Here is a 1,028,647-nt window from a genome sequence, read left to right as displayed (position 1 = left end):
ACAGCCAAGGGTTTTGTACTCGTAGTGCTTTGATGTCCTGTTTTAACTATTTTTCTTTTTGAGAGAGAAGCATCAATTCGTTGCTCAACTTAGTTGTGCATTGATTGGGACCTCGGGCTCTGCAGCCTAGCCCTTGACTTCAAGTGCGGCAGAGCATCCCTGATGTAATGGGAAGCCTCAGCCTACTATCCTGTCTGGCCAGGTTGCCAGCCCACAGTTTCCCTTGCTGTGTGTTGAGACTCCCAGAACAAGAGTTGAAATGATTTAAATCTAGATTGGTCTAGAGCAGTGGTAGTCAACCTGGTCCCTACTGCCCACTAGTGGGCGTTCCAGCTTTCGTGGTGGGCAGTAGCAGAGCAACCAAAGTATAAATAAAAAGATAGATTTAACTATAGTAAGTTGTTTTATAAAGATTTATTCTGCCAAACTTAGCAAAAAACTGACATAAAGTACTTGGTAAGTAATTATAAGGTCTACCGGAAAGTTCTGTCCATTTTTGGAATAAAACAAAATACAAATTTTTCTTACCGTCAATAAACTTTATTAAATAATATAATTGCCATTATTATTAATGATTTCTTGCCGGCGTGAGGGAAATTTGTATATCCCATTTTTGAAAAATGTTTTATCTTTTGATGCGAAAAATTGAACCAGTGCTTGTTTCATATTTTCTTCATTTTTGAATTTTTTGCCCTTCAAAAAATTTTATAAGGACAAAAACAAGTGATAGTCGGAGGGTGCTAAGTCCGGGGAATATGGTGGATGCGACAGACATGCTTCTGTAGCATTTCTTCCTTGTTGAAATTCGTAAAAATTACAGTGGCGTACATGAACTTTATCAGTAGCCATGGGTACACTATCGCTTCACACATAAGACTAACGTGAATCAACTTTGTTTTAATTTGCTACTCAGTATGTATACATTAAGTGATAAAAATAGAGAGGCACACATGCGCCAAATAAACATGTGCTTACATGTCGAAACTTGTGATAGAAACGGACAGAACTTTCCTGTAGACCTTATATTATTATATGCTTTAACTTGCTGTAACTCTGCTTTATAAATTTTATAAAGTAAAGTTACTTCCCTATTTTATAAATCACCATTACTGTGGAACCGGTGGGCGGTTAGAAAATTTTACTGCTAACAGAGATACAAAAGTGGGTGGTAGGTATAAAAAGGTTGACTACCCCTGGTCTAGACAATCTCAAAGACCAAAGCTTGGGTGATGCCTGCAGCCTTTTGCTGGTGGCAGTGCCAGAAAGATATGCTGATAGCTCCATTTATTGTCTGCTGATTCCCTGTGGGCACTGACTTCAACTTGAGTTCTGTGAAGTCGGAGTAATCCTCGTTTTGCAGATAAACTGACACCCTCTCCTCACAATAGTGGACTTAGTGTTTGAATTCAAGCAATCTGACTCCAGAGTTTGCCTTTGATACTATCTCCTTGAACATATGGGGGGGGGGGGGGGAGAAGGGAGTCAGGTTAGTGAAAAGAGAGGATATTATGTTTCCTGTGGGTAAAGGTTTAATTAAAGATGTTTAGTCTCCACTCTCAGATCTGAACTCCAAAGACCATGGTTTGAAAGTAAGTGATTCTGTTGCAAACTTCAAAAGATGGTGGTATAGAATGGCTTGCATGGGTACATTATTTTATGAGGGTTAAAGTTCTTTGATAAGGGGTTTAATTTTCTTCAGCGCAATCCTAGAACTGTAATTTCTTTGGAATCTTTTTCAGTGGTTGGCTCGCTTTTTGGGGATAGAGATTGCAGGATGAAAAGTGTCGACAATGATTCTTACAGACTTTGCTTCTTGACTTGGTTGACCCTTTGTCCCACCTTGGGACATGCAGTAGAAAAAGACTGCATTTACAGTTCTTTCCTGTACTGCAGCAGTGAAATAAGGTGCATCTAAGGGATAGTACCAGGGATAGCTGGATGTGGGAAGACAAACCCTGAAATAGAGAAGAAAGGAAAAAGAAACAGGAGGGCTGAATTTAGAGGCCTTTCTTGGATCATCCCATGGAAACAAGCCTGTGTTTACCTTACTTAGGTGTGGCATGTGTTATTTCTATTTTATAGATCAGGCAGACCCAGAGAATCCAAGAGACTTGCTGGAGGTCATCTAACTCCTAAAGGTTGAGGTGAGATTTAGTCACAGGACTTATAACATCAAAGCCAGTGAATGATTAAACCTTCACGCTGTTTCTCTGTTCAATATCTGGGTCAGATAAAAATGATTATGGGGGTTGGGAGGAGCCTTAGCTATCATGAATTGCCCCTCCCTACCCAACTCCTGTAGTGGAAAATTCCCTGCCTCCCAAGACTTTTTTGTTTTTTTCATTTTGCAGTTTTAGAAACTACTTTCTTTGTGTTCAGTTTGCCTTCTCTTTCGTGAGTAGTTTTTCTTTTATGTTTGTTTGGATTTTTTTTGCTTTTTCTTCCTCTATGTGACATTTCTTTAAGTACTTGCTAACACAGCTAATTATCCTATCTCATTCCCTCTCTTCTGCTTATCCCTCTAACTACACCAGCCACAGTTTCTCACCTTCAAAAGCCGTGTTGTTAGTGCTTTCAACAGTTGCTGACAGGATGTGGTTTCAAGTCTTTTCATGATTCCCCTGGTTGTCTTTAATTGGATTTGCTCAAATTTTCAGTATCCTTCTTAAAACATTAAAATTAAACCCAAGAATCAGGAAGGATAGAAAGACTTGTCTCTTCTTTCCCTGTTCTGTTAAATCAGCCCATCCCCAACCCCCCCTTTTTAAAGAGTAACAAATACAAGGCAGGACCCTGAAACTTCTCCTTCTGTATCTCTCTTTCTATTCGAATTCCAAGTTTGCAAGCTTTGACACTTTCACAGTGCACACACATCAAATTTACAATCGGGAAAGGGGAACAACACAGAAGGTGTCCTTCCCAATTATATGTGATATATACTTACAATATTTCCCAGTCTCTTAGATATCAATAGCTTTTATCAGTGGCATAAATTAGTATACAGGCAAGAGAGGCTTGAAATTTTAGGGAACCCCCAAGACAGCCTAGCGAACTCCATAATGCTGTTAAATTACCTACTTAATTACATTAATGCCCATATTTAAATAAATCCCTAAGAACTCTACATAATTCAGCAATATTTGAACTGTTTCCATTGCCACTAACCCATATGGTTACTGAATACTTGAAATAAATTAAAATACACAGTAGATTTAATATGAAAATATGTAAAATACTGCATTAATTTTATAGTTATTACATGTTGAAAAAATATTTGGATATATATTTGGTTAAAAAAAATACATTATTAAAATCAATTCACATGTTTCTTTTTTAAAATGTAGCTACCAGAAAATGAAATTATGGCCCTGGCCAGTTGGCTCAGTAGATGGAGTGTTGGCCTGGCATATGGATGTCCCAGGTTCAATTCCTGGTCAGGACACATAAGAGAAGCAATTATCTGCTCCTCCCCCCCCCCTCACTCCCCCTTTCTTCTCCTTCCTGTCCCACAGCCAGTGGCTCGATTGGTTCCAGCATCAGCCCCCCCACACTGAGTATAGCTTTTTTGGTTGAGCACATCAGCTTCAGGTGCTAAAAATAGCTGGATTGATTCAAGCATCAGCCTCAGACCAGGAATGTATGGATCCTGATCAGGAATCATGCGGGAGTCTCTCTCATTATCACCCCTCCTCTCACCTAAAAAAAAAGAAAAAAAAGAAAAGAAAAGAATATGAAATTGTGTATGTAGTTCCCATTATGTTTCTGTGGGACAGTGTTGCTACAGATAGTCTTAGGCACATACAGTGTTTTCAGATGAGTTGGAAAGCTTGAAGATCCCACAGAATCATCTACTGCACTTCATTTTAATTTCCTATATAGTTGTTTTCTGTTTGTCTCCAGTAGTTTTTCTCAAGGTGTAACTCACCACATATATTTAGTTTTCTGTGTTCCCGTATACCTGACCAATATAGTGTACTATACACTTAACATTATAGACAAATGGCAAAAAATGACATGAGAATTCCTTGACATAATACGTATATATCTACCCATAAATCATTTTCACATTTTTAAAAAATAAATAATAGCCTGGTTCTCCTGGCTACTTAATCCTACCCCAGAAACTAATTTTATTATTAATAGATTTCATTGTTATTAATAATGAAAATGTCTTTTTAAAGTGTAATGCTGTTCTGCCTGACCTGTGGTGGCACAGTGTATAAAGCGCTGACCTGGAATGCTGAGGTCGCCAGTTTGAAACTGATCAAGGCACATACAGGAAGTAACTACTACAAGTTGATGCTTCTCACTTCGCTCTCTGTCCTCTCTCTAAAAATCAATCAATAAAGTCTTTTGAAAAGCTTAATGCTGTTTATATATAAAAGATTTTTAAACTTTTTCCATTTATTGATTTTAGATAAAGGAAGGGAGAGAAAGAGAGAAACATTGATTTGTTGTTATACTTATTTATGCATTCATTGGTTGATTATTGTATGTGCCCTGACTGGGGATCAAACTCTCAACCTTGGCATATTGGGAGAAAGCTCTAACCAACTGAGCTAAGTGGTCAGGTCAGGATTTTGGACTTATAATAGTTTATATTAACAAAGACATGCTTTCATTTATTTTTTTATTTTTATTTTTATTTTTTGTATTTTTCTGAAGTTGGAAACGGGGAGGCAGTCAGACAGACTCCGGCATGCGCCCGACAGGGATCCACCCAGCATGCCCACCAGGGGGCGATGCTCCGCCCATCTGGAGCGTTGCTCTGTTGCCACCAGAGCCATTCTAGCGCCTAAGGCAGAGGCCATAGAGCCATTCCCAGCGCCCGGGGCCAACTTTGCTCCAATGGAGCCTTGGCTGCTGGAGGAGAGAGACAAAGAGGAAGGAGAGGGGGAGGGGTGGAGAAGCAGATGGGTGCTTCTCTTGTGTGCCCTGGCCGGGAATCGAACCCGGGACTCCTGCACGCCAGGCTGATGCTCTACCACTGAGCCAACAGGCCAGGGCCGCTTTCATTTATTTTTAAAATTATTTATTGATTTAAGAGAGAGAGAGAGCGAGAGAAACATCAACCTATTGTTCCACTTATCTAAGCATCCATTGGTTGATTCTTGTATGTGCCCTGACCAGGGATAGAACCTACAACATTGGCATAACAGAACAATGCTCTAACTAATTGAGCAACTTGGCTAGGGCCATGCTTTCATTTAATTACAAAAAATTATCTAGTTCTGACCATATTTTGAGAGTTTGGTCAAGAGGAAAAATGAAATAGCTGTTCTGTGATTTAACATATTAAAACCATCATTGAAATCTTAACTGATTGCAGAAAAGGCCACTTAGTCTTTTTTTTCCCTTATTAAAATTAACCCTGTACTTCTCTTTTAGTAATAGATATATTGCTGAAGATTTTCCAGTTCAAACGTTCTTACTAGTTAATTCAAATCCTTCCAGTATTACCAGACTTGAAAAAAAATTAGAGCCTGACAGATTTTTTCGATAATTTTGAAGTGAACATGATTTCCAATCTGCTATGAAATTATTACAGTCAGACGATTTTAGTCATCAGCACTTGATGGAAATGTAAGGTGGTAAAGGGATCACAGTCAAGTCCCTTCACTTCTTTGTGCTATAATTTTCTCATCTGTAAACTAGAGCTATTGATACTTACCATGAGAGACAGTAGTTAGAATTAAATAAAATTATGTGGAGCACCTGCCTACTAAACATTCAATAACTTGTTTTTTCGCAATAGTTAATCTCAGGGCCTCCAGCTGATTTATACTTCTTGTGCTTGAGTTTCCTTGGACTAACTACAAGAAAGTAAACCATTTTCTTGTAGAGTAGCTCTTATTACCAAAAGGGAGAAAATTCAAGTGTTCATTCTTGACAACCATATCTTATGAAAAATTATAATATAGCTCATGTTCAAAAGGTGTCATTTTATACACACACACACACACACACACACACACACACACACACATATATGTTAAACAGACAGTTTAAGATTATCTACAAAGGCCCTGGCTGGTTGGCTCAGTGGATAGAGCATTGGCCCGGCTTGTAGACATCTCAGGTTTGATTTCCGGTCAAGGCACACATGAGAAGTGACCATCTGTTTCTTGTCCCTTCCTCTCCTCCTTCTCTCTCTTCCCCTCTCGCAGCCACTAGCTCAATTGATCGGAGCATTGGCCTCAGGCGCTGAGAATAGCTTGGTTGATTCATGCATCGGCCCAAGATGGGATTTTCTGGGTGGATCTTGGTTGGAAGGCATGCAGGAGCCTGTCTATCTCCTCTCCTCTCACTTGAAAGAAAAGATAATCTACAAATATTAAAATGAAATAGTTTTTATTTCTGAATTTAAATTTCTGTCAGCAAATTGATTCTAAAACCTGAATAAGCCCAGGTTTGCAGGTGAATAATACATTAAGAAATGAATAATACAGTAAGAAATTCAAAGACTAGGGCTCCATGCTGCCTTAGTTCTAACTCAACTAAAATGTTGTAAATCATTATTTAGAACCTTCCAAAAAAAGTTATTAATTTGTTATAATGTTTTCTATACTATCTCAAAAGGCCAAGGAAAAGCTATTTTAGTTAGCCAGAATTTTGGATTAGTTTTAAAGAACTACCATGTCATATCATCCTATCTTATGTCTAGTAGTTACTTTTTTTTTTTTTTTAATTTATTCATTTTTAGAGAGGAGAGAGAGAGGGAGAGAGAGAGACAGAGAGGGAGAGAGAGAAGGGGGGAGGAGCTGGAAGCATGAACTCCCATATGTGCCTTAACCAGGCAAGCCCAGGGTTTCGAACCAGTGACCTCAGCATTTCCAGGTCGATGCTTTATCCACTGCACCACCACAGGTCAGGCCATAGTAGTTACTTTGTATTGTTTCTTTGTGTATAGACTTTAATGTATTGTCTCATTTAATTTTGATCACAACCCTTAAAGGGGCACACTTTTATTATCCCTATTCTTCAGAGAAAGTATCTACCTTTTCCAATGAGTTATCACTAGAAAGCCACAGAACCATTCAAACCAGGTCTCTTGGATTTTGAAGTCCCTGGTCTCAACCACTTAACACTTCATCTAACCCACAAGCTCTCATAACCATAATTTCATCTTTCCTTGATCATTCAGGAGTCACTTCTGGTTAGAATTCTACTAAAACTTTATATTAGAGATTTTTAAATAAAGAAAAAACAAATAGTGCAAGTCACACTTTGCTTTCAGTGCATTTTCACAAAATAGCATAGAATGCCCACAATTTGTGTGTTTTTCTTATCAACTTCTATTTTATCATACTGTATTATTGTTTCATTAAAATTTGACCATAGCCTGACCAGGCGGTGGCGCAATGAATAGGGTGTCAGATTGGGATGTGGAGAACCCAGGTTCGAAACCCCGAGGTTGCCGGCTTGAGCGCTGGTTCACCAGCTTGAGCATGGAGTCGTTGGCTTGAGTGTAGAATCATAGACATGACCCCATGGTTGCTGGCTTGAGCCCAAAGGTCAGGGTCACTGGCTTGAACCCAAGGTTGCTGCTGGCTTGAGCAAGGGGTCATTTGCTCTGCTGTAGCCCCCTGGTCAAGGTACATATGACAAAGCAATCAATGAACAACTAAAGTGCTGCAATGAAGAATTGATGCTTCTCATCTCTCTCCCTTCCTCTCTGTCTGTCCCTATCTGTCCCTCTCTCTGACTCTTTCTCTGTTTCTGTAAAAAAAAAAAAAATTGACTTATAGATAAATTATCTCCTCAAAAAACATCATATTTGTAATTTTAAATAACAGAAAATAAGACTCATTCTTATCTACAGTTTCTTTCAGTTCCAGCCCATTTGTTGCTTAAATGGAGTAACAGAAAGGGAAAGTAAATAGCCTGTTTCTAGCGAAATCAAATAAAACACAAGGGGGAAGTGAAACTGCAAATAATACAAAATCAGCTAAAATTAAACTGTATATAGGGTAGAGAGTAAAAAGGGCATTTTCAAATTTTTCTTTTTTTTAAAGTCAAATGGCTATATCTAAGTGTTTAATTTATTGCATTATCAGTTGACTTGTACCCTGAGTTCAAGTCTACATGGTATCAGGAGATCAGGTCCTGGAAGCTACTGATTCTTTCCTTTGTTTTTCTCAGTTTGTCTCCTAACTCCTTTCTGTATTTGTCTATTTGGTAAAAGATGTCTTGGAAAAAGAGGGAAAGCTAGCTCAACATTGGGAATGATCTCCCCATACTCTAAGTGAGCAGACAGATATATTACCACACAGGCAGCTAATGGGGGAGATGACCCAAGCGAAGGGTAAACAGGAAGAACTGGGCCTATCTCTAGACATGTTTAATTGATCTCTCCCTCTCTCTTTTTTATTCCCCCTCCCCTCTCTCCAGCTTTTTTTTTTTTCTTTTTACTTTACTTTTTATCACTCCCTCAACTTCACTCAATGAGACTTTTAGTAGTTCATTGGTTGTTTTCTCATATGTCAAGGAGACTTTTAAATAAAAATGAAAAGCAACCAAAAGGTATTCACCCATCAGCAGTTAAAGGGGCCTCATACATAGTCCACTCATCGCTCAGCCAACATTGATCACAAAAGCGCCCTGATTACTGTTGTTTGTAAGAGTCTGCATGGACTTGAATGGTATTACGATTATGCAGTTTCAGATTGTTAGAGTGGTTTTTGTTTGTTTGTTTGTTTTTGTATTTTTCTGAAGCTGGAAACAGGGAGAGACAGTCAGACAGACTCCCGCATGCGCCCAACCGGGATCCACCCGGCACGCCCACCATGGGGCGACGCTCTGCCCACCAGGGGGCGATGCTCTGCCCATCCTGGACGTCGCCATGTTGCAACCATCCTGGGTGTCGCCATGTTGCGACCAGAGCCACTCTAGCGCCTGAGGCAGAGGCCACAGAGCCATCCCCAGTGCCCGGGCCATCTTTGCTCCAATGGATCCTTGGCTGCGGGAGGGGAAGAGAGAGACAGAGAGGAAGGCGCGGCGGAGGGGTGGAGAAGCAAATGGGCGCTTCTCCTATGTGCACTGGCCGGGAATCGAACCTGGGTCCTCCGCACGCTAGGCCGACCGGCCAGGGCATAGAGTGGTTTTTGATGAAAAAGCCAACCAAGCATTCCATGCTGCTGCCCCTTTCTGATTGTGGTCTTGAACATCTCCATGGCAGATTTCCTGGAAGATGACAAATTCAGTGCTACAAACCAGACAAGAAGGGGTGGTGACTTGAATATCCCAAAAGGAAGTTTGACTTCCTCCAGCTCAGAATGCCATAATTGTTATTATAACTCATCACTGTTAACTCGTAGCCCTGGGGGCTCATTCAAGCCTCTAGCAGCTTAGACTGTGAGAGCTGAACTTCAGTTCTGCCATTTGAGGGACCAGAGAGAACCATGTAGCACCCCCGGACCTTAACAAACCTCCAGATTGGAAGCTGCTTATCTGATTTTGCATCAAAACCTTGACTATGTTTGTCAGGTAGAGTCATCACAATCTTAAGATGGCAAAATAATTTATTGGGGATAATTAAATGCATTCTGTTGAATGGGAAGAATAGAGATTTTACAGATCATACATTTTTATAACAAGTAAAATAACTGCAAAACATGCGTTAGGAAGCTAATAAATAATTCCAGTTCTGCTTCCCTGAGGAATTATTTGGATACCAGCCCAAATAGCCTCCGAAGCACTAATTTCATTTCTGGACCATTCTGATTTCTGTTATCCGTCTTTTCTCTTTGTGACCTAGTACAAGACGTAAACAGAAACTCTCTAGGATTGTTAAAGCAAGCTGTTGCAGAAGCTGGACTGTTGACTCAGCAATTGGCAGAAGAATAGAAGGCTGTTCAGTGAAAGCCTTGATTTCATTTTTGTGAGGCCAGCAGACAATAGCAGCACACTGGCTTTGCTGATAAAAAGAACAAAGAAAACAAACCAATACCTTTTGCTGACATTTCTATTGCTATGGCAAAAAAAAAAAAAGGTGTTTTCTCCTTTTTCCACCCTTTCCTGGCATCAGGAAGTTTTATGTAGCCTGACCAACAACATGATTCATCTCTTTGAGTAAAGACTTAATAGCAGAATTCATAAAAATTAAGAAATACTGTACTGTAAATGTCTTTATCCTAGCTCTTCATTTCTGCCTCTCTTCTGCTTTAGACCCTTTTCTCTCCCAACTTTATTCCATGCTGTTAGCTGCTCAGTATGATGCTTTTTATTAGCCAACTATGTAGAAAGGAAAGATGTTTTACTGCTTTGTGACCTTCCTGCTGCCATGCCGCGTTCTGCCTTATCGTTCATGGAGAGCTGACCATTCTGAGAAAGGCCTTCAGTGCACAAGTCCCAATACCCTTTCACAACATAGTCTACCATTGTCTTGCTTATGTTTTTGCTAAAGCAGGGGTCGGGAACCTTTTTGGCTGAGAGAGCCATGAACACCACATATTTTAAAATGTAATTCCGTGAGAGCCATTCAATATGTTTAGCACTAAATACAAGTAAATGTGCGCATTTTATGTAAGACCAACACTTTTTTTTTTATATAATTTTATTTTTTTAATGGGGCGACATCAATAAATCAGGTTACATATATTCAAAGATCAACAAGTCCAGGTTATCTTGTCTTTCAATTATGTTGCATACCCATCACCCAAAGTCAGATTGTCCTCTGTCACCTTCTATCTAGTTTTCTTTGTGCCCCTCCCCCTCCCCCTTTCCCTCTCCCTTTCCCCCCTCCCCCCGTAACCACCACACTCTTATCAATAAGACCAACACTTTTAAAGTACAATAAGTCTCTGAATTCTTTTTAATAACATTGTTATGCTGTTGCTAACCAATGATGAATAAAGTGCTTCTTACCATTAATGTGACTTCTGGTGCTGCATGGTTTTGCTGATGGCTTTGTAGTCTAGTTGATACGTGGTGAAGTTAAGCTTCATGCAGGCGTTGAGACTTCCATCCGTTAAACGTGATCATAGGTTGGTCTTAACGTTCTTTAGATGTGAGAAAGACTGCTCACATGCATATGTAGAGCCAAACATTGTCAGTACAGCAATACTCACACACTACAGTGTGTGGTATGTGACGGGAAGCGCGTTCCAAGTTTTGACAATCAGCTGGTCTGTGGGTTGAAGTTTTTTCATTTCTCCCCACTTGTGGTTGCTCGCCAACTCTGCTTGCTGTTGTGCAAGTCTTTCCAAATCTTCATTCAGTGACTTGAACTTATTCATCCACATGTCTGAGGCCTTCAGGTCGGTCAGCAGCTTGTAGCTCGAAACCTCTGACGGAGACACCAGGGATGTAACTCAGGTTGGCGCTGTCCACTGCACACTTGTGTGGATGGGTGGTGAACTTAAAAAGACGAGTGCGCTCACAAAATTCTCAAAAGTGCGCTTTGAATGACTGCAGATTAGATGTGAAGCCCACTAGCTGCTGGAGATCAAGATGTTGAGCAGGGTTGCTTGCTATGCATGCATCTTTAAACTCTCCCAGTTTTTCAAAGTGTAGTAAATGACCTGTTTCAATGTCCGCGATGAAGAGTTCCAGCTTGTTTTCAAATGCAAACACTGTTGTTGAAGGGATAAGACTGTATTTCCAATGCCTTGCATTTTCACATTGAGCTGGTTCAGATGTTCAGTCATGTCCACGAGATAGTAGAACTTCAGGAGCCACTCAGTGTTAGCTAACTCAGGATGCTTGACGTTTTTCATTTCAAGAAAAGTCTAGATTTCGCTCAGACAAGCCGCGAAATGGCTGAGCACCTTCCCTCTTGACAACCAACACACATTGCTGTGCAGAAGCAGACCAGAATTATTCCCTACTTCATCCAGTAGTGTTTTAAACTGGCGATCATTTAAAGCTTGGGCAACACTAAAGTTGACTACCCGAATGACCAGCGATATCACCTCACCAAGCTGCTCACCACACATCTGAGCACAAAGCGCCCCTGATGTAGGATGCAGTGAAAACTTAGGATGGATCTCTTTTCATGTTTATGAAGAAGTGCCAGGAATCCTTTCTTTTTCCCCACCATTCATGGAGCACCATCAGTACACACCGAAATAAGTTGATCCATCAGTAGATTCTTTTTTCTTTAGTGAACTCAGTGAAAGACTTTTTATTTTATTTTATTATTTTTATATTAATTTTAATGGGGTGACATTGATAAATCAGGGTACATATGTTCAGAGAAAACATCTCTAGGTTATTTTGACATTTGATTATGCTGCATTCCCATCACCCAAAGTCCAATTATCTTCCGTCACCTTCTAACTGGTTTTCTTTGTGCCCCTCTCCTCCCCAACCCCCTCCCTGTCTTGTTCCCCACCCTGCAACCCCCACACTCTTGTTCATGTCTCTGAGTCTCATTTTTATGTCCCACCTATGTATGGAATCATATAGTTCTTAGTTTTTTCTGATTTACTTATTTCCCTCAGTATAATGTTATCAAGGTCCATCCATGTTGTTGTAAATGATCCGATGTCATCATTTCTTATGGCTGAGTAGTATTCCATAGTATATATGTACCAAAGCTTTTTAATCCACTCATCCACTGATGGACACTTGGGCTGTTTCCAGATCTTTGCTATTGTGAACAATGCTGCCATAAACATGGGGGTACATTTCTTCTTTTGAAACAGTGCTATGGTGTTCTTGGGGTATATTCCTAAAAGTGGGATAGCTGGGTCAAAAGGCAGTTCAATTTTTAATTTCTTGAGGAATCTCCATACTGTTTTCCACAGTGGCTGCACCAGTTTGCATTCCCACCAGCAGTGCAGGAGGGTTCCCTTTTCTCCACATCCTCACCAGCACTTATTCTGTGTTTTTTTGTTGATGAGTGTGTGAGGTGATATCTCATTGTGGTTTTAATTTGCATTTCTCTAAGGATGAGTGATGTTGAGCATATTTTCATATGCCTATTGGCCATCTGTATGTCCTCTTTGGACAAGTGTCTATTCATTTCTTTTGCCCATTTTTGATTGGATTGTTTGTCTTCCTGGTATTGAGTTTTACAAGTTCTTTATAAATTTTGGTTATTAACCCCTTATCAGACATATTGTCAAATATGTTCTCCCATTGTGTAGTTTGTCTTTTTATTCTGTTCTTATTGTCTTTAGCTACACAAAAGCTTTTTAGTTTGATATAGTCCCATTTGTTTATCCTGGCTTTTATTTCATTTGCCTGTGGAGATAAATCAGCTAATATATTGCTGCGATAGATGTTGGTGAGCTTACTGCCTATGTTTTCTTCTAAGATGCTTATGGTTTCACGGCTTACATTTAAGTCTTTTATCCATTTTGAGTTTATTTTTGTGAATGGTGTAAGTTGGTGGTCTAGTTTCATTTTTTTGCAGGTAGCTGTCCAATTTTCCCAACACCATTTGTTGAAGAGGTTGTCTTTACTTTACTGTATGCTCTTACCTCCTTTGTCAAATATCAGTTGTCCATAAAGGTGTGGGTTTATTTCTGGGTTCTCTGTTCTGTTCCATTGATCTATATGCCTGTTCTTATGCCAGTACCAGGCTGTTTTGAGTACAATGGCCCTGTCAGTGAAAGACTTGAATAAATCATCCCATCTTGTTGTCTCTTTCATAGGCAAAACAGCAATACTTTCCTCATGTAGTGTGTCACCAACAGTGTACCTTGCAATCATGCTGAGCTGGGATAAATGGCTTATGTCTGTTGACTCATCCAAAGCGAGAGAAAAGAATGGTGCTGCATTTATGTCCTTCACTTGTGTTGCCTCAATTTGATTTGCCATCATGATGGCATGATCATGAACAGTTCTTGCCAACAGAGACATGTCTTATATTCGTTTGATTATCTTGTCTTTATCCGAAAAGTCGTCAAAAAGTTCATTGGCAACATCAAACATTAATGTTTTGGCATACTCCCCATCTGTGAATGGCTTTCCGTTTCTTACAATTGCTAAAGCACCAGCAAAGCTAGCCAACTTCCAGTCACCTTGTTGAGTCCAAACATGAAGTTGCTGCTGACTAGCTTGCACTCTGCACAGTAGCTCTTGACATGCTTTCTTCCTGCTGTCCCCTGCTGGCTATTTCGATGCAAATGTAGTATGACGTGTGTTGAAGTGCCGCTTTATATTTGACCATTTCATCGATGCAATTTTATCATTGCATATTAGACACATTGTAGAACCTGCTCTCTCCACAAAGGCAAATTCCCCTGTCCATTCCTGCTGAAAAGTACGATACTCCTCATCTTTTTTTCTTTTAGCCATCTTCTTCAGCAAAAGGGTTTCTGCAATTAGTTAGCTGACTACTTGGTTAAAAGGAGGGAAGTTTACTTCTTGACCTCACAATGACCTGTGTACGTTACACATTATCCAATAAAGATTTGGTGTTGTCCTGGAGGACAGCTGTGATTGGCTCCAGCCACCCGCAACCATGAATATGAGTGGTAGAAAATGATTGGATTGTAATACATGAGAATGTTTTGTATTTTTAACGTTATTTTTTTTATTAAAGATTTGTCTGTGAGCCAGATGCAGCCATCAAAAGAGCCATATCTGGGCCCTGGCCGGTTGGCTAAGTGGTAGAGCGTCAGCCTGGCGTGCAGGAATCCCGGGTTCGATTCCCGGCCAGGGCACACAGGAGAAGCGCCCATCTGCTTCTCCACCCCTCCCCCTCTCCTTCCTCTCTGTCTCTCTCTTCCCCTCCCACAGCCAAGGCTCCATTGGAGCAAAGTTGGCCCGGGCGCTGAGGATGGCTCCATGGCCTCTGCCTCAGGTGCTAGAATGGCCCTGGTTGCAACAGAGCGATGCCCCAGATGGGCGGAGCATCGCCCCCTGGTGGGCATGCCAGATGGATCCCAGTCAGGCACATGCGGGAGTCTGTCTGACTGTCTCCCCATTTCCAACTTCAGAAAAATACAAAAAAAAAAAAAAAAAGAGCCACATCTGGCTCACGAGCCATAAGTTCCCAACCCCTGCGCTAAAGTATTGATGCTGCTTATTTTACCAGCTGACGTTTTACAGGAGAGGAAGTTTGAGTTCAAAAACAAAAGACAGAAATCTCCCTCTTCTACATCTCTGCCAATAAATACCTCCAGTACTCTAGGCAAGAGGTCTGCTCTAGAAGATAAGGAGGTTGTCAATTTGTTCTTGTTGAAAAACTCCCATAAAACACATATTGGCATTATGATTTTTTATACTTTTCACTATTATGCCTGTTCTGAGTCAGCTCTGTCCTTATTAAAAGTAGAGGGCTATGAAACAGTTGGGCTTGGATAGATTTCTTTCTTAATAGCTGTTAGTGAGAGCTATTATTGTTTCTTTTCTTTGCCATCTTTTTCTGTTTTTTTGTTGTTGTTTATGTTGTTGTTTCGTCACTCATTATCTCTCTTGCTCCCATGACTTCTCTTAGGAATTTCTGCTGCAATTTTCCTTCAGTTGGAAGTTTTCTTAGATTTAATTTAAAGAGGGAACTAGCTTTCCTAAAATACATGGGACCCAAATAAAAAAGGGTTTTTTTTTTGTTGTAGAAATTACCAGATATGTAAATAGTATTATCACCTGTATTGAGATTGTGAAACCTTGTCTGCTTTAAGTATTTTAGAATCATAGAATGCACGTCATTTTTCTTTAAAAATGTTGATACATTTCACATATGTTCACCTCTCAGTGCTCATTAAAGCTGTCTGAGGTTGGGTGAGGCAGGTATATCAAGTGTGATATTCAGAGTGCCCAAGACGTTCATCCTGACAGGAGTCCTGCTGAAATCAGACAAGAACTTTTATGATAAAAGTGGTACTGGCTGTCTCTTGTCCTTGATGAGCGAAGAACACAGTCACTGTCTTCACTTCACTCAAGATGGGGAGAGAGTTAGGCAAGTTACTTAGTCTCTGTGTGCCTCAGTTCCCTCATTCTTTTTCCTTTTTCTTTTCCTGTTTTTGTGACAGAGACAGAGAGAGGGACAGATAGGGACAGACAGACAGGAAGGGAGAGAGATGGAAACATCAATTCTTTTTTTTTTTTTTTGTATTTTTCTGAAGTTGGAAACGGGGAGGCAGTTAGACAGACTCCCGCATGCACCTGACCGGGATCCACCTGGCACACCCACCAGGGGGCGATGCTCTGCCCATCTGGGCCGTCGCTCTGTTGCAACCAGAGCCATTCTAGCGCCTGAGGCAGAGGCCACAGAGCCATCCCCAGCGCCAGGGCCAACTTTGCTCCAATGGAGCCTTAGCTGCGGGAGGGGAAGAGAGACAGAGAGGAAGGAGAGAGGGAGGGGTGGAGAAGCCGATGGGTGTTTCTCCTGTGTGCCCTGGCTGGGAATCAAAGCCAGGACTCCTGCACACCAGGCTGACGCTCTACCACTGAGCCAACCGGCCAGGGCAAAGCATCAATTCTTTATTGCAGCTCCTTAGTTGTTCACTGATAGCTTTTCTAATATGTGCCTTGACTGGGGGCTACAGCAGAGTGAGTGATCCTTTGCTTGAGCCAGCAACCATGGGCTTCAAGCCAGTGACCATGGGGTCATGTGTCTAATCCCACACTCAAACCAGTGACCCCACGCTCAAGCTGGTGAGCCTGCGCTCAAGCTGGCAACCTCAGGGGTTTTGAACCTGGGTCCTTGATGTCCTAGGCCAACATTCTATCCACTGCACCACCACCTGGTCAGGCTCTTTCTCTTTTTTTTTTCTTTCCTTTTCTTTTCTTTTCTTTTCTTTTCTTTCTTTCTTTTTTTTGCAGGAGAGAGAGAGAGAGAAAGGGAGAGAGAAAAACATCAATGTATTGTTCTGCTTATTTATGCATTCATTGGTTGATTCTTTTATTTGCCCTGACCAGGGATCGAACCCGCAACCTTGGCAATTCAGCTGATAGTCTAACCAGCAGAGCTACTACCCTCATCTTAAAATGAACAAAAGTAATACATACTTCATAGAGTTATTGTGAAGAGTCTATGCACATCTAAAATGCACGGAAAGTACCTAGAACAAACCAAGAGCTCGGTAAATACTGCAAATATTAATACTACTATTGGAGTTATACGTAATTTGTTTCATTGACATACCAGAGAGGCTAAATCAGATCCCTAAAAGATGACATTTAAAAACTGATAGCATTTAAGTTTTTCTTTGATTACTTATTTTTAAATCCTACCTATTCTTTGATGTTAAAGAATGAGAACTAGGCCTGACCTATGGTGGCGCAGTGGATAAAGTGTCAACCAGCAGACCTGGAATGCTGAGGTCGCTGGCTCGAAATTCTGGGCTTGCCTGATCAAGGCACATGTAGGAGTTGATACTTCCTGCTCCTCCCCCTTTCTCTCTTTCTCTCTTTCTCCTGTCTCTCTAAAAAGTGAATAAATAAAATCTAAAAAAAAATGAGAACTAGAAAGCATGAGCTGTTCCATTATTCTGTGTATCTTATATGCATTTATATATGAATAATGAATATATGTATGTGTATGGATCAGTATGGGATGGATAAAAATGATTTTAAAAACCCTACATTAAAGAAAAAATATATTTAACAAAAAGAAAAAAGAATAGAAAAAACAAAATATATATAATATTCCCCATCAGTTAGTATTCCTAGCCTTGTCTTAACTTCTATAATCTTACTTTCTAGGTGACCATAGTAGACTGAGTAGTGGATATTCTACTTTGGTTTTGTTGATCATGCTTATTTAAAAGGAGGGTATACAACCCAATAAAGGATATTATATCTTTTATTCAACTGATTTTGATTTTCTTATTTTATTTTTATTTCACTGCTTTGCCTGGAAATCTTGGTGAATGGGTGGAAACCTTACCTTTATGGATCAAAACGTATCTTGAGTATTGGGTTTTAGGTTTTCTTGTGTGGTTTCTTTCTTTTTTTATTTTTATTTCTACTTATCCCACTCCAATTCATGTACCATCACCTCTTCTCCTGGCTAATATAATTCATTCTTAAATTTGGCTCTTAAGATTATGAGTTAGGCCTGACCAGGTGATGGCATAGTGGATAGAGCATCAGACTGGGATGCAGATGACCCAGGTTCGAGACCCTGAGGTCACCAGCTTGAGCACGGGCTCATCTGCTTTGAGCAAAGCTCACCAGCTTGGACCCAAGGTCGCTAGCTCGAGCAAGGGGTCACTCAGTCTGCTGTAGCCCCATGGTCAAGGCACATATGAGAAAGCAATCAATGAACAACTAAGGTGCCACAACGAAAAACTGATGATTGATGCTTCTCATCTCTCTCCATTTCTGTCTGTCCCTATCTATCCCTCTCTCTGACTCTGTCTCTGTAAAAAAAAAAAAAGATAAAAAAGATTGAGTTAGTTCTAGAAGTCTGCAGCATTCTGTCTTTAGCCTATTATATTTTCAACACATATTTGATGAATGAATGCACAAATGAGTGATATGACACTTGCTTGATATGAGATATATATTTGCTTCTATTATGGTTATGTATATTTTTCTATCATTTTATTTTTAATCAATGTATATTATACTTAAACTGAATTTCTTGTTGATGGCATAGAGTTCGATTATGTTGTTTTTAATCCATTCTGACAATTTCTGTTTTTAAATGAGTATGTTCATATCATATACATTAATGTTAGTATTAATATATCTGGATTTACAGTGGTGGTGTTCTGAATTCTGGGGTTATTCCTCCATCTGCCTGTTGGTATTTACTCTTCAGACTATTCAAATATTTTTCACATGCATTCTGTCCAGATTTTGTAACTATATTCAGTAGGAGAGAAGGTGTAAAACTATGCTTACTGCGTCTTACCTATAACCGGAAGTTTGGGAATAATTTTTTCTAGAGTGCCTCTGGATCGGGAGATCAAATTCCAAGCTTCTGACAGTCACACTAATGTTCCTATCAGACTCAGAATATCAAATTTTCCATTGATTCATCATATTAATATATATAAATATTTTCCTTCAGCAATTAAAAAAAAAATATATATTTTTGAGGACTCCCAGGATGGATGGCTCAGAAGGTTCCTATAGTTCAGAGAGGCTTGAGATAAGCATCCAACTTTTCTAAGCCAAACCAAACAGAATCTTTAGGCTAATAGATGGCTGATGTCACAAAATAATTGTATCCATTAATTAAAAAAACCTAATATTACGTATCAGGTCCTGTTCTACATATTGAAAATGTAGCAGTGAACAAGAAAATAGCCTGTTACCTCTGGCAGAGGGCAGGGGTGGTGGTGAAGGAGGACAATAGACACGTTGAAGATGAATGAATCAAATAGTTTTGGTTAGTGATAAGTGCTTTGAAGAAATAAAAACAGGGTAACGGGCTAGGGAGTAGGGAGGGCAGAGTGACTGCTACTTTACCCACGTTGTCAGGAAAGGGGCAGAGCGACTGCTACTTTACCCACGTTGTCAGGAAAGGGGCAGAGTGACTGCTACTTTACCCATGTTGTCAGGAAAGGGGCAGAGTGACTGCTACTTTACCCACGTAGTCAGGAAAGGGGCAGAGTGACTGCTACTTTACCCACGTAGTCAGGAAAGGCTCTCTAGGAAGTGACGTTTGAATTGAGATCTGAATCTTGATAACTAGGGCACCTGGAGCCGATGTGGGGGCAGAAGGGCCTACGTTTCCAGGAAAAGAGAAATTAAATTGCAAAGCTTGGGTCTACCTCATTTCTATCTTCTCTTCTACATTTCTGACCACAGAATTTAAATTTGGATGAAGAAAAGTTGTTTTTTTCCCCGCCTGCAGCAGCCAGAGACATTAATTGAACCTCGAACTAACCTACCCCAGAGTTTGACTGCTATAACCCACTTCCTCGGTAACATTTTTCTGTAGATCAATGAAAACTCAAGTCCTGGCCAAATATTAAGGAAAAAGTGAGGGTGAATTTTAGCTAAATATGACGTTTATAATGAAAGAGGCTGATGAATCCAGATTTGCTATTGCATTTGTTTATAAGAAACACTAAAACATAATTTGTGTTTTGAATCATATTTTTAAACTAGGAAAGCAAGCACGCAAAGAACATTTATGGACAGTAGATGTCAGACTAGACCTACAAACTAGTGGTTGAGTCCTTTGTGCAACCTCATAAATATACTGCTCACAAAAATTAGGGGATATTTCAAAATGAATATGAAGCTATAAAAATCCCCTAATTTTTGTGAGCAGCATATTTGGGAAAGGAGATGGGCCCCAGCTTCTTGCATCACGATAACTAAACTATTCAAAGGGTGTATATCCAGGATACATACAAGTGTTGGAGTGTTGGAAGTTTCTGTATTCTGATACTACTGAAACTACCTGCTCACAGTAAGCAGGCATATAAGAGGCTCTGGACCCTGATAAATAATATTTTAGTTACTAAAACATCCCAGCTTCTGTTCTATAGGGCCACATGTGGTCCTTACAGATACACACATTCTTCAGTTAAGAATTTTGAAAGAAGGTGGGTGAGATGAAGGTCTTTGAAGTCCTTATCAGACTCTAGACTGACAATAGGTAGTATACTCAAGCAATGTAATAGGAAAAGGCAGTAAAGACTTCAAAAATGCTCTTTTATCAATGACATGCTTTTGTGATATCAGCCATCTGCTAGCCTAGGGATTCTGTTTTGTTTGGTCTTAGAAAATTCTCCAACATTATGGATGCTCACCTCATACATCTCTGAACTACGGGGAAGTTCCGAGTCTGTAGGGATACCTTTTCTAGCAGCCCATCCTAGGAGTCCCAAGTCATTTCATGAGACCAGTATTATTCTGATGCCAAAAACAGACAAAGACATTTTAAGGAAAAATAACTACAAATCAATTTTTCTTATGAACATGGATCAAAAAATTTTCAATAAAATATTACCAAATTGAAATGATGAATATATCAAAAGAATAATACATCACACTAAATGGAGTTTATCCTCAAGATCAAAGGCTAGTTCATTATTTAGAAATCAGTCAGTATAATCCATTATATTAAAAATCTAAAGAAGAAAAACCAAATGAGCATATCAATTGATGCAGAGAAAGTATTTGACAAAATCCAACAATCATTCTGTATAAAAACATCCAGGAGCCCTGTCCGGTTGACTCAGTGGTAGAGCGTCGGCCTGGCGTGCAGAAGTCCTGGGTTCAATTCCCGGCCAGGGCACACAGGAGAGGCGCCCATCTGCTTCTCCACCCCTCCCCCTCTCCTTCCTCTCTGTCTCTCTTTTCCCCTCCCGCAGCCGAGGCTTCATAGGAGCAAAGATGGCCCGGGCGCTGGGATTGGCTCCTTGGCGCTGGAGTGGCTCTGGTCGCGGCAGAGCGAAGCCCCGGATGGGCAGAGCATCGCCCCCTGGTGGGCAGAGCGTCGCCCCCTGGTGGGCGTGCCGGGTGGATCCCGGTCGGGCGCATGCGGGAGTCTGTCTGACTGTCTCTCCCCGTGTCTAGCTTCATGAAACAAACAAACAAACAAACAAAAAAAACATCCAGGAAATTAAGAGTAGGAAGAAATTTTCTTAACTTGCTATAAAGTGTCTATAAAAAAATCTACAGCTAATAGCATACTTAACAGTGAAATGCTTGCTTGCTAAGCTTATGAATAAGTTAAGGATGTTTTCTCACAACCCTTATTCAACACTGCATTGAAAATTTTAGCCAGTGCAATGAGGTAAGCTAAAAGATGAAGAAGAGGAGGAGGAGAAGAAGAAGAATGAGGAGAAGGAGGAGGTGGGGAGGAGGAGGAGGAGGAGAAAGAAGAGAGGAGAAAAAGAAAGAGGAAGAAGACGACATCCAGATTGAAAGGAAGACATTCTCAGATAACATGATTGTCTATGTAAAAAATTTCAAGCAATCTACAAGAGATGTCCTGGAACTAATAAATGTATTTGTTTAGCAGGGTTGCAATATATAAAGTTACTCACAATTCAATCACATTTCTATACACTAGCAATGTAGAACTAGAAGACAAAAAAATATTTTTTTCCAGAGAGAGAGAGAGAAGGAGATAGGGGGCGGTAGAAACGGGAAGCGTCAACTATAGTAGCTGCTTCTCCTGTGTGCCTTGACCAGGCAAGCCCAGGGTTTTGAACCAGTGACCTCAGCATTCCAGGGCGACACCCTATTCACTTCGCCACCACAGGTTAGGCAAAAGGAAAATATTTTAAAAATATAATTTACAATAGCTAACAAAGTTAAATACTTTGTTCTAGACCTAACAAAACATGTACAGAATTTGTATGTTGAAAACTACAAAATACTGATAAAAGAAAGAAAACTGAAATAATGGAAATAATATACTGTGTTTGTGAACTGGAAAACTCAATAAAGCAAAGATATCAGTTCTTCCCAAACTGAACAATAGATTTAATACAATACCAATCCAAAGACAAAGATTTTTTTTGTAGATATAGACAAGCTAATTCTAACATTAGATTAAAAAAAAAAAGCAAAAAACTAGAAGAGGTACAACAGTTTTAAAAGGGAAGAATAAATTTGGACCAATTCATATAGAAATATATGCATATTTATCACATACCTTTACATGTTTATCAGACTTTGATTCTAATGAAGCTATATACTTTGCAACTCTGTAAAACAGGTAGGCATTCTGTTTCATCTGGTAGAGGTTCCAGTGTCTTTCTTCACACCCTGTAGAAAGACTAGTTTTTATTTGCAATTCCTTTTAATCTTCCTTTACTTCATAACTGCAAGTTCTTTTTACATTTCCTTTGAATGATTTATAACACCTGCTTGGTTCCCTTATCAGCAAGTGAAATAAAATATTTTACATGTTTTCATTTTTATATCTGTATGAAATTCATACTTTAATTGTTTTTGAAAATTATGTTTTAGCATATTACACTACCTAATTTAAGGGCATAATAAAGCTACAGTAATCAAGACAGTATATTATTGTTGGAGGGATAGGCTCATAAATCAATGTAACAGAATTGAGAGTCCAGAAAAACAGTCACACATATGAAACCAATTTATAATTTTCACAAAGGTGCAAAATCAACTCAAGGTATTATGAACAGTCTTTGCAGCAAATGGTGTTGGAACAATTGGACTGCCATAGATCAGGGGGAAGAACCTTTTAGATCATAGACCTAACTAAAAAATGTTAAACTAGCCCTGGACAGTTGGCTCAGAGGTAGAGCAGTGGCCTGGCATGTGAAAGTGCTGGGTTCAATTTCCAGTCAGGGCACACAGGAGAAGCACCCATCTGCTTCTCCACCCTTTCCCTTCTCCTTCCTCTCTGTCTCTCTCTTCCTTTCCTGCAGCCAAGGCTCCAATGGAGCAAAGTTGGCCCAGGCGCTGAGGGCAGCTCCATGGCCTCCGCCTCAGATGCTAGAATGGTTCTGGAGCAATGGAACGGCACCCCAGATGGGCAGAGCATTGCCCCCTAGTGGGCATGCTGGGTGGATCCCTGTTGGGCGCTTGTGGGAGTCTGTCTGACTTTCTCCCTGCTTCTAACTTTGGAAAAATACAACTCCCCCCCCCAAAAAAAACCCTGTTAAATTGTAACACCTGTAGAAAAAAAGATATGTGATTTTAGATTAAGTAATGAATTCTTATACGTGACAACAAAAATATGATTCTTAAAAAATAAAATTGATAAATTGAGCTTTATCACAATACAAAAAACTTGCTCTGCAAAAGACATTGTTAGGAGAATGAAAATATAGGTTACAGACTGGGAGAAAATAGTTGCAAATTATATACATCTTGACAGAGGACTTTTATCCAGATTATAAAAAGAACGCTCAAAACTCAACAACAAGAAAACAAACACCTAATTAAAAATCCAGCCTGACCTGTGGTGATGCAGGGGATAAAACATCGATTTGGAATGCAGAGGTTGTTGGTTAGAAACCCTGGGATCGCCTGGTCAAGGCACATATGAGAAGCAACTATAAGTTGAGGCTTCCTGCTCCTCATCCCTTCTTCTCTCTCCCTCCCCACTCTCTAAAATCAATAAATAAAAATTAAAAAAAAAATCCACCAAAGACATGGATGGACACTTCACCAAAGAGATAAAATGGATGACAAATAAGACACATGAATAAAGTGTTTAACATCGTTAGCTAGTAGGGAAATGCAAATAATGAGATACCGCTACATTTCTGAGTGGCTAAAATAAGACTTGCTGACAACTCCAAGTGCTGCTGAGGGTGTGGAGCAACCAGAACTGTCATACATTGCTGTTGGGAATGCAAAATTGCACAGCCACTCTGGAAACTGTTTGATACTTTCCTATCAAGTTAAGCATAAAATTATTGTATGGCACAAAAATTCGACTTTTGGTAACTGTTTTATTAAGAAATAAAAATGTATACATCTACACAAAAGCCTGTACACAAATGTTTATTATAGCTGTGTTTGAAACAACACAAATTTCCTTCAGTGTATGAATAAACTAAATATGGTATATTTATACTAAGGAATACCATACAGCAGTAAAAAGTAACGAGCTCTTGATACACATGACAACTTGGTTGAATCTCAAAATCAAGCTAAGTGTAGAAGTCAGTCTCTTACATACTGAGTGATTTCCTGTATATGGCTGTCTTGAAAAGACAAAACTAGAAAGAACAGATTAGAGGTTGACAGGAGTTATATTTTTGCCTGTCCTTACAGTAATATACTGTATTTCACTAAAATTATTTAAGGACTCTTTTTGTTTTATTCATTGGATTTGTTAAGATGCTATTTTCTGTTGCCCGTATGGACCTGAAAGCAGGTGTTTACTTGCCTATATACATTTAGGGAATTTTAAAAATGCAATTTGTTTTGTTCACAGTGACCTAAATTCAGTGTTAGGAATAAAAAATCAGTTCCATAATATAGGTTTACTATCACAGAATGGTGCCATGCCCCAGCAGGTCCCTTACTCTGTTGTCAAATATCCCATCTCCCAAATGAAAATGTGAAATGTGATTAATCACATGTGTTTCCTCTCTCCTAGGAGTATAAGCCTAATTATACTACTTACAATACCACTAGGTATTGTACCTACAATACCTACAACTGCCACTAGGCTATTTGCATGTGTCATCTCGTTGGATTGTCACAACAGCCTTATGAAACAGACATAAGTAGGTCTATTAATTACCAGAAACTTAAAATCTTCAGTTTAATTCCAGCTCCCACATTTGTGACCTTGCAAAAAGCCCAGGTCCTCACCGCTGCTCTGCTCCCTGCCAGTCTGCCTTGCTAACAGCTGCTTCTCTGTGCCATCTGGTTGGCCTTTCACATAGTATCAGCTTTTCTGTCTCAGTCCCTTAAGCTTCTCTGTTTATACTAATATCCTGTAGACTTTCAATGGTGTTGTCGATGACCCATCCAAAGTATTAATATTGCTTGAATTCAACTCCAATGACTTTACTTTTACTCCAATTCAATTCACATCTATTGGGTCACATTTTGTATTTGAGAGTTTGATTCATTTTAGGAATAAATCAAAGTCCAATATCCCATTTATTGACTAAACCTCCTATCCTCTTAGCCTTTTCGTGCCCAAACTTCATTTAGCCTCACGGAAACCTCTGGTCCCCTTGATCTCTCCCTTTCCCCTTTTGTGTCAGCTCCACACTTTTCCAGCTTGAGAGTCACAATCATTTGACTTTCTTAACACCAGCCCCTCTTTTTCTATATTTTGAAATGTTTCTTGGGTTGACTCCTTCTTCCCTTGAGCCAGTGACCTCCGGTCCTGTCCAGTTTCCTCCTCCTTTTCCTCTTCACAGTCTTCATTTTTACCTCCTTATGCCCCATTAGTTTATCCATTGCTCCCCCTCCCCACCCCCTAGCCTCGCGCACACATACACTGATTCTTGCTTTATTCTGCCAAGCCGCTAAACGTGCTTTCAGGAAGGTTGCTAAGGTTGGTTCAACGGCCAAATCTAATGCCAGCAAAGTGTCTGGATTCCCGGGGTGGTTCTGCTCTAATTCAAACTGCAGATCATTCAGAAAAGGTTCCATTAGGAAGTGATTGTAATTTGCTTTTCTGTGTATTGTCCTTTGCCAGTTTTTCTACTAAATTGTTGGCCTTCTTCTTAGTAATTTCTAAGACCCCTTCCCTGTAAAGGAAAGGAAGAAGGCCCTCTATTATACATGTTGCCATTTTCCCTTAGGTTTGTCATTTGTTAACTATGTTTATGCTATTTTCTCCCACGCTCTAACTTTTAATGCAGATGCAGTTATTTTTATTAATTTCATAGATTATCACTTCTAAGTTTTTTTTTTTAGTTTTTGTTGTTGTTGTTGTTTTTAATTTTATTTATTCATTTTTAGAGAGGAGAGAGAGAGGGAGAGAGAGAAACAGAGAGAGAGAAGGGGGGAGGAGCTGGAAGCATCAACTCCCATATGTGCCTTAACCAGGCAAGCCCAGGGTTTCGAACCGGCAACCTCAGCATTTCCAGGTTGACACTTTATCCACTGCGCCACCACAGGTCAGGCTATCACTTCTAAGTTTTAAAAAGTTTTTCTATTCCAATATTATACATATATATAAATACATATGCACACATATATCTGTATAATTTTATATGTGTTCTTAGTATACTATATATGATTTCATTTAAAAAATATATGCTTTTTGATAAAATTATTTTTGGTAAAGGTTGTTATATTCTTTTTTTTTCTTTATATTTTTCCAAAGTTAGAAGCAGGGAGGCAGACAGACAGACTCCCGCATGCGCCCTACCAGGATCTACCCGGCATGCCCACCAGGGGGCGATGTTCTGCTCATCTGGGGCATTGCTCTGCTGTGGCCAGAGCATTCTAGCACCTGAGGCAGAGGCTGTGGAGCCGTCCTCAGCACCTGGGCCAACTTTGCTCCAATGGAGCCTCGGCTGCGGGAGGGGAAGAGAGAGACAGAGAGGAAGGAGAGGGGGAGGGGTGGAGAAGCAGATGGGCACTTCTCCTGTGTGCCCTGACCAGGGATCGAACCCTGGACTTCCATACATATATTCTTTCTTAATAGCTAACCAATCGCTTAACCCAATCTTTTCTCTTTTTTTTTTTTTTGTTGCTAAAACATCACCTTTATCATATATTAACTTTCTTTATGCATTTATTCATATTTCTGAAATTTAGATTTTTCCCTCATTGGTTTGTCCATATATGAACCTGTATGAAAATTATTTAATTCCTGTAGAGTTATAAAAATTGCCAAGGTTCATATACATATCAAATTTTATTTCATTATACCTTTGGTAGATATGTTATGATTTTTAGAAACTGTATATAGCCCTGGCCGGTTGGCTCAATGGTAGAGGGTCGGCCTGGCGTGCAGAAGTGTCGGGTTCGATTCCCGGCCAGGGCACACAGGAGAAGCGCCCATCTGCTTCTTCACCCCTCCCCCTCTCCTTCCTCTCTGTCTCTCTCTTCCCCTCCCACAGCCGAGGCTCCACTGGTGCAAAGATGGCCTGGGCGCTGGGGATGGCTCCTCAGCCTCTGCCCCAGGCGCTAGAGTGGCTCTGGTCGCAACAGAGCGACGCCCCGGAGGGGCAGAGCATCGCCCCCTGGTGGGCAGAGCATTGCCCCCTGGTGGGCGTGCCGGGTGGATCCCAGTTGGGCGCATGCGGGAGTCTGTCTGACTGTCTCTCCCCGTTTCCGGCTTCAGAAAAATACAGAAAAAAAAAAAGAAATTATATATAAATCTCTTATTTTCTTGGCCATTACAAACTATCTGTGCATCTCTTTGACTTTCCATCAAGTAAGAAGCAATATATGATTGAAAGTTAGTTACTTCTGCCCTGGCTGCTTGGCTTGGTGGTAGAGCATCAACCTGCGTGTGGAAGTCTGGGGTTCAATTCCCAATCACAGCACACAGGAGGGGTGACCATCTGCTTCTCCACCCCTTACCCCCCTCTTTTCTCCTCCTGCAGCCATGGCTCAGTTGATTTGAATGTGTTGGCCCCAAGCACTGAGGATGGCTACATGGATCCTTCACCTCAAGTGCTAAAAATATACTGCTCACAAAAATTAGGGCATATTTTATCACTTCATATTCATTTTGAAATATCCCCTAATTTTTGTGAGCACCGTAACTCGGTTGCAAGCACAACCCCAGATGGGCAGCGCATTGGCCCTGATCAGGGTACATGCAAGAGTCTGTCTTTCTCTTTCCCCTCCTCTCAATTAAAATTAAAAAAAGGAAAGAAATAAAAAAAGAAAATTGGGTGCTTCTCTGTGTGTCAGCTTCCTCATCTTGGGAAATTAGATTAATTAATTTAGAATGAACATATGGTAAATGTTGTGTTAGTTATTATTAACAAAATGAGTAAATTAGTACGCTGTCCTTCCCTCTACCTCTTTTGACATTTTTTTGTCTGTATACTCTTCCCCCAACTTTTGTGAACTTTCTACATCTCTTCTGTAACCTTAATTAATCCTTGCATGCTTTGTCAGTTGAATTTTAAAATTGAACATATCAATACACAGCGTTTCCATTATTGTAATGATGTTAATATTGTTCATTACTCTATGATTTCAAAGTGTCTTATTTTATTTTACTCTTTGTCATATGTCTTCATCAAGTTAATAACATTATGTATCTTCCTGAATATAGTCCACCCATGGTAAGGGGTGCAGTATAATTACTGAAGATAAATTACCCAGAACCCTCTGTCTTCTTACTCCAGTATGGAGCAGCTGTCTGCTCGCTGGGTTGGATGCCAGCCTTCATCCCGACTGCCTTTCACCCTAGTCCTAGGTTGGAGCCAGTGTTCTTGGATCTCATGTCTTTACCTGGACTTTATTCTTTTCTTGGTTGAAGAATATCTTTAAGTAATTGTCTTGAAAGGGTGCATGAAAAATAAACCTTCTGAAATTTTACATGCCTGAAAGTGTCTTTATTTTTCTCTCTCACTTCTTTGACATGTTTACTGGATGTGGAATGTTAAGTTTATAGTTATGTTTCTCAGAAAGTTGAAGCTATAGCACTAGGGATTCACATTTTTGTTCCTTTGTAGGACATATTTTTCTCTCTCTGGAATCTCTTAGGATACTTTCCATATGCTAGCTGTTATAAAATTTCTTGAGGATGTGCCACTGTTTTGGTCTTTCAAAAAAAAAATTCTTCTTATAGTCATGATTATAAAAGTGTACACAATTGTTAAAAACCATTTTAAAAAAGTGGTTCTGTTGCCTGACCAGGTGGTGGCGCAGTGGATAGAGCGCCGGACTGGGATGCAGAGGACCCAGGTTCGAGATCCCGAGGTCGCCAGCTTGAGCGCGGGCTCATCTGGCTTGAGCAAAGAGCTCACCAGCTTGGACCCTAGGTCGCTGGCTCCAGCAGGGGGTTGCTCGGTCTGGTGAAGGCCCGCGGTCAAGGCACATGTGAGAAAGCAATCAATGAACAACTAAGAATTCACAACGCGCAACGAGAAACTGATGATTGATGCTTCTCATCTCTCTCCGTTCCTGTCTGTCTGTCCCTGTCTATCTCTGCCTCTGTAAAAAAAAAAAAAAAAAAAGTGGTTATGTTGAATTGTACCATCAGGAGGAGGAAATGTTATAATGCTTAAAGCCTGTGCTATATCATTCAACATTAGGTTATATCATTATGTATGGTTTCTCTAGTTATTTTGTGTCTATAATGTTTAATGTTTTGATCTTCATCCAAAGTAGAAATTCTTAAACTTTCTTTTGGTCCATGAAAACTTCTTTCTTTCTAGTGTAGCTTATAAACCCCTTTCCAGAATAATGTTTTTAAATTTTTAGAATAATATATATAAAATTATAAAGGAAACTGGTTTACTTGATATACAGTTACTGAAATGATAAAAACAAAATTGTAATAGAGTGATATATTGCTTATTTAGCTACTATCATTTCAAAGGAGTTATGAGTATAAATGATATTTTGAGATATTTATACCAACTGAATGTGCTATAAAAGTATGTGTGATTTCTGTTGGTAACAATATCGTGTTGCTATAACTACTGCAGTTTGTGCTTACATTAAAAGTGGACAGAGTTTCTAAAGTTTAGTTAGAAGTTAGGGAAAATAAAGATATAAATTTTTTTCATCTAAGTTCACAGATCTGAATTTTACCCATGGACTCTTTTTTATGAACCCCTGATTTAGAGGAAAAGTTCTTTGAAGAATAGTAGATTGCATGTTTCAAAGATGGTGGCATCGATATCTCCCACCCCCACATGCTCCTTCACAGTATGACCTTGACACTTTCTACATTTATCCACCCCTTTGACTCTGGATGGACCTGTGACACCTTTGACCAACAGAATATATTAGATGTGATACCACGTCAGTTTGAGCATAGCTTTAACTGATCTGTTAATTTCCTTCCTCGTAGAAGCCAGACACTATGTAAGAGGTGCAGTTTTCCCAGACCACCATGCTGTGAAAAGCTCAAGCCGTATGAGGAGGCCCTGGAGGGTGAAACACCATGTGGAGAGAAAAGATGACCCAGGAACATTGAAGTACCATATACCTGGGTGAAGAAGTCATCTTGGAAGTGGAGCTTTTAGGTTCTGTCCCTCTGAGCTTTTCCAGAATTCTTGATCCATAGTATTGTGAACAAAAGAAAATGCTTGTTTTAAGCCACTGGATTTTAGGGTAGTTAGTTTGATAATAATAGGTAGAATAGAGGCCAATACCATGCTCAGCATGTCTCTTTTATCCCTCACATGGATTAGCAAATTGACAGGCATAAAAGAGGGACTCAGAAATGGTTACATAGTGAGGCTTACATAGCATCTTGGTGTCTGCAAAGAACCACAGGGAGTAACATCATGGGATGAAAGTATAAGGCCCAACAGATGACCTACATCTCCATGGCACCCTAACCTACTTTCTAGGATCTGAGATTAGCCCCAGGATCATTCCCAAATGCTAATTTCTGGATTGGTTCTCAAAGATTCTCAGAGGTTATACTTTCCCCAGGGGAAGAGTAGTAGAGGATTGAAGAGAAGATAATGGAAATGGAAGCAATTTCTGTGTATATGAACACTTGGATTGGGTCTGAAGCACAATCAGAAGGGCACTGTTGCATCATGTCCTGACTGAAATGTGGCTCAGCCACAGGGCCTGCTGTGTGACTGGGGCATGTGACTTAATCTCTCTGTGCCTCAGTTTGCACATTCTGTAAATGAACATAAAATAGTAGCCTTTTCATGGTGAGGTTTAAGTGAGTTCATACATTAGAAACATTGTTAGGTACATATAGCTCCCACTAAGGACCAAATGGATATCTCTAGAATTATTTTCAATGGTTCTTGAATTACTTAAGTGGTTTCTAAAATACATATGTGCCACATATAATTTTGGATACTATACATATCAACTTTTTATGATTATAATAGTTTAGTTTAATGAATATGAGAATATAGCCAGGTTTTCTGAGTTCACACATAGGGTAGGATAACATTTTAAAAGGAGTACATTAAAAGATATATTAAGCCATAAATAGTGCAGCTATAGCCCAAATGTGAAGGTGAAATTAAAATGCTTGACATTAGCATGTGGGTGTTACAAACATAGGAGTTTGCAAAGGAGAGAGGAATAGAGAAATGGAATCATTTATTCACATTCACTGAACCAACATCAAATGCCAGCAGTTCTGCCCTGGCTGGTTGGCTCTACAGTAGAGCATCAGCTGGGCATGTGAAAGTCCTGGGTTCGATTCCCGGCCAGGGCACACAGGAGAAGTGCCCATCTGCTTCTCCACCCCACCCCTTCTCCTTTCTCTCTATCTCTCTCTTCCCCTCCTGCAGCCAAGGCTCCATTGGAGCAAAGTTGGTCCAGGCGCTGAGGATGGCTCCATGGCCTCTGCCTCAGGCACTAGAATGGCTCTGATTGCAGCAGAGCGATGCCCCAGATGGGCAGAGCATCACCCCCTGGTGGGCATGCCAGGTGGATCCCTGTTGGGCGTGTGCGGGAGTGTGTCTGCCTGCCTCCCTGTTTCCAGCTTCAGAAAAATACAAAAAAAAAAAAAAAATGCCAGCAGTTCTTTGCCTCAGTCTATTTTATTTCCCATCTGACCGCTCTAAAATAGCACTATATCTGCCTTCCAAGAAGACAATATATCTTTAATGGGGCAAGCTGCAGTATTTTCATTTCAGCATTTTTTTCTGAAAAAGATCATTAATTGTGGTCTACAAAACACTGGTTACAGTATACAAAATTATTGTGCTAATTTGCTAAGTTTTTATTAGACAGATTACTTTTATTGTCACATGCTTTGGTTTCTGGAAACGTGACATTTTTCCTCCCCTGGTGTCAAGGTTGAATCATTCTTTAAGGTGTTTATAATGGGCTTTCAATAATATTCAGTTGTGATTTTATGATTTGGCAGTGACTTTGCAACACAAAAAATAGAGAGAGATGTGGAAATTCTGGAGGTTTCAGCATTAATTTGTTTGCTAGGCGGGTAAGGGAAAGCATGAATATTAACAAATATTTGATTGCTTTATCAACATATTGGATTGTTGATCTGGATATATTAGTTCCAAATTGAGAGTATCAAACCCCATCTTCACACTTTATTGCATCTACACAAAAACCACAAGCTTAAGGTCATATTATGTAATTGCGGCAGGTCAATTTTTAAATTGACCTTAATTAATTAATTTTTGAAAGAGACAGAGAGAGAGAGTCAGAGAGAGGGACAGATATTGACAGGTAGATAGGAAGGGAGAGAGATGAGAAGCGTCAATTCTTCATTGCAACTCCTTAGTTGTTCATTGATTACTTTCTCATATGTACCTTGACCCGGGGCTACAGCAGAGTGAGTGACCCCTTGCTCAAGCCAGTGACCTTGGGTTCAAGCCAGCAACCTTTGGCCTCAAACCAGTGACCATGGGGTCATGTCTATGATACCGTGCTCAAGCGGGCAACCCGGCGCTCAAGCTGGTGACCCTGTGCTCAAGCCGGCAACCTCGGGTTTTCGAATCTGGGTCCTCCACATCCCAGTCCAATACTCTATCAACTGTGCCACCACCTGGTCAGGTGGCAGGTCAATTTAATCAAGAGAATTAGAAGAGAATTAGATGTTTTATGAGAATAGAGCTAGTATTTCCCAAATCTTTCAAGGACTTTGAGTGGCCAAATAGGAATGTTATTTTCCTGAATAAAGTGTAAAAAAAAGAACCCTTAACTTTCATTAAGAGGCATCAAGTTTGAAATTCTCAAAATAAAGTGATGTTTCTTTTGGATGGTCCTCACGTATCATCTTAGCAGTCAGTTTCCTTCAGGCATTAATGCCACACAAGTAAGAGACATTTTTGGATAGGAATAACAACAAAATAAAATAAGAGTGAGGTATGATTTTCTAAAAATCTTATCAAGTACTTTTCTTCAAAGAAACGCAGTGTGGCTCAGCAGTTTAAAAGTATAGTGTCGAGTGAAGACAGCTTGAGTTCAAATCCCATCATTGCCACCTTCCAGCTCTCTTTATTGTAGATAGATTACTTAGCCTCAGTCTCCCCATCTGTAAAATGGGCATGATGTTACTATTAGTACTTGCCTCACAGGACTAGCACATACTAAATGGCTTATAAGTGTTTATTAAAAAATATATATATACAAAATGTATTTGTTGATTACAGAAATGTTTTTTTTTTTCAATTGCTTTAATGAAATTAAGATACTCCAAGTGTACAATTCCCATCCATATGGGTACTTTTTCTACATTTTAATGAAAAGTAACTTCTTAGGCATTAACTGAGACTAATTAACTAATTCCCAAAACTATATAATTCAATGTGGTCAATAAAACTTGGGCAAAAAAGAGGCAATTTACTTCCATAATTCTAAGAAAAAAGTTGAGATATAGCAAGAGACTAGAAAAGTCGAAAGGTATCTACCACATACATTGAATGCTATTCTACTTTATTTAAATTATTCTACTTTATTACTAACAAGATAACAAATCTTTAGAAAAGCAATGGCTTGCTGGGTTTTGTTCCTTCTGCAACATTTACCTTCACATTTGTGAACTGAAGCTGGCTTCACTGTGGAATCTGTCTTCACATTTTGACTTATTTTCTAAGCCTTTTATTACAGTTGACCTGTGCTAAAATCTAGTTGTTTTCTTCTTCTTGAGAATATTAGGAATATTGTGTTCTCTCAGAAAGAAAGAAAGAAATTCTCAAAGTAACAGTTTTAATAAGCTCTGAAGTTTTTTTGTTTTTCCAGCAAATAAAACTTTCATCATTTTAATAACAGTTGTCATTTCAAGATGTCGTATAAGAAGATTGAAAAACAAAAAAACATTTTCAAGAGTATACAGAGAATTAATAAAAAATGACATCTTATCATTGTTTCAACTTCATAAAACTCAAAATAAGAATGGGAATGATAAATTCCTACCCTTTTCATTCAATATTTTATTTAACCAGCACTTGTATGGTGTCCACTATGTGCCAGGCATTGTTCCTGACACTTTACAAGTATTAATCCATTTACTTCTGTAATAGTTCTCTGAAGTAGGTATCACAATTATTCATACTTTACAGATAAGGAAACTGAGACATAAAGAAATTAAATAACTTGTCCAGGATCATATGGCTAGTAAGTGGTAGAGCTTGGATTTGAAGCCAAACAGTTTGGCTCTGCTATCCTATTCTCCTGTTCTCTGTATTTGGTAATGATTAATGACCCAAACATAGGGATATTGGATTGAAGAAAATTCCTTTTGAGTCACTTCACTAAGAATAGTAACTTCTAACACAAAAATACATAGCAAAAAATTGGTTCAAAAGACTTGGCTCCTCTTCTATAAAATTTTAAAGCGGGCCCTGGCCGGTTGGCTCAGTGGTAGAGCGTCGGCCTGGCATGCAGAGGTCCCGGGTTCGATTCCCGGCCAGGGCACACAGGAGAGGCGCCCATCTGCCTCTCCACCCCTCCCCCTCTCCTTCCTCTCTGTCTCTCTCTTCCCCTCCCGCAGCCGAGGCTCCATTGGAGCAAAGATGGCCCGGGCGCTGGGGATGGCTCCTTGGCCTCTGCCCCAGACGCTGGAGTGGCTCTGGTCGCGGCAGAGCAACGCCTCTGAGGGGCAGAGCCCCTGGTGGGCGTGCCGGGTGGATCCTGGTCGGGCGCATGCAGGAGTCTGTCTGACTGTCTCTCCCCGTTTCTAGCTTCAGAAAAATACAAAAAAAAAAACAAAAGACTCAGAAAAGCTTAGTGCTCATGTACCCTTTAAAAATTACTTCAATAAAAAAAAATATACAAGTAAGAGGACAGCATGTGTTTTAAGAGCAGTGAAAGATGTGAAATTTTAGAAAATAGAGGTAAAAGTATAATAGTTCATAAAATTCATGTGAATCACTAGGGAAATGAAAACCAGATATTGTTGATAGCGTTGCCTCGAATGATTGGAAATGGGCAGGAAGAGTTTTTACTTTGTATTTTATACTCTTTTGTTTTATCTGCATTTATTTTTGTTTTGAATACAATTACATATAAAAAAATTAATAAAACTTTTAAAAGACACCCTCCCCCCAAAATCTAGCAGTACTTATTTTCTAAGCATGTTGTCAATTTTTTTCTTAAGACATTTAATAAGAAGAGGAACTTATTTATTTAGTTTAGGGTAGTTTTTAGAAAAAGTGTAAGTTGCTACTTAAGGCAGGTTTACAAATAAAACATTTCAGAAAAATCTTTTATTGATTCAGCATGCATGCAAAAATAGTAAGATGTAGACATAAAAATATGACTCTTATTTTTTCACAATAACCTGAAAGTGGATTTTACAAATTAAAACAAAGAATACATTCTTTCTGTTTCAAAAAGATTGTTATCTAATGGTCTAAAGTGGTACTGTCCCATATGGCCAACACCAGCCACATATAGCTAGTGAGACTTGAATGTGCCTAGTCTAAATTGAAATATGCTATGAGATTAAAAAAGAAAAAATGATATTTCAAATACTTAGTATAAAAAACTAAAATATCTCGGCCCTGGCTAGTTGGCTCAGTGGTAGAACGTCGGCCTGGTGTGCAGAAGTCCTGGGTTCGATTCCCCGCCAGGGTACATAGGAGAGGCGCCCATCTGCTTCTCTACCCCTCCCCCTCTCCTTCCTCTCTGTCTCTCTCTTCCCCTCCCGCAGCGAGGCTCCATTGGAGCAAAGATGGCCCGGGCGCTGGGGATGGCTCCTTGGCCTCTGCCCTAGGCGCTGGAGTGGCTCTGGTCGCGACAGAGCGATGCCCCGGAGGGGCAGAGCATTGCTCCCTGGTGGGCAGACCGTTGCCCCCTGGTGGGCGTGCTGGATGGATCCCGGTTGGGCGCATGCAGGAGTCTGTCTGACTGTCTCTCCCCGTTTCCAGCTTCAGAAAAATACAAATAAAAAACAACAACAACAAAAAATACTAAAATATCTCATTAGTATTTTAAAAATATTGATTATATGTTGAAGTGATATTTTAGATGCATTGGTGAAATAAATTTTATTATTAGATTTAACTTCATTCTTTATTTTTACCTTTTTAAAATGTGGCTGTTGGCCCTGGCTGGTTGGCTCAGTGGTACAGTGTCAGCCCGGTGTGTGAAAGTCCCCGGTTTGATTCTCGGCCAGGGCACATATAATAGAAGCACCCATCTGCTTCTCCACTCCTCCCCTTCTCCTTTCTCTCTGTCTCTCTCTTCCCCTCCCACAGCCAAGACTCCATTGGAGCAAAGTTGGCCCAGGCGCTGAGGATGGCTCCATGGCCTCTGCTTCAGACGCTAGAATGGCTTCAGTTGCAGCAGAGCAACACCCCAGATGAGCAGAGCATCGCCTCCTGGTGGGCATGCCAGGTGGATCCCAGTTGAGCGCATGTGGGAGTTTGTCTGTCTACCTCCCCCTGCTTCTCACTTTGGAAAAAAAAAAAAAGTAAAAAATAAAAATAAAATGTGGCTGTTAGAAAATTTGAAATCTCATATGTGACTCTCATCTGTGGCTTGCATTATATTTCTATTAGCCCTGATCTAAAGCACCCAAATACCCCATATTGTCTATGTATCCCTTATTGTTCAAATGGGGTTTCTATAAAGACAGTTTTAAAAGAGAAAACTAACACTTTGGATTTCACTTACCAAGCACCCCACCATCCCAGCTATGAAGAAAGAAACAATGGCAACAATATTAGGACAAGACAAACAATGGGAAGTTGAGAAAATAGGAAACATGATTGAGAAAAGAAATGCAATATCCAGATGATGTATTATAGACTTGTATAGCTGAAACCTGTATAATTTTATTAATCAATGTCACCCAAAAATTTCAATAAATTTTTTTTTTAAAAAAGGTTTGTTTGTTGAATGACTCCCATAAAATGTTTGGCTATTAGAGCTAATGCTTGTGTCCTTCCAATGCCTCAAGTTATTCTTTTTGTAGTCATATTTTCTCAATACTTTCTTTACCCAATGCCATTCTAGCTAGGAATATGCTACCTACAACTCTTCCTTAGAACTTTCTTATGTATACAATGCTGATATATATATATATATATATATTTTTTTTTTGTATTTTTCTGAAGCTGGAAATGGGGAGAGACAGTCAGACAGACTCCTGCATGCGCCCGACCGGGATCCACCCGGCACGCCCACCAGGGGCGATGCTCTGCCCCTCCGGGGTGTCGCTCTGCCACAACCAGAGCCACTCTAGTGCCTGGGGCAGAGGCCAAGGAGCCATTCCCAGCTCCCGGGCCATCTTTGCTCCAATGGAGCCTTGGCTGCGGGAGGGGAAGAGAGAGACAGAGAGGAAGGAGGGGGGGGTGGAGAAGCAAATGGGCGCTTCTCCTATGTGTCCCCCGCATGCCAGGCTGACGCTCTACCACTGAGCCTACCGGCCAGGGCCTACAATGCTGATATTTTTTATAGTAGGGAATGTCCCTACATTGATGTAGTCCATATTCTAATTCTGTTCAAAGGCCCCCATAGTGGTTCAAATGCGGGGAATGCGTTTCAGAGCAGAGCTTATCTCAACCCCAGCAATTCTCTTTCTAACAATATTATTCATCATCATGTCAACTGGACTGGTTTTTTCCTGACCCATCTCAAAAAGTCACTTTTATCAGTACAGATACTTTCCTAGTGAATTTGGATGATTAACTTATTTTCTGAGAAATGTTACAGTACATTTGTGCTCTCTGCTTTATCACTACAGATTATTTGTCATTTTGAGTTTTCATTTGTCACATATGAATACTGCCATGAAGTATGAAAAGCAATTTCAGCATTAATCAACAGTGTAGTTCTGTGGAAGGTAAAAGAAACAACTAAGTTGGGAATGAGAGCTTTTTATACTCTATGGGCAGGACCCAGAGAGATGGTAGAAGGAAAAGAAAGGGGGATGTGAAAAAATCTCTCAGAACCAACAGAAAATAGAGGTCCTTTTAGCCATTAATGGTAAGACAATATCTGAGGAAAAGATTGTGAAAGTTTTTACTTTTACATGTTGTAGACCCTGTATAAGATAGTTTGTTGGAGACAAACATCTTAATAATCGCATTAGCGATGGACAGCTTAGCATCTAACCAGGCATTAGCAAATAGATGTCTGTTGAATGAATGTGAAAATCCATGACTTGCAGTTTTGTTCATTCTTCTATTTTAAAGTCTCATCACTTATTAGCATAAGATAGTGTGGCTTCCTTACTGAAAGGGCTGGCTACTTTATGGAGACAGAACTGTCTCCTTTGTTCTTGCTGCTATAGATGTTTTTCCCTTTCCCAAGCCAAGAATGTAGCCAAATCTTTCTTTTTTTTTTTTTTTTTTTTTTTGCCTGTGTGCCTCTTATGTTCCAGAAGAATGCAGCAGTTGCCAGGCAAGAGAAGACAATTTTTCAGGCTTTTGTTTGCAATAGCCTTGGCTCAGGGAGAATTATGTAGAAAGTCAGAATGGTAGAGGTAGGTGCTTGGAGTTTTACAGGTGGAAGCTGTGGAATCCAAGGGGAGAGGAAGATTTCCGAGTCTAAGAGATGGGGTAGGGTTCTGAGAGCGTTCTGTGCATGTCAAAGATCCCAGCAGTTGGTGAACATGTTAAGGACACTACTCTTTCATGGATTCTTGCTGTATTGGCCAAGAGTTTGCTTAAAGGCTTTAATCACTGTAAAAAAAAAAAATAGAAGACTGGATAAAGAAGATGTGGCACATATACACCATGGTATACTATTCAGCCATAAGAAATGATGACATCGGATCACTTACAACAAAATGGTGGGATCTTGATAACATTATATGGAGTGAAATAAGTAAATCAGAAAAAAACAAGAACTGCAGGATTCCATACATTGGTGGGACATAAAAACGAGATTAAGAGACATGGACAAGAGTGTGGTGGTTACGGGGGGCAGGGGGAGGGAAGGAGGGAGAGGGGGAGGGGGAGGGGCACAAAGAAAACTAGATAGAAGGTGACGGAAGACAATCTGACTTTGGGTGATGGGTATGCAACAGAATTGAATGACAAGATAACCTGGAAATGTTTTCTTTGAATATATGTACCCTGATTTATTGATGTCACCCCATTAAACTAAAAATTTATTTATAAAAAAAAAAATTCCCAGCACTGCTTGCAGTTATCACCCCAGCGGGGGACTGGACAGGGCCAGGCTGGCTAACTCCAAGCGTGTGGCCTTGGGAGCCATGGCACAGATCTCCTCCGCCTACTTTCAGAACACCACGTGGGAATGGAAAGTGAGCAGATTGGAGACCAGTTTGGACAGCGGCCTAGTGGACCCTTATCTGTCTTTTCCTACCAGGTACCTCTGGGACCTTTAGTTGAACCTGAGTTGATGAAGAATACCACCAATGAAGGAGACTGAATTTCCCACCAACTGGATGGTTGGAAGCTCAATGCAGAATAAAATTGTTAAGAATAAATTTCAGGCTTACTACAATGGTACTACCATTCATGAAAGTGCTTTCTTGGACAATGACCAGTCTAGAGTACAAAATGAAAAAATTGTTCACACGAATGTGAGAACTAGATGTGACTTCTATGTTAATCTAGTCAGGACTCTCCATTTCTAGCCTATGAAACTAAGGTTTAAAAATTTAAAAAATATGTTCCAGTTTGGCCTAAAGCCAGCATGGAGCCGAGGCAACTGGTCATCATCCTTCAGGCTACTTTTCCATCTTCCTGATCACTTGAGAAATTCACATCTATTTGTAGCAATTAAAATACATTATCCTTTTGCCATGGCCATGAATAACCCTTATCAAAATAAAACCTCTTAATTTTAAAATGAAATAAGGAAATCAGAACTTTAAAAATATCCAGCTCTGATAGTTGAGGTAAAAACAAACAAACAAAACCCAAAATCAAACAACAACAACAACAACAATGTGTACATGGATTTTCTCGTTATTCTCTGTTGTAGAAATTGTGGGGAAAATGACCTGAACTACAACTAACGTAGTTGATACTATAGTTTATGAGAATTAAATACCTCTTTCTTTTTTTTTTTCTTTTTTTTTTCATTTTTCCTAAGCTGGAAACGGGGAGGCAGTCAGACAGACTCCCGCATGCGCCCAACTAGAATCCACCCGGCAGGCCCACCAGGGGGCGATGCTTTGCCCCTCTGGGGCATAGCTCTGTTGCAACCAGAGCCATTCTAGCGCCTGAGGCAGAGGCCACAGAGCCATCCCCAGCGCCCAGGCCATCTTTGCTCCAATGGAGCCTCGCTGCGGGAGGGGAAGAGAGAGACAGAGAGGAAGGAGAGGGGGAGAGGTGGAGAAGCAAATGGGCGCCTCTCCTGTGTGCCCTGGCCGGGAATCGAACACAGGACTCCTGCATGCCAGGCCGACTCTCTACTGCTGAGCCAACCGGGCAGGGCCTAAATACCTCTTTCTAAGGCATTTTCAATATAGATATGTGTATGTATGTGTTGGCGGTCAAACCCTGGGCCAGAGTGTGTATGTTTGTATTAATTAATGGCTGAAAAAATAATTTATTAAACTTTCTGATTGGGTCTTACTTCTTAAGAATCATCCTATAACATTCTACTCCTTTAATTTTCTCCCATTATCCAGTCTTCTTTAATCAATGGCTCTGTCACACCTTGTATTCTTTGGATCTTTACAGGCAAAATGCTAATTGGAGTTTGAGTTCTCGTTTCTCTCTGGACACCTGTGCCAGAGACTACAACTACCCTTGGCAGAGAGCGTGTTTCTACACTGAGGAGTCCTAACTAAGCAACCCGAGTGTCCGTTCATCAGTTGGGCCAACAGCTGTCCCTGCATTATGGTAAGTTCCTGCTCTAGGCAGACTCCAGAGGAAGAGTGTGGGCAGGGTGATGCCCTCGTGGTAAAGCTGTCCTTCGAATGCTGCGTCACTGAGAGATGCTGCTTCCCAGCCGTCTGTTCAGACGCTCCGATAGGATTCTCGCTGCCAGCAGGGCCCATGGCGGATGAGGGTAAATAGAAGCACCAGTAGGACACCAGACACCAGGAAAAAGGCAACGGCGAGGACGATCCTTAGAACTGTGGGGAAACAGGGGGAGCATTAATGTAAAATTAATGGGTTGGAAAACTATGATAATCACCCATTGGTGTTGACTTCTGCCTCAATTGTAAATGTCAGTCAGTGGCGTTTCTGAAGCAGCCTTGAAATCAGCACAGTGTGGGGAAAAGGGCACTGGACTGGGAGTTGGGAGATGACCCAGGTCCCAGTGCCAGCATGACCTTTGACCTTTGGGCCTCAGCACCTCCCCCCCTTTACAGGGAGGGCAATTGACTGAAGTGTCACTCTCTCTCTTTCTCTCTCACAGCAAGTAAAGAAAGAATTTACTGGCGGTGCAGGAAGAAAGGCAGGAAAAGAGGGCCTTGAAGAAAGGTTCAGGGGGTTAGCCTGGGACCAGCTGCCACGCCCACTGCTTCCCTGGCTGCAAGTCTGGCGGGGCTCCTTAGAGCTGAGGAGAAAGAGGGAGGCAAGGGCGCCAGGGGGGAGAAGAGAAGGAGGCAGGGGAGGAAGGCGTGGGTGTGCTCCCCAAAGGGAAAGCCCTCGACAGAAGTACATATTTCTTAAATCCCCTTACAGTAAGTAAAAAAAAAAAAAAAAAATCCCCTTCCAGGATTAGCTTGATGTACTTTTCGACAATTAAAATTACTAATTGTTTATGGTCTCAGGGTCAAAGGAATTTCTGAATACTCAACTGCCATCTTCAATTGGGTAGAAAAGAAGTGAACTATCATTTTTAGATCTTCGATTTTTGGTAAATATCTTTTAGAGAGGAAACCTTGAGCACATATTGATGACAGCAAGCATTTTTTAGGACCACTGCATGCTATTGCTAATGTGTACCTCTGTTTACATGTATCCCTTTGATGGCTGACCAGTCAGGATGCAGATATATGGGGCAGTTTTAAGTGAGATACTATTCATAGTTTCATTTGGAAAATCACCTCCTGTCCACACACACACACACACACACCCATACACACACACACACACACACACCTACTCCACTACAGTACAGACATCATAAATATCAGTTTGTACCACCTCTAAACGTATGTCTGATTTTCATTGTAAAAATATGGGATTGCTTGTTGGCAGTGGGAGAGCAAAGAGCTCTCCGGTCCTGGCAGCTCTGGTCGCAGAACCCTAGTGCTCCATGGAATCACTTATGTAGCCTAACTTTATCCTTGAAGAGATGATGGAATATGTGGGATTTTATCAGTCATGTAACTTTAAAAGCCATCAATTCGCCTGGCCAGGCGGTGGCGCAGTGGATAGAGCGTCAGACTGGGATGTAGAGGACCGAGGTTGCCAGCTTGAGCGCGGGCTCATCTGATTTGAGCAAAAGCCCACCAGCTTGAATTCAAGGTCGCTGGCTCGAGCAGGGGGTTGCTCGGTCTGCTGAAGGCCCGCGGTCAAGGTGCATATGAGGAAGCAATCAATGAGCAACTAGGGTGTTACAACGCGCAATGAAAAACTAATGATTGATGCTTCTCATCTCTCTCCGTTCCTGTCTGTCTGTCCCTGTCTATCCCTCTCTCTGACTCACTCTCTGTCTCTGTAAAAAAAAAAAAAAAGCCATCAATTCACTAAGGTCTTCCAAATTTCAATCTTTTCCCAACTCAAGACTCATATGTCCCACTGTGTCCTCCACATACTCCCTTGGGCATCTAAGAGACATTCCAAAACTAAACTCCCGACTCTGTGTACCCCTCCCCCACACATCCTGCCAAGGCTGTTCCCCCCACAGTCTCCCCACTTCAGCTGATGGAAAGTTCCTTCTTCTAGTGTCACAGTCCAAAACCCTAGGAGTCTTCCTTGACGCCTCTCCTTCTATCACATCCTATCCTCAGTCTGTCAGGAAAGCCTCTTGGTTCTGTCAGAGACTGTATCTGGAAACCTGCCTTACTTGTGGTGGCACAGTTGATTCGAGTGTCTGCCAGGATGCTGAGGGCCCTAGTTTGAAACCCTGAGGTCACAGACTAGAGCACGGGCTTGCCAGCTCAAGCGCAGGATCATTGATGTGATCCCAAGGTCACTGGCTTGAATCCAAAGGTTGCTGGCTTGAAGCCCAATGTTGCTGACTTGAGCAAGGGGTCACTGGCTCAACTTGAGCTCCCGGGTCAAGGCATGTATGTGAAACAATCAATAAACAACTGAAGGAAGCAACTATGAGTTGATTCTTCTCATCTCTCTCCTCCCCTCCTCCTGTCTTTCTCTTTCTAAACAAATGAACGAACAAACAAACAAAAACTATATCTGGAAACCAATGGTTTCTCCCCTTCTCTGCCACCACTCTGCTTTGAACCCCATCATCTTTTGCCAGGATTACAACCCCCTCACCCCATCACTGCTCCTTAGCTCCTATCTTTCTCCCCGACCTATCTCCTGCCTTCTTGCCTCATTTCCATTTAGTCCTTTCCTCACTTCCTTAATTCCATTTAGTTTCCTCCAGCTTTACATTAACTCCATCCTCAGTAGTAATGGCACTCAGCCATCAGGATCTAATTTTTTTTTTTTTTTTTTTATTTTTTCTGAAGCTGGAAACGGGGAGAGACAGTCAGACAGACTCCCGCATGCGCCCGATCGGGATCCACCCGGCACGCCCACCAGGGGGCGACGCTCTGCCCACCAGGGGGCGATGCTCTGCCCCTCCGGGGCGTTGCTCTGCCGCGACCAGAGCCACTCCAGCGCCTGGGGCAGAGGCCAAGGAGCCATCCCCAGCGCCCGGGCCATCCTCGCTCCAATGGAGCCTTGGCTGCGGGAGGGGAAGAGAGAGACAGAGAGGAAGGGGGGGGGGTGGAGAGGCAAATGGGTGCTTCTCCTATGTGCCCTGGCCGGGAATTGAACCCGGGTCCCCCGCACACCAGGCCGACGCTCTACCGCTGAGCCAACGGGCCAGGGCCAGGATCTAATTTTATTAATATTCACCTCCCCATGATGCTGAGGCATCCTGACATCATGAGAAAAGCACTGAACTATGTGTAATAATTGCTAAAATAAAGGTCTATTTTTAAAAAAAAAAAAAATCTTTATTTATTGATTTTAATGAGAGAGGGAGGGGAAGAGAGAGAGAGACAGGAACATCGACCTGTATGTGCCCTGACCAGGGATTGAACTGGCAACCGGTGTACTTCGGGTTGATGTCCCAACCGAGTTATCCAGCCAGGGCTACAGTCGTCTGTTTTTAACACAGCAGCCAAATGACTTCAAGTCAAATCATGGCACTCCTCTACTTAAAGTCTGCAAAGAATGCTCATCTCACTTGCAATGACAACCCAAATCCTAATGACAACAGTTTATGAGACTCTTCATCACCTGGCCTTCTTAACCTGTTGGATTTCCTCTTCTATTTCTCTCCTTTCACTTATTATCTTTTGGCCACACAAGCCTTCCTGCGGATCCTCAAACACACCGGACACACTCCCCCTCATCACCTTTGCTGTATTGTTACTATTGTCTGGATGCTCTTCTTTTTTTAAAAAAAATTTTTTTTTATTTATTTATTCATTTTAGAGGAGAGAGAGAGAGATTGAGAGAGAGAGAGAGAGAGAGAGAGAAAGAGAGAGAGAGAGAGAGAAGGGGGAGGAGCAGGAAGCTTCAACTCCCATATGTGCCTTGACCGGGCAAGCCCAGGGTTTTGAACCGACAACCTCAGCATTCCAGGTCAACGCTTTATCCACTGTGCCACCACAGGTCAGGATGCTCTTCTTACATATCTCCGCATTAGGCAGCTGCATCACCTTCTGAGCTCAAATCTAAACTTTTCATCGAGGGCATTCATTTTTAAAAAATTTTTTTATTCATTTTAGAGAGTAAAGAGTGAGAGTGAGAGAGAAAGGAAGAGGAGCAAGAAGCATCAACTCCCATATGTGCCTTGACCAGGCAAGCCCAGGGTTTTGAACTGGTGACCTCAGCGTTCTAGGTCAACACTTTATCCACTGCTCCACCACAGGTCAGGCACCTCCATAGTGAGGGCTTTCATTTAAAGCTGCCACTTACATGCCCTCTCCCCACACCCATCTCCAGCCTGGTGCTTGTGACCTTCACCTTACAAAGTACTTATTTATTATTTATTGTTCATCCTTTTCTCCTCCTAATAGAATGTAAGCCTCATGAAGAAAAGAAATTTTGTCTTTTTTGTTCATGAATGTATCCCAAGCACTTAGATCATAGCAGGTGCTCAATAAATATTTGTGGGATGAATTAATGATCTAGAACTTCTGGGTACTCAACTCTTAGTTCAGTGCTTTTCTCATGATGTCAGGATGCCTCAGCATCACGGGGAGGTGAATATTAATAAAATTAGATCCTGGTGGCTGGGTGCCATTAGTACTGAGGATGGAGTTAATGTAAAGTTGGAGGGAACTAAATGGAATTGAGGAAGTGAGGAAAGGACTAAATGGAAATGAGGGAGGAAGGGAGACACTAATGATTCTTAAAAACTAATGTTCATGCCTGACCAGGTGGTGGCGCAGTGGATAGAGCATCGGACTGGGATGCGGAAGACCCAGGTTCGAGACCCCGAGGTCGCCAGCTTGAGCGCGGGCTCATCTGGTTTGAGCAAAACTCACCAGCTTGGACCCAAGGTCGCTGGCTCAAGCAAGGGGTTACTTGGTCTGCTGTAGCCCCAGGTCAAGGCACATATGAGAAGCAATCAATGAACAACTAAGGTGTTGCTACGAAAAACTGATGATTGATGCTTCTTATCTCTCTCCGTACCTGTCTGTCTGTCCCTATCTATCCCTCTCTCTGACTCTCTCTCTGTCTCTGTAAAAAACAAAACAAAACAAAACAAAAAACTAATGTTCATGTCTAGCTTTCTTTATTTGGAAATTATTTTTAATGTTTTTGTTTGTTTGTTTTTTTTGCTATGTTGCCATGGTGGTTTTATGGAATGTGTTTTCCCTCTCTCCTTCCTTCATGCCTTCCTAAGCATGCAGTGAGCACACACCACATGCCAGGCCAGCTGTGTGTTAGGTTCTTGGGTTCTATGATCCCTGATCTTGAGGAGATGCAATACCTAGTGGGGATATCAGATACACAATGACGAGATACTGTGATTCATAGTAACACAGAGGTCTAGAAGATATGGCATTGGATCAGAAAGAAAGTTGCAATTAATACAAAGTATTCTATTTGAAACAAAAAGAGTTTGGAAAGTTTTCTGAGAAAACGATCAGATTTGAGGTGGCCTGGGAGAGAAGGAAGATTTTGCCTGGAGCAAGAGGGAGCAGCACAAGAGCACATCTGGGAGATCATAAGCAGTTGCCTGTAACTGGAGTGTAGGTTATGGTGAGGTGAGACCAGGTGTGTAGGTTGGGGTCCAGGTTTAGAAGGCCTGGTTTGCTGTGGCGCAAATGGAAATCATCAGCAATTATTACACATGGAAGTGACACGACCCATTTTGTGTTTTTAGCAAACCCAAAACTATGGCAGAAGATGGGATCGTGGAGACACTATATATCTGATTGAGAGCTATTCAAATGCCTTTGAGGAGATACTGAGTGATGGCCCTGAGAAGGCAGATGAGGGAATTCTGGAAATACTTCTGAGTGATGGCCCTGAGAAGGCAGGTGAGGGAGTTCTGGAAATACTTCTGAGTGATGGCCCTGAGAAGGCAGGTGAGGGAATTCTGGAAATACTTCTGAGTGATGGCCCTGAGAAGGCAGGTGAGGGAGTTCTGGAAATACTTCTGAGTGATGGCCCTGAGAAGGCAGATGAGGGAATTCTGGAAATACTTCTGAAGTAGCATTGACAGGCTTTGTGGTGAGCTAAATATACTGGTAAAGAAGTTGTGGTGAAGGTCACCCTGTGGGTCCTACCTTCTATGAATGAAAAGGTGACCAGGCTGTAAATTGAGATTAGAAGCACATTAAAAAAGATTAATTTGAAGTAGAGGAGGTTATAAATTTTGTTTCAAATGCAAGATTGAGATAGGATAATAACCTACTACTCCATAAATATCTATTGCTTATTAAATATTCATATACTTTGAACCACTATTACTATTTTGGGGAATTTGTCCTAAGGAAATGATCCATAAGACAGTATGGGATGGAAAGGGACTGTGATGTAAATAGAAATAAGGTGTTGGAAAGTGTCAGGCTTGAATCCTGTACCCACCCCTGGGGCATGTGATTTGAGGACCAGCATTTCTCTCTGCAAAATGGAGGTAAGTGGTGCTGACAGGGAAAGAGGCTGCTGAATCAGGCACTGGTGGCTTTCAAAGAGGAAGCTTCAGAAAACATAAAGGAAGGATGAACATCATTTCATAGGATAGTTCAGGAATGAGGGAGAGGAGGAAATAGAGAATGCAAATTATTAGTTCGAGAAAATTGGGATTGAAGGGAGTGAGACGGGGCTGGCGCTGGAGGATACTCCTGATGAGAGGAAGATGTGGGCGCTTTCATCAGAGAGGCGATGGAGCCAACGAAGAGGTTCACTGAGGCCCAAGGAGACGGAAGAGCTGGGAACACAGGCACAAGGAAAGGAGTGAAGTTTCTCAAGGAGGAAGACGTTTTCCTGAGAAAACAGCAGTAAAGGCAGGTTAAAGCTGCTGAGCTTACTGTGAGGTTGTGACAGGAGAACCTAAAAGGGTTTTCAGTGGATTATCTTGGTCTCCTTAGGACAGCTCATGACAATTAAAGAAGCCAAGATAGAATTATACATTTCAGGAAAATACTAAGGCCTTTCTGTAGAAAACAGGAAAAGAGGCCAGTGAGGGTGACAGTATTTACTAAATAGGGTTGAAAGCTCCATCCAGCTGAGGTTGGAATAGAAACCTCAGCGTTCACAGTTTGAAATGGTGACAATAGGTTTAAGCTGCACCCAGCAGATCGGAATGAAGAACTGTGTGTTTGATTTGATCTAAGGCTGGATATTGGTATGGTGGGCGTGGTATGAGATGGAACATTGTTATGGCCGACCAAACTGCCTCGGGTGAGGGCAGGCGTGGAAGAGAGGAGGGAGTCGGTGTGTACCAAAGTAAGTTCCCAATGTCTTTTATGAATGATGAGACACGTCTTGGGAAATTGATAAGAATGGCAACAAGGATGAGAAAAAAATATTGCAATCAGATGGCCTCATTTCTGAGGTGGGAGGAGTGCTGGGAGGGGTATCATTAAACTGGGCCTCTAAAGAGCAGTAGGGGACAAGGGAATGCCGAGGTGACTGTGCTGAAAACAGGGCCCATATACATAGGTATTTATAGTCAATGACTTCATCTTTATAGTGCGATCACATTTGTGGCTCATTTATAGCTTCTCTCCCCTATTGAATAACTGAGTCCAGATTTCTGACATCTGGGTCCAGCCATGAAGAAGTCAGGCTGCATATTGAGGGCTGAACATTTATTTAATTAGCAAATATCGGTTGAAGATACCAGGTTTTAGGCATTGTTGACTGCCTGGAAATTCAAGAAAGAAAAAGGTATAAATCCCGCCTTTAAGGCTTATGGTTGACTCTTGGGCATGTGTATATGTGCTGTAGATTTTCAATTGTGCAAGGATTGTTAAGGGAAATGGGAACTAGCTACCAGTCAATCTCCTTCCTATGAAATAACTGAAGGTGGAGATTGAGGTGGGGGTGGGGAGAGTGCTAGCTGAAGAACGTCTGATTGTGTTAGTAAAATTTTGGAATTAAGGAAGCGTTTTCTAAAAAAGAATTTTATTATTTTTAAGTAACAGTATGGAACTTAGACTTATGAAAGTTCTAGCAAAGGCTCTGATTAATTTAATTGATATGAGAATTAAATTAATTGGGTTTGCTAGCTGGAAACACTGCCTTACAGGTAGGATCAAGATTTCACAGGTGGAAATGCCCTAAGGAGTAGGGCGGCCAGGCATTCTGTGTATCTATCTAGAACATGTCCTTACTTAATGGCTTTTTCCTGCTTCCTGTATTGGCTTTCTCAGAACATCCTAAATGGTCTAAATTTGGCCTTTAAAAATAAATTATAAAAATCCAACAGTTAGAGCTATTAATTAAAACTATCTGGGCATCCTATACTTTTATCTGCTAAGTTTGATTTCCCTACCAAGGAGTCATTCTGTCACTGCAAACTTTCATGCTCCATCCTGCTCCGTAGTGTCTCTGTCAAGGCAAGTGACCACCCAGCAAAACAGACACATCCAGTCCCAGAAATTTTCTAACATGTACACAATCTGTCTTCCTGAAATGTTTACCTGCTGCCCCTAGCATCACTGTTTGAGACCATATAGAACAAATGGCCTTTTTTACTTAAGTAAGTTCAAATACTAAATTCACTTTGTTGAAGACTACCTCATGTTAACTCTTAACAAGCTTTCTATGAGCTAAAACCAATTGTGTGCTGGTAACCGGATCTAATAAAACAAAAGTAAAAAAGCAACACTCTGATTTGTGGCATATGCTGATTTTTTTTTTCTTTCTTTTTTTTGTATTTTTCTGAAGCTGGAAACGGGGAGAGATAGTCAGACAGACTCCCGCATGCGCCCGACCGGGATCCACCTGGCACGCCCACCAGGGGCGAAGCTCTGCCCACCAGGGGGCGATGCTCTGCCCCTCCGGGGCGTCGCTCTGCTGTGACCAGAGCCACTCTAGCGCCTGGGGCAGAGGCCAAGGAGCCATCCCCAGCGCCCGGGCCATCTTTGCTCCAATGGAGCCTTGGCTGCGGGAGGGGAAGAGAGAGACAGAGAGGAAGGAGGGGGTGGGGGTGGAGAAGCAAATGGGCGCTTCTCCTGTGTGCCCTGCCGGGAATTGAACCCGGGTCCCCCGCACGCCAGGCCAATGCTCTACCGCTGAGCCAACTGGCCAGGGCCTGCATATGCTGATTTCTGTGGTGAAAATAGTCCACCCATGACACCATGACAAATTTCAAACTCCCAAAATGAAGTTGTGGAACTGGGAGTTGGGAAGCCATGCACCCACGCCGCTCTCGCCCTGCTCCAGCACACCTGTCCTGAGTTTGCTTTTTATTAACATATTTTTGTTTTTGTTTTAATTTTTCTGAAGTTGGAAACGGGGAGGCAGTCAGACAGACTCCCGCATGGGCCTGACCAGGATCCACCCGGCATGCCCACCAGGGGGCGATGCTCTGCCCATCCGGGGCGTTGCTCTGTTGCAACCAGAGCCACTCCAGCGCCTGAGGCAGAGGCCAAGGAGCAATCCCCAGCACCTGGGCCAACTTTGCTCCAGTGGAGCCTCAGCTGCAGGAGGGGAAGAGAGAGACAGAGAGGAAGGAGAGGGGAAGGGGTGGAGAAGCAGATGGGCGCTTCTCCTGTGTGCCCTGGCCAGGAATCTAACCTGGGACTCCTGCACGCCAGGCCGATGCTCTACCACTGAGCCAACCGGCCAGGGCCTTATTAACATATTTTGAGGCTTAATTATATTTCATTCTATGTGGATCTTGAATTGTTGATAGTGGTGTTTTGAGGAAAAGATTTCTATAGACATGCCACCAGTAGCTTTGATAAGAGGTGACAGACTAGCTGTGGAGGATGGAGAGGGAGGGGGTCTAAAATATCTCCCAGGTTACTCAGGTCTTTCTGCAAATCAAGATAGAATCTAGTAGTAGATTCAGGGAGAAAAGGTTAATAATTTATATGTTCATTGAGCAAATACTCATCGATCACCAATCAATGCCAGGCACAGGCACTTCTAGGTGCTGAGGACAGATGCAGCAGCGAACACCAGGGTAGAATCCTTGCTCTTGTCAGATGACATTTTATCTCTAGAACTGGCCCCTTGAAGGAAACTTGCAGGAATCTCTTTGAAGCCCGAAGCTTCTGCTGAGTATGTAACTTATCCTTTCCAGCGTCAAGCTACTAGAACATTTGAGAAATGCCTTTCAGGTACCTTGCACCACACCATTCGAAAGCTCCACCCAAACTGATTTCAGATGGGTCAGCTACTGCAAGAAGCCTTCCCTGACATTCCCTGACACCTCCTTCCCTCCCTCCAAATCCAGGTAGCTAGTCCCCATAACAATCCTGTAGTCAACACAAAACCCCTTGTTTTTCTGTGTAATATGTATCGCTTTACTTCCCACTACATTGCAAATTGCCCTAGGATGTTTTCTTGGCAAATTTTTTCAGTAGATGAAGTAGAGCCATCCATCAGCTTAGCCTGTATCCGAAGTAGTAAAGTCTATTTACTAACAATGTATAATGTTAATTTAAGCCAGTCAAATAATTTTACTTTCTATACTTTTCCTCTTTCTACATTAAAATAAAACCTCAAAAGAAAGATTTCCTCAAATCTGTCCTTCAGGAACTTTATTACAATTAAACACAGAGTTTTCAAAATTCACCATACAAGGTAATGGTATTGAACTTCCTCATAAAGACTTTATTCACTATTTTACATTTGCCTCACTTCTGGAGGAGAGTTACATGCATAGAGGAGAAAGAATAATTAGAAGATGGCCCTGAGGCCAAATATTCACTTGGGAAAGAAATAATACAAATAAACATTTCAATCAATATCTCATGTCAGTCATCCCATGACCAACTGGGAGAGGGAATGGCTTTGCCCTGGACTCTGACATCCAGTAGAAAGCATCTCTAGAAATTACTTCTTCTTTAGCCGGAATGGTAATGTAGCACACCGTTCTCTAGACATATTGCATCTGCCACATGGCAAATCTCTAGGACTCTAAAAAGAGCTGTGGTTTGAACACGATTTCTTTTTATGTAGAGAGTAGTTTCAGCAGGACCTGTGAGGACTTAGGTTTATCTTAAGATACCAAGATAAAAACCTCACGCATTGTTTTTGTCTTCAGAACAGGTATCCAACCACACTTTCAACATTCCAATAAGTTTTGACCTTGGATGCATTCAGGACATTCTGACACGTCTAATTGCGTTCCAGTTTGACATGTGACATCATACTTCCTCTCTTAAGTCAACTTCGTGGTCAATATCTCTGACCATTGGAGCTTCATGAGCAACTCCACTCACGCAGGGCTCTCATCTCTGATGTGTTGTGCCTGAATATCTTGTTCTCATCAACTTACTTATTTGTGTATGTATTCCAAAAGCTGCCATATGTATTATGTACAGCCAAGTTTTCTGGGCCAGTTTGCTTTTGGTTTCTTCAAAAGTAACATGAATTTTCCAGGGCCAAAGGATACAAAGAAGTATTTATTTTTTAGCTCTGACATCCAATATATTTTAGCAGAAATATTAAAAGGTAGGATCAGTTTTCTGGTGTAGATTATTTCTCCAGATCTCTCTATTGTATTTCTTTACTCCTTGCGAGAAGGATGGAAGTAATGGGTAAGCTGGTTTTTTGCCCATTAACCTAAAATTAAAGTCTTCCCGTATTTGCTTTCCCTGAGACTGTGGACTTTGTTTGAAATCTGTTCCACTTCAGACACTTAAATAACAGACTCATTTAATTCTGCTCAAGTAAAGTCTTGACATCTTCAAACAATGAAAAGTCCAATGTGGCCAGTCATGAAGCTCAAGGCAGCCCCATGAACTTTAAAGTTTTACCTCTGATTATATTTTGTCCTTTAATATTAACACTGAGAATGGTCAAGTCAAGGTTTATGGTCAGTTGGGGCAGGGTGAAGTAGAAAGGTAGGAGTTGCCTAAAATTGGGGACTCTGGAACATACAATTATCACCCAAAACCGATTTCTTTTAAAGCTGGAGATAATGGCCAAGTTATATTGTCAAAGTACCATCAACCTTAAGAAAGGGTGTCCTGCCCTTTCTGTGGGCTCCACATGCAACCTAATCCAACACGTCCTTAGTACCTTGATGCCTGCCCGTGATCTTACACTCCGTGGACCAGTCTTGGGGTATCACGGAGGCAACCAGCTCAGTGAACTTTGTCAGAGGGCAGCTGGGGGTGCAGCCTGGCATTGTGAGAGGATACGGCTCATGCTGAGTGTCATTCCGATAGTACATCTCGAGGAAGTACTCCCTGGAGGAGGAAGGAAGAGAGAGCTGTCAGTTCAGCATTGTTGACTTGCCGCTGAATTTCTTTCTGTTTGACCTGTAACACATCACCTGAGGGACTAGTAGAAGAATTTATGGGAATGAGTAGATTTTAACCAATATAGGGGTGGGAATGGGGAGATTGGGGCAAGTATGGAAGATCTGGAGGGTAGAAATGGGTGGGGGCTGGTTTGTCCGATGACCAGGGGCATATGAGGTAGGGACCAGGACACTTAACCAGAGCAGAGGCTCAAAGGCCATGGTTGGAGGAGTTGGGGGTGGTTTGATGAATCTTGGAGTAAGAATTGGGGGGCAGGTGGGGTATTGGGGTTTCTTTCTTCTATTCTTTCCTTTTTATGCTTCTCATTTACTCCTTCCTTTTCTCTTTTCATCTCTCAGTAATTTTTAGTTTTCCTCTGAGTGAATCTATCTCCTCTCTCCTTAAGCAGGTCATAAACAGTGAATTAAATAATGTATAATGTGTACTTGAACATACAGAAAAGACTTTATCAAAATCATACTTCAGAAAGAGGGAGTGGGCATATATTCAAATTTATACATTATCTCATATTAAAGAGGGCTGTCTTCATACTTGATTTAAAAATATATATATATTTTAAATATATAAATTTATATATATGGTTTGGGGAAGGCCCATTGGCTTAAATCTGTCTCAGTAAAGCTAGTATGAGGTGCTTATGAAAGTTATTTGCCAAAGTGGCAGGACAGAAATTCATGTAGGGTACTAACCTTACAATTGCCACTTTTGGATGTTGTTATAAACAAGCCTTTTAAAACATCACTTAAAAAAGGCCATATAACCAAATATTCACTTTTTTTTTTTTTGTATTTTTCTGAAGTTGGAAACGGGGAGGCAGTCAGACAGACTCCCACATGCGCCCGATTGGGATCCATCCGGCACACCCACCAGGGGGCGATGCTCTGCCCATCTGGGGCGTTGCTCTGCTGCAACCAGAGCCATTCTAGCGCCTGAGGCAGAGGCCACAGAGCCATCCCCAGTGCCCGGGCCAACTTTGCTCCAATGGAGCCTTGGCTGCGGGAGGGGAAGAGAGAGACAAAGAGGAAGGAAAGAGGGAGGGGTGGAGAAGCAGATGGGCGTTTCTCCTCTGTGCCCTGGCCGGGAATTGAACCCTGGACTCCTGCACGCCAGGCTGACGCTCTACCACTGAGCCAACCGGCCAAGGCCCAAATATTCACTTTTAATATATATATATTTAGAGAGAGGCAGGGAGAGAAAGACAGAGAGATAGAAACATCAGTCTGTTTCTGTATGTGCCCTGCCCAGGGATCAGACCAGCAACCACTGCGCTTTAGGACAACAATCCAACCAACCAAGCTATCTGACCAGGGCTCTAAGATATATTTTTTAAAACTTCCCTAATATTATGTGAATGAGTATTTATTTTGTGAGACAACTTTTCCAATGACAGCATTTTAATCTCCAGAGAATATGGCAACTATGACAGTCAAAATCCTTCAAAATTCATGATTCCCTTTCCATAGGATAGAGCAGGAGTAGTCAACCATTTTATACCTACCGCCCACTTTTGTATCTCTGTTAGTAGTAAAATTTTCTAACCACCCACTGGTTCCACAGTAATGGTGATTTATAAAGTAGGAAAATTACTTTATAAGATTTATAAAGCAGAGTTACAGCAAGTTAAAGCATATAATAATAATTACTTACCAAGTATTTTATGTCAGATTTTTGCTAAGTTTGGCAGAATAAATCTTTATGAAACAACTTACTACAGTTAAATCTATCTTTTTATTTATACTTTGGTTGCTCCACTACTGCCCGCCATGAAAGCTGGCACGCCCCCTAGTAGGCGGTAGGGACCAGGTTGACTACCACTGGGATAGAGCATGACTGAGAAGTAAGTACATTTCCCAGATCCCCATGCACCTTGGTGGGACCAAGTGACTAATTTTAGCCAGTAGAATGCAAGTAGAAGTAATATGTGTCCCTTCTGGGCTGAGGTGGTTCATAAGCAGGTTCCTTTCCCACCCTCTTGTTCCTTTCTACAGCCATCTGCAGATGAACAAAGCACTCTTAAGAACTGTAGATCTGGCCCTGGCCGGTTGGCTCAGCGGTAGAGTGTCCGCCTGGCGTGCGGGGGACCCGGGTTCGATTCCCGGCCAGGGCACATAGGAGAGGCACCCATTTGCCTCTCCATCCCCCCATTCCTCTCTGTCTCTCTCTTCCCCTCCCGCAGCCAGGGCTCCATTGGAGCAAAGATGGCCTGGGCGCTGGGGATGGCTCCTTGGCCTCTGCCCCAGGCGCTAGAGTGGCTCTGCTCGCGGCAGAGCGACCCCCCGGAGGAGCAGAGCATTGCCCCCTGGTGGGCAGAGCATCGCCCTGGTGGGCGTGCCGGGTGGATCCCGGTCGGGCGCATGCGGGAGTCTGTCTGACTGTCTCTCCCCGTTTCCAGCTTCAGAAAAATACAAAAAAAAAAAAAAAAAAAAAAAACCCAACAAAAACAAAAACAACCCCCCCCCCAAAAAAACCCCCCTGTAGATCCAAAAGAGGGAACTCTGGGTCCTTGAACCATCATGCGACTCATACTACGAGTAAGTCACCCTCTACTGGCCAGGAACTTCTACACTGAGATGTCAGGTGAATGAGAATGAAATCTCCATTGGGTTAAGCAAGCCTCTGAGAATTTGAGGTTCATTTCAACAGCAGCCCCAGTTACTCTTATTAGTTAATATATCTGGTGAATAGTTTTGGGATCCCTTCCTGTCTGTCTGTCCCTCTCTCCCTTTCTCTCACTAAAAAAAAAAAAAGGAGTTCTGAGCGATTCACAATTGGCGCTAGTGGGGAAGATACAAATTAAGATGCATACAAAAGTTTGGATAAATTGTTTCATAAAATGTGAAAGTGGAAAAAAGCAATATTTTTAATAACAAAATTCCAGGTCCAGTGATATTAATTTTGAAAAGCACCTCTAGGCACTTACCCTTTGTCAAGGTACAATTCCATTAAGTGGCAGGAAGCATAGGGAGGAAGGATTCCGTTGTAAACATCTAGCGCCATCTGCAGGCCACTCACAGTAGTGTCATGCTACAGAGATTTGAAACAAATCATTTTTCAACTTTACCTTTGATTCAGATTCACATTCATTAAGTATGTATTAAGCACTTGTAGAGACCATGATCGTTTGTGATTCAATTAAATTTCCCATACCCCCAGTAACTTAAGAAGTGGAGAGGGGGAAGAACTGCTGTGTGCTAGGCAGTGAGATTTGCAAACATACCATTATTTCTATTTAAAAGATGAAGAAACAGACCCAGAGAAATTAACTAACTTTTTAATTTCATATAACCCCCCAAATGGAAGAAAGTATATTTAAATCAAGTCTTCTGATTTTTTTCCCATGCCTTTTCCCAGTGGCATCTTTTTTCTTTTTAAATTTTGTTAAATTTTAAAAATATTTTGGAACGTACTAATGCTAGACTTTTTGTATATATTAAATAAATCTGTGATTTTAAAATTGTGGAGGAATATATAAGGTTATTAATATTTATGGGGATAAAATATAAAGAAGTAGAATGTATAGCTTAAAAATAATTGTTTAATGTTTACCCCGGAGCGGCTGGAAGGCACAGGGAACTGGTTTTGTCACTGATTAGCTATCTAATTTGAGGAAATACTCAACTTCTCTACCCACTAAATGGGTATACCCTTTTTTTCCCCTAAACTGTATTTCAGTGTACACATATTCAAAAGGGGTTGGAACTGGTTTGCTAGAGAAAGAAATGGAGTTACAGATTTATGACTTTCTAGAGGTCACACAAGCTAGAACTGGAAACCAGATTAGAAGCCAGAGAAACTGGTGTAATTGATTTTTCAGGACTTCCTCTTGCCAGCAACACTATATTCCACGAACTCTTTCTCCAGTCTATACTATTTAAACCCCTTAATGATAAACAGAGCTGTATCTCCAATCACCTCTTCCATCTTCGTGCAGAATAAAAACACAGCTTTCTCTACCAAACCACCTCTGGCAGATCCTCTGTCACGGAGCCAGCGGGTGAAAAACCTAGTCAGCTCACTGTATCCAGTTTCCCTGCTCATCCCAGACTCCACGCACAGGCATCTCAGTGCATGATCCCTGCAAACTCTCCTCCAACTGTGTCTCTTTCCCTGTCTCTCCTGCTCTGAGATGGATGTCTTCTTCCAGATCTCTCTTTTTTCTTTCTGTACCCAAATGCCGCTCTGACTTCAAGGTGTAACTTTAACCTTCCCCCTTATACCTATTCCTTTGCCATCTGGAGTTTTCTACTTGGATGCCCCCTGGCATTTCAAACCCAGTTGTCAAATCTGTACATTCACCTGGCCCAAGTCCATCCTGTTAATGGTTCCTTCCACCTTCCTTCCAGTCACTGGGGCTTGGAGCATTGCCTTTACCTGTGGCTCTACTTTCCGCATCATCACCCTCCACCCTCACTCCAATAGTTTCTCTCCTGTGGATGCCCTTCTTTGGAAAAGGAGTGAACATTTTTCTTCTCTGAGGCGCCAAAGCTCTAGGCTTGTATGGTGTTTCTGTGTTTGCTCATCTCCTTCCGACTATTAGATTGCAAATTCCTCAAGGGCCAGAATTATATATTTAATTTTAAAAGCTTTGAATGGATGTCTGCCATCTACTGGGCAATAGGGAAAGGAAGATGAGGACCCACGCTCCAAGAGATCACACACCCGAACAAAGGGATGTTGGGCGGAGACAAAAAATACTTACTGCAGAATACATGACAAGTTTTCTGTGGTTCGATGGCTGAGTTGCTCTATTCAGGTGATTGAGGATTTCACTGACCAGGACACCTTAAAGAAGAGAGATTAACCATGGATCTGGACCAAACATGGGCTTCTATTTCAGTCAATAAGCTTTCAGCTAAATCATACTTAGTGATTCTCTCTTCCATGATTCTCAAGACTAAAGAAGAGAGGGGAAGAACTAATTTTGTTTGAGCATCTACTATGTGCTAGCAGTGCGATTTACATACATTATTTTACTGAATTCTGACTTGTACCCATTTCTAGGTGAGGAAGCTGAGGCCCAGAGACATTGGTGACCCACACAACTGGGGAAGGAGAGCAGGGCCCGCATGCCAGGACTCTACTCTTACAGATTTTGTTAAAGCTCAAGTGAAGAGGCCGAGGAACTTGGAAGGGATTTCAGATGGCTTTTTTGTTCAGACAGTGGTTAGCCAATGCTCTTGTCCAGCGCAGACCTGAAATGACAGCATGACATGGACTTCTCTGTCTTCACCTCTGTGGCTTCTCCTCTCTGACAGTCAGACCTGTTGGAGACCATGGGAGAAAGCAGCTCTCTAGTTGTCCGTACAGTTCATGGACTGTTTCCTGAGGACCACTTCTGCAGGTTCTCCTAGGTGCCTAATGGGGGCATCGGGCATCTTTAGCTTGCATGTGTCTCCGTAGATGAGAGCTTCTGCCCTTCACACTTATTGCTCGTGTGGTGGTGAAAGGCAGACGCACAACCCAGTCCCCATCCTGTTTGCAGACACTAAAGGCTGAGGGGTAGGCACCCTGTGGTGTCAGGTGCTATTTTGAGGGCCTGTTGCCTCAGGGACTTCTGCCACCATCATGTGAAGATAGTTGTGTCCCTCTTGGTGGTCTCTCTATTAAGCATGTGCTCTCTTGTCTTGAGAATGACCAGTTTTGTTTTGTTTTTGTTATGAGCAGAGCACTGATGTCAATAGATACATACTGAGCAGCTGCAATGGGTCAGATACTTTCCTGGGCGAATTAGACATTTTTTCTGTCCTCACAAAAGCTCATAAAATAGAAGAGACTTTATTGGTCTGTATACCAATAAGCACAATAAAGGATAACTAGGGAGGGAGGTGACCTGCTTTCTATAGATGCTGGGGTTGCTTTGATGAAGAATCGAAGAGGTGGATGCTACATCTCCAACAGGTCTACATCTTACTGTCCCGGGAAGGTTGCCTTCAGGGAGCCCTTTAGGGACCTCAGCTTGATCTTCATGCTGCATCAGTGCTGAACCCTGTGGCCAAGTTTCTGTGAGTCATGACAGCCATCTTCAACCAACTTGTCCCTTATCAACAGGTGCCTTTGCAGTAGCCTTCAGTGTTGATAAGTGAATTATATTATCTCTTGGTCTGGAGTGATGGTTCACTTTGTCTTAGGAGAAAGCCGGGGTAACTATCACAATTATCCCCAGGCTCTGGCATCCCAGTAATGATGGTTCATAGGAGAGGAAACAGACTCAAAGCGGTTCAGAGACTTGTCCAGAATTACATAACCGTGAGCAGACAGGCTGAGCTTCTCTGAACCTCACATGCCCTACCTCACAACCCTTGTGCTTAGTCATTAGACTATGCTGTACTACAAGCTAGCTTCTGAGTTCCCTGTTGTATCATTAAGTCTGCACAAATTAGACAAAATGCTATTGATGGGAAGATATAAATGTCACTCACTTTCCTCACTCTTGGACTACAGCACAGATTGGCAAGCTTTTTCTGTAAAGGGCCAGATAGTAAATGTCCTAGGCTTTGTGGGCCACACAGTCTGTCACAACTGCTCACTCTTGGGTGGAAGCACATAGGCAGTCATAGACATGAGTGTGGCTGAGTTTCAATAATACTTTATTTACAAAAAATAGGCAGTGGGCTGAATTTGGACTGCAGGGTATAGTTTGCCAAACCCTGGTCTAGAGCAAGAAGAGGCTTCCATTATTGTGAATATGACCAGCCATATATAAATGAACTGTAAGGATTTTCTTGGTGTGTGTTTGTTTGTGTGGGGGGTGTGTGTGTGTGTGTGTGTGTGTGTGTGTGTGTGTGTGTGTGTAGTAGGGGACTTTGGGCAGTATATTACCCAACAGTATCACCCCTGAAAACAACTGAGAGAACAAAAAGTTTTGACAAAGGCAGAAGACACCAGTCAAAGTCCTGATGAAAGCAAGTGACTCCATGTTACCTAGACAATATATGTTTTCTTGGCAGAAATGCATCCAGCCTCTTCATCATTGGACAAGCATGTAACTGACAAGTTCCTCTTGCCTAGCCAGGCTGGAACAATAGACTGAGCTTGTGTTTTGGCAAGCATCACTCAGGAAACAATTTCCTGGTTTATCAGTAGCACTAGGCTTCCTCCAGAAAATAAGACAGGTGCGTTCACACAAGTGCCAGCCTTTACAGCCCAAGACTGAGAGAACACCTTAGAGAAGGACTCTAATAGACAGAATCCAGTTTAATACACTCATCAGATGGGAAAAATGAGACCCCAGGAGGGGAAGTGACTTCTGTGAAATACAATCTTTAGTAGCCAAATGAAAAAAAGAAGAGACATGAGCCAGTCACTAGGACAAACCTCATCTTTGTACATATACAGACCTCTGCCACTATTATGAGGCTATTGCCAACTTCTGCCTGGTTCTCCTGCTCTTTTCTTCACCACCACCCCCTTTTTGTGACAGGGACAAAGAGAAAGAGAGAGAGAGAGACAGAGAGAGAGAGAGAGAGCGAGAGAGAGAGACAGAGAGAAGGACAGATAGGGACAGACAGACAGGAAGGGAGAGAGATGAGAAGCATCAACTCTTTGTTGCGGCACCTTAGTTGTTCATTGATTGCTTTCTCATATGTGCCTTGACCAGGGGGCTACAGCAGAGAGAGTGACCCCTTGCTAAAGGCAGTGGCCTTGGGTATAAGCCAGTGACCATGGGGTCATGTCTATGATCCCACACTCAAGCCAGCAACCCTGCGCTCAAGCTGGTGAGCACATGCTCAAGCCGGATGAGCCCGTGCTCAAGCCGGCAACCTCAGGGTTTTGAACCTGGGTCCTCTGCATCCCAGCCCGATGATCTGTCCACTGCGCCACCGCCTGGTCAGGCTCTTCACTATCTCTTGCATATAGAAAAGTGTTTCTGAAACTTTAATGGATAGGTGAGGTTTCTACAGGCTTTATTAAAATGCAGATTCTGAGTCAGCTGGTTTGGGGTGGGTCCTGAGATTTTGCGTTCCTAGCCAGATGACAGGTGATGTTGCTGGTCCTTGGATTGCATTTTGACTAACAAGGGGCTGAATTCCTGAGTCCACTAGGACTAGGTTGGAGGGAATAAATCAAGCGTCCTGCTTTCACCATCTAATGGGGGCTTGGCACGGAGTCATAATGCTGGCACCCTGTGGTCCATCCATGAAGCCTGGTGCTTAGATAGCCAGTGGAGCCCAGCTTACACCCTCTGCGTGTTTTTGTTGTTCAGTACATAAAATTGAGCTGCTTCCTGGCCTCTGTTCTTAAACACAGTCTGGATCCTGCCCGGTAATTTCCCCCAATACACCAGATCCCAGCAAGGACTCATCTCTGGATGCTCTTCCTTTCCAAAAGGCTGGATCTTGTTGCTCATGACCTTAACATGGAGTAAAGACTTGCATGTTTCTATCAGGTCTGCCTCTGGGCCATGCAATCAAGACTTCTATAATAGCAGGCCTGCAATTGCATCACATCATTAATGAACAGTGTCCTAAGATATTTGTACACCTCATAGGCAGTCGCTCTTGATATCTGGAATTTGTACCTCATTGGCTGTTCTGGTTATGGCTTCCCTAGCTCTTTGTTGTAGCTATAATTGACTCCTCTCCTGGCTGGTGATTTGAATTCCTTCTTTAGCTATGCGGCCCTGAGTAAATTTCCCCCCAGTCTGGTCCAACCACCAGGATGCTTTGCCTCTGTGTATTCTCCCGGGGTTCTGCGGAACTTGTCTTGACCGCATGGTGAATAGAGTCTGGCCATGGTTGGAGTCTTGTTTTAATTGTACTATTTTCCTAAACTGTGTAGAGTATATCGCTTGAAACATCTCCTGTAGCTTAGACTTGCTTCATTGTTGTTTTTTTTCTTTTTGTTCTTGTTGTTTTTTTGTAAGATAGCTTGTCCTACAGGGACAGCTTTATTTTAATTAACTTTTTTTTAAAAAAAAATTTTAATTTATGCACCTAATATAGGAGCTCCTAGATATATAAAGCAGACTTTGATGGACATAAAGGGCGAGATCAACAGCAATACTGTAATAGTAGGGGATTTCAATACTTCACTAACATCACTGGATAGATCCTCAAGAAAATTAATAAAGAGACAGCAGAATTAAGGGACACACTAGATCAACTGGATTTAATAGCTATCTTCAGAACCTTTCACCCTAAAGCAGCAGAATATACATTCTGTCACCTTTTAACTGGTTTTCTTTGTGCCCCTCCCCTCCCCTCCCCCACCCCACCCTTTGTAACCCCCACACTCCTGTCCATGTCTCTGAGTCTCATTTTTGTGTCCCACTTATGTATGGGATCATATAGTTCTTAGTTTTTTCTGATTTACTTATTTCGCTCAGTATAATGTTTCTGATATTGTGTTTGTCATTTCTGTCTGGTTCTTTTTTATGATTTCCGTGTCCTTTTTGATGCTTACAGTTCCTTTATTTAGGCGCTCATTAAGTCCATCCGTTGTAGCTTTGAGATCCTTAAGCATGCTAACAATCATTATTTTAAACTCTGCATCTGGTAATTTGATTGCTTCCATTTCATCCAGATTTTTTTCTGGAGATTTTTCTTGTTTATTCATATGGCTTCCGTTCCTCTGTCTTCCCTTTGTTTCTGTTTGTGGTTTGCAGGCTTGTTTGAGTTGTGGTCTCCTTAACTAGTTGAGCCCTTTTCCATTTTCTATACCTTAACTGAGTCAGGTGTGAGGATCTCTACCTTAAGATGTCACTCTAACAAGGGTTGTTAGGTCCTGAACTGATGCTCTCCGTATCTGGCCTCTGGATGTGCCCTCCCTGGACCTTCTTGGCTGGAGCGTGGTGCAGACCAGTCCCCACTGCCTATAACTGACCCTTATCTATCTTTTTGGAGTACAGGCGATCCAGATCCTGTGGCTGCCTCTGCTGAGTCCAGGTGCTGTTTTTGTTTTGTTTTTATTTTTTTTTATTTTTTTATTTTTCTGAAGCTGGAAACGGGGAGAGACAGTCAGACAGACTCCCGCATGCGCCCGACCGGGATCCACCTGGCACGCCCACCAGGGGGTGATGCTCTGCCCACCAGAGGGCGATGCTCTGCCCCTCTGGGGCGTCGCTCTGCCACGACCAGAGCCACTCTAGTGCCTGGGGCAGAGGCCAAGGAGCCATCCCCAGTGCCCGGGCCATCTTTGCTCCAATGGAGCCTTGGCTGCGGGAGGGGAAGAGAGAGACAGAGAGGAAGGAGGGGGGGGGGGGTGGAGAAGCAAATGGGCGCTTCTCCTATGTGCCCTGGACGGGAATCGAACCTGGGTCCCCTGCATGCCAGGCCAACGCTCTACCGCTGAGCCAACCGGCCAGGGCCCAGGTGCTGTTTTTAATATCAACTTAGGCTGGCTTTTATCTTCTTTTGGCCTGGAGGATGTTCATTTAAATGTTCAGATTCCCCTGAGATCCGCTTTCTGCCCCCTCTTATTGGTGGCTACTTGCTGGGCTTAGTACTATAAATCAGGGGTTAGGTAAGGTATTGGCTGTGTCTTGCTCCTTAGCCTCAGGTGTCGTTCTATCCAAACTTCTATTTTATTTTATATTTTTCTTTCTTTTCAGTCCTCAGAAGGGTGTGGCCACAGGAGTCCAACGGGTGTGGCCTTTCTGTTCCCTAGGTGTGGTCTGTCTGCAGGCCCACCACCACTGCTGCCGCCGCCTTCCGGCACAGGCATTGCTGATGCCAGCCTGCCACTGCAGTCACTGTGGCTTCCACCTCGCTTCCGCGGGTGGTACTGCACGTGCATGCCTGGTCTGCAAGCCTTGGCCGCCGGCCCGGGCCTCCACCCAGCTCCTGTGGGTGGGACTGCTTTGTACACCTGGGTCACAAGACTTGCTTCATTGTTATGTCAACCTCACACAATGGGCCTCCCTTCTTTTGTTCTCCATCCTTAGTTTTAATGCCTCCATTAACAACACCTGAACCTGACACACCTTTTGCAGTCTTGGCCTGCCTACGCAGAGACTTCAGTGTCTATCCCATCCTACCTGGGGCTGGCTTCTTTCTTCCACCCTCCTATCATGACTATATGGCTGTCATCCACTTGCCTGGTTCTACCTTCATTATGATAAGATGTCTTATGCTCTGGAGGACCATATCTAGCCAAGAGGAGACAACACTGAGAAATAAACACTTTTCAACACCAACAGATGAGTCATAAGCTTGTTAGTAGCAATAGGTATTAATCTACAGGACATCATTAGCCTCTAAAATATGTTTTATTAACTTTTTTTTGTGTGTGTGACAGAGACAGAGAGAGGGACAGATAGGGACAGACAAACAGGAAGGGAGAGAGATGAGAAGCATCAATTCTTCATTGTGGCACTTAGTTTTTCATTGACTTTCTCATATGTGCCTTGATGAGGGGGGCAGGCAGAGGGGGGCTACAGCAGAGCAAGTGGCCCCTTGCTTGAGTCAGTGATCTTGGGCTCAAGCCAGTGACCATGGGGTTGTGTTTATGATTCCACACTCAAACCAGCGACCCCATGCTCAAGCCGGATGAGCCCGTGCTCAAGCTGGCGACCTCGGGGTTTTGAACCTGGGTCTTCCGCGTCCCAGTCCAACGCTGTATCCGTTGCACCACCACCTGGTCAGGGTGTTTTTATTAACTTTCACAATAGCTACCACCAAGGCTTTTGGAAAAACAGGCCACTTTTGTTATACCACCCACTTGAGAATTTCATCCTGTAGGCTACCAGACATAATTGATTCTTACGGGGCCCAGATACAAAATCCTTGATTCTTTGATCTGAAGAGAATGAAAAGTATCATTTAGCATTAGTTCAAAGCTTTCATTTTCCAGATGGGAAAACTAAGGCCCAGAGTGGGCAATACTGATAATTTTAATAACACACAATGTTTAATGCCAGCATATTATGTTTTAGGTAGTGTTTTTCCTAAGCCTTCTAAATATATTCATGCATTTCAATCCTTATGACCTATGAAGTGAATATCATTATTATCCCCATTTTGCATAATGGAAACTGGTATAAGAGTGATTAAGTGATTTTTTGCAAGGTCACACAGCTGATTGGTGGTAGAACCAGGACTTAGATCTCTGTCATACAACCACCAATCCAATATGCTCCTCTCATTTCTTTAAATGTACTTACCCCCCTGCAATCTAGATTTCTCTTTTTGCTTGTGAACCCCATAGAGGGACAGGAGAGACAATTCTGCTAGTTCTCTCAATTTAGTCATGGTGTCCTCCGTGGTCCAGGTGGGTAAGGTGAAATTGTGAACACCCTGCAGCAGAGAAAAAAAAAAGTGTATTTTTATTTCTAACTGCTCTTTTTGTTGACTTATTATCATCTTTCACAGAAACCACTGGTTCCACCCTTTCTTGTCAGTTTGTTGTAGAAAAACTTTACTTTGTGATAGTGGTATTGATTTTCAGAAGAAAAATTCACAGAAAGTAATTGCCCTTTCCTACCAAGTCTATAGCTTTTGGCTTAACTCTGGGTGATAGGATAATTCATATTTTGCAGAGCAAAGGTGCAGTAGGCAATGACATACCTTATTCTTTTAGGACAGGTTTAGAAATCTAATTAACCCGAGGGAAAGGTAAAGCTGACAAGGTTAGATGATGTTTCCCTAAAAGCTGAATGAGAGGCCTAAGAGGACGGATGGGAAAGGTAATGTATTTTTAGAGCCTTCAGTCACAGAGCCTTACTCCTACCAGCTTCTAGTTCACTGACTCTCAAGGAAAGCCTGCACCTTGCACACAGTAGGCATTCGGTAAATATTAGTTAAATTGCTGACTGAATTCCACAGCAGGGCAGGCAGAGACCTTGTGCCAATATTTATTATCTGCTATGAATAGCTAATTAAGATTGTTCACATTTCAAAGGTGAGAGAGACAGAGAGAGAGAAGAGATCATGGAAAAGGAGACCAAAGAAAGGTGAGGAAACAAGAGAAAAAGAGGTGAAAATAAACTACACACCATGATCACATTATAGAATAGCTCAGCTCAACTGGAGTGAGGAAGTAAGAAAAAAAAAATCAAGACTGGAACCAAAATGCGGGCTTTTGTTTCCATTGGAGAGTCTTTTATACATAGTAACACATCTTCCTTGAAACAGATGCTGATACAGTAAATATACTGGGAAAGTAGTGTGTAAGTGGGTCAAGGAACATTGATGTGGAGGGAGGCAAACTGTGTCATCTGTTATTGAGATGGAACTATGAAAATAATTGTTGACCCCAGACATTCACGATGACCTCAAAATCAGAAGGAGCTAAGAGTCATGTGGGCGATCAGAATCTTGCCCCAGGATTCCGCAAACTGGTTGGGAATCTAGGATTGTAAAGTTCTCTTTCTGGCCAGTAGGTGGAGCATGGTGAGTGAGAAACACCCTGTGTCCTTGAAAAACAGTAATTTATCTAGCGACAAGGGTTATTTTGTATGCGTTATATGGCAAGGAAGAGATCCTTTCCTGATAAATCATTTTCAACAGCCTGGCTTAAAGTTAGTTTGCTTGCTTCTATATCCAGAAATAGGATAATTTTTTTTTTTCACTTACTGTACAAATAACATTGTGTTTTTCATTAAAATGCATGACAGGAGCCCAGCATTCCTGAGTGACTGGAAAATAAGTGACAAAGCATAGAAGAAAAGCAATTTTGTTTGCAATTTTCTAAAGGGTGAAAACATAAATAATGGCAAGCAGTCAGAATGTTCAAGTTAATATAACGAAGCCTTGAATTATGTTGCAATGCCAAAGAAAGCATAAGTAATACATCTGCAAAAAAGCAAAAGAAAACGTATCCACCAATTTCAAAGTAGGCATGAGTCAAAATCAGATTGCACATAAATTTTAAATATATATATTTCTTTTGTTTCTTACCTCACAAAATAAAGGGTCGTAGACTCTACTCCAAATCCCGAAAAGGTCTTTGCCATGGTATCCTGAAAATTTTGGCAATGTTGCTATAAAATCCTGAAACACACACAGAGGGAAAATAAATTCTCACCAGGGTTTCTCAACTTCAGCATTATTAATATTTTGGGCTGGATAATTCTCTAGTGGGGGGTGCTTCCCTACACTTACAGGATCTTTAGCAGTATCCCTGTTTGTTACTCACTAGATGCCAGCACCATCCCTAGACCTTCAGTTGTGACAGCCCAAAATGTCTCCAGACATTGTCAAATGTTCCCTGTGAAACAAATTACCCCCACTGAGAACTGCTAGTCTTTACAGAAAAGTGTGCCAGCGATATTGACTATGACAATGCCAACCCAAAAAATTTTACAAACACTAATTGATCATTTCTTCTAGTACATTAAAAATGAGAGCAAATGCGGGTTGACTGGACACCTGCTCCTGGCTTGTCCTGGAATCAGACTGAAGCGTACTGCCTTCAACATTCTTTCTGGAAGTAGGTTAAGTGTGACTCACATGCAAGTGGATGGGCAAAGTGACAAGGGAAAGCATGTGCCAGGCCTAAGCCCCTCCCCGCCCCAGGAAAACACAGCAGGAACAGGAGCTGGTGGTATCTGGCTCTAGGTGTGAAACTTGGATGGGATGCAAACTCTAGGTTCTGCGTTATTCTTAGATCGTCATGATAATGAGACCCGTTGTTCAGCTATCTGCCTGACGAAACGGGCAGCAATTTCTAGAAAGCATTTTGGAATATATTGTTTGTCTGGTGGATAAACTTTCTAGGAAAATATGGTTTGCCAATATTAACCCAAGCATATTTCCATAAAATAAACAGCATTTAACTATACGAAGATACCTAAGGTTCACTCTTCATAAGAGAAAAGTACTCCAGCGCAATGTTGAATAATTGTCTTACTCTTGATTTTTGAGGAGACACTGCTGGTGATACCATTTTCACAGATTAGGCAAATATCCCTAAAGTTGTCTACACACAGTTGGCAAGACTGTGGAGAAATAGGTACTTTCTCGTGCATTGGTGATAGGGGGTAGAAATTGGTATAACCTTGTTTGAGGGTAATTTAATTATATTTTAAATTGCTCCAGAATTTTACTTTTGGGATATTATTCCACAGATATTCTTGTGAGATTATTTACTTGCACAATATATTCAGACAGACTATTAAAGTAAAAGATTGGAAATCACCCAGATTTCCATCAATAGAGACTGCTTAAATAAATCATACGATGACTACAAATTTAAATACACAGTAGTAAAAGCAAAATGAAGAAACTATGTACAAATATAGAAGTATTTCCAAAATATTTTGTTAAATAATAAAAAAACAACAACCCAGGTCTCCAGTCATGTAAATAGTATAACACTTTTATGTAATAAAAGGGGAAACCGCCAGAATATACGTATTCATAATTATTTGCATATCAATAAAGAAACTGCAAGACTACATAAGAAAACACTGCCAAAGCAGCTACCTGTGAGGTCATTGAGACTTCTCATATACATATTTTGTGATGTTTGAACTGTGTAAACGTATTACAGATATAAAGTATTATTTCCAAAAGTATAAAACATCATATTTACTTTTGTATAGTCTCGAATATGGGGTATTTCACAAAGTGGAAACATAAAAAAACAACAAAACAAAACTATTCTTTGTTTATGAAGACTCTAGTCTCATCTCCTCAGCCTCACAATAAAGCAGGTCAACTTAGACCTACCTGTATTCTGAGCCAGCCACGCACTTTCACCTGGTTCCTCTCAGGGACATGGGTATAAGATTACAAACAACAACAACAGAAAAACAAAAAGGAAATTGGCTTCATTACTGGCTTCTGACCCCAGCACAGTGATGGGGACCAGGAACTGTTGACTGACCTTCATTAAACAGTCTAACCCATCGCCATACCCAGCCACCGGCAGGTACAAGCCACCCCCACTTTGAAGATGCTGCAGTGTCATCTTTGTCTTGGCCCTCACACCCATGCACACCGCTGAGTGACACTATGTTTTGACCTTGTAAGGGCGCAGCCTCTCCTGGAATTCCTCCGATTTCAAAGTCTCACTCTGAAGTTCTTGAAAACGAGGGCAGTTCCTGAAGGGCATGTATAGCAACTGAGGATGAAAGACAATTCATAAAACCTTTATTAGTCAGAACTTCGCTCAAGAAGCTGCAGCCTGCCCTGGCCGGTTGGCTCAGCGGTAGAGCGTCGGCCTGGCGTGCGGGGGACCCGGGTTCGATTCCCGGCCAGGGCACATAGGAGAAGCGCCCATTTGCTTCTCCACCCCCCCCCCCCCTTCCTCTCTGTCTCTCTCTTCCCCTCCCGCAGCCAAGGCTCCATTGGAGCAAAGATGGCCCGGGCGCTGGGGATGGCTCCTTGGCCTCTGCCCCAGGCGCTAGAGTGGCTCTGGTTGCGGCAGAGCGACCCCCCGGAGGGGCAGAGCATCGCCCCCTGGTGGGCAGAGCTTCGCCCCTGGTGGGCAGAGCTTCGCCCCTGGTGGGCGTGCCGGGTGGATCCCACCGGGTGGTTGGGCGCATGCGGGAGTCTGTCTGACTGTCTCTCCCCGTTTCCAGCTTCAGAAAAATGAAAAAAAAAAAAAAAAAGAAGAAGCTGCAGCCTTAGTTTGAACATTAGGTGCGAAGAGATCTTAATAAAGGATTCAAATGTGTTTTGAACTGAATGGAAATTCTAAACTTGAGGGAAAGGAGATAAATGGTCTACAGGTCTTACAGAGTAGGATAAGCACTCAGAACTGAAAACCTTTGTTTTTCTTTAGTGAACTTGCCTAAATAGGACTGTGCTGTTGGTGAATATTCACACTTCCTGGGTTTCCACATGAAATAATAACGGTTTTCTTGCTTTCTTCCTGCACCCTTTTATTTCTAGGTGCGCACGAGTAATGCAGCTCCTTACGGCAAGAGCTTCCGTTTTGGTCAGTTGGTGTCCACTCTTTCTACCTTCACACTTCCCTCTTCAGGAGCAGCTCCTTGAATCCATTCTATTTTATTTTTGTAAACACTAGTCTTTTAAAGTATCAGTCAGATCATGCCATTCTGTGATTTATAATCTTCGTTAGCTTTCTTTTTAAAAAAAGTATTGATTGATTTGAGAGAGAGAGGAAGAGAGAGACACACAGAAACATCAGTCTGAGAGAGAGAGGAAGAGAGAGAGACACACAGAAACATCAATCCGTTCCTTTATGTACCCTGACTGGCGATCGAACCCGCAACCTTGGTGTATTGGGATGATGCTCTAACCAACTGAGCTACTTGGTCAGGGCTGCTATTCTCCTTATTTATGTTGTTCTACTTATTCATAAACAAGTAGCGCACTTGTATGTGCCCTGACTGGGGATCAAACCCGCAACTTTGGCATATCAGGATGAAATTAACCAACTGAGCTACCCAGCAGGGCTCCTTTATTGGCTTTCCATCGTACTGGGAATTAAACCCAAACCCACAGTTAGCCCCTCGTGACTGCTCTGCCTTGCTTTCCCACTATTGTCTTTACTCACTCCTCTCCGGCAGCTCTGTGGCCTTCTTGCAGTTCCTTGAACACAGAGGTTTAAGGTCTCTGAAGATTGTTCCCTGTTTGAGACATTCCCCATTAACTCCCCCCTGGGTTTTCTAACCATTCTGTCCCAGCCGCCATCACATTGCCTTGTTTATTTCCTTCAAGGAGCTCATAGCCATCTGAAATTATTTTACTTACTGACTTCTTTATTATCTATTTCCTATAATGTATAAACTCGAGGACAGCTGGGATCTTGACTATCCTGGTTCACGGCTGTGCTGCCAAGGTCTGGAACAGGGCCTGGCATATTAATAGCTACTGAGAAAACATTTAATTTATAAGTTGCTTCCTGTCATTTCTGATTTTGTGCATCCTTTGTCTTACCTCTCATCCATCCCCTAATGTCTTTACTGTCTAATTTCAGGCCTTCATTTCCTTATTGCTGAATTGCTTCAGCAGTTATTCTCAGAGGCTCAAGTACCTTTTCCTTCCAAGCCATTGTCAGCCAAATGCCTCAAAGCACCACTCATCCTGTGTGTGGCACTGAAGAAGGTATACTTTAATCTTCCTTAAAATTTAATTTTCTTTCTTCTTTTTTTTTAGATTTTATTTATTCATTTTGAGAGAGAGAGAGAGAGAGAGAGAGAGAGAGAGAGAGAGAGAGAAGTGGGGAGGAGCAGGAAGCATCAACTCCCATATGTGCCTTGACCAGGCAAACCAGGGTTTTGAACCGGCGACCTTAGCATTCTAGGTCAGTGCTTTATCCACTGTGACACCACAAGTCAGGCTAATTTTATTTTTCAATTACATTTGACATTCTGAAAAAGGTATACTTTTATATTTACTGTTTTACATCTAAATTTCCCTGCATGGCTTTCAAAGTTTTCCATAGTTAGAAATGACATTGTGAGGGAAAAAGCACAGGATTGTTCATTTGAAGGTCTAGGTTGTAATGATTTAGAGGTCTAAGTTTTAATGAATTATTTAACCTTCCTAGACTTCAGTTTCCTCATTCCACATATTAAAAGAGTCAGGCTGCAAATATATAGAATAACACCTACACATCTGCCCAACATTTGGCACTTTACAGAGTCTTTTCCATACCTTTTTGTATTTTTTAATTGATTTTTTTTGAGAGAGAGAAGCATCAACTCATTGATGGTTGTGCCATTGGTTGTTTCTTATATGTGCTCTGACCAGGGCTCAAACCAGCGACCTTGGGGGTTGAGCCGGTACCCTTGGGCTCAAGTCCTGGTTACCTCAGGTTCGAAGCAGCACCTTCAGGATTGAGCCAGTGACCCCAGGCTTGGGAACGATGCTCTGTCCACTGCACCACTGGCCAAGGCATCCATTTCTTAACTTAGTTTTCTCAAATCCCTATGAACAAGTTAGGTGGGTATTGTTGTGCCCATTTGACAGAAAAGGAAACAGGTGCAGGAAGGTTACTCAAGGTCAAGTACCTGATGTAGTTGGCTCTCAGACCTAGGTTTCCCCAACTTAAATCTAGCTCTCTTTGTATAGGACACTGCCTTCTCGCCTGATTCCTTCTGGCTATTAAATTTGGATTTTCTAACCTGTACCCAACATAGTTTCACTCTTTCCCAGAATGAACTCTGAACACAGAAGGGTAAGCATTCTGTGCATTTACTCACTGCCATGCTTTCCGCCTGCCTTCTTCACTTTCCTACCCCTCCGCCAAGGTCTGGTTCAAATTCTCACTCTCTCCATGAAGACTTGAATGATTGCCCTTAGGTAGCTTCATGTACATCTCATTCTCTGAATTCCTTCAGCACGTACAGCTTATATTTGAAATCATTGCTCACCATCTTGTATTGTATTCTACACATTGCACACAGGCAAATCATTTTTCATCAAATGGATTATAAATTGACAAAGAAACCTAGCCTCATGTTTCTATTATATTTCTCTACAGCACTTAGCACAGTTCTGGGAATAACTGTGTATTGACTGATTGATTTTGTTAGGTTTCCTGGCTGATGTTAGAGAGAACTATTTTTATTTTAGTGAGGAGGCAGCTGGAAGCCATAGGTGAATAATCTTATTTTTCTCTTCCTCTTCTGCACTCTCTGTTTTTTCCTTCCTCTTCTAATAGTACCTGTATTCTCTTTACTATTTAATTCTTTTTCTTCTTTCCAAGTGAGAGGAGGGAAGATAGAGACAGACTTCTGCATGCACCCTGACCAGGATCCACCCAGCAATCCTTGTCTGGGGCCGATGCTCTGCCCATCTGGGGCCATGCTTGCAACTGAGCTATTTTTAGCACCTGAGACAGAGGCTCCATGGAACCATCCTCAGCAACTGGGGATGCACTAGAACCAATTGAGCCACAGTTGCATATGGGGAAGAGAAGGGGGTGGGGAGTGTAGATAAACAGATGGTCGCTCCTCCTGTGTGCCCTGACTGGGAATCAAACCCGGAACACCTATGCGCTGCACCAACGCTCTACCACTGAGCCAACCAGCCAGGGCCTACTTTTTAATTTAATTACTATCTTTTAGGATGAAGGGCTTAACAGCTACCTTGGTCTACACTAGCTAAACTTGGTGCTGCTGCCCTGTCTTTAAGCAGAAAAGTCTGTGTTGAAAGTGACTTTTTTTCTTTTTGGAAGAATATAGTTACAAACTCCTAAGAATGCTGATAATCATAATACTTCACTCCTAATCATGTGATGGAAAAGAGGCAACTAAATACTCCTATCTTTTCAGGAAACACCAGAAAAATTGATTGGAGCAGATTTACCTAGAGCGAGGTTGGCAGGGTTGGGTTGTTTCTACAAAGCATTTAGGAAAAATTCTTAAGTCTCCAGATGCAGCAATTAAGTCAAATTTCTAGGAGCACTGGCAGGACAAAGAGGGCAGTAACCTATCCCAGAGGTCACTGGGCAACAGGCGGGGTCCAGCGGTCCTGTAAGCCGCAGGCACAGAGAGATGAGATGGTCTTACTTTTAGTGTTACTGCAGGGGAATTAGAAGGATTCCTTGTCCCAAACTATTTCCTTCATATAGTCTTAAATCCTACACTTGGGAGATCAGATTTATTTATTACTCTTAAAAGGTTGAAGAGTTCTTGATCAGTCCCACTCGGTGTAAATAAATTTGAGAGTTTCTTTCAAAGTAGCTTGCTTCACAGGACCAGTTAGACTTGGCTGTCCACTGGAGCCATTTATTTTTATTTTTTTATTTTATTTTTTTATTTATTCATTTTAGAGAGGAGAGGGAGAGAGAGAGAGAGAGAGAGAGAGAGAGAAGGGGGGAGGAGCTGGAAGCATCAACTCCCATATGTGTCTTGACCAGGCAAGCCCAGGGTTTCGAACCGGCGACCTCAGCATTTCCAGGTCGACGCTTTATCCACTGCGCCACCACAGGTCATGCCGCACTGGAGCCATTTAGCCATTTAAAAAATACTGATGCCTAGGTCCCAACCTCAGGGATTCTGATTTGTTATGAAGAGTGCCCTACGCATCAAGATTAAAAAAAAAAAATGTCAGGTGATTCTAATATGCAGCTGAGTTTGAGGACCACTGTTTTATAGGGAAGGAAATTGCTTTGGAACCGCCTGGTTTCCATCGTGATGCTTACCAGTTGTGTGACTTTGGGTTCATGTTGTTTAACTTCTCTAAGCACTTATTTTCCTCGCTATCAAAGGAGAACAATAATATTGTCCATTCAGGGTTGTTATGAAAAGTAAATACAATGACTCACATAAAGTATTGGGTACCAATCATATGCTCAACTCTTTTTATTTGCTACCTAGAAATGGGGATTTTCATGGTGGTAGGGATCCTTTGTAGGTAAAGAGATCTTAGGATATTCCAGAGGGAGAAGAACCTTGTGTGGTTCTTTCTGCAAGAATTAAAGGCAGAACACTGGGATGTGCGTGTATGTGTGCGCGCGTGCGCACGTGTGTGAAGATAGAGAGGGACAAATTGCCAAAAGTTGAAAGAGTGGCAAAACAAAATGAATGATAAATATTCAAAGAGAAATTCTGTTCCTACTCTCTCTTGCCTTGGGCTTTCTGTCCTACATTGTTCTTTGCACCTTTATTTAGGAAAGAATTAAGGCTGCACAGCCCAAGGACAATCCACAAGTAGTGAGCAACCTGCCTCCCTTCTCCCAGGCCCAACAAGATCTCCTCATTTCCCCAGAATACTGACCCGATCTTCAGAAAGAGGGACTGTGTGCACCGGAATGGGCTGCCAGGGTAGGTGGGGATTCCAGATGCTGATACCCTGTGGGGGGAACAGGGCTGCAAGGTTTGTCATAGCACTCATCAAAGTCCGGTCAATGTCTGTGCTTCGAACATAAACCTAGAGAGGGAAAAATCAAAGCAGAATCCAACTGAGAGGAACTGTGGGTATTTCCTATGCAGCTAATATGTGAGAAAGGATAGGATACCCGTGCCAAAATACTAGCTGATGTTGTGATAGCATCATGATCATAGGATCTAGTATGGAAGAGACAGTATTATGAGCATGCCATGCCATAAAGTAACCTGATATGCCAATAGTTGAACTGACAAAAAAGACCAAGTAAGTGGTGGCTACTTGCCAAGCTAAAGTATTTACCACAAGTGTCCGTTAAATCTTGAACTTACTCATATTCATAACTTTTTAGGAATAAAAAATATTTGTATAAAGAAGAGTACATTTTTAAACAAGATACTTGACTTGTATAAGTTCCTTGAGAAACAGGTAAAGCATTTTGACTAATGCTGCATTATGTTAAATTAAATTCTTTCAGAAAGACAAGGTTCCCATTTTTATCTCCCCAACTTGCCTGTTGATGTTTATAGGACTCATTCAGGAGTTTTTCATATCTTTTCCTTATATACTCTCCAAGTTCATACTGCTGCTCCATGCCCCGCTAGGGGAAAAGAGTAAAGGCAAAAATTACTCAAAATAAGTTCTGTGACTCTTATCTCTGCATCTTAACTCTCCTCACTGAAAGAGTAAACAATGGTGTACTTTAATAGTTCCACCATAACAGCATATTTTTAAATGAAAACAAGAGAAAGCTGTCATTTTCAGTCATGATTCCCAGGGAAAGCTGTTTATCTTCATTAGCACTTTACATAGAGCCGCGCACAGTTAGTAGTTGGTGGTGGATCGATTTATGTAAATGACTCATCTCTGGTGTGGTAGAGCATCAGCGGTCATCTCTGTGGGCAGATGATTCAAAGGGCTGGTTGACCACTTGAGGGGTTGATGAAAGAAATTCATCATCTGATAAGAGGTTGGATTTGATTAATCTGAAGATCATTTTCAACCTCTGCGTGCAATGTTTTATTATTTGTACAGTTTATTTATGCCTGTTATATAAAAACTAGAGCCTGTTACTCAAAGTGTGGTCTGTGGATCAGCAGTATTAGCATATTTAGGAGTATGTTAGAAACCAAACTCTTGGGTCCCACCTACTTTGGGGGTGAGCATAGGGATCTGTTTTTCACAAGCTCACTAAGGTTCTGGTGGCCAGCAGTCATTGAGATGCACTGCTTTAGCTAGCTCATTGATCCTCAAGCAGTTCTGTGCATCAGAAGCAAAATTTATCTAGGAGTGCTTGTTGAAGTGCATTTCCTACAGAAATTCCTGCTCATTTTATCTTGGGTATAGGCCTGGAATCTGCATTTTAGCAAGTGCCCTGAGTGATTCGGATCCAGATTATAGAGCACCATGCTTTGAATAACACTGCATTCAAATCTGTCTTTAATCCAGAGCTTTCCCAAAGCTTCAAGAGTCAAAGAGGATGTGGTCACTGTGGCTTCTGCTTGGCCCCATATGCTCATTTTCTGCACTCCTGACCACCACTATCTAGAATGGGGAAGGAGGTAGAAAAGGAGTCATGTGTGTTTTGAGGTTTGTGAGTTTCCTGGATGACCTGGGTAGCTGAATAAGCAGGTACTTTTAGGTCTAATGGTTGTTCAAACTTACAACTGACTTTTGAGGAAATAGTCACTTTCTATAGAGCAGTGGTTTTCAAACTTTGCCTTGTACAGAATCACCTGAAGGATTCACTAAAACAAAGATTCCCAGGTTTCCACCCCAGAGTTTCTGGTTCAATGGGTGGGGCCAAAGAATTTACAGTTATATCAAGTGATATTGCTGGTGCAGGGACCACACTTTAAGAACCACTGATCTAGAAAGCCATTACTTGTCATTGTGTAGATTGGAAAGTATCTGGTGAAGGGCAAGATTTGAACTCTAGAACCTTGCTACTTCAAGAGTGTCCATGTATCAATACCACTGGCATCACCTGGAAGTATGTTAGAAATGCAGAATTCCAGGTCCCATGTCAGACCAGGTGAGTTAGAATCTGCATTTAACAAGATCTCCAAATGATTCATTTGCACTAGAAAGCTTGAGAAACACTGTTTTCGGAGATTCTGATGGTTAGTCAAGACACTCTCAGAAGAAGGATATACATTGCTCACAAAAAATGGAGGATATTTTATTGCTTCATATTTATTTTGAAATATCCCCTAATTTTTGTGAGCAGTATAGTTCCCACCATCTAGAAAAATCTTTTGGTCTTATAGGAAAAGCACAGAAAGGGAGCAGAGTCCATATAGAATCATAGTTATTAAGAAGCAGCCCTGAATTGTTGTAACACCTCTTATTCAAGATGCCACAAGCTGGGTAGACTATGATGGGAAGAACTCTGACGTGGGAGCCAGAAGATGCTGACCTCAAATAGCCCCTCTGAGTTTCCTCCTCTATTAAATGTTGTAGGTGAGTTAGGGTAATAATTCTCAGCTTTGGCTGCACATTAGAGTCAACTGATCAACCAAGAAACTTCAAAAATCCCAATATCTAAGCCACACTCTAGACCAATTAAATAAGAGTCTCCCAGGCAGACATTAATACTTTGTAAAGCTCTTCAAATAATTCAAATGTTTGGTCAAGATTAAGACCCATTAGTATTAGAGATATCCAACTCTAAGTTTTCTAAAAGTGAACTTTTAACAAAAAATGATTGATTGATTGATATTATAGAGAGGGGGAAAGAGTGAGAGAGATTAACATTGGTTCTACCTACTTATGCATTCATTGGTTGGTTTTTAAAATTATTGGTTGATTCTTGTATGTGCCTTGACCAGGGAATCTAACCTACAAACTTGTTGTATTGGGACAATGCTCTATTGAACTACCTGGCCAGGGCCAACTCTAAATATTCTTTGACATTATCTCAATAGACTTAAACAGTGCTTTGGTCAAACTGAAGAGCCGTTCACTCTTACAACTGAAAGTTGTAGGGCACTGAAGCAGGGACTACATTTGCCTTTGTTCTCAGGTTCACCTTCTTCTTGGGTGCTCTGTAGGAAGTAGGGCTTCCTGTGTGGAAGTGACCACTTATAAGGAAGGCTCAATCCCAATATACCCAGCTGACAAGAAATCAAATTTTGTATCAGCACTTCCAGAGGAATCATGTTTTCCCAACCCTGTTGATTCACCTTATTGATTACAAAATTATTTTCTACTTTCTCAAGTAGAGCCTGAGAAACTCAGGGTCTAGCTTTTAAGTATTTTTTGGCTCTCTTCAGGATCGCTAAGCGTCTATATTCTTCTCTTGTCCATGCACACCTCTTATGCCTTAACAAAATCCACAGGACAAAAAGATCAAAACAGGCAATGCTATACACCAGGGGTAGTCAAACTTTTTATACCTACCGCCCACTTTTGTATCTCTGTGAGTAGTAAAATTTTCTAACCGCCCACCGGTTCCACAGTAATGGTGATTTATAAAGTAGGGAAGTAACTTTACTTTATAAAATTTATACCAAGTACTTTATGTCAGATTTTTGCTAAGTTTGGCAGAATAAATCTTTATAAAACAACTTACTGTAGTTAAATCTATCATTTTATTTATACTTTGGTTACTCTGCTACCACCCACCATGAAAGCTGGGATGCCCACTAGTGGGCGGTAGGGACCAGGTTGACTACCACTGCTATACACTGTTCCTAAAGTTACTAGTCACTAAGGCTGAGTTGGATATGATTAGAAATGAACGAGGCCAACCATTAGTTCCTCTTATTCCACAATCAAAACACATTTTAAACTTTTTAGATCCCAGGTAATTGTGCAAAATACATTCCCAGATCTGAGCAACTAAAGTAGTTATATGGCTTCAATAGATTATAAACCTCACTATGTTTAGTTTCCCTTGAGATTTATCACCAACTTTAGTTAAAAATGCAACCAACCTGCGTGAGTTGGCCATATCCTTGTGGCCATGAGGATTCTTTAATGGGGTCATTAGGAAAGGTTTCAATGGGACTTCGGTCTCCATGCCTAAAAACCTGAAAATAGATTAAAACAGTAATGTTATAAATTTCACTTAAGTATTTTGCCTCCGCTCATCATAACAGAAGTTTTTTTTTGTGTGTGTGTGTGTGTGTTTTTGTATTTTTCTGAAGCTGGAAACGGGGAGAGACAGTCAGACAGACTCCCACATGCGCCCGACCGGGATCCACCCGGCACGCCTACCAGGGGCGATGCTCTGCCCCTCCGGGGCGTCACTCTGCCGCAACCAGAGCCACTCTAGCACCTGGGGCAGAGGCCAAGGAGCCATCCCCAGCGCCTGGGCCATCTTTGCTCCAATGGAGCCTCGGCTGCAGGAGGGGAAGAGAGAGACAGAGAGGAAGGGGGGGGGGGTGGAGAAGCAAATGGGCGCCTCTCCTATGTGCCCTGGCCGGGAATCGAACCTGGGTCACCCGCTCACCAGGCCGACGCTCTACCACTGAGCCAACCGGCCAGGGCCATAACAGAAGTTTTTTTAAACCACTGGTTCTCAACCTTGGCTGCTCATGAAATCACCTGGGGAGTTAAAAGAAATTCTGAGGATGGACCTACCCTGAGTGATTTGGTTTTAATTAGTTTGAGATATGGCCAGGGAATCAGGATTTTTAAAACTTCTCCAGGTAAATCCTAGGTTAAGAACTGCTCTAAGCTTTTCTTTCCTCTGTGTCAGGTAATGTAAATAACGAGATGACAAGCCATTAGGAGGCAGCGATCCACACATGGAGATTGAGCGGCACATTCAATAGGATGAGAAGGAACACAAAGCTTAGTAGGATCACTTCACTGCAGACAAACCCTGATGGAGAAGCATTTCTCTCTCTCTTTTTTTTTAAATTTTGAAGAGTTTTATTAAAGGAGGAAATTTTAATATGCCGGCCGCATATGACTGACACGGGGCATCTGTAGGCCCAAATCGTGCAGCCCCCCAAATAGTTCAGGGGCTCTTTATATACCCTTGATCACACATGGGCAGAAGTATTCCTCTTTTAATTGTGGTGATGGTAATAATGGTGTTAAAATTTTTGCATATAATAAAATAGTGGCTATTAAATGCTACATAGAATTTGCAACCATTTTGAGCCAATGATTTGTTAGTTTATAGGAGGTTGAGGGTAAAGAAAAAACAGAAGAGAGATGAGAAAAGCAAATTCTCAGTACTTTAAGGACATGCTTTGGATGTGCATACATGTCATGTGTATTTCACTCTTTGGGGAGAGTAGCCCAAACTTTTAAAACCTTGGTTCTTTGATTATAATATGCTTTCTGAGCAGTACACCAAGCCAATCACAAAGCTATTTTGTAAACAAAAGATAGGAGAAGAAAAACACTCAAGAAATACAAATGAAGTCTACGCTGATGTCAGCAAACATATCTAATTGCATTATCTGAGATTTCCTGCACTTTTCACTATACTACCTGGCTAAGATGCCGCAGAGGAACAGTATAGAAGAAATATATGAATTTGAACTCAGTTGAACATGAACAAAAAGGGTCATGAAAAATGGCTGCAGGAATGACTGAGTCATTTACTCAGGGCGGGATGAGACGTCCTGCTACAGTTTCCCCGGCAACCAGGGAGGATGGTCTTACCAATTGATTGCTGGCCTAGTTCATTATTTCAGAATGTGGTGACCTTCCTTTGTTGCCAGAGGTTATGCACAAAGGGTCCTCGTGTAATAACCTCCAGCCAAAATTTTTCTATAAACATAGGTAGGGTCTCAGCCCACCTGTATTCTCTAGAGAACCCTTCCTTGTTGATGTGCATGGCATGTGGCCAACATTGGAGTCCAGGCTAAAAAATCCTGGTCTGGTGACGTGTTCCTCCACGGTTTGGTGAGAGTTGTACATACTCATAATTCTTTTTCCTTAGTCTACTGCTTTAACTAGCTACTACTCTAGAACCCATGCTGATGTTTCTTTGTCTGGTGATGTTATGTAGCTTATTGTTGTGTTGATTCTATTTCTTTTTATTTTATTTTTCTGAAGCTGGAAACGGGGAGGCAGTCAGACAGACTCCCGCATGCGCCCGACCGGGATCCACCCGGCACGCCCACCAGGGGGGATGCTCTGCCCATCGGGGCGTTGCTCTGTCGAGACCAGAGCCACTCTAGCGCCTGGGGCAGAGGCCAAGGAGCCATCCCCAGCGCCTGGGCCATCTTTGCTCCAATGGAGCCTTGGCTGCGGGAGGGGAAGAGAGAGACAGAGAAGAAGGAAAGGGGGGAGGGGTGGAGAAGCAGATGGGCGCCTCTCCTGTGTGCCTTGGCCGGGAATCGAACCCGGGACTTCCGCACGCCAGGCCTACGCTCTACCACTGAGCCAACTAGCCAGGGCCGATTCTATTTCTTTATCCTACTTTAGGGTACATAAGTTCAAAACCCTTTTGATTTTGACTTAATTATTTTTAATTGTTATTAATTATAATAAATTTCACCCTAAAATCCATCCGTAATTGCAACTCTGTACCGCACCTCCTGTACAGCACAGACGCTCCAGTGAAAGGAAAGCCAGAAGGCTGCTCTTCAGAAATTCTGTAAAATAGTTCAGTAGACACTGCTCAAGAAACAGCCTCTGACTTTAGCCGTCTTTGAGATGGGATTCCAGGGCAGTGAGCGAGGATTGTAGGACCTGGATTGTGTCTGGCGTCTGAAGAAAATGGACCTTTTGGCCCCTGTAAGCCAGCAATTTTCAACCAATGTGCTGCAAGGCTTTTAAAACATGCAATACCTGACTATTTAGTCAGGGGCACTGATCTCTTTTCCCTTAGATTGTCAAATAAAACAATAACACCAGCCAATACAACAATAGCTTTTCAGTGTGAATGAATCAAATTGTACCTATTTATTTTTGTCAGATCAGCCAAAAATACATATTTTTTGGTGTGCTGCAGAATTTTAGTAATTAGTTTGTGTGTGCCATGAGATGAAAAAGGTTGAAAAAATTATTGCCCTAAACTAAAATCTTAGTGGAACAGGCTACAACAAACAGAGGGCTAATGGTGCAGTGGATCTTAAAAAAGCATTTCAGTTAGATAAAGAATTACTGTCATAAATGGTGTCCTCATGGCATACTCTGATGAGCACCTACAATTATTAGTCACTAAGGGTGACTTGGTCATGACTAGAGATTATTAAGGCTAACCCTTAGTGCTTCCCTTTTCACAGTGGAAACACACTTTAGAGTTTTAGATCCCAAATAGTGCATGTAAAATACTTTCCCAGAACTGAGTAATTAAAGTTATTATATGGTTTCAATAGACTATACACCCCACATTGGGCCTTGGCCTGTGGCTCAGTGAATAGAGCATCACCCAGCTTATGGATGTCCCAGGTTCAGTTTCCTGTCAGGGCACACAGGAGAAGTGACTATCTGCTTCTCTCTCCCTCCCTCTCTCCCTTTTCTCCTTCTCCTCCTGCAGCAAGTGGCTGGATTGGTTCCAGCGTGGCCCTGGGCACGAGGATAGCTCCATCGAAGCACATCAGCCTCAGATGCTAAAAATAGCTTGGTACTTCAGCATCTGGCCCAGACTGGGTTGCCAGGTGGGTCCCGGTGGGGGCGCTTTAGTCTGCTTCACTAAAAAAAAAAGACTGAATGCTCCTAGTGCCTATAGTGACAGTCCAGCCGACTAAAATGTTTTGAGCCAAATATAATTTCCCTGATCAGTTTAGCACCCTGAAAATTTACAAAATGCATTGGCATAAAGCCAGGGAGGAGCAGGTACAAGCAAATTGGGTGGACCTCCTACTTGGCTCAGCAGCAACCCTAGCGCACAGTGCTCCGCCCAGCAACATGTCTTTGAAGAACATGCAGATCTCCACAGATAGCTCTGCCGCTCCTTGGCCTGTGACTAGGGAGCCACAGAGCAAAGGAGAGACACTAGAGGGTTTGTGAGCGGAGGCAGGAGCCCTGGTTTCGTTTGCCGGTAGAGTTCTATCTGGTACTTCTTTTTTTTTTTTTTTTTGTATTTTTCCGAAGCCAGAAATGGGGAGGCAGTCAGACAGACTCCCGCATGCGCCGACCGGGATCCACCCGGCATGCCCACCAGGGGGCGATGCTTTGCCCATCTGGGGCGTCGCTCTGTTGCAACCAGAGCCATTCTAGCGCCTGAGGCAGAGGCCACAGAGCCATCCTCAGTGCCCGGGCCAACTTTGCTCCAATGGAGCCTTGGCTGCGGGAGGGGAAGAGAGAGACAGAGAAGAAGGAGAGGGGGAGGGGTGGAGAAGCAGATGGGTGCTTCTCCTGTGTGCCCTGGCTGGGAATCGAACCTGGGACTCCTGCACGCCAGGCCAACGTTCTACCACTGAGCCAACTGGCCAGGGCCTATCTGGTACTTCTTTTATAAGCCAACTCACAACTGGAGGTGTGTCACCAGACGGTTAACATCGTGAGTCTCTAGCACCCAGTACACCACAGAGAAGTTCCAGCACCTTTGTTATTACTCCGATGTAGTAGCGGGATATTATACACATCACTGGGACTTTCGGGGGATTCAAAATACAAATGTAAAGAGCCTAACATCTAGTGGATGCTCACAGTATGGTAGCTGTAACTGCAATTCTTACTTTGAGAGAAGCAGGAAAAAAATGTTTACAGGCCTTGAGAAGTTCCTGCCTGTGTTCAAAGGTATTGTTCAAAGATGGACAATGAAGATGAAGACAAATAAAAGGGCCGTCGATAGTTTATTCTATTCAAAAGTTATAAAGAGGAGGACCAGTTAAGTCAACGAAACAAACAGTAAGTCAAACCATGGTTGAATTCTGTTTAATTCTTGAGTAACATTTTAAATATATATATATTTTCTAGTTTTTATTGGGCCGGTGGTTTGATGCCAGGAAGAAAACTGATCAAACTTAAAAGAGACTTGTAAATACATCATCATTTTCAGAATATGAAAAATAAATAGAAAAAAAAAAAACCCTGGCATTTTAATTAACTGGTTATGTGAACATTATTAAAGAAACACACATGGGATAATTGTATAAGAGTATGTATATTAATAATAATTACAATGTTTGGGGCATTTGCCAGCGAGGCTTCTATGTATTAACTCAATGAAGCTTCATAACAACTCCATGAAGTCCTATTATCCCCATTTCACTGATGATGAAGCTGAGACACAGGTAGGTTAAGTTACTCATCCAAAGTCACACAGCTAGTAACGGTTGAGCTGGTATTCAAACCCAGGTGGTCTTCCCACTTAACCACTGTGCTATAGTAAATTGTGCAGTACAAAATATTTTATATTTTATTGGTGTTTATAGCCCATATTCCTTCTGAGGAATTTCAAATGTTTAATGCCTTGTATGTACCCTATCTCCATGCATCAACGTCTTTCCAGCAACCAAAGTGAGAAAACTCAGGGTCATCTTGGTTTCTCTTTCCTCCTTAACATCCACATTCAATCCACAGGGATTCTGCCCTCACAATTTTTAAAAGAAACTCATCCTTTATTTTCCAAGTCTATCACTTTCTTGTAGGTGGAGCACAGAGCGCATTCCTAGCAGCTGTGGCTGATGCAATGCTGTGAGAACACTCCAGCACCTGAAACCCTCCTAGGCTCACCCAGGAGGGAGCTCGTCCGCTGTAAGGAAGTAACTCAGCGCCAACCAGGCAGCTCCCTGACCTTTTCAGCCATTGGCTGTGAAGGACCTGCTGTAATATTCTATTGGCTGAACCCATGTATATAAGCTAGCTTACTTCCTTAATAAAGTGGATCTGCGTCACTGAATCTGGTCTCTGGAGTCGGATCTCTGCATCTCTGTCATCCTCACCCCTGGTGGGCCTTGTCCACAACTGGCACCTGAACAGGAACCCAACCAGCATCCAAGGGACAGGTGAGTGACCCATCTGCAATGGGAAACCTTCTTCCTCACTCCCAAGCCCCACAAGCTCGAGCCCTCCATGCCCTATTGCAGAGTAGGCAAGTTAAAGTTAGTGAAAAGGATCTTTGTACTTACTGGGAGATCCTCTCTGGTTTCAATCCCTGGCTTAGGGACATGCCAACGTGTAAGTTTGGCCGAAGTACATGAAGAACAAACCTTCCCTATCGGCCTCACTCCTGCCCTACTAGCCATACATGCATGCCTGCCTGGCGCTCCCCCATTCCAAAAATATCACAGGCTACCCCTCTCCCTGAGGAGCGCCCCCCTCCACTGAGGAGGAAAGTGGCTTAGCCTCTGAGTTTAACACACTCATGGCTGAGCGCGCAAAAACAAAACCAACCGAATTGCTAACTGTACCATCAGCTACACCAGCCAAAGAAGCAGAAGTTGCCACTACCGAACCCCTTTACCATTGGTACGCTGGAAGGACCCAGCCACGGCACAGTGGCGGGGTCCACATCCCCTTCTAGTGCAAGGGAGGGGTTATGCTTGTGTCTTTCCAGAAAACAGCCCTCAGCCAATTTGGATCCCAGGACGAAACATAAGGCCAGTCCTGGTGTCCCAAGATGACCCCTCTGACGAACCCCCCAACCCAGGAGATGGCGAGTCTCCAGAAGACCTCGCAGCCAACATCCCCATCACCTGGGGGGATATGAAGGCTTTAGTGGAGCAGGCCCAGAGAATGGCCCCTGACGGGCCCCCAGGCCCTGGTACTCTGTTCTTGCTTATGTGTGTTCATTATACTGCCTGTAGAGATAACAACAGCATTCATCAAGCCCATTGGCCCTGATTAAAAGAGAAGGGGGAAATGTAGGTAGAGCGCAGAGCGCATTCCTAGCAGCTGTGGCTGATGCAATGCTGTGAGAACACTCCAGCACCTGAAACCCTCCTAGGCACACCCAGGAGGGAGCTCGCCCGCTGTAAGGAAGTAACTCAGCGCCAACTAGGCAGCTCCCTGACCTTTTCAGCCATTGCCTGTGAAGGATATGCTGTAACATTCTATTGGCTGGACCCATGTATATAAGCTAGCTTACTTCCTTAATAAAGTGGATCTGTGTCACTGAATCGGTCTCTGGAGTCAGGTCTCTGCATCTCCATCATCCTCACTCCTGGTGAGCCTTGTCCACACTTTAAGATGCAACTCAGGTCTTCAGTGTGCTTTTCCGGAACTGTGGTTGCATCCTCTCTCTGCCCTCCCCTCCAGCTTTCCCCATCTCACACCACACTGCAGGTGTGTCTCCTCTAAGAGAAAATAGATGGGGGAGACTTGGATACAGACAAGTGAAATAGTCTAAGGTTCTGGCATAAATAATTATCTAATACCTTATAGTTCTCTTTCTTTTGCTCCCTTTCAGTTATACATGTACTTAATTACTAAGTTTGTTAATTTTATAAACTCAAAAAAACCCTGTATCTTATTAAATTTATAAGCTAAATATCATACAGGGTTATCTAGAACCTTGAGGATATGATGCTAAGTAAAACAAGTCAGTCACAAAGGACAGATACTGTGTGATTTTATTTATATGAGGTCTATAGAGCAGTCAAATTCATAGAAAGTAGAATGGTGGTTGCCAGGGGCTGGGGGGAGGGGATAATGGGGAAGTACTGATTAATGGACATGGAGTTTCAGTTTTACAAAATGAAAAGAATTCTGGAGCTGGGTGTTTTTTTGTTTTTTTTTTAATTTTTTATTTTTTTATTTTTTTACAGAGACAGAATGAGTCAGAGAGAGGGATAGACAGGGACAGACAGACAGGAACGGAGAGAGATGAGAAGCATCAATCATCAGTCTTTCATTGCGCCTTGCAACACCTTAGTTGTTCATTGATTGCTCTCTCATTTGTGCCTTGACCGTGGGCCTTCAGCAGACTGAGTAACCCCTTGCTAGAGCCAGTGATCTTGGGTTCAAGCTGGTGGGCTCTTGCTCAAACCAGATGAGCCCACGCTCAAGCTGGCGACCTCAGGGTCTCGAACCTGGGTCCTCCGCATCCCAGTCCGACGCTCTATCCACTGCGCCACCACCTGGTCAGGCGAGCTGGGTGGTTTTAACGGTAGCACAACAATGTGAATACACCTAATGCCACTGACCCGTGCCCTTAAAATGGTCAAGGTGGAAAGATTTTATATTCTGCATCTTTTACCACAATTAAGAAGCAAAGAATAACTAAAGACCAGCTAGATTTTATCCAAGAAGTTGGAAAGCTTCTGTTTTAGACTGATGACTACTCATAGCCCCGTACATTTGTATCACGGCTCACACTTTCATATGCATATCATGTCATTTGAAACTAAAGATAACTCTGTGAAGTAGGAAGCACAGTTAGGGTCATCATCTCCAACTTTACATTTGAGGAACTCAAGACTCAGCTGAATTAAGTGACCTGTCATGGTCTGTCTCATCCTTAGTAAGTGATGTTGGAACTTCAATTAAGGAAAGTTTAATGTTTTCCTTGGTATAGCTTTCAACTTTTATTTAGCATATAGCATTAGAAAATTTAGACTTACACTGGGCTGCTAGCCTAAATAACTTGCCAATTTTTTACTTTACAGGACTGAGGAAGAACCCCGAAAATCCACTGTCCTGGGAAAAGTGGGATGGCTAGCATCATTTGAATTTGCCCACCCACAATGTGAAAGTTACCCATCCCAGGGTAGAGATGATGTGCTCAATGCTATTTTCACAGAGGAGAGTCTATGACTTGAGTATGACTTTTGCAAGGTCATCCCTGAAGAATGAGAAGAGCTTATGCTGTGCGACTCATCATCTATCTTTCTTTGTAAAACCTGGGTGAAAGGAGTTTTTTCTCTGAGATCACCTGAACTTGTGGTTTCCCCTTCGCTTAGGGGAGAGAGAATGCTCTCAAATGGCATCTCCCTATTTATGAATGAGACAATGTTGTATGGGACTATAGTAGGAGGTTGTGGGCATAAGGATGAAACAAGATTGGCCATGAATGATAACTAGTGAAGCTGTTTGACAGTACCTTGTGATTCACCATTCTTATTCTGTTTATATAAAATTTAAAATAGCAATTATTTCAGAGTTTTCCATGGCATACTCTCTGGAAAAAAAACGAGATGGATTCGGTAGTCAAAATTTAGGGAATACAATTTACTGACCCTTTTTTTTGAAAGCCGCAGTACATATTAGAATATTATAGACTGCAAGGAGTCCTGCCTTTCAGAGACTTTAAAACATAGTTTAAACCATATTCAATTCCCAAAGCTGATTTAACTGTTGAAACCCATTTTACCAAGCAATGTCTATTAACAACTCGTCAAACTAGCCTTTTATTGGAAACACTTTAGTGAATATGTTTTATCTGTGTATGAGACAGAATAAGAACTGTAAAGCCAATAGTCACGGCCACCATCACAGCTGCCTGGCCCATGCAGGTTCACTTTAGATTTGGACAGACAGTAATGAAACAACAGAGCCAAGAACTGGTGGGCCATTACCTTTAATCCTAGCTTGCACCCGGTGGGCAAGAAATACACACAGTGGGAAAACACTTCCCTTTCCATTCAGGGCTCCTAAAGCCACTGATTTATCCAAGTTTCCTAGAATCAAAGGTTTTACCTCACCAGCCTTATTCGCCTCTGTTCCCCATCTCCTTCTCTCTGCACAAACTGGCTTCTTCTTGAGAACTCTGCCATCTTGGCTGCTTCTCCTCTCCTCTACATGGCCTTTCTCTGCTCTCTCCTCTAATGCTAATCTCAGGAACCAAGAGAGAGCAAGCTCCCAGTCTGCCCCACTTTATAGTATAGAAATCCAAACCTTTAATCCAATATACAAACAAGGAAGTCTCTGATACAAAGTCACTTATCTGAGGCATAATGGGATTCCTCATGAGAGTGCACCACCTCATATCATGCAATCATTCAAGGGTGTGGGGAAAAGCTTAGTCTTAAAACTAAGCCTTAGGCTATAACGACCTGGCCTGCTTACAGCCTGTCCCACACAAAAAAATGCAAACTATAAGTGAGCAAACTATATATCATATTTACAAACTTATTTGACCATCAAGAACCAAGGACAGTTTCCTGCTCCTTCTGCCAAGAACAGCATCTCAGAATTGGGGGAGATTTATTTATTTTGGATCACAGAGGAAAACGCAAGAAAATCACCTGCTGATTGTGAGTCGAGACAATACACCAAACCTCCACGGGGAGATCTCAGCTCTATGTGCTGGGTCTCACACACACAATCGGAACATATGAGCAGTGAGTAAGGGCCTGGCCTCTGGGATCATGCAGCTTGAGTTCAAAGCTCAACTGTGTGACCATGTGTAAGGCCAGGAACCACCATCGTGGCCATTCACATGCAGGTTCCCATTGGATTCGGGCAGACGATAAAGAAATGGCGGAGTCGGAGGATGGTGGGCCATCCTATTTATTGGTGTCTCATCAAGACAGGCAAACCACAAAAGACAAGGGAAAAGCAGAAAACCAGCTTTTCCCATGAAGGGCAAGAGATCAGGGAAGCCCCTACAATTGTGATAGCAGGAACTGTGTGTCCAAGCTCCTGGTCTGTCCCACTTTATAGTGTAGAAAACCAAAAACCCCTAATCCAATATACAAACAAGGAAGTCTCTGATACAAAGCCACTCATCCGAGGCATAATTGGATTCCTCATGAGAGTGCACCACCCAGATCATACAATCAGTCAAGGGTGTGGGGAAAAGCCCAGTCTCAAAACCAAACCCTAGGCTACAAGGACCCGGCCTGCCTACAGCCTGTCCCCCACACCCAATATAAATCACAAGCGAGCAAACACATATATCATATTTACAAACTCATTTGACCAACATTCCACCCCTTTTGCTCGCTTTACAATCTAAACCACAGGTATCTTTCATGATGGTCACTGTGCAAGGAGTGGGATACATTGCATAAACAGAGATAGTACAAATACAGCAATAGGATTAACAGATCAAAAGCTATGGACGAAATGAGAGAGCTGTCAGTGGCACCAAGAGAGGCAAATCTTTTCCCTCTGGCAGAATATAGGCCAGAATTTTGTCTGCAGACAGCACCATAGCTGGCACCAGAGGCCGCCCTGAGCGGGCATACCAAACCTTATTGGCCAATACACCAGCATGTGCTGGTTCTATGTGTAGTAAAATAGGAGAACTCATTATTGGCCATAAAGAAATTACAAAGGTGCCCTTCAAAATGCTGTCCCCTTGAGCACTCAAGGAATAATACACTTCTACCTTAGGTGGCCAGGTGCTGGTTGCCCAAGGAGTTAACTGGAGGTCCACCTCTAACCCCTTTCCCCATGGTGCCAACAAGGCCACCCATCTCAGATGGGGGGCCTGTAAAGTCCAGGGCCAAGTCCATTGAAGCCATTGTCCTTTAAGAAGGGCTGTTGGAGCAGGCAAGAGCACGTTGCCCTGCTGTCCGAAACCTGGCTTGAGTAAAATGTCCTTGGTGTGTATCTGCAACTGAATGGGGGCAGCTGTCCGATGCAGTAGGGCCTCTACTGGAGCTGGGCTTCCCCAACGAGGTCGTTCATTCAAAGTCCGAAGTACTATCCGTAAGCGGCATGTCCATCCAGTAAGAGAGCCGGTGCCCCCCTCCTGTCGCAGTCCCTGCTTTAAGAGTCCATTATAATGCTCAATGATACCAGCAGCCTGGGGGTGGTAGGGAACATGATACTTCCAGTCCACCCCCAGCTTTTGAGCCCATTGCCTCACCGTTGAACCAGTGAAGTGGGTACCATTGTCACTTTCAAGGACCAGCGGTTGCCCGTATGCAGCACTCAGGCGGTCCAGAGCCTGTATGACTGCCCTCTGGTCAGGGTTACAAGCGGGGTAAGCAGCAAGCAGCCCGGTGGCAGTATCTACACAAGTGACTGCATACTGATACCCTTCTGACTTTGGTAAGGGTCCAATGATGTCTATCTGCCATCGTGTCAGTGGAACATGACCCCTCTGAATCTGTCCAGGTGACACCAGTGGTCTCCGAGGGTGCTCCTTGGAACATACTGCACATTGCTCACAGGCTGCAAGTACCTCTGCATAGGACACAGGCAAGTTCCAAGCCTTAACCGTAGCCCACATAGTTTTCTGTCCTGCATGGAGCAGGCGCCGGTGGAGCCACTGTGCCACATCACCTGCAGGTGCAGTCTCCAACCATCGCACCCTTGCCAACGTATCTGCCTCATCATTCCCAGGATGGGCTAGAGGGGCATGCCCTGTGACATGATATACTGTCACCTGCTTCTGGTGTCCTATTTCCCACAAGTCCTGCCACATGGCCTGACCCCATAGTGGACGGTGCATTACCATCCACTGGTTAATGTGCCAAGTAGCAATCCAAAGGGTCAGTCCACGATAGACAGCCCAGCTGTCAGTACAGATCACCAGAGGTGAAGGTTCATTATGGGCAACTAGCCAAACAGCTCTTAATTCTGCCCATTGGCTGCTTTGGCCTGTACCCGTGTCCATCCAAATAGTCTCAGTGGCCGGATAGAAGGTGATAGCTGTCCATTTGGCAGGTTGGCCCCTGCTGGAACCATCAGTATACCAGGCATCTTCAGGGATGGGCACCCGCCCCTCCTGGTAGGGATTGACCTCAGGTTCTGCCTCCTGAGCCCCAGTTGCACCTGACTCTAAGGTCGCATAGGTGACTGGACCCAAGACTTCCTGCAGCTCTGCCCTAAATAGGCTGGTGCTAAGAGCACAGCGTTGTTGCAGATAGGCACCCCACTTGGCCAGGGTAGACATTTGGGCCATACCACTACGTGGTTTAGTTGCCCAATCTCTCACCCATCCAGCTATAGGGTATGTTGTTTTGACTGTAACTGGTGTTGTGGTTGTAATACTCTCAGTTGCCAGGAGGGCAGCATACACAGCTGCCAGCTGCTTCTCTACTAATGAGTAACGAACTTCAACACTTTTCCACAATTGGGACCAAAATCCAATAGGTTGCCGTAGGCGCTCTGTCCGCTGCCACAAGCCCCATCCAAACCCCTCCGAGGTTACATGAACATCCAGCTCACAGGGCCTGGCAGGATCAAACACATTCAAGGCCTGTGCCACCTTGACAGCTCTCTTAGCAGCTGCAAATGAACCTTGCGCCTGCTCAGTCCAATCCCAGCGAACCCCCTTTCGAATAAGGTTGTACAAGGGGCGTAGTAACTGAGCCAAATGCGGTATAAATGCTCGCCAATACCCCAACAAACCTAAGAATTCCTGTAACTGTTTTACCGTAGTGGGCACAGGGTATGCTTGAATCTTATCTATAACTGCGTCAGGGATAACTTTTGTCTTACCCGACCAGACAACTCCCAAGAATTTACAGATAACCCAGGTCCTTGTAATTTGTTCTCGTTAACTGCCCAGCCACATGCTTTCAAATGGGATAGCAGGGTAGGGACTGCTTGCTCCAATTCTGAAAGAGAATCACTAGTTAGCATAATATCATCAATATAATGGTATATGTGGACTACCTCTGGCTGTTTCCATTTAGCCAGGTCAGCAGCCACCAGCCCATGGCACAAGGTGGGGCTATGCAAATAGCCCTGGGGTAACACTGTAAAGGTCCATTGTCTCCCTTCCCACCTGAAGGCAAATTGGTCTTGACTCTCTGCAGCTATATCAATAGAGAAAAAAGCATTGGCCAAGTCTGCCACAAAGTGGTATGTCCCCAACTCATGGCTTAGCCAATCCATCATGTTAGCTATCGAGGGAACAGCAGCGTGCAAAGGGGGAACAACTTTATTAAGTTCCCTGTAATCTACTGTCATTCTCCAGGTTCCATTTGCTTTGCGCACAGGCCATACTGGGGAGTTGTAAGGACTGTGTGCTGGCTGGATGATCCCCACCTTTTCTAGTTCAAGGATTGTCCCTGTGACTTCTTCATAACCACCTGGCAGGTGTTAGTCACATGCCGAGGGATGGGTAATTGCAAAGGGGAATGTGATGCGTGTCCCCGCAATACTGCCTTCACAACCCTGATCCGCAGCCGGAACTCCCCAGCTGTAGTTTCCAACCACAGTCCTTGCAAGACATCTACCTCCAAAATATATTCAGGAATAGGAGATACATACACCTTATATGGCTTAGGAGGCAGTCTCCCTATCCCCAATGGAATAGTTATTGGCTTCACTTGAACAGTTTGGCCCACATAACCGTCAATGGCCACTGGGGTCCAAGCAAACCACTCTGGGTTTCCATAGAGAAGGGAACATTCTGCACCTGTATCCACCAAGGCCAACACCCGTTGTACATTGGAAGGGGACCAGTGGATAGCCAGTTCCACATGTGGCCTCTGGTCCCTGCCCATCCCCGTTAGACGGGTCCCTCGGCCTTTTTCCTATTCAAACTGGTACAATGGGTCTTGGGAGTTCTTCTCTCCCTCGGCAGTCTCTATCATATAATCTTGTAACCGAGCTGTGTGCGCACCAAACGTTTTATTGGTAGCTGCTGGGGCCTTTCGTCTCAGTGGCTGGAACTTCTGTTCTGGTTTAAGCTGCCGCCAAAGCTCCAAAAGAATTTTATTAGACTGGCCATCCAATTTCCCCTTATCTGCTCCAGCCGCAATCAAGTCTACCCACATCTGCGTTCGGGTAACCTTTACAGGCCCGTTTCCCTTGTTAGTTGGGGGGGAAACATAGGCAGCAGCCCTCACTGCTTTATGATCCCGAGCGGCCTCCAGCTCTCCCAAATCTGCTACCATCTGTGTAACTGCATTGATGGGCTGCCCCACATAGGGGCCCAAGATAGCCACAAGTGACCCAAAAAGGGCTGATGGGGCGCTAGCAAGGACAAATTCCCTCATTTTTGCTGTAAACACTTCCTCGTCTGGCCCACGAGACCCAGGGTTGAAAACAGCATTCTTCATACCTAGTTCCCGAAGGACCTTTACTAACTCACTGTAGCACTGCCACCGACTCATTGCCCCCGGCAATTCTCCAGCATTCTGCCAGACCATACGAATGGCAGCCATCACCCATTCTAATAGGGTATGGTCTCCTGGGTTGCCATGGCAGTTCTGAAGACGCTGCCTCAAGGAAGAGTGTGTGGTAATGGCGGCCAATTTCTCCATCTCTGTTCCGGGGAGCATGATGCCATCCACCCCTATATCCCATAATCGTAGTAACCAGGTTACCAGGGATTCAGTAGGTTTCTGCCTAAATTGTGCCCCCAACTCCATCAGCTCTGCCTAGTTATATGGAACCACAGAGTGTTCCATTACCTGGGCAGGAGGCTGTGGCTGCCCCTGAGGGACTCTTTGTTGCTGGGTTTTTACCTTCTTGGTGACAACTGGTCAGGCTCTTAGTGTGCGTATGGCAGCTTCAGCCTGAGCATTCTCATCCTCAGAAGAGGAGTTGCAAGTGCCTGCTCCCGCTGACTCAAAGCCAATCCACCAGCACGGATGCTGCTGCTCCTTTGGTGACCGTTTAGGCTCCTGTGGCTGCTGGCTTTTGGCCAGAAGCTGAGACTCGAGCTCTTGAATCCGCAGTTGTTTCTCCAACAACTGCCGGTGAAAACGTTCAGCTTCCAGGGTAAACTGCAACTCACGAACCCGTAATTCCTTCTCCAGTGCTCGCTCCAATTCCAGCCTTTTCTGCCATTCTATTTGCAATTCATACTGAAGCTTTTGACCTCGGGCAGCTTCTCGCACAGAACTCCTGGTTTCCTCTTGAGTAAAAAACACGTAGCCCATGGCCCCTAAAAGGACAGCCATGGGGAGCCAGAGCAGCAACCAGTACTCTACCCCACCCATCAAGGGTGGCGGCCCCATACCAATCTCTAAATCCTGCCGGAAACTACGCCAGTTGTAAGGCCAGGAACCACCATCGTGGCCATTCACATGCAGGTTCCCATTGGATTCGGGCAGACGATAAAGAAATGGCGGAGTCGGAGGATGGTGGGTGTAAAGCCAGTAATCACGGCCAGGGCCATCATCACAGCAGCCCGGCCCATGCAGGTTCGCATTTGATTCGGACAGTCGGTAAAGAAACCATGGAGCCAAAAACTGGTGGGCCATAGCCTTTAATCCTACCTTGCACCCGGCGGGCAAGTAAAAACATACACTGGGCTCCAAAACCCAGTCACACTCAGTGCTCACAAAGCCACTGACTTATCCGAGTTTCCTAGAATCAAAGGTTTCTAGCTCACCAGCCTTCTTCTCCTCAGTTCCCCATCTCCTGCCTTATCCCAGATACAAACTCTACACAGACTGGCATCTCACTCAGCACTCCACCATCTTGGCTGCTTTTCCTGGCCTCCTCCACGTGGCCGCCTTCCGCTGCTGGCTCTACTTTCTCTGCTCTCTCATGCTAATCTCAGGAACCAAAGCCGCAAGTTCCCGTTCTACCCCTATTTTATAGTGTAGCTTCACAACCTTTAATCCAATATACAAAATAGGGTAGTCTCTAATACAAAGTCACTTCTCTGAGGCATGATTGGATTGTACCGCCCTACAGCAAAAAGGGTGGGAAAGGCTTAATCCCAAAACCAAGCCCCAGGTTACAACGATCTCCAACACACATTAATATCACCTGGGCGATGGCCTCTTTAACAAAGTGAGCATAATACATTTTATCTGCCCAACAGTGGGCCATCCTATTTATTGGTGTCTCATCAAGACAGGCAAACCACAAAAGACAAGGGAAAAGCAGAAAACCAGCTTTTCCCATGAAGGGCAAGAGATCAGGGAAGCCCCTACAATTGTGATAGCAGGAACTGTGTGAGCCAGCTCCTGGTCTGTCCCACTTTATAGTGTAGAAAACCAAAAACCCCTAATCCAATATACAAACAAGGAAGTCTCTGATACAAAGCCACTCATCCGAGGCATAATTGGATTCCTCATGAGAGTGCACCACCCAGATCATACAATCAGTCAAGGGTGTGGGGAAAAGCCCAGTCTCAAAACCAAACCCTAGGCTACAACGACCCGGCCTGCCTACAGCCTGTCCCCCACACCCAATATAAATCACAAGCGAACAAACACATATATCATATTTACAAACTCATTTGACCAACACCATGGACAAGTTGTTTAACTTCATTGTGCCTCAATTTTTTTCATCTATAAAATAGGGATAAGAGGTTTATACAAAAACCTTAAGCAGTGGTTGCCAGATTTAGCAAACAAAAATACAGGATGCCCAAATATTTCATGGAACATACTTACACTAAAATATTATTTGCTGTTTATCTGAAATTCAAACTTAACTGGGCATCCTATGTTTTCCTGGCAACACTACTTTATAGAAATTTTGGGAGGATTATGTGACATAATTCATATTGAACTCTCAGAACAGTGCCTGGCACCTAGTAAGCACTTAATTATTGGTTATTGCCATTAACATTACCACTTTAACCCGAGGTACCTTTCTATTATTCTGGTTTTCCTGATAATTTTCTAAGGATTTTCCTGGGTATATAATTGAACCACTTATACTCAAATATTTGCTATAATTAACAGAAAGAAGAAAGTAATATCTTCTGGCTTAAGTCCTTAGACAGAAGTTCTTTTTTTTTATTTAATTAATTTATTTATTTATTCATTTTAGAAAGGAGAGGGGAGACAGAGAGAGAGAGAGAGAGAGAGAAAGAGGAGAGACAGAGAGAGAGAAGGGGGAGAGGAGCTGGAAGCATCAACTCCCATATGTGCCTTGACCAGGCAAGCCCAGGGTTTTGAACCGGTGACCTCAGCATTTCCAGGTCGACGCTTTATCCACTGCGCCACCACAGGTCAGGCAGACAGAAGTTCTTTTGCAAGGGCCAGAAGAGGTGTATTAAATTGCCCTTCATCTACCATTAATGGAAGGAAGCTGTGGTAGGAAAGATTGTTAACATTGGCCTTGTGTGATAATTAATTTTTTTAGCTCACAGTGAGATAACTTTAAGGTTTTTCTTAGGAAACAATTAACTTGGACTTCCTAAACAGATGTTAAGCAAGAGTGAAGGAGAAGAAAGGAAACCCACAGAGTTTAGTCGTCAAGGGAAGTTAGCTTGGGCCCTGGTAAAACATGGAGAAGAGACTCGCTACATGCAGTTAACTGGGAGTTCACTGTAACATTTCAAAGAGGATTATGACTCAAATGGCTTGTCACAGATTTACAGTGTTGGCAGTATAATTTCTGCAGAGTCTTCACATTTTTTAACAAGAGAGAGAGGCAGACAGGCAGATAGGAAGGGAGAAGGATGAGAAGCATCAACTCAAAATTGTGGCACCTTAGTTGTTCATTGATTGCTTTCTCATATGTGTCTTGACTGGGGGCTACAGCAGAGTGAGTGATCCCTTGCTCAAGCCAGTGACCTTGGGCTCAAGCCAGTGACCATGTGGTCATGTCTATGATCCTATGTTCAAGCCTGCAACCCTGTTCTCAAGCTGGTGACCTCGGGGTTTCTAACCTGGATCCTCAGCATCCCAGGTTGAAGATCTATTCGCTGTGCCATGGTCAGGCTCCCCTCACTTTTTTTTTTTTTTTTTTTTTTTTTTTACAAGAACAGAGAGAGAGAGAGAGAGGGATAGACAGACAGGAACGGAGAGAGATGAGAAGCATCAATCATCAGTTTTTTGTTGCGACACCTTAGTTGTTCATTGATTGCTTTCTCATCTGTGCCTTGACCGCAGGCCTTCAAAAGAGCGAGTAACCCCTTGCTCAAGCCAGCGACCTTGGGTCCAATCTGGTGAGCTTTTTGCTCAAGCCGGATGAGCCCGCACTCAAGCTGGTGACCTTGGGGTCTCGAACCTGGGTCCTCCACATCCCAGTCCGATACTCTATCCACTGCGCCACCGCCTGGTCCGGCTCCCCTCACTTTCTTAATGCACACTTTGGCAAGGAACCCATGAACAGAGTTAAAAGTCTAACTCACATACATTTCACTATGTAACTTAAAATCTAACTTTGCTTTATGTCAGGTTCACAATATTATACAGCTTTTTCAAAACAGAAGCCTTACAACTGGTGAATCATTTGTAAATAAACTGATCATATATTTCTCTGGTTCTCTCTCTCATTGTTGACTCATGACCTACTAAAGTGATATTAGACTAAGAATCATGATTTGCATAAACACATGGTTATGAAATTGTTTTTGTAGAAGGAAGGAATTCTGACTGACTACACTAAGCTGACTAAATAGAAACTTCATGTTTACTTTTTAAATAAATTATAAAAATATAATTAAAATAAATTTTGAGTAATCTTACAGAAAGAAAACCTTTTTTATCAGCATATGTTCATGATCAAATAAAAAGTGTGAGGCAGAGAAAGAGATTGAGAGAGCCTGTGAAAAACAAAAAAGGGTCAGAGGCAGAGAATAACAATGAGTGGAACAGACAAAAGAGTAATAGAGATACTGAAAATATCAAATACACAAACAGAAACCAAGAGATATAAAAGGATTCATTCTGACTCATATATGTAAAGCAATTATTCCCCTTTACTTTTCAAACTCTCTATTAAAAAAAAATGCCAACAGTGTACATTCTTCCTCTGACATCACGCATTCGGCAGCCCCTCCCCTCCTTTTTCATAACTTGTCACATGTATGGGGGACAAAATAGGATTTAAATGGTCCACCAAATCTATGTATCAGGAAGTCATCCTCGAACTCTTGTTTAGTTTCACTTTTATGCTTCAAACACTGTTTACACATATATTTTTCAACTTCCTCATAAACAGAGGGGCTACTTAATTCAGAAAATGACTGCTTTTTGGTTTGCAAAAACAATCATTAAACCGAATGAAGCTAGTTTAGCCCCCGGAACCAAACAGTGCCAGCTGAGGCTTCTTCTCCTGGTCTGAGTGGCTGTCAAAAGGAATCTGCATTCAAGGCAGTTGTAAAGAAGGTGGATAAATAAATAACATCGGCAAAAGGCAAGAGCAACCAAACCGAACACCTTTGTGGCAGGACATGTTAAAACTTCCCTGTGAGGAACTTACGAAACTTGATTATTCACTCTCTGAGTTTGGTGTCCCTCAGACAACACCAGAGTAAAATGAAACCGGGCAGCAAAAAGAAAATTCTACTCACCAGGGTCACAAACTTCAGCTCCTTAGCTACCACACTTCGGTCCAGCCAGCAGCAAAGCAGGAGCAAGAAGCTAAGGTGAAGGCTTGCCGCCTTGGCCACCAGGAGCAGGGCAGCTCTCATGCTGGGCAGAGCTGTTTCTGGCGAGACTTAGGAGGTGCTGCTGCTCCTGCAAAAGCCATCAGAGGGGAAGCTCTTTTTAGTCAAGGAGTAGAAGAGAAGGAGGAGCTGGGAGGAGCCAGACGCCTAAATCGTAAACTCTCCAGGTAGCTTGGGGCGGGGTTTGGCGTGGTTAGCCGACTTTGGGCTGGGTGTTAGGGATCAGTCTTCTCGCTGAAAGTTAGAACACTGAGACCCAGAGGGGGCAAAGCTTTGGTGCGAGGCCGCAGAACATGTTAGGACACATTTCCTGTTGAGTTTACCTTATCTTTACTTTAGATGGGGTGTGATGCAGCGTGTGCTTTGTGGCTGGCACTTGGGAAGGGGATTTCTGCCGACTTTGGAAACCTTAGGCCAGTCATTATTAATCTTTTGGGAATCCATGAATTATAAGGAGACAACTATGGAAGAAACTGCAGGTACTGGCATCTTTGGGTCCAATACCCAGGCCAAACATGACTCCCTTTTCTAAAACTCTCATGGAGCCCATTCAATTTTTTTTTAATTGAAGGAAAGTAAGAACAATTTTATTTTGAGAACTTTTAGTCACATGTTAAGCTATTTGGGGCTCATCTGTGGTATTGCAGTTAGTACATTTCCAAACCTGACACAGTTCAAAAACAACAACAAACTGACTATTGTCTGTCACCAACTTTGGCCACAAGCCTTACATTCTGGGTGAGTCACACCCTTGCCTCTCCAGGCATGACCTCACCCAGGATGCCACCAAAGGGGCTGATCAGGACTGATGAAAATGAGCTTTCCATTGTTCTCATCCTGTCAGCCCCAGCCATAGGTGAAAACAGGATTTTTGGGCAGAGCTCTCTGGTCCTGATGCTTCCACCCCTTCAGCAGAAAAACAAGGTTTTCCTGACACCCTGTTTCCTGGTACACTGCGCTTACCTGTGCCAGGAGGGTGCCATTGTGATGGGATCATAGAAAGCCCTAGAAGTGGTCCCATGGGAGAGCTGTTGCTTCTTCCTGTGTGAGGAAATATATGTGAAGTGTGAATTTTGTGTTGTTAGGGTTAGACCCTTAAGGGGACTTGTGACCCTCTCTTTGTTATCATATTCTCTACCAGCTGGTCTCCATTGTCATTTTTTAGTGGGTTAGATTTTGAGGAGATGAGTGCAAGGAAAAGGGGTTGCCCAGGGCAGAGATGAAGTTGCCACACTAATGCCTGCTGTGTGTGTCAAGCAACCTGAGAAAGGGAACTCCAGCACCTGCCCACCATTCACAAGCTTAGTTCTGAACCACGGGCCTTGAATTGTGCCAGGTACCTGATTCTGTTCAATGTCTTATTTTCTCAAGGATCAGCCTAGCTCCTTGTTCTCTGATCTTCTTTCTTGTCTTACCTTTAGATCAATGCCTGATACTATTCTGACTATAGTGTTAGTGCTTCCTGATAATCACTCTGGTTCTGTAACCTGCCTGTGCCAAGTTGTGCTTGGTTGGGTAAGCCCTACTTCTGACCCAGACTCTACTTTCTCTGTCACCTCCTGTGGGCTCCTTTTAGCCCTTCAAGTAAGAATAAGAACAACAACAGCAACAGCTTCTTACGGAGAGAACCAGAAAAAGGGTGCTTGAATCAAACACATCTCAATTCAAATTTAATTCAAGTTGGTTTTATACTTCTGTCTCAGTTACCATCCAAACTCCCACTTTTCTCATCAAATTCTAAAGGGAGGGCCTGACCTGTGGTGGCACAGTGGCAAGAGTGTCAACCTGGAACACTCAGGTTGCTGGTTTGAAACCCTGGGCTTGCCTGGTCAAGGCACATGTGGGAGTTGATCCTTCCTGCTTCTACCCCTTCTCTCTCTCTCTTTCCCTCTCCTCTTTTCTCTAAAACAAACAAATAAATAAAGGGAGGAGAAGATCATAAATGTAGATCTGAACACCATGAAGTAGGGTTTGAAGAACCTCAACTAAGATAAACCTAATTGTAGAATCTTCTTTGGTCTCTTGAACCTTCAACTCACAAGGCCTTTCTAAAGACTTAAAGAGACATCCTGAATAAATATATGGATATGGTAGCATTGAAAGTGAGACTTGAAAACATATTGAGATTTTTTTTTTTTTTTTTTTTTTTTGGTATTTTTCTGAAGCTGGAAACGGGGAGAGACAATCAGACAGACTCCTGCATGTGCCCGACCGGGATCCACCTGGCACGCCCACCAGGGGGCGACGCTCTGCCCACCAGGGGGTGATGCTCTGCCCCTCTGGGCGTCGCTCTGTTGCGACCAGAGCCACTCTAGCGCCTGGGGCAGAGGCCAAGGAGCCATCCCCAGCGCCCGGGCCATCTTTGCTCCAATGGAGCCTCGGCTGCGGGAGGAGAAGAGAGAGACAGAGAGGAAGGAGAGGGGGAGGGGTGGAGAGCAGATGGGCGCTTCTCCTGTGTGCCCTGGCCGGGAATCAAACCCGGGACTTCTGCACGCCAGGCCGATGCTCTACCACTGAGCCAACCGGCCAGGGCTGAGATATCTTTATTGACATCCCAATAAATGTTGTCAATCATTTTATTGTTAATGATTAGCAGAATTTACTAGCTGAACCACCTTTATTTCTTGAGATATTTCTTTCATCGTATGTCAAGTGGTCAACTTCTAATTAGTACAGTGTTAGGAAGTTCCATAAGTGTAGTAGGTTGTGTTCACTGGAGAGCAAACTCCCAGGTGGAGATTTGTATGTGGGAAATTTATTAGGATTAGCAGTTTATTAGGATTATTAGTTGCAGGGAGAAAAATAACCAGGGTTGAGAAGAAGGAGAATTGGGGTGTAGGGACAAAGCCTTTTTGTCTCTGCATTAGCCAGTCATCGGATGTGGGCTGCTTCTGGCAGGAAGTTTGACCCGGCATGAGGTGAGTCCCTTCTGCCATGCCAGTTCTCAAGGGAGCTGACAGCTGAGTGATATCAAACAATAAATTCCCAAGATCTGGGGAGAATTAATCCTTCAGCTCATGAAGGAAGACCTGGGTGGTATAACAGAATCATGACAATGAACAAATCTTTATAAGGAAAAATTTTATGATTTTCGGTGGATCCAGGGCTATAAGTGTGCCTCTGACCGTGAGAGACTTGGTTGGAGTTGAAATCCATTAATAGGTATGTTGGTTGTTCACTAGGCAGAGAACCTATGTTTAAACCCTGTGACCTTGCTGCATATTCATGATTGTATTCTTTGGCTTTCAGTACCATATGGACTTTGAACACTCAATCATGCTGATTGACAAACAGTTAACATAAAGGCAAATTATTGCATCAGAGCCTTGTTACAGTGTTAGCTGCTTTGAGGCAAAATTTAATATGAGATGGGTTTAGAGCAAAGGTCCTTCTCCTCTCAACCAACCATTTAATGTTTTGTGTGCATGTGTGTACATCTATTTGCCCTTGTCACAAAATGACTATTGTTTAATGTGTAGACCAGTGGTAGTAAACCTGGTCCCTACCGCCCACTAGGGAGCGCTCCAACTTTCATGCTGGGCAGTAGTGGAGCAACCAAAGTATAAATAAAAAGATAGATTTAACTATAGTAAGTTGTTTTATAAAGGTTTATTCTGCCAAGCTTAGCAAAAATTTGACATAAAGTACTTGGTAAGTAATTATTATATGCTTTAACTTGCTGTAACTCTGCTTTATAAATTTTATAAACTAAAGTTACTTCCCTACTTTATAAATCACCATTACTGTGGAAATGGTAATTTTACTACTAACAGAGATACAAAAGCGGGCAGTAGGTATAAAAAGGTTGACCACCCCTGATGTAGACAAACATCTCCCCATGTCACGAATGACTATATCATTGGAATATTATCAAAGTAAGTTTAACTGAGACCATCTTACCTGTACCTCTCTAATTATAACACCTGTAAGAATCACCTGGGAAGCTTAATAAAATACAGATTCCTGGGCTTTGCTCCCAGAAATTCTAGTTCAGCAGGTTCGGATAGGATCAGTAACAGTGCCCCGCCAAGCCTTACTAGAGCAAAAAGTGAGAGGAAAAGTCAGTAATAATAGCCCTGTCTCTATTTAAAATTTTGATATTTTAAAAATGATAGACTGTTTTACATTAATTTTTATTTTTTATATATCATGTAAAATATTATTTATCTTGATTAGGGATTTTTTGGTTATCCCCTTAAATTATGTGCCCAAAGTGAGAGTGCCTCACTCTTGTCACCCTAGCTCCCAATCATGACTCTCAGAACTGGAAGATGGGGAAGAACAACTTCTCTTTTTCTTTTGAGATTAAATTATCTAACTTCCTCTGGCTCTGTCCATAAAGAAATGAATGCTTGGGGTGAGATGAGGCCACTATACTGAGGCATCAAGAACTGAAAGGAGCCTGATATTTTTTTCTGCTCAACTGAACAAAGCTGACCTCCAGCTCCAGCTCAGACTGAGTAAGGTTGGCCTTCCTTGTAAACCTTCCCTTGGGACGAGGCTGCTTTTCTCACATTCAGAACTAAACAACCTGAGAGAACAGAGGCGACTGTGACTCATAAGTGGGAAAGGGCTCCGGAGGACAGGATAGGGTCCAGTCATTCTGAAATCATCACCTCGGAATGAAATCTCCATTATTCGGGCACCATCAGGAAGAGGGAGCACACGTGTTTTGTCCCAGTCCACTTTGCATGTCAGTCTGAGGTCTGATTACTAGAATAACAAGCAAACATTTGTGCTATTGCTTTCACCTTTCACAAAGCCTTGCGGATTGAACACCACATTGAGTCTCTCATATGCCAAAGGCTGGGGGTAGAACTCACAGCTTACAAAAATATTATCCTATCTCATTTTGTTTAAATGTGTCTTAAAGCAGTGGACCCCAACCTTTTTGGGCCACGACCAGTTTAATGTCAGAAAATATTTTCACGGACCGGCCTTTAGGGTGGGACGGATAAATGTATCACGTGACCGAGACAAGCGTCAAGAGTGAGTCTTAGATGGATGTAACAGAGGGAATCTGGTGATTTTAAAAAAATAAAACATCATTCAGACTTAAATATAAATAAAATGGAAATAATGTAAGTTATTTATTCTTTCTCTGCGGACCAGTACCAAATGGCCCATGGACCGGTAGCGGTCCGTGGCCCGGGGGTTGGGGATCACTGTCTTAAAGGACTGAATGGATATGCACAGCATTTTGATGGTGATTTTATTTCCCTGGGTGATGTGATTATAAATGGTTTCATTTTCTTCTTTCTACTTTCCAAATGCCTTGCAGTGAACAGATATTTTTATTAAATTCAGAAAATATAATTTAAAATGTCTAATATTAACTACATGCACTTAACTATGGGGTTACAGGAGGTGGGCCCGAAAGGTAATTCAGTTTAGAGCACAGTTCCTCTGCCTTTTTCTGTTCCAAGGCCAATTTCTATGCTATTACAGAGAAAATTTTCTTTCCCCTGCCCCAATTTCTGCCCCTGTCGCCTTCCTTCCTCTTTTGATATGTCTTGTCTTAAAGAGATTCTACAATTTCTTCCAGTATCATGAAAATCCCAGGATAACACAATATTCACTTAGGAAGTCTTCAGTTATGAGTCCCTGAGAATTTTCTGAATCAGATTTTGTCAATGGCTGACTAAAAATCTTCTACTGGCTTCCCACCATACTTAAAATAAAATCCCAAACCCACCATGGCCTATGAGGCTCCCCCTGACCTGGCTACTGCTGCCTCTTCAATTCATCTCTCATCATTCTTTGCTTGCTCACTCCATCCTAGCCACGCCGACCTCATTGTTTCTTAAACAAGCCACAAATGCTTCCACTTCCGGCTCGTTGCACGTTAAGGCTCCCTCGGTGGTACACTTTTTCTTCAGATGGGCTCATTCTTTCACTTCGCTTTCCTAGCTAGGCCTTCCTTGGCCACCTAGTTAATCTAGCAGTGAGTATCCTAGCAGTTTCTATAAAACCCGTGTTTTATTTATTAAAGCACTTTTCATACCTGACATTATGTTATATATTTGTTTTGTTTCTTGTCGATCTCCTCCATTAGAATGTAAACTCCACGAGAGCAGAGGAGTTTAGTGCCATGTCCTCATTGGATAGAACAATACCTCGCACATAGGAAGGGCTCAATAAATATTTGTTGAATGAATGAATAACTTCTTACTAATGAACTTTTATCTAAAAAAAACCCAAACAACAAAAAACCCACTCCCCATACATTTTGAAATTTTCTTATAAATATCTCTAAACTGGTTTTCTGTTCATCCCATTATCAGAAGGATGGACATTCTTTACAGCTTAGATGTCTTGCTTTGAATAAATAAAGAGATATCAATCTTTCTCTCTTGATGGTGAAACTTTAAAGCTTTGTGATTTTATAAGTTCTCTTCTCTATTGTTTGGCTGCTGACTTGAAGCCCCTGCTCATTTCTGCCCATTGAGATGTGTTTTGGGGCAATTGGTCAGTTGAAAGGGAGACATTTTTTGAATCCCATATGTAATTTGAAAAATTAATGTAACATCTTTATTTTATGTGATAATGTCTGTGCTTATGTTAATAAGAATAACATTTTAAATTACTTACCATGCAACACACATTTCATGATGATGTTACACACACACTCATATGAATGCGTGCTTCAGAATAAATATACCCATTTTCTAGAAGTATGGCATTAATTTTTCTCAAAGGGGTACTACTGTAAGAAAACATAAGGATACTTTGTGATGCTTAATGAGGGAGGTTTTTGGTAAGTAGTAAATAGGGTGTCTCCTGTTATATCATAGTGAGGTTGAGAGTTCTTTTCCTAAAACATCTTTAATATATCCATTATAATCCATTTCATCTTTCCTCACTTCACAATACATTTATAAGCGTCTGACAATAATAAAGGAAACTGAGTAACCTGAAGTTCATACTCTTTACCTGATGCTGCTCATTAGAAATGTTGGACACTGAAGTATAAATATTATTCTTAGCATGACAAAAACTCAAACATTTTTGTAACATGGCATAATTTAGGATGTTAAATAGGTGTAGAAAAGATAAAGATTAGCTCTGGCTGGTGGCTCAATGGATAGAGTATTGTCTTGGTGTATGGATGTTTCAGGTTCAATTTCTGGCCAGGGCACACAAGAAAAGCAACCATTACTTACCCTCTCCCTCTTCTCTGCCTCTTCTTTCCCTCTTTCCCTCCCACAGCCAGTGGCTTGATTGGTTTGAGTGTGGCCCCAGGCACTGAGGATAGCTAGGTTGGTCCGTGTTAGGTGCTAAAAATAGTTCAGTTGATTCAAGCATTGGCTCCAGACAGGGTTGCTGAATGGATTCTGATGGGAGAGTATGTGGGACTCTGCCTCATTATCTCCCCTCCTCTTACTTAAAAAAAAAAAAGAAAGAAAAGATAAAGATATTTATAGTCCAAGTTTGGTAGCAAGCAAATGCCAAGAAAGAGTTAGAAGCACAAGTTCCTTACTGTGGATAATGCCTTTAAAGGAAAAAGGGAAGAAGGAAGATGTAGGGAAAGCCTTCAGACTGTGATGCAGGTCACACACCTGGAGAAAAGACAGGTGGATGGAAGGAGGATTGGGTAGAAAGGGCCTCAGACTGTGGTGAAACCCTGAGTAAGTCTTAGTCGACAAAGAAGGAGCTCCAGTGAAATAGAGGAATATAGAACTGGGCAGAAATTCAGTAGCTCACCATTCACAGTCATGGTCTGGAAGCTGCAGGAGCAGAATGTGGCCTCAGCCTAAACACTACAGTGGATCCCAGAGGCCCTCCAACTGGACACTACTAGAAAATTTACTTCTGGGAACTTACTGGCAAGTTTGTTCTTAAAGGCAGGCCTGAGCATCACACCTCCATGTGTACTCAGAAAATGACTGCTACTGCTTTCCCAGGCAGTGAAGGGCAGGTCTCATTGACTTGATGTTGATGGGAGGAACACTAGCACCTAAATCCAGGTACCTGGCTCCTGACGAGGTTCCCCCTCTCAATGCCTGATTTGAAACTTCCTTTGGGAGGGCACTTGGTACCTTCTCTGAAGCCTGTCATATCAGGATTCAAAGTTTTTTTGGTGGCAAGTGACAGAAATATACTTGAGTTCATCTTGGGCAAGGAAGATAACTTTTTGCCTCTGATAACTGAACAAAGGGAAAGGTAAAGATCAATGGGGCCTGACCAGGCAGTGGCACAGTGGATAGAGTGTTGGACTGGGATGTGGAGGACCCAGGTTCGAGACCCTGAGGTTGTCAGCTTGAGTGCGGGCTCATCTGGTTTGAACAAAGCTCACCAGCTTGGACCCAAGGTTGCTGGCTCGAGCAAGGGGTTACTTGGTCTGCTGAAGGCCTATGGTCAAGGCACATATGAGAAAGCAATCAATGAACAACACCTAAGGTGTTACAATGAAAAACTGATGATTGGTGCTTCTCATCTCTCTCCGTTCCTTTCTATCCCTCTCTCTGACTCTCTCTCTCTGTCTCTGTAAAAAAAAAAAAAAAAAAAAAAAGATCAATGGGAACTTGGAATAAATATGCCACTGGGGTTCGTCTACTTCATCCTTTTCTCCCCATTGTGACTTTAATTTCTCAAACCACACACCCTCGCAACTGAAACGAGAACCAAGACTGCTCATAACTTCATCTGAGAAGGAAGGGCTCTTCTCCAACTTTAGTTTAAAAATCCTGGGGATGAATCCTGGGGACAGTCTGGTTTTGTTGTATGCCCATCACCTCACGTTGACTCAAACTGTTAGTTACTGAGTCTTAACATGTTCTAAGTTCTTAGAATGCTGGAATGAACATAACAGACAAGTGTCTTCTTTTATGGAACTTTACTTTAACAGGACAGGCAGATAACAAGTAAATAAATAAATGAACAAGATAATGTCAGATAGTGGCAACTATCTGATGTGATATGACCCTGAGAAGCTCTGTGGTGGAGTAACTTCAGCTTTGCGGTCCGGGGGGTTTCTCTGAGGTGATATCTGTGGTGAGGCCCGACCGAAGTGCAGATGTGAACTCGGAGAGCATCTGGAGCAGGGCAGACCGAGCAGAGACTGGAATGAGGTTGTCGTATTGGAGGAAAGAAAAGAAGGCTTGTGTGGTTGGAGATTTGTGAACGCAAGGAAGACTGGGAGGAGATGAGGTCAGGGAGGTGAGAAGGTGTTGAATCACACAGGGTCTAATGTGCTGGGGAGAGGAGCCTGGGTTTATTCTACATGCAGTGGGAAGACAAATGAGAAATTTTAATCAAGGGAGGGATATGTGTTAAAAATCACTGTGGCTACTTGTCAAGAAGAAATTACAGAGGAGCAAAAAGAGGGAGTAAAGAGACCAGCCAGAGGGCTATGGCATTGGCCCAGATAGCTTGGATCAGGGTGGACCTAGGGGCGGTGGAAGGAAGAGCTGACCAGTCCTGGATATGAGACGGGAGGAAAGGGGGAATCACCGAGCACTCCCAGGCATTGCACTTGAAAATCGGATAAATGATTGTGTTATTACCGAGATCACATATCAGGATGCTTTGAGCCATGACTTGCTGAACAACCAGCTCAGTTTTCATAAAACTAGTAGTACAGAGATAGACTATTTCAGGATTGGTTAATTCAGGGGCTCAAGGATGTCACTAAGATCCTACATTATTTCTTTCACCTTCTCTCTCCTTTAGATTAGCCCTATTCAGGGTCTCAAGATGGCTGTCACTATATAGATACAAAATGATTCTGCTACACCTATAATACAGCTATACTATGCAGGAAGTTCTGTTATGAAACTTTCTTTTATGGATGAGGAAATGAAAGCACAGAAAGGTTAAGTTACTTGCCTAAGGTCACACAAGTCATAAGCAGCAAGGCAAGATTCAAACCTTGGATGTCTGGCTGTGGACCATGCTCTTAGCCACTATACCATGAGGAGTAAACAAGCAACATTTCATGTGTTTGAAATGCCTGTTGAAAATCCAAGTAGAGGCACTCTGGCTGGACAACTCGGTTGGTTAAAGCATCATCCTGAAGCATAGCGGTTGCTGGTTCAATCCCCGGTCAGGGCACATACAGAAACAGATGTTTCTGTCTCTCTCCTGCTTTCTCCCGTCCTCTCTCTAAAAATCAATAAAATAAAAATTTTAAATAGGAAAAAAAAATCCAAGTAGAGGCTATTGGACATGTGAGTCTGGAGTTTGGATGAGAGACTTGAACTAGTGACATTAATGTAGTTATCCCGGATGTAGAAATAGCATATAAAGCCACAGGCTTATAGGAAATCACCCATAGAGAGTGAGTCAAAAGAGAAAAGAAAAGCTGGGTGTGGAAACCAGAATTAGCTATAAATGCTATAAATGAGCGAGAGGGATCTTACCTGGGCAAGAGGAATGTTCTAAAACTAGATTGTGGTAAAAAATCATTGAATTGTACACATAAATGGATTTTATGATATGAAAATTATACCTCAATAATGTTGTTTAAAAAAAGATAAGAAGGAAAGGACCAGGAACAGAGAGCACTGTGACATGCTGACATTTAGAGTACAAACAGGAGGGGCCAGGAAAAGGGGAACAGAAGACTGGAGAGGGAACAGTAGAGGGCGGTGTCAACGAAGCCAGGTGGAGAGAGCATTTCATGTTGGCAGTGGTCAGCCATTTCGAAGTTCCTGAGTGCGTGCACAGGAAAGATGAGGACAGCAGCAGCGACCACCGGATTGGGCAAGATGCGGTCCTGTTGACTCTGCCCGGGGCAGTGCCAGTGGAGTGGGGCAGAGAGAAGCACGACCAGAACGGACTGAGCGCGGCGGGAGAAGTGAGGACACAGCAGTCGCAACCACCAGGGACTCTGCAACAGTTTTGTATGCAATGGACCTGAAAACGGGGAGATGGATGGAGAAGTTGAGGAAGAAGATGGCTTTCCGCACTTTGTGTTCATGTGTGTCTAAGTGTTGAATCTGTATGATGATGCAGTGCGAATATAGTAGAGGAACATCCTTGAATAGGGAGAGGGAATGGGATCCAGAACACGGCACAAGGGTCGGATAGAGAGGAAATGGACAATGCACGCGTTGTAATGGGAGCGAGATCAAGTTCTATTCTGAGGGCCTTTATATTCTCAGTAGAAAGTAACCTGCAGCATCACCTGGGGAAATGGAAGCAGGGGCGGGGGATAGAGAATAATAATTATATTAGCCAGTGAGCCATCTAGTTGTTGTTGGCCCAAGATTCAAATCTCAAGTGTATTTTAGCTCTATTTTTTTCCCCCTTAACTCATTGCTCTCTGAGTCTTTTCTTTCATGTTGTATTATTTGGTTTACTTTTGCTTTCTTCTAAAATGCCTTGATTTGAAGTCTCACTCTTGGTCAACAATAAAAAGGTTTAAAGTTATGAGTTCTTGTCATGACTTTAAAAGTTTCTCATAGTTTCTTATGCATTGTGATTTTATTTATTTATTTTTGTTATTTTTTAAATTAGTTACAAGTTTTTATTTGAATTTTTTTTTTTTTTTTTTACCAAATTGAGAGAGGGTTTCAAAATATTTTGGTAATAGGGCATTTTTTTAAAGTTAATTCTTGAAAGGTAAGCTAAAGTTTTCTACTGTAGTTGTATTTCTGCCCACTTCTCACTACATTTTTTGAAGTTGCCTTATTTATATGCTTTATATGCTATGATATTTGCCATATAAAAATTTATGATAGTTGGGTCTTCACTGTGAACTGTACCTTATTTTGATATTGTGACCATTTGTGTATATATAAATATATATGTTTGTCTATCAAAGTGGCATATGTTCACCAATTATTACCTGGCTGAGCCTTTTCTCATATTACAATGGATATTCTACACTTGCTCTCATTTTGAACCTGTCCATCCTCAAACAACCCATATCCATAATAAACAGCCAGATGGATTCATAACTTCTACCTCTTGATGCATAACTTCAATTATGTTGTTAGGGTTCCAAATGCCTCTAGGTCGTTCCTTAGCATCAAGAAAAATATAGAATGTGGAAGACTGTATTCCCCATAAACTAACCAACCAATCAAATACACAGACTTAGAACAAGGGCAACAGAGGGAACTAGGGCACAGAAGGTAGGTGGGCTCTAGGGTTGTTCTGAAAGAATCATCTGGGATGCTGGTTAAAAAACAAAAAACAAACAAACAAAAATAAATAAAGACCCAGAATCCCGGACTCTGCTCCCCAAGGTCCTGATTCAGAGGACTGGGTGGGGGCAGGAATGGGAATTTCAAATAGGTACTTCAAGTGATGTTGCTGAATGTGGTCCGTGGACCTCCCTTTAAAATACACTGACTTACGGAAAGGATTTTGGCTAAAAAATAAACACAGAAATCCTGGAGAAGGGTAAAAGCTGTCTGCTGTAGGCTGTCTGCCCGCCCACGTTGGACAGTTGACCTTCCCCAGGAAATGTGAGCTATAGAATCCCAGGTTCTTTTTCCATGGGTCCCACCCCTGTGTGGAGCTAGTAGGAGAATGATGCTATTGCTACTCATGCTTGGATTCCAGATCCTCTCTTGCCCTCTGCAAATGGTTGGCATCCTTGCTTTTCTCAGTTCGGTCTCTGACATAACACCTTTCCTGGAATCTTGTTGTTAATTAAAGTCTATCTCGAAAGCAGAGCAGGAAACACAATGCCTCCCAGACTTACCTGTTATTTTTAGGAATGAAACACTTACAGAGTAATGTGTATGAACTATTTTAGAAAACTTGAGGTTATATTGAATTTTTTAACATGACTAATTAGTGTTATGGAGACATATTTTATTTACCTTTCGGAGAGAGACTTTCAGCTTCCTAGGCTGACAAGAGTTGCTATCTTTTCCCCTCCTTCCCCTCCTTGTCTTGACCATAGTATTAGTGTCCTAGGGCTGCTATGACAAAGTACCACAGACTGCGTGGCTTAACAACAGAATTTATTGTCTCACAGTTCTGGAGGCTAGAAATCCAAGGTTAAGTCTACCTAATCCAGGTTGGTTACTTCTGGGGCTGTGAAGGAGAAATGGTTCTATGCCTCTCCCCTGGCTTCTGGTGGTTTGCTAGAGATCTGAGGTTAAGGCTACCTAATTCAGGTTGGTTACTTCCGGGGCTGTGAGGGAGAAATCATCCCAGGCCTCTCTCCTAGCTTCTGGTGGTTTGCTGGCAATCTTTGGTGTTTCTCGGCTTGTATATAGATGCATCCACCTGATCTCTGTCTTCCTCTGGCGTTCTCCCTGTATGTGTCTGTTGCTATGTCTAAATTTCCCCTTTTCGTAAGTCATATTTGTTAGGGCCCATAGTATGACCTCATCTTACCTAGATCATCTGCCAAATCCCTATTTCCAAATAAGATCACATTCACAGGTACTGGGGATTAGGACTCTAACATCTTCTGGGGAGACATAATTCCACCCATAATCCCCCTCCACCTCCTCCTTCTCCTTCTGGCAGCATGACTATGGCTTCCAACTACTATTACTACTGACATTGCCTTATAGAGGCTTCCCTTGACATTTGATTTTGTTTTTTTACACATGTTAGCACTTTTTTTCAGAGGGTGGTCAATCAGGCAGTCAATTATTTACTATTATTTCCTTTCTAAATATAATTAGAACAGTAAAATCCATCTATTATGGATTTATGAAAACAATAAAATGCAAAGAAGAAAGTAATTGATAATAGTATCATAAATGACTAGTATTTCATTTAATCTAAGACATCATTGACTTTAGGTGGATCCTAATTTTAAAATGTGGAAATACATATCTTAGAATCAATGAAATACAGTATATACATGTGCATACATATGTACATAATTATAAGCACAAAATTCTACAAAAATTTCCCAAATTCCAAAAAAACATAAAATGTTTTTGTATTTTCACTTTTTCTGCCTGGGCACTATTTTAAGTATTTTCTTAAGATATTATAATATATATTTTAAATTATGCAAATAACTGCATTTCTTATAGTATAATAATTTAACATTTTTTTCCTATTTTGAATTATACTGAAATAAATTTTGTTAGATATAAGTCTTATGTAATTTTTGATTATTTCCTTAGGATAGATTCTAGAAGTGTAACTACAGAATCAAGAGTGTGGATTTTTAAAATGCTTTTCATAATATTGACAAATCAAGAAACTTCTTTCAATTTTTATTACCACTGGTTATATATAAAATTCTAGCTGAAAGCATATAATTTCCACATCTTACTATTTTCTCCTTTCTTTTCTTTTCCTTTCCCTTCCCTTCCCTTTTCTCTCTCTCTTCCCCTTCTTCTCTCCCTCTTTTTTCCTTTTTCTCTCTCTAATTTGACATACCAGAAATAGAATTCTATTTTTTAAATTGCCTTCAATTATTGGCAAGTATAAAAGTTTTATTTTAAATTTCTGGTTTCTCAGCCATTTAAATTTCTTCTTTGGTGAATTGTTTGTTACTATTATTTAGCCTTTGTACAGGGTTTAAGTATGTTTCATATTGATTGTTTGACTTCTTCAAATATTAAATCTTTACATATTGCAAATACTTTCCCTAGTTTGTTATTTGTTTAAATTTTGTTGATGATATTTTCACATGCTAAAGTAAAATTCTCACATGGTTATTATATATATATATTTTTCTTTTTTCTCTATCTCTGTCTTAACAATTTTTTACCAGCTGATTTTTTTAATTGATTTTAATTTATTGTGTTTACATAGATTCTAGTGTTGCCCTGAATGCATCCCCCCTCCCCCGTATTCCCCTCAACATCTCCCTTGTCCCCTCCCCATACTGCCCTCCCCCCTTCCCTTCAGGATTATCTCATCCTGTCATCCCCTTTCCCTCTGTCCTCTTTTCCTCTGGTCCCTTTGATCTCTTCTCTGTCTCAACCTTTTTAACCTTGGAAAATGGTTAGCCAATTATTTCCTAGAGCTCCAACAAGACTAATTGTCTAAGGATAAATTCAGGCAATTAAATAAAAACATTTTCTAAGAGGTAGATAGGAGAGTCTTAAGGTCTGGATGGTTCGTATTAAATGCTGGTTTTTTGTTGTCTTTTTTTTTTTCTTTTAAATGGTATCTTTGCTAAATGTTAAAGTGTAGGCAGTATTTTGCACATGCAGCTGTTAGCAAAATGAGCTTGAGGGTAACCCAATCAGGTGAGTTTAACCAACTACAAAGAAGGTATCAACATGCAATTAACCAAACAGTGAATATAAGCAATGATTAAGCCTTCCTCTAGGGAGACAACTTTGGATGTGAATTGCCCAGTCTCCCTTCTAAATAAAACTACCTAACAATAATCACATCTCTTTCTAGAAGAGAACATCCCAAGTGATGCACCCCTTGAGTTCAGTAACAAGGTAATACATTTTCTGAAAGCTTTCTGTTGTCAGACTGGGTACCATCCTCAGAGCAACCTTGAAGTCTTTATTGCTTTACAACCTGGGGAATTTCCCAGGTGAAATCTGAAACCGCCCGACTTTCTCCCCCCCTCCCCCATGAAGGGCAAGGAGAAACCAAGAAAAAGACCACTTCTGATTATTGGTAGGTGGCAAGGTTAATAAGCAAGGGAACTTCTCCATGAGCTTGTCTCAGACACTGCAAGACAGTAGGTCTCAGCACCTGCCCACCAGTCTTAAAAGTTGATAGAGAGGCTGGAACGGGGTTTGGTCAGGTGTACCATCCAGATGGTCTCAATCACACGTTGCTCTCTCTCAGGCTTTGTCCTTGAAAATGGCTCTTGCTGTGGGATTGGTAGGCAGAACATACATTCAAGGAGTGAGGGGGCGAAGAGTCTCCAATGGTCTGAATGGAGTTCTGCGGTCAACCAGAGGTCCTCTCTGTGACCTCTCAGAAAGGTAGCTGTTATCTCCAATGCACAGGTGAAGAAAGAAGCGTTTGAAGGTTCACAGACTTTCTCAGGACACGGAATTTAAGAGCCAGAGTTAAACCCAGGATTTCCTGAGTATGGAACTGGTGCATTTAAGCATTCTGCCATATCTCTGCTGAAAGGTATGTGTGAGTCAGAAGTTTAATAACAATTCTAAAAACTATTGTCTTGGTATTTAAATTAGCAAGAAATAATTTTGTTTTTTTTCTCATGAATTTATTTAAGAAATATTTATTGGAATCTGAACTGTACTGGGCACGGCGGTTGGTGGACATTGGTGACACAGAGATGTTTACTTTGGGGAAGTATAGTAGAGTGAGGCACATGAAATCGGATAAACAACCACCCAACATGGGGAGGGCATGAAGTGCTCAGAAAACAAAAAAGACAGGAGTCGGCTCTCTCTGTGTGTGAGACATTCCTCCCTTATTCTCTGGAAACCTAGGTCACTTCTAAGCAAACCTACCCCAGCACTTGGAGTTCCTTCTTATCTTCATACACACTATTGTTTGCTCTCCACTCCCTCTGTTCTCAATATAAACTCGCTTTTCTGAGTAATCAATATGCCATGTGCCTTTATGACAGAAACAGAACGGGTGGTTTGGAGTAGAGGATGTTTCTTGAGTTCTCAAATGGACCTTTTATAAGGTTGACCTATGTTGCCTCCAGTCCAGTTAAAAGAGTCCTGCCCCTTTTAAAATACGTTTGCTCCATGTCCCTCCATTTGAGTCACACTTTGTGCTGAGGCTCCAGTGAGGGGTTGGCAAGCTTACTTCCTGATGCTTAAAATGTTCTGCTTTTTTGACATCGTGTAATATAGTCTTCTGAGTGTTTTCCCATTGCTGTAGACTAGGAAGTGACCTTAAAGGCCCATTAATCTAATTGCTTGTCAATTTTCCAGCTGTCCAGAGCAGGATGTGGTATAGAAATTAAGGGCACAGGTGTAGATTTGACTCCTGATCTCACTTCATGCAACCTGTGTGTCCCTGGGCAAGCTCCATGAGCTCATGAAACCTTAGTTTTCTCACCTATAAAATGTGGATGATAATAATAGTGTTTAACTCATAAAATTTGGGGGGGACCTGACTCAATAAATAATAAACAGGGTGGGGCAAAAATAGGATTACAGGTGTTTGTATGGAAAATAATACAATAATAAATAATAATAAAGAATAAAGTCTATTCTGGTACTCATAACTGTAAACCTATTTTTGCCCCACCCAGTACATAATATGCTTTATTATCTTAGACAACTGATGCTTTTACATTCAGTTAGGAATATTTATTGAGCACCTGCTATGTGCCCAGTCAGGTTTTAAGTGCTAGGAATAAAGACGTGAATTATGATGATAACAATATAAAACAAAACCCCTGTCTTCCGAGAGCTCACATGAGAGTAAAAGAAGCAGAAAATACTCCCAAACACACAAACATATAACTTCTGATAGTAATACATTCTATGAAAAAATTAAGCAAGATAAAGGGGAAGAAACAGCTGTTATTAGATAAAGATAGCAGGGAGGTCTCTTTGAACAGGTGAAACTTGAGCAGAGACCTGTGTAAAGGGAGTGACAGGTGCGTCTTTCTGGGAGAAGAATAGTGCTTGTGAGTTGTGGTGGGGCGAGAAGATCTGGAGAAGATAGGAGAATCTTTGAATTTTCCAGTTTATGTTTCCTGCTGAACTTGGTTGCTCTGAATACAACTGTGATTTCAGATTGCATCTCCTAGTGGCTTGTTTTCCATGGGTTTATCCTTGTTGATGAGCTGATTGGGTTGAGTGACCCTAGGGCAGTGGAAATAGTTCTCAGCTCTCCTGGGGTAAGTGTCACTGTCATTCACCTTAGCAGGCCCTGCAGAACTTGGGAACCCTGAATTAGAATCTGAATAATAAATGAGCTGAGTGCTTTGGTGGATGACAAAGATCTCCATTTTACTTGGAACATATATAGATGCCCAAACTGAGCCATATCTTAGAGGTGATAAAATTGTACTCTGTAAAAGTGACTTCCCACAATAGTTACAGGTAGAATTTTTTCTTTCTTTTTCTACCATAGGTTTTTCTGATTTTAAAAGTTAAAAGAAATGCTAATTAAATGACTTTCATGTTCTAGGCACTTTATATATGTGTCTCATTTAATTCTCACAATAATCCGAAGAGGTAGGATTTCTACCCTGATTTTACAAATGAAGAAAGAAGTCTCAGAGAGGTTAAATAATTTGTCTAAGATCACACAGCAGAACCAGTATTTGAAACCAAGTTCACAGCAACTCTGAAGTCCGTTTTCACTCACAGAACATTGCCTCCCTGGGGCAGGGAGTTTTAGTCCTATGAGCCAGTAGGCTATTTTCTTCTGACTTTTAAATAACTTCTCCCAAAGTAGGGTCCTCAAATCATCATATTGTATAGTATTGTGTCTTGAAGAAGAGGAAATTAAGAATGCTTGATAAAACAGCTGTTTTATAAGTTGATTGTGAAGGAAGTTCAAAACACTGAAGAAAATGCCAATCCAATAATAATTCTCACATAACAGAGAAGCCCTCTTTCAAAAGGAGAGACTGACCCTGTTTGACAAGCTCCTGCACGTATATTTCCATCTCCCCATCCCAAATCTGCATTTCCTGCACTTGAATGAGGAGCTGCAGAGACGATGCTATTGAGAATGTTATTCCTTAGGAGGATTTACTGTAGTTCAGCTCAACTATTAGGGGAATCAGGATTTGAATATGCAAATTAGATACCAGTAGGTTGTAGGCCTCTCCCATATTTACCTTTGCTCTTTAGCTTCTGATATTCCTATGAATGCATGGTGTCACTTCTCCAACAGTGGCTTAAACTACACCTTGGTTATTACCCTGGATTTCTTCATCTCCTGGATCCTTGTATATTGAAGTCACCAAATCCTGCCAAGTACGGCTTCTTGAATCCAGTATCTTACTCTAATGTCATTAATGTGAATCTGGGGTTTGGACCCCAATCTAGCCACTTACTAGCAAGTTAAAAAACTTCTCTGTGTTCCCATTTTCTTCTTTTTTCCTTTGGCTTCCGTGACAAATGACCACAACCTTGGTAACTTAAAGGAACACAAATTTAATTAGTATCTTGCAGTTCTGGAGGGCAGAGTCTGAAATAGGTCTCAAGGAGTTGGGAGGGCTGCCTTTGTTCTGGAGGCTCTAGGGGCAACTGCATTTGTCCTCCTTTTGTATCTAGTCTGCCTGCGTGGCTCCCTTCCGTCTTTTTTTTTTTTTTTGTATTTTTCCGAAGCTGGAAATGGGGAGGCAGTCAGACAGACTCCCACATGCGCCCAACTGGGATCCACCCGGCATGCCCACCAGGGGGCGATGCTCTGCCCATCTGGGGTGTCGCTCTGCCGCAATCAGAGCCATTCTAGCACCTGAGGCAAAGGCCACAGAACCATCCTCAGTGCCCTGGCCAACTTTGCTCCAATGGAGCCTTGGCTGCCAGAGGGGAAGAGAGAGACAGAGAGGAAGGAGAGGGGGAGGGGTGGAGAAGCAGATGGGCGCCTCTCCTGTGTGCCCTGGCCGGGAATCAAACCCGGGACTCCCACATGCCAGGCTGATGCTCTACCACTGAGCCAACCGGCCAGGGCTTCCCTTCCCTTCCACTTTTAAAGCAGTAATGGCCAGTTAAGCCTTCTCTCATGGAAGCACTCTGACACGGAATCTTCTTTCTCTTCCCTCTTCCATTTTAAGGACCCCTAATTACATTGGGCTCAACTGGGTAATTCAGGCTACTCTCCCTTTCTGAAAGTCAGGTGATAAGCAACCTTAATCTCATCTGCAATCTGAATTTCCCTTTGCCACATTCACAGGTTTGGGGGATCAGGACATAGCTATGTTAGGGAGACATTTTTTCTGCCTACCACAAGCCTATCTCAGGGCTATTGAGAAGATTTAACAAGATAAGCCCATAAAGCACTTTGCACAATGCTTACTTTGATGTAAGTACTCAATAAACATTGGCCTTATTGTTGTCATTATTAGTTTGTGTCTTCACTTCCCCACTTCCTCCCAGACTACCCTTCATATTGCATTTCAGAGTTCTATTTTCTTTTTCTTTTTTTTAAAAAATATTTTATTTATTGATTTTTAGAAAGAGGGGAGGGGGGGGGGAGGAGCAGGAAGCATCAACTCCCATATGTGCCTTGACCAGGCAAGCCCAAGGTTTCGAACCGGCAACCTCAGTGCTCCAGGTCGACGCTCTATCCCACTGCGCCACCACAGGTCAGGCCAGAGTTCTATTTTCAAAAGACTGATCCCATCACACTCTCCTCATCTTCAATTCTTACTCTGGGGCCCCTTCTGATCTTCTGCTATTTTTTATATGTCAATTCACTATTTTCTAATTGTTGCTTTATCTGTCTGTCTTCCACCAGAGTGTAAACGATGGCGCTAAAGTGGATCAGCGACATTGGTCACATGAGAACCTGTTAGAAATGTAGACCCCAAGTACCCCCACCCCCACCTATGAAATCAGACTCTGCTTTCTAACAAAATCTCCAGCTGATTCATGTGGACAATGAAGTTTGAGAACTGGTCTTGAATATAAATTTTTGGTAAATAGTAGATGCTTAGTAAATATTTATTGAATAAAATAATAAATACTGGATATTTGTGTTAGGTGTGAAGAGTTTCACAGCTTTTTGAATGCAATCTACTCTATTCTTTCTTTGCATCTTTGTGCAGCCTATGTGATGATCATTGTGGAGTGTTTTAAAGCTGGGAGCTTAGACTCCTGTAGAATTAATTACACAGGGGCATGATGGAACTCTGACTGATGGGGATTTTTGTCTCTGTGGCTCACTGCTATAACCAAGTACCTGGAACAGTGCCTGGCACATCATGGATGCTCCACAAATATTCAATAAGTGAAACTATGATTCCACTGGGAAACTCCACCACAAGGGGGAAATCATTTTCAACTCAAATCCATTCAGGAAGCTACTGCTTCCACCAAGAGACAAGGTATACCATACCTTTCTCCTTGTCCCACCATGGGAGATTGTTCATTCCTAAGAACACAAAGACAAACTGTTCTGGATATAAAAGATTCAAATGAGAGAGTGAGGGAGAGAAGTCTGCACAGCCCTATCACCAATGACAGACGCCATTTGTGGGCCAATAGTTAACATAGTAAGCTGAAGAATTCTTCCTGGAAAACATATTGCCACAGTCTCTGTTATGAGAATGTGTCTTGTGTATATGCAGAGGCAGCCACTGAAAGTATAGGTTCTGATGATCTAAGGAAATAACGCCAATTGTATCGGGAGGAAGACAGCGTGGGACTCAAGACAAGTGGATCAGCAGGTTTTAAACAACAAAAAGAAGAAAAGAAGAATCCTAAGTAACAGAGTTCCAGTGGCTAAGGACTTTTACTATTTCCTTTTTAATGAGAAGTTGAAAATTAATACCAAACCTGTCTGGGTTGATTTGTAGCTTATGCTACTTGAGCTGTATAAGCTATCCATGGTCTCATTTCATAGTTTGGGCTCAGCCATTCTTTTTTTTTTTTTTTTTTTTTTTGTATTTTTCTGTAGCTGGAAACGGGGAGAGACAGTCAGACAGACTCCCGCATGCGCCCCACCAGGATCCACCCGGCACGCCCACCAGGGGCGAAGCTCTGCCCACCAGGGGGCGATGCTCTGCCCCTCCGGGGCGTCGCTCTGTTGTGACCAGAGCCACTCTAGTGCCTGGGGCAGAGGCCGAGGAGCCTTCCCCAGCGCCCGGGCCATCTCTGCTCCAATGGAGCCTTGGCTGCGGGAGGGAAAGAGAGAGACAGAGAGGAAGGAGAGGGGGAGGGGTGGAGAAGCAGATGGGCGCCTCTCCTGTGTGCCCTGGCCGGGAATCGAACCCAGGACTTCTGCACGCCAGGCCGACGCTCTACCACTGAGCCAACCGGCCAGGGCCATGGGCTCAGCCATTCTTAACTGTTTGCTGCTGTCATTAAGCACTGACTTAAACAATACTGCAGGTATTGTTCTAAATAGCTATTTGTCCAGGGTGGACACAGGTGACATGCTCAAAGCTGGAACACCAGATTAGCACTCTCCCCATTGTTTTCACAATGTTTGTGTTTCTCTTACAGTGTACTTCACAATACATCTGCACATGCTAGTCTCTTTCTAGAATATTCTGTATGCTGTCTTCTGCTCTAAGTTTATTTCTACACATCCTTTAAGAGCGCCAGGATAAATGTCACTCTTAAAGTCTTTCCTGACTCCCCCAACAAGTTATATTGTCACTACCTCTTCTGTTCCATGGCCATTGTGCACACATCTATTATAAAGTCACTTGTTTACCCTTTCTTCTCTCCAGATTCACTGGAATTGACTTTAGGTATAGGCTACACCTCATTCTCCTTTAATCTCCCCCCACCTCTCTACTCTCACAACTTGCCACTGCATAGTAAGCACCTGGCAAATGTTTGCACATTGAAGTTATGGTTGACTTGCTGTGAACAAGTGCCTGGCCTGGATTGTTTAGCTGAGTAAACAGACTGTGACTGTGTCCGGTTGGTAGCCGTCATTTTTTGTACAACACAGATCAATCTGCTGATCAATCAGCCTGGTTAGAAGAAAGATGATGTTCTCTTTATGTGATTAATAGATCATAATTACCCCCCTCCAGTGATCCAGTTGCCAACTGCTTTGTACAAGCTAATGTTATTATATGTAACCAGCTGGCTTTTAAAAACTTTTATAATAATTATTATTAAGAATTAATTTGATTTTTTTTAATGCCAGAGGACTTCATTTGGAAGACTCAACCATAGGTAAACTTAAATTTTTACCTTTAGAAAGGTATTTAATAATTTAGAAGACATGCCAATAGCAAGCTACACATTGAACTCAGGGTATATCCTCCCTTCCTTCCTTCCTTCCTTCCTTCCTTCCTTCCTTCCTTCCTTCCTTCCTTCCTTCCTCCCTTCCTCCCTTCTTTCCTTCCCTTCCCTTCCCTTCCCTCCCCTTCCCTCTCCTCCCCTCCCTTCCCCTCCCTTCCCTTCCCCTCCCCTTCCCTTCCCCCTCCCTTCCCTTCCCCTCCCCTTCCCTTCCCCCTCCCTTCCCTTCCTCCCCTCCCCTTCCCTTCCCTCCCCTCCCCTCCCCTTCCCTTCCCCTCCCCTTCCCTCCCTTCTCCTTCCCTTCCCTTCCCCTCCCCTTCCCTCCCTTCTCCTCCCCTTCCCCTTCCCTTCCTTCCCTCCCCTCCCCTCCCCTCCCCTCCCCTCCCTTCCCTTCCCTTCCCTTCCCTTCCCTTCCCTTCCCTTCCCTTCCCTTCCCTTCCCTTCCCTTCCCCTTTCTCCCTCCCTTCCTTTCTTTTTTCTTCTCTCTTTTCTCTTTTCTTTCCTTCCTTCCTCTTCCTCAAACATTTATCAAGCACTTACATTTCAACAGGGCCTGTTTTAGGCATGGGGGGACACAAAGTGAAAGAGCCACATCTTCTTATAGCCCCTCCCCCCAATCCTAGTTGCTTTCTTTGTAGGGCTTTTCATTTGCAAAGAGAAGGGTGAAGGAAATTTGTAAAAATCATAATTTGAAATTTGTAAAAAATAAGTTGAGAGGAAAAGTTGTTAGTTGGTGATTTGCTTTGTTGAGACAGAAAGCACTTAGAAGGGTAAGAGTTCCCATCAGATAACCAAATTCATTATTTACTTGCCACAAATCCAGGTTGTCTTAATTTGCCCTTATTATATTCATATTGTATCAAATGAATATAAGATATGGCCCCTGATATTGAGAACTTCAACACTGGGGTTGTATCTTATGAGCATCTTAAGTTCTTTGCTAACACAGTAAAAAGCTAGCATTATTAAGTCTATAAATAAGTTGCAGAAAACAAGTTTCTAAGAGTTTGAACTGCTTAGTCTAGACCAGTAGTTCTCAAAGTGTGATCCTTAGAGTAGCAGCATTATTGTCACTTGGGAAATTGTGAAAGAGGGAAATTCGTAGGCCCTAACCCAGGGCTACTGAGTCCAAAACTCTGGGGGCTGAGGAGGGGTAGCAATCTATGCTTTAACAGACTCTGTGATTCTGATGCATGCTCTGGTGCGATTGAAACCACAGCTCCAGTCTAGATGCTTAATGTTCAGTGGAGTCCACGGACCAACCAGCAACATCAGCATCCCCTGGGAGCTCGTTCGGACTATAGAATGTTGGGCCTGTTCCTCCAGCATTTGCACTTTAATAGGATTCTCAGGTGATGTGCATGTACCTTACATTTGTGAAGCGCTCCTCAAGACAGTGCACCTTAAAGAGCCAGGGACAGACTAGGACTCCTCCTGTCTCAGTCATAACATCACTGCAGTATGCTGACATGTTCCATTTCTCTAGCCAGTGGTGCGATACCATTATGACCCAGTGTTTTGCAAATTTGGACAGCACCAAGGTTTCCTGCAGAGCAGGCTCAGTTCCTGTCAACAAAGGTTGAGGGTGGTGCCACTTGAAACAATCAATTTGCCAATAGCCAACAGATGTTATTAAAATTGTCATGAGATTTCCTCATTCTTAAGATACAAATGTATTTTTCTTTGTCCAAAGCAAGAGTAATATAATTTCCAACATAAGTAGAACAAATAGATTTACAAAATGAATAATGAGGCCCTGGCCGGTTGGCTCAGTGGTAGAGCATCAGCCTGGCATGCGGGGGACCCGGGTTCGATTCCCGGCCAGGACACATAGGAGAGGCACCCATTTGCTTCTCCACACCCTCCTCCTTCCTCTCTGTCTCTCTCTTCCCCTCCCACAGCCGAGGCTCCATTGGAGCAGAGATGGCCCGGGCGCTGGGGATGGCTCCTTGGCCTCTGTCCCAGGTGCTGGAGTGGCTCTGGTCGTGGCAGAGCGACGCCCCCTGGTGGGCAGAGCGTCGCCCCCTGGTGGGCGTGCCAGGTGGATCCTGGTGGGGTGCATGCTGGAGTCTGTCTGACTGTCTCTCCCCGTTTCCAGCTTCAGAAAAATACAAAAAAAAAAATAATGAGAAAAACTTGGGGTTTATCAGCCTGGTATGACTTTGGTATAACAAGGACCAGTAGAGCCAATCTGATGTATAAGCTACTGCGATTCTTCCATAATGGCTTGGTAAGTGCCTGCTGCCCCTGGGCTACCACTGACTGCCCAGCTCTTCCTTTGGGCTGTGCCTAGAGCTCCCACGACCCAGCACTCAACAATCAAAGTATTCTTTCCTGGCACATCAGGAGCCCCCAGGGCCTCAAATAGTGTGGTTTACATCTCTTCTGATTTGTTGGTACTCCTACTTGACTGCTTGGTAAGTACAATCAATCTTCACTATTGGCAGATTTTACATTTATGAATGTGATTGCTGCTTAAATTTATCTGTAACCCAAAGCCAGTACTCATAGTGCTTTGGTAGGCATCAGTGGACATGTGCAGAGTGGTGAAGAATCTGACTTGCCTGCCACGCACATTCCCGTTGAACAAAGTGATGCCTGGCCTTCTTGTTTCGGCTCTCATACTATCCCTTTCACACTTTATTTAGCCCCATGTTTCTTTGCATTTTGTTGGTAGCTCCACTGTTTAACATGGCCCAGAAATGCAGTGCTGAAGTGCTGTCTAGTGTTCCTAGGTGCAGAAGGCTGTGATGGGCCTTAAAGAGAAAAATGCACGTGTTACATAAGCATCACTCAGGCATGCGTTATAGTGCTGTTGGCCAAGAGTTTAATGTAATCAACAATAGGTATGAAATAGATATGAAATGAATTACCTTTAAACAGAAGCACACATAAAACAAGGTTCTGTATTGATCAGGTGATGAATATGTGATCAGAGGCTCATAGAAATTTAACCCTGTATTTCCCCTAGAAGCAATGGTTCACTATTCACTAATTCAGACAAGAATGGACTATATTTAGAATATCACCCAGTTTATAAATGTTTTAATTCAATTCTTTACTCTTGATAGCTTTGCTGAAAGTGTAGAGAGTGCCATAACCCTACCTTCCCACTGGATTGTGAGTTTTAAAGTATTTTCTGGTGGGAGTGGAGGATGGAATTATCAAGTGTTGCAGAGATAAATTTCAGAAAAGTCGTGTGTATGTCTTCATCTTCTTAATTCTCAAGGCAGCATTTACTAAATGCTTGCTGCATATGGTTTATTGATTGGGATTCTTAAAGGGGAAAGCCCATGAGTCAGTGATGGAACTGTGGGGAGGGTTAGAGACCCAGTTAGACCCCAGCCAATGATCCTTGCCAAATTCTTGATTCCTTTAGCTACAGAGTGAATGTGAGAGACCATGGTCCCTGCCCTTAAGAGCACAAAGCCATGAACAAGACCGACATGTAAAAAGTGATTCCCACGCCATAATCATGGTTACATTCGAACTGATGTAGGATGTAGGAGAATTGTAAAATGTTAGAGGAGAAAATGCCTAATTTCTTTCCAGGAGGTTTGATGGAGAAGGAGACATTCGAGCCATTTGAAGTAGGGAGAAGAGTTCTTTAGGTGGGTAAGAGGGACAGCTGGGAGTGGGAGACTTTCAGGCAGGAGGAGCAGAATTAGCAGAGGCATAAGTGTCAAGGATGTGTGTGTGTCGGGGGGGAGGAGGTGTGTAGGAGTTTGGGCAGACAGGGAGTGAACAGAATATTGAGGATGAGAAGGGGGTGGTGAATGGATCTCAGCGTCAGGGGTTCGGACTTTATATCTCATGGGAGGGCAGTACAAAATTAGCCTTTTGGCAGCAGTGGGAAAGATGGATGGGAACAGGAAGACTTTCTGCTAATATCAATGCTGGTGAGTAACACCCATCTCAACATGGCTCCCCAGAAAAATCTCTGTGCCTTGGTGCCTCCACACAGATTTCCACCATGGTTTGTTTCCCAAATTTAACTTCTCAGACTTAAATGGGCACACAACTCTCATTGAAATGCACATTTTGATTCAGTAGGTCTGAGTGGGGTCCAAGCTTCTGCAGTTCTAAAGAGCTCTCCAGGGGTGCTAATGTTGCTGGTCCACAGATACACTTTGAGGAGAAAGGCTCCAACTTGCTTGTATATTGGAACAGCCTGGGTTTTTTTGTTTTTTTTTTTTTTTTTTTTACAGAGACAGAGAGAGGGATAGATAGGGACAGACAGACAGGAATGGAGAGAGATGAGAAGCATCAATCATTAGTTTTTTGTTGCGACACCTTAGTTGTTCATTGATTGCTTTCTCATATGTGCCTTGACCATGGGCCTTCAGCAGACCGAGAAACCCCTTGTTCAAGCCAGCAACCATGGATCCAAGCTGGTGAGCTTTGCTCAAACTAGATGAGCCCGCGCTCAAGCTGGCGACCCGGGTCCTCCACATCCCAGTCCGATGTTCTATCCACTGCACCACCGCCTGGTCAGGCTGGAATAGCCTGTTTTTAAATTTATTATTATTATTTTTTAAGACTGGTTTTTGGTGTCACCCCCAATACTGGTTTAATAGGTATAGAGTGTGGCCTGAGCAATGAGAATTTAAAATATACCCCGAATGAAGTATTTTTATTTGTTTGGCTGTTTATCTTTTAAGATTTCACTAGAAGATACTGGAATCTGGAACTACCAGCCATACAGTGTAGGCAGTGCATAGGGATTCAGTGTCCTGGGAAAGAAGGAGTGATTGCTTCATCCTGGGCTCCAGCTGGCTGCTGGAGGCTGGAGTGGGCTGATGGAATGGGACTTCCCTTCTCATTGTCTTCTAGAGCCTACAGTCCTTGGGAGGGTGGAGAGATCCTAGGGACTCTCTAATAATTGCCTGGTAGTGATGTTTTTACCTGTTGGCCAAATCATTACCAAAAAGCAAGAAGGGAGATTGTTTTCCTAGCTTCTAAGTTCTTCCCCGTAACTCTTCTCTTCCAGCCTTCAAGGTTTTTTGTGATATAGATAATTAGCTTTCAACTTCCTCTTTGAGAGTGGTACTAGCTACCTTTTCCCATGCTCTATTTATATTACAACACGCCTTGTTATTCCATACACTTTATTTTTTTCTCATGCTTTGAATCTGCATGGGAACAATTAATATTAAACAATTAATATTAAAATATTGTATTGTGTGTTCACCACCCCCGAGCCTTTTTATCTTTTGAGATGACAAACTTTTCTCAATAAGTTTATTAAGGTAGAGAATTGCATTAAATAATTTTCTAGTGTTAAACCATCCTTGCATTTCTGGGAAGAAACCATTTTGTTTATGTTGTCTCTAGCTGTTGTATACATTACTGAATTTATTGGCTAGCATTTTGTTTACAATGTTTGCTTCTATTATAATGATTGAGATTGTCCTGAGACTATTTTTATTCAAACTTGATCAGGTTGGACATCAAGGTTATGCTAAATTCATTAAATAATTTCCTGTTTACTTATTTCCTGGAAGAGTTTGTGTAAGACTGGAATTATTTGTCTCTTGATCTTGAATGTTTGCTAGAGCTCATGGGTAAACTATTGGAATCTGTTTTTCTTTTTTGATAGATTTTTAACTAAAGACTTAAATTCTACAACACCTGTAATAGTTGTAGTGTTTACTGATTTCCGTAGTTTAAATTCTCTCACTATCATTGATATCAAGCTATGGACAATTAACAATCAGCTCATAAAATTCCATAATACTTGATAATTGGCTCCTGGATTTCAGTGTGAGATGGTTTCAATATAAACCTATCATTTATAGGGATATATCTTTTGAGGTTTTTATTAGAATTGTATTTTTTTTTCTAAAAATTTGTCCATTTCATCTGTTTCCAAATTTATTAGCATAAAATTGTCCACAGCATCCTCTTGGTATCTTTTAAATCTCTACATTATATTTAACTATGCTTTTCTCATTCTTAAAATTATTCTGGGGAGCTTTCGTCCTGATCAATCATGCTCATGGTTTATCAGCTTTTGTCTTTGTTGGTTCTCTCTACTGTATGTTTGTTTTATATTGTATACATTTCTGCTGATCTTTATTTTTCTTTCATCTCTTTCCATTGGGTTTATTCTGCTACTTTTTTCTTAACTTTTTTAAGTTGGATGCTGGGTCAGCCAGGGTCCTGGCAGGAAATAGATGGCCTACGGGCTCCATGAAGAGAGTGCTGACATAGATATGGCAAGGTTAAGGAAACCAACATAAGATGAAACCCCCAGAATTCACAGCAGTAGGAAACTATTATTACTCCTCAACCTGAAGTTGTCAGGTGAACATGCGGTGCTTTCAGACCCTCTGGTGAGACCTGTAGCCTTGGGGAAGGGGTATGAATTCAGGCAGAACAACATAGCCTTTGCAAAACCATGGTTCAGTAAGGAGGAAGCAGAGACTAAATAACCTGATCTCTCCTCCTCCCCTCTGATGTCTGCCAGGATCACCAATTGGGTAAACTTAACTGAAAACCAGCCAGAAGGTAGCTGGAATGATGTATTAGTCCTTACAGATAAGCTTCTTGGGGCACAGAATAAGGAAGATAAGGGCCACAAATGGATCTAGAAGGGCATACAGGATTTAGAGAGACTTAGTTCATTTATCTTATACCATCTCCATCCTTGTTAATTTGTGTATTTAAGGCTACATATTCCTGTCCAAGTACTATTTTAGCTGTATCTCATATATTGTAAGAGACAGTATATTTATTATTGTTTATTGCTAAATATTTTGTAGATTCTGTTGAGATTTATTTTTTAACCTATGAATTATTTAGAGGTATGTATGTTTTTTATTACCAAACATCATATTTTTTTGGTGGTTTTCTTTTTGGTATTGTTTCTAATTTAGTCACATTTTGAACTGAGGTTGTGATCTGACACTATTCCTTGAAAATTTTTTGAGACTTGCTTTCTGGCCTAGTATATAATGTTTCCTGTGAGCTTGAAAGGAACGTGTGTTTTGAAATGTAGTAGTCTATATATAGATCTATTAGTCCCTATTAGATCAAGCATCTTATTTGTTTATTCAGATCTTCCATGACCTTACTAATTTTTGTCTTTTTGATCTATCAACTACTTAGATAAATGTATTAAAACTTATTATTATAATGGTAGATATTTTTTTTCTATTTCTCTTTTGCTTTATGTCAATTTTTTTAATAAAATTTCAAAATATTTTATTAGAAAGATAGAAATTAGAGTCTTTTTTTTCCTTGGAGTATTCAATTCTTTGTAATATATAATGACCTTTTTTACTTTTATTTTATTTGGTTTTTTATTATTGTTATTATTTTTTATTTTTCCGAAGCTGGAAATGGGGAGGCAGTCAGACAGACTCCCACATGCACCCGACCGGGATCCACCCGGCACGCCCACCAGGGGGCGATGCTCTGCCTATCTGGGGCATCACTCTGTTGCAACCAGAGCCATTCTAGCGCCTGAGGCAGAGGCCACGGAGCCATCCTCAGCGCCCGGGCCAACTTTGCTCCAATGGAGCCTTGGCTGCGGGAGGGGAAGAGAGAGACAGAGAGGAAGGAGAGGGGGAGGGGTGGAGAAGCAGATGGGCGCTTCTCCTGTGTGCCCTGGCCAGGAATCGAACCTGAGACTCCTGCATGCCAGGCCGACGCTCTACCACTGAGCCAACTGGCCAGGGCATTTATTTGGTTTTGTCTAAAATCTATTTTGTACATGTTGCTCTCTCTGGTGGAACCACAGTTTTCACACCCTCCTTTCCTTTATGATTTCTGCTAATCCTTTAAGTTGAAGCTCATCTGTCACCTTTTCAAGGAAGTTTTCCTGACACTCTAGCCCAGGGTCAGGCTCCTGTCTATATAGATGACTTAGCATGTGTATTATCTCTTTTTAGTTATTTCCATAGATTGTAATTTTATAGTTTTTTAAGTGATTATTTGATTTCACATCTGTGTTCTTCAGTTGACTGTTTAGACCTATAATGGCAGGGAAAATGTTTGCATTGTTTGCCATTGTGGCTCTTGCACCCAGAACAGTCTTGGAAATTAATAGATTCTCAAAAGTCTGATGAATAAGTAAATAAATATAGCAAAAGCTGATTATAAAGGCAATGTATGAATTTATCAGAGCTGCTGTTGGGCAAATAAAATGTATTATGCTCACTTTGTTAAAGATGGCGCTGCCCACGAGGAGGCCATCACCCAGGTGATATTAATGTGTGTTGGGGGCAGGCTGTGGGCAGGCAGGATTGTTGTAGCCTGGGGCTTGGTTTTAGGATTAAGCCTTTCCCACCCTTTTTGATGTGGGGTGGTACAATCCAATCATGCCTCAGAGAAGTGACTTTGTATTGGAGACTTCCCTATTTTGTATATTGGATTAAAGGTTTTAAATCTACACTATGAAATAGGGGCAGAACAGGAGCTTGTACTCTCGGTTCCTGGGATTATTAGCATTAGAGGAGAGAGCAGAGCAGAGAGCAGAGAAAGGCCACGTGGAGGAGGCCAGGAGAGGCAGCCAAGATGGCGGAGTGCTGAGTGAGAAGCCAGTTAGTGCAGTTTGTGCAGGGAGAAGGAAGGAGATGGGGAACAGAGGTGAATAAGTCTGTTGAGCTAGAAACCTTTGATTCTAGGAAACTCGGATAAGTCAGTAGCTTTGTGAGCACTGAATGTGAGTGGGTTTTGGAGCCCAGTGTGTGTTTTTACTTGCCCGCCGGGTGCAAGCTAGAATTAAAGACTATGGCCCACCAGTTTTTGGCTCCGTTGTTTCTTTACCGACTGTCCGAATCCAATGCGAACCTGCATGGGACAGGCTGCTGTGATGGTGGCCCTGGCTTCTGGCTTTACAGCTGCCAAAACAAAATATCACAGACTGGGTAGCCTGCCTAACAGAAATGTATCATCTCACAATTCTGAGGCTAGAAGTCCAAAATCGAGGTATCAGCAGGGTCAGTTTCTTCTGAGGGCTGTGAGGGAAGGATCTCTTTCAGGCCTCTTTTCTGGGCTTGTTGATGACCATCTTCTCCTTGTGTCTTCACATTGTCTTTCCTGTGCAGACCTCTGTGTTTCAATTTCCCCTTTGAATAAGGACACAGCCATACTGGATTAGGCCCCACCCAAATGACCTTATTTTAACTTAATTACCTCTGCAAAAACCTAATCTCCAAATAAGGTCACATTCTGAGATATTGATGGTTAGGATTCCAACAAATGAATTTCAGGGGGACACAATTTAGCCCATAACACATGGTTATAGGCTATGTCTTTCCTGGCCACAAGTTTGAAAGGGATGGCCAGTTCCTGATGGTGTGTCTGTGTATTTCGGCAATTTGTTTTAAAGGAACAAAAGTGTGTGTGGGGGGGGGACCACCTGGCGAGCAAGTGATAGATCCTGAACATAAACTCTTTCACCTAAAAGAGTTTTGCTTCTTTCTCTCCTTGGATGTTCAACTTTTGCTTTTGTGGGAGGATGTAACACTTTAAACACATGGGGTTAAAAAAATGAAATATAAAGCTAGGGAAGTTTTCCCCAATTTCTTATATAATTTATGAATAATAGATTTCATAATAAAACATGTTTGGGAAACACTTCAGACATCCTTTACCCTCTTGGAGTGTTATAAGGCACAGTGACAGTTAATGGCTCTGATAATCTTGTAGTAATGTGACCTGATTAATTTTATTGAACTCAATATTTCTTTTTTTTTTTTTATTAAGTGAGAGGCGGGGAGGCAGAGAGACAGACTCCCGCATGTGCCCCAACTAGGATCCACCCAGTAAGCCCCCTACTAGGTAATGCTCTGCCCATCTGGGGCCACTGCTCCACTGCTCAGCAACCAAGCCATCTTAATGCTTGAGGTGAGGCCAGGGAACCATCTTCAGTGCCCAGGGCCAACTTTGCTCAACCTGAGCCATGGCTGCAGGAGGCGGAGAGAAAAAGAGAGGGAGAAAAGGAGGGGGAGGGGTGGAGAAGCAGGTGGTTGCTTCATGAATTCAATATTTCTTGAACTTTTTTTTTTTAAGATTTTTAGTTATTCAATTTTCAGAGGGGGGGGGGAGAGAGAGAGAGAGAGAGAGAGAGAGAGAGAGAGAGAGAAAGGGAAGGAGCTGGAAGTATCAACTCCTATATGTGCCTTGACCAGGCAAGCCCAGGGTATCGAACAGGCGACCTCAGCGTTCCAGGTTGACGCTTTATCCCACTGCGCCACCACAGGTCAGGCAATATTTCTTGAACTTATTTTTAGCAAGGAATCCCCTCACTTTTTGCCCAGTAATTTATGAGTGTACCATATCATTTACTCAAATAGGTTTGGGAAATGCTGGCCGGGGATTGCTTCTGTGGGTGGGAGAGACATCCTAGTGACTTCCTTTCTGTCTTTCTTCTTCTTATAATAGGGGAACTACCCCCACCCCTTCCTGTTTACATTTCATCAGTTCTTAGATCTGTCACATTAGGGTTTTATATGAATGACAAAGGCTTTGGCTGTCACAAAAGAGGAGCAAGGCAGTTGTATTCATTAGTGTAAGTCTGTATACAAGGAACCTTACAGGAGATCTGTAAACCCTCCTTCATTCCACGGCTCTGAGAAACTCTGCGAGCCAAGCTCAGGCTCTGTTTCGGCTGTCTGAGTGTCTCAGCAATGGTTTGAGCAGTTGTCCTGGGTCATTGACAAGCATTTCTTTGTTAAGATCCCAGTCTTAAGAATAGCAACAGTATAAAATACCACTCTTGAGTGGGAGGTTGATTTTAAAAATGACAGATGAAGAGAATAAAATCAGGTGGGTGTTAATTTCCTGATAGCGAATCCTACGATTTTTTTCCTCCCAGAACTGAGAACAGACTGATTTGAAAGCATCTGCCCCTTCCCACGTCCCTCCCACTTCAGAGTGAAGAGGCAAGTTGCTTCGGGAAAGCCCCAGTGAGGTGATCGCCTTCCTGGAGATGGATAGGTCAACATTTCCGTCAGTGTAATTAGGGATCAAGTGAATCACGGCATTGTGGCATCATAACATCACTATCTGTGACAGACCAGCGTTTGTCATTTTCTTTAAGCAACACCTAGACGGGGCTGCTTGAAATTATGGGATCACAAGAAGGCAGAGGGAAGAATGTGAGTTTCCTAACCTTTAGCCTTGTTGATCAGTTTCCCTTTGTTTTAGGTCCAGAACTTATTATTATTTTTTCCTTTGTATTTTTCTGAAGCTGGAAACAGGGAGAGACAGTCAGACAGACTCCCACATGCGCCCGACTGGTATCCACCCGGCACGCCCACCAGGGGTGATGCTCTGCCCACCAGGGGGCCGATGCTCTGCCCTTCCGGGGCGTCGCTCTGCCATGACCAGAGCCACTCTAGCGCCTGGGGCAGAGGCCAAGGAGCCATCCCCAGCGCCCGGGCCATCTTTGCTCCAATGGAGCCTTGGCTGCGGGAGGGGAAGAGAGAGACAGAGAGGAAGGAGGGGGGTGGTGGGGTGGAGAAGCAAATGGGCGCTTCTCCTGTGTGCCCTGGCCGGGAATCGAACCTGGGTCCCCCGCACGCCAGGCCAACGCTCTACCACTGAGCCAACCGGCCAGGGCTAGGTCCAGAACTTTTGACTAACCCCCCTGCCCCCCACCAAGGAGATAAGGCCTGCTCTCAAGGATCTCAGAAAGGCCAGGGTCCAAGGTGCCAGCTGAGGGTTAGGGAAGCACGGGGTTGAATTTGATCCGGGAAGCAGATGTGAACAGCCCTCCTGGGTCCTCTTAGGGAATATTCTTCAGAGTGAGTCCCTTTGGCTTCTCTGGTCCTTCAGCTTAGAAAGGAAGTAAGAAATGTAAGTAGCACCTGCCAGAGATTGATTGCTCATTGTGTGTCAAGCACTCTAAGTGATTTACATGCATTGTTTTTTTGTTTTATTTTTCAGTTTACATTCAATATTATTTTGTATTAGTTTCAGGTGTATGGTATAGTGGTTAGACAACCATATACTTTACAAAATGTCCCCCCATATTTCAAGTGCCCATGTGACACCGTGCATAGTTATTACAATATTATTGACTATATTATCTATGCTGTACTTTACATCCCTGTGACTATGTTGTAACTACCAATTTGTACTTCTTAATCCCTTCACCTTATATACCCAGTCCCCAAACCCCTCCCTTCTAGCAACCATCAGCCTGTTCTCTGTATCTGTGAGTCTGCTTTCATTTTGTTTATTCACTTATTTTGTTCTTTAGATTCCACATATGAGTAAAATCATATGGTACTTGTCTTTCTCTGTCTGACTTATCTCACTATGCATAATACCCATCAGTGCTGTTGCAACTGGTAAGATTTCATTCCTGCACAGTTTCTTTTACTATATGGGTTCTATAATTATCTTTATTTCATAGGTGTTGAAACTAAGGATCACAGGGGTAAAGCCACTTGTGCAAGGTCACACGGGGCTAGGACTCATGCAGATCTGTTTGACACCTGAATGCTTGCTATGAACAACTGTGCCATGCTGCCTGACTTCATGCGTGTACACGGTGTTTTGTGAATAAAAATGCACTTTCGCATTCATCTCCGTCCATCTCTGCTATGGCTGTGTCAGTTTGAGTAGGTACAGTTACTCCTCTGTTGCCAAAGAGGAAACTACTGAGGCACAGAGAGGTTCAGTGACTTGCTCAAGGTCCTGTCATGATAAGTGATGGGATCAACGTTCGGACCCATACAGTTTCCAAGTCCAGGTCTCTGCCCTCCCCCCTGCCCATGCTGCTCTTAGAACCTCTGCTTCTTCTCCAATCTAAACATCATCTGAACATTTTCCATAAACAAAACCCACAGTTTTAGTTTGAAAAATACAATTTTTCCACCGACCTACTTCTTAAACCTCCTCATGGTGAATAACGAACAAATTTGATGTAATAAAACTCTGATGAAACTCTCAGTTGCCTAAGCGAAGTCAGCTTTTACTTTATGGTCACTCATGAGGCCAGAGATGGATGCACATGTAAAGGTGAGAGAAAGGCGGGGGGAGGGGGGGAGGGACACGCAGTGCGCAGTGAGGAAGAGAAAGCAGACAACCAAAAGTCTCAAAATGGCACAGTCTGAATTAACTCATTAATTTTTTTTTTTGGCTGTTTGACTAGGCAGTGGCACACTGGATAGAGCATGGACCTGGGATGCTGATGACCCAGGTTCAAAACCCTGAGGTTGCCGGCTCACCAGCTTGAATGTGGGATCATAGACATGACCCCATTGTCTCTGGCTTGAGCCCAAAGGTTGCTGGCTTGAACCAAAGGTCGTTGGCTTGAGCAAGGGGTCCACTGGCTCAGCTGGAGCTCCCCGCCCCCACGTGTGAGGAAGTAACCAATGAACAACTAAAGTGCTGCAACTAACGGTTGATACTTCTCATCTCTTTCCCTTTCTGTCTGTCCTTGTCTGTCCCTCCCGCCTCCCCACCCCCCCGTCTCTGTCTCTCTCACACAAAAAAATAAATAACAATTTTTTTTGGTGACTTTAACTTTAGAGGTTTAAAAGACAAAAACAAAAATAAAACTGACAGATTGCAGTCTGCTCAGGGTGCTTATCTTACCTTTACCTTTTATTGATACATACAAAAGTATTTATAGATGAAATGATATATGTGAGATTTCATTAAAAAAAATCCAGTAGGTGGGGATAGGTACACAAGATTGCCACTTGTTGATAATTGTTGACATTGGGTGATTGGTACACGGGGCTTCATTATAATATCTCTACTTTTGTAGTGTTTGAAAACTTCCACAGTAAATCAATTTTAAGAAACTTGTTCCACTACGGTCAATTAGTGCCATCTATAGGTCATCTATAGAAACTGTCCTCTAAGGGAGGAAAACTCCCTGAAAAGGCTAAAAAGCACTGAGACAGTGACTAAGAAGTGAAGCACTTGTCTATTCAGTTACTTCAAAAGACTAAACCAGTGGTTCTCAAAGTGTGTGCCCTAGAAGATTTCCAGGTGCCCCCTATGGTATTCCAGAGAAATATGTGTCTGTTGGGGACCAAAAAACCAACAGGGTTTTTGGAGTTTAGATTTTTGGGGGACAGAGGTATGGGGAATTGGCTGTAAGCTGACAGTCTGCCCAACCCCCTACCTCACTTGCCTGATTAGGTTGCAAAAGGCTGTTAAGCTGTGGTGCTGGATTGTTTACACTACCCCCATGTTCCCTGGAAAGACTGGAGGCAAGTTTCTTCTACCCTTTCTTTGGTGTTAAAGTTAAGATGATATATATGGTGGGGGTTTTCTGCACTTGGGAAAATTCTTGGGTTGCCTTGGAAACATGATCAAAGATCTCATTGATTTGCTAATGGCCCACTTTGCCCTATAAATAAAGCAAGATGCAGTTTTTGGGTGTGCTTTGTTCTTGCCAGCAGCAATTACAGGGCCCTCCCAACCCCGTATTTTCTTAATTCCACATATTTTCTTAATTCCACACCATTCTCACTCGGGACCTGGAATTACTAGCTGTGCTGGTTCGTGGCATGTGCCCAGATATAAAAATAAATATAGTTACTCTATTATACCATTTCATTACAGAAATACTGCTATTTTTGTTAACACATCATTATTATATTTATTATTAACACATCATTATATTATTTTTAGATAAACACACCCAAATAAAATGGATAGATTTCTCAAAAAGAAGTGTGATATTGAAGAATCCGATTCTGGAAGTGAGCAGAGGTTAAGTGTAAATAAAATAGGACTTGAAGGCTGATGGGCAGAATTTAATTTATAGCATTTTCCATCACTTAACACTGAACGATACGATTGGATTAGAAACCCATTCATGGAAGCTTCAGTGATTTTGGTTTAACATTAACAGAAGAAGAACTGGCAGCTATATCCACTGATTATGGATTGATGATTAAACATAAGGAATTGTCTCTTGAAGCCTTTTGGATTTCTATAAAAGAAGAATATGTGGCAATATCTAAAAAAGCTTTGAACATTTTACTACAATTTTCAACATCTTATTTATGTGAATTAGGATTTTCTAACCTCAACACAATTAAGAGTAAAAAGAGAGGAATTCTTCAATGTATTGACAAGGAAATGAGAGTTTGCCTTTCAAATATATGCCCAAATATTGAGGAAATTGCTAGGACATATCAGGCTTATGTTTCTCATAAACACAAGAATGAAAAAACTTAACACATTCGTGCCGGGACCTGCCAAATTTACTAAATCTTACTAAGAATGTATTTATATATATAAAAAGATAACGTTTTTGTTGATTTTTATTTTTTAACCCCATTTTTTTATGAATTCTAAAAAGCATAACAAAAAATATAACAAAAAATTTTTTTAATGTCAGAATAAATTTAATTTTGTCGTATTTATTTCATTTAATTACCATAAAAGCACGCTTGGACTTTATATTTTTTCTTTAATATTTGACTTAATTATTATAATATATTTCTCAGAAACTTGTATATAGTGCGCCTCCAATTATTTGTAGGATTTTAAATGCATCCCGACTTCATAAAGTTTGAGAACCACTGGACTAAACAGTGGGTAGCTGATGCACCTGCTCCTATTTTGGAGTGAGGGGGTTGGTAATATTAATAGTATGAAATATAAACTTTTCATGTCTTTCCATGTCTTAATTCATATGCACAGAATTTAGCACAAGGTCTGGTTAGCTATAGCACTCACTAAATGCTCATGAATAAAAAAGAATGTGTGTTTCCCCCAATAACAAAACAATTTTTGCAAAAATGCAATGAGTCATATTACAAAATTCATTAGATCTGGGTCTCAAAGTGTTAATTCAGCCACACCAGTTAGTATAGTTCAAAAGTTACAATTTGGTCACTTGTAGAAACAGGTAACATACATATTCTCTCTCCTCTCCTCTCCTCTCCTCTCCTCTCCTCTCCTCTCCTCTCCTCTCCTCTCCTCTCCTCTCCTCCTCTCCTCTTCTGTCCTCCCCTCCTCTCCCCTCCCTGCCCCTCCCCTCCCCACTCCTCCCTCCCCTCCCCTCCCTTCCCCTCCCCTCTTCCCTCTTCCACCCAACCTTCCTTCCTTCCTTCCTTCCTCCCTTCCTTCCTTCCTTCCTTCCTTCCTTCCTTCCTTCCTTCCTTCCTTCCTTCCTTCCTTCCTTCCTTCCTTCCTTCCTATCAAATCAGCAGTTTGAAGGGTCACATAAATTCCAGTATAAATAACTTTTGACATTAGAAATAATTTTTCTGAAATAATTTCTGCACCCTCTAATCAATCTAACTATCTGATCAGGCAGAATTGACTTCTAATTGCACAAGATTGCTTATATGGAGAAACCACTTTATATCTAATTTAAAATCCAAAGATCTGTTTTTATTTGCATTAGATGTCAATTTATAACGTAGAATGCATCTGACTTCACCATCCCTCCCTCCAGGTTATTAGCATTTTTTGAGATGCTTGGATGGTTCCTGAGGCTCATTAAGCTGGCTATTTTAGGCAGCTCTGTATATACTTAGTATTATATTATAACAGAATCTATTTTTTCATTTGAGGACTGAAATAATAATTCAATTTGATATATAATTTTTAAAAAAGCCTTTTCATCTTATTTGTGTCTGGTTGAAAGCAATTCCAAATGTCTAGTTTCTAAAAGTGATAAACAAAAACAGAGAAGGCAGGTATCTATGGAGACTTTGCCCTTGTCCCTGAATCCAAAACTTTTGAGAATGAAAATTTCAAGAGCAGTTACGTAAAAGAGGAAATACAATTATACGGAGTGAAATAAGTAAATCAGAAAAACCAAGAACTGCATGATTCCATACATTGGTGGGACATAAAAATGAGACAAGAGACATGGACAAGAGTGTGGGGGTAATGGGGGGGGGAAGAAGGGAGAGGGGGAGGGAGAGGGGGAGGGGCACAAAGAAAACTAGATAGAAGGTAATGGAGGACAGTCTGACTTTGGGTGATGGGTATGCAACATAATTGAATGACAGGATAACCTGGACATGTTTTCTTTGAATATATGTACCCTGATTTATTGATGTCACCTCATTAAAATTAATAAAAATTTATTTATAAAAAAAGTCACAAAAAATAAATAAAAGAGGAAATACATCTACTTGTGTCATTAAACAAGTATTCAGGAGAAAAGTGAGCAAGAACCTCTGTATCGACTTAGTGAAACCACTTACAAGTGAACACTGTAAACATGAGTAAATCCTACAAATTTAACCAGTCCAGGCCAAACAGAAAACGGTACCACAGCTGAGGACTTGGAGAGCTGTCAGATAAGGTGGTATTCTGCAAGGTGTACTTAATAACTGAAGAATTTTAATTGCTGACATTTAAAAAGAATGAATTTTTCTTATTTGTTGTATGTCTTTTGAGGAAAGTTTTATATTTGCTTAAATTTATTATGGAAGTAGGTAATAAAATCATTAGTGATTTTACTACATGAACATGATCAAATCTACTTTTAAATTGTATTCTCTACCATTCTCTCTGTTTCTTGTTCTCTGACTATGTGTAGGCATACGTATATTAACACACATGTTCCATGTGTACCACAGGTACATACACATGATGTAGCTAGTTGCTACCATACACACAAAAATATACACCCATGTATATTCAGAATTATATTACACATGATATTTAATTTATTTTTTTTAATATTTTATTTTTTAAGTGAGAGGAGGGGAGATAATGAGACAGACTCCTGCGTGCACCCTGACAAGGATCCACAGGCAACCCCTGTCTAGGACCAATGCTTGAATCAACCGAGCTATCTTTAGTGCCTGAGGCTGATGCTCAGACCAACAAGCTATCCTTAGGGCCTGGGGCCAATGCTCGAAGGGTTTGAGCTGTAGGACAGAAAGAGGGAGAGAAATGGGAGAAGCAAATGGTCACTTCTCCTTTGTGCCCTGACCAGGAATCGAACCCAGGACCTCTGTACACCAGGCCGATGCTCTATGCACTGAGCCAACTGGCCAGGGACTACACATGACATTTTATAAACTGTCTTTTTCTTTTTCTTTTAACATATAATGAATTTATTTCTGTAGTGATGTATGGACATATGCATTAAAAAGTGATTTGTTTCCCAGGTCAATTCACAAGCACCCTGACCCTCAAGTTCATCCACGTTGTCACAGCTGGCAGGATTTCCTTCTTTCTCATGGCTGAGTAATATTCTATTTAATATATGTACCATATCTTCTTTACTCATTTATTTTGAGTATTAGAATAATGCTGCAGTGAGCATGGGAGTGCAGATAGCTCTACAAGAGAGTAAGTTTATTGCCTTCAGATAAATACCCAAAAGATTTCTGGATCATATGACAGTTCTGTTTTTAGTTTAGAAGACATTTTTATACTGTTATTCAAAATGCTATACCAACCACCACAACTGTTAAAGAGTTTTCCATCCTCCACACCATCGCCAACAGTTATCTCTTATATTTTGATTGTAACCATTAAAACAGATGCAGGATCTGGAACGCTGAGGTCGCCAGTTCAAATCCCTAGGCTTACCTGGTCAAGGCACATATGGGAGTTGATGTTTCCTGCTCCTCCCCCCTTCTCTCTCTCTCTCTCTCTTCTCTAAAAAAAATAAAAAATAAGTAAATAAAACAGATGCAGTATGATAGCTGCTGTGGTTTTGATTTATATTTCCCTGATAATTAATGATGTTGAACACCTTTTCGTGGACTTGTTGGCCATTTGTATCCTTTGGAAAAATGCCTATTCAGTTCCTTTGCCAGTGTCAAAACAGATGATTTGTGTTTTCATTATTGAGTTGATGAATTCCTTATATATTTTTGGATATTAACTCCATATCTGATATGTGTTTTAAATATATTCTCCTTTGCACAGGTTGACTTTTCATTTCATTGATGGCTTATGTTGCTGTAGAGAAGCCTTTTAGTTTGATGTAGTCCAACTTGTGGATCTTGTTTTTGTTGCTTGTGGTTTTGGGGTCATATTAAAAACAAAAAATCATTGCCTAACAGTGTCGAGGAGCTTTTTCCCTTGCATTTTAACACTCAATGTGATAAGCCTCTTTGCCACTTTTGAGTCACCTTTAGCACAATCACTTGCAACATCTTTGTTATCCATCATGTGTCAAAGTGTTCAGTGGAATGTGATGTGGGGGCAAGAAGAAACGCAGAGACTGAAGATAGTGCTACCCCAGGGGTAGCGTAGGAGCAGTCCCTGCTGGGTGCCAGCAGTGAGTGGGTGCACTGACTGTAAAGAGTTTAAAAATAGTAACAAAACTAAAAGTTTGTTACCACTGCTGTTTACCACTATGCACCAGCAGTTCTAGAGAATGGCAGTGATGAAATACGTCTCCGGGTCCCAGCTGACTGCTTTCACCTGCTCCCCACTTGAAACACCCCTGTCCTGATATCATCACACTAGCGCGCATTAGACCTGTGCTGTCCAATAAGGCAGCCACTTATAAATATAAATGTGGCTATTTATATTTCAATCAATAAAAATTAAATATATCAAAATTTTACTTCCTTAGTCCCACTAGGCACATTTCAAGAGGTTGTCAGCTCCATGTAGCTAGAGGCTACCATATTGGACAGCACTGACAGAATATTTTCATGATTTCAGAAAGTTCTAATAGACAGTGTTAGTTTAGATGCTAATAGCTGTAAATATATGAAAACATATATAATTATATGAAAGCATATATTAACTGCACACTTCTCATGTATGTTATATATAATGCATATAATAAATAGTATAGTAGTATTATACTACATATAATAAGTATAATTATTTTTCTGCAATGAACAGTGGTATAACAAATAGGCATTTTATGGGAGAACATGAAATGAAATAATGCTCATCATAAAAGTTTGAAAACAGTTCAGTTCAACATAAATATTACTGAATGCCCACTATATGTCAGATAGCAAAATAATGAATCAGATACCTGCCTAGGCGGGGTGCATCATGTAACAGGAGAAACATAAAGGCACCAGAGATACTGTTCACAAAAACTAGGGGACATTTCAAGATGAATATGAAGTGATTAAAAAAAAAGAAGCATCTGATATATATATATTTTTTGTTTGTTTTTGTCTTTCATTTTTCCGAAGCTGGAAACGGGGAGGCAGTCAGACAGACTCCCGCATGCGCCCAACCGGGATCCACCCAGCATGCCCACCAGGGGGCGATGTTCTGCCCCTCCGGGGCGTCACTCTGTTGCATCTAGAGCCACTCTAGCGCCTGAGGCAGAGGCCACAGAGCCATCCCCAGCGCCCGGGCCATCCTTGCTCCAATGAAGCCTCGGCTGCGGGAGGGGAAGAGAGAGGCAGAGAGGAAGAAGAGGGGGAGGGGTGGAGAAGCAGATGGGCGCTTTTCCTGTGTGCCCTGGCCGGGAATCGAACCCAGGACTCCCGCACGCCAGGCCGACGCTCTACCGCTGAGCCAACTGGCCAGGGCTGATTTTTTTTTTATTAAACAAGAACATCAGAAAAGCAAATGACAAGTCAAAGTTGTTTGACTATGCAAATGAGATGCAAAACCAACTTTTATTTCATTGGTGAAAGTGCACTATACCAAAGGCTGAAAGTACTGGAGTATCTGCATGTTTCCTGATCTTGACAGTGTATTTTGAAACATCCCCTAATTTTTGTGAGCAGTGTATCATATTGCAGCATGAAATGTGTAAGAATTTAAGTGTAATTAAATTATGGAGGCAGCACAAAGGAAGGTTTAATAAACCATCTCTACCTTAAGAGTGGGAGGAAGTTGGCATTTGAAGTATATAAGGGAAGGACAATACGTTAATTTAATTGGAATAAAAAAGAAATCTAGAATGATATATTCATAAAGATCAATTCAGCAAAGGCCATTGTAAAAAGAATGAACAAAGTGGTTTCTGGTCTTAAGGGTAATTATGAGCTCGGTCCCTCCACTTTACGCATTGCTATTGCTGAAAAGGAAGATGAGTTAGGTGGGTGGGATTAGGAATGTCAGCTGAGTCAATGTCATAATATCTGTGTATTTGTCAGGAAACCATTTTTTAGAGAAGATGTAAGTTTGGTAACAAGGAAATGGTCACATAAATGTTGAATCAAGACAAAAGAGTACGCCTGACCTGTGGTGGTGCAGTGGATAAAGAGTAGATATGGAAACGCTGAGGTCGCCGGTTCAAAACCCTGGGCTTGCTTGGTCAAGGCACATGTGGGAGTTGATGCTTCCTGCTCCTCCCCCCTTCTCTCTCTCTTTCTCTGTATCTCTCTCTCTCTCTAAAATGAATAGATAAAATTAAAAAAAGAAACATGGAAGTGTAAAGAGGTGTTGAATGAATTGGGGAGAATGGCATGCTAAGGTAAGGAAGTGGGGAGGAAGCAATAAAGGGCCAAACATTTATATTAGGAGCAAAACAAAGGGAACTTCTTTGACCCAGTGTTGAATCCCATCTAGAAAAACACTAGTGCTTTTTGCTATATTTACACAAGCAGAGGAACTGAAGCCCCAGAGGGCTGTAGTTTTGTCAAATCCCCCGCTGCCTTTTAGGTACATTGGTGCCTATAAAACACTTGTAGGATAAGTATTAATTACACTTCTTGTGGCGGGTCTCAAATTTTAGTGAGCATAAGAATCTCCTAAAAAGCTGGTCTGAGTTATAGAAATAGACATCCAGTTTTGAAGAGGTTATAAAATAACTCAGTAATTTTTACATATGCTTATATAATAAAACGATAATTTTTTAATATAGTAAATCAAAAATGTATTATGAAAATTAACTTCATAATTGTTTTCTTTTTTTACTTTTTAAATTTGGCTACTATAGAATTAAGGATTATATATGTAGCTCACATTTGTGGTCCGCATTACATTCCCCATGGACAGTGCCAGCCTAGAGCTGAAGCCAAGTCAGGAAGACCCAGTAACTGTCGGGCCAGGGGCCAGCCTGCCCACCGGGAGTTAGAGTCTCCTCATTATGAGCATGTTGTGGCTGAAATATTTGGGGTGTACAGAGCTCTTGAGTGTAGTTTGTGCTCACAAAGTTTTCATTATTCTGACAAAACCGTGCTTTGTAAATGGTCCAGGGGTCCCCAAACTTTTTACACAGGGGGCCAGTTCACTGTCCCTCAGACTTTTGGAGGGCCGCCACATACAGTGCTCCTCTCACTGACCACCAATGAAAGAGGTGCCCCTTCCGGAAGTGCAGTGGGGGGCCGGATAAATGGCCTCAGGGGGCCGTAGTTTGGGGACGCCTGGATAGACCAAATAGAATTGGGACTGATGTTTCCCATCATGTATAGGTAGCAGTTGCGTTACATTAGACTGAGATGTGGTGGGGGAGGCAGGCTGGGCTGTTGGAGGGGCGGTATGTGGGGGTGGTTGTTGGGAAAGGTCCTGTCTCCTGGAAGCTGTACAGGTTGCTCCTTTTTCACTTCTTCTTTTCTTCCTTCCATTTTAGGATTATAAACTGGTGGTGGCGGGGCAACTTGGACTATATTTGCCAGAAGCAGATGTCCACAGTCATTTATAACTTTAGGGACTGAAACCCATGGAGGGTGGTGCTATGAAATACAGAAGAGGTTAGTGAAAAATTTGTCAGCCAAAGTAAATCTCTGCAAACCTTCTGACTTCTGAAAAGTATTTACATAACTGGATAGTGAAAATAGGACACTTTTTTATAACTCAAAATATTTTAGGATCACAAAGTTTAGATCTGGGACTTAAATTCTCCTTGATCTGTCACCCCCCCCCCCCACCCCCCTCCCGCTACTTAACTTTCTGGAAAGCAAGAAAAACAAATAAAAATTTAAGACCTTGTGGAGGCCAAGGGCTTGGCCTCTGGTAAAATAACTTCATCTTTACCAAGTTTCATTTCAAATTTGTGTGCCAGCCACGTCCATGTGAAGAATCATTTCTCGGCTATAGGAGCCACCATCTGTCCATTTTCATCTTTTTCTTCTTAGTCTCACCACCCACTGCCTGGGTTGCCATACTGCCCTCCACAGATGCCCTGTCACCTGGTCCTAGGATATAACAACTAAGATCTCATGCCAGTGCTGAGGACTTGCTGCCACCTCCCTTATCAGCTGGTGAGCTAGTGAGTCCAGTGGTTATTTCATCTAATTCTGCAGCCCCCACCCACCCAAGGCCTTCCTGTTGGCATTGATGCCATTATTTTGAGGATGATTTTGGTATATGGGTAAGAAATGGCTTTTCAGTAAGAGGAATGCTAGTGGCATTGGTGGACGGAAGAGGCAGGAAACGAGGCAGAGAGGCTGTGTGCTAGATACCATTTTGGCAAAGGAGAACATCTTATTTGCTTAAAGCCTTGAATATTAGACCCAAAGAAGACTGCGACTGAATGTGCAGGAGGAGTGCTCAGCGATGACTAGGACGTGTGAAGGTGTGAGAAAGTCTTGCTGCTGACTGCACCCTCTCTCTTGTAGGGACTTCCATGAGACTGGCCTAGAGAGGGGGCTAGGGCAACGGTATATGACCTGGAATTCTGCCAAGTGAGGCTGCAGATTTGCCAGAAGTTCATCGTTCACTAATTCCTGGCTCTTGTCCTAAACCAATAAGAAACTGAAGGCGTAATGCAACTTTCTAGATAGAGATGCCAGGACAAAAAAAAAAAAAAAGGAGAGGGAAGTCTCAGGCTTGGCTCACTAGACCATATTGCCAAGTGTCAAGTATCGGGCTATGATTTCCTTTTTCTTATTTACTGCCTAGTCATAATCATGTCACTCACTGTTATATTTGCTCTATCTTGGGTTCCATCCATAGGGCAGTGCAGTTTAACATGACAAATAAAAGCAGGTGAGGGGAGGGACATGACTCAAGCGTTGCAATGGTGGTGAGATATGGTCAGCAAGACAGAAAAGGAACAGGATTCAAGGACATGAAATCCCCAGTCCTGGTTGAGGCATGAAGCAGTAGAATGACCTAAGAGCTACAGCAGTGACAGGGAAAACAGGGGTAGTTTCAGTTGTATATCGCTGCATAATAAACCATCCCAAAGTTAATGGTATAAAACAACAGCTCTTTGTTGTACTCATGATTTCTGCATGTCAGAAATTTGGGAAGGGCACAATGGAAATGGTTTGTCTCTGATTTGCATTGTCTGGGTCCTCAGCTGGGAACACTTGAAAGCTGGGAATGGCTTCACAGCTCGGGCTGGAATGATCTGAAGAATTGTTCTTGTTGTTGGACTTTAGTTGGGGTTGTTGGCCTGAATACTTACACATTACCTTTTTATATGGCAGCTTGGGCTTCCTTACAGCATGGTATTTGGAGTCTAAGAAAAGAATCCCAAGAGAGGCAGGTGGAAGCTACATATCTCTTTCTGAGCTAGCCTCAGAAATCACACAACATAACATTTGCCATACTCTAGCCTGACTAGGCAGTGGCGCAGTGGATAGAGCGTTGGACTGGGAGACGAAGGACCCAGGTTCGAGACCCCAAGGTCACCAGCTTGAGTGCGGGCTCATCTGGTTTGAGCAAGGCTAACCAGCTTGGACCCAAGGTCGCTGGCTTAAGCAAGGGGTTACCTGGTCTGCTAAAGGCCCACGGTCAAGGCACATATGAGAAAGCAATCAATGAACAACTAAGGCAGGGGTTGGGAACCTATGGCTTGAAAGCCTGATGTAACTCTTTTGATGGCTGCATCTGGCTCACAGACAAATCTTTAATAAAAAAATAATAACGTTAAAAATATAAAACATTCTCATGTATTACAATCCATTCATTTCCTACCGCTCATGTTCATGGTTGCGGGTGGCTGGAGACAATCACAGCTGTCCTCTGGGACAACACCAAATTTTTATTGGATAATGCCTACACGGGTCGTTGTATGGCTCTCACAGAATTACATTTTAAAATATGTGGCGTTCATGGCTCTCTCAGCCAAAAAGTTTCCCTCCCCCTGAACTAAGGTGTCGCAACAAAAAACTGATGATTGATGCTTCTCATCTCTCTCCATTCCTGTCTGTCTGTCCCTATCTATCCCTCCCTCTGACTCTCTCTCTGTCTCTGTAAAAAAAAAAAGTAACATTTGTCATACTCTAATGGCTGTAGAAGTTCCAAGATCCTGGTCAGAATCATGTGAAGGATACCACTTCTAAATAGGATAAGTGATAAATTTGGGGTTATATTTTAAAGCATATTTTAAAACACAATCTAATCTCTAGCTACTGTTTTTTATATTTCTCTCAAATGCAACCTATATGCTTTCAAGTCTTTATAAAAGCTCTATATAATCATGAAATCAGTCTCAAACTTGAGGTCCAGGTGCAAATGAGGTTTCTTGGTGTGGTTCCTCAAATCTACCTCCCTGAGTACCATCCTTCTCAATCTGAAGGTCTGTGAACTGAAGAGACAGATCTGTCCCATGGTGGTGGAACAGGTATAGGGTGACTACAATAGACACTTTTATTCAAAAAAGAGGAAAAACGGGAGGCACACAAAAGCCACTGGTCCATAGCAATTTAGAAATCCAGTAAGGCACGTGTGACTAACTCCCTACTAGAACTCAGTGCTACTAGCATGATTCTCCATGCTTCTTGACTCTGACATCTGGTCTCTTAGTTTTCTCCTCTGAGGTACCCTTCCTTGTCTGTAAAAAATGGACTTATAGGTAGTGGGGGGATTTAGCCAGTTCGCACCAATTTGGCAGAACCAATACTTAATTTTTTGTTGTGTTCGGTGAACTGGTTGTTAAAATGACACTTGTAATCAGGGTTCTCTCTAAGGTGGGTGCCTGGGCAGCTGCCCAATGTGGAAATCACAAATTTACATTCTTTACTCTTTTTTAACGTTCATCTGTGCAACAGTGTATTCTAAGTGCCCGTAATAATGTTCATTCCATCCATAGATGAAAAAAATTTGATGGAACTATGCTTGTAATATTTATTTATTCATTTCATAAAACTCATTATATCTTTGATGAAATACTACATTTTAATTCCCTCACCTTTGTTACTTCAGTAGGAAGTGAGGATGCCAATCAAGAAGCAATATGGGAATATCTTAAATAACAGTTTAATTGTATTTTGTCAGGTACTGTTTAATATTTTTTCATTAATATTTTAAAACTCTTTCTTATAACATAATCTAGTTTTGTGTACCTCTTTTATTGTTCTTATTTAAGTATTAAATGCATGAAATAAAAAACTACCTTTTGGTATATTGTTTTTATACTTAAAACAGTCATTAGGGCAGAGAACCGGTTGTTAAATTATTTGAATCCCACCCCTCCTCCTAGGTAATCCATGAGATTTGGGAAGGGAAACAGCCAGTACCTGGGCCACCTGTCTATAAAGAGAACTCTGGTCCATGAGTTTGATTACAAAGCAGGAATCTGGCCATCCCTAGGTATAGAGACTGGTAATAAAGTGAGATATACAGCCCTGGTCCTTTCTGCAAGTACTACACAGAAGTTAGTGTCTGATGTCATTCACACAAAGATGGGGGGGGGTTCCTAGATATTCATTACATCAGGTAAAGTGTAGGACACAGGTAGATGAGGCAAAGACAAGCCGTTTAACTTCATGTGAACTTGGTCAGGTCAGCAAAATTTTATGCTTGGCTTCTCCCCAAGCTGAATTCACTTCCTAGAAGTCAATTAGGGCCCTTTGAGAGCTGTGTTCTTCCTGGAAACTTCAATATAATGTATTAACTTGATGTTCCCAAGGGACATAATAAATGAGTTTTAACCTGAAGCAGTTTTCCTTTAGAGCTACTAGAATATTTTAATTATTTCCTTACAGTTTATAGTTCATGTACTTCCAAGTAGAATTTTAAAATGTTTTTCACATTAAAAACACCAGATTATCAAAATAAAAATAAAGGATCAAAAACTATGTAAATAAGTATGCTAAAAATTAATTTAGTAGCAATAATTGAATATTAAATTTGCTTTGAGTTTTATTCTGGAATATACTTTTATATAGCTGTGTCTGTGGTTTGATATACCTTTGAAAATGTACAAAAGTCTCTAAATATCTCCTTCTGGAAATATTTACTTTTAGCTTTTTTAAAGATGAAGCTTCTCTTACTGTATTGAGAGTGTTATTTAGAAGATTTACTTCAAATAAAATGTTTGAAGTTATAGGGGTCTTGAGAGGTCATTGATTCTAAGATTTTTTTCTCCTACAGATGAAGGTGGGAGGATCCAAAGAGATGTAGGGTCTTGCCCAAAGGTCAGGCTGATTGAGCAGAGCTGGGGTGACTGCTAGCAAAGAGTTCTTCTACTTTACCAAAGGTCAGGCTGATTGAGCAGAGCTGGGGTGACTGCTAGCAAAGAGTTCTTCTACTTATGCCATAAAAGGGGAATTCTTAGGTCTGAAGTTTTCAGAGTTACTGCTCAGTAAAGCTTAAAGAGAAATGAAAAAACATTATATATTTGCAGTAAGAAGTTATGATCTGACATACACACAGGTCTGATTTCAGATATAAAGTAACTGTGGACAGATGTGAACCAGCAGGTTTGTGCCTGGACAGTGAGTGGTGAGTCCAGGGACAGAGGAAGTAGAACAGAGACAGGGCGGAGAGTCAGATCATGAAGAGACCTGCAGGGAGGCCAGAAGCCATTTTCCTGGTTCTTGCTTACGGTGAGAGTCCAGAGAAAATGAGAGATTCAACCTGGACACCACTACCTTCCTCTTTAGTCATCCAAAGAGGTGAATGCTGTTACCAAGGATTTGGTCAGCTGAAAGAGTTTCAGCTTCTACATGCCATTTGCTGTTGAATTTCCTCTAGAAATTAGGATTCAGATAGTAAGTAATGTAAAGAATTTATTATAGGAATGAGACCTTTATGTATATATAAGCCTGTTGCTCAGTATCTGGTGCTGGGCCTGATGTCAGTAAGGCCAGAAGTCTGGAAGGGAAGGTGAATGTGAAGTGAGGGAGAGAAAGAACAAACTGGAACCCCCATCCATCTCTTAATGCCTCCAAACCTCCAGTGATGTGGGTGACCTGCTAGGCCATTACTCCCCAAATCTGCTCATGAACCTGCCCCAGGATTCAGGGAAGCCAAGGAGAAGAGCCAGTGGGAAGTGGACAGGACTTTGGGCCTAGGGCTGCCCAAAGCCAACAAGGTGGGCCCTAAGATCAATGTGTATGAGTGGATGGCCATGGCACCTGCCCCAAACCCCCTCCTTCTTCATGTAAACACTTCCCTTGTAGACTTCCACCTGCACACATTCTTGTGAATGTGAATGTGGCCCTAACCCAGAACCATGCAGGGAGGAGAATTCTGGAAGATGCAGTTCTAGCTTAGCTAAATTGATTTTATACCAGCCATCACATCTATGAATTAAATTATTCTCCTTATCCTCCGAGTAAGCTCATATCCAGTGTGCTAGCCAAAGGGTTGGCTATGTTTTGGAGACTTTAAGGAAAGCTTAGAGGAGGTGTGTGTATGCCTGCCAAGACAGTATTTCATGAAACAAATGAGGAGAGACACACTGATATGGTTGTTACACAGTCATTTCTTTTTTTTTTTTTTTTTTGCATTTTTCTGAAGCTGGAAACAGGGAGAGACAGTCAGACAGACTCCCGCATGCGCCCGACCGGAATCCACCCGGCATGCCCACCAGGGGGCGACGCTCTGCCCACCAGGGGGCGACGCTCTGCCCATCCTGGGCGTCGCCATGTTGCGACCAGAGCCACTCTAGCGCCTGAGGCAGAGGCCACAGAGCCATCCCCAGCGCCCGGGCCATCTTTGCTCCAATGGAGCCTTGGCTGCGGGAGGGGAAGAGAGAGACAGAGAGGAAGGCGTGGCGGAGGGGTGGAGAAGCAAATGGGCGCTTCTCCTGTGTGCCCTGGCCGGGAATCGAACCCGGGTCCTCCGCACGCTAGGCCGACGCTCTACCGCTGAGCCAACCGGCCAGGGCTACACAGTCATTTCTAAGGAACGAACTTTCCCATCAAAGAGTTTCTCTATCTGAAATTGTAACTTCTGAACTAGAACACTGCAATCTGAGTAGATTGAATGTACCTTGTGAAAGGCTTTTTGTTTCATTTAGAGAATAAATTGAACCCTGGGAGAACCTAGATTGACTTGAGAGAGAGAAAGAAAGAGGGAAGGCAAAAGAGGAAAGAGAGAGTTTGAGAGTAAAACATAGCACTTACGGGCTAATTCTAGAGTCTGCTTCTCCAAGAGCAGAAAAATAGACAGTAATATTAACTTCATCTTTCTCTGTTGTTAAGTGGGCAATGAAAGGGGGCTAAAATAAGTGACACAGTGGCCATCTGGGGAATAGGTGCCAGGTGGTGTATGCCCTGTTGGAAGCAGTGAGCAACATTGGGGTTTGCGATGGAGTTAGAAGAAGGATTTCTCTTGGTCTGTGACTCAGGCAAAATCTGTTTACTAAGTTGAAGGTTGCCAAGTAGCAGCGCATCAAGTGAGATAAAAGCTGATGTGTGCCTGCCCTTTCTACAACAGGCAAATTTCTGTTGTTGTTGTCTTTTGAGGTGCCTATTTCATTATTCAGTTTCTTTCTAATATTAGAGTATAGGTATTTTTAAATTTTGTTAAAAACCACATAACATTACAGTTACCATCTCAATTTTTTTTTTTTTTACAGAGGCAGAGGTAGACAGGGACAGACAGACAGGAACGGAGAGAGATGAGAAGCATCAATCATCAGTTTCTTGTTGCGCGTTGTGACTTCTTAGTTGTTCATTGATTGCTTTCTCACATGTGCCTTGACCGTGGGCCTTCAGCAGACCAAGTAACCCCCTGCTGGAGCCAGCGACCTTGGGTCTAAGCTGGTGAGCTCTTTGCTCAAGCCAGATGAGCCCGCGCTCAACCTGGCGACCTTGGGGTCTTGAACCTGGGTCCTTCCGCATCCCAGTCCGACGCTCTATCCACTGCGCCACCACCTGGTCAGACCCATCCCAATTTTTAAGTGTACAGTTAGTTAGTGTCAAATATATTCACACTGTTGTGCAACAGATCTCTAGAACATTATTTTCTTGCAAAACTGAAATGGTATGCCCACTAAACAAGAATTCCTTCCTCTCCCCAGTCCTTGACAAATACCAGTTTCTCCCTTTAAAAAAACCCACTTTACTGAGGTATAATAGATATTAAAAAGGTGTACATATGTAATGTATACAACTTGGTGAATTGGAAAATAAATATACACTCATGAAATCATTACCACATTCAAGGCTAAAAACTACCTCACCTCCAAAAGTTCCTTCCCACCCCTTCACTTATTTGTTTATAAATATATATATATATATTTGTGTGTGTGTGTGTGTGTGTGTGTGTGTGTGTGTGTGTGTGGTAAGAGCACTTATCATAAGATCTACCTTTTTAGCAAAACTTTAAGTATACAATACTATATTGACAACTAGGGGCCCTATATTGGTTAGTAGACATTAATTTATTCATCTGCCTTAATTGAAACTTTGTATCCTCTGACCAATACCTCCCTGTTTCCCCTCTGCCCAATGCCTGGTAACCACTATGCTATCTACCATCTAATTCTCTGAGTTTGACTAGTTTAGACTTCTCATAAAAGTGGGATTATGCACTGTGTCTGGCTTATTTTCCTTAGCACAATGTCCTCCAAGCCCACTTATTTTGTTGTAAATGGCAGGATTTTCTTATTTTTAAGTACTGAATAACACTGCTTTATACATACATATATACTGTATTTTCTTTATTTGTTCATATGTTGGTGGATGTTTGGTTGCTTCCAGTTCCACCTCTTAGCTATGGTGACTAATGCTGCAGCAAACATGGGTGTGCAAATATCTCTTTGATATCCTGCTTTGAATGATTTTAGAGAATATACCAGAAGTGGTATTGCTGGATCATATGATAGTTTTATTTTTAAGTTTTTATGAGGAATCTCCATGCTGTTTTCCATAATTATTGTACCATTTGACATTTCTACCAAGGGTGCAGAGGGGCCAATTTCTCTGTATCTTTGCCAAATTTAATATTTTCTCTTATTTTAATAGTGGCCAATTTATTGGGTATGGGGTGATATTTCATTGTGTTTTTATTTGCATTTCTCTTGTGATTAGTGGTGTTGAGCATCTTTTCATAAAGCATAGATATTTATAAGAAAAAAAAATCCTGTGTAGAATAAAATGAGAAAAAGAAGTAGGGTAGTAAGGTTGATATTAAATCTTGCAGCCATGGTAACATATTGCCTTTCTTTTTTATGTTGCACTGCATTTGAAATAGCCCACTCAGTTTAATCACTTGTTTTTCTACCATTTCTTGTCCATCCTGGACTTTCTGACCTACTTTCACTAGAAGCTATATTTTGAGTTTATAAATCATAGAGATTGGAAAGTATACTACAGAAATTCAAGACGAGGTATGTCCACCAGTCTTGCAGATACTCTGAAAAATCCACAAGGAGGGTCAGATGGAGCAGACATAGCCTTTACTACTCATGTTATATGGGAAGCCCAGTGGCAGCCGGTCAGGCAAACAGGAGCCTCACCAGCCCCATGTGCAGTATAGCTTATAAAGCAATGAAACAATAGCAGCCCAGAGCCAAACGCAGAAAGCATATGTGCTGGGAGTCAGGGGATAGAAACCTTCTTCAAAGTGTGTTTTGATCCTTGGCATATTCAAGAGCGAACAGCCCCGGGCCCTGGGCTGACTGCCAAGAGGTGTGGAAAGACCATGTCCAGCATTAACCCTATAGAAAGGATTTAGCAAATCTAATTACAACATCCCCATTTCACAGTTGAATCAACTGAGGATTGAAAAGTGAAAAAAAATTCAATTGAGAAAGAATATCTTAGTATAAAAAGGAAAATCTTTCTAATTTCTAAAACTTTAAATTCTAATTTTTTCCCATTATGACATAGTCCTATGGTATCTGTAAATATTAGGAAGACTCAGCTTCCAAAACTGCATGGTTGAGCCTATTTTTAATAACTACAGTTTTTCCTAAGTCTCTGCAAGATGTTTTGTGCTGTTATTTCCTCTTCTTCTGTAGCTATGCTGTGCATCTTTGAGTGATAGGCTTTGGAACTTGGGCTAGGTACCATATAATTAAAATACATATTAACTTTTACTTTTTCTTATGTTCTGACCATGTGCAAATTTACATACGTGACATCACGATGGTGAAGGGAACAGAAATTTGAAATACAACAGCAGGTCAGTTCAACCATCATTACTGAACTTCTATCTTGGGGCAGGTGATGTTCTGGGCCTCATGAGATATATGAAATCTCAACAAATAAGAATAATATCTTTCAGGCCAGTGAAGGCCCAACTATTTTTCCCAGTGTGTATTAGGGTTCTCTTGTGTTTGTGTGTGTATAAATCAGTTGACCCTTGAACAACATGGGGGTAACCTCTGTGTAGTTGAAAACCCATATATAACATAAGGTGGTTCTCTGCATATGCAGATTCCCAACCATGGATTGAAAATATTGTTTTTGATTTATAGTTGGTTGAATCCACAGATACAAAATCCAATAATACAGGGAGATGACTATATATTTATTGTAAAAAGTCCATGTATAAGTGGACTCACACAGTTCAAACCCATGTTGTTCAACAGTCAACCTTAGATTTATTATGGAGGCTGAATGCCCAAGCTCTATAGTCAGCATGCTGGAGACCCAGGAGAGTGGATATGTAGTTTCAGTCTGAGTCCAAAGACCTGAGAACCAGGAGAACTAATGATGTGAACACCATTCTGAAAGACGGCAGGTTCAAGACCCAAGAAGAGCTGATACTTCAATTTGATTCTGAAGACAGGACAAGATGATGTCCCAACTCAAAGCAGCTCAACAGGAGGAGGTCCCTTTCACTCAGCCATTTCATTTACTCAGGTTTACAGTGGATTGGATGAGGCCCACCCAAAAAGGGAGGGCCAGTCTGCTTCCCTCAGTCTACCATTCAAATGTTAATCCAACCCAGAAACACTCTCACAGACACACCCACAATCATGTTTGGCCAAATGTCTGGGCACTCCTTGGCCCAGTCAGGTTGACACATAAAATTAACCATCATATGGTGTTTATCAATGACCATTTTCAAAATGACTTTGGGGACACATGAAAAAATTTGCCAGCTGTGCCACTTTGGGTAAGTTATTTAACTTCATTTCACTGCGCCTTTGTTTCCTCATTGTAAAGAAAAGATGATAACAGGTTCTTTCTTGTTGGGTTGTTTTAAAGATGAAATGAATTCATATTTTTAAAATGCTTAGAACTATGCATGGCAAGTTGTAAGTACAACATGTATTAAATGCAGTTTTAACATATTTTAATAGTTCTGCATTTATTTTGATATGCAGTAGACAGAAATACAATTGACATGATTTCAAAGATATTTTAGCTTAGGATGAGGCTATATAAAAGTCAGTGAGTTCATTTCGAGACAAATATTAAGTAAATACTGGCAAAGGAAGTATGTGGAAATAGTAAAAATTAGGACAGTGGAAAGTTAATGATTAGGTTTGGGAAATACTATGGATGAGATAAGATAGGTACTATCTAGGGTGATCAACCAACTCCTATTTGGTATTCTGTGGGGATTTCCTAGAATGCAAGACACTCAGTACTAAAACCAGGAGAATCCCCAGTAAATCAGATGTTTGGTCTACCTGTCCATAACTACAATATTTATCCCACAAACATTTATTGAGCACTTACCTTGTTTCAGGCAGTGGGGGCTTTTAAAGGGCCCCTGCCTCCAAGGAACTGGTAGTGGAGGGGACCCTTGGTTTTGTCCCTGCTCCTAATATGTCTGTGACTTTAAGCAAGGCTCTTCCGCTTCCCTCCATCTGTGTTTCTTAGTCTGCAAAAGAAGTGTTTGGAATAAATGATCTCTAGATCCCTTCCAACGCCAGGGTTCTTCGATATGAAATGAAGCACATGGTACATCTGTTACTGCTCAAGTCGCAACTTAAATTGCAACTCCTACTGGTGTTGAGGTGATAAAGGAACAATGAGCTGAACACAAACAATGAGCAGAGCATCGATTCTTTTCTTAGCTCTCGGGTCCAGCCTGAGGTAGGATTGAGAAAGAATGGAATGCAGTCTCTCCTCTCTCCTGGGCTACCAAACAACCACAACCAGACACCGAATGACCATCCCAAATTTAGGATCCTTTGAAAAGACCTGAAAAATATATATGGCATGGGATATTGGCAGAAGAGAGACTTCCCAACAGGTTTAAACATGCAAGATTTTCATGAGAAGTCCCTAAACAATTATTAGGCTGAGAGAGAATTATAAAGCTAAGAAATATCGGTGGCTTCAATTATGGTTGTTTTTGGAAGTTGAAAAGGAATCTTTGGTGATAGGACCAGGATAAATAATTTACTTAACTGAGTAAGAGGCTCTTGTCTAGAGTCTTTTTTTTTTTTTTTTTACCAAATGACCTCTTAGAGTTGACAATATTCTAAGTTTCAGGCAAGTTACGTTATATAAGAGTATAACTCACCATCTGTTTTTGTGTCGCTAAAATCATCTTACAGTTATGGCTTGGAAAAGCTGTTTCACACAAGTTGTTATTTATGCAATTTCCTTATCCACAGTATTGCTTTCCGTGATTTCAGCTACCTGCAGTCAACTGTGGTCTGAAAATATTAAATGGAAAATTCCAGAAATAAACAGTTCATAAGTTTTACATTGTGCACTCTTCTGAGTAGGATAATAAAATCTCAAGCTGTCATGCCTAGTCCCACCTGGGACCCTGGGATGTGAATCATCCCTTTGTCCACATGTTCCCTGCCCATTATCACTTAGTAGCTATTTTGATTATCAGATCAGCTGTCCAGGTGTCTCATTGCTCAGGTAAGCCTTATTGTAGCCTAGTGCTACTCTGTCACAATGCCCACTTATTCACCTCATTTCATCTTATCCCACAGGTATTGCATTATCTTTTTAAAATTTATTTTTATTTATTTTATTTTTTGTATTTTTCTGAAGTTAGAAGTGGGTAGGCAGTCAGACAGACTCCCTCATGCACCGGATTGGGATCCACCCGGCATGCCCACCAGGGGGTGATGCTCTGCCCATCTGGGGTGTTGCTCCATTGCAGCCAGAGCCATTCTAGCGCCTGAGGCAGAGGCCATGCAGCCATCCTCAGCGCCCAGGCCAACTTTGTTCTAATGGAGCCTTGGCTGTGGGAGGGGAAGAGGAAGGAGAGGGGGAAGGGTGGAGAAACAGATGGGCACTTCTTCTGTGTGCCCTGACTGGGAATCGAACCCAGGACTTCCACATGCCTGATGATGTTCTACCACTAAGCCAACCGGCCAGGTCCTGTATTATCTTATTATCATCACAAGAAGGGGAAGTAAAATACAGTAAGATATTTTAAAAGAGAGAGACCACATTCTTATAACTTTTATTATAGCACATTGTTATAAAGTAATTTCTTTTTTATTAATTATTGTTAATCTCTTAATTGTGCCTAATTTACAAATTAATACTTCATGATAGATAGGTATGTATAGGAAAAAACATAGCATATAGAGTGGTTTCAGGCATCCACTGGGGGTCTTGGAACATATACCCCCTGGATAAGGGGGAACTGCTGTACTTATTTTTTCCAGAATCAATTTAATGCAACAGAAATCTATTGAGAGCTCATTATGAGCTCAGTTCTGTGAAGTCATGAAGAGGAATGATAAACTCAGTTGCTAGAAGCCTTGGCAAAGGAAAGCATGGCAGGAATCCAATCACTCACATTATGTTTATTCTCACCTGAAACTGAGGTTACTTTTATGTAAGATACGGTGGACAAGAGAGGCTTTGATTATTGGAAAGTTTAAAATGGGTTTTAGCTTAGAGAACTTAGTTCTCAGGAGTCTTTTTTTTTTTATAATAAACTTCTTCTAAGACTTGTAATGCCCAGACTCCTTCAGACAGCATTCTCTCTAATTATAGCTTCTCTGAGTCATCGGAGGGTTTTAGAATCAGAATGTTGAGAGAGGGATAGACTATATAAGCAGGCTCCTTTCACTGGGGCTATGGCTCAAGGGTAGAGCATTTGTCTATAAATCAAGAGGTCCCTGGTTCAAATCTAGGTACCTCTCTGTCACATTTCTGTTTTTGCTTTCAGGACTATGGATTGGCTTTGATTTCATTATTTTCTGTAGTTCATGGCTGGGTGAATAATAATGTCCTTGTGTATATTCCTGGCATCAGTAGAGGCTCTTTGTATTAATTATATCCTCCACTTCTTGTCAAAAGTTTTACAAGATACCGACTATCAGTATCTCCACTTTACATGCGGAGACTGAGGCTCGGAGAGGCTCAGTAATTGGCTCAAGGTCAAAATGCTACAACAAGCAGGTCAGGAGGTCAGGATTTGAACTCAGAGCACACACTCTTATTGATTTCATTACACTACTCATGTTTCTTAGCTAGGGATAGAAGCTTGGTGACAAAAGTTCACTTAGCAATGCTCCCAAGGTACTGAGACTGTTTATTGAGTTTTAGAACCTTTTTTTTTTTTGTATTTTTTTTTTCTGAAGCTGGAAACGGGGAGAGACAGTCAGTCAGACTCCCGCATGCGCCTGACCAGGATCCACCCGGCACGCCCACCAGGGGGCGATGCTCTGCCCCTCCCGGGCGTTGCTCTGTTGCAACCAGAGCCACTCTAGCGCCTGGGGCAGAGGCCAAGGAGCCATCCCCAGCACCCGGGCCATCTTTGCTCCAATGGAGACTCGGCCCCGGGAGGAGAAGAGAAAGACAGAGAGGAAGGAGAGCGGGAGGGGTGGAGAAGCAGATGGGCGCTTCTCCTGTGTGCCCTGGCCGGGAATTGAACCCGGAACTTCTACACGCCAGGCCGACGCTCTACCACTGAGCCAACCGGCCAGGGCCGAGTTTTAGAACCTTTTGACTGCAAAGTCAACCCAGAAACTTCATGACTCTATCCATAATTTTCAGTGCCCTGGGGAAAGTCATGGAATACAGTCTTTATTCACAAAAAAAATGCAGCTAGGGATAAAAGTGAACTGGCCTGAAGTTTAGGAACTGCATTCTTTCCTTCTAAACCTTGAGTAATTTCTATTATCACCACCACCCTATTCATTCTCTGCAGCCCAGCACCCTAACACCTTGGGTGCCTTCATTCGGGATCCAAGGAAGGGCCAGAGGTCAGAGCTTCGTCTACATCTGACTCCTGCCCACAACATTGGCACCGCTGTGTTTTTATATCAGCTTGAACGACGTACATACATTGAGCACCTGTGCTGGTCTTATTCCAGAGGGGAATAAGACCCCGCCCCTGGCCTCAGTGAACTCTCAACCGGGAAGCAAGCCTATAAAGTAAAGAATCTGAGGGATGTGAGCTGTTCCCAGCTTTGCCAGCTTCAGGAATGCAAAGGAGGCAGTGATTACTTCTGTCCACAGGAGGAGAGGCTAAGAGAGGTTTAAGCTGAAGGCTCAGGGTTTAGGAGATGAATGATAGCTCATGGGAGGGAAGGGGAAAAAAGGGAAGGGGTGAGAGGATTGGTGGTTGAGTTTCAGGCCGAGGAAACGGCATGGGCAGAGGCTGGGGCCGGATGGATGCAAGTGGAAGCCGCAGGAGCACACAGTGTGCTATGGGGGAGGGTCAGAAACTAAGCTGGAGCTGAAGAGGCAGAGAGGGATCTAGATGTAAAGAACTTCCCGGGTTGTGCTGAGGGACTTGGAGTGTTTCGTGGAGGCATGTAAATGAGAGTGACCTGGCGAATCTTGGTTTTAAAACAGGCTGTTCCTGGAGGGATGTCAGGGTTGGAGGCAGTGGTGGGATTCAGCTGCTTCGCGCCGGTTCGTAGAACCGACACCTAATTTTTTGTTGAGTTCAGGAGAATCGGTTGTTAAAATGGCACTTGGAATCAGGGTTCTCTCCAAGGTGGGCATCTAGGCAGCCGCCCAATGTGGAAATCACAAATTTACATTCTAAAGGAATGGGATCCTACTCCTACAGTGAAAAGATGGTTAAGGATTCCTCACGCAGCCAATGATGCTTGGGTAAGAGTAAAGAAAATTGCAAGTGAGAACGTCAATCAAGAAGCAGTATGGAAATATCTTAAATAACAGTTTTATTGTTTTTTTCTCAGGTATTTAATATTTTTATTAATATTTAAAAACTTTCTTATAATCTAGTTTTGTGTACCTCTTTTATTGTTCTTATTTAAATATTAAATACACAAAATAAAGAACTACCTTTTGGAATATCTTTTTTTTTTTTTTTTTTTACAGAGACAGAGAGTCAGAGAGAGGGATAGACAGGGACAGACAGACAAGAATGGAAAGAGGAGAAGCATCAATCATTAGTTTTTCGTTGTGCATTGCAACACCTTAGTTGTTCATTGATTGCTTTCTCATATGTGCCTTGACCATGGGGCTACAGCAGATTGAGTAACCCCCTTGCTGGAGCCAGCGACCTTGGGTCCAAGCTGGTGAGCTTTGTTCAAACCAGATGAGCCTGCGCTCAAGCTGGCGACCTCGGAGTCTCGAACCTGGGTTCTCCGCATCCCAGTCCGATGCTCTATCGACTGCGCCACCGCCCAGTCAGGCGGTATATCTTTTTTTTAATATTTAAAATGGTCATTAAGGCAGAGAACTGGTTGTTAAATTATTTGAGTCCCCCCACTGGGTGGAGGCTCGCAGGCCCTTTGGGAAGTAGCGGTGCTGCTGATGTAGGGATGGGGATGGGCCTAAGTGATGTCAGAGGTAAAGTCACCCATCCCCAGCGATTGACTGGAACTGGGGAAGACAGCATGGGAGAAGCCCAGAGTTGTGTTGAGTGTGTTTTGGCCAAATGACTGAGTACACAGTGATGTCACCAATCACGACAGAGAGGAGATTGATGAGATGGTTAAATAGTCGGGGCCAGCATTTGCTCTGAGCCTACACTGGAATCCCAGCCCAGCATCTCCTAGCTGTGTGACCAGTCTGTGCCTCAATTTTCTTTTCTTTCTTTCTTTTTTTTTTTTTTTTAATTCATTGGGAGAAGGGGAGGTGCATACTGCTGCATGCACCTTGACTGGGATCTACCCGCAAGCCCACTAGTGGGTGATGCTCTGCCCATTTGGTTCGTTGCTACGTTGCTCAAACCGAACTCATCTTAGTGCCTGAGGTGGGGGCCGTGGAGCTATCCTCAACACCTGAGGCCAACTTGCTCCAATTAAGCCATGGCTGCAGGAGGTGCAAGGAGAGAGAGAGAGAGAGAGAGAGAGAGAGAAACGAGAGGGGGAGGGGTGGAGAAGCAGAAGGTTGCTTCTCCTGTGTGCCCTGACCGGGAATCGAACCTGGGACATCCACACACCAGGCTGATGTTCTACTACTGACCCAAATGACCAGGGCCATTGATCAATTCTTCAGTATTTCTTTAAAAAAATGGTTTTAAAAGACTTTATTTATTCATTTTAGAGAGGGGAGAGAGAAAGAGCAAGAGAAGAGGGGAGGAGCAGGAAGCATCAACTCCTGTATGTGCCTTGACCAGGCAAGCCCAGAGTTTCAAACCGGCGACCTCAGCATTCCAGGTCAACACTTTATGCACTGCGCCACCACAGCTCAGGCCTTGTGCCTCAGTTTTCTTACCTGCAGAATGAGTATGCTAACAACAATAATACCTATCTTATGGAGTTTCTGTGAGGATTCTGGAAAGTCATGGGTAGAACTGTTAGTACCTGCTTGGGACTCAGCAGTGTCCAGTAAAGATGAGCTGTTATTATTTCAACAAAGCAAAGCAGGAGGAGATGCAGGTGTGGCCGGAAGATGACACGTTTTAGGGGGACATGGTGGGCTTGAAATCTGAGGTTCCTGTAAGGCCTCAGAGGGGACAGGCTGGGAATCTGGGTGTCAGGGCTTCAGAGAGCGAGGAGTTGGAGCCCTGGCCGCTGTTTGCTCCTCAGCTGCCGGGCAGCTGACAGGGCTTACCCTCACCGGGAGGATCTGTTGCAGTGACAGATTGCCTTGACCTTTCTTCTCGATTGTGGACACAAGGTCAAAAATCCCCGGATTGGAACTCAAGGGAATAGGAATTAGAAGTGTGCAAAAGTGAATTTTGAACTTTGGAACATCCAGTTTATTATTATTATTTTTTAACTGTAAAATGAGACAGTTCATCCTGGATGTGGTCTGCTTTGAAAATCTGATGAAAGCATGCACAATATACAATACATACACATTTACAATATTTGCCTATAATTTCAGAGTTGTATACGAACCTCTGAAGTCCCTGTGTGGACATCCAGATAAGATTCCTCTCCATTTCCAATACTAGTTGGTGGCTCATGATATTTAAAACATCAATTGATGTGCTCAGAGTTTTATGGGCAGTTGGTGTACTTTTATGTGTGTGTGTGTGTGTGTGTGTGTGTGTGCGCGCGCGCGTGCTGTATTTTAAAAGCTGGAGAATTAGACTGAGAATACTGCATTGAGTGTTAGGTGCTGGGAAGAGAGTGAGCATACAGGCTCTGGGAAAAACAGTGGGTGGTATGGCTAGAAGGGAATTGGGATAAATTTAAGTCCAGGAGGAATCTCTGCCACAAAGGTTCTTATGAAGTATGATGTAACTCATTAAAGTGGAATGTTTTATAGGGTAACTTCCATGGCTGGGGGTATAGCTCAGTGGTAGAGCATTTGACTGCAGATCAAGAGGTCCCTGGTTCAAATCCAGGTGCCCCCTTTGTTTATTTTCTTTCTTCTTGGTAGCTTCATTAGAAGACTGGGCCTAGGGTGAAGCCAGCAAGGTGCCCAGGCTCAAAATTTAAGGAGATGCTCATCCTCGGGTTTATGTAAGCACCTTGGCTGTTGGTTCCCTCAACAGTAGAGCTATGTGTCCACATAAACGTACCCTTCCTCCGACATATACAGGCACAAACACAGTCACACACCCAGAGACATAGACACACATACCCACACACCAGATGTCCCTCACACACACATAGACCCACACACCATCACGCAGACACACCAACAGACAAAAATTCAAACCCATACACATATGTGCTTTCTCTCTCATTTTAATCATTTTTTATTTTCAATTACAGTTGTACTACATTATTATATTAGTTTCAAGTATACACCCCAGTGATTAGACATCACATAACTTACTAAGTGATCATCCCAATAAATCTCACACCCATCTGACACCATACTTAGTTATTGGAATATTATTGACTGTATTCCCTATGTATATTCTACATTCCCATGACTATTCTGTAACAACCAGTTTGTATTTCTTAATCCCTTTACCTTTTGACCCATCCCCCTAACCCCCTTCCCATCTGGCAATTGTCAAAATGTTCTCTGTATCTATGAGCCTGTTTCTGTTCTGCTTGTTCATTTATTTTGGGTTATTTTTAAGATTCAATTGTTGATAGATATGTACTTATTGCCATTTTATTGTTCATGTTTTTGATATTTTTTTTTCTTCTTCTTAATGAAGACCTCCCCCCTTTTTTTTATATATAATACCGATTGGTGGTGATACACTCCTTTAGCTTTTTCTTATCTGGGAAGCTCTTTATTGTCCTTCGATTCTAGATGATAGCTCTGCTGGGTAGAGTAATCTTGGTTGTAGGTCCTTGCTTTTCATCAATTTAAATATTTCTTGCTACGCCCTTCTGGCTTGCAAAGTTTCTGTTGAGAAATTATCTGACAATCTTAAGGGAGCTCTATTGTAGGTAACTAACTGCTTTTCTCTTCCTACTTTTAAGATTCTCTCTTTGTCATTACCCTTTTGCATTTTAATTATGTGTTTTGATGTGGGCCTCTTTGGGTTCATCTTATTTGGGACACTCTGTGCTTTCTGGACTTGTATATCTATTTCCTTTACCAAGTTAGGGAAGTTTTCTGTTATTATTATTATTATTATTTTTTAAATTTTTATTTATTTATTTTTTACAGGGACAGAGAGAGAGTCAGAGAGAGGGATAGATAGGGACAGACAGCAGACAGGAACAGAGAGAGATGAGAAGCATCAATCATCAGTTTTTCTTTGGGACTCCTTAGTTGTTCATTGATTGCTTTCTCATATGTGCCTTGACCGCGGGCCTTCAGCAGACTGAGTAACCCCTTGCTGGAGCCAGCGACCTTGGGTCCAAGCTGGTGAGCATTTTTGGCTCAAGCCAGATGAGCCCGCGCTCAAGCTGGCAATCTCGGGGTCTCGAACCTGGGTCCTTCTGCATCCCAGTCTGACGCTCTATTCACTGTGCCACCACCTGGTCAGGCTCTGTTATTATTTTTTAAAATACATTTTCAATTTCTTGCTCTCTCTCTTCTCCTTCTGGCACCCCCATGATGCGAATATTGGCATGCTTGAAGTTTTCTCAGAGTCTCCTTACACTATCCTCATTTTTATTTTTTTGTATTTTCCTGAAGTGAGAAGTGGGGAGGCAGAGAGACAGACTCTTGCATGTGCCTGACTGGGACCCACCTGGCATGTTCACTAGGGGGAAATGCTCTGTCCATCTAGGGCATTGCTCCATTGCAATTGGAGCCATTCTAGTGCCTGAGGCGGAGGCTATGGAGCCATTCTCAGCACCTGGGCCAACTTTGCTCCAGTGGAACCTTGGCTGCAAGAGGGGAAGAGAGAGACAGAGAGGAGGGAGAGAGGGAAGGGTGGAAAAGCAGAGGGGCACCTCTCCTGTGTGTGCTGGCTTGGAATCGAACCCAGGACTTCCACATGCCAGGCTGATGTTCTGCTACTGAGCCAGCCGGCCAGGCCCACTCTCCTAATTGTTTTTAGATTCTGTTTTTTTTTTCTTCTGTTCTGATTGGGTATTTTTTGCTTCCTTATATTCCAAATCACTGACTTGATTCTCAGCTACATCTACTCTACTGTTGATTCCCTATAAATTTTTCTTTATTTCGGTTAGTATATCCTTCATTTCTGACTTGTCCTTTTTTATGCCATTGAGGTTCTCCTAGTGTTTTGAACTCTACATCTACTAGATTACTTGTCTCCATTTTGTTTAGTTATTTTTCTGGAGTTTTGCTCTGTTCTTTCATCTGGGACATGTTTCTTTGTCTCCTCATTTTGACAGACTCCCTGTGTTTGTTTCTATGTATTAGGTAGAGCTTCTATGTCTCCCAGACTTTTTAGAGTGGTATAATATAGCAGCTGTTCTGTAGTGCCCAGCGCCACAGCCTCCCCAATCACCCGAGCTACGCCCCTTGAGTGTGTCACTGTGGTGGTGGTTAGGTGGTAGTGCTTCAATGTGGTCTGAAGCTGTTCACTGGGTACACTGGCTCTGGGGCCTCATGGAAAGAGTAGGCCAAGGTCAACCACTACCTGTGTTCTGCCTGGGGCCACTTGGTATGAGCTACAAAGCAATCTGCAGATGGTGGCTACTTGTGCTGAGCTTGGAGGTGACTAGGCAATGCCAAGCTACAAATCAGAGCCTGCTGCTTCTAGTGCCAGGTCTGGGGCCACATAGTGAGAAGTGTAAGGCTTGCTGAGGCCAGATGCTGCTTGTCAGAGAGATTTTATGACAATCTGAAGCATGACCCAAGACAGACCATTACTATTGAAAAGTCACTGGAGCCCTGGCCGGTTGGCTCAGCAATAGAGCGTCAGCCTAGCGTGCAGAGGACCCGGGTTCGATTCCCGGCCAGGGCACACAGGGGAAGCGCCCATTTGCTTTTCCACCCCTCCGCCGCGCCTTCCTCTTTGTCTCTCTCTTCCCCTCCCACAGCCAAGGCTCCATTGGAGCAAAGATGGCCCGGGCGCTGGGGATGGCTCTGTGGCCTCTGCCTCAGGTGCTAGAGTGGCTCTGGTCGCAACATGGCGACGCCCAGGATGGGCAGAGCATTGCCCCCTGGTGGCCAGAGCGTCGTCCCTGGTGGGCGTGCCGGGGTGGATCCCAGTCGGGGGCATGCGGGAGTCTGTCTGACTGTCTCTCCCTGTTTCCAGCTTCAGAAAAAAAAAAAAAAAAAAGAAAAGTCACTGGAAACAACTGGGATAGCGCTGAAAGCTGGGGTGGGGGTGGCAGCTGTCTCTGGGAAGCACCACGGTGGGGCACACAGTGTGACCCAGGAATTGATAGGGTCTCAGATATGGTACCTGCCTGATGGCTCTCTGGGGGAGGGCTTATCAAAGGAACTATGGCTTCTGCCAGCACTTCTGTCTGGGAGAAAGCTGACCCCTCACCCCTCAAAGTTTCATCCTGATGCCGGACAATTCATTTCCTTCCCGTGTGTCGCTGATGCCTTTCAAGCCGCTGCCCCCGCACTGGAGCTCAGAGGAGCTGAATCCCAGCTAGTCTGTCGTTCCTGTGCAGGCTTTTTAAGAGGAACTACCCGGGACTCCAGCGGTCTCCATCTTCCTCAGTCTCCATCCCTGCTGGTTTTATACAGCCAGACGTTTTGGGGCTTTCTCTTCCTGCCTGACACTGGAACCCTGGGTGAGAGGTGGGGGCTGGTGTGGAACTGGGCCCCCTTGCTTCTCAGGGGGTACTTCTGCAGCTGCAATATCCCTCCTAATATTAAACCACCATGGCCTTGGCTGGTTGGCTCAGCGGTAGAGTGTCGGCCTGGCCTGCAGGAGTCCCGAGTTTGATTCCCGGCCAGGGCACACAGGAGAAGCGCCCATCTGCTTCTCCACCCCTCCCCTCCTTCCTCTCTGTCTCTCTCTTCCCCTCCCGCAACCCAGGCTCCATTGGAGCAAAGATGGCCCGGGCGCTGAAGATGGCTCTGTGGCCTCTGCCCCATGCGCTAGAGTGGCTCTGGATGCAGCAGAGCGACGCCCCAAGATGGGCAGAACATCGCCCCCTGGTGGGTGTGCTGGGTGGATCCCGGTGGGGCGCATGCGGGAGTCTGTCTGACTGCCTCCCCGTTTTCAGCTTCGGAAAAATGAAAACAAACAAACAAACAAAAAAACAAACAAAGAAAACCCCACCACACGTGGGGACGCGGCCAGCCCGCGTCCTGCATCTCCACGCCTCCTACCAGTCTCGATATGGCTTCCTTTTAAATTCCCTCGTTGAGGACTTCCATTCTGCTCGATTTCAGGTGGTTCTGCAGGATGGTTGTTCTGTAGTGTAGCTGTCATTGTGATGTGGTTGTGGGAGGAGGCAAGTGCTGTGTTTACCCACCCTGCCGTCCTGACCGGAAGTCCCGTGCTTTCCTCGTGTCTACTGTATTTCCCCTTTCCTCTACATGCAATCTTATGAACCAGGCCTTTTCTATTTTCCTTTCTTCAATCACTTTCTCTTTTAATAGTTTTAGATTTTCAGAAGAGTTATAAAGACGGTAGAGAGAGGTCCCATATCCCCTTCATTCAGCTTCCCCTCCTGCCACCATCTTTCCTAACCATGGCGTATTTATCGAAATTATGAAATAACCAGTGCAACACCCTTAAGCAAACCAAAGACTTCATTAGATATTCACATTTCACCAATTTTTCCAGTAATGTCTTTTTTCTGTTTCGGGATTCAGTCCAGGATACTAGGTTACATTGAGTCAAATATAACATGTCTTTCATTTCCTTCAATCTCCAAGTTTCTCAGTCTTGTGTGTGGTTTTTTTTTTTTTGTTGTTGTTGTTGTTTTTTTGTAACCTTAACACTTTTTGAAAATAAATCCTGGTCTGATATTTTGTAGAATGCCTTCACTTTGGGTGTTTTCTCACGATTAGACAGAGGTTATGGATCTGGGGGAAAAAATATCACAAAGTTGCTGTGCCCTTGTTGTTACATCTTGTTGGGGGCTGGGAGAAAAATACTGCAGCGATTTCAGAGTTTGCGACATTGTAAAATGTCTAAGGGTCTGGTGTCTGCCAGTCATTAGGATATGCCTTCTAAAGTGAGGGACGCCACACGGCACAAAGCACATCACTTGGTAAGTCTCTTTGGATTTTGGTGGCAATGTATTTGGATGTGCTGCTCTGGTGTATTTACTAGACAACAATAGCCCCATAAGAGTGCCAGGTTGTTTTATGGGTCCCAGAGCAAGAAAGGGGTCTGTCTCAGTCCAGCCTGTGGGGAAATCTGTCCCTGCATGTGGGCATTGTGACTTAGTATCGAAAGTGTAAGTGGCAACTCTAGTTTTATTCATTCGCTTTTTCTTTGTTTCTATGGCACATTGAATTTATCTCTCTTTTATGTTATTTGTTTCTCTTATGTCTGTTGTCATTGTTTATATATCTGTTAATCTTGGTGGTAACAACCCTGAAATCTCAGAAACTTACTGCTGTGAAGATTTGTATTTGTATTCACGCAAGGTCTGACACAGGTCTGGTGGTCCTACTCCCTCTTGTAGCTGTGACTTCTAGCAAAATGTGGCCTCTAGGGCCATTGGTCCAAGAGTAGAGAGGGGTGGAGGAGTCTCTTCAGTTCACAATGGCCTTAGCCCAGGGGTAACATGCATCACTTCTGCTCACAGTTCATCGGACAGGTCTAGTCACTAGGCCCAAACTCATTGCAATGAAGGCTCCAAAACTAAGAAAGCATTTGGATACTTGGTCAGTAATAATTTTCTCTGTCATAATCCACCTTACCCACTCCAGTATGGGCTATTAGATGGTGACACTTCTTTCTGATTCTTCTTGTTACCACCAGTGACTGGCAAGTAACTTGCCCATTGTAGGAACTCAGAAAGTATGTGATGAATAACAGATATTAGCTCACTGAGTGATTAAATAAATGAATGACAAAGGATATATAAACAAACTATCTTTTAAAATTATTTGGAAACTAATTTTATTATAAGGCAAGAGTTATACTTCTCACATTTAAAAAACAACTTGCTGCTGCTTTTCTAAACAATCTCTTAAAAAGGTTCATCTTTTATTGAAGAAGATGTTTGTCTGTGCCCATCAAGTAAAACACAGAGTAAATGTTTTTTTACCAGTTTGTTTTACTACTTTAAAAAATAAATGTTTACTACTTTGCTACTCTTTCTAAAACTGTCCACATGGCTTTTACCCATTATAATGTCAAAATACTTTTTTTTTTTTTTTTTGTATTTTTCTGAAGTTGGAAACAGAGAGACAGTCAGACAGACTCCTGCATGCGCCCAACCAGGATCCACCCGGGATACCCACCAGGGGGCGATGCTCTGCCCATCTGGGGCATCACTCTGTTGCAACCAGAGCCACTCTAGCACCTGAGGCAGAGGCCATGAAGCCATCCTCAGTGCCCTGGCCAACTTTGCTCCAATGGAGCCTTGGCTGCGGGAGGGGAAGAGAGAGACAGAGAGGAAGGAGAGGGGGAGGAGTGGAGAAGCAGATGGGCACTTCTCCTGTGTGCCCTGGCCGGGAATCGAACCCGGGACTCCTGCACGCCAGGCTGACGCTCTACCACTGAGCCAACTGGCCAGGGCCTCAAAATACTTTTAAATGTATATTGAAGACTATAGGAGGGAATAAAATGTAGTTGGATCTTCACCACCGTCTTTTTTAAACCTTTGGTTTTTTTTATAGGTGATTGTGTTTGTACATGTGAGTATATGTTTTATGTGAGTATGTGAGTAAATATTTATTAAACAAAAGTGTATCAGCCATATCTTAGGCAAAATCTCAGGTTCTCCTGGCCTTGACTATCTCTGAGGCCCTTGGCCAGCTCTTCTACCCTAGCTGCCATGGGGGTAAGCAAGTATATGTGGCCTCTGTCCACTCCTTTCAGGCACCACCCTCCAGTCCTTTCCCTGCTGTGTATGCTGGAGGCTACTTCCCTCCTACTCTTGGTTTCCGTCTTGCTTTTGAGATGTGAGAGGCCTTGAGACCCAGCTGGTGCCCCCACACGCAGAATCTGGAAGTGTTGAGGAGTTAATGAATGCATCATGGGAAAAAGCTTTCACCAGTGAGATACAGAACCAAGGGCTAGCGTCTTCTCCTCCCTGCCTTAGGACAGACTGTCCTGGATATAACAATTCTGACTTCCTCCAGAGAGACAGATTATGAGATCAAGCAATCCATTTCGGTTGCACTCCTTCCCAAATGATGGCCAGCTTGGAAATGCACCTTTGCATCAACTAACCCTTTTTTCCCTGCCTCACTGCCGTTCACCTCCCTCCTGCTTCCTGGGATTGCACTTTCTGGAGACTAACAACAGCACTTAAGCTTTTGCCTCCAGCTCTAAGTTCTGGGGTATCCAGATAGAGCAGACAGTCAGGATGCTCTTTCAATGTTCTCTCCAGCCTTTACTACAATAGTTGTAAATTCAGCCTGGCCAGGTTCAAACTGCCAGCACTTGCATTTCTTCCCCTGAGGATTTTTTTTCTGGGGGAGGGGAGGGTTGGGAAGGCAGCCAGAACCTATTCTACAACTGTTCAAGGCAAGCTGGACATGTCAGAGAATTAATGCCCCTGGTAGCATCACGCAAACAATGACTGACAAAGCACTGTTTAAATGCCCTGGAGTCCTTAGGTCAGGGGTCCCCAAACTACGGCCCTCGGGCCGCATGCGGCCCCGTGAGGCCAGTTATCCACCCTCCCACCCCCTGCACTTTCAGAAGGGGCACCTCTTTCATTGGTGGTCAGTGAGAGAAGCATAGTTCCCATTGAAATACAGGTCAGTTTGTTGATTTAAATTTACGTGTTCTTTATTTTAAATATTATATTCTCGTTTTGTTTTTTTACTTTAAAATAAGATATGTGCAGTGTGCATAGGGATTTGTTCATAGGTTTTTTATAGTCTGGCCCTCCAACGGTCTGAGGGACAGTGAACTGGCCCCCTGTGTAAAAAGTTTGGGGACCCGTGCCTTAGGTCTTCGGAGAACCGAGCCAGGATGCGATTTACCTGGCTCCAGGCTTCGCAGGAGAATGAAGTCGGTGCGGGTCAGTAGTGACTTTCATGGCAATGAAACACTTATTGGCTGCTTTCCCTGTCACCTCACTCCCCCTCTCCTCTACCAGTGTGGCCTGTAGTCATCAAAGTAAGCTACTTGATCTTGAATTATTGGGTTCTCTGGGAACCCAAACAAAGACAGCTCAGATATAATTTTAAAAATTATTATAAACTATTTTTTTTCATTTAATAATATATCCTGCACACGATGTGAAATATTTTAAAACTTGTCTGAAATATGAGTTTTAAATGCTGCGTGACAGTTACCATATGGATTGTACTAATAATAAGCTGGACATTTCAGTTGTGTCCAGTGTTCCTATCCAAGGCTAATTAACTCCACGCCAAACAGATCTAGACAGGCTGTGTCTCTGGGGTCAGAGTTGCAAATAAATAAACCCCAAATGGGTCATTTTTCACATATTAGGAAAGAAATAATCAATATAGAGAATTCCTCTGACCTTTTTGATGTTTTATGAAGGTTGCCATATGGCAGGGGTACTTTGGAGAAAAATACAAAGAATTTTGATTATATTCTACCTTAAAAGGAAGTAAATGGCATCCAAAATTTTTCCATTAAACAAGGTACCATTTCTACCATCTTTGAAAAGAATTGGAAGCTAAAGCTCATGGTGTGATACTTTGCTACCTGGTGGGTTTTGTTTCACTGGGGAGGGGGCACATTGGGCTTGTTGCTCACAAATGGATCTCTCTTTCTCTTTCTCTGTTTTACAGCGGATAACTTCTAAAGCTTTATTTTAGCTCCGTGAATGATTTGGGGCCAGTTAACTAACCTCTGGAATCTCTGTGTTGTTTTCATTTTTTCATTGGGAATAACAATAGTAATCCCCTTACTATGTGTGAGGTCAGCATTATATACTTCCTATAATGTCAATGAGTACATAGTAACTGCTCAATAAATGAGAGCAGATATTTCACAGTGACTTTCTTTTCAATGGTAAAAATTGTAGCACAGAGTGGAGGGTGGAACTTAATAAACAGGAAGTGGATATGGGGTGGGACACGCAGCTACCCAGTTAGATTCAGGGAATATGAATGGTTCTCTGCTCAAAGATGTTTCCTTTACACATTCTTCCTGCTATGATGGACTTGCTCCCAAAGTCCTTCCTCATCCCAGCCCTTCAGTGCTTCTCAGAGTGCCCAGGAGTATCACCAACACCTGGGAACTGGTTAGAAATGCAGATTACTGGGTTCCTCTTTTGATCTTGTAATCAGAATCTCATCGGGGGGTGGGAGCACTATTCTGTGTTTTAAAAAGCTGCTGATGCACATTAAGGTTTGAAAATCACCTGACATGAAGCCCTTAACCGGGCCTGCCCAGCCCCTCCTCCCATGGCCGGGCCTGGGGCTCTGCTGGAGTCAGGCTTCCCCTCTTATCATCTTCATCCTGAGATGGTGCTATTTGTTCTGTCTCCATTTTGACTGCTCATCTTTTGAATTACAGATATCTGCCATGAGATGTGAGTTCTGTTTGTCCCTTGGTCCCTATGTCTGGTGGCTCCAGACATCTCGTCCTTGTGCACTTGAGCCCCCGAGACCTCATTCTGCCTGGAGCCAGCCAAGGAGCCAACATTTCTACTAGGTTTGGGCCCCTGCTGGAGGACTGGCCCATTATTAGCCCAACTTCCAGGCTCGGTCCTGCCCAGGTTCTCCATCAATTGGACTCCAAGTCAGGGGGAATGTAAGGACCTCTGAATTTATAGCCCTGCCTCTAGGACTCACACGAACAAGTGGTTCCTCTTGCATTTGCTACCCTAATTCCCACGTTGGCATTCCTGTCTTGGCTCCTAGCTCGGTGCCCCACTTTTTTCTGGGGCTGGAGTCCCTCTTGCCTCTTACTACTTCTAGTGGCTGAAATCGTGTTCCTCTTAGCATGTTAGTTATCTATTGCTGCATAAAAATTTACTGCAAAACTTAATAGCTAAAAACAACAATAAACATTCATTATCTCTCACAGTTTCTGAGGGGAAGGGATTCAGGAACAGCTTTGCTAGGTGGTTGTGGCTCAGGGTCTCTCATGAGGTTGAAGTCAAAGTATGGAAAGGATGAAGGCTTGACAGCCAATGGGCATGCTGCTTTCAAGGGAGCTCACTGACACGCTGGCAAACTGATGCTTGCTGTTGGTGAGAGTCCTCAGCTCTTTGCCATCTAGACTTCCTTCACATGACTGCTTGAGTATCCTCATGACATGGCAGCTAGCTCTTCCTATGAGTGCTCTGAGAGAGTAAAGCATGCTTTGTAAAATCTAGTTCTTTAAATCATAAACCATCATTTTGTCACATCTTATTTGTTAGAAGCAAGTCATTAAGGTTCATCTACACTCAAGGGAAGGAGAATTGAGCTGTATCTTCTGAAGGAAGAAGTGTCAAATAATTCATGGGGCCCTGACCAGGCGGTGGTGCAGTGGATAGAGCGTCGGACTGGGATGCGGAAGACCCAGGTTCGAGACCCCAAGGTTGCCGACTTGAGCGCGGGCTCATCTGGTTTGAGCAAGGCTCACCAGCTTGGACCCAAGGTCACTGGCTCAAGCAAGGGGTTACTCGGTCTGCTGAAGGCCCACAGTCAAGGCACATATGAGAAAGCAATCAATGAACAACTAAGGTATTGCAACGAAAAACTAATGATTGATGATTCTCATCTCTCTCCGTTCCTGTCTGTCTGTCCCTATCTATCCCTCTCTCTGACTCTCTCTCTGTCTCTCTAAAAAAATAAAATAAAATAAAAAAATTCATGGGCATATTTTAAAACTACTACAGTCAATCTTTGGGGAAAGCTTCCTGCCACGTACCACCAAATTCTTAAAATGTTCTGCTGGCCCATTCTAGATTTAAAATCTTTGCTGTGGCCAGGTGTCCAGTATCACCCACCAGATGGAGAGCCCCCCACCTCACCCTGACTTTCCTGTAAATCTATTTCCAGTACTCAATCCAGGCTGGTATTGATATCCAAGGGGTTATCTCTTTATAATGATAAGATTTAGTAATCTATTGAACATCTACTGTGTGAATTGATAATTGGTACATTTGGCCATCCCCTAATTACTTGTTTCTAACCTGGTGAGTCTGACATGTCCTAACATGTCAATAAGAGATTAATTTGAGTTAAGAAGTTTGAACTTTTTGTATGTTAACCAGGCTCAGAGCTGCCGCACGAATACATGCAATTAGAATATAACGCAAAGGTGCTCAGCGGAGAGGGTGAATATGGAAGGGACCCAGCCCACACTCCACCAGCCAACCTAGTCTGGACTGCATGTACCTAGAGGAAAGCCAGCATTTTTCCAATGTGCACAAAGGTGCCATAGATTTGCTGAGCATTAAACCCTGGGGGCTCATTTTCACTGAGGTGTGTATGGGCTAGCAGTGGTTCTAGTTGGGTGTCTCTTTGTTGCACACAACAGAAACCCAATTCACACTGGTTTTAGCCAAACAGGAGTTTAAGTGAAAAGTCTAGGTTTCATATTTGGCTTCCAATATGGCTGGATCCAGGCTCCTAAGTCATGTTACCAGGAATCTGTTTCTCTCCTTTCTTCAGATCTGCTTTTTTTCGGTGTTAACATTATTCTCAGGAAAATTCTCTCAAGGTGGTTGCAAGTTGACTAAGTTTACCTCCTTCCTTTTAGCCACCTCAGGACAACAGGAGGGTTTCTAGTGTTTCTAGTCCTCTGATTAAGTCTCATTGGAGTTTTTGAATCAGTCATGTGGCAATGGCCATAGAATTCTCTGATTTCACCCTTTGTAATGCTGGGCAGTTGGTTCTGGTCCATTCAAACCACACTAAGATTAGGAGGGGGTGATATCTAAAGGAAAAAAAAAATGAAAGAGGCCTGGCCAAGTGGTGGCATAGAGTATAGAACATTGTCCTAGGATGCTGAAGACCCAGGTTTGAAATCTCGAGGTCGCCAGCTTGAGCACTGGCTCACCAGCTTGAGCGTGGGTTTGATGGCTTGAATGTGGGATCATAGACATGACCCCATGGTCACTGGCTTGAGCCCAAGGTCGCTGGCTTAAAGCCAGGGTTGCACACTTGAACCCGGGTCACTGACTTGGCTAGAACTCCCCTGGTTAAGGAATGCATGAGAAGCAATCAATAAACTAAGGCGCCACAACTATGAGTTGACGCATCTCATCTCTCTCCTTTCCTGTCTTTCTCTGCAAAAACAAACAAACAAACAAAAAACTAGATATTGATACAAAGCTGCTACATCCACTGACTAGGTTCATGCTTTGGTGTGACTAGTCATCACGGAGCCAAATTGTAGAAAGGAAACTGAGAAGATGATAAGGAAAAAGTGTGGGTTTTGCTTCTAATCTTGTGGCATTCCAGGTTATCCTCAGGTTCCTTCCAGGTTCCTGTCTCCATGAATTGAGAAGTGATCCCGTAGCTCAGCTTGACTCTCAGTGTCAGCAGTCTAGCCCTGATCTCTCCTGGAGCCTCTGGACTTTCTTTATTCCACGTTGTTACCCACCTGGCCTTGGCCAGGGCTCCCTGCAGCGCGCTGCAGCCTGGGTCCAAGAACCTCATGGTACACTTTGCATGTGCCACTCCTGGAAGTCACTGGCTTTTTCCTTTCTTGTTCTCATGCTGCCTCACTTCTGAGTTTGTTTCTGGGGAGCAGGAGCTGATATATCTACAGGTCAAGACTCTCCCAAAGGGAGCCCACAGAGCATTCTTGTCATTCACGGGAGGTAGGTTGACCCACCTGAGAAAGGGCCAGGAGACAGCTCAGAACTCTAGTTCCCTGAGAAATGCCAGCTGGTTGTGCAACCTCTCAGAATCCAAAGGTTTGATGTCAAAGCAGGAAACAGTCACTTGAGTTTCTCCTATTTCAGGCCTTATGCTTTGGGGTGTCCCATTCTTGGTTCAGAGCCCTAAGCCAGTCAACTGCGTTTTTCTCTTTACAGTAATAGTTAAGGAATGGAGTCACAACCTCAGCACGACCAATGCTTCTCAAAAAGACTTTTTCTGGTTCTTTTGGGAAAGGGCTTCTTTTTTTGTTTACTTCCGGTAGACTTTGAACCTACAAGTAAGCAAAGGCTGGAGGTTTTCTCGTCAACTGAAAACCATAGGAGTAGTCTTCTCCGAGGATGGAGCTGCTTCTGTAAAGGAAGTTAGTCTAAGAATGGAGAGAAAAACCCAAGACCTGCTGATATGATTGCAGTCCTTGGAGCAAGTCACTCCAGAAGCTAGACAACCCCTGGACTCATCAGTCAGGAGATCCAGAAAATTCCCTGTTCATCATGTTTTCTGTCACCTGCAAACAAAAGATTCCCAGTGAACGCATCTCGATACCACACTGCTCAGACGATTTCAGAGGCCCAGGAAGACCTGGGTGCTGCTCTTCATACCCAAAGCCTGTCTTTCTTTTTTTTTTTTTTTGTATTTTTCTGAAGCTGGAAACGGGGAGAGACAGTCAGACAGACTCCCGCATGCGCCCGACCGGGATCCACCCGGCACGCCCACCAGGGGCGACGCTCTGCCCACCAGGGGGCGATGCTCTGCCCCTCCGGGGCGTCGCTCTGCTGCGACCAGAGCCACTCTAGCGCCTGGGGCAGAGGCCAAGGAGCCATCCCCAGCGCCCGGGCCATCTTTGCTCCAATGGAGCCTTGGCTGTGGGAGGGGAAGAGAGAGACAGAGAGGAAGGAGGGAGGGGGGTGGAGAAGCAAATGGGCGCTTCTCCTATGTGCCCTGGCTGGGAGTCGAACCCGGGTCCCCCGCACACCAGGCCGACGCTCTACCACTGAGCCAACAGGCCAGGGCCCTGTCTTTCTTACGCATGAAACCCTCACATCAGAATTCCAGTGAGTCCCTCCACCCTGCTGCGCCTGTTTCTCTCTTTATAAATCTGTGATAATAAGACATGCCACCCACTACGTATGGAGGTTGTAGACTCTTTAGAACACTTGTGAAATTCTTTGTTTTTACAAAATGTTAACAAAAGAGCACTGTGCATTAATATCTCTTACTCTGGATTTTTCTGCCTTAAAAAAAGAAAACTCCTCCGCAGAATAAAAGATGTCTTTTGTTAAAAAAAGAAATAAAGGCCAATTATCTAGATTCACTTTTTAAGGTATAGGCAGCTAAACTAAAAATATCCCCCTCTGTGGGGGGAGGTGGGAAAGTTCGGGGTCAAACTGGTTCTTTCTTTCCTGTTCTCTCACTTTTCTTCCCCTGTCTTCCTAAATGTTGACCTTGGGGTATCTGGTACTGTAAGGAAATGCAGTTATGAAGAAAACCCCAATGCTGGGGAGATATTAACTTAATTTTGTTTTAAATCTCAGTTTTTCACCAACTGGTATTATTTTGAGGAAATACTTCATTGATTTGCATGAGTCAAGTAGACTTACCATGGAGGAAATTAACAATATGATCCAGGCGCCAGGACGGAAAAGGGGGATGGAAATGTATTGGGAAGAAAGAGGACAGATAGAGAGGATGAGCTGAGGAGGGAAGGTGACATGAATCGAGATAGAAACTGTACTTGGACCAAACTTAGATGGTGATGTCAAAATTTGGTTAGATAATAGAATATTGGTAGGTTTGTCAGATTTAGTAAATAAAAACACAGGGCACCCTGTTGAGTCTGAATTTTAGATAAATAATAAATACTTAAATTTTTTTTTTTTTTGTATTTTTCTGAAGCTGGAAACGGGGAGAGACAGTCAGACAGACTCCTGCATGCACCTGACCGGGATCCACCCGGCATGCCCACCAGGGGCGACGCTCTGCCCACCAGGGGGCAATGCTCTGCCCCTCCGGGGCGTCGCTCTGTCGTGACCAGAGCCACTCTAGCGCCTGGGGCAGAGGCCAAGGAGCCATCCCCAGCGCCTGGGCCATCTTTGCTCCAATGGAGCCTTGGCTGCGGAAGGGGAAGAGAGAGACAGAGAGGAAGGGGGGGGTGGAGAAGCAAATGGGCGCTTCTCCTATGTGCCCTGGCCGGGAATCGAACCCAGGTCCCCCGCACGCCAGGCCGACGCTCTACCGCTGATCCAACTGGCCAGGGCAATTTTTTTTTTTTTTAGCAAGGGAGACAGAGACAGAGAGAGACAGAGACAGAAAGAGAGACAGAAACAGAGAGAAGGACAGATAGGGACAGATAGACAGGAAGGGAGAGAGATGAGAAGCATCAATTTTTCATTGTGGCATCTTAGTTGTTCATTGATTGCTTTCTCATTTGTGCCTTGATTGGAGGGCTCCAGCCGAGCCAGCAACTGACTGCTTGCTCAAGCCAGCAAGCTTTGGGCTCAAGTCAGTGATCAGGAGGTCAAGTCTATGATCCCACACTCAAGCCAGGGACTTCGGGGTTTCCAACCTGGGTCCTCTGCATCCCATGCTGACACTCTATCCACTGCACCACCACCTGGTCAGGCAATACTTTTTAAATTATACATGCAATCTTTCAATGTAAGATAATGGGGATTTTCCTTTGCTAGGATCACTGGGTTATTTTGCTAGCATTCTGGAACCTACAGGTGAAACTGACTCCAGCTTGTATCTTGAGTTCCTGAAACTTCTTGACTCTTCCTTGTTTCAACAGATGCCTTTGGTTAACTGAAGTGATCACATATTCCTTCTGAGTTTTATGCCTGTATTTCTTTTTCATTCTTTTTAAAAAACAAAAAAACCAAAAAGTTTTAAATACACACAAAAGTGGAAATTATAACTAACTTCCATCATCCTGTTTGAAGAACTGTCAACATTCTGTCAATGTTGTTTCATATCTTCTCCTCTACCCCTCCCCCCCAATATTGAAGGAGTGTTTAAAAAAAAATCCCAAACTTTATGTCATTCTTAAATGCTATATTTCTTCTTAAATTTTATAATTTATATCCAGTTATTAAGCATATTTGATCTGTTTAATATTGCCAAAATCCCACTTTTTACCAGTCTCTCTTTTTATTAAATAGTAAATATGAAATAATGATCTCTCCCTTTGTTAACACCAGCTGGTAGCTAGATTTTGATGGGGAAAGAGAGCAATGAGAGAGGACATTATTATGTTTTATAAAACTTGGAAGTCCTGCTTCAGTAAGAAGCTTCAACATTCCATTTACAATTTGGACACCCCAGATGATTGCCCAGCTAAAGAGATTACCACTCCCAACCTGCCCCACAGAGGAAGGAAGAACAGGTTTTTCCAGCCCCCTAGGGTAAAACTAATTCATAAAAACTGTGAGGGAAGGGGTTCTGTGTTTCCACTTTAAGGCATGTGCAGTGGAAGCCATAATGGCAGTCTTAGAGGTTTGTCAATCTAGCCTAGAAGGAGGATCTGATTGGTTAGGGGGAAGAACCAACACAAGCCTGCAAAATTTTAAAGAAACTGATTGGTTAGCTTAAAGGAAAGCTAGTCGTTCCCAGCCTGAAAATATAAACATAGGCTTAGCAAAGCTCACTCTCTTCCTGTTTGGAAACAAGTTTGCTCTGTGCACTCTTACTCATTTGCCGAGTCTCAAAGCAGCAGCCATGCTGTGTGGGCTGGCAGTTCGACATTCTCTAAGTACAGTCTTTGAGCAGCACCTGGACTGGGCTGAACTTTGATATAGGCTAAGTCATGGTGCAAAATATCTGGACTTTTTGGTCTTTATACTGGACTTAACAAAAACAAGATTGGATTTTTTTCTTGGCAGGACAGACAGAGATAAGACATTGAAAGCCTGTGAGCACCTTCATTTTCAACCCAAATAAAACCTACTGCAAAAGCCTAAGTTTAAGGGCAGGGGCTGTCGCTGTCATGGCCATGCACATGCAGGTTCCCATTAGATTCAAGCAGATGGTAAAGAAACCGCAGAGCCAAAAACTGGTGGGTCATTCCTTTATTCTAGCCTCGCACCTGGTAAACAAGTAAAAACACACAGGGCTCCAAAACTCACTCATTCAGAGCTCACAAAGCTACTGATACATCCAGGTTTTCCTAGAATCAAACCCCCCCCCCCACCAGTCTAAGTCACCTCTGGTTCCCCATCTGGCAACATGGCTTCTTATGCTGCAAAACTGGCTTCTCTCTCCTTCCCTTCCATCTTGGCTTCTTCTTCTTCTTCTCCTTCTTCCTCCTCTAAAAAACTACCTGGGCCCACACAGACCCCTCCTCTAGCAACATTGTATAACAGTGGACCTTCCCAAACAGGAAGGTAATTAGAAGTTTCACCTGGGCAGTGCCATTCATATGGGCAGTGCCATTTTTAACAATAGAAATGAGCAAACTAAAAAATAATATTTTATAAACTCACTTGCCCAACATTCCACCCCTTTTGCTCACTTTGCAATTCACATCACAGGCATTCCTGTGCAAGGAATTAGGCACATCACACAAACAAATTACAGCAACAGCACAAGTCATACAATTTCAACAATTACAAAGGTGTCCTTCACCAGAGTTTCCCCCTCTGCCCATGAGGGTCTTATTGTCCAAAAGCCATATGTCCATCCAACATGGGAGCTGGTGCCCCATCTGGTCACATTCCAAGAATCAGCCCACACACATGGGGCCTCAGGCATCCCCCCTCATCTCTGCCATCCTGGCAGCTCTTAAGACATTGTCCCAAGGAGGAGCATGTGGCAATGGCAGCCAGCATTTCCACCTTTGCTCCAGAGAGCACTGTGCCATCCATTCCTTTGTCCCACAAACCTATCAGGGGCTTAGTAGTTACTCTTTGCTACTGGGCTTTTACCTTCTGAAGTTTGCGGACAGCAGTTTCAGCTCGATTCTACTCATCCTCAGAAGAGGAGCTGGAAACGTCAGCTCCTGCCAACTGAGATCCACTCTGCCTGCCTGGCTCCATCTTAGGCTCCTGTGGCTGCCGGCTCTCATAAAGCTGAACCCACAGTTGTTCCTCCAACAACTGCTCCGCCAAGGTTCAACTTCTAGGGCAAACTGCAACTCATGAACCTGTAATTCCTTCTCCAGAGACTGCTCCATTTCCTGGCGCAACTCATGAACCTGGTCAGCCTCCTTCTCCTGTGCTAGCTCCAGTTTCAGGATCTGCATCTCTTTCTCCCATGGCCATTCCAACTCCTTCCGTTGCTGCTCGGTTTGCAATTCATCCTGGAGCTCTCAACCTCGGGCAGTCTTTTTCACAGAGCTCTCGGTTCCCTCTCGCAGGGCTGTAAAAATCAGCCAGCCCATGGTGCCCAAAAGGACAGCCATGGGGAGCCATAACAGCAACCAGTCCTCTACCCCACTCCTCAAGAGTGGTGGTGGCTCCGTACCAAGCTGATCCAAATCCTGCCAACTACGCAAATTGTAAGGCCAGGGGCTGCTGCCATCATGGCTATGCACATGCAGGTTCCCATTAGATTTGGGCAGAGGTAAAGAAAACTGTGGAGCCAAAAACTGGTGGACCATTCCTTTATTCTAGCCTCGTATCCGGTAGGTGAGTAAAAACACACAGGTCTCCAAAACCCACTCATTCAGAGCTCACAAAGCTACTGACACATCTGGGTTTTCCTAGAATCAAAGGCCCCACCAGTCTAAGTCACCTCTGGTTCCCCATCTGGCAACATGGCTTCTTATGCTGCAAAACTGGCTTCTCTCTCCTTCCCTTCCACCTTGGCGGCTTCTTCTTCTTCTTCTTCTTCTTCTTCTTCTTCTTCTTCTTCTTCTTCTTCTTCTTCTTCTTCTTTCTTTTCTCCTTCTCCTTCTTCTTTTTCTTCTTCTTCTTCTTCTTCTTCTTCTTCTTCTTCTTCTTCTTCTTCTTCTTCTTCTTCTTCTTCTTCTCCTTCCTCTTCTTCTTCTTCCTCCTCTAAAAACTACCTGGGCCCATGTAGACCCCTCCTCCAGCAACATTAGCATAACAATGGACCTTCCCAAGCAGGAAGGTAATGAGCCGTTTCATCCAGGCAGTGCCGTTCATGTGTACAGTACCATTTTTAACAATAAAAGTGAGCAAACTCAAAAATTATATTTTACAAAAAAAAAAAATTATATTTTACAAATTCATTTGCCTAACACTAAGCTTCTCCAAGTGTGGGTCCCCTAAAATGATTTTTATGTGACACTGTATACAAACTCCACTTCAGCTGGCATCAGTTCATCTTCATAAGATAATATTTCTTTGTTTTGTTGCCTTAGAGCATCCCTGTAGTTCGTGATTTCTCCTAACTCTGGCAGCCTGTTCAAGCCTCAAGGAATTTATTGTGCATTGTGCTGTGGAGTCTGTGGTGGAAGGAAGGAAGAAAGGTGGGCATAAGTATTTTGGCTTTTTCTGAAACTTCTTTTCTATGCGAAATACTAATCTTGTCTCTTTTTACTCTTAACTTCATGCATTATGCAAGTCTATACTTTTCAGGCTAACTATTGGATTCTCTGATTTAGCAATTAAATACTTCTAGGAGTAGGTTTGAAGAAGCTGAGAAGAGGACAATGGTTCTCAGACTTTCATGTGCACAGAATCCCCTGGAGGCCTCTGAAACTCCCTCCCCTCCAGTTTCTGCTTCAGTGGGCCTGAGGTGAGCTCTGAATTTGTATTTCTACAAGTTCCCAGGGGATGAGTTCCTGGTTGTCAGGGAGCCCTCCATGAGAACCACTGGTATAGTAACATTTTAGTTATATGAACCTTAAGAATTATTCTGTGATCTTGGGCAGGTTACTTAACCTCTCAGATTTAGTGATCAACCAATGTTTATTCCTTCTTCTTTTCCAGGAATGATTTGCTACTTTGAAGAGCAAGGCCTCACTTTTCCTTTGAGTTGCTTTGTCAGTGGCTCAGCTCATTTCAGTGGTTTAGACTGTATTCACCTCTCAGAACCCAGTTGCATCTCTAGTGGAGAGCTTTGGGTAAACAAGAATAAATGTTGAACTCAGAAGATTATACTCCAGTTCCTGTAGAGAGGGAATGAGGAGGAGATAGGTTTAGTCCATTCATTCGGCAAATATCTACTGAGCATCTACCATGTGCCAAGGTTCCAGCTGCTAGAGACACAGCTAGACTGAATCATTGTCTTTAGGGAATTTGCATTCTAGTGGGGTGAATAAAAAGGAAACGATCTTGGTGGGTCCCTAATAGAATACAAAGAACACTGTGGTGGGTCAGTAAAATAATCATTTGTAATATCCTCTGCCAGTTCTGGAGACCAGAAGTTCAAAGCCAGTTTCACTGTGTGTAAGGCTGGTGGTTGTGGCCATGCAGATGCCCATTGGATTCGGGCAGATGGTAGAGAAATAGTGAAGCCAGAAAGTGGTGGGCCATTTTGTTTATTAAAGTCTCCCAATGGCGGATGAGCAAACAGGCAGGGAAGACTGCTTCCCTCTCAGTCAGGACTCCCAAGCTCCCCATCACTCTGACTCACTGGACTCACAGGCCCCCCCACCAGTCTCAGCAGGGCTCCCAAGGCCCTCAGCACTCTCCAGCAAAACAGGCCAGGTGGCAATACCCCATTTTCCAGCAAACAATAGCAAACAACTGCCCCTCCCCATGGAGGCAGGCAATGCAGGCAATCCCTAATTTGCAACCTGCCGCCCTGAGGGCAAGCACCTACAGCCTTCCATAGACTAAACACAAGGCGCTGCCCCAATACAAGCCAGCAAACCTAAAAAACACTTATTACAAACTTGTTTGCCCAACACTGTGTTAAAGGCAAAGTGTTTGCAGGTCCACAGTCTCTAGCAGCGAATCTGTCTCCTTGTCTTTTCCAGCTTCTAGAGCTGCATTCCTTGGCTCGTGGTCCTTTTCTCCATCTTCAAAGCTACAAGTGTAGTGTCTTTAAATCTTTCTTCTCCCCCTGTTGAATCAGTAACTGAAGGTAGTTTGGGGGCAGTGAAGAATATAGATGGACGGTGGAAGATGATCTGGGCAGGGTGGGAGAAACGTCTGAAAACTGTGATTACTGTCTGCCACAGGCTCCCATAAAGTGTGGTCAGGCAGCAATAATAAGCATTTATTGGGTGGTCTCCACATGCCAGGTGTTTCTTGAGCATTCCTACTTTAATTCTCATGATGATCCTTTGATGGAGGAACTGCTTTACTCATGGCAAAAACTGAGGTTCAAAGTTCAACTTCCCTAGAGTCACATGGCTAGTAAGTGGGAACAGCAGGGTTACGCGTGTTACCAAACAAAATTCAACGGAGTGAATTTGAAGATCCTTGGCTTCATTAAGCAATTTATAATCAGGCAGCATCACATCTTCTGGGGGAAGGGTATGGCAAGGGTTTTTATCTTGCAGATTGCCTTTTTTTTGATGGGGGATGGAGAAGGCCCACATGGCAGATTACCCCATTGGTGTTGACCAGCAAATTCCACAATAGTTGATTAAGATTATGTTTCCAGTAGAGATTGTGTTAAACCTAATCCGGAGGGACCTGAAACATTGAAGGCACGAACAAAGTCCGTCGATTCCACACCAAAGCTTTATTGTCTAGCTTGGCCAAGCGGCGGCAACTCCGACAGAAGTCTGAGGGAGAGCGCGCCGGCCCTTTGTTCTACTTGGTTTTTATAGTTTTGTAAGTACAGAAGCAAAAATTGTAATTAGGAGCCCTTTACCACTATTGGTTATATAGTCATATGTCCTTTAACGTGATAGGACCATGTTCAATTCGCAAGACATACATCCTTTTGGAGAAAACAAAATTTACAAATCAACACAATGGTAGAAAGATGTCTCTTTACATATTAAAAGGCATTCCTATACTTTCTACTGTTCATCCGCTATCTCTCTGTCCAGAGTCACACGTATTAACCACACGCATTTACATAGGAGAGGTAGTTTCCTTGGGGACAAATGCCCGCAAATGGCTCATTGCTATAAGAAAAGGTTTATTTTGGCTTTTCTCTCCCTGTACCTGGCTAGCCATTCACCCCTTTCCCCACAGGCGTGGTGGAATGTCTGGGAATCCATGTTTTCCTCCCCTTTGCATTTACAATACAATGCCAAGGGCCATCCTGCTCATGCCAATCACACGGCACAGAGACTATTTCTCACAATTTCTCTGCACACCTTAACCCAAATTAATAAAATGTTCTTCAAGCTTCCCAAAATATTAATATTAATTCTGTAGCTTCTGGTACTTTACAACACCTGCGGGTGAGGTGGCGCAGTGGCTCCTCAATTGAAACTGCAATTAGATCAGGTATTAAATCTAGGTTTGGTATCACGAGCTATTAGCACAAGTGCACACCATCTGGGCTTGTGGTTTTCTTGAACACAAAGCAGGCAACTTCCTTCCAGAGAAGAACCCGCAAGAAAGCCTCGCTACACAGTCTTGGCTTAGCAGCATGAATTCACCTAGGAACTCCATAAACATGCAGAATCTTGGGCTCCACCCTAGACCTGCTGAATCAAAACCTGCATTTTTACAAGAGCTCCAACAATTCAAATGCACATTGAAGTTAGAGAACCACAGCTACCAAGCTCCCCACTGGAAACACAGTGAAAGGGCCTTGTCAGCAGCTGTGGAAACGGGCAGAGATATCTTATTCTTTGGTGTTTGCTCTAACAGTCTTAGGGTGCCCAGTTATTCTTTTTTTTTTTTTTTGTATTTTTCTGAAGCTGGAAATGGAGAGGCATTCAGACAGATTCCTGCATGCGCTCAACCGGGATCCACCCGGCATGCCCACCAGGGGGTGATGCTCTGCTCATCTGGGGCATTGCTCTGTTGCAACCAGAGCCATTCTAGCGCCTGAGGCAAAGGCTATGGAGCCATCCTCAGCGCCCGGGCCAACTTTGCTCCAATGGAGCCTTGGCTGTGGGAGGGGAAGAGAGAGACAGAGAGGAAGGAGAGGGGGAGGGGTGGAGAAGCAGATGGACACTTCTCCTGTGTGCCCTGGCCGGAAATCGAACCCGGGACTCCTGCATGCCAGGACGTCGCTCTACCACTGAGCCAACCGGCCAGGGCTAGGGTGCCCAGTTATTCTGATACATCTTTATTAGAGTAAGCAAATAACAAGTTAAAAAAATATTCTGCAAGCTTTTGTCTTCAGGCCTAAGGAGGGACACCACAGTGTACTCTAAATAGCCCTTACTTGAATACTGGGTGCTAAAATGTATGCTGAGTTGGGCATTTACCAGCTCTGTGCTGCAGGGTCCAGTGTGATAAATTATGGAAGAGAGTTATTAAATTACAACACTTTCTCTTACATCAGGTGCTGGTGTTAGGCATATTTTGGGCACAGCAATCATCACACAGCAAGTAGAGAAACATGATGATTGTGCTTCTAGAAGATGCTTACTCACTGAAGCTGTTTTTACCGCAGGTCCTTGGTAGGCTTGTACTCTGTTTTAAAAGCTCTGAGTATGTGGTTTTGACTGAAGCAAGGAATAGAATGAAAAGAAATAGAGGATGGCTAGTAGATTCGTGTTTCGCATGAACCATTTGCAATTGAATTGCTTGGTTCTGATGAAAAAATATAGATCTTTAGGTCCAACCTGGAAAACTAGAGTCTATAAGGATGATATTCATAAATTTTGATTTTTAACAAACTTACCAGGCAATTCTTACATAAACTAATTTTTGAGACTCACCATTGTGTACTATCTGTTATTATATGGGTGCGGAATCAGAGAAAGACAGTCAGTATGACCTTCTTAAAATTTCAGTGCCTTACAAATAGTAACATTTCCCATTTTCTTTTACGTGTAGAAAAAAGAAAAAGTCTGGTATAGATGGTTGTCTTTTTAGGAGAGCCTATATATAATAAAGGCAGCGCTAGCTGATTATGAGTGGCTGAGAGTGAGAGTAAGGTAATTAAGTAGCTAAATTTAAAAAATACTCTCACACGATAGATATTAAATGACCATTTGTCACCAGGCATACCAAATGCACGGGATTTTACTAGAATTTAGAGTTAAGGCTGAGCCCTGACTGGATAGCTCTGTTGGTTAAAGCATTGTCCCAAAGAGCAGAGGTTGCCGGTTCGATCCCCAGTCAGGGGCACGTACAGGAACAGAGAGGTTTCTCCCTCCCTCTCTCTCTCTCTCTCTCCCCACCTTCCTCTCTCGCTAAAAAAAACCACAAAAAACCAAAACAAAACAAAAAACAAAACAAAGAGGTCAGGCTGAATTCCTTGAAAGATCTGACAATGCCACAAATTGCCAGGAGGGGGCAGCAGAGAGCTGCTGAACAGCACACAGAAACCAGGTGAACCAAGGTTATCAATTAGGAGGATTGTTAGGCCAGCAGCCCAAACCTGGCCACTCCAGGAGGGTCTGATAAGGACACATCTAGCTCTAAATGAGGGGATCTGGGTCTGGAGCAGAGGCAATTACCTCTCATGACAAAAGGCAATGCCCAGGCTAAATGGGTGAAAGAGAAGCTGAAGTCAGGAATGCAGGCTGGTTGATCAGAAGCAGGGAAAGCGGTGGGTGGCTGTGTCACAGTGAGTGGGTGGGGCCATCCGGACGCTAACGGGCTTCCAGGGAGCACAAGCTTCTCCTGAGGCAGTTATCCCGACTCACAGTATTTTAGGGGCTGCTGCCCCAGTAAAGTCAGGAAACGGTACATACAGCTCTTGAGGGAGAACATCTCATAACAGATCATTAAAGAAAAACCTGGAACTAAATCCCTTATTTGTGAAACCCTTTGGTAATGAGATCTTCAAATTCTTGTTGGGAAATGCACTAGTATTAACAACAACAACAAAAACTTAAGGAATATAAGACAGGACATGATGAAATATTGCAATTATGGTACAATCAGTACTTGCTCAAGAAGCTTCAGTGAATGGGGAGATCAATGAAGGTTTGAGTGGCCAAGGAAAGTCTATTTATTTATTTATTTATTTATTTATTTATTTTTGAGAGAGATGAGAAGCATCAATCAGTTTTTCGTTGTAACACCTGAGTTGTTCATTGATTGATTTCTCATATGTGCCTTGACTGTGGGCCTTCAGCAGACCGAGTAACCCCTTGCTCAAGCCAGCGACCTTGGGTCCAAGCTAGTGAGCTTTTTTTTTTTTTCTTTTTCTTTTTTCTCAAACCAGATGAGCTTGCGCTCAAACTGGTGACCTTGGGGTCTTGAACCTGGGTCCTCTGCATCCCAGTCCTATGTTCTATTCACTGCACCACTGCCTAGTCAGGCGGAAAGTCTTTTTAAAGAAGTGAAATTTGATCTCAGCTTTACTGCCCTGGTGTGATTTGGAGAGGCAAGGAGGACACCTAAGGCACAGGGAGGAAGCTGCCTTTGTCTGCAAGTGTGTGAGGAGGCTTCCATATTGTATCAGGGTGCCCGGAGCTGGCAGAGGTCTGGGGCATAATGACACTTGTTTGACTTTTGTTAAAATTTGTTTCTTGCCTGACCTGTGGTGGCGCAGTGGATAAAGCTTCGACCTGGAACACTGAGGTCATCAGTTCAAAACCCTGGACTTGCCTGGTCAAGGCACATATGGAGTTGATGCTTCCTGTTCCTCCTCCCTTCTATCTCCTTCCCTTCTCTTTAAAATGAATACATAAAAATCTTAAAAATAAAACTGGGAAAAAATACTTGTTTTGTTTGATGGTTTCCAACATGTTCTGAAGGAAGAGGGTCCAGCTTCTTTATTATTTATTTTTTTCATTCATTTCAGAGAGATGGGGTGCGGGGAGAAAGAGAGAGAGAAAGAGAGAGAGAGAGAGAGAGAGAGAGACACGGGTGGAGGGAGGAGCAGGAAGCATCAACTCCTATATGTGCCTTGACCAGGCAAGCCCAGGGTTTCAAACTGGCAACCTCAGCGTTCTAGATTAACACTTTATCCACTGCGCCACCACAGGTCAGGCAACTTCTTGAAGCAACAGGAGTGCCTCATTCACTTAGAGGAACTAAACATTGATGCCACATGCATGGGACCCAGGAAGCTCACAAAGAGAGTTTGCTAGGGAGGAGATGTTGCTTCGTGTTTCTCTCATACACTCCATAAAGCGCTGGCCTGTATTTGGATTGTCCACACAGTAGCCCTTATTTCTCTGATGCAGATTGTCTCTCAACCCTGTTTACATACACCAAGGGAAACATCACAGAGCTCCTGGGAAACCCCCCCCCCCCCTCCATCCCCCGTGCTGCTCTTAGCCAGGTGACATTGCTATAACTTCAGGGTCTGGGAAGGGTGTGTGTGTGTGCGTGCGCGCGCGCTTTGAGGGGGGAGTTGTGTCTGAGTATCTTGTGGTAATCACTGTTCAGTCTTCTCTCTCTGCTGATGGATTGGGAGGGGTATTTCAATCCTTCTGGCGAATCCCTTTGGCAGGTCCAATCACCTCCCCTTTGGGATCCAAGGAGAGCAGGCTCGCCAGGGGGCATCCCAAGGATGTTGGGATGGGAAGGTATTTTTTTTTTTCTTTTTTCTTTTTTGAAGCTGGAAACGGGGAGAGACAGTCAGACAGACTCCCGCATGTGCCGGACCGGGATCCACCCGGCACGCCCACCAGGGGGCACGCTCTGCGTACTAGGGGGCAATGCTCTGCCTATCCATCACGACCAGAGCCACTCTAGCACCTGGGGCAGAGGCCAAGGAGCCATTCCCAGCGCCCGGGCCATCCTTGCTCTAATGGAGCCTCGGCTGCGGGAGGGGAAGAGAGAAACAGAGAGGAAGGGGGGGGGGTGGAGAAGCAAATGGGCGCCTCTCCCATGTGCCCTGGCCGGGAATCGAACCTGGGTCCCCCGCACGCCAGGCCGATGCTCTATCGCTGAGCCAACTGGCCAGGGCCAAGGGAAGGTATTTTATTTTCGCACATTTCTCAGGGTGTCAGTACATCCATAAAAATTATTTGGGGGAAGAAAAAAGGAGCTAAAGTTAGGGTCAGTTTGAAGTTTCACAGAACAAGGAGAATAGCTTTGATGAGAAGAAATTAGCCTTCTTTAGTCCTTCCACCATCCCTCATGCTGGAAGGGAGAAGCCTTGGCCTTTCCTCAACATCTTCTCTTCTTCCTACCCTAGGGCAACAAGCCTCATGGTGAACCAACAAATGTGCAAGGGGGGCCTCCCTGTGTGTACCTTCGGTCACTGTGTGGGCGGTTGACCTGTGGCGTCAGCGTCACCTGGGAGGCCAACGCTTTATGGAGTGTATGAGAGAAACACGAAGCAACATCTCCTCCCTAGCAAACTCTCTTTGTGAGCTTCCTGGGTCCCATGCATGTGGCATGGGCCTGACATGCAGACTCTCAGGCCCTGCTTAGATTTGATGGATCAGAATCTGCATTTCTAACAAGACTTAGGTGCACATTAAGGTATGAGAAGCACAGGTGTAGAAGAAACTGTTCGAACTAGCTTATTTAGGCCTCACCCTTAGCAAGGTAAGAAGTTAAAGAGGAAATCCCTTTTCCTTCTTCGTTGCGACACCTTAGTTGTTCATTGATTGCTTTCTCACATGTGCCTTGACCGCGGGCCTTCAGCAGACCGAGTAACCCCTTGCTGGAGCCAGCGACCTTGGGTCCAAGTTGGTGAGCTTTTTGCACAAACCAGATGAGGCTGCGCTCAAGCTGGCGACCTCAGGGTCTTGAACCTGGGTCCTCTGCATCCCAGTCGGATGCTTTATCCACTGTGCCACTGCCTGGTCAAGCCTTTTTTTCCCTCTTAAAAAGATATGCTTTATAGATCATCAAGTTGCTGCAAAATTCCATTTTGGAATTCTGAAGCTAAAGATTAGCTGGGTTTTTTTTCTCATAATAATAATAATAATAATAATAATTAACCTTCTTAAGGGAAATACACTGCTCACAAAATTAGGAGATATTTCAAAATAAATACGGAACTATAAAATATTCCCTAATTTTTGTGAGCAGTATAGGTGTTTCTGGTAGACTACGGGAAGTTCAGTATGAGGAAAAGCAGGTGAGAAAGCTATATAACCATATTAAAATGTGATCCCATGTAGATTTTGATAAAAAGAGAGGAAAATAATTAGAAATGTGTAAAACGGTTAAGTTGGTGACAATACAATTTGTTATACCTGAGCTTTTCTTTTATAACAGTATTCTGGCGCTGTGCAGTTTGTAAGTAGAAAGTAAATATAATCGATTTGTGTCACTATATTGGTGCTTCCTAAAGTGTATTTTGCCAAAATGCTCTGAAAAGGTGGGCTTCATAATCAATCAGTTTGCAGAATGCTGTGAACTATAGATTCCGCTTGGAGACTTACAGCGCACATTATCATTACAAAGTGCTGCAGGAAAGAAGTCCCTCTAAGATAAGCTAACAGGAGTTTCTAAACCTCCCTTGTTCATAGAACACTGTTTCATGTAAAGTAATAAATACCCTTTAGCAGAACACAAGCCTTGTGTTCTATAAGAATGTTTTAGAATATTCTAATCTAAAATAAACCCTTTATATTATATACATATGTAATGATTGCCAAGTCTAATGTGTCATGGTGTCTTCAAGCTCCACCTGGTGGCTCACAGTTGGTTCAAACTGACCCAGATTCTTTTCACCCACCAGCAAGGTCAAGGCCCCCAGATGCTCCAGCACTCTCTAGGGCCACAGGGGTCCCCAAACTATGCCCCCCTGGGCTGCATGCGGCCCCCTGAGGCCATTTATCCGGCCCCTCCGCACTTCCGGAAGGGGTACCTCTTTCATTGGTGGTCAGTGAGAGGAGCATAGTTCCCATTGAAATACTGGTCAGTTTGTTGATTTAAATTTACTTGTTCTTTATTTTAAATATAGTATTTGTTCCCGTTTTTTTTTTTTTTTTTTTTTTTTTACTTTAAAATAAGGTATGTGCAGTGTGCATAGGGATTTGTTCATAGGTTTTTTTATAGTCCGGCCCTCCAACGGTCTGAGGGACAGTGAACTGGCCCCCTGTGTAAAAAGTTTGGGGACCCCTGCCTAGGCAATGCCTCCTTCTCCCCTTTGCCCTAGACCCGGCTGCTCTGCCTTCAAGGTCTGTTTTTGTATCTCGTCCTTGTTTTCTGCCTATCTGATCACCAACCAATTCAGTTGATAGGGTGAGTTGTCTGCTTGCCTCTCAGTTCATTTCACTGCAGTTGCAACCTCTTAGATCTCCTTGAAGTTGAGAACAAACAGATAGATGATAAAGAAACTGACATCTCCCACTTGTAAACCCACTCAGGCTCCCAAGCCAACTTCTTGAGACTCCTGCTGACAAGGAGAGTTGGACAATTACTGAAGAGGGAAATCTATAATAAGTTGGCACCTGTGGCCTGACAACAGCCGCAAGAGGCAAAGACATGGCTTTGCAAACCCTTAAGGAGGACACATGTTCTTCAGAGGATCTCTGTGGCATTTCCTGGCATAGTCTTGGAAAAGTTTTCCAACTCTTTGTGAGGCTAGTCTTGCAATTTCACATTCTTTCTGGTGACATTGTATAGATAAGGCACATCCATATTTAGAGAGAATGGGGCTCTCAGATATTCTTTCCTCTTTTTCTATTTCTCACAGTGGAAGAGCCTCATATTGTATTTGAAAACCAAGCCTCATTCAGAGAGTCTTTCTTCTTTTTCTATTTCTCACAGTGAAAGAACCTCGTGTGCATTGTATTTGAAAACCAAGCTTCATTCTATAGTTATGCATATGGTCAATTGTGTATAGATTAGCATGAAGTGTATTCCATAGAACTAATTTTGGTAGTTATTAGTCAGAAGGGAGTTCTGTAGAAAAAAAAATGTTGGAAGCTGCTGGGATGGGAGTTGACATATTGCTGGGGTCAGATTGGGATGGAAGGGGGATTTCAGAAGATAAGGGATTAGCGAAAGGTAGTAGAATTACATACCCACTCTCAAGCCATGACCTCATAGTATGTGAAATGTACTCCCCTGCCCCTTCACTAGGGTTTAGCCATGTATCTTTCTTTGGCCAGTGTGATGGTAACAGGCCTAACATGAGCAGAGGCTTGAAATATACTTGTGCAAGAGTTTCTCCTGGGTGGCTGCTGCCCCTGCATTCTGCATTTCAGATGAATACTCCAGCAGCTGACCTGAGTCCAACCCGTAGCCCAAAGTGTAGTGAGCAAGGGAACATTCCCTAAAGGAGTTACTCACGCATGTTTGTGTCTTTCCACAATGCCAAGTTTATTAGGGGAGATTTCCCCAACAAGTCAATAGAGTCACATGCAGGTTACACACACACAGAGAGGGAGCTCACAGGATAGAAATGAACAGAGCAAGTGTCTGCCGCAAAGTCCTGGTCACTAGTGGTGTCCAAGGATGGAGAGGGAGGTGTTGGTTTCAAGGAAGGCTTCAGTCTCAAGTCAGGTGGCTTCAGTGGTGACACATGTCCCATGGAGTAGAATTCCCCCGGGGCTCTGAGTGAGACATGGTACAGCTAGGCTTGAGCACTGGGTGATTAGAGCTCTGAGTTCTTATAGCCCACAAGGGGTGGAGGTTCTGCTCATATCAGTGTGTAGACAGAGTCCTTATCCAAGTGTCTAGATTTGTAATTTTGTGTGTTTTGGGCCCTTCCTAAGAGCATTCCTTGAATACCCCATTAGCTAAGTCTTGATATAGCACTTGACACAGCTGTCATGGCTGACAGTGACTCCATATTGGACTGTTAAAGGTGTCCAAAAAATCAACTCTGATTTAATACCAAAAGCTCAGCCTAGCCAATCCTCAGCCTGAAGTATAGGTGCCCAACTGAGCCCAGTCTAGCTCAGCCAAATTTTCACCAACGTATACAGCCTTGTGAGTGAATAAATCCTTGCTGCAAGCCAGGATTTGGGGTGTTATTTGTTATGCAGCACCTTTGTGGCAATAGCTGCCTAAAAAACTGGGTTAAACAAAGTTAAATAGGTTTCTCTACTGCATTACTTCTTAGGGACCTTAATCTTCTATGTGCATGGAAGATCTTTAAAATGACCATAGAATGAGTGGCATTTCCCACTAAACCTTTATTTTGCAGAACATTTTATGACACCAATGCAGGTAGAGATATAACCAGAGTTGATCTCTAGGGGAAGGATAATTAACCTTCCTTTTACCTTCTATGCCCTAATGCAGTGGTTCTCAAACTTTTTGAAGTTGGGGCACATTTGAAATTCTACAAATAATTGTAGGCACACTATACAAATTTCTGAGAGATATGTTATAATAATTAAGTTAAATATTAAAGAAAAAAATATAAAGTCCAAGCATGCTTTTATGGTAATTAAACAAAATAAATACAACAAAATTAAATTTATTCTGACATTAAAAAACATTTTTATGTTACAATTTTTGAGTTATGCTTTTAGAATTCGTAAAAAAGAGGGGTTAAAAAAATAAAAAGCAACAAAAACGGTATCTTTATATATATAGATAGATATATTCTTAGTAAGATTTAGTAAATTCTGCAGGTATTGGCATGAATGTGTTAAGTTTTTTCATTCCTGTGTTTATGAGAAACATGAGCCTGATGTGTCCTAGTGACTTCTTCAATGTTTGGGCATATATTTGAAAGGCAAACTCTCATTTCCTCGTCAATACATTGAAGAATTTCTCTCTTACTCTTAATTGTGTTGAATGCAGAAAACCCCCACCATACATATCATCTTAACTTTACACCAAATAAAGGATAGAAGAAACTTACCTCCAGTTTTGCCAGGGGACATGGGGGGTAGTGTAAACAATCCAGCACCACAGCGTAACAGTCTTTTGCAACCTAATCAGGCAAGTGAGGTGGGGGGTTGGGCAGACTGTCAGCTTAAAGCCAATTCCCCACACCTCTGTCCCCCCAAAATCTAAACTCCAAAAACCCTGTTGGTTTATTGGTCCCCAACAGGCACATATTTCTCTGGAATACAATAGGGCACACCTGGAAATCTTCTAGGGCACACCAGTGCACCCTGGCGCACACTTTGAGAACCACTGTCCTAATGCAACACATGCATAAGTCCACCTCAGTGAGACCGATCCTTAATATGATGGGTACAGCCACATGGTGATTGGATCATGGTGTTAGGAAGACTAGTTTTGGTTGTGGAGAGGGGAAAGGCAAAATTTTTGAGATTGCTCCATGTCTCATCTTCATGCTGTTAATACATCTACAGCATATATTCATTCTTTGGGAGATGGGTATAAAAGACAATATGAAATGGGAAAAATACATAATCTGTCTGAGGTAGGGGAGACACGCAGCTGTGAGAAATAGAAATATGAGGTGTGACAATAAAATGATCTAACTGATGACTACATGCACTGGTTCATTGCGGTACGTTTCATCCCTAAGATTTTCTAGTGCATCCTTCTCTCCTATGAGAGCTGATTGGAGCTGCCACCTCATTAGGAGGCACCTCCTACCTTGAGAGAGCCTCGGATGATGACTTTGGATTACTCTGCTAGAGGTCTTGAGAAGAAATACTCCATTTTGCCCTCGGGTGCTCATGTTCTTGGGTTTCTCTCTCCTTGCCTGCTGTTGCCATCAGAGTGGTAAACCCAGATGCTAAGATAAAGTTCTAGACTTTGGGATAGGGACTAGAAAGCCATTTTCTCTTTTTTTCCAGAGCCGGATAGTAAATACTTTAGTCTTTGGAGGCCATAATGTTTGTGTCACAACTACTCACTTCTGTCCTTGCAGCGTAAAGGCAGCCATAGACAATACTCGAATGAATGAATGTGTCCGGGTTCTAATAAAATGTTACTTACAAAAATAGGTGGTGGGTGAATTGGGCCCCTGGGCCATAGCTTGCTAACCTCTGCTTTAGGAAATGATTTTTTTTTCTTTTTTTTTTTTAATAATTTTATTTTTTTAATGGGGTGACATCAATAAATCAGGATACATATATTCAAAGATAACAAGTCCAGGTTATCTTGTTGTTCAATTATGTTGCATACCCATCACCCAAAGTCAGATTGTCCTCTGTCACCTTCTATCTTGTTTTCTTTGTGCCCCTCCCCCTCCCCCTTTCCCTCTCCCATTCCCCCCTCCCCCCCGTAACCACCACACTCTTATCAATGTCTCTTAGTTTCACTTTTATGTCCCAACTACATATGGAATAATGCAGTTCCTGTTTTTTTCTGATTTACTTATTTCGCTTCGTATCATGTTATCAAGATCCCACCATTTTGCTGTAAATGTTCCGATGTCATCATTTCTTATGGCTGAGTAGTATTCCATAGTGTATATGTGCCACATCTTCTTTATCCAGTCATCTATTGATGGGTTTTTTGGTTGTTTCCATGTCCTGGCCACTGTGAACAATGCTGCAATAAACATGGGGCTGCATGTGTCTTTACGTATCAATGTTTCTGAGTTTTTGGGGTATATACCCAGTAGAGGGATTGCTGGGTCATAAGGTAGTTCTATTTTTAGTTTTTTGAGGAACCACCATACTTTCTTCCATAATGGTTGTACTACTTTACATTCCCAAGGAAATGATTTCTTATAGCTAACATACCTTGGTGCTTTATGCCAACCACAACACATTGTAGAGAAAGTGCCTGTTTCTGAGATTTCCCTGCTGTATATCTTGCTCATGAATTTGTGGGACAAAGTGTTGGATTTGCAGATCCCCGGCTTATGTTATGTTATCTTTCTTTGTCTTTTTCTTTTTCACAGACAGGACAAAAAAAAATAATAATAACTTGTGATGCTCTTATGAGTTAAGCTGCACCCAGAATAATTTTGTCTCATTTTGTGGATGCTTGATGTGTACTTCTGAATTTTCTACAAAAGATAGATTGGAAAAAAATTTCAGTAGCAAAATAAGTCGCAGAAAATGAAATATTGCAACTTGAGTAATTGTGAAAAGGCAAATCAAATTGGCAAGATAACCATCACAAGACAAGAAGACACTGGTCTATCGCTCATGCATTAGAATGGTAGTCAGCATGTGTAGCACTGCGGTGTGTCAGTAGGGATAACTTTGAATTCAACTCCATGCTAATGAGACCCTCACCATCTGCACAATAACCTGCCTGCATGTCTATGTGTTTGAAACTTTAATGATGCTACCTCAAACATGGCCCAGATTTCTTCCCTTTTATGAATCTTTTAAGTATTTTTTTTGGCCACCATTACTTATAGGATAACTATAGGCAGTACATTTAAGCAAAGCTGAAATATAATTACACAAGAAGCCATTCCTGCTGTTTGCGAGCCACTTAATAACCAACTTTTCTGAATCACCCAACAGGTATTCACAGAACTTTTTTAAAGAAACAGAGCCAGAGTCAAGAGAGGAGATTTGACTGTTGCCGCATGTGGCTGCATTGTTCTGTCTTTGAGTACCAAGGGGTTCATTTTTCAGGCTTGCAAAAACAAATAGGTCTTAGGTACCTTTGTCCATTATTCCACAATAAGCAATGTTTTCAGACGCTATGGGAGAACTAACATGCAAGCAGAGAGTTCTGGCTGTTAATTTATAAATCTCTATCTTAAATTCTGTCCTATTGGCTCCCTTGAACTCTCTGAAATCTAATTAGACAATTCTCTGTCTGATTTTCTCCCCAGGCCTTGTGCGCTTTTGTATCTGCTCATTTTGATGCCTAATGAGCGGGATTGGACTCATCCTTATTAGCTGGTCTTCTTGAGGTCTACAAAACCACTTCCAGAGCGAAAAATCACAGGTAACAGTTCCAATTAGGAGAATGTGGTAACTTTCTTCTGAAAGAACCCAAAGCAGTAGCCTGGGTTACATTTGCTCTGGGGCTAGTTCTTTCTTTCAGTCCCTTAGACATGAAGGTTTTCTGATAAAATCAAACAAACTAAAAAACAAGGTATCTATCCATTGTGTTAAAGGCTTTGGAAAGGATCCAGACAAAATAGATTATTATCATTACTTTTTCTGGTGCATTTTTTCTGAGAGTAATACCTTGTGTGACCTAATAAGCCTATTAGAAGGGAGGCATTTTAAAAGACAGTCTGTGAATCACTTCTTGCGGCTAATAAGAATCACAAGGTCAGATTTGTTTGTCTTTATTTTAGTATCCAGTGTCTGTCCATCTCACTTTCTTTTCTTTTCTTTTTTAAATCAGAGTTTGAGTTGAACTGATGACATATGCCAGGGAGCAAGACCTCCAATGCTCTTCTCCACCTCACTTTTTACTACCAACTCTTTGGGGGGATCCACCTTCTCTTTGTTGATATAATTCCACTTTTCAACTCGAGACTTATCCCTGTTGTCTAAGCAAATCAAATTATTACATGTGGTCTGTCTACCGAGATGAGCTTTAATTGGGTCAAAGGTTCATTATTAAGCCAATAAAATATCTTTAGACTGGTGGAGGCATGGGCTAGAGGCAAGTGTTCTTTTCACTGGATATGAGTAGAAGATGATGTAGTTCTTTGTTCTGTTGCAGCCGTGTTGCTCTCATGCAGCTAAGCATGGGTTCAACATCTAGAAGGCAGAGCCAAGACATAAAGAGAAAAGAAGGTTCCTGGGAATATTATTGGAACCCTGATCAATCCACACCTGATTTCCTTCCAGAGTTTTCAGTTATATAAGATAAAGTCCCTTCTTGGTTTAGCCACTTTGGGCTACGTTTTCTGTTACTTGTAAGCCAACAAGGCCTAAATATTTAGACCTAGATGACCACTACTCATGCTGAAAGGAACCTGAGGGATGATCCCTCCAATCTTATTTTTAGAATGCATACACCAGGGAGGTGGGACACTGATTTGGCAGCAAGTCAGGGGCGGGGGTGAGTAGAAGTGCGTCTAGCATCTGGGTCTCTTTCCTGTCTTTGAATTAATAACTATCTTCATCATTAGGCTATGAGACACATTCAAAAAAGTTGCTTCATCTTTTAAATTTATTTTCATTCAAATATGCCTGTTCTGATGTGAGATCTTACTTTTATCTTCTAAATAAAATCACAACTGTCCTGATAACTAAAACAAACAAACAGATACAAATAAGAGTTGTTGTAACAGGCCTGTGGCTTGTCAATCTGAGTTGAAACTATAACATCTTCCATATGGCTATGTGATGAGCCTGTCATACTCTGGCCCCTGTCCCCTTGAAAGTGGACACCGATCCTACCCATTAGTATTAAATAACATGACTGCGACCCCAACTCCCACAGCGACTTCTAACCTACCCAACCTCCAGGACCTGGGCACTGAACTGCCGTTGCATCTCTCCTGGAGTTGGCCTTGGTTCAGATAGGCACCTTTTCTACTCTGGGCCGCTGGTTCTCCCCAGGGTTGATGCAAGGTCTTATCTCCAGTCACACTTCCTTTCTGGCCCCCATTGTACTCTCTTGGCCCCCATTGTACTTTCTGGCCCACATTCTGGCCCTCATTGTACACTGTTCTTCACATATGGTCTGATCTCTGGTTCTCCTTATAAACCTCTGCTTCTGCTCCCTTCTGCCTCATTAAAGGACATCTGTGGGGTCTTTCCGCTCAGATGGCCCCTGGGACTCCTCTGACTGTGTTCCTTGGGAACAGTGGAATATATCTTTTTAACAGATAGAGCAATTATCCTATTTTCTACTCTCAGAAGACTTTGGCTAGTACTGATGTTCTGAGGGCCTAATTGAATTTACAGACTTAAAAAAGAGTCAGTATAAGCCCATATTTAAAACTCTGTAGATTTTATATCACAGGTCTCCAGTTTTAGACTACTCTTTAAAAAATCAGATGATCTGGCAATGGTGTTTGCCCAGTTGGGATGTGAGTTTCAGGAGCCCCTTTTTGGAGAGGGTTTGCTAGAGTCCCTGGCCTTCCCCATTACCTTGCATCCAGACCATCACGCCTTCACGTCTTCTGCTGTCCAGTATTCCTATCTGAGTTTGTAACCTCTCCCCAAGTCCAGCTACGTTAACACTGTTCTCCTCTCAGTTATGTGTTATGAATGCCTCTTATCCTCAGAGAAGATGCACTTAAATTTTTTTCCCCATTGATGTGTGTGTGTGAGAGAGAAGAAGGTGGGGAGAGAAACATCAACTCATTGTTCCACTTAGTTGTTCTTTTTAGTTGTGGACTCATTGACTGCTTCTTGTACGTGCCCTGACCGGGGATTGAACCCATGACCTCAGTGTACCAGGACAATACTCTATCCACTGAGCAACCTGGCCAAGGCACAAGGCAAATAAGATATATTTTTGAAGTTCTGTGTTTAATTCAGATTGTGTGTGTGTGTATATTTATATATATATTTATACATATATAGAATAAATATATTATATATACTATGTGTATATATATTTACATATATATATATCATTCTTAGCTTGTTATTTGCATATCTTGTTATTTAGCAGTATGCTTTGGATTATAACTCCCTTAACACAATAGTGTTTAGAAATGTCTCTTGAGTCTATGTTGTGAAGTAGATAACGTGTCTAAGTAAAGCATAGTGTTGAGTTTCTCATTGAATGGTTCATACACCACCGATTTTAGAATCACCTGTGGTGCTTATAAAAGCTTATAAGGATATAGATTCCTGGGACTCACCCCAGGTCTACTGTGGCACCTCATCTAGGTGTGAGGCCCCGGAATCGGCATTTCATACAAGGCACAGTGTGAGACTCACTTGTGAGCAGCTGTCCTGAGTGGGCAGTGGTGATGGCACCATGCTGAGGATGGTGGCCTGATGAAAAAGTAACACCTGCAAGTTCTGTGGGCAGCCATGGGCACAGGAGCCCGCACAGCACGCGGAGGTCCAGCGGGAAGTAGGAAGCCCAGCAGAGTGGGCCAGGGCTAAAGGAGACTGGGGCTGGAAGCGGAGGGACAGGGCTTGTCTCAGGTTAGGTCCTACGGGAGGCAGGCTCTGACCTGGAGGAGACTGGGGCTGGAAGCGGAGGGACAGGGCTTGTCTCAGGTCAGGTCCTACGGGAGGCAGGCTCTGACCTGGAGGAGACTGGGGCTGGAAGCGGAGGGACAGGGCTTGTCTCAGGTCAGGTCCTACGGGAGGCAGGCTCTGACCTGGAGGAGACTGGGGCTGGAAGCGGAGGGACAGGGCTTGTCTCAGGTCAGGTCCTACGGGAGGCAGGCTCTGACCTGGAGGAGACTGGGGCTGGAAGCGGAGGGACAGGGCTTGTCTCAGGTTAGGTCCTACGGGAGGCAGGCTCTGAATGCAGAAAGCTTCCTGGGCTGTGTTCTCAGGATCACCTCTGCAGGGGAGTAAAGGAAACAAGATTGGGAAGAGAGAGAAGTTGAACCACAGTCACAAAAAAAGACCTCAGTCAATTCTGCAAGGGGTGCTGGGGCTGGGATGGCCTTTCAGAGTTGTTCTGATTGAGCCAGGTAGACTGGGCCTTTATATTTCTCACCAACCACTGGGTGTGATGGCTTCTGAGAGGACAGACTATACCTTGGGTAAGGTAGCTTTCTTCAGCTGAGAGCCATCCCCATAGCGGGACTCTGCTGAGATCCTTCAGCTTCCACGATCCCCAGCACCTGGAACTGCGAGTTCTTTAGTCCTGCAGGGGGCAGTGCAGGCAGCACACAATGGCATCTACTACAGAAAGCTTTGGCACACGGTGGCCCACGGGCCAAGCGCAGCCTGACACATGTTTTAGCAAATAAGCTTTGATTGAAACACAGCCATGCTCAACTTCTTTCATATGGTCCAGGGGTAGTCAACCTTTTTATACCTACCATCCACTTTTGTATCTCTGTTAGTAGTAAAATTTTCTAACCGCCCACCAGTTCCACAGTAATGGTGATTTATAAAGTAGGGAAGTAACTTTACTTTATAAAATGTATAAAGCAGAGTTATAGCAAGTTAAAGCATATAATAATAATGACTTACCAAATACTTTATGTCGGATTTTCGCTAAGTTTGACAGAATAAATCTTTATAAAACAACTTACTATAGTTAAATCTATCTTTTTATTTACACTTTGGTTGCTCTGCTACCACCCCCCATGAAAGCTGGTGGGAATAGGGACCAGGTTGACTACCACTGATATGGTCTATGGCTGCTTTCCTGCTACAATGGCAGAGTTGAGTGGTTGTGCCTAAAATATTGACTCTCTGGCCCTTTAAGAAAAAGATTGCTAAAATAAAAAAAAGAAAAAGGAAAAAAAAAAAAAAGAAAAAGATTGCTGTGACACTTGAGGTAGAAGCAGCCCAATCCAATGTCTTCTCCAAAAGAAGTTCTTCCAAATATGAGGGCAACAGAGGGCAGGTGGAAGGAGGGGAAGATGGGCATGATGGGAAACATTCCTGTTCAGACAGGCAACCTCATTAAAAAAATTGCCTCAACCTGTTTTCAGTACAAAGAGGTAACCTCCTCCTGGAGATCCCACTGGGCTGATCTGCAGCCCGACTCTGGGTTGTCTCTTTCCATTACGTGGGTCAAAGAAGGAGGTCTGTGCTTATTTTTACACAGGTGATGCAATCCATGAGAAGCTTTTATGTTTTGTATTTTTAAACTGATTCACTACAGGAGAAGAGGGTGGTCAACCTGATCTCATTTGAGTTTAAACAGGGTGTGTAGATAAAGAGTCTGGGGTATCCTGGAGCCCTAAGGCCAGCGTTAGGGGGAGGGGGAGAGCGCCGGAAGGGCCCTGGCTCAGTCTCTTAGAAAGAAATACATCGGAACGTCCAGCCAGCCAGCCGAGATGTGCGTTGAGAACAAATAAGGCCTCCCAAGCCTTTGGTAGGAGCGTGTTCATTTATAGATTATGTAGTGCTTCTTTATCATTCACTTAAAATAGGTAGTTTCTATAACAACGGTCCTAACTTAAATAGATGCATGCTCATCTCTTTGTTATGGAGGAAAACAATGTTTCAAAGGTCTTCTGCTTTGCTAATCACTTTCAAGATTGAAGAAAGGGGTTCTGACTCATAACTTTGTAGAGGACTGAGCCCAGGTTGCCTCCATGAGCTGTGACTTGCTGTTTTGGGGCAGAACCCAGCCACCTGCAGAGGCCAGAGACCCGTTTCTCTCTGTGCAGCAGTGCAGTTAGGTGGATTTGAAGTCTTGGGTCTGGGCTGAGATGGTTAAAAATGCAAGACACTCAGAATACAGACGATAGCCCTGGTTGGATAGCTTAGTTGGTTAGAGCCTCATCCCAATACGCCAAAGTTGCAGGTTCGATCCCTGGTCAGGGCACATACAAGATTCAACCAATGAATGTATAAGTAATTGGAACAACAAATCAATGTTCCCCCCCCCCCATCTCTCTCAAGTCAATAAATTAAAAAAACATATATAGAGAGATGACATCCAGAAGTCCTTCAGCAGGACAGGTAGGAGGGAAGGTTTGGGATGAAATGTAAGCTTTTTTTTCAGAGAGAGAGAGTCAGAGAGAAGAATATATAGGGACAGACAGACAGGAATGGAGAGAGAGATGAGAAGCATTAATCATCAGTTTTTTGTTGAGACACCTTAGTTGTTCATTGATTGCTTTCTCATATGTGCCTTGACCGTGGGGCCACAGCAGAACGAGTAACCCATTGCTCGAGCCAGCAACCTAGAGTCCAAGCTGGTGAGCTTTTGCTCAAACCAGTTGAGCCTGCGCTAAAGCTGGCAACCTCGGGGTCTTGAACCTAGGTCCTCCGCATCCCAGTCCAATGCTCATCCACTGCACCACCGCCTGGTCAGGCAAAATGTAAGCTTTTGAAGGGTGAGGTCAGTGCTTCTTAAATTGTGATGAAAGACCATATACCTGAAGATCACTTGAAGAGCTTGATATAAAAAATAGACTCCTGGGCCCTAATTTAATCCTTCCAAATCGGGTTCTAGGACTGTAGACTTTTTTTTTTTTTTTTTTCTCATTTTTCTGAAGCTAGAAACAGGGAGAGACAGTCAGACAGACTCCCGCATGCGCCCGACCGGGATCCACCCGGCACGCCCACCAGAGGCGACGCTCTGCCCACCAGGGGGCGATGCTCTGCCCATCCTGGGTGTCGCCATGTTGCGACCAGAGCCACTCTAGCGCCTGGGGCAGAGGCCACAGAGCCATCCCCAGCGCCCGGGCCATCTTTGCTCCAATGGAGCCTTGGCTGCAGGAGGGGAAGAGAGAGACAGAGAGGGAAAGCGCGGTGGAGGGGTGGAGAAGCAAATGGGCGCTTCTCCTGTGTGCCCTGGCCGGGAATCGAACCCGGGTCCTCCGCACGCTAGGCCGATGCTCTACCGCTGAGCCAACCGGCCAGGGCTGTAGACTTTTTAAGAATAAGCTCTTTGGGTTATTCAGTTGTACGCAAGTTTGAGGAGCCGTAACTTGACTCTGCTTTTATGCCATTGCTGTCCACCACATCCAGGGGGAAATGTGCTTCAATGGCCATCAGGAACAAATTTGTGTGGGACCAAAATCACAATGAGGGTGGTGGTCCTTTAGGGTTTAATAACTATATCTATGCTGCAGATATTTCATTCATTTTCAAAATTTAGTCAACGAACATTTCAACATTTATTGACCCCCTACTATGTTGTAGGCATTGTGCAAGGCTTTGTGGGTACCAAGAGGCATAAAGAGACTCTGCCTGCAAGGAGTCACAGCCAGGCAGTTTCTTCCATTTCAGAAATGGCAGACTGTGGTTCTAGATCTTATAGATAGGTAGCTTATAAAGATAGACTGCTTTTAGGTGGCAGAACTGGGACTTGGTTCTGAACATTTACATCCTAGCCCAGTGTTCTTTTGAGATATAGATGTCCTCTTTAAAAACAAAATTAGACTTGGCTTGGAACATGCTAAGACCATGAAGAATCTCACCATGTCCTGACCATTTTTTTTTTTTATGTCTTAGCTGTCTCTTTGGAGACAGAAATACTCCTGTCCCTGGAAAATAATTCTCTCTATAATTTCACTATAATCATGTTCAAGCCTTGAGACTTTCTTGATTGAAAGGATTCTTTAATAAAATTGGGCTCTTTAGAGACTTTTCCAAGTAAGCTCTCCTAAAAGGAGGTTACAAAGAACAAGGTCAAGCACTGCAGTGATGTTGAATAAGAGGAAAATGGTTATAAGGCTATTCAATGTGGGACTTAGGAGGCAATTAATGACCTTGGGCTGAGCAGTTGCTACCCAGCGGTGTGGACAGAAGCCAGAAAGCAGGAGAGTGGAGGGGAGTGGAGGGAGGAGCAGGAGAATTAAGCTGAGCTCAATCAGATGATGAAGATAAATGGGGGGGGGGCAGGTACATGGTAGGAACTGAGGTAGGGAGCCAAACTTGGCTCCAGAAGCAAGGAAATTGACCGCAAGGAGCGCTGAGTTAGAGCTGGAGTTGGGGCTATTTCCAAAGGTGTAGAGCAACGCACAGAAGCTGGTGTTTGCATTCTCAGCCGGTGGGAGCAGGTCTTGATACAGGGGTGGAGCTCTGTGGACAGCTCGGATGCTGAATCTATCTTTCTGGAACTGACTCTTGCCTAGTATTTGCACATGTTCTGCAGAAAACACCTGCTTTCTGTTTCTCTGGCATCATCCTGCTCTGAGCATCTGCCACCAGCATGGGCTGTAGAGGGAACCCACCTTTCTATGGAGCTTTTGCGGATACAACAAACCACCCTGTAATTTTGTGGTTTAAAGCAACCGCCACCTATTGAGCTCACAATTCTGTGGATTGGATGGATAGAGCTGGGCTCACGCATGTCTGTGGTCAATTCCTGGTCAGCTAGGAGGCTCTGCTTCTGAGGTTTGGCTGGCTGCTGGCTGAGGCAAGGGTAGTGTGACCAAGCCATAGGTCTTTCATTATCCAGCAGACTGGCTCACATGGTGGCTTGGCGGGGTCCCAAGAAAAAGAGTGCGATGCCACTTGAAGGATAGGCTCAAAACTGGTACAATGTCACTTCCACTGTATTCTCTTGACCAAAACAAGTCATGAAGCTGGCTCAGACTTAAACAAATAAGAAATAGAGGTTTGATGGCAGGACTGAAAAATCACTTTGCAAATAGGTATGTATCGGGGAGGGGAACAATTGGGGCCACTTTTGCAAACAATCTACCCAATCATCCTTCCCTTCTGCGTTTGTGAGCAGGCAGAGCTCACCATATTGAGATGTAAATCACACTTTGTAGTTTGCACTGAAAATCAGCCATGCTTTCTGAGGGTGTGGTCTTCCCAGGTACCCACTGAGTGAATTCATGACTGCACAGTGGTTACATCCCTCCTGCTTGGTCTTGGCCCTGGATAGCAGGCTTCTTGGTCCTGATACCTCTAACACACTCTATAGTCCTTCGAACTTGAAATGATTTTGGTAATGGCCTGCTATCTGAGGGGACCAGTTCCGGGAAAAATGTTTAGCACCAGCAGAATGAGCAATACAAAATGGCAATCAAGCCCCATGACTTCTGAGAACATCCGACACAAAAAACATCATCTCAACAGATTCCCCAATCTCCATGTCAGGTGATGACCAACAGTGCCACAAAACTGATATAATTAAGCAGTACATTCTCTCTAGGTGATGACCTTGCTCAACCTTAACATATAAAGAATCTGGCCTTCCTCCTCCACCATCACTGTGCTGATGGGAGCTGGCTTTAGGACTTCTTTGTAGCTGAACAAAGCTGGACGTGGTGAGCCCCTTTCACAGGGGGGCCCTCGAATGTCAAACATGCTGCTTCTCCCCAGGGCACGCAGCCACCAGAGCATTGCTCATGTGCCTTTTGTGAGAACTACAAACTAATTACAGTGTGCATAATTAAGTGCTTCATCTTTCAAATGCTGAAAAAATAACCAAGCATTCCTCCCTTTAAGCTTAATCTTACTGTTGGTGGTTAGCAACATGATTCATTTTGAAATGGGAGGGGTTCGCTGGGAAGCCTACTTTTTACTTTTCAAGCCTAATGAAAGGTTGGAAGGTCAGGACAAGTATGACGTATCTTTTCCTCAAAGAAGTGGACTCGACTAGAAATCCCTTTCTTCTCACCCTCTATAAAATCATTGTTCAATTCTCATGGGACTTGTGGAGTGTCTCCCCTCCTCACTGACTGAGATCAAGGTAGTGGCATAAGAAAGTTACATTTATGTAGCATTTTACAGTTCGTGAAGCTTGTGTGTACCCACATCTCACGTAATAGTCAGAATATCAAAGGTTGTTTTATCTCCATTTTATAGTTGGGTATCCGGAAGTTCAAGGAGTTTATGTGATTTGGAGTCATACTACTAACTGAAGAGTGACTGCAGTCTTTGGCCTGGGTCCATAGGATTCTAGAATGCCATGTACTTCCTCCTACAGCATTATGGAAGGGGGTAAGCTGGATAAGTTCTTTTTGGGCATGCCTTGCTTGGGGGTACCTCATTGAATTCCTACAACTTTCTTGTGTCTGACACACACAGTGCAGCTGTTTGGGATGTATGTTGGTTGTCAGGTAGAGCGTGGGGGTAGAGTTATGGTGGCACAAAGTAAACAGGTATAAGCTCACCCATTAAAGGATGTGCATTGATATAATACCGTTTGAATGTTGAAATCTGATTGTAGGGTGGAACCTTGTTTGTAAGATGACTTCCCCTTAAATGGCTTAGAAAGTGTGGAGCGGGCCTCTATGGACATGAGGATGTTTCAAAGGACTTAGGCAAACGTATCAGAAAAAACTCTTCTGTTATTTCTCTACTTCCTCTCACAACACTTCTGACACCAGATGTGTGGGGTTTTCAGTAGCCGTGTGTCCTGTAACTCAGTTCAGTTCTGACACTATCTGCCTGGAGTTAGTATCAGATTCTGCAATTTAAGAGCTCAGTCCCACGAGACTGCCCGCACTTCACATGCCAACCACAAGTCCCAGGTTGTCACCAAGTACTTCTGACCAACCAGCCATAAATCAGAGTCGCCACAACTTCCTACTAGGATTTGACAGTTTGCTAGAATAGCTCACAGAACATAGGGAGAGAACTATGTTTACTGATTTATAATATAATGAAGGATATAATAAAAGATATAAAGGAACAGCTGGACAAAGAGATACGTAGGGCAAGGCCTGGAAGGGGTCTGAGCACAAGCACGTCTGTGGAGTTGAGTGCATCACCTTCTGGCATGTACATGTGTTCTCCGACCCAGAAGCTCTCCAAACCCCACAGTTTAAGAATTTATATGGAGGACTCATCTTTTAGGCAAAATCAAGTATTAACTCAATTTCCAGCCCGTCTCCCCTCTCTGGGAAATGGGGGCTAGGGCTGAGAGTTCTAAGCTTCTATAATCATGGATTGGTTTTTCTGGTGACCATTCCCAATCTGGGAGCCCACCAAGAATGGTCTTTTATTCTAATAAAGGGTACTCCTATCACTCAAAAAATTATAAGGGATTTGAGAGCTCTGTGTCAGGATGAAGTCAAAGACCAAATATTAGCAGGAACCAATATAGGGGCTATCTATCTATCTTATTATTTCCTGTGATTTTTAAATCCTGTGAATACCTACCCTCTACACCCTCCCTGCCAGTTTTCCCATTTTATCATCTTGTCCCTTTTTTTTTGTCTCTGCTTGGTTGTTGTCCCTTATATATATTTAATATGTAAATCAACTGGCATTTCTACTTTCTTGATTTGGAAAAATGAGTTCTAGGAGATTTTCGTTGGACTTTTCAGAAACTGCCAATGATCTTTTTTGTAGATGATGCTGTAGGTATCCCACCCATATCCCTCCAGTTTACCGACCAGCTGACGCCACCTGCATTTCTTTGACCAAAGCTTTGCTCTGGCTGCAGAGTCCACTTTAGCACCCACTGGGCCAGCCAGAAATGCTAGGGGGTTAATATCCTCTGAGAGCAGTCTTCAACCAATGACTGATGGGAGCTGGTATAAATAATATGTCTCCCCCACCCCTCCAGCAGGGTAACTTTGAGGCATGTGGCCTCCAGAGTTTTCCAGTGAGCCTGAGCCTGAGCTCCAGGCACCTACTCTGATAGTTGACTTGAAAATTCACACTTTATTTGCTGCCTTCCTTTTCCCTGTCTTGCTCTCTGAGACTCTATTGGTGCTTCCTTTACCTCATACATTACTTGTGTTCAATTCTACTCACAGCAGATTTATAATCTGCCTCTGATCCCGATACGTTTGAAAGTTCTAAGACACCTTTGTACTCAAGCATTAGACAGAGCCTCTTCCCTCTGTCACGTCAACAGTTGTTTGTTGAATGCCAATTCCTTGCCAAGAATCTGTGTGCAGAGGAGGGTTTCTCAAGTGGACTTCTCTAGATTCACTCTGGTCAAAGAAGATTGGGAAATACTGCATGCTACTTCTCTTATATAACACATTCGCACATTGTTGAGTTCTTCGTATATGTTGGATAATATTCTGTTATCAGCTATGTCTTTTACAATTATTTTCTCCCAATCTGTGGTGTTCTTCTAAGTCTCTTGATATTGTCTCTCATAGAACAGACACTTTTCAATTTAATGAAGTCCAGCTTATCAATTATTTATTTATTTATATTGTATCTTTGGTGTTGTATCTAAAATAAGGCATGACCTTACCTATGTCATCTAGGTTTTCTCCTATGTTATCTTCTAGGAGTTTTATACTTTTGCATTTTACATTTAGATCTATTATCTATTTTGAGTTAATTTTTGTGAAGGGTGGAAGATCTGCATCTAGATTAATTTTTTTGCTTTTGATTGAGTTGTTCTAGCACCATTTGTTGAAGAGACTATCTTTACTCCATAGTATTGTCTTTGATCCTTTGTTAAAGATCAATTAACTATATTTATGGGGGTCTATTTCTGAGCTCTTTCTTCTGTTTCATCGCTCTATTTCAGTGCCATACTGTCTTGATTACTGTAGCTTTAAGTTTGAAGTCAGATAGCATCAGTTCTCCGCTCTCATTCTTCTCCTTTAATATTGTTTTGGTTATTCTAAGCCTTTTGCCTTTCCAGATAAACTTTAGAATCAGTTCATTGATAGCCATAAAATAACTTGCTGGGATTTTGATTGGGATTACATAGATCAAGTTGGAAAGAGCAGACATCTGATAGTATTGAGTCTTTTTATCCATGAACAAAGACTGTCTCCATTTATTTAGTTTTTTTTCTATGATTTTTGTTCATCAGAATTTTGTGGTTTTTTTTAAATACTGAAATTACATGTGTTTTGATTTATTTCTAAGTATTTAATTTTTGCAGTGCTAATACAAGTGATATTGTATTTTTAGTTTATAATTTTACTTATTTTTACTATATTTCATTATTGATATATAGGAAAGCAGTCAGCTTTTATAAAATATTTGTTTTAAAATTAACTTTATAAAAATTATGTTCTTGATCATAATGGATCTAGAAATCAATAACAGAAAGAAATTTGGGAAACTCATAAACATGTGGAAATTAAGTAACACTTCTAAATAACCAATGGTCAAAGAAAAAATTACAGGGCAAATTTGAAAGTACTTTGAGATTAATAAAAAAGAAGACACAACATATCCACAATTATGGGATGCAGCCAAAGTAGTGCTTAGAAAAAAATGTATAGCTGTAAAATGCCTGTGTTAGAAAAGAACAAAGGTCTAATATCAATAACTTAATTTTAAGTCACTGGTGGGAACAAAAAAGAGCAAACTAAACCTAAAGCAGTCAGAAGAAAGGGAATAATAAACTCTACTGCAGAAATTAATTAAATGGAACACTGAAAAACAATAGAGAAAATCAAGAACACCAAAAGTTTCTTTTAAAGATGAGTAAAACTGATAATTTTTAGCTAGATTGACCAAGAAAAAAAAAAGACCCAAATAACTAATATCAGGAATGAAGAGGAAACATTATTACTGTCTTCATTTAAGCTGCTATACCAAAATACCTTAAATTGGGTGATTCGTCGATGAAAGAAATTTGTTTCTCACAGTTCTAGAAGCTGGGCAGTCTGATATCAGAGTGCCAGCATGGTTGAGTTCTGGTGAGAGCCCTTTTCTGAGTCGCAGACAGCTGACTGCTCCTTGTGTCTTCACATGGCAGAGAGTGGGCTAGCTCTCTGGCCTCTAATCCCGTTCATAAGGGCTCTACCCTTATCGTCTAATTAACAAAGGTTCTACCTCCAAATACCATTACATTGGGGACTGGATTTGAACATATGAATTCTGGATGAACACAAACATTCTGTCTTTAGCACATACCTTACAGGGGGGAAAGGGTGTTAAAGGAATACTATGAATAGTTGTATGCCAATAACTGAGATAACTTAGATAAAATAGACACATTTCTAGAAAGATGCAGACTACTAGAACTAAATAAATCAAGAAGTAGAATGTCTGAATAAACCTATAATAAGAGATTAAATTAGTATTTAAAAAAAAATACCCACCAAAAAAAAAAATCTTTGGCTCAGATGGCTTCCTTGGTAAATTCTACCAAAGGTTTACAGAAGAATTAATACCAATGTTTCACAAACTCTTCCAATAAATAGAAGAGGAGGGACCATAATTAATAGGGTTTGCTTTCTCAGTTCCCAGCCCCACAACTTCAGTTCCTGGTTTACAACTCATCCCTTACCTCCTGTATGACTCACCAAGTTTTGGCTTTACAATCTCCATGTGTGAACTGCCCCTTTGGGCATCCTGATGAGACAAAGCCCAAGATCTTAGATCTATTCCTGTCTTATGGCTTAGGCTTCAGAGAACCAGACCCTGTCCAGCTGAGATGCTTTCTCTCTTTCTTACTTCTCTAGGTTAAGAAATGATTTGGCCAAGGCCCTGGCTGGTTAGCTCAGTGGTAAAGGTTCCGCCCAGCGTATGAAAGTGCTGGATTCAATTCCCAGTTAGGGCACACAGGAGAAGTGACCATCTGCTTCTTTACCCCCCCCTCCCCCTTCTCTCTCTCTTTCCTCTTGTCCCACAGCCATGGCTCATTTGAGCAAGTTGGCCCTAGGTGCTAAAATAGCTCAGTTGCCGAGCATTGGAGCAATGGCCCCAGATGGGCAGAGCATCACCCCATAGGGGGCTTGCTGGGTGGATCTTAGTCAGGGCTCATATGGGAGTCTGTCTCTATGTCTCCCCACCTTTCATTTAATAAAAAGAAAAGAAAAAATAATAAATGATTTGGCCATTCAAGAGACAAGGGGCTAGACTTTACTCTGTCATGCCTCTGAGTGTATTTAAGTCAATCAACAGTCATATCGACTCCTTCAGAGCATGTGCCAACTGTTTTTAGGTCAGCTTCCAGGCAGGGGTACCACAATGGTGTGCAAGCTTTGGCTAGCTTTAGCCTTTTTCCAGAAAAGTGATCTATCATTAAGAGATTTTTGAACTCAATAAGCAGGATACCTCAATGGCTATGTCTGGATTTATAGTCTAGATCAGGAGCTTTTTGGAATAAATAAATTCATAGGAAAGGCTTATAGCAGTGTCTGGTATATTTAAAATAACCCTCAGCAAATGTTAACCATTATTGTTCATCACTTTTATGTGCCTGACCCTTAATGAAGACATAACAAATGATAACTCACCACTATTACCAAATCATGCTACCCTGCATACTCTGCAGAGTTTATATGAAATCAAGAGAAAAAATAAACCTGTGGGCTCTTGGTAATCTGCAAGGCAGAAAATAAATGTAAGAGGGAGGGAAAATTCCCGGTAATAGCCATGTTCATGATTGTCAAAGATATGAGGAAAAAATAGAAGACATGTATAAAACTATTTTGATTAATTGATTCCTACAAAAGGGTTATGAAATGCTCGGCAGGGTTAAACAATACAATAGCTTTAGCGGAATCTAACAGACTTGCTATGGAGTTAATAATTTTTAAATGACATAAAAAAACCTGTGTCTATATAAGTGTAGATTATATGTTGATCGACATTCTAGGATGTACATCTGAGGCAATTCACATTAGTGACTTTTTATTTTTTTTTGTATTTTCCTGAAGTTGGAAACGGGGAGGCAGTCAGACAGACTCCCACATGCGCCCGACCGGGATACACCCCGGCATGCCCACCAGGGGGCGATGCTCTGCCCACCAGGGGGCGATGCTCTGCTACAATCAGAGCCATCCTCAACACCCGGGCCAACTTTGCTCCAATGTAGCCTTGGCTACAGGAGGGGAAGAGAGAGACAGAGAGGAAGAAGAGGGGTAGGGGTGGAGAAGCAGATGGGTGCTTCTCCTGTGTGCCCTAGCCGAGAATCGCACCCGGGACTCCTGCATGCCAGGCCGATGCTCCACCATTGAGCCAACCGGCCAGGGCCACATTAGTGACTTCTTACATTTTCTTTCTCATTATCTTGTTAGAATTGAGGGGGATGACTACTTTTGAAATTGAAAGCTATGTAAAAAGAATGAGGATCCTATTGTTTTAGTGTACCCTAATTAGCCTGGGGCTACAAGTATTTTATAAAAAATAACCCCAAATCAATTTGTTATCCTTTGCCTCTGTCCCCATCTGCCTGGTGGCATACTGTTTTCTTCCCAAAGGTTCTGATGTCCCTGCTGCAGGTGTCACATGTGCCCTTGGTGCCCCCACCCAATCTGCCTTTAGCTGTTTCCTCTTATTTTCTGATCTGCTGTGGCAAGCCCTGCCCTTCCACTCCAATTTCGAAAGCCACTGATGCTAACCCAGTGTGTCCTGTCACCTCAGAACCTGCTGTGCTAATGTCTTCTTAATGGCCCAAGGAGATCATACACAAGAAATGCTGTGTTTACTCCCTTGCGTATTTCAGCCCCCCTTCCCCAGGATTCAGACTTGAGTCTACAGAAGGTAGGAAACAATCCGAGGGAGAATGACATGCTCTTCTCACAGGCACCTCTACCCCTCAGAGTCAGGGACCCTCTTCTTGAACTGCACTCCCCTTCCTCCTAGCCTTGCTTCCTCCAGGGTCCTCCTACCCTTCAGGCGTGTCCCAGCAGCCCAGATCCTAATGCAAACGTAACTTGGTACGGTTCTCAGAACTTGCTACTGTTAATGAAGCCAAATTGGCAACTAATTTTAAAAATCAAGCAAATGTTTTCTCTGGAGAATTAAGCACCTTCCAAAGAACGCAACATACCATATTTCCCATGTATAAGATGCACCATTTTTCAAAAAATTTGGGGTCTAAAAACTGGGTACATCTTATACACTGGTTGTGGCATTTCAAATGCCATAGATGGAACTGAGGGCGAGGCAATACATGAAGACAGTGATTCGTCATCAGACAGAAATGAGGACAAGCTAATGCATGGGAGTTTTGACAGTGATGAGGAGTTGTATGAATTTTATGATGAATACAACTTGAGCTCAATAACTTTATGTAATATATATTTTTTTCAAGTTTCAGGCCCCCAAATTAAGTGTGTCTTATATATACATGGGAGCTTCTTATACATGGGGAAATATGGTTGTTATTTCCGAAAGATTCTTACAATTCTCTAGCAGGAAGGCTCCCACTCTGCCCCCTGGGTTGATTTTACACCAGATTTATCCTAATGGGTTCTGGAGTCACACCTGGGTTTGAATCCTATCTCTGCCATTTAATTAGCTGTGTGACCTGGGCAAGATGTCTAAATTCTATGAAATTTAATTCATTCAGTTGTAAAGTAGGGATAAAAATAACTTCTTTATGAGCTGGTGATGAGCGTTAATTGGTGTATACAGAGGGTTCAAAAGAGAGTGTGGCACATAATAAACATTACAGTGCCAAGCCCAATCTTTAGTTATCATGGTTCTTCGAGTCTTTAAGTAACATTGAAAGAAGGCGAAGACCATTCTGACCTGTCGTAACAAGAGATCATTTTATTATTTTGTGAAGTCAAAGGAAAAGTAAAATGAGATACTTCAAGTCTACTTCATAGTGTTCATTGTTGGTCTAAAATTAATATTAACTTCATATGAAATTAATAGTCATATAAATGATATTTATAAACTTATTTTCCTGGTGCAAGGGAAGGGAAGGGGATAAAACTAGTTGAGCTGGGATGAATTAGCTAGCTGCTGTACCTTTGCTGAGAGGTACTCAGAGAAAAACACTCTTAATGTTGCCAGATGTAGCAAAAAACCCCAGAATACAGGACACAAAGTTTAATTTGCATTTTAGATAAACAAGGAATAAACTTGTTAATTATGTGTTCCCCAAATGGTGCGCTCTGGACATTTTTCCGGCTACCTTGGTTGTTGAATTTGTCTCCCAGGTTCGTGTCAGAAAATCAGCGACAAGTAGCCTGAGTGGCATAGTTCATACATTGCGACAAGGGAAAGCAAAATCTCACAAAGCTAAACTCTGGAGTGTGGTTTGTCACGTGGCTTCTCTGGTTAATCAGCGAGGAGATGCTGGCTGGGCCTCTACCTGGCTCAGACCTGGAGCTCCATCGTCATCCTGAGTGCTTACGTACGCAGCTCAGACGGTACCTGCCTTGGTGGCTGGAGCCAGACCAAGCAAACGCTTGATAAGTCATAAGAGTTATTAATGTTTGTCTCTATATCACCTGGATGTGCTGATCACCTCAAACCATCAGCTCAGTCCCACTGTGTGCGATGCCTGGACGACAATGCCTGTTCATCACAGCTGGGGTTTGGGGGCACAAGATTGATGGCAATTAGTTGACAATATTTACTAGAGAGGCTGCTTTATTTTTTGAGAATTATGTAACCATGAGTCAACCTGTTTCCCCCAGCCCTTTTTATTAATTAGAGTCACAGAGACCTGTAGAAGTTGCTATGGTCTTTTGAATGATGTCCTTAGGAAGTTCCTTTTCCTGGACAGCTGGGACATGTTTTGGAGACTGGGCAGTCTCTGCGGTGACAGTTGCTCCTCCTCTTTCCAGTAGGAACATGACAGTCTGGAGCTTCCTTAGAGCCATTAAGTGGCCACCTGCCTTCCTTCCCTTAGTCATAGTCTCTCCTGATTTTTTTTTTTTTTTCTTTCATTTTTCTGAAGCTGGAAACGGGGAGAGACAGTCAGACAGACTCCCGCATGCGCCCGACCGGGATCCACCCGGCACGCCCACCATGGGGCGACGCTCTGCCCACCAGGGGGCGATGCTCTGCCCATCCTGGGCGTCGCCATATTGCGACCAGAGCCACTCTAGCGCCTGGGGCAGAGGCCACAGAGCCATCTCCAGCGCCCGGGCCATCTTTGCTCCAATGGAGCCTTGGCTGCGGGAGGGGAAGAGAGAGACAGAGAGGAAAGTGCGGTGGAGGGGTGGAGAAGCAAATGGGCGCTTCTCCTGTGTGCCCTGGCCAGAAATCGAACCCGGGTCCTCCGCACGCTAGGCCAGTCTCTCCTGATTTAATGGGGACATTGGAATGAATAAAAACTCATTGACTGAAGTTTGCAAAAGTTATTTATTATAAAACTTGACATTTGTAGTGATTCTTGCAGTTCTTATAAGACTCCTTCATGCATTTTATCCCTGGTATAGTAGCAATTATACAATAGAAATTGCTGTAATCCCCATTGAATAGGTGAGCAAGTGTTCAGACTTCTTCAATGTAGTTAGATTTCTAGGATTAAAATCTAGGTCACATGATGGTTAGACTGGGTCACATTCTATCTGATGGCTCTGATCTCTGTGGTCACCTTCCAGGAAAGGAAAGTTTATTTTTTTCAGCACTTGAAGAACAATTTCCTGGTCCCAGAAGAAAGTGTCATTCTTATTTGACCCCAAATTCAATTAGGACTCTATGAAAATCAGCAAATATTACAAATTATTCACTCCTCCCCAGCCAGTTTTTAAACAATTAGTCTACCATTGTTAATGCTACAAGACAGGGCTCCTTTCCTCTGCCAGTTTACATAGTTATTCTTTTTCTAAAATAACTGTTTTCCATACTATGCCTATACTGCCAGATATGGTAGTCTAAGCATACTGTATATGTCTATGGAACATTTAAAATGTGTCTGGTTTCCAATTGAGATGTGCTGTAAGTGTAAAATACACACCAGATTTTCAAGGTCTTAATATAAAGAGAAAATGTAAACGATCTCACTAAGGACTTTTAAGATATTAGTAACAGGTTGAAATGATAGTACTTTGGATGTGCTTGGTTAAATAAATATATTATTAAGATTAAGTTCACACTTTCTTTTTTACTTTTGTTACTGTGGCTCCTGGAAAACATAAAATTACAAATGCAACTCACATTTTTTTCTGTCTCACAGACAGCATTACTAAACCATAGCTTCCTGAGGACAGCCACCACGTTTCCACGGCAACTAGCACAATGCCTGCTATATAGTTGGTGTTCAATAAACATGTATTGATTGACTATATGGGAAAAGGCAGAGGAAAAACAATAGCTATATAAGAAATCATTGCGTGGGACCTTATAATCCATAGAACTGTGGAAGCATTAAAGCTGGAAGGGACTGTATAAATCATATATGTAGACCAAGTTCTCTGCCTGTGACAGACAGTCTTTAGGTGTCCTGATGGATGGTTGGTGCCCTGCATCAGCAGGAAAATGTTCAAAGATCGGCAACCTATTGCCTTAAAAAAGCATCTGCCCCTGGCTGGGCCTTCTTTGCTCCAACAACCCCTACTGCACAGCCTTGGACGCGCCCACAGAAAACACCAGCAGCGGCCTCCACACTGGTGAGAAGTAACTCAGGTTACTCTTCCTCCTCCCAGTTGGCTCCATTGTTGACCTCCTTTGGGGACCCTCCCCCTTTGTCCAGCTCCTGTTGGTCTAGTGATGTATTAGCATGGTCTTCTGGGATTTTGAATTAGTTATATCCCAAGACACTACTGTTCTTTAGTCACTCCTTCAGCTTCACATATCTCAGCTCTCAAATAAGGAAAAATACGCTTTACCCTCAGACCAAGCTTTGTGGGTAAAGACCATTGGCTTGAGGTACCGCCCAGACCTGTGTTGTTCAGACAGGGGACCTGGGACAGGAGCGGTGTACTCTCTCTGCTGGATAGTCTTGATTCGTGGGAAAGCTTCCCTCTTATGGAACTGAATCTGTTGTCCACCCATTAGTCTATCTTCCTCTTCCTCCTCCTCCACCTCTCCATCTTTAATAACAACAGCTAATATGTATAGAGAAATTCCGTGAGCCACTGGCTCTGTTAAGTCTTTTATACCCCTTACCTTATTTAATTCTCATGACTACCCCCTGAAGCAGGGAGCTTTATTAATTCCATTATAATGATGAAAGAACGAAGGTTTAGAGAAGTTAAATAATCTTCCAGAGGTCATCCAGCAAGAACGGCGGGACTGGCATTTGACTCAAATTCAGTCTGATTTCAAAGACTATGGAGCTATGTTGCTATTCTGTTTTGCAGTCACTGAATTCTACATTCTGAACGTCATGATCTCATTTTGTCTGCCTTTACAAATCTCTCCCTGTTTCACATGCTAGTCATTCAACACTTTAAAGAGAGTAGCCTCCTCCTTCCTGGCCTAAATACCGATCATAGTTTATCTCTTTTTGCCAGAGCGGTCACTCTTATTTCCTTCCATGTTTACTCATCTGGTTCTGGCTGTTTGACCAGTCCTGTGCCTCACATCTCAGCTTGGTGTTGGTCATGCTACCATTTTAGAATCAGAGCAAGGAATGGCATATGAGAAAATAATATAACCACCGTTGGAAGGGATTTTTACTTATACTAGGACATTGTTTAACTCAAGATTCACTTCTACAACACCCTTGAGAGACATTCTTAATATCTTTAGATCGTAGGAAATAAGAAATGGACTTTTCCCAGGTTATACATATAATAAATAAAAGAATTAGAACTTCAAAACTAGACTTCCTATGCAAAGTTCATCTTTTTTCCATGTTAAGTGTACCAGTAAAAGGTTTTGTAGCAGTAAATAATATTGGCACCTTAACCCCCGGGGCCTTGTTTTTATGAGTTCTCGCACCACAGCTCCTTGGACAGCCTCTGAGACAACTTTGACAGACAGATTTGCTCTTTCAGAAATATTACACAGGCATTGCCTTTTACTTTTAAAAATACAAATTTTTAAAAGAGTAATTGCATCTTTCCAAAAGAGCTTAACTTTGGATGAGAAGCTCACTTACATGGCTGAGGAGAGAAAAGAGACTGAAGGAAGCCATTACATACCTTGGAGGACCAAACATACAGCATGCAGACTCCCAGCAGGGCACATTGTAAAGTGCCTGGTGTGCAATAGGCCCTAATAAGTATTTATTTGAATGAGTGAGCTCACGTAGCCTTATAAAGTTGAAACAGAGCAGAATAACCTTCTTTCTCTATGTAAGGAAAAATCAGAGCCTAGTAGACTGAGATCACGTCTCAATATTTAGGAATATTAAATATCTAATGACGTACCTGAAGCTAGAGCTTAGATATACCTATCTGAGCCAATGCTGACTTTGGTTACCACCTCATACCCTGGCAAAAGTCCTTTTGGAGGGTGCCATGGTAACCAGGTTCCATGGTAACCAGACATGATTGGAATGGTGGTGATGGCAGTGGTGATATTCTAGCCAGTATATTTCACTATTGCTTCCAATAACAAGGCTGCCCTGTGGTTCCCTGGGAAAGGACTGGGGTGTTCCCAGCAGCTAACAGGTTTCAGATGGCAATAAAACAGTTTGATGAAAGGTTCCTATAAAATCAGCACTGAGTTACACTGATAGGCCCATCTGCAAAGTGTTCAGCACTCTCTTTAATAGAGGTCTTTTTAGCACCTCTCTGCCATTATATTCAGATTGCATTTAAATTAAATAGCACTGCTTTGGCTATCAGATGAGTTTTCACAACTTAGCATGTAGTTTGCTGTTCCTTTAGCCTCCACTACTTCTCGGGGAAACAGTGACACCATTTTGTTCTGGATGGCAACAGAAAAAACAGGTTGCTCTACCTTCACACCCAGTTTTAACAATAACACCCCTATAATGATAAAAAATAGTGGATGTCGGCCCTGGCCGGTTGGCTCAGTGGTAGAGCATCGGCCTGGCGTGCAGAAGTCCCGGGTTCGATTCCCGGCCAGGGCACACAGGAGAAGTGCCCATCTGCTTCTCCACCCCTCCCTCTCTCCTTCCTCTCTGTCTCTCTCTCCCCCTCCCGCAGCGAGGCTCCATTGGAGCAAAGGTGGCCCGGGCGCTAGGGATGGCTCCTTGGCCTCTGCCCCAGGCGCTAGAGTGGCTCTGGTTGTGACAGAGCGATGCCCCGGAGGGGCAGAGCGTCGCCCCCTGGTGGGCAGAGCGTCGCCCCCTGGTGGGCGTGCCAGGTGGATCCCGGTCGGGCGCATGCGGGAGTCTGTCTGACTGTCTCTCCCCGTTTCCAGCTTCAGAAAAAGACAAAAAAAAAAAAAAAAAATAGTGGATGTCAGTGAACTGCTTTGCTGTTCATTGAATACCTTTATAATCACGATCATATTTCATACATGAACCATGGGAAGGACTTGTTATTTTCATCTCACAGATGAAGAGGAAAAGCGAGCCCCAGAAAATGGAACGATCTTGCTACAAAACCACGTAGCCAGTGGTGAAGGGGCTGGGACACAAAACCAGGTCTTTTCATCCTCAAAGCTATAGACTTGCTGCTCCACAGTATTGTAGTACCTACCAGCTGCCACGTGTCTTCCCAGCCTTTTTCATTACTGCTCTTCTAGAATCATCCTACCCTGCTCTGTTCCATTCATGTGAAACCCTCCCTTGCTCTCCTCACACCATTCTGCTTCTCAGATCACGCCTTTGAGTTCTCCCACTGGAAGCTCCATTAGCCCTTTGCCTCCCTGGGGAGTGTCTGCTCCTCTCTGTAACTCAGGTAATGCGTCACCCCCCCCCCCCGTGGGACATTCCTAGAACCTCTCTTCTTTATGAGAAAAACACCTTTTGTCTTAACAGATGGCATTTATTTTCTTTGCTTTCTTTTCTGTTAAATTTTTTCCCCATTGATTTGAGAGCGAGAGAGAGAGAGAGAGAGAGAGAGAGAAAGTGAAAGGGGGAGGGGGAGAGAGAGAAAAGCATCAACCCCTTGTTCCACTGAACCGTTCATTTAGTTGTGCACTCATTGGTTGCCTCTCATACGTGCCCTGCCCAGAGGTTGAACCCACGACCTAAGTGCTCCCAGATGACACTCTCTCCACTGAGCCACCAGCCCAGGGCTGCTATTTTTCATTCATTTCTCTGTCTGGCTGTGAAAAAACTGAGGGCAGGGCCTGGTGCTCTTTGCTTCTGTCTTGCTGGGACCTACCTCACTGTCCAGAACTGAGTAGAAACTTAATAGATGCCCTTTGAAATGAAAGGCCCACATGTAGTTCTAATGGTTAAATATAATTACATATCATTTGATTGATGAATGTGTCATTCGTTTCTGGGGACTGTCACGTCCTTGTAGAGGATGCACTTGTTTGGCATGTACTGGTGGTGAAGTATTTCCTGTGAGTGATTTGTCAGGGTCCCGATAGACCATGAAGGCGTGTTTTAATTTCCACGTCGTTGTCAGGATGAGATTCCTTTATCCTATCACTAAGATTATTGGTAACTTTTGTTGCTTCCCACTCTTTACTTTTTGGTTTATAGCTCTTTCTTAGTGTATTTGTCTATAAAATTTATCTTAACAATTACTACACACAAGGTTCAATTTAGTGCCATTATTATTTGGGGAAAGTTGAAACATGACTTGTTGGCCCAAGAAGGCTGTACATTTTGCAGTTTTCTCATCTCTTTATAGCAATGTTACACCTCCCACCCCCACCCCCCCGACATTTCCCAGTCACCGCGAGTCCTGCACTAGTCCTTCTCAGTGGAGCTAAAAGTCTGAGATGACACTTCTTTTCCTAACTGAGAATAAGAGAATGGTAGGCAGGTTGTTTTGTTTTGTCTAGTGGTTTCAGATCTCCTATCCTTCATATGTGGTTATAAATATTTCCTGTGTTTTCAGTTAAAGGTGTCTCCTTTAGACAATTACCCACTAAGAATTAGCATATGGGGTATTTAAATATCATGAGCCAAGTGTCATAGTGTTGTTATACGTGGTAGACACTGTGACTTATGTTCCCTGAGTCCTTGCTAATGGAACCCCTGTTTAATTCCTGGCAGCAATGTGTCCAGCCACAACAGAACACTTGTGATTAGTGTAAATGTATCGTGGCTTTTGGGCTCTCCTTTGCCAGATATTTCCTTTCGCTGCCTCCCTGGGGCAGAAGCATGATGTGGGTAGAACTCTAAGAGTCAGTGAGTTAAAGAGAAGGTTCTCTAACTTGGCTGCCCCCACCCCCATTGCTTTTGCCTTAGGACCCTGGGGCAACAAATCTAGGGATAAAAAAAAAAATCTTAGGATGGTGAGAAGACCAGCAACTGCCGAATCCTTGAAGACACATTTGAACTGCTGAACTTGCCATAGATTTCTACCTCTGGCTCGTTAAGTGAACAGTGTATATCTTTAATGTTTGAGCCACTGTCTGCTAGACTTTTCATTACTTGCAGCCTAATGCACACCGACTGATGTAGTACAGTGAGCATCTTAATTCCACATCTGAGATAGCAGTCAGGGACCTATCTCAGTGTAAGGACCTGTCTCTGCCCAGAATAGGAGGTACCCCTCCAAAATATATTGTTTTTCCCCCTGTGCCATCCATGTCTTCAGAAACTCAGCTTACATTAATTTGCATTGAATCTGTGTCTTTTTCTGCAACATTTAGGACCTTCTCAGCATTTTGTCTTAATATTTCCAGGCACCAGCAGGTGGTAGGCGAACCTACTTCTATCCCAGCAATTGTTATGAATGCTTTGCTATACTTTTCTGGTTGTATGACTATCTCTTTGGTCTAGGCCAGTGCTAGCCAATAGAAATAGAATGAGATCAAATAGATTTCAAACTTTCTGGAAGAAAAAGCACACCCATGGTAATAATATCGTATGTGATGCAATGGTTAAAGGGAAATGTAATCCTACAGAAACAAAGTGTATTTAATGGAAAACTATATTTTTCATCGCTTCAGTTTTTAAAATTTAAATGAATTAAAGTTAACTTATTGCACTGGTTACATTTCAAGTACTCAGTATTGCAGCTACTGTATTGGTTAGCTCAAGCCTATGCCCTTAAACCGTTTCGGGGCATGAACTGTATGTTATGCAGGTCTCGCTGTAGTTAGTGCTTCTTCCTGGAGTCCTTTGCATGTCCTCCAAGACTGGGCTAAGTGCTCCTCTCCTGAGTGCCTGCAGCCCTTGTTGCCAACTTCCACAGTGCTGCTTACACACCCCGTATTGCAATGACTGATTCACTTCTCTGGAAGCCCCTTACAGGCAAAGGCTGTTTCTAGTTCACTGTTACATGTCCTGTGCTTTGTCCAGGGCCAGGCATGTTGTGGGTACTCATTAAATATAGATTGATTTTTAAAAAATAAATTGTAAAATTCATCAATAAAAAGTTGTTTTGGGAGCTTTTATCAGACAGACCATCAGTTGCTTGATGGTAGGGATCATGACTAATTCCTCTCTGTAGTCTGTTCACCTAGCATAATGCTTAGCATACAGGAGGTAGTCAATCAATGTTTGTTGAATGATCATTGATCCCTGCCACAACCCCAGGTTAGGCAGCCCCATTATTGATTTTAATTTATTGTGTTTACATAGTTCTAGTGTCCCCCCCCCCTAATGTATCCCTGTATCTCCTCCCTCCCCCGTGAGCCCTTCTGTCTTCACAGAAGGCTAGCTGGTTGTACGGCAGCCTCAGCTTCTCCCTCAGTCTTTGAGCCGTAGAGTCACCTCCTGTCTGATTCTCTGAGCTGGCACCTGCTGTGTTTCCTCAGTCTGGTTGGTTCTGGAGCACCTCTTGGGCTTGTCTGAACTCCTGTTTTGACCAACAACTGGCTATGACCAGTGGCAATGGCCACATTGGCTTTCTGAGCCGGACCTCCCTCTGGAGTGCTTCATCCTGGGTTATGCCTTACCTGGGTTTATATATTGTGGTCTCCTGGTACACACAGATTTCTAGCCGGCACCCATGCTTACACAGTCTTGGGACCTCCTGTTCCACCTACCAGACTAGATTTCTTCCCGAGTCCACCTCAATTTAGTTTGGGTTGTGCAGCGATTGGGCACACCTCCAGGGGGCGACATTTACTTGCAATCACCCTAGATATGGAGAGTTATTCTGACAATATTCCAGCAGATGGCAGTGCAGTGTTTTGAGCAAAAAGTGTCTTTTCCTAGTTTGCACAAAATCCCTGGACAAGCTAGTATCTGGGCTGTGTGTGTGGTCTGCCTGAAAGTCTAGCAGGAGAGTCTAGTTGGATTTCTAGTCCCTCTCCTCTTACTTCTTATCCTTGTACTTAATCATATCTGGCCAGGGATAGAGAAGACATGATAATAGGAAAAACGTCATGGTTGGGGAATGAAACATTTCCTGTGACTGTTTTCTGTTGCCAGACATCACAGGGTTCAGCTGCACTGCCATCCCCAGCCTTGCTTCAAGCCTGGCGTTCTGGTCTCATTCTCTTGCTGCCTGTGGTTTACCTGGAGGCAATACCTCTGCTGGATGATCAGTCTGATTAAGGCTCCTAGTATGTAACACCATTTTCTTTATGGGCACCAGTGGTACATGGCCTTGGAGGCTGGGAGAACATTCTATGTAAGATTTTTTTTTTATTTTGTATTTTTCTGAAGCTGGAAACGGGGACAGACAGTCAGACAGACTCCCATATGCGCCCGACTGGGATCCACCCGGCACGCCCACCAGGGGCGATGCTCTGCCCCTCCGGGGTGTCGCTCTGCCGCAACCAGAGCCACTCTAGCGCCTGGGGCAGAGGCCAAGAAGCCATCCCCAGCGCCTGGGCCATCTTTGCTCCAATAGAGCCTTGGCTGCAGGAGGGGAAGAGAGAGACAGAGAGGAAGGAGGGGGGGTGGAGAAGCGAATGGGCGCCTCTCCTATGTGCCCTGGCCGGGAATCGAACCCGGGTCCCCCGCATGCCAGGCCAACGCTCTACCGCTGAGCCAACCGGCCAGGGCCAGTTTTTTTTTTTAAAGAGAAAGCTATTTAAGACCATTAAAATGGCAGAAAAAAAAATGTAAGAGTTACAAGAGAAAGAAGATGCTAAAATGTTTGTGATGCTCATTTTCCTTTTAGTTGCAATTGTCTGGACTGGTGAAATCACATCTAACTGTGAGAGATCTATAAAGCTGTAAGCATCTCTACCTGTGAGGGTCCATCAGGGGGGATTGCAGTCCTCTGATTATTGACTCTATCATAATGCATTTCAGAGTGCATTTGGGAAGGAGAATCTATAGCCACACCCCTGCGGGGCTAGGCCCAGTCCTCACCCCAGTAAGTTCCAGGGAAGAGAGTATAACACACAATGTATAACGTTTAGTCAGTTCTGTCCTATTTCACAGAGCCAACTTCATTCCACCCAATTTCTTTGTCCCCAACTTTCTTGGAAGTGAACTCCTGCTTAGGAGAGCAGAACCAGTTATTATCTTGTTTGGTTCTTGTAGGGTTGGACTATTCCAGGTTATTTTTTGGTGGTATGCAGTCCAACTTGCCAGCTTGGTATTGGGGGGCAAGAAGTCACCACCTGCTGCTTGGGAGAACTGCCCTCTGACCTGGCATAGTGGAGATTTGCTCAACTTTCTTCTCAGAAGCTATGTAACAGGCATGGCTAAGATGAAAGGGAACTTGTCTCATGGTGGGACATCAGGGAGGGTACTAAAGAGAACTAAGCTCTAGTCTTGGTCCTGCATTTCCAGTGGTTATGTAGCTTAGGGAAATTCATCCTTTCTGGATACTGCTTCTCTTCTATTAAATGCAGATTTGAAAGAGGGAAAGTTTCCAGATTTCTCTGACTTTGGGTGTTATATAATACAACCTGGCAGACATTTCCAATGCAAAACTAAGTCAGGAAGAGCAAGTGCATGGCACTTTGATGCCACTTTGCCTGTAATCAGTCCCACTAGCCTTTCCTCTTGTGCCTGTGTGTGATCTCAGAGCCTTTCTCCACACAGTGCCCAGGAGACCACTGCCAATCATTTGAAGCTAGACTGCAGGTTGGAACCTTCCTGCCTTCCCAAACTATGAGAGTTCAACGTTCCACATTTCTGATCACATTGGAATTTCCATTTCCTAATAGCTCCTAAAGTGAGCTGGTTGTTCTTGAAAACAGACACCTTAACAGACTCACGAGGAGATCAACTCCCATTCCCAATTTTGGCACATATCAAGGCAAGGATGTCTCAGTGTGAAAACAAATGAAATGAAATAAATGGCAACAGTAAAGACAGAGGCTATATCAATATTAATGAATGGTCTTTGACTTATGTCATATGAAGTAGGAGAGATTGAGAAGTAAAAAGAAAAAACAACTCCCAAATCTAGTTTGGCAAAGTATTCTCTTATCTCAAAATAGGGGAAAAACCTCTTTGGCTAACAATGAGTTAACGATTCTGCCTTGCTGATTTGAACCCGAGGGCTTTTTCCTTGTCTGGGTGTTAACTGATAGACTGTAGCCCACAGTCTGTGTTCTCCAGGGACAGAAACCAGCATGCTCAAGGCCTCACATCCCTTATACTTTTATGTTAGTCCCTTGAGTCTTGTTTTAGATCCAGTACTGTATGATTGGACCAGAACTTATTCCATGGTCTCAGTTTTTACTAGTGGTTTGCAGACTTTATGGGCAATCAAATCTCCAGGGGAGCTTGCAAAAAATGTAATTTATTGGGTCCCATCTCCAGAGAGTCTGACTTAATAGATCTGAGATAGTGCTCAGGAAAAGGATTTATTTATTTTTTTAAGTCAAGTCCCAGGTAGTCCTTAAATCACAATTTGTAAAATAGTTGGCTATGCTCTAGTGAAGGAGTTCTTTCTTTGGGCACAAAGAAAACCAGTTAGAAGGTGATGAAAGACAATTTTATCAATGTCACCCGATTAAAATTAATCAAAAAAAAAAAAAAAAAAGAGTTTGTCTCACGGCTAATTCAAGCAGTTAGAAGAATAGTATAAGGATGCTAATTCTGCTTCTCAGGTCACATCCTGCAAAAGGGACCCCAAGAAAATTGGTGATTTGGCTCCTCTGATTTTGCCAATTGGATTAAAAAAAAAATAGGTCAGGAATGCCCTAAAATGGAACTAACAATACATGAGCATAAATTTAAAGGACTTTTAGATACTGGAGCTGATGTATCTGTTATTGCTAAGCTACATTGGCCTCATTCCTGGCCCATTCATGCAGCAGCCACAGAATTACAAGGTATAGGGCAGAGTAAATCCCCTCAACAAAGTTCTAGTTTTCTAAATTGGGAAGATTAAGAAGGTCATTCTGGATTTTTTAAGCCTTATGTGCTCCCTGAATGGCCAGTTAATTTGTGGGGTAGAGATGTTTTGAAAAATATGGGAGCGTTGCTTGTAAGTCCTAATGGTTTAGTCAGTACTCAGATGCTTGATCGGGGATTTTTGCCCACCAAGGGACTAGGGAAAGAATAGCGAGGAATCCTCACCCCCATAGAAGTGGCACCCAATACCAGAAGGTGTGGATTAGGATATCAAAATTTAGCATAGGGGCCTTGGTAGCTCCTGCTACCTCAATAATGCATTGTGCAGACCCAGTTACTTGGAAATCAGATAATCCTGTATGGGTAGACCAACAGCCCCTTTCTCAGGAGAAACTTAGGGCAGCTGCTCAATTGGTACAAGAGCAGCTACAGCTTGGGCACATTGAACCATCTAATAGCCCATGGAATACACTTCCATATTTTGATCTTGTTGCCTCCTGGATTATCAAGGGGCATAGGCGACCCTTACAGCTTATTGGTTTTGAGCCTCAAAATTATTGTTGTTCCTTTTTTCAAAGGATCAACAACAATGGCTCTGGGAAACTTCCACTAAATGGCAAATCGCTCTTGCAAATCAATGGACAACTTTATACTGAAACTGTCAACTTAAAATCAGCTCAAAGACTAGAATTATATGCCATTATCATGGTTTTTCAGCATTTGCCATATTCCCTCTTTAATCTATATACAGACAGCAAATATTTACTTATGGTGTTTCCACTATAAAGACTGCTGTCTTAGGGACAAATGCTGATGAACTATTTCAGCACTTCCTCCTTCTTCAAAGACTTGTATGTCAATATAGAGCTCCATGTTTTATAGGACATACTCGAGCTCACTCCATGCTCCCTAGAGCTTTAGCACAAGGGAATGCCCTTGTTAATCAAGCTACCCAAAAGAAAATTATTTGGAGCAACCATGACAGATCGAGCAATTCAGTCTCATACTATTCATCACCAGAATGCTGCAGCCCTATGTAAACAGTTTCAACTTTCTCAGGAAGCAGCATGGCAGATTGGTAAATCCTGTCCAAGAGGTCCTATACTACAATCTGTCCCTTAATTTGGAGTTAACCCTCAAGGACCCCTACCAGGACAACTTTGGCAAATGGATGTTACTCATATACCTTCATTTGGCAAACAGTCCTATGTCCACGTTACAGTGGATACAGATTCTGGATTTATAGTAACCTCTGTCAGAACAGGAGAGGCTGCTAAGCATGTTATAGCTCATTGTCTGCATGCATTGTTCTATTATTGGATTTCCTAAACTGGTTAAACTGACAATGCTCCTGCATATGGAGCAAAAGCATTTACTGTATTTTGTCAAACTTTTCAAATTATGTGTATTTCTTTTTTTTTTTTAATTTTTATTTATTCATTTTAGAGAGGAGAGAGAGAGGGAGAGAGAGAGAAGAGAGAGACAGGGGGGAGGAGCTGGAAGCATCAACTCCCATATGTGCCTTGACCAGGCAAGCCCAGGGTTTCGAACCGGCAACCTCAGCATTTCCAGGTCAACGCTTTATCCACTGCGCCACCACAGGTCAGGCCTATGTGTATTTCTTACAATCTTTAAAGTCAAGGTATTATTAAAGTGTACCTAGCAAATATTTTAAGGTCAATTTAAAAAAATTTAAAAGGGGAGAGTCATATCCTGGAACTCCTATGGGTCTACCATACAATGCTTTTTACTTAAAAAATTTTAAATTTCTTTTGAATGCTGATGAACAGGAGACGCCAAATCTTTTTCTCCTGCAAACTACTACCTTCTTTATTTGATCCAGCTAATAACACTGTTTTGTCTTTTTCCAAATAGCCCCAGATATATGGAAAAGATTTATATAGGCAGATGGGGATCCTCAAACCCCTCAGCGAGATCTTCTGAGCATGGCTTTTAAGATACCAAGAGGCAGAAAAAGTCCAATAGAGATCAGAGGAACTACCAGCTTTTAGGATACGCCCTTAAAGGCTCCAACACCCCAAAGGGGTCTCATAGAATGCCATCTGGATTCTGCTTCAATAGTGGAAAGGAAGGTCATTGAGCTAAAGCCTGCCAGACTTACATGCCTCTGCTGTGAGGAAACAGGGACACTGGAAGGTAGGCTTCCCCCTCGCTCCTCTAAGGGAGGATTCAGTCTCTTCCAGCCCTGCTCCAGCCACCTATGACCTAACCTTGCCCAGAATGCTGGGGTTTGCCACTGAAGGCTGAAGGTGTCCAGGGCCGTCAGCCCCATCTATGACACTGTGGACGAGCCTAGGGTATTTCTTCCAAGAAGCAGGTAAACTGATCTCATTTGCACCAGGGCCACTTAACTATGTCTTGCCTGAATAGTCAGGTTTTTTTATTCTTCCCTCGAAGATCTCTGTTGTGGGTGTTGATAGTCCTATTTTCTGCTGCTTTGTTTAATATATAGTGTTTCCTTTATTCCTCTTACCTCAATGCCTCACTCATATTTCAGGCTGGGACCTAGTCCTAATTTAGAGCTCTCTTTCCCCCTTTTCTCAACTTCTATTATGAATCTACCTCTGCCACCCAGCTTAGTGTATCCCAAGGTTCACTTTACCAAGCCACAGTCACAGAGCTCCAGGGAAAAGCAACCTGGTCTCATCTCTCCAGGCAGAGGAGAACAGAAGCTCCATCTCCACACATGCTGCAGATGGCTTTTCCAGTCTACCTGAATTATTACAGCTAGAAGCAGCGGTCATTGGGACTTGAATGTGAGCTGCAAAGTATAGAATTGTGACAACAATTCCAGTGCCATGTAGACTTTTCCTAGATGTGGACTTTTCCTGGACTCCTGCTCCTTGGGACAGCTCCTAACAGACTGAACTGGGGTTGGGTTGCATTTATCAGGGACTTGGCATGGTGATGGAGCCAACTTGGACTTGGTGAACTTGTTAAGGACACTACTCTTATGGATTCTCGCTGTATTGGCCAAGAGTTTGCTTAAAGGCTTGGCTTTAATCACTGTAAAAAAAAAATAGAAGACTGGATAAAGAAGATGTGGCACATATACACCATGGTATACTATTCAGCCATAAGAAATGATGACATTGGATCACTTACAACAAAATGGTGGGATCTTGATAACATTATACGGAGTGAAATAAGTAAATCAGACAAAAACAAGAACTGCAGGATTCCACACATTGGTGGGACATAAAAATGAGACTAAGAGACATGGACAAGAGTGTGGTGGTTACGGGGGGCAGGGGGAGGGAAGGAGGGAGAGGGGGAGGGGGAGGGGCACAAAGAAAACTAGACAGAATGTGACGGAGGACAATCTGACTTTGGGTGATGGGTATGCAACAGAATTGAATGACAAGATAACCTGGACATGTTTTCTTTGAATATATGTACCCTGATTTATTTATGTCACCCCATTAAAATTAATAAAAATTTATTTATTAAAAAAAATATAAAACAAACAAACAAAAGAACACATACAAAAAACCCCTGGATGTTGATGGCTTCCATTTTCATGTAAGTGAGCCATACAGTGCCACAATTTAATTCTGTGGTGCTCAGTTTGCATCAGATCTTAAAGAATAGACTCAAGAAGCTGTATGGTGATATCAGTAGTTCTTGAGTATAAAAGCCTGTAATGGCAAAACAAAAACAACAACAACAGAAACAAACAAAAACGCAGAGTCATGTGATAATACTGTACTTTTGTGATCTACTTTGGAAAACATATACAATAATGAGAAGATGCTATGGATTCAGGAAACTTCTAAATACATTTATATTGCACCAGCAGTATCTATGCATATTGAAGAGTTAATACTCTGCGTGTATCTGTGAATGATACTGTTTATTTAATCTATTTACAAGGATTAGGAAATGAAAGAATCCCATCAACTAACCCGTGAGTCCCTCATCCTTCCCTGAATGCTTTTGATACAGAAGTTGGAATCATTTGGAATTAGAAAAAGCCTAGGTAGACTTGAGTTTGAATTCCACAAAGGACACACATTGGCCTGATCTGTGGTGGTACAGTGAATAAAGTGTCAACCTGGAATGCTGAGGTTTCCAGTTCAAAACCCTGGGCTCAGTGGTGGGATTCAAATAATTTAACCAGTTCTCTGCCCTATGACCGTTTTAAGTATTAAAAAATGATATACCATAGGTACTTTAGTATTTCATGCTGTAAAGTATTTCCCTGTCAAGGAAGAAAGAAGGGCATAGCTATGAAGTGTGGAACAGCAAAAGCTTTATTTAGTAGAGTGCATTCTGGACGAGGTTCTCTGGTCCACGAGACAGGGGCCAGAGAAGTCGCATGAATTCTTTCACTGAGGGGTAATTTATAGGGTTGGTAGGGTGATGGCGAGTTGATATGACATGATAAAATTTCATTGGCTGACAGATAGTTATTCTTTTTCAAAGGGCTCCAGGCCATTTCTTTTTGGCAGGCATGGGTGTGGGCGGTTCCAGCCAAAGTTTCCTGGGTCCTGGTTCCTCACATGACCTTCCCCCACTGCCAACCAACCTCACACATGCATTTAATACTTAAATAAGAACAATAAAAGAGGTACACAAAACTAGATTATAAGAATTTTAAAATGTAAATGAAAAAATATTAAATAATACCTGAAAAAAAACAATAAAACTGTAATTTAAGATATTCCCATGTTGCTTTTTGATGGGCATCCTACTTGCAATTTTTTTCACCTGTGGAAGGAATGAATATTACTACAGGGAGCTTAGAATACACTGTTGTGCAGATGAATGTTAAAAAAGAGTAAGGAATACAAATTTGTGATTTCCACATTGGGTGGGTGCCCAGGTGCCCATCTTAGAGAGAGCCCTGATTATAAGTGCTATTTTAACAACTGGTTCGCTGAACTAAAAAAAAATATAGGTATTGTTTCTCCCAAACCGAGGCAAATCAGCTGAATTCCACCATTGCCCAAGCTTTCCTGGTCAAGGCACATATGAGAGTTGATGCTTCCTGTTCCTCCTTCCTTCCCTCTCTCTCTTTCTCCTCATTAAAAAAAAAAAAAAAGAAAGAGATACACACTGGTGAGTTATGTAGTTACCTAACCCATACACCTTAGCTCTCGCCTGTGAAATGATGATGGGTACTATGTTCCTAATGGTTTCAATGTAAAGATTGAATGGTGTCTTATATGCACAATTATAAGCCTGAAGTAGACAATTAATGTTAGTTAACTTTCTTATTTTAAAATAATTAATGAGGTGACTCCTGAAGACTGTAGTCCTGGGGGAACCTGAAGCTTTATACTTTCTCTTTTAATTCAGCCTTGATGTCCCGCGGCTTTCTTTCTCTACATGAGATCATTTGCAGGACTTCCCAGGATGTGCTATGCTCATATTCTTTTGTCCTGTGCTTTTATGACTTTAAGAGTCTCTAAGCCACAGTAATCCTGGGAAAATAAGGTGCAGAATTGGAGTAGACTTCTGCCAAGTTATCGGTATCTGACACCATTTTTCTCCATTAAAAAGATGGTTGGCGCTTGAGGAATGATATAGAACAAACAACCACCGCATCCCTTTTCAAGGAACATCACCCATAATTAGTGTGTTTTTGTTCTTAATGTTCCCAAGTCAAGCCTACAGATGGAGCCAAGGTTATTACATCCACTAGGAACATTCTTTTTGCCTCTTGTCAGGATATAGCAGAAGGAAGATTGTGTTTCTTTCTCCTTCTGTAGCTATTCTACAATTTGACACTGAGAACACTCAGGCTCTGGGTTTAATTTGAATATCTATAGTATAAAATTACCAGTGTTCACATCCTCTAGCATTTTCCTGACAAATTAATTGCCAAATACAATTTTCAGCAGTGGGTGTGTGTGCAGGGTGGTAGAATTGTGGGTTCATTTTATGGGAGGTAATTATGGGTGTATTTCACCAGGAAAGAGTAGAGATGATACTAAAGGAGCTGACATTTGGAGTATGCCACACCTACTCCTTTGAATGCTCCATGGATGTACGGACCTAGGAAACACATAGAATTTGGAGGATTTAGTGTTACCTTTGATACACGTAATTTTAATCTCTCAAGCATGGTGTGGTCTGTGACTGCTGTGAGCTCTCTGAAATCACTCTGTGTGTCACCCTTACCTGGTTCTTAGGCCTTTGATCTACTTTATTCAGCATTTTGAGTCTTCAAAACATCAGGATAAAGAAGACAAAGAGCAGAACCAGCTGAGGCAGAGGGTAAATTGGGCTAAAAAGAGATCCTTCATTTTGACTGGGTCTGAGGGACAGGCACTTTTGTTGACATATGAAAGTTACTGGTCTTTGGAGAATGTGGGGAAAAATTCTGTTGAGATGAAGTATTTGACCTTTTCAGAAATAGTTTCAGATGATGTCAGAGTAGTGGCAGCATGAGAGATACTCCTGACCTCTCCCCTTGACATCTTAACAAATTAAACAACTATAATGCAGTGAAGTAACTCCAGCTGGGTTCACATGTATGCCTGAAAAAACTATATACTGAATGGACTAAAGGTGGGACAGGGTGAAAGGGGGGGGGGTGGTGGAAGATGAAGCATATTCATGGTGAGCTTTGGAAAGGAAGGAAGGCAAACCTAGAATAACTGGCTTTTTCTTTCTCTGTTGAACTATGAGGAGGAGGGAAGCTTAGGCTCTCTGGATTTTGCCTGAGGGATACTGAGGGAAACTCAGAGTGACTGGGTCTCCTTTTTCTGGGAGGAGTGGTGAGACAGAGGAGCAAAAGGGAAGAAAAACCAAAGCAGCCAGAGTGTGGGGTCATGGCCAGTGTACCAATGGTCGGCCTGCAGCCTGCACTTGGGAGAGACAGAGACAGGTAACGTGTGGCCCTCAACCTCCTAGATCCTGCCTCCCTCACCTCGTAGTACTGAGAATGGCAGAGACAAACACAACAGCTAGCTCTCCAGAGCCACTCCCCTGAAAAACAGAAGTGCTCTATATCTGGTACCCATATCTGTTGAGATGTGGAAGGAGTGCCTGGAAGCCTGAGATTGCCATTGCTAGAGCTGGAAAACTGGAAAGCTGAAGCTGTAAGTCCTCACCACACGCCCCACCAACCAACATGAATGTGGCCTTGCCTACATTATTGCAAAAGCAACATCTCAGTGGAAGACAGTGCAGGAACTTCACAGAGCTAAAAGTTGTAATACAGCAATACCTACTGGAAGAAACCTCACAAAACAAAAATTTATTTTTTCTTTTTCTCCCCTTTCTCTTTATTCTTTTTTCTCTTTTAAATTTCATTCTCTTTAATTTTTATATACTTCATTCTTATCTTTTTGTGGGATATAATTGATTTTTTGTTTGCTTTCAATCTTTTTCTGTGTTTTTTTGTTATACTTGTTAAAATTTTTATATATTTTTTATTGTACTTCTTTATTTTAATTTTTTGGGTTTTTTTAAGTTTTTTTTTTGTTAGGGTTCTTAACAATACCACTCTGAAGTGCCATCAAGGAAGAAGAAATAGACTCCATGGCTACACAGACAGAGACATAGTTCAGAAAGAAAATGAAAAATTTCCAGAAAAATTATCTCAATCACATGGAAACCTTGGAGTTAAATGATAGAGAATTTAAAATTGAAGTTCTGAAAATACTGAATGAGATGTGAGAAGACATGAATAGACAACTTAATGAGCTCAGAAAACAAATTAATGAACAAAATGAACACTTCAACAAGGAGATTGAAACTTGAAAAACAGAGCTGAAGAACTCAATACATGAATTGAAGACTGAGGTAGCAAGTTTAGCTAATAGAACAAGCCAGATAGAGGAAAGAATTAGTGACTTTGAAGACAGGCAACTAGAGATGCTGCAGAGAGAAAAGGAGAGAGACTCATAAATTAAAAAAACTGAGAGAGCTCTACAAGAATTATCTGATTCCATCAGAAAAAGCAATATAAGGATAATGGTATATTAGAAGAAGAAGTGAGAGAAAAGGGAGTTGAGACTATTCAAACAGATAATTGATGAGAATTTCCCCAGCTTATGGAAAAAATTAGAGCCTCAAATCCCAGAAGCAAACATAATGCCAAGTTACTGCAACCCAAACAGATATATTCCAAGGAACACTGTAATAAAATGGTGAAAAATCAATGACAAAGAATCCTTAAGACAGCTAGGGAAAAGAAGAACATAACATATAAAGAAAAGCCTATTAGGTTACCATCAGACTTCTCACCAGAAACTCTATAAGCCAGAAGAGAGTGGACCCAGACATTCAAAGTACTGAAAGAAAGGAATTACCAGCTAAGAATACTATATCTATCAAAATTACCCTTCAAATATGAAGTAGAAATAAAAACTTTTCCAGAGATACAGAAATTGATGAAATTTATCACCAGAAAACCTCCACTGTGGGAAATACTCAAGAAGATTGGTCAACGAGATATAAAGAACAAAACAAATCTAAACTACAAGCATAAGCTCCAACAAGATCACAATAGAAAAAAGGACAATTTGTGACAATAACATAAAAGGGGAGAGGGTAAAGATCTGCAGTAGCAAAGGAGGATGGAGTGCAGAAGCATTCACAAGACAAAGGACTTTAGTACTTATGGACATTTTTCTCTTAATAACTTAATGGTGACCACCCATGAAAAATCCACTACTAAAACACACAGCTTTAAAAAAGAAGAAATGGGGTAAAGAAGTATGGAATACCACCAAACATAAACAACTAACAGAAACAAGCAAGAGAAACCCAGAGAAGCAAAACAAGACACAGAGCTACCAGAAAACAAAACATAAAATGGCTATAGAAAATCCTCAAGTGTCGATAATTACCCTAAATATAAATGGACTGAACTCACCAATAAAGAGGCAGAGAGTAGCAGATTGAATCAAAAAGCAAAACCAAACCATATGCCTTCCTCAAGAGACACATCTAATTTGCAAAGACAAAAGTAAATTTAAAGTGAAAGTTTGGAAAATGATTCTCTAAGACAATAATATCCAAAGAAAAGCAGGTATAGCCATACTCATATCTGACAATGCTGACTTCAAGACAACAAAGGTAACTAGAGAAAAAGATGGACATTTCATAATGATAAAGAGGACATTGTATCAAAAAGCCATAACACTTCTTAATATATATGCACCAAACCAGGGAGCACCAAAACATATAAGATATCTGCTAACTAATTTAAAAATAGAAGCAAACAAAAACACAATCATACTTGAAGATTTCAACACACCACTGATGGCTCTAGATAGATAATCCAAACAGAAAATCAGTAAAGAAATATTGGCCTTAAATGACACTCTGGATCAAATAGACATAATAGACATTTATAGGATATTTCATCCCAAAACATCAGATTATACATTCTTCTCCAGTGTCCATGGAACATTCTTAAGGATAGGCCATATGTTGGGCCACAAAACTAACATCAACAAATTCAGGAAGATTGAAATTATACCAAACATATTTTCTGATCATAAAGCTTTAAAATTAGAATTCCAGTATAAGGAGAAAAGCACCCCCATGTTTATAGCAGCATTGTTCACAATAGCGAAGATCTGGAAACAGCCCAAGTGTCCGTCAGAGGACAAGTGGATTAAAAAACTTTGGTACATATATACTATGGAATACTACTCAGCCATAAGAAATGATGACATCAGATCATTTACAATAACATGGATGGACCTTGATAACATTATACGGAGTGAAATAAGTAAATTAGAAAAAAAGTAAGAACTATATGAACCAATGCATAGATGGGACATAAAAATGAGACTTAGAGACATGGACAAGAATGTGATGGTAACAGGGCATGGGGTGGAGGGGTGGGGGAGGGGCGAGGAAGGAGAGGGAGGGAGTGGGGGGAGGGTAGGGGCACAAAGAAAACCAGATAGAAGGTGACGGAGGACGATTTGACTTTGAGTGAGGCATATGCAGCATAATCAAAGGTCAAAATAATCTGGAGATGTTTTCTCGGAACATATGTACCCTGATTTATCAATGTCACTGCATTAAAATTAATAAAAATAAGTTTAAAAAAAAGAAATAAAGAAATTCACAAAAATATGAAAATTAAATAACATACTTCTAAAAAATGACTGAGTTAAAAAAGAAATGAAAGCAGAGATCAAAAGATATACACAGCCTGACCAGGCAGTGGTGCAGTGGATAGAGCATCAAACTGGGATGCAGAGGACCCAAGTTTGAAACCCCGAGGCTGCTGGCTTGAGTGTGGGCTCATCCGGCTTGAGCACGGGTTCACTAGCTTGAGTGCGGGGTCATAGGCTTGAGCATGGAATCATAGACATGACCCCATGGTCACTGGCTTGAGCGCATAGGGCACTGGCTTGAAGACCAAGGTTGCTGGCTTGAGTCCAAGGTCACTGGCTTGAGCAAAGGGTCACTCACCCTGCTGGAGCCCCCCAGTCAAGGCACATATGAGAAAGCAATCAGTGAAGAGCTAAGGAGCCACAACAAAGAATTGATGCTTCTCATCTCTCTTTCTTCCTGTCTGTCTGTCCCTATCTGTCCTTCTTTCTGTCTCTGTCACTAAAAGAAAAAAAAAATATATATATATATATACACAGACAAATAAAAGTGACAACATGACATGTCAAAATTTCTGGGATTCAGTGAAAGCAGTAATAAGAGGAAAGTTTATATCATTACAGGCTTATATCAAGACACAACAAAGATCTCAAATAAACAACCTAACATCATGCCTTATAATCTTACAAAAATCAATCTGAAAGAATCAGAAAATCTAAGCAGACCGATTATAACAAAAGAGATAGAAACAGTTTTCAAAAAGCTCCCAAAAAACAAAACTCCTGGGTCTGATGGCTTCACTGGTGAATTCTACCAAATATTCAAAGAACTAACTCCTATCCTTGTCAAGCTATTTCAAAAAATTCAGGAGGAAGGAACACTTCCAAGTTCCTTTTATGAGGCGAACATAATTCTGATTCCAAAACCAGGCAAAGACAACACAAAGAAAGAAAATTATAGGCCAGCCAATATTCCTGATGAATTTTGATGCTAAAATCCTCAACAAAATATTAGCAAACCGGATCCAGCAATATATGAAAAAAATCATACATCATGATCAAGTGGGATTTATTCTGGGGAGGCAAGGATAGTACAACATTCATAAATCAATTAATGTGATTCACCACATAAACAAAAGGAAGGAGAAAAACCACATGATGATTTCAATAGATGCAGAAAAAGCATTTGATAAAATCCAGCACCCATTTATGATCAAAACTCTTAGCAAAGTGGGAATACAGGGAACATACCTCAACATGATAAAGGCCATCTATGACAAACCCACAGCCAACATTATAATTAATGGACAAAAATGAAAAGCAATTCCCCTAAAATCAGGAACAAGGCAGGGGTGTCCCCTTTCACCACGCTTATTCAACATAGTTCTGGAAGTCCTGGCTGTAGCAATCAGACAAGAAGAAGAAATAAAAGGCATCCAAATTGGAAAAGAAGAAGTAAAACTATCATTATTTGCAGATGATATGATACTGTATATAGAAAACCCTAAAGTCTTAGTAAAAAAACTAATGGACCTAATAAACAAATTCATCAAGGTGGCAGGATATAAAATTAATGCACAGAAATCAGAGGCATTTTTATATAGGAACAATGAACTGTCAGAAAGAGAAATTAAGGAAACAATCCCCTTCACTATTGCAACAAAAAATTAATAAAGTACCTAGGAGTAAATTTAACCAAGAAGGTTAAAGACTTGTACTCAGAAAATTATAAAACATTGATAAAAGAAATCAAGGAAGACACAAACAAGTGGAAGCATATACCATGCTCATGGTTAAGAAGAATAAACATAATTAAAATGTCTATATTACCCAAAGCAATTTATAAATTCAATGCAATACCAATTAAAATACAATGACATACTTCAAAGATATAGAACACATATTCCAAAAATTTATATGGAACCAAAAGAGAACACAAATAGCCTCAGCAATCTTGAAAAAGAAGAATAAAGGGGGAGGTATCACACTTCCTGATATCAAGTTATATTACAAGGCCATTGTACTCAAAACAGCTTGGTACTGGCATAAGAACAGGCATACAGATCAATGGAACAGAACAGAGAACCCAGAAATAAACCTACATCTTTATGGACAACTAATATTTGACAAAGGAGGTAAGAGCATACAGTGGAGTAAAGACAGTCTCTTTAACAAATGGTGTTGGGAAAACTGGACAGCTACCTGCAAAAAAATGAAACTAGACCACCAACTTACACCATTCACAAAAATAAACTCAAAATGGATAAAGGACTTAAAATGTAAATCGTGAAACCATAAGTATCCTAGAAGAAAACTTAGGCAGTAAGCTCACCAATATCTATCGCAGCAATATCTTTGCTGAATTATCTCCACAGGCAAATGAAATAAAAGGATAAACAAATGGGACTGTATCAAACTAAAAAGCTTTTGGACAGCTAAAGACAGAATGAACAGAATAAAAAGACAAACCACACAATGGGAGAACATATTCGACAATAAATGGGCACAAGAAATGAGGCCCTGGCCGGTTGGCTCAGCGGTAGAGCGTTGGCCTGGCGTGCGGGGGACCCGGGTTCAATTCCCGGCCAGGGAACATAGGAGAAGCGCCCATTTGCTTCTCCACCCCCCCTCCTCTCTGTCTCTCTCTTCCCCTCCCGCAGCGAGGCTCCATTGGAGCAAAGATGGCCCGGGCACTGGGGATGGCTCCTTGGCCTCTGCCCCAGGCGCTAGAGTGGCTCTGGTTGCGGCAGAGTGACGCCCCAGAGGGCCAGAGCATCGCCCCCTGGTGGGCAGAGCATTGCCCCTGGTGGGCGTGCTGGGTGGATCCCGGTTGGGCACATGCGGGAGTCTGTCTGACTGTCTCTCTCCGTTTCCAGCTTCAGAAAAATACAAAAAAAAAAAAAAATGGGCACAAGAAATGAATAGACACGTCTCCAAAGAGGACATACAGATGGACAATAGACAAATGAAAAAATGTTCAACATCACTAATCATTAGAGAAATGCAAATTAAAACCACAATGAGATATCACCTCACACCAGTCAGAATGGCGCTCATTGACAAAACAACACACGATAGGTGCCGGCGAGGATGTGGAGAAAGGGGAACCCTCCTGCACTGCTGGTGGGAATGCAGACTGGTGCAGCCACTGTGGAAAACAGTATGGAGATTCCTCAAAAAATTAGAAATGGAACTGCCCTTTGACCCAGCCATCCCACTTATAGGAATATATCCCAAGGACACCATATCAATGACTGAAAAAATGAAATGTATCCCCATGTTTATGGCAGCATTGTTCACAATAGTGAAGATCTGGAAACAGCCCAAGTGTCCGTCAGTGGACAAGTGGATTAAAAAGCAGTGGTACATATATACAATGGAATACTATGAGACTATGAAAAAGAAGGAAATATTACCTTTTGCAACAATATCGAGGGATCTGGAAACTATTATGTTGAGTGAAATAAGCTAGGCAGAGAAAGAAAAATATCATATGACCTCACTCATTTGAGGAGTCCAAGGAATAATGAGAACTGAGGAATGGAATTGAGACAGAGGAGGTATCAAAGGGACCAGAGGAAAAGAGGACAGAAGGAAAGGGGTTGATAGGATGGGATAAACCTAAAGGGAATGGGGGAGGGCACTGTAAGGAGGTGGGCAACAGAGATGTTGAGGGGAATAGGGGGGAGTGGGGATGCATTCAGGGTGACACTAGAATCTATGTAAACACAATTAATTTTTTTTAAAAAAAGAACTAACAAAAGAAAAACAAAGGCAACCCAAAGTCAGCAGAAGAAAAAAAATAGTACAAATTAGAGCTGAATTAAATGAAATAGAGAATGGAAAGTATAGAAAAAAATTAATACAACAAATAGTTGGTTCTTTGCAAAGATCAATAAGATTGACAAACTACTGACTAGACTCACTAAGGAAAAAAAGAGGAAGGACTCATGTAGACAGAATCTGAAATGAAAGAAGAGAGATTACCGCAGACATCATAAATATACAAAGGATCATAGTAGAATATTATGCAAGATCATATGCCACCAAATTCAACAACCTAGAGGAAATAGATACATTCCTAGAACTCTACAATCTTTCTAGATTGAGTCATGAAGAAGTGGAAAATCTAAATAGACCTATCAGCAGGGAGGAAATAGAAACAACTATTAGAAACCTCCACCAAATCAAAAGTCCAGGACCAGATAGTTTCATTAGTGAATTCTACCAGACATTCAAAGAAGATTTGATAGCTATCCTTCTCAATGTCTTCCAAAAAATAGAAGAAGTAATACTCCCCAACACATTTTATGAGGCCAAAATAACCCTCATACCAAAACCTGGCAAGGAGAACATAAAAAAAAGGAAACTACAGACCAATATCTCTAATAAATACATATGCAAAAACCCTAAACAAAATACTAGCAAATTGAATACAACAATACATTAAAAAAAAAATAACACATCATGATCAAATGGGATTCATTCCAGTAGCACAAAATGGTTCAACATATGGAAATCGATCAATGTATTACACCACGTCAACAAAACAAAAAACAAAAACCATATTATTCTATTAATAGATGCCAAAAAGGTATTCAATAAGATACAACATCCTTTTATGTTTAAAACACTCAATATAATTGCAATAGAAGGAAAGTACCTCAACATAATAAAGGTCATATATGACAAATCATCAGCTAATATTATACTAAATGGTGAAAACACGAAGGCTTTTCCTCTAAAATCAGGAATGAGACAAGGCTGCCCACTCTCTCCACTCTTATTCAACATAGTTCTGGAAGCTTTAGCCAGAGCGACCAGGCAAGAGAAATAAATAAAAGACATCCATACAGAGAAAGAAGTAAAGATATCACTTTTTGCAGATGACATGATCCTATATATAGAAAACCCTAAAGACTCCACCAAAAAACTATTATAAACAATAAACCAATGCAATAAAGTCTCAGGATACAAAATCAATATTCAAAAGTTCACTGCTTTCCTATATACCAACAATAAAACATTGGAAAATGAACTAAAAAAATTTATTTTACAATTACAACAATAAAAAAAATACTTAGGAATAAATTTGACAAAGGATGTGAAGGATCTATATACTGAAAACTATAAAATGTTACTGAAAGAAATTGAAAAGACACAATGAAATGAAAAAATATTCCATGTTCATGAATTGGAAGAAACAACATAGTTAAAATGGCCACATTACCCAAAGCAATGTACAAATTTAATGTAATCCCCATCAAAATCCCAATGTCATTTTTTAAAGAAATAGAACAAAAAATTACCAGGTTTGCATGGAACCATAAAAAACCTTGAATAGCCAAAACAATCCTGAGGATAAAGAATGAAGCCAGAAGTATCACACTGCCTGACTTCACTATATCACACTACCTGACCTTATACTGTAGAGCCATGATAATCAAAACAGTATGGTATTGGCAGAAAAACAGACATACAATTCCAAGATGGTCACAGAGTAGGCAGACGTTACAACAGCCACCTCCCAGGGCCAAATTGGATTACAACTTAGTTTAAGAACAACCATTGAGAAAAACCAACTTCTGATGAAATGAAGAGGACTCTACTATAACCAAGGATCACAGAAGAAGCCACAGCGAGTCTGGTAGGAAGTGCAGAACATGGTGGGGGCTGCCCTGCTCTCAGGAGAGTGGGGCAGTAGAGTGCCCAGAAGGACTCTCACTGTGGAGAGAGGGACCCTGAGAGGTGGGAGGCCTCAGCCCCAGGCCCGGAGTCCCAGCTTGGAGCCCCAGTGACTGAATTGACAAGCAGGCAGCATTGAGTGTTGAAAAGAGCAGGGTTTCTGTCTGCAGGTGGGAGACAGCTTTTGCAGAGGCAGATTCAGTCTTAAAGGGCCTGCACAGAAAATCTTGCTAGTGACTACTTGTCTGGGGCTCTGGGAGCAGGAGTGCTGAGAGGACTAAGTTGCATGAGGAAAGTGTAAAATTGGAGACACAGAAGAGACACAGTGACGGTGACCAGAACACCTGCACTGAGTCATTCTCTAGGGCTAAAGTGGACATATACAGGGGAAGAGCAATCCCTTTGTCCATGCCAGTCTGGGAAAAGGCAGCTGCCCAACTCCCAGAAATCTCTTCATATCCAGCCAGGGTTAAAGGCTTGTTTAGAAAGGCGAAGAAGCAGGGGGCGGGTTAGTGACTCAGGTTTCCTGTGAGACCTGAGCTACATCTCCCCCCTCCACTGCTGAGAATGTGCCCCACCCCTGGAGAGCTGGTGGGCAGGCAACACCTCTGGAACTCAGAGGCCACATCCACTGCACTCCTGTGGCAACACCCTACTGAGATATGTAAAAGAAAAAAAAGTCTGGATAGAGTGACAACTGGGGCCAAAGAGCAAACCACCACCACTGCCCCCCACTAATTCCTAGAGTTCCCTGCTGGACCCAGCAAGTAGCCAGCAATTAGAGGTGGCAGAAAGAGAAACTAAGAGGAACCCAGACTTTCCTATGGCTCACCTTGTTGGGGAAAATAAAATTCGGGTATCCAGCAGAGGCTAAGGGATTAGGCCCTGGAGTAGGAGCCATATTCCCTATACTGAGCTACAGCCCAACAGACTCCTGAAGTAGGGGGTCCCACTAACATTGTATTCCCAACCTCAGTGGCCCTAACCTAATAAGTTTGCAATCTGTGCAAGGGTAGGTTAGGTGAGGCCAGTCGGGCCCACACTACAGCCTTTCAACAGAAAACTCTGAAAGACGAGGCAGCTGCAAGAAGAGCTGGAATAGCTGGAAAGTGGAGGAAAACCTTTCAGAGCTTGAAGCTTGTACAGAGCTATTGACAGCTCTAAGCAGGAAGAAGCTGATCCTTATAGACAGGTTAGCCCCTCCCACACTATCCAGGCACAGAAACCACCCACACAAACAACAAAAAGAGCAGTAGCTGATGACAAATAGCCCACAGCAAATTACAAACAACAGATGATGCCAACCCAGAAAGATCTAGAACCAACACAACTGATAGCTGGGAGCAGAAAACTTAAACCCTAGACTCAGCTAGCTATTCAAACAGCATACCCAAAGGAGGAGTCTATAAACAGAAAAAATGGGAGACAGAAATGCAATCCAAATGAATCAAGAAGAGAAATGGCCAGAAAAAGAACTGAGTGAGAAGGAAGTAACCAAATTACAGGATGCAGAGTTTAAAATAATGATTGCTAGGATGCTCAAAGATCTTAGAGCAACAATGGATGGATATAATGAGAACCCAAATAAAGAGATAACAAGCATCAAAAAGGACATTGAAATCATAAAAACGAATCAGTCAGAAATGACAAATACAATAACAGAAATGAAGAATACACTAGAAGGAATAAAAAGCAGGCTGGATGAAGCAGAAGATCGAATCAACGATTTAGAGGACAAAATAAACAAAAGCACGGAAACAGAGCAGCAACGAGAAAAGAGGCTCAAAAAGTCTAAAGAAACTCTAAAAGAGCTCTGTGACAACATAAAGAGAAACAACATCTGCATCATAGGGGTTCCTGAAGGAGAAGAGAAACAAGGGATAGAGAACCTGACTAAAGAAATCATAGCTGAAAACTTCCCTAAATTGATGAAGTAAAAAGTCACACAAGTTCAAGAAACACAGAGAGTCCCATTAAAGAGGAACCCAAAGAGGCCTATACCAAGACACATCATAATTAAAATACCAAAATTAAGAGATAAAAAAAGAATACAAAAAGCTGCAAGAGAAAAGCAGTCAATCCCCTACAAGGGAGCCCCCATAAGGATGACATCCAACTTTTCAACAGAAACACTAGAGACCAGAAAGGAATGGCAAAAAATATTCAAAGTAATGCAGAACAAGAGCCTACAACCAAGACTTCTGTATCCAGCAAGATTATCATTTAAAATTGAAAGAGAAATAAAGAACTTCTCAGATAAAACAAAAAGCAAAACAAAACTAAAGGAATTCATTACAACTAAACCAATGCTGCAAGAAATGTTAAGGGGTCTGCTGTAAACAAAGCAAAGGAAAAAAATCAAGAAAAAGAGGACTGTAGATATAAAGAATAAAATGGCAACAAACAAGTACATATCAATAATAACCATAAATGTAAATAGATTAGATGCTCCAATCAAAAGACATAGGGTAGCTAAATGGATAAGAAAACAGGACCTGTTCATGAGACTCACCTACAAGAGACTCACCTCAGAACAAAACATACACATAGACTGAGAGTGAAGGAATAGAAAAATGTATTTTATGCAAACAGAAAGGAAAAAAAAAAGCTGGAGTAGCAATACTTATATCTGACAAAATAGACTTTAAAACAGAGGCTATAGTAAGAGATAAAGAAGGTCACTACATAATGATCAAGGGAGCAATCCAACAGAAGATCTAACCATTAAAAATAGCCCTGGCCGGTTGACTCAGCGGTAGAGCATCAGCCTGGCGTGCGGGGGACCCGGGTTCGATTCCCGGCCAGGGCACATAGGAGAAGCACCCATTTGCTTCTCCACCCCCCCTCCTTCCTCTCTGTCTCTCTCTTCCCCTCCCGCAGCCAAGGCTCCATTGGAGCAAAGATGGCCCGGGCGCTGGGGATGGCTCCTTGGCCTCTGCCCCAGGTGTTAGAGTGGCTCTGGTCACGGCAGAGCGACGCCCTGGAGGGGCAGAGCATCGCCCCCTGGTGGGCAGAGCTTCGCCCCTGGTGGGCGTGCCGGGTGGATCCCGGTCGGGCACATGGGGGAGTCTGTCTGTCTCTCCCCGTTTCCAGCTTCAGAAAAATACAAAAAAAAAAAAAAAAAAAAAAGGTGCGCATAATATAGGAGCACCTAAATATATAAAAGAGATTTTGATGGACATAAAGGGTGAGATCAACAGCAATACTATAATAATAGGGGATTTTAATAGCCCACTAACATCAATGGATAGATCCTCAAGACAGAAAATTAACAAAGAAATAGCAGCATTAAATGACACATTAGATCAACTGGATTTAATAGATATCTTCAGAACCTTTCACCCCAAATCAGCAGAATATACATTTTTTTCAAGTGCTCATGGTACATTTTCTAGGATAGACCACATGTTAGGCCACAAAATGAGTCTCAATAAATTTAAAAAGATTGAAATCATACCAAACATCTCTGATCACAATGGCATGAAACTAGAAATTAACTACAATAGAAATACTGAAAAACATGCAAACACTTGGAGACTAAATAGCATATTATTAAATAATGAATGGGTTAACAATGAGATCAAAGAAGAAATAAAAACTTTCCTTGAAACATATGAAAATGAATATACAACAACTAAATATTTATGAGACACAGCAAAAGCAGTCCTTAGAGGGAAGTTCATAGCATTACAGGCATATCTTAAGAAGCAAGAAAAAGTTCAAATAAACAACTTAACCCTGCATCTAAAAGAACTAGAAAAAGAACAGCAAGTAAAGCACAGAGGAAGTAGAGGGAAGGAAATAACAAAGATCAGAGTGGAAATAAATGACATAGAGGCTAAAAAAAAATACAGAAGATCAATGAAACCAAGAGCTGGTTCTTTGAAAAGATTAACAAGATTGATGAACCTTTGCCTGACCTGTGGTGGCGCAGTGGATAAAGCGTTGACCTGGAAATGCTGAGGTCGCTGGTTCGAAACCCTGGGCTTGCCTGGTCAAGGTACATATGGGAGTTGATACTTCCAGCTCCTCCCCATTCTCTCTCTGTCTCTCCTCTGTCTCTCTCTCTGTGTCTCTCCCTCTCCTCTCTAAAATGAATAATAAAAAAAAGATTGATGAACCTTTAACCAGACTCACGAAGAAAAAAAGAGAGAGGACTCAAATAAATAAAATTAGAAATGAGAGAAAGAAGTAACAACTGACACAGCAAAAATACAAAGGATTGTAAGAAAATACTATGAAGAACTGTACGCAAAAAAATTAGACAACCTAGGTGAAATGGACAAATTCCTTGAAACATATAATCTTTCAAAAATCAATCTGGAAGAATCAGAAAACCTAAACAGACTGAGTAAAACAAATCAGATTGAAACAGTTATCAAAAAACTCCCCACAAACAAAAGTCTTGGGCCAGATGGCTTTACAGATGAATTTTACCAAAAATTTAAAGAAGAACTAACTCCTATCTTTCACAAGCTATTTCAAAACATTCAAGAGGAGGGAAGAATTCCAAGTGCCTTTTATGAGTTGAGCATAATATTCATTTCAAAACCAGGCAATGACACTACAAAGAAAGAAAACTATAGGCCAATATCCCTAATGAACTTAGATGCTAAAATTCTCAACAAAATATTAGCAAACCGAATCCAGCAATACATGAAAAAAATCATACATCAAGTGGGATTTATTCTGGGGAGGCAAGGCTGGTATAATATTCAAAAATCAATCAATGTGATTCATCACATAAACAAAAGGAAGGATAAAAATCACATGATAATTTCAAAAGATGCAGAAAAAGCATTTGATAAAATTCAGCACTCATTTATGATCAAAACTCTCAGCAAAGCAGAAATACAAGGAACATACCTCAACATGATAAAGGCCGCCTATGACAAACCCACAGCCAACATCATACTCAATGGGCAAAAATTAAAAGCAATCCCCTTAAGATCAAGTACAAGGAAGAGGTGCCCCCTTTCACCACTCTTATTCAACATAGTTCTGGAAGTCCTGGCTGCAGCAATCAAACAAGCAGAAGAAATAAAAGGCATCCAAACTGGAAAAGAAGAAGTAAAACTATCATTATTTGCCGATGACATGATAACCCTAAAGTACATAGAAAACCCTAAAGTCTCAGTCAAAAAACTACTGGACCGGATAAATGAATTCAGCAAGGTGGCAGGATATAAAATCAATGTTCAGAAATCAGTGACATTTTTATACACCAACAATGAACTATCAGAAAGAGAAATTAAGGAAATAATCCCCTTCACTATTGCAACCAAAGAAATAAAGTATCTAGAAGTAAATTTAACCAAGGAAGTTAAAGACTTGTACTGGAAAAATTATTAAACAATGATAAAAGAAATCAAGGAAGATACAAACAAGTGGAAGCATATACCATGTTCATGGATAAGAAGAATAAACGTCATTAAAATGTCTATACTATCCAAAGAAATCTATAAATTCAATGCAATTCCTATTAAAATACCAATGGCATACTTCATAGATATAGAATACATATTCCAAAAACTTATATGGAACCAAAAAAGAACATGAATAGCCTCAGCAAATTTGAAAAAAAAAATAAAATGGGGGTTATTACACTCCCTGATATCAAGTTATACTACAAGGCCATTGTACTCAAAACAGCTTAATACTGGCATAAGAACAGGCATACAGATCAATGGAACAGAATAGAGAACCCAGAAATAAACCCACACCTTTATGGCCAATTGATATTTGACAAAGGAGGTAAGAGCATACAGTGAAGTAAAGACAATCTCTTTAACAAATGGTTCTGGGAAAATGGACAGGTACGTGCAAATAAATGAAACTAGACCACCAACTACACCATTCACAAAAATAAACTCAAAATAGATAAAAGACTTAAATGTAAGTCATGAAACCAGAAATTTCTTGGAAAAAAACATAGGCAGTAAGTTCTCCAATATCTCTTGCAGCAATATATTTGCTGATTTATCTCCAAGGACAAGTGAAATAAAAGACAGGATGAACGAATGGGACTATATCAAACTAAAAAGCTTTTGTACAGCTAAGGACAGTATGAGCAAAATAAAAAGACAAACCACATAATGGGAGAACATATTCGACAATATGTCTGATAAGAGGTTAACAACCAAAATTTATAAAGAACTTGTAAAACTGAACACCAGGAAGGCAAACAATCCAATCAAAAACTGGGCAAAAGGCTCTGGCCGGTTGGCTCAGTGGTAGAACGTCGGCCTGGCTTGCAGGAGTCCCAGGTTCGATTCCCGGCCAGGGCACTCAGGAGAACTGCCCATCTCCTTCTCCACCCCTCCCCCTCTCCTTCTTCTCTGTCTCTCTCTTCCCCTCCCGCAGCCAAGGCTCCATTGGAGCAGTGATTGCCCGGGCACTGAGGATGGCTCTGTGGCCTCTGCCTCAGGTGCTAGAATGGCTCTGGTTGCGGCAGAGCGATGCCCCAAGATAGGCAGAGCATCGTCCCCTGGTGGGCATGCCAGGTGGACCCCTGTCGGGCGCATGCGGGAGTCTGTCTGACTGCATCCCCATTTCCAACTTCAGAGAAATACAAAACAACAACAACAACAACAACAAAAACTGGGCAAAATAATTGAATAGACATTTCTCTGAAGAGGACATGCAGATAGCCAATAGGCATATAAAAAATTTTCAAAATAAAAAAATGTTCAACATCTTTAATCATCAGAGAAACGCAAATTAAAATCACAATGAGATATCACCTCACACCTGTCAGAATGTCTCTCATTAACAAATGAACACACAATAAGTGCTGGCAAAGGGTGTGGAGAAAAGGAAAGCCTCCTGTACTGCTAATGGGAGTGCAGACTTGTTTCATCAAAAAATTAAAAATTGATCTGCTATTTGACCCAGCTATCCCACTTTTAGGAATATATCCTAAGAATACCAAATCACTGATTCAAAAGAAGACATGGACCCCATGTTTATTGCAGCATTGTTTACAATAGCTAAGATCTGGAAACAGCCCAAGTGTCCATCAGTGGATGAGTGGATTAAAAAGCAGTGGTACATATACACAATGGAATACTATGCAGCTGTGAAAAAGAAAATCTTACCTTTTGCAACAACATGGACAGACCTGGAGACTATTATGCTAAGTGAAATAAGCCAGGCAGAGAAAGAAAAATATTATACGACTCCATTCATATGAGGAATCTAATAAACAATGTAAAGTAAAGAACAAAATAGAGACAGAGGCAGGGTCAAAGGTACCAGAGGGAAAGGAGAAGAGAGGATGGAATCAGAGAGGGGAAAGGGATTAGTGAAATTATGTATACATAACACAGAGACAAAGAGAGCAGAACAGCAAATCCTGGAGGGAAGGGGGGAGGGCCATGGAGGGAAAGGGCAAAGGAGGTATCAAGGAGAGCATGGGGGTGGGGGGAGAGGGAGATATATTCGATGGGACACTTGAATGTATGTAAACACAGTAAATTAAAAAAAAAAAAGACAAAAAAAGACAGACCAATGGAATAGAATAGAGAGCCCAGAAATAAAACCACATATAGATGGAGAAATCATTTTTGACAAAGGTATCAAAAACACACTTTGGAGAAAAGAAAGCTCTTCAATGAGTGGTTCTGGGCAAATTGGAAAGCCACATGCATAAGAATGAAACTTGACTGCAGTTTGTCCCCCTGTACAAAAATTAATTTAAAGTGGATCAAAGATCTAAATATAAGATCCAAAATGATAAATTACATAGAAGAAAACACAGGTGCTAAGCTCACGGACCTTTGCTATAGAGAACAATTTATGAATTTGACCCCAAAGGCAAGGGAAGTAAAGGCAAATATAAATTAATGGTACTATATCAAACTAAAAAGCTTCTGCCCAGGAAAAGAATATGAAAACAAAACAATAGACAGCCAATTAAATGAGAGATAATATTATATTTTCAAACAACAGCTCCGATAAGGGGTTAATAACCAATATATATAAAGAACTCACAAAACTCAGCACCAAACAAGCAAACAATCCAATTAAAAAGTGGAGAGATGATCTGAACAGACACTTCTACTGAGAGGACATACAAATGGCCAGCAGATATATTAAAAGATGCTTATCTTCACTAGCTATTCAAGAAATGCAAATAAAAACCACAATGAGATACTCCCTCACACCTGTTAGATTAGCTATTATCAACAAGACAGGTAATAAGTGTTGGAGAGGCTGTGGAGAAAAAGGAACCCTTGTTCACTGCTGGTGGGAATGCAAATAGTACAATCATTACAGAAGAAAGTATGGAGGTTCCTCAAAAAATTAAGAATAGTATTACCATATGACCTGGCAATCTCTCTACTGGGTATCTACCCCCAAAACTCGAAAACATTGGTATGTAAAGACACATGCGCCCCCATGTTTATTGCAGCCTTATTCACGGTGTCCAAGACATGGAAACAACCAAAGTGTCCCTCAACAGAGGATTGGATAAAGAAGATGTGTTATATATGTACAATGGAATTCCACTCAGCATAAGAAATGATGACATAGTAACATTTATGACAACATGAATGGATGTTGAGAACATTATACTGAGTGAAATAAGTAAATCAGAAAAGTTAAGAACTGTATGATTTCACACATAAGTGGGATATAAAACTGAGACTCATGGACACACATAAAAGTGAAGTGGTTACAAAGGGGAAGAGGATGGGGAGGAGGGGGATGAGAGAAAGAGTGGAGGGAGGGTGTAAAGAGGGACAAATATAAGGTGATGGAAAATGATTTGACTTTGGGTGATGGGTATACAACATAATCAACAGTTCAAATGCTATAGAAGTGTTCACCTCAAACCTATGTACTCTTATTGATCAATGTCACCCTGTTAAAGTTAATTTTCTAAATAAAACTTAAAAAATTAAGAAATAGTTTCTGCTATTTCCAAGTCTTCATTGAAAAACCATTTCCTGGCCTTGGCCAGTGCTCAAAGGATAGAGTGTCTTCCTGGTGTATGGATATCCAGGGTTTGAATCCCTGTTAGGGCACACAGGAGAAGCAATCATCTGCTTCTCTCCACCTCCTCTCCCCTTTCTTCTCCCCTTCTTTCTCCCTATTCTCTCCCTCTTCCCCTCATGCAGACAGTGGCTTGATTGGTTTGAGCATGGCCCTGGGTGCTGAGGATAGCTCTGTTAGTCTCAGTGCATAGGCTTCAGGCACTAAAAATAGCTTGGTACTCAAGCATCCGTCTCCGACAGGGTTGCTGGGTTGATCCTGGTTGGGACACATGCAGGAGTCTATCTCATTATCTCCTCTCCTCTCGCTTAAAATAAATAAATAAATAAATAAATAAATAAATAAATAAATAAATAAATAAATAAATAAAAGAATAAAAATAAATAAAAACCATTTCCTGAAATATATGCCTTTACACAAGATACATAAGTTCCTTTTTCAGCTCAAGCCTCTCACAACAGTTGTAATTTTCTAATGTTAGAAGTATTTGCTTCTAGAGTTGTTTTAATTTTTACTGAGTTTAATTGTAATACAACGGTAACAACAATAAAAAAAATCCAAGCAGGCAGACAAGTGCAAGTGACTAAAATCCCAAAGTGGGATGAGGAAACAGTGAAGGTGGTAAAGAGCAGAATAGATATAAACCCTAAACATCCTCCTTAAATGTTTTGAACTGTTTAAAATATTAGCACTTTTATAGATTTTTTTCATCTCAAAGATATTTTTAGAAATAAAGCATTATAATATTATTGTGTGACAAAAAAACAAAAACAAATAAACAAACAAAAAAACAGCCCAGCCCTGGCCAGTTGGCTCAGTGGTAGAATATCACCTGGCGTGGGGAAGTCCCAGGTTCGATTTCCAGCCAGGGCACACAGGAGAAGTGCCCATCTGCTTCTCCACCCTTCCTCTTCTCCTTCCTCTCTATCTCTGTCTTCCCTTCCCGCAGCCAAGGCTCCATTGGAGCAAAAGTTGGCCTGGGTGCTGAGGATGGCTCCATGGCCTCTGCCTCAGGTGCTAGAATGGCTCCAGTTGCAACAGAGCAACGTCCTGGATGGGCAGAGCATAGACCTTTGGTGGGCATGCTGAATATATCCCGGTCGGGTGCATGCGGGAGTCTATCTCTCTGCCTCCCAGCTCCTCACTTCAGAAAAATACAAAATACAAAACAAAACAAAAAAACCAAAACAGTCCAAACCAGAGAGGTGCACACATTTGATTCCATTAAGTCTTATACACAAATTTCCTCTGTGACGTCAGTTGCTTTTAAAAATATTAAAATCCCAGTGAGGATGAGATAAGATTTCTGGCACTCTCATTTCTAGAATAATGGGATTGAAGAGAAGGGAATGAGGCTATTTTTTGGCCAAGGTTAATGGATAGGGTTTCACTTGTCTTCTCAATGAATTTGAATCTCACCCAAATATCTCATCTACAAGGCTTCTGCCATGCTTCCTGGGAGACAAGTCCACTCTCTCAGAACTCTTACCACGGTAATCAGTTGGAAGGTGCCAGATTTGGGTGGGAACATCTACTTCGATCTTCTGTTTCACAGGGGTCCACAGGTGATCGAGGGGCTTATCAAGACTGTCAAGTAAGTTGGTAATAGAACTAGGGCTAGAACCTAGACCCAGTCATCTTTCGGGCAGCAGTATAAGCAAATGTTACAGGCCTATAATCAGTTACTTTATCTGGCTATGGGCCTTGAATGCTTAATTTGGAAATCAACTTTGCTCTACAAAATTTGCAGATTGTAATACAAATGTCATGGTGCTGACAGTCAGGTGGAGCTGGGAGAGGAGCGGAGACAGTGAATGTTTATTGAGCACCTACTATTGCAAGGCAGTACAATTTACTATTGCACGTAATTTTCATGTCTCTGTAATGAGAAGGAAATTATTTCTATTTAATAAATGAGAAAATCAAGGCTTGGAGAAGTTGAGCATTTTGTCTGAGTTTCTTCAGCTGTTAGTGTGGAATTTAAACTCATAAATACATGACTCAAAGTCCATTCATAATCTATGCACTACCTTATTTCACTCTCTTCCAACATTATTTTTGTTACTCTTTCTAGGACCAGGAAAATCTCAAAGCAGAATCTAGATAATTCGCCTTATCATTAAAGACAGGCATTTGTAGCACAGCTCTGTGTTAGGGAGAAAATACCAAAGGGGTATGAAATCTTTGTGTCACTAAGAAGGGCTCCAGATGTCTAAGGGCATCAGATAAATGTGGCTTTCCACAGCAATTAGCAGAAATTCAAACATTTCCCCCATGCCTTATAAAGACTTGTATTCTTGCTACTTGTGGAGGGCTTCATGAACCAGCAGTATCAGCATCATCTGTTAGTTTATTAGAAATGTACAGTCTCAGGCCCTGCCCCAGACCTGCCAACTCAGACTGTGTTTTAACAAGATCCCCTGGTGTTTTGCATTCACATTCAAGTTTGAGAAGTATAGCCCACAACTGCTTTGATATTATTACCCAGCCACAGTAACCTTCTTTTTGCCCAAACATGCTCTCTGGCTCCTATCTTAGGGCCTTTGCACTTACAATTCCATTTGTCTCACTGCTCTGTCCCCAAATTTCTCCTTCAGATATCAGCTCAAGCAATATTCCTTCAGAGAGTCTAAGAGTGCTGACTCCTAGGGAACTGCCTTATCCTGTTCTGTTTTCTCACAGTATTTATTCTGTGAAATTATATAACACATATTTATTTATTTATAAGGTTAGTATCTATATCCTCTCATTGAGATGTTAAGCTTCATAAATGCAGGTATGCTTTGCCTGTCTGATTCACGGTTTTATTCCCCAAGACCTGGAACACTGCCTGGCCCAAGGTATTCAGTAAGTGCGTCATGGATTAATAAGTGAATGAACAATAAAAAGTGTTTTGTTGCTATTGAAATTTCAACACTTTGCTGTTAAAAGCTAAGATTATTTGCAAAATTTATTTATCCAAACTACCAATCTGTAAGACAACACCATTTTGTGTGTGTGTGTTTGCTGGTTTGAGATAACATTCTTTGGGGCTGATAATTCATGAATCAAAGAAAGCAAAGCTGCGATAGGAAAAACTCTTCTTAAACGGCTAATTTTATATAAATTAACTTTGTTAGGGTGGCATTTGTAGATTTTTGACTTCTCTGTGAAGGTGAGTTTTTCCTTTCATACCTTTTGGGCAATTCCCTTGGGCTATGCAGCTGTTCACCTTTGACATGGGCAAAAATGCAATCAGAAACCTTCCTTTTTTATTTATAGGCACCTACAGTGCAGTGGTTTATTTCTCGGTTAAAAACCCCGGTTTGGAGAGGGTTCATGCATACTTTACAAGCTGACTCTGCAGTAATACACTGCCTGTCTTCCTGGAATGAAAAGCAAAGGTAACCGCTCTGAATTCTGATGGGACTTCCTGAAGGAGGTTCTCACATCTGCAACGAAGGAAGGCCCTAAAGAAAAAAAAATGAGAAAGAATGTATTTAATATGTGCTGTATATCAAGTGACTTAGAAAAAAAAGCTCTCATTTTAATTCTCATAACAAGGTTATGAGGCAATATTACCCCATTTACAAGGTGAGAAGCAAAGATTAAAAGGTGGACTTGATCAGGGATGTCTTGTCCCCTGGTAAGTGGCAGAGCTGGAAAGTCAAGTCTATGGTATTTCTGATATATGAGTGTCTCATTCTTAGTGAAACTCCCTCCTCTACCATCCACTCTTTTGGGTAAGGTGACTCGAGTGCTATCCTTTAATATAAAAACTATTTTTGTGCATGTGTGTGAGTCAAAGTTTCTACTCCCATCAGAAGGACACTCAGACACCAATACATTATAAAGCAGGGGTCCCCAAACTACGGCCCACGGGCTGCATGTGGCCCCCTGAGGCCATTTATCCGCCCCCCGCCGCACTTCCGGAAGGGACACCTCTTTCATTGGTGGTCAGTGAGAGGAGCATAGTTTCCATTGAAATACTGGTCAGTTTGTTGATTTAAATTTACTTGTTCTTTATTTTAAATATTGTATTTGTTCCCGTTTTATTTTTTTACTTTAAAATAAGATATGTGCAGTGTGCATAAGGATTTGTTCATAGTTTTTTTTTATAGTCCAGCCCTCCAATGGTCTAAGGGACAGTGAACTGGCCCCCTGTGTAAAAAGTTTGGGGACCCCTGTTATAAAGGGTTACCCCCCTTAGATTCTACCCTTAAGCCTCAGTCCCCTTACAGAGATGTTCTGAAACCTTCATTTCCTGAGGTTTTCTTTTTGCATCTTGGAACCCCTAATTCTATCCTAGTACCTATTCAAAAGACCAAGACAGAAAGATGTCCAGGTAAATCTAAAAGGCTACCTGGGTTCCCAGAACTTTCTCTTGATAAGCCAAGAGGCCATTCATTGTGCAAAACGAGTTCTGCATTTCATCACTAAGTGCACTGAAATTTCCCAACACACATAGATGGTGCTCACGAGCAACTTTCTGGAAAAGGCATGTATATTTTAAGCTTTTTCAAAAGTACTACTAAAAAGTTTTTGAGTTTAGAGCCTTTTGGAAGACGAGAGCATTGTAAAAGGTCCATTTTTGTTCATTTTTTGATTTATTGCCCATTCTTTCAGAAATCGGCAAACGCAGGCAAAGTGGCTTTTCTTTGGTTTATCACATCGCTTTCTTTAGTTTATAAAAGTTTTGTTAACTGCAGTATCTTCTGTGGCTCAGAAGGGAAAAAAAACAACAGAGACATTTCTCCCCATTTTTTCCCACTTAGAGGATCTGGTGTATCCACCTCCCCTCTTCTTTGAATCCACTGTGCCCAGAAGTTTTCATTTGGAGGTCATTTGCTTAGAACTCAACGTCCTGTTCTTGAAATAGGTGTTTTTAGCCATAGTGGGAGGTGCCTTGAAATGCTTTCTCAACCCTTGATGTGCCTGAAGTTCAGTCTCAGCACTATTTTAGTCAAATGTAGGTACCGTGTCCCATCACTGTTTTTATGGAACATGAATTCTGCATCCCTCCCCTCTCAATGGACCGGTAGGTGTTGAAACAGTTTTCCTGGCACCAGTAACTCATTAATTTGTTATCCCAGATTATAGAGGGGGACTCTCACAAGCCTGTACTCTCTGCTATCCTTCAATGAGCAAAAATGGGCGGTTACCTTCCCCCGGCAAACCTCAGTTTCCTCCCTAGCTAGGGCTTTGGGAATCTGCTGTTCTCAACGAGTCTCAAAATCAAGTCTCCATCTGTGTCTGTGTCCTCTTTCAGTAATCGAGTCATCTTCTTTTTGGCAGATGCAGCCTCATAATACACTATAGTGCTTTAATCACAATTTTAATCCCTTCTGAAGGAGAATGGGAGGAACACACTGAAGCAGAGAAGGCCTTGGAAGCGGTTCAGGAGCTAGCCTGAGCAAGACCTTGGTTTTCCTATTTGTAAAACGGGGAGAATTACAACTCTCTTTCTTATCAGCTGAGACTCTTCTGTAGCTTAAACAGAAATGGCTGTGAAATGTTTTTTGTGAAACTAAAGTGATGTATGAATGTAAAGGGGTTTCAGCTTTTCACGTGCACATGTGGTAGGGTGTAATCTATAATGGCAAAAAAACATTGGAAATAAATGCAAATGAGACTGCAGAATGGGCCAATATGGCTAGTTCCAGGCAATAGACTGGCAACAATCATGACGTATTGTCAGTTCTGGGCTGTGACAGTTGAACCCCATTGTGCCTCCCCAACTGTTCCTCTTCCCTGGTGCAGAGACCAGAAGGCCACGTGTGTCAGATTTTTAACCATTTAATAGGGAATAACACAGATCTCTGTGTCACCATTTGGAGGAGAGTCACATAGGAGGACTACCTGTCTCACATAGCACTTCTTGTGGGGGTTAAAATAAGCTTTTATTGGGTTCGGCTGCTGAAATCTTGGAGTTGCTTATTAACATGGAACAGCCTATCCTATCCTGACTAAGGATACAGTTCACTCCTTCAGACTTTCTATGCATTTACGTATATAGGCAATTACAAATATATAGTATTGCCTTGTGCTTTGGCCATAGATATTCTCTTACTGGATATATTGCAGTGCCACTTATTTTCACTCAGTGATACATCGGAGACATGTTTTATGTTGGTCCGTATAGATCTACCTACTCTTTCAGCAGATACAAAGTATTCTGTATTAGGCCACTCCTACATTGGTGGAGGGTCCCTTTCTGTCTCTTTCTTTCTCTCTCTCAAACAATACTGAAATGAGCCTATTTGTACCTGTTCCTTGGTCCATGCTTTGGTGGTTTTTGAGAATAGCTACTGAGAAATGGAATTGCTGAGTTATAGGGCATACACATTTCAAATGTCAATCCATACTGCCAACTTGCCCTCCAAGTTAACCGTTTTTGTATAAAGTATTTGCATATTTTAATTTTGGGTGTTTGCATTCAGTGTAAACTGAATTTATATTCCCCCCAGCAGTGTGTGTGTGAATGCCCATTCCCCACTCCTTCCACTTATCTCCTAAGTAAGAATATCTAAAAATCATTGTTTAGCTTATCTATTGCTATGTGACAAGCCACCCACCCAACTTAGTGGCTTACAACAACAACCATTTTCTCATTTCTCATGGTTCTGGGATGCCTCCTTCTTGTGGCTGCCATTGTCTTCTCCACATGGCCTGGACTTCTCAGGAAAGCAGTGGGGGACCTTGAGTGGAAGCAGAAGCTACCAGTTCTCTGAAGGGTTTGGCAAAGAAGTCCGAGAACATGGTTTCCCCCACATCCACTGAAGCACTCACAGGGCCAAGCCAGCCTTAAGGAGAGAACAAAAGGACGCAAACAATGTCGGTGGCCATCTTTTTTTTTTTTTTTTTTTAATAATTTTATTTTTAATGGGGCGACATCAATAAATCAGGATACATATATTCAAAGATAACAACTCCAGGTTATCTTGTCGTTCACTTATGTTGCATACCCATCACCCAAAGTCAGATTGTCCTCTGTCACCTTCTATCTAGTTTTCTTTGTGCCCCTCCCCCTCCCTCTTTCCCTCTCCCTCTCCCCCCTCCCCCCGTAACCACCACACTCTTATTAATGTCTCTTAGTTTCACTTTTATGTCCCACCTATGTATGGAATAATGCAGTTCCTGGTTTTTTCTGATTTACTTATTTCACTTTGTATAATGTCATCAAGATCCCACCATTTTGCTGTAAATGATCCGATGTCATCATTTCTTATGGCTGAGTAGTATTCCATAGTGTATATGTGGGTGGCCATCTTTGATGACTATTTACATACTTATTGTAGATTATCTCAAACAATAATTGTATCTTTGAGTTTGAAAAAAGTTCAGGAAATGATATCTGCAAAATACCCAAAAAAACAAGTGGAGTGTAAAAGTGTTTGATTCTTGATTATGAAGTGAATCAGCTCTGTGCTAATCAAGCTGGAGAAATAGGAAGTTCTGCAGGAATTCTAGCTTGAAGGTCAATCATCCTACAGGTGACTAAGTAAGTCAAGGTGTGAAGAAGCTGTAATTTCTTCCTCCTCTAACACTTTCTGAATATACCAGTAGAAAATAAAAGGAAGAATCTGGTTCAGGTTCATTTCCAGCTATCTATCATGTATTTAGGAGCTTCAAGGTTAGAGATGATGGGAAGCATTCAAAATAAATGGCTCAGAGGTGTGCAAAGTCTGCATCATTCAGAGTGACAGTTCATTAATTAGTTTCCAGCTCCAGAGGTGGGGTAGGAGGTGAGAGCAATGGAGGGATTGTGGTGGGAGGGGAGAGCAGGGGCTTGGCGGCCAGTTCACTGATACCACAAGTGTAACAGATGGATCAGGAAGACTTTCCTGACATGTGGTCTTGATTTAGCTATGCAATTACATTGTGAGAAGAGGCAGGAAACCAGTGCCAGATACCCAGAGTTTTGGCTAAAGGAGGAAGAAGAAGCTATCTGTCATCTCCACCTGCTCATGGGTCCTAGAAAGGACTCTTTTTTTTCTCTGCCTATTCTAGAGAAGATGCCTATGAAAATACCATATTGGTTACTCCATAAGATGCACCTGACCATAAGACACACCTAGAGTTTTAAGGAGGAAAATAAGAAAAATAATATTCTGAACCAAATGGTGTATTAAAATATTTAATAAAATACCGTATTTTTTACTCCTCCACTTTTGGGGAAAATAAGTGCGTCTTATGGAGAGAAAAATACGATATTCATTGTCTTGGTTGTACTATTTTAAATTTGCTGGAGGAAGGCTATTAAGCACTAAATTTAGGGCTTCCGAAAATATTTGGACAGTGAGTTAGAAATAGAAAAGGTCTATAGAGGAATAACACACATGAAAGGGGAAAAGAGGGAGCTGAATTGGGCAGAAAGACTCTAGACTATAATGCTGAACAGGCAAAGCCTCTGCTAACCTAATGAGAATCCGGGGGTAGGGAGTGGGGGTGGGAAATGTCCACAGAGGAGTCCTGTCCTGGATGGCAGTGGCTAGTTCTTGTAGCATGCACTACCTCCAGGACAGCAAGACCTTGGCTACCATTGCTCTGATCAGTCACTGGCTGAGGGTGGCCTTCAGAGTGGCATTTCCTTGCCTTGAAAGTGGAGGTAAATCATGCAGTTGCCTATGGCTAGAGGTGTTGGTCGACCACATACCTTCTAGCTGGGCAGCGAGTTCTTTATTGCAAAGATTATATTGGGTTTCCCAGGGAGAATCAAAGTGGTACTTCTCTGTGTCTGTTACATGTAACTTATCTTTCTCCAGTTAAAAACAAAACAAAACAGTTTTCTTTAAACCTGAATTGCAAAAGATGTTCTCTGCTGTTGATTTAGACTCTTGGTTGCAAGTGTTTGAGAGCAACTTGAATTTGCTTGGGAGAAAAGGGGAGTTTATTGCTCTTGTCATCAGACCAGAAGTGACTGAAACCAGAAACTGAAATGCTGCCAAGATGGTCACTACCTTTTACCTCAACTTATCTTACTGTGATTGACTCCTTCTAGTCTGCTGGAAAATATAGCTTCCCTTCTCGTATGCTGGAAAATATACCTCACTTCTCTCCACGTCTGCCAACAGAGAGGGAGGGGTCCTTTCTTCTTGGTTCTAATTTTTAAAATCTCAAGCAAGAATTTTATTGTGCATGTTGAAGTTGTTTACACGTTTCTGGTTTTATCACTGATGCCAAGGAGGCAAGATAGAAAGCTGATAACTCCCACATACTTCCCGGAAGCAGGAGTGGGGTTGGAAAGCCTATGTGAATAGATATCTACCCCAATCTCCTCCCCTTTTCTTGAGTCCCAGCTTCATTTTCTAATTATTTCCAATAAGAGACCTTCAGTTTAAAGGTAAAGTATTGTCGATTTTAACCAGCCCAGCCCCCCTATTTTTAAAGATTGTATTTATTGGTTTTACAGAGAGAGAAGAAAGAAAGGGGAAGGGGAGTGAGAAGTATCATCTCATAGTTGCCTCACTTTATGTTCATTGGTTGATTTGCATATGTGCCTTGGCCAGACAAGCCCACGGTTTCAAACCAGTGACCTCAACATTTCAGGTCCATGCTCTACCCACTGCGCCACCATAGGCTAGGCTTTACCAGGCCCTTTGAATAACATTTAGGCCACTTGTGGCTTTATAACTTAAGAATAGTGTTTCTCAGCTTGTTTTAGTAGATGTTCCCTTTCAAAGAAAATGAAAATGAAAACTCATTCTTCCCAACCTGCAGAGATGTACGTACTCCTACTTCGACCCTGCTTTGGGAACCCACACAAACTAAGATTTTTTTTTTTCAAACTAAGATTTTGTTGAATATTATTTTTCTATAGTTTTTGTCTGCTAGGTATTCAATATTACAGCAAAACTAAATACTCCAAAACTCAGTGACTTCAAGCCACAAGCATGCAGTTTTGCTCACAAGTCCACAGGTTGGTTGGGTGTTTCTTCTGGTCTCAGCTGGACTCATGCATGTATCTGTGCCTAGCGTGTTTGGGTGAACGTTCAGTTGATCATGGTTTGTTTAGCATGACTTCATCTGGGACAACTGAGCCCTGTTCCGTGTGGGCTCTTGTCCCCCAGCAGGCCCGCCTGGGCTTGTTCACACGGTGGTCATAGGGCTCCATGGGAATGAGAAGTGTACAAAGGTTCCAGAGACCCAGACTTGGCTCTACACATGAAAATAAGCCAGATCTGAGGGATGAGAAAATACACTTCAGCTTTTTTTTTTTTTTTTTAGCGCACATGACAGAGAGAGACAGGGACAGACAGACAAGAAGGGAGAGGGGTGAGAAGCAACAGTTCTTCGTTGAGGCACCTTAGTTTTTCATTGATTGTTTCCTCATATGTGCCTTCACCAGTGGCTCCAGCTGATCCAGTGACCCCTTGCTCAAGCCAGAGACCTTGGACTTAAGCCAGTGACCTTTGGGCTCAAGCCAGCAACCATGGAGTTATGTCTATGACCCCACAGGCTCAAGCCAGTGACCCCACACTCAAGTTGGTGAGTCCACGCTTAAACTGGATGAGCCCACACTCGAGCCGGCGACCTCAGGATTTTGAACCTGGGTCCTCAGTGTCCCAGTCTGTTGCTCTATCCACTGTGCCACAACCTGGTCAGGCTAAACTTCACCTCTTGATGAGAGAAGCTGCAAAGTCATGTTGCGAAAGATGGGCTCTCAGCTTAAACAGCACACGTAGCTGATTTAGGGAAATATGAATTGTGGCTGATGTCCAAATACATGAGCGAACCCAGCAATGATCTGGGTTTTGTGATGCAAGTTCTGTGATGATGATCATGAGCCTTTTCAAAGCCTTCCCTGAATATGATAATTATTTGTGTTGAAGTAATAATCCTGCATTATTCTGCTAATAATAACATGAGGGCTCTGTTGATGTGTAATTACTAGAGTATGACTGAAGTGATGGGGAACAAGCAGATGAAAGACAGGGTGAGAGTCATAGAAAATTCAGATGAAGCCAAAGCCAGTAGTTCCTTGGCTACCAGGATGGGGGTCAGACATGGGCGAGGAGGAGAACTATTGGAGTCCAGCTTTATCTACTCAAAAGGATTGCTGAAGCCCTCCAGGGTTGCTAGAACAAATACTGAATCTTCCCCCACGGACTGAAAGAAGGAAACACTGGAACCTTTTAGCTTTGCCACAGTAATACCTGAAAAGATTCTAAGAATGGAATAAAGTAGAGGTAATTGAAGCAAATTTTAAACTACTTCTATGGGTCAGGAGGGAATCCTGCCTTATCCCAAAATGACAGACCCTGGGTAATAATTAGTTACTGCAGTAGGTGATAAAGCAAGTGTCCACAGATGCAGAACTTTGGGCTTAATGTATCTCTCTCTCTCTCTTTCTTTTTTTAAATCCAACAACCAGTAGTATACTGTGGAAGTCATTCTCTTAAAAGGATCAATAAGATAAAGATACCCAGAAAAAATTGTCTCTAAGATAGTAGTGGGATTCAAATAATTTAACAACTGGTTCTCTGCCCTGATGACCATTTTAAGTATAAAAATATGATATGCCGAAAGGTTGTTTCATGAATTTAATACTTAAATAAGAACAATAAAAGAGGCACACAAAACTAGATTATGTTATAATAGTTTTAAAATATTAGTGAAAAAATATTAAATAATACCTGACAAAAAACAATATAAGTTGTCACCCCCTAGTTGTTTGGCACTTTTTCTCTTTACATTATATGTTTGTTTACTCAAGTAACAAAGATGAGGGAATTAAAATGTAGTATTTCATCAAATGTATGATATAATGAGTTTTGTGACATGAATGAGTCAATATTACAAGCATAGTTCTGTCAAATTTTTTTCACCTATAGATGGGCTGAACATTACTACAGGTGCTTAGAATACACTGTTGCTCAACCAAATGTTAAAAATAAAGTAAGGAATGTATATTTGCGATTTCCAAGTTGGGCGGCTGCCCAGATGCACACCTTAGAGAGAGCCCTGATTACAAGTGCCATTAACAACCAGTTCGCTGAACTCAACAAAAAATTAGGTATCGGTTCTGACGAACTGGTGCGAACCAGCTGAATCTCACCACTGCTCAAAGACCCAGAAATTTTGCTAGTGGATACTGTACCAGTGTGGTTCCAGTTATCATTGTCCCCAAGCTCAGTGGCACAGCAGAGATGGCTCCTTAATATCAGGCTCTCAGATTCAGGTTCGGGACATTTCTCAGAGGCTTAGGGTGGGAGGACTGGAATCATCTGGAGGCTTCTTCACTCACATGTTTGGCAGCTGATTCTGGCTCTTGACTGGGACCTTGGAGGCTCTGAGCTTGAAGAGCAACATGTGCCCTCTTCATACAGTCTAGTTTGGGCTTCCTCACAATGTGGTGGCTAGGTTCCAAGAGCAAGTATCCCAAGAGATATGGTGGATGCAAAAGATATTTTTATGATCTAGCCTCATAAGCAATAGAGTTTTCTCTTGCTCTATTAGTTGATTTGCCAAGGTTCAGCTGGAGAGGACATAGACCTTATAACTCACTGGAAGAATATCAAGGTACAATGTAAGAAGGGCATGTAAGATAAGGGATAGTGTTATGGTCATCTTTGGAAAACAGAATCTCTCACAAATAACCATTTCTTTCTTATGATTTAATGGCGGTGTCATCATAACTAGCATCCTTCATGGCACTAAACTCTTACTCTGCCATCAGCATCCTGGACATGAGGAGAGCCTCCAGCAGTACTCAGCCTAAAGAGTGCCCTGTGCTGAAAAGTGAGTAGCCAGAATTCCAGATCTAGTCTGCCACAACTAGCCAGACCTCAGCCCCCTCATCTATAAACTTCTAGAGGTTATCAGGGAAAGAAACTTGCTGCCTGGGCATTAAGTTGGATACCCAAACCTCATCAGCAGTAGTCTCAATACGGATCATTTCATGCCCCCCTTTGCAAGAGTCTCAATCTTGTCCTGGCCCCAGAGAGCAGCTCTCTGTACCACATGACCCACCTCCCTACCCCCCCCAACTCTGAGAACTGTTTATACCAGGGAACCACTCAACCTAATCTGGCTCCTCTAGCATGCCCTCCTGGGAACCTGGAATTTTATATAAGAGACTAATTAGGTGGTGCTGGGTGGTGGAGTGGGGGAGGTCATGTTGAGTCTTTGAGCTTTTTTCTACCATGTAGGACTGAAGCACAGGAGATTGCTTTGCAGAAAGACAGGAGTAAGGCCACTGTGGAGGCAGAGTAGAGGTGTGTGTGTGAGAGTGTGTGTGTGTGTGTGTGTGTGTGTGTGTGTGTATGTGCATGCGCATGTATGTTTGAGAGAGAGAGAGAGAGAGAGAGAGAGAGATCATGTGGGTGATACTACAAGACCACAGGAGTGTGGGAGCTAGGGTAAGTCAATTACACCGTTCATAATTTTATGGACTCTAGTTTCAACCCCTTGTAAGATCTATATGTATTTCATCCATTGCAGTTCTAAGAAATCCCTTGCAGTTTCTGGAAAATTTTCCATTTGCTTGAGAAGTACAGATGGGATTCTATCCTCTTCAACAAACCATGCCTGACCAAGATGATTATTCCAACTTCAATATAATGTACTTGGCATTATAACCCAGATGAGACCCATCCATCTCAGAATACGCCTCCTCCCAACTCTCACCAGTCACAGCCTGGTGCCCATACTGTAAAATCCTTGATGAGTCTCACCCCACAGTGTATTATTCTGAGTATATAGAAAAGGGAAGTAGAAAAGTTGTAAATATTAGTCCTGGAAAAGACCCTGGATACTGTCTAGCGATCAAGCCCCTCATATTACAGAGAAGGAAACTGAGAGTGAGAATGGAAGTGACTTGCCTAAAGCTGTAGATTAGTTAACAGCAGAGCTGAGTGAAAAATCAGATCTGATTAGCATTTTAGTTCCTGCCTGACTTGAAATCAGCCAGAGCTACTTGGGAGAAAGATAGCAGATAATTGAGCAATCAAATATACATTCCATATCCCTTTTCTCTATACCTCTGTTCTCATGGGAGTCAGACTCTGTAGAGGAACCTTTACTGCCAACAATGACAAATGTTTGTTTATTGTCCTGATGCAGGGGACAGTTAAGTGCAGAGGGGAATAAATAAGGGTTATATTTTGGTGGCAAATTAAAGTTATACAAGCCCAGCATGTTCCTGAGAACTCTAGCAACACAACTTAGGTTATAACCGCATACACATTAAAAGCACTTGTTGACCTTCACAGAGAAGAGTAAAGGCTGGGAATCGATACTTCGAGTTCTGCGGCTCTGATTATGTTGTACCAAAGAAAACAAAGGTGTTTCTTCTTACCTTTTTATTCTAGACTACTTTAAACCACAGACAGAAGGGGACAAAATAGTGAAATGGATCCCCAGACAACAAAGATTAAAAAAAAAAAAGATTTTTGAGATGTAATTGATACAGAATCACTTTCATATATTTAAAGGGTTCAATTTGCAAAAAATATTTTTTTTTCTGTATTTTTCTGAAGCCAGAAATGGGGAGAGACAGTCAGACAGACTCCCGCATGTGCCCGACCGGGATCCACCTGGCACGCCCACTGGGGGCGATGCTCTGCCCACCAGGGGGCGATGATCTGCCCCTCTGGGGCATCGCTCTGTTGCGACCAGAGCCACTCCAGCGCCTGGGGCAGAGGCTGAGGAGCCATCCCCAGCGCCCGGGCCATCTTTGCTCCAGTGGAGCCTCGGCTGCGGGAGGGGAAGAGAGAGACAGAGAGGAAGGAGAGGGGGAGGGGTGGAGAAGCAGATGGGCGCTTCTCCTGTGTGCCCTGGCCGGGAATCGAACCCGGGACTTCTGCACGCCAGGCCAACGCTCTACCACTGAGCAAACCGGCCAGGGCCAATTTGCAAAATTTTGACACACACACATACCCTTGTTCAATCCATCAACACAACCAAGGCAATGATATATTCTTACACATTCCCAAGCTTTCTCACGCCTCTCTGTTATCTCTCCTTGTGACACCTTCCCACGATCTCTCTTCTATCTCCCTTCTCCCTGTCTGTAGGCAGTCACCATCTGCTTTCTGTCACTATAAATTTGCTTGCATTTTCTAGAGGTTTATATAAACGGGAGCATTATGCTCTTTTTTTAGTGTCTGATTTCTTTCACTTAGCATAATTATTTTGAGATTCATCCATGCTGTTGTATGTATCGATGGCTCGTTCCTTTTTTATTGATGAGTAGTATTCCATTGTATGGATATAACAAAGTTTGTTTATTTAGTCATCTGTTGGTGAACGTGTGCATTGTTTCCAGTTTGGGGCTATTACCAATAAAGCTGCTATAAACATTTGTGTACAAGTCTCTGCGGGAATGTATGCTTTCTTTTCTCTTGGGTAAATCCTGAAGTGGAATGATTGGATCATATCTTAGGTATATGTTTGACTTGTTAAGAAACTGCCAGACTGTCTTCCAAAGTAGTTGTAGTAGTTCCCACTAGAAGTATAAGAGAGTGCTGGTTCCTCCGGATCCTTGCCAACCTTCTATATGGTCAGTGTTTAAAGTTTTAGCCATTCTAATAGATAAGTAGTTGTATAAATTGAGATTTTTATTTTCAATTTTATATTTGAAATTATAATTATATTGAGCATCTTTTCGTATGCTTATTGATATTCATATATCTTTTTTGGAATTATATGTTATTCAAATTCTTTGCCTATTTTTTAAAAGTTGGGTTGTTTGTTTTCTCGCTATTCATTTTTTATAGTTCTTTATATACTTGGATTCAAGTCCTTTGACAGATACCATATTTTTCGTTCCTTAAGATGCACTTCCACCCCTCCCCCGCAAAGTGAAGGGGAAAATGCCTGTGCGTCTTATAGAGTGAAAAATACGGTATTTTATTAAATATTTTAACACACCATTTGGTTCAGAATATTTTTCTTCTTATTTTTCTCCTTAAAACCCTAGGTGTGTCTTATGGTCAGGTATGTCTTATGGTCAGGTGTGTCTTACGGTCAGGTGTGTCTTACAGTCAGGTGCGTCTAATGGAGTGAAAAATACAGTATATACTTTACAGATATTCCTCACAGTCTGTGGCTTGTGCTTTCATCTCCTCACAGTGGCTTTTATAAACATATTTTAATTTTAGTGAAGTCAGATATATGACATTTCTTTTATGGATTGTGCTTTCACTATCCTATCTAAGACATCTTTGCCTAACTTGAGATCACAACGATTTTCTCTTCTGTCTTCTCTGAGAATTTTTAGTTTGAGGTTTTATATTTAGACCTATGATCTATTTCAATTAATTTTGGTATCTGGTGCAAGATATGGCCCAAAGTTTATTTTTTACACATCCAGTAATTCTGGTACTATTTGTTAGCAAGACAATCCTTTCTCCAGTGAATTGCCTCTATACTTTTTAAAATGATTCTGGAGGAGTCAAGGAGGAAGTGACATTTGACCTGAACTTGGAAGAGTAACTAGTTTTCAGAAAGGCACTGTAATGCTAGTAGTTTTTCAACTCCTACTCAGCGGCATAAGCATGGGCCTTGGGTCTTACCATGAGATACAGAGCTCACACAGCCTGTGCTGGGCTTATCACCTTGTGTGCGAATATCTTTCCCTGTTTCAGGCACAATGAATACTCTTGTCTTTGCTTTAAGTGTGTGTTTCACGTGCCATCTGGCCAACCCCATTGTTAGAGCTGTTCCTTGCGAGAAGGAGCTAGAATTCCTTCTATTGAGGCACATAAGGGATGCATGTAGGCAAACTGTCTTGTGTCAGCTGCTGGGAGAGACCCAGTGGCCATGGGAAGCCATCACATACTGTTTAAGGCAGGGGTCCCCAAACTACGGCCCACGGGCCACATGCGGCCCCCTGAGGCCATTTATCCGGCCCCCGCCACACTTCCGGAAGGGGCACCTCTTTCATTGGTGGTCAATGAGAGGAGCACATTGACCATCTCATTAGCCAAAAGCAGGCCCATAGTTCCTATTGAAATACTGGTCAGTTTGTTGATTTAAATTTACTTGTTCTTTATTTTAAATATTGTATTTGTTCCCATTTTGTTTTTTTACTTTAAAATAAGATATGTGCAGTGTGCATAGGGATTTGTTCATAGTTTTTTTTTATAGTCTGGCCCTCCAACAGTCTGAGGGACAGTGAACTGGCCCCCTGTGTAAAAAGTTTGGGGACCCCTGGTTTAAGGTGATGGTACTCTGTGTCTTCTTTATGTAAGTAAAGCTCTGTTCCATCCAGTGCTTGACTGCCTTGTCTTTTTCTTGGTGACTTTGATACTTAGATGTAATGGGCAGAGGTGTTTGAAGACCTCCCTTGGTTTTAGTAACTGGTACATGGTGCTCAACATGATAACTAGCATTGTAGCAATTGGGTGAAAGGAAAGTCAATAGCCAGCTGGTTAGACCATGTAGGACTCATAGGGCAACAATCGCACAGAGCTCTGTGCATAAGGCCCTTCGAATCAAAGCTGGAACTAAAGATCTTTCTACAATGTATCTTTTCTTACAACCTACTGTCTAGCCTGCCTTGTATTGTTCAGATTCATCTCTTGCCAGATCCCCCAACCCTACTGCCCCAACTCAAGATCCAGATGAACAAAAAGGCTTTCTAATTTCCTGTGGGAGCCATGTTCTCTAGACTGTGAAACTAGACTCCATTCTGTTCCCTCTGCCTATGACCTCCTCCTCCATTTCTCTTAACTCACGTTTCCCAGCTGTCTCCAACCAGTCTCTTAGGACTCAACTTTTGAGGAGTTTTCCTCAAACTCCAATTGCGTAGCCATAAAACATGTTGCTAATCAGGGTTTATTGCATAATTTGCAAAAAGCTAGTGGAAAATAAACATGTGGGGCCCCTTGTTCAAAAAGGAAGAGAAAATGTACCATTAAAGGCGCTACTATACAAACCTTTTTCTTTTCTTCCATAGTCTGTCTCCTTTGCTATTTAATGTCATTCTAAGTAAAGAAAGTTCATATTTAAAGTGATTAATGAACATGAATTTTATCATTGATCTCTATTTTGTGCAATGCAGTTTTATATGAGTACTTACCTTGTATTTAGGACCACTAAAATTACAGTGTTCATGTTTCACAGCTTGTACATGCATATGTGTTTTGCTCTTAGCCGACAGTGAAAAAATATGCATAAAACTAACACAACATTTTAAATTTCATTTCTTGATAAGAACACATTCTACCAACACTCTCTATCTTTAGCTTACTGATGACTAGGGAAGGACTGAAAGTAAAGGAACCATGGGTTGTTGGATATTTCCCTTCCTTCTGTGTCATTATTTTAAGCATCAATGGGTGGCCAATACAAGGGTGTAATATGAGTAAGAAAGTAATATGATAGTGTTTCTTGGTTAGATGTATCTGTTAGAATGTCATTGTCTTCTTTCTGTGTTTGAAGCAAGTTTTGGTCAGAACTTGAACTGTGGACTCTTAGGGCTGTCCCATGGTCTCCTTCTCTCTACTTTTCACTTACTCAGTTGTAGAAGTGATAATCTTATCTTCCACTTTGAGTCTCACTGACTTCCCAGTTATTGTGTATCTACTGGGATTAGTTGGTTGCAGGGCATCTCAACTGCTATATAAGAACGCGGTGGCAAGGAACAGTGATCATGCATATTAGTCGTATCTGCTTTTGCTCACACATGTGCTCCGTTGTTTCACTGGACTGCACTTAGAAAACACAGTTTGAAGATAAATTACCAAGACTTTCAAGATGGTGACAGCTGATCATATAACCTAGATCCTTCTGAGTGTGGTAGCATGTGTGACTGCACATGTCAAATGCCCATGAAGCAAGTTCTAATACTAACTCAGATCATTGATCACTGTATCATAAACGTCTGATTTTGTAGTTGAGTTCTGGGAATTTGTATTAGTCAGAATTCTCCGAAGAAACAGACATATTCTCTTTCTTTCTTTTTTCCTCTTTTCCTTCCTTCCTTCCTTCCTTCCTTCCTTCTTTCCTTCCTTCCTTCTTTCCTTCCTTCCTTCCTTCCTTCCTCCCTTCCTTCCTTCCTTCCTTCCTTCCTTCCTTCCTTCCTTCCTTCCTTCCTTCCTTCCTTCTTTCCTTCCTTCCTCCTTCCCTCCCTCCCTTCCTTCCTTCCTTCTTCCTTCCTTCCTTCCTTCCTTCCTTCCTTCCTTCCTTCCTTCCTTCCTTCCTTCCTTCCTTCCTTCTTTCTTTCCTTCCTTCCTTCCTTTCTCCCTTCCTCCCTACATCTCTCTTTCTTTCATCTTTCTCTCTTTCTTCCCTCTTTCTTTCATCTTTCTCTCTTTCTTCCCTCTTTCTTTCTTTCTTTCTTTCTCTCTTTCTTCCCTCTTTCTTTCTTTCTTTCTTTCTTTCTTTCTTTCTTTCTTTCTTTCTTTCTTTCTTTCTTTCTTTCTTTCTTTCTTCTTTCTTCTCTCTTTCTGCTGGGGACCCATGGCAGAGTTGATGTTGCAGCTCAAGTCTAAAGGCAGCCTGGAAGTAGAGTTTCTCCTTTCTTGGGAGATCTTAGTTTTTTCTCTTTAAGTCTTCATCTGATTGGATGAGGCCTACCCACATTGTGGAAGGTAATCTGCTTTGCTCAAAATCTACTGATTTAAATGTTAAGCATATCCCCCCCCCAATCTTTTCATAGCAACATTTTGGTGGATATTTGAACAAAACCTGGGCACCATAGCCTAGCCAAGTTGACACATACAATTAGTCCTCACAAAAGTAGAGTCTGAGAAGGATATCAGCGTGCAGGAATTTTATTGAGGTCTTTGGAATCAATACTTGTGGAAAGGAAGGGAAGCAAGCAGGATTGGTCAGAGGAGGAAGGTGAGCTGGGAGGCAGTCCCAATGTCAGCCAGCCCTATGGAAAATTTTGAGGAGGAATGACCCTTCCTTAGGAAGAGTCCCAGTTTGGAGAAAGAGGACTGTGTCTTTTTATGCTTAAGTTATTTGATATAAATCCTCCCTCTCACCCCAAAAGGGAATGTGGTCTTAGGCAAGGTGGCTCTTCAGCCCAGGCATTCCCTAGAGAGACTGCTAGTATTTCCATCAGCTGGGGGAATAAGTCCTTTGACACTAAAGGGGGGTCTGGGTGCCACATCACGGCATCTAGTATACTTAACTCTCCTCTCCTGTTGCCCTCTGACCCCCACACTCTCTACCCTATTCCACAGACTGTAGTCTCTGAGGATCAGGATCTCATTATATTTCTTCTGTATTTCCAACACATAGACCCTTGTCTGGCACATAGCAGGCACTCAACAAACCCTTATTAAATGAGTCAACAAAGATCCTGATCACAAATAATTTTTTGTAACGAAAAGCGAAAAGTAGATTCTGATGAAGAAGAGAATGGCCATGAATGCTTATACTGCCTTTTACAGTTCCCACAGCACTTTTACATTTGTCTCATTCAAATGTCATAACAACTTGGTGAGGTAGGGAATGACTGTTCTCACTTTCTAGATGAAGAAACTGAGGCTCAGAGAAACAAAATGGTTTGCCCAGACCATGGAATCAATGAGTAGCTTTTGCAAGATTCTTATTTTTTGCTCCAGCTTAGAGTGATTGTGTTTGTTAACTGAACATGACCCATCCTCTTATCACCTGAGACCCAGTCCTCACCATTATGCTCTAAGGATAAAGCAAACAAATGCCTTAAATTTCTTTAGTTGCCTAGGATGCTACTGACTTTCTTTCCAGTAGCAGCACGAGTTAAGGGAGATATACCTTTCTGGACTCAAATTAGAACTGCTGGTGTCAACAGTGGTTTAGGTGGCTCTAGAACATGTCAAAGCTAGTTCAGTGACATCCCTGGGGATAGGGCCAGCCCCTTGTCCTCATTATAATCACACTCTGACTACCCAAGTAAGTGGCTGCTGATATCACAGGGTCAGGTTTGAGGCTATTAAGAGGAGAGATATTTGTGGGAGATTTTCTTAAATAGTTTCTCTTTTTTACTTCCACAGTGCTGACCTTTTAAAAATCCTGCAGACCATCAGATGAAAATAAAAATAGCCTGTCTTGACATTGAATAATCTGACTTCTGTTGACAAAGAGGTCATAGATTCCCCTCTTCTGATGGTTTTTTCTTTTTGATTAGCCAAATTCATTGAGGAAAGAGCATTCAGCTCTTGGAAGAAGAAAAATGGAAATGTTTAAGTAAAGGACATCTTTTTTTAAAACTGCATTTTTAGGTGACTTCCATTTGATCTTGTTGAACTCGTAAAGTATAGATCTGTGGGTTGGAACGATAGAAGTAGAACTAAACTCTATTTTTTGACAGCAAATGAGATGCACCAAATATGTCTTCTGATGCTTGAGTGTCCGAATAGCAAGGAAATTTGAATCAAAAGTCAAGTACTTTTTAAGCCATTGCTGATATAATGGGAGGTTGGTAGACTTAGACACCAGTGGGTTTTAGTTCATTTTGTATTTACTAGCTCCGTGACTCTAAATCTCAGTTCCTCCACTGTGTAAAAGAGTAAAAATATATGCTTTACCAGACTATTACTTAAGTCAGATAAATTCAAGTGAAAGTTCTTTCCAAAGAGTAAAGTGATTTTCCCTAAAATTCTTTACTAGTTGTAATATAAGTAAAGATGAAAACAGACTTCTGAAGTTCTGCTAATTGTAATTGTTGGGTTCCAGGTCTCATGTTTAATAGTCACACCATGTCTAATGTGTAGTATGACAGCCTTCTGGAGTCTTATACCAATCATTTGGATTCCAGAAAGTCTTTGGTATTATTTGAGTATATACTGAATAATAAAGTTGAATAATAAAGTTGTATTTTTCAAGTGGTAAGTCACTATCCATTAGTGGATTCAAAATTAATTTACTCTTAGTGTATAGTTCCATGAGTTTTGACAAATGTAAATACCCATGTAACTACCACCATAGTCATGATCCAGAATATTTTCATTACTGTCTCCCCCCAATTTTTTGTGCCCCTTTTGTAGGTTTTTTTTTTTGAACATTAAGAAAAAAAATTCTCTTATATAGAATTTTATATAAACAGATTCATACAATATATATGATTTGTATTTGGCTTCTTTCACTTAGTACAATGTCTCTGGATTTCATTCATATTGTGTGTATTAATAGTTATTCTTTGTTGCTGAGTAGTATTCCTTTATGAGGGCATATTATACTTTGTTTAACGATTTATTTGTTGATGGACAGATGATGGCTGTTCCCATTTTTGGGCAGGATTATGAATGAAGCTGCTGTGAATATTCATGTTCAAGTCGTAGTGAGAAATTGTGTTTTTATTTCTCTTGGGTATATATTATAAATTGCTGAGTCTTACATTCAGTGTATATTTAACTTAATAAAAGGCTGCCAACTGACTTTCCAGATTATAGCCTTTTACATTCCCATTGGCAGTGTGACAATGAGTCCCAATTGCTCTGTCTTCTCTCCAACGCTTAACATTGTCGGTGTTTTAAATTTCAGCCATTCTAGTGTCTGTCAGTGGTATCTCAATGTAGATTTTATCTACAATTCTTTGACAAGTATCTTTCCATGAGTATCTTTTCATGTGCTTAGTGGTCATTTGCATATCTTCTGTTGTGAAGCATCTGTTCAAATATTTTGCCTTTTTTGAAAATTGAGTTATTACTGATAGTTTTGAAAATAAGAACTGAATAAGAAAAAAGAACTAAATAAAACAGATGAAAACCTATCAAAGTACACTGTATGCAGTATATTTTGTTTTGTTACACTTTTATTTCAATAAATATGCACATAACCAAGATGTATGTGTGCATATATATATAATATATATGCACATCTACATATATACTGTGTTGTAATATTAAATATTATAATCACTTACTACTGCATTTCTTATTAAGTAATAAAAATGTCCACCTGGATATTCTCAGACCACTGAAAGTTGAGTTTTTTATTACTTGCCACTGAAAGCATGTCTGTCTGGCTTAAGCTTCTACAGTTCTTCCCTGGGACAACCTCTTTACATTTCATTCCTCTATGCGTCGATTTGGAGTCCTGCATTTGAAAAAAGATACCCAGTGGTGAGATTCAAATAATTTAACAACTAGTTCTCTGCCCTAATGATCATTTTAAGTATAAAAAAAGATATACCAAAAGGTAGTTTTTTATTTCATGCATTTAATACTTAAATAAGAACAATAAAAGAGGTACACAAAATCAGATTATATGCTAAGTGTTTTAAAATATTAACAGAAAAACATTGAAAAATACCTGACAAAAAACAATAAAGCTGTTATTTAAGATATTTCCATATCACTTCTTGATTGGCATCCTCTTTTGCAATTTTTTTCACCCATGGACGGAATGAACATTACTATAGGCGCTTAGAATACACTTTTGTGCAGATGAATGTTAAAAAAGAGTAAGGGCCTGACCTGTGGTGGCCCAGTGGATAAAGCATCAACCTGGAAATGCTGAGGTCACCGGTTCAAAACCCTGTGCTTGCCTGGTCAAGGCACATATGGGAGTTGATGCTTCCAGCTCCTCCCCCCCCCCTCTCTAAAAAATGAATAAAATAATAATAATAAAAAAGAACTAAAAAAAAAAAAAAAGAGTAAGGGATGTAAATTTGTGATTTCCACATTGGGAAGCTGCTCAGGCACCCACCTTAGAGAGAACCCTGATGACAAGTGCCATTTTAACAACTGGTTCGCCAAACTCAACAAAAAATTAGGTATTAGTTCTGCCAAACCAGTGCGAACTAACTGAATACGACCACTGAATATATCAAAGATTGTTTATTTTGCTTGGTTGATTGCTGAAGTATGTGACTGCTGAAAAGCAGAAGTCAGCTCTAGCCACTGACATTTGAATTCATAAGCTTAGATGAAAAGGTCTGGTAGGAAAAGAGAGGAGACACATGACATAAAAGATCTTTAGGGTAGGAATAAAGGTGATTTTATGCACTTTTTAAAATTATATATATATATATTTTAATTTAATTTTATTTTTTTTGGTATTTTTCTGAAGCTGGAAACGGGGAGAGACAGTCAGACAGACTCCCGCATGCGCCTGACCGGGATCCATCTGGCACGCCCACCAGGGGCGACACTCTGCCCACCAGGGGGCGATGCTCTGCCCCTCCGGGGCATCGCTCTGTCGCGACCAGAGCCACTCTAGCGCCTGGGGCAGAGGCCGAGGAGCCATCCCCAGCGCCCGGGCCATCTTTGCTCCAATGGAGCCTTGCTGCAGGAGGGGAAGAGAGAGACAGAGAAGAAGGAGAGGAGGAGGGGTGGAGAAGCAGATGGGCGCTTCTCCTGTGTGCCCTGGCCGGAAATCGAACCCGGGACTTCTGCACACCAGGCCGACGCTCTACCACTGAGCCAACTGGCCAGGGCCTCAAATTATATTTTATTACCTTTAACTGATTAGGTTTCAGTTTGGTGGTGAATTGTAGTTTTCCAGAAGGTTTTGGAGTTTATTATCTATATCATGTTTGGATTCAGACCTTTTATTGTTCTGGAATTTCCTCCTTTAACTGTTAAACATTTGCAAAAAAAATAAATCTTCACATACTATTTTGAAAAGAGAAGACTTTTCTGTTATTTTCAGTATCTTGTCCACAACACAAGTTTAAGGCTAAAACTATCCCCTGTGTGGTTCTGAGTTGTCTGAGAGTTTGCTATTCCCTGAATATTTTTCATAAGGCTGGAGGATGTTTTACTTTTCTGCTTTAAATGGTTGGCCAAAGGAAACTTATGTCCTCCTCCATCAGAGCTGTTTCCTGAGATGTTGCGTATCACTGTTAGGATAATGCAAACTTCAGTAACAAATAAACTGCCAACTTTCAAGGCTTTACACGACAGACGTTTGCCTCTGTCTCATGTAACAATCGATATGGCTGTTCCTCATCAGGAGGCTGTGGCTGAATGGGAATCTGCTCCATGCAGTCTATGTAGTCACTGAAGGACCCACACTAATAGAGGAGCTGCCATCCTAAATATGTTCTTTCCATAATTACCTTTGACACTGACATCTAGCCAGAGGAGAGTTAAGATCAAGGAAGATCATGCATGGTAATAGCTCATAGGCTGGGCGCAGAAGTTGTGTGTGTCATTTCTGCTCACATTGCATTGCCTGGAGCTCAGCTGTGTGGGTATACCTAATGCAGGGAAGAATGGTTGCTGTGGTCCGAATGTTTGTGCCCTGCAACCCAATTCATATGTTGAAATCCTAACCTCCAAAGTGATATTAGTAAGAGGCGGGGCCTTTGGGAGGTGATTAGGTCATGAGGGCAGATCCCTCGTCAATAGGATTAGTGCCCTAATAGAAGATGATAGGGAGAGCAGACTGATCGCTGTCAGAGGGGATGGGGGTTGGGGGACTCAGTGAAAAAGGTTAAAGGATTAGGCAAAAAGGAAAAACTTGAAGACACAGAAAGTAGTATGGAGATTACAAGAGGGAAAGGAGGCCAAGGGGAGGTACAGGGGGAGCAGATGGGGATGAAACGAGACTCGACTTGGGGAGGTGAACACACAGTACAATATACAGACGGTGTGTTGTAGAATTGTACACCTTAAACCTGTGTTTTATTAACCAATGTCACCCCAATAAATTCATTAAAAAATTAAATTGGAAAAACAAATAAAGAAAAGATGCTGCAGAGAGATCCCTTACAAAGAAAAGATGGCATCTGTGAACAAGGACGAGGGCTCTCACTGGACACTGAATCTTCCGGGGCTTTGAACTTGGACTTGCTAGCCTTCAAAATTGTGAGAAAAAATTTTTTGTTGTATATAAGCTATCCAGTTTATGATATTCTGTTATAGCTGCCCAAATGAACTGAAGGTGCAGGTACACTTGGTTTGGCCTTTTTGCACAGGAAAAAGAAAGTCTGGATGTTGATGCACAGCTTGAGGTCTTCGTTGAGCTGCCCCTTTTGTCTCCCTCTCCGTGATTCCTTACTGTAGAGATGGTGAAACAGAGAGCAAGTGAAGACGAGAAAGGATGCTTGCACAAGGCACGAGGGTGGAACCAAAGCAGAACCCAGATCACTGAGCTGGGTTTACAGACCAGATGAATTGCCTTTCTGCTCCTGTCTCATCGGCTACGCTGGGCTGCAGCCACACGAGACTTCTACTTCCTCTAGAACTCCCAGCTCAGGACCTGTGTACCTGGGCTCTGGCCCTGCCTGCACACTCCTTCTTATTGCCAAGGTGTATTCTGACCGTGTTTGGGCTCTCAATTTCAGGATTCTCTCCTCAAACAGTCGTTCACTTAACTCATAGCCTAAATTTGGTCCCTTTATTTGGCTGTCTTCAAGAATACTCTTCTTTTTTCCTTTTGCTTAAAGCAATGGTTCTGTTTTTTGTTTTTTGTTTTTTTTGTGTGACAAAAACAGAAAGAGACAGAGAGAGGAACAGATAGGGACAGACAAGAAGGGAGAGAGATGAGAAGCATCAATTCTTTGTTAGCTGCTCTTCGGTGCTTTCCCACATGTGCTCTGACTAGGGGGCCACAGCAGACTGAATGACCCCCGCTCAAGCCATTGACGTTGGGCCCAAGCTGGTGATCCCTCGCTCAAGCCAGATGAGCCCCCACACTCAAGTGGGTGACCTCGGGATTTCGAACCTGCGTCTTTCACGTCCCAGTCCAATGCTCCATCCACTGGCGACACTGCCTGGTAAGGCTATATAACAATGGTTCTTAAAGTGAAGTGGAGAAGGGGGTATTAGTGACATTTGGTGATCTGGACATTTTTGGTTGTCACAACTTGAGGGGCAGGCATCTAGTGGGTAGAGGCCTGAGATGCTACTAAACATCCCACAATGCACAGGATGGCCGCCAAGCAAAAATTACTTACTTCTAAACGTCGGTAGTGCCAGGTTTGAGAAGCTCTGCTCTACTATCTATCACAACTTGTAAATATAATTGATTTGTATGTGTGCTTACTGTCTGTCTCTCTCAGACTGAAAGAGATGGTAACTTTGGTTTGTCACCACAGTTGCAGCTATAACACATGGCATGTCATGTGGAAAGTGCTCGAAAAATTCTGTGCAGTCAGTAAAATAACTTCAAATGTAATTCAGTTACATATGTTAATTTGAAAATATTTTTTGGATGTCTACAAGTGTCAGACACTGGGAAACCAAGATGAATAAACTTAAAACCCAGCATGTGTTGTATAACTATGTCTCAGGTATTGAACTAAATTTCTTATAAAATTCCCCACTTATGCATCACAAAAACTCTTTAGATCAGTATAATTTATTACCATCCTTTTCCTATAGATAACACTCAGAGAGGTTAATTGATTTGTCCAACATCACACAGTAAGCAAGTGGGGAAGCCAAGATGCCACTCCACACCGAATCAGCTCTTTCCAAACGACATCACAGCCTTTATTGCTTTTGAATTTGCATTCAGCTAAGACTTGGCATTTTTACTTTATCAGTTGCTCTTATTGCCACCAAAATGCAAAACCCCTGAGAGGTAAGTGGAATAGGATTTCTTATAAGCATTTTAACAGTGAGTGAAAGGAGGCTCAGTAAAGATAATTGAACTGCCTGAGGACACATCCAGTAAGTGGCAGAACAAAGAGAGGAAATGAGGTGTCCCTGTTTGCCAGCCAAAGACCACTAGCAACATACCTGTGGTCAAAGAGTTTCTGCGTTAATTAACATTTGCTTCAACCAGAGGGAACACACACCATAGGGAACCATGGAGCGTTTCTCTAGGAGAAACCTGTTCTAAGATCAAACTTGGAGATTTGGGGAAGGCTTCAAGAAAGCATGGCTTTCTTCTTGGAGTGAATGCTTATTAGGAAGCAAGATAATTCTATAATTGGATATCTCAACTTTTATTTAAGAGGTCTGCAGAATGGAGCGGGCTAAAGCAGCAGCCACTCATTTTAGCTACTAAGGAGGATATTAGTTTTTGTGGTTTGCACAGTCTTCTTGAGAGGCCTTCTTTTTGTCTTCAACTTGAGTGGTTTTGTCTGATGTTAATGTTCTGTAAAATTGTTGACCTGAGAATACCGAGGTCTACCTGTAAGAGCCAGCCAGTCAGCTAACATGTGACAACTGTCAGGGGCTGCTTTTTGCTTTCTGAGAAATCTTAGTACTTATAGTTCAGTGTTTTTGTCACTACACTACACTACCTGCCTATATGCACAGTCTTCTCAAGACTGTGTCAAGGTTTCTGAGAAGGTGCAATATGGGTGGGTGATGGTGGATTATGTGGTTGCCTGCAGTCTCACTCCCAGGCTACCAACACCACACCTCCTCTCTCCCCCTCGGTCCTCAATGCTCCATGCTCTCTGTCTCTTCCTGTCAAAACAGGGTCCCCTAGCCTGACCAGGTGGTGGCGCAGTGGATAGAGCGTCGGACTAGGATGCGGAGGACCCAGGTTCAAGACCCTGAGGTTGCCAGCTTGAGAGCGGGCTCATCTGGTTTGAGCAAAGCTCACCAGCTTGGACCCAAGGTTGCTGGCTGCTGGCTTGAGCAAGGGGTCACTTGGTCTGCTGAAGGCCCGTGGTCAAGGCACATATGAGAAAGCAATCAATAAATAACTAAGGTGTCGCAATGAAAAACTGATGATTGATGCTTCTCATCTCTCTTTGTTCCTGTCTGTCTGTCCCTATCTATCCCTCTCTCTGACTCTCTCTCTGTCTCTGTAAAAAAAACAACAACAACCAAGCTCCCCTAAAAGATTTGAAACTGACATGCTTTGAATATAAATGATTGATGGCACTCCCAGAGACCCTTTGCAAGAACAAGATAACAAAGTTTTATCTGTTCTAGAGGATTGTGAAATTTTCATCAGTGTATTTATTAAAGTCTTTTATTTTCATTAGAAAAGTACCAAATGCTTACTGGATGATAAATAAATAGAATAGTAGAGTTTTTCTTTTAAGTCACTCATAGTCCTACTGTAGCATGCACCGGGTACGAGAACAGACATCAGAGACTTTCAGGAGTATAGATCTTTCTTTATTGGCCAGTTTAACCTGTGCAGGGGTGAATTCCCAGGTGTCCGGAGACACCGTACCCACAAGGAGCTACAAACGGGAATCGCCCCTGGAGCTTACAGCCAGGTCCTTATATATCCTAAGTAAGCAAGCACTTACAGAAGCAGATGTGGCAGTTGCCTATTCGCTAAGGGGGGCGCACACAGCATAGCAACAGGGGCTGGGTCTAGCTCATTGGCGAATTTCCAACATAAACTTCTGATAAGGGTCTCTAACCAATGGAATGCAAACGTTTGTCTTCCTTTGTTCTCAGCCTTACAGGGTCCCTATCATTACCTCCCTGTCTCTGCTCCTACACTCTGGCAATCCCAGCACACTTTCCTGAATCTAACATTTTGATCTTTTCTTGGTCCTTACATTCCCTACTCCTGTTGGGGCATAAATCAAACCCTTGATTCTTCATCAGTAGGAAGAATGGTATAGGGTTGAGATAGGACCATTACCTTTACAGTCTCAATTCTCTCTTTTATAAATGCAAAGAGTTTATTAAGAACTACAGGCCCAATAGTGAGGGCTAACAAAAGTATCAGTAGTGGCCCAGCAATTGTGGATATGAGAGTAGTTAGCCATGGAGAGGTCCTGAACATAGAGGCATACCAGCCTGGGTTATTTTCTTCTTCTAACTTTCTATTCTTTAACCTGTTTGCTAACACTTTAATATTTTCCCTAATTATTCCAGAATGATTGACATAAAAACAGCATTCTTCGCCTAAGGCAGCACATAACCCTCCTTGTTTAAGGAAAAGGAGGTTTAGCCCTCTCCTATTCTGTAGGGCCACCTCTGCTAAAGAATCTATTTGCTTCTCTAAGAAAATTACCTGGTTCTGTAGTATGGCACTGTCCTTTGAGAAAGTATGGGACAACTGCTTTAAATTCAAGTCTCCCTGAATTAGAGAGGCAGCTCCTACTGCTGCTGATCCTACAATGCCTATAGTGGCTATGATAGGTATTAGAAGTGAAGGAGCTCGTTTTTCTCTTAAAGGTGGTGTAAGAAGGAAATCAGGGTTGCCTCCATACAGATACACTTGAGGGATGATGTATGCACTTACACAAAGCTCAGGGTTTGTAGGAACAATACATTTGAATATACCTTGGGTACACACAAACCATAATCCCTCTAGTGCTTTTATCACCTTAGGTTTTTCTGGATCACTAAACAGAGTTTCTTGATTAAGACAATAGTCACTGTAATTAGAATTAGTTAAAGTGAAGTTAGCTATGGGATAACAAGTCCCCTTTCCATGGAACTCAGCTAGGGTGAGAGATCCCCCAGAAAAACAATCTTTTATTTGGTCTTGTTCTCCAGTAGTGGGAGGGATTATAGTGCTAGGAACTAAGTCCCCTCCTTTTGACGTGTCAACTCCTATCCCAATGTAAAAAGGAGGTTTAGGGCTAAGGCACAGCCAGCAAGACACAGTGATATTAGGTTGAGTGTTATTAAAGTAAGTAAACACTTTTGTCTAATAATCCTAGTTCTTCCTGCTGTCCGTCTGGTGACGGATGGAGAGCGTGATAGAGTGCCTTATGATCTGTTCTTCCTGGTACACTATATGGAGTTGGACTAACTGAGTCCATCTTACTTGTGGAGAACTGGTTAAAGAGGTGGCTGGTGGTTTGGGCACTCTAGGGGTTAGCTTATTCTTTCCCCCTTCTAAGAGAAGCTTATTCTTTGTGGGTAATCTTTTGATAGTAAAGAAGGTTCCTGGATCCACGCCTTCGGTATAGAGTCTTATTCCCCATGTTTTTCCCTTACTCTAACTTGAGTCTTGAGGCCTTTTGATGGTGACAGTGGTAGGGTTACAATTGTTTATAGAACATTGGTAATCCCCTGCATCATTAGGCCTTTTCCCTCCAAACTTAGTTCCCAGGCGGAAGAGATTTATGTCTGGGTCAGGTCTTGGTGGCTTCCATTTACTAGCAAGCATTTCACAACCCTATGCCTTACAATAATAGTCAGTGGTAGATCCACAAGTGTGGCACCGCCCTGAAAGAGGCTCAGGACACGCATAATGTGGAGTATACCACAATGCCCTATTATTGCGAGAGGGCCAACACACCTCATTATTCCATTGTGGTGAGCCCAAAGGTTTTCTAGGTCCTAATCCTATAGACCTGTGTGCTGCAGGAGAGTCACAGAACTCATCATCAAAGAACTTTGAAAAATCTACTCTGAAAGTTACTTGGTTGCCCCATGTATTGTTTTGTGCTATTATTGTTCCATCAGCTGTCCTGATTAATACCTATTCCTTTAATTCTAACCCATTTACAGAAAGACAACAAACAATTAGCAGTTTACAAAGGAGAAAGTGAGTTTTAGAGGTTCTCTGGGGGTTTGCTTGACTTGCCATGTTCGAGACTCCTCCTCAGGGGGTTGAGCCGGTTTCACGTGGGAAAGGTGGATCCAGTAAGGTTTCTCAGCTACCTTGACCGCAGAGGGGGTGCTGAGCAGTACCTGGAACGGTCCTTGCCACCGCAGCTCTAGGTTCCCTCGTCAGTGGTTAAGGATCCAAACCCACTGTCCAGGGTCCGGTGGTGAAAACTTCTGGGTGTTGTCTCCTGATACTGCAGCCCTCTCCTCCCGTAGCTCTCTTACTTCTCTCCGAATTTGCTGCAATGCCTGTAGGGGCTTGAGGAAGTTATGATTAGATACCTCTATTTCCTCTCTGGTGAGCTGGGGAACTAGAGGAACTGGTTGTCCAAACATGAGCTCATAGGGGGTCCATTTATTAGTGTACGGTGTACATCTAACCCGGAATAGGGCAAAAGGGAGTAACTCTATCCAGTTTTCACCGGTCTCCTCCCTCAACTTAATTAGAGTTTCCTTTAAAGTCCTATTCATTCTTTCTACTTGCCCTGAGCTTTGAGGCCTGTAAATACAATGTAATTTCCAATCAATTCCTAACCTCTTAGCTAACTCCTGAGAAATCTTAGAGATGAAAGCTGGTCCATTATCAGATCCTATTGCTATGGGGATCCTATATCTAGGGATGATTTTCCTTAGTAGGATCTTACAAACTGTGGAAGCGGTTTCACCCTTGGTAGGAAAAGCTTCTGTCCATCCTGTAAAGGTATCTATTAGTACAAGTAGATACTTGAATCCTGTTTTCCCTGGAGTCATTTCTGTAAAATCTATTTCCTATAATTCTCCTGGGCACTTTCCCCTATATCTAACTAAAGGGGGAAGCTTCTTGTTTATGGCATTGACCTTAGCACAAGTCTTGCATCTGGAAACTATAGATTGCACTATATTTCTAATCTGGGGTCCCACATAGTACTTCTTGATTAGTTGTTCTATCTTATTTTTCCCTAGGTGGGAACTTGCATGAATTTCCTTTACTATTTCTCCTATAATTCCCTGGGGTAAGTAGAGTCTGGTATCTGGAAGTTCTATCAATCCTTGCTTATTTCTTTTACCCCCTAATCGCTTCCCTTCTTGCTCTTCTTCAGGAGTATACTTAGGATCTGAGGGCAGCAAAGGTTGAGGCAAGAGCGGAAGAATGTCTGCAATTCCTTCTTCCGCAGCTTCTCTGACAGCAGCGTCAGCAAAATGGTTTCTTTGAACAATTGGAGAGTCCCCTTTTTGATGTCCTTTGCAATGAATTATGGCCACTTTAGAGGGAAGCCAAATGGCATCAAGCAGGGCCAGGATCTCAGTTTTATTTTTAATTTCTTTTCCTCCTGCAGTTAGCAGGCCTCTTTCTTTGTAAATGGCACCATGAATGTGGGCAGTGGCAAAGGCATACCTGCTGTCCGTGTAGATGTTGGCCACCTTTCCCTCAGCTATCTGGAGGGCCTGCGTCAGTCTGATCAGCTCTGCTCGCTGCGCAGACGTACCTTTTGGCAACACCCTTTGCCACAAGATTCTGTCCTGGGTAGTTACCGCTGCTCCTGCATATCTTTGTCCATCTCGGACATAGCTGCTTCTATCAGTGAACAGCGTGAGGTCTGCCTTCTCGTAGGCCTGGTCCCGAAGGTCCGGTCTGGCCCCTGTTACAGTGTCCAGTATCTTTCTGTAATCATGGACCACTGTTGGGTCCGGTAAAGGTAGCAAAGTAGCAGGGTTTAGGGCTGCCGTCTTCAAAAACTGTACTGCTGGGGGATTCAATAGCTGTGCCTGGTACTGCGTCAATCGTGCATTGGAGAGCCACCTATCTGGTGGGGCACACAGCACTTGCTCTAGATAGTGTTCCCCAATAACTTGAATGTCCTGGCATAATGTCAGTTTATTAGCTTCCTTAACTAGGGTGGAGGTAGCAGCAAGTGCCCTTAAGCAGGTTGGCCAGCCAGACGCTACGGGGTCTAGCTTCTTGGACAGATATGCTACGGGCCTTTTCCATGGCCCAAGCTCTTGGCTGAGGATTCCCAAGGCTCCCCTCCCTTTTCAGCAATATACAGCTGGAAGGGTTTGGCCATGTCTGGTAGGGCCAATGCAGGGGCGGCTACTAAAGCTTCCTTCAATGCTTGGAAAGCTTTCCTTTCCTTATCTGTCCAATTGAACTGTTCTTCTTTATCCCGAGTCAACTCATGTAGGGGCCTGGCCAGCTCTGCAAACCCTAGTATCCAAAGTCTGCAGTAGCCCACTGCTCCCAGAAATTCCCGTACTTGCCTCTTGTTAGTGGGTTCTGGGATCTGTAACACAGTCTGGATCCTTTGACTGGATAATGTCCTTTGTCCCCCTTGTAAGTTATACCCTAGATAACTTACAGTTTGGGTGACAATCTGGGCCTTCTTGGCAGAGACTCGATACCCCATCTGCTGGAAGTCCTGGAGTAGGTCTAGGGTGGCCTCCTTACATTGTTCTTCTTCTGCTGCGGCGATGAGGAGGTCATCCACATATTGGAGCAGCACAATTGATGGGTGGGCAGCATGAAACCCCTGCAAGTCCTTGCTCAAAGCCTCATTAAAGATAGTGGGCGAGTTCTTGAACCCTTGGGGGGAAGCCTGGTCCATGTATATTGCCCCACTAGTCCATTCTCTGGATCATTCTATTCAAAAGCAAATATCTCTTGGCTCTTGGGGGCCAGTGGAATACAGAAGAAAGCATCCTTCAAATCTAATACTGAGTAATAGATATGAGTAGGGGACAACGAGCTTAGCAAAGTGTAGGGATTTGGCACTGTGGGATGAATAGTCTCTACCCGGGCGTTTACTTCTCACAGATCCTGCACCGGGTGATAATCCTGGGTCCCAGGCTTCTGGACTGGGAGCAAAGGTGTGTTCCAGGCCGACTGGCATTCTCGAAGGATGCCTGCTGTTAATAAGCACTTCAAATGCTGTGCTATGCCCTGCTTGGCCCGTGCAGGTATGGGGTATTGCCTTACCCGTACTGGGCTAGCAGTGCTCAGCAACTGCACTATGACAGGTGGCTGGTGAGCGGCTAGGCCTGGTGGGTTGGTTTCTGCCCACACCCCAGGCACCTTTTCCCACAACTCCTCTGGGACCCCAGTGGCTTCGTCCTTACCTTCCTGGAGGGCTGCCATCAAGTATTCTTCATATAGGGGCATCGTTACCTCTAGGCTGACTTTTTTGCTTTCTTCTTGGGAACTGCTATCTCCTTGCTTGAAGGTGATCGTGGCTTGAAGTTTCTGCAAGAGGTCTCGGCCCATGAGAGGATAAAGACAATCTGGAATGACTAGAAATGAGTGGGTGATAGTGCCTCGGCCCAAATTAGTAATTCTCGTAGTGGCCCGTGGGTAAGCTTCTGCTTTGCCCGTTACCCCTACTATCTTTGTAGTTTCTTTCTGTATTTGGCCCTGTGGTTTCTTCAGAACTGAGTAGGTGGCTCCCGTGTCAACTAGGAAGTCTATTGGCTTTCCTTCGACTTAAGGTGACCATGAGCTCCTGGGAGCCAACGGAAATGGAGCCCCAGCCCCTTCAGTCTAAGGTTTGGAGCAAGACCTCTGGGGCTTGCTTTGGCTACTGGCTGTCGGCTCGTAACTTTGGGCACTCTCTCCTCCAGTGTCCTTTCTCCTTGCAGTATGCACACTGGTCTTTGTCTATTCGCTTTCGTGGTTGACCTCTTTCCTTGCCTCGTTGTTGCTGCTTCCCTTTTCCTTTCCCTTCAGACTTATGAGTGGCAAGGAGGATTTTGACGGCCGCTCTCCCTAAGTCTGGGTCGTCCCTATTTATGTATACCTTCTGAGCTATTTCAAGGAGCTCACTTCTATTTTTCCCTTCAAATCCTTCTAACTTCTGAAGCTTCTTCCTAATGTCTGACGCAGCTTGTGTCACAAAGGCTATATTCACTAGCCTGCGATTTTCTTCAGCCTCTGGATCTATGGGGGTATAAACCCGGTAGGCCTCTATTAGCTGCTCTAAAAATGTGGCGGGGGACTCTTCTCTTCCCTGGATAACCTCACTTACCTTACTGAAGTTAGTGGGTCTCCTGGCTGCTGCCTTTAAGCCCCGTAACAGAACCTGGCGGTGCTGGAAGAGCACCTCTCTTCTCCCAGAAGTATTTGGGTCCCACTTTGGGGGTTGTTTAGGATGGACATTCTCGACTTCCACATCCGTTCCCCCATCCTCTAAAACAGCCTTTGCTGCTTCTCTCATTATCCTGTTCCTTTCTTCTGTAGTAAAAAGAGTTTGGAAGACCTGTTGACAATCATCCCACGTTGGCCGGTGGGTCCTAAAAACGGTCTCAAGCAAAGATATTAATCCTTGTGATTTCTCAGAAAAGGGAGGATTTTGATGTTTCCAATTATACAAATCACTGGAGGAAAAAGGCACATAGATAAAACGGGGTGGCACATGGGGTCCTGCATCCAGTGCCGGTGGCGCCTCCCGGAGCGGCAAAATGGCCGCGTTCCCCGCGGCACCTCCCGCCGAAGGAGGCAAGATGGTGGCGCCTCCCGCCCCGTAAACCGCCCCTCCTTGAGTGTGAGGTGAACTCGAAAGCCTGCTCACCTCTTGCCGTGAAGATTCAGGTTCTTCCTGCCGCCTATAGGGTGGAGGTAAATTCACCGGGTCTAGGTGATCCTCCTGCGGCTCGGGCAAAACAGGGTAAAGTCTAGATGATGGCACGGTAGGCCGTGCCGGGGGATTAGCTTCTCCCTTTTCCTTCTTGCTGCCTTTCCCTGCTTCCTGATTATCTGCAGTAAGGCACACTGCCCTTCTCTCTCTCTTGCTATCCTTTATGTATTTCCTGATATTAACCCGGCTTCTCAGTGGCGATATCAATCCACACATCTATATACAAAAATTAGTCTGGATGGGGCACCTGGTAGATAATGGCTTGTACAGCAAACACAATAGGGAGATCAAAAGTGCCCTCAGTGGGCCACCCTACGTTGAAGGTGGGCCATTCTAACTGGCTTAAGGTCCGGAGGGTTTCTCGATCTAGAGGTGGCCCTCTGTACCCTTGGGCCCTCTTCTGGAAGTCAGAAAAGTTGTTCAGCAGGCACTCGAGCGGGGAACCAGGCATGGACTCCTGTTGTTCCATTCTTCTGTATCCTGCTCTGTCTGCCTCTAAACATTCAAGAATTAACAGAACAAGTGACAACACACTACCACCAACAAGCAGTATGACAAGAGTAAAAGATTGTCTCACACTCAACTCAGTCATTCGAGCTCAGACAAAATGCAGCACAGCGTGGTGCAAAAAATCCTAATGTGACTGGTCACTTCTAGAGTTAACTCCTAGAGTTAATAATTCCTTTCAGAAAGCGGCGTCCCGCTTCTGAAAGCCCTGGGTAGGTTACCAGCGGCATCCCACCTACTACCTCAGGTTTATATGCTCTGGAGCCTAAAAGCCACACCAAATGAGAATCCTCAGTAAATACTTACTCAGCTCGAGCTGTCCCTCTGGTCTCCGACCCAAAAACTCCACCGAGGGAGATCCTGGACGAGCCCCCAGGATGTAGCATGCACCGGGTACGAGAACAGACATCGGAGACTTTCAGGAGTATACATGTTTCTTTATTGGCAAGTTTAACTTGCACAGGGGTGAATTCCCAGGTGTCCGGAGACACCGTACCCACAAGGAGCTACAAACGGGAAATGCCCTGGCGCTTACAGCTAGGTCCTTATATATCCTAAGTAAGCAAGCATTTACAGAAGCAGATGTGGCAGTTACCTATTCGCTAAGGGGGGCACACACAGCATAGCAACAGGGGCTGGGTCTAGCTCATTGGCAAATTTCCAACATAAACTTCTGATAAGGGTCTCTAACCAATGGAATGCAAACGTTTGTCTTCCTTTGTTCTCAGCCTTACAGGGTCCCTATCCTTACCTCCCTGTCTCTGCGTCTACACTCTGGCAATCCCAGCACACTTTCCTGAATCTAACATTTTGATCTTTTCTTAATCCTTACACTACCAACCAAAGAAAAGCACTGTCAATATTTTTGGATATTTTCTACCAGAATTTTCTCTATGCACAATATTCTATGGGATGTGCGTGTGTGCCTGTATGTGCGCAGTTTTGATCAGACTTGCTATATAATTTCTGTCCTTAAAAAAAGTAACTATTAGCAAACATGATTTTAAATATTTACTTTATACACTATCAGGGCTGTGCCAAATTAATTTCATATCTCTATTTTTGGACATTTACATTGGTTCCATTTTTCTTTTTTTAGCATAATAAACAACCTTGTGACAAATTTCCTGGTGCAGAAGTCTTGTTACATGTCTCTGTTTTTATCAGACTAAATGACCACACTGGGGTTGAAAAATTGAAGGACATACACATTTTAAAGACTATTGTCATATAGTATTACATTTGGACCATTCTATACTGTTCACAAAAATTAGGGGATAGTTCAATATGAATATGCTGGCTCTGGTTTTCATTTCTCAGGAAGGATCCTAACAGATCACTCAGTCAAAGGGCTGCAGACCTCAAGGGTAAGGGAGGAAAAATCAAGGATTCATCCTGACAGAGGCTGCTTTGCCAGAAGTTAAGTTTGCATAACTGAAGGCCACGCTGATCCCAGTCTCTCCCCCAAGGCTGTGAGAGAAGCAGAATGCCTGGGACTAATTAGCATTTGCCCAGAATGAGTCACAGGAGGAAAGCTCATTGGCTTGTCAGGTCTAAACTGCAATTGGAGTCAGTGCTGAGGCACCTCCATTCTCTGCTGCTTCTCATTGAAGACATCTTAATTCCCCCTTGTTCTCTGGGTGAGACATTAACTATACAGTCCGAGGGAGCTGGTGAACTCTGGGTGCCACCAAGGGAGAAACTTGCTAGCTGATTCTTGATTCTCTGGTTCTCTCATGACCTATACTATTAAGAGTCCTGGAAGCACTTCTGAAAGCCTGCTGTTGCTTGGAACAAGCTTTTGTTTCTTAAATGAAAGGTACAAACCAAAATGGTATCATCTTTAGAAGGCCACTGGCGAGGGCAAAGCTGGGAGGACTTGGCACTTCCTGCGGAGACTGGCACCAAGGGACAGCTGGTTATCGATCAGCAGATCAGCATTCTGCTAACACAGTGGGGAGCAAGTCACTGCTGTGGAATACTAACAGTTTTTAGCCAGGGATTCAAATCCCTTGGTAGAAGGGTGTTAGTGTTGCAACACACAAATTTGTTACCAAATGATAGACTTCAAGAAAGAAGAGGAAGCTTCTATTAATTACTTGGACCCCACTGGCCACTGATCTTGCACTTTTCTCATTTATTCCCCAACCTGCCCTATGAGGTAGGTACATAAATAATATTAAAACCCATCTTTAATACCAAGAAATTGAACTTCAGAGAGGTTTGCTGCTTGCTGAGTCACAGAGCTGGCTGGGGTGGGAACTAAGGTGCAGAAGCAGGCTGATGCCTTTGTGGAATAAATAATATATCTAGAAGTGCATAAAAAATGCATCAAAAGAAGTAATACATTTTAAAAGTTCAACATTTAGGTGTATATTATTAAAACACAATTTGTATACCTTAAAATTTACCCATTTTAAGGATAAAGTCACTGCTGTCACAACCTAGTTTCTTGACTATTTCAGTTCAAGTGTAATTTTTATGCAATAAAGCTATGTTTGAAAATTTGGATAGAGAAAATACTATCATTTCTATAATTTCCGTTAATTGCCTACAGTACCTTTTCTAGATTTCAGAAGAGGGAGGAGGATGATCCAAGGTGCAGGGACCCACTGCAGCGTCTTAGAACTAATCACAGGTGGCTGAGATTTCCAGAATGGTGAATCTAAACACCAGTCATGGCCCATATGACCTGACTCGATGGGCGATAACATGAACTGTCCTCCTGGTACAATTTAAGTATGTGAGATATTAGTACTTTCAAGTTGTTGGCTTGTTGTTGTTATACAGTTCCACTCGTATTCCATGTTGATCCTAAACATCCTACAGTATTGTACTGAAACATTAGAATAAAGAAAATTGAGACGATAAATCAGTGTATGTTGTTTTTCTCTTGCCGACCTGTGGCTTTTGGCATAACCATCCGGTTCTTCAGGCACCCACCTCTGACTTTCCTCTGCCCTTCCCAGGGATGGTTTATATCCCCTCATGAAATCTTGTAATTCTTGCTAACACATTATTTATCACCCTGTGTGGTACTACTGTCCTTCTACCTCAGTGTCTTCCTCATTAGATTCTACGCTACCTGAAATTATGGAGTCCCCCTCCCCCCTTGCAGTGGTAAAGAATTCACTCAAATTTTCTTTTCAATTCTAATTCACCCAGAGAATGGACAAAATAAAATAGTACATGTTACTTGATTTTTTTTTAGAAGGGGGCTGGAGAATATTGATTGCAAAGTGTTCATATCCATAACCATCTAAAGCAGGGGTCCCCAAACTTTCTACACAGGGGGTCAGTTCACTGTCCCTCAGACCGTTGGAGGGCCGGACTATAAAAAAAACTATGAACAAATCCTTATGCACACTGCACATATCTTATTTTAAAGTAAAAAAACAAAATGGGAACAAATACAATATTGAAAATAAAGAACAAGTAAATTTAAATCAACAATCTGACCAGTATTTCAACGGGAACTATGCTCCTCTCACTGACCGCCAATGAAAGAGGTGCCCCTTCTGGAAGTGTGGCAGGGCCGGATAAATGGCCTCAGGGGGCCACATGCGGCCCACGGGCCGTAGTTTGGGGACCCCTGATCTAAAGGATAAAATTCCATAGAAAAAAAATATAAAATATCTCTGAGTTTTTAATGTAGTTAAATGGAAAAAGGATGAGGGGATGCATTGATGGGTTGGGGGGTGGGAGTTGCTTTAAGGAGAAGGTTTCCAGTTATAAAAAAAGTACTTTAGGCCCTGACTGGTTGGCTCAGCGGTAGAGCGTCGGCCTGGCGTGCGGGGGACCCAGGTTCGATTCCCGGCCAGGGCACATAGGAGAAGCACCCATTTGCTTCTCCACCCCCCCCCCCCTTCCTCTCTGTCTCTCTCTTCCCCTCCCGCAGCCGAGGCTCCATTGGAGCAAAGATGGCCCGGGCGCTGGGGATGGCTCCTTGGCCTCTGCCCCAGGCGCTAGAGTGGCTCTGGTCGCAGCAGAGCAACGCCCCGGAGGAGCAGAGCATCGCCCCCTGGTGGGCGTGCCGGGTGGATCCCGGTCGGGCGCATGCGGGAGTCTGTCTGACTGTCTCTCCCCGTTTCCAGCTTCGGAAAAATACAAAAAAAAAAAAAAAAAAAAGTACTTTAGCCCTGGCTGGTTGGCTCAATGGTAGAGTGACAGCCTGGCATGTGAATGCCCCAGGTTCAATTCCCAGTCAGGGCACAATGGAGAAGCTACCATCTGCTTCTCCACCTCTCCCCCTTCTCTTTATCTTATCCTCCTGCGGCCATGGCTTGATTGGCGTGAGAGAGTTGGCCTGGGGCACTGAGGATGGCTCCTTGGCCTCCACCTTAGGTGCTAAAATATGGCTCCTGTTGCAACAGAGCTAAGGTCCCAGATAGGCAGAGCATAACCCCTTAGTGGGCTTGTCAAATGAATCCCAGTCGGGGTGCATGAGGGAGTCTGTCTCTCCTCTCACTAAAAAGAAAAAAGTACTTTAAAAAGTCACATATGTAGTATAGGATCTCCTAAACTTCTAGATTATTTAGAAATTATTTATCTTCTCTAGCCTTGAAATCTTGAAAATTTCCTAGAAATGTTTAAAGTTTGACAACAGCTTTAAGCATTGACACTGAATTTTCATTAGTCAATTTTGCATAACTTCATTTCTTACTTTTTTACAAATATTTAAAAATGTATATGTTGTCTGAAAAATGATTTTCTCATGTGCAATTTGCAAATGTTCTAGCTATAGCAATTTGATTTTCTTTTGGCCATTGTATAACTGTATGCTTTAACTAAATGTATGTCTGGAGCTTTATTTTAAACTTGAACTTGGATGCTAGTAATTATTTAATCTTTGAAGTTCTTGTATTTCTTTTCTTTTTTTTTATAAATAAATTTTTATTTTAATGGGGTGACATCAATAAATCAGGGTACATATATTCAAAGAAAACATTTCCAGGTTATCTTGTCATTTAGTTCTGTTGCATACCCATCACCCAAAGAGAGATCGTCCTCCGTCACCCTCTATCCAGTTTTCTTTGTACCCTCCCCCTCCCCTTCCCCCTCTCCCCCCTTTCCTCTCCCCACCCACCGTAACCACCACACTCCTGTCCATGTCTCTTAGTCTCACTTTTATGTCCCACCAATGTATGGACTCCTGCAGTTCTTGTGTTTTTCTGATTCGCTTATTTCACTCCGCATAATGTTATCAAGGTTCCACCATTCTGCTGTAAGTGATCCGATGTCATTGTTTCTTCTAGCTGAATAGTATACCATGGTGTATATGTGCCCCATCTTCTTTATCCAGTCTTCTATTTTTTTTACAGTGATTAAAAGCCTTTAAGCAAACTCTTGGCCAATACAACAAGAATCCATGAAAGGGTAGTGTCCTTAACCTGTTCACCAAGTCCAAATTGGCCCCATCACCATGCCAAATCCCTGAAAAATGCAACCCAACCACAGTTCAGTCTGTTAGGAGCTGTCATAGGGAGCAGGAGTCCAGGAAAAGTCCACACAGGAAAAGTCCGCATGGCACTGGAATTGTTGTCACCATTCTATATTTTGCAGCTCATGTCCAAGTCCCAATGACTGCTGCTTCTAGCTGGTAATGATTCAGGTAGACTGGAAAAGCCATTTGCAGCATGCATGGATATGGAGCTTCTGTTCTCCTCTGCCTGGAGAGATGAGACCAGGTTGCTTTTCCCTGGAGCTCTGCAACTGTGGCATGGTAAAGAGAACCTTGGGATACACTAAGCTGGGTGGCAGAGGTAAATTCATAATACAAGTTGGCAGAAGGGGGAAAGAGAGCTCTAAATTAGGAGTAGGTCCCAGCCTGAAAAATGAGTGGGACATTGAGGTAGGAGGGATAAAGGAAACACTATATATTAAGCAAAGCAGCAGAAAATAGGACTATCAACACCCACAACAGAGATCTTTGAGGGAAGAATAAAAATCCTGATTATTCAGGCAAAACATAGTTAAGTGGCCCTTGTGCAAATGAGATCAGTTTACCTGCTTCTTGGAAGAAATACCCTAGGCTCGTCCACAGTGTCATAGATGGGGGTGACGGCCCTGGGCACCTTCAGCCTTCAGTGGCAAACCCTAGCTTTCTGGGCAAGGTTAGGTCATAGGTGGCTGGAGCAGGGCTGGAAGAGACTGAACCCTCCCTTAGAGGAGCGAGGGGGAAGCCTACCTTCCAGTGTCCCTGTTTCCTCACAGCAGCGGCATGTAAGCCTGGCAGGCTTTAGCTCAATGACCTTCCTTTCCACTATTGAAGCAGGACCCAGATGGCATCCTATGAGACCCCTTTGGGGCATTGGAGCCTTTAAGGGTGTATCCTAAAAGCTGGTAGTTCCCCTGATCTCTATTGGGCTTTTTCTGCCTCTAGGTATCTTAAAAGCCATGCTCAGAAGATCTCGCTGAGGGGTTTGAGGATCCCCATCTGCCTATATAAATCTTTTCCATATATCTGGAGCTATTTGGAAAAAGACAAAACAGTGTTATTAGCTGGATCTAATAAAGAAGGTAGTAGTTTGCAGGCGAAAAAGATTTGGTGTCTCCTATTCATCAGCCTTCAAAAGAAATGTAAATTTTTTTTTAAGTAAAAAGTATGATATGGTAGACCCATAGAAGTCATTGGCCTGGTGTGCAGGATTCCCGGGTTTGATTCCAGGCCAGAGCACCCAGGAGAAGCGCCCATCTACTTCTTCACCCCTCCCCCTCTCCCTCCTCTCTGTCTCTCACTTCTACTCCCGCAGCCAAGGCTCCACCGGAGCAAAGCCACCCCGGGCACTAAGGATGGCCCCATGGCCTCCGCCCCAGTTGCTAGAATGGCTTTGGTTGTAACAGAGCAACATCCCAGATGGGCAGAGCATTCCCCCCTGGTAGGCATGCCAGGTGGATCCCGGTCAGGAGCATGCGGGAGTCTGTCTGACTGCCTCCCCATTTCCATCCTCAGAAAAATACAAAAAATAAATAAATAAAAGAAATAATACAACCAAAAAAAAAAAAAAAAAGGGCAAAAGGGCAGTCCCTTGTGTTAAAGCTCCAGGGAGCATGGAGTGAGCTTGAGTATGTCCTATGAAACATGGAGCTCTATGTTGACATATAAGTCTTTGAAGAAGGAGGAACTGCTGAAATAGTTACATCAGCATTTGTCCCTAAGACAGCAGTCTTTATAGTGGAAACACCATAAGTAAATATTTGCTGTCTGTCTATAGATTAATGGGGGAATATGGCAAATGCTGAAAAGCCATGCTCTTTGTGTCCCTCCCCTCCCCCAACTCCCCCTCCTCTCCCCACCCTGTACCCCCAACACTGTTGTTCATGTCTCTGAGTCTCATCTTTATGTCCCACCTATGTATGGGATCATATTCAGGAGTCCCCAAACTTTTTACACAGGGGACCAGTTCACTGTCCCTCAGACCATTGGAGGGCCGCCACATACAGTGCTCCTCTCACTGACCACCAATGAAAGAGGTGCCCCTTCTGGAAGTGTGGTGGGGGGCCAGATAAATGGCCTCAGGGGGCTACATGAGGCCCGCGGGCCGTAGTTTGGGGAAGCCTGATAGTTCTTAGTTTTTTCTGATTTACTTCTTTCACTCAGTATAATGTTATCAAGGCCCATCCATGTTGTTGTAAAAGATCCTATGTCATCATTTCTTATGGCTGAGTAGTATTCCATAGTATATATATACCAAAGCTTTTTAATCCACTCGTCCTCTGATGGACACTTGGGCTGTTTCCAGATCTTTGCTATTGTGAACAATGCTGCCATAAACATGGGGTGCATTTCTTCTTTTCAAACAGTGCTATGGTGTTCTTGGGGTATATTCCTAACAGTGGGATAGCTGGGTCAAAAGGCAGTTCGATTTTTAATTTCTTGAGGAATCTCCATACTGTTTTCCACAGTGGCTGCACCAGTCTGCATTCCCACCAGCAGTGCAGGAGGGTGCCCTTTCCTCCACATCCTCGCCAGCACTTATTCTGTGTTGTTTTATTGATGAGCGCCATTCTGACTGGTGTGAGGTGATATCTTATTGTGGTTTGAATTTGCATTTCTCTAAACATTAGTGATGTTGAACATTTTTTCATATACTTATTGGCCATCTGTGTGTCCTCTTTGGAGAAGTGTCTATTCATTTCTTTTGCCCATTTTTGGATTGGATTGTTTGTCTTCCTGGTATTAAGTTTTACAAGTTCTTTATAAATTTTGGTTATTAACACCTTATCAGACGCAATGTCAAATATATTCTCCCATTGTGTAGTTTGTCTTTTTATTCTGTTCTTATTGTCTTTAGCTGTGCAGAAGCTTTTTAGTTTGATAAAGTCCCATTTGTTTATCCTGTCTTTTATTTCACTTGCCTGTGGAGACAAATCAGCAAATATATTGCTGCGACAGATGTCAGAGAGCTTACTGCCTATGTTTTCTTCTAAGATGCTTATGGTTTCACGGCTTACATTTAAGTCTTTTATCCATTTTGAGTTTATTTTTGTGAGTGTTTTAAGTTGGTGGTCTAGTTTCATTTTTTTGCAGGTAGCTGTCCAATTTTCCCAACACCATTTGTTGAAGAGGCTGTCTTCACTCCATTGTATTTCCTTACCTCCTTTGTCAAATATCAGTTGTCCATAGAACTGTGGGTTTATTTCTGGGTTCTCTGTTCTGTTCCATTGATCTATGTGCCTGTTCTTATGCCAGTACCATGCTGTTTTGAGTACAATGGCCTTGTAGTATAACTTGATATCTGGAAGTGTGATACCTCCCACTTTATTCTTCTTTTTCAAGATTGCTGAGGCTATTCGTGTTCTCTTTTGGTTCCATATAAATTTTTGGAATATGTGTTCTATATCTTTGAAGTAAGTCATCGGTATTTTAATCGGTATTGCATTGAATTTATAAATTGCTTTGGGTAATATAGACATTTTAATGATGTTTATTCTTCCTAACCATGAGCACGGTATATGCCTCCACTTATTCGTATCTTCCCTGATTTCTTTTATCAATGTTTTATAATTTTCCGAGTACAAGTCTTTAATCTCCTTGGTTAGATTTATTCCTAGGTACTTTATTTTTTTGGTTGCAATGGTAAAGGGGATTGATTCCTTGATTTCTCTTTCTGACAGTTCATTATTAGTGTATAAAAATGCCTCTGATTTCTGAGTATTGATTTTATATCCTGCCACCTTGCTGAATTCATTTATCAGGTCTAGTAGTTTTTTGACGGAGACTTTAGGGTTTTCTATATACAATATCATATCATCTGCAAATGATAGTTTTACTTCTTCTTTTCCCATTCGGATGCCTTTTATTTCTTTTTCTTGTCTGATTGCTGTGGCTAGGACTTCCAGAACTATGTTGAATAAGAGTGGTGAAAGGGGGCACCCCTGCCTCGTTCCTGATCTTAAGGGGATTGCTTTTAATTTTTGCCCATTGAGTATGATGTTAGCTGTGGGTTTGTCATAGATGGCCTTTATCATGTTGAGGTATGTTCCCTGTATTCCCACTTTGCTGAGAGTTTTGATCATGAATGGGTGCTGGACTTTATCAAATGCTTTTTCTGCATCTATTGAAATTATCATGTGGTTTTTCTCCTTTCTTTTGTTTATGTGATGAATCACATTGATTGATTTGTGAATATTGTACCAGCCTTGTCTCCCAAGAATAAATCCCACTTGATCATGGTGTATGATTTTTTTTCATATATTGCTGGATCCAGTTTGCTAATATTTTGCTGAGGATTTTTGCATCTAAGTTCATCAGGGATATTGGCCTATAATTTTCTTTTTTTGTGTTGTCTTTGCCTGGTTTTGGAATCAGAATTATGCTTACCTCATAAAAGGAGTTTGGAAGTCTTCCTTCCTCTTGAATTTTTTGAAATAGCTTGAGAAGGATAGGAGTTAGTTCTTCTTTGAATATTTGGTAGAATTCACTTGTGAAGCCATCAGGCCCAGGACTTTTCTTTTTTGGGAGTTTTTTGATAGCTGTTTCTATCTCATTTGTTGTAATTGGTCTGTTTAGGTTTTCTGATTCTTCCAGATTGATTTTTGGAAGATTATATGATTCAAGGAATTTGTCCATTTCATCTAGGTTGTCTAGTTTTTTGGCGTACATTTCTTCATAGTATTTTCTTACAATATTTTGTATTTCTGTTGTGTCAGTTGTTAATTCTCCACTCTCGTTTCTAATTTTATTTATTTAAGTCCTCTTTTTTTCTTGGTGAGTCTCGTTAAAGGTTCATCGATCTTGTTTACCTTTTCAAAGAACCAGCTCCTGGATTCATTGATCCTCTGTATTGTTTCTTTAGCCTCTGTGTCATTTATTTCTGCTCTGATCTTTATTATTTCCTTCCTTCTACTAGCTCTGGGCTTTACTTGCTGTTTTTTTTCTAGTTCTTTTAGGTGCAGGGTTAAGTTGTTTATTTGAGCTTTTTCTAGCTTCTTGAGGTATGCCTGTAATGCTATAAACTTCCTTCTCAGGACTGCTTTTGCTGTGTCCCATAAATTTTGAGTTGATGTATGCTCATTATTGTTTGTTTCTAGGAATTTTAAAATTTCTTCTTTGATTTCAATGTTAACCCATTCGTTATTTAATAACGTGCTATTTAGTTTCCAAGTGTTTGAATGTTTTTCAATTTTTCTATTGTGGTTGATTTCTAGTTTAATGCCATTGTGATCAGAGAAAATGCTTGATATGATTTCAATCTTCTTAAATTTGTTGAGACCGCTTTTGTGCCCTAACATGTGGTCTATTCTAGAGAATGTACCATGAGCGCCTGAAAAGAATGTATATTCTGCTGTTTTAGGGTGAAAGGTTCTGAAGATATCTATTAAATCGAGTTGATCTAATATGTCCTTTAAGTCTGCTGTTTCTTTGTTGATTTTCTTTCTTGAGGATCTATCTAATGATGTTAGTGGGGTATTGAAATCCCCTACTATTATAGTATTGCTGTTGATCTCGCCCTTTAAGTCCATCAAAGTCTGCTTTATATATTTAGGTGCTCCTATATTAGGTGCATAGATATTTATAATGGTTATATCTTCCTTTTGGATTTCTCCCTTTATCATTATGTAGTGACCTTCTTTATCTCTAACTATGGTCTTGGTTTTAAAGTTTATTTTGTCTGATATAAGTATTGCTACCCCAGCTTTTTTTTCATTTCCATTTGCATGAAATATTTTTTTCCATCCTTTTATCTTCAGTCTGTGTGCATCTTTTGATTTAAGGCGTGTCTCTTGTAGACAGCATATGTATGGGTCCTGTTTTCTTATCCACGCAGCTACCCTATGTCTCTTGATCGGATCACTTAATCCATTAATATTTAAGGTTATTACTGATATGTAATTGTTTATTGCCATTTTTTTTCTTTGAAACTGTATTCCTCTTTTGCTATATTCTTTTTTTCCTTTGATCTGTTTACAACAGGTCCCTCAGCATTTCTTGCAGCCTTGGTTTGGTTGCAGTGAATTCCTTGAGGGTTTTTTTGTCTGTAAAGCTTTTTATTTCTCCTTCAATTTTAAATCATAGCCTTACTGGATAAAGTAGTCTTGGTTGTAGGTTCTTGTTCTGCATTACTTTGAATATTTCTTGCCATTCCCTTCTGGCCTCAAGTGTTTCTGTTGAGAAGTCAGAAGTCATCCTTATGGGGGCTCCTTTGTAGGTGATAGTCTTTTTTTCTCTAGCAGCTTTTAATATTTTCTCTTCATCATTTAGCTTTGGTATTTTAATTATGATGTGTCTTGGTGTTGGTTTCTTTGGGTTTCTCCTTAATGGAGTTCTCTGTGCTTCCTGAACATGTGTGATGTTTTCCTGCCTTAATTGGGGGAAGTTTTCCGCTATAATATGTTTGAACAAAGTCTCTATCCCTTGTTCTTTCTCTTCTTCTTCAGGAACCCCTATGATGCAGATGTTATTTCTCTTCATGTTGTCACATTATTGTTTGCCTTGTGCTCTAGAAAATATTGCTCACTTGTGGAAGTTCTTTTTTCTTTATTGTTCCCTGGCAGCAAATGTAACTGCGCCTTGATTTTTTTATCTGGTGTGTATAAAGAGCATGGGGAGCCTGCAGTCTGGGTGGTGATTGAGGAAGTTAATTACCTCCAGTTACCTTTCTGAGGACTACATACAGTCTTCTCCTGAACTGGTATTTCTTGGACATTTATTTATTTATTTATTTATTTATTTATTTTTGGTATTTTTCCGAAGCTGGAAATGGGGAGAGACAGTCAGACAGACTCCCACATGCGCCCGACCAGGATCCACCCGGCATGCCCACCAGGGGCGAAGCTCTGCCCCTCTGGGGCGTTGCTCTGCCGCGACCAGAGCCACTCTAGTGCCTGGGGCAGAGGCCAAGGAGCCATCCCCAGCGCCTGGGCCATCTCTGCTCCAATGGAGCCTCAGCTGCAGGAGGGGAAGAGAGAGACAGAGAGGAAGGAGGGGGGGTGGAGAAGCAAATGGGCACCTCTCCTATGTGCCCTGGCTGGGAATCGAACCCGGGTCCCCCACACGCCAGGCCGACTCTCCACTGCTGAGCCAACCAGCCAGGGCCATTTCTTGGACTTTTAAACCTACTCTAGGGGTACTGGGAAAGACACACAGAGCCAGCACTAAGCAGGCTTGAACTTTGGAGGCAAAGGTAGAGGAGCGGGTGAGCATCGGTGGCCAACACAAGGTGCTGTTTTCCTTCACAGGACAAGCCAACGTGATCCTTTCTTTTTTCTATGGCAAAGTGACTTATATTACAGTAAATTGGAGCATGAATTCAGCTGTAACTATAATAGATTTATTTCCAAAATGGCTGGGCAGGCTCACAATTCCCGTAGCCGTACATAAAGTTTCCCCTTTTGGCACATTCCTGCCAGCTTGGTATCATCTGACTTCTTACTAATGTGATGTGCAAAAAGTGGCATCATATTTTAACTTATACTTTTTGTTTCTTAGTAATATTAACTTTGAGAATTTTTCTTTCTACAAATTGCCTTGTCATATTTTTTTTGCTCAATTTTTGTTTTTATTCGTTTTTTAGTCTTTTCCACCAAACTGTATTTTGTTGGAAATGTTATAATTAATAAGTAATAATGAATTATTTTTTCTATTTTAGTGTGCCTATATCTGTACTAACCCCTCTACCTGCTAACCATAACTTTCATCAGCCCTTTAAATCAATGAGTTGATATAATTCCAGTTAAAACAGCCAGATATATCTGTTCGTTTATATGGCCATATCTGGGTCAACATAGCATTTCCATTAGCCTTTTTAAATGTTTGAGGATGAAACATTAATGGCACACCTCTGAGAACTTGAAGGGTTTCTTAGGAGTCCATCTGGTAATCGTGCATCGAATTCTCTAAAAGGAATTAAAACAAAAATCTAAAACCTACAGTATTTTTTTCTGGCCTTAGGGATCTTTAGGGCTGACCATTTGACTGATCCATTAAGAGGCATTACTCCCTAAAGAAGAACCTTATAAACCCACACTAATGATCTCTAAAGTAAGTGATGTTGGTAGACTAAGCTGTGTATACCGTGCTCTGTATTTTCCTCAAAAAAACATTCATTTTTAAGAATCTCTATTAAGAAGAGTATGAGGTAAATTTTATCTTCAGATTTAGTCCAGTTATTATTCAAGTTCCCACCTTTGGTGGTAGCATCTTTCTCCCAATGATTTTGTACTTGTTCAAAACACGATTTTATAGTTATTAAAAATACAAGTGATTATAACCTAGGCAACCACAGCTTGGAGCTAGGAATTCTGAGCTACTCTCTTCAGGAGAGCTGAGTTGACAGACACAGAGACCAGCTGATGGTTGTCAGATGGGAAGGGAGTTGGGGGTCTGGGTGCAAAAGCAGAAGGGATGAAGAAGTCACATTGGTAGTTACAGAACAGTCACAGGGCATGTAAAGTACAGCATAAGAAATATAGTCAATAATGTGGTAATAACTATGCATCGTGCTAGGTGAGTACTTGAAATATCAGGGGGAATGCTTTGCAAAGTATATGATTATCTAACCACTATGTTATACACCTAAAACCAATACAAAATAATATTGAACATAAACTATAACTGAAAAAATTACAAAAAATATAATAAGATAACCAAAAATTTAAAAAAAGAACAAGAAAGAAAGAGCTGAGTTGAAATGCAGCTTTGCTACTCTTTGTGTGGCGCTGTACATGACACCAAACAGCTATGGGGCTTGGTTTTCTCAGACAGTAATCATTCCTCACTCACAGGATGGGCAAGGACTATAAGACAACACTGATGAAAGCCCTAGTCCAGTGATGGGCACATAATTAAACTTGCAAATATTACTTACATGGGAATCCAAATTCATTTAAAAAACATATTGAGCTTCGCCTGACCAGGCGGTAGTGCAGTGGATAGAACATCGAACTGGGATGCAGAGGACTCAGGTTTGAAACCCCGAGTTCCCAGCTTGAGTGTGGGCTCATCTGGCTTTAGCATGGGCTCACCAACTTCAGCACAGAATTGCTGGCTTGAGCGTAGGAACATAGACATGACCCCATGGTCACTGGCTTGAGCCTAAAGGTCATTGGCTTGAAGCCCACGGTCACTGACTTGAGCCCAAGGTTGCTGGCTTGAGCAAGGGGTCACTCGCTCTGTGGTAGCCCCCTGGTCAAGGCACATAGAGAAAGCTATCAATGAACAGCTAAGGTGCCACAACAAAGAATTGGTGCTTCTCATCTCTCTTCCTGTCTGTCTGTCTCTATCTGTTCCTCTCTCTGTCTCTGTCAAAAAAAAAAAAAAAAAAAAGAAAAGAAAAGAAAGGAAAAAAACCCATAATGAGTTTCACAGAGTGGTCTTGGTCTCAGTTCAGACATTTTCAGAAGTGTGTTGGTGAGATTCCACAACTGCCATCTTTTTCTATACTGGAGAGTCTGTTCTCTTTCCCTCAATTATCCTGACCTTGCCATCTGCCTGTGGGGTAGCACCAGTGCTAGCTTTGGGTGGCTGTAGTGTGACCTGAGGGTTTCCAGAAACCTACTGGAGAAAGGGCTCTCGGTTTTTTGACAATGACACGTACGGCTGATGGAAACTGATGGATGATGAAAGACCATGCTTTATCCTGGGGGTCAGATTTCTACCTGGCCTTTACTCTTCAGATGAAACAGTTGTAGACTTTTGAAAATACCCATCATTAAAAGTTTTTTATGTCTTATGTAAGTTTTCCTGTAGTCACATTTATCTTTTGGGTTCTAAGAACACAGTGGAATAGATCCAGGTTCAAGTGTATGTACATTCTGGCCCCAGCCAGTTGGTTTAGTTAGTTAGAGCATCATCTTAATAGGCCAAGGTTGTGGGTTTGAGCCCCAGTCAGGGCACATACAAGAATCAACCAAAGAATGCATAAAATAAGTGGAACAAATCAATGTTTCTCTTTCTCTCCCCCTTCTTCTTTCTCCAAAAAGCAATAAAAAAATGTACATTCCCATCTTTTACTAGGCACATGATTTTGAACAAGTCATTTAATCTCTTTGAGCCTCCTTTTTCTTATTTATAAGAGCGAAAAACTATACTGACCTTGCAGGGCTGTTGTGAGGATTAAGTGAGATCATGCATAAACATCCTAAGCACTTTTCCAGGCACATCGTAGGCCTGTAGGAAATTTTACTTTCCTTCTGATTCATATATCCACAAGAAAAATAGGTTGCTCTGTGAGTTGAAAGCCACGTGTGCCAGTGTCAGATTCCAAACTGGGCATCCTTCTCGGATTCCTCTCGGGGACTCCACATTGCACCCTCATCCTGACAGATGCTGGACTCTGCATTTACAAGGCCCAGTTCTGTGACAGTGCCCGGTATGCAAATGAAGCTTTCCCAGGAGCTGTTGAATGTCAAAAAGGCAGCACTTCTGCCAAAGACTATATTGATGGGCTTTCTTTTGCTACCTCTGCTCAAGCTCTCAGGGGTGCCTTTTATAACTTTAAATCCAATGAGCTTCCAGGGCTTGTCAAGGCTAAAAATCACTCTGTCTCATTGTCACTTGAGAGAAATGACTGGAGATAGGGACAGGTAAACTGTTGAGTGACTTTCTCATGGGCTCTGAGATGCAGACCTGAGCTGGGATTTTAATACCATGGGATCAGAGCGTGTAGTTTTAGGAAGGAGAGTAGAGAGCAGCCTGGGGAGAGGGAGGTGCTGACTCTCTCCCTAGGCATGATGGGGAAAAGTGACCTATTTTGCCAGTAGTGAGGGGCTCCTTCTGCTCAATTTGCCTGCAATCCATTGGCCAGGCCAGAGCATCCACATTATAGCATGCCTCAATGGAAGGAAAGAGGAAGGCGAGGCCCATTTCAAGGAATATGGGACACAAGTCTTTGTTAGAGAGTAGAAGTTTTTCCTCAGGACTGCAGAAGGCAGAAATGTGTAAATAGACCACAAGGCCAGAAGATGCAAACTCAGGAACTTTGTGGTCTATTTGCAAATTTCCTTTGTCTCCCTTACCTGACACCCAGCACTGTTCTCTAGCCTGGGCATTGCTTAGGGCTATTATAAAACTGTGAACCATGCATGAGTATCAGAAGTCCTCACAGTCTTTTTTTTTTTTTTTTGCTTACTATCATTATTGTTATTATTTAAAAATGTGGTACAGGCTACATTGTGTCTTAAAGTAGTGCAACTTGCTTCCATCACATATTTGGGGCTCTTGGCTAGTATAGTGGTTAGCAATTGCTGTGTTAACTGACTACAAAAAAATTCTCAGTTGTTTACAATAAGTATTTACTTAGCTCATGTGTTTGTGGGTTTATTGGGATGTCTCTGAGTCAAGTGTGGGGGTCCAGTTGGCTAGGGTATGCTCCATGTGTTTTATTCTGAAGTTCAAGATTAAAGGGACAGTGACAACCTGAAGAAAACTCTTCTCAAGGGAATCAAAGAGGCACAAAAGAATAATCAGAAATATGATATATAAGGCCTCCAGAGGCTGAGGTTTGGACCTAGCACACTATCACTCCTGCTTATACATCATTGGCCAAAGAAAGTCACATGATCAAGCCCAAAGGCAAGGGCTAGGGAATGTACTCTGTCAGTGGAGGCGGCAAGAAGAAATTTCCTTTGCCAGAGTCTCCTAGCACAGGACATGGATGCAGGAGGGATAAAGAACTGGAGCCATCCTATCTAAGAATTAAGAGGAAGACCTAGACTGATGAAAGTTTTATTTTATTGAAGTGTAATTCCTATTTACTTGGCAGGCCCATTTGTAATTTTGAGTACTGCATGAAGAGCTAACGGTCCCTGTGAATGCACATGCGCCATGCACGATGGGAAATGAAATACCTTTGCACATGTTCTCTGTTCCAATTAACATTCATGAAGAAAAGCCACAATCTGCAATAAAGTGTGACATTCACAGAGTTTGCCATTTTAAAGATGTTTTGCTGTTGAGGAATAATATGCATTCCAAAAAGTGCATCGATCGTGGGGGTGTAGCTTAAGGAACTTTCACAAATGGAACACAGCAGCATAAGGAGTATGTAGATCAATTGACAAAATATAACCAGTATCCTAGGAATCCACTTTAGGCTACCCTTTTTCTCTTTCTCTATCAAGAGCAGCCCCCATCATGACCTCGAACAGTATTGATGAAATTTAGAATTGGATATAAGTGCATAGAATCATTACCAGATTCTGTCTTTTGAGTTTTCAGCCTCTCCTTAATGTAACTTCCTCATAAGTTCTCCCACTATAAGCCTTTCCAAATTTCTAGAGCCCTCTCCTTTTCTCATCTTCCTTGTTAAGGGATTTTATAGTTTACTGGCACGTTGACGGATAGACAATACCACTGTGCTAGCATTTAAAATTCTTTTCTCTCTAAATACCAGTAGATGTGTCTCCTGGTATAGATATTGTAGGTAATGCTGAGAAGGGGGAATTGATTAGTCAGACTTTCTATGTCTTCACTGATTTTTTTTTCTTTGCAACAGAGACAGAGAGACAGAGAGAGGGACAGATGGGGACAGAAAGACAGGAAAGGAGAGAGATGAGAAGCATCAATTCCTTGTTGCGGCACCTTAGTTGTTCATTGATTGCTTTCTCATATGTGCCTTGACCTGGGGGGAGGGGCCGCTACAGCAGACTGAGTGACCCCTCAAGCCAGTGACCTTGAGTTCAAGCTGGTGAGCCTTGCTCAAACCAGATGAGCCCGCGCTCAAGCTGGTGACTTTGGGGTTTCGAACCTGGGTCCTCTGCGTCCCATTCCAGTGCTCTATCCACTGCACCACCGCCTGGTCAGGCTTCACTAATTTTTTTCTAATCTAGTTATTTTATTATTTTTGAGAGTATTATGGTAAAATCTCCCACTGGAATTCTGGATTTGTCTCTCTGCCTTTAGTTGGTCAACTTTTTTTTCATGTACTTTGAATTTTTGTTAATAGATGTATGCACATTGGTAATCGTTATAGCTTTCTGACATATTGACTGTCTTATTGTTTTAAAGGGCCTTTATTTGTATTTAGTCCATTAAACTCTTTTGAAGGACTGAGCTAGTCCTAGGGATATGGAGCTTTGGATCACATGGTGTGTCCCTTCCTCGAGACTACCGCCCCTGACCAGGAGAGCATCTCTCATATAAACCTTTGTATAGGTCAGGGTCCTGGAAGAAAACAGACAGTATATTTGAAAGTGATAACTGAAGAGAATTTAAGAGATACTTACAAAATGTAGAAAGAGTTAAGGCAAATAATAAAGGATGGGAAACACCTGGACCCCCTGGAGACTGGCAGCGGAGGGGAGCCGTCAACTCCGCTAAGCCCAGAAAGGGAAGGGGAGTGATGGTGTCACCAGGTCCACTGAGAGCAAGAGTGAGGGGGCAGTGATTTCCCAGCAGGTGTCCTGGCTGTCTGTTGAGGAAGTAGCCATGGTTAGTGCTGTGGTGAGGTAAAAAGGGAACAAGGAAGGATTAGAGATGGAAATAAATTTCTTCTTCCCACCCTTTTATCTTCCATCAGCTCTTTCCATTGGCCAAATCTACTGGAAGCCAGAGGGTAAGGGAGCCTGGTTGCAGCGGATGGGAGGTTGCAGCCTGCCAACACAGAGCAAGGCAGAGAGTGAAAACTGGTCCTGGGAACTCAGGGGCTCCACGGGGAATAACCACAGGGTTCCCACAATGCCCCGGGGGAGGGAGAGTGCAGAGCCCAGCATGCTGGGGCCAGACTGCTTTAGTTCAAACTTGCCTCTGCCACTTACTAACTGTGCTACTAGTTACTTTTCCTACAGATGGGTTCATCCCTCCTCATACAATGAGCATGGTTAATAGTAGCTGCCTCGGGGGGGGGGTGGTTTGTAAAGATTACATGAGTGAATGTATATAAAACACTTAAGCACATAGCACTTACAGAGGTGACATTTTCCCCCCTCCCATTGATATGGGGGTGGGGAGAGGAAGAGAGAGAGAAGCATCAACTTGCAATTCCACTTAGTTGTTCCATTTAGTTATGCACTCATTGGTTGCTTCTCAAATGTGCCCTGACCTGGGATTGAACTTGCAACCTTAGTACGCCAGGATGATGCTCCATCCACTGGGCCACCCAGCTAGGGCTCAGAGGTGATGCTTTTATGTTTCTAGGTCCAGTGGGCTGGAAGTCTTGTTTTTTCTAAAGCTCTCTAACATCTGGGATATACTGCTTTGGTGTTTCAGTAACTTTCAAGTGAGTCTGAGGATTCTGACATGTGCAGGGAGGAGAGAAAACCGCAGCCCTACAGGTCAGCAAACATGCAGGGCCATGCTCCTCTGCCAGAAGAGGTCTAGTTATTTGGCCTACTTTATATTGTTCTGAGTGCTTATGTGTAGGTATGCATATATAATGATTCTTATGTAACTCCACAGACTGCTGCTAATGCTAGGCATTGGCAAACCAACAAAATGAGGAGAAAGACTGAAAAACTGGCTTGTTTGTACACAAGTGATTACCATCATTCATGGGTATTAGTTATCACTTAAGTGTAATTATGAAGCAGCACAACACGGTTATGGCAAGCATTAGATGTGTTATTTTATTGTGGCTAGAAGCTCAGCTCATTTTGACTCTCCTTTCAAAGTTCCCTGTCCACCTGGGAGAATAATCAATAGAAGTTTCAAGAAAAAAAAAGTAAAGTAGACCTGTATCTATTACTGCCTCCATTGTTAAATGAGTGAGTAGTAACTTAAAGTTCTCAATCTACGTGTGATGTTGCTCTCTACAGATACTGCTGAGATCCTTGGAGGTTTACCAATGAATAATCTTGCAGTTCCAAAGAACGGTGTTGACAAAAGAAGGAGGAAGAGGGTGCTGGGTGCAGAACAGGGCTCAGCACATCGTCAAGAGTCATGTCCACAATCTGCTGCCTTTAAAATGCCATTAGCTTTTCCTACTTATGACAAAACAATGACGTATGGGTATACAGCAGGCCCGCTCTGTCATCTCTCTAGAACTTCCTTAACATTCTTGCTTGCCTTCACCATCATCCAGTAAACAGTTCAGATGATGTGGAATGGATTATAAGCCCTGACATCCCTTAGGAAGTTACTCTTGTCAGTTTGCAATAGGTTCAGCTGAAAAATAAAAGAAAGGCCAATTGGGGGAAGTTTATACAAGGAGTTTGTTTTTCTCATGTAACGAAAAGCAGAGGCAGGCTGGTGCAGCTGCCCTGTGACTCCCCCCAGCCCCCCAGCCTCAGCAGACTTGGGCTCTGCCTCCTCACTCTCCATGCTTCCTGGGTCAGGCTTCCTCCTCAGACTTGCCACCTCATGGTCAAAAACAGGCAGTGACTACATCTCTAGGCCTCAGGATTGCAGGAAGAAAAGTGAATGGTGGAGGAATGCCTTTTTAGCAAGGTTTAACTTTTTTGTCCAGGGATTTTTTTTTTTTTTTTACCTGCCTTAGGGACTTTTGCCTATATTTCACTCGTGAGACCGGTGCCCTGAGACCAGCACCATTTACAGGGGGGCTGGATTTTAAATGGTCAAATTGCTACCCTGAACAAATCAGGCCAGTAAGAAAGAAGTATTATATATGTGTGAGTTGGGGGAAGGGGAAGTTAGAAGAGGGTGTTTGTGTGTGAGGGGGAGGGATGGCCATTGGGTAGATGGTTAGTAGTGTCTGTGTCAGGAATTCACTTGTTCTGTGGTTTTAGCAGTATATTCTCTAATCTCATGCTTAGATATATCCTGCAGACCTGCTTTATGTACCTACAGACATGAATAAAGCAGAGTTTGTAACCCAGTGGGTAGCTTCAGCAAGGGGTCCTGGAGGTAAGCAGACCCTGCTTCTCTTTCATCTGTCTTAAAGAACAACAGAGTTTCTAAGAACGAGATAGATAGTCATCCATTTTGCGCTAAGTGTTGAAAACAATAATTGGGATGCATGCTGCATCTTGTAAGTAAAAATCAACCCTCCTGTTGTTGCAGTGGGAAAAAATGAAGAGAATCACTAGTCTAATAGTTAGTGGCTTTGATAAAGGGTGTATATATCTCAGTCAGATAGGGGGACTTGCACTGTACTCTTTGCCCGGACTTACCCTCTGCCTAAGAGCATCATTCCTGAATTTTTACCCCTTGCAGCCTAACAACTCATAGACATACCACCCCTCTCATTATACTAATTTAGCAGAATAGTCACGGATGAAATGATAACATCATAATATCATCACCTTGCATTTAAAGAGCCCCTTGTGTTTTACAGCCTTTTTTTTTTTTTTCTGCATAGATCACTTTTAATTTGGTTTCCACAATCACTTGGTGGGGTTGGAGTGTAACACTCGGACGAAAAATATCAATCATTCTCTTTATAGATAAGCAGGCTGCCGCTTAAAGAGAAAAACTTTGTCAGAGCCACCTAACTGGTACTTGCCCAGTTTCTGACCCTCACTATTAAACCAGGAAACCCGCTTATAAAAACAGCTCCTGGTGAATTTAGAAAGCCACAAATGCTAGTGGACAGTCTTAGTGATTTGATGTTTACTTCAAGCTTTATTTGTTTTTGCTCCCTTAATCTGTGTTTTTGACTCTGCACACCTTCCTAGTTTGACCATATTTGGGACCACTTTAAATTCTGTTCTGGATGGTCTATTTTGGGTTCCAACACAGTCGCTGGTTTCCAGTGCCCCACTGTTTGCTCCGGTGAGCCGACCCACCACTGGTGCCTTGCGCCAGGTCACCTGGGGTCACTTCTTATTGGGAGCAAGCCACACTGCCTCCCTGATACCAATTTGCCTCCTCATCTTCATACCACCTATGAACCACAGTGCCTTCTGTTTGGAATACATCCATAACCAAAATATTACTTCCCTTCCAACTTTTAATATCCGTAACAAAGATGAACTTATCAGACTGGTATTGCATCTCCCATTCAGGTGATCACGGGTCCCCTGTGGCACCCCTCCCGACCCCAAGTCAGGATGTTGAATGAACTCATTACCTTGTTTTTGCTTTACAGTTGCCCGAATAGCTTTCTTCCCTTTTCATGTGCACCTAGTAGATCCTAAGCTTTGCATTAATTTTCTTTCCTGTTCTCCATCCCTTTCTCATCTGGAATACCTATGTAGCAACTTGAATTCTGGTCTCCCATATTTCTCTGTCAGGGGCCCGGCCAATTAGGGTTTTAATTAATTCTTTCCTCTTACCTTGCACTTAATTTCTATCCCTGCCCCTTGTGTTACTGTTACTGGCAACAATGTTCCTGGTCCCTGATATCTATATTTTTTAATTTCTTTATTGTGTCTCTTCTAACAAAGCTGTCTTATAATGAAGTGGGAAAAGCAGGAAGGGAAAAGGTTCCAAATGACAGTGGGCACATGCTGTGTCTTCACTCTTGATTACATCTCTGCCTGCCAGCTGTCCCTGCAATTTCCCAGCCGACGGCAGCTTCCTTAACAGGGGGCCCCATGCCCTATTTCTGGACCAGGTTACTGCAGGCATCTCTCACTCCGTTTTTCTCCAGCTGGTAAAAATAGATTAAGAACAGGTGGCTGGCTTCCTCGTCCCAGAGCAGGAAAATAGAAAGATTGAATAAAATATTGAAATCCTTTTCAGAATTTCAAAGTTAAAATTGTCTCAGTTCTCACGTTGTGACGTTGGAAGAGAAAAATGCAATGGTATATCTAACAGTTAACATGAAGTACAAAAAAAATAATTGGAGACTTAATCAGACAAGCAGAGACTGGTTACTGGGAAACCAGTGTTCTGTTTCAACTCTGCTGCTAACCAACTAGTTGTGTGATTTGGTGCAAATCAGTTCCCTTTTCTGACTGTTGTGACTGGACTAGGTACTAGCCTCTTTCCAGCTATATAATTCAATAAAATGAACAACTAACTTATTCCCTCCTTCTCAAGGGCATTGTCTATGCCTGTTTATTGTCCTCTAAGTCTCATTCTTGAAGTGTATTTAAAAGTAGGAATCCCTTTTCCAGCTGTCCCAGGATCCAAGCTAGAGACCATCTAGAGGCTAAACTCTTTTTCATGAAGATTCTGCCCTGCTCAGCACCTTTTCTCTTCTCTTTTAAATCCTAGGTGTGGTCTCCCCTTTCTGTGAATCGTTCTGACGCAGCACAGTGGCTCCCAAATATGAGTGTGCATCAGGATTACCCAGAAGCCTATGGGAACATAGACTATTGTGTCCACCCAGAGTTTCTTTCTTTTGATTTTCATTAATTAATTTATTTATTAAACTTTTCGGGGTATATATTTCTATGGTACATGATCTGTATACTGCATTTGACTTCAGGTGGTGGAAACCCAGTGAAATATACAGATCACGTATCTTAGAAATGTACAGTTTCTTTTTTAGAAGGTCTGGGCTGAGACTGAAAATTTGTATTTGTAACAAGTTCCCAAGTTCCCAGATGATGCATGGGCCCACACTTATAGAACTTTGGTGGAAGGATGAGCAGAGGTTTTGCACACAGGTATGAGTTCAAATTCTGACTCTGTCATTTACAGTTTACATGGCTTTGGGCAAGTTATTTCGTTAGTCTAAGCCAGGGGTCCCCAAACTTTTTACACAGGGGGCCAGTTCACTGTCCCTGAGACCGTTGGAGGGCCGGACTATAAAAAAAACTATGAACAAACCCCTATGCACACTGCACATATCTTATTTTAAAGTAAAAAAACAAAACGGGAACAAATACAATATTTAAAATAAAGAACAAGTAAATTTAAATCAACAAACTGACCAGTATTTCAATGGGAACTATGGGCCTGCTTTTGGCTAATGAGATGGTCAATGTCCAGTTCCATATTTGTCACTGCTAGCTGTAACAAGTGATATGATGTGCTTCCGGAGCCGTGAGACGTGCGTCCCGCGTCACCGGAAGTAGTACTATATGTGAGCGATGCCGTGCTTTGTGGCGCCGCCACATACAGTACTCTAGGAGCACAGGATGCAGATGCATCCTGTGTTCCTCTCACTGACCACCAATGAAAGAGGTGCCCCTTCTGGAACGGGCTGGATAAATGGCCTCAGGGGGCTGCATGTGGCCCGCAGGCCATAGTTTGGGGACCCCTGGTCTAAGCCTTGGTTTCCTCCTCCCCCGTAAATGGGACAAAAAATACAATGGTTGCTATGAGATTTAACAATTGCTTCGTACCAGGGTCTGGCATTTTGTCAAAATGAATTTCCTATTCCCTTGTTCTTTTCTACCTGCACTTGAAATCTTCTAGGAAAGTAATCGGATCATGGGTTATCTTATAGATTGCAACTATACTCTCACAAACAGAACTGAAGAAAGTAAACTATCCTAATAGCCTTCTGAAAAGACACACTTTCAGAGAGTTTAATAAAACCCTTCTGAACATTCAAAGTATTTTACAGAAATCTTCCCATCTACAGCTCTGAAATGTTTTTTAGTTATAGCATATATAGTCAAAACATTAGCCTTTGTTACATAGCCAGATTCCTAAGAGAATCAGATCAGGGCTAAAATGAGGCATGAAATCTAGAGAAAATAGGTAATTATCATTCCTTGCCATTTTCTTAACTTAAACATGTGGAAATTTTGTATCTGAGTGGGTGACTAAGGATATTTGGTACCTATTATTAGATAAATGACATGTTCTCTTAACCCAGTCATTTAAATGAGTCAAAGTAAGGATGAGATAGCAAGAACTTCTGGATTAGACAAATACAAAAATCATTAATAAAGAGAGATGGAAACAATTATAGATATTATTCTTAGAGAAAAGCATTCAAAGATTTCTTTAATTCAGAATCACAAACTCAAATATTGGAAGTGGTTCAGATATGAGTCTTTGTTATGATTTGTTTCATTAAACCACTTTAAATTATTTAACTCAGATTCACTTTAATTTGTTTATTTTTATATTAAATCCACGGGGAAAGAAACCACTCCAACAAGAAAATATGCTTTCTCTCATTTTTTTACAACACATGGACTTAAAAAATAATCTAATTTATGTAGAGATATGAAAACAAAAACCATCTCACCTTAAATTCTTCTTTAATAAAAATGGCAGCACCAGTGTAGTAATAAACAAAGCCTGTTGCCCAGTCTCATGGGAAAGGAGTCAGAAGGAAGGGCTAGGGACTGTGAAGAGCTAAAGAACTCATGCCTGGGGCACATTCTGCCATACAGGCGTGTGTCACCATATTTGAATATTTTTAAAGAGAACTGGAAAATGGAAGTTTCTATGTGAAAATGATTAATTTGTAATGTAATTAGAAAACATTAAATACCATTCAAATTGTTACTATATATGTGAGGCGGGAGTTACAGTCTGGTTCTGCTCAGGCTGTCAGCTTTTGTCCTGTGCTTTCATGCACCTGAAAGTCACCTAAAAAGGCAAGCAGGTTATAATCCCCATGGTTCAGGATATGGAGAAGAATCCCAGAGAATGTGGATTTCAGTCTTGGCTTTCGTAGTGAGATTTTCTATAGCTACTCAGGCTGGGAGGTGATGAAATATATCCAGTGAAAGAAACCACATGGATAAAATAACTTGATGTTACTTTTTAAAATATTGAGCTCATGATTTAGCCAAGAATTGTTTGTGACAGGTGTTGACATAACTTTCCTTCATTAAAAAACTTTTCAAATGAAAATACTAATATATCAATACAAAAGTAAAAAGAATAGTGGTACCTAAAGTTATTAGGGAGAATCTTCTTCTACCTATTTTTTCACTCCTTAAACTTAACTACTTTTTTGTCTTAGAGAGAGAGAGATAGGAAAGGAGATGAGAAGCATCAACTTGTTGCAGCACTTTACTTGTTCATTGATTGATTTCTCATATGTGCCTTGACTGGGGGGCTCCAGCTGAGCCAGTGACTACTTGCTCAAGCCAGCAACCTTTGGGCTCAAGCCAGTGACCATGGGGTCAAGCTGGTGAGCCCATGCTCAAACTGGTGACTTCAGGGTTTCAAACCTGGGTCCTCAGCAGCTGAGGTCATCGCTCAATCCACTGCACCACCTCCCGGTCAGGCTAAACTTAACTACTCTTAAGAGTATGTATAGTGATGTCAGAGAAATGGCACCGTGAGGAGCGATACCGATAAATCTCCCCAAAATTTCAAAAAGTTCTTCAACCACAGACAGAAAAATCTATCGTTGGAGAGTCTAGAAGTCCCACACTGAACATGAAGTACTATCAACAAAACCACCCTCAGATGCCATTAAGGAAAAGGAAATTGAATATCATGGATAAAAAAGACAGAGATGTAGCACAGATAGATGAGGAAAAAACATCTATGGAGAAAAAATTTAATATATTGGAAACCTTGGAGATAAATGACAGAGAATTTAAAATAGAAATCCTAAAAATACTCAGAGATATACAAGAAAACACAGAAAGGCAATTTAGGGAGCTCAGAAAACAACTCAACGAACACGAAGAATATATTACCAAGAAAACTGAAACTATAAAAACAAATCAAACAGAGATGAAAAACTCAATTCACGAACTGAAAAACTAGGTAACAAGCTTAGCTAATAGAACATGCCAGATAGAAGGTAGGATTAGTGAAATAGAAGACAAGCAACTTGAGGCACAACAGAGAGAAGAAGAAAGAGACTCAAAAATTAAAAAAAAATGAGAAAGCCCTACAGGAATTGTCCAACTCCATCAAAAAGAATAACATAAGAATAATAGGTGTATCAGAGGGCGAAGAGAGAGAAAATGGAATGGAGAACATATTCAAACAAATAATAGATGAGAACTTCCCAAGCCTGTAGAAAGAACTGAAGCCTCAAATTCAAGAAGCAAACAGAACACCAAGTTTTCTTAACCCCACCAAACCTACTCCAAGGCACATCATAATGAAATTGGCACAAACCAACGACAAAGAAAATATTCTCAAGGCAGCCAGGGAAAAGAAGAATACAACATATAAAGGAAGGCCTATGAGATTATCATCGGATTTCTCAGCAGAAACTCTACAAGCCAGAAGAGAGTGAACTCCAGTATTTAAAGTCCTAATAGAGAGGAACTTTCAACCAAAAATACTATACCCATCAAAGCTGCCCTTCAAATACGAAGGAGAATAAAAACATTCACAGATACAGAAAAGATGAGGGAATTTATCATCAGAAAACCCCCACTCCAGGAATTACTAAAGGGGGTTTTCCAACCAGATACAAAGAACAAAACAAAACAAAACCACAAGTAAAAGCTCCACCAAGAACACAATAAAACCAAATTTAAACTGTGACAACAAAAACAGAAAAATAAAATAAAAGGAGAGAGGACAAAGATTAACAGTAGCAAAGGACGTTGGAGTACAGAAGTACTCATAAGTTAGTGTACTACAATGAACATGGTAGGAACCCTTTTCATTACTTAATGGTAACCACCCTTGAAAAAACCACCACAGAAACACATGACTTAAAATAGATAGCAACAGAGGAAAGAAGTATGGAATACAACCAAACAAAAACAAAGGATAGAAAAACAAAAGAGAAGAATCAAACAAGATACAAAACTAACAGAAAGCAATTTATAAAATGGCAATAGGGAACCTACAAGTGTCAATAATTACACTAAATGTAAATGGATTAAACTCACCAATAAAAAGACACAGAGTAGCAGAATGGATTAAAAAAGAAAATCCAACTGTATGCTGTCTACAAGAAACACATCTAAGCAACAAGGATAAAAACAAATTCAAAGTGAAAGGCTGGAAAACAATACTCCAAGCAAATAACATCCAAAAAAAACCAGGCGTAGCAATACTCATATCTAATAATGCTGACTACAAGACAGCAAAAATACTCAGAAACAAAAATGGTCATTTCATAATGATTAAAGGGACACTGAATCAAGAAGACATAACAATTCTTAATATATATGCACCAAACTAAGGAGCACCAAAATATATGACAGCTACTTATTGACCTTAAAACAAAAACTGACAAAAATACAATCATACTTGGAGACTTCAATACACTGCTGACAGCTCTAGATTGTTCATCCAAACAGAAAACCAATAAAGGTATATTGACCTTAAACAAAACACTAGAGCACCTGGATATGATAGACATCTACAGGACATTTCATCCCAAAGTGACTGAGTATACATTTTTCTCTAGTGTACATTGAACATTCTCAAGAATTGACCATATGTTGGGCCACAAAAATAACATCAGCAAATTCAGAAAAATCGAAGTTGTACCAAGCATCTTTTCTGATCATAAAGCCTTGAAACTAGAATTCAACTGCAAAAAAGAGAAAAACCCCCCACAAAAATGTGGAAACTAAACAATGTACTTTTAAAAAATGAATGGATCAAAGAAAAAATAAGCGTAGAGATCAAAAGATATATACAGACAAATGAAAATGACAATACGACATATCAGAATCTATGGGATGCAACAAAAGCAGTGATAAGAGAGAAGTTCATATCACTTCAGGCCTATATCAACAAACAAGAGAGAGCCCAAGTGAACCACTTAACTTCACACCTTAAGGAACTAGAAAAAGAAGAACAAAGACAACTCAAAACCAGCCGAAGAAAGGAGATAATAAAAATCAGAGCAGAAATAAATGAAATAGAGAACAGAAAAACTATAGGAAAAATTAATAGAAGAAGGAGCTGGTTCTTTGAAAAGATCAACAAAATTGACAAACCCTTGGCAAGACTCACCAAGGAAAAAAGAGAAAGGACTCATATAAACAAAATCCAAAATGAAAGAGGAGAAATCACCACAGATATCATAGATATACAAAGAATTATTGTAGAATAAATACTATGAAAAACTATATGCCACTAAATTGAACAATCTAGAAGAAATGGATAAATTTCTAGAATAATACAACCTTCCTAGACTGAGTCAAGAAGAAGCAGAAAGCCTAAACAGACCAATTAGCAGGGAAGAAATAGAAAAAACTATTAAAAACCTCCCCAAAAATAAAAGTCCAGGCCCAGACGGTTATACTAGTGAATTCTATCAAACATTCAAAGAAGACTTGGTTCCTATTCTACTCAAAGTCTTCTAAAAAATTGAAGAAGAAGCAATACTTCCAAACACATTTTATGGGGCCAATATAACCCTCATACCAAAACCTAGCAAGGATGGCACAAAAAAAGAATACTATAGACCAATATCTCTAATGAATACAGATGCTAAAATACTAAACAAAATACTAGCAAATCGAATACAACAACATATTAAAAAAATAATGCATCATGATCAAGTGGGATTCATCCCAGAATCTCAAGGATGATTCAACATACGTAAAACGGTTAACATAATACACCATATCAACAAAACAAAGAACAAAAACCACATGATCTTATCAATAGATGCAGAAAAGGCATTTGATAAAATACAACACAATTTTATGTTTAAGACACTCAACAAAATGGGTATAGAAGGAAAATATCTCAACATGATAAAGGCCATATATGATAAACCATCAGCTAACATCATATTAAGTGGCATAAAACTGAAGGCTTTCCCCCTTAAATCAGGAACAAGACAGGGTTGTCCGCTCTCTCCACTCTTATTTAACATGGTGGTAGAGGTTCTAGCCAGAGCAATCAGACAAGATAAATAAATAAAAGGCATCCATATTAGTAAGGAAGAAGTAAAGGTATCACTTTTTACAGATGATATGATCCTATACATCGAAAACCCCAAAGACTCTACAAAAAGATTACTAGAAACAATAAGTCAATACAGTAAGGTCGCAGGATACAAAATTAATATATGAAAGTCCAAAGCCTTTCTATATGCCAACAACGAAATATTAGAAAACGAACTCAAAAAAATAATCCCCTTCATGATTGCAACAATAAAAAATAAAATACCTAAATATAAACATAACAAAGAATGGAAAGGACCTATATAATGAAAACTACAAAGCATTGTTAAGGGAAATCAAAAAAGATACAATGAGATGGAAAAATATTCCTTGTTCTTGGATAAGAAGAATAAATATAATCAAAATGACCATATTACCCAAAGCAATATACAAATTTAATGCAATTCCCATCAAAATTCCAATTACATTTTTAAAAGAAATGGAACAAAAAATCATCAGATTTATATGGAACTATAAAAAGCACTAAATAGCCAAAGCAATCCTAAAGAAAAAGAATGAAGCTGGGGCATTACAATACCTGACTTCAAACTATATTATAGAGCCACAACAATCAAAACAGCATGGTATAGGCAGAAAAATAGACACTCAGACCAATGGAACAGAATAAAAAACCCAGAAATAAAACCACATATATATATGGTCAAATAATTTTTGATAAAGGGGCCAACAACACACAATGGAGAAAAGAAAGCCTCTTCAACAAATGGTGCTGGGAAAACTGGAAAGCTACATACAAAAGAATGAAACTCGACTACAGTTTGTCCCCTTGTACTAAAATTAATTCAAAATGGATCAAAGACCTAAATATAAGACCTAAAACAATAAAGTACATAGAAGAAGACATAGGTTCTAAACTCATGGACCTTGGTTTTAAAGAGCATTTTATGAATTTGACTCCAAAGGCAAGGGAAGTAAAGGCAAAAATAAATGAATGGGACTACATCAGACTAAGAAGTTTTTGCTCAGCAAGAGAAACTGACAACAAAATAAACAGACAGCCAACTAAATGGGAAATGATATTTTCAAACAACAGCTCAGATAAGGGCCTAATATCCAAAATATACAAAGAACTCATAAAACTCAACAACAAACAAAGAAACAACCAATAAGAAAATGGGAAGAGGACATGAACAGACACTTCTCCCAGGAAGAAATACAAATGGCCAACAGATATATGAAAAGATGCTTATCTTCTTTAGTTATTAGAGAAATGCAAATCAAAACTGCAATGAGATACCACCTCACACCTGTTAGATTAGCTATTATTAACAAGACAGGTAATAGCAAATGTTGGAGAGGCTGTGGAGAAAAAGGAACCCTCATACACTGTTGGTGGGAATGTAAAGTAGTACAACCATTATGGAAGAAAGTATGGTGGTTCCTCAAAAAACTGAAAACAGAACTACCTTATGACCCAGCAATTCCTCTACTGGATATATACCCCCAAAACTCAGAAACATTGATACGTAAAGACACATGCAGCCCCATGTTCATTGCAGCATCGTTCACAGTGGCCAAGACATGGAAACAACCAAAAAGTCCTTCAGTAGATGACTGGATAAAGAAGATGTGGCACATATACACTATGGAATACTACTCAGCCATAAGAAATGATGACATAGAATCATTTACAACAAAATGGTGGGATTTTGATAACATTATACGGAGTGAAATAAGGAAATCAAAAAAAGCAAGAACTGCATTATTCCATATGTAGGTGGGACATAAAAACGAGACTAAGAGACATGGACAAGAGTGTAGTGGTTACAGGGGGGAGGGGGAGGTGAAGGGGAGGGGGAGGGACACAAAGAAAACTAGATAGAAGGTAACAGAGGACAATCTGACTTTGGGTAATGGGTATGCAACATAATTGAATGGCAAGATAACCCGGACATGTTTTCTTTGAACATATGTACCCTGATTTATTAATGTCACCCCATTAAAATTAATAAAAATTAAAAAAAGAGTATGTATATGCTTCTAGACTTCCTCTATTGTTTCCTTTTTATATAATTTTATAAATGTAAACATATATAGTATATTTTCAATATAGGACTATGTGATATACATAATAGTGTACTCCTTGTTCTATTTTTATACACTATGTTTTATAGGTATTTCTTATCAGCATGTGTAGAATCTAGCTAATTAAGATAGGTACATAATATTTGATAAATAAAAATATGTGATAGATACATAATTAATAAACATAATAAACAAATTTGGTGAACCCAACACCAAAGTTAAGAAGTAGAATATTATCAGTATTATGAAGTTTACCACGTGCCTGTCCTTCATTGCACCCCCTTTGCATCTGCCCCAGAGGGAAATACTATCCTAAATTTTGAGATTTCCTTTACTTTTCGCAAAGCAACTTCTTAAATATATATATATTTTATAAATCATACATAATTTAGTTTTTGCTGGTTCTTGAGCTTCATAACAGTAGGATATGCTATATGTGGATTCTGTGATGTGCTTTTTTTTTTTTTACTCAATGATGTATGTATGTATGTATTATGTGTGCATAGCTATGGTTCACTCATTTTTAATACTGTATGATAATACTGTTGTGTGGTTTCACTTGAAAATGTATTTATCCTTCTATTCAAAAATATGTCGTTTGTTTCTATTTACTTTTCTTATCAGTGTAGCTATGAAGAAAGGAAGCTCTCTCTCACCCACACTCACAAACACAAACACTGATGCTGTGGGATTGTGAGCTGGAACCCTGCTGACCATTGCCGCTCTGCATTAAGCAAATAAATGACAGCAGAGAGGTGGTATTCCTTTTCCTTCCAACCACAGAGTGGGGGAAAGAGTAAAGACAGGAGGAAACAGGAGTAAGGAATTTATTATTGATACATCTGTATATGAAGCTGTGGGCACGCTACTGAGTAATCCATGAGTGAAACTGACCAGAATCCATTCAGCAAGAGTGCTGAGAAGTGAAGTATAGTGTGCAAAACTCTCAGTTTTCTAACTGACTTCTGGGCATCACACAAAAAGGGCAGGCCGAATTAGCACTGCAATGTTTTGAAATCTAAACAAGCTTTCAACTTTTCACCATTGAATATGAGGATAGCTGTGGGCTTGTCATAGTGGCCTTTGTTATGTTGAAGTATGTTCCCATTATACCCACTTAATTGAGAGTTGTTTGTTGTTGTTGTTTTTTATCACAAAGGAATATTGTATTTCATCAAATGCTTTTTCTGCATCTATTAAGATGATCATATGATTTTTATCTTCAATTTGTTACTGTGGTTTTATCACAGTGGTTTTCAACATTTTTTTTTTACTTGGGAACAGGTAAAAATAGAAAAATTATTTAGGGGACCATCAAGGCAGAAATGATCCTGAGTATAAGCCAATTTGATCATTGGATCTAAAATCTTCATACAACATCAGGATGGTTAACTCTTTCTTGGACCAGCACAAATTTCTGGTGGACAGGTCCACACACTGGTGGGTTGAAAAACACTGATGTATTACATTGACTGATGGATTGATTTGTGGATGTTAAACCATATTTGTATTCCTGGAATAAATCCCACTTGATCATTGTATATAATACTTCATTTACTCTTGGATTTTTTTTGCTGATATTTTGCTGAGGAATTTTGTCTCTATATTGATAAAGGATATTTCCCTGTAATATTGTTTTTCTTCTTATATTGTCCTCATATGGTTTTGGTTTCAAGGCAATTCTGGCCTCATTGAAAACATTTGAGAAGGGTTACTATTATTTCTTTTATTTCTTTTTTAAATGTTTGATAAAATTCACCTCTGATGCCATCCAGTCTTGGAGTTTTGTTTGTTGGAAGATTTTTGATTACTGATTCAATATCCTTACTAATAATTGGTCTGTTTAGATTTTCTATTTCTTAATGGTTTTCATTTTTTTTAGGAGGTTATATGTTTTTAGGAATTTCTTCTAGGTTGTCCAATTTATTAGCATATTATTGTTCATAGAAATCTCTTATGATTTTTGGTATTTTTGTGGTATTAATTGCAATATCTCTTCTGTTATTTCTAATTTTATTTGAGTTCTTTTTTTAAATTTAAGAATCTGGATAGAAGTTTGTCTATTTTGTTTATCTTTTTACAAAACCAGATCTTTGGTTTATTGATCTTTTCTATTGTCTTTTTAGTTTCTATTTTATTTATTTCTGTTCTAATCTTTATTTCTTCTCATCTGATAACTTTGGATTTAGTTCATTCTTGTTTTCTAGTTCCTTGAGATGTAAAGTTAGGCTATTTATTTGAGGTCTTTCTTTTGCTTAATATAGGTGCTTATCATTATAAACTTTCCTTGTAGATCTGCTTTTGTTGCCTCCTATAAGTTTTAGTATATCATGTTCACATTTTCATTTGTCTCAAGATAGTTTTTTATTTCATCCTTGAACCATTGGTTTTTTTAGTAGCATTATGTTTAATCTTTACATAATTATAAATTTTCCATCTTTCTTCTTATAATTGACTTCTAGTTATACTACTGTGGACAGAAAATATGCCTGATATTACTTTAATATTCTTAAGTTTATTAAGACTTGTTTTGTGTCCTGATATAATCTATCCAAAAGAATATTTCTTGTATGCCTGAAAGGAATGTGTATTCTGCTACTATTAGATGAGTGGTCTGTAAATGTCTATTAAGTTATGTGGTTTATTGTGTAAAATTCAATGTTTCCTTATGACTTTCCTTTCTGGATAATTGGACAACTTATTTTTTACAAAGGTGCAAATAAGTTCAGTGGACAAAGGATAGTCTTAAGGAAATGGTACATAATGTGTGGAGCTCATCTATGTTGTTGTTTGTTTCAGTAGGTTTGTTTTATTGCTGATTATTATTCCATTGGGTGGATGCACTACATTTTGTTTATCCATTTATCAGTTGAAGAACATTTGGGTTGTTTGGGGTAATTTTAAATGAACTGTATAGAAAGCCATGTGTAGATACTTGTATGAACATATGTTTTTATTTCTCTCAGGAAATACCTACAAGTGGGATTGTTGGGTCATATGGTAAGTGTATGCTAAGCAGTTTTCCAAAAATGGCTCTACCATGTTGAATTCCCCTAAGCAATGTTTGAGACTTACAGTTTTTTTTTGCATTGTTGCTTCCACTTCGTATTGTCATTTTTTATTTTATTCATTTATTGTGTTTGAAGTAGTATCTCATTGTGTTTTTACTTTTCTATTTTCTAATGGCTAATAATTTTGACTAATGAGTTCTAGTGATTAATGACTTATTTAATATATGTATATTTTCTTTGATGAAGTGTGCTCATGTCTTTTGTCCATTTGGAGGGGGGGAGGTGTTTGTTTTCTTACTGTTAAGTTTTGAGAGTTCTTTATATATTTGGAATACAAGTCCTACATCAGAAATATTTTTTCCAAGTGTGTGACTATATTTTCATTGTCTTAACGTTGTCTTTCCAAATATAGAGCAGAAGTTATAAATTTTGAAGTCCAATTGAACATTTTTGTTCTCTTATCACTTGCGCTTTTGTTGTTGTGTTTAAGAAATCTTTAACTTCTGTTAAAAAAATTTTAAATATTTTCTTCTAGAAGTTTTATAAGGTTAGGTTTTATCTTTAGATATATTATCCACTGAGAGTTGATTTTTGTATGATGTGTGAGGTATGGGACAAGATTCTCTCTTTATTTTGTAGAAATGTCCAATTATTCCCAAATTATTTATTGTTTATCACTATCTCTTCAGCTATATTACATAATTTTGTCTTTAACATCTCTATTGAGTTTTTATTTTCAGCTATTATATTTTTAATTTCTAAAACTTGAATTTGTTTTATTTTTTAATTCCATAAACAGTTTTTCATATGTTCTTCTTTTGCTTATTTTAATCTTTTATTTCTTTAAACATTTCATTCTTATTTTATAAGTTGTGTCTGACAATACAATATGTTTTCATGCTACTTTTTTATGTATGGAAATCTGTATCCCTGTAGTTTGGGAACTTTATACTATGAGATCACATTTAATTGATCTTAATTGGTGAAATTACTGAGAGCCTGTCACTACACAGGATTTGTACATTTCTATTGTGAGCCAGTAGAGCTACTAATCTGAGATCATTTTAATGTTCTCTGAGAATCCAAGGTAACACAAAGGACTTCAGTTAGATTCCCACCTTGCCCTAAATTTAGTATCTCTTTTTTTATGCTGTTTTTGGCATTTTCCATTAAGGAGACTTTGAGTTTTGCCCTTACTCATAATTCGTCTTTCTGGTTCACCTTACTGTTTTTTTTCCTCCTCTCCCTCCACCTAAGCACAATCTATTTGGTGATACTTTCTTGTGAGCTCAGCAATGCCTTGAAAAACAATTGACCTTGTAATTTATTCAGAATCTAGTTATATGTTAATGGATGTGCTTTTCAGAATATTTATCAGCCATACTTCAGGAAGCAGAGATGTTTTATTCCTTTAAAACATTTTAAAATACTATGCTGGGAAATGGTCACATAAGTCACACCTGAGCAGTTTTATTACAGTTAAGACAAGTAACTTACTAGTTGAAGTTCACAATCCAAGTAGGACTGAGATCAGCCTTTCCCCCTGCTTTTCAAAGCCATCTTGTATTGACATGCTGACTGTAGACACACTCTTAGTCATTCATCTTCAGAAAGCCGGTAGAGAGAATCATTCTAGAAAACAAGCCAATGGCAGGTCATCCCTGGTTCTCCTTGCTCTCCTGGGATAGAGAGCGCTAACTACTTTTAATTCAGTCATCTTGGGCAAAAGGGAAATATGCTGTGAAGCAGCAACTTCACCAGCACATGCTGTTCCATAGAGGCATCAGACTTCGGTAATCATAGTTTCTCTGAGAGGGGAACATGGGTGTCAGCTAGAAAAACAAGTGAGGTGTGTCATATATCTCCCAAACTTTAATCTCGTTGCTTTGCTGAACTAGATCTGCCATGTCTCACAGGAGTCACAGGAGGATATGAAGAACTGGATTCAATTGCGAACTCAGTGCCGAATTTTGAAAAAATTGCCATCAGAGAAGGTAGCTATATTACCTTCCCAGAGACTACGTTTCTAATAAGCATGACTTTCCCCCTGCCCCCAACCCAATTTACTTGTCTTTTTTCCTATATCTATTTTGTTTTTTTGGTCTTTGCTTTCTTTTTCTTTCCAAATCTAAAGCCAAGCTTCTATTTCTGAGGAAAGAAGTAAGTTAATTAAGTGCTCATTGCAAGACATGTTCTTATTTTTCCTGAAGCTAACAGAATGAAGAGACCAAAGGGTCATGTGTTTCCAATAAAAGTTACAATTTATAAAATTTATTGCAGGTATACACTGCACTAGATTAGAGTTGACAGATAGAAATGCAGGTTGCCTCTGTTTTTATTTGCTAAACCTAGTCAGAAACCACATTTGAGACTTTCCATTGTTTATCTTGAATATTTATTGCAATTCTACAAGCAGGATAAAAAATGGCCAACCTGGACTTAGAATCCAGCTGTGTCTTCTTTCTGAGACTAGACTTCTGCTTATTCCTGCATTGCTGTAGAAGCCCGGATAATAATGGTCAATGAGAATGCACAGTGGGACTGATACCTGTGCTGAGCTGATCCTCTCTTCTAGGAGAAAGGTGACTAACCTCACCTTGGAAGTAAGTCTCTATCTGGAAGCCAAAGGGGACTTTGAGAGAGAATTGTCAAAAGGTTTAGCTATTCAGAAAGGAGGTGAGAGTGAAAAAGATCTTACATCCTTTGCCCTTTGAATTTTTCTTTTCCGTGGTTTGAAATAGCATGTTCTAAAACATGATTTACATAGGTGGCACGCTAGGAGATAAAAATAGGAACAAAAAACGCTTCCTGCCCCTCCACCCAAATCCTCAAAAGCTAATTACATAATCATCTCTGATTTCTCTTTCAGCAAAGGTTCTGTGATTTAATAAAATAAATATTATTTTCTTTTTAAGTTATCAAAATCATAGAATATCTATTGTATTTTCTTTCTTTTTTTCTTTCTTTTTTCCTTTTTTTTGAGAAAGATAGAGAGAGGGGAAGGGAGGTCAGAAGCATCAACTCGTAGTTGCTTCTCATATGTGCCCTGATAGGGTCAGGGGGAAGCTCAAGCCAAGCCAGTGACTCCTTGCTCAAGCCAGTGACCTTGGGCTCCAACCCAGCAATCTTTGGGCTCAAGCCAGTGACCTAGGGATCGTGTTGATGATCTTAGGCTCAAGCTGGCAACCTCATGCTCAAGCTGGTTACTTTGGGGTTTTGAACCTGGGACCTCAGCATACCAGTTTGATGCTCTATCTACTGTGCCACCAGTCAGGTGGAATGTCTTTTTTTCTTTTATTTTAAAAACTTCAAAAATATTTCAAATAACATTATAGATATGGTCATATAATAACTGAAAGGCTTTGAGACAAACCATAGTTCATGTTTGTGAACCAGTCTGTGAGTACTAGCCACTTTCTTTTTCTTCTTCTTTTTTTTTTTTTTTTGTATTTTTCTGAAGCTGGAAACGGGGAGAGACAGTCAGACAGACTCCCGCATGTGCCCGACCGGGATCCACCCGGCACGCCCACCAGGGGCGATGCTCTGCCCACCAGGGGGCAATGCTCTGCCCATCAGGGGGGTCGCTCTGTTGCAACCAGAGCCCTGCGGTTTCATGAACTACCCTGCGATTCCCATTCTGTTGCAACCAGAGCCACTCTAGCACCTGGGGCAGAGGCCAAGGAGCCATCCCCAGTGCCCGGGCCATCTTTGCTCCAATGGAGCCTCGGCTGCGGAAGGGGAAGAGAGAGACAGAGAGGAAGGAGAGGGGGAGGGGTGGAGAAGCAAATGGGCGCTTCTCCTATGTGCCCTGGCCGGGAATCGAACCCGGGACCTCTGCACGCCAGCCTGACACTCTACCACTGAGCCAACCGGCCAGGGCCTAGTACTAGCCATTTTCCAAAGGGCAAATCCAGTCCAGAGGTCTAACGCAGCCTCTTCGGGCCTTCCCATTGGTCCAGTGTACTGATAATAGTGATCACAAAGATGAAGTGAGGTCGCATCATGCTGGTGGGAGGATGTAAGTGCAGCTTGGAGCGATGTTTCCTAGCTTGGGACATTCACAGAGCACCTACAAGATTTTTACAATAATAATATCCTCCTTTTATTTACTTATCATTTTTCTTTAAATCAAGTCATTGTTTTACTTAAAAATAAATTTAACCTTATTCTAAGTAATAATATGCTTGAAATTGTGCTTGATGGGTTATTATATATTTGTTTCTAGAAGACATTAAATCACAAAGGTAACTTAAAATTTAAATATTTCTTGGTGAGCTACCTAAAATCACCCAGTACACCCATGTATCCATGGTGGGATATATACAATATTTTGGTAAACTTTGGCTAGTTGTCTGTGAAAATAAGCTTTTATCGAAACACTGCTAGGTCCATTCAGTTTTGTATTGCCTATGGCTGCTTTTGTGCTACAATGGCAAAGTTACAGAGTGGCTACAGAGACCATATATCCTGAAGAACTGAAAATATTTACCAGATGTCCTTTATAGAAAATTTGCCAACCCCTAGTTTGAAGGAACACTCCCTGGGGGTGGGGGGATGTCTGTTCATTTTCATGAACTGCTCTGCGGTTCCCATTCATGATCCAAGTCTCCTTCTCCTTAGAAGTGTCTTTCATGGGAAAAGACTATGTCACCTTCTGTGAAGATCAGATTAGAGAAAATTCACTTAAGCATAGGCTGAACCCACAGCCTTTAATGAAGGTCTATTGATAGATCTCCACCAAATGTCAATTTGCTGTGGGAACTGGCTGTCTCATTATTTCCAACCAGCTGGACTGAACATTCTTGCACTTTTCTTCTCTCTAATCTGCAAAATGGCAGTGACATAAGATGGAATGTCAAGCTTGAAAACTGACTCTGAATAAAAATTCAACATTGCCATGGCTGTCATCATAGCTCTGCTATCTATATTCATGGCAAACTTGGGCAGCTTCTGTTTGAGGTAAAGTTGAACATTGTTAGGTAAAAAAGTAATTTCCTTCAGGTAAAGGAAGGAAATAAAACTGTGAAGTAGTGTCACCTTGCATTACACTGTCTGGCATTCTTTGTCTTAATTGTTTCTTATGGAAGGAACTAAAAATAAAAATCCTCATATAAAAGGAAATGAGAATTGCTCACTTTGAGGACCAAAGAGAAACGTGTGTGTGTGTGTGTGTGTGTGTGTGTGTGTGTGTGTTAGCTATTGCTTGCTCTGGAAACATGTTTTATTCTTCTTATTATTATAGCTGTTCATCATTGGATAGTAGCTTAAAGATATATAATATATATCCAATTGACATACAATATCTTACCAGTTGATGAGGTAAGAAAGAGTCACAGTTAAGCATTTTTAGTATAAGCCTATTTCTTCAAGGTATTTATGGATCGACTAACCCCATGATGAACAAAGTATTGAGATATTATAGAGAAGAGAATGATTTATTGATGAGTCTGTGTGTGTGTGTGTGTGTGTGTGTGTGTTTAGGCTGAGGAAGGATTGGTAAATTTTTTTATAGAGGACATTTTATTTGGGTCTGGAAGACTGAGTAGCAGTTTTTAGGTGAAGAAGCAGGACCATTCCAGGCAGGACCAGTCCATGTCTTACAGCAGTCAGCGGTAGGCCTTGATGAGAAGCATTAGCAGCATTTTCATTGTCTATAGCAAATTTGGCCCTTGACAAACCTATAGGAACAGGTCATTTTCTGGGTCTGTTTGGTGGGACTTTTGTGAAAGGGCTACTTGTTCTCAGGAAAAAGATATGCTTCCTTGGCTTTAGGGGAGAGAATATACATTATCTTGGGTCTTTGCCCTGGCTCCCCAAACCACATGGCTTTTGTGACTTGGTCTATGTTGGAGCAGTGGGGATTCAGGTTTAAGAAGGAAAATGAGACCCATGCCATAGCCTTACTGTTGCTGCAAGATTTCCTTTCCTGGGTGACCATAAGGGTGACACTAAGAAACCTTCTTGATGCATCTGCACCTCACACCACAATCCAGTATCTTGCTGCCTTCTCCAAGGTCTGGGCCCTCCCTGCCAATTCTCCACTGGCACCTATAGCGGGGATGGAACAAGCCACAAGATGCTTATCTTATCTTCCTGCGCCAATGAGTGTCCCTCGGGGCCCACATTTCCTATAGCTCAGCCTTCATCCTTCTCTCAGGAAATGGCATTTGTTCTGTGGAGGGAAAACTGATGTGACAGCTTCTATGCCAGGGTCTCTGTGCTCAAGAGTAGAGAGATTCATAGGACCTTTTACAATAAAAGCTATTGGAACAATTTACGGTCTACTGAGCAGGACCAGAGCTTTGTTCACAGCACCTCTGCCATGATGCTGCACACCAAGGGGTAATGGGGGATAGGAGCAAAGGCCAGAGTAACCAGGAGACATCAAGTGGTAATTTCTAGTGATTTAAATTTGGCAGAGACATGTGTTGGAATCTCATGAAGAAGTCTTTGGTTGTATAGCCTGTACATCAGGGGGTGGCGTGGGACAGACATGGCAGCTTCTCCGGATCAGTGTCATCTGGAGGGTGGTGGCAGTGACTCACCAGGAAGGCCTCATCAGGCTGGGGACTAGAGGAAGCCCGTTCAGCTGTAGTCTACCAGGCCTCCCACTTGTCCTGAGATACTGCATCAAAATAAGACCCAAATGTTCTTTGCATCTTGTGAACCCCCTGGAATTCACATAGTATATTGAGTCATTGCATGTAGAAGACGAAGGTACTTAGAGTTCATCTGCTTCAACTCTTTTGTATTATTTCAAGGTGAAAACTGAGGCCCAGAGGATAACTGAACTGAATTGTCCAGAATGGCCAATATGTCCTCCCTCCTTCCCTCCCTCCCTTTCTTCTTCTCTCCCTTTCTTGCTTCCTCCCATTCTTTCTTTTTTATTTCCTTCCTTCCTTTGTGCAAATATGTATTCAGCACCTACTATGTTTCAGGTAATCTAGGCTGTTGGGATATGTCAGTGAACAAAATAGCAAAATATCCTTATCTTCATGGATCCTACATGCTACTGAGGAAACAAACTTTAAACAGCATTTATAATAAATTAGTTATGCAACATGGTAAGAACTATGGAAAAAATTCTGTGCAGGATTATTGGGGTGGAATGAGGAAAGAATATTGCTTAGTAGAGTGGTCATGGCAGGATTGATTGAGAAGGTGACATTTGAGCAAAGGCTTAAAGATTTAAGTGAAAGTATCCTGTGTGGATATCTGGAGGGGGTTTTCTACAGTGTTCTCTAAAATATTCCAGGTAGAGAGAATAGCCAATGCACAATCCCCGGAGGTAAGGGTATGTTTGATATGTTCAAAGGATAGCAATGAGTCCAGAGAAGCTGGAGTAGAATAATGAAGAGTAGAAAGTAGGAGGTGAGATTGGAGGGCTGGTGGGTTTATGATTATCTTGTAAATGATTGCCAAGGACTTTCACATTTCTTCTGAGTAGGATGGAAACTCATTGGAGAATTTTTAAGCAGAGAAGTGACATTTTTTGATTTGTATTTACAAAGGATAATGTTGTGTGCTGATTAGGCATAGATTGTAGGAGTGTGAGGGGAGAAGTGGAGAATACAGGCAGAGATCTTGGCTCAGTCTAAGATGTGGTGAGATATTGGATTGAACAGTGGTGTGAGAGAAAGGAAAGAGTCATGGACAACTCCAGGATTTCTTTTGACCTGAATGATGGCAAAAGATGGAGATGCCATCAATTTAGAGTAGGCTTGAGAGGAAAAATCAGGAGTTTAGTTTTGGACATGTTAAATTAGGGATGCCTTTTTTTTTTTTTTTGTATTTTTCTGAAGCTGGAAACGGGGAGAGACAGTCAGACAGACTCCCGCATGCGCCCGACCGGGATCCACCCGGCACGCCCACCAGGGGGCGATGCTCTGCCCACCAGGGGGTGATGCTCTGCCCCTCCGGGCGTCGCTCTGTTGCGACCAGGGCCACTCTAGCGCCTGGGGAAGAGGCCAAGGAGCCATCCCCAGCGCCCGGGACATCTTTGCTCCAGTGGAGCTTCGGCTGTGGGAGGGTAAGAGAGAGACAGAGAGGAAGGAGAGGGGGAAGGGTGGAGAAGCAAATGGCACTTCTCCTGTGTGCCCTGGCCAGGAATCGAACCCGGGACTTCCGCATGCCAGGCCGACGCTCTACTGCTGAGCCAACCGGCCAGGGCCAGGGATGCTTTTTGACATCCAAGTGAAGTTGTTAAACAGATGGCCATATGGTAAAGTCTAGAATTTTAAGAGGAAGCTCTAGGCTGAAGATATAAATGTATATGTTGACATTGTGTTTATGGGATTTAAATTTATGAGGTTCAATGGAACTGTCATGATAGTGTGTAAAAATTGAGAAGAAGAGATGACCAAGGATTCAACCCTGGTGCACCTCAGTAGGAGAGGTCAGAAAAAGAAGAACCCAAGAAAAGAGACTAAGAAGATACCACAATGGAAGTAAAATGGAAACCGGGAGAGGATGGTATCCTAGGACCCAAGTGAAGAAAGTATAATTAAGAAGGAGGGCATGGGGAACTGTGTTAAATGTATAGATGGAGGAAAGAAAGATGAGGACTGAAAACTGACCATTGGGCTTATACAGAGGAGACCTTAATAAGAGCAGCACTCATGGAGCAGGGGTAGAAAAAGCTGAGTTGGGAGTGGATTAATGTGAAAATTAGAGAGCTGTAGATAGAGTGTCTGAATAACACTTCCAAAGGTTTGGCTGCAAGGAAAAGAAAAAAAATGAAGTGGCAGCTACAGGAAATGTGAGAAGTTCCAGAAAGAATTTTTGTAAAATAGTAGAAACAACATGTTTGTAAACTTATATGGATTATTTAGTAGAGGGTGAAAATTTGGTGATAGGAGAGAGAAGGGAAAAATCTTAGAACAACATCCTTTGGTAGTCCAGAGAGGATGGGATCCGGTGCAAAGATGAGGGATCGCTTTTAAGAGAAGTGTGGTTAATTCAAATGAGAGCAGGTTAGAAGATGGAAATGTGGCCTTGGAGATGGTAGACAGGTAGGAGGGGTGGCAGAGTTGCCAAACTTTTATTGTTTCAGATTTCTTCCTGAAGAAGAAAGTGAGCATTGGCTGAGAGTAAGAATGTGGGAGGAGTCTTGGGGGGTTTGAGGAGAGAAGGTGTGAGATAGTCCTTTCAAAATAGGAAAGTGAAGGGTCTAGGAAAGTATAGCATTAATTCCTCCTTCCCTCCTTTCTTCCTTTTGTCTGTCTTTCTTTCCTTTAATCCAGCTTTCCCTTGAACGTCTATAACACATGAAACACAGGGTATCTGTAAGGTGGAGGAACAAAATCTTTTCTCAGCCAGCTCTACAGGGAAAGTCAGCCCTGTTCCAAGTTGGAATCATGAATGAATTAGCCAAGCATCGGGCCCATCTCACAATCTTCAAAGCTGTCCCTGGCAGGCAACTAGAGATGGTTAGAAATGGACAGTCAGATGCCAGCTGCGTAGAAATCCACAATCCAGCAGTGAAACTCAATTTGCCTCACTCCCACGCACAGGTTTTCAAATTTCATTATTTTAGGCCGCTGTTCTCATAAGTCAGTTGTCTAGAAATATGGCTTGGGTTATTTCTTAGAACTAGATTAAACACATTTTCTTGTAATGTAGTGTTTCCAGAATATACCAAGCCAAGGCAATTCATCACTTGAATCAGCTAAAGATGGTGGTCAATATTTTGTTTTCCAAGGACTCTCAACCTCTGATAGGTGCTTGGAGCATGCAGTGTGTGAGCTGGACATTGTCCTTATTCATGGAGACCTACAACAGAGCAATAGAGAAAGTACAGATTGTTTTAATCTTAGGTGGGAAATTGAAACTTTTATAGGAAACGGAATGGCTAGGTATTCCATTCTGAACAGACTTTCTTAAAATTCTGAAGGTTATTTCAAACAATATGATCTTGGTTGTTTTTCATCTTTCTTAGAACTTCATTTGACTCTTATTTTCATCGTGTGGGCTTCTCCCTTGCTTCTTCCCTTCGTGTATTAACACACTTCCAGTGATTGAGGGGCCTAAAGTTGCTCAAAATTATTAAGGTCTGCTAAAACTAGATACATAGTTCTAACCAAAAATGAATTTTAGAGATTTGATTAGGAAGCACATCTATTTCTAGGCGAGCTCATTTAAAAAACAAGCTGGCCCTGGCCGGTTGGCTCAGCGGTAGAGCGTCGGCCTGGCGTGCGGGGGACCCGGGTTCGATTCCCGGCCAGGGCACATAGGAGAAGCGCCCATTTGCTTCTCTACTCCCCCTCCTTCCTCTCTGTCTCTCTCTTCCCCTCCTGCAGCCAAGGCTCCATTGGAGCAAAGATGGCCCGGGCGCTGGGGATGGCTCCTTGGCCTCTGCCCCAGGCGCTAGAGTGGCTCTGGTCGCGGCAGAGCGACGCCCAGAGGGGTAGAGCATCGCCCCCCTGGTGGGCAGAGCGTCGCCCCTGGTGGGCGTGCCGGGTGGATCCCGGTCAGGCGCATGCGGGAGTCTGTCTGACTGTCTCTCCCCGTTTCCAGCTTCAGAAAAATACAAAAATAATAATAAAATAAAAAACAAGCTAAGGTCATATCTATGACAGAGTTGGTGCCCCAGCATCACCATCCGTTTGTTAACAAATCAAGAGTGACTTGTGGTTGTATTCATTGCTGGGTCTGTACTCTGTTCTAATGTAGGTTCCTCCACATTACCAGCTGTCCATACAACACTTCATTGTGATTAATGGGTGGGAGCTCTCTTGCTTTGCTCTGGTCACTTGTGGAGCTCCCTGGGACACTCCCCTTGAAGAGAAAGGCTCCCTCACTATGAGTCCATTAGAAGAGTGAGTGTGGAGCAATGACATACTTTTTACCCCCTCCTCTTTGTTTGACACTATTCTCAACATACACCACTCATGGTTATGTGGGGATTCTATACTTTACTGAAGAGTTGAGAAAGGATGCTAAACTGTAGGTTACATTTTATTATTCTTTTTGCAATCTTCAGGGGAAAAACACAAGAGAATTATACCTTTCCCAGGTGTTCTCTCACAGAACACCCTCTGCTTTCTACCCTATTCCTCTGCCTTCAAATGCTTGCCTCTCCCTGTGAGAGCCAGTCCTTTTATTTATTTATTTTTAACCTCAGATTTGTGACTTTCCACCAAGCTTATAGGAAAACACATTCTTTACATGGTGGGATCTCAGATTCTCAGCATCTGCAGTGAGTCAGTAGGTCTACCATGAAGCTATCTCCTTTTAAGGCCTTCCCCAAGAATAGTCCTAGAGTCTCACAGTTGTGGGTCCTGACAAATTCTACCTCCTTCCCGGTAGAGACAGTCTCCTTCTTTCAGACACCTCAAGAATATTTTCTCCTTTATTCCTTTTTCTCTGAGACATACAACATAATAACTTCAAGGAATTTGGGATTTCAGAGACTCCCCAGAAACTTTAGTTTCCTGCCCTGTAAACCCCTGAATTACAAGGAATTTCAAAGAGCCTGGCTGCTTTCTTGAAAGGAAAATGGAGGAGGAGGAAAATATATGGAGACCAAAATAAAACTAATGTCACAATCATTTTTTAATGTGTATTTTTGTTAACACCTGTCTAAGTTCTCTTGTCATTTGAAGGACATAATGACTTCTATTTTGGGGGTGCAGTGTAAAATTTCCTTCAAGGCTTCTTTTGACAAACCACAAGAATATCTTAAAATGGAATGGTGTGTGTCTTAGGTAGACTTATCCTAGGGTCTTCTAAGATTTTGAGATGAGGTTTTATGTAAAGGTATTTCAAAGAAAACTCTTTGGAGAAATAGAGAACTAGGATTGAGTAGAAAAGGTCTAAGAAGGGGTTATATTGAGAAAAGTCCCCAGACAAGATCTTTGGCTCTATCCACAGAGGAATTATGGAGACAGTGCAGGTCATGTTGCCCCAATTTGGCAACAAGTAAAATGGTGTTTTTGTACCTCTGTACCTGTCAGTAATTGGTTAAGGAATATGGGGATAATGTCCATTTCCAGGCTCTTGGAGGTATTTCTAAGCACTTGGAGGTATCTCCAGGCACATGAGCAAAATAGTCTCCTACAGCCTGAGGGTTACCCTCTGACAAAGAAACGAACATGCCAGATCTTGCAGACATGGCCAGTTGTATTTTCCCCAAACGGTGTAACCCTACCTCCCATTCCACATGCTCTCTTCACAATATGACTTTGACACTCTTCCCACTGAAAGATGGAATCTAAGTTTCTTTTCTTGAACTTGTGCAGGTCTCTGTGACTGCTTCCATGTATAGAATGCAACAGATGTGATGCTACGGAGGTGAAGTTGAAAGAATTTCATGTATTTCTGCTTGTTCTCTTGTGAGACATGCCTTTGAAGCCCTGAGCTGCTGTGAAAACTGTTGGAAGCCAGCATGCTGTTGGGAAGCCAATTTTCCCCATTATGGAAAGGCATTGGCAGCCAGTATCCAATTGCCAACCATGTGAGTGAGCCCGCTTGGAAACACATCCTCCAGCCCAGTCTAGCTTCCCTCTCTGATGCCATACCAGCTCAAGTCAAGAGAAGCTGTTCCTGTTGAGCCCTGCTCACTTTCAAGATTCATAAGCAAAATTATTATTACTGTTTTAAATTAAGTTTGGGGGCATGTGTGTGCCTTCACATATAGAAGATATATCACCTTTTACAACTTAGCTTTGGAAGTCACATAGCAACACTTTCTCTAAAGTCACAGTTCCATCCAGATTCAAGAGGAGGGAACATAGACCCAAATTCTCCATAACAGGAATGTCAATGTCATATCGTATGAAGAACTTGTGGGAGGAGAGATCTTTTTGTGGTCATCTTGGAAAACACAATGTGTCACACTGGGAAATCTGAAAACCACTGGCAGTGTTAGAAAGAGACACCTCTAAATGCTGCTGTAGGTTGTGACTAATGTTTCTCACACTTGACACTGAACATCAGAGGCCATGTCTTCCCTTTCTTTGAATGTTTTGCACACAGAACAGTGTTTGGATTCATAGTACTTGTTCAACAAGTGTTTATTTATAAATGAATGATATCATTTAAATTCCATCTGACCCAACTGTCATGAACAGTTTTACTAACATTGGGGTGGTGTGTGTGTAGGGGGGGAGCTAAGAAAGCTAAAAATCACAGGACCTTATAAGAAGCCTTCTAAAGCTACTGGAGACAGTAGTGAGACAGACCCCGATGCCAGTGAGTAGAAATGGTGTTGATAACCAGTGGCTCAGTGAAGCCAGAGTCCATAGAGAATGAGACAAAGAAAGCAGCAGCTTCTATGTAAAGTCACTGTGCAGTGGGTTGCATGTAACACCATCGCCAGCAGCAGTAGTAATAGTAATGGTTATCATTATTATACTTATAACAATGACAATCATTATAACATTAGATAAAATGGCTATAAACTATCTATGTGTCAAGGGCTTTAAAAAATTATCTCTGTGATCTTGAGATCTTTGTGATCTTGAGCAAGGTAGGCATTCTTATCCTGATATGTTTTAGATCACCGGTTCTCAACCTGTGGGTCGCGACCCTGGCGGGGGTCGAACGACCAAAACACAGGGGTCGCTTACCACCCCTGTTGAGACCTGGGGTCTCAACCCGGGGTCGCGACCCACAGGTTGAGAACCGCTGTTTTAGATGATGAACCTGTGATTCATAAAGATTAAGTAATTTTACCAAGATCACATAACCATTAAGAGTAGAATTGGGATTTAAACCAAAGTAGAGCTGATCCAAATGTCTGCTCACTCAGCTGAAACCTATATCCTTCCTAGGGCTTTCAATGGCCACTGAGAAGTTTCAGGTCCCTCCTGGGGAAAATAAAAGATTTGGAGGTTTGGGAGGCCATGGATTTTTAGAGTTGATATAATTGAAATAGTTATCAAGTTTTTGATGGTTCTCCTTCTGACTGGTATGAACTGGAAAGCAAAAGTTCTACTAAAATATAGAAAGTGAGTGAATATTTCACTGGGGAAAAAACCTTTCTTCATGAGCATTTTAATTTTCCTGTACTTCAGGGTTCTGGATCTTGAAGACACATCCCCTAAAGTCTTGACCTGAATGGAATGAGATGAGGTGACTGCCAGTCCTGAAGCATCTCAAACCACCTCATTACCTGTTTGCAAATGGTCATTCAGGGAAAGGCACATTAAATCTGGGTTTATGTACAAACCAATTTATTTCCTATTCATTTTGCTTCCAGCACTATTTATGCATTCACTTCCCTTATAAATAACTCTTTTTAATTAGTATAAGGCTTAAAGACTTAAAGTCAGTTTTTAAAGTATTGGTCTTCATCCAGCATTTGTGTGGACATGATTTAAAGAGTCAAACCTTGTTACAAGGTTTGATATAATAAACAGTAACCCTAACTCTACCTCCTTTTCACCTTCCTACAAGACAACCATTTTAAGCTTTTTTAGTGGATTCTTTTGGTATTTACTACCATAGTTTACAATAACATTTTTCTCTGTTAGGAATTATCTATTGACTCCCTGATACTAGAGTAGTTAACTCTTTCAATTTCTATGTCCCCCATCATTATACCTCCAGTTCTCCTGTCCTATATTGTTATATCATAATATCAGGTAGGTCAATACTCAGAGTTTACACTATGACTATGTAAATTATTTGCAACTGAGTCATGGAGTATACGAGAATAGCTATTTGCACTGCTTTTTGTTTTTCACAGTAAAATTTTCCTTTGTTTTCTTGTAGTTTTCTATGTACCTTACCTTAAATTAAGCCCAAAATTTTACCAGCTCTTCAGTTCACCTCTCAATATATATTCAGATACATCAGGCATTATATTGATCTCATTTTCTGTTCTGGAACTGTCTTACTCTAATATGTACTGACTGCTCTCTTTCTTTCTTTTTTAAAAATTGAATTTATTGGGGTAATATTGGTTAATAAAAATATAAGTTTCAGGTGTACAATTCTGTAATACACTATCTATATCGTATTGTGTGTTCACCATCCGAATTCAAGTCTCCTTCCATCACCATTTATCCCCTCTTTACCCTCTTCTACCTCTCTCCATACCCCTGGCCTTCTTGTAATCCGCATACTGTTGTCTGGATCTATGCTCAGTTGGTTAAGAGCATCATCCCAAAATGACAAGGTTGCAGGTTTGATCTCCAGTCAGGGCTCACACGGGAAGCAAGCAAAGAATGCCTGACTGAGTGCAACAACAATGACTTTAGATAGATGAAAATAATAGAATGGCCAGGATTTCCCGTTAAATCACTTGGCTAATTGTAAGGTCCTATTTGCTAACAATCCACTTTGCTCTGCAGAGTCACCAGATGTCCTAGGCATATGCTACATCTTATCTCTTCTTCTGATCAACAAGGGTCATCTCTTGCGTTCCTGAAGTATTTTTCCTATAAATTCAGTCTCTTTCATTAGAGGTCTGGCTCCTCAGGCAGCAGTGGCAGTGGGCCAGTTGATGTCATTTATAACATCTTTGCTTATGCTCCAGGGATGTGGACCAATGGGTACAACTCAAGGACTGTTGGCACACTGAACATGTCTTTCTTTGAACATATCTAAAGATATATTAGGCCACAGTGGTCAGCTTTCCCAGACACAATAATCAGTTACACTAGATTACGATAATCTCAATAATATAGCTATATTAAAAGCTCACTTAGTAAAGATAACCCCAAATCAGTGTGTCAATGTTTTCCCTGGTTGACGTAACAATCTCAAAAGGGGAGAAATGAAATTGATAACTACCTGTGGCATATTGACTAAATGGAGCAAGTGGGAAGCAATGATTTGATTCTTTAGTAAAACTTTCTATAACTTGCACAATATACTAAGTAGAATAGTACACTTGAACTCTATTGAGGAAAACAATTTTCTTTTACATTATTTTATCATTTCTCTACACCATGCTGCCTTAAAAAAAGAACGCTTTATAAACTTTGGGATTCCAGCAGCTGGGTTATGTATGATTTAACAACTCAAGCCATCGATTTGGACTATTTCTTATATCACACCTTGAGGTTTTATTGTTTTTTCTTTGTATGCTCCAGGCAATAACTTTCTTCTGGAGGCCCTCCCTTTATCTGCAGGCTTCCCTGTGAGAAGCTATTCCTGGATACAAAGTAGAAACATCTATAACAAGAGATTCTGATTAGTTTGGTTTGGCTGTTTTGTGCCAAGAGAATAGATGAAAAGTTTCTCTCTAATCTTAATATTTTACCACTGTGCAAGACAATTTTCTATGGTACAATTAAAAGAGCAAAGATCTTGGCTTGGTTAAATCCCAGCTCTGCCACTTACTGACTGTGTGGGAAAGTTTATCTAACATTTCTATGCCTCTGTTTCCTCATCTTTTTTAAATGGGGAGTGGAATGGCATGGGCTTTTAGACAGGCAGGTTCACCTAGAAAGGGGTTTGAGAGAGATAGGCAATTATGAATGTAACTATACTTAGGGTCTAAGAGTTAAGGTTTGAGGGAAATTCAAAGACTTAAATTTTAATTGGGCTGACTATAGAAAGTGGAAAAAGAAAGAAAAAGCAACTTTTTGAGTGTCTACATGCTCACCACATGCTAGGTACATTTTTATACATTTTCACTTTACTTAATTTTTGTAGTGGTCCTACAAGGTAGATACTAAATTTCTTTTTTAAAGTTGAGCCATAGGCTTGCTAGTGTACATGGCCTGGGCTCCAAAGATGAGCTGGATACATCAGATCTTTGCTCTTGGGAAATCAGGAGACAGAAAGAGGGAGGGAGGGGGGAGAAAGAGAGAAAGTAAGAGTGAGAGAGCTAGCTTAACAGTAAAAGCAAAGGCAGACAGACTCTAGCTAAAGAGAATGTGATAGCATTTCAGAATTACAAGAATGTGAGCACTCTTGACAGAGGAAAATTGGTTAGTGAAGCAATGGAACAGAGTAAATGCCAGAGAGAAACTTGGTTAGAGAAAGAGAGAGACCTTAGAGAGAGAGGGAGGAAGGGAGAGAGGGGCTACAGCTCATGAGAGAACTGAGGACAGTATACTCAATCTCTAAGACTGCTCATGGTGCTGTTGACTCCGCAGTTCCAAGTCAGGTGTATCCTCACCTAATTCCCAGCCCTGTGAATGGTTATTCAAAGATAAAGCCATCTGGATTGTTCTTCTCTGAGGTTCTAGTTCACATCAGGATATTACAGACAAACACACAATCCCCAGCAGTCATCTCTTGAGTGCTGACTGGTAGCCAGGCCTCGTGCACGAGGCAGAGAGGCTATAAGAGATCAAGGGGGTTTCCTTCTAACTACGTATTTCCTCACTTTCCCACAGCTGACTCCTAACTTCCAGCCTCAATGAATGAATGACAGTGGGGTTCCTAACTCTATGGTGCTATACATTGAATATAGACCCAAAGCAGTGAGTTATTAGCACCCGATCAAATCCTCCTTCCCCATCATGTATTGTCTGCTCTGTCTCTTGCCCTTTCTACGAGGCCAGGTTAGGCAGAGACTTAAAAAAGACAAAACAACACAACTGTGTGTGATTGCAGTCACCACCCAGGAACATTTTCACTCCCTGCCCCTGTTCCTGATCTTCTTTAGTTTCTGATCCTCACCCACTGATCGCTTGGCTCCATAACCATAAACTTGACCTCACCTCTGGCCTTCAGAACTAGGGCTTTATAACAGAGATGTGTAGTGTTTAAACCTTGCCTTTTCCCTTCATAATTTGCTTTATTACCTGTGTTCAATGGTGGGTTCTCTGCCCTAATGACTGTTTTAAGTATAAAAAAATGATATACCGAAAAGTAGTTTATTATTTCATGCATTTAATACTTAAATAAGACCAATAAAAGAGTTACACAAAACTAGATTAAGTTATAAGAGTTTTAAAATATTAATGAAAAATATTGCCTTCCCTGATGGTGGTGCAGTGGATAGAGCATCGGACTGAGATGCAGAGGACCCAGGTTCATAACTCCGAGGTCACCAGCTTGACCACAGGCTCATCTGGTTTGAGCAAAGCTCACCAGCTTGGATTCAAGGTCGCTGGCTTGAGCAAGGGGTCACTCAGTCTGCTGTAGCCCCGTGGTCAAGGCACATATGAAAAAGCAATCAGTAAACAACTAAGGTGCCACAACAAAGAATTGATGCTTCTCCTCTCTCTTCTTTCCTGTCTGTCCCTCTCTCTGTCTCTGTCATAAAAATATATATGTTAATGAAAAATATTAAATAATAAATGACAAAAAATAATAAACCTGTTATTAAGGATATTTCCTTATTGCTTCCTGATTGGCATCCTTACTTACAATTTTTTCCCCTAAGGATGAAATGAACATAAATATGGGCTCTTAGAATATGCTGTTGCACAGATGAACATTAAAAAAGAGTAAGGACTGTAAATTTGTGATTTCCACATTGGGCGGCTGCCCAAGTACCCACATTAAAGAAAACCCTGGTTACAAGTGTCATTTTAACAAATGCTTTACTGAACTCAACAAAAAATTAGGTATCGCTTAGGTATCGGTTCTGCCGAACCAGTGCAAACCAGCTGAATCCCGCCACTGCCCCTGTTGCTCACCACGTTGCCTCAAGGTCCCTGGCAGCAACTGGGCCATTCACAGTCCCTCACAAAAAAGGGGAATTTCAGACATCTTCTCAAAATATTTTTTAACACATGCACTGGTCCGAATTTAGCCACCAAATAGAGAGCAGCTTGTATGTGAATCCGTGTCTGAAAGAACTGGGTTAGAAGGCAGGGAACAGACCTGAAACTAATTCAGGAGCCTGAGGTTCTGACTGGCCAGTGAATTCCTGTCCATTACTGGAAACCTCCACAGGATACGGGAGAGAAATTTGTCAGGTGAGAGGTTTATCCTGGAGCCCTGAGTAACTTAGGCATATGGCAAGAACCCAACAGTGCTAATGAGTTGATTGCTTGCTTGGTTCAGTCATTCATTCCTTTGTTTATAGCACATTTATCAAGTACCAGCCCTGAGCCCACAACCCAGTCTAAGAACAAATCTTTTCTGCTTCCATGAGATACTTCAGCATTGCATTTCCAAAAAGAATCATTGCAAACTGTAGCCAGATGTGAGGCCAAGGGGGAGAATGGGGAGGCTTCATTTTTAAGTTATGCTGGTGGCTGAAAAATGACCAGGGCAATTAGATTTACTCTCTTCTCCCAACAGCCAGCTGCGTGGTACGTACTGAGCTCTTGTGGGGGCAACAAAAGTAGAGTCCCTGTGAATGGAGTTCCCTGATGAAAAGACAAGGCAGTTGCAGAGCAGGGAGTCTGATCCTTGGCTTGGCTGGTGTCTGAGCCATTTTCTGTATTCAGAAAATACAGGGAAGTCTGAAAGAAGAATTTTATATTGTCTGTAACTCAACCTTCCAGACACAATCCTGTGCAGAAATAAGATATATACTGTTTGTAGCAGGCTTTTCCCACTAACATTGTGTCTTGAAAACTTTCCCATATCAATACATATTTTTAGAATATAATTTTAATGGCTGCCTCTGTTTTATTATTTGGGTGTTTCTTAATTTTTTTAACTGTATTATTTCTTTATTAGAAATAATGCTTCTGTAAAGTTTTTTTATCTGCATCTTTGATTATTCTTTTAGCTAGATTCTTAAAAAATACTGAGTTTAGATATTTTAACCTCTAAAGGCTTTTGATTCATATTACAAAAAATTATCTTTTATTTATATTGAAAGTACCATAATGAACCCTGGCTGGTTGGCTCAGTGATAGAGTGTTGGCCCTGCATGTGGATGTCCTGGGTTTGATTCCCCATCAGGCACACAGGAGAAGCGCCCATCTGCTTTTCCACCCCTTCCCCTTTTTGCTTCTCTCTCTCTTCTCCTCCCCTCCTGCAGCCATGGCTTTATTGGAGAAAATTGGCTCCAGGTGCTGAGGATGGCTTCATGGGCTCCACCTCAGGTGCTAAAAAATGGCTCCAGTTGCAATGGAGCAAGGGCCCCAGATGGACAGAGCATCACTCTGTAGTGGGCTTGCTGGGTGGAATCAGAAACTAAAATAATGTATCCAATCCCCTCAGCAATATATACAAGTGATAGAAAGATGTTGAAAAACAGCACTTTTTTTTCAATATTGGACATTGCTTTAAAACTTCTTCTATTATTGAATTAGTTGTTGCATTATCTATTGAAGGCTAACTAGAGTCTCCTGTTGTATTTGAATGTTTATTACCCTTTGCTTACTATTCCCTGAGAAGGACAAAGTGAGCAAATCAAGTGTCCAGAAAGCCACCGGGACTTTCTTCATTCTTGGATGTGCCTCCATCCTGCTGCCAAGAGACGTGATACATGATTAGTGTTCTTCTCCACCCTCACCCCTCAGAACTCCTGTCTTGATGGCTTGACGATTTCTCTCTTCTCCTTCTTGCTGACAAGAATGTACTTGAGGGCATGACATGACTTGAAGCTGCTGATTAGAATCTGGGGAAGGAAAGGTTATAATAATCTTCTTATCCACTCAGCATTTTGAGCCTGATTTACAATGAACTTCAAGAAGAGCGTCCTAACTTTGGTTATGCAATCCTTCCAGGTAGCTTCAGTGTAATCCTGGCTTGCCATACCTTTTTCCCAAAGGTAATTAAATACAACTTAATTTGAAAATTCAAAACATTGTTTTAGGAGGAGAACGGAGTATCAGAGAATCAAACCAACAAAGTAGAGCTTCTCAGGTCTCTGGAGATTGGCAAATAGTCCCTTAATGGCCAAGAGTCTCCACTGCTGGGTGTTTTTCCCCAGCCAGGCATGTTTGGGCTGACAGCAGTGAAGGAAGGTTGACTGGGATGAGACCAGAGCTGGGGTTATCTGTTTACTGGGATGAACTAGCACTTAAGTGACAGAACTAATTGTGGGAGTGGGAAAATGCAGCCCTCGTGTATGACACAGTATCTAAATAATAGGGCAATAAACACTAGATAATGTGACAATACCTGGTGATACAAAAGATGGGTTTCAACAAGAAATAGTGGAGATCTCTCAACAGGCAGGTGCGACATAGTGTGAAAACAGATGGCTCTTGTGATCCTGCTGGCGCATTTCAGGGAAGGCTTTCAGAAGATTGTACGTGTCCAGATATTACAATTATAGGACCTGGCCTTCCTAGAAAGAGTGAGATGGATACAGGGTCTACAGAGACAGGATTATTAGGCGGGCCCAAGGCAGAAGGCCAGTTAACCAGACTAGGACATGAGGTTGTCACTTGATTTAAAACAGAAAAATTCTATATCCTGAGCAGTTTGAGGCCAGAGCTTTACCCAACAACTCAGGTGGAAAAGCTGCATCATGGAGTGTTGGGCAAGAGCTTTAGATAAATTCCTGGCTCAGAATTGGCTTGGTCCTAGAACAATCTGGCAATGGAGGGGTCAGAGAAGCCTTGCTGTGGGGTAATGTCATTGTGCTGGGACTGGGAGCGAGGCTGACCTGGCCCTATACCAGCAGCACAGCCCAGGTAAGGCAGGTCACGGTGTTGTCCCTGTTTGGGGTCAACGCAATATCCTGTCTTTTGAATATGAAGATAATTTTTCAACCATTCCTTTTATTTTCCCTTTGCTCATTTATCTGCCAGAAATCAATCATCAATGCTCCATTGAAGGGAGGCCGAGGAAAGAAAATGCACCAAACTCCCCTTACTGATGTTATACTTGTTGGGAGGCAGATGAGGGTTGTGGGACAGCCCATTCATCTTTTCCCACTAGTGTGCTCTTAAGAAAATAATTCATGGTTCCCGAGCAGTCCTCCATCATAGCACCCTTAGCTCTTTCCATGACTGTGACAGAGGTAGGAATGTTTGGTGCAAGCAGAGTTTGGGGGGAAATGCTTCAAGTTAGAGAGAAATAGGGACTGTTATTTTTCTGCCTACCTGTGTCAAACCATCTGTCTACTCTTCAAAGCACCTCCAATGTCGATGGAGTGGACAGAGCATGGGCTTGGGGCCAGACACACCTGGGCCAGAACCCCTGTCCCACCACTGATTAGCTGAAGCTGATTCTCAGTTTTCTTATTTATAAACCAATATCTTCCTTGGCTGCCTTCTGGGATTCTTTTGCATATCAGTTGGAGTAATGCAAATGGAAATGCTCCATAGAGTGAAAGGTATTACACAAATGGAAATGATAGTTACTGAGTGAAAAGAACAACCCAAATAGTGAATTACCTGTCCTTTAAGTTGATCCTTAGGCATTAGCACTCTAACTTAGGCTAGAATCTGAAAACAAACAGGGCGATGCTTTCATACACCAAACCATCAAGTCAAGGCCAGCGAGCAGAACCACTCACAGCCATTTTGCATGTAGTCAGACGCTAGGCAGGGAAAGGTTAGCAGGAGAAGGCCTGCAATCCAATTTCTTTCTTTATTGGAGCAATATACCTGAAAAAGAGAGAAGGCATGAGATCTAATCAAATTTTCTTGTAAATACGCTAATGAAAGACTTCTTGGAAAATAAGCTTAGTGCTTGTCTATAACTTTTGGCAGGATTCTAGGACTCTTACCTTAAACAAACCTGAGCCTATGACTTTATACGTCACAGCTCCCTGGAAGTTAAACTGTGTTACTCACTGAGCACGATCTGACCTGTTCTGTGTTCAGTGATGTGAATTGCACACTTTACTTAGAGACACGCAGGTTAATCTAGGCCTAGAGTATGACCTGGTGTGGCAAGAAAAGGTTTGATGGAGTGTCGAAAGTCCCCAAGCCTCTCCTTGCTTTGTCTGTATCTTTAAAATTATGAGAAGAGTTTGAACTGGTAAAAATCTGGGCAGGATCTTGGATTCATGTTAGTCTGATTTGACAATCTGATCCTGTGTATTACTTCATAAATCTTCCTTAAACATTAGTTAGGACCCTCAAAATAGGAATTACTTGCTTGTTACCTTCTCCAAAAAAGTAAACGTTTTTTTTTTTTTTTTTTTAATAATAATTTTATTTTTTTAATGGGGTGACATCAATAAATCAGGATACATATATTCAAAGATAACAAGTCCAGGTTATCTTGTCGTTCAATTATGTTGCATACCCATCACCCAAAGTCAGATTGTCCTCTGTCACCTTCTATCTAGTTTTCTTTGTGCCCCTCCCCCTCCCTTTCCCTCTCCCATTCCCCCCTCCCCCCGTAACCACCACACTCTTATCAATGTCTCTTAGTTTCACTTTTATGTCCCACCTACATATGGAATAATGCAGTTCCTGTTTTTTTCTGATTTACTTATTTCGCTTCGTATCATGTTATCAAGATCCCACCATTTTGCTGTAAATGTTCCGATGTCATCATTTCTTATGGTTGAGTAGTATTCCATAGTGTATATGTGCCACATCTTCTTTATCCAGTCATCTATTGACGGACTTTTTGGTTGTTTCCATGTCCTGGCCACTGTGAACAATGCTGCAATAAACATGGGGCTGCATGTGTCTTTACGTATCAATGTTTCTGAGTTTTTGGGGTATATACCCAGTAGAGGGATTGCTGGGTCATAAGGTAGTTCTATTTTCAGTTTTTTGAGGAACCACCATACTTTCTTCCATAATGGTTGTACTACTTTACATTCCCACCAACAGTGGATGAGGGTTCATGGTGTTTTGTTTTGTTTTTAAGATTTTATTTATTCATTATAGAGAAGAGAGAGGGGGGGGGGAGAGGAGCAGGAAGCATCAACTCTCATATGTGCCTTGACCAGGCAAGCCCAGGGTTTTGAACCGGCAACCTCAGCGTTTCCAGGTTGACGCTTTATACACTGCGCCACCACAGGTCAGGCAAAAAGTAAACGTTTTTTATAGGCGCTAATGTATATGGACGTACTCAATGACACGGTAGGGAATCTTATGTCTATACACTCTGGTCATTTTGATTTCTGCTTTCCTATGCCCTTTCTCTACCTCTGACTCCTCCCCCAACATCTCCCCCTCAGTACCATATTCATCAAGGCCCTGATCACTGATTGCCCTTCCTCAGTTTACTATTACTTTCTCAGGTCTCATTATTACTGAGCTTAGTAGGGTTTTCCTGAGTCTGCAACATTTGAGATTGCCATCTAGTCTACCATCTTGTAGGATCCTGGTAGATTCTGTTTCCATCTGGTTATTAACCATGTGACCTTCTTATACATAGCTTCTCCGTTCTCAGAATGCTGACTACATTTCCTGGGTCCATCTGGCTGGCTCAGAGTTTTCTGTCTCCACCCCTTCTTTTATTATATTGATTGAGAAGAAGCATACAATCAGTTCCCAAACAGCTATAGACTTAATAAAACTCTGCATATCTGCACCCTGTTTCCTTAACTTCACCACTCACATGGCAAGTGTAGGGTAGTTTTATGCTTTAGCAGAAGAGTTGTCTTACAGTTTCTCATCCATAAATAGTTAACTTCCTGCTGTACCTTAATTGAGAGATGGCCTTCCTAAAATCTTTGACAAATGGGCCTGTATTATGTACTGTTCTGCTTCCTCGGATTTGTTCTATTATAGGTGTCCTTGGTAAATCAATTTGAGAGGGGGAAAAATGTGGCTACCTGAGAAGACACCTTCTGATTGTAAATTTTTTTTTCTTAAGTGAGAAGCAGGGAGGCAGAGTGACAGATGTCCACATGTGCCCTGACCAGGATTCACCTGGCCAGCCCTTTACTGGGCAATGCTCTGCCCACCTGAGGCCATTGCTCTGTTGCTCAGCAACCGAGCTATTTTTAGGGCCTGAGGTGAGGCCATAGAGTCATCCTCAGTGCCCAGGGCCAACATGCTCCAACTGAGCCATGGCTACAGGAGGGGAAGAGAGAGATAAAGAGAGAGAAGGAAAATAGGGAGGGGGTGGAGAAGCAGATGGTTGCTTCTTCTGTGTGCCCTGACTGGGAATCAAACCTGGGATATTCATATGCCAGGCCGATGCTCTACCACTGAGCCAACCAGCCAGGACCTGATTGTAATTTTCTAAAGTGTGTATTGAAAGCTTTGGAGGATAAGGAGTTATTATCTAAGATAACTGTATGCCTCTCATTATTCTCATTGTGTCTCTGGGGAGGACAGGAGTAAGTAGCATGTTGAGATGGTAAGAGGACGTGAAACTTGAAGTTGAAGTTTGTGAAGTGAAGACTCTCTCTCTCCTACTTAGTGACTGTGTAACTTTAGAACCATCCTGTCTCCTCTCTGAGCCTATTGCTTATATGTAAAATTCAAATAACTCTCTACATTGAAGGATGATTGAGGTCTACTGTGATGGTAGATGTGAAGTTATTTTATAAATTATAAAGTGCTACAAATAAATGTTCTGGTTTGTTATTTTAAATAAAATGGGCTTGGCTGTTTTCTGGGGTTTTCTGAGGTATCCATATTATCCCTGCTTCTAGCCCTGATAAGCAGCTCCATAAACGTTTAACGTGGGAGGTTAAGTTCTATCAAGCTCTTGGTTGACCATCTGCTAAGTGAATTCTGTGATCTGTTCAAAAGAGAGCAGAAATTCAAGAGACCATGGTACACATACACACAGACATCCCTTCCGCCCAAATCTCAGAGCTATGATTTCTTTAAATCATGTGATACAAAAAAATGTTGTTATTTTTCTCACAGCTACTAATAATGCTACCTGAGAAAGCAGTGTTGGTGCTTTATGAGCTGGTGTCTACATGCCAACTTGGGAATTAATGGTAACTGTGAAGCCTGGAGGGAGAGGAGAAACAGGACCTCCCCACAGAAAGGGTCATCGTGGGATCAGAAATCAGGGTTAGGACCATGGCTCTGTTGACATCTGGCATAGAGTTTCTGAGGACTTGTCCCTTAGTTTTGCTCCTACTTCTGTGACTTCATGCAATTATTTCATGGTGATGGTTGAGAAGATAGTAAATTCTCATCCACTGAACTCTTGGAGAGTCCCATTTAGTTCAATAGAGTCAGAGCCAAAGCAGCAGGATAATTCTGTATACTTTCTAGGATTGAGAAAATTGAAATCAAGTTACTCTGAAGTTCAAGTTCATGACTGGAATTTTATTAGCTACTTTATTTACTTGTTATCCTGCACCTGTGTGGTTTAAACCAGGTATGTGTGTCTAAGACTAGCTCCAAAACTCTTTGACTTTTCATCAGGAAAATCTTGGTTCTTTGTCTAAAATGAAACTTAGAAAAACTATCTGTTGAATTATGGTTGTTCTCCAGCTCTGTTCCCAGATACTTGGTTCAATAGAATTAGACAGACTTCAGTTCAAATCTCACTCACTAGTTTTGAGATCATGGGCCAGATGGTTAAGCTTCTTGCCATTAGTTTATTTATTTGTAAAACGTGGATAATAATAACCCTTTGTGTTCTTGTAGAACAAAGGGAGAAACTACACAACTTGGGTACTCATTAAATGTTAGTTTCTCCCTGTCTCCCTTCCTAACTCAGGCTCCTCTTGGTGAGTTTTCCCAGGACAACTCCTTCCATCTACAACTGCTGTTTAGTTTTAGAGTATTTAAAACTCGGTTATTTGTTTAGTTGTCTTCAAGCTAATGGAGATAATAATAATGTTATAAAGTACCGCACCCCAGATTCTGAAAGGCACTGTACCTCATTTCATTGAGTTCACGTAGAGACTCCCAGTCCAGATGAATTTTGAAGAGTTTTATTAGAGGAGGAGATTTATTAAACATGCTGTCAGTATATGGCTGACACAGGGCATCAGACCAAAATCATTCAGTCCCCAAAATAGTTCAGGGGCTGTTTATATACCCCCCCCCCCCCACACACACACGGGTGGGGGAGAGCATGAGGGTATGAGCTGGCAAAATTTGTTTAGGGGATACACAGAAACATTAAGACTTTCAAGGTAACACAATCAAAGATGTTTACAAATCTTTCAGGGTTCATCTTCCCTCATTAGCCTAAAGCAGTGTTTTTCAACCAGTGTGCCGCGGCACATGGTCAGGTGTGCCGTGGGGAAATTAAACATGGGTCCCCAAACTATGGCCTGCATGTTGGATACGGCCCACGGAGGCTATTTATCCAGCCCACCGCCAGCCGCCTCCATCTGAACATAAACATTCCCCTCACAATTGCTCCAGCTATCAGCGACAGGAAGAGTGAGGCACAGGGAACGCTCACTGACCAATCACCTTCTAGGATTCATCCCGACCACTAGCGATGAACCAATAGTAGGCCGCCTCTCATCCACACCCAGGAAGGTCCCCACTCGGTCTGCCACGCACTTGTCATTGTGTGGCCGCACCGAGTAGTTGAAGCTGCTACTCCTCCCCATGGTCCCGATTTCTAATCCTGGTCAGGACTGGAGGTAAATGTTGCCACCACTAGATGAAGCCTCAGCCTCAGCTGGTTATGTCTATCCTGATGGTGTATATAGATATTTGACCTTTTTCTTTTTAAAAGAGGCCCCCACAGAGGGTGATATACAATGCATCACAATGTTATCTATATTGTATATGGCCTCCTGAAGGGTCATCTTTTTAAAGAGCTCAAATCTCTATATACACCATCAAAACAGATAGATCCAAGGCCCCTGCACCCAGCTGACCATGGGATTTGAACCCACAACCTCAGGGAGAACTCTAGTATTTATCAGAATCCTTACCTAGAAAGCAAACTTCTCAATCTGACAGTAGAGATGCTCTGAGGTCTTATGATGTTACACAAGTACTCAACATTTTCTAAAATTGATTTTGTCCAGTCTCTATATAGAGAGAGTATTTGCCAAATTGATTTGAACCCACAACCTTGATGAAAGCTCCAGTATCTATTAGTGGGACTGTATATATGAGGGGATACATGGGACTGTATATATGAGGGGATACATGGGACTGTATATATGAGGGGATGTTACATGGGACTGTATATGAGGGGATGTTACTTGGGACTGTATTTATAAGGGGATGTTACATGGGACTGTATATATGAGGGATGTTACATGGGACTGTATATATGAGGGGGTTATCCTTTTTTATTTAACTTTTTTTTAATAAATGTAATTTATTTAAAGGACCTCTGCCAGGCATATTTCACTCTTGTGACAGTTTGGGATCTCAGCAAGATGAGCAAGTGACAGTGATGGAGAAGTTTTTGAGAAGGGAAAATGCAAATGCCGAACAGGGCCCTGGACTAAATTCTGACCCAGATGAAGGCCCTAGTATGAGTGGTCAACAAAAGAAAAAAGACAAGACGGTGAACTCGAGGCTGTACAGCGAAAGCTATCTTTCATTTGGATTTACTTTCACCGGGGATGAGACAGCACCGACTCCGCTGTGCTTGGTGTGTGGTGAGAAGCTTAATAGCGCCATGGTGCCAAGCAAGCTTAAACGCCATCTCCAAACGAAACACCCTTCTGTTCAAAACAAGCCAATGGACTATTTTGTACGCTTACGTACAAACAATGAGAAACGGGCAACTTTTTTGAGAAAAACCACAAAGGTAAACGAGAGAGCCCTCAAAGCTAGCTACTTTGTTGCTGAACTCGTAGCTAAATCAAAAAAGTCCCACACTGTGGCAGAAACATTAATACTGCCAGCTTGTAAAGCCATTGTAAATGAGATGCTTGGCCCTACCGCGGCCAAAGAGATAGCTAAAGTGCCTCTTTCAGATAACACAATTGCCAGACGTATTGATGACATTTCTGCAGACATTGAAACTGTTGTTTTGGAAAAGGTGCGCATCAGTAAAAAATTTGCCTTGCAACTTGATGAGTCGACGGATATTAGTGGACATTGTCAGCTCTTGGCCAACGTGCGTTTTGTGGATGGAGAAGCCATTAGAGAAAACTTTCTATTTTGCAAGGCACTGCCAGAAAAATCAACAGGAGAGGAAATATTTCGGGTCACGTCGGAATATCTTGATAAAAGTGGGCTTACATGGGAAAACTGCACAGGTGTCTGCACTGATGGAGCCGCAGCCATGGTCAGGCGCATGAAAGGCTTCATAAGTAGGGGCAAAGAAAGAAACTCAGATGTTATTGTTACACACTGTTTTTTGCACCGTGAGGCCCTCGTTGCAAAGACCTTACCAGCAGATCTAGCTCCTGTGTTGGATGATGTTGTGAGCATAGTGAACTTTGTGAAGACGTTGACCTTTGAGATGTCGCTTATTTGCATCTTTGTGTAAAGAAATGGGAGCGAAACATAAAATCTTATTGCTCCACACGGAGGTCCGGTGGCTGTCACATGGCAAAGTGCTGCCCCATGTGTATGAGTTGCGAGAGGAACTTAAAGTATTTCTGACAAACGAGAGGTCCGATTACTCAAAGCTGCTTGCAAGTGATGAGTGGTGTGCAAAGCTGGCATACCTGGCTGATATATTTCATTATCTGAATAAACTGAACACACGGATGCAAGGCCGAAATGAAAACCTGCTTACAAGCACTGATAAAATGAACGGATTCCATTTAAAGGTGCAGCTCTGGCAACAACATGTGCAGCGTGGCAACCTTGAGATGTTCCCGCTCACCGAGAAACAGCATGATGGTAACACTGCTGCAATGTGCGAGGTGATTGGCAGACATTTGAAAACTCTTGAGAAGATGTTGTCATTTTATTTCTCTTCAGCCTTCACAGAATGCCTTGACTGGGTTAGGGACTCATACAGCTCAGTATCCGTTGCTGGAAAGGACATGACTTTAAAGGAGCAAGAGGAACTCATTGAACTGAAACAAGATCGTAGTTTAAAGCTAAAATTTTCTGATCTTCCTTTGGACAGTTTTTGATTATCTGTTGCCAAGGAGTTCCCTATTCTGGCCAAAAAAGCTATTTTGACATTGCTCCCATTTTCAACCACATAACTATGTGAGCTGAGCTTCTCAAGCTTGACTGCGATAAAAACTAAAAACAGAGAGAGACTGAGAACTGTTGAGGAAGAGCTTCGTGTGTGTCTTTCTACCATTCCTGCCAGAATATCCCTTTTGTGTTCATCGAAACAGGCCCAGGTTTCACACTAAGTGAGTATAAATACATTTAGAAACTATATTATTAACTATATGTATAATATGTACTGTGTTAGAGTGTCATTTTGGTAGGTGGTGTGCCCCAGGATTTTGTATATGTAAAAAATGTGCCGTGGCTCAAAAAAGGTTGAAAATCACTGGCCTAGAGGTATTTTACCCTCAAGATTCCAGGAAGGGGGAGGAACTACAGCCAATGCAAGGTGGTATATAAATTCTGCCCCCTATTGAAAGAGAAGAAGTTTCTAGGTTAACCTTTACTTTAGATTTAAAACTGAATGACCCATTGTTCTTGCAAGCCAGAAACTTCTACATTCTTCTCCCTCTCCTCCCTAAAGGAGGGATGGGACAGGAAAGCTTGATAGAAAAGCCTGACCTTTCCTCCCAAAATATTAATATCAAAACCAAAGATTCAGCTTTTTGGTACCTTACAACAATGGGACCTAACAGTACCCATCTCATGGGTTCTTTGCAAAGGATAACTGATATATTACATATAAAACAGCACAGAACTTGGCAAATAGCAGGTGAATACAGTTAACTATACTTATTATCCTTTTAATGAGTAAGGGAGAAAGGAAAAGACAATTTTTTTTTTAATGGGGTGACATCAGTATATCAAGATATATATATTCAAAGATAACATGTCCAGGTTATCTTGTCGTCTAATTATGTTGCATACTCATCACCCAAAGTCAGATTGCCCTCTGTCACCTTCTATCTAGTTCTCTTTGTGCCCCTCCCCCTCCCCCCTCTCCCACTCCCCCCTCCCCCTGTAACCACCACACTCTTATCAATGTCTCTTGGTCTCACTTTTATGTCCCATCTACGTATGGAATAATGCAGTTCCTGGTTTTTCTGATTTACTTATTTCACTCCATATAATGTTATCAAGATCCCACCATTTTGCTGTAAATGATCCGATGTCATCATTTCTTATGGCTGAGTAGTATTTCATAGTGTATATGTGCCACATCTTCTTTATCCAGTCATCTATTGACGGGCTTTTTGGTTGTTTCCATGTCCTGGCCACTGTGAATGATGCTGCAATGAACATGGGGCTGCATGTGTCTTTACGTATCAGTGTTTCTGAGTTTTGGGGGTATATGCCCAGTAGAGGGATTGCTGGGTCATAAGGTAGTTCTATTTTCAGTTTTTTGAGGAACCACCATACTTTCTTCCATAATGGTTGTACTACTTTACATTCCCACCAACAGTGGATGAGGGTTCCTTTTTCTCCACAACCTCTCCAACATTTGCTATTACCTGTCTTGTTAATAATAGCTAATCTAACAGGTGTGAGGTGGTATCTCATTGCAGTTTTGATTTGCATTTCTCTAATAACTAAAGAAGATGAGCATCTGGAAAAGACAATTCTTGAGCCCCAAATCTACCTCATTTTTAATTTTCCTTTAGTGACATCTACAACGCAGTAATCCTGAGTTTGAATCAAGAAGTACTTATAATATTGTCCCTGTTCCCACTGTAACCTGACACTACAGAAAATTCTTAAGTCAACTAGAACCTTGTCTATGTTCTATTTTTTTTCTTTATATCTTTATTATTTGGCTTGTCACAGTTGGATTTGTTGAGATCATTCCCAACAGTGAAATCTTCCTGAAAATTCTGCACAGAGCCTTTTCTATTTTGCTGGGCTTGAGGACTGAGGGTGAGGCGGCAGTATCTGGAAAGCCTTCATTTTACAGAGAAGGAAACACTTCCTAATTTTATCCTTTTGTGGTTCTAGCTTCAAATCATGATGCAAAGCTAAACACACCTCCTCCACCACATCTACAACAATCTAAGGACAGCACCTGGTTTCAAATTACAGCTTCTGGGCGCCAATTCCTCATATGCTGTTTATTTTTAGATACTGATGCTATTGGAACTTGTTTTGTTTCTAATCTCAAGAAAATAGGATACATAATAATACTGCCAAAGAAAGATGAAAAATAAATCCCTACAGAGAGATGCATATTTGTGGCATCAGAAGCATGTAGCTATTTTCAAATATGTATAGAACTGGTCCAATCATTTTAAAGATTATGCTGTGCATGATTGGTGGTGGCTGTCCTGATCAGTGTATTGAAAAAAAAATGGTTGGGCTGTGTTTGAGCTGGCTCAGGAATGGACTGCCATGATCAATTAGTAATACCTGCTATGGGTATTCAAGAGTGGGGCATGACATGTATTATTTGTCCCGCTCTAGGTCTTTTTGATAGCATCAAACAGAATAGGTAGTCAATAAAACTTTATTTCATTTCATAAATGGAAACAAAGTACATAATTGCAAAAAAACCCCACTGGAATTATCACACTAACCATTTTCTCTTTGAGTAGGACAAAGAAGTATACACCCATGACTATATAATTTATTCTTCAAACTGGGACACCCTGTGAAAAGAGGCTGTTTTAATAATTATGCTGGAACAGCAAATGTATACTGGAATTGTTGTTGATAAGTGAGACATATAGGTTACCCTCTATGTCTCTCTAAAGTGACTCTGTAGCATAAATTAATATTTCCTTTAACCCAAAGTTTTGTAAACTATGGCCCACAGGCCAAATATATCCAGTTATTTGTTCTTGTAAGTAAAGTTTTATTGGAACATAGCCATGCCTGTTTAGTTACTTATGTTTTGTGTCTCTGGCTACTTTTGCTACAACAGAGTTGAGTAGTTGTAACATAGGCCCTATGGCCTGCAAAACCAAAAATATTGACTATCTGGCTCTCCACAGGAAAAGTGCTGATGCTGGCTAGTCAATAGGGCTCTTGTTTTTGAAAAGGTCTGTACTCTGGCTTGCTGGAGAAAAAAAACTAACATCTTAAGAGATAGTATATGCTAGCCTTATACTAGTTATTCACATATGTGATCTCAATCTCAAATGACCTTGCAACATAGGAATAATCTCTAATTAACCTAGAATTTTCCAGGCTACCAAATACAGATGATATGAGGTTTTCTAGCCTGCAGTTCTTGGAATCTTTTCCTGTGAATGCTCTATGAAATGCTCAGATGACAGGCTACAAGCCATTTATAACTTCTCTTTGTCTCTCATGTCCCACATCCAATCTGGCTGAAAATCACATGGTCTCTACCATCAAATTGTATCTAGAATTTGACCACTTCTCACCATCGCCACCACTGCCCCCTTCCTCTGAGTTATTATTCAGTACCCACTATCATCTCTCATCTGTGTTGTCAGGTTTCCCTGAGTCTGCTCTTAACCCTGCAGTCTGTTTCCATTGGAGTAGCTAGAGTGATCCTTTTAAAACCTAAATTAGGTCGATTCCCGGCCAGGGCACACAGGAGAAGCGCCCATTTGCTTCTCCACCCCTCCGCCGCGCTTTCCTCTCTGTCTCTCTCTTCCCCTCCCGCAGCCAAGGCTCCATTGGAGCAAAGATGGCCCGGGCGCTGGGGATGGCTCTGTGGCCTCTGCCTCAGGCGCTAGAGTGGCTCTGGTCGCAACATGGCGACGCCCAGGATGGGCAGAGCATTGCCCCCTGGTGGGCAGAGCGTCGCCCCATGGTGGGCGTGCCGGGTGGATCCCGGTCGGGCGCATGCGGGAGTCTGTCTGACTGTCTCTCCCTGTTTCCAGCTTCAGAAAAATGAAAAAAAAGGAAAAAAAAAAAAACAAAACAAAACAAAACAAAACAAAAAAAACCTAAATTAGGTTATGTCAGTCCTCTGCTGTCCTCTAGTTTCTTCCCATATTATTCAGAATAAAAGCCCAAATCTTGACAGTAAGCCTACAAGGCTTATCTTCACTGTTCAATATGGTAGCCAACATGTAGCTCTTTAAAATTAAGTATATCAAAATTAAATAAAATTAAGAATTGAGTTTTTTAGTCATACTAGTCACATTTCAAGTACTCTGTAGCCACACATGGCTGGTGGATACTATACTGGATGATACAGATATAGATAATTTTTTCATCATGGAAAATTCTATGGGATGGCACTGAGGTCTGTTCCCTCATTATCTCTCTGGCCTTGTCTCTCAATCTTTCCCCCTCACTCATTTCATTCCAGCCCCACCAATCACCTGTTTCTTAAATAGCTGTGCTTTGGGGCTTCTGAATATGTTTATTCTCTGCCTGGAATATTCAATTCCTAGATAACAACATGGCTTGATTGTTTAAAAACTTCAGTTCCTGTTTAATCAGCAGCCCTCCAGCATTCCTCCCATCCCTCCCCTCTGCTTTATTTTTCTCTACATCATTTACTACTGCTTAACACATATATGTGCAAGTATTTGTATATATGTCCCTCCCCCAATCTCCAATCACTAAAACATGACCTCTATGAGGCTAGTTTAAAATTTTTGTTCTTGTTTTTTACTTCACAATTTTCCCTAGTTTTATAGTAATTGCTCAGCTAGTAAGCTCTCCTAAGTATCTAATAGATGAATGAATAAATGGGAATATCAAAAGGCATTTGTTTGACCCTTTAGAAGCCTACTTAACTTCATCTACACTGGGCCACACTTTTTCACCCACTAATCTGTTGCTTTGTCCTGTAACTGACTGTGGGTTTTCTCTAAGAGTCCTGTCTACCCTCCCAGGTGCTGATCGCCAGGACTCCAGAGACTGTCTTTCACTCTCCTCCTCCTTCTCCAGTGCACAGAGTGGCCTCAATTCAAGACTTACTGACTCTCTGTTATCCACCAAACCAGGGACTCTAAGTGTCTCTCCTAACCCAAAGTAGTAGAAAAATTTTAAAGAATTGTCAATATTCCTTCTTCATCACCACTTCTAACAGTTATTTTCCCTCTGTCTTGAGAAAACTGATGTGCACTAGTGGGGTTATGCAAATGATGAATTGTTTTTATTATTTTAAATCCAATAAATGACAATGCTCATGACAATGTATAATTACACAGAATGTTTCTGGAGAAACATTTATCCGAAGTTATGTCTTCATGTTCTTATATCACTGAAAAAATTCTGAATTTGAGTCAGACAAAGCCATACTTCAGCTTCTGTTACTGCGGCATATGATGAGGGAGCATTTTATGCTGGTCTGATAGCACACAGATTCTAGAGAATAAAGTCTAACTGAGGCTAGAGGAGCTAAGAAAAATGAAAACGTTAGCCTGTATAGGTAAATTCAGAGTATTGGAAGGGTGTTGGCTTTGGTTCAAATACTGAGTTGGACTGTGTGAACCTCTGCATTTTTATAACCCCTGGAAGGCACAGCATAGCAAAATAAACCCAGAATTTTTGGGAAGCCAGGCCCACATTGAAGTCTCTGATCTGTGACTTACTGGTCCTGAGTCGTGGTGAGATGTTCGTTTCCTCTGAGTTTTGGTGTCTCAGTGAGGATGGGATGGCTTGTGAAGATCTGAGATGTCCGGTACAGAATGCGCACTAAGTACAAGCAGTGGCTTCATTTGTTGATGGTCCCTAACTAGTAACTAAATGTGAGACTTTGAATGGGTCACTGATTTTTCTTCTTCTTCTTCTAAGTGAAAGGAGGGGAGATAATGAGACAGACTCCCGCATGTACCCCTACCGGGATCCACCTGGCAATTCCAGTCTGGGGCTGATGCTTGAATCAACTGAGCTGTCTGTCCTCAGTGCCTGAGTCCAATGCTCAGACCAATCGAGCTATCCTCCACATTTGGGGCTGACACTCAAACCAATCAAGCCACTGGGCAGCAAGGGAAGAGAGAAAGAAGGGGAAGAGGAAGAGGGAAAGAAGCAGATGGTTGTTTCTCATGTGTGCTCTAACTAGGTATTGAACCTGGGACATCTGCATTGCCAGCCAATGCTCTATCCACTGAACCAACTGGCCAGGGCCAGACAGGTTACTTCTATTGTGGATTTTGTTTTCTCGTCTATAAAATAAAGAATTGGACTAGATTAATGCATTTTTTTAGGTCCCCTCTTTCTCTAACATTTGATGATTCAACTATATTTGTACCCTATAATGCTGTCTTCAACTTAGGTTTCCTGCGGGTTTTGTTCATCTTTTGCCACATGTCAATGTTGTCATTCATGAAAACAAGACATAATAAACACATTCTCTGTCTTTACTCTTCTGGGATCTGCTGCCTGATCCCCCAGGCATGGCCCTGAGCCACATGGAATTTATTTCTAGCCTTAGAGGAAATGCCTCATCCTTGCTTCTCTCCCTCCATATCCTAATACCCTTCAGGTAAGATTACTTCCCTCAGAACCTTCTTGGCTTTTTGTCTTGCTCATTTGGAGTTAATGGTTTGCTCCTGGGCTGCCTACTATTGGGATAACTCAAGTGTCCCATTGAACATTGCTGTTTACTTTTACCCAATTGGTTTATGCTTTGCCAACAATATTTAAGACACAGAACTTACCACTCAGCCTATACTTAGGCTGTACCCATATATCTAAAGCTATGCAACTAGTTAGAGATGAAAACCAGTACTGAGATCCAGGCCTTCCAATTCCAAACCCAGGATGTATCTTGCTGCTTTGACTTAGAACATCTTGCTATACCATACGAAAACACTCTTTATACCTTCTTTGGTTCCTGAAAGTTGACACAGTGTATAAAATGAACTCAGCAGGAAATAAAACGCTATGAAAATGCTGACAGCTTCAGGATGTCAAAGAAGAGATTGGAGGTTCTAAAGGCTGCATTTACCTAAATCTCCATTTGTAACCTGCCTGGGGATATCAGACCAGACTTGACCAGGGTATCTGATAAACAGATCAGTTAGGAGAAGGATAATAAAGCTTCCAGAATCAAACAAGAATAAGAATATAAGCCAATGAGTGAGGCTGAGATGCTAGAGGGACATGCATGAACAAAGTCAGTACTTCTTGTTCGGAGTAGAATAGGGAATAGATAAAGATAATCTTGGGAGATTGGAAGTCTTATGAAGTTTGGAGAGTCCAGAGCCAGGGGAAAAGTGAATATAAGAAACACTATATCAGCCTTTAGCAAAAATTACCATGAAAACATCTGCTCTCTCAGATAGACAGCTGTCTCATTCTTGGTGGGAACCAAAGCCAAGGTAAGAGCAGCTTGGGGTCTTTCAGGTGAAAAGGACTGCTAGCGGCTGTCTGAGCCATGATCACAGCCAAGGGGAAAAGCTGCAGCTCCTGCCAGAAAATATTCTCTGGGAGAAGGAGTATGCAGAATCAAAACTCAGAATACATCAGAATTGGAAAGATCCATAAAATACCAAGAGTTGGAGTCATGGAGATTGATGATAGGTCACACCCTATCCTGAATCACACCTGAGGTGTCAAACTGGAATTCATTTCACCATTAGATTATAACTCCTACTTTTTAAAAAACTGCTCTGATGTAGCATTGGCTCTGCTGATCCTTATTTAATCAGCCCAGCAGCTCATCCATTCACTTAATCATCTCTTTTGCCCTTTCCCCCACAAACACTGAAAGAAGGCATTTCTGTCCAGTGGTCAAGTCCTATTGCAAGTCTCACCCCATTGAGGTTGAACTCACTGCTGTTGGTACTTTTTAAACAGTCATGTCAGTGGTAATTATATCATCTGTATTTCCTTTACTGATGGGAAATTATTTTGAAGTCGAGATGTAATTTGGCAGCTCATAATTAGTAATGTTTTATTTATGTATTTTTTGTCATTTCCAGGTCTAGAACCATGTATAAAGTATTCATTGACTCTGTGGGAGAAAGCTTTTTTTTTCTGAAGCTGGAAATGGGGAGAGACAGTCAGACAGACTCCCGCATATGCCCAACTGGGATCCACCCGGCACGCCCACCAGGGGCGATGCTCTGCCCCTCCGGGGCGTCGCTCTGCCGCGACCAGAGCCACTCTAGCGCCTGGGGCAGAGGCCAAGGAGCCATCCCCAGCACCCAGGCCATCTTTGCTCCAATGGAGCCTTGGCTGCGGGAGGGGAAGAGAGAGACAGAGAGGAAGGAGGGGGGGTAGAGAAGCAAATGGGCGCTTCTCCTATGTGCCCTGGCCGGGAATCGAACCCGGGTCCCCCTGCACGCCAGGCCGACGCACGCCAGGCCGACGCTCTACCGCTGAGCCAACCGGCCAGGGCCAGAAAGCTTTTATTTTTTTTGACAGCTAAATATGATGTCCAGGTAAGAGGAATTCAAGTGGGTCAGAGAATTTGAGGTCTCAGGTCAAAGAATGAGTGAGAAAAACCACAAAGCATCTTTTGGAAAGTGCAAAGTCTTTTTTTTTTTTAATAAATAAATTTTTATTTTAATGGGGTGACATCAATAAATCAGGGTACATATATTCAAAGAAAACATGTCCAGGTTATCTTGTCATTCAATTCTGTTGCATACCCATCACCTAAAGAGAGATTGTCCTCCGTCACCTTCTATCGAAAGTGCAAAGTCTTAATGAGTTTGTTCACCAAAACTCCTAAGAAATTGGAAAAGCCAATTCTAGGATCACTCAAGAAAACACAGGAGAGTTGTAAAAAAAGGTAGTAGAGTTGGAAATGTTGTTTCTCTGTAAGAAAGATGTTTCTGTAGGTGAAACCTCCGTTCAAAGTTATTAGGGGAATTGAGGGGTGTTCGAGCTGAATTGCTAACCTCGTGAGTGACATCGTCGGAGATCATTATGACCTTCAAAACACATTTCTTGAGTTCAATCTGACAAATTGAAATCTGGATTGAGTACGTGGTTTCTGAACTTGTAGCTTATTGTTGTTGATGACCTTACTATTTTGTGAAATATTTCATAGGCTCATTCTAAGAGAGTTAAGGAATATAAAAAGTACAATTAAGATCTCCAAATTTCACCACCTGGCAATAACAATCATTACATCAAGTGAACATTATTCTGAAACATCTTCCTCCTTTTCTTCCCTCCCCTTCCCTCTTTTTCTCTCCAGACATATATAAAAATAGAAAAGTGAGTGGGTTAGATGGAACAGATGATTATAATTAAGATATAATGCTATATATGTTATTTTAAATAAAGATTATAAATTCAACTTAAACTAAAATAATAATTTCCCAAGAGAAAATAGTTCCTAGAGCCCCTTCTAAGGCAGTGGTCCCCTAGAAGCATCAATGGACCAGCAATCACCTGGGAACTCGTATTTCAAACAAGGTCTCAGATGTCAGAAACACAACTACTAAGTCAGAAACCCTATGGATGGGCCCTGCAATCTGTATTTTAATAAGCCCTTTGAATGATTTTGGGCACACTAACATTTGAGACCTGCTGTTCTATTGATAAAAAAAAAATAGGTGGCGGAAACATTGACAGGCAAAAGTCATGCATGATTTTTCAACTGTGTTTCATGTTTATACAATACTGTTTCTCTTCTACGAGAAGTGAGAAACTTGCACATTTACGTCTTCTACTACTTTTTTCCTTGCTTCCTTTTTTTCTTAAATCATAGTATTTTATTTTTAATGGCCAGGATTTATAACATTTACTTCTATTTTGTACAATTCCTACAATTATTTAGTTCTAATTTTATATAAAAGAAATGAGTCCTTTTCACTATAGTTCCTCTAATCTTGAATTCTGTGTTTTGATTTAACTTTTTGTGGGTTTGACTTAATTATCTGGGAGGTTTTTTTTTTTTAAGGACTCTCAGGCATTCTGATCTCTTAACTATTTCAAGGTGAAAGGAAGTTTTTCTTTTCTTTATATTTGAAAGACATCTTGATTTTGCAAGATAGTCTCGGCTCAGGTTTCTTGAACTCAGAACTTTGTGGCTGTTGGTCATTAATTCTGTTATTACATTTTGCTGGGGAGAGTCTGAAGCCAAACTCTATTTTTTTGTCCTCATGACTTTCTTGTCTACTAAATATTTGAAGGCTTTTCTTTTAGCCTCAGAGTTCAATAACTTTAATGATGATTTCAATAATTGTCTCACAATTATTTATTTTCTTGAAACATTCTTTGTCCTTTTAGTTTATAGGTTGTTCTTCCTATTTCAAGGAAAATCTCTTCAATAACTTTTAAATACATTTTCAAATTCATTTCCTAATTTTGGATAAATAATTGCTTTATGTTGAGCCACAGTTCCCTCTCTCTCTCTCTCTCTCTCTCTCTCTCTCTCTGTTTTCAGTATCTGTTATCTTTCTGTATCATTTTAGGTTCTCAGGCTTTTTTTCTATGTTCACTGTGATTAAATCTTTCTTACACATCAGTAATTGTTTCCAGCTGTGTCTATTATATTCCTTGTTCCATAATGGGTTGTTTTTGTCTATGGCTTGTTTTCTTATCTTTGCAATCTCAATTTTCATTTCATCCTATGTTTCATTATCTTTGATTTGTGGTCTTCTTTTATTGATTTCATTTTTTATAGAAGCCCATAGAAAGAGGATAGCATGAAGTACTACTGCCAGAGAATTTTCTTCAATGTTAGCTTTTTGAGTAGTTTTTGGTGACTTCTGTCTTCTCTCGCACTTTCTTTTGCTTTCTTGCTTTTGCTGTCTTATACTCTTACTGGACTGTAGCATGTTCTCTGAATGCCCCACCATTTCTTTACATCTTCAGTACTTGTCTGGACAACCCCGCCCAGAGTTTCTACAGGTTCTAGTAATATGGATAGATGCTCCTGGACTTTTCCCACTCTATCAGTGACGTATGCATCATTCTCTTCTGAGCTACCTTACAGGGTGCACATCGTGGGTTCTACCCAGTTTTAAAAATAACCCAGAGCCCTGGGAAGGATTTGGAGAGATATGCTTAGGTTGAGTGTGGCCTTTGGAGAACTTAGCATTTCCCTTTCTTCTGAAGCTTTGTCAGATGTCCTGTATTACGACTCGTTGCACCCGGTTGAAGTTGCTCTCTCTTCTTGCGGAGGGAAGAGAAGCAGGGATGCCACCTTTCCTTAGATCTGTGCTCCAAATCAGTGCAGACTGTACTACTTAAGAGACATCATCCTGGTTGTTTCCGCTCTCTGTTTCTACTCACGTTTTTGTTTTGTTTTGTTTTTTTTCAATAACTGTTCTTACTCCTGCCAGTAGTAGAAACAAAACAGCATCTGGAGATTTGGCTCCTCATTTACAGTTCCAAGCCCAGACGTGAATCGTCATTCATCTGGGGTTCTCAGCACACCCTCCCTACACCTAAGAGCACATTTTTTTGGTCTTGTCCTGCTAAGTCTTATTATTGTTGGAGACAGTTAGATCTGGGCAGTTCTGACCATTTTGCCTTCCTTCTTCTTGTTTCTCTGAGCCAGGGATGTCCCAGTGGACTACTCGCATTTCCTCCCACCCTTCGGGGTTTCTGTGGCGATAGGCAGGGGGTTGAGGTTTTACAGCATCCCCCAACTGCTAACTGTGCCACCCTTGGGCTGGTAAAAATTATTTTGGATTTGTTGATTCCTTCTCTCTACCCCGGAAACTACCTCTCACCTACTGCCCTGGCTCAGCTGCCCTTTTTATAAGTTCTCATCAAAATGTTCGTTGTGGTGGTTTTTCCACTTTTAAAATAACTTGCTTTGGTTTTTATTATTGTAGTTATTTACTGAAGGAGGGAGATTCTGTTACCTGCCAGAGCACTTTTCTTTTAGGAATTATTAAATTTTTTAAATTGAATTTGGAGGTGCTCCTAGCTGGCTGTTTGTAGTAATAGTGATAGTTTATTGATATGTTGTTAAGTATGGGGATGGAGAATTTAAAGGGGAGTTAACACTTGTATACTTGATATAGTTCCCGGTGGGACTGCAAGTTCCATCAAGAAAAGCTTAATCTGCCTCTGGGGAATAGTTAAAAGAAACACAGTAAAAATGGCTTAAAATCAAGTAGGGCCATGGAAAAGGTATGAGCTTTGGAACCAAAGAGACCTCGGTTAAATTCAGTCTCAACCACACACATGTATGACATTGGCCAAGTGTTTTAACTGACTTAAGTTTCAGAATCCTCCTCTGTAAACAGGATTGATAACCCTTGTGTAGACTTATGGGGAGGATTCAATGAGGTGGCCTAATTAAAATATTGAGTCTGCCACCTGACACTGCTCAGGTGCCCGGAAACAGTAGTTTCTAGTTATCTTCATCCCTGTTGCCCCTCCCCCCAGTTCTTTCTGATCTGCAGACAGGGCCACCTGATCCGAGCTGATGGGGTAGGGACCACTTTGTTCGATGAGGGTGTGAGGCTGGAGCCTGACACATACCTGACTCCTCACAGATGCTTTTCCACATTGTGTCATGATCTCCTTTAACAAGGAGAGTATGAGGGGCAGTCAAATCCCGGGCAGGTGGTGACGGTTTCCCTTTCCTATCTATTCCTAGATAACGGGTCCTACGTTTCTTTAAAATTCAGTTGGTGTAAAATCCAGTCATTTAATGTGATGATATACTAAATTAATTGTTCTCCCAAGGAGGGCTTTGGACAAGGCCCAGCAAGGATTAATACATATTAATAAAAACGTAGGTGCAAAAGGCCAAGGTATTGATTTTAGATGATTTGCAGTTGGCATAAATTCCCTCTGTTGGACCCCAGTCACCCTGTGAAGGAAAGGGAATGTCAGGCAGAAAGCTGGACTGGCAGAGGCCCCAGGAAGGAGGGAGGGATGTGACTTGATTAGAACCTAATACTCTACGTGTCTGTCCTCTAGACTCTAGAGTCTAGAGAAGTGGCCTGAATGGGATGTGGCCGTGATCACCATTGCTGAGAAACTACAGTGTATGGAACATGGCTTAAAGTCACCCCACAAAAGGGCAAGGAAGTTGGGATATTTACTGACTAATTTCCGTTGCTGTTTGGTTGAGGGTTACTGTTGGGGCATTGTCTTGCTTGTATCTTGGCGTGCCCTTGCCAGGTGCACAAATGTAGGCAGCCACCTATGTGAATAGCTGCTGTCTTCAGGTGATCTCAGGTCTGGACAGAGGAGGCTTGGTGAGGGAAGGGGAGGGGAGGGGAGGGGAGGGGAGGGGAGGGAGACTACCAGTCGCATCTGCTATAGTAAATGAAACCCATAGTAAAATGATGCCACACACCTGAACTGTTCAGGTATTCTGAATCCACACTAAATGATCCCCCAAGTCTTGTGGATATCTCTGGAATCACCTAGTTCTTCCATCCTCCCTGTCACTGCTTATCTTTAAATCACCATCACCTTTCACTCAGGTCACTGCCACCATCCTAAATCAGCTCCCTGCCTCTGTATTTCTCACCTTCAATTAATTCAACTGCTAGAAGGAGTTTTCTAAAACTGGAAATAAAATATGCCGGTCTCTTTATAATTTTATAATCCTTCAAGTTTACATTTTCCACTCTCTGCCTCCCACCAGCCTCTTCAGCCCCTTCCTCCTCATGGTTATCATCGAACTAAATGTCAATGACTCAGCCAATCTCTCTTTTCTACCTCCAGCCTCACCTCGGACCCTCCCCCTGCCTGTCCCACCTCTCTCCCCAACCACTTTTACCTCTGGACTCTTATGCATACAATCCTTTTTTATACCTTTTCTTCCTCCCTCACTCTCATGTTTCTGGCCAACTCATACTGACTCTTTCAGTCTGAGCCTACGTGTTACCTCTTCAGGAAACTTTTCTATATTCCCTAGACCGTGTTAACTCCCCCAGCCTAATGCTGCCATAGCACCTCTATTATAATATCACCATGCTTTATTAGAGTGACCTGCTCATGCCCATTAAAATATCAGTCAATTTTTTCTACTTATATCTCCAGTGACTAGCAGAGTATCTGGCACATTGCAGGTACTGAGTAAATACTTAATGAATGAATGAGTAAACAATGTTCAACGCTTGCTTTTGATTCTGTGCCTCTATATTCACTGAAAGAAGTATTCAGGAAGAAGAAATGAATCAAATAAATCAACTTGCTATTTGTGGCAACACTAGTGTCTCTGTGATGCTAGTCCTTATTTTTTTATTTGTTTGTTTGTTTTCTTTTTTCCTATGGATGGGGAATATTTACCAAATAAAGATGGGTCTTGAAGTCCAACCATTTGCTATCTATTAAAAAAGCAAAGATATTATGGTAGGTTGAGTCACTTTCTACAAATCTGATGGGCTGAAGTAGCCCCTTAAATGACCTGACTGACATCTTTCTTTACCTTATTATGCTGATTTTAATTGTAACATTTGTTAACATTGGTAGGCAAGAGGTTGAAGAGTAAAATCTCTGATGTGCTAAAGCCAGAAAGAGTGCTTTGTGATCAGTATAGAAGGATCATGTTTCCGCTCAAGGCAGAGATTGGTTTTTATTTTGGATCTAATCAGAAAGTTACACTTTGTGTCCCTAAAGAGTAAAATGTCAACTGCATTTCTACTGATGCAGAACTGGTGAAGAATAGAGACTTCCAGTGAGAGAATGCAGGAACAGAAAGTTAGACCAAAGAGAAAAAAGGCATTCCCAAGGCAAGAAGCAACCAGCAGCTAGAGTTAGTAGAGCACATCTGAAGAACTGTTCTTAGAAATAGTTGATGAAGATGCTACATGTAAGATTTCAACTTTGAGTGATTAGTAGTCAAGAGGCTGAAAAGTTTCTGCCGGTCACATTAATGCAGCTCTGCTGTGAGGATTGTTCCATCACTGAATGATGTTGAGAAGAGGCTTGTCAGAACCTGTATGATGTGAGAAGATGGCATATCCTGACCAGGCCACGTCCAAGGAAATTTATTCGGCCATGCCCAACTAATGATTTCTGCAATTTCCAGGAGGTTGGCAATGTAACTGGAACTCGATAGTAGAAGAATATATTATGCATGCTGCAATTAGCCATATAGTGAATCAAGTGCAGGTCTTATCCTCTAGTGAGCATTCAGTAATACTCAAATAAGTCTTCAGTTATCTTCATAGAGTCAGGATACTTTTTATACATATATACAAGGTCTTAGTATTATCAAGATACTGAAGCCCCAAATGGCCAGAGCTACATAAGCAATTTCTTCTGTCCACTCTTACAGAATCCCAAATCAACTTCGGCTTACATATGAAATGAAGGGGAGAAGGAGTGATGTCAACAGGAGCTTAAGTTCTCATTGGGCAGAAGCTGCATCCTATTTCTACCCCACACAGGCCCAGCATATCTGGGTACAGAGCCTATGTTTTGTAAATTATTATGAATTCAATCATGAAAAAAAATATGCGCTGACAAATGCAGGGTCACTTTTAGCTGTACCCATGACTCTTTATTAGTGGCACTCCAATTTTTATTTAATTTGTCATTACTTCCCACATACAGCCCACTTATTTGGAGAGTGGAAGGCTTAAGTTATTGGCATATTGCATTATCCTGGCACCAGCATTGACTCTTAGCTGATCATGTGATTTCATGATCCAATCAGAACTAACCCTGGAAATTTTGCTTGGGATTTCTGGAGGGAATTGTTTTCTCACATCCTCTGGACTTGTAAATGTATAGTTTGAGCAGTCAGCTACTTTACAATCTGTTTGAGAAGCAAGACAGAGCAAGAGTCATTGGGTAAAACCACCTTTGATCATTAATTTTTAAAAATTCCTTTGCCTGTTGAGAACCAGCCAACCAGCAGGCTGGAAAAAGTAGGAGGGTCCTAATTCTCTGGCATCAATATTCTCTCTGAGTTTTGCAAGGAGTTAACTGGAGAATGTCTTGCTCTGCATATGGAGTCTTCCAACTACATGAGCCAATTGATCCCTGATCATTTAATCTAGTTTATGTTGATTTGTCTGTTACTTATTACCAAAAATATTCCAATTTTGTGCTCTTGTATAGCATACAAGGGTAAAGCATACATAAGAAAGAAAAATGACATTGATTTATTCATTCAATATATATTTATTGAGAGTCTACTATGTACAAAATTTCATTCTAGAGTTGGGTATACAATGGCAAGTAAAAGACAGTAAGTTAAGGGATACAGATAATTATAAAAGCAAATACAATACAGAGAGGTAAATGTTATAGTAGGGCAAGTACAAGCTACTTGTGGGCACATATTAAGATCATATTATTTTCTTTGGGAGATTCAGAGCAGCACTTCCCAGCAGGAGGGAAATTTCTTTTAAGACTTAAAAAATTAGCCAAAATGTGTGCATGTGTACACACACACACACACACACACACACACACACTTATAAAGGGAATTCTCAGCAGAGGAACCAGCTTGTGAAGGTGCTTGGACATAAGAGTTGAAAGACCTGAAAAAAATTCAGTCTGGCTAAAGCACAGATAGCAAGGAGCTGGAGAGGGTCCTAGCATGAGATTAAGCAAGAAGAGTAGAAAGGACTGGCTCATGCGGGACCTACCAGGCTATGGTAAGGGGTTCAGAGCAATAGGGAGGTACTGAGGGCATGAAGCATAGGAATGGCATGATCTAATTCACTATGTGGTTGATCCAAAGAAAGACTGGAAGTAAATGAACAGAGAAATGACAAATTCAACACCCAAAAAGGAAGTTACCCAAATGCATGAGTTAGCAGAATGGGGTTGTGAGAGATTAATTAAACTACTATTATACAGGTTTTAACAGATAGAAAAAGTTAGAGTGAGCCCAGGAGATAAAAGGGAAAGGTTTGGAAAGAGCTATTGAACAAAGGAGGGAGGGAAGTGCAGGGCAGAACCTCGTGGGGAGGAAGGAAAGAAGTGCTGAGTGTTTATCCCCAGAGTGACCTCGCTTTTAAGGGAGAAACAAATCAGTTTGTCAAAAGCAAACCAATTTTCATTGTGAGATAATTACAGATTTACACCAGATGAACACGTTTAATTTAGACTGTTATTGAAGTTAAAAAATAGCTTTCTCTTACCTAACTCATTCTCTCCATTGAATAGATGATTATTATTTTTAAAAACATATCCATGTCACACATGTTGCACTGTAGCTAGAAGAGAGCTGAGAAAGTTACTGTAGTTTTACCACATTAACTAGCTGTGACCTTTGGTTGTGTTTGTTTTTCTTTTTGTTTGTATTCTATGGACAAGGCTTGTAGTAGAAAAAGTAGAGACCTTAGATTTATTTAGTCCTTGGATTGAATCTTTTTTTTTTTTTTTCTGAAGCTGGAAACGGGGAGAGACAGTCAGACAGACTCCCACATGCGCCCGACTGGGATCCACCGGCACGCCCACCAGGGGCGAAGCTCTGCCCACCAGGGGGCAATGCTCTGCCTCTCCGGGGCATCGCTCTGCCGTGACCAGAGCCACTCCAGTGCCTGGGGCAGAGGCCAAGGAGCCATCCCCAGCGCCCGGGCCATCTCTGCTCCAATGGAGCCTTGGCTGCAGGAGGGGAAGAGAGAGACAGAGAGGAAGGAGGGGGTGGGGGGGGGAGAAGCAAATGGGCACTTCTCCTATGTGCCCTGGCCGGGAATTGAACCCGGGTCCCCCGCACGCCAGGCCGACGCTCTACCGCTGAGCCAACCGGCCAGAGCCCTTGGATTGAATCTTGACTTAAGAAAATTACTTAATTTCTCTGTGCCCCAATTTATTTATATCTTAAAAAGAAATAGGACGATCATCTTGTATCAATGCACTATTGATGTACAGTGATCTATCATCTATCATAAGGGTTGGGTTCCAGAATGCCCTGTAATAGGTGAAAATCCATGAAATAGCAACCTTATGTTTATTTTATTATTTATATATATTTAAGGCTTTATAAACCTTCTCCACACTGTTATTAAGCTTTCCCACAATCTTATAAACACTTCCTATGCTCTTAAACACTTTCTATACTCTAAAACTTATAATTTTAACAACATATAAAAATCTATATGGGTACACACCGGTGAATATACTACAACTTGAATGATGAAGATGATGATGAATTAGCTTATTTTAAAATAATGCTTATTTTTTAAAATGCTTACTTTACCACAAAATAATTAAAATAATAAATATATAAAAATACCTATATACTGCAAAATCCCACGATATAGTGAAAAATCCATGATACAAAATTAGATATATACAATTAAAAAATCTGCGATACAGTGAGACCGTAAAAAGTGAACCATGATATGGCGAGGGACCACTGTATAACAAACCACTGCCAAGACTCAGTGGTTTAAAACAACAAGCAGTTATTAGCTCACAATTTTGCCCAGGTACATCTGTCTCTGGTATGGCTTATTCATGTGCTAATAGTCAATTGAAGGTTGGCTGGGGGCTGGTTTGCTGATCTTGCCTGGGTTGCGTCACATATCTGGGTTTTGGTTACACTGGTTTATCTTTGTCCCATCTCTCACTCATCCTCTAATAAGAGTCTGGGTGTGTTCTGCGGGTGGCTGGGTGGAAATGTGCCAGATCTCTTAAAAGTCTAGGCTCACCTTGATAACATTATACTGAGTGAAATTAATAAATCAGAAAAAAAACTAAGAACTATATGATTCCATACATAGGTGGAACATAAAAATAAGACTCAGAGACATGGACAAGAGTGTGGTGGTTCCAGGATTGGGGGGGGGGGAGGAGAGAGACGGGGTTGGGGGAGGGGAGGGACACAAAGAAAACCAGTTAGAAGGTGACGGAAGATAACTGGACTTTGGGTGATGGGAATGCAGCATAATCAAATGTCAAAACAACCTAAAGATGTTTTCTTTGAACATATGTACCCTTATTTATCAATGTCACCCCATTAAAATTAATAATAAAAATTTTTTAAAAAAAAAAGTCTAGGCTCAGAACTGGTACAACATACTTCTGCTGCTTTTTATTGGCTGAAGCAAGTCACAAAGCCAGCCCAGATTCAAGAGGGTGGGGAAACAGACTTCCCTACTGAGCGAGAAGAGCAGCAGAGGCACATTGCAAAGGGCTATGGATACAGATTAGTGACCATTTTTGGAATCCCCCACACTGTTACCCTGCACTACTGGGAGAAATTGATGAAAACATACCCAGAGGGGCCTAGTACAGTGCCTGGCACACAGATACTTAATACCTGTGTTGTTAATGTCTCCTTTCCGATAAACACCCACCAGCAAGATCAGACACCAATGTAGACCATTGGCTGCACACTGCTAGAGGAGGAGGCGATAGCAACAGAATAGATGAACTTTTTAATGCATGCCTCAGCATTACCTACATCTGTCCCAACAGGCACGTGTTTTTTTAAAAAGATTTTCAAAAGAACAAAATTACAGGCCTTGCTTTCAGAAAGAGTAGACAGTGTGGTCTCTCTTTCTTGCTCTTTTTCCTTTCCCCCAAGAATACCCTCAGAATGACAGGACTTCACCTTCTCTCTCTAGAGGAACAATGAGTTATTTTGGTCTGCCTTTAATCACGGTGATTCACTTTCAAGGCAGCGCTGCTGGAAAAACGCAGAAAGCAGAGTTGCAATCAGAAAAAAGACTATGTGAAAATGGCATACTCTGACTTTCTGTGTTTATTTCCCAGGAGGTATATATATATTTTTTAAATTAAAAATTAAAAAAAAAAAATCCGCTGCCTGTTGAGAACCAGCCAGCCAGCAGGCTGAGAAAGGTGGGCAGGTCCTAATGATCTGGCATCAATATTCTCTCTGAATTTTGCAAGGAGTTTACTGGAGAATGTCTTCCTATGGAATTTACTAACGAAACGTTTGACTTAAAGATACCAAGTAAATGGCCTTCACCTCGATGAGTCTAACTTTCTCCTAAGGAAAGGAGTGGAAAAATGGGTGTTTTTTAAAAATAAACTTTTAATTTGGGATCATTTTAGATTGAATGGGAAAGTTGTAAAGATAGGACAGAGAATTTCCATATACTTCCCACTCATTTTTCTCCTAATGTTAATAGATTATACTACCACGGATTAGTAGTCAAACTAATAAACCAACACTATTAAGTAAGTGAATTCCACACATTATTTGATTTCACCAGTTTTTCCATTAATGTTCTTTTTCTGTTTCGAAATCCAAACTAGGGCACCACCTTGTGTTTATTGTCATGTCGCAATACCCTCTTTTTTTTTCAGGGTGCTGACAGTTTTGAGAAGTACTGGTGTGATGTTTTATAGAACGTTCCTTAATTTATGTTTGTTTGGCGTTTGGCTCATGATATTAAACTGACATTATGGATTTTTTTAAGGAACACCTCAGAGATGCCCTTCTTGGTATTCTTGTCACTTCATCTCAGGGGTCCAAAATATAAAAAGCATGTCCATGGAAGCCTTGTGTACAGCATGAGAAACTGTCAGCAAATGCTCAGAAACAGGGGTTGAGTTTAGCATGTTTTGTTACATTCATAATGGGAATACTGCATAGCCATTATAAATTATGATGAAAGTTAATATATTTAGACACAAAGAAGCAGGCTGCAAAGCAGGATATATAGTAAGATTTCATGTAATAATTAAAAATATCCTTATATATACATGGTTTAAAAACTCTGCACACTGCCTCACAACAACATTATGAAGAAGACGCTTTTGTCCCAGAACCTTCCCTGAGGGCCCTATGGCCAGCCCTCGACTGTTAGAGCAGTGGTCAGAGTCCATTGTCTTACAGAGGCTGATTCTGTGATTCTTCCTGGGACAGCCCATACACATCAGAAAGATATCTCCCACCAGGAGCAGTACATGTTTGCTAAAGACACGTCCTACTACTGGGGCTAATGTCCCCTAGATTAACTGCAAGGAGTAAACTTGGTAACATATAATCATCTAACATAGATAAAAGTATTTGACCCAAAAGGTAACTATGCATGCTGCCTAACCCTGAAGAATCATCAAGAAAGCAGAAGTGATGGGAAGAAATGGGTCGAATGAAGGAGGGGATTCTGCTGAGGCACATCCTGACCTTTCCTTAAATCTCTTTTGTGGACACATGGACCCGCTCTTTCAGAAATAACCCTCTGCATGCTGGTTGCCTGAGCCTACAGCCCAGAGGCCTTCCTTTCTATCGATATCAATGGGAGCTGATCTTGTCTTTAGTCTTTGGGATGGAAGTAAACTCCTAACTAGGAGGCTCCAGTGGGTTAGCCTCCTGTCTAGGGTTCATTTTCTGTTCTTTGCTTTACACTGAACTACGTGAATGAGGATCCCAGGACTTAAGGTGCTATTTGATGCAGGCTAGATGCTCAAACTGGGTCTAATGAATGAAACGAATAAGACAAGTCTTCTGATTATTGAAGTCTCTATATTTTTTTCATACTTCCTTCCTATTTTCCCCTTTTTAAGGAGTCTGGTGTGGGATAACTGCCTCATCTTTTCCTGTTCAACTCTTAAAACTGACCAGTGAGAATTGGAAAACTTTTGCACCTCTGGGCCGTTGTATTTGTTGTTTCTCCCTCTCTGGAAGCTCTTCCCTCTGATCCATGTTGGCCTATTTTTAACCTTTTAGTTCTCAACTTAAATGCTTTCTCCTAAAGAGGTATGTCCCAGGCACTCCCTCATTTCATTGCCCTTTTAATTTCTTTCATGGTTTATTATGATTGAGAGTTATTCTTTCTTTTTCTTTATTCTCTCTCTCAGTCCCCCTTCTCTTTGACTCCCAACCTTCATCTCTCTTTCTTTATGTTCTCTCTCTCTCTCTCGACTTCATGATAACTCCATGATGGCTTAGAACTGACCTGTCTGCTCCATCACTGTATCCCTTACCCTAACCCCAGAGAAGTACTCAGCAAATATCTATTGAACGCAGCGGAAAGATACCTCCTTCATTTCCCTAATGCGAGTCTTTTCCTCACCAATCCCTCCTCAGTTTAACACTAAAATCTGATCTTCAGATAGCCTGCTCAAAATTCTTCAGTGTCTTTGCCATGACCTCCAGCTGATGTTCCAAATGTTTGAAGTTCACTGAACAGATCTCAAAACACACTTCTTAGGTTGCTCTTGGCTCACAAGTACTTTTATTTACTTTTTACCAAGAAAGGATGTGTTCAAGTGACAAAAACCTCATAAGAAATGGATAACAAGAAGGTGGGGACTAATTACATGAAAAGATAAAGGAAAAGATCATCTCAAAACATTACTTCGGTGATAAAAAAAAACTTCTTGATTTTTCTCAATTTGCCATGGATTAAGGAAAATTCTGGAACCTTCCTTAAGATTTGGGAACAAGTGACTCATGGAATAAAATCGAATCTCCTTAAGTCTTACAAGGCCCTTTGTACCCTGTGCCTCTGCCTGCTTGTTTGCTTCAGCGCATGCTCCTCCCCACCCCCCTTTACTTTGCACCGGATACAGCAGGTTGCTCTGTTACTCGAAGTTTCTTGATCAGGCCATAGCTGCTCTGGACTTGGTCTATGTTGTTTCCTTGTTTGGAAAGCCTTTTGCTCTAACCTGCTGGTCAATTTCTATAGCTTATGAAAATAAAGATAAATACTACCATTCTTTTCAGCAGCAGGAAAAGATGATTAAGCCTGTGAAACAAGGGGTGCAGAGGATGGGATGAGAGCCTTGAAATAAGCAAGACTGGGATGAAACTCACTCACCAGGGGGATTTCATTATGTAGTTGTAGCCAGAGCCAAGCAGGCCTGGATTTAAACCTCATCTCTATCATTAACTAGCTAGACAGATTTTGACAATATACTTAATCTCTCACGGCTTTAGTTTGTTGTCTGCAAAACAAAAAGGGAATAGTTACCTTATTGGGTTGTCAGGAGAGTTAAATATGACAAGGTTAAATCAATTGGCCAAGTCGCTAGCACATAAGACAGGCTCAGATATTATTTTCCTTTTCTCTCCATACCCACCAACCTCTTCTCCAGGAAAATGCAAAGCTGCTCTTCAGCCAGAGTATAAGATAGAAGATAATTCTTTTGGGCACAGTTAATGCCCCACCTCCCCTACTACTTTTGGCCTATTTGCATATTTAATTGAATGATTAATAATTATCTCTTTGTTGGTATACACATTGTTTTGTTTCCTTTTGCCAGGATCTTGTCCCCAATTCTGTCTAAAGTAAAGGAAATTGGAAAGAAGCTTGTTTATCCACAGCTATTAATAAAAAAAATCGTCCAGGTAACTTTCCGAAGGCCTATCAGTTAGAAATAATACATGGCAATTGGTAACAAAAAGTTGAAAACAATGGCTTGAATGAAGTGGTGGCTTTATTTTTCTCATAATAACATGCTTGCCTTCCTGATATCTAGACCCAAGTTCCTTTATCTTTCTGCTAATCCTGCCTTAGCTAATGAGTGCTGCTTCAGGTCACACGAGAGCTGACCCACCTTCACTTCAAGAGGAAAGAATGGAGAGGGAAGGGGACAGAGGTACAGGCCAGCTGAGTTAGATCTCCCTCCCTTTTAAGACTGTCACGAGCCTGACCTGTGGTGGCGCAGTGGATAAAGCGTCAACCTGGAAACGCTGAGGTTGCTGGTTCAAAACCCTGGGCTTGTCTGGTCAAGGCACATATGGAAGTTGATGCTTCCTGTTCCTCCCCCCTCTCCCTTCTCTATAATAAATAAATAAAATCTTAAAAAAAAAATAAAAGAAAAGACTGTCACGGAAACTGTCCTCTAACCCCCACTGACATCTCACTGGCTAGACCAGCCCGTACTGCAGAACTTTCTGTGATGCTGGAAATGGTCTGTATATCAACTATCCAAGATGGTAGTTACTAGTTGCTTGTGACTGTGAGCATTTAAAATGTGGCTAGTTGTTACTGGGGCAATACATTTTAAATTTTACTTAATTTCAATAAATTTACATTTAAGTAGCTACATGTGCCAAGGGGCTACCATATAGGACAGTGCGGGGTTAGATCCTTGTCACTTGACAACGCCATCTGCAAGCCAGGCTGGAAAGTGTGGGTTTGGGGCTGAGCCCATTGCTACCTCCCACAAAACGATGCTTTTCTCAATAAGGAAAAACAAACAGAAATGAATATAGGCGAGGTGAATAGCAGTCTCTGCCACACGGTGTGAATGGCATGCTAACATTACTTACACCCGCAGGGATGGAGTCTTCATGAGGTGATCACAAACACAAGGAGCGGTGCGGCTGGGCAGACATTACGTAGATGAAAACCAGAATCCCAGAGATGAAGTTCAATTCAAAAGACGTCTTTTTCACAACGAGGAAACTGAGGCTCAAAGGAGTGACCGAGAAGCCTAATTAAGAGAAAAATGGAATAATGTGTGCTAAAATAATAGAGTTAATTTTGTGTCCTTTAAAATGTCACCCATGGTGCAATGTAAAATCTCAGAAAGAAAATGCCCTTTGCCCATGGTTTTTAAAAACACAATGAAGAAAAGCTAAAGGGGTTTTGATGCCACCTATCGGTAAGCAAAAGTATAACACACCCCTTCCTGGCATAGCTTGTGAATGGATGTTTTAGAGACACCAGAGGGCATATAGGGTCCCCACAGAGAAGAATGACAGACAATGAAAGGTGTGACACCTGCATTGGCTTGGAACCTGTGTACTAGTTCTTTCTCGACTCAGCATCTTAGAAGGACTTTCTTAGAGCACTCTTCTCTGCTTTCCAGTAATACAACCCATCTCAGGTGTGTACAGGAACACCAGAAGAAGATATATCAGTCAATCCTCAAAATCACATGAAGCAGGGGGAAAAAAAAATAAAAACACAACACATTTTTAAAGCTATAAATACCCTAGGGGGAAATTCAAGGCTCTTATTTGATCCAAAGTCTCAAAAATAAATTCTGTTATTTATAGCAGTCCTCTCCACCAGTTGAGTGTGTAACTGTCCTACAGCTTGAAAGAAAGAAAGAAAACAGAAATTCAATTTCAAAACAAAATGCTCATCCTGACTCATTCAGGGACGGATCCAAGGTTTTTAATGCAGGGCACCGACTCTGCCTGTTTTTTTTCCCCTTGATCATCTGCTACCCTTAAAAAATGGTATCAACTGCCTTGGTAGGAATCCACATTTCTGCGCTTTTGTCCCTTGGTTCCATTCCAGCATGTCACTTGTCACACTGACGGGTGAGGTGTCTTTCATATTGGCATAGGACAGCAAGCGGATGCCTCCCCTTATGTTAGTAAACGGAGACCCAGCTAGTGAGTCTACCCAGCGCTGGAGCCTCCTTTGCGGCTTGGGAACACCAGCGGCACCCTGGCTCAAGATAATTGTGACTATGGCTGTAGAGCCCAGCAGCTCCGAATCCACCAAAAGGAGAAGTGGAAGGAGGTGAGTGTTACAGATGAGGGGATCTTGATGTCATAAATGTTGAAGGGACTCTGGCTGGTGAGCAACTTGCTGTGGGTGCAGTGATTGTGATCATAGTTCATTAGCTGATTAGATATATATCTTCATTTGTAGAGATGATGGTTTCATGGGAGAGGAGGGAGTAAATTCTGCTAGATGTACCCTGTAAAGAACCTCATTGAATTTACCTTCAGTGTCATGCCTTGGGAAAAATATCTTGGTTTCCGGCATAAAGCTGCACTTGTGTTCTGCACACCGGCTTGCAGGCAACTGCTAGTTTCTAATTAGGGAGCTGAAGGCTGCTGGCAGAAGAAACCATGTTTGTCAGAAGTTGTGGCGTTGCATTTAGTTTGTGTGCCCATGTTTTTAACACGGGGGACCAAAGGGTCTTCCCTACGGGTTCTGACTCTATTACTTCTGTTCTCAGGTTCATGTCCAGTCATTCGGAGTTGACCCTTCCGAGACGGCTTCAATTAGTACTCCGGGTTCTCCCATTAACTAGTTGTGTTCCCTGGTGTGATTATCCTGACAACCTAAACTCCATTTTATTTCGTAGCTCTAATAAAGCCTACTCAGGTACGTCGTTAAGAAAATGAAATAGGATGGTCTGCAGAGTTCTGACCAGATGCCTGGAAATGGTACATGCTTAGTCCATCTCAATCCCTTTTCTCTTCCCTATAAAATAAAATGTTTGTGTTAAATGATCTGTAAGGTATTTTAAAAGATTTAATTTAACAAATGTTTGTTGACTACCTGCTAAGTGACACACACAGTACTGGGGTGACAGTCATGAACAAGACAATGAAATGAACTGTCACCTGCCTTCGTGGGACTTAAGTTTCAGAGGACACAGGCAACACACAGGAGATGTACAATGACTCTCCATTCTCTGCTCTTCTTTGTAAATTCAATCGGCTGAAACTTGAAGTTTCTCTTTGGGGCTACTTTTTTTTTTTTTTTTTTTTTTTGTATTTTTCTGAAGCTGGAAACGGGGAGAGACAGTCAGACAGACTCCCGCATGCGCCCGACCGGGATCCACCCGGCATGCCCACCAGGGGCGAAGCTCTGCCCACCAGGGGGCGATGCTCTGTCCATCCGGGGCATCCCTCTGCCGTGACCAGAGCCACTCTAGCGCCTGGGGCAGAGGCCAAGGAACCATCCCCAGCGCCCGGGCCATCTTTGCTCCAATGGAGCCTTGGCTGCGGGAGGGGAAGAGAGAGACAGAGAGGAAAGGGGGGGGGGTGGAGAAGCAAATGGGCACTTCTCCTATGTGCCCTGGCCGGGAATCGAACCCGGGTCCCCCGCACGCCAGGCCGACGCTCTACCGCTGAGCCAACCGGCCAGGGCACTACTTCTTAATTAAGCCTGGAAGAAATATTTTCTGACTTAATATTTTTATATTTAGTAAACATATGCTGACTTTGCCCAGAATCTACCCCCCTTTCTTGGTAGAGAGACCCTGAATTCCCTTTGGGGAAACTTCCTTGTGTTTCACTCTCAATGTGAATCAGGTGGGGCTCCACCCTGGTTCCCTGGAGGGTGTAGAACATGCTGAATGCTCCCTGACATTGTGAAAGAACTGGCCCGTCAGTGCAATCCCAGATCCCAAGGCCACAGTGATTGGCATGGGCTTAACCCCATGATCCAAGTTTTTCCAATTAAAGCAAATAAAAGGAGCTTCAGGATATAGACAAGCTCCCTTAAGATCCTTTCTAGGGATCATGTTTAATGGTATTCTACTACAGAAGGTCTTGAGAGGTGACTTGGGAAAAGAAACATGTCACTGTATTTCCTTCTGAAGGCTTTTCTTCTTCCTCTCAAATATCTCCCTAACTGCCACTACAGAAACCATGAGTGGGGCGCCGGCCCCTCATCCTATTATTTCTCCTTCGCTGACTTTGAAATTGAGAGCTCTGTAGTTGGTGAAGGGCTCTTGACTGATAACCTCTGTACGTGTGAGAGAGTCTTGTTCAACAGTGCCTTAAGAGGATGGCTTGAAGACCCTCTGACATCCCTATATACCTATATACCTCTATCTGTGTTAGATTGTGACATCCTCCATGTCATCTCAGTGTCAGAGTCTTTTCTAAACCCCGTGGATTCTGAGGAACAACTTGTGATTTTGATGATACCTATAGGCTGAGTTGTCTAGTTTATCTTCTGTTGCAGAAATAGTCAGACACAATAATGTTACCACATTGCTCATTAGCCTGAATTTGACTAAGTGTGGAACAGGATAGCTACACTTTCTAAAGTGCTTCATAATACGAGGCAGTGGCTCCCCCTTCCCAAAGACAACATGCTAATGTCTATTTTTAAAAATAGGTATCCCTAAGCCTTTCTTTCTTATTTGTGAGGTAAATGTATTTAGGAAGACATTTATAGGATGACCAAAAGCCTGGTTGTCCATTTATTTATTCATGTATTTACTGAAAAAATGATGATCGGATTCCCACTACATACGGAGATGAGAGATTTCTTCACCACTTTTGGTGGGAGTTGAGCATGCATCCAAGAAGTTTCCTTGAATATGTGCAAAAAAAAAGTGTCAATCCCATCCCCTTGCAGATATTACCGCTTTACCCCCAAGTGGAGATGAAATCCAAGCACTGGGAGAATTGAATTTAATGTCCCTAGGAGCCCGGTGTGAGCGACCTAGCTGAGCAGGAAGCCTGGACTGCGAGCGCGGCAGGACCACCGTGCGAGCCGCCCGCCCAGCCCGGGGCGGGGCCGCGGACTCGCCTCCCCGGGGCAAAGCTCGTGTCCGCCGGAACCCCCCAGGGGGCGCTCGCGCGGAGGATTCCGAACTCGTATCTGGCGGCTTGCTGGGCGCATGGGTTTCGTCAGAAGGTGGAAATCTGAGAAGCTGCCATCTCCCTGCCACCCTCTCGCTTCTCCTACTCTTCCTTCCTTCCTCCTTGGCTCCTCTCCGCTCCCTCCCTCCCTTCCTCCGGTACCTTCCACTTTACTCTCTGAGTTCACTGAGAGCCGAGCTGCTACCGCCAACATTTCCACCTTTCCCCAGCCCCCATCACCAAGAATGGAGCCAGGGTTTCCGGAGAGACCAAACTCTCCTCCCAGCATCTCTTCCATCCGCTGTTTTTAAACTAGCCCTAGAGGACCAGGGAGGAGGGAAGTCCGACCCCCGGTATACTACTACTCAACTACACCAACCACCTCCAGCCCAGAGCCGGATTTCGCACCCCAGGGGTGGGACATACCTGTCCCGGGCTGAATTCTCTTGCTGCTCCTCGAGGTTGGCACACCCAGGTAAGTAAATGCCAACTCTGCATTCCTGTGTTCTCGGGGCGCTGGGATTGCAAAGTGTGTTGGGGCTGCTGCGTAGCAAGACCAACTTTTGAGATGCACTGGTTTTCGCTCGGATCCGCTTGTTTATCACTGTTGTTGTTGTTTTGAGAATCGGCCGCAAGCATGGATTTTCAGGCAAGGATACTTTGATTCCCCGCACTTCGCCTTCTGACATCCGCCTTGCTCGCTCAGGTAGGGTGGGGCGCGTGGGGTGGGGAGGCAGCGGCGGAGGGGGACCGCCGTGCACTCGCGGAGTGGCCGGTCCTGCAGGTCCTGTCGTGGGGAGGGCAGTGACGCTGTTCACCTGCGGAGGAGAAGGGGAGCCGAGTTCTGGCTGAAGTTGCAGCTTTGCTTTTGACGGCGAGGAAGCTCTGGGGACTCGTCCCGGTCTCCGATTGCTTCACCTAGCAGCGGTGGGATTCAGCCTCTCAGCCTCGGCTCCAGCTGCCTTACAGCAATACCCAGTTGCTCCCGGGGCGATCGGGCTGAAACCTAATCAATAGGTTGGCAAGTCCCTTGGTTCATCCAAGTTCTTCAGCACTCCTTCCTCTGTTAAGTAAAGTAGCCAGGGCGAGAAGGGGACCGGGAACAGGGCTGGAGGGACTACTGAAACGCTGCCCACAGCTCACTAAAGAGATGGATCCCAGACGCCCGAGGATTGTTAGGGCGGAATCGAGAGAGACAATTAGGAGGTAGTCCACGCCAACTCAAGTGGTATTGATGACCATCCGGTGGGGAGAAGGTGAAGCCTGAGGGATATTGGTAGGAAGATGAAGGAAGTGGGTGGCTTCAAGGCTGTGGTATTGATCCTACCCTCCAGATCCGACCGCGTCCTCCCCCCTGCCCTCCCCCCCGCGGCCCTGCAGGACCTGCTTCCAGTCCCCGGGCTCACCAGTCTCCTGGAGAAATCGCAGGCTGCAGAGATGGTGGTCCCTGGGCACTTGCCTGTGACAGGTATGCTAGGGTGGGGTCCGGAGTGCCTAGGGGACACTTTGCAAGAGATACAGCAGGGAGAATTCCCTCCTCGTCCTGCCCCAGCTGACCCCCTAATGCCATAGGATTTCAGTGCCATTTGGGAGAGTCTTTGCTCCTTTACACCTGTGTTTAAAGCTGTGAAAAATCAACTCTTCACCCGCTTCCTGCTTGGCCAGGAATTTTTAAAGCATTGTCCTGGTTGTTCTTGGCTCACTTGGTCTTCTGTTTCCGAAATAGCATTTTTAAAGCTGTCCTAGGTACTGAAAAGAGTTCTCCTGAAACTGACACTCAACCCTGCTCTTATGGAAAAACTACTTTAACTTCAAATGAAATACTCTTTTTTCCCCATTCCTTCTTTCTACTGCCCTCTTAGCAATCCCTACTCTCAAACAACACCTGCCCCCAAGAAAACCCCCAACTTTTCTGGGTTTGAATCCATGGAGATATTTAGTATACACTGGTTAAGACTGCATAGCACATCCCCCAAGAGCCAGAGAGAACCACTGACTTTCCTTATTTCATTTTACTCCCTTTAAGTTTAAGAAGGTCCTGTTTCTTTTTATTAGCCTGTGGGCAAGACACACCTCAGGATGACTATGGTAACATCTGATGGTTTCATTTCTCTTACTGAGATGCTACTTCTTGGTTACATTCGATTTAGTGGCCTGCCCCTTTTTAAAGAAATACCGACAAAGTCACTCTAGCAGATCAGAGGTCTGGGCTCAGAGTAGGTCAAAGGTACTCACCTGTGGGGTGTGGATAAAAATAGGATCAGCTAATAACAGCTAGGACACCTGTGCTAACACTGGATACCCCTAAAGGCCAGCCTCTCCTCATTTGTCTCTGATGGGAAGGTTCTGATGGTTTCACAGTATCAAACTCAAAATTAGGTGATTTCCCCTGGTCATTACATAAAAGGAAGTGTCAGTTCATCATAGCAGGAGTGGATGTTGAATCCTGGGCAGTTTTGAATGGTTGGATGGGAGAAGCTTGCCTCTAATGGTCTACTCATGTGTTATCACGTGAAAGCTGTTACTGCCACCACCTGAACCTCTCTCCTTTGAGTGGTCAGCCTCCTTTTTATTCTCACAGCCTACTTGGGAGCAGGCACAGATGGTGTCCAGTGTGCTTCCCGGCATGGGACCACGACTTTACTAGAGCTTCTAAATATTTCTTTTATAATAGTTGTCCTGAGGTTTTGAGGTTTGTTTGTTTTTTGTTTGTTTGTTTTGTTTTTTCTTGAGCTTGAAGACTTCTTTCTAGCTCCAGCTATCTGGTAGCAACAGGGCATTTTGCTTGATTCATTGGTTTGTCTTAAAGGGACCCTGCTTTTTAGAGGTTTTAATTAAAGTGTTTTGTATCAGTGTTTCTTAATCTGCTTGTGGATATTTTTTATTTGAAAAATCCCTTATTTCAGTAGGTAGGAAGCAAAGCTGTTACCTGTTTCCAGAGAAGTTTTATGCTGTATTCCAGCAAATAGAAGCTTTGATTGTTCCCATCTTCAGATTGAGTCCACCATCATGACTGAAAACCTTAAGATTATAGTGACAGTTAGAAATAATTTGGGAGAAACAATGGGTTAATGGTGGAGTCTTTATTTTCATCTCTCTGCATTGGAATCTTTTGGAACCCAGTGGAATGGTTTGCGCCATATCTTTCGCTGTCTTCATTTTACAAGTTCCCTGTAACACTCTGGACCATTATGGCCACCTTTATTCACATAAATAAAGGATTTTTCCATTTGGAGGTGAGCAGCTCATGTTGTATGTAATCAATGTCACACCCTGTCACAGGGATCAGAATCCCAAACATAGAATGAGAAGGGTACTCAACTTGGCTGATTGGGAGAAAGTCTACACTAGTTGGGAAAGTCACTTCATGAGTCTTTGTAGTCCCCCCCCCCCCCAGATTTATTGATTTTAGAAATGGGAGAGAGAGAGAAAGACAAAGAGAGGAAGAGAAAGAGAGAAAGGCGGTGGGAGAGGAGTGGGTATAAGCCTTGACCCGGCAAGCCCAGGGTTTCGAACTGGAAACCTCAGTGTTCCAGGTCGATGCTTTATCCACTGTGCCACCACAGGTCAGGCTGACTCTTTGTAGTTTTTAATCAGAGATGTAGCCTGAAGATCTGTATTTCATGCATTTTGAAGAGGAAAAGGGCTAAATTTTTTCCCTATATTTGATCTTTCTATTTTTATCTTGTTAATATATATTATATATTCTTTAAAAAACCACAGAGCCCTTTTGGATGCATGTGGTAACCCTAAGTCATATTCCTTGGCAACGGTAGTCAGTATGTTAGAGGCACAAAATATCAAGACAGAAAAATTTAAAAGCATTTAAAAATGTCACATGGTTCAAGACCTTCCTATAGTGCATTAGAACTGACCTTGCAGCATAGGATAATAGAGTTGCATTTGACTACCTTATACCTTTCTCCTGATTGAATGTAGATGGTAAAGAACAGATTACATAACTTTAATGCTTTTTAGGATATCCTAAAAATTCTGTAATCTTTTTTTTTGAGGCAAGCATGTTATAAAAATTAAAGGGTAAGAGTTACAAATCAATTATTTTTTGGATAAGGTGTTTATGTGAAGGTCGGTGGTAGGTCCAAAATCAAGATTAATAAATGGGTCAGGCAAGATGTTCTGTCTTCTCCCTGTTACTCAAAATAGACAAAATACACTAAGCTTTCAATTAGCATGAAATTAAACCAGAGGATATCTGCTCTGATAAAACTTGTGACTTCACAATACTTTCGGTCTTCCCTCTACTAGAAGCTTCATTTATGTGGGAACTTTTTGTCTACTCCCCGAACTACTAAATATATATGATGTATAGTATGTTTTCTGTAAGTTGGCAAATCCGAGGAAGTCATTTATTTGACTCGGTATTCTTGGGAAAGAAAGCCTCTTGAGGACCGCTAGCTTTTAGCTCCGTAAATATTGAAGTCCTGAAGGCAAGTCTTAAAAAGCTGAAAGTGATCAGGATGACTTATTTGGGAAGGTTTATTCCAGTCCTGTGATTTTAGTACCCTCCTAGGGGTGGGAGAGCGCATCTAAGCTGGCCTGTGATGCCCTCCTCTCTCGACTGTGAATCACGACTTTATCACTTTGAGTTTGTGACTCTCAGAACTGGAAGAGAACTTTGGGATAATCTATTGACTCTAGCTGTTTAATTTGACAGATGTGGAAACTGAACTTCCGGGAGGTGATTTGCTCAAGACCAGGGGCCTCATTCAGCAACCCTCTTGATTACTCCTCTCATAAAGAGACTCAAGTTCCCTGGAGATAATTACTGTGGTGGCGCCAACCTCTGGCTCCGTGTATGCTTATCATCTCTACTGAGTTGGGGACAATGGGGGGGGGAACTCCCACCTTCATCGGAGTGTTTGGAGGAGCAGGCTTGGAACTGATTACACTGCTGTTTCTAGGAGCCAGCATAATACTTACCCAATATATACGATTAAATTTGTACAAAGTCATTGTCTGCAGCCATCCCTGTGAACGTGCGTGTTGAGTGAAGAATTGCTCATGCAATCTTAGCTTTATACTTTAAATGTCACAACTGAGTTGATAAAGTAAACAGAGATTTTATGAGTGTTTACATTTCCAGGGACCCACAGGGGAATCCTTTATTCTGTTTTAAATTAAAGATTCATAAAAAAAGAACAAACTTTCTGAAACATTGCTCTTTTATCTCTGGTGCAGAACAGAATATTTCCTCCTTTGTATCTCTTATTATTTAGAAAACTAGAGACCATTCTCCTTGGAAACATCGGGGGGGGGGGGAAACAGTATTTCAGTTTAATTCTAGAAACCTTCTCAGGTTTAAGGTGTATTGACTAAAAGACCTTTCTTATTTGAGAGATCTCAAAGCTCTGCAGGGCGATTCATTTCTCTTTGAGGGAGAGGAGTACAAAATCAGGCTGACAGGGGTCTAAAGCCAGGGCAGCCCCAGGGGCTGAGGCAAGACGGGAGGGTGGGAGAGAGTTGACATTAGAATGGATGATCGCTAGAGGGCGCCGGAGCACCGGCGGAGCCCACCTCCGGGGACCTATGCATGCGCTGGACTTCTAGGCTCCAAGATGCTGTTTGACAGAACCCTAAAGAGGTGCCCAGGTGTGAGATTTCTTTTTTTGGGTGCCTCTCAGTCTCTGGTCCCTATTGTGTCCTGCAGAGAGGGGACAAAGGTTTTGCCTTCCGCATCAGGTGGGGGCGCTTCCACTGCCTGGTTGGGGTGCCCAGTGGCTAGACAGCCTGACTGCTCTAAGGATTCAGCCCGACAGTTTAGAGTCAGGCTGCCCTTAGTTTTTTTTTTGTTTGTTTGTTGGTCTTTGTTTTTGAGGCAGAGTTTTGGATCCAGAAATACCTGGTTTAAATCTTGGGTTTATAGTTTTCAAGCCTCAGGTTTTTGAGTGAATTATTTCACCTGAGAGTGTGTTAGTGTCTGGAGAACGGGACTAGTAATGATTGTGAATGTGACATGTTTAAAAGTGTTGAAGCAGGCAGGCAAATTCTACTTGCTGTGCCCTTTCTCTTGAGAGTTCTCTCAGAACTTCTTCTTTTTCTTTCCATCTGAGCCTCGTTCTTCTGTCTCCACGCCCCCCACCCCAGCAGAAGGGTCTCCTTTATCCATCTGTTGACTAATAATTGATCACAGCCTTTATGCCAAAAGCTATGTTACATACTGGGGATAAATGTGACATTCACATCTTTTGAAGTTGCAGGCTTGAAGGGCAAACAGGTGAGTGAGAAGTGTAAGGAGATGGACAAATGGTGTGGGTGAGACATACCAGAGTCATTTGCTTTGTCACAATGAGCCTGTAAAATGGTCCCTGAAGTCCTTTACACTGAGGGGCTTTCTCATCTCCCAGTATTTCAAGAAACAGGTTCTATGAAGGGTAATCCGGAGGGAGAAGAAGGGGGAGGGGAATCTCATTCCACATGTACTTTGATTTTTACATATTTATATTTAATGGTGCTAATAGATGTTCTTAAATTCGATCAGCCTGTACCACTGTCCTGTATGTACTAATTTCATCAATATCAGAAGATAAATGCCTGTGTAATTGACTGAGTCCATTTATACAGGGAAATGATTTTTAAAGGAAACATAATAGAAACATAACAGCAACAAAACCCTTATCATTAAGCGGTGGGTCCGAAACAACCTAAATAAGGATTCTGTTTTTAAGATATTGAAAGATATTTTCAATACAAGTATAAAGAAAAATGAAAAATTGTAAGAGCAATAGAATGGTTGTAAGAAATGCTTTATCTGCCTGACCAGGCAGTGACACAATGGATAGAGCATACACCTGGGATGCTGAAGATCCAGGTTCAAATCCCCGAGTTGTCGGCTTGAGCGTGGGCTCGCTAGCTTGAAAGCGAGGTCACCGGCATCCTAGACATGACCCCATGGTTGCTGACTTGAGCCCAAAGGTAGCTGGCTTGAAGCCCAAGGTTGCTGGCTTGAGCAAGGGGTCAGTGGCTTGGCTGGAGCCCCTGGTCAAGGCACATATGAAAACGCAATCAATGAACAACTAAGGTGCTGTAACAGAATTGATGCTTCTCATCTCTCTTTCTTCCTGTCTATCTGTCCATCTGTGTCTCTCTCTTTCACTGAAAAAACAAATGCTTTATCATCATCATCCAAGTGACAGAGGCACTGGGGGCACAGGGATGCCTGATTTGAGGTCTTTGTTATATTTTGTGCAGTTATTTCCACAAATAACAGAGACATATGCTTCAGTGACAAAGCACAGTTGTCAAGGCGGTATGTGCCTGATGTTGTGAACCGGGAATAGGCACCTGGGGCCGTATGTGTGAAGTTATCCGGTCAGGTAGGGCAAAGCTCCTGAGAAGGCACGGTTGGAATGCTTTGGGTGGGTGCCCCTTAAATTCTGTGGCTTGATTGATTGTGAATCATGTTGGAGGAAAGGCACACCCTTTCCCATTTTTCAGATGAGCCAACAGAGGCCCAGCAAGGAGAGATCACCATGGAAGCTGGTGGGTGGTGCTTGGGTCCTTCATGAGAGCAGGACTCTCCCTATTTTGTTCATTGTTGACCCCCAATTAGGGTCAAATAACTAGTGGTTGCTCCAACAATGTTGACTGACTTCATGCAGTTTCTCTCTTCCTCATTCTTATTCTGGAATGGGCCAAGAAATCCCCAGGTTGTCATGCAATTTGATAAAGACAAATAAATATGTGTCATGTTTTGCTATGACTTGGTTCAAATCCTGGCTCTGCCACTTAATAGCTGCTTGGCTTTGGGAAAATTACTAAACCTCTCTGAGCCTTATTTCTTCCTCACTTGTAAAAATGGAGATAAAGCTATATAAGGTAGCAGAGGACCTGCATCATAGGTGCGTACTAAGTGTTTTGTTGTTGTTGTTTTTTTAGTGTTTATTTTATTGATTTTAGAGGAGGGAAAAGAGTGAGAGAGAGATAGAACATATATATGTTCCTGTATGTGCCCTGACTGGGGATTGAACCAGCAACCTCTGCACTTCTGGATAATGTTCTAACCCAGGGGTAGTCAACCTTTTTATACCTACCGCCCATTTTTGTATCTCTGTTAGTAGTAAAATTTTCTAAAAGCCCACCAGTTCCATAGTAATAGTGATTTATAAAGTAGGGAAGTAACTTTACTTTATAAAATTTATAAAGCAGAGTTACAGCAAGTTAAAGCATATAATAATAATTACTTACCAAGTACTTTATGTTGGATTTTTGCTGTTTGGCAGAATAAATCTTTCTAAAATAACTTACTATAGTTAAATCTATCTTTTTGTTTATACTTTGGTTGCTCTGCTATGGCCCACCATGAAAGCTGGAACGCCCACTAGCGGGCGGTAGGGACCAGGTTGACTACCACTGCTCTAACCAAAGGAGCTATCCTGCATTGTTGGATTTTCTTACTTTCCCACTCCTCTCTGTTCATCCCAGAGATTAAAGGGGGCGGGGTAGGACTTTTTAAAAAGTGATTTTAATTTATTTCAGATAATACATGTTTAGCTTGTAAAAGAAATAAAATTATTGCACTAATATAAGCTTAAATGCATACACAATCCCTACAAATACATATTCTGTGGAGTAGATATTATTAGTCCACAGTAATTGGGTCAATATCAAAGCACTAGCAATTGGGGAGGAAGAGGACTCAAATCTAGGTGTCCCCACCCAAATTCTAAGATTGGCTTGTTTTTCTCAAATCCATGTTTCATATCATTTTTGTTTCTTTTTTTTTTTTTTTTTTGCATTTTTCTGAAGCTGGAAACAGGGAGAGACAGACAGACTCCCCCATGCGCCCCGACCGGGATCCACCCGGCACGCCCACCATGGGGCGAAGCTCTGCCCACCAGGGGGCGATGCTCTGCCCATCCTGGGCGTCGCCATGTTGCGACCAGAGCCACTCTAGCGCCTGAGGCAGAGGCCACAGAGCCAACCCCAGCGCCCGGGCCATTTTTGCTCCAATGGAGCCTTGGCTGCGGGAGGGGAAGAGAGAGACAGAGAGGAAGGCGCGGCGGAGGGGTGGAGAAGCAAATGGGCGCTTCTCCTGTGTGCCCTCGCCGGGAATCGGGTGGAGAAGCAAATGGGCGTTTCTCCTGTGTGCCCTGGCCGGGAATTGAGCCCGGGTCCTCCGCACGCTAGGCCGACGCTCTACCGCTGAGCCAACCGGCCAGGGCCTCATTTTTGTTTCTTATCCATCTCTCTACATCTGCTTCTCTCAAGAGGGTTCAAATCCTCTTTCCTCAGCCACCCTCCAGGCCTGGCCGCTCTCACCCCTGCCATGTGGGTGTGCCCTCCAGGCACGTGTATACCCTCTCCCAGGGCATAATGCTAGCTTTTCCAGAAGCAGCTGAATAGTGCACTTCTGGCTATAAGTTCAGAGTACCTAGAACCTTCTGGTACATAGAGTACTCCCTCTGTTACCTTGTGTGCCTGTCCATTCCCTTAGCTTATGTCCTGTGTTCAGGCCAGGTTTGTGGGTGACCACCATGTCCATTTAACTTACTCAGAATCAATTCTATAACCTCTGTTGTTTGTTATAAATACTCATATTTGGATTATTTGCTCCATATTATGTAATTTAACTTAATGGGTGAAGTTGTACAGCTATATTACTGTACGACATTGTATATTAATGCAATATGTATTGCACATGATGAACCATGGGCAGGATTTTTTTCAAGGATTATTAATGGGAGGTTTAGTTAATGCATTGACTTTGAATTATAGCCCCTATCTAAAATGTGCTTCATTATTCACAAGTATAAATATTTGCAAGACTGTTCTCTGTATAGGTAGGTAGAATTATTAGTGAAGGGCATACATTTTAAGCCAAGCCTTCCTGGTTTTGAATCCTGCCTCTGCTTAATCCCTTGAAGCTCCAATTCTACAGATGTAAAATTAGAATAATGATAGTGCCTTTACGCTAGCATAGCTGTGATCCCCGGAAGAGACAGCATGCATCTACAGCATCCCAAGTGCCCATCTTATTATGGGCACATGGAAATTACTCCAATTTTAACTGTTATTGGCTGGTGGCACCCCTCAAAGGTTAGCATTCATGCGTAATTTTCCTAATGGTAGTAATGGTTTTGCTGTGTTGCAAGGGAGTTGTGGACACAAGAAATCAGCCATCGGATGTATGCTTTCTGTAGCTGCTGACACAACCACTTCGGCTTCCTTCTCCCTTCTCCCCCACCTCTGTTCCCACCCTCAGATTTTGTGCCTACCCACAAAGTTGACTCAAGGGTTATGCTGTGGTTTCCCTAAGATATAACTTCCTCTGTCCCTGCTGGGTCCAGCTTTATTTCAAATGCACAGTATGTTTAGCACTGGTCCCGGGATACAGAACTAGGATACAGAATCCGTCACTTCACCCTGCAAGGGCCACAATAGTCGTTTATTGCATTTGACTTTTTGTATCTGCTACTTGTGTCCAAGAGAAGTCCTGGGCAGTCAGCAATAGAGAACATATTGGGTCCTTTCTGCTATCAAAGTCCACATGGCTGCTAGCACACAATACCCCTCTCTCAGGGAGACCCCGTGCATATCTTAAAGCCACGGTTCTCGCCCTTGAGCACAGTAGAATCCCCGCAGGGCTTGTTACAGCACGGACCAGGGAGCCCCACCTCTGGAGTTTCTGATTGAGTAGGTCTAGTGTTGGAGCCAAATAATTTGTATGTGTGACACTTCCTCAGGTAGTGCTCATGCTCTTTGTTTGGGTACCACACTGAGAACCAGTGCCTTAAGTGTTCACGTTATATAGATAGACTGTGCATTTTCTCTTCTGTGTGGTACAGCTGAGAACGTTGGTGGTGAAGAAAGGGATCTGACATTTACTGAGCACCTATGACATTTCCATGTGCCAGGTACCTTACTGGGCACTTTATGCATATGGTTCTATTTAAACCTCACAATCCTCTGCCAATCAACTCAAAATTATTTGTTGAGACCCTGTTATGTATTATGCAATGGGCAATGCTAGGCTCTGGAGATATAGAATGAACAGAATGAACCCTACAGATATAATCCTGACCTTCTAGATATTGTATTTCAGTAGGGAGCATGCTTGAGCACAATAGTCTTTAATCCATAGAAAATTGAAGACCAGAGAGTATAAGTAACTTGGCTAAAGTCACACAGCTAGTGGGAGACAGAAGAGACAAGACAAACTTAAAAACCATTTATTTCCACTAAACCAGAGATTCTCAGACTTTTTGGTCTGAGGGCCCCTTTGTAATTTCAAAAATTATTAAAAACCCATAAAGATCTTTTTTATTACTTGGGTTAAATCTCTCAACATTTACTGTATTAGAAATTATACCTTTTGAGAACTGTGGCCCTAAACCATCTGGCAAGCAGCGCTGTCTTTCTTTGATTCTGAACCTTAATTTGTTTTAATGACTTTTGTAGTCATCAAAGATGAGAAACGTCTTATCTCCTCCCAGACATTTAAAAAACAAACAAACCAAACACGAGGGCCTCTCTTAAGTCTTAGCCTATGTTTTTAGTGATGGTGACTTCCCTAAAGAAAAGGCTGACCTGCTTTGGAATTTTGGAATCCCGTTTTTTTTATGTGTGTGTGTGTGTGTGTGTGTGTGTGTGTGTGCGCGCACGCGTATGTGTGTGTGTGTGAGTGTATGTATATGTGTATGTCTTTATGATAAGGAAGAGCAACAGTTAAACTGCCAATCACAGAACAAACTAAGATGCCATGGCTTTGCTATTCAGGGAAGGATCTCATTCCCAGCTGAAGGTCTTTAAAAAGATACAGTTTATAAAAGTTTGTGATGAGGGTTGCCTTCAGGGTTCCTTGCAGCACACACCGTCTGGAGGGAAGCCCCAGCACGCTGAGGGATCCCTCTTGCTGCCTCCTAACAGGGAGATTGGGCTCGAGGGCTTGCGGCTTTTATGTAATGTTGGCAGCTGGATTGGGTTTAATTGTGGGCTAACGACCGCAACGGTGCCCTTCCCCATCCTTTTGACTCATTAACTAATGGGAGTGAGAAGTCCTGGTAGATATTTTCCTTTGGTAGGTAATGGTCTGTGGTTGTTCCAACACTGATGCTCTGTCTGGCTGACTCTGAATATTTTATGGCATCGTTAAGTTTTATGGAGTAAAATCAACTGAGTCAGAGCTGCCATAACTCAGTGTGGCTCTCAACTGATGATCAATGAATTCAAGCCATCTTCTATTTTTGTAGAAACCAGTGAACTAAGGTGAATGCTAGAGCAAGATCAGTGTGGCTATTTAGAGGCAGTAATCCTTGGATGAGGGGTTAGAAAGAGGGAACCTGCCAGTCATCTGACCGTTTGGCCTTTTCAACACCAAACAACTGTATCACTGATGTTTGTTGCCACATAGCACCTCCCGTAGCCAAAACGAACCAAGCAAAGACATGTGATGCTAGGTGATCATTTGTCATCATCCTTAACGGCTGAAGTTTGACATGAAGCATCTCTGTTGGTTGACCTGAGGCAGTGTGGGTTCCTTCACATGGCATCTCTGGATACAGGGCCCATTTGCTAGGTGACTAGAACTTTTGGAGGAAATCTCTTTCCTGAAACAAGCACTGGTAGGGTGTGAGACATAAATGATTGTTGAATCACCTTCATATCCAATGAGAGTCTGAGATACAACTCATGAGGGCTACCTCCTGGAAACCCTGTTAGCCAGGCTTCTTGTGCTGTGTTTAAGTTGTGAGCTTTTGCCCAGAATTCTCAGATTTTGACTCAGTGGCCTCATGTGAGTAACACGTACTCTGACGGTATGTGATGAACCCTGTTGAGTTTGCAGATTGCTTGGGCCGCTTTGGAGAACTCCTTTCTCTAAAGCGGGCACAAAAGAAGGTAGCCAGGCCACCTGTTTCTCACCGATCCAACCTGCCCAGGGAATGGGCTCAGGGAAGATCAGACCTACTTATTGACCAACCCTTCACATCTGCCCTGGGTCGGCTTAGCCAACCAAGAGAAGCAACTTGGCTTAGAATGGCCTTCGGCAGGAATGGATGAGAGTTATTTTCTGTGGTGATGAAAAGATGATGGAATCTACCTAACATCCTGAGACCATCATCTTCCCTAAGCTGGGGAGAAGAGATAATACTCAATTAGGGAGGCTCAGTGCTTGGTTACTTGGAAACTTCTTTCTTTGCTTGGATGGGCAGGAACAGTTCTATTTCTGATACCCATCCTTCCTTGTGTTGTATGAGTTGTATGAGTAGTTATAATAGCTGGTTATAATGTTCACTTCTCTAAGCTCCTTTTTCTGTTAGTTTTCCTCTATATATGTGGTGTGATTTGGGTATATACATGAAATATACAGGGTGTCCGTAAAGTCATGGTGCACTTTTGACCAGTCACAGGAAAGCAACAAAAGATGATAGAAATGTGAAATCTGCACCAAATAAAAGGAAAACCCTCCCAGTTTCTGTAGGATGATGTGGCAGTATGTGTGCATGCGCAGATGATGACGTAACACTGTGTATACAGCGGAGCAACCCATGACCATGCCAGTTGAGATGTGGATGGTACAGAGAAAAATTCACTGTGTTCTGTGGCTCGCTAAATTCGAATTCGTGACCAAAGTGCAATGTGAATATCGGCGCGTTTATAATGAAGGGCTACCACATAGGAATAACATTACTCAGTGGGATAAGCAGTTGAAGGAAACTGGCAGTTTGGTGGAGAAACCCTGTTCTGGTAGGCCATCAGTCAGTGACGAGTCTGTAGAGGCTATACGGGATAGCCACCTAAGGAGCCCTAAAAATCTGTGTGTGAGCCCACATCAAACTGCACTGAATAGGTATGAAACTGGGAGAGTTTTCCTTTTATTTGGTGCAGATTTCACATTTCTATCATCTTTTGTTGCTTTCCTGTGACTGGTCAAAAGTGCACTATGACTTTACGAACACACTATAGATAAAATATAATATGTGAAATATATTAAAATATTTTATATTTATATCTATTCATACACTTCAATGTATCCAAGGGATGTTTGAGGTGAAATAAGACCTGACTAGGCAAACTTGAGATCTGCAGCCCACAAAGGTCATTATCAAATGAGATCCACTAGGGCAGGGATCAGCAAAATATAGCCCATCGGTCAAATCCAGCATGTGGACTTTTTTTTTTTTTTTTTGGAAACAAAGTTTATTGGAACCTAACCTTGCTGGCTGTAGCTGCTCTCACGCGACAGTGGCAGAGCTGAGTCGCTGTGGCAGAGACTGTGCGCCCCACAATGCCGGTTATCCTTGCTTTTTATAGAAAATGTTTGCCAATAACTGCCATGGAGGCATATATATCTCCATTTGGCCATCTCCAGGTAGGAAACATACATAGACTTCAGAAAATCCAAGGGAGTATTATTTTGAAACATGGGCCTATGAACCAAGTATCTCACTGATAAAATTTTATTGCTCTGTGTTGTGAGGAACTTGTACACAGTAGGTGTTTATAGGATGAATGACTGTGCTTTGTGAGATAAACGATTTATGGTCCGGGTTTTATTTCCTCATTTATAAAATCAAAGTGTCTGATTTGGTCTCCAAGGATCCTGCTCGTGCAGCTATTCAACATAATATTAGAGAGGAGGGTGCCTTGCACCCCAGTCTGCCACAGTGACAGCCACAGCCTCGTGAGTCCCCATCCATCATATTCATTTAGCATCAGCTGGAATTACTAGGCAGGGTCAGAAAGCATGACCGTCTGCTGTCACAGGGATATCAAGTGTCTGACATGGAGAGACACAAAGGGATCTAAGAGTTGAGAGCATCAAAATTTTGCTGAATCCTTGTCCTGGGTTGCTTTCTGGAGACGGACTTGAAGAACAAACTTGTGGTGAGTATGGCTCTTGCCATAATCTTGGTCCTGTGCCAGGTATGCCTAAGATCCCTTCGCTCACGTACCAAAATCATATGTAGAAATCACACTTAGTTTCCAAAATTATTGTACAGGGAGGAGGACAGCTATAGATCGATTACGTGGTAGCCGATGAATGAAGGGAGGGGTGATGGCCACCTCCTGGCTCTTAGTGTCCTCTACCCCCTGGGGAGACATATGACATGTGTCCTCCTCAGAGAAAGGCTCCGTGGTGTGATTTGGGAAGCTGACTCCTGATTCAAAGCATATGCTATGCTCCCTGTTAGTAACTGGTCCTCTTTCCTGAAAAAAAAAAAAAAAAATAGCCAGGGTTTCCATCTGCTCAGCTCTGCAGATTTGACCATGGGGTTATCATTTATTTCTGCACTCATTTGGGAGGGTGGCACGCTGCCTCCGCTGAGATGTGAGCAGAGCCTCAGCCTCCGCGTCCTGGTCCCAGGCTGCGCCGGGCTTTTCCTTCCAGCCTCCAGAGCGCTGGGGTGCAGACGGAGCAGCCCTGATTGCCTCCCGGGGTGGTAAGTGACTTCTCACTGTGGCGGGCCAGACAGCTGAGAGCAAGCGGGACCCTGAGCAGCCCTGCGAAGAGGAAGGGGACAGCCCTCGCACAAGCTTTTGGTTTCCATGTGCAGGACCCCGACCACTTCCTCCCTTTTGGGAAGAGAAGGGTAAAAGGTAGAAGGGACGGGACAAGACCAACACTGGCGACATGCAGTTTGTGCCACGTTCTGACTCTCGTCCCTTTAGGCTCCGTGGGTGGAAGGAGTGTTGCATGGACAGACTGCCTCGTTGTCCTGGCCGAGGAGCACAATTTGTTCCTTTTTAGGCTTTTAGTTTGTGAGCACTGCTAATAGCTGGGACTTCTAAAAGCCATTAGTCTTAGGACTAGAAGCAGAGAGATTGCCTTTTGATCTGCTGAAGTATGACTAATGTTGCAGTTCAGTAAGTGGCATCCCTGTGTTAATTGTGAGCATTAAGGCAAATTTTCCTGAATCCTGAGTTTTATCTTGGTTTCCTCTATCATTCAGTTTTGTTTTTTTTTAAAGTAACTGGACAAATCATACGGGGATCACTGAAAGCATTCTGTATTTCTATACATGTCTATCTTTATATGCCCCAATTAATGTCTATTTACCTTCATTCACCAAATTTGTTTTTTAGCTACATGATGTTATAGACTGGTCCCCGGGCATGGAGACCCTCAAGCGAATACCGTGTCTATCACTCTGATTCAAATTTATTTAAATCCTTCCTCTAAAACAGCAGCTACCTGAGTATTCTGGCTACTCACACTCGAGGGCTTAGACAACTTCATGTGTAATCAAGGCAAAGTCTTAGAGTAAAAGTTCCTTTTCCTAAAAGATGGCACGATCTCAGCGGCTTGGAGACGAAGATTGTAAAGCTCGGCTTCACAGATTGGACAGGATGCGAAACTTGGACACACTCTCCTGCTTGTCCTGTTTGTAAATGTTGATCCTGGCACGGGGACCCTCAGAGCTTTTCCTATTTTCTTGTTTTACAACTCCTTAGGAACGTGCAGAAGGAAAGGTAATAAAGGACCATCTTTCCGAGATAGAACATGATTCATAAAGGCGACAGCCGAGCCATATGTGAGCAGTGATTCGCAGCTGCAGTCTGCTAACGGCTTTTTAAAAATAACGTGATAAAGCAGATCTTCCCATTATTTCGTGTTCCGGTGCCCGCTCCAGGGTGGCGCCTGATTCTCCTTGGCTTCGTTCAATTCTGTAGCAATCGAATCACTCTTCAGCTCCCAGCCATGCTGTCTTAGGGCTTACTTAAATATTTTACAAGAACCCCTGCTGGTTCTCCCGGCAATATTTTAAGTTTCGAGACAATAATTTGGTATACTAAGACCGCAACTTCCTTGAAAATTCACCACTCAATTGTACTTTTTGAGCGCGTTTGGATGGACAGAAGCGTGCATTCCCAAGGCTTATTCATTTGGAATTGGTTTACGTTAATTTAGAGCTGGGGTGGCGGCGAGCGGGTGCTTAATGAAGTGTCACAAGTTTGAATGGCCTTTCTTGCCATCACCAGCAGATATGGGCTGCAGGGCTTGTGGGGCAGACAGACAGACAGATGGGTGGGCACAGAGATTGATTTGCCTCTGAGATGCAGAGTGGAAGGGGAAGAAAGCTCCCATATTAAAATTTAATTGTCACCTTAGAGAAATAGGTAATGAAATTCTAGGAAATGAATTTTCATGACCTTTAGTCATCTTTGACAAAGTAAGCATGCCTTCTTTTTCTGATTGATTGACAACTTGCCTTGTGCTGGGTGGTAGTTTTAATCTCGTTTGGATCACAGTTCCCTTGGAAAATCTACTGAAACCCGTGGACTCTTTCCTGAAATGTCAACACACTTAGAGACAAAAGTCTGCATCCAGTATCAGGGGTTTACGGACCTCCCTGAGGCATAGACCTTATTTTCCATTAAGATGCCCTTTATTATATCTTCAATGAATATGTTCTCCATGGCAAATTTCTTCTAAATATGTACTATATGTGTGTGTGCGTGTGTGCGTGTGAACGCTTGTAATGTTGTGGCATTTCTGTTAGAGGGAAAAGAGAACAGTAGGGCCAGAGACACCTGGGGAAGCCTGGGGCTGCCTGGGATCCTTTATGGGGGTTTCCACAAAGAGCTGTGTATTTGCTAAAATTTAGGTTGCAACCTTCCTGTGCTGTCTGGGCGCACACTGCATTGAGTATGTAGGTCCTGGGGGGTGGGTTGAGGACGCAGGTGGAGGAGGGATGCTGGTAGTGCCTCAGGGGGTTGGCAGAGAGGGAGGCATGGCTGTGTGCCAATGAGGATCCTCAAAGGCCCTCCCCTGCCCCCACCCCATGGAGCCTTGGAGCCTTGATTCCCTGATGGGCTGCCCTGGAAGCCGATGGATTGAGTGAGCGTGTCATGTGATGCCTTGGCACAAATAAGAGGAGAAGGCCTCCCACTGCAACTCCTGGTGGAAGGCTAGTGGTGCCTCGGGCTTGTGCCCAGATGTCCTCCTGAGCTCTGAATCCTGGGCCATGAGACACAGCCTTCCTGGGGCTGAGTTTCCAGGATTGGAGGCGCCGTGCTGGCAGGAGATGGTGGGTGCCAACTAGTGAAGCGAGTCGGCATTGGAAGTGGTGCACACCAGCCTTGTGCAGTGCACCAACCAGCCTGGAGCCAGGTGCTGGGTAGCCTGTGAGGCACCAAGGAGATAGTATCGAAATAGAGAGGGAGCAAGTGGAAAAATGGAGGACCCAGAAGCACAAGGGTAAGCCTCGTCCTGCACCCTCACCTTGCCCCCTTTCTTCACCCTCCTTTCTCCTTCCTCCCCCTCTTTCTTCTCTTTCCTTCTATGTTTCTTTCCATCCTTTCTTCCGATCTTCTTTCTTCCTCTCATTTTTTTTCTCCCTCCCTCCTTCTGGCTTTTTCTTTCCCCTCCTCACTTTCTTCCTTTTTATTATTTCTATTAACCCTCTCTTCCATCCATCTTTCCTTTTCTTACAACCTTCCTTCAAGTCACCAGATATTTTCAGGTGCCTCCCGGGTGCAGTTTTTCCTTAGCTTGCATGAAATTTTCATTTCTTCTTCATCACAACAGGTCTAGGCTCCATGCTCTGTGGCACATTTTTGTTCTGTTCTCTTTACTCCTTTCTTGTTTGTCTTTCTTAATCGACTGGTGTATATCGAACACCTACCTGTGCCGTTTACTGCTCTGAAAAAACTAGGAGATGATGCAAGACAGGGTGAGCATTATTGCTAGGCGAGTGAAACGAGACTTTTTTTTTAAATCTCAGATAATGGAGCAATTTTTTTTTTGTGGGGTGCATGGGTTTAGAAAAGTGTTATAGAGAAAGAACATGAACTGGGGTTTCCAATAGGATTTTCATATTTGGAGAGGAGAGAAAATTTCGGTGCCGGAAGGGGAACTGATGGAAGTAAAAGCTCCGTGATCCTCAGCCTTTTCGGTTGTTGTTGTTTTCTTCATTTTCTGAGGGAAAAGTTCCGAGGGAGCCGGTTTTCCCGTCTCAGGGCTCCTTTGACTTCTCTTCTCATCACTGCCATTTCCTCCCTCGTTTCCATATTTCTCCCCTGAATGCCATTTCTCTTCAGCGGGTGATGGGCTCAGGGGAATCATCTAGTTTATTTCAGACCCTACCTTGATCAGCCGGCACTTTATGTTGCATGTAAACACTGCTTAGAAGTCCGAGTTGAAAGGGGGGCATTGCAACGGGACTCCCAGCATAGTGGTAGGAATTTCAGCCTTCAATTTTTGTCAGCTCTTGGGTGAGCCCAAGCACTGCTTCTGAGGGCGAGTGGTCTGACATGCTGGGGAGTTCAGAAAGTCTTGATGTCAAGGATGTCAGGTGGAATTTCTGATGTGGCTGTTGTGATGCGATTGAGTCCAATCCAAGAGGTAATGCCTGGCACCTCGTCGGATTTTTGGTTTCTTTTTACTGCAGCGGATCCAGATTGCAAGGATCTTAGAGGTTGTCTGGCCTTTTCTATTGTCCGATCCTATAAGTCAGGGAACTCCCCCGTGTTCCTTGCTCATCATGTGTACATTTCATTTGTGTTCTTGGATGTTTTCAGAGTAGATATGTGTTATGAGCTAAAATCAATTTGTATTTTTTACTTCCAATGCCCACAATCCATGAGGGAATATTTTATTTTCAGGTGCCTGATGAGTGCTGCTATCCTAGCCTGATGTCCGGGACTTTTGTGGCAGTGACTTGAATGAAATAAGACCGGTACATTTGTGGTGACAGCTTAGCTGTGGATGCTGAAGATCCTAAGTCTGTTCCCTCTGAGGCTGGCATTTCTCTGCAGTTGTTCCCTCTGATCCCTTTGAAGGTTCAGCTTTATTGGCAGCCTTGCTTGGGAGATACAGGGTGACTTGGGTCTCCTCGATGTGTGGCTTTTTTATTTTTGTCCTTCAGTAAAGAAATAACCCCTTTACCAAATACTTGCTGGCTGCTCAGAATAGAAATTTTCTCACTGGTACATTATAGTTGATTATTGAAAAGTTCACATTCAGCTATCATATATATTTCGTGTGTGTGTGTGTGTGTGTGTGTGTTTTTCTGGAGAGTTAGAATGAAAAATTCTTCCCGTTCTAAGGACACTGTGGTGATTCTTAGGGTCTATTTGGTCTTTGCTTCCCTTCCTTCACAAGGTGAAACCTGGTTAAAAGGGTTACTGTAGGGAAAAGGACGGGGAAGATGGTCCAGGGAGGAAACGAAAGCGTCACCATCTGCTTAGCCTAGAGTGATACTGCCAAAAGGCACTTCTGAACATTTTATTCAGTGCTGCATCTTGTAAATAAGGAAAACCGAGATCCAGAGATGGGAAGTGATTTGGGCCGAAGTGACGCAGCTCATAAAAGAGAAACCACGACTTGAGTATACAGGTTCTCTGACTCATGAAAATAATTTAATACACAGACTCCTTGCATCCTATTTATCAAACTGTGTGAGCAAGAGACAGTAATGAGAAATAGATGTTTGATCAGCAAGTAAATCAAACAGTTTTGTTCCACATTTTATTAGAAGCAATTTAAGCAAGTGTTTTGTGAAAGACACAAGCCAAGAACACAATACATTGAAAGCCGGTAGAAGTGTGTTCCTCCTTCGCTACCCTGGGACGCTCTCCCATGTAATTAGATTACCATTCCTGCTTCTAAATGCCAACGTTAGACAAGAAAAACAGACATGAAAATAGCTTCTGAATTGAAAATGTTCTAAGAAAGAAAAGTAAGAAAAAAAAATAATCTGAGTATCAAGAAAGGAAAAACCAAGTGGTCTACTGAACAAAGCCATTACTGCTAGTCCCGGCTCGGCCCTGCCTTTCTCTTCCGCCTCCTCAGCGGCCCTGGTCCTTGTCGCGATCACCGGGAAATTCAGAATGCCAGACCCTGGCTCTCCCCAGGAGAAGGGTCGGAGAGAATGGGGTGGGGGTTGCTCTGGGGCCGTTTTCTCTCTCCTGCCCCCTTAGGGAAGGCTCTGAAAGAGCCCAGAGAGAGCACTATTCCACCTGTAGGCATATTTCCAGGGCCTTCCAGCCTTAGGCTGTTGAAGAGGGGGCTTCCTTTCCAGATGCCCACGTCTTCCTGAAGCTCTTCGAATAGCAGCCACCACTCTCAGAGTTCGGCTGGCCTTCCAGAGCCCTCGGGGCAGGACAGTGTGCCCCAGCTCAGGAGAGCGTGGTGCAGAATGAGTCCACGGGCCGTCAAGCACTATCTGGCTTACCTTTCAACGTGTCCTTTGTTTCCCACCTCTCAGAGTTGCTGCTGTCACTGACCCCGAAACATGCATTGATCACCTATATAGGTTGCCTTATTAGAAGTTAAGAGGACTGGCTCTGGAACTGAGAGATACCTGGGTTCAAATCTGAGCTCCACCACTTGTAGCTACATTATTTGGGACAAGTTTCTCAACTTTTCTGTGTCTCAGTTCCATTATTTCTTAATATGGAATAATAATAATAATAACAATGGGTCCCAACTCACAGGTTGTTGTGAGGTTATTAAATGTGAAGGGCCTTAAAGCACATTGAGTAGTGTCTGGCATAGAGTAACTTCGCTCAACTGTTAGCAGTTATTATTTTAACCCATAGGGACACTGAGCAAGACGTATCGCTACCCCTTCGCCATTACTGTCTGGCGTGGAGGTTCCGTGATTCCCAAGAAAAGATAAGGCCTCTAGTCACACTAATGTCATCCAGATCTTAGCCTCTGAGAAGTCCTATGTAGGTTTCATTCACTGTTAAAAAAAAAAAGCCCTGGCCGGTTGGCTCAGTGGTAGAGCGTCGGCCTAGTGTGCGGGGGACCCGGGTTCGATTCCCGGCCAGGGCACATAGGAGAAGCGCCCATTTGCTTCTCCACCCCCCCTCCTTCCTCTCTGTCTCTCTCTTCCCCTCCTGCAGCCAAGGCTCCACTGGAGCAAAGATGGCCCGGGCGCTGGGGATGGCTCCTTGGCCTCTGCCCCAGGCGCTAGAGTGGCTCTGGTCGCGGCAGAGCGACGCCCCAGAGGGGCAGAGCATCGCCCTCTGGTGGGCAGAGCGTCGCCCCTGGTGGGCATGCTGGGTGGATGCCGGTCGGGCGCATGTGGGAGTCTGTCTGACTGTCTCTCCCCGTTTCCAGCTTTAGAAAAATACAAAAAAAAAAAAAAAAGAAAAGTCCTGGTTATATAGACATAAGTCCAATTTCATGGCCTAAACAAATACAAAATATTTGCATTCTTAAATATGCTATTGGTACCGAGGTCTTTGTTTTGGCAGTGATGTCCTTTTGGTATCCTGGGAAAATGCAGCGGAGAGAGCGGTCCAGCTTGCCGAACCTTATACCAGTTTATTAATCTCCTGATGCCCAGATAGGTACCATGGGAATTAGCATGTGGGGAGTGTCTTAGAATGAAGCATCCATGCTCCAGGTCAGTCCTTTCTCTGACTGCCTGATACCAGTCTTCTCTGTTTAATCCCCTTCCCAAGTAGAGGACAATGGAGGGTAGGACCAGAAGAAGAATCTCCCACCATTGCCATCTTGGCTCCTAATTTCTGTTTGACCAGGAGCCTCACCCCTTTTCTGGCTTTTGCAACACGTGTCAATGAGTTGGAGCACGGGCTCTGCCCACCTCATGCCCACCTGGAGCAGAGCTCGGTAACTGTGGCCAGTGAACCCAATATAAGCCTGTTTGGTGTTTTTTTTTTTATAACCAATAAAACTTTATTGGAACACAGCCACACCCTTGGATTTACGAATTGTCGATGGCTGCTTTTGTGCTTCGGTGACAGAGTGGAGAGTTGTGACCCAGACCATGTGGCCTGCAAAACCCGAGCTAGGTGTATCTTGTCCTTTGTAGAAAACCTCTACTGATCTTTGACACAGGCTAGACAAATGGAAGAGGGGGAAGTCCTCTCGATGCAACAGGGAAGCAGAGTTCACCAGCTGGTTACTCAGGTAAGGAAACAACTCGGGGTAAGAAAGGGGAAGCTCAGTGCAAGCAAGTTGCCTAAAGGGGACTCAGTGTAACGAGCTGTTTGGATGCAGGCTGCTGTTGCTTAGGCTGTAGTATATAACAACTCCTCTAATTTCAATTGAAGTTGCCTCTAATGTGCCATGTCATTCTCGTCACAAACGTCATATGAAATACCCCAGTGATGGGAAATGGAGTGGGTTTCTTTGAAACGATCCTGTTTTCCCCTCGCTGTGCCATACCGGCTGTTACAGTTTCGAAACTGAACCGTCCTTCGGGATCTGACCTTATGTTTTTAAGTGTTGGTGCTGAGCTGAGTGAGGAGGTTCCCCTTCCCCAGGTACTGGAGCTCCCTCACTCCTTTGAATGTGCTGGTTTTCCTGGGCCACCAGCTCCGTATGCGGTATCCCAAGGCACCCACAGCATGCAGGTTGTCTGCCTTTCCCCTTTCTGTCCCTAAAGGAGCCACAAAGCAGACGGAGTGTGAAATCCAGGCTTTTGGACCAGTTGTCTTGCTTTGCAAGGACAGCAGAGAGTTCACGAGCCGTTCATTTTCTGTGTATGACTGATTCTGTCTCTACTAGAGGTTGTCAGTCTGATTTCAGCTCTGTGACAACTCATTTTTTGATTTTGGACAAACCCTTTCCCAGAGCTTCTGCATGGAATTGCATGGTACACAGCGAAGCCTTTCTGCTGGCCTGTGCCCTGGACTGCTCTCCCTGTCAGGCTATTTTTCACTCTGGCTCAGGACTGCCGCCGTCCAGATGGGCACTGTTCCTGATTTGCGCAGAGGCACCCTCTGGGCTGGTGGCAGTCCCATCCCTTCGCCTCTCTGAGCTTCAGCTTTAGCAGCTGGGGGAAGCTGAGTTAGACGGTTTCCAAGGCATCTCCTGGCACTTTGACTGAAGGCCGTTGGAGGCAGCCAAGCAGTTCTCTTGGTGCTCTGCGGTGCTCCCCTGCCTGGAGTGCCTTTGAAGCCAGCAGGGAACGCCATGTGCCAGGAGCTCCATGGGGTTCGGGGAGAGCAGAGCTGCTGGGTTGCTCTGAGGACAGGGCTCTGAAGACTGGAGAGGACATTCAAGGCACGTAATGGCTATGGGAGGCCAGAGGGGTGTCGGACCAGAGGCAGCTTGGGCTGAGTCTGGCCTGGTTTTGCTCAGCATTGGAACAGTAGAGAGGCTGGGGCCTCCCTGGCTCTGTGCACTGACATGTGACAGTGATGAGCAGTGACATGTGCCAAAGCATCAGGTATTGTCAATCGTTTCTCCCTGATCAGACCATCGCTGGAGTCCTGCTTGGCCTTTGAAAGAAGACCTGAACACAAGAATAACCAGTTAGCAAGGCTGACAAAGTGGACAGTAATACACTGTTCACAAAAATTAGGGGATCAGGGAACGTGCAGATACTCCAGTACTTTCAACCTTTTGTACAGTGCGTTTTCACCAATGAAATAAAAGGGTTTTGCATCTCATTTGCTTAATCAAACAACTGTCTTTGACTGGTCGTTTGCTTTTCTGATGTTCTTGTTTAATAAAAAAATCAAATGCTTCTTTTTTTTATCACTTCATATTCATTTTGAAATATCCCCTAATTTTTGTGAGCAGTATAGTCGGGGAAGGCCAATGAAGTGCCTGGTTGGGTGTGAGTCTACAGTAGGGAGGCTTGTTGGAGCCAAAGAAAGGACCCTCTGAAGAGAGAGGCAACAGGTCTGGGCCTCCTTGAGAGCTTTCATACTCCAATCCTAGATCCCTGGTTACCAGAGTAGTTGGCGTATTTCTCTTAAAACCTGTTTTCTTCTGTTTGGCCCCCACTGTGTTGAGCACTCAGTTCTTTGTAGCTCTGTGTAGACATGATGCTAAATGCTTTCTTGTTTTGTTCTCCATTTTCTGTTATGAAAATTTCAAACATATGGCAAGGTTGAAAGAAGATGTCCACCACCATCTAGATTCAACCATTAATTTTTTAGGGTATTTCACCATATCTATCCATTAATTCATTTTAAATACCTTTTGAAACAAATTATAGTTATCAGCACACTTTTTCCTAAATACTTTAGCGTGCCTATCATTAACTAGTATTCAATAGCTAAATGCTTTCTTATTGTTGTCTCATGATTTGACCTCACAGGGTTAGGTGTGACCTGTGCTGTCTACATTTGGCAGAAGAGGAAACCGAAGCTCACTGAAGTTAGCTAACCTCTCCAAGGCCACAGAGCTAGAGTTCTGCACCTAAACTTCAAACCCAGATCTCGCACCCTTAAATGCTATGCCTCATCGCCTCCCCACACTGTCCTGAATGTGGCTAATTTAATTGCTACGACAATGAGGTTGCACAGGAAGGGGGAACTTTCTTACCTGTTCAGAGTTACCATAAACCAGGTTTTCTCAATGTTTGCACTCTTGACACTCGGGGCCAGAGGATTCAGGATTCTTTGTGGTAGGAGACTGTCCTATGCATTGTAGGATGTTTAGTATCATCCCTGGCCTCTACCCACTAGGTGACAGTAGCACCCTCATCTCCACTGAGTTTTGACAACCCAAACTATCCCCAGATTTTGCTAAATATTATTGGGAGACAAAACTGACACTGGCAGAATGAGAATCACTGATATAAACTAATGATAATTTGCCCTTAAAGGAAAAAAATATGAATATAATTTCTTTATTATTATTATTTTTTTTTGCACCAAAATTTTATTATTAATGATTTAGGCCCTTCTCCCTGCTTGGCCAACATCTTCTCCAACTTTCCAGATACCCTCTTTGAGCATGGACTGCCCTGAAGAAGGATTAAGAGCCAACCAGCTGTGAAAACAATGTGCTCTTCCCTGTGCTAAGTGCCTCTGCTCAGGCAGTAAAATGCTTCAGTGGCATGAACATATGGCATCCACATGGCCTCTGAAAACCACGCTGGGCTTCTAACAAGCATGGAGGGAAGGGGACAGGCTGTGCTGAGCTCCGGAAGCTGATAGAACAGGACTTCCCCACCCCCAAGAGCAGCTGGGCTGGGCTGTCTCCAGGATCTTGATGCCACACAGACCAAGGCTTTGCAGGGAAGAGGGCCGGGGCCTTTAAGCCATTGCATTTTATCTTTTTAATAAAACACCCTGCAGACCTTGACATCTGCCACAAAGAAAGTCCCGGAGCAGCCATGTGGCCCAGTGCCAGCCCTTACCTCTGGCTCCAGGCAAGCTTCCTGCTGAGCCACGCCTTCTATTAGGTAAGAGTGTGAGCAGCTCAGCAGTGACCCACTGCTTTCTGTAGGCTCAGCCTCCTAAGGGTGGGACTCATCACCTTGAGAGTTCTAGGCCAATAAACCACCTTGGGTATTGGTTACAGAGCAGGTGTCTGAGTGGCCCAGCAGCTGAGTTTAATAATGCCAGGATGCAAGAAGTTAAAGAGGTCATTAGCATAGTTTACCAGAAAAGTGCCTGCCTGTGAATTTTCATCATCATGCCTAGAGCAAGACATCTCCCCCCTGGGTGATGTCATCACAGAGATTCTTAATAGGTTTTTTAAATTGGCATTTTTAAAGACATAAACTTTTGGAGCTAAATAAAACCACCAGGAAAATCCTTTGGAAGTTCAATTCAGTGAGCTGTTCTTTATGAAAGGAGGCATGCACACGCACGTGCCCTCATGCCTATGTGCACGTGCACACATACATTGTTTTCACCATATGGAAAGATCATGGGGCTTACAGCCAGACGAGCCTGTTTCACATTCCAGTTTAGTTACTTTCCACAAGTAAGGCATGAAGGAATTAGGTAAGTTCTCTGAGACTGTTTGCTTGAGTTTAGAAAAGAAATAATAGTACCTACATTGTGGTGTTGTTGTGATGGTTAGGGATAATGTATTTGAAGTTGCTAAGTATAGCAGGCACTTGAACAATGGCATTGTTATGATTACCCTCATATCCTCTTATGAACCACAGTGCGTCCGTAAAGTCATGGTGCACTTTTGACCAGTCACAGGAAAGCAACAAAAGACGATAGAAATGTGAAATCTGCACCAAATAAAAGGAAAACCCTCCCAGTTTCTGATGTGGTAGCATGTGCGCATGCGCAGATGATGACATAACACCATGTATACAGCAGAGCAGCCCACAGCCATGACAGTCGAGATGTGGATGGTTCAGAGGAAAGGTCAGTGTGTTCTGTGGCTCGCTAAATTTGAGTCCGTGACCAAAGTGCAACGTGAATATCGGCGTGTTTATAATGAAGCGCCACCACATAGGAATAACATTACTTGGTGGGATAAGCAGTTGAAGGAAAGTGGCAGTTTTGTGGAGAAACCCCGTTCTGGTAGGCCATCAGTTAGTGACGAGTCTGTAGAGGCTATACGGGATAGCTACCTAAGGAGCCCTAAAAATCTGTGCGTGAGCCCACATCGAACTGCACTGAAAAGGTGTGAAACTGGGAGAGTTTTCCTTTTACTTGGTGCAGATTTCACATTTCTATCGTTTTTTGTTGCTTTCCTGTGACTGGTAAAAAGTGTACCATGACTTTACGGACACACTGTATTAAGAAAAGTTGCTTTCCTGTGACTGGTGAAAAGTGTACCATGACTTTATGGACACACTGTATTAAGAAAAGTTGCTTTCCTGTGACTGGTGAAAAGTGTACCATGACTTTACGGACACACTGTATTAAGAAAAGGAGCCTTGGCCTGTTGGCTCAGTGGTAGAGTGTTGGCTCATTGGTAGCGTGCAGAAGTCCCGGGTTCAATTCCTGGCCAGGGCACACAGGAGAAGCGCCCATCTGCTTCTCCACCCCTCCCCCTCTCCTTCCTCTCTGTCTCTCTCTTCCCCTCCCGCAGCCGAGGCTCCATTGGAGCAAAGATGGCCCGGATGCTGGGGATGGCTCCTTGGCCTCTGCCCCAGGCGCTAGAGTGGCTCTGGTCGCAACAGAGCGATGCCCCGGAGGGGCAGAGCATTGCCCCCTGGTGGGCAGAGCGTCACCCCTGGTGGGCGTGCCGGGTGGATCCCTGTCGGGCGTATGCGGGAGTCTGTCTGACTGTCTCTCCCCATTTCCAGCTTCAGAAAAATACAAAAAAAAAAAAAAAAGAAAAGGAGGTACTAAGTCTAGGAGAGAGCTGATTTTCTTAGATTACTCTTTAGCAATTAGGCTGTTATACCTGGTACTTCATTTCACTCTCAGGACTAGATAAGGATGTTTTCCATTTCAAAATACTCTCTTTCAATATTCAGTTGATAGAGAATAAGTCAACTTTCAGGAATCTGAGTTATTTTCACATAACACTGAAAAGACTCCAGCTCACTCCACAAGCATTTATGAAGCACCTACTGTGTGCCAGGTGCTGATCTAGAGGCTAGAGATTCAACAATAAACACAGAGACAAAGACCCTGCTCTCTGCTAGCTTAATGCCAAGGCTGCTCCAGCCTTGTCTCCCAGGAAGGTGGTGCCAGTCATGTTGGCGCTATCAATCAGGAACAGACTTTGTTTCACGCCCTCTGCTGGGTGCTTAGGCAAGCAAGATGTAGTGATGAACAGCAACATTGGAAGGTGGCAGTGTGGTTGGTGTGTTGGGTTACTGACACATGAGTGATTAACTTAGAGACAGAAGATACAAAATCATGACAGGTATCATGGCAATCTGAGAATTTCTTTAGAAAATCACTTTATGGATGCATAATTCATTAAGTATTATTAAGGGAGGTTGCCAGCATAAGTGCCTAGAACGTGGTAAATGAACGTTTGAATGATAAACTGGAAAAGGTTGCCATTTATGGTTGTGTGGGTTTCACACTGCACAACGCCAAGGCACACCATTCAAATCATGGAGATTGTCTTCAATATGTGTGGCCAGAGACTCTGCCAAGCACTTCCCACACAGAAGCTTATTTACTCCTCGCATCATTCCGCTATTTGAGTTGTGTGTTCACTTTTCGGGCATGGAATTGGGGTGGGACTCAGTGAGGTTGTTAGCCCAGGATAACAAAGTGAGTTGTTGAGGGGACTCACAGTTGAAATGCGGACCCCTCTGACTCCAGAGGTTCTGCTTTGAGAAAAGGAGAAAACAGTCTCTTAAAAATTAAGCTTGATGGTTTGGGTCTTGTTTTGTCTTTAACCCAATGCTTAGGTTTCTGGGGTCAAAAAGGAGAAGTAAAGACAATGAAGTGATTACATTTCATTCATGAAGGTCTTGGGCTTCCCCACGAACTCTGTAAGCCCTTTACCCTGTTTTCTCCCAGCAGACCATGTCCTGTTTTCCTTGTCTCCTCAAGAGAAGCCCGGTTAAAAGACCCCAGGAAAACGCACCTGGTAGGGAAGCTGGAAATACTGTCTGTACTATTACCAAAAAATTAAAGGTAACAGCCCTGGACCAGCTGATGTGAGGAGCTGTCATTGTAGCATATGAGCAGCTTCTCAGGGGGGAGACCACGTTTAGCTCTGATGTGCTGTTTCTTTTAGAACTTCTTTTCAATATTTCTCCATCCCTGAGTCAGAAGTAAACTGGATAATACAGTGCCAGGTTGGTGTCTTCTCAAGACTTGTTGATTGTGAAATGACAAGTCCTTCCCCATACTACCCTGCTAAAGTCTTGACACTTCATGTCCTGTGCAATCACAGAGCCATAGGAGGTGGGGTTGACCGACCGCTGGTAGTTGCTTGTAAAGACAGTTTATTTCTCAATCAACTTTTTAATACAACAGCTCTGTCCAGAGAACTGCAAAAGGTGAAAGAAAAATGTATGTCGGGTTAAAAAAAAAATTACAAAAGGTGAAAGAAAAATGTATGTCGGGTTAAAAAAGTATTGTGGATAGCAATGAATAATACAGTTTTAAAGTCTCAGGACATGGAAGGTTGTGAGTGATATGACTTTGGAAGGGAACAGCACTGTAATTGCTTTGGTAAATCCTGCTGCTTCAGCTGTGTAGTCTGTCTGAATGTCAGAGCCTGTAAGGTAGTTAGAAATAATCTACTCAGTTGCTTTACATCTTTCATTCTGCTTATTTTCTTAAAGAAAGGAGGGGGCTAGTGAGGAAAAGATTTATTGGGTTATGCGCTTCATTTCCTTCATTCCCTGCAAGGATCCGGAATGGAAGGTACTGTTAACTCAGTGTTATTGATGATGAAATTGAGGCCTTCAGAAGTCACATGACCAAGTCCTAGGTTTTCATCTCTGGACCTTGTGCTGCATAGCCATGCTCTTTCTACAATGTCATGTATATATTTTGACACTCAGGGAGAGACCACTGTCTTCAATAAAAGAAGGAATGATTCTATTTTTTTTCTTTGATTATGTTTTTTAGGATGACATTGGTTAATAAGATTATATAGGTTTCTGTGATACATCATCTGCATATTACATTGTGTGACCACCATCCGAAGTCATATCTTCTTTCATCACCATATATTTGACCCCCTTTATGCTTTGCTACCGCCCCCCACACCCCAGTCCCTCTGATAACCACCGTACTGTTGTTTGTGTCTATCAGTTTTTATTTATTTTGCTTGTTTTTCGTGCTCATTCATTTGTTGCTTTCAGTTTTACATCCTACATATGAGTGAAATCAGATGGTTAATTTTTTCTGACTGACATTTCGTTTAGCATGATATTTTCATGATCCATCCATGTTGCAAATGGCAGTATTTGAACTTTTCTTACTGCTGAGTAGTATTCTGTGTTAATAATAATAACATCCTCTATAGGTATCTAATGAATAATTACTCTGTGTTAGACATTGTGATAGATGTTACATTTCCACAGCACTTCAATGAGGAAGGTTCTGTTTTTATCCCCATTTGATAGATGATGAAGCTGAGGCTCAGAGATATAAATGACCTTCCCAAAGTCACACAGTTGTCAAAATGCTGCATCTTTCTACTCTGGGGGTTTTCTTCTCTGTTAGACTTTCAACTTAGAGGGGAGGGACTGTACCTAATTAACTTCATTCCTAGAAGCCCCTACAAAGTGATTTCCCTGTAGTAGGTGCCAACTAGGCATTTGAATTGGTCAAGGTCAGCTCCCCCTGGAGTCAGCCCTCTTTGATCTGTGCTTTTGGTCCCTTTGCATGTTCTGACCAACAGTATTTTATCAGGTGAACAGATGGGGAAGGGAGTGTTGGAGATTTTCTTTCTATAAAGCATAGCAACCTATGGCTATCATGTCTATATGACTGGAATGGAACATTCATTCATTTGTTTTATTTTTTGGCGACTATGTCAGGATAATATAGGTTATGTTAACTTGATGAGTAATCCCAATGGCTTACCACTACTGAGCAGGTAGCTCTTTAGGGCATGTGTTCCCCACTGTCAGTGGTCCAAGGTACCGCCTTGATCTTTGACTCTGCCATTTCAACACAAAGCCTCCCTCATAGTCACCCCAGCAAAGCAAATGGGTGCTGGGAATGTCTTGCATTGGTCACTGAAGAGACGTACATCACTTCTGATCACATCCTATTAGCTGAAATTAGTCATAGTCCCCCAGACTTCAAAGTAGATGGAGAAGAGAAATTAATTTACCCTTGTGCTCCAGAGAGGAAAATTAGATGTAAGTAAGCTCCAGAAGACTCTACCCCAGTGTATTGGTTCTTCATTTTATTTCTACTACTGAGTCATAGAAAAGATTAAAGCTGACAGCTATAATATTATGGCATTTCTTCAGAATAGTTTCGTGGATTTGCAGTTTCACTAGGCATGCAATATTAATTTTAATTCCATATGTTTAACCACAGTGACTCATGTCCAGCTGTGGCTATTTGAAGTTTCTATATGTTGGCTAAACCAGCAACTGCATTTTTCTTTTTTTTTTTTTTTCTTTTTGCATTTTTCTGAAGCTGGAAACAGGGAGAGACAGTCAGACAGACTCCCGCATGCGCCCGACCGGGATCCACCCGGCACACCCACCAGGGGTGACGCTCTGCCCACCAGGGGGTGATGCTCTGCCCATCCTGGGCGTCGCCATGTTGCGACCAGAGCCACTCTAGCGCCTGGGGCAGAGGCCACAGAGCCATCCCCAGCGCCCGGGCCATCTTTGCTCCAATGGAGCCTTGGCTGCGGGAGGGGAAGAGAGAGACAGAGAGGAAGGCGCGGCGGAGGGGTGGAGAAGCAAATGGGCGCTTCTCCTGTGTGCCCTGGCCGGGAATCGAACCCGGGTCCTCCGCACGCTAGGCCGACGCTCTACCGCTGAGCCAACCGGCCAGGGCTGCAACTGCATTTTTCAAAGGATAAGATATTTTTTCTAATCCATCAAGAATGATTTAGTTCAGGAAATTGTTCTATTTTCTGGACACTGTCTCAAAGGATGACTGGCTTAACTAGAGTTCTTGGTATGTTCTCATGTCTTTGCAGAAATATTTTTCAACAGATTGTTAAAATCCTTCACAAAACAATGCTAAGCAAGCTTAACAGAATATACAACTACATACATATAATCCCAAATCTCTCTCTGTCTCTAATAATTGCTGTCTGTGTCTCTCACACTTTGTGTGTATGTGTACATGTATACACACATGTATACCCTGTACTAGAAATTACTACATCAGAATATTAATTCCTACCATATCTAAACTTAATGGTTATTTCTATTTTCTTCTCTATATTCTTCTGAATTTTATAAAAAATTGATACTAAAATATTCATTTTTAGAGTACACAATGTTTTGCTTAGATATGTTATAAACAGAAAAATACATTTTATATATAGATATAGAATGGATATTTAAAAGTGTTTATGTATTTTTTATAATTCTGTCTCAAGGAATAGAATTGAACCGTGCTCATTATAGATTATTCCCTTGCTTTCTGAAGTCCTTCAGAACTTGGAGAGAGTGTTGAAAGAAGGAGGTGGAATGTGGGAAGAGAGAGAGATGCCACTCAGAGATGAAGGGACCATCATTTTCATCACAAAGTTCATTTTAATTAGGGTCAGCCAATCCCAGCATCACTGTCCCCTTCTGCTCTTCCAAGTTAGTTAATTTGATATCTTCTGATAAATGCTATCTTGCAATTAAAATGCTGGAGGCCACAACTTTCAGCATCTCCATTTCCGTGGCCCCTACCTGTCAGCAGCTTTGTCTTTGTAATCAGGACCTCTATGACTCTCTTCTATCAAGTGGCTTATTTTCCCAGATCCCAATAAACCTGGGTGGAGAAGAGAGACGTTTGTTGAATTTTAATTTCATCGCTTGCATCTCAGGAAGTGTGTTAGATACGTGGCATTAGGATGGTGTATATAATGCAAGGAGGATGCGTCTGCTGAGATCTGGTTTTCCCCGACTTTCTCACTCTATGAGAGAGCGTTCAGGGTGAGCAGAAGGCTTGCCGTCCAGAAGTAGGAGGTGGGGATGGCTTCCCTTGGCAGTAGGAGAGAGAGGGGCCCATGGCTGTTGAGGTCATCATGTGCACTGCTGTCTGGGTCACGAGAGGAAGGAGATCTGAGTGCCACTTGCCTGCTCCCTGGGAATGAATGATCCAGACAAGGTGCTGAGGTCAGCAGAGTGTGAACCGACTGCTAGGGGGCTTTGGGAAGAGGCTGATCATACTGATAGCTCAGAGCCCCGACCAGAGATAATCATTCAAAATAGACTGAGGCGTTGCTATCTGTGACAGATGACCCTGGTTCTCCCTCCCTCATCTCCTTAACTGCATAGAGTTCCTCCCAGCAGCAGCCTTGGTGTCATCATCTGTGAGACCCACGTGGGTGGGCTGACAGTATAGTGTATGCATTGATCACACACAGCTGCCAATGCTGCGTAAGCAAGCAGGGTGTGTCCATGAAGATGTGGTCCATTCAGTATCTACAGCTTATTCACTGAACACGGTTCTGGAGCTCCAGTGTGCTGCGTGAGTACAAATCACCTGGGGATCTGGATAAAATGCAGATTCAGTCTCAATAGGTCTGAAGTGGGGCCTGAGATTCTGCATTTTAAAAAGTTTCCAGGTGATGCTGAGACTGCTGATTGCAGGACCACACATTGAGTACTGAGGATTTAATGACAGCTGTTGTCTTTATTGCGATCATCAGTCTATCAGAAGGACACTGGCAGGACTTGCCTTCTTGACACATTCCTCTATTTACATATTTATTTGTTTACTATAAAGGATGTTTATTGCTTTAATATAGCCTTTAATACACAAATAACTCTCAAAGGGATTGATTCACGATTTTTTTTTAAGTTGGGAACAGAAGTGTCCAGATGGGCACCATGAGTTTGATTTTCTGCAGGCTCCTCAGAAACACACCTCCTCACCTAAACCCTAATTTCTTGAGCTGTAAGCTCCTAGAGGACAAGGGCCGATGCTTTGTGCAGACAGATGCTTAATAAAGACTTGCTTGTTGTATGCCACTTTTTTTTTTTTTGCCTATGATTTAACTTGGCAAAAACCCCCACAAAAACAATTAAAAAGGTTTAGATATTTGAGTTAAGTATGACAAGAAGAATTGAAGCAGATCCAATTCCATTGCCTTGTATTCCTGCTTAAATCAGAGTTGAATTCCTTGTAAGAGTCCCGTGAAAGTGTCAGATCAGCTACACGTTAATGAAGACTTTGGTCCCTGTCATTTGCCTTTTCTTCCTGGGTCCCTCTGAGGCTTTCTGCCAAGGCATGAGTTTAATAACCCTATCTCGGCAGCAATTGATCTGTGGCCTTTTGAGACTGTTCTGAATGCCATGATGGTGCTGTTGAGATGATGAATGGGGCAAATGAGAGAAATCAAGAGAGCAGCCATAGGAGGCTGTTGCCACAGTGGATGTGAGTGCCAGAGGTGATGACAAGATTGGCAACCTAATAGATTTTCGTTAACTGGCACCGATGGGTCTGCAGTGATACCATCCTTTCAGAAAGTAGCCAGGACTCACTGGGAATAGCATAACCTGGTTAAGGAAAATAAAAGTGTTTAGAAAGTGTTCTCCCAAATGGGGAAAAAATTCTATTTAGCAGCAGCTGATCTTGGGAAGTTACAAAAATGAAATCAGTTGCATGTGGATTACCAGAGTTAACTTCAAGTGATTTCTCCAACTCTGTGAGCTGTAAATTACCTTCTGTAATTTGGAGGGACTCAGTGGTATGACCCCTGGATGTGGGTTTTAGCCTCAATTCAGCCCGTGAGTCTCTGGGTGTTCTCATTTGTGGAGTGCACGGTGAGAAAGGAGAAGGACTTAAGGCCCTTTTTCTATTCACCTCATACAGCCATGGAGCTGTTTTCAATAATTGTTGCTTTGATTTGAATTTAAAAAAAAAAATCTCTTTTAAATGCTGAGGACTATGAGGCTCCAGATATTTCTTATGGCCCAGATCAGGAGGCTTTGAGTTTCTGCCCGTAGCTGTTGCTACACCGTATTTGTGATGTATTTATAGTTTTCATCCACAGACAGATTGCATTTATCGTTTCATCTGTGGTGCATTGATTAAGCAACTGCATTGCTGACATTATCCACTCATCACACTGGATAAGGTTTCCCCTCTGCCCTTTTATGAAAGTGTTTTATTTTGTTCTTCTGAATTAAGATTAATCAGAATCGTCATCTATTCAAATCAAATAATCTTGTGGTCGACCTAATTGACCTTCTTGTTCTCGAGCCAGCAAAATAAATCACTTGGTAATCAGGATTTAGTTGAATTTGCTTTGCTTTCTTGATCAGGTTATAATATTTAGAACCTTAGGCTTTTACTTTCTTGTAATGCTTGCATCTACAGAGCAAAGAACAGACTCTAATTGTACGTTAAAGCAACTTTGTCCTGACATGGTCATGACTAATTTTACTGAGGGTTGTTTTGAGTGGTTCGAACCTATCTTAACATTTCTATGCTGTTTCCTCATCTGTGAAATGTATGTGACTTATAGCGGTGGTTTTCAACCCAGTGATTATAGACTCTGTAATCTTATACAGCGTTAGGGTGGTTACCTCTTTTGCGGACCGGCACAAAATTTCTGGTAGACCACCACCAGTCTGCGGACCTGCAGTTGAAAACCACTGAGTTCTAGGCCACAGCTTATAGGGTTGCTGATTTCAGGGACTGAGATCATAATGTATTATCTTTTTGTTGTTGTTTGTTTAAATATTTGAAATGCTGCTGCCTCAGGACTTCATTCTGTCTCTCTGGAATGTTCTTTTTCCAGTTCCCCAAATCACCAGCTCTCTAATTTTTTTATGTTTTTACTTAAGAATTTCCTTCTCAATGAGAACTTCCCCTAAAATTTTACTTCCCCCTGAACACTTTATATCCTTCTTCTCTGCTTTGTTCTTTGTCTTAGCTCTAATCACTCTCTACTAAACTGGATATTTGATTTACTTATCATGTTTATTGACTGTCATCCCCTCCTCCCAAACCATTAGAATGCACCTGGGAATAAAATAAACATTTGTTCAATTATTTTGTGCTGAGCTGTGCTAAGCATGTAATCAGTACTCAATAAACATCACATTGTGATCTGGAGACCTCACCCTGCCTTCTCGTGACTCATTGTCTAAATTCTACAGCTGAATCCAGTTTCATCTGTTTTTCTGGACCATTCAGAGGTCTGTCCCTCTTTGCTAGTCACTTTTTTCTTTAAATCTCCTTTTGATAATAGCATTATCTTTTTGTTTTTCCTAGCTTGCTCTCTGATTATTTCATATGAGTAGGTCCAATCTCCTCAACTTTTTTTGCAAGCTTCTCTGTAGAAGTTTGCAAAAGTAACTCATAGTGCTTTTTTGTTTTTGTTTTTCTCCCTGTTTCCTTCAGCATAGTGCTGGGGCCATACTGCATGTTCCCTGACCATTGCTGTATCAGTCCACACTGGGGAAATGTCCGACTATGGAATTAATCATTTATTAGCCAGAAACCATGAAACTGATTGAAGAGAGGAAAGGAAGTATCATTTTTAACCAAAAAAAAAAAAAAAAAAAAAAAAAAAAAAGAAATACTTGAGTGAAATACATTTACTTGTGTGAATTGGTTGATTAGTTCTTGTTTTCATCACATTAGGGTGTTCTAGCTACACTGGACTTCTTTTTCCTTAGATTTTGCTATGAAAAAATTTACTTATCAGAAAAGTTGAGAGAATTTTACAGTAAATACCTGTGTATCCACAAGGTAGGTTCTATTAAAATTTTAGCTTAATTGCATTATTACCTATCCTTCCTGCCACCTACCTTTCTATCGTCTGTTAATATCCTTTCTGTTTTGGTACGTCTCAAAGTAAATTTCAGACATTAGTACTCTTTCCCATAATGACATCAGCATGTATTGAGCTGGAGTTTAATATTGTACCCATTCTTCTGAATCTTTTTTTCAGCATAAATTTAATTTTCTTCTCCTTGGACTTCATATAAATGGAAACCTGTGGTATGTATTGTACTATCTTTTGCATAAGGCTCATTCACTAAACATGTGTTCCTGAGATTCATCTCTGTCCTTATAAACTCATTCCTTTTAATTACTGAGTACTATTCCTTTCATGGATGTATCTCACTTTGTTTTCCATTACACCAGTTGATGGACATTATGAATAAGGCTGCTTGCTATTCATGTACATTTGTGTACAAAGCTATCTTTTTCACCTTGGGTAATACCTCGGATTGACATTTCTAGGTCATAAAGTGCATTTTCTTTCTTTTTTGTCCTGAGACATACCAAACATTTTCCTGCACAAGCTCTTTCTTCTGTCGGGAATGCTGTTCTTTGTGATTGGCCTTTTTTTCTACCACTCAGATTATAGCCTTCCCTGGCCACCCCTTTTAAAATAATCTCATAGTCCCTCTATGGCACATGATGCTATTTTAATTATCTGTATAGCATTTCCCATTATTTGATACCTCTGTTTTACCCCATTGTTATAACATGAGCTACACATAGGGCCTGTCTGCTTTCCTGTTCTCATTCCATAATCTAAAAACAGTCAACAATGGTTTAGTTTTAGAGTATCTTGTGGTCAAAAATGGCAAGGGATGTATTAGGTACTCAATAAACATTTGAAGACATCAGTACAGGAATGTATAAATAAAATTCCAAATTACTAGAACCCCATTTATTTTTATTCATTGTTTGATTCTCAGTACCCAACATAAAGCATGTACACACTATATATCTGATAGATGAATAGATGAGAACTGTTGGAGGATCAGAAACTCTTAAGAAAATGCCTCTGGAAAAGATCTTATTTCTTGCCTTGTCATATGAAGGCAGTTAATTCAGTTCCTTAAACATATTCAAATCTGGGTAAAAATGGGTCAGCGCTAGCAATGTGAGGCATCTGCCCCATGTGCCTTGATATCCAGGGGGAAATTGCTGGCGGCCAACTGGGAAACAAACTGGTAAGCTGCCATGTGCACAGATTGGCTCATTAATCTGATGTTTAGTGATGCTAAAATATATTTCTTCAAATTTAGTTTTCGGTAGTCATCCTAATTAAGGGGATGAGCGTGAAGGAGGAAGCACTTACCTTACAGAGTAATTAGTACACACAGTGGGGTTAGCAATTGGACATGGTTTTCTTGTCTTCCTCATGGATTATTATCGAGGATGCCTGCAGCAGCAGCAACAGGGGATCTTTGAAGTTCAAGGGCAGGAAAAGTCAGCATTTCTATGCTCTTAGAGTTCCTGGAATGGTAGAGAGGGACAAGAGAGAAGGTGCGCAGTGATATCTACGTCTAGGTCTTTTCTTTCTCAATCTAGCTGACCTTGTACTATGTTAGAGCAGAGTCCTGGGCCTGCCCATCATAGGAATTGAGAAGGTAATCCTAGTATCTTCCAATATTCCATGAAAGAAATGGACAATCAATGGGGACATTGGAAGAATCTCTTCTCAATATCAGCTTCTCTTTGCATTGGCCACTGGTATGCATATGTCTTGCATTTTAGAAGTAGACGTATGAAAAGTGGCAAGGTGGGACTTACAATCAAAGTTGTAGCTAGCCTCCCAAACCAGCGTTCCACCCATCAGCCCTTGTCCTCTGCCACAGTGCCCAGTGGAGAATCCACTTATTTGGAAATCAGACTCAAGCAGTCATCTTCCATTGTGCTTTTCACTGTTCACAGTTGCCTATCCTCTCTCAGTAGAAACTGGCTCATATTTGGTAAGGTCTTTCTCATTCCACAAGTTGATTTAAACCATGTCTGGTAAATTTCTTGGTTTGAGGGAAAGATAAATTGATAGTGTGAAGACAATCTAGGGCAGCTTGATAAGGGATGAGGGGAACCTGATGTGGGCTTCTCTACCTGTAGTAGACAAAGCCATGAAAAACCAAGCATTCCTCAATTTAAAAAAATCAGGCTGTTGTAATTCTAAGGAGATGCTAGCTACTTGGCAATTAATATTTTGTGAAGCAGAGTTTATTCTGTAATGTGAATAAGATCCATTAGGCCCATTAAAGACCACAGTTGGACTCTTTCCTTAATATTCTACATTATATTTTTTTGGAAACTTGAACTTTGATCATTTAGTTGTACATAAAGAAAATTTCAGTTTAAAGGACACTGAGGAAGGAGATTCTGGAGAGATGGCAGCGGGAAGGTGTATTCTTCATATCACCTTCTCTTGACTTCCAATTATCTACTTCTACTGAGTTAGGTGGCCACTGGGATTGACCAACTGTCAGACACAGGAGGTGTAATTCAGGCCACTTCTCCTGGGATTTTAGATAAGAGAGCAAGCTTATAACTTTATGCTCCGTTGGGTCAGTCAGATTCTAGGAGATAGAGAGCCTGAGAGTCCAGGGGCCAAGAGTGGCTAATGGTTGGCCTAAGGGAGATGAAAGGGTGTCCTATGGTTGGAGCCCAAGTGTTGTCTTTAATGGCCTGATGGATCTTTCAGGCCCTAAACAATGGCCAGGGAGTTAAGTAGATAGGATGCACTCCTCAAATCCTTGAGTCTACAAAATTGTATTGTCACTCAGAAGGTCTGGTGCAAAGAGGATTCTTCTGGGAGAATGAATGGTTGCTGATCAAATGTTTCACTGGCCCATGATGACTGTTGCACAATCCACTGTTTGCAAGTTTCCTGCTACCTTGGAACTTGATTACCAGAGGGTGCGAGGAGTATGGAAAGGTTATAAGTCATGATTGATCAAAGGAAACAGTAGTACAGCCATAGGAGGGCCCAACAGAATACCTAGGACAGATGTTGCCTGGTGAAATTGGTTTACTAGAGATGCAGGATGACCAGTGATAATAATAAGAGTATTGAGGAATATTTGCTTAAATGTAAAAAAAAGTTACAGGGATTTCAAAAATTATTTTTCGATTAAAATGCAACAGTTTAGCTGAAAGAGAATAATTGCTATTAGGAATCAAAAGAGTGTGCTGGAAGATGAATATAAAGAAATATCTCAAATCTCAGAGCAAAGGAATAAAAATATTAAAATAATGAGGAATGCTAAAAGACCCAGAGGACAGCCAGAGGACCCTTACATAGTCATTCCAGCAAGTCCACAAAAGAACAGATGGAGAGGCTGTTATTTTAAAACATAATACAAAATTTTTTCCTGTCTTTGAAGATAAACTGTAGTTTATACATCAAAGGTCTTCACTGAATTCTGAGTAGGATTAGTCAAAGAGAGAGAGAGAGAGAACATACTTTTGGACATGTGCTTTTAAAACTTCTAGACTTCCAAAATGTGAATAACACTATCAAAAGCTATAAAAACAGCAGGAAGTTACTGGCAAAGGAGAAAAAAAAATCAGACTGACAATGTGATTTAGGATTCTTATCTGCAACCCTAAAAGCTAGAATGTATAGAAATAACATGTATGGGAAATTTGAATTTTTATGTCACGTAGAACTCTGTGAAAAGAGACTATTCCTAGATTAAGACTGTGTGATTTAGACATGCTAACTGGTTTATTGAAATGTGACTCCAAAGACCAGTGGGCATTCCAAAGATACTCCATGCATTACAGAAAAAAGCCTTTTTATTGTATTTTCTGTCAACCCTCACTATTTCTTCTTGGGAAATTCCTTGTTAGTGTTACATAAAATAGTTCTTGAAAATAGAAATATTTGAGAATACTATTTCAGGAATCAAAGGAGGACAAAAACACCCAGACAGCTTGATGAAGGAAGTAGGACTTATTAAAGCCAGCAGAGCACGTGGGGTTTGTAGCTCCAAAACATGGACTCCCAAAGTTGATTTTCTTACAGGTTATATATCTCTATAGTATCTAAGCAATGGGCATATGATTTCTTTGTTTAAGGTTTCCCAGGACTCAAGGAGGGGAGGGAAAGTTTCAGTGGGGTCAGCAAGGGGGAACGGGTTTTCATATCACTGGCCATAGTTATATATCGATCTTGCTGTTCTTGTTTTGCATTGTAACTATGGGATATAGATGTTTTATCACTGGCTGACTCAGTTACCCCCAGCTGGTTCCTTTCCCCTGTATTCTTTTTGTTTCTTCCTTCTATGCCAAGAGGGGGCCTGCCCCTCCTTCCACAGTACCAGACTTAAAATAGATCTTCTGTATCGTCTTGTTTTACTTCCTACTTTTTAAAAATCAGGAGACTAAGGACTATCAAGTAGTAAATTAACTGAAGCTTCTTAGGCAATGAATGGAAAAGCCAGGGCAAGAATACAGATCTTGTTTCCAATCTAATAATCCTCCCAACCAAGCTGAGGGAGAAAGTTCTTTAATTTGGTAATCTACTCCACATCCTTCAAATAGATTACTTTGTGAAGCAGCCTTGAATGAGTTTCTGTTGCTTGCACCAAAGGAGCCTGATTACAAGTCAGCTATTCCCTCAGTTTCAGTAATGACACACGCCTGTGATCACTGAATGGCTATTCTAGGCATGCGTGACTTTTTCTGCTTCAATATCTCAGATTTCCTAAAAAGTATTTCTCCCTGTATGGCTTACCCACTTTTCAAACCCAGTAGTTGGGAGCTCATGCTCACACAGTCATTTCCAAACTGGCTGTTTCCTAATGTCCTTATTTCTGTCACTGGCATCACTATTACTGCATAAATGTAAGTTGCTTTTTATGAAAGAGCATTTTCATTATGTCATTCTCCTCCTTAAAAACCTTCTGTCTTTCCATGCTGCTTACAGGATCATGTTTGTCAACACCTCGACTTAGCACTCAAGTCCCTGTCCAATCTGGCTACTTTGTTGTCATTAACCTAATATTTTTTTATAGTCACACCTGTGGACATTCTGAACATACTGAGCATTCTGCCTGCAGTGGCTTTCCTCTGCTTATAAAAACGTTCTTCATGTTGTATGTAGATAGAGACTCTGGCCCTGTGCTTAAATCAAAAGCATTGGCTTATGTGAGTTTGGCTAATACTAGCAATGGGTTCTTGAAGCTTCAGTTTTCTTATCTATAAAATATGCATCTTTTCTCTCTTGTAGGCCAGCCCTTTCATTTTATTCATATAGATAAAGAAAAGCCACAGAGAATTCCAAGGACTTGATTAAGATCACATTGCTTCCAAATAGCAGGGCCCAAACTGGGGAAAATGAAATGGCTATTTCTCAGGAGTTTCCTCGCCTGTTGCTGCTGATAGCCTTTAGCATAGTAAGCTCTGAGGACTCATCCATGCAATGGGAGGTGGGGGGCTGGGCAGACTCTGATCTGTAGAATCTGTCTTTATGTCTAGGATAATGGTTGCTGTTGGAATGTCTGAAAATTTCATTCCTGAGTGGTCTGCCATTTCCATTGTTGTTTATAAACAGACTTTTAATATCTTGGGAAATATTTTTTAGTTAACTGAGCTAGGCAGCTGGACAAATGAGAAAATCTAGAGACTTTTATATAAAAATAAGTTACTGAGCCCTGGCCAGGTAGCTTCGTTGGTTAGAGCATTGTCCCGATATGTGAAGGTTGCAGGTTTGATCCCTGGTCACGGCAATCAATGTCCTGGCCAGTGGCTCAGTGAACAGTGTCAGCCTGGCATTTGAATATCCCAGGATTGATTCCCAGTCAGGGCACACAGGAGAAGCAGCCATCTGCTTATCTCCCCCTCCCTCTCCTCCTTCTCTCCCTCTTCCCCTCCCACAGTCAGTGGCTCAGTTGGTTTGAGCATGGCCCCGGGTGCTGAAGATAGCCTGGTTGGTCTGAGCGCATCAACCTCAGGCATTAAAAATAGCTCAGTACTTGAACATCGGCTATAGATCGGGTTGCCGGATGGATCCCAGTTGGGGCACATGCACTAGTCTGCCTCACTATCTTCCTTCCTCTCACTTAAAAAAAAAAAGAAGAAAAGAATCAACCAATGAATGTATAAATAACTGGAAAAACAGATCATTTCCTCACCTCCCCCTTCCTCTCTCTCAAAATAAAAATCGATACATAATATTCAACTGGTGACCTCAGCATTCCAGGTTGACACTTTACCCACTGCGCCACCGCAGGTCCATAATATTAAAAAAAAAAAAGAAAATTAATAAAAAAAAGGTTACCTCAAAACCATGGTGAAGAGAATGACTCTTAACCATGCCTGAGTTACAGAGGTGTTTTCAGTACTAATGCTGTGTCAGCATGTCTTATGGCCCCTTCACCCTAGACCCATCTCAGTATTGCTATTTCCATGGGAGGGTTCTTAATGTAACCCAGGCATTCTCATTATCAACACATTGGTCTCCATAGTTCTTGAAGCAGGTGCTTGGTACATTTGGAGTGTTTCACAATTGCTGGTGCAGACTTTCCAGGCCTCCTAAAACTCACTGCTTTGTTTTAGACAGGGTGACACTTCCCAAACAGATGTGGCCATTCCTTTATTATTCCCTTAAGCCTGATAATGCCATATAGGGCGTGACAGTGCAATCCCAAGGGATTGGGGATTCCACAGTAACTATAAAACTGTGACATCTGCTCTCATATGTAACCCATCAGACAAATCTGATCATATCACGTCAGGGCTCTGCAGGCACATGATGGCTGAGTTGGCAGGCAGTGACTCAAGTGCCAGACAGCATTAAAAACTCTCACTGTTGGTGTGAGGACTTTTCTTATGTGCCTATCGCTGGGTTTTCTCCCTGTCCTCCGTGACATTCCTCAGTGTCTCTTTCTCGCTCTCACCTTTCTCTGCCTTTGGTGTGTGCACGAATTCCTTTTCCTCCTATTTGTTGACTCTGTTCTCTCCAGCCTTTCTGCCTTCCTGCCCTCCTGCCCGAGCTCACTTTATGTTTTAATGAAATTTCTGCTCTGGTTCTCATCTCTCTCCTCCCACTCTCTGTGTTCTTTCATAATCCCCCAGCAACCAAAGGCAACCAAACTTTGGCTCTTATGGAGAAGTGAATTATTAAAAATTTAAAGGCAGACATGTGGATTAAATTAGGCACTTAATTTCTCCCAAACACAGAGTTTATGGTGTCTAGTTCAAATAATTGTGTCACAGACAATTAATTTCTAGAGGTAAGAAAGCTGAGGTTTGGCTTGATCAACAGTATATTTTAAAATATGGAGTGTGCTAATGAGTGTCAGATATTGAACAGAAATGATGCTTCTCCCAAAACTCAGCAGCATGAGCTATGGAATCCCAACTGTAATTATATGACAGTGACAGAGGTCACTTCCCAGTTGTTCCTATATAATGTTTCTCTGTCATACTTCTTTTACATAATCAAATATCACAAATTCTGAGCTCCACTGTGCCACGGTGGCAGTTCATTTGTTACAAATAATCTGTTTGGTGAAGTAGGAAATTGACATTTTCTCAATGACTATGTGGAGGTGGTGGGCTTGAGAGACTGTTTAGTAGTAAGTGTGCTGAACGTGGTCAGCATGCTTCATATGAATGTCTCGGGCATGGGTGGTTCAAAAAGGGAGCTGGCAGTTGCCTGGCTAACTGGTTCTCATCAGCTTCCTCATTTTACAAGTCCTTCTCAGGCTTTCCAAAGACTGGCCAGTTCCCTTCCAGAATTGTTTCACTTTTTGGTATCCTCTTTCACCCTGAGACATCTTGCTTATGTTGTGGCCAAGAGAGCACAGGTCTCAGAAGTCATTATGCCATTGCCTGTTCTGCTGCTTTGTGAATGGACATTCTGAAAGAAAAGGAAGAAGCATTTTCTACCTGGACGAAGGCTACAGAACTTTTGTATGGGAGGCCAGCGGCCTCTACAGAAGGGGAAGGTATCATTCAGAGACCCATGAGGAGAGAAGGCCTGAGTCCTGGTTTTAGAAACAGAACAAAACAAAACATGCACACACACACACACACACACACACACTCACTCACATACACTTAAAGAAAATGGTGGTAATTTTATAGAACTATCAAAGACCTGACTCAACCCATATAATAGCCATGTGTGGAACTCCCTCAAAAGAACAGGAGTGTGTGTGAATTCTTCTTTGAGAACAGAGAAAATAAAAACTACTTTAGAGGAAATTACTCAGTGAGGTTGGTGTGGAGAAAGAGTGGCATCTGAAAAGTTGAACAGAAAGGAAGACAGTGTGCTTGTATTTTTATTAAAAAATTACTTGCTCTCTTTTTACATTAATTACCTGCTTTTCTCTACCAATGACAGCTTCATGAGAGAAAAGATTTTTCATCTGTTTATACACTATCCAGTCTACATGCTACTCTAAAAGTAGGTCTTTTGGAAGGAGTAGCTGCTGATTAAGCTAATTACTTGCTTTAACTTAATCAGACCTTAGAAATGGTTTTAGGATGCAGCCCATAGGGCTCTCCCAAAGAAATAAAACAACCTTTGGAAGAATTTAATTAATTTCTTTTACCTGCACGTTGCTACTTAAATGAAGGAAAAGACCTTGGAAAGAGTGATTTGTTTGGGGAATGCCTGGAGGTGGAAATCATGTTAAAACCGTGCTTCTTCAACTTGAACCTGTATATGGATTGAATTGCCTGGGAGTCTTGTTAAAAAGGTAGATTCCGGTTCAGCAAGTCTGGAGTGACAGCCAGATGGTGCAGCTGCTGTTGCTGGCCCACAGACCACATTTAGAGAAGCAAGGTGCTGGCATTTCCAACTTGAATCCCATTGCACTTGAAGCTTGGCATTATCTTTACTTTCTATTATATTAGGTGAGATGTTGTAAAACATAATCACAAACTCAGCTTACTAATGTTTTGATTGGTATTCAGTTGAATCTAGATGACAATATTAAGTCTTCCCACCCACACAATGAACATATATACTATCTCCATTTATTTAAGGTCTTCTTTGATTTTTCTCATTAATATTTTATAGTGTTTAGCATACACATCTTGGGCATATCCTGTTTGATTTAGACCTTCATTTAAATTATTTAGATTTCATCTAGATTGAGATTTCATATTTTGGGTGCCACTCTAAGTAGTTAATTTCATTCCAAGGCTAGTATATAGACATGCTATTGACTCTTGTATATTATCTTTGTATCCTGCAACTTTGCTAAGCTCACTATTAGTTTTAATACCAATTTTGTAGACTTTCAGTATTTACTATGTAGTCATTTTGTCTGAGGAGAGAGGCAGTGATATTTCTTTCTAATCTGTCTGCCTTTTATTTCTTTTTTTCTTGCATCTTTGCAATAATAAAGATTGCTCGTATGATGTTGAATTGGAATGCCTTACTGGCTCTATTAAAGGTAGGAATATTATTTCAAGCAATAATTAAAGCAAATATGAGAGTGGTATCTTAAATTGAGGACTCATTGCCTGTTAACATATCTTCACGCATTTTTTTGTAGTTACTGTATTACAAAAAGAGAGTCTTCACTGTGGGTTAGAAACCTTTATGGAGCCCACTCTCTACTTGAGGGTCTTGTTTCTGCCACACTTTACAATGTAGGAGTTTATGCTATTGATCACCAGAACCTCAGCTCATCTCTCTCTAAGCCATGCCATCTCTTGTCATTCCTGCACACAAAACAGGAGTGTTTTCTGCTTGAAACCCACACTTGAATACCTCTGACTAACGGTATTTCTCTGTGACCATAATTACTTTTTGAAAAGGATGCTGAACCTGAAATAAAAATCACAAGTTTTCTGTGCCCTTTTAGCCTGACCTGTGGTGGTGCAATGGGTAAAGCATTGACCTGGAATGCTGAGGTTGCCGGTTTGAAGCCCTGGACTTGCCTGGTCAAGGCATATACAGGAAATAATTATGGGTGCTTCCTGCTCCTCCCACTCCCTTCCCTCTTCCCCCTAAAATGAATAAATAAAAATCTTAAAAAAAAAAAGTAAAAGGCCCTGAACCAAAGAACATTTATTAATCTACATAACTTCACATAGCAAAGGGAACAGCAAATGTGTTCTTCCATTAGAATGTTAGCACCACCCATGAAAGAGAACAGAGCGTTTTTGTACAAACTCACGTCCTTAATTCACAGCAATGCAATTGCTTATACCTCTCCAGAGCCGCAAAGGGACATCTTCCAGCTCTGCCATGTGCCTTAGTCTCCATTATTCTCCTTTTTTGTCATTATCAATGGAAATCTTGGACAAAAAATTACACTGGGACAGAAAGAGAAAGGGGTATGAATAATTATTCTAATCCATTTTGAAGTGTGAATTCCAAATCAGATATTTATTTTATTAAAATAGATTAAAGGATGCTCAACTCTTTGAGCATGTTCCATTCTATACTTGCATCCTGTTGTAAAGTCTGATAACATTTCTGTTACATGTTTCACTGAGTATGTACTTGAAAAGCTTTGTAGGTTTATTACTGTGTTCTCTGAGGGATTTTAAAGAGAAAGCAAACTTGAAACAATATTTGTTTCCTACATAACACACACATAAAACATTTATGCTGCCTCTATTTAATAGTGCTCATTTAGACTTGTCAGTAAAAAACTAGTTAGAACTCAAGACTCAACTCAGCCCTCATACCAAGAAATTTTAGGGGGAAAAACACTATATCATATACAGTCACAATTTAGATATTGAAACTTCTTTCATGAAATAAAACCTATTGACCAAATATTTACTGTAAGAAACTTGAATATAGATACATTTTTACGTCTTGAAAATGTAGTTAGATAAGTCTATAGAGACTTGTATGAGAAAAGTGATAAATGAAGATTTGGGATTTTAAATGCCTCTTTGATAAGCATAGTTTGATAAGCCATAAACTTAATAATTCAACTAGATGGAATATGGATTTTGACTAAAAATTCACATTAATACAATATTTGCATTGTTCTCATCATGCAACACCTCTTCTGCTCCAGACCCTTTAATGGTTTCCCAGAGGCCATGCATGGCATCTTAGCCTCTTTAGCCCAGTCTTCGTTCTGATCTTACCCACCACAGGGTAACTGAACTTTCATTTACACCAGACTGGCGCCAGTGTCCTACAATCTAAATGCAATTTTGATTCTTGATGCTTTTGACACAGTATTGTTTTAGGCTGGACAGGCTTTCCTTGCCTGTTGAAATTTTATTTATTTCTCAGCCACCACCACCTGGCATTTCATTGTCTATGTAATACGTTTCTTGTCTCCCCAGTAGAGGAAAATATATTGTTCCTCTACATTTCACAAGAATTGCTTCTCTCTCTTTTGAGCACTAACTTTATTCTGTCTGGATGATTATTTTGTTGTTCTTCCCATATCTGTCTCCCTGGTAGATTACAGTTCCGTGAGCATAGGACTCTTGGTTTATGGGTTCCCAAACTTGCACTGGGTTTTGGCCATTGTTCGTGCTCAAGATATATGTAGTCAAAGCCTCTGGTGACACACCCACCTACAGTACTTGATGGAAACAACGTTTTATATTCCAGAGCGGCATTTTGTGCCTGAAAGAAGCCTGAGTACTTTTAAGGACATTTAGTTGACATACAGAGACCCCAGTCCACTCCACACTCCCATTTTTGATGCTGAACTTGACCTCGACAGCCACCAAAAGCTTTTTTTTTTTTTTTTTTTTTTTTTTTTTTTTGTATTTTTCTGAAGCTGGAAACGGGGAGAGACAGTCAGACAGACTCCCGCATGCGCCCGACCGGGATCCACCTGGCACGCCCACCAGGGGCGATGCTCTGCCCACCAGGGGGCGATGCTCTGCCCCTCTGGGGCGTCGCTCTGCAGCGACCAGAGCCACTCTAGCGCCTGGGGCAGAGGCCAAGGAGCCATCCCCAGCGCCCGGGCCATCCTTGCTCCAATGGAGCCTCACTGCGGGAGGGGAAGAGAGAGACAGAGAGGAAGGAGAGGGGGAGGGGTGGAGAAGCAGATGGGCGCTTCTCTTATGTGCCCTGGCCGGGAATTGAACCCAGGTCCCCCGCACGCCAGGCCGACGCTCTACTGCTGAGCCAACCGGCCAGGGCCAAAAGCTTTTATTTCCTCTAGAGACCCAGCTCTGCTGCTTGTCTCCCACAGGTCAGGTCCATCACCTGCCACCTTTGGGGCGGCACCTGAAGGCATCCAGGCAGGTGGGCTCTGAGGGTACTTTTGCATATTGTATTCCCTAAGGATATACAATTTTTATTCATCAGGCATACGTCAATAAAGCTGGAGATATAATCTAAAACAACAACAAACCACACGTTACTCTGGGCAGTACGTGCAACACGCTGCATGCCAGCAGACACACAATTATAAGCAGCTTCCTAAGGCACATGTCTCCACGCACAGGAGGCAACTACTGGTTTATGATCGGTAAAAGAAAGAGGGAAAGAAAGCCAAAAGAGGATAATGTGGATTTAACTTTTGAACTTCGAGGGCTTTAAATTCACAACGAAACATAACTGGGTCTGACCTGACACTGATCCACTGTTGTGTATCCATTGCAGAAGAGGTACTATTGTTGATTTCAAACTTTTTTTTTTAATTTGTGGATTTATTTCTAGGAAATGTCTTCTATTTGGTAAATGATGTTTACTGGAAAAATAAATAAATTTGCATGAGATGTGAATTATTCTGGCAAGCCTGAAAAATATGGAAGCAATAAAGACAGTGCTCTCCACTTTTGCAAATGACAGCTCCATTTTTATAGGTCTGCAAATAAGACTCAGAGTCATCTTTGACAACTCCATAGTTAATCTATTATCAAGACTTGCCCATGTTTCCATATAAATATTTGTAAACTATTTCCATCTCTGTTTCTACAGCTATTTCCTTCATCCAAGCCAATACCATTGTTCCTTTGGTCTATAATTAGCCTAGCCTTCTTTCTGGCTCCAGTCTAATTGGTTTTCTACACTGCATAGAGTTAGAGTGATTTTTTTTTAAAAAAATGCAATTTCCCTGGCCAGGTTGTTCAGTTGGTTTGAATGTCATCCTGATACTCCAGGGCTATAGGTTCGATCCCTGGTCAGGACACATACAAGAAGCAATCAATGAATGTACAACTAAGTGGAACAGGTTGATGCTTCTCTCTGTCTCTCTCCCTCTCTACTGCCTCTTCCTTCCTCTCCCTTCCTCACTCTCTTCACTCTCTTCCTCTTTCTTCCCCTCTCTCTTCCTCTTTCTCTCTAAAATCAATCAATAAAAAGAATTTAAAATTTTAAAAATGCAATTTGATTATGCCACATCTTTTGCCTAAAACCTTTCAGAGCCTTCCTATTATTACTCTTTAAGATAGAGACCAGAATTCTTTTTTTTAACGCATGGCTTTTTAAAATTTTATTTTTTTTAATTTTAATGGGGTGACATTGATAAATCAGGGTACATATGTTCAGAAAAAAACATCTCCAGGTTATTTTGACATTTGATTATGTTGCATACCCATCACCCAAAGTCAAATTGTCTTCTGTCACCTTCTATCTGGTTTTCTTTGTGCCCCTCCCCTTTTCTTCCCTCCCCCCACCCCCTCCCTCTTCCCCCCTTGCCCCACAGTAACTACTACACTCTTGTCCATGTCCATGAGTCTCATTTTTATATCCCACCTATGAATGCAATCATATAGTTCTTAGTTTTTTCTGATTTACTTATTTCACTCAATATAATGTTATCAAGGTCCATCCATGTTGTTTTAAATGATCCGATGTCATCATTTCTTATGGCCGAGTAGTATTCCATAGTATATATGTACCACATCTTCTTTATCCAGTTATCTATTGAAGGGCTTTTTGGTTGTTTCCATGTCTTGGCCACTGTGAACAATGCTGCAATGAACATGGGGCAGCATGTGTCTTTACATACCAATGTTTTTTAGTTTTGTGGGTATATACCCAGTAATGGGATTGCTAGGTCATATGGTAGTTCTATTTTTAATTTTTTGAGGAACCACCATACTTTCTTCCATAATGGTTGTACTACTTTACATTCCCACCAACAGTGGATGAGGGCTCCTTTTTCTCCAAAGCCTCTCCAACACTTGTTATTACCTGTCTTGTTGATAATAGCCAATCTGACAAGTGTGAGGTGGTATCTCATTGTAGTTTTGATTTGCATTTCTCTAATAGCTAATGAAGATAAGCATCTTTTCATATATCTGTTGGCCATTTGTATTTCTTCCTGGGAGAAGTGTCTGTTCATGTCCTCTTCCCATTTTCTTATTGGATTGTTTGTTTGTTGTTGAGTTTTATGAGTTCTTCATAAATTTTGGATATTAGGCCCTTATCTGAGCTGTTGTTTGAAAATATCTCCCTTTAGTTGGCTGTTTTGTTGTCAGTTCTCTTGCTGAGCAAAAGCTTCTTAGTCTGATGTGGTCCCATTCATTTATCTTTGCCTTCACTTCCCTTGTCTTTGGAGTCAAATTTATAAAGTGCTCTTTATAACCAAGGTCCATGAGTTTAATACCTATGTTTTCTTCTATGTAATTTATTGTTTCAGGTCTTATATTTAGGTCTTTGATCCATTTTGAATTAATTTTAGTACAAGGGGACAAATTGTAATCAAGTTTCATTCTTTTGCATGTGGCTTTCCAGTTTTCCCAGCACCATTTGTTGAAGAGGCTTTCTTTTCTCCATTGTGTGTTGTTGGCCCCTTTATTGAAATTATTTGACTATATATATATGTGGTTTTATTTCTGGGCTTTCTATTCTGTTCTATTGGTCTGAGTGTCTATTTTTCTGCCAATACCATGCTGTTTTGATTGTTGTGGCTCTATAATATAATTTGAAGTCAAGTATTGTAATGCCCCCAGCTTTGTTCTTTTTACTTAGGATTGCTTTGGCTATTCGGGTTTTTATCTAGTTCCATAAAAATCTGATGATTTTTTGTTCCATTTCTTTAAAAAATGCCATTGGAATTTTGATGGGAATTGCATTAAATTTGTATATCGCTTTGGGTAATATAGTCATTTTGACTATATTTATTCTTCCTGTCCAGGAACAAGGAATATTTTTTTCATTTCGTTGTATCTTTTTCGATTTCCCTTAACAGTGCTTTGTAGTTTTCATTATATAGGTCCTTTATGTTCTTTGTTATGTTTATTCCTAGGTATCTTATTTTTTTTGTTGCAACCATTAAGGGGATTATTTTTTTGAGTTCATTTTCAGATGTTTCATTTTTGGCATATAGGAAGGCAATGGACTTTTGTATATTAATTTTGTATCCTGTGATCTTACTGTATTGGTTTATTGTTTCTAGTAGTCTTTTTGTGGAGTCTTTGGGGTTTTCGATGTATAGGATCTTATCATCTGCAAAAAGTGAAACCTTTACTTCTTCTTTTCCAATATAAATGCCTTTTATTTCTTTTTCTTGTCTGATTGCTCTGGGTAGAACTTCCAGCACTACGTTAAATTAGAGTGGAGAGAGTGGATAACCTTGTCTTGTTCCTGTTTTTAGGGGAAAAATCCTCAGTTTATGCCATTTAATATGATGTTAGCTGATGGTTTATCATAAATGGCCTTTATTATGTTGAGATATTTTACTTCTATACCCAGTTTGTTGAGTGTTTTAAACATAAAATTGCGTTGTATTTTATCAAATGCATTTTCTTCATCTATTGATAGGATCATGTGTTTTTTGTTCTTTGTTTTGTTGATATGGTGTATTATGTTAACTGTTTTATGTATGTTGAAACATCCTTGTGATTCTGGGATGAATCCCACTTGATCATGATGAATTATTTTTTTTAATGTGTTGTTGTATTCGATTTGCTAGTATTTTGTTTAGTATTTTAGCATCTGTATTCATTAGAGATATTGACTGTAGTTTTTTTTGTGTGTGTGTTGTCCTCGCCAGGTTTTGGTATGAGGGTTATGTTGGCCTCATAAAATGTGCTTGGAAGTATTGCTTCCTCTTCAATCAATTTTTTGGAAGACTTTGAATAGAATAGGAACCAAGCCTTCTTTGAATGTTTGATAGAATTCACTAGTATAGCCATCAGGCCCTCGACTTTTATTTTGGGGGAGGTTTTTGATAGTTGTTTCTATTTCCTCCCTGCTTATGGGTCTGTTTAGACTTTCTGCTTCATCATGATTCAGTCTGGGAAGATTGTATTGTTCTAGGATTTTATCCATTTCTTCTAGATTGTTAAATTTGGTGGCATATAGTTTTTCATAGTATTCTACAATACTTCTTTGTATATCTATGGTATCTGTGGTGATTTCTTCTCTTTCATTTTGGATTTTGTTTATTTGAGTCCTTTCTCTTTTTTACTTAGTGAGTCTTGCCAAGGGTTTGTCAATTTTGTTGATCTTTTCAAAGAACCAGCTCTTTGTTTTATTAATCTTTTCTATTGTTTTCTGTTTTCTATTTCATTTATTTCTGCTCTGATTTTATTATTTCCTTTCTTCTGCTAGTTTTAGGTTGCCTTTGTTCTTCTTTTTCTAGTTCCTTAAGGTGTGAAGTTAAGTGATTTACTTGGGCTCTCTTGTTTGTTCATATAGGCTTGTAGTGATATGAACTTCCCTCTTATTACTGCTTTTGCTGCATCCCAGAGATTCTGATATGTCATATTGTTATTTTTGTTTGTCTGTATATAACTTTTCATCTCTGCTTTTATTTCTTCTTTGACCCACTCATTTTTTAAAAGTATGTTGTTTAGTTTCCACATTTTTGTGGGTTTGTTTACCTCTTTTTGCAGTTTAATTCTAGTTTTAAGGCTTTATGATCAGAGAATATGCTTGGTATAATCTCAATCTTTCTGAATTTGTTGATGTTATTTTTGTGGCCCAACATATAGTCAATTCTTAAGAATGTTCCATGTACACTAGATAAAAATGTATACTCTGGCATTTTGGAATGAAATGGTCTGTAGATGTCTATCATATCCAATTGTTTTAGTGTTTCATTTAAGGCCAATATTTTTTTTTCTTTTTAAATAATTTTATTTTTCTTAATGGGACGACATCAATAAATCAGGATACATATATTCAAAGATAACAAGTCCAGGTTATCTTGTCGTTCAATTATGTTGCATACCCATCACCCAAAGTCAGATTGTCCTCTGTCACCTTCTATCTAGTTTTCTTTGTGCCCCTCCCCCTCCCTCTTTCCCTCTCCCTCTCCCTCTCCCCCCTCCCCCCGTAACCACCACACTCTTATCAATGTCTCTTAGTTTCACTTTTATGTCCCACCTATGTATGGAATAATGCAGTTCCTGGTTTTTTCTGATTTACTTATTTAACTTCATATAATGTTATCAAGATCCCACCATTTTGCTGTAAATGATCCGATGTCATCATTTCTTATGGCTGAGTAGTATTCCATAGTGTATATGTGCCACATTTTATTTATCTAGTCATCTATTGACGGGCTTTTTGGTTGTTTCCATGTCCTGGCCACTGTGAACAATGCTGCAATGAACATGGGGCTGCATGTGTCTTTATGTATCAATGTTTCTGAGTTTTTGGGGTATATACCCAGTAGAGGGATTGCTGGGTCATAAGGTAGTTCTATTTTCAGTTTTTTGAGGAACCACCATACTTTCTTCCATAATGGTTGTACTACTTGACATTCCCACCAACAGTGTATGAGGGTTCCTTTTTCTCCACAGCCTCTCCAACATTTGCTATTACCTGTCTTGTTAATAATAGCTAATCTAACAGGTGTGAGGTGGTATCTCATTGCAGTTTTGATTTGCATTTCTCTAATAGCTAAAGAAGATGAGCATCTTTTCATATATCTGTTGGCCATTTATATTTCTTCCTGGGAGAAGTGTCTGTTCATGTCCTCTTCCCATTTTTTTTATTGGATTGTTTGTTTGTTTGTTGTTGAGTTTTATGAGTTCTTTGTATATTTTGGATATTAGGCCCTTATCTGAGCTGTTGTTTGAAAATATCATTTCCCATTTACTTGGCTGTCTGTTTATTTTGTTATCAGTTTCTCTTGCTGAGCAAAAACTTCTTAGTCTGATGTAGTTCCATTCATTAATTTTTGCCTTCACTTCTCTTGCCTTTGGAGTCAAATTCATAAAATGCTCTTTAAAACCCAGGTCCATGAGTTTAGTACCTATGTCTTCTTCTATGTACTTTATTGTTTCAGGTCTTATGTTTAGATCTTTGATCCATTTTGACTTAATTTTAGTACAGGAGGACAAACTGCAGTCCAGTTTTATTCTTTTGCATGTGGCTTTCCAGTTTTCCCAGCACCATTTATTGAAGAGGCTTTCTTTTCTCCATTGTGTGTTGTTGGCCCCTTTATCAAATATTATTTGTGGTTTTATTATATATATATGTGGTTTTATTTCTGGGTTTTTTATTCTGTTCCATTGGTCTGAGTGTCTATTTTTCTGCCAATACCATGCTGTTTTGATTGTCGTGGCCCTATAATATAATTTGAAGTCAGGTATTGTAATGCCCCCAGCTTCATTCTTTTTCTTTAGGATTGCTTTGGCTTAAGGCCAATATTTCTTTATTGATTTTCTGTTTGGATGAACGATCTAGAGCTGTCAGTGGTGTATTAAAGTCTCCAAGTATGATTTAATTTTTGTCAGTTTTTGTTTTTAGGTCAGTCAGTAGCTGTCTTATATATTTTAGTGCTCCTTGGTTTGGTGCATATATATTAAGGAGTGTTATGTTTTCTTGATTCAATGTCCCCTTTATCATTATGAAATGACTGTTTTTGTCTCTGATTACCTTTGCTGTTTTGTAGTTAGCATTGTTAGATATGAGTATTGCTATACCTGCTTTATTTTTTGTATGTTATTTGCTTGGAGTATTGTTTTCCAGCCTGTCACTTTAAATTTATTTTTATCCTTGTAGCTTAGATGTGTTTCTTGTAGGCAGCATACTGTTGGGTCTTCTTTTTTAATCCATTCTGCTACTCTGTGCCCTTTTTTGGTGAGTTCAATCCATTTACATTTAGTGTAATTATTGACACTTGAGGGTTTCCTATTGCCATTTTATATATTGCTTTCTGTTAGTTTTGTATCTTGTTTGATTCTTCTCTTTTGTTTTTCTATCATTTGTTTTTGTTTGGTTGTAATCCATACTTCTTTCCTCTGTTACTTCTTTTTTCAAGTCATGTGCTTCTGTGGTGGTCTTTTCAGGGATGGTTACCATTAAGTAATGAAATAGGTACCAATCATGTTCATTATAGTACATTATCTTATGAGTGCTTCTGCACTCCATCTTCCTTTGCTACTGTTAATCTTTGTCCTCTCCCCTTTTTTTGTTTTTGTTGTCACAAATTAAATTTGATTTTATTGTGTTCTTGATGGAGCTTTTACTTGTGGTTTTGTTTTTGTTTTGTTCTTTGTATCCGGTCGGAAAACCCCCTTTAATATTTCCTGAAGTGAGACCAGAATTCTTAATGTGGTCCACAACCCGTGCTTTCTCTGGCCTCTGCGTGGCTTAGCAAACTCAGTGCTTATCACTTGCAATCACTCCTCAATCTTCAGTCACATTGGCTGCCTTTCAGCAACTCAATTTTACCCTGCTCTTATAGCACTTAAATCAATTGGGATAAGTAAATACCTGTGAACTTTCTGGTCTAATATTATAAACTCTGGGGCTTGGAAAACAGGCACCTGCCTAGAGCAAGCACATGGCACTGACTCACTAAGATATATTTTTTTCTTTTGCATTTTTCCGAAGCTGGAAATGGGGAGAGACAGTCAGACAGACTCCTGCATGCGCCCGACCAGGATCCACCCGGCACGCCCACCAGGGGGCGATGCTCTGCCCACCAGGAGGCGATGCTCTGCCCCTCCAGGGCGTTGCTCTGCCGCGACCAGAGCCACTCCAGTGCCTGGGGCAGAGGCCAAGGAGCCATCCCCAGCGCCTGGGCCATCCTTGCTCCAATGGAGCCTCGCCGCGGGAGGGGAAGAGAGAGACAGAGAGGAAGGAGAGGAGGAGGGGCGGAGAAGCAGATGGGCGCCTCTCCTGTGTGCCCCGGCTGTGAATCGAACCCGGGACTTCCTCACGCCAGGCCGATGCTCTACCACTGAGCCAACTGGCCAGGGCCTAAGATATTTCTAATCATTGAATTTGTTATACTAATTGTTTGACCTCTCTATACTTTTGACTTCTTTGAGGGCAGTATATGCCTAAAGCTTATGCATGGGCCTGATGTTCAGTACCAACTGGGCCCATCCCTGTGCCTGGCACATTATAGGCACTGGGTAAACATTTACAGCACGCTGACTGTTAAGTCATCTGTGACTCTAGTCTAGAGCCTTAAGACTCACAGTGTAACTAGACCATCAGCATCAGATTTTTGGAAGCTTGTCAGAGATCCAGAATCTTAGGAGTTACCTAGACCTACTAAATCAGAATATGCATCCCTCCCGCAGTACCACTATTTTATTGTTGAGGTATAGCATATAGTATACAGTAAAATGTATAAAGTATAATAAACTTGTGCACAATGTAATGTGTTACTTATGTTACCACTTCCCAGATTAAATGTACAGCATTTCCAGCACCCAAGAGGGTTTCTTTCTTCCTCTTTCCAGTCAGTACTCTCTCAGAGGTAACCACCAGTCTTATTTCTATCTCTGTTATTACTAAGCAGAATCCAGTGACCAGACAAAGCCCTCAAGCAAAGAGATTTAGGTTTGGCAGTTGGAAATTGTGCTAACTTGTGTAGAAATAGTTCAGAGTCAAAGGCACATGCCCAGGCACTGACATCTACGGTGGCTTGACAAACATAATAATAGGGGCTTATAGGGAAAAGTTTTCCATGTGCCAAGTTTGGTTACTAATCAATGACTGTGAGCAAGGCAGGATAGTGTAGTCAAAGGTGCCTTAGTTCATCTAAGGTTTTTCCCTCCAACTCTAATATTCACAAATACAGTAGTCTCATTGCATATTTCTTTCTGTATGCACAAACATTTCCGCTGCTGGTGGATTAATATCACTTACCCCCACACACATATCTACACACAAACACATATGCATTTAACCCTTATGCAGTTTTCCTTTCCATCCTGTGGTGATGGGAAATAGTACCATTGTAGCCATTCAACTCTAATAGGAAAAAGCATAGATTTTTCTAGAGGCAGTATGGCATTGTATAAAGGCCACAGATGAGGAGTTAGGAGATTTTTGTGGTGTTTCAGCTCAGTCATTTGCCATTTGTGTGGCCTATGAAAGGAGCAAAATCTCCAAGTCTCCATGAAAAGGGAAACATTCCTCACCTCCTTGCTTTGTTGTGAGAAGCACATGGAATAGTATTTTGAAAAGGGATTGGTTGTCTCAGAAGCTGATGTGGGAGTAGCCAAGTCTTCCATCAGCCACCAGAGCAAGGTGCTCCTGATTGCTTTTGGCAGGATCCCTGAATTCCCTGTAGGCCTTGGTGATTATCTCAGGCTTCTCATGCACTGCAGTAATTTGTGGTCTGAAGAGGCAGTGACTCTTGTGAGTGACATTAATATTAAATTGATGCAAATCACCTGGTTCCAAGGACTCTATGCAGCTCTTGTCTTCAATGGAGAGTGTGGCTGCAACTGCTTTTTCCATTTCCTCCTAGAAAGTTGTGGATATCAGTATTTCTGACATCCGGGAAAATTTCCTTGGCTCCACAGACACGAAAGAAAAGAATTCAGAGCAAATGCCTATGTTAGAATTTTATTCTAACTTATTCTCAAACCCAAGGGATGATCACGTTAGATTAGGGCAGTGGAAGGTGTCTTTGCCCTCAGCACGTCTACCATTTTATAAATTAGGTTCTACTTGTACATAAGGTATTGTTTTATAGTTACTGAACAAATTATAACTGGGTAAATATTTAGGCAGAAGACTTTAGAATTTCAAGAATTTGCTGTATATTTTGAACTTTAAAGAGCTCTTTTTCTATAGATTGTGTGATCCAACATTAGTCTTCTTGTAGCTTCACATTGGAGCAAGGAATTTATAATATGTATATATTTTAAATATGCAATGTGACATTCTAGCAATAAAACAGTCTCAATATGATGTGAATATAAATTGGTTCTGTCAGGCTCTGCGTTTTAAATTCCAGTGAAAAATTACATATGCTTTAAGGATGAACTTACTGTTAGAAAAAAATTACTGTATCTATTTTTTATATAAATTTAGATAAATATGGAGTTAACTAGAGTTAATACCCAAGGCCCTAAACTCAAATATCTGAAAACTTCTATCTATCTATCTATCTATCTATCTATCTATCTATCTATCATCTATCTATCATCTATCTATGGCTTCTCATAAGGAAATCTAATGCTGACCAAAAGTATCACTTAAAATTAGTATGGTTATAGTATTTTCTAGTTCCAATTTTTAGAAAAAAATTTGGTGAAATGATTTGAAAAATAAAAATGATGAGACAGTTAAAGATTCTAAGAAATAGTTGTCTTTTTTTTAAGAGGTTTCGTTTGCTCAAATCAGAATTATCTGTAACTTCAACATTAGCAGTAATGTTAGGCCATCCATAAAGATAATATAGGCAGAGTATTTCTAGATAGTTTCCTATATTTAATATATGCAAAGGTAGTCAAAAGTAGGTAGTTTATAGTAGTGAGTCCTCAAAACAGTTTATTCTTGTATTATTACTTATGAATTATTATATTATTTTCCATACAACCAACTGTAAACCTACTTTTGCCCACCCCTATATATGAACTATATATATATAATAGGTTCTTTATAAGCCAATTTGAAGTTTACTGAGATTATATATGTATGCATGTATATGAAAATAAATAGTCTTTTCTCTTATTTTTATGAATATGACTTTTTTTATACCTAAACAAAAATCTCATACAAGTGTATACTAATAATGTACTATCAAGGATCCCAGCAAAGAAGTACACAAAGTTGAAGTTCTGATCTTCCTTTAACCATAAACTCTAATCATGGTAAAGGAGATAAAAACTTGTTTATAATAATTCAGGCTATAATAATTATATTTGAGAAACCAATTACTCTTTTTCTATAACTATAACACTTTCTTTTTGGTAAGTTGAAGGATCTGCCTGTGCATCCAGTGCATAGTATGTGTGCAGTGAATAACTTGCAGATTGGATCCTTATGAATTCTGATATTTTTATTAACCTCTCTCTATGACAACTTATGTATATCTTTGCAAATGTTTTTTCTAAATTATATACACAAGACTTCTCACTAGTCTAAAGTGTCCTATCTGTTAAGAGATCTGGATGGATAAGTCTTAGTGGTAAGAGACTTTGTTTTGTAGATTACATTGATAAATGAAGCTTAAAGATATAGGTGTAGCAAGTTTCCAGAACTTTCAGTGATCATACAATGGATGTTTTAAAGATCCTCTAGAAGAGATACCTAAAACTAAATAGCATAGCAGTGGTTTTGTGTGTATGTGAAGGAGGAGAGGCATGGGACACGTGTGGCAGGTTGGTTTGGGGCATGGGTAGCTTCTTCCTTGGATGATTTATTGTCAAAGATGAATTCACTAACTTTTCAACATTGGATGCTACTTTCATTGCAGATCCTGATCTTGTGCTACTTGTCATAGCCCTGAAAGAAGGTAGCTGATGACTAATTGTTACTGTGTCTGCTTTATTACTATAGCAACAAAATGGTGTCATGCTTATTATACTTAATCAGTAGTTCACGTGGTAAAGATTTCTTCTTCCCTGTGACTTGGTTTACTTATTAAACCATTGATATTCATCTTTGGGGAAAGCAGCACTTTTTATCCATTCTCTGCTCTTGTCCGGTCCTTGTGTGTGACAGGCGACTCTGGTCTTTGTCCCCTCTCACTAGGTCTCCTTCCCTTTGCCCCTTCAACTCCAGGTTAGTAGAATATTGGTGCTGGAGAGAATTCATTCACAGTTGATTTGCATCTTTACAAGGACTGTCTGGGAATAGAATGAAGTAAGTTTTACTTAAAGTAGGCTTATCAAGAATGGTATTTTTTTCCCTTTATCCCCTACTAATTTTTTAGTGTTGGATGTTTATTCGTGTCAGATATTTAGAAACCAGTTGCCAAATCTTTCGCCAGCCATTACAGAACCAGGTCATTTCCTTAGGCTCTACCTCAGAAGTAATTTCCTTGATCATTTGTATGATTTCCCCCCTGAGCCTCCCTTAATTACTTTTCCTCTTGGGTACTGTGCAGCCTGATGCTAGGCATAACTTTCTGATATTCATCTCAGGAGGCTACGTCTAGGGGAGGCATTTATTCCTTTTTTTTCTTCTCCTCTTCTACTTTTCCTCCTACATTTTCTTTAAAAAAAAAAATAGCCAATCAAACAAAAATCGACTTTCTCTTACAGTCTCAGACCCACATTGCTGATCTTAAAGGGAAAATAGCTTATATAGCTTATGTGAACTTTATTAGTCTTGTCATTAACTGAGTTTTCATGTGTTTGCTTGTTTTTATATGAACTGAACACTTTTTAGATGGAAGAGTAAACCATGGTCAGAGTATATTAAAAAAAAAATTCAGCTCTATAAAAGTATATCTTCCTCCCAGCCCAGACTCCTGAGCCCAGCTTCCTTCCTCTTCCTCCCAGCCCAGACCCCTGAGCCCAGCTTTCTTCCTCTTCCTCCCAGCCCAGACCCCTGAGCCCAGCTTTCTTCCTCTTCCTCCCAGCCCAGACCCCTGAGCCCAGCTTCCTTCCTCTTCCTCCCAGCCCAGACTCCTGAGCCCAGCTTTCTTCCTCTCCCTCCCAGCCCAGACTCCTGAGCCCAGCTTTCTTCCTCTTCCTCCCAGCCCAGACCCCTGAGCCCAGCTTTCTTCTTCTTCCTCCCAGCCCGCACTCCTGAGCCCAGCTTCCTTCCTCTTCCTCCCAGCCCAGACCCCTGAGCTCAGCTTTCTTCCTCTCCCTCCCAGCCCAGACTCCTGAGCCCAGCTTTCTTCCTCTTCCTCCCAGCCCAGACTCCTGAACCCAGCTTTCTTCCTCTTCCTCCCAGCCCGCACTCCTGAGCCCAGCTTTCTTCCTCTTCCTCCCAGCCCAGACCCCTGAGCCCAGCTTTCTTCCTCTTCCTCCCAGCCCAGACCCCTGAGCCCAGCTTTCTTCCTCTTCCTCCCAGCCCAGACCCCTGAGCCCAGCTTTCTTCCTCTTCCTCCCAGCCCGCACTCCTGAGCTCAGCTTCCTTCCTCTTCCTCCCAGCCCAGACTCCTGAGCCCAGCTTTCTTCCTCTCCCTCCCAGCCCAGACTCCTGAGCCCAGCTTTCTTCCTCTTCCTCCCAGCCCAGACCCCTGAGCTCAGCTTTCTTCCTCTCCCTCCCAGCCCAGACTCCTGAGCCCAGCTTTCTTCCTCTTCCTCCCAGCCCAGACCCCTGAGCCCAGCTTCCTTCCTCTTCCTCCCAGCCCAGACTCCTGAGCCCAGCTTTCTTCCTCTTCCTCCCAGCCCAGACTCCTGAGCCCAGCTTTCTTCCTCTTCCTCCCAGCCCAGACCCCTGAGCCCAGCTTTCTTCCTCTTCCCCCAGCCCGCACTCCTGAGCCCAGCTTTCTTCCTCTTCCTCCCAGCCCAGACCCCTGAGCCCAGCTTCCTTCCTCTTCCTCCCAGCCCAGACTCCTGAGCTCAGCTTTCTTCCTCTTCCTCCCAGCCCAGACCCCTGAGCCCAGCTTTCTTCCTCTTCCTCCCAGCCTGCACTCCTGAGCCCAGCTTTCTTCCTCTTCCTCCCAGCCCGCCCAGACTCCTGACCCCAGCTTTCTTCCTCGATGCATCTGCTCCACGATGCTGATGTGAGCAAACAAAACCTTAAAGGAGGAAAAGATGAGATAGTTACTTCTTAGGATCTTTAACTGGTTTACTTTTATTTTCCAAATTCATTAATTTGTGACTTGAAGATGCAGTGACTCTCATGAGGCGCATTAGACACAGTGATGTAAATCAGCTGCTCCCAGGGACTCTGTGCAGCTCTTGTTTCCAATGCAGAGTGTGGCTGTAACTGCTCTTGTTCAGTTTCCTCCTGGAAAACAGCATCTCTGACATCCTGGAATATTCCCTTGGCTCCTCAGACAGGAATGCCTAGAATCCAGGGCAAATGCCTATGTGGCTTCATTCTTCCTTGCTCTTGTGTGCAAGGAATGATCATGCCAGATTTGGGGGGTGGGAGGTAACTGTGCTGTCAGCATGCCACTGCTTTATGAACTAAGTTTTACTCATACCTAAGATTTTGTTTTGAATTTCAAACAAATTATAACTGATTAAATATTTAGGTGGAAGGCTTTAGAATGCCAAGAATTTACTGCATATTTCGAACTTTAAAGTGCGTCTCTGCTATAAATTGAACTGTTTCCATATCCCAAGGATTAAATGTTTTATAGGAGAGAGAACACGGGATATAAGAATTAGAAAGCATTTATTTTTGTATTTTTCTGAACTGAGATGCAAGGAGGCAGAGAGACAGAGAAAGACTCCTGCATACGCCCGACCAGGATCCACCAGGCATGCCCACCAGGGGTGATGCTCTGCCCATCTGGGGCATTGCTCTATTGCAACTGGAGCCATTCCAGCGCCTGAGGCAGAGGTCATGGAGCCATCCTTATTGCCCGGGCCAACGTTGTTCTAATGGAGTCTTGGCTGTGGGAAGGGAAGAGAGAGATAGAGAGAAAGGAGAGGGGGAAGGGTGGAGAAGCAGATGGTCACTTCTCCTGTATGCCCAGGCTGGGAATCGAACCCGGGACTTCCATACGCTGGGCTGACACTTCACCACTGAGCTAGCCGGCCAGGGTGAGCATTCTTTGTTTTAAAAAAAGACTAATAGTGACAACTTACTAAGGTTATTCCCCCGCCCCCCACCTAACAATATATCTTTAGAGATCATTTTATATCAGCATTCACATATCTCCTTTATTCTTTGTCACAGCTGCATTGTACGGATAAGTTATAATCTATTTTATTTCCCCTTCAATTCATTCATTCATTGGCTGTTACAAGTCATGCTATAATAATTATACTTATTTGTATGCCATTTTCTCATAAGTTGGTATATATTTGTTGGATAAAATTCTATGCACACTAGCTATTAATGACTATGCATGCACATATATGTTTATAACTACTTGTTTACACAAACAGAAGCACAAAGAGCATGCAGTTCTGCACCCTGATTTCCTTACTTTAGCAAGTACCTGAGGATATCAACAGGTGCAGAGCTACCTCATTCTTTTCAGGGTCACCTTGCATGTTCCTTCTATAGATGTAGATGTCAGGGTGTTTATTTCTGTAATGTAGGCATCAGGAGGCTGCAGAAGCAGCATGGGTGGATTTCCTTGGATGCGAGGTGGGGGCTGAAGAAGTTGGAGCCAGCAGCACCCAGGCTCATCATAGTGCAGAAGCCCAGGCTGGTCACAGTGTGAGAGACCGCGAGGTAATTGGATCCCACCCCTCATGCTCAAACTGGGCATGTAGGGAAAGCCAGCCTCGTGTCTGAGGTGTCTGAGTCATTTACTTTGGTGGAGGGCAGAGCCTCCTGTTCCCCACCCAGGGCTTTTTCTGCTACTCCCTGGATGCCTGTACTTTGTCTCTATTTTCTGTAGGATGACTCTCCTGCTCTTTCTTATTTCTGTTCCTGACCTTGACTGGATCTCTTAACTTGTAGATTCAGAGTAGAAGGGAACATCCCACTCAGTCCATCTCCAGAACCTAGGTAAAATTTGGCAGGCAGTTCACTGTCATGGGAGAGATTTTTCCAACTTCTCCAAAGCTGCAATCTCCATTTGATGAGGGTTTCAAAACCACTGCTAAAACTTAGTGACATAACTTAAAATAAAAGAAAGAAAGAAAGAAAGAAAGAAAGAAGATGGCTCTCTTTCTCTATCTTGCATCCCTTTTGAACAGACTGAGGGGACAGGGGACAGGCCTGGCTCTGTTCACACAACGTGGGGTTAGGGAAGAGCAAGCAAGCAGAGACTTTTTGTTCCCGGCAGTGGGAACCTTAATGAATCAGATCACACGTGAGTTTGGCCTTCCTCTCACTAGCGGCAGGGAAGAGGAGTTACTACGTGGTGTCCTTTCTCAGCTGACTCTGCTTCTGAGTGAACAGGTCACATGTCAGAATCATGAGCTGAGTGTGTCATGGTGAGAAGTTGGGAAGTCAGTATAGGGGTGTGTGTGTGTGTTAGGTGTGTGTGAATGTGCACATTATGTATACACATTATGTATATACATGTGTACATACTGTATATGTGTCTATATACACACATACCCATATATGTATAAATGTGTATACACATGGGCATATACACACATAAATATGCAAACACATGTATGCACACAGTAGATTTTACAATGTACAGTTGTGAAGGGAAGCAGAAGAAAAGAACTTCTTAAACCACTTCCATGGAGAAAGAAAAAAAAAAGAAATAATGATATTAAGAAGATCTGAGAACAGAAAGTTGAAAGCAAGAGTGTTTTCCTTTCTAATGTGGGAAACCTCCCATAGGACAGATTCTCTTCAAATACCCCCTTTTATCACAAACAGGATTTTAATGACAGCTTTTCCTCTGTCTGTTTACATGTGGGTGAAGTCCTCCAGCCCACTGGGCATTAACAGTGTCACATGGAAAAACTGCTTAAGACACAAACTGTTGTCAAGAGAAGAGGGAGAGGCAGTCAAGAGAGACTAACCTCCTGAGTTCCCTGCTCCAAGAGTTTTTATTGATCAGAACAATGTTAATAGGATTGCAGGGGAGGGAGATCAGGTGATAAAGAGATTAACAAACATAAGGGGAGGGGCAATCTATTAAACCTCTAAGCTAATTTCCTAAAGCCCGTTCACATGTATTCCTTTGTATTTGCACAAAGGTCACTCACAGTTTCTTGATGTTTGCATCCAAGAAAACGGTTTCGCTGTGTTTGCAGCAGGGGAGCATATTTACATCACCATTCACACTCAGGGCTTTTTAACTAAAGTTCCCCAATCCAAGTTATAGAGGATCCAAGATTAAATAGGTGTTTCCCTACATCTTCCCCTTCCTTGCTTTTTAAGGGAGGAGACATAGAGGTGGGCTGTAGGGTGGGGAAAGCTGTAAGAACTTGTTGATCCTCGTATTCAGCGTCAGGCATTGTATTTCTGGGACCAATTGTTTGGAGTTCATGATGTAGCTTGACTTTCTGGAGGGAGATCCACTCTATTCCTATAGGTAAGGAAACACAAACTGACTATTGACCTCAGGTTAAAACAGGATAAGGTCCTTCCCATGGAGATCCTGGTTCCCAACTGTGAATATATACCTGCTGGTCCTGAGAGAAATGTTTGGTTCTTTTGGAATAATTCTGTTCAATAGCAGGAAGATTGTCTTTATCAAGATTCAAAAAATTCAGCGTATATAAGGCCATAGCTAATCGATCCCTCAGGGACTCTAATTGTCCATGGGGACTCCCCCTTTTTTGTTTTTTAAGATAGGTTTTTAAGAGGCAGTGAGCACAGTCAATACAGGCCTATCCTGTTAGATTATAAGAGATACCTGTAACATGTTTAACATTCCTTTTTCCAGACAGTATATTCACCTCGGGAAACTAAAGTTTTTACTAGAACCTTCCAATCGTTAGGGGTCATGTCATAGCCATTTCCTAAAACCTCTACCATGCCCACTGTGAGTGGGTTTTGATCGCCATTCTCTTGAATACTCTTTTTCAATTCCTTAAATACAGAATAAAGTAAATTCCAACAAACTCGTTATTCCTGTGTTATGATAACAGAGAAAGCTGTAGTTTTAATAGCATCTGGGTCTCCTAACATTAATTCTTCTCAGGGATAATTTTCCATTAAGGAAGGAGTATGACTCTTCCCAATCCAGGGGGAAGAGGTAGAGGAGGATAGGGGGGAACCAAAGATTTCTTGGGAGGTAAGGGAGGAGGAAAAGGTATTTCGTCCTCTTTATCGGCTTCCTCAAATTTCATTGCTGCCATAACTAGCAGTTCAGGTTGGCTGTGCTGTGATTTCTCTTTTGCTTTCTGCTCGGGAGTATGCAAAGGGTATAAAGCAGTGTGGACAAAACTCCATATTGTGAGAAGAGGAACAGAAACCTGTAACCCTTGTTCAAACCACTTTCTCAAAACTCTGCCTACTTGCTCTCATAATTCTAAGTCTAAAGTCCCCTCATTGGGGAACCATGGGCAATGCTCTTGTACAGCAAGTAAGAGTTGCTGTAATACTTTAAGCTCTATAGTACACTGAGCAGTGTGGAGCAGTTTTAAATTCCTAACAGAAATGTGCTCTTGTTTGGTGAGCTCTTGACTCATGTTGAAATTCCTCTTTGACCTACGTGCATCAGTCCCTTCCTCAAGGTGAATAGGTACTGTTCCTTATCAAAATTCCCTGTAGGATGCAGCTGATAAACTTCTCTTCATGCATGATTCTACTTGATCATGTCAGGGGTCACCACTTGTAGTCCACCAGCCCGCTGGGAACTACCAGTGTTGTATGGAAAAACTGCTCAAGACACAAATAATTGTCAAGAGAAGAGGGAGAGGCAGTCAAGAGAGACTAACCTCCTGAGTCCTCTGCTCCCAGAGCTTTTATTGCTCAAAACAAAGGTAACAGGATTGCAGGGGAGGGAGATCAGGTGATTAGGAGATTAACAAACACAAAGGGAGAAGCCATCTGTAAACCTCTAAGCTAATTTCCTAAAACCCATTTACATGCATTTCTTTGCGTTTGCACAAAGGTCACTCACACAGTTTTCTGGTGTTTGCATCCAAGAAAGCTGATTGCAGCAGGGGAGCAGATTCACATCACCATTCACACTCAGGGCTTTTTAAGTAAAGTTTCCCAATTCAATTTATAGAGGGTCCAAGATTAGATAGGTGATTCCCTACATGTGGACATCACCAATGGCTCTTGTTGTCATGGAGATTCAAAGCAATTTGGTAAGGTCTTGTAGTTTGTGTACAGAGCCTGAAGAATGCACATTTTGTGGCTTGGCACCTTGCTATTGTACTAAATTCTTAGGGTAAAAAAAATCAATGCTATGCTTCATGAACCAATTTCTTTTGACAAGATCTGTGCTTTAGCTGCCTTGTAAAATAGATATACAGATTAAATTGACCTTAGAAATAAACATTCACATCATGTTTTCCACTGTTATAACTATTTAAATCATCTTCTTTCAGATTTCTGTAAAATAGATTGTCATGTAAGGAGAAGTCATTCAACATAATGGGTTGAAAGTTTCGATTCTGGAGTCAGTTGCCTGGGTTTGCATCCCAGCTCCATCCCTTACTGACTGGGAGACCTTGAAAAAATTAAACTTCTTGATCCTCAGCTTCCTTGTCTACCATTGGAGATGATAATAGTATCTTCTCTTTAGAGTTATACTGAAGAATAAATCAATATATGTAAAACACTTAGAATCATGCCTAGTTCATACTGGGGGCTACATAAATGTCAGCTATCATCACCATCATCATCATTATTATTATTTCTATTATTATGACATTGAATTCCTGGCAGGAAGAAGTTGACTTTTTTTTTTAAATCTTATACTTAGGTGAGCTCTGGGGAGAAGAAGAAAAATAATAAAGTCCATAGAACAGAGGATGGGTAGAGCTTGAAGTCACACAATTTATTTCAAGATCACCTAAAAATCTTGAACACATCTGAGAATCTTCATCCTTTCTTTTCTTCTCTTAAACACAGGTTTTGGTAGCTTTGAAGGCAGCCATGACACCGCTAATCAGCTGTATGAAATGATTTTTCTCCAAGTAACTAGACACATGGAGAGTTCAAGCTAAATCACACTCTTCTATTATATTCAGCTGCCGTTTTAGAAACAAGAGATAAGTTAGGGAATTTGGATACACGGGGTGGGGAAGAAGGTAGAACTTAACCTGAGTTGTAGACCTTTGTTATATGCTTTCATTCTCTTTTTAAAAAGTGTATGAGAAGGCAGAAAGTTCAGGGAAATATTAAGAGTAAACTCATTATATTAGCGCTTTGCTACTAGGCTTTCTTTGAAACCTGTGATCATAGAACAGTAGGTCTGGGGTGAGCTCATTGGGAACATCTGGCCCATTAATGGAGAAGGAACAACAACCCCAGAAACACACATGGTTTGCTCAAGGTAACCTAGGGAGGTAGTGACAAAGGTAGAACCAGAAATCAGGTCACCTCTCGCCCAGTTTAAAGCTACCTTCAGAAGTAGAATTGTTCATGGCTTGGGTCCTCTGTACCATTTGGCCTCCTGCCCATTGTAATCTTCTTCTGGGTCCTGGGCTGGGTTGTGAAATGACATCTTGATACTTTAACACAGTTAGAGGTTCTTCTCAGAGGAGAGAGCATTCTTCGTTCCATGGCGGCGGCAGCTTCCTGTGTGGTGCAATGTTTCTGTTTCTCCTGTGGAATGCTAACAAGAAAGACCAGCATTTTATGTCCCCAGGAATGCCATTTATTTATTCAAAAGAGAACCAAAGGTCACTGGGGATTGGTGTTGCTGTAGTTCTGTGTGTTTAAACAAAGAAACGGATTCTAAATGCTACAATGAGGCTCAGAGTTGGTCAGCTGAAGTTGGGAAATTCACCAGGCAGAGAGCCATAGACTTTTTTTTGTCATACTGGAGTGAATACTTGTTTGTTTTTTAATTTTTATTAATTTTAATTTATTGTGTTAATGTGGATTCAAGTGTCCCACTCAATATAGTTGCTTCACCCCCATCCCTGTCCCCCATTATACCCCTTTAACCCCCCCAACTCTCTCCCCCCTTCCCTCTGACAGCTGTCCCTCTGCTCCCTGTGACCCCACCTCTGCCTCTATTCTGTTCCTCATTTCACTTTGTTTATTAGTTTCCACATATAAGTGAGATCATATGATATTTGTCTTTCTCTGTCTGGCTTATTTCACTTAGCATAATAATCTCCAGGTCCATCTATGCCATCACAAAAAGTAAGGTTTCCTTCCTTTTCATGGCCACATAATATTCTATTGTGTATATGTACCACAGCTTTTAATCCACTTGTCCACTGATGGACACTTGGGTTGTTTTCAGATCTTGGCTATTGTAAACAATGCTGCAATAAACATGGAAATGCATATCTTTTTTTGAATCAGTTATTTGATATTCTTAGGATATATTCCTAAAAGTGGGATAGGTAGGTCAAAATGCAGTTCCATTTTTAATTATTTGAGGAATCTCCACACTGTTTTCCACAGTGGCTGCACCAGTCTGCATTCCCACCAGCAGTGCAGGACGTTTCCCTTTTCTCTACATCCTCGCCAGTACTTATTGTGTGTTGATTTGTTGATGAGAACCATTCTGACAGGTGTGAGGTATCTCATTGTGTTTTTTTTTTTTTTTTTTCTGAAGCTGGAAACGGGGAGAGACAGTCAGACAGACTCCTGCATGCGCCCGACCGGGATCCACCCGGCACGCCCACCAGGGGCAACGCTCTGACCACCAGGGGGCGATGCTCTGCCTCTCTGGGGCGTCGCTCTGCCGCGACCAGAGCCACTCTAGCGCCTGGGGCAGAGGCCAAGGAGCCATCCCCAGCGCCCGGGCCATCTTTGCTCCAATGGAGCCTTGGCTGCGGGAGGGGAAGAGAGAGACAGAGAGGAAGGAGGGGGTGGGAGTGGAGAAGCAAATGGGCGCCCCTCCTATGTGCCCTGGCCAGGAATCGAACCCGGGTCCCCCGCACGCCAGGCCAACGCTCTACCGCTGAGCCAACCGGCCAGGGCTCTCATTGTGGTTTTAATTTGCATTTCTCTGATGATTAGTGATGTTGACCATTTTTTCATATGCTTATTGGCCATTTGTATGTCCTCCTTGGAGAAGTGTCTATTCAGTTCTTTTGCCCATGTTTTAATTGTATTGTTTACCTTTCTGGTGTCAAGTTTTAGACGTTCTTTATATATTTCGGTGATCAACCCCTTATCTGAAGTGAATTCTTGTTGACAACAGTGAGACCTTTGTGTGCCCAGGAGGTGTTGGTGGTATATAACCCTTAGTTATTTTATTGGCTTCCAAGGCTCTGAGAAACAACATTTAGTGTCCTCTGAAAGGGTAAGCATTTCTTTTTGTTTTATGTATTCTTGTTTTTTCTCCCTAGGATAAGAAGATATGTTTCATAATCCCAATGCTGACCTTTGGTTGTCACAGCCATTTTATTATCTTAAATGTATATGCTTCACCATTGTCTCATCCATTCCTTGATCTTGCCATTCATTCCACAAATGTTCCACAATATCTACCAAGTGCCAGGCACAGAACTAAATGAAGGGGGCACAAATGCAGATAAGCCCACCCTGGACCATGAGGGGTCCACAGGCTAGTGGGAAAGAGGTAGGTAAGCGGTTTCATTGTGTGCTCAGCAGATAGTCCTCCATAAATGTTTGGTGAGTTCAATTGAATCTAGCATCAAACTGAAAATTTGAGATTACTTGGTAAGATATTTCAGGTCTGTAGTCTGAGGGAATATTTCATATCTTCTAGTCTGTTGATGATCAACTTTTTGTTGGTGTTTTGGTTGTTGCTGCTTTTTGACAGAGGGTCAATTTAATAGTAATATCCTCATTGACTTCTCATTAAAAGTATTTTGATGTTAAAAGAAAAAATTAATTTGATGATATACGTTTACTTAACACTAACCTCAAAGAGGCCTTAAATAGATTTAATTTAGAATTGTTTCAATCAAGGCATTATTGAAATTAGAGAAAATATTTATCATTCTAGAGCAGGGGTTGGGAACCTTTTTGGCTGAGAGCCATGAATGCAACATATTTTAAAATGTAATTCCGTGAGAGCCATACAATGACCCGTGTACGTTAGGCATTATCCAATAAAAATTTGGTGTTGTCCCGGAGGACAGCTGTGATTGGCTCCAGCCACCTGCAACCATGAACATGAGCAGTAGAAAATGAATGGATTGTAATACATGAGAATGTTTTATATTTTTGATGTTATTATTATTTTTATTAAAGATTTGTCTGCGAGCCAGATGCAGCCATTAAAAGAGCTACATCTGGCTCGCGAGCCATAGGTTCCCAACCCCTATTCTAGAGGGAGATGCCTGGCTGGAGCTGTGACCTCAGCTCAGCTGGAGAAACATGACCAACCATAATGCTCCAGGAGGGAGGAAGCTGGGAAATAGTGGCCCTTTCCACTTTCCTTTTGCCCTTTACTCCCTGGCCAGTGCCTCGCATTGTAGTATACAAGTGAGCTACCGATACAGCCCATACAGGTTAGACCCCCCAGGGAATATAGCAAAGGAGTACAGGGTGGAGACTACATTGGAGCAGGGGTGGAGGGGAAATAGGTGGGGGGTGCAGTGGGAGGAAGGAGGCCAAGGAAATATTCAGCACAGTTGAGTTTTTTGTAAATGAATCCATACAACCGCCTGGAGCTAAAGAGAGGGCATATAAACTTGTAAGAGACTTAATATTCACTCATCAAAGATTAATGTAGTGACTAGGGGTTTTTGGATCCAGTGATATCTTGGAGAATCAGAGAAGCAGTCAAGAGGTTGGTATTTTATGGTATAATAAAGATGATTACAAATGCTTTTCTGATCCTCTCATTGAGACATAGACTCTTATTCTCCTCTGTCTAAACTAGATATTATCTGACGGGTCTTTTTTGACCAATACATTTCAACAGAGGTGCTGTTCTGGGACTTCCAAGGCTAGGTCCTCAGAAACTTTGCGGATTCTGCCTTGCAACCTTCTTTTTGGAAATCTTGATCTACCACATAAGAAACCTAGCTTCCTTTTTAGGCTACAATGTTGGATAGGCATGTCAGTTAACAGACCTAGATGAGCCCCTGCCTTCTAGCTGTCCCCACCAAGGTGTTAGGCATGTGAAGAAAGCCATCTAGGACTCTAGAGTAGACTAGCCACCTTCTAAACACCATTGAATGGCCTCATCTATACCACACAGAACAGAAGACTCACCCAGCCAAGTCCCGCTTAATATCTTGACCTAAAAACCCGTAAGATACAATAAAATAGTGGTTGTTTTAATTTTGGGACGGTTTGTTAAGCAGCAGTGGAAAATTGGGAAGTGCTGTTATCCTCTCAGATAGATGATTTCTGTTTATCCTAAATCCATATTAATTATGGGAGTTAACAATCCTCCATCAGCCCCTGTACACACATATACTAATGCATACAACTTTAACTTTACAGTTCTGTGATAAGTGCTCCAGCCGGGTGATTAACTTTAATGAGCAGCTGTTGAGTTCTGGGTGGATTTTTATTTCTGGAAATGGAGAAAGCATAATGAGTAGCATTACCAGATAACCTCAAAAGTGAAGCACAGGGAAAGATAATCACCTTCTCAACCTTGAGTTTTCTTCAAATAAAAGGTTAACTTTGGCCTAACCTGTGGAGGCGTAGTGGATAAATTATCAAACTGGAACGCTGAGGTCGCCGATTCAAAACCCAGGGCTTGCCCGGTCAAGGCACATATGGGAGTTGAGGCTTCCTGTTCCTCCCCCACTTCTCTCTCTCTTTCTCTTTCTCCTCTCTAAAATAAAATCTGTAAAAGAAAATTTAAAAATAAATAAATAAAAGTTTAATTTTATGATAAGTTACAGGGGCTCCTTAGGTTACAGCAGTCTCGACATATGACATTTCAAGTTTATGACTCTCACTCTCATAAAAACTTAAAAAAATTGGCCCTGGCCGGTTGGCTCAGCGGTAGAGCATCGGCCTGGCGTGCAGAAGTCCCGGGTTCGATTCCCGGCCAGGGCACACAGGGGAAGCGCCCATTTGCTTCTCCATCCCTCCCCCTCTCCTTCCTCTCTGTCTCTCTCTTCCCCTCCCGCAGCTGAAGCTCCATTGGAGCAAAGATGGCCCGGGCGCTGGGGATGGCTCCTTGGCCTCTGCCCCAGGCACTAGAGTGGCTCTGGTCGCAACAAAGTGATGCCCCGGAGGGGCAGAGCGTGGCCCCTGGTGGGCGTGCCGGGTGGATCCCAGTCGGGCTCATGCGGGAGTCTGTCTGACTGTCTCTCCCTGTTTCCAGCTTCAGAAAACAAACAAACAAACAAACAAAAACTTAAAAAAATTGAGACGTGGGTGTTATGGCTTACGCTGTTAGTGTCATACTTATGGACTACATGGGCCAACTAGTCTGGTTGTATGCGGTGGAAGAATACACAGTATTCTTTTCCTGTGGCTTAGTTGTGTTTTTATATTCTAGATTATGATGTATGACAGTACCAGGTTAGGTAAGTGACTTAGGCTAGAGTGTGTTTCGACTTACACCAAAATTTGGGTTACATCACTGTTGTAGGAATGGAACTATTTCATCTCCAACTTTTTGATTAAACTAATTTTTAAGAATAAAATGCAACAAGAAATGTGCAGGTAGTAACTCGTGCTCAGGAAAAGGAACTAATGTGTATAAAACACAGATTAGGTCAGCATACACTGGGTTATGGCCCTGGCTGGGTAGGTCAGTTGGTTAGAGTGTCATCCCCATACACCATGGCTGTGGATTCGATACCCAGTCAGGGCACATACAAGAAGCAACCAGTGAATCCATAAATAAGTGGAAAAACTAATCAATATTTCTCTTTTTCTCTCTCTAAAATAAATAAAAAATTTAAAATATTACCAAAAAAAAAAAAAAAAAAAAAAAAAGAATAAACTAGATTATGCCACCAAAACAAGCCCCAAATCTTAGTGACTTAGCATAAGAAAAGTTTATCTCGCCCTGGCCGGTTGGCTCAGCGGTAGAGCGTCGGCCTGGCGTGCGGGGGACCCGGGTTCGATTCCCGGCCAGGGCACATAGGAGAAGCGCCCATTTGCTTCTCCACCCCCTTCTCCTTCCTCTCTGTCTCTCTCTTCCCCTCCCACAGCCAAGGCTCCATTGGAGCAAAAATGGCCCGGGCACTGGGGATGGCTCCTTGGCCTCTGCCCCAGGCACTAGAGTGGCTCTGGTCGCGGCAGAGCGACGCCCTGGAGGGGCAGAGCATCGCCCCCTGGTGGGCAGAGCATCGCCCCTGGTGGGCGTGCCGGGTGGATCCCAGTCGGGCACATGCGAGAGTCTGTCTGACTGTCTCTCCCCGTTTCCAGCTTCAGGAAAAAAAAAAAAAAAAAAAAAAGTTTATCTCTTGCTCTTGGTATAGCTCCAACTTAGGTTGGTGTGCGTCTCCACTCATTGACGTACCGTTACCCAGAGACATGAGAACAGAGGCATCCTCTGCGGGTGCTTTCACTCTGTCCGGAGCATTGGAATAGAGCACTGGCAACTCACGTACTGATTCCTAAAATTTCAGAGTGAAATAGGTAATTTTCATTGCACTGCAAAGCAAATCGTGTGACTACACTCAGTTTGGAGAGGGTGGAGAACTTGGCCTGGAAGAAGGAAGAACTAGAAACCTGTGGTGAGCAGCAGTTATGGCCACAAGCACCTATTATGGGACAGGCACTCTGCTAGGCATATCTCACTGAATTCTAACAATAACTCATCTGTAGGCAGAGAAGAGGTCTGTTATAGTCAAGTGACTTGAGCATTGCCACAGCTAATAATTGGAGAGGAATCCAGGTCCTTAGGTGTGATTCCAACGAGCATGGCTTTTTTTTTTTTTCCCCAAACACAATTCCTATTAAGCAGTTTACATTTACGAACTTGAAGGGGTAAAAGAAAGTAAAGAGAATTTAATAACTGTTTTTATATTTTGTGATTGCTTTTATCTTAATAAGGTACTTTGTTCCCCCTTAGATCTGTGCTCTGACGGGCACTAAGATGACTGGGAAGGTATGGAGTCCTTCCTGCATTCTGGGCACTGTTCTTGGTCAGGGAGAAGAGAGAAAAAATCAGAACAGCCGCCAGTATCCTTGTAGAGGTTATTATCCTCTAGGAAAAAAGAGGCTATCTTTTTTTTTTTAAAGCCTTATAGACACTTGTGAATTAATACATGCTGTGTCTCTTGAAGTGTGAACAAGGTATTTTATAAAAGAATAAATATTTCTTTTATATGCAAATAGCAAAGTCTTAGAGCTTGTTCAGGTATAAATATATATTGTTCCAAGCAGAGATTAGAATAGTGTTTCTTAAATTTTTTTTGAATCAAGGACTCTTTTGGGAATTTGCTGAGAGCCATCCTTTCTACTAGGAAAATGTATTTTTACACTTGTAAATATTTTAGTTTCAGGGGCTTCACAGATACATATCCCCACCAGAAGTTCATCCATTTGCTTAAGACTCCAAGATTTAGATAAAATATTTAATTAGAAATGTTTCAGTTCCCAGAACAACACCTTTTACATATTAAGTGTTCAATAAATATTATTGGATGAATGACTGGAAAGAGAAGTAAGGAATATTTGAGATGTAGCTCTGATACATACTCTTCCTTGTATGGCTGTCACTCAAACTGATGGTCCATATTTGGCTTTGGGGAAATTGAGCACATTTTGTTGTTCATAGCATGAGAATTGGACCCAGAGCTTAGAGAAATTGCAGTGAAGTAAAATCTAAATGAATTGAGAAAATGCTACTGAGAATGGCAGTTATATATTAGAATCAAAGGAGGAGACTTAAGTGGGTGGGGTGGTGTTTACATGAAATTCGCTGATGGTAAGTTAGGGAGGTAGGAAAAAGCAAAGTGGAGAAATCTCTGAGATTGGATAAAGAGTGAAACAGAGAGAAACATATTTCTTTTACATTGGTGGTTACAGAGCAGTTGACAGTTAACATTCACAGCACACAGAGACAGTATGAGGGGAACAAAAATAACAATGAAGGCTTCAATGGTCTTCTTTTTTATTATTAATTTTAATGGGGTGACATGAATAAATCAGGGTACATATGTTCAGAGAAAACATCTCCGGGTTATTTTGACATTTGATTATGTTGCATACCCCTCACCCAAAGTCAAATTTTCAATGGTCTTCTGCAAAAGGGAATTACTCTGTCATTCCAAGGGTATGCTATCTTAGATGCAAAAAGGCAATATAGACAGGCTCAGTTATGGTAAAGGCTGACCTTTGTCAAGGAAACTACAGGCCTAGGACATAGGTACCCACATGCTCCTCTTTTAGTTAGGAACTTTTATGTTCATATCATCCTTTGTGGTTACTTTTGGTCTCTGAATTTGTAGCGCTCATCATGTCAGCCTCCCCTGGGCTCAGGGTTAGTGTGTGGCCCCTTTGTCATCCACAACTGTCAGGAGTAAACAACAGAGAGAGGATCCAGAGAGGATACTTCTGGAGGAATACACTGTTCTCGATTGTAATGGGGTAATACGTTGAATGCACGTTTGAATGACTGTTTTTCAGCAGAGAACCTGGCTGACCGTTCAGGTGATCGGAAAGGCTATAATTCAGCATGCTCACACTGGACGTGGCCCTGCTCCATTTCCTTTGACCCGATAATGATGCTGAGCACTACCTTGGGTGGGTTCCTGGGTCAGGTGATAACCACACATGTTTGTTACTCACAGCATCATGGGGACTTAATCAGAATCCTAACTGTTTAACCAGTGATTAAATGAAGGCTCAGAGTGATTAAGATAACTGCTTAGGGTCATAGAGGCACTATTGAAACTCAGTTCTTTAGGATGTAAGAAAACTTAAATTCTAAGACAGCACTGTGAAATGGTTCCTTAAGGGAAGGCTGTTTTAGGGTCCTTGTGATGACCTGAATATTTAGACACATCCAATAGTATGACATATTACTTGAATTTGCTACTGGATTTTAGCATTCAGAAGATATATTTCTTACAATAATAGGGTCGGTCATTTAAAAGCAAGAAGATTCTATTAGACGTTCATATTCATAGCTCATGGTCATTGTAGTTCATGGCTCTGTATACCTTTCAATTTAGGTGGCTTTGCAGCTGAGTGGGTGGGGGTGTGGTAAAGGGGGCGAAGTGAAATCACCCTAAATTGCATCTGAAGGTGGAGAACATTCTTTGTAACCTCCCATATTTTTCAGAGATGCGCCATTACGCTTCCCTGTCACGGGCAGGTACACTGGTAAGCTAAACTGGGTGGATGGAGGAGAGCTTTTCTTTTTTTTCTTTAATTGGGTTTTTCAGTTTTCCCCTTTCCATCGTCTAAAGGTGTGTTCAACGGTTACACAGTGGTCCTTGAATGGGAAGCCGGTGGCCGGGTGCCACTTCTGACACTGTTCACTCAGGCTCATTGGCCTCGGTGATTGATAATCTGTTCTGAAAGGACACTGTTTGAGTTTGTGACTTTTCTCTCATGGCTTTTGATGAAGAATAGCCTGCCTTTTCTCTCCCACCCTCCTGGCCCCCCAATGCGTAGATGTTGCAATAGTTCCCTGAGACATTTCTCTATTAGGTGTTGTCTCTGTCTTTAGAGCCCCAGTCATGACAGTTCCTATGGACCCCCAATCCTTCCAGTCTTCTTTGCTAAGCCTTTGGTTTCGGTCAGAGCACTCTTGCCTGATTTGCAGCCTGTGGCCAGTGAACTCGGGCTGCCAGTGACATTTATGGAGCCTTCACTATTCTAGACACTTTGCTGGCATTTATCTCATTTTATTCATTATAAACCCCTCGAGGATTGGGAATGCAGGAGTACTTATTATTATATCCATTTTGCATATAGAAGAATTGCAGCTTAGTAGGGAATATAGATTGCCAAAAGTCATGTAGCTGGTACATAGGAGAGCTGGAATTTTACTCCATATCTCTGATTTCAAAGAGCTGGGGATAGAGCTGTGGTTCTCAAGCATCCATAGTGCCAGAATCCCTGGAGGGCTCACTAAAAGAGCTTTCTGGGCCCTAGCCTAGGTTCTGGGAAGAGGACCTGGAAATGTGCATTTCTAGTAAATTCCCATGTGAGGCTGACACAATGGTCTAAGAACCACACTGAGAACCACTGGTGTGGTGTACACAAATGCATTTCTAGAGTCAGTCTGCCTGGATTCAAATACTGGCTCCATTACTAAGGGCAAGAACCAAGGAAAATCACTGGATCTCTGAGTTACTTTTTGCTTATCTATACCTGCTTCACTGAATTGCAGTGGGGAGTACATGAAATAAAGCCTTTCCAATCTAAAAATAACTCTGTAAAGTGATTCCTATTGTTATTATTCTTACTGAATTATTCTGACAAGACTCTACTAGTCTTTTCCATGCTCTGAGACATCATCTATTCAATTTTTGAAGTCCCATGATTTGCTTATCGCACACATATTGTTTTCTGTCATACTCTATCATACTTTTCCTCCTTCTTTAACAGCTACTGCCCCTAAGGTATATCTTTCTTCCTCTAACCCAGGGATTGGGAACCTTTTTGGCTGAGAGAGCCATGACCACCACATATTTTAAAATGTAATACTGTGAGAGCCATACAACGACCCGTGTATGTTATGCATTATCTAATAAAAATTTGGTGTTGCCCCAGAGGACAGCTATGATTGGCTCCAGCCACCTGCAACCATGAACATGAGCGGTAGGAAATGAATGGATTGTAATACATGAGCATGTTATATATTTTTAACGTTATTATTTTTTTATTAAAGATTTGTCTGCGAGCCAGATGCAGCCATCAAAAGAACCACATCTGGCTCACGAGCCATAGGTTCCCGACCCCTGCTCTAACCAAAAGTGCAGTGTTTAGAAGTTTCCCACATCCATATGGATCAAATAAAACATCCAGCCCTCTAACTTTGCAATTTCTCCACCTCAACTTCATCTCTAATTGTATCTTATGGGATAGAAGATGCAGTAGAATCTTTTGACTTCAGAACTCACCTAGCATAAGCTCCCTGAAGGTAGGGGCTGTGTGCACCAAAGCTTGGACCATCTGCAATGCCTCCCATAGTTAGCAGGACCCAAATCAATATCTGGAGAGTGAATAATTAAGTGAGGGAGTTGAAAGGCAGGAGGTCTGAAAGAGCTTGTCACTTGGGGGGATTGCTTTTCCATTACAGGTTTTGATGTCTCAATGAACGGTTTGAACCAGAAATGAAATATTTTACATATCTGCCTTTTTGGTCACAGCTACACATTCCCCAGGTCAAATGACTTCCTACTCAGCAATTTGATAACCACACTGCAAACCAGAGGCTCTGTGCATGCTCTTCAGTAGCTTATTTTACAGTAAGGGTCTCCTTCCTGCATACCTGGTGCTGAATGGAGTGCAGGTCATGCTAGTGTACACTGTGGAGACTTTCCTTTCTCCAAATCCCCATGCTTCAATTTAAGAGCCTATTATACTTGTCCCAGGATCAGACTGGCAGGCTTGGAGGCATTGTTATGCTTTGAAAAGGGTTGATTTTCTTTCTTTTTTGTTAAGTTTAGAAGATGCCTGAGATGTATTCTGACAAGAGTCTGACTCTAGTGGGGATGCACGCTGATAGCAGTTGTAGATGAGAGAGCAGTTTCTCACTGAGTTCCAGTAGGGCACTATTTTGCATCCCAACTCAGTCAAAGTAGAACATAGCATTAAATTGGGGGAGAATGCATTGCATACAGGACGATGTAGCACCCCGTCCTGGATCAGAGTGGTGACAGAAAACCAGTGACTTTAATAAATGTAACATGTTTTCTTCTTGATGACAAAAGTATCATCATGTTTGTGATAAAAGATATAAAATTTTAATGAAGAATATAACAAGGTTAACACTTTGGGATATATTCTACTAGTCTTTAATTTCTTCTCTCTTCTTCCCTACTTTGCTCCCATCTGCTCTCCCTCCCTCCCTTTCCTGGTCCTCCTCCTCTCTCTCCCCTTCCCTCCTTCTCTATATCACCGTTTGCAAACAAGATTAAATAGTAATAGAATACACAGCCTTTTATCACCTGCCAACCAAAAGTATTTTCTCATAGTCTCTAAATATTCTTCAAGAATATAACTTTTTTTTTATTAAGAATATAACTTTTATTTGCTATATGATATTCAACTGGGTGTATATAACACATTGTTTAAAAAAATTTCAATGTTTCAGACATTTATATTCCCCCTCCACAAATTGTTGATAAAATCCATCCCACTTTTATGTAGCATTTCTACTGAAATGATCATAAAAATGAAATTTTACTGGACCAGAGGACATGAGCACGCTTTGCCATTCCATAAATTTCAAGTGACATTTTTTAATGCAAACCATTTTATTTTATTTTATTATGTTTTTAAATATAAACCATTTTACTACTTAAGGTTTTATTGACTGATGGAGGCATAGAAAATCTCAGTAAGCCAATATCCATTAAACATAGACTTAGTAGTTAAAAATGCATGCTCCCATCAATCTTATATCTCTCAATATAAGAACTACATCAGGCTAATAAACTTTGAACACCAATTTTATTAAACCTCAGTAAACTGGTAATCCCTGTCTTGTGGATATTTCAGAGAACACAGAAAGAAAAGGGGGGAAAAAAAGCTTACCATTTTATAAACAAATATTACCTTGATTTGGAAACCAGATATTGACAACAGCAGAAAAGACTAATCTCATTGAGAATCATAAATGAATAACTACTAAATAAAATAGTAACATATCACATCTAGTATTTTAAAAGTATATCATAGCCTGACCAGGTGGTGGCACAGTGGATAGAGCATTGGACTGGGATGCGGAGGACCCAGGTTCGAGACCCCGAGGTCAACAGCTTGAGTACGGGCTCATTTGGTTTGAGCAAAACTCACCAGCTTGGACCCAAGGTCGCTGGCTTGAGTAAGGGGTTACTCTGTCTGCTGTAGCCACCTGGTCAAGGCGCATATGAGAAAGCAATCAATGAACAATTTAGGTGTTGCAACAAAAAACTGATGATTGATGCTTCTCATCTCTCTCCGTTACTGTTTGTTCCTACCTATTCCTCTCTTTGACTCTCTCTTCTGTCTCAAATAAAATAAAATAAAGTAAAATAAAAGTACATCATAGACAAGAAGAATTTATCTTGGGGATGAAGGCTAGATCTGTATCAGTCCCTGTATCAGTACATGGCATGGTGTTAATATCTGAGAGATTAAAAGAGAAAAATGTTAACATTGTCTCAATAAATGCAGTAATTTTATCCTGAGGACCCTAGTCTGGATTTTCTGGAAAGCAGTCTTGGGCTCAGATTACTATAGTAACACTTTGAGGGGTACAAAGCTCAGCAGAGAGAGTAGGAAAAACAGGTCAATGTCAGGCAAAGAAAGATAAGGAGAGCCCTGGCCGGTTGGCTCAGCGATAGAGCGTCGGCCTGGCGTGCGGGGGACCCGGGTTCGATTCCCGGCCAGGGCACATAGGAGAAGCGCCCATTTGCTTCTCCACCCCCCACCCCCTCCTTCCTCTCTGTCTCTCTCTTCCCCTCCCGCAGCCAAGGCTCCATTGGAGCAAGGATGGCCCGGGCGCTGGGGATGGCTCCTTGGCCTCTGCCCCAGGCGCTAGAGTGGCTCTGGTCGCGGCAGAGCGACGCCCCAGAGGGGCAGAGCATCGCCCCCTGGTGGGCAGAGCGTCGCCCCTGGTGGGCGTGCCGGGTGGATCCCGGTCGGGCGCATGTGGGAGTCTGTCTGACTGTCTCTCCCTGTTTCCAGCTTCACAAAGAAAAAAAAAAAAAAAAAGAAAAAAGAAATAAAGATAAGGAGCAATTGTGTTGCTGTACCAGCCACAACTTCTAAACACATTGCAAAGGCCTTCAGTCATACTCTCTCAGCTCAAGGGAACTTCTCCAGGAGGCTGGCAAGAAGGAGGCTGCCATGCAGCAGTTCAGAGAGGGGCAAAAAGAGGGGAAATTTGTTAGAGTGGTTCCCTCCTACTTTCTTGTTTCCCTTTGCTCAAGGTTCATGCCACAGAGACCGAGAACAAATCTGCCAACATGGCAGCTGCCAAGGAAGCCAGACCATAAGCCCCGGTGTGTAGTGTTTAAACCAGTCTAGAAGCAGAGGGGAGATTGGAAACAGGTTGGAGTACCAACTGAGAGAGAAAAGGAGGCAGCTAGGGAAACAGCAGGGGCACACACACATGAGAAAAACAAAACCAAACGTATATGCAATTCAATTCAGAAAAAGAATTGGATATGATGATGTAACACTTAGGATAAAAAATATATAAAGCAAAAGGAAACCTCTTAACAAGCTATGAAAAAAAGGAAATTACATAGCATCAGTAAATATTTCTGTCCAAAAGCTATGGCAAATTTTCAAGATTGCTTTTGGTTATTCAGGGGACCTTGCAATTTCATGTGAATTTGATCAGTGCTATTGCATTGGATTATTATTTGGCCATAAAAAAGAAGAATATCCTTCCATGACAGTGTGGTACAGGTACAAGAAGAGACATATAGATCAGTGGAATAGAGTTGAGAGTCCAGATATAAATCCATAATACATCTATGGATTTTTTTTTTATGAAGGTGCCAAGACCTTTCAACAGGAAAAAGTACAGTGTTTTCAACAAATGGCACTAGGACAACTGAATATCAAAATGTTACAAAATGAAGTTAGATTTCTACCTTACACCATATACAAAATTACCTCAAAATGGATCAAAAACCTAATTATAAGAGTTAAAACCAGACCTGGCCGGTTTGCTCAGTGGTAAGCATCAGCCCAGTGTGTGAATGTCCCGGGTTCAATTCCTGGTCAGGGCACACAGGAGAAGCACTCATCTGCTTCTCCACCCTTCCCCTCTCTCCTTCCTCTCTGTCTCTCTCTTCCCCTCCCACAGTTGAGGCTCCATTGGAGCAAAGTTGGCCCCGGGCGCTGAAGATGGCTCTGTGCTCTCCTTTGCCTCAGTCTTTAGAATAGTTCTGATTGCAATGGAGCAACACCACAGATGGACAGAGCATCACCCCTTAGTGGGCATGCCTGGTGGATCCCAGTTGGGGCACATGTGGAAGTCTGTCTCTGCCTCCCTGCTTCTCACTTCAGGAAAAAAAAAAGTTAAAATTATAACACTCTTTGGATAAAACATAAGGGTAAATCTTTGTGACTTTGGCAAAGGATTATTAACTATAACATCAAAAGCATGACCAACTTAAAAAAATTAGACTTTATCAAAATTAAAAACTTTTATTTATATATTGGACATTATTAAGAAAATGAAAAGAACTTACAGAGTTGGAGAAAATATTTGCAAATCATAATCTGATAAAAGATTTTATAAAGAACTACTACAACTCAACAACAAAATGATAAGCCACCAATTTTGAAAAGTACAATGGACTAGACTAGAATTTTTCCCAAAGATTATATACGGATGGCCAACATGCACATGTAAAGGTGCTAAACATCATTAGTCACAGAAATGCAAATCAAAGTCACAGTGAAGTACCACCACATACCCACTCGGACGACTGTAATCTAAAAGTGGAAAACAAGTTTTGGTGAGGATATGGAGAAACCATAGCCTTGTACATTGCTGGTGGGAGTGTAAAATGGTTCAGCTCTTATGGAAAACAGTTTGGCAGTTTTTCAAAAAGTTAAGCATTGAATTACCATATCACTCTGCGGTTTCATCCCTGGGTATGTGATATACCCAAGAGAATTGAAAACAGTTACTCAAAAAAGTACATTTACATGCACGTTCACAGCTGCACCATTTACAATAGCAAACAAAGTAGAAGCAACCCAAATGATTATCAACAGATGAGTAGATGAACAAATTGTGGTATATCCATACAATGGAATATTATTCAGTCATAAAAGAGAATGAAGTACTGATACATACTACAAAGTGAATGAACCTCCAAAACATTATGCTAAGTGCAAGAAGCTAGACACTAAAATGACAAATACTGTGTGATTCCATTAATATGAGTTATTCCGAATTGAGAAGTCTATAGACACAAAATTCAGATTGGTGGTTACCAGGGGCTGGGAACAGGAAGTGAAAGGGAGAAAACGATTTAATGAATAAGGGGTTTCACTTAGAAGTGATGGAAATGTTTTGAAACTAGACGGAGGTGATGGTTTCACAACAATGTGAGGATAGGAAATAACAGTGACTTTTTTTTTAAATGGTTAATGTGTGTGTGTGTGTGTGTGTGTGTGTGGGTGTGTGTGTGTGTGTGACAGAGAAAGACAGAGAGAGGGACAGACAAAGACAGAGAGAGGGACAGCTAGGGACAGACAGGCAGGAAGAGAGAGATGAGAAGCATCAATTCTTCGTTGCGGCACCTTAGTTGTTCATTGATTGCTCTCTCATATGTGCCTTGACCGGGGGGCTCCAGCAGACCGAGTAACCCCTTGCTCAAGCCAGTGACCTCAGGGTTTCGAACCTGGGTCCTCTGCATCCCAGTCTGATGCTCTACCCACTGCGCCACCTCCTGGTCAGGCTAAATGGTTAATTCTATGTCCTGTGAAATTAACGCTAAAAAATTATTTTAAAAAATATGTATATTATGACCAACCACCAGAGCCTCTAGTAGATCTGAGATGAGTATAGACTGTGTATTTTGAAAACAGCAAAAGTGGGTCAGGTGTACCAAGGATTGTTAATTGTTGGCCTGTCAGCAGAGTTTTCACAAGCACTATCTCATTATCCCATTGCTGCCCTCCCTGAACGCTCTTAGAGCCTGACTCAGTGGGTCATATTCACCATGTGCGTGTCAGTTTTGGTCCTCCAGGAAGGAGATGCCAAGATGGAATTAGACATGAAAGACATTTTTTTTTTAGAGAAATAACTGCAAAGAATAAAGTAGAGAGAGAACAGATTTGGTGGGAAGGACTGTCAGATTGAGATACAAGTCTGATGTCTGTGGAAGGACAGCAAAGAAGGGGGGGATTGGATAAGAAAAGGTTCAGATTTTAGTGCAGCTCTGAGAAAGTCTCAGCCAGGCAGTGTGGATCCCCAGAGCCAAGACTGCCCACCAGAGAGTCTGCTGTGGGCTGGGATGACCCGTCTCTCTCTCTCTCTGTCTCTCTTTGGAATCATTCTCAGTCATTGGCTGGGAGCACCCTTGGAGAATGTGACCTCAGTGATGAATGCTTCTGTGGATTCGAAGGACTGGCAGCTGGAGGGTCCAACCACCCTTCTTGCGGCAGGTTCCATTGAAGGGTGACCTGAGCAGTGTGTACATCTCCATGGTCATCGTAGTGAGATACTGGGCGCGTCCCATACTCTCTCTGAACCTCATTTGTGAAACGTAGTTAATGTCATCTCTATCACCACGTTTTAGGAGGATTAAATAAGAGAACATAGGTAAAATTATTTGGTACAGTATCTGGAATGAATATATGTGATTGGCCATTATTACCCCTCCCCCAACCCCCATTATCAATATAAACAAACCATGGCTCAGAGAGAGAAAACTTAGCAGTGGAAAATGTAAGATTAGAACCGAGCCTAACTTCATATTCTACACATATTGCATTTTAGAACCTAGTTATTTAGGAATGTACAATATATCCAATGTCTGGAACAAGGGACTGCATGAACACTCCCTGTATTCTATGAGCTGTCTGTGAAGAAACGTCTGCCAGCTCAGGGGTGGGCACACTGGTGGTAGCTTCTGCTTAATTTCCTGGTGTCGTTCTTTCTGTTGGCACTTCACAGACAAGCACCAACCATCTTCTTCTCCCATCATGAGATGCAGTTTGGCATTTGGACCTTTTGGAAAAATGACAATATTTTCAACACTGAAATTCCCATCCCTGATAAGCACTGTCTTAGCCGGAAAAAAATTAATATGTAAATAAGTTTCACTGAAGTCTCACCAAATCCATCACCCAACCCCACCAAGTTGACACCGTCAGACTAGAAGTGGCTCCCTTTCTCCCGTGTCATCTGTAGGGAGATGGGTGGATAGCAGCTGCTCCTGGTCTGGGGCATGGGGGTCATGGGTCATAGCCGGCTAGAGACAAGTTGAGCGGTGGCTGTACATTTCTCCTGCTGCTGTTGCTGTTGTAGAAAGTGAAATATGAACAATACTGAGAGCCAGGAGCAACCAGTGGTCACAGAAGACACACAGATTGCCCTGTGGTCTCTCAGTCATTTGTCTCACTCCTTGTGCATTTTTGAACGTTAGCCAAGAATACAGCAGCCTGTCCCTCCTCGCCTCAAATTGCCCACATCATGAAGTCATCTGTCAGCTCCACTGCAGAAGGGGTGACACCAAACAGTCTCCTCTGAGCTTTCCCTGCACAGATTATTTTCTGGCAAAGAGAGAAAGAGACTCAGCCTTGCAATGTTTAGGAGATAAATATTTAGTGACTGGTTAACCTTATAATAACTACAGTGTTAGACCCGAGATTCAGTTCTGTAAACGTTTTTAATGTTGACTATGGTTAGGTGCCAGAAATTTGCAGCTGAAAAGTTAATCCCTTTCCTCAAAGAGGGAGACATAGATGCAAACCCATTCCAGTCCCCTGTAATAGATATGGTGGTAGACTTGAGTTATGTATGTGGCAGAGCGACAAGAGAGAGGGTAATGTTTTGGGGTGTGTGTGATGGGGTATCTAAGTGCATCAGGGAAGTCCAGGAGGAGGTGCTGTCCAAAGGGAACTTTGAAAGCTGACTATGAATTCATCAAATGAATAACAGAGATTAGCATCACAGGCAGAAGGAAAAGCTTCTGCAGAGGCGTGGCATGCTTGAGGGGACTTCGGGATTGCTAGAGTCAAGTACCAGGAGAGATGTAGTAGGAAATGAAGCAGAAACCGAAGGGATGGACCAGAACAAGAACTGGTTTTGTAAGTCGTGCTGAATGATTTACTTACCAGAGTCAGTGATAGGAAGCTAGTGAGGATGGTGAGTAGGGCAGATATGTGGTCACACTCGTGTTTTTAGAGTAATCCTGTTCTCGGAGGTGACGATGTGTGCACTGGGAGACACTAGAGGCTGAGAGATCATTATGAGGGCAGTGGAGGAGTCCAGGTGAGAAAAGATGGAGATCAGAATTCATGCAAATAGCAGTGGCAGTGGAGAGAAGGGGATCGACATGAGAGGGCTTTTGAATAAGAAACGGTAACAGTAATAGCAATAAGAAGTTGCTATTGCTGTGATAATATTAGTTGAGTCCTCATAATGCACCAGGCACTGTGATCGATAAGTACTCTTTTCCACGTACTGCAATCCTATGAAGTATTAAAGGGTTACAAGCTCTTATCCAAGATCCTAAAATTCCTAAACTCAAAACAAAAAGTTTTCTAAGTTTTTCATTTGCATTAAAATTTGACCAGATTTTTAAATTCACTTGGTGGGAAAATCTGACCTGAAATGGTAAGAGGTGACTTAAAGGTCTTGTTTATGTTACCTGGTATAGATATCCACACTTCTGCTGCAGGAATGGGTATAAATGTGTTTGATGACAGAGTGCTGCCCCAGACTCTTCTGAGGACATCACCAGATATATACCAGAGGCCGTAATGCCCTCTATGGGTGTTACAGATTATACTTTCTGTCCACTTTATTGACTTTGTAAATTTCAAAGCTTCTCCATGCCCATAACACATCTGACCCCAATGGTTTCAGATAAGGGATTGTGGGCCTAGTCACCTCTAATAGCTGTGGAAAAGGAGGCAAAGAGAGGTTAATTAATTTGTTCAAAAGTATCCAGCTTTTTTGGACTCTAGAAGCTGCACTCTGAACCCTATTTCTTTTTTAAAATTTATTTTTACTTTTCTATTTTTTATTATTTTTATGTTTAATTCATTGATTTCAGAGAGAGAGGAAGAGACAGAGATTCATCGACTTGCTGCTCCACCTATCTATGCATTCATTGTTTGACTCTTTTATGTGCCCAGAAAAGGTATTGAACCTGTTACCTTGGTGTATCGGGATGACGCTCTTACCATCTGAGCTAACTGGCCAGGGCTGAACCGTACTTCTGTATAGTGTGCTTAGGTTAGCAGAAAGAAATCTTAGAGATCACTTTACAGATGAGGCAATGGATGTGTCTTTCTGTGGATGATAATACCTTTATAGGCCTTAGAAGAGTAGAAGTGTTTCCTTACCAAAGTTACTCAAATGAATCCTTTGGCCAAAAAAAGGACTCTACGGTGATGGAGTAGGTTTCGGGGTGGGGCATAGAGATTGGTTGCAAGTTTGGGATGATTTATTCGGTGGAGTTGGAAGATAATAGCTATTTAATGTCATGGGGCTCTAGATTGAAGGAGTTGGGATAAAATTCTGGTCCTCAGTTTTTAACTCACAAAAAGAAAACAATGGTGCTTATGTGAGTGTGAGCATGAGTGCGTACACACACACACACAAACATACACACACTAAAAGGAACTCTGCCAAAATGTTAACAGTGATAAATTTTGGGTGGCAAGATTATAGATGATTTTGGTTTTGATTCCTAAAGGTTTACAGATTTTTTCCCACAATTTATCATATTTAACTTTTATAATTAGAAAATATGTTTTTAATATTTTTTGTTACAAATGACGTATTTTGTGTTGATATGTTCAATTGATAGACAACTTTCTTATCCCACTTGGTAATGGCCCATGAATACTGGAAACTTTCAAAATAGAGTTTTTATTAATTATTCAGAATTATTTCATGTTTTCCAAAATATTTATCAGTTTTTTAAAGCTGTACTGGTCCACTTTTTTTGTATTAACAAGCTTTAAAAGGAATGAAAAGATTTTCAAGTCATAATGAATTGCTCCGTGAAAATAAAACAATACTTAATTTAATCAACAATTCAGTACCATTAGAGAATTTAGGCAGTCCTTTGAAGTTCACATTAGGTTTTAATAAGAGAAAAAAGAGCCTCTTTCTGTCAAACAAAGTATAATTATGACATTTTTTATATGTTAAAAGTAAACAGTAAAACATCTGTAAGCCACAGGAGGCAAATTTTTATTGAGCATTTGATTTGTGCTAAGCAGATCAGGGGACTCTAAGAATGTGGTCGACAAGAATATCTTGACTAAGATATATATATCTTCTAAACCAGAAGTTTTCATCTTTTTTAACTTTTCATCAAATCACCTTTGTAATATTTTGTCTTGAAGTAACAGTAGATTGTGTCAGATGTACTGCTTGTTTGTTTTCCAAAAAAAATAACCTCTCTTTGGGCCTGAGTTTTCTCTGTAGTTAGGGATAATAAATCTGTCTCGTAGAAGAAGCGTGACTGTTGACGTGCTGGAAAATGTTTAACAAACGGCCATTCAAAAAGAAGGACTGAAGGAGGAAAAAGCTCTGGCTTGTAGTGTTTCCTAGTTTCTGAGGTGTAAAGAGCCCCACCATGGCTGATTTCAAGCTACCGTGGTAACATCAGAACATCATTGTACTATATAGCATTTCCTCCCATATGATATATTTATTATAACTGTAAATGACCTTAAAAGTATGGATAACGGTAACATGTAGTAAACACAGTTAAGAAGTGATGAGTTTTGAGTATTTAGTACCACTGCTTGAAATATAATTTAACTTAAAATTTATATAATTTAATTTTTAATAACAGCTGTATTTAACAACCAGCTTGCAAAATTCCTAAAAATTTACCAGTGGGCTCTTGGAGCCAGTGTCAGCCAGCTGCAGCATACCACTCACTAGGTGTTGTAAAGATTAAAAGGAAATCATTAATTTTAAAACTGCCTAATAGTGCCTTAGAACATCATAGGTCTTCTATAAATCTCCTATAAATCTCCTGTCTTCTTGTATGTTTTATTAAGCCCCATCCTCCTCCTTGGAGCCCATGACAGCATTTCTAGTTTGATGCATTATTCAGAATATTCAGGAAAACTTGGTGAATATGATTCACTTACTCTCAGTTGGTTTAATGAGAAGGGTCAGCTTGACTATGGGGAGAAAAGACATAGACACCTCATCTCCTTGTAAGCAAGCTTTTGTCCCTGTTCACAAAATCTGCATGCCTGAAATTCACTGCCCTCTTTTCCCTGGATCAATAGTTCTTCATTTTTCCTCATCCTTCGTCTGATGAGTGTTTGGATATACAATTAATTTATTTAATCAATTCTCTGTTTTTGTACTTTTAGGTTGTTTGAGAAATGTAGCTACTTCAAATAATGCGACAATGAATAACTGTGTGTAGGAGAATGGCTGGGTCAAAGGGATATATATGCCTTTAGAGTTTTGTATAGTATTGATAAGATGCCCAGTGTAAGCTATGTACCAATTGCATTAGTGGTGTATGCGAGCATCCATTTCTCCACAAGGCATTGACCACAGACTATATGGGCAACCTTTGAGTTTTGTTTTGGCAATTTGAAACATATTTTAGCATACTTTGAATTTAATAATATGCTGAGCAGTAGTCATTGATGACTATCTCTGTCTGATTCCTGACACTGAGATTTCCCTTGAGTTTGCCCATTAAACCTGTTTTCTTTGAGTTGAGTTTTTTAATGTTAATTATCCATGTACTACTATTTTATGATGCTTTTTCAAGCTTTAAAAACACCTTTATCTTATCTTTTTTTTTTTTTGTATTTTTTCTAAGTTATAAGCAGGAAGGCAGTAAGACAGATTCCCACATGCGCCCAACCAGGATCCACCCGGCATGCCCACCAGGGGGTGATTCTCTGCCCATCTGGGCATTGCTCTGTTGCGGCCAGAGCCATTCTAGTGCCTGAAGTGGAGGGCATGGAGTCATCCTCAATGCCTGGGCCAACTTTGCTCCAATGGAGCCTTTGCTGGAGGAGAAGAGAGATAGAGAGGAAGGAGAGGGGGAAGGCTGGAGAAGCAGATGGGTGCTTCTCCTGTGTGCTCTGACCAGTAATCGAACTCGGGACTTCCACATGCTGGGCCAGTGCTCTACCACTGAGCCAACCTGCCAGGGCCTTCTTTTCTTTTTTTTTTTAAGTGAGAGGAGTTGAGATAATGAGACAGACTCCTGCTTGCGCCTGACTGGGATCCACCCAACAACCCTGTCTGAGGCTGATGCTCGAGTACCAAGTTATTTTTAGAGCCTGAGGCTGACGTACTCAGACCAATTGCACTATCCTCAGTGCCCAGGGCCATGCTCAAACCAATTAAGCCACTGGAAAAAAGAGAGAAGGGGAAGAGGAAGGGAGGGGGAAGGAGGGGGAAAGAAACAAATGGTTTTGCATCTCCTGTGTGCCCTGACCAGGAATTGAACCCAGGACATCCATACTCCAGGCTGATGCTCTGGACCACTGAGCCACCAGCCAGGGTCTTATCTTTTCATTTTTTTCTTATAGTTTGCTATTTGGGAATATCTATATTTTTATTTTAATATTATCTAGATAATTATGAATTTATGTAGCATGCCTAGTCTATTTTCTTTCCTCTCTCCCTCCCTTCTTTCCTACATTCCTTCCTTGCTTTCTTCCTTCATTCTACACATAGTGGTATCATGCAGTATTTTACCTTTCTCTGTCTGGCTTACTTCACTTAGCATAATGCCCTCCAGTTTCATTTATGTTCTTGCCAGTGGCAGGATTACTTCCTTTTTAAAGGCTGAATAATATTCCATATTATATATATATATATATATATATATATATATATATATAAAATATATAAAACATTTTCTTCACCCATTCTTTGTCTATTGTGAATAATTCTGCAATGAACTTGGGAGTACAGATACCGCTTTGAAATAGTGATTTCATTTCCTTTGGATGTATATGCAGAAGTAGGATTGTTTAGTCAGATATTATTTCCTTTTTTTAAGTGAGAGGAGGGGAGATAGTGAGACAGACTTCTGCATGCACCCCGCCCAGTATCCACCTAGTAACCTGTCTGGGGCTGATGCTCAAATCAACCGAACTATCCTCAGACCCTGAGGCTGATGCTCAGACCAACTGAACTATCCTCAGCACCTGGGGACAATCCTTGAGCCAATCAAGCCATTGGAAGAGAGAGAGAGAAAGGAAAGAGGGAATAGGAGAGGAGTAGGGTCGCTTCTCATGTGTACCCTGACTGGGAATCAAGACTGGGACATTTGCATGCCTGGCTGACGCTCTATCCACTGAGCCAGCCGGCCAGCACCCATACCTTAGTTCTATTTTTACTTTATGGAGAAACTGCCATACTGTTTTCCACAGTGGCTTTACAGTTTACATTCCCACCAACAGTGTACAAGGGTTCCCTTTTTCCACATTTATCTCTTGTTTTTTGACAATAGACATTTTAGCAGATGTGAGGTGATTATCTCCCTATGTTTTGATTTGCATTTCCCTAATGATTAGTGCTATTAAGCACCTTTTTATGTATATGTTAGTTATTTATCTGCCTTCTTTGGGAAATGTTTATCCAGGACCTTTACCCATTTTTTAAATTGGATTATTTGGGTATTTTTGGCTATTGAATTGTATGAGTTCTTTATAGATTTTGGATATTAATCCCTTATTGGATATTGGTTTGCAAATATTTTATTCCATTCCACCTGTTGCTTTCCATTTTGTTGATAATTTCCTTTGCTGAACAGAAACTATTTAGTTTGATGTAATCCCACTTGTTTATTTTTGTTTTTGTTGCCTGCACTTCTGATGTCAATTCCAAAAAGAAAAAAAAGTTGTAAGACCAGTGTCAAGGAGCTTACTGCCTATGTTTTCTTTTAAGAGTTTATGATTTTAGGTGTTATGTTTAATTTTTAATCCATTTTCAGTTGATTTTTGAGTATTATATAAGATAGTGATCAATTCTATTTCTTGCATGTGAATATCTAGTTTTTTCAACACCGTTTATTGCACACTATTTTTTCCTTTAGTCAAAAGGACTTGACACTTTTGTCAAAAATTAATTGACCATATATGCATGGGTGTATGTCTAGGCTCTCTACTCTGTTCTATTGATATACATCTATCTTTATGTCAGTACCATACTATTTGATTACTATAGCTTTGTAATATAGTTTGAAATCGGAAAGTATGATACTTTCAGCTTTGCTCTTCTTTCTAAAGATTGCTTTGGCATTTTGTAGTTCCATGCTAATTTTAGGGTTGTTTTTTTCTAATTCTGTGCAAAAGTCATTGGAATTTTGATAGGGATTGCATTGAATCTGTAGAGTGCATTGAGCAGTATGGGCATTTTTACAACATTAATTTTTCCATTTTATGAACATTAAATATCTTTCCTTTTATTTGGGTCTTCAGTTTCTTTCATCAATGTTTTCAGTGCATAGGTCTTTCACCTCCTTGGTTAAATTTATTCCTAAGTATATTATTCTTTCTGATGCTATTGTAGAGGAATTGGCTTCTTAGTTTCTCTGAAAATTAATCGTTAGTGTTGGAAACACAACTGATTTTGGTATATTAACTTTGTACCTGCAACTTTACTGAATTTGTTCATTAATTCTGACATTTTTTTTTTGATGAAGTCTTTGGGGTTTTCTATATATTAGATTATACTATCTACAAATGAACAATTTTACTTATTCCTTTCTGATTTGGATGGCTTTTGTTTTTCTTGACTAATTGATTTTACTAGGAATTCCAGTACTATGTGGAAGAGAAGTGATGAGAGTGGGCATCCTTGTCTTGTTCCAATCTTAGGGGAAAAGCTTTTATCTTTTCACTGTTGAGTATGATGCTAGCTGTGGGCTTCTCATATATGTCCTTTATTATGTTGAGGCCTCTATTATGTATATGGTATTTTATACCCAATTCATTGAAAGATTTTGTCTTGAAAGGATTGAATTTTGTCAAGTGCCTTTTCTGCATCTACTGAGATTATCATATAATTCTTATCCTTCATTTGGTTAATGTGGTGTCTTACATTGATTGATTTGTGTTGTTGAACCATCCTTGCATCCCAGGAATAAATCCCACTTAATCATGGTATAGGATCCTTTCAATGTACTATTGAACTCAGTTTGCCAATATTTTGTTGAGGATTTTTGTATCTATGTTCATCAGAGATATTGGCCTGCATTTTTCCCCCTTTTAGTGTCCTTGTCTGGCTTTGATTTCAGGGTATTACTGGCCTTGTAAAATGAACTTGAAAGTGTCCCCTCATTTTTTGGAAGAGTTTGAGAAGCATTTGTATTAATTCTTTAAACATTTGGTATAACTCAACTGTGAGGCAGGCCTTCTGGTCCTGGCCTTTTCTTTGTTAGAAGGTTTGTGATTACAGATTCAGTCTCCTTACTAGTAATAGATCTGTTCAGATAATCTATTTCTTAATTATTCACACTTGGCAAGTTGTTTGTTTCCAGGAAATTTATCCATTTCTTTTGTTTAATTTGTTGGTGTATATTTGATTTATCAGTTTTAGATAATATGGGTTTTTTTGTCAGATTCTACATATAGTAAATAATCTTTTTATCTATCTCCAAAATTCTCCCCCTCACACACATATTTCTGTTATTTGCATATATCTACATGGTCAAAATGTTAATAGATACATTCTAATCTGATTCCATAATGCTCATCTTTGTTTTAGTCTTGGAGAGTTAAATACATTCAATATACTATTTACTTGCTGTAGTTTCCTCAGACATCTCGTACCTGGCTTAAGCTTATCTTTTAGTGTCTTCTTAAGAAAGTCTCAGGAGTACAACATACCCTTCAAACCTTTAAGTTCAGAAATGCTAGTCAGTTGTCTTTATAGCTTAAGGGCAGTTTGGTTGTATTTAAAATTCTTGGCTCATAATTTTATTCTTGGAAAACCTTGTAAGTGTTGCCACATTGTTTCCTGGTATAGAACCTCTCTGTAGATAAATCGTATGCCAGTGTGCTTTTTCCTCCATGGTTTTGCATGGTTGCCCAAATAATTATTTAAAGTGTGTAAATGCACTGGGATATGCCTCAGTATTGACTATTTTTATACCAATTTCTCAGTTCATGTAAGTACTCTTTCAATGAATATTTACAAAGCTTTCATTTCAAGTAGATTTTCTTAATTATGTCTTAATTATTCTGTTTTATTGTTTAGTTTTTATTTAATATTATTCTTTGGGAACTCTTATTGTTCATATGTTGGATCTTCTTTGTTCTCCTCATTTTTTTAATTGTCATTCTAATTCCTAACTCATTTATGTGCTTTTTTCCTCCTGGGTTTTTTTTTTTTTTTTTTCACTTCTAGACTCTATGGCCTTTACTATGCTGTGATGTTAACATTTCCAGTGTCCTTTGAAAGTTCATGTTTATGTCTGTTGTTTTTTCCTTTTGCTGTTTCCTTCTGCCATTTTATTTTTTCATGTTCTTTTTTTCCCTTAGCTTTTTCAAGTTCTTACTGTCTGCTCTGTGATCTTCCTTAATAGGAGATTGTTTTATTAAATTAAAAAAAAATTGTGGTAAAATATATTTTTTTCACCATTTTCATGTGCCCATGAAAACTTCTAATATCTATTCTTTTTCTATAAGTAGGTTTTCTCCTCTTTTTCACCTGTTCTTATATTTTTTTTACATCATATTTGAGCCACTTTACTTTATATTGCTCTCCACTGAGCAAGTTGGATTTCCCTGAACTAATTGTATGTAACAAGCTTTTCTCTGAGGTCGATCATAAGGGTCCAGGGTAGGTAAACTTAAAAGCATCCCAGCCTAAAGCTTTTTCCTTTTTTGCTGCGACACAGGCAGACTCATCCTAGTGTTTCCTGTGTACTTCCCTCTCGTGTTCTCTGAACCAGACTTAGTACAGCAAGGTTACTGCTACCATCCCTGCTCACCCAACCCACACCCACTCTTGCAAAACAGAGATATCCCCTTTTGTACTTCAGGCAAAGTTCTTACCTTCAAGTGAGTGTTGTTTATCCTCTCCGAAATCTTACCAGTTCTTGGTTCTGTCATCTGTTTATTCATTATCCCCACTTCCAGACAGCTTCTGTTGCTGCTGCTTAGGTTGCCATTTTATGTTTTGAGATTCTGTGGATTATATCTGTCTACTGATTGCAATAAAATGGATTTTGAAAAATGTTTTTATGACTTTCCTATGATTTTCATGAGGAAAAGAGTAACTGGTGAGTTATGTAGCCCTTATTATGTCAGAAGTCCTGAGCACTATTTCTGCCAAAAGAAAGCAAAGTAAGAGGCCCATAATCCAGGACTGTACACTGGCTGTTTCAGCCTTAGATCATTCTTGGGTTTTCCTACTGCATAGAGGGGAATCTATGCCCCTCCACCCACCCATCCATACTCTTGATAGACCTTAAACATTGGCTCTTCCTTCCAAAACCCCACTTTCAGCTGGTGTTTTCTAGAACTCTCCAAGCAACAAACTTTTCTAAATTTTTTACTCCTAATGCAAACAGTCCATTCTCCATTTTGCCTAGGTGACATTTGGTTGAACCTCTAAGATCCCACTTTCCCTGTAGCCTCTCAAGCAGAGTATATTTTTCAAAGCCACATTAATCAAGCCATGCTATCTTCTCACCTTCCTCCTGGTCACACCATTTCACACCTGGCTCCCTATCTTCTGCTGTCATCCTAAAAAATTTCACATCTACTTTGAACATATCCCCAAAGGACTCAGACCTCTGATTTCCTTGATTCTTTCCTATCTCCAGTTATCTTTTGCTCTCTTCAGCTCCACTTTTCTGGTCTTTCATGCCCTTGATTTTTGCCATAATACAAAGTACTCCATGTCCAGTATTGCAAATTCAGCCATCCCACTTCCCAGATCACATGCAAAATTATCTCTATATGATGATTCTGAGACCTCATCAAGATGTTCAATCTACTGACTCCTTTGATTTCTGTATTAGCTTCTTCCTGTGCTATTCTTATCCTATCCAGATTATATTCTATTGACCTTCATTTTAATCTCTCCATCACTGTAAGTGCCCGATCCCAGCCATATTTAACAAAACTGTGTACCCACATCCAAAGAGTTAGCTCAAGTCCTCTAGTGAAAATCACACACTGGGAAAGGATTGTGTTATTGTCAACTTAAGAGCACCAACCTCCAACTGGGCCCTCAACAATGCCAAAATATTTTATTTAAATTTACTTACTAAGTTTTCTCTTCATCACTAAATGTATTTTACATTGCCTTCATTCTCCTTAAATTTTAAAATCATGTCTATGACCCCAAGGGTCACTGACTTGGCTGGAGCCCCTGGTCAAGGAACATAAAAGAAAGCAATCAATAAACAACTAAGGTGCCACAACTATGAGACACTTTGTCTTGATATTGCACCTATGACATTTTATAACAAACTTCCTGAAAAACCTTTCTGTGCATGCTGCTCCCACTTCCTTACCACCCCCCCATTCACTTTTTTATTCATCCCAATCTCGATTCTGTACCTGTTACTCTCCGTAAACTAATCTTGCTGAAGTCAACCACGTGCTTCCTAAATTCAAATGGTCACCTGTAAGTCCTTATCTTCAATGACTTCCCAGTAGCATTCATAGCAGCATAATTCTATCAAAACAGAATTCTTGATTTCCATCTCTGGTCCCTATATTTTTTTCATTTCCTAGTGTCTGTCTTCTCAGTTGGTCATGCCATGATCATAAGCAGCATCATTTCATCATCTTTCTCATCTTCTATTCACATATCCCACTTTTCACTAAGCCTGTCAATTTTTTCCCCAAGATGCTTATCAAATCTTCCCATTCTCCCCTCCTCTTCTGCTACTGCTTCTTCATTTTAAGCTTTCATCACTGTCTGACTTCATGTCTGTGATGACCACCTGGTTGTTTTTCTCATTTCTAGTCTTGCTCTGCCCCAGCCCACTCTTCACACTGCTCAAGAGTTATCCTTTATGCATTTACATATTTCTTGTCACACACTACTACAAGGTGTGATCTGACCTCTTACTGTCTCTCAGTCCTCATTTTCCTCCTATTCTTGGTGCCTCAACCACATTGACCAACTTTAAATACAGGCAAACTTGGGGACTTTGCATATACCAGCAGAATTTATGGTAATGAGGCCTTTCGAATTATCAGCATGTGTACACATCTATTTATACTGTTACCTTAGATTCCGAGACCTCCGGTCCTCCTCTCCAAACCCATTAGCTGATATGTGAGATCTCTCTGATGTTCACAGCCATTCATTGAGGAAGCCTCTTGAACCTTCCTGTCCTCTGACTTTTTTTTTTTTTATAAATAAATTTTTATTTTAATGGGGTGACATCAATAAATCAGGGTACATATATTCAAAGAAAACATTTCCAGGTTATCTTGTCATTTAGTTCTGTTGCATACCCATCACCCAAAGAGAGATTGTCCTCCGCCACCCTCCATCCAGTTCTCTCTGTACCCCTCCCCCTCCCCCTCTCCCTCCTTCCCTCCCCCCACCCCCTGTAACCACCACACTCCTGTCCATGCCTCTTAGTCTCGCTTTTATGTCCCACCAATGTATGGAATCCTGCAGTTCCCGTTTTTTTCTGATTCGCTTATTTCACCCCGCACAATGCTACCAAGACTCCACCATTCCACTGTAAGTGATCCGATGTCATCATTTCTCCTAGCTGAATAGTATACCATGGTGTATATGTGCCCCATCTTCTTCATCCAGTCCTCTATTTTTTTTACAGTGATTAAAAGCCTTTAAGCAAACTCTTGGCCAATACAGCAAGAATCCATAAAAGAGTAGTGTCCTTAACATGTTCACCAAGTCCAAGTTGGCCCCATCACCATGCCAAATCCCTGAAAAATGCAACCCAAGCACAGTTCAGTCTGTTAGGAGCTGTCACAGGGAGCAGGAGTCCAGGAAAGTTCCCCACAGGAAAAGTCCGCATGGCACTGGAATTGTTGTCACCATTCTATACTTTGCAGCTCATGTCCAAGTCCCAATGACCGCTGCTTCTAGCTGGTAATGATTCAGGTAGACTGGAAAAAGCCATTTGCAGCATGCGTGGATATGGAGCTTCTGTTCTCCTCTGCCTGGAGAGTTGAGACCAGGTTGCTTTTCCTGGAGCTCTGTGACTGTGGCATGGTAAAGAGAACCTTGGGATACAGTAAGCTGGGTGGCAAAGGTAAATTCATAATACAAGTTGGCAAAAAGAGGAAAGAGAGCTCTAAATTAGGAGTAGGTCCCAGCCTGAAATATGAGTGGGGCATTGAGGTAGGAGGGAAAAAGGAAACACTATATATTAAGCAAAGCAGCAGAAAATAGGACTATCGACACCCACAACAGAGATCTTTGAGGGAAGAATAAAAAAACCTGACTATTCAGGCAAAATATAGTTAAGTGGCCCTTGTGCATATGAGATCAGTTTACCTGCTTCTTAGAAGAAATACCCTAGGCTCGTCCACAGTGTCGTAGATGGGGCCAACGGCCCTGGGCACCTTCAGCCTTCAGTGGCAAACCCCAGCTTTCTGGGTAAGGTTAGGTCATAGGTGGCTGGGGCAGGGCTGGAAGAGACTGAACCCTCCCTTAGAGGAGCGAGGGGGAAGCCCACCTTCCAGTGTCCCTGTTTCCTCACAGCAGAGGCGTGTAAGCCTGGCAGGCTTTAGCTCAATGACCTTCCTTTCCACTACTGAAGCAGGACCCAGATGGCATCCTATGAGACCCCTTTGGGGCATTGGAGCCTTTAAGGGTGTATCCTAAAAGCTGGTAGTTCCCCTGATCTCTGTTGGGCTTTTTCTGCCTCTAGGTATCTTAAAAGCCATTCTCAGAAGATCTCGCTGAGGGGTTTGAGGATCCCCATCCACCTATATAAATCTTTTCCATATATCTGGAGCTATTTGGAAAAAGACAAAACAGTGTTATTAGCTAGACTGTCCTCTGACTTCTATGTGCACCAGGAACATTGCTTTTCACTGTGGTAGCTGCAGCCATATTAGATTGGTGCTTTCTTGTATCATGGTGACAGACTAGAAGTAGAAAAAAGAAGTAGCATTTTGAAAGTCAATAAACTTTGAGATGTAAGAACTAAGGGGATTGTTTCCTCTCTCCTGGATTCAGAGAATGTCAGAATAGGAAAGTACTTGACAGCTCTAATTTAAGCCTCTATTGCACAGATGAGAAATTTGAAGCCCAGAGAATTAAAGTAATTTCTCCAAGGTCACACAGTGGTTTGGCCCCTTTGTTCACTACACTTGTATTTATCTTAGTAACCAAAATATGTGTGTGCTGACTTTAGATTGATTTTCTTGGATTCTTTTCTGAACTGTAGAAAGGTTGGAGCACAGTGAAGGTTGTGGATGAAGTGGGATGGGGACACAGTTTTTATGATTAGCAGGAAATACTCAAGTATAAATACTCAAAGGAAATATTCAAGTATAAATACTCAAGATAAAGATCCCTCAGGGTTGAAGGGGACCTCAAAAGTCATACAAACCATAGGCACTGGTATCAGATCCATAGGTATGGTGCTTAACATTGAGGTAATTAGCAATAGAGCAGGGGTCCCCAAACTACGGCCCCGCGGGCCGCATGCGGCCCCCTGAGGCCATTTGTCCGGCCCCCGCCACACTTCCGGAAGGGGCACCTCTTTCATTGGTGGTCAATGAGAGGAGCACATTGACCATCTCATTAGCCAAAAGCAGGCCCATAGTTCCCATTGAAATACTGGTCAGTTTATTGACTTAAATTTACTTGTTCTTTATTTTAAATATTGTATTTGTTCCTGTTTTGTTTTTTTACTTTAAAATAAGATATGTGCAGTGTGCATAGGGATTTGTTCATAGTTGTTTTTTTTATAGTCCGGCCCTCCAACGGTCTGAGGGACAGTGAACTGGCCCCTGTGTAAAAAGTTTGGGGACCCCTGCAATAGAGTTTACTCTCTGATGAATATAGTTCCCGTGGCAAAATAATGTTGGTCAAGATTAGGTTTCTAGTCTACTTGAGGGGATTGCAGTTTCTCTCTAACCTTTTAATCAAATCGGTTCTCCAATTTCTCCTTCACTGAAAGGATTTTCATTTCCTTTCCTGAGACATTTTCCACTATACTCATATGCTGAGGATTTTGTTCAGTGTTACTTGGGTTTCAGGAGTATATCCAAACGATTCTACAAGTCTGATTGGTAGAGCAAGTTTCGTTGGCTGTACTTCATGGCATGATTGAAATTGCCCTGAAATTTATGAGGCATGAGTAAGTGTAAGTTGCCTTTGCTAAAATATCAGACAGTGATATTTCCTGTATGAAGGATTGGGCCATGCATTGACTAGAAGTATTTCTAATCAACACCCTTAGTTTCCTGTGTGTGAGCTCATTCTTTCGCACCTTGCAACAGTTCATCTGCCTCACCCCACCTTGTAAGGGAGGCAGAGGCACAAGATGGGAAGGAGGAAGTTCGAGAGCACCTGTTCCTGAAAAATTCTGTGATTGCAGGCATCAGGTTTGAGAACTCCCCACCTTTCAGTAAGTTTTTCGTTACCTAAGGGAAGGAGATGGCCTGAGGGTGGCAGTCAGTGGTGGGATTCAGCCAGTTCTCACCGGTTTGGCAGAACTGATACCTAATTTTTTGTTGAGTTCGGTGAACTGGTTGTTAAAATGGCACTTGTAATCAGGGTACTCTCTAAGGTGGGCGCCTGGGCAACTGCCCAACGTGGAGATCACAAATTTACATTCCTTACTCTTTTTTAACATTCTTCTGTGAAACAGCGCATTCTAATCACCTTTAGTAATGTTCTTTCTGTCCATAGGTGGAAAAAGTTTGACATAATTATGCTTGTAATATTTATTTATTCATTTAATAAAACTCATTATACCTTTGATGAAATACTACATTTTAATTCCTTCACATTTGTTACTTCAGTAAATAAACATATAATGTAAAGAGAAAAAGTGCCAAACAACCAGGGGATGACAAGCAGTCATTGGAAATATCTTGTATAACAGTTTTATTGGTTTTTGTTAGGTATTATTTAACATTTTTCATTAATATTTTATAACTTTCTTATAACATAATCTAGTTTTGTGTACCTCTTTTATAGTTCTTATTTAAGTATTAAATGCATAAAATAATAAACTACCTTTCAAAATATATATTTTTTATACTTAAAATGGTCATTAAGGCAGAGACCTGGTTGTTAAACTATTTGAATCTCACCATTGGTGGCAGCTCTGTTCCTTAGGGTTCTATGTGTGAGGATCCACAAAGATCTACATATAATTGACAGCTTTCAATTTATTTATTTCTTATTTCTTTTTAAAATTATTTTTTTATTAAAATTTTAATTTATTATGTTAACATGGATTCAAGTGTCCTGCTCAATATATCACTTTCATCCCCCAACACTGTGCCCCTGTTACACCCCCTTGTCCCCTTCTCCCTCCGTGTGACTTTCTCCCTCCTTTCCTCTGGGATTTGCTGTCCTATTATCTGTACCTATGTGTTATGTATATATAATTTCACTAATCACTTCACCTTCTCTGATCTTATTCCCTCATTCCCCTTCCCTCTGACAGCTGTCCCTCTGGTCCCTGAGACCCCATCTCTGCCTCTATTCTGTTCCTCAGTTCACCTTGTTAATTAGATTCCACATATAAGGAAATTGTATGATATATGTCTTTCTCTGCCTGGCTTATTTCACTTAGCATAATAATCTCCAGGTCCTTCCATGCCATTGCCAAAGGTAAGACTTTCTTTTTTATGGCTGCATAATATTTCATTGTGTGTATGTGGCACAGCTTTTTTTATCCATTTGTCCACTAATGGACACTTGGGCTGTTTCCAGATCTTGGCTTTTATAAATAATGCTGCAATTAACATGGAGGTGCATATCTTATTTTGAATCAGTGTTTTGATGTTCTGAGGATATATTCTTAAAAGTGGGATAGGTGGGTCAAAAGGCAGTTTCATTTTTAATTTTTTGAGGAAATGCCATACTGCTTCCCACAGTGGCTGCACCAGTCTGCATTCCCACCAGCAGTGCAGGAGGGTGCCCTTTTCTTCACTCCCTTGCCAGCACTTGTTGTGTGTTGATTTGTTAATGAGAGCCATTCTGACAGGTATGAGGTGATATCTCATTGTGGTTTTAATTTGCATTGTTCTGATCATTAGTGATGTTGAACATTTTTTCATATTCCTGTTGGCCATCTGTATGTTCTCTTTGTAGAAGTGTGTATTCAGGTCTTTTGCCCATTTTTTTTTGTTTGTGTTTTTTTTTGTACCTTTCCGAAGCTGGAAACGGGGAGAGACAGTCAGACAGACTCCTGCATGCGCCCGAGCGGGATCCACCCGGCACGCCCACCAGGGGCGATGCTCTGCCCACCAGGGGGCGATGCTCTGCCCCTCCGGGGCGTTGCTCTGCCGCGACCAGAGCCACTCCAGCGCCTGGGGCAGAGGCCAAGGAGTCATCCCCAGCACCCGGGCCATCCTTCCTCCAATGGAGCCTTGGCTGCGGGAGGGGAAGAGAGAGACAGAGAGGAAGGAGGGGAGGGGGTGGAGAAGCAAAGGGGCGCCTCTCCTATGTGCCCTGGCCGGGAATCGAACCCAGGTCCCCTGCACGCCAGGCCGACGCTCCACCGCTGAGCCAACCGGCCAGGGCCCTTTGCCCATTTTTTAATTGGATTGCTTCCCTTTCTGGTATTGAGTTTTAGAAGTTCTTTATAAGTTTTGGTTATTAACCCCTTATCAGACATATTGGCAAATATATTCTCCCATTGTGTGGGTTGTCTTTTTATTTTGTTAATGGTATCTTTTGCTGTGCAAAAGCTTTTTAGTTTGATATAGTCCCATTTGTTTATTTTGTCCTTTATTTCACTTGCCTGTAGAGATATATTGGCAAACTATTGTTATGAAAAATATCAGAAAATTTACTGCCTGTGTTTCTTCCAAGATTTTTATGGTTTTGTGACTTACATTTAAGTCTTTCATCCATTTTGAATTTATTTTTGTGAATGGTATAAGTAGGTGGCTTAGTTTAATTTTTTTGCATGTACCTGTCCAATTTCCAACACCTTTTATTAAAGATACTGTCTTTATTCCATTGTATACGCTTGCCTTCTTTGTCAAATATCAATTGACCATAAATGTGTGGGTTTATTTCTGGGTTCTCTTGAGCTGTATACCTTTTTTTATGCCAGTACCAGGCTGTTTTGATTACAGTGGCCTTGTAGTATAACTTGATATGAGAACATATGATACCTCCCACTTTGTTCTCCATTTTCAAGATTGCTAAGGCTATTCAGGTTCTTTTTTGGTTCCATATAAATTTTTGGAATATTTGTTCTAGATCTGTAAAATATACCATTGGTATTTTAATAGGAATTGTATTGAATCTATAAATTGCTTTGGGTAATATAGACATTTTAATGATGTTTATTATTCCTATCCATGAACATGGTATATGTTTCCACTTGTTTGTACAATATCTTCCTTGATATCTTTTTTCAATGTCTTATAATTTTCCGAGTTCAAGTCTTTTACCTCCTTGATTAAATTTACTCCTGGGTACTTTATTTTTTTGTTGTTGTTGCAATCGTGAAGGAGATTGTTTCCCTAATTTCTCTTACAGACAGTTTATTGTTGGTGTATAAAAATGCCTCTGATTTTTAAATATTAATTTTATATCCTGCCACCCTGCAGAATTCATTCATCAGGTCTAGTAGTTTTTTGACTGAGACTTTAGGATTTTCTATGTACAGTGTCATGTCATCAGCAAATAATGAGTTTTATCTTTTTTTTTTTAATTTGAATGCCTTTTATTTCTTCTTGTCTGATTGCTGTGGCTTGGACTTACAGAACTTTGTTGAATAAGTGTGGGTAAAGGGGCACCCCTATCTTGTTCCTGATCTTAAGGGGATTGCTTTTAATTTTTTCCCATTGAATATGATGCTGGCTGTCAGTTTGTCATATATGGCCTTTATTATGTTGAGGTATGTTCCCTGTATTCCTACTTTGCTCAGAGGTTTGATCATAAATGGGTGCTAGATTTTTAAAAATGCTTTTTTTTTTTTTTTGCATCTATTGATATAATCATGTGATTTTTATCCTTCATTTTGTTTATGTGATGAATCACATTTATTGATTTGTTAATATTGTACCAGCCTTGCCACCCTGGAATAAATCCCACTTGATCATAATGTATGATATTTTTAATGTATTGCTGGATCCAGTATGCTAATATTTTTTTTGAGAATTTTAGCATCTAAGTTCATCAGGGGTATTGGCCTATAGTTTTCTTTCTTTGTAGTGTCTTTATCTGGTTTTGGAATGAGAGTAAACCTTGCTTCATAAAATGAGCTTGGGAGTCTTTGCACCTCTTGCATTTTTTGGAATAGCTTGAGGAGGATAGGTATTAGTTCTTCTTTGAATGTTTGGTAAAATTCACCCGTGAAGCTATCTGGTCCAGATAGCTTTTGTTTGCTGGGAGTTTTTTGATAACTGTTTCAGTTTCATTTGTTGTACTCAGTCTGTTTAGTTTTCTGATTCTTCCAGATTATTTTGAATGATTGTTTGTTTCTAGGAGTTTATCCATTTCACCTAGGCTGTCCAATATTTGTCATGTAGATCTTCATAATATTTTCTTAAAATCCTTTGTATTTCTGTGGTATCAGTTAATACCTCTCCACATTCATTTCTAATTTTATTTATTTGGGCCCTCTTTTTTTCTTGATGAGTCTGGTTAAAGATTCATCAATCTTATTTACCTTTTCAAAGAACTAGCTCTTGGCCTCATTAATTGTTTGTTTGTTTTGACACAGACTGAGAGAAACATAAATTCTTCATTGTGGCACCTTAGTGGTTCATTGATTGCTTTCTCATATGTGCCTTGACCTGGAGGCTAAGGCAGAGGAAGTGACCCCTTGCTCAAGCCAGCAACCTTGGGCCTCAAGCCAACAACCCTGCACTCAAGCTGGTACACCCACACTCAAACCACGTGTGCCCGTGCTCAGGCCAGTGACCTCAGGGTTTTGAACCTGGGTCCTCTGCACCTTAGTCTGATGCTCTATCCTCTGCACCATCACTTGGTCAGGCTCATTGATATTTTGTATTTTTTTTAGCCTCTATATCATTTATTTCCATTCTGATCTTTATTATTTTCTTCCCCTACTTCCTCTGGGCTTTATTTGTTGTACAAATTAGGTTGTTATTTGAATTTTTTATTGCTTCTTAAGGTATGCCTGTAATGCTATGAGGTTCCCTCTCAGGATTGCTTTTGCTGTGTCCTATAAATTTTGGGTTGTTGTATGTTCATTTTCATTTGTTTCAAGGAAATTTTTGATTTCTTCCTTAATCTCTTTGTTAATCCATTTGTTATTTGATAACATGTTATTTAGTCTGCAAGTGTTTGAATGTTTTTCAGTTTTTCTATTATAGTTGATTTCTAGTTTCTTGCCATTGTGATCAGAAAGGATGCTTGATATGATTTCAGTCTTCTTAAATTTACTGAGACTTGTCTTATGTCCTAACATGTGATCTATCCTAGAGAATGTACCATGAGCATTTGAAAAGAATGTTTATTCTGCTGCTTAGGGGTGAAAGGTTCTGAAGATATCAATTAAATTCAGCTGATCTAGTGTGTCATGTCATTTAAGGCTGCTGTTTCTTTGTTAATTTTCTATCTGGAGGATCTGTTCACTGATGTTAGTGGGATATTAAAATCCCCTACTATTGTATTATAGTATTGCTGTTGATCTCGCCTTTTATGTCCATCAAAATCTATTTTATATATTTAGGTGCTCCTGTATTAAGTGCATAAATATTTACAATGGTTATATTCTCCTGTTGGATTGCTCCCTTTATGTTATGTAGTGACCTTCTTTATCTCTTACTATAGCTTTTGTTTTAAAGGCTATTTTGTCAGACATATGTATTACTACCCCAGATTGTTTTTTATTTCATTTTCATTTGCATGAAATACTTTTCTTTCATCCTTCACTTTCAGTCTATGTATATCCTTTGTTCTGAGGTGGGTCTCTTGTAGACAGCATATGTATGGGTCCTGTTTTCTGACCCATGCAGGTACCTTGTGTCTTTTGATTGGAGCATTTAATCCATTTACATTTAAGGTTATTATTGATATGTACTTATTTATTGCCATTTTATTCTTTAAACCTGCAATCCTCTTTCCTTCTATTCCTTTTTTCCTTTGCTCCTTTCATAGCAGGACCTTAACATTTCTTGCAGTACTGGTTTGGTTGTAATGAATTCCTTGAGTCTTTTTTTTGTCTGGGAAGCTTTTTATTTCTTTTTCAATTTTAAATGATAACCTTGCTGGATAAAGTAAGCTTGGTTTTAGGTTCTTGTTTTGCATCACTTTAAATATTTCTTGGTAATCCCTTCTGGCCTCAAGTGTTTCTGTTGAGAAGTTGGATGTCACCCTTATGGGGGCTCCTCTGTAGGTAATTAACTGCTTTTCTCTTGCAGCTTTTAGTATTCTTTCTTTGTCTCTTAACTTTGGTACTTTAATTATGATGTGTCTTGGTGTAGGTATAGGTGTAGGCCTCCTTGGGTTCATCTTTAATGGGACTCTCTGCACTTCTAGAACTTGTGTGACTATTTTCTTCATCATTTTAGGGAAATTTTCAGCTATGATTTCTTCAAACAGGTTCTTGATCTCTTGTTCATTCTCTTCTTCTTCAAGAACTTCTATGATGTGGATGTTGTTTCTCTACATGTTGTTGTAGAGGTCTCTGAGAGTTTCTTCAGTCTTTTTGAACCTCTTTTCTTTTTGCTTCTTTGCTTTTGTGCTTATATTTATCTTGTCCTCTAAATCACTGACTCAGTCCTCTGCTTCATCCAGCCTGCTTTTGACTCCTTCTAGTGCAGTCTTCATTTGTGGTACTGTATTTGTCATTTCTGACTGGTTCATATTTATGATTTTAATATCCTTTTTGATGCATGCTATCTTTTTGTTTAAGTTCTCATTGTGATCATCCATTGTTGCTCCAAGATCCTTGAACATCCTAAAAATCATTATTTTAAATTCTGCATCTGGTAGTTTGGTTACTTAAATTTCATTTAGTTCTTTTTCTCATGATTTTTCTTGTTGTTCATTTGGGTCATATTTCTTTGTCTGCTCATTTTATCTGTGCATTACGTAGTGCTGTCTGACTTTGAAATTTGTTGTGGTCTTTATGAGGAAGATTGCCTCAGTGGTACTGACCTCCAGGCCACCTGAGTTCCTTCCTGTAGGAATGCTTCTTGAGGGTAGTATTTACCCTCCTGTTCTATGTGAGTATTGAATGCAGTTGGTTTTTTATTGGGTGCAGTTATCCCTTCAGGCTGGCTGGCTCTAAGGGTGAACCTTGATCATGTGTATTACACACTGTGTAGTGTCTGTCCTGTTAGGCATACTTATTCTCCACAGTGTCTGGTGCCTGCTGGACTCCTCCTTTGGGCGTGCTGCTGTGTAGCTAGCTGAGTCTAGCATTGGTGCTGTCTGCCACCCACTACTGGTTGTACTTGTTCAGTGTCTTCTTGGGTTGGCTTCAGCCATTGTTTGTAACCTGCAATCGGCTACCTGTTCGCTGTTTGTGTCTGCATTTTTTGGTGCCTGGATAGTGTGGGATGGGCCCACCTTTGTATAAGGATCAGTTTCCTCCTGCTTAGAGATGACCATAGCTCCATAAAAGCCCCAAGCTCCATAAGATTTGCCTCCACTTTTCAGCTGCTCCACCTCTTCTTGTAGCTGCATGGTCTTCCCACAGAGTCTTCGATAGCAATATTGTGCTGTGGGATCAGACTGGCCTCACCCAACCAACCCCTCTACAGGTTGAAAGCTTGATGGGCTAGCACATTAGTGGGACCCACTACTTCAGGGGTCTCTTGGTCAGGAGCTCAGTACAGGGAAAGTGGCCCCTACTCCAGAGCCTAACCCCTCAGGCACTGCTGGGTGGGACCAACAATCACCTCTGCAGATGTTCTTATAGCTGGTGAGACCCTGGTCTCTGGGAGGAAGACAGAGAGAGTCCTTCCCTGGGACTGACTGTGAGCTCCTCTATCTCCTCAGAAAGTGGCTAAGCTCCTTGAGAATACCCAATAATAGGCTCTCAGGGACCCACACTTTAAATCTTCGTGTTCTAAGCCTTTCTCCCTTCCCCTTGTGGAATCCAGCCCAGTGGGGCAGGATATCTAGCACCCAGGCTGGCAGGCAGTGAAGCTCCTATCCAATGCACATGAGCCTCTGTGCAGATGCTGATCACAGAAAGTGGAACTCACCTCAGCTGAGGCTGGTGTCCGATGAGCCTTCCCTTAGGACACTCCTCTAGCAATTGTTAGGTCCTAAACCAATGCTCTCTGCAGCTGGCCACTGGATGTGCTGGCTCTGGACTTCCCCAGAGGGAACCTGGTGAAGACAAGTGGGGTACACTGCCAGTGACTGTCTCTCAGCAACCTTCTTGGAGCTACAAGCAATCCAGAGTTTGTAGCTGGGCTCAGGTGCACATGCAAATACCAAGCCGCACACCTAGGCTGGCTTTTACCCACACTGGGCCTGGGGGAAGGTCAGAAAAAGCCAAGTTCACTGAGACTCTGCCTCCTGCAGTCTCTGTCTGCTGGCTGCTTGTTGAGCTTGGCAACTGCAAAAACCTTAGATAGATTGTAGAGCCTGGGGCAATTCAGGGATTAGGAAGGGTGGTGGGTGTGGCTCTTCCCCTAGTGCCCCAGGTGTCAGTCTGTCCAGACTTTTTTCACAGATCTCAGTAGGGTGTGGCTCCAGGAGTCTGGTGGGTGTGGCCTCTGAGACCCAGAGGTGTGGTCTGCCCACAATCCAGACAGTTTCTACTGAATCTCCCATGAAGTGGAGGCACTAGTCATAGACTTTGGAACATAGAGTGGGGGGTATCTCCAGCCTTAAAGCCAGAAAACTGAGTCACTGACAGGCCCTTTGCTTCCTGACTTCTCAGAATGGCCCATTCTCCATAGGGTGGAGCAAGAGGGATTCCTGAGGATGGGCCTGTTGATGTTCCCCAAGTTGATGCCACTCAGAAGGGACTGTTCAACCCAAGAAAGATAGCAACTGCACTATTGGAGAATGACTCAGCACAGGGGTTCCGGTGGCTGTCCCCATGGTGTCTTTCCTTGGGCCACTAACTTCACACTCTCCTCACACAACTCTAGTCCTCTCAGCTCTCTCTCCACCAGAGCCCCGGTTAAGTGGCTATGAATGAAATTTTCTGTGCTGGTCCTTTAAGACAGAACCTGTGTCTCCAAGAGCTCCATCTCTTTCTTGCAGAAAGAAACCTCTGCTCTTTTCACCACCAAATGCTGTGTAGGTGCCTCTTCTAGGCTCTGGGGATCTAAGCTGGGGCACCAAGCCTGGGGCTGAGGACCAACATCTCTCAAGGCGACCCTCCCTGTAGTGAGAGTCCCTCTGGACCCTCCGCTGTCACTCAACCCTGGGAGTGGGGCAGCCCTTTCCACATCTCTACCCTTCCTACCAGTCTTGATGTGGCTTTTTCTATGATCCTTAGTTATAGATTCCTCTTTATTTAGCCCAAAGTTGGTTTTTCAAGATGATTGTTCTTACATTAAGTTGTAAACCAATTTGGTCCTGGGAGGTGGCAGTTGGAACATTCACCTACTCCACTGCTATATGGAATCCTATCAGCAGCTTTTAATTTAGTCTGTTTCAATAGGAAGAGGTAAAGGAAGGAGTTAATATTTCCCAAGTACTTACTGTTTGCCAGACACTGTGCTAATTGTTCAGTAGGGCTGTCATAGTGTGGAACTCCAGGAAGCACCCTTCCCATGGCAGTCTTGGTAAAATGTACCACTGAAAGTTGTGCAGTGAGAGGTATCCTTATATCTAATATCACAGTTACTACAACTACCCCATAAATAACCACACCAATAAATAATGTTCTTTGGCTTCCAGTTAATTTTTAAAAGTTATTTATTTATTTATTTATTTATCTATTTATGTATGTATTTATTTATTTTAAAGATGTTTATTTATTGATTTGAGAGAGAGGAGAGAGAGTGAAAGGGGAGAGGAGTGGGAGGCATCAACTCACAGTAGTTGCTTCTTGTGTCTGGGCAAGCCCCGGCTTTCAAACCAGTGACCTCAGCATTCCAGGTTGATGTTTTATCTTCTGTGCCACACAGGTCAGGGCAGTATTTTTTTTTTTAAATTGTGAGCCCCAGAAGCCAATCAGAAGAAAGGATGAGAGGTTAGAGAATGCATTCCCCTGGCTTCTTCCCTTCAAGGTCACTCTGGGCGGGCTATGTCCCTGCTCTAATACATACAGTTTTTCTGTATAGCTCTGTCCCTCTGGGTTCTATCTAGCTCGCTCTGTTGCCCCTTTGCTGCACTGTCCCTTGAAGCTTCTCTGCATTGCACTTACCCTAATTTGGTTGTGCCATCTGTGTCCTGTAAGGATCCTGACTAATACAGGCTCGATTTCAAGTTGAAGTCTGTCTGACTATAAACTTAAGGTCCTTTCCACGATTTCTTGTTAACACCCAGTGAAAAGTGCTCACACTGTAACAAGACTGCCCTTTGAGTCAAGGAAAGTCACTGGCAAGAACCTCCAAGGTAGTGCACGTTAGGTGCCCACTTGCAAAATCACAAGGTGTTTACAATCCCACTTGACCCCATAGGACTGGCTCTGCATGTGCACGGTGCTTGAGGGATTGCTCTCTAAGACATGCTAGAATAGTATCTCCTATGAAAAGGGTCCCTCTGGTCTCAGAAGCTTGTCAGTGCTGTTTATGCATATTTATTCAATAGCACTAACGTTTTGCAACTCCAAGAATGTTCAATTAAATATTTAAAAAGAAAAACCTGTAAGGAATAGTAGTATACATTTTGGCAGAATGGCTAATTAGAGAGGTTTTTTTTTAACAAGATAGTTAGGCAGGAGAGAATGGGTCACAGAAAAGGTCAACTCAGATAAGGGGGGAGAATGTGCAGAACAGCATTTGCAGCTTTGCTGGGGAGCTGGTCAGTGCAGGTGGTGTGGCGCTGTGAGCCCCGGAAGCCAAGGCGCTCCGTAATGGAGGAGATGTGAAGATGTGGAGGAAGGAGGGTAGAAATAAGATCTGGGACAGAGGCTCTGGCTGGTTGGCTCAGTGGTAGAGCATCAGCCAGGCATGTGGATGTCCTGGATTTGATTCCCAGTCAGGGCATACAGGAGAAGCCACCATCTGCTTCCTACCCTCTCCCCCTTCTCTCTCTCTTCCCTTCTCACAGCCAGTGGCTTGATTTGTTAAAGCGCATCAGCCCTAGGTGCTGAGGATGGCTCTGTGGAGCCTTCACCTCAGGTGCTAAAAATAGCTCAGTTTCTAGCTTGGCCACAGATGGGGGTTGTCAGGTGGATCCCAGTAGGGACACATGCAGGAGTCTGTGTCTCTATCTCCCCTCCTCTCTTGGAAAAAAAAAGAAGGGGGAAAAAAAGATCTGGGACAGAGCTGAAATCTTTACCTGCCTAATAGTGATGTCATTATAGATATCTGGTAAAACATCTTCATGGCTCGGTTTAATCCTTCCACCTCATTATAATGAGTCAATCTTATTTTCTACTTATTTTCCAACAAAAGGGAAATTCAAAACAGATTATGATGTCTCCATGAAAAAGATCACAAAAACAGGAGAGGTCATCAAGCTTTGGGCAGGTGTGTACCCATTCTTTAGTTGTATATCCCTTAAATTGGGCCCAGGATTGTGGTAGGACCACTGGGATTTTTGTTGGTGCCATCTTTGTTTTTGCTTTTCAGCCATAGTTCCAATAGGAATGCCATGGGTGGGATGGAGGGAGAGAGGTGATGTTCAGTAGAGTGAAAAGGGCCATGGAAGTGGTTAAGAACAAGCTGTGATGTCAGACCTTGATACTTAGTAACCATGTGACTTTGGCTAAGTTACATTACCTGGTTGAGCTTCAGTTACCTCATCAGTAAGTAGGATAATAATACATAGATACATAGATACATACATATCTCTCAGGTTTGATGAGAGAACTGAAGAAGTTAATATAAATAAGGTACTTAGAACAAATCCTGGCACACACTAAGGGCCATCAGGCCATTATGGTTATGGTTACTAGTAGGCAGAAAGGGAAGGAAGCTGTGCAGAGAACAGTTGGTGAGAAGTTGCCAGAAAAAACATTACTGACTTGAACTAGTCTTAAACTGGTCCAGATTGTGTAACTCAGAAGCATATTTTGGATCCTCTTTGTCATTCATTCATTCATATGTTTCACAAATATTTCTCTACAATGTGCCAAACACTGAATGAGGTGTTGTGTTCATCATCAGGAGCACTCATACTATGTCATGTGTTTTACCTGAGAGTGGAGGAGACGGATGGGTAAACAGATAATTACAATACAGGAGGGCATGTGCTATATTAGGTAGAGAGCCAGTATGTTAATTGTATATGGAGAAGGAAGAGAGGGGTGGGAAATTTTACCTGGCTTGGAATAATGTGAAGGTTGGCTTTCTACTGACCAACTCCTTAGTAGGTAAAAGTAGATAATTCCTTGAATAATACAGTTAAGGTTGAAGTTGATTTATTGATCGACTCAGTAAGTGTTGACTGAACACTGCCTCCTTGCCAACCATTGAGCTAAGTGCTCCAAAACCCCATGAGGGCAGACACATGACCTCTTTTTCTCAGTTCTCAGGCAGCACCTGTGTACTGATGCACTGGTGTATAAAGGAAACCAGAGACCTAGATAATTCCAAAGGTTATTCAAATTTTGGTCTTTACTGGAAACCTCTGGTCCCTGTAGGCTTAGTGTTTGTAATAAGGAGATGATGTTTGTGCTTCTTATCTGGCATAAATGAATGAACAGCAAGTAAATGCAGCCATCAGTCATTGGTATCTCCTGGAGCAAATCTGTTTTAGTGAAAGAGAGGGGGGGGGGAGATGAGAAACATCAAATAATAGTTGCATCACTTTAGTTGTTCATTGATTGCTTTTCATACGTGCCTTGATTGGGGGGCTGGGGGTGGGCTTAAGTTGAGTCAGTGATCACTTGCTCAAGCCAGTGACCTTGGACTCAAGCCAGTGACCTTTGGACTCAAGTCAGTGACCATGAGATCATGTCTATGATCCCTTGCTCAAACTGGTGACTCCACACTCAAGCTGGGAAGCCTGTGTTCAACCCGTGACCTCAGGGTTTCGAACCTGGGACCTCAGCATCCAGGTCAAGGCTCAATCCACTGCACCACCACCTGTCAGGCTAGCAAATCTTTTTTTATGTATAAAGACAGGTGGGAGCTGGTGATCGGTAATAAAAGGAGATGTTGGTGGGTGTATAATGTGTAAACCTGGCTAATCAGAAAAATCTTAACCATCCCAGAGGCTGAGACTCTTATTTAATGGACACCAGAATTCAGAATGACTTCCTTTGTGTCCATTGTTTGGAAGACTCTCTAGCACTTCTTTCCCTTGGCTAATCCTAGGATCAGCACTCTCCACTGGACCATATCCAGAGCCTCGTTATTCACCGTCAATACCAGAAGCCAGGCTTCGATCCTAGTGCAGCCAGCTGCTGCTCATCCCCTTTAATTTTTCTACATCCTGACAAAGGTATCAGGGAAACAACAGCTTCTCCAATGACAGCTTCCCCTGGCTTATGCCTGGGAGACCTAACGCTCTTCCATCTGTTCCAGTCTGGCCTGGAGTGAGCGTGGACGGCAGAGTAGTCACTCCAGGATGTTTGCCTTAACAAGCACGGGCAAGTGCAGGTATGGAAAAGATTCAGCTTGGAGTCGTGTGGAGATTACACCTCAGGCATGCCCACTTAGTTAGACACAGCTTCAGGTCTTGGGATGGGCTTTGGAATGCTTGCTATGGGCAGTCACTGCCAGGATGCTGTTGCCCTTTCAGACCTCTGTCTGTGACAGATGGGCGACTCCTGCTGTTGAGTGGCAAAGGAGTGAGGGCAGTGGGGAGGGGGTGGTGTCACTGGCTTGAAAGGCTTGTTCTTTTTTAATGGGTTTGGGCTGCTTTTCATGATGAAATTTCCTTAGGATTTCATAGCCAAGTAGATTTAAAACATGAATTACAAAGTTTTTGTTTGAATACAATTCCAGTTTTATCTGCAAGCAATTGTTTTTTAGCAAAGCAACATAAATTTTAAATCATCTATACCTTAATTCACTGCTATAATATGTATAATTAATACATACTCAGTTTAGATTTTGAATATAAACATTTTGCTACAACTCATGTCTGTAGAGTTTGCTTAATGCTTTAAATATAGTCTTTATTGTATTTTTGTTACAAAAGTAATACATGCATGTTTATTACCTATGACTTAGAAAATACAAAAATGCACAACACTGAAAATTAACATCACCTATAATTCCATAACTCTGAGAAAAATTAGCATTGTAGTATATTTTCTTCTGGACTTTGATCCTATGTATGCATCTGATATGTTTTGGAGTGATTTTTACACATGAAGCTAAATAACATCAACAATCCAAATAGCAAAGAAAATGAAATTACTTTTCTTGCCTGTTTTCAAGCTTGTCCTTGAATGAGCGTTCTTTCAAACATAACCCAGCTACCTCCACCTCCTGCTTCAAAGACAAAGTGAGAAAACCATGGTGGGGGAAATGGGATGGGGCGTGGAGACAGGCAGAGAAAAATGAAACTGGTTAGTATCTAGACCGGAGGGTAAACTATCGTGCTGAATGTATTCAGAGGATTGTTTTACACAGGAGAACATAAAGATGATTTCATTGATTAATTCATTCATTTATTCATCCAGTCAGCAAACATTGATTAAGTCCTCATTGTGAACCGGGTATTGTATGGGCAGAGGGATAAAAACATAAACAGGACACACCCTTGACCTCAGAGAGCACCCAGTCTAGGGTGGGAACCAGATGAATAATTCAGCAATGATAATGAGATGCCTTCAGAGTTGTGACAGAGCCAGAGCCCCGTGACTGTGTGGGAAATAGCAGGTCAGTTGCAGTGGCTGGTGGGAAAGGCACTTACGGAGATGTGGTGGGAGAAGACGCTTGCGTCCTCGGGAGCTTGTTCTTAATCCTGACAGTGCCTGGAGTCCACCGAAGGATTATAGAGAGGGGAGTTGAATGGTCACTTCTGTATTTGGGCCAGTCCTATTGGAAACAAACAAGATTTTGACATCAGACAGCTGCATAATCCTGTGAAAAGCAAACAACACACAAACTAAGAAGCAAACAAGCAAACGGGATTCTCAGAGCCGTGGTTAGCCTATCTGTAAAATGGGAATAATAACGGCCTGTGTAGTTGTGAGGTTTAAACGTGAAAGTAGATTGTGAGGCAAAATTACTGAAACCTAACAAATGTGCAGTAAATGATATTAGCTATTGTTAGTTGCCAGGCTTACAAGTTCCATCAGTCCAGCCTTCCTTCTGTCCTGCTCTCCTCTCTCTGCTGCACCCTGCGTTCTAACGTCATGGATCCCTCGAACCTGTACCCCCCCCCCACCACCACCACCACTCCAACCTCAGACCTCGGCTCCTTTGCCCAAGCTGTTCTGTCTTCATGGTCCGCTGGTTTTCTTTCTCTTGCCTGCTTTAAGAACTAGGACCCATCTTTCAAGTCCTGACTGATATATTCACTCTTCTCTATAGAGTATTAAAGGAATTTTGGAGACAGGCGAGAAGTGGAAAATTTCTCACTCAAAACTGGGAGACCAAGTTTAAAAGAATGTTCTTAACAGTCTCTGATGTTTTGAAAAATGAGATTTGCGGATACAAACTCTAAAATAGTTCATCCTTGCTTAAAATAGCTAAACCTCTAATCACGGTGTGCTGCTCCCGGGAAGGTCTACGGGTTGGTAACGGATCCAGGAACAGCAGCTTCCTGCTCTGCTTCTCCTCCTGCTCTTCCTCCAAAGCCCTCACTCGTTGTATTCATATTTTTATTTTCTTTTATCTTCTAATAACGCTATTTATTTTTTCTCATTATAATTCTTTTCCTTATTTCTTATTGATTTTTAAGATTTTTGTTGTAAGTATTACTATTAAGTCTCATTTTAAATTCTTGGTCTATCTACTACAGGAATCTCACTTCAAATCAACGAATGCTTATTGGCTAATTGTCCTTTTATAGTGCTGGTCGCAGGCTATCTTGTGGGAGAAGCCGGAAAAACACTTAGAAGTTTTTCTTCATTTTGTCCCTCTCCTTGGAGTTTCTCACAATTTTTTGTTGTTGTTGTTAATTCCTCTGACTCATACATCTCTCTGGTTTCTGTGTATTCTCCATAGTTAATTCTACAGGATACAGTCTACAGTTCATGCTAGTTAGCCACTTTATTATTTCCCTTAAAAAAATCACACTTTATTTTACCTTGGGTATGGTAAGCTTTAAATGTTGTGTGCTTACATTTCTTTTTAAAGAATCACATTAGAGCCTGACCAGGTGGTGGCTGGTGGAGTGGATAGAGCATTGGACCGGGGCACAGAGGACCCAGACAGAGGTCACAGGCTTGAGTGAAGACTAATCTGGTTTGAGCACAGGCTCACCAGCTTGAGCACAGAGTCGCTAGCTTGAGCGTGGGATCATAGACATGACCCCATGGTCACTGGCTTGATCCCAAAGGTTGCGGGCTTGAAGCCAAGGTTGTTGGCTTGAACAAGGGGTCACTCTCTCTTCTGGAGGCCCCCTCCAGTCAAGGCACATACAAGAAAGCAATCAATGAACAACTAAGGTGCAGCAATGAAGAATTGATGTTTCTCATCTCTCTTTCTTCCTCCCTATCTGTCCCTATCTGTCCCTCTCTCTGTCTCTCTCTGTCTCTCTGTCTTTCTCTCTCTCTCACTTAAAAAAAAAGAATCACATTAGATAGACCATAGAACTTTTCCTACTAATCCTTAACTGCTATAATACCTAATTAATTTCCCTCTTTCCTTAATCGGTTTATATGCTATTGAAACCCACCAGAATGAGCAAATCTCTTTTCCTCTGCCTCCTCAGTTACAGATGATATTTCATATGGCTTGAAGACTTTTACCTCTATTGATTGGTCTCTTCTTTATTCCATCTGCAGATATGAAAGGATCAACCCTTTTTTCTGACTCTCTCACTTCCTGACCAGGCAGGTTGAAAACATGTCAAATATCCCTGGATTCCAAGAAATTTTCAACAAATGCAGGGTGACATAGTGTTTAATCATGAAAAGTTAGAATATCTATGTTTTGGCTCTGGACAGTTGGTTCAGTGGATAGTGCCGGCTCAGCTTGCAGAAGTCCCAGGTTCAATCCCTGGTCAGGGCACACATGAGAATCAACCATCTGCTTCTCTTCCCTCTCCCTGTCCCTCTTCTGTCTCTCCTCCCTTCCCACAGCCAGTAGCTTGATTGGTTCGAGCACTGGCTCCAGGTGCTGAGGATAGCTCTTTTGATCCAAGTGCATCGACCTCAAGCACTAAAAATAACTCAGTAGATTTGAACATTGACCCCAGATCGCGGTTGCTGAGTGGATCCTGGTCAGGGCACATGTGAGAGTCCATTTCGCTATCTCCCCTCCTCTCCCTTAAAAGCAAAAATGTCTATATTTCTCACCTCAAGTGCTCATTTGCTGTGTGACCCTGGGGAAACTTCCCAAACTGTCTGAGACTTTAGATTCTATACATTGGGAATGTCTTAGTAGTTCCCTCAGGTGGCATTTACCTCTATGTACTTTAGCATAGGGCACATTATAAAAAAAATATACATTTTTTTCACTTCCCATGTAATCTTCCCCATCCCCAATCCCAAAAGATATATTTTTGCCATTCAAGTGGAAAAGTAAAAAGCTCTTCTTTCTTTTTCCCTCAAGCAGAACTCTTTTGTGTGCACAATAAGTTTATTTTGTATGCCACGTGCCAGTTGTCAGGGATTTACACTTGGAGAGCTGGAGGGCCTGTACCCTCAAGGAGCCTACAGTTTTGTGAAGGGAGCAGGCAGGTTAACTGATAATTTTGATCAAGTAAGATTGCTGTGTCAGTGCAGTGATGAACCCAAGGTCTTATAAGAGCCTTGAAGGAAGGGCAGCCAACTTAGCCTGGGGGTGGCTCTGGGTGGCTTCCTGGAGGTGGTGACGTTTCAGCTGAAATTGTGGTGTTGCTGGATGTGTGTGTGTCGGCGGGATATGGCAGGGACACCCAGTCAAAAGGAGTGTGGATAAGGGAGGGAGAGACACATTTAACAAATTATAAATGATTGGAAGAAGGAACCCTCAGGGTTGTTGTTTTTGTTTTTTTTTTTTTAGATTTTATTTATTTATTTTTAGAGTGAGAAGAGAGAGGAGGAGAAAATGGGGGAGGAACAGGAAGCACCAACTCCCATATGTGCCTTGACTGGGCAAGTCCAGGGATTCGAACTAGCAACCTCAGCGTTCCAGGTCGGTGCTCTATCCACTGCTCCACCACAGGTCAGGCAGAACCCTCAGCTTTTGACAGTGTCCCTTCTTTATGAAGATGAATTTATAGGAAGATTCTCTGTGAACAGGAAGATCTTGCAGGTGGTTCTTGTTGAAGATCGAGATCTGCCCTGGTTTGAGCTGTATTCCTAGGTTTCCACTAACAAGGTCACTGACCACTTGGAAAGCCAGGAACAGGAGACCTCAGGAGAAATGGGAAGGAGAGCAGAGGTGATGTAGCAGCTATGTGTCTACTGTTTGAGCCCCAGGAACACATAAGTCATTTTATAAACTGGTTGATAACTCCCATATTTACATTTATTAGTTTGAGGGTTTGATCTTTACAGTAAAAAATATATAGTCACCATTTTTCCTATTCCATCCTTTTTAGAGACTGAAAACAAAATGGTCTGCATTGTGTAACATATATCTCCACACTAGTCCACACTAGTGGTTTCCAAATTTTGATGTATATTAAAATACCTAGGTGGCTGGCTCAGTGGTAGAGCATCAGCCCGGCGTGTGGAAGTCCTTGGTTCGATTCCCGGCCTGGGCACACAGGAGAAGCGCCCATCTGTTTCTCCCCCCTCCCCCTTTCCCTTCTCAATCTTCCCCTCCCTCAGCCAAGGCTCCATTGGAGCACAGTTGGCCTGGGTGCTGAGAATGGCTCTGTGGCCTTTGCCTCAGGCACTAGAATGGCTCCGGTTGCATTGGAACAACACCCCAGAGGGGCAGAGCATTGTCCTCTAGTGGGCATGCTGGGTGGATCCCAGTCGGGCGCATGCGGGAGTCTGTCTGACTGCCTCCCCATTTCCAACTTCAGAAAAATACAAAAACAAAAAAAAGAATACCTAGGGATTTAAAAAAAATTTCCAGTGCTCAAGTCTCACACCAATTAAACCAGAATGGCTGAGGTGAAACACAAGTGTCAGCATTTTTTTTTAAAGATCCTCAAGTGATTCCTGGATGCAGCCAAGTTTTGGTGCCACTGCTTTACTCATTTGATGATAATTTGATCTTTTTTTGCATCCTAGATCCATTTACAACATTTTTTTTTATCCTTTTAGTCATTTTTGTGGTCTTTTCTAAATCTTTCCTACATCATGCCGATGTTATGTAGTGAGGTATTTGCGCTAACTTCATGGCTGAGTCAAATGCCTTACCCTTCCCACTCTTTCTTCGCTGCCCTAGCTGTTGAAGTTGGAGTTAAGGTGGAGGATGGAGGTGAATGGCGATCAGAGAGGGAAACATCTGAGGATTTAGCAGATGGAAGGGAGATGATAGGACATGTTATGTACTGGCTTGACTATTTGTTGTTAGCTGGATCTCTGATGAGATGGTTCAAGGCCTTTGTTCCTTCCTTGCCCTTGGTGGGTCCCCGGAAGACATGTAATGTATGGAGGACTCTATCATGAGGTGGATCATTGACCCACATTCCTACCTAGTCTCCCATTCTGTTGAATTGAGATGGACCACAGAAGAGTCAGGGGGGTCTCTCTGGTCTCTTGGATTGAGAGAAGAATAGAGGCAAGCAGCTGACCTCTTGGTACCTCTGTCTTCTCCCTCTGAGTCTGACTCTTGGTAGAGAGAGAAAAAAATAACTTAGAAAAAACTGGGAGTCATTTTCCTTAGAACCTGAGTGTTAACTGGCATGAGTCACTCATTCACTTAATAAATCTTTTTCCTAGACCCCTCTCTAGTGTTTTTGGGTTTTCTGCACTTACTCTGGATTCTCGCAAGCCAGATGACTTCTGTTTCACTTTGATGACCACAAAGCAAAGCATCAGATTGATTTCAGGAATGGGTTTTATACAATGTTATGAAGCTAATGCCTGGAGTGAAACTGGGCTTTGGGATATCTATCATCTATCTATCTATCTATCTATCTATCTATCTATCTATCTATCTATCTATCTACCTACCTACCTACCTACATATCTATCTATTAACATACACACACACACATATAATATGTATGCCTAACAAATAACAGCACACTGTAAGTGATTTAAATGTCCAAGGAAGAAAGACTGATTGACTAGATTTAATATGGTAGCATAATGGAATATAATTTACTAAAACTCATATTTATAAAAATTGATGGCCCTGGGGTATATTCTAAATATTATCATTAGGTTAAAAAAAGTCTAAAAGTATACACAACTTTTTTATTCAGTTTAAAATTTATAAAAAAGGCTGAAATAAAATATACAAAAATAATCATAGTATATTTTATCTGGGTGGTGAAATTACAAATGGCTTTTGGTCCTTTGTGCTTTATCTCTTATAGGTTTTTTAATTTTTTTTCTTTTTTTTTTTACAGAGACAGAGAGAGAGTCAGAGGGAGGGATAGATAGGGACAGACGGACAGGAATGGAGAGAGATGAGAAGCATCAATCATCAGGTTGTTTTTTTCTTCGTTGTGTCACATCAGTTGTTCATTGACTGCTTTCTCATATGTGCCTTGACCGCAGACCTTCAGCAGACCGAGTAACCCCTTGCTTGAGCCAGTGACCTTGGGTCCAAGCTGGTGAGCTCTGCTTAAACCAGATGAGCCCACGCTCAAGCTGGCAACCTTGGGGTCTCGAACCTGGGTCCTCTGCAACCCAGTCCGACGCTCCATCCACTGCATCACTGCCTGGTCAGGCTAATTTTTGTTGGTTTTTTTTTATTGAGAAGAAGGGAGAGAGAGAAAGAGAGACAAAGGGCGATCAATTTGTTGTTCCACTTATGTATGCATTGATTGGTTGATTCTTGTATGTACGCTGACCAAGTGTCAATCCCTCAACCTTGGCATATCTGGATGATGCTCAAACCCGCTGAGCTGTCTGGCCAGGACCTGTGCTTTCTTAATAGTTTCCACATTAAATCATGAACTTGAGTTTCTCTGATTCCTGAGAAATACTAAATAAAAGAAAACAATAAATTGCATTTAAAAAGATATTTAACTATATGTGTGAAGCACATGAGGTAAAACTCTTGGACAAAAAAAAATTATTTCTGAAGGAGCCTTAAACAATGGACTGTGTCCCTGCAATGCTGGTATGACAGGTACTTAGTAGTTGGTTATAGAGAAAATCATAAGTGATCAAAGAAGAATTTGAGGGATGGATGAATGAAGAGTACAAGTTGGATTTCAAGGCACCCCACTACCTCACAGCCATTCTAGGAATAGCCACTAATAAAACATTTAGTTGTCATTATAAATCACTTACTCCAGAAGGCCCTCATGTGAATTTAAAAGATTGGTCTAGCAATCAGAGCCAGTAAATCATGTTATATTCTTACCTGGTGATGCTTTTCTCTAATAGTGCACACATTTCCACATACTTTTTCTCTCAATTTCTTTCACTTATACCCTATCACACATATACATTTTGTTTGATTCAAGAAAATAAATCAATATGGATATTGTATTGGTCAGGATAGGTTAGGTTATGCTGTAATAACAAATAAGCTAACATCTCAATGCCTAATGTACCAAAGGCTTGTTCTTTTTTTTCCTTTCTAACATTTTTATTCAGTGGGAGGAGGAGAGGCGGAGAGACAGACTCCCTCATGTACCCTGACTGGGTTCCACCTGGCAAGCCCACTAAGGAGAATGCTCTGCCAATCTGGGGCATTGCTCTGTTGCTCAGCAACTGAGCTCTTCTTAGTGCCTGAGGCAGAGGCCATGGACCCATCCTCAGCACCTGGGACCAACTTGCTGACTCCAATCAAGCCATAGCTGCAGGAGGTGGGGAGAGAGGAAGGGGGAGAGAGAGAGAGAGAGAGAGAGAGAGAGAGAGAAAGAGAGAGAGAGAAAGAGAGAAGAGTGAGGGGAGGAAGGATGGAGGGATGGAGAAGCAGATGATTGCTTCTCCTGTGTGCCCTGAGCAGGAACCAAACCCAGGACATCCACCTGCTGGGCCGATGCTTTACACTGAGACAACTAGCCAGGGCCCAGAGGTTTATTTCTAACAAACATAAAGTACTTTAAGTTCTAGGGCTACTATCTTTCAGTGGTGACTCTATGACTGCAGATGCTTTGATATTGTCACTCCACTGTCTTAATAAAAGTCTTCTTTGGTCAATATGGCACTGGAAAGGACAGCTAGAGAATATACATTGGCTATTCTATGCTTCTTCCTGAAGCATTTTACTTCTCAGAACTATTCACATGGCCTTACATAGCTGCAAGAGTGCTAAGGGAACAGATAGAATGTTTGGCGAGAAGATTTTACACACACACACGTACGTACCTTTGCTTCTTTGGTTCTGTGATTACCATGAAAGAGGACTATGATACAGCAAAAGTTATTTAGAGCAAGCCTTTTAATTGAACTAAATTCTGACTTCAAGTGAGAATTTACTTAACTAATTTTTAATACCCCCAAAGCTAATTTCTTTACGGACTTGGGTTTATGGGACTTGCCCCCAAGTCCAATAAACCAGTCTAAATTATAATCGAACCTATTTATTCTCAAGTTTTTGTCCCAAGCCAAAATATATGAACAACTTAACATGAACTGATTTTTAATTTGTAGTCTTGATTTATAATAATGATTTATGTTTAAATCATAGCTCTTTTGAATGATCTCAACTTGAGTGTGGGAGCATTTGGGCATTTGCTATACTTTGAGCCATAGGGCAGGAGAAACAGAAATAACATTTTTGAAGAATCTCCCGAGTTTATTATTATGCTTGGTTCTTTTATGTCTGTTATCTTCTCTAATACTCAAATAGTCCTGTAAGGTAGCTATTACTATCTTCTTTTTTGGAATGAGAAAACTGAGAGTCAGTGAAGTTATGTCATAACCAAGAAATGTCATAGTCAGGATACATTTAAGTACGTGGATTGTCATGTACCACCCACATGATACTGTTATCCATTTGAACATCTCATGACCTCCTGACACAGCAAGCTGCTTCTTTGTTTTTGCCATGTTTTGATGACTGGACATACAAATTGGCATTTTCTTTTTTCTTAGCTTCTTCAAATTCAGACCAGGCTCTTTGGCTTAAATTAAAGGCCTGTCTCTTTCATTCACAGTAAACATAGTGATGGTTCAGTGTAAAATACCTAATACCAGTTCTGAAATAAAGAAGTCTGTTTGATAACTATTGCCTTTCTTTTCTCTTCATTATCCTTTGAACCAAAGTATCTTATCTTTCTAGGCTTTACCATCATCACTTGTATTGTTTTTCTAAATTATTTTAGTAATTCATCATATATCTACTTGCAGAAATCTTTTTTGCATTCACATTAATGATTATTTAGCACTTGCTCTATATCAGTATTGTTGCTCCTTGAATCCTCACAATAATTAATCTATTATTAGGTCATTTTTTGCAGATGAGAAGGAAACCAAAGTACATCTTGCTTATAGTTGTATTATACATTTAGTAAGTTGTAGATCCAGGACATGAATCTAGGCTGTCTGACTCAAAAGCCTACTCATTTAAATATCATACTATGGTGCCTTCCATGAATAAATTCTTTCATTTACTCCATCCCACTGAAAGTCTTTCAAAGGCAGTGACCACATTCTTAATACTTTGGTGTCCTTCATAGCATGCAGTAGAGTATTAGGTTCATGGTAGTTGCTCAATATTTTTTTGTCAAGTTGAATTTTAGGAATTTTAGGAGTGAAAGGAGAGTATCCCTGACCATGAGCATCTCCGGCATGTGGTCTGTGTTTATGAGAATTTGCCTTGTTTGCTTCTTAGGCTTTTAGCCTACAGTGAAATAGACAAACACAAAGACTTGAGGGGTAAGGAATGTTTCCAAGTGTTGTAGTCCTCTTGGTGGTGGAAGTAGGAATGAATTGGTGCTCTCCACTCAGAAGTGACATCATTTCTTTTTGGTTAACTGGGTTTATGGATTGCAGAGGCAAAAATGTCACTATTGAAATCATTACTTTAAAAAAATTATTTGTAATTTATTGAGATGACACAGTTTGCCAAACCATACAGGTTTCAGGTGTACAGCTCAATAAAACACCATCTACACACTGCATCATGCATCCCCTGCCCCTAGAAAAGTCTCTTTCAGACCCTCTTTTCCCCCATTTGCCCTCCTCCCCCTACCTTCACCCCTGAAATCATTGCCTTTTGGTGCAGCTCATTGAATGTCAACTGTATGGGAGTAATGATGTCAGTCCGTTGGACCGAGCAAGAAGCCTCTATTCTGATTCTTGGGTTAACTGCTAGTTATCCAGTCCTACTGTGGGAATTGCAGACTCTCAAAGGTCTTATTTTAAGTCAGCCATTTATAATGTAAATCTGTGTTTGAGGCAATATCTGGGAGAAGCTTAACGTAGAAAGAAGGGAGAGAAGGAGAATGGAAGAGAAAGTCTCGCCTAGATAGAATGCTTGTACTCTCACACCGATGTAGTGTTTGATTCTAAGAAGATGATGTGGATTATGCTCATTTTATTTCTAGGTCTCCTGGCATTTTGAAAGTTTGACTGACTACCTTAGCCCCTGTTTTTGGTTCTGGAGATCTCTTCTTCATCAGGAGCTAGGGCCAAAGATTTGAATGTATCCCACACCTATCATCAGCCACTTGAGGAGGCACCACTCCCAGCCCACTCTGCTTTGAACCTTTGTTTGAACAATCCTTGGTTTTTACCTACCGGGACTCTGCAGACATGAAAGCTAATATAATAGTTACAACATGTATGTGAAGATTGATGTGAGGGGACTCTGAACAAGAGTAGCAGGAACACAAATTAAGGAGTGACTAACAGGTACAGGCATGATCATAAAGAATTTAGCAGGGGGTTAAAATGGGGCCATGAAGGAAGCATCAATGAAGAATAATTTTTCATGTGAAAAAAATACATATAATTACATAGGCATTTCAATAGGGAGAAACAAGAAAGAGTTGGAAGTGTAAAAAAAAAAAGAGTAATGAGAATAGAATGATTTAAAACAGGGGTCCCCAAACTATGGCCCGCGGGCCACATGCAGCTCCCTGAGGCCATTTATCTGGCCCCCACCACACTTCTGGAAGGGGCACCTCTTTCATTGGTGGTCAGTGAGAGGAGCACAGGTTGCAGATGCTATATGTGGCGGCGCCACAAAACACAGTGTTGCTCACATACAGTACTACTTCCGGTGATGTGGGGCGCATTCATCATGGCTCCGGAAGCGTGTCATATCACTTGTTACGGCTAGAAGTGACAAATATGGAACCGGACATTGACCATCTCATTAGCCAAAAGCAGGCCCATAGTTCCCATTGAAATACTGGTCAGTTTGTTGATTTAAATTTACTTGTTCTTTATTTTAAATATTGTATTTGCTCCCGTTTTGGTTTTTTACTTTAAAATAAGATATGTGCAGTGTGCATAGGGATTTGTTCATAGTTTTTTTTATAGTCCAGCTCTCCAACAGTCTGAGGGACGGTGAACTTGCCCCCTGTTTAAAAAGTTTGGGGATCCCTTATTTAAAGTGCTGGAGAATAGTGTGCCCAGCCCTGGCTGGTTGGCTCAGCACTAGAATGTTGGCCCAGAGTGTGGAAATCCCAGGTTCAATTCCTGGTCAGGGCACACAGGAGAAGCCTCCATCTGCTTCTTCACCTTTTCCCATTTCTATCTCTCTCTTCCCCTCCTGCAGTCAAGGCCCCATTGGAGCAAAGTTGGCCTGGATACTAAAGATGGCTCCATGGCCTCTGCCTCAGGCGCTAGAATGGCTCTGGCTGCAACCAAGCAACACCCCAGATGGGCAGAGCATCAACCCCCAGTGGGCATGCTGGGTGGATCCCTGTTGGGTGCATGCGGGAATCTGTCTGACTGCCTCCCCACTTCTAACTTTGGAAAAATACAAAAAAGTACAAAAAAAATAGTGTGCCCAATGGACAAGTCACATAGTGATTCTAGGCTGAGAAATGTGGAATTTAGGTACCACAAAATGATGATTGACAGGGAAGTGACCAGATGGAGTTTAACAATTTGGCTGACATCCTGAGCATCTAGTACCTACTAATTGCAATGAAGGATAAATGACAGTGGCCTGACCAGGTGGTGGCACAGTCGATAGAGCATCGAACTGGGAAGCAAAGGACCCAGGTTTGAAACCCCGAGGTTGCTAGCTTGAGCACAGGCTAATCTGGTTTGAACAAGGCTCACCAGCTTGAGCCCAAAGTCACTGGCTTGAGCAAGGGGTCACTCAATCTGCTGTAGGCCCACGGTCAAGGCACATATGAGAAAGCAATCAATGAACAACTAAGGTGCCACAACAAAGAATTGATGCTTCTCATTTATCTCCTTTCCTGTCTTTCTATCCCTGTCTGTCCCTCTCTGTCTCTCTCTGTCTCTGTCACACAAAAAAATTAAAATAAATTAAAAAAAGAATAAATGACAGTGGGTCCAGGTTGGGAGAAATGAGAAAAATGATTCTCTTTGTCTCATTTAAGGTTTGTTTCCTTAGAGTCTACTTTGTCTATCCTTATTTTCTTTTAATTGGAATTTATCTACTTTTCTTTATCCATATGTTCACTCATAGTTTAAAGATAATCTAAGGTTGGCCCTGGCCGGTTGGCTCAGCGGTAGAGCGTCGGCCTAGTGTGCGGAGGACCCGGGTTCGATTCCTGGCCAGGGCACACAGGAGAAGCGCCCATTTGCTTCTCCACCCCTCCGCCGCGCCTTCCTCTCTGTCTCTCTCTTCCCCTCCCGCAGCCAAGGCTCCATTGGAGCAAAGATGGCCCGGGCGCTGGGGATGGCTCTGTGGCCTCTGCCCCAGGCGCTAGAGTGGCTCTGGTCACAACTTGGCGACGCCCAGGATGAGCAGAGCATCGCCCCCTGGTGAGCAGAGCGGTGCCCCATGGTGGGTGTGCTGGGTGGATCCCAGTTGGGCGCATGCGGGAGTCTGTCTGACTGTCTCTCCCTGTTTCCAGCTTCAGAAATATGCAAAAAAAAAAAAAAAAAAAAAAAAAGATAATCTAAGGTTCTTGGTCATTAGTAAGGGAAGTTTAACTTCATCATGATTACTAACATCTTAGATATGATGGCCTTATTATACAAGCTATTATTTATTCTTAAGTAAAATTTATCAAAGTGCAACAAACATACAAAAGAAATCACATCATAAGTGTACAGCTCCATGAATTTTTATAAAGCAAGCACTCCCATACTAAGATATACAATATTTCTACATCCCTGAAGCCTCTTTTTGCCTGAGCTCATCTAGGGCTGTGTCTGTATCTTAATTTTGTTGCTTATTCACCCGCCTCTTCTTTCTCTAAACACTCCAAGTCCTCCTCTACCAAGTAAGCAAAAGCATGTTAATAGTAGGTTGTCATTCAAAGCAGATGAAACAGGTCTTCAACAAGAAGGTGTAGAAGCAGAACAAGACCCAATAAATAGCCTGACCAGTTGGTGGCTCAGTGGATAGAGCGACCTGAGATGCTGAGGACCCAGGTTCAAAACCTTGAGGTCACTAGCTTGAGCGTGGGATCATAGACATGACCCCACGATCACTGTCTTGAAGCCCAAGCTCACTGGTTTGAGCTCAAGATCACTGGCTTGAGCAAGGGGTCACTGGCTCAGCTGGAGCCACTCCAGTCAAGGTACATATGGAAAGGGAATAATGAACAACTAAGGTACTACAACTATGAGTTGATGCTTCTCATTTCTCTCCCTTCCTGTTTCTCTGTCCCTGTCTACCCCCCGCCCCACTAAAAAAAGACCCCTAAGTAGATCAGTTATAATACTTTCTCAAGGAAGAAAGTATTATATGCTGTCTGTTAAACATAAAAATAATCATGCTTCTTTTCATATTTTGAATACATATAATGGAATACTACTCAACCATAAGAAATTATGACATATTGCCCTTTACAACAACATAGATGGACCTTAAGAACATTATACTAAGTGAAATAAGTAAATTAGAAAAATCTAAGAACTGTATGATTTCATACATAGGTGGGATATAAAACTGAGACTCATGGACATAGATAAAAGTGATGTGGTTATAAGGGGGAGGTGGAGGGGGCGGGGAGAAGGGGAATAAGGAGGGACAAATATAAGGTGACAGAAAATGATTTGACTTTGGGTGATGGGCACACAATGAAATCAACAGTTCAAATGCTATAGAATATTTACCCAAAAGCTATGTACTCTTATTAATTAATATTACCCTATTAAATTTAATTTTCTAAATAAAACTAAAAAGAAAAGTTTAGCCACTGGTATGAGACCAGAAGCACAAATTCCATTTCATGAACCTTCAGCTTCCTGTTAACATGACGTTAGTAGAAGAATTCAACCTGTGATTATATTAAAAAGGGAAAATAACTGAACAAAAGGAGACTGGGATTTGATCTTTCTACTGGGTAAATTTAGTTGCCTGCAAAACAGGAAGAAACTATTTCAGTGCCCAAAGTAATAAAAGCATCATCTAAGTTATTTTTCCCTCATTCAGGAGCTGTCATTGCCTTTGGTATAGTGGGGAAAGGAGGAACTATAACAGGGAGACAGTCACTCCTATGATTTTTTTTTTGATAGTTTATTCAAGTATTACTTTTAAAAGTTTCTATCACCCTTTATATTTATTCAGTTAAATTTATAATTTAGTTCTCCTAAAAATGGGTGACATTTGAATGCTATAAAATTAATATGAATGAGATGCAGTGGACATAATTGCTTTCTAGAAAAATCTCATTTTTATGATTCACTGTTAGAGACAAAAATATGAGCCCAGAAGTGCCTAGAACATTGATATTTATGATTCCTTATGCACATTTCCCCCAAGAAAGCTGTTTTTCAGGAAATAGGATCTTTGCTGGATTTTTTTCTTTTGATCTCTTTTTTGTCTTAAATTAGAAGATCAGGAAATGGCTGAAGTAATAATTTACTGCACTTGAGTGATTTGGCATAGTGTATTCCAGAAAAAGACATTCACATAGACATATTTTGAATCATATTCATTAGAACCAAGGCCTTTTGTGGTTCACATGGTTTGTATCTGTGTTTCTGGGTGTTACAGCTCTACCATCCATGATTCTTCAAGTACTTACTGTTTAAAATCATGAGAGTAGGCACGCTGAGTTCCCAGACCCCTCAAATTATTGATGAGGCTACTGTTGCAGAGTTCCAAAAGTGACTTGCGCTGCCTCTAGAGTAAGGGGGAAAAAGTAAAAATTTAAAGACTGCCAGAGCACAATTTATAACTTAACTATGATGCACACACTATATTTTTGCAGTTTATTAAGGTTGGAACAGGGTCAAAGTTTGCCTTTGCATGATCTAGAAAGAAAGTAATTGTTAAAGAAGTTAAGAATGTAAATCGTATTATAAGAAATTGTCAAAAACATGAGTTTTGGAGTTCATTAGCCTCAAACTTAATTCCTGGTCCTCTTACCACCTGCGACTTTGGGGATGTTACTTACCCACCATCAGTCTTATTTTTTACATTGGTGAAATGGGGCTGACAATTCCTATCTCAAGGGATCATCTCAAAGTTTGTTATTAGTGTACTTAGTATTAGCAGCTAAGAAAGCAAGATATTTTAAAAAGAAATTGATAGGATTTAATAAAAATACAAAAAATATAAATAAAGGAAATGATAGAGCATTGTATGCTTAATGAGGACAAAAAGTATAAATATTCATAGCCTTTTTTCCTTTCCCACTCTCTTGGGAAGAGTCCGTGTTTGTACTGCCAAAAACTGGAGGTTGAGGGGACCTGAGCAGGGTAAGCAGTGATTAAAGTTATGAGAGGAAAGAAACCTAGTGGGCAGATTTATTTACAAAATAATGAACTCTCTGTGAAAGAAAGAGAATATAAGAGCCTAGAGGATTGAGAGAGAAGGGTGCTGGAAGTTTTTTTTGGGGGGGCACACAGAAAGAGGGAGGAGGAGTCGCTGCAGTATGACATTCACGGGAACCAGGTGGGTCAAGAAAATGTTGGGAGCCCTAGCCGGGTAGCTTAGCTGGTTATAGGTTTGTCCTGATATGCCAAGGTTGTGGGTTTGATCCCTGGTCAGGGCACATATAAGAATCAACCAGTACATGCATAAATAAGTGCCAAACAAATCAATGTGTTTTTTTCTCTCTCTCAAATCAATCAATCAACATTTTAAAAGAATAATTTGAGAAGTGTTATGTGGTGAAAGTCTACAGTTGCCAGGTTTTTGAACGTCTTCTCAAGTAGCTATCCTATAGGGAGGCAAGGATAGCAGGGTGGTTAAGGGCCTACATTCTGGACTTGGAGTTCTGGGTTCAAATCCTGGTCTGCAATGCTGTGCTAGATAGCCACGTGCAGCTGTTCCACTTCTCTAAGCCAAAGCTTTCCTGTGGGTGGGCATGCTAACCCCACCTGCCATAGGCTTATCTCGAGGGTCAGGTAGGGGAGGCCCCTGAGGATCTGATGACTTCCTGTGGAGTGCTTGGGGGATACAGCTGATACAGGGGGTCCTTGTGTTATGACAGTCTTCACATATGATGTTTCAAGTTTACGATACTCACTCCCATAAACTTAAAAAAATTGAGACATGAGTGTTTCAGCTTATGCCATTAGCGTCATACTTTTTTTACACTCATTTTTTGTCATTTTTTTCAGTTGCTACAGTACAGTGTACAGTACAGTATATTTATGTCCTTTTCCTTTTTCCGTGGCTTAGTTGTGGTTTTATGTTCTAGGTTATGATTTTACAACTGTGTTAGGGTAGGTCAGTGACTTAGGCTAAGGTGTGTTTTGACTTACACCAAAATTCGGATTACATCACTCTCATAGGAACAGAACTGTGTCATAACCCATGGACCCTCTATGAACTTAGTGGTGTCATTTTTAAAAAGTACAATAATAGTTTCCACTTACTGAATGTGTACAATGGATCAGGCACTCTTCTGTGGACTTTATGAGGATCCATTCATTTAAGCCTCAAGACAACTCTACAAGGTAGAAACTATTATCTTCATTCCACACACGATAAAACTGAAACACAGAGGATTCAAGTAACTTGCCCAAAGTCACACGACAAGTAAGTAGTAGAGCTTGGGTTAGCCTCAAATACTGGGATGCGAGATCCATAATCTTATCCTCTGTGTCATTCTGCATATATATGAGTGTCTGATCTTAGGATAAATTTTGGGGCCATTTACCTTATAGGTTCTTGGTTTACACTCATCAATTTAGCTATTCAAAATGTGGTCCACAGGCCACCCAGGGCCAGAATCTCAGACCCACTCTAGACCCTTGAAATAATACCTGCATTTTAACAAGCTCCCGAGGTGACTTATGATAAAATCTGAGAAGCAGTGCTCTGGGATGTGAACCTGTAGGCAGATGGCCTGTCTCGGAGCTCCATCCTTTGCAGTGTCTAGCATGGCACTTGTACCCTAAGAGAGTGACTCCTGATCCAAAAGTCGATCCAGGAATGTTGAATAGGAACTAAACTGACAAGTCCTGGTTAAATCACAACCGCTTTTTCTTCAGATGAGTGAATTGATACTCAGTGCCTCCATCCTCCATCCAGCACGGTACCAGGCTCAGAACAGATGCCCTGTATGTATTTTTTTTTTTTTACAGAGACAGAGAGAGAGTCAGAGAGAGGAATAGACAGGGACAGACAGACAGGAACAGAAAGAGATGAGAAGCATCAATCATCATTTTTTCATTGTGACACCTTAGTTGTTCATTGATTGCTTTCTCATATGTGCCTTGACCGGGGGACTACAGAAGACCAAGTAACCCCTTGCTCAAGCAGCAACCTTGGGTCCAAGCTGGTGAGCCTTGCTCAAACCAGATGAGCTTACGCTCAAGCTGGCAACCTCGGGGTCTCGAACCTGGGTCCTCCGCATCTCAGTCCAATGCTCTATCCACTGCGCCACCGCCTGTCAGGCCCTGTACATATTTCTTGAATGGAGATGGAAATGGTGTGGGATAGAGACATCCAGCACACCAGCCTTCCCTGGATGTGCTCCGACATTTTAAAAGGCCAAGCAAGCAGAACAGTGATTATGCACTTATTCTTAACACAGTTTTAAGACAAGCTCTGCTCAGTGGCTCCCCTGTGAACACAAGCTGATTCTCTTTCCTCTTGAGCTCTCTATTGTCTTGGGGTTGTTTGCTGCAGCTCATTCAGAAACTAATTAAGTTTCAGAATCAGTTTGTTCTGTTAAGAGATTGTGGATATGCTGAAGTGCTGTTTTTTAATTTTATTTAAAGAAAATAACTTATCTGAGTGAAAGGACAATTATAATTTGCTTCTAAAATTGGCCAAAAGTCAGCTTTCATCAAAATAATTCTCAACAGATATTAGTCTCTGTAAAACCAGGAGATTTTATGAAAGGCAACAAAGAGGATTTAAATAGGCCATGGAAAATGTATTGATAATCTGGCCATATTTTAATCTTGTTCTCTAACAGAGTGTGAAATTACTTGTTTACTTTATTTATCTATGGATGGAGGTAGCTCCTCACTCGTTGACAGAGCCGTATTTCGTGATCACCTTTTAGTAGTGAGCTTCTGCCATGCCACGGCCAAACAATTTGACGTCAGTGGCCTCTGCACTACCTCCAAAGTCAAGGTCAGGGCTGCGGTTACCTCTCAGCAGCCAGAGGAACTCACGAACCCCAGTATATCTGGTCAGGGTTTCATTTGTGCATGGACCAGGATGTGAGCCAGGAGTCATTGTAAAAAGTTGGGAGCTGTATTTTCAGCTCCACCACATTTCTTTCTTGTACTGTATTCCCCCAGAAGTGAGGGTATGTTGGTTTCATCAGCAGTCTACAGTATTATCAAGTTGAACATTATTGGGTTGCAATAAAGTATGAGAAGTAGTCCCTGAACTAAAGGAGTTCATATATATATCTCCACTGTGGTGAAAACCCTCGAGGTCACAGTGTCCTCTGTGGTGAAATAGACCATGTTGATATCCCACCCAGATTCCCTTTATAAGGTTAGTGCATTCATCTCCCAGTGACTGTGAATGTTAGCTGCAATGACTCCCTGTGGCTCCTTTCTGGGGAATTTACTGATTGCTCTCAGCCAGTGGAAGGGAGGGAGCAAACCTATGAGGTCCTGCCTCCCTAGCATGACTGATTAACATGGGGCTATAAGAATTTGGACCATTTTTCTTAAGGTGAGGCCAACCCATGGTACAGTTCATACTCCAGAGCCTCCCTTGGAACCGTGCTGAAGCTATACTCTTGCTGTGACCACCCCCTTACTTCCTCACTTCCTTTCTAGCCTCTGTTTAATTAATTGAATGCATCTGGATCTTCTAGAATGTTCAACCTAAAATGTGCAAGAAGGTATTACTACCTGTAAACCCAAAGGAGAAAAAGGAGAGAACAGTATTCCTAAAGGACAGTGGTAGAGTTGTCCAATGGACCTGGGTCATGTAGGGACTTGGCCACTGCTAACGATCAGGGTAAGAACTGTGAAGAACCTGACCAGGTGGTACTACAGTGGATAGAGTGTCAGACTGGGATGCAGAGGACCCAGGTTCAAAACCCTGAGGTCACCGTCTTGAGCATGGGCTCATCCAGTTTGAGCGCGGGCTTACCAGCTTGAGCATGGGGTCACTGACTTGAGCATGGGATCATAGACATGACTTCATAGTCACTAGTTTGAAGCCCAAGGTCGCTGGCTTGAGACCAAGGTCACTGGCTGGAGCAAGGGGTCACTTGCTGTGCTATACCCCCTGGTCAAGGCACATATGAGAAAGCAGTCAATGAACAAGCAATCAATGAACATCTGAGATACCGCAACAAAGAATTAATGGTTCTCATCTCTCTCCCTTCCTGTCTGTCTGTCCCTATCTGTCCTTTTCTCTGACTCTCTCTCTCTGTCTCTGTAAAACAAACAAACAAAAAACTAGGAAGAAATATGCTGTTCTCTTTCTCCTCCATTCTTCGGTCTGCATCTCTTTAGTCAAACCTAATATATGTCTTAGTCCATTCAAGCTGCAATAACAAAATACAGACTGAATGGCTTATAAACAATAGAAACACTGCTTACAGTTCTGGAGGCTGGAAGTTCAAGATCAGAGTGTCGGCATGGTCAGGTGAGGGTCCTCTTCTGGGTCACAGATTTCTCTTTGTATGCACACATGATAGAGGGGCCTGGGAAGTTCTGTGGGTCTCTTAGAAGAGCTTTAATCCCATTCATGACGGTTCTACTCTTGTGACCTAATCACTTCCCAAAGGCTCTTCCTCCAAATACCACCACCTTCAAAGGTTAAGATTTCAACATACAAATTTTCACTGGACACAGATATTCAGACCACAGCAACAGGAAAATAGCCAACAATGAGAACACAGTCAATAGAAGGATTGTCCTCATTTTATAGATGATGAGATTCCACTACGGGGGATTACCGCCTTGTGAGGTTGAAAAAGCCATTGCCAGTTTTCCTAAGGAATCTACAAGGAAATGGAATTCCATGAGAAGGATATTGAATTTCACTCCTGAGAGAATATTTCAGTGTCCCTACATGTCCAGCTCTCCTCAGAGAAGAACGGAAGTGTTGTTGTCTCTTGGAAATCCTTGTAGCCCTGGACCTTCTGATGCAAAGGGTTATTGAGAAGTTTTCACGTGGAAATGGGGAGGGCTACTGTTTCCCTGAGTCCAGAATCAGAAGCACTGTGCCGTTTCCTTTACACAGTCATCCTCTCATGTGCCCCCCCCCCCCCCGCCCCTTGGTTCTCAATCCTGATGCTGCAGGTAGGAGCTAGAAGGGAAAGGTGAGAATGGACTTGAGCACTTGGGGCAGGAAATTAGGTTCAGGGCTTTTCTTTCTTGGAGCTGGTTTCCTCTTGAGGCATCCTGAGAAGGTGGACCAGGTTTAGGGAAGGGACATTTTGACTGTTTCTTCCGGTTGGGCAACATCCATCACTGTGCCATCATCACATAGAAGGAAAAAGGGAGCTGGGCTGTTAGGGAGCCTTAAACACTTGGGCAATGATTATTATATTGATTAACCAAGAAACCTGTAAAATCTCACACAATCTATGTCCCTTCATATAGAACTGGATTACATGCCCTGGCCAGATAGCTCAACTGGTTATAGCATCGTCCCAAAGCACAGAAGTTGCCGGTTTGATCCCTGGTCAGGGCACATATAGGAACAGAGTGATGTACCTGTTTCTTTCTCTCCCTCCCTCTCTCTCTAGAATCAATAAATTAACACTGACTAAAAATTTTACTATGCAAATATATGCAAATCATATGAGAAAATAGTGTTCTTAATGGAGTGACTTACGGTGTTTTTGTTTGTTTCTGATTCTTGGGTTTTTTCTTTTTGGCGGGGGGGTGGTGGTTATTTCACTGGAACTGTGTCAGTGGGGTGGGCCTTGAGATTTAAATTCAGTCAGTATTTGAACTGGTGTGTTGAACGATTTCCTAAATGGTGATGGAGAGGCTGTATCCTCTGACTAATACTGTGGTGATTGGCATGTCTCTTTTCCTCTTTTTCTTTCCCAAAACAGAATGAAGAAGATGAGCAACATTTATGAGTCAGCTGCCAATACACTGGGCATCTTTAACAGCCCCTGCCTGACCAAAGTTGAGCTGCGCGTGGCGTGCAAAGGGATTTCTGACAGAGATGCCCTTTCCAAACCGGACCCCTGTGTCATCCTCAAGATGCAGTCCCACGGACAGTGGTTCGAGGTAGGCATGTCCACACAAAGGGACGGAAGTGGGGCTCGAGGGCTGGTTCAAAAATATTTCGGCGTTTCCTGTTCTTTGGTGGTTTGTTTGGATGAGATGAGAAATTCTGGAAATGAACATGATCATGATTCTGAAGTGAACATGATCACGACTCTGTTTGAATGCATGAGTTTGGGTGTGACTTTTAGTGTTGTGGCTATTTTGACCTTTGCCCTTCGTTTGTGTGCTCCTGGTGGCCATTGGTGGTTTCTGAGGAAGGGCAGGGAGGATGGCTTTCCTGGAACCACATCCCAGGATACTTATTTGTTGGAGGGTGAACTTAATATTAGCGGAACTTTATTGGGTATTTATCAGGTGGCAGGCACTGTTCTAAGTGCTTTATGTGAAAATCACTGATTTAGTCCTCACAACAATCCAATGAGGAAACAGAGGACAGACTGTTTAAGCCTTCAATACTTCCCCCACCTGTTTGTAAATAGTGGGGAGGTGCTCCTCTAGGGGGCGAAGTCTTCTACTTCATAGTAGAAAGAGGCGGCACATTTGCGTATTAGTTCATATGCGATAAAAGCCACTTCTCAGAAAGGGAGGTGTCACAGAGGTTGGTGAACAGATGTATCCAGGTGAGGGGGCACCATGCATGGGGGAATGGAGGACAGGTGGGCATGTTGGGGGTCTTAATTTAACTTCAGGCTTATCCGGGACTTATATTGTAAACTAAGACGGCATTCACAGGTATCTTAATGTATAATTTTTTTTTCTTCTAAATATCCTCATTGACTTTTTTAGTAGGTTTTGCTTTTTTTAAATTAAAAAAACTAGGTGAAATTACATTAGGAAAAAGTCATTCTGAAAATTAAAGAAAATAAATTTATCTTCTAATACTCTTGTTACATAATTCAGTGACTATTTGTATTATATTTCTTTTCAGTCTTACCATGCATGTAAAATTGCCTTTTCTGATTTTATTAAATAGTAGTAAATATTTTCCCATAGTGCTATAGTACTTATAATTTTTAAGGCTGTATGATATCTCATCAAGTGGATTTAATGAATCATTTTTCTATCTTTTCACTTTGAAGTTGCTTCTAAAAATACACTATTTTAAATAATGCTGCAATGAACATCTTTGCACATGAGGCTTTTCCCCTCTTTTGGGTTGAGTTCCTAGGAGAGATTCTATTAAAATGGAGCTGGTGGGACAAAGGATAGGACACCTGTGGGCCGTTTGAAACATATTGTCAAATTGCTCTTTCAAAGTGCTCCATTACAGTGTCACTTAAAGTGTGGACTGCACAAGCTATAAATCAACAGACTTTATGTTGCCAATGTACAGTGAAATAAAAAATGTGTACCACAATGTATACTGATGATTGTTTCCATCAGTCTAAGATCTTAACTCTTTAGAAACAGTAATGTCAGCTTGCTCAGTGACATGGCTGATTTTTATTCTGGCACTTTGAGAAGCTCTTCTCTGATAAATTTTTTTTTTTTCCTTTTTTGTTTTTTACAGAGACAAAGAGAGAGTCAGAGAGAGGGATAGATAAGGACAGACAGACAGGAACAGAGAGAGATGAAAAGCATCAATCATCAGTTTTTCGTTGCGATACCTTACTTAGTTCAGTGGTAGTCAACCTGGTCCCTACCGCCCACTAGTGGGCGTTCCAGCTTTCATGGTGGGCGGTAGCGGAGCAACCAAAGTATCATATAAATAAAAATATAGATTTAACTCTAGTAAGTTGTTTCATAAAGATTTATTCTGCCAAACTTAGCAAAAATCTCACATAAAAGTACTTGGTAAGTAATTATTATTATATGCTTTAACTTGCTGTAACTCTGCTTTATAAATTTTATAAAGTAAAAAGTTACTTCCCTACTTTATAAATCACCATTACTGTGGAACCGTGGATGGTTAGAAAATTTTACTACTAACAGAGATAAAAAAAAGTGGGCATTAGGTATAAAAAGGTTGACTACCCCTGCCTTAGTTATTCATTGATTGCTTTCTCATATGTGCCTTGACCATGGGCCTTCAGCAGACCGAGTAACCCCTTACTCAAGCCAACAACCTTGGGTCCAAGCTGGTGAGCTTTTGCTCAAACCAGATGAACCCGCGCTCAAGCTGGCAACCTTGGGGTCTTGAACCTGGGTCCTCTGCATCTCAGTCCAGCGCTCTATCCACTGTGCCACCACCTGGCCAGCCTCTGATAAATTTTACGCTCTTAACAATATACATTCAGAATACAGTCGGGGAAAAAAGCCTAAGCAAGGTAGCTAATAGGATTTATTTTAGGTAGCTAACTAGTAACAAAGGAGTTGGAAATGCAGAGAAATCAAGAGGGAACCCAGAGATTAACACCAGGAACCTACTACTTTCCTTAGGGTGGGTGGTAGAGTGCTGAAACCAGCTTGCGTAGGCTTGTGAGTGTTGGGCTATAAAATATTCAGGAATTTTTTAAGCTGAGTATCTTCTTCTCACCTCTCATCTCCCCCTTCTAGAGCCAGTTGTTTAACATTTACGTACACATCATGAGTGAGAAGGACAGAGGAGGGACCAAGCAGCTGGGCCATGGAGCAGATGGTCTCCCCAGTGGGAACCAGAAGGATAGAGGAGATGCAAATAGTGATGGAAATGCTGCCTGAAAGGGGACTAAGGATAGCCCGGCATTGCCCTCTGCTGCTCTCTGGACTCCTGTCAGTGCCTTCCATTAACCAAACCTTGGTGGAAGCCAGTTGGCAAGGTTTGTAGGCATTGAATGTGTACAAGAGTTAAGAGAGTAAATGACAAGCACATAAACCTCTTGATAACTCACAGCCACTTGGAGAATCATTCAGCCTCTCATCGTTAGTGCTAACAGCTACTTTTCAGAACTAATTCAGCCAGTGGTCCTATGCTACAGGTTAAAGCACGTGATAGTGTACTTAAACCATTTAACTATTGATACTACTATGTTTAGTAAAGGCTAGCAAACACGGACAGTGCTTGGGTACAAGCCGTAGTGATGTGTGAGTTTTCCTGTATCCAGCCCTAGATCATGTCTGGATTGAGAGAGAGATTTCTGTGTACAGAATACAGAATTGGGAGAAAGTCTTGCAGAAGAGAATTTGTGCTGGCTGTATCTGCTTCTTGGGTGTCTTAGTTACGGGAAATCTGGTAATTGACTAAGTGAAGAAAAAAATAGAGACCAAACCGATTTGCATAATGAAGAGATTGGTGGGGGCGGGGATTGTCAGGGTGAAAGAGAACAAAACAATGTGAGCTTATCTTTTATAGAGAATTTTAAAATTTGGAGAAAGAGGCTCTGTCGAATCAGCGCTGGCCCTGCAGTGATGAAAATGTTCTCTGTGCTGTCCAGTATGGAAGTCACTAGCCACATGTGAGCCTTTGAAAGGTGGACTGTGTAACTGAAAAGCTGATATTTTTTAATAAGTTAGTTAGTTTTAAGAGTAAATGTAAATAGCTAGAACAGTTCCAGAGTATCTTTGGTATGCTTGAGAATTTGGCTGGGTTGGAAGAAGAAGAAAGAGAGTTTATAAAAATGTAACCATGGGCTATTTTATAGCTCAAGTGTTTTTCTGGGTATCTGTAACTAGAGATTGACATTTCCTTTTTATGACTTGTGATTGCTGGCCTGTGCTCTTTGTACTGGAATTCCAGCAGGGCAGGGCACCATCATGCCCTGATTTGAAGCTCAGGTTACTACTGCAGTAGTTACTCCTTCAGATGGTGGTCCCATAGGGAGGGGAACTATTTGCTCTTTTAATTGGCTGTAACTTGTTAGCAATGGAGAAAACATTTGACTTCTAAGATGGATCATAAACATATAAGCCTGATTTTTAGACTCAAAAAGACCTACAATCTGACTTCCTATGCTGTTAATAGTATTAAGAGTCAATGAGGATAAGTCTCTATCTCTTTGAAATATTAGAAATCAGTTGATCTGAAATGCACAATGGATCATTGTTCTTTATAGACAAGGAGGGTTTGGGATATATGTCTGAAAACCAAGAAGACAGAGAGGATGGTTTTGTTTTTTTCCAGATTATGGGATAGGATGGTGCTTTTATTGGGTGAAACTTTTAGTAAATCGTTAATGGTCATGATTATAACGGTCAGAAAAGAGGAAAGAGAAAACTTGTAGTTTGGAAATATATTCCAAACTGAGCTTCAGACCCACTATTTAATTTCCCTAATTTAGAATTATACCTATTTTTAAACTCCCCACCCCATCCCCCGCACCTACTCCTGGCCATATAATGGTAACAGTATATGGTACAGTTGAACATAATAATTTAGAACACATTTCATCTTCCAGTGAAGAGTGGAAATAATTTTCTCCTGCTTTCTGGTGAGTACTGATACATTCACTGACTCGTGGAAGTAAACATCATATCCAAGTGGGATAAATTAACAGTTCTCAGGGATTAAAAAGGCAAGGGCCATTGTGAACCAAAGACTTTTATCCAGTTTCCTGGAGCATGTGCCCCACTTCCTGGGCATGCTGAATGCTCTCCATGGAGCAGAGCTAAGTTCATGCTGCCTTGCCCTTTGGCAGAGATCCTATAAATGGCGGAGTCCTTGTCCTTATTGGAAAAAGCAAAGTTATTTCTACACTATGAGAACATTGCTCCAAATACCTTTAATTCTATTTTCCATTTAATTTTAGTATACAGTTATTAAGCTCCTCCATGGGAAGCTCTAAGTAATTCTGAGGACTAATTACCCTTGGGTCATTTCTGTATGAAAACATGTTATGATGAATCAGGTGCTTTGGTGGTTTGCTGATAATAATAATAACTGCTAGTGATAATTAGTGTGGTTATATCTAACACATCAATTATCAGTGGTCTCCAATGCAAGATTACTGTTTATCATAATAATGTATCCATATAGCACTTCAGATTTACTTTTTAAATTTTTTTTTTTTTTTCATTTTCTTAAGTGAGAAGAAGCGTGGAGGTAGAGAGACAGACAGCTTCATGTGCCCTGACCAGAATCTGTCCAGCAAGCCTTCTATGGGGCTATTCTTTGCCCATCTGGGGCTGTTGTGCTATTGCTAGGCAACTGAGCTATTTTAGTGCCTGAGATGAGGCCATGGAGCCATGGCTGCGGGAGGGGAGGAGAGAGACAGAGAGAAGGGTGAGATGGAGGAGTGGAGAAGCAGATGGTTCCTTCTCCTGTGTGCCCTGACTGGGAATTGAACCTGGGACATCCACATGCCAGGCTGATGCTCTACCATTGAGCCAACTGTCCAGGGCTTCACTTTAGATTTGCAAGGCCCATCTACATACAGTATTTCATTTACTTCTTGTCATTTCATAACAGCCTCGTGAAAAGGTGGCACAGACATTGAAATTAACCCCAGCATGTATTGAGCACCATGAAAAAGATGCGGGTTGTATCCTCAATGACCTCAGAGTCCAAGCAAATAACTCACCCTATTTTAGAGACAGAGGACTGGAAGCTCAGGTGGCCATGTGACTTTGAGAAACAGCGCTCACAGTAAGAAACTGACTTAAGTCTCTTTCCTTAAATTTGCAGTGGGTAGAGCATCTTCAGGTTGCCTATCAGGGGTCGTCAAACTTTTTATAAAAACCGCCCACTTTTGCAGTGCTGGTAGACCTGGTCCCTATCGCCCACTAGTGGGTGTTCCAGCTTTCATGATGGGCCAATTGCCGCGCTGTATGGTTGCACGGTAGGGACCAGGTTGACCAGCACTGCAAAAGTAGGCGGTTTTTATAAAAAGTTTGACTACCCCTGCGAGTGAGGCTAAAAATCACTTCTTTATCCCTCTGTTAGTTTCCATCTTTTCTCTATACTCTCCACCTACCCATGTATATGTAGGGTCTGGTTGTCATATGACTGAGCATCCTTGCTATCAACACAGAAGGGAAAAGATGGGTCCATGGTGGTAGGCTTGCCCACTCACAAATAAATGGGCTGTGGACTTTTTAAGCAATTCTTTTTCAGCTAGAGGGCTAAACTAAAATAGTCCCTTTCATGTTTGGGAGAATAGTGAGCCATCACCCTTTCATGTATCAAGCTGGAGGAGGAAGCCCAAAATAGTAGTTTCACCTGTACCTGAGATATTCAATTTTCCATTGCTCCAAAGTGCTAGAATTTTATGAAAATGGGTCAAACAATATGAACATTTAGGCAATGACAAAATAAAATAGCCGACTATAGGTGCTGATACCAGCTATATATTAACCATTTTACATGAATGCTTTCTAATCCTCGTAACTATGTTGTTATGTAGACTTTACTAACAAGGGAAGGAAACTGAGGCTGGAGAGAATTCATAAATCACCCAACATCACACAGTTAGTAAATAGAAAAGATGGAATCTGATTGATTTCACAGACTATGTTCTCTTCACTTTCCCAGAGGTTGCTAACTTGAAGCTGAAGGCCCCGTCTGGTCTCCAGAGTATTTTGGTTGGCTTTCATGGTATCCCAGCAAGTTTTGTACTTGTTGACAACACTTAAAGATCAGGGAATTTTTCATACAACTCCAGGTTTCTGGTTTAACTGTACATTTGCTGTAGTGATGAGCTGGAGACAGCAGCTGCCCATGCCCAGAGATTGAATATGTTCCCACACTCGCTAGCAGCGAGCCTGGTCCACTCACTGGCCAGACCAGAATGGCCTCCGGAGGCCTTTGAGTGTAAACTTCACTCCTGTACCCTCTGGACTGGGTCTCTGAAACATGGTTAACCTCTCAATTGTGGGCACAGACAAGAGCTGAGAAATGAAATTTATGTCAATTAAAACATTCCCTCTGGATGGCACAAACAAGCTCCTTTCTCGAAAGATTTTCTGTTCGCACTTGATTGACTTGCAGTGTTTCAGTGGCTAACGCCTAGCATGACAGGTGATTAAAAAAACAACAACAGTTGGCCCTGGCCGGTTGGCTCAGCGGTAAAGTGTCAGCCTGGCGTGCGGGGCACCCGGGTTCGATTCCCAGCCAGGGCACATAGGAGAAGCGCCCATTTGCTTCTCCACCCCCACCCCCCCCCTCCTTCCTCTCTGTCTCTCTCTTCCCCTCCCGCAGCCAAGGCTCCATTGGAGCAAAGATGGCCCGGGTGCTGGGAATGGCTCCTTGGCCTCTGCCCCAGGTGCTAGAATGGCTCTGGTGGTGACAGAGGGACGGCCCGGAGGGGCAGAGCATCGCCCCCTGGTGGGCAGAGCGTCGCCCCCTGGTGGGCGTGCCGGGTGGATCCCGGTCGGGCGCATGCGGGAGTCTGTCTGACTGTCTCTCCCCGCTTTCAGCTTCAGAAAAATACAAAAACAACAACAACAACAACAACAGTTTTCCTCAGTTGTTCTCGAAGTTCCTGCTGTGGTTTCACATCGGACTCCCATTTGAGAAAACTTTGGTGTGGTTTTCTGCCTCCCCCTTAACATGTCCTTAATCAGAATAATTTCTTTTCAAGACAAACAAAAGAAAGTTGATTTTGCTGATAGGAGAAATCTTACCCTGAGCACGGGAGAGAGAGGAGAGCAAAATGAGGTATTAGAACTAGAAAATGTTTCTTCCCTGCTGCCTGAGGTCACACTCCTGTGACCAGAGACTGAGGTCACATCCATCCGTGATGTTTGCTCTGCGGGTCATGCACTTGGATGAAGGAAAAGAAGATTACTGGGTTGCAGAATATGTGACTAAGTAAAATTTTTATTATTAAAATCTCAAAACTCTCAGGGTCATGATGACAGAGAATAATCACACAAAATGAGAAACTTGGGGCTGCAAATGAGGAAATAATAATTTCAACTGAAATCTTGTGCTGACTGTTAATTCTCTTGTGCGCCTTGAAGATGATTGATCAGCTGGAAGAATGAAGCCTGGCTTCCTGTAGAGAGGAAAGCACCATGACATGGGCTTCACTGCCTCTTTAGCTTGGAGGACTGCTGAGTCACACTCTGGGCATTCAAACAGCATCAGTCCGTGTGGATTTTTATAATATAGCTTGAGTCCCATGATGAATGTGTATTTGAAAGATGGAATTATAGGTTGAGGGAAGAGCTTGTGGAGACATCTATGACTTAGCCTTCTGCCTTTACTCAGACCACCTTCACCATCATAAAGATGTTTTCAACGTAGTTCCTGAGTACCTGTTTTAATATTTAACTAGGCTCACTATTGATAATTACTTCTATAAGAAAATCAACTTTCCTTTGTAATTTCAACCCATTTAATCTGTTTTACTAATTGTAATGGTAGTTTATTAATAACGATGCCTTAGATATATTAAGAGTTTTTCTACAATGTTTCAGGCAATCTCCTAAGCACCTTATATGTGTTATTATATTCAATTATAAAATAACATTATAAATTGGGGTTCCTATATATTTTATATGTAGACACAGTAAAGTAATTTGCTCAAGGGCCACACAAGTAAGCGCAGGAGCTATGGCAAATTGGACCCTGACTGACTTCAGAAACTGTGCTTTTCTTATAATCCTCATGACAGTGTTAGAAGACAGAGATTGTGATTACCCATTTTACAGGTGAGAAACCTGATACTCACATAGGAAAACTCTTAAGTCCAGGGTCACAAGAGCAGTAAGAAGTGGTAGTAGGCTTTAAACTCAGAGCTTTGTGTCTTCAGTGCCCATAATTCCGCATGTTTCTCATCTTGGCTTCTTTGTTCTTTAAAATGAACATGTTTTCCTCTCTTCAAAGAATTCAAGAATTCATTTTAAACTGTTTGTATTTATTTTTAATTCTTATTTTTTTAGTGAGAGAAGGAGGGAGGAAGGGAGAAAGAGGGAGACAGAGAAGAGAGTGAGAAGTATCCATGCATAGTTGCTTCCTTTGAGTTTTGCACTGATTGCTTCTCATATGTGCCTTGATTGGGGGGAGGTGCTAAAGCTGAGCCATTGACCTTGAGCTTCAAACCAGTGACCTTTGGGCTCAAGGTGGCGACCATGGGATCATGCTGATGAACCTGCATTCAAGCCAGTGACCCCGTGCTCAAACTGGCATGCCTTTGCTCAAGTTGGTGACCTTGGGGTTTCAAATGGGGGACCTCAGCATCCCAGCTTGATGCTCTATCCACTGCGCCACCACCAGTCAGGCTAAAATGATTTGCATTTAAATTAAATATGTTTTGGTAAATACTTAAAACATCCTTCTCACCCCCAATTTGTAATGGTTTCAGCCTGACTCTATGCATGGTATAGGGTTCAGTGCTCAGATTATGGAGCTAGGTTGCCTAGATTTATGTCCTAGCCAAGCTAATGCTAATGGGAAAATTACTCAAACATCTCTCTGTGCCTCAATTTTCTCTTCCATAAAATGGGTATCATAATGGTACTTACCTCATGAGAGCCATTATAAGGATTAAAGGAGTCAATTCATGCAGAGTACTTAGTACTTAGTTCTTTGTGACCTGTACAATTCATACAGACTACCCAGTACAAGAGAGTAAGTGCTCAGTAAGTGCTATAGAACATGTCATTTTTTGAGAAATGTTTTCTAATTATAGAAGTGCTATTCTGTCCTCAAATTTTCTGAAGACTAAGGCAATTTATAGAGCCCGTGGCTAGGGTCGGAGTAGTTGGGACATACCTGGAGGTCACTGCAGTAGTAAATTCTGGGACACTGAAACTGTAACCGCTTTATTGATTTTGCATCCCCAGGGCCTGGCCCAGTGGATCCTTGTGATTCAGTAGTTAGATGAACTTCATTTTCTTGGCCCATTTCCCTGTTTATCTCCAAAGACTCTGACTTTTCAAGGATCATTCAGTTCTCATTCAAGAGAATAAGAACTCAACTCATAAGAACTTAACTACACCATTAGGTTTATCCCTTTCCCATGTAGGTAAGATTAAGGGTGCCTGAAGTGAGATGTTGGATATAAAAGGGTTTTGTTTATGTGTTCGTGCATAAATTCTATGTACCATATTTCCCCATGTATAAGACGCACCCTTTTCCGAAAAATTTGGGGTCTAAAAACTGGGTGCATCTTATACAGTGGCTGTAGAGCTTTTACTTGCATTTCCCACATTTTCACGCTTGTTGAGGAGTTGTATGAATTTTATGATGAATAAAACTTGAGTTCAATAACTTTATGTAATACATTTATTTTCAAATTTCGAGCCCCTAAATTAAGGTGTGTCTTATATGATATAATACATGGGAGCATCTTATACATGAGGAACTCTGGTAAATATATTGAATAGAGTCAGGAGATGAGGCTTGAAGAACATTTCCAGCCACTCAGGGATGAGGTCTACCGAGTCCTTTGTAACCTGATTCTGTTTACCTTAATTTCCTGTTGTTTTAAACTTCTTCATGCTTCTCTTCCTTTCTTCTCTCCTCATTCTTCTTCCTGTGGGGAGATTTGGGCAGGGAGAGCAAGGGGAGCCTCGTAGCTGCCGTTACTGTTGATGCCCAAGACCTGCCTGCCTCCCCTAGGCTGCGCCTGGGCTGACCCTCCTCCTGGGTCCCTCAGAGACAACATGGAAACCGGAGTGAATGAATTGTTGCAAACCCAGCTTCTCCCTGCTTTTCTTCTCTGTCTGCTTCAAAAGCTACTGAGTATAGATGTGACAGCAAGTTTTTCTTGTTGGATCTCAGGGATTAGGTGGCTTTTATAAACCGTAGAAATGCCTGGAATGAGATTTGAAGTCCTTCAGTGTCTCACTTTGAACTTCAGGACAGAAACGGTTTCCAGCTTCCCCATTCTGAGTCACCGAAGTGTTTGCTTTCTGCACTTCAATTCATGTTCCGGGAAGAGCCTCGTTACTTCGGAAGTACTGCAAACATTTGTTTGAAATATAAATATAACCTTTTTCTTTTTATCAACTTTAATGAAGCAATTTGCATATAACATACATTTATTTTATATGCACCATCCCAATCAAAATATGGAACATTTTCTAAAATATATTTAAAATTTTAAAATATATAACACAAAACAGCACATACTTCAAACACATTGGTATCCCATTGGTTGACATTATATAGTGACAGAAATCCCAATTGTCTTATAAATTTATAAGACAAATTTATGCTAATAAAATATTCCTTTTATCTATTACATATATGGGGGGGGCTATGTAAGATTTTGGTTTAAATGGGAAAATATGGTTCCATTGCTAAAAAAAAAATTTTTGAAAACTCAGAGATAGTATATAAACCCAGAGCTAGTTTAGCTCAGAATCAAACTAAACTATTTCTGGCATGATGCAGCAAGCTTCAGTTCAACCTGAGATTATTGCCTGACAGGAGGGAGCTGTCCTAGGAGGCAGGCTTGACCTGAGTTAGTTTGGAAAGAAAGCCTAGGTCTACCGCATATTAACTGTGTGACCTTGGACCGTCACCTCACATCTCTGAGCCTCTCCTACTATCTCACATCTACATGATTGTCGGGATTAATGATTGGCTGGTGGGATGGTGAGGAGGCTGATGCTGCAGACTGGGGAATCAGAACACTGGCTTATCGGTGTGATCTGATCTTACGGAAATGCTTCAGCTTCCTGGACCTGCATTTTCAACCTCTGTAAGATGGAAGCAACTGGGAGGTTGGGTGAAAAGGTGAAGAGATCAAGCAAAGGGAAAAAAAAACTGAGACACAGACCACAATATGGGGATTGCAGGAGGGGAAGGGGGCGTGGAGAGGTAGAGGAAGGTAGAGGGTGGTGGTAGGGAGAGACTTGACTTGGGGTGGTGAACACACAATGCAGTATACAATGATGTAGAATTGTGCACCTGAAACCTGTATAATTTTATTAACCAACATCACCCCAATAAATTCAATAATTTTTTTAAATAAAAGGAGAAAAAAATGAACTGAAAAAAAATAAAACATTCATGGGTTTATTATAAGAATGAAATGAGATGACACTTAAGAATTGCCTAATGTTGGCCTGACCTGTGGTGGCGCAGTGGATAAAGTGTCGACCTGGAACGCTGAGGTCGCCAGTTCGAAACCCTGGGTTTGCCCAGTGAAGGCACATATGGGAGTTGAAGCTTCCTGCTCCTCCCCTCCCTCTCTCCCCCTTTCTCTAAAATAAATAAATAAAATCTTTTAAAAAAATAAAAAAAAAAGAATTGCCTAATGTAGTAGTACCTAGGGCATAGTGAGTGCTTAATAAACATTAAATAGTATTATGTTTAAAAGAAATAATGTGTGCAAAACAATGTGGTTGGCACTTTCCCCAGTATTTGGTATATGGAAGATACCAGGTAATACCTGCATTGAGGTGTGTTGAATGCCAGAGGCAGTGTTTGGGCTGTTGAGCAGCACAAGTATTCTGTCCCATTCTTCTGTATAAAATAAGAGAAGTTTCAGTGAGAAAATTTAACAGGTCTCTTAAGTTTCTGCCAAGTCTCTGACTAACCACTCTGATTGATCTGTTTTGGCTCCCCAGTAGGGAATTATCTTAGCCTCTTATCCCCTGCACTCTATATTTTGAAGAGAATGAATAGATTTGGAAGGACTTCATTCCGCTTGTCCCCGTTCTCTAATCTGTGGATGGAAATCAGAGAGGCCGTGCTGATAACCTCAGCTTTCCGTCTTTGCTTCTGCGCCAACATCAGCCTCCACTGTTTGGCGGTCTTAGAGGAGAAGTAACAAGAAAATTCTCTCCTCTGGAAACTCCAGATGTTCACGGGGTCAGTTTATAAGCTAATTGAATATTTTATCTTAATTCGGGCTCCGAAATGTTCAGCTCCCTATCTTGGTGAGTAAGTTACAAATACTTGATATTTCAAAAGCTTCTTCTCATCTGAGAATATAGTCTTAGATATTTTCTTCTTGAATGTGAAGACTAGAGCTTGTTGAGAGATCGCAGTTTTGGAACTATGCATTGAAGCAAGAAAACTGGATACCTTTTTAACACCTGCCCTCCTTCTGAAATCTAGCCTTTTCCAAACAACTTCTGAGAACCTGGGATTTGGTGGAGGCACCTATTTAAATCTACTCCTATTGGAGATTTGCTTCATTCAGCTTGTTCTAGCTACTGCTGTTGAATAACAATTAACCGCAAATTGAACAGTTTAGAACAGCCATCATTAAACTCATGGATTGTGTGCATTGGAACCTGAGACAGGGCACAGTGGGCATAGCTTATCCCTCTTCCAGCATGTCTAAGGCCTCAGCTGGGAAGACTGGAAGGCTAGCGATGATGTGAGGCTGGGGTTTCAATCATCTGAAGGTCTCTTGACCCTCATGTCAGGCTGGAACACTCAGTTGGAGCATCTGCCCGTGACCTTCCGTGCATAGCAGTCTTAGAACAAGGACATAGCCCCTGCCCCTGGATAGGAAGGTGTGCAATGTTTGCCTCACAGGTATATCTGGCAATGCTAGTTAACTGAGGAGCCTCATCTTGTTATCACATGTTCCTATGATTAATTACCTTGAAGAGTATGGATATGAGGAATGGAGGAATATTTATAATATTCCCATGTAAGGTGTTGTCTTAGAAGCTTGAAAGATGCAAATAGGGCCCTGGCCAGTTGGCTTAGTGGTAGAGCATTAGCCTGGCATGTGGGTGTCCCAGGTTTGATTCCTGGTCAGGGCATACAGGAGAAGCAACCATTTGCTTCTCCTAACCCCCCTCCCCAGCTTCTCCCTTTTTGCAGCCATAGCTTGAATGGTTTGAGCAAAGTTGGCCCCTGACACTGAGGATGGCTCCATGGCCTCCCCTCAGGAGCTAAAATAGCTCGGTTGCCGAGCAGCAGAGCAGCAGCCGGGCAGAACATTACTTGGTAGGGGGTTTGCCAGGTGCATGCGAGAGTCTGTCTCTGCCTCCCCACCTCTCAGTTAATTAAAAAAAAAAAGAAAGAAAAAGGAAGATGCAAATATTGTACCTGTAAAAGAAGAAACTTTCTACTGTACTTTAAATGCTAAACTTAGGAAATGCATAGCCTGGAGAAGTACAACAGGAAAAAAATGTAAGTTGAGCTCTCTCTTCTGGTTGAAAGAATAATGCACATGTATGCTACCACCACTAGGTACAACAGAAGAACAGAAGAACAGATTCCTCACAACAGCCTTCTGAAGTCAGTACAGTACTATAATTTTTATTACCCATTTATGGGTGAGAGAATGAAATTCAGAGATGTCATAATATTTCTAAGATCGTATAGTCAGTATGAACGGAACTTGCTCTCTAAAGTCATAGGGCTTCAGTTTGTGGACCCTTTAGTCACTGCACGAGCCCCCTGCTGCTGGAGCCATTGTGGCAAGTCCTGCCCCCTTCCTAGACACTAGTGCAGCCGCCTTGTGCGGGTCCAGCAAATGGGCTGTCCCTTCGCTGCTGGACCTTTTTCTTGCACACACTCTACCCCAGGGGTCCCCAAACTACGGCCCGTGGGCCACATGTGGCCCCCTGAGGCCATTTATCTGGCCCCCGCTGCACTTCTGGAAGGGGCACCTCTTTCATAGGTGGTCAGTGGAGGAGCATAGTTCCCATTGAAATAATGGTCAGTTTGTTGATTTAAATTTACTTGTTTGTTATTTTAAATATTGTATTTCTTCCTGTTTTGTTTTTTACTTTAAAATAAGATATGTGCAGTGTGCATAGGGATTTGTTCATAGATTTTTTTATAGTCCAGCCCTCCAACGGTCTGAGGGACGGTGAACTGGCCCCCTGTGTAAAAAGTTTGGGGACCCCTGCTCTACCCACTACCTTGAGATTTGCCCTACCACATTGATCAATCCTAGTAAATATTTTCCCTATAATTTACTGACGAGAGAGCCGTTCATCCTACAGTTGAACCATGTTTCACATACCAGCCTACCAGTGGTACACATGTAAGTGGTTCCTTTTTCTATTCATTCAGTGAACATTTATTGAGTTCCTATGATATTCTAAACACTGTTCCATGATCTGGAAATACAGTAGGGAACAATACATGGCTAGTTGGGAGAAGAGAAAATAAGCAGTAAATATATATTTTATTGTCAGGTAGTACTACAAAGAAAAATGATGAGAAGGGTGTGGAGAATGATGGGGAGGGGACTACTTTCAAAATTGTAATCATGGAAGGCTTCTCTGAGGAAGCAATATTTGCACAGAAACCTGAATGGATAAAGGAGATATATAATTATTGGGTTATTGGGAAAGGGTGTTCTGACAGAAGGACTAGCAGAGGCCATGACATGGGCATTTTCTTGGCTCAGTGAGGGACTGCCATGGAGGCAAGGGGCTGGAGAGCAGTGGCATAAGAAGGCAAGGTGAGAGAAAGTGATGGTGAAGAGGCAGCAGAGGGCAGATTGTGGAGAGCTCCGAAGGTCACAGCAGGGATCCCGGATTTTATTCCCTGTGATGGGGGTGGGGATTGGAAGGCTTGGAGTAGGGAAATGATTTGCATGTTAAGAGATACCATAGAACGGCTCGAAAAGGAGAAATGCACCCCCATGTTTGTGGCAGCATTGTTCACAATAGCGAAGATCTGGAAACAACCCAAGTGTCCGTCAGAGGACGAGTGGATTAAAAAGCTTTGGTACATATATACTATGTAGTACTACTCAGCCATAATAAATGGTGACATCGGATCCTTTACAATAACATGGATGGACCTTGATAACATTATACGGAGTGAAATAAGTAAATCAGAAAAAAAACTAAGAACTACATGAATCCATACATAGAAGGGACATAAAAATGAGACTCAGAGACATGAACAAGAATGTGATGGCAACAGGGGTGGGGGTGGGGGGAGGGGGGATGGGGTGAAGAAGGAGAGAGGGGTTGGGGGAGGGGAGGGGCACAAAGAAAACCAGATAGAAGGTGACAGAAGACAATTTAACTTTGGGGGAGGGGTATACAGCACAATCAAATGTCAAAATAATCTAGAGATGTTTTCTCTCAACATATGTACCCTGATTTATCAATGTCACTGCATTAAATTTAATAAATAAATTAAAAAAAAAAGAGATTACATTGTTTGCTTGTTCCAGACAGTGTACAAAGAACAGATGCTGGAGACAACTGAGGAGCTACTGCGTTCCTCCATGTGACAGATAACAATAGTTTGGATCAGGTGGTAACCATGGAGGAGATGAGAAGTGGATGGAAATGAGATGTTTTTAGAAAGTAGACTCTGACATTTGCTGACAGATTGGGTGCAGGGTATGAGAAAAAGAGAGGAGGTGAGAGAGACTCCAGAGGTCTGCGCAATTGGGACTGGGTGAATGATGATGGATAATACTGGGGGAAGAGCAGGTTGCGTCAGTGATTCTACCGTGAACATACTTCTAGTGGCGAGTGGCAGTATGGTATACCGGTGCCGTGTGATTCTGGTCACAGACTGTATTTGAATCCCAGCTCTATTTAACAGCTGTAAGATCTTAAAGGGGTCAATGACCTCAATTCCCTCACTGGGTAATGGGGACAATGAAAGTCCCCACACTGTGGGTAGTTCTGAGGATTTAACACACAACAGTGTCTAGCATTTAGCCTTCTATACCTGCTAGCCATCGTGATTATTAATATAATTCTGTGAACACTTCTGATCATTTTTATAGGGAAATTGTTAGGTCAAAGGATACACACATTTTTAAAATTTTGAAAGTTACACAGTTTCTTATCTGGAATAATCATACCACTGGGTTCCTTCCAGCAGACTGTGAGATGCAAAGGATGCAATTCTTTCTCAGACATTTAGTGTCATAGAGAGGCTCCTCCGACCTGTCATCCCTTCTTGCCTTAGTCACGGAATGAGTATTTCCTTGATTTGGCATGACTTGAGCTCACTTAAATGATTCTAATCACACCTGTGCCCTCATTCAAAAATTATTATATGGACATATATATATATATTAGTTATTAATATAACATTATATGACTTTCATTCTACAGTACAAATATAATGAAAACATAACCAATTATTAACACGGTTTTGTTAATATGCAGTGTGTATGAGTTTGCAAGAGACTGCAAACACGCACGAGGGAGATGTGGGCTGTGTATGTGTGTATTAGAACTGAAGAATGAATCCAAACATCTCTGGGTTGTCATCTTTAATTCCAAACGATCACTGTACTTGATGCTGTGCTTTATTTAAAGAGAGGAAGAGAAATTGATTTAATAACCTGTCATATTATACAACATAAAAAGAACTTGGGAAGAGAAAGCACTCTGGTATTCTTAGTGGGAAGAAAAATATTATGACAGCCTCATGGAGAAATCTCTGTGCAGAGAGAATGAGTAGAAATTATGATGATGAGTGGATCTTAGAAAATATACTGCTTCCATGGAATAAATTTGACAACTCCACCACAGAGCTCTGCATTCTAAAAGGCGACTTCTCTGTCTTATACAAAGGGGCATAAGAAAATAGAAACTACAATGATTTCTTCTTCCTGTTTTCTTCATCTCTTAAAAATAACTTATTTCATCATTTCTTCTGGATGTTTTAAAAATATTCTGTTTACCCAAGGTGGGAAAGAATAACAACAAACTATGATAATATGATAAAATTATAAAATATAGTCAAGGCAGTTTAATATCTTAGTGTTAAACTCTGACATCCTGGAAAAGTCAGTTTATACTTTAGTGAGCAAATAATATCCTCCAACCACCAGGAAGACATCTGTTAGTGAATAAATTGTGTTTATTGTTTATTGCCACAAGGGAGAACAGTCTTCATGGTAAACTGTGAGGCCTCTTAGTAAGAGAATTTACAAAGGACTTAAAGCCTGACCAGGTGGTGATACAGTGGATAGAGTGTCAGACTGGGATGCAGAGGACCCAGACTTGAAACTCCAAGGTCCCTGGCTTGAGTGCCGGCTCATCCAGCTTGAGCATGGACTCACCAGCTTGAGCGCAGTGTCACTGGCTTGAGCGTGAGATCGTAGACATGACCCCATGATCACTGGCTTGAGTCCAAGGTTGCTGGTTTGAGCAAGGGGTCACTCACTCTGCTGAGAAAGCAGTCAATGAACAAATAAGATGCCACAATGAAGAATTGATGCTTCTCATCTCTCTCCCTTCCTGTCTGTTTGTTCCTATCTGTCCCTCTTTCTGTTTCTCTCACAAAGAAGGATGGAAGGAAGGAAGGAAGGAAGGAAGGAAGGAAGGAAGGAAGGAAGGAAGGAAGGAAGGAAGGAAGGAAGGAAGGAAGGAAAGAAAGAAGGAAGGCAGGGAAGGAGGAAGGGAGGGAGGGATGGAGGGAGGGAGGGAGGGAGGGAGGGAGGAAAGGAAGAAGGAAGGAAGGAAGAAAAAAAGAACTTAGAGAATTCAGGCTGTTAGGTGTTTGCAGGAGAATTTAAGGAAGGACAGTTTTACTCAGGATTAGATGCTTTCAGGAAGCCAAGACAATTCTATAATTGAGTCCCTTAATAGATCTTATCTAGGAGAGAAGAATAGACCAAGGCTGAAGCTGTAATGGGAAAAGAAGCAGCAGTCACTCATTTTAACCAGGATGAGGGATGTTGTGGCATTTTTTTTTTTTGTGGTTTAGACAGTGTTCATGTTTTTGTTTGGCTAGCAGTGGTAGTGAACCTGGTCCCTACTGCCCACTAGTGGGCGTTCCAGCTTTCATGGTGGGCAGTAGCGGAGCAGCCAAAGTATAAATAAAAAGATAGATTTAATTATAGTAAGTTGTTTTATAAAGATTTATTCTGCCAAACTTAGCGAAAATCCAGCATAAAGTACTTGGTAAGTAATTATTATTATATGCTTTAACTTGCTGTAACTCTGCTTTCTAAATTTTATAAAGTAAAGTTCCTTCCCTACTTTAAAATCACCATTACTGTGGATTCAGAGGGTGGTTAGAAAATTTTACTACTAATAGAGATATAAAAGTGGGTAGTAGGTATAAAAAGGTTGACTACCCCTGGGTTAGAGCATGATTACGGAGTTGTCTAGTTTTGTCTTGCTCCATCTCAGGCACACAAATGCTATGCTGCTGTTGTAATGAAATTATTTTTGTTCAACAGAACACTAAAACCTAGCTCTATGTGCCAGGCCAGCTTCTAACAGCTGAAGGTCCCACTGAGAGCACCTAATCAGCCCACCCTAGCCAGCTCCCACGTGACAGGGCTGATTTCCTCTCGCTCAGAGTGACACCCAGAAGTTAAGCCAGGGGTCCCCAAACTACGGTCTGTGGGCCGCATGCGGCCCCCTGAAGCCATTTATCTGGCCCCCGCCTCACTTCTGAAAGGGGCACCTCTTTCATTGGTGGTCAGTGAGAGGAGCACATTGACCATCATTAGCCAAAAGCAGGCCCATAGTTCCCATTGAAATACTGGTCAGTTTGTTGATTAAAATTTACTTATTCTTTATTTTAAATATTGTGTTTTTTCCTGTTTTGTTTTTTTACTTTAAAATAAGATATGTGCAGTGTGCATAGGGATTTGTTCATATTTTTTGTTGTAGTCCGGCCCTCCAACGGTCTGAGGGACAGTAAACTGGCCCCCTGTGTAAAAAGTTTGGGGACCCCTGAGTTAAGCTGTTCTATTTAAAAAAAAAATCTTAACAATGAACCAACTTGTTAGCTAAGCAAAATAGCAACCATAACATGTCTTGAATCTAAACCTTTTCTTTCTGTTATTATTTTCCAAAGAATGATATTGATGATGCTCAATACATGCAGATCAATAAGTTTATTTTTCTTCTTCAATTTAACCTGAGATCTCTTCTACTCTTTCTTTCTCTCCCTGATCAGTGAGAGGGAAAATTCCCAGGAGCTCTTTTGAAGGCATTCAAGTTTTTGCTCATGTCTCGTATAGGAAAGCTCCTGAAGAAATACCCTGAGTCCATCAGACAGGGCATAAGTTTTCACAAGACATCTGGGAAGGATAATTTTTTTTTAAAGATGGGGTAGATGGCTTAATTTCTGTCCCACTTTTTTTTTAATAAATTTTTATTAATGTTAATGGAGTGACATCAATAAATCAGGGTACTTATATTCAAAGAAAACATGTCCAGATTATCTTGTTATTCACTTATGTTGCATACCCATCACCTAAAGTCAGATTGTCCTCAGTCACCTTTTATCTAGTTTTCTTTGTGCCCCTCCCCCTCCCCCTCCCCCTCTCCTCCTTCCCTCCCACGCCCCCCCTCCCCCCCACCCCCGGTAACCACCACACTCTTGTCCATGTCTCTTAGTCTCGTTTTTATGTCTCACCAATGTATGGAATCATGTAGTTCTTGTTTTTTTCTGATTTACTAATTTCACTCCGTATAATGTTATCAAGATCTCACCATTTTGTTGTAAATGATCCGATATCATCATTTCTTATGGCTGAGAAGTATTCCATAGTGTATATGTGCCACATCTTCTTTATCCAGTCTTCTATTGAAGGGCTTTTTAGTTGTTTCCATGTTTTGGCCACTGTGAACAATGCTGCAATGAACATGGGGCTACATGTGTCTTTATGTATCAATGTTTCTGAGTTTTGGGGGTATATACCTAGTAGAGGGATTGCTAGGTCATAAGGTAGTTCTATTTTCAGTTTTTTGGGGAACCACCATACTTTCTTCCATAATGGTTGCACTACTTTACAGACCCACCAACAGTGAATGAGGGTTCCTTTTTCTCTACAGCCTCTCCAACATTTGCTATTACCTGTCTTGTTAATAATAGCTAATCTAACAGGTGTGAGGTGGTATCACATTGTAGTTTTGATTTGCATTTCTCTAATAGCTAATGAAGATGAGCATCTCTTCATGTATCTGTTGGCCATCTGTATTTCTTCCTGGGAGAAGTGTCTGTTCATGTCCTCTTCCCATTTTTTTATTGGATTGTTTGTTTGTTTGTTGTTGAGTTTTATAAGTTCTTTGTAAATTTTGGATATTAGGCCCTTATCTGAGCTGTTGTTTGAAAATATCATTTCCCATTTAGTTGGCTGTCTGTTTATTTTGTTGTCAGTTTCTCTTGCTGAGCAAAACTTTTTAGTCTGATGTAGTCCCATTCATTTATCTTTGCCTTCACTTCTCTTGCCTTTGGAGTCAAATTCATAAAATGCTCTTTAAAACCCAGGTCCATGAGTTTAGTACCTATGTCTTCTTCTATGTACTTTATTGTTTCAAGTCTTATATTTAGGTCTTTGATCCATTTAGAATTAATTTTCGTACAAGGGGACAAGCTGTAATCGAGTTTCATTCTTTTGCATGTGGCTTTCCAGTTTTCCCAGCTCCATTTGTTGAAGAGGCTTTCTTTTCTCCATTGTGTGTTGTTGGCCCCTTTATCAAAAATTATTTGACCATATATATGTGGTTTTATTTCTGGACTTTCTATTCTGTTCCATTGGTCTGAGTGTCTATTTTTCTTCCAATACCATGCTGTTTTGATTATCATGGCCCTATAATATAGTTTGAAGTCAGGTATTGTAATGCCCCCAGCTTCATTCTTTTTCCTTAGGATTACTTTGGCTAATCGGGGTTTTTTATAGTTCCATATAAATCTGATATTTTGTTCCATTTCTTTAAAGAATGTCATAGGAATTTTGATGGGAATTGCATTAAATTTATATATTGCTTTGGGTAATATGGCCATTTTGATGATATTTATTCTTCCTACCTACGAACAAGGAATATTTTTCCATCTCGTATCTTTTTTGATTTCCCTTAACAATGCTTTGTAGTTTTTGTTATATAGGTCCTTTACATTCTTTGTTATGTTTATTCCTAGGTATTTTATTTTTTCTGTTGCAATCATGAAGGGGATTATTTTTTTGAGTTCGTTTTCTAATATTTCATTGTTGGCATAGAGAAAGGCTATGGACTTTTGTATGTTAATTTTGTATCCTGCGACCTTACTGTATTGGTTTATTGTTTCTAGTAATCTTTTTGTGGAGTCTTTCGGGTTTTCGATGTATAGGATCATATCATCTGCAAAAAGTGATACCTTTACTTCTTCTTTTCCAATATGGATGCCTTTTATTTCTTTCTCTTGTCTGACTGCTCTGGCCAGAACTTCTAGCACCACATTAAATAAGAGTGGAGAGAGTGGACAACCCTGTCTTGTTCCTGATTTAAGGTGGAAAGTCCTCAGTTTTATGCCATTTAATATGATGTTGGCTGATGGTTTATCATATACGGCCTTTATCATGTTGAGATATTTTCTTTCTATACCCATTTTGTTGAGTGTCTTAAACATAAAGTTGTGTTGTATTTTATCGAATGCCTTTTCTGCATCTATTGATAAGATCATGTGGTTTTTGTTCTTTGTTTTGTTGATGTGGTGTATTACGTTAACCGTTTTATGTATGTTGAACCATCCTTGTGATTCTGGGATGAATCCCACTTGATCATGATGTATTATTTTTTTAATATGTTGTTGTATTCAATTTGCCAATATTATATTTTGTTTAGTATTTTAGCATCTGTATTCATTAGAGATATTGGTCTGTAGTTTTCTTTTTTTGTGCCATCCTTGCCAGGTTTCGGTATGAGGGTTATGTTGGCCTCATAAAATGTGTTTGGAAGTATTGCTTATTCTTCAATTTTTTGGAAGACCTTCTGTAGAATAGGGACCAAGTCTTCTTTGAATGTTTGATAGAATTCACTAGTATAGCCGTCTGGGCCTGGACTTTTTTTTTTGGGGGGGGGAGGTTTTTAATGGTTTTTTCTATTTCTTCTCTACTAATAGGTCTGTTTAGGCTTTCTGCTTCTTCTTGACTCAGTCTAGGAAGGTTGTATTGTTCTAGGAATTTATCCATTTCTTCTAGGTTGTTGAATTTAGTGGCATAAAGTTTTTCATAGTAATCTACAATAATTCTTTGTATATCTACGGTGTCCGTGGTGATTTCTCCTCTTTCATTTTGGATTTTGTTTATATGAGTTCTTTCTCTTTTTTCCTTGGTAAGTCTTGCCAGGGGTTTGTCAATTTTGTTGATCTTTTCAAAGAACCAGCTCCTTGTTCTATTAATTTTTTCTATAGTTTTTCTGTTCTCTAATTCATTTATTTCTACTCTGATTTTTATTATCTCCTTTCTTCGGCTGGTTTTGGGTTGTTTTTTTTCTTCTTTTTCCAGTTCCTTAAGGTGTGAAATTAAGTGGTTCACTTGGGCTCTCTCTTGTTTGTTCATATAGGCCTGAAGTGATATGAACTTCCCTCTTATCACTGCTTTTGCTGCATCCCAGAGATTCTGATATGTTGTATTGTCATTTTCATTTGTCTGTATATATCTTTTGATCTCTGCGCTTATTTCTTCTTTGACCCATTCATTTTTTAAAAGTATGTTGTTTAGTTTCCACATTTTTGTGGGTTTTTTTTCCTCTTTTTTGCAGTTGAATTCTAGGTTCAAGGCTTTATGATCAGAAGATATGCTTGGTACAATTTCAATTTTTCTGAATTTGCTGATATTATTTTTATGGCCCAACATATGGTCAATTCTTGAGAATGTTCCATGTACACTGGAGAAAAATGTATACTCTGTCACTTTGGGATGAAGTATCCTGTAGATGTCTATCATATCCAGGTTCTGTAGTGTTTCGTTTAAAGCCAATATATCTTTATTGATTTTCTGTTTGGATGACCGATCTAGAGCCATCAGCGGTGTATTGAGGTCTCCAAGTATGATTGTATTTTTGTCAGTTTTTGTTTTTCGGTCAATAAGTAGCTGTCTTATATATTTTGGTGCTCCTTGGTTTGGTGCATATATATTAAGGATTGTTATGTCTTCTTGATTCAGCATCCCTTTAATCATTATGAAATGACCATTTTTGCCTCTGAGTGTTTTTGCTGCCTTGTAGTCAGCATTATTAGATATGAGCATTGCTACGCCTGCTTTTTTTTGGATGTTATTTGCTTGGAGTATTGTTTTCCAGCCTTTCACTTTGAATTTGTTTTTATCCTTGTTGCTTAGATGAGTTTCTTGTAGGCAGCATATAATTGGATTTTCTTTTTTAATCCATTCTGCTACTCTGTGTCTTTTTATTGGTGAGTTTAATCCATTTACATTTAGTGTAATTATTGCCACTTGTGGATTCCCTATTGCCATTTTATAAATTGCTTTCTGTTAGTTTTGTATCTTGTTTGATTTTTCTCTTTTGTTTTTCTATCATTTGTTTTTGTTTGTTTGTATTCCATACTTCTTTCCTCTGTTGCTACCTTTTTTAAGTCATGTGCTTTTGTGGTGGTTTTTTCAAGGGTGGTTACCATTAAGTAATGAAAAGGGTACCTACCATATTCATTGTAGTACCCTATCTTGCGAGTGTTTCTGCACTTCATTGTCTTTTGCTACTGTTAATCTGTGTCTTCTCCCTTTTTTTTTTTTTTTTTGCTTTTGTTGTCACAGTTTAAATTTGGTTTTATGGTGTTCTTAGTGGAGCTTTTACTTGTGGTTTTGTTTTGTTTTGTTCTTTGGATCTGGTTGGAAAACCCCCTTTAGTATTTCCTGGAGTGGGGGTTTTCTGATGATAAATTCCCTCATCTTTTCTGTATTTGTGAATGTTTTTATTTCTCCTTTGTACTTAAATTGATGGGTATAGTATTCTTGGCTGAAAGTTACTCTCTTTTAGGACTTTAAATATTGGAGTCCACTCTCTTCTAGCTTGTAGAGTTTTTGCTGAAAAATCTGATGATAATCGAATAGGCCTTCCTTTATATGTTGTATTCTTCTTTTCCCTGGCTACCTTGAGAATTTTTTCTTTGTCATTGGTTTGTGCCATTTTCATTATGATGTGCCTTGGAGTAGGTTTGTTGTGGTTAAGAAAACTCGGTGTTCTGTTTGCTTCTTGAATTTGAGGCTCTAGTTCTTTCCACGGGCTTGGGAAGTTCTCATCTATTGTTTGAATAAATTCTCCATTCCATTTTCTCTCTCTTCTCCCTCTGATATACCTATTATTCTTATGTTATTCTTTTTGATGGAGTCAGACAATTCCTGTAGGGCTTTCTCATTTTTTTTAAATTTTTGAGTCTCTCTCTTCTTCTCTCTGTTGTCCCTCAAGTTGCTTGTCTTCTATGTCACTAATCCTATCTTCTATCTGGCCTGTTCTATTAGCTAAGCTTGTTACCTCGTTTTTCAGTTCATGAATTGAGTTTTTCAATTCTGTTTGTTTTTATAGTTTCAATTTCCTTGCTAATATATTCTTTGTGTTCGTTGAGTTGTTTTCTGAGCTCCCTAAATTGCCTTTCTGTGTTTTCTTGTATATCTCTGAGTATTTTTAGGATTTTTATTTTAAATTCTCTGTCATTTAGCTCCAAGGTTTCCAATATATTAAATTTTTTTCCATAAATTTTTCCACATCTATCTGTGTTACTTCTCTTTCTTTTGTATCCATGATATTTGATTTCCTTTTTCTTAATTGCATCTGAGGGTGTTCTTGTTGATAGCACTAATGAGAATTAATAAAGAATAAAAAGAACAAAATAAAAAAACATAAAATAAAAATAAAAAAATAAAATAAAATAAATTTTTTTGGAAAAAACCCCCAATAATAATTTATTATTTCCCTCCTCTTTTCTTTCTTCTCTTCCCCTCCTCCTTAGGAAAATATCGTGATGAACTGTGAATTATATTATGCTAAATGAAACAAAAACTGCCTGTAATGGAGGGCTTGAGTTGGGGGAAACTCTTCAAGGGGCAAAAAGGAAGTAGGGACCCATAAAATGCAAAAAAGGAAAAAATTTGGGTCAAGTATAGAATGATTTGCTTGTAAGTAATAGTCGACTAAGAGATATAATGAGAGGGATAAGATAGAAACCAGAAAAAGGGGAAAAAAACCAAACTATTGTATTAAGGGGAGCAAAGACTGAATAGAATGGAGATCCTGGGTTGGGAGGAATGCTACTGAGTTAAAAAGCGAAGTAAAAAGCACCCAAAATGCCACAAAAAAATCCAAAAAACTTGAGTCCCAAATTAAATAATTTATTCGTGACTGAGGATTGAATGAGAGGAAAATTAAAAGGAGAAAAGAAGAAACTAATAGAAAGGGAGAAACAAGAAAAAGGGGAAAAGGAAAGGAAGAAAAAAGAAAAAAAAAAAACAAAAAGAGAGGGAGAGTTAAGGGTTTTGGAGTGTAACCCTCATGGAGAGTAAGGAAGAAGAAAAGAAATAAAATGAAACACTTATGAGTAGTATAGTTCAAGAAAAGGAAAGAGTAAGATGGGCAGAGAATAACAGGACCAAGGTTGAGGAAATAGAAATAATACTAATAAAGGCAAGAGGATGAAAGAAACAAACAAGCAAAAGAAATAGTGGAACAAATTATAAAGTCTGTGGATTTTTCTTGAATTTGAGAGGTTAATTTCTTCCCTTTTCTTTCCTCTCCCTCTTCCTAGTCGGTGACTCTGTACCCCAGGCTCTGCCCCGTGGCACGCTTAGGTAGGGATTTGCAGTTGATGAGACTTTACGGCAATGTCATATATTTGGCTTCAGTCTCGTTGGTAGTCAAGGCTTGTTAGCATTTGCAGGCTCCAGCAATGAGAGAGTCCGTTTTCCCGGAGCCTCTCTCCTAGTCTCTCCTTCCTGAATTAACAGCCTGATGATCCAGCTATGAGGCTGCCGCTGCCTCTGCCTTCGCCTTCAGGGTGTGAAACTCTCAGATGCTCCAAGAATAGGTTTTTCTGTCTCTGGTTGTTGAACTTGTTGAAATTTTGGGGAGATTTTTCGGTCCGTGTCCTCACGGCGCCATTTCTATGACGTCATTCCTGTCCTGTCCCACTTATTAAGCCAGCTCTTTGTTGTGTTTTGAGGAAAATTATTTTCCAGAAGTGCCATTTTATAAGTATTACCTGGTCACTGGCATTCACTCAATAAATGGCAATTGAAAACCTACCATATGCCATGCACCCTCCTCACCACTGGATATAAGAATGGACATTCATGGTCCCTGTCTTCATAAAGCTCATGATCATCAAGGGACAGAAAAATATGGGATCCAAAATATTCTTTAATAGCTTGGAGGAGTCACAGGAGAGTATATTCAACACTAGATTGGGAAACAGAGCCAGGGAAGGTTTTGTAGAGAAGATGCTACTTGAACTAGATCTTAGGTAATAAGTCTGTCAGGTAAACAAGGTAGGAAATAACATTGTTTAAAAAGGGGAAATTATGCTATGTGCAAAGGACTGACTTCAACAGGAGGGGACAACCCCTTCCAATCACCAAACCTTGATAATTCTGACAATAAAGTTCTCAATAGTACCTTACGAAAAGGCCATTATATTTTTAGCTAGAGCTTTGCCTAAGCCATACCCCCAGGTGAGAACAACTCTTCTATTTTTAAAGAGCTTTTGAGAAGGGGAATCCACAGTCATCCTAGGAGGTCAATGAGTTTTAAGACACTGAGCTTTATTAACACAGATGGTGTTCAACAGCTCCCAGTGGGGAGAGGAAGGGACATTCCAGGAGGTATAAGGGACAAGTTTTTGAGGGTTTAATCCTTTGACTAGAGAATAATTCTGATATAGCCTTCAGCTCGAATCAGATTGCTTACGTGCCAGCCTTTTCCCATGAATATACCATGAGAGCCTGGATATGGTCATTTCAGATGAAACAACTGACCTCTTTTACATCGTGAGATCTTGGAGAGTGATGGGGAAGCTTAAGAAAAAAATCACTAATGGGATAGATTTATATTAGTTGCAAGATTTCTGCCTTAGTGACACACACACTTATTCATACGCTCTGCTATAGTTACTCTCCTATAGTGTTCCGGACTCACTTCATCATATTTTTTTCTCTTAGGCAACCTCACACCTCACTGTGTTGTTTGCAGTAACTGACAAACTTAGACAAACACTCTAAATCTATGTGTGTTTTTTAATGAATGCACATGTATACTTACACACATTTAGTTAAGTCTGGTTAGTGTGCTTACCAAATGAAACTAATATCAAAAGTCAAACATGTAGGAGGTGGTCTCAGTTACACCTTCAATGGAATCTTTCAGAATAAACAGATCAGCTTCCTAGTGTTATTTATTCAGGAACAGAGCGTGGGACAGTGTAAAATCCATGAAAGCAAGATTTTTATCTGTCTTACTCATCACTGAATCTCTAGCTCCTAGAACAGCGTCTGGCAAGTGGAAGGCACCAAATACATATTGGAATGTACCGATGAATGAGGTTTCCTCTTGCTTGTAGAGATGGTTGCTGTTTCCTCAGAGCTGAATTTGGTCATTTGGAAGTTCTTCTGTGGAGATCAGTGTACCCTGTCTAGTTGCAGCACATCTGTTTTTAGTGGAATATCTTATTTCTTGATAGCAAATTGATTAACACTATGTCTTGTTATTTGAATCATTTGATTGGTGTGAAATTGTCTTTGAGTCTGTCTTTGGATGAATGTCTTCTGATAATTATTTTAGGTAAACTTTTAATTTTACAGATCATGAGTGTACAGCTCAACAAATGTTCCAAAACTGAACCCAATTGTAAAACCAGCACCCAGGTTAAGAAACAGAACACCAACAGCACTTCAGGGCCCCTCTCGAACCTCCTTCTGCTTCCCACCCCTCAACCTTTGCTAGGAGTAAACACTAACAGGACTTTGAACAGCACTGATCACTTCTGCTTATCTTTGATTTTTATACAAAGGAAGCATGTTCTTGAATGGTGTCAGGTTTCTTTCATTTAGCTTTACATGTGTGAGATTCTTGGTATGGCATATAGTTTGCTGCATTCCTTCTCGTTGCTGTCTACTATTTTATTGCGTGGATATACCGCAATTAGTTTATCCATTCAGCTGCTGGTACACATTTGGGTTGTTTCTAGTTCAGATATATTATAAATAATGCCGCTATGAACATCCTCATAGATGATTTGTGGTGAATATGGATGTATTGTTTTGAGTAAATACCTAGAAGTATGATTATTGGTGCATAGGGTGGACATATGTTTAGCTTTAGTAGATATTGCCACACAGTTTTCTAAAGTAGTTATATAAAAGTACATCCCTTACAGTAGTGTATGAGAGTTCTGATAGCCCCACAACTTCCCCAACATCTGTTAGTACCTTTCTTTCTCATCGTGGCTATTCTGGTAGGTGTGTCGTGTCCCAGTGGAGTTTTAATCGACGTGTCCTTGATGAATGAGAAGGTGAGCACTTGCATGTAGTTGTTGGGCATTTGGATATTCCGTTTTGTGAAATACTTCTGTGTGATAAACATTTTACTCCTTAATTGTATCTCTGTTCTGCGTATATGTCTCTAACCCAACCACTGCTCTCTTTTCAACCCATTCCTAATTCACTTGTATGTAGTTATTACAGTAATGACCAGAGGAATTCTTAGCTGTTAGTCGTTTTTGCCAACACTTATTTATCGTGGAAACTTACACTTTTAAAATCATTACCTATATTATCGATTGATATTTGTTATTGATGACCTTTTTATTCAAAATGTTATTCTTGACTCATAATTGTTGCAGTTATCATTCGTATTATGTCATAGGCTTTACAGTAAATTGCATTACATCTCTGCATCAGCAAACAATGCTTTCATCTGTGAGAAAATGAGGCTAGAGGCTCTTAGACAAATAGGGGTTAATTTTTCTCAAATAACAAGAAGTTCCTAGTGTGGGATTAGCTCTCTGTACCATTCTTAGTAAGCTCATTGTCTCTTTTCCCCTATAGTTAGTTATCACCCCCCGTCCCCTGCCGGACACAAGATGGTTATTGAATCGCCAAATATTATGTCTGTATTCTAGATAGAAAAATTGGAGATGGGCAGAAAGGTGTACCATCCATGTGTGAAGCCCTTTTCTATTTTTTTTTTTTTTCTCTGAAGCCGGAAACGGGGAGAGACAGACAGACTCCCGCATGCGCCCGACCGGGATCCACCCGGCACGCCCACCAGGGGGCGATGCTCTGCCCCTCCGGGGTGTCGCTCTGCCGCGACCAGAGCCACTCTAGCGCCCGGGGCAGAGGCCAAGGAGCCATCCCCAGCGCCCGGGCCATCTTTGCTCCAATGGAGCCTTGGCTGCGGGAGGGGAAGAGAGAGACAGAGAGGAAGGGGAGGGGGTGGAGAAGCAAATGGGCGCTTCTCCCATGTGCCCTGGCCAGGAATCAAACCCGGGTCCCCCGCACGCCAGGCCGACGCTCCACCGCTGAGCCAACCGGCCAGGGCCTGAAGCCCTTTTCTAAACGGCAATATTTTTTCTTTAGGACCCCGATCTGCTTACACATCAATAGTCACTATGGTGATTATGTCATTAGTTACTACCAGCTGGAAGGGAAGCTGGGAAATTAGTGGTTGCTCTGTCGTCCCTAAACCAGAAGAAAGCAAGAGTGAGGAGCAGTGGCTTGGTGTCAAGGGAACATAGTTTCGGCTGTAAACTGTCAGAGACAAGAAGCCATACACAGCTTAATACAATCAACTCCTCTTTTTAGTGTTGAAGAAAATAGGACGCAAATGGCTTTTTAAAAGATAAATAATGTCCTGTGCTGATGCAAACATGACTTATACCTGGTGCTCAGCGTGTGATTTAGGGATCACTTGCCACATTGTTTCCGGCTGTTCCTTCTGATTAGTGATGCTGCCCACACGCTTCATTAGACTCCTCCACCTTTGTCAGTTACCACACAGATTAACTTTAGTGAAATCTATGATAAAACACACACATCCAATGAAAAAGAGAAAAAGAACGTCTCCTAGCAATAAGCAGCTCTCATGAAAATGAAGGGCGTGCCTTCCATTTGGCAGGAGTTGAAATTTTATATAAACTAGATTAAATATTGGTTGCTTTTGCTTTTTATTGGTAAATGTAATACATTGTTTACTTGTGGAAACGGAACTTGTTTCTTTTTTTTTTATTGTACATTAATAAGTAAATAAAATGAAAATACCAACCAACAAAAACCTACCAGCCTTCAAAGGCACAGTAAAATTTCTGATGATAAAAGTCAAAATTGTGTCTGTTTTACTTTTATGCCTGGTTTTATGGAGGTATGATCAACACATAAAAATTGTGTTTATTTAGGTTTTACAACATGAGGTTTTTAAAGCCAGTTTTATAGCTATTTGTGCGATTGGGGAGCACCAATGTACTAAAGGAACTGTTTCCACAGAATTTTATCGTCTGTAAGCGATATTCCATGAATGCCACCTGCCTCAGAGTGGTCTCGGGGTCTGTGGAGTCAGGGAGGTGAGGCTTGAATAAAGGTCAGGGTATCAAGAAGAGGGATAGGAGTATCAGCCTGTCCTAGAGGCAGGTTTCTGTGGCCAAATCTCAGAATGCACTGTGCCAGAGAACTAATTTCCATCCCCCTCATGTCCATCAAGGTCCAGTCAGTTGGAAAAAATGACACATTATTTTAACAGACAGTATTTAATATAAGGAATTGTTTACTATGACTTAAAGATGAACAGGCAAATAGGAGAAACGAAGGTACCAAAATGATAGCTACTGCAGGAAGCAGCTTTTGCCCTTCGGGCTGGAAGAACAAAGGGGAAAAAGTCTAAAAACTTTGAGGAGGAGACTGTGTTATGTCTCTGAAGGGTGTGACAAGGCTGGTTCTGTGAGTGTTGGAAAAACTTCAAAGCAGATTCGGCAGCTGCCAAGGGAATGATGTGATGTTGCCAAGTGAGAAGTGTTGTTGGGGAAGATTGCTGATCTCCTGGGGACGAGGAGCAAGTCTCCCCCACCTCCTCCTCCAGTCTTCTAGTTACCTCTGGTGACCCCTCGTGGCAAAGGCTGACAGGGACCCAGCGGGTTTTTAGAGTTCCCAGCCCCAGCATCACAAATGAATGGAGAAGAGTGGGACTGAAACGGGAAGACATGAGTTTAATAATTGACACACCTGCCTATTTTAACAGATAGCTGTCAGTCACAGAGCATGAGCTATAGGCACAGTTACTCCACAAGGCAACTAAGCTCCTACATTTACTACTGCTAGTACTTAAATAATGAAATTTCCTTCTCATACTACCGGCCGTCCTACAGGAAGAATGAGGACTGCTCATCCTACCCATTCTTCTCTGAGCTCTGGCCCTGTGGTCTGTAATATTGAGCAGTGGTTAAGATCCAGGCTTTAACAGGTATAGAAGTTGAAATTTTACCTGAAGTTTGAATGTTGACTCCACAAGAGTCATGCCTTAGTTCCTTGTGTTTCTTTAATAAAAGAAAGAATCTCCCCATAGGACTAGGGCTGCTGTGGATATTAAATAAATTATATACCCATAAAACCCTTAGAACATTTCCAGGTATTAGTAGGGGCTTAGTGAATATTAGGTTTTATTATTTATGTTGACCTAGAGTCGTAAAGGGCAGAAGGTATGGGGGTGGAGAGAGTAGAGTGAGATAGTGACCTCTGAGAATTTATCTGCCCAAGAAATATTTATTTATTGCTCTGTGCTAGATCCTGGAGACCATACAAGGGAAAAGACATGGTTCCAGCCATCTGAGAGTTTCCAATATTGTGATAGATAAAATAAATGATTACAATATAATGTGAAAAGAGCTATGATTTTATTAAAAACGAATACTGTAAGTCCATGTAAAATGGCATTACTATTCATTTTCTGCTGCTGTGCAAAGTTTTACCTTAAACTTTAGTGTTGCTTACAGCAACAGAAGTAACTTACTGCCTCTTACATTTTCTGTGGGTCAGGAATCAAGACAGGGCACATCAAATAATCTGTTCCTACTCCACAATATCTAGGGCCTTTCTATAACATTTGAAGGCTAAGGGCTGAAAACACTTGGAAGACTCATTCACTCACAGGTGTAATATGTTGGCTGAGGGTCTGCCTGGGTTCATTGCTCAGAACCTGTGGCTTCTTCGTATAGTCTGAGCTTTCTCACAATATGGTGGCTAGGTTCCCGAAGCAGTTATCCCAAGAGAGAGCCATCCAGAAGCCACATTGCACTTCTATCACAATGTATTTTTTTGAGGCAGTTACAAAGGTTAAGCCGAGTCAGGGCAAAGAAACAAAGATCCCACCTCTTGAAGAAATGTCAGTGACATAACATAAGAAGAATGTGTGGTACAGGATGTATATTGGTACAGCCATCTTTGGGAAATATGATCTGCCATAAGCTTTAACTCAGTCTGTGGTTAGAGTAGAAGGTGGGTAGAAAAACACTCTTAGTGGTGATGTTGTTCCTGAAGAATTCTGAAGGCCTAGAAAGCATTGGCCAATGAATAAGAGAAGGAGGTTATTTTATCAGGTAAAAGGTTAAGTAAGTCAAACTCCAAGGGGTAGGAGATGGATTCGTGTCTAGAAAATTCCATGTAGTTTGTTGTATTTCATTTTCTTTGCATGGTAAGGATTTGAGCTCACCCAGTTTTTCTTCTTTCATAAGAAAGCCATGGTTTCTCCTAGGCAAATGGAAGCCATTATATATGGGAGAAATGGAATCTGGTGTTGTGAGACTAGGTCATTGACTTTTCTCTTACCTTCTGTCTGGACCCACAGACATGTTGAGATGCTCTGGGTAGTCTGTTTCCTCATGGCAGCAGTATTATACAGGTAACCAGAGTCTCAGTGTGAAATGGTAGAAAAGAAAAAGTCAGGAAATCAGCAGCTCTACCCCAGACATCCTCACCTGGCCGTCTTCAGCATTCGGAAGAACATTCTCCACATTGACACCTCGACAATACAATCCTATTTTTAAGATTTCGAAGGAGATTCCTCAGCCTTCATTGCTTTATCTTATTTCAATTCCTCAACTCCTCTTATTAGGAAGTATCTCAATTGATTATTATGTTCTAACGAATACTAATTCCTAGGGCAGAGAAAGCAAACCTTCCTGTTCTGTCTTGGTGAAGGACACCATTAGCTTGGAAGTGCTAGTTAGGAATACCTTCATGTTATTGTTGCTTTCTCCCTTGCCCTCCCTCATTTATCCAGGGACCAGTTTTGATTTCTGCACTCTTTTTTTCTTCTTTTATTCATTTACATTTCCTTTCCCTCTTATAATTTTCTTCCTGGACTACTGAGGTAGCTTAATGATTGGTTTCCCAACCTACTGTCTCTTCCCACCCCCACCACACTGAACATCACTAGGACCTCTTCACAGAGGGCATTCAACAAATGCTTGGTTGTTCTTAGGAAGCAGAGATTGAATTGCCACACCCCCTTGTCTTCTCCAGGCTGAACGGTCCACATCCCCAGAGGCTTGCTCCCTGTGCCCTCCAACAGGGCTCAGTGTGATGTCTGCTAGCCCAAGTCAAGTGACTTCTAAATAGAAACCTTCTGGTAGTAGCACTATTAATTAGCATCCTTTCTCAGAAAATCTAAAAGAAGCTAGTTGGTAGAACAATGCGCTCCCAGTAAAACTATTGATGTGGAAGATGGCTGCTTTAAGAATAAGTAGGTGGCTAGCTAACTATAGAGTTCAGCCCTTGTTGGTTAATTGTTCATACAGAGTTTATGGAACTTCTCTCTTTATTGTTCCTTGATCCTTTCACCAACCACTTTCTTATTCTCTCTTCTCAGAATTATAACTACTTGTTTTTCAACAACTACACTATGTCTGATTATTAGTAGCTAAAGCCTCATGCCACCAATTTATGTAAGGACTGCCTTTGTTAACAAAACCAGTTGTTCCTTGGAGGTAGGGACCATATCTTATTTTTCCCTTTAAGCCTTGTAACTAAAGCACAGTGCATGGAATACAGTAAATGCTCAGTGAATCTTTAATGACTAAATGAATGAACAAATTATTAGTAAGGATTGCTACTTTGCCCATTTGGAGTAAGACAGACAAGTGGCACCTGTGATGCTACTCTGTCATGATCACACTGAGATGCTCCTAGACAATTGCTTCTATTGTTCATTCTGATGAGGACATTTTTCCATCATCCCTAAGACATCTGCTCCTCACTGTGGGTAGATCTTAGCTCAGCTGTCCTTTCCTTGAGTAACTTTCCCTAACCTCCACCAAACTAGTCTCCCTTCCCTCCTTACTAAGTTAAGGACTCCTGTACATGCTTCCTTATATTTTTCATGTCATAAGAAATGCCATATTTGACAATTTGCTTTATTTTATTGCTTGATTGATTTGAGAGAGAGAGAAACATTGATTTGTTGTTCCACTTAGTTATGCATTCATTGGTTGATTCTTGTGTGTGTCCTGACTGGGAGTTGAACCCACAATCTTGGTGTATTGGGATGATGCTCTAACCAACTAAGCTACCCTTCCAGGGCCTACTATTTGCTTATTAATTATCTATATTCACGTTCAAACGACATGCACCAGAAGTTACAGGTCCACATGTACCTTGCTTTCATTGTATTCGCAGTGCCAAACAATGCCTGATATACTGTAGACTCTGAATAAATATGAATAAAATTATATGAATAATTAATCAAAACAGGATCTTTTCTGAGGGTCTTGGAATAGTTGTTTCTCCCTCCCACCATAGGGCTATACCATTTATATAGTTATTATTTGTGTTATGAAAAAATAAAACCACAATAAAATATATTCAATGCATTCTGCAAAAACTCAGCAACATCTTTTATTTATGCTTTTATCTAAAAATACTTTGTTACTATCAAATATGCAGAAGTACAAGGGCCCACAAGTGATCCTTGAATTGAAAAACTGACCTGCCTAATGGACTTTGGTTGCCTCTACTCTGCCTTGTGAATGGGCTGTCCCAGCTTTCTGGAGCAACATAGGTACCATCTATCTACATCTTACAGGAGAATATGCTTACTGAGAAACATTGAAGAGTTTTATCTAAAAACAATCGAATAAATTAATAGTCCTAATATAACTGATCCTAGAATAATGCTTCCTGTCCTTCATGCTGCAACTGCAGTGGGCTGTCAGAACGCAGCATTGCGAGGAAAGCCAACAATGTGAAGTTCATGGTTTCACTGAGCACAGGGAGAATCAAGACTAAGTTCCCCACCCCTTTGCATTGCGTTCTGGAAGTGATAAGTTTTATCCAAGTGCTTGCTTTAGGACTGGGACCAGTGTGGAGGGACTAGGGGTAAGGAAAGGGAAATACTTCTTTATTTCCTGAAAAAATCCACTTGAAGCCTTGGCTTAGTTCTCAAAAGCCTTTAAAATCTATCTTACAGCAACCCTGGAAAGGGGTGTGTGTGTGTGTGTGTGTGTGTGTGTGTGTGTGTGTGTGTGTGTGTGTTGGTAATTTACCTACTAACTATTTCTGATCCTGTGTTCCCATATCCTCCTTGTCTTTATTTAGATACTTGGAGAATAAGAGTCCTTCATAGAGGTGGTATCCAGTATTTCCTACTTAATTCTTGAGAGGTTGTTCTTCCCTTTAACTTGCTGTAGGAATGTTTTTACATGAGTGCAACATGAGCTGCTTCTGAGATGTTCTAATCTCGGATGAGTGCCATTTTAGAGGGTTTGTATTTTAGCCTACATCTGCTAATGGTTGCTTTTATCTATTTAGAGAGAGATACGAAGTGCACTAGGCTTAGCTGTTGAAATTGCCATGTGTTCAAACATCAGCCTTATTGAAGATTTCAGCAAACCTTTAAGTCTATAAAATAAAACTAATAATTCCTATACTTATATCAGTTAGGACTTACTTAGGTTGCAAGGGAAGTAAATAAAGCCATTAGTTGTTCAGACAGTAAAGGAAGTTCATGTTTATCGCCTATTAAAGATTGCATATTAAATAACCCGTTAAAGGCGATGGATGGGGCCATTAGGAACCAGGGAGCTTTATCTTGTTGCTTTTCCATCTTCCACCTGGAGATTCTACTTTGTAATTCAAGATGTTGCTTGAACTTCACCTGTCAATTTACATTTCAGCCAAGGAAGGAGAAAGGAGGAAAGAGACTCATGGCTATTTCTTTTTAAAGGTGCTTTCTGGAACTTATAACACCGCTTCTGCCAGAGAGCTGTCATGCTTAGCTGGCCAGGGAGGCTGGGAATGGCAGCCTTAATTTCAGGTGTTCATGGGCTGCAATAAAAGATGGGAGGAATGGGTAAAGGGGGGGGGGCAATTACAAATCTTTGCCACCTTCCCTGGATATTGTGTGAAGGTTGAGTGATACATATGCATTTCTCGAACGGTGAAGTCCTGTATCTTTGACAGATTTTATTTTAAAATTATTATTACTACTATTCTTGTGGGTAGGAATTCATAAAAATAAAGACAGGTTAAAGGAATTAGGGTTGTCCATTTCTTAAAAGGGCACTTGTTAGGTAAAATTTCATTCTGGAGAGTTATTGTTGAGATCTGCTTTGTGAAGGATCATTATAAGGAAAACATCATTCATTATTTATCCACATGGAAGATGAAGGGAACTGAGAGATAGGTGGTTCATCTCCTTCCTTTCACAGATGAGGAAATGAGGCCCAGAGACAGGGATGTTATTTTTCAAGGTCATAAAGCTGGTTAGTGGCATCAACAGAATTAACCCAGGGTCCCTGACAGAATAATCACTATTTTACCTATTCCACATCCCTACCTTCCCCAGATGAAATTCAACTGTTAAATGAGAGGCGATGCAGCTATCAAGGGAAGTTGTGGTAAAGAAGTTGCTAGAATTCTCTGAGAATGGGAGGGACTGGCATTTGCACAGAGTTGACCTCTTGAGGTGATCTCAGCCCCAAGCTCTCCTTGTGGCTGGAGTTCAGATTCACAGGGGCACATTCTACTTTGCTCCCTTTTCTTAGCCTGAGTTGGTATTGGCTGCCTTGTGGCCACACTATGGCTCCATTCTTCTCAGTCTTGAAACCTGTTGACTGTTTTGCTTGTCCTTTGGTTGCTACATTATGAATTTAAGGATCTTTAGTTTCTCAGCTCCCTATGCTTTCTGTTCTCCTAACTTTTATTACCCACTCCTCTAACAGCTGTGTCCCGCGGCAGGGAAGGGGGGAGGAGACTCAGTTTCCCCCAACTGTCACAGCCCTCTTTGGATCTCTTCCTTTGCATTAGGGAAACCTATTTCTAGCTTCAAAATTTGACCTTTATCTTCTTTTATGAACACTGGCAACAAACACTTCACACATTCCCAGCAGCACCAGCTGCCTTTCTGACTTCGCACTTGAATTTCTAAGGAGTGTCACACTTACTAGTCGCTGAGATGTTTGTGTTTTGTGTTTTATATGCTTGCTGTTTTGTTTTAATGCTTCGTGGTGTCTTGTTCCTGTTTTGTCCTTTTCTTTGTCGTTTTCTACTTTGCCCTCTTGGATCTAAGATGACTCTGATCTTGATCCTAGCAATATGTTTTCTGCTGTGTCAGGAGCTAGCTGTCCGCCACTCTCTTTCCCTAATCTCCTCTGGCAAGCATAATTAATTCATATAATTTTGCTATGCTAAGTGGGAAACATTCACTTTACAAAACAGCAATTACCATTTGAATCTATCCTGTCTCTATGTTAACCAGTCTTATTACATGTCACTTGTTTCTCTTCTGAACCTGGGTTTCTAAGTTTAGGTCTATACGGCAGAAATTCTTAGTTATTTAACATCTTTTCTCTCTTTTTCAGGAACTGAACTCCGCTTTGGAGGAGTGTGAGAGAGGGACAATTGCTCCAAGCTATAGAAGTGATAATTGCCATGCCATGCATTTTTTTTTACCACAGTAAAAGACAAAAACATAGATTAGTGTATACTTCAGCTGCTCTGAAATTGTGATTTTTATGTGTCTATGTTTTGCTTCCCTCACCCAAGACTCTAAACACTGAATGGAAGAATGTTCTTTACTTATAAATCTTTATTATCTTAGTATAAAGTCTTGCACAGTGATCACTATACTATGACCAATTTAGTAGTAAAAATTAGAAAAGATTAATAAATAGAAGTATGATGAAAAAAATTATAATTTCCAGCCTCCCTTTCATTTAAGGGTAGCCTAGTGATAGTGTTCTCAGTGATAATATACCTATGTAAATGGAAGTCTGAGCTGAGGATTTCTGAAAATGTTTGACTCTCCGTAGATAGCCCCAGATATCTCCGTAGATAGTCTTTATTCTTTGTCATTTCTCTCCCCTGAAATGTGAACACAGTGGATGAAGCTGCCACAGCCATTCCTTTGGCCATCAGAGAAAGGCTCAGAGAATTGAGGAGACTTTAGTTCTAGAATTCTGGACCACTGAATTATTGTCCATGGTCTCCTATCTCCAGAAATCTTGTTAAAAGAAAAATATAGCTTCTGATGGGTTTGCATCACTATTGTGGGGGACTCTGCTACTCACAGGTAATGCAATTCCTAACTGATCAATTATAATTAAATGAATTGAATACCTTTGGTGGACACTGTGATATGCCACCCAGAGCCCATACAAGGAAGAATTTGTCACCTGGTCACTGGCAGTGTTGTCAACAGGCAATGCTCAGCCGTCAGCCCCTTCAGGCATTATTCTCTTTCAGAGAGCCTCTTCACCCAAGGTTATGTCCCTTCCTGGAGGGACCCATACTCGATAAATGATCAGTTGGGTATATGCGGTCTGGCCATGTTGATCCAACTTGGGAGGACCCCAAAGGGCTAGAGCTCCTGTGGAAGTGTCAGTGGCTGTCGTGGTGTTAGCATAGGCAGCTAGGAGTTAACAAAAAAGAAGGGAGCTAGGCTTGCTAAACCTGATTAAATCTGGAAGTTACAGCTTCAGATACCCAGGGCATAGCCAAACTCCACTAAAGGGATTAACCCCCCTCTCTACCCTCCATGTAGGGAGGAAGGACTGGCTTTCTAACCTCCCCAGGTTATAACCAGTCCATCACCTGGACTATGGGGGAAGGAATAAATAATAAAGGGAAAATGCCTCTGCTGGATGCATGCCCAATAGAAGCCTAGATGGCACAGTGGGAGGTCCTTCTACTTTGAGTCATGCATAGGAGGAGCCAAGATGGTGACATAAAAGGGCGGAGTCTAGTCTGAAAAACCTGAGGAAAATACTGGATTGGATAGGGGGAGGGACCCAGCCCAAGCCTGTGAAGGACCAGGAAAGAGATTGGCTAGTTTGAACGAAAGCTTGCCCCTTTCTAAGCCGGAGGTAATCAAAGCTTAACAAAGGCCCCTCTCAGTGGAACGCCTTTGGCAGTTTTCTCTCCATAGCAGCTGTGTGGCTCCAAGCACAGGTCCAGGTCCACTGTGGCTGTGAGGGCTCCAAACACTGGTCTGAGTGTAGAGCACAGCCAGGAATGAAGCTAGCCAGTCAGGGCAGAGACTGAGCTGGGCTAAGCTTTGGCATGGACTGAACTGAACTACAAAAGCTTCAGGTGCCCTGCCGATGCCAGGGCAATGGCACAGAATCTCTAGGTCCTGGTCCTCCTTCACTGTTTTTTCACTCCCTCTTTCACTGTTCTAGAAAACTCTAGACTACTGTAGAGGCTTTTTCTCTTTGTATAGTCACTAGCAAAAGCTTGCTTATTTCCTATACCCTTGAACTTTCTTTATCATATTGAAGGGGAAGTGACATTTACTCAAGTTCTAACATCTTATTTCCTTTTTAACAAGATGGAGTGTCCTAAACTCAGTCAGAAGAGGGTGGCAGATTTTCACAGAAAATAGCAGGGGCCTTACAACTTCAAATTCTGAATCTTTGAATCAGGAGTGTTTTCTGCAATAAAATCAAAGTCAGTTTTGAACACTTAATCTATAAATTCTTTGAAAGGAAGAACTGTCTGGTTTGTCTTTAAAAGTCTTGCTGATGAGGAAACAATGACTTGTGTTGAACTGAGTCAAGTGGAACTGAACCAAGCCTGTAAGAATCTCTATAATTTTGAAATTATTACCAGACTCCAAATGTGGGGTTTTCTGCAAAGATGGGCAATATATACCTAATTTCAGAAAAACTCAAATGGAGGTGAATGTTAATATATTTATGATTGTACTCAATATTGAAACCCCAAACTGACTTTTATATGAAGTGGTGTCTTAGTCCATTCATGCTGCTATAAAAGAAAACTATAGACTGAGTGGCTGTTAAGAACACAAATTTATTTCTCACAGTTTTAGAAGCTAAGAAGATTAAGGCACCAGCAGATTTGATGCTCAGTGAGAACCCACTTCCTGGTTCATAAGACAGTGTCTTCTCACTGTGTCCTCACATGAAAGAAAGGGCAAGGGAGCTCTTTGGGAGTCTCCTTTACAAGGGCATTCATCCCATTCATGAGGGCTTTATCCTCATGATCTAATCACCTCCAAATGCCCCATCTCCAAACACCATCACTTTGGGGGTTAGGTTGCAACACAAGAATATTGAGGAGGCACAAACATTCAGTCCATAGCAGGTGGATACAAGTGCTCAAAGTCAGTGATGACAGAGGCAGCAGGACATACTAAACATGGGATCTGTATATTAATACTAACAGCTTAGAAGAGTACCATTTGCATTGTTGGACAGCTCTTTCTCCTCAAGTATTAAAGGTGACCTTATGAAACAAGTGTTATGTGTTCAAAGATAGACTCCGCTGTCATTTGTGAGTATCGCTAAGCCCTGTGGTTTATTTTTGTTGTTGTTTTGCATTGCTTGGCACATAGAAAGTACTAGTTATTTTAGCTTTCCAGCATCTTCTGTGACATAAGCAGTATAACCCCCATTTACAAAAAAAGAAATAAACTCTTTGGTTTGTTGGGCCCAGCCACACAACCTACAACTTGGATTCAAACTTAGTTCTACCTGACTGAAAGTCTTAACTCTTTAAAATATTGATATGTCCACATTTAAAAAATGTTTGCTATAATCCTTCATTAAAAATGGATGGAGAGAAAGGAAACTCAATTGCTGTTTTTATTAATGGATCTGGTGATAGGGTTGAATGGGGGGAGAGCATAATGCTTGGGTTGAAATGATGCTTTTACCTGTATGATACAATTCATTCATCTCTTCTTCACTCCTTGCATTCTCAGAGAACAATTCTCTTGGCTTCAAGAATTTAAAAGAAGTTTGAAGATGTAATTGTGTGAATTAACTTACAAAACGTGAATAATTGACAGTTTTAAATTAATAAAAATTCTTGAAGAAAAGTGTATAGCTGTTGTCAAAAGTTGAGTTGTCAAGAAAACAGACTTATTTGCATAATTTGGAGAACTTATTCCCCTCCAAACACCTGTGTGGAAGTATTTATATGGGCTACATCTGGTATAAAATGTATTTTTTTTTTTACTCTTTATTTTTTAAGCACATAGCACCTGCTTGAAATTGCCTGTGTTGTTAGGAGAAAATGAGGGTTGTATTAGATTCCTCAGTGGATTCTGCAACATAATTAGTCCAGGAGTATAGCTCATTGAGCAGCAGAGAGCGTGGAGATGGAGGGACCATGAGGGCTAGAAGAGGGTTTCCTCTGACATTCCACAGAGGCTTTCTTTAATGACCTTTCCCCCAGAAAGCAAGGGCCAGAAAGAGCATTCTGTCCTGATGCCAACAAGCACCAATTCTATACATCTATAGAAAGTTGTATCTAAGGCATGAGAGAATTCCTAGTCACCCAACTCTTTTCTTAAAAATGAAGAAAATAAGGCTCAGAGAGACAGAAATGTTTCCAAAGTCTAGCTAATTCAGTCTTCTAGTTCCCAGTCCATTGCTCTTTTCACTGCTCCCAACACTGGCTTTGGGAATCCTACAAACAAGAACACATTTCTTCTCAAAGTGATTGAACTGCTGCTGGAAGACCCACCCTTTATTTTTCCCCAAGTTATGTTACAGAGTTCTACATAACATTTTTAAAGTAGAGAAAGAAAGCACAATTAGTTTTGCTACTAAAAATATAAAATACCTATGGACCTAAAAGTTCCTTTGAATACAGTTTTGCAACCCCAGAATCTTGCATTAAGATGGTAACCAAGTTATCCATCAGTAGGTTCTTGTTTAAAGAGCATGGGGAGGAACACATGAATGAAAGAATGGGACTATGTTTCTTTCACTGCATAATCCTTGAGGACAAAGATTTGATATGCACTTCTGGGTGAAATATACACATGATCTAGGTCAGGGGAAACTACCAGGTTTTGTAAACAAAACCAGCTGACAAAATATCATCCATCTTATTCCAATGAGTGAATGGACCAAGTCTCCATAGGGTTTAAACCCGAACTTTGCCATCTATTAGCTGTGTGAAATTGACTAGGTTTTCTGGACTTTATTTTGCTCATCTATAAAATGGGGACAGTAACCTCTACTTCATGGGAATATGAAATGTTTTAAGGCATATAAATGCTTAGGGCAATATCTGTCTCTTTGTATGATGCCCGCTATAAGCATTCAATAAATATGAACAATGGTTACTAATTGTTGGAAAAACATCTCTGTTGGGCTTGCTCGCTGGTTCACTGGCTGCAAACACTTTGCTTGATTTGTGACTGAGCACATGGCAGAGGCACGGGTGCATAGCCTATGTAAGGCCATGGGTGCTCAGTATGGATTGCAGAGGGCGAATTGCAGATTGTCTGCCTGCCATTGTGAAGGGACATTTTGCTCTTTGTTCACTTGCAGCTGCAAGAAGAAACCAGCATTACATTTGGCATTGTGGGCAGGATTCGGATCATATTCGTATGGAGCTGCCAGCACCCTTGAGGGCTGGAATAGAGAAGTGGCTGTTCCCAGTGGCTCTTCTGTTGGGGACCATGGGTTAAGTATCTTTTATAGTCCTATGAAAAGAAACCAAGAGCTCTATGTGAGAAGCTGGGCCAGGTCAAAAGCTCCAGGGTGAGCTGAAGACTGAGTGCCAACAACAGCATGAACTTGAATGAGTGCTGGAGAAGAAGGCTGACTTCCTGGAGAAGGAGGTTTGAGAGCTGCAGTGTGAGATGCAGGCTGAACACCAGTGGTGCCTGGAACTGGAGCAGTCTCTGGAGAAGAAATTACAGGTTTGTGAGCTCCAGTTTGCTCTGGAAGCTGAACATTGGCACTGGCGGTTGTTTCAGAAACAACTGTGGGTTTAAGAGCTCGAGTCTCAGCTTCAGGCCAAGAGCTGGCAGCCACAGGGAGCTGAAGAGGGCATGGAAGACAGAGCTACATTCATGCCAGAGGAGTGGCTCTGAGTTGGTGGGAGCCAGCATTTCCAGCCCCTCCTCTCCTGAGGAGGAGGCTTGGGCTGAAGCTGCTGTCCACAGACTCAGAGCCCAGCCAAAGGTCTCCCAGAAGGTAAAAACCCAGCAGCCAAGAGTCATTCAGGGGCAGGCACAGCCCCCTCCATGGGTAGTGGAGTGCTCTGTGGTCTGGCCCTATACTCAAGCAGAGCTGATGGAGTTGGGGGTGCAATTCAAGCAGAAACCCCCTGAGCCCCTGGCAGCCTGCTTGCTGTGGTTGTGGGACATACAGGGTTGATGGCATTATGCTCTCTGGAACAGAGATTGACCATAAGGTAGTCAGGGCTGCTGCCCATGCTGCCTTCCTGACTAACAAGAGAAATGGGCCTGTAAAGGTTACCAGAACACAGATGTGGATAGATTTGATTAAAACATGGCAGATAGGGAGAAATTGGATAACAGGTCTGATAAAGTCCTGTTAGAGCTTTGGCAGCAGCTTAAGCCGCAACAGAAATTTCAGCCACTGAAAAAGCAGTGGAAGTGGGTGGCCCCAGCATCTGCCAGGAAAATGATTGGCATTTGGGTTGCACAGTTGCCAGATTACTTGTTGGAGACAGCTGTGGAAGAGGTGGATCCCCAAGACCACTGATCCCTGTTTGACTAGGTCAGGGGAAAGGCCGAGGGACCCATCCAACAAGGACGGGCAGGGGGCTGGAGAGCCCATGTGAAATTGGCAATCCACTGGTCCCTTCTAATGTGCAACAGGTGTTGGCATTAGAAGGTAATAGGTGTTTTTTTGTGTTTGTTTGTTTGTTTGTTTTTCATTTTTCTGAAGCTGGAAACAGGGAGAGACAGTCAGACAGACTCCTGCATGCGCCCGACCGGGATCCACCCGGCACGCCCACCAGGGGCGACACTCTGCCCACCAGGGGGCAATGCTCTGCCCATCCTGGGGGTCGCCATGTTGCGACCAGAGCCACTCTAGCGCCTGAGGCAGAGGCCACAGAGCCATCCCCAGCGCGCCCGGGCCATCTTTGCTCCAATGGAGCCTTGGCTGCGGGAGGGGAAGAGAGAGACAGAGAGGAAAGCGCGGCGGAGGGGTGGAGAAGCAAATGGGCGCTTCTCCTGTGTGCCCTGGCCGGGAATCAAACCCGGGTCCTCCACACGCTAGGCCGACGCTCTACCGCTGAGCCAACCGGCCAGGGTGTTTGTTTGTTTTTTTACAGCAGCAGCAGCTAAGAGAACTGTTAAGGTGACACAGGCCTCGAATGTGTTTGACCCTGACAGGCCCTATTTGCTTGCTGATGGGTTTGAATGAGGCTTGTGGCAATAGAGCACCTATGAAAAGGTGCTGAGGTCCGTTAGTAAAGAGCTGTATGGCTAGTTGCCTGTAATGGACCTTTACCTTGGTGATTTGTACAGACAGTTGAGCTGTCTATCATGGACTGATCATTGAGTGGTATAATGGACTCCTGAACTTTGACCAGAGGGGGGCACCAGCTTCCTTGCTGGATGTACACACTACTTGTGGACAGTACTATGAAGGACCCTGATGCAGGGGCTGCAGCTCCTGCGAAGGCCCTGTGCACTGGGAAGCTGCAGAGACACACCAAAGACACTTGGCTGTTCAGTGGACATGGCGCTGGAAATACAGGCCCTCCCACCTACTGTGGGGTAGGAGGCTAGAGGTGGGCTTCCGGTTAGCTTCCTGAGCACTCTGCCCAGGGAGACATTGTGAAGGGCACCCTTGTAATTATTATAATTATTATATAACTTGTGCTGTTGTAGACTCTGTTTATGTAATATACCTAACTCCTCGCAAAGGCATCATCACGTAAGATACCTGTCGTGCAGATTGTGAAGCAAGGAACCCTAAAGGGGTGGAATGCTGGGAAAACAGCTGTGTTAGGCTTGCTCACTGGTTCACTGGCTGCAAGCACTTTGCTTGATTAGTGTGTGAGCACATGGCTGAGGCACGTGTGTGTGGTCTATGTAAGGCTATGAGTTCTTGCGCTCAGTATGGATTGCAGAGGGTAAATGGCAGATTGCCTGCCCGCCATTGTGAGAGGTCATTTTGCTTTTTGTTCTCTTGCTGCTGTGAGAAGTGAGTTTCTCATGCCTGTTTTCTTGTCTACCATTGTAAGAATCAATTAAACAGAAATGGCCCAATGCTTTCCTGCTCTGCAGTTTCTCTATCGTCTGCCCGAATCCAATATGAACCTCTCTGGCCTTGGCCACCGGCTTACACCAACCAAGAAAGATAATGCTTGGAAAATTCTTTTCTGGATATCTCCTCCAAGGGCCCATCATTTCTCAGTAGGTTTTCTTTTCTACCTCCCACATTTCTCATTCACATGTATATATTTTCTCTTCCAATAATTTAGTGTAGAAATTGTGTGTGAACATCCCATCTAGTTGTTGCCTGTATTCATCGTATTCTGTACAGCTGTAGAATGGTAGAGTTGGAAGGAATCTACAGACTGTTTAGAATATATAATACTTTTGATTTCCTGACTCATGTATAATGGCATTTTGGAATACTGGTTTTTGTTTGTTTGTTTATTCATTTGTTTTTTGTTTTAATAAAACACTTGAACTTGGATAGAGTGAGTACATGGTCATTATGAAATAGATAATTATATAGAAATCATGTAAAGGAAAATGTTTGTCTTCCAAGGTGCTGCACATAGTGGGTGCCCTCGAGGTTTGAATGGAATTGAATGGACTTTTCATAGATAAAACCACACGGGTTGGTCATTTTCCTCTTATTCGTATTGGGTTATGCCATTGAGAGTACCTGGCCTTTCTTGGAGAAAAGCACAATATTTGGGCAAGCAGAGGGACTACTCTACACAAATTACCTGTTGGTTTGAGTTTCATATGTATTCCTGGTGCCAGTGGCTTTTCAACCAGAGAGAGACTTAGAGGCAGATATATGAAACCAATTGCAGGAAGAAAGTTACAATAAGTTTTATTTTATATGTACTCAATATCTATGTATTAGAAAGGATCAGGCTTGGCTACAGGGATATTGATGACAAGTATTGCCAGATAGATGATGATAGATATAACTAAATAGAGTCTGGAAGTGAAAAGCTTTATAACACAAACCCAAACAAATTCTTCAAAATTAAATGGTTGCAATATTCTACACACACACACACACACTCACACACATGCAAGTGCATACACACTCACAAGGCACAATTGGGAGAACAAATGACTACTCAGATCAAAAAGAAACTCAGGAACTCATGCTTTACCTAATTATGCAACTAGTGAATATGAGATGGACTGATGACTTTGAAACCAATCCAAATTTTGAAAGAGAAGGTCAACCGTAGCCAGTTGGCTCAGTGGTAGATTATTGGCCCAGCATGTGGATGTCCCACATTCGGTTCCTGGTCAGGGCACACAGAAGAAGTGACCATCTGCTTCTCCACCCCTTCCCCTCCTCCTTCTTCTCTCTCTCTCTCTCTCTCTCTCTCTTTCTCTCTCTCTCTCTCTCTCTCTCTCTCTCTCTCCCTCTCCCCCTCCCACAACCATGGCTCAATTGATTTGAGCACTTTAGTCTCAAGCGCTGAGGATGAATGGCTCCATGGAGCCTCCACCTCAGGCACTAAAAAATAGCTTGGTTGCGAGGTTGGCCCCAGATGGGCAGAGCATCGGCCCCAGATGGGGGTCACCAGGTAGATCCTGGTTGGAGTGCATGCGGAAGTCTGTCTCTCTATCTCCCCTCCTTTTAACTTGGAAAAGAAGAAGAAGAATAAAAAGAAATAGAAGATCAAGCTGTAGGAGGGAAAAGATCCTTTTCAAACACCTGAAGAAACTTTCTCTAAACAAAGGCAGAGTCAACTGTACAATCAGAGTGCTGTGACAGAGTGCAATTATAGGCATGTCCAGGGCCCAAAATACCTGCTTGTTCCTAGAAACTGCACTCATAGGTATTTGTCCTCTTAGGTTTGCACATTGGACTCAGCCTCAGTTGGCACAGACCTAGTACTTTCGTGGTGATAAGGAACTAGTTCCAGAGCCAGTTTTCCTTGCCTTTTTGTATAAGCCAATATTTGTCCAGCTAGGAAATCATGAGACCTTGTTCAACAATAGAGGAGTGTGTATCTTGGGGACCAAGGGAAAAAGTCCAACTACTATGAAATGGATCAGTTGAGATCAGACATGCCAAGAAAATTAAAACCCAGAAAGAGGCTCCTCAGAAATGCACTGACATGAAACAAAAGCTAGTCTGCCTTGAATTTCCTTGGCTTCCTGATCAAAAGGAATGATGGGAGAACCAATTTTCTGTTATGCTTGTCCAGACCCGTGGAAAAGTTTTGATAGATAAGCATTTGGATGTGTATGCTATACTTTGGTTACACAAAATTTAAATTCTTGGATTGAGTGCACTTGTGTTCTTCAAATAAATCTGTTCCAATTTTCTAGGTATCCTCATGAGAAGGAGAAAGGAGGAGGAGACACAGGAAAGAGGAAAAAAAGGAAGAAGGGAGTAAGAGAAAAGAATAAAAGAAACAGACACAGCTAGTCTCTTTTTAATGATGTTGAATATTTTGGATTTTAATAATGGAATGGAAAATGTTGATGCTTTACCTTGGGTTGGAGTACAAAAAGAATACTCAAATATTTATCCTAACTGGGATTTAGAGACCATTTGAACTATTTTTTAACCTTTTTAAAAATTGAAGTATGTTTGCAAATAAAATGCACAGATCTATTCCATTTGATGTGAACACATATTATTTCAACAATTATATATACTTACCGGTATGTATTAATAGCAACTACCCAAAACAATACGTAGAATAGTTTCATCACTCGAGAAAGGAGTGAGAGTGAAAATCTTAGTCTCGTTCCTGATTGTGGGGAAAAGTGTTCAGTATTTCATCATTAAATGAGTTAGCCTAGGTTCGCTGTGAGTGCCCTTTTGTCACACTCAGGAAGCTCCCTTCTAATTCCAGCACTCTGAGTTTTAACATTAATAGGACTTTGAAATTTGTCAAGTAATTTTCTATATTTTAAATTAAGTAATTTATTTTAATTTTTATTGAATTAATTGGGGTAGCATTGGTTAATAAAATTATGTAGGTTTCAAGTGTACAATACTGTAATACTTCCTCTGTATATTGTATAGTGTGTTCACCATCCAAGGTTGAGTCTCTTTCTATCACCATTTACCCCCTTTACCCTCTTCTGCCTCCCCACTACCCCCTTTTCCTCTTGTAATCACCATACTGTTGTCTGTGTCTACGAGTTATTTTTATTTTTTGGCTTTATCCCTTCACCTTTTCCATCTAGCTCCCCAGTCCCCTCCCCTCTGATAACTATCAGTCTCTTCTCTGTATCTATGAGTCTATTTCTACTTTTGTTAGTTTATTTTTTTCATTAGTTTGTACGTATAGGTAAAATCATATATTTGTCTTTCTCTTACTGGCTTAATTCACTGAGCATAATACTCTCCAGCTCCATCTACACTGTTGCAAAAGGTAAGATTTTCTTCTTTTTTATGACTAGTATTCCATTTTGTACATGTACCACAGCTTTTTTATTACTCATCTAGTGCTGGGCACAAGAGCTGCTTATACATTTTACCTACTGTAAATAATGCTGCAATGAACATAGAGATGCATATATTCTTTGAATTAGTGTTTTGGTTTTCTTTTTTTTAATTTTTAAATTTTATTTAGAAAATTAACTTTAACACAATGACATTGATCAATAAGAGTACATAGGTTTCAGGTAAACATTTCTATAGCATTTGAACTGTTGATTATGTTGTATACCCATCACCCAAAGTCAAATCATTGTCCGTCACCTTATATTTGTCTCTCTTTATACCCTCCTCCCCCCTTTTCCCCCACATCTCCTTCCCCCTGGTAACCACTGCACTTTTATCTACATCCATGAGTCTCAGTTTTATATCCCACCTGTGTGTAAAATCATACAGTTCTTAGCTTTTTCTGATTTACTTATTTCACTCAGTATAATGTTCAAAAGGTCCATCCATGTTGTCATATATGTCACTGTATCATCATTTCTTATGTCTGAGTAGTAGTCCATTGTATATATGTATTATATCTTCTTTATCCAATCCTCTATTGAGGGACACTTTGATTGTTTCCATGTTTTGGCCACTGTGAATAATGCAGTGATGAACATGGGGGTGCATGTGTCTTTACATACCAATGTTTTTGAGTTTTGGGGGTTGATACCCAGTAGAGGGATTGCTGGGTCATATTGTAATTCTATTCTTAATTTTTTGAGGAATCACCATACTTTATTTCATAATGGTTGTACTACTTTACATTTCTACCAGCGACGAATGAGCATTCCTTTTTCTCCACAGTCTCTCCAATACTTGTTATTACCTGTCTTGATGATAATAGTAAATCTAATAGGTGTGAAGTTTTGATTTGCATTTCTCGATTAGCTGGTGAAGATGAGCATCTTTTCATATATCTGTTGGCAGTTGTTTATCCTCTTGGTAGAAGAGTCTGTTCAGGTCCTCTCCCCATTTCTTAATTGGATTGTTTGCTGAGCTTGTGAGTTCTTTATATATTTGGGATATTAACCCCTTATTGGAGCTGTTGTTTGAAAATATCATCTCCCATTTAGTTGGCCACATATTTGTTTTGTTTTCAGATTCTTTTGCTGTGCAGAGGCTTTTTAGTTTGTATAGTCCCATTCATTTATGTTTGCCTTTACTTCCCTTGTCTTTGGGGTAATATTCATAAATTGTTCTCTATAGCCAAGGTCTGTGAGCTTAGTACCTATGTTTTCTTCTATATAATTTATTGTTTTGGATCTTATATTTAGGTCTTTGATCTGTTTTGAATTAATTTTTGTGCAAGGGGACAAACTGTAGTCATGTTTCATTCTTTTGCATGTGGCCTTGCAATTTTCCCAGCACCATTTATTGAAGAGGCTTTCTTTACTCCATTGTGTGTTTTGGGCTCCTTTGTAGAAGATGATTTTCCATATATATATGTGGTTTTATTTCTGGGCTCTCAATTCTGTTCCATTGCTCTGTATGTCTATTTTTCTGCCAATACCATGCTATTTGATTACTGTGGCTCTACAGGATAATATGCGGCCAGGTAGTGTGATACCTCTGGTTTCAATCTTTTCCCTCCGCATTGCTTTGGCTATTCAGGGATTTCTATAATTCCATACAGACATAGTAATGTTTTGTTCTATTTCTTTTAAAAATGACATTGGGATTTTGATGGGGATTGCATTAAAGTTGTATATTGCTTTGGGTAATATGGCCATTTTAACTATGTTGATTATTCCAATCTATTAACATGGAATATTTCTCCATTTTATTGTGTCTTTTTCAATTTCTTTCAATAATGTTCTGAAATTTTCAGTATATACACCCTTCACATCCTCTGGTAAATTTATTTGTAGGTATTTTATTTTATATTTTTGTTGCAGTTGTAAAAAGAATTTTTTTTAGTTCATTTTCCGATATTTCATCATTGGTGTATAGGAAAGCAGTGGACTTTTGTATATAGATTTTGTGTCTTACAACTTTACTGTATTGGTTTATTGTTTCTAATAGTTTTTTGGTGGAGTCTTTGGGATTTTCTATATACAAGATCATGTCATCTGCAAAAAGTGATACCTTTACTTCTTTCCTGATATGGATGCCTTTTATTTCTTTCTCTTGCCTGATTGCTCTGGCTAAATCTTCCAGAACTATGTTGAATAAGAGTAGAAAGAATGGGTAGCCTTGTTTCATTCCTGATTTTAGAGGTAAAGCCTTCATGTTTTCACCAATTAGTATGCTATTAGCTGATGGTTTGTCATGTATGGTCTTTATTATGTTGAGGTACTTTCCTTCTATTCCAATTTTATTGAGTGTTTTAAGCATAAAGGGATATTGTATCTTATCAAATGCCTTTTCTGCATTATTGATAGGATCATATGAGTTTTGTTCTTTGTTTTGTTAATGTGCTATATTATGTTGATTGATTTCTGTATGTTGAACCATCCTTGTGCTCCTGGAATGAATCCTACATGATGTATTATTTTTTAATGTATTTTTCTATTCAATTTACTAATATTTTCTTTAGGATTTTTGCATTTGTGTTCATTAGAGATATTGGCCTGTAGTTGTTTTTTGTTTGTTTGTTTTTGTTTTGTTGTTTTTTGATTTTTGAGTGTGTGTGTGTTGTCCTTGGCAGGTTTTGGTATGAGGGTTATGTTGGCCTCATAAAATTTGTTGGGGAGTATTGCTTCTTCTATTTTTTTGGAAGACTTTGAGAATGATAGGTAAGAAATCTTCGTTGAATGTTTGGCCGAATTTACTAGCGTAGCCATCTGGTCCTAGACTTTTGTTTTTTTGGGAGGTTTATGATAGTTGTTTTCATTTCCTTCCTGTTTATAGGTCTATTTAGATTTTCTACTTCTTCAGGGCTCAGTCAAGGAAGATTGTATATTTCTAAGAATTTATCCATTTTCTCTAGGTTATTGAATTTGATGGCATATAGTCTTTCATAATATTCTACTATATACCTTTGTATAGCTATGTTATCTGGTCATTTCTCTTTCATTTCATATTTTGTTTATATGAGTCCTTTCTCTTTTTTCCTTAGTGAGTCTAGCCAGTGATTTGTTGATTTTATTGATCTTTTCAAAGAACCATCGCTTTGTTGTATTAATGTTTTCAGTTCTTTTGTTCTCTGTTTCTTTTAGTTCTGCTCTAATTTTTATTATTTTCTTTCTTCTGCTGACTTTGGCTTGCCTTTGTTTTTTATTTTCTAGTTCCTTAATGTTAGGTTGTTTATTTGGATCTCTCTTGTTTCTTGGTATAAACCTGGAATGATATAAACTTCCCTCTTATTACTGATTTTGCTGCATACCAGAAAATTTGATATGCCATGTTGTCATTTTCATTTGCCTGTATATATCTTTTGATCTCTGCTTTCATTTCTTCTTTGACTCAGTCATTTTTTAGAAGTATGTTGTTTAATTTCTACATTTTTATAAATTTTTTACTTCCTTTTTACAGTTAAATTCTAATTTCAAAACCTTATGATCAGAAAATATGCTTGGTATAATTTCAGTCTTCCTGAATTCTTGATGTTAGTTTTGTGGCCCAACATATGGTATATCCTTAAGAATGTTCCATGCACACAAGAGAAGAATGTATAATCTGACATTTTGGGATGAAATGTTAATAAATATCTATTATGTTCATTTGGTCCACAGTGTGGTTTAAGGCTGATATTTCTTTATTGATCTTTGTTTTGGATGATCTATCTAAAGCCATCAATGGTCTGTTGAAATTTCCAAGTATGATTGTGTTTTTATCTGCTTCTATTTTTAGATCAGTTAGTAGATGTCTTATATATTTTGTTGCTCCCTGGTTTGGTGCTTATATATTAAGAAGTGTTATGTTTTCTTGATACAGTGTCCCCCTTATCATTATGAAATGTCTATCTTTGTCTCTGGTTACCTTTGCTGTCTTGAAGTGAGCATTGTCAGATATGAGTATGGCTACACCTGCTTTTTTTGGGATATTATTTTCTTTGAGAGTCATTTCCCAACCTTTCACTTTGAAAATACTTTTGTGCTTTCAGCTTAGATGTGTCTCTTTAAGTCACTATATGACTGAGTTTTGCTTTTTGATCCTATCTGCTACTCTGTGCCTCTTTATTGTTGAGTTCAGTTCATTTACATTTAGTGTAATTATTGACACTTGAGGATTTCCTATAACCATCTTATGTTTTATTTTCTGGTAGCTCTGTATCTTGTTTGGTTTTTCTCTTTTTTGTTTCTGTCAGTTTTTTTTCTTTGGTGGAATTCCATACTTCTTTCTTCTATTTCTTTTTTTTTTAAACTGTGCTTTTCAGTAGTGGATTTTTTATTGGTTGTCACCATTAGTTTATTAAGAGAAAAATGTTCATATGTACAGAGTCCTTTGTCATATGAGTGCTCCTGCACTAAATCCTCCTTTGGTACTGCAGATCTTTATTCTCTCCCCTTTTAAGTTATTGTTTTCACAGATTATCCTTGTTTTTATTGTGACCTTGTTGGAGCTTTTACTTGTAGTTTTGATTTGTTTTGTTCCTTGTATCTGGTCGAATAACCCTCTTGAGTATTTCCAGTGGGGGTTTTCTGGTAATAAGTTTCCTTAGCTTTTGTTTGTCTGTAAATTTTTTATTTCTTATTTATATTTCTTCATATTTGAAGGATAATGTTGATGGATATAGAATTCTTGACTGGTAATTTCTCTCTTTCAGTATTTTGAATGTTTGGGTCCACTCTCTTCTGGCTTGTAAAATTTCTGCTGAGAAGTCTGATGGTAACCTAATAGGCTTTCTTTTATATGTTATGTTCTTCTTTTCCCTAGCTGCCCTGAGGATTCTTTCTTTGTCATTTTTTTTTGACAATGTTATTACAGTGTGTTTTGGAGTAGGTTTGTTTTGGTTGTGATAACTTGGTATTCTGTTTGTTTCTTGGATTCAATTCTATTTCCATAGGCTAGGGAAATTCTCATCAATTATTTGTTTCAATAGGCTCTACATTCACTTCTTCCTCTTGTCTTCTTCTGATATACCCATTATTCTTATATTGCTCTTTCTGATGGAGTCAGACCATTCTTGTAGAGCTCTTTCAGTTTTTTTAATTTTTAAGTATCTCTCTTCTCTCTGTAGCATCTCTAGTTGCCTATCTTCAATATCACTGATTATTTCCTCTATCTGGCTTGTTCTGTTAGATAAATTTGCTACCTTAGTCTTTAATTCATGTATTGAGTTCTTTTTTTTTTTTTTTTAATTTTTTTTTTTTTTTTTCTGAAGCTGGAAACAGGGAGAGACAGTCTGACAGACTCCCGCATGCGCCCGACCGGGATCCACCTGGCATGCCCACCAGGGGCGATGCTCTGCCCACCAGGGGGCGATGCTCTGCCCATCCTGGGCATCGCCATGTTGCGACCAGAGCCACTCTAGCGCCTGAGGCAGAGGCCACAGAGCCATCCCCAGCGCCCGGGCCATCTTTGCTCCAATGGAGCCTTGGCTGCGGGAGGGGAAGAGAGAGACAGAGAGGGAAGCGCGGCGGAGGGGTGGAGAAGCAAATGGGCGCTTCTCCTGTGTGCCCTGGCCGGGAATCGAACCCGGGTCCTCCGCGTGCTAGGCCGACGCTCTACCGCTGAGCCAACTGGCCAGGGCCTGTATTGAGTTCTTTATCTCTGTTTTTAAAGTTTCAATCTCCTTGGCAAGGTAATGTTTTGTTCATTAATTTGTTTTCTGAGCTCATGAAGTTGCCTATTGGTGTCTTCTCACATTTTGTCGAGTATTTTCAGAACTTCAATTTTGAATTCTCTACTATTTAACTCCAAGCTTTCCATGTGATTGAGATTTTTTTTTTCTGGAGATTTTTTATTTTCCTTCTGAACTGCGTCTTTGTCTTATGTAGCCATGGTATTTTATTTTTTCTTTCCTGATGGCATTTGTGAGTGATATTGTTAAGAACTCTAATAAAACAACAACTAAAAATAAAGAAAAATTAAAATAAAAGCAATTTAAATACTTATGACAAGTAAAAAAGAGAAACCATAGAAATAAAGATAGAAAGCAAACAAAACAATTAAAAAGAAAACACCCACAAATAAATAAGAATTAAAAATATAGAAATTTAAAAAAATGAAAATTAAAAGAAAAAAGTAAGAAGAATAAAAGGAAAAAGTAATTTTGGTCTTGAGATATTTCTTTCAGCAGGTGTTGCTGTATTGCAACTTTTAGCTCTGTGAAGTCTGGGCTATTCTCCACTAAGATGTTGATGTGGCAATGATGTAGGCAGGGCTGCAGTCACGTTGGTAGGTGGGGGCTTTACAGCTTCAGCCTTATGGCTTCTGCTTTATCGCTTCAGCTTTCCAGCTTTACTGCTCTAGCAATGGCCCTCAGGCTTCTGGGCACAGCTTCCTATGTCTCAACAGACCTAGGAACCAGATGTGGTGTACCTCTGTTTTCCAGAGGAGAGAGTGGTTCTGGAGAGCTAGCTGTGGGGTTTGTCTCTGCCACTCTCAGTACTGCAAGGTGAGGGAGTCAGGATCTGGTAGGCTGTGGGGCTACACTTCAGCTTTCTGTCTCTACCAACTGCACATTGTAGGCAGAACACAGGAAAACTGGCTGTGACCCCACTCTCCGGCTACTTTGGAGTATCTCTCCCTTTGCCCCTTTTATCTCACTGCTTCTCCCAGCATAAGGAGACCCAGTTACTCCAAGTTTTTCTCTCTGTACCCCTCAGACAAAATCCAGAGAGCCCAAGCTTCCCTCCTCCCTGTAGTCCAGCAGAGGGGAAAAAAAAAACCCAGTCGCTCCATGTTTGTCTCCTCTCCTCTCCAAAGTCCACTGTAAGTGTGTTTAATCTTCTGCCCCCCTTTTTACCCTGTCCCACCTTTAGTCCATTCAGTACGTGGATCTTTCAGGTGTGCCTGTGATCCCTGCTGGGGTTCCTTTGCTGCATCATAGTTGTTCAATTTGTTGAAATTTCCAGGGGAGAGATTGGGAGTATCTCTCATGATGCCACTACTCTTACATCATCAGGTTATTATTTTTGTGTTTTGTGTTTTTTTGGGTATAATTCCAGAAGAGAAGTGGAACCACTGAATCATAAGGCAGTTTCATTTTAAATTTTTTGAGGCAACTCCATACTGTTTTCTATAGCAGTTGTACTAATCTGTATTCTTACAACAATACACGAGGTTTCCCTTTTCTCCATATCATCACCAACACTTGTTTGTTGATTTATAGATAGCCATTCTGACACATGTAAGGTGATATCACATTGTAGTTTGATATCACATTGTAGTTTTAATTTACATTTCTCTGATGATTAGTAACATTGAGCATCTTTTCATATGTCTATTGGCCATCTCTATGGCCTTTTTGGAAAAGTGTCCAGGTCCTTTGCCTATTTTTAAATTGGATTATTTTCTGATGTTGTGTATTATAAGTTCTTTATAAATTTGGATATTAACCCCTTATCAGATGTATCATTGGTGAATATGTTTTACCATTCAATGGGTTGTTTCCTTTACTATGCAAAAACTTTTTAGTTCAATGTAGTCACATTTGTTTATTTTTTATTTTGTTTCCCTTACCCAAGGTACTATAAAATATTGCTATGAGAAATGTTCAAGATTTTACTGCCTATGTTTTCTTCTAGGATTTTTATGGTTTTGATTCTCACATGTAAGACTGTAATCCATTTTGAGTGTATTCTTGTGTATTGTCTCATAAGGTGGTCTAGTTTTCTTTTCTTTCTTTTCTTTTTGCACTTATGTGTCTCATTTTCCCAACACTATCTATTGAATTGACTGTCTTTACTCTAGTGTATGTTTTTGCCTCCTTTTTCAAATATTAATTGACCATAAAGGCATGAGTTTATTTCTGGGCTCTATATTCTGTTGCATTGATCTACTATGACTGTATTACTGTCAGTTACTCCCTTTATGTCCATCAAAATTCGCTTTACATTTTTAGGTGCTCCTACATTGGGTGCATAAATGCTTGTAAGGGTTACATCCTCTTGTTGGGTTAATCCCTTAAACATTATGTAGTGTATTTCTTTGTCTCTTACTATAACCTTTGTTTTAGTCTATTTTGTCAGATATAGGTATTGCTACCCTAGCTTTTTTCATTTCCATTTGCATGAAATATCTTTTTCTGTCCCTTTACTTTTAGTCTATGTGCAACTTTTGTTCTGAGGTGGAGCTCTTGTAGACAGTATATATGTGGGTCTTGTTTTTTTAATCCATTCATCTACAATGTCTTTTATTGGAGCACTTAAGCCATTTATATTTTAAAATTTTTATTGATTGATTTGAGAGAGAAAGAGAGAGAGAGAGAGAGAGAGAGAGAGAGGGAATGAATGAGAGACAGACTCATTCCTTTTATTGTTCCACTTAGTTGTGCCTTCATTGGTTCTTTCCTGGATGTGTAGTGATTGGGAATTGAACCTGTAACCTTGGTGTTTCAAGTTAATGCTCCAGCCAACTGAGCTAAGTGTCCAGGAACTAAGCCATTTACATTTAAAGCAATTATTGATAAGTATTTTTTATTTATTGTGATTTTGTTTTTTTAAATATATTCCTCTGTTTTTTTCATCTTCTTTTCCTTTTTCTTAAACAAGACCATTTAACATTTCTTATAATGCTGGTTTGGTGATAATGAACTCCTTTAGCTTTTTCTCATCTGGGAAGCTCTTTATTACTCCTTAAATTTTAAAGGATAGCCTTGCTGAGTAAAGTAGTCTAGGTTGTAAGTCCTTGCTTTTTGTCACTTTAAATATTTCATGCCAATCTTTTCTGGCCTAAAATGTTTCTGATGAGAAATCAACTGACAGTCTTATGGGAGCTCTCTTGTCAGTAACTGTTTTTCTCTTGCTGCTTTTAAGATTCTTTCTTTATCTTTAAACTTTGCCATTTTAATTATGTGTTTTGGTGTCAGTCTCTTTGGGTTCACTTTGTTTGGGACTCTGTACTTCCTGGACTTGTGTTTCTTTTTCCTTCACCAGATTAGGGAAGTTTTCAGTCATTTCTTCAAATAAGTTCTTGATCCCTTTCTGTCTGTCTTTTCCTTTTGGTACCCCCATGATGAAGATGTTATTAAACTTCATGTTATCTCAAAGGTCCATTAAACTATCCTTATTTTTTTAAATATATTTTTCTTTTTGATGATCTGATTGAGTGCTTTCTGCTACTTTGTCTTCCAAATCACTGATTTGACCCTCTGTTTCATCCAATATACTGTTAATTTCTTCTATTATATTCTTCATTTTAGATATTGTATTCATTTCTGACTAGTTGTTTTTACTGAGGTTTTTTTTTCAGAGCCAGAGAGAGGGATAGATAGAGATAGATAGGGACAGACAGACAGGAACGAAGAGAGAGATGAGAAGCATTGTGACACTTTAGTTGCTCATTGATTGCTTTCTCATATGTGCTTTGACCATGGGGCTATAGCAGACCAAATAACCCCTTGCTTAAGTCAGTGACCTTGGGTCCAAGCTGATGAGCTTTGCTCAAACCAGATGAGCCCGTGCTTAAGCTGACGACCTCGGGGTCTTGAACCTGGGTCCTCCGCACCCCAGTCCAATGCTCTATACACTGCGCCACCACCTGGTCAGGCTTTTTTTCTGTTTTTTATGTTCTTTTTCATGCTGTTTCTCTTACTAAGTTCCTTGAGCATCCCAATAATCATTTTTTAAACTCTATAGCTGGTAAATTGCTTGCTTTCATTTTGTTTAGCCCTTTTTCTGGAGATTTTTTCCATTCTTTATTTTGGGGACTGTTTCTTTATTCCCTCATTTCAGCTGCCTCTTTGTGTTTTTCTGTTTCTTAGGTAAATCTACTGAGCCCCAGTCTTGGTAGTGTGGCCTTATATAGTAGGTTTTCTACAGTGCAGTCTCCTTGATCACCTGAGTTTGGTATTCCAGAATGTCCCTCATGTGGGTTATGTGAGCCCTCTTGTTTTACTTGCGTCTTGCTTGCTATTGGCCCATTTACACATGGGCTTGGCCCTCAGACTGGCTAACTATGAGGATCAACCCCTGTTGGAATATGCTGTGAAGACTTTCAGATTTAGGGTAAACAGAGGCAGCAAGGCACCCTAGGGTAAAAGCCTTGAGTGGATGAGAGTCTAGGGGCCTCCCTGACCCATACTAGAAACAGTGCATGCTGGAAACAGCAAAGCAGCAAGATAAAATTCAGCAACAAGAAATGTTTAGGCTCTCAAAACAGAGATTAGAAGTCAGCATGTTCCTTGTCCTTTACTTCCCCTAACCCCAAAAACTTCTTTTGTCTGCTGCCTTGAATTACTTGTACTGGCTAATAAATATCTGAGTAAGGCTGGGGATGGGTCTTCAGTCCTTTGGTCAGCTGACCGGGGCTGTTGCCTCCCCTCAACCCTTTGGAACATTTCATCTGGTCTCCAAATAGTTCATTGTCACTGTGACAAACCCCAACCACAGTTTACAAGCCGCTGTGCAGGTGCTGACCACAAGAAGCAGAATTTGCCTCAGTAAGGACCAGTGCCTACTGATATCCCTTTGGATATACCACTTGTGAAGCTCATTGGATCCTGCTCTGGTGTTGTCTGAAGCTGTCTACTAGATGTGTTGGTTCTAGGGCCTCTTGGAAGGGACTCTCATGCAGGCCAATGTCAGATGTGGCCTGTGAGTGGCTATGGGCAACATGTTTGGAGTTACAAAGTGACCCACAGTTTGCTGCTGCCTTTGCTGGTTCTGTGTGTGTATGGGAAGGACCAAGCTATGAACCAAGTCTGAATTTTACCAGCACCTGGCTGGGCTCAGGTCAGCTATAGTCCCCAAAGATTTGCCTTCATCTGCCTCCTTGTGCTAGCTGCCTGTTAAGCTTTGTCAGTGAAAGAGCCTGTGGTGGTACTCGAGTTGCATGAGGTAGTTGCTCAGTGAGTCACCAGGTAGGGGATAGTGGTGTTCACCCAACTGATACAGTTCAAACTTGGTGCCAGTGCTGGGTCTGAGCCCACCTTGCAAGTGTCCCAAGGTATACCAAGTCTAGCTGCCACCCACTGGGTGCTTACATACTGTTTGGTAGAGAATGATCTCAGTGAGTCCCCAAGGTGAGGCCAGCAGAGTTTATCAGGCCTAACAGATCAAAATTTGGCTGTGTGAAGGGAGGGCTCTACACTGGTCTGGTGTGCAAGGGAAAAATATTTTCTGTCCTATAGCTACACAACTCAGTCTGCCTCAGATTCTGCCCACAGCCCAATCTCAGCAGGGCATGGCCAAATCAAGCCAGTAGGATAGGACTAGGAGATCTCCCATGAGTGGGAAGGCACCAGCCAGGTTCATGGGAAAGTGAGGGGAATGGCTCCCAACCCAAAGCTAAACCACTCAGTTACTGACACTCCCCAAGTTTGCCCAGACCTCTACACCTGACCCAGGCAGCTGACTCCTGAGTAGAGCACAATCTCTACAAGATTGGGCAAAAGAGAATCCAAAGGGTAGGGCTATTGCATTCCCCCTAAGCTGATGGCATAAGGAGACAAGGAATCCACCAAGGAAAGATGGAGTTTGCAGTGTGAGAGAGTGATTCAGCACCGGGCTTCTGGCAACTTTTTCTTCAGCTCTCCACCCAGAGCCACAAACCCAGTCTCTCCTCGTGTAACTGTAGTCTACTTTGCCCTTCTTTAGTTGGAGCCCAAGATGTGTGGCTATGAATGATATTTTGTGCATTGGCCCTTTAAGAGGGCACCTATGTCTCTAGCAGTTTTCCTGGTGAACAGAATCCCTGCTTATTTTCACAGCCAGATGTTATATGGCATCTCTTCCTGGCCCTGGTGCTCCTGGCTGGGGAGCCCACTGTGAGGTTAAGACCCCACGCTTTTCAGGGGAAACCTTTGCAGCTGAGATATCCATCCAGGATCTCAGCTGCCACCCATGGGAATGGGGTCAGCCCTTTCGCCCTTCCTATCCATCTTGATTTGGCTTCTTCTGTAAATCATTGGTTATAAGACTTCTCTTCAGCTATTCTTTAGTTGGTTGTTAAGGTTCATTTCTCTATATTTTAGTTATAATTCCAGTTTGGTCCTGAGAGGAGGGAAGTATAGCTTCTACCTACTCTGCCACCATCTTGGATCTCTGTGGTCAAATAATTTTCTTGCATCTCTTCTGATAATGATATATTTTTTTCCTTTATTCTGCTAATGTGGTAAATTATATTGATTTCTTTTCAAATATTAAGCCAACCTTGTACCTCTGGAATGAATCCTCCTTGGTTGTTGTATATTATCCTTCTAAAATATTGCTGAATTTTATATATTGTTAATATCATAAAGACATCACACTCTGCTAATAGGTTTCATTCTTGAGAAGAGAGTTATTTCTAGTCTCTGAAAGTGCCCATCACTGTACCCATGATGCCCAGAAAGTGCATTCAAAGTATTTTAAGAATAAAATAATTTGTAAATAAACGAAAGAATGTATATTCTTTGTTTATCAATACCTTGATTCTCCCATGTGTTGTTGAAGGGTAGGCTTTGCTTAACAAAAAGTTCAGGCTTAAAGCGTTCCCCTTTGCATCAGTCAGAGTGCCTTGTACTGATGTGTGCCATTACAGCTGTCCATGGTATGTGTGGACATCACTATGGTGGCTCTGTTATCACCCATGAATGGAGAGGCTCATTCGTGAGCCTGTGCAATGATCAAAAAAGAGTTCTGTCTGGGATCCTAGTTTAGGCTTTGCTGCTACAGGGGATCTTTTAGCACTTCACTTTTCCTGCTTCTGTTTGCTCATCTATAAAATAATAAGGCTTGGTCTCTAAGAGCTCTCCTGAGTATAGGATTCCATATGTCTGGAGGTGGCACCTGCATTTCAGGAAGGGCAGGAATAAAAACCAGGTCTCTCCAGGTCAAACTGACTGTTTACTCCACTGATTGCTCTGCCTTCCTCTTTCTAATAATTACTGTTTCACACTATTTGAAGGCTTATATTAAAATCATTCAGCACAAGGAATGCATACTCTCCCTCTCTTCCATCACCAACTCCTACAAACTGACTTTATAAAGTTTTTTTTATACCCAGTCTCTATTAATGTGAGGATGGAAATCAAACTCTTTTCTTGGATTTATTGAAGTATGACTGAGAAATAAAATTGTAAGATAAAATGTTCTCAAATTCTTATGTACTGAGACATTCCTCCATCAATACCTAAGAGCCGTTCTGTATGTGTGATATGTTATGATTTTCTCATCCTCATTTACTCAGCTGGTCATAGTGCCTCTGCCCAACTGTGGCACAGCTTGTGCTAAGCTCATTGAATATTCTGCAAGTCAACCTTTGGAATTTCTCATTGAGTTTTTTGTTAAGGAAGGATTAAAAATATTAATTTTTAGTTGAGTGAGGAATATGCAAATATAGTCTCATTGTAAAATTTTCAAATATTGTAGATAATGCTTAAAGACTATAAACCACCATTTTCTTTCTTGGTCAGTTTTCAAGACATTAGCCATTCAGTGACTTTTCTTATGTATTTACATTTTTACATGTACCTAAAGAAATAAAAAATAGTAACATAAATGGCATCATGCAATGCACATTTTTCAGCGTAATCCCCCATTATATCATTTCAGTTTATCAATATTATAAATGACTTTGCAGTGAAGGTTCTTACAATGTTGTCTTGTACACAAGTACAAGGAAAAGTGGCAGGAAGAAGAGTTGCTGCATTGTGGATTATATATGTATTTAATTTTAATAGATAACATTATAGCAAAGCCATTAAGATCACGGGCCCTGGAACCAGACTTCTCAGGTTTGAATCCCTGCTCTGTTACTTATAGCTGTGTGATTTGGAGCTGGTTAACTACTCTGCAAAATGGGGATAAGTTCTCACAGAATTGTTATGAGAGTTAAACAAGATAATATATGTGAACCACTTAAAAACATACCCAACTGGTGTGTCTCCCACTACTCTTTAGTTCACTGGAGCCAAAGATCATGTTATACCCTTACTAATATGCTGTACTTGGCACATATTAAGGGTTCAGGAAATCCTTGTTGAACATGGTTAGTTTAACAACAAATGGCTCTTTTCCACATAGCCATAGTGGCTCCTTGCATAAGATACATGAGATGAGAAATGGAGTCAGAGTGGGAAACAAATGAGTGTTTATTAAGTACCTGCACTGGCCTATGTCCAGTATCATGCTGGGTATTCTACAGTCCTTTCCTATTGTAACTGCCTGGTGAGGTCTCAGTGTATAGATTAAATAATTGTGGCTCAGAGAAGTTAAGTAACTTGTCCAAGGCCATATAGCTATCATGTTTGAAAATTTAGTGTGGTCTGCTTTCTGACCCAATGAAGACTCTCCTAGGACAAACAGCAGAATGTCTTCAGTTCCTATAGGCACAGTCCCCACCAAGGAAGGTATACTTTTTCTGGAGATGTCATATTCCAACATCAAGAACTCTTAGAAAGCACTTTTTAAGAGCAGGCACTATCTTAAGATTTGTTTAATATTATTAAACTGATGAAAAGAATCCTGAATTTAGGGGGAAAAAACCCTAAAAAGTTTTAACGTATTTTAAATTTCAGAAAAGTGGAAATGAATTTTGTAGATTGCTGCAACAAAGTGATAGTCCCAATATTAAGGAGATGCCAGTCATGATAATTCCAAATTTTGTACACAATGGAATATAACATCTGTGTTCACCGTGAAAGGTAGATTTACAGCATCACATCAAGTACGGGGTACTCCTAGATCTCAATGCCTGCATTTAGTACTATTTATATGAGTTTGCTCTTGCTACAGTGATGCAAGTGGAACAAGTAATCACAGAAACTCAGTGGTACAGAAATGTGACTTAATTTAGTCCAGGTGTCTGTGGATTGACTGAAACCAGATGATTTAGCCTGGACTCCTTCACATTCGTTTTGGTTGGGACAGCTCTGTTTCATGAATTTCTCATCTATCTCCTGGGACCAGAGGGCTAGCCAGGATGCAGTCGGGCGATCATGGTGATAGCACGCATCCCAGAGAGCAAGAACCATCACCCAGGCCTTTTAAGGCTTGAGACCAGAACTAATCCACTTTACCTGCTGCATCATTCTATAGCCAATGAAAATCAGATGGACAAAACCCAAAGTCAAGTTGTGGAAGAAATAGACTCTATATCTTTAGGCGGAGGAACTTCAAAATCACTTGACAAAGGGCATGGAATCAGAGAGGGTGAAAAATTGGAACCAATGATGTAATTGACCACAAAGATTTAAGTCATAGAGTTCCCCTGAGGATATGCATTTGCTCCTCCTATCTTGGTTGGGCAGCTGAAACAGAGACAAACTGATGATATCTTGTTGGGTTTTTTTTTTTCCTTCTCTCTCCTTTTTTGGAATCACGGTTCTCATACACTAGTGAGGCTGTGATGGAATATGCCTGCTTCAATCCTCCCCCCCCCCCTATGGGCACATGGAGAGAAGAGTAATTTAAAATGAGCAGGCTGCTTTAGATTTTTCAGAACACCTGCATCTTATTTTAGAAGCAATTGACTCTCTCAGCCTGGTTTGTGCTTGGGCAATTTGGAGTGATTAAAAATTTTACATTTCTCAAGTGCTTCTGTGTTCAGACGAGCCAAACAGGGGTTGGGTGCAAATCCCCTTTGGTACTTTTTTTTTTTTTTGAGGCATTTTTAATTACTAATCACCTAATAAAGTAGCTAAGATATGAAGCTACCAGTTTCCCAGTTTAAATTCACAGCAGAACAAATTTAAATTTATTAAGCCTCCCTGGCAAACTCCAAATCATCGGCTTGGTATATTTTCCCTTTTCCTTTCTTATTTTGAACAAGATGTCCTCGCCCCTGTGTTTCTTACTGTTGCTCACATGGTCAGGCTTGAAGGAAGTCCGCTTAAACCTAATGCTCTCTTAAGTGAGAGTATCCTGGGATGGGACTAGTGGGATGAGATAAAGGAGGGAAAAAAGAAGGGGGGGAGTGAGATGAGGTAGAAGCCAGAAAACAAACTTAGCCTCTGCTTCAGATAACCTAGAGATGGTGACCACGATGCAGAGGAAACAAAAATGTTTGAATTTTTAAATAAAGCTGTCTTCCATGGAGGGTGGATTGTACTAAATATAAGCCCCACTTGTTGAACAGACCAATGAGTGTGGAAAGACAAAGGGTGGGTTCGGAAATGTAGCTAGGCCACAGGAGCCGAGCAGGAAGAACTGATCTGTGTGAAATAGTAATAGGGAACTCCCAAAGTAGCGTCCTTGGACCAGCCGCATGGGTAACACATTGGAGCTTGTTAGGAGTGTAGAATCGGGGGCCCACCTTAGACCTACTGGATCAGAATCTACATTGTAGCAAGATCCCCAGAAGATTCACACGAACCTGGAGGAGAACTGCCTTCAAACAGCCAGGATGGAAAGGGTTAAGACTAAAGACAGAGGGAGGAAAGGGAGGTGGGAAGGAGGTGGTGTGGACTGAGGAGTGGGAAGCTGCCGTGAAAACTCATCAGTGGTGGGTGGCCCAATGGACTTTGAAGAACAAAAGTGCCTAATGTTTAATTTTATTTCCTCGCTTTTCCGAAATATAAATCCCTTGTCTGTATCACCCCTACCCTTTGGAAAAGTTTGTCCTGTATATCATACTGGCTTGTGGAGCTGTCTGCTGTCTCTTTCTGCATGTGTGTGTGCATCCAGGGACTATCTGAGTTTTACATCTGACTCTGGGTGAGAAAGGATAGAGACAGCATGTGCAGCAAGGCAAAGTGATGCAGGGCCTGAACTCATCTATTGGAATTGGGAATTTGGGATAAGAGATGAGCCAGGAGATAGTAATACAATGAGAATGTTTTAGAATAGTGTGCTGCAAGAATTTTTAAAACATGGACTACCTGACTGTTTAGTCAGGGGCAACGACCTCTTTTGCCTTCGACTGTCAAATAAAAAAATGACAACAGCCAACACAACAGTTGTTCCATGTTAATGAATTGAAATTATACCTATTTTTTTTATCAGATTGGCAAAAAATATATAATTTTTTTGGTGTGCTGCAGAATTTTAGTAATTAGGTTATGTGTGCCATGAGATGAAAATGATTGAAAATTACTGTTTCAGAATATATTTTACAACAAAATGGTGGGATCTTGATAACATTATACAGAGTGAAATAAGTAAATCAGAAAAAAACAAGAACTGCATTATTCCATACGTAGGTGGGACATAAAAACGAGACTAAGAGACATGGACAAGAGTGTGGTGGTTATGGGGGGGGGAGAGGGAGAGGGGGAGGGGGAGGGGCACAAAGAAAACTAGATAGAAGGTGACAGAGGACAATCTGACTTTGAGTGATGGGTATGCAACATAATTGATCGACAAGATAACCTGGACATGTTTTCTTTGAACATATGTACCCTGATTTATTGATGTCACCCTAGTAAAATTAATAAAAAAAAAGTTTTAAAAAAGTATATATTAATATATTTTCCTCTTGTGACTTCCATATTCAGCCAGAAGAAGCCTTTGCCTCAAGGAATATTGGGATTATTAAAGCCACAAGCACTCAGAGTTGTGCAACTTGTGATTGTCTTGAAAATCATTAGTATGTTCTAAATTGTACAATCTCTCCTATACATTTCGAGAGACAAGCCTATCTGGCTCTGATCACAGAATTTTATTCTAGACTCTGGTGTAGAGGTGACCTAGACTATGAACCCAGGGAATGCCATATGACAAGAAGTGGACATGGAAGTCTTTAGCTGAGTGAGGAAGGAGAGAGTATAGGGTCTGAGTCTAAAGGCGGACCCTGTCCCCCCCCATCCCCAAGAATCCAGTTCCTCCATTCCATGGGCATTGGTTCAGAAGATCTGATATATAAGAAACCACAGATAGTTTGAGGGTGAAGCTGAAAGCAGAGAGGTCTTACACCTACTCTTGTTTCTAACTCTGGGCATACACGGCAGAGATGCCTCATGTCGACATATGGTGACCACAGCAGGGTTGAAAAGGCATTGTAGAATGCGCAGTGAGGACTTAATGGCATTTCCCCCCTAACACCTTCCATTCTGTTCTAATTAGCCTATGGATAATGAGAAAAAGGACCAGACTTCAGTATCTGTAAGACTGTAATGACATAGCGTGCTTTAGGGAGCATGCTTAGAGAACTTTCAATTTCTTTAATGGTTATTGGACAATTTCAATTGTCTGCTTTTACTTTTTTTTTTGTATTTTTCTGAAGTGAGAAGCAGGGGGAGGCAGTCAGACAGACTCCCGCATGCTCCTTATCAGGATCCACCCGGCATACCAACTAGGGAGAGATGCTCTGCCCATCTGGGGCATTGCTCCACTGCAACCAGAGCCATTCTAGCACCTGAGGTGGAGGCCACAGAGCCATCCTCAGCGCCCCGGCCAACTTTGCTCCAATGGAACCTTGGCTGTGGGAGGGGAGGAGAGAGATAGAGACAAAGGAGAGGGGGAAGGGTGGAGAAGCAGATGGGCGCTTCTCCTGTGTCCCCTGACTGGGAATCGAACTCGGGACTTTCACACACCGAGCTGATGCTTTACCGCTGAGCCAACCAGCCAGGGCTGCTTTTACTTTTGTCAGCTTTGGTACTTCATATTTTCTCACAAATAAATAGTCTATTTTATCAGATTTAACACATTCCTTTATAGTTTTTAAAGTCTACTACATATTTGTGGTGATAGAATTTCCCCCAATGTTTTATTGTGAAAAATTTTAAAGCACTTTGAAACGTTAAAAAGATTTTTACCATGAACACCCATATAACCTCCACCAGGATTGTACCCCTAACATTTTACTGCCTTTACGTTATCACATTTCTATCTACTAGCCCATCTTTATTTTTAATGAACTCCAAAGTAAATTGCAGGCATGGTAATGAAATTTTAAATTAAAAAAAATTTTTTTTGAGCAGCGTAGTAGTCATATATTATTGGTTGATGTATCCAAGGGTCATGGCAGGAAAGAGGTGACATGGCAAATGATGCAATTAGAGGACCAATCAGAAAGATGGACATGCTGCAGTGCCCAGGGACAGTGGGGCACCAATGCTACCCTGGGGGCTGGAAGGGCAAGAGAAGAAAAGGCTCACTAGAACTAGGGACGGAGCTGTGTGTGGGGGGCTGCCTGACAGAAGAAATGTAGGTCCTAAGCTGGAGGAATAAAGGCCAGCCCCACCCTCTTGTGTTTCTCCAGTCTCCTGCTGGCTCCCCATTGGTCAAACCCAACTGGAAGCCAGAGGGCCAGGTCAGCCTGGGGCAGAGAGCAGGGTGAAGGGTAAAGAGTGGAGCAGGAGGGCAGAATGGAAGCTCTTCAGCCCAATTTTGAGTTCTTTGTCTGGTAGCACTTGGACCATCGGAGTAGCATCCATTTTAAGCAGAACATAAAATGTTCAGCAATAACCTAGATTTTGAAAGTTGAGGAGTAGCTCAAATGGATATATACATGGTAGGTACCCAGGAAATGTCAATTAAATGAATATCAGAGTTCTGAAAAGCTTAATTTAAGGTGATTGAAGCCTGAAAAACCATCAACGCAGTAGCAGGAAGGCTTCTGGGTGGTAGAGGTAACCGAGAGAGAAGCAGAGAACAAGGAAACCATGTGGCTGATTGATGATACTGTAGGCTTTTGTTCCCAGAGGATCTCCTATCTCATTAGATAAAATAAATGGCAAGACCAAATGACTGTAGACTGCATGAAAGGGTACTCTCAGCTGTGCACATCTGGCCCACTGCTGACTCACTGAGCCTGGCCTGCTGGCTGCACAGCTGAGAATGTCTAATTGGAGGCACTAATGTCATTTCTCAAAAGAAGTGTTCATATCCTCATGGTTTCTTTTAGATTTGGAAACCAGAATGCATGAAACAAGAAATGTATGCAAGGCGTCATCTAGGCACCGTTGGGAATACAGGCAGGGCTGCCCACATGGAGCTTCTACTCAATACATGAGTTATAATGAGGCATGAATGAAATATTTCTTGCAAATATAATTGAGAGATGATTTTATCTTAAGGTGATGGTCATGTGTATCCATATTATAATTTCTGTTTCATCTTAATACTGTGGGTCTGGCCAAGGAGAGACAAATAGAGAAGTGCCCCCACTACAGAGTGTGATAGATGCTTCACATTTTTGCAGCTGCCCAGCTGCAACACCTCCTTCTGTATTTGGGAAATCTCCATCTTAGGACTTTAGGGAGAGGACACAAACCTCCTCCATCCCATGAAGCCTCAGGCTCTGTGAATTGGCCATGCGGGTGTCAGACTTTGACTCAAAAGTTGGTGATATGAGACACAAGGGACAAGGAGTTCTTTCTCTCTGGGGTGGTTGCCATAGGAGCAATATTTCTTTAGCAGAGTCAGTTGGAAAGGAAGGTGTTAGACATATTTCCTGGCTGTTTAGCCTTGAGGTTGGTTTTCAAGCTTTCCTAAAGACCCCATGAACCACTGCAAATCCTTTTAACAAAGTCCTTTCCTTTCCTTCCTTCTTCCCTCTCTACCTAACTCCCTCTACCTCCCTCCTTCCTTCCTTCCTTCTATCTACCTGCCTTTCTTTTACTCCCTTTTCACTCTTTCTCTCATTCTTTCCTTATAAGTAAGAGCTCACACTGATACATAAATCCATGCTGCAGATGTTACTACCACATACATGTGTGCAGACTGCGGACAGAGTTCCTAAAACAAACTTTTAAATGGCTAATAAATATATTGAAATGTTCTACTCTGTTAATAATCAAATAGGTATGAGTTAAAATAAGATACAGCTTTTCAAGTATCATAATTCCTTCGATTTTTAAAGATGATAATATTGTTTAGGGTGTGGGGGAGGGATGCTCTAAACCTCTTATGGTGGCCAGTGGAAATAGGATCTAATGAATATGTAAACCTTATGTATAGAGAAGGGGGCGTCTCACAGTATTATTTATAGTGGTGAAGATATGAAAACAGCTTACATGTACAACAATGGAAAATTATTACATGGATTATATTCATACAATTCAATAGTGTTCAGTCCTTAATAATGAGATTTTCAGGCAATATTTAATGACATAAATATTTAATAAATTGTGAATTAATGTTGTTTTAAAAATGGGATACTTAGCTGTAGGGTTGATATCCCATTTCTGTTAAAATTATGAAAAAGTATATATTATCATGCACAGAATTACCAGAAAATATTTCATTAAAATGTACATTCTGTTTATCTCTGGCTTATGAGCAAATGAGAGGTTTTAATTTTCTTCTTTATTCTTGTTGGTACATTCCAAGTAGCATTCGATAAGCAACTAAAATTATCTTTTTAAATCCATGGTCATGATTTTCTGTCTTACAGCTTGATTAATAGCCGATCTGCTGCAATTAACATCTATTTTCTCTCTCCCTTTGAAATTTTTGGTACCCACTTGAAATAGCAGTGGATTTGTTAAACAGTAGGGTCACTAAAGTGGATGAATGTCCATATTTCTGTGCTAGCTCTTAACACTAAATACACCTACCTGGACAAACCCTAGTCTGTGGAAATAGAGGGAAACCCTCTTGCATCTTAACACTTGTGCAGCAGTAGTCTTGAATTCCACCTCCTCAGCTGATCCACGATTCTTTTTCCAATTCTGCATTAAATCTGGAAATAACCAGATTTATTCTCTGCTTAGATAGGACCAGCAGTGCCTTCAATTATACTTTGTCGTATATGCCCAGGATTGTGGGAAAAATAAATCATTAAGCATACAAGTTTTGGCCCTGGCTGGATGGCTCAGTGGTAGAGCATCGGCCTGGCATGCAGGAGTCCCGGGTTCGATTTCCAGCCAGGGCACACAGGAGGAGCGCCCATCTGCTTCTCTACCCTTCCCCCTCTCCTTCCTCTCTGTCTCTCTCTTCCCCTCCCACAGCCAAGGCTCCAATGGAGAAAAGTTGGCCTGGGAGCTGAGGATGGCTCTATGGCCTCTGCCTCAGGCGCTAGAATGGCTCTGGTTGCAACAGAGCAACGCCCCAGATGGGCAGAGCATCGCCCCCTGGGGGGCATGCTGGGTGGATCCCTGTCGGGCGCATGCAGGAGTCTGTCTGACTGCCTCCCCGTTTCCAACTTCATAAAAATACAAAAAAAAAGTTTCTTGAGGTAGTGATAATAGTTAGGACTAACAATAAAATAGAAAATGGAATAGACTTTTATCAGACACAGGTGACACTGAGTTGAGTAGTGGTGGTGAACAAAACCAAACACGCATGAACAACAGGACCCAGGCCACAACCACAGGGAGAAGAAGGGACAGAAGACTTATGATACTTGTGTCTGGAAGTGTTATGGTAGCACATCACCTGTGAGGAGCCAGTGATGAGATGATATGTCTGAGAGAGAACACTACACCGAGTTAGTTAGATTATGAGAAGTATATTGCAGATTGTATTTTCTAAAGATAGCCACAACAATATCATCATTTCTCATTCTCTTTCTATCATAGGACTTTGACATCCCTCCTTTCAAGATATGGGATGTGGCTAGACTTGTGACTACAAGTCTATTCATTATATTATTATGAATATAATGCCATGTGACTTCTGAGACTAGATCATGGGAAAAAAGACAGCTAGCTCTGCCTGTTTGATTTGTTTTGTTTTGGGGGACATGCTCTTGAAACTCAGCTGTCATGTTGTGAAGAACTCACCGAACCTGTGAACATATTAAAATGGCTGCTTTACAGCACTATGTTTGGGATGTTTGTTACACAGCATAGTAACTGGAATAGGGAAGATATGAACATAAATGAATCAGAATCTGGGAATTTGGTGCAGAGACAAGGCTGGAACCCAAAGGCTAGAATAAGTTGCTGAGAGTATAAAGCAAGTCATCTAAAATAAAAAATGACACTTAGTTAGTAGTAACTCCATGTTGAAATATCACTAAAAGTGCAGAAGAAAATCTACAATACCTCCCAACATCAAGAAAGATGATCATAGCTCCAGAAAAGTTTTCACATACTTTAAGTTTCACAGAGCTGAATTAAGCATCTCAATAGGCAGCCTGCCATCCAAAGCCATTCACCAGTGTGAACTAAGTAAGGAAACACTTTCTCACTTCCTTACAAGGGTCTGAACCAAGATATGAGTCCATGTGGATATGAGTCCATGAAGCCACCAGTTTATTCTGTCCTCTCCATGCCTTCTATAAATGTTCCTAGTAAAATTCTAATCTGATTCATTACCTTTATCTGCCTCCTGAATAAGACTTACACCTGTCTTACTACATCTATTCTGAGAGGTTTTTTCCTGTCAATAAGCAAAGAATAGGGGTAAGGGGAAGCAGGCTATACTGGGGAAACTGGAGTGGTGCAAAGGGCTTTTAGAGAGAGAGTTCTGACAACAAAATGCAGTAACTGGAGGGTAAAAGAAGAACTCAGGTAGCTGGACAATGAAGAGAGAGGAGGCGGATATCTGTTCATTTATTGCATCAAGATTGTTGGAAGTCTGTGCTATCACAAAAGATAAGTATTGTGCTAGATGAAATAAGCCAGTCAGAGAGAGACAAGTACCATAAGGTTTCACTTCTATGTGAAATCTAAGGAACAAAATAAACTAACAAAGTAGAAACAGACTCATAGATACAAAGTACAGACTGACAGCTGTCAGAGGGGATGGGGGTTGGGAGCTGGGTGAAAAAGGTGATGTGATTAAACAAAGAAAAAACACAGGTACAGACAACTGTGTTGGGATTTTAGGAGGGAAAGGAGGTCAGAGATGTAGAAAAGGGTAAAGGTGGGGATAAATGCTGATGGCAAGAGACTTGACTTTGGACGGTGAACACACAATGCAATATACAGATAATGTGTTATAATATTGTATGCTTGAAATCGATAAAATTTTGTTATCCAATGTTACCCCAATAAATTCAATAAAAAAAGAGTATTGGAGGTCTAAGCATTAAGGAGAGAAGTTATCAGCTCATTTCAGAAGATCTGTGCTAAATGAATGCCTCTTGGATCCTGGAACTTATACTAGATGTTCTTGAAGAATATAGACATACTTACTAAGTGCCAAGGACTTCTAAGTGATTAACATAATTTAACCCATAATAACTCCATGAGTGAAATATGTTATTTTCCCCATTTTACATATAGGAAATAGGCACAGAAAGGTTAAGTACCTTGACCCCCAAATTGCACAGCTTGTAAAAATTAGAATTTAGGCAGTCTGGCTATAATCCATATGCTATTGACTTGCATGTTATCAGGCTTCAAGTACTTCATTTAATTCCAGTTATCTTTTCAGAACTGAAAATTGAATCAAGGCTACAAACCAAAAAAGTTTATCTCATTTCATAAAAAGTAATAATAATAAAGAAGGCTCAGTCTTCAACTCACTGTGGCCAAATTTTTTGTCAGAAAGGAAACATACTAAGCCTGTAAACACCCAGTAATTTTTTTTTATTTATTCATTTTATAGAAGAGAGACAGAGAGAGAGAGAGAGAGAGAGAGAGAGAGAGAGATGACCGGGCAAGTCCAGGGTTTTGAACCAGCGACCTCAGCATTCCAGGTGGATGCTTGATCCACTGCACCCAAAACCCAGTAATTTTTAAAATATCTTAAAGGGAACCAAAATCAAGCTAGTGTTCAATTGCTGCTACATTAAATGCCGGAGGAAAGGGAATAATATCTACAAAGTCTTTGGGCAACAAGGATATGGGCCAACAATCTCATGCCTAGTCAAGTTGCTTTCATCAATCATATGTTCATTCGTTCCTTCGCTCTTTAAATCAGCTTTCTTATTAAATACCTATTATGTTAAAGAAAGTACATGAAAATAGCAGAAAAATAATCCTTGGACATATTTTAACTTCCTTGGGCCCATATTCCACCTCTGTGCCTCTTGACTGTCTGGGTTGTTAAAGGTGCGCATATTTCTCATGAAGAAGTTAAGTAGATTAATGGAATGGTGTTGTCGTTAACTTTAGCTTTTGAAAGTTTTGATTACAGTTAAATGAGTGGGCAGTGTAACCTTTGGAAAGTAGACTCTGATGTCAAAGATCATCTGCTCTTTAGATCAATATCTTTTATGAGACTCTTTTAAGACTCAGTTTCTGGCCCTGGCTGGTTGGCTCAGTGGTAGAATGTTAGCCTGGCATGTGGATGTCCTGGGTTCAATTTCCAGTCAGGGAACACAGGAGAAAAGCCCACCTGCTTCTCCACCCCTCCCTTCTTGCTTCTCTTTCTCTCTCTTCCTCTCCTGCAGCCATGGCTCGATTAGAGTGAGTTGGCTCTGAGTACTGAGGATGGCTCCATGGCCTCTGCCTCAGATGCTAAGAAGAGCTCGGTTGCTGAACAACAGAGCAATGCCCCAGATGGGCAGAGCATTGCCCCCTAGTGGGCATGCCAGGAAGATCCCAGTCAGGTGCATGTGGGAATCTGTCTCTCTGCCTCTCTACCTCCCTGCTTCTCACTTCAGAAAAAAAAACAACTCAGTTTCCTCCTTGTGAAATGGAGTTAACATGTCATAAGGTTGTTGTGAAGACTAAGTGGGATGATATATTTAAATGACTGAATATGATATTAACTTTCAATATACATTAATGATGATAGTGGTGGTTATGATGATGTTATAGTTGTATATATATTATATAAAGTAAGGAGACAGTATTTTAAATCACTCTGCTAAAGCTTTTCATCAGGTCTTAAATCCAGTGAAAATACGTAAATGAAATCAAAGCATTGAAAGAGTCTATTTTTCTTTTCCTGTTAGGTGTTTCCCCAAACCATCTTTTTATCTGACCCAATACTAAGTGAAATGTAGTATAAAAGAACTAATAAAGAAAATGATTATTACTAAATAATGAAGGTATAAACTGGGAGTAACAGATGGGATAAAACTCCTAGTTCGAAGTAATTGCACTTTTCAAGAGTATTGACTTGTGTCGTGTACAGAATATGCTTTAGTGTCATGTGAAAGCCATTCTAAAGAACTTCAAAAGAGAAAGAGGAAGGTTGTGGCTGGATAAGATACAGCAAGGTTAAACATATAGGTTCTGCAGTTAAAAAATAAAAAATTGGGGAGAAAGTGATTATACTTTCCGTGTTCTGTCTCATTCCATACTCCCAAGGTTAAAATCAGACAACCAGCATGAATTGAGTGTCCACGTTATACCACATGTCATGAGGGATGCTGGTGGGGAAGAGGTATGAGATATGGACATCACAGCCTGGTTCCTGAGAGCTTGGACTCTGGAGTTGACAGCCTAGACTCAAATACCCATTCTGTTCTTGCGAAGATCTGTGATCTTCAATCCATTACCCTCCCTGAATCATCATTGACTTATCTGTTAAAAGGGGATGATAATAGTACCTAAAACAATAACCATTTTAAATATTTTATGAGATCATATCTATTAAAACTATTTCCCTGGTATATAGTAAACAGAAAGAAGATGTTAATTTTTTTACAGTATCAATTTCAAGACGCTCCATTTTGGTAAATATAATGGATTCAAAATAAATAATGAAAACATGGCATATATGGAATATACAGAGATGCCTGGGATCATTTATAGGGGGAAGAGTCACTTTTATCTGTCCAAGGAAGTCAAGGAAAATGTCCCAGAGACCTTAGAGAGTGAGCAGACTAAAGCACAGACTGGAGCCAAGGTAGGACATGGAAATGGCAGTGTGCGTGCAGAGGTGGTAACCAAAGATAAAGACATGGAAGAAAAACTTTCTTTGAATTAATTTTCTCTGAACATTATTCTATTTTTTCCCTACCATTCCCTTTCCCCATGCTTTCTACGTTTTTCCACTGCCCTATTCAAAGGACGTGTGTGTGTGTGTGTGTGTATGTGTGTATGTGTGTGGTGTAAGGCAATACTCAGACCTGCTTGTGGAAAGAGAATCCATGCTATTTGTAAAGGCTTCATGGCAAGAAGTCCCCTCATTCTCCCTTAACGATACAGGGTTAGGGAAATCAGGATTGACTGTCATATTGATGAGTCAGGGATAAGGGGGAAAGGACTTGACCATGTGCTAGACTCATATACCGAGTACTGTGTATACATTTAAACTTCACAGCAATCCTGCATGGGAGGTCTCATTATCCTCATTTTGCACAGGAGACAGCTGAGGCTCAGAGTCATCAAAAAGCTGGAACTAATGCAACATTTCAAACTACAGTTTAGAAATGGTCTGCTTATCCAAGTAACCTGCTGAATAGCAGGGGAGCGGATAACTTCTTTCATAAACATTGTCAATGCTCATTACTTCAGTTTTTTGTTTGTTTGTTTGTTTTTGTTTTATTTTTTTTGTGACAGAGATAGAGAGAGACAGATAGAGACAGACAGACAGGAAGGGAGAGAGATGAGAAGCATCAATTCTTTGTTGCAGCACCTTAGTTGTTCAGTGATTCCTTTCTCATATGTGCCTTAACCAGGGGGCTACAGCAGAGCGAGTGACCCCTTGCTCAAGCCAGTGACTTTGGGCTTAAGCTGGTGAGCCTTGCTCAAACCGGATGAGCCAGCGGTCAAGCTGGTGACCTCGGGGTTTCAACCTGTGTCCTCCGCATCCCAGTCCTATGCTCTATCCACTGCGCCACCGCCTGGTCAGGCACTACTTCAGTGTTTAAATGTGTTGATTAAAAAATGCTCACACAGTCCAGGTAAACACCCTTTTCTGTGTGCACCATATTACTTTGCCTCTCTGAGTGATGCAACCCTGTGGTGTGTAAATAAAAGCTGACAACTCCTATAATATGTATGGAGGAGGATGGAGTTTATAAAACAGAAGCATGCATAATTCAAACAACAAGCCCTGTCCCGCTCAGTTTCTGCATAAATAATTTGCAGATTCCTTGGATTCTGCTAGTAATTCTCCCCATGCCCTCCCCCCCCCCCGAAGTTTCTCAGAGTCCTACTGAACATGCTGTAGGAAGATGGGGGTGGTAGAAATAAGATTTCTTGTTCTCTAAATATAATTATTGTTATTTCACTTTTTCAATATGTTTTATGATTAATAGTATTAGATTTTACTTATTTTTACTACCAGGCAAATTGAGATGCAGAGATGGTTAAAGGCAGCCCAAGATACCATTGCATATTGGTGGAAGGGGTGATGTTACAACTAAAATCACCATGTAGGACTCAGCTCATTGAAAGTGTGCTTTGTTCTTACATGCTTTATTTACCCCATGGCAACTGTTGTGCATTGTCTCTGGTTCTTGCCACTGTAGAACACTTTTTAGATGTGTGTCTGGTAGAATCAAGTGTTTCCTATTACTTTATTATTATTATTATTATTATTATTATTATTATTATTATTTTAGTGAGAGAAGGAGAGGTAGAGAGACAGACTCCCACATGTGCCCTGACTGGTATCCACCCAGCAAGCCCACTAGGAGGCGATGCTCTACCCATCTGGTGCTATTGCTTTTTTGCTACCAAGGCCATTTTTAAGTGCCTAGGGAAAAGGCCATGGAGCCATCCTTAGTGCCCAAGGCCAACACACTCAAATCAATTGAACCATGGTTGTGGGAGGGGAAGAGAGAGATAGAAAGAGAGAAGGGGGAGGGGTGGAGAAACAGATGGTAGCTTCTCCATTGGGCCTTGACTGGGAATGAAACCAGGGACATCCATATGCTGGGCTGATGCTCTACCACTGAGCCAACTGATTTTTAACAATATGTAGATGGCTGAAATTTTTCAATGACCACTCAATTGTGAAAAGATACCATTTTATTTTTCCATGTGAGAACATGACTTGCTTTTGGGCCCTCATTTCTCCCTTGTGGTGATAAGAATGACCTTACCCTTGCCTGATAGAGATGACTTTATTATTTCTGTTACAATAGTTTTATCCTGGTTAATACTATCATCTTGGTATAAATAGTCAGTTGAGGGTTTAAATCTTCTAGGCAGTCCAAAACTCAGACTTTCTATCCAGGCAATTCTTTCCTCTCAAAGAGTCTCTTCTTATCTTCTTTCCAGTGAGGTGTCTGGGTTGAGAATTGTATATACATAGTTAGCTACATGGTATCAGAAGAAGGGTGTGTGGCTCTCATGTGGCCATCTGATTCCTAATGGGCACCTCTAAAGTAGATGTCTGTATCCATTGCACTGCGTGCCCTTGGAAATGAATCCACTTGGACATTGGTGGTCTCCAGCACCTGCTGATGTTCATGATCCCTGTTGACTTCCTTTCTCTGCCTTCTTCACCCAATCGTAGGTTTCTTTCAGCTAATGGGCCCTTTTGGCCCATTCCCTGAAAACACTTTTACAAACTACATATAGTTGCTGGGAAACCACAACATACTTTCTTACTCTTCCCTCCTTCAAAATGTTGTTCCACCATTTCTGTTCTATGGTGGACAAGGACACTCTAAGGAGGCCCCAAGCCCATCTTGTGTTTCATCTTTTCTACTCCTAAAGGGAAAGGCTGGGATCAGGCTTCAACTTGTGTTTCAACACTCATGCTTCTAACCCATTGTCCTCTCCCTCTTGTTCTCCATAAAGTTCTTCCATAAAAAAGGATCCGGGTGGTGCATCTCCATGTTCTTCTTTGCCTCGTGGAGTGAAAAGAAGGGTACTTTGTACTTCCTTGGGAGGGCACAGTCACTTCTTCATGGGAATCTGAACTAAGAATAGATTTCCTGTGCTGTCTTCTCCCCACCACAGACTGAGACACAAAGCCCCGATACTTCCCTGTGTAACACCACATAACAACTCCCCCTCTCACTGCAGTAGCTCAGTGGTTCCTTTTTAGCCATTCCAAGATCAGGGCCTTGAAGCTGCTACTCTTCTTTCAGGAACTAGAAGGACAGCATTTCAGCCCATTAAGAGGTAATGATGGGGTATGACCTGTGGTGGCACAGTGGATAGAGCGTCGACCTGGCATGCTGGGGTCACCAGTTTGAAACCCTGAGCTTGCCCCATCAAGGCCCATAAGAGAAGCAACAAGCAAGCAATGAACACCTAAGGTGAATCAACTATGAGTTGAAACTTCTAACTCCCCCCACTGCTTCTCTCTGTAAAATCAGTAAAAGCAAAACATTAAAAAAAATAAAAAAGAGGTGATGATGGGTTGGGGTGGACTCCGTTCAGAAACAGTGTGTGGATTTGGGCAGGAGGGAGACAGCAGGAAAAGTTGAAAAGAAACTAAGCCTCTCCTTATCAAGTTTCCCCAAGGAATAACACTTCTTGCAAAGTTTCTCCAAGGGAATAACATAGCAGACGGCCCATATCCAGGTAAATGGTCACACCTGAAGACACCCCCTCATGTCCCTGCGATAGTATAACTGTATCATTACTACTGGAAAAAAGTAAGTCTCAGTGCCATGCCTGCCAATGTCAGGTCATTAACAAACTAGAATTTGTGTTCTAGATGCCCTCTCTGGGTATGCAGGGTCCATTCAACTGGCATGATGCCTACAAAAGCTAAGTAGTAAACACTGTAAAGGACTTCTTAAAGGGCTTCCAAGGACTCAGGGTGGTGCTCGAATGTTCAAGAGACATATCATCTAAGGCTGACAACTGAAATGCTAACACAAATATTTGTATTGCTGCTTTGAAGGTCCTTTGATTAAAATTCTAGAATTAACCAGCTAGATATACCACACACTCAGCTGAGCAGAAATTTAAATCAAACTGTAGAATTAAAATCCTGTTGATAAATATTTTGGCTGGCTGTTTCCTGCTGAGGCCAGCATTTAGCCAATATATTTGTTAACTGAGCTGCGTTGCATTCTTTTGGATTCCAATTCACTGGTCTGTGTCTCTCTTTGGCTGCTGACAGGGCTCACTGCAGAGGAAATTGAAATAAAAACGAATAATGATCCAAACGACTAATGGAATAAAATTGGAAGCCAATTGAGAAAATTATGGAGGAGAAAATCAGCTGAACTGGGAGTGGAAGAGATAAGGCTGATTATGCTAACTCCTCCATAAAAATGTTTCTGCTCACCCTGCCAGATGTGGCTTCTCCATTACTATCTGTCATGGCACTCAGCAAGTTCTCTCTTGTCCTAGATGGATGCCTGTGTACAGGATTGTTTGCTCCTGATTATACAGTAAGGTTTGAGGTTAAGTCCACCTCTTCCATCTTGTATTGCTTGATATAGTGCCTCACACATGCTAGGTAATTAAACTGTAATATAATAGAGCTAAAGGGAACTCTAAAATGACATACACTAATTCCTTCTGTAGCAGGTGAGAGACCTGCAGACTGGGACGTTTTCATAATCTTCCTGGGGTTACTTGGTTAGTGGGCAATAAAGCAGCTAAATACCAGGTCTCCTCACTCTAAGGGTATAGTACTTTTCTAATTATAATATTGCATGTATACTTATGTTACATATAAGCCTGCTCCCATGGGTGACAAAAATATAAAGCACAAACCAAAAGTAATCCATAATCCCACCATTCAGAATAATTACTATTAATTCTATATGAAATATATGTATAAATATATAAATGTATAAAATAGACATTTAATATATTGATATTTAAAATATATAATATACATGTAAGAGTAAATAAATGTTTAACATTTTAATTAAATATATATTTAATAGTAAAATTACACAAAATATATATTTTTATATGTACAGGTATATATACCCTGACTTTTAAATTTATATTATATTGCAAGCATCTTCTTATGATATTATATTGATTACACAAATATGATCTTTAAAGACTACCTTAAAATTTTCATTGTGTAGATTTAGCACAATTTTTAACTCCTCTTCTACAATGTAGATTTAGAAGTTTTTCAAAATTTTCACAATTATAATGCAAATATTTAAAAAATCTTTCATGATTAAAATGTAAAGAAAAGGAGGTCATCTTTTCACATTATTTTTGCTCACACTTCCTCACAAAGATAATTTCTGAGGCCAAAGTAATTAACTATTTTAAGGCTTTTGATACATATTACAAGATAGTTTTCTAAAAAATTGGCAGCAATACATACTTCTGTTACTATTATTTGACTCTCTTGAATAAGGTATTGGATGAAAATTGTTTTTTTAAAAAGGCATTACTAGTGACGTCAGAGAAATGGTGCCGTGAGGAGTGCTCCCAATATCTCCCCTTGAAATTTCAACCAATTCAACAACTAAGGACAGAGAAAAAAATCTCAGGAGCACCTGAAATATACACACACCAGACAAAAGTATGATTGATTGGGCGGAAAGGTGGCTGAATATATAATCCACTCTGAAGGAAATAAGATGTAGAATGAGGTATTTCACTTTCCTCACTGATCTGAGGAAGGGGAGCTTTTGTCTGGAATCGAGTGAAGCAGAGGGTTGGAGGCAGGGGGAAGAAGCTGGGATAGGGTGGATGATCAAGCAGAAGGAAGAATACTTTAGCCCTGCCTGATATTGCAGACACAGGGTAAGCATGGGCGGCAGACTTCGACAAAGGTTACCAGTGCACAGTGCCCACAGGAGCCGGCGCCAGTGCCAGCAGTTTTGTGTGCTCCTGGCTCCGCAATCACAGGCAGTGTGAGAATGGCTCCACCTGGCACCACTGGCGAGGGCATGCACACTCGTGGGCTAGAGGGTTTAGCCCAAGATTATCAGTGATAGACATCTACATGGGCTGTTGCCAGCATCTTTGTGCAATCCCAGCTCCATGACCAGCACGGGAAGTGCACAAGGGCCAGGATCCCTAGGCCTGGGACTGCCTGGGTGGGGCACCTCTGCGGGGCGATACAGGCTTTAAAGAGCATTTCTGCATTCCTGGTTCTGACTGAGATCATAGGCGCTGTGTGCCTAAGTGGGTGGGTGCAGGCCTTTGTGCAGTGCTGCAGTCGTGGGGGCTGGGTGCTCACATGGCTTGCTGTGGACTACCAAACAGTGCACAAGCGAGAAGCCTGTGGAGATTAGACCCGTGAAGCGCTGAGGTGTACTAGACATGCCCAGGGGCACTTAAAAAGGCACCTGATCTGCAATTGGCTCCCAGCCCGCAGCATGCTGAGACATGCTAGACCTGTCCACCAGCCCTTAAACAGGCACTAGATCCGCAATCGGCTTCCAGCCCTGCCTGCTTTTGCTGGTGGCTCAGGGTGGCACAGCTTTACCCAGAACTGTGCTTTGAAAGGTACTGGAGGAAGGACCTGGCTGCTCTTAGAGCCTCTTGCTCTGCAAGCAGTGACTGGGGCGAACCTCACAGCTAAGTCCCCCAGGCTGCTAGCTCAGATGGGCGAGATGTGGTGAGAGGCACTGGGAAAACTGAAACTCCCATTATCAGAGCCTCCAAGCCCTAAAAAGCTCCGCCTACCAATGGGACTGAGACCCAGCCTACATCATTGCCACAGCAACACAGCAGCAAACCTCTGCTCAAGAGCCCCACAGAGGCAAAACCTGCAGTACAGTGCCACCTGCCAAAAAAAAGGAAGAAGCTACCTCTCAAAAAAAAAAAAAAAAAAAAAAAAAACAGAAAAAAATTACATTTTTTATAAATTTTTTTTCTTTTCCATTTTGGTCATTTTATCTTTTATCTTTTTATTCTTTCCTTTTCCTTTTGAACTTCATTATCCATAAATGTTACATTTTTGTTTTTTTATGAGGGTTTCATTTCAAAAACCTTTACTTTTTTTTCTCTTCTTTTTCTTTTTCTCTCATTCGATCACTTATCAACAAATTATTATATTTTAGATTTATATTTTTCTTCATGGCATTTTGCATATTTTTTACTTCATTTTTATCTCTTTTGTCATTTTTCCTCAGTTCTTGCTTCTTGTTCTCTGCAGTTTTTGTTCCACTTCTCATTATAGAATTTTCATTCTTTCACTATATCTTTTCAATTTTTTTATTTTTTTAATTATCTCTTATTAGTGAAATTAACAATAAAAAGACACAGAGTAGCAGAGTGGATCAAAAAAAAATCCAACTATATGCTGCCTTCAAGAAACACATCTAAACCACAAGAATAAAAACAAATCTAAAGTGAAAGGTTGAAAAACAATTCTCCAAGCAAATAACATCCAAAGAAAAGCAGGTGTAGCCATACTCATATCTAACAATGCTGACTACAAGACAGTAAAGGTAATCAGAGACAAAGATGGTTATTTCATAATGATAAAGGGGACACTGAATTAAGAAGACATAACACTTCTTAATATATATGCACCAAAACAAGGAGCACCAAAGTATATAAGACATCTACTAACTGATCTAAAAATAAAACCCGACAAAAATACAATCATAGTTGGAGACCTCAGTACATGGCTCTAGATCGTTCATCCAAACAGAAAATCAATAAAGAAATATTGGCATTAAATGAAACACTAGAACAATTGGATATGATAGACATCTATAGGACATTTCATCCCAAATGCCAGACTATACATTTTTCTCCAGTGTACATGGAACATTCTCAAGAATTAACCTTATGCTGGGCCACAAAACTAACATCAACAAATTCAGAAAGATTGAAATAATACTAAGCATATTCTCTGACCATAAAGCTTTGAAACTAGAATTTAACTGCAAAAAAGAAGTAAACAAACCACAAAAATGTAGAAATTAAACAACATACTTCTAAAAATGAATGGGTCAAGGCAGAAATAAAACCAGAGATTAAAAAATATATAAGAAAATGACAATACGACATATCAGAATCTTTGGGATGCAGCAAAAGCAGTAATAAGAGGGAAGTTCATATCACTACAGGCTTATACGAACAAATAAGAGAAATCCCAAGTAAACAACTTAACATCACATCCTAAGGAACTAGAAAAAGAAGAACACCAGCAACCCAAAGCCAGCAGAAGAAAGGAAATTAAAAATATTGAGCAGAAAAAAATAAAATAGAGAACAGAAAAACTATAGAAAAAATCAATAAAACAAGGAGCTGGTTCTCTGAAAACATTAACAAAATTGACAAACCCTTGGAAGACTCATTAAGGAAAAAAGAGAAGGCCTAATATAAACAAAATCCAAAATGAAAGAGAAGAAATCACGATAGATATCATAGATATACAAAGAAGTATTGTAGTATGAAAAACTATATGCCACCAAATTTAACAAATTAGAAGAAATGGATAAATTGCTAGAAAAATACAATTTTCCTAGACTAAGTCATGAAGAAATAGATAGCCTAAACAGACCTAAAAGCAGGGAAATAGAAAAAACTATCAAAAAACTCCCCCCCCAAAATAAAAGTCCAGGGCCAGTTGGCTATACTAGTGAATTATTTCAAACATTCAAAGATTTGGTTGGGGTTGGGTTGCATTTGCAGGGATTTGGAATGGTGATAGTGCCAACTTGGACTTGGTGAACATGTTAAGGACACTACTCTTTTATGGATTCTTGCTATATTGGCCAAGAGTTTGCTTAAAGGCTTTAATCACAGTAAAAAAAAAAATAGAAGACTGGATAAAGAAGATGTGGCACATATACACCATGGTATACCGTTCAGCCATAAGAAATGATGACATTGGATCATTTACAACAAAATGGTGGGATCTTGATAACATTATACAGAGTGAAATAAGTAAATCAGAAAAAAACAAGAACTGCAGGATTCCATACATTGGTGGGACATAAAAGCGAGACTAAGAGACATGGACAAGAGTGTGGTGGTTATGGGGGGCGGGGGGAGGGAAGGAGGGAGAGGGGGAGGGGAGGGGGAGGGGCACAAAGAAAACTAGATAGAAGGTGACGGAGGACAATCTGACTTTGGGTGATGGGTATGCAACATAATTAAATGACAAGATAACCTGGACATGTTTTCTTTGAATATATGTACCCTGATTTATTGATGTCACCCCATTAAAATTAATAAAAATTAAAAAAAACCCAAAGATTTGGTTCCTATTCTACTCAAAGTCTTCGAAAAAATTGAAGAAGAAGCAATACTCCCAAGCACATTTTATGAGGCCAACATAACCCTCATACCAAAACCTGGCAAGGACAACACACAAAAACAGAGAACTACAGACCAATATCTGTAATGAAATCAAATGCTAAAATCCTAAACAAAATACTAGCAAATTGAATACAACAACACATTAAAAAAATAATTCATCATGATCAAGTGGGATTCATCCTGAAATCACAGGATGGTTCAACATATGTAAAACAGTTAATGTAATACACCATATCAACAAAACAAAGAACAAAAACCATATGATTCTATCAATAGATGCAGAAAAGGCATTCAATAAAATACATCATTTTATGTTTAAAACACTCAACAAAATGGGTATAGAAGAAAAATGTCTCAACATAATAAAGGCCATTTGTGACAAATCATCAGCTAACATCATATTAAATGGCAAAAAACCTGAAAACTTTTCCTTGAAAATCAGGAACAAGACAAGGCTGCCCACTCTCTCCACTGTTATTCAACGTAGTGCTGGAAGTTTTAGCCAGAGCAATCAGACAAGAGAAAGAAATAAAAGGCATTCATATTGGGAAAGAAGAAGTAAAGGTTTCACTTTTTGTAGATAATATGATCCGGTACATTGAAAACCCAAAGACTCTACAAAAAGACTATTAGAAACAATAAACCAATACAGTAACGTCACAGGATACAAAATTAATATACAGAAGTCTATTGCTTTCCTATATGCCAACAATAAAACTTCAGAAAATGAATTAAAAAAAGTAATTCCCTTTATGGTTGCACAACAAAAAATAAAATACCTAGGAATAAATATAACAAATAATGTAAAGGACCTATATAATGAAAACAACAAAGCATTGTTAAGAGAAATCAAAAAAGATACAATCATTTCCATTTTGAAAAATATTTCTTGTTCTTGGATAAGAAGAATAAATATAGTTAAAATGACCATATTACCCAAAGCAATATACAAATTTAATGTAATTTCTATCAAAATTCCAATGTCATTTTTTTTAAAGAAATGGAACAAAAAATTAGCAGGTTTATATGGAACTATAAAAAACCCCAAATAGCCAAAGTAATTCTAAGGAAAAAGAACAAAGCTGGGGGCATTACAATACCTGACTTCAAATTATATTACAGAGCCACAATAATCAAAACAACATGGTATTGGCAGAAAAATAGACATTCAGCACAATGGAACAGAATAGAGAGCCCAGAAGTAAAACCACATATATATAGTCAAATCATCTTTGATAAAGGAGCCAAAAACACACAATGGAGGAAAGAAAGCCTCTTCAATAAATGATGTTGGGAAAACAGGAAAGCCACATGCAAAAGAATGACACTCAACTACAGTTTGTCTTCTTGTGCCAAAATTAATTCAAAATGGATCAAAGACCTAAATATATATAAGACCCAAAACAATAAACTACATAGAAGAAAACATAGGTACTGAACTCATGGACCTTGGCCATAAAGAGCACTTTATGAATTTGACTTCAAAGGCAAGGGAAGTGAAGGCAAAGATAAATGAATGGGACTACATTAGATTTAGAAGCTTTTACACAGCAAAAGATACTGACAACAAAACAAAAAGAGAGCCAACTAAGTGGGAGATGATAATTTCAAACAACAGCTCAAATAAGGGTCTAATATCCAAAATATACAAAGAACTCACAAAACTCAACAACAAACAAGCAAACCAATAAAAAAATGGGAAGAGGATATGAACAGACACTTCTCCCAAGAAGAAATACAAATGACCAATAGATTTATGAAAAGATGCTCATCTTCACTAGCTATTAGAGAAATGCAATCAAAACTGCAATGAGCTACCACCTCACACCTGTTAGATTAGCTATTATCAACAAGACAGGTAATAACAAGTGTTGGAGGATCTGTGGAGAAAAAGGAACCCTCATTCACTCTTGGTGAGAATGTAAAGTATAGTACAACCATAATGGAAGAAAGTATGGTGGTTCCTCAAAAAATTAAGAATAGAACTACCATATGACCCAGCAATCCCTCTATTGGGTATATATACTCCCAAAACTCAAAAAAGATTGATACATAAAGACACATGCAACCCAATGTTCATCGCAGCACTGTTCACGTGGCCAAGACGTGGAAACAACCAAAAATTCCTTCAATAGAAGATTGGCTAAAGATGATGATGTACATATATACTATGGAATACTACTCAGCCATAAGAAATGATGACATAGGATAATTTACGACAACATGGATGGACCTTGATAACATTATTCTGGGTGAAATAAGTAAATCAGAAAATAGTAAGAACTGTATGATTTCATATATAGGTGGGACACAAAATTGAGTCTCATGGACATGGATAAGAGTGCTGTGGTTACCAGCGGGAGGGGAAGAGAAGAGTAGGAGGCGGTTGGGGGAGGGGAGGGGCATAAAGAAAACCAAATAAAAGGTGACGAAAGACAATTTGACTTTGGGTGATGGGTATATAACATAATCAAATGTCAAAATAATCTGGAGTTGTTTTCCCTGAATTTATATACTCTAATTAATTGATGTCACCCTGTTAAAATTGTCTAAATAAAATTCTAAAAAGAAAAAAAGGCATTACTTTATTATCTAAAAACCAAAAATATAATATTGGTTGAGTAAGCTCAAATTTTGATATTTTAAATTACTATTATTATTACTGTAAAACATGCATATTTACTAAATATATATATACACATATGTGCATGTCTGTATACATTTGCATTTATATACATATGTATGCATATAAACATACACACAGTAACTTGAATATATAGAAGACATTGAAGTATATTTTCGTAGTAGTGTCCTGTCACTTGAGTTTATTTGATTCTGTGTTATAAAATGCTTATATTACTTTTTTTCTGAACAAAAATTTTGTTTTGGTTAAAGGCTTTAAGAAATACTTTAATGTTAACATAATTTTTATTATAATGTAATATAAATTCTTTTTTTTTTTTTTTTTGTATTTATCCGAAGCTGGAAATGGGGAGAGATAGTCAGACAGACTCCCGCATGCGCCCGACCGGGATCCACCCGGCACGCCCACCAGGGGCGACGCTCTGCCCACCAGGGGGCGATGCTCTGCCCCTCCAGGGCGTCACTCTGCCGCGACCAGAGCCACTCTAGCGCCTGGGGCAGAGGCCAAGGAGCCATCCCCAGCGCCTGGGCCATCTTTGCTCCAATGGAGCCTTGGCTGCAGGAGGGGAAGAGAGAGACAGAGAGGAAGGAGGGGGGCGGGGTGGAGAAGCAAATGGGCGCTTCTCCTATGTGCCCTGGCCGGGAATCGAACCCGGGTCCCCCGCACGCCAGGCCGACGCTCTACCGCTGAGCCAACCAGCCAGGGCCTGTAATATAAATTCTTAATGTTGTTTCTTTAATTTGCTATTGACTTTTCAAAATTTTAGAGTTACTTTTAAATATATCACCTACAGAAATAAGCTCGTTAAATGTCTTATGTACTGTTTACTTCTTACTGATTTCTGTGGGATAAATTTGTCATCAGTAATAGCTAAATTGTCTCCGTCTTATATTGAGATATCTTGGGTATTCTAATAATACTAGTGCTTCTAAGCAGTGATAACAGAACTATACTATTATCTTGTCATTTGTATTTTTCTAACATACATTGCATATGAAATCTTTAAAATACCCCTTTGCCTAGAGAGCTTCAATATGGATATCTGATCATTTCACCAAAATTTTAGAAGAAAAAATATTATGGTTTAAAATTATTTAAACATTTTTACTTTGAAATATTTATACACTAACACAGAAGTTGCAAAAATAGCACAGAGACCAGAGAAGTCATATCTGTGCGGAAAGTAGCCTGGAGCTGGGGCTGGGACGTGGAGTGACTGCAGATAAGCATGAAGTTTCTTTGGGGAGTGGTGGCAGTCCTCTAAAAATAGTGGTAATGCTTTTACAACTCTGCTAAGTTGACTAAAAACCATTCAATTCTATACTTAAAATGCATAAATTTATGGTGTGTATGTGTGTGTATATATATATATATTACTTCAAAAAGCTCTTAAATTTTGAATCAATTGTTATATACACCTGAAATGAATGTTATATGTCAATTACACCTCAATTAAAATATAGGATTATATTTATTTTTAAAAAATCTTTTAAAAAATATATAGAGTTGCCATGTACCCTTACAAGTTTCTCTCAAAGATAATACTATGTATAAATAACCTTAGTATAGTTATCAAGACCAGGAATTTGACAACTGTATAATGGTATTACCTAAATGACAGGTATTATTTGGGTTTTACCTTTTTTTTTTTTTTTTTTTTTTTTACAGAGACAGTGAGAGAAAGTCAGAGAGAGGGATAGATAGGGACAGAAAGACAGGAACGGAGAGAGATCAGAAGCATGAATCATTAGTTTTTCGTTGTGACACCTTAGTTGTTCATTGATTGCTTTCTCATATGTGCCTTGACCATGGGCCTGCAGCAGACTGAGTAACCCTTTGCTCGAGCCAGCGACCTTGGGTCCAAGCTGGTGAGCTTTTCTCAAACCAGATGAGCTCATGCTCAAGCTGGTGACCTTGAGGTCTCGAACCTGGGTCCTCTGCATCCCAGTCCAACGCTGTATCCACTGCGCCACCGCCTGATCAGGTTGGGTTATACCAATTTTTTTATGCACTATCCCCTTTATTATTTGGGGGGGGGAATGGAAGTGTATAGTTCTATTACTTTTTATTACACACATAGGTTTGTATAACCTCTGCCACAATTATAATATAGAGCTATTCCATCATCTCCCACAAACACTCCCTGGTGCTGTCACTTTATAGTTATGCCCTTTCCCATTTATAACGCCGGTGGCAACCACTAATCTGTCCTCCATTACTACAATTTTATCACTAGACAAATTTATATAAAGTGAAATCACACATTATGCAACCATATGAGATTGGCTTTTTTCCCCCCTCATGATAACACTTTTGAAAGCCATCCATGTTGTTGTAGCAATAGTGTATACCTTTTTAGTGCTGTGGAGTATTTCATGGTATGAATATTCAACAGTTGATCTATTTATTCATCTAGTATAGGACATGTGGGTTGTTTTCATTTTTAGGGTGTGAATATTTAAGTACAGGTGTTTGTGTAAACAGAAGTTTTCATTTCTCTACTCTAAATACTCAGGAGTACAATTGCTCAGTCATATGTGAAATATTGGTTTATAAGAAACTACCAGTTTCCCAGAATGGTGGCACCATTTTATACTTCCACAAGCAATGTACGAGGGGTCCAGTTACTCTGCTATATCATGAGCACCTGAGAATACCAGTACTTTGTTGTTTTAGCCATTCTGATAGGTCGGTAGCCATGCCCCATTGTGACTTTAATTTGCATATTCCTAATGATTAGGGATGTTGAACATCTTTTCATTTGCTTATTTTCCATCTGTATATCTTTGGTGAAGAGTGTATTCAAGTATTTTACCCATTTTTAAATTGGATTGCTGGACCTGGATGGTTGGCTCAGTGGTAGAGCATTGGCCTGGCATGCGGAAGTCCTGGGTTCAATTCCCGGCCAGGGCACACAGGAGAAGCTCCCATCTGCTTCTCCACCCCTCCCCCTCTCCTTCCTCTCTGTCTCTCTCTTCCCCTCCCACAGTCGAGGCTCCATTGGAGCAAAAGATGGCCCGGGCGCTGGGGATGGCTCCTTGGCCTCTGCCCCTGGCACTAGAGTGGCTCTGGTCACGACAGAGCGATGCCCCGGATGGGCAGAGCATTGCCCCCTGGTGGGCGTGCCGGGTGGATCCCGGTTGGGCGCATGCAGAAGTCTGTCTGACTGCCTCCCGGTTTCCAGCTTCAGAAAAAAAAAATACAAAAAAAAAAATTGGATTGCTTAGTTCCTTACTGTTGTGATTTGAGAATTCTTTATATATTTTGGATACAAGTGCTTTGTTGGACATATAATTTACAAATGTTTTCTCCCAGTCTGTAGATGGTCTTTTTGTTCTCTTAACAGTGCCTTTAGACTACCAAAAGTTTTTTTATTTTTTTTATTTTTCTGAAGTTGGAAACAGCTCCGGAGGCAGTCAGACTCCTACATGCGCCCGACCTGGATCCACCTGGCATGCCCACTAGGGGGCGATGCTCTGCCCATCTGGGGCATTGCTCTGTTGCCACCAGAACCATTCTAGCGCCTGAGGCAGAGGCCACAGAGCCATCCTCAGCGCCCGGGCCAACTTTGCTCCAATGGAGCCTTGGCTGCAGGAGGGGAAGAGAGGGACAGAGAGGAAGGAGAGGGGGAGGGGTGGAGAAGCAGATGGGCGCCTCTCCTGTGTCCCCTGGCCGGGAATCAAACCCCGGACTTCTGCACACCAGGCCGACGCTCTACCACTGAGTCAACCGGCCAGGGACAAAAGTTTTTGTTTTGATAAAGTCTTATCAACTCTATCTATTACAGATCATGTTTTGTTGTCATATCTAAGAACTTTTTGTCTAACCCCTGGTCCCAAATAGAACATTTTTATTTCTTCCTTTCTATTTCTTTTGCTTGTCCTATTGTACAAACTAGTGCATCCTTATGTTGGATAAGAGTGGTAAAATAAGTCATATCTTTTCTTTTTTATTGAATTTATTGGGGTGCCAATAGTTAATAAAATTATGTACGTTTTAGGTGCACAAGTCTATATTCTATATTACATCATCTGTATATCGTATTGTATGTTCACCACCCCAAGTCAAGTCTCCTTCCATCATCATTTATCCCCCTTTACCCTCTTCTACCCCCCCCACACACACTTCTCACCTTCCCCTCTGGTAATCACCATACTGTTGTCTGTGTCTATGAGTTTTGTTTTGTTTGACTTTGCTTTGTTTTTGCTTAATCCCTTCACCTTTTCATCCAGCCCTACAACTCCCCTCCCTTCTGACAGTGTCAGTCTGTTCTCTATTTACGAGTCTGTTTCTATTTTGTTAGTTCATTTTGTTCAAGATTCCACATATCAGTGAAATCATGTGGTACTTGTCTTCTCTGATGGACTTATTTCATTTAGCATAATGCTCTCCAGGTCCATCCATGCTGTCACAAAAGGTAAGATTTCCTTCTTCTTTATGGCTGAATAGTATTCATTGTATAAATGTACTACAGCTTTTGATCTTAGGGAGAAAGCATTCAATCTGTCTCATTAAATATGGTTTGAGTTATAGATTGTTTGCTAGATGTTTTTTTATCATACTGAAGAAGTTCCCTTCTATTTCCACTTTGCTGAGAGTTTTTAGCAAGAATAGGTATTACATTTTATCAAAGACCATTTTCTGCCTCAATAAAATCAAGTGAATTTTCTTTTTGGACTATACTTATGGTAGATCGTATTATTTCATTTTTCAGTGTTGAACCAACTTTCTGTCCTGGAATAAATCTCACTTGGTCATGATGTATTCCTTTTATGTATTTGCTAATATTTTGTTGAGAATTTTTCTATGATCCTGAGGGCTGTCTTTCAAATGCCAATTTCATTTTAAAACCTTTGAAGTGCTATTATTCCGATCTGTTCCACCTGTGCACCACCTAGAGGCCAACCTGAAGATTGGGTGCTTTTATATATATATTTGATATATATATATATTACTGTAATAGAGTTCTCAAAATATTTGCTGTATTCATTCTGGTTGGTTTCATGCACCGGCCACTTCAGAGTGAGCCTGGGACTTCATACATAGATTTAAAGGATCCCTTTCTCCACCTCCTCAGTGATCTTCTCCCTATTCTCTAGTTTGAGGGTAGAGGAAAGTGAAGAGAGGCTGGCTCTGTTCACATTTGCCTGATGAAGGGTGTGGAGAGTCCTATAGAGTTATGCTTCACTGTATCTGCAGCAGTCATGCCAGGGAGTGGGAGTGGGACCCCATCTTTTTATCTGTATTTTCCTGGTGCAGAAAGGAGTAAGTTGATAGGACTTCACTTCAAGACTCTTTGGTGGCTGCACCTATTGGAGAGAGGCAAAAAAAAAGGGGGGGGGGGACACTGCCTGAATGCCAGCTGTGCTGGTGAAGAGTGAGAAGGGTGCTACTTCTTTGGTGGAGTTAGTAGTGCACATAGGGTAATGGTCCACCATACAGGGCTTCTGTCTTCTCAGTCCTCTGGAAAGGAGGAGCAGATTTTTCCTAGGACTTTGTCTATTCTTGCATTGTACCCTTTGGTGGTTCTGAGTTGCAGGCAGCTCTGGCACTAGACCAAGATATATATGAGACAGAAACAAACCCTGGGGAGCTCCCTGTCAAATCTTCTTCTTCATTAGCCCAACCATCTTCTTGATTTCATCTTTCAAAGTATTCTAATATGCAGGTCCAGGGTTTTAGTGGTAACCAGCAGGAGAAATAGGGTGTCGTGTGTTTATTTCATCTTGTCTAGAATTAGTAGCTATCATTTTATTTTTATTACTAGTAAGATAAATCTTGTGGGGTTTTTTGATAGTTATTAATTTTTATTTTTTCTTCTTTGAATTCCTGCTTATGTCCTTTTGCCTATTTTAAATGGGATTTAAATATTTTAGTTATTATTTAATATGAACACTTTGTCTGTATTACTTGTTTAAAATAATTTTATTTGCTGTAAAATAATTTCTCTGTTTTTTTTAATTTTTATTATTTTTTTTTACAAACCTATAGTTGTTTTTCTATTGCAATTTCTTCTTTGTACAGTCTAACATCAGATAAACAATCATATTTTCTTCAGATTTATTTATTTATCACATTTAGATTATACTCTATCTGAATTTATGTTTGTTCTATGTTGAGAAATGATGTAACTTGGTTTTTCTCTTCCAAGTAGTTAATTGTCTCAGCATCTTTGTTTACTTAGTGATCCTTTTTTAGTAACATATAATTATTGAAAGAATAAGCCTGTTTTCCTTCAAAGAAGAATTTTTTTACCACCCACACCTTCAACTCTAATGAAACCTCTCTTGCGATCTAAATAAGAGCATAAAATCTAACTTCCCTCATGAAAAGTGACACAAAAAGAATTTCCCTCTCTTCACTTTTCTATCCCCCCATCAATCTACATCTAAAGAAATACACAAGTAAATGAGCCAGAGAAATCAGAAACATAATTTACAGGAGATAAGTCTGGTTGTCCCATAATTCTAATAAAAGGAGAAAATGCAGGAAGATAAAGGTTATTATAAAATCTGAAAAGGTAGTTTAAACCACAGGCTTTCACTGTAGTCTGAATTTTTCCCCTAGTTTTTGTCTTAAAAAATGTGAAACATATGAATATTTATTGTCATCTTATCTTGTCAAAATAGGGAAATAAAATTGATGTTTCATGAAGAAGCAATTATATCTTTCTTGAAATACCTGCAGTATTTCATATTATCCCGCTTAATTCTTTGAATTGTTCCAATAATGTTGATTGGCCATTTTACTAGCTCTATGAATTTAAACACATACCTTAGCCCCTAGTTGCACCTGCTTTTGTACAGATGGAGAAAATATATTTCAAATGCCCATCTCCTCTGGCTGGAATGGCTTATGGCTCTCACAGTGGGAGAAGGAACTATGGTGAAATGTGGGGTAAAAGAAAGTATTGAAAATGTTGGGTGTTCTTGATGAGTCTGTGGTGACCTTGGCAAATTTCCCCAGTTTTGATAAATTCATTCTTGAGCAAGTGAACCTAACCAACTTTCCTATCTTGATCCCCTTAACCAGCTTTCTTTGAGTACAGATGGCATTTTTTGCTGTGGAAACTTAGGGATCATCCTCATTCCCAAAGCAATACCAATTGACTTATTCATTTACTGCCACTCTCCATGGATAAGAATACCCATAACAAGTCCTCCTCCCACAAACTGTAATGATAGAGTGCTCCAGTTGTCAACTACAAAATATACACCATGAACCCATTAAATAGAAGTTTACTACTTTGACAGTGAGGACTCGAGGGTGACTTGAATGGGGAGGATTTTAGTCATTATATTAAAGGCCAAAAATCTTTTTTGACCCAGAAGGGAACTAACATATATATATATATATAGATATATAGATATCTATATATATATATATATTTTTTTTTTGTATTTTTCTGAAGCTGGAAACAGGGAGAGACAGTCAGACAGACTCCCGCATACGCCCGACCGGGATCCACCCGACACGCCCACCAGGGGCGACGCTCTGCCCACCAGGGGGCGATGCTCTACCCCTCCAGGGCATCGCTCTGCCGAGACCAGAGCCACTCTAGCGCCTGGGGCAGAAGCCAAGGAGCCATCCTCAGCGCCCGGGCCATCTTTGCTCCAATGGAGCCTTGGCTGCAGGAGGGGAAGAGAGAGACAGACAGGAAGGGGGGGTGGAGAAGCAAATGGGTGCTTCTCCTATGTGCCCTGGCCGGGAATCGAACCCAGGTCCCCCACATGCCAGGCCGACGCTCTACCGCTGAGCCAACCGGCCAGGGCCGGGAACTAACATTTTAAAGCATCTGCTTGGTGGTATCACATATTCTGTTATTTTGCTGTCACATTAGTCTGCACAGTAGGCACTATTTGCCCCATTTGGCAGAGGAGGGAAAATGAAACTGGGGGAGATAATGTCTCTAGCTCAAGATTGCAGAGGTAGTAAATGATGATGGTCAGCATTTAAATCCAGGTGTTGGACTCCAAAGTCCACATGAACCACCTGTGGCACTAGGGACAAAAGAAATGATTTTAGGGGAAATCTCAATGCAGTATTAAGTAATGCTGAATCACACAATGAGACAGTTTGCCCTTTTTGGTCTCTTTCTGTTCTTCTGATGATGTCAAAAAAATGTTTTGTATTGTTTTACATTTATATATATCTTATATATTTTATATATATGTTTAACATTTTATGTTCTCCATTTTTAACATAGAAGAGAAAGACCTCACACTCAAGCATAGGGCCAGCAATAGTATCTAGCTAGAATTTAATGTATTTTTTCTTCTCACTATATATATAAATTGATTTTTAAAGAGACAGAGGAAGGGGGGGTGAGAGAGAGAGAGAAACATCAGTTTGTAGTTCCACTTATTTATGCATTCATTGCTTGATTCTTATATGTGCCTGACTGGGAATCAAACCTGCAACCTTGGTATAACAGGTTAATACTTTAACCAACTAAGCTACCTGGCCAGGGCTCATTATATGTATTTTTAGTCATCTGTTCTATTTCTGGTAAGTGATGCTAATTTTCTATTTGTGGTAGTGATATGAAGCTTCAGCTATTTAGATGAATATACTTAAAATTTTAATATGTCAATTTAAAGAAATAATATCTAAATGTAAGCATTAGGAGTATATGAAAGAATAATATGTGGGAAGCACATTTTTTGTTGTAGATATCATGCTATAAATTCTTAGAGCAGTGTCAATGCTTGAACAATATGATGTATAATCCCTTCCCCTAGGGCCCACAACATTTCATCCCATCTGCCATGGACCAATGAATTTGAGAAATACCAGCGCCAGAACATGACAGCATTTTTCTTGCAGGGTAAAGAAAAACTTATTGTTCTCAATTTTGAGGAATTTCTAACAATGTTATAGACTAGATGAACTGCCTAGAAAAATCTGTAGATTTCTTTCCTTTAAAAGCCCTCCTTTACTTGCAGGTAAGCTAATTTTTATCTGCAGTTCTACACGGAATTTAAAATTTGAGCTACAACAATGACTCTAACAGTGTCCTTCAAATATTTTCTAAATTTTCTAAACCAAAGTTAATCCCAAGGGAGGCCTTCATTCTCAGAAGCATCTAATGCAAGGTTGTTTTACTTTGTCAAGAAATGTTTATAGAATACTTTCTATATGCTGAACATTGCATATTTGTGATGTATCAGTGAACAAAGTAGATGAGGATTTATGGAAGTCGCCTTTGTGGAGCTGGTTAGGGAGGAAAGACAGTAAGTAATATCTATATAGGAGATAAGTATATGTAGAGAAAAAAATTAAAAGTATATAGAAAAAAGGAAGTATGTAAAAAGGGTTGGGAAGGAAGATGTTGGGATTTGATTAGGGTGGTCTGAGCAGGATTCATTGTGGAGGTGATATTTGAGGCAAGACTTGAAGGTTGGGTAAGAGTAAAACAGAACCACCCTCACAGTTCTACAGGACAGAGGTATCCCTGAGGAACAAGAGTGGAGTGTGTGAAGAAGTGGAATTGTCAGAAGTGAAGTATTTATTCAAGGGGAAATAGAGCAACTACAACTTCTCTCGACTTTTTGAAAAGTCATGCTGTCAGCCGTTTGAGAATAACCTGTTAAGAACAGGAGGAAAGCAGGAGGAGCAGAAAGAAGGGTCTCTCAGTCCAGGGCAGAGGTGGGGAAAACTGGTCTGATTCTGGATATATGATATTTCGAAGGTAGATGAATTTCTTGTGGAATGGGTTATAGAGTGTGAAAGAACTTGTCAACAAAAGGGCAGCTTAGAATGAAGTACCTGGGAAGGAATCACAGTAGCACAGGCGTAAATTTGGAGACAGATATGGTCCTTGGACAGCCATATATTTTTTTTTTAAATAAATTTTTATTAATGGTAATGGGATGACATTAATAAATCAGGGTACATATATTCAAAGAAAACATGTCTAGGTTATTTTGTCATTAAATTATGTTGCATACCCCTCGCCCAAAGTCAGATTGTCCTTCGCCACCCTCTATCTAGTTCTCTGTGCCCCTCCCCCTCCCCCTAACTCTCCCCCTGTCCTCCCTCCCCCCACCCCTGGTAACCACCACACACTTGTCCATGTCTCTTAGTCTCATTTTTATGTTCCACCAATGTATGGAATCATGTAGTTCTTGTTTTTTTCTGATTTACTTATTTCACTCCTTATAATGTTATCAAGATCCCACCATTTTGCTGTAAATGATCTGATGTCATCATTTCTTATGGCTGAGTAGTATTCCATAGTGTATATGTGCCACATCTTCTATATCCAGTCTTCTATTGAAGGGCTTTTTGGTTGTTTCCATGTCTTGGCCACTGTGAACAGTGCTGCAATGAACATGGGGCTACATGTGTCTTCACGTATCAATGTTTCTGAGGTTTTGGGGTATATACCCAGTAGAGGGATTGCTGGGTCATAAGGTAGTTCTATTTGCAGTTTTTTGAGGAACCACCATACTTTCCTCCATAATGGTTGTACTACTTTACAGTCCCACCAACAGTGAATGAGGGTTCCTTTTTCTCCACAGCCTCTCCAACATTTGCTATTACCCGTCTTGTTGATAATAGCTAATCTAACAGGGGTGAGGTGGTATCTCATTGTAGTTTTGATTTGCATTTCCCTAATAACTAATGAAGCTGAGCATCTTTTCATATATCTGTTGGCCATTTGTATCTCTTCCTGGGAGAAGTGTCTATTCATGTCCTCTTCCCATTTTTTTATTGGATTGTTTGTTTGTTTGTTGTTGAGTTTTATGAGTTCTTTGTAAATTTTGGAAATTAGGCCCTTATCTGAGCTGTTGTTTGAAAATATCATTTCCCATTTAGTTGGCTGTCTGTTTATTTTTATATCAGTTTCTCTTGCTGAGCAAAAACTTCTTAGTCTGATGTAGTCCCATTCATTTATCTTTGCCTTCACTTCTCTTGCCATTGGAGTCAAGTTCATAAAATGTTCTTTAAAACCCAGGTCCATGAGTTTAGTACCTATGTCTTCTTCTATGTACTTTATTGTTTCAGGTCTTATATTTAGGTCTTTGATCCATTTTGAATTAATTTTAGTACACGGGGACAGGCTGTAGTCGAGTTTCATTCTTTTGCATGTGGCTTTCCAGTTTTCCCAACACCATTTGTTGAAGAGGCTTTCTTTTCTCCATTGTGTATTGTTGGCCCCTTTATCAAAGATTATTTGACCATATATATGTGGTTTTATTTCTGGGCTTTCTATTCTGTTCCATTGGTCTGAGTGTCTATTTTTCTGCCAATACCATGCTGTTTTGATTATTGTGGCCCTATAATATAGTTTAAAGTCAGGTATTGTAATGCCCCCAGCTTCATTCTTTTTCCTTAGGATTGTTTTGGCTATTCGGGGTTTTTTATAGTTCCATATAAATCTGATGATTTTTTGTTCCATTTCTTTAAAAAATGTCATAGGGATTTTGATGGGAATTGCATTAAATTTGTATATTGCTTTGGGTAATATGGTCATTTTAACTATATTTATTCTTCCTATCCAAGAACAAGGAATATTTTTCCATCTCATTGTATCTTTTTCGATTTCCCTTAACAATGCTTTGTAATTTTCATTATATAGGTCCTTTACATTCTTTGTTATGTTTATTCCTAGGTATTTTTTTTTTTTTTGTTGCAATCGTGAAGGGGATTATTTTTTTGAGTTCGTTTTCTAATATTTCATTGTTGGCATAGAGAAAGGCTATGGACTTCTGTATGTTAATTTTGTATCCTGCGACCTTACTGTATTGGCTTATTGTTTCTAGTAGTCTTTTTGTGGATTCTTTGGGGTTTTCGATGTATAGGATCATATCATCAGCAAAAAGTGATACCTTTACTTCTTCTTTTCCGATATGGATGCCTTTTATTTCTTTGTCTTGTCTGATTGCTCTGGCCAGAACTTCTAGCACCACGTTAAATAAGAGTGGAGAGAGTGGACAACCCTGTCTTGTTCCTGATTTAAGGTAGAAAGTCCTCAGTTTTATGCCGTTTAAAATGATGTTGGCTGATGGTTTATCATATATGGCCTTTATCATGTTGAGATATTTTCCTTCTATACCCATTTTGTTGAGAGTCTTAAACATAAAATTGTGTTGTATTTTATAAAAAGCCTTTTCTGCATCTATTGATAAGATCATGTGGTTTTTGTTCTTTGTTTTGTTGATATGGTGTATTACGTTAACCGTTTTGCGTATGTTGAACCATCCTTGAGATTCTGGGATGAATCCCACTTGATCATGATGTATTATTTTTTTAATATGTTGTTGTATTCGGTTTGCCAGTATTTTGTTTAGAATTTTAGCATCTGTATTCATTAGAGATATTGGTCTGTAGTTTTCTTTCTTTGTGCCATCCTTGCCAGGTTTTGGTATGAGGGTTATGTTGGCCTCATAAAATGTGTTTGGAAGTATTGCTTCTTCTTCAATTTTTTGGAATACTTTGAGTAGAATAGGAACCAAGTCTTCTTTGAATGTTTGATAGAATTCACTAGTATAACCGTCTGGGCCTGGACTTTTATTTTTGGGGAGGTTTTTAATAGTTTTTTCTATTTCCTCCCTGCTGATTGGTCTGTTTAGGCTTTCTGCTTCTTCGTGACTCAGTCTAGGAAGGTTGTATTGTTCTAGGAATTTATCCATTTCTTCTAGATTGTTGTATTTGGTGGCATATAATTTTTCATAGTATTCTACAATAATTCTTTGTATATCCATGATGTCTGTGGTGATCTCTCCTCTTTCATTTTGGATTTTATTTATTTGAGTCCTGTGCCTTTTTTCCTTGGTGAGTCTTGCCAAGGGTTTGTCAATTTTGTTGATCTTTTCAAAGAACCAGCTCCTTGTTTTATTGATTTTTTCTATAGTTTTTCTGTTCTCTATTTCATTTATTTCTGCTCTGATTTTTATTATCTCCTTTCTTCGGCTGGTTTTGGGTTGTCTTTGTTCTTCTTTTTCTAGTTCCTTAAGGTGTGAAGTTAAGTGGTTTACTTCGGCTCTCTCTTGTTTGTTCATATAGGCCTGAAGTGATATGAACTTTCCTCTTATTACTGCTTTTGCTGCATCCCAGAGATTCTGATATGTCGTATTTTCATTTTCATTTGTCTGTATATATCTTTTGATCTCTGCGCTTATTTCTTCTTTGACCCATTCATTTTTTAGAAGTATGTTGTTTAGTTTCCACATTTTTGTGGGTTTTTCCCCCTCTTTTTTGCAGTTGAATTCTAGTTTCACGGCTTTATGATCAGAAAATATGCTTGGTACAATTTCAATTTTTCTAAATTTGCTGATATTGTCTTTGTGGCCCAACATATGGTCAATTCTTGAGAATGTTCCATGTACACTAGAGAAAAATGTATACTCTGTCGCTTTGGGATGAAGTATCCTGTAGATGTCTATCATATCCAGGTGTTCTAGTATTTCGTTTAAGGCCACTATATCTTTATTGATTGTCTGTTTGGATGACCGATCTAGAGCCGTCAGCAGAGTATTGAGGTCTCCAAGTATGATTGTATTTTTGTTAGTTTTTGTTTTAAGGTCAATAAGTAGCGGACAGCCATATTTTAATGGCATCTTCTAAGCACCAAACATTTAGTTAATTCAAGAGATAAGATATAGAAAATACTTGGTTTTCTGCCTGTATGGCCAAGTAAACCTAAATGGTGACCACTACTTCTTGCTAGGATCTTTCATAGTGTTGACTTTTGGAGGGGTGTGTGTATGTGTATATGCATGTGCTTGTGTGTGTGTGCATGCATGTAGGATTTTGCCAATTTCTACCTCTAAAAACTATCACCTAGTGGCTTGATTGATATTCAACACTACATTCTGCTATAAACACTCCTGATGACAATGATGTGTATAAGTTATTTCAACAGCAGAGGACACATAAATCCAACCAGTTTGTCCCTATCCTCTTGTGAAGAGGTGTCACTCCTGATTTATTCTAGCTCAGTGTCTTTTAACATTTGTCAAGCAATGTTCTGCTGGGCTCTTTACTCCTTCATTTGTTGTTTTTAATAGTGCCGTCACAGTATCATTTCATAGGTTTGTGCAGTCAATGTTCTGAACATCTTTTCTTATATTTGCTGCCTCACAAGCTCCATCTTGGATTTGAATGTTAATTCCTGGCTCTTACAACTTTCACCTTGTGCTGATGAGGTTGAGTTGTGGATAAGAGGGAGTAACTAAACTGTATCAGTGAAATGGAAGTTCAGGTGGCTTCACAGAAGCACACATTGCATTTGACAAATATTTATTAACCCTCTGGCTATATGCCAGGCACTAGGACTATAATGATGAAAAGATACTGTCCCTATCTCAAGGTACAGTATTTCAGGTGAACGATGTAAAGCCCAGTCTAGAGCAATGATAAAGACACTTGCAAAAGTTCTTAAGCCTGACCAGGCAATGGCACAGTAGATAGAGTGTTGGACTGGGATGCGGAGGACTCAGGTTCAAGACCCTGAGGTCACCAGCTTGAGCATGGGCTCATCTGGTTTGAGCAAAGCTAACCAGCTTGGACTCAAGTCCCTGGCTTGAGCAAGAGGTTATTTGGTATGCTGAAGGCCCACAGTCAAGGCACATATGAGAAAGCAATCAATGAACAACTAAGGTGTTGCAACGAAAAACTGATAATTGATGCTTCTCATCTCTCTTTGTTCCTGTCTGTCTGTTCCTATCTATCCCTCTCTCTGACTCTCTCTCTGTCTCTGTAAAAAAAAAAGTTCTTAAGAAATAACACAATTTCTCATGAAACGTACTACTTATCAAACTTTGAAGTAAAAAGCATTCAAATGTGTGATCCAGATTACCAAGAGATTAATCAAAATAAGAGTTCAAGAATAAAACATATGAACTCAACAATTCCCTTTCTTCATATTTATCCGAGAAAAGAAATATATCCACACAAGGACTTATATAAGAATACTCATAGCATCTTTATTTATGAATCCCAAACTTGGAAACAATTACTTGGAAACAATCCAAATGAACAAATAAACAAATTATGGCATATTTATATAATGAAACAAACTACAAATTCATACAATAATGTGAAGAAATCTTGTGGACACTTTTTGACTAAAGGAAGCCAAATATAGTATAAAAAATACTTACTGCATGATTTCCTTTAAATGAACCAAAACTAAGCAAATCTAAGTAGGGTGATAGGAGTCAGTACATGGAGAAGCTCGCTTGAATTATGGAAATGTTCTATTTCTTGATTATGGTATTAATTACATCAGTACATACATTTGACAAAACTCATTGAACTGTATTTTTTTATTATTAATTATTAAGTGAAAGGAGAGGAGGCAGAGAGACAGACTCCTGCATGTGCCCCAACTGGGATGCACCCGGAAAGTCCTCTACCAGGGGATGCTTTGACCATTTGGGGCATTTCTCCATTGCTTGACAACCCAGCTATTTTCAGTGCCTGAGGCAGAGGCTCCACAAGCCATCCTCAGCCTCAGCACCAGGGGCCAACTCAAACCAATGACTGTAGGAGGTGAAGAGAGAGATAGAAGGGGGAGAGGGAGGGAGAGAGAAGCAGATGGCCACTTCTCCTGTATGCCCTGACCAGGAATCAAACCCAGGACATCTACACCCCATGCCAACACTCTACCACTGAGCCAACCAGCCAGGGCCTGAATGTATTCTTAAAATCTGTACCCTATATTGCTGGGAAATTGTATCTCAATAAGAAAGTACTAATGGGGGAGAATAAAATTTGAAGATCAAGCAATCAGAAAATTGCATCAGGCAAATCTAGGATCTGAGCAATACAATACCACTTACAATACAAGTTGAATTGACTTGTCCTAGGTTTATAGGGTTACTGATACCATATATATGACTAACTATATTGGGCTATTTTTAATTGTTGTTTCTACTTCATTGTCTCTCATTGAAATGTGAGCTCATTAGTTTCTAATTCATCTTGGTCGAGAGCATAGTGCATGTCACAAAGTATTTTCTTAAAAAATCTGCCGTGTCTTCAGCTTAAGAAAACCATACAAGGTACCAGTGATGGGAATCTAGTTCCTGTGAAGTTTGTTCTAAAACTACTGTACACTTAATTCCTACTTCATCTGCATCAGCTCCAGGTTTAATCCTTTTGTTTTATGTTATTAACTGCCCATCTGTTTCTATGACAAATCCAACTTGAAGAGCCAACATATTCCTACATTTCAGTACCAACTTAGTAGTCTTCCTTATGATATAATAAAATAAAACTACATATTAAAATGAAATACTCTAAAAAATGACAGTTATTATGGTACAAACATGAGAATTTGCTGTTTGACTCACTCTATTTTTCTTTTTTCTTTTTATTTTTTTTTGCATTTATGGCTATTTGTGTTTAAATCAAAAAATGTTTTATGTCTTGCTGTACTGCCAGTTTTGTTCTATTTGTCCAGTGCTACTGTTTTCTACCATTTCAAATGAAATTAGATTAGAGGCTGCTACTATAAATGAGCCCATGAGACAGGCACAGTGGCCATGGATTACTTTGTCTACTTGGTTTATTGTGTCTTGTTTCACCCTGGAGTATATGCACATTAAAGTCATGTGTATAGTGAAGCAGGTTTCCATTACTGGCAAAGCTAAGGAACTTTAGAAAAATAGATTACCTTTAGAAATGCAAAGTCTGATTTTTTCCTAGAACATATAGCAGATAATTTAATGTCTATAGTTGGGCACAGAAGCATTTGGGAACCTGGCTGACCAAGCTTGATGGTATTTTTTTTCCCCTAAAGTAGTCACCCTGAGACATTTTCCTTTCTTCTTCCAAATGCATCTCTCTGACACTAACTTTTTAGATGCATCTTTTTCTGAATCTCAGAAAAGAATTCTTCAAGATAATTCAAATTCTTCCTTTTTTTTTTTTTTTTTTTTTTTTTGCGGTAGAGACAGAGAAGGACAGATAGGAACAGACAGATAGGAAGGGAGAGAGACATGAGAAGCACAGATCTTCATTTCAGTACCTTAGTTTTCATTGATTGCTTTCTCAATGGAGCCTTGACCAGGGGGCTCCAGCAGAGCCAGTGACCCATTACAGTGACCTTGGGCTTCAAGCCAGCGACCTCTGGGCTCAAGCCAGTGACCATAGGGTCATGTCTATGATCCCACGCTCAAGCTGGCGACCTCACACTGAAGCCTGCATCTTTACAGTCAAGCTGGATGAGCCTGCACTCAAGCCAGCGACCTTGGGGTTTCAAACCTGGGTCCTCTGTGTCCCGGTCCGATACTATCCATTGCACTGCTGCCTGGTCAAGCCAAATTCTTCCTCTTTAAAGTGAAATATAACATGTTATTTCAAAGAATAGTGAATGTCAAGAATTAACTGTAAGAAAGAAAAACTCAGGCTGTTTATGGATTTTGGAAACTAACAAAAGGACACGCAGAAGTCCTGATGTGACGGAGTGTGCAGGACATCTGTATGTTTCCATTTGTCGGGTAGCAGTGGCTGCCAAGAGCTCAATGCATGGTCCTATTGAATGAAAACAATGTTTAGGATGAGGTTTAGAGAAGGCTGTTAGCTTCAAGAATCATGACAGAAATTTCTTCATTTCCTTTAGACTTCCTCAATTTGGAGAGTCCTAGTCCAGGGAGCTCACCTCACAGGAGAGCTGGAGAGCCCTGAGGACATATTGAATCCAAAACCTGGATGGGAATTTGTTTAGAGAAAGTCCTTTTTTTCCCCCCCAGAACTATCTTGCTTTTCCTTTTGATTCTGTCCCTTATGGTGAAAGAGAATGGATGAACAATAGCCTTCTTAAAGCTCTTCAGTGGGGAGGCACCTCAGGGCAGTAGAAGTCACTGAACAGAGTTGGAAGAATCGGGGTTAGTCCTGCATGCTCTTCGGTAAGTACGTCTTTGTCCCCTTAGCCCTTATCTATAAAAGAAACTTCTCTAAGTTTCCGTCCAGCTCCTTCTGACTTTCTGTGACTCTGACTTGAACCTTTCTCAGTTATGAAATTATCCTTAAACTCTCTCTTTTTCAATCCACCCAGCTGTTCTCATGTGGTATTGTTTGTATCCTTTAATCATTTGTGTTACTCTTAACCCAGAGATCCCCAGATTCTTTCACTCTCCTTAGACCAGTGAAGAGCCTAACATCTTCTATAGGCCAAACACTCTGCACACGTGCGTGCGCGCACACACACACACACACACACACACACTCTCTCTCTCTCTCTCTCTCTCATCCTCATCTGCAACCCTGTGAAACAGCCATTATTTCTTCCATTTGCAGGGGTAGAGGGGTGCAGATTTATAGGAATTAAGCAATTTACCCGGGATACAACTTGTGGTATTCAGTATTAGACTCCAGGGCCTATGATCTCCCCCTCTGTCTTGCTCCAACTCCCTAAAATACTCACTAATTTCATTTATTTATACAAATCCAGGACCTATATTGGCTATCTCCTTTGTACTTGGGATTTGGGATGTTTACAAAATATTAACTCAGGTTTCCATTAGGTATGAAAATAGTCCGACATAGATACCACCAAAACTTTTGTTATTATGGTTAAATCTCAAATTCTATTATCTTTCATTTAAAACTTAAAATATAAAAAATAAATAAATAAATAAATAAATAAATAAAATTTTAAAAATAAATAAATAAAATAAATAAAATAAAACTTAAAATATAAGAGTTCATATAAAGGTGAAATTAAAAATAAAGTTAAAAAAAAGTGGAGTGAAAGGAAAGTTTGAGTAGGGGAGAGGGCTGAAAGTCTGGTTCCGGAAAGGTTGAGGGGAGTTCCGGAGCCAGCCCTCTGTGGGGGAGCAGTGAGTCATGTGCACGTTCCAGGTCTCCTGCTGCCGCCAGTGCAGATGCAATTGTAGAGGTCTCTGCTTTTATTAGGAACTTCTCTAGGGTCCTTTAACTTTTTTGTTGTTGTTGTTACTTCTGGATTCACACAGTGTTCACCCAAGACCTTATCGGCACACTAAGAACAAATGGCCTGTGCCTTTGGGTCTGCCATTGAAGACTGAGCGATATTGAATGAGTTGACTGAGAGTCCACTGTGTGCCCTAGCCTCCATGGAGGTCAGGGATCTTGGTTGGGCTTCTATCTGGTGACCTGAGTGAAGGCCATCATCCTAGGGAAGGATTTTTATGACAACTCTCAACCCACATCTTCTCAGAGTGGATGTATTCTTGCCTACCTTGAACTTTGTGCTAATATCCAAATTACTAGAGTCAAGGCAAATCAGCATGTGACCCAGAAGCAGCTGTCACTGGTAGGAAAAGAATGACTTCTTGTGTATTTCTTCATTATCACTTTCTCCTTGAGTCAAAGCTCTGCCTTAAGAAATGACTACTCACAAAAGTTACTCTTTCTCATTTGTTGATCAGGCCTCAAAACAATGACCATGGTGTTGCTAAAATTGAGCTGCCATTTCAGAGGATAATTTTTGAGGATATACTGCAAGAATCACTTATATGGTTCCTATTTTTCACTATTAATTACACTTGGGTTAATTCATTACTGTGACACCAAAAGCTGCTAAGGAATCTTATGACAGAGCCCTTGTGGTTTCCTGAGGCTCTTAGGTCCCTCTGAGGGTCCTGCTTCTGCCTAGTTCAATGGCTTCATTTCTATTCTACTGATGGCAGATCAAGTGTCACATTTCATGACAGGAGATCTCATTTGAGTGATCCTGCCAAGACTTCAAGATTCAGTGCTCCTGTGAAGAATTCTCAGGAATATCAGGCCTGCCTTCCTGCTCCCCAATTTGTCCACTGCAGGTCCTAACCATCATTGCTCATCAAATCCTAAGTGCCCCTTAAACGAGAGGAAAGATACTTGGTCTTCTTCTCTAGTTTCTCTCTCTTCTCTGGTTCTGCTCCATAGGAAAAGGAAGCAGAAACATGAACTGGAAAAAGGTTTCCTTTAAAGGATCCTGTGCTTACTCTGCCTTCACTTACACTTCCTGGGTTTATTTCCTGTGAGAGAAGTTTACATAGGCTTACTTATTTAAGTATGTGTAAAACTGAGACCCAGAGACATTAAAAGACCTGGTCAGACCCCTGACTGGTAGTAACCTCAGCAGTTCTGCCCTCTTTCCTTCCATACTCAACTAAAAGATAAGCCAGGCATCACAGCATGTCACATTTTTGCAAAAGTTGATGACATCCAATAAAGATCCTTTGATGATAATAGATATATACTCAAGAGCCTTTAAGTAAGATGCCTTATAAGAGATGGGTAGTTCTATCTTAAATTTTGTGTTATGCATTTCTTCCTAAGTCACAGTTTCATCAAATCCCAATGTTATTGGATAACAAGAAAGATTATCAGAAAGTATGATCTGAATAACTAGGTTTTGAGTTCATAGAATCATAGAGTCACAGTGTTAGATGAGACCTTCTCAACCTCTCATTTGATAAATAAAGTACTAAAGGCCAGAGAATTTAAATGATTTATCTAACTAGTTAGCTGTGGAAGTCAGGTTTTCTGTCTTCTAGAGTAGTGTTTTTAATTCTTGGAGAGTTTAGTGTATTAAAGATTCTTAGTGTTAGATTCTGTCCTCTGGCCTCTGAATAAGGAAACATACTCTCATTCATTCATTCAACAGCAATTTGCTGTGTATCATCTCTGTGCTAGGGGACAAAAGACTCCAAAGAATCATGAAATAGTTCTGTATCCAGAACTCACTATCTAGTTACAAATTCCAATGTGCACACTGGTACCTCCAGTCTTTTTTCATTTAAATAAATGAAGAGAAGATGTATCTGGCTTGCTACACTTTCGATCACACTCAAAACAAAATACAGTTTTGCAGTATGCTCTTATTTAAACCCCTCAACGTGTGTTTATCTTTAAATATTTTGCATGTGACGGATGAAAGCAACTTGGCCTTCATGCCTAACCTTTAAGGAGGAAATGATGGCAGCATGATTTTATAACTCCAGTTGTTTTTGCATTCTGCAGAATGTTCCTCAGTGATGCTCTAAAGCTTGTTCTCCTTTATTTGCTTTCAGAAGGTATTTAATTGCTCTGTGCTCAGTGAAAATGAAAGTCTTTGCCCTGTCTATATTCAGAGCACATGGCACATTTTAATCTCAGCAGCTCATGATGGTAGTGCCTGTACTGATATGACAGTCTCCCAGAGGCTTATTTCTGAACAGTGGCACCATCAAACTTTTGGCTTGCAGACAGTGCCATAGAGGAAGGCTCAAGACTATGGATGTTGGGGTCAAATGTAGCCCTGCCAATACATGGTATGGGGTCTTTGACAAGTTACAAACATTTCCAAATGTCCACTCAGTGGAAATAGGCTAGCATCTTGCAGCATTGCTATGGAGGAAGCACAATGCTCGGCACCTAGAAGGTTTTCAGTATGTGTTAGTTCCCTTCTTCTTTTACCTGCATTATATATATATATATAAATGACCTGTGTTGTGTGAGTTGCCATTTATTTCTGCCTCCTTTCTGAGTAAAGGGGGAAATTACTTTTGGAGACCTAGTACTGGATTGAAACAAGTCAAAGTATGTGCAACAGGAATGTTTCCCAAATGATCTCTTAAGTAGATGGATTTTTCTGGGACTGTGGGAGTGAGGTGATGACCTGGATATATGTTACCTCTATGCAAGCAAAGTACCTGCTGACTCTGTAACATTGTGTTAGGAAGACATTTGGTTCCCTGTGCCAATAGAAAAGCTAGTTAACTCCCCAAGGCAGACAAGAAAGGACATCGACTTTGATGAACATTGACTTTGAACAGCGAACTCCTGGTCATATTCTCTCCACCTTACTAAATTAGTAAATTCTAAATTATGTGGGGATGTGGGAGTAGGATGAGTGTTTAAGGTAAAAGAAGTATAGATAGAATTTTTAACACTTGTTAATTTGTCATATTGGAAAGTGATCCATTGGGCTAAGGCTGAAGTTACCATTATTGGCCTATCCTGGTATAAGGATCAGAGCAACCAGCATAAGAAACACAGAAAATCCCTCTTAGACTTTTCTTGACAAAGGATCAAATTCCAAATCCTCTAGAGTACTCTGGTAGGACTTTTACAGAGGAATGACCAAGTACCTTTTGTTGTAGCCTGACTGGAGGTTTAAAATCTAAGTAGTTTACTTTAGAACCTGAAAAAGAAAGTTTTATTTCACATCATTTCCCAATTCATCAGATGAGTTCTATTTTGTTTTATAAATCCAATTTCTCTGAATTTAGAGAACTTATGAATTGATTGGCTTCCTCTACCCTGCTTATTAGGCATACTTGTAAAACAGTAGTTTCCCCAGATTATTGGAATATTTACCAAATCATTACTGGAATTACACTTTTTAATTACACTTCTATTAGTAGTGAGAGAAAAGGCAATTCTTTTTAGAGAACTAAGGGTTGGTTTTTCAAGTTTTCCTATTTTCCAAAGGAGTCTATCAAATATAATTGGGAAGCATAAGAATCCCTGGAGAGACCTAGGGAGCTGGGAAGCAGGATCCTGCAAGGATTTGGGGAGCATAAGACTAGAAAGAATAAATTGATTTGATTTGTGGATGTAAGGCTGAGTGTGCAACCTATAGTCATAAGTCTGGGAATTTGCATGTAGTGCATAGCTACATTGCCATTCAAAATGTACCCGTTTCCTTTGTGAAATGAAAGTTCCCTCAGTTTGTGTAGTCTCGGTGGAAGAAAAGTTTCATGTGCACTCATATACAATGGAAACCCATGGCATCATGCCCTCTCTGTATTCTCCCTGGTATAGCCCAGGGCGGTCAAACAGGTAAGTTTCTCTGCAGCCCTTTCATCCTGAGTGATGAAGGGTGGAAAGAGTCTTTGGGAGTCTTCCATCACACTGGCCACACTAGCAGAATGGACAGCATCTGTCCAATCTTCTTGTAATAAGGAGGTCCCTGATTTCCTAGTTTCTAATACCCCCACCCCAGGGCTGTGTAGTCCTGCCAGTTCCGAAGCCCAGTCCTCTAACCTTCCATTGATTTCCTAAATTCCCAACACTCTCCAACAAATGCTCTTTTTTTGTAAATTGGCCTACATTAGTCTCTACTACTTGCAACTATACAAATCTAGACTTTATGCTAAGTTTATTTCAAAGTACATTACACCCCATCAGTTAATACGCTGGATTAACAGTGGAGAATTCTCATACTGAAAGGGGCTCTTGGGGTCTTGTAATCCAACCACATTTTTTTCCCTGCATTTCTTGAGTCTGTAGGCTGGGGAGGAGACATGGGTTGATTGTACTTGAACATGTGGGGACATTGTGGAATAAAAGTTAAGTGAGTTGGTAAGATTCATGAGTCAGCTTTCTCAGCAAATGGGAAGAAAGGGAACACATCTCCCCTGAGATCCTTGTTGTTCAGTTGTTGATGGATTGAGTTGATGTTGGGCAGGCACAGCAATGGTGTGGCAAGAAGTGCCATTCAAAACCTAATATAATGTCCTTTCACTTTCAACTTCTTGTCAGAACTATTTCCTGTTATTCTCTGCACTTGTTGCTTCAACTGTACAACAGAGATGAACACTACCTCACAGAATCATTGAGAGGCTTAAATGAGATGAGCGTGGGTTTCAGAGCTCCAGAGTCCAGGATCTAACAAAGTACTAAAAGTTATCTTTCAGAACACAAATTGTTAGGGTGTTAATCATAATGGAAATTTTTTCTGGACACCAGAGTCTCTATTATCAAGAGCTGTTCATAAGGATTACATATGCAAAGGAAAAGCAAGCATTATTTGCATAGTGTGCATGAAATATGGAGATAGGCCATCCAGCCCCGCCCCCCTTTCAAAGGATTTGTTGCTCAGCTACTGAGAATGCTATCAGCACCATCGAGGATTAACTCAGCTATGGAGAGGCCCCTCACCCAAGGTCATGACCTTCCCTGAGTAGCACATATCTACTGACTCACTGATGGAGGTGGGATAAATGTCCTGGCCATTTCAGCCCATATTGATGCCAGACTTTCCATGAGGTCAGCCAAGTCTGTTGTTAGACCTTTATCACAGTGTAACATCCCCTTCTGCTCGACCCTGCTTTCTTTTCTTCCCTTCCCCAGATGTTGATCCCAAGGACATTCCCTAATACATTTCCTGAATGCTAAACTCAAAATCTGCTTCCAGGGAAGCTTGATCTGTATACCCTGTGTTGGGTGTTTTACTCTAAATTCTTTTAAGACCTTTATGAACTATTTATTATTGAGTCTATTGTAACAGATGAAGGAATAGAAGCTCAATGAAGTAAGCAATTTATCTAAGGAAACACATTATGTGATAAAGCTGGGATTCAAATATAGTTCATTTTGATTCCAAAGACTCTGCTTAGAGAAATTATTTAAGTATCTCTTCCTGGCCTGAAGGAACAATTTTCTCTTCCAGAGGAAGCAGCTGGGCTCAGTGCTCTGGTCAGGGTCAGAGCCATTGGGTCCACACAACTGTTGAGATTGGCTCAGATGAGATTCCCTTTTCTTCCCCTGTATTCATTAGCATCTTTCTTTACCCCCTAAGTTAATGGCTATTGTAGCCAGAAATAGCAAATGTCAGTTTTTACACATTTTCAAATTTTCAATTTAATCATTTAAAAATAGGCTCTGCAATTTTGTTTTCTCTCTATTGGCAACCATGGTTGCTATGGAGTTCAAGTCATAGATTGTGAGGTTTAACACTGAATTAATTACTACTTCTCACTCCCAGGGAACATCTAATTATACATATTCATGCCAAGCAGGATTTGGTTTTCTTAAGCAAAGTGATGTGTGTGTGTGTGTGTGTGTGTGTGTGTGTGTGTGTGTGTGTGTGTGTGTGTCCTTTTACTATACAAGGGGCATGGAAAAAGGGTCTTGGTTTGTGGTTCTCTAGAACAGTGGTTTTCAAACTTTTTACACTTGGGGACAAGTGAAAATTGCAGAATTATTTCAGGGACCATTAAGATCATTGGGTCTATAATCTTCATACAATATCAGGCTGGTTAACTCATGGACAGGCACAAAGTTTCTGGTGGACTGAGCTGCGGAAGGGTGATTGAAAAACACTGCCTTAAAAGACATCTTTTCCCACCTTTATTACAATTTCTCCTACTAGATCTGGCCTATACTGAGATCATATTTCAGTCTCATTTGGGTGTCCAAATGGCTTTTCCTACATGCTAATGGTGGCCTTTATCTTTTATTTCAACCATTATGATGAGGTAAAGCATGAAGATTTCCCCTCATTTCTTCCCTCAGTCCTGTTCTCTTGGCCATGTTTCATGGGATAGTGAAGTATTACTGGAAACAGCATGCATCATTGGGATTCAGATATACCTGAGTCTGAATCCTGATTTTGCTTCTTACTTGAATTGAGCAAATCATATCAGGCCTGAACCACAACTCCTTATTCAGTAATATGGGGGTGATTTAATCTACCCCATGGGGCTGCTGCAAAGGTTAAATTAGGTTTTAAAGCAACTTAGCACTGTGCTTCTCAAACTTTAATGTGCAGGATGGAGATCTTATTAAAATGCAGATTCTGATTCAGATAACATTAAGCATTGGTTCCGGTTCTGCATGTCTTTCTTTTCTTTAATTAAAAAATTATTTATTGATTTAGCAAGAGAGGAAAGGAGAGAGAGACAGAGAGACAGAGACAGGAACAGGGACATTAATCTCTTCCTGTATGTGCCCTTTCTGACCGGGGCTCAATCCCCCAACCTCTGCGCTTCAGGATGATGCTCTAACCAACAGAGCTATCCAGCCAGGGCAGTTCTGCATTTCATTTTTCTTTTTTTAAGGGAGAGGAGGGGAAATAATGAGATAGACTCCTTGCATGTGCCTGACCGGGATCTACTTAGCAACCCCTGTCTGGGCCAATGCTTGAACCGATGGAGCCACTGGCTGTGGGAGGGGAAGGAGGAGAGAAGGGGGAGAGGGAGGGGTGGAGAAGCAGATGGTCACTACTCCTATGTGCTCTGGCTAGGAATCGAACCTGGGACATCTGATGCTCTATCCACTGTGCCAACTGGTCAGGGATTTCGAACAGGCTCCTAGTCAACGCCTATGCTGCTGGTCCACACTTTGAGTACTAAGAACAGAAACTATGCTAGACATATAAAGTATGAGATCAATGTATTTGTAGCTAATAGTATGAACCCTTAATTAGTTATCCTTCAGCCTTTATACTGAACAGCACAAAATTCACACCCATTGGCCAGCTGGAGAAACTGAGGCATGGGCAAGCAAATCATGCAACGTTAGAAGGATGAATCCCCTGGGTGTCTCTGCTGCTTTTTGAGGCCTTACCCCTGTGAAGTTCCTATTTTTCTCTTGTGAGGGCTGCAGCAACTCCCACCGCTACAAGCAGGAGTTACCCGAGCATGTGTTTAGAAAGAACATAAGTCCTGTGGCATTTTTATAGACTCAACTAATAAAGCAGTTTTGTGTTTTACTGAAAAGAGACCAATTTTCTGACACTGACAGTAAGCAACGAGGAATTTACTCTTTTTGATGGACTCATCAGATGACTAAAAAAAAAAAAATTAAATATGGGTGTTCATTTGAAAATGGAGTTGTGGCTGAAAAGGCTCGGGAAACCTAAATAGTTGAATTTGTGCAAAACGACATGGTGCATTTTAATATTAAAATGCCGCCCCTTTGCTGAAAAGATACTGGGATTCTTACAAAACAGGAGCTGGCAACCTTTCACATGTGGGCGGGTGGTGGTTTTTATTTATACTCTTCATTTAGGGGAGGTGGTAAAATGCTTTTTCTTTGAGAAGGCCGAGAAAAGGCTTCCTGCATTCCTTCGTCAGTGGCTCAAGGGGGTACTTCTCTCTTTAACTTCTGCCATGAATATCAGCAACACAACTTCATGTCCCCTGGGCCACCTGGCTTCCTAGAACTTCAGTGTTCTCCTCGCCTGCCCTTTGGAATCATTCATCCCCTGCCGTCCTCTGCTGCTGCATCTTTTTGGATCTTGGACCAAGGTGCATCCCTGCCACCTTTTCCTTGGCTGATGGCCTCGGTGGCCCCAGCCTCTCCTTCCACACCACCATCCGACATGGTAGAATGACAGTAACAACCAAAGTCCTCCAGTGGCCACCTAGACCCGTCATGGTGTGATTCCTTTATAATCTCTCTGACCGGTCCTACCACTGGCTTCTCATTTACCATAGTTCAGGCACGTCAGCTTCCTTGGTGTTCCTGGGACACAGCAGGTACATTGCTCCATCAGGACAGTTGCTGTGGCTGTGTGCTTTGCCTGGGACTCTTTCTTTCCTAGTAGAATCCTGGTTAACTCTCTCTCTTCCTTCAAGTCTTACCTTCTCAATAAAGGCTTGTCCCAGACCGCTCCTTTAATACTACAAACTGCACATCCTGGCCTCCTCACACCCACATTCCTGACCCCCCACCCTCCATTTTCTTTTTTTCCCCCATAAAGTTTGTAACCTTCTGTTCCTATTCAGTGTTGGTTCCTGTAGAAACCACTCCCTACCCCCTCACCCCCTCCCGACATTTCTGATTTGAACCAAAAATTTCCTTTCCTCCCACATTAGGCAAAAGTAAGTTTTCAGAAACAGCAGAAATAGTTTTTCCTAAAGAAAAGTTAAAACTGTTTATGTATCTTGGTTTTGGTGGTGGCTAGGCAGGTGTATACATTTGTCAAAATTCATTAAACTGTACATGTTGAATGGGGAGGGTATACCTTAATGAAGCTGATTTTTAAAAAGAGGATATAACTGTTCATCCTGGGACATGGGGTGAGTATGAAGTAGGCTGATATTACAGGGTAGAGGCAGTAGTTGGCAGTTAGGGAGGTGTATGGCAGTATCCGCGGGCACCATCACAGCCGACTGGCCAACGCAGGTTCAGGTTTGATTCAGACTGATGGTAATGAAGCAACAGAGCTGAAAACTGGCAGTCCATTTTCCTTTATATTAGCTTGCACCCAGTGGGCGAGAAAACACACACAGTGGGAAATACTTCCCTTTCCATTCAGGGCTCCCAAAGCCACTGACTCATCCAAGTTTTCTTAGAATCAAAGGCTTCCACATCACCAGTAGTATTCACCTATGTTCTCCATCTCCTTCTCCTCCACGAACTGGCTTCTCCTTCCCCATTCCACCATTTTGACTGCCTCCCCCACGTGGCTTCCCTGCCCTGCTCCAGCACACGCTGCTCCTCCCTACAGAAGGTGGCCATTCTCCCCAGATGGCCTCCTAGCTCCACCCTTGAAAACCTTTTGGCTTGCAAAAGCCCTTCCCCAACACACATTAGCATAACCACGCCGATCCCAAGCAAGCAGGGCAACTAGCCCTATCACATGAGAACATCACCACGTGAGAGCAGCGGCCATCTTTAACAGTAAGGGTGAGAAAAAATAAGTTTATCTGCCTAACAGGAGGTAAATTTCTTCCTCAAAAATCTTGTGGACAAAGAAATCAGTAGAAATTTATATTATGCAAACCACTCCCTCTGGCTTTGAATGACTAGGGCAGAGTCCTCAGAGTTCACGTGGGCTTTGTTGTGGATGGCTCTTTTTCTTTGTCGAATGACTCTTACTTAGAAATCCAAAGATGCAAAATTTTCAGGTCAGTCTGATTTTTTTTTTTTTTTTCATTCTGAACTGAGCTGATTTCTCTTTTACTCCTCTTAAGGGGTGTAGATTCAAATTTTTTAACTCTGAAAACATGCTGTTTTCATAAAAAATTAAACCCAACAAGCAAATGCCCTCACCTTTTCTGTTGAAAAAACAAGTAAGTGCTGGAACTCTTCTTGTGTTAACACAGGAAGTGACTAATACGAAACCAGCGGGCAAACTCCCGAGATGTGCACACTCAGGTGTCTAAAGGTGCCCAGTTCCTCCACCCTTCAATTTTAAACTCTTCAAAATGATTATGTAAACGGAAGGCCTACATCTAAATTCTGCCACCTCTGAGACACCCACCATGACAGCATGGAAGGTAGCTGACCGTTAGTGTTAGTCCTGGACATATCAAAACCCATGGTTCTAAACTTTGAACAGTGTTGAAATGCTTATGGAAGCACCTTACATAACTGTAATTAGAGTGACTGTTAAGGCTTTTTTGGCCCCAGATGTACTCTAAATATTATGTATGGCTGGGTTCTGGAATCCTCCCCACGCTGGAATGGAGAGAGGGCTCATTGTGAAGTGCTGCTTGGTGTACTGAAACTTCTGTTGCTCTAAACTCTCAGAAATGTTATAAGAGGATGTACTGTACCTGCTTCTATCCTGCCCCCTCCAGCTGGAATCCGGCCAGCAATCACGAATCTCTAGCCTGAATACTGGAGGTCAGGTTTACCCCAGGTGCTCTTTGTCTCCATCCTGCCACATTTCCAGTCCTCGGCTAGTTCTTATCCATCAGATTTCTCTTCCCTATCATCTCAAGTAAAAAATATTCAGTAACGCTTCTGTCTCTGTCACCTTATTTATACTGTTAGGAGTTTGTCCAATTTCCAGATACCAGAGCCTATTTTCTCATATCTATCTAAGAACGTCTAGTGATACTTTCTGATTTCCATGCTAAATAATTCTCCCTTCAGATCCTTTACATCCTAGGGATATTTTTAGATTGCTACCATGTCCACCTCTACCACCCACTGTTGCTCCCTACGGTGTCTGCTCAGCCAAACTATACATATTTAATTCTTCTAATCTCTCTTTATCCACCAGCCCCACCAGTCTCTTAAAATTGTGTTGCTTGTCTTTAGACCTCCTGCTGCCTGTTGATGCCCTGTGACCCTGCAGACTGTCTGAGATGATATTTAAAGGCACGGCTCACATCACATCTCAGGGTCTCATGCCTCTGTTAAAAATAAACAGTTCAGGAAGAAGAATTCTGGTGGTAGTCATTAATGTTTGTCAAGCATTTTCAGTCCTCTAACTTCTGAGCACACAGTAGGATTGTATTTCTTGGGCTCTTATCATTGGTAGAGACTTATGATGAATCTGGCAGGTGAATTAGGAGTAATGACTCCCTCCCAGACTAGTGAAACACCTCTAGGATGCTGCTTTCTCTCTGGAACAGTGGCTGACAATGTTCAGGGTAGCAGCTGCTCTGTGAGTCCTTGAGTCATAGTAGAATGAGCTGAAAGCCCTCAACAAACTATGATGTTCGCATGACAGGAACAAAAAAAACATACCATTGTTGTTTTAATAAGCCACTATGATCAGAGAGCTATTTGTTTCTGTAGAATAACCTAACTTATCCCAACTGATTCAACTGTAACGAATACCCTTAGATGCACCCATGTTTAAAGGTGTCTATGGCATACCCAATGGCCTGTTACAATACACTTTTGACTATGTGAACACAGCAAATCTCTATTTGATACAGTACAGTATCAAGTCAATGCCTTCACCTATAACCTTACCATTTATCAGTCAGAAATCAGGCACAGAAGACATGGCACAACTGGAAACTCTTGCCAAACATCCAAGATACAAAAATATTAAGTATATCCCCCATATCTTCATCACAAGAACTTCAAAGCTGTGTCAGGTATAATTAAGCACATCTCATCTTGGATTTGGATACTGCAGTAGCAGCAGGAATAAACATATGTTCTGGGACTTTTCCTCCTAGAACCCCCTGCTTCTTAGCATGCAAATCACTCCCCTCTTCAACTGGCTTCTCTTTGATATTTCTATTTAAGAATGAAATTAATGATTTCTTTTTCTTGCCCCTGGAGAAATAGGTTAATGTGTTTCTTGTGGACTTACATGAAATGGAATATATTAGGTAGCCTATGAAATCATTTTTAAAAGATTTTGATTCATTTAATATCACCTTGGTTCACCACACTTTAAATGTATGTGTATATATATATAATATATACATATACATATATAAATTAAACAACATGAATAGATTTTGACTATTCTTGCTTGTGCTATTCTGTTAAAACTACTTTTATTTCTCTATTTTTTAAAATCTTTGTCAATATGGAAATATATTTTTCATGCTTGAATATTTGTGTTTCATATTTCACTTGCCATTATTTTATGAATTTTTATCTGTTTCTATATATAGTCTTCATAAACTTTTCTTCCATTGTATTGGAATAACTTTCATTAGTTTGAAATCCCATTGGGTTAAAATGATGTGAAAAACAGTCAAAGAGATGAATCAATGCAAAATTTTCTTAACTGTTCTTCAGTGGTTAAATGTATAAATTGTTTCCAGATATAAACCTCAGAATAAATCTGCTTTAAATATTTTTATGCATTTATTTGAAAATCTGTTTTCTTAGTATATAGTCCCAGATGTGGACTTACTAACTAAAATGTTTATTGTTTCCTTTACTGTTCTCTGGTGAACTCCTATGTATACTTTGAGATCCAACTCAAATGATCCCCTGCTTGGGAAGATATCCGGCATTTTCCCAGATCCTTCCTGCAACCCTGCATATTTTGAAGCACTAACTATTGTACAGATCTTGACATTTTTAGTCTACCAGTCCACTCTCACCAGGCTCTGAGCTCCTGTAAGGTGTATGTGTGTGTGGGGGGGTGTGTGTCTTATTTTTCTGGGCCTCACCAGTATTGTTAACAGATCTTGGGAACACATAAGTGCTCAGTATGTGTTTATGGAATGGAGTGAATAAAGGTTAGGTGTACTCCCAGGCATACAATATTGCCATGTCATGTTTGACATTTATCCCTAGGGCACTTGGTATCAATGCAGAGCTGAGAGGTTCAGATTTCTTTGGACTAATTGAGAAAACAGCAGACTTGGGTATATGTTTTTGTCCCTGAGCCTGGCTTGCTTCCTTGACTGGAACTTCACCTGGTTCTATGTTATACCACACTAAACATTCTTCTTTGACCTTTTCCCTGTCCCGAGCATAGTTTTGTATCTCCCCACCCCTCTCCAACCTAAGTCTCTTTGCTTTACCTTCATCTTAATGTCTCTAACTTTATTGATTTTTTTTAAAATTAGAGTTGTACTTTCCAGATATTGTGGAGTTTTGTCCCCCAGTTTGGACAGCTTAATTTCCATCTTCTTGATTCCCTTTTGGGGACCCATAAATAATGCATCCTAATTATAGCCCTGAATGATTTAGATCATTGGTTAGGGCAAAGGTATACAACTGTCTAATTTTTTCTTTACAGACCTGAGCACACCCTGGCAGGGAGTACATTGGAATTCCGAGCAAGGCACTATTGATTTCAAGGCCCTCCCTCATGGACAGGTCACCCTCCCATACTTGAATATCAAGCAATATCTTTAAGCACTTCCTTTCCAAAAAACCGTGTTCCTGCCTCTGCTGATTGTTAGCTGTGTGACCTTGAGCAACATGCTTTATCCCTTTGAGACTCAAGTTTCCTGATCAGGATACTTGTAGTTATCACATAAAGATGAGGGGGTTGAATGAGATGATGCATTTAATAATTCAACCCCTTAGCACAGTGCTTTATACAACATTAGCTCTTCATAAATATGGGTTTTCTTTCTTTTGGGGGACTATATTCAGCTTGGTTCACTATTCTAATTGTTAATTTAAGAAAATCTTCATAATTTCCCCTCCCTCTGGGACACGCAGTAGACTAAGAACTTTTATATGCGGGATAATGTGCATAACACTCTCAGAGAAGAATTAGAGGCAAGTCTAGGACAGTAGGAGAACACAGAGGGGTGGACTCTCGTGAAAGATAGCTTTGAAATCACAGTAGAGGGCCTGACCTGTGGTGGCGCAGTGGATAAAGCATTGACCTGGAATGCTGAGGTCGCCAGTTCAAAACCCTGGGCTTGCCTGGTCAAGGCACATATGGGAGTTGATGCTTCCTGCTCCTCCCCTCTTCTCTCTCTCTCTCTCTCTCTCTCTCTCCTCTCTAAAATGAATAAATGAAGTCTTAAAAAAAAGCACAGTAGAAACTTAGGTTTGTACCAGGTGACCATCCCGCTGGAGGTGAAGCCATTTCCCAAATTGTCTTTCTGTCATTTCTCTTTCCATGTTCCATCGTCCTAACCCAACATATTTAGGTTATTTCTAGGTATTAACATTTTTATAGATTTCTGTCTCTTCTGCCTCATTCTTCTTCTCCTTGTCTTATGTTCTTCTCTTCTTCCTCCTCTACCCCCTTCTACTCTTCCTCCACCTCCTTTGAATTTTTCTATGTGTGTATCTCACAAGAACTTTGGCCAATGCTGGGATGTAATCTTTTATCCTGTTATTTAGACCAACATAAGACAATCATTTGATGACCCTTAAGAAACAGTGCCTTGTTATAGTTCACTTGAAGTTCTTGATTCCCTTTTTGTGCTGTATGTGCAAATTTCTATGATAACCTGTCAGATAATTATGACCTGTGCACACTTTTTCCAAGTGATGATTGTTTGTCTACATTTGGTTTTCTGTTAGTACATACTCCATTGGTTTCTTATTAAGCTTAGTGAGTTTTATGTCAACCTTACCAGATTTTCATTGCCAATAGTGGTCTGATACCTCACATTCCATTCTCTCACTTTTTTCCTAGGCATCCACTGAAATTTTGTGGATGAGGGGAGAGGGAAGAGCGCTCTTGTAACAAATTACCCAAACTTAGCATCTTGAAACAACACAAATGTATGGTCTTACATTCTGTATGTTACAAGGCTGACATGGGTCTCACTGACTAAAATCAAGGTGTTAGCAAAATCATACATTTGGGGGGAGCACATTTCCTCCTGGAAAAAATTACTATTACTACAGTGCTTAGTTCTCCTTTTATAAAATTACTTACAACAAATTCTTCTGAAAGGACTGGGCAAAGAAGTTTATTCTCTTTTATTTCATAATAGAAACTGACAAATTATCTTCCTTCTTCTTCCACATGTTAGAAACCTCAATGCTAAGTTTATTAGCTAGATTTCCTAACAGAAGAGTTTATTACTTAGTTTACTTAGCCCTAATATGTATATGCATATGTGTGATGTTACATATGTATGATATATATGTATTCTTTTTATGCATTTGACTTGATAATAAGATAGTTTCACTGAGATTTCAAAAGACCAAAAGCTTTGAGGAATGAATAGAGGTGACTGATATAATCTGAAATCAAAGTGGTCACTTCAGATCACAACAATGAAATGAAACCAACACAATGAGATTGATTAGCAATGAACCTAAAGACCCACCTTTATGTTCTAGGAGTCAAATGCAAGGATACAGGAAATAGAAGACCCGACTCAATGGAAATTTAATGTATGGGTTTGTCAGCTGTAAGATCAGTAAAAAGTCAAGAGCATGATGTAAAGGGGGGGGAAATATACATGTCTATATACAGGATCCCTTGGGTTACGACACAATTCTGTTCCTACGACAGTGACATAACCTGAATTCTGGTGTAAGTCAAAACACACCCTACCCTAAGTCTCTTACCTATCCTAACACAGTTGTAAAACTATAACATAGAACATAAAAATTCAACTAAGCCACAGAAAAAGGAAAAGGACATAAATATACTGTACTGTATACTGTACTGTAATAACAGAAAAAAAAAAGACCAAAAATGAGTAAAAGAAAATTCCTTACCTTTATTCCTGTGGTTGGCTTGTACACTGGAAGGGGCGTTGCAAGGTGGGAGAGAGTGACCTATTGGGAGGAGGAAGCTGTAGAAGGTGCTGGAGATACTGGGTCAGGTGAATCAGGATTGCTAAAGGCATAAACTGAAACACGCCTCAATTTTTTTAAGTTTTTATGTGAGTGAGTTTTGTAAACTCAAAACATCATATGTTGAAACTGTCTTAACCGAGGGACCCTCTGTATATGGCTTAGATGTGTTCTCTCCTAATCATTAGACAGGATGTCAAAATCCACAACATTTTATTGGCATTGTAGACATATCAAAGACTAAGTTGATAAACATACTAAAGAGAGAAATCTGTATAGTTTGTGATCTGAAAACAATATTAAATTATTAGCAGTTAAAATAACTACTTAGAGACATAACAGATAAATTTGAATAATGCTGAGGAAGAAGGAGTACTTCCTCAAAAGCCCACTATGCAGATACTCACTAGGAAAATGATTGCTAACATGCGTTCTTGAATTGAGCAGACAGATAATTATACTAGATAACATGAAGGACTCTTCCAACTCTGGACTTACATGAGCCTATTAAAAGACAAAGCAACAGCAAATTTGAAGTCCTAGCGGGAATTGTTATGGTTAAAGAGAACTAACTGACAGGATAAAAGTTTAAAATGGACTCTGAGATGGATGAATGGTTTAATGGAGCTTAATATTAGTTATGTATTGCTATGTAATGGCACACTGAAACTTAGTGTCTTAAAACAATATTGTTTTTTAAATCTCGCACTGTATTTTAGGTTAGCAATTGGATAACAGCTTAGCTGGGCAGTTTGGGCTCAAAGTCTCATGGGATTACAGTCAAAATATTGGCCAGGGCGGCTATCATCTGAAAGCTGGGTTTCGAGGATTTGCTTCCAAGATGGTCCATTTATATAAATGGTGAGCTAGTGTTGGCTGTTGGCAGGAGGACTCAGTTGCTTACCACCTGGACCTTTTCCGTAGGAATATCTTGCTTGCTTCTGGTGAGTGATCCAAGAGGTAGCAAGGTGGAACCTGCCACGTCTTATGGGAGCTAGCTTCGAAGGCCATACCTTGTTTTCACACTATGCAATGATTACACTGGTTAGTCCTAGTCAGTGTAAGAGCAAACTACACAGGAAAGTGACTAGCAGGAGCTGGGAATCATTGGAAACTATTTGGAGGCAAACTAGTGCAGGGTTATTTTTCAATCAGTTGCTTTTTAGCCACATGACTGAAGCAAGTAATGGGCCGACTAGACTTGATGATGAGAATAATTTCTAATTTTCAGTAAATAAGAATTTGTTTTTAACATTTTTCTTTCAAATTGATTATATTCAAATCATCAACTATTTGATGATTGCCTACAACATGCAAAGAGACTAGGAGATGAAGACTGACACCTGGAGTTATAAGACTGCTTCTTTACAATGTGCTGTACACATGGTGACATAGTTAAACTTTTCAAGAACCCTCTATGTTAGTATAATTTGTTCTGTATCACAGATGACAGAACTGTGATAAGTGAAGTGCTTATAATTAAGTATGCATCCAGTTGGTGGTGTCATCCAGATTTGAACCCCAGACTCTGTCTCCAGATGTTCTTTCCACTAAACTGGGATGAAAGTTATTTCCTCCTTATTTCTCTGGTTTTCTCTTCACTCATGGACATTGGTTTTACTGAACTTAAGAAAATAATGACTACAAAAATATTTATTCTCTGAAAATAATGCAACGGTTATGAATCTTAGTCCAGAAACTCATGAGCAAAAACTAGGACATGCATTATTTTTCATAGTACAATTTAATGTCTACTTTATCTAGCTTGATTGTGGTTTGTGGCTTCTAAAAGTATCTAAGAGATATATTTTTTTGAATTTGCACCTTTTCTGTACACCTGGGAATTAGCATCAATTAACCTCAGCTGACCAGGTTGTGTGAGTTTTGTTCCAAGTAAAGACGGGCCACTGTAAAGTTACTGGGCTCTGATTAATATTTTATGGCAAAGTTAATTTTTTTTTTTTTTTTTTTGGTATTTTTCTGAAGCTAGAAACGGGGAGAGACAGTCAGACAGACTCCCCCATGCGCCCGACTGGGATTGACCCGGCACGCCCACCAGGGGGCGACGCTCTGCCCCTCCGGGGCGTCACTCTGCTGCGACCAGAGCCACTCTAGTGCCTGGGGCAGAGGCCAAGGAGCCATACCCAGAGCCCGGGCCATCTTTGCTCCAATGAAGCCTCGGCTGCGAGAGGGGAAGAGAGAGACAGAGAGGAAGGAGAGGGGGAGGGGTGGAGAAGCAGATGGGTGCTTCTCCTGTGTGCCCTGGCCGGGAATCGAACCCGGGACTTCTGCACGCCAGGCCGACGCTCTACCACTGAGCCAACCGGCCAGGGCCAAAGTTCATATTTTAAATTAAATATTATTTACCTGTATGTAGAAGGATGGTATCCATATTCTTTTTAACTTCCAAGATCTTTTTATGAAAACTCAAACAGGATAAGTTTTTTCTATCTGAGACCTGGCTGAATATGGCCACACAGTATTTCATGTCTGAGTCATGAGCCAGTGTGATTCTACATGCATGCTAATAAAGGTAAAATGACTCTGGAATTTCCTGATTTCCCATTATCTTTATGCACATCTCAGAGGTTTTATTTTTCAGTGAAGGCTAGAATAATACCTTTCACCCCCCCCCCCCCATACAATGCACTTCTTTAAATGTGACCCTTCCACATCCATAGGGATGAGGGGTGGAATCTATATCCCCTCTTTTTTGTACCTACACGTACCTTTTTGACTGAGTACAGAGGAATAGACAGTAGAGTCTCTATTACAACACAAGTGACACTATATGGCATTAAAGGACTATGGTGTCTGCCTGGCTCTCTCTTGGAACCCTTGCTCTTGGTGTCCAGTCGCCATGCTGGGAAGAATTCCTGGCCATGTAACAAGGCCACTCGTGGGTGGTCCTGCTGACAGCCAGCATCAACCACCACATGTGTGAGTGAGGAAGTCTTCAGGGTACTCCAGTGCAGTTACAGTCAGGCTGCAACTCCGTCAGAGACCCTGAGTGAGGATCACAAAGTTAAACCTACTCAATGGCCAGAACAATGAGAAATAATAATAGCAAATAATGGTTGGGGTTTTTTAATAATGTTAAATTTAGGGTGTTTTCTTAGACAGGCATAGGAAACAGGAACAGCTCATTCGCCCAGGGACAAAAACAGCCCCAAATTATCAGTGTCAGAATTGTTGGTATAACCTATTTGTGGTTTCACTGGACTTCCTTATGCTAATTTTCCCTACCCCCCTCTTCATCTTGCTGTAAATACTTTGAAGGCATGAGAGCTCCCTGTCACATACATCTCTGCAAATTATTCTTCTGACTAGCTATTTGGAATAATGTATCTCCCCAGGGCACCCAAAAAATGAAGAGTCGGCCTTCCCAAGGAAATGAACATCTCTCAGTTTTGCAGCAGGTGCTGTGTGATTCCTTCATGGACTGATTATATGGGAGTGAGGGTAGAAAACTCACAGAATGGGCAACTAGAATTCTCCTTTGGCTGGACTCAAGGCCAAAGAATTTGAGAAGTGCTCAGAATTCTGCTCATTTGGGAATCTAATCTGCTTCTGACTTAAATAACAAGCCATCTAAAATATAGAGGTTTAAAACAACAATCATGATCCTGGCCAGGTAGCTCAGTTGGTTGGAGCATTGTCCCAATGCAACCAAGGTTGCTGGTTCAATCCCCGGTCAGAGCACATACAAGAATCAATCAATGAATACGTAACTAAGTGGAATAACAAATCAATCTTTCTCTCTCTCTAAAATCAATCAATAAAAACATTTTAAACAACAAGCATTTATATAACTCACTGTTATGCGGTTAGCAATTTATGCTCTGCTTAGTTGGGCAGTTCTTCTGTTCTCAGATGAATTTTCTCACGTGTCTGCTCAACTGCAGTAAGGCCTGGCTAATGCCAAGGGCAGTGAGGAACACTGTGCCACATGTCCCTTGTTCTTCAGCAGGCTAGCCTGGGGTTCGTCACATGGCAGTGGCATAGTTCCAAGAGAAAGAGCACAACCGTGCAAGCATCTTGTAGCCTTGGCTTAGAACTGGCGTGTTGCCACTTCCACCACATGCCGTTGGCCACACATCCCCAGGCCAGCCCGAATGCAAGGGGAAGGCGAATACACTTTAATTTTTGAAGAGATGAGTTGAAATCACATTGTAAAGGATGTTGGGCACAAGGAGGGGTATTAAAAAAATCAATGTTTGCAATAACTTAGTGCTGGTCTTAGTTGAACCATAGTACAGACTTCAGTTGTTCAAACCAACTCATAGTGCTGGTTCCGTAGATAGGGCTCTGGAGGGCAATCTCAGAAGTGAAAAGGGCTGGGTGCTACACATTTCTTCACGAGGTCGAAGTCATATACACGGAAGATATACCTCTGTAAGCAGTGTTCACAGATATTTACAATTTATATTTTTGTAACACTTGCCAACAATTAACATTTTTCTCACTAGCACCCTGATTTTATTTGGCTAAATCATGTGGATTCTTCTTAGGGCCTACAGCTGAGTTCCACAGAGATGTAAAAGGTGATGATAAAAGCCAATGGGAATGGATAGAAAAGGGAGAAGTGATATCACCTCTTAGAACTTCTGCCTGGTGATAGAAGAATCTCAAACTTTTAGTGCTAAAAGGGAGTTTTGACCAACTATTTTAACTGATGGGATCAATGAATTAATAATGATATGTGTATGTATGAGAGAGAGAGAGAGAGAGAGAGAGAGAGAGAGAGAGAGAGAGAGACTGACTGGCTGGTCTTGTGAGGCATAAGAGATAATACAAAATGAGAAAAAGGAACTAAGATTTATTGAGCCAGGAACTATAACTTACAAGCTCAGGTGCTCAGTGATGGAATCAAACTTAATAAGAATCTTAATTTCTTAGAGGCTAACATGTCTCTTTTATTATGGTCCATTTTTTTCATAACTGTCATTTTGATCCCTGAATAATACTCTTGCTATTCAAGGTATATAATTTACTTAACCACTTTCCCAAGTACAGTATGTTCTTCCCACTTAGCGTATGAACTCCAGGAGGGCAGAGAGTTGTCCATCTGATGTGTCCCTGGTGCCTAGAACAGTGCCGGGTACAGAGTAGGTGTTTTAAATATCTTTTCTCACATTTTAAATTTTTTACTCTGGAAAGATTTCTAGATGTCTATGCCTTTGAAGTGTTTTTATCCAAATGTTTTTTGTGCCTAGAAGATCAAATCACATGCACAATTTTTCTTCCTTGTGAAAAACTTCATAGAGGCAAGTGTCAGCCAAACACCTTTTTGCTTTTATTCTTTGGTAAGAAATAAGAAACTTAATTTGAGTGAGACTGGCTGGCAGAGAAGAAGAGAATTAGCATTCCCTACCACCTTCTATGTGCCAGGCGCTGAGCTAATGCCCAAGATATGGGTGAAATTATGCCTAAATACGAGGTTTGGGTAGATTATGCAACATGCCCAATTCCAAGGTCACCTAGATGGCTAATGTTTAGACCAGGATTTGAATTCAGATTTGTTTGATTTCAAAGCACTTCTGTTTTTATACTTCTCTCTACCTATTCAGGACCTGTCTCTGTGGGTTGCTGACCTGTTCTGTTGTGGTGTTTGTCTCTGTGTTATCCAAACCTGGTCTCTCTTTGCAGATCCTCAGGGGGAAGGAGCATCTTTTTCTGTGTCTATAAAGCTGAATATTCTGTCTTCATTGTTTGATTTCACTTTGAGCTTTTAGATGCATTAATGTATTGGGGGGGGTAGTTCCAGGGTTTTACTCTGTGAACACTTTGTGCTTTAGGGAGGTCGCTAAGGTTCTCTGCTTAGACATCTGTTCTTTAACATCATTCACAGCCTTGCTGTGAGGTTAGTGCTGCGTGGCTTAGGTCTTTCCATTTAACAGTGCCTGTCAGCACTATCTGGCCCTGTCCCAGCGACACAGTGCACAGACAGCATCTGTTGACCACCTCACCCCACTTCAGTTTTGAAACCCAGAAGTAGCAGTTGGACAATTTGTCAACATTTTTTTGCTGTGCAATCCAGTGGAGTGTGTCACGATTGACTGTTCTACAGCCGTGACCGGAAGTCTGAGACATTGAATGATATTCCTTCATATTCTTGGTTGTTTTCTTCCTTGGGGGATCTGATGATTCTATGGCCCTGAGTCTCTGTGACCAGTTGGAACGGAAGCTTTGCACTGTACTTTGACCAGGGCACTGGACCCTGATTCTCACCAAAGTCCTGAGGCATTTCTTATATTACATTTTTCCTCACTTATTTTGAATGCACTGCCTGTTTGTCATGAAACTGACCGTCCTTTTATCTTTTTGGGGAACTTCTTCTATCCTATTTCCTTGACGTGGAAGAAAGGCTCACCTGATTATTACCATCTCATCTGGGGATCCTAACAATGCCTCTCTCTCTACTTCCCTGTTGACTTCCGGCTTAGTTCTGGGTTGGCTGGTTGTTTTGTTTTTTGAATCCTAGACTTGCTTGTGTTCAGTGCCACTAGACGGTGTACCTAGAATAAGTCCTGACACTGAGCATTTACTAAATGCCTGTCAGCATGCACAAGCCTGAGAAAATACTGATGACGATGTGTACTGCATTTTGTATCCTGGAAGTTTTCACACAAAGATGCCCTGTTTTTTTGAAAGAGGTAACCTGTAGTTGAGTCCCGTCTTGGTAAGAAGCAATGACCCCATAGCTCTCCAGTCTCTCTGGGTTCTCTTCTGTGGACATGTAACTGCCAGAGACCTGAGCAAATGGCACCTTTAGGTTTTGATTCCTCTTCTGTTTCTCTGTGGGGTCACAAGTCAACATTTTTGCCTTAATTATATAGATTCAATTCTTCTGCAGTGGTATACTTGGTCTGGAGTGACTGGACAGGAAGTTATTGTGAAATGCAGTAAAGTGTAAAAATAAACCTGACCCATTTCAATCAGGAAAGCAGCATGAGCCTTTTAGACCATTCCAGGCACTGTCTGAATACCGACTGATTGGCCTACTGTGGGCATTGCTGATAGAAGCAGGCCATTTCTCCCAGGCCTCATGGGCAAATGACAAAGGCTGCCTGCAAGTCCCCTCCAAGGAAGATATATGTCCGTGTACCATGTTCAAGGGTTCTGGATACTCACTCTACTTGATGTAAGCCCCTGCTGGTGTTTTGAAATATGTCCTTCTTTTCAAATCTTTCTTCTTTACAACTAAGACAAAGTCCCTTGGAAATTTTTCTAAATGATCCCTTTCTGTGGTGATATGATGAGTTCACCCCCAAAACAGCCCTCAATGCTGTGGTCTTTTTCTTTTCGCCCTCACTGGGCTCTTCTTTATTTCTCTCAGAGAAGATTGAGCAGCTGCCTACTAAGCATGTCTACCTTTGTTCTTACCTTCCTCTCGTTGCTACCAGAGTGGCTTTCCCAATATGTGTCTAATCGTGTCACTTACTCCAAACCTGTATCTAGTGTTCTCTTTCATTTGTTCAAAACCTTCATCCTGAAACAAAGGCCTTGCCATTGGGTTGACATGCAAAGCCTCCCACTTGTAACCACACTATTTCTTTTTTGGATTATTTTCAACTGGGCCATCCCAACAGGTACATGGTTAACATCAGTGGGGGGCCCTTGCACAGGCTTACTAGCCTCATAAAACTTGCTACCCTTCACAGAATGGAAAGAGACCCTACTATCCTTGCCCATCAAATATTTTGGCAAATAATGTCTCAGATCCATTCCAGCCCTGACATTTGAAGTGTCTATAAAATTAAAATATTGATACATGTAGGATCAGAATCCCCAGTATTATTTTCTTTTTGCCAGTAGTGGGTGGATAGAATGGGACGGCATTAGCAAGGTGCTCAGTTGTGTGCACAGCCATTCTTCACTATGGTAAAGCTACAACTCCAAAGCGACAGCCATTCCACCATCTATCTATCCATCTGGTTGTCTGTAAGTATTCACTGAGCACCTACTATGTGCTGGGCACTATTCCGCAAGGAGCTGAGAATATGTAGGTTTCTGAGATAAATGGGCTTGCGTTCAGGCAGCTTGCCAGGTGAGAATGGTAGAGACCTGCGAACAGAGCCGTATCACTGCAAGTTATGAGAGCTGCATACCGATCTTAATGGGTACATGGGTGGTTAGGAAAGGCTTCTGGGAGATGTGACTCAGATCCATTCAAGCCCTGATATTTTCAGTGTCTATAAAATTAAAATATTGATACATTTTGGATCAGAATCCTGAATATTATTCCCTTTTTTGCCAGTAGTGGATTGATAGAATGTGATAGAATGTGATAGAATATGAAACATGCACACACACGCATGCACACGCATGCACACATGTGCACACACACAGAGAGTCTAACAAATAATCCATGTGAAACTGAGACCTGATGATAGGGGCTGTTGGACACTAAAGAGTCCTCTTTTCTTAGACTGGTCATTTGTCTTCCAGAATAGAGAGAAGGCAGCGATCCTAGTTGTGGGCACTGGCCACTTCCTTATTGACCCTATGATAATCCTCAGGCCACCGAATTACCCTTCGGAGTGTGTTTTATACCGCTTACACTCAGTGACGAGAGTCTAGGCTGCTGTTCTAAACAGTGATTGTATGTGGCCCTCCTGTCAGTGATAGAACATCAGTCATGGTGGCTGAGCGATGGAGAAAGGGGAGAATTGTCGAGATATTTTTCAGTTTGTTTCCTAATTAAGTTTGGAGACTGGGGAGTAACAACAAATAAAAATAAAAACAAAACACCAGAGCACAACAAAACAAGATTCATAGGTACAGAAGCAGATTCACAGATACAGAGAACAAACTGATGGTTGCCAGAGGAAGGGAGGGGTGACAGATGACAAACTAAAGGGGAATAAGAGGTGCAGACTTCCAGTTATGAAATAAATAAGCCAGAAGATGTAGTGCGCAGCACAGGCAATATAGTCAATAATATCGTAATAACTTTACAGTGACAGATGGTTTACTAGACTTATCGTGGTAATCCATCCTAAGATCTATAAATGTCGAATCACTATGTTATACACCTGAAACTAATAGAGTGTTATATGCCAACTATACTTTAATTAAAAAAAAAAATTTTAAATGCCAGAGCAGGTAGAAAATAATTTTGTTTTCAGCCTAAATAATTCTATGAGTCCCTCATTCCCACAGAAAGGATTCAGAGACAGGACTGAATACGCCCCTGCAAGCTCATGTGGGAGAATTCTGAGCCGGTCCCAACTCCTTGGGCACCATATTTTGGGTGAGATTATTACGATGGTCCCATTTGGTATTGCAGCTGTGCTCCTTGCTTTAGTCTTAAAGGCAGTGCACAGTTTAACCTTTAATGAGTTTATTTTTACTCAGGAGCAAGTCCTGGTCCGGCTGTGTGTGTCTTCCCTAGCTCAGTTATATCCAGTCTCTCATGGGATAACTGAGAAAGTTAAAAACATTTCCAGAGCAGCGTTTATGACTTTTTTCTTTCAGAACCAGTTTTCATAACTCCACAATGGGAATAAATACATCCTAAGCTCTTTGCAAATGTCTTGTTAGGGAGAGTTTGGAGGAAAGTGTCTTTAATTGAGTATGGGCGCACAGTTCAATTTAAATTTTAAAGGGTAAAGGAGTCAAATCTTGCATGATTTTATCTTGCTGATTTTCATCTGGATTTTGGTTTTAAAAAGGAGAGAAAAACAAAAACTTTCAAAGAGTCCCTTTTCTTTGTGAAATGCAAGCTATGATGCCAAGTAGTATTAATGCCATAGTAACAAAACATTACCGATTTCCGGTCACCTGACGCTCATTTAATTGTCCCTGTTCAGCTAATTATGTGATCAGACTGAGAAAAGAATGAGAAGGAACTCATTTTTTATTCCAAACACCTGACTCGTTGAAAAGAGTGGGAAGATAGAAACACTTCTTCCTTAGAGTCCAAGCTACCTCACAAAACTGTCACATCACACTCAGCTTAAGAGTCACCTCTTCTAGGAAGTATCTTCTTATCACCCCTTCAGGCTAGGTCAGATAATGGTCCTAGATGTGAATTTTTATATCACTCTATGCCCATCTTTTCCTTTGGACTTAGATTGGTGTTTTGTGTTTGTATGTAATCTATTTAGGTATCTCTCTTATAGGTAATATTGAGGGTAGAAACCATGTTCTGTTTATCTTCCCGTTGTCTTGCTCAGGCCGTAGAGTAGAGTAGGTCCTAGGTAATGATTGAGTGAATTATTGTCCACAGCTTCATATCTTAGTTGGCAGAAGTCTATAACTGAAGCTTTTGTGGAGCATTCTTCTCATAAGTATGGCGGAGGTTCAATGGTAGAGCATATGAGCTCACATCTCTGTTCACTGGGCAATTTCATTCTAGGCAGGCCTCAACTCAGCTCATGCAGTGAATTTAGATGTAAAAGACATTGTTGTGTTATTTATAAACAGGGAAGTCAGTCTATCTCAGAACATCGACTGTAGTGTTAGTGAACAAGGACCAACCAGCCTGCCATTCCTAACTGGAGTATAATTATACTTAACCTCCTTTCTGTTGCCATTGAGTCTCATATATTAATAAGGTTTATAACTACAGCCCCTCATTTCCATGTTGTTGGTTCCTGCAGAATAGGACAAAAGCATGTAGTAGATATCCGGAGTACCGGACCCTTCGAGGATGTTCATTTGGCAAGGCTGTAAAATGATCTAACTGAAATGTTTCTAATGGAGTGTCTGGTCATCACTGGCAGCATTCTGGGAGGGGATTCTGTGACAGTCTTGATTAGCCAGTGGCAAGAAGCCAGTAACCATCATGGTTTTTCATGCTGGGAAAATCATGGCCAAGTCCCCAATAAGTTGGATACCTTCTGTACCGACTTGCCCAGAACCCTCCCCTTGCCAGTTTGGGGATATTTGTTCAGGAAATAATAAATCCAAGAAGACAGATTGAAGCCCAGGGTCATTGCAAATTAGAAAGGTATGAAGTATTCTGCTTTTAGCCCATCTCTCCTTGACAAATGATGAATGCCAAGAAAGATGGTCTTGATGTGGCCAGCATTTTAATTATAGAATTCAGACTTCTATACCTTAACAATACCAAAGCCGTTGTGACCTACAAAGTTTAATTATACAGTATGGATTGAAACTTATGTAAACTCATGTCTGGGGGTTGGAGGTGACTAGTGCCATTTTGCCCTTTTCCAAAGAAAGACTGTTCAGCCTTCTGGTTGGAGACAAAGAGTTGTTATCTTTGCAAAGAAAGTTAAACCTTGCCCAACATCATCAGATGAAAAGAATATTCGTGAATTGTTCTAAGAACAAAGCAATGGCGGGTAAGAGGAAGGCTCCTGCAGGCTGCTTCTGTGAGCCACAGTGGCAGTGATGCTCTTTGAGGAGGAGGTTTCTCTTCATTTGCAAATGCGATGACATTTTCAGCTTTTTGTACCAAGAACGGAAGCGCCTTGGAAACTTGTGGTTGAATGCATTCTCCCTCGAGAGCAGCAAATCAGGTTAAATCCATTACCGATGGAGGATCTGCAGGGAAAGGGGGTAGGAAGAAGGGGCAGACAGGTGTGTGGCAATGAGTTATTCTAGTTTGAACTGACATAGAGAAAATGTGTTTATATGCATCCTTCCTCCACCTTCATCATTTCCTATAAAGACCACAGGGACAAGGCTCAGAAAACATGATCCTTGGCTTGGGGTGGTTGTATGCTTCTTACCTGAGGGGGCAGACTCAGGCTTCTGGCCCTAGGGATAGTACATGTTGGGCAAATAAGTTTGTAAAATTTTTGTTATTTGACTTTGCTCACTTTTATTGTTAAAAATGGCCACTGCACATGTGAAACGGCTAATTACCTTCCTGCTTGGGAAGGGACTTTGTTATGCTAATGTGTGCTGGAGGAGGGGTTTTCACACCCAAAAGTTTTTAAGAATGAAAAAAGAAGGAGGAAGAGGCCATGTTGTTGAAGATGGTGGGTGCTGAAGGAGAAGCCAGTTTGTGCAGAGAGAAGGAGATGGGGAACCAGAGGGGATAAGACTGGTGGGGGCTTTTGATTCTAGGGAAACCTGGATGTGTCAGTAGCTTGGTGAGTGCTGAATGAGTAGCTTCTTTGTGCCCTGTGTGTTTTTACTCACCTGCCGGGTGCAAGGCTAGAATAAAGAAATGGCCCACCAGCTCTCAGTTCCACTGTTTCTCTACCATCTGTCTGAATCTAATGAGAACCTACCTGCATGTGCCTGGCTGTGATGACCACAACTGCTGGCCATACAGGACACCTGACTTCATCCAAGTTAGCAATTCAGTTCAACAGCAAATTTGATAGAAAAGGGAGGTCAGTAATGATCAAACTACCCCCCTTAAGTGGTTAATAAGGCTGAAGGTGATTCTAAGTGACTTAATGTAGCAGAAGTTGTCTCATAAGACAGCTTTAATTTAAGTAACCTTGGACAGTTATGATTAAAAAGCTCATAAGTTCTGCATTTCTTAAAATGCTCTTGCCATTTCATCATACAAAAGATATTAAATCCCAAAGAAATCTTATTTGGTGCTGTGTCTACCCCCTCAATTTCCAAGGGAGGAAAAGGAACCCTGAAAGGTGAAGTGACTCCCAGGGACTTGGAGGTTATCGTTAGCAGACCGCTCTGTGCTTTGAGGGTTATGCCTCTCACTCTGGAATCTTGGACCCAACTACTGCCCCATAGGTATTGGTTACAAAGCAAGAATCATCCCAAAGTAACAAGAACACTGCTAAGTAATCTTGAGAAGAGTTATCTAGGCTTTTCACCCACCCACTAGCAGATTTATGATTGCTGAAATTTTTTGACTAGGATAGGGTTTTTGTAATAGCTATTATCAATAAAATCAAACAAATAAACAAGCAACAGTAATACTACTGGCAAGAGCTACTTGCACCAAGTATAGAACCTTTACTGAAATGAGAAAAAAAGCCCCCTCTGGTGGTCAAATTTGAAAAAAACACTCTTTTCTCTGAGGAGACTTTCCCTGGTGATGGGACTAGCTTGACAAGAGCTGGATCTTATTCCTCACTTACTGCCTTAGCCAGGCATGCTTTTGCTGGCTGCACACTACACATGGAATGCAGGGACTGTGTTACTAGCCTTATCCCAGGTTGTTTTGATACCACAAGGGAAACCATCTGTATGAGTTCTTTGTAAGATGTGGCATTCCCAATCAGTGTAAGTCCCATGAAGATATTAAACATTGTGGAGACCATAGGGACATCCTTATACAGCTAAATTGTGCTTGGGAAGCTGAGTTTGAAACTCATTCTACTACTGAGAGCTTGTGCCCAGGTCTTCTTCATCTCTGAAAAAAGTAATTTCCAAATTTGAACTGGATTTTTCATGAGTATTTTCTTGGGAGATGTCAATGAAGAATGATTATAAAGCTCTGCATGCTGGGATATATCCCCAGGGAGAAGTTGCATTCCTCAGAGGCAATCAGAGGTTGCTCCTGCTAGCATGGCATGTTCAGAGCCTGATAATGCCGGTGCTTGCACCATAGGCAAGGAAAGAGAAGGGCAGTTACTGACAACACGCTCACAGAAACAGGACACATATGTGAGTGACTGGAGGATGCTAGGTGAGAACTCCTGACATGAGGTCTCTGATCTTTTATATACACAGAAATGAAACTTTACGAGTCTGGTGTCCAATTCTCTGTGACTCTCTCCTGTTTGAAGAGATGATATTTGAACTGAACCCAAATGAGAAGAGGGAGCCAGCTAATGTAGCAATCTGGGTTAAAGCATTCCAGAGAGGCAACAGCTAGTGCAAAGGTCCTGGGGCAGGCACAAATTTGGTGTGCTCAAAAAAGAAATGGGTCAGTATGTTTTGATTTTAGTGAGTGAGAGGGATAATGATTGGAGAATTGGCAAGAGTAGTGGACAGAAGTCATATCAAATTGGGCGGGGGTTGTCAACTACTGCCATATATAAAAAATGCAAGTACCTTGCTCACTGAGATTCTGGTTCAGCTAATCTGGGGTGAGGCATTTGTGTTCAATTATTGCTGCCATTCCTGCTCTTGTTGCTATTTTAGCTTCTCCAGGTAATTCTAATTACAAATGAAAACCACTGCTATAGAGTATACCTTATAGGTTTTTATAGAAGTTTGGATTTTATTTTAAGAACAATAAAAAGCCACAAAGTAATTTAAGCAGGGAAGTAACATGATGTGACTGTCGTTTTTGCTTCTATGAAGAGAATAGATTGAAAGAGTAAAGGGGGAGAGGGTCAAGAATGAGAAAAAGGTTCTGGCAAATATCCATGGCATCCTCGTTTAGTGGAGAGAAAAGTGGATAGATGGGGGAAATGGGAAGGCATCATTCTTTACATTTCTGAAAATGTTTATTTGTTGATAAATTTGGATTTGGCCATATGGGAAAAGATGAATGACCAGCAGATTTTCTGTTTGAGAATAACAATTTTTTCTTGCTTGTATTGTGGTGTCATTTACAGGAACAGAGGAAGTGCAAGCTTTTTGGAGGATGGGGGTGTGAAGTAAAAAAAATTCTGTCCTAGCATATGATATTGGGGCTCCATGTCAGATTTCCAGTGTAGATGTCTGATTGGCACTTGGACATTTACAATAGAAATTTAGGAGAGCGATATAGGCTATGCATGGGAAATTGGGAGTTTATATGGTATATCAATGCTATTTTAAGCCATAGAGATTTCCTGGAGAGTGAATGTAGACAGAGTATTGGTGTACGGTAACATTTAGGAGATCTGAGGCAAGTGGAGCTTTTGGGGTGAATTAAAATTGGGAATAATGGCTCTGTGCAGAACACCCTTGCACCAATATTAGAATACCTTGCCTGAGGAAGAAAAAGAATCTGGAGTGGAAGAAAATGGAACTAAAACATTTATTATATATAAACTCTTTGAAGATCAATTTTTCTCTTAAGGAATTGGATGGAGATAGGTATAAGATTATATGGTGGGGTGGAAGAAATAAACATTTCAGTGACAATAACCTTGGTGTATTTTATTTTATAGAAGCAAAAGGCAAATTCATGAAGGGAAATCACTGTGTCCTATCCCTCTCCTGGCCCTCATCCTACTCTGGTTCTCCCCGCAGGAGAGGGATAGGTACTTTCAGTCCCTAGTTCCCTTTCATTCTGCTTCAAGCAGAACATTGCCAGTTTAGTGAATGTACAATCCTAGTTCAATATCTTCTATAACTAAATAATGTCTCCTGACCAGGTGGTGGTGCAGTGGATAGAGCGTCAGACTGGGACGCGAAGGACCCAGGTTCAAAACCCCGAGGTCAGCAGCTTGAGCACAGACAGGATAACCTGGTTTGAGCAAGGCTCTCCAGTTTGAGCCAAATGTCGCTGGCTTGAGCAAGGGGTCACTCAGTCTGCTGTAGCCCCCCAGTCAAGGAACATATGAGAAAGCAATCAATGAACAACTAAGGTGCCACAATGAAGAATTGATGCTTCTCATCTCTCTCCCTTCCTGTCTGTCTGTCCCTATCTGTCCCTCTCTCTGTCTCTGTCACAATAAAATAATAATAATAATAATAATAATAATAATGTCTTCTGACAACCTTAATGTCAGACTTAGTGGTGAAAATGAGCCCTGTGGTTAGAGAATGGCTGAAATAATGGAGAAAACAGAGCTAAACTGCCCATGTCCCAGGAGAGGTGAAATCTTCTGCCCATGTGACCCCAGATCACCAAGTGGCCATGGAAGGCACCTTCCCAGAGAACGTGGATGAATTTCTCTATCCCAGAAGCATGCCAGCAATTTGCTTTCTTTTCCCAATCTTATATGGTGTGTTGATTGATTGACTCTGGGCAACTGGGAAAAGCGCCCTAGAGAAGCATGCAGATTTGCCAAAGAGCACACAGGGCTTCGTGTACAGATCGTCAGGCTCCACAGGCACTGTTTCCCAAACCTGAACCGCCTAGGAAATCACCATTCTCCTACTTCATCAAATAAAAGGGACTTTCACATTTGTGCACAGCCCGGGGATTTGCAAACAGGACGTTTGAAACATTGGAGTCGGTGCTGAGGAAATGGATGGTTGTCGTGACTCGGTATTTAACAAATCTGTTTTGAAAGTCAGACTTTCCACTTCTTTCTACGAAACTAAAGGAGGACCTAAATGACTTGTCAATTGCTGAATCATTAAAAATAATGTTTAATAATAAATCATTTCAGTGTGATTTTGACATACAACTGCAAAGGAGTACAAAAGAAAATTGAGTGGCACCGCCATTTCAAAACTTCCATTCATGTCTATTTGTTTACAAGAAAAATTTCTGAGTTCTAAGTTTTTATAAAAATGAAAAATAGGAATGCAAGTGAGACTGGATCTCATTTGTTCTAGAGATTGATTATATTCCTCCATGAATAAGTGAAGTAATTATAGGAGGAGTAGCCATTCGTCTCATTAAGAGACACATTTTTGAATTATAATTTTAACTGAACAATTATTTATCAAAATTTAGAAGATATTTTATTGTTTTGAACAATTTTGTGCTCACAATTATAATAATAACTCAATCTTTAGAGTTATAGAAAACTTTTTAAAGATTGACATTTCTAGATATTTTTGTTCATGGAGAGGTATGAGAGATCGATTAATAAAACATTTTAAAGCATAAAATTATATTTCATTAGGGTAAAATTCTATAAGGAAAATAAAATGGAAATTAAAGAGAGTTTATAAAATTTGTTAAAGAAAAGTTTCTCTGTTTTTTTCCCAGCAGATAATACAGTTAAATCACTGTACCTTACAATTGCCACTCTTTAGATTTTAAACAGTTTTACGATGGCAGAATTAAGCCCTGGCCAGGTTGTTAGAGTGTTTTCCTCATATGGCAAGATTTTTTTTTTTTTTGTATTTTTCTGAAGCTGGAAACGGGGAGAGACAGTCAGACGGACTCCCGCATGCGCCCGACCGGGATCCACCCGGCACGCCCACCAGGGGCCACGCTCTGCCCACCAGGGGGCGATGCTCTGCCCCTGGGGGGGGGGGTCGCTCTGCCACGACCAGAGCCACTCCAGCGCCTGGGGCAGAGGCCAAGGAGCCATCCCCAGCGTCCGGGCCATCTTTGCTCCAATGGAGCCTTGGCTGCGGGAGGGGAAGAGAGAGACAGAGAGGAAGGAGGGGGGGTGGAGAAGCAAATGGGCTCTTCCCCTATGTGCCCTGGCCGGGAATCGAACCCGGGTCCCCCGCACGCCAGGCCGACACTCTACCGCTGAGCCAACCAGCCAGGGCCTCATATGCCAAGATTTTAGGTTCAATTCCTGTTCAGGGCACATACAACAAACATCCAATGAATGCATAAGTAAGGGGAACAACAAATTGATGTTTCTCTCTCTCTCTCTCTTTCTCTCTCCATCAATACATTTAAATTTTTTAAAATTATTTTTCAAAAGATGGCAGAGTTAAAATATGCTGAATATTATATCCTTTGCAGCTATTGAAACTTTAATGACATTTTAGGTGCCAGCTTAGAGGTGTTGAAGTGAGTCCAGAGCTTTTCAAAATTCTTTTAGTGGCATAGAAGCAAGAGAACTACAGAACGACTCTTTTAGAGCAGATTATGGACCTTTTTATAGACCATTTAAATTACTCTTATGCCAAGAATACAAATCTTTCTTCTAAATGGCCACTCCAGGGCCACTGGGCACTGGTATTGCAGTCTTAGTTCAGAATAATTCCAAAGCAAGCCCTGGAGAGGGGTGTGTGTGTGTGTGTGTGTGTGTGTGTGTGTGTGTGTGTGTATGTGTGTGTGTGTGTTGAGGTAAAAGATACATAACATAAAATGTCCCATTTTAACCATTTTCAAGTGTACAGTCCTGTGTTAAGTACATTCACATTGTTGCATATCCACACCACCATGGAAATATTTTTAAAAACTAGCACCTCATATATTTATAATCAATGAAATGCATTTTATTGGCATTTGCTAAGAGAAAACCAGGCAGACGCACGAAACCTCTTCCCTTATTTTCTGTACTACTCTGATTGAGAGTTCTGTTCACTCTGTGCTGCCATGGAAGACCAGTGTGAGAAATACCTCCTAGCATCCAGGTTTGGAAAGATTTTGATTTAAACAATGTTAGCAGTGGTTGGGCTTTTTGTTTTAAAAATCAGCAATAGCCTGACCTGTGGTGGTGCAGTGGATAAAGCATCAACCTGTAATGCCGAGGTCCCTGGTTCGAAACCCTGGGCTTGCCTGGTCAAGGCACATATGGGAGTTGATGCTTCCTGCTCCTCCCACCTTCTCCTTCTTTCTCGCTCTCTCTCTCTTCTCTCCAAAATGAATAAATAAAATCTTTTAAAAAAAACATGCAATAATTATGTATTCCTTATGTGGTAAAAATAAGTAAAACAAACAAACAAATTTGGATGTGTTTTACCAAAGGACGTGAGCTGTATGCTCAGCTCCGAATGACTGAGGTCAGCCTTCTTTGAAGCCCTCGGGCACACAGTTCCAGTGGGGGGCCTGCGAGGCTAGCTTTCTGCCTAGGATTCTCTCTTTTGTCTTTACATTAAATTCTATACCTGACCTGTCTGGAAGTTCATTTGTTCATTCACTCATTCATTATTCATTCAGCAGATACTGATTGAACATGTACCATATGCCAGGTCACAACTTGCTGACACCGGGCTACAGGGAAGTTATAATAACCACCCCCCAATAAAACACTCATGGTTTAGGGTGGGAAAGAGAATGATTCTAAATGTTACCTGTGGGGGTGAGTGCTTTTGCTGATGATTAAGAAGCACCTAGCTGAGCCAGGAAGCAGAGTTAGAGAAAACCCTTCCAATGGGGTAAAGCCGTAGCTGAGTCTCAGGAGACGAGCAGGAACCAGAGGTTAGAGAAAAGAAGGGCAGGGTTTCTAGCCGGAGGGAGCCACTAGCTGGCCTTCCCAGGCTTGGCCCAGGCTTGACCTGTACTGGAGAGATCTGAACTTCTAAATGAGTCTCCTACAAAAGCTGCCAATTAGAGCCAGGCATGTAGTGACTGGCAAACAAAATCAGCCATGTTGGAGGGTATCCAGACAGGTCTCATTTGACCTGCAGAACAAAGAAGCAACCCTGGGGAGAGTGAGTTTTGGCTAAACAATTTTCAGGTGTCCCTGTGTTTTAAAAACTCTGTGACAGCAAGACATGGGTATTTACCGCTTTGTCAGCACAGGGGTTAGCACAGCCTTTCACTAAAGGTCAGGCTAACCCATGGAGGAGGCGTGTGTAACTCCCCTGTCTGGCTGGCAGGAACAGGAGAAAGGACTTCGAAATGTCAAAAATGTGTCATATGTGAGTGCAAGCTGGTATTCTACTGCCAGGCTGGCTGCAGCGGGAGTGGCAAGTGAAATTGGAAGGCCAAGCATGCTTCTTTCTTACTCTCCTATTGCTTGTCACCAGTTTCCCCGTAAGAATTTGACAAGGAGAGATGATTAGAAGGAGAGTGGAATGGAGGAAGAAAACAGACCCGGATTGAGAGCCTACTAAGTGCTCTAAGCGTCAGCTCATTGTTATTTCCTTTGAACTCCTGGGTAGAAAGCTGAAGGACTTCTTTCCTGAGCTCCTGGGATGCCCTGTGCACAACTCCAACTCCGTTTACCGTATTCCCCCATGTATAAGATGCACCTTAATTTGGGGGCTTGAAATTTGAAAAAAAATGTATTGCATAAAGTTTTTGAACCAAGTTTTATTCATCATAAAATTTATACAATTCCTCATCATTGTTAAAACTCCTGTCCATTAGCTTGTCCTCATCTGTGTCTAATGACAAATCACTGTCTTCAACGAGTGCAAAAACAAGTGCAAATAAGCAGGAAATGCAAGTAAAAAAATCTACAAACACTGTGTAAGACATGCCCAATTTTTAGACCCCAAATTCTTTGAAAATGTGTGTCTTATACATGGGGAAATACAGTACTCTTTACTATTGGGGATTTTTTTTTTCTACCTGTATATACCTCCTTCTCAAAATCATGACTTTCTCAAAAGCAGAAGTTATTGATTCTGATATTTTGGACCCCTAATGAGGACTTGGTGCAGAGTAGACACTCATATTCTTAATTAACCGAATTGCATCTCTCTGATGGTGTTTTATGTTGGATGTCTCATTGAATGATTGGAACAAACTTTGCCATTAGTGTGTACCACTTACCATGACTGCTCTAAGAGCTTAACACTTAAGTTTCTCCTAAAACCTTGCAAAGTGGTCATTAGTGTAATCTCCCATTAACTAGGGAGCTACAATGTCACCTAAAGGTTAAATAACTTGGCCCTGGTCTCACAGCTACTAGGTAGCAGAGATGGAATTTGAACCAAGGCAACCTGACTCCTATGTCTGTTCCAGTGGTCCCCAACCTTTTTTGGGCCATGGACCAGTTTAATGTCAGAAAATATTTTCACGGACCGGCCTTTAGGGTGGGACAGATAAATGTATCACATGACCGAGACAAGCGTCAAGAGTGAGTCTTAGACGGATGTAACAGAGGGAATCTGGTCATTTTTAAAAAATAAAACATCGTTCAGACTTAAATATAAATAAAACAGAAATAATGTAAGTTATTTATTCTTTCTCTACGGACCGGTACCAAATGGCCCACGGACTGGTACCGGTCCACGGCCCGTGGGTTGGGGACCACTGTGTTAGACTATACTTATACTATTCCTGCCATGATATTATTCAGTGGATTTTTATAACCTTATAACCCTGTTTTACAAAGAAGAAAATCTCTGAGAGCTTAAGGATGTTGTCCACGATATCTAGCCTGTAATCAGTTGTCCTAGGAGTCAGTTTCAAACATTTGTGACTCCAAAGTTTATGTCTGTTACACTCCAGAGTAATTGGCACACTCTCAGAACTATAACAATCATCTCAAGTATTTTGACTGAGGAAGCTGAGAGAGTTAAGGCAGGCTTTTTTCAAGAATATAATAGGATTAGCCTGACCAGTGGTGGTGCAGTGGATAGAACACTGACCTAGAACACTGAGGTCTCAGGTTCAAAACTTCAAGGTTGAGCTCAGGCTCATCCGGCTTCAGTGCAGGCTCACCAGCTTGAGTGCAGGGTTGCTGGCTTGAGCATTGCATCAACATGATCCTGTGCTTGCTGGTTTAAGCCCAAAGGTCACTGGCTTGAGCCCAAGGTCACTGGCTTGAGCAAGGGGGTCACTGGCTTGGCCCCAGTCAAGGTATGGATGAGAAGCAATCAATGAACAACTAAAGTGCTGCAGTTATGAATTGATGTTTCTCATCTCTCTCCCTTCCTGTCTTTCTTGTCTGTCTGTCTGTCTCTTCCTAAAAAAAAAAAAAATATATATATATATATATATATATATATATATATATATATATATATATATAAGGAGATTAGCTGAAGATGAGTAACTGGGGAAAGGGCAGAGTCCAGCTGAATTTCTCTCTATTACTAGTTAGCTCTTATTTAAATGTGTGTGTGTGTGTGTGTTTGGTTGAGTTCCATAAATATAAAATTCAAATGCTTACAGTATAAATAATTTAAAAACATAGAAAAGAATAAGAAAAAACCATAATTACCATCATTCCACCCTCCTGACATAATTATTGCTAATTTCTATTTATCTAGCATGTACATATCTGTGTATGTGTATATATAAATACATTTCTAAGTTAATTTAGACTCACATTATTGTGTAATTTCATGAAATAGTCAATGATGTGATTTTAGCAGCTTCATAGTAAGTGGATAAACCATTATTTATTTAATCCTGATTCCTCTCTCGTTAGCTATTTATCAGTATTTACATCTCAGATCATTTCTTCACGAAAAATTTTTTGAGGTAGAATGGTTAGATCACAGACTTTTTATGAATATGGAGAAAATATTCTTAAGGAAAATGGTATAAATTTATTCTCCCACCGAATCTATGTGTAAATCTCACCCCCCCAGTCGTTGTCTACAGTATTATCTTTTGAAAATTTGTCAGGTAGATGAAAAATGTTTTCTTTGGTTTTAAAATGGTAATCCTTTGATTGCTAAAGTCGCTTGACTTTTTCTATATATTTCCTGGTCATTTGTGCTACTTAATTTTTGAAATGTATTTTCATATCATTTGTTCTTCTATTTCCATTAGTATATTTTTATTTTACTAATCAACTCGTATGACCTCTTAATTAATTAAAAAGACTTGATCCTTTTCAGATATATTTCAAATTGTCCATTTGTCTTAATGTTTTTCTTTTTTATATATGGAAGTTTAAAAATTATATACTATGAAGTTATTTTGGGGGATTTTTGTTTGTTTCTGAAATTTAAATATCTCAAAACTAGAATCATATTTACCTATGTTTTCTTAGACTTAGGGTTTCAATTTCTATATTTAAGACTGTAAGGCATTTGCCATTCATTTTGGTACCTGGTACATAGATGTAGATGCTAATTAATCTTACATTTTTCTCAGTTAAACAGTAGTTTAAAAGTGATATATTGAGTGAGCCTTTACCCTGTCATCCTTAGCACAATTCTATCCTAGTTTTTTATTTAACGAACATCTGCTTCATCCTCTTTATATAAAGGGCACCGTGCAACGTGCTGTAAGGTCTTTAGATGCATTATTTCCAGCTTCTGCCAACCAGGAATTTATACCAGTGTGGGAAAGTCAAGCTGTCTAATTAACCCTCACACAGATGGAAAGAAGAAGGAAGGCAGTCATTTTGGTAATGGCTTTAAAGTTTCCATTAAAATATTGATGAAAGTATGCCTCGCTTTAATTTCCCCTGTGAAGACGCAGAGATGCACCACCCAGATCCCCCTTCAAGAAGAGTTGGTGTCCAGCCATTGGGATGGAAGCGCATCAGAGAGCCAACGACTTGGAGGGTCCACCTGGGTTGCTGAGGAGCGCCTCGCCCAAGGGCATGCCCTTCCCAGAGCATCCTGTGACAGAGGGAGGCTGAGCTATAAAAGCTAGCCATTTGGGTGGGACAATTCTGAAAGGCAGTATTTGCTCCAGAGATCACCATGGGTTGGCCAAGCCTTTTTTTTTTTTTTTTTTTTGTATTTTTCTGAAGCTGGAAACGGGGAGAGACAGTCAGACAGACTCCCACATGCGCCTGACAGGGATCCACCCGGCATGCCCACCAGGGGCGACGCTCTGCCCACCAGGGGGCGATGCTCTGCCCCTCCGGGGCCTCGCTCTGCTGCGACCAGAGCCACTCTAGCGCCTGGGACAGAGGCCAAGGAGCCATCCCCAGCGCCCGGGCCATCTTTGCTCCAATGGAGCCTCAGCTGCGGGAGGGGAAGAGAGAGACAGAGAGGAAAGAGAGGGGGAGGGGTGGAGAAGCAGATGGGCGCTTCTCCTGTGTGCCCTGGCTGGGAATCGAACCCGGGACCCCTGCACGCCAGGCCGACACTCTACCACTGAGCCAACTGGCCAGGGCCTTGGCCAAGACTTTATTAGCCCTGAGTTTCAGTTCATCTTCTCCCTCTGCTAAATCCTGCTTCCTCCCCTTCCTCTCACAGGTGTTAATCCTTAATAAGCATCTTGTACACCCTAAAACCCACTTTGACATCCGTCTCTGGAGAACTTAACCTGAAACACTCTCCTTCTCTCTCCCCCACGTGTTGGCCTGGAACCAGGGGACGGATCAGCTCTTCCAAGGCAGCTACAGAAACTTCATTTCTAGAGAGCTAGGAGAGATCTTAACAATGACTTTGGTGTACTAGGAAATGAGTTGGAACAGGATGGGTGCGTCAGTTAGCAAGTACTATGAATTTAAAATGTGTGAAGTTACAAATAGAGAGGCAGAAGTTCAAGTTGGTAGTAACTGATGTGTTCACAGAAGGTATACAGGAAACCATTTGGCAGACTGAAAGAGTGTGTGTTGGTGCTAACTTCCTAGGATATGATGAAAGAAGCATGGCATTATCTCTTTATGTCCAAAAAAGAGAACTTTTATTTCCCCTGCCCAGAAAAAATATGATTTCTAAAGGGATGCTGTGTAACAACACCTGACATTTACAGAGTATACCATGTGCCAGGCGCTGCACTAGGCTCTTTCTAGGGATATGCTCACTTAAACTTCACACTGAATTTTATTAATTCTATCCCTATTTTCCTTAGAAAGTTTGAGCATCTTGCTCAAAGTCACACACGTTGTAAGTGGTGGGCTTAGTATATGGACCTCAGTAGCCCAAGCACTACTACTTTAACTAGGTGTGTCACCCACCAACCAGCTGTGTGACCTTGGAAAGTTACTATAACCTCAGCTTCTAAAATAGGCACAATGGTGGCTATTACCTAGAGTTGTCTGCATGCCTAAATTAGATGATATATTAAGCCCCCAGTATTTTCTCTGCCACAAAGTAAATTCTACATACGTCAGTTACTATCAGTTTTATTATTTTCTAGTTTTGTGACCTGAATTTCCACTCTGAAATATGTTTCATTTCTGATAAAAGGACTTTATATGGGAAGACTTCTAGTCACCCTAGCAAACTGATCTGCTGTAGAGAGAACCCTATCTTTCTCCAAATAAATAATGGATGTAATATACACAAGTATAAAATAAACACAGAATTGAGCTTGAAAGTAGGACAAGGCAATCTAGATGCCAGAAATGAAGAAGTGGAACAAAGCTGAAGTCTATGGCAAAAGTTGTGGATGTTCCTAACAGCTCATAAAGCTGTTAGGATTTGACAATGGGTCCTACATCCTGGAGAGCTGGTGTTGAAACTCCCATGCAAGACAAGAGAAGAGACCTTTGACCTTTGCAGCTAAATTCCTACATAAACATGGGAGTTAATATGATTGGAGAATGGAAAATAATTTAAGGCCCTGGCCAGTTGGCTCAGTGGTAGAGCGTTGGCCTGGCGTGCAGAAGTCCCGGGTTCGATTCCCGGCCAGGGCACACAGGAGAAGCGCCCATCTGCTTCTCCACCCCTCCCCCTCTCCTTCCTCTCTGTCTTTTTCTTCCCCTCCTGCAGCCGAGGCTCCATTGGAGCAAAGATGACCCGGGCGCTGGGGATGGCTCCTTGGCCTCTGCCTCAGGCGCTAGAGTGGCTCTGGATGCAACAGAGCGAGGCCCCGGAGGAGCAGAGCATTGCCCCCTGGTGGGCAGAGCATTGCCCTTGGTGGGCGTGCTGGGTGGATCCCGGTCGGGTGCATGCGGGAGTCTGTCTGACTGTCTCTCCCCGTTTCCAGCTTCAGAAAAAATAAAAAAAAATTTAAAAAAGAAAATAATTAAAAAAAAACAAAAGCATCAAGAAAGCTAGTCATTTACCTGAAGTCACAAATAAACCTACAATCCAGCCACCTGAAGGTAGCTAACACAGACCTGATTTATATTATACTATTGGAATATGTGGTAACTCAAGGCAAGAAATTGATACACAGAACAAATAGTCTAGAACTTGTAGACATCTTAGGATCTTGGCAGAAGCAAACATAAAACCCACCCCGTAGGGACGATGTTCAATCCAGAGTACCCAGACTCTCAATGAACACAGCTCCTGCTGAAGATGAATGCACAATAAAAATTAAAAAACACACAAGGGATATAAGCCACCCTGAGAGGGAGTTAACAAATATAACACACTGTCAATTTTGTACCCAGAGAACTAGAGATAATGGCACAGTCTAACACAACTTTATTTATTTAAAAAAATTTTATTTATTGACTTGAGAGGGAAGGGAAGGAAGACAGAGTGAGAGACAGAAACATCGATCTGTTCCTGTGTGTGACCTGACCAAGGATTGAACCCACAACCTTTGTGTGTCGGGACAATGGTCCAACCAATAGAGCTAACCGACCAGGGAAATCTGATAAAACTTTAAAAGAGGTATTTTAAAAATATGCAGGGAGCCAAAAGAAGAGGAGCAATAAGACAAAAATATGGAAACAAATTCCTGAGGACTGGGGGAGTCATGGTGTGGAGAACTGTCTCAAAAAGGGTGATCGGGGAGGCCTTCTGGGGCGGGTGAAAGGTAAGCAGAAACACGCAAGGGGTGAGGAAGTTAGGCAGCAGGTATCACGGAGGAGAGAGTTCCAGGTGGTGAGAAAAAGGAAACCTTTGCAACGGGGCTGTGGCTGTTGTGTTTGAGGGCAGCAAAGGGGCCAGTACAGCTGGAAGGGAATGCCTAAGGGGAAGAGTTACGTTAATCTAACTGAGCCTCGGGTCACTCACATGTAAAATGGAGAAAATTTACTCCTCAGAATTGAGAAGATTCAATAACTTAAGCAAAGTAGCTATATTTATGAAAGAACATTATTTTAGATTGTTTATGTCCACTGTTTAATTCTCATCAGAAGTCTCTAAGGTAGGTCTTATTGTCTCCATTTTACACACGAGAACACTGAGGCTTTAAGAAGTTACATACCTTGACCAAAAAGACAGTGAGAGGCACAGCTGGGATCTAACCACAGGCTCACTTGCCTCTAACACCCAAACTTTCCACGATCTTCATGTGTAATGACCAAACACAGTGATAGGTGGCACAGTAGGTGATTAATAGCAGTAGTTTCCTTTATTTTCTTACCCTGAACCAGATACATCAGTAATTGATTCAATCTTAGTTTGGGTTCCCCTCAAAGCAGAGCTGAAGATGAGATTTGACTGTGGGTCATTTATTTGGGAGGTGCTGCCTGGAAGCAGGAATGAAGGAATGGGGAGAGTAAGACGAAAGAAAAGACAGTGACGGCCTGACCTGTGGTGGAGCAGTGGATAAAGCATAGACCTGGAAATGTTGAGGTCGCCGGTTCGAAATCCTGGGCTTGCCTGGTCAAGGCACATATGGGAGTTGATGCTTCCAGCTCCTCCCCCCTTCTCTCTCTCTATCTCTCCCTCTCCTCTCTAAAATGAATAAATAAATAAAAAAATTTTGGCCCTGGCCGGTTGGCTCAGCGGTAGAGCATCGGCCTGGCGTGCAGGAGTCCCGGGTTCGATTCCTGGCCAGGGCACACAGGAGAAGCGCCCATCTGCTTCTCCACCCCTCCTCCTCTCCTTCCTCTCTGTCTCTCCCCCTCCCGCAGCCGAGGCTCCATTGGAGCAAAGATGGCCTGGGCACTGGGGATGGCTGCATGGCCTCTGCCTCAGGCGCTAGAGTGGCTCTGATTGCAACAGAGTGACGCCCCGGATGGGCAGAGCATCGCCCCCTGGTGGGCATGCCCGGTAGATCCCGGTCGGGCACATGCGGGAGTCTGTCTGACTACCTTCCCATTTCCAGCTTCAGAAAAATGAAAAAAAAAAAAAAAAAGACAGTGACGGTCATCACTTTTATGGGCAACTAGGGCCCGATCATACTGAGGATGTTCTGAGGATTTCTGTTCTTAGATACCTCAGAATTGTTCCTCCAAAGGAGGGGGTGCTGGGACAATCAACCATCAATTCCTGACTCTATTTATTGTTTGCCCCGGGGGCTGGCTCCAGGCTGCCCGCCCCTTGGGCTCTCACACCTTCAGAGAGAGTCGGGAGGCTTCACCATTTCCTTCCAGGGGAAATTGAGCAGTGCATGGAACACCAAGAGATCTGCATTGCCATTCGCCAGCCCCTCCCAGGGTGGCCTACATTCTCTGGCCCTCCAGCTGCCATCTCTTTCACAATGTATTGTATTTTCTTTTAGAATATGTTAAATCTAATTGCCTAATTTCAGAAACCATGTGTGGCCTGTTTGGAATCAAATTAATTAATCTTTCCAAAATAACTACAAATGATAAAGTCTGTGTGTGTGTGTGTGTGTGTGTGTGTGTGTGTGTGTGTGTGTCTGTGTGTGTGTGTGTGTGTGTGTGTGTGTGTGTGAAAGAGAGAGAGAGAGAGAGAGAGAGAGAGAGAGGTTGTAACTAAATGAGATAAACCGGACTGAACTTATTTAGATGTGGTTCAAAGTGCATTGACTATTCAGAGGATGTGGATTAAATTATTAAATGTTCAAATATAATTATAAAGTATTTGTAAAAGATGACATGTTAGTGAACATCAAATGTGAATAGAGATGAGTGATAATAGGATATGAAAGTATTTTGTGTTGGATGTCTTTTTCACTAAAATATTATATTTCTATTATGAATTTTAGAGACTGTTATCTTGAGAATTGACTAGTTGATATTTCACTTTATATACTACAAAGTTTTACCTCCTTGGTGTATTTATCTATTTAAGATTTTGAAGATGATTAAGGGCATACTGGAGGGAAGAAATGAAGAATGGCAGAAATAGGGCTGTTTTTAGGTCATTTAAGCATTTCAAAGTCTTTCCATATCAATTATCTCATATCTTCATTCATTCATTGGCTCAATCATTTAACCCAGTCGTTTTCAACCTCCCATCCATCAGAAATTTCATGCCAATCCACAAAAAAATTAACCAGCCTGATGCTGTATGAAGATTATAGACCCAATGATACTGGTGGACTGCTGCCGGTCCACGGACCAACAGTCCTGGCACCCTCTCTGTGCCAGGATCAATGACAGGCACATAGCGGTGGAGATTTGAAAACATGTCTCTGCTTCAGAAAACCCAAGTAGTAGCAGGTTTATGGCATGGGTGGTAAGGTTCTTTGTATGCTCTGAACAATGAGGAAGATGAGACTTAAAAAAGATTAAGTCATTTACCCAAGGGAACAAGTCATTAATACTTGAAAGGGCTGAAGATTTAACCACGTCTCCTGGCTTACATGAGAAGCCCAGACATTTTGAAGATGGTACATTTAATAAGGGTTTCACTTGGCATATAGACCCAGCGTGTTGATTTTTGAGCTGATCATGACCCGGGGGGGACATATTAGGAGACATGACCATGCAAGAATTACCACTTGTGTGTCCTCATCCCAGTAAGTGTTTTTCTTTGACTTCAACTTGTTTGGATTCCTCTGCCTACCTTAGTTGCAAATACTTTAAATTTAATTTTTCAGTCTTTTATTTAGAAGAACCCTGTGCTTTGCTATGCATTAAGATTCTGAATGGCCTTTGAACATTTATTATTCATGGGTTTTTATTTTCATTTTAGATATTCAAATGACTGGGATGAGTAAAATTTAAAGCTTTAACTCCAGTAAAGACAAGATAAAGTCTAAATTTATGACATTGTCATCTTTATGTGAGGCAAGACAAAAATGTCTCTTCCAACAGGTTTTCTGAGCTTTTAGCACATTTGCTCCTGAGCACTGTCTGCTTCTAGCCATATCCAGGCACTCTGTGCAAAAACCAGGGGAGTGTTCCTCATCTCTGTTGCTCCCGAGGAACATTGTTGGACTTCTTGGGGAGAGTGGGACCAAAGTGAGAACCAGTTTCATTGTATCCAAACCTGGGCTCCACAACAGGCAGACATCGATTGATTCAAGGGGGTGTTTTGTTCCCTCCTCTTTCCTACCTCAGAGAGACATTCAACCAGGCTCACTCAAACTTTCAGGGGACCCCTGCGAAAACTGGTTTTCCCCATGGCCTTCTCTCTTTGCCAGCCCTCCCCTGGCCTCCCGTCCATCCATTTGACCTCAGGCTGTGCCTTGTAGTCCTGGCCCCACATTTCCCCCCTGGACCCGATGACAGGCTTAGCTTCTCTGATTTGCAACCCCCACCCCGGTGTTCCTCCCTGGGTACTGGTTTTGTATGACCCTCCTGCTCAGGGATCTGCCAGCCCATTCCCCTCAGCTCTTGAAAAGGAAGCTAAGACAGGTAAGGAGAAAGCCTCTGTTTCTTGCTGTCCACAGAGTCTAGCCAGGCTAGGAATTTCCCCAGCTTCCTCTGTTGTAGAGCTGTTCAAAAGAAACAGATTCTCTGATCTATCGCACAATAGAATTAGAACAGGGAATCTGTCTATGGACAGAGCGGATAATGTCTGCCATTTATGTATGTCAGACTCTGTGTTAGAAACTGTACTTTGCATGTACTTCTCTTGTGGTAATGATGGTAAATCCCAGGTTCTACGTGAGGAAACTGAGATTCAAGGATGTTGTGTGACTTTGAGGTTATATGCTGAGTGTCACATTACTTGTAAAAGCCAAGCTTAGAGCCTTACTTCAAACCCACACTCTGTCTAGAACAGGCTGCTTCTCATAAGATCTGAACTATACATACACTTTTGGGAGTGGCACAGGATAGGAGTGAGGTGGTAAGTATCCATGACTAGCGTCAGGCAAGGAGCTGGCCTCAGGGAGGGTTAGCATAAGGCAGTGCGGTGTTCCTAAAGGCGGAGGGCAGGAGGAGGCAACTCAAGGAGCTTGAGGTAGTCAAGGGAGGCTGCTGAGAGATCTGTCATTGGTTCCCAGGGAACAGACCTGATGTTGGAGTTCAGCCACGCTCAAATCCAGAGGAAAAGGGCGGGACTAAGGCAGACTTCCCATGCAAGAGGGAGAACACAGTCACCTGAGAACAAAGCTCAGTCCCTCTGGGCATCTCGGTTTTGACAGCTGTGTCAGAATCATCCAGAATCAGTGTGCATCCCCTTCCTGAAGATGAAGCTACAAAATCCCCCCAACACACTGTCACTGAATAACAGTTTATATAAGATGGTGTGCTTCACCTCCAGACCTACTTGGGAGAAGTTCTCCACATGGTTTCCTTCAATCTTGCCCAAGGACAGGTGCCAGGTGCCTTCCATTCCACATCCCCACCATCTCTCTAATGCCTAAGGACCACATTTGGTCTTGGGGGGTTAGGGTTATCCTGGGAATGTGGAAAGGGTGTTGCTAATCTAGGAATGGGACCAGTGGCATTGCATAAAGTCTTGGGGGACATGTTGAGTCTCAATGGCTGTTACCAAGAAGGCGTCCTCCCCAAGGGGGGCAGCCATCATACCTCTTGATGGACAGTGGTCCCTAGAGTGTCTCTAAGTCTGCTCCCAGGTTCCTCTTGACCAGTCTCTCCAATGTGACCCATCCTCCAGTGGGACAACCCTTATCCACCCTCTGAGGAGGTCTTCCTGGTCTTCAGCTATTTCTCCCCGATTCTGCTGGGGTTTTTTTCTGTTTTTTTTTTTTATTATAATTTTATTTTTTTAATGGGGTGACATCAATAAATCAGGTTACATATATTCAAAGATCAACAAGTCCAGGTTATCTTGTCTTTCAGTTATGTTGCATACCCATCACCCAAAGTCAGATTGTCCTCTGTCACCTTCTATCTAGTTTTCTTTGTGCCCCTCCCCCTCCCCCTTTCCCTCTCCCTCTCCCCCCTCCCCCCGTAACCACCACGCTCTTATCAATGTCTCTTAGTTTCACTTTTATGTCCCACCTACGTATGGAATAATGCAGTTCCTGTTTTTTTCTGATTTACTTATTTCGCTTCATATCATGTTATCAAGATCCCACCATTTTGCTGTAAATGATCCGATGTCATCATTTCTTATGGCTGAGTAGTATTCCATAGTGTATATGTGCCACATCTTCTTTATCCAGTCATCTATTGACGGGCTTTTTGGTTGTTTCCATGTCCTGGTCACTGTGAACAATGCTGCAATGAACATGGGGCTGCATGTGTCTTTACGTATCAATGTTTCTGAGTTTTTGGGGTATATACCCAGTAGAGGGATTGCTGGGTCATAAGGTAGTTCTATTTGCAGTTTTTTGAGGAACCACCATACTTTATTCTCTGCTGTTTATAATAGGTTTGCTTTAGTTACTTTATATTTCTGGGCTCTTGATACTAAAGAAAAATATTCCCCAAATACTAATGTCTCTAGTCTAATATCTACTTAAAAACTCAAGGCTGACCACATCTCATATTTTTTTCTGTCTTTGTTTCTACAGTTATAGCCTGAAGACAGGTTATGTTTAAAGCTCTTCCTGCTTTATGTGTGCTGGGAGAAGTCAGGTCCAAGTCATTGCAAGAGAAAGATACATGGCATTACTCTAATAGTGTCACCAACAACACAACTTTTCCAGGTAGAAAAGAAAACCTTCATTAAAGATGCACCTTTACTGTAAGATGAACCCATTTTTCAGGAAAATCAATGTGTGTGCTTTAGAATACATCTTGAATGAGGCAAAGTCTCAGGTAGAGTGTGGTCTCATGGCTCTGCACTGAGGATGGGCCAAGCATGGTACCTCCAGTTAGAAAAGATGAAAACACAGCAGCCTTGAGCCAGCCTTCCTGAGCTACAAGGGGACAGAGGTAGCAGTAAAACTCAGTAAATTACCCTGTCACTCTTTAATTCCATCTATACACTTGCTTCAGTGTACTTGTTAAGGTTGAACGGGTCTCCCTCGTATATGTGTGGCAGGTGAAGGATGAGGAGGGGAGTTACTTTCTTTCTGAAGAAAGGTCTTTAATCGACTGTCAGCTCCTAATGAACAAAAGGCTATTGTGCAATGAAATGCAATAGGTGCAATGTATTAGGCAAGGTGGCCCCATTTTCAGTGGTTTGTATAAAATATGTTGGCTTTTGGAGCTGCTGATTACTTCCAGTCTAGGTGCTTTTGTGCAGTGCTTTTTCCAAATTGGCATCTGCTTTATCTCTAGGGGTGTCTCTCTCGCATGGCTTTTCCCAAATTGACATCTGCTTTATCTCTAAAGGTGCCTCTCTTGCTTGGCTTTTCCCAAATTGACATCTGCTTTATCTCTAGGGGTATCTCTCTCGCTTGGCTTCAGTGCATCTATTTGAAGCCGACTGGAGTGGTTTTATCTGAAATAAAGTTTCCATCGTGACATTCTCTCCTTATCCCTTGTGGGTGGCAATGGGATGCCCAGGTGAAAAATGTTCAGTCAAGATGCCATCAGTCTCCTCTCTCTCCTGTTGCAGGCTCTGACTTCTTGCGGTCTCCGATCGGGGCTTTGAAAAGTCCTGAGACAGTGGAAAGAGCCCAGACTCCCCTAGTTGGAACCCTGATCTACCATTGCTATCAGTGAAACTCAGAAAAATGTCTTAAAATCTTTGAACCATGGCCTCCGGACCTGTAAGAGGAGAGATGGTTTTGAAGGAGGTAGGCTCACCTCCATTGATATCAGGTCTATGACAATCACATGAAGTGGACGGCATATGATCACCTAAGATGCTGGGTTGTTTGGGGAAGCTTATTAGAAAGCTAGTGAGAAGCTGAGGTGGAACGAGGCAGTGACCAGGTCAGAAGTAGGCTCCAGGGAAAGCCAGGGAGGAGAGAGGAGCCAAGCACGAAAAGGATGCTCTACCCTGGAGGAGGGCATCAGGCTGAGCCTGGAAGTGCCAGCTGCCTCACAGTGTCTACTTCTGGGGCACATTTGTGCCTGAGGACTCAGGGGGCCCCACAGTCTGTGTAGGCGGGTACACTGATTACGCATTTATTTTCCTGAGGTGCTTTGCCCAAATTACCTCTCTTACCAGTACATTCTGATCTCCTCCCAAACATGAGCAAGCCCTGACGTTTGCACTGTTTCCTTTGTCTTTTAGTTCTGAAGTCAGATTATGGAATGAGGCAAATTAAGGAGGAAAAGAAAATGGAGAGCTCTGAACTGTCCTCATTTTCTAGCTGCAGCATCTCCAGACTTCTTTTTTATCCACTTGCTGCCTGGCCTTCTGCAAGTTGCCAACAGGAACCCTGATCCATAGAAAGTAGAACGTGAACATTCAGGGCTTTGGGGTATTATTTCCATCTTTCATTTTTTCCTGGATCCCATACAGCAGCCCTAGAGAATTCAGGTTAGAACCTTCCAAAGAAGTATGCATTCAGTGGCATTTCAACTGGTGCAGGAAGTGGTGAGAACACTTTGCCACCCTTCCCTGCTGCTTCCCCCTCTCCCCTCATTTCCTCACTCTCTTTTCCAAGCATCTTTTTAGAAATTTTTGTGTATGAACTAAAAGCCTACTCCACCCAAGATGGGTAACTTTCTGGAACAAAAGTTAATGATCACAGAAACCTGTCTGTGAATCAAAGGTTTTAAGGAACTTATACTCTGAACTGTTTGCCCAACTACAGTCAGAGTTGACTGTCTTCCCCTTTCTCGTCTCACCTCTGGAAGACCCATGGCCATTTCACTTCTCATTAGACCCTCCCTTGACGTGCAAAATAAAAAAGGGAAAAGAAAAAGGAAGAGCTGGAATAGGAACCATACTGGCTTAGCTATTTGCTAACTCAGGGAAGAAGAGATCTAAGTAAGAAAGAAGTTAGCCAGTTTAGTTAAAGAATAGTTCCTTAATTTCCTTGGGATTTTATCTTTTCTCCATTCTTCCCCATCCCTTATCAGCCAAAATAATTGAGGCAAGCTTTAGACCAGGATTTGAAGAGAGGTCCTCTTAAAGAAAAGACAACTCCTGGAATAGAATTGGCTTGAAGTAAATAAATCCATCTTTAAAGAAGATGCTTAGGGAGGTGCTATGGTTTTCTATTATTTTTAATCTAGAAGAACAATATCTAACACCAAACCATATGTGTTACAAGGTGAGGGGAGAGGGGGGCAGTGGAGGGCAGGATGGGGTCTCCCCAGCTTAGCTTCCCTCTAGTTCTAGGTAACAACCCCTAAAGCATTGAAGAGGCTTTTCCAGAGATGACCAGATCACACTGACTTAGTAATTCTGTAGGCTTTGTGACCAGTTAGGGTTGGATTGAAATCTCATCTGTCACTCTACCAGCTAGAATGCTTTTGACTACAAGTAATAGAATACTCAACTGTTTATTCATTATGATTAGTTATTAATATTGCTACAAACCCAGGCACTTCTATTCTTTTGCCCCTCTCACCAAAAAAATGTTGGCTTTCACATTTGGGCAGGTTCTCCATTATAGTGAGATGGTGGCCTCAGTTCAAGAAATTATGTCCTCACTCTTCTGTGTCTGCAGGAAGAAAAGATGTCCTTTTCCTTTGCTTCTCTCTTTTATTCTCATGGTAGAAAACATATTGCGGGAGCTCAGCAGACTCCCTTGTGTTTTTGGCTGGAATAAGATAGAAACTCACCTCTAAACCAGTCACTTACCAAAGACAGTGAAACTGCTGTTTGGGGTTTTGACCAATAATGCTTCACCTCTGGGTGGAAACCCATCTTCCAGGAGAACCGTGTCAACTGGACAAAGCTGGCATTCTCTTAGTAGGGGGAAAGGGAGGAGTGGCTATTGGGCAGGCAGTCAAATATCTGGTGATCTTGAGCCTCAGTTTTTTTTATCTGACAAGTAGGGAAAACAAAACTTATCACACAACTATTGTGGAGATCCACAGAGGACAAAAGCAGCAAGAAGCTCAGAAAAGATGTTTTTAGGTATAGTCTTCCTTGTAAAATTTTAAATTGGCTGGAAGATTAAAGTGTATGTCTTGGTGCATTAAATTCAACTGCATCCTCCTAAGGTACAGCAATTTCTGCCATCAGAACTAATGAAGCCACTTGCCCGTCATTTCAATAACAGATTCAAGTGTGACTTGTTGAAAAACCAATATATGAAGTTCAGTATAGTTTCAACTTTAATGAATACTTCATCTCTAAATATAAAACTAAAAGCTTGCCCACTATTCTGAGGGACACAATCAACCAGCAAACCTGTGGTTTTCATCTTATATAATGAATTCTGCTATGGTCACTTGTGAGACCACATGTTCTGAATTTAAGTTAACACCTTCTATATATTACAGGTTCATAGACTTATCCTGCAAGATATTATGTTACTCAGTTTTCTAAAGTTATAGGACCACTCATAAATGTATTAAAATCTCTTTAGTTATCAATTTAATAAATTTCTTCCATTGAAAGGACTAAAAGTTATATGAAATCAGAATTGTCCTAAAAAATTTAAAAGGTAAAATGACCCTAACATTTTCTTATAAGAGAGTTAGGGGGAGGGGGAGGGGCACAGAGAACTAGATAGAGGGTGGCGAAGGACAATCTGACTTTGGGCGAGGGATATGCAACATAATTTAATGACAAAATAACCTAGACATGTTTTCTTTGAATATATGTACCCTGATTTATTAATGTCATCCCATTACCATTAATAAAAATTTATTTAAAAAAAAATAAGTTCTACTAATATTCCTCTTTTTTTCACTAAAAATGTTCAAGAAATATTCAGTAGAAAACATTATGTGCAGTTCTTCTTTACCAAATGCAATCTTTTTATTTTCCTTTTCTTTCTTTTTTTTTACAGAGAGAGAGTCAGAGGGAAGGATAGATAGGGACAGACAGACAGGAACAGAGAGAGATGAGAAGCATCAATCATTAGTTTTTCACTGTGACACCTTAGTTGCTCATTGATTGCTCTCTCACATGTGCCTTGACTATGGGGCTACCGCAGACTGAGTAACCCCTTGCTCAAGCCAGAGACCCTGGGTCCATGCTGGTGAGCTTTGTTCAAACCAGATGAGCCTGTGTTCAAGCTGGTAACCTCGGGGTCTCAAATCTGGGTCCTCCGCATCCCAGTCCAATGCTCTATCCACTGCATCACTGCATGGTCAGGCCAAATGCAATCTTTTTTTAAGCAAACATGTTGATTTCCCTCTACATCTCATCTTTCCATGATATCTCAGTGATAGTATTTGAGAGATGGATATGCTTCTGAACACAGATTTGGATATAAAATACACAAACTAACTTAAGTAGTTAAGACTTAGAAAAGTTTTCCCTTTCTGTGCAACTGAGGAATACTGAGACACTAGTTCCCATGTTTTGCACATGGAGAGAGACAAGTATTCGCCCATGCAACTAGTTGAAAAGTAATTTGGTGACATGCTTCTAAACTAATAATTATGCTTCAGGGAATCATGTCTAATGAGATAATCCATAACTAGGAAAAAAATGTTGGACACAAAGATACTCATCACCTGTTATTTTAAAAGAGCAGACATTTGGAGGCCACCAAAAATGTCCAGCAGTAGAAAATGGTTAGGCAAGTTTTGGTTTAGCCACTTAATAATATTTATATATTGTGTAGCCATTTAAAATACTTGTGAAGAGTTTTTATAACAAGTTCAAATGTTCACATTAGAACCTGAACTGGAAAACAGGATGCAAGATTTTACAATTACTAAAAATCTAGAACCAAACAAGAGTCTTAGGGACTCATTTCTCAAAATGGATAATGCGGAATGTGTCAAAATGCTACAATGACTGTGTGTGCACGATTGAATTGTGGATGGTGGTTTCTTTGCGTATCAGTTTTTTACAAATCTTTATTGATAATCATATATTGTTTTTTGTCATTTTTAAAGTACACGTTAATTTATGCTTTTATTAAAATGAAAAAGAAAATGTATATTCTTGCTGAAGCTAGCTAGAGAATCTTCTCTAAAATTCTTCACATTTCTCTCTACAGAAATTAAAGCACTGGCCTAACAAACCTGTTTTTAGGCTGTTATTTCTCTACCATACTGCCTCACTTAGCAGGTTACGAGATTTCAAATTGAGAGTTCAGGGGTTTGCCGACACAGGATTCTATGATGTTCTGCATTCCTTAATAAGTACTAGACTCCCAATAACATATTTAACTCTATTCTTTTGTAATATACCCATGAGTAAGTTCAGTCTAAAACATTCAGGACATTCTAAAAAGTTTTCAGGGAATAATTGGGTGATTGCTCATTTGTTAGTTCTTAAGGAATCCTGTGATGGGATTTGGAGGCATAGTTTGACAGGGTATTACAAGGCCACCTGTGTTTCACAAATCTGAGTAGAAAGAGCAGGTGATCTCACATCAATAATGTCGTTTTCAAGGTAAAAATGTGGCTTCTTGTATTTGTGGCTCTCTGAAGAGTCGGTGAGGGGAGGAGTTGCATCTTGTGGTTCTGATGCTCTCAAAGAACTTTATGTAGAATTTTCTTGCACTGACGTAGTGACTAACATGGTGATGCTGCCTACTTCTCACACACTCTGTGCGCTCTGTATGACCACACTCCTGTAACCACAGTTAGTATGTCAACACTCTACCGATCTCACTCTATAGTTCCTCATTAGTACCAATTAGTACTTATACTAACACTTCATTCACTCATCCCATTCACTTATTCACTTCACATACATGTGTTGAGAACCTGCTCGGTGTCGTATAGATATGAGACATGTAGTTTTGGCTTCTTGGTCATTCCTTTCTCTTGATCTAAATGAAGATGGTCCAGCCAAGTGTGTGCTGTTGCCACTTGGAGTGATTCAACTTCTGTGACAGAACAGGGAACATGCTTTGAGGGATGAGATACCTGCTGAACTTCCTGAGACGTCTCCTCCCATGGCCTGGTCATTTGCTTGTTGATGAAGAAGAGTGCTGGTGACAGCTCAGAAAAAGACCCTAACTCTCTTCAAATCACTTGAAAAGTGTAAAACCTATTGTTAACCTCTAATTGTGCAACCATTGTCTGAGATGGAATCAGGAGCACATAAAACCATTTTCAGATCGTATTGACTTAATCAGAATGAGGATTTTATTTATTTATTTATTTTAGAGAGGAGGGGGGAGATAGAGAGAAAGAGAGAGAGAGAATGGGGAGGAGCAGGAAGCATCAACTCCCATATGTGCCTTGACCAGGCAAGCCAGGGTTTCGAACCGGCGACCTCAGTGTTTCCAGGTTGACGCTTCAACCACTGCGCCACCACAGGTCAGGCATAGAATGAGGATTTTAAAAAACCAATATGAATTCCAAATCCAGATTTAGTACCAGCTGAAAAATCAAAAATAAAATAAAAATAATATAAATATTAAAAAAATAATAATATAAATATTTATATGTCTTATAGCTTGTATATGTCTATTTGTGACATTAAAAATTTTTTTATTCCTTCAACAAATACTTATTGAGCATCTATTATTTGGCAGATCTTGCACTAGACACTAAGGATACAGTATTGAAATAGTCAGATATGCTTCTTATTTTCATGAAGCATAAAACTTGGTACAGGCAGAAATTTAACAAATAAGCACATAGAAATAAGGAGTTATAATCACATACAGACTATGATGGTCATCAGGCATTGCTTTTAGCCATTACTTTCATAAATAGATTTTCATGTGTTCTTGTTTGGTCAATAAAATGAAATATCAAACTTTTGGCAGGAAATATCTGTATTTTGCAGGCAAACAACTCCAGTAAATGGCTTGTGAATGGTGTGACATCTTCTGCAGTTTAGATTTAGGGATCCCGATCATGACATTTAACTCAAGAAGGTATTCAGGAAGGTTTTGGTGGTAGAAACACAGCCTAAGCTAGTCCTAGGGTGGCAGAAACCTCTGGAGAGCAGCTTTGAAAATTGCACTTCCAGGCTTATATACTAGCAGGTGGTAATAAGCACTGGGCAGAGGACCCAGTCCTCTTCAAACTATACCTGCACTTCTGCCTCTAAAGCTTTTAGTTTGCTGTGTCTCCTGGCGTCTCATAGTTTTCTGGGTCTTCTGAAGCCTCCTCTAGGTGTCAGCCCTCAAAAATGGAGTAGATGGGCCCTGGCTGGTTGGCTCAGTGGTAGAGCGTCGGCCTGGAGTGCGGAAGTCCCGGGTTTGATTCCCGCTTCAGAAAAATACAAAAAAAAAATGGAGTAGATGTGAGACAATTCAGTGCTGCTTACCTTCCAGGAGAGCCGCTGACCAAAACTAAATCACTTATCTTTGCCACACCCTCCAGCTTTCTTTTTTTACTGCTCAAATAGGCACCAAGGAAATATCAACAACCCACTGTGCAAGCAGCTGTCCAACTAAGGATCATGACAGTTGTCTCTCTTTTTTGCCAGCCCCACCCATCTCTGAGGAGAGTTAGTTTTCCTGTAGCAACTCTGTTCCACTGAACTTGTGGAATGAAGATCTCCCTCCCTCCTGTTGATAGGGAGAGGGAAGTCACCACACTCCCGTCAGCCAATAAGAACAACTCCAGTATGTCTTGACCTGTCTCTCCAATCTTAAGCTTCCATTGGCAATAGAGATGATTGGGGACTTGGTCTTTCCTCAGAGGGGGTGTCTAGCCCTTAATCTATTGCTCTCTTTAAAATATGGGACATGGCATGTTCTCAGCTTGAGGTACTTCTAGGACAATAGAAAAAGGCCCATTTAAAAATCCTTTCACATTTGTTATATACTATCACAAACCTAAAACTCAACAAGTGCTTGTGAATGTACACTGTGGTGGGGTCAGTGCACAGAATGCATTTTGTGCTGTGAAAGCAAGCAAAACCACATAGAGAAATTAGGTCACTTGAATCCTTCAAAGGCTCAAGGTTCTTTGTTGTTGTAATAGTTCAGCTCAGAGAACAAATTAAAGGTTTCTCTTTGGCCCTATTTGGTGGATGGAAGGGAGGGAGGAAGGAAAGAGAAGGAATGGAGGGAGGGAAGGATGGAAGGGAAGGGAAGGGAAGGGAAGGGAAGGGAAGGAAAGGGAAGGAAAGGGGAAGGAAGAAAGGAAGGAAGGAAGGAAGGAAGGAAGGAAGGAAGGAAGGAAGGAAGGAAGGAAGGAAGGAAGGAAAGAAGGAAGGAAGGAAGGAAGGAAGGAAGAGTAGGTACAAGAAATAGGCAATGTTCATCTCATATTGCAATTCTAATTATTTGACTTTTACAGAGGGCCATGTAAAATGGTACACAAAAATAATTACTCATAGTCCAACTCAAAATTAAAGAGGAAGAGCACCCTCCCATTAGTAGTGGCCAAGTGGATTGTCCCTGCTACCATGTAAATTCTAGGACCAGCAAGACTGGTCATGCAGGAAGGAAGATCAGGAGGAACTGAGCAATATAGAAATGCAGAAAGGCATTTCTTATATAGTGTGTCCTGTTTCCTTTCTGCTGTCCCAGGACCACTAGTTGATGGCAGGATTCTCTCCCATGCCTCCTACAGATTATTATCATTGTTGCTTGATAGTCTTAGGTAAACATTTCTCTCTGGACATAATTTATGTCTAGGCTTTACACTAACTTATAAAAAAAAGTTAGAATTTTTTTTTTCAGCACAGACCAATCAGTTGTCAGCTATCTTGCCTACAAAAGGAACTGGTAGAATGAATACATATGTATTCTTTACAGACCAACATGTCTCATGGTTTGTCGGATAACGGGGACCTGGCACTTGAGTTTTCTTCACATCTTCCCACAATTCCAAGGGAGACACCATCAATAGTGATTCTCTGTTTCTGGTGTATAGCAAATTGACTTTAGAGGTTCCCAAACCCCATCCCTGAGCTTGCCCTCTGGTGATGCATTTCAGGAAGAGGATCACTGAAGTAATAAGTGACCTCACCTAACCCGAGGGAATCCACGGTTCCTAGAAAATTCAGTGGGCAACAAGATGTGGGTATCTCTAACAGCTCTGATGGATTCACACAGTTTGGATGAGGTCAAGCTTTGTAGATATTTTCTGAAAACCCACACATTTATGCCAGCATATATCTAAAAAATATATGTAACTAATAATAACAATCTACTCTGCCCAGTTGTCAGAGATATGAAATATTCAACACATCTTTTTCTAGCATATGTAAGATACAAATAACTCAGAATTCCCTTGAATAAGCAAATCGCTTTGACGGGTGGAAGTACCCTTTCTAACTGGCATCGTTTGGTGCTCAAGTTTCTTTCCAGGAGACTCATTCAGTATTCATGTTCAATCTGGTTGCACTGCGGGGAAGTGTGGCATTGAATTCATGGTGAAAGGATAAAAAAAAAACAACAAGGTGAAAATCCATCCTTGACAGCCGAAGAAAATCAGTTGTTTGGCCCAGGCCTTTCGACAGCTGATCAGAGGGTACCATTCCCCACCTGCTTAAGATGAACTTGTTCAGCAAACATTCCTCTGGATCCTTCTGCTTAAAGCTGTTTTTTGCAGACAGTGTGAATGGAGTTTCGTCCAGTTCAAGGTCCTTTACGTGCTGCAATTTCTAAAAATTGAGAGATTCTATTTGCTACCTAAACAACACTGAATGGAAAGAAAAGATCAACATGAAGGTCATTTACACAAAGAAATGATTTCTGATTCGCACCTCTCCATGGATGGATTCATTCTGTGCTCAGGGCGTTATATTTATGATAGGATCCTGTATTTAGTTTAGCCTCTAATGGTCTGTTTTCATTTCTGCCTCTCCTTGCAAAATGCGAAATTGGAATTTCTGGGCTCTGACAGCATCTCTGTTGCTTGGCATCCTTAGTGGGTAAACAAGCCACCAGAAGCCAGGACTGGGTTCTAGAATAAGTGGGTGCAAACATTCCTCAAAACCAGGTCTTGGTTTTCTGCAGGGATGGTAGGTGCAGGGGAGCATTGAAACTTCCTATAGGTGCAGAATTGCTTAAGCCTGATACAATCATGAGTCTCAGTCTCCTCTTCTTCCCAGGGTCAGGAGTCCAAATGTCCTAGCCAATAGCTGCCATGAGCTGCTTCTTTCCCCCTGCCTTCTCTTTAATCAGACCTGGGCAGAGAAAGTATGCACAGGAGCAGAAAAGCTTAAGACCCAAATAACCCACAAACTGGAGACTTGGATTCCACACAAGACAATAGGCTATAGGCTCTGTTTGATATGGTACTTAACTCTGGACACAAACACTCCAAACTCATTTTTTCTAAAAACTGAAATCTGAGTGTGGGAGTTGGGGAGAGGGGATTTGGGGAATTGAAAAGAAATTCTTCTAGCTCAAAGTTATCCTTTTGGTAGACAGATTGGATCTGAAGCTCTTGTTTTGAAAAAATATTCACTGAGGGAAGTATAGCTGTGATTTTCTTTTTCCTTTCAAGTCTGACAACATGTGAAAATGTTCACTCCCTGCCTGAAGGAGAAGGGCGTCATGACCGTCCCCCAACCCCTCCTGTCAGAGTCCCAGACAAGCCAAAGGGAGACAACTGGACTGGCTGTTCATACAAAAACATGTCATTCCCTGGGTTTAGACAGGCCCAGCTCGCCATTTTTGAGTCCTGCTTATTTTTTAACCAATCTGAACTTAACCAAATTTTCTTCAGCTTCTTTAAGGGCCAGCTCTGAATATACACTGCTCACAAAAATTAGGGGGTATTTGACCACTTCATATTCATTTTGAAATATCCCCTAAATTTTGTGAGCAGTATATGTCTCAATACAGGACATCGCTCCTGTGTAGAAGGTTAACCAAGCTGAGAAATGCTGAAGGTTGTTTGCTAAGTATCTAAATAGAATACATATACACACCACACACACACATACACACACACAGCACTATACACACCACATGTCACCCTTTACTACCTCATAATCAAATATCATAGATAAGCTGCAGGCTAAAGACAAAAGCAGAAAAAAGAAAACCAGGAAAAGTGAGGAAGAAGGAGAAAACAAAAGGAAAGGGAGGGAGGGAGAGGACTTTTCCTTCCTGGCACACATGCCTTTATGCTCAGGTTTACACTCTTTTATTTTTTTTTAATTATTTTAATTGAATATATTGGTGTGACATTGGTTCGCAAAACCATACAAGTTTCAAGTGCACAACTCAATGGAGCATCATCTGCATACCGCATGGTGCGGCCATTGCCCCAAGCAAAATCTCTTTCTGACTCTCCCCCCCCCCCGCCCCCCCCCCCAGCCTCTCCCGTCTCCACAGCCTCCACCTAGCCCCCACCCCCTTTCCCTCGCCACTGTTGACTGTGTGTATGTGTTGTGTGTGTATGTGTTTAGCTAATCCCTCACCTTCTTTTATTCGGTCCTTCCACTCCCCTCCCTTCCTGCCAGCTGTCAGACTAGACTCTCTTTTAAAGTTTTGTTATGATTTATTATGCAGACAATATTAACAGGCATCCAAATGAAAGAAAAAAATTCACTCACAGCCTTGCTTCAACAACAAGTCAAACTGTTTTTTCTTTGCTATATTCTTTTCCTGTCTCTTTCCTGGTGTTTGCATCAATTTATCTGTCAGTTATCTTTGATTCTAGAGCGGCCTTGATTGAGGGGCATTACTGGTGTATTAATTGCTTTTTAAGAGAAAAAAAAAAGATGAAACAACATGAAATGTGGATTGTAAAATGAATCCTGAGCACAGAAAATCAACAAAACTGGGAAAACTGTATTGTAAATTCATGGAAAACTGTGTTTTCAACTCGTCATAGATATGATTTTAAATCTTGATATTTTAAAATGATCATAATCATTCTGTAAGGCTGTGTTTAGTTTTTATAATTCTGATTGCCAAAGCATCATATGAGGTTATCAAGGGGCATCCTACTGGCCGTTCTGCTTCTGCAAATATTTAAGCCTCTTTCCAGTGGTGTCTGGAGCCAGCTTCTAGCAGCTCTCTCCTGCAGGCTCACTGTGCATATCTCATCCCGACTCTGGGATCAGTGGCTTCAAATTGGTAGCTTGAAACTGACGACAGTGGGAGTCTTTACATAATAAAAACTGGCACCTATTGCAAATTTGCCAACCCCCTTACTGATCATTTATAATGTTTTTGCTGTTATATAGAATACCATCATGATTATCTTTGACTAAGCTTCCTGATTTTTTTCCCCCTTCTGGCATCTGAAAGAATTCCACCAAAGGGATAATGATAATAAAATAATAATGGACAAAGGCTAACACTTCTTGAGTACTTACCATGTGCCAGATTCTATGCCAACTACCTGATTTAATCTTGGAAACAACCCTGCCAATTAGGTATTATTTGTAATTTTGTTTTTACAGTTGAGAAAACTAACGTTTAGGATAATTAGATGATAGTCAAGTAGATTACCCAAAGTCAAATAACTAGTGAGTGACAAGGCCAGGGTCTGAATGCAGGCGGGCTGGCACCACAGGTCACCCCCTAAACCACAAAGCAGCCAATAGCATTTCTAGAGCTCTATCTCGGAGTCCCAACAAAGGGACCCTCTGAAGCCCTAGCCTGCCAGGCGCTTCCCTCCCTTGTCACAAGGCCAGTCGGATTTGCATCTTCTCCTCAGGCACCCTGAAGCTTGGCAGCCCTGAAGCTGCTGGAGTCGGGTCTGCTCAGATGTCTATTCTCTTCCTTGTACCATTTGGTTCCCATAGTCAGTGAATTGATGCAGCTTTTCTGTCTCAAGGTCTCTATTTGTTCTTCCTCCGAGTCCTCTTTCCCTGCTTTTCCAGCAATGTGGCTGTCCTTCACAGGGTTCTAGGGTTTGCCTCAACCTCAGCAATGTGACTTCTGTCACTTCATCATTCCCTTCGTCTTCCAGTTTCCTTTCCTGTTTCTTGATCTCAGAAGTGTCAACTGTTGCCTTAGTGAAACACCACCAGGAGACCTATGAATCGAGAAGTGAAGTTCATTAGACCGAAGGCAGTGAAAGAGAATGCTCTCCAGTGTCCGGGCAGTCTTTGTAGTGTCTTGAATGCAGCGGGGTAAAGGTGTTAGGTTTGGGGCTAAGTGATCAAAGGCAGTTCTTGCAAGGCACGGAACTGGTTGGGGTTGGGGAGAGTTTATGGCCTTTAGGCGACCCGTGTTTTGGTCATTCGACCCCCGCTGGGGTCGCGACCCACAGGTTGAGAACTGCTGGTTTATGGGCTTTTGATTGGTGGGCCCAGCAAGGTCAATGGCCTAAAACAACTCAATAAGCAAACCATTAGTTTTTATAAATAAGCTGTTATGTTGCTTCATGGTCTCACCTTTATGATGCAAGTGTTTCCTAGTATGAACTAAATTACTGAATTAAATCACTTTTGTGTGTCCCCGTGACGTTTAGCACAGGAAGGGGAAAAGTGCTTGGTCCCAGTATTGTTTATCACAGAGAGAAGAAAGTGTGATATTTTCATATTTTCAGTACTCAGGAAGTAGAGGCCCTTTCTGCACTGACACTTATGAGCTCCCAGACAGGGAGGAGGCCTGTGTCACTTTTCATAGGTCCTTGGGCAGAAGCCTGAAGCAAGTACCTGAAGACAGGACCGGTGACAACACAAGGCATCATACCCAAGCGGCTTTCCCATCCCACAATCCCCTGGTGTTCCTGCATTGAGATCTATTCATTATGTTTTCTGTATGCATTTCCTGGCTGTAGTGACACCCAGGACATTGACAGGAGGCCTTTATTACACCATCTCAGAGCTGTTTTCTGTATCTAGTCTTCATCTTCCCCGCAAGAAGCTGGGAAGCTGCTCAAGTGAGAACCCCGGTAGCCTGCCCACTCCTACCACTGAATGCACACATTGAATCTCTCAGCTATGTATTTCTTACTAAATGTGTAAAGAAGTTTTCTTCTTTTGAATTGTGATTGTAGGTTAATTTACAAAAGTGGGACCACCAGGTAACAGGAAGTGAACATTTTTATGGTTCTTGGATTATATTGCCGGTTACTTTCTATAAAGGATAATAAAGGTTTATACTGTCAGCAGAAAGCTTGAGTGTGCTGTTCTCACCACAATGTGACTAACATTAGGTTTGATGATTCAAACTATACATTCTGTAATTTAATTGTAGTATTTCTTATGTTTAAATTCCCACTTGTTTGATCTAAGTAGGCTTAATATTTGAATACATGGTCTTAGTAACAATTACTAGAACTAAGAAATAAGCAAAAGGAAACTTCAGAAGCACCCTAAAATGCCACCTAAAAATAACCACGGTTACTTGTTAGATATATCTTGAAAGACCTTGAAGTCTGTTTTCCCTATAAATACATTTTTTTTCTATAGAAATGGGGTCACACTGTCTAACCTATTTTGTAACCTACTTTTTTTTTCATTCACCCACCTATTCTGAACACTTTTCCATGAAATAATATGTATCCCTAAGATCAGTGTAGTGATGGAGTATCATTCTGCCGTCATGAGACAGTATAGAGGTTAGGAACATGGGCTCCACTGCCCCACTGCTGGGTTCAGATGCCAAGTCAGCCATTGAGTAGCCACGTGACTTTGGGCACGTTGTTTAGTCACTTTTATAATAGGAATCATAGCATTACTGCCTCATAGGGTTGTTTTGGAGACTAATTAAATGAAAACTGGTAGTACTTAGAGTCTGACACAACATGTAAGTGTTTGCTGCAAACAGTTCTGGGTGTGCCATAATTAATTAATCAAATCCATATTATTGGATGTTTTCATTGTTTCTTTTTTTTTTTCCATTACTGAAAATGCTGTGATCAACATTTCTTAGATTAATTCCTAAATATTAAACAGATTGATCAAAGAACACTGACATTGTTAAGGCTTTTGCACAGATTGCTAAGTTTTCCTCCAAAATGTACATCCCATAAGCAGTGTCGAAGAGAGCGATTTCTTTTTTAATGTTAGCAGCCAATTTCCTGTGAATTCTTTGCCTGCCTGAGACAGGTGAAGTCTAGGAGGGAAACGATCAGATCGGATCGGATCGGTCACAGCACAATTTCCAGCAACCTCTTTGTTCTACCATCATAATCTCCTCATTAGCGGGCCTAGGACTTTATCTGTACCTGGGGACACTGGCCATTTACACACTATTTAAAGTGACAAATGGTAACTGTTAATACTGCATTTAGATTATCATTAACTTGGGCTAAAATACAATGAGACACCTCCAGAAAGAAGTAGAAGATTTGGAAGAATAACCACCTCATTTGTTATAACTCCCCGTGAGCACAATGAGCGCCGGACAGGTTCATTACGGTGGGCACGCCACAAGGGTGCAATCCAGACCAGCTGCATCGATGAAGGCCACTTGAATGGGCAGCTGTGGTTCATGTTATCTCCGGAAGTCAGTTACTAAGTCACATTTTTCATGATACTTTATTGCTTGTCCAATTTAAAGAGGAAAAGCTCATTGTGGGAGAGAATCAGACACCAGCTGCTTTGTTATAATTAAGGACACAGGCAACAACCTAGACTTTCTGGGAGGCGGGAACCTAACTGACTGTTTCTGGAGAGATTCTAGATGGTCATATTCTGTGTAGAAAAGATAGTTTTATTTTCTAAAAGAAACCATTTTGTAGTTTCTCTTTTTTTTTTTTTTTTTTGCCTTACTTTCCTCCTTCACCCCAGGAATCTTAATGGGGTTGGTCTAGTCACTTCTGTGTGGGTGTGACTTTTTATTCCTGCCTGCACATGTATTAGTTTAATTGTAATATTGAAAAGAACATAATCCTTTGCCCATTTTAACTTGGTCAAGGGAAAAGAAATATGTATATCTAAAGTAAGGGAGCCCTGGCCAGTTGGCTCAGTGGTAGAGTGTTGGCCTGGTGTGTGGAAGTCCTGGGTTCAATTCCCAGTCAGGACACATAGGAGAAGTGCCCATCTGCTTCTCCTCCTCTCCTGCAGCCATGGCTCGATTAGAGTGAGTTGGCCCTGGTGCTAAGGATGGTTCCATAGCTTCTGCCTCAGGTGCTAAAAAAAAATGGCTCTGGTTGTAATGAAGCAAGAGCCCCAGATGGGCAGAACATCGCCCCCTAGTGGGCTTGCAGGGTGGATTCCAGTAGGGATGCATGCAGGAGTCTATCTCTGCCCCTCCTACTCTCACTAAAAATAATAATAAAAATAAAATAAGGGAAAACCAGTTTTTTTTTGTTTTCTTTAGAGAGGGGGAGGGACAAACAGGAAGGGAGCGAAATGAGAAGCTCAACTCTTTGTTGCAGTACTTTAGTTGTTCATTGATTGCTCTCTCATATGCTTGACTATTAACTTAATACCTGAGGAAAAGAGTTAGAGCACACATGTCATCATACTGTCCCTCTTAAATTACTCTCAGAACTTGAAGAGGTTTGAGGCTCTTGGCCCATATGAGGTGATTGACCAGTCTCTATCCCTGATACACTTTCTCCCCCAAACCACACAGATGAAGGGGTGACTATTTCTGAGTGGCAGCACTGACATTAAATTCCCCTCTCATTTGCAGCATTGAAAGCAGGTATTATTCACATTTATTTATTATTTAAGAAACAAAGACCAAAGAAAATTGTTTAAGTAAGGTCAGGAGGAGAAGGGATGAATCTAATGAATGAAATGAACTAACAAGAAAAATAGAGACAGACTTATGCATAGAGAGCAGGCTGACAGCTCTTGAGGGACAGACTAGATGAGAGAGGTGAGAGAATTGAGCAAAAAAGAGAAAAAAATTTATGGATGTGGGCAACAGTGTGGTGATTGCTGGGGGGAGGGGGGACCGTGGAAGAGGGTATTGCATGATAAAGGGTGATAGGAGACTTGACTTGGGGTGGTGAACACACAACGGCAGTGTACAGATGATGTGCACCTGAAACCTGTATAATTTCATTAACCAGTCATCCCAATGCATTCAAATTAAAAAGAGAGAAAGGATGAAACAAGATGCTGGAACTAACATACCTTGAGCATCAACTACAAACTGGACATGCTAATATGTGATAAGTGATTTAACCTTGGCTCACAACAATGAAATAGGATAGCTACATATCCTCTCTTGGCAGACATAAATTGTATCATTAAGGTCAAGAAAAGATTATAGTGTTTTAATTACATGCAGTCAGTCCCCAAGTGCATTACAGAACATATCAGGGTTTTTAATTTGCTAACTAGTATTGCAGATTTTCAATAATGGGATATACTATGCAGAATCTTCCAGCTTATGTGGCACAACTCTCCACTTCCTCACACACACACACACACACACACACACACACACACACCACACAATACATCCAAACAGACACATTTTTAGCAAAATATCTTGTCAGATAAAGTTTCACAAAATACATTTAGAAAATACCTCTCATTGTACTGGTGAGATATTAGAGACCCAGAGAGTCTAAGTGACTGACTCTCTTAAACTACAGGCTTCCAGCCATCCCACCCTCCCCAAGCCTGGTGGCCCCACTCTGCCAAGGTCTGGCCAGAATCCTGGACAGACTGAGTGTGTGGCCTTGGAGAAGAAGCCACCTTCCCCAGCCTTCCCCCAACTTTCCGCCCAAACTTGACCAGCACCCCCCCATCACGGGAGATCACTAGTCCCACCCTCATGACACCCAGCTCTTCTGCCTGTAGACATTGGGCTCCTGGTAGAATCGGGGACAGACTGAGTTGTGTGGCTCTAGAATGAGGGCCATATTTTCTTTGCATGCCCGAACAGTGCAGAGCCCTCTCTTCACACAGCCAAATTGTGGTCGGTTTGGGTCTGATAAACTTTGCTGGCCTCACCCTGACAACTCCCTCCACAAGATCCTGCCCCACCACAAATATATGTGAGTACCCAGCACATGGCAGCTAGATGTTTACCTTGGAACATTTACTGAGTGCCCTCAGATTCAGCACTAGTACCAATTTTGAACCTGTATCAGTCTGCTAAACACCACTCACCTCTTTCTGGTGACTCACTGAGAACCTACTTCATGCAACACAAGTACCACCAGAGGCTCTTTCAGTGACTGAGCCTAGCAGGCAGCTGGCAAGTGGCAGCAGGCAGAGGCAGATCTCAGGATGACTTGAGACTTAAGCTGATCTGCCCCTACACCCATTGTTGGAAAAATCCAGCCTTACTGTACAGCTTAATCTTTTCTGAATACATCCTTGACCAACAGAGGCAGCCATGAACTGTAGATCACTTTGTAGCTACACACAGGTTGCCCAGGGCCACTTATAGACAGGATCTGACACTGGTCTGCACCAGAGTTCCAACCAAGAGGTCCCTAGTGTATTCTTTATTTCAGATTTTGTATTCATTTATGGCTGGTTCGTTTTTATGATTTTTATGTCCTTTTTCATGTTGTTGTGGTTCTTAGTTCCTTGAGCATCCTTATAACCACTCTTTTGAACTCTATAGCTGATAAATTGCTTGCCTTCATTTATTTAACTCTGTTTCTGAAAATTTCTCTCATTCTTTCATTGGGGCCTGTTTCTATATCTCCCCATTTTGGCTGCCTCTTTGTGTTTGTTTCTATGCATTAGATAGATACGCTATATCTCCCATTCTTGGTAGGGTGGCCTTTGTAGTTGGTGTCCTGTGGGTTCTAGAGGTGCAGTCTCCTTGGTCACCAGGTTATTTGGTATGCTGAAGGCCCACAGTCAAGGCACATATGAGAAAGCAATCAATGAACAACTGAGGTGTCGCAACGAAAAACTGATGATTGATGCTTCTCATCTCTCTCCGTTCCTGTCTGTCTGTCCCTATCTATCCCTCTCTCTGACTCTCTGTCTCTGTTAAAAAAAAATTGAAGGCAAAAATAAAGAACTTTCCAAATTAGTATTACAAGAAATGTTAAAAGGTCTTCTTTAAAACAGACGAGATCGGGCATGTTCAGGGTGGTATGGCCACAGATGCCTGACATCTTTTTCAAAACAAATAATAAGAAAAAAATTTAGAGAAACATAGTTAAAAGAATGAAATGGCAATAAACACATACTTATCAATAATCAACTTTAAACGTAAATGGCTTAAATTCTCCAATCAAAAGACATAGGGAGCTGAATGGATAAGAAGACTGATGTATATGCTATGTAAAAGAAATCCACCTCAGAATGAAAGATACACACAGACTAAAAGTAAAGAAAAGTAAAGGGATGGAAAAAGATGTTTCATGCAAATGAAAAATTTTAAAAGCTGGGATAGCAATACATATATCTGACAAAATAGACTAAAACAAAGACTATAGTAAGAGGCAAAGAAAGACACTATATAATGATAAAGGGAGCAATCCAATAAAAGATATAACCCTTGAAAGATTTATGTACCCAACAAAAGAGTGCTGAAATATGTAAAGCAAATCTTGATGGACATAAAGGGAGAGATCAACAACAGTACAGTCATAATAGGAAATTTTAACATCCTATTAACATCAGTGGGGAGATCTCCCAGACAGAAAATCAACAAGGAAACAGCAGCCTTAAATGATAAACTAGATTAGCCTGACTAGGTGGTGATGCAGTGGATAGAGTGTCGGACTGGGATACAGAGGACCCAGGTTCGAAAAATTAAGGTTACTGGCTTGAGTTCCGGCTCATCCGGCTTGAGCCATGGGGTCACTGGCTTGAGCATGGGATCATAGATATGACCCCATGGTTGCTGACTTGAGCCCAAAACTCACTGGCCTGAAGCCCAAGGTCGCTGGCTTAAGCAAGGGGTGACTCACTCTGCTATAGCCCCCCCCCCCCCAGTCAAGGCACACATGAGAAAGCAATCAATGAACAACTAAGGTGCTGCAACAAAAAATTGATGCTTCTCATCTCTCTCTCTTCTTGTCTGTCTGTCCCTATCTGTCCCTCTCACTGTCTTTCTGTCTGTCACAAAATAAAAAAATATGATAAAATAGATTAGATGGATTTAATTGACATCATCAGAGCATTTCACCCAAAGCAGCAGAATATACATTCTTTCCAAGTGTACATGGAACATCTTCTAGGATAGGCCATATGTCAGGACACAAAACAGGTCTCAATAAATTTAAAAAGATTGATATCATATCAAGGATCTTCTTTAATCATAACAGTATAAAACTAGAGATCAATCACAGATAAAACCTGAAAAACACAGAAAGACATGAAGACTAACATGTTACTAAACAATGAATAGATTAACAATAAAATTAAGGAAGAAATCAAAAGAGACCTTGAAACAAATAAAAATAAGAACACAATAACCCAAAATCTATGGGACATAGCAAAAGCTTTCCTAAAAGGGAAATTCATAGCATTGCAGGCCTACTTCAAGGAACAAGAAAAATCTCAAACAAACAACCTAAGGGGACACCTAAGGCAGTGGTCCCCAGCCTTTTTTGGGCCACGGACCAGTTTAATGTCAGAAAATATTTTCACGGACCGGCCTTTAGGGTGGGATGGATAAATGTATCACGTGACCAAGACAAGCGTCAAGAGTGAGTCTTAGACGGATGTAACAGAGGGAATCTGGTCATTTTTTAAAAATAAAACATCGTTCAGACTTAAATATAAATAAAACGGAAATAATGTAAGTTATTTATTCTTTCTCTGCGAACCGGTACCAAATGGCCCACGGACCGGTACTGGTCCATGGCCCGGGGGTTGGGGATCACTGACCTAAGGGAACTAGGAAAAATAACAAACAAAGCCCAAAGTGAGTGTAAGAAAGGAAATATACATAATAAAGATCAGAGGAGAAATAAACAAAATAGAGTCTAAGGAAACAATACAAAAGATGGATGAAACCAAGAACTGTTTCTTTGAACAGATAAACAAATTTATCAAACCTTTAACAAGACTCATCAAGAAAAAAAGAGAGGACCCAGATAAATAAAATCAGAAATTAAAGAGGACAAGTAACAAATGACACTAAAGAAATACAGAGAATTTAAAGAAAATATTACAAACAGCTCCATGCCAACAAATTGGACAGTTTGGAAGAAATGCATAAATTTCTAGAAATATATAATCTTCCAAAATTGAATCAGGAAGAATCAGAGAATTTGGCTAGAGAGATTAGAACTAGTGAAATTGAAGCTGTAATAAAAAAAACTTACAACAAACAAAAGTCCTGGACTGGATGGCTCCACCAATGAATTTTACCAAACATTTCAAGAACTAACACCTGTCCTTTTCAAACTATTACTGTCTAGTAGCTGTTAATTTGAGTGGCCCATGAGTGAATCTAAATAGATTTCAGAAATATCATAAAATAAAATAGACTCTGTCTTCATGGGCATCCCTTAATATATTGTCATATAGAGAAAATGGGCAACTTTAAGCCAACTAAGACTTGCCTCTCCAGGATATTTGAGCTTAACCACAAAGGGAGAGTGAGGATTTGATGGAAGGGGCAGGAGTCATTTTTTTTTTTTTTTTTTTTTTTTTGTATTTTTCTGAAGTTGGAAACAGGGAGGCAGTCAGACAGACTCCCACATGCACCTGAACGGGATCCACCCGGCACGCCCACCAGGGGGCGGTGCTCCGCCCATCTGGGCCATTGCTCCATTGCATCCAGAGCCACTCTAGTGCCTGAGGCAGAGGCCACAGAGCCATCCTCAGCGCCCAGGCCAACCTTGCTCCAGTGGAGCCTCGGCTGCGGGAGGAGAAGAGAGAGACAGAGAGGAAGAAGAGGGGGAGGGATGGAGAAGCAGATGGGCGCTTCTCCTGTGTGCCCTGGCCGGGAATGGAACCCGGGACTCCTGCACACCAGGCCGATGCTCCACCACTGAGCCAACTGGCCAGGGCCCAAGAAGTCATTTTTAAAATGACCTTTCTCTTGCAACAAACATCAAAGTTGTTAGAAATATACTTAATAAAATGGGCATCATGATGGCATCATTATTTATATTTCAGCAAGCAGGGAAACCTCATTTGAGTGCTATCATTTTCTCCCTAATTTATTGGCTATAAATAGTAATCCAGTCATTTATTTCCACTCAAAAAGGCCTCCTAATTTGTGCATTTGAGCATTAAAGCAGTGCTAATGCAGATTTTCATCTCCTCTTAGCCAGGGAATCATGGGGTTTTTTTTCTTTCTTTTTTCTTTCCAGACAGCCTACCTGCTTCCATTGTAACATCTGTTTTTGCTCTGTTCTCGTCAGAGAGTTGAGTTAACCCACGACATCATTATAGGGTGGTAAAAGCCCTAGTGTTCTAGGAGAGACAAATGCATTCAGAAAAAGCCAGAGCACAGAATTGTAAAGGTGCTGAGTGCAGGTGTCAGCTGCCTCGTGTATCTGGTTGAACTAGACCCTAATCATTTCATGGCCTGTTAGAATCTGGAGCCACCCCTTGCCCACCCCCACCTATTAATAAAAGTTTCCAGAAGCTGACTTTCTTGTGGTTCTCTGCCTCTAGGATTCCTCCCCCCTTTTTTTCTACAGTACCACTCTCATTACAGAAAATATCCCAGGCTTTTTTTTTTTTAATCTAAAAATTGCATTTTTCTCAAGCATTTTGTGACTTGGATAACCCAATTAGACACAGAGGTGGGAAATGAGATGGAATTACCACGTCAAAGAGCTTTCTACATTTCTTCTTCTGTGACCTCTTTTCCATGTCTTCCTTTTCCTTGCTGTCTCCTCCCTCTCTGGAGAAAAAAAGGCAATTCTTACCCCAAGTTTCAAACTAAAGAGTTCTGTCTTGATTCAGATTCTACCCTAAGTGGGCTTACTGAGGCATCTTCTCAACAAGGAAGGTGCGTCTTTTCCCCAGGAAGTGCTCCAACTAACTGATGGGGTAATGAAATCATCTCCTGAGTCTCCATCTCTCTCTTTGACCAAGTTATATCCTCTGTCTGATCCACCAGCCCTCTGGCATAATCACCGCATTAAAACATGAGAATGGATAGAACTGGTAATCTTCATTTTAGGACGAGGGGCTACTATTTATCTACATTTCCAAATGCATTTTTTATTTTTATTTTTATTTTTTTGTATTTTTCTGAAGCTGGAAACAGGGAGGCAGTCAGACAGACTCCCGCATGCGCCCGACCGGGATCCACCTGGTATGCCCACCAGGGGGCGACGCTCTGCCCATCCGGGGTGTCTCTCTGTCAGGACCAGAGCCACTCTAGCGCCTGGGGCAGAGGCCAAGGAGCCATCCCCAGTGCCCAGGCCATCTTTGCTCCAATGGAGCCTCGGCTGCGGGAGGAGAAGAGAGAGACAGAGAGGAAGGAGAGGGGGAGGGGTGGAGAAGCAGATGGGCGCCTCTCCTGTGTGCCCTGGCCGGGAATCGAACCCGGGACTCCTGCACACCAGGCCGATGTTCTACCACTGAGCCAACCAGCCAGGGCCCCAAATGCCTTTTTGATAATAAAAATTGTCACATCTGTGAGCTTTTCTGGAAAAGAAGGCTCTGGTAGCTCATGGAGTGCAAGTGAGAACTCCCAAAGTTTGACTTGGCGAGTCAACCTCCGGGACAAAGTGATTTATCCCATCCCGTGAAATACGCAAACGAACGGGCACCAAGCACCTCAAATGAGGGCAACTGAGGGGAATGGGAGGGTGAAGAGGAGGAAATGTCCAGGCTTTCTGCTATAGCTAGGAATAAGATTTAGGTCACCTACACTGAAGCTTTAGACCTGTGTCACATAGCATCCTGGTTATAATTAGCAACATAGAGGACTGTCAACTTTGTTTATTTGTTCTTAAACTAACAGTTATGTGGCAGTTGCAATAATGAGGAAATTGACCCTTTTTTAAAAAATCCACAGTGTTTTCCCTGGCCGATTAGCTTAGCGGTAGAGTGTCAGCCCAGCGTGTGGAAGTCCCGGCTTCTATTCCGGGTCAAGGCACATAGGAGAAATGACCATCTGCTTCTCCCCTCTACGCCCCTCCTTCCCATCTCTCTCTTCCTCTCCCACAGCCATGGCTCCAATGGTTTGAGCAAAGTTGGCCCTGAGCACTGAGGATGGCTCCATGGCCTTGCCTCAGGTGATAAAATAGCTCAGTTGCCAAGCAATAGAGCCACGGCGCAGCAGGCAGGACAGAGCATCACCTGGTAGGGGCTTGCCAGGGGGATCCTGGTCAGGGTGCACGTGGGAGTCTGTCTCTGCCTCCCCACCTCTCACTTAATTTTTGAAAACCCACATTATTTGCATTGTGACCAAGATGTATCAAAGTTGCTAGTAAATTCTTAGATTAGTGAGTTTTCTAATTTTCCGTTAAATTGCTAGTCACTTCCTTAAGAAACTTCCCTGCAGATATGCTTTAAAGACCCTATAAGTTTACCTTAAGCCCTCATTGCAATTTTCTGTTCATTATCTCAGCAATGAAGAAGCAGTTGACATAGCCTGACAAATACAACAATGTCAATACTTGATTGTACTTCCATAGTTTTCTCCTTCCTCTCACTTTTTTTTCCCTCATAAGATGATTTCTTTGGGATCTAATCCAACATCTTTCTTGTTTGGACTGATAGGGCCATGTTCATTTGCTTGTTTTAGTAGCAGGGGTGAAGACAGTTGCTGCTTTCATTAGATGAGTGTAAGGACCCCCAGTCTGTAAACTAGAAGTTGAAATTCAGGAAAAAATAAGGAATTGGTAGCCTTGGCCTGGCCACAGTATATAAAGTAATGGGAAGGTTTCAAGAACTCAACTCTTTAACTCTTTTGGCTTTTACTGAGAAACTCCCTTAAGTCAGCTGGCCTTCTAGTGAGGACTCTGCTGAGGCCCACCTTGGCAAAGGATCATGGGATACCATTGGAGAGTTTCACTGTACTAGCAATCCTGACAGTCTTCAGATTAAGCATACCTAATGGGGTGGGACAGATGATCCTAATATGATTTATTAGTAATCACCTAATTAAGATAGATATGTGGCCTTTATATTTAACAAATTCCATTTTGAAACACACAAAGGAGCCTGACCAGACGGTGGCGCAGTGGATAGAGCATCAGACTGGGACGCGAAGGACCCAGGTTCGAGACCCTGCAGTCGCCAGCTTGAGCACAGGCTCATCTGGATTGAGCAAGGCGTCACTTGGTCTGCTGTAGCCCCCCGATCAAGGCACATATGAGAAAGCAATCAATGAACAACTAAGGTGCTACAAGGAAGAATTGATGCTTCTCATCTTTCTCCATTCCTGTCTGTCTGTCCCTATCTGTCTCTCTCTCTGACTCTCTCTGTCTCTGTCACAATAAAAATAAAAGGGAAAAAAAAGAGCTTTTAAAACACACAAAGGAAATGGTCAGCATTAGAAAGTATAAATTCTGAATAGATTTGATGCCTGGCTTCTGAGTATTAAGAAACTTGTCAAACTCATTGTGTCTTTTAGCAAGGCGGCTCTCAGGTTTATGGCCACTGAAAACCCAATGGGACAGTCATCGATTTGCAATTGTTTTGTATTCTTTCATCCCTGCAGGTTGTAATGGAGGCATTAGATGGATTATCAATTAACTCCTTGGGGTAAATATTAGTAGTCAGTAGTAGCACTTGTAGGGTTAAAAAAATATTTTTATTACAAATTTACAGAAAGAGGAAAGAGTTTATTGTATTTAAGGAATGTTCATCTGTCACAGGCCCATGTATGACATAGTAGTTATAACCATTGCCTCCCTCCCTACTGACAATTGACAATTAGCTTAGTCTGTATCATCCTGTGTAGCAGATTATGCCCTCATGGCTCCCTTAGTGGCTCAGTAATTTTCTTACAGTGTATCTAGGCTCAGAAAAATCCATCTGTTTATTAAGGATTTAGGTCCAAACAACTGAACAAGTCATTTGAAAAAACAGCACAAATAAATTAGAAGAAAAGTATTTTATGTTTCACTCTGTAATAATCATAGTTACTTGAGAAAGGCATGCATGTGCCTTTTGGGCACTGCACAGCTACTCAAACCTTGAAATCTTATTGAATACACCACTTTCATTTCCTGTTCCACATTGTAGCAACTACCAAAAACCTAGTTTCACAAGGATATCATGATGCTAAATGTAGTAGTGATTTAATGTTGAAAATGTGAACTACTTTGATATAGTAGTTTGTAAGATACCCAATAGATATAAGTATCTCTTTATTTTTCTTGAAAATATCTAGTTTTGCTGTGATTTCACTCTGGTGCCTTGGGGTACCATGGTGTACACAGTTTGGAGCAATGACTTATAGCTTCATGTCACAAGAACACCTAACATACAAAATCAACTATACTCTCTTGCAGCTAGGAGCTATTTTCTTGTGTCCAAAGTTACATATTATAACATAATAGGTTCTCTAAATGCAAATCAACTAATTTAACTCATCTTCATACAAAAGTCAGAATCTATTGTGACATGGAAAGTTAGTTATTTGCAAATCACATATCCAATAAAGGACCATCTTGAATATATTTTAATATATCTCAAAACTCAGCAGTGAAAAAAACCAAAAATCCAATTAGAAAATGAGAAAAAGACATGAAGAATCACTTCACTGAAAAATAAAATGTAGATGGCAAATAGGCATTTGAAAAGATGTCCAGCATCATTAGCTGTTAGGGAAATGCAAATTCAAACTACACTGAACTATCACTACATACCTATCAGAATAGCTAAAGTAAAAACAATGACAGTAACAAATGCTGTGGGGGGTTGGTAGAAACTAGATCACTCATACATTGTTAGTGGGTGTGTAAAATGGCACAGCCACTCTGAAAAACAGTTTTTCAGTTTCTTTAGAAATTAACATGCAACTACCATAAGGCCCAGTAATTACACTCTATTTGTCCCAGGGCAAATAAGACTTAAGTTCACACAGAAACCTGTATACAAATGTTTCTAGCAGCTTTATCTGTGATAGTCACAAACTAGAAACAATACAGATATTCCTTAATAGGTGAATGGTTAAACAAAATGTGTATATCCCTATCATGGAATTCTGCTTAGTAATTTAGGGGAGCAGACTATTGCTACACACAATAACCTGGATGGATCTCCAGAGAATTGTGGTGAATAAAGAAAGCCAATCCCAGAAGCTTACATGCTGTTTGAGTCTGTCTAAATAACATTCTTCAATTGACAACGATAGAAATGGAAGACATTAGTGGCTGCCAGCAGTTAGTTAAGAAGTTGTTGGAGGTATGAGGGAACAGAGTACGGCTATGAGAAAGGAACCATGAGGGATCCTTGTGGTGATGGAAATATTCTATATCAACTTCAGTATTCTGGTTATAATACTGTACTATAATTTTGTAAGCTGTTCCAATTGGGGAAAGCTAAGTAAAGGGTTCAAAGGATATCTTTGTATTATTTCTTACAATTGCATAGGAAGCTTCAATTAACACATAAGAAAGTTTTTAAGAATAAATTTAAGTGCAATTAAAAATATTTTATCACTGTTATAAGTGGACCATTTTTTCTATTTTCATTTCTGGATTCTTACTGTTCAAATAAAGAAAAGCCAATAGCTTGAAAAAATATCTGTATTTAGTTCTTATATTTTATTTTCAGGCATTTTGTTGAATTTTTTTTATTACTATTGGTAGATTTTACTAGAGTGTCTCAATTCTTTTTAGAAAAACAATCATGTAATTAATATAAAAAGGTCATTTTAGATATAATTTTCAGTCTATCTGCTAGTTAGTTAATTTTCTTAAACAGCCTTTCAGACTATTTAAATTATAATAATGGTCATTATTGTCTAATTAATGGTTTTATTACTTTATTTATTCTATTCAGATTTGATATATTTCTCATTATTTAAGTAGTTTTCACTTAGTATTGTTTTCAGATGTGACCTTACAGTTTCCTTCTTTTAATGTATTGTGATTAATTATACTGATAAATTTCCTAATATTTGACTCCATTTACATTAATAGAATAAACTCTAGTTAATCAGAGTTTATTCTTATATACACTGCTGTATTCCTTTGCCAATGTTTTATTTAGATTTTATATCTATATTTCTAAATGAGGTTGGTGTGTACTTTTCTACTTTTCTAACTATTTTTTTAAATTTTTTTATTTATTGATTTTTCTTTTTTTAGAGAGAGGAAAGAAAGAGAGAAGAGAAGTGGGAAGCATCAACTCATAGTAGTTATTTCCTATATGTGGCTTGACCAGGCAAGCCCAGGGTTTCAAACTGGCGACCTCATATAACTATTCTTTATCAGGTTTCAGTATTAAATTTATGCTGGTTCCAATAAAAAAATGGGAAGAAGACATGAATAGACACTTCTCCCAGGAAGAGATACAAATGGCCAACAGATATATGAAAAAATGCTCAGCTTCATTAGTTATTAGGGAAATGCAAATCAAAACTACAATGAGATACCACCTCACCCCTGTTAGATTAGCTATGATCAACAAGACGGGTAATAGCAAATGTTGGAGAGGCTGTGGAGAAAAAGGAACCCTCATTCACTGTTGGTGGGACTGTAAAGTAGTACAACCATTATGGAGGAAAGTATGGTGGTTCCTCAAAAAACTGCAAATAGAACTACCTTATGACCCTGCAATCCCTCTACTGGGTATATACCCCAAAACCTCAGAAACATTGATACGTGAAGACACATGTAGCCCCATGTTCATTGCAGCACTGTTCACAGTGGCCAAGACATGGAAACAACCAAAAAGCCCTTCAATAGAAGACTGGATAAAGAAGATGTGGCACATATACACTATGGAATACTACTCAGCCATAAGAAACGATGACATCAGATCATTTACAGCAAAATGGTGGGATCTTGATAACATTATAAGGAGTGAAATAAGTAAATCAGAAAAAAACAAGAACTACATGATTCCATACATTGGTGGAACATAAAAATGAGACTAAGAGACATGGACAAGAGTGTGGTGGTTACCAGGGGTGGGGGGAGGGAGAACAGGGGGAGAGTTAGGGGGAGGGGGAGGGGCACAGAGAACTAGATAGAGGGTGGCGAAGGACAATCTGACTTTGGGCGAGGGGTATGCAACATAATTTAATGACAAAATAACCTAGACATGTTTTCTTTGAATATATGTACCTTGATTTATTAATGTCATCCCATTACCATTAATAAAAATTTATTTTAAAAAAAAAAATTTATGCTGGTTCCATGAAATTAATTGGGGAGCTGTCTAGGTTTTCTTTTATGGACTAGAACAGTTGAAGTAACATCCTAATTATTATATAAAGGTTAGGTCAAGCTCAGCTGTGAACCCATCTGGTCCTAGTGTCCTTTTCAAATAATAGATCTCGAATCACTTTGTCTACAGTTGTTGGTCTGTTCAAGTTTTTCACTTCTTCTTAGATAGGTTTGAGTAATTTTTATTTTGCTAAAAATCAATTTCCCTTAGGAAATAATTTGCATGAAATGTTCTTTTAATCCTTCCTGCATCTGTGATTGTTCTTTTATCTATAATGAGATTGCTAGCTGTTGATCTCTTTTATTTTACATTATTTTTCAAAGTACTACCTCCCCAATTTTTTTATCATTTCTAAGTTTGTATTTCTGTCTTCTATTTTGTTGACGTAGCTTTAATGTTTATTAATTCACTTTCTAGTCTCTTCTGATTTATTTGATTATTCCCCTAGTTTCTTATGATGAGTACAAGTTTCTATATTTTTATTCTTTATTCCTTAGTAGTAAAAGCTTTTAAGGTTACACTTTTTCCAAAGAGGAGAATCTTCACTGTCTCCTAGATTTTGATGAGAACTTATTTTTAAGTTCTTTTCTAGAGTGTTTGAAATTTCTCCCCCGCCCTTAAAACAAGTACCATCCACGAATTTTGTTTTTAAACTTCACAATAAATAAGACTTTTGGTCACTGTTTAATTTTTATTTTTGTTGGATATTTTCAGAGAATATGTCCTTTAAAATCGCTACTGTTTAAACTTTATCAAGGTTTACTTGGTGGCTTATTACAAAGCCAATTTACATAAATGTCCTGTACACATAAAGAAAACAGTCTCTTATTTAATGAGGATAAGGTATGTATGTATATGTACGTATTTATATGTGGCTAGTACAAAATAAATGTGTACACATACTTTTTGTTTATATAGCCATCTCCTCCTTGGCCTTATTTATTGTTTGTGTAATAGATGTGTCCATTCTGAGTTGGTTTATTAAAAATCTCCCATAATAATTATATTTTTGTGGCATGCTCTTTCATGGGTTTTGTTTCATATATATAGATGATCTTTATGTTTGTGTGTATTCAGGTTTATGACATATCTTTTTCACAGTTTGGGCAATCTATAAATACATGCCACTTCTGTTTACCCTAATAAACATTTTAACCTTCAATTCCATCTTGTTTGATGTTAATACCACCCATCTTATTTTCTTTAGATTTTTATCCCACCTAATTTATCCCTTTTTGTTAAATTAATATTATTTTCTCTAACTGCTTCTTTTAAACTGCATTCAACTGTTTAAAGGAACCAAGGAAAGAATTATTAAGCCAATAAGAATTATAAAGAATTATTAAGCCAACAAGACTGTCTTTGTATAAACTTCAGTCTGTTTACATTCATGCATTATACTTTGTTTTGTTCCCTCCATCATAGGTTTATGGTTATCATTTATTTGACACTGTTATTTCTTTTTGCTCATTTTCTTATTTTTGCTCAGGTGATAAAGTTGCTATTCATTTCCCCTTGTTAATTTGGAAATATGTCTTCAAACTTTTCTGAGAAAACCAAGGGTGGTTTTCAGGAGCTTTGTTTTGACATGTGAAGTTTGAGATGCTTGTGAAATGCTGAGAAGAAGGACAGAGAGGGCAGTTGAATCTATGCTTGAATCCCCGTCTTGTTAGATTTTCCCATTGTAACACTGCACACGGGTGTGGAGACTGGAGGAGGCGGGGCGGAGGGTGGGGCAGGGGCTGTGTCAATGTTCAGGGAGATGCAGGTTTGCCTTACATTCAGGAACCGGGCTGTAGCTCTTCAGTCTGTCCTGGGAGGACACAGCCTTGGGAATGTGCACAATCCTCTAGACCAGTGGTCCTCAACCTTTTTTGGGCCACGGACCGGTTTAATGTCAGCAAATATTTTCACGGACTGGCCTTTAGGGTGGGATGGATAAATGTATCACGTGACCGAGACAAACATCAAGAGTGAGTCTTAGACGGATGTAACAGAGGGAATCTGGTCATTTTTAAAAAATAAAACATCGTTCAGACTTAAATATAAATAAAACGGAAATAATGTAAGTTATTTATTCTTTCTCTGCGGACTGGTACCGGTCCGTGGCCCTGGGGTTGGGGACCACTGCTCTAGACCATCAAAGATGAATATGGTTTCCTTTTTAAAGCAGGAGTTCCTGGGAGTCACCACTGGGTCAGAGTAGCTAAATATTTATCTGGTGTTAGTCTGACTTTGTGCTTAATCTCCTTGAGCTAATGCGGCCACCATGTTTTGCTGAAGGATCTCTGTGCGCTTTGGTGATGTTTTTGAGTCTGCCCTGTGTCCTGCTCTGATTGTCCCCGAGAGGGTGCAGCCTAAGACAGGCCCACAGCCTGCCTGCCCCAGAGGGCTCTTCATGGCTTCTTTCCTTGGTTCTGTGTTAATTTTGGCTGGTCTACCAGGAAGCTTGTTACTACTAACTTAAGACGATTAGCCCTCTCTTAATTGCTCTTCACCAAGGTCACCATGGTTCTTAACAACAAAGCATTGAAACATCTTCAGGCTACATTCCTAGTAAAATCAGCCCCCTCGGGCAGAGCTCTCCTCTCTAAGGCTTATGTCCCCCCTTGAGCAGAATGTCCGTGCCACAGCTCGAAGGTGGTGGTGGGGACAGCCCAGTTAGAAGAATGTGTCTGCTGTGCAGGGAGGGTGTCTGGGCTTGAGATACCAGTTTGGAAGTCATCAGTTTATCAGTTTTATTTAAAACCAGGAGAAGTCACCTAGGGCCTCAGGTAGAGAGAAAACAAAAGCAGTCCAAGAATTAAGTCTTGGGCCATGTGGCCACGTGGAGCCGAGTTAAGGCATTCAGCCAGGCACAGAGGAGGAGTTCCTGCCTTTGACCAGAGCCGGAAAGCACTGGCTCACCAGCCGCAGGCCAGCTCCCGGTGAAGCTACAGTGCACACACTGAGTTTCAGTACCTGATGCATCATTCCCTGTACCCATATTACTTGGTTAGAAATAGGCTTTTTTCATTTATCTAGTCCAGCATATGCTATTGGCTGTGGGTAGGAGATGAGAAGCATCCTTCCCCATTGTACCTTTGCTACCATGAAACAGGATTAGGGAATGCTGCTTTGACATTCATCTTTGTGTAGAGCAGGGGTCCGGAACTTTTTTGGCTGAGAGAGCCATGAACGACACATATTTTAAAATTCCATGAGAGCCATACAACGACCCGTGTACATGAGGGCATTATCCAATAAAAATTTGGTGTTGTCCCTGAGGACAGCTGTGATTGGCTCCAGCCATCCGCAACCATGAACATGAGCGGTAGGAAATGAATGGATTGTAATACATGAGAATGTTTTATATTTTTAACATTATTATTATTTTTATTAAAGATTTGTCTGCGAGCCAGACGCAGCCATCAAAAGAGCCACATCTGGCTCGCGAGCCATAGGTTCCCGACCCCTGGTGTAGAGAGAGGTAGCTGGAGTAGAATGAATGAATGAATGAATGAATGAATGAATACCTGGAACAGAAAGCCTGGCTTCACGTCAGCACTGCCAGAGCTGCAAGTATAACCTTGGACAAGTTACTTAATACCTTTTTTTTCTTATTCATTTTAGAGAGGAGAGAGAGAGACAGAGAGAGAGAGAGAGAGAGAGCGAGAGAGAGAGGAGAGACAGAGAGAGAGAAGGGCGGGAGGAGCTGGAAGCATCAACTCCCATATGTGCCTTGACCAGGCAAGCCCAGGGTTTCAAACTGGCGACCTCAGCATTTCCAGGTTGACACTTTATCCACTGCGCCACCACAGGTCAGGCCAATGCCTTTCTCAAGGGACAATTTTTTTGCCTTTAAAATGAAGAGATTGATTATATCTACCTTGCAATATTACTGTGTTTGGACACCTAAATAATGTAACGTAAGTACAGTAACATGTAATAGGTACTCAATAAGCATCAGCTTCTCTCTTTTACTGACCATAGGGGCCAGTGTAAAGCAATTTAAACCCATAAAATAATCCTCAAAGTTCCATTTTAATTGTTCCTTCTCTCTCATTAAGGAACAACTTGCCCATAGTTAAATTGTTTTTAAGGGGACCCAGAGTTTGTTTTAACCTGGAATGGTAAGACCCACTGACATGGAAAGGACTGTCATAAAGGAGGAAGTTTATAGTGAGTTCCTTAGAACCAGGAGGCCCTTCATGCCACACAGGGTCACATGGAGAGGCACTGGGAACGTCATGAGGCAGAGGGGGTAGAAGAAAACATGGGCAAGAGCCTTTATTGTGGTTTTCATAGAGAGAAATAAGAATGGCAGAGTTAGCAGGTTCAGGGTTCGCTGGTTTGAGTAATTTCAGTGTGCTCTGGGGAATAGTGGCTGGGCCTCGCTATCTGATACTTGGCCCTGGTTAGGGCAGGGCAATGGTGATCCAGAGTGTAAGAACCAGATAGAGGAAGGGGTAAGGGTGTGGTCTCCGGGTTGGCTGGTTTACATGTTAAATATGTGACCTAGGCTTCATTACTGTCCCTAAGAATTGGCTAGCTTTGAGAGATGGCCCCAAGATGTCAAAACATTAAAAAATATATAGGAAATAAAAAGACATGATTTTTGTTGATGTGTTTGTGCATATGGAACAAGAGAAATGGACCTCACATTGATCAGGCAAAATCGGAGAGTTAGAAACAAACCATGGACAATTTATAACCACTAATCTTATTCTCTGGGTAATTAGAAACTATCCATGCTCTGGCTATCAAAGCCAGTTTAAAACAATCCTTATTTAGATTCAAGCATAGAATTAGAATTCCAGGTTTGAAAGAAAACTTTAAGAATTAGTCTGTTCTCTCCTCTCCCCCCATCTGTTGCTTAAATCTCTTCTTCTCCATTCCTGCTAAGTAGCATCTTACTCCTTCTTCAGTAAGTAAAGCTTCTCTTTATGGGGCCAATATCCACTTCATTCCGGCCTTGGCTTGTTGATTCCTGAAAGCCTGATATCTTGCTGTACAGTTGTAAAATAGACACTCAGCCCAGCTCCCAGAGCAGCTGCCAGATCAGATAAAATGTGCATAATGGGCTTACAGACTGCTGCTGCCACTATGATGAAGAGCCACTTGTATTTGTCATACATTTTGTACATCTAAAGATGTCACTTATGAGAATGTGTTTTCTTTCTCTCTCTGAGCTGAGGTGGCAATGACCCCACCATAAATAGGGCACCACACAGTATTGCCAACAGCCACCACTACCTAAAATGTCCTTCCTGTGCACACAAGGCCTTCTGTAGAATGCATGGGACCTTGTATAGGGCATCTATTGTTATAAGGTGAAAACTTTGCTTTGGGATGGATGACATTTGTCTAGTTTAATGCTGAACCTATAACTCAGTGCTGGAAAAATCACATACACTCATTAAACCTTCACTGCAGAATGAAGAAAATGCAGGGAAATGAGTACAAATGGCTAATCAGAGGCAACTGTGAAGAATTTTTTTAGCCAAATAAGTAATACATAAGAAAAGAAGGCTTGGATTGTTACTAGGGAAAAAGAAACTGTCCTCTGCATGGGGGTTAGCTAAGGTTAGGCACTGAAATCATTGATGTTGTAACAAAAAAGCAATATATTTTGGATTACGTTTCCTGAACCCTCGAACCTGCTGAGCAAGGGGCTCACATAGAAGGGGCTGTTGTGTAGCTTCAGAGAGAGAAGGAGCATCAGAAACTTGACCCAGAGCCCATGGTGTGCGATTAAAGCATTTCAGCTACTGTTGATTTGCTGCTACTCTGTAACCACGAGAGCGCCCAACCCCTGGTGCCTATAAAAGGTAGGCATGCATTAAATATTGATCACTGATAACTATTTGAATGATGCTGAGGCTGACAATAATGTGTTGGAAAATTTCACCACTTCGAGATTTGGCCCCACTCACTTTTAGTGCCTGCACCTTGTGAAGGACCCAGCAACACAAGCTCTTCAGTATCAATAGACTTAATGACTACTGAGTCAGAACAATGCCACAGCATTAGTAGTAGATGCTTCTGAAAGAGACATGAGCCATACACAAGCAGCATGTGTGCAGTGGGTACCAGTGTATTTACTGTCAGAGGAAGTAGACATTTAAGAAGGGGAAGGGAAAAAAAAGAAAGAGAAGGATTTTTACCTCTTCTAATAAAGACATTATCTGGTGACTGTCATAGGGTGATTGCCATAAAGAATCACATTACCCAAGTGGTTGGCAGTGAATTGAAAATCCATTGAGATTAATTTTCTGATTAACAATTCTCTACATTTATCAGAACCTCTCTTCCATATGTTTACAATGAAAGAAACAGGAACGAGAAAGAAAATAAACATATGTTCGGAGAGCTTTTCAGTATGTGGAGTAGCTTGAACATGCTGGATCGGAGAGGGAATGGCCATCATCTAGAACATCCTAATACTCAGCCAACTGCAGGGTAGACTCAAGGCCCCGAACAATCGGGTTCAACAAGGAGAATGTGCTTCCTGAACCCTCCGTGTCCCTCCCACCATGCTTTCTCCCAACTCTGTGTAAGCGGCTTCAACTTTTAAATGAATAAATAGAGTAAAATGTTGTAAATTCCTTGACTTCAAGAAAAAATTTTCACCTGATGAGATGGTGACACAGTGGATAGAGAGTCAGCCTTGGATGCTGAGGATCCAGGTTCAAAACCCCAAGACTGCTGGCTTGAGTGTGGGCTCACCAGCTTGAGCGCAGGGTTGCCGGCTTGAGCATGGAATCATAGACATAACCCCGTGGTTGCTGGCTTAAGCCCAAAGGTCACTGGCTTGAGCTCAAGGTTGCTGGCTTGAGCAAGGGGTCACTGGTTCAACTGGAGTACCCCTATTCAAGGCACAGTTAAGAAAGCAATCAATGAACAACTAAGGAGCCGCAACTATGAGTTGATGCTTCCCATCTCTCTTCCTTCCTGCCTGTCAGTCTGTCTTGTCTCTCTCACCCTCTCTCACTCACTAAAAATAATAAGAACTAGTAAAACAGAAAGTAATATATATAATATTATTATACTATTAATATATTATAATAATATATTATTACACTATAATATAATAATATTGTGGTCTCCGGGTTGGCTGGTTTACATGTTAAATATGTGACCTAGGCTTCATTACTGTCCCTAAGAATTGGCTAGCTTTGAGAGATGGCCCCAAGATGTCAAAACATTAAAAAATATATAGGAAATAAAAAGACATGACTTCTTGTTGATGTGTTTGTGCATATGGAACAAGAGAAATGGACCTCACATTGATCAGGCAAAATCGGAGAGTTAGAAACAAACCATGGACAATTTATAACCACTAATCTTATTCTCTGGGTAATTAGAAACTATCCATGCTCTGGCTATCAAAGCCAGTTTAAAACAATCCTATTTAGATTCAAGCATAGAATTAGAATTCCAGGTTTGAAAGAAAACTTTAAGAATTAGTCTGTTCTCTCCTCTCCCCCCATCTGTTGCTTAAATCTCTTCTTCTCCATTCCTGCTAAGTAGCATCTTACTCCTTCTTCAGTAAGTAAAGCTTCTCTTTATGGGGCCAATATCCACTTCATTCCGGCCTTGGCTTGTTAATTCCTGAAAGCCTGATATCTTGCTGTACAGTTGTAAAATAGACACTCAGCCCAGCTCCCAGAGCAGCTGCCAGATCAGATAAAATGTGCATAATGGGCTTACAGACTGCTGCTGCCACTATATATAATACTATATTATAATAGTATAATATATTATTATACAATTAATATATAATATACCATATTATAGGAAGTAGGTGCTGATTGTTGGGTCCCAATAGAAAGAGAGTCCAGGTATGTAGCTAGTAACTTAGGCAGGCATCACCCCAGGTTTGTCGCCAAGCAAGGCCTGTGGGATACAGTGTGGCTATTTCGTCTAAATAGATTGTAGACAGAAGGCAGGAAGCCTGTGGCATGTACTGGGTCCACCCCAGGCTGAGAAGAAGCTCAGTTGTCTCTACCCATCTGTCTTCTGCTACTGAGATAGAATCTCATGATAATAAGAATTTGTGATAACTTGGGTTTGGCTTCAGATAGAAACTGAATTCCTAAATAAGGAGACAGCGAAGAGAAGCTGCTCAAGAGAAGCAACAGGGAATAATAGAGGAAGAGGCCATGGAAACAGCAAAATATTGAACACGTTCAGGGGCTTAGCATCTGTTCATTCCGTTAATGAATAAATACTGAACAAAGTTGTCCTCGGCACTTTGCTGGGTGTGGACTACAGTAAGGCAGCTTGTCCCCCTGCTGTTTTAACTTCTTTGCTCTTAGAGAAAGTAAAACATGCCTATTTTCTTAACACTTTAGTGCAAACTTTTTCAAGTGTGTTCTGTTTAGATATTAATATATGTATTTTATGAAGGGAAAGGAGACTTTATAATTTTATTAACCAGAGTCACCCCAATAAATTCAGTAAAAAATAAAATAGTGTTATATTGAGTTGTATGCTTGAAACATGTATAGGTAGGTGAACTATGTCAACCTGATAAATTAAAAAATAAACTTTAAAAAAAGGGCCTTGGCCAGTTGGCTCAGTAGTAGAGTGTTAGCCCAGTGTATGGATGTCTTGGGTTCAATTCCCATTCAGGGCACACAGGAGAAGTGTCTATCTGCTTCTCTACGCCCTCCCTTCTCTCTCCCTATCTCTCTCTTCCCCTCCTGCAGCCATGGTTCAGTAAGAATGAGTTGACCCCAGGTGCAGAGGATGGTTCCATGGCCTTGCCTCAGGCACTAAAATAGCTCAGTTGTCAAGCAATGGAGCAACAGTCCCAGATGGGCAGAGCATCACCTGGTAGGGGGCTTGCTGGGTGGATCCCGGTTGGGCACATGCGAGAGTCTGTCTCTTTGCCTCCCCCATTCTCACTTAAGAAAAATTAAAAAAAAATAAAAATAAAAAAATAAAAGAAAAAATGTTTGGAAAATTTTAGAAAAGTGAACCCATTTCTCTGCTGCAGAACTCCTCAAGAGCCTTTAGCATATATTCTGCATGCAGCTTTCTAAAAAAAGAGGATTGTGAGCAGGACTTCCAACACTCATGGCCTGCAGGGCACTTTACACTGGCTGCTTCCGGAGTGTATTGTAGAGAGTGCTTCAGGAAAGCAGCTTGCAAGTTGTTCCTCATCCCACTCAGGGGCCTGCAGGCATGTCTGACTGTGCTCTGCTCTGCCTGTTAGCCAGCCATCCCAGGCCGGCTTGCGTGGAGTTCCTCTCTGACTGATTTTCTAGTAGAGAGGCACCTGGACTCACCCATTAGCTAAGAGCCCTTTTCCTGGCCTGGCCTATTTGCATACTGTTGCCCCCTTCAATGGGTTTGATTTTTAAACTGTTTTTCAGATGCAGTAGGGGATTAGCCCTCATTGACAAAGCCATATACATAAAGGCTCAATGTGTCCATGTGTGTGTTTGTGTTAAACCTTGATGCTGAAGTTGCTGGGTCCTGGATCCTGTGAGCATCTGTGTAGCTGTGTAGGAAGTCACGGAATAAGTAGTGTGATGTAGTGAGACCAGGAGTCACTGCACCAGGAGTCAGAGAACCTAGCTGGCTTCACATCTCATTGCCAGTTTGTAGTTTTAGAAACTTGAAAATTAAAATATTTTAAATTTATTTTTTAATTACAGTTGAGATACAGTGTTATATTAGTTTCAGGTATGCAATAGGGTGTTAGACAGTTATATTCCTTGGTCAGCCTGGTAAGTCTAGTAGCCATCTGACAGCATACATAGTTATTACGATATTATTGATTATATTCTCTGTATTGTACTTGACATGCCCATGACTATTTGTATAACTGCAAATCTGTACTTCTTAATCCCTTTTATCTTTTTCACCCATTCCCTGGCCCCCCTTTGATGGCCATCAGTTTGTTCTCTGTATCTATACATTTATTTCTGTTTTGTTTGTTCACTTATTTTATTCATTAAATTTCACATATAAGTGAAGTCATATGGTATTTGTCTTTCTCTAAATGACTTGTTCTGTTAACATAATATCCTCTAGGTTTATCCATGATGTCTGTGGACCTCCATTTCCTCTGCTAAAAGTTGCATCACTAGGGTAGAAAAGGAATGACATACATGTGACCCCTGAGCCACCTTGAGCCCCTCCTACACCCATTGCATACAAAAGTCACCTCAGGTACATTTGCAACACCACGTTCCCACAAATTACTACACTGAGAGGCAAGATGAAACTACTGCCATTCCCAGATTGGATGAGCTCTCAGAATCTAAGATCTGAGTGATGCCATCAGCCACATACACGGCATGGGAAGAGCACCGTGTCCAGGAGAGGTGAGCGCCCCCTGGTCAATGGGGGAGTGCTGTGGGAAAGAGCAGAGGACGTGAAGCTGCTCTGCCCCTCCCTGTCCAATGGCATTTGGAGAAGCTCCACTTGGATCCTATGACTAACTCACAATTGGACAATTGAGAATTGACTTATAAACTGAAGGAATGTTGGTTATTCTAAAGGAGTTGAGGACAGGGAGAGGCTGGAACCTAGGGGGCTGAGCCCAAGCTATGGAACAACCCCTACTGCTTCACGCCTGCACGTGGACACAGGCATGGAGGACGCAGATATGTGGAGGGTGAATGCAGACTCGCGAGTCCACCTTCTCAGTCTGCTGGTGGTGAGAGGGTGGGACTCGGGACTGTGTGCAGCATCCTGCAGACAAGTTTCTTTTCACTATTTCAAATATCAATAAGAAAATAAGGCTTCTCAGTCTTGAACAACCTTTTCTGAAAAAGGTCTCCACAGCTGTGACAGAGAGATGAGATGGGGAGACTTCCTGTTAATAACCAATATCTGAGTGACGTGCAAATAGCTGTGCACTTGTGTTGGATTGGACTCCAAGCTCTGCATAAGGAGGATCTGACAGTAGCTGCACCTTGCAGCCACTTGCAACCTAGCACCTTCCCACTGTCATCCTCCAGGCTCTGCCTGCTTATAGCAGGCAGGTGTGAGTTTTGTGAGGCTCTTTCTGATTGCTTCCTACTTATGTGTGAGTTTATAGCTGGATTGGGGGTGGGTGGGATAGAAGACAGTTGATTTGGAACTTAAAAACACCATTTATCTCCCATTGTGGCTGGGAATGCACAAAGGTTTGAAACAGCTTTAAAATAAGCATTTAGTATTGAGGGTCTCTCTTCTATCATCATTCTTTTCTTTTTCTTTTGAATATGTTTATTTTATTGATTTTAGAGGGAGAGGGAGAGAGGGAGAAGGAGAGAGAGACAGACAGAGAAAGAGAGAGAGAGAGAGAGAGAGAGAGAGAGAGAGAGGAACATTGATCTGTTCCTATATGTGCCCTGACCAGGAATCGAACCAGCAACCTCTGTGCTTCGGGACAATGCTCTACCAAATGAGCTATTCAGCCAAGGCACCACTCTCCTTCTTTTCCTGAGCTGGTAGGAGTTTTACTGGCTCTGGGATTGTCTTTGGAAATTACCTACCTTGGTAAGGTAAATGTGCATTGCTTAATTTTTTCCAACTAGTCATTTTCCTAAAAAAACCCAAAAAAACCAAAATCCCATGTCATTCAGTGTTGCCTGCTGTTAGCGTGTCTTGGGTGGCTTGTCTGAGCTGTGTGGCTTGATGTCAACATGAACCTCTGTGGTATCATCATTTGAAAATCAAGAGGTGAGAGGAAAAGCAGAGGGATGGTGCAGATCAGCCATTTGTAACATTTTGGGGTTAAAGCAGAGGAAAAATAGACTAGAATTGGATGGAATCTAAAGTCACCTTTGACTCTAGTCTTCCATCCACAAGGAGAGAAGTTTTGAGTGTTTTGAGGATTTCAAATCCACTTATAAGTTATTTCTTGGGAATCATTTTTTAAATTCTCTATCAAAAGATACTCAATGAATATAATTAAATTTTTTATTGTATAGCTCATTATTCTACATGTTTGAACCAGATGTTGTAAAGATGCCTTTAGGGGCCAGGCAGGGAAATTTATTGAGAGAGAAGAGCTTGGAAACCAGAGAATGTGTGCACCTTCGGAATGGACCAGTTACTAGTCGTTGCCATGACCAACAACTGAATGTGGCCTGAGGTTGCTAGATATTCTGATTTATTCCGGAGTGGGGGGACAATAGAAATAGCCCTTCTTTTATGCTGGTAAATTAAGGGGAACATACTAATAAGTGAGACAAACAAAATACCTGCAAGTCAGCTTGACTTACAGACTACCAGTATGTGACCTCTGATTTATACTATTATTTAACCATGATCTCTTAACAACTGAAAAATAGTATGCCCCATACAGTAAACCCTTGTACCTGTACAATCAGCCAATGATATACTCAGTTCTGTCCCCCAGAATAAACAATCTATATGAGGATATAAAAGTTAGCTCAAAGAGAAGCTGAGCCTTTGGGGATAGCTGAACTAGGCAGATAACAATTGGGCTGAACAATAGCTTTTGTAACATGCTGATCAGCGGTAGGCTGGGCTTTGGTTTTCTGTCTGTTGGATGAGGACATATCAGAACCATATTTTCATTTTCCCTGGACAGCACTCTCGCACGAGGACCACAAGGAGCGTCATGGGCCAGGGACAAATCACTGAACTCAAGAATGTCAAATAGCCCTGGCTGGTTGGCTCAGTGGTAGAGCGTCGGCCTGGCGTGCAGGAGTCCCGGGTTTGATTCCCGGCCAGGGCACACAGGAGAGGCGCCCATCTGCTTCTCCACCCCTCCCCCTCTCCTTCCTCTCTGTCTCTCTCTTCCCCTCCCACAGCCAAGGCTCCATTGGAGCAAAAGATGGCCTGGGTGCTGGGGATGGCTCCTTGGCCTCTGCCCCAGGCTCTAGAATGGCTCTGGTCGTGACAGAGTGACACCCTGGATGGGCAGAGCATCGCCCCCTGGTGGGCGTGCCAGGTGGATCCTGGTCGGGCGCATGTGGGAGTCTGTCTGACTGCCTCCCCATTTCCAGCTTCAGAAAAATACAAAAAAAAAAAAAAAGAATGTCAAAAAAAACCAGACTCATAAATATAGAGAACAGATGGACAGCTGTCAGAGGAGAGGAAAGTTTGGGAGGAGTGAGGGCCTTGTAAAGGGATTAAGGGGGGGAAAAAACCTTGTAGATACAACAGTACAGTGATTACCAGAGGGAAAGGGTAGTGAAGGCAGGTAGAAGAGGATAAAAGGGGATAAATGGTGATGGAAAAAGACTTGACCTTGGATGGTGAACACACAGTATAATATACAGATGATGTATTATAGAGTTGTACACTTGAAACCTATATAATTTTATTAACCAATGTCCCCAATAAATTCAATAAAAATTAAAAAATAAAAATAAATCTAATATGGAGGAAAAGACAAGCATGCAGAATCTGATTAAAGGAACATAGGAACAATAAAGGGGAGAAAAACTTTTTAAAAAATGTCGGAGAGATTGCGGCAGGTATCGAATTGTCTTTGCTGGAAAACAGATACACGCATGATCTGGTCAAAGACTGCTTTCCCTGCATTTTCTTGAGAGGCTATTTCCCTCCACTCTAAAGAAAGTGGAGGAAATGGTTTTCCCACTTTGTGCTAATGAATGGCATTTGTGAAGTGTTCAATAGACATGTTTCTATTTGAAAACCAGCAGTACACGTAGACTCCAGTTGATTTGTAAAGTATAGAGTGATAGGTAGCTCCATTTGGGAGATACTATACAGTCTTCGGTTATCTGTAACTTGGTCCTTTAAGACTTCCCAGACTCTGGCAGGTTGGCTCAGTGGTAGAGTGTGAGCCCAGCATGTGGCTGTCCTAGGTTCAATTCCTGGTCAGGGCACATAGGAGAGGTGACCATGTGCTTCTCCACTTCTCCCCTTCTCTCTCACTCTCTTCTCCGTCCACAGCCATGGATCAATTGGTTCAAGTGCATTGGTTCCAGGCGCTGAGGATGGCTCCATGGAGCTTCTACCTCAGGTGCTAAAAATAGTTCGGTTGAGAGCATGGGCCCAGCTGGGCAGAGCATAAGCCCCAAACAAAGGTTACTGATTGGATCCTGGTTGGGGCGCATGCAAGAGTCTGTCTCTCTGTCTCCTCTCCTCTCACTTGGAAAAGAAAAAGAAAGAAAAAGAGACTTCCTAGAATATAGACAGTATTGTTACATGTGATAGACATAGAGGGTAAGAATCGTAGTGGTAAGGGTACCAGCAGAAAACAAATGGCATATCCAGAGACTTTCACCTAAAGAGTGAAACTCCTTACAGAGGGAACTCTTTTCAAGGGCATGGGCACAGATAAAGAAGCCAGCAAAGGATGATGAGGCATCTCAGACATCAGGGATAACAACAGCAGGAAGCCATTGCCACCTGTGGTCTGAAGAGAGGCAGATGGGGACTGTGCTACCAGATGCCAGCGCAAGTCCACTTTGTGGATGGGAGTCTGCTAGCAGACTGTGTGTGCAGAGCCACGGAGCCACTGCCTGCACCCCTCTGTCTTCCACTCTCTGATTTCCTGCCACGTCTCTCCCTTGGCTGACTCCAATCAGGACCTAGAAGGGCAAGGGAGTCCAGGAAATTCAATCCAAAGAGATCAGCCTCCAGGGGCACAGAGTAGGGTGGAGAGTTCAGGATCTGGGAGAGAGGAGCAATGGAGAGTTATTGTCACAGAAGGCAAGCGGTGTCATGGCTCAGGGAATGTTAGAGCAGGAAGGGACCTTTCATCCTCCAGTCCTCGTTTTATTGATAAGAAAACTGAAGCCCAGAGAATTTAAATGACTGAGTAAACGTGATCATCTCAAAGTAAGGCATACTTAAAACCAAAGGCAATTATCTTCATATCCATTCTCCTGGCCTTTTCACTTTACTATGCTGGGAGTTACAGAATTCATATAGAGTCAGATCGGTTAAATGGACACCTACACAGTCGTTTATCATTACTGGGCCCATCAGACATCACTAAGCTGTTATCTCCGTCTTTACTCCTAAGCCCAGATGCCCTGTTCAGACTCTCTATCATCCTAAGGCTCGAGGCAGTCACTAATAATCAATCTATCTTGCTGCCTAACAACACTAAATCTGTACATACAAAGCTTCAGATGATTCTAATAAGAATTTCCTCCTTGAAATACGACTCATTCCCTGAGGGTACTTCCTTGAAGACTTAGGAACTACTTACCCTGGTGACTCGATTGAGGGCATTTATAATTTGCAAGAAGGGGAACGAACACCATAAAATGAATGTGCCTAAAGGTTAATAGTAAAAAGCCTAACCCCTGGTGGGCTTTCTCTTTCTCTCTTCTTGCAGGTTGACAGAACAGAGGTGATTCGCACCTGCATAAACCCAGTGTATTCAAAACTGTTTACTGTGGACTTTTACTTTGAAGAGGTGCAGCGCCTGCGGTTTGAGGTCCATGACATCAGCAGCAGCCACAACGGGCTGAAGGAGGCCGACTTCCTTGGTGGCATGGAATGCACGCTTGGCCAGGTGGGTCACCAGATGTCCCTTCCTCTTTTTTGCCTTCTTAGGGCCTTTATTCTTCCCATTTTTTCTCTCCTCTCATTCAGTCCATGCTTCCTTTCCCTTGATTTTATTTACTTTTACATGTAGCATTTGATGACTTCCCACACACTGTCAGATCCATTATATTTATGTAGGGATGATGCTGTGGATATGTGAAAACTGGCTTATTTTGCTGTTTTTTTTCTTCTGAATTCCTTCATTTATTTAACAACTATTTTTTGATGCTGACATGTTAAGCTCAGGTGTGTAAGGAGAACCCAGAACAGGTTGCCAGTTGGTGGCTGAGCATGTGGACCTGGCGATGACACCGATTTGGGAGCTAACTCCCTATGGATTGGTAGCATGTCACTGGTCGCATGGAAGTGGGTGAGAGCCCTCAAAGAGACTTTTTTATTTTTACTTTTGGAGGGAAATTTAATGAACATGCCACCTATGAACAAATCATACGGGATTTTTTAACAAAATCATTGAGTATGTAAGAACATCTCATCTTTCACATAGAAGTGTGAACTTGCTATTGTCTTAAAATCAAAAACTTCTGTTGAGGTTCTGTAGAGTAATATACCAGATGCACGTATTTGTGAGGAAATCTTGGGAAGGGAAGGCAGTACTCTTTTACCCTCCAGAGTTTCACAGATGGTGAGATTGGGCATGAATGGAAGTTTTTCCTCATTTTTTTTTAAGTTGTGCTTCTCTCTAAGGTGATCAAGCAAAAAGAAAAACCATCAACAGTTCCTTCTTTATAACTCCTAGTACTACTTAGTTAGACTGAGAATGGCTGGGTGTGAGAGCTGATGGGCATCCCTAGGAATGGTGTGGTTGGGTCTGAAACCCTGTTCCATGATGCGCAAGTGTACAGCCATGGAGCCTGATGTTCTAGCATCAAATCCCAGCTCAGTTGCTCTCAAGCTGTATGTCCAGAGGCTAATTCCCATAGCTATTTAAGCCTCAGTTCCCCCATTTATAAAATGGAGATAAGGGTAATGCTGACCTCAAGAAATATTGTGAGGGTCAAGAAAATACACATAGGTGCTTAGTAGAGTCCCTGGCACAGAGAGGGCACTCAGGATAGGGAAGCCGTCATTAAGGTGGTAAGCCTCAAGGCAATGGTGGGAAGAATTGACACTTGTAGGGACCCACATTGTTTCAAAAGTGAAGGTGGCAGTAAAAGGCATGAAAATGTTATGACAGAACACCCGTGTCCTGGACAGTTAGTCAAACTGTGCTTATTATTCTACCTCGAGCTTGTTCAGTCCTTTATTTAGTCAGAGGATTCAGTGTACATATGTGTGTGTGTGAGAGTGTAGTAGTTACACTTCTCAGACTATTTTTTTTATAGTAAAAATGGTTTCAAATCAGGAGAAAGTGTTTCAATTCCTATCTTGTCACAACTGATGCTGAAAAGGAGAGATAAACTGACTTCCCAAAACCCATGGGGACAGTCACACAAAGCCTGTTTCCTCAAAGATGTCTATAGGCACTTGCTCTGTCCATCTGAGTTTGTCACATTCTCACTCCTCCATGTGGAACAGCAGGACTCATGGCTTTTAAGCAAACAGAATAGCAGTCCTCAGCATGCTAGAAACTGCATTGGCCATGAAGTTGGTACAAGCATAGCAAGTGATTTAGCACTGAGCAATTATGCCAGATGAAGGTTCACATCCTCCAAGAGGACTCAAGGCAGAACTGTGTGTTCTTGGCAGATGGATGAGGGGGGTAAATCCCAGAGATGCAGAGTGTGTGAAAAGCTATGTAATCCTTCGAGGTGAGCTTGGAAACCATCCTTGGATTTCTGTTGGCCAAAAGAAGACCAGGAGCTAAGCCCTTCTCCTGCTGTACCCAGCAGAGGGCACGTGAAGGAGAGACATGACCCCTCACTATCTAGAACAGCAATCTGCCCTTCTCTAATACAATGTCTTTGTCTTTTTTTTTTCTTTCATGCTAATAAAGTGCTTCATTCATCCCAATATTTTTCCACTCCTTCATGTACCAATATAGTGGACAATGAGTCAGAAATAATACAATAATAAATATAGCAGCTAACTTTCTATAGACCCTTTTATTTACCAGCCACTGGGGTAGGCACTCACTATTATAGCTCACTCTGTTTAATCAGCACAACAGCCTTCGGAGGTACTCTTGAGAAAACTGAGACTAGGTAACTTATTCAATTATGTCCCATAACTAGTAAGTGGTGGAGCTGGAACTTGAATGCAGATGTGTTTGACTGTTAAGCCCCCTTATAATCATTTCCATTTATTCTTATAGCTCGTTGCTAACTAGTATAAATTATGAGGTTGCATCTGTTAATGCAAATTCAGGTTGGAGTTGACCTTGCTAAGGTTTTTGTTTGTTTGTCTTACACAAAGCTGATAGAAGTAACATAGGAATCCTCATGCAAAAAAGAAAATACCCTTGATTATCTTTCCTCACAGTTTGCATACTGAATTTACTTTAAATATAACCTGATTTCTTCAATAGTATCAATGTGTCAACCTCCCAAAACCAGTATCTTAAAATGAAGTGCCCAGAATGTACCCCCTCCTGGCCTTTCACCCTCAGCCATGTCCAGGACACCCAATACTCAAATTCAGTGGTTGCCCCTGGGTTTCATCACTGCTTTTCTTAGAGGCATTTCCGCTTCTCCTTGGCTTGGAAGACACGGCTGTGCAAAGTCCTCCTTTCTTCATTGCCATGGGGCTCTTCTTCAGTGTGTTTCTTCCCCCCCAAAGTTCAGGGAACATCAGTTAAAAGAACCAAGAATGTCCTGCCTTATGTTCTCATAAGTGGGACAGGGAAATCTGTGGCCCATTGAAGGCATCTTAGACTTGGTGGGGCTCTGCCCTCACTCCTGAGAGGGGAAGACCATGTGCAGTCTTCCTTCAGAGAAGCTGTCCTCTCTTTGAACTGCATCAGAATTACTATATTTCCCCATGTATAAGACGCACCTTAATTTTGGGGCTCAAAATTTGAAAAAAAAATGTATTACGTAAAGTTATTGAACTTAAGTGTTATTCATCATAAAATTTATACAACTCCTCATCCATGCGAAAAAGTGGGAAATGCAAGTAAAAAAAATCTACAACCACTGTATAAGACACACCCAGTTTTTAGACCCCACAATTTTTGGAAAAGGGTGTATCTTATACATGGGGAAATAAAGTACCTAGATATTTATTAAAACACAGAATGTTGAGCCCTACTCCTAGAGTTCTTTATTTAGAGGATTTAGCAGGGGAACCAATATTGGTATTTCCGAGTGATGAGGATGCTTCTGGTTGGGGGCCACATTTTGAGAACCATGACCCCAGAGTCTTGGGAACAGGAATACTAATAGGTATTAGACACTGTTATCAGTTTTCATTGTGAAAGAACTAATATTTGGGCCCACTGTCTGGAGAAATTAAAGAGGACAAAGAAAACATCTGGAGAGCAGAAAAAAAAAATGTTTTATAAAGTTTATAGTCCCACAAAGGACTGTGTACATGGCTTTGAGTTTATATTCTTGGTGAAGATTTTGATTTCCACAGTTTCTTCTCCTATTCAGTAAATGTAATTGAATGGACTGTTATCTAGACTGTTGGCTCCTTTCCTGATACGGGTGAGTGTTAGGGTTACATTAGCAACAATGGCCCCTGGAAGGGTTGGCGTACCACAAGCGGTCAATGAAATGGAAATTTGGTCTCAGATTGGGACGGACCCAGCTGGAGGACACTGAGATTAGACAGTACGGAGTGTTATCTAGGCTCACTGTAATGCCCACAGTGAGATGCCACAGTTTGGTGTTTTGTTGCACAACATCTAATATATTCATGGCATAAAATCGATGTCCCGTGGAAGTCAAATTTACACATTACAGCTCGCAACTCATCTACTTTCTGCCTCTTACATGAAAAGCTTTTTCTCACTTTGCAGAATTACTGTAAGCAGAAGCTACATGAGTGATGGATGATGTCACAAGTAGGGACCATCATCTCAACTGCCATGAACCGGCTGAGAAGCCCTGGGAAGTCGTGCTGCTTCCCATGCTGCCTGCCTGTCCCATCCACTGGCTGGTGGGATTCATGTAGAGTGAATGTGAGTGAGCAAGCCCTGAGTCCTCCGAGGAGAACATAATTAGTTCTTGCCTTTTTCTCTGCTCTCTTTGTCAGAAAAGTAATCTTCTTAAATTCCTAGGAAAATCCCTCCACTTTCTCTGGAGTCCCCCCTTTGTGCCTTTAAATCTCCTTTATGATGTCCTGGACTGGCATCATGAGCCCTCAAATCCTGGATCTGCCACCGATTCCCTATGTGATCTTAAGCAGTTTGCTTAATCTCTCTGACATAGTGATCTCATTTATAAAGGGAAGGTTTTGTTTTGATTCATCTCCAAGTTCTTACCAGTTCAGTAGTCGATGATTCTCATTCGTCTCTTTCCTCCCCACTTGTCTTTGAAAGCAAACCTCTTTCCTGCATTCTCATCCCATTTTAGGGCACTCTTGGTTCCCACCCCTGCTCATCTATGACTTAACATGTCACTGAGCCACAGACTGGTTCTCCTCCCCAAGCACCCAGGCTAGGAAAGCAGCTCCTTGTGTCTACTTAACCTCAAAGGTAGTTTTTAAAAGATATATTTTGTAGCAATTAAATTGGGCATATTTTTCACAGGCCCTGTTCCATCTACATTCACAGTAATATGCGGTCTCGCCTAACTCCATATGATTGTCTACAGGGAAGAAGGGCAAGCGCGCTGGACCTGGATGAGAATTTGCAGGGACTGACGTGTCATTACTGAAAAACAACCCTTAGTGTCCGTTGTAGTCCCAACCCTTTAAGCCAGGCTTGGCCGCCAGCTCGCCCCACCAATGTGACCTGGTGCCTACCTATTCCACCCATACAAGAAGCCACATATGCCATCTGGCTTTGAAGGCAGCTAGCCCCCCAGGGCCTCTACCACAGCTTCTACTTTGCTTGTTCCAATCCTGTTCACCCCCTCAGAACGACTAACTGGAAAAATCCAATCTGAACCCTGTCTCCGTGGTGCTTACGCATGCCCTCCCCATTATTCAGCCCTCACCTTTCCCCAGCCAACATTGTCTTGCTATACCTTCTCAATGATCAGCATTCCCGAGTGCCTTCTAGAAAAATAACTTATACTTGTCTTAGCCCTGAAGCATTAGACACTAGAACACCATGAACTGAATTATCAGTATGCCAGAATGACCAGTTTGCCAGAATCAGATAGCCAAAAAGTTAATTCACCAAATAATACAGTAATCCCAAATTAATTCTCTACCAAATATTTTTACTTACCAAAAATGTATTTTGAACTTTTATAAAGAGTATTGTGATTATTTTAAAACTTCCCAAAATTTCTTTTTTTTTAAATCAATTTAGGCTACTTATGAAATCTAGTTGCTGATTATCATAAACATTTCTGAATATCCAGTGTATCCGTAAGAAGACTAAACTCTTCTTTTCTCCCAAAGGAGGGGAGAAAGATATGGTGCTAGCTCTTACAGTCCCCGTTTCTTCACATACCAAAGGACTAGGAGGACATATTTCTACTATAAATATTAGTTAAAACATCATAATAAAGCCTGCCTGCTGATGTTAGAAACTATAGAAATGATCCCTGAAAGTATAGTCTTGCCTGCTGATGTTAGAGAACTCATATTCAGGTAGAGGACCATGGCACTTAAGTATTGGAAGAACTTTAAAACACGCAAAAAATTCTAATTTGGGGATTTGCGGGCAATGCAGTGGGGCCAGGTGTCTGCTGAGGCTGTGCTCTCCCCTAGGTGTTTGAGAGAGCATTTTACAGACTGCAGGCGAAGCCTTAGCCCCCACTGCACCGCCCCAGGGAGAAGGCTTTGCTGGGGTAATCCGATGCTGATTTTGTATAATACTATTTTTGATTACAGAAGAGACCCAGGAGGGTTTGGAGCACTAATAAAGAATAAATTAAGGAAGCATCCTTGAGACTGCAAGGAGATTATGACCCACCCACACACACAAAGCCTAGAATTATGCTAGAATCAAGTCTAATTTGGAAAAGAGACTTTTTTTATTAATTTGGTTCAGGGGAGAAAGAACAGTAACTGCGTGGGTGACAGAATCACTCCCAGGAGACTTGGTTTCAGATTTAAGGACAAAATGAGGCCAGGTGTGAATTTATTAACTTTGTTTTAGACAGAGTATGAGCCTTTGGGGCTCCTCTGTGCACCTGGGCAGGCCAAGTGAGACCCCTAGTGACCTGGTTACTGTGCTTCGCCCACTCTGTTTACCAGGAGCCGGAGCTCTGCACACATCCCCAAGCTGGCTATCAGAAGCAAAGGAGCAGAAATTCTTCAAACCTCTGCGTCTCCAGTGAAATTCAAACCAGGCAAACTACTATTACAGACAGTTTGCTGTGGAGTTTCAGTGGAACCAGAAAAGCTTGAGTCCTAGCTAGGTAGTTCAGTTGGTTAGAGCATCGTCCTGGTACACCAAGGTTGCTGGTTCTATTCCCGGTCAGGACACATGCAAGAATCAATAGATAAATGCATAAATAAGTGGAACAACGGATCAGTGTTTCTCTCTCGTGCGCGCGCTTCCTTCCTCTCTCTCTCTAAAAATAAGAAATAAATAAATTAGAAAAGAAAAGGCTTGCATTGCTGAAGGAGAGAAAAGCAATGCTGAGCTTAGCCAGGCTGGTGCAGGGCTAGATCTTTGCTGCTCTTGTCCTCTGTTTATTCTAAGGAAGGAATTGCAGCCTTCCATGTCAATTAGCCTGGTAACAATAGGGTAACCTAGGACTTTGTTTGCCCTGGTCATTCCAGTTTGTAACTCTAGTCATGGTTTAATTATTAAACACCGTCCCTTTCATTTTCAAAACTGTCCCAACTAAAACAATATATTTTATGGTTCTTTCATGATAATAAGTCCTTTTCATAGCTAACATTTACTAATAGCTGATCATGTGCTGGGCATTGGTGAGCTCAGTACTATCGATGTTATAATCATCATCATCCATAGCCCAAGATGATACATTTCCTTAAGCGACAGAGCTACAATGCCATGATAGGTATTTGGATTCAAATTCAGAGTGCTAAGCTATTCCTACCTCACTACTATACTGTATTACTGTTGGGCTTCCATTTCTTATACTTAATAAGAGAAGGGTACATATCCCTCCACAGATCTCCCAAATCTTCCCACTGATTTTCTCAAAAGTGGTCAGTTGAAGGGAAGAAGACTGATATTTGGGGGACTTGCTGTATCCCAGGTGTCATGTTAAGTGAAGCCAATATCGTCTGCACTTAATAGGTCAAGAACTAGGCTTTGACAGCTCAACTAATTCATCCGACATCATGCTGACAGAAAGTTGTAGAGCTAAAATTTAAACCTAAGTTGATGTGATTTCAATAGTGGCCTCCCCATTATACTACATTGCCTACCACACTGCGTTCAATTTCTACAACCCTTTGCAGATTGGCAAAAGCGGAGTAGCAATTCTGCCTAAATGCTGTCACTGTAAAACTGCTCACAGAGGTCAAAGCAGAAGCAGCCTTTTCCATAAGTTGATAAATTGACTCCGATATCTAAAAAATCTCTTTCTGCCAGCTCCAGAAGACATGTGACATCCATTTGCAAATAGATACCCCACTTGTGAGTTTATCTGAAATACGCCCAACCTCATTCTTCCCTTGGCAGAGACCTATGGCTCACAGAGCAGTTAAGGATAGCAATCAGATGGAAATAACTCATGAATTCATTCATCCATCCAGACATTCATTCATTCACTCATTCATTCATTCAATGAATAATGTATTTAATGGTAACAATAATAATGAAAAGCCAGTATACTGCTCACAAAAATTAGGGGATGTCTTAAAATGAATATGAAGCAATAAAATATCCCCTAATTTTTATGAGCCGAATTAGGGGATATTTCAAAATGAATATGAAGCTATAAAATATCCCCTAATTTCTGTGAGCAGTTCATGCCCTCTGACTTTTTAAGAATAAAACCGTAACAGTGGAATATTTGGGCATACATTTTATTTATTTGGAGGGCACACATCTGAAGGATTCTTAATGAAAATTACCACATATCCATGTAGAAACCTCATAGGAACTTCCACCACCCTGTACAGTACACAAAGGTACTCTTTTTCCTGCATCCTGTTATGCCTCCCCTTTTAATCTTGTTCCTGTTGAAGCCTCGATCAGCACACAGACCAGAAAGTGGACCTGCTCCAAATTGGGTTACCCACACTCCCCCTGGAGCCATCTCTATTCCCAGCCTGAGCAAGGAGGACCCAGATGGGTGTGATCCCCAGTTCCCTTGTTGTCCCAGAGGCTGGGCCCCCACAGGGTGTGTTCAGAGGCTGCAGACATAGTGAGGAGACATTGCTGTGGGTCTCAGCCTGAGAAGGTTGCCTCACTCTCAGACCCTGTCCTTTCTTTCCTCCATCCATCCCCCCATCAGCTCCTGCCCTTCTGTTTATCAAGCACGTGTTGGAGACTTCCAGATCAGGCCTCTTCTCAGAGCCCCAGACTCATGCATTCAACAGTACCTAGATACTAACTCCACCACGGTGACTCACAGACATCTCAAATTTAACAGCTCTAAACCAAGCTCACCATCTCTTCTTGTTGGCCCTTGCTCATCCCCCCCATCTGCTCCTCCTCCACTGTGCCCTGCTCAGTGAATGGCACCTGTGTCCAAACCTGGGAGCTTTCCCTCATGCCTCTCACTCTCCCCACCCAGAGCCCATCCATCAATCAACTGTGAAGCCCCATCAATTACCCACTCCTTCCCTCCCTTCTACTGCCAGGACCCCAGTCCATGCCAACCAATGACCATAGTTATCTGCGTGAGAGGATTCATTGGATGGGAGAGAAAAGAGGAGCAAAGAACATCTATCTGAATGTGCCTGATGCTAGGATTTTGTTAATACACATTATGCACATGATAAACCTGTGGAGTAGATAATATTATCACTATTTCACAGAAGAGGAAATGGAGGCTCAGAAAGGTTAATGGTTAACCTGCCTGGTGCCACACTAGAGTCAGCATTCTGAGCCTCATGGGTAATACCTTTTTTAAAAATAATTTTTTTTTTAATTTAGTGAGAGGACGGGAGGTGGAGACAGACTCCCTGCATGTGCCCTGACTGGGACTCACCTGCAAGCCCACTAGGAGGCGATGCTCTGTCCATCTGGGGATCTTGCTCCATTCAAGTGGAGCCATTTTTTAGCACCTGAGGCGGAGGCCATGGAGCCATCCTCAGCATCCCGGGCTAACTCGCTCCAATTGAGCTATGGCTACAGGAGAGGAGAAAGAAGAGAGAGAGAGAGAGAAAGAGAGTGGGGTGGGAGGCAAATGGGTGCTTCTCTTGTGTGCCCTGACCAGGAATTGAACCCAGGATATCCATACACTGGACACATCACTGAGCCAACCGACCAGGGCCTAAAATAATTTCTTTTATTTCTCAATTACAGTTGCTATTCAATATTATACTAGTATACAGCATAGTGGCTATCCATTTATATATAGTGTGTCCATAAAGTCATGGTGCACTTTTGACCGGTCACAGGAAAGCAACAAAAGATGATAGAAATGTGAAATCTGCACCAAATAAAAGGAAAACCCTCCCAGTTTCTGTAGGATGATGTGGCAGCTTGTGCGCATGAGCAAATGATGACATAACACTGTGTATACAACAGAGCAGCCCACGGCCATGCTGATCAAGATGTGGACGGTACAGAGGAAAGGTCAGTGTGTTCTGTGGCTCGCTAAATTAGAATCCGTGACCAAAGTGCAATGTGAATATCGGTGCATTTATAACAAAGCGCCACCACATAGGAATAACATTACTCGGTGGGATAAGCAGTTGAAGGAAACCGGCAGTTTGGTGGAGAAACCCCGTTCTGGTAGGCCATCAGTCAGTAATGAGTCTGTAGAGGCTATATGGGATAGCCACCTAAGGAGCCCTAAAAAATCTGTGCATGAGCCCACATCGAACTGCACTGAATAGATATGAAACTGGGAGAGTTTTCTTTTTATTTGATGCAGATTTCACATTTCTATTGTCTTTTGTTGCTTTCCTGTGACCGGTCAAAAGTGCACCATGACTTTACGGACACACTGTACCTTACAAAGTGATCCCCTGATAATTCTAGTACTCCTTGTTACCATACAGAGTTATTAGACTACTATGGACTGTATTTCTTGTGTTATACTTTACATCTCTGTGACTATTTTGTAGCTACCAATTTGTACTTCTTAATCCCTTCACCTTTTTAACCCAGTCTCCTAAACTCTCTCCCATCTGGCAATCATCAGTTTGTTCTCTGTATCTGAGTTTATTTTTGTTCTTTTTTTAAATTTTGTTTTTAAGAATATACATATAAATGAAATCATATGTTATTTGTCATTCTCTGAGTTATTTCTGTTGTTTTATCCACCAAGTTTGTGCTAATTTGTTATGGCAGCCCTAGCAAACTAATACAGTCTTTATACTCAGTTTTCTCTTCTGTAAATGGGCATATGATAATACTTATTTCATAGGGCTGTCATGAGAAGTAAATAAATCAATACATGTGAGGTGCTTTAGAGCAGTGGCTGGTACGTAAGTGCTCTTGGAGTAGTATTTATTATGACTCTAGTAGTTGTATGACCTTAGTTCCTTTAAGTTCTGCTCCCTTCACATATTAACTAGTAATAACAAAAATGCTTAGTCTGCCCTGGCCGGTTGGCTCAGCGGTAGGGCGTTGGCCTGGCGTGCAGGGGACCCGGGTTCGATTCCCGGCCAGGGCACATAGAAGAGGCACCCATTTGCTTCTCCTCCCCCCACCCTCCTTCCTCTCTGTCTCTCTCTTCCCCTCCCGCTGCCGAGGCTCCATTGGAGCAGGGATGGCCCGGGCTCTGGGGATGGCTCCTTGGCCTCTGCCCCAGGTGCTAGAGTGGCTCTGGTCGCGACAGAGCGACGCCCCGGAGGGGCAGAGCATCGCCCCCTGGTGGGCAGAGCATTGCCCCTGGTGGGCGTGCCGGGTGGATCCCAGTCGGGTGCATGCGGGAGTCTGTCTGACTGTCTCTCCCCGTTTCCAGCTTCAGAAAAATACAAAAAAAAAAAAAAATGCTTAGTCTAACAACCTCAAAGCTTCTTTCACCAAAAAAAAAAAGAAATGGACAAAGAATTTCTCCACTTCTCTACTATCCTGCAGACTACTAATACTCGGAAGCCAGCCTCACTGGAGAGACAAGTCACAACCTGCCAAGCATGGTGGTTGAAAAGGTGCCTTGTGCCCTTGAGCTGACAAAATGCTCCACCCTGGACATTAGGCTGCTTGGAGATGCAGCTCTGTCCTCTCTCTCCTGAATGCCACGTGATGTGGCTGAGGGACAGCGGTGCGGTGGCCTCTGACTAATAATTGAGCTAGGTTGTTTGTGGTGAGGATGGGGCCTTGTTCCCATCATCAGAGGCAAAGGTGGATAATTAAGACACAGCAGTCCTTCAATCCCTCTCTGAAACTCCCCCTCCACTCCATCCTTTGCTAATGAAGTCAGGGAAAGGGTAAAAGCTTGTAATTACACTTGAAGTAATTAGAGCCCTGCTTAATAGAAAGCTTAAGACAGGAAACCCAAACTATTGATAGTAGATTATCCATTGCTCTTATCATTCCGAATCATTCTCCCCAGGGTGGTTCTTTTGTAGGTCTCCTCACGGGGGACTGAGGACTGTCCTGAATGTACATAAAATTTATATACACACACACTCGTGTTGTATGCCTTTCCCCTGAATGTCTGAGAAGGCTTCAGCATTGTACCGTTCTTACTTCCTACACATTGACTCATTAATAAAAGTCTAAATAAGCAGAACACATTCATTTAAAATTCCTTAACTATCCATCTTTTAAATCTGATCATAGTGAGCTAAAATTGTCGACACGCAGTGCTAACTTTGTAGCTCAGTGCTTCTCAACTGTAATGTGCATGTACATCACCTGGGGATCTTGTTCAAATGAGGAATCTGATTCAGGAGCTTAATGGTGTCTAAGAATCTGCATGTATAACACATTCCCAGGCCCTGCTGCTGCTGTTGGAAGGGACCAGGTAGGAGAAGAAGGGGAGGATGAGCTGTGAGGAGCAAAGGAAAAGTTCTTCTCAGTCCCACAGGCTGCTTCACTTTCCTCTATCTTGGCAACAATTTCCAACTTCAATATGGATCTTGAAGAATGAATGCAATTTGCCAATTGAGGGGAGAAGGTGTGAGTGAACTGAGGCAGAGGAAAGAGTAGAAGAAAAAGCATAGACCTTGAAGGGTTCTTTTTTATGCTCTTTAAAATGTTTTTTAAGGCTTCCCTTTATTGATAGGTCATACAAGAGGCCAAAGTTCTCGGGCTGCTCTGCTCAAACAAGATTGTGGGTGTTTGGGTCAGTAGCAGGAGCAAGGAGACCTGGACATGGAAGGATAGCACCAAGAGAAGGCTCTCTTGGCACAGTATTTACCTTGAGCAGGTCTGATTTCTACCAGGTGAAGTGATATTGCCTAGAAGTCTTGATGCAGGAAATGGGATGGTAGGTATTTCCCTAATATCAGTCATCACTGAGGCCATCACTGCATCTTTTCCTGGGACTCTGAACCTGGTCATGGGCAAGTCGGTTTTAGTTTTATATGTCTACTGTTACAAATTATATATTTATTGTGTCATAGTTCTGGAGGGCAAAAATATAAAATCAAGGTGTCGGCAGGGCTTTCCTCCTTCTGAAGGCTCTGGGAGAGGATCCATTCCTTGCCTTTTCCGGCCTCTGGTGACTGCCAGCATTCCTTGGCTTGTTGCCACATCACACCAAACATCTAGTGTTTTCAAACCTTTCTCTGCTCTGTGTTCATATTTCAATTCTGAGTGTATCTCATCAAATCTCCCCTGATTCCCTTTTATAAGGACATTTGTGATTGCATTTATGGTCTACATGGATCTCCCTATCTCAGTATGCTTAGCTTAATTATATCTGCAAAGACCCTTTGTTTTTGCCTGTATAATATACACAGGTTTCAGTGATTAAGACATGGTTATATTTCAGGATTTTTTTTCCTCCTACTCCAGTCAACATCACTAAAGTACCTAGAGTCAGATGTACCAAGCACCTAGTCTCTAAGGATAAATTAGGGTCTTCTTTCTGTTCCTCATACTCACCCTGCTACTCATACTCACATGTGACCTCTTTGCCTACTGTTCCCTCCACTGAAGCACCATCCTTCCCCTCTCTAACTGTTTGACTCTCCTCTTCCATAATCTTCAAACCAGGAGAATTCCTTCAGAAATGCCTTACCTGATCTCCTGGACCTTCTTATGGCATGACGTTGCTTCTCTTTGTGGAATTGGAATTTGACGTGTATTTTGTGTGAAGGTCTCTGAGAGGACAGTACCCCTGTCTGCCTTGTGTCATTATTTTTTTTTCTTAACCCTCAGCACATAATATGTGTTCAATGAAGGAATGAATCCTGGCTTTAACTCTTATAAGCTATGTGTAATATTAGTCTGTTAGGGCTGCCATAATGAAATACCAGAGACTGATGATGACTTAACAGAAATGTATTTTCTCATAGTTCTGGAGCCTAGAATTCTAAGAACAAGGTGACAGCATAGTGAGTTTGTGGTGAGGCCTCTCTTACTGGCTGTCTTCTCAATGGGTCCTCATATAGCATAAGATCTCTTATGCTTCTTTCTCTTCTTATAAGGACACCAGTTGTATTGGATTAGGCCCCCACCCTTATGATTGCATTTAACCTTAATTATCTCCTTGAAGACCCTGTCACTAAATATAATTAAATTGCACATTAAGAGTTCAACATAAGAATTTAAGGGAAATGCAATTCAGTCCATAATGCTTTGTGATCTCTCAGCCTTGCTTCTCTCATCCTAATTCTCTGGGGACAAGAGTGAGCTTGATCATTAAATGACTAAATGTGATAAATGTGTACTATCTGACACAGCTTAAAAGCTTTGGTTGTTTTCCCCAGAAGCAGACAAGGCTTGGATAGTAAGTAGATTATGTGGGGGGTGAAAGGAACACTAGAGGGGGAGAGCAGAAGTAAGACAGGAAAGAGAGAGCAGTAAGTAAAATAAAGGGTGCATTGTCTAACAAATCCCCACTGGAAGGAACTGTAGCTCCAATAAGGAATGAGCCCTGGCTTTAACTCATAAACTATGTGTATTAGTCTGTTAGGGATGCCAAATACTGGGGAAACTCAGGTGTCTATGTAGAACAAACACCGCAGTCACCCCCAGCCCTGGAACAAAGGAACTGGGGGATTTCTGTACTAATTATGATGATCCAAGTCTACTCCCAAGAGTATTAATCATCCCCACTTCCAGCCAGCTGTGCCTGTGGACAGTGGGTGCGGATACCAGAAAAAACCTTCAGGCAAAGACAGGCCCTGCCAGCTCTGCAGTAGTAAGGCCTGAGGGAATCTGTCTGATACAATGAGCCATTAGGTCAGTGGTTCTCAAACTTTTTGAAGTCGGGCACGTTTAAAATCCTACAAATAATTGTATGCGCACTATATACAAATTTCTAAAAGATATGTTATAATAATTAAGTCAAATATTAAAGAAAAAAATATAAAGTCCAAGCGTGCTTTTATGGTAATTAAAAATAAATATGACAAAATTAAATTTATTCTGACATTAAAAAACATTTTTATGTTACATTTTTTGAGTTATGCTTTTTAGAATTCATAATAAAGAAGGGTTAAAAAATTTTAAAAAGACAAAAAAGTTATCTTTTCTTATATATATAGATACATTCTTAGTAAGATTTAGTAAATTCAGCAGGTCCCAGAACAAATGTGTTAAGTTTTTTCATTCTTGTGTTTATGAGAAACATGAACCTGATGTGTCCTAGCAATTTCTTCAATGTTTGGGCATATATTTGAAAGGCAAACTCTCATTTCCTCATCAATACATTGAAGAATTCCTCTCTTTTTACTCTTAACTGTGCTGACTGCAGAAAACCCCCACATACATATCATCTTAACTTTACACCAAACAAAGGATAGAAGAAACTTGCCTCCAGTCTTTCTGGGGAACATGGGGGATTAGTGTAAACAATCCAGCAACACAGCTTAACAGCCTTTTGCAACCTAATCAGGCAAGTGAGGTGGGGGGTTGGGCAGACTGTCAGCTTACAACCAATTCCCCAAACCTCTGTTCCCCAAAAATATAAACTCCAAAAAACCCTGTTGGTTTTTTGGTCCTCAACAGGCACATATTTCTCTGGAATACCATAGTGTGCACCTGGAAATCTTCTAGGGCGCACCAGTGTGCCCTGGCGCACACTTTGAGAACCACTGCATTAAGCAGTACTGATCCTTCGAGAGGTGTTCAGACAGCTAGACAAGCTGCTTGACAAAAGGGTTCTGGGGCCAAACAAGTGTCAGGAATGCTCAGTAGATGTTTTTTTCTCAGGGATTTTCCACTAGAGCTGTATTGATGTCCTGCAGGTGAGATGTCAAATGTTTTTCCAATCCTGTGGTTTCCAGACTTACTATAGAAGGACTTTTTCATATAATATATACTTAAATTTTAAGGAATAGAAGGTATCTGACACATGCTTTGGGGATGATCAATTCTGGCTCATAGAGATGTGTCTGTCAAGTAAGGATGTGTTCACCCCTGTAGCCTCAGAACAGTGTCTGGCACAAAGAAAGTTTTTGTTTTTTGTTTTGTTTTGTTTTGTTTTGTTTTTCATTTTTCTGAAGCTGGAAACAGGGAGAGACAGTCAGACTCCCGCATGCGCCCGACCGGGATCCACCCGGCACGCCCACCAGGGGCGACGCTCTGCCCACCAGGGGGCGATGCTCTGCCCATCCTGGGCATCGCCATGTTGCGACCAGAGCCACTCTAGCACCTGAGGCAGAGGCCACAGAGCCATCCCCAGAGCCCAGGCCATCTTTGCTCCAATGGAGCCTTGGCTGCGGGAGGGGAAGAGAGAGACAGAGAGGAAAGTGCGGCGGAGGGGTGGAGAAGCAAATGGGTGCTTCTCCTGTGTGCCCTGGCCGGGAATCGAACCCGGGTCCTCCGCATGCTAGGCCGATGCTCTACCGCGGAGCCAACCGGCCAGGGCCACAAAGAAAGTTTTTAATAAATGTTGGTTGTTGCAACAGAGTCTTACAATGATTTCATAAAGTCATCTGAATATATATTCAGTAAAAGTTGTCTCATGAAAAGTAACTGTTTAGTCCCTAAAATGACTGTTTTGAAAGATTTCGTAGGAAAAGTCAGCTGAACACACATACACTTCTTGAAATATTGGCCCAAACATGTCTTATTCTCCTGGCTTTCTTCTCATTTATCTAAATGAAACAGTGCACTTTACTGTAAAATGAGGACCTATGCTTGTAGAGTATTGTCACTTCAGTGGTTTTCAACCTTTTTATAACTGGGGACTGGGGACCTAGCTGGCCGAAAATGGAAACGTGCAACGAATAAAGTTTTATCTTACTGTGCATAACAGTACAATATGGTAAAAGCTGGTGCTTGATTTCCGAACTCTACATGGACGATGCATTGAATACAAGTTTGTCCGAATGCTTTCTGTCTATTGCTCATGATTTGTAAATGCTCTGCAAGTTGCAAAAGGTTGTTCAAACAAGCCTACAAGTTCCAAAGATATCTAAGACAGACTCTATAGTACTTTAATTGATGATCCAGGCTAATAAGTGGCATAAACAAATTTGACTAAGATCACTGGGTCTATAATCTTCATACAACATCAGGGTGATTAACTCTTTCGTGGACCAGCACAAAATTTCTGGTGGACTGATGTTTGAAAAACACTGGTCTACTTCATAGGGGGAAAACCACTTTTCCTTATATTTATGTGAGACTGCAGATCAAGGCCTTAATGGTGCTAATGTCCCTCTGGTCCAGCTTTGCCAAAAAGAGTGTTCTAACTTCTGTTTCCTCCACTTTTTGTTGAAAGCAGCTGTGACCCCACTACAGGGTGAAAAGAATGAAATTATAGGACTCCTGACAAGTGCATCCCCTTTATCTTGATGCCAGGCAGAGCTAGCTATTTGTGGCCTCAGATGTCAGCTGGGACCCGGATGAGTCCTTGTCACTCTTTCTCACCCTCTATCAAGACCGCGGGCCTTTCTGAGCCTGATGCAGTTGCTTCCGCTACAGCAAAGCACACAGAAGTGGGGTTTGCAAACAAATAGACTCTTCTCTTTAGATCACTGCTCCAGATAGGCATCCCTACTATTATTTCCCCCAACAGTTGTGAGAGAGGCAGCATCACTGTTTACCCATCATTATTATGAGGAAAAGTTGGAAACCCTAATTATCACTCATTCTTTGGAGTTGAGAGGGGAGGCCTGAGGGCTGTAAAAATAAGTATAATTGCCTGCTTGATTAGCCATTTGTGTCCCCAATTGTCCATTACTTAAGAAGGAATATTTCCTGGGAAATTGCTTATGTTTTAGAATTTATAAAAGGCAGGAGCTGGAACCCAGCAATCTCTTCATACCTTAAAATGGAAATGCTGGTGTTTCTTAATAAGAGTGAAGAGAGGGAACTGTGACCATCCAAGTTCTAAAGAGTTAAGTCTCCCTTGGTCTTCCTTGAAGAATGATAATGTGGGTCCTGGAAGACAGTCTGTAAAGACAATCTATCCACATCCAATAACCTTCTCAAGCAGAGAAGGTCATTGGAGTTACTTGGAGCCATACAGCTAGGTAACCAATGTGGATGAAACACAATGACAATGGACAGAACTATTTTTGAGACCATATTTTTTTGAGAAATGAGGTATGTTGCCTTTCTTGGGTCATTTGGATGTTGACCTGGCTATTGCTTACTGGTGACCCTCATTTTGTCATTTTTTTCCTTTGTGTTTCTCATTCCTCCTTGCTGAAAAAAAGCCTGGAGAGAAACTATAGTCTTCTAATGTCCTTTTGCTGTTTGTTTTCTGTTTCCTCTTATTTTGATTCACCTCAGGTGCAAGAATAATTTCTTTTTATTATTATTAATTTTAATGGGGTGACATTGATTAATCAGGGGACATAGATTCAGAGAAAATATCTCCAGGTTATTTTGACATTTGATTATGTTGTATTCCCATGACCCAAAATCAAATTGTCTTCCGTCACCTTCTATCTGGTTTTTTTTTGTGCGCCTCCCCTCCCCCACCCCCGGTAACCACCACACTCTTGTCCATGTCCCTGAGTCTCATTTTTATGTCCCACCTATATATGGAACCATATAATTCTTAGTTTTTTCTGATTTACTTATTTCACTCAGTATAATATTATCAAGGTCCATCCATGTTGTTGTAAATGATCCGATGTCATCATTTCTTATGGCTGAGTAGTATTCCATAGTATATATGTACCATATCTTCTTTATCCAGTCTTCTATTAAAGGGCTCTTTGGTTGTTTCCATGTCTTGGCCACTGTGAACAATGCTGCAATGAACATGGGGCTGCGTGTATCTTTATGTACCAGTGTTTTTGAGTTTGGGGGGTATATACCCAGTAGAGGGATTGCTGGGTCATATGGTAGTTCTATTTTTAATTTTTTGAGGAACCACCATACTTTCTTCCATAATGGTTGTACTACTTTACATTCCCACCAACACCGGATGAGGGTTTCTTTATCTCCACAGCCTCTCCAACACTTGTTATTACCTGTCTTGTTGATAACCCCTAACCCTAACCCTAATAGGGGTGAGGTGGTATCTCATTGTAGTTTTTTTTGTTGTTGTTGTTGTTGTATTTTTAGCTTCATTTTTTTTTTATAATAATTTTATTTTTTTAATGGGGTGACATCAATAAATCAGGATACATATATTCAAAGATAACAAGTCCAGGTTATCTTGTCATTAAATTATGTTGCATACCCACCACCCAAAGTCAGATTGTCCTCTGTCACCTTCTATCTTGTTTTCTTTGTGCCCCTCCCCACCCCCTTTCCCTCTCCCATTCCCCCCTCCCCCCCCCCCGTAACCACCACACTCTTATCAATGTCTCTTAGTTTCACTATTATGTCCCACCTACGTATGGAATAATGCAGTTCCTGGTTTTTTCTGATTTACTTATTTCGCTTCGTATCATGTTATCAAGATCCCACCATTTTGCTGTAAATGTTCCGATGTCATCATTTCTTATGGCTGAGTAGTATTCCATAGTGTATATGTGCCACATCTTCTTTATCCAGTCATCTATTGATGGGCTTTTTGGTTGTTTCCATGTCCTGGCCACTGTGAACAATGCTGCAATAAACATGGGGCTGCATGTGTCTTTACGTATCAATGTTTCTGAGTTTTTGGGATATATACCCAGTAGAGGGATTGCTGGGTCATAAGGTAGTTCTATTTTCAGTTTTTTGAGGAACCACCATACTTTCTTCCATAATGGTTGTACTACTTTACATTCCCACCAACAGTGTATGAGGGTTCCTTTTTCTCCACAACCTCTCCAACATTTGCTATTACCTGTCTTGCTAATAACAGCTAATCGAACAGGTGTGAGGTGGTATCTCATTGCCGTTTTGATTTGCATTTCTCTAATAGCTAAAGAAGATGAGCATCTTTTCATATATCTGTTGGCCATTTGTATTTCTTCCTGGGAGAAGTGTCTATTCATATCCTCTTCCCATTTTTTTATTGGATTGTTTGTTTGTTTGTTGTTGAGTTTTATGAGTTCTTTGTATATTTTGGATATTAGGCCCTTATCTGAGCTGTTGTTTGAAAATATCATTTCCCATTTAGTTGGCTTTCTGTTTATTTTGTTATCAGTTTCTCTTGCTGAGCAGAAACTTCTTAGTCTGATGTAGTCCCATTCATTAATTTTTGCCTTCACTTCTCTTGCCTGTGGAGTCAAATTCATAAAATGCTCTTTAAAACCCAGGTCCATGAGTTTAGTACCTATGTCTTCTTCTATGTACTTAATTGTTTCAGGTCTTATGTTTAGATCTTTGATCCATTTTGAGTTAATTTTTGTACAGGGGGAGAGACTGTAGTCCAGTTTCATTCTTTTGCATGTGGCTTTCCAGTTTTCCCAGCACCATTTATTGAAGAGGCTTTCTTTTCTCCATTGTGTGTTGTTGGCCCCTTTATCAAAAATTATTTGACTAGATATATGTGGTTTTATTTCTGGACTTTCTATTCTGTTCCATTGGTCTGTCTATTTTTCTGCCAATACCATGCTGTTTTGATTGTCGTGGCCCTATAATAGAGTTTGAAGTCAGGTATTGTAATGCCCCCAGCTTCATTCTTTTTCTTTAGGATTGCTTTGGCTATTCGGGGTTTTTTATAGTTCCATATAAATCTGATGATTTTTTGCTCTATTTCTTTAAAAAATGTCATTGGAATTTTGATGGGAATTGCATTAAATTTGTATATTGCTTTGGGTAATATAGCCATCTTGATTATATTTATTCTTCCTAGCCAAGAACAAGGTATATTCTTCCATCTCATTATATCTTTTTCGATTTCCCTTAACAATGGTTTATAGTTTTCATTATATAAGTCCTTTATATTCTTTGTTATGTTTATTCCTAAGTATTTTATTTTTTTTGTTGCAATTGTGAAGGGGATTATTCTTTTGAGTTCCTTCTCAGTTGTTTCATTGTTGGCATATAGAAAGGCTATTGACTTCTGTATGTTAATTTTGTATCCTGCGACCTTACTGTATTGGCTTATTGTTTCTAGTAGTCTTTTTGTGGATTCTTTGGGGTTTTCGATGTATAGGATCATATCATATGCAAACAGTGATACCTTTACTTCTTCTTTTCCGATATGGATGCCTTTTATTTCTTTGTCTTGTCTGATTGCTCTGGCTAGAACTTCTAGTACCACATTAAATAAGAGTGGAGAGAGTGGACAACCCTGTCTTGTTCCTGATTTAAGGGGGAAAGCCTTCAGTTTAGTGCCATTTAATATGATGTTAGCTGATGGTTTATCATATATGGCCTTTATCATGTTGAGATATTTTCCTTCTATACCCATTTTGTTGAGAGTCTTAAACATAAAATTGTGTTGTATTTTATCAAAAGCCTTTTCTGCGTCTATTGATAAGATCATGTGGTTTTTGTTCTTTGTTTTGTTGATATGGTGTATTACGTTAACCGTTTTACATATGTTGAACCATCCTTGAGATTCTGGGATGAATCCCACTTGATCATGATGTATTATTTTTTTAATATGTTGTTGTATTCGATTTGCTAGTATTTTGTTTAGTATTTTAGCATCTGTATTCATTAGAGATATTGGTCTGTAGTTTTCTTTTTTTGTGCCATCCTTGCCTGGTTTTGGTATGAGGGTTATGTTGGCCTCATAAAATGTGTTTGGAAGTATTGCTTCTTCTTCAATTTTTTGGAAGACTTTCAGTAGAATAGGAACCAAGTCTTCTTTAAATGTTTGATAAAATTCGCTGGTATAGCCATCAGGGCCTGGACTTTTATTTTTGGGGAGGTTTTTAATGGTTTTTTCTATTTCTTCTTTACTGATAGGTCTGTTTAGGCTTTCTGCTTCTTCTTGACTCAGTCTAGGAAGGTTGTATTGTTCTAGGAATTTATCCATTTCTTCTAGGTTGTTGAATTTAGTGGCATAAAGATTTTCATAGTATTCTACAATAATTCTTTGTATATCTACGGTGTCCGTGGTGATTTCTCCTCTTTCATTTTGGATTTTGTTTATATGAGTTCTTTCTCTTTTTTCCTTGGTAAGTCTTGCCAAGGGCTTGTCAATTTTGTTGATCTTTTCAAAGAACCAGCTCCTTGTTCTATTAACTTTTTCTATAGTTTTTCTGTTCTCTAATTCATTTATTTCTGCTCTGATTTTTATTATCTCCTTTCTTCGGCTGGTTTTGGGTTGTCTTTGTTCTTCTTTTTCTAGTTCCTTAAGGTGGGAAGTTAAGTGGTTCACTTGGGCTCTCTCTTGTTTGTTCATATATGCCTGAAGTGATATGAACTTTCCTCTTATCACTGCTTTTGCTGCATCCCATAGATTCTGATATGTCATATTGTCATTTTCATTAGTCTGTATATATCTTTTGATCTCTGCACTTATTTCTTCTTTGACCCATTCATTTTTTAAAAGTATGTTGTTTAGTTTCCACATTTTTGTGGGATTTTTTTCCTCTTTTTTGCAGTTGAATTCTAGTTTCAAGGCTTTATGATCAGAAAATATGCTTGGTACAACTTCAATTTTTCTGAATTTGCTGATGTTGTTTTTGTGGCCCAACATATGGTCAATTCTTGAGAATGATCCATGTACACTGGAGAAAAATGTATACTCAGTCACTTTGGGATGAAATGTCCTGTAGATGTCTATCATATCCAGGTGCTCTAGTGTTTTGTTTAAGGCCACTATGTCTTTGTTGATTCTCTGTTTGGATGACCGATCTAGAGCCGTCAGCGGTGTATTGAGGTCTCCAAGTATGATTGTGTTTTTGTCAGTGTTTGTTTTAAGATCAATAAGTAGCTGTCTTATATATTTTGGTGCTCCTTGGTTTTGTGCATATATATTAAGAATTGTTATGTCTTCTTGATTCAGTGTCCCCTTAGCCATTATGAAATGGCCATTTTTGTCTCTGAGTACTTTTCCTGTCTTGTAGTCAGCATTATCCGATATGAGTATTGCTACACCTGCTTTTTTTTGGATGTTATTTGCTTGGAGTATTGTTTTCCAGCCTTTCACTTTGAATTTGTTTTTATCCTTGTTACTTAGATGAGTTTCCTGTAGGCAGCATACAGTTGGATTTTCTTTTTTAATCCATTCTGCTACTCTGTGCCTTTTTATTGGTGATTTTAATCCGTTTACATTTAGTGTAATTATTGATACTTGTGAGTTCCCTATTGCCATTTTATATCTTGCTTTCTGTTAGTTTTGTGTCTTGTTTGATCCTTCTCTTTCGTTTTTCTATCTTTTGTTTTTATTTGGTTGTATTCCATACATCTTTCCTCTGTTGCTATCTTTTTTATCTCATGTGCTTCTGTGGTGGTTTTTTCAATCGTGGTTACCTTTGAATAATGAAAAGGGTCCCTACCCTGTTCATTGTAGCGAACTATTTTGTGAGTACTTTTGCACTCCATCGTCCTTTGCTACTGTTAATCTCCATCTTCTCCCCCTCTTTCTTTTTGTTGTTGTCACAGTTTAAATTTGGTTTTATTGTGTTCTTCTTGGAGCTTTTACTTGTGGCTCTGTTTTTTTTTTTGTTCTTTGTATCTGATTGGAGAACCCCCTTTAGTAATTCCTGGAGTGGGGATTTTCTGATGATAAATTCCCTCATCTTTTCTGTATCTGTGAATGTTTTTATTTCTCCTTTATATTTGAAGGATAGCTTTGATAGGTATAGTATTCGTGGCTGAAAGTTCCTCTCTTTCAGGACTTTAAATATTGGGGTCCACTCTCTTCTAGCTTGTAGAGTTTCTGCTGAGAAATCTGATGATAATCTAATAGGCCTTCCTTTATATGTTGTATTCTTCTTTTCCCTGGCTGCCTTGAGAATTTTTTCTTTGCTGTTGGTTTGTGTCAATTTCATTATGATATGCCTTGGAGTAGGTTTGTTGGGGTTAAGAAAACTCGGAGTTCTGTTTGCTTCTTGAACTTGAGGCTTTAGTTCTTTCCACAGGCTTGGGAAGTTCTCATCTATTATTTCTTTGAGTATGTTCTCCATTCCATTTTCTCTCTCTTCTCCCTCTGTTATACCTATTATTCTTATGTTATTCTTTTTGATGGAGTCAGATAATTCTTGTAGGTCTATCTCATTTTTTTTAATTTTTGAGTCTCTTTCTTCTTCTCTCTGCTGTGCCTCAAGTTGCTTGTCTTCTATTTCACTAATCCTCTCTTCTATCTGACCTGTTCTATTAGCTAAGCTTGTTACTTCGTTTTTCAGCTCGTGAATTGAGTTTTTCATCTCTGTTTGATTTGTTTTTATAGTTTCAATTTCCTTGGACATATATTCTTTGTGTTCGTTGAGTTGTTTTCTGAGCTCCCTAAATTGTCTTTCTGTGTTTTCTTGTATATCTCGGAGGATTTTTAGGATTTCTATCTTGAATTCTCTGTCATTTAGCTCCAAGGTTTCCAATATATTAAATTTTTTCTCCATAGATTTTTCCTCATCTAGCTGTGTTACCTCTCTTTCTTTTGTATCCATGATATTAGATTTTCTCTTCCTTAATGGCATCTGAGGGTGGTTTTGTTGATAGTATTAATGAGATTTAATAAAGAATAAAAAGTTAAAAAAAATAATAAAAAAATAAAAAATCGAAAATAGTTGTTTTTTTAAAAAAAATTAATAATGAAATAAAAAAAAATAAAATAAAATAAAAATTTTTTTAAAAAAGGAAATTATTACCCCCCTCCTTTTTTCCTCTCCTCTCCTCTCCCCTCTTTCTTGAGAAAATCTTGTGGTGAACTGTGAATTATAACAAACAATGCCTGTGATGGAGGGCCTGAATTGGGGAAAAGTAATAAAGGGGCAAAAAAAAAAAAAAAAAAAAAAAAAGAAAAACGAGAAAAAGAAAAAAAAAAAAAGAAAAAAAATGAGCGTATGGACCCACAAAAAGCAAATAAGGAAAAAATTTGGGTCAAGAATAAAATGATTTGCTTTTAGGTGTTGGTTGTCTAAGAGTTATGATGAGAGGAATAAGAGGAAAACGGAAAAATGGGGAGACAAATTAAAAAATTACTATTGTATTTAGTGGAACAAGAACTAGATAAAATGGAGAGCCAGGGATGGGAGCACTGCTAGTGAGTTAAAAAGGTGAAGTAAAAAACCCCAAAAATGCCACAAACATAAGTTTGAGTCCCAGATAAGATAATTTGTTTGTTATTGAGGTTTGAATGAGAGGAGATGTAAAGGAGAAAGGAAGAAACTAATATAGAGGGAGAAAAGAAAGAGAGAGAGAGAAAAAAAGAGGGAACCACTAATAGAAGAAAAAAGAAAGGAGAGAGAGAGAGTTAACGGTTTTGGAGTGCAACCCTCATAGAGAGAAAGGAAGAGAAGAGAAAAGATGATGGGAGATGTAACACTTATGGGTAGTGTAGTTCAAGGAGAGGAGAGAGTAAGACCGGCAGAGAGTTAATCGGCCAAATTGGAGGAGGAAAAAAAGTATCAAGAATGAAGATAAGAGAAACAAACGAACAAATATAATAAAATGGGATAGGTTATAAAGTCTGCAGATTATTCTTGATTTTGAGAGGTTATCTTCTTGCTTTTTCTTTTCTCTCCCTCTTCCTGGTCGGTGACTCTGTACCCCGGGTTCTGCCCCTTTGGCACGCTCAGGTAGAGGTTTGCAGTTGATAAGTCTCTATGGCAATGTCGTGTATTGTGCTTTAGTCTCGTTGGCAGTCGAGGCTATTAGCATTTATAGGCTCCAACAGTGAGAGAGTCCGTGTTCCTGGAGCCTTTCTCCTAGTCTTTCCTTCCTCAATTAGTAGCCTGATAATCCAGCTATGGGGTTGCTGCTGCCTCTGCCTGGATAGTAAGAGGCTCAAAGAGCTGGCAACTCCCCACTCTATTTCCACTCAGCACAGGGCTCTGGGTAAGGCTCAGTCAGTCACAGCTGCTAGCATAATCAGGCGGGCTTTCCGCCCACTCAAAGACCTCTGGTTCTGTCTGCCACTCTGTCCGGTAACACAGGCGGGCGCCCACTTCCGGGGCGCTTGGAGGAAACTCTCACTCACTGGCTGCGCGCGCAGACGAGGATATCCGGCCAGCAGTCTCACGCTCTGAGTGAAACCCCCAACCGCAGGGAAAAGTTGCAGCGTTGGAATTGAGTCTCGCTCCGTCCCCGTGTGCGGCTTTTGCAAGGCGCTGGGGCGGCCCGAGATTCCGCTTTGGCCCACACAAAGGCCCCTGACTCTGCCCCTCTGTGTGATAACACGGGCGCGCACTGCCGAGGCACTCGGAGGAATCTCTCATTCACTATCTGCGCGCGCAAACCTGGATATGAGGCCGGCCGCGTTTCCCTCTGAGTGAAACCCCCAGCAGCACGGAAAATTTCCACCGTTGGAATTAGTTCTCACTCCCTCCCATGCGTGGCTTTCCCAGGGCGCTGGGGCTGCCCAGAGACTCTGCCCTCGGCCCACAGAAAGGCCTCTGACCCTGCCTCTCCGTGGGGCAACACGGGCACCCACTCTCGGGGCCTAGGAAGAAATCTCTCGCCCACTAACTGCGCACCAACCAGGAGACCGGGTAAAATGGCCGCCCCGCTTGTCTTTCTTTGTTTGGGTTTGGCGCGAGTGTTAGCTTGTATTGCCCGGGTTGCCACAGGATCAGTTTTTCCTCGGCTTGGATCTCCGTGCCACAGCCTGGTTCAGCCGTTTGTGCCGTGGCCTGAATCTATTCACCCCCTTTGCCCGCCTCAGTTTCTATATTCACAGTTACCAGAGAAAGCCGCCCTGTTTAGGTTAGTGAGGAAGGCGGAGCATTTCTTACTCCCTATTTCCTTCGGGGTTTGGTTATATATTTAGCCAATTTTTCACTCGACCATACCTTCGGGTGTATTGCGAAGCATCTGGAGGCTCCAAGTATAGGTTTTTCTGTTTCTGGTTGAAGATCTTGTTGAGTTTTGGGGGAGATTTATCGGAATCGCTTCCTACCCCGCCATTACTCTGACGTCATCTCATTGTAGTTTTGATTTGCATTTCTCTAATAGCTAATGAAGATGAGCGCAAGAATAATTTCTACATTTTTCTAGAAAATGATAGTTTTCACAAGCTGTAAATGGGGAGTTGAGAGGGCTAATGATTTTTGTCTACAGGACAAGAGCCCCTGGGACCTTCTTAATGAGTAGGGTGGAAAAGGTGAGGGGTTTGGATTCAGAAATAGCTATATGTATGGGACAAAATGCCAACTACTTTACCATCTGAAATTTTTGTCATGTCATTTTATTGATAGCCAACTGTAAAAATACAAAAAGCTATGTTCTTAATCATTATATGACACTTCCCTTACCAAGACCTTCAGATTACTTTATTCTTGAGGTTTAACTTGATTATTTCTTTACAATCTTCTCCAGGGTTAAGCACACTAACATGGGTTCCAAGACTTGCAATACAAACCCAGCTGTGAACATTTTCTAAATCTGTTTCATGGGTTTGCTTGCCAATCAGAATGTTGCTAGAGCCCAGTTTCTGGGGTGTGATCTGTGCTCAGATCCTTGCCACTTAGCTCTGTGGCCCTGGGGAAGTGACTAAAACTCTGTGTCTTATTTTCCTCATCTAGAAATGGATATGAATAATACCAAATTTGTGGGGCTGTAAAATTAGCAATAAAGTGACCCCTAAATCAAAACTTTACTGAATTTTTCATTCCCTTCAAATTCTATTCTCTCTCTCTTCCCCAGCCACAGCCAGATTTACTGAAAGATGTGTCTTCATGTTTTTGCTCAATTTCTTTCCCTCTTCCTCTTCTCTTCAGCCTACTCCAATCTATTTTCTGTTCCAAACCTGAACACATATTCTTTGCCCCCAAACTTAATGTCTTCTTCTCAAATCCCTTGTCCTAGTGAATGGGACGGCCATCTGATCCAGTGATGTATTTATGATGCCTCCCTCTCTTGATCCATTTCCAGATTCTGATTTTTTTACATCTAAATAACTTATAACTCCAGCCTCATCTCTCCATCTCCATGGCCACCATCGTCTCTTGCCTGGACCACTGCAAGAGATTCTTAAGTGGTCTTCTCTCATCCACCCCACCATGTGTTCATTCATTGTCTCCTCCATGGCCAAGTGCATCTCCTTTGTGATGAGTTTTCTTTGTTTATTTCTTTGGGTAATTTCTGTTTCCCCCAATAGGACACAAACTCCATGAAGTCAGAAATTGCATCTGGCTTTGCTTACCATCCTGTTTTTCGTGCCTAGCACCAAGCTCAGCATCTACAAGGGCTAAGTAAATATTTGTAGTGAATAAAGCATCTGCCTCATAATATGTATTCCTTACATGGAAGTTCTCATTGTCATTGTCACTGTCATCATCACCAGGTGATTGTTTTCCAGAAATACTCTTTCCTCTTCAGATTATAGCTGACTAAACATTAATATCTTTAGATCTGCTTGGCCTAGAAAACTTCCCTGAACTTTTTGCATTTGACATTAACACACTCAGAATTTTTATTGCTCTAACACAGAGACAAAAATATATAAGAACTTCAGAGAATAGGTTTGTCTTCCTGCTTTTCACAGTGATCTCCTTTCCTCTCTTTCTGTGAATAATATGTGTATTGTTATATAATACTGCATAAAAAGTTACCCTCCTCCTTGACAACTTTAAAAAAACAAACAGCTCACAGTTTGTGTGTGTCAGGAATCAGGGTGTCGGGGCAGCCTGGCTGGGTTCTCTGGGTCAGGGTCTCTCTCAGGCTGCTGTTGAGTTATGTCAAAGCTCAACTTAGGGGAGGACCTGCCACCAAGCTCACTCATGTGGCTCTCGGTAGACCTCAGGTTCTCACTGGCTGTTGACTAGAGACATCAGTCTTGGCCACATGAGCCTCTCACAACATGGCAGCTTGCTCCCCCCAGGAGGCTCTGAGAGAGAGAGTGAGAGGTGGTGAGCAAGAAGGAAGGCACAATCAATGGCGACTTAATCTCAGAAATGATATCCCATTACTTTTATGGTATTCTGTTCATTAGAAGCAAGTCCTGGATCCATCCCAGACTCTAGGAGAGGGAATTATACAATGGCGTGAATATTAGGATGTGAGTGTCATTGTGGGTCATCTTAGATAGAAGCTGCTTAATATACAGGGTGACTTTGTTTTCTCTTGGCAAAAAGCATAGCTTTCACTTGATTCTTTTAAGCCAGCTGTCCTTCAGGAATCATGGGTAGCATACCCATCAGGGCCTCAATGCCTTGCCACACTTTTCTTTCAAAAAGAAAAAAGGAAGAAAGAGGGGGAGAAGGGGAGTTGGAGCAGGCTCTGCTAAAAATAGCTCCTACTATAATAACCATTTTAGTTGTCATTGCACGTTATACATTAACACTTAATCATAGAGAGGGCCCTAATTACTCCTCTTGGCTTGTCTGAACATCAGTTTCCTGACGACTTACTTTATAGCTTCCTAATGAATATATTAAAAATAGAACTCTAGAGGTAATAGATACAAAAGGTATATATTTAAATCTTTGATTTCTTTCCCTCCCTGCACCCTGTCCCCCACTTGCAAAGATGTTTTAGTGCTAATTTAAGATCATTCTGATACTTTCCCTACTTTATCTTAATGTACCTATATCCATATTTGCCATCTAATATTGATATAAAATTTCTCAGCAGCAATTAAACCATCTTCTAACTGACTGAATTATCTGTAATTTGTCACAAATTCTTTTACATCACATGCCATAAGACGAAAAAGGGAATAGCCTGTATTTAGGAGAGGTTCGTGGAAGATCCTTGGAAAATTAATGGACATGGAGTGGTGAATGCAGAATTTTGTAGAGGAGAAATTACAAGGTAGACCTTCAGTTATATGACCAATATCTCCCCCTTTCATTTCCTCTGTGCAGATTGTTTCCCAGAGGAAGCTGTCCAAATCCTTGCTGAAACACGGGAACACGGCAGGGAAGTCCTCCATCACGGTAAGCCCTCCGTAAGCGGTCGTCTGCCAGGGCACCTGGATGCCCAGGTGCCCAGATGGAGCTGTCTGGGACAAACCAGACTTGCAGGAAGCAGATCCTGTGGCTATTGGGAGTTGATGCCATAGTTGCTCAACTATCCAAGCCACTTCCTTTTTTTTCTTTCTCCATTCTGCCAGTATAATTTTGACTTTTTCAGCCCTAGGGAAAAGGGGTTTAAAAAGGGATCTGAAAGCGAAGCCATTTACTTTTATTAAGCACTTGTGCAATTGCAATATAGGTTTCAGTGGGGGACAGAGATGGAGTTGTCGTGCTCAGTAAGAATACGAAATTGTGCGGGGTTTTCAAATCATCTAAACTACCTCTCCCTGCCTCTCATTCTTTTCCAGAGAATTAAAAATTTGCTCTAATCACATTTAATCTAAGGTTTGATTTGTTGCCTCAGGGCTAGACAACCCTACCATGTAACCATTTTCTTTAATATAACAGCTTGGAGCTATACTCTCCCATTTGGAGCCACGGCTGATTATTTAAGCTTAAATAAAATTATTTAAAATGAAACAAAAGGATATATTCATGTTTAGTCACACAAGCCACATATGAAGTGCTTTGTAGTTACATGTGGCTAGCAGCTACTATTTTGGACAGTGCAGATTATAGAAATTTTCTGTGATTGCAGAATGTTCTGCGGGCAATGCTGGAAGCACTTCTAGATAAAATCTGAAATGTTCCTATTTTTGAAACTTTGACATCTTCCAAGAGAATCTTTAAGAAAGGTAGAAAAAGTAGTCTAAGGAGATAGCTGTGTGGACCATAAATGATGACAGATAGAAAGATAGATAGATAGATAGATAGATAGATAGATAGATAGGAAAAAAGTACCAGGAAAATCTAAATTGCTAGGGGAGCAAATTTCCAAGAGGCACACACCTCCTGAGTTGCTTTGAACATTTCTTTTTACCTTGAAAGTGACCAATTTATTATTTTTTAATGTAATCCACTTTAAAAAAAATATCAAAAGAATTCCTACTGGTGAAAGTTATGATTATTCTTGCAATAACTTACCTGAATTTGTTGCTTAACTGTATTTTTTTAATTTTTAAACTTTATTTAGAAAATTAACTTTAACGGTGACATTGATCAGTAAGAGTACATAGCTTTCAGGTGAACATTTCTATAGCATTTGAACTGTTGATTATGTTGTATACCCATCACCCAAAGTCAAATCATTTCTGTCACCTTATAATTGTACCTCTTTACTCTACTCCCCCAACCCCTCCCCCTCCCCCTCCCAATTCACTCAAATCCCCTTCCCCCTCCCCCACATTTCCTTCTCCCTGGTAACCACTTCACTTTTATCTGTGTCCATAAGTCTAAATTTTATATCCTGCCAATATGTGAAATCATACAGTTCTTAATTTTTTCTGATTTACTTATTTCACTCAGGATAATGTTTTCAAGGCCCATCCATGTTGCCATAAATGTCACTATGTCATTGTTTCTTATAGCTGAATAGTATTCCATTGTACAAATATACCACATTTTCTTTATTTAATCCTCTATCGAGGGACACTTGGATTGTTTCGATATCTTGCCACTGTGAATAATGCTGCAATGAACATGGAGGTGCATGTGTCTTGACGTACCAGTGTTTTTGAGTTTTGGGGGTAGATGCCCAGTAGAGAGGGATAACTAGGTCACATGGTAATTCTATTTTTAATTTTTTGATAATTCACCATACTTTCTTCCATAATGATTGTATTAATTTGCTTCCCACCAGCAGTGAATGAGGGTTTCTTTTTCTTCACAGCCTCTTAACACTTGTTATTATCTATCTTGTTGATAATAGCTAATCTAACAGGTATGAGGTGGTATCTCATTGTGGTTTTGATTTACATTTCTCAAAAAGCTAGTGAAAATAAGCATCTTTTCGTTATCTGTTGACCATTTGTATGTCCTCTTGGGAGAAATGTATGTTCATATCCTCTTCCCATTTTTTAATTGGATTGTTTGCTTGTTTCTTGCTGAGCTTTGTGAATTTTTTAATATATTTTGGATATTAACCCCTTATCAGAACTGCTGCTTGAAAATATCATCTCCCATTTAGTTGGCTGCCTGTTTGTTTTGTAGTCAGTTCCTTTTGCTGTGCAGACACCTTTTAGTTTGATATAGTTCCATTAATTTATTTTTGTCTTTACTTCCCTCGCTTTTGTGGTCAAATTCATATAATTTGTTTTTTTTTTTAACATTTTTTTTATAATAATTTTATTTTTTTTAATGGGGTGACATCAATAAATCAGGATACATATATTCAAGGATAACAAGTCCAGGTTATCTTGTCGTTCAATTATGTTGCATACCCATCACCCAAAGTCAGATTGTCCTCTGTCACCTTCTATCTAGTTTTCTTTGTGCCCCTACACCTCCCCCTTTCCCTCTCCCATTCCCCCCTCCCCCCGTAACCACCACACTCTTATCAATGTCTCTTAGTTTCACTTTTATGTCCCACCTACGTATGGAATAATGCAGTTCCTGGTTTTTTCTGATTTACTTATTTCGCTTCGTATCATGTTATCAAGATCCCACCATTTTGCTGTAAATGATCCAATGTCATCATTTCTTATGGCTGAGTAGTATTCCATAATGTATATGTGCCACATCTTCTTTATCCAGTCATCTATTGACGGACTTTTTGGTTGTTTCCATGTCCTGGCCACTGTGAACAATGCTGCAATAAACATGGGGCTGCATGTGTCTTTACGTATCAATGTTTCTGAGTTTTTGGGGTATATACCCAGTAGAGGGATTGCTGGGTCATAAGGTAGTTTTATTTTCAGTTTTTTGAGGAACCACCATAATTTCTTCCATAATGGTTGTACTACTTTACAGTCCCACCAACAGTGGATGAGGGTTCCTTTTTCTCCACAGCCTCTCCAACATTTGCTATTACCTGTCTTGCTAATAATAGCTAATCGAACAGGTGTGAGGTGGTATCTCATTGCAGTTTTGATTTGCATTTCTCTAATAGCTAAAGAAGATGAGCATCTTTTCATATATCTGTTGGCCATTTGTATTTCTTCCTGGAAGAAGTGTCTGTTCATGTCCTCTTCCCATTTTTTTATTGGATTGTTTGTTTGTTTGTTGTTGAGTTTTATGAATTCTTTGTATATTTTGGATATTAGGCCCTTATCTGAGCTGTTGTTTGAAAATATCATTTCCCATTTAGTTGGCTTTCTGTTTATTTTGTTATCAGTTTCTCTTGCTGAGCAAAAATTTCTTAGTCTGATGTAGTCCCATTCATTAATTTTTGCCTTCACTTCTCTTGCCTGTGGAGTCAAATTCATAAAATTCTCTTTAAAACCCAGGTCCATGAGTTGAGTACCTATGTCTTCTTCTATGTACTTAATTGTTTCAGGTCTTATGTTTAGATCTTTGATCCATTTTGACTTAATTTTAGTACAGGGGGACAAACTGTAGTCCAGTTTCATTCTTTTGCATGTGGCTTTCCAGTTTTCCCAGCACCATTTATTGAAGAGGCTTTCTTTTCTCCATTGTGTGTTGTTGGCCCCTTTATCAAAAATTATTTGACTATATATATGTGGTTTTATTTCTGGACTTTCTATTCTGTTCCATTGGTCTGTCTATTTTTCTGCCAATACCATGCTGTTTTGATTGTCGTGGCCCTATAATATAGTTTGAAGTCAGGTATTGTAATGCCCCCAGCTTCATTCTTTTTCTTTAGGATTGCTTTGGCTATTCGGGGTTTTTTATAATTCCATATAAATCTGATTTTTTGCTCTATTTCTTTAAAAAATGTCATTGGAAGTTTGATGGGAATTGCATTAAATTTGTATATTGCTTTGGGTAATATAGCCATCTTGATTATATTTATTCTTCCTAGCCAAGAACAAGGAATATTCTTCCATCTCATTATATCTTTTTCGATTTCCCTTAACAATGGTTTATAGTTTTCATTATATAAGCCCTTTACATTCTTTGTTATGTTTATTCCTAAGTATTTTATTTTTTTTGTTGCAATCGTGAAGGGGATTCTTCTTTTGAGTTTGTTCTCAATTGTTTCATTGTTGGCATATAGAAAGGCTATTGACTTCTGTATGTTAATTTTGTACCCTGCGACCTTACTGTATTGGCTTATTGTTTCTAGTAGTCTTTTTGTGGATTCTTTGCGGTTTTCGATGTATAGGATCATATCATCTGCAAAAAGTGATACCTTTACTTCTTCTTTTCCGATATGGATGCCTTTTATTTCTTTGTCTTGTCTGATTGCTCTGGCTAGAACCTCTAGTGCCACATTAAATAAGAGTGGAGAGAGTGGACAACCCTGTCTTGTTCCTGATTTAAGGGGGAAAGCCTTCAGTTTAGTGCCATTTAATATGATGTTAGCTGATGGTTTATCATATATGGCCTTTATCATGTTGAGATATTTTCCTTCTATACCCATTTTGTTGAGAGTCTTAAACATAAAATTGTGTTGTATTTTATCAAAAGCCTTTTCTGCATCTATTGATAAGATCATGTGGTTTTTGTTCTTTGTTTTGTTGATATGGTGTATTACATTAACCGTTTTATGTATGTTGAACCATCCTTGAGATTCTTGGATGAATCCCATTTGATCATGATGTATTATTTTTTTAATATGTTGTTGTATTCGATTTGCTAGTATGTTGTTTAGTATTTTAGCATCTGTATTCATTAGAGATATTGGTCTGTAGTTTTTTGTTTTTTTTTTGTGCCACCCTTGCCTGGTTTTGGTATGAGGGTTATGTTGGCCTCATAAAATGTGTTTGGAAGTATTGCTTCTTCTTCAATTTTTTGGAAGACTTTGAGTAGAATAGGAACCAAGTCTTCTTTGAATGTTTGATAAAATTCGCTGGTATAGCCGTCAAGACCTGGACTTTTATTTTTGGGAAGGTTTTTAATGGTTTTTTCTATTTCTTCTCTACTAATAGGTCTGTTTAGGCTTTCTGCTTCTTCTTGACTCAGTCTAGGAAGGTTGTATTGTTCTAGGAATTTATCCATTTCTTCTAGGTTGTTGAATTTAGTGGCATAAAGTTTTTCATAGTATTCTACAATAATTCTTTGTATATCTACGGTGTCCATGGTGATTTCTCCTCTTTCATTTTGGATTTTGTTTCTATGAGTTCTTTCTCTTTTTTCCTTGGTAAGTCTTGCCAAGGGTTTGTCAATTTTGTTGATCTTTTCAAAGAACCAGCTCCTTGTTCTATTAATTTTTTCTATAGTTTTTCTGTTCTCTAATTCATTTATTTCTGCTCCGATTTTTATTATCTCCTTTCTTCGGCTGGTTTTGGGTTGTCTTTGTTCTTCTTTTTCTAGTTCCCTAAGGTGTGAAGTTAAGTGGTTCACTTGGGCTCTCTCTTGTTTGTTCATATATGCCTGAAGTGATATGAACTTCCCTCTTATCACTGCTTTTGCTGCATCCCATAGAATCTGATATGTCATATTGTCATTTTCATTAGTCTGTATATATCTTTTGATCTCTGCACTTATTTCTTCTTTGATCCATTCATTTTTAAAAGTATGTTGTTTAGTTTCCACATTTTTGTGGGATTTTTTTCCTCTTTTTTGCAGTTGAATTCTAGTTTCAAGGCTTTATGATCAGAAAATATGCTTGGTACAACTTCGATTTTTCTGAATTTCCTGATGTTGTTTTTGTGGCCCAACATATGGTCAATTCTTGAGAATGATCCATGTACACTGGAGAAAAATGTATACTCAGTCACTTTGGGATGAAATGTCCTGTAGATGTCTGTCATATCCAGGTGCTCTAGTGTTTTGTTTAAGGCCACTATGTCTTTGTTGATTCTCTGTTTGGATGACTGATCTAGAGCCATCAGCAGTGTACTGAGGTCTCCAAGTATGATTGTATTTTTGTCAGTTTTTGTTTTAAGATCAATAAGTAGCTGTCTTATATATTTTGGTGCTCCTTGGTTTGGTGCATATATATTAAGAATTGTTATGTCTTCTTGATTCAGTGTCCCCTTAGCCATTATGAAATGGCCATTTTTGTCTCTGAGTACTTTTGCTGTCTTGTAGTCAGCATTATCAGATATAAGTATTGCTATGCCTGCTTTTTTTTGGATGTTATTTGCTTGGAGTATTGTTTTCCAGCCTTTCACTTTGAATTTGTTTTTATCCTTGTTACTTAGATGAGTTTCCTGTAGGCAGCATACAGTTGGATTTTCTTTTTTAATCCATTCTGCTACTCTGTGCCTTTTTATTGGTGAGTTTAATCCGTTTACATTTAGTGTAATTATTGACACTTGTGAGTTCCCTATTGCCATTTTATATCTTGCTTTCTGTTAGTTTTGTATCTGTTTGATCCTTCTCTTTCGTTTTTCTATCTTTTGTTTTTATTTGGTTGTATTTCATACATCTTTCCTCTGTTGCTATCTTTTTTATCTCATGTGCTTCTGTGGTGGTTTTTTCAATGGTGGGTACCTTTAAGTAATGAAAAGGGTTCCTACCATGTTCATTGTAGCGCACTATTTAGTGAGTACTTTTGCACTCCATCGTCCTTTGCTACTGTTACTCTCCATCCTCTCCCCCCTTTCTTTTTGTTGTTGTCACAGTTTAAATTTGGTTTTATTGTGTTCTTGAGCTTTTACTTGTGGCTCTTTTTTTCTTCTTTGTATCTGATTGGAGAACCCCCTTTAGTAATTCCTGGAGTGGGGGTTTTCTGATGATAAATTCCCTCATCTTTTCTGTATCTGTGAATGTTTTTATTTCTCCTTCGTATTTGAAGGATAGCTTTGATGGGTATAGTATTCGTGGCTGTAAGTTCCTCTCTTTCAGGACTTTAAATATTGGGGTCCACTCTCTTCTAGCTTGTAGAGTTTCTGCTGAGAAATCTGATGATAATCTAATGGGCCTTCCTTTATATGTTGTATTCTTCTTTTCCCTGGCTGTCTTGAGAATGTTTTCTTTGCTGTTGGTTTGTGTCAATTTCATTATGATATGCCTTGGAGTAGGTTTGTTGGGGTTAAGAAAACTCAGAGTTCTGTTTGCTTCTTGAACTTGAGGCTTTAGTTCTTTCCACAGGCTTGGGAAGTTCTCATCTATTATTTGTTTGAGTATGTTCTCCATTCCATTTTCTCTCTCTTCTCCCTCTGATATACCTATTATTCTTATGTTATTCTTTTTGATGGAGTCAGATAATTCTTGTAGGGCTATCTCATTTTTTTTAATTTTTGAGTCTCTTTCTTCTTCTCTCTGTTGTGCCTCAAGTTGCTTGTCTTCTATTTCACTAATCCTCTCTTCTATCTGACCTGTTCTATTAGCTAAGCTTGTTACTTCGTTTTTCAGCTCGTGAATTGAGTTTTTCATTTCTGTTTGATTTGTTTTTATAGTTTCAATTTCCTTGGACATATATTCTTTGTGTTCATTGAGTTGTTTTCTGAGCTCCCTAAATTGCCTTTCTGTGTTTTCTTGTATATCTCGGAGGATTTTTAGGATTTCTATCTTGAATTCTCTGTCATTTAGCTCCAAGGTTTCCAATATATTAAATTTTTTTCTCCATAGATTTTTCCTCATCTAGCTGTGTTACCTCTCTTTCTTTTGTATCCATGATATTCGATTTTCTCTTCCTTAATGGCATCTGAGGGTGGTTTTGTTGATAGTATTAATGAGATTTAATAAAGAATAAAAAGTTAAAAAATAAAAAATCGAAGAGTTGTTTTTTTAAAAAAAATTAATAATTAAATAAAGAAAAATAAAATAAAATAAAAATTTTAAAAAAAGAAAATTATTCGCCCCCCTCCTTTTTTCCTCTCCTCTCCTCTCCCCTCTTTCTTGAGAAAATTTTGTGGTGAACTGTGAATTATAACAAACAATGCCTGTAATGGAGGGCCTGAATTGGGGAAAAGTAATAAAGGGGCAAAAAAAAGAAAAGAAAAAAGAAGGGGGTATGGACCCACAAAAAGCAAATAAGTAAAAAATTTGGGTCAAGAATAAAATGATTTGCTTTTAGGTGTTGGTTGACTAAGAGTTATGATGAGAGGAATAAGAGGAAAACAGAAAAATGGGGGGACAAATTAAAAAATTACTATTGTATTTAGTGGAACAAGAACTAGATAAAATGGAGAACCAGGGATGGGAGAACTGCTAGTGAGTTAAAAAGGTGAAGTAAAAACCCCCCAAAATGCCACAAACATAAGTTTGAGTCCCAGATAAGATAATTTGTTTGTTATTGAGGTTTGAATGAGAGGAGATGTAAAGGAGAAAGGAAGAACCTAATATAGAGGGAGAAAAGAAAGAGAGAGAGAGAAAAAAAGAGGGAACCACTAAAAGAAGAAAAAAGAAAAAAGAGGAGAGAGAGAGAGAGAGTTAAGGGTTTTGGAGTGCAACCCTCATAGAGAGAAAGGAAGAGGAGAGAAAAGATAATGGGAGATGTAACACTTATGGGTAGTGTAGTTCAAGGAGAGGAGAGAGTAAGACCGGCAGAGAATTAATCGACCAAATTGAAGGAGGAAAAAAAATATCAAGAATGAAGATAAGAGAAACAAATGAACAAATATAATAAAATGGAATAGGTTATAAAGTCTGCAGATTATTCTTGATTTTGAGAGGTTATCTTCTTGCTTTTTCTTTTCTCTCCCTCTTCCTGGTCGGTGACTCTGTACCCCGGGTTCTGCCCCTTTGGCATGCTCAGGTAGAGGTTTGCAGTTGATAAGTCTCTATGGCAATGTCATGTATTGTGCTTTAGTCTCGTTGACAGTCTTGGCTCATTAGCATTTATAGGCTCCGACAGTGAGAGAGTCCGTGTTCCTGGAGCCTTTCTCCTAGTCTTTCCTTCCTCAATTAGTAACCTGATAATCCAGCTATGGGGTTGCTGCTGCCTCTGCCTGGATAGTAAGAGGCTCAAAGAGCTGGCAACTCCCCACTCTATTTCCACTCAGCACAGGGCTCTGAGTAAGGCTCAGTCAGTCAGAGCTGCTAGCATAATCAGACGGGGTTTCCACCCACTCAAAGACCTCTGGCTCTGCCACTCTGTCCGATAACACAGGTGGGTGCCCACTTCTGGGGCGCTTGGAGGAAACTCTCGCTCACTATCTGTGCGTGCAGACCAGGATATCCGGCCAGCAGTCTCACGCTCTGAGTGAAACCCCCAACCGCATGGAAAAGTTGCAGTGTTGGAATTGGCTCTCACTCCGTCCCCGTGCGCGGCTTTTGCAAGGCGCTGGGGCGGCCCGAGATTCCGCTTTGGCCCACACAAAGGCCCCTGACTCTGCCCCTCTGTGCGATAACATGGGCGCGCACTGCCGAGGCACTCGGAGGAATCTCTCGCTCACTATCTGCGTGCGCAGACCAGGATATGAGGACGGCCGCGTTTCCCTCTGAGTGAATCCCCTACCAGCACGTAAAAGTTCCACCATTGGAATTAGTTCTCGCTTCCTCCCGTGCGTGGCTTTCCCAGAGTGCTGGGGCTGCCCAGAGATTCTGTTTTCAGCCCACAGAAAGGCCTCTGACTCTGCCTCTCTGTGGGGTAACACGGGCACCCACTCCCGGGGCTTAGGAAGAAATCTCTCACCCAGTATCTGCGCGCACCGACCAGGAGATTGGGTAAAATGGCTGCCCCGCTTGTCTTTCTTTCTTTGGGTTTGGCGCTAGTGTTAGCTTGTATTGCCCGGGTTGCCACAGGATCAGTTTTTCCTCGGCTTGGATCTCCGTGCCACAGCCTGGTTCGGCCGTTTGTGCCACGGCCTGGATCTATTCACCCCCTTTGCCCGCCTCAGTTTCTATATTCACAGATCCCAGAGAAAGCCGCCCTGTTTAGGTTAGTGAAGAAGGCGGAGCATTTCTTACTCCCTATTTCCTTCGGGGTTTGGTTATATATTTAGCCAATTTTTCACTCGACCATACCTTCGGGTGTATTGCGAAACATCTGGAGACTCCAAGGATAGGTTTTTCTGTTTCTGGTTGAAGATCTTGTTGAGTTTTGGGGGAGATTTATCGGTATCACTTCCTACCCCGCCATTACTCTGACGTCACCTCCCATAATTTGTTCTTTATGGCCAAAGTTCATGAGCTTAGTACCTATATTTCCTTCTATGTAATTTATAGTTTCAGGTCTTGTATTTAAGTCTTTGATCCATTTTGAATTAATTTTTGTGCAGAGGGACAAGTTGTACACAAGTTTCATTCTTTTGCATGTGTTTTTCTGATTTTCCCAGCACCATTTATTGAAGAGGCTTTGTTTTCTCCATTGTGTGTTTTTGACTCCTTTGTCAAAGATGATTTGTCCATATATGTGTGGTTTTATTTCTGGGCTCTCAATTCCATTCCATTGGTGTGTATGTCTATTTTTCTGCCAATACCATGCTGTTTTGATTATCATAGCTCTATAGTATAATTTGAAGTCAGGTAATGTGATACCTCTGGCTTCATTCTTTTTCCTTATGATTGCTTTGGTTATTCAGGGTTTTTTATGGTTCCATACAAACCTGGTAATTTTTTGTTCTATTTCTTTAAAAAATGACATTGGAATTTTGATGAAGATTGCATTAAATTTTTATATTGCTTTGGGTAATATGACCATTTTAATTATGTTGATTCTTTGAATCTATGAGCATGGAATATTTTCCTATTTTTTGCATATTTTTCAATTTCTTTCAATAATGTATTAGAAGTTTCAGTATATAGGTCCGTCACATCCTTTGTTAAGTTTATTTTGTAGGTACTTTTTTGTTGTTGTTGCAATTGTAAAATGAATTGTTTTTTGTTTGTTTGTTTGTTTGTTTTTGAGTTCATTTTCCAAAGTTTCATTGTTGGCATATAGAAAAGCAGTAGACTTTTGTATATATATTGATTTTGTATCTGCTATTTACTATATTGGTTTATTGTTTCTAATAGTTCTTTGGTGGAGTCTTTGGAGTTTTCTATATACAGGATCATATCATCTGCAAAAAGTGATACTTTTATTTCTTTCCTGATATGAATGCCTTTTATTTCTTTCTCTTACCTGATCACTCCCGATAAAACTTCCAGAACTATGTTGAATAAGAGTGGAGAAAGTAGGCAACCTTGTCGCATTCCTGATTCTTCATTTTTTACCATTTAGTATGATATTAGCTGATGGTTTGTCATATATGGCCTTTATTATGTTGAGGTACTTTCCTTCTATTCCAATTTTATTGAGTGTTTTAAACATAAAGGGATGTCGTATCTTACTGAATGCCTTTTCTGCAACTATTGATAGGATCATATGATTTTTGTTCTTTGTTTTGTTGATGTGGTATATTACATTGATGGATTTTTGTGTGTTGAACCTTCATTGTGGTCCTGGAATGAATTCCACTTGATCATAATGTATTATTTTTTAATGTGTTGTTTTATTCAATTTGCTAGTATTTTGTTTAGGATTTTTGCATCTGTATTCATTACAGATATTGGTCTGTAGTTTTGTGTGTGTGTGTGTGTGTGTGTGTGTGTGTTGTCCTTGCCAGGTTTTGGTATGAAGGTTATGTTGGCCTCATAAAATGTGTTGGAGAGTATTCTTTTATTTTTTGGAAGACTTTGAGAAGGATAGGTACCAAATCTTCTTTGAATGTTGGTAGAATTCACTAGTGTAACCCTCTGGACTTTTGTTTTGCGGGAAATTTTTGATAATCATTTCTATTTACACCCTGCTTATAGATCTATTTAGGTTTTCCACTTCTTCATGGATCAGTCTAGAAAGATTGTATAGTTCTAGGAATTTATTTATTTCCTTGAGGTTGTTGAATTTGGTGGCATATAATCTTTTATAATATTCTACTATGATCCTTTATATATCTATGATGTCTGTGGTAATTTATCCTCATTCATTTAGGATTTTGTTTATATGAACCCTTTCTCTTTTTTTCTTAGGGAGTCTCACCAGTGGTTTGTTGATTTTATTGATCTTTTCAAAGAACCAGCTCTTTGTTGTGTTAATTTTTCTATAGTTTTTTTTTTGTTGTCTATTTTATTTATTTCTGCTCTAATTTTACTATTTCCTTTCCTCTGCTGACTTTGGGTTGCTTTTGTTCTTATTTTTCTAATTCCTTATGGTTTGATGTTAAGTTGTTTACTTGGAATCTCTCTTGTTTCTTGATATAAGCCTGTAATGATATAAACTTCTCTCTTATTACTGCTTTTTGATATGTCATGTTGTCATTTTCATTTGTCTGTATATATTGTTTGATCTCTGCTTTTATTTCTTCTTTGGCCCAGTCATATTTTAGAAGTATATTTTTTAATTTCCACATTTTTATGGGTTTCTTTACTTCCTTTTTACAGTTGAATTCTAATTTCAAAGTCTTATGATCAGAAAATATGCTTGGTATAATTTCTGTCTTCCTGAATTTGTTGATGTTAGTTTTGTGGCCCAACATATGGTGTGTCCTTGAGAATGTTCTATGCACACTAAAGAAGAAAGTATAATCTGATGTTTTGAAAATGAAATGTCCTATAAATGTCTATTATGTCCACTTTGTCCAGATCATCGTTAATTCTGATATTTCTTTATTGATTTTCTGTTTCAAGGATCTATCTAAAGCTGTCAACAGTGTGTTAAAATCTCCAAGTATGATCATGTTTCTGTCTGCTTCTATTTTTAGATCAATTAGAAGATATTTTATATATTTTGTTGCTCCCTGGTTTGGTGCATATATATTAAGAAGTGTTAGGTCTTCTTGATACAGTGTCCCCTTTATCATTATGAAATGTCCATCTCTGTCTCTGGTTATGTTTGTTGTCTTGAAGTCGGCATTGTCTGATATGAGTATGGTTACACCTGCTTTCCTTTGGATATTATTTGCCTGGAGAATCGTTTTCCAATCTTTCACTTTGAGTCTACTTTTGTCCTTGTAGCTTAGATGTGTCTCTGTAAGGCAGTATGTGGTTGAGTTTTGCTTTTCGATCCAATCTGCTACTCTGTGGCTCTTTACTGGTGAGTTCAGTCTATTTACATTTAGGGTAATTATTGACACTTGAGGATATTGTATAGTCATTTTATGTTTGTTTTCTGATAGCTGTGTGTCTTATTTGGTTCTTTTCTTTTTTATTTCTGTCAGTTGTTTTTTTGTGTTTTTTTTTACAATTTAAAATGTTTAATTTGGTATCTGATTTAAATGCCATTTTTAAGGAAAAGATCTCACTAAATTTGCAAGTAATATTACAGCACTTCAGAGAATTTTAGATTTACTATATTAATACATTGAATTTTTAGATTTAAATATTTGGAGAAATTAATCAATTAGAAAATTAAAGTACTTAAATATAAAATTGAGTATATCAGCTAAATATCCTATTTAAACATCATACTGTTCCAAGTTCCTTTGAAAGAAATTATTAATATTTGTTAATTTTATAAATAGAATAAGATTTGCAAGCTGAACTTAAAAGTGCAGGTTTTCTGAATCTGACTTCAATGAATAAAATGTTAATTTTTATTTATTTTATTTATTTATTTATTTATTCATTTTTAGAGAGGAGAGAGAGAGACAGAGAGGGAGAGAGAGGAGAGAGAGACAGAGAGAGAGAAGGGGGGAGAAGCTGGAAGCATCAACTCCCATATGTGCCTTGACCAGGCAAGCCCAGGGTTTCGAACCTGCGACCTCAGCATTTCCAGGTCAACGCTTTATCCACTACGCCACCACAGGTCAGGCAAAAATGTTAATTTTTAAATTGCAAATAAAACCTCCAAATAGTCTTTGCAACAGGACAGACATCCAAATCACCCCTATGTGTCATAGACGAAAGGCTGCAAGGCTGAAAACCAAGCTCACATCCTGGAACCCCCACAGATAAGAAACTAGCCTGGGTAAATCCCGAGTGCTTCCATGTTCAAAATGCGGAGACTGTGTGAGAGCACTCATTAAGTCCCTCTCAACTCTAAATTATGATGCTACTTCTTTTTTTTTTCTGATTTACTTATTTCACTCCGTATAATGTTATCAAGATCCCACCATTTTGTTGTAAGTGATCCGATGTCATCATTTCTTATGGCTGAATAGTATACCATGGTGTATATATGCCACATCTTCTTTATCCAGTCTTCTAATTTTTTTTACAGTGATTAAAGTCTTTAAGCAAACTCTTGGCCAATACAGCAAGAATCCATAAAAGAGTAGTGTCCTTAACATGTTCACCAAGTCCAAGTTGGCCCCAACACCATGCCAAATCCCTGAAAAATGCAACCCAACCCCAGTTCAGTCTGTTAGGAGCTGTCACAAGGAGCAGGAGTCCAGGAAAAGTCCACATCCAGGAAAAGTCCGCATGGCACTGGAATTGTTGTCACAATTCTATACTTTGCAGCTCACGTCCAAGTCCCAATGACTGCTGCTTCTAGCTGGTAATGATTCAGGTAGACTGGAATGTCAGTTGTTTTTGTTTAGTGGTATTTCATACTTCTTTTCCCTGTTTTTCTTTTTTAAGTTGTGTGTTTCAGTAGTGGCTTTTTTTGTGAGTGGTTAACATTAGATTATTAAAATGAAAATGTTCCTATGTACAAGAGTTCTTTGTCATATGAGTGCTTCTGCACTCCATCCTCCTTTGCTACTGCAGATCTTTATCCTCTTGCCTTTTATTGTATCATTGTAATATCCTTGTTTTTAGAGTGACTTTGTTGGAGCTTTTACTTGTAGTTTTAGTTTGTTTTGTTCTTTGTATCTGGTCCTTGAGTATTTGCTGCAGTGAGGTTTTTCTGGTGATAAATTCCCTCTGTTTCTGTATGTCTGTAAAAGTTTTTATTTCTCTTTCAAAATGGAAGGATAGCTTTGATGGACATATATTCTTAGCTGGTAATTTCTCTATTTCAGTACTTTGAATGTTTTGGTCCACTCTCTTCTGGCTTGTATAGTTTCTGCTGAGAAGTCTGATGATAACCTAACAGGCTTTCCTTTATATGTTATGGTTTTTTTTTCCCCTAGCTGCCTTGAGGATTGTTTCTTTGTCATTGATTTTTGACAATTTTGTTATGATCTGCCTTGGAGATGCTCTGCTTGGGTTGTGGTAACTCGGCATTCTGTTTGCTTCTTTGATTCAAAGCTCTAACTCTTTCCATAGGCTTGGGAAATTCTCATCAATTACTTGTTTGAATAGGCTCTCCATTTCCTTCTCCCTCTCTTCTTCTTCTGATACACCCATTATTTTTATATTACTCTTTCTGCTGGAGTCAGACAATTTTTGTAGAGCTCTCTCAATTTTTTTAATTCGTGAATCTCTCTTCTCTTCTCTCTGTAGTATCTCTAGTTGGCTGTCTTTGATGTCACTGCTCCTTTCCTATCTCTGGCTTGTTCTATTAACTAAACTTGTTACCTCAGTCTTTAGTTCACATATTGAGTTCTTCATCTCTGTTTTTAAAGTTTCAATCTCTTTACTGAACTCATCAGTTGGCCTATTGGTGTCTTCTTGCATCTTATGAAATATTTTCAGAACTTCAATTTTGAATTCTCTATCATTTAACTTTAATACTTCCGTGTGACTGAGATTTTTTTTCTGGAGGTTTTTTATTTTCTTTCTGAACTATGTCTCTGTCTTTTGTAGCTATGGCATTTGATTTCTTCTTCCTTGATGGCATTTTATAATTGTATTGTTAAGAACCCTAACAATAAAACAACTAAAGAACATTGAAAAAATTTTAAAAATACAATAAAAAAATAAAAATTAAAAAAATGACAAAGTAAAACAGAAAACCCACAGAAAAAAATAGAAAGCAAACAAAAAAATCAAGAAATACCCACAAAAAAATAAGAATAAAAATATAAAAATTTTAAATATGAAATTCAAAACTGAAAAAGAAAAATGAATAATAAGAAAAAAGGAACAAAGGGATAAAGGGGGGGGGATAAATTTTGGTTTTGAGGTTTCTTCCAGTAGATGTTGCTATATCACAACTTTTAGTTCTGTGAAGTTACTGGGCTGTCCTCTGCTGATATATTGCTATCGCAATGATGTACATAGGGCCACAGTTGCATTGGTGTGTGGGCCGTGTTGTGAGGGCATTATGGCTTTGGCTTTACTACTTCAACTTTCCAGCTTTACAGCTCTAACAATGGCGATCTCAGGCTTCCAGGTGCTCCTTCCCACATCTCAACAGACCTGGAGATCGATCATGGAGCACCTCTATTCTTCAGGGGAGAGGGTAGTTCTGGAGAGCTAGCTTTAGGGTTTTTCTCTGCCACTCTCCATACTGTTAGGTGAGGGAGACAGGCTCTTGGAGGTTGGAGGCTACACTTCAGTTTTTCTGTCTCTGCCAAGTGTGGGCTGCAGACAGTCTATGGGAACACTGGCCATGACCCCATCCTCTGGCCACTTTGGTTTGTCTCCCCCTCTGCCCCTCTATCTCACCACTCTTCCTGGAAGAAGGAGACCCAATCACTCTGAGTTTCCCTCTCTGTACCCCTCCAAAAAAATCTAGAGAGCCCAAGCTTCCCTCCTAGCTGTAGTCCAATAAAGAAAAAAAACCCAGTCACTCCAGGTTTATCTCCTCTCCTCTCCAAAGCCCACTGCAAGTGTGTTCATCTTCCATTCCCCTTTTCATCCACCCCATCTTTAGTCCATTAGGTGCAGGCATCTTTCAGATGCACTTGCGAGCCCAGCTAGAGTTCCTTCACTGCATTATAGTTGTTCAATTTTTTAAAATTTCAAGGAGAGAGATCAGAAGTATCTCTTACATCACCATTATGCTGATGTCATCCCTGCTTAAATATCTTAAATGATGCAGTCATTTTAAAGCTTTTTCTTGATGGCACTGTTCAATCATTTAACAAATGGTTCTAGTGGCTTTGAAGACCCTGTGGGTGGACCAAAAAGCCATGGACCCAAAGGCTCACTCCCAACACCCACAACTCAAAGACACCTTGGGGTGGTGGACTCAGGTTTGAAATTTGCCATGGTTTTTTTCAAGAGGAATAAAACCTCTACTTGCTACCTTTTCTCTAAGACATCTTAGAGATTTCTTCCTATCCACATCCCAGAATAACTTTATCTCCTTCTTTGTTTAAAAAGTTTTAAATATACCTCTTAATCTTTGGTTTTGGATCAAAACAATGGTTCTCTTAGCTTTTGGAAAACACTTGAAAATATGTGCAAAATTTTCTAAACTTTGCAGATGGAGATTGTAACTTTCATCGTCTTTCCAAAGGTGTCTGTGACCACAAAAGAGTTAAAGACCACTGCTCAAGTGGAGTGCAAGAGGCATTAAGGTGATAAGGTATAAAAAAGGATCAAATGAAAAATCTAAATAGGGTAATTTCTAGTTTACCAAGGAGTTCTTGAGTTTTTTAACTGTTTATCTGGACTCATGTTTCCTACTTCTTTGGTGCTCACAGATTTGGGACGGAGGGTGGGATTTTCCTAATTAGGCAAACTTCTTGGCTTTAATATTAGGTGTAAAGTAAAACTTTCCATAGGCTACCAATGTGGACCCATCTCATAATGGAAAAGTTGAGCTCAGATAGAATGGAGATACAATTGAATGAAAGCTCAGTGTCTCAACATAACCAATTTGATACAGGTATCCATGTGCTATGGACTCTGAATGCATGGTGGAGTCCTACACATTAGGTATAAATGGTTGAACCTATCTGCAACTAGCCTGGTCCCTAGATTTGTGTTGTTATTGCTTTTCTCCTATGTTTTTCTGCCAATTTCTGCTTGAGGGTCACTGACTATTAAATATTGGAAAGTGACTTCTTATGAAAGAGGCTCTTAGATAATATTATCTTTTCACTTATACCAAAATCCATGTCATGAATTCTATTCCTGAGAGTTAAGAGCTTAGATATTTCTCTCCTCCCTCTTCTCATCTCATCTCAGAAAGCCCAAGGATTGCCTTTTTGGAAAAAATAGTAATCTGCACTTTTTTGTGTGTGTGGCCATATAATCATTGGTCTGGAAAGAACACAGAAACTGATTTATTTCCCAATCCTTTGTTGGTTTGACTCAAAGGAATGGAGAAATGTTACTGCTCCTACCTATTTGCAACTTCCCAAAGAAACATGTATATACATAATTATTTATGGATGTGCCAGCCAATGCTGCATGACCCATAAAGAGAAAAGCTCTTCCTAACTGATGCTTCAAATATCTCTTTTTCCAGGTAATGCCCCATTTCTTGAGTTTCCATGCTCAGTATAAATTAAATCTAGTCATCTACTGTTGTCCATTCCTTGGAAGTGCTGTGCCATGTTCACTAGTGTTGCAGAAAATGCCTTGCTCAACATCAGTGTTGATTTTTGAACCAAATGTGACCAAAATTTGTTCATGGCTTTCTGAGCTGAGTGGTCCAATCGTTCCTGCAACTGATGGATACTTTTTTTCTTTAGGTGATTGCTGAAGAATTATCTGGCAATGACGACTATGTTGAACTTGCATTCAACGCACGGAAATTGGATGACAAGGTAAAGTATTTGGCATTAACCTTACTGAAGGAAGTAATAAAGCCAGCACACAGAGTTTAATCAGATTTCTCCCTACAGCTATTTTTTCCTTTCAACCCATATTATGAAATAGATCAAAGATTTCAGGCACTTTCCCCAGTTTGTGAAGTAAGCAATGTTAAGTCTTTTTTCAGTGAGAAAAGGGGAGGTGGAAAAACAGATCCTGCATGCAGCCGAACTGGAATCCACCCAGAAATCCCACTGAGGGGCAATGCTCTGCCTGGGAGCAGCCATGGGAACCCTGCCTGTGGTGCAAGTGCAGGGTTGCTTTGTGAGCATTGGGTGCTGCTCTATTGCTTGGCAACTGAGCTCTTCTTAGCGCCTGAGGCAGAGGCCACAGTCAGCTCCCAGGGCCAACTTGCTCTAATTGAGCCATGGAGCATGAGGGGAGAGAAAGAGAGAGGAGGAGACAGAAATGAGAAGGAAAGGGGTGGAAAAGCTGATGGGTGCTTCTCCTGTGTGCCCTAACGAGGAATCAAACCCAGGCATCTGCATGCCAGGCTGATGCTCTACCACTGAGCAAACTGGCTAGGGCCAGCAATGTTAAGTCTTTAAAGTAAGGCTATCCCCAAATTGTGAACTAATTAATGAGATAGGGGAGAGACAATAATTAAAAAGGATAATTTTATGACACCAAGATTTCATTTGCTCCCAAATACCAAAGCTCAGATGTACACGGGTAAATATGATTTAACCCCATTTCCAGGGACATTTCAAAGGAAAAGAGAAAATGTGAAAGGGAAGAAAGTGACATTTATTAAGCACCTATATTTGGCAGGGTTAAGAGCTGTTCATGCATTAGCACATTTATTCATTCTTATAATTCCATGTAATAGGTATTATGAATATTAACACTGTTTTTGCAGATGAGGAAACAGATTCAAAGATGAACTAAGTTGTCTAAGGCCACTCCATGTGTTAGTCCAGGTAATCCAAGACAGGATTAACTATACAAGGATTTTATTAGGAGACACGCCAGTATGGGGAACATAGGGAGCAGGCCTGGGAGAGCTGACAGACCACGATGCAAGTCTGGCCATGATTAAAGGAGAGAGGGGAAGAAGGGCAGATGGCAGTGTCCTGGAATGCCATGCAATCTAAGGAAGATTCAGCAAAGCTACCAAGGAGTCCTAGAGCCAAAATTGCTGATAAATTCAGTATACGTAACTTGCAGGTTATCCTGGAATTGAGGTTAGATAAGAGTGTTATAAGAAAAAGGCATCCGGGCTCTTCAGCTTTAGACTTGAAGAACTGACCATTTTCAACAGGCCAAGTTCTAACTGAAATTGTATGCATTTTACTGAATGTGACTGTTAAACCAAGCTCTTCACTTATCTGACCCATTCCTTATTTAAGAGCTAAACCAGACCAGTTCATCTTAACATGGATAAGCAGTTAAGACTTTGTTGAACTGAGAAACAATTCCATCGAAACAAGATTTATGAGGGAAGTAATCACATACCCCAAAATGTGTTCCCAAGTAATTGGTAGGAGATTTAAAAATGCAAATCTTAGGGGGACCAGAACAACGAGACCCTTAAAATCGGTAATGTTCACTCTTATACATCTAGTTTGTAGAGTTTGTCCTTGGCCTCCTCAACCACACATTCTCTACCCAGGAGCAGCCATGGGAAGCCCGCCCGTGGTGCAAGTGCAGGGTGGCTTTGTGAGCATAGTGGCTGGGACCCTTGGTCAGTTGTACCCCCCGTACGTAGTGGGCGGTCTGCAAAGCATGTTCTCACAATCAACCCATCCTGTCAAAAAGCTTTTAAACTGAAGTTTTGATTCCATGTCTATCTGACTCCCATCTGTGTTCTTTCTGTCATCCCTCACACCTTCCACTCAATCACAGGCTGTGTTAGTCTTGTGCATACAGGAAAAAGTTCTGCAGTCTCCACTTCTTTTAAAAAAAATAAGGAGGTGTCTTCACCATATATTTATGATCTCCCTTCAACCGTATCCTTAATCAGAAAACATACATTAATACCTGTATTCACAAAGGACTCCCTTTTCCTGGAGTACTACTAGAGAAGAAGGGTTTGGGGGATGTGGCACCACTTTTTCACATAATTGCTTACAGGCATCCAGCTGAAAAAGGTAAAGCTATATCTTAAGCAGTTTCCTAAAGTCTTAAGCAGCAGCTTATCTCCTGGCATGCCTCATTTGCTTCCACCTACAAAAATACTCAGCCCGTTGGTGTGTTCATTAGTTCACTCTTATTCATTCACTGACTCACTTATTCATCAGTCATTTAGGGAACCTTTACTGTGTGCTTGTTATGCTTCAGATTATGAGGAAAGACATACTTCACGCCACTCTCACACCCACAACCTGCAATTTACCATCTAAGTGAAACAAATTTAAACAAATGATATAATAGTACTGCCGCCATGACGGGATGTGACAAGTGATGTGTAAGTGGGTGTCCTAAAAAAGGTAATTCATTCTGCCTGGGGACATCAAAAAGACTTTATCTTTATGAATGAATTATATCCGAATTTTTTTAGCATCCTGAGTAGATTGTGTGAAACTTTTACAGACTGCTGCCATTTGACATTAGCTTGAGCATGGCGCTGGGAACTGCAGTGTACACTGATAGTGGTTGGGTGTAAGCTTTTAACCTTCACTTCCTTGGGGTACTTAAGCTCTTTCTCCCCTTTTTATTCCCAGGTTTCAGAATAATTCACCAAACTACTCTATGTAGTGTCTTTCCTGGTGCCATGATAAGCCATTGGATTGGTGTGCCTCTGTGTTAAGCTACTCATTTAATGGATTATAATGGCTTCTTTCCTTAGTAGTCTCTTAAGTACCACTAATTTGTCCTCTAACTGACTCATGCCACAGTGCAAGGGGACTTTGGGATTTGTTAGTGAGCCCATTGGCTCTAAGGTGTTTGAACAGTTGCCCTTCATTCAAATGAAGGCACTGCTCACAAAACTGAAAGAGCCCCCATGTAGCATTTAATATGGTTCTAGCTGGCCACTCCCACCCTTGACTGTGCTGATTGCCCAGGGACCTGGTCACTACTGAGCCTCAAAGCCCCAGTGCTGTAGACACAGGTCCTTTATAATGTGGTGCTATCTTTCCTAGACTCCTTAATATCCAGAGAGGAGCCGACCCTGTTCAGAACAAAGCAGAGGCCTTTGTTCTGCTTCAGTTTGGCCTGGAAAGTGAATGATCTCAGGTGAAAAGGGCAAGCTGTAGAATTTAAGAAACAAGATGATACCACAAAGAGCATCTCATACAACCTTTTCAGAAATGAAAGCTCTGATATGTGTGATGACTTACCCAAACACACTACTACCTCGCTGGGTATCTATTGTTACTTAACAAACCACCCCAAAAACCAGTGACTTAAATTAACAACTTTTCTATGTCATAATTTTGAGGGCTAGAAATTCAGGTAGGGTTCATCTGAGCAATTCTTCTACTCCTAATGACATTGACAGAAGTCACTCCTGATGCTCAGCTCGTGGAGGAGCATGTCTGGAGAGCCCACCCTAGTTTTACTCACGTGCTGGCACGTAGGGTGCCTGAAAGGCTGGGCTCAGCTGAGTGGTTCAGCCAGAATGCCTACAAGGTGATCTTTGGTTAGTCTCACTTCCTATATGGTGGCTGTCTTTTTCCAGAGAGAGCCTCCAAGGCAACCAGGCAGAAGCTGTGTGGCCTTTTCTGATGTAGCCTTGGAAGTCCTGCATCACCACTTCCACTGTATTCTATTGGTTACAGGTGGGCCATATGGCCAACCCAGAGCCAAAAAGAGGGGAGTTAGACTCCATGCCTTGATGAGGGAGTAGCAAAGTCCTATTGTAGAAAAGCACATAGACACCGGACATCGTGGTGGCCCTCTTTGGAAAATGCAATCTGCCCCAGTGTTTTTGTCATAAGACCAGAATAATATAGTACAATATTTCATGTCACAGCTGGAAAAATTGTTCCCAGAGCCTGACTGGTGGCAGCCTGGTAGATGGAATATTGACCTGGGATGCAGAGGTCCCAGGTTTGAAACCCTGAGGTTGCCAGCTTGAGCATGGAGTCACCAGCTTGATTGTGGGATCATTAAAATGACCCCAAGGTCACAGGCTTGAGCACAAAGGTCACTGGCTCAAAGGCCAAGGTACCTGGCTTGATTGAGCCCCAGGTCGCTGAGTTGAGGGGTCACTGGCTCAGCTTGAGTCCCCCCCCATTAGGGTACATATGAGAAGCAATCCCTGGACAACAGTGACACAGCTACAAGTTGATGCTTCTCATCTCTCTCCTTTCCTCTCTCTCTAAGAAAAAAAAATAGTTCCCAGAGGTTCTCAAGGAGGACCTCTTTCTAGCTTTAGCATTAAATGATGTTCTGGTTACCTGCATGTTAGCTTTTGAACTTATTTCTATTAATTGAGAAAATATATCATGACTAAAAGCCACTGAAATAAATAAAGCTCTTAATTTTAAAACTTTGTTAATAAGTATTATGAGAGAAACTAATTTCTAAGTATATTTTAAAAATTGCAGTATGAATATGTGACAAAAATATGCTGTGTCCAATTCAGACAATGGTTATAAATTATTGGATTCCCAGTCCCCTTGTAGTAATTCTGGTTACCCCCACTATCCAGATGCCTCAGGTAGAAAGCTTCCGGTCTAATAAAATTACCTCTTTCACAGATGAAGGCATTGAGGTTCCGAGATGTAAGATGACTTTCTCAAGGCCACACACACACACACACACACACACACACACACACAAATAATCAATGACAGAAAAGGACACAATCAGGTTGCCTAACTAAAATTTCAATGTTCCTTAAAGTGCCGCAACAAAGAATTGATGCTTCTCATCTTTCTTCCTTTCTGTCCCTCTCTCTGTCTCTCTCTCTGTCTCCATCTCTCTTGCTGAAAAAATAAAAATAGAATTTCAATGTTCCTTCCGGGTAGAGTGTTAATGAATACCAGTTGGATTGGCCGTGGGATGTGGAGGAACTGGTAATGCTCCCATGTATTTCAGGGAGCAGGGAGGAAGGAAGTGAGGCTACATTGTGTATAGACAACTAACCTGAAACTGTGGTCCAAGGTCCCTAGACCTTTTCAGGAAAAGACATGAGGTCAAAACAATAATACTAAGACATTACTTTCTATCTCCATTCCCTTTCTCTCACACATGTACAGTGTTTTCCAGAATCTACCTGATGCTTAATATCATAACAGACTGAACGAGAAATAGGTATGAGAATCCTGCTGTCTTATATTGAGCCAATCATTGAAATGACTTGCATAAATCTAAAATAATGCCAGTTTTCTGACCATTTTTAAATTTGGAAAATATAATTATTTTTTTCATTAAAAAATGCGCTCTTTCTTATGGCATAGTGGGTTTACTTTTATTACTTTAAAAATGGTATAGCATAGGAATATTTTTAATTTCTCAGTTTTAACTTATAATATGGTAAATACTGATAGATATAATTCATGTAAACTGCTGTGGTTGGGTCTGCAAGGGAGCACTAAGGACTTCTGCAAACCACAATGACAGAGAAATGGCCTGTTTACTGTAATAGAAATGGTCGTTTTTAACTTGTCTTTCCAGTGTCAATTAGCAGACCAGTAGCCATCTACCTAAAACAGAAATCCAGAGTCCTTGAAATCTGAGAGGTAGTCTTCAATGAGAGCCCCGCGTAAGATAGATTAGGTCTGCAGAAAATAACTTAGCATTTATCTGGGGACAATGCAATTCACTTCGTGAAGAGATGGGCTTGCTAAGTTTTAAAGCACATTTATTACATTAGCAACTAGTTGGCAGTTAATCTAACAAGTAGTAAGTAGTCACTTTGGAACATTCAAGCTGACACGGTATTTTTTCTCCCCTCTTTCCCGACCAAGTATTCACATTGCTGTGTTGAAACTGATTCTCATGCTGGTGGTCTCCACATCTGTAATAGTAATAGTTATAAACCATGTGTTTAGTGCTCCCATGTTGCTACTTTGATGGGATACAGTATAAGGAAACAAATCTGTCTCCAAAGCAGAGATGGGCAAACTTTCTATAAAAGACCAGATGGTAAAGATTTTAGACTTTGCTGGCCATATGGTCTCTGTCCCAAGTACTCAGCTCTGCCTTTGAAGAGTGAAAACAGACATAAGCTATATGTAAATGTATGAGTGTAACAGTGTTCTAATAAAACTTTATTCACAAAAACAGGCAGTGAGCTGGGTCTGGGCCACACACAGTAGTTTGCCAACCTCTTCTGTGCTAAAGCAATGTTAAATCTCTACCTGCTGTACTGTGATTTTACTATGTTCAATATACCTGCCTGAAAACTAATCCAGCCTGCATTAATGACAGCAGATTGTAACTAATGAGCATCGACAGTGTACCAGGTGTCAGGAGTCTAACCTGCATCATCTCCAAAATTCACAATCATATTCCCAAAGGTGGGCATTATTACTTCCATTTTATAGAAGAAGCATAGTAAGGCAAATTAAACAATTTGCCCAAGGCTAGGAAGCTATAGAGTTTAGATATGACCTCAAATTTTTCAGGCAATATTTTCTAGTACCAATATTCTATTTTTAATCACTATCTTGGAAGTATACTGCTTTCTTTTCTGTTCCAAAACTCAGCTGGTGTCTTCTTGCCCTCTCACTTGACTAAATTTCTTTCATATTGGACTAAAAATGCAGAGTAGTGTGGCATCCAAGCTATTAAAAAATTTCACCATAGCAAAACTTTGTAAAAATGAAGAGTCTACCAAAAATGTCTACCTAATTAATCTTATTGCACTGAAGTGTTCCAAGGGCCATCTTATGTTGATAGTCAAGCAATGATAGCTAAAAATTCCAGATTGTGGTCAAGTAACCGTGCAATTAGACCCTGAGTTGTTTCTAAGGTATGAATTTCTGCGTGTACATTTAAGATATGTTTGAGCTGCTTACAAGTTGTTTTATTTTTAGAAATCAGATGCCTTCCTAATAGCAATCATCCCTGAGACTTAAACAGTGCTTTACAATGTGTCCTCGTCCATTCTCTTTTATTGCTGATAATCATTACAGCAATCCTTTTCTGAGTGTTTACCATGCGCCAGGGACTGGACTCAACACTTCACATGCACCAGCTCCTCCAGTTCTTCCACATGCCATGAGGCAAAAGGAGACACCCTTCCATTTAGCCAGTGTGCTGCATGTTAGATTTTTAGTTACTTGAGGGAAGAGATCATATCCAATGTCTTTCCTTGAGATGTCCTGACAGCAACTCTGTGTTAACCCTAAGTAGTATTTTAAAAGAATGCAAAATAAAATAGAAAAAGCATTGCAATATACTACCAAGGGAAAAAACAAGATACTAAAGTTTATATAGACTAGAGGATGATTATAAATATGTTTTTTACAAGAAAAGAGAATAATATCTAAATTCTAGAAAAATATTTACCAAAATATTATTGATAGTTATAAAATTATGGACAAGATTATGGACTATTTTTTCCTTCTTTCTATTTTTTTATCTTTCTATTTTCTGTTTTTAAATTGATATGATAACATTTTTATTTTATTTTTAAATTTTTTTATTTTATTTTTAGAGAGATGGGGTGAGAGAGAGAGAGAGAAGAGAGAGAGAGAGAGAGAGAGAGAGAGAAAGGGGTGGGGAAGAAGCAGGAAGCATCAACTCATAGTAGATGCTTCTTGTATGTGTCTTGACCAGGCAAGCCAGGGGTTTCAAACTGGTGACCTCAGCATTCCAGGTCAACACTTTATACACTGCACCACCACAGGTCAGGCATGATAATATTTTTAAATTATCAAAAGGAAAAGGGACTGATAGACTTCTTTCCATGTGGTCAGGAATTTTTAAGTACGGTTTGCGAACACATTCCCTGAGGGATCAACAATCTATTTAATGAGACAAAGCTTGTATCTCCTAGAGAAGGGACCCAAGAGCGTTAGGAACCAGCTAATATGGCCCATATCCATTAAAGAAGAGAAGGGAGAAGGAGGTTCCAATTTCTTATGATGAGTGTTGAAATAGAAATAGGCTCGAGGAGCGAATGTCTTGAGTAGATGTGTAGAGGTGGGAATCAGCTAGATGTGTCTGGGAGGAAAATGGGCCAGTTTGGTGGAGAGGCAAAGTCTTCAGGGCAGGCTTATTAATGAAAGCATTCATCATGGGTTCTTGTTGAGATTAAGGCTGTGGTCATCGAGCACTTTCAGAAATAGAGCAGAAGGGTATTTCCTTTTTTTTTTTTTTTTCTTTATTCATTTTTAGAGAAGAGAGAGAGAGAGGGAGAGAGAGAGAGACAGAGAGAGAGAAGGGGGGAGGAGCTGGAAGCATCAACTCCCATATGTGCCTTGACCAGGCAAGCCCAGGGTTTCAAACCGGCGTCCTCAGCATTTCCAGGTCGATGCATTATCCAAGAAGGGTATTTCCAGTAAAGTTTCTAGGATGATATTCTTCACAACAGAGCCCATGTTATTTTTCAGCTCAAAATCCTTCTGTGGTTTCACACTGCCTCTCCAGGCTAGTGCAGAAACCTCAGATGAGCATTTAAGGCCCTTAACATCATGGCTCTGTCTTTGCCTGCATTGTCTCCAACTCCTCCCCTATGCATCCTTAGGCTACAGTGGAATTAAGCTACTTAGGTAGCTTAGAGGTGTGCTAGCTCTATATTTACTCTTCATACCTTCACTCAGTCTGTTTCCTCCCTACAATATCTCCCCCTACAACCATGTTTTCCAGTCAAAATCCATCAACTTCCTCTCTTCTCTGTTGTTCATTCATTCATTCATTCATTCATTCATTCAAACTTAGCCCTAGGATATGTTTACTTGTGTACTTGTCTTACCACAAAATTAGGTGTTTTGGGGGAGGGGGCTGAGAAGAGGTTTTGCCCTTCTTTAATATCCTAACATCAAGCACAAAGGCCCCATAATGAGCATATTCCCTAAGAATATTTTGTTGAGCTGAAGATTATGATAGCTATAAGCTTTATTCTGCTTTGCTGCAGTCTAGATTTATGGGGAAATACATAATAAAAGTGTCATAACTAAAGCTATTGCTCAGAGGGCTTCCTATACTGAATGTTCATGTCATTCATTTATTTGTTCATCTATTGGTTCATATAGTCAATAAGCACAGTGTACCACTCAAAGCTAGACATTTGGGAACATTGCTGAGGCAATGATATAAACTTAAAGAAAATAAGACCTAATTTCTCCTCTCTGAAAGTTTATAATCTATTGGAGTAGTAAAAAAAGGATTTAAAAGAAAGATATGGATAGGTCTGCTTCCAGTAATAAATTATCTGTTTGTTTTACATTATTCTCCCATTGAAGATAACTATAAACACTGGGTAAGATATAAGAGACATCTATATACACTGGGTAATATATAGTAGACATCTGTTTGAGAATCCTATGGCAGCCAAGATTTAAGGGGCCAAAAACCTGAAGAGAGGAAAAATCGGAATCCACTGAGGTGAATCAGACATCCTATGCAGATTTTTCACTCATGGCAATTCCTGAAGGTTGATTAGTAAAGCACCTTGCATAAGGAAGCTGGGAAGCCTAGCAGAAAATAGCTACTAAGAAATAGAGAAACTGAACAGAGATTTCGATAGTCTTGTGGACCCGGGGAAGCAACACTGAAGTTCAGGGCGACTGAGAGGGCTGTGGCTGAAGATTTGTAGATGCTTCTGAGAAGGGAAGTCGTCCAGCAGTCTGAGTGACATCTCTCAAGGCAATTCACTAATGAGCAAATAGCAGCATGGAGAGAAACTGAACAAAAAGCTAGAGCCAAGAGATCAAGGAAATAAACAGCCTTTGAGGGCCTTACAAATAAAAATTAGCATTCGGGGCTTGTCAAGAAAAAACAGCCCTCATAAACACTCAGTCTTTTAGTTGGACTCCTTTAAGAACTACACCCAAGGAGTAAATGAATCAGAAATAGATTGGGCCTCTAAAGACTTTTAAAGAAACCAGCCTCTAAATAGCTTAGTCCTAATTGGACTCAGGTCATGCCCATATTTTAACTGCTGGCTAGAAGCTAAAGACTCATCTAGAGCCTTTATAATCTTTTTCACACAGTGTCTAGTATTTAATCAAAAATTAACAGGCATACCAAGAGGAAAAACCAAGAAACAGATAATAGAAACAAACCCATAGGTGATCCTTGTAGACATCAGACATAGGCTTTACAATAACTGTGATTAACATGTTTAAGATAGCAGCTACATTGCTTCTCAGAGAACCGGCATTTAAATTGATCTTTGAAGAATACTTTGGATCTCAACCAAGTACTTACCTCTCAAAGGACTTTGAGTTCAGAGAGCAGTTCATTCTAGCTAAGGTTGGGTCAAAGGATGAAGAATAAACCAGAAAAGGGTCAAATCCAGTGGTATTTGTTCAAGTGCTAAATAAGATGTGTTTGTGCAGAGAAAGGGAAACAACTCCTTTTTGTTTATCTGTCTTCTTTAGGATTTCTTCAGTAAATCTGACCCATTTCTGGAAATTTTTCGTATGAATGATGATGCAACTCAGCAGCTTGTACACCGAACCGAGGTAAGAAGAGTCATCTTCAGCTGTGCATGTTGTCTCTTAAGATAATAAATTGACCTGTTTTGAGAAACCCCTTACATTTCTTAATGTCTTGTAGCTATGTAGTCAAACGCAGAGTCCTCACTGTTCTCAAGAAGACTCTCTATTCTCAGTTTAGATGTTAAAAGAGAAGACCCTCTCTCATCCAAAGTTTTCATTATTGACCTTCAATGCAGATGGCCAGCAAGTTACTAACAATAAGATTATAAATACTAGCTAACATTTAATGAAGGTGACTAGGTGCCAAGCATTGTATTAACTGATTTTGTATGCAATATTTTATCTACTTCCAACAACAATTCCTTGACATGCTTATTCTTACCCCCTTTTTGCTGTTGAATAAACTGAATTTTGAGGAGGCCAAGTCCCTTTCCCAATTCTCACAGCAAGCAGAGGGTACAGCTGAAGTTTGAGTTGAGTTTGTTTGACTCTGAGCTTCACTGTAATTTGGAAAGCAATCTGCCTCCCCAGGGAAAGTTCCTACACTGGGCTGATGTCAACCCTGTCATATTGAATGGCTGTCCTGTCTCAACAGCCACTGGTCTAGCTGCCATCTCCCTCTCATCTTCTCTCTTCTTTCTCCACGTGACTCCAAACCTCATGCCTCACTATCCAGCCCCCCACTAACACACACCACTCAACAACCAACCCCAATCTCTACTTTTTATTTTATGTTATGTTACTTATAAGCCAGTCCAAGAGAGTTCTGTGGAGTGAGAAGTACATTGATAAGGAGGAAATGGGGAAACTTTGATGATGACTTAGAGCTAGGAGAAGTCTGTGGTGCTTCCCAGTGTTGCATAAAGGAAGAAGGAACCCTCAAGACTTGTAGGATAACAGTGGGGCTACCATGTTCCTACTACCCCACACTGGAAGTCCAGTTCAGTTTTCCTGAATTAACAGAGTTGCAGGTAGCATCAGAGGCACAGAACATGTCATACTCAACGGAGACAAGAATTAAATAGTCTTGCGTGGGCTAGCTTATAGGTATCATCTAGTGCGTAGTTGGCATTTAATAAAGGATGCTTAATAAAAGTGTGAATCAATGAACAGAGTTGAGTATAGACAGTGTGTCCACTGCATATTATAGCACGATGTGATTTTCTGGAACTTAATCCCTGGGGCATAGATTCAGGTGCAACTGGGACAGTTTCACCACCACTGAATAGAACCTTTTCACACATAAAGATTCCTTTGGTGGAAAGACCTTTTTTTCAGGAAAAGTAATTAAACTTCAGGAGGATCAGAAGTGGTGTCCATTCAGGCTTTTGCTATGGTCAGTGAATGGAGGCTTCGATGTGCAGGGAGAACAGAGATGAATGGTATGTTGTTGGACTTCTCGCATAGATCCTTCTCTCCTTTGCCCTTGACAGCACTTCTCTTCTCAGTACTGAGATTAGCAACTTCTCCTATCCCCACGAATCTCTAGAACTTCTCATCACTCCATTGCTGAGGGTCTCCTAGAATCTCACAAGAAATATAATTGTGAGTCAAGCAACATAACATTGTTATTTTTTTCCTTGCGAGCCATGTACACACTCTTTTTATTTTCAGAGGAAATTTCTAGTTGAAATTTTGATTTGCTGTAGAGTTTTTCAAAACTATTGCAACAAAGCGTCTTTACTTCTTAGTAATTTTATATGAAGGTGAGAATTTTGAGCTAATCCAGACAATTGTATCTAACTTTTCTTCTCATTATCACTTTGATCATCCCCAGGGTATCAGAGCTCAAGACAGTCAACTCAGGAACATTATTTTTGCACTTTAATACATTAAGAGAAATTTAATATTGAGCCCATGATAAAATGAATAATTCATAGTTATATTAAGGAACCCAGTAGAAGAGAGAATCACATAAAATAATTACATTATTGAATAGAGAATAAATTTTTTTTTTACAATACTAAGACTTCTGCTAATTAAAAACTTCATAGGAAGAAAAATCAGTATGACAGAATTCCATTTAAATTTATTTGTATGTCTCCTACAGCAATGCTTCTCAAATTTCATGTATAAGAGTCATCTAGGGGGGCCCTGCCCTCCAGCGATCCTGTCCCTGTCCCTGTCCCTGTCCCTAGATCTGGGTGGAACCTAGAAATTTGCATTTTAAACAAAGTCTTAGGCGATACAACTCCCTCTGCTTCAGAAATCCCACTTTGGAAACTCCTGCCCTCGAGTACACAGTACAGTCTAAGGCACAGAGCAGATACTTACACATCTTAAAAACAAACTGAATTCTTTGAATCCTAGTGACTGACAGGACAAGACTTGACTCGTATGGACTCCTAGGCAGGAGTTAGCCAAGTTCATAATTAGCAAGTTGCTTTTAAAAGAGTGTCACTGTATTATAGACTTAGTTTGTAAAACTGAAGACTGAAGATCTGTCCTATGTCTGTCGTCCTAGGATAGCTAGCATAAATATGCTCCTGGGATTTTCCTTCTAGAAACTTCTCTTCTGAGTTGCAATCTGATCTAACTCACGATTGCGAGTTACCGAAGACCATTCAGTTCCTTGGCAGTAGAATTATCCTGCCACACGCCCACACATACCAGTAGTCTTGCCTATGCTGGCCTCAGTAGAAGAGAATTTATGCCATAGGACTGACAGATAGTCCTACAGAGCAGGGGATCTTTCATCAGAGGTCGGGGCAGCCCCACCTCACTAATCCAAACTCCCCCCCTTTTTTTTTCTTTTTTTTTTTTTTCTGTATTTTTCTGAAGCTGGAAACGGGGAGAGACAGTCAGACAGACTCCCGCATGCGCCCGACCAGGATCCACCCGGCACGCCCACCAGGGGTGACGCTCTGCCCACCAGGGGGCGATGCTCTGCCCCTCCGGGGCGTCGCTCTGCCGTGACTAGAGCCACTCTAGTGCCTGGGGCAGAGGCCAAGGAGCCATCCCCAGCGCCCGGGCCATCTTTGCTCCAATGGAGCCTTGGCTGCGGGAGGGGAAGAGAGAGACAGAGAGGAAGGAGGGGTGGAGAAGCAAATGGGCGCTTATCCTATGTGCCCTGGCCGGGAATCGAACCCGGGTCCCCCGCATGCCAGGCTGACGCTCCACCGCTGAGCCAACCGGCCAGGGCCCAAACCCCTTTTGATATAGAACGGATCATCAGCCCTGGCCAGTTGGCTCAGCGGTAGAGCGTCGGCCTAGCGTGCGGAGGACCCTGGTTCGATTCCCGGCCAGGGCACACAGGAGAAGCACCCATTTGCTTCTCCACCCCCCCTTCCTCTCTGTCTCTCTCTTCCCCTCCCGCAGCCAAGGCTCCATTGGAGCAAAGATGGCCCGGGCGCTGGGGATGGCTCCTTGGCCTCTGCCCCAGGCGCTAGAGTGGCTCTGGTCGCAACATGGCGACGCCCAGGATGGGCAGAGCATCGCCCCCTGGTGGGCAGAGCATCGCCCCTGGTGGGCGTGCGGGTGGATCCCGGTCGGGCGCATGCGGGAGTCTGTCTGACTGTCTCTCCCTGTTTCCAGCTTCAGAAAATAGCAAAAAAAAAAAAATAGAACGGGTCATCCCCAACATCCACATACTGAACAATATTACTGTTCTTATTCATGAAACACAACCAGGCCAGTGATCGCAGGACTTCTGCCTGTAATGACTCACTTAGTGGACACCCTTAAAAGATTTACTACTCCAGGTTTTTATTAAGGCACTCATTCCAGACAATTATTCCTTTTGTAAGTGCCACAGTGCTTCTCAAGTAGTTTTTATATTGAAATATGAAAATGTCAAGCATTTTTCTCCCCAACCACTATCTCTCTCTTTCTTTCTTCTCAGGTTGTGATGAATAACTTAAGCCCAGCCTGGAAATCATTCAAGGTGTCGGTGAATTCTCTGTGCAGTGGAGATCTGGACCGCCGGCTGAAGGTCAGAAATCTGTCTGTGTCAGAGAAATGCAATTTTTAGTGTATTTAACCCTCCTCTTTCTCCTCAAGTGAATGGTGGCAATCTCTGAGTTTTCTGTCCCATTTAACCAAATCCCTTAGCTTCTTTTTGGAAAAAGCAGGGCTATTTTTTTCTGCTGGAGCCATTGAAACTCATGAGCTAGCCCAAGATAAATTCCAATTTTGTTATGTCAAGAGGCGAATGTTACAGCTTCTCAGAGACAAACTGGCAATAACTTTAGGGTATAATGGGAAGTTATTGAAAGCACAAATACTGCTGTAGCGATTATCTGCTGTTGTATAATGGACTACCCCAAAATTTAGTAGCTTAAAATAACCATTTATTTAACTTAAAATTCTGTGCTCAGCTTATCTAAGAGGGTCTTCAGTTTGTCTTGATTGGACTCCCTCACACATTGGCGGTCAGCTGCTCATGAGCAGGGTGGCTCTGCTTCTGGGGATTAGCTGGTTGTCAGCTGGAATGATTGGGGTGTTTGGGCCATTTGTCTCTCCTCATCCAGCAGGCTGGCTTGGCCTAATACATAGAGAATGGTTTTAAAAGACCAGGAATAGAAGCTGCAAGGGCTCTTGAGACCTAGTCTTAGAATTCATCCATGGTCACTTCGTCAACATTCTATTGGCTAAAGCAATGGCTGTCCCAGATTTAAGGGGGTGAGGAAATAGGAAATAGACTCTACCTTTGGTAGGAGGAGCTACAAAGTATTATGGCCAATTTTTTCAATCTCACACAAATGCATTCTGAATATCATGGGAATGTAGAAGTTGGAAGAAAGATGCATTATGAGGGTTGGAATAACCAAAGGAAGAAAATAGGCTGAATGCCAGGAGTAAACTCCAGAAGACATTGTCTATGGTCTGTGGTCTGGCCCTCTGCCTACCTTGGAAGTCTAGAAGCTTGAACATATTGTCAGTGTCCCAGAGTTGATTCTACCACTCTAGATTGACTAAATAAATTTAAGAGACTGGAGCCTGTAAAGCCAATTGGTTCACATTCAATGAGAAGCATGACCATCAAGCCAATTTAACAGTCACTTCAGGTTCACCAGCATAATTTCTCCATGTGGGCAAACCATAGGACAGACAATTGTCAAAAGGTTGCTGTGATAGCCTGAAAGCAAAGCCAGGGATGCTGGATGATGGCGATGGCTAATGGCTTCAGGCTCTAAACATTTGGGGCACCTGTCTCCACAATGGGAACATAAGGTCCATTAGGCAGACTAAACATTCATGTTGGTCTTTTAGGGCACCAAATCTCAGGGAAGGTGTTATATGGCCATTGCCGATGTTTGTCTTTGAAACTATATTTTCCTCTCTCATTGGCCCCACAAATCTTCTTTCTCTCTCCCTACCACTAGATTATTTAGAAGCAGATTCCAGGTCAGGACAGATTCACCCCTTAGGCACAACAAGCATAGTGCTGGGGACCACCATACTTTTAGGAGCCTATAGAAATGTTTTATTTGCTTTTAAAATAAAAAAATGAACTTATAAAATTGAATTAAATGTTTTTATTTTTTCTCACATCAGAAAACAATGACATTTTTAGAATCCCCCAAATCTATTATAGTGGGAGTGGGCCCACAAAGGCAAAAGTGTCTAGGGCCAACACATCGTATCATTTTATCCAGAAATACTTCATTATACATCTCTAAAGAATAATGAATCTTTCTATAATCATAACCATAAGCCCATTATCATATCTAAGTACATGAACTAAGCTTTCTATTAATCAAATATTTTGCTGCTATTCACAGTGACTGTCTAATTTGTTAAAACATTTAGGTTTTTCTTTGGGGTCTAAACAAAGTTTAAGCATTGCGTTAGACTGAAATGTCTCTGTAGTCTCTTCTTATCTGTTAGTTGCCTCTTACTAATTTTTTTTCCTTGCTATTTACTTATTGAAGAAAACAAAGTTAGTGTGTTCTGTAGCATTTCTCATATTCCATGTTCCCTATAAACAGCTAGTTGGAACCTGATCAGCTTTGGGGCCTCTCTTCTAGCAAGAATGCTTTATAAGCAATGGTGTTCTCTTACATGGTAACACTCATTGAGGAACATTGCCTTGATTCATTATTTTGTAGGGTTTCTAAAAGGGTGTTTTTCCAATTCTATCATTTCTTCATTATTTATTATTTAAAGTTCTTCTATAAAGACTTTTCCTTTAACAACTATTTGATCGCTATTTGTACATGAAAGGCATAAATATGGTTTATTCATCCTATTTTCCTTTTTACCAATTTTCACAATAATAAGTTATTTCTCTAGCATCCTACATAGGTGACTAGTGAGGTCTCGCAATACTATTAAAAATTCATGAATGTTTTAATATATACTGAAATATTTTGGTTATTATTCCTTTGAAAACTTGAGTTGTCTCATGTTTAACCAATGAAAACACCTTCAAGCTGACTCAAGTTATTTTGATATAAATTTAATAGTGTATAATAGTTTTCTTGCTTTCTGGTATGAATTTCTTAAGGTCATAAATCTTTAAATTCTTCTTCTTCATAAGTGAAATCCCTCTATGGATGGCAACTCATATTTTTAAACCTTGTAATAATTCTTCTCAAGAGTTAAAACCTCTACCACATAAAACCATCAAGTTCATTTGTTTCATTTTATTTTCAGTTATTTATTTTCAGTATTTATTTTTACAATTTTAATTTTGTCTTATAATTATATAAAATTTTACATGATTCTAAAGTCAAAACTACAAAATAAGGTCTATTCAGGAAAGTTTGGCTCTCGCTCCATCTTTTCCATTTTTTACACTCTTCGCTTACAGGTAATCATTTTGTATTAGATTTTAATACTTAGTAGAGCTAGCCCCTCTTGCTTCTGTATTGCTTGTCTTTTTAAAGGTTTTCCTGGATATTTAGCTTGTTTGTTCTTTCCATTTAGCTTTATAAGCAACTAATAAGCTTGATGGTATTTTTATTGAGACTGTAAAGGAAGTATCTTTTAATATCAGGTCTTGGGGAGAGAGGCTGAGTGAAAATGGTGAAGGGATTAAGAAGTACAAATTGGAAGTCACAAAATAGCCATGGGGTTATAAAGGACAGCATAGGGACATAGGGAATATACTCAGTAATATTGTAGTTATTATGGATGGTGCCAGGTTGGTACTAGACTTATATGGAGAGATCACTTCATAAATATACAAATGTCTGACCACTATGCTATGCACTTGAAACTAATGTAAAAACAATACTAAGTGTCAACTGCAATTGAAAATTAAAAAATAAAATAAAAAGAAAGCAAGTTCAATTTCCTCTCTCCCTACCTTAGGATTCAAAGGGGGGGAAAACTTGGATGATTCATGGTTAACTTCTGTTACATTTTCTGGAGATCTGTTAACACTTAAATACTTTCTTTATGGCCTTCTGGGCTCGAGGGCTGCTGATTTGGTGCCTGTTGGTAGTTCTCTCAGCCTAAATGTCCTGCAATTACCATAGGATTGTTATTTGATCCAGCAGGCAGAAGAGTAAAATGTATGGAGAGAACTCTCTCTAGAAGTTTTAGCTGAAAACAGCGCTTAGCTTTGCTGCCTGTATTCTAATGACCAAAACTCAGGCACAGGGCCACACTGAACTACTAGAGAGCCGGGGAAATGTGGATTAGCTAGATGCCCAGAAAGAAAAGAAAACAGATATTTGGTGATCAGCCAGCCAGCTTTTCCACAGGGAGATACTTTTATTTTCAATTATAGTTGACATACAATATTATGCTAGTTTCAGGGTGTCCAAACAAAGAGCATAAAAGAGGTGACAAGATCTGTCCAGACTATTTTTCGAGAAAACTATCGCTGATCATGCTCTGTCTTTTACCCAGAAAAATCTTTTGAGGCAATTACCTTTGGAAAATACTTTGAAATTCTGAACTAACAGCGCCAAATAGACACCAATCAGTACCATGGTGAGATCTCTAATTTAAAGTGAAAAGAGAGCCCTCTTGTTTTCCAAGATGGACATTTCCCCACTAGTGAGAACATCCATCCCAATAAATCACAATTGCTGTGATGAGAAGCGGTTTCCTCACAATATTTATTCCATCTATGCCCGCGTCTGCACTGAAAATGGAGACAGCTAAACCACTACGAGGAAGAGGCTTGAGAAGAATTAGGAAACTGGACAAAGTTGCTGCATGATGCAGGGGAAGGAATATTATAAATGGAAAGTCTGAGAATATTCCGGTGCAGTTTTGTGGAATAACTCAGACTGATGGGTCCCTGTCCAAAGGATGCTGCATGCTAGTAAGGCAGATAGTCTCTTATGCTGGTTGCCCTTAGTTGTGTTATTTTTTTAATTAATTATTTAGTTTGTTCATTTGTTTATTTATGCAAGCCACTTCACTATTCATTGCACCACTTTGTCAACACTGAAGCTAAAAAAGTTGCCTCAAAATCTCAGTTTTTATTTTTGCACTCTGGAAACACCAATTTTAAACCTAGCCTTGTCAATTGGAATGTTTCCACAAACTGGGCTGACATCTCTAGAGGCCTTTGCATTGAGTCAGTTTCTGTAGGGCACTCAGCTGCTCTCCCACATTGTAAACGTTAAACTGGAATGTTATTTTTTTAAAAATTATTGTGATCTGCAGCCATCCTGGGCGTTTCTTTCTAGAAAGTCTTTTCAGCAGAATTATTAGATAAAACATTAAGAGAGCAATCTCTTAGGAAGAAAGATGGCTTTTATAAAAAAAGACTTAAAAGCATGACTCTCATTCAACTATCAAATGAACACGTGCCAAAGATTACTTTCAACTTACTCATTAATGAGGAAACCAACAGATGATAAGACTGTTCTCCTTCAGGCCAAGAGAAATGACCCTTTCTTGGGCACTAGGCAGAGACAATCTAGTCTCACAGGCCCTCCTTCTCAGGGCTGGAGGAAGTGCTAGCATCTCCTCAAGGAGATGGTGTCCCATGGAATCCCAGCTGTTTGCCTAGTGCTTCCAGAAAGGGTTGGGGAAGGCCAAGGTTTTGTCTGTGGGAAGCCCATGAAACTAGTGTCAGAGGCAAGCAGGCTGACTGACCTCTAAGGAATGAATTATTCATTTCCCAAGAGATATGAATTACTCTCCTTCCTGTGACCTTGAACTCACTGCAGAGGAACACAGATGCTTGGCGCCATCCAGGAAGGAGAAGAAAGCTGGAATGATCCTCTCCCCAACCTCCGCTGGTGGAGTTAGAGAGAAACACGCTCTGCATGTTGACTACAGAGGCCCAGGAGGCGGGACTGCCCCAGCCAGGCTCTCCTTTCACCCTCTGTGGTCCCTAGCTCCTTTGCTCATACGGGAACTCAGCTTTGTTCAATCACCCAGACTGGATGGGACCTGGAGAACTTGACACATAGGAGAGGCAGATGCCTAAGTCAGGATGTCAATGTATTCAATTACAAAAATGTTAATAAATCAATGGAAACTATAATACTCATGCTCTATATACAGTTCGCCTTTCCTAATACCTAAATACTTATGAAGCAGAATTAGCAATCAGAATGTTACTTGGTGAGCACAGAAAATCAAAGGTGCATAAAGAGTCTTGAGAGATTCTACTCTGGTCAGCAGTTTGACACAAAGACCCTTGTGAGAATCTGATTAAGATAATAGGATACTTGCTTTTGAAAATGCATACAGTGTTAGGGCTTTGTGGACTCATTAAAGCTGATCTCTAGGACCCAGACCGCTAAGCTGCGCCATGGTGAGTCTTGATATAGACTCTAACTTTGAAGAAGTTAAAAGCATGACTCTCATTCAACTATCAAATGAACACGTGCCAAAAATTTCTTTCAACTTACTCATTAATGAGGAAACCAACAGATGATGAGACTGTTCTCCAACAGCATTTCAGATTTACATAGTCTTTTTCTTTAAACAAGACTAGGATTTCTAGAGACAAAATTGGTTCATGTCCTTCATAGCATGGTAGTTTCTGCTATTTAGTAAATCATAAATTTCGGGATTATCTTTGCTGTATCAGATAGAAATCATTGCATCATTTACAAGTTTAACATGTGTAGCATCACAGAGTCTGAGCTCTTAATTCATAAATATTTATACTAAATAGCAATATCAACCAATGGTATATTCTTGTAGGAAAATAAATCACCTTTGGGTGGGCCCATTAAACACAGCTTCAGTATGCCAGTGAGAGGACTTGCCGTCACTCTATTGGACTTATTGCCATGCTATGGATAATTTTTCTTAATAGCCTCAAATAGCCTCTTGAGTTCCCACTGCTAGAGCCTGACTGTACGCCTAAAATTACTCTTGGTCCCACTCAGCCCCCATCTCTATCTCTGAATGACTGGCATGTTCTTAACCTTGAAGTGTCAGCTCAAAACTCAGTACTCAGGGATGCCTTCCAGATCTCATTGTTCATACATACATTCCTCCAGTTACTCTCCATCTTGTCACCCTATTATAATCTCCCTCATGGCATTTGTCATCATGTTATCACCATGTTTTTGTCTTTTTACATGTTTATTGATCTTCTGTACTGAAATGCAAGTACCAAGATCCAAGAGAAAGGAACTGGTCTGTCTAACTCTGCACCCACAAACCCTAAAATAGTGCTTGGCATAGAATAGATGCTTAATAAGTATCTACTTCATGAGTGGACTGATAGATGGGTTAATATACTTACATGCCCATATGTACATTAGCTAGATCCTATGGAAGACCTTCTGGTAGTTTCTGCTATTTAGTCTGCCCTTATAAAGGATCCAAAAATAAATAAATAAATAAGCCCTCTTATCCACTCACATATATTGGCATCACTGATTAATTGATTATTGCCTTCATATCACTTTTGACCTGGAACACCTTCTTTCATTCAAGGCAAGTCTCAACTCATTATGGAAATGTTTTTCCTTATTGTCAGTGTCTTGGAGAACAGCCCCACTGAAACCCATTTGTCATTATACCCTCTCCTAACAATTTTTCCCCTCAAATTGTAACATATCTTTCCCTCCACCAGCCCTGGAGGGAAAGAGTGGAAGAGAAGAGTCTGGATGAGGAGGAAACCAACAGGGAAAGCGACTTCTTCAGGAATAAAGAGCTGGAACAAAACAAAAAAAAATCACACAAAAAAAGAAGCAATATTTTGGCCTCAACTGGTTCTCACAGAATAGCTTTTGGAGGGTAAAAGGGCCTAAATGCCCTCAGAAAAGAAATGAGGAGGAAGGCAGCTTTGTAGAGTGTTCAAATGTCAGGTCTCTTTCATTTCCCTGGCGTGTTTCATGGTCGGATACATTGCTTCCTTCAATCCATCTCTGAAATGGCAAGGACTAAGTCTAGTACTAAAAATGATAGATCCTAGTTTACCTTTAAGCTGTGAGATTTTCAATGAAAAAAATCAGGAGTGGGAGGTGGGGTGAGTAAGATAAGCAGGATTCAGTTAGGTCTCAGAGTGGTGAAGAAGGAAAAGGCCATCTTCTATGTTCTGATCTGCAGAACCTTTTCTATAATTGACTTGTCTCTTTTTCCCGCATCCCTTTTTCTTAGTAATTAAATGTCTACCCAAATGTTATTGTCATTGACCACCCAGCATGCCTGGTTGCACTGTTATTTAAAACAGTTTATGGCAGGTAGCTCATGAAAGAGTAAAATCACTAAATGGACCTGTCAGGAAGCATTACCTCCAACTCATGTCTTCTGCAGACCAGCTAGCCCTCTTCATAAACTCTTTTACAATCTACTTACCCCTGCGACTCCCCAAAATGAAACTGACCCCTGAAAGCATCTAATCTACCAAATCATAACAAACCTTTTGACAGGTCAATGTAAATCTAGAACAGTGTTTGCAAATTTGAAAAGATATCAGATCTCCAGGAGGGCTTGTTAAAAAACAGATTTCTGGGCCCTAGCCCTAGAGTTTCTGATTCAGTGGGTCTGGGTAGGGACCAAGAATTTGCCTTTCTCACAACTTTCCAGTGGATTCCAATGCCAGGTGCACATTTAGGAAATCACTGATATTGAAGAATTAGTCAAGAGAAAATCTCAACAACCTGAGTCCCTCGATTTACCCATCTATACCTTAAAAATTCTCTATATCTGCCTTATTGTTTCCTTCTTTCTAAATCTAACTTATTTATCTTCCCACTTCACTATGTTCCTCGTAGTTTTCAAAGGTTCTTCAACAGCTAGTCATTGATACAAGTATTTTAAAGCTGAAAGGAAACTTTGGGATTGTTCCTTCTCTCAATCGGGGCTTCTCAACTTCAACACTACCGGTATGTGGGCCAGGTACTTCATTGCTGTAGGAGACTGACCTGTGCATTATAGGAAATTTAGCAGCATCCTTGGCATGCACCAACTAGATGCCAGGAATGCACCCCTGGTGTGACAAGCCAAAATGTCTCCAGACATTGCCAAATGTCCTCTAGGGGACAGAATCACCCCCAGCTTAGATCTCCTCTTATTAAATATATCTTTAATCTCTCCCTCTCTGTTGGGATGGAAGGATGAAAATTCATTGAAGCCCCTCCTGAGTTTGGCCCAAGTGAGAAATAAAAGCAGAATTCAGAAACATGGAGATCACATTATCACTCTATGCTGTTAACCCTGGCCTACCCCGAACAAGAAGGAATGCTTCTCCTGGTAGAGGATTGGGTTATTTGTGATTAACAATAGCTGAGGAAGCCGTGTTATCTTAGGATGGGCAAAAACATAGCTATGTAAATACCAGGTGGCCCTACAGTGGTGTAACTAAGATAGAGTTCTCAACCTTGGGTACATGCTGGGGAGCTTTAAAAATTATTGATTCCTAGATCCCACCTCAGATGAATAAAGTCCAGATTTCTGGCCAAATGAGGCCAAAGCATCAGAAATTTTGAAAAGCTCCCAAAGCAATTCTTATGTGCACCCAGGGTGGAAAAACACTGCTTAACTAAACAGGCTGAGAAGATTTAATTCCTTGTTGAATGCTCCTTATGGGTTTTGAGGAGACAACAAACAGTCTGATATAAGATCTCCCAGTAAGTTTCTAAGGACTTTTTTAGCCAACTACTCTTCAAAATTCTGCTGATGTGTAAGTTACATAAACTTATCATAAAGAGCATAAAATATTTATCGGCTTTGGAGGAAGCTTTCTGAGAGAGCCTATCATCTAACCAAGGACCTGAAAGGTTTGTAAAAAGGGACTGAAGTTTGTGAATTAATAGGCCCCAGGGCAGGATATAGAGATGGCTATAAAACCACTGAGTTAAACAGAACCTTAAAGTTTAGATTTTTATCCTGAGAGCAATGAGGGGGACACTGAGGGGTTCTTTGCAGTGGAGTAACATGGTCATATTTGAATTTTTGGAATCAGTACTCTGCCTATTTTGTGGAATTTGTATAGAATGGGGTATGTTCTGGTTAAAAGTCATAGCAGTAATCCAGGTAAGAATTACTGCCCAGACAGGCAGTAACTGGTACCAGAACTTGGTACCAGATTGGCTATTGGATAGAAAGAGAGGAAGAAGAATTAGTTCCTAATTACTCTCTTGGTCACATGGATGGAAAATAACACCATTTCTTAACATCAGACCATTGAAGTAGCAGGAGTTTGGGGCTAGAAATGATGAGTTGAGTTCAGTTTTGTACTTGCTAAGATTAAGGTGTAGATGGGTCATTCAATAGGCAGTTGACCCAGGATTATCTCAATTTTTAGCACTGGAAGTCCAACATCCCAGGAAACCATCAGTTTTGAGGAAACCAGGACATCTGGACAACCTGACCATTGCCTATATGTGTGTGACTCTCAAAGAGAGAGCTAGGCTGGGCCATAAATGTAATGTTGTCAATAAATGGATGATGTGTATGTGTATACACATGTTTAAACACACATGCAAGTGGACATGTGTATGTGACTAAAAAGAAACACATCAAAATGATGTCAACACATTTTCAATGGCTAAATAATATTTATTTTTTAGAATTGCTTTTTAATTTTCTAACTAAAGAATATCTTACTTTTGGGCCCTGGTTTGTTAGGTCAGTTGGTTAGAGTATCATCCCAGAACACCAAAGTTATGGGTTCAATTCCGTCAGGGCACATATGGAAAGCAATCAATGAATGCACCACTAAGTGGAACAACAAATGAATGCTTCTTGCTTCTCTCTCTCTCTCTCTCTCTCTCTCTCTCTCTCTTCCTCCCCGCCTCCCTCTCTCACTTCCTTTCTCCCTCTCTCCCCCCTTTCTCTCTCTGTCTCTCTAAAATATAAAAAAAAAGAATGTGTTACTTTTGTAGCAAGGAAAAAGAAAACACGACTTTAAAATAGACACAATTTTTAATATACATGCAAATTTTTTATATTTGCTGAGAACAGTTTAGTTTCTATTTAGAAATTCAGAATTGAAATAGCTATTTTTAAAAATCCCAGTGGGTTTTCCTGGTGATAAGCAAGCATATCCTATAAAAATAGTGGCATTATACAAAGGTAGGAAATAGACTTCAAATCAATTAGGTTTATCTCCCCTTAAATTCCAGTATCTACTTTGGCTCATAGTAACCTGGCAATACAGCAATTGCTTAGTGACATGAGTTCAAACAAACAGAGAAGGCCGCTATCCTTCTATGCTTTCATTAGTTTTCCAGAATGACTACCATATACCACATTTCTGCATTGTTCATTCTACAATGACAACCCACACAGTGTTTGTTATACAAAGAAGCAGATCTATCTTCTTTGCAAAGCATGTGAGCAATGCTTGCATCAGCTATTTTTAAAAAACTAAGTGATCTAGGAATGATGCTCTAAAGTGAGGAAGAGAACAAGGGGAGGCCTACATGTGTTTTTCCGGTTCCCGTGGAACCTTGTATAGCAGAGCTGGAATTTTGAAGCCTGGGACTTTTTAGAATCATGTGATAGAGACCCAGCGAGGAGAAATGACTTGGCCTGGACCACCTGGCTCATCAGAAGCCAGACCAAGTCTTGAATCTGGACCTACAAAAGGGAAAAAAGCATTAAGCCATTACTGTGCTTCTATTGTGTGCCAGAAACAATGGCGGGTGCTTTCCCACATTCCATCCCCTCTAACAAACACAACAAAATTGCAACGTTGACAGAGAAGGAAAGTGAAGCTCAGAAAGTTGAATAAGTCCCTAGAAACCCACAGATCTCTAAGGACAGAGCTTGAAGCCCAGGTCTGGTTGACTCAAAAATCCATCTGATACCTTCAGAAGGCTTCTTCTATCAAGCCACACTCTCTTCCTTAGATCTACTGTTCTGATGTGTGGCTCTGTGGCCAATCAGGTGCAATTGCTGTCCGCAAGGCAAGAGAAAAACAAAATGGAAGATTTGTTTACCCATCATTCCCTGTGGCTGAAGGATGGGAGAAGAGGAGAAATGCTAAGGACATTCCTGCAACTTAATATCCCTCATCACATTTCAGGTGAAGTTGCCCTTGCAGTGAACAGTCAGGAAACAGAAACTCAAGGGTTTTAGTGAGCTTGTTATAAAATCCCGGAGAGATCTATAGTATTTTAAATCTTTTGGGAGCATCTTGCATATATGTGAAAAAAGTTTTATATAGGCAAAAAGGAGACGGCACCTTAAATAATTCTTTCTTGCTTTTTAAAATCTGAAATCAGACATGATAGAAACTCTCTTTTGCTTTTCTGCCTACTTTGTATGTACTCTATCTATTTCCAAATGTTTTCCAACATTTTCTCTTCAGAGCCTCATCTCAGAGGTAGACAGGGCAGGAATTACTATTCCCATTTGCAGATGAAGAAACTGAGACATAATTAAGTAATTTGCATAAGCTATCACAGATAATTAGCAAAGGTGGGAAGAGAAAGGGAAAAGAACAGTTGTTTGGAATGGTTTACAATATTTTGATTACACATTCCTATCAAAAGCAACTTCAACATATGCATATTTTATTAATTATACACCTCTACTATTGTATTAATACAGTGTGTATACTTTAAGTTGAATGCAATAGTAGAATTTTTAAAAGATATGATAAAAATAACTATAAATGGAAGTGCTGATATTTTCTTTCTTTGCCCTAGTTGTGCACAGACTAGGGGGTGATGATTTCCACCCTCTAGTATCCATGTCTTTGTGTATTTCCCTCCCCTTGAGTATAAGCAGAAGCTATGACCTTCTAACCAATAAGTATAGCAAAAGTGACAGGATGTCCTTCTTGAGATTTTGTTATAGTATATGGCAAAGGTGAAGATGTAATTAAGATCCCTGATAGTTGACACTGAATTACTCAAAAGGGAAATTATCCTAGTGGTTTAACCAAATCAGGTAAACCATTTAAAAGAGTACCTACAACTTCTCTAAGTCAGAAATTTCAAGCAGCAAAGACCCCATCTTTCTGTTGCTGGCTTTTAAGTAAAAAGCTGCCATGAATCTCAAAGGCACAAATTTGCCAAAAACCTGAGGATGCTTAAAAGCAGTTCCTTTCCCAGTCAAGTCTCCAGGTGACAGTGCAGCCCAGTCAACAGGGTCCAGCCCCGCGAGATTCTGGCAGAACCAAGCTGTGTCTGGACTCTTGATGCACAGAAACTGAGATAATGAATGTGAGTTCTTTAAGTCACTATGTTGTGGTCATTTGTGACACAGCACTAGAAAACTCGTGCACCAGTAGATGGTCTTTGCACCCCCATGGTTTTGCATAACTTACTTTGTAGTAAAAAAATGTGAACACTTACCAAGCGCTTGGCATTTCTGTTTAGCATTTTACCTACAAGATCTCATTTACTCTTTTCCCAAACCTTATGGAATTGGTACTTTTGTACCTCTGGTTGGGGGTGAGGAAACGAATTCAGCAGGATTAAGCCACTTGCCCCAGGTCCCCCAGTCAGAAATGAAAGGCAAGGGACTTGAACTTCAGCTTGGAGCTGAGAATAAAGCCAGTTTTCCTAACTTCCCTTCTTGTGCTGCATCCAAATGACCCTGCAGTATACTGTAACATAAAACTAATTCCAAACTCCTCTATTTGTCAGTTCACTCATGAACTATTATTGCCTATGTGCAATATCTTCTGATAAATCTTGAAAAGTAAAACACATCAGGTTGCTATACCCTCATGCCAAAATTGGCTTAGAGAATGACAACACAGTCTCTATCGCTAAGGAATCTAGTCCACACCATCTTCAAATACTACCCCAGTAGTGTGTTTTCATCCCCCATCTTTCTAGGACAGAGCTAACAACCTGCTCTCTTAAGAGAAAAACTTGAGAAATTGTTCTCCGCTCTGCATCGATCAGGATTCTGGCAGAGCATTTAATGAAGGACTATTAGAGATGTAAAACAAGAGATGGGAAAGTGCCCAGAAACTGACAATAGCAGGAAACTTTTACCAACCCAGGTCTAAAGACAGAAGGAGAGGGAATTGTGTTACCAGAGAGCTATAGTTATAGAACCCACCTTTTCCGCTCCCCACAGAAGCTTTACTTATAAAGAAAAGCAAGTTCTGCAAAGACACGTATAGCAGGGAGGGAGCAGAGATAAACACCAGGTGCTCCCTTAATAGGAAGTCAGCCCTTGGCTATCATTTCTCTTGAGTTCTTAGTAGTGTCATTCACACTCTCCTGAAAGCTTTTACTTCTGCACTTTTGCATTGTATGGCCTGCATCTATTCCATAGCAACAGTGGATTCTGTGTATAATTGTTGTTTATGTATGAGAGGAGTCTAAGTGAGGACCATCAATCAGGGTTATAAAGATAATTGGACTGGAGAGTTCGAATCATTGAGTGATTTAATATTATTGTACACCTGAAACCTATATAATTTTATTAGCCAACATTACCCCAATAAATTCAATCAATCAGTAAAAATATTAATGGAGTGTGGAATTCTAGGAGGCAGTTTGATATGATTCCCTTTCATGCTATTGTGATAAGCTAAAGTGGCACAACTTGTCAAAACCTGCTGCTTTTCATGAGTCAATTTTTCACCTGGGCTCAACTATCCTAGCGGCTATTGTCCCAGGATCCAGACCATGCAACTCTATCTCTAACCAAAGCCACAGACAGTAAAGTAGGTTTCCATGTTTGCCTAGCTGGTTTCCATTTTGTTCTAGGAAGAAAGGACTTCTGCACAGCTGGCATGGCAGGCAGTCAACCGGCGCTTGCTGGCTCTGCCACCTACTTCCAGGTAATGGAACCTCTCTGGGCGTGCCCTGAGCTTAGTACTAACCTCTCTGAGCCTCACTTTCTTCATTAGTCAAGTGGAAATACTAGTGCCTGTCCTTATTCCGTAGGGTTGATTCTTTCATTTCTCCATTCACTCATTCATCCAACAAATCTTAGATCGCCTACAATATGTCAAGATATCCTTCATAATCCACATTTTTAAAATTATCATCAAGGAGAAAAACCTGAATTTTCCAAGCCAACTCAATTTTAAATATTTAAACCATTTACTCTTTAAAAGTGACAGCTATTTGCTGAATGTCTTTTAAGTAACAGCTTTCTTAACTATGTTAAATATGTGATCAGTCACGTATAAATCTCCATTCAAGACCTGCTGTCTGTTAACCTAGGTTCTGGAGGTACAAAGATGAATGTCTCTATTCTCTGGACTCTCCAAATGTTCATGGGGAAGCCTGGTATCATTGCATAATTGGAGAGATATTTTTTAAACTAAAGAAAAAGGGAAAAGAAAATCCACAGGGCACCCATACTGGGTCATGAGAGAAGAAAGATATGTTTATACTTGTATTTCTAATGGTTCATCTAGTTCCCTGGAGTTGAATGAGGGAAAAAGAAACAATTAAGGTGCTACTGTGGTGTCCAGACAAGAGACAATGAGGCCCTGAAGTGCAGTGATGTTGAGGGCAAGAGACCAAAGGGTCATTTGGAGGCCAAAGGCAATAATACCTTTGGCAGGAGATAGTGATTACCACGGTATCAGATGGGAAAGGGGAGAAGGGAAAAGGGGGAAATTAAGATTTCTCTCCAAATTCTAGCTTGAGTAATCTTAATACTGTTAGGGCAGTTTGACGAAGTTCGGAACCTTCCATTTGTGATGGGAGCTAAGTAATTCGAGGACCAGTAAATCAAATCAGCTGGTAGAAATGGTGCTCATTCCCTTCATTTTCCACCTAGAATTATTTCAGTTTATGAAGTAATGATATAAAACCAAGAAACAGTCTCTCCTTTTGTTTTCCAGTTGTATTAAGAAATAATGGACATACATCACTATATGAATTTAAGGCATACACAGCTCTGTGAAATGACTATCCACAATAGTTTCAGCCAACATCTATCTTCCATATAGAGACAATAAAAAGAAAATAAGAGAAAGAAAAAATTTACTCCTTGACAGGTCTTAGAATTTACTCTCTTAACGACTTTCCTATATACCATGCAGCAGTAGTAGCTATAGTCACCACATTGTACATTACATGCCTAGTACTTATTTATTTTATAATTGAAGTGTATAGCTTTTGGCCATCTTTCTCCAATTCCCTCTTTCCACTGCCTGTAGTAATCTGATGTCTTCTACTATGAGTTTTTGTTCAGGGTTTGTTTGTTTTTTTAAGGTTCTATTTATATTTGCCTTTCTCTAACTTATTTCACTTAGCATAATGCCATCAAGGTCCATCCATGTTGTCACAAATGATAGGATTTCCTCATTTATTATGGACACTTAAGTTGTTTCCATGTATTAGCTATTATAAATAAGGCTATTATAAACATGAGGATGCTGATATTATTTGAGTTAGTGTTTTTGTTTCTGTTGGATATATTCCCAGCAGTAAAATTGCTGGATCATATGGTAGTTCTATTTATTTTTAAGGGTCCTTCCTATCATTTTCCATAGTGGCTGCACCAATTTATATTCCCACCAACAGTACCCAAGGGTTCCCTATTCTCCATACCAGCACTTGTTATCTCTTGTCTTTTTATTAACACGTGTATTCTAAATTCTATTTTTCAATTGCAGTTTACATTCACTATTATTTTGTGTTAGTTTAAGATGTATTGCAGAGTGGTTAGACAGTCATATCCTCTACAAAGTGATCCCCCCATATTTCCAGTGCTCACCTGGCACGATACATAGTCATTACAGTATCATTGACTATATTCTCTATGCTGTACTTTACATCCCTATGACTGTTTTGTAATTACCAATTTATACTTCTTAATCCCTTTACCTTTTTCATCTAGCCCTCAAACCTCTCCTCTAGCAATCAGGAGTCTGTTCTCTGAATGTACGAATCATTTTCTATTTTGTTTGTTCATTTATTTTGTTCTATAGATTCCACATGTAAGTGAAATCATATGGTATTTGTCTTTCTCTGTCTGATTTACTTTCTTTAGTATAATACCCTCTATGTGCATCCATGTTGTCACAAATGGTAAGATTTTGTTCTTTCTATGGCTCAGTAACAATCCATTGTATATATGTGCCACTACTTTTTTACCTGCTCGTCTATTGATGGGCACTTGGGTTGCTTCCATATCTTGTCTTTTTGATAATAGCTTTTCTAATAGGTATGAGGTGATATCTCATTGTGATTTTAGTTTGCGTTTCCATGATGATTAGTGATGTAGAGCCTCTTTTCATGTACCTGTTGATCTTTCAATATTCTCTCTTAACATGTAGCTAGAGATGCTTTCAACTTCAGTTGTTCACATGAATTCAGAAAGTATATTGCTTTACCTTCACCTTCCTTTCCTCTGACCTTCATTCTAGTCTTAAGGTATTGCCAGGCTCAAGAACAACAAAATTGACTCTCAGAGTAGGCTGAAAGTGGAAGTAATCATATTTATCCAATCTGAAATGTTCACCTTGGGAATGGAGATGAGCAAATAAAGATTATGAAGTTATTGAATATTACTGGCTTCTTAACTGGGGACCCAGGTTTAACTGCACCTAGAATTGCTTTACTGGCTGAAGTTTAGCCAAATTGGATTATGATAATAAGTAAGTTTGATTACTTACTTTCTTTACTGGTTCTGACATCTCTATCCAGGGAACTGATCCAAAATGAAGCACTTTTTCTAATCTAGGTTTCCTATAAATAAAGCTTTGGCAAAACATTTGCCAATCTTGGCATTCATATCTTCTAAACATTAATTCAGTTAATAGATACTCAGAGTTTGCAAAGTTCAGGAGATTATTAAATATGCTTCCACTCGCTAAAGGATGAATGTGCCTGTTGGCAGTGAAAATATTGTTATATAGAACAAAGTGCAAGATAAAAAATAAGTGGAGTTGGTTGTCATTAAATACACCAAGGGTTGTAGTATAATTTTCAACAGTAATTGAGGTCAATAAGTTAATCATAGCAATTCCAAATATGTCTAAGACCTTAAGCAAGTACAACTTATTTTAACCTTATAGTTCTATTTTTTAAAAAGTTATAATTATGGAAATCATCATAGATTTTATATTTATAAATGAAATGTTCAGCATAGATAGATGGTAATATGAACAACAGAATAATCTACATAATGGAATCCTCTGCACTCTTTAAAAATAATGTTACAAAACAGAGGTTCTAGATAGATGGGGGTGGGGGCATACAGGTTGAACAAAAATCATCTGCAAATCTTTTCCCTCCTACTTTCTTGTGGCTTATTCTATTATTTTTTAAATTTAAATCAAACATTTGGTTTATCAGTTTTTTGCCTTTCTCCATTACTAATATAAATTTCTATTTAAGGATCACTTTAACCATATCATACAAATTCTGATATTTAGTATCTTCATTGTAATCTAGTTCTAAGTTGTGTTCCATTTCTATTATTATTTATTTACTTTTCATGAGTTAGTTAGATTAGTGAATTTTTAAAAATAAGAGATGTAGTTTTTAAAGTCAATTTTATGATGGAGGGAGGCTTGACTTGAGGTGGTAAACACACAACACAATAAAGTATGTATTATAAAATTGTGTACTTGCCTGATCAGGTGGTGGCGCAGTGGATAGAGCATTGGACTGGGATGCAGAGGACCCAGGTTTGAGACCCCGAGGTTGCCAGATTGAGCACGTGCTCATCTGGTTTGAGCAAAAACCCCACCAGCTTAAACCCAAGGTTGCTGGCTCCAGCAAGGGGTTACTCGGTCTGCTGAAGGCCCACGGTCAAGGCACATATGAGAAAGCAATCAATGAACAACTAAGGTGTTGCAACGTGCAATGAAAAACTAATGATTGATGCTTCTCATCTCTCTTTGTTCCTGTCTGTCTGTCCCTGTCTATCCCTCTCTCTCTCTAAAAAAAAAAAATTGTGTACTTGAAGCCTGTATAATTTTATTAAACAATGTCACCCCAATAAATTCAATAAAGTTTTTAAATTAAAAAATCAATTTTAAACTTAATAGGCCCTGGCCGGTTGGCTCAGTGGTAGTGTCAGCCTGGTATGTGGAAGTCCCAGGTTTGATTTCTGGTCAGGGCACACAGAAGTGGCCGTCTGCTTCTCCACCCCTCCTCTCTCTCTCTCTCTCTCTCTCTCTCTCTCTCTCTTTCTCAATCTTGCTTTCTCCTCTTTTTCTATCTTCTCCCACAGCCATGGCTCAAATCCTTTGAGCAAGCTGGCCCCGGGCACAGAGGATGGCTCCATGGCCTCGCCTCAGACACTAAAATGGCTCGGTTTCCCAGCAAGGAGCAGAGGCCCCAGCTGGGCAGAGCATTGCTCCATAGGAGGCTTGCCGAGGGGTGGGAAGTGGGGGGGGATTCTGATTGGAGCGCATGCTAGAGTCTGCCCCTGCCTCCCCGCCTCTCACTTAATATTAAAAATAAATAAATAAATAATTTTTAAAACTTGCTAATAGTAGTCATAGAACATAATCTGTCTTATACTGTTTCTTTGACATTTTTGAAACAAATTTTAGGGCCTAACCTTAGCCTGAGGCCAGTTTTCATAAAGATTTCATGTGTGCCTTAAGAAGATAACTCTTTACATTAGAATAGGTTTTTATGGCAGAGTAAGGGTAGAGGCAAGAGGTGAATGAAATTATAGGAGGACAAGGAGAGAAGCAAAGATACCAGTTAAGAAGCTATTACAATAATTTAGGCAAGAGGTGGTGGCATGAACCAGGGAGGTAGTAGCGCAGGTGATGAAATGGAATTTAATTATGGAGATAGATAGATAGATGATAGGTAGATGATAGATAGATAGATAGATAGATAGATAGATAGATAGATGATAGATTTTTTTTAAAAAATAAAATGAACAAGATTTCTTAAAGGATTGAATCTGGGATGTGGGAGAAAGAAGTCTTGCCTTAGCAACTGGAAAGTGGGGGGGGGGGGGGGAGGGAGTGCCATGAACTGAGATGGAGAGCACTACGGGTGGAACAGTTTTGAGATAGAAGACTCAAATAGACACTATGTATTAGACACCCAAATGGAGAGGTCGGGTAGGCAGGAGAAAGGTCTGAACTCAAGATGTAAACTTGGAAATATTTGGCTTACTGTTGTTTTTAAAGTCATAAAAATAGATGAGCTCGCCTAAGGCAATGGTTCTCAGCTGGGGGCAACTGAAGTGGGTGCTACTGGCCTCTAGTGGGTAGAGGGAGACTTCTAAACATTCTATAATGCACAAGATTGTCCCACTACGACAAAAAGATATCTGGCCTAAAACGTCAATAGTGCTGAGGCTGGTAATACCTGACCTAGGACGTGAGCATGGCTGGAGAAGAGAAGTTGCTCAAGGATCCAGTTTTGAGGCACTCTTTACTAGGAGCTCAAGAAGAGGAGAAACAATCAAAGGAATCTGGGGATATATGTATAGTGTTATTGGAAGGAAACCAAGAGAATACTATGTACTAAAAGCCAAGTATAGAAAGTCTGTTGAGGAGAAAGTGATTGGCTGTGTCCATTGCTACTAATAGATCAACAAAGATGAGAACTTATAATTTACCATTGGATTTTTATTGTGGGGTCATTGACAAGTCCCCCATGTTGACAGGAACATGAATGCTATTGGCAAAAGGTCACTGAGTAAGTTTGGGCACAGACAACACTTAGCCTCTCTAAGTTCTAGTTTCCTCATTAATAAGATGAAGATAATAATCTGCTTCATAGAGCTGCATGAAATAATGTGAACAATGTGTGCAAGCACCTAGCACAGAACTGGCACATAATAGGCACTTAATGAATGCCAAGTCTCCTTCCATAATTTTTCCATAGATTTTTCAACTGCTCTCCCTCTGCACCCTCTCCCTATACACACGTGCACACACACACCCCTTCTGTTTCAATGCTTTATTACACTCCATGCCCGTGATGACGAACCTTTTTATAAAAGCCGCCCACTTTTGCAGTGCTGGTCAACCTGGTCCCTCCCACCCACTAGTGGGCGGTCCAGTTTTCATGGTGGGTGGTAGCAGAGCAACCAAACGGCACTGCGATTGGCCCACCGTGAAAGCAGGAATGCCCACTAGTGGGCGGGACGGACCAGGTTGACCAGCACTGCAAAAGTGGGTGGTTTTTATAAAAAAGGTTCGCCATCATGGCTCTAGAGACTATTTAGTATTATATGAAGCAATTCTTTCATTAAATCACACTTTGTAATGGCAATCATATTGCAATTATCCCTTATTATGAACTGAAGAAAAAGAAATGTGTTAATAACTAGAGTTTTTCTGTATAAGGTAATAGATTGGACCAGGAGAGAAATAGGCCATTTTTTAGGTCTACTATAGCAGTGGTCCCCAACCCCCGGGCAGCAGACTGGTACTGGTCTCTGGGCCATTTGGTACCGGTCCACAAGAATGAATAAATAACTTACATTATTTCTGTTTTATTTATATTTAAGTCTGAACAATGTTTTATTTTTTAAAAATGACCAGATTTCCTGTTACATCCGTCTAAGACTCACTCTTGACACTTGTCTTGTAAGTTCAACAATTATATTTTAAAATACCACAGTTTTTACACCGGTCGCATAATTTTATTTTGTGAGTCTTTCCATCCCACCCTAAAGGCCAGTCCTTGAAAATATTTTCTGACATTAAACCGGTCCGTGGCCCAAAAAAGTTTGGGGACCACTGGACTATATATAGCTCCCCATATTTTCCTCACACAAAACTTTCTATATTCCAAACTCTCATCAAAGCCAAAACCCCTCACTGAGTTATAGCAAAGGAAGGAGATTTAGAAAGCTCTAGTGAGTTGGAACTTTACTCTTTGAAACTTTTTTATTCTGGAATTTCCCACAGATACCATCATTTCTTGGGACTCAGAAAATGATTGCATTCCTGTAATGATTGCACAGTAACTTTATAAAAATGAATTTGATTTCAAAATGTCAAAGGTAGTCATATTATGAGAAAAAATATCCAAGAACATGTCATTCTGCATTCAACTCTAATTTCCACAGAACTAGGAGCCCTGGAAGGTCATCCAAATAATGAGATTTTGTGCTAATTCTCCAGTTAGTCACACACAGTGAGCTTTTGGTCCAAGAAGCTCCCAACTGCTCTATGAGCTCAGAAGGTGAAAGAGGAATTCTCCATGATTTAGAACTTCTAGGTGCCCTGATTTAGTCCCAAGTGATTCTCAGGCAGCCTGGTTCTCACATCTGCCAAGTTCTCAAAGACAGGTTTTCATGCACCCCTCTTCCACTACCTCTACTGTATTTTATCACATCTACACATTTTGCTCAAATTCTTTTTTTGTTGAATTTCTCAGGGTGACATTGCAGCTACCAGAGGGAAGTGGGTTGGGGCTGGGTGAAAAAGGTGAAGGGATTAAGCAAAGAAAATAAAAGCTAGGCACAGACAACAGTGCGGTGAGTGTGGGAGGGAAAGGGGATGGTGGAGCTTGAAGAAGATAAAGGGGGTACATGGTGATGGAAGGAGACTTGACTTGAGGCGAATGAATGCGCAGTGCAGTTTACAGATGCTATATTATGGAATGGTACATTTTGCTCAAATTCTTATGACTCAGAAATCAGGCCACATCATGCAGTCAGTTAATGGCATGTTACTACTGATGTTGGTCAGCAGTGTCCAAAAGAACACTTTGTGATGACGGAAATGTTCTGTATCTGTTCTATCCAGTATAATTACTCCTAGCAACATATGGCTCTTGAGCACTTGAAATGTGGCTGATGCAACTGGAGAAGTAAATTTTAAATTTTATTCAATTGTCATTGTTATAAATTTAAATAGCCACATGTGACTAGTGGCTACCATATTGGACAACACTGCTACAGGTTGAATTCTTTCAAAAAGCACTGGCATTTGCTTCTTGCACTCACTTAAGGAATGATGAATTCAGGACGTTTTTAAATTAAATTCTCTGCTTGGGGCTTTTTTGGACTGCTCTGGTAGGGTGATTTCAGAAGGTCCTGACTGAATCTCAGCTTTAGCTCAAATTTTCAGAGAGATTTTTCTTCCCTTCAACCAGTATGAAGATTGAGATTTGTAAATTTCCCTGCTGTTTTTTTCTACATGGTGAGCTTTCTCCCCTTCATTTCTCCTTACCCTCAAAGGTAGCCCTGATGTCCCAGCATTATACAAAAGTTGTTTTCTACTCTTGTTAAACTCCTTGTCTTGGATATTTTTTACTTTCATTGAGCAATCTAAAATAATGGTGCTTTCTTTAATCAATGATAATATATAGTCAATGAAATATAGTGATATAATTTCTGATGCATCATAAAAGCTTAATAAATGTTGGTTGAAACAAAGAGGAGCTGCACAGCACAGAAAATTATCAAAAAACTGAAAAGGCAATATACACGGTGGGAGAAAATATTTGCAAGTCATAGATCTAATCAGGAATGCATTCAAAATATATATATTTTTTAAAAACTCGCACAACTCAAAAGCAAAAAAATAAAAAATACAATTAAAAAATATGCAGGAGAACTTGATCTGAATAGATCTTTTTCCAAAGAAGACATACAGATGGGGGAAGAGGAAGAGGAGGAAAAGAAGAAAGGGAAGGCCACATAGTGCCAAGGAGTTTGAGTGTTTCTTGCAATGATATTTCTCTGACCCCTACATGTTTTGGGGGAGGGGATTTTAAAGGCACAGCTAACTTTTTTTGTTTGGATGGAAAAACAAAGGAATTGAGAGAGAATATAGGGAGAGACCTGGTCGGGTCCAGAGTGAGAAAAAGTCTTCATACTTGGTGTATCAGAGTCATAGCAAGGAAGAGATGGCAAGCCATAGATAGATAAAATAGCATCTTCCTTCATCCGACTCCTTGAACTGGGCTAGAACCCTGACTAGAAGGTAAAGAAGCTGTTTCATGAGCATCTTTCTGAGCTTCTGGGCACAGGAAGTGCAGCTTTGGATGCCAGGCACAAATACAAGCAGGGGGGTTCTTCTCTTCACTTCTACAAAACACAGTCCTGCTCTGACCTCCCACATTTTGCAACTTTGAGGACCACTTCCCTTGGTGAATATGTCATCCACCAACAACAGCTGCAGTCACGAGGCGTGCTCAAATGATTAAGAAGGAGCTTAAGCAGGAAAGGAAGAAAAGCGACTATGCCTCATGGCAATGGAGCTGGACAAGCTACAATAGTTTCTGGGTTCAACTGAAGACTCTCTAAGATATTTAGGGTATGCGGTGACTCTGTAACTCTGAAAATGTAGCTCAGCCCTAGCAAAATTTTGGTAATCACATTCATGAGACCTCATTTCAGTTAAGGAGTGGGAAAGAACTGGTGTATTCAGATCATGATAAAGGAAGACAAAGAAAGAAAGAAATTGAGTTAGTTTTTCCCAGAACTAAAACTAAAAGTGCAGAGAAAAATAACTACTATATCCCTTTTTATCTACTCCACTCATACTTTATCCAAAAGATGTAACAACTGGGGAGCCAGTTTAAGAATTTCTGGAAAACTGTAAGCCTATTGGACTAAAAAAAATCTTTTAAATTGGGCCAAGCTAAGGTGAAATGTTAGTTCATTGAAGAAAGTAGAAAACACAAGTGATGTTCACTTCCTAAAAAAAGTTACTCCAAATTAAGACCTGCAGGTTCCTGTCTGGATGTCTCAACTTAATCTAATCCACTTGGATTTGGGGTTGAATTAAACATATAGTAAGCTCTGTCAGTGATAAAAGAGAATGAAAAGAATATGGGAAATTAGCAGGCTTTTAAGAAATAGACCCATTTTGTTATTCCAGTTGTGGCTCACTATTCTGCTATTAAGAAGAAACATTTATATTGAGGAAGGGACAAAAAGTAGCTCTAGAAGGAGTCTACTTACTTAGGGGAAAAATAATGCTTTTTATTTTCCTGTGCAAGGGCAGGTTACTGCTCCCTCAGGTATGACCCTGGAAGTCTCTAGGGGCAGCTACAATTTCTAGAAACCTGGACCCAGATTTCAGCAGCAGCTAGGATAATATGTATCCCATGGTTAAAATGAAAAATCTATGTTCCAAAGGCAAATTTAACAAGGGAACATGGCCACAGGGCAGAGAGCCTCAGAAAACTTGATAAATAAAATGGAAAGTGATGGTCAGAAAGATGTCTTAAGTTAAAAAAAAAGAAAGAAAAAAAAATCCAGAGACATTCCCAGCAAAACAAAATAGAACAACAGCTAAGCTGACAGAAACAACTCAGAAAGTCACATATAGGAGATAATAGAGAACAGCAAGGCACCCTAAGTAGGATGGTGAGAGAGGGGCAGGCCTATCAGATTAAAGAGGAGGGCTAGGTGGTGAACAGATACCATAGCAAATAGAATAGAATTAAAGGGACTTGTACTCTCTTATCTTTTATCTACAGAACCTAGGGCAGTGTCTAATATAGAGTAGGTGCCCACTAACTATTGAATGAATGCATAAGCCCAGTAAACAAATGTAGGATATTAGAAACTGGCCTTTCTAATTCAGCCAATGATAGCCTAAACCAGTGCTTCTCCAACTGTAATGTACAGCCAGATTACCTGGGGATCTTGTTTAAATACAGATTTGGGTTCATTTCTCTGCTGTGGAGCCTGGGAGTCTGCATTTCTAAGAATTCTGTGACTGCAATGCTGCTGATACAGAGATACACTGGTCCACACCATAATTTGCATTACCAGGACCTTGACTCAGCAGCTTATACTAACTTTTTTAAAGGTGGAAATCAATTCCAAGAGGTAGGACTGCATTGGAAATAAGGAAGGCATCTTCTAGGGGTAAGGAAGTGGAGACAAGAATTACAGTTCTTTTGAGGAGTGATTTGAGAAATTTTCCGGGGACAGTGGCTGCTGACAGCCCCCTGCCCCATGAGAGGAGGTCGCAGTGGCTCAGAATTCTACATGCAGATTTGAGAGGAGAGAAAAATTTGTAAAATGCTTCATGCACTGGAGCCATCACAACTTTTCATAACCTAACAAAATTGTCACCCATTATGGACTTCATTTCATCATACTCCATCTGTCTTGTTGCATAAATATAAAATTTCAGGTTTATTTTTCTTAGGTTTGAGTATACTACTATAGTAGAATTTAGTGACATAGAAAGCTGGTGTAAAAATAGAGCTGGTAGTATAGCAAAACAGTAGAAATGGGACTCTGTAGTCTCCCATTAGCTATCAGCTCCTCCTTTGTCCCTTTGTACCTGTTGTCCTCGTGAAACTTCAATAGCACATGGTCTGGGTTTAGAGAGAATTTATAGCATACTTCCATCTCTTCTAGTTGCCTGTAGATGTGGCCACCAAGCAACAGTCTAAGGTAGTGATGCCAAATCAACCACTTGTTAATTAGATCCTGCGTTCTAGGATTGTGCTTTTCAGCACCACGGACAGAGGCAAAGTCCTGTGTGCACAGATCTTTCGATTTCAGCATGACTTTGCAATCATCTCCCCTTATCATTAGTATGGCCTGTAGATTATCTCCCCCTGATCATGTCACCACTAAGCAGAGGACAGCCATTTCTGACCTGTCATATCAAGCGCCCGCCTTTCCTACCAATTACACCTTCTTTCCTTATGTTATATAACCATTTTCTGCTATGCTTATACACACAGGAACATACTTCTTTTCCCTTCGGCAGGAATTCCCATATATATTTCTGGATTTAGGCACCCATATATCAAACAAGTTATTCAGGATGCATGCATGGCTCCTAGACTGTTTCATACTATTTATCTACTTTGCTCTTTCTTTCAGCAGTTGGCTATCAGATGACATCTACTTGTGTCTGTAGGAGTAGGAGGTAGCTTTCAAGACTTAAATGAGGCATACTTTAGGACAAGAATTGATGCCATATTTCTTTTTTTTAATTTTTTTTATTTTATTTTATTTATTCATTTTAGAGAGGAGAGAGAGAGAGAGGAGAGAGACAGAGAGAGAGAAGGGAGGAGGAGCTGGAAGCATCAACTCCCATATGTGCCTTGAACAGGCAAGCCTAGGGTTTCGAACCGGCGACCTCAGCATTTTCAGGTCGACGCTTTATCCACTGCGCCACCACAGGTCAGCCTTGATGCCATATTTCATAGCACAACAATCTTATGGTCATATGTGGGTGATCAAATCTTTTAATTTGGCCCTAGCCTATTGGCTCAGTGGTAGAGCATTGGTCTCACATGTGGAAGTCCTGGGTTCAATTACCGGTCAGGGCACACAAAAGAAGTGTCCATCCACTTCTCCACTCTTCTGCCTCTCCTTCTTCTCTGTCTCTCTCTTCCCCTCCTGCAGCCAAGGCTCCACTGGAGCAAGGTTGGCCCAGGCGCTGAGGACAGCTCCATGGCCTCCACCTCAGGTGCTAGAATGGCTCTGGCCACAATATAGCAATGCCCCAGATGAGCAGAGCATCACCCCCTGGTGGGCATGCCGGGAGGATCCCGGTCAGGTGCATGCAGGAGTCTGTCTGACTGCCTCCCGCTTCTAATTTCAGAAAAATACAAAAAAATAAATAACTAAAAAATAAAAAATCTAATTTATTGACAAGCTGCTACTCTTTGTAGTATAGCAGAGCAAGTGAAACCCCCTTTACAGCAAGGGATTAACTCCACTCCCTAAGCCCAAAATTGGGAGTGAGGAAGTGAAGTTAAAGGACAGTTCTGAGAGTGGTAAAACCAGATAGCAAACAACCAGACCTTGGGCTCATGACTACAAATAATAAACTTTTTCTGAGGTACAGAGAGTTGTGAGACATAGCCCTCATCTAAGTCAATTATCACTGGAAAGGGACACCTTGGAATGTGACACCAAGATACATGCCATTTAATGGGTTAATTTTTAGCAAATATCTATTCTAATTTCCTCAGAATAAGATATGCAGACTGCAGACTGAAAGGTTCAATGGGGGAGATTCTCTGAAACTGGCCATGATAGCTACTACTCCTAGTGGTAGCACCAGGAGAAGTGAGAGCAAACGATCATAGAAAGGGTATGCAATGGGGCACTGTCACTGGTGATTATAAAGAATAGAAACTCTGTGGATTTCAAAGACTAGGAGGAAATTAGGGTTTTCTGCCCAATGATGGTTTTAAATCAGGGTCAATACCATAGACTTTAAACTTGGGTCTTAATCTGCCCCCTGTGCTGGTTTTTCTTAAGGATCCTACTTGGCCACAGAGCCTTCTTACTCTATAATGGAAATAATAGATAAAGCCACTTGAAGAAGGTGTATTGGTTTCCTATTTCTGTTTTAACAGCTTACTACAAACCTGGTGGCTTAAAACAACACATATTTGTTTATCTTCTAGATGTAGCTCCTTGGCCTCTGCCCCAGGCGCTAGAGTGGCTCTGGTCGCGGCAGAGCGATGCCCCGGAGGGTCAGAGCATCGCGCCCTGGTGGGCAGAGCATTGCCCCTGGTGGGCGTGCTGGGTGGATCCCGGTCGGGCGCATGCGGGAGTCTGTCTGACTGTCTCTCCCCGTTTCCAGCTTCAGAAAAAAAAATAATAATAATAAAAAAAAAGAAAAAAAAAAAGAAATCCCTCTCTAAGGCTGAAATACCAGTGTTAACAGAGCTGCATCCCTCCTGGAGGTTCTAGGGGAGAATCAATTTCCTTGACTTTAACAGCTTCTAGAGGCTACCTACATTCCTTGTCTCATGCTACCCCTTTCTAGCAATCACATCTTTCTGACATCTGCCTTTAATATTTTCTTTTTTGATTCTGACCCTCTTGCCTCCCCCTTATAAAGACTCTGTGATCACATTAGGCCCACCTGAGTAATCCAGGATAATCTTCCTATCTTCCAATCCCTAACCTAATCACGTCTGCAGAGTCCCTAGGATTAGGATGCAGATATCATTGAAGAACCATTGATCTGCCTACCATAGGTGGTATCTTCACCGAAGGCCAAAAAATTAGCATTTATCTGGCCCACCAGTATTGAGTAACTCAGGACCCAAGGGCTCAGGAAAAATGACCCACTGTACTAAAAGGAAAAGGATTTACCCAAGCACATATTTGTCAATTTAAAAACCTCTTAGGAGCCCTGGCCAGTTGGCTCAGCGGTAGAGCGTCGGCCTGGCGTGCGGGGGACCCGGGTTCGATTCCCGGCCAGGGCACATAGGAGAAGCGCCCATTTGCTTCTCCATCCCCCCTCCTTCCTCTCTGTCTCTCTCTTCCCCTCCCGCAGCCAAGGCTCCATTGGAGCAAAGATGGCCTGGGCGCTGGGGATGGCTCCTTGGCCTCTGCCCCAGGCGCTAGAGTGGCTCTGGTCACGGCAGAGCATCGCCCCCTGGTGGGCAGAGCGTCGCCCCTGGTGGGCGTTCCAGGTGGATCCCGGTCGGGCGCATGCGGGAGTCTGTCTGACTGTCTCTCCCCGTTTCCAGCTTCAGAAAAAAAGAAAGAAAAAAAAAAACCTTTTAGAACTTTGAAATAATTTCTTACTCCAAGAAACTCTCTCTTTAAATCATGTCATTGTAATACATCATCATCATCATTTTTTAAGTCAACCAAATGATTAAAGTAACTTTTGTGTTCTAAAAACAGGGATGTGATAGTTTGTTGCTCTCCCAGAAACCTTTTTACATTTCTTTCCACCTGTGAGTATTTTGAAAATTGTCCCCAACACATTCTGCAACCGAGTCAGGACACCTGCATACTGCATGCTCTGGTTTAAGCTCTCCTGGTCCCAAAGGAACATGGTGGAATGGCCATTCACTGCTTTTGCCCTGGTTAGAAAAGGATTTTGTTGCAATACAGGGATTTACAGCTCACAGAATTTTGGACAGAAAATGTTTTATCGGTGATTGAAGACTTTGCTTTCCTGTAATCACAGCCAAGACCTGTCAATTCTATCTTCTTAATCTCTCTCTAACCCCTCCCCTTTTTTCTTCAACTTCATGCCACTTGTCAAGGCAGCATGATATATTACAGGGTTTCCCAAAATGACCTGATCCTAAGAACTACCTGGGGTGCATATTAAAAATGAAGATTCTCGGCCCTGGACAGTTGGCTCAGCGGTAGAGCATCGGCCTGGCCTGCGGGGGACCCAGGTTCAATTCCCGGCCAGGGCACATAGGAGAAGCGCCCATTTGCTTCTCCACCCCCCCCCTCTTTCCTCTCTGTCTCTCTCTTCCCCTCCCGCAGCCAAGGCTCCATTGGAGCAAAGATGGCCCGGGCGCTGGGGATGGCTCCTTGGCCTCTGCCCCAGGCGCTAGAGTGGCTCTGGTTGCAGCAGAGCAAGGCCCCAGAGGGGCAGAGCATCGCCCCCTGGTGGGCAGAGCGTTGCCCCTGGTGGGTGTGCCAGGTGGATCCCAGTCGGGTGCATGCGGGAGTCTGACTATCTCTCCCCGTTTCCAGCTTCAGAAAAATCCAAAAAAAAAAAAAAATGAAGATTCTTAGACACCTAATGTAGACATTCTGATTTGAAGTCTTGCCAGGGGCCTAGGAATTACATGTGCAATAAACACCCCCAAGTGGTTTTTATTATTTGGCAAAGATAGGCAAGACTAACTGAATGAAACAAGCTAGCCTTGGAAATCAAGTACACCTTTCTTTTAACTTGGTTAAGTCACTTAGCTTCCCAGAACCTGTTCAGTCAAAAGTTTCTATGTTGTTTGGAGAATTTAATAGGATTGTGTGTGTATTTCACTGCATACAGAAGGCAGAGTTCAATAGTTGTGAATTATCTTCTCTTCTGCCTTTTACACTTCTCCCCACAGTACCTACCATATTGTATTCTTCACAGCTGGGGGATGTTGACTGACTCTGCAAATGTCATAAACTGACAGCCAGCACCACTTGGTTAACTCTCTGCCAGCACCTTCCCTACCCACCCAGTGCCAACTTCACCATGCAATCACATGGGCTATCAGAGTTCTCCCTGCCACACAGCTCTCTCTCGTTCACATGAAATTGTCCACAATGCTTTTCCTTTCTTCTTATCACCCAACTGCAGAAAGAAAACTAATCTTCCCCACAGCTGTGTCAATCATAGTTCTAGGATGTGCTTCCAGGGAGGGCTTGACTTTTACACTACAAGAAAAAGAAGCAGGGTGACTTTACTACCTAGCAGGTCCTGGACAGAGCCCATCTCAAGGTCTTGTGTCCCCCTGTAGCAGGACTCTCACAAGAATGTATGATGTGCCGTACACTACATGCCGTTGGTGAACACTCTAGCCCCTGAGAGAGAAATATTTTAGGAGCAGAGGGATCTTTTAGCGAGTGATTTTTCAAATCCTATCAGACAGGCCTTGTCTATATTTATATAAAACCAGTCGCTGCTCTGTTTTTGATTAAAATAAGATCAAAGGGAAACTTAGCATCCCGTATTGCTATGCAACTGAACAGTATCAGGACTATATGAAGCCAAACTCTTTTTGGCTTGTCAGTATGCACAGAAAGCAAAGACAGAAGAGCCTATTTGTAATGTAAAGGAAAACATATGGGGGGAGGGCTGCTCAGCAGACTCGGGTTTAAGTTTTCCCAATAAATGGCTGCCTGTCTTTGTGATGTCACTCAATTTCATTGGAACTCTTTGCTTCTCTATAAATGAATTATTAGATATCTTTAAGATAGGCTGTGTCCTAGCTAAATATAACTTTAGACAAAGATGTCAACAGGCTTCATTATTATTCTTTCTGGATCTCCCCCTTTTGCATTAAAAGTTCTCCTTCTCTGGGATAGCAGAGTATAGAAACAGAAAGAGGCCTTTCCAACTTATACCAAGAGCTCTCCTATAAATTCAAAAGGGCAGATGGTCTTTGCAGAGGATGGTCCCCAAGATGATTACCACTTTTCCTTAAACGACTTCCCTGACCCCTCATTCTGACTTAAAACCTTCTTCTGTGTTTCCACAGTATCCTGTTCTCAGATTTATCATAGCAAGTGCTAAATTGTTGGTATGTTTACCTGTCTTTCCTTTCTTCCTCACCTCTACTCAGCACCTCACTTCAGTACACACACTATATTCTAAGCTCTGGGGAAATAGGCACTATGTCTTGTTTTCTTTGTATCTTTAGCCTTTAACACAGTGTCTGGCATGTAGTAGTTGCCAAGGAAATGGTGAATGAAAGAATGAATGAGTGAATGAGTGAATGAATGAATGAATAGATGATAGATAGATGACAGATACGTAGATAGATAGATAGATAGATAGATAGATAGATAGATAGATTGGATGATGGTGGTGTTTATGTTGGTGATAAACAGAAACCTTTGGAGAAAATGGTCACAGCCATTAAGCAAAGGCTCAGAACAGTTTGTTGGAAATCAAGAAAAGTTACCACCATTCAAAAGGGCTCTGTTTATAATCCAGTGAAAATTCTGACTTAATTTGTACTTGCCTTCCTGTAATTGCAAACTATTGTGCCAAGAGCCAAAGATGCAAGGAAGACACTGTCCTTAAGAATGAACCTTGCCTGACCAGGCGATGGCGCAGTGGATAGAGCGTTGGACTGGGATGCGAAAGGAACCAGGTTCGAGACCCCGAGGTTACCAGCTTGAGCTCAGGCTCATCTGGCTTGAGCAAAAAAAAAAAAAAAGAGCTCACTAGCTTGGACCCAAGGTCACTGGCTTGAGCAAGGGGAGGGGTTACTCACTCTGCTGAAGGCCCCCGGTCAAGGCACATATGAGAAAGTAATCAATGAACAACTAAGGTGTCGCAACAAAAAACTGATTATTGATGCTTCTCATCTCTCTCCATTCCTGTCTGTCTGTCCCTATCTATCCCTTTCTCTGACTCTCTCTCTGTCCCTGTAAAAAAAAAAAAAGAAAAAAAAGAATGAACCTTGCCTGACCAGGCTGTGGCACAGTGGATAGAGCACTGTACTGGGACATGGAGGACCCAGGTTCGAGACTCCAAGGTCACCAGCTTGAGCCCAAGGTCGCTGGCTCAAGCAAGGGGTCACTCAGTCTGCTGTAGCCCCTTGGTCAAGGCACATATGAGAAAGTAATCAATGAACAACTAAGGTGCCATAATGAAGAATTGATGCTTCTCATCTCTCTCCCTTTCTCTCTGTTCCTCTCTCAGACTCTCTCTGTCTCTGTCACACACACACAAAAAATAAAACTTTACTATAGTCCAGAGAATGTGTCATGGGGATGCCGTTGAGGGTTATGATAAAGACCAGCATTTTTGTTCTGAATTTTAGTTTAAAAATGTTTTCAAATATATTAGTTGTTGGAAAGGCTTTGCATCTTTCTTTGTGGTGAGGGCTGATCTCTCTGACTCTCACTCTGACTTTCTCTTCTGGATCAGGAGTTGGAAGATCTGGGTTTCAAAAAAGTAGCCTAGCCTCTTCATCTATAAAATGCAAATGATACCTCTGCCCATCTCAAAGGGTTGTTGAGCCAGACCAGGCAGTGGCACAGTGGAGAGAGTGTCGGACTGGGATGCAGAGGACCCAGGTTTGAAACCCTGAGGTTGCTGGCTTGAGCGTGGGCTCACCAACTTGAGCACAGGCTCACCACATTTAGTGTGAAGTCACTAGTTTGAGCCCAAAGGTCACTGTCTTGAGCAAGGGGTCACTTCCTCTGCTGTAGCCCCCCACCCCGGTCAAGGCACATATAAGAAAACAATCAATGAACAAATAAGGTGCCACAATAAAGATTTAATGTTTCTCCTCTCTCTCCCTTCTTGTCTGTCTGTTCTTATCTGTCCCTCTCTCTGACTTTCTCTGTCTCTATCAAAAAAAAAAAAAAAAAGTGGCCCTGGCCGATTGGCTCAGCGGTAGAGCGTCGGCCTGGCGTGCAGGGGACCCGGGTTCGATTCCCGGCCAGGGCACATAGGAGAAGCACCCATTTGCTTCTCCACCCCCCCCCTTCCTTCCTCTCTGTCTCTCTCTTCCCCTCCTGCAGCCAAGGCTCCATTGGAGCAAAGATGGCCCGGGTGCTGGGGATGGCTCCTTGGCCTCTGCCCCAGGCGCTAGAGTGGCTCTGGTCGTGGCAGAGCGACGCCCCGGAGGGGCAGAGCATTGCCCCCTGGTGGGCAGAGCATTGCCCCTGGTGGGCGTGCTGGGTGGATCCCGGTCAGGTGCATGCGGGAGTCTGTCTGACTGTCTCTCCCGGTTTCCAGCTTCAGAAAAATACAAAAAAAAAAAAAACAACGTTGTTGAGAGAATCAAATAAGACAAGATATGTAACATTCAATCAAATAAGACAAGATATGTTTATTATAAACATTCCCACAAGCTATAATGAAGAGGTGAGTAAGAGCAAGCAGAACAAGTCTTTAAAAGCAATGCTATCATGAATAAATATCAGGATATTCATCCTCCTACAACCTGTTTCCTTATCCTTAAAATTAGAGCCAGACTGGAATGAGCCTCAAATTGCCGTTAAACCTAAGATACTAAGATTTCTGTGACTAACTTGAGACTGGTGTGGTGAGTTAAGTTCCCATTTCAGCAATCTAAGAATACCAGCGCTCATCAGAATAGTACTCAGACCCTAAAATTCTACATCACACAAGTACAGGGTGATTATCTGAAGCACATTGTTCTCTGGCTCCTGTTGCAGTTGAGTTCGTTGGCAGTATGTATCTCAATCTCATTACTCCTAGTGGACCTGGACCAATTGACCAAAGCCTTACAGAGGTTGACAGAGCTAATTATTTATAGATACAGTTCATCAAAGGCTTGGCATCTTCCTTTGTGGTGAGGGCTGATCTCCCTGACTCTCACTCTGACTTTCTCTTTTATGTTTTGTCTATTACTTAATTCCTTGCATTTTTATGTGCCTTCAGTTCTGAGGAATTCAAAGCTGTGCAAATTTGTACTAATCACTTGGGAGTAATCAGTGAGAAGAGGAGAGAAATGCTATCCCAATTTTCCAGATAGGGACCTGAAAGGAAGATTGGAAAGTAAGCATCAGCTATATGCCAAATCTATCACTAGGGAACTTCCATAGGAGTTTATGTTAGTTAAACTGTCTTTATTAAAAGGAGTTTTGCTGACCTTTAGTTTGTGTGAGTAATGTAGGAATTCACCTGAAAAAAAAGAAAAGGAGATACAGGATGTTATAGTCCCAGGATTCCAGGAACAGCTGAACTACCAAGTCTTGCAGAGCTTATTAAGTACTTTAAGACAATAAATCATTCAGAATTCAGAGCAGCACTAGTGACTGGGTCATCTGGTCAACTTTCTAAACAGCAGGGATACACAAATGTTTATTCTCACATTCTACTGTTATGGCAACTGGCAACTCTTATTCTCTCCGCATTCTTCAACCTCAATTCCCAAACCAGCTGCTTTCTTCTTTTTCACTGTCTCAAGTTCTGATTGGTCCAGTTAGTTCCCATAGTCCAAGATGAGTAAAACTTCTATACCAGGTCATCTCGTAGACACCTGGCCAACCTACAGAGTGGCTGTCCTTAGACAAGGTGCTCACTTCCGGGGAGCACAGACGTGAGGCACCCTTTTACCAACGTATGTGGAAAGAAACCTCAGAAGAAGGGTTTCTTCAGCAGTTCTGAAGCCTAGGCTCTCTGGTAAAGGGTTCAAAGTCAGTGCCATAATAGGGGCTGAGATGTCTATGTAAAATAAATTATTTTCTATAAGTAACAATAATTTACAAAACTAAATTCCAACTTAAAAACACAAAGCTTTTAAGAACTTCTTTATGCACCACTTCATCTTGTTAAAATTCATTCTATACTATGTTACCCTTTGACTAAAGGTCATTCAATTACTGAGATTCCTAATGTACTAAAATATAGTTTAATTTATCAAAATGTAGTAGTAGAACTGAAGCACACATGGTCAAGATTATGTTTGATTTAACTATCGGTACTGCTATCGTATTATTTCCTATCATTATCTATTTTAGAATTGTGTTCATTGATATATTCCAGGTGACCAGAGCTTTTGTGCTGAACTGGAGACCTAAACACTATTTATAATTTTGTTGCTCTAAGAAAAATAATGTTTTGAGTTCTAACTATCCACTTAACAATAGGAACTTCCAAAGTATAATCATGTATAAGCAGGATGTTAATGCAGCCTTATTCCAGCAATATTATAGCCTTTGAAAGCAAGCATCTTTGAAGCATCCTCCTCCAGCAGACCTTTTAAAAAGCTCTGCTCATCCCAGTCATGACTTTTGGTTATCTCTCTGTCTTGGGAAATGCTGTAAATATGAGGGAAAGGTAACAATGTATTTATCTCAAACAGTAGTTCTCAAACTATGGTCATAGAACTAACCTATCAGCATCGTCAGAAAACTTGTTAGAAGTACAGATCCTCAGGCTCTACCCTATACCTGCTGAATCAGAAACTTTGCAGATAGGACCCAGAAATCTGTGTTTTGACAAGCCTCCCAGGAGACTCCTTTGCATACTAAAGTTTGAGAGTACTGACCTAAGACTTCTGTGGGCTCCGGAAGATCCCAAGATGACTTCATTTCCCATGAGAACAATGCATAGTCCCATAACTTGGTTAGGAACAAGAGGCTGTATTATATCTCTACTTACTTCTGAGTGGGATTAGGAGAATCATATCTTTAGTTATTTCTAACTGGGACTTCAATCTGGAAGGAAGCCCAAACTAATGACGAATGTTCTCAACGTACATTGGTTTTCTTTCATTGTTCTCTGCCCTTCCCTTCTTCCCGAGTGGGCTGTTCACCACCCACGTACCCACTACACACACACACACACACACTATTTCTGAGCTCCTTCAGTTTCCTATATAGAATTTCCTTTCTTTCTGTCAACCCAAATTACACATTTCTCCAGGAAACGTTCCATGTTCTCTCTCAGTTATGTTCATCAAGATATATTAAACATCTAGTTTTGTTTTGTTTTTTGCTGGCAAAAGGTACAAAGATAATTAAGATTCCATCCCTGTTCTCATGTCCAATGAGAACAAACGAAAGATCGCTCCTCTCCTTTGCTTTCACTCAGACCTTTCTCTGCAGTTCTTAATAGTGTCACACAACTTCACTCTGGTTTTAGGTGACTTTCAATATATGTTTATCTTCCCTACTAAATGGCAAGCTCCTTAAGTGTTTTAAAACTCACTTTGTATATGGCATTTCCAAGAAGTCTGCTGAGCACATAGTATTAGAGGCATAGTGTTGAGCTGAATAAATGAAATAATAATGGAAACAATAGTATAGACATATATAAACTGACTTGTGGCCCCTTTCACAGATAGGGCCCAGAAATCTATATTTTAACAAGCCTCTCTGTTTTTTCCCCCTCTACCTTTCATCTACTCTTACCAACACACCTGGGATATAAAACCAATAAAATCCCAAAGACAACTCATTTGAGTAAGAGTGGATTCATGTTTCTCCATGCTGGGCTGGGGATGGGTCTGAACAAGTGCTAGACCAGCCACCAGGTCAAATAGCAATCCACAGAAATCTTACATTAAGAAATAAATCTTGGCCCTGGCCAATTGGCTCAGTGGTAGAGCGTCGGCCTGGCGTACAGAAGTCCCGGGTTCGATTCCCGGCCAGGGCACACAGGAGAGGCGCCCATCTGCTTCTCCACCCCTCCCCCTCTCTTTCCTCTCTGTCTCTCTCTTCCCCTCCCGCAGCCGAGGCTCCATTGGAGCAAAGATGGCCCGGGCGCTGGGGATGGCTCCTCGGCCTCTGCCCCAGGCGCTAGAGTGGCTCTGGTCATGGCAGAGCGACACCCCGGAGGGGCAGAGCATCGCCCCCTGGTGGGCGTGCCGGGTGGATCCTGGTCGGGCGCATGCGGGAGTCTGTCTGACTGTCTCTCTCCGTTTCTAGCTTCAGAAAAATACCAAAAATAAAGAAAAGAAAAAAAAAAGAAATAAATCTTAAAAGTACACCTTTATTCCTTCCCTTGATTTTGGTTGGAATGATGTTTGGGCTCTAAAGAAAAATTTTGTAGAATCCTGACTCGTGGCTGAAAAGATCAGTTGGATGCCCTTAATTTTTGGAATTACAAAGAACCTGCTAAATGAATGATCTGTACATGACCAGAGAGACACAGAGAATGATGGTCTGTTTAGCAGTGATGATATGTCCAAACCTTTCAGCTGAACTAGATGACATGCCAAGCTGAACTCTCCACAAGCAGCTACCGATACAGGTTTCTAACAGACTCTCTTTTGACTCACATGTCACTTAGGTTTATGGAGCACATATCTGCCTGCCCAGGTAACTGTCTGCATATACAAATAAGATATCGCAAGGTCCATGTTTGTCAGTTTGTTCACCTCTTTATGGATCAAAGCTTCAAAGAGCATCTTAAAAGATGCTCCTATGTTAGGACAGAAGAAGAAGTCAAGGTGCTGGGAGAGTTACCCTTATCATCATTATATCTAGGAATGCTGGAGTCTTGAGTCATCAGGAGACTTTGATATGTACTAGCTGATCACATGGCTGTAGTGGCACATAAAATCAGAAGGATTCACTGTAGAAAATGCATGGCTTTGTGAACAGGAGAGGTAGGAGGAAGAGAGAAGAGATAGGAATTTCTAGGAATGATGCAGTTTCTTGTCATCTCATTATGAGTTCTTTATAGTCTTGGCAAGGTGACAGAAATAGAAGCTGCTTTCTTTAATATGATAGCTCTAGGGGTCACTAAGGTTGTCAGTAGGAGGAAGCATCTCAGAGTAAGGAAGGAAAAGTGGATGAACTGTGAGACCTAGACTTCCTACCAGGACACCCTAATGAGCAGTCTCTGTTATACTCTGATCTCAAGGTAACCCAGCGTCCCACTTAACTCTGACCCAACCGTGGACATGATTCTCCTTGGGTACTCTGTGGCCTAGCTCAACAGGTCAAATCCTTCAATCCAAATGTTACTAAAAGACAGATGAGAATAAAGAGGAAAAAAACCCAGGGAGAAGTATTAAGTAAAAATAATTTGGTTGACAAGCTATGGCTCACTCTTTGAGGCTTGCAATCCTGCCCCAGTGGGTAAGGCAATGACATTCAGGGAGTTCTCTCTCTCCTTGTACCCAGCCTACCATCAGCATATACCAGACATACATGCATTCTAGCTCATTGGACTTGAGACCAACAATAGAAAAGTGTTTTAATCTTATATTCCAACTTTGAACAAGACACAGTGACTGGCTAGGGTGCTGGATTGAGGAGGAGTTAGAGGTTTTATCTCACTCTCTGAGGAAAGTACAGTAATTGATTGGTGATGTCTGCAGTGGAGGTGGATGAGAGGATTGGCAGGGAGTAGTGGGGAAATGAGTAATGATAGTTGTACCTGCTATTTGCCATCCTAGTCTAAGAAAAAGATGCCAAGAGAGGGGCACAGAACCCTCTCTTTCACCACTCTGAGGACCTGACTCTTCTATGACTAATGTTTCAAATACTACCTCCCTGCTTCAGGGAAAACTCCACCTAACCACAGGGTCCAACTTCTACAGGCAGCGATGTTCACGTAGCGTATATTAGCCTCAACTTTCAGACAGAAGAAACTCACACTAATGCTGAAGTCATCTTTCTATTATCCTTTTCTTTCCTCCAAAAGGAATCTCAACAACTGTCTCCGTCTTTCTCTTGACCACACAGAAGCTTGAGTTTCTGAAGCCACAAGTAGCTATCACAAGAGAGAAGGTGACCCTTCTGGTGACTTGAAACTGTACCAAACAATCCATACACGAGAAGGAAACTTTGACTTGGTATCCCCTGGTACCCTTGCTCATGGTAATTCATTCCCGGTCAGCTTTAAGAGAACAAGTCACAAAATAACTTTAATAAGAGGAAGCTGTTATAGCAGAGTATAAATTGCTTATTTGAAAGGAAAACTAAGTGGAAGCAGGGACTCGTGGACAAAGGAAAAAAAAATCACAGGTAAGATGGGGGACCTAAAAAGAGAAAGCCATTCTAGATAGGGGAACTGAGAGATTCTTCATAGTGGTCACCCTCCCAAAAGACATAGATTAAAGGTCAAGCCAGACAGCAAGATTGGACTGAACATCTAGGTGCCACAGCCTGCTTTACATCTGGGTCTGTGAATCAAGTCCTTCTCAGTTGTGGGCCTTACAGCAGCCCAGAGCAGCAGTCCAGACAGGGAGGCCCTAAAACATCAGACGTCCACCTTCACATCTCACATGTAGCCTGGTGACAGTGTTTATACAATATGATTGATTACCCTGCAATTTACTTTGTCAATCAGTCACAGAATTAATTACATGTTACTCTTGGGCACTACTATAAATAATGATATGGCAAACAGTGCTAGGTTTAATGGTCCTTGGCACTCAGCTATTAAATTGATGACACAGCTACATCAGTATTGATGAACAGGGACATTCTCCATCAAGGGTAATTTATATCTTGAAGTGTAATGGGCTATCCTGCTCCCATTTTTGCAAAGGCATTATTCACACTGATACAGGCAATGAAATCCATCAATAAAGAGAAACAAATATATTTTGTTTTGTGGTTAAAAAAAAAGTACAAATATATGGTGATGGAAAATTATTTGACTTTGGGTGATGGGCACACAACACAATCAATAGTACAAATGCTATAGCAATGTTTACCTGAAATTTATGTACTCTTATTGATCAATGTCACCCCATTATATTTAGGTTTCTAAAGAAAAAGTTTTTAAATCCCTTAATAAATGTTGATCATAAGGAAACAGGGATTTTTTGTATCACTGATGTAGAGCTTCAGGAAGATGGAAAAATAAGATGAATTTAAGAGAGGCAATTTGTACCTAATCCACAGCTTCTCCAGGAGAAGTCTTTGGATGTCCTAGAACATCATTATTTTCCACCCAGTCCCCATATACTTGGTTGACTCCACTTATCCATTAGACATCACCTTAAGTGGCATATCTTTCAAGAAGTCTTCCCTGACTTTCTGGACTGGGTTAGATGTCTATTGTAGGTGGGGTCCTCTAGGAGCCAACTTGGAGGTAAGGATTCATGTGAACATGTTCCCAGGAATAACTGATAGGGGAATGGGAATGAGCAAGTGGGGCCAGAGAAGAGAAGGAGGCAAAGCAAGGGCTAGATATCAAGCAAAGTCTCAAAAATAGGAATTTTGGCTCAATCCTACCAGGAATATCTGGAAACAGTGTAGACACATCTCAGAGTCACCTAAATCAAGAGCAACATTTAAACTTCTGCATGTCAGTCATTGGTTAAGGGCTGCCCCCAAGAACTTAAAGTACTACACACACATGGAAAAAAAAATATCTGGCTACTTAGAGATAGTCCTCTAACAAAGACATAAATGCTGGGTGTTGGGAGAAGAAGGATATCAAGAGCTAGTGTATTCCAAAATGGTAAAGGAATGAACGGTGGCATGGGTGGAACATATTGATAGCATCTGCTATACTGGCCCTGCAGAGTGTTCCCATAGTACCCTGTGCACTCTCTAAGATAGCACTTACCATCCTGCATTTTAATCACTTATTTGTCTGTCTTTCCTGCTAGATTGTAAGCCTCATGAGGGCAGAAGCAATGACTATCTTGTTCATTGTTTTATCGCCAATGACTAGCACAGTACCTGGCCCGTGGTTGGTTGTGCCAATACCATTTGTCAAAGAAGAGAAGAAGGGACAAAGGGAAGATGGTTTAACAGAATAATTATACTACTATAATGTACTGTACACTCAAAAACACATCTTGGTAAAACAACATTCTGAAACAGGTTATGCTGACCTACTTTCACTCACGCTGAACATAGAGTCTTAGTTCTAAAAGTCAGATTGTCCATCTAGCCCAGGAATTCATTTGTAACAGGCTAGCAGGGGCTCATAGATTAACTGGATGAGGGGCAAATCATCAAATCCATGGTCTGGAGTGAAGGTTGTAGTCATTTCGCTATCCAGTTAATCTGAATAAATGTAAATATGACAACATTAAGACATCTATTAATTCCCAACTCCCAGTGTTTGAATGTTGTTAAAAATCCTTGCCTAGCCCTGGCCAGTTGGCTCAGTGGTAGAGCATCAGCCCAGCATGTGTCAGTCCTGGGTTCGATTCCTGGTCAGGGCACACAGGAAAAGCTTCCATCTGCTTCTCCACCCCTCCCCCTCTCATTCCTCTCTCTCTCTCTCTCTCTCTTCCCCTCCCACAACCAAGGATCCATTGGAGCAAGGTTGGCCAGGGCACTGAGGATGACTCCATGGCCTCCACCTAGGCGCTAGAATGGCTCCAGTTGCAGCTGAGCAACAGCCCAGATGGGCAGAACATTGCCCCTAGTGGACTTGCCAGGTGGATCCCAATTGGGTGTATGTCAGTCTGTCTCTCTGCCTCCCTGTTTCTCACTTCAGAAAAATACAAAAAAATAAATAAAATACTTGCCTAATGTAGTCTAGAGAGCCAGCTCTCTCCTGATCACATCTGGACTGCTTTTTAATCTTTCTTTTATTCTTTTATATGTATTTAAAAAATAGAAAAAACAATTCTCAGTGACTTACTAAAATGAAAACTTGTCAGTCAAGGAAAATGGAATTGGGTGTGCCCTGGGCAATCTTCATACAGTGATTCAGGGATCTAGACTCTCTTCACTTTATAGTTCCATCATCCTCTAAAGCCTTAAAGTCTTTTGCTTCCAGACATTGGATAGGGAGATAGAGAGGAGAAGGCACATCCTCTCTTAACCACTTCGGCCCAGGGGGCAAACATGCCACATTGCCTTGGTGATAACTAGTCACATGGCTGGGAAGTGTGGCCCACCCAGCAACAACCTTATGCTGCACTGCAGAGCTAACCAGTTCTGCCATGCAGCTATTCAACAAATATCCATTAAGCACCTACGGTGGACAAGGTTCTGTGTTCGCTGTTTGGAATAAAACGCTAAGTGAAACAGAGTGGCTGCTGTTCCAGGAGGCAACTTACAGTTTCTAGGGACAATAGAAATTAATCAGGTAGCCTGACCTCCTGGAATGCTGAGGTCGCCGGTTCAAAACCCTGGGCTTGCCTGGTCAAGGCACATATGGGAGTTGATGCTTCCTGCTCCTCCCCCCTTCTCTATCCCTCTCTCTCTCTCTCTCCCCTCTCTCTCTAATGAAAATGAATAAATAAAATCTAAAAAAAAAAAATTAAAAAAAAAAAGAAATTAATCAGGTAATCGTTATAGGAATTATTATGTGAAAACACATAATCCCAAATATTCAAATGAAGGAAATGTTTAGCGAGAGGAGTAAGTTGAAAACAAGCACATTTAAGATGATACCCTGAAATTTTTTATTTATTTATTTATTTATTTATTTATTTATTTATTTTTCTGAAGTGAGAAGTGGGGAGGCAGTCAGACAGACTCCCGCATGGGCCCAATCAGGATCCACCCAGCATGCCTACCAGGGGGTGATGCTCTGCCCGTTAGGAGCCTTGCTCTGCTGCAACCAGAGCCATTCTAGTGCCTAAGGAGGAGGCCATGGAGCCTTCCTCAGTGCCTGGGCCAACTTTGCCCCACTGGAGCCTTGGCTGTGGGAGGGGAAGAGAGAGATAAAGAGGAAGGAGAGGGGAAGGGTGGAGAACCAGATAGGTGCTTATCCTGTTTTTCCTGGCCAGGAATTGAACCCGAGAATTCCACACACCAGGCCGACACTCTACCACTGAGCCAGCTGGTCAGGGTGATACCCTGAAATTTAACCAGAGCTATCTAGAGAAACTGAGAAAAGCATTCCAGGCAGAGGGAACAGCATGTGTCAAGGCCCTGGTAGAAGCAGGAATATGAAAGAGTACCTGTGTGGTTGAATTCCTGGGAGTGAGAAGGATGGGGCAGGATGAGGAGAAAAGTAGGCAGAGATCTTTGTGTCCCTATAGGCATGATTAGGATTTTGAACTTCCTAGTTCTGTTGATTCTTATTCTGTGTGTCCTTCTAGCCACATGTTAGCCTATGAAGGGTGTTTATACACATGTATCCATGCCTGTGCTCTTAATTCTCCATTCTTATGACCTTCCCAGAATATCCTATCTTTAAAACCAATTTGATTTCCATGAAAGTTGGCTCCATCACAGCAGGCACACCCAACCCTGTGCTGTTCCCACACACACTGCAGGTTCTCACACCTCGTTGCACACAGCACACACTTGCTGTTCCTTCTACCTGGCAGACTTCTCTCGCTCTCAAATCTCAGGACCTCATATCTCAGGATCAACTCATCCCCACTGCAGATCCTTTGCTGCCTTTCCTCAGACTCCTCAAAGTCTGAGTCAGACACTGTCCCTTCCAATCCCAGGATCCTCTGTGTGAGAAGCACCTCTAGCATGGTACTTACTAAATTGTGTGCTTGAACTATTTTCCCTACTATATTTCAGGATTTTAAGGAAAAAGACTGTTTCTCTTTCCTTTTCCTTTCCATATCCCCAGTACCTTGCTATTATTTGGTTCCATACTAGACACTCAAAAAAAAAAAAAAAAACCCCAATATTTATTGAATGAGTGAAAAAAAATAAATCTATTTCTCAAACTTCTTTTTACAAGACACTGATCTCATGACACGTTTTACCTACATACCAATGCACATGCCAGTTCCTTGGCCAAATAAATTGGGTAATACTGTGTGTTATGCCCTAATCTTGACAAGTATTTGCAGTGCCCATTAACAGGAGCTGGACGAGGTTAAGGCAACAAGTGTGTCAGGTGCAAAATTTAAGGAAGCAGTCACTCTCAGCTTCAGGCAAATGGCAACTCTGTACTTGCAGTGCTCTGAGAATAGTGCTTTCTTAAATTTTGTGCCCTCAGTGGCTTGTTTGACTCACTCTAATAACTGTGCCCTGCATATTGGCATTTCAAAGGCTCTGGAAATCCCTACAATAGAGAAAACTATTTAACTTCTATTATCTTAGGGCAACCAAACTTATTTGAGAATCTAGCCCTTTTTTTTTTTAATTTTTATTAATGCCTATTAACCTCCTTCAGAATTGGTACTCTGTGAAATTAACTTTAAAAATACTTTGCTCTACAATGAATTAATATTATTTTTATTTCCGCTCTTTCATACGATAACCTTGCTGTGAAGAATGTAATTTAGATGGAAACTTGGGTCCATTTATCAAAAACACCACTGAAAATACATTGACTTTTATGATACCAGAAGAAATTTGTAATTGTTTTCACTACTTTTGCTGGCCTCCCAAAGTAGTTATTGATGAGGCTGTTACTAGGAGTGCTATTCCCATCAGTGAATGGATGGGCTTACACTTCCAGGTAAAGAAGGTCTGTTTCATCTCTTCAAAGACAAATAAAGCTATTGGTCTGTCCAGTGATAGAAATAGAATGAGAAGAAAGGTTCAATTACTTGGGTAATAAGCCTGATAAGACAGGTCGGTGGCCCTGCTTAATACTGTCAAAATCTCAGCTCTCTGCTTGTCCATCTTGCAAATGTGTGGCTGACTCAATCCAGATGAAAAGAATAGGATATCTGTTTGGCTGACTCACAGAACTCAGTCCTCCTATCTCTACAGAAAGTGTTCTACCCAAAGTCTGCCTATAATAATTATTGTTTAGAAGAGGAGAAATGGTTCTCTTGGATGAGTTTCACTAGTAGCAATTTTAGGCTTAACAACTTCATACAAATATTTAGTTTTCTTGTCTCATCCAGGAACTTCCAAACTCTTTTCTCATACTAGGTAAGTATGCGTCATAACTCAATGATAGTCATTGAGAGAGACCCTATCACAAATAACTAAATGAAATTTCAAGAAAAGAAAAATTGGATTATTCTAAGCCTGGTTTTAAGGATGGCTGAAATAAGTCTACACAAGGCTTTATTCAAAAGCCAATTTCTGAGTGGGGATTCAAGATCCAGACCTGGGTCAGATGTGATAGTTGCCCAAAAGTGACATGAGTGAGGGGATCCGAAGGATGAACTAAGCCCAGAAGAGTACTTACCATCAAAGGCCCTGCAGTGCTCAAAGGATAAACTAAGAGCCCAAGCAAGCCAAAGAAACATGGCAGACACTAGAACAGAGTAAGAACCAAGGTCAATGGTAGTGACAAAGCAAGAGGATCCAGAATAATTTTTGTGAATCTGACTGGAATTCCTGAGTTTATTTTATCTTGTCTTATGGCTAGATGGCTAGTCTAATTTAAACACCCAGAACTGGCTTGGACATGGCAGTGACCATTTTCCACAGATCATTTCATGTGACCGGTAAGGATTGGCTCATTTCTCTATGCTTTTAGAACCTGTTGTGTTCCTTTTTTAAGACTTCCAAGTCATGAACACCTATGATGGCTACAGAGGAAATAATTAAACAAGAGAAGCAGGTAAATGAGTTTATGTTGGAGCTACATAGTAATCAAGTTGGCTGGCAATGCCTAGACTTCCACCTGGCTGTCAGTGAGTCCCACATTGCCAGTTTGTGGTTTTTAGCCTAATTAAGCTATACAAATAGAATCATCCATTTTTTGTTTGTTTGTTTTCTCTGGCCTTTACATGCCTTTTCCTGCTCTGGGACCCAATGGAAGGATGTCTTAAGGCATCAAATTATAAGAATCAATAAACCACGAGAAGTATGACTCATTTAGAAGCAGAAACACAGCCATCTTGCTAGAAGAAACAATGATTACCTGTGATGAATCAAGAGAATCATGATGTTAGTTAGAGGTCAGGAATGTGGGATTCCACATGCAGCATGGGAAAATATTTAACTGTTTTCCATAAACTACCCGTTGGTTCTTTTTCCTGTGATTCCTACCTCAGTGAACAGTACACTGAATAGCCCAAGCCAGAAGCTTGGAGGTAATTCTCATTTTTTTTTCTTCTTTCCCTCCTTCTCTCTTGACCCCAATATTTACTTAGAGATTGAGACCTAATGTTGCTACTTTCTTAATCTTTCCTGTATCACAGGCTTTCGTTGAACTTCTATTTCTCCCTTTTATTCATTCTCCACTTATCAGCCAGAGTGCTCTCTCTACATTGCTAGTCTTTTCTTTTGCTTTCTTTTTTTTAATTACTTTTAATGGGGTGACATTGATAAATCAGAGTACATATGTTCAGAGAAAACACCTCCAGGTTATTTTGACATTTGATTATGTTGCATACCCCTTACTCAAAGTCAAATTGTCTTATGTCACCTCTATCTGGTCTTCTTCTTCTTCTTCTTCTTCTTCTTCTTCTTCTTCTTCTTCTTCTTCCTTCTTCTTCTTCTTCTTCTTCTTCTTCTTCTTCTTCTTCTTCTTCTTCTTCTTCTTCTTCTTCTTCCTCTTTTTTGCATTGCTATTCTTATGTTATATCTCTGTTTAAAATACTTTACATCTCTGACTTGCCTACAGAGGATCAGTTAACCAGGGAATTCTATGGAATGCTGTCGGGCTTGGTAAATGCTAGGATGGATAGATTTCATTAAAATCGATGATAGCATCCTGTATCAACTGTAATGTAATCAGTACCTCAGAAAGTTGCAGAAAATAGACAATAAGTTTTCATTCAATAATAAATAAATAGGCAATATGGTATGTAGAATATCACTGACTCCTTCCCAAGAGACCAAGGTTCAAATCCCCACTTCACCAATTTTAAACTGAATGACCTCTGAAAAGTTATCTACTACTATAACTTCAGTGCTCCTCAAAATGGGATCAGTGGCTGCCTAGTAGATTTGCTGTGAGGATTAAATGAAATATACTTGGCCAAGAACTTGGCCAGTGAGTGCCTGGTACACAGAAGTAACTCAAAAGCAGATATACACCATGGTATATTATTCAGCTAGGAGAAATGGTGACATCAGATCACTTATAGAGGAATGGTGGAGTCTTGGTAGCATTGTGCGGGGTGAAATAAGCGAATCAGAAAAAAACAGGAACTGCAGGATTCCATACATTGGTGGGACATAAAAGTGAGACTAAGAGGCATGGACAGGAGTGTGGTGGCTATGGGGGTGGGGGGAGGGAAGGAGGGAGAGGGGGAGGGGGAGGGGTACAGAGAGAACTGGATGGAGGGTGGCGGAGGATGATCTCTCTTCGGGTGATGGGTATGCAACAGAACTAAATGACAAGATAACCTGGAAATGTTTTCTTTAAATGTATGTACCCTGATTTATTGATGTCACCCCATTAAAATAAAAATTTATTTATAAAAAAAAAATGAAGTGGCAGGACAAAAAGCATGTATTAGCTATCACCTACACAGAGGACTTTATAAGGAAAATTGGGGAGTTGTAACCTCTGACCTTTAGGACTTAAAGCCTGCATTACACACATCACCCCTTTTCAGTCATTCCAGGAGTATTTACTCAGGGCTCATTATTCAATAGGGTTTGAAAATCTTTCTCCCATGTCCAATAAGGATGTTAATGTTTTAAAATTTTAGTTTAGTTTGATGTTTTCAGGGAAAAGGTCAACACCTGTTCAAGCAGCTCTACATCATGTAGAAATCAAATGGGAAGATGCTCAGATAGACTGTCAGCCTCTCAGCTAGATCTTACACCTGTAAGTTTGGTATTAAAGAGTGGTTCAGGTTGAACCAATGCAGAGTGACTCAGATCATGAAGCTAGAGTTCTTGTTGAATGCTTGAGATATAAATCACTGTCAAAGCCTGCCTCTTCACTCTGCCCACACAGCCATAGAAGTTTCAATCTTTCTAAAAAGTAGCAAGGTATGAAGTTAAAAAGATTTGGACAAGCATTCAGGAGCCTCTGAAGCTTATCTGAACTAACCAAGTCTCACAAAGCTGTAAGTCTCCAATGAAAGTGTCCAAGAGTGACACACTTCATTGTGAAATATCTCTGGGCTTGGCTGCAGTCCAAAAGAGATGTGTGAATTGGCAAGATAAAGGCAACATAAGCAATGCCCTGCCCTCCTGGGCATCTCTCAGCCTGACACTTATGAACCTAACATTTTAGAATTTTGTTTGCCTGCTAAGAGCACTGGTGCATTGAATGATCGTTAAGGATGGCTCTTGAATGTTGTTTCTTTGTCTGTGGTCAGCTTTCTTACTGAATTGAAGAAGACAGTGTGAGCCAGGATATAATTGTAATTCTCATCATTATAATTACTGCCGCCATTGTCACAAACCAGGGACTCCTGGATTTTCTGCCTCGTGTTTCTCAATATGTCTAAAAACTACATGCATCTAAACTGACTAGTTGCTTACTTCAAAGGCAGATTCTTGGGACCCTTTCCAGAAAACAGAATCGAATCTTTGCAGGTCAAGCCCAGGAATCTGAAACTTAATAAGCCCTCCATTGGCATACTAAATCCCTAGGCATGGGAATTTTTTATTATTATTTCTCTGATAAGGGTGGAAACAATAGCACTGTTGGGCTCCTTCATAATCTGATTTAAATCTCCTCCCTTTCACTGGACAACTGTGTAACCATCCCCAAAAGACTCTGCCTTTCTCTACCATTTATTCCTCTCTGAGGTGGGGATGATAATTCCAATGTTTCTCCCTACATTGTTGCAAGTATTTATTCAACACATACCTATTATTTATCACCTACCATGAACTGGGAATTGTGCTGGCAAAGGGGATAAAGAAGTGAAAGACTTAGCTCCCATCCTAAAGATGCTGATTACCTATAGTGTAGAAGCTGACATGTGAGTGGATAATACTGGTGTGTAGCGAAAATGGCAAACGTGGAAGGTTGCACCAAAGGTTCTCTGGGAAGGTTCACTGTGGACAATCAGGGAAAGCTTCCAAGAGCGATTAAGGAAAGAGCACCTGGTAAACACTAGGCCAGTATAAGAGGCCTTTATCTTATTTACACAGGAGGACAGATGACTAATTTACACAGGAGGACAGATGACTAATATCAGACCCAAGGTATAGACAGATGGAGCAGTAAAGAAGCCTGGGTGCCTGATGGGACAGCTGGACAGTGTAGAGATACTTCCTCCTTCCTCTTGTTTACATTTGAGGCTGCACAAAATTGGAATGTAATCTGTCAAGTTGAGTCGCTTCTCTTCCCTCACACTGCACGCCCCAGAGACAACGCAAGTCTCTCAGAGCACTTATTTGCAGAACTTTGCACTGTGCCAGGATGAATGCCCCAGGATATGAGGATGGAGATGGGAGACAGGGGACAAGTGTGGGAAGCCACAGATATGAGTCTGGGCGTGGCCTTTGACATTAAACATCGTGAAACGCTTGGCAAGTCATTCAACCTCTCTGGACCTCAGTCTTCATCAGCAAAATGGTGGGTTTGCATTGGAGAAATAGTAATAAAAAATGTCCATGCCTAGGGATTTTGTGTGCCTAAGGAGAGCTTGTTAAATTTCAGATTCCCGGACCCTACCTTCAGAGACTCTGATCCAGTTGTCTGGGGAGGGCCCCAAGAATCCACCTTTGAAGCGAGCAGTGGGCCAGTTTGGATGCGTGTGGTCTCTAGACATATTGAGAAACACTGAAGTGACCATCTCCACCCTAGAGATGAATAAACTAGGTAGAGAAAGACAGTCATTTGGAAATGGTTACATAGTTGTCCAGTGAAAAAGAGGGGATATGAACCAAATTTTGAAGGACTCCAAGAGTGCTGTTGTTTCCATCCTTATCAGACCACTAGCAAGTTCCCTCCAAGGTCAAAGTGTTCCCTCTCACTGCTCAGCTTTCTTCAAGTAGTAGATATAGACCAGCCGTGACCATGTAGTCAGGGACACGTGCCAGCAGGTGTAAACAGATTACACCTGGAAGCTCAGGGAATGATTTGACCAGGAAGCCAGGAGAAATAGAAGACAAGTTACAATGTTAAAGATAGATAGATAGATAGATAGATAGATAGATAGATAGATAGATAGATAGGGCGAGAACTGACTTCTCTTAACTATGAGAATTCTGCTGTGATCCAGCGGCAGTATGTAGTTGTATGTTTGGACAGCTCATCCTGGCCCTCCAGGAACTGGATCCAATTCAGAGAACTCAGATGTCAAAGTCATACTTTAAATACCCTAAATAGCCTGACCTGTGGTGGCGCAGTGGATAAAGTGTCAACCTGGAAATGCTGAGGTTGCCGGTTCAAAACCCTGGGCTTGCCTGGTCAAGGCACATATGGGAGTTGATATTTTCTGCTCTTCCCCCCTTCTCTCTCTCTCTCTCTCTCTCTCTCTCTCTCTCCCCTCTCTATAATGAATAAATAAAATCTTTATTAAAAAAATTTTAAAAAATAAAATAAACTTTCCTTTTTAAAAAATAAAAATAAAAATAAATAAATAAATACCCTAAATATTCTCTAACAGCAGTAGATAATTCACCTCTTTGTTTCCCAGTTTCCTCATCTCTAAAGTGGAAATGGTAATAGTAGTGTCCCACCGATAGCGTTGCTGTGAAGATTTAATGAGTCCGAGCGTATCAAGCACTAAGAACAATGCCTGAGACAAAGTAAACATTCAGTGAATGTTGGCATATCAGTGAGAGAAGACCAGTTGCCACTGAAAACTCATTTCTTAATGTGAGTCTCTAAATGCCAAGGAAGAAGGCGAGGAGAGATGGACCAGCCAGGGTCCGTCAGAGAAGCAGATCCAGTGGGGATATATGGGAGATTTATTGCAAGGAATCGGCGTGTGCAGTCGTGGGTCCTGGCTGGACAGATCTGAAATCCGCGGCGTGGGCCAGTGGGGAGGGCAGCCTGAAACCCTTAGGCATAAACTGAAGTTATAGATTAAAGGCAAAATGTATTTTCCTCTGGGAAGCCTCAGTTCTGCTCTTAAGGCTTTTCAGCTGACTGTGTCAGGCTCACCTAGATTAACGAGGAAATTTTCCTTTATTTTTTTAACAGTTTCATTGAGATATAATTGATATACACAGAGTTATACATACTTAATGCATATAATTTGATGAGTTTGGATGTATGCAAACACCTGTGATACCATCACTACAATCAAGGTAACAGACATATCCAGCATCTCCCAACCTTTCTTTGCGTCCTTTTATTTCGTGGTTAAAACACTTAACATGAGATCTACCCTCTTAACAAGTTTTGAAGTGCACAATAGCGTATTGTTAACTATAGACACTTTGTTGTACAGCACATCTCTAGAAGTTATTCAATTAACATGAATAAATCTTTACAGCCATTGAACAGCAATTCCCCGATTCTCTCCTTCACCCTAGTCCTTGGCAGCCTCTATTGTAGTCTCTGCTTCAATGAGTTTAGTTGTTATAGGCACTTCATAAAAGTGGAATCATGCAGTATTTGTCCTCTGTGACTGGCGTATTTCACTTAACATAATGTTCATTCATGTTATCACAAACTGCAAGATATTCTTTCCTTGTATAAGGCTTGAATAATATTCTATTACATGTTTCTACCTTATTTTCTTTATTCATTCAGCTAACGAACCGCTCAATACACATCTATTTGTGTGCTTTACAGACAAAGCTGTGCATCCTTTCATGTGGGAACAATGAGCAGCTTCTCTCCACTGCTTGGTGTGTTCACTGGGCCTTAGACAATCCCAGTAGTTTATAGTTTCAATCACAGAATGGGACTTTTTACACAGAGTAGACTAAGGAGACCTTGATTATGAATTCCTGCTTCCATGAAGAGGCAGGTGACATAGCAGAAAACGTATCAGCTATGGCACCGGACACCTGGATTCAAACCCATCTTGGTCACTTTCCAAATGTCTAAGCCTGTGAATGACTCCTGTCAATGGCAATTACCTATAAAGGGTAATAATATTGTATGTCATTGCTATCTTAAAGGATTAAAGACCATAAATACAGTATTCATTAAGACAAACTATGAAGTTTAGCCTCTTTCAGTTTAAAAATACCTAGTGTTAGCTGTGTGGTCTTGGGAAATTTATTTCACCTCACTGGGCCTTGGTTACCTCATCTGTAAACTGAGCAGAATGATAAATTGTCCTGGGGATAAGTTGAGTCAACATATATGAGGTTCTCAGAGCAGTATATAGCTGGGAAGTCTGGTACATGGTAAGCTTATGTGTGTTTTAATCATTACAGTTTGGTGTTTAGGTGGTAGTTGTGAAATCAGGGAGCTGGGAAACCTGATTTCGGCCCCAGCTCTGCACTCAGTGAACTTGCAGAAGTCACTTCACCTCTCTGTCATCGAGTTCCTTCTCTGTCAAAGGGGTTGACGAGACCATCTGTCGAGCTCAGACGTTTTAAGGCTGTACGCCTAAACTCCACTATAAGCTTTAAGAACTCAAGGAGACTTTCTGGCTTGTAGATAGTTTTGAGCATCTGATCTCTGGCAGCTCCGTCAGGCCTCCCTTATCGATTCACACCAAGAACGCTGCCTCTGGCTTCAATTTTCCACGGGGGAGGTGATCTACTTACTTTCCACCGAGACGTGTTCCTCTCTCAGCCATATCACAGCAGCTACCAGCCAGGCAGCCTCCTGGCAGGGACAGAGGGAAAGACAAGTGTTTTTATTTTCCTGCTTCGCTGTGTCTTCCTTCCTTTGGGATCCCTGCTGAGAAAGGTCAAAACAGAATTCTGCATCTGCCCTGATGAGCAATGTCAGCGGATTGAGGGAGCAGGGCCCTGTGTCAGGGGTGGTGTCGCCTGCCCCTGGGAGCTGCGACTGGAGTCCTGTAGAGCCTGACTCATCCTCTAGCTCAGTGCTCCCTCCCCGTCACCCCCAGAGAGGGAGCACGTTACAAACATCCTTACTGTTGTGGTTGGCAGATGGAAGGAGAGACATTAACTAAAGCATGATGGGAAATCTAATAAAGGGCAAAGAAGCAAGGTAAGTAGTTTTGCTTAAGATTTTGCTGCAAACCAGAGCAGTACCTACATCTTGTCTGGCTTTTTTGATATTCTGCTGTGGCTAAGGAGGCAGGAGGAGTTACACCCCTTCCCCTAAAGGAGGGAACTTCTACTTTGTATCAATGCAAGGGAGTATTAAAAAGGCTGCTTCCACTTCCTTTTATTTATTTTTTATTCTTTAATTATAGTTTCTATTGTTTGTTTGTTTTGTTTTTAATTAAGTTAGGGCAGGGGAGGCAAAAAGATAGACTCTGGGGTGCCCCCTATGGGGTGCTCCTCTACCCACTTGGAGCATTGTTCCATTGCTGGGCAACCAAGCTATTTTTAGCACCTGAGGCAGAAGTCATAGAGCCATCCTCAGCACCCAGGACCAACTTGCTTGAATCAGTTGAGCCATGGCTGCAGGAGAGGGAGAAAAAGAAAGAGGAGAGGAAGGGATGAAGAAGAAAATGGTTGCTTCTCCTGTGTGCCCTGACCGGGAATCAAACCAAAGACATCTACAAGCTGGGCTGATGCTCTACCACTGAACCAACTGGCCAGGGTCAAATTACAGTTTACATTCAATATTATTCTGTATTGGGTTCAAGATACAACATAGTGGTTAAACAATCATGTACTTTATAGAGTATTCCCTCCCCCTGATATTTCAAGTACCCACCTGGCTCCATACACAGTTATTATGATATTGTTGACTGTAGTCTCTATGCTGTAATTTACATCCCTGTGACTATTCTGTAACTACCAATCTGTACTTCTTAGTCCACTTTTATTCTTTCATTTGCTTCTGCCACCTTTGCTTTTTTATTTGCTCCTCCCCAAAGCTAGAAGATTAAATATGCGTGTCAAACTCAGGCATGCCATGGCTGTGTTCACTACCAAGCAAAGCTGTGAGCCTTAAAGGAGGGTCCCAGAACCTACCCTTCTTTTCTTCTCTATGCCCAGGCCCAGGTAATAAATACATGAGTGTCAGGGTTAGTGAGGAGGGACTGGCACACAGAGAAACACCTGGTTGTAAGTCATTGCAGATCATTCGACAGTGTTTGACCATGGAAGGTTCACAACACACACCCTGAGCAATTTTTCCAAATGACTGAATCATTGATTACTTCCACTATCCACTAGAAGAAATGAGGCAGAGCTTCATCCTACATTGAATTAAAAGGAGGCTCTCATCGCTCCTGCCAAAGCTACCTTGCATTGTTTGGCATTTCAGCCAGAATGAACTAAGCCTTTCATTGACTTTATTTTGCAACCTGTACAACTACAACTCATCTTAGAGGCAAGTTCAATGAATATGCCACTAAATCCTCTGTCACATTCTCCTTTTTACTTTCTCTACTACATTTTATGTATGTAGTCCTGTGGTTTCTATTTGAACATTTCCAACAATTAAACACTCACTCTTTCAGTTTATTTGTTTTTAGACAGGTATAACTATTGGTAAATGCTTTCTTTATTTCTTCTTTATAAAATCCTCTTGAAATATTTTCCCCCTTTTTGAGCCAAAAATTGAAATACCTTTTTCTTTAATGGCATTTTAAGTACTTAAATGGTTCTTGCACTAGGTTCTGCTATAGTAATCTCAGTAGCTGAGAACAACAGCAGTTTGTTACTTGGACACACATATGTCCTTGATCGGTCATCTGGGGAATCTGCTGTGCATTGCCCTCACGAGGGACTCAGGTTGACAGTTTGCTTTTAACATCTAACGATTGAGTAGACATATAACGACCAAACAGTTAGTGTAAGTTAAGTAATGATTTTTAACCGAATTGCAATCGTTATTTTCCAAGTTTCTGTTATTCTTCAAACTTTCTTTTAAAAGCTAACTAAGATATCTTGAATTCCCGTTCCGTGTAACTGTAGAAGTTGACCACCCTTCGCAGTATATCTGTGACGTTCTCACCACAGTCTGGCTCCCCATCCACTGCTCAATCATCATAGGGGCCATCGCCCCAAATGGACATAGCCCCTTTCCTTTATTCCCCAAGTCACCGCCAGCATAATGCTGTTACTGGTAGTAGATTTCTTGGAGTGTCAGGGATAATGGCAAAGGAGAAGTAAAGAAGGGCACTGAGGGATATGTAAATAACTTGACCTTGAAGATGAGACATCACCGTTTCCACCAAGTCCCTTGCCTGTCTCTCACCTCCTCCCCCTCCAATGCCAGCCCCATCTTCAGCCTCTGGTGAGTCCTGCCCTCCTATCTTCTCAACCCACATTCCTGGGCCCCACCTCTGTCTCTCCTTCCACAGGGAGAGCCCACTTCCACCGTTACTTTATTCAGCAGAGAAATTTAGCTTCCTTTGTCTTAACCTCTTCCATTCTGGGTTATTTTAAGCCATTCTGTTTCATAACTGAAGGGCTTATCAATACATTTTATGAGCAAAATTATCTACCAAAGCCTCCACAGCTAAAGAGAGAGAAAAAGCTGAGAAATTAGTGTGTGTTTTTTTAAGATGCTTCAAAGAAAAAAAATCTTAGCAAATGCTTTTGATTCCAAGCAACCTCATATTGGAGAAACTTTAAAATCCAGTAAGTGTGAATTATGAAGGGAAAATTAGGGAATATTTAGAGAGTAAGATCATGGAAGGCCTTGGAAGACCCATTACCTATATGCACTCTGATTTAAGAAGGAAATGAGCATGCATTGTGGGTTATGGGTGGTGGGAGCATGAAGTAGGCACAGAGACCAGAAGGAGGCTGTTACAGTGATGCAGGTGAGGGGGAGAAGGAATGGAGAAAGGTGTGCTCATTTAGAAGACAGAAGGCATAGGATTTGGTGTGGGAGAGTGAAGAGAGAAAGAAATATCAGGAATGATACTGTTTTCTTCTTGTAGCAATGGAATGAGTGTTGGTACAATTTACTGTGATAGAAAATAAATGAGCAGGAATAAATTTAGAGAACTTCTGTTTCACTTTGGACATATTTTACTTTGGGTTTGTGGGGCATTGCACAGGATCAGAGAAGAGATTACAACTTGGGTTTTCCAGACAGGACTGGCTACAGTGGGATGTGCGTCCTGAGAGGGGGCGGGGTGGGGGGTACTAGGCTGCCTCTTAGAACCTTGATATTCCAGAGTAAACATGGCAATAAAAGATCCCTTTTGCTGCCTTGATCTTTTTTGAGGTCTGGGACTTTCTTGGTGCAAATCACTGGTTTAAGATATAAAAGCAGTATTTAAAATACTTGAGACCCTAGCCCAGCCTCCCACTCTGGAAAAAAATAAGGAACTTCCTCTTCCCATAAGTGTATATAACTAAGTAGAAGGACGGTTGCTGATTTACTCTGAGTCACTCTACAAGGTACTGCCTGGGAGCCCAGAATTCAGCCTTAACATTATTAGAGGCAGCCCTCTTGTTAGAAGTAAACATCTTATGTGTGATGGATGCCTGATATTTACCCATGTGACTTGTCTGTCACCATTTTTTCTACCCATTTCAAATGTGAGTACAGTTAAAGATCTCACATTTTTGCTTTCTTACTCATTTTTCTTCACATCGCTCTTTTGCCTTCAAAAAAAAATAGAAAAAGAAAACGTAATTAAGATAATCCCATTTATAACATTAAACATAAGCTGTCACTGTAGAAACTACAGACATAGTCTCAGGCATCTGGTTCCTGCTGTACACCGGGGAGGCTATCTGCTAACGGAAAAGAATGCCAGAATTGGAGTCAAAACACCTTCCTGCAAATTCCAGGTTTTCATTTACCAGACGGTCCCTTTGGCAAGTCACTTATCTCCCTTTTTGTCTTATTGGCCTATGTGAGAAGTATATGCAAATTATTAGTCATTACTGTAGCACAGACTGCTTGTGATGGTGCAAGAAGGCGACTGTAACCTCTATAGAAACTAAAGGAATATCACAACCCACATGCCACAGTCCTAGACTGCTGGGCTTCTGCTCCAGACCAAGCACATTTCATTGACAGCTCTTTCTTGTAGTTTGCCCTGCCGTCAGCTCCCGTGGATGCATTCTTAATTCAAAAGAAAAAAAAAACTTCTTTTCTCTTGCAGTGCATAGTATGGGACTGGGACTCCAATGGCAAACATGACTTTATTGGAGAATTTACCTCAACATTCAAGGAGATGAGAGGAACAATGGAAGGGAAGCAGGTACGTGGTAAACCACACGTGGTATTTTTTCCAGTCACTTCTCTCATGAGGCTCCCAGGTATACAGAAACAGCTGGAGGTAAGACGTCAACATATGATCAATGGGATGAGAAGGGAGTATGCTGGGAATTCAGTACCTAGTGCCAAGTACTAGCCCAATTCAAAGCAGTTGCTGTAACCTTGGACATGATACCACCCCAGTGCGGTGCAGTTTCTCCGTCAGTGAAATGAAAAAGTTAGATGAGAATATTTCTAATTTCCTTTAACTGTAGACTTGGTCAAGGGATTGAATCTCTATGTACCTCAGTTTTCTCACCTGAAATAAAAAACAAAACACAAATGTAGCAGTTGCATCATAGAACTTTGTGAAGATGAAATGAAATAATCCGTGATATGCACTGACCAGAGTGCCCTACACATAGCTTGAACTTTCCAAATATCTCTTAGTACTGATATTTCTTCCAGCTCTATAGTTTCATGACTTGGTGACATTACTTATACATTTGATGCCCTGGAGAGATTATTTGATTCCTCCAGATTTTTATTATGGGCACCAGATCTTCATCCACTTCTACCATTTTATAATTTGGTTGCCAAGAAATGTACCCAACACTGTGATGTACCACAGAGGCATGTAGGGATTCCATTGCACCACACAGAAACCTAACCCCTCTCTGTGTTTCTCTCAGACACACAAACTTCTGTACACATATATTTATCAATTTGTCAGTCAGTTGCTGTCATCTGGATGCTGGCCTATGTGTAATTCCTGCTGTTACCTGTTCAGTGTTCACCTGCCCAACTTCCAGCTGCAGAATCTGCATCCCTTTGCCTGAGGGCTTTCTCTGGCCACGGGAGCCTGCTCTTCCTGTCCCCACAGTGGGCTACAAAGTGAGGGGGAGATATAACACCAACCAGAGAGAGCTCTCAACAATTCACTGGGGAACAAAGTTGTTGTCGCGTCCACAAAAACACTCGTTCTTACGTAATTCGAGTGTGCTCATGTCAAATCTGACATTCGTTTTTCTCTGTAAGCTACAGGTTTTTTGCAATTCAAGATTTTAGGTTTTTATCTTATTGTAAAATTTTCAACATTTAGTTTAACATAATGAAGTAGAATGTCTTCTTGGGCATCATCTTTGTGAAAATATAATAATTTATATAATGCAGTAAATACACTAATACACTAAAAGATATGATTGCATCAGAATTTGTCTATAATTTCAAAATAGAACATATTAAAACACTTATTTTAATCATAAAATGTATGCAAACTTATTTAAATTCTATTCAGGCAAAAATTTGCGTTTGTAGCTCTTGTGTTTGTGTACTTGTTGAGGACAATCTCATTTGATGCTCCAGCAGTAGTCTGCTCATCACAAACAGCTCCAACATTTTTGGGAAACTTATCAAGGTGACTGTTCAGGAAGTGAATCTTAATGCTCATGTTACATCCAATGTCGTGGAAAGCCAACAGCATCCTTTGAACCAGAAGTTCATAGTTTTCTGCTTTTTTGTTGCCAAGGAAGTTCTTTGTAACTGCCACAAAAGACTGCCATGCTGCTTTCTCCTCCTTATTTATCTTCCTGGCAAATTTTTCATCATGTATGAAGGTTCAAATTTGAGGTCCATAGAATACAACTGCTTTTATCTTCTCAAAAGACAAGGCAGGAAAAGCAGAAATAATATGTTGAAAGCATTCACTTTCTCTATTCAAAGCCTGAACAAACTGCTTCATTAAGCCAAGTTTGATGTGAAGAGGGAGAAAAATGATCCTGTCTCAATTAACTACAGGTTCATTCACAATATTTTGCATCCCTACTTCCAGAGCTTCACATTTCGGCCACTCCTTCTGTGTCCAGTGTTTCTCCCAAGCTCGGCTGTCCCACAAACACAGAAAGCAAGGATACTTTGTGAAACCTCTCTGTTGTCCTAGCAGGAAATTTACCATTTTAAGATTCACACAAATGATCCAGTTATGCTCCTCCTATCAGAAAGTCGAGGACAATTTTTATGTCATTATAACTTCTCGCAGATGAGTTGAATAACCAATTGGAACCGCTGAAAATAGGCAATATATGCACATGTCACAAATGATGAAATATTGTGCCTTTGACGTTGAAGTGTGTAACAGCCACATATATAACAGACGGTGTCAGGACTATTCTTACATTTACGCCTATTCAAAGAAGCCATGATTCAATCTTAAAACAAAATAAGAGGGTGTATTTATCAGATAATAATTTTTTACATTTAAAAACAACTACAATTATGTAAAAGTGATGTTTGTAAAACATTAATTGCCTTGTGGTTATGTTCAATCCAAGAGTCATTACCCTTTAACTCCAATTTAAAAACCAATCCATGCCATTAACTGTAACAAAAAGAAATTAAAATTGCATAAAAACTAGAGCATGCACCAAAAAATGGATTTCAGATTTGGAATCAGTGATGCAGAAATATATAGAAACAGTTCTAAAACCTCATGCAACAGAAAATGAAAAAAAAATTGTTTCCCAGTGAATTGATGGGTGTTGAGGTATAAAAGTGGAAAAACTCAAAGGTGTGTTCACTGTGGGTCCCCAGCAGGAATAGGCCCTCGCTGCCCACAGCGGTAACTGACTTGATGCCCCCCCCCCCCATTGTGGCTGTCTTTCTTCTCAGTTCCCCTCTTTCTTGGTGCTTCCTGATATAACATCCCAGATGAGCTAATGCACTTGAATCCTTGCCTCCGGTTTTGTTTCTGGGGGGGGGGGGGGCACTCAAACCTGCCATTCTTACTCCCAAGCCCATTGTCCCCACGGAGAAGAAAAGAATGACAGCAATAGCCTTGACAAAGGCCTTTTCCCTTAGAGATAAGACCCTGCCCATGGTCTGGTCAGAAGTGCAAAAAAGATATCCCAAGTCATTATTCAAGTCCCTTCTTTGAGATGGAAGGTCAAGATACAACAAGACTGGATGAAAGTAAACTAACATTCTTTAGAATCAGAAGCTTAATCTAAGTCAGATTGTCTATTGAATACTTCCCTTCGATCTGGAAACTCAAGGGCAGTTTTCTGAATAGCTGCAACAAAACCAGCTTTATATGCTGTCTTGTGTAAAGGCATTGCAAGGCCCTTGTCAAACACACAGAGCCCTTTGTCCACAAGCAGGCATGCGGAGTTTCGGGGCCACAATTAAAACCAACACTACGTGATCAGTAAAGTGACTCCTAGGATGAAAAGGGATATAGCCAGAGAAGTCGCTCCATCAAATGTACTTGGCCAAGCTCTACTGACCTAATAAATAAGTGACAGTTATCAATACCACCTGCTAGAGCTCTAAGGAGTTTTACAAAGGTTTGCCCTGTTCTCCTCTATGAATAAAAATACCCAAATTAATAGCTATGAGAACCATTTCATCTTGAGACTCCTAAGAGGCTGTTAAAAGTAAAATTATAACGTATGTCACAACAGAAGTACACCAAAGCCTAATGCATTCAAAGAAACAGAAATAAATCTTTCAGTGTCACTGAGGAAATGGACCATACACTGCTGTATTTTTCTGTGTCACCGAGATACCATCCCGTTTTGATACATTTGCACTGTGGAAACTGTTTCCTTATTTGATTCGACTAATAGTTATTGAGGAGCACCTACTAAATGCCAGGTACCTGCTACGTGTGAGGCTATACATGTGCCAGGATTGTGCATCAGAGTAAGCTATCAACACAAATCAAGTAAACAAAACAATAAAAACGCAGTTACAACTTGTGACAAATGATATATAAAAAAACGGAAACAGTTTAGATATAAAGGTGTGGTATAGAAGAGATCATCTGAAAAAGTGACATTTAAGTTGAGGGCCTTCAGAGATGAAGCTAACCATGTAACATGCAAGGGAAAAAAGCACTTCAGGCCGAGGGAATAGCATGCAAAGTATTGAATTAGGAAGAACGTGGGGAGGCTAAGGATCTGGAAAGGGCCCTGTGAATCCAGAGCAGACAGGGTAAGGAAGCCATGCAGGAGACGTGATTAAAGACAGAGGCAGGGGCCAGGAAAAGTCCATTCTGATAGCTCAGAAAAAAAAGGCGCTTGGGGTTTTCTTCTAAATGTAATGACAGCATGCAAAAGCTGTGCTGTTCAGTACAGTAGCCACTGGCTATATGTGGTTATTTAAATTTTAATTGAAGTCTTCATTCCTCAGTCACAGTAGCCACATTCCAAGTACTCAATAGCCTCATGTGCCTAGTAGCTTCACTATTGGCTGGTGCAGCTAGACTACTTCTGTCATTGCAGAAAATTCTACTTGACAGTGCTGCAAAGGAGTCTAGGCAAGAGACTAACATTACTTTGGCTACTGTGTAGACAGTCAACCATAAAGAGAGAAGAGAGTGAGGCAGAGAGATCTGTTAGAAGCTAATAGTATAGGCCAGACAAGATGGAATAATGACTTGGACTAAAAAAAGTAATAAGAGAGATGGAGAGAAGTGGAGAAGTATAAGATATATTTTGGAGATGGTAGCTACGAGATTTGTTGAGGATTTAATATGAAAGGGAGGTAGCAAAAGAATGACTCGAGGTCAGATGGGTAAATGTGGGTGCCTTTTCCTGACTGAGGATGTCTTATTTCAGAGAGGTCCAATTTGTGATGAAAATTCGAACACTGACTTTGAGGACTTGGCACTCAGAGAAGAGACTTACCTGAAGTTGTATGTTAGGAGTCATAAACAATGAGAAGAGATTTAAAATCAAGAACATGGATGAGTACACCTAGGGAGAGAAGGTAGAAGAGAGAATAGAGAGGCTTAACCACTGAGGCACCTCAACACGTAGAGTCAGAGAGAAAAAGACATGTTGTCTTTCAAGCTTCTTCCTGTGAGAGTTCGGGTTCTGCTGATACAGGGTAAATTCAGGATTAACTCTGAATACTTCATAGGTAGCATTTATGAACATGCTTACTTTGATGAGGTGGCCAAAAGGGAAACTTGCAAGAACAAATAAGAGAGCCCCTCCGAGGCCCTCCTGGGGTTGACCATTGCGATTAATAGGCTCTGGAGTGAGATTGATGTGGTCTGAATCCCAGCTCCTCCAGTGACCGAGTCTCTTCTCTGAGCCTTATCTTTCTGCTAGAAAAGTGAGTGGTAGGGAGAGTTAAATGGGACTGTGGATATAAAGTAAATAGCCCACAGCTACATGACAATTTTTTTTTTTTTTTGTATTTTTCTGAAGCTGGAAACGGGGATAGACAGTCAGACAGACTCCCGCATGCACCCGACTGGGATCCACCCGGCACGCCCACCAGGGGGCGACGCTCTGCCCCTCCAGGGCGTCGCTCTGTCACAACCGGAGCCACTCTAGCGCCTGGGGCAGAGGCCAAGGAGCCATCCCCAGCACCCAGGCCATCTTTGCTCCAATGGAGCCTCGGCTGTGGGAGGGAAAGAGAGAGACAGAGAGGAAGGAGAGGGGGAGGGGTGGAGAAGCAGATGGGTGCTTCTCCTGTGTGCCCTGGCCGGGAATCGAACCCGGGACTTCTGCACGCCAGGCCGACGCTCTACCACTGAGCCAACCGGCCAGGGCTACATGACAATTTCACGCCAAGACAAATGCAGAGTATTTAGACCTGGCTCATTCAGCACCCCCTTTCCACCCAACAGTATAAAAGCCCCAGGTATCCACAGGTTTTAATTTCACTTCTTTAAATCCCTTGTCTGGCTGAGCCAACCCATCTTCCACTCTTGGTCCATCTTAGGCTGAGATGGAAATCAGTAGACTTTACATGGATGTTCATTACGGTTCATAAGAGAGCTTGAACTCTAACCATTCAAAGTTTGTTATGACCTGCTTTAGTAAAAAAGAAATTAGGTTAATAGTAATTACTGAAAATAACAATCAGCACATCTAATTTTAGGATCTTTTCTACCCAATTGTTAGGACAATCGCTAAGCTACTTGTTTATAGTATAATGTTAGAGGAAGCTTTGGGGGAGAGTCAATTTAAATTTTGATTGGGGATGGACTGGGGATGCTTTTTCTAAAAATACTAAGTCTATTTTTAGACAGAACAAAATTGTCAGTTATCAAACAGTACCCACATGGAGAATGAATTAGAAGGATATCTAAGAGAAGAAAGACAACCAGCCTGACCAAGTGGTAGTGCAATGGATAGAGTGTTGGACTGGGACACAGAGGACCCAGGTTTGAAACTCCAAGGTCACTGGCTTGAGCAAGAGGTCACTCGGTCTGCTGTAGCCCCCCAGTCAAGGCACATATTAGAAAGCAATCAATGAACAACTAAAGTGCTGCAACAAGGAATTGATGTCTCTCATCTCTCTCTCTTCCTGCCTGTCTGTCCCTATCTGTTACTCTTTGTCTCTCTCTGTCTCTGTCTCTGGTAAAAAAAAAAAAAAAAGACAACTATATGATAGTAGAAAGGTTAGGCCTTTTAAAAAATAAGGCAGGTGATCTCCTGATTTTAGATTCAGCTTTGACTCTTTTCTCCTTCTTCCCTTCCTTCCATTCTTTTTTCTTTTATGGAAGGAGTCTTAGAGGCCTCTTAACCAGTACAGCATGCTTCTCTTTCAGACCCTTATGTGGGTGCTCAGTCCCTACTGGAACTTCCCCAGTGGTAAGAAACTACTGTATCAGTTATCTGTTGCTGAGTAACAAATTATACCAAAATATCCTGGCTGAACAAAACAATCATTATTTACTCATGATTCTCCAGGTTGGCAATTTAGGCTGAGTTTCAGTGGAATAGCTCCTCTCTGCTACACATGGTGCCAACTGAATTTACATATGCATTAGTGCCTCAACAGCTGGAGTTTTTCCACATGCTTTTATTCACTGAGAAACAAATCTAAGGTTTTCTTACATGGTGTGAAAACTTCCCAGTACCAAGCCCCAGTGTATAGGCACTTTTCAATCCTCTCTTCATACCACTTTTGCTAATGTCCCATTGGTCAAACAAGTCACCTGACTTAGCTCAGCACCACTGTGAGAGGGAACTACACAAATGCACGGACACCAAGAGGAATGAATCACTGTGGGCCAGTGCTGTATCAGTCTACCCTTCTCACATCTGCCTCAGAGATTGCTTCATTTTCAGACACTTATCATTGTCAGAGAGTGAAAATTTTTCTCCTGAGTGGAAATCCAAAGATTCAGCTCCCATAGGATGATGGGCAGGAGCATTCAATGATTCTTGGATATTCGCCATGCAATTGACTTTGTCCCATGAAGTCTTCTGTAGACTGCAAAAGTTGAGATCTCTTTCCCAAGATAGTCCCTTAGCTACCTCCTCAGTCCCCAGACATTCCCACCTCTCTGATCTTATCCTTCAAAGATCTCTTTGTAAATCTGGCGCGCCCCTTTGTGATTTGTATCATCCATTATTTTAGTTCTCAGTGAAATTCTCTGTAACTCATTATCCCCACTAACTTCCTGTACCTACTATTCAATGTTCCTCAGTTTTTCTGCCTTTTAAAGTAAATTCCCAGGCACTAAGACTCAGCACTTGGGTCACTCAACTGTGTGTGTTCAGATCTCTCCTTTTCTTCAGATGCTTGATTTGACCCCAATAATAGTAAGCATTTATGAGTGCCGGGAACTGTCCTAACTGTATTACAGGGATTAATTATTCAATCTGCACAATAATCCTATGAGATAGATACAATTATAAGCTGCATTTTACAGTATAGATATCCAAGGGTCAAGTATAGTTGACCCTTGAACAACACGAGTTTAAACTACATGAGTCCATTTATATGCAATCTTTTCAATAAATAGTTTTACTGTTTTCAATCTATGGTTGGGAGTCCATGGACGCAGAGGGATGACTGTATATATTAATTTATACCATTTTACATAGGGAGCTTGAGCATTTACGGATCTTGTTATTGTGAGGGTCCTGGAGCCAATCCCCCATGGATACCAAGGATAATTAAGTTTTGCGGGAGTCAAAAGTTATACACATACTTTCAAACAACATTTGCATTGTTTAAGGGTCAACTGTAATTTGCCAAAGATCACACAGCTGGAAAGTGGAGGAGCTGGGATTCAAACCAGGCAGTCTAATATCAGAATCTTTAGTCTCAACCATTCCTCTTATGTTCCCTCTAGGTGCAAAGGTTATCACCTGGAGATTGTCAGTCCTCAGTTTCATCAGCAGTGCCTGGGGGCTTAACTTCATTGAGTAACTCCACTTCTTCCTGAGCACACAGTCATGCTATGACTCTTCTTGTTGCAGGTGCAGTGGGAGTGCATCAACCCCAAGTACAAAGCCAAGAAGAAGAATTATAAGAACTCGGGCATTGTGATTTTGAATCAGTGCAAGGTACATACATAGACACATCTTTCAGGAGTTGGAAGCTTGGGCTGTCTGGTAGGAAGAATTCACATTGTGTGATCAGAGGGAGAGAGTGTCTAAAAGATGTGATCTTTTTTAAAATAAAAATCAGGAAGGCAATGTGTTGATGGGCATACAATGAGAAATAAATATATGCATGGGAGGTCTTGGAGTTTTTGTAACCTAGTGCCACCATTGTCTCCACAAGGATAGTCCTTCCCCAAAAGCTAAGAGAGTCCTGGTCACAAGTCAGGCTCTTCTCTGCCCAGGGCAGCACCGCAGGGAGATCCCCAAAGGGGGCAACCATCATTTCTAAAGCACCTACTATGTGCCTATCACAGTGTTTGTGGTTCATATGTGACACCTCATTCATGCTGAGAGGGTACCATGAAAACATGACAGTGGGAGAGTATCAAAGGGCTTAGAAGTTCATTCCAGAGAGTCTCTGACTTCACAGAAAAGTCCCAGTGCTGATGAGTAAACCCCTTAAATCACATCTGAGAATAACTCTGCCACTGGTTGAGTGCTTCCTATGTAAGAGTAACTATAGTAGAATCCATTTACTCTCATCACAACCCTGAGATTTCCACTTTCAAGTGAGATCATTCACAAGTGGTAAGTTTAAGGGCTGAGATTTTCATCTATGTCTCTCTGACTTCACCATATAGGACTTAGGTGGCATCCATTTTCTCTCTATAGACGTCAGGTTCCTTCTCCCAGATCAGCCTCTCCATAGCTGCCAGGAGCTGCAAAAGCACATCCTTCATAACAAGAAAGAAGAGAAGAGGAAAAGACCAATGGGTCTGGTGTGGGTCACCTGCCCACTCTTGAACCAATCACGGGGACCAGGGGATAATATATTATGACTGGCCATCTGAGGTCATTGTTTTGATCGTGTCTTTTATTTTTATATTTTATGATGCTTTGATATCTGGGTGTCTTGTAGACCCCAGGAGGGACTGCCCCTCCCAGAGTTAGCTAAGTCCTATTGATAGCAATCCTTTTGCCTGCAAGCCTGCCTTTAATAGGCAGGCCAATCAATCCAGAGCCTCTATTTCCAGAGCTGCCTTCTTTATTTTCACACAACAAGACAATATTTCTCCTGCCCTATACTACCCCATGGCCAGGTTTTAAACAATTAGAGACCACCTCTATAGCCAGAGCCCACCAAAATGATTCAAACTATCCAATCCTAAATCTGCTTAGCTGCTTGCCCCATCTTACTAATTTCCCCCTCACAGTAAAGACATTTATCCACACCGTCCCCTCACTCCTTCTGCCTCCTGACAGGACCTAGTGCTTCTCCACCTGCCCCCCCCCCACGGCATGATGTGTCTCCTCACCTTTGGGGAGTTCTGAGTAATAAACTCTTCTTTCAAAGGCAATTGTCTCTGGTCATTTTACCTACTTATATATACAAATCACATCCCAGGTATATTCAAAACAGTCATGTGACTATTCCTGTGCCCAAAGAAGCAGGAACAAAGGTCTAGGTGAACTAATTCAGTTGTCTCTGTTGTTAAAGTGATACGGGATTTTTGCATGTATCTGTTTTCATCCTCTATGTTGATCTAACACTTCAGCATGCAAAGTTCACTGTTACTGAACCCATTTCCTTAATAGACAGACAATAGTAGGATATCCCAACTATCAGGCAAAACACTGCCGTAAGGAAGCCAAGAGCAGGCACTATTCAGAGGGCCAAGTGAAAGTCAGCCCTGAGAAAGGTCTGCTAGTAGATGTGTGCCCTCTGGAAGTAGAACCTACATGGGATTTTTTGGGTCAGTCTCAGAGAAGCTGTCCTGAGCATCAGATGAAGTCCAAGAAGTGTCAAAAATCATAGTTACCGATTGTCCAAGTGAAGGCAACTAGACTATAAGCTTCACAACTTCAGGTACCATATCTTTTCTTCTCATCACTCTATCTCTAACATCTAGTACATGGGGGGAGAGGAGGCTCAGTAAATCCTTGTTTAATGAATGTCACCAAGAGTCAAGCAGCAGAATCATAAAGAAGCAGAAATTAAAATCAGAAATCACTAAAGCATATGAAAATACAAATGGTGGTGGTTGGGCAGAAAGCAAGGACCATGCTGACTTCTAGCATAGAGATCAAAAGAATGGACTATGCAGTCCAGACTGCCATCATTTGAGTCCCCCTCTACCATCTACTAGAAAGATAATTTTACCCTCAGTTTCCTCATTTATAAAATGGGCACAATAATAATAGTAGTAGACCTTGATGGAGTTATTCTAAGAATTAGATGAGATAATGGATGTTAAATGCCTGCCCTACAGTAAGTGCTCAGTAATGTCAGTCATTGTTGTTCATTGCATGGGAGGAGTCTAACTAACTGAAAGTTGTCAGCAAAAGGCTTCTCAGGTAATTGTGATCTTGACCCTGCAATCTAGATCACTTGTAGCATTAAGAAAGTTACCAGGACTGGGACTTAGACACAAGGAGCAGGACTGAAGCCAAGTGTGAGACTTTATTGATTTCAGAACAGTGGTGACCCTTGAAAATATAGGGTTAGTCTCACCCCAGAGACAAAGGCTGATTAAAATCACATGTAAACCAAAAGGGAGGGGAGCAAAGGATGGATATTTGCAGCCCTCACAGGCTTGTCTGAATTCGGTGTCACTTTCTTTCTCTTTTTTGATGAAACAAAATCAGCTGGCCCATATTTTTCCCACAAATCTCTCTCTCTGTTCTTTCCTCTAGTTTAGCAGCCTAACTCCAAAGTTTAAGCCTCCGATCTGTAAGGACACAGATCATGCTGTTACTAAGATGTTTCTTCTCCTATGCAGATCCACAAGATGCATTCTTTCTTGGACTACATCATGGGTGGCTGCCAAATCCAGTTTACAGTAAGCTGTTTCCTTGTTTGTTCTTATTCAGGGAGCAAGGTTGGGGAAGGGTGCTGGGTTTGGGGCACGAGGAAACAAGTCTATTAAAACACTAGGTCAGCTTTGTTCAAGTCTCACTCATGCTGAAATATGGTATGGTCACCTGGTTTTAAAATAAATTCACACTTCTGTTTTTCCCAGTGAATATGGTTTTCAGCTAGAAATTCAACCTTAGGTAGTTTGAGGGGAGGCCATCCTCATGCTTCTCATTTTTTCAGTAACTACATGAGGTGTGAGGCAGTAGGCACAGAGTCATATTCCATCATCTGGTGGGAAGGATGGGAAGGAAGTGAATTGGGCTAGTAAGTCCCACTGAACCAGGGTTGATGCCTTTGCTGTATTCATGGAGCCAGAACACAAGCATCGATGTCAGCCCAATGGTTAGTGCCAGGAGTAAGCCGTCCAAATGGTCCATCTGTCAATAAAAGGTGAATTCCAAAAGATTAGAGAACGTGTCTTTCAAGGTTGAGAAATTGAGTGTCTAGACTCAGCGAATGGATCAAGGATCATCTCCTACATGTAATCTATAAGCCCAAGGGTTTACACACTCTTAAATATGCATTTGGGTTGATTAGCTGGCTCTTTTTAAAGATCCCAGGTTGGCCAAATTTGAGAGTCCATCTGCTCTGGAAAAGCTTTCTCCTAGGTTTGGGCAGATGTAACCCCCAGAAAGACAATCCCTCAATAGCAAGAGATAGATCCACTAAAGCCTATGGCAAAGCAACATGGATGTAAATAAGAAATATACAATTTGTACAGTGTCTTTTCCTCAGCATATAGACAAAGATGAAGTATAGTCATGAAGCTCAGCCCTGTTTAGCTCCCTAGACAACTCAATTATGTGAAGAAGGTGAGAAAAATGAGTTTAATTTTTTGTCCAGGTTTGAGCCCAAGCATGTAGACTGGACCAGTGTATTCCTGTGACCAGGAACAGTGGTGCTCAAAAGATTAAAAGGGGCAGTTCTGAGGGGAGAAGATTAGGGGTCCTTCGATAGGTCAGTCTCTACCCAGCAAGAGACTTGTCCTCTGCTAGAATCTCAGCATCTCAGATGGGTTTACCTATCCTGCCTCTGAATTAAGTTATAGGACTTCATTATAGAAATTGGTCATTTCTTTAAGGTCTAAGGTTCTTTAAAGCCTCCCCCCACCCCGAGCCCTCCTACATGCACAATGGCACACAGAAGGCAGCAAATATCTCACTGCAGCCTACACATCTAACTCCAGCTATCCCACAGGCTCACTGTCACTCTGGGTATACGCGAACGACATAGAAAAGCCAGCAATGTCATAAAGGAGAGCTGCTGGAAATAGTGTCCCGAGATCTTAGGCAGAGGAGTGATTTCAGGAAACTATTTATAGGTTTTCAAGGGAAAACTCTATTGATTTGGGTTTGTTTTAGATTCTATAGATCCTGTGCTCTTGAACAACACTTTATTCAACCTCCAGGGCCTTGCTTTGCCCTTGGAGTTGTGCTGCAAGGAATCAGCCCCCCATAAAAACCAGCAGTTTAACCCCACAGGTGCCCCAGGTCTCCATCCTGATTTACAGAAGTCTGCCTAGTCTTCCTGACACAGAAGATTGCCCTCTCGGCTTGAATCTCTTCTCTTTCTCACTCTTTTTTTTTTATTTATTCATTTTAGAGAGGAGAGGGAGAGACAGAGGGAGAGAGAGGAGAGAGAGACAGAGAGAGAGAAGGGGGGGAGGAGCTGGAAGCATCAACTCCCATATGTGCCTTGACCAGGCAAGCCCAGGGTTTTGAACCAGCGACCTCAGCATTTCCAGGTCGACGCTTTATCCACTGCGCCACCACAGGTCAGGCCTCTTTCTCACTCTTGCTGACCCTCCTCAACATGGAGGTACCTCTTTAACGGGTCTCAGCTCCTCCTGTGTCAACTGATGGACCTGCAGGGTGGGAGGGGGGCTCTGGAGTGAGTCTGGAACAAGGGATGAAAAGAGGATGAGACTGTACCGATAAATGTGGAGAAAGGGTCAGGCCATCATCAGCATCTGCTACGAAGCCCTTCCCCTGCAGGCCTTCGGGCTGGGGCCTCAGAAGCAGGTTGTGAGGTGTTCTGTCTGGAGTTTTCTACTAAAGAATACATACCAGTCACTTCAATGTCACTTTCCTCCAAAATTAACCCAGCTTTCTCATTCATTTCTTTTTGCTCAGGCAGTACAAGCTAATACATTAGTATAAGCTGTAATGCAAACTACTAATAAAAATTAAAATGGCTTATTTAATTTTGTCTATAAGTGTTTATCATCTGTCCCGTAATTCTGTTGAAACCATCTGGCAGCATGAAAGGAGAGTGGCAGAGGGATTGAAATGAGAAGAGGGCTCCCTGGCACAGACACAGGCAGAGCAGGGAGAGAGGGAAAAAAGATGTTTGTTGCAGTCAGAAACTCCCGTTGGCACAGACTTTAATGAAGCCCGGGAGCTTTAGCCAAGGTGAACTTTCTGTCTCCCTGGAGACAGACCTCCAGGGGCTCGCAGTGAAATAAAGTGCTGTGTGTTCCCTCCACTCTGACCCTGTTCTGCCTCTCCCCGACACCCCAGGAGGCCTTCCTCTCTGGATGGATTAGCCAGGCTCTTCTGTTCAGGGATTTGGGTTGGCTTTGACCAATGGGAAGAATCCACCCGAGATCAAAGAATAAGCGGAGAGAGAGGTTGAGGCACTCCAGCTCTCTGCCTGCCAGGCCACGGCGAGACCTCTACAGAAGGTCACAGCTCCTGTCAGGCGCCTTGTTCTGAAGGTAGTGCTCTTGCTAAGTTCTAGTAGCTGCTTCTTCCTATCCTTTCTTGTCGGTCCCCCTTAACCTTTTTGAATGGTCTTTTCATTACACTCTCCCTGATCATCCCTTTTGAGTGGGCCATTTGTTTCCCATCGAGACTCTCACCAATACACATTACAAACGGGTGACCAGAAAGCTTTTGCATCTTCCACAGGTGACTGGTGCTTCTGGTTCAACCTTCACCTTCCCTTCAGGTGCCAGGCTGCTGTATCTTAGGTGCTCAAAACACGTTTGTTGGGTTATAATGAATCGAATCCAAAATCTTCAAGAAGACACAAGGTTTAGGGAAAATAAAATATTGGATGAATAAATATGATACTAGATTTGGCTTTACAAAGTACCCCAATGGACTTAAATGGTTATGCATCTATCTAGTCTAATGATAAATACTGAACCCTTAATATGAATGAGCAGGGTGTATTTAGACGAGTGAGAGGGAAGTATTTTGGAATAAGAAAATTGAAGGGCTTTGAGTTCCTTATGTTCCTGATAAGAAAATGTCCAGGATGCTCCTGAGCAGGACACTGAAGCAGTCGGCCACAGGCTTCAGGGAAACAAATCTGCGAGCATTTGGTGAAAGGCAAGATAGTGGTGAAGGGACTTTGAAAGATGAAACAGGAAGAGATTAAAGCCCACTGTGACAGTCCTGGGGACAGGTAATAAGAGGCTACATGAGAGGGGCAGCCAAAGGAAGAGGCACTGTGGAAAGAGAGTCAGTCACCTTGGCCTACGATGCTAAGAGAAAAACCATGGAGAGTGAGCCCAGGAGGACTCCGGTCTTTTGTGCTGACTGACAGGGCATGGCTGTCCTCCTCGTGGAGATATGGAACTCAAGAGGGGCTGCTGGACAAGATGATGAATCCGTTTGTGGACATATTGGAGGAACTTTCAGATATCCCCGTGGAGATGGCACTTTATAAAAATGGACCTGTGTTTCAGGAGAGAGGTGGAAGCTACACATATGTGTGTCTAGATGAGATGGCCAAAAGAAGATTATGGAAAGCAAAGGGGCATGGTGACAGAAAATTATAGAAGAGATGCATTTGGTAGCCAGGGAGAAAAAGAAGAGATGCCAGAAGAAAAGGCCCAAGAGGAGGCACTAACTCAAATGCTTAGGAGGAAAAGGTTACAAGTGCAAGGGTGAGCCTGACCAGGTGGAAGCTCAGTGGATAGAGCATCAGCCTGGGACACTGAGGATCCAGGTTTGAAACCCCAAGGTCACCGGCTTGAGTGCAGTATCGCTGGCTTGAGTGTGGGATCATAGACATGACCCCATGGTGGCTGGCTTGAGCTTGAAGCCCTAGATCTCTGCTTGAGCCCAAGATCGCTGACTTAAACAAGGGGTCACTGGCTCAGCTGGAGCCCCCCAGTCAAAACACATGAGAAAGCAATCAATGAATGACTAAGGTGCTGAAACAAAGAATTGATGCTTCTCATCTCTCTCCGTTCCTGTCGGTCTGTCCCTGTCTGTCTGTTTCCCTCTCTCTCTCTCTCTCTCTCTCTCTCTCCCTCACTCACTAAAAAAATAAAAATAGAATAAAAAAATATAAAGATCAAGGGTGATTAATCCCATAACTGAAAGAGAAATTGGAAGGTGAAGAATAAAAACCAACAGCTGGGTTATGTGATGAGTAGGCACATAGTAGGCACATACTATCTTCAAAGAGCAGTTTCAGCAGAATGAGACAGGGGAGACCCAGGAGTTAGGGGTAAACAGATGATGAGAAAGTGAACACAGTGGAACACCACCATTTGTTCAACAAGGTTGTCAGTGACAGGAAGGCTAGAGTAGAAATTGAGGATGGCAACTTGAGAATAAAAAGAGAGGAAGTTTTAGGCTAGAATCTGACCATAGCAAAGGACAGACCCAGTGGAGAAGAGGAGATACATGATGCTAAAAATGAGCCCTAGTCAATGATTCTTATTCTTTTTTTTTTTTTGGTCACTTGGACCTCTTAGGAATCTGATACAAGATCTATATCATCTCACTGGAAAATGCACACACTCAATTTTGCACATTATTTTGGGAGGTCAAGGACACCCCTGAGGACAATCCTTGTCTCTCTCATGAATCATCAAGTGATAAGAACCTAAGGCAACTTTCTTCTCACAGTCATGGTGGAGGTAGATTCAGGTAACACAGACTACAGGGAGAGTCAGAGAGATTGAGTTCAATATGTTTGGCACATGGCACAGCAGCTAAAAATAAAACTAGGTACTAGAATGTCACACGCAAAATAAAAATTATAGACAGTACAGAGGAGACAGACACCATAAGGTATTTGGAAAGAAAGTGGTAGAAGAATTATATGTTTCCTTTGAAAGTTATTGCTTTTCAGATGCATGAAAATGTTCATTGTAAAGCAGATTTTCACAGAGACAAGTTGTAAGCAACCTATATGTATATGATAATGACTAAGATAATAAGATAATCACAGTATCTCATTTAAGTGGACTATGGCAAAGCCACTTTAAATGATAATTATAATGATTGGAAATAACATAGGAACATATTTATGACATAGTATTAAGTAAAACAAATATATATGTATATTTTTTATATATAAAAAGCAGAGCTACCCTATAATTACAATTCTGTAAAATGTTTAAAACATTTGTCTATATGTAAACGATAACTAGAAAGGAAAAGAGAAAGAAAATATGACTTAATGGGCTAGTGGAATCTTTGAGGGACAAGGATTGTCCTCAGGGGTGCCCTTGACCTCCCAAAATTATGTGCAGAATTGGGTGTGTGCATTTTCCAATGAAAGGATATAAATCTTGTATCACATTCTCAAGTGGTTCATGTGACCTCCCCCCCCAAAAAATAATATTTTCATATGATTCTCAAATAGCCATTTTTATTATTTGTCATTTTTAGAAATTAAAGATGGTACTGCTTTTTTTTTACCTCTGATTTTATGGTCCACATTTTAATAATATAATGGGATACAATATTATAAGCTAAATGTAGCTTCTCTCAGATTAACCTTGAAACCTAACTAAGAGATCACCTGTTACAAGTTCTCTCAGGAAATCTTTCCTAACCCTGACACATTTAGGCCATCCTATGTCCATGCTGTGTCCCAGTTTAAGTTTGAAATCTTATAGCCCAGATTAAACCCTGGCAGGCGCCTGTGTAGACCTCTGAGGAATAAGAATGAGTGCTGGGTTGAGGAGGGAGAAGAATGCTTTGCAATTTCCTGAAGTCGTTACCTCACAGGTCTTTTCTATCTAGTCTAGGTTCCTATTTCTTTGCCCCCTGTGGAGTTTTGATGAAATAGAAAAACCATCAGAATTTAACCCATCATTTAAGAAATGGTCCAAACTCTACTGCTGCTAAGTCTTTGAAAATGTTGCCATCTGGTCCTCAGTGTAATGCAACACACCCTTCTACCGAGGTAATGAAGTAAATGGATATTGGTGTGTATTTTTTTGGTCTACCATCTAAAAAAAAAAAAAGAAGAGAAAGTGCTGGAGGGAAGTGCACTAGAAGGGACGAGCTTGCATCCAGTTTTAAGTCCTAATGAAAAGAGGTCCAGGCAATGCGAAAGGAAAGCAAAAAAAATCTTTAAGTGATTTAGAATTCGATGCAAAGAGTTTAAATGAGAATTCGCAATCTGAGGGGAACTTTCCAATAAGAAAGCACAGCATCAAAGAAAGAGACTTTAAAAAGTCAGACACACTACAGGAAGGAACAGCGCAAAAGAGGTCAGACTACCTATTAACAGGAGAAAAGCTAGAGCAGTCCATTTAAGTAACAACAACATTTTTGACAAGTCAGCTTGTGGTAAGTTTCCGAGAAGTAACACGAAAATCCCAGAGTCTTCATATGCAGGAGAATTAAGAAAAAGGACTTGTCCATTCTATAAGAAAATATCTGGCAGAAGAGGTCAAACTACCTTATTAACAGGAGAAAAGCTAAAGCAGTCCATTTAAGTAACAACAACATTTTTGTCAAGTCAGCTTGTGGTAAGTTTCAGAGAAGTAACACGAAAATCCCAGAGTCTTCTTATGCAAGAGAATTAAGAAAAAGAACTTGTCCATTCTATACGAAAATATCTGGAACTGGCTTCACAGTTGATGCCTTTCAGTACGGACTGGTTGAAGGTTGCACAGCCTATTTCCTCACCCATTTTCATTCTGATCATTATGCTGGGTTGTCTAAACACTTCACATTTCCAGTTTATTGTGGTGAGATAACTGGCAATTTGTTGAAAAAGCAAACTTCATGTGCAAGAACAATATATCCATCCATTACCAATGGACACTGAATGTATATAGTGAATGGTGTCAGAGTTGTTTTGCTTGATGCCAATCACTGTCCAGATTCTGTCATGATCCTGTTTTACCTTCTCAATGAAGTCCTGTTACACACCGGCGACTTCCAGGCAGACCCCAGCATGGAGTGTTCCCTGCCGGCAGGCCAGAACGTCCACACGCTGTACTTAAATACCACGTACTGCAGCCCCGAATACTGCTTTCTATCTCAGCAAGGTTATCCGGTTTGCCATCAACACTGCCTTTGAGGCTGTAACTCTAAACCTGTGTACTCTTATTGTCTGTGGCACTTATTCCATTGGAAAAGAGAAAGTCTTCCTAGCTATACTGCTGATGTTTTAGGTTCCAAAGTAGGCATGTCCCAAGAAAAATATAAAACTCTGCGGTGCCTCAACATACCAGAAGTTAATGACCTCATCACTACAGACATGTGCAGTTCACTAGTTCACCTTCTTCCCATGATGCACATTAATTTTGCAGAGTCATTTGAAGAAGTTTAATGGCAGATATGAGAAGATTTTGGCTTTTCAACCTACAGTATGGACGCGCTCTAATAAGTTAACGCGCATAACAGATGCCGTACCCCAGACCAAAAGAAACATTTCAATATATGGAATCCCTTATAGCGAACACAGCAGCTACCTAGAAATGAAGCGTTCCGTTCAGTGGCTGAAGCCCCAGACAATCATACCTACTGTGAATGTTGGCAGTGTGAAATCCCGGAGGGCAATGGAGAAATACTTCAAAGAATAAAAATTGGAAGCCGGATATTGATGTTACCTCCAAGGATTCAGGAGTCGTTAAACAACTTAGGGGTAGCTTGTTAGTAATATCTTCAGTGATGTGAAATACATTTATATGAAAATCCTCATGAAGGCCACTCACACAGCTTATTTTCTTATTTGCGTTTGAGCGACACATTCATGGTGCTTGCTGAGTGCCTCTCAGCATCATCAGTGATAATTGAGACTGGCCTGTCTCCCTTGGACCCTTGACTCTTGCCCCTCCCAACAGGGGCCAGTATACTCTGCGTCCAGCCTTAACAGGGAACATAAAGGCAAGTTCAGGCACAAGGATTCATTGTAATGTATAAATATAATTAGATTGAAAACATTATATATAAATAATTATGTGTCTTTAAAATTATTTAGTATAAGACATATTTTTATCAGATAAAGCTTTTATATGATATGAAAATTTTTTAAATAAAAAAAGAGGCCCTGGCAGGTTGGCTCAGTGGTAGAGCATCAGCCTGGCGTGCAGGAGTCCCGAGTTCGATTTCCGGCCAGGGCACACAGGAGAAGCGCCCATCTGCTTCTCCACCCCTCCCCCTCTCCTTCTTCTCTGTCTCTCTCTTCCCCTCCTGCAGCCGAGGCTCCATTGGAGCAAAGATGGCCCCGGCGCTGAGGATGGCTTCATGGCCTCTGCCTCAGGTGCTAGAGTGGCTCTGGTCGCAACAGAGCGACACCCCAGATGGGCAGAGCCTCGCCCCTGGTGGGCGTGCCGGGTGGATCCCGGTCGGGCGCATGCGGGAGTCTGTCTGACTACCTCCCCATTTCCAGCTTCAGAAAAATACACACACACACACAAAAAAGAAATGGTCCAAACTAAACAGTATCTTCACCTACAGCCTCATCATAAAGGGTCCAAACTGTGTCCAAAAACAAAAAACCTACCCCAGCAGGTGATATTGCAAAGGTTGACTACAGAAATATTTAAGCGACTGCAGATGTTGGTTCGCAGAGGTTTCCCTTAGAAAACATCCGAGAGGGTCAAAATTGGCCCATTTGTCACAGGCTGGGGGAATGATTTAAGGAGTGGACTCATTTTGTTAAGAAACTAAAAATGTCTGAAGACAAAGTCTCATCATTCACTTCCAGCCTTTTCTGGAAAGCAGCTCCACGCGTTGGGGCTTGTTGGCGGAGAGCAACCGTTTTGCGTTCTTACTCTGCCAGGTTTTGTCAAGCTGCTCCACAGCCCCGCTTAATGAGGAGAGAGGTGTCCTGGGCAGAAGGGGAGAGCCATGGGTGGCGCCTGTTCTCGGGCTGCCCACTGGGAAGATTGGAGCTCATACCAGAACCATTGGCTTCTGTAAATACATGTTTCCTATCAGACAATGAAAACATCCTGGCCCCGAATACCCACTCCATTCAGGACAGCACCAAGGCGTCAGCAACCACCTCCACAAGAGGGCATTTTTCAGTCATTAGCTTGCTTTTAGTTCTCAACTTCATCCCATCCTTAACTGTCTCCCTGTTGCTTTTTAAAATAAACCTAACCTTTCACTCTGCTCTCTTTTCACTAATGCTATCCGTAAAGAGCACAGAGAAGTCTTGGTAGAAGGCCACCTCCTGAAGATAGATATCTTATCTCTCGCTCCATCAGAGAGACTTTAGAAACCATCAATTGCCAGGAAAAATAGTCTTTAGCTACCATGTACCTTAGACTGTTCATTGCTGTTGTCAAATGATCGAATTGTTGTGTTATGAGCAAGGGAAGCTGCAGAAAGGGGTGAGTGGTAAGGGTTACTGGTTTATGTCCTTATTCATCAGGTAATTTTTTATTTATTTATTTATTTATTTTTGTATTTTTCTGAAGCTGGAAATGGGGAGAGACAGTCAGACAGACTCCCGCATGCGCCCGACCGGGATCCACCCGGCACGCCCACCAGGGGCGACACTCTGCCCACCAGGGGGCGATGCTCTGCCCCTCCGGGGCGTCGCTCTGCCGCGACCAGAGCCACTCTAGCGCCTGGGGCAGAGGCCAAGGAGCCATCCCCAGCGCCCGAGCCATCTTTGCTCCAATGGAGCCTTGGCTGCAGGAGGGGAAGAGAGAGACAGAGAGGAAGGGGGGGGGGGGGGTGGAGAAGCAAATGGGCGCTTCTCCTGTGTGCCCTGGCCGGAAATCGAACCCGGGTCCCCCGCATGCCAGGCCGACGCTCTACCGCTGAGCCAACCGGCCAGGGCCCAGGTAATTTTTTAGTATATATCCCTCCCCCAAAGCTTTATCAGAATCTCTTACACTGGAAGAGCTCTGTGGTTGTCAGACACATGGTGGTGGGGGAGAGGGAGTCTCCTTGGAAAAGTAGACAGGTCAGTCTCAATTATCACTGATGATGCTGAGAGGCGCTCAGCAAGCACCATGAATGTGTCACTCAAACGCAAATAAGAAAATAAGCTGTGTGAGTGGCCTTCATGCGGATTTTCATATAAATGTATTTTCACATCACTGAAGATATTACTAACAAGCTACCCCTAAGTTGTTTAACGACTCCTGAATCCTTGGAGGTAACATCAATATCCGGCTTCCAATTTTTATTCTTTGAAGTATTTCTCCATTGCCCTCCAGGATTTCACACTGCCAACATTCACAGTAGGTATGATTGTCTGGGGCTTCAGCCACTGAACAGAACGCTTCATTTCTAGGTAGCTGCTGTGTTCGCTATAAGGGATTCCATATATTGAAATGTTTCTTTTGGTCTGGGGTACGACATCTGTTATGCACGTTAACTTATTGGAGCGCGTCCATCCTGTAGGTCGAAAAGCCAAAATCTTCTCATATCTGCCATTAAACTTCTTCAAATGACTCTGTAAAATTAATGTGCATCATGGGAAGAAGGTGAACTAGTGAACTGCACATGTCTGTAGTGATGAGGTCATTAACTTCTGGTATGTTGAGGCACCGCAGAGTTTTATATTTTTCTTGGGACATGTCTACTTTTGAACCTACAACATCAGGAAAAGTAGAAACTCCAGTGGCCTGCCTGCAAAAAACGGGTAGAATTTCCATCAGGTATGTTGTATGTCTAGACAACACCACCAAGTACTAGCAGCCCAACACCCAGCTTCTAACACTGATCTCAGGTTGTCCCACTGTCCTCAAGGTGTCATCTCCTCCATCCCCAAAGAAATCTGGCTGCTCCCTTTCCCTAACTGGCATCTATTTCCACATTTAATCAGTCACCTAATCCTATTCGCTTTCTATCCTTAACATCTGCAATCACAATCCCCTTCTTCCTATCATTTCCACCCCACTCTAGTTTGTTACGCATAAGGGCGTGGTTCCAAGAAGACCCAGATTCAAAACCCCAAGGTCGTGGCTTGAGCACAGACTCACCAGCTTGAGCACAGGATCATAGACATGACCCCATTGTTGCTGACTTGATCCCAAACGTCACTGGCTTGGCTAGAACCCCCTAGTCAAGGCACATATGAGAAAGCAGTCAATGAACAGGTAAGGTGCCACACCCGCGAGCTGATTCTTTTCATCTCCCTTTGTGTCTGTCTGTCTCTCTCTCTCACTCTCTCTCTCTCTCTCTCTCTCAAAAAACCCACAAAATTCAAGTGTAGAGTCAACTGAGATAAGTACCTCCCAGAGTTTATGTTCCAGTCACCTCTCTTGCCTGACCTTAGTTTCAGCCTGATTTTAGAAATTTCCTTTAAAATGTATTGTTGCCAAAATCTATGTATGTTCATTTAGACATTCTTTTAATACCACAACATACTCATCCAGGTGATGTACCTGAGCTCAGGTGCTGCCACTGGGTGCCTGCATGCCTGGAGAACCTCGCCCTTACTTGGGAGGCAAGAGGAACAATTACACCTCTTGAATTGTCATTTTTTTAATGGAGGTTTTTCCCTCTGGTCTTTATATTATCTAATTTCATTCTCTGCTTTTATATCAAGACACCAGCATGTTTCTGCCATCACAGGATCCCCTTGACACTCTCAGGTGGTCAGCACGTGGAACACGTATGCAGTATGGAGAGCACAGGTAGAGGGATGTGGTGGTCTTTGATGCAGGGCATTATCCTAAGAAGGAGTGAGGTGAGCCGCAGATACTCGCTCTTCATCATGTATCCACACTTGCCAATCATTTATTTGCATTTTAGATAAACTGGAACGGAATCAAAGGTATCTCCATAACAACATTCTCATATTCTTTGGAATTTTCTAGAGCCCTAACATGTTTTCTTCAGTAGGAGAGATAGAGGTGGCTTCACACCTGGCCTTCCCAGCACTGTTTTTACCTTTGAAACACTAGGTATGCACGTGCAATGTGTCATTATTATGTAAGTGTGTCTTGTCAGGACAATAAGGCTGAGAATGGTGGCCCTGTGTGTTTGAGCTCAGTAAACCCAGGGGAACTCTAGATGTATGATTTCTTCAAACACTATTTCTCAGGCACCTCTCAAGAATGCCTCTTGGAATCTTCCTAGAATTATCTGTCTGTATTTGGACTTCTGTCCTGTTGGGGTCCCTGTGGGTGGGTTCTGGAGTGCTTTCACCTCCTCCTCCTTTAAAATAGATGTTGGTTACACACACACATACACACACACACAACTAGCATGTCATCAAAAGTCCTTGATTGAAAGGACCATCACCTATTGTCTTCCTCTTTTTTCCCAGTGGACTGGCTTTCACCTTCTGGCTAAAATCTATCTTAGAAGGTGTTAGATTTTACTGGTCCTTTTAGGTCACCTGCAGTCATCTTCAGTAACATATCTGATCACTACTGTGCAAGCATTCAGCATGCACATGCACACACACACACACATTTCAATTGTCCTTTTCCTACCTTTTATAACTGCTTTGATCACAAAGAGATGTTCATTCAAGGCCATTCTTCTCTCCTAAGTTACTTTAGTTGCCTCCTAGCTAGTCTCCCTACCTTCAGACCCAATCCACTCCACTCCTTGTAAGAAAAAATCATATCCAATGAGTCATCTCAGGATGTTGATTACAAATCTTCATGACCTCTTGCATATATTCTGCTATAATGGAGGATCAAAGTCTTTGGAGCCATATACACTTGAGTTTAAGCCAGCTCTGTCCCCTATGACATATGTGACCTTCATCACCTTTGGGCATCAGTATCTTCATCAGTTGAAAGGAATAGCAATCTCTACCTCCCAGAGTCTTTATGAAAATGAAACAACAATGCCTGTAACACAGTTAGCATAGAATCTGACACAGAGTAGGGTTTGTTACAAAGGTTACCCCTCTCTTCTTCTCTTTGTTACCTATAGTAGGACATCTATAAGTGGTAAAAAAGTAATGTGCCATTTTTCTTCCCATGATCTTTCCTTTTGAAACACTGGTAGTATTAGAAGTTTATTAGTTGGTACTCCCTTGTTGAAAACATCTGGGTATTCTGAAAATAAAACTTGAATCCTGCTTAAATTTATTTTAAACATTATCTGATGGAGGGGTGAGGGTAAAGGGGGAAAAATCAATGATGAAAAAATAACTATATAGCCTGATTTGTGAGGGGCGCAGTGGATAAAGCATCAACCTGAAATGCTGAGGTTGCCGATTTGAAACCCCAGGCTTGCCAAGTCAAGGCACATACGAGAAACAACTACTACAAGTTGATGCTTCCTGTTCCTCCCCACCCTCTCTCTATCCTCTGTTTAATAAATAAATAAATAACTTTATAAAGAACAAAAGAGGTTGGCCTGACCTGTGGTAGCACAGTGTATAAAGCATCGACCTGGAACACTGAGGTCACCAGTTTGAAACCCTGGGTTTGCCTGGTCAAGGCACATATGGGAGTTAATGCTTTCTGCTCCTCCCATTTCTCTCTCTCTCTCTCTCTCTCTCTCTCTCTCTCTTTCTCTCTTCCCTTTTCCCCCTCTCTGAAAAAAAATAAAATAGTCTTTAAAAACATTTTTTTAAAAAAGAGTTTGTAAATAAATTACAGTTAGCTTTATCTCTTCTAGTTACTTTGGTTCTGTTGTAGGATGACAATGTAAGACATGGGTGACATTTTCTCCCTGTCAACTTTGCAGGCTGAACAAAAAAAACACATAGCACGTTTTCTCTGTCCTACCAGAAGTAACTTCTCACACCTTAATAAATCAAATGGGACATTCCAGTTATTTGCTCTAATGAAATTTTGAAAAATATTTTGCGAATACCATTTCCCACCTACAAGATCATAAGAGAAAACAGAGCCTTCCTGTCATGAGAAGGCCAGTGGGTAAACTCTGCTGAATGCCTAAGGACAAGGGAAGAGGGAACGTGAACATTTCCTTCTCCCCTATAACTCTTCTCATTTTAATCCCTCCTTCCTCCCTACCCCAATTTTTTAGAGAGGTGTTGGCTGTGTTAGTATTTATTTAAATAGTAATGATGTTGGAAACCAGAAGGAACACCTCCCTGTTTTAGCTCCCTCGAGGCTTAAAGCAGTGGTCCCCAACCTTTTCTGGGCCACGGACCGGTTTAATGTCAGAAAATATTTTCACGGACCGGCCTTTAGGGTGGGATGGATAAATGTATCACGTGACTAAGACAAGCGTCAAGAGTGAGTCTTAGACGGATGTAACAGAGGGAATCTGGTCATTTTTAAAAAATAAAACATCGTTCAGACTTAAATATAAATAAAACAGAAATAATGCAAGTTATTTATTCTTTCTCTGTGGACCAGTACCAAATGGCCCATGGATCGGTACCGTTCCGTGGCCCGGGGGTTGGAGACCACTGGCTTAAAACATTTTTATTGTTCTTATGATAAATGTTGGGTGAGTCAATTTTTATTTAGATGACAGTGATGTTGGGGCAGGCTCAGAAAACATTTAAGAAGTTTGAGGATAATGACTACTTGGTGGCAAGATAGGTTTCCCTCCTCCACTTCCCACTCACAATGCCGTAACATTGAGGCATCTTCTCTGTTATAGGCGGCAGTTCTTACATGAATGGGAACCCAAAGTTGAATTCCTTACACGGGGCTGCTGCTTACAGAAAATTTATCACCACCACTTCAACACCTCTCTCTTCAATTGGCTACTCACGAAAATACAACGATAGCTTTCTTAGAGAAACCACACCTTTAACGCAGAATTTGGTTTGAAGGGATTTTACCTGTGGCTCAGAGATGGCATTGTCCTTCCCAGAGAAGTCCTTTCTTAATGAATTAAGATGTTCTGCCCTTACTGGCTGGTGACATGGATCAGCTGCAGCCGGTCTCTCTGACCTACGTGTCAATCTCCAGTTCTGTTTTGGAAAAGGAGAAGTGAGGGCATTGGGGGATGGAAGATCGAAATGGCCTCAACCCTCGTTTGTTAAGTTAATTGATTTCTTCTCTGACTCACCTCATGGGCAGGTTATGTAACATGCTGCTGTTTTCCAACTCAGGCCATGTCTCTCTTGTGTCTTACCCTTCCTCCGAGGTGCATTCCCTTTAAATCTACCCTTCTGCTGTTTTCTCTTCCAGGTAGCTATAGATTTCACTGCTTCAAACGGAGACCCCAGGAACAGCTGTTCCCTGCATTACATCCACCCCTACCAGCCCAACGAGTACCTGAAGGCCTTGGTGGCTGTCGGGGAGATTTGCCAAGACTATGACAGGTACAAGACTTCGGGTTGGCTTAGGCCTTCTCATCCCTCTGTGGGTCCCGATGATCCCTGGCTGATCCTTGGCAGAAGAGTGGAAATTAAGTCTGGTAATTTATCATGCAGAGGCTCCTGCAGGGACAGAATAAAGCTTTGCCCCAAACCTAGAGAAACTGAATTTGTGCCATGTTCACCTTAGTCGCACACACACACGAAAATGTTTTTTTCTCAGGTTTCTTTAATTGGCTTGGGAGACCACTGGATAGCAATTGTGGTTTCCCAAAGTTTTAGTCCGTGCTTTGCTCTTCAAAGTTTGGTTCATGAACTAGCAGCATCACCTCAGAACTTAAAAATCTCCAGCCCCATTCCCAGCCAGACCTACTGAATCAGATCTGCATGTTAACTATATTATCTTGATGATCTGAGTGCACTTTAGAGTTTGGGATACACCAGTTTATTGGATGTTATTGCATCTAATCCTCGTATTAACCCTCGTGTAGTAGGTATTACTTAACAGAAAAGGAAAACTGCAAGGAGGTTAAGTAATCTGTGTGCTGTCACACAGCCAGAGGCAGGACTGAATCCAGATCTCTCTCATTCAATAGCTTAAGCTCACAATCACTGTATTTCACTGACCTCAAAAGATATTCGTAACTTTAGCAGAGGGTATGTGTCTGCCTGAGTGTGTGTGTGTGTGTGTGTGTGTGTGTGTGTGTGTGTAAGAAACACTATTTTGATATCAGATGAGCATTATATTTATTTTTACTGGATGGTAAACATTGACCTTTCCTACTAAGATAATGCCCTATAAGAAGTGATTTACATAAATAACATTAACATTAAGCTGAATTTATTCTGCGGTTCCAGTATTTTCAGATGGAGATGAAGTTTTTCATGTGCTTATTTAGGAAGGCTTTTTGAGGTAGAACCAATGCAAATATAACTGGGGCTAAATCCCAGTTGACTCCCTATTGTGATTATCAGGCAAACCTAGTTAATAACAAATGGCAACTAATTGACCTTTAAAACCAGGAAAATAATAAAAGGAGTTCTGTCCCCCAATTTCAGAGAAAATTTGGGGGATAGCATGATTTCTGTTCTGTCTAGTCTTATAATTGGTGATAACTATATATATATATATTTTTTTTTAGCTTTTTTTTTTATATAAATTTTTATTAATGTTAATGGGATGACATTAATAATTCAGGGTACATATATTCAAAGAAAACATGTCTAGGTTATCTTGTCATTAAATTATGTTGCATACCCCTCACCCAGAGTCAGATTGTCCTCCATCACCCTCTATCTAGTTTTCTCTGTGCCCCTCCCCCTCCCCCTAACTCTCTCCCTCCCTCCCTCCTGCGTCCTCCCTCCCCCCACCCCTGGTAACCACCACTCTCTTGTCCATGTCTCTTAGTCTCGTTTTTATGTTCCACCAATGTATGGAATCATGTAGTTCTTGTTTTTTTCTGATTTACTTATTTCACTCCGTATAATGTTATCAAGATCCCACCATTTTGCTGTAAATGATCTGATGTCATCATTTCTTATGGCTGAGTAGTATTCCATAGTGTATATGTGCCACATCTTCTTTATCCAGTCTTCTATTGAAGGGCTTTTTGGTTGTTTCCATGTCTTGGCCACTGTGAACAGTGCTGCAATGAACATGGGGCTACATGTGTCTTTATGTATCAATGATTCTGAGGTTTTGGGGTATATACCCAGTAGAGGGATTGCTGGGTCATAAGGTAGTTCTATTTGCAGTTTTTTGAGGAACCACCATACTTTCCTCCATAATGGTTGTACTACTTTACATTCCCACCAACAGTGTATGAGGGTTCCTTTTTCTCCACAGCCTCTCCAACATTTGCTATTACCCGTCTTGTTGATAATAGCTAATCTAACAGGGGTGAGGTGGTATCTCATTGTAGTTTTGATTTGCATTTCTCTAATAACTAATGAAGCTGAGCATCTTTTCATATATCTGTTGGCCATTTGTATTTCTTCCTGGGAGAAGTGTCTGTTCATGTCCTCTTCCCATTTTTTTATTGGATTGTTTGTTTGTTTGTTGTTGAGTTTTATGAGTTCTTTGTAAATTTTGGATATTAGGCCCTTATCTGAGCTGTTGTTTGAAAATATCATTTCCCATTTAGTTGGCTGTCTGTTTATTTTGATATCAGTTTCTCTTGCTGAGCAAAAACTTTTTATTCTGATGTAGTCCCATTCATTTATCTTTGCCTTCACTTCTCTTGCCATTGGAGTCAAGTTCATAAAATGTTCTTTAAAACCCAGGTCCATGAGTTTAGTACCTATGTCTTCTTCTATGTACTTTATTGTTTCAGATCTTATATTTAGGTCTTTGATCCATTTTGAATTAATTTTAGTACACGGGGACAGGCTGTAGTCGAGTTTCATTCTTTTGAATGTGGCTTTCCAGTTTTCCCAACACCATTTATTGAAGAGGCTTTCTTTTCTCCATTTTGTGTTGTTGGCCCCTTTATCAAAGATTATTTGACCATATATATGTGGTTTTATTTCTGGGCTTTCTATTCTGTTCCATTGGTCTGAGTGTCTATTTTTCTGCCAATACCATGCAGTTTTGATTATTGTGGCCCTATAATATAGTTTAAAGTCAGGTATTGTAATGCCCCCAGCTTCATTCTTTTTCCTTAGGATTGCTTTGGCTATTCAGGGTTTTTTATAGTTCCATATAAATCTTATGATTTTTTGTTCCATTTCTTTAAAAAATGTCATAGGAATTTTGATGGGAATTGCATCAAATTTATATATTACTTTGGGTAATATGCCATTTTAATTATATTTATTCTTCCTATCCAAGAACAAGGAATATTTTTCCATCTCATTGTGTCTTTTTCTATTTCTCTTAGCAATGCCTTGTAGTTTTCTTTATATAGGTCCTTTACATTCTTTGTTATGTTTATTCCTAGGTATTTTATTTTTTTTGTTGCAATCGTGAAGGGGATTATTTTTTTTGAGTTCGTTTTCTAATATTTCATTGTTGGCATATAGAAAGGCTATGGACTTTTGTATGTTAATTTTGTATCCTGCGACCTTACTGTATTGGTTTATTGTTTCTAGTAATCTTTTTGTGGAGTCCTTTGGGTTTTCGATGTATAGGATCATATCATCAGCAAAAAGTGATACCTTTACTTCTTCTTTTCCGATATGGATGCCTTTTATTTCTTTGTCTTGTCTGATTGCTCTGGCCAGAACTTCTAGCACCAAGTTAAATAAGAGTGGAGAGAGTGGACAACCCTGTCGTGTTCCTGATTTAAGGTGGAAAGTCCTCAGTTTTACACCATTTACTATGATGTTGGGATAACTATATATATTTTTTAAATATATATATATATATTTTTTTAAAAAACTATTACTGCAGGTTCCTAGAGAATGACACAACCTCAAAACCAGAATGTGCAGAGAAACCAACAGGACAGGTAATGGGAAAGGTCCCCTTAGTGTCCTTCCTGCCAGCAGATCTCTGGATTTGGCATGGTCATCGCCAGTAACTCAGATGGGTGTGAGGGCAGTTGGGGAATGAATGACAAGTCCAGTTAAAGCAAAGAGCTTTAAACACTCGGGCTCTTGCTGATACTTCCCCTCCTCAACATTTAGAACAGAGGGCAACTGCATTATCATGACCTTATTGAAGTGGTACCTCTTCTATTTAACCTTGAGATAGTGACAGTGAAGACAACAGCTCTGATTTCCTTAGGCCCCAATACAGGGGAGATTCCTAAAGAGGTTTATAGCATGTGGAGATTTCCACCAGAACAAGAAAATACTGACAAATTGCATTGCCACTGTCAGAAACTTCTTGAAACATCCTCAGGACACCAAAACAGTAATTCTCATCCTTCTCTCTGCCTCACACACACAAATAATCTAGTATAACAATGTGTGCGTAAAAAGACAAGAAGCAATGGAGGACATATCTTCAGGGATCTTAATAACTTTTAAATATTTGAAATGTTTATAAAAGAAACAAAGTAGGTAAATGCACTTGATGCAGATGTCCTACAACAGGTGCTCAATAATAAAGCTAACTGTGACTCTGCAGGGAAGAAGTCTGTATAACAATGAATTGCAGAGAGAAGATTGGTGGGTTGTCTGAAAGTAAGATGCTAATGGCCAGCGCCCTCACCACGGCCGGCCGGTGGCAGGTTCCCAGGATGATCAGGACCAGGCTACCAAACCTCTCTTTCCTGCCCACCCCGCACACCATGTGCGGAGATTCTAATTGGAAGGACGCATACATCTTTTAGAGCCATTATCCACTTATAATAGCAACCAGGCAGAGTCTGGGGAGCATTCTCTCTTCCCTCAAAAATTTAGATTCAGTACAAAAATAAGATATGACACCTTATGGGTTATGTGAAAAATCTAAGCGATTCTTTTTAAAACCTTAATGGGATAATACCGGAGCTGTGGGCCCTGACTGGCCAAGAAAATCGTGTTTCTTTGGCTCAGTGCATCACATACACACACACACACACACACACACACACACACACACACACACACACACACACACATGTATATGACAGCTCAGCATCAAATGGACAAATACCTAAGGAAGAAAAAGATTGAAAAGCATGGGTACTCTTTTCAAAGACTCCTCAGCAGACTATAAAGCATGCTGCTCTCTTCCAAACTGACAAATGTCACAATTTCTCCTTTCTGTGGGTGGATAGACAATAGACAGGCAGTCAGGGAATTTCAAGTCGGGGCTTTGGAAGTAATTTTCTTTCAAATCAAAGTCAGTGAGGTTGATGCTCAAAAAGAAACACTTGAATAAAAACTGACAGAAGGCATCCTTCCCCCTCCACAGCGACAGGGAGGTTTTTAATCCCCATGAGCCTTAGAAATTCCTCCCAGCCTCTGAGAGCCAAGGGCTTTCTTTCTGCCTTGTACGGTTATTGCTAGCAGGTCGTTATGAGGTGATCCATGAAGTAGAACAGCTTCAGAGGCGCAGAAAGCTCTTCTCAGGGTGGCTTTGAAGGGAAGCTCCTTCCAGATATCTGGTCCTCAAGCCCACAAGGCAACCCCACTCATTCTCTCCCCTTCAACTCCACACACATCACACATGTGCATGCACATGCACAGACACACACGCAGACAGACAGACACACACACACACACACACACACACACACTCATATATTCCCAGTTGGTTGTAGCACTTGCCCAGCTCCTGTAAATATCCTGGTCACCTCAAGCTGCTCAAGATCAAGGTGATATCCAACCCTTGGGCCCATAGAGATATGCCTTTGATCAACCACCATGTCCCCTAATAAGAAGACTAGTCTCTCTGCTGACAAGAGAGTATAGATACTGAATGCACTGCTTGGAAGTACGGACGGCCACTTTACAGATGTGGCTGCCCCTGAGAAAGGCAAGGATATCAGAATTGAGGCAGCAGGCTTCCCCCACAGTGTGCTGGGGGCAGTTCTGGGAGGCAAGGTTAGAACTGAAAGACACTCCGGCAGGTGTTTTCAAGTGCAGAGTGTAGGGGTAGAAATCAGAAGGCAGGTGAAGACCACAGTGCTACCCTTTCCTTCCTGCCAACACCAGTCAGGGCTTCTCAGCCTCGGCTGCATGCTGGAGCCACCTGGGGAGGTATAAAACAGGCTGACGCCTGGGCTCCTCTCCAGAGACTCTGACTTAGTTAGCTGGAGTGCATTGAATTCTAATGGGCATCCAGGGTTGAGACCTAGAGTTCGGTCAGGACACATGGGTCAGATGTGACGGCTAAGAGCCTATGCAGGATCTATTAAATGCCAGGCACCTCACATGGTGCCATAAAGACAGACAGAAATGAATAAAGCACCATTTTCCCCCAAGAGGTTCACCATATAAGGGGAGAGAAAGGCACATCAGTGAATGACAGCCCAGGATGGCCAGGGCCACTTTGTCCTTTGTAAGGATGGAGACTGCATGAGGAGGGTGGGGTTTCCTCTTCTGTGGGAAGAGAGGTGGTCAAGGAGGGCCTTCTGGGGGTGGGGAATTCTGCTTAGAACACAGATGGACTTACTCTTGTTATTGAGTCATTAGACCAGACCAAGCCTCCTAGAAAGGGCAGAGTCAACAGGGGTGATAGAAAGAGCATGGAGTCCTGGTGACAGGTGGACCTGGGTTCAGACCCCAGCTCTGCTACCTGTGTTCTCTTCAAGTTGACATTCCCTGAGCTTTGGTTTCCTTGATTGCAAATTGAAGATTGATCTAACTTCCCTTGCAGAGCAGTTATATTAAGTGGTTGGCTAGCACAGAGAGGTGAAGTGCAGCATAGGGAATGGAGTCACTAATATTGTAATAACTAGGTATGGTGCCAGGTGAGTCCTGGAAGTATCAGGGGGGCCACTTTGTAAATTATGGAATTGGCTGACCACTAAGCTGTATACCTGAGACAAAAATTGTGAGCTGCACATAATATACAATGATCCTGAATGTCAACTGTAATTAAAAAATAAGATTTTGAAAAAAATAATTTAGCCAAAATAATAAATAAATAAAGTACCTGGTTAGCACAGGTTCCTGCCTATTGCACATATTCAATAAGTAATAGAGACTATTATCTTCAGTACTCTCAATGTACTTTTTAAAAAAATCAACTGTACACAACAGGGAAAAGAACTATTGTGTCAAATATAAAGGTCATTTTTTTTATTTTTTTATTTTATTTATTCATTTTTAGAGAGGAGAGAGAGACAGAGAGGGAGAGAGAGACAGAGAGAGAGAAGGGGGGAGGAGCTGGAAGCATCAACTCCCATATGTGCCTTGACCAGGCAAGCCCAGGGTTTCGAACCGGCAACCTCAGCATTTCCAGGTCGACGCTTTATCCACTGTGCCACCACAGGTCAGGCAAAGGTCATTTTGAACCTTTAAAAAAAAACTGGCTCATATACTCCCGAAAAGAATTTTATAAAAATGCATAACCTTCACACACTTTTACATTAAAATCTAACATTTTCCATCATGAGTTTAAATAATGACAAAGAATGAAAATTCAAGTGTATTGTGAACATGGACATTTAAAAATGAAACTCGTATAACTTCGTGAATGCATCCAGGAGAACCTAAATGCCGTAGGTGTTTGATACCCACCATCACCTATTTTAAAAATTCATGAACAAGCTTTGCATTTTGAGTTGAGACTCTAAATTGTTTTTTTTCTTTTTCATGAACTCATAATTCCAATGCCTTCCCCTGGAGGATTTCATCGTTTTTAGTTTGAAATTATTTTATTGATCACTGTATCAAATATTTCTATCATAAATATATGAATATAAATTTTAAATTTTCTAATTTCTAAAATTTTCTGTGACAAAAATATTCAAAGCATTTTTAAAATATCTTCTAGATAAGTTTTTGTTATAATCATTGTTAGTGCACAATTTATCAGAAGAATATAAATGTATTAGAAATTTTATTATATAATTATTACCTATAAAAACTCTGAATGAAACAGATTGGGTTATTTTCCAGTTAATTTACTGATCTGTACATGAATGCTAGAATCTGTACAGATCACTAGAATGGGAGAGTCTAGCATCAATTTTAATCCAATTTTCTGTTTTTATCAATGTGAATGCTAACAAAACTTTTTATAAATGAGTATATGGTAATGGGGAGAGTTTGACTAGCAGTACTATTCAATTCTAAGTTGTATATCAAAAAACTCATGTAATGATTTATTATCTATGTGGTGTTGTTGTTTTTTTTACTTTCTTCTTATGTTTTTATTTATTTTTATAAAATTCATTTGGGTGACATTGGCTAATAAAACCATACAGGTTTCAACTGTACAACTCACTAAAACATCGTCTGCACACCACGTGGTGTGCCCATCGCCCAAAATAAATCTCTTCTCATCCCCACTTGTCCCCTTTGTCCCCTTTTGTCCCCTTCCACTTTCCTCTACCCCACTTTGTCTCTGGCTATCACCGTAATGTTGTTTGTATCTATGTGTCATATTTTGGGGGGCTGAATCTCTTTACCTTTTTTCACCTAGTCCCCTACCATCCCCTCCACCACTGACAACTGTCACTCTGTTCTATGTGTCTATGCTTCTGTTTCTGATTTCTTTGTTGAATTATTTTATTGATTAGATTCTACATATAAATGAGAGCATATGGTATTTGTCTTTCTCTGCCTGGCTCCTTTCACTTAGCATAATAATCTCCAGGTCCATCCATGCTGTCGCAAAAGGTAAGGTTTCCTTCTTTTTTACAGCCACATAGTACTCCATTGTGTATAGGTACCACAGCTTTTTTATCTGCTCGTCTACCGATGGGCACTTGCGCTGTTTCCGGATCTTGGCTGTTGTAAATAACACTGCAATGAACAAAGGGCTGCATATAGTCTTTTGAAATAGTATTTTGGATTTCTTCAAATATATTCCCAAAATGGGATTGCTGGGTCAAAAGATAGTTACATTGATTTTTTGAGGAAACTTCATACCATTTTCCACAGTGGCTGCACCAGTCTGCATTTCCTCCAACAGTGCACAAAGGTTCCCTTTTCTCCACATCCTGCCAACACTTGTTGTTTGTTGATTTATTGATGATAGCCATTCTGACAGGTGTGAGATAATGTCTCATTGTGGTTTAATTCAGTGGTCCCAACCTTTTTTGGGCCACGGACCGGTTTAATGTCAGAAAATATTTTTACAGACCAGCCTTTAGAGTGGAACGGATAAATGTATCACGTGACCAAGACAAGCGTCAAGAGTGAGTCTTAGATGGATGTAACAGAGGGAATCTGGTCATTTTTAAAAAATAAAACATTGTTCAGACTTAAATATAAATAAAACAGAAATAATGTAAGTTATTTATTCTTTCTCTGTGGACCGGTACCAAATGGCCCACGGACTGGTATTGGTCCGTGGCCCGGGGGTTGGGGACCACTGGTTTAATTTGCATTTCTCTGATGATTAGTAAGGTTGAGCATCTTTTCATATGTCTGTTGGTTATCTGTATGTCCCCTTTCGAGACATGCCTATTCAGGCCCTTTCCCGTTTTCTTAATTGGGTTGTTTGCCTTCTCGGTATTGAATTTTATAAGTTCTTTTTTATATTTTGGAAATGAACCCTTTATTAGTTGTGTCATTGGCAAATATATTCTCCCATGCAGTGGGTTGCCTTTTCATTTTATTGATGGGTTGTGTTGGGTTTTTTTGCTGTGCTAAATTTTTTTAATTTGATGTAGTCCCATTTGTTTATTTTTTTTCTTTGTTACCCTTGCCCAAAAAGATATATCAGAAAAAATAAATAAATAAAGCATTAGATAAATGGAGAAGGAAAGAGAGATGTCTGAGATTTTACTGCCTATGTGTTCTAGGATTTTTATGGTTTCACAACTTACATTTAGTCTTTTATCCATTCTGAGTTTATTCTTATGTATGCTGTATATCAATATATTTTTAACAATCTACCAGCTGACATCAGCACTTTGTACAAATTTTTTTAAAGCAAAACATTGGCTAATATCTGACCTGCAGAAGGATTTGCTTCTTGGAGAATCATTTACATTTAGAATTGTTCCTGCAGAGTTTTACACCCAGGAGCAATGCACCATGGGGGTTAAGTTTCAGAATGGGTAAAGGAGAAGGGTAATTGTGAAAGGGAAGTTGTGAGTAGAGAATAGGTCTTTCTGTCTTCTTTGCTGAAGATCAATTTCAGCAAAGAATACATAGTGAAGTCGAGATACTGAATACTGATTTCCTTAAAAGGAAAAAAACAAAACATGCTCTCATGTTCACAGTAGGGCTTTGCAAACCCACATTTTCATGCACCCCAGTTTTAAAACCACATTTTTAGGAACAATCTTTTTAAAATGCCTAAGTGTTCTGCAATGTCCTTTTGCTCTGAGTTCATCTTCATTTTCTTGTGGACGCAGTCATCTGTCTGTACTCCTATTAACCTCTTCCTTTATCGCAAAGCCTTCCAAACAGGAAGGATAAAAATGGTGATTGAAAATGAATCTTCCGTCTGGAGATCCTTTGACCATGGTCATTCCCTGAGGAATGCGGGCCAACATGCTCATCAGCATTGAAGATCATAGGTTCTTTTACTGTATTTTATACTATTTTATCCCAAGAGTAAGAAATATTGCCTTTACCAATGTGGTGATATGCCCCTCAACCATCTCTATCGGCAGGTTTCACCAATCATTTTCCCTATAGTTGCTAAGTGGCCCCTTCACTCAGTGCTGAGTGGATCCAACCTTGAGGTCTTCGATGTGTTGGCCTGCTGATGCTCACTGGTGTGCTCAACTTGCCTCCTCTTGCCTCTTACATAATAAGGCTCCTCTCTGCTTAGTTTTATTTTTAATCAGTAAGAGCGATGTTTAACTCCATTGTGCTTAGGCTTAAAATTTTTTCTTTTGTATGTTTATTAGCTAGAGTCTTTGTGGTGGCTAACTTCAGAGAATTGTTGCCCTCCTGGCTCATTTATTATTTCTCTTGTAGGTGAGGCATTTTTCCTACCTCCCTACCCTTCAAACTCAGTTACATAACATTACATCATGCTCAGCAAACTTCAGGTTCCCATGGGTGGCTTAGAAAATAAAAAGGAATATCATTAATGCTGAAACACTGGTTTGGTGATTAGAAATAGATGGAATATTAGATCATAGCCATCCTAAACTCATCAAAGAAGAAAAGAAAGGGTGTGGTGCCTTCTAGGTTTCCCTGTTTTGATTTCTGCACTATCTCTGAGTTGGAAGGACCCATCCTCCATCCAGGAAAGCTTTTCTTCAGACTTACCTCTAAAACCCCCCAACAGATCCCTTCGCACACCTGTGCGCCCTTGTTGTGGTTAAAGAGGAATTGCTGAGGCAAAGTATTTAAGTATTTCCAAGGACCAGAAGTATTTTTTTTCTCTCAAAGCTGTGGCTAATCCTTTATAAGCTGTTGTGATTTTCTGTTTATCAGCATTAATACCTTCTCTAATACATGCTGGATGCAATGTACCACAAAGCTCATATCTACACAACAGTGAAGAAAGGGGGAGCTGGTGATTTTCTGGAGAATTTAGATTTTGATGTCAAAGAAGTCTGACTTCCTTGCATCTGCCAATCCCTACCCCAAATTTGGTCAGATTTGGCTGTTTTTTCTGAAGTTTTTTATCAAAGCTGGTATTGGCTAGTAATGATCTTTAAATCAGGTAGATGGTGATGAGTGAGAATTAGACTTTGCTACTTTGACTTATCAGTCAGCCTTGGGCAGGGGTTTCCGTTTTGCTTACGGGGATGCTCAGGGACATCTGTGAGCTGAACCTGAATTTTCTTTTCTCTTTTAACTCTGCAAAGAACTGAGGAATGTAAGCATTGTTCCAAGAACAAATCTCTGTTGTGTTTTTCCTGGGAAAGAGTGTGAAAGATAAATGGCATGAGAAAGACATGCTCTCTGACAAGAGCAATATTCCAGAGGCCCCATTGCAACAATCCTCTAATAGCACAAAATTTGCAAGAGGATAGTCTTACTCATTGTCTAGGGGGGTGGGGGCTTGTTGCTGGAAGTGGCAGAGAGAAATCACACTTAATGCTGTATATGATCATTAAATTATAATGGTATAATAGAAAAAAACATGGGCATTGAAATCACACAACCCCCCTGGAAAATATCTTAAGGCTTATGAGACTTTCTTAGTCTTTTTGAGACTCAGTTTATTCATCTGTAAAATGGGAATGATAAGTAGATCGAACTTCAAGGATTACTTGAGAATTAAATAAGTGCATACATCACCTAGCTTAGTGCCTGGCACGTTGTATATGCCAATAAATTTTCATTCTTTTTCCTATCCTCTCACCTATAGTACAGTAAAGCTAGAGTTGAGATATAACATACATGAATGAATAGATTGAGAGAAATTTCAAATTGCATAAGAGAAACCAAGGCAAATGACATATGTGTGACTCTCATAAGTTTTGACAAGAATTTTTTCTTCTTTATATAGCCACATCTTAATGATTCAGTTCATGGGTTATGTAGTCATTAAATATTTATTGAGCACACACTCTATGGCAAGTATTATCCTGCAGGTAGGGGTAAGGGGCAGTTTGAGGCAGGGAGGCAGCGGAGCTCTAAAACTATTAATACAAAAACCAGCATCCCTTTGAATTCAGGAGACAAGAATAGACATGTAAGCAATTTATTGCTGCCTGTATGAGGTAAAGTAGTGGATACAATCAGTTCTATAAGTTAGACCAAGTTCTGACAATAAGTCATACTTCCAAGCTTTCTATTGCTTTTTTAAAATTTTTTACTTATTGATTTTATAGAGAGAAGAAGTGGGAAAGAGGGAGAAACATTGATTTATTGATTTATTGTTCCACTTATTTATGTATTCATTGGTTGATTCTTGTATGTGCCCTGACTGGAGATTGAACCCATAACCTTAGCGTACTGGAATGAGCAACTGAGCTACCTGGCCAGGGCCCCATTGCTTTTTAATATCCCCTTGGATTCAGGCTTCCCTGGATTTGAACCCTGGCTCTAACTTAGCAACATGATCTTGGACAAGTCACTTGACTTCCTAAGCCATTTCCACACTTGTAAAATGGAAATAATAATCTCTCCCTATACAGATTTTAAAAGATAACATATATATTATATATATATAATCTTTGACTTGTGCACCATGACTTTATGGACACACTGTATTACAGTCAACCATAGGAGTTACCTAATTCATGATCACTTTTCAAAGGAGACAGAGTACTGGAGTGGGGGAGGTGAGGAAATCCTAGACCATTTTATTCCTCAGGATCAAATATATATATACATACACATACACACACACACACACACACACACGTGTGTGTGTGTGTGTGTGTGTGTGTGTGTGTGTGTGTGTGTGTATGTGTATATATGTGGGGCCCTGGCCAGGTAGCTCAGTTGCTCATTCCAGTACGCTAAGGTTATGGGTTCAATCTCCAGTCAGGGCACATACAAGAATCAACCAATGAATACATAAATAAGTGGAACAATAAATCAATATATATATATATATATAGTGTGTGTCCGTAAAGTCATGGTGCACTTTTGACGGGTCACAGGAAAGCAACAAAAGATGATAGAAATGTGAAATCTGCACTAAATAAAAGGAAAATTCTCCCAGTTCATACCTATTCAGTGCAGTTCGATGTGGGCTCCATTTGTTGCCCTACACACATCCAAACAATAGTGAAGTTCTTGCCACACACGGGTAAGGACGTCTGGTGTAACAGAGTGAATAACGTCTGTGATTCTCTGTTTTAAGTGATTAATGTCGTGGCGCTTTGTTATAAACACGCCGATATTTACGTTGCACTTTGATCACGGATTCAAATTTAGCGAGCCACAGAACACACTGAACTTTCCTCTGTACTGTCCACATCTCGACTGGCATGGCCGTGGGCTGCTCCACTGTATACACGGTGTTACATCATCATCTGCGCATGCGCACATGCTGCCACATCATCCTACAGAAACTGGGATGGTTTTCCTTTTATTTGGTGCAGATTTCACATTTCTATCGTCTTTTGTTGCTTTCCTGTGACTGGTTAAAAGTGCACCATGACTTTATGGACACACTGTATTACAGTCAACCATAGGAGTTACCTAATTCATGATCACTTTTCTAAGGAGACAGAGTACTGGAGTGGGGGAGGTGAGGAAATCCTAGGTCATTTTATTCCTTAGGATCAAATCTAACAAAAAGTAAGAGAAGAAGTTGCAGACTAATGACTGTAATGAACTCTGGGGATTATTTCTTGATTGTAATTACCCATGCGATTGCTATCTTCTGTCACCACAGATAATCAAGAAGCATGAGTCAGCACTTGGCATTGCAGCATACCTAGCGAGGTAATGCGGGTTCATGTTTTTCTTCCTCATCAGATGATAAATAAAGCAACTTTTTTTTTTTTTTAATTTCAGTGACAAAATGTTCCCAGCCTTTGGATTTGGTGCCAGGATACCCCCAGAGTACACGGTGAGTGAGCAGAGATGCTTTGCTATCACCAAAGGGTAATTTGAGTTTCTTTCACAGGAGTCTCATTCCTTTGGTCCTTGATGTAATTATGTAAGAAGGGCACAAAGATTCAAATGGTCTTCAAAACCAGTGATATTACATTCTCAGAGCCTGTCTTTTTTTTTTTAATATATAGATTTGAGAGAGAGAGAGAGAAAAACATCAATTTGTTGTTCCACTTATTCACACATTTATTGGTTGATTCTTGTATGTGCCCTCTCTGGGAACCAAACCCATAAACCCATAGCCTTGGCAAATTGGGACAATGCTCTAAACAACTGAGCTACAGGGTAGGGCCTGAGCTTGTCTTTTGAGGAAACCTAGTCTTCTGGTACTCTGAATAGTTCTCAGAGGTGCAAACGAAGGCTTTCATTGACTAGCTTCTTATAGATATGGTCAGAGACTGGGAAAACACCCAGGAAGTTGATCTTCAGTGGCCCAGATCCTATCTATTCAGTTATCCCCTAGAGAAAGATCCTATTGACAATTACCAACTGAGGAAGTCCATGACACTGAAGTCTATAGACTCATTCATCCCAATTATCTGAGCACCAGTTTTGTGTGAGAGACACAGAGAAGTCCTAAGATAGAACTATTCAGGATTAGAGAATTGAGGAGCTGAAAATTTCCTATGAGGACATTGAAAAATCTATTTATTTTTGCTACTGATTTCCAAGACACAAAGAAAGCAAAGATTATGCAGAGAGAGATTTACACTGCAGTGGAGCTGAGGCACCCTACTGGGTATACCAGATGCTCCTGTGGGATACTCTCCACAGAGAACTCAGCTCCCTGAGTGGGAGGCCCTTGGAGGGGCACCAAGGTTGTTACCCCAGCCTCACCAGTGCCTCTGAGGTCTGAGTTAAGTGCAGACCACACCATCCACTGATGAACTTCTCTTTTATTGGCTGTGTCTGAGTTGCAGGGCAGGAGGCAGATGCCGACATTTACCCCCACACAAGAGCTGTCAGACCAAGGGCCTTTCCCTCTGTGCCCTTTGTGAAAGAGAGAATCCATCTCCCTGTGGCCGCTGGAGAGAGCAGTGGATGGAGTGGCATGTCCCCTGACCTGTCCTCCTTGTCTGCCTTTCATTCCACACTGGCTTCCCTGCTGGGCATGCCTACAGAATTCTAGAAGCATTTGTAGAAATAGAGCACATGGGGAGAAAGAATATAGAGCAGGAGTTGTTAAGTAGTGGTCTGAGAACATTGTGCAGGCCACAAATGTATTATATTGGACACACAGATTTTTTTTAAGGTTTAGGCAATTTTATATAAAATGTCAGATTTCTGGCTTCTTTGGAAAAACTAAAAAGCCTGGCAACACTAGATTACACAGCAAGGATTAGCCAGAACTGAGGAGATCCAATCCCATTCAGGTGGGGTACCAGCTTTAGGATGTGGTCAGGTGGGTGCCCCCTTCTGCACAGAGCTGTTGAATCTTGGGACTGAAAAGCATATCTACAACCATCAGTCCTACCACCCAGAAATGCGTGAGCATCCCCCACCACATCCCCACCAGGTAGTCTTCCAGTCTCAGCTTGGCCCAGCAGGGTGCAGAACACCGTGTTCCAGGCCTTCCTCTTCTCATCCATGACGTCTGCCTGGCCCCCTCCTGGTGTAATTTATCCTTCTTGATGTGTTCTGAAGCCCTCATGCTCACCGATCCTCCGGCTCTACCCTGCCTGCCAGCCGGCTCATTCTTCCTACTGTCCTCACAGTGTTCCCTCACATCTCCTCACTCTGCTCCCAAACAGCCACTCAAATACTGCTTTTCCAGGCCTGACTTTTCTTTTGTACCAGACAGACACTGATGGTCTCAGAAGCTCAGGGACCCGCCAGCAAGTTTACAAGGTCACCATGATTTATTTCTTTAAGATACAGTGTCTGAGTTTGCCTTGAAACTGAGCCCCGGGCACCTCAGTCTTAATTTACACTCTCTTTAGAACAGTGGTCCCCAACCTTTTTTGGGCCATGGACCGGTTTAATGTCAGAAAATATTTTCACGGACTGGCCTTTAGGGTGGGACTGATAAATATATCACATGACTGAGACAAGCACCAAGAGTGAGTCTTAGTCACAAGAAGACATACAAATGGCCAAAAGATTTATGGAAAGATGCTCATCTTTGCTAGCTGTGCTACAAATGCAAATCAAAACTACAATGAGATATCACCTCACACCTGTTAGACTGTTAGACTGGCTATTATCGATAAGACAGGTAATAACAAGTGTTGGAGAGGCTATGGAAAAAAAGGAACCCTCATTCACTGCTGGTGGGAATGCAAACTGGTACAGCTATTATGAAAGAAAGTATGGTGGTTCCCCCAAAAAATAAAAATAGAACTACCATATGACCTAGCAATCCCTCTACTTGGTATCTACCCAAAAAAATCAAAAACATTGGTTCATAAAGACACATGCATCCTCATGTTCATCACAACATGATTCACAGTGGCCAAGCCATGGAACCAACCAAAGTGTCCCTCAATAGAGGATTGGATAAAAAAGATGTGGTACATATATACAATGGAATACTACTCAGCCATAAGAAATGATGACAGGATCATTTACAACAACATGGATGGACCTTGAGAACATTATAATGAATGGAATAAGTAAATCAGAAAAAGCTAAGAACTGTGTGATTTCACACATAGATGGGATATAAAAATGAGACTTATGTACAGAAGTAAAAGTTAATGGTTATTGGTGAAAGGGGTTAGGGGGAGGACATTAAAGAGGGACAAATATATGATTACGGAAAATGATTTGACTTTGGGTGATGGGCACACAGTGCAATCAACAGTTCAACAGTTCAAATGCTATAGAGGTTTACCTAAAACATACGTACTCTTATTTATCAATGTCACCCCATTAAATTTAATTTTCTAAATAATTTTTTAAAAGACTACAGTCATCTAATAAAGCTAAGTGACACAAACACAGCACGTGCCCACTAGTTGCCATCCTACCTGACCACACTCTTACTCCAGAGGCTAGTGATTGAACTGGGAACTTCAGAGAAGAAAAACCCAACTCCTTTTCTAAGCCTCAGCACTAAAATGATGCTTTGACAGCTCTTTGAACTAACTCAGTATTCATAAGTTATTAGCCTCCAAATGGTAACATGATTTTCATTTGGTTCTAATTCAGTGAAATAAAATAATCCACGTAGGCACACCAGAGGACCAAAATCAGAAGTAAAGGCTTGTCTTCACGTTGAATAGGTACTTCAGTATCTGAGATGTCTGAAAATAACTGTCTCAAGGTCCTGAATATTGAACTTTATTTTTCCATCAAGTACAAAGAACAAAAGTTTACATAGGTAATACTCTGACTGCCAGTGAATATTTGGTTCAGGACTAAACCTGACAATTTGACCATATAGTCCAGGAAATGGCAAACATTATAAAGGAGACATTTTTAGCTATCTAGGTTAAAAGTACCATAATTATTTTAAAGTTAAATGCCACATCCTATATACCTCAAAAAAAAAACAACAACTGTTCTTAAGAATACAATGAATGATAGCTAAGAGTGGAGTGGAAAGTTTAGGGTAATAAGATTTTTAAAAAAAGAAAAAAAAAAAAAGAGTGAGTCTTAGGCGGATGTAACAGAGTGAATCTGGTCATTTTTTTAAAAATAAAACATCATTCAGACTTAAATATAAATAGAACGGAAATAATGTAAGTTATTTATTCTTTCTCTGCAGACCGGTACCAAATGGCCCACGGACCGGTACTGGTCTGCAACCCGGGGATTGGGGATCACTGCTCTAGGGACCGGATTAGGATGCAAGTTGTTTATTTGAGAGGTGAAGTCAACCTCAATAGAGAGTGGGGGAGTGAGAAGAAGCCGACACAGGATACCCTAACAACTCAGTTACCACTGTGGGCAGCAGAGCTTAATCCTGCTGGGGACCCTGGAAGACAGTGTGAGCACATGCAGACCCCAAGAGCTGGGTACCAATACACCATCTCCTGTCAGCCACTGAGATAATGCTGCTCCCAAGCGACATTAATCCCCTGACACTTTTAGCCTATCACTGGAGCAGGCAAAAGCAAGCTCTGGAGACCCAAGAAAATTTTAAGGAAAATAAAGCAGGTAAGATAGTTGGAAGTCAGTTAAATTGCCTGGAAGAGTTAAGGGCAGGGGAATATGGTCCAGGCACCTGCAACATCAGCTCTGACCTCCCACAAAGAGGAGGGACTTTTTAACACCATGACTATTTTCTAGCCCCCAAGACAGTCAGGGCTTGGAAATAACCTTTGAAAGGGAAGTTTTTATAAAATCCCAAATGATCCAATAATGTCCAGGTGCCAAGACATCCCTCTTGTTTTATCAGATTTTAAAAAGAAAGAAGTCAACATTTATTTGACCTTGTGTTAGGTCCTGCCAGGTAGAAGACTTGGTGTTAGAATATTACATGATACATTATTTTATCACTTTTCCAAAAGTAAGAGTCTATTTTACCTGTATATATGTGGAAATCATGCTGTCCTACAAGCTCTGCATAGTATGTTAGAATGAGTCTTAAATGTCAACAGCTCAGCGGGAGCCATTATAACCCTCACCGTGTTGAGCAGACATGATGAGGAGTTGCCTTTTTTTTTCTTTATCACTGGGTCCAAGCAGAGCTCAGCCAAGTCTAAACCTCCAGTCTGTGGCCAGTTCTTTCTTGGGGTTACATTTTTCTGAAATCTTATCTTAGATTCTTTTTGATATGCGTTATTCTCCCCTCCTGCTGGCATTTATCTGATTCTAGAAAAATTTCTTGTCACCTCAACTCCTCAGGGAGCTTAGAGGTCACCCATCATCTCAGACTGATTATGTGAAGGCTTAAAGTGATTCCTGCTGCTTAGCACATAATGAATGTAATGCACATTTGTTTGCATACTCTTCAACCCAGCGCCTCTTTACTGGCTTAAAGTCATAATTTGCCTTTCTTTGCTTTTTTTCCATCTTAATTGGTGTCTAGGTCTCCCATGACTTCGCAATCAACTTTAATGAAGACAACCCAGAGTGTGCAGGTAATGACCACGTGAAAGCAAGCCAGTGTCTCGCTGCCCGTTGTCTGAATGCTCCCATTTCAGTGTCCCTAATGGCTGCAGTGTATCCGCTAGGATTGTCCACAGCAGAGAAGTGGGCTTTCTGGATCCAAACAGACCATGCGACCCCAAGGGCAACCGAAAGCCTTACTGACAGGGTGAAAGAGGAAGAGCTGGAAAAGACAGGATGCAGAAGAGGTCTTGAGTTTACGGCACGAATATTGATCCCAATTCTGAATTCCTCTGGCCAAAAAATAAATAAATAAAGTAAAATAAATGGGGGAAATTGACCTAATGGACAGTAATGATACCCCTTTTTCTGCTCTCCAAGTTTCCCTCAAGTATCTATTTTTCACAACCTCCTCTCTGTGAAGGTATACGTAGGGGCAGGGCGAAGATATGGGCATCGTTTGACGTTTCCAGCATCTTGGCCAAGGATACAGCCTCAGTGACTTCCAACAGGTAGCTTCATGGTTTTGTGCCAGAAGCCTCCTTGAAGGCTCTGGTCTGTGTTCCATTATTTCCAGGTACAAGTTCCCCAGCAGGATTCCACAAAATAATGATGAAATGACAATGACAACTCTGATGATAAATTTTACCCTAGAATTATTTTTCCATCTTTCTAAATAACAAATGGAGCTAAGTACAGCTGTTGCTATGAAGAGTATGACATTTTTGCCTTGTGAAATAGGTAGAACTGTCCATCTCTCTCTCCTCCTTCTTGTCAAGGAGGGAGGGGGGTGGAACCAGGGTTAATTCGATCCAGTGGGGTGTGGAGAGCATCCAGCAGTTTCCTTCACCAATTCGGCGCTTAACGTCCAAGAATATGACATCAATATCATTGAGTCTGCACGTAGTAACCTCTGAGACCCGATCTCTGTTCTGTCAGTACTCCCTCTCTTGATCCCTTACCCTAAATTTATTATGATTTAGAGCTCACTCATCCCTAATCACCCCCATTCTTAAACTATAAGGATGGTTTTTCACCAAAGCAGAATGAAATACATGCCCAGTGTTCACCTGTTTCACACTCTTAGATTCCCCTGCCTGTTACTTTTTTTTTTTCTTCTTTTTCTTTTTCTGAAGCTGGAAACGGGGAGAGACAGTCAGACAGACTCCCGCATGCGCCCGACCGGGATCCACCCGGCATGCCCACCAGGGGCAACGCTCTGCCCACCAGGGGGCGATGCTGTGCCCCTCCGGGGCGTCGCTCTGCCGCGACCAGAGCCACTCTAGCGCCTGGGGCAGAGGCCAAGGAGCCATCCCCAGCGCCCGGGCCATCTTTGCTCCAATGGAGCCTTGGCTGTGGGAGGGGAAGAGAGAGACAGAGAGGAAGGAGGGGGTGGAGGTGGAGAAGCAAATGGGCGCTTCTCCTATGTGCCCTGGCCGGGAATCGAACCCGGGTCCCCCGCACGCCAGGCTGACGCTCTACCGCTGAGCCAACCGGCCAGGGCATCCTGCCTGTTCCTTTTGAAAGAGACATCCAACTTGCTTATCTTAGGCCAAAACTCCAGAGCCAAAATAGATAAAGAAATTCAGTAGAGTGTCATTTCACTCCAGAACCAAGCTGCAAAATGATATGATGTCTGTCTTTAGAATGACAGGCTGTGGAGCCGAGCAGAGAGGATGTGGCATTTTCAATGGGTTTGGAAGCATGTGTAGAAGGGCAGAACACACAGAACCTGCTTATCCAAAATACCCAAGACCCAGTTTGCAATGCACGGTGGACATGGAAAACCACTTCAGGGGCGCCTTAGGTGGATCCCTCTGGCCAAAACGAGGACAAGTGTGCTGTGTCAGCATAGAAAGGAACAGAAGGATGAGCTGGAACGGGAAAAGGCAAGAGCTAACACAGGCCCAGACACCAAGAGGAGCCATTTGAATAAAACTCATTAGTTAACGGGACTCTTGTGGGATCATGAGTATAACACTACATGTTCAGTCGAGACTCATAAAATGGCAGGAGAAGCTACCCAGTCAGGGCTGTCCCTTCCAGCAGAGTCCCGCCCTTCACTGTTGCCTTGGCTCACATGGCCTCAGGATGGAAGCCTCCTTTAAATGAGAGGTTGACCGTGATGATGAACATGGCTCATCTGGACCGCAGTCCCCAACAGACAGTGATGTCTGCCATATTGCTCATTTATCACACACCTGGGGCGCCCAACCTACCTCAAGATCTTGGAGGGAGTGACTCACAACTCCTGCCCCCAAGGACTTTAATACCTAGAAAGATGGTCGTGTGGCTATACGCATAACGCCTCTAAGTGGACTAGGGTGGCGTATAGTACAGTGGAGTCAACCAGGTGGTGTGAAAACTAGAAAAGTGTTAAAGCTGACTTGCCTAATGCCTGAGAACACAGCCCGTAGAGCCAGATGGACCTGGGTTTCAATCCTGAGTCTGCAGTTCATTTGCTGTGTGACCAGGGACAGACCATTTAAGCTCTCTAAGCCTCAGTCTTTTTACCTGTACAATGGGTATAACGCAGTGGTCCCCAACCTTTTTTGGGCCATGGACTGGTTTAATGTCAGAAGATATTTTCACGGACTAGCCTTTAGGGTGAAACGGATAAATGTATCACGTGACCGAGACAAGCATCAAGAGTGAGTCTTAGACACATGTAACAGAGGGAATCTGGTCATTTTTTAAAAATAAAACATCATTCAGACTTAAATATAAATAAAACGGAAATAATGTAAGTTATTTATTCTTTCTCTGCGGACTGGTACAAAATGGCCCACAGACCGGTACCGGTCCACGGCCCGGGGGTTGGGGACCACTGGTTTAACATCTATTTCATTACACTGTGAGAATCTAATGAAATCTTATTTGTAAAGGGGGAGATTAGAAAAAAATTTGTGTAAAGGATTACTTTTGATTTAAACTGTTAAAGAGAATAATTTCAGTGGGGGATAGAGGCAGCCATGTGGTATTCTTTTTAATCTTAAGAACATAAATGTGATGTTAGAAAGGAATATTTGGGGGATTTAATGCTTTATTTATTTGTGAGTTTGAGTACAAATGTAGTTGAGGGGACTACTGAACTGTCGATCTTTGCCAATTTCACCGTAGGAATTCAAGGAGTTGTGGAAGCCTATCAGAGCTGCCTTCCTAAGCTCCAACTCTATGGTCCCACCAATATTGCCCCCATCATCCAGAAGGTCGCCAAATCAGCGTCAGAAGAGACTAACACCAAGGAGGCGTCGGTAAGGGGAGGGGCAGTTGGCCTGTTGATGGCGGATTACCCTTTCTCACCCGGAGATTGGCCAGGGTTTCCATCCCATCCTGACAATAAATTACAGCTTTTCTACTTGTGAGAGTTTGGACAAGTGACTTAACATTCCCCTTTCTGCAGTCTACTCATCTGAAAACTGGGGATAATCACACCCATCTCTACTGGGTTAGTGTGGTTAGAGATGACACATCTCAAATGTCTGCAACATTAGCCAGACGGAGGGGACACTCCACAACGGGCCTTACGTTATTCACTGCAGTATGAATCATACCCACATTATGTTCCTGGGAAGGAAAATAACCTGTTCAAAATCTACTTGCTTTCCGGTGTGCCCATGTTACAGATGGAAGGGAAGCAAAATGACAGACGCTTCTGTCCACTGATGGTCACCTGCAGCAACACAAAACATCACAGACAAGACTTGTTTTATATTCTATTTGTGGTTTTCTTAAGAAAAATGCAGACCAAGGCTACAAGACCAAATAGAACTTGGTTTTTTTCCCGTAATATTTTTTTTTTTTTTGTATTTTTCTGAAGTTGGAAACGGGGAGGCAGTCAGACAGACTCCCGCATGCGCCCGACCGGGATCCACCCGGCATGCCCACCAGGGTGTGATGCTCTGCCCATCTGGGGCATTTCTTTGTTGCAACCAGAGCCATTTTGTGCCTGAGGCAGAGGCCATGGAGCCATCCTCAGCGCCCAGGCCAACTCTGCTCCAATGGAGCCTTGGCTGCAGGAGGGGAAGAGAGAGACAGAGAGGAAGGAGAGGGGGACGGGTGGAGAAGCAGATGGGCGCTTCTCCTGTGTGCCCTGGCTGGAATCAAACCTGGGACTCCTGCACGCCAGGCTGATGCTATACCACTGAGCCAACTGGCCAGGGCAGTATTTAACTAAAAAATATTAGACCTCCCCTAATATTTTTTAGTTAAATACAGGGCAGGCAAAAGTAGGTTTGCAGTTATAACACAACTAAATAATATAAGAATTGATAAATAATAATATGAGAATAAACTGTGTTTTCCATATTCCATACTCACAACTGTAAACCTACTTTTGCCCCACCTCTATACCATCATAACATTTTTATGTATCATTTTTATTGATATCAATATATTTCTTTTTTAGCTTTCTGACTTTTTTTCAGAGTTAGTAGAACATGACCGCTGTCTGAAATTTTCTCTGTGAATATGTTGCTCAGAAACCCAACATATAAAGTAGATTTTAAGAAAACAGACTGTTCTTGCTACGTCTGGGCTAAGAGGTGGGGTCTGAACTGGTTTATTCTCCTTTACCCCCTTTACCCCCCTTTACCTCCAAGAGCATCCAAGGCTTCGCCAAGACTCCCCAGACCCTAGATTGAAAACAGAAATCACCTGAGCCCCTCTGGGGCCCCAGGAACTAAAAGAATAAAAAGAGAACAGTGCTGACATGGATTTAGATTAGGCCTGCTATAAACCAGCATGAGCTTTTGCCCATCACTCACTCTCCCAGAGACAGGTGGTCTGCTCTGTAAGGACAGGTCAGGAGATGGTGCAGGAAGTGTCTGATCCGCATAACCCCAAATAAATGACCCTTATGGTCCAGGAGCAATGATTCTTCCCCACAGAGGTTTCTCCTGTTTTTTGAACAGTGTGTGGTCCAGGACCCCTTGTGATCACTGATTGCTAAGGGTCATAAACTTGAACCTCTTAGACAAGTTGTGCCAAGGAGTCCGGCTGTAGGATTTTCTCTGATTTTGTGTAATTCTTAAAAAAAAAAAAAAAAAAAAAGGTCTCCTCCATATCTGAACAGGACCTCATGTACATTAAAAGACTATAATTTTTTTTTATCTGTAAGCATTTTCTTAGCCTGGCTTTGGAAGCAAATGTTACCATGGCTTTATTGGAAATTTCTATTGGGGTTTTGATCCAGCAATCTGTAACCTATTACCTTCAGCTAGATCAACCTTGGATTAGATTCTAGAATTCTGACAATCTTCTTCAGATCAAACCTTATTTGTTCCATGGACCCCATTAGCAACTGATAAAGCCCACAGACCCCTTCTCAGAAGTATTTTTAAATGCACATGATAATCTCATTTTAGCATGTACTCCGTATAAAAATATTTTACTAGAATATTTTTATACTAAGTCTTCAAAAATCTAGTGTGTATATTTTACACTTACATCATCTTAAGGTAGATTCTAAATCATCATCACAAATACCTGATTTTTATTTAGACTTGATCAAGTGATGGTTGAGAAAGTAGAGTCACATGCTTTAGTTGTTTCAAAGATACTTAAAAGGCTTTCAGTAACTGTATCCCTTTCTAACGTTAAATTGAAGTTCATTAAAAGGAAATAAAATTAAAAATTTAGTTCCTCCATTGCTCTATCCACCTTTCAAGGGCTCAGTAATCACTTTTAGCTAGTGGCTATTGGATTGGGCAGTGCAGCTTTAGACTTGAAAGTCTCCCAGCTGAAGAGGCCTAGCCCCACCCCTCACTTGAGAGAGAAGCTGAGGCCAAGAGGAGTTCAGGGATCTTCCCAGCATCTCAGAAAATGAAGCTGTGAAGCCAGTCCTCCTGACTCCTCCTCCCTGCAGCTCTGTCAACCACGCTGTGCTTTGTAACAGTCACTAAGGTGATTATTAGAATTAACTTACAATTCTTGTGCCTGCCTTTAAGTCCCATTCATCATAACCTTAAGTCTTTAGTACTGTCTACACAGTCACTCAAAAAAATGTCTGTTGTCACTATTGCTGTAGCCAGTATGCACTGAAGCCACCCGGGTGTGTAACTGGTATTGTCCTTGTCTGCATTCCCCCTCCCCGTGCCCTTCCCCAATAACTCCTTCTTGTCCCCTTACCCCACATCCCTGTCCCCACCGCTGTCTGGCCTCTGATCCATTGCAGCAATACTTCATCCTGCTGATCCTGACCGACGGTGTCATCACAGACATGGCTGACACCCGGGAAGCCATCGTCCATGCCTCCCACCTCCCCATGTCGGTCATCATCGTGGGAGTGGGCAACGCTGACTTCAGTGACATGCAGATGCTTGACGGTGATGATGGGATTCTGAGGTCACCCAAGGGGGAACCTGTCCTTCGAGACATCGTTCAGTTCGTGCCCTTCAGGAACTTCAAACATGTAAGCATATTGTGGGCGCTTCCCATGGGAAGGCAGACCCAAAACACACTCACCGTACTTGATTCCAGATTGTCCTGAAGCAACAGCGCTACCCCTGCCCAGGGCGGGCCGTCTCCCGCACGGGCTGTGTAGAGCTCCCCTGTTTGGAGAGAGACCTGGAACTTGAATTATAGATGAGAAGTCATGCCAGCTCTGGTAGCCAACGTTTCAGTGGCACCTGTCCCCATCCATTTAGGTTAGCATCTCAGTGCCCTCAGCGCTGCCGTGTCCAGGTGGGAAGATTGTTCCCGGCGCAAGGGCCTGGCCGGAGAAGCAAGGGACAGCTTCAGTGCAGCCTGGATCTGCTTGTCGAGCCATGTGCCCTGGCAGAGGCCAGTGTTGGTCATATTTTCAAAATGACAGAAATCTAAATCCTCTATAAATATGGTCAGCAGCATGAAAGATTTATTTAGCTCATTAAGGAGGGAACCAGAAAGATGACAGAGGTAGTTTAAAGGAGGAAATGGAACGGTCGATTAAGGGCAGTGGGAAGAGACTGGAGTGAAGTTTGCTAGGACAGATTCAAAACGAGGTCACGGCCGAAGGGGTTAAAAATAAATAAATTGACTTTGGATTACTTTCTCTGCTGGACAGAAGTCTTCTCATTTTTCTCCAAGTTAACATCTAGCTTCACAGTCTTAGGCCCTAATCAGTATTAAATAATTAGTCAAGCAGCATTATGTTTTCCTGATGGCCCAAAAGCAGGTGCATTAGACAGTGCTCTAGTGTGACATCAAAAAATGCTTGATAACAATTGTTTTGCATTTCCAATTTTTGGATAATTATTAAGTCCATGAAAGAGGGGACACCTTTAAAATTTCAACAACACCCTGCACCTTTGGGGAAGGACACTTCCGATTTGTACAAAGTCTCCCTCGGGGCTGGCGGTGGCCCTGAAGCACCCTGCGGAGACTCCCCCAGCTCTGTCTGGGAGGCCTTGGAAGTAATATGGGAGGGAGGTCGCAGACAGCCCTCTGTGCCCTCTGTTCCGTGCCCTAGAGAGAGTCGCTCCAGAGTAGGGCAGCCAGTGGTAGCTGAACCTGAGCTTCCCCGCATGAGGACGTCTCCAGAAGGCTCAGTGCCCTAAAGCCACTCTGCAGGCCCCGTGGGAGTGCTGAGAATCCCCTCCCATCCACGCTGCGGTGACCCTCTGTCACCTGGACAGTTCATGCAGTGAAGCCAGTGTCCCCACAGCTCAAGGATCCCTGCTGGAAACATCTTCTGTAGCTCCCTCTGCAGCTCCTGGGTCCTCAGGGCTGTGGTCAGTTACTTGGGGCCCCGGAGAGGAAGGGACAGGCACCATACCATCCACTCCAAGCTTCCTTTCCTGGTGCTTTTCTGGAAAAGCCCTTTCTACTCCGGCCAAAATACCCTCATTCAAATGAGTCCTTGACAGTGTCCTCGCCAGTTTATCAGCTGTGCCCACGCTGGGACCCCAGCCATACTGGGTAAGGTAAATATAGGGAGCGAAAGGATGAATAGACCATTGTTTATATAGACAATGGTATCTATTATATATAAAGTGCCAGCATCAGAGCCTTTGGCCTATGCTTTCCGTAGATTGTCATTTGTTCTGCTGCCTCCGTGGGACAGGCTCTAAAGCCAGCATTCAGATAAATCACAAGCCCAGCGGCCTCCACTGAACCCTGGGTCTCATGAATCGCCAGGAGCACACAGGGAGGTCACTGCACACTCCGGGGCTCCTTGAACAGTGAGATATTGCTTAGCAATTCTGATTCTCTTAAGGAGGGCTAGAGTGTAATTAGAATCATTGAAGGGGCCCTGGCCGGTTGGCTCAGCGGTAGAGCGTCGGCCCGGCGTGCGGGGGACCCGGGTTCGATTCCCGGCCAGGGCACATAGGAGAAGCACCCATTTGCTTCTCCACCCCCCCCCCTTCCTCTCTGTCTCTCTCTTCCCCTCCTGCAGCCGAGGCTCCATTGGAGCAAAGATGGCCCGGGCGCTGGGGATGGCTCCTTGGCCTCTGCCCCAGGCGCTAGAGTGGCTCTGGTTGCAGCAGAGCGATGCCCTGGAGGGGCAGAGCATTGCCCCCGGTGGGCAGAGCGTCACCCCTGGTGGGCGTGCGGGGGGGGGGGGGGGGGATCCCGGTCGGGCGCATGTGGGAGTCTGTCTGTCTCTCCCCGTTTCCAGCTTCAGAAAAATACAAAAAAAAACAAAAAAAAACCAGAATCATTGAAGGAACATAAAATCAACCCTTGACCACAGAGTTGAGTGCGGAGGGAGCTCCACATAAGAGCAGCGGACACCCAAGCCCCCTACAAGCTCACAGGCAGGAAGCGTGGGGGAGGGGTGACTGTCCCACCATAGCTCAGCTCCCACTTGCCCGAGGAGAGTGGTTTCATCTGGGTTTGCAGATGAAACCACTCATGAGATGAAAGAGGTATGTCAGGTCCTCACGTCGCCTGCACGTGGACAGAAAGGAGTGGGGTCCTCTGTAAGGAAGCTTATGCTGGGGCTGGCTCAATACACTACAGTTGTGTTCATCATTGAAGTTACTTACCTGCCAGCTGCCCAAGGTGGAGGAAGGGGTGTTCTTCCAGGTTGTGATGTCCTGCTACATTTTCTCAGCCAGAAAGAAGTAGCCATCTCACTGACCACCACCTATAACTTTGCCTGAGTGACGGGTCAAAGAACTGACGCCTTAGGACAGTGATTTTCAACCTTTTGTTTTTCCCACATGACATACACAAGCTAATTAATAAGGAAAAAAGAGGGGCCCTGACCTCTTCTCCCTCAATAACTAGTTTAATTATTAGTATTGGGACCACTGCGAAATGATATTATAGCCATGGGTCCAGGCTTCAAGGAATTTACTGGAGCGTAGCATGGTTGGGACATAAGTGTCGGCAGAAAACTCCCTTGCTGAGCAGTCTGTGGGGGGTTGAAAAGGGGTAAAATGTTGCTACAGGACTTCAGATCAGAGAGAAGTCACTGTGAGGAAAGCCTTACAGCCTGAGCCGGACATACGAGGCAGGACAGAGGCTCGGCGAGCAGGAAGTCAAGGGGACCTCCGCAACAAGGGGAGTGCCCCAGTCAGGGCAAGGCGGTGGGCGCCACTCACCGTCTACACTCCACGGTCTCCAGCTGCTCTGTGGTGACGAAAACAGTATCCTCCACCTTAGCTTCGTGGCTTTCAAATTAGATTCTGCAAACCATTTCATTATCCAGACTAGACTGAGTTCAATCAGCCACAAATGAAATGAGAAGCAAGGAACTGATACATTTCATATAAGCCCCATGACCAATGAGTCCTCTCTCTTTGTCTGTTCTGCATTATCACTCAGAGCTTTGAAGTGGGCAGGGCACAGGCTCTGAGCTATGCGACTCTGCACAAGTTATTTAACCCCTCTGTGCCACAGACTTTCACCTGCAAAATGAAGCAAATGATACACACATTGGAAGATTGAAGGTGGTGTCTACATAAAGCTAATTAGCACAGTGCCTGGTTTGTGTAGGCAATTAATAAATACAGCTGTTATTACTAGCTGCTTTCACATTTTTTGGGCCTTATTCTAACCAACTAATGCCCCCATCCCTATTTGCTTACCAGAACCACCAGCATGGGTTTGCAAAAGGGTGAGAGAGTCGTTTAGGCACTGTGCTGTCTGTCCCATGCAGTAACAAACAGCTACACTATTTAAATTTAAAGTCATTAAAATTAAATAAAGTAAAAAATTTAGCTTTTCAGTTGCACTAACCACATTTCCAGGGTTCATTATTTGCCTGTGTCTAGTGACCACCATATCGGACAGCATGATTATGGAATATTTCCATCATTGTCGCAAGTTCTATTTGACAGCACTATTTAGGAAAGATTTTGTCTTCAAATCCATCTTATGGCTGATTGCATGAATGGTTCTTAATGAAGGGTGACTTTGTTTCCCAAGGGACATTGGCAGTGTCTGGAGACATTTTTAATGATGACAGTTGTGGAGGGCCTTATTCGCATCTAGGTGGGTAGAGGGGAAGGCTATTGGTAAACCTCCTGCAATGCACAAGACAGTCGCCGACACAAAGAGTTATCTGGCCAACAATAGCAACAGTGCTCCAGTTGAGAAACCCTGGATTACATAAGTACAAATACATTTTTCTCATGTCTGATTCAATCATATCAGGGCCAGCACTGGGTGATTTCCTTTGCTCTTCCCTTATAATGATAAAAATGGTTGCCATAGCCCCAGGAATCACACTCTAGTTACAAGGAAAAGAGGAAGAGGAAAGTGAAACAGAGCCAACCATGTTTGTCCCCCTTTTTTCTTTTTTTTTTTTTTTTTTTTTTTTGTATTTTTCTGAAGCTGGAATTGGGGAGAGACAGTCAGACAGACTCCCGCATGCACCCGACCGGGATCCACCCGGCACGCCCACCAGGGGCGATGCTCTGCCCACCAGGGGGCGATGCTCTGCCCCTCCAGGGCGTCGCTCTGCCGCGACCAGAGCCACTCTAGTACCTGGGGCAGAGGCCAAGGAGCCATCCCCAGTGCCTGGGCCATCTTTGCTCCAATGGAGCCTTGGCTGCAGGAGGGGAAGAGAGAGACAGAGAGGAAGGGGGGGGTGGAGAAGCAAATGGGCGCTTCTCCTATGTGCCCTGGCCGGGAATCGAACCTGGGTCCCCCGCACGCCAGGCCGACGCTCTACCACGGAGCCAGCTGGCGAGGGCCCATGTTTGTCCCCTTGAACCACAGGAGAAAAGCTCCCCAAGAAACACCCCCCAGAAACGTTCATATATGTCTCGAAGATGAAATTGGATCACATGGACCCACCTAGATTGAAGGGAAGTTAGGAAACCACAGATTTGGCTTTATAAGAGGGGGCCAGAAAGGAAGGGTGGGAATGACTTTTTGTATACCCCAGCATACACCTGGATCCTGATCTAACACACAACCCTGAGCAGTTATTTATGAAATAAAAGAACTTTCATGATGTCAGAGGTCCAACGTGCTATAACATCTCCACAATGTGAGGAATCATTTTAGAAAAACTCCTTGTGGTGTTTTCAGATTGTTGTTAAGATCTGTCTCTTATTTGGAGCCTCCTAAAAACTCTATGAAATAGAATGAATTTTTATTCTTTCTTATTTTGTCTCAGGCTCAGCAAAGCTAAATTGCTGAGTCCCAAGCCACATAGGAAGGAAAGAGCTAGAAACCAGGTCATCTGGCATTTAATTCACTTCCTTTCCTTCAGGTTCTTTCTTGTGAAATTTCATACATTTATTCACTAGTCACTTTCCTTCAACTTTTCAATCTCTTCAGTACTTATAATGAGGTTTGGGCAATTTGCTTGCCCGGGCATTGAGCAGTTAGTACTGAATACCAGAGTCCAAGCAGAATATCAACGTCTACCTTCATCTTCCTCAGACCATACAGTGGAGACATAATGCTGATAGAAGAATGGCTACTTTGAATAGCATGGTGGTATTCAACATGCTCCATCACCTGGCCTCCAGCTTATTTTCCAACCAAATGCCCCACCAATCCTGCATTTGCAGCGCGTGCACACACACAAACACACACACACACACACACATACACACATATTCACATATATGTTCTTCAGCCCCATCAGATGACTCATTGTCCCTAAAATGGTCAAATACCAATCTCCTCCTCTACATTCTAAAATATACCTAATTTAAATGCTACCTCCTCTTAGAAGCCTATTCCGACTTCCTCCAGGATGACTTACCCTCTTTGTTTTCTGTGCTCTAGTCACACAGTGTTTGTGACTGTAGAGCAGTGCTTCTCAAATTTCATATGCACAGAAATCACACGGGTATCAAGTTCAAATGCGGATTCTGATTCAGTAGCTCTGGGATGCGTCTAAGACTCTACATTTCTAATTCGTAATAAGCTCTCATGTGATGCAGTGCTGTTGGTTTGTAGTATGTGTCTCAAACCCACCTCAAATGTTAATTTTGGTGACACCAGACTCTCCTCACATGATTGTAACTTCCTTAATAGCAAGAATCATAGACCCCCATAAACCCAAACACAGTGCCTGGAACATAAATAAGCGTCTGGAATTGAACATAAATCAGAAACAAAACTGCGAGACAGTTCATCTGCCGTCCAACTTTCATCCATATTTTGGATGTGAGTGGTTTATATTTTGAGACAGTCATGCAAAAATGTGAATAAGAAAGTAATGGTTCATTTTCCAACAACCTGACAACTCTTGCTTGGAGACCCTTGACAGAGCAAGGAATGAAATAATGAAAGAGACTAGCTGCTCAGAACAGGATTCAAGCCTTCTAGGCTGATTCTCAATCAGATTCCTTTGGCCAGGCGCCAAAGTCATGGTGATTTCTTCTTCCCTGCAGGCATCTCCAGCTGCCCTGGCAAAGAGCGTGTTGGCTGAAGTCCCAAACCAAGTCGTGGACTACTACAATGGCAAAGGGATCAAGCCAAAATGTTCATCAGAAGTGTATGAGTCTTCTAGGACACTAGCACCATGAACTTCTAGGACACTCCATGCACTTTTACAGAATTCTGAAATACTGTTCCTGCTAATACTTAATACTTCTACTATGCCTGTACCTAAAAAAAAAAAAAAACAAACAAACAAACAAACAAAAAAACCACATACACATTTAAAAATAGCACGTTTTGGTGATTTTTAACTAACTGACAATTTTTTGCATGTGTAGCCCTGAGGCCTGGATCTGGTAAGCCCTTGTATTGTTAAAGACTTTTTACAAAGAGACACAAATAATTATAACTTCCTCTTTACATTACAGCATGTCGCCTTGAAATAAAATGGTATCTGTATCAGTTTTTTATACAGGTTTGTTGAAATTTTGCTAAATTTCTTATTATCTTTACACTGTAAAGCATTTTGAAACATTTAGTGAATGTCGATAGCCAAAACATATTTGGTTTTATCTGCTACAGGAGGAGAGACTTTTCAAAATGGCAGATGCATGGACTGTATTTTGCATGTTTAAAATAAAAAAGAAAAATCACCCACACTTTTCTGCAGTTGTTATCCATAACTCTTCCCTGCTAAGAGTGGTCTCTCTAACTGAAGAAGACAGGTTTAGCCACCTAGAAGTAGCCTTCTTGACGCGGGTCTGGGCACTTAGCCAACACCTCTCAGGCTTGACTGTGCCCACCGATCACCTGAGGATCTTGACAAGCTTCAGACTGTGATGCCATAGGTGTGCATGGGCCCCAGATTCTGCAGCACTAGCGAGGGTCCCAGGTGAGGCCAAGGCTGACGACGGACCACACAAAGAGTTCTGAGGTTCTAGACGTGAGGGCGTGATGTAGAGACCACCTAAAACAGGGCGGAGCCTAATCTGCTCGAGAATGACGCCTCTTCCCTGCCAGTAGCGCAAAGGGCCTGCCTGTCTCCAAGGTGGGAGTAGAAAGTAGGGAGACTGGTCCCAGAAGCTGCAAACCCCAAATCAGTCTCACTGCTTTCTAGTCGCACCTCTTCTTTAAACAGATAGAGGCCTGCTCCTCCGGCCCAGCCCCCGCCCTCTGAGAGGAGCCATTGCACGCCTCGCATGAATGACTCCATGTTTACATCAACCCCTAGGAATGACCTCAAAAAGTCTTCGGTAGAACCACAACAGACAAGGAGACTTAGCTGTGGCAGATGGCCATGCAGTGTGGCTCCCCAGAAATGTGGCCCACCAAGTTGATTTATAAGCTTAGTGTGGGGCTTCTCTCTGCCTCTTTTGATCACTCCTGAGAGCAAACTCTATCAGCAGAAATGCCTGGAATGGTTGTTTTAGGTGGAGGTGTTTTGTTTCCATAGAAACTGGCCAGTCTTGGATAGGGAGAATGAATGCTTCACTTGGATAATCTTCTCACAGATAAATGGACAAGGGTTTTTGCAGCATAAAAGGCACAAGATGGCCAGAGAGTTGGGGAAGTAAATCACAAGGCAAAATAGGTGTTTGTTGTTTATTTCTGAGGAAGGACATATTAACAAGCAAATCAAATAGGCCTTGAATAATTTCCAGTGTTATAATTATAGATTCTAACCTTGCAAATACATGTCAGCCAAATGCACAACATTTTGGGAATGATGGTAAAAAATGTATGACTGAAAAAAAAAATCATAAATATTTAAACTGTATGGTTTTATGAATAAACTGGGTACTTACAGAATTTTTTCTAAGAGTTATAGTCTGGTTTCTCTTTTCAAAGCAATTTTCTAGCAGTGGTTTATTTTATATAGGTGACATGGCCTCAGACTAGGACAAGCTCTTTCACAGTCCCATAGAAACATGGATTATTATTATTATTATTATTATTATTTTACAAACAAGGAATTAAAATATTTAGGTTTTTCGGGAGGTTGTTTCTAGCCCCAAACAAGAACATGAGTTTCCTTGTCTTTGTTCCTGGATCATAGTTAGCACTCAAGAGATATTTAATGAATAAAGAGATGACTAATCAAATGAATGAATGAATGAATGGATGGATGGATGAATGGACTTGTTAATGTGCCTCCTGAGCAATCTCACATCCATCACAGTGCTTTTTTTAATGATTGAATTTAGAGAGACAGAGAGAAGAAGGGGGAGAGAAAAAGAGAGAGAGAAGCATTCATTTGTTGTTCCACTTAGTTGTGCACTCATTGGTCGCTTCCTGTGTGCTCCCCAACCTGGAATCAAACCTGCAACCTTGATGTTTCAGGGCAATGCTCTAACCAACTGAGCTAACCCACAAGGGCCAATCTATTGCAGTTTTAACAGGTAGATTAAAAGGCTGTGGCTGGCAATCAAAATGATGTACCGTATCATCCTCAAATATCTGCAGAGATCTTTTACATTCATGTCAGGACTTTTGGGATTAGTGAGATGGTATGACAAAAACAGAGTTCAGTTTGCCTGGTAGAACCTTATGACAGTTTACTTTTCATAGCCAGACTGAAACCCAGCCCAAAATAATAATAAAAATAGTGCCTAACAAGTATTCAGGGCTCTGTATGCCAGCCACTGTTCTAAGTGCTCATCACGTACTATCTCTTAATTCTCCCAACAGCCCTGAAAGATAAGTAGTGGTATTAGTCTCATTTTGCAGATAAGGAAACTAAGACACAGAGAGATTGGGTAACTAACCTAAAGTCACACAGCTATCAAAAGGCATAGACAATATTTGAACACAAACACTCTGGCTCCTGAGCCCAAACTCATTTTGTATAATCCACATTTCAGCCACCCTCCTGCACTATTCCCATCCCCCGCCATATCAAGCAGCAGATTCTTAAGAGAGTTGATAGAACATGCCTTAAAACATGACCTTGCATCTGTTTCAGAAATTTCTTCTCATCTAGTGACCTCGGGTTTTTTTTGTTATGGGTTCTTGGCATCTTGTGATGTACTACACGCCTGCCCCCCCCCCCCCCCCCCGGAGCAGTGGAAGAGTCTCAGGATACATCTAGCTCTTCCCAGCTTCTTGCCCCCAGGGAGGTCGTGTAGATGGAACATTATACATACAGATGCTCACAGGGTCAAACAAAGGAGCATAAGGAGCAGAGTGTGGTGAGGACAGAGGGAAACTGGAAAGCGTGTGTCTGAAAGAGGGCAGCTACCACCCAGCCCTTGGGGACTGCGTGAATGTAGATTGAGTGCAGCCACTCAACCCAGTGTCTCAAGAAAAAAGGTTCAGGTTTTCCAAAATTCTAATTTTTGCTAGAATGCTCAAATGTTATCATTGACAACAAACACTATCAGCTGTTTTTCTTGAAGTGACAGGCTCAATCAACTTCATTTTCAAGAAAATATCTCTTAAATATGCATGTTTGAATAACTTATTTATCTGTCAGTCTTTCTTTTTTCCAGGTAAAAATGGAATTCTGTGGGGAAAAAACCAGCTAGTTCGGGTCACAGCACAATGACACGCATACTTTTCTTTGGGGCAACCATCTCGGGTTGAGATCAGCAGAAGTGCTTCTGGGTGCTTTGCATTTTGTCACCCAGCATAAGAAAAGGACATGGGAGTCAAGACTGAATAGCATTTGTGACTTTTCTGCTCTGTCGATAACATCCTTACATGAAACTGCATGTTCTTTCCAGCAAGGGTGTGGCAGTGAAAATCAAGTGACCACTGGTGCAGTGGTACCACCATCTTAAAGTAAACTGAGACGCCAGCAGGTTTACCCACCGTCGGTGCAAATGTCAACACCGTGAACAAGGCAAGGCACATTTTTGTGTTGTTAGGCAAATAGTTTTTTTACCTCCTAGACTCCTTGAAAGTGTCTCCAGACCATTGGGAACCAGTTAAAACTGCTTGCTCTCTAGACCACTTGACAAAGTGGATATTGGTTCCCTGTCTCTGTATAATAAATCACCACCAGCTTAGAAGCTTAAAACAACACACATTTATTATTGCACAGTTTCCATAGGTCACAGATCCAGGGAGATTCAGCTGGTCCTCTCAGCCTCACAGGGCTGAAATCACGAGATCAGCAAGACAGTGTTCTTTACAGGATCCGCTTCCCAGCTCACCCGGGCTGCTGGTTGACACTGTGGAACTGCGGTCTCATTTCCTTACTGGCCATCAGTTGAGTAAGGTGGTAGATGCAGCCTTTTCTTTTAGAGACTCCGCACATTTCTTCTCACGCCTCCAGATGGCCCCCTCCAGCACTGGTTGGCCAACTTACTTCTGCAACATATCTCTGACTCCAGCCAGGAAAACTTCTCTGCTTCTCAGTGTTCATGTAATTAGACTGGACCACCCAGATAATCCAGAATTCACTATCCCAAGTTCCAGAACCTTAATGACATCTGTAAAGTCCCTGGCGTCATGTAACAACATGCTTATAGGTTCCAGAGAGAAGGGCAGGAACAGGTTGGAGAAGCCAGGCTACCTCCACCATAGGAATGCAGGATGTTGCCGGACAAATTCTAAAAAGAAATGTGAGGAGTTCAAATACTGTAAGAGGGCTTCCCATGGAGAAGGTCAAAGACTGGTAATAAAACTACTTGCTGATTTCAAATCTTTGCCCAGGAGAGCTTAGAGGGGAGTCCTCACCTTACGTATCATACTACACGGTTTCGTTCCTACGACAGTGACATAACCCAAATTTTGGTGTAAGTCAAAATGCACCTTAGCCTAAGTCATTGACCTATCCTAACACAGCTGTAAAATCATAATCTAGAACACAAAAACACAACTAAGCCCCAGGAAAAAAAATACTGCTACTTCTTCCCCCACGTGCAAACAAACTAGTTTGCCCACGTAGTCTGTGCATAAGATGCTAATAGTGTAAGCCGAAACATCTACATCTCAATTTTTTAAAGTTTTTATGGGAACGAGTGTTGTAAACTCAAAATGTATGTCAAGACTGTCATAACCCAAGGACCCCCTGTATTCTAAATCTGTTTGGATACGTCCCTCTGTCAGTCTTTCCAGCAGGTGGGGAGTACTGGTAAGCACTGCCCCTGCCCTAGGCTTAGGGGTGAGGGTGGAGGGGTGGGATTAGGAGTGAGGGAGGCAGAAGGAAGAAGGCACCGTCTCTGCTGCCAGAGGAGCTCACACCCTCGAGCTGCCCTCTGACACGAGGACTCCAGGCTCCTGTTAGATCCAGTGCTCTTCAACCCTGGTGCGCCGCAAGAATTTTTAAAACATGCAATACCTGACTATTTAAACAGGGGTACAGACCTCTTTTCCCTTAGATTGTCAAATAAAAAAAAATGACACCAGCCAACACAGCAATATCCATCTGGTGTGAATGAATCAAAATTATATCTATGTTGTCATCAGATCGGCAAAAAACACATTTTTTGGTGCGGTGGAATTTAGGTAATTAGTTTGTGTGTGCCATGAGATGAAAAAGGTTGAAAATCGCTGTGTTCGACATATCTTACATGCCTTAACATTTAAGACACACACTATAGAAGGACTTTCTCATGCAAATGTTCTTACATATTTGAAAGGAGAAGAGTGGTGGCAGGAACAAGATGTGAGTCTTTCCCAGGAAGCAGAGCCGTGTCTTACCTTCGTCCCCGTGGGTCCTATTATCAGTGCTTACTTAGTACATGATGAGAGGATACCGGAATGAGTGAGAGGAGGTGCCCTCTGGTGAGAGGGGGGCCAGGGGGATGCTGGAACATCATTGCAGTCTTCCGAGAATTCCAGCTGCTCGGCGCCAATCAGAGGCTGGTGCATTAATTTCCATTGCATCGAAATTCTCAGTTTAACAAAAAGCTTCCCACGCAAACACCATTAAGTACAACAAAGCTTTAAAACAAGAGGATGTGACCAGTGTCTTAAGGTTTATGTAAGATGGTTACATAATCCAGATTGTCTCCAAAAATTCTCCAGCCTTTTATTAGAAACCCCAATAGAACGGTGAGGAAAATGTTTTGGAACTAGATAGAGATGATGGTTCACAATATTGTGATTACGCGAACTGTCAAGGAAGTATCCACTGTAAAATGGCTAATTTTATGTTATATGTGTTATATATGACATGAGTTTCACCTCAGTTTTTAAATACCCCATGTTCTAATCCCCCAGTTTATTTGACCAGAAGGCCATTCACTCGATCACAGGTACCCCTCCCATCCTCACTTCTGTCTTTGGACGTGGCTCCAGGTTCTTCTGCTCATCCTCCTACTCCCACGCCTATCTCATTAACACGTTTCTGAACTGCAGCATTTTTCTTTGAACTATGCTCCACCCCCTACTCCCCACAGGCACCACCATGGACACAGTTCCCTTGCTTAGTTCTCCACTGTACAGTCAAGAACAGACAGTAGTGCTTGACAAAGATTTCCTGAATACCTGAACTGAACAAAGGAAATTTTAATGCAAAAAAAGGTACACTTGGATACTTTGTTTTAACACCATGTGAGTCTCACTGCAATTATTTAGTTGCTATTTGTTGCTTTTTTTTCCGTCTCACCTAATACACACAAAAGTGGAAGGGTACTATGTAGGTTGAGTAATAGCTCATGGCTCCTCAAATAGTCTACAAAATTTAACTTACCATTGACTTTAAGATGCACCATTATTTTATGTGCCTTATAAAGAAAGAAAAGAAACACACGATTACACTATGACACATTGTCAGTCGAGAGCTTTGTCATGATTTAAACAATGCTGAAACAGAGAAAAATATGCATCTTAGAGTCAATAAAATATGATAACATCCTTTTCTGTCAACACAGCATACTTAAGTACATACATATACAACTGTACATATACAAACGACCCAAATGGGAATGGAATGATACGTGCTAGCCATTAGGCAGCAGCTGAGAGGGAGTGCAGTCAGTGGGGAAGATGATTACCATTGAGATGTTTGTAGCAGGTAGCAAGCTTAGCAGTTTGCCCAGTTACGGCTCTACAAAATAGACTCGTTTATGTTGAGCTTACTCTGTACTGTTGGGGATCCTTCTGAAGCTACTTCCAGTCTCATATTTACTTACTTCACGGTGAGTTGGAAAAGAAAAATAACAAATATTTTTTAAATGCTTGAAGGTTGAATAAAAAACAAAACAGAAACACTGGGTATGTTGTTTACCCTAAGATGTCTCGGCTTATAAGATGTATCATTTTAAAAAACCCACGTAAGGCCCTGGCCGGTTGGCTCAGTGGTAGAGCGTCGGCCTGACGTGCAGAAGTCCCGGGTTTGATTCCCAGCCAGGGCACACAGGAGAAGCGCCCATCTGCTTCTCCACCCCTCCCCTTCTCCTTCCTCTCTGTCTCTCTCTTCCCCTCCTGCAGCCGAGGCTCCACTGAAGCAAAGATGACCCCGGCGCTGGGGATGGCTCCTCGGCCTCTGCCCCAGGCGCTAGAGTGGCTCTGGTCACAGCAGAGCGACCCCCTGGAGGGGCAGAGCATCGCCCCTTGGTGGGCAGAGCCTCGCCCCTGGTGGGCGTGCCGGGTGGATCCCAGTCGGGCGCATGCGGGAGTCTGTCTGACTGTCTCTCCCCATTTCCAGCTTCAGAAAAATACAGAAAATAAATAAATAAATAATAAAAAATAAATTAAAAAAATCCACTTAATGAAATGCTTACAAAAATCTTATGTTTGCCAACAATCGCACACATTTATTCCCACAATTCCATCTTTCCTTGTTCGGTGTCAAAATGCACCTAAGCCTTGCTCAGACTGTGACTTTAAAGGTTCTTCTGCTGTTTGCAATTAAGCATAGCACAGCAAAGAAGTGTTGGCATTTGTAAGTGTGCTTAGGGCACTGAGCTTTGTCGGTTTTCGAAGTGGATAATAAAATTCCAAAGTTTACCCAAGAACACTGAGGTTGTCTATGCATTTCCTATCGGATTAAACTTGCAGTGATTTCTGATTTTCAGAAGCCCAGAGTGGATTCATGAAGGGACACAGGCTGCCATCCATTCCTGTCTGTTTCTGACTTCTGAGAGCATAAGAGGGTCCTAAAACTGCAGTCTTGTTGACAGGCCAAAAAAAAAAATACTTTCCCCCAAAAAAGTAAATGCAGTGTCAAGATCCGGCTTATGAATCATTTCTCTCGGCTTACTGAGAGAAAAAAGAAATTGACTTAAACATACATTGGTTTCTTCTAGTCTGTGGAGTACCCTTTCCATTTATGCATATACATATCTATATGCACATATATTCATTAGCTTTCACTTTTGTAAAATTGAAAGCAGCACACAAGTGTGGCAGAAGTCACTCCATGATGAACAGAAACTATTTCTCCTACTCTTAGTCCCATCCTGATGGCCAGGGTAAGGTTTCCAGGGAAGGAGATTCTTTCGCAGATGATTAAAAGCTATGGTATATTTCAAAAGGAAGATTTTGCTTCCCTCTTGAATATTGAATGATTTTTTTCCAAGTAACATAAAAATGCCAAAAAGGACCTCCTGAATTCATTAACGATCCGAAGGTAAATCCTTGGCAACCGGCTGGGATCCCCCAGGATTGCCAGCCCTGCATTATGGAAATCCATCAGAGAGCCAAATGTCAAACCCAGGTGGACTGGAGTGTGGGGTATTAAAAATATGTACACCCACAGGGATGGATTAGGCTGAGCAGATCGTTTTATAACCTTAACTAATTAATTCATTTGGAGTTTAATGTGAATCAAATGAATTGAAAGTGAATAAAAACATCATTAAATACAGCCACAGCCTTGAAATTACCATTGTGTCTGCCCGTGTCTCTTTATTTGATATCCTCAGCACTAGAATGAGCTTAGCTGAGCTGCTGTTCTGCAGCTCTCGGTTCATTTTAGGATGTGCATTTATCTATCCTAGCCAGGGATATTAACAAGCTGGTCCAACCCTCCCAAAGAAAGCAGAATCATGAGGGTTACAACCAAGAATTTTGGTGTCAGACAGAAATAAGTTTCCCAGCCTGACCAGGCAGTGGCATAGTAGATAGAGCATTGGCCTGGGATGCAGAGGACTCAAAACCCCGAGGTCGCTGGCTTGAGTGTGGGGTCACTGAAGTAAATGCGAGATCATAGACTTGACCCCATGGTCTCTGGCTTGAGCCCAAGGTCACTGGCTTGAGCGAGAGGTCTATGGCTTGGCTGGAGCCCCCTGGTCAAGGCACATATGAGAAAGCAATCAATGAATAACTAAAATGCCATAACAAAAAATTGATGTGCCCCCCCCTTTTTCTTGAAAGAAAGAAAGGAATAAATAAATAAATAAATAAATAAATAAATAAATAAATAAATAAATAAATAAATAAATAAATTTGGAAGAAGAATTCAGACTTGTATGCATGCAATAATGAAGAGATTAAGATCAAATCTCACATATTTGGAAAGCAGGAGGAAAATAGTGATTAAGGTATTCTCTAAATTTGCTAGAAGATTGAGGATGGGGGACTGAGGAAAGTTTGAGACAGAACGGTTCCTTGTCCCACAGGCTGGCCTCATTCCTTCTCAGGAAAGTCGTTGTGCTTTCGAGTCCAGAAGGCATCTTCTGCTCTATAACCAGCACCGTCTACTGCCGGAGACCTCCCAGCTCCCCAGTGCTGAGACGTTCCCCTGAGCTCAGGGGAGAAAGTGCTAAGTTTAGGTGGCCAAGTCAATTTCCCTAAGAATCCATTTCTGATATATTTTATTTTGTAGAGTGACCAAGTCCCAAATTCTCTTTTGCAGAAGGACTTTCCCACTCAGAATGACATTTTACATTTAGACACTTCCAATCTAGTTGATATTTCACTTTAAAGATCATCTTTTCCCCTTTCCTGCTGGCCATAACTTAAGTCAGGAGACAGTTTATAAATAACTTCTGCTTTCAATCATCCAAACCAGCAAACCTAAAGGCTCAGCATCACATAGAGTGGAAAAAATAGAGATGAAAATGAGGAGACCTGGGTTCTAAACCAGGCTGTACTAGATAGATGGCTTTACTAGGGATGTTAGCTAGACAGGTAGTCTTGGACAATTTCCTCAACATCTCTGGCCATGGTACTTTCCTCATCCGTTATGGTAGGGATTAAGCATGTAACATTATACCAGGCACTATAGGAGTAGCTCAAAAAGTAGATTTACTATGTGCATTTTCATTACTCCTACGACTACTGCTATGGTATAACAACAGTTTCCTTTCCAGAGAGCACACGTTCTCTCAAACAAATTGCTGTTCCCTTCATGACTGACTCAATTGAAGAGTGAATTCCAAGGAGAAATAGAGATGGAAAGAAGACAGGGGAATGGGCTTAGCATACTACACCTTGTCTAGAAAAAAGCCCTGGTTTCCTGATGGTGGTGTCCATGGTGTTGATGATGATGATATATATATCATAAACCAGCCTGGTTTATACACACACACACACACACACACACATATATATATATATATTTTTTTTCCTGAAGCTGGAAACGGGGATAGACAGTCAGACAGACTCCTGCATGCGCCCGACCGGGATCCACCGGGCATGCCCACCAGGGGGCGACGCTCTGCCCACCAGGGGGCGATGCTCTGCCCCTCCGGGGCGTCGCTCTGTCGCAACCAGAGCCACTCCAGTGCCTGGGGCAGAGGCCAAAGAGCCATCCCCAGCGCCCAGGCCAACTCTGCTCCAGTGGAGCCTCGGCTGCGGGAGGGGAAGAGAGAGACAGAGAGGAAGGAGAGGGAGAGGGGTGGAGAAGCAGATGGGCGCCTCTCCTGTGTGCCCTGGCTGGGAATCGAACCCGGGACTTCTGCACGCCAGGCCGACGCTCTACCACTGAGCCAACCGGCCAGGGCCGATATTTTTTTAAACAATGAAAACACTAGTCCTTTTTTTTTTTTTTTTTTTTTTTTTTTTGCGAAAGAGAGACAGGGACAGACAGACAGGAAGGGAGAGAGATGAGAAGCATCAGTTCTTTGTTGTGGCACCTTAGTTGCTCATTGATTGCTTTCTCATATGTGCCTTGCCTGGGGGGCTCCAGCCAAGTGAGTGACCAACTGCTTAAGCCAGCGACCTTGGGTTCAAGCCAGCGACCATGGGGTCATGTCTATGATCCCACACTCAAGCTGGTGACCTCAGGATTTTGAACCTGTGTCTTCAGAGTCCTAGGCTGATGCTTTATCCACTACACCACTGCTTAGTCAGGTGAAATCACTATTCTTGAGTATGTTGCTTTAGTATTTAAAACGGACCAGCAAACATGGACATAAAAGACACCAGAGGCCAACAAAAGACAAAGATATCTCCTAGCATCTTGTTAGGAATCTTGCATGATTACATCCAGATGAACTTGTTCATGCAGAAAATACCAACAGAAGAGTCAGGAAACAGTAGATCAAGATTTTGTATAATTATTATAATATCAAACAGGAAATCAATATAAATATCAATAATAGTAGTAGTCAGCATTTTTTAGTTCTTATGTGCTGAGTACTGTGCAAAGCATTTTATGTAAATGGTTTTATTTAAACTATTGTTGCCTTGTGAAGGAGGCTTTTTTTTCCTTTAATCATATCTTAAACAAGGGAACTCAGAAAAACTAGATGATTCACCCAGGTGCATGGAAATAGTAGCAAAGACAGGATATGAACCCAGACCTTCTCACTTCTAAAAAAGACTGCTCCTCGGCCCTGGCCAGTTGGCTCAGTGGTAGAGTGTCGGCCTGGCGTGCAGGAGTCCCGGGTTCGATTCCCGGCCAGGGCACACAGGAGAAGCGCCCATCTGCTTCTCCACCCTTCCCCCTCTCCTTCCTCTCTCTCTTCCCCTCCCGCAGCCAAGGCTCCATTGGAGCAAAGTTGGCCCGGGCGCTGAGGATGGCTCTGTGGCCTCTTCCTCAGGCGCTAGAATGACTCTGGTAGCAACAGAGCAATGCCCCAGAGGGGCAGAACATCGCCCCCTGGTGGGCATGCCGGGTGGATCCTGGTCGGGTGCATGTGGGAGTCTGTCTGACTGCCTCCCTGTTTCCAACTTCAGAAAAATACAAAACAAAAAACAAACAAAAAAAAAACTGCTCCTAGCCAAGGATGCAGGTGTACCAAACCCTCCGCTCCTCCTGATGTTGGTGGAGGAGGAGGAAGAAGGAACATATCACGTCAGTGAGCGAGGCAGAACCCTTCCCTTCTGTGAGGTGTTTGGTAACCCAAGTTCAGACCCTTTCAACCAACATTGTGTTCTGGGATTGCCCGCACCGTTGGTGTGGTAATTCTGACTACTCTCGGTATTTCACATCAGATTTCCAGATGTTTTTGATACTCTATAATTTTTCTTTTCAAAATGTACACTTCAGTGCTCCTTCGCATATTTACAAAGTTATGCAACCGTCACTACTAAAATGTCCAAGAATTTCTGAAGCTGATACAAATGTAAGGCTTCCAGGGAGTTGAAGATATACACTGTATTACTCAGCCTTTAAAGAGTTTGCAGTCTTGTCGAGAGATATGGTTTATAAACCTAAGGCTTCTCACTACTTTTAACAAAAGAGAACAATACCATGCAAGACCATCTATACGTATGGTAAGCGCTAAAAGAGGAGAGGAAGGAACAGCCAGGACCAGCGATGATGATGGAGTCCTCCTAGAGGAGTCAGGCCTTGGAGATGAGGGTGATTTGGAGAAGTGCTGTGAGCAGGGAGGGTGTCAGATACAAGAAACTCCCAAGCTCAGTAACCCAAATGTTCAACTCTTGGCGAGCATAACTATTTGCCCTACTGAGAGACTGGCTGAGAGGGACTTCAATAAGGAATAGAAAAGAGATTAGATGAAGCCACGTGACTTCAGCCAGGGATTGCCTGTTCTATTTGAGGTAATTTATATAACAGTGACCGGCAGCTCCTCTCAGAATGCGGGTGTGATGCTCTTTGGTTTCAGTGGGATGTGTGCTTTGTGGAGCGAAGAAAGCATTTGGCCCTCGGTGGGAAATTCCTGCTTTAAAAAGCTATTTTGTTCCATTGTGAAATAAAGTGGGAGTGAAAGCCGTGCCCCATAGTGCTTCATGGTTAATAAAACTGCAAAGGCATTTCTGCCTGGGCATAAAAGATTATTTTAAGCATCATCTCCTGACTCCTTGGTTACGAAGGGAATCCTGTCTCAGCTCAGCAGCACAGATGGGCGAGTTGCCATGACGATCCTGCTAAGCCTGGCTGGAGTCTAAACATCACAGATGGAGGAACCACTGGCAGCACCTGACAGCCAAGCAGTTTGGCAGTGCCCTCTCTGCCCCTCCACTTTGCCACTCCTCCTAAACTCACCGCGGCTTCCCACCCCTTGCCACTAGGGTGCATGAGCCCAGCTGGAAGGGCACTCAGGGTCACTGGCTCATCTGGTTTGATGGTCAGCCTCCTGTCTCAGGATGTGTCGTTCATGCTGGGATGTATTCAAGTCATCTTGAGCACATACAGTCCTTCCAGCCTGGCCTTTGTCTCTTTAGATAGAGGACATGCTAGATATTTACCAAGTACCTGCACCAGGAAGCAGAAGAGAGTCTGGAATAAATCGTCTTTTCTTTCCTGTAAGCCGACCAGATGTAATCTGAAACACTTTTACAGGGTAGGTTTGTCACGGTAGTCGGCGATCCGTCAGCTCCTGCAGCTATCCGGATGCAATTCCATTCTTTCACGTGGACATACACAGGATGTTTGTGGCATATTACATTTTCCAAAGATGGCTGTAACCGTCCCGTGTGTTCTTCTTTCAGTGTGACTTGGCCATGTCCACACTGAGGGGTGGGTTTATGTTCCTGTATCTGGGCCAGCTTCTATCTGAAGTCAAGTAATCCCTTGTGATTTCTGAGGCTAGGTCATAAAAGGTAGTAGTGCTTACTCCTGGTTCTCTTAGGATGCTTGATTTTGGAACCCAGCCACCACATTATAGGGAAACCCAAGTAGCCACATGGAAGGACCACATACATGTGTTCCAGCAAACAGCCCAGTTGAGGTCCTGGCTGATAGGCAGCATCAACCACCAGATACGGAGCCAGTGAGCTTTCAAATGATTTCAGACACCCAGCTGACATCATCCCGTTCTTTGAGTCATCCCAGAAACAAGCCATCCCCACTCAGCCCTTTCCAACCTCCTAACAGAGACCATACAAGTAATAAAAGGTGGTGTTTCTATGCCCAAAAGTTTGAGGTGGTTTATCACCCAGCAATAGTATCTGGAACTGTGTTCTTTATACATGAAATGTCCTTTCTTTACACTGCTCCTGGGCACCTTTACTCTTCTCTCAAGGAATAGTTCAGATTTCACCTCCTGTGTGAGTATCCCATCGAGGCACTTTGTATGTACTCTACACCTCTACTTTGGCACTTACCATGTATGTGGCTGCCTACCTCTTCTGTCTTGCCTGCTACACTATAGCTACTCAAGGACTCTTGTAGCTACTCAAGGACTGAGATTGTTTTGTCTTGCTGGTTTAAAGTAGAAGCAAAATAGTAGAGCGGGGATTTTGGAGCCAGATCATATTGAATTCAGCTGGGCTACTTATTAGTTAAGAGGGCACGTTACTTAATTCCTGAGTTATTCATATACACTCCCATATGTAAATTGGTAAACATATCTATCATTGTTGCTTGGAGCAAATTTGATGGTATCTATTCTGAACCCAGTACCTGGCATTTAGATAGCAGGTATCATCATATTACTTTATTATGCCTACATTTAGTTCAGTGTGATTCAGATTTATTTGATTATTCAGCCAATATTTTTTGAGCAGCTATTCTGTTGCTTAGCACTGTATATTTCATAGTGATATTAAAGAAATAGTTTTAAATATAGGCATGTACAAAATAATGCAATTGGCACTTGATTTGGATCTTTCCTGGATATGAGCCTTTCTATTAATAATTATTTTTCTCGGACTCGAAAGTAGATTTGAAGATAGAATGGTGATTTTTTTTATCTTAATGTCAAACTGAAAATAATCCAAAATCAGTGTCTATTTTCTCTAGGAGTTACTAGAATTTAGAACTTTGGGCATGAAAGTTTATATTACAATAGTTCTCTATTGCTATCATAACAAATTACCTCAGACTGAGTAGCTTAAAATAATGCAAATGTACTCACTTACAGTTCTAGAGGTCAGAAAGCCAACATGGGTCTTATTAGGCTAATATGAAGGTGTTGGCAGGGCTGCAGTTTTTTCTGGGATCCTTAGGGGAGAATCCATTTCCTGGCCTTTTCCATCTTCTAGAGGCCACCCACATGCCTTGGTTTGTTGACCCTCCCTTGCTCCGTTCCTCCCTCTTGCAAATCAACAATAGGCTGAATCCTTTCTACCTTGCGTCTATCTTATACTTTCTCCGTTGTTGCAGCCACGAAGGTTCTCTGATATTAGGGACTCATGTCATTGCATCTAGGGCCCACACACATAATCCAGGATAATTTCCACATCCCGAGGTCCTTAACCTTAACCATATCTGCAAAGTCCCTTTAAGCCACGCAACAGAACACATTCATAGGTTCCAGGGAATACAATGTCAGTATCATTGTTCTGCCTTCCATACAAAATTTCACCAGAAAAGGCCGGAAGGGGCTTCAGTTTAACAAACTCTACCCTCTTACTGTCTTGCAGATGAAGAGACAGAAAGGAGAAGTGACTTACACTGCTAATTAAATTTAGAAGTGAGTCTGTATCCCACATCTCTTGATTTTGAGTCCAGAGTTCTCTCAAGAATGCTGCTATTCAAAGTGTGGTCTGCACACCAGCAATACCAACATGACCTCAAGTTTATTAGAAATGCAAACCCTCAGGCCTCACCTCATACCTACCAAATCAGACTGCATTTTATCAAGATCCCCAGGTAATTCTTTTTTTTTTTTTTCCTGAAGCTGGAAACGGGGAGGCAGTCAGACAGACTCCCGCATGCGCCTGACCGGGATCCACCCGGCACGCCCACCAGGGGGCGATGCTCTGCCTATCCGGGGCATCGCTCTGTCGTGACCAGAGCCAGTCTAGCCCCTGAGGCAGAGGCCAAGGAGCCATCCCCAGCGCCCGGGCCATCTTTGCTCCAATGGAGCCTTGGCTGCGGGAGGGGAAGAGAGAGACAGAGAGGAAGGAGAGAGGGAGGGGTGGAGAAGCAGATGGGCCCCTCTCCTGTGTGCCCTGGCCGGGAATCGAACCCGGGACTTTCGCACACCAGGCCGACGCTCTACCACTGAGCCAACTGGCCAGGGCCTGCCCAGGTAATTCTTATATACATCTAAGTTTGAGAGGCACTGATCAAGGACATCACAGAGCCTCCTTTTTCTTTCCTTGTAGGAAGATTGTATGTGATTGAATGAGGGGACAAATATCTCAGGTAGTTTGGCCTTATTGTTCTCTCTTGAGCCCAACTGATTCTGATGCAGACTGATTAGATCTCTAAACATGCAGGCTTAGCACTACCATCCCCAGTCCTTGCTTATCTGGGGCAACCTCTGGATGCCAAGCTGAGTGTTCCAATATTGTGTCATGCAGTTTTCTCTTCTTGGAAGAGAATAAATAGAGCCATGAAGCACTTCCACTCCAGAGTCAGCCTGCATGGGCTCAGCTTCTGACTCCACCACTTAAGTTTGTGACCTTGGAGGAGCTGCTTATCGTCTCTGTGCCTCACTTTCCTGCCAATAAGGACGAGAATAATAGTGTCTGCTTTATAGTTGAGGAGCAAATGAGTTGATATATGTAAACCACTTAAAATCTGCCACTTAGCGAGAGCAATGTGTTAGGTATTTCTCATTCTACTGGGACCCCTTCCAAGTAGAATCAAACTTCTAAATGAGCTTAGTTTCTAGGAATTTATCAAGACTATCTTCTGGGACCAAAAGAGACACCCTGACCATGATACTAGGGGACAAGAGTATTCACTGGTCTAGTACCTCACTCCAGCAGTCAGAACGACACTGGCACTGGAAGAAAGACCGGGAAAAAGGGGCTTTCCTTGGCTAAAAGCATCTGGTCCCCCAGCATGTGAGTCTCCATTTCTGTCACTAGCATTTTTGTTCAGTCATCACAGAAATTTAAAGAAATGCACATAGGCGTAAATACATTAGTTTTCCAGAACCGTTCTGAATTCAACAGAGGCGGGCAGGATGCTGAGAAATTTTAATTAAATCCACATCACAACATGTCTACACTGGGTTGTTGTTTTTTTTTCTCTTAACTCTTTCTTCAAGCCAAATGTGTTTCCATTCTGGTCATCTCTTGAGCACTAAAATCTGTGGGTTGACTTAGAAATGTATAAATATTGCACATTTAAAATCATTATACTGAAGTTGAAAGTTGTCATTTGGTCTTGATGGAGGACATTGAAGCAGAATTCATCTTCTTATTGAATGAGCATCTGTGGATTTTGCAAGATGGCCTTTTAAGTTTTCTATACCAGCCGTAAATTAAATATCAAAGTTCAAAATTTCTTAAAGTTCATTTTCTTTATTGCCTTATCCAATGCTTGTCTCACCTTCATAATATCTCTACTAATTTTAAAATATGCTAAATTCTATTTAGAAGGGTGGAAGAAAGCCAAGGAAAATTTAATAAAAAGTCTAAACTCACTTTAAAAAGATTTTTAATTTCACATATAAGGCATGTTATGAACTAAGAGACAGCATAAATGAATATAAAATGCAAATTAACCACCAAAGAAAAATTTATTATTCTGCAATACACCAACCATACAGGACATGTCACAAACATTATAAAAACTGACTGAAGTGCCTAAAGGCAGGAACACATAGAAAAACTATTTCTAATAATTACTTGGCTTGAAATCTACTCTTTCAAAAATAAAACTATTCTTATTTTTAATGCTTATTTTATTGCTTTTTTTTTAGAGAGAGAGAGAGAGAGAGGAAGGGAGAGAATGAGAGAGTCAAGAACATCAAGCTGTTCCTGTATGTGCCCTGACTGGGGATCAAACCAGAAAATCTTGTTCTTTGGAATGATGCACTAACCAACTGAGTTATCTGGCCAGGGTATAAATAAAACTGTTGTTAATGTTTTACTTTATAAGAAGAACATTTATTAAATCACCTTTTGATTTGAATTAGAAGAGTAAGAATTATGGAATTGCAGTAAAGTAAGTCCTCACTTAACATCATCGATAGGTTCTGAGACTCTAAGGAAAATAACATATAACAAACCCAATTTTGCCTGACCTGTGGTGGCGCAGTGGATAAAGCGTCAATCTGGAACACTGAGGTCACCAGCTCAAAACCCTGGGCTTGCCCAGTCAAGGCACATATGGGAGTTGATGCTTCCTGCTCCTCCCCCTTTCTCTCTCTCCCTCTCTTTCTCTCTCTCTCTCTCCCCCCCTAAAATAAATAAATAAATTATTTTTTAAAAAAAACAATTTTACAATAGGTTAATTGGTATAAACAGGAGTTAAGTTCCTACAGCATCTCATCAATGTTATAACAAAATGATTTTGAAGAAAAAGACATTATTCAAGGACCTTCTGTGCTAAAAAGGCATGGTGGAGGTTATCTTTCTTCCAATGAGGAACTGAAGTCCCAGGGAGGCAAAGTGGTATCAGGGTCCCAGGGTCTAAGGCAATCTCTGAAGGATGATATCAGAAATAATGGGAAACTTGAGCTCAATGCCTGAATGCATAAAAGGAACCCTTACTAGGTCCCTTAAGAACTGAGCCTGGTCTTTGTGAATTAGCAGCATACTGCAGTGACAAAATTGGATATAAAGACACCACCCAGCCCCAGCTGGCAATAAACAGGCACGTGCTGTGTGATAGATGAAACACATTTTGCTTTGAATGGCTGCCTCCTCTATCCTCACTGACCACAGTTTGCCATAGGTTTATTTATCAGTATTCCTCTTTAACCATAATGAAATTTCAGTACAAGGATAGTAACGGATTTATCATAGAAAGTCGAGAACAAAACAGCTAAGAGCTGAAGCTCTCTGGTCACATTGCCAAGGTCTAAATCTTGGCTTTTCCACTTACTATTTAAATTATGTAATATCTCTGTGTTTATTTTCTTGATTTGTAAAATAGGAATAATTATAGTATTATCACATGTGGTTGTTATTGAGAAAATATACTGAAAGAGTAAAAATAAATCCCACTAGTAATCAGGTTGCAGAATTTATAATGGAACGTCAACACAATATTTCAAACAGACCATACCCAAGGCCACACCACTGGTACAAAATGACTAACTGTTTCGTCTTCTGAGTGATTTCTGCTTTCTTACCAATATCATTCTTAGTCTCACTTTGTCTTTCTTTCATCCAGAAGAAAATTATTGAGATGCCCAGTTGCTGAACTGTTCTTGCTTCTTAATAGCCTTTATTTCAAAATAAGTCCCTGCTTCCCTTATGCCACCTTAAAAATCTCTCTCATAAGTCTAAATCTTATAACAAGCCCCTCTCAACGCATTCATATAGAGACACCCTTAGGTATATGCACTCTCTTGCTGCAGCAAGCTAATTAAACTTAACCTTGTTTGAGTTCAGTTGTGCTCCTGGTGGTCTTTGACTGATGGGCTTCTACAATACTGAGCACTTGTTATTGCACACTACATGCATAAGGAATGCTGGCTTTTGGGAACAGTAGGCAAGTCTTTTTTTACCCTAGCTTTTTCATGTACTACACCTCAAGACATGTTTGTTCAATGAAGAGCCATTCTTATGTACCTGGGAAGCCAGTTAGCATGGATAGGATGAGAGATGTACTTTTTCTCCAAGGCTCAGAGTGTTATTTAGAAGTCCTGAGGGTAGGTGCAACAGCAATTGATGAAATGGAAGAGCAAGAAAAGCAAATATTTTTGAGCCTGCTCAAGCTCAAGTAGTAACCAGGAATTGACCATTGCCTGAAGCTTTTAAGCCAGGCTAGCCAGATAGCTATGAAAAGAGGGTGTAAAAATAGCTAAAATTTAAAGGTATTATTCCCAAATTTCTACGAATACCCACTTGAAAAATTAGGAAACAGACCCTTGTGCTAGTAGAATGAATGCCCAATGCACACACAGAGTGATTAGGGCCAGGTCTGGAACCAAGGACAGTGCTTTGTTTGTATTAGGATGATATCAGAAACCTATTGCTGTGTCACAAATCATCCTAAAACTTAGCGAGTCAAAATAAGAATATTCACTTATTCTCTTTGGCAGTATCTTTTGTCAGGAACCCTTGAGTTTCTTGGCTGGGAAGTTCAAGCTCAAGGTCTTTCATGAGTTGCAGTCATATGAAGGACTGCTGGGGTGCAGGATCCACTTCCTAGGTGGCTCACTCCGAGTTGGAAAGTTGGTCCCTCTTCATATAAGCCTCTCTACAGGGCTGTTGGAGTGTCTTCAGGACCATGTCCACTGGAATTCTCCCTAGATAACAACTCCAGAGGCCAAGACGGAAGTAGCCATACTTTTAATCACCCAACCCTGTAAGTCACACACCATGATCTGGGCCATATCCTATTGCTAACACATGCCAGCCCTGTTTCAGTGTCAGCTCTGCGCGTCTGCCAGATGTGCTGCTCTGGTCCAGCGCCAAATTCTGAGTCTGTGTTCCCTCATTTATAATATAAAAATAACAACTTCCTTTTGGGGTCGTTTTGAACATAAACCAATATATGAAAATCAAGCATTGCTTAGTACAATAATGTACTGAGTGGGTATTATTTAGAAGAGATTTCACTTGCTTAAGAAGCCTGTAAGCCTCATTCTTCTCAAGTTTAAACTCCGAACATACTTTTTTTTCCAACCCCCTGGAGAATCGTCCCTGTCCTCCATACACCAACTCCGACCCAAGGTAGGACTATTCCGGAGGCAGAACTTTAGTTCCGGGGCTGAGTCCGGTGCCCGGAGGGCATTGCGGAACGGACCGGAAGGGGGCTCCCGCGATTCTTTTTCCGTCCATGAGGACGTCTTCGGGCAGCGGGCGGGACTGCTCCAGGGAAGTTGTGGTGGGGGCGTGCCAGTGGCGTGGGAACTCCCTGAAAATAGAGCGGAGGGGGCCCCGGAAGTGTAGCGACCCGAGCCCTCTCTGGCTCCTTCATGCTTGGTTGGAGGCTGCTGGCTCAGGCCGGCTCCCAGGTGCTGGGCCGTGGCGCCGGGGGCCTGGATGCTGCCTGTGGCTCCCGGAACAGGTGGGTGTGGGCTAGAGACGGGGTCGGGGGGTGCGGGAGTGTGTCCCTGCAAAACGACAACTTCGAACTGTGGCATGGCTCGACACGGAAAGGTCTGCCCTGGGTGGGAGAGGAAGGGGGCTGTGTCAAGACCTAAGGTTTGGAAGGGTAAGTGAGGAGTGTTACTCCAAGATAGCCCTTCGAAGGACTGGAGGGTTTTTGTTGTTTTTTGTTTGTAATGCTTATGAGCGATTGACCTTGAGCATTACCAACTGCAATAATAATATCTGCCAATTAGCGTTTTGTATATTAGGTGCCCTAGCTTAAGTGGCCTCACGTGAGAGAACTCTCATCCATTTTGCAGATAAAACGGAGGCTTGGGACAGGAAAAGTAACTTACCGGTGATCAATAAATGCAAAATTGAGACTCTGACCTGAATAATCTGCCTAGCTACAAAGGGAGGATAGACTGAAGAAAACTTGACTGGTTTTCTGACATTCCGCTGCCCCGACCTCAGTCCCCTTTGGTCTTTCTAGATGTGTTCAGCTGATCAGAGGTCGTGGCTTTCACAGATCTTTTGAATTCGCACAACTAGTTTCTTCATCACTCTGAATCTAGGCCGGGTCACTGCAGGGAAGAGGTGTTTATCAGAGAAAGATCAGCATTGTATCCATATTCTGCAACTTGTACTGGATGTGAACTATTAAGGTTACCTGCAAATAGTATCTCCTGTGTCTAGGTGGAACTACTTTGTTAGAAAACTGATTATCCCAGAAGAGAAGAAGAACTTTGTCTTCAGGGTAATTATTAACACTTACTGTGTGAACCCCATTATTATCATAAAGAATGTCAGGGGAGAAAAAGTGAACTTGTATGGAATCCAAGCCCTTTCCTAAGGCCCTGAAGACAGTTCCCAATTTATGTGACCTCCCTTCACTATGTTAAATAGAGAAACTTTTGCATTGTGGTTTTTTAATTTTTATTTCTGCAGAACAGACATCTGGCTTTTGGTTAGAAGTCTCCATGGCAAGAGTGTTACTTGGTGGGATGAGCATCTTTCTGAAGAAAATGTCCCATTTGTTAAGCAGCTGGTCTCTGATGAAGATAAAGCCCAATTAGCAAGTAAATTGTGTCCTCTGAAAGATGAACCATGGCCTATGCATCAGTGGGAACCAGGTAGTTAATTTGTGTATGATGAGTCCTGGTTACTTGGTGGCTGGCACATTCAAAATTATAATGACTGCTTGACAGATTTATCCTCTCTTGAATATATTTTTCATGTCTTAAGTGTGTCTGTCTCATTGTGCTTTGGTTTGCAAATTTATTTCCAGCATCCTATTCTGCTGTTAATGAATGTCTGGTGATAATCAAGATTTGCTAAAGAAGCTGTTTTGTATGTGAAATGAGAATCAGTCTGCCTATGTTTTCTTGTTTCCTTCAGATAAAAAAGAATATAAAAATTAATCAGGGAAGAAAGTCTGGAAGTATATGATCTAAATTGTGTCCCAGATGTCTCCAGTTGGGAAGTTCTAGCACTGTGGATTTGCCAGGCATAGCCCCAGGATTAGGTGTTTGTGCCTAGTAGGGTGCTAAATCCATATGTGGACAGGCCAAGAAGAATAAGACCTGTCTTTTTGTGAATATAATCTCTGGTTGGGGTTTATTGTAACAGTTCAATTGTATAATGGAACAACTTGATCAATTTATTTCAACAAATCTGTTATGGTGAAGGCCAACATAGTTTAGCAATGTGACCACCTGTGTCATCCTTATAACCCCAGTTAACTTATTAGAATTTGAGTGGTAGATGTTGTCTAATTAATGACGTTTGATATTGATACTATAGGAGAGTAAAGTATAATGAGGGATTTATCATGCCCTCTCTTAATACCACTATTTTTAAACCAGACTATATTCGTGTAACAGTTTTCTTTATTATGCACAGTTTGCTGATGTTTGTTCATTATAGAGAAATTTCCTGAGTTGCTATATCTTATGTCAGGTTTGGCTGAAGGTGTTTTTGTGTGTGTGTGTGTGTGTGTGTGTGTGTGTGTGTGTGTGTATTTTTCTGAAGCTGGAAACGGGGAGAGACAGTCAGACTCCCGCATGCGCCGACGGGGATCCACCCGGCACGCCCACCAGGGGGCGATGCTCTGCTCCTCCGGGGCATCGCTCAGTTGTGACCAGAGCCACTCTAGCGCCTGGGGCAGAGGCCAAGGAACCATCCCCAGTGCCCGGGCCATCTTTGCTCCAGTGGAGCCTCACTGCGGGAGGGGAAGAGAGAGACAGAGAGGAAGGAGAGGGGGAGGGGTGGAGAAGCAGATGGGCACTTCTCCTGTGTGCCCTGGCCAGGAATCGAACCCGGGACTTCTGCACGCCAGGCCGACGCTCTACCACTGAGCCAACCGGCCAGGGCTAAAGGTGTTTAAATCTGTAAGGAACAATTGTGTTTTACTCTATGAATATATTAGCATGTTTTTTTACTTGCCTGCCACTTATTTTAAAACCGTGATTTAAGAAATGCTATTGCATCATGTTGGCAGATGTTGAAAACGCTCATATTAATATTCATTTGTTTTTAATTGCCAGGTTCTGCTAGAGTAGGCCTTGTTGCAGTGAAGCTGGGCATGATGCCTTTATGGACTAAAGATGGTCAAAGGCACGTGGTCACATTACTTCAGGTAAGAAACAGGAGATGTAACAGAGCTTTATGTGGAGACCTACTTGTACAAACTTAAACAGGCAACATTTGTATCCTGAAATGTGTGTCTGTGATGAAGAATAGGTTAATGTTGAGCGTAAATACTATTAAAGAGCTTTACTTCTGATGGTTTCAGTGAATGTTTTCACTCTTGCCTGGCTTCTTGTTACTGGCATGGGATAATTGGGACAATCAACAAAAATGATTGTAACGATGATAATGATTATAACCTGGCTTCTCCCAGATCTACTAGTTCAGTTCAGTATCAGAAAAAAAAAAATCTCAGTTCATCTAATTTACATAATGAAGTTCTTTCAACTCTAAAATATTTTTTATCTCTTTGCTAACTTGGAATGTAAGAGTCTTGTCAGGCGAAGCAGCATTTTGTTCTCTGAAATAAAACAAACTCCTTAATATTTAATAATGTGGGCCCTGGGACCAGAATACCTGACTTCGGGTCTCGGTTCTACCACTTCCTAGCTGTGTTCTTTGGAGCACTGTGTCTCATCTCTAAAATATATATTATTCCCCAAATCACTTTGGACAACTCAGTTCATCTTCGGGGCCAGCCTTACACAATTGATGAGAATGAAAGTAAGAGTTCGTGCACCTGAGTACTTGGAGTGCTAATAGGCACAAGGAGCCGACAGACCCTTAGTACATTGTTACTGACTCTCAGAGATCAAGGGTAGGGTTACAGTTTCTAGAACTCTAAAGAACTTTGGGAGCGTTGGGGAATGACTGGTGGGATTGTAAATTGGTCTGACCACTTCAGAAAATACTTTAGCCTTATGTGGTAAAGTTGAGATAAGTAACCCTTGTAGTCCAGCGACTCCTTTTGTGAGTACTACTAGATTTAAACAGGTATGCACCATGATAACTGTGCAACAGTGTTCATAGCAGTGTTACTACTTTTTTCTCTTTTTTTTTTTTTTTTACTTAAGGTTTATTTTATTGATTTTAGAGAGAGAGGAAGGTGGGGGGCAGGGAGACAGACAGGAACATCAATGTGTTCCTGTATGTGCCTTGACCGAGGATTGAACTGGTAACCTCTGCTCTTCAGACAATGTTGAGCTGTCTGGCCAGGGCAGTACTGCTCTTAGTACACCGAAGTTAGAAATAACTCAGATACCCACCAATGCTAGAATGGGTGAATTGCAGTATAATCACGTAATGAAATGCTGGATAACAGTGGAAAGGAGCTGATGGGGCTACATGCAACAATATGGATGAACCTTACAAGTGTAGTCTCGAGTGAAAGAATTAAGACATGGAAGAGTGCATGCAGTCTGATTCTATTTCTATAAAGCTTAAAGCAGACAGCGCTGAGCTACATTGTTTATACTTTTTAAAAAAATTTTATTTAGAAAATTAAATTTAACGGTGACTTTGATCAAAAAGAGTATATAGGTTTCAGGTGAACATTTCTATAGCATTTGAACTGTTGATTATGTTGGATACCCATCACCCAAAGTCAAATCATTTTCCGTCACCTCATATTTGTCCTTGATTACACACTTCCCCACACCCATTCCTCTGATAACCACTTTTCTCTATGTCTGTGAGTCTGTTTTATATCCACCTTGTGTGAAATCATACATTTCTTAGCTTTTTTAAATTTACTTATTTCACTCAGTATAATGTTCTCAAGATCCAAATATGTTGTCATAAATGTCACTATGTCATCATTTCTTATGGCTGAGTAGTAGTCCATTGTATATATGTACCACATCGTCTTTATCCAGTCCTCTATTCAGGGACACTTTGCTTGTTTCCATGTCTTGGCCACTGTGAATAATGCTGCGATGAACATGGGGGTCTTTACATACCAATGTTTTCAAGTTTTGGGGGTAGGTACCCATTAGCGGGATTGCTGGGTCATATGGTAATTGTATTTTAATTTTTTGAGGAACCACCATACTTTCTTCCTTAATGGTTGTACTAATTTGCTTCCCACCAGCAGTGAATGAGGTTTCCTTTTTCACTACAGCCTCTCCAACACTTATTATCTGTCTTGTTGATAATAGCTAATCTAACAGGTGTGAGGGAGTATCTCATTGTGGTTTTTATTTGCATTTCTCTAATAGCTAGTGAAGGTGAGCATTTTTTCATGTATCTGTTGGCCATTTGTATGTGTTCTTGGGAGAAGTGTCTGCTCAGATCCTCTCCCCATTTCTTAATTGGATTGTTTGCTAGTTTGTTGCTGAGCTTTGTGAGTTCTTTATATATTTTGGATATTATTCCCTTTTCGGAGATGTTGTTTGCAAATAACATCTTCCATTTAGTTGGCTGCTTATTTGTTTTGTCAGTTTCTTTTGCTGTGCAGAAGCTTTATAGTTTGATACAGTCCCATTTATTTATTTTTGCCTTTACTTCCCTTGCCTTTGGGGTCAAATTCATAATTGTTCTCTACTATGAACTTAGTACCTGTTTTTTTGTGTGTAATTTATAGTTTCAGAATTCATATTTAGTTCTTAGATCCATTGTGAATTAATTTTTGTGCAGGGGGACAAACTGTAGTCAAGTTTCATTCTTTTGCATGTGGCTTTTCAATTTTCCCAGCACCATTTATTGAAGAGGCTTTCTTTTCTCCATTGTGTGTTTTTGGCTTCTTTGTTGAAGATGATTTGTCCCTATATATGTGGTTTTATTTCTGGACTCTTGATTATGTTCCACTGTTCTATATATCTGTTTTTGTTGCAATACCATGCTGTTTTGATTGTTGTGACTATAGTATAATTTGAAGTGAGGTAGTTCATTCTTTTTCCTCAGGATTGCTTTGGTTATTCGGGGTTTTCTCTGGTTCCATATAAACCTGTTAATTTTTTGTTCTATTTCTTTAAAAAATGATATTGGTATTTTGATGGGGATTGCATTAAATTTGTATATTGCTTTGAGTAATAATGGCCATTTTAACTATGTTGATTCTTCCAATCCATGAACATGGAATATTTTTCTATTTCATTGTGTCTTTTCCAATTCCTTTCAGTGTTTTGTAGTTTTCAGTATATAGGTCTTTCATATCCTTTGTTAAGTTTATTCCTAGGTATTTTAAATTTTTTGTTGCAATTGAAAAAGGAATTGTTTTTTTAAGTTCAATTTCCGATGTTTCATCATTGGCGTATAAAAAATCAATAGACTTTTGTATATTCATTTTGTATCCTGCAACTCAACTGTATTGGTTTATTGTTTCTGATAGTTTTTTGGGAGAGTCTTTGGGGTTTTCTATGTACAGGATCATGTCATCTGCAAAAAATGATACCTTTACTTCTTTCCTGATATGGATACCTTGTATTTCTTTCTCTTGCCTGATCTCTTTGGCTGAGACTTCCAGAACTATATTGAATAAGAGTGGAGAGTGTGCAGCCCTGTCTAGTTCCTGATTTTAGAGGAAAGGCCTTCATTTTTTTCACCATTTCATATGATATTAGCTGACAGTCTGTCTACATGGCCTTTATTATGTTGAGGTACTTTCCTTCAATTCTAATTTTATTGAGTGTTTTAAACATAAAGGGATGTTGTATCTTAACAAATGCCTATCAATAGGTACAGTTCTTTGTTGTGTTGATGTGGTGTATTATGTTGATCAATTTCCATATGTTGAACCATCCTTGTGCGCCTGGAATGAATCCCACTTGATTCTGATGTATTATATTTTTAATGTGTTGTTATATTTGATTTGTTAGTATTTTGTTTGGATTTTTGCATCTGTATTCATTAGAGATACTGGCCTGTAGTTTTCTTTTTCTGGGTTGTCCTTGCCAGGTTTTGGTATGAGGGTTATGTTGGCCTCATATGTGTTCCAGTATTGCTGCTGCTTCAATTTTTGGAAGATTTTGAGAAGGATAGGTACCAAATCTTCTTTGAATGTTTGGTAGAATTTACTAGTGTAGCCATCTGGGCCTGGACTTTTGTTTTGGGGGAAGTTTTTGATAGTTGTTTCTATTTCCTCCCTGCTTATAGGTCTATTTAGGTTTTCCACTTCTTCATGACTCAATATAGGAAGATTGTATAGTTCTAGGAACTTACCCATTTCCTGTAGGTTATTGAATTTGATGGCTTATAATATTTCATAATATTCTACTATGATCTTTTGTATATCTATTATGTCTATGGTAATTTCTCCTCTTTCTTTTCAGATTTGTTTATATGAGCCCTTCCTCTTTTTTCCTTAGTGAGTCTTGCCAGTAGTTTGTCAATTTTATTGATCTTTTCAAAGAACCAGTTCATTGTATTAAATTTTTCTATAGTATTTTTGTTCTCTATTTCATTTAGTTGTGCTCTAACTTTTACTATTTCCTTTCTTCCGCTGACTTTGAGTTGCCTTTGTTCTTCTTTCTCTAGTTCCTTTAGGTATGAAGTTAGGTTGTTTACTTGGGATCTCTCTTATTTCATGATATAAGCCTATAATGATATGAACTTCCTTCTTATTACTGCTCTTGCTGCAACCCAGAAATTTTGATGTGTTGTCATTTTCATTTGTCTGTACATATCTTTTTTTCCCCCCCCCAGAGATAGAGGGACAGATAGGGACAGACAGGCAGGAAAGGAGAGAGATGAGAAGCATCAATTCTTTGTTGTGGCACCTTAGTTGGTCATTGATTGCTTTCTCATATGAGCCTTGACCAGGGGGCTACAGCAGAGTGAATGACTCCTTGCTCAAGCCAGCGACCTTTGGGCTCAAGCCAGTGAGCATGGGATAATAGTTATGATCCCATGCTCAAGCCAGTGACCTCGCACTCAAGCTGGTGAGCCTGCGCTCAAGCCAGAGGAGCCCATGCTCAAGACGGCAACCTCGGGGTTTCTAACCTGGGTACTCCGCATTCCCATCCAATGCTGTATCCCACTGCACCACCGCCTGGACAGGCTATATATATACGTATATATCTTTTGATCTCTGCTTTTATTTCTTCTTTCACCCAGTTATTTTTGAAGTATGTTATTTAATTTCCACATTTTTGTGAGTTTCTTGACTTCATTTTTACAACAGAATTCTAATTTCAAAGCCTTATGTAAATATGTTTGGTATAATTTCAATCTTCCTGAATTTGTTGATGTTATTTTGTGGCCCAACATATGGTCTATGCTTGAGAATGTTTCATGCACACAGAGAAGAATTTATATCTGACGTTTTGGGATGAAATGTCCTGTAGATGTCTATTATGTCCATTTGGTCCTGTGTGTCATTTAGGGCCGATATTTTCTTCTTGATTTTCCATTTGGATGATCTATCTAAAGCTGTCAATGGTGTGTTGAAATCTCCAAGTATGATTGTGTTTTTCCCAGCTTCTATTTTTAGATTAGTTAGTAGATGTCTTATATATTTTGGTGCTCACTGGTCAGTGCATATATATTAAGAAGTGTTATGTCTTTTTCATACAATGTCCCCTTTATCATTATGAAATGTCCATCTTTGTCTCTGGCTACCTTTGTTATCTTGAAGTCAGCATTGTCAGGCACGAGTATGGCTACACCTGCTTTCCTTTGGTTATTATTTGCTCGGGGTATCATTTTTCAACCTTTCACTTTGAATCTACTTTTGTCCTTGCAGCCTAGATATGTCTCTTGAAGGCAGCATATGATTGGGTTTTGCTTTTTGATCCAGTCTACTCCCCTGTGCCTCTTTATTGGTGAGTTCAGTCCATTTACATGTAGGGTAATTATTGACACTTAAGGATTTCCTATAGCCATTTTATGTTTTGTTTTCTGGTAGCTCTGTGTCTTGTTTGGTTCTTCTTTTTTTTTGTTTCTGTCAGTTGTTTTTGTTTGGTGGTATTCTATACTTCTTTCCCCCATTCTTTTTTTAAGCTCTGTGTTTCAGTAGTGGCTTTTTCGTGGGTGGTTACCATTAGGCTATTAAAATGAAAATGTTCATATGTACAAGAGTCCTTTGTCTTATGAGTGCTCCTGCACTCCATACTCCTTTGCTTTTGAAGATCTTTATCCTTTCCCCTTTTATTTTATTGTTGTCAGAGATTATCCTTGTTTTTGGGGGGCGTTATTTATTTATTTCTTTGACAGAGAAAGAGTCAGAGAGAGGGACAGATAGGGACAGACAGACAGGAAAGGAGAGAGATGAGAAGCATCAGTTCTTCGTTACGGCATCTTAGTTGTTCGTTGATTGCTTGTTCATTGATTGCTTTCTCGTATATGCCTTGACCAGGGGGCTACAGCAGAGCGAGTGACCCCTTGCTCAAGCCAGTGATCTTGGGCCCACGCCAAGGACCTTGATCTTCAAGCCAGTGAGCTTTGGGCTCAAGCCAGCTACCATGGGGTCATGGTCTATGATCCCACGCTCAAGCCAGTGACCCCGCACTCAAGGTAGTGAGCCCACACTCAAGCTGGATGAGCCTGTGCTCAAGCCAGTGACCTCGGGGTTTCAAATCTAGGTCCCTTGTGTCCCAGTCCAACACTCTATCCACTCTGCCACCACCTGGTCAGGCTATCCTTGTTTTTATTGTAACCTTGTTGGAGCTTTTTCTTGTAGTTTTGATTTGTTCTTTGTGTGTGGCCGAATAACCCCCTTGAGTATTTGCTGCAGTGGAGGTTTTCTGGTGATAAATCCCCTCAGAATCTGTATGTCTGGAAAAGTTTATTTCTCCTTCATAGTTGAAGGATAATTTTGATGGATATAGCATTCTTGGCTGGTAATTCCTCTTTTTCAATACTTTGAATGTTTGGGTCCATTCTCTTCTGACTTGTAGAGTTTCTGCTGAGAAATCTGAGGATTACCTAGTGGGCTTTCCTTTATATATTATGTTCTTCTTTTCCCTGGCTGCCTTGAGGATTCTTTCTTTGTCATCGATTTTTGACCATTTTATTACGATGTGCCTTGGAGTAGGTCTGTTTGGGTTGTAGTAACTCAGCCTTTTGTTTGCTTATTGGATTTGAGGCTCTAACTCTTTCCATAGTTTAGGAAATTCTCATCAATTACTTGTTTCAATAGACTCTCCATACCCTTCTCCCTCTTTTCTTCTTCTTCTAATATACCCATTATCCTTATATTGCTCTTTCTGATGGAGTCAGACAATTCTTGTAGAGCTCTCTAGTTTTCTTAATTCATGAGTCTCTCATCTTCACTCTTTAGCATCTCTAGTTGCCTGTCTTTGGTGTCACTGATTCTTTCCTCTATCTGGCTTGTTCTATTCGCCAAACTTGCTACCTCAGTTTTCAATTCGTGTATTGAGTTCTTCATCTCTGTTTTTAAAGTTTCAATCTCCTTGGTGAGGTATTCGTTTTCTTTATTAGTTTTCTGAGCTCATTAAGTTGCCTGTTGGTGTCATCTCGCATCTCATTGAGTATTTTCAGAACTTCAATTTTGAATTCTCTATCATTTAACTTTAAGGTTTCCATGTGATTGAGATTTTTTTCTTGAGTTTTTTTATTTTCTTTCTAACTACATCTCTGTCTTGTGTAGCCATGGTATTCAATTTCCTCTTCCTTGATGGCATTCGAGGGTGGTATTGTTAAGAACCCTATCAACAACAAAAAACTAAAGAAATGAAAAATTTTAAAAATAGAATAAAAACATATTTTCAAAAATTTATGACTAGAAGATAAACCACAGAAAAAAGATCAAAAACCAAAACAGAAAAACAAAACATCCAGAAAATTAATAAGAATAAAATGTATATAAATTAAAGAAAATGAAATTTAAAAGAGAAAAAAAGGATAAGAAGGAAAAAAGGGGGAAAATGAAGAAATAAAAAGGAAAAATAGATTTCAATTTTGAGAGGTTACTTCCAGTAGGTGTCATTGTATTAGCTCTGTGAATTCCCTGGGCTGTCCTCTGCTGAAATGTTGCTGTCGCAGTAATGTAAGTGGAGCCATAGTGACAGTGGGTGGGGCGTGTCGTGAGGGCTTTACGCTTCGGCTTTATGGCTTTATGGCTCTAGGAATGGTGATCTCGGGCTTCCAGGAGCTTCTCCCCATGTCTCAACAGACCTGTAGTCTATTCAGTCTGCACATCTGCAGGCCCAGCTGGGGTTTCTTTGCTGCGTTACAATTGCTCAGTTTGTTGAAATTTCAAGGGGAGAGTCAGGAGTATCTCTCACATTGCCATTACTCTGACATCAAGTAATACTTTCAAAGATAGTAATCATGAAGAAAAGTAAGTAAAGGATTACCATAAATGTCAGGAGGAAGAGTTATTTCTCAGGCAGTGCATCTCAAATAGTGTGCCTCAGGATCACCTGGAGGGCTAATAAATCAGAGGTTCTGATTTCGTAGATCTCGGATGAAGCTTGAGAACCTGCATTTCCGCAAAGTTCCCAGGTGATGCTGATGCTGCTTGTCCATGGACCATGCTTTGAGAGTCTCTCAGTGGTCGGCAAACCACTCTCATTTGGCTCTCATTAGTCAACAGAGCCAAATATCAACAGTGCAACGATGGAAATTTCTTTTGAGAGCCAAATTTTTCAAACTTAAACCATATAGGTAGGTACATTCCTTATCGAGGTAGCGCCCGCACGTGGTATTTTGTGGAAGAGCCACATGTAGCTCGTGAGCTGCAGTTTGCCGACCAGGGTGGGATTTGAAAAAGGAAAAAAGGCGTGGGGGGGTGTGATTGGGAAGAAACGGAGGCATGGGTAGTGGTTATGTGTATATTTTATTTATAAATATTCATTTTGTTATATGTTTGTGTCCTATGCACTTTTTTATATGTGTTATATTTGACATTTTTTTCCAAAGGTTATCTATATTTTATGATTGTGGTTGGTTAGAGGAGTGATAAGTAACTTGAGGGAATTCCTAAATGTCCTAGGGCCTCAGTGTGATTTGTGTGTAGTGTTAAATTGTGTCTTGGCCCAGGCTTACTTTTTTTGTGTGTGTTTTTTATGTTTGTGTTTTTAGGTACAAGACTGTCATGTCCTAAAATATACTCCAAAGGAAAACAATGATGGAAAAAGGGCAGCCCTCACTGTAGGAGGAAAAACTGTGTCCCGCTTCCAGGTAAGGATGTGTTTTCATTCCTAGGATAGTACATTTTAGAAGTTTTAGAGTTCTTTCAGTTGTGAGCATATTCCATTGCGACAAACATATTTATCCGTGAGGTAAACGGTGGGTTCGGGAGAGATAGTGTAGTAGAACTGCTGAGCCCAGGAGTCTGAAAGACTGAGTTTGTTCCAGCCTCTGCTCACTGACTAGCAGAAGTACCTTTAGTAAGCTGCAGGCTTTGTTCATCTGTAAAATGGGGATAAAAGTACTGCTTACCTAAAAAGATTACATGAGGGTTTTTAAATGTGCCTGGCATGTAGCAGATTCTTCAGTAATAACCTTTTTTGGTTATTGTTTTGTGTTTAGGTTCCCTTTTTTTCTAAGCTATTTCAACAATTGACACCAATAGCACGTGAGGGTTAATTCTGTATATATTAGAAGGAGCTTTCAGTATTTGGAAAAAGGTTGTATACAAACCCACATCAGAATTTTTCAAATGAAGCATTTTTTTCCCCAAATACTAATAGAATGCTGAGTTTATAGTTTAAAATGGAAAAATCTACACAGTATCCTTTATTGGATGACTAAAAGCAGAGGATACCTTTCTAGAAATAGTGATGGTTTTCACTAATGGATACTGAAACATCTTTAGGTTTGGTAAGACATTATCTTTAAGGTAAATATCTTTAAATTGTTTATGAACTGGACATGGATGGAACTCAGGATACAAGCTATCCTATGCAACTCTCAAACCTAGTGTGTACTTATTATGTGCCTCCTGTTTCCTTGTCATAGTTAACTTTTATTGAGCATTTATTACATGCTGAGTGTGTAAGCATGAAGCCTTTACATTTGTTAGTAATCTTTACAGCCTCTGAGGGCAACTAGCTAGTAAGAGAGTGACAAGCAGACTGCAGAGCCTTACTTTCGTAACTGTGACTTGATGCCCACCATCTGGGAACACATAAGCTAATTGGGAAGATGGACAAGTGAATTAGCCCTCTCGGTATAGTATTATAAGTGCAACAGCACGGAACAGGGGTGGCCACTTCTGGTTGGACAAATCCTCTGAGGGGTCACAGGAAGGAGACCAGAAAGTAGCATGTGTTAAAGGCATGCCAGAAGCAATGGTTTCTGTAGAAGCAGAGACATGTGGAAGAGTGTGTGTGCTTGGAAAGAGAAGGGTAGTGTGCCTTGATATTAGTGTGCGGGTGGGGAAGGTAGAAGTGTCAGGATGGAGGCTTAAGGAGTCCAAACTTCATCCTGTTGACTCCAAGGAGCTTTTTGAATTCTTTAATCAGGGTAGTAAGGGGATCGAATTGTTATCTTGGTTAAATAAATGATAGGAATCTGGATGGAGAGAGGACATTTGGGAAGTTGGTTTAAGCACTAGGGGGAGAGTTGATAAAGTTCTGAACCAGGGCAGTTGCATGGGTTTGGAAGGAGCGGAGGTATCTAAAAGACCAGGTGAGTGCGAGTGTGTGGTTAGGGGACTCAGGCATGGAGCAGTTTCTAGCTAAGCAGCTAGGTCAGTGCTTATGCTGTAACCTGGATTGGGACACAGAAAGAGAAATGGGAGGAAAGATATGTTTGAAGTGCTTAGAGAAAATCCAGGTGGAGTTGTCCCGTAAACCAGTGGTCCCCAACCCCCGGGCCGCGGACTGGTACTAGTCCGCAGAGAAAAAATAAATAACTTACATTATTTCCGTTTTATTTATATTTAAATCTGAACGATGTTTTATTTTTAAAAAATGACCAGATTCCCTCTGTTACATCCGTCTAAGACTCACTCTTGACGCTTGTCTCATAAGTTTGACAATTATATTTTAAAATACCAGTTTTTATGCTGGTCGCATAATTTTATTTTGTGCATTTATTCGTCCCACCCTAAAGGCTGATCCGTGAAAATATTTTCTGACGTTAAACCTGTCCGTGGCCCAAAAAAGGTTGGGGACTACTGCTGTAAACAGTTATATATACTGATCAGTAAATTGGCGGTGGTTGAAGTCATCTGAGTCCTATAGTTTAATAGGATTATAGGCCATCTAGGCCTGTCTCCTAAGTATTAGAGAAGTTAGCTATTTTGCATATTATATTATGGTAGTATAGTTTATCTTCCAGGAAAGCTGTGTAGCAATATCTGTCCTATTAATTCTTGATAGTTTATTGGCTAATAATTTCAGGGTTCAAGTAATTCCACAGTAATTAAAAAACACATTGAAGTATTTTTAGAAACTTCTTTTTAAATGTCAAGTGTTTGAATTTTTAATTTTGTAAATATATGCCAGCCTTCATGTGAATCATGCGAATAATTCTCTGGTTTAATGGATGCCACTGTTTTCTAATTGATTGTATTGCCATGTTTTTGTTTTGGCTATCAGCATCATCTTTATTTTTATTACCAATTACTATAAATTCACATCTTTACGGTTTTGATATTTATAAATCAAGTGGACATAGGGTCAGGAGATCTGAGTTCTATCCTGGTTTCTGTTTGCCCTTTCACTCCATCTTTATGAACATGTATGTATTTTCTTACCCAGGAAAACAAGGGATTGGCCTTGATGACCCTAAATTTTCTCCCAGATCTAAGTCTCACATTGATTCTCTAATAGTTTAGTTTTCAAGAAAAAACAGAAGTTCTGGAGGGAGAAAAAGTACTTGCCAGCTCAATTTATTGTTTTACTTAGTGATGATGTCTTACAAATAAAATTTAATTAATATAATACTAACATAGTACAGAAACAATTTTAACCCACAACATAAACTTTTAAAACTATTCACTTCTCTAGTATAGGAAGTGCTACAGAGGCCCTTCTTACTCTTTAAGATACAAATTCTCCAGGTCCAGAGGACATGTATTACTATGTTAAGGAAAAGCTTTGTCTCTGAATGACCTTTCTTCAGAATGGTGTATGAAAATGGAATTTTAGGATTCTTTATAAGAAAAGCATTTTGAGCCTTACTGATGGTGGTGCAGTGGATAAAGCATTGACCTGTGACACTGAGGTACCTGGTTTGAAATCCTGGGGTCACCAGCTTGAATGTGGGCTCATCTAGCCTGAGTGCGGGCCCAGCAGCTTGAGCGTGGGATTATAAACATATCCCATGGTCACTGGCTTGAACCCAGGGTCACTGGCTTGAGCAAGGGGTCACTGGCTTGGCCGAAGCCCCTCTAGTCAAGGCACATGTGAGAAGCAATCAGTGAAGAACTGCAAGTGCCGCGACTACCGTCGCACCCTTCCTGTCAGTCTGTGTGTCTTTCACTAAAAAAAAGTAGTATTTGATTCAGACGGTAAAAACAATTTTTAAACTGAAGTACGCAAAATTGCTCTTGCATATTGTAACCCTTATGGAAACTGAAAGTAGATTGATTATAAAGGGTTTTTAAAGAGAGAAAGACCTATGAATATAAAGCATCAAATAGTTAAGCATTCTAAAATAAATTGATGAAATCAGTTTTGTTTATAATAGGACTAAAACTGTTATTTTTTCTAGTCTGTAAAACATTTATGCCTCCAAGAAATTGGGAGTCACTTTGCTTTTGCTATTTTTGTACCTTGTTCTAAATAAAAACTGATGTGATACATAGTATTTTTGAATAAGGAAGTTAAATAGCCTTAAAAGTTGATTAAATCGATTCATCTTAGGAGCAGGGAAGCGTTTTCATTGTGAGGAGGATAATTACAGAAAACTTTGAAGAGGGAGAGAAAATGCATTCTCATATATGGGATTATTCAAGTGTGACATTGCTGTCAGTCTTTTAAATTGCCTTTGAAATTATTTATTTGGAAGTTTAAAAAAATACCTTTGTTACACTGCTGCTGGTTTCAACTCAACTTGAGCATTTGATTTTTCTCATGACTGATATCTACCTATACTACTCATAAAAATTAGGGGATATTTTATAGCTTCATATTCATTTTGAAATATCCCCTAATTTTTGTGAGCAGTACAGTTTTATGATATTTTTATCTTAAAAGAAAGAAATGGAAATACTTAATTTTAGCAAAATTGGAAGATAATCAAGAAGTATGTATTACATTTTTTCTGTTTATGTTGCAGTCTATAGTTATTTAGGTCAAGATGGTAATCTTTTCCATTTTGTATTACTAAAAAAGTTACGGATTTTTCTCAGAAGCCTCCTTGGTGTACTTAAAAACTGATATTAATAAAATACTATGATTTTTGAGTCACCAAGTAAAATATGTGAATGTTAAAAATAAAGTTGAAGTCTTAAAATTTGATATATCTTGACTGATTCGTCAGGAAAATAATATCAAGGAGCCACATTTTTAAATGAAAACTTTTGTGTTGCTTTTATTTAGGAACAACTGAGTATGATTAAAGTTGGAAAGCCTCCGTAAGAGGTGTTGAATGTTAGTCTTTTAGACCTCAGCAAGTGGGAGTGGAGGCCCAAAGCGACTGTGGTGAGTGCGTGTTCCCGCGCTCTTGGAGAAAAGGGGAGCTTCTCGAGGGAACGCTGGGAGACACAGAACAGTATTTCACCGACACTGAAGCAGAGCTGCTCAGCATGTGTGGCCCGGTCCACCTGTGGGCCACAGGGGGATTGCCACCTGTGGACTGATCTAGAATTAAAGTTCTATGCTTCCAGGCCAGTCCCACCCATTTTCATGTCCACACAAGTCAACCTCCTCAATAAGTTATATAAAGGGCCACTAACAGTTCACATTTCTTAGCAAGTACCTAAAGTGTGCAGTGTAATCAAGTAAGTCTGGCTGTGCGTATACTCCATTGTATTGTATTTGGGGGGGGGGGGGTGTGCTTTGTTTCAGTACAGCATTGGCGTCATCTTGAGGTGGGTAAGGTTTTTCAGTTGCTGCTATTCTTGTTTTTTGTTTTTGTTATTGTTACAAATTACTATTGTTTGATTTTATACTAGCTTAGTTTCTTACAGATTTGTTCATCTTCAGAGTAAGTTGTCATGTTTGTTCTAGACCTATAAGTTTTTAATAAATAGAATTGAAGATAGAGGCCACACACTGTCAGGCCACATGCATGGTGATGTTGTGTGCCAAGCACTGACTCAACAGCAGTTAAGGATGAAAAGTGGGGTGTCTGAGAGACAAAGCAGGACTCACACCCAGATGCATGTCTGTCCTCTGTCTTCCACATCTTCTCACCTTTCACATAGCTCACTTTGCAGTATCTGCCCTGCTGTCGTTAGCTCTGAAGTGACAGACACAGGTGACTAAACAGCCCCTACTCTCAGGGGCTCACAGACCAGCAGGCAGACAGACAGGTAAGTTCAATAAACACAAGGTCATGTGGACAGTAACTGAGATACGTACAAGGTCTAGAGATGGCAGATGGAAGATCAGCCTGCTCTGGCAAGGCTGCCCAAGGAGGGGTCTGGACAGAGGTGTCCCTTCAGCTGGGACTAAACGTATATTTAACAGATTTGTAATGAGCTTTGGAGGTTCAGGCTTGGGGGAGAGATTGCAGGGCACGAGACTGGCGTAGGCAGACACAGGTAAGCATACATAGAATACCATGGCTCATTGGGGGCCTCTTGGTGCTTCGTATGTGATTGGAGGAGAAATTGGGGGAGAGAGAAAAGCAGGAAGATAGACATACTTGTGTTGGCTACATTCTCATGAAAGAGACACTCTTTCCATCAGAAAATATAAAGTGATACAACTTTTTTGGTAAGTCTTGTAGCAGTCTATATTAAGAGTTTTAATTAAAAACTCAGGATGTTGTGGTAAGATAGTAGGATGTTCATAAAGTTTTCTATTCTGGGATATTTAAAATAGAAGAACAAAAGTTAAGGGATGTAGGGAAGCTGATAGCAGGACCTACGAGGAGCTGCAGACATAAGCAGCAACTAAAAAGTTCCTGCTCTCAAGAAGCTCGTATTTTGGTGGGATTGGAATGGTACAGGGAGACTATTACAAAGAAGATAAACTAAAACTGTATCATAACAAATGGAGAGAAGTACGTTGAAGACTAATGAAGAGGCTGGATGGATTGTGAGTGACAGAAAGTGGTGCTATTTTTATTATTTTTTTAAATTTTCCATTGATTTAAGGAAGGGAGAGAGGAAGCAAAGGAGAGAGAGAAGCATCAGCTCATTGTTTCACTTAGTTGTTCCATTTAGTTTTGTACTCGATTGCTTCATGTACGTGCCCTGACAGTAGGTTGAACCCATGACCTTTTGTGCGCCTGGTCAACACTTTATCCACTGAGCAACTCAGCCAGGGCCCAGTGGTGCTATTTTATTAGATAGACTGATCAGGAAAGGTAAGTTGGTGTTTTAATGGAGACCTGGGCCTGACTTGTGGTGGCACAGTGGATGACGCAACCTGGAACACAGAGGTCACCTGGTCAAAACCCTGGGCTTGCCTCGTCAAGGCACAGATGGAAGTTGATGCTTCAGGGGTACAGTATACACAAAGGACCCAAGACCGTTGTTTAATGTGTCCTTGCACTAGCAGGTGAGCCACAGGAAGAACAGCAGATGAGGCCGTATTGTATAGAACCTTGTAAATCGTGGTAAGGACTTAGGACTTGATTCTACATAAGATGGAAACCATTGTAGAGACATGAAATAACTTCAGTTCTGAAAGGAACATGCCAGAATGAGGAACAAACGAGGGGTCAGGAGTGTGGAATTTTGGAGATTAATTTGGAGTCTATTGAAATAATCCAAGGAAAAGATGGTTGGGTAGAGTGGGAGTGAGAAGTGGTTAATGTATTTTTTTTTTTTTTTTGTATTTTTCCGAAGTTGGAAAGGGGAGGCAGTCAGACTCCCACATGCGCCCAACCGGGATCCACCCGGCACGCCCACCAGGGGGTGATAATCTGCCCATCTGGGGCGTCGCTCTGTTGCAACCAGAGCCATTCTAGCGCCTGAGGCAGAGGCCACAGAGCCATCCTCAGCGCCTGGGCCAACTTTGCTCCAATGGAGCCTTGGCTGCGGGAGGGGAAGAGAGAGACAGAGAAGAAAGAGGGGGGAGGGGTGAAGAAGCAGATGGGCGCTTCTCCTGTGTGCCCTGGCCGGGAATCGAACCCAGGACTTCTGCACGCCAGGCTGTCGCTCTACCACTGAGCCAACCGGTCAGAGCCCATGTATTTTTAAATAAAGTCTACAGGAATTGCTAATGGATGGGACATGGGATGTGAGAAAGAAAAAAGTCAAAAGACCATGAGATTTCTGGTCCAACAACAGAAGTATGGAGTTGCCATTTATTGAGATTTGGACGATGAGGAAAACAGACTTGGGGGTAAGGGGGAAATCGAGTTCAATTTTAGACCAGTTAAACTTAAGTTACTGTGTGATATCAACATGAGATGCTGAGTTGGCAGTGGGACATAGGAATTTGTAGTTCAGAGTAGAATTTGGGGTTGAAGTTATAAATATGGGGTCATAGCATATGAAGGAACCAAGAGAGTAGTGACTGTAAGCCAAGCGAGCGTCTTAAGGAGAGAGGAGACACCTTGCCAGGAGTTGCTGAGAGGGCCAATAAAATGAGTATTGACCCATGTATTTGCCCCCATGGAGACATTGGTGATCTTGACAAACACTTTCCATTGAGTATTAGGGTCTGAAAGCATCTAATTAAAGTTGCTTTGAGAGCATGGAGGGAGAGAAGATAAACCCAGCAAGTCTTTTGGGAAGTACATATTATTGTTAGGGGAACAGACAGATTAGCTAAAGGAGACTGAATAAGGAAAAGTTTTGTTTTAACATTAGGTGATTGTGACATCTTTGTAGACTAATAGGAAAGTTTCAGTAGAAAGGGGGACATTAGTGATTCAGAAGATGATGGGGACAATTTCAGTAGTAAAGCCATTGAATAGATGAGAGGGGTTAGGACTGAGTACACAGTGACGGATTAGGCTTTTAATAAGAGCATGGACAGCTCACCTATCGTTGTGATTTCCATCCTTTTTTACATCAAAATCATACGAGTGCTTTAAAAAAATGCTGATGCCTGGATGCCACACTAGACCAGTGAAGTTACACTGTTCATGCTGAGCGCCCTGGGCATTGGCATTTTCTAAGAGCTCCCTGTGGGCGTCTGGGCAACCTGGAGTGTGATGGGAGGACAGTGTAGTTAGATGGAGTAGATTTAAGAGTGTGGGAAGTGCTCTTGATTCTTGTGTATTTTTTTAATGAAATAAGCAACATAATCAGCCCAAAGGGGAGAGGAGAAGGGAACAGTACTGGAGGATTTCTTTCTTTGTCTTTTGGTGCTCTGAGCAGTAGTTGAACCCACAGCCTTGATGTATCAGGACGCTATTCCAGCCAAGGCACTGCTGGAGGTTTTAAAAGGGGATGTGACATGGTTGACTTGGAGAGTGTGAGAAGGACTTGACCAGGAGGAGGGAAATGTAGGTTGGCCAGGCCACATTGAGATTCACTTTAGTATGTGGTCATACATTTGAATGTCACCTACCATGTTTTCTTCTAGCTACTTGGGAACAAGTGCAGAGTAGACAGAGTGGAATTTCCCAGAATTGGGATTGTTGGTATATAGAATCTCTGGTGAAAGTTCAAGTATGAACAGAATTCTGTTTATTTTCCTACAGAACAAAGGTCTTTCCCCATGTTCTGTATGTGAATCTGGGCACATGGTTGAATCCTACGTGTAATGGATTATAGATGCAGATCTCACCTCCCTTCAGTAAGGGGATGGAGTGTTCTTTCTTCATTGGGACCACAGTGCTCTTTGACTTGTCTTCTGGTGTGTATAACTTGGTTTAGATCTCTGCACTAAACCCCACCTTTAGTATTTAATGTGTGTGCTGCTTTTTCTCTAGAAATCCCCCACTGTATTGGAATTTTACCGAGAACTTGGATTACCACCAAAACAGAAAACTAAAGTCTTTCGCGTAACAGAGAATGCTATAATTAAGCCAGGTAATCTGAGGCTGGGGAGAGGAGGGAGGGGGGAAATACCCAAATGTGTGACTTATTTCATGTCAGCCCTTTCCGTGAAACTGTGTGCACGGAACAAAGTCTCAGCATTTATTGTTTAATATAAACAAGTAGGGACAAACAAGTCTTTCTCTTTTCAGTGAGAACTATAGAGAACTTGCTGTTTTTTCCATGAAAAAGGGAAGAATACTTTTGTTTTTAATGTACAGAGAGTTTCACATTTGGAAAAGCCTCTCAAAATAGATGCATCAACTTTTTTTTTTTTTTTTTTTTGTATTTTTCTGAAGCTGGAAACGGAGAGAGACAGTCAGACAGACTCCCGCATGCGCCCGACCGGGATCCACCCGGCACGCCCACCAGGGGGCGATGCTCTGCCCCTCCGGGTCGTCACTCTATTGTGACCAGAGCCACTCTAGCGCCTGGGGCAGAGGCCAAGGAGCCATCCCCAGTGCCCGGGCCATCTTTGCTCCAATGGAGCCTTGGCTGCGGGAGGGGAAAAGAGAGACAGAGAGGAAGGGGGGGGGGGGGGTGGAGAAGCAAATGGGCGCTTCTCCTATGTGCCCTGGCCGGGAATCGAACCCGGGTCCCCCGCACGCCAGGCCGATGCTCTACCGCTGAGCCAACTGGCCAGGGCAGAGATGCATCAACTTTTAAAATGTGAAGTTTACTGTTTGTAGGCCATTTAGCAGGGAATAGCTACACTCGCTGAGATAGAATAATTTGAAAAAATATAGCCTAAAATTGGACAGTGACTAACCATAGCACTTTGATATAAAGATTATTACTTAAAAATTTCAAAGTATTTTATATAATCCATGGAATGTGCAAAAAGTGAGACTTGGCAATGTGATTATATTTGTTCATGTGATTTACAGCATTTGATGTCTTTAAACTTCAGATGAGTTTTCCAATCTCTTGAACTTGAGTTCTTACACGTTGACAGTAGAAGGATGTTTTAAGACTTGGTATTTTAATATCTAAACTGAATTTTTTGAAGTAAAATACCATTGTAATAGACCATAATAATTGGAGTGACAGAGGGTCAGCTTCAGTATAAGTTAGAATTAAAAGGTATTTTTTGAAGTGCAAGTTTTGCAATTAAATGGAATTAAACTAAGTATAGAAATTAAGTCCACATTAACTTTTACTATAGCTCAGACAATGTGAAATTGTTATTCTTAAAGGGTGAAAAATAGTCAAATATCAGTAGTTCAGGTCAATTAACCTCATAGAAATTCAGTAATTTCTTTTTTTGTGTGTGTGTATTTCTCTGAAGTTGGAAACGGGAAGGCAGTCAGACAGATTCCCACATGCGCCCGACCAGGATCCACCCGTTACGCCCACCAGGGGGCGATGCTCTGCCCATCTGGGGCGTCACTCTGGTGCAATCAGAGCCATTCTAGCGCCTGAGGCAGAGGCCACAGAGCCATCCTCAGCACCCGGGCAATTGCTGCTCCAATGAAGCCTTGGCTGCGGGAGGGGAAGAGAGAGACAGATAGGAAGGAGAAGGGGAGGGGTGGAGAAGCAGATGGGTGCTTCTCCTGTGTGCTCTGGCCAGGAATCGAACCCGGGACTCCCGCACACCAGGCCGACGCTCTACCACTGAGCCAACCGGCCAGGGCTAAAATTCAGTAATTTTTTAATCTCCCCATTTTTTTCTTCTTTTTAATTTTATTTTTTAATTACACTTTACATTCAATATCATTTTATATTAGTTTTAGGTGTACAGCACAATGGTTAGATAGTCATCTAGTTTGCAAAGTGCTCCCCCGATATTTCAAGTCCCACCTGGCACCATACATGGTTATTACAGTATCATTGACTATATACTATATTCTCTCTGCTGTACTTGACATCCTCATGACTTTGTTGACTGTCAGTTCTTAATCCCTTCGCCTTTCTCACCCAGTCCCCAGCCCTCCTCCCCTCTGGCAGCTGTCGGTCTGCTCTCTGCAACTATGAGTCTGTTTCTATTTTTTGTTCATTCAGTTTGTTTTTAGATTCCACATATAACTGAAATCATTTGGTATTTGTCTATCTCTGTCTGACTTATTTCACTTATACCAGGGGTCTCAAACTCGCGGGCCGCATGCGGCCCGCCGAACAATTTTATACTGATTTTTTTTTTGTTTTCAACTGCAGTGAGAAAAGTGTTGCGTAACAGTTGCCTTTTGTAGACCTAGTGCGGCCCACCGAACGGCTGTGATCTTGCTCTGCGGCCCACATGCTGAGTTGAGTTTGAGACCCCTGACTTATACTATAATACTCCCTAGGTCCATCCGTGCCGTCACAAATTCCCCTATTTTTCCTTAATTCAAGGTTTTTCTCTGCCCATACAAATCCAGGTTACGTACTTGCTTAAAGGTTACTGCTGTCTGGAATTCTACTCCCTCTTTTAAACAAGTGAACCAAATTATTTTCCCATTATATTCTCTACTGCATTGGTTCCAGCTTTTTAAAATTAATCAAAAAAATTAAGTATGCTTGTGATACACTATTATATTAGTTATATTAATTTCAGGTGTACAGTATAGTGATTCAACATTTTTATACCTTACAATGTGACCACCCCACTAATTCTAGTAATAGTATGTTACTGTGCAAACTTACCACGATGTTATTGACTGTATTTCCCTTCACCTTTTTCACCTATCTCCCATCCCCTCTTTTCTCATAACCATCTCTTTGGACTCTGTTTTTGTGAGTCTGTTTTTCTTATGTTTTGTTTGTTCATTTGTTTCTTTTATAGATCCCAAATGTAAATGAAACCATATGGTATTTGTCTTTCTTTGCCTGACTTATTTCACTTAGCATAATACCCTCTTTATCCGTCCATGTGTCCATGTTGTCACAAATGGCAAAATTCATTCCTTTATTGCTGTGTAATATTCCATGGTGTATATATACCACATCTTCTTTATCCATCTATCTAATTTATCACAGACAGCTGGGCTACTTGCATATCTGTCTTAGCTATTTTGAGTAATGATGCAATGAACATAGGGGTGCATACATGTTTTTGAATTAGTGCTTTTTTTTTTTTGTCTGTTTGTTTTTTTATAAATACCCAGGAGTGGAATTGCTGGGTCATTTGGTAGTATATTGTAGCTTTTTTGAGGAATCTCATACTCTTTTTCTCAATGGCTGCACAGTTTTCCCTTTTCTCTACATCCGTGTCAACACTTGTTATTTATTGACTTTTTGATAATGGCCATTCTGACTGGTGTGAGTTGGTCTCTTATTTTGGTTTTGATTTATATTTCCCTGATGATTAGTGATACTGAGCATCTTTTCATAAGTCTATTGGGCATCTGTATGTCCTCTTTGGGAAAATACCTTTTGTGGCCTCTTATTTGATGATGTAATGTTGATTCTTTACCTCAATAATAAATTCTTGAGGTCAGGAGCCATGCCTTAGACTTTTGTATTTCTAACTTTACATATTGTAAGTGCCTTATAAATGTTTAGAGATTAATTGCCAAGTTAAATAGTTCTCATAAATATTAATTCCAAATTTATATAAATAAAGTATTTTACAGGGCTTTGAGCTACAAGATTCCATTAAATAGCACATTTCCCAAGTGCATTTAAAGTAAGTTCTATTTACATACAACTACTTTTGGAAATGTTAGTATATATTAAATTAGGTGTATCTATAGTTTTTTGCTATTCCAGATATCTGGGCACATACTAGAATAACTATTTTATTGGAATACTGACCAGTCTACCAAAAATCTCATATGTATGGGCTTTATGGGTATATTATACATTATACATACCACAGTTATTACCCAGAGAATGATGGACCTGTGTTCAAATAATTCAGATATTTTGGGGGAGTAACTTGTCTCCAAAGGGCAAAATGTGATTTGACCTAACCCCAACATTTTTGTCATTCTTTTTATTTTTCTTATATGAAATAGGAAATATACCTTATCTTATTATATTGTTACCAAAACGACCAAGACTCATTCAGCTTATGTATGTAGCAGCAGGAAACACTGGTTGTCACAGGACGTGCCCGTTTCAGGCAGCGCCACGGTGACTGCTGTGAAGGCACACCTCCAGCTGGCCGTGGTCTCCAGCACCATGTCCCTCATCCTAGGGCAGACTGTTAATTAGCCTATGTAGTCAAGTAAAGAATGTTTGTGGAGTAATTTTATTATCTTATAGTTGGTGGTTCTGCATTAATTATAAATGCAGAGGAAAATCTCCTACCATTTTTGAAATCTGTTATGTAGAAGGCTTCCTGGATTAGTTTATGTTTAGTGAAGTTATTTCTGGACAAACTTCATACTGACTTTGTTTTCTTTTCATAAAGGCACTCCTCTTTATGCTGCTCACTTCCGCCCGGGGCAGTACGTGGACGTCACAGCCAAAACGTAGGTCCTCGTAATGGATTCTCTTTTCCTTGCGTTTTCCTCTTACAGTAAAAATAACAGAGCAAGTGGAAGAAGTACAGTTTTTCAAATTAGTGAATAAAGGATAAATAAGCATTATTCTCATTCATACTTCTCATCTTTAATGTTACTGATTGTACTGGTTTTTAAATTTCATTGAATTAGTTGTATGTGAAGAGTTCATATCAGGTTATAGCTTGTAAACTGAGATGTATGCTTCTTGAGATGGGACTAAGAGAAAGGTCATATTCTTTGGGTTCTTCTATTTTGAATGTCAAAGGCTATATACAGTTTGATGGTGAAATATATATGAACAGTGCTATGGAGTTCTTTTGAGATTATTGTATAGTCTAGTAATTGGCGGTTCTTTCTAATTCTAGGAACTAGTTCAATTGGAAACATTTTATGCCATTTGTGATAGTAATAGTTGTGCTTAAGGTTCCTCTTACTTAACTGAAAAACATTTTTGTAACTGGGTTAAAAGCCTGTTAGAATCGGGAAGAAGAAATAGTATTACACCTTAAGCCTCTTAAGTAGCATGACATTATGTCTCAGTACTAGATAAGTGGAACTTCTTCCGTAAAAGCACATTTTTTATGTAGTTAAACAACGCTTTAATTTGGTACAAATCAACACTGAATTGTCATTCTAACAGCAACGCTGACTTTGAGTCATATTTTAGACTGAGCAGTGATATTTTGGGCACTTGTAGTTTTTTCATATTTTACCATCTATCAAATGGCTTAAGGTAAGTTCAGTACTAGCTGGATGATCTCCAGGAAACATTTATTGTAGATTTTATAGAAGTAATTTTTCAAAAATTAGTTGAGGTTACCTCACTATGAATGAAGTAATTGAGCACCAGTATGTGTTTATGTAGAAATTGTTCAGTATAGGTTATTAGAGTCTACATGACGGAGGCTTAAACTAAACTCTAAATAGCAGCTCCTGTCCGTTCCTTTTTCTTGTTCTACCCATATAGGTGATAATATTACTTCTTTATGTGCCTCAGTTTTCGTTTTGTCATTTGACCAAGTCTGCAGCCTGTGTTCCACGAATATTCTGACTAGAAGCCCTCTGGAAATGAGCAGTGTCCCACGGGTGCGCTGAGATGGTGTTAAGGTCATGTGACCGAGGCAGAGCAGCTTTTATCAGAGGAAATCACATGAGTGTCAGCATCAGTTCCCTCAACGCAGTCAGATATACCTTCATTTCCACACTATTACTGCCTGCCTTCAAATGTGGGTCGTTGCATACAGCTGATAGGGGCCTTTACCCTTGATGAGCTATGTAGAAATGGAATGAGATAGGCTGGCAGTAGAGTGCAGCCTCTTTTTAGAGAGATTATGAACTGCTCCCTATTTTCCCTGCTCCTTGATTGTTGTGAACTTATTTCTATACATTTACTGGGGTCTCTGAGATTACTGGTTGCTTGGTAACTTTGTTTTCTGCCTTCTCTTGTCAAGAATCCAAAATTTTGAAGCTATAAAGCAGGGGTCCCCAAACTTTTTACACCGGGGACCAGTTCACTGTCCCTCAGACCGTTGGAGGGCTGGACTATAAAAAAAAAACTATGAACAAATCCCTGTGCACACTGCACATATCATATTTTAAAGTAAAAAAACAAAACAGGAACAAATACAGTATTTAAAATAAAGAACAAGTAAATTTAAATCAACAAACTGACCAGTATTTCAATGGGATCTATGCTCCTCTCACTGACCATCAATGAAAGAGGTGCCCCTTCCGGAAGTGCGGCGGGGGCCGGATAAATGGCCTCAGGGGGCCGCATGCATAGTTTGGGGACCCCTGCTATAAAGCTTTGGTTTGGTTAGTTAGCAGTGTTCTGAATTAGATTATTTTACTTTTTTTCATTTCTGAGTTAATTATTACATATAAAATACCTTAGAGTAATTCTGTAATCTTTTTTAAATCTGTTAATTTAAACACAATTCCATTGCATATTTTATAGGCCATGTGGGATATTCTGAGAAGCCCTGTGAAGTCAGGGGCCTTTGTTAGCTGATGCCTTATGACAGGGTTGTGACTAGCTTGGATTAGCCTAGCTTTTCAAATGCCTGTGCTCAGTAAATGCTTTAATTTCAGATGCTGCTGTTGGGTTTCTTTGGCTTCTTTTCTGTTTTTTTTTCTTTTTAATTTTTTTTTCTTTTTACAGAAACAGAGTCAGAGAGAGGGATAGACAGGGACAGACAGACAGGAATGGAGAGATAAGAAGCATCAATTGTTAGTTTTTTGTTGCGCATTGCGACACCTTAGTTGTTCATTGATTGCTTTCTCATATGTGCCTTGACTGTGGGCCTTCAGCAGACCGAGTAACCCCTTGCTCAAGCCAGCGACCTTGGGTCCAAGCTGGTGAGCTTTGCTCAAACCAGATGAGCCCGCGCTCAAGTTGGCGACCTCGGGGTCTTTAACCTGGGTCCTCGGCATCTCAGTCCAACACTTTATCCACTGCGCCACCGCCTGGTCAGGCTCCTTGGCTTCTTAAAAGTTATTTTTAAAATGTCAGCCTTTTATAAAGTGAAAGGGGAAGGACGTATATTGGTTTTGTTTTGTTTTAAGATCATATGCCCAGAAAAGAAGATTGTATAAAACCATTTGTCAGCCTCAAGACTAGAAGCTGGGAGGATAACTAGCCCTGGGGTTAAAGCAGTTGACACTGAACTCTGGAGAAGGGAGGGCCTTCATCTGAGAAGATCCTCGCATGTGTGTGGGCTGCGGTGTGGTGTTCTGTACTCTCACTGGATAACCGGTGGGCGGAGGGCTCTGGTGTGCACTCCTCTATGTGTGTGCACTGCCTGAGCTCAGAGTGAACTGGCATTTATCATCCTCTCACTAAGTGCTTCTAAAGACCTAGAGCCTTGTAGCTGGCATGTTATTAAAGCCTCAAGATGCATGTAGGTGCTTGTGAGTTTGTAGGACTCTGTCCTTCTGGGTGCAGCTGTTTTGAACTCCCTCTGGGCGCAGCAGTGGATCCTCAGCTGCTTCCAGTCCCAGGTGCTGCCGCCTCTTCTCTTTGCCGCTCACCGCTCTGGGCTGTGCGGTGGGTGGGAGTGTGGGTTTAGCGGTGTGTGCATGTGCTTGCTTTTATTTTTCCTTTTTCAGTTCTGTCTCCTGTCCCTGATGGTTCTCATTTTTTAGACAATTTCCCCTGCCTAGAGTTGAAGGCCAACAGAGCCAATGAAAATGGGTTTCTTTTTCCTGTTGACTGCACATGGAACCATCTTTTGGGAGTAGGCTCTAAGTCCTCACTCCTGTACTGTGGCTTACTACTGCCAGAAATTAACTACATTGTCCTCTGTTTCCAGAGCCCATTTAAAAAGTTTGAAACTTCTGGGCTCCATCTTCTTGATTACTAACCCTGTTACAGTTGAAAAACTGGAGAAAAAAATCGTGCAGCAACATGGTTAAGTCAGCTGATGAAGGACATGGATTTACGGACGGGAGCGTTGGTTCCCACACTTGAGTGGGCCCAGAATCTCCAGGAGGGCTTGCTACACACAGATTACAGATGGCAGGACACACACCCCTCTTCTGGTTCAGTGGAGCTGGGCAGTACCTGCAAAGTTGCACTTCTAACAAGTGCCCAGGTTATGTGGGTGCCACTAGGCCAGGAACACACTTTGCAAACCAGTGGACTGGACAGTAGTCAAGAGCTCACCCCTGGAACCACCTCTCCTTCCCACTTCTTACTTAGCTCAGCACAGAATCCTAGGACTTCCTTTCCTTAACGCTGCTCCAGTTGTGACCTATAAACATCTGCTTTAAAGAAAACAAATGTAGTGAATCCAGTTTCAGAAAACATTGTTGATAAAACCTGGCCTGCTTATTACTCACATTTTAGTTAGTATGAAATGGGAAATTGATCTCTATAGTCATTGGCTTCATTATCTCCTTTCCACTAGAAAAGATGAAAACCTCAAATTAATCTCTAATTGAATTCTTCATTTTTCTCATGTTGTAATAGTTATATTTAATTGTAAAATTCACACTGATATTTTGAGTATTTCAAGTCCTTTTTACTTTCAATTTTAATTGCTGTATTAAACAGTCTTTAGAAATAACTGAGAAAATTTAAAACAAAAAAATACGTTCTCATTGAAAATAGTGGTACTGTGACCCATCTAACTTCAAGAATGAAACTGGGCCCTGGCCGGTTGGCTCAGCGGTAGAGCGTCGGCCTGGCGTGCGGGGGACCCGGGTTCGATTCCCGGCCAGGGCACATAGGAGAAGCGCCTATCTGCTTCTCCACCCCCCCCTTCCTCTCTGTCTCTCTCTTCCCCTCCCGCAGCCAAGGCTCCATTGGAGCAAAGATGGCCCGGGCACTGGGGATGGCTCCTTGGCCTCTGCCCCAGGCGCTAGAGTGGCTCTGGTCGCGGCAAAGCTACGCCCCGGAGGGGCAGAGCGTCGCCCCCTGGTGGGCAGAGCATCGCCCCTGGTGGGCGTGCCAGGTGGATCCCGGTCGGGCGCATGCGGGAGTCTGTCTGACTGTCTCTCCCCGTTTCCAGCTTCAGAAAAATACAAAAAAAAAAAAAAAAAAAAGAATGAAACTATCTGCAGACATTTTCTTTTTAAAGGGACCAGTGACCAACAGTAGCAGCCTGTTCTTGAAGACTTACTTAAAATTTTTAAATGTTCTTCTTTTAATAATTGTGTAGGAAATCTGCTTACATTGAAAGATAGATTGTGTATATCTGTGCTGAATTTGGGTATAATTCTCCATATAAATATATAAATTTACCTGTGTCACTGTGGAGTGTGAGGTGAATATATTGTTACCAGAATTTATTTTAATTTTTACTTTTATACCAGAAATATTTTTTATTCATTTTAGAGAGAAAGAAAGAGAGGAAGAGGGGGAGGGACTGGAAGCATCTCTTGTAGTTGCTTCCCATATGTGCCTTGACCGGGCAAGCCCAGGGTTTCAAACCAGTGACCTCAGCATTCCAGGTCACTGCTTTATACACTGTGCTACCACAGTTCAGGCCAGAAATATTTATATATATTTTTTTATCTAAAGGGTCTGAGAATACAAGTTCAATTTAGGTTACATGGGAAAGATTTTTTTCATCTAATAATATATAGGACCATTCTAGCAGAATAATTTTTCATAGTTTTATTATGATATTAACAGATAATAACGCCCAGTCTTTGAAATATGGCAGATTTATGAAATTCATTCAAAATAACACTTTAAGACTAGCATGTATAATGATGTGTTTTCCACACCACCACGAGCACCACCCTACTACCCTAGTGCCCTTTTAAAGTTTATATTCTTATTCTGTAATGGTGATTATATTCCAGTGTAACTTTTTTTGATTGATTTTTTTAGAGAGAAGAAGGTATAAAGAAATCAATTTGTTGTTCACTTATTTATGTATTCATGGGTTGATTCTTGTACTTGCCCTGACCAGAGATTGAAGCTGCAAACCTTGGTGTATCGTGAAGATGCTCTGAGCTACCCAGCCAGGGCTCCAATGTAACTTCTAATAGATGATGGTTTGGGGTCTAATATTTTCTCTTTTTTTGGTCTCTCTCAATATTGGGGAGGAAACAGCTGTGGATAATATGTAAATAGTGGGTGAGATTGAGGTATGACTATTGATTCTATCATCAATATAGAACCCATTGTTTTCTGTTGAATCCTAGAGGTGCTTATTATAATTTGTAAGTTTTTTTATTTATTTTATTTTTTTAAAGAAATCAAGAAAGAGTGAAACAGTAAACAAAAAGAAAACTGTAAAACTGCATTCTGCATTGTTTAGGGGAAAATATTGGGTCTCTGTGTCAAAGGATTAAAGAACACAGACTGTAATGAATCACATCCATAACAATGAGGCATCTTCCTGTTCCTCTGGAGCTTTGAATTCATGACATTGCCATACCTGAAGTAACTTTTCTTCTGGTTGTCTGGGACTTATTTATTTGTTTGTTTAAAACTTGAAGCCCAGATTGTAATAAAAAAACATCTCATTCAGCTGCTTAAAAGATTTTTTTTCTTAATGCAGTATAATCTAAAAATCTTGTCTACAACTCTTGGCTAATTAAGACAACCCATATATTTTTGAGCATTATCTTATTACATTACAGTAGCAATTTCTTGTATAATCTTTTTAAATTCATCAGTGTCCTTTGGACTCATTGCCCTTTGGCCTCACAATAGGTGCTTACCTTGATAATGTTACCCTGGTGGAAAAATGGAAGGAGTGGGTGGAATTTGATGACTGATAGAGCTCCTGTGCACACACACTGATGTTTGGTTAGTTTGGATTCTTTCATTAAGATAGCAGAATATGTACAGAAATATTATTGTCCATCAGTCTTTTTCTTTTTCTTTTTTTTTTTAAGTGAGGGGAGGGGTGATAATGAGACAGACTCCCACATTCTCCCCAACCGGGATCCACCCGGCAACCCTGTCTGGGGCCAACACTTGAACCAGTCGAGCCACTGGCTACAGGAGGGGAAGAGGGAGAGAAGTGGGAGAGGGAGGAAAGGAGCAGTTGGTTGCTGCTTTTGTGCGCTCTGACTGGGAATTGAACCTGGGACATCCATACGCCGAGCCAATGCTCTGTCCACTGGGCAGATGGGCCAGGGCCCCCATCAGTCTTAAGGTGATTATAATAAAAAGCCAGGTGGGCCCTTAAGAGAGTAACAATTCTTTGGGCTCATGCCCAGCCCTGCACACTGTCAGAAAGCTTCCTCTCTCTAGTTCATTTGTCCTCCGACCAGTGGAGGGGGGAGGTGTGGGCTGCCTTTGGGATATGATTCCTGTCCAGCCCTGCACATTTTCAATTTTACTTCATCTTTACTAAGTTACTTTATTTACTAGTTATTCAAAGCAGTAGATTTTTAAGCACATTAGTGAAACAATTTTCAAAATGAGTGATTAAACCATAGAGGGCAACAGTTCCTGTTGAAAAAAAAAAGCCCTCTTAAATCAGTTAAATTGAATGACTGAAGATAAAGATTAGAATTTGGAGAGTGGTGTTTTAGGGTTATATTTTGTTGTTTTCTTGCTTTAAAACTGTTTTTATAGTAGGCATCTATAATTGCCTCACTTTTAACTATACAGAGGTGAGTTTTTTGTTTTTGTTCTTACTCAAAGTCAGTAAAATTGGGACCTAGTGGGGGAAATCCAGGGAGTGGCTAAAAGCGTGGGCTCCTCTTCTCGGTAGCTGTGGCCTAGGCAGCTTTCTTGCCTCTGTTGCCTCATCTTTAGCATGAGAATAAGTGTAGCACCTACTTCATAGCCCTGTTGTGAAGATTGAATGAGATAATAAACAGAAAGCTCTTAGCTCTAGGCCTGGCACATAATAAATGCTCTAGAGCAGTGGTCCCCAACCCCCGGGCCGTGGACCAGTACCAGTTCGTGGACCATTTGGTACCCGTCTGCAGAAAAAGAATAAATAACTTACATTATTTCCATTTTATTTATATTTAAGTCTGAGCGATGTTTTATTTTTTAAAAATAACCAGATTCCCTCTGTTACATCCATCTAAGACTCACTCTTGACTCTTGTCTCGGTCACGTGATACATTTATCCGTCCCACCCTAAAGGCCGGTCCATGAAAATATTTTCTGACATTAAACTGGTCCGTGGCCCAAAAAAGGTTGGGGATCACTGCTCTAGAGTATTGACTACTATCTCTATTATTGATAGTATTATTTTTTAATTTATTAAAAGGAAAACTTTGTGTCCTTTAATAGAAATTATCTTTTTAAATGGTTAAAAACATTGAATCATTAGGAAGTCAATCGTGCTATTTTCTAGTACATCAAGTTATTGCCATATTAGTTTAGACTGTCTTTTATATACCCTTACAAGGTACTCTAGGTAATTTGAGGATTATACACCACTTGCTACATCTAGAATTTACAGAATAATGCTGATGCCCTTGAACTAGCTTCATGCCTGTCTGATTTGCTAGATAGTTTCATATTTTGCTGTAACCTGTTTCTCAAGAGGCAGTAAAGGGCCTGGGTTGAAAATAATGGCCAGATGCTTTCATTTACCAGGGATGATTTGACCTTGGAAAAGTAGCTTAACTTCTCTGGATGTAGATTTGATTATATTTAACATAAGGGTATGGGAGTGAATGGTTTCTAAGGTTCCCTTCAATTCTAAACTCTGTTTCCAAAGAATAATCCCTCAGTTTTCTAAGACGCATAACTCATTCTTATCTATATTAATGAAAAAATAATACATACATAATGATAGATTCACAGCACATGGCAGTATGGTTTCCTGAGCTCCTGAAGAAAAGATGTGGCCAAAGACCTTCAGAAAACTGTTAAGTCTTGTCATGATATTGCAGAATTGGTTATTGGAGTTTTCTTTTTTTAAAAAGAGCAGACTGAACTCAGCACAGCAAATGTGGTATCCTGGGTTTATTTCAGACAGCTGGGAAATGGTCTCTTTTATGAGAGGACCCAGAGGAGTCACTGCACATCTGGCTCTTAGTGCTATTGAATGAGCTAGGTTCTGATATCAGAAAGCTATAAGCTGTGCATTTATCAGTTTCTTGTTGACAAAAATGTTCCCAGATATTGCTGCGAGGTTTACAGTTTTTAGTCAGAAACAGAATGTCTGCATTGGTCTTGCTGTCACAAATTCATCTAGAGAGTAACAGCTATACAGATATTTCATGCCAGCTTTTAACTATATGTGATGAACACAAAGCAATTGGAAAAGTCTACCGTGACTTACTCGTGAGCTCAGGAGCTATACATCACTGATGAAATTGGTTTGACAGCGGCACAGAATTGGGTAGAAGTTAACTTCCAGAGTGTGCAGGGACCATCGGTGGGGATGCTTTATCTTTGAAATGTGTGGAGATGAAAGTAGATCGATAACATCTGGGTGAGTTTGTTGAAATGAGGAGCAGCTATAATTAAAGATTAAAATCTTTATGCTCTATTAGTTTATCATAAATTAAAAGCCAAACCTGATGGAGATGGTGAACTAGCTAATAGGGCCTTTTATATGCATGTAATTTATTTTAATGAAAATTGTCCTTTTTTGTTTACTGGAATATTTAATTATTAGTAAAAGACTCTTGAGTGGGCCTGATCAGGTGGTGGTGCGGTGGATAGAGCACCGGTTTGGGACACAGAAGACCCAGGTTCACAACCCCGAGGCTTGAGTGTGGACTCATCAGGCTTGAGCATAGGCTCACCAGCTTGAGTGCGGGGTCACTGGCTTGACCGTGGCATCATAAACATGACCCCATGGTTGCTGGCTTGAGCCCTAAGGTCGCTGGCTTGAAGCCCAAGGTTGCTGACTTGAGCAAGGGGTTACTCGGCCTGCTGTAGCCCCCTAGTCAAGGCACATATGAGAAAGCAGTCAATGAACAACTAAGATGCCACAACAAAGAATTGATGCTTCTCATTCTTTCCCTTCTTGTCTGTCCCTATTTGTCCCTCTTTCTGTCTCTCTGTCACAAAAAATAAATAACAAAATGGTGTTAAGTAATATGTTATAAGACGTTCTTTAAGTTGTTGGTTTGGACATTATGTTTTTATATTCAATAATACTTTTTCACAATTAAAGATTTCATTTTACTTCATTCTGTTCTCAGTGGTTCAGTTTTACAAAGAAGCCCAGTCTTGATTTTGGATAGGAACTGACAGGCTCCATTTCCATGTGTTCAAATGCAGTGTTTAACCAGAGAAACTGGTGTTAACTAGTGATTTTTTCACGTTCCTACCCCACCTCCATTTTTATTTATTAAATATAAAAATGTAACCAGATCTTGGGGCATCCTTAGAGAAGTCAAGAATCCTCTCTTCTGGCCCTGGCCGGTTTGCTCAGTGATAGAGCGTCGGCCTGGCGTGCGGGAGTCCCAAGCACACAGGAGAAGCGTCCATCTGCTTCTCCACCCCTCCCCCTCTCCTTCCTCTCTGTCTCTCTCTTCCCCTCCCACAGCCGAGGCTCCATTGGAGCAAAGTTTGCCCAGGCACTGAGGATGGCTCTGTGGCCTCTGCCTCAGGCGCTAGAATGGTTCTGATTGCGGCAGAGCTACACCCCAGATGGGCAGAGCATCGCCCCCTGGTGGGCATGCCGGGTGGATCCCGGTCCGGCACATGCAGGAGTCTGACTGCCTCCCCGTTTCCAACTTAAGCAAAATACAAAACATTAAAAAAAAAAAAAAAAAAAGAATCCTCTCTTCCATATGGTACTCAGTTATAGGTTTTCTGAGAGATTATGTACAAGTCACTTAAAGTTTTTACAGCATAAATCAGATAAAGAGAGAAAGTTCAAGCTTAATTTGGAAACGATTCTGATTGAAAACCTATTTACAGTATGGATTTTGATTTTTTAAATAAAGAGATCAAGTACTTTACAGCTGATGCAATACATGATGACAGGCGCTTTCAGTGTTTGTCATGGTAATAGTGGAAGATAGTGCCGTGGGAAGGGTGGTTGAGGTGGAGGGAACTGAATGAGAGAGGCATGCAGAAGAGTAGCATATTGAGAGCTTCATAGAGTAATCAATCTCCTGTGACTACATCTGTAATGGGCAGTGTTTGAAAAGTTAGGCTGGACCCAATTATAAAAGGCCTTATGTGCCTCAAACTAAGGAAATTGCTAGGGAACATTGAAGGTTGTTTAGTTTGTTTTTGTTATTGCTGGGGTTTTTGTTTTGTTTTTTAGAGCAGGAGACAGCTTGTGTGATAACCTTATCATTTTAGAAATTTCCTTCTAGTGGTCATGGAGAAGGACATCTTGAAGAGAGGGTGTTTAGTTCCTGTTTCTGAAATACTGTAATTGAATGGCTGAGGTCTTCTGGTTAGATATGGTCCAAACATCTGTAGAATGGGATGGTAGCAGAATTCTTGCCAAAGGTCAGGTTTGTGGAACACCAGCTTATTAGTAATAGCTTCAGGGTCAGCAGACTTTTTCTCAAAGGGCCAGATAGTTAATATTAGTTTTGTGAGCATTATGGATTCTGTTGCAACTACTCAATGTTGTCATTATATCTCTAACGCAACCACAGGCAGTAAGTAGGAAAATATGCAGGGTTGTGTTATAATAAAACTTTTATTTACAAAAAGTAACCAGTGCAGGCCATAGTTTGCCTACCCCTGGTTCAAACCATAATGAGAAGAGGGTCAGAGGCAGGACTTCAAGGGCAGCTTTTAATGTAGCTATAAAGGGAAAATAACTTCTCAAAGAGCAGTAGGGAAGCAGGAAAATGGGGGGAAATGATTGGGGGTGGGGTGGGGGTGGTAAGAAGCAGGAGAGGACAATTATTCTATTTTAAAAGAGGCCATAGATTTTTGAAAACTGACTAGATAATGATATTAAAGAATGATTTTCTTTTAGATTGTGATAATGGTAATGTGGTTTTGTTCTTTAAAAGGATCTTTATTTTTTAGAGACCCATATTGAAATATTTATGGATGGAATGATAAGATATTTGGAATTTGTTCTAAAATAATCCATTGGAGTCGTAGGGGAAGGAAAAAGATGGAACAGAATAGGCCTTGAGTCAGAAATTCTTTGGCCCTTGGTTCAAATATGTTTTAAAGCTCCCATAATAAAAAGTTATTTTAGTAAAAGACTTTGGATGTGAGAATTAAGGGGTTAAACACAGAATGAATTCCAGAGAATAATTGGAAAGAAAAACAGATTGCAGGTAATGAAGGAGAAAGGACGGACAGTTTGCTTCCTGAGAAAGAGAAGGGAAAATGCAGAGGAAAGAGAAGGTAGAAGGAGCTGATGGAGAGGGAAGGACTCGGTGTGAGAACTTCGGAGGAAGTTCTCAGAGGACTGGGAATGGATGGACGTGAGAGCACTCTTCACCTCGTGGTCATTTTGTTTGTTTTATCCCCGTGTACGAGTGTATCCTGCACTATGACATCAACGGCAGTTTCCCAGAGTGAGGAAGTACTGATGGGCTTGTATTAAAAACTGTCTGCTGGTAGACATTTGGGCATTTGTCATAATATGGCAAGGGAATGAAATCCATGTGCTAGTGATTTGTAGAATGCAGTTGGAAACATTATGGCTCTCTTCTGCAAGATTCTTACAGTCATACCTTTAAGGCCCTCTTCTCCTTTTAACACCATCTGATTAAACTTTTCTGAAAGGCATGCCCATTAATACAACATTTGGAAACTACAGGGCAAAATAAAGGAAACTAATCTTTTTTACTAAGACTATTGCCAGTAACAAAATTACTCCGACTTCTCTAGGTTGGGCACTAGGATTAAATAATACACAATCCCTGCCCTTTATGAAGATATACTACTGTATACTAAGGAAATGGGCCATGAAACAGGGCAATAAAGTCTCCTAAATTTAAATAGTATTTCTGAGTTTTTTAATGAATTCTTGGTTTAACAAGTATAAATGCTCTAAATAAAATATTTTCTTTTAATTTTTAGATGTTATACTAAATTTGGAACTTTGAAAATTATGGTTTTTCTAATTTGAATTTTCCTTGATTTGACTTTTTTTGCTGTCATTAACTAAAAACTGCATTAGAAAAGGGTTTGGAGGTAAAGCATGTGTACTTTGTGTTGTGTATCATTTCTAGTAAAATAAAGGTTTTTATTTCATGTGACCTGTGAGAACCTTATATTTGAAATGTGTGTTGTGTGGGTATGCTAAGTATAGATTAGTTTATTTCTTTTGTTGTTTTTTTTGTTGTTGTTGTTCTCAGTTGAGTGATAACTGAGAGAAACAATAGAAATGATACTGTACCACCCATGGATCAACAGGTGCACTCTATTCTCCATATCTAAATTAAGCCAATAATTTGTCATGTCATTTGTTTTGTCCTTTTGTTTCAAAGTTATTTATTGAAGAGTTTCCCATTGTACACACTATAACAACATGATGTACTCGAGCTAGATTTAAAGACAGTCTGTAATTAGCTGATAGGTAATTAGCACTTTCAGGGTACCATTTTCATCTTATAATCATTTACTCTCAAAATGAGCTAAATTATCATCTGTAATTTAGCTGGCATGTGTGTTGTTGGTGCACAGTCATCCTCTCTTTAAGGAAGAGATGAGTCAGTTTGAGAACTCAGAAGGCACCAGCAAACTTTCTACCAAGAATGGGCAATGTTAGAATGTGGTATTTAAAAATAAGTTCATTTTAGATTTAGTGTTGCCATTCCCCTCCCCTTTTTTTCTTTAAAGTGTTATTTGTCAAAAACTATCATAGATTCAAATGACTCTTTAGGTGTTTCCTTTTTATTTTTAAATTGCCAAGGTTTTTATTTTTCAAATGTTTTAAAACCCAGTGTTAAATAGAAATATTTGTTAAGTTACTGAAGCAGAATTTCAGTAAAATATTTGATTATCATAGTTTTCTTCTCTTTTTTTTTTTTTTTTGTGGCAGAGGGAGGACAGGTAGGGACAGACAGGAAGGGAGAGAGATGAGAAACATCAATTCTTTCGTGTGGCTCTTCAGTCTCCTTAGTTGTTCACTGATTGCTTTCTCCTATGTGCCTTGACCTGGCGGCTACCGTAGGGTGAGTGACTCCTTGCTCAAACCAGCGACTTTGGGCTTCAATTCAGCAACCTCTGGGCTCAAGCCAGCAACCATGGGGTCATGTCTATGATCCCATACTCAAGCCAGCGATCCCGCGCTTAAGCCAGCAATCCTGCGCTCAAGCTAGCGATCGGGCGACCTCGGGGCTTCAAACCTGGGTCCTCTGCATCCCAGTCCTACGTTCTGTGCTACCACCTGGTCAGGCCATAGTTTTCTTCTTAAGTGTTAATCTTGCAAACTTTTTAAATTTAATATATATGAAACTTCTGTTTTAGCTCTTCTATCAGGAATAAGCATTATTTTGAGGTTTTTGAAGCAACAAAGAATTATGTATACATTGTAAGTGATGTGTCCAGTTGATTAATATGAAGAAAGTAGTGTTAGCTACATTTATATTCATATACAAATACCTTTTTTGTTGTTGTTGTTAGTCAGAGAGAGGCAGTGACAGGAAGGGAGAGAGATGAGAAGCATCAACTCGTAGTTACAGCACTTCAGTTGTTCATTGATTGCTTTCCCATATGTACCTTGATGGGGTTGGGGGGGCTCCAGCCATGCCAGTGACCCCTTGCTCAAGCCAGCGACCTTAGGCTCAAGCCCGTGACCATGGAATCATGTCTGTGATCCCATACTCAAGCCGATGACCTTGGGGTTTTGAACCTGGGACCTCAGCATCCCAGGTCGACACCACCTGGTCAAGGCTACAAATAACTTTTGACCTCTGATATGATAATGTTCAGCTCTTAGGTTCTATACATAGTTCATAGATTGTTTTTATGTTGACTTCTTTATTTCTCTAAAACAAACTATTATACAAATGGGCTTACTTCAGTCCATTACTCTGATAATTCTTTGTTAAGTGTATTGCAAAGTCCTTGTGGAAATAAGGTGGTTTTCATCTTTTGCTCTTTGACCTTTTTTGTAAACAGCCTGAACTGTTCTCTTTCTATTCAATAGTAGCTACCTTTGTTAGGATTAGGAAACACAATATTTAAAATAGATTAACATATTGTCTAATGAAAGCTGAAAAAAACTGTTTAAGAGTCTCTAAATATATGTCCATTGCAGCTTATGCTTTATTCTAGCCCTTTCATTGTGTCATTTGTACTGATATATTTGACCATCACAGGCGGACTTAATAATGCTTTGAATTTTAGTATTTTTCACCTTCCACCTGCATGGCAAAATGTTTCTCTAGTTAGTAGACTTTGAAAGTAGAATAGTTTTATTTTAAAAAATGCAATATTGCTCTTTAAGAAATTGTTCCTCTCCAATTTTAATTTTTTCATTAGGTTCCTATTCAAACCTTGAAACCAGTATCTACCTACTATCTTCTAATAGTAAAACATTCAGCATTTGGGGCATTATTATTGTTTAGTGTTCTTTCTCTTGCTGCCTAACAATTACCCTAAACCGTAACAGCTTAAAACAACAGATATTACCTCACAGTTTCTGTGGTCAGGAATCCCAGTAAACTAAGCTGATCAGGCTGATGGTGTCATGGGCTGCTGTAGTCATCTCAGGGTCCGACGTGGGGAGAATCGCCTCCAAGCTCACTAACTCGGCTGTTGCCAAGCCTTGGGTCCACAGGTGTTGGCTGAGACATCCTTGCCTCTTGACTCTATAGAATAGCTTATGATATGGCAGTTGGCTTCCTTCAGAGCCTATCAGGCAAGAGAGTGCCAAGAATGAAGCCACATTCTCCTTGTAACCTAATGTCAGAGGTGGCATCTCATCACTTTTGCCATAGTTTATTCCTTAGAAGTGAGTTATTCGGTCCACTCAGACTCAAGAGGTGATTACTTAGGGTCGTGGGGATCTTAATGGTTGCCTGCCATATCTCTTTTGAGTACTTTGGGACTTCTGGAAATTTACCACTCTTATTAGGTTTTTTCTTAGGATTATGATGATAAAACTCCCTGTTCAGATCGAACTCCCTTCACTTAGCTTTCTCTTGTCTCACAGTCTTGAATTAGTCATTTGATATAGAATGAGACTTCAGGAGGGGTGCAGACCAGGTCAGAGATAAAGGAATGTTCATTTGCAGTTTTGAATTTGTAGCCTTTTCTAGTTATTTAGATTAGGAGCTTTGTTAAAACTCTAAGGTACTATAAAAATGTACAATTGGGAGTATTTCGTGCTCTGTTAATTATGAAAATTCTATTGTTTATCTTGTTCAGTATTGGTAAAGGTTTCCAAGGTGTTATGAAGCGGTGGGGATTTAAAGGCCAGCCTGCTACTCATGGTCAAACGAAGACTCACAGGAGACCTGGAGCTATTTCAACTGGTGTAAGTATCGCTTTGTGCTGCTTTTCGTAATACTGAATATTCAGCTTCTGCCATAGAGTGCTTTAGTCTGTCCTTGGGATCAAGTCACATATGTTAGTCTGACCCAAAGTAGGTCCTAGACCTTGTCACACTTTTATGGGTCCTGGCCTTACTTACTCTTTCCAGAGGCCAACTTGAATCATTTAGTTATACCCTACAGTCAGTAGTCATATTCTTAATTGTTTTCTGCCTACTTTCTCATTCCCATCTCTGACTTCCATCCTACACTCTGAAGTCAGCTGCAAAGTCAGGGATTGCAAAGCCCTTTGGTCTGGCACCACTGGTCCTTCACACTTTTTTTTTTTTTTTTGTCTTAAAAGAGGAAGGATTGTCAAGGACAATATAATGGTGCAAGGGAAAAGTGGTAGAGAAGAAATGGAGAAATAGACATTAAGCACATAGGAAATGGAGGGAGACTTTTGTATTGCTAATTCAGTTCTACTCTCCCAGAGATACAGCATAAAGTGCTGGGGTGGGGTTGGGGGAGGTATTCTTAGAGTATCGGAGTAATGCAGGTTTAACCTCTAAAGCAGGGGTCTCAAACTCGCGGCCCGCCGAACAATTTTGTACTGATTTTTTTTTGTTTTCAACTGCAGTGAGAAAAGTGTTGCGTAACAGTTGCCTTTTGTAGACCTAGTGCGGCCCGCCGAATGGCTGTGATCTTGCTCTGCGGCCCACATGCTGAGTTAGGTTTGAGACCCCTGCTCTAAAGCCTTATATGTGTATGTGTGTATATATATAGTATATATATCAGGGTTAAATAGAAATATTTCTACTTCTTTCATAAGTGGAATACAGATTAAAGCTACTCCTGAGTTACTAATGTTTTATGTAGCAGATTGTGTTATGAAACTCTTTGATTTTTGGCACTCTATTAGTAAGAATGCAGAGAAATAGGCACTCTCCTACATTGCTGGTGGGAATACAAAATAGTGCATCCTGGATGGAGGAGAATGTGACAATATCTAACAGAAATACACAGCAGTCCTACTTCTAGGAATTTAAAGATATTCTCTCCAAAATATAAAAATGCATTTTCATAAAATTAGTCATTGCAGTATTATTTGTAATTATAAGTATAAATGTCTATACCTGGGAGTTTGGATGAATAAAATATGGTACATCTACTCAATGGAATACTGCACAGCTAAAAAAAAAGTAAAAGAAGGCCATTTCTAAATGATGGCATGATTTCCAGGATATAAGGAATTGCATGTTACCTGCTTATTTTTGCAAAAGGAAGGACCAAAAAGATAACCCACAAACGAATGAGATTGGTTACCTGTAAGAGATGGGTGGGAACAGTAGGGAAGGCTCAGAAGTGGTAAGACACCTTCCTTGGTGGACTTTTTTGTTATACTTTTTTGTTACACTTTTTATATTTGGAATCATCTTAATGTTTTACATATTCAGAATAAAAACAAGAGGGGGGATTCATAATGGAATATAATTAGAATATGAAACTGTTTCAAATGAATAACACAACCTCACCAAACAGGTGGGGAATAACTCAAGTAACTTTTGAACACAGTATTTGGCTAGATACCCTGAGTCTAAATTTAAAATGTACTGTGCACAAGTATTGGGTTCTAAGTATGTTTATTTGCAACAGTATTAGGTAACTATTCTGAAATACTTTTCTGTGAATTGTATGATTGAGTAGATAGGTAAATATCATGATATGAAAGCCAGGTTTCTCAATGTTAGAGAAGGGTATTAAGTTATGAAAAGGAAGGAAATTAAAATGAACCTTGTAGTGTTGAATTCCAGGTGTAGGTATCAATATATATTTACTGTGTGTTTATGTAAACAAAGAAACAGATATGGCTATGTATGTGGCTGTGTACATAGTATTTGGCTAGATACCCTGAGTCTAAATTTAAAATGTACTGTGCACAAGTATTGGGTTCTAAGTATGTTTATTTGCAACAGTATTAGGTAACTATTCTGAAATACTTTTCTGTGAATTGTATGATTGAGTAGATAGGTAAATATCATGATATGAAAGCCAGGTTTCTCAATGTTAGAGAAGGGTATTAAGTTATGAAAAGGAAGGAAATTAAAATGAACCTTGTAGTGTTGAATTCCAGGTGTAGGTATCAATATATATTTACTGTGTGTTTATGTAAACAAAGAAACAGATATGGCTATGTATGTGGCTGTGTACATATTTATGTTTAGGATGCTGAAAGGACCTAAAATTAAAGATATACCACAGCAAGAGCACACTTAAAACCTAGATCTTGGTTTCTAAACACCATTCCCCACTAAAAGGAAGGGCTTGTTGGAGAAATGACTAATGTCATGCGTGGGGGTAAAAAGAATACAAGATGAACACAAACCAGCTTGTTCAAGAAATCAAGGAAGTGCTTAAAAAATAATGACACATGAATAGGGCCCAGGGCCCAGCTGAAATTAGCTCCCACTTGCAAAAATTGGGAGTTTGATCTGAAAACTTAAAAATGAAATAAACGTAGAATCCATGAGTTTACCCTGATACAAATAAATAAAATGAACAGATAGGTTAATAAATAAACCAGAGAAAAGGGACTACTCTTCCTTACAGTATAATCTCAGCTAATGCAGAAGAAATGATGGAGTTAGAACATCACTCTGACATCCGTCAAGGAAATAATTGATTCAGACAGGAATTATCAGTGTATGCTTAAACAAGTGGTGAAAGCTTGATGGACACTACTTACTTACATAGGCCCAAAACAAATTGCTTATTAATTAAAATGGGAAAAATAATAACCTTAGAGTGGATTTACCCTAGAGAACACATCCTTAAGTAACTGATCAATGTTAGACATAACCAGTAATCGAACAAACTGACATAATGTGCCCCTAATCGGATTCTGGGAGAAGAACACAGCATCACTTCTGTGCTAAGTCCTACTGAAAACGCTTCACCTGAATCCACTCACAGGGAAACATTAGACCCAAAGTGAAGGATGGATGACAAAATAATTGGTTTGTCACCTTCAAAAATGGCAAGTGTAAGACAAGGAAAGACTGAGGAGCTGCTCCTGATTTAAGGAGACTAAAGAGACATGACAGCTAAGTGCAATCTGTAATTCTGGAGTAGATCCTGGGCTTGGGGGCGGGGATGGCTATAAAGAACATTGGAGCGGTGGAGAAAATTAGAATGTGGACTGTAAGTTATACAATCAAGTATTAAATTTTCTTAGTCTAATTGTATTGTGGTTATGTAAGAGAATATCCCTGTTCTCAGGAAACACAGTGAAATACTTACAGGTAAAGGAACATCATGTCTGTCACCAGATTTTAAATGATGTAGGAGATGTGCTTACATAGAGATAGAGTGAATGGTAGAGAAAATGGACAACATGCAAACAACTGGTAAATTTGGGTAAAATGTATGAGTTTTTTGTGTGATATTTGCAACTTTTCTATAAACATGAAATTATAGTTATAAATTGAATTTAAAAGTTATAAAAATGAAGTAGATCATAGACATAAATTCAGAGCTTAAAAACTCTTAAGAAAACGTAGGAGTAAATCTTCATGAACTTGGGTTTGGCAAGGCCTTATATATGATACCAAAAGTACAAATAACAAAAGAAGATACAGATAAATTAGATTTCGAGTTTAAACTTTGTGCTGCAAACAGTTCCATTAAGAAAACTGAGAAAAGACAACTCAGAGAATGGAAGAAAATATTTTCAAATCATTTATCTACTAAGACATGTATCCAGACTATGTAAAGAACTCTTAACAACTCAGTAGTAAAAAAATAACTCAAGCAAATGTCGGCAAAGGACTTGGATAGACATTTTTCCAAAGGAGATATTCAAATGCCAATAGCACATGAAAAGATGCTTCACATCTTTAGCTGTTACGGAAATGTACATCGAAACTCCAGTGAGATACCCCTTCACGCTATAATGGGATGATTATAATTTATAAAGACAGATAACAACAAATGTTGGCAAGGATGTGGAAAAATTAGGACCCTTACACATTGTTGGTAGGAATATAAAAATGTTGCAGTTGCTTTGGGAAATGGTTTGATAGATGCTAAAAATATTGAGTGTAAAATGATCATGTGACCCAGAGTTCCACTCTTTAGTCTATACAAGCAGTCTCTGGTTACAAACGACACAGGGTCTGTAGGTTTGTTCTTAAGTTGTATTTACATATAAGTTAGAACAGGTACGTTTACCTATTAAATATTATCTTTCTGTGCATATAAATACTTAAACATTTTACTATACAGCCTTAAACAATCTTGGATGATGGACTTACTGGAGAGGCTGGGACTGGTGTTAGAGAGTCAGGGTTTGATTCTGCTGCTGGAATGAGCTCCTTGAAGTAGGCATCCAGGGAGGTTTGTGCAGATCCTGTCTTTTTCTCATCATAAATGGCCCTGTAGCGTCTCCGGCCTTCAGGAACTGTACATATAGTAAACTTTGGTGGACCTCTCTGTATCAGGATCTTGCTCTTCTAACTTTGCCATTCCTGCTTCAATGAGACAAAAAGCATCAACCTTTTGTACAAAATGTTTTCTGTTCTGGAGTTTCTGGGTCCCTGTTTTCTTCCCTAAAAGCTATCATCTAGTCTGCTGCTTTAGTTCTTTATGGTCTTAATTGGTTAGTTCTTTGCCACAGGAGTCGAGTTAACTCTATCATACCATTTTCACTGATGTCCAACAGTAGTTGATTAACAATAGCCTGTACCGTGCTCCATTCGTAAGTAGGAGTTGTATATAAGTCTGATGTTTGTAACTCAGAGACTTACTGTGCCCCAAAAGAAATGAAACATTTAAGCTCCTTAAATTAGGGAGGGCGGAGTCTTTTTTTTTTTTTTTTAGTAATGTAATGTTAAGCAAAGTACTTAATCACAAAGTATTTATAGAACAGAGAATGAAAGAGTGATACTTCATCTATAATATTCAGAATTGTCTTTTAAGCTTTGTTGGTTATTTCTTAATATGAGCTACTTCCCCTGGGCTTTTTTTTTTTTTTTTTTTTTTTTTTTGCATTTTTTCTGAAGCTGGAAACAGGGAGAGACAGTCAGACAGACTCCCGCATGCGCCCGACCGGGATCCACCCGGCACGCCCACCAGGGGCGACGCTCTGCCCATCCTGGGCGTCACCATGTTGCAACCAGAGCCACTCTAGCGCCCGGGGCAGAGGCCACAGAGCCATCCCCAGCGCCTGGGCCATCTTTGCTCCAATGGAGCCTTGGCTGCGGGAGGGGAAGAGAGAGACAGAGAGGAAGGCACGGCGGAGGGGTGGAGAAGCAAATATGCGCTTCTCCTGTGTGCCCTGGCCGGGAATCGAACCCTGGTCCTCCGCAAGCTAGGCCGACGCTCTACCGCTGAGCCAACCGGCCAGGGCTCCCCTGGGCTTTTACCTGTTGTTGTGAGAGTAGTGATGCAGAATTTATGTGTTATGAGAACCTTTCCCATTTTAGTGTAATTCAGACTTGCTTCTTTAGATGTTAAAATTATCCATTATCAAAGCCAAAATCAGAGAGGCTGTGTGAAGCTGTTTGATTTTTGTAAGTCAGAGATGACCAGGGCTGGACAAACAAAACTCAGTATTGTGATAACGCAGTCCTTTCACAGCTCTGGTGAAGGAAGGTAACAGCAAAAGCCGAGGTTGGGGCAGGACCATTGCAGCAACTGGAGTGTGCATGGAGTCTATTAAGTTAGTACGCACAGACGATTAGTGAAAACAGCTGGGCAGTTAACTGGTTTTTGGTGGTGTGACATGTTTGTATATCCTTTTTCTTTTTAAATTCTCAACAAATATTAGTGCAGTTGCTACTCTCTTGCTACTGAGTTTTTCTCCTAAATCTGTTCTTAGTCCATATTTATTTTGTTGCTCTCAAACTCCTATCTTGGTTTACAGTCTGTTTTGCTCAGAACTGAATGAGAGTACTTCAACGTGCTATTCTGGTTCTCTTACTTAGGATGTTGCTAGAGTCTGGCCTGGGACTAAAATGCCTGGACAAATGGGAAACAGAGACAGGACAGCATTTGGACTGAAGGTAAGTTTCTGAAGTGGCTCTTTTTAGGAATGGTTAAATTAATGCCTAAATTCAGGGGCGCCGGAGTATGTATTTAATGGCTTTAATTATGGGTTGTTCAATTTAATGTTTAAACAATATAATGACTGTTCTAATCAGTTTCACAGTTATTGAGGGGTAGAAGATAGGTGAACTGTGTGTTATCCTCAAATTTTTAACTTTTAAAGTTGGATTTCATTTTTTGCTTTAGGTGTGGAGAATAAACACAAAGCACAATATAATCTATGTAAATGGCTCTGTTCCTGGACATAAAAATTGTTTAGTCAAGGTAGGTATATAGATAGCTCTCTGTATTTTCTATTGTTCACATATGTGGTTGTGAATAAAATTCTCCTTTGACCTATAATTGTAGCTTGAAAATTAGTGGCTATTTTTCCATGAAATTTTTTTTCTTGCTTTTTAGTAACATTTGAATAAAAAAAAATTGCACAAAATAACCTATAGTATATGTCTATAAAGTGAAGAACTGCAGAAAGGGTAGGACCAGTGAGCAGCGTCTCTTTGGAAATACAAAAAGGAGATTTGCATACCGTTGCCAAAATATCAGTGTATCTCTGTTGTTCCCAAAAAGAACTTTTTAGTTTCTTAAGAGTACTTTGAGCCTGTGGTGGTGGCGCCGTGGACAGTGTCGACCCAGACTGCTGAGGTCGCTGTCTGATCCCCAGTCAGGGCACATGTGAGAAGCAATCAGTGCACAGCTAAGTGGAGCCAGAAGTTGATGCTGTTCTCTCTCCCCCTCAAAAATACTGTAATTAATTAAAGAGTACTTTGACACCAGAACCAGAAATACAGAAGGTTAAAATTAAATGTCAAGAAGAAAGGTAATTAAAAGGTAGACATTTTAAGGAGAGATTCTGTTATTACTAGCATTGCTCTGATTATACTTTTAAGGATTTTCCCTAAAAGGGAAATATTCCTGCTCATTTTTATGTTCAGATATATAAAGTAAAAGAAAACTCTGTACACAGGATGGATCTGAAGAAGGACTCATACTCTCGGAGACTGATTTCCATCACATAAAATACAAATGAAATATGCTGCCTGTGGTTGAAGCCAGAGTGATATAAAGTGATAAATCACCTGAATTTTGAATCTTCCATTCTGAAAATAAATTTGTAGTAGAAGTTATAACAGCTACTCCTAGGAATATATTCTTCATTAATTTTCCAACAATAACAAAAACAGATTGAAACTTATACCTCAGATTTTTCATTTGGGGTCTTTCTGTATATGCTTCTAATAATTTTTTTTGTCTTTTTTAGCGGGGGGGGGGGGCAGACAGGAAGGGAGAGAGATGAGAAGCATCAACTCCTAGTTGCGGCACCTTAGTTCCTTGATTGCTTTCTCCTATGACCAGGGGGGCTCAAACCAACGACCATGGGGTCATGTCTGTGATCCCACGCTCAAGCTGGCAGCCTCGGGGTTTCCAATCTGGGTCCTCAGTGACCCAGGCCAACATTCTATCTACTGCGCCACCACCTAGTTAGGCTTCTTTTTATACCTTAAAGTATGTAGGTTCTATTACTAGCAAAAGGTACAATATTTATTTTAATCTTACAGTAATTAAAATTCCTTTTGGACACTCTTTTCAATGGATTATTCTCATTTTTCTTAAAGAGAAAAATGTATTCGATGAATACTTACTTGCAAGGTCTTCTTTTCCTTTTTAAGATTGCAGGTGTGTAGGCTTACGTAGGTTTCCGTTCTCCGAGGGACTACAGTGACAGGCAGCTGAAGGCAGCAGGCTGTCATTGAATTTCTCATAATATTTTGGGTTGTGATTCAGTGGATTACTACCTCCACTTTCCAGATGTATTACATGTTATGCATATCTCAACCTAATAAAAGAGAAAAAAAAGGAAAGTGATTATTTTCCATAATAAAATATACTGGATAGCAGGTAAATTCGTTAACGTCAGATGCTTCTAGCTAGCCCCATTTGCTGCACACACGATTCTCAGCAGGCTTCCAGGTGGACCTTAGTGCCACTGAGACTGTGCAGGTACCGCCTCAGCACCCCGACACCAGCGGGATGGGTAGGTCACCTGTCTTGAAAACCATAATGTGTGCAGTGATTTTCAAGTGTGCCTGTTTTTGTGTGTGGCCTAACCTCCACCTTTCTTTTTTCTTGTTTATTGAATTTATTGGGGTTAGGAATTTGAACTGGTTTACCAATATAAAAAAATATAAAAAGAAGGATGTAGGTAGTTGAGGGGGTCTTGCTGAAGGCAGGGAAGTGATAAAGTCAGGTAAGATTAAGTGCACAGAAATACATACCCAGGAGTCTTGCACCTCTGGGCCGCAGACTTTGACTCTCAATTTTAGAGCCGCTGTCGTCATTAATGTTTCAAATCAATGAATTACAGTATTGTAGCATTTTTTTTTTTTTTGTATTTTTCTGAAGCTGGAAACGAAGAGAGACAGTCAGACAGACTCCCGCATGCGCCCGACCGGGATCCACCCGGCACACCCACCAGGGGCGACGCTCTGCTGCGACTAGAGCCACTCTAGAGCCTGGGGCAGAGGCCAAGGAGCCATCCCCAGCGCCCGGGCCATCTTTGCTCCAATGGAGCCTCGGCTGTGGGAGGGGAAGAGAGAGACAGAGAGGAAGGAGGGGGTGGGGGTGGAGAAGCAAATGGGCGCTTCTCCTATGTGCCCTGGCCGGGAATCGAACCCGGGTCCCCCGCACACCAGGCCGACGCTCCACCGCTGAGCCAACCGGCCAGGGCCCAGTATTGTAGCATTTACAATTAGAATATTTAAGCACCTGGAGATGTTTTCTCTAAACCTTTTTACCCTGATTGATCAATGTCACCCCACTGACATTAAAAAGAAAAAAAAATTTAAGCAGTGCTTTTGTCTGAAATGTTCCTCAAACATGATAAATTCATAAAAATGTAAAAGTAACTGAGAATTCACTGTTTAGGTCATTTATGTTTACATTTATCAAAATAGCAGAGAAAATTTTATTACTGGTTTCATAGTTTGTTTACTTGGGTTTTATTTTCAGTTTTAAATTCTTTTTTAAGAGACAGAGAGAGGGATAGACAGGGACAAACAGGAACGGAAAGAGATGAGAAGCATCAACCATTAGCCTTTCATTGCGACACCCCAGTTGTTCATTGATTGCTTTCTCATATGTGCCCTGACCGCTGGCCTTCAGCAGACTGAGCAACCCCTTGCTTGAGCCAGCGACCCTGGATCCAAGCTGGCGAGCCCCTGCTCAAACCAGATGAACCTACGCTCAAGCTGGCGACCTCAGGGTCTCGAACCTGGGTCCCTCCGCATCCCAGTCCAATGTTCCATCCACTGCACCACCGCCTGGTCAGGCAGTTTTAAAATCTGAGAGTTTAAATTAGAAAGAATATGACTGTTTTTATCCTAAGTTAAAGTTCAACCCAAGATTAGTTGGGGAAAAAATAGGTTTATTTTCTTCTGGGAAACCTATGGATAATTTTTTGGAACAACTTTAATGAGAGAGATTAAACTAGATATATTTTTCTGTACTTAGCTGTTCCTAGCAGCTATGTACTTATTTCAATCAAATTATTCATTTCTTATTGCCAAAATGATTATGGCTTATTTTATTCTGTGTGTATAATTATATGTAATTTTTTATTCCTCTCTGAATGAAGGCTGTAGAATAAGTCAGAAGCTTTAATCAACCCAACGATGTTTTCCAAAATTAAAACACATCATTTTAGATTATATCAGTAACTACTATTCCTTGGCTTATGAATTCAGATATAATTAGAATATTTTTAGACTATCAAGCATACATTTTTTTTAAATGTAGAGATAATAGTATTATAAAGACTTACGAGTTTATTATTGTTTTTTGCTAAGTACTATTCTGTTCTTAGCTTCTAAATGAGATGCTGCTTGTTAAATGTAAACTAATTTCCTTAATAAAACAGTATTTTCAATTATGTGTTCTTAGAATTAAGACTAATAAAAATATTAGGTAAACTAATTTTAGCATCAGCTCAAAAAAATCAGTGGTATAAAATAATAGATATGAATAGATAAAATCAGTGATTAAGAAGTAGATAGTAATACCTTTTAGGTATATAATTTATATTAGATTTTTATATTTGAAAAACCAATTTGGATAAAACATACTTAAAATGTAACAGTTGCATTATTCACATTAGAAAATATAGGAATAGCTAGTCTTTGATTATGTGAATATTAAATAAAACAAGCTGTCTTTAACTTAGTTGGTAGCACTTACTAATAAGATATTTGCCTCCTCCCCCCAGATCAGAGATTCTAAACTACCTGCCTATAAGGATTTCTGTAAGAATCTACCATTCCCGACATATTTTCCTGATGGAGATGAAGAGGAACTACCAGAAAACCTGTATGATGAAAATGTGTGTCTGCCCAGTGCACCTTCTATTACATTTGCCTGACCTCAGTGGACATGGGAGAGCCTCATCCTTTGTAGCTTTGATGGGTCAGCAGAGCCAGGAATTCTGTTTTGCTTTCTTAGTCACAACATCATCACACTTGTCACCTTTGTCAAGGACATAAATATTCATCTGCCAATGGAATTATTTTTAATTACCACATTAAATAAATCAAGTATACCTGACCTGTGGTGGCACAGTGGATAAAGCATCAACCTGGAAATGCTGAGGTCACCGGTTCAAAGCCCTGGGCTTGCCTGGTCAAGGCACATATAGGGGTTGATGCTTCCTGCTCCTCCCTTCTCTCTCTAAAATAATAAATCAAGTACCATTGGATATGCCAAATTTAGATGGACTGGCGGTGTGCATATTAGCAAAATCTTTGTAATTTGTGGGGTTTTTTACTACATATTTTTCAAGGTATCTTCAGATGTTCATAAATTTAACTTTTATTAAAGATTTGTCTTTGTGAATGGTTATGGGACAGTGGCAAACCATAGGGGGACTATGGTGTAACATATTTAGATAATCCATTTCCTAAAATATTTTATCAGTCTTCTACATTTTTGAGGCCTAAAGAGTGGAAGTGAGATTTTTATTTAAATTACAGAAATATATTTGTCATAAATTAGGGGACCTATTTACATTTCTGTTGAGAAGAATAGTTTTTAGTTTGATCACTAAGCTGTAAGATAGGTATAATCATTTTTTCTTTGATGCCCTCTAGAAAGTATTTGAAATGGCCTGGGATCATACATTCAACACACTTATTAAGTACCTCTTACTTGAAAATGTTAATGGCTGCTGGGTTTCGCTTCATTGTATGAAATTAAAATGTGTTTACTAAGGGCTATTTCTGACATAATTAAGCTTAACCATGTAAGTCCTGTATAAACAGGCCTCATTTAACTACTGGATTTACTGTGGACCAGATCCCTCTGGCCCCACAGAGTGCGTATTAACCCAACATTTTCTGAGACATCGTTCATACAACCACCCAAGAGACTTACTAACCATGGTGTTAGGTCTCCATGTGATCTCCTGATAACCAAGGGATGTTATTAAAAAGTCCTATAGTATATTCCTGCCCATATCACATTTCTCTCATTCTTAATTTTAAATCTAAGTGTGGCCACGTCTTTTAAAATTTTTTATTTATACTTTATCTCATTCTGTTAAAGATTTGCGGACATTGACAGGCTCTGACATGGTAAAGTAAGGGGAAAATATGAAAATATAAATCAAATTAGGTGGACGGTTGGGAAGGAAGGATGCCAGTATAATATAGATGAGCAGGCCGTGGCATGCACTTGTTATACTCAGAGCTTCCCAGGTACCAAAATAAAACATTGAACTATTAGATATTTATCTTTAATCATGAGTTCCTCAAAAAGAATCATTTTAAACTGGAGTAAGTATTGCTTTCCATCACATTTTTTTAATTATTAAAAACATTAACTTATAAACCTAGAAATTCCTGAACTTGTTGAAAGGTAGTTCAAATAAACATCATACTCAAGGGTAAAATATTAAATGCATTCTTCTCAGCTCAAACCACAGGCGCCCTTTACTAGCTCTGTTCAACAGTGTTCTCGGAGGTCCTAACCAGAGCATGTGGCACAAAAAAGTAATGATATAAATATTGGAAAGTGAGAACAAATTTTGCTGTTTATAAGAAATATCTATCTAGAATACCAAGGACAATTAACTAAGCTATCAGAACCAATGAAGAAAGTTCAAAAAGGTGACTGAATACAAGATTAATATACAAACATATACTAGCAATATTTAATTGGGAAATTTTGTGGAGGGAAAATGGATACCATCCACAATAGCAAATTTTTTTAAAAGGTTACCTGGAAAAAAGCATGACAAATTTGCTAGAGTGTTACTGGTGAAGATAAAACTTTGTAGAAGGACATAAAAGAAAAATAATGGAAAGCAACTTATGGTTGTGAATGAGAAAATATTGTAAGGAATTCAATCCTATTTTTAAAATCTCAACGGGACTTACATGGAATTGTTCAAACTGATTCTAAAATTTCTACTTTATCTTTTTATTACGTGAGAGGCAGGGAGGCTGAGACAGACTTCTGCATGCTCCCCGACCCGGATCCAGCTGGCAAGCCCCCTACAGGGCAATGCTCTGCCCATCTGGCGCCACTGCTCCATTGCTTGGCTATGTTTCTAACTAGAGCACCAAGCTTTTCACCTGAGGCAGGCCATGGAACCATTCTCAGGGCCTGGGGCCAAACTGCTGAACCATTCAAGCCATGGCTGCTGGAGAGGGAGGGGGAAAGAGAGAAGAGGAAGGGTGGAGAAGCAGAAGGTCACTACTCCTGTGTGCCCTGACCGGGAATTGAACCTGAGTCTTCCACACACCGAGCCCACGCTCTACCGCTGAACCAACCAGCCAAGGCCTGATTCTAAAATTTATGTGAACTTGTAAATTCAAGAATAACCAAACTAAACTGCTTAAAACTAGTTAGGTATGATCCATATTATGCTTAGGAACTTAGCCTTACTTAACTTTGAAATTCAGATTACTGTATGCCTTAATTCTTTAGCTACATATGATCAAAAGGTTTGAAGGAACTTATAGATATGTCACGTTTGCTGATAAAGTGATGGGAAGTGGCTATTGTCTTGGCAAGGCAAATGAACAGTTACTACTGGGGAAACCATCTTGGAATCATAGCATCTGAACTAGCCAGTGACAGAATGAGAGCAAGGATCTGTTCTGCAGTCCTTTGCCCAAGGCATGTGTGCTGAAGGCAGGGAGCCTCCTCGGAGCCCTTCCGGAGCCACCGTGGATCTGCATTTGAGTTTTAAAGAGAAAGTGAGTGATCACCTTTTAGGATTACAAATGTGAGCCCTGGCTTCTAGAGCCAGACAGCAGAGCATCTACTCCCACGTCCCACCTTTCACAGCCCCTCCCTTTTCCGCCGCCCATCTATTGAGAATCGAGATCCTGCTTTTGCAGACTTCTTCAGTGGCCCAGAAGTGTTCTAATGAACCAGGTGGGAAGGAGGAAGCCTTCTCTATAGCTATGGACTAGATAAGCCAGAGTGCCTGCTCTAACACTAAGCAAAACACGTGATTTGCTAGCGAAAAGCCTCGCTTCACTATTTCTAACTAGAGCACCTATCACTAAACATTCAACTCAAGAAAAATGTAACTTTGCCTACTATGGGTAGAGGAATACATGGTCTGGACGCTGACTTGCTCACCTCTCCGGAGCCCATGCTAGTGACCTACTGCTGAGCAGCATTGGCTCCTGCACAGGTGTGGAAGCAATTCAGTTCTCAGCAGTGGAGCCCACTTTGATCCTGATTTGGGCTTGAAATGGGGAAACATTTTGTAACCATATTTCACTGAAATCAGATATTTTTTTCCAGCTCAATTTATACTTGGTTATAAAATAGATGAATATGGAGTCTTAGATAAGTTCTGTAGGCTTCGGGAATAACAACTGATCAAGGCAGACCTACTTTAAGAGTTATCTGCGCTAGCTGGATAAAGCATTGTCCCAATATGCCAAGGTTGTGGGTTCAATCTCCAGTCAAGATTCATACAAGAGTCAACAAATGAATGCATAAGCCTGGCCAGTGGGTGCACAGTGGATAGAGCGTTGATCTGGGTGCTGCGGTCCCAGGTTCAAAACCCCTGAGGTTGCAAGTTTGAGCGCAGGCTCGTCAGCTTGAGCGCGGGCTCGTCAGCTTGAGCGCAGGCTCGTCAGCTTGAGTGCAGGCTCGTCAGCTTGAGTGTGGGATCATCAAAATGATTCCATGGTCGCTGGCTTGAGCCCAAAGGTCAATGGCTTAAGCCCAAGGTCACTGGCTCAGCTAGAGTCCCCACCCCCCACCCCCAGTCAGGGCACACATAAGAAGCAATGAACAACTAAGGTGCCTCAGTTACGAATAGATGCTTCTAATCCCACTCCCTGTCTCAAAAGAAAAAATAGACATGCATAAAATAAGTGGAACAAGTCATTGTTTCTCCCTCCTTTCTCTATAAAATCAATTTAAAAAATAAATTCAAAAAAGAGATATACTAAGTCTTGGCTGTCCTTCCTTTCCAGAGCCCTTAATTTACTCACTAGGGTAGCTGGAGCTGAAATGATAGTGTTGGTTAGTCCTGACGCCACAGTGGGTCCTGGCTCAGTGCACGAACATTGGGTGATGCCAAGCTGTCACTAACACTGAAATTTCAGAGCATTTCTTGCACAAAGTATATGTAAGGATATAACTTTCAAGGAGACTTAAGTATTTCAGGGTCAGCTAATAGTGCATATTGTAACCTTTAATGCTGAGACACAGACCTACTTCAACTTTTCACAAGGGCTGTAATATAAGGATGACTTTTACAGTTTATTTCCAAAGGTAAATTTTGTAAATGGACCCAGACCATGTCTCGAGCTATATGATGAAGTATGTACAGAACTATGTTTTGTTTTGGTTTTTTGTTGTTGTTGTTTTGTATTTTTCTGAAGCTGGAGACGGGGAGAGACAGTCAGACAGACTCCCGCATGTGCCCGGACCGAGATCCACCCAGCACGCCCACCAGGGGGCAACGCTCTGCCCACCAGGGGGCGATGCTCTGCTCTGGGGCGTCGCTCTGTTGCGACCAGAGCCACTCTAGCGCCTGGGGCAGTGGCCAAGGAGCCATCCCCAGCACCCGGGCCATCCTTGCTCCAATGGAGCCTCGGCTGCGGGAGGGGAAGAGAGAGACAGAGAGGAAGGAGAGGGGGAGGGGTGGAAAAGCAGATGGGCACTTCTCCTGTGTGCCCTGGCCGGGAATCGAACCCGGGACTTCTGCACGCCAGGCCGACGCTCTACCACTGAGCCAACCGGCCAGGACTATATATATATATATTGATAACTAAAAGAAACAGTAAGTTTCTGAATGTAAAACAAGTACTCCTACAGACTGGTAGAATTCATCCTGCAATACCAGGACCCCTGAACGACTGTCTTGTGTCAAAACGTGTCAAATGAGTCTGGTCTGTTTACAGCAAAACTGGACCCTGATCCTAAGTCACTGGCCACCGAGACACCATTGGCTGAGTCAGTGAAAACCCATCCCGGGAGGAAAGAGCAGCATTCAGATTGCTGACCCCTGTCTGCTGTTTGGACCTCTGGGATGTACGCTCTCACGTGAATACCTTCAAGTGTTTGTAGGACTCCTTGCTCTTTTTTTTTTTTAATTTTTTTTAATTTTATTTATTCATTTTTAGAGAGGAGAGGGAGAGAGAGAAACAGAGAGAGAGAAGGGGGGAGGAGCAGGAAGCATCAACTCCCATATGTGCCTTGACCAGGCAAGCCCAGGGTTTCGAGCTGGCAACCTCAGCATTTCCAGGTCAACGCTTTATCCACTGCGCCACCACAGGTCAGGCGACTCCTTGCTCTTGTCAGAGTGGAAACAATGCCATCACTTGTGTGGCACTAGCCTGCCAGGGTGGTCTAGCCTGCAGTGTGCTGTATTCCCCCATGGCTGATTTCCTTCTGTGGCATTGCTCTAAAAATCCCCATCACTGCCTGTTTTGTCTAAAGGCCTCTGCTTTGGAAGTTTGTCCCCCTGTTGCAGGAAGTGTGGCAGGGAGAACGCTTAGTACTGCTTATCTGGTTTTGACAGTTTTATAGTAGATGAGCTTAGGGCAGGGGTCCCCAAACTACGGCCCGCGGGCCACATGCAGCCCCCTTAGGCCATTTATCTGGCCCCCGCCGCACTTCTGGAAGGGTACCTCTTTCATTGGTGGTCAGTGAGAGGAGCATAGTTCCCATTGAAATATTGGTCAGTTTGTTGATTTAAATTTACTTGTTCTTTATTTTAAATATTGTGTTTGTTCCCGTTTTGTTTTTTTACTTTAAAATAAGATATGTGCAGTGTGCATAGGAATTTGTTCATAGTTTTTTTTATAGTCCGGCCCTCCAATTGTCTGAGGGACAGTGAACTGGCCCCCTGTGTAAAAAGTTTGGGGACCCCTGGCTTAGGGCATGGTGCTGATGCCAGTTTTACTGAACTGTTCACTCAAGAAAACACTTAAATACAGACAGAAGTAGGTTCCAGTACTGTGAGCCCCCTTGGGCAAACAGCGTCAGGAGCTTTCTAATGTCACTTCAGAGCTACCTGTTTTCTAGATAGGAAGCAGTTCACACAAGAGTTGACTTGACTTAAGGATGGAAAAAGTTTCTACTGCTTTCAGGAATTTTCTGTGAAGCTGACTTTACCGTAACAACAGACTTTCTCCTTCAGTTTCCCGTTTGACTGCTCTGTTTGCTGTAAAGGCTCATCTGCCAGCTTCCAGTAATATAGTAATTCCTGCTGCACCAGGTGGGAATTTGGCCCCAGAAAGAACAGTGGTCTCTCAAAGCATGCCAAGATCAGTGATGACTGCCACCCATGTTCTGCCTCTAGCAATTGCCGAGGATCCCCTCAAACGAGAGGACCCAATTAAAGTGCCATTGTCCCCTCCAGAGGACAGCCGGCATCCTGAGCCTGTGGGGCTGCCAGCCTCCATTTCATCTGCTTTTCTGCTTTTAAATGTTTGCAAAGAACCTACAGCAGTCCATTCCACACAGTGTTTTCCATTCTCTTTAGATTAATGAGGTGGCCTGTTCAAGTCAGATGAGCCAAATTAATCTCAATGAATGCCACCCCTGACACCATAAAAGCAAATAAATGATTTTAACTCAGCTGGCCAAAGAATTGTTCTGGCATAGGAGGTGAATAATTATTTCCCCCGGGGCATTCGACTGGAAGAATGAAAGTAATAGGGTGAGCTTGATTCTCCTAAAAACAGAGTTTATAGGAGCATTGAGTATGTATTATGGCATTTAGAAAGCTTGCTGTTGTTCTTAGCAAAAAAGATAAGAAATCAATCAAGTTCTGACACTGGACTGAATTTGCCTTATTTGAGAAGGACCTAACTAAACTCTCCATCACAAAAGCCCTGACAAAGACACATGGATGACTGTATAATGGCACTGTATCAGAAGGAATGATAATAAATGGCTTTCTTGGGCATCCAACATAAATTTCCGTAACTGAAATGCTGTGTTTACACGATGCACTGGAGATGGCATCAGAACTGTTGCTGACTCCACCTCAACGTTCTTCTCACCAAGGAGGACTGGTGCTTAATAAGGAGGTGTTCCTCTCCTCCTCACACAGCTTTACAATCTGCTCATGGCAGCTAGCCTACGCCAAAAATATCACTGGAGATGGCAGAACCTAGGTGATGACCACAGTGGGAATGGACATTTAGGAAAACATGAATCAAAGCAGAGGAAGTAGGCAAATAATAATAATAATAATAATAATAATAATAATAATAATAAAAACCTGATGAAAAGAAAGTGAATAAGATCTATAAAAACTAGACTTTTTGGCCCTGGCCGGTTGGCTCAGTGGTAGAGCATCAGCCTGACATGCAGGAGTTCCGGGTTCGATTCCTGGCCAGGGCACATAGGAGAAGCGCCCATCTGCTTCTCCACCCCTCCCCCTCTCCTTCCTCTCTGTCTCTCTCTTCCCCTCCCGCAGCCAAGGCTCCATTGGAGCAAAGTTGGCCCGGGCGCTGAGGATGGCTCTGTGGCCTCTGCCTCAGGTGCTAGAGTGGCTCTGGTCGCAACAGAGCGATGCCCTGGAGGGGCAGAGCATCGCCCCCTGGTGGGCAGAGCATCGCCCCTGGTGGGCGTGCTGGGTGGATCCCGGTCGGGCGCATGCGGGAGTCTGTCTGACTGTCTCTCCCCGTTTCTGGCTTCAGAAAAATACAGAAGAAAAAAAAAACGACTTTTTGCCTGACCTGTGGTGACGAAGTGGATAGTGTTGACCTGGAACTCTGAGGTCACCGGTTCAAAACCCTGGGCTTACCTGGTCAAGGCACATATGGGAGTTCCTGCTCCTCCCCCACCCCTTCTCTCTCTCTCTCTACTCTCTAAAATGAAAAAAATAAAATAAAAACCAAACCAAAAAAAATAACTAGACTTTTTCACCCGGACAAAGAGAACAGGCAGCATCTCTTCCTCTCTCACTTGCATGGCTCATGTCCCTAGCCAGTAACAGATGACAGCACACCTGCCACAGGAAGAAGGTTGTGATTGAAGGATCCAATGCCCTTTGTAAGACCCCACTTCCCATAAAAAGAAGGGCTCACTGCTCTGTGGCCCAAGCACTGAGATTCATGTTTATGACGAGGCTCACCTAGACAAGAGGACACAGGAAGGGACCACGGCAAGCATAGGTGATTCTCACAGTGGTTCACTTAGGCAAGTCTTACCTTCACCTAACACAGTGCTTCCCAACCTGAGCTGCGCGCGAGAACCACACAGGGAGCTTTGACAACCCCAGTTCAAACAGACTGAGGGAACGCCAGAGGGAGGGGTATTGGAGGTGAGAGGGAAAAGGTGATGGGATTAAGAAATACGAATTGGTAATTACAAAATAGGCTTGGGGGTGTGGGTTAGGGCATGCAGAATAGTCAACAATATTGTGGTGCCCGGTGGGTGCTTGAATTATCAGAGGGAACACTTTGCAACCTATGTGAATGTCTGCTGTGTAACTGAAACTAACCCAAAAAAGTGTTGAGTGCAAACATAATTAAAAATAAAAGGCCCAGTTCAATATTCTCAGGATCTCCAGGGCTGGGCCCCCGACATCAGTATGTTTTAAAGCTCTACAGTCAAGGTTCAGCACAATTGGCCTAAAACAGCTCGATGTGTGGACAGACACGTCATTTGTGGTACCCAGGCCAATCATTTGGGAACCTCCCTACAGCAATTCAAGGCGAAGATTTTATAAAAATGCAACAATAGTAAGATTTTATATGTGCATAGGATTCTATATTATAAGGTGTTTTTATGTTCTTAGGATAGTGCCCTTGTGGGAAAATGCTTTAGCATCTTGTAAAACTGCACAAATGTTAGATTCAATCAATCCTGTGTGGTAATTGAGGAAACAAGCATCATGAGAGTCCTGGGGCTTGTTCAAGTTCTCACTAAACAAGTGGCTGGATGAGCTTGTACTAAAATCTTGACTTTCTGCACAAAATCCTGGGGCTCATGATTATCTTTGAAGAGCACCATCAAATATGGATATATTTGTTTTCCTTTCGTATAATAGAACTGCGATTTAACCTCATGTACAAATAGGTGTTAAATTGTTTTAGGTTGCTTTAGATATATGTTGCTTTAGTACCTCAATTCAATGATACAATCACAAGTGATACAAGCTGTCAGTTTTAATTTGTCTGAAGTTTCCAGTTTGTTGTTGTTGTTAAAATTTGCTTATGTATTTATTTCCGCTTGTCCTCCACCTGCAGCAAATATCAACGGTTTAAGGAAAATTACTGAGATGAAAAATGGAGAAAATTTTATTCATTAGTGTAGTTTCTTATGCTGCAGATTGAGATAGATCAAGACTCTGTTCTGTTCGTGGCCAAGTGCTTTAGAACAAGTCTGGAGATGGAGAAGCTGGCATGGAGATGGAGAGGCTGGCATGGAGATGGAGAAGCTGATGTGGAGATGGAGAAGCTGACATGGAGATGGAGAAGCTGGCATGGAGATGGAGAAGCTGACATGGAGATGGAGAAGCTGATGTGGAGATGGAGAAGCTAGCATGGAGATAGAGAAGCTGATGTGGAGATGGAGAAGCTGGCGTGGAGATGGAGAAGCTGGCATGGAGATAGAGAAGCTGGCATGGAGATGGAGAAGCTGACATGGAGATGGAGAAGCTGGCATGGAGATAGAGAAGCTGGCATGGAGATGGAGAAGCTGGCATGGAGATAGAGAAGCTGGCATGGAGATGGAGAAGCTGACATGGAGATGGAGAAGCTGGCATGGAGATGGAGAAGCTGACATGGAGATGGAGAAGCTGATGTGGAGATGGAGAAGCTGACATGTCGGGTGAAGTGTACCCACAGGAGCCTGAGAGCTGATCATAATCAGTAAATCTTTTCTCTCAGGCCTCATCAGGGCCCGCTCCCTTATGACCTGAAGGTAACAGATCTACATGGCATTTGTTGAATAACCACTCAGAGTCAGATGCTTTATACAGTCTCCCATCTAATAATCCTCAACTACCCTTCTCATCTCTATAGATGAGAAAACTGGGACTCAGATTATGTAGCATTTCCAAGTCAAATACCTTGTCAATTATTTCTCTGATCAGGGCCAAGAACTAAAGGTTGCCTCTGGACCCCAAGTCATGCATTCCGGGCAGAGCCCCAGGGTCCAGTCACCCAAGTTTCCTGACCGTTTTTGATGAGTACCACTGAATAAGCCCTCTCTTCAGCTATGGGGAGATAGGACTCCCCCCTTCCCCCTGGCAGCACCTGTAGACGTGGTTTAGACAACTTTTCTGGGAGGCAGTTTCTCCCTCATATCCAAAAGAATAGGTGTGCACCGTGTGCCTTAATTTCTCTGCTTCTCACCTCTTCGCCCATCACCTAAGATGGGAAGAGAGTTGAAAGAGGGCTGGTTTGCCCAAGCGAGGCCGGGCGAGACCTGGGCAGGAGTGAGTGTGAGAGGAAGAGCGGACCCGCAGACTAGGGTCATTTACCATTGGACTGGAACCTTGGTGATGTCACTCCTATTTACGTGTGAGCAGAACTGCTCTGTGGGCAGGACGAGCTCCACCATCCTCTAAGAAGAAGAGGGCTGAGTATGTATGGGACGGGTCGGGTGCTGATGAAGGTGAATCGACGGTAAGGATGGAAACGTCTGCCCTTTCATTCCAGGCTGCAGGTCAGGACAGTCCTAGAACCCCCTCGGCCCGAGCCCCCTCCGCCATTATTGTTGGATCTGAGCGAGGGTCTGAAGCCTAATGTACACTGATTAGACCTGCACATAACACCAGGCAGTCAAACAGCATGAGACTCCAAACAAACACAAACAAAAACTCCTGCGGTTCCAGAATACCAAGGAGGTCCTACCAGCCGAAACTGCTGAGCCGACTTTTTAAAACACTAAGCATTGGTTCAAATTCTAATTAAATAGAGAACTCTCGCAGCTTTTTAAGGCCAATGTCCTAATTTCCCCTTCATCTAATGAGATGGTAAGGAGCCTTGGACAGTACAGATAGGCACTCTTGGCCTCTGCCCACCTCTTCACGGATGGGAGGCCCCCAGAGGACGTCTATGGGTGAGTCATTTCTCCTATTTGATAGGTTGTTCTAATTTATCAAACACAAAAGGCCAATGATCTGGCCAACTTTAAGAAATCTTCTAGATAGTCTTTTCTTTCACCATCATGCAGAAAAGGGCCTGAGCTGTTTAGAACCTGGGTGCTCCCCAGACATGGAGATTCGTAACTTCTCATTTGCTGGTGTCTGTGTGGAACTACTTGTCTGGCCGGGGAGGGGTCCTCTCGGTTACCTCCTGAGCTCTCAGTTACTTGATTCTGTGTTGAGCCTGAGCTAGTTTCCTGTTCTCACTGAAAGGATAGACGCATTTGGAGAAACCACTAAGTAACTAAATAAAAATTAGGAAAGACTATTATGGATCAATCACCCAGTTTGATTTTAAGAGGACACCAAAGAAAAGGAGTAATGGATTTTCAAAACTTAAAAAAAAATGCTTCAGGCCCTGGCCGGTTGGCTCAGCGGTAGAGTGTCGGCTTGGCGTGCGGGGGACCCAGGTTCGATTCCCGGCCAGGACACATAGGAGAAGCGCCCATTTGCTTCTCCACCCCCCCCCCTTGCTCTCTGTCTCTCTCTTCCCCTCCCGCAGCGAGGCTCCATTGGAACAAAGATGGCCCGGGCGCTGGGGATGGCTCCTTGGCCTCTGCCCCAGGTGCTAGAGTGGCTCTGGTTGCTGCAGAGTGACGCCCCGGAGGGGCAGAGCATCGCCCCCTGGTGGGCAGAGCGTCGCCCCTGGTGGGCGTGCCGGGTGGATCCCGGTCGGGCGCATGTGGGAGTCTGTCTGACTGTCTCTCCCCGTTTCCAGCTTCAGAGAAAATACAAAAAATAAAAAATAAAAAAATAAAAAAGCTTCATATCACCTTGCAGAGTTACTAAGATATGTATTAGACCTGTATAATAAACGAGATTCACTGAGCACGCTATTTCATAGTCTTTTTTGTTTGTTTACAACATATGTTTTAGTGTCTTAAAGTTACTTTTTTTTTGCTGGGTTGTACTGTTGTTTTGCAATTGGAAACAATCCTATGGTGAATGCTTTTACAGCTAAATCTTTGCGGTCATCATTAATTATCTGAAGTAAATGGGCTGGAAGTGAAATGACTGGATCAAGGAGATATAATACTAAACAGACCCTCGGGAAGACTGCACCAAGTTAAATGCGTTCAAAATCTCCTCGATTAAGAAAACATCTGGTCCCTCGCTCCCTGATGTACAAGGTGCATGGGATTCCTCCTCAAGCACCACCTACTTATCAGTAATTTCTCCCCTAACTCTAAGGATGTTGTTCATATCCTTTCCTCTCCCAAGTTGCAGAAGGGGCAGCAACCACCCTTCCTCATCTCACTTTTCTCCCTCCATTCCTAAGACTGGGTTTATCCTCCCAGTGAGCCAAGCATGGTCCCTTGATCCCATCTAGGAATTTTCAGAATCTCCTGGAAGAACTGATGCCCTGGGTGCAGTCATTAGGCCACCGCTTGGGAAGCAGGAAGGGCTGCAGAAGCACCTATCACTGCAGCCCGTGGGTAGTGGATGGGCCCACGTATCTCCATCAGATGCCCAGAGCCCTTGGGGGAGTGTGCCGCTGCACAGCAAGGGAGGAAGGGCTTTGGCTTCACCCGGCCTGCCTGCTGATGGGGGCACGTGGGCTGGCAGCATCGGGAAGGTATTAACACTGGACAACCATTGCTGTGTGTATCATCACTAAAACACCTCTGTGAGGCCAAAAGAGGCCCGTGTTGTCACAAAACCTGATACTGAGCACTCTGTCCACCTTCCTTATACAGAGGACAGCGTGACGCAGTCCACTCGGGGAGTAATGTTAGGAAGATGTGTGTCTTTGCTGTCAAAAAGAGTGTGATTCGGCCCTGGCCGGTTGGCTCGGTTGGCTCAGCGGTACAGCGTCGGCCTGGAGTGCGGGGGAACCGGGTTCGATTCCCGGCCAGGGCGCATAGGAGAGGCGCCCATTTGCTTCTCCATCCCCCCTCCTTCCTCTCTGTCTCTCTCTTTCCCTCCTGCAGCCAAGGCTCCATTGGAGCAAAGATGGCCCGGGCGCTGGGGATGGCTCCTTGGCCTCTGCCCCAGGCGCTAGAGTGGCTCTGGTCACGGCAGAGCGACGCCCCGGAGGGGCAGAGCATCGCCCCCTGGTGGGCAGAGCGTTGCCCCTGGTGGGCGTGCCGGGTGGATCCCGGTCGGGCGCATGCAGGAGTCTGTCTGGCTGTCTCTCCCCATTTCCAGCTTCAGAAAAATACAAAGAAAAAAAAAAAAAAGAGTGTGATTCCTTGCCTGACCAGGCAGTGGCACAGTGGGTAAAGAGTTGGACTGGGATGCGGAGGACCCAGGTTCGAGACCCCGAGGTCGCCAGCTTGAGCGCAGGCTCAACTGGTTTGAGCAAAAAGCTCACCAGGTTGAGCCCAAGGTCGCTGGCTCAAGCAAGGGGTTACTCGGTCTGCTGAAGGCCCGTGATCAAGGCACATATGAGAAAGCAATCAATGAACAACTAAGGTCTTGCAACGGCAACGAAAAACTAATTATTGATGCTTCTCATCTCTCCGTTCCTGTCTGTCTGTCCCTGTCTATTCCTCTGACTCTCTCTCTCTCTCTCTGTAAAAGGAAAAAAAAAAAAAAAAAAGAGTGTGATTCCTTGAATCAGCAAAGGAAGGTATTTAATTCCTCACGCGTCTCTACCCTGACTCCTCGAAAACGGAGTAAAAGCAAACCACTTATTCTTAGCCTGGTTTCTGGGATAATCATCTCTCTTCACTCCATCTTTCCATGCAGCATGACAATTAATATTCAGGTCTATGTTTTCAAGTAGATACAGTCCTATTGTGTATATGTCTTTTATGATAATGATACCACCTTGTAAAGAGAAGAAAAAGGGTGGGCGGAAGGAAGGGAAGACCAACTGGAGGATTTGGGGAGTGGCTAATTTGAAACTGAACTCTAAGTCTCAGGTTCCATTTTAATTTAAATACTGGAAAGAATCAATTCCCTTCCATTTATCCACAACAAGATGGACAATAAATATTCACTCCATTCTTGCTTAGTGAAGACTTAAGCTCAGGGGTGAGAAAAACACTGGAGACAGTGTGTCCCAAATATCTGTAGGAAGAAAGGATGGAAGTAAGAATAAAGGGGGGAAACAAAGGACGACAAGTAAGTGAAGGCCTGGGGACATCTCTTTAAACCACAGATAACAGCCTAAGTGTTTCTAGATCACAGCTGAGCAGTGACACTTCCCCCAGGAGGTGGGTAATGCTTGCTTTGGGAGCTCTGCACTAATCTGACAGAGGCAGGTGATCCGGACCACCTCCCAGGAGTTGATTGACAGCCTCCTGAAAGGTGCTGAGAAGCTAATTAAAGCTAAAGAAGTTTGCTAAGCACTTTTTAGACCCATTCATTGTCATTGACAGTGGCGTCCAATGATCTTAATTGCTTACTGCAGAGCACAGAAAGCCAACATCTGAATACTTGCAAACGAAGCCATGAGAAGGGCTGTTCTATCTCTCTGGGCAGGATGTAGAGAGTGAAGCTCTCAGGGAAAGTTTCCAGATTTTAAATTCTATTTTTCTCAAGAAAAAAAAAAAAAAAAACCTTTGAAATGATGAGATAGACTCTCTTTCCAATAGACATTTTCTGCCCCAGGTGCTCTTATGTAGGAGCAGTTTCCACAGGCTGTAAGTTTAACATGTTGTGAATTAATTCATCATATAACGTTTTACTGACATTCATCATTGAACTATTAATAATTTCCCAGCCATTGCTTTACTGTACCAAGCAGGGCTTCCTATTATCTAGCTTCGAAAACATCTTCTACAAGCTCTCACGGGCTGCACCATGGTCAAGATTTTTGAAATTTGACAGACAAGATTATGATCGTTTCACCCCACTTTATTAGACTTCACCCCTGTAACCCTTAGTCTTCTGTGAACTCCCAGGGGCAGGGCCTATGGTTTGTTCCTTTCTGTGTCCCCATCACTAGCAGATCTTACAAGTGGCCTGGGAAGACCTCCAAAAGGAATATACAAGAAGTAAAGGCAATGAGCCTATTAAAGATTTTTCCTTGTATCCATTTAATTTTATACTCTTCTCTGGTCTGGCTTCTCCTCCGTGTCCCCTCATTCAGCACAGTGCCTGGCAGGTGACATGTAGACTCTCCAGAAGGCTTATTTGCTAAGGGAATAAAATGAACCTATTGAAGGATCTGCATTTTGTTTTGTTTTGTTTCCCACTTCCTTGGTGGTTTTATCTGCTTTCCTCATGGTTGACATCAGCACTATAGTGACATTCTTGCAAAGACTGAAAGTCATTCAAGAATCCCACAGAGTGATAGCACACCTGTGCACCCTATGCTTCTTGTTATAGAAGGTATCTCATTATAGATATCATTGATCTCATTAAAACTTGAATAAATGGGGAGTAGACCTGTTCCTGATGAAAAGACTACATATCATAAAACTGCCTTATTTCCAAACTGGTTTCTAGGTCCAATGCAGCTCTATCACATTCCACCAGAGTTGAGGGAAAACAGTGAGGAGAAAAGACATGAGGGGGGGGGGGGGTAAATAAATGTATAAAGATAGTTCTAAAATTTATCCAGAACAATAAATTGGAGGAAAGCTCAAAAGAAACTCCAAAAATAACTAGTAATGGGGGGAAAGACGTATTTTTCTAGACTCTCAACCACAGACACAGCTTTAAGAATGGACAAAGCCCAGGTGGTACTGGCACATGAAAAAGTAGATTTTAAAGAACAGAACTAATATAAAAAGATACTTTTAAAAGTCAGTTAATTGGCCCTGGCTGGTTGGCTCAGTGGTAGAGTGTCAGCTCAGCATGTGGAAGTCCCGGGTTCGATTCCTGATCAGGGCACACAGGAGAAGCGCCCATCTGCTTCTCCACTTCTCCCTCTTCCCACTCTCTTCCTTTCCCACAGCCATGACTGGATTGACACGAGTTGGCTTCGGGTGCTGAGGATGGCTCCATGGCCTCCGCCTCAGGCCATAAAAAATGGCTCCGACTGCAAAGGAGCAACAACCCCAGATGGGCAGAGCATCACCTCCTAGCGGGCTTGCTGGGTGGATCCCAGTCAGGGCACATGCAGGAGTCTATCTCTCTGCCTCCCCTCCTCTCACTAAAATAACATCATCATAATAATGATAATAATAATGTCAGTTAATTCATGTGAAAGCATTTGGAAACATTCAGGAATCCATGAGTCCATAGAATAGTAAATAGAAATGAGAGAGAAAGGAGGATCATTGCTTGCAATAGAATTTTGAATGCCAACTGATACACTTGGAAAGCATGCTAGAGTTAGAAAGCCATCATTTGTAACCATCATGCTACAGATTGTTTCAGACAAGAATCATCAATGGATACTGGAACAGGATATTTGCATGGTCTGAAAAGTGCTCCCCACAGATTGCTTAATAGTTAAAAGGGGAAAATACTAGCCAGTGATCACCAGGTGATCAAAATTAACACCAATGAGAAACAGATGAGCATTACATGTTACCAGATAAAATATACTAAGAACCTAATGTCACTTTCATAATAGCCCAGCTGGGATCCATCACCTGATCTAATCAAGGAATGTTCAGCAATTACCCCCCACCCAAACGAACTAATCTTTTTTAATTTAATTTTTTATTTATTGATTTTAGTGAGAAAGGAAGGGAGAGAGAGGGAGTGAGACAGAAACATCGATCTGTTCTTGTCTGTGCCCTGATCGGGAAACAAACCAGCAACTTCTATGCTTCGGGTCAATGCTCCAACCAACTGAGCCATCTGGCTAGGGCCGAACTAATTCTTTAAAATATATCAAATGCATAAAAGACAAAAAAAAAAAAAAAAAAGGAAATTTAAAAGAAATTAAAGAGGCATAAAAAAACCAAATGTAATACCTGGTCCCACCTGTGAGAATAGGTGGGAATGGAACGTGAGGGATGTGACCAAGGGGGTATGAAATGGTATCAAGAGAAACGCTTCCCAGTTTGCCTCAGAATTTTCACAAACACCTAAACTATCCTGCATGTCCACAGACCTGTGCACAATAGAATGATATAACTTAGCCATAGCTGCTGATATATATGCTCCTAACAATTAAACGTTAAAATACATAAAGGATGTACAAATAAAATTGCAAGGGGAAATCACAAACCCATGGCAGGGCTCTGACGGTCCCCGGATCTGTCTCTCGCTCCAGTACCGTTCCGACGAGAACAGACGAACAGACCGAGGAACGAGGAACGACCCCTCGTCCAGCCTAGGAACACAGTGCACCTCAGCGGTCCTGGGCCTCCCAGACCAGCCAACGCCTCCTTCAAGCTTAACTCCTTGTTGTCTAGCAACCGTGAGCTGCCACATTGGTCAGAATCACCGTATTCCACGGAGCCGAGTGGATACTGCCATCAGCGCGGTCACCCCGCCTCTGCGATCCTCCCACACCTACCTCTCCCCGGGCTTGTACTTCCACCTGAGTGATGTGCCCCTGGAGGGCGTGGGCCGCTTCCTCCACGAGTAGGCTGAGCCCAGGGTCCTTGAAGGTGCAAAACCAGCGAGACCACTTTCAGGACGCGCAGGAGCCTCCCGAGATGGCTGGGCCGGGGCGGGGGGGGGGGATCAGGACACCATGGAAGCTGCCACGGTCCTGGAGAAAAACCTGAACCAGGCCTTTGGGTTCTGCGTGCCCTGAGTTCTGCCCGCAGGGACACTCAGCTCTGTGACTTCCTGGAGAACCATTTCCTGGATGAGCAGGTGAAACTCATCAAAAAGATGGGCGATATCTGACTAACCTGCGTAGGCTGGCAGCCCCCAGGCTGGGCTGGGTGGGTCTCTAAAGGCTCCCCCTCAAGCAAGGCTAGGAGCCTTTGGAGCCCAGAGGCCTCTGAGGGGCGGCCCACCCTGCCCCTCTGCAGCACCCTGGTGTCCTGCATCTGCCTGAGCCTCTCCCTGCTGCCACAAGGCATTCTTTTAATCACGCGGGAGCCCTCTTCTATGCATTGGACCAAATGAAAATAAAGCTTTTTGCAGTAAAACAAAACAAAAAACAACAAAAATTATGAATCCATGATTATAGTACGATTTATTATTATTATTATTATTCAGTGAGAGGAGAGGAGACAGAGACAGACTCCCACATGGGCCTCAATGGGGATATACCTGGCAAGTCCACTAGGGGGTGATGCTCTGCCCATCTGAGGTGTTGCTCCATTGCTCAGCAACTGAGCTCTTCTTAGCACCTGGGGCAGAGGCCACTGAGCCATGCTCAGTGCTGGGGGCCAACTCGCTCCAATCAAGCCATAACTGCAGGAAGGGAAGAGAGAAAGACAGAAAGAGAGAAGCGAGAAAGGAAGGGGTGGAGAAGCAGATGGGCACTTCTCTTGTGTTTCCTGAACGGGAATCGAACCTGGGACATCCACACAGTGGGCTGACACTCTACCACTGAACCAACCTGCCAAGGGCATAGTAAAAAAAATTTAACATATCACTATCAGGTATATTAAACTGGTAGATGAAGCAGAGAAAAATAAGGGTCTAGAAGATTTGAGCAAGAAAATAAAAATGTTTAATCTAATGTATATTTAAAGAGCCATTACTTTCTGGCAGCACAAAACTCCCTCTAGACTCTTCTGGGCATTAATTAATATTTTACTCTTTCTGTTACATCCATTCCAGCCTTCCCCTGGATGAGGCTCCTATCATTTCTGCCTGTATTGGATCAGTGACAATAATGATAGCTAAAATGTATTGAGCCAAGGGCTAATTACTTGAGGCCAAGAACTAATTACTTTAACTGTTACCTAATTTAATCTGCAAAATCACTCTCTATGGTGGTACTTTCCAAAACAGGACCTACTAGCCACCTGTGACTCGGAAATATTTGAAATGTGGCTGGTCTGGTTTGAGATGTGGTGTGAAGGTAAAATACACGCTGGAGTTCTAAGACAGTATCACAAAATACACATATTTGTTACACGTTGGATAGAGACAATTTCATACACCAACAGCAATAGACAAGCCTACTCTGTGACCATGACGGAGCACAACAAAAGCAGAATCACTCTGAAATTGTATCTAAACACAAACAAAACAGGAACACAAGCAAAACCATCAAATGACCAAATGCCCTGTCCCCCGCCAGCTGATATAGTGACTGTTTCATCAATGACAGTGTTGGGCAGATAAAATATATTATGCTCACTTTGTTAAAGATGGCGCTGCCCACGTGGAGGCCATTGCCCAGGTGATATTAATGTGTGTCTCTGTGGGCTGTGGGCAGGCAGAATCCTTGTAGCCTGGGACTTGGTTTTGGGATTAAGCCTTTCCCACCCTTTTTGATGTAGGGTAGTACAATCCCATCTTGACTCAGATAAGTGACTTTGTATTAGAGATTTCCCTATTTTGTATATTGGATTAAAGGTTTGGATTTCTACACTATAAAATAGGGGCAGGATAGGAGCTTGCGCTCTTAGTTTCTGAGATTAATATTAGAGGAGAAAGCAGAGAGCAGAGAAAGGCCACGTGGAGGAGGCCAGGAGAAGCAGCCAAGATGGCAGAGTGTTGAGTGAGAAGCCAATTTGTGCAGTTTGTGTGGGGAGAAGGAAGGAGATAGGGAACAGAGGTGAATAGTCTGGTGAGCTAGAAACCTTGATTCTAGGAAACTCGGATAAGTCAGTAGCTTTGTGAGCACTGAATGTGAGTGGGTTTTGGAGCCCAGTGTGTGTTTTTTACTTGCCTGCTGGTTGCAAGCTAGGATTAAAGCTAATGGCCCATCAGTTTTTGGCTCCGTTGTTTCTTTACCGACTGTCCGAATCCAATGTGAATCTGCATGGGCCAGGCTGCTGTGATGGTGGCCTTGGCTTCTGGCTTTACAGACAGCTTTTATCAATTATGCCTTTGTTCCTCTCACTTCTGAGGGATAAAAATTAAGGTATAATGGAATTGCTCCTGCCTCCAGACAGCACCCAATCCAAACCAACACCACACAGTCATTAATTCTCTCCCAAATCACCCAGCACAAGTTCAAATCCTGCAACAACCCCCTCCCAACACCCTCTTTCTGAATCGCCTTATGGCTCCCTTATGAAGTGCTATTTCCTAAGTTGCAGCAAGTCACTAAATCAACTTCACTCGACTGCTATGTATTCCCGAAGGACTTTGGCTAGAGGGCATTGAGAAGCCCATTGACCAGATAAGAAAACAGAGGTACAGAAAGGCAAAGTAACTCATGTAAGGTCACACAGGATACTGAGCTACAATCAAGGATCTTCAAGCCTGACCCACACATCAAATTCTCTGGAGATGGGACCCAAATATTTATATGTATTAAAAGCTTCCCACAACCTAGAGGGTATTAGGTTAAGTGAAATAAGTCAGACAGAGAAAGACAAATACCCTAAGATTCCACTTATACGTAAAATCTAAACAGCAAAATAAACAAAACAGAACCAGACTTACAAATACAGTAGAACAAACTGATGGTTGCCAGAGTGGAGGGGTTTGGGGGCTAGGTGAGAAAGGTAAAGGTATTTAGAAGTACACATTGGTAGTTACAAAATAGTCACGGGGATACAAAGTACAGTATAGGAAACACAGATAACAATATTATAACTATATGGTGCCAAGTGGGTTCTTGAAGTATGAGGGGATCACTCTATAAAGCATATGGTTGTCTAACCACTACGCTGTACACCTGGAACTAATATAAAATAATATTGAATGAACATCAACTGTAATTGAAAGTTAAAAAAACAAAATCTTCCCACACTGATAGCATGCCTGGGCTGAGAAATATTGGCTATGACTCTATAACAGCATATGTCAAACTTTCATAGGCCTGTTGATCACCTGGGGGTCTTGTTAACAAGCAGATTCTGATTCAGCGCTCTGGGTGGAGCTGAAGATTCTTCATTTTCGACAAGATCCCAGGTGGTGCTGAGGCTACTCATTGCAGACCATTGCTTGAATAACAGAGTCTAAACCAGGGGTCTCAAACTCGCGGCCCATGGGCCGCATGCGGCCCGCCGAACAATTTTGTGTGGCCCGCAGACTAATCCACGAAGTTCAAAATATTTTGGATAAAATTAAGTAAGCCTAGGGGCCTACTTGTATTTTTCATTTCTCTAGCATCCTAGCTAGATATTAGCTTAGTTAACAGCAGTTGTGATGCGAACTACAGTTTCTGGTCATTTTGTGACACTGAGTAAACTGCATGTACGATTGTGCTTGTTGTACTGATTTTTTTTTGTTTTCAACTGCAGTGAGAAAAGTGTTGCGTAACAGTTGCCTTTTGTAGACCTAGTGCGGCCCGCTGAACGGCTGTGATCTTGCTCTGCAGCCCACATGCTGAGTTGAGTTTGAGACCCCTGGTCTAAACTAAAGTTTCTCACAGTTCCAGAACGCTGACTTTACAGAACTGTGCTTTGTTTCTCTGTTTTTTTAAAGCGTAATTTATTCATTCATTTATTGAGCACCTCTAAATCATCAGGCCCCATGCGGGAAATGAGACAGAAAATGTCTCTGCCACCGGAGCAGCCTGAGAGGAAGTGTTACGTCTGGTTAAAGCTGGGAGTCTAGAGACCTGGGGTCAGCGTCTGGGCTTCCACATTAGCCTGGTGAGCTTGCTGATGGTTGGGGTCCTGGCATCTTCCTTCAAACAACAACACTGTATTGTTTCATTTTTTCCCCCCTGAATAGTATGAATTTGGTAACCATATACAGTGTGTCTGTAAAGTCATGGTGCACTTTTGACCGGTCACAGGAAAGCAACAAAAAATGATAAAAATGTGAAATCTGCACCAAATAAAAGGAAAATTCTCCCAGTTTCATACCTATTCAGTGCAGTTCTATGTGGGCTCCATTTGTTGCCCTACACACATCCAAACAATAGTGAAGTTCTTGCCACACACGGGTAAGGACGTCTGGTGTAACAGAGTGAATAACATCTGTGATTCTCTGTTTTAAGTGATTAATGTCGTGGCGCTTCATTATAAACATGCCGATATTCACGTTGCACTTTGGTCACAGATTTGAATTTAGCGAGCCACAGAACACACTGAACTTTCCTCTGTACCGTCCACATCTCGACTGGCATGGCCGTGGGCTGCTCCGCTGTATACACAGTGTTACGTCACCATCTGCACATGCGCACATGCTGCCACATCATCCTACAGAAACTGGGAGGGTTTTCCTTTTATTTGGTGCAGAATTCACATTTCTATCGTCTTTTGTTGATTTCCTGTGACCGGTCAAAAGTGCACCATGACTTTACGGACACACTGTATTTATTCTAGACACATTCCTTTGTTAAAACAACTCTCACGTGTTGTGGGTTGGGGGGCGATAACAGCACACCTATATTCAAGGTCATGAAAATAGAAAGTGTGCTTTTTTTTTTAACACACACACACACCAACTATAACAAGTTAAAAGTAAATTGTTTAGCATCCATGATAATCCCCTCTAAAGATTATCACAGTTTTAAAGTAGATCAGTTTCTGAAACTGTCTCTAGACTGTACCTACAATAAGTAAAACTCAATGTTTTCATTGCTCTTTCATTTAAATTGTTTTGACATGAAATTTTAATTAGTCTTCCAAAGGCAGTATGTCTGCTGCTGGGAGCTTGGAGAATTCGTAAGCCCCACCTGTTTTGTTTCTTCTGAATGTCAGACCAGCAGAGCCAGTTTATTGAAAGCTGGCATCTCTTTCTCTTAATGTGTGGCCAGTTGTGCAGGGTGAACAAGAGAAAAGCTGTCCTTGGCCCCGGGAAGCGGGTGTGGTGCTCTCAGCTGGGCGTGGCGCCCTCCTGTGGAACATAAAACTTGCACAGAACATCGGCCTCAGACAGCGTCACTCTGTCTTGTTAAACCAGGGGCCATGGTCTATTTAAAAACCTGGAAGGACAACTGTCAGCATCCCAACTACAACCCAGATAGAAGGGCCTCCTTCAGGTCCTTTGAAGCATCCCAACTGCAGTAAAGCTCACGGGGATAGCTGGTTAGACACTTGTCTTGAAATACAATAAACCTGTTTCTTGTGAGTCCCCACAGGAATCACAACCTGAGAACTCGTCAAAGACCTCAAGCTCCTTTTCAAGAAACAAGAACCTGTTATGCTGTGACTTCGATAGATGGAAGCAAAAACAGGACCGCCCTGCCACCATGTCTGAACACAGACAAAACACGAACATTGCCCAGACCACGACAGTGACCAAACAGCTCCCTATCCGGACTCAGACAAGGGACTGCCGGTTCTTCTCCTATTCCCGCGAGACTTTCAGTCTACTCTTCCCTCTTCCTAAATAGGTTTATTAAGGCACCCAATCATAGAGTTCTTCTGGCCCATAGCGGCCACTCAAGATAGAATTGTTGCCTAGAACTCCAAATTCTTTTTTTGTTTGTTTGTTTGTTTTTTGTATTTTTCTGAAGCTGGAAACGGGGAGAGACAGTCAGACAGACTCCCGCATGCGCCCGACCAGGATCCACCCGGCACGCCCACCAGGGGCGACGCTCTGCCAGCAGGGGGCGATGCTCTGCCCCTGGGGCGTCGCTTCTGCTGCTACCAGAGCCACTCTAGCGCCTGGAGCAGAGGCCAAGGAGCCATCCCCAGCTCCCAGGCCATCTTTGCTCCAATGGAGCCTTGGCTGCCGGAGGGGAAGAGAGAGACAGAGAGGAAGGAGAGGGGGAGGGGTGGAGAAGCAGATGGGCGCTTCTCCTGTGTGCCCTGGCCGGGAATCGACCCCGGGACTCCTGCACGCCAGGCCAACACTCTACCACTGAGCCAGCCAGCCAGGGCTAGAACTCCAAATTCTTGATTTGACACACCCTCTACTCCAACCACTTTCTCCTGGTCTTCTAGCTCATGTGCCTTGTCTCAGATCAGATGTATTGATCTCACTGAAGCAGGGCTTTCCTCTTCGCCAGGCATTGCTGGTGAGAATCACAGCGTCCCTCAAGGAGAAAACAAGGAGCGAAGAAGTGTCAGGTGGCCGGGGGAGGGAGGGTCATCTTCAGAAGCATTGGCTTCCAGTGGAAGAAAATGGCATTTTAAATTTAAACGTCTCTACAATAGAAAGAAAAACATTGCTTTGGGGTGGGGGGGGGGCATGACCCTTTATTCTCCATCCCCCAAGATCTGAGTCATCCCATTGATAAGCCCTTTTATACTATTTTAGAAAGAGGTTTATTTAACTAAAAAGCACTTCCAACTAGCTGAGTTCTGCCATTGGCATGCAGGGGAGAGAACCCCAGGATGGCCTGGTGTCTGGATAACCCACCACCATTATTGCCCCAGGCAACTGGACGTGCGCAGAATCGTTTCACACCCTGACCCCCAGCTCTCCACCCTATGCTTAGTCTTGTCCTCTGCCCCCATCTCTCTGGTGACTTGGAACATCACCTGTTTCCCCTATTTTGGGCCACTCTTGATTCTTCTAAAAGATACTGGCTTTGGAGCTTCCCAATCACCTGCCTCTTCCCCAAATGCATCTTCAGTGTTAACAAAGGCAACTTTCTGCTCGAGCCTGGTCTCAGAGCATCTAGCTCTTCCAGACCAGGGAAGGCAGTCTTTTCCAGGGAGTGCAGGGGGCTGAAAAAAGCCCTCCCAAAGATGGGCATGTCCTAATCCCAGGAATCTGTAAATGTTACCTTATACCAGTGGTTCTCAAACTTTTTGAAGTCAGGGCACATTTAAAAGCCTACAAATAATTGTAGGCACACTATATACAAATTTCTGAGAAATATGTTATAATAATTAAGTCAAATACTTTAAACTATATTATAGGGCCATGATAATCAAAACAGCATGGTATTGGCAGAAAAATAGACACTCAGACCAATGGAACAGAATAGAAAGCCCAGAAATAAAACCATATATATATATGGTCAAATAATCTTTGATAAAGGGGCCAACAACACACAATGGAGAAAAGAAAGCCTCTTTAACAAATGGTGTTGGGAAAACTGGAAAGCCACATGCAAAAGAATGAAACTTGACTACAGCTTGTCCCCATGTACTAAAATTAATTCAAAATGGATCAAAGACCTAAATATAAGACCTGAAACAATAAAGTACATAGAAGAGGACATAGGTACTAAACTCATGGACCTGAGTTTTAAAGAACATTTTATGAACTTGACTCCAATGGCAAGAGAAGTGAAGGCAAAGATAAATGAATGGGACTACATCAGAATAAAAAGTTTTTGCTCAGCAAGAGAAACTGATATCAAAATAAACAGACAGCCAACTAAATGGGAAATGTTATTTTCAAACAACAGCTCAGATAAGGGCCTAATATCCAAAATTTACAAAGAACTCATAAAACTCAACAACAAAAAAACAAACAATCCAATAAAAAAATGGGAAGAGGATATGAACAGACACTTCTCCCAGGAAGAAATACAAATGCCAACAGATATATGAAAGGATGCTCATCTTCATTAGTTATTAGAGAAATGCGAATCAAAACTACAATGAGATACCACCTCACCCCTGTTAGATTAGCTATTATCAACAAGACAGGTAATAGCAAATGTTGGAGAGGCTGTGGAGAAAAGGGAACTCTCATCCACTGTTGGTGGGACTGTAAAGTAGTACAACCATTATGGAGGAAAGTATGGTGGTTCCTCAAAAAACTGAAAATAGAACTACCTTATGACCCAGCAATCCCTCTACTGGGTATATACCCCAAAACCTCAGAAACATTGATACGTAAAGACACATGTAGCCCCATATTCATTGCAGCACTGTTCACAGTGGCCAAGACATGGAAACAACCAAAAAGCCCTTCAATAGAAGACTGGATAAAGAAGATGTGGCACATATACACTATGGAATACTACTCAGCCATAAGAAATGATGACATCAGATCATTTACAGCAAAATGGTGGGATCTTGATAACATTATATGGAGTGAAATAAGTAAATCAGAAAAAAACAAGAACTACATGATTCCATACATTGGTGGAACATAAAAACGAGACTAAGAGACATGGACAAGAGTGTGGTGGTTACCAGGGGTGGGGGGAGGGAGGACACGGGAGGGAGGGAGAGAGAGGGTTAGGGGGAGGGGGAGGGGCACAAAGAAAACTAGATAGAGGGTTGGACAGAGGACAATCTGACTCTGGGCGAGGGGTATGCAACATAATTTAATGACAAGATAACCTAGACATGTTTTCTTTGAATATATGTACCCTGATTTATTAATGTCATCCCATTAACATTAATAAAAATTTATTTAAAAAAATAATAATAATTAAGTCAAATAGTAAGGAAAAAATATATAAAGTCCAAGCGTGTTTTTATGGTAATTAAACAAAATAAATACGATGAAATTAAATGTATTCTGACATTAAAAACATTTTTATGTTCAATTTTTTAAATTATGCTTCTTAGAATTCATAAAAAAAGAGGGGTTAAAAAATAAGAAAACAACAAAAAAAGTTATCTTTTTATATATATAGACACATTCTTGTAAGATTTAGTAAATTCGGCAGGTCCTGGCACGAATGTGTTAAGGTTTTTCATTCTTGTGTTTATGAGAAACATGAGCCTGAGGTATCCTAGCAATTTCTTCAATGTTTGGGCATATATTTGAAAGGCAAACTGTCATTTCCTCATCAATACATTGAAGAATTCCTCTCTTTTTACTCTTAATTGTGTTGAGGGTAGAAAATCCTAGTTCACATAATAGGATGTTGAAAATTGTACTAAAATGTTCAAAGCTTTTTTAGATATTGCCACATACTCTTCTTTTATAGAAATCCAAAAGGCTTCAAGAGACAATTCCTTATGTTTAATCATCAATCCAAAACCCCCACCATACATATCATCTTAACTTTACACCAAACAAAAGATAGAAGAAACTTGCCTCCAGTCTTTCCAGGGAACATGGGGGGTAGTGTAAACAATCCAGCACCACAGCTTAACAGCCTTTTGCAACCTAGTCAGGCAAGTGAGGTGGGGGGTTGGGCAGACTGTCAGCCAATTCCCCACACGTCTGTCCTCCAAAAATGTAAACTCCAAAAACCCTGTTGGTTTTTTGGTCCCCAACTGGCACATATTTCTCTGGAATACCATAGGATGCACCTGGAAATCTTCTAGGGTGCACACTTTGAGAACCACTGCCTTATATGACAAAAAAAGGACTTCACAGGTATAATGAAAGTAAGGATTGTGAGACAGAGAGATAGATTATCCTGATTGTCTGGGTGAAACCTAAATGCAATCACATATCCTAATGAGGGGGAGGCAGAGAGAGAGGTGGCAGGCAGGAGAGGAGAAGGCATTGTGCCCAGGGAGGCAGAGACTGGAGTGAGGCAGCCACCAGACAAGGAATGACAACAGTCACCAGAAGGTAAAAGAGGCAGGGACAGATTTTTTTCCCCTAGAGCCTCCAGAAGGAGCATGATCTTGACTCAGACCTCTGGCCCCTGTACTTGTGTGAGGATACATCTCTGTGTAAGCCACCAAGTGATGGTAATTTGTCACAGCAGCCTTAGGACACTCACACAAGGAGGTTCCCCCTTCTCTCCCCAGGGACGGTTTTCACTAGAGCTGGTGTGCAGAACTGAGCTCTCCCAACTTCTCTCCCAGTGTGTCTCCAGGGGGACGGGCCGGTGCACATCCTGCCAGGGAGCATGTGAGCGGGGCTTAGACACAGAAAGACAAGCAAATGCGTGTGGAACAGAGAGGCACATTCCAGCTATGTGCTTTGCCGGCATTTCTACCCTTAACCTGTCCTTTGGGGATATGGGTCATTAACCAAAAGGAGGCAGAAAGTTCATGGCTTCAGGTGAACCCAGAAGCCTTCAGCTACAAATCAGCATTTCTTGGCGTGTAGCATGTCTATACTGCTGGAGTAGAAATAGTTTTCAGGAAATGGCTTTGGGGAGATAGGGGATGGGGGGTGACCTTTCCTGAAATGCAATGGCCTATGCAAACTTCCAGTGATTAGTTAGGCAAACACAGGGCTCTGGGCTGATAGGAGGAAGGCTGGGAGAATAGGTCCAGGTTGGCCCAAGGTGAGTTGACACTGCTGAGGACTGTTGGTTTAGCAGCAGAAGGAAACACCAGGGGCTGCAAGTTTTTGCAGAAAGCCCTTTCCTTTTCTCGAATCATCTCTGAATTCACCCAACTCCAACAGGGTCCGACAGGCACTGAGGAACCAACACTTGCAATGAAATGAGAACATTTCTAGTCTCTGAGACCCACTCCTCTTCCAGGCCAGTGTGAATGGCAAAAAAGTCCCTCTAGTGCAAGGGTCCCCAAACTATGGCCCGCGGGCAGCATGTGGCCCCCTGAGGCCATTTATCCGGCCCCCACTGCACTTCCGGAAGGGGCACCTCTTTCATTGGTGGTCAGTGAGAGGAGCATAGTCCCCATTGAAATACTGGTCAGTTTGTTGATTTAAATTTACTTGTTCTTTATTTTAAATATTGTATTTGTTCCCATTTTGTTTTTTTACTTTAAAATAAGATATGTGCAGTGTGCATAGGGATTTGTTCATAGTTTTTTTTATAGTCCGGCCCTCCAATGGTCTGAGTGGCAGTGAACTGGCCCCTTGTGTAAAAAGTTTGGGGACCCCTGCTCTAGTGTGTGAGCCATGCTGTGCCCAAAGGGAGTCTGGGATATCTTAAACCAATAGCACTTCCTCTTTTTAAAAGTCATTGTTCATAATGAAAGTTAATGTGAACATAAAAAAAAGCATATTACAGGAAATTTGTAAAATAGAGAATAGAAGGTGGGAAAGGAGTCAGACATCCATTTCTCTAATGTGACCGCCCATTGTCAGGCTTCCTTCCGGAATAATCCTTTGTCCACGCTGGTTTTCCTTGGCTTTGGAAAGTCTCCAATCAGAGAAGACTACAATTTACAAGTCCCACCTCTTCCGAGGGCTTGTGACTGACCACCCTCTCTGAAAAAGCCACCTCTCTTATGGCTATCAATCACTTTACCTTGTTTTTATGTTCCTCCGAGCCCTCATCACTATCTAAAAGCACATGTTTTGTTATTGCTCCCTTGTAGATTGAAAGTCTCTTCCCATTGGCTCCATGTGGGACTTTGTCCCGTGCCCCATGACCTAGGAGAGCTTTGGGGTGATTTGTTTTACAACAACAGAAAACCAATATACTGTTTTTCCATAGCAGAATTCTAGGCACAATTTCATTTGAAGAACCCTGTTGCTTAGAACAACACCGCAGTGGAAAAGCAGATATTTATAATCATTGAATCCAACTTTCATTCACTGATAAGAAACAGAAGCAAAAGACACAGTGTCAAGAGACAGTGCCACAATCAGGGCACAGCACAGGCAGAACCAGCACGCGACTCTGATTGCTCTTTTCTCCCATGCAGCCAACAGGACCAGATACTCAGGGAAGAAAGTATTCAGAGCGTAGCTGGGAGACCAAAACTGCTTTATCCAACCTGATTATTAAAGCAGCTACCAAGACGTTTGAAAGTGAAGATTAGATAAGTATGGACTTCAGTTTTGACACCAGGAGTTGAAAAGCATGCTAAGAGCTCACTATTGATCATTATCGTGAACAAGAGAAATGATGTGTTGAATCTTTAAGGGCCTTTTTATTTTATTTTCTTAATGTATAAAGCTTAAAACTCACCATCCATTAACTAAAAGCTTTGCTGCCCTGAACATGGCAATTTCCCAGACACCAAATCAGTGATTTGCAATGTAAATAAAGCAATCAGAGGGAAGCAAATAGAAGCCTTCCAGCAAAACCCACTTCTGAGACCCGCTGCCCTACCGAAAAGGAAAGGCATTTTCAGGCTCAAGTCTTGACTGACAGTGATCACCTCTCTCCGGAAACCTAGCAGTTAATCATGCTGTTTCACAGCAAGGTGGCCACCGAGGCAGCTGTGATGAAAGAAAGAAATGTACATTAGGAGAAAATTCAAACCACACTCCTCTGATGGAACATTATTCACCCCCCCCCCTTCCCGCCCCCAATGCAGTCCAGGTTGGAAGTGGTACTCCGCTTCCTTCAGGAGCTTTTGTGAAATTGCTGAAAAATGGCTGCAGAATTTTGCCCTGTCTCTTCAAATGATCTGCTCTCGGATCTCTTGGTTCAACACTCCCTTTTCATTGCTATTTCTGTTCCTGGCAGGGTGCAGAGCTAGTCACCCAAAACTGTGCATCTGGGATTTGCAGATCGTTGTGAGCTAAGGGCAGTGAAATCTAGTTCAAGCTCAAGAGAAACTTCTGCCTCTCCTCTTAACTACCTAGAAGAACTTGAATTAGGAGCCTTGCCCATAAGTAATTAGCAGCCATAATCTCTTTTTACAATAACTCACCTATATAGCAGAGCAAACTTTTACTTACTAAATATCTGCTCTTTTTATCATCCTGTAATGATCCTTTGAAGCCCCTTCCCCCACACCCAGGGGCATTACATCATCCCTAGCTCAAAATGTCTTATGTACCTCCATTCCCCTTTCTGTCTCTGAACCTCTCCTGCACGTGGGGTCTCTCTCTCATGTATGCGGGGCTCCCATACATATGTATGTATCACGTTTGATTATTTTCTCTCACTAATGTCTCCTGTCTGTTTATTATTAGACCAGCCAGAAGAATGCAGAGGGTAGAGGAAAGTTTGCTCCTCCCCCACATTGTCACCTGGAAGCATGTGGCAGTGTGTGGGAGCAACCCAGGACTAGTTGGGGTTCTTGTGGCTTCCTCCCACTGTCTAATTAGCAAAGACATGGAATGTCTCATGTGGGCAATTGCTGGGGTCACTCTTCAACTTGAAACAGACATTTTCACCCCTGAACTCTAAACATGATTTATGATTTACATTACTATTTTCTATAAACGCATCTGCATCCAGTCAAAGGCAGATAGAATAAGACTATTAATACAGTTTGAATAATCACAGTAGCTCATGTAGCCGGATCATTGATTGAAATATCAATCTGTGGGTTTTCATAAGCCTCCACTCAAGTTACAAACTGGGGTCCAGATCCTCAGTATTTCCTTGCCTCAGGGATTTTTGTAGCTAGAATAAATGGAAGCTGCTTAATACGGAAAGCACTTGAATTTTGGAAACTCTAGACCTTAACAAAGAGATCTGTCTGAAAGGCGCAGAGGAGAGCAAGAGAGATTTCCCTAGAGGCAGACACAAGGATAGGATATCCGTGAGTCAGGGAACCACATCCTGGCCTGTGGTGAGGTCTCTGGAAGGGTCCAGGCTTTACATGGGCAGGTAGGTGTGTGTGGTGTACTCCGAAGGGCTGGATCCAAGTCTGGCGCCCCAAAGCTTCTGGAGGGCTCTCTTTAACAAACTGTATACAAAATAAGGCACAGGTGTTAATAATTTCTTTAGGATAAAAAAAAAGAGATGACAACACATGAAAAATATGAACATTTTGACAAATACCACACATATCACCAAGTCAAGAAAAATAATATATTTTTATTAATTGACTGCTTCCCACACCTCTATAATGCTTTCCCCCTATATTTTGGGGAGCTCTTTTATTAGTTCAGATGGCAATTTTGTGATATCATTTTCTATAGAGAAGATACAAAGATAGTGAAGAGAGGAAAAGTTTTCCTTAACTTTCTTAGGGTACCTGGATGAATCCAAAAATTAAACTGACAAAGGCAGAGTAACAGGAGAAAAGCATACACGTTATTAAAAGTTTGCATGTACACAGGATCTTTTGTAGAAGAATAAAGACCTAAAGAAGTGGCCAGAGTAGAAACTTTGATACCTTTTCAACGGCACACATAAACTAATGCTAAAATTCTGTAGCACACAAAAAATATATTTTTTGCCCATCTGACAAAAAATTTGATATAATTTTGATTCATTTGCACCAGATGGCTGTTGTTTGTTGGCTGTTGTCATTGTTATTTTTTAATTTGATAGTCTAAGGGGAAAGAGGTTAATGCCCCTGACCAAATAGTCAGAAACTGCACATTTTAAAAATTCTTGCAGCACATCTGTTGAAAATCACTGTTCTTGATAAAGAAACAATAAATTTGTGAAGAGTTGACAAGACAGAGGGATTTGGGTCAGGGATAGTAAATGCAGATGACTTGATACAAATTCTTTGTCTCTGGTGATAAGAAAATCTTCCTTTTGATACAGGGCGGGCACCTTTCACATGGGGATTTTACAACCTGTTTCAGGGAAAGAGGGAGAAAGGGGGAGGTCAGAGTGCTTCTGCCATCTTCTCAGACTCCTTTGGCTTAAGATATCCAGTATGCCTGTAACCGCGGAACCCGCTCAAATGGTCCTATCCTGTTAATGAGATACCGAGTTACTTGTCAGAGACAGCAGACCAGAACCACCAGTCATGCAGTAAAAGCATGTGCAGAGGAAAGAACTTTGACCTCTAGCTGCACCCAAAACCAAAGTCTCGTCGTCCCCCCCCCACACACACACACACACAAGGAACCAAAGGACCAGGACATAACCAGAACCTGAACACTGGGAACTGTTTCAGAAGCCATGGGTCTGTGGTCCGAGAAGATCTAGTATTGATGCCCCTTTACCATAAATGGCCAAGTTCCAAAGTCCTCCAATTCAGTGGTCCCCAACCTTTTTTGGGCCACGGGCCAGTTTAATGTCAGAAAACATTTTCACGGACCGGCCTTTAGGGTGGGACGGATAAATGTATCACATGACCGAGACAAGCGTCAAGAGTGAGTTTTAGATGGATGTAACAGAGGGAATCTGGTCATTTTTAAAAAATGAAACATCGTCCAGACTTAAATATAAATAAAACGGAAATAATGTAAGTTATTTATTCTTTCTCTGCGGACTGGTACCAAATGGTACTGGTCTGCGGCCCGGGGGTTGGGGACCACTGCTCCAATTGACACCTGCCCCACCAGCATTTCAACATACCTGGTCCCCTTATCCCCTTAAAAACCCTTAACCTACTTCAGTGTGCAAGATGGATTTGAGGCACCATTAGCTCTCCCATCTTCTTGGTTGGCATCTTCCTGATCAATAAAACTTTCCTTAATCCAAACTCTGACGTGTTGAGTTGTGGCCTTTTGAATCAGACACTTGGACTTGGCTCAGGAACATGCCAAAGTGCCATATTTTGGGGTAGTGTCCTGAACCCCATCATAAGTCTATTCTCTATCATAGTTGATTAAAATGTATTATTTTTATTTAAAGCTTTAAATAAGTTTTCTTTATCTTTATTGCATATTACTAGTAAAGTTATGTAAATTTGGGGAATTATCAAATTAGGAAATTATCCAGTTTCTTTCACATATGTATTGGAATATTTCAAGGCATGTCAGGTTTTCCTGCATACTGAGCAGTCAAAGCATTATCACATCAGTACCCAGCCACACACCACAAACCCTCCCTTAAGGGTTTCACTTTATACAGTGTGTCCGTAAAGTCATGGTGCACTTTTGACTGGTCACAGTAGAGCAACAAAAGACGATAGAAATGTGAAATCTGCACCAAATAAGAGGAAAACTCTCCCAGTTTCATACCTATTCGGTGCAGTTCGATGTGGGCTCACACACAGATTTTTTAGGGCTCCTTAGGTAGCTAACCCATATAGCCTCTACAGACTCGTCACTGACTGATGGCCTACCAGAACGGGGTTTCTCCACCAAACTGCCGGTTTCCTTCAATTGCTTATCCTACTGAATAATGTTATTCCTATGTGGTGGCGCTTCGTTATAAACACGCCGATATTCACGTTGCACTTTGGTCATGGATTCAAATTTAGCATCTTTTGCTGCTTTCCTGTGACCAGTCAAAAGTGCAACATGACTTTATGGACACACTGTATATGAAGCAATGCCTGCAAAGCTCTGCTAGGAAAACTGGCCTAATGCTGGGCCAACAGGGTCCCAGCTTCGCGGGGGGTAAGGTAGGTCACCTTCTGGCAGGCTAAGAAGCCAAGAAAATTGAGGGGACCTTAAGAAGAGAGGAATTTACCAAATTTACAGGTTGTCCGGGTTAAATCTGGTGGACAGGGTTTCTTGGGCTTAGTTCCCAAGTGTCAAGATAGGAAAGGAGCCTGACCAGGCGGTGGCGCAATGATTAGAGCATCAGACTGGGATGCAGAGGACCCGAATTTGTGACCCTGAGGTCGCCATCTTGAGCGCAGGCTCATCTGGCTTGAGCAAATAGCTCACTAGCTTGGACCCAAGGTTGCTGGCTCGAGCAAGGGGTTATTCGGTCTGCTGAGGGCCTCTGGTCAAGGCACATATGAGAAAGCAATCAATGAACAACTAAGGTGTCACAACGAAAAGCTGATGATTGATGCTTCTCATCTCTCTCCGTTCCTGTCTGTCTGTCCCTATCTATCCCTCTCTGACTTTCTCTCTGTCCCTGAAAAGAAAAAAAAAAAAAAGATAGGAAGGAAAACAACGGGTCTCCCACTTATCCATGGTTTCACTTTTCACAGTTTCAGTTACCTGCGGTCAATGTGGTACAGAAACAGTAAGTGGAAAATTCCAGAAATAAATAATTCATAACTTTTAAATTGTACGCTGTTCTGAGTATGGTGATGAAATCTCATGCTCCCACTCAATCTCACCCAGGCCATGAATCTTCCCTTCGTCTACTGATACACACTTTACAGGCTCCCCACTTGTGAGTCACTTAGAAGCCATCTGCATTGCGTGGTATCAGTGTGTGGTCAAGTAACCCTTGCTTTACTTAGTAATGGCTCCATATTGCAAGAGTAGTGATTCAGCAATTTAAACATGCCAAAGACAAGCTGTGAAGTGCTTCCTTTAAGTGAAAAGGTGAGCCCTGAGTGGATAGCTCCATTTGTTAAAGCATAAGCTGAAAGCATAGAGGCTGTCAGTTTGATCCTTGGTCAGGGCACATACAGAAACAGATTGATGTTCCTCCCTCAACCCCACTCCACAGCCATGGCTCAGTTGGATGCTGAGGGCTCCATGGCCTCTGCCTGAGGCACTAAGAAGAGCTCAGTTGCTGAGCAACAGAGCAATGACCCAGATGGGCAGAGCATCACCCCTAGTGGGCTTGCCAGGTGTTACCAGTCTGGGCAAATGCAGGAAGGAGTCTGTCTGTGCCTCCCCTTCTCTCAGTGAATTTAAAAAAAAGAAAAAAGTGGAAATGTGAGTATAGTACATCCAATATTTTCAGAGATACCACATTCGCATAATTTTTCTTCTAGTATGTTGTTATCATTGTTATATTTATCAGTCCTTGTTGCTAATCTCTTACTGTGCCTAATTTATAAATTAAACTTTATCATAGGAATGTATGCATAGAAAAAAACACAGTATATATAGGGTTTAGTACTATTCATGGTTTCAGGCATCTGTTGGGGGGAGTCTTAGAGCATATCCCCCTTAGATAAGGGGGGACTACTGTATCAGAGACTTTTCAAAGTCCTATTTGAGATTCCAACTCAATATAGTTGCCCAGTACTGATTGGCTCTAGATTTGTAAAGCAAACCCAAGTGAGCCTATACAGGTATTTAACACTCCTGCTGCACAGGACAAGCCTAATGAGAATAGCCTTTTCTGTCTCACAAAGTGGCAGAGGGTCAAGAAAAACTATCCTAAACTTGAAAATAAACAAGAGAGTATCAAGATTCTTTCAAGAGTGAAGCTGGGAATACACCTGTGATTGGCTATCTATTGACCAATCATTTTACAACTCGGTGGGGGGCAGAAGCCAACTTGTAGAAAACTGAAAACAATGCAAATGATTTGTGCCTGAAAGTAAAACAAACAATGCCTGACAAATACAAATTCTGTCTGGTAGTGAGACAATTGATTTCCATTGGTAGAAATTATAACCGCTAAAGTTACCCTTTATTGTTTGTAGGTATAAACCAATATCACATTTATGAACAAACTCATTTTAGTCCCCCTCTTTTGTTTTTGGTCTGACCATTGTAAAGCTCTGTTCTTCAAATTTACATTTGAATTATTTTCAACATATTATTGGTCTCTTAGTGTGTGGAATAAAATTCTTGACATGTTTATTGTATATATGTTTATAGAAAGGTCATGTATGTAACTTGTTGAAAGTATTCTTCAGCACATGCACTAAAAATATGCCAGCAGTTTTATAAATATGCTTCACTGGCTCGTTCTTACCCGCCAGTTCACACTGTAGAGCCAGATTCCCCTTCCCAGTGCCCAGATCTGATTGTATCGCTCCCTCGCTCAAAATTCAAGAACACCCTCCTCTTGATACAAGAATGTTCAAATTCATTAGATTGGTATTCTGGGCCTCCTGGGGCCATGCCTGAACCTCTCTACACCTACACTTGCATCCAAGTCAACAGAACTCCTACCATTCCTCAGACACACCTTCACTCTCCCACCTGCTGAAAATTATTCTTACTATTTGCTTTGCATAGAACCGTGATGGTGAACCTTTTAATAAAAACCACCCACTTTTGCAGTGCTGGTCAACCTGGTCCCTCCCTCCCACTAGTGGGCATTCCAGCTTTCATGGTGGGCAGTAGTGGAGCAACCAAACAGCGCCATGATTGGCCCACTATGAAAGCTGGACCGCCTACTAGTGGGCGGGAGGGACCAGGTTGACCAACACTGCAAAAGTGGGTGGTTTTTGGCCCTGGCCAGTTGGCTCAGAGGTAGAGCGTCGGCCTGGCGTGCAGGAGTCCCAGGTTCAATTCCCGGCCAGAGCACATAGGAGAAGCACCCATCTGCTTCTCTACCCTTCCCCCTCTCCTTCTTCTCTGTCTCTCTCTCTTCCCCTCCCGCAGCCAAGGCTCCATTGGAGCAAAATTGGCCGGGCGCTGAGGATGGCTCCATGGCCTCTGCCTCAGGCACTAGAATGGCTCTGGTCGCAACAGAGCAATGCCCCAGATGGGCAGAGAATCGCCCCCTGGTGGGCATGCTGGATGGATCCCGGTCAGGCGTATGCAGGAGTCTGTCTGACTGCCTCCCCGTTTCCAACTTCAGAAAAATACAAAAAAAAAAAAAAAAAAAGTGGGTGGTTTTTATAAAAAGGTTCGCATAGAATGATCTCTGATTAAAATCCTTTTTCATCCTCCCTGCAAAGCCCTCTGACCATCAGCATAAATTCTTTTTCCTCAGACTCTTTTTTTTTTTTAATTTATTTGTTTATTCATTTTAGAGAGGAGAGAGAGAGAGAGAGAGAGGAAGAGAAAGAGAAAGGTGGAAGAGCAGGAAGCATTAACTCTCATGTGCCTTGACCAGAGAAGGACAGGGTTTCGAACTAGCAACCTCAGTGTTCCAGGTCGATGCTTTATCCACTGCGCCACCACAGGTCAGGCTTCCTCAGACTCTTAACCATTTTATTTGCATATCCTTTGATCACATTTCAATTTGGGTTGAGGTATAAATCTAAATATAAAACTAGATTCAAACTCAATGAAGATAGTGCTTGGTTTAGTATTATGCATAGAACAGGTGCCCAATTAATGTTTGGCAATACATAGATAGATGAGCTCATTAAGATCATTTACCTGAATGTAATGGTTTTCTTTTTGTTCTCAAGAATAAAAGTTAACCCTTTCCGTTATGGGGCATCCCACCTAAAACATTTTCTTTTATATTCATCTTAGTTTGGTTGCCCCCAGCAGCAGACGCTAAGACAAAGATGCAAAGACAAGTAATTTAGTTGAAAGGAGATCCAAGGAAACGCCAGCGAAGCAGTAAGAAAGTGAGTTGGGAAGAGAAAGGTGAGAAGGGGAGTTCCCACAGTGGGTGACTGGAGTTCAGTCCTCTTAGGGTGCTCAGGACCTCCTCTGAGCTGTCCCAACCAAGAGGTGAGGACACCTGTGGCTTTATCTACTATGACCCCATCTGTCGTTGGTTGCATGTTGCTTCTGGGGACATGATTTCCTGACACTTCAGCTTCTCTGTGCACAAGCCAGCATGCTCCCTCCAGCGGACAGAAAATGCTCAAACAGCCTCAAAGGTCTTTACAGTGAGCAGCCTCCGGGGCACCTACAGCTCGGGCTACTCCTGGGAGCTCCCAGACATGTCACCCAGTGCATTTCCTTGAGCTCAAGAGAAAAGACAAGCTCCTCTCTCCCACAACCTCTGTGTCAGGAGCTCAATTTTTTCCTGACTATGTTCTAGCGTGACTGAATTCCATTATAGTTCTAGATTTAGGCATTCTGGCTTTGGAACATATGGAAGGGTCTCAGAAGTCTGCATCATTGATGTTCAGCCATAAAAAAAACCCAGATGTCTGCAGTTTTTCTTTTTTTATTAAAATTCTGTAACATGTCAATTACAAGCACGATGAGGTTGGTTGTGACATTACTTCTCATGCATTTCATGTGCTCCCTCTGGGCTCTGTTTAGCATGCAGGTCACAGTGAGGGGAAGCAGAAAGGAGGGAGGCAAGCCCAACTGCTGGAAAGCTGAGTCATCCTTGCTAAGTGTTATTCCACATGCAAACAAGGACGGAGAGGCAGGAAGCTTAGGTTTCCCTACAGGAGGAAAAGGTTTCCCTGCACAGGAAGCGATCTGGTCACCTCTGGAATGGAAGCGAAGCACCTTCTTGGGAACCCAACAGGTCATGAGAAATTTCAATTGGTGATGAAATATTACCACCCAGGTGCTGTCCAGGTAGAACAAGGCCAACTCCCAGTTCAAGCTAGATTATTATACTGGGAGAAATGCTCTAACCCTGTATTTTTCAACCACTAGTCCATGGCCAGAAATGTTGTGCCAGTCCGTGAAAAGAGTTAACCACCTTGATGTTGCATGAAGATTATAGGCCCAATGAACTTAGTCAAACTCGCTGATGCTCAGGGTGATTTCTGCCTTAGCAGTCTCCAAAATAATTCTCCTGTTTTCACCGGTCCCCAAGTGTAAAAAGGTTGAAAACCACTGCTCTATCCTGTGACCCTCCACACCAAGCTGCCAGCCCACCACCACATCCCTCTGCCTCTCCTCTCCATTTTCAGCAGGCTCCTCACCTCCCTGGGTTCTGGTGGCACTTCCTATTTTTAGTAACACTCGTGAACAGTGGTTCTCAAACTTTAGGTGCATCCAAATCACCAGGAACGTTTGTTACAATACAGATGTCTGGTAGAGTTTCTGATTCAGTAAGGTCTGAGCTGGGTTTACAGCTTTAAGACGTTCCCAGGTGATGTTGATACTGTTGGTCCAAAGATCATAATTTGCGAACTACTGCACCCCAGACCCACTGGTTCAGAATTCCCAATACAGCAAGGTCTCCAGGCGACCCCTGTGCTCACCAAAGGGTGAGAAGCACAATCTTCTCCATTCTCATAAGGATGGTCCATTGCTAGATGAATAGAAAGGAAGTTAATTCAGTACATACTGTAGGAGTTAAGATTTTTTTCTGATTGAGAAATGGTTGTTTTTTATACAAAATATAGTAGAACAATGAACTGTTCCTGCAGGGCAAAGGCAGCATCTAGCTCACCAAGTCCTGGTGCCATATGGTATCCCTGAAGATAGGTGCCAAAGACATGGCACCGATTCCTAACTGCGCTTCTCCCAGGCATTGAGATTTGATTTCCTCCTAAGGTTAGAAATAGCTGAATTATCTAGAAAAAGAGCTCCCAGTGTTTTCTTTCCTTTTCTTTTTTTAAAAAAATTTTATTGATTGATTTTAGAGCAGAAGGGAGGGAAGAGAGAGAGAGCGATCGATTTGTTGCTCCATTTATTTATTCATTCATTGGTTGCTTCTTCTATGTGCCTTGACTGAGGTCCAAACCCACAACCTTGGCATGATGATGCTTGGGATGATGCTCTAATGACTGAGCTACCCTGCTAGGGGAGGAGCTCCCAATTTTTTCAAGAGCAGAATCCCTCTATAAGGTCAAATTATTTTATATGTGCCACACACACACACACACACACACACACACACACACAAGTACCTATTCAAAAAGAAAATAACTGTCCACAGCTCGGAATGCCTATCCATACTCAGCAGTTAGAGACCCAATGGGTTATGGTCAGACAAGCCACAGGGACTAGTGAGTGTAAGTGATAAGGCCAAGATGGGCCAGGCGAGGGAAGCAGGCAGGAGCCTGTTCCTAGAAGTGGAATATACTCAAAAATTAAGAAAGCCACCCCATAGGCAAGAGATTTTGAAGTTGAGGGAATCATGGGCCACCTTGCTTCAGACAAGGAGTCTTCTTTATGTTTGTGACTACAGCATTAGTCACAAACTGATTCTAGGACATGGCCCTCCAGGGTCCAGGACTCAAGGCACAGTTTGTGCACCAGTTCTCAACACTTCGCAGGGTCTAAGAATGTGGGCCTGGGAAAGAGAGGGCTGGGGAGTAGCTGAGCCCGTAGGAATTCTGGAGCTAGACCGCCTTGGCTCAAACTCTGCTCCTACCACTCGCTAGTTGTGTGACGTCATCAGGCCTGCCCGAGCGGTGAGCTGAGGCTGGGCTCGTCTGGCTTCCGAACTCCCACTGTGCACACCTTTCCCCACTCCCTGCTCGGTGATGTCCCATCACCCACCCCGGGGAATCAGTTGTGGTGGGCGTATGTGCACCATGGAACTAACTACAGTTCAGGGCTTCCTCCATATTACCTGCACTCCACTCCCCAGAGCTGGTTGTTAAACACCTATGTGCACACTTCTGCTCACCACTAACATTTACGGGGATCCAAATAAGAATATAAATGTAGATGCATGTACATTTTAAATATATGTCTACATATTGAAAAGTTATAAATCATGCTAACACACTGTCGTTTAGAATAGTTCTATCCTCCAGCCTTGGCAAATAGATCTTCATAATGGCCGAAGTGCCGTGTTCAAAGTTAGAATTCTAATGCTCTCCAGAGCTAGGTGGCCGGAGGGAAAGAGCCTGCCACTACCTGTCTTCTCTTCCCACTCTGTCCCCAGGTCTATTCTGGTCCATGTGAGGATCCCCAGCCTGCACACTCAAGCTCCCCCAGACCCCACAGCCACAAACAACTGCTTGTTAACAGTGCCTCCTGGCTTAAGCGTGCACACTGGTCGGGAAAGTGGGGTGGGGTGGGTTGGGACCGTCCACTCTCTGGAGGATGGCCTTGGGGAGAATGCCTGCGTGGGACATGGACATATTCTCAGGACAGTTTGAAAGGGGGTTCTGGGGTTCCATGTACCTGCTATGGTCTAGATCAGGGGTCCCCAAACTACGGCCCGCGGGCCACATGCGGCCCCCTGAGGTCATTTATCCGGCCCCCGCCGCACTTCCGGAAGGGGCACCTCTTTCATTGGTGGTCAGTGAGAGGAGCACATTGACCATCTCATTAGCCAAAAGCAGGCCCATAGTTCCCATTGAAATACTGGTCAGTTTGTTGATTTAAATTTACTTGTTCTTCATTTTAAATATTGTATTTATTCCCGTTTTGTTTTTTTACTTTAAAATAAGATATGTGCAGTATGCATAGGGATTTGTTCATAGTTTTTCTTTTATAGTCCGGCCCTCCAACGGTCTGAGGGACAGTGAACTGGCCCCTTGTGTAAAAAGTTTGGGGACCCCTGGTCTAGATTCTAGACTCTAGAAGGTAGGACAGAGCCTCCAGTTAGACAGCACCTTGGCCCCACTGGTTTCTCATCCTGCAGGGAAGGCAAGAGGAGGTCATGTGGTCTCTACAGCAGTGCCTCAGTTGGCTCTTTTCACTATAAAATGAAAATAAAAGTAACACTTAACTCCTAGGGTCATCATAAGAATTGAATATGTTAATATTTGTGTAGCACTTAATATTGACCCGTAAGTGATTTATAAGTTTTTGTAATATAAATTAAATAAGCATTTGTGCCTTGAAGAACACATTGAACTGTGAGTCCACAACCCTGAGCTAGGGGAAGAGCATGTGCAAAGGTGCTGTGGAAGGAGGGAACTTGTTATGAAGGACAGACAAGAGGCTATTTTGATTATGAGCTGCGAGATGGAGCAACAGACTCATGGGAGATAAGCAGGCAGAGTCCAGATCATGGAGGATCTCATAGGCCATGGGAACATACAGTTTTCTTTTTTTTCCCCTAGAAGCAATGAGAAGTTATTGGAGGACTTTAAGTATGGAGAGTGCAGAATCAGATTGCTTTAAAATACATGTTCCCAGAACCCCAACCCCCAGAGATCCTGATGTAGGAGACTTGGGGTGAGACCTAGGTCATCTGCATTTCCAGCAAGCACCTCAGAGGATGATGTCACATGCAGATAGCCCTTGAATCCCCATTTAAAGAAGAACTGGGGCATCCCATTCTTCAAAGGATTGCTGAGCATCAGTGACACAAAACAAGACTTGGGTATTGCAGAAATTTGCCTCAGAAAAGGACAGTAGGGTTTTATGAAGGCCAGATGGCCTCTGATTAAAATAGAACATAATACAGAGGACATGTGCTATCTTGCAGGCACAGAAGGCAGGGGACTCTGTCCACCTGCTAACTGTGTAGTGTGCTTCTGAGACAGCCAGGCCTTGCCCAGGCCTCTCCTGTGCCTGAGGGTTAACCCCGGGATGACTTTTCAGTAGCCAGATTCAAACTGCAAGTTCTTAATTCCCTGCTCAGCCTAGGAGCCCAACTGACAGCAACACTGTTGTTTAAAGAGCATCTGCTCCAAGCTTTGGGGAATCCCTGTCCGAGCTCCTCTCCCAAGTCTTCTTGATGCTGAAACAAAACTCTTCTCTGAGAAACCAAGTCCTGCAATATTTTGTTTTCAGCTTGCTAACTTCCAAACAACCATCACTGTTGCTCGGCCTAACCCCGCCTTTTACTCATTGATTTTTCTGCATGCCCTTTGAATTTCAGAACTGAATAACCAACAGAGATAATAATCATCACTCTGGCTCTCTCATGTGTCAGGAGACCACCGGGACTCAGAGGTCTGCAGCCCCATAGAGGGCCTCCACCAGAACTCAACCATCCGGCATCCCCACCTTGGACTTGCAGCCGTCAGAACTGTGTGAATCCCAAATAGAGCATAGTGTTAGATTCTGCTTTGGGAGCAAATCTGAACATGACTCTTGAAATAGGCTTAAGCCAGCACACTATAGTAAGTAAAAGAAATAAAAGGAATTCAGTTTGGAAAGAAGGTCCTTTTATTTGCATAAAACATGATCGTTTTTGTAGAATAGCATATGGAACTTCAATAAAGCAATGATGACTAATAATATATTTGGCTCCCACCTGTGCAAGAGAATGCTGCTATTCCCACAGAACATTTTTGACTCAGCAGCAGAAAGTGATAGCTTGAGTTATAGTAAATTGGTGGAGATATATTTGGAGAAATAGAAATCATTTTTCTTTCAGAGGTTAGAGTATGTAAATGAAGAAACATTTGCGAAGCCTGCCTTCGCCAGGTATCTTGGTTGGTTAGAGCATTGTTCTGATGTGCAAAAGTTGCAAGTTCAATCCCCAGCCAGGGCACATACAGGAACAGATTGATGTTTCTGTCTGTCTGTCTGTCTAAAATCAATTTAAAAAAAGTTTGGATAGCCTAAAAAATGTAAACTTTAAAGAGGTAAAGCAGAACTGTTAACTTAGAGTGAAAAATTAAAATGGTAAGAATGAACACATCATAGGATTACTGTTCTTTGCTCTCTCTGTGTCATTTTCTAGTTTCCAGAAAGGAAGGAAAAATGTGTTAGAAAGTGAGCAAAACAACAGCAACAAGAACCACCACACACACACACACACACGCACACACACACACACATGCACGCGCGCACACACACACACATGCACGCACACACACACACACACACACACGCACACACAAATCCCAAATTTGAACATTTATGTAGAAAACTCTTGAGAGGGAGGGGAGAATTGAAGTCAATCAATAAATAGAACAGGTTCGATCCCAGTCAGAGCACCTACAAGAAACAACCAATGACAGCATGAATGAGTGGAACAAGTCAATGTCTCTCTCTCTCTCTCTCTCTCTCTCTCTCTCTCTCCCTTTCTCTCTCTCTAAAAATCAACAAATGAAAAAAAGTGTTTTACACATTTAGTGCCCTCCCTCTCAGGAGCACATCTATGCCTTTCCCTTCCTCCTCTTCTTCCTCTCCGGGTGTGTTACCTTCGCATTCTCTCCTCTAACCTGCAGCGGCCCCTTTTCTTCCTCTGTAGCTTGTTTCCTGAGCCCACGCAGCCCAGCCAGCTCACTTCCTATCTCTGTAACCTTCTAAATAAACTTTCTCTTATAATTTGAAAAAAAAAAACCATTGAGCAAAATCGTATGATATTTATTAAATGAATAAATTATTTTTAGGGGGTATGTGTCCTTCCCTCAAGAAGAAATATACTAAACTCTTTAACATTGGGTTTAGGGGATGGCTTATGATTCAAATTTGAAAAATAACAGCTGTGTGTGTTTTTTTAAAGATGACGGTTTAGATGCTAATAACAAAATGTTTAAAAGCCTCCTCCCAAATTTGTGAATATAGTACCTCTAAACTGTAAAGGGATTATTAAAAAATAAACACTATCTGTAAAGCCAGTAGCCACGACCACCATCACAGCCGCTTGGCCCATGCAGGTTCACATTAGATTCAGACAGACAGTAATGAAACAATGGAGCCAAGAACTGGTGGGCCATTACCTTTAATCCTAGCTTGCACCTGGCGGGCAAGAAATACACACAGTGGGAAAACACTTCCCTTTCCATTCAGGGCTCCCAAAGCCACTGACTTATCCGAGTTTCCTAGAACCAAAGGTTTCTACCTCACCAGCCTTATTCACCCTCTTCCCCATCTCCTTCTCTCTGCACAAACTGCACAAACTGACTTCTCCTTTAGCATTCTGCCATCTTGGCTGCTTCTCTTCTCCAAGTGGTCTTTATCTGCTCTTCTTTCTCTGCTCTCTCCTCTAATGCTAATCTCAGGGACCAAGAGAGAGTAAGCTCCTGGTCTGCCCCATTTTATAGTGTAGAAATCAAAACCTTTAATCCAATATACAAACAAGGAAGTCTCTGATACAAAGTCACCCATCTGAGGCATAATGGGATTCCTCATGAGAGTGCACCACCCTACATCAAAAAGGGTGGGACTTAGTTTTAAAACTAAGCCTTAGGCTATAAGAACCTGCCTGCTTACAGCCTGTCCCTCCACATCCAGTGCAAACTATAAACGAGCAAACATATATATCATTATTTACAAACTTATTTGACCAACGCTATCCAAAGGAAAGACAGACATAGTTATTTTAGTGCTTTTTTGTGGTCTCATGAGACTCTAGGAAAGTAATGGTGGCTTGAAATAGGGTTCTGACCATGGAAATGGAAATAGACTGAATTGTGAAATAGTTTGGAGGTAAAAGCAACCACAATTCTACCGTTATTCCCTTGCAGACACTGCAAAAAAAAAAAATCTCAAGTAAACACTAGGATCTTTTCAGGGAGTGACGGGATTAGGAAGGTCTTCCCCTAAATCCCTTTAGAATGTCAATCTCCCAGAGAAAGATAGCATCACCTCAATTCTCATCAAGGTTTATCACCTTTGTGTGACTAACTTGACAAAAATACTGATAGTCAATGCCCCAGGCAGGAGCCCTGGCAGGGAGAGTGAGTGAGTCAAGTCATCAGGACCAGGCTGTGAGAGGAGGAAGCGCAGCCAATGCTGTTGCCAGGCAACAGGGGGAGTGAGACCAACAAAGGAGTCTGCAGGTCAAGACCCCGGGGCTGCCCCTTCTCCTTGCTGGTCCAAGACAAGGTGCGCACAGTATTGCTGGTGTTAGATTCAGGAAGGGGTGCTGAGACTGCCAGAGTGTAATTATTGAAGGAGCCAGAACAGGGAGGTGCTGATAGAGCCCCTGTGAGGCTGAGAACAAAGAAGATCAGCACAAAGGAAGACAAACGTTTGCATTCCATTGGTCAGAGACCCTTATCAGAAGTTTATGTTGGAAATTCACCACTAGGCTAAACCCAGCCCCTGTTGCTATGCTGCGTGCGGACCCCTAAGCAAATAGATAACTGCCACATCTGCTTCTGTATAATGCTTGCTTACTTAGGATATATAAGGACCTGGCTGTAAGCGCCAGGAGCGACTCCCATTTGCATCTCCCTGTGAGTATGGTGTCTCAGGACATCTGGGGAGTTCGCCCCTGCACAGGTTAAACTTGGCCAATAAAGTACAATCTAAGCTCCTAAAAGTCTCCGACGTTTGTTCTCGTACCTGGTGGATCCAATAGCTGGAGCTTTAGTTTTTCTAAAAGTTGTTAGAAATGCAGATTTTTTTTTCTTTTTAAAAATGATAACTCTCAATTTTTAAACATCGAAACTGATTCAAACTCTAAGAAAATACTCTGGGTGGGGGGGAAGAGAAGAAAAATAAGGACAGTAACTTTGGAACTTCTAGCCTAATACAAACTCATTTAATCCTTACATTCACCCTGTGAAGTTGAGGATGATCGTTCCTGTTCTGCTGATGAGAAAACCGAGGCTCAGAAGGCACGGAGTTCGCTTCAACTGTGTCTGAGATCTTGGGTCTGAGTATCTGTAAAATGAGGAAGGGATGGTTTTTGAGCCCCTGGAAGTTAGGCGCCAAGGTCTACACAAATGAAAACACGTGTATTTTTCTTGGAAATAGATTCTCAAAGGCTCCCTGACCCAAACAGGTTGAGCATCACCATCCCAGAGAGGATACAAATGGGGAATTTATAGAAGAAGGTAGTCAGCCCAGGCCCGGTTGCTCAGTTGGTTGGTTGCAAATTTGGTCCTCGGTCAGGGCACAAACAAGAATCAACCAATGAACGCTTGGATGAGTGGAGCAACAAATCGATGTCTTCCCCCCATCCCCCACCTACTCTTCCTTTCTCTCTCTCTAAAAAAAAATAAATTAAAAAAAATCAACAACAAAAAAGAAGGTAGTCAAATACGCAATAAGCATTTTAAAGAATGCTCAGCATCTCTATTGTTGGGGAAATGTAAGTGAAAGAAATGGGCTTATCTCAGAAATTAAGCCATGCCTGTCCAAGTGGAACTTCCATGCTGGTGCAGTGGAACTTCCATGCTGGCGCAGTGGAACTTCCCAGGGGTCAATCAGTTACGCTCCTCTGGTCTCTGTTGCCTACTTGGAAACTGACCATTCTAGGGCTAATCCATGCAACAAGAGCCAAATGGCTTCATAATTTCTGTGCATCAACCTTCAAGGAACATAATTCAAGACCAACTTTAGCTGCTTGAAAACATTTTTGTGTCTTTTTAGTCGTAACATCCTATCCTCCTTTCTGCTAAAGGATTTTCAATAATAATCCTGAAATGAAACTAATGATAAATGATCAGAAAGGAAATGCAGACAACAAAATTTCTATTATTGAATTGCATATGTATAATTATACTAGTAATTTAAGTTTAAAAATTAAGTAAATATTACATTAAAACTAAAAGAAAAATGATTAATAGTTTAACATTCTATGAATGCAGCTTTCAAAAAAGTTACATACTCCATCTCAGTAATGAAACAGCATTGTAGTACTTGTTTTTGAGTCTTAACTTCTGCAAATGTCAACAATTTGGTCAAAATTTGTATATTCCTGTTAAATAGACAGAGTAGCTAGATTTATCTACCTTTCTTTACTTACAGTTTATGAAAGACAGTTTTAATTTTAATTCTGAAAAGTTTATTTCATTTAACATAACCAATCATTAGGAAACATCTAAACATAAAAATAAATTGGACAGACCCTGGCCAGGTAGCTCAGTTGATTAGAGCATCATTCCTATACATCAACATTGGGTTCCATCCCCAGTCAGGACACGGACTCAACCAATGAGCAGCTCTATGGAGCACACCTGTTCCTTTCCCCACCCATCTCTCTCTTTTTCCTAAGCTTCAAGGACCCTTCTTTTGCCTCTGTAACTTGTTTCTAAGCCCATTCCTTCTACAGCTCACTTCTTAAACATCTGTGACTTTCTGAAGAAACTTTCTTACATGTCTGAGTAATATAGATGTGTGTGTGTGTGTGTGTGTGTGTGTGTGTGTGTGTGTGTGTGTGTGTGTGTAAAAACCCTGGCCAGTGGCACAGTGGATAGAGCCTCATCCTGGAGCACAGAGGTCGCAGATTCAATCCCTGGGTCACAGGCTTGATTCCAAGGCCACTGGCTCACCCTGAGGTAGCCAATTCAAGCCCCAGTCAGGACAAACATGAGAAGCAGTCAATGACGATATAAATAAGTGGAATAACAAGTTGATACGTCTCTCTACCTCTCTCTTACTCTTGCTCCCTTCTCCTCCTCTCTTCTTCTTCTCTCACAAAAAAATAATCAAACCATAAATGTATGAATGAGTGGAATAGTAAATTAATGTTTCTCTCTCTCTTCCTCTCTATCTAAAACCAATAAATAAAAGTTTTAAAGATAAATTTGACAGATTCATAAAAATAAGATAAAAAAGACAAATTTGACAGGTTCATAAAAATCTCATTTTACAATGAATCCCAGAAATTGCAGCATTTCCACATTTTGATTCTTTGAGATTAAGCTCAGTTGTTTTCAAATGTCTCTGCAGTTGAAATATCTCCATTGAAATACTTTTACCAGAAAGTTCATCACACATTTCTATTTAGTGGAATCCCCTTCTCCTAAATTCAGAGAAACAACTGACTAAAGTACACCGACATCATTTGATTCAACGCTTTGAGATGAGTGTCTAGAAAATGATCAAGCTATTCAAAGATTGCTCTGATGCTTTTTTCTGGCAGTATGAATAGTGCCCTTTGTCACTTCTTCCCTCATTCTTCTTTAAAATTGGACTCCATTTTCTATGGAATTGCCTATTTTTTTTTTTTTGTAATTTTTTTTTTTCCACAGAGACAGAGAGAGTCAGAGAGAGGGATAGATAGGGACAAACAGACAGGAACAGAGAGAGATGAGAAGCATCAATCATCAGTTTTTCGTTGCGACACCTTAGTTGTTCATTGATTGCTTTCTCATATGTGGCTTGACCGTGGGCCTTCAGCAGACCGAGTGACCCTTGCTTGAGCCAGCGACCTTGGGTCCACGCTGGTGAGCTTTTGCCAAGCCAGATGAGCCCGTGCTCAAACTGGCAACCTCAGGGTCTCGAATGTGAGTCTTTCCACATCCCAGTCCAACACTCTATCCACTGCGCAACCGCCTGGTCAGGCTGGAATTGTCTATTTTCTCCCTTTTTTGTCATTGTTGCATACTTTATGGCCTTCTCCACAATTTCTGTGCACTGACCTTCAAGGAACAGATTTCAAACTTGGTGTTTCAGGCTCCCTGATTCAAGGCCAACTCTGTTTGAAAAGATGTTGTGTCTTTTTCATCCCCTGAAAGAATCATTGCATCCAACTACCTGGTTGATTTTGAATCTCCTGTGTAAGCACAGGCATGTGTGGTCCCCAGGAGCTGGAGACACAGCTGCCTCTGAAATGAGCTAGAATTATTGAGAACTGTTATAAATTTACTTTTGAAACAAACCTAGCTGAATCATGCGTGTTTGAGGCCAACTGTGTAAGTGGGATTTGAAACTTACACATCTTATTAAAACTCCATAGTAACCACAGAAACAGCTTAGAATGTGGGTCAACAAAAGAGTTTTTAGGGAAGGAGTATGTTAGCACTAGCATTGTTAGATTGACCTGTGTGTGGGGATAACAATAAGCAAACTGACTTTTTTTTTTGCAACATTCTATTGCTTATACTTTGGGTAACTGCTCTCACATCCTTCTCTTGGCACACCACTGTAGAGAGATAGTACTTTTCAACCATAGTTCTGGAAAATCCCAGGGTGTGATAGCTTCTAATGTTGTCCAGGATTTGGGGTGTCTGGGGGTAAGGGAGAGACAGAAGGGGAAGGGAGGAGGCATTACTGGAAGAAATGTGGGGATCATTCTAGCCTTTGGGCTAGAATATGGGAACAGCTAAGGAAATTAAACATCCAATAATCCAATAATCCTACTCCTGGGAAAGAGGCTGAATGCATATCGAAATATTGTCATGTATCTGAACCATGAAATTCCACATGGCCATTAATAAGATTAAGTTAGATCTGCACTGACCAACTTCGAAAGATCTCCACAATCTTTTTATTAAATGAAAAAAGTGAGAGGGCTAAAAGTACCTATCAACAACAAGGCCCTCTGTACAGTAACATGTAACTTTCTATGACTGTAGGTGCCTGAGCAAAGCCATAGAAGGATTATACACACCTGGCTTATCAGGAGAGGAGAGGGGAGGAGTCAAAACAAGAAAAAGAGAGTAATGAAAAGAGTCCCACAATTAAAGAAAGAAAAATCATGCAGCTTGACTGGTGGTGGCACAGTGGATAATGTGTTGACCTGGGATGCTAAGGTCCCAGGTTTGAAACTCTGAGGTCACTGGCTTAAGTGTGGAGTCACTGGCTTGAGCGTGGGATCATCAACACGATCCCATGTTTGATGGCTTGAGCCCAAAAGTTGCTGGCTTAAGCAAGGGGTCACTGGATCAACTGGAGCTCCCTGGTCAAGACATGTATGAGAAGCAATCAATGAACAACTAAAGTGCTGCAACAAAGAATTGTTGCTTCTTATCTTTCTTCCTTCCTATCTGTCTGTCACTAAACAAACAAACAAAAAGCAAAATTATCCACTTATATAAAATTGCATGTATTTGTTCATTGTCCCAGAGAACTACGAAGAGAGGCCACCAAACTATTCAGTGCTGCAGACTAGAACTTTCTACAATGATGGAAAGGTTTTATATTTGTACTGTGCCATCCAAAACAGTAGCCAGTAGACACATGTAGCTATTGAGTACAGTGGTACCTTGAGATACGAACAGATCAACATACAAATTTTTTTTTTAAGATACGATCTGTGACTTGGTCTGTATGTACTAGAAATGTAGTTACTGTGACTGAGGAACTAAAACTTTAATTTTATTTACTTTTAGTTAAATTTAAATAACCAGTACAGTTTATAGACAATGATTTTTGATGAGCTGTACAGTTACAATCTATTCATATTTTCTTTCCTCTAGTTTTCTATAGTGATTGGATGTTTCTATGATGAAAAGTAATTGATTATATAACTGGTATAAAAAAAAAATTACAGAGAAGCATAAGAGCTCATATTTAGAGCCAGACAGCCTGGTTCAAGTCTTATCATTGCTACTTCATTGCTTATAATTTTGCACAAATTACTTAACCTCAAAATACTTTCTTCACTGTGCCTCAGTTTTCTCACCTGTAAAATGGGCATGATCACAATACCTACGTCATGGGGTTATTGTGCGGAGTAAGTGAGTTGACACATGTGAAATACTTAGAACAATTCCTGGCACATGGTGTTTGATCAATATTATTAATTTTATTTGTCAAGGGTCTTAGTTGCAAGTGATTAAAAAATCTGGCTAAGGAGTTTATTAAATAGATGCTGGTGTGTTCCCCAAAACATTGAGATGGCTGGAGGACATCGAGGCCCAGAGAGCAGACCCCCTAATGATGCCTCACCACCAGTTCTCATGAAGAAGCCACTGATGCCAACGTCTATTGTCGGAGGCAGCTGCTTCTCTCCCAATTCTGAGTAAGAGCATCAGATTGGCAGAGCCTAGACCAAGTGTCTGATAGAGCCCATCCTCTGTCTGCCACTTCTGGCTGCTGTCAAGGAGGTGGGGGCTCCCCTCAAATAAAAAGGACTTCCAAAGATTAAAAAGCAGCCAAAGACAAAGATTTTAAAAAATATGCTACAGCCCTGGCCGGTTGGCTCAGTGGTAGAGCGTCAGCCTGGCATGCAGAAGTTCCCGGTTCAATTCCCGGTCAGGGCACACAGGAGAAGCGCCCATCTGCTTCTCCACCCCTCCCCCTCTCCTTCCTCTCTGTCTCTCTCTTCCCCTCCCGCAGCCAAGGCTCCATTGGAGCAAAGATGGCCCGGGCACTGGGGATAGCTCCTTGGCCTCTGCCCCAGGCGCTGGAGTGGCTCTGGTCGCAACAGAGCGACGCCCCGGAGGGGCAGAGCATCGCCCCCTGGTGGGCAGAGCGTCGCCCCCTGGTGGGCGTGCCGGGTGGATCCTGGTCGAGTGCATGTGGGAGTCTGTCTGACTGTCTCTCCCTGTTTCCAGCTTCAGAAAAATACAAAAAAAAATAATAAAATAAAATATGCTACAAATGCTATTTCAACTAGGCTGGGGAGAGCGGAGAACTAATGTAAAATCTTTAAGTAGAAGACCACAAGCCAGCAGAGACATGCCAGAACCCAGCCCGGGTCTCCCTCACTTTGGATGTGCTGTGATTGCTGGGGGGTGCTACCTGGAAAGTATGTGATGGTGATGGGAGTGGCTCAGGCCATCAGCCCTGAGCCGTGCCTGCAGGCTGTGAAGATGACAGATCTTTCTTTTTAATAATAATAATAATAAAAAAATTTTAAGTAGACCTAGATTCTGAACTCATTAGTTTCAAGTAGCTTTGTAACTTTCAGAGGTAACTGTCGCTCCCAGGACTCTGGTTTTTATATCTGTGCAATAAAAATGTTGGGTTGAATATATCTGGACATGAGCAGCTGTGAAATGCCACATTCTTTCATAATCTCTGTGACTGACATGATTCAAAAACAAAGGACTTCAGATGATTCCCCTGGCCAGGTAGCTCAGTGGGTTAGAGCATCCTCTCCATACGCCAAGGTTGTTGGTTCAATCCCCAGTCAGGGCACATACAAGAATCAGCCAATGAATGCATAAAGGGGTGGACCACCAAATTGATTTTTTCTCTCTCTCTCTCTCTCTCTCCCTTCCTTTCTCTCTCTCTAAAAACAAATAAAATTTTTTAAGATCCCATAATTATGCTGAAAAAATTATTATTTTGTCCAAAGCCACCTCAAAATTTATTTTTGGAATGAGGAAGGTAATACATTTTATAGGAATCTGTAGTCCTTTCTTTCAAGTAACTTGCCAAAGTTACACTGTCACTTACAGGAAGAGTTGACCTTCTTCTCTACCCTTTCTGATCCTCAGTCTCCAGACCCGAAATGCCCTGCTCCTCTTGCTCTCTCTGAAATGGACCACGTGGTCTGTAAAAGGGAGAGAAATAGGTGCCATGAAGCAGAATAAGGGACAAAAGAAAGAAAAGGTAGACTCTGCTTTACAACTCACCGGCGGTCTCTGTTTTAGCCGCACTCAGCGGTGAATGGAGGAGCCCTTTCTGCTTCTCCCGTTTCCCCCATGGACGTCGCCAGGGCCTGTGCAACCTTCCCTTATGAATTGCTGCTGCAGAGTTTTTGGATTATTCCTATTTTCCTCTGAATGTCGAGTGTATGCACATGTTGTTTACATTTTGCTGAACTCTTGTGATTTTATGACACCTCAGTTTCTTTTTCTGTGGAGGCTGTCTCTTTTTACAAATCTTAAGTCAGGGCTTCCTAAAGGCTTTCATATCATGGCACTCATAAACATGACGTTTGGACAATAAATGAGGTTACTTCTGATCCTGAGGTGACTGTGCGGGGGACACCAGCCTTCAGCTACCCCAGTCCCAGGCCAGCCACCCTGAGGACAGAGGGCATCGAGGCTGCCATCTGTCTCCCACTCACAGCTTAACTGGCATGCAAAGTATTCCTCAAGAAGCTCCGGCCTAAGCCAATGGGCAAGTTGGGTTTGATACACCGAAGTGCTCTTTACAAACAATTTCCCAGGAAGGGATCTGTTAAAGAAGCATAGAATGGATCAGAAAGGGTAGAGCTCACGAGAGTGAAGAGAACAGTGGAATAGCCTGGCGTCCCTCAGTAGAAGACTGGTTAAACAAAATAGTGGTTTCTTCATACAGTGGAACTTACTTATTAATAAAAACGGAATTACTGAATCCATGCACCCACATGGATGAATGCCAAAAAATAAATAAATATGCTGAGAGAAAGCCAGACACAAAAGAGAACATACTGTATTCATCCATTTATATAAAGTTTTAGAACATCCAAAAATAAGCCATGGGGGTGAAGTGGGGTGATAGAAATAGGAATTGGCTGGAAGGTGCATGACGGAACTCTCTGGGGTGATGCTAATGCTTTTTATCCTGATAGAGATTTGAGTTACACGAGTGTATGCATTTGCTACTTGAGATTAGTGTATTTCACAGTATATAAGTTTTATCTTAAAAAAAAAAAAGTTGAAGGCCCTGGCCGGTTGGCTCAGTGGTAGAGCGTCGGCCTGGCGTACAGGAGTCCCGGGTTCAATTCCTGGCCAGGGCACACAGGAGAAGCGCCCATCTGCTTCTCCACCCCTCCCCCTCTCCTTCTTCTCTGTCCCTTTCTTCCCCTCCTGCAGCCAAGGCTCCATTGGAGCAAAGTTGCCCCGGGCACTGAGGATGGCTCCATGGCCTCTGCCTCAGGCTCTAGAGTGGCTCTGGTTGCAACAGAAAAGCGCCCCAGATGGGCAGAGCATCGCCCCCTGGTGGGCATGCCGGGTGGATCCCAGTCAGGCACATGCGGGAGTCTGTCTGACTGCCTCCCGGTTTCCAACTTCAGAAAAATAAAAAAAAATAAAAAAAGTTGAACTTCTGTGCATGCTGAAATATTTAGGGGTGAAGTATCTGGAACTTTGAATTACATTTTTAAAATATATTGAAATGATGGCTGGACAAAGGAATGGGTAGATGAATAAAAATGTGATTGAGCAAGTGAAGTAAAATGTTAATGGTGGATTCCAGGCAGTGGGTATATGGGTATTCCCTGCACTACTCTTTCAGTGTTTCTGTATGTTTGAAGAATTACAATAAAATGTCTAGAGAACATTCAGTAACATGATATATGCGTGGGCAATTTATAGAAACTGGATTTAGAGTCGGGAAGCTTTTGTGCATCTACAGACACTAAGGAATTCCAGAGCAGGAAAGAGCCCAAGAGATTTCCAGTGGCCTCTTAACAAACGAAGAGACTGAGGCCCAGAAAGTAGCCACTTGCCAGGAGAGCACACAGCTAGCTGCTGGCAGGCCAGGCCTAGAACTGCAAGCTGAAAGCCCCCTCACTTCTGTCATTTAGAAAAGGTTTTGGCTTCAAACTGAAGCATTGCTCTTAAATGCATTTTAGAATCTTGGATTTTTACTTCTAATAATCTACTTCTGAAAACAATCATCTTTGGTATTGACCTGAGCAATTAGTTCAAACACTATCTCTTAATGTTTGTAGACACCAGTGGGGTGGTAAAAAAAAAAAAAAGAATGAAAGAATGTACTTTATATTAAGCGGCTTAATGAAAGTCTTTGACTATCTATTTATTGCTTTTTTCTAAAGTGGCTTTGGCGGAACACAGAGAAATAGTTATTACCATTATCATAACCACCTCACAAAGCAAGAAGTACTTAGACCTTCGCCTGTAATTTGGAGGAGCAAAAGTTTCTCATCAATATTCCTCAAACACAAGCAACTTAGGGTAAAATATTCACATGAATCATCAGGAGCTATTATTAAACCCACTGGCAGAGTTTCTGAGTCATTAACTGAAAGAAGATTTAACTTCGGTTTAATTGGAGGAGAAAACAGAGGGCTTTTACAACTTAATATTTTTCTTCTTCCTTAAAAAGTACTGATCCTGGACCATGTTTTCTGGAACTTCCTGGCTTTCGGTCGCTTCTAGAGAGAGGTGAGGTTCGGAGGCCCGCGATGCCGCTGTAGAAGGAGGAGCGGGTCTGGGAGGGCTGCGCTCCGGCATCCTCTGTGCTCTCAAATGGGCTGCGGGCTCCTTCCCGCAGACCCGCCCTAGAGGAGCGGTGGATGCAAGGTGGTGCATAGCTGTGAGTCAAGGGTTCAATAGTGCTCCTCTCAATGTGAGAACCTCCCGGGGAGACGGGGGTGTGCGGAGCAGGTATGTGGGAGGGGAGGCTGCAGCCTGGCGCACGCAGCTGGAGAACACAGCAGACAAGGGTGGGCTGGGGAAGGGCTCTGGACCCTCCCCACCCCCCTGCACGCCTGGCCTTCACTGATCTCAGCCGCCCCTCGGCCGCAGAGAACCGCAGAGTGAGCACGGGCGGGCGGCTGCTAGTGCAGCCGGGTCTGTGGGACAACAAAGCCCTGCTGGGGTGAGCGCTGAGGGAAACAGGACCGACCAGCTGATACGTAGCCTTCGCTCCCTGACCTCTTCCCCTCAGACCCTGGGTGGTGGAGTTTAATCTGGGAGCCCTTTGCTCACAGCAGTCGCCAGGTGCAGAGGCACGACGGAGGGGGTCTGTGGAATTCCGTGGTTTCTGGAGAAACCTGTTCTGGGGTTTATCTCTCTCTTCCCCACCCTTAAACTACACGGAGGCATTCAGCTCTTCCTCAAAACGCACTACCAGCCCCGGTAGCTTAAAACAGGGACGTGGGTTCCCAGGGCAAAATAACTGCCCACCTAAAGGCAACAAATATTGATTGGAATTTATGGAGGAGCTTAAAATAAGCCTAATAACTATACTGTAGGGGCTGGGGTGGGGAAATGGGGATGCAAGTCAAAGACACAACTTCCCGCTATTAGATGAGGAAGTTCTGGGGATGTAATGCACAGTGTGGTGACTGTAAGTAACTATACTATGTTGTATCCTTGAGAGTTCCTATGGGAGCAGAACTTAAATGTTCTCACCACGACAATGACAACAAAATGGTGAATAGAGCCGCGAGATCAGGAAAAACTCAGTCCTAATCAGGACCTTTGAGCATCATTGACTACAGCCGGCCACTCCTGAACTTGCCCATGGCGTGAGCCAATAAAACTTTCACTGGGCGTGCACACGTGCTTACGTGCTCAAACAGGTGAAGGTGGTTTTCTGTCTTTCTGTCTCTTGCCAAGGAAGGAGCTGGCTAGCTGGGGGGGGGGGGGGGGGGGGGGGGGGGGAGGGGGGGGGGGGGGGGGGGGGGGGGGGGGGGCTTAGATACCTCTAAGCTTGCTTTTAGCTCTTGCCACTTTATGATGCTATGAACAGAGCATGCTCAGAGTGTTGCCCCTTTCCAAAGGAGCTGAATACTTGAGCTAACAGTTCACTAAAGCCTCTAGTCTTTTGCTCCTCTTGTCCATTCTTTACTTGGCAGTCTTCATGATCTTGCTGAAATAATATGTGTTTATGTGTGCTCTTTAGAATACATGTAAAATATTATTCTGTTTATATGAAGCTCTGGGACAGCAATTTTCAACCCTTTTCAACTCCTCATGGCACACATAAACTAATTATTAAAATTCTGTGGCACACCAAAAAGTATACATATTTTTTTCCAAGCTGACAAAAAGTTTAATTTTTATTGACTTACAAAAAAATAATAATAGTAACTACCTACCCTTTTGGCTCCAAAGTGACTTTTTAAAAACTCAAGTGTCCATACTTGTATATTAGGATTTCTGATACCAAGAATTAACCAATCAGACACAGCCTTATTATGCAACATGACCAATAAGATGCAACTCTGTTATATAATCTATGTATTTATGATTGAAGACAGGTTATTCACACCAGATGACTATTGTTGTGTTGGCTGTTGTCATTTTTTTATTTGACAATCTAAGGGAAAAGAGGTCAGTGCCCCTAAGTAGTGAGGTATTGCATGTTTTAAAATTTTTTGCAGCACACTGGTTGTAAAGCACTGCTCTAAAAAATAAAAACTAATAGGTACTGACAGGTCACTGGTTGCTTGGGGACAGTAATGGAGCAGAAAGAAAGGATTAATGGGGGGGCATAGAAAACATTTGGGGGTGATGGATATGTCTGCTCTCTTGATAGTGTTTATAGATGCAGCAATATATATTATGTGGAAACTTATCAAACTGTATATTTGAAATATATGTAATTTATTGTATGTCAATTATATCTCAATAAAGCTGTTAAAAAGAAAATGAAATAAAAACTTATGGACAAAATAAAAAGTGAATCTGATAATGTCATGCTATTTAATGACCTTTGCTAGTTTCCCAGTTCTCTTGACTGCAAAATCCTGTCTCCAGAAACGTGACTGGGAGGGCTTGCATGATCCAGCCGCTGCTCAGTCTCAGTGTGACCCCTTGTCATGTCCAGCCTCTCATACAGGGGCCCAGACACCCTGGATTGTTTCAATCCTTGGGTCCACTCCAAGCAGTTGCATCCTTTTGCTTCTTGGAACATTCTCCATGCTTCACTCCTCTGCATCTGCTTAGATGTCCCCTCTGGGAAGCTGTCACCGACCCCTTTCCCTACCCCCATACTTGCATTAGGAGCCCCCCCTATGCACACCTGGAGTGCACAGAGCTGTTCACACCACCACACTTGTTACTCTGTCTCAGAAGTGCCCATTTACTTCTCCAAAGCCCTTCACCATCCTATGAGAAAGTATAAGGGCAGTAATGTGTCTTATATGTATATCATAGGTCCAGTGCTTTGGATACTGTCAGGAATATGGTATGTTTACTGAATGGTTTGAAAAATAAATCAATAGGAAATGGGTGATCCAAGAATATGTCTTAAGCACTAAACTGAAAGGAGACTCAGGTCAGCTCTGTAAACAAGGAGGGGCAGGGTCATACATGGTAAGAGCTCAGGGTGCAATGTCAGGTAGACCTGGATTCAGATAAAAGCTCTGTCAGTAGTTTAACCGTGTGGAAGTTCCTGAACCTCATTGTGCCTCAACATCTTCCTCTGTTAAATGAAGACAACAGTGACACCTGTCCCACTGGATTGTTTTGAGGATTAAATGAGATAACGTATGTAACTGGAGGTCCAATGCCTAGTGCAGCACAGTAAATGTTAACTATGACTAAACAAAATAAGACCAAAGTCTGTAAGAGCAAAAGGAACTCAACAATAATAGAGGGAAGTCAAATAAACGTTTCCGGTATTACCAAAATCTGAAAGCCTGTTTAGAGTCAAGTGGCTTTCTTAATCAGTGGTGGCTCAAACTCACAGCTTTGCCTTTGCGGCTTTCTGTCCAGTTTGCCTGCATTATTTCTTTGGTGAGTCTAAGGCAGGCATCCACAAACTACAGCCTGCGGACCGCATGGGGCCCCCTGAGGCCATTTATCCGGCCCCCGCCGCACTTCCAGAAGGGGCACCTCTTTCACTGGTGGTCAGTGACAGGAGCACTGTATGTGGCGGCCCTCCAATGGTCTGAGGGACAGTGAACTGGCCCCCTGTGTAAAAAGTTTGAGGACCCCTGAAGGGTATTGAGGTCTGAGTTTTTGCAAAAACCTTGCTGAAATAATAGCCAGAGGTGAGCAGGCCATAGGAACGTTCCATCAGAGGGAAGACAACCATCTCATCTGGCATGTGGAGTCAGTGGTGGGCTTCCCAGGCCCACAACTGCAGGGCTGAAGTCCTCACCCCCCCAACTTCCAGGAGCGCTGGCAGCCAGCACTCAGGAACTCTGTGTGGGAACTGGGGGGAACGCTGCTGTACCCCGGTCGCACTCTCTTCCCAGGGGCCGCTGCGTGAGTGAAATGACTGTTTGATGTGAGGGTGCAGAGGCCTGGCCCCTCACCCAACTGGAGAGATGCTTCTGGCTCCAGAATTCCCTGTAGAATTGACCTCTCTCAGGGCTGCCTAGCAGTTCACCATTTCCCTCCACTCGGTTTGTGCCTAAGAGCACTTTTTATAAACTTCTTGCCTGCAAATCTCTGGATCAGAACCTGTGTCCCTGAAAACAGGACCTGCATTGCCCTTTATGTCCAAATAACCATCTCTCGATCCGTTGGGCACCCAAGTGTCCCTATATCCATGTGCCACTAGGCAAGCGGCCAACTCAGGGCCCTAATACTTTCTCTGAAAGAAAAAAAAAGGGGGCAGTAAAGAGTGTTTTGCATCAGAAAAATGAAAGCAATTTCCCACTGACCTTATGGCTCTGAGAGGTTGAGTTATATTTCAGGGCAAGTAGCATTTAGGATAGAGGCCGTGAGTTTACTGGATGACTGAAAATTATATTTAGGGTGTGGAAATTGGGGAGATCAGGACACAAATAACCAAATTATTCTTTTTTTCTTTCTTTTTTTTTTACAGAGACAGAGAGTCAGAGAGAGGGATAAATAGGGACAAATAGACAGGAAGGGAAAGAGATGAGAAGCACCAATTTTACCGTTGTGGCACCTTAGTTGTTCATTGATTGCTTTCTTATATGTGCCTTGACCGGGGGGCTACAGCAAACCGAGTGACCCCTTGCTCAAGCCAGCGACCTTGGGTCCAAGCTGGTGAGCTTCGCTCAAACCAGATGAGCCCGCACTCAAGCTGGCAACCTCAGGGTCTCAAACCTGGGTCCTCCACATCCCAGTCCGATGCTTTATCCACTGCGTCACCACCTGGTCAGGCCCAATTTATTCTTACTAAAATGTAAGCTCCTGAGGGTAGGAACGTTTGTCCATTTTGTTCACTCTAGCACCTAAAACAGTGTCTGCCATATAGGTGCTCAATAAATATCTGAGTCAGTGGATATAGAGTTTAGCAGAGGAGCAGTGGACAGGGAACGAGGCAAAGTAAAAGCAAAATGAAATGGGTAATTTAATTCAAATGCAGCGAGGCAGCGAGCCAATGAAGCTTGGTGGGTCAGACCATGGGCTGTGGCCACAGGCAGGCCCGAGTCCAGTTCAGGCTTTGCCAGCCACTTAAAGCTCTGTGATGGCTGGAAAATCATTTAAGGTAAGCTCTTCAAGCCTGTTTCCTTAGCTATACAATTGAACTCATTTAATAAAGTGACTCTACATGTTAAATAAAATGATTTAGATTAACTTCCTGGTACATAGTAGACACTTAATTCTCTGCTCAGAGAACATCTGACACATATGTACACATGCACACACACACTCATACACACTCACGTAATCTCAAGGGAACCTAAGGTGATGAGTGTTTAAGATGTACCTGCGGGCCCTCAGGAGGAAACAGTGTGGTGCATTGTCAGTTGCAAAAGTCTTGATAACACCTTGGCGTTAAGGATGACAAAAAGGATGTACATGTTCTGGTCAAATAGAGCCTTTGAAATAAAACTGCAAGGCTACCCAGCCCATTAATGTGAGTCCTAAACATATTATTAATTTTATAGTCACTTGAACAAATAAATGTTTTGAAACACCCTTTGGAGAACAGCCTAATGTATAAGTGATTTTTTTTTAATTGGCCATTTGAGACGGTGCTGCTGAGGCTCGAATACTCAGCTTTGACTTCCAGTAGGACAGTTATACCAGACAGAGGGGAGACCGTTTGGCTCTTATCTCTGCTCAAGCACTCTGAACAAAGGCCTTGGACACAGGTGAGCTATATCCAATTACTACGGTATATAAGCTACCACATCCATTTCTGCCTCTTACCGAATATGGGTGGGAGTAGAGAAGCTGCCAAGGACAGCCAATGGCTTCACATAAATCCTTCAATTACAGGGAACTGCTGGAAATCAGGCAGAACAATGCAAATTTAGTTTGAGCCCCCTTTATCTTTTGACAAAAATAATCATGTGCTCAGTTTAGAAGTTACATTGTGGCCAGTTTGGGATGTTGTGGTTTTCTTCCCTCCCTCACTGAACAGGAGCCATGAAATCTGAATAGAGTTGAGCCTCACTTAATCCTATTCTGCTTGGAGCAATCACTTATTTCAGCCTCCCAGGTCTGGGCCAATTCACTCATGCCCTTCCTTTGACCACAGGAATTGGCCAGGGCTGGCCCAGGCATGGCAAAGCTAAGAACTCTTCCCTTGGATACAAAATAAGGGGAAACAGCCTTGATAGAGCCCTCACTGTACTTAGTTGAGTGCAGAGAGAGAATAAAACTGTCATTAAGCCTGACCTGCGGTGGCGCAGTGGATAAAGTGTCGACCTGGGAACGCAGAGGTTGCCAGTTCAAAACTCTGGGCTTGCCTGGCCAAGGCACATATGGGAGTTGATACTTCCTGCTCCTCTCCCTTCTCTCTCTCTCTCTCTCTCTCTCTCTCTCTCTCTCTCTCTGTGTCAAAAAAACTGAATAAAGTTAAAAATAAAATATTAAAAAAAACTGTCAGTAAGCCTTTGGATCAAATATTCCTGAAATCTACACATTTTTCAGATTTCCAGATATATAAGGGAAAATGTTTAAATTGGAT

General features: G+C 41.4%; 3 protein-coding genes, 2 non-coding genes and 2 pseudogenes across 9 annotated transcripts; 5 read left to right on the top strand and 2 right to left on the bottom strand.

Moving 5' to 3' along the window:
* Nucleotides 1-37,694: 37,694 nt before the first annotated feature.
* On the bottom strand, nucleotides 37,695-99,136 carry ACP3 (acid phosphatase 3). The gene is made up of 11 exons (XM_066350927.1): nucleotides 98,930-99,136; nucleotides 78,948-79,043; nucleotides 75,524-75,610; nucleotides 74,902-75,054; nucleotides 69,230-69,328; nucleotides 67,162-67,254; nucleotides 65,427-65,559; nucleotides 58,026-58,108; nucleotides 56,247-56,350; nucleotides 53,082-53,251; nucleotides 37,695-41,362 (listed from the first exon to the last, which is right to left on the bottom strand). The coding sequence occupies exons 1-11, from the start codon at nucleotides 99,047-99,049 to the stop codon at nucleotides 41,244-41,246; spliced, it is 1,257 nt and encodes a 418-aa protein (XP_066207024.1). The 5' UTR covers nucleotides 99,050-99,136; the 3' UTR covers nucleotides 37,695-41,243.
* A 63,104-nt stretch (nucleotides 99,137-162,240) lies between these two features.
* Nucleotides 162,241-162,312, top strand: TRNAC-GCA (transfer RNA cysteine (anticodon GCA)). The gene has a single exon. It is a non-coding gene; the product is annotated as a tRNA-Cys (tRNA).
* A 214,578-nt stretch (nucleotides 162,313-376,890) lies between these two features.
* CPNE4 (copine 4) lies at nucleotides 376,891-895,498 on the top strand. Of its 5 annotated transcripts, none has more exons than XM_066350415.1 (16): nucleotides 376,891-377,215; nucleotides 517,242-517,422; nucleotides 716,174-716,353; nucleotides 745,882-745,953; nucleotides 764,280-764,354; nucleotides 774,843-774,926; nucleotides 778,744-778,833; nucleotides 835,721-835,819; nucleotides 844,044-844,130; nucleotides 846,950-847,009; nucleotides 862,337-862,470; nucleotides 876,397-876,451; nucleotides 881,471-881,522; nucleotides 884,611-884,744; nucleotides 887,666-887,902; nucleotides 894,276-895,498. In XM_066350415.1, exons 1-16 carry the CDS (start codon nucleotides 377,049-377,051, stop codon nucleotides 894,408-894,410), a joined length of 1,842 nt encoding a protein of 613 aa, XP_066206512.1. In that variant the 5' UTR covers nucleotides 376,891-377,048; the 3' UTR covers nucleotides 894,411-895,498. The 5 variants fall into 5 exon arrangements, with proteins under 5 accessions (XP_066206512.1, XP_066206514.1, XP_066206515.1 ...); XM_066350417.1 differs by lacking the exon at nucleotides 376,891-377,215 and adding an exon at nucleotides 380,052-380,503; XM_066350418.1 differs by lacking the exon at nucleotides 376,891-377,215 and adding an exon at nucleotides 380,526-380,734.
* Nucleotides 401,695-401,770, top strand: TRNAT-AGU (transfer RNA threonine (anticodon AGU)). The gene has a single exon. It is a non-coding gene; the product is annotated as a tRNA-Thr (tRNA).
* Nucleotides 721,826-722,019, bottom strand: LOC136382636 (small nucleolar RNA U3; annotated as a pseudogene).
* On the top strand, nucleotides 850,574-855,052 carry LOC136382395 (DNA cross-link repair 1A protein pseudogene; annotated as a pseudogene).
* A 19,612-nt stretch (nucleotides 895,499-915,110) lies between the features above and the next one.
* MRPL3 (mitochondrial ribosomal protein L3) lies at nucleotides 915,111-967,475 on the top strand. Its single transcript, XM_066350651.1, has 10 exons — nucleotides 915,111-915,373; nucleotides 916,345-916,529; nucleotides 917,943-918,034; nucleotides 926,908-927,006; nucleotides 935,779-935,878; nucleotides 940,218-940,278; nucleotides 956,006-956,114; nucleotides 962,094-962,171; nucleotides 962,401-962,478; nucleotides 966,473-967,475. The coding sequence occupies exons 1-10, from the start codon at nucleotides 915,282-915,284 to the stop codon at nucleotides 966,623-966,625; spliced, it is 1,047 nt and encodes a 348-aa protein (XP_066206748.1). The 5' UTR covers nucleotides 915,111-915,281; the 3' UTR covers nucleotides 966,626-967,475.
* The last annotated feature ends 61,172 nt before the right edge of the window (nucleotides 967,476-1,028,647 follow it).

This window comes from Saccopteryx leptura, chromosome 10 (assembly GCF_036850995.1).
Source record: "Saccopteryx leptura isolate mSacLep1 chromosome 10, mSacLep1_pri_phased_curated, whole genome shotgun sequence".
NCBI classification, from domain to species: Eukaryota; Metazoa; Chordata; class Mammalia; order Chiroptera; family Emballonuridae; genus Saccopteryx; species Saccopteryx leptura.
Note: the sequence above shows the minus strand (reverse complement) of the source record. Positions and strands in the feature narration are given on the sequence as shown.

Coding starts and splice junctions, on each gene's coding strand:
- ACP3 (XM_066350927.1), bottom strand. CDS start 99,049: ATGAGAGCTGCCCTGCTCCTGGTGGCCAAGGCGGCAAGCCTTCACCTT. Junction 67,255..69,229: donor AGAGGCTGCGCCCTTACAAG/GTCAAAACATAG, acceptor TGTGTGTTTCAG/GATTTTATAGCAACATTGCC. Junction 41,363..53,081: donor GATCACGGGCAGGCATCAAG/GTACTAAGGACG, acceptor GTTTCCCCACAG/TTCTAAGGATCGTCCTCGCC.
- MRPL3 (XM_066350651.1), top strand. CDS start 915,282: ATGCTTGGTTGGAGGCTGCTGGCTCAGGCCGGCTCCCAGGTGCTGGGC. Junction 940,279..956,005: donor GTGGACGTCACAGCCAAAAC/GTAGGTCCTCGT, acceptor TATCTTGTTCAG/TATTGGTAAAGGTTTCCAAG. Junction 962,172..962,400: donor GGACAGCATTTGGACTGAAG/GTAAGTTTCTGA, acceptor TTTTTGCTTTAG/GTGTGGAGAATAAACACAAA.
- CPNE4 (XM_066350415.1), top strand. CDS start 377,049: ATGCCTCCCCTTATGTTAGTAAACGGAGACCCAGCTAGTGAGTCTACC. Junction 716,354..745,881: donor TGGAATGCACGCTTGGCCAG/GTGGGTCACCAG, acceptor TCCTCTGTGCAG/ATTGTTTCCCAGAGGAAGCT. Junction 862,471..876,396: donor ATTTGCCAAGACTATGACAG/GTACAAGACTTC, acceptor TTTTAATTTCAG/TGACAAAATGTTCCCAGCCT.